The sequence below is a fragment of the Leucoraja erinacea genome, chromosome 32 (genome assembly GCF_028641065.1).
Source record: "Leucoraja erinacea ecotype New England chromosome 32, Leri_hhj_1, whole genome shotgun sequence".
In the NCBI taxonomy this organism is placed as follows: Eukaryota; Metazoa; Chordata; class Chondrichthyes; order Rajiformes; family Rajidae; genus Leucoraja; species Leucoraja erinaceus.
This window is the reverse complement of record NC_073408.1, coordinates 24,540,102-25,455,101: the sequence shown is the minus strand read 5'-3', so window position 1 is coordinate 25,455,101 and position 915,000 is coordinate 24,540,102. Positions and strand designations below refer to the sequence as shown.

Genomic DNA, 915,000 nt, shown 5'->3' with positions numbered 1-915,000 from the left:
CGAAACGAGAACATGGCCAGGGTGTGTAGGTCTTTGTGATGATGCCGGCTGCATTGTTGAGGCAGTGCCTCTTACAGATCCCTTCAATAGTGGGGGTTAGTGCCTGTGTCCACCACTCTCTGTGATGTTTGTCACCCAGTGGTCTCACTGCCCCCATCCCCGACCACCCAGAGAGAGGGAGGTCCTCACCTGGGTTGGGTGTGGGTGACATCCACAGGGACAGTCTGTGCCCGGCCAGGGTAATAATAATAATAATAATAAATTTTATTTGCGGGCGCCTTTCAAAGTCTCAAGGACACCTTACAGAAATTAACAAGAGAGAAAAAACATATAGTTGGAGTAAAATAAATAATAATGACATCACCAAAACACAAATTAAAGACAGAAATCGCTCCAAAGACAAAAAATCAAAAACACAATGTGAGGAGAGAGCAGTGGCAGCTAAACCTTGCCAGCGTACACTCTCCCTTCCGACAGCCATCTTGGACACAGACTAACATATTCACTTACACACAAAAAATAATCATCCCCCCACAATGGTTACCACTGTGGGGGAAGGCACAATGTCCAGTCCCCAGTTCTCCCAAAGTCAGGCCTATTGAGGCTATTGCCTCTACGGAGGCCCGATGTTCCTGGCCGTTCTGGCCAGGCGCTGTTGCCCAGCGTCGGGAGAGTCCTTTCAGCGGCTGGGCCCCCTGGAACGGCCGCTTCCTAACTGGAGACCGCGGCTTCCGAAGCCGACAAGGCCGCGCCGGTTTGGAGCTCCCTGGCTCCCGATGTTAGAGTCGGCCCCACCCGCTCCGCTCCGCAGACCCGCAGCCCGGAGGTGTTGATCTCGGCGGTCACAGCTCACCAGAGCTCCAGCGCGTCAATCCAGCGCGGCGACCCAGACAAGGCATCGCCCGCTCCGCTCCGCGATAGTGTCCCAGCGCTGTGCCGCCACCGAAACCGAGGTGCTGGGTGGTCCCCGCCAGGAAACGGCGCTCCACGCCCGCTGGTAGGCCACGAGGACGGGTCGACGGGCAGCCTGGAGAAAAAGCTGCCTCACCGACCAGGTAGGGACCTAGAAATATTGTTACCCCCTACCCCCACATTAAAAAGACTATCTCTACTGGATAAGGGTAATGGCACACTCCTCGAACAACCACATCCCCCGACAGGACCATTACCACCAGAACACCCGACACTCCAACTGTGGTGCAGGCTCAATACAGGAACCAGGAATGGGAGTGGGGCCACTAGGCCCTCTCCAACCATGGAAGAAGGGTCGGGGAAGCCTGACTAAGGCAGCGACTGTGGATGTTGAGACCGGTGTTTGCGAGGGGCCAGGAACAGGAGCATTGACTGTTATATAGTCCAGACAAGTCCAAGCACTTTCCCCCCTCTACCTCCCTTCCTCCTCCTCTCCCTCAATCCTCCCACTCTCCCTCCTCACCTCCCCAGGATCTCGAGGTTGCCGCTCCTTTCCCTCTTGTGCGCCCGGAGCAACAGCGACGCCGCCCTCAGCGCTAGGCTCAGTACCCAGGCCTCGTATCCTTGGTACGGCCTCTCCCCACCCCTGGATCCCGTCGCGCGGGCACAGAGCAGCAGCAGCCATTGGTCTCAGAGCCAGCCTCAGCGGCCAGGCCCCTGATCGTTGGCCTTGCCTCTCCCCACCGGAGACGCAGCTTCAGTAAAGACGCACACGGAAACCCTTCCCCAACTGTGCATGCGTGGGTGGGGGTGCTGTTTTAAGTTAATTTTGGTTAAATGTTAATAATTTAAAAAATACACCATCAATTTGAACAAAACTTGTTTCATTTACAGCACAAGACAATATTGAGTAAAGTGGGGCAAAAATTTTAGTGCTACCCTGTACCGTTTTTGTGCAGATAGAGGTACAACACAAACCAGCAAACAAACAAGATTTTAGTCATCTTTAGTAAAACAAGTTTTAGTAATATATTAGACCAAGTGCAGACCTGTTGGGTCTGTTTCCCCAACTCGCGTTTGCGGAGGGGCTGCATCATCACACTCACACTAACCACCCCCCAAACACACAGGTGGGGGGAGGAAGGAAGAGAGAGACGGGGTGGGGAGAGGGGAGGGAGGTGAGAGGGGGAGGAGGAAACAGGAGAGATTTGGGAGAGGAGAGTGGGGGCAGGGGGAGAGAAAAGGGGGATGGGGAGGTGAGTGAGGAGGGGGCAGGAAGGGGATGAGAGGGGTAGGGGGGTGGGAGAGGGGAGAGAGAGGGGGTGGGAGGGGAGGAGGGAGAGGGGGGGAGGAGAGAGGGAGATGGAGAGGGGGGAGAGAGAGGGGAAGGGGAGGAGGAGAGTGGGGGGGGGGGGGGGGAGAGAGAGGGAGGAGGGGGGAGGAGGGAGGAGGGAGGGGAAGGAGGAGTGAGAGGGGGAAGAGTGTGGAGGGAGGGGAGAGTGGTAAGGGGCGGGAGAATGGGATGGGAGGCAGAGAGGTGTAGGGGGGGAGAGAGGGGAAATAGTGGCGAGGGAGAGGGGAGGATAAGAGTGCGGAAGAGGGGCAGAGGGATAGGGGGAGTGGTGGAAGAGGCAGAGATGGGTAGGGGGGAGGGGTGGGGGAAGAGAGGGGTGGGGGTTGGGGTGGGATGGGAGGAGGGAGAGCGGTGAGGAGAGAGGGAGAGGGGCGATAGGGGGAAAGGGAGAGAGGAGAGGAGTGCGGGAGGGGGGTTGAGAGAGGGGGGGGGGAGGGGGGAAAGAGGGTGGGGGAGGTGGAGAGAGGGAGGGGAGGATGGAGGGGAGGGAGGAGGGAGAGGGGGGCAGGGCAGTGTGGAGGAGGAAGGGGGAGAAGGGTAGGGGGGGAGAGAAGGGGAAGAGTGTGGATGGAGGGGGAGAGGGGAGAGAGAGAGGGAAGAGTGGGGAGGGAGAGGGGAAGGGGGGACAGGAGCGGTGGGGGAGGGAGAGGGGTGGGGTAAGGGGGAGAGAAGGGGAAGAGTGGGGAGGGAGGGGGAGAGGGGTAGGGGGGTGGTGGAAGAGGAACAGGGGTAGGCGGCGGGGGGGAGAGATGGAGGGGGGTGCGGGAGTGAGGGAAGGGGATTGGGGGAGAGAGAGGGAGGGGGGGAGAGGGAGGTGGAGTGAGGGAGAGGGGGAGGAGGGAGAGAAGAGGGGGAGGAGGAGAGAGGGGGGGGGAAACGGAGAGAGATGGGGGAGGGGGAGAGGAGAGGTGGGGGGGAGGGGGGAGGAGAGGAGGGGATTGGGGAGGGAAGGGAGGGGAGGGGAGGGGAGATGGGGTAGAGGGGGGAGAGGGGAGAGAGGGAGGGAGGGGGAGAGGGGTGGGGGGAGGAGAGGAGAAAGAGGGGGGAGGGAGAGTGGGAAGGGGGAGGGGGGGCGAGAGTGGTAGTGGGGAGGGAGGGGGAGAGGGGGGGTAGGGGAGTGGGTGGAAGAGGGTCAGAGTGGTAGGGGAAGGGATGGGGGAGAGAGGGGAGGAGGGGGAGGGAAGAGAGGTTGCGGGGAGGGGTTGGGAAGGAGAGGGGGGGGGGTAAGGGGGAGAGCAGTGGAGAGAGTGATGAGGGGAGGGGTAGGGGGAGTGGTGCAAGAGAGACAGAGGGGTAGGAGAAGGGGTGGGGGGAGAGATGGAGGGGGTGAGAGATAGAGGGAAGCCGGGTGGGGTAGAGAGGGATGGGTGTGGGAGGAGGAGGGGGAGGAGAGGGAGATGGGTGAGGAGAGTGAAACATAGAAACATAGAAATTAGGTGCAGGAGTAGGCCATTCGGCCCTTCGAGCCTGCACCGCCATTCAAAATTATCATGGCTGATCATCCAACTCAGTATCCTGTACCTGCCTTCTCTCCATACCCCCTGATCCCTTTAGCCACAAGGGCCACATCTAACTCCCTGTTAAATATAGCCAATGAACTGGCCTCAACTACAATCTGCGGCAGAGAATTCCACAGATTCACCACTCTCTGTGTGAAAAATGTTTTTCTCATCTCGGCCCTAAAAGATTTCCCCCTTATCCTTAAACTGTGACCCCTTGTCCTGGACTTCCCCAACATCGTGAATAATCTTCCTGCATCTAGCCTGTCCAACCCCTTAAGAATATTGTAAGTTTCTATAAGATCCCCCCTCAACCTTCTAAATTCTTGCGAGTATAAGCCGAGTCTATCCAGTCTTTCTTCATATGAAAGTCCTGACATCCCAGGAATCAGTCTGGTGAACCTTCTCTGTACTCCCTCTATGGCAAGAATGTCTTTGGCAAGGGAGATGGAGGAGAGGGGGGGAGAGGGAGAGGGAGGAAAGGAGAGAGGGAGGGGGAGGGGGGAGGGGGAGGGGGAGGAGGGGAGGGAGAGGGGATGGGAGGGAGGGAAGGAGGAAGGGGGGGGGGGGGAGGGGATGGGAGGAGGGAGAGGGGAGGGAGAGAGGGGGGGGAGGGGGAGAGAGGAGAAAGGAGTGGGAGGGAGAGGGGGGAGGGAGGAGGAGGAGGGAGAGGGAGAGGGAGGGGGGGAGGGAAGGGAGAGGGAGGGGAGGGGGGAGGAGGAGGGAGGAGGAGGAAGGAGTGGGGGAGAGGGAGGGGAGAGAGGGGAAGGGAGAGCGGTAGAGAGGGGAGGGGGAGGGAGGGAGAGAGGGGAGTGTGGGAGGGGGGGGGAGAGAGGGAGAAAGAGGGGGGGGAGGGGGAGGAGGGAGGGGGGAGGAGGGGGAGAGGGGGGAGGGGTGGGGAGGAGAGGGGGAGAGGAGAGGGAGGAGGGAGAGGGGAGGGAGGGGGAGGGGAGAGGGGAGAGAGGGGGAGGGAGAGAGGGAGAGGGGAAAAGGGGGGAGGGGGAGGGAGGGGGGTGAGGGAGGGGGGGAGGGGGCGGAGGGAGATTGGGGGAGAGGATGTGGGGGAGGGGGAGGGAGAGGGGAGGGGGAGAGAGGGGGGAGGAGGTGGGGTAGGGGGAGGAGGAGAGGGGGGGGAAGGGGGGGGGGGGGAGGAGGGGGGGGGAAGAGGAGGCTTGTGGGGGGAGGGAGGGGGGGGGGGTAGGGGAGGGAGGGAGGGAAGGGGGGGGGGAGGAGGGGAGGAGGGAGGGGGGAGGGGGAGTGGAGGGAGGGAGGGGAGAGAGGGGGGGGGGGGAGGGGGAAGGGGGAGAGGGAGGAGGGGGAGTGGGAGAAGGGGAGGGGGAGGAGGGGAGAGAGGGGGAGGGAGGGAGGAGGGGGGGAGAGGGGAGGAGGGGGAAGGAGGGGAGGGGGGAGGGGGTGGTGGGGGGGGGGAGGGGTTGGGAGGGAGGGGAGGGGGGGGGGAAAGGGGGAGAGAGAGTGGGGTGAGGAGGAGGAAGAGGGAGAGATGAGGGGAGGGAGAGGAGGAGGGGAGGGAGGGGGGGATGGTTGGGGGAAGGAGGGAGGGGAGAGAGAGAGAGAGAGAGGGAGGGAGAGGGGAAAGGAGGGAGAGGAGAAAGGGAGGGAGAGAGAAGGAGAGAGAGAGAGGAGAGAAGACGGGAGGGGAGGGAGAGGGGAGATCAGAGGAGAGGGGAGGAGAAAGAGGGAGAGGGGAGGAGGAGGAGAGAGGGAGGGGATTGGGAGGATAGAAGGATGGGGGAGGGGGAGAGAGGGTGGGGGGGAGGGGGGAGGGAGGAGAGGAGGGAGATGGGATAGGTGGTAGAGGGGGAAGAGTGTGGATGGAGGGGGAAAGAGTGGGGAGGGGGAAGGGGGGGGGTGAGAGAGGGAAGGGGGTGGGGGAGGGAAGGTGGGTGGAGGGAGGGTGAGTGGGGGGGAGAGAGGGAAGGGGGTGAGAGGAGGAGGGGGAGGAGAGGGAGAGGGGTGAGGAGAGGGAGAGAGAGGAGAGGGGGAGGAGAGAGGGATGGGGGAGGTGGAGAGAGGGATGGGGGAGGGGGAGAGAGGTGTGGGGGGAGGGGGGAGGGATGGGGGAGGGAGGGGAGGAGGGAGATGGGGTAGTGGAGGGAGGAGGAACATTGTGGAGGGAGGGGGAGAGGGGTGGGGGGAGAGAGAAGAAATAGTGGGGAGGGAGAGTGGAAGGGGGAGGGGTAGTGACAGTCCATCTGTTCCCCATTCCCTATCACCCCCTATCACCCCCTGTCCTCTTCTCTATTCCCACACACGTGATGACGCGCTTCGACACAGGCTGCGGGGGAGGAGCTGGGGCTGGGGCTGGGGCTGATGCAAAGCATATGTAAATGGATCCATTCCGATTGGACATCTGTGAGCATTGGGCATTGTGACATCACACGATTGAACGTTCACCAACATGTTATGGGTGAGAACTGTTTTATTATCAAATTTTGGGGGGCAGAGAAGGATTTTATTAAAAATGTGTACATAAACACGACGAAATTTAATCAGGAGTGGATACTTGGAATGAAAAGTGAAATCTCTACCGAAATGGAAAAAATCTTGGCATTTCTGCGTGTGATGATGGCGTAGCAACGAATCAAAGGCTGGCAACCACAAGTCAGGCAGAAAACACACACACACACACACACACACACACACACACACACACACACACACACACACACACACACACACACACACACACACACACACACACACACACACACACACACACACACACACACACACACACACACACACACACACAGTTTTATATTATAATAGATAGATACTAGACCAAGTGGCACACAGGAGGTCTGGTCCCCCAACGCAACCCGTTCCCCAACATAAGTTTCCACCACTCACTCATTCCTCCAATGCAACATGTTCCCCAAATGCAATATTCCACCACTTACCCATATCCCCTAACTGTAAGTAAGTAAGTAAATTTTATTTATATAGCACGTTGAAACCAAATTGCTTTACATAAAAGAAATAATTAAGTTTCCGTACATCCATAGAAAAATTAAAAAAAAGAAAAATGACACAACACATTACAGAATTTAACTTGAACACCCCCACACAACAGAATCAAAAATGTTCCACTGTGGGGAAAGGCACCAGAACGTTCAGTCCTCTTCCTCTGTGATCACCCAAGGTCGGGGCCTATTTATGGCCTCCGCAGCCAGTCGAACACTCCTCAGTGGCTTGGAATGTCTGGAGCGGCCGCTTCCTCCCCGGAGTCCGCAGCACCCGAAGTCCTCAGGCTGCGCTGGTTGGAGCTCCGACTCTGGCGATCTCGGATCCCAGGCTCCGCGGTGTTTTAAATCCAGCGCCACCCGTGGCCTGACGCCCGCAGCCACAGCTCCTCGGATGTTAGAATCGGCGGTCACACCACTCCGGAGCTTACCGCACAGCGACCCGGTAAGGCATCGCCCGCTCTGTTATAGTGTCCCAGCGCATTGCCGCCACCAAAACCTCCTCCCGGCCAGTCCCAACAGGAAATGCCACTCCAGTAGGATGGTAGGCCGCAAGGAAGGGGTGAAGAAGCAGCTCGGAGGGAGGCCGCCTCTCCGACCAGGTAGGGGACTAAGAAATAAAGTTTCCCCCTTCCCCTCCCACACCCCCCTCATAAAAGACCTCCAATTAACATTTTGTTTTTTAACAGGACAAAAAATAAAAATAAAAAAGGGTGAAAGGACGGACTGCAGGGCGAACTGCCATACACAACAGCACTCCACTCCTGCTGTCTGCCATTCTTTGCAGATCGCAACTGTGCAGATCAGCTCATTTTTCACCCTCCCTCATTTTATACTTTTTAAAAAATGCAATCGCACAATGCTTTTTTATTCTTTAATGTGATATAGGTGCCACTGACAAGGCCATTAAACTTTGCTGTAGCTTTGCAATCACATATGTGCTGGGTTAGGCTGGTAGATTCTTCCCCTGAAGGACATTTCCTGTCAAGGACTCAATGGCGTGGGATAGCAACATTGTAGCTCATATAACCATATAACCATATAACAATTACAGCACGGAAACAGGCCATCTCGACCCTTCTAGTCCGTGCCGAACACATAAATCTCCCCTAGTCCCATATACCTGCGCTCAGACCATAACCCTCCATTCCCTTCCCATCCATATAACTATCCAATTTATTTTTAAATGATAAAAAACGAACCTGCCTCCACCACCTTCACTGGAAGCTCATTCCACACAGCTACCACTCTCTGAGTAAAGAAGTTCCCCCTCATGTTACCCCTAAACTTTAGTCCCTTAATTCTCAAGTCATGTCCCCTTGTTTGAATCTTCCCTACTCTCAGTGGGAAAAGCTTTTCCACGTCAACTCTGTCTATCCCTCTCATCATTTTAAAAAACCTCTATCAAGTCCCCCCTTAACCTTCTGCGCTCCAAAGGTTAAAGCCCTAACTTGTTCAACCTTTCTCTGTAACTTAGTTGCTGAAACCCAGGCAACTACAGTGGTGGGACTCATCTCCGGGGGGGACGAGTACGCCTACTGGGATGAGGTGGAGCAGCTGACAGTGTGGTGCGAAGAAAATAGCCTGCTCCTCAACACCTTAAAGACAAAGGAAGTAATAATAGACTTCAGGAAGAACAAAACGGACATGGTACCATTGACTATCAGAGGGGACTGTGTAGAGAGGGTGGCGGATTTCCGCTTCCTGGGAATCCATATTGAGGAGGACCTGACGTGGAGCGTGAACACCACTGCGCTGCTGAAAAAGGTCCAGCAGAGACTGCACTTCCTGAGGGTGCTCAGGAAGAACAACATCACTCAGAGACTGCTGCTGTCCTTTTATCGGTGCTCCATTGAGAGCATACTAACATACTGTGTATGCGTGTGGTACACCAGCTGCACAGCGGCTCAGAGGAAAGCGCTCCAGAGGGCCATTGACAACGCCCAGAGGATTGTCGGCTGCCCTCTCCTTACCTTGGAGGACTTACACAGTTCCGGCGTCACTAAAAAAACCCAGAATATCATAAAGGACATTTCCCACCCGGACACTCCCTGTTTGAACTGTTGCCGTCAGGCAGACGGTACAGATCTACAAGGACAAGGACGAACAGACTAAAAAACAGTTTTTACCCCACTGCTATAAAAGCACTAAATGTAGCCGCCAAGGAACGCAGGGGCGATACAGACTAAGGGACTGTGGTAACTGTGAAATCGACAGAAGGATGGAGGGTTGGGTGTGTATGCGTGCTTTGTTCGTGATATTTATTTAGTTGTTTATCTTTATTATTTTACCGTGTATGTATCGTTAGCTTTTAGAAATGTTTCAATGCTGCACTGACTGGCTGACATTTTAAATTTCGTTGTACATGGTCCATGTTACAATGACAATAAAGAAACTATTCTATTCTATTCTATTCTAACATTCTAGTAAATCTCCTCTGTACTCTCTCTATTTTGTTGACATCCTTCCTATAATTAGGCGACCAAAATTGTACCCCATACTCCAGAATTGGCCTCATCGATGCCTTGTACAATTTTAACATTACATCCCAACTCGGGCATTGTGACATCATATCTGATAACTGCCAGTTCAGATTTTAAAATTCCTTCTCAATGTAGGATTTTGTAAATTTTGAAATGTCAATAACTTGTGAAATAAAACATCAATCTGAACGAAACTTGACATAAACGTCCACAGGACAATGTTGATTAAGGTAGTGCAAAATCGTTAGCGATACCATGTGCCGTTTTGGCGTAATTCCGGGATCACATGGATACGCACACACGCAAGATAGATAGAAACAAACAAGATGAGAGTTTTAATAATATATATACTAGACCAATTGGGACCCATTGGGCCTGGTCCCCCAATGCAACCTGTTCCCCAAGGCAATATTCCAGCACTCACCCGTTTCTCCAACACAACCCATTCCCCCAATGCAAAATTCTACCACTCACCTATAGCCCACAACTGCTCAGGGGCTGCTCATTTTGCCTTATTCACCCTTCCTCATTCTTAAACTTAAAAAAAAATGCAATTGCACTTGCTAGCTTGCAGAACTCAGTGTACTGTGACTTAAAAAATTGCATTTGCACTTGCTAGGGCTAGCAGGACTCACTGTACTTGGATAGCAACAATGTTGTGAGCAGGGCTACAATCCCATAGTGACGTCATAGCTGTAAACACAGGGAATAATATTTTCTCAAATTGGGGATTTGTAAATCTAGAAATGTTAATAACTTGTAAAATTTGACATCAATCTGAACGAAACTTGACACAAACCACCACAGGACAATTCTGAGTAAGGTGGTTTAAAAACGTTAGCACTATCATGTACCATTTTACCACCAAATTCAGTTTCAAAGCATTTCAAACAGGCAGGCCACCAAATTCAGTTTCATAGCATTTCAAGCTGAGTGCAGGCCAGCAAATTCAGTCTCATAGCATTTCACGCAGAGTGCAGGCCACCAAATTCAATTTCATAGCAGTTCAAGCAGGCCACTAAATTGCCAAACAACTCATTGTATTGTCATTAAGGGCTAACAAATCATTTATTGCAAGTACATTGCAGATTCACTGTTCAGTTGATTCACAGCTTAGAATCACAGTTGTGGACTCTCCCTCGCGATCTTTCAGAGTGACTGACTCATGTCCAGGCATCCGGGGTTTTATTGTCCTCCCCCCCCCCCCCCCCCCCGGAAGGGGCGTTACCTTAATCGTGGTGATTGACAAGCGAGAGGAACAATCAGCTGATCTCAAGATTTTTTAAATACCTGTACCGATAATTATTTTATTTTATTTTATTTTTCATCGATCGGAAAAATCGTCAGGACAGCTTCAGCGTAGGAGGACTGTGAGTAAGATGGCCAAAAATCATAGTGATATATGATAGCGTTTTTTATAAAATCAATATACAGCGCAGACAGGAAATGGTCAAGATGAGACTTTTAGTTATATAGATACTGTAGATAGATAGATGTCTTAATCAGTCACTATTCTGCTAGAACTGAAAGCTGTAGTCTTGCCTCTGAGTTACTCCAGAACTTTGTGTCTTTTTGTGTGTTAACTAGCATTTGCCGTTCTTTGTTTCTACACACTCATTACAATAACAGATTGAGGGGGTAGATACTGAGGGCAGAATATAGAATATAGTTCTCAACATTGTAGTGCACCAATTCCAAAGTCCAGTGCCCATAATGGGGATAGATGTGAATTGGGCAGTACCCGGCTTATGGAAGAACCATTCAGAAGCTGGGAACAGATGGAAATAAGCTATTGCCGAGTCTGGTGGTTTATGCTTTCAAGCTTCTGTATCTTCTGCCAGACGGGAGCAGGGAGAAGGAATGGGACAAGTGTTGACATCTTTCAATTCCTGATCGCTCAAGTAGATCAATGTTTCTAAGTTTGCGTAAAAGGGATACTTCCTCATTCATTAGTATTTTGAATGGTCTGGTTTGAAACAAGTTTTGATCTAAAGATTAACAAGTAAAATTTTAATTGATACTGGTATTTTTAGCAGCAAACTTTATGGCGACAGCTAAATGTTTCTGAGGTGAGAGGTAGAGGTGAAGGCTGAATTACATGTGGTGCCATTTAGGCAATAGCTGGAGATGTTCTCATTTCATCAAGTTTTAATTACAGGGAATGAGTCAGATGTAATTTTCTCCAGAATGTTCCTACACCTTAGATATCACCACTGTGCCTGCAGGGAGTGGAGCCACAGGTTGTAAGTTGCTGGGTTGTTTACAGGCACATACTGGCCTGGAAGTGGGGGAGCAGCTGTCGCGGCCCTTGCTCATGCCCTGAAGCCTAGAGTCTGTGAGGTTGGAGGCAGCAACGATGGACGCGATGAGTGAGGAGCGTGGCTGGTAGGAGAGGAGAGGGAACCGGGGTCATGGTCGGCTGCAGGAGGCTCCCACCCCTCGGGGAAAAGTGGACGGATGAGGAGAGGGACGTGGTGTCCAAGGAAGGAGGTGGCTGGAGGCCTGCAACAGCCTGCAACAGCCTGGGACTTGCCTGGGACTTGCCTGGGACTTGCCTGGTACAGGCACCGCTAGTAAGAACCGGAGACTTTGAAAATGGTGCCAAAACATGGCCCCTGTTTTGAATACAGTTCAGTAGACTATTTCTATACACTTGCTAATCGGGGGAGTGACAATTCTCTACTGAACTGATTGCAAGGAAAAATAAAAGTCACCGTGTTAGCACTTTGCAAATATTACAATAAAAGCACCATTCCTTTCATTGACCGTCTAACCTCATGATAGGAGGAAGGTCGGGGATGAAGCAGCTGAACCCGGTGGTCTCAGGACGCAGTGCTGAGCAGCTCCTGTCGTGATGACCTGGGATGGGATAATGGACCATCAGCAACCACACCCATCGCCCGTTGTGTGAGCTCTGACTACAAATAATCGCCTCTTTCCCCCTCAACCTTCCTTTCACTGTGGCTCCTTGAACCCACGGCCAGGCAAGAGCTGCCCTGATATTGAGGGCAGTCACTCTCTCCTCCACCCTGGAATTCACAAACTGTGATGGGGTCTGGATGTGAGAGACTCTGGCAAAATGCCACCTACAAGTTCTACCTGATAGCGCAATAATTACATCAAAAAACACTGTCCGTAACATAGTCATAGAATCATAGTGATACAGCGTGGAAACAAGCCCTTCACCCAACTTGCCTGCACTGGCCAACATGTCCCAGCTACACTAGACCCATCTGCCTGCGTTTGGTCCATTTCCCTCCAAAACTGACCTATCTATGTATTTGTCTAACTTAAACGTTGGGATAGTCGCTGCCTCAACTATCTCCTCTGTCAGCTTGTTCCATCCACCCACCACACTTTGTGTGAAAAAGTTACCCCTCGGATTCCTGTCAAACCTTCACCTTAAACCTAATTCCTCTGGTCCTTGATTCACCTGCTCTGGGCAAAAGACTCCGTGCATCTACCTGATCTATTCCTCTCATGATTTTATACGATCACCCTCATCCTTTTGCGCTCCATGGAATAGATCCCAGCCTACTCAACCTCTCCCTATAGCTCACACCCTCTAGTCCTGGCAACATCCTTGCAAATCTTCTCTGTACCCTTTCCAGTTTGATAACATATTTCCTATAACATGGTGCCCAGAATGGAACACAATACTCTAAATGCGGCCTCGCCAACGTCTTATACAACTGCAACATGACCTCGCAACTTCTAAACTCAATACTCTGACTGATGAAGACCAGTGTGCCAAATGCCTTTTTGACCACCTGCGACTCCACCTTCAAGGAACCATGCACCTGCACTTCTAGATTCCCTCTGCTCTACAACACTGTGTAGGTCCTGCCCATGTTAGACTTCCCCAAATGCAACACCTCACATTTTGCTGTATTAAATTCCACCAACCATTCCTCAGCCCACCTGGCCAATCAATCCCGATCCTGCTGCAATTCTTCACAACCATCTTCACTATCTGCAAATCCACCTACTTTTGTATCATCATCAGCTTATCTTGCCATGTATGTTCTCATCCAAATTATCGATATAGTTGACAAACAGTAACAGGCCCAACACCAAACCCTGAGGCACACCAGTGGTCACGAGCAGCAGAGGCCAATTCACTGGATGAATTAAAAAAGAGAGTTAGATAGAGCTCTCGGGGCTAGCGGATTCAAGGGGTATGGGGAGAAGCTAAGCACGGGTTACAGATTGTGGATGATCAGCCATGATCATAATGAATTGCAGTGCTGGCTCAAAGGGCCAAATGGCCTCCTCCTGCAACTATTTTCTATGTTTTTATGAGCCTGCATTCTGAGAAGCAACCTTCCACCATCACTCACTGCTTCCTTCCATGAAGCCAATTTTCAGCTATCTCTCCTTGGATTCCATGCGATCTGACCTAGCAGATCATCTTCCATTGCGTGGGTTGGGTAGATGCCAATGTTGTAACTCTACTTGAATAGTGTGGCCTCAGGCACGGCTAGTTCTGGGCGCAGGTCTTCATTACTAAGTGGGTGGAGATGGGCCTCTGTGTTGGTAGCAAGGGGAAGCTACTCTGCATCTCTGGATGAACATGGTGCAAATGCTCCAGTTTTACCTTCAGCACACAAGCTGGAGCCTGCGCCACTAAGGGAATTTTAGGCACCTTATCTGAGGAAGGATGTGCTGGTTGTGGAAAGGGTCCAGAGGATGTTTACAAGAATGATCCCAGGAATGAGTGGGTTAACCTATGATGAGCTTTTGACAGCACAGGGCCAGTATTCGCTGGCATTTAGAAGGATGAGAGGGGACCTCATTGAAAGTACAGAATTGTGAAAGGCTTGGATAGAGTGGATGTGGAGAGGTCTCCACTAGTGGGAGAGTCTCCAAATTAAAGGACGTTCTTTTAGGAAGGAAATGAGGAGGAATTTCTTTAGTTTGGAGGGTGGTGAATCTGTAGAATTCTTTGCCAGAGAAGGCTGTAGAGGCCGTCAATGGATATTTTTAAGGCAGAAATAGATAGATTCTTGATTAGTATGGGTGTCAGGGGTTAAGGTGAAAAGGCAGGTGGAAAGGGTTAGGAAGGAGAGATTCATCAGCCATGATTGAACGGCGGAGTAGACTTGATGGGCCGATTGGCCTAAAACTGCTCCTATCACTTATGACCTTATAACCATGCATGACCAGATGTGATAGGACTGCAGAACTTTAATCTGATGCATGTGGCATGGAATCACTTAGGTTGATCTGTTGCACGCATAGTACACATGCTCAGAGGTATGGCATCACTAGGCTGGCACCAGGACATTTTTAGGTAAGTTCATGTCTCATAACTGCATTGTTTTAAAATCCCAATGTTTTCAAAGAGGTGGCTGTAGAGATAACAGCTCTGGTTATCGTCTTCCAAACATTTTATGGATTCTGAAATTATTACTGTGGATTGGAGGATAGTAAATGTGACCCCACTATTAATGACAGAAAGGAGATTTAAAACATAGAACTACTGGCCAATCAGCCTAATGGCCATCACAGGGAACTCCTGGGCAAGTGTAATGAAATATGCAGAAACAGAACACTTTGAGATGAATTGTTCCGAGTATGTAGGATAGGGCTAATGTATGGGGTTATCATTGGCTCGGTGCGGACTTAGCGGACCAAAGGGCCTGACTCCACGCTGCATCTGTACAGACTAAAATAAAGTGCTTCACGTTGATTTAAGATTCTGATCTTGTATGGAATTAACTCACTTCCAGTCTTAATGTCAACTTCCCCAATGTTATGATCACTTTCTGTGAAAGGTCCCTTCTATACAAGAGTAATAGCTAATTATTTGTTTACTTCACACCATCTATGTAACTAAAAATCTCATCTTGACCACTTCCTACCTGCGCTGTATATTGATTTTAGAAAAAACGCTACCATAAATCGCTATGATTTTTGGCCGTCTTACTCACAGTCCTCCTCTGCTGCAGCAGCCCCGAGGATTTTTCCGATCGATGAAAAATAAAAAAGCTATGAATGTTGAGATCTTGAGATCAGCTGATTGGTCCTCTCGCCTGTCAATCACCACAATGAAGGTAGCGCCCCTTCGAGGGGGGGGGGGGGGGGGGGGGGGGGGGAGGACTATAAAACCCCGGATGCCTGGACATGAGGCAATCACTCTGGAAGATCGCGAGGGTGAGTCCACAACTGTGATTCTAAGCTGTGAATCAACTGAACTGTGAGTCTGCAATGTACTTGCAATGATTTGTTAGGCCTTAATGACAATGCAATGAGTTGTTTGGCAATTTGGTGGCATGCACTCTGCTTGAAATGATCTGAAATCGCGTTTGGCGGCTTGCACTCTGCCTGGAATGCTACAAAATTGAGTTTGGCGGCCTGCACTCTGCCTGAAATGCTACGAAATTGAATTTGGTGACCTGCACTCTGCTTGACATGGAATTTCAAGGAAAAGCCGTGAGGGAACTGCCAGTCCACCAGCCCTGAGTGACTGAGCTGCCAGCCCACCTGCCCTGAGTGACTGAGCTGCCAGCCCACCAGGCCTGAGTGACTGAGCTGCCAGCCCACCAGGCCTGAGTGACTGAGCTGCCAGCCCACCAGGCCTGAGTGACTGAGCTGCCAGCCCAAGAATCCATTTGGCCCACATTGTCCATACTAGCCCTCTGGAAACCAGTCCATTTGGCCTAAAACACGCATACTAGCGCTCCAGAAAGCCCCCCCACTGGCCACCAATATTGGAATTGGTGGAGAGGTGGAATATTGTGTTGGGGGACCAGTCTTCAGTATGAACATGGGACCCAATGTGTTCCACTTAGTCTAGTATACTATTAAACGTCTCATCTTATATGTGTGTATACGTGTGTGTGTGTGTGTGTGTGTGTGTGTGTGTGTGTGTGTGTGTGTGTGTGTGTGTGCGTGTGTGTGTGTGTGCGCGTGTGTGTTTTTGTTTCCGTATGTTCTTCTACTTTCATCAAAACGCTAAGCGCTACAGTTTAAATGTTTACAGATTATTACTCACATTATCCCGGTTGACCCAATAAACATGTTCCCTTCACATTTCATGCTATATTTCACGTTATTGACGATTCAAATTTGAAAAGAAGAGCAAAAAACGGTTCTCACACACAGCCTTTTTCCAGGACTTTGCACTGATGATGTCACAATACCACTCACAGTGCACCAATCACAATGGGCTCTCAAGCTGCCCAGTGCCAACGACATGACAATGGGACATTGCCAACAGTAACCGCAGCTTTTCACAGACATCCTTTTTTCCAGGAGCTTCCAATGATGATAATCACAATGGGCTCTCAAGCTGTCGAATGCCACACCCCCCTCCCTTCCTCCCCCTTGGTTATTCACACCCCCCGTCCCCTCACCCCCTGGGTTATTCACACCCCCCCCACCCCCCCCCCCCCCCACGTTATTCCTGATTAAAGTTTCAAAAAAAAGCCAAAACCACCTTTTAAAACACCAACTTGCAGTGACGTCACAATGTCCCCCCCACCAACGGCACAGTGAAACAGAATATTCCACCACCTTCCAGTGACGTCAGGGGGAAGGCCTCATTTCAAAAACACACCATTGGGGAAGCATTTATGGGCCTGTCACACTTGGACGGCCTAATCTGCGAGTTTAGAAGAGTGTCTTCGACCTTCAAACTCGCAGCATGGTCGACACGTGGTCCTAGGAAGTCCCATGGGGTCACTGGAACTCTCTTTCATGCTCGAGGGAAGCTCCCAAATACTCAAGGCCTCAGCTAAGTCGCGGAAATTTTTTCAACATGTTGAACATTTTTCCACGAGTAAAATTTGATCGGCATGGTTTTTTTTAACTCGTAGTGCAGTGCAGTGGGGTCGCTATTTAGTTACAGGCAGTCGAGGGCAGCCATAGGTAATCTCCTTCACTGACTGGGCATTTTGATCGGCTCATTGGAGTTTCCAGGACCAAGGAAAACTGACCGGTAGGTAAAATGCCCTCTAAACTTTATTAAATTCCTTAAATGTGCCTCCACTCTGTCTCCCCCCTTCTCCCCTTTTCTCTCTCCCCTCTTTCCTCTTCTCTCCCTTTCTCCCCTCCCTCCACCTCTGCACTCTCTAAAGGACTTACCGTACACTGTGCAGCTGTCTTACCTTCCTCTTCATCGAGGGTGTGAATTTCAGATAGCACTCCCTCGCTTTCCCTGGGCCCCACCTTTGCGGTGTGTGTGGATGTGTGTGCGTGTGTGTATATGCGTGTGTGTATGTGTGTGTATGTGTATGTGTGTGTGTGTGTGTGTGTGTGTGTGTGTGTGTGTGTGTGTGTGTTTGCAGATAGCACTCCCTCGCTTTCCCTGGGCCCCACCTTTGCGATATGTGTGTGTGTGTGTGTGTGTGTGTGTGTGTGTGTGTGTGTGCGTGTGTGTGTGTGTGTGTGTGTGTGTGTGTGTGTGTGTGTGTGTGTGTGTGTGTGTGTGTGTGTGTGTGTGTGTGTGTGTGTGCGTGTAAGTGTGTGTGTGTGTGTGTGTGTGTGTGCGTGTGTGTGTGTGTGCGTGTGTAAGTGTGTGTGTGTGTGTGTGTGTGTGTGTGTGTGTGTGTGTGTGTGTGTGTGTGTGTGTGTGTGTGTGTGTGTGTGTGTGTGTGTGTGTGTGTGTGTGTGTGTGTGTGTGTGTGTGTGTGTGTGTGTGTGTGTGTGTGTGTGTGTGTGTGTGTGTGTGTGTGTGTGTGTGTGCAGTCGGTCGATTCAGCTCGCGGTTTCAACACGGACTGTCGATCCAGCTTGAGATTTTCCAGGCGAGTGCTCTCGAGCTTGAAGGTCGAAGACACTCTTCTGAACTCACAGATTAGGTTGCCCAAGTGGGATAGCCCCTTTATTCTAGTATACCTATAAAAGTATCATCTTGACTGTCTGTATGTGTGTTGTATGTTTTGTATCTTCCTCAAAACGCGATATTTACAAATTCTGACACATTTTGACCTCCATGCCGTTATCAGGTTCACTTAACTTTTGATGCTATATTTCATGTTATTGATGATCAAAGCTTTAAAAAAAGCCAAATTTAACATGAATCTTCCCGTTAAAATCCTTCCTGCCAGCTTCCAACACACTTCGATACAAAGTTGCAAGACAGGCACACTCTCAACTTTTCACCTCAATGGGATATCACAGCTTGAACAGGAGGGGCAGGGCAAATTGGTATTGCAATTGGAACTACTGTGGCAGGCAGGGTAAGTGCAATAGAATGTTTTTAAAGTCCACTGTGCCATCATAGCTCCTGGCAGGACAGGAGGGGGAGGGTCAACTGGTATTGCAATTGGGAAAGTGCAATTTTTTTTAAAGTCCAGCACCTGGGGAGGCAGGGGAGTGCTGGAATCTTACATTCGGCAATGGGCTGAGTTGGGGGCAATGCCTCCCGTGGGGGCTACGGGGTAATGGTGCAATACTGCATTGGGGAACGGGTTGCGTTGGGGGACCAGGCCTCCCGTGTGTCACAGACCCAACAGGTCCCACTTGATCTAGTAAGATCTAAAACTGCCTTTCTCAAGATAGTTCCTCACTTGTCAAAAAAAACGTCAGCATGCACCACATTAGTACCATTAACAACTTATGCAGTCTACAGATATTTGTGCCATTGATTTTTATATCTTGTTTAAAGTTCTGTGTGCATTCAAGTAAAGAGTCTCCAGTTTCAGTGTAATAAGGAGCAGTGCTACTTACACTCCTTCCAGAAAATCTGCTTCTAGTGCCTACCTCCCCCCCCCCCCCCCCCCCCCCCCCCCCCCCCCCCACACTGACCCACTTCTGACCCACTTCTGACATGGACGATGACAGCCAGATTCTCCCTCCCCTCCCACATTGTTCCCACTCCAGCCCCAAGGAGATGACATTAACCCTGGCATTGAATAGAGGCCCCGAACTTCACCACGTCACCACGTAAATGGTAGGGAATTGAAGAATGTAGGTAAACAGAGGGATCTGGGAATAACTGTGCACAGTTCCCTGAAAGTGGAATCTCATGTAGATAGGGTGGTAAAGAAAGCTTTTGGTGTGCTGGCCTTTATAAATCAGAGCATTGAGTATAGAAGTTGGGATGTAATGTTAAAATTGTACAAGGCATTGGTGAGGCCAATTCTGGAGTATGGTGTACAATTTTGGTCGCCTAATTATAGGAAGGATGTCAACAAAATAGAGAGAGTACAGAGGAGATTTACTAGAATGTTGCCTGGGTTTCAGCAACTAAGTTACAGAGAAAGGTTGAACAAGTTAGGGCTTTATTCTTTGGAGCGCAGAAGGTTAAGGGGGGACTTGATAGAGGTTTTTAAAATGATGAGAGGGATAGACAGAGTTGACGTGGAAAAGCTTTTCCCACTGAGAGTAGGGAAGATTCAAACAAGGGGACATGACATGAGAATTAAGGGACTGAAGTTTAGGGGTAACATGAGGGGGAACTTCTTTACTCAGAGAGTGGTAGCTGTGTGGAATGAGCTTCCAGTGAAGGTGGTGGAGGCAGGTTCGTTTTATCATTTAAAAATAAATTGGATAGTTATATGGACGGGAAGGGAATGGAAGGTTATGGTCTGAGCGCAGGTATATGGGACTAGGGGAGAATATGTGTTCGGCACGGACTAGAAGGGTCGAGATGGCCTGTTTCCATGCTGTAATTGTTATATGGTTATATGGTTATATGGTTCCTTTTCCCTCCTCTAATCTGAATGGCACCCTAGACACAGAACAGCACGGTAAAGACACAAAATGCTCGAGTAACAGCGGGACAGGCAGTATCGATGGAGAGAAGGAATGGGTGACGTTTCGGGTCGAGACGCTTCTTCAGATCCCTGTACTGGGTGGACAGGGACAAGTACTGACCCTCAACACGGCCCTCTCACTGCCCAGACCTGCTTCACTCACAGCCGCCACCCCCTGCCCCTCCTGACACAACACTGCTGGACACCAAGTCACAACTGAAGGGAAATAAAGCACATATTTAATCAAAAATGAAAGAACCGATGATTGCACCGGTGAAATCAATAGTACTGGAACAGTGACTTTAGCAGAATAATACACAATATTTTATTTAAATCTCCCTTATACACAGAGCATTGATTCCCAGCTCGCATTAAATTAAGGTCATTATTTACATGCTGTGATATGCGGGCAGCAGGCTGGTACTCCTGCATTCTCTCGCCACCACTGCAGCCAGTGCCCACTGTGCCAGGGCACTCGCAGAGTGAAAGAACGTCGTCTGTTCCTCGTCCCTCAGGTTAGGCATGGTTGCTGCTCCTGTGCTGACCTGGCCTCTTCCTCAGCCTCCACCTCCTCTGTTGTGGGGATGGAGTTTTTCTTTGGCCTCCCCTTGGGTTTGGTCGGAGCCTCCTGCCCTCCTCTCAGCACCTGCATGGAAGAAATGCGGTCCAACATCAGGCAATCGGGGGACATGTAAAGCCCATCCATACACTCCCCGGGTGAACATCTAATGTGCACAGAGCAGGCAGGCTGGGTGGGGCACACAGTGTCTGTTCATCTGGACAATACTGCTGTTACTTCCTGATATTGCAGCAAAGAAATCCACCCAGTCTCACTTGCCCAGAGCCAAACCTGAGCGTAATTAATGATAAAACTTAAAGAACCAGAACTTTAAAATATTGGAGGAATTGTGGACGCAATTGGTAAGAAAGTCGGACAGGATTGAGTGGGCGCCAAGTGCCCCATTGGTACCATAAAGTTGGTGGAGGAGGGTGACGAGAAAGAAACTCCAGAGGCAGCCATCCCACCAGCTGCAGAAGAACATTCAGTGTACACCACTGACTGGCATCATGGACACGGCTGTACTGATAATAAATGTAGTGACTATTGCTAAAAAACAGCACAGAAGCAGGCCCTTCAGCCCACCTCATCCATTCCGACCGTGATGTCTGTCTACACTCATCCCAATTGCTTGCATGAAGCCCATATTCCTTTGCCTCGAGTCTGAAGAAGGGTCCCGATCCATAACGTCGTCTGTCCATGCCCTCCACAAATGCTGCTTGACCCGCTGAATTCTTGCAGCACTTTGTGCCTTGCAAGATCCCAGCATCTGATGTTTCTTGTGTATTTCTTACCAAATACCTGTCCAATGCCTTTTAAACTTTTGTCATTTTATCTGCCTCTGAAACCTCCTTTGACAGCTCTTGCAAAATAATCACCACCCTCTGTGAGAAAAAACATACCCCTCAGATCTCCTTTAAATGTTTTCCCTCTCACCCTAAACCCGTGCCCTCTACTAGAGTCCCTGCCCTGGGGATTAGGCTCTGATTATCTATCTATGCGCGGCTGATGGCAACACATGTCACCCACTCAACCTCACACACCGGGGTTGCTGCCATTCACTGACAATTGGCATCTCTCCCTTAACTTTTCCACCCGAGAGCCACAATCTCAAGCACCATCCCCTCAATGAGGAAAGTAATTCATAGCCCAGGATAATGCCCTGCCGCTGAGAGTGGACAATCAGAGATACAGCACGGAAGCAGGCCCTTCGGCCCACCGAGACCAGTGATCACTCCATACACATGCACTATCCCACACACAATTTTACCAAAGCCAATTAATCTACAAACCTGTATGTCTTTGGAATGTGGGAGGAAACGAGATCCCAGAGAAAACCCATGCAGTTACAGGGAGAACGAACAAACTCCGTACAGACAGCACCCAAAGTCAGGATTGAACCTGGATCTCTGATGCTGTAAGGCAGCAGCTCCACTGCTGCGCCACCGTGCAGGCCCCAGGCCACTCCTGAAAGGCCTTTTGCTCCTTCAGTGAGGGAGTGCTGTCTCTCGTGAGCTGGGACTGACTCAGCTGGACTGGAGGAGATCCTCGTGTTAAGGAGAATGAGGAAAGATTGTGAGACAGCGGGTAACAGGGATAAGAGCACTGTCTCAGCAGCCACCTCCTCCTTCTCGGCTCTGACTCAATTTGCCCAGTTGCAGCTGCATGAAAAACCAGGATGTATGTAGTTCCTGAAGGAATCTCCAGGATCTTCCACTGATCCTGAACTGGCATATATGCAGGAAGCCAGTCAGTTGGTGGGACATGTCCTTCCCTGACAGAATGTGTGGGTCAAGTGGTGGTGAGCCCAGTGCTGGGGGCAGGGAGGGAAGGGTGAAGACAGCACAGGAGGACAGGAGTTCCCTGAGGATATCTTAACCGGCATTCAGTTGGGAATACGTGGGCAGAGCGATGATTCCAGGACAGGATGTCCTCCCTGGTGCCAGGGAGATGTCAGCCAGTGGAGCAGAACCTCCAAAGGCTAAAGGGCCTGTCCCACTTGGGTGTCATTTGCACATCACGCAGGTGGCGCACAGAATTTTGTGAATCCGCACGTCACTGACCACGCCACCACTGACCACGCCACCACGTCTCACCACACGCCACCACTGACCACGCCACCACGTCTCACCACACGCCACCACGTCTCACCACACGCCATGCACGCATAATGCACGCCATGCGAGCTTCACATGTAAATTATGTCGTATCGTGCGTCGTGACGCGTAACTGATGTCGCGTAAATGACGCGCAAATAACGCCTGAGGGGGAAGGTCCTTTAGGCCTCCTGTGGCCACTCTCAGATTAGAATGAGGTCCAGCAGGCACATTATAGGAAGGGTGGAAAGGGATTACACTGCAGGTTGTCAAAGGTGGCAATTAGCAGATACTGGCTGGTGCCACAGACCAGTCACCACACAGACCAGGACAGAGTCAGGGTGGAGCAGTCAGTCGGGGGGGGTGGGGGAAGCTCCTGATTCCAGGTTCATTGTCACCTCTCTGGGGAAACCCGCGCACTTGTGGACGCATTAATGCTGCGACATGCCAGTGTGCCAGGAGCATGGGCAATGGTGCAGAACTTGCAGTGAGAAACGAAGCTTGTAGTGAATTGGAAGATAGCACCAGAGCAAGAAATAGTGATAAGTGCAGTCAATAGTTAAGAGTGCTTTATTATCATATGTACTGAAAACAGACCAATGAATTTCTTACTTGCATCAGCATAGCAGGTCTGTAAACACAGTACTCAAAAATAACACAATAAACAAAAGATAATTAAATAAATGTAAATAAACAGAGGGTGGTGTGGGGGGGGGGGGTGGGGGGGGGGGGGGGGAGGGGGTAGTGTGGGGGAGTGAGGTGGTGTGGGGGGAGGGGTTGGTGTGGGGGGGGGTGAGGTGGTGTGGGAGAGGGGATGGGGTGGGAGGGAGGCGGTGGTGTGAGGGGGAGGGGATGGTGTAGGGGGTAGGGGGTGGTGTGGGGTGAGGGGGTGGTGTGTGGGGGGGAGGGGTGGTGAGGTGAGGATGGGGTGGTGTGGGTGGGTGGGGGGGAAAGGGGGAGGGGTGGGGGAAAGGGGGAGGAATGGGGGAGGGGGGTAAAGGGGGGGAGGGGGGTGTGTGGGGAGGGGGATGTGTGGAAGGGAGGGACTCCACTCAGTGGCCACCGAACACAGCACCACACAGTACCTCCCATACTCCACACATCGGCTTTCCCAACACCACACAGTGGCTTTCCTGACTCCACTCTTGCGGACTCAATCAGCACGGCTTGTTTACTCAGCCCCGCCTCCGGGACTTTATTCTCCAGCGGGTGCCGGAAGGGGCGTTACCTTAATGGTGACTGACAGGCGAGAAGACCAATCTGCTGATCTCAGGATTTTTCAAACCTTCATATGTTTTCTCATATTTCTCCGATCGGAACAAAACTTGTTGGGTTGGAGCAGAGGAGGACGGTGAGTAGGGTGGCAAAAAAATATTGGGTAGCGTTTTCGCGCAAGTTTAATTTCAAATGAAGGCGTTGAAGAAAGGCTTTGATGGTGTTTACTTTTGAGTGGTCAAGATGAGAATTTTAGTAATAGTATAGATGTCCTGAAACAATGAATTACAGATATGTAAACATAGTAATCTGTAAACACCAAGAGTCAAGAGTCAATAGTCAATTTAATTGTCATTTGGACCCCTTGAGGTCCAAACGAAATGCCGTTTCTGCAGCCATACATTACAAACAAATAGACCCCAGACACAACATAATTTACATTTTACATAAACATCCATCACCTTGCTGTGATGGAAGACCAAAAAAAAAATTTATCTCCCCACTGCACTTCCCCCCCCCCCCCCAAAGTCAAAGCCCCCGGCTGGCGATGGCGATTATCCCGCGGCCATTCCAAGCCGCGCGGGACGGTGATGTTAGGCCCCGCTCCAGGAGCTCTTCGACCCCGCAACTCGGGCAGGAGAAGTTGCCGTTGCAGGAGCCCTGAAAAGCGGTCTCCATCCAGGGACCCGTGGGCTCCCGGTGCCGCCGTCCGCCAGACCCGCAGTTGCAGCCTCCGAATCAGCAGCAGCAGCAGCAGCAGCAGCAGCAGCAGCGCTCCACCACTGCTCCACCCGCTCTGGACTCGGCCAGCTCCGCGACGGTGAGGTGAGTCGGCACCAGAGTCCCCGGTCTTCTTCTGTTGGAGGCCGCTCCTCATTGCAGCCCCAACGACAACGGAGACCCAACAAGAAAAGGTCGGGTCTCCCGTGCAGGGAGAGATTTAAAAGTTACCCCCTCCCTCCCACCCCACCCCCACACACACACCCCAACAAAAAATAACAAAAACTACATATAAACATAGACAAAAAATAATAAAAACGCGGACGGGCTGCAGAGGCCGCTGCTGACGAGAGTCGCGCCGCCTACCGGACCATAATAAATGGCAGAAAAAAGCTCCGTAATAAACAAACTAAATATTGCCAATTAAGGGTTCTTGAAGAAAAGTGGGGGAGCCAAAAATGAACGCGTTGAAGAAAGGGTGTGATGGTGTTTAGTTTTGAGATACAGCATGGTAACAGGCCCTTCGGCCCACCGAGTCCACGCCGACCAGCAATCATCTCGTACACTAACCCTATCCAAGACACACTCGGGACAATTTACAATTTTACCAAAGCCAATTAACCTACAATCCTATATGTCTTTGGATCGGAAACTGGAGATTCCAGAGAAACACAGGTCATGGGGAGAATGCACAAACTCCATACAGACAACACCCATAGTCAGGATCGAACATGGGTTTCTGGCGCTGTAAGGCAGCAACTCTACCGCTGTGTCTCCGTGCCACCCAGTGTTGGTTGAGCAGCACATTGTAGTCTTGTGCAGATGTACACCCACTTAAGCTCTTTCCTCCTTTCTTTGTATTCCTCAACGGCCACCTCTGATTCTATCCGCTTAAAACTTGCATGTGCTTCCTTTTTCTTTTTGACCAAATTTACATCTTTGGTAATCCAAGGTTCCCTTGTTGGTTCTAAACTTCAATCAACTGGCATTTAAACAACTCCCACACTTTAGATGTGGACTTATCGAATAACAACTGCTCCCAGTGTACCCTCCATATAACCATATAACCATATAACAATTACAGCACGGAAACAGGCCATCTCGGCCCTACAAGTCCATGCCGAACAAATTTTTTTCCCTTAGTCCCACCTTATAACCATATAACCATATAACAATTACAGCATGGAAACAGGCCATCTTGGCCCTACAAGTCCATGCCGAACAAATTTTTTTTTTTCCCCTTAGTCCCACCTGCCTGCACTCATACCATAACCCTCCATTCCCTTCTCATCCATATGCCTATCCAATTTATTTTTAAATGATACCAATGAACCTGCCTCCACCACTTCCACTGGGAGCTCATTCCACACCACCACCACTCTCTGCGTAAAGAAGTTCCCCCTCATATTACCCCTAAACTTCTGTCCCTTAATTCTGAAGTCAAAATTCTGAAGGCACCTGCCTGCACTCGTACCATAACCCTCCATTCCCTTCTCATCCGTATGCCTATCCAATTTATTTTTAAATTATACCAATGAACCTGCCTCCACCACTTCCACTGGGAGCTCATTCCACACCGCCACCACTCTCTGCATAAAGAAGTTCCCCCTCATATTACCCCTAAACTTCTGTCCCTTAATTCTGAAGTCATGTCCTCTTGTTTGAATCTTCCCTATTCTCAAAGGGAAAAGCTTGTCCACATCAACTCTGTCTATCCCTCTCATCATTTTAAAGACCTCTATCAGGTCCCCCCTTAACCTTCTGCGCTCCAGAGAATAAAGACCTAACTTATTCAACCTATCTCTGTAACCCTCCTGGGCTCCTGCCTAATAGCGAGAGCCAGGATGTTTAGGCGCTAAAAATCTCTGAAATAGGCCGGCAAAAAGGCACAATAAAATTACAAAAAGGGCGCGAAAAAGGCATTTATTGACAAAAAAGGCATAAAAAGGCATTTATTTCCACCACCAAAATATGGTTAAATATGATAATTATAAAGGTATATTACATTATATGACCAAAGTTGCCTGGTTACACATAACTACCAGTTTTTTTTTCAAATTATCTGGTGTTAAACTATGGCGTCTGTCAGACAGAATATGCTGCAGTTGAGAAAAATTTATTTCAGCTGAGGTCACTGGTGCATACCTGAAACAAGCTACAAACTCTACATTCATGTCGATATCTTGTGCATTACAACTACCTTTGAGAACTTTAGCTATGTTTTGTATTTCTTCAAGATCTTTGTTAGTCAAAATCGCCCTCTCACATTTTCCTTATATGTCTTCGCTTACATCGCCAGGAACTTTAAGTACAAAGTACAGCAAGTGAAGATGTAAACAACTGAGCAATAGTTCAGCTCTTTGACTTCTCCAATACTTCCGATGTCAAGAAATACTCCTTTGATGGTTGACCTGCCTCCAGTGTACCAATGACCACATTGGCAATAAATCTTCCCACAGCATCAGTTATCTCGCCTATTGAGATCGATATTTTGTTGCATGCAACTTCTTCTCTAATTTTCTGCACAACAATGTTGAAGTTGCTGTCAACATAATTTTTCCGTTACGATGGTATATGTTCCTCCGTGTATTTCCCTAAAAAACCTGTGAGAGATTTGTTTTCCAATTTCCATAGTGGAATCCAGCATCAATGAATGCGTTGCACAGATCACTCAAACTCAGATTTGCTATTGGAGCAGCAGTAAATGTTGTGAGGAGACAAGCTTGAGTATTTCCTACCTTCTGTTTCTCTGCCGCCAACTTGTGTTTAGCTGTCTGGAGATGAAATTTTTTTTTCTCATGATTCACTGCTTTCTCACATGCGTTGCAAAACAGCACACAGTTGTTTATGGAGAATATATCACTCCCGTACACTCTCACCAAATCGTTCAGTTTTTTACAAGGCGTTGACTTGACTTTAGGCATTTTGACGCTTGCAGGGTTAGGTCCTACAGGAGCGGGGATGCAGACCTCTACAGGCAGGCCAAGTACCAGCTAAGGAGAGGAATCAGAGCAGCCAAGGAAAGGTACTCTGAGAAGTTGAGGAGCAAGTTCTCAGCAAATAGCTCTTCTTCAGTGTAGAAGGGCATGCAAGAAATCACAAGCTATAAGAGGAAACCCCCCCGCTCCTTGGACCAACAGCTGACCAACAACCTGAACGAGTTCTACTACAGATTCGATAAACAGAAACTTAACCCTGGTAACCCCAACCAACACTTCACACCTACTCACAGCTTGACTCCAGTTTGCAAAGACTGGACCCTTTCCGACGCACCCATCTCCAATCATCACTTAACACCCATTTACAGCCGGGTTTTTGCCCCGGTGGTGTAAATTTTCTTGTAAGTTACGTTAAAACGGCAAAAAAGGTTGATTTAGGCACTCAATCGTGAAAAAGGCATTATCTTCCTGAAATCATCGAAAAAGGCATGAAAAGGCACATGGCATTTATGGCAAAATCCTGGCTCTACTAATAACATTGTTGTTTGCCTTTCGCCAATTTAGTACCTTCCTGCAAGATCCACACTTCTCCCTATTCAAAAACAATCATAACATTTGGAAACATGCATTTGGAAAAACAGGGATCGTCAAGAGTCAAGAGTCAAGAGTCAAGAGAGTTTTATTGTCATGTGTCCCAGATAGGACAATGAAATTCTTGCTTGCTGCAGCACAACAGAATATGTAAACATAGTACATAACAGGAGATATTGTTAACAGGGAATTTGTTGAAGCAATTTTTCCCTTGTTTCCCACAATGTCCTAGGATACACTTGATCAGGTTTCCAGAATGTATCTTTCTTTATGCATCTTAAGACACTAATACCTCTTCTACAACCATCTTTCCATCAATCCCCTCACTATCTAGAAATGTATTGATCACTTTCTTGAAGATAATCGACAATGGATTCTCCAGAGCCTGACCTAGTGGAGGTCCAAGGATTTGCCATCTGCTGGAGAAGTGCTGCATCCAAGGTCACAGCCCCATTATGCTGATCCTGACCCACCAACATTAATGTACACTTCCTTTGATGGCCACTTCCTGCGGAGTCTCAGTGTCCAGCGCTCCAAGCTCTTGTTCCTGGCAAAACACTGAGTTACTGCCGTTTTTAAGAAGGAACTGCAGATGCTGGAGAATCGAAGGTACACAAAAAAGCTGGAGAAACTCAGCGGGTGCAGCAGCATCTATGGAGCGAAGGAAATAGGCAACGTTTCGTGCCGAAACCCTTCTTCAGACTGATCGGGGACGGGGACAAGAAAGGAAAAAGGAGGAGGAGCCCGAAGGCTGGGGGGTGGGAGGAGACAGCATAGGGACTGAGGAAGGGGAGGAGACAGCAAGGACTAACAAAATTGGGAGAATTCGATGTTCATGCCCCCAGGATGCAGACTCCCCAAACGGAATATGAGGTGCTGTTCCTAACTGCACCTGAGTTACTGCCGCTTCTTTCAATGCAATGTTTGGCATTTTCTGTCTTCCTCACACCCGGGACACCAAGTACACACAGTTCTGTGGGGCAGTGTGGCTTGGCATTGGCATATTGGATAGATACCTGCATGTGGATGGGACAGTGCTAGTTGGCCGCGTGTACATCAGTTCAGGCACTCTACTTTTAGAGAGTTTCACCAGCCCAGGCCAGTCCAGATCTCGCTGACCCTCACCCTATGCTTGTCCGGCGTCACAGGGCTTGTGCTTGGCCGTTTGAGGGCCACAAGTGGTGACCACTGAAGTCCCAATTGCCCAGTGTAAAGCCAGTGGGAACCTTTTATCTGGAGGCATCACAGCTTGGTTTGGCAACTGCTCTGCCAAGGACTACAAGAAATTGCACAGCCTACTCCACTGCACAAACCAGCCTCTCTCCCACTGACACCATCCACACCTCACATTTTCCTCAGGAAAGCAGCTAACATAACCAAGTTCACCCCAATCATCACTCCTTCTCCCCCACTCCCATCATCAAAAGATCAAAAAGCTTGAATATGCACCACCCGATTTAGTAACAAATTCTTCCCCACTGTTGTCAGATTACTGAATTGAAGTGCCATTAGCTCGTGTGTAGTCCTGATCTACCAAATCATGGACCTTGCACTGTTTTTTAAACTTTACTTTCTCTATAACTGTAACGTTACAAAGCTGTAACACAATATTCTGCACTCTGGTATTTTCTCTTTGTACTTGAGTATGGCTTGATTGTAATCATGTATGACATGATTTGTCTGAAGTCTAAAGAAGGGTCCCCACCCAAAACATCACCTATCCATGTTCTCCAGGGATGCAACCTGACCCACTTGGTTACTCCAGCACTTTGCATCTTTTCATGTAAATCAGCATCCGCAGTTCTTTGTTTTTCTGCAGTATGATTTGACTGGATACCACACAAACAACGTTTTTCACTGTATCTTGGTACATGTGACAATGATAAACAATACATTTACATAGCAACATAGAAACATAGAAAATAGGTGCAGGAGGAGGACATCGGCCCTTCGAGCCAGCACCACCATTCATTGTGATCATGGCTGATCGTCCCCAATCAATAACCCGTGCCTGCCTTCTCCCCATATCCCTTGACTCCACTAGCCCCTAGAGCTCTATCTAACTCTCTCTTAAATCCATCCAGTGATTTGGCCTCCACTGCCCTCTGTGGCAGGGAATTCTACAAATTCACAACGCTCTGGGTGAAAAAGTTTTTCTCACCTCTGTCTTAAATGGCCTTCCCTTTATTCTAAGACTGTGGCCCCTGGTTCTGAACTTGCCCAACTGGGAACATTTTTCCTGCATCTAGCTTGTCCAGTCCTTTTATAATTTTATATGTTTCTATAAGACCCCCCTCATCCTTCTAAACTCCAGTGAATACAAGCCTAGTCTTTTCAATCTTTCCTCATATGACAGTCCCGCCATCCCATGAACCTATGCTGCACTGCCTCAATCACAAGGATGTCCTTCCTCAAATTAGGAGACCAAAACTGTACACAATACTCCATATCTTACCAGAGCCCTATACAACTGGAGAAGGACCTCTTCACTCCGATACTGAAATCCTCTTGTTATGAAGGCCAACATTCCATTAGCTTTCTTTACTGCCTGCTGTACCTGCACGCCAACTTTCAGTGACCGGTGTACAAGGACACCCAGGTCTCGCTGCACCTCCCCCTTACCTAACCTAACCCCATTGAGATAATAATCTGCCCCCCTGTTTTTGCCACCAAAGTGGATAACCTCACATTTATCTATATTATACTGCATCTGCCACGCATCTGCCCACTCACTCAACCTGTCCAGGTCACCCTGCAACCTCCTAACATCCTCTTCACAGTTCACACTGCCACACAGCTTTGTGTCATCCGCAAACTTGCTAGTGTTGCTCCTAATTCCCTCTTACATATCATTAATATATATGGTCAACAGTTGCGGCCCCAACACCGAGCCTTGCGGCACTCCACTCGCCACTGCCTGCCATTCTGAAAAGTACCCGTTCACTCCTACTCATTGCTTCCTGTCTGCCAACCAATTTTCTATCCACGTCAACACCCTACCCCCAATACCATGTGCTCTAATTTTAGTCACCAGTCTCCAGTGTGGGACCTTATCAAAGGCTTTCTGAAAGTCTAGATACACTACATCCACTGGCTTCCCTTCATCCATTTTACTTGTCACATCCTCAAAAAATCCAGAAGATTAATCAAGCATGATTTTCCTTTCATAAATCCATGCTGACTTGGACTAATCCCTTTACTGCTATCCAATGCCCCATTATTACCTCTTTAATAATTGACTCCAGCATCTTTCCCACCACGGAAATCAGGCTAACTGGTCTGTAATTCCCCGTTTTCTCTCTCGCTCCTTTCTTGAAAAGTAGGATAACATTAGCTATCCTCCAATCCACAGGAACTGATCCTGAATCTATTGAATATTGGAAAATTATCACCAATGCCACCTCCCTGAAGACCCAGGGGATTTATCCCAGGGAACTGCTCTGTCTCCGACCGGAAAGCACTGCAGAGGGTGGTGAAAATTGCCCAACGCATCACCGATTCCTCGCTCCCCTCCATTGAGTCTGTCCAGAGCAAGCGTTGTCTGCGAAGGGCGCTCAGCATCGCCAAGGACTGCCCTCACCCCAACCATGGACTGTTTACCCTCCTTCCATCTGGGAGGCGCTACAGGTCTCTCCGTTGCCGGACCAGCAGGTCCAGGAACAGCTTCTTCCCTGCGGCTGTCACACTACTCAACAATGTACCTCGGTGACTGCCAATCACTGCCAGTGACTCCACTGCAGCCCTCCCGTCCAGAGCACAAGGTCAATGTGCGGAGAAGGTGCAGGTCTGTGAATGGTGTCACCACTGTAACCTGTCCCCAAGGTGGCCTCAAACCCAGATTGGATGGGAAAGTTGAACGTCCTCACAGGGTGGACTCAAGGACTCCTACTGCTCTTCCTCTGTGTCTTTTCATGAACAAACGAGATGGTGAGTGAGTGTGAGGTGATGCTGCCAGTGTGTGAGCACGTCCATGCGTGTGAGTGCTCTCTTGCCCATCCGTGACCCTGCATGTTCGCAGGTCCATGCAAGGAGTGATGGGAGCAGGGCTCACCTGAACCGAGCTGGAGAGCTTGTTATTTCCAGGGACCACATTAATAGACAGCACATCCCATACCATAACCCTGCAAACCACAGGATTTATTCAACCGCTCCCTCTCAAGAAGGCAGTGGCAGGAACGTAGGAACAGGAATGAACTAGTTGACCCTTCCAACCCTCACCCATTCATTGGGTTACAGTACGTGGATAGGCAAGTGATAGAGAGATGTGGGCCAAATGCAGACAAGTGGGACTAGTGTAGATGGGGCATCTTGGTTAGCGTGGACACGTTGGGCTGAGGGGTGTGTTTCCGTGCTGCGTGACTCGTGCACCATTCTTCCTCAACACCATTTTTCACCTGTCAGGACCTTTACCAATTTTCTATAAAGGTATGAAAATGCCAGCAACACTCAGCAGATCAATATCTGAGATTCAGAAACGTCTGTTAACACTTCAGGCCACAGAGCCCTTGGCAGAACTGGGAAAAGGAGAAACCAAGTGACCTAATGTTCTAAGGCGGGGGAGGGAGGGATGATCCGGTCAAAGGCAGGATTGCTGGGAGGGTGGGGCCAGGGGAAGTGTGCTTTGCTTGGGAATTCTCCTCTCATTCTCTAATGAACACAGTCCTCATCTCCTCAACCTTGGCACGGCATGGTGGTGCATCGATAGAGTTGCTACCTTACAGCGCAAGAGACCTGGGTTCGATCCTGACTATGGTTGCTGTCTGCACGGAGTTTGTACATTCCTGCCGTGACCCTGAGGGTTTTCTCCGGGTGCTCCAGTTTACTCCCATATTCCAAAGACATACAGGTTTGCAGGTTAATAGGCTTTGGTAAAGATTGTAAATTGTCCCTAGAGTGTAGGATAGTGATAGTGAATGAGGATCGCTGGCAGGCACTGACTTAGAGGGCTGGAGGGCCTGTTTCCACGCTGTATCTCTAAACTAAACCAAACTCTCCTCATATGGCAAAGGTGCCACCCCTGGAACCAGTCTTAGAGTCATAGAGTCATAGAGTGATACAGTGAGAAAACAGGCCCTTCAGCCCAACTTGGCCACACTAGCCAATATGTCCCAGCTGCAATAGTCCACATGCCTGTGCTTGATCCATATCCCTACAAACCTGACCTATCCTGTCTCACTGTTTCTTAAATGTTGGGATAGTCCCAGCCTCAACTACCTCCTCTGGCAGCTTGTTCCGTATCAGCTATTTCTCATTGGATCCCATGCGATTTAACCTTCCAGAGCAGCCGACCATGGGGAACCTTGTCGAACGCCTTCCTAAAGTCCATGTACACAACATCTACAGCTCTGCCTTCATCGTCCTTATTGGTCGCGTCTTCAAAAAACTCAATCAGATTTGTGAGACAATCGGCCCTTGCCCATCCAAATGGCTATATAGCCTATCCCTCAGAATACTCTCTAGTAACTTTCCAGCTACAAATGTTAAGCTTTCCAGCATTTTCCCTGCAGCCCTTCTTGAAAAGAGGCACAACATTTGCCACCCTCCAGTCTTCCGACACCTCTCCTGTATTTAAGGACAACACATGAAATTCATCCAGGGCTCCCGCAATGTCCTTTCCCACAATGTCCTCGGATATATCTGATCAGGCCCTGGAGATTTGTCTACGCGATATTACCTTCAGTACTTCTTTGACGGTAACACTGACATCCCGTGTTCCTATAACAGTCCCATGAATCTTCGCTGCACTCCCTCTGTGGCACATACGTCCTTCTCTGGGAATCATTCCGTGTATCTACACTATCTATACGTATCTATATGTATCTCTATCGGGTCACACCTCAGCCTCCTTCACTCCAGGGAAAGCAATCCCAGCAGATCCAACCTCTTCTCTTAGCCAAAGTCCAACATCCGTGTGTCACCCTGGTAAATCTCCTCCACATTCCCAGCACAGTCACATCCTCCTGAAAGAGTGGCGATCGGAACAGCGCGCAGAACTCAAGGTAAGTTTTACCAGTGTTTTACAAACGTTTATATTCTATACCCCAACCCATGAAGGCAATCATTACAAATGCCTTCTTCAAAACCAGCCTAACTGTGTTGTCACAGTCAGGGAACTGTGGACTTGAACTCCAAGGTCTCTCTGTTCATCAACATTTCTTGCATCCTACCATTTACTGTATATGTCCTTACTCTATGTCATATTCTACTTGGGTAGTTTATAAACCAATGGTATGAACATTAAACTCTCCAATTTTAGATATCTAACCTACTAAGCCCCTCTCCCACCACGCCCCCCCCCCCCCCCCCCCCCCCTTATCCCCCTCTTTTACCTGTGCCCAACCGGGATGTGCACCCATTTCTCCCCTCTCCCTGTCCTCTTCCTCCCATATTCCTTCATCTGGCTTCACAATTTACGCCTCCTCTATCTATTTCTCCTTATCTCGCACTTTTGGTCTTTTCATCTCCGGCCTTTGTCCAATCATTTGCAGTCAATACCCCCTCATCTGTATCCACCTATCACTTGCCAGATATTACATACATAGAAACATAGAAATTAGGTGCAGGAGTAGGCCATTCAGCCCTTCGAGCCTGCACCGCCATTCAATATGATCATGGCTGATCATCCAACTCAGTATCCCGTACCTGCCTTCTCTCCATACCCCCTGATCCCCTTAGCCACAAGGGCCACATCTAACTCCCTCTTAAATATAGCCAATGAACTGGCCTCAACTACCCTCACTATCCAGAGATTCACCACTCTCTGTGTGAAAAACGTTCTTCTCATCTCGGTTTTAAAGGATTTCCCCCTTATCCTTAAGCTGTGACCCCTTGTCCTGGACTTCCCCAACATCGGGAGCAATCTTCCTGCATCTAGCCTGTCCAACCCCTTAAGAGTTTTGTAAGTTTCTATAAGATCCCCTCTCAATCTCCTAAATTCTAGAGAGTATAAACCAAGTCTATCCAGTCTTTAATACAGTCCTGACATCCCAGGAATCAGTCTGGTGAACCGTCTCTGCACTCCCTCTATGGCAATAATGTCCTTCCTCAGATTTGGAGACCAAAACTGTACGCAATACTCCAGGTGTGGTCTCACCAAGACCCTGTACAACTGCAGTAGAACTTCCCTGCTCCTATACTCAAATCCTTTTGCAATGAAAGCTAACATACCATTCGCTTTCTTTACTGCCTGCTGCACCTGCATGCCTACCTTCAATGACTGGTGTACCATGACACCCAGGTCTCGCTGCATCTCCCCCTTTCCCAATCGGCCACCATTTAGATAATAGTCTTCTTTCCCGTATTTGCCACCAAAATGGATAACCTCACATTTATCCACATTATACTGCATCTGCCAAACATTTGCCCACTCACCCAGCCTATCCAAGTCACCTTGCAGTCTCCTAGCATCCTCCTCACAGCTAACACTGCCCCCCAGCTTAGTGTCATCCGCAAACTTGGAGATATTGCCTTCAATTCCCTCATCCAGATCATTAATATATATTGTAAATAGCTGGGGTGCCAGCACTGAGCCTTGCGGTACCCCACTAGTCACTGCCTGCCATTGTGAAAAGGACCCGTTTACTCCTACTCTTTGCTTCCTGTTTGCCAGACAGTTCTCTATCCACATCAATACTGAACCCTCAATGCCGTGTGCTTTAAGTTTGTATACTAATCTCTTATGTGGGACCTTGTCGAAAGCCTTCTGGAAGTCCAGATACACCACATCCACTGGTTCTCCCCTATCCACGCTACTAGTTACATCCTCGAAAAATTCTATAAGATTCGTCAGACATGATTTACCTTTCGCAAATCCATGCTGACTTTGTCCAATGATTTCACCACTTTCCAAATGTGCTGCTATCCCATCTTTAATAACTGACTCTAGCAGTTTCCCCACTACCGATGTTAGACTAACTGGTCTGTAATTCCCCATTTTCTCTCTCCCTCCCTTCTTATTGTCTTGCCTCTACCTCTCTTCCAGGAGACTGAAGAAGTGCCTCAACGTGAAATGGTCCACAAGGGTCCACAATTGACCATTGTGGGCTCCATCTTTCCTGAGTCATTGATGCAGGCTCTGCTTCATTCCGTACCTTCTCATACTTCTAGTTTCCCTCTCCCTGACTCTCGGTCTGATGAAGGCTCTAAACCCAAAACCTTACCCATTCCTTTTCTCCAATGATGCTATCTGACTCACGGAGTTACTCCAGCATTTTGTGCCTACTCTCGACCCAAAACGTTGCCTATCCATGTTCACATTCACATTATAGGAGTAGAATTAGGCCATTCGGCCCATCAAGTCTATGCCATTCAATCCTGGCTGATCTCTGCCTCCCAATCGCATCTTCCTGCCTTCTCCCCATAACCCTTGACACCCATTCTAATCAAGAATTTGTTCATCTTTGCCTTAATAAATATCGACTGACTTGGCCTCCAAAGCCCTCTGTGGCAAAGAGTTCCACAGATTAACTACCCTCTGGCTAAAGAGGTCCCCCCTCACCTCCTTTCTAAAAGAGTGCCCTTTAATTCTGATCTTTGACTTCTGGTCTTAGACTCTCCCACCAGTGGAAACATCCTTTCCACTTCCACTCTATCTATGCCTTTCATTATTCTGTAAGCTCCAATGAGGTCTCTCCTCAACAGTCTAAACTCCAGTGAGTACAGGCCCAGTGCTGTCAAGTGCTCATCATATGCTAACCTACTCATTCCTGGAATCATTCTTATAAACTGTTACCCCAAAATGCATGAATCCGCACTTTGCTACAATGAATTTCATCTGCCACTTCTCTGCCCACTCTCCTAACCTGTCCAAGTTCTTCTGCAGAGTCCTTGCTTCCTCTACACGGAATGCCCCTCCACCTATCTTAGCAACAACTGCAAACTTGGCCACAAAGCCCTCAATCCCTTTATCCAAATGATAAATCAACAACGTGAAGATAAGCAGCCTCAGCACCGACACTTGTGGAACGCCACTAGTCACTGGCAGCCAACCTGAAAAAGCGCCTTTTATTGCATCTCTTTGCCCTCTGCCATCCAGCCAACCCACTATCCATGCTAGTATCTTCCCTAGCAGCCTGATGTGCAACACCTTATCGAAGGCATTTTAAAAATCTCCACAGATGCTGCTTGACTCGCTGAGGTACTCCAGCACTTTATGTCTTTATTTGCAAACCAGCATCTGCAGTTCCAGGTGTCAACATTCTGAAGATGGTTCTCTTCAAAAATCATAATTAAATCAATGTATATATTGACAACACACTATAGCCATTGAACCAATGGGTATAAAAAAGCTCACAACAAATCTAAAGATGAAGTTCCAAAGTACTTCTGGCTAATTTGATAATGGTGTTTTCCTCGAATTACTGTGGTGCCTTTGGGAACCACATAATCAAGGAATGCACAACCTAGTTTAACACATTCCAGCATCAGTAATTTGTTGAAGTTATGATTTATTATCACTCAGTAACTTGTATCTTCTTGCCTCTTATGAAAACGGCGACCACAACAAATTCCAGAGCGCTTCAGCATTGCACCAGTTATCATGGAATGTTACAGCTGACCCTGGTTCCTTCCTCTCCTTTATAATCATGCAGCACAGAAACAGCTCCCTCAGCCCACCCCTCCATGATGCCCATCTATACTAACCTCGTTCGCCTGCGTTAGGTCTGCTCTCTACAACTTTCCTAACCACATACCCGTCCAAATGTTTTTTAAATAGTAATTTTACTTCGGAGTCACGTGAGTGACTACGTGAAGAACCCCGCTCAGTGCGCAGGCGCGGCATTACGCCCAGCAGTTGCAACAGCGGCTGCAGCTGGAGTCAGGCTCTCCAGCTGCGCTTTAAAACGGACCGTCAGGTAAATAGACGGTGCGTTGGGACTTAACCGGAGGAGAGTGGCGTTAGTGTTTTGCAGTGCAAAGATGTCTCAACGCAGAAAGTTCTCACAAAGAACTGCCCGCGCTCTAACTCCACCAGAGGAGCAACCAATTCCAGCGGGGCAGCAACCGGCGGCAGCAGCGCTCGCTGAGCGATTTGCTATCCCTGAGACCGAGCCTGACCCAGTCACGCCAGAGCTTGCACGGCGGACGGGGAAAGCATCCAGAAAAACGAATCGGCCGGTCGACTCTGACTCGTCGGAGGGGGAAATGTCCTCTCCAAAACGGAGGAGAGACAGCCGCCTGAGCTGCATTCAGCAGCTCCTGGAGGAGATGGTCTACCGGGAACAGCAGCGCTCCCGGGCAGACAGGACAGGCACCTCCTCCATAGTGTCGAATCAGGCACTACCCTTTCCTACCTCAGATCAAGAACTGGAGGCTAGCATTGGTGACCAGGGCAGGGCTGGTCTGGAAAAGGGGCAGGCGGAAGGAATCGGGAGTATGCATGGGGTGCAGGAACAGGAACAGCTGCTGGGTGTGGTGGACCGCTTTGTAGCAACCCCACGGGCTGGAGCACCTCTGGAGCCGAGGATGGCGGCTAGTATTAACCACCTGTCTAACAAGCCTCTACAGGAAAACCCTCTACAAGAAATAAAGCTACAGCGGATCCTTAGGCTCCTGACGTCAGCTATCACAGCCTTTGCTCGTTCCGTGGAGACCACGGAGATGAGTACACACCAGCAGGATGTGCTGGCTTTGATGTGTACCACCCAATTTGAATTGAACAACCTCCGGAGGGAAAATATAAGACCTGCCCTCAACCCAAAATTTGCTGGCTTGTGCAAAGCTCCAGCTGCGGAGGCAGATCCGTTACTGTTTGGGAAAGATCTAAATAAACAGCTGAAGGACATGGAAGAGGCATCCAAAACCTTCGGCCTCATGAGGGCAGGCCTCGGGATGAGCAAACCACGAACAACTCTAATACCCAAGCGGCAGCACCCCACGGCATCCACCAGTCGACGTCTGGAATATGGGACTGGTGAAAGCTTGGGGCCGCATTATCCCCAAAGATCTTTTTTAGGTCAGGGCCCACCGCGGACCCCCTGGAAAATGCGCCTCCCCCCAACATCGCCAGCACGTCGACAGAACAAACCTCTAAGAAGAAAGAAAACACAAAGTCGTCAATAACCATGGAGGTAGGTGGATCTGGTTCCTACCAGCATATAGAGAATAAGGGTGCCTTACTAACAGGGGGAAGGTTACCCTTGTTTAGAAAAAGCATGGGGAATGATCACGAATGATAAATATATACTCAATAGCATTGGAGGATATAAAATTCAATTTATTTCAAAAACACCGCCAGTTCAACATTGGCCCGAAAGGGCATTTTCTCCCTCCAAAAAAGAGCAACAGGAGGGACAAGCTGAACTGGTGAGACTTATAAATAGAGGGGTCATAGAAAAGACCAAACATGAGCCCTTGGAATTTGTTTCCAACATATTTACAAAAACTAAAAAAGATGGTGGATGTCGCATCATCATTGACTTAACATCCCTAAATAAGTTTGTTAAGTATATACATTTCAAAATGGAAACATTTGTGACTGCTAGACAACTGATTTCCAAAGGATACTATATGGCAAGCATTGACCTCAAAGATTCTTACTATCTGGTACCCATACATAAGGATTATAGCAGATACCTTAAATTTATCTGGATGGGGCAGCTGTGGCAGTATAAAGCACTGCCTAATGGGCTCACGTCAGCCCCAAGATTATTCACAAAAATATTAAAACCAGCCATGGCAACATTAAGGAAACAAAAACATATAGTCATGGCATATTTGGACGACATCCTCATAGTGGGGAAAACTATGGAATTGGCTGTAGCAGCAGTATCAGCCACAAATCAGACTATGATGTGTGTTATGATTGTGTTTATAATTTGTTTGGTTGTTTTGTTGTTTGTCTTTTGCACAAAAGTCCACGAGCATTGCCACTTTCATTTCACTGCACATCTCGTATGTGTATGCGACAAATAAACTTGATTTGACTTGACTTGACTTGAAAACAGCTCCTAGAAACGCTGGGATTCGTCCTACATCCAGATAAATCCAAGTTAAATCCATCCTCTATCATGGACTGCCTGGGTTTCACAATTAACTCAGTCCAAATGACTATTACCCTGCCAAGGGATAAGATGATTGCATTAGCACAATCATGCAATAACTTAAAAGTTAACAAAAGACCAACTATTCGACAAGTAGCAGCAGTAATTGGTAAAATGGTAGCAGCATTTCCGGCTATCCAATTTGGACCTTTGCATTATCAAAATTTACAAAGAGCAAAGGTGCAGGCACTAAAACAACATAAAGGTCACTATGATCGGGTCATGATGTTATCCACTGAAGCAATATCAGAGCTACAGTGGTGGATACAAAATATTTGGCATAGTTGTAGTCCTATTATCATTACTAATCCTACTTTAGTTCTTCAAACAGATGCCAGTGCTCAAGGCTGGGGAGCAACTAACTCCATATCCAGCACAGGTGGTAGATGGACTAACTTAGAATCATCATTACTATCTACACTGGGCATTAATTATTTGGAAATGTTGGGCGCCTTTTATGGTTTAAAAGCATATGTATCAGATATGCAGCACTTGCATTTTCGATTACAAATAGACAATACTACGGTGGTGGCTTACATTAACCATATGGGTGGCATAAAATCTTTATCATGCGACAAATTGGTCAATACGATTTGGCAATGGTGTGTCGAAAGACATATTTGGCTTTCAGCTACCTATCTACCAGGTAAGCTAAACACAGTGTCAGACACCAGGTCACGCAAATTCAATGACAACATCGAATGGATGTTAAATCCTAAAGCATTTGCTAAAATTGTCAAGCAATATGGAAAGCCAGATATCGATTTATTTGCATCAAGACTAAATCACCAATTAACTACGTATGTCGCTTGGGAACCAGATCCAGAGGCAGCAGCGGTAGATGCCTTCACGCTGGATTGGGGAAAGTTCTTTTTCTATGCCTCCTCCTTTCTGCCTCATCAGTCGGGTACTTCGAAAAATCCAGATGGACTCAACCTCTGGTGTTTTGGTGGTACCCAACTGGCCTACACAGCCATGGTTCCCAGTACTTCATGACATGGTGGTGGAATCACCAATGGTGTTTCCCAGTCATCCAGGTCTATTGATTCACCCGGTGTCAGGCATAAGCCACCCATGCCATCAAGACATTAAACTCCTGGGTTGCAGATTCTAAACCGACCCTATCTGGACCTGGGATTATCGCAACAAACCATCACCACCATGTCAGCATCCCTGAGAACATCTACAAAGAGGCAGTACCTAACCAACATCAAGAAATGGGAGAAGTACTGCCAAGAAACAGGGACTTCATATGAAACAGCCACAGTAGCCAATGTTCTTGAGTTCCTGGCCTACCTACATCATCACGAGGGTATGAGCTACAGTGCCATCAACACGGCACGTAGTGCCCTCTCCACTTACCTCAAACCTGCAGGACATCAGCCTATCGGATCCCATCCGCTGGTGGTTAAACTGATGAGGGGCATTTATAACATCAAGCCCCCCAAGCCCAGGTATACTCATATTTGGGACATCAGTGTCGTACTGACATACCTCCGGGAAAGGCCACCAGCAAGATCCCTCAGCCTCGAGCAATTAACACTGAAAACGCTCATGCTGATGGCACTAGTATCTGCACAGAGGGTCCAGTCGTTACACAAACTTAGACTGGACAGCATGGAAACAACGCCAGACCAGGTAACATTCACCCTACTAGGTCTGATAAAACAAAGCAGGCCAGGAACATCCAACGCACTAGTGGTATTCCGGGCCTACCCACCAGAGCCACGATTGTGTGTGGTGACCCACCTCAAACAGTACATTGACACAACCCATAACATCCGAGGGAGTGAAAGAGCCTTATGGGTCAGCCACAAAAAACCACATGGCCGGGTAACAAGTCAGACCATTTCAAGATGGTTAAAACAGGTATTGGAAGCTGCTGGGATAGACATTAACCTTTTCAAATCTCATTCCACCAGGGCAGCATCCACATCAACGGCAGCTAGGATGGATGTGCCTATTGACCTCATCCTGAACCCAGCAGGATGGTCGAGGGAATCCACATTCCGAACATTCTATAATAAGCCATTGGTGAAGCCTGATTTGTTTGCAGCGAAAATATTAGAAGCTGCAAATATTTAATTTAAGCCCGGGGGAGCAATTTTGTTTTTTGTTATTGTTAATAAATACCGTTTTGTTTTTGAAAACAGATTCATTGGTTAATTACGATAACACTTCCTTCCTCAAGAGCTTTCGGCAGTGAGTAAAACTGTTACACGGTTTGAAATCACAGAGCTTTGAAATCTTCACGTAGTCACTCACGTGACTTCGAAGTAAAATAGTAAGATTAAACGAGAACTTACCAGTTTGAAGTTTGATCTGTATTTTATGAGGAGTTACGATGAGGGATTACGTGCCCTCCGCTCCCACCCTCATTATATGGATCAAACTGATAAATTGATGTCTCTTTTTCTTTACTATGTTACTTCAAATACCTGTGTCTGTCTGTGATTCCACACCGCTGCTTGGAAGCATGCCGCGCCTGCGCACTGAGCGGGGTTCTTCACGTAATCCCTCATCGTAACTCCTCATAAAATACAGATCAAACTTCAAACTGGTAAGTTCTCAATTAATCTTACTATTTTACCTGCCTCTATCACCACCTCTGGCAGCTTATACCAAATAACCACCACCAAATGACAGTGATAAAGCTTTACCACTCAAATCTTCTCTTCTCACCTTAAACTGCCCTCTATTTCAGACTGAAGAATCTCGACCCAAAACGTCACCTATTCCTTTTCCCCAGAGATGCTACCTCTCAGCTTTTTGTGTAAACCAGCATCTGCAGTCCCTTCCTACTCCCTCTATTTTAAAGCTCCCTTTGCATGAAGAAAATACCCTGACTATCTATCCTATGTCTGCCCATCATCATTTTATAAAACTCTTAAGTTCATACAATGGGCTGTGTCCCAGGTTATTCTAGGAGCCCCGAAGATCTTTGTATCCTCTCTGGCTACAGGCAAGGTCCTGGGGGACTGGGGAGTAGCTAATGTAGTTCCTTTGCTTAAGAAGGGAAGTAGGGAAAATTTCTGGAAATCATAGACCGGTGATCCGGTGATCCTCACTGCAGTCCAAGAGAAGCAGCTTGGAGAGGATTCTAGGATATAAATGACTTGCATTTTGAATATGACTGATGGCTTTGTCCAGGACAGGACATGTATTATGAACTAGATTTTTTTTGAGGCTGTGAAGGTGGTGATGTTAGGGCAGTGGATGTTGTTTACATGAACATTAGAAAGGCTTTTAATAAGTTCCCTCATGGAAGACTGATCCAGAAAATTAAGATGGTGTATGGAATCCATGGTGCAAGGGATCCGTGCTGAGACCCATGTTGTCTGTGATATATATATATAAATTAATTTGAGGATGTAGATCTGTTGGTTTGTAAGTTTGCAGACAACACCATACACGAGGTTAAGTATAGGAAAACACTGCAGATGCTGGTTCATTGAATTGAATACTTAATTATCACATGTCACAGTAAAAATCTTTGCTTACATACTCAAGGTATGCAAATAGTCGCCCATAAAGGGAGCTTACAAAGTTACAAATCAACCCCCGCGTCAGGACTTTTTGTTCTTCAACCCCTCCCTCAGGCGGTCCCCTCATGCAAGGTCCTCCTTTACATCGCAGATAGACACAAAAAGCTGGAGTAACTCAGTGGGTCAGGAACATTTCTGGGGAGAAGGAATGAGTGACGCATCAGGTCGAGATCCTACAGACCCTTGCGTATGTCAGATGGTATGTAGGTCAGAAACGGAGGTGTTACTGCGCACATGTAAATTTACTGTTTATACTGTGTAATACCAGTGGGAGACCACGGGAGGAGCTCCAACATGGAGACCGTGTGGGGAGCTCCAAGGTGAAGACCACGGGTGGAGCTCCAACATGGAGTCCACGGGTGGAGCTACAGCATGGAGAGCATGGGGGGAACTCCAAGGTGGAGATCATAGGGGGAGCTCCAATGTGGGGACCATGTAGGAGCATCCATGAGAGCAGCTGTCTGGCTTGTGGAAATGGCCTCATGCAATGGCAGTAACACACTGCTACTGCGACATGTAACTTGGAAATAAAGCATGTGGGCTTAAGGAATTGCTTAAAAAAGCACGAGTCACCAATTATGCATGTCGGGGAGTGCCTGTAATTGATGTAGAGGACACTGAGGAAGTCTGTCAAAAGGTATAGATTAGCTACAGATATGGGTGGAGAAATGACAGATGGAGTTTCATCTAGTAAGTGTGAAGTGTTGAACTTTGGGAGGTCAAATATAAGGGGAAAGCATACAGTAATGGCAGAACTCTTAACAGCACTGATGTGCAGAGAAATCTTGGGCCCAAGTCCGTAGTTCCCCGAAAGTGGCAACACGTGGATCTAGTGGTAAAAAGGGCATATGGGTCATTGATCAGGGTATTGAGTATAGGAATCAGGAAGTCATGGTATAGCTTTATAAAACTTTGGTTAGGTCATTTTTGTAGTGAGGAGTTCTAGTCGCCCCATTAGAGGGAGGATGTGGAGGAATTGGAGAGGGTGTTGTAGAGCAAGGGGTTCCCAACCTTTTTCATCCCGTTTGCCCCGGCAACTTTAATAGCACATAACAATGTATTTTCACTTATTTACGAACAACTAATGATGAACAGATACCGGTATATCACAACCAAACACAGTCTGTCAATGAGAAAAAATATGTACAAATCCAGAATCAACAAATTTACCCCCTGTGTAGGTGAAATTTACCCCAGGTTGGGAATCCTTGCTGTAGAGGATGACCAGGACACTGACTGGATTAAAGGATATACTGTATGTATAGGAGAGGTTTGACAAACATGAATAGTTTTCGCCGAAGTGTCAGAGGCTGAGCGGTGACCGATAGAAGTATATAAAATCATGAGAGGCATTGATGGGGTAGACAATCAGAACCTTTTTGTGGAAATATCAAACAGTAGAGGGCATAGTTTAAAAGTGAGAGGGGCAAAGTTCAAAGTGCGGATATGTGCAGAGCAAGTTTTCTAACACAGAGGTGGGTGCCTGGAACATGCTGTCAGGGATGGTGGTAGAAGCAGATATGATAATGGCGTTGAAGAGGCTTTTAGATAGGCACCTGGGTATTGTTAAAGAAAACTTTAATCACACCACAAAGATCGGGTAAGGCAGTCAAGACTTTATTTAAGGGCATCAAATACAGTGAACGCTGGTTGCAATCTAACAGATTGATCACCAAACAAAGATCCATCAGCTCCTTACATACAGAATCTCCCTCTGATGCATTGTTTACTGTTGCAGGCACTTTTTCCTTATTTTCACAATATTCAGGGAATGGAGGGATCTGGACCACGTGCAGGCAGAGGAGATTAGAAACAACAGTGGCCACAGGTGGGTCAGAACTGCCCTGTTTACCATTCTCCTTCACATCCCTTTTGTCATTTAACAGTTCCTGTAAGCTGTCCTTTCCCCAAGCCATTAAGAAGGAACAGCAGATGCTGGAAAATCGAAGGTAGACAAAAGTGCTGGAGAAACTCAGCGGGCGCAGCACTTTTGTCTACCTTTCCCCAAGCCATCCTCTTCTTTGGAACACACTTCCCTCTTCTCTTGCAAGACCTGTTGAACATTTCCAGTTGAAGGAAAACCATTGACCTTAAACATGAACCAATTTGCCTCCTCAAAGAAGCTGCTCGGTGTTCCTGGTGTTTATTATCCTTATTCCTCATAGTTCCGATTATTGATGGGAAAATAGAAGCAGCAGTAAAACGAAAACTTACTTTGTGCTCATTTTAGAGGACTGGAAACAGATCTGGTCAGGCAAAACTAGATTGTGTTCAGATGCAGTCCATGTATATTCATAGAAACTGTCCCTTCAGCCCACCATCCTCATGCTGACTATCACATATCTATTTTCCAGCATCTTGCCAGAGCTTTCAATGACATGGTGTTTCACATGCCCAAATGCAGTGTGAGTACGCGCCTCCACCACCCCTCAGACAGTGTACTGATTTAAACTATCCTTGGAGTGAAGAAACTTATTCAAATCCTAATTCCTTCACCCTTTATTTTAAGCCTGTACCCTCTGTTGAGGATAACGGTTTTTCACAAAGGTAGAAACATTCTGTTGGAAACTGGCATTGACCAGATGGGCAGAATGGTTTCCATCTATAGGAAGGGATCATCGTGCAAGGAGTGAGTGCAGGTGCTACTTGCCTTACAACCGTGTAAGTAATGGAAATTCACACTTAAGGAATTCCCAAATCCGAAGGAATCCACAAATCCTATTCTAGCTTCATAATTATCTAAAATGTATTCTCTCTCACATGCCTATCACCAATTAATCTACAAGGTTCTGGGACATCCCATCCCATCGTGGAGAGAATGTGCAAATTCCACAGACAGCACCAGGATCAAACCTGGGTCCCTGGAGCCAAGAGGCTGCAACTACCAAAAACAAAATAACAAATTTGAACTTAAATATGACAATTTAAATTTAATTTTCAGCTGAAATTTCTGGATACACATGCTGATGATGTGGCTTCACCTTGTGGAAAGTCATGATACGAATGTTTTTAGGGAATGCTACCCCTCCATAACATAGGGGTCCCCTGTACAATAAAGAGTCCCTGGACTGTTCCAGGGATGAGGGGTTAAGAAGAACCAGAGAGGATCTTATTACAACTCATAATATTCTTGTAGGAGCTTGGCAGGCTGGATGTAGGGCGATGGTTTCTCTGGCTCGGGAGAGCTAGGGAGGTTAAACGGTAAATTAATTTAAAATAGTAATTGATGGATTTCTGCAGACTGAAGGAATCAAGAGGTCTGGGGACTGTGCATAACAACGGCACTGTGGTAAAATGTCCGCCATGATCTCTTTGCACGTATTGACTCAGTGCTATTCCATGGTAATGAGTTTGGAAAGCCTCTGCACATTGCTCAAGTAAGGAGATGATGGCCGTGGCACCTAGTATAAGGTGCAAGGCTGCTTTACTGATGACACAAATGAAATGACACTAAAACACTAACGAAACGCAAGTAGTTTGGAACTTTGGAATTCTAGAGTTGATGAGGGGTGATCTTATAGAGGTGTATAAAATCATGAGAGGAATAGATTGTGTAGATGCACAGTCTCTTGCCCAGAGTAGGTGAATCGAGGACCAGAGGACATAGGTTTAAGGTAAAGGGGAAAAGGTTTAAAAGGAATCTGAGGGGTAACTTTTTCACACCAAAGGTGGTGGAACAAGCTGCCAGAGGAGGTAGTTGAGGCTGGGGCTATCCCAACATTTAAGAAGCAGTTCAAGAAGCACAAAGATGGGACAGGATATGGACAACATGCTGGCAGGTGGGACTAGTGTAGATGGGACATGTTGGCCGGTGGGGGCAAGTTGGGCCGAAGGGCCTGTTTCCACACTGTATCACTCTATGACTCTATAACAAAATGCTTTCCAAAAACATTTACTCTTTTCACAATCAGCAAAATCTTGGTAAATGAGAAATGTTTCGTGCATCGATATCTCACAAGGGACTGCAGATAGAGTCATAAAATCATAGCATGGACACAGGCCCTTTGGCCCATCTCATCTATGCCGACTAAGATGCCCCATTTGCAGCATTTGCCTACATTTGGTCCATAATCCTTTCCTATCCATGTATCTGCGCAAATGTTGGTGAACACTTCCACTCACTCTGCTTAGGCCTACATGATCTCCCGGTTGCTAAATAATGTAACCCCTTCCTATTCCCAAACTGACCCGTTTCTCCAGGGCCTCCTCCAATGTCAGAGTGAGGTCAATGCAAATTGGAGGAACATCATCTCATATGTGCTTCGGCAGCTCAGTGGCGGAACTCCTGGGGGGGGGGCAGGGGGGACGTGTCCCCCTCCCCCCTGTTTTCAGAGGTGGGGGGAAAGTCCCCACCAATTTTTTGTAATCCGGATTTTAAAACTCGGTGAAATCTCCGCTTTCCGCGAGGCTGGGGGCGGAACATGATGATTGAGTTCGATGTTGGGAGGAGGGAGGTGTCGGTCAGAAGCAGAAGTGGGGGGGACTGAGGATAGAGCACAGTGATTGGAGGAGGGAGACGTGCCCAGGTCATAGGGTCACAATGGCAGTCCTATAATCTGTGGTCCTGGACACCAAAGCTAGGAACATAGGATCTTTGCTGGACACAGACATGCGCCTCATCTGCAGCCAGGATCCATCCCAAGTCTCCAGTGCTGCCGAACCTCCACTGGACCATCCCAGTCTCCACCCGAGTGCCCCACCCCCCATTACCGAGGGTGGCCAGAGACGTCAGGAGTCAGACAGCAGCTGTGTCCCCAGGCTTACAGCCAGTGCGGAGAAGCAGCGCTAATTCCACGGCTCCGGATTGGTATTCTGTCAGTCCAGGCAGGGCTGTAGGTTAACCCGGCAAGACAGGAAGAGTCGAGCTGCATTTAGCGTTGGATTGAGCTGAAATGACCATTCACAGGGCCCAAGGCAGAAGCCTCCGAAGCCTCACATGTGTGTGCGCATGCTAAGAAATTGTTCCCCCCCGTCCCACGATCCCCTCCATATTTTGATAGCTATTTCCGTCACTGCGGCAGCTTAAAACCCAGCGCTATGAGTTTTGATTTCTCTAACTTCAAGTGAACCCTTGCTTCCCTCTCTCTCTCCATCCCTCCCTCATTCTCGCCGACTAGTTCTAGTCCCAAATTAATGTTACTGATTGTATACCTCGTTGTCACCTTCCCCTCAGCTAACAATGAATCATTCTACATTTGCTTAGCATCACCAGTCATTGAAAGTAGGCATGCGGGTGCAGCAGGCAGTGAAGAAAGCGAATGGTACGTTAGCATTCATAGCAAAAGGATTTGAGTATAGGAGCCAGGAGGTTCTACTGCAGTTGTACAGGGTCTTGGTGAGACCACACCTGGAGTATTGCGTACAGTTTTGGTCTCCTAATCTGAGGAAAGACATTCTTGCCATAGAGGGAGTACAGAGTAGGTTAACCAGACTGATTCCTGGGATGTCAGGACTGTCTTATGAAGAAAGACTGGATAGACTTGGTTTATACTCTCTAGAATTTAGGAGATTGAGAGGGGATCTTATAGAAACTTACAAAATTATTAAGGGGTTGGACAGGCTAGATGCAGGAAGATTATTCCCGATGTTGGGGAAGTCCAGAACTAGGGGTCACAGTTTAAGGATAAGAGGGAAGTCTTTTAGGACCGAGATGAGAAAATCATTTTTTACACAGAGAGTGGTGAATCTGTGGAATTCTCTGTCACAGAAGGTAGTTGAGGCCAGTTCATTGGCTATATTTAAGAGGGAGTTAGATGTAGCCCTTGTGGCTAAAGGGATCAGGGGGTATGAAGAGAAAGCAGGGATGGGATACTTAGTTGGATGATCAGCCATGATTATATCAAATGGCGGTGCAGGCTCGAAGGCTGAATAACCATATAACCATATAACAATTACAGCACGGAAACAGGCCATCTCGGCCCTACAAGTCCGTGCTGAACAACTTTTTGCCCTTAATCCCACCTGCCTGCACTCATACCATAACCCTCCATTCCCTTCTCATCCATATGCCTATCCAATTTATTTTTAAATGATACCAACAAACCTGCCTCCACCACTTCCACTGGAACCTCATTCCACACCGCTACCACTCTCTGAGTAAAGAAGTTCCCCCTCATGTTACCCCTAAACTTCTGTCCCTTAATTCTGAAGTCATGTCCTCTTGTTTGAATCTTCGCTATTCTCAAAGGGAAAAGCTCGTCCACATCAACTCTGTCTATCCCTCTCATCATTTTAAAGACCTCTATCAAGTCCCCCCTTAACCTTCTGCGCTCCAGAGAATAAAGACCCAACTTATTCAACCTTTCTCTGGAACTTAGTTGTTGAAACCCAGGCAACATTCTAGTAAATCTCCTCTGTACTCTCTCTATTTTGTTGACATCCTTCCTATAATTGGGCAACCAAAATTGTACACCATACTCCAGATTTGGTCTCACCAATGCCTTGTACAATTTTAACATTACATCCCAGCTTCTACACTCAATGCTCTGATTTATAAAGGCTAGTATACCAAAAGCTTTATTTACCACCCTATCTATATGAGATTCCACCTTCAAGGAACTATGCACGGTTATTCCCAGATCCCTCTGTTCAACTGTATTCTTCAATTCCCTACCATTTACCATGTACGTCCTATTTTGATTTGTCCTGAAAAGGTGTAGCACCTCACATTTATCAGCATTAAACTCAATCTGCCATCTTTCAGCCCATTCTTCCAAATGGCCTAAATCACTCTGTAGACATTGGAAATCCTCTTCATTATCCACAACACCCCCTATCTTGGTATCATCTGCATACTTACTAATCCAATTTACCACACCTTTATCCAGATCATTGATGTACATGACAAACAACAAAGGACCCAACACAGATCCCTGAGGCACCCCACTAGTCACCTGCCTCCAACCCACCAAACAACCATCCACCATTACCCTCTGGCTTCTCCTATTCAGCCACTGTTGAATCCATCTTGCTATTCCTGCATTTATACCCAACAGTTGAACCTTCTTAACCAACCTTCCATGAGGAACCTTGTCAAAGGCCTTACTAAAGTCCATATATACAACATCCACTGCTTTGCCCTCTTCGATTTCCCTAGTAACCACTTCAAAAAATTCAAGAAGTTTAGTCAAACATGATCTTCCAGGCACAAATCCATGTTGACTGTTCCTAATCAGACCCTGTTTATCCAGATGCTTATATATATTATCTCTAAGTATCTTTTCCATTAATTTGTCCACCACTGAAGTCAAACTAACAGGCCTATAATTGCTAGGTTTACTCTTAGAACCCTTTTTAAACAATGGAACAACATGCGCAGTACGCCAATCCTCAGGGACTATTCCCGTTTCTAATGACATTTGAAATATTTCTGTCATAGCCCCGGCTATTTCTACACTAACTTCCCTCAATGTCCATGGGAATATCCTGTCAGGACCTGGAGACTTATCCACTTTTATATTTTTCAAAAGTGTCAGTACTTCTTTTACTTTGAAACTCATAGTATCCATAGCTACTCTACTAGTTTCCCTTACCTCACATAATTCAATATCCTTCTCCTTGGTGAATACCGAAGAAAAGAAATTGTTCAATATCTCCCCCATCTCTTTCGGCTCTGCAGATAGCTGTCCACTCTGTCTCTCCAATGGACCAATTTTATCCCCCGTTATCCTTTTGCTATTAATATAGCTGTAGAAACCCTTTTGATTTACTTTCACCTTACTTGCCAAAGCAACCTCATGTCTTCTTTTAGCTTTTCTAATTTCTTTCTTAAGATTCTTTTTACATTCCTTATACTCCTCAAGCACCTCATTTACTTCATGCTGCCTATAATTATTGTAGATAACCATATAATAACCATATAACATATAGATCTCCCTCTTTTTCCGAACAAGATGTCCAATTTCCCTTGAAAACCAGGGCTCTTTCCTATTTTTAATGTTTCCTTTCAACCGAACAGGAACATAAAGATTCTGTACTCTTAAAATTTCCCCTTTAAATGTCCTCCATTTCTCTTCTACATCCTTCCCATAAAACAAAATGTCCCAGTTCACTCCTTTTAAATCATTTCGCATCTCATCAAAGTTAGCCTTTCTCCAATCAAAAATCTCAACCCTAGGTCCAGTTCTGACCCTCTCCATAATTATATTGAAACTAATGGTATTGTGATTACTGGACCCAAAGTGCTCCCCAACGCATACCTCCGCCACCTGTCCCGTCTCATTTCCTAACAGGAGGTCCAGCACTGCCCCACCTCTAGTAGGTACCTCTATGTGGCCTACTCCTGCACCTATTTTCTCTGTTTCTATCTCGTGTTTTCGCATCTCAATCTTCCATATCTCTAGACTCCCTCTCCCCGACTCTCGGTCTGAAGGGTCTCAACCCGAAATGTCACCCATTCCTTCTTTCCAGAGATGCTGCCTGTTCCGCTGAGTTTATCTTTTTTGTTGTTATTGTTATCCCTTCTTCTAGTGCCCTTAGGTTTAATGATGGAAAGAGGTCAATTGGGTGAGATTTAAGGTCTGAGAGGTCATGTGTTGCTCAATTCCTCAAGGAGTCTTGTGAACGCAGCACAGATTAATGCCCCAACTGTGTTCTGTAGCATTTCCCTCTGCAAGGATATTATTTAAAGGGGGCTCTGAGAGCTGGTCACATCCAAGCCCTGGAAACCAGACCCAAGTAACACCCTCACTACACCTCCACAACCCACCACTAACCAGTCCACACCTTCTCCCATACACCAAGGCTCCACTTTCCAGGCTTAAACTATCAAGTCCCTAATCACAGCTACCATGCTCTAGGCTTTGAAATCCAGGGCCAACCTGAGACATCAGAACATGGAACATACCGTAGAGGACAGGAGCAGTACAGTGTAGCAATGTTACAAAATTTTGAGATTAAAAAAATTAAGTCTGCAATTTATCCCATCAGATAAAGCATAACAATAAGTTTAATTTGACACCTAATTCACTTTCATATCTCAAGTAATAAAAAAGTTATGGCCATTTTCATACTCGGAAATTAGCATCTTGTTCCCTATTGATTTTCTATGGACATAACAAAAAAAGCTGTGATCGTGGACAGTCAAAAGCCCATAACCTTCTTAAAAATTAAGAGAACTGAATGAAATTTTCAGTTATCATAGATTGAAGCATTCTGAAACAAATATAAAATAATCTTACTTGGATGACCTGAAATTAAAGCATATAATTAGTTAGTTACCCAATTGTAGCTAATTTCAAACTTCAATTACTAGTCTAAACATCTATCCATTTCTTAATAAATGATTTACATTTTTAAATAGCCTAAGTGTCCAAATAATATTCACAAATAATTCACAATAAAACATGATTTTTAAATCTCATTTACATCAATTTATAGGCCAAATGGAAGGAATTTAGTGTTCATTTGCTGTAAATTAAAGTCAATTTAAATCGGCTTTCGAGTGGGTTCCTGTGAACGCGCTGGTTTAGAACGTTCACATTGCGCTGGATTTGTGCCCTCAAGTGCCCAGAAAAATACTGCGGGATATAAAGAGCCCAAAATGAGCTACTCGCTATAGAAAATGTTATATACAGGGTTATATACAAGCCCTATTTAATGTAAAAATAAGGTACATACCTTTAATTGTTTGCTTTATAAAACCATGGGGCTGCGAGAGGTTGCGGTGAGAGAGTGATTTTTAAACTACTATAAATATTATACAAGGCCATAAAAACTAACAATACCTTTTGCGACGGGATCTTTCAGCGATTTTCCGTTAATGATTTACTAGGCTGAACATTTTCGATTGGAACAGCCTAGTAAAAATCGCGTTTTAAACCCGCCCCCTCTAAACAGCGCCAAAATCACACACAAGGGGTGGGGCAGATGCTCAGCCACGATTCAGGTACGTTTTGTAACATACCTATACAGTGCAATATCTGTGCTGAACATGATGCCAGGTTCAATTAATCTCCTCTGCCTGCACGTGATCCTTATCCATCCATTCACAGCATATCAATGTGCCTATCCACAAGCCTCTTAAATGCCACTATAGTATATGCCTTCACCTCCACCCTGTGTAGTGCGTTCCAGACATCTACCATTCTATCTGTAAAAAACTTGACTCACACATCGCCTTGCCGCTCTCACCTTAAAGTATGCCCTCTAGTCTTAGATATTTCCACCCTGGGTCAAAGGTCCTGACAGTCTACCCAAACTATGCTACTCATCATTTTATATCCCTCTGTGGAGTCTCCTCTCAATATCTAGCATTCCAGACAAATGCAATCCATGTCTCCTTGTAGCTAATACCCTTGAATGCAGGCAGCATTCCAGTAAACCTCTTCTGCGTCCTCTCCAAATCTTTCTCTGCGTGCTCCGGTTTCCTCCCACATTCCAAAGATGTACAGGATTGTAGGCTAATTGGGTCGGTAAAATTATAAATAGTCTCTTGTTTGTGCGGGATAATGTTAGTGTGTGGGCATCGCTGGTCAACAAGGACTCAGTGGACCAGTGGGCCTGTTTCCACGATGTTTCTCTAAACCAAACTGAACTAAACTTCTTCTTCGTATGGCGTGCACATTCTAAAGTTGTAGGACAACTTGTTCTATTTGATCTTATTTGATTGTGCACGCCAGGTTGATTGCATTTGTCGAAACAGAACGGACCATGTGAAGGTTGCAATCTCCCACCCCAACTGAACTAAATTTAAGCTACATCATTCCTTTGCCCCATGTCTCTAGGCTGTAATCCCTAGTTCCCACATGACCTTCCGCCCAGCCCAAATCTCCAGGGACCACTTCCTCACCATTCCATTGATGTCCAGCTCAGGGTCCAAGCTTGGCCACTCCCACCCCCTCACCTCCAGTGACCACCAGCCCTCTCTCCTTCCCCAGTGTTCCCCACCATGCCTGATCCTGACTGCTTAGGAAGCATCGCCTGTCCCACCCCTGGCAACATTTATTTTGCAGCTGTGAAGCTTATTTCTGAACAGCTTATTTCCGCAATGCCCCAATACAAGAGCAGTCGCCCACCTGGCTCAGCGGCAGAGTTGCTGCTTTATAGCGCTTTCAGCACCAGAGACACGGGGTCGATCCGGACTCGTGGTGCTCTCTGTATGGATTTTCTGTATGTTCTCCCCGTGACTTGCGTGGGTTTTTTTCGAGATTCTCAGATTCTGGTGAACGTCTACTGCTGCACCATCGAGAGCATCCAACTGTAGCAACTGTCTCCGACCGGAAAACATAGCAGAGGGTGGTGAAAACTGCCCGACGCATCACTGGTTCCTCACTCCCCTCCATTGAGTCTGTCCAAAGCAAGCGTTGTCTGTGAAGGGCACGCAGCATCGTCAAGGACTGCTCTCACCCCAGTCACAGACTGTTTACCCTCCTCCCATCCGGGAGGCGCTACAGGTCTCTCCGTTGCCGGACCAGCAGGTTCAGGAACAGCTTCTTACCTGCAGCTGTTACACTACTTAACTCTGCACCTTGGTGATTGCCAGTCACCACCAACCCCCCCTGAATCTGAGATCTTTGGTTTCCTCCAAAGACGGACAGGTTGTAGGTTAATTGGCTTGTTATAAATGTAAAATGTCCCTAGTGTGTGTAGGATAGTGTTAATGTACGGGGATGACTGGGCCATGCAGACTCGGTGGGATGAAGGGCCTGTTTCTGCGCTGTATCTCTAAACTAAACTAAACTAACATTGATGATCATTGACATAGAAGCAACCTTCATTGATTCAGAAGTTTACTCAAACATTTTTAAAAATCATGTAGGCTAGGGTTGAAATCATGAGAGAATTCACTAAATTATCAAAGGTTAAAGGCTGATGGAAATAGTTGTTTAGATGATTAAGAAAGATGGAGAGAACATTCCCTCTAGTGGGGGAGTCCAGAACTAAGAGAATTCTAAATGTTGCCGACCTTTGGGGTCAATTGTGAGTTTTTAAATTTGAGATTCTTAACCCTGTACATGGTATGGGTATTGTTAAGGTTGCAGGACCACAGTGTCCGAGACTTGAGTACTCAACAGCCATGCTCCATTCAAAGGTGTTTGATGGGCTGAGCATATATATATATATATATATATATATATATATAGTTATCTTTACTAAAAAGTGGTGAGAATGAAGTGCTCGCTCCCACACAGCTCAGCTCAGGTAATCATTAACGATGCATTCAGAAATGATGGATTTATACATGAATGAGAAAGAATGAGGAATATGATGAAGGATACTAGGGACATGACTCATGAAACCCACGAGTGCTCCATGTCCTCTAACTGTCTTTACAAATCAGCGCAGCCCTGCTCAGATACCCGCCTACACTTCCTACCACATCAGGATTCTGCAATAGTTGCTTCACCTTATTCGGTTCCCATGACCCACTCAGTTATGCAAAGCTTCCACCCACTTCACCACACTCCACCGGTTCACCTCAGATACAGGCCCACCGGCTACCACCGGCCCACTGGTCCACTGGCCCACTGACTCACCAGCCCACCATCTACCACTGGCCCACCTGAGATACAGGCCCACCGACTCACCAGCCCACCATCTACCACTGGCCCACCTGAGATACAGGCCCACCGGCCCACTTCATATACAGGCCCACCGTCTACCACCGGCCCACTGGCCCACCTGAGATACAGGCCCACCGGCCCACCTCATATACAGGCCCACCATCTATCACCGGCCCACCGGCCCACCTCAGATACACCCCACCGGCTACCACCAGCCCACGACACAGACTAAAGCAACTTACCACCTTCTTCCACTTCATCCTTCGGTTCTGGTACCAGGTTTTCACTTGGAGCTGAGTTAATCCCAGTGACTGTGCCAAGTCCAATCTGAAAGCCACATAAACAAATCCTAAGTATCTTTATATTCTTGGTAAATCCTTCTTCTAATATTATGTCCATCTTGTTAATCTGCCTGTTAATCATTGAGTCAAAGCACAAACCTCTATTACTTCGCTGCAATGTCTATCTTGCACAACCTTTCTATTCCCATTACTCAGCGGTCAGGCAGCGTCTATGGAGGGAATAGATAGGCCACCATCTTCAGACTGAACATTGAATTTTTAAATTTTAAGTAACATCCCCCCCTCTTTTTCCTGCACTCTTAACCTCCACCCACCCCGATGCACCTCCCTTTCTTGTTCCCATTCCCTTCCCCCCCATGTCCCTGCCTCTGGCTTTATGTTTCTCTCCTTATCTGATAAGTTTTACCTCCTTTTAATCTCTAACCATCACTTACTTCACACATCCCAGAATCAAACCCCCCTCATTGTGTCCCACTGCCACTTGCTAGGCTTTATAACCATATAACCATATAACAATTACAGCACGGAAACAGGCCATCTCGACCCTTCTAGTCTGTGCCGAACACGTATTCTCCCCTAGTCCCATATACCTGCGCTCAGACCATAACCCTCCATTCCTTTCTCGTCCATATAACTATCCAATTTATTTTTAAATGATAAGGTGTCCTGCCCCCACTTCTCTTTTCCTTTTTTGCAGATTTTTCTTCCCCCACTCCGCTGCAATCAGTCAGAAAAAACATTGTCGATCGATGGCACTTTGTGTTTTACTCAAGTTTCCAGCATCTGCAATAACTTATATCTCCTTCTGTTCTCATCCTATTGTTTCTGTTTGTTGTGAGTTGTGAAATAATTCAATCTTTCTTTTTACACAGATAGACACAAAACACTGCATCTCAGTGGGACAGGCGGCATCTCTGGAGAGAAGGCATGGGTGACGTTTTCAGACTGAGAGTTAGGGGAGAGGGACACCGGAGATATGAAAGGGTAAGGTGTGAAAACGACTTCTTCAGGCAGCTCGTTCCACAGATGCTCCACCCTGTGTGTAAACAAGCTTGCTCCTCAAGTTCATCTTAAATCTTTCCTCTCACATCTTAAACCTATTCCCTCGAGTTTTACACTCCCCTGCCCTGGAGAAAAGACTGTGGCTATTCACCTTATTTATGCTTCTCATGATTTTATAAACCTCTATAAAATCATCCCTCAGCTTGTTACACTCCAGGGGGGAAAAAAGAGCCAAACTATCCAGCCTCTCCTTATAACCCATTCCTTGAAAACCCAATGTCAATTGTTGCATCCTATCCTGTTTCATGCCATCCTTCCTTCAGCAGGCTGAGCCAGACTGTACACAGTAGTCCAGGTGTGGGTGTGCCAATGTTGTGTACAGCACAGTACAACAAACACACTGCTATCCAGTCATCAAGAGGCTCTCATGCTGTATTCCTGCACGATGGAACTAGGTAAGAAAGCATTTGCTGCTCCTAAGCCTTATCACAGAACAAGCGGTCAGGTAGGATCCAGTCAAGAAATCCTTCAATATCCTTTAAACTCATCAGACTGGAAACACTAGCATAATTGCAAATAGTAACTAAAACAATTAAGGACCCAAGTTATTTGAAACTAATTTTGAAAGGCACCTGGCATTAAAAATTGGTCAACTTCAAAGACATAACAAAATCTGTGGGATGTCAGTGGGACAGATAGTACCTGCAGAGGCAGATGTTTTGCATCAAGATTCATTGGAAGGGAGCCTTTTGTTTGTGCTTGTGTGTGTGTACATGAATATCTGAATGTGTGTACATTCATACAGTGGATATGGCTCTGGGTGGCAAGGCCCTTCTGCCCACTGAGTCCGCACCGACCTGCAATCCCTGCACATTGACACTATCGACACACATTAGGGATAATTTTACACCAAGCCAATTAACCTGCAAACCTGCATGTCTTTGGAGTGTGTGAGGAAACCGGAACACCTGGAGAAAACCCACGCCGGTCACGGGAAGAACATACAAACTCCGCACAGACTCCGCACAGACAACACCCACTGTCAGGATCGAACCCAGGTCCCGGGTCTCCGGCGCTGTAAGGCAGCAACCCTACCACTGTGCCACCGTGCCACCCTAGACTTTCAGAGTCTGGATTTTCAGCATCTTGACAATAGAGCCTACAACTTGAATGGATGGGACTGTGAGATGGTAGCCATTGCATGAACTTACCACATTTAGGCTTTGGGTTTGGGAGGCGCTGTCACTGAACCTTTGCGAGATTTTCCATGTTTTTTTAGTTTTAGAGATACAGCCCGGAAAACAGGCCCTTCTGCTCACCGAGTCCGTGATGGCCAGCAATCCCCATACATTAGCACTATCCTACACACTAGGGGTTATTTACAATTGTACCAAAGCCAATAAAACTGTACGTCTTTGGAATGTGGGAGGAAACCGGAGCACCTGGAGAAAACCCATGGAGAATGTGCAAACTCCATACAGACGGCACCTGAAGTCAGGATTGAACCCAGGACTCTGGTGCTGTAAGGCAGTAACTCTACCATTGTGCCACCTCAGTGCCAACACAGTGCTGCAGTGTCGTCTGCATTGATCACACCCAGCAGATACTATATACCAATGGTGAAGGAAGGGAAGATAGAAACAATACCAATCAAACAGGCAGCTTTGTCCTGGATGAAGACAAGCTTCATGAGTGTTGGAGCTGCACTCAACCAGGCTGTGGAGGGTGTTCCAAGCCCTTGTAGATGTTGGAAAGGCTTAAGGGTGTCAGGGGTGGAGTCCAGCCTCTGACATGATCATGTCACCATGGTATTTTGTGGCAGTTGCAGTTACATCTTTGGTCAGTGGTGACCCCAGGTTATTGATGGCAAGGGGCTGGTGATGATACTATAGGATCGTGTCTGTACATTCCACCATTTATCACTGAACCGTGAAGATTCTCTGGGAATTGCTGCATTTATTACTCCTCAGAAAGTGATGGTGACCTATCTTCTTGAACCAACTCTGCCACCAACGTTGGTGCTTCTGTTTTGCTGCTGAGATGGGACATACTCAACGATCATGATGAAGGAGAAAGGGGGCTTTGTTCCGTGCCTATCACTGTATCAGTATGTTGCTTAAATAGTCTGAGAATTAGTTCCCAGCTTAGGCATGCCACCATTTAGTTTAGTTTATTGTCACGTGGACCGAGGTATCAGTGAAAAGCTTTTGTTGGGTGCTAACCAGACAGCAGAAAGGGCAAGACATGATTACTATCGATCCATTCCTGTATCTTGGCATGATTCTGCACATGCCTTTGTGTGTATACTTATCTCCATGTATGAACCACACTGTCCAAACAGGAAATTAGAAATGCGTGCGACAAAGGCAAAACAGTTATAATGGGTGACTTCAATCTACATATAGATTGGGTGAATCAAATTGGCAGCGGTGCTGAGGAAGAGGATTTCTTGGAATGTATGCGGGATAGTTATCTAAATCAACATGTAGAGGAACCAACGAGAGAGCAGGCTATTTTAGACTGGGTATTGAGTAATGAGGAAGGGTTAGTTAGCAATCTTGTTGTACGTGCCCCCATGGGCAAGAGTGACCATAATATGGTTGAGTTCTTCTCTCTTAGGATGGAGAGTGACATTGTTAATTCAGAAACAATGGTTCTGAATTTAAAGAAAGGTAACTTTGAGGGTATGAGACATGAATTGGCCAAGATTGACTGGTAATTAATTCTAAAAGGGTTGACGGTGGATATGCAATGGAAGACATTTAAAGGCTGCATGGATGAACTACAAAAATTGTTCATACCAGTTTGGCAAAAGAATAAATCAGGGAAGGTAGTACATCCATGGATAACAAGGGAAATCAGGGATAGTATCAAAGCGAAGGATGATGCGTACAAATTAGCCAGAAAAAGCAGCATACCGGAGGACTGGGAGAAATTCAAAGACCAGCAGAGGAGGACAAAGGGCTTAATTAGGAAAGGGAAAATAGATTATGAAAGAAAACTGGCAGGGAACATAAAAACTGACTGCAAAAGTTTTTATAGATATGTGAAAAGAAAGAGATTAGTTAAAACAAATGTAGGTCCCTTGCAGTCAGAAACAGGTGAGTTGATCATGGGGAACAAGGATATGGCGGACCAATTGAATAACTACTTTGGCTCCGTCTTCACTAAGGAAGACATAAATAATTTGCCGGAAATAGCAGGGGACCGGTCAAAGGAGTTGGAGGAATTGAGTGAAATCCAGGTTTGCCAGGAAGTGGTGTTGGGTAAATTGAATGGATTAAAGGCTGATAAATCCCCAGGGCCAGATAGGCTGCATCCCAGAGTACTTAAGGAAGTAGCTCCAGAAATAGTGGATGCATTAGTAATAATCTTTCAAAACTCTTTAGATTCTGGAGTAGTTCCTGAAGATTGGCGGGTAGCAAACGTAACTCCACTTTTTAAGAAGGGAGGGAGAGAGAAAATGGGGAATTACAGACCAGTTAGTCTAACATCGGTAGTGGGGAAAACTGCTAGAGTCAGTTATTAAAGATGGGATAGCAGCACATTTGGAAAGTGGTGAAATCATTGGACAAAGTCAGCATGGATTTACGAAAGGTAAATCATGTCTGACGAATCTTATAGAATTTTTCGAGGATGTAACTAGTAGCGTGGATAGGGGAGAACCAGTGGATGTGGTGTATCTGGACTTCCAGAAGGCTTTCGACAAGGTCCCACATAAGAGATTAGTATACAAACTTAAAGCACATGGCATTGGGGGTTCAGTATTGATGTGGATAGAGAACTGGCTGGCAAACAGGAAGCAAAGAGTAGGAGTAAACGGGTCCTTTTCACAATGGCAGGCAGTGACTAGTGGGGTACCGCAAGGCTCAGTGCTGGGACCCCAGCTATTTACAATATATATTAATGATCTGGATGAGGGAATTGAAGGCAATATCTCCAAGTTTGTGGATGACACTAAGCTGGGGGGCAGCGTTAGCTGTGAGGAGGATGCTAGGAGACTGCAAGGTGACTTGGATAGGCTGGGTGAGTGGGCAAATGTTTGGCAGATGCAGTATAATGTGGATAAATGTGAGGTTATCCATTTTGGTGGCAAAAACGGGAAAGCAGACTATTATCTAAATGGTGGCCGATTGGGAAAGGGGGAGATGCAGCGAGACCTGGGTGTCATGGTACACCAGTCATTGAAGGTAGGCATGCAGGTGCAGCAGGCAGTAAAGAAAGCGAATGGTATGTTAGCTTTCATTGCAAAAGGATTTGAGTATAGGAGCAGGGAGGTTCTACTGCAGTTGTGCAGGGTCTTGGTGAGACCACACCTGGAGTATTGCGTACAGTTTTGGTCTCCAAATCTGAGGAAGGACATTATTGCCATAGAGGGAGTGCAGAGACGGTTCACCAGACTGATTCCTGGGATGTCAGGACTGTCTTAAAGACTGGATAGACTTGGTTTATACTCTCTAGAATTTAGGAGATTGAGAGGGGATCTTATAGAAACTTACAAAATTCTTAAGGGGTTGGACAGGCTAGATGCAGGAAGATTGTTCCCGATGTTAGGGAAGTCCAGGACAAGGGGTCACAGCTTAAGGATAACCATATAACCATATAACAATTACAGCACGGAAACAGGCCATCTCGGCCCTACAAGTCCGTGACGAACAAATTTTTTTTTTTCCCCTTAGTCCCACCTGCCTGCACTCATACCATAACCCTCCATTCCCTTCTCATCCATATGCCTATACAATTTATTTTTAAATGATACCAATGAACCTGCCTCCACCACTTCCACTGGAAGCTCATTCCACACCGCTACCACTCTCTGAGTAAAGAAGTTCCCCCTCATATTACCCCTAAACTTCTGTCCCTTAATTCTGAAGTCATGTCCTCTTGTTTGAATCTTCCCTATTCACAAAGGGAAAAGCTTGTCCACATCAACTCTGTCTATCCCTCTCATCATTTTAAAGACCTCTATCAAGTCCCCCCTTAACCTTCTGTGCTCCAGAGAATAAAGACCCAACTTATTCAACCTTTCTCTGTAACCTAGTTGTTGAAACCCAGGCAACATTCTAGTAAATCTCCTCTGTACTCTCCCTATTTTGTTGACATCCTTCCTATAATTGGGCGACCAAAATTGTACACCATACTCCAGATTTGGTCTCACCAATGCCTTGTACAATTTTAACATTACATCCCAGCTTCTATACTCAATGCTCTGATTTATAAAGGCTAGCATACCAAAAGCTTTCTTTACCATCCTATCTATATGAGATTCCACCTTCAAGGAACTATGCACGGTTATACCCAGATCCCTCTGTTCAACTGTATTCTTCAATTCCCTACCATTTACCATGTACGTCCTATTTTGATTTGTCCTGCCAAGGTGTAGCACCTCACATTTATCAGCATTAAACTCCATCTGCCATCTTTCAGCCCATTTTTCCAAATGGCCTAAATCACTCTGTAGACTTTGGAAATCCTCCACAACACCCCCTATCTTGGTATCATCTGCATACTTACTAATCCAATTTACCACACCTTCATCCAGATCATTGATGTACATGACAAACAACAAAGGACCCAACACAGATCCCTGAGGCACCCCACTAGTCACCTGCCTCCAACCCGATAAACAGCCATCCACCATTACCCTCTGGCTTCTCCCATTCAGCCACTGTTGAATCCATCTTGCTATTCCTGCATTTATACCCAACAGTTGAACCTTCTTAACCAACCTTCCATGAGGAACCTTGTCAAAGGCCTTACTAAAGTCCATATAGACAACATCCACTGCCTTACCCTCGTCAATTTCTCTAGTAACCTCTTCAAAAAATTCAAGAAGATTAGTCAAACATGACCTTCCAGGCACAAATCCATGGATAAGGGGGAAATCCTTTAAAACCGAGATGAGAAGAACTTTTTTCACACAGAGAGTGGTGAATTTCTGGAACTCTCTGCCACAGAGGGTAGTTGAAGCCAGTTCATTGGCTATATTTAAGAGGGAGTTAGACGTGGCCCTTGTGGCTAAGGGGATCAGGGGGTATGGAGAGAAGGTAGGTACGGGATACTGAGTTGGATGATCAGCCATGATCATGTTGAATGGCGGTGCAGGCTCGAAGGTCCGAATGGCCTACTCCTGCACCTAATTTCTATGTTTCTATGTTTCTATGTCCATGTGTTCTCTGCAAACATTGGTACATACATGTAACAAACCTTTCTGTGCCTGATAATGTCAGTGCAATAATCTATATATGTGTGTATGATCAGAAGAGAAAAGAAGAGCCCACTGTTTTAAGGTCTATCATCCTATTAAATCACCAGAGTGCTAATATTGCAATACACAACTGGTGCGGGAACATTGGGCTAAAGGGCCGGATTCCACGCTGCATCACTCTATGACACAACCCTTCTGAAAAAAAATCGCTCTTCGTCTGCACATGAATATATACAAGGACAGGATTGACACCATTGACAAAGATGCCAAATGTTTCTCTCAGGAATCTGAACGTGCTTTTACATACATTTCACAAAAGCCTCAGGAGTGAGTTTCCTGAAGTTAAATATGTCATTCACGTGAGAGAGAGCATTTGTTGCAATATTCTGAATGGTCCCATTGTATCACTGCCATGAGAGAAAACCACAAAAATGTTCCTTTCCGCAGATTGGGATTAACTAATGTCAGGTGAATTAACAAATGCCCATCACTATGGAAACAATGGCAACAAACATACGCCTACAAGCACCCGCGCAGTCCCATCACCCAGTCAGTCGGCTTCCACCATTGCAACAGCCTACCTCCGCAGGGCCCTCTGTGATACTCTGAGATGCAGGAGGGAGCACAAACAATGCTTGGCTCCTGAATCCAGTCTCCAACTCCTTACAGTGATAGAGGGATAGAGCTATACAGCTTGAAACAGGCCCTTCGGCCCAATTCATCCACACAGACCAGGTTGCCTAACAGGTCCCCACTTGCCTGCACCTGATCCACATCCATCCACACCTTTCCTATACATGTACCTGTCCAAGAGTCTTTAAAATATTGTTATTCTATGCAGCTCTGCAGTTTCCTAGCGCAGCTCGTTCCTTTCACCCACTATCATCTGTGTGAGAGAGTTGCCCCTCAGGTCCCTTTAAATCTTTCACATCGCACCTTAAACCTGTGCTCTGTGGTTTTAGACTCCCCTACCCTGGGAAAATGACTGTGGCTCTGCACCTTAACGCTAGCCCTCATGATTTTATACACCTCTGGAAGGCACTCCATGGAAGGTGCACAGGCAGGTTTGCTAGTGCTACACAGATGGGTATAACCTAAAAATTGGTGGGAGTGTGGAGTCAACAACGTGGACGCGTATGCGTGCAGCTAACGGGAAAGAGAGTAGGAATGATCACGTTAAAACTAACAGGTCAGGGGGATGGGAACAAATGCAAGGAGACAGAGGACCATACAAGGAGGACAGAGGCTAAAAGTAATAATAATATAATAATACATTTTATTTATGGGCGCCTTTCAAGAGTCTAAAGGACACCTTACAAAAATTTAGCAGGTAGAGGAAAAACATGTAAGGGGAATTAAATAAATAGTAGAGACATGACTAGTACACAAAGTAAAGACAGAATTCAATTCAAAACACAATATGAGGCAATTAATGCACAGATGAAAAGGGAGGGGGACGTGGGGCTAAGGATAGGCAGAGGTGAAGAGATGGGTCTTGAGGCGGGACTGGAAGAAGGTGAGGGACACGGAATTGCGGTAGAAGGGAGATAAGAAAAACTAACCTGAAAGCTTTGTGCCTTAATGTGAGGAGCATTCGTAATAATTTGGATGAATTGAATGCACAGTTAGTAGTTAAGGAATATGATATAGCTGGAATTACAGAGACATGGCTCCAGGGTGACCAAGGCTGGGAGCTAAAAATGCAGGGGTATTCAATATCCAGCAAGGATAGACAGATAGGACGAGGAGGTGGGGTGGCATAGCTGTTTAAAGTGGAGATGAATGCTATAGCAAGGAGAGACATCAGCTTGGATGCTGTAGAATCAGTATGGGTAGAACTGCAAAATAACCAAGGGCAGAAAACACTTGTTGGAATTGTATGCAGATGACATAGCAGCAGGAGGGAGGTTGGGGATAGCATTGAGCAGAAATTAGGGATGCATGTGGCAGAGGTACAGCGGTTATCATAGGTGACTTGAATCTACATATAGATTGGGCGAACCAAATTGGTAACAGTTCTGAGGTGGAGGATTTCCTGGAATGTATACGGGATGGGTTTTTAAACCAATATGTAGAGGAACCGACTAGAGGGCAGGCCATCCTAGACTGGGTATTGTGTAATTTGGAAGGATTAGTCAGCAAACTTGTTGTGCAAGGCCCCTTGGGCAACAGTGACCATAATATGGTGGAATTCTGCATTAGGATGGAGAGTGACACAGTTCATTCAGAGACTGGGGTCCTGAACTCGAATAAACGAGACTTTGAAGGTATGAGACAGGAATCGGGCTGGGATAGACTGGCAAATTATACTTAAAGGGTTGACAGTGGAGATGCAATGGTGAAGATTTAAAGACCACATGGATGAACTACAGAAATTGTTCATCCATGTCTGGCGAAAAAAATAACTGGGAAGGCATCTCAAACCGTGGCTGATGAGGGAAGTCAAGGATAGTGTTAAATCCAAGGAGGAGGCATATAAATTGGCCAGAAGAAGTGGCAAACCAGAGGACTGGGAGAAATTTAGAACTCAACAGAGAACAAAGGGGTTAATTAAGATTGGGAAAAAAGAGCATTAAAGAAAGCTTGCGGGGAATATAAAAACTGACTGTGAATTTTCTTTAGGTATGTAAAAAGGAAAAGATTAGTGAAAATGAATGTAGGTCTCTTACAGTCAGGGACAGATGAATTTATCATGGTAAACAAGGACATGGCAGAACAGTTAAATGAGTACTTTGGTTCTGTCTTCACTAAGGAAGACACAAACAATCTCCCAGAAATACTAGGCGACCGAGGATCTGATGGGAGGGCAGAACTGAAGGGAATCCACATCAGTCAGAAAATGGTGTTGGGTAAACTATTGGGACTGAAGGCAGATAAATCCCCAGGGCATGATGGTCTGCATCCCATGGTACTCAAGGAGGTGGCCCTAGAAATTGTGGATGCATTGGTGATCATTTTTCAATGTTCTCTCGACTTTGGATCAGTTCCTGTGGACTGGAGAGTAGCCACTTTTTAAGAAAGGAGGGAGAGAGAAAACAGGGAATTATAGACCAGTTAGCTTTACATCGGTAGTGGGGAAGATGCTGGAGTCGATTATTAAAGATGTTATAGCAGCATATTTGGAAAGCAGTGCCAGGATCGGTCAAAATCAGCAAGGATTATGAAGGGGAAATCATGCTTGACTAACCTTTTGGAATTTTATGAGGATGTAATAAGTAGAATGGATAAGGGAGAGCCAGTGGATGTGGTGTATCTGCATTAAAAAAAAGCCTTTGACAAGGTCCCACACAAGAGATTAGTGTGCAAAATTGGAGCACGGTATTGGGGGTAGGGTACAGACATGAATAGAGAACTGGTTGGGAGACAGGAGGCAAGAGTAGGAATTAAAGGAGGATGCTATGAGGCTGCAAGGTGACTAGGAAAGGTTGGGTGAGTAGCAGAAGCATGGCAGATGCAGTATAATGTGGACAAATGTGAGGTTAGATCTGGTGAGAACAGGAGCCTTCCCCAAATTATTATCTGAATGGAGCAGATCATGAAAATGGGAGGTGCAACAAGACCTGGGTGTGCTTGTACATCAGTCACTGAAAGTAAGCATGTCAGGCAGTGAAGAAAGCTAGCGGTATGTTGGCCTTCATCGCGAGAGGATTTGCGTTTAGGAGCAATGCGGTCCTACTGCAGTTGTACAGGGCCCTGGTAAAACGCACCTGGAGTATTGTGTGCAATTGTGATCTCCTAATTTAAGGAAGGGCGTTATTGCTGTTGAGGGAGTGCAGCATAGGTTCACCAGGTTAATCACCGAGATGGCAGACTGTAATATGTTGAAAGAATGGAAGAACTGGGCTTGTATTAGCTGGAATTTAGAAGGATGAGAGAAATTTTTACAGAAACATAAAATTCTTAGACGATTGGACAGGGTAGATGCAAGAAAAATGTTCTCGATGTTGGAGGAGTCCAGAACCAGGGATCGAAGTTTAAGAATACGGGGTAGGCCATTTAGGACTGAGATGACGAAAGGCTTTTTCATCTAGAGAGTTTTCAATCTGTGGAATTCTCTGCCACAGAAGGCAATGGAGGCCAATTCACTGGATGTTTTTAGGAGAGAGTTAGATTTAGCTCTTAGGGCTAAGGGAATCAAGGGATATGGGGAAAAAGCCGGAACGGGTTACTGATTTTGGATCGTCAGCCATGATCATATTGAATGGCAGTGCTGGATCGAAGGGCCGAATGGCCAACACCTGCACCTATTTTCTATGTTTCTATGAAAAAAGACCCAGCCTCTATCCAGCCTCTCCTTATAACTCAAACCTTCCAGCCTGGTAACATCTTTGTAAAGGAAGGAACTGCTGATGCTGGTTTTGCACCCAAAACAGACACAAAAAGCTGGGATTACTCATTGGGCCAGGCAGCAGCTCTGGAGAAAAGGAATAGGTGATGATTCAGGTTGAGGCCCATTTTCAGACTGAGAGTTAGGTAAGAGGGAACCTAGAGATATGAAAAGGTACATAGAACAAATTAATGAATGATATGCAAAATGGGAGTTGCGGAGAGAACAGTCTCTGCGGAAAGCGGAAAGGGGTGGAGGTGAGAAGATGTACTAGTAGGATCCCGTTGGAGGTGGCAAAAATGTTGGAGGGTTGTATGCTAAATGCAACTGCTAATGGGGTGAAAGGTGAGGATTCGGCAGACACTGTCCTTGTTGTGAGTGGGGGGGGAGGGGGAGCAAGGGCGGGGGACTCACGAGACACGAGTGAGGGATTCATCTATGGTTGAAGAGGGGAACTCGGATGTCGTGGTATGGATCACCTCATCTTGGGTGCAGCTATGGCAAAGACGGAGGAATTGGGAGTAGGGGATAGAGTCTTTGAAGGAAGCAGGGTGGGAAGAAGTGTAGTCGAGATAGTTGTGGGAGTCAGTAGGTTTATAATAAATGTCAGGCAATAGTTTATCTCCTGTGATAGAGACGTTGAGATTAAGAAAGGGGAGGGAGGTGTCGGACATGGTCCAAGTGAATTTGAGTGCAGGATGGAAATTGGTAGTGAGGTTAAAGAAGTCCATGAGTTCTGCATGGGTGCAGGAGGTAGCACCGATGCATCTGCGTCCAAGGTGAGGTGTTCCATACCAGGACATCCGAGAAGTCCTCATTCTTTAAGGAACGGGGGTTCCCCTCTCCCATCATAGATGAGGTCCTCACTCATTTATCCTCGGTACCTCGTAGCTGCGCCATTGCTCCCCTTTCCCCTAGTCACAACAAAGACGGAATCCCCCTAGTCCTTACCTTTCACCCCATAAGCCATCGCACACAACACATAATCCTCCAACATTTTTGGCACCTCCAACGGGATCTCACCACTAGCCACATTTTCCCATCTCGCCCCCCTTTCCGCCTTCCACAGAGACCGTTCTCTCCACAACTTCCTGGTTAACATCTCTTCCCAACCAAACCGCCCCCTCCCCAGGTACCTTTCCTGCAACCACAGAAGATGCTACACCTGTCCCTATACCTCCTCGCTCGACTGTCCAGGGACCGTGACAGTCCTTTCAGGTTAGGCAGAGATTTACTTGCACCTCCTCCAACCTCATCTACTGTATCCGTTGTTCAAGATGTGGACTACATCGGCGAGTCCAAACATTGATCGTTTCGCTGAACATTCGCTGAGCATTCTGGCAGGCAGGTTTGCCACTGCTACACGGGTGGGTTTGAACTGAATAATGGAGGTGGGGTGTCAAATAGGATAGTCGAGGATGGAGTTAAAGGGAAAGAGAGTAAAGGGATGGTTAATGACCCCAGAATTAATGGGAAAGGAACCTCACTAAGGGATTGGAGCGTATGGCCAAGTGTAATAGGGATCGATGTGAAAGGTGAGATGCGTAAGGAATTAAAAGTATTGTATATGAATGCTTGAAATATAGGAAGTAAAGTAGATGAGCTTGAGGCTCAGTTAGAGGTTGGTAGATATGACATTGTGAGACGTGGCTGCAGGAGGATCGGGCCTGGGAACTTAATATTCAGGGTTATACATCCTATAGAAAGGGCAGGCAGGTGGACAGAGGAGAGGGGGTAACTCTGCTGTTGAGGGATGGAATTCAGTCCCTTGCGAGGGGAGACAGAGGGCCTGACGAGGTAGAGTCACTGTGGATTGAGTTGAGGAATTGCAAAGGCAAGAAGACACTAATTGGTGTTATTTACAGACCCCCAAATAGTAGCCTGGATGTAGGGTGTAAGTTGCAGCAGGAGTTAAAACTGGCATGTAACAAAGGTAATGCCACTGTGGTGATGGGGGATTTCAATATGCAGGTAGACTGGGAAAATCAGGTTGGTTCAGGACCCCAAGAAAGAGAGTTTGTAGAATGCCTCCGAGATGGATTCTTAGAGCAACTTGTAATGGAGCCGATCAGAGAAAAGGCAATTCTGGATTTAGTGTTGTCCAATGAACCAGATTTGAAAAGAGAACTGGAGGTAAAGGAACCACTTGGAGGTAGTGATCATAATATGGTTAGTTTTAATCTGCTATTGGAGAAGGAGAACGTTAAATCGGAAGTGGCAGTGATGCAGTTGAACAAAGGGGACTATGAAGGCATGAGAGGGCAGCTGGAAAGGGATCCCAGCAGGAATGACGGTGGAACAGCAATGGCAGGAATTTCTGGGCATAATCCGGAAGACGCAGGATCATTTCATTCCAAAAAGGAAGAAAGATTCTAAGGGGAGTAGGAGGCAACCGTGGCTGACAAGAGAGGTTAGGGATAGAATAAAACTAAAAGAAAAGATGTATAACACGGCAAAGAGTAGCCGGAATCTAGAGGTTTGGGAAACTTTCATAGGACAACATAAGTAAGTACGAAGGGAAGCTGGCCAGGAATGTAAAGAAGGACAGTAAAAGCTTCTTTAGATAAGTTAAGGAAAAAAGAATAGCAAAGTCAAATGTGGGTCCCTTGAAGGCAGACACGGGTGAAATTATCATGGGCAACAAGGAAACGGCAGAAGAGTTGAACAGGTACTTCAGATTTGTCTTCACTAAGGAAGATACAAACAATCTCCCAGATGTACTGGAGGACAGAGGATCTAAGGGGGTAGAGGAACTGAAATAAATTTTCATTAGGCAAGAAATAGTATTGGGTAGGCTAATGGGTCTGAAGGATGATAAATCCCCTGGGCCTGATGGTCTGCATCCCAGGGTCCTCAGGGAGGTGGCTCTAGAAATAGTGGACGCATTGGTGATCATTTTCCAATGTTCAATAGATTCAGGATCAGTTCCTGTGGACTGGAGCATAGCTAATGTTATCCCACTTTTCAAGAAAGGAGAGAGAAAACGGGGAATTACAGACCAGTTAGCCTGACTTCAGTGGTGGGAAAGATGCTGGAGTCAATCATTAAAGAGGTAATAATGGGGTATTTGGATAGCAGTAAAAGGATTACTCCAAGTCAGCATGGATTTATGAAAGGTAAATCACGCTTGACTAATCTTCTGGAATTTTTTGAGGACGTGCCAAGTAAAATGGATGAAGGGGTGCCAGTGGATGTAGTGTATCTAGGCTTTCAGAAAGCCTTTGATAAGGTCCCGCACGGGAGGCGGGTGACTAAAATTAGAGCACATGGTATTGGGGGTAGGGTGTTGACATGGATAGAAAATTGGTTGGCAGAAAGGAAGCAAAGAGTAGGAGTGAACGGGTCCTTTTCAGAATGGCAGGCAGTGGCGAGTGGAGTGCCGCAAGGCTCGGTGTTGGGGCCGCCACTGTTTACCATATATATTAATGATTTGGAAGAGGGAATTAGGTGCAACACTAGCAGGTTTGCTGATGATATAAAGCTGGGTAGCAGTGCGAACTGCGAAGAGGATGTTAGGAGGTTGCAGGGTGACCTGGACAGGTTGAGTGAGTGGGCAGATGCGTGGCAGATGCAGTATAATATAGATAAATGTGAGGTTATCCACTTTGGTGGCAAAAACAAGGGGGCAGATTATTATCTCAATGGGGTTAGGTTCGGTAAGGGGTAGGTGCAGCGAGACCTGGGCTTCCTTGTACACCGGTCACTGAAAGTTGGCTTACAGGTACAACAGGCAGTGAAGAAAGCTAATGGAATGTTGGCCTTCATAACAAGAGGATTTCAGTATAGGAGTAAAGAGGTTCTTCTGCAGTTGTATAGGGCTCTGGTAAGACCACATCTGGAGTCACTGCCTGTCATTCTGAAAAGGACCCGTTAAATCCTAATCTTTGTTTCCTGTCTGCCAACCAGTTCTCTATCCATGTCAATACCCTACCCCCAATACCATGTGCTCTAATTTTGCACACTAATCTCTCGTGTGGGACCTTGTCAAAGGCTTTTTGAACGTCCAGATACATAATTACAGGCTTTGTTCTGTCTTTTTGCATATCTTTCATTTATTTGTTCTTTTACGTGACTCTCAGTCTGAAGAAGGGTCTCGACCCAAAACGTCACCTATATCTTTTCCCCAGAGATACTGCATGACCTGTTGAGTTACTTCAGCTTTTTATACCTATCTTCAGTGTGAACATCTTTGTAAATCCTTTTTGCATCTTTTCCAATGTAACGACCTCCTTCCTGTAGCAAGGTGACCAGAACTATACACAGCATTCCAAATGTGGCCTCTATCAACATCTTGTACAGCTGTAACTTGACATCCCCAATTATGTACATTTTTGCTTCAATGATGGAACTATCATGTACTAGACCTGTAGGTCTTTCTGTTCTACAATGGTCACAAGGGCATTACGATTTAGTGCGTAAGTCTTAGCTTAATGGAACAGCTGACTTTGATCTGAATCTGCTAATCTTTGACCCATTGAATCAGTTGATCAAGATCCCATTATGATGTTAAATATTCTTGTTCGCTGTCCACTTCATCACGTATTTTCGTGTCATCCGCAAAATTATTAACCATGCCACCCATATCCAAATCATCAGACCATCAGGGTCGCCGCGCGATGGCAGCCTCGCCAACAGTCTATCTGTCTTTTCGTCTTTTTTTGTTATCTTTTAGTGTGTTTTAAAATGATGTGTTAATGTTCTCTGGTTAGTTTTATGTGGGGGGAGCGGTAGGGGGTTGGGGGAAACATTTTTTTCAATCTCTAACCTTGCCAGAGATGTGACTGTTTTCCGGATCGTATCTCTGGTCGCTCTGCGGCCTAACATCATGTAGCTGGCAGTCTTGCTCGAGACTGACTTTGAGGCCCACCACGAGGACATGGACTTACCATTGGAGCCGATCCCTTGCCTGGGAATTTCAGCATCGAGGAGCTTGCAGTCTTGGATAGATGTCGGGAAGCTTCAAAGCTTCTCTGTTGTCAGTAAACCGACGCAGAACGTTCGACCAGCCCCGACCCGGGGTCAGATCACTCGGCGCGGGGGAGCTGATATTCCCCCCGATGCAGGAGCTTGACCGACCGCCGGCTTCTGGAGTCAACGGAAGGCTCGAGGCCCCCGACCGCGGGAGAACAAAGAAGGGAAGATATTGAACTTTTTTTCATCTTCCTTCACAGTGAGGAATGTGGAGGAGTCACTGTGGTGGATGTTCATGTTAAAATGTATTTTGTGTGTTTTGGTGCTTTTATTGGTATGACTGTATGGCAAATCAAATTCCTTGTATGTTGCAAAACATACTTGGCTAATAAAGTATGATTATGATGATGATGATTAACCTATTGGCTAGATCACCCTGGATCCCATGTGATCTAACCATCCAGACCCGCCTACCGTGTGGAACCTTGGCAAAGACATTGCTAAGGTCCATGTGAACAATGTCTGCCACTGTCATCATCAATCTTCTTGCGCATCTGCTCAAAGGCCACTTGTCAGGCACCAGCCTCCCTCCCAGTGGATCACCACTTGCCCTTCCAGCTGGAGAAGAGCCCACTCACCCCTCATGGATATCCTCCAACACATCTCCCCTGATAGATACCAACTCTCTCACCCCACCGCTGGTGGCCCAGATACTCTGCTGGAGACGTCTCCTGGTACCCAGCCCCGCTGTGGTCCTGTCCAATCACTCACCTGTCCGGAGTAGAGAGGTATTTCTGTTTCTGGAACTTCTTCTCCAGACCCATGAGCTGCAGTTCGGTGAAAATGGTGCGGCATCTCCGGGGCTTCTTAAACCGAGTGACAACCCGGTCACTGTTGCTCTCGCTGCTGGCACTCTCCAGAGATAATAAGCCAGTGGTACTGGAGGACAGAAAGTGTGGAATCCTTGTAGTGGGAACTGGAGACAGCTGTGTCAAAGCCAACGATTGGTATGAGCTCAATGCTGACCCTGTAGAAGCACATGGGGACTAACATTAACCAGAGACTTCAGACACACAGACCCTGTAGAAGCACACGGGGACTAACATTAACCAGAGACTACAGGCATTGAGTATAAACTCCTGGAATTTATTTTTCCAGCAACACCTTCTTCAGGGCAGCACAGTGGTGCAGCGGTCGAGTGGCTGCCTCACAGCACCAGTGACCCGGGTTTGATCCTGACTACGGATGCTCTCTGGGTGGCGTTTGCATGTTCTCCTTGTGACCATGTGGGTTTCCTCCAGGTGCTCTGGATTCCTCCCACATCCCAAAGGCGTGCAGGTTTGTAGGTTAACAGGCTTCTGTAAATTGGCATTAGTGCGTTGGATAAAACTAGTGTATGTGTGATCGTTGGTCAGCGTGGACTCAGCATGGACTCAGCGGGGTCTGTTTCCACGCTGTATCTCTAAACTAAACTGAGAAACAATTCTGACCCAAATACTGCAGAAATGGACTCTGACACTGGGGGGACCACGACTGTTATAGGCTGCAGCTTTCTTAAACATATCTTTAAATTAAGTCCCAATTTTGCTGGTCTGGAACGGTTAGATTTTGCCAAATCACTTCTGCGCAAAAACTATGCCCTGCACTATCCCGCAAAACAAATCTGCATTTAAATAGCACTGGTGCAGTGTTAGGGCATTTCAGTGATTAAGGCCAGTGAAGTCAAGTCATAATCATAGAGCACAGAAAAATTTGCTTGTGTCTGGCCCATATCCTTCAAAACCATTCCTATCTATGTGCCTGTCCAGATGTCCTTTACATGTTGTTATTGTACCTGCCTCAACTACTCCATCGGGCGGTTTGTTCCATATACCCAACAGGCCAAAAACCTTCCTCACTATCCTTTTGGCCTGAGCTGCCTTTTTATGGCACTCTGGCCCTACTCTTAGATCACTCTACTCTACAACACTCCCTAGGCCCCGTTGTTCACAGTGAAGTTCCTGCCTTGATTAGACTTCCCAAGATACAACACAGAGGGTGTTGGATGGGGGAGATGATAATGGGGATAGTAGCAGATGAGGGAGAATGTAGGAATGCCATGCAGAGGAGTACACAATATCCACTGATTTTCTCTATCTATTCTGCCTATTACAACCTAAAAACTCCAGACATAATATCCCTCCTGGAAACCCTTATTGTATTTGCTAATCCCATTGATATTTTCTGAGTGTTTTGTTGTCTCATTGTTTATATTGGCTCGGGCATTTCTTCACGAGAGTCAGATGTGAGCAGGAAGGAACTGCAGATGTTGGTTTACACTGAAAATAGACACAAAAAGCTGGAGTAACATAGAAACATAGAAACATAGAAATTAGGTGCAGGAGTAGGCCATTCGGCCCTTCGAGCCTGCACCGCCATTCAATATGATCATGGCTGATCATCCAACTCAGTATCCCGTACCTGCCTTCTCTCCACACCCCCTGATCCCCTTAGCCACAAGGGCCACATCTGAACTGGCCTCAACTACCTTCTGTGGCAGAGAGTTCCAGAGATTCACCACTCTCTGTGTGAAAAAAGTTCTTCTCATCTTGGTTTTAAAGGATTTCCCCCTTATCCTTAAGCTGTGACCCCTTGTCCTGGACTTCCCCAACATCGGGAACAATCTTTCTGCATCTAGCCTGTCCAACCCCTTAAGAATTTTGTAAGTTTCTATAAGATCCCCTCTCAATCTCCTAAATTCTAGAGAGTATAAACCAAGTCTATCCAGTCTTTCTTCATAAGACAGTCCTGACATCCCAGGAATCAGTCTGGTGAACCTTCTCTGCACTCCCTCTATGGCAATAATGTCCTTCCTCAGATTTGGAGACCAAAACTGTACGCAATACTCCAGGTGTGGTCTCACCAAGACCCTGTACAACTGCCGTAGAACCTCCCTGCTCCTATACTCAAATCCTTTTGCAATGAAAGCTAACATACCATTTGCTTTCTTTACTGCCTGCTGCACCTGCATGCCTACCTTCAATGACTGGTGTACCATGACACTCAGGTCTCGCTGCATCTCCCCCTTTCCCAATCGGCCACCATTTAGATAATAGTCTGCTTTCCCGTTTTTGCCACCAAAATGGATGGCACTCTGGAGGCAGCATCTCTGGAGAAAAGGAATAGATGATGTTTCAGGTCAGATCAGGGCTGGATTTACGTATAAGCTTCACAAGCTTAAGCTTAAGGCCTTGAGAACTAAGGGGGCCTCGGCAAGGCCGGATTTACCTATAGGCTTCATAGGCTGATTGGGAGGGACCTTACATAGGGGATTGTGAGGGGCCTCACAAGTGGAATAGCCTAGGGCCTCTCTTCATCTAAATCCGGCCCTGGGTCAGATGTGTGCACCAGGTGAGGGAGAATAGGAAGTCTGACTCAGGAGAGACCAGCGAAAGTTGGCAACACAGTGTATGAGGGAGGGAAGGTTTAGGGTGTTGGGTAAGGTTGCTAATCGGGCAGGCTGCTTTTTCTTCTATTATAGTGACACAGGAGACAGATTGGCCCATCAGCTCCATGTTGGTGTCAAGAGGACAGTCCTATCAGTCCCATTGCCTCCTTATTGCTCTCTTCTCTCCCACACAGGTCGAGCCAACTCATTTACAGCATATCTTTGGGATGGAAAAGGATAATGAGAAAGCCCACAAGATCATCGAGAGATCATACAGACTCCATGCATGCAGCACCCGTAGTCAGGATTGAACCCAGTTTTTGATTAATTGAAAGATATAGCATGAAAACATGCCCTTTGGCCCTTCAGGTCCATGCCAACTAAAGATAACCTGTTCACTCTAGTTCCATGTTATCCCACTTTCCCATCCACTCCCCACACACTAGGGACAATTTACAGAGGCCAATTAACCTATAAACCCACACATCTGTGGGATGTGAGGGGAATCCGGAGCACCCGGAGGAAACTCATGTGGTGATAGCAGGAACTTGCAAACTCCACACAGACAGCACAGTTCACGGTGAGGATCAAACCTGGGTCTCTGGCGCTGTGAGGTGACAGCTCTACCAGCTAGGCCACTATGCCACCTCAATTGTGAGCCAGCAGAGTGTCAAGCTGCATGAAGGTTGTTGAAGTTGTATTGGTCCTGGTAAGTGGAGAGTGCTCCATCACACTCAGCATTGTGTAATATTGAAGGTGAAGCCCTTTGATTGCAAGAGTTGAATTGGTCTTGTAGCCATGTATTGCTATATTCTCCTGTATTGGTGTGGCAAGTTGATGTCCGTAGGATGCTAGTGGTGGGAATTAATTGACAGTAAATGCATTGAATTAGTTAGTTAAGTTAATTCAATTAGTTAGCTAATTTCTCAGAAATTGAAGAAGGTATTTCTATTTCTTTTCTATGTATGATTGCTACTTGCCACTTATCAGCCTAATTCAGAATGTTGTCTAGGTCTTGCTGCATGCAAGTAGACTGTTTCATTTACTGAAGAGTTGTGAACAGAATTAAGCATTGCGTAATCATCAGGAGATGCAAATACCTCTGGGAATTCCATGCAGGTCACGGAGAGAATGAGCAAACACCACGTAGAAAGTAGCCAAATTCAGGATTTAACCCATGTAGTTGCAGCTATGAGACAGGGGCTTTACCTGCCACCATGCTCTACGTGGAATGAAGGAGGATGCGGGGAACCTGATGGAGGACATGCTCCAAAAGTCGAGGCATAGATGGTATGAAACCTTAACCCATGGCAGTGCTATCCAAAACTAGCGGGCTTAGGTTTAGAGTGAAGGTAAAACATTTACAGGGGATCTGAAGAAAAACGTCTTCATCCAAAGAGTGATTGTAATCTGGAACTCACTGTGAAAGAGTGACGCACCGTGTAAGATGCTTCACAGTGAGCACTGGAATTGCCACGGTACAGAAAGGGAGGGGTTAAATGCGACTAAACTGGATTAGCACACATGGGTACAATGGTTGGCGTGGACATGGTGAGCAGAAGAGCCTATTTTTATGTTGTATCTCTATGACTCCATGATTTACTACCGGATGATATAAAGCAAGACCAGATTAGAGATGGCCAGTTTGGCTTAGCGCCTGGGAAATTGTGTCACAACTTTGAGAGTTTTTTGAAGAGATCACCAAGTTGATTGATGAGGGCATGGCAGTGTCTATGTGAAATTTAACAAGGTCCCGCATGGTAGGCTATTCTGGAATCCAAGGTGAACTAGCCAAATGGATTCAAATTAACCTGGAGAGAGGAGTAAACGGGTAGTTGAGGAGGGCTGTTTCTCCTACTGGAGGCCTGTGACCACTTGTCTGCCACTGGGGTTAGTGTTGGGTCCATTAGTATTTTTCATCTACATTAATGGTTAGATGACAATATTGCAGATGACACTAACATTTGTGGTACAGTGACAGTGAGGAAGGATATCTAAGTTTGCAACAAGATGTGAAGAAAGTCACCAGCTTCAAGTTCCTGCCATTCAAGTCCCTTAAAAGTTTCAGAAGGTTCGGCATGTTGCCATATACTCTATCGTATTTCTCCCGATGTACCGTGGCTGCATCAAAGTCTGATTGGGTAACACCCAGGAGTGAAGGAGACTGCAGAAAATGGTGGACATTGCCAGTCAAGCTGAGGTATCAATCTCACCATCGATTTATGGTAAGTGCTGCCTCAAAAAGTCTGCTAATGTCATCAAAGACCCACACTACTCTGGCCAGTCTTTGTTTTGGTTACACTAAACAGTACTTTAATTTTCACGATTATGGTCCGGGTACCCAGCGTTACTGATAATTCATTGTATTATTGATTATCAAATATTTATTTCTTGTGTTATGGCATTAATGGGCCTGCTAAGCAAGTAAGAATGTCATTGTTCCATTTTCGATGTATATGACAATTAAACACTTTTCACTCTTGGAACTAGATCAGTTGAAAAGGTGGGCTAAGGAATAACAAATTGAATTTAACTCTGACAAGTGTGAGGTGTTGCACTTTGATATCTCAAACCAAGGCGGAACTTACACAGTAAATGGTGGAGCCCTGGGGAGTGCTGTGGAACAGAGAGATTTGGGAGGACAGTTGCAAGGCTCCCTGCGAGTGATGTGTCAGGTGACAAAAGGTATTGAAAAGAAAGGTTGGGATATCATGATGCAGTTGTACAAGTTAGTAAAGGTAGTATAACAAGGGGAGTGGGTGTTGATGGAGATCGAAGTGTGAACCATGGAGACATGGAAAGTGTGTTCTGTTCTCTGTGTTCTGGAGTCATACTGCATAAAAAAAGCCACATATTCACACCAACCAATGACCACCCATCATATTAATCCCACCTTCCAGTATTTGACCCATAACCTGTGAAAGGATCTGACAACAGGATGGAAGCTGTTCCTGAATCTAATGGCATATGGTTTCAAACCATATGCCATTGGGGAGAGGAAGAAGAGAGTCTGACTAAGGCGGGAGGGCTCCTTGATTATGTTGGCTGCTTTCGTGAGGCAGTAGGAATTGTAGAAGGAGTCAATGGAGGGGAAGCTGGTCTATGTGATGGACAGGGTTACATCCACAACTCTCTGCAATTTCATGCGGCCTTGCCATAACAAAGTGTAGATGTGCTATAGTATCATCTGTAAACTTGTAGATGGAGTTGAAGTGGAATTTGACCACACAAATTCTAGTGTGTACAGGGAAGCATAGCAAGGGCTGAGTAACCAGTGGGTAACCAGTGTGATGATTATTGTGGAGGGGGCATTGTCACCTAGCCTCACTGACTGGAGGAGTGAAGTCCAGTGGATAGTGCTGAGTCCAAGGTCCCAGAATTATACCCCATCTCTTGGCACATCCACAAGCAAACCAAGAAGGAATATTTGGGTCACTACCACTCCTGTATTCAAGGACACAAATATTCCTTGTGTATGAAACAGCAATATACTTGCACTTCTTTCAATTTAGTGCACTACATTCAGTATTCATAATAAAGTCTTCTCCGCATCTATGAAACATAGAAACATAGAAATTAGGTGCAGGAGTAGGCCATTCGGCCCTTCGAGCCTGAACCGCCATTCAATATGATCATGGCTGATCATCCAACTCAGTATCCCGTACCTGCCTTCTCTCCATACCCTCTGATCCCCTTAGCCACAAGGGCCACATCTAATTCCCTCTTAAATATAGCCAATGAACTGGCCTCGACTACCCTCTGTGGCAGAGAGTTCCAGAGATTCACCACTCTCTGTGTGAAAAAAGTTCTTCTCATCTCGGTTTTAAAGGATTTCCCCCTTATCCTTAAGCTGTGACCCCTTGTCCTGGACTTCCCCAACATCAGGAGCAATCTTCCTGCATCTAGCCTGTCCAACCCCTTAAGAATGTTGTAAGTTTCTATAAGATCCCCTCTCAATCTCCTAAATTCTAGAGAGTATAAACCAAGTCTATCCAGTCTTTCTTCATAAGACAGTCCTGACATCCCAGGAATCAGTCTGGTGAACCTTCTCTGCACTCCCTCTATTGCAATAATGTCCTTCCTCAGATTTGGAAACCAAATGCTTATCGAATAACTCCTCTAAAGAACAACTACTCAGTCTCTAAGTTCTTGTACTTTGTTATTTCAGGTATTTTTCTTTATTTTTCATATATTGAGGGAAAACACTCTTCATGCGTCTGGCCTGCCAAACTCTTTAATGGTTTTGTAAGTTTCAATTACATTTCCTTCATCCTTTTACACTGTAGACAGTGCAAGTCTATTTAGGTTAGTTGACTAAAACTGTATTAAATCCTCCAGGTTGTGGTCTCACCAAGGCACTATACAAATGCAATAAGATTCCTTGGTTGTCAAACCTCGAGTTATAAAGTCGCAAAAGCAATTGTCTCCCTTATTGCCTGTTGCACCTGCATTCAGCAACATGTGTATAAGCTCTCAAGAGTCAAGAGTCAAGAGTCAAGAGTCAATTTAATTGTCATTTGGACCCCTGGAGGTCCAAACGAAATGCCGTTTCTGCAGCCATACATTACACACAAATAGACCCCAGACACAACATAATTACATTTAACATAAACAACCATCACATAGCTGTGATGGAAGGCCAAATAAACTTATCTCTCCACTGCACTCTCCCCCCCCCGATGTCAGAGTCAAAGTCATAGCCCCCGGCTGGCGATGGCGATTGTCCCGCGGCCATTGAAGCCACGCCGGGTGGTGCGAGGTCGCACACCGGGTCTTGGTGTTGGAGCCCCCGGTGTGCGCTCGCAGAGTCCGCGGCCATTCCAGCCGCGCGGGGCGGTGATGTTAGGCCCCGCTCCAGGAGCTCTTCAGCCCCGCAACTCGGGCGGGAGAAGTCGCCGTTGCGAGAGCCCCGAAAAGCGGTCTCCCTCCAGGGAGCCGTGGGCTCCCGGTGCCGTCGTCCACAGACCCGTCGTTGGAGCCTCCGACTCTCCGGTAGCAGCAGCAGCAGCAGCAGCAGCAGCAGCGCTCCTCCACCGCTCCACCCGCTCCGGACTCGGCCAGCTCCGCGACGGCAACGGTGAGTCGACACCTGAGTCCCCGGCTTCTTCCTGTTGGAGGCCGCTCCTCGTTGCGGCCTCAACGACACCTGAGACCCGACGAGAAAAGGTCGGGTCTCCAGTGCAGGGAGAGATTCAAAAAGTTTTCCCCCCCCCCCCCCCCCACCCCCCCCCCCCCCCCCACACACACACCCCCAACATAAAATAACAAAAACTACATTAAAACACAGACAAAAAATAATAAAAACGCGGACAGGCTGCAGAGGCCGCTGCTGGCCAGAGCCGCGCCGCCTACCGGTAAAACCAGCGACCAGCTCTCCCTGGTCCCAATGAACATCCACAGCACCAGATCTTTCACCATTCATGCTCTAATTTCTGTTACGTTCACCAAGAATGGACACCATGAAATTTTCCCATCTGCTGTCTTGTCAACTTTTCAGTTTGTCTATATTCCCTTCACATCCTCCTATAAACTCACAATATGCCTCTTATTGATCAGTCTGATGAAGGGTCTCGACCCGAAACGTCACCCATGCCTCTCCAGAGATGCTGCCTGTGATACTCCAGCACTTTGTGTCTATCTTCGATTTAACCCAAAATCCACAGTTCCGTTCTACACATGCCTCATTAAATATTTTATCTCCTCAGCCAGACAGTTGACAGTAATTGTGAAGAGCTGATCCCCGTTTCAGTTCCTGTGGTGCCTAATGAGTCACAGCCCGATAACTGGAGACATCCCTATTGATGTGCACTCTTCGCTTTTTGTCTGTTAATAATTTTACCTGATTCCATATGTTCTATTCTTATTGAACAAGAACTCATCAAAAACCTTCCAAAAATCCTCGCACACCACATCCATTGGTTCACATCCTCAATGAACTCCAGTAGATTTGTCAAACATGATTCTGCAATCATAAATCCATGTTGACTCAGCCCAATCCTGGTATTTTTTTAAAAGGTGATCTATAATTATGTCTCTCCTTGTAGATTCTGGTGCTTTCCCTACCACAGACATTAGACCAACAGATTGGCAGTTTCTGTTTTACCTCTCCCTCCTTTTTTGAAGGATGAGGTCACATTTCCTACCCTCCTAGACACAGGAATAATCCATGAACCTTTGGAACTGTGGAAGATATCAACCAGAGCATTAACTATCTGTAGTTATAAAGGAGTCTCCATCAAAATGCTAGAATGTAGATATTCAGATCTATCAATTTGTCTGCTGCTATGTTTAGATTAATCCTTATTTTCTTCAGGTCTTCATTCTTGGGTTCTCTAATATACTTGGCAGGTTTTGTGCATCATTGTGAAGGCAGATGTACTGTAATCGTTTAATCTTCTTCCATTCCCTTACTCCCCAAAATAAATCCCCATTGGCCCTAGACCTCAGCACTCAATGCAACAGTGTAATCTTCATCCCATTTACCTGCACATGGTCTAGAAGCTGGCAATTCAAGTGTCCACCCACATATATTTACAATGCTTTAAGAGCCTCAGTTGTCACCATTCACACCGCCAGTCCATTCCAAATTCCAGCCACCTCTGAGTGCAAAGGTTCTTCCTCCGATCCCTCAATACTATTTCTCATTTACCACCAAACCTTTGCCTTCTTGTTTTATATACCTCTGTTGTGAAATGTTTTTTTTCCCAGTTCAGTATCAATACCCTCATAAATTTGCCCCTTAGTCAGGTCATCCCTCACTCTGAACTCCACGGAAAGGAAACGCAGCCTACCCAGTCTCGTTTGATCAGCCAAGAAGGTTGTTGGCTGCAACCTTCCCCCCATCGATGAACTGTACACTGCAGTGGCCAGGAAGCGAGCGGGCAAGATCATCTCTAACCCCTCTCACCCTGGCCACAAACTCTTTGAAGCACTTCCCTCTGGAAGGCGACTCCGGACTGTCAAAGCCACCACTAGCAGCAGCTCTACTCAACAACCAAAAGTCTGTAGCCTCCTTTTGCTCTGGTATTTTATTCTTCATATGTTTAAATTATAATGTTTTATTCTTAATTGTATACTGTATATCATGTTACTGTATATGCGAGCAAAGCACCAAGGCAAATTCCTTGTATGTATACATACTTGGCTAATAACATTTATTCAATTCACTTCACTTCATCACTGCATCTCAAAGAACCTGGTGATGAAGCTCCTCTGCATCACACCCTGACACTGTACACCGTGCTCCAACCGTGACCTGACCAATGTTATGTAAAGTTGTACTGTAACTCCCTGCTCTTATATTCTGTACACCGTATCTACTTGTGGTGCCACTATCAGAGACCCTTGGACATCCGGCAGATTCCTTCTGTTCTACCACACTCCCTAGGGCCTCCCATTCATTCTGTCCTATTACCTTTAAAGAACCATAATGTCTCTTTTTCTTTACACCACTCAATATCCTTCCATTTATTGTTTATTATCTTGTCCTGGAGCGAAGGAAATAGGCACATTGCCCGAAAAGTTGCCTATTTCCTTCGCTCCATAGATGCTGCTCCACCCGCTGAGTTTTTCGAGCACTTTTGTCTACCTTCGATTTGCTATTGTTCTTTTCAATTTACCATGTTCTTGCAATCTATACTTTTTCTTCTCATCAGCAGCTCCACAACCAATTTTAATTTCAGCAGAAATAGCTGAAACTATTTCTCCTTTATTTCATGCTTGCTTCTTTTAACGGCCTGGGAAATATTTCACCCTAGAAACATTTCATCCCAAAGACGTGCAGGTTTGTAGGTTATCTGGCCTCCGTAAATTGCCCGTAGTGGATGAGAAAGTGGGATAGCATAGAACTAGTGTGAACGGGTGATCGAAGGTTGGTGTGGACTCGGTGGGCTGAAGGGTATGTTTCCATGTTGTATCTCTAAACTAACTAAAAGGTCTGATTTTCAAAACACCTTAAAACTTCCTGTCTTAGAAAGTCATTCCATTAATTTCCCCTTTCTCCCCTCTTCCTGGCCTTCTGCCCTTCACTATCCTCTCTCTTCCTTCTCCTCCCTGCCTCTTTACCTTCTCTTCCTTCTCTTCCTCCTCTTCACCCCCATTCTCCCAGGATGTGGAGAAATACTGCTGGAGTTATCACAGCACAAAGCATCTGCAAACAGGGCCACAGCTCAGTCGGCCTTGAACCCATTGGCATTTGGTCTGAATCATTATCTGGCATTGAGAATCCATGTTATAAACATACAAGCAATGAGAAACCAGGGAGCACAAATGTAAAGTCTCCAATCTCCTGCCTCCAGCAAGTGCTGTCTGGCCTTACATATCCTTGCTTACTGTATACAGGCCATTGATAATGTGACAACTAATCAGAATAGATAGAAACCGAAGACAAGACTTGCAGAAGATGCACACAATATGTGTAGCACCCGTGGACAGAACGAAATAGGCTGATGCCAATATAACTCAGGGTTGTCAGCTGCAGTAAATGGACAGATAATGCCCACCGCATCACAGTCCGCTCCAGCATAACCCAACACCAGATTGCTCATTCTCCCTCATCCGTATAGTGGGAGTTCAGTAACATAAATTGTCATTCACAAACTAAAGCTACCATCTGCAAAGTCTGCAACTCCACCCTCTCAGAAATGGGTGGTTGTGTTATCATTGACTTTGGCCATTACAGACTGAGCTGGGGTGACCCTGACTCACTCAGGCAACTTGTTCCTTTGAGTATCCTTGGACACCAACATCATCATCTTATTCCAACCTTTGGAGCAGGTATTGGCAACCTGTGGCCCGCGGGTCGAACGCGGCCCGTAACTCAAAATCATCCGGCCCGCGGTCATTTTTTTTTGCTCCGGAACCATTCTGGCCAGCAGACAGGGAGGGGTGAGTCCGTAATGGCCGTCTCCCAAGCTGCCTGTCATGGCCCTTCTCTGTTTTTGTTGTTTTGAGTGTGTGTTAAGGGTATGTTTTGGTGTTTCCATATGTTTTATGTGGGGAGGAGGCAGGGAATAGGGGAAAACATTTCTTGTTGTGTTGCAACCCGTCCCAACGCCGGTGTTTCGATCATCCCGACGAGATGGTCTGAACATCGGGCCGTTGTCACAGTGAGGAATGTTGATTCCACTGTAGTCGATGCTTATGTTAAAATGTGTCAAATGGTTGTGTTAAATTAAATCATTGTTTTTGCACTATAAACACAAAGTTGATCTTAAGATTCCATAGATGCTACCTCACCCGCTGAGTTTCTCCAGCATTTTTGTCTACCCTAAGAATCTTAACGGTTGTTTCAAATTCAGTGTCTCAAACTAACTCCTATGTTCATTAGACATAATATTTCTTAAATATATAAATATGTCAACGTTTATTAAATATGGTGATAGATGTGGCCCTCCAACCGCTCACAGACCCAGGACCCGGCACGTAGGCAGATCCGGGTTGCCGACCCCTGCTTTGGAGTGAGTTCCTCTCAGAACATCAGGGTATCTGTTAGAATTAAACTAGGACATGAGAGGGCAATCTCCTTGAATACTCTGGGATGCAGACCATCAGGCACTGGGGATTTCTCTGCCTTGTCCCAACACTTTACCAAACACCATTTTCGGAATAATGTGGATTCCGTTCAGTTCCTCCCACTAGATCCTCGGTCCCATAGTATTTCTGGGAGATTGCTTGTGTCTTTCTTAGAGAAGACAGAACCAAAGTACTCATTTAACTGTTCTGCCATTTCCTTGTTCCCCAATATAAATTCACCCGTCTCTGACTGCAAGGGACCTACATTCGTCTTCACTAATCGTATCCTTTTTACTTACCTAAATAAGCTTGTACAGTCAGTTTTTATATTCTCTGCAAGCTTTCTTTCATGCTCTCCCCCCCCCCCCCCCCCCCCCCCCCCACCTCCTCTTAATTAACCCCTTTGTCCTCCTCTGTTCTAAATATCTCGCAGTCCTCTGGTTTGCTGCTTCTTCTGGCCAATTTATATGCCTCCTCCATGGATTTAACACTATCCTTGACTTCCCTCGTCAGCCACGGTTGAGCCGCCTTCCCAGTTTTATTTTTTCACCAGACAGGTCACTCCTGTGTCCTCCTCCTCAACGCTGCTACCAATTTGGGTTGGCCCAATCTATATGTAGATTAAAGTCACCCATGATAACCGCTGGACCTTTGCTACACGCATCCCTAATTTCCTGCTCAATGCTATCCTCAACCTACTGCTGTTTGGTGGTCTGTATACAACTCCAACAAGCGTTTTCTGCCCTTGGTTATTTCACTGTTCTACCCATACCGATTCTACAGCATCCAGGCGAATGTTCCTCCCTGCTATTGCATTAACCTCTGCTTTAACCAGCAATGCCACCCCACCTCCTCTTCATTTCTGTCTATCCTTCCTGAATATCGAATACCCCTGCATGTTTAGTTCAATGTTAGAATGTTGGCTAATAATCACAGAGTCTGGATTTACAGAGGGAGAGGAGGGGTAAGTATTTGGGGGGGGGGGGGGGGGGGGGGGGGGGATGGGGTTCAGTTGGAAGTGTGTACAGGGGAAGGTCAGAAAGTCATAAACGATAGTAGTAGAATTAGGCCATTAGGACGACAGTAGAGGAGGAGTTTACCTGAAATTGGAGGTTTAAATGTTCATGCTGTTGGGTTGCAGCTTACCCAAGCAGAATATGAGGTACTGTTCCTCTAGTTTGTATTTGGTCTCACCCTGTTGGTGGAGTTAATACCCACTACAGGCAAATGTACAGTAGCCAAAAGTTAATTCAGATTTTATTTTGCGTCAATTAAATAATCATTTTTTCCCTTTTTCTATCTTTTACTTGCTCTCTTCTCTTTTTTTGCCACATATTCACTTTTTGTTTTGCCCTCTTTTTCATCTCACAAGGAGAGGTTGGTTAACCAAGCTGTGAGGACAATCGACAGCCTGCAACATTACCTTGGTCATGAAAGTGGTTTGCAGATGTGGAGGAATGTGGAGCATCTACTTTTGAAAATAGAATGGGAAAACTGATTTGTATTTACATTGCAACTATACAAAGGCATGGAGGGTCCAAATGCATGAAGCACAAACAGCAGACATGTAGGTACAGCAAGTAATGAAGAAGGTTAATGAAATAAAAAGAAGACACAAAGTGCTGGAGCAACTCAGTGGGTCGGGCCGCACCGCTGGAAATTATGTAAAGGTGATGTTTTGGGTCGGGAGCCTTCTTCAGAATGATTGCCTGAATCAGTTACAATCGGTCTGAAGAAGGGTCACGACCCAAAACATCACATACCCATGCTCTCAAGATTGCTGCCTTGACCCGCTGAATTACTCCAGCACTTGGTGGCCTTTTTTTTGTAAACCAGAATCTGCAGTTCCTTGTTTCTAAGGTTAATGGAATGTTGGTCTTTATTGGAAGGGGCAAGAGGTTTAGAAGTAGGGGGGATCTGAGGCAAATTTACAAAGTGCTGATGATACACTTGCTATGGGGCAGTGCAAAGTCCAGTGGTTAGCCCCTGGGGTGAAGCAGTGCTGATGGAGGGGGGGCTGAGCAGATTTGGCATGCGCTGATCAGGGTTCAGGAGAATAAGGCAACTTGTTGAAACTGAGGGTTGACAGGCTAGATGGTGAGAGGACGTTTCACCCGCTGGGAGTATTTAGAACGTGAGGGGGGGAGAAAGGGGCCACCTCCTCAACATAAAGCTAATGATGGAGGATTGGCCTCAATCAAAGCATGAGTCAGGAATAATTTATAATCCCACTGATTTGTAACAATCCTGAGTCCCATGCTACCATTTTATCTGATGTAAAAAAACTACAAATGCTGGCAAACTGATGTTAGTCTGAAACATTAACCCTGTTTCTACCTTCATAGATGCTGCTTGACCTGCTGAATTAACCTCCGGGGATGAATAAAGTTCTAGCGTATCGTATTGTATCGAAAGTCCGCATCATTTCCGGATTTTGTTTCAGATTTGCTTTTTTTTTTTGATCTGCAATGAATATGGTCTCACTGTGCTCAGTAGTGGGATCCAGTTAAGGTGGCCAGGGTAGTGGAGGTGAATACTGACAAGCTGGTGCATAGTGGAGTACAGGACTGGCTGCAGTCACCACCGTGCTGCACTGGAGGGGAGAAGAGTGATCGGGGAATCGATTGAAAGGGGGAGCACTCACCTACACGTTTCTGCCGCTGTAATTGCAATGCAATGGAATGGGATGTTGTCTCAGTGTGCCTCAACAGGGGAAAGAGAGAATCAGTAACCATGGTATGTATCTGAGCACAGAATGCCACAGGAGATCCCTTTTCCCTGTGGCTATCAAACTGTACAACTCCCCCTTCTGTTATGGGGTAGACTGACTCCCCTATCTCCCCTCCCCAATCTTTACACACCCCCAATCCTGGACTTTCCACTCATCACTTTAATTTCATGTATCTTGTTGCGTTCCATGACTGTTGGCAGACTAATTTCCCTCTTGCGATAAATAAAATTCTATCGTATCGTATCATACCTTATATCCTTAAAAAATGTCAGGCATGATTCTGGTAATAAAAGGAATGAAGTCCTACAAGTTTAATACAGGGAGCTCAGAAGTAAATTAAAAAAAATAGCACCTAAAGATAGTAATCTCAGGATTACTACCAATGGCACATGCTAGCCAGAGTAAAAATAGATGATTAAATAAGGTAAACACGTGGCCTGAGGAATGCGTAAAGTGAAGAAATTAAAATTCTTGGGCTACCGAAACTGTTTTGGAGGAATTCAAAGTACAATTTAATCATAGGTGACTTTAATGTGTGCATAAAATAGGTTAACAATGCTGTCAGTAACAACACCATGGAGGAGGAATTACTGGAATGTATATTGACAACTTTATGAACCAATATATTGAGAAGAGTGAACTAGTGGCAGAGAAATTATGTTAGGGAAATTGATAGGATTGAAGACTGAAAAATCCCTTAGGCTTGATCATTTACATTCCTGGTTATTTGAGGAAATGGGCATGTGTTTAGTTTTAGAGATACAACTTGGAAACAGATCCTTCAGCCCACCGAGTCCATACTGACTACCCATTCAACCAATTCTATGTAATCCTACTTGGTCGTCCACTCACAATGCACTTGGGACAATTTACACAAGGCCAATTAACCTACAAACTCGTACATCTTTGGGATGTGGGAGGAAATCATAGCACCCAGAGGAAACCACAAGCAATCACAGGGCAAACATGCAGTCTCCACATAGAGACCACCCAAGGTCAGAATCATGCTTAAGTATTTGGTAGAGTGAATGGTGAAAAACAATGGTGTGGTAATAGTGGGCCTAAAACTAAGCGGAAGCTCAGAGCGGACCGTGCCTTTGCTGTGTCGGCACCCAAATTATGGAACGATCTGCCTCGCCACATTAAACAGGCCTCTTCTCTGTCTGTTTTTAAATCACTTCTTAAAATCCATCTCTTCTCCGTGGCCTTTGATACCCAGTAAGATGTCGACTTTATTTACTTGATTTAATTTCTTATTTTGATTGCTTTATTGCGTGGTTATTATTTTTACTCGTGTTTTATGTCTTTTAATTTATTGTTGTATTTCATATGTAATTTTTGCGCTTTATGCGAGCTGTTATGTTATGTTCTGTTATGTTGTCTGTTTATGATGTCTTGTTTATTCTTCTGTACAGCACTTTGGTCAACATTGGTTGTCTTAAAGCGCTTAACAAATAAAGTTGGATTGGATTGGATTGGTATATCTGGAAATGAAAAAGGCATTTGGCACATTGGTCTTCATCAGTCAGTGTATTGAGTATAGAAGTTGAGAGGTCATGTTGCAGTTGTATAAGACGTTGGTGAGGCCGCATTTAGAGTATTATGTTCAGTTCTGGGCACCATGTTATAAGAAAGATGTTGTCAAGCTGGAAAGTGTTCAGAGAAGATTTACAAGAATGTTGCCAGGGCTAGAGGGACTGAGCTATAGGGATAGGTTGAGTAGGCTGGGACTCTATTCCTTGGAGCACAGAAGGATGAGGGTGATCTTATTGAGGTGTATAAAATCATGAGAGGAATAGATTGGGTAGATGCACAGAATCTCTTGCCCAGAGAATCGAGGTCCAGAGGACATAGGTTCAAGGTGAAGAGGGAAAGATTTAACCATATAACAATTACAGCACGGAAACAGGCCATCTCGGCCCTACAAGTCCGTGCCGAACAATTATTTTCCCTTAGTCCCACCTGCCTGCACTCATACCATAACCCTCCATTCCCTTCTCATCCATATGCCTATCCAATTTATTTTTAATGATACCAACAAACCTGCCTCCACCACTTCCACTGGAAGCTCATTCCACACCGTTACCACTCTCTGAGTAAAGATGTTCCCCCTCATGTTACCCCTAAACTTCTGTCCCTTAATTCTGAAGTCATGTCCTCTTGTTTGAATCTTCCCTATTCTCAAAGGGAAAAGCTTGTCCACATCAATTCTGTCTATCCCTCTCATCATTTTAAAGACCTCTATCAAGTCCCCCCTTAACCTTCTGCGCTCCAGAGAATAAAGACCTAACTTATTCAAATTTAATAGGAATCTGAGGGGTAACATTTTCACACAAAGGGTGGAGGGTGGATGGAACAAGCTGCCAGAGGAGGCAGTTGAGGCAGGGACTATCCCAACATTTAAGAAACAGTTAGACAGGTACATGGATAGGACAGGTTTGGAGAGATATGGACCAAACATGGGCAGGTGGGACTAGTGTAGCTGGGACATGTTGGCCGGTGTTGGCAAGTTGGGCTGAAGGCCCTGTTTCCACACTGTATCACTCTCTGACTATGGACATTCACAAAAGCTGTTACCACATCCCACATGAGATTCCTGGGCAAAGTTAGAGCACTGGGATTGTGATCATTCACTGGATGGAAAACTGGTTTGTCAACAGGATACAAACAGCAGGAATAAAAGGGCAGTTTAAATATGCGCACGATTTGCCATGCATGTCAACATGGTGGCTGAGGGAATTAAATGCAACATCAACAAATTTGCACATGACACAAAGCTGAGTGGGAGAGTGAGATGTGAAGAAGATGAGAACGTTTCCAGAGTGACATAGACAGATAGACATAGACATAGACAGATTGAGTGAGTGGGCAAGTGTAGGGCTGAAGCAGAATAATGCGGAGAAAGGTGAGGTTATCCCCTCTGGCAGAAACTTGAAGGCGGGTGACAGAATGTGGAAGAATGTTGATGGTAGAAGAGGAAGTGTAATGGACTTGAATGACTTTGTAAAATAGTCAATGGAAGCATGTATGTAGGTTATGAAGATAGGAGAAACTGCAGATATTGGATTCTTGAGCAAAACACAAAGTGCTGGAGGAACTCAGTGGGGCTGGGAATGGATGGAGGGCATCTGTGGAGGGAATGGATAGAAGACATTTTGGATATGTAGGGGGTGGGGGGGGGGGGGGGGGGGACTGAAAAAGAGAGGTGGAGGTTAGACAAAGCCAAGCAAGTGATAGGTGAATACGGGTGAAGGGGTGTGATTGGCAGATGGGTTGAGTAAGTGACAAAGGCTAAAGGTGAAAAGGAGACAAAAGGATGTCAGATAAGGAGTGTAGTGTAAAGCTGGAGGGAGGTATATGGGCAGAAGGGGAAAGAGGGGGGATGAAAGGGAAATATGGACATGGGGATGGGAGATGAGCCTACGGAAAATGAGGAAAGGAACAAGGTGATGGGTTGATGCATTTGGTGTCTTATACCTCCTGCAGTTGCAGGGAAAGTGTCTGGGAAATGGACGGGTTTGGTGGGAAAAGATGAATGAATCAAGGAATTGTGGGGTGTGTGGTCTCTAAGGGAAGCAGAAAGGGATAGGATGATGTGACTGGTGGTGAAATCAGATTGAAGGTGGCAGAAATGCTGAAGAATGGGGATGCAGAGGGGGGTGGGGAGAATCAGAGGAACTCTATCCTTGTCCTGCTTGGGGGGGGGGGGGGGGGGAAAGAAAGATCAGGACATTGGTGAACACGTGCTCCGCCTGCCTAGTCCTGCTAGATCTCCCAGGTGCTAATCATTTTAACTCTTCCAATTCCCATACTGACCTTTCTGTCCTGGCCATCCTTCATTGCCATAGTGAGGCCACATGTAAACTGGAGGAACAGCATCTGATATTATGCTTGGGTAGCTTACAACCCAGCTGAATTGAATTCTCCAACTCCAAATAATACATAGAATCTCAGTTCCCTATAAACCTCCCTCTTTCCCTTCCCCTCGTCCCCTTCCACCCATAGCCCTCTCTCTATCTTCACGTTCGGCCCTTCAAGCCATTCAATGTGATCATGGTTGATCATCCACAATCAGTACCCCGTTCCTGCCTTGTCCCCATATATCTTGATTCCGCTAGCCCTAAGAGCGGAATCAAGATCTAACTCTCTTTTGAATGCATCCAGTGAATTGAGGCAGAACATTCCACAAATTCACAACTCTCTGTGTGAAAAAGTTTTTCCTCATCTCCGTTCTAAATGGCCTTCCCCTTATTCTTAAACTGTGGCTCCTGATTCTGGACTCCCCAACATCGGGAACATGTTTCCTGCATCTAGCTTGTCCAATCCCTCAATAATTTTATATGTTTCTATGAGAACCCACTCATCCTTCTAAATTCCAGTGGATACAAGCCCAGCCGTTCCATTCTTTCATCATATGACAAACCCGCCATTCCGGGAATTAACCTGATGAACTCCCTCAATAGCAAGAATGTCCTTCCTCAAATTAGGAGTCCAAAACTGCACACACAATACTCCAGGTGTGGTCACAACCCGAGCACATGGGAGTTACTATTCAGGATGGACATGAGAAGAAATGTCTTCACCCAAAGTGTTGAGCCTGTGGACCTTTCCATCACAGGATGCCGTTGAAACCAAACACAATTTCAGACGAAGTTTGGTGCTAATGGTGAAAGAGATTAGGGGATACAGGCAGCGGTAAGGAACACATTTGTATAATTAGGTACACAAAAATGCTGGAGAAACTCAGCGGGTGCAGCAGCATCTATGGAGCATCTATGTATGATTAATACTGACTAGCGGAGCAGACTCAAAGACTGAATGGCTTAATCCTGTTGCCACTGATCACTGGTGTGTAGAACTCTATTATGTTGCACTAGTCAGTGTATTTAACTCCAAGGCACTGTCACACTGACCAATGGCTTGGGGCAGGAGGCTCCATGGCACCGCGCTCTGGATATCGCCGGCCAGTGATATAGAGCAGAGTGTCGTCACACTGGCGAGGGGTGTGAGACACTGGACAGTGTCACTGGTCAGTGGTTGACACTGGATACAGACACTGGTCAGTGGACACACTGCGTTCGGCTCCGCGCGTCCCTGGCGCACGGCTATACCAAGCTCCCGGGACTTCTATCAAAGCGCCAAGTGTCGGAGTCGCTCTGTGCTGCCGGCCGGAGTTGACTGACAGTGAGCGGGTGGAAGTTGAACCTGCTGCCCGGCTGGGCTGTCCCGTCCCGGGGGTTTCCCGCACCCGCAGCGCCCGGCGCGACCGAGAGGGGAGCGAGCAGCGCGCGTACCGGCACAGGAGCGCAGCGGCAGCGGCAGCGGGCGGACCAGCGAGCCGCTCTCCCTCCACAGGATCTCCTCGATCATGAAGGTCTTGTAGCGCCGGCTGGCCGGCTGCTGCAGCCCCGGCACGATGAGCCTCGGCGCCGCGGGACACTGCATGTTCACTGCCTCCCGCACACAAGTTCTCCAGCTTGTGCTCCGCCCGCACTGAGTCCGCGGCTCCGCCTGCAGCCCCTTTATAAACAACAGCACCCGGGGCCAGCCCGGCACAGGCCGCCCATCAATCAGCCCAGAGCCGCCGCACCGGGCAGTGAGGGGGGGGGGGGGGGGGGGGGGGGGATGTGAGAGGGGAGGTGTGAGGGAGGGGACTGGGTGAGAGTCAGGGGTGCTGGCCACACTTACTGAGGGGGAGGGTAATGGAGGGAGGAGTGGGTGGCAGGGCTGGTGTTGGGGTGTGGGGTGCCGGCCACACTTGCTGACGGGGTATCCCCATTTACTGAAGGATCAGGTCATTTGAGGTTGGGTGTGAGAGCCACATGACCGAGTGCTGGTCTGAATTGTCAACGTTAGTGAGGACTGGGGAGAGGATGGGCGGACACCACTCATCTGCTGGGTTGGGGAGATCAGAACTGCAGCTGGGGGTTAGTTGTCTCCAGCCTGTAAAGTAGGAGACTGATGCATGAAACGTGCAGCCACCACTGCTATGAGGTCCGGGATCCACCGGTCAATGGGAGATCGGTCCTGGAACCGAGATCTAATTATGAATAGGAGATGGGTCCAGCTGAAGCTGCTTCAGTGTCCGTGAATGAACTGACCTGAAAATATTCCAGCTCCCATTTTCTTCAACTGGAGTCATGTGGCTCCCAATCATCTTGAAACTGTTGCAAATAATCTACCTGGGGCTGCAAAAAGTTGTAAACACTGCCCAGGCCACCACTGACTCTGACCTCCCCACCATCGAAGGGATCCATCGTAGTCGCTGCCTCAAAAAGGCAGCCAACGTCATCAAAGACCCACACCATCCTGGCCACACACTCATCTCGTCACTGCCATTTGGAAGAAGGTACAGGAGCCTGAGAACTGTAACGTCCAGGTTCAGGAACAGCTTCTTCCCTACAGCCATCAGGCTATTAAACACTACAACCTCATAAGCTATGAACTACGAAAGACTATTATTATGATGATGATGATGATTATCATCCATGAACGTCCATGAACGTCCAGCGACCAGTACCCATCGTACCGTCAGCTCCAACCCCTTCCCCTCTGGTCCCCCACGCTGGCTCCTGCCCCCTCCCCCGTGATACCCCCCTCTCCCCCACAACACCCGTCTTTTCTCCGAGATCTTTCCCTTCCCGCCCATACCTCCCCCCCTCCCCCCCCCCCCCCCCCAACCTCCCACACAACCCCACCACACACCCTCCGCCCCGCACCTCTCCCCTCACTCACCCCTCTCCCTGCCCATCCCCCCACACAACCACCCCAGACCCCCCTGTCCCCACACACCCCTTCCCCCTGCCCACATACACCCCACTGGTCCCCGCCTGAAGCCGCCCCCCACCCCTGGCTGTAGAATGCAACAAGAGATGCAAAAGAAAGAATGGATTGAATAAATCTCATCTTTAACATTTAAATTGTTGTTTTTTTTAAGGAGTTATTCACATTTTAAGCTTAAATAAATCCCTTTTCCACTTGCCGTGCCCGTCAGCTGCGCCTGCGCAGTAATACCTGCGTGCTCTACGTCACAATGGGAACCCAATGGGTGGAAATGGCTGCGCTGCCGGAGAACCGCTAAGAATGGATGGGGGGGGATGAAGTGAATGCGTGGGGAGGGGAAGGGCAAGGGGCGGAGTGGGGGGAGGAGAGGAGGATCAGGGGTGTCACAACGGGAACCTGTCAGTCGCGCCTGCACATTTAGGGGCTATGCATGAATATTGGAATATTGCTTCGGGGGAACGGGTTGCATTGGGGGAACTGGTGAGTGGTGGAATATTGCGTTGGGGAATGTGTTGCGTTGGGGGACCAGGCCTCCCCTGTGACTGGTCTAATATGACAATAAAACACTCTTGACTTCTCTTGACATTCCCCTCACCTTGAATACTGCAGCTCCGTATCACTGAGTCGGAATGTGTAATGAGTCGAGTCGTACACACATCAAGATACAACACATATTTATTAAAGTCCACTTACAGCATTGGTCTGCAGGACATTACAGTAACTAGCAGTTACTCAGACTGAATTACATAAGCAAGCTCTTGGTAATATAAATCGCATAATAGGCGGAGCTACTACTAACAAGCACTACAATTGGTTAGTTTGAAATAAACAATCTACATCTTTCCTTGTAGAAACAAAATAAAGCATAGATACGTGGAAACATGGTGTCTAAACAATATAGTAGCCGAAACGTTAATAACGCATATGGGGAAGTATAGATGGTTACACAAAATCACCGTATCTAAGGGGTGGCCTGCTGACCCGACCGGCGCGTGTGCAGTACGAATCCGCGTCTCCTCCTTTCACCGGTGAAGTGACTGGGGAGGGGACCGGACACCCGCCGGGTGGAGGTGGTGAAGTAGGTGAGCTGGGCGCTGAATGCCATGGCGAGGCCGCAGGGGACACAGTCTCTGGCAGTGGAGCTGTCGCCCAGTAGTTAGAGAGTATACAAAATGTGAGACCTTTGGATGTGTAGTCGCAGGACGGGGTTCCTTCACAGGAAGATGTTGACGGTTGCGTCTGTAAATGGCCCTGTCCACGCTAACCAAGTAGAAGCGCGGTTCTTTGGCAGGGCTGTGGATGTGACCCAGACAGCCATAGCCCTTGTTGGTTTGGAGGCGAACAACCTGTCCACTGGAGAGAGGTTTATGTGGCTTACTGGACTTGTCAAAAAAACGTTTTAGTGCATTGCGCTTGGATTGTAGTCGTTTCAGGACCGTGGGTGGAGAATGGACCTGTGGCTGCAAAAGCTGCTGGGGTACAGGCAGGGCAAGGGGGGTGTGACGAGACATCAGTCGTTGGGCTGGGGAACCCAGTATGGGATCCCTGGTAATGTTCCTTAAATTGAGCAGGTCCAGGTAGACGTCAGATTTAGCGAGGTATGAACGCTCCATCAGTTGTTTTGTGCTTCTTGCGGCCCGTTCAGCGAGTCCGTTGGACTGCGGAAACTCAGGGCTGCTGGTCATATGTCGAAAGTCCCATCGTTGAGCAAAGTTTTTGAAAATCTGGCTGGTGAACTGACTGCCGCTGTCAGTAGAAGGCGTGCAGGGGAACCGTGCACGGAGAAATGGCGTTGCAACTTCTGGATAACTGCTTCAGATGTGATGGTTTGGAGTAGATCAATGTCAAACCAGCCCGAATAAAAGTCGAGAAGAACCAGATAGTGTTTCGCATGCCATTCGAATATGTCAGTGGCTACCACGGTAGAGGAGGAACCGGGTGTGGCAGTGGGGGCTGCTTCTGTTAGTCTGGTGTCAGGCTTTTGCAGATGGTGCAGACTTCGGTTTTGTCACGTATGTACTTGGTCATACCAGGCCAGTAAAACATGCTCGGTTGTAACTTTGCCTCCATGCCGGGGTGGCCCCTGTGGACGGCGTTGAAATACTTGTCCCGGAGGACAGCTGGGACAACTGCCTTGTGGCCCTTAACTATAATCCCGTCCTGCAACACCAGTTCGTCACGAACCAGGAAGTATGGGCGGATCGCGAGCGGTGTGCTGTGTTGTTTATCCGGCCAGCCACGCCGGATGACCACGGACAGCCATTGTAAAGACACGTAAGCAGCCGTGTGCTCTGCCAGGCTACTTCGACAATCAGTAGGAACATACGATACCTTCATTACTGAAAACTGGTCATGTTCAGAGGGCTGATGTTCGCTGGTTTTGCATGCGGCCCTTGATAGCGTGTCAGCTATGTGCATGTTCTTGCCTTTTTTGTTGCAATCGAGATGCTGCAGCTGCATCATCATCCATTGCAGGCGAGCCGGAGTGAAGTGAATGGGTTTTTTCAAGATGATGACCAGCCATCTGCCAGCCATTCAAGATGGTGACCAGTGTCTATAGTCACAGAATTCCCAAAAATAAAGTCTTTGAATTTTGCGCAGGCGTAAACCACTGCAAGCAATTATTTTTCAATCTGGGCGTAACATTGTTCAGTATCAGTTAGTGTGCAAGAGGCATATGAAACAGGCTTGCAGTTGCCATCAGTAGTGGTCTGCAGGCAAGCAGTGCCAAGTTCGTACTGGGACGCATCACATGTGAGTGTTACTGGTAACTCCAAAGCGAAATAGGCGAGGGTAGGTGCGCTGGCCAGCTGCAACTATCAAAAGCTCTTTGGTGCTGCGGATGCCAAGACCATGCGGCGTCTTTGTGTGTCAGTTCCAGCAGAGGGGCAGATCGGTCGCTGAGGTTGGGAATATATTTCACCAGGTAGTTGACCATTCCAAGGAACCTTTGTAGACTTGTAACGTCAGTAAGAAACGGCATCTCGTTGATAGCAACATTTTTTGATGGGTCTGGTCTGAGACCATCACTTGTGAAAACATGTCCGATGTGGGTAACTTCCGGGACCCGGAACTTGCACTTCAGGTGATTGAGTTTAAGCTGAATGTCTTTGGCATGGTCCAACACCCTCTTCAGATTGGCTTCATGTTCAGCCAAGTCATGCCCGCGGCCTGGAATGTCATCAACAATGATGGCGCATGGTTACATAGAAACATAGAAACATAGAAATTAGGTGCAGGAGTAGGCCATTCGGCCCGTCGAGCCTGCACTGCCATTCAATATGATCATGGCTGATCATCCAACTCAGTATCCCGTACCTGCCTTCTCTCCATACCCTCTGATCCCCTTAGCCACAAGGGCCACATCTAACTCCCTCTTAAATACTATCCTCTGTGGCAGAGAGTTCCAGAGATTCACCACTCTCTGTGTGAAAAGTCTCTGGTTACCCCGCAAACAATTGTTCCATCGTGTGCTGAAAAACCTCGCTGGCAGAGTTGATGCCAAAGGGCACTCTCAGGAATTTGTAATGGCTGAAGGGGGTACCAAACATAGTAAGGTTGGACGAGTCTGGGTCCACCGGAATCTGCCAAAACAAGCTATTGGCATCCAGAATGGAGAACACTGATGCATTGTCTATTTGAGCAGCAACTTCCTCTACCGTTCACATAGGGTAGTGCGAGCATTTGGTTGCTGTGTTGAGGTCCCTGGGGATGAAGCAGATACGGATTTCTTCCTTGTTTTTTTTGTTGCAACCACCATGGTGGGAACCCAGTCAGATGGGTCAGTAACTTCAGCAATGACACCCAGGGAGACTATCCGCTTGAACTAATTGTGTACTCTGCCGCGCATGGCATGCAGAACACGATGTGGTGCTCCAACCACAGGAGTGACTTAGGCATTAACGGCGATGTTGTACTTGAGGGACAGCTTGCCAAGCTCATCGTAAAACACTTTTCTATAGTGAGAGAGTATTTACTGAGTGGGGCCCCCAGTGAAAGAGTTGATGGATAGTGTGGCCAAAGTAAACTAGACCTAGATCGTGGCATGCATTGATACCAACCAGAGTTTCAGATTTCCCCTTGATGATATAAAACTTCAGGGTATGAGACTGAGTCTATGATGCAGTTTAAGTCAGTTTCTCCAACCGGTTTTGGAACATCTCCCCCATAGGCCCGTAGTGTGTCCGAGGCCTTTTAAACATGTTCAACATTACGTTTTTTTTAAAAACTCAGATAATGAGATGACATTACATTTCACTCCAGTATCAATCTTAGCGATCACAGGCTTGTTATTTACAATCATGGTTACCTCAGGGTCAAGTTGCTCGTTAGTGGAAGGGAGGAGGGAGTGAATGGCTGAACTGTTATTTGCACAGAGCTGAGCAGGGGATAGCTCCTCAAGCTCTTGGCTTTCGTTATCAGTGTTGTAACAGGTACAAACTCATCCTTGGGATGGATTGAATCGCACGGGAACGGCAACATTTTGCAAAGTGGTTAAATTTCTTGCAGAAATTGCAAATATCACCATAAGCAATACAGAACTCCCGACCCGGAGCATGAGAATAGTTACAATTAGGACATCGAGCAGCAGACCTTCGTCAAGATACAACACATATTTATTAAAGTCCACTTACAGCATTGGTTTGCAGGACATTACAGTAACTAGCAGTTACTCAGACTCAGTTACAGCAAGCTCTTGGTAATATAAATCACATAATAGGTGGAGCTACTACTTGGAACCCCCGTTCCCTGAAGTAATGAGGTGGAACCACTACAATTGGTTAGTACAAAATAACCAAACTATGGGATGGACTATTTCCATCCCAGAGCCTTTACCTGAACTATGGATGATTTCAGACCTTTACCTGGACCATTGCTGCTGCATCAGTTTACCTGTACTATTGTTGCTCCCAGTAAATTACTGTCCCAGTAATTTTTCTTGGAATATTGGCAATCGCAGTCTTTACTTGGAGCACTGCTGTTCCCAGTGGGAGCACTGCTGTTCGCGATCACTTTAACCAGAATCTTTTGAACCGTGAGCACTTTAACCCTGCCACTAACATTGCCTGCACTCAGACTCACTCTGAGCCTCAGTTTTTAATTTTAGAGATATAACATGGAAATAGGCCCTTCGGCCCACCGTGTTTATGCCGACCATCAATCACCCTTACACTAGTGTTTAAGAAGGAACTGCAGATGCTGGAAAATCGAAGGTACACAAAAAAGCTGGAGAAACTATGCATCTATGGAGCGAAGGAAAAAGGCAAAGTTTCAGGCCAAAACCCTTCTTCAGACTGATCGGGGGTGGGGGGGCGGGGAGAAGATAGGAAAAATGAGGAGGAACCAGAAGGCTGGGGGACGGGAGGAGACAGCAGGAGGGCTGAGGATGAGGTTGGAGGAGATGCAGGTAAACCTCTGTCGCACCTGGAACGACTGCTTGGGTCCTTGAATGGAGTCGAGGGGGGAGGTAAAGGGACAAGTGTTGCATTTCTTGCAGTTGCAAGGGAAAGTGCCCGGGGAGGGGCTGGTACGGGAAGGAAGGGAAGAATTGACAAGGGAGTTATGGAGGGAGCGGTCTTTGCGGAAGGCAGATATGGGGGGAGATGGGAAGATGTGGCGAGTGGTGGGGTCATGTTGGAGGTGGCGAAACTGATGGAGGATTACTGTTTGTATGTGATGGCTGGTGGGGTGAAAGGTGAGGACTAGGGGGACCCTGCCCTTGTTGCGAGTGGGGGGGATGGGGAGGGAGAGCAGTGTTGCGGGGTATGGAAGAGACCCTGGTGCGAGCCTCATCTATTGTGGAGGAGGGGAACCCCCGTTCCCTGAAGTAATGAGGACATTTCAGATGCCCTGGTGTGGAACGCCTCATCCTAGGAGCAGATACAACGTAGACGGAGGAATTGGGAGTAGGGGATGGAGTCCTTACAGGTAGCAGGGTGGGAAGAAGTGGAGTCCAGATAGCCATGGGAGTCAGTAGGTTTCGCCGAACACCTCCGCTCGGTCCGCCTAGGTTTCGCCCGAACACCTCCGCTCGGTCCGCAGGAACCTACCTGACCTCCCGGTGGCTCAGCACTTCAACTCCCCCTCCCACTCTGTATCCGACCTCTCTGTCCTGGGTCTCCTCCATGGCCAGAGCGAGCAACACCGGAAATTGGAGGAACAGCACCTCATATTCCGCTTGGGGAGTCTGCATCCTGGGGGCTTGAACATTGAATTCTCCCAATTTTGTTAGTATTTGCTCTCCTCCCCTTCCTCAGTCCCCCTGCTGTCTCCTCCCATCCCCCAGCCTTTGGGCTCCTCCTCCTTCTTCCTTTCTTCTCCCCGCCCCCCCCACCCCCCCACCCCCCGATCAGTCTGAAGAAGGGTTTCGGCCCGAACCGTTGCCTTTTTCCTTCGCTCCATAGATGCTGCTGCACCCGCTGAGTTTCTCCAGCTTTTTTGTGTACTCTTACACTAGTGATATTTTATCTCACTTTCACATCCTACATCCTAAGGGCAATTTACAGAGGCAACCTACAAACCTGCACATCTTTGGAATGTGTGAGGAAACCAGAGCACCTGCAGGAATGTACAAACTCCGTAGAGCCAGAACCCGAGATCAGGATCGGACCCGTGTCTCTGGCGCTGTAAGGCAACAGCTCTACCACTGCGCCACTGTGCTGGTCCTCATCATTATACTTGGAATATTGCAACTTGCACTTCTGCAACCCACGATTGTGTACCATGTCAACACTGTGGTATGGAGGATCGCAAACAATGAGGTTTAATGCAGATTGGAGATAGAGAGTTTGGTAACATGGTGTCATGCCAACCTAGTCCACATACGATGTGGCCTCCTTTAGATCAGTAAGACAGAGCATACATATGGTGACCATCTTGCCTTTGTTCGCCCAGCTCTTGTTTTCTAATCATTTTAACTCCCATTCCCTTATCAACCTGTCTGTCCTTGGCCTCCTCCATTGCCAGAGTGAGGTCACATGCAAACTGGAGGAACAGCACCTCATATTCCACTTGGAAAGCTTACAACCAAATGGTATGAATGTAAAATCCTCCACTTTCTTCCAAAACCCTACTCTGTTTCTCCCACCCACCCAGCATGGTACACACATAATTTGTCCATCATCCCAGTCACCCTGCTCCATTCACAGAGATGATCCCTGGTGCAGCTCTGAGTGTGTGTGTTGGCTCTCCCAGTTAAGCATAGCCAGATTAAGGCAGGCAGTAGCAACTCTGTCAAAGATTGGGTTGAAAGTGAACCCCATCTGGCATTTAGCAGAAGTTAACATTGAATGGATATAGGCAGGATTATGCTGTTGCTGTTCACATTGAGTCCTCGTATATAAGTGGGACAGGCTGCTGACATGAGGCTTGGAATCGGGACCTGGGATTTTAAAAGCAGAGGCTCATATTATCCTGAGAGAGGTTGGATCAAGGAAGATCCCTTCATGGGACCATCTAATTCCCAACAGTTTACAATGACATAAGTTGGCCAACATATGTGAGGATGAAGGAAGGGCACTGGGAGACACAGTACAGTGACTGGTTGTTGATCCTGAGATTACAAATTAATATGTGGAGGCAGGGGAGGAAATCACTATCAAAACATGGGGGGGGACACACAATTTCTTGGTGGCCACACGCACACACACACATGCGAGGCTTCAGCCGTGAGCCCTGTGGACGATAACATCGGGAGCTGACCTGGTTGGTGACCGACTCCGAACTCCAGCAACAGCAGTTTCATCCGCCCCGAATCGTGGGACTTCAATTGGCCCGTTCATCGCCTAGCGCTTCTTAAAACCGGCCGTGGGATCTTCCATCGCCCAGCGGGGGCTTCAACATCGGGAGCCTCGATCGCCACGATGCAGCAATTTGACTGCAGGGCGGTGGAAGATCCTGCTGGGCCGGGCGGTGGAAGATCCTGCTGGGCCGGGCGATGAAAGGCCCCGCGAACGGGCCGATTCAAGCTCCGCTCTATGATCTTTGTTTCTCCCTCCTCCTATCTCCGCGCTCTATCCTCAGTCCCACCCCCCTACTTCCGCCTCTGACCGACACCTCCCTCCTCCAATCAGCGCGCTGAATCATCATGTCCTGCACCCCTCACTGCATGCTGACCGACGTCTCACTCGTCCAATCAGCGCCCTCAATCCTCAATCATCAGTCCCACCCCCACTGTCCCGTGGAAAGCGGAAATTTTTAATAGTTTTTTTTCACCGAATTTCAAAATCTGAATAACAAAACATGGGAGGGATTGTCCCCCAACTCTCAAAACATGGAGGAAACGTGTCCCCGTGCCTCCCCCCCCCGGATTTCCGCCCATGTGAGGAACACAGCAGACAGGTCATGCAGCAACCAAGGAGGAACTGCACTGGCAGCATGTTGGATTGGGACCCCTCTTCAACACCAGATGGAAGTTGGTAAGAAAAAGTACCTTTGGGAGGGGGGAGGGCTGGGAAGTTAGGAAGTGATAGGTGAATCCTGTTGAGGGAGGGGGGGTAATTGGTAGATGAGTTTGGTGGGAGAGGGAAGGGTGAGATAATAACCAAGGCTGGAGGTGGGGAAGATAAAGAAACATAGAAAATAGGTGCAGGAGGAGGCCATTCGGCCCTTTGAGCCAGCTCCGCCATTCATTGCGATCATGGCTGATCGTCCCCAATCAATAACCCATGCCTGCCTTCGCCCTATATCCCTTGATTCCACCAGCCCCTAGAGCTCTATCTAACTCTCTCTTAAATCCATCCAGTGACTTGGCCTCCACTGCTCTCTGTGGCAGGGAATTCCACAAATTCACAACTTTCATGGTGAAAACGTTTTTTCTCACCTCAGTCCTAAATGCCCTCCTCTTTATTCTAAGACTGTGGCCCCTGGTTCTGGACTCGCCCAACATTGGGAACATTTTTCCTGTATCTAGCTTGTCTAGTCCTTTTATAATGTTATATGTTTCTATAAGATCCCCCTCATCCTTCTAAATTCCAGTGAATACAAGCCTAGTCTTTTCAATCTTTCCTCATATGACAGTCCCCCCATCCCATGGATCAATCTCGTGAAACTATGCCGCACTGCCTCAATCACAAGGATGTCCTTCCTCAAATTAGGAGACCAAAACTGTACACAATGCTCCAGATGTGGTCTTACCAGAGCCCTATACAACTGCAGAAGAACCTCTTTACTCCTATACTAAAATCCTCTTGTTATGAAGGCCAACATTCCATTAGCTTTCTTCACAGCCTGCTGTACACACACGCCAACTTTCAGTGACCGGTGTACAAGGACGCCCAGGTCTCGCTGCACCTCCCCCTTATCTAACTTAACCCCATTGAGATAATAATCTGCCCCCTTGTTTTTGCCACCAAATTGGATAACCTCACATTTATCTATATTATACTGCATCTGCCACGCATCTGCCCACTCACTCAACCTGTCCAGGTCACCCTGCAACCTCCTAACATCCTCTTCACAGTTCACACTGCTACCTAGCTTTGTATCACCTGCAAACTTGCTAGTGTTGCTCCTAATTCCCTCTTCCAAATCATTAATATATATGGTAAACAGTGGCAGCCCCAACACCGAGCCTTGCGGCACTCCACTCGCCACTGCCTGCCATTATGAAAAGGACCCGTTCACTCCTACTCTTTGCTTCCTGTCTGCCAACCAATTTTCTATCCAAGTCAACACCCTACCCCCAATACCATGTGCTCTAATTTTAGTCACCAGTCTCCCGTGCGGGACCTTATCAAAGGCTTTCTGAAAGTCTAGATACTCTACATCCACTGACTGCCCTTCATCCATTTTACTTGTCACATCCTCAAAAAATTCCAGAAGATTAGTCAAGCATGATTTTCCTTTCATAAATCCATGCTGACTTGGACTAATCCTTTTACTGCTATCCAAAGGCCCCATTATTACCTCGTTAATAATTGACTCCAGCATCTTTCCCACCACCGAAGTCAGGCTAACTGGTCTGTAATTCCCCGTTTTCTCTCTCGCTCCTTTCTTGGAAAGTGGGATAACATTAGCTATCCTCCGATCCACAGGAACTGATCCTGAATCTATTGAACATTGGAAAATGATCACCAATGCGTCCACTATTTCTAGAGCCACCTCCTCGAGGACCCTGGGATGCAGACCATCAGGCCCAGCGGATTTATCATCCTTCAGTCCCATTAGCCTACCCAATACTACTTCTCGCCTCATGAGAATTTCTTTCAGTTCCTCTACCCCCTTAAATCCGCTGTCCTCCAATACTTCTGGGAGATTGTTTTTATGTCTTCCTTAGTGAAGACAGATCCGAAGTACCTGTTCAACCCTTCTGCCATTTCCTTGTTCCCCATAATAATTTCACCCGTGTCTGCCTTCAAGGGACCCACATTTGACTTTGCTATTACTTTTCCCTTAACATATGTAAATAAGCTTTTACTGTCCTTCTTTACATTCTTGGCCAGCTTCCCCTCGTACTTCATCTTTTCAGCCCGTATTGCCCGTTTTGTTTCCTTCTGTTGTCCTATGAAAGTTTCCCAATCCTCTGGCTTCCGGCTACTCTTTGCTGTGTTATACATCTTTTCTTTTAGTTTTAGTCTATCCCTAACTTCGCTTGTCAGCCACGGTTGCTTCCTACTCCCCTTAGAATCTTTGTTCCTTTTTGGAATGAAATGATCCTGCGTCTTCCGGATTATGCCCAGAAATTCCTGTAATTGCTGTTCCACCGTCATTTCTGCTTGTATCCCTTTCCAGTCTACCTTGGCCAACTCCTCTCTCATGCCTTCATAGTCCCCTTTGTTCAACTGCATCACTGCCACTTCCAATTTAACCTTCTCCTTCTCAAATTGCAGATTAAAACTAATCATATTATGATCACTACCTCTAAGGGATTCCTTTACCTCGAGTTCTCTTATCATATCTGGTTCATTGGACAACACTAAATCCAGAATTGCCTTTTCTCTGGTTGGCTCGATTACAAGCTGCTCTAAGAATCCATCTCGGAGGCACTCTGCAAACTCTCTTTCTTGGGGTCCTGAACCAATCTACCTGCATATTGAAATCCACCAACATCACAGTGGCATTACCTTTGTTACATGCCAGTTTTAACTCCTGCTGCAACTTACACCCTACATCCAGGCTACTATTCGGGGGTCTGTAGATAACACCAATTAGTGTCTTCTTGCCTTTGCAATTCCTCAACTCAATCCACAGTGACTCTACCTCGTCAGTCCCAATGTCTTCCCTCGCAAGAGACTGAATTCCATCTCTCACCAGCAGAGCTACCCCCTCCTCTGCCCACCTGCCTGCCCTTTCTATAGGATGTATAACCCTGAATATTAAGTTCCCAGGCCTGATCCTCCTGCAGCCACGTCTCGGTAATCCCCACAATGTCATATCTACCAACCTCTAACTGAGCCTCAAGCTCATCTACTTTACTTCTTCCACTTCGCGCATTCATATACAATACTTTTAATTCCTTACGCATCTCACCATTTACATCGATTCCTATTACACTTGGCCATACTCTCCTATCCCTTTGTGAGCTTTCTTTCTCGTAAATTCTGGGGTCATTAACTATCCCTTTAGTCCCTTTCCCTTTAACTCCGTCCTTGACTATCCCATTTGACACCCCCTATTTAAAAGCCACCAGTGTCGCAGTGGCAAACCTGCCTGCCAGAATGCGGGTCCCCCACCTAAGGTGCAATCCGTCCTGTTTGTACAGTTCCCCCTTACTCCAAAACAGATCCCAGTGGTCTAAGAATCTAAATCCCTGCCCCTGCACCAGTTCCTCAGAGCATGGCAACTCTTTGAGCGCATTTCCCAGAAGTGGACAGCACTTTGGTCAACTTGGGTTGTTTTTAAATGTGCTTTATAAATAAATTTGATTTGATTTGATTTTGGAACTGCTATCATTGGATACTATTGTTTTACTCTTTTAAATCTATTTCCCCCTTTGCTCCACCTAGTGAACGAATTTGAGTTGATTGTATTTTTATACCACATTATCTGATCTTGCAAAACAAATATGTTCAATGTATCTCGTTACACGTAACAATAATAAAGCTAACCTAATCCTACATTCATAACCAAGTAATTAATTCATCTAAGAAACAGAAAAATAAGTGCAGGAGTAGGCCATTCAGCCCTTAGAACCAGCACCACCATTCAATATGATCATGGCTGATCATCCAAACAGAGAATCTCACCTGTTTCGTGCAGAATTTCTGGCAGCTACTGAGCTGCCAGCCCACCAGGCCTAAGTGACTGAACTGTCAGCCCACCAGGTCTGAGTGACTGAGCTGCCAGCCCACCAGGCCTGAGTGACTGAGCTGCCAGCCCGAGAATTCATTCAGCCCACACTGTTCATACTAGCCCTCTGGAAACCAGTCCCTTTGGCCTACAACACCCAACCCCCCCACACCTTGGCCACCAATATTGGAATTGGCGGAGAGGTTGAATATTGCGTCGGGGGACCAGCCCTCCCATGTGAACATGGGACCCAATGCGTCCCACTTAGTCTAGTTTATATTACTAAAAGTCTGTTCTTGACTGGTTTTGGCCACCTGTGCTGCGATTTCCGAGAGAACGCCGCCACCTATGGCCGTGATTTTTGGCCACCTTGCTCAGAGCCCCCCTCCGCCATATGTGTGCTGAGGATTTTTCCCGTCGAAGAAAAATGACAGAGATATTAATGATTTTACAAAATTCCCCATTCTCTTTGTTGCCCCTGCTGGCAGCAGGGGGGAGGGACGATAAAACCAGGAAGTGGTGTGCCTCAATCAGTGTCTGCAAGCTGGAGGGAGGCAGAGGGTCACGTTTCTCTGAGCTGTGAATAACACCGAACACATGTCTACTCAAATGTAAGTGTCCTTTGTGGTTCTAAAACGCTTGCAGAATGAGTCTATTGGTTCTAAAATGTTTGCAAAAAGTGTTTATCTGTTCTAAAATGTTTGCAAAAAGTGTCACTTTTGGTTCTACAATGCTTGCAGAATGTGTCTTTTTTGGTTCTAAAATGTTTTTTTAGGTTCTCCCCCTCTCCTCCCCCCCCCCCCTCTCCTCCCCCCACCCCCCTCTCCTCTCCCCCGTCTCCTCTCCCTCCCCCCTCTTTTCCCCCCATCTCTTTGCCCCATCTCCTCTCCCCCCTCTCCCTCTCTCTCCTCCCCCCCTCTCCTCTCCCCCCCTCCTCTCTCTCCCCCCTCCTCCTCTCCCCCCCCTCTCCTCTCCTCCCCCCGCTCCTCTCCCCCTCCTCCCCCCCCTCTACTCTCCCCCCTCTCCTCTCCCACCTCACCCCTCTCCTCCCCCTCCCCCCCTCTCCTCCCCCCCCTCACTCACCTCCCCCTCCCTCTCTCCCCTTCTCTCTCTTTCTCTCACACTCTCTCTCTCCTCCCCTCTCCTCTCCTCCCCCCCCCTCTCCTCTCCTCCCACCTCTCCTCCCCCCCTCTCCTCCCCCCTCTCCTCTCCCTCCTCTCCTCTCCTCTCCTCTCCTCTCCCCCCCCCCTCCCTTCCCCCCCCCCTCCTCTCCCCCCCCCACACTTTCTCCTTCTCTCCCTCCGCCCCCCCCACCCGCTCACCCCCCCCACGCCCTCCCCCCCCCCCCCCCCCCCCCTCTCCCCCCCCCCCCCCCCCCCTCCCCCCCCCCCCCCCCCCCCCCCCCCCCCCCCCCCGCCCCCCCCCCCCGCCCCCCCCCCCCCCCCACAACCGCACATTGGGGGAACAGACCCAACGGGTCTGCACTTGGTCTAGTATATTACTAAAACTCTCATCTTGACCACTTCCTGGCTGCGTTGTAATTAATTTGCGCAAAAACGATTCCCCATAGTGCTACGATTTTTCACCACATTACTCATCGTCAAATAAGTTTTGTTCCAATCGGTGAAATAGTACAAAAGTTATGAAGGTTTTCAAGATTCCCCCTCCCCCATCCCCCCTCCACCACACACCCTTCCCCACCCCCCCTTCCCCCACATCCCCCTCCCCCACATCTCCCCCAACACACACCCTCCCCCACATCTCCCTACCCCACACCCCTCCCGCACACCCCCCTCCCCCACAACCCCCTCCCCCACCCCCCCCCTCCATCACTCCCCCACAATATTGCGTTGGGGAATGGGTCGCTTTGCGGGGGGACCAGGCCTCCCGTATAATTGGGGAGATGGATTCTATGATAATAGTTTTGCTGCTCCTTGGTTCAGTTCTTGCATGTCTCAGCTTGAGTAAGTCAGAATGTACACTCTCCCTATTTCGTAGCATCAAAACTCTTTGATGTACAGATTGCCCATGGCAGTCAACAAATTAGTGAACAAGCAAAGCTTTTAGGCCAATTGATGAGTTTCTGATTAGTTTCATCAGCACTCCAAACTATGTGTTGACAGCGTTTGGGGCATGTTCCAAGATTATCGAGTTATATCTGGTCTCAAGAAAACACCGGCCCCGTTTGCCTTCATAGTGAGTGGTGTTGATGCATGGTGTATAACAATCGTGTGGAAACAGACAACCCAAGCTGCAGTCTCAGCATCCCGGAAATTGGAAATAGGTCAATGTCTTAATGTTTTTTTTATATACAGTATAGAAACAGGCCGTTCGGCCCAACTTGTCCCAGGTACACTGGTCCCATTTTGTCCGCCTTTGGTCCATATCCCTTCAAGCCTGTCCTATCCATGTACCTGTCTAACTGTTTCTTACATTTTGGGATAATCACTGCCTCAACTATCTCCTCTGGCAGCTTGTTCCATACACCCACCACACTTTTTTGTGAAAAAGTTATCCCTCACATTCCTATTAAATCTTTTCCCCTTCACCTTAAACTTATGTCTTCTAGCCTTCTATTTACCTACTCTGGGCAAGATAATGTGCATCTATCCGATCTATTCCTCTCATGACTTTATACACCTCAATAAAATCACTCCTCATCCTATTGTGCTCCAAGGAATAGTGCCAGCCTACTCAACCTCTCAATTCTGCACGACATTATGACCAAGTTCCTAGACACATACCGCAGTATCTACCTGGTGCCAGTTTGAACTTGAATTGTTAAAACTACGCATATGTGCAAGGTAAACAAAAATGCTGGAGAAACTCAGCGGGTGAGGGAGCATCTATGGAGCAAAGGAATAAGCGACGTTTCGGGTCGAGACCCTTCTTCAGACCAATGAGCAGATGTAGACTTTCAAAACATCAATAATAAACCACAAACTCTTGAGGCACTGAAAGCAGAGTTTGTCCTCAATTAGTCAATGAAAATATTTAAAGCCTCAGGAAATTGGAGTAAAATCATTCCATCAAACACTTTCAGCAGTGTTGCTCCATGAGGAATCCACAGTTATACTCCCACCACACAGGTTAAAGGGGCTGTCCCACTGCAGCGACCTAGCCTGCAAGTTTAGAAGAGTTTGCACTTGACTCCAACTCGCAGCATGGTCGACACGTGGTCCTAGGGGGTCCTATGAGGTCACTGGAACTCTCCTTCATGCTCGAGGGAAGTTCTCGCATACTTGCAGCCTCAGCTAGGTCGCAGAAAATTTTTCAGCATGTTGAAAAATCTTCCACGAGTAAAAATTGGTTGGCATGGTTCTTTTTAACTGATAGTACAGTGGAGTGGGGTCACGATTTAGTTACAGGCAGTCGAAGGCATCCGTAGGCATTTTAATTGGCTCATTGGAGTTTTTAGGACCAAGGAAAACCGACCGGAAGATAAAATGCCCGCTAAATCTTATATCATCAGTCTGAAGAAGGGTATCGGCCCGAAACGTTGCCTATTTCCTTCGCTCCATAGATGCTGCTGCACCCGCTGAGTTTCTCCAACACTTTTGTCTACCTTCGATTTTCCAGTATCTGCAGTTCCTTCTTAAAAATGTTATTATAAGTTGGCTGGCTTCTTAAAAGTGTCTCCCCTCCTTCTCCCCCCCTTTCCCCCCCCCCCCCTTTTCCCTCCCTTCTCTCACCCTCTCTCCCCTTCTCTTCCCCTTCTCTTCCCCTTCTCTCCCCCTCTCTCTCTCCCCTTCTCTCTCCCCCCCCCCCCCCCCGCCTTCTCTAAAGGACTTACCGTATGAGTGGAACAGGCCCTTTAATCGCTCCGATGTGGGGAAAGGCACCTTCTTGAATTGAATACTTTATTGTCACAGTGACATTTTTTTATTTTTTTTATTTTTATTAGAAACAATGTATAGTAGTATAAATCGCGGCATATGACAAAATACATTTAATGTACATCTTCCATTTAAAATTTAAGAAGAAAGAAATAGAACAAGAGAAAAAGAGCGAGAAAGAGAGCGAGTGAAGGAGAAAGAAATAGTGAATGTGTAAACCCCGAGACTACTAGATAGTGCAATCCAGGAGTGAATGAGTAAAAGCCTATAGAAGAATAAGAAGACAAAAACCAAAAATAAAGAAAAAGAAAAAAGGGAACTTAACGTGTTGATATACCTGCTTTGTTTCTCACCACACCCATCACCCTGTCCGTGAATCGGTTTACTTCCAGAGTTGTGTTGCACCATATTATACTTGTAATGAGTCAATGAAAGGAGACTATATCTTTAAAAATTGCTCTGATTTTCCTGCTAAAACAAGTCTCATATCTTCAAGATGTAGCGTCTCAGACATGCTTATGATCCACATTTTAAGCGTTGGGGTGGATAAATTTTTCCAAAATTTAAATATGTTTTTTTGCCATTATCAGGCTGTAATTGAGGAAACGGATTTGAAATGTTGAAAACTCAGAGCAGGCACCTTTTGTTCCAAAAATAATCAATTCTGTATGGGGATCCAGTTTTGTTTTGAGAAGATTTCGAAGATTTCTTTCCAAAATGTATGGAGTTTTATGCAAGAGGTGAATGAGTGTGTTATAGTTACTTCTTGAGATAGACATTTGTCGCAGATGGGAGATACATTTGGGAAAATTTTGTTCAGTTTAGTTTTTGAGTAATATAGTCTGTGTTGTATTTTAAATTGGATTAGAATATGTCTTACATTAATCGAACAGTTATGTACATATAGAAGATATTTTTCCCATCTGTCTTTGGGAATTTTTAAGCTTAATTCCTGTACCCACTCTCTTCTAATTACATCTGACGACGGAATTTCTATATTTAGAATGATATTGCACAAATGTGATATTAAATTATTAGACTCTGCGTTTCTATTCATAACTTTATCTAATATATCTGGCAACAGAGTTTGGTATTTGTGGGTATATGTTTTCAAATAATCTCGAATTTGACGATATCTAAAATATTGATTACCTTTCAGACTGTATTTTGATTGTAATTTCTGAAATGATAAAAGGTTTCCCATTTCGTACAAATCTCCAACCTTTTTAATTCCTAACCTTTCAAAATTAATAAACGTTTTATCTATAATAGATGGTTTGAACGACAGATTATTAGCTATTGGAGAAATAAAAGATAGATTTCTTAGTTTAAGAGTAAATTTGACTTGTCTCCAAATTCGTAAATTGCTACGAATAATCAGTTCTTTCTTGTATATTGTATTCTTCAACTTTATTGAGGAGAGAAGGATCGTGCCTATGTTATAAGGCAAACAATCCTCTCTCTCCATTACTAATCAATCTACCTGTTGACATGAATTGTCCAGCCAGTGAATTACATTTTTAATATTCACTGCCCAGTAATAGTACAAGAAGTTGGGGAGCGCCAGTCCACTGATTTATTTGGGATTAAATAAATGTTGTCTATGAATTCTGTGTGATTTATAATCCCAAATAAAATTTGTAATGTGGGAATCAAGTTTTTTGAAAAGGTTTTTAGGTAGATATATCAATATTGATTGAAATAAGTAGAGAATTTGTGGGAGGAAAATCATTTTTATGGCATTTATTCTGCCTATTAGAGACATCGGGAGTGTTTTCCAGAATTGAATCAGAGCGTTTAATTTAGCAACTAAAGGCAGGAAGTTTGCATTGAATAAAGAGTTATATTTTCTGGTTACTTGGATACCCAAGTATTTAAATTTTTCTGTAGTAATTCTAAAAGGAAATTTTAAAAGGTGTGTCGACTATTGGGGTTTTATCGCCATGATTTCACTTTTATTCCAGTTTATTCTATATCCTGAGAAAGAACCAAATTCCTCTATTAGATTTAATATATTTGGTATACTAACTTGAGATTTTGTAATGTATAATAATACGTCATCTGCAATAATGATATTTTGTTATTGGAATGTTTAGTATTATAACCGTGAATATTCGGATTCATTCTTATACTTTCCGCTAAGGGCTCTATCGCAAGAGCAAATAGGAGGGGTGATAATGCACAACCCTGTCTATTGCCCCTGGATAAGTGAAATTTTGGAGAAAGTATGTGGTTGGTAAATATTCTAGCAGTCGGCCTGTCATATAGTAATTTTATTCATGAGATAAAGTTCTCTCCCATCTGAAATTTTTGCAGTACTGTGAAGAGGTATTCCCATTCTACTTGGTCAAATGCTTTTTCTGCATCAATTGAAATAATTGATAAGTCTTCTACAATTTTGTGTGAATACATTATGTTAAAAAGACGTCTCAGATTATTAAATGAATGTCTCTTGGGTATAAACCCCGTTTGATCCGCATGTATTAATTTACTAACGTATTTACTTAATCTTCTTGCCAGAGTTTTCGCTAGTATTTTCTGATCTTTATTTAATAATGCAATTGTTCTGTACGAACCAGGGTCTTCTAGTTCTTTATCTTTTTTGGGTATGAGTGTAATAGTTGATTCCGCTAGTGTTTCTGGTAGTGTCTTTTCTTTAAATGCATATGTATAAAGCTTATGTAAACGTGGTGCGATTACCTCGTAAAATCTTTTATAAAATTCATTACTGAATCCATCTGGTCCCGGTGTTTTACCATTCTTCAGTGAGTTTATTGTCTCTTCTATTTCTTTGATTGAAACCTGTGCTCCTAATTCCTCTTGTTCCAACGGATTAAGTGTTGGGAGATTACAGTTGTCCTGAAAGTTTATAACTTTATTGCTCACCTGGAAAGACAGAGTATGTACGTGAGGATGCTTTTCATAGACTATAGCTCTGCATTCAATACGGTCATCCCCACCAAGCTCACCACCAAACTCCACCAAGTTAAGTCAAGTCAAGTCAAGTTTATTTGTCACATACACATACGAGATGTGCAGTGAAATGAAAGTGGCAATGCTCGCGGACTTTTGTGCAAAGGACAAACAACAAAACAACCAAACAAATTATAAACACAATCATAACACACATATTCTTTTACGTAATAAATAATGGAAGGAAAAACGCTCTGTAGAGTTAGTCCCTGGTGAGATAGGCGTTTACAGTCCGAATTGCCTCTGGGAAGAAACTCCTTCTCAACCTCTCCATTCTCACCGCATGGCAACGGAGGCGTTTGCCTGACCGTAGCAGCTGGAACAGTCCGTTGCAGGGGTGGAAGGGGTCTCCCATGATTTTATTTGCTCTGGAGTTGCACCTCCTGTTGTATAGTTCCTGCAGGGGGGTGAGTGAAGTTCCCATAGTGCGTTCGGCCAAACGCACTACTCTCTGCAGAGCCTTCTTGTCCTTGGCAGAGCAATTCCCAAACCAGATGGTAATGTTCCCGGACAAGATGCTTTCCACCGCCGCTGCGTAGAAGCACTGGAGGATCCTTGGAGACACTCTGAATTTCCTCAATTGCCTGAGGTGGTAAAGGCGCTGCCTTGCCTTACTCACAAGTACTGAGGCATGTGATGCCCATGTCATATCCTCAGAGATGTGGACTCCCAGATATTTAAAACAGTTCACCCTATGCACAGGATCCCCATTTATCCTCAATGGAGTGTACGTCCTCGGGTGATGTGCCCTCCTAAAGTCCATGATCAGCTCCTTCGTTTTTTTGATGTTCAAGAGGAGGCTGTTATCCTGGCACCAGAGTGCTAGATCAGGCACCTCCTCCCGGTAGGCCTTCTCATCGTTGTCTGAGATCAGGCCCACCACCACAGTGTCATCAGCAAACTTAATTATTGAATTGGAGCTGAACCTAGCCACACAGTCATGTGTGTACAGGGAGTACAATAGGGGGCTGAGGACGCAACCCTGGGGCGATCCTGTGCTCAGGGTGAGGGACTCCGATGTATTCCCTCCCATCTTGACTACCTGGGGCCTGGCGGTGAGAAAGTCCAGGACCAGGCACACAGGGAGGTGTTGAGCCCCAATTCCATTAGCTTCCCGGCCAGTCTGGTGGGGACTATCGTGTTGAAGGCTGAACTGTAGTCTATGAACAGCATCCTCACGTAGCCCCCCTTCTGGCTGTCCAGATGGGAGAGAGCGGTGTGCAAGACCTGGGAGACCGCATCGTCCATGGACCTGTTCGGACGGTATGCAAACTGCAACGGGTCCATGTTCCGAGGGAGGAAGGCGCAGATGTGATTCTTCACCAGCCTCTCAAAGCATTTCATGACTACCGAGGTAAGGGCCACCGGACGGTAGTCATTCAGACAGGCTGGGGAGGTATTTTTTGGTACCGGTACAATGATGGATTTTTTGAAGCAGGCAGGGACCACGGACTTGTCCAGGGAGAGGTTGAATAATGTAGTGAGCACTGGAGCTAGCTGCGTAGCACAGGACTTGAGTACTCGCCCCGAGATGCCATCGGGGCCTGCAGCTTTTCTTGTGTTCACCCGTGTCAGTGCCCTCCTCACTTCGTGCTCGGACAGCGAGAATGTGTGCACATTCCTCCCTTCAGCTCCCTTCAGCTTCGGTAGGCAGCCCGCTGGCGGTATTGTCGATAGTCGGCAGACCTAGAGTGGTGCTGCCCCTCTCGAAACAAGCGTAAAAGGAGTTCAGGTCATCAGCTAGGGAGGTGCTGGCACTTGCGGATGAGGAAGGGGTGCTTCGGTAGTTGGTTACAATCCATAACCCCTGCCACAGGCTTCTGGTGTCCTGCTGCTCCATCTGTAACTCCATCTTGTCCCTGTACCTTCTCTTTGCGTCCTTCACCGCCCTTCGCAGTCGGTAGGACTCTGCCTTGTAGACGTCCATGTTTTCTGATGCCAAGCCCGAGTTGTAGGCAGCGGTGCGAGCATTCAGGGCCACACGAACAGACCTGTCTACCCAGGGTTTTTGGTTCGGAAAGGTGCTTACCCTTACCGTGGGGACGATGTTGTCGGTTACTGTTGCGATGAAGTCCATGACTGCTTCCGCGAACTCACTGACGTCACTGGAACTTGCTTCGAACATATTCCAGTCGACATCACTCAGTGCATCTTGCAACATGGCCTCTGACTGGTCGGGCCACCGCTTTATGTCCCTCGTCTCTACCGCTTCCCGAACTATCCTCTGTTTATACTCCGGCAACAGGAAAATAGCAGCGTGGTCAGATTTTCCTAGGGGAGGGAGTGAAACGGCCTTGTAGCCTTTCCTGAACGGTGTGTAGCAGTGGTCCAAAGTTCTCTCCCCCCTGGTGGCACACGTGATGTGTTGGTAGAAGTTCGGCATGACCTTCTTGAGATTTGATTTATTAAAATCTCCAGCCACCACCATAGCCGCATCCGGGTACTTGTTTTGATGTCGACATAGCACATCGTGTAGGGCCGATAGTGCCACGTCGGTGTCCGCCTGCGGTGGAATGTAGACGGCTGTGACGATCACTGAGCCGAACTCCCGGGGAAGGTAGAATGGGCGGCATGAGATTGTCAGGTGCTCCAGGACCGGCGAGCAGGAATGGGAAAGCATCTGAATATTTCCATGGTTGCACCAGTTGTTATTGGTCATGAAGCAGACTCCTCCACCCTTGGATTTCCCAGATGCTTCTGTTCTGTCAGCACGGTGGACAGTGAAGGATTCGGTTGGGCAGATTACCTGATCCGGAATCAGTGAGGTCAGCCATGTTTCAGTCAGGCAGAGGATGTTGCAGTTCCTTATGTCCCGCTGGAATCTGATCCTCGCCCTGAGGTCATCCAGCTTGTTTCATTCGCCAGAAGAATGCTGGGCAGAGGGGGACGAAAGGCTTGGGCTCTCAGCCTATTCCGAATCCCCCCCCCCCCATTGTTTTTTTCCGGGTTTTCCTTGTTTTCTCCGCTCCCATTGTTGCTGCAGCAGCTTCTGTTGATCTCTGCTGGCCATGCTGGATCAGTAAGTAAAGAGTTTAAAAAGTCTCCGTTTGCCCTGGAGTTTAGATTTAAGAGGGTTTCCCTGTCATACTTTGTTAGTACTAGGGAGTTAGAACTTAGAAATAAGTTAAAAAGGAACATAAAAGTTAAAAACACACACAATTTTCGCGGAGCTGCCACAACGGCGACTGGACAGGGCCGCGCCATTTTTTATTTTTTTTTATCAGCTCGCCGATATGCGATTGGATCCTGAATTTTCTGACGGAGCGACCGCAGGCAATGAGACTGGGCCCGCACCTGTCCTTCACTATCACCCTGAGCACCGGCACACCACAGGGCTGTGTACTGAGCCCCATGCTCTGCTCCCTCTTCACACACGACTGTGTTCCTGCATTCGACACCAACACCATCGTCAAGTTTACAGACGACACAACAGTGATTGGGCTGATCACCAACGGTGATGAAACAAAATACAGAGCGGAGGTGCAGAACCCGGCGGACTGGTGCGCACGTAACAACTTGTCACTAAACACCTGCAAGACCAAGGAACTGATTATTGACTTCAGGAGGTTACATAATGGAGAATACGCCCCAATCTCCATCTACGGGGACAGTGTGGAGAGAGTGTCCAGCTTTAAGTTTCTGGGCACTCACATTTCAGAGGGCCTCACATGATCCACCAACACCGCTGCGCTGGTCAAGAAGGCACAGCAACGACTGTTCTTCCTGAGAACATTAAAAAAGACTGGTCTGCCCCAACAGCTGCTGCCAACCTTCTACCGCTGCACCACTGAGAGCATATTAACGTATGGCATCTCTGTGTGGTATCTCAGCTGCACGGGGGCGGAGAGGAGAGCTCTTCAGCAAGTCGTCCACAGAGCGCAGAAGATTATTGGGACACAGCTACCAGCCTTGGAGGGCATCTACCACACACGGTGCCTCAGGAAGGCCGTCAGCATCCATAAAGACTCACACCCTTGTAATGGACTGTTCGAACTACTTCCCTCCGGCAGACGTTACAAGGCCTTCTACGTCTGAACCTCCAGACTCGGGAACCACTTCATTCCCAGAGCTATCTCAGCTCTGAACCGGCCCTGCTGCGTGCCCCCCACCCCCCATGGACTGTCTCACTCGGATGGTCATGTCGCACAGACACATCTGCACTTTAGTCTGTTTGAACTGTTTTGACTATTTACTGTTGTAATGTTCTTTTTACAAACCATGTTCTCAGGGTATCTAAATCTAAATTTTATTAGCTATGACACCGGATGGAAGCTGCATACCAAATCTCGTTGCGTTTATGTGCAATGACAATAAAATATATTATTATTATTATTATTATTATTATTATTATTATTATTATTATTATTGTTGTTTTGGATGTATATAAATTTTGATAAAATTGAGCAAATCTTTTATTAATGTCTTTAGGCAGCATTAGCAATTCACCTTTATCTGATTTGATTTTTAGAATAGTATGATCCTTTTCCACTTTTTTCAGCTGACGTGCCAGAAGTTTGTGTGGCTTATCGCCGAATTCGAAATTTTCCTGTTTTGTAATTTGAAATAATCTAATAACTCTTGCAGATAAAATTTGGTTTGGTTTAAATTTCAATATTGCTATCTTGTTGTGTTTATCTATAGTTGGATCTTTCGCGTTTTCTAAATCAAGTTGTATCACAGTGAAATTCTTTGCATGCAAATCCAAGATATGCAAATAGTTGCCAAGGAACGGGCGCTGACAATGTTGCAAAGTATCCCACACCAAGTTCGACCTTGTTTTCTCCACTTCCTGACGGCAGCTCCACAAAGCCGGGTCTTCCATTGTACCCCCCTCCCCTCATGGCGGTCCCGCCACGCCGGGTCCACCTTTGTTTTCCACCCTCCACCTCCCCCTCCATTACGGTAATCCTCCCACACATGGTCCTCTGTTGTTCTACCCCAATCCCACATGCCCCCCCCCCCTCGCTGGGTCCTCCATTGATCCTGGCAATGCGTCCTCCGGCTCCGTTTAACACGGGCTCTGTTCAACACGGGCTTCACGTCACAAGCTCCGGCCAATGCGGGCCCCTGCCACGGGGCTCCACTGTTCAGCTGCCTCTGTTCCCATCCAGCCATCCGACAGAGGCAAACGAGCTCCGGACAGTTTACTTGCTGCTGCAACATCATAAAACATCTCATGTGGCTTTTCAGGAGCAGTATTATTCAACATTTGGCAATGGATCTTTAGATTTGGTCAAAGAGGGGAATTTGGTATCGGTGGAGAGATGGAATGGCTGACGTTTCAGGTCGAGACTCTTCTCGACACGAAACATCACCCATTCCTTCTCTCCAGAGATGCTGCCAGTCCCACTGAGAGCATTTGTGTCTATCTTCGGTTTAAAACAGCATCTGCTGTTCCTTCCTACACATTTTGGTATTGGTATTGATTTATTATTGTCATGGGTGTCCTTGAGACTCTTGCAAGACGCCCATAAATAAAATTTATTATTATTATTATGGGTACCAAGATGCAGTGAAAACATTTTTTTGTGTGCTATCCAGTCAAATCGCACCCCACAAGTACAATCAAGTCACACACAAATACAACTGGTAGAGCAAAGAGGAAAATACCAGATTGCAGAATGCAGTGTGACAGCATTATAGCATTACAGTAGGTATGTTGCAAAACCTACCTGAATCGTCATTGAGAATCTGCCCCAGGCAGTGTGCGCGATTTTGGCGCTGTTTAGAGGGGGCGGGTTTAAAACGCGATTTTTACTAGGCTGTTGCAATCGAAAGTGTTCAGCCTAGTAAATCATTAACGAAAAATCGCTGAATGACCCCGTCGCAAAAGGTATTATTAGTTTTTATGGACTTGTATAATAGTTATAGTAGTTTAAAAATCACTCTCTAAACCCGCGACCTCTCGCAGCCCCAGGGTTTTATAACGCAAACAATTAAAGGTATGTACCTTATTTTTACATTAAAAGGGACTTCTTAAGAACCCTGTATATAAAGTTTTCTATAGCGAGGAGCTCATTTTGGGCTCTTTATATCCCACAGTATTTTTCTGGGCATTTGAGGGCACAAATCCAGCGCAATGTGAGCGTTCTAAACCAACGCGTTCACAGGATCCCACTAGAAAGCCGATTTAAAATGGACTTTAATTTACAGCAATTGAACACTAAATTCCTTCCATTTGGCCTATAAATTAATGTAAATGAGATTTAAAAATCATGTTTTATTGTGAATTATTTGTGAATATTATTTGGACACTTAGGCTATTTAAAAATGTTAATCATTTATTAAGAAATGGATAGCTGTTTAGATCTAGTAATTGAAGTTTGAAATTAGCTGCAATTGGGTAATTAACTAATTATATGCTTTAATTTCAGGTCATCCAAGTAAGATTATTTTATATTTGTTTCAGTATGGTTCAATCTATGATAACTGAAAATTTCATTCAGTTCTCTTAATTTTTAAGAAGGTTATGGGCTTTTGACTGTCCATGATCACAGCTTTTTTGTTATGTCCATAGAAAATCAATAGGGAACAAGATGCTAATTTCCGAGTATGTAAATGGCCATAACTTTTTTATTACTTGAGATATGAAAGTGAATTAGGTGTCAAATTAAACTTATTTTTATGCTTTATCTGATGGGATAAATTGCAGACTTGATTTTTTTAAATCTCAAAATTTTGTAACATTGCTAATTACAGTTGCAGAGAAAATGTGCAAGGTTCACAACGTGAAAATGTGCAAGGTTGAATGATTGGAACTACATGCCAGCTTATGGGAAGACCATTCATTAGTCTGATGACAGCTGATGGGATTCTGTTCCAGAATCTGGTGGTAGGAGTTCAAGCTTTTGTATGTCCTGCTTGACAGTAGAGGGGAGATGTGCTTTGCATATTATCCAATCATAAAAATAAGTTTAATTTTATCACCTAATTCACTTTCATATCTTCAGTATTAAAAATGTTATGGCCATTTTCATACTCGGAAATTAGCATCTTGTTCCCTTTTGCTTTTCCATTGACTAAACACAAAAGCTGTGATCGACGACAGTCAAAAGCCCATAACTTTCTTAAAAATTAAGAGAACTGAATGAAATTTATAGTTATTGTAAATTGAAGCATTCTGAAACAAATATGAAACAATCTTACTTGGATGACCTGAAATTAAAGCATATAATTAGTTAGTTACCTAATTTAGCTAATTACAAAATTCAATTACTAGATCTAAACATCTATCCGTTTCTTAAGAAAAGATTAACATTTTTAAATAGCCTAAGTGTCCAAGTAACATTCACACAAGAATTCACAATATAACATGATTTTTAAATCTCATTGTCATGGATTTATAGACCAAATGGAAGGAATTTAGTGTTTAATTCCCGTAAATTAATGCCCATTTAAATCATCTTGTGAGTGGGATTTTGTGGAACGCGATCGTTTGGAACGTTGCGGTTTGTGGTGAATTTAAACCCCAAATTGGCAGTAAAAATACTGTCGGTTCGTATGGGGCCTAAATCACCTTTTCGCCAATGAAATTTGGATTAAAATTATCCTAAGAAGCAAGTTTATATGTAAAATAAACGGCTTACCTTATGTTTCGTCCTGTATGGGAGATCCGTCCCGTTGTCGGCTTTGGCGGCGTTAGATGTAGATTTTTATTTTACTCCTGCGATTAAATTGTCCAGCGATGTTTTTCAAAAACTTCAAAGAACGGATGTCGGAGCGATTTTTCTGCAGCAGCTGAACAGCCTGAGAAAGATCGACTCTGACAGGCAGGGGAAAACAGCATTTAAATCCCGCCCCCCTCTCAAAGGCGCCAAAGTCGCACACATGGCCAGTGGCAGAACTGCAGTGCCGCTGAAGGTAAGTTTTGTAACATACCTACATAAATACAATCGTCAAACTCAAGTACAATAAGTACTGTGAAGGGAAAAATACAGTGCAGAGTATAGATCAATATCATTATAGCCCAACAGTTTCCGAGACAAAGCCCAATGTCCACAATGAGATAAAGGAGATTGAACCCTGGCTTATGGAAGGACCGTTTGGCATCCTGATAACAGAGGGGAAGAAGCTGTTTCTGAGTCTGGTGGTGCATACTTTCAAACTTCCACATCTTCTGCTCAATGTGACTGGGAAGAAGAAAGGGCTGGGAGGAAAATGGTCCTTGAATATGTTAGATACTTTCCTGAAGCAGTGTGAAGCATAGATGGAGCTGATGGAAAGTCGGGTCTGTGTGATAGACTGGACTATATCCATAATTCTCTGTAATCATTTACGGTCTTGGGCAGAGTTGTATCTCAATAGGATGCTCCCCATGTTGCATCAGTAGAAGCTGGTAATGGTCATTGGAGACATCAGAATCAGAATCAGAATCAGAATCACACTTTATTCGCCACTTATGTTTTGCAACATACGAGGAATTTCATTGGCCAGGTCAGTCATACAATTAAATGCGACAGATCACCCCAAAAACACATTTTAACATCAACATCCACCACAGTGACTCCTACACATTCCTCATTGTTGTGGAAGGTGAAATAAAGTTCAAGTCTCTTCCTTTCTTCTTCCTCGGTCGTGGGGCTTGAGTCCCCGTTGCCGGGATGGTCTTGACTCCCGTAGCCGGCGGCGTTCGGGCCCTCCGCGTTGATGCGATTAAGCTCCCGCATCGGGGGGGATGTCGGCTCCCCCGTGCTGGGCGATCGAACCTCACGTCGGGGCTGGTCGAACCTTCCATGATGTTGGAGCTCCCAACTAGCCTCACCCGAGACTGCGAGCCCTTGATGTTGATTCCGCGATGGTTGCGGTGCAAGCAATCCCATGCAAGGGATCAGCTCTGATGGTAAGTCTGCACCCTGCGGTGGGGCTCACGACAGTCCGAGGAGGTTTCCAGCTCCATTGATGGAAGGCTGCAAAGCCCGGAGAATGTGATCCAAAAAATGTATCATATCTCTGGGAAGATAGGAGCTTGAAAAAAGTTTTCCCAGATCCCCTCCCACCTCCCCCCTCCCCACACATAAAACAAGCTGAAGGACATTAAAACAAACTTTTAACAAACGGTTAAAATAAAAAAAAGAGTGAAAAGACAAACAGACTGCCGGCAGGGTTGCCATCTCCCCAGCGCCCCTGGTGGTCATGCTGAACCTCCTTGGTCTTTTGTGTATGTAGAGCTGGTGATGTGCTTTCTTGGCCATAACTTCAATGCTGTTGGTCTGGGACAGATGGTGGTGATTTTCACATTGAGGAATGTGAAGCTATCGGCCATTTCCACTTCAGCACCATTGATGCTGACTGCGGCATGTACATTATCTCACTTCCTGAAATTAATAATTAGCTCCTTTGTACTGCTAGGCTTGAGGGAGTGGTTGTTGCCATGATAACATGTTTACTAAGCTCCCTGTCTCTTTTTTAAGGAATCTCTTAAAATTTGAGGCATGTGGAAGCTGGGACTTAACAGCTCAGAGACAACCAGTAGTGTTGAAGCAATTATTTGGGAGGTGCAAGATGCAGCCCTGGACTGATCTTATCCTTTGGTGCTGAAGGAAAGAGAAGCATGTGGAAAATGGCAGGGCTGCCAACTCTCACACATTTGAGGAAATTCTCACTCTCTCACGCTGATGACAGAAGTTCTCACGCTCAAAAAAACATTTTAAAATATCTATAAATAAATAAATTAAGTCACACTCCTCCACACTCACCAATGAGAATAGTTTTCTTTCAGCGGGATTCCCATAAAGAACGAGCAATTGATGGGCTTAAGCCCGTCATACGCTATTTAAAATGGCAATGTAGACAAAAATGCTGGAGAAACTCAGCGGGTGAGGCTTTGACCCTTCTTCAGACTCAAGCATTTCTCCAGCATTTTTGTCTACCGCACTGTAGATACTGCCTCACCCGCATTCACATTCCCGTGCAGATGGTGTGACAGGTGAGACACGACAGTGGTCCCAGCACCACCCCCCCCCCCCCCCCCCCCCCCCCCCCTCCCTCACAATTTTTCACTCTCAACTCTCATCCAATGTTGGCAGCCCTGGAAATGGGGCGGAGCAAAAACATTGAGAAATTGAAAAACAATTTGCAATGATTAATAGTGACGTTCTAGAAGCAATAGACAATGGAGTAGGCCATTCATCCCTTCGAGCCACTACTATAGCAGGAAGATTGTTTGTGTCTACCTCTTTTATTGCTGTTTCATTTCTTCCTCCATTTATGATTATGGCAGGTCTGTGAAGCTTTGAAGTGGTCCACTAGTTCTGGGATTGCTTAGATCTGCCAGCGGCATACTCTTTTTTGCTGTCTAGGCAGCTTATTTTTAGATCTGCCAGGTGCTCCTCCAAGGATGTCCACTCTGCACCCCTCACTGAAGTGAGATTGATTTCCTTGACGTTAATGTTAGAGTGAGGGCTATGGCGAGCTCCCACAGATCATGGCAAAGTACATTGCTGCAGCTCATGGTCCACAGCATCTCATAGATGCCCAGATTCACCAGTTGTCAGTTCTCTGAATCATAGCCATAGAGTCAAATAGCGTGGAAACAGGCCCTTCGGCCCAACTTACTCATGGTCTATAACCCTCTAAACCTATCCTATCCATGTACCTGTCCAAATGTCTGTTAAATGTTATGATAGTACCTGCCTCAACTACACAATATGTGTAAAAAAGTTACCACTCAGATTCCTATTAAATCTTCCCCCCCTCACCTTAAACTGTCCTCTGGTTGTCGATTCCTCTATTTTGTGTGTTTACCCGATCTATCCCTGTCATGATTTTGTACACCTCTATAAGATCACTCCTTATTCTTCTGCATCAGCTCTCTGAGTCATTGCTATTTAGCATGGGACACACCACATTGCAGAATGTAGTTGGTGTGAAGTTTTGACTGGATAGCTTGCAAACAAAATCTTGGTCCATGAGACAATAATATACCAATACCAATATGGGACTCAATCCTGACAAGGGCCGTGTAGTGGTCACTCCTACTAATACAGTCATGGATGGATGCATTTTTTAAAAGCAGAATTAGACCATCAAGTCTGCTCCGCCATTCATTCATGGCTGATTTATCTCTCCAACTCCATTCTTCTGCCTTCTCCCCATAACCCCTGACACATTTGTAAAAGACAAATTAGTAAGTAAGAAGTCCAATAAGTTTAACCCTCACAAATCCCATCAAGACGGCTGGATAGTTCTTTGCATGCATCAGTGTTAAGGACATCTCGTTGGTGCTTGGTGGGAGCTTGGCTAGTTTGCCTTGCTTGTGACAAGAGGGAAACCAGGGAGAAGGTAGGACTACTCAAAGATAAAGGAGTGAATTTATGCTTGTAGTCAGAGTATGTAGGCTCGATGCTAAACAAGTACATTCCACTTGTATGCATGAAACAGAAGAACATGGGGACAGTAAGATCTGTATGGGGCATGCTAATGTGCTCGGGCAGATTGAGATCAAGTAGGAGACAGTGTTGGAAATCTTGCAAATCATTAGGGTGGATAAATCCCCAGGGGCTGACGGGATCTATCCCAGGTTAATGAGAAAGGTAAGAGAGATTACAGGGTTACGCAATCCTCTCTAGCCACAGGCGCAGTCTCGGAGGACTGGAGAGTAGCCAGTGGTGTTCCTTTATTTAAGAAGGGAAGTGGAGATAATCCACAAAATAATAGGCAGTGAATCTCACGTTACTGTTTAGGAAGCTATTGGTGAGGAATCTTCGGGATAACATTTATTTCCATTTGGAATGGGATAATTAAAGACAGTCAGAGGCTTTGGCCACAGCAGGTCATGTTTCACTAACTTGATTGGGCTAATTTAGGAGGTGACAAAGGTGATTGATGAGGATAGGATAGTGGATGTTGTCTACGTGGATTTTTATTAGCTATTTGATAAAGTCCCTTGTGGTCAGCTGTTCCTAAAAATGAAGATACATGGAATCCACGGCAATTTGGTAGTTTGGATTGAGAACTGGATTACTCATTGAAGACAGTGGTGGAAGGGTGAGATTTTGGCTGGAGTTCTGTGACCAATGGAGTTTTGAAAGGATCTGTGCTGGGACGTATTTTCTTTGTGATGACTTAGGCTAAATGTAGATTTTACATTAGTAAGTTCGAAGACAACATCAAATTGGTGGAGCTATAAACAGTGAAGAAGGCTGTTGAAAGATCAGTTACACATGGTCAGGGAAAAGGCAGATAGAGTGTACTTAACGCAAGTGCGAGGTATTTCCCTTAGGGATATTGAATAGAAGGGGAAATTATTTAGTTAATGGCAAGACCCTCAGCAGCATTGATGTTCAAAGGTCAGTGTATTGTCACGTACCAATTAAGGTACAGTGAAACTCGAATTACTATGCAGCCATACTAAAAAAAAGCAACAAGACACACAACTACATAAAAGTTAACATAAACATCCACCACAGCAGATTCCCCCTGTGATGGAATGCATTAAAGTTCAATCTTATTTTTCTTATTCTTTCACGGTTGCGGGAGTCGAACCCCCGCGTTGGGGCGGTCGAAGTTCCCGCGTTGGGGCGGTCGAAGCTCCCATGTCGGTGCGATCGATGCTCCTGCGGCTCGGAGTTCCCGAAGTCTGTCTCTAATCAGGAACAGTGAGCTCCACGATGGTAAGTCCGCAGGCTCCCGTGGTTGGAGCGACCGAAGTTGGTCTCCTGCAAAGGGTGGCAACTCCTCAATGTTAGGCCGCAGTGCGGACGGAGATACGATACGGAACAAAATGTTGCATCTCCTTCGAGGTAATAGACTAAAATAAGTTTCCCCTATCCCCCCCCACCCTACCCTCCACATAGAACAATCTAAAGAACACTAAAAACTTACATTTAACACATATTAAAAAACGACAAAGAAGGAAGGGACAGACAGACTGTTGGCGAGGCAGCCATTGCTAGCGCCACCTAGTGGAGATTGGAGGGATCTTGGGGTTCAGATCTATTGCTCCCTGAATGTGGCAACACAGGTGGGTAGTGTGGCAAAGAAGATGTATGATATGCCACATTCATTCGTCAGAGCATTGACTTTAAGAGTCAGGAAACCATGTTGTAGCTTTATAAAACGTTGCTTCTGAGTAATGTGTGCAGCACTGGTCATTTCATTTTAGGAAAGCTTGAGTCTTTGGAGAGGGTGCAGAAGAGGTTTACCAGGTGCTGCCTGGATTAGAGGGTATAAGCTTTAGGGAGAATAGACATGGAGTGCTGCAGTAACAGCGGGTCAGGCGGCATCTCAGGAGAACATGGATAACCATATAACAATTACAGCACGGAAACAGGCCATCTTGGCCCTACAAGTCCGTGCCGAACAAATGTTTTTTCCCCTTAGTCCCACCTGCCTGCACTCATACCATAACCCTCCATTCCCTTCTCATCCATATGCCTATACAATTTATTTTTAAATGATACCAATGAACCTGCCTCCACCACTTCCACTGGAAGCTCATTCCACACCGCTACCACTCTCTGAGTAAAGAAGTTCCCCCTCATATTACCCCTAAACTTCTGTCCCTTAATTCTGAAGTCATGTCCTCTTGTTTGAATCTTCCCTATTCTCAAAGGGAAAAGCTTGTCCACATCAACTCTGTCTATCCCTCTCATCATTTTAAAGACCTCTATCAGGTCCCCCCTGAACCTTCTGCGCTCCAGAGAATAAATACATTACTTATTCAACCTATCTCTGTAACTTAGTTGTTGAAACCCAGGCAACATTCTAGTAAATCTCCTCTGTACTCTCTCTATTTTGTTGACATCCTTCCTATAATTGGGCGACCAAAATTGTACACCATACTCCAGATTTGGTCTCACCAATGCCTTGTACAATTTTAACATTACATCCCAGCTTCTATACTCTATGCTCTGATTTATAAAGGCTAGCATACCAAAAGCTTTCTTTACCACCCTATCTATATGAGATTCCACCTTCAAGGAACTATGCACGGTTATACCCAGATCCCTCTGTTCAACTGTATTCTTCAATTCCCTACCATTTACCATGTACGTCCTATTTTGATTTGTTCTGCCAAGGTGTAGCACCTCACATTTATCAGCATTAAACTCCATCTGCTATCTTTCAGCCCATTTTTCCAAATGGCCTAAATCACTCTGTAGACTTTGGAAATCCTCTTCATTATCCACAACACCCCCTATCTTGGTATCATCTGCATATTTACTAATCCAATTTACCACACCTTCATCCAGATCATTGATGTACATGACAAACAACAAAGGACCCAACACAGATCCCTGAGGCACCCCACTAGTCACCTGCCTCCAACCCGATAAACAGCCATCCACCATTACCCTCTGGCTTCTCCCATTCAGCCACTGTTGAATCCATCTTGCTATTCCTGCATTTATACCCAACAGTTGAACCTTCTTAACCAACCTTCCATGAGGAACCTTGTCAAAGGCCTTACTAAAGTCCATATAGACAACATCCACTGCTTTACCCTCGTCAATTTCCCTAGTAACCTCTTCAAAAAATTCAAGAAGATTAGTCAAACATGACCTTCCAGGCACAAATCCATGTTGACTGTTCCTAATCAGACCCTGTTTATCTAGATGCTTATATATATTATCTCTAAGTAAATGGATAGGCAATCCTTCTGGTCTTGTTCGGTCTGTGATTTCTTTTATATACCAGTATCCACAGTTTCTTGTTTTTACAGCTATATGGAGAGTTTGGACAAAATTCGATTGCTTTCACTGGAGCGCCAGAGGTCGAGGGAAAAATTGATAGAAATATATAAAATTATGAGAGGCACAATTTGGGTGGAGAGTGAGAACATTTTTCCAAGGGTAGAAATGTGCAAATATAGAGGGCATAGATTTTAAAACCAGAGGGAGAATGTCTAAAGAAGACATGTGAGGGAAATTCTTTAAACCAGGTGGTAAGTGCCAGGGGTGGTGGTGGAGGCAGATACGATACTGGCTTTTAGGAGGCTTTTAGATAGGCACGTGGATATGCTGGGAATGGAAGGATATGCATTACATGCAAGCAAAGGAGATTAGTTTAGCCTGTTATCACATTTGAAGGGCCTGCTTCTGTCCTGTACTCAATTCAATGGTTCTTTATTGTCAAGTATGTGCAGCACAATAAAATTATGGATGCAAAAATGTAATAGAATACATGGTCAACGGTGCATATAGGCAGGGGAAACAAAATCGACAATAACAGAGTGAAAGACAAATCCATGGAGCACATAGGAGATGGCTGTTTATATCAGTATGTTGAGGTATAAGTAGGTAAGAGACCATTATTTAGATAGCATAGTGTGAAACAGAAAGCATTAATTGGTAATTTGGATTTAAAGAAATTAATTGATAAAAGGCTTTAAAGAAATAGGGATCATCATAAATTAGAAAGAATGGCAATTTACATAAAGTAACCAATGCCTGGGTTTCGGCAACTAAGTTACAGAGAAAGGTTGAACAAGTTAAGGCTTTATTCTTTGGAGCGCAGAAGGTTAAGGGGGGACTTGATAGAGGTTTTTAAAATGATGAGAGGGATAGACAGAGTTGACGTGGAAAAGCTTTTCCCACTGAGAGTAGGGAAGATTCAAACAAGGGGACATGACATGAGAATTAAGGGACTGAAGTTTAGGGGTAACATGAGGGGGAACTTCTTTACTCAGAGAGTGGTAGCTGTGTGGAATGAGCTTCCAGTGAAGGTGGTGGAGGCAGGTTCGTTTTTATCATTTAAAAATAAATTGGATAGTTATATGGATGGGAAGGGAATGGAGGGTTATGGTCTGAGCGCAGGTATATGGGACTAGGGGACATTATGTGTTCGGCACGGACTAGAAGGGTCGAGATGGCCTGTTTCCGTGCTGTAATTGTTATATGGTTATATGGTAATGTAAACTCGGAGATTATGAGGCGTGAGTTGTTCATGGTAGACTGAGAAATCACATGTTAAGGTATGTTAGTACACAAACAAACTTGGTTTACCACAAAGTATGTATTCCTTTAAAACACAAAATCATAACAAAGGTGGTTTAGTTATGACTAGGAGAAGTTATGGCATTAGACCAAGAACAAGGCTTAAAGTGGTGCTAAAAACAACAGTATGCCTGAGGATACACAAGGAACTGCAGATGCTGAAATCTTGAGCGAAACACAAAGTGCAGGAGGAACTCAGCAAGTCAGGCAGCATCCGTGGAGGGAATAAATGTCACGTTTCAGTCTGAAGTTCAGAGTCTGATGTTTTAATCTAAAGGGTTTGCTCGCTCGTGTGTCAGACGACGTTCTGTCATCGCTTTGCCACGGCCAGTGCCACATCTGTGCCTCTGTGGAGATCGTCCACAGTTCATGTGTCTCTGCCACAAGTCAGTAGGTGGGCCATTGTCTATACCTCTCCACAGTTGCACTTGTCAGAGATCGAGTACCCCCACTTCTTCAGGTTGAGTCCGCAACGTCCCACTCCAGTGCGGAGGCAGTTTAGCGCTTTCCAGCTAGTAAAAGGCAGGTGGTGTCCTGGTGCCGTCTGTTGTTTGGTTTTGGTGCCTGGCACGGTTGGCTCTAGTTCCATGAAGCTGTTCCGACTCTTCAGGCTTTTCTTGGCATGTTGGTGATTGGGCAAGGGGTGGCAGGGGTCTGTGTCCGCATCTGAAGGGTCCCAACCTGGAATGGTACCTACCCATTCCATCCACTGGTGCTGCCTGACCTGCTGAGTTACTCCAGCATTGTTTCACAATAAGCCTGAGTGTCGGGAACACAGAATCAGCAAAGGAAGACCAAGAAATGGATTAGGAAAGGGGGAGATAGAATACAAGGCAATATGGCAGGAATCTAAAAACAGACTGCAAATGCTTTTGAAGGAAACACAAAATGCTGGAGCAAATCAGCGAGTCAGCCAGCATCCCTTGAGAACATGGATTATAGACGTTCTGGGTCAGGACCATGCTTCAGACTGATTGCAGGGATGGGGGGAGCTAGAAGAGTGGAGGGGCAGGACAAAGCATGGCAGGTCACAGGCAAGCGCATGGTTGGATAAAGGCCAGAGATGAACATACACAAGGTGTAAAACAAAAGGATTAGAGAGTTGCAAATTGTGAAGTTAGAGGATTGACAAGGTGTGAATAGTTTGTGAGTAGGAGGGGGATGGGAGTGATAGGTCAGCTGGGGGAGGGGGGGAAGGGAAGGGAGGGAGTGTTGTTTTGTAGAGGTGACCTAAATTTGGAGAATTCAATGTTCATACCACTGGGTTGTAAGCTCCCCGAGCAGAATGTGAGGTGCTGTTCCTTCAGTTTGCATGTGGCCTCACTATGGCAATAATAATAATAATACATTTATTTGTATAGCACATTTAAAAACAACTCACGTTGACCAAAGTGCTTCACATCAGTGCAGGTACTAATGTAATACATACAACGGTAGACAGACCCAACAATACATATATAAACTGTTTACAGTGCCCCATCAGAGGGGCTCAAAAATGCTAGGGGGTAGAAATAGGTTTTCAGTCATGACTTGGAGGAGACCTATGGCAGCAAGGTCAATGCGGGAATGGGAAGGGGCGTTAAAATGCTTGACAACTGGGAAATCCAGTAGGCTAATGTGTTCAGTAAAGCATGTGTTCAGCAAAACAGTCGCTGAGTCTACACTTGGTCTCGCCAAAGTACAGGAGACCACATCAGGAACACTGGATGCAGTAGATGAGGTTGATGGAGGTGCATGTGAACCTCTCTGTCACCTGAAAGGACTGCTGGGGTCCCCGGATGGAGGTGAAGGAGGGAGGAGGTGTAGGGTCGTGTTGTATTTCCTGTGATTGTAGTGGGAAGTATCTGGGGAGAGGGTGGTTTAGATGGGAAGAGATGAGGGAGTCCAGAAGTTGCAGCAGGAGCACTCTCTGGGGAAGGCAGAATGGGGTGGAGATGGGAAGATGTGACAGGTAGAGGGATTGTGTTGGAAGTGACAGAAATAGGGGAGGATGATATGTTGGATGCGGAGGCTGGTGGGGTGAAAGGTGAGGACCCAGGGAACTCTATCATTCTTGCGTCTGGGGGAGGGGGAGCAAGAGCAAAACTACGACACACAGAGTAGACGTGGGTGAGGGATCCATCTGTGAGTATCAATCAGCCATTCACAATAGTTCTATGTTATTCCACTTTCTTATCCACTCCCTGCACATTAGGGGCAATTTACTGTTTAAATAAACTATAAAATCCATACAACTCTTTTTTTTCCCACGTCCCGAAGACTTGCGGGTTAATTGGCCTTAAATAAAAATTATTTCTACTGTGTAAGCAGTGGATGACAAAATTGGGATAACATAGAACCAATGTGAAGGTGTAATCGATGGTCAGCATGGACTTGGTGGGTTGAAGGGCCTGTTTCCATGCTGTACCTCTAAACTAAACTAGACTTTGGGATGGGGGAGGAAACCGGAGCATCCAGAGGAAACCCACAGGGAGAACATGCAAACTCCACGCAACAGCAACAAGGTCAGGATGGAATCCGGGTCTCCGACATTGTGAGGCAGCAACTCTACGAGCTGCACCACTGTGCTGCCCTAAAGAAACGAAGGAACGTTTAATGCCAAGAAGAAAGGGAGGCAGAGTTCCTAGTCCACACATCATTATGAGCCGTCATGATGGGGACATGAGACAAAGCACCCAGAGGAGGCTAACGCAGTCACAGGGACAACACGGAAGCTAACTCCTTTACCGCAATGGTGACTTGCACTGAATGCAGACCCAAACAGGGCTTAAGGTCTAGACTCCACTTTGATCACTTTTGGTGGAGAGTATTGCAATGGTTTCATGAAAATTAAAAAAAAAACTGAAATTCTGGAAACAAAAGCAGAAAGTGCTGGAAATACTCAGCAGGTCAGATTGTTGATGGTTTCTCTTTCTACAGATGTTGCCTGACCTGCTGAATGTTGACAGTATGTTGTGCTTGTTGATGTGGTCTTGCAGTGCCCTCCAGTGGTAAAATGATCACTGATTCTGCAGTTCTTTCTTAAACACTGTGGTATTTAGTGTAGGAAATAACTGCAGATGCTGGTTTAAACCAAAGATAGACACAAAAAGCTGGAGTAATTCAGCAGGCCAGGCAGCATCTCTGGAAGGAAGTGACGTTTCAGGTCGAGACCCGTCTTCCGACTGGTTAGAGATAAGGGAAACGAGAGATATAGACGAGAAAGTAGAGAGATAAAGAACAATGAATGAAAGATACTGTATGCAAAAAAATTAACGATGAGAAAGGAAACAGGCCATTGTTAGCTTTTTGTTAGCTGAAAACGAGAAGCTAGTGTGACGGGTGGGGGAGGGATAGAAAGAGAGGGAATGCCGAGATAAATCAATATTCTGGGCTGTAAGCTGCACAAGCAAAATATGAGATGCTGTTCCTCCAATTTGTGTTTAACCTCACTCTGACAATGGAGGAATCCTAGAACAGAAAGGTCAGTGTGGGAATGGGAAGGAGAATTAAAGTGTTTAGCAACCAGGAGATCACGTAGGTTCAGGCAGACTGAGTGAAGGTATTCAGTGAAACAATCTCCCAGTCCACGTTTGGTCTTGCATCTTGAACAACGGATACAGTGGATGAGGTTGGAGGAGGTGCAAGTGAACCTCTGCCTAACCTGAAAGGACTGTCGGATGCCCTGGACAGTCGAGGGAGGAGATATAGGGACAGGTGTTGTATCTTCTGCGGTTTGCAGGGGAAGGTACCTGGGGAGGGGGTGGTTTGGGTGCAAAGGGATGAGTTAACCAGGAGGTTGCGGAGGGAATGTTCTCTGCGGAAGGTGGAAAGGGGTGGAGATAGGAAGATGTGTCTAGTAGTGGGATCACATTTGAATGGCGGAAATGTCAGGGGATTATGTGTTGTATGCGATAGCTGATGGGGTGAAAAGTAAGGACTAGGGGGACTCTGTCTCTGTTGGGGAGGGGGTGCAAGGGCGGAAGAGACACGAGTGAGGGCCTTATTTATGATGGGACAGGGGAACCTCCGTTCCCTAAAGAATGAGGACTTCTCGGATGTCGTAGTGTGGAACACCTCATCTTGGGCACAGATGTGGTGTAGACGGAGGAATGGGAGTATGAAATATAGTCTTTGCAGGAAGCAGGGTGGGAAGAAACCGATCAGTTGTCAGGCTTTCTCCCACCCTCACTTTTCTTCCAGCTTTCTCTGTCCTATTACAATCAATCTGAAGAAGGCTCCTGGCCTGAAACATCGCCTTTCCATGTCCTCCGATGCCTATCCTGTGAGTTACTCCAGGACTTTGTATTTAGTTTATAACTTTGAGGATTGTGTATGAAAAGAAATATATAGTAAGAAATAGGAGCAATGTCCGCATGAGTCTGCTCTGCCACTGAGTAGACTCATGGCTGGTCTGTTTGTTAGCCTTAAATCCTTAAATCCACTCTGTCTGATCACTCTAATACTTGTTCCCCAATTATTTTAGAAGTTAACCGTTGCCGTGGATACATCCAATAATCTACTATCCACATCTCTCTTTGATCAGGAATTCTGAATTTAATGAAAATGGGAATTTCTCCTTATCTCCATTATCTCACTGAGGAGGTTCCTCATTCAGAAACTGGGCCAGCTGGAGGAAAACAATAATCCACAATTCAAATCATTTGAAATCCTGATGGTTTGGTTACTCACTCACCACACTGCCTCTATACTTACTGCAACCGCTTTCTCATGCTCCATATAAACTCACTGAGTTCAGTTTCCCTCACTTCTTATAAACACATTGGGGCTCTTCCTTTAAAGTCACCTGGACCAGGGAAAAGAAGAACACAATTCAAATATTGAAATCAACATGGTTGGCATAATAATTGACGTGGTGCGTATTAGTCCACAAAGTCTACCAGTCAGGCACCAAAGTGCCAGGAGTGCCAGACTACCAGAGGCTCACTGCAGCTCCTGATTCTGACCCGAGAGGTGACACTCCCACTGAGTTCAAACTGCTGGAAAAACTCAGTATCTGTGGGAGCAAAGGAATGGCCAATGTTTCAGGCTGAGACTCTAAATTAGGGCTGAGATTGCAAAGGGAAGAAGGCCAGTTTATAGAAGTGAGAGGAAGGGATGAGTCAGAGGCAGGCATGCGAAATAAAATGAGGGGGGAGTGGGTGCACAATTCAGATTCAGATTCAACTTTAATTGTCATTGTCAGTGTGCAGTACAGAGACATCGAAATGCAGTTAGCATCTCCCTGGAAGAGCGACATAGAATATGATTTTAATAAATAAATCTTTTTACATGTATACAGACATAGTGATTTTCCTGTGGGAGGAGTGTCCGGGGGGGGGGGGGGGGGGGGGGGGGGGTACGTTGTTGAGTAGAGTGACAGCCGCCAGGAAGAAGCTGTTCCTGGACCTGCTGGTCCAGCAACGGAGAGACCTGTAGCACCTCCCGGATGGTAGGAGGGTAAACAGTCCATGGTTGAGGTGAGAGCAGTCCTTGGCGATGCTGAGCGCCCTCCGCAGACAACGCTTGCTCTGGACAGACTCAATGGAGGGGAGCGAGGAACCGGTGATGCGTTGGGCAATTTTCACCACCCTCTGCAGTGCTTTCCGGTCGGAGACAGAGCAGTTGCCATACCATACTGTGATACAGTTAGTAAGGATGCTCTCGATGGTGCAGCTGTAGAAGTTCACCAGGATCTGAGGAGACAGATGGACCTTCTTCAGTCTCCTCAGGAAGAAGAGACGCTGGTGAGCCTTCTTGATCAGAGTTGAGGTATTGTGGGTCCAAGAGAGGTCATCGGAGATGTTGACCCCCAGGAAAATGAAGCTGGAAACACGTTCCACCTCCGTCCCATTGATGTGGATGGGGGTGTGCGTGCCGCCCCTAGACTTCCTGAAGTCTACAATGAGCTCCTTGGTCTTCTTGGAGTTAAGGGCCAGGTTTACAGATGGAGCCAAGGGAGAGAGGTAGAATTGTTGAGAGATAGTGCCTGCTTGGTGGAATCAGATAGGAAGGGGTGATGTGCAGATGGAACTAGGTGGGATGACCCAGTTTCATTACCACCCCTCCACTCCTGGTTCTGTCTGCTCATCACACTTCACCTGAGTTTCTTCTCCTGTGGTGCACCTATCCTTGAGATGCAGCCTGACCCATAGACATAGACATAGAATATAGGTGTAGGAGGAGGCCATTCGGCCCTTCGAGCCAGCACCGCCATTCATTGTGATCATGGCTGATCGTCCCCAATCAATAACCCGTGCCTGCCTTCTCCCCATATCCCTTGATTCCACTAGCCCCTATCTCTTAAATCCATCCAGTGATTTGGCCTCCACTGCCCTCTGTGGCAGGGAATTCCACAAATTCACAACTCTCTTGGTGAAAAGGTTTTTTCTCACCTCTGTCTTAAATGGCCTCCCCTTTATTCTAAGACTGTGGCCCCTGGTTCTGGACTCGTCCAACATTGGGAACATTTTTCCTGCATCTAGCTTGTCCAGTCCTTTTATAATTTTATATGTTTCTATAAGATACCCCCTCATCCTTCAAAACTCCAGTGAATACAAGCCTAGTCTTTTCAATCTTTCCTCATATGACAGTCCCGCCATCCCATGGATCAATCTCGTGAACCTTTGCTGCACTGCCTCAATCACAAGTATGTCCTTCCTCAAATTAGGAGACCAAAACTGTACACAATACTCCAGATGTGGTCTCACCATAGCCCTATACAACTGCAGAAGAACCTCTCTACTCCTATACTGAAATCCTCTTGTTATGAAGGCCAACATTCCATTAGCTTTCTTCACTGCCTGCTGTACCTGCATGCCAACTTTCAGTGACCGGTGTACAAGGACGCCCAGATCTCGCTGTACGTCCCCCTTACCTAACCTAACCCCATTGAGATAATAATCTGCCACCTTGTTTTTACCACCAAAGTGGATAACCTCACATTTATTGGTACAAAAGCCTGTCTGCCACTTCTAAATCAAAACTGCTCCAACAAATAAAAATTTGCTCAAAGATTGTAGGTCAACCACTACAAAAATTGTATCTATCATCCTGTGGCGGCTCCTAAGGGTCGTGCCATTATATTGCCGAACCCCTCGGCACAGGAGTGGCGCAGTCCGGAGGCGGTCCTTAGCCGGAGGGTATAAAAGGCAGGGTTTGGGTGCCATCTTTCCCTGGTTTCGTCTTCCCCTGAACCGGGAGGAATTAAAGTAAAGTGCTTCTCAAACTTCAGACTACTTGCCACTACATTGGTGACCCCCGACGCTCCATTGGCATCATGTTGGAGACAGAACAAAGCCCTACCTCCTCACACGCCAGCCCGACCCTGTCTCTGGACGCGGTCTCCGTAAAACTGCCCAGCTTCTGGACCACACGGCCGCTCATCTGGTTCCAGCAGGCGGAGACCCAGTTCAACCTGCGGGGCATCACGGTCGATGCCACCCGCTTCTATTACCTTGTGGGAGCCCTCGACCAGGATGCGGTGGAAGAAGTATCGGACTTCCTCGCAGCCCCCCCGGACAATGATAAATACCTCGGCCTGAAACAGCTCCTGCTCCAAATTTACGGACTAAGTAGGATGGAGCGGGCAGGTAGGATCCTGCATATGGGTGGCCTGGGCGACCGGCGGCCATCTACCCTCCTGAAGGAAATGGTGGCGTTATTAGACGGGCACACGCCGTGCCTGTTGTTCGAGTACACTTACCTGCCTCTGCTGCCGGCCTACATTAGGTTGCAACTCACCGACGCCTCGTTTGCCGACCTTCGGGCCCTCGGGAGGCGCGCCGACGCCATGCGGATGGCGCGCCCTGATGACGTCAGCGCGCTGGGCGTCAGCAGAGACGAGGTCGCGCTGGGGTCGACACGCCCGGATGACGTCAACGCGCTGGCCGTCGGCAGGCACGCCGATGACGTCAACGCGCTGGCCGTCGGCAGGCACGCCGATGACGTCACCCCAGCAGCTCCCGATTTCCTCCGGTGGGGCGGGGGAGCTGTGGAAGGAGTGACAGCTCCAGCCCGACGGCCCGCACGATTACCCCCAGCGGCAGTGAGGGGTACTGCACCTGCAGTCCAGCGTCAGCAAACTGCAGGCACCACCAGCAGGGGCAGGCAAGCTCCAAGTAACACCAACACAAGGAGCTGGTGCTATTTCCATCAGCGCCGGGTTGCTGCAACACGACAATGCCGCCAGCCATGCACGTTCCCGGGAAACGCCTGGGCCGGCTGCCAATAGTCCCCGCGGTGGCCGGCCAAATTCACCGCCTTTTCGCTTGGGATCGGCGCTCCGGGACCCGCTTCCTCGTGGATACAGGAGCGGAGCTCAGCGTCCTGCCCCCTTCGCTGGCCGACATTCGTTCCGGTAAGCGGGGGCCCGTCCTCACCGCGGCGAACGGCAGCCCCATCCGCACATATGGACTGCGCATGGTTCCCATCGTGCTCGGCTCCTGCCATTTTTCATGGAACTTCACCGTTGCCGACGTCTCCCAACCATGCTCGGGGCCGATTTTCTCCGGACGCATTCCCTCATGGTGGACGTCGGGCGTCAGCGTTTGGTCAACGCCACTACAATGGAGCCGATCACGTTGCGCTTGGGTCAACCGGTGGGACGGCCACTGGCGTCCGTGGACTCCCGATTCGCACGAATCTTGGCTGCATTCCCGGACATTCTCACTCCCCAGGTTCATTCAGCAACCCCCAGCCACGGAGTTGTACATTATATCCAGACTACCGGCCCACCACTCCATGCACGAGCACGACGACTGCCACCAGATAAACTGCGTCTGGCACGGCGGGAATTCCGCACGATGGAGGCCTTGGGGATCGTCCGCCCTTCGAGCAGCCCTTGGGCGTCCCCACTCCACATGGTCCCTAAGTCAAGCGGGGGCTGGCGACCTTGTGGGGATTACCGACGGCTGAACGCTGCAACAACAGCGGATCGATACCCCGTACCCCACATCCAGGACTTCACGGCCCATTGGCTGGGGCCACATTTTTTTTCAAAAGTGGATCTGGTGCGGGGTTATAATCAGATCCCGGTTCACCCGGATGATGTACACAAGACGGCTATCATCACGCCATTCGGGCTTTACGAGTTTACTCGGATGCCGTTCGGCCTCAAAAACGCTGCACAGGCCTTTCAGCGCCTCATGGACGGGGTGTGTCGTGACCTCGAATTCGTGTTCGTGTACCTGGACGACATCCTGGTGGCCAGCCGCTCGCAGCAGGAACACTGCGCTCACCTTCGACAGCTCTGTCAGCGGCTCAGCGAGCATGGTTTGGCCATCAACCTGGACAAGTGCCGTTTTGGGGTCAACGAAATTGACTTTCTCGGCCACCGCGTGACTGCGCAAGGCGCGGTTCCCCTGCCTGACAGGGTTGACGCCATCCGTCGGTTTCCCCGCCCACGCACGGTGCGTGGCCTGCAGGAATTTGTCGGCATGGTGGCATTCTACCATCGTTTCGTGCCATCCGCGGCCCAGATCATGCGGCCCCTGTATCAACTTCTGGCGGGTGGGCAGCAAAAGAGCGTTGAGTGGACCCACGGGGCGGAGGCAGCTTTCGACGGCGCGAAGGAGGCCCTTGCTCGGGCCGTGCTGCTGGTGCACCCGCGGGAAGATGCCCCGACTGCCCTCACTGTGGACGCCTCGGAGTCGGCAGTTGGTGCTGTACTGGAGCAGCTGACAGGCGGAGATTGGCGGCCTCTGGCCTTCTTCAGTCGGCACCTCAACCGCGCGCAGACCAAGTACAGCGCGTTCGATCGTGAGCTCCTGGCTCTGTGCCTGGCTGTGCGCCATTTTCGTTACTTCCTGGAGGGCCGCCTGTTCACCGCCTACACCGACCATAAGCCGCTCACTTTCGCCCTGCAGAAGGTTTCCGACCCCTGGTCCGCACGTCAGCAGCGGCAGTTGGCTTACATCTCCGAGTACACCACAGCCATCCGCTACGTCAAGGGGAAAGAGAACCGGGTGGCCGACGCATTGTCCCGCCCTGCTATAAATGCCGTGTTCGAGGTGGCGCCCGGAATGGACTATTCTGCTCTGGCGGCGGCACAGCTCACGGACGACGAGGTGCCCACCTACCGGACTGCCATCTCCGGCCTCCGTCTTGAGGATGTCCCTCTCGGTCCTGGGGTTGTGACGATCCTGTGCGATGTGTCGTCCGGTCAGCCGCACCCCATCGTCCCTGCCACCTGGCGCCGGAGAGTGTTCGAGGTCATCCACGGACTGGCTCACCCATCAATCCGGGCGACAACGGCACTGGTGGCAGCTCGCTTCATGTGGCACAGTCTGCGCAAGCAAGTTGCCCATTGGGCTCGCACCTGCATCCCGTGCCAGACGGCAAAAATCCAGCGCCATGTCCGCGCACCTCTCCAGGAGTTCGGTCTACCTCAACGGCGGTTCGACCATCTCCACGTGGACATTGTGGGGCCCCTTCCACCATCCAGGGGCATCACCCACCTTTTGACCATGGTGGACCGCTTCACGCGGTGGCCGGAGGCCATTCCATTGGCTGACACCTCATCGGCTTCGTGTGCTCGTGCGTTGTCCGTGCACTGGATTGCTCGCTTCGGGGAGCCGGCGCACATCTCCTCCGACCGGGGGCCACAGTTCACCTCCGAGCTGTGGTCAGCCATGGCTCGCTTGCTGGGGGTGCAGCTGCACCACACCACGGCTTACCACCCGCAGGCTAAAAGTCTGGTGGAGAGGTTCCACCGGCAGCTGAAGGCGGCATTGAAGGCACGACTCACCGGCCTGGACTGGATGGACGAGTTGCCGTGGGTCATGCTGGGCATCCGGACCGCTCCCAAAGAGGACTTGGCCTCATCATCGGCGGAGCTGGTGTACGGGTCGACACTCACAGTGCCCGGGGAGTTCGTGCCGTCGGCGCCGGAGCAGCAGGAAACGCCCTCCTCCACCCTTCAACGCCTTCGCGAGTGAGTTGGCAGGCTCGCACCCGTCCCGACGTCCCGCCATGGGACATTTCGCCCACACGTGCCAATGGCCCTCATGGACTGCCCATACGTCTTCCTGCGCCGTGATGCCCACCGGACGCCACTCCAGAGGCCGTACGAGGGCCCGTTCCGGGTGCTGGAACACGGGCAGTCGACTTTTGTCCTGGACATGGGGGGCCGGCCAGAGGCCGTGTCGATTGACCGTTTAAAGCCGGCGCACCTGGACATTGACCAGCCGGTGCTGGTTGCTCAATCTCGGCCCCGAGGGCGCCCCCCCTCACGACTCCCTCCACCTGTCCTCCCGCCGGTCCCTCGACCTGTCCCTCCACCTACGCCCCCGCAAGCCCCGGAATCTGCTGACTTCCGCACGCGGGCCGGCCGGGTCGTGCGCCCGCCGGTCCGTTTTGTGCCTCTGGTTCTGGGGGGGGGGGGGGTCCTGTGGTGGCTCCTAAGGGTCGTGCCATTATACTGCCGAACCCCTCGGCACAGGAGTGGCGCAGTCCGGAGGCGGTCCTTAGCCGGAGGGTATAAAAGGCAGGGTTTGGGTGCCATCTTTCCCTGGTTTCATCTTCCCCTGAACCGGGACGAATTAAAGTAAAGTGCTTCTAAAACTTCAGACTACTTGCCTCATTTTGAGACCCACGCACTACAATCCTACCTTAAAAACATACTAAAGATGGCCATTAACATTTCCTCTGATACTAACCACAAGGTTAGAATGAGGGGCTCTTTTGTGCACCAGTCAATCCTTGAACTAAACATGGAGCTTAATCCCAGATCAAACGTACGCTGACGGGCCATATATGTGGTCTTCTGTTATTGTAATGTCTTGTCGAATGTGGGTATTTTCATATCTTGATGCGCGTCTTTTTTAGCCCCTCTTGTCTTTTTTGTGATGCTGTAAATGGAGCTTCTGTGATGCAAAACAAATATCAGACTCGCTCTGACAATAAATTATTATCATATCGTATCGTATCATATACTGCATCTGCCGCGCATCTGCCCACTCACTCAACCTGTCCAGGTCACCCTGTAACCTCCTAACATCCGCTTCACAGTTCACACTGCCACCCAGCTTTGTGTCATCCGCAAACCTGCTAGTGTTGCTCCTAATTCCCTCCTCCAAATCATTAATATATATGGTAAACAGTTGCGGCCCCAACACCGAGCCTTGCGGCACTCCACTCGTCACTGCCTGCCATTCTGAAAAGGACCCGTTCACTCCTACTCTTTGCTTCCTCTCTGCTAACCAATTTTCTATCCATGTCAACACCCTACCCCCAATACCATGTGCTCTAATTTTAGTCACCATTCTCCCGTGCTGGACCTTATCAAAGGCTTTCTGAAAGTCTAGATACACTACATCCACTGGCTCCCCTTCATCCATTTTACTTGTCATATCCTCAAAAAATTCCAGAAGATTAGTCAAGCATGATTTTCCTTTCATAAATCCATGCTGACTTGGACTAATCCTTTTACTGCTATCCAAATGCCCCATTATTACCTCTTTAATAATTGACTCCAGTATCTTTCCCACCACCGAAGTCAGGCTAACTGGTCTGTAATTCCCTGCTTTCTCTCTCGCTCCTCGGGATAGTGGGATAACATTAGCTATCCTCCAATCCACAGGAACTGATCCTGAATCTATTGAACATTGGAAAATGATCACCAATGCGTCCACTATTCCTAGAGCTACCTCCCTGAGGACCCTTGGATGCAGACCATCAGACCCAGGGGATTTATCAGTCCAATTAGCCTACTCAATACTATTTCTCGCCTAATGACATTTTCTTTCCGTTCCTCTACCCCCTTAGATCCTCTGTTTTTCAGTACTTCTGGGAAATTGTTTGTGTCTTCCTTAGTGAAGACAGATCCAAAGTACCTGTTCAACCCTTCTGCCATTTCCTTGTTCCCCATAATAATTTCACCCGTGTCTGCTTTCAAGGGACCCACATTTGACTTTGCTATTCTTTTTCCCTTAACAAATCTAAATAAGCTTTTACTGTCCTTCTTTACATTCCTGGCCAGCTTCCCCTCGTACTTCATCTTTTCAGCCCGTATTGCCCGTTTTGTTTCCTTCTGTTGTCCTATGAAAGTTTCCCAAACCTCTGACCCGCTGAGTAATTACTGCGGTTATTAAGACAGATGCAAGACTGGGTATTCTGTGCTAAATGACTTGCCTCCTCACATCTCACAGTCTTTCCATCATCCCAAAAGTGCACGTCAGTACTGTGGTGGAATATGTTTCATTTGCTTGGATGAGTGAAACCCTCTCAATACTCAAGAAGTTTGATATCCAGGACAGAGAAGTACTGGGAATGGGCTGCTCTGAACTTTAATCCTACCAGCATGGTGTGGGTAGTTGATGTGCAGGTACAGCACTACTCCAATCAGCTGCAGGATGCAGTAAACACTCATTGCCTCTGGGTGGTGCTGCTGAGTACATAGGCACAGTACCACACACTGCCAGGCAGTGGCAGTGCAGATAGACATAAAATGCTGGAGTAGGTCCGCAGGACGGCAGCATCTCTGGAGAGAAGGAATGGGTGACGTTTCAGGTCGAGACCCATCTTCAGACAGAGAGTCAGGGGAGAGGGAGGCATAGAGATATGGAAGGATAAGGTGTGAAAACAAAAGATCAAAAGGGACGATGCTCATAGAAAATGTAGAATAGATCATTTTTAGCTGAGGGGAAGTTGACAACGAGGCGTACAACCAGTAAGATATAATCAGGAGGACAGTCAAACTAGTCAGAGAATTAGGATGGGGAGCTTGGAGAGAGGGAAAGCAAGGGTTATCTGAAGTTAGAGAAGTCAAAATTCATATCGCTGGGTTTTAAGCTGCCAAAACAAAATATGAGGCGTTGTTCCTCCAATTTGCGTTGGGCCTCACTCTGACAGGAGGAGGAGGCCCAGGACAGAAAGGTCAGTGTGGGAATTGGAGGGGGAAATTAAAGTGTTTAGCAACCGAGAGATCACGGAGGTCCGGACGGACTGAGCGGAGGTGTTCAACAAAATGATCGCCGAGCCTGCGCTTGGTCTCGCCGATATATAGGAGTCCACACCTGGAACAGCGGATACAATAGATGAGTTTGGAGGAGGTGCAAGTGAACCTCTAGCTCTCCTGAAAGGACTGTCAGGGTCCTAGGCCAGAGTCGAGGAAGGAGGTAAAGGGACTCAACTCCGTCCAAGGACCCCTAACTGTCTTGTGTTCCTTAAATTTGTGATCTATTATTTAGATTAAAAATAGGTATCTCTCCTCTGCAATTTAAGAAAGGTATGAGGGAAACCAAGGACCAATAGAGCAGTTTGTTTAACAGTAATGTTGGTGCAGCACAGTGACACAGCCCCACAGCTCCATTTTCACATTCTTCCTGTGGACAAAGTCAAAGGCAATTTAATCGTCACATGCACCCAAAGGTGCAGTGAAGTGAATTTGCCAGCAGCGATACACTTAAAAGAACACACAATACACAATAAAACATCCAACACAGCATTCTTCACTGTGGTGGAAGGCAACAAAGTTCAGCCAGTCCTCCTCCTTTGTTCACCCGTGGTCGGGGCCTTAAACCCTCCGTAGTCGTCGCTACGGACGGCCCGATGTACAGGCCCACTCATCGGGATGATCCAAACTCCGACATCAGGACGGTCAAACACACTCCGCGGCTTGGAGGTCCCGAATCTGCACTTTCCTCCCTGAGACCATGGCTTCAGGATATTATAGGCTGAGGACCGGCGATCAGAGTTCTTCTCCAGCGATCCCTGGCAAGGGATCACAGGCTCCGGATGGTAAGTCCACTCCACGCCCGCGGCTAGAAGCTCCGCGGACCACAGTCTCAACGGTACCAAAGTCACCAAGCCAGCGATCGGAGCACTCCTCTATGGCGACCAGGGCCAGCCTTTGGAGGTGCGGGGCCCAATTGGGAACAATTTTGGTGAGCCCCAGGTTCCCAGCTAAGGTCTATAGATTCATAGAAATATAAATAAAGTCTATTATAGACTTTAGAATCTCTATGGTAGAATGGAAAGTCATCAAAGTGTGCGCTTAAAAAGTGCCTGCGACTTAATGCACCAAAGAGATCTAAGCTACGTTTTAATATCAAATTGCATACATGTAAGCCTACAAACAACAAACACAATGTGTAGGTCACCTCTGAAAAATACATAGTTACAATACCACTTGTTTTAGTGACTGTGAAATGAAAAAACAAAAAGTAATTTAATTAACTAGATCCTGGAAAACCAATAACCATTGGTGAAAAACCAGTCCAGACATTAAATGTTGGGCTTTAGCCCCATCCTACTCTTTGGGCTTCTACCCCATCCTAACTTAGTTGTGTGTGTGTGTGTTAGTTGTGTGTGTGTTAGTTGTCTGTGCATGATGTGCGTGGGAGGGAAGGAGAGAAGGGAGGGAGGGAGAGAAAGAAGGGAGAGAGGGAAGGTGAGAAGGGAGGGAGAGAGAGGGACGGCGGTGGAAGCGGATGCCAGGGTCCGGGCGAACGGGTGTGAGCTGAGGCCGAGGCTTGTAAACGTTGTTCCTCTCACCCCCCCAACACCCGGCCCAGCCCTCCCTGTATTGTTCACCGCATCTCCCCAGGGAGAGAGACAGAGGGAGTCGGGGCTGTGTGTGTGAAACACAGTGACTGGAGGGGTGGGAGCGCTGCCCCGGGACTGTGAGGGAATGACCCACCTTCCCCTCTCCCCCTTCTCCATTCACCCCCCCCCCCCCCCCCCCCCCCCCCCCCCGTCTACCCTTTTCTTCCCCTCCACCCGTCTCTCCCCCCCCTCCACCCGTGTAGTGAGGGGTCCCCTTAGGCGCGGGGCCCAATTGGGAGCAATTGGTCAAATTGGCTTAAGGCCGGACCTGCTGGCAACCCCCGGCAAGGGTTCGCCCGCTCCGCGATGGAAAGCTCACGCTGCGCTTGCTGCTGATGCTCCGGGCCCGACTCCGGGAAAGGCCGCTCCAATCCATGCTGTTAGGCAGCGAGGGAGGCGACATGGAAAAAGTCGTCTCTCCATGGATGAGGCGACCGAAAACGATTTCCCCCTTTCTCACCCCCCCCCCCCCCCCCCACCACCCTCCACACAAGACACACCAAGAGATACCCAAGCAAACATTAGACACAAAAAACAAAAAAAGTCGAAATAACAAACACGCTGCTGGCAGGGCAACCGACTCGCAGTACCCACACCATGAGTTCTCCAGATTCTTCCCTCATCCTAATGACCGGCAGCTTAGTGAGTTAATCAGTTAATGTAAATTATCCCAGTACATCTGGGAGTGTGAGAATTGGGGAGTGTTCATTACCAAGCAGGTGAGAACATAGATACATAGAAAAATAGGTGTAGTAGGAGGCCAATCAGCCCTATTCAATATGTTCATGGCTGATCATATGAAATCAGTACCCCGTTCCTGCTTTTTCCTCATGGCCTGTCCCACTTGGCGATTTTTTCGACAACTGGCAGTGTCATTGACTGACGTATCAGGGTCGCCAAAAGATTTTGAACATTTCAAAATCCAGCGACGACAAAAATGTTTAAATTTACAGTAACTGATTAACTCACTAAGTTGCAGGTCATTTGGATGAGGGTGGAATCTAGAGAACCCATGGTGTCCACAGGAAGAATGTGAAAACTACACACGGGTCAGGTTTGAACACTGGAGCTGTGGGGCTTCAACACTGCACGCTGCATCACGCCGTGACTTTTTTGGTGACCTGAAACATTTTTCCTGCAGCTAGCTTGTCCAATCTTTGAAGAATTTAATTTGTTTCTTTAAGAATTCCTCTCATACTTCTAAATTCCAGTGAATACAAACCCTGTCGACCTATTCTTTCATATGTCAGTCCCGCCATCCCGGGAATTATCCTGGTGAAACTATGCTGCACTCTCTCAATAGCAATAATGTCCATCAAATTAGGAGACCAAAAGAGCACACAATACTCCAGGTGCGGTCTCACCAGGGCCCTGTACAACTGCAGTAGGACCTCCTTGCTTCTAAACTCAAATCCTCTCGAGATGAAGGCCAACAATGAAGCTATCTTCACTGCCTGCTGTACCTGCATGCTTACTTTCAGTGACTGATGTACAAGCACACCCAGGTTTCGTTGCACCTCCCCTTTTCCTAATCTGGCACCATTCAGATAATAATCTGCCTTCCTGTTCTTGCCAGGGACGGAAATCCCGGGGCGCTGCCGAAACCACCAATGGACCATCCCCGTCCCCACCCGAGTGCCCCCCCACAACCGGGGGTGGCCAGAGACATCTGGAGTCAGACGGGAGTGGTGTCCCTAGGCCCACAGCCAGCGTAGAGAAGCAGCGCTAGCTTCACGGCTCCAGACTGGCGTCCCGTCAGCCCAGACAGGGCTGTAGGTTAATCGGCGTGACAGGCAGAGTTGAGCTGGATTTAGCGCTGCTTCTCCACGCTGGCCGCAAGCATGAGCCGTCGTTCCCATAATTACCGTCCACAGGGCCCACGGCTGAAGCCTCTGAAGTCTCGCGTGTGTGTGAGTGTGCGCATGTGCGCGCGGCCGCCAAGACATTGCGTCTCCCCTGGTCCCCCCCATGTTTTGATAGTGATTTCCATGCCTGGTTCTTGCCACCAGAGTGGAACAATTTACAGGAAAATAAATGAGAGCTGGGGATGGATGCGATTCTCAGTGGGTTGGCATCTACTCTATGGGTTGAAAGGCCTCCTTTGCTGTCAGCAGAAGATTTAAAGTTACTATGGAGTATCTACATAAGGATAAAATGTATTTATCAAGGGGAGACGAGGCAGCATACAGAGAGGAAGTCCTGAAGTTGACAGCCTGGTGCTCAGAAAACAACCTGGCTCTGAACACTAAGAAAACAAAAGAGCTCATTGTCGACTTCAGGAGGCACAGCACCGACTTAGCCCCCCTATACATCAACGGCGAGTGTGTGGAGAGGGTCTACACCTTCCGGTTTCTCGGCGTCCTCATCTCCGCTGATATCTCCTGGACAGACAACATCACAGCGGTTATCAAGAAAACTCAGCAGCGGCTGCACTTCCTGAGGGTTCTCAGGAAGCACAACCTGGACTCCAACCTGCTGCTGACCTTCTACCGCTCGTCCATCGAGAGCCTGCTGACATACTGCATTACAGCATGGTATGGCAGCTGCACCATGGCAGACAGGGAGAGGCTTCAGAGGGTAGTTAGGGCAGCACAGAAGATCATTGGCTGCCCTCTCCCCTCTCTGATGGACATGTACACCTCCCGCTGCCTCAGCAGGGCGAAGAACATCATCAAGGACAGCTCCCATCCTGCATTTGGCCTGTTCGACCTGCTGCCCTCAGGGAGGCGCTATAGGTGCATCAGAACAAGGACAAACAGACTCAAGAACAGTTGCTTTCCAAAAGCCATAACCTCCCTGAACTCACACATGTATTGACTTCACAGCCAAACCCCCGGACTTCTATCTATCCACCTACTGTAATTTGTACTGTAACTGTATATAGGAATCCTATTTATTCATTCTATTCATCCATTGTCTTTTTATAGATATGTATAACCATATAACCATATAACAATTACAGCACGGAAACAGGCCATCTCGGCCCTACAAGTCCATGCCGAACAAATTTTTTTTCCCCTTAGTCCCACCTGCCTGCACTCATGCCATAACCCTCCATTCCCTTCTCATCCATATGCCTATCCAATTTATTTTTAAATGATACTAATGAACCTGCCTGCCTCCACCACTTCCACTGGGAGCTCATTCCACACCGCCACCACTCTCTGCGTAAAGAAGTTCCCCCTCATATTACCCCTAAATTTCTGTCCCTTAATTCTGAAGTCATGTCCTCTTGTTTGAATCTTCCCTATTCTCAAAGGGAAAAGCTGATCCACATCAACTCTGTCTATCCCTCTCATCATTTTAAAGACCTCTATCAGGTCCCCCCTTAACCTTCTGTGCTCCAGAGAATAAAGACTTAACTTATTCAACCTATCTCTGTAACTTAGTTGTTGAAACCCAGGCAACATTCTAGTAAATCTCCTCTGTACTCTCTCTATTTTGTTGACATCCTTCCTATAATTGGGCGACCAAAATTGTACACCATACTCCAGATTTGGTCTCACCAATGCCTTGTACAATTTTAACATTACATCCCAGCTTCTATACTCAATGCTCTGATTTATAAAGGCTAGCATACCAAAAGCTTTCTTTACCACCACCCTATCTATATGAGATTCTACCTTCAAGGAACTATGCACGGTTATACCCAGATCCCTCTGTTCAACTGTATTCTTCAATTCCCTACCATTTACCATGTACGTCCTATTTTGATTTGTCCTGCCAAGGTGTAGCACCTCACATTTATCAGCATTAAACTCCATCTGCCATCTTTCAGCCCATTTTTCCAAATGGCCTAAATCACTCTGTAGACTTTGGAAATCCTCTTCATTATCCACAACACCCCCTATCTTGGTATCATCTGCATACTTACTAATCCAATTTACCACACTTTCATCCAGATCATTGATGTACATGACAAACAACAAAGGACCCAACACAGATCCCTGAGGCACCCCACTAGTCACCTGCCTCCAACCCGATAAACAGCCTTCCTGCCATCCTGCAAATATCTGCAATCTCCTTACATATTTGCTCTTCCAATTCTCGCTCCCCATTTGGCGGTCTATAATACACCCCTATAAGTGTTGCTACCCCTTTCCCATTTCTCAGTTCCACCCAAATAGCCTCCCTAGACGAGCCCTCTAATATATCCTGCCAAAGCACTGCTGTAATATCTTCCCTAACTAGCAATGCAACACCTCCACCTCTTGCCCCTCCCATTCTATCACACCTGAAGCAACAAAATCCTGGAATATTTAGTTTCCAATCACAGCCCTCCTGCAACCATGTTTCACTGATCGCCACAACATCATACTTCCAGGTGTCAATCCAGGCTCTAAGTTCATCCACTTTTCTTACAATGCTCCTAACATTAAAATATACACATTTAAGAAACCCACCCTCTCTTATTCTCTGTTTATTGTCTTTTTCTTCTCTCTCCCCTACATTTTGGGTCAGAGTGCTACCATTCTCTGCCTCCTGCCTCACACACTGACTGCTAGCTTTCCCCATTTGAGTCCCTCCCCCCAACCATACTAGTTTAAAGTCTCCCCAGTAGCCTTTGCAAATCTCCCCGCCAGGATATTGGTCCCCCTCGAGTTCAAGTGCAACCCGTCCTTTCTGTACAGGTCGCACCTTCCCCAAAAGAGGTCCCAATGATCCAGAAACTTGAATCCATACCCACTGCACCAGTCCCTCATCCACTCATTTATCCTCCACCTCGCTCCATTCCTACTCTCACTGTCGCGTGGCACAGGCAGTAATCCTGAGATTGTTACATTTCCAGTCCTTCTCCTTAACTCTCTACCTAACTCCCTAAATTCTTCTTTCAGGACCTATTCTCTTTTTTTACCTATGTCGTTGGTACCTATATGTACCACAACCTCAGGCTCCTCTCCCTCCCATTTCAGGATTTCTTGGACACGTTCAGACACATCCCTGACCCTGGCACCAGGGAGGCAAACTACCATCCGGGACTCCTGTCTGCATCCACAGAATCGCCTATCCGACCCCCTGACTATAGAGTCCCCTATTACAATTGCCCTCCCCTTCTTTTCCTTACCCTTCTGAGCAACCGGACCAGTCTTTGTGCCAGAGGCCCGGCCGCTGTTGCTGCCCCCAGGTAGGCTGTCTCCCCCACCCTTACTCAAACATGAGTACTTATTTTCCAGGTGTACAGCCACCGGGGTACTCACCAGTCCCTGCCTCTGCCCGTTGCCCTTCCTAACTGTGACCCAGTTTTCTGTCTCCCGTGGTCTTGGAGTGACCACCTCCCTGTAACTCCTTTCTATGACCTCCTCGCTCTCCCCGAGCAGGCAGAGGTCATCGAGTTGCTGTTCCAGGTTCCTGACATGGTCCCTTAGGAGCCCCATCTCGATACACCTTGCGCAGATGTGGACGTCTGGAGGGCACTCCGACTCCATGACCTCCCACATCTGACATTCAGAACAGTAAACTGCCCTGGCCCTCATTGTCCCCCTTATCCAAATACAATAAAGCCTTACAATTACAATACAAATACAATACAAGCCAATCAGCTGCTTCTGCTGGTCCTCTTCCACCAATCAGAGGCTTCCACCAGAATCCCGGGCCTCTGTAGAAAGCAAACCCCGCGCTGTTTTTATACTCACAGCTCCAGGTAACTCCTCCTTACACCATGTATATAGCACCGCAGAACTTTGCACCTTATCCCCCCCCCCCTTTGTTTTGTTTTTGTTTTTGATTAATTACATGTTTGCAGTGCAAACTCAGTGAGTAGGAGCTGCTTTTAATCTCATTGTACATGTGTATGGTGACAATAAAATGGCATTCATTCATTCATTCATTCAAATGAATGATCATTTAAAATTTTTAGTTGATTAGAAAACCAGCATAGACTTGCAAAGTGTTTCTTTTTCTGATGATCCAGGTTGAATTTAATGGAATGAATAACTAAAGCAGTGGACAGGGGAAGTCAGTGCCTGCTATTTACATGGATATCCAGAAGCATTTAATGAATTCCATCCTTGGAGTCTGTGGCTAAATCCAAAACTCATAGAATTTAACGAGACAGTCACCTCGTTCGGAAATTGACCTTGTGAGAGAACACAGAGAATCACAACTATATGACAGGTATTCCATTCAGTAGGATATCTGATGGGGCCCATAATGGCCGAAGATGAATTGCAACTATTTGCTATAAATACAAATTATTCAGACACCAGGATGGGTAGCCATTATCTACGTCCACCAAAGGCACCAAGATAGAGCACTGTGGTAGTAAATAATTAAGAGAGGTTGTGATTTGGTAAAACAGGCATTTATTTTAATTAGTTGACTGGATTAGACATGACTGGCTAGACATGCATTTACTTGCTCCTCACAGGCCCTGAACCCAGAGAGTGGTTAAGATTCAACCACATCATTCTGAGTCAGGGGCCACATGTAGGCAGATGGGGTAAGGCTATGAAAGACAATTTGATGATGTCATGGTCAACGCAACTGATGATAGTTATTTTTGTATATTCCTCCAGATTCATTTAAATGCTTGCATTTAAAATTCCCAGTTGCCATGTTGGACCTCAAATATTCATGAAGATGGATCGTGCAGGATATTAATTCAGTAGCTTTACCCCAGATGGCATGTAACGGCTACACTGTACAGTCTAATGTATAAAATTTGTAGATTATGCACAGCAAGGAAATGTGATAAACTTTTGAAGACAGATGCAATTGAATCATTCCGTTTAAGAGGCGGTTAGATGGACACAGCATTGAAGCGTGCAGTCCAAGTGCAGTCAAATCGGATTGGTATAGATGAGCAAAAAGATCAGCATGGATGTGCCCGGCTGAAGAGCCCATTCCTGTGCTGTACGACTCGATGATTGAGTAGCGGACTGGAGGAAGGATGCTGGTGGAATGGCAAACTGACAGCAGATCATGAAAAAATATATTTAAGCAGAAAGGGCAAAGATGAAATGATAGTTTTCAAAATGATAAAAGTGTGGGGACCAATGTCCCGCTAACTATGCATAATCATATGAAAGTGGCACAGTATGTTGAGAGAGTGGTTAGTAAGGCACATGAGCTATTAGGATTCATTAGTAGAGTACAAAACAAAGGAGATTTTGTCAAATCTCCCCACAGCACCTTTTGGACATAACCAAACCTTTAGACTAAAACCTAGTTATCACTTTTTGTAAATGTAGACGTTTCAGCCGGAGAAGAACAGACTTCCTGGAATAGTTTGAAGGAGAATGTGGATTTGAGGAGCTGGTGTTGTTCTCCTCAGGAGCAAGAACATGAGAAGGAACTTCACATTGGCACACAAAAGTGTGACAAATTTAAATAGAGTAACAAGAGGAAAACAGTTCCCATTATTGGTTGGGCAGAGGACACAGTTAATGTGATTGGCAAAAAAACAGGGAATTGTGAAGTAGAATAGAATGCACTGCCTGAGGAGTGAATGCAGACACTAATGTGGTTACCATCACAGGATGCACTGTGGCAATCCAGCTGGAGACCTTTTATAGCACTTGCTAAAGCTGCAAAATATAATGACTTGAAACGCAACAACAGCAAATGCTTGGGAATACAATCATAAGAAACTTTGAGGATATGTAATAGTGGTGCATTTGGAAAGCAGTGACAGGATCGGTCAAAGTCAGCATGGATTTATGAAGGGGAAGTCATGCTTGACTAATCTGGAATATTTTGAGGATGTAACAAATAGAATGAATAAGGGAGAGCCAGTGGATATAGTGTATCTGGACTTTCAAAAAGCCTTTGACAAGGTTCCACACTAGAGATTAGTGTGCAAAATTAGAGCACATGGTATTGGGGGTAGGGTATTGACATGGATAGAGAACTGGTTGGCAGACAGGAAACAAAGAGTAGGAATTAACGGGTCCTTTTCAGAATGGCAGGCAATGACTAGTGGGGTGCCGCAAGGCTCGATGCTGGGACGCCAGTTATTTACAATATATATTAATGATTAAGATGAAGGAATTAAATATAACATCTCCAAATTTGCGGATGATACAAAGCTGGATGGGCAGTGTGAGCTGTGATGATGCTATGAGGCTGCAGGGTGACTTGGATAGGTTGGGTGAGTGGGCAGATGCATAACAGATGCAGTGTAATGTGGATAAATGTGAGGTTATCCACTTTGGTAGCAAGAACAAGAAGGCAGATTATTATCTGAATGGTGTCAGATTAGGAAAAGCGGAAGTGCAACGAAACCTGGGTGTCCTTGTACATCAGTCACTGAAAGTAAGCATGCAGGTACAGCAGGCAATGAAGAAAGCAAATAGCATGCTGGCCTTATAGCGAGAGGATTTCTGTATAGGAGCAAAGAGGTCCAACTGCAGTTGTACAGGGCCCTGGTGAGACCACACCTGGAGTATTGTGTGCAGTTTTAGACTCCTAATTTTTAGGACAGTCATTGTTGCCATTGAGGGCCGAATGGCCTACTCCTGCATCTATTTTGTCTGTTTCTAAGTTCTAATAGACTAAGTGGGACCCGTTGGGTCACATTCTCACACAGGAGGCCTGATCCCCCCCAGCGCAATATTCCACCACTCACCCTTAGCCCCCAACTGCGCAGGCGCGGCTGATGGGTTCCCGTTGTGACACTCCTGATACCTCCCCACGCCGCCCCTTGCCCTTGCACCCCCCCACGCACTCACTCCATCCCCCCCATCCATTCTTAGTTGATGTTCCATCCTTCAGGAAAACGTTGACATTTTCCTTCACCTTTCCTCGGCTAAGAGCCACATATAGTTGTCCATGCTGAAATACCGGTTTCTTGAGGTATATCACCACTTTCTCCATGTTTTGCCCTTGCACTTTATGGATTGTCATAGCAAAACTTGACTGAATTGGGTCCGCTGAAGGGGAATATCTTTGCCTTCTGTCAAATTGAGCATTATCCTAGGAATGAGAACAATGGCATCTTTAAAGGCTCCCATGTTGATTCTTGCAATGATCAGATTATTGTGTAGCTCTTCCAAAATCATCCTTGTTCCATTGCATAGCACTGGGGGTTCCAAGTTTTTCATGAACATGATCAGAGATCTTTTTTTCAAATCCAATTTGTGTGGTGGTAAACCAGAGATGTCGAACGAATCAAGGATTTCTGTTGGGAAGTGAGTAGCATCAGTTCCCTCAGTGACAGCATTGAAAGAAAAGCCCTCCTTAATGATTCCAGGGAAACGTCTGATACATGGAGAATTGATGCTTCTCATCGTATCATTCTGCAGAATCAAGATACAATTGTCGGAGAATAATTCTACAGGATTGTCAAATACGGGATAGATGAAATCAAAACAATCCTCCAGTGTTTTTGCTGATAGAACTAGGTCTTCTGGCATTTCAATTTCATCGTCTTCATTCTTTAAAATCTCGTCTTCTCCAACTTTCAACAAACATTGAGAATAGTCGCCTTCTCCCTCTTTCAATCGCATATTCGTCTGCAATTGAAACATGGTGAAAAGTGTCCACAAGTAGAGTTCTTGATGCAGGAATTCATCTGCTTCAAAGCTCTCCCTCCTAATCATTGGGCATTCATCCCAAACAATGAGTTTCACTTGCCGTGTTAGAGGTCTTCGCAATGTTGCAGAATGTATCCTCGGTGATCATCCTGCAGTCAGAGGAGGGGAGCGGCTTGAGCTGGGGGCTTTCAGCAGGGGAGACTGCAGCCGAGGGAGGAGGGAGAGCGCCCGGCAGCCGGGGGAAGGGAATGGCAGCAGGCGGGGGTTGTCGGGGGGGTGGGATGAGTGTCCTCCAGCCAGGGGAGGGGGACGATTTCAGGTGGGAGTCATGGGGGGGAAGTAAGCGCTACACCCCCCCCCCCCCCCCCCCACGAGGAGTGGGCTTCAGACAGGGGCCAGAGTGGGTGGCTTTCTGGAAGCCTAGTACAGGTGTTGTGGGCCAAAAGGGCTCGTTTCCAGAGGGCTAGTACAGACATTTTGGGCCAAATAGGCTTTTACAGGGCTAGTCGTGTAGCTGAGGACAGGGAGGGGGACTGCTTCAGGCGGGAGCTAGCAGGAGCGTTCTGTAGCCAGGGAAAGGGGAAGGAGGACGGCTTCAGGCAGCGGCTGGTGGGAGGGGAGGAGGGGGACGGCGGCCTCAGGTAATGGCCAGTTAGGGGGGGAGCGAGCGCTGCTGTGGCCTGCCGCTACGTGGGGGAGTGTGTGAGGGGAAGTGGGTGGGGGGGTTATAGGCGGGAGGGGGTGTGCCCCGCCCGCGCCCGGCCCAGCCAGCGCCCGGCTACATTCACCCCTCATTTCCCCAGGATCTCGAGGTCGCAGCATTCGGCCAGACACCCGGCCGCTCCCCGACTCCACGCCGCCTCGGGACTTACTCACTCACTACGGCTTCTGGACTCGTGGACTCCCTCAGCACGACTTGTGGGCTCAATCACTCACTCAGCACGGCTCGTGGACTCAATCAGCACGGCTCCGGGGATTTTTTTTTCCTCGCCCTTGTGATTGACAGCAGGTGCCGGAAGGGGCGTTACCTTCATGGTGACTAACAGGCGAGAAGACCAATCTGCTGATCTCACGATTTTTTAAACCTTCATAAATTTTGTGATATTCCACAAAACGTCTGGTGCTCTTGGAGCAGAGAACGGTGAGTAAGGTGGCAAAAAAATCCTAGCGATATAGGGTATCATTTTTGCGCAAATTAAAAAAAAACGCTAACCGTAAGAGGGGAAGATAGAGAGATAGATAGAGTCACAGTCTGCCCTCTCCTCATTCTCATCCACTTCACCTCCCAGTACTTTTCCACCGGTCCCTCCTTCTCCTCGCCTGCCACTCCCCTCTCATCAGCCTAACTCTCCTCACCTGTTGCACTCAGTTGCCTCTGATCACCTATTAACCCGGTATATAGACTCTCCTCACCGTTCACACAGTGCCAGATTGTTCTCAGCATTCATGCAAGACTCTCCAGCAATTTCCCGACTGCCAACACGGATTCGAACCTGCCTGCCCCTGACCATTCCGTCCTGTCGTCTTCCCGGATAGCACCTCAGCCTTCTGTCCCCGACTTCCTGCTTTCTTTCTGCCTCTCTCCTGGGCTGTTTGGTGCATCCCTGCAACGGCTCCTCGACTACCTGCCTGACTTCAACTCGCCTTCCGTCTGTCCCTCGCTGGTTTGTTTGCATCGTGTGTTGGATCTCCTGGTTACCGGATCTTCCACTACCCCGACTATGGCTCCTGCCTGCCTCTCTTCGGAACCCTCGCTCAATCCTGAGCCTCTGTGTGAGTACGGTGTACCCATTCCTGTGTTACTACTCTGTGTTACAGTATCGTTATAAGGTTCATGACCAATTATACCTGCCTGATTCTGTGCTGCTATTGGGTCCAAGCTATACCCGTTACAGTACAATCTGGCCAACAATGGACTCAGCGCACACAACGTCTCCGTCAAACTGCTTCGAGAGGATTGAGCACACGCTCCTGCAGCACGAAGCTATGCTCACTGCCTCCAACGCCGAGGTTTGACAGGCTGTGTCAAGCCATGAGCAGGCATTGGTTGCACTAGCCACCCAGGTCCAACAGCTGACGACCACCCTCGCCCAGGCTACACCCCAGGCTTCGCCTCCGGCTCCGACAGCACCAGCTCCCGGTCCGCCAGGACCATCACCTGAGCCCCGGGTGGGAACCCCGGAGCGCTACGCTGGAGACCCGGAGGGCTGCAACCCATTCATCACGAACTGTTCCATTCTCCTCGCCCTACAGCCCTACACCTTCGCCCAGGAAGCGGCGAGAGTGGCGTTTACCATTAATCACCTGACTGGCAGAGCTCGGCTGTGGGGAACGGCTAAATGGGAGCGACGCACGCCGGCTTGCTCCTCTTTCCAGGCCTTCGCCGTGGAGCTTCGCAAGGTGTTCGGTGAGGTTTCGATGGGTCCGGACGTCTGCTGGGGTTGAGCCAGGGGAACCAGAGCGTCGCTGACTTCACCATCAACTTCCGCACCAGGGCCCGTCAGGGTGATTTGAACGCCACGGCCCAGTGTGACGCTTTCTTGCTGGGCTTGAATGACGATATCAAGGATGAGTTGGTGTCCCACGACCTTCCTTCTTCTCTGAATGGGCTTATCGAGCTAACGACCCGTCTGGGCCGACGCATCCTGGCGAGACGTCGGGAGAGGCAACAGGGACAGGCGGTCCGCCAGCTATCCACCCAAGCTTGTTTTCCTCCGGAGACTGGACTACCCTCGTTGGGGCAACCATCGAGGCAACCCGATCCCATGCAGGTGGGTCGCACCAGTCTCACCCCCAAGGAACACGTACACCACGTCCAGGCAGTTCTACATCGGCTCATGGAGAACTCGTTCTTCATTAAATCTGAGAAGTGCGAGTTTCACTCCCCGTCAGTCTCCTTCCTAGGATACATCGTTGGCCAAGGGAACATCAAGATGGACCCCGCTAAGGTCTCTGCTGTCACCACCTGGCCTGTTCCTGTATTATTATAGGAAGGATGTCAACAAAATAGAGAGAGTACAGAGGAGATTTACTAGAATGTTGCCTGGGTTTCAACAACTAAGTTACAGAGATAGGTTGAATAAGTTAGGTCTTTATTCTCTGGAGCGCAGAAGGTTAAGGGGGGACCTGATAGAGGTCTTTAAAATGATGAGAGGGATAGACAGAGTTGATGTGGACAAGCTTTTCCCTTTGAGAATAGGGAAGATTCAAACAAGAGGACATGACTTCAGAATTAAGGGACAGAAGTTTAGGGGTAATATGAGGGGGAACTTCTTTACACAGAGAGTGGTGGCGGTGTGGAATGAGCTCCCAGTGGAAGTGGTGGAGGCAGGTTCATTAGTATCATTTAAAAATAAATTGGATAGGCATATGGATGAGAAGGGAATGGAGGGTTATGGTACGAGTGCAGGCAGGTGGGACTAAGGGGAAAAAAAATTGTTCGGCATGGACTTGTAGGGCCGAGATGGCCTGTTTCCGTGCTGTAATTGTTATATGGTTCCCTACTCCCGCAAGCAGCTCCAAAGGTTCCTGGGGTTCGCCAATTTTTACCGACGGTTCATCCGTGGCTACAGTACTGTGGCCACACCCCTCACCTCCTCCAAGGTTCCGTTCCGGTGGTCTGCCGCGGCCGACGAAGCTTTTCAGACACTCAAGGCACGGTTTACATCGGCCCCCATCCTCCAAGTTCCGGACTCAGAGAGACAGTTCGTGGTGGAGGTGGACGCATCCGACGTGGGGGTGGGAGCTGTTCTGTCCCAGCGGGCTGCCGGGGACCAGAGGCTCCATCCATGCGCCTTCTTCTCCCGACGCCTGACCCCTGCTGAGAGGAATTATGACATTGGCAACCGAGAACTGTTGGCGTTGGAGGAATGGCGTCACTGGTTGGAGGGAACCGAGCAGCCTTTCTTGGTTTGGACTGACCACAAGAACCTTGAATACCTCCAGTCAGCCAAGAGGCTCAACTCTCGTCAGGCCCGCTGGTCTCTCTTCCTCACCTGCTTCAACTTCTCCCTCTCCAAACGACCTGGGTCCCGCAACGTGAAGCCCAATGCCCTCTCTCGGCAGTTCTTGGCGAAGGAGGACCTGCCTCTGGCCCCGAGACCATCCTCCCATCCTCGCACAGGGTTGCCTCCCTCACCTGGGAAGTGGAGGAGAAGGTCAAGGCGGCCTTGGAGAACCAGCCGGGACCCAGCGCATGCCCTCCTGATCGCCTGTTTGTGGTTTCTGCCCTGCGGTCCGACGTCCTTCAGTGGGCCCACAGCTCTCGACTCGCTTGTCATCCCGGCATTCAGCGGACCAAGGAGATGGTGCAACGGAGGTTCTGGTGGGCATCGCTGGAGGAGGACACTCGGGAGTTTGTCAACGCCTGTCCCGTTTGCAACCAGCTCAAGGTCTCACACCAAGCTCCTGCGGGTCATCTGCTTCCACTGCCTGTACCCCATCGACCATGGTCCCACATCTCCCTGGACTTCGTTACCGGCCTGCCCCCATCCAGTGGTCACACCACCATCCTGACCGTGGTCGATAGATTTAGCAAGATGGCTCACTTCGTGCCCCTGCCCAAGCTTCCGTCAGCCAAGTAAACTGCCGAGCTCATATTACTCCACGTCTTCAGGCTCCATGGTCTCCCCGTCGATGTGGTCTCCGACCGGGGACCCCAGTTTGCCTCTGTGTTCTGGAGGGAGTTCTGCATGCGTGTGGGGGCCACCGTGAGTCTGACGTACGGATTTCATCCCCAGTCCAACGACCAGACTGAAAGGAAGAATCAGGAGATGGAGATGGCGCTGCGGTGTATGGTGTCCAGGCATCCCTCCTCCTGGTCCCAGCAGTTGTTGTGGGTGGAGTACGCCCACAACACCCTGACAAGCTCGGCTACTGGGCTCTCCCCTTTCCAGTGTGCCTACGGGTTCCAGCCTCCACTGTTCCCGGCGCTGGAGAAAGAGGTTACCTGCCCGTCCATCCAAGCCTTCATTCGTCGCTGCTGCAGGACGTGGACCCAAGCAAGGGCGGCTCTTCTCCGCTCCGTGGATCGTTACGCCACGGCTGCCAACCGTCACCGCACCCAGGCCCCCACCTACCTCGCGGGCCAGAAGGTGTGGCTGTCGACCCAGGACCTTCCCTTGAGGGTGGAGTACAAGACGTTGGCACCCAAGTTCATCGGTCCCTTTGAGATCCAGAAGGTCATCAACCCAGCGGCTGTGAGGCTCAAGTTGCCTCGTTCCATGCGGGTCCATCCTACGTTCCACGTGTCCAGAGTCAAGCCAGTCCGGGAGAGCTCCCTGGTCCCCACAGTCCCTCCTCCTCCACCTCCTCGTCTCATCGACGGAGGCCCCGCATTTACGGTGCACCACCTCCTGCGCTCCCGCCGTCGTGGGAGGGGTCTCCAATACCTGGTCGATTGGGAGGGTTTACGGTCCAGAGGAGAGGTCCTGGGTTCCTGCTCGACACATCCTGGACGCCTCCCTCATCGGGGAGTTTCACCGGCGTCATCCCGACCAGCCGTCCAAGTCCGCCATTCCCAGAGGGGTCGCCGCTCCTGAGACTCTGTCCCCTCTTCCGTCTGAGGCGCCTAGTGATGACGAGACGGAGCTTTCCTCTGATGCCATGGAGGAGGATGCGGACATGGATGTCTCAGACAAATATTAGCCCTCCTCCGGTCCCCCTCCTCCCACACAACTCTGCGTGGGATTGGGTTTATTTTCTTTATTGTTTTTTTTATTTTGGGATGTCAGGAGCCGTCCCTTGAGGTGGGGTGGGGGGGGGGGTTCTGTCACAGTCTGCCCTCTCCTCATTCTCATCCACTTCACCTCCCAGTACTTTTCCACCAGTCCCTCCTTCTCCTCGCCTGCCACTCTCCCCTCTCATCAGCCTAACTCTCCTCACCTGTTGCACTCAGTTGCCTCTGATCACCTATTAACCCGGTATATAGACTCTCCTCGCCATTCACACAGTGCCAGATTGTTCTCAGCATTCATGCAAGACTCTCCAGCAATTTCCCGACTGCGTACACGGATTCGAACCTGCCTGCCCCTGACCATTCCGTCCTGTCGTCTTCCCGGATAGCACCTCAGCCTTCTGTCCCCGACTTCCTGCTTTCTGTCTGCCTCTCTCCTGGGCTGTTTGGTGTATCCCTGCAACGGCTCCTCGACTACCTGCCTGGCTTCGACTCGCCTTTCGTCTGTCCCTCGCTGGTTTGCTTGCATCGTGTGTTGGATCTCCTGGTTACCGGATCTTCCACTACCCCGAGTACGTCTCCTGCCTGCCCCTCTTCGGAACCCTCGCTCAATCCTGAGCCTCTGTGTTAGTACGGTGTACCCATTCCTGTGTTACTACTCTGTGTTACAGTATCGTTATAAGGTTCATTACCAATTATACCTGCCTGATTCTGTGCTGCTATTGGGTCCAAGCTATACCCGTTACAATAGATAGATAGATAGATAGATAGATAGATAGATAGATAGATTTTTGTTCAATTCAAAGCAACCACACAATGCCAGCAATGTGGGTATGGCAGCCATGCCACCTGAGGTATTTTGTAAGGGCCAACAATATGTTTCCATTTTCTCTTGCTGGCCTGGATGACAATCAGTATTGCCTGCAACAACACAGGAACAACAATCAATACTGTCTCCATTAGCTCAGTGGCTTGAAGAAAGCAACCATGACCTCCCAACTTCTATACTCAGTACTCTGACTGATGAAGGCCAATGTGCCAAACGCATTTTTGACCACCTTATCTACCTGTGATGCCACCTTCAAGGAACTATGTACCTGCACTCCAAGATCCTGTTGCACTACAACACTCACCAGCACCCTACCATTCAACGTGTAGGTCCTGCCCATGTTAGACTTTCCCCCACCTCATATTTCTCAGACCACCTGCCCAACCTATCAAGATCCTGCTGCAATTTTCACAATCTGCAATACCACCTACTTTTGTATCATCTGCAAACTTCTAATCTTGCCATGTCCATTCTCATCCAAATCATTGATGGAGATGACAAAGTAATGGGCCAGGCACCGAACTCTGAAGCACACCACTAGTCACAGGCCTCCAGTCCAAGAAGCAATCTTCCACCATCACCCTCTGCTTCCTTCCATGAAGCCAATTTTCTATCCATTCAGCTATCTCTCCTTGGATCCCATGCAATCTAATCTTCCAGAGCAGCCTACCATGCAGAACCTTGTTGAATGCTTCACTGAAGTCCTACATCTACAGCTCTGCACTCATTTTTGGTCACATAGTCAAAAAACTCAAAGCAGATTTGTGGGACACGACTTCTCACATACAAAACCATGCTGACTATCCCTAATCAGCCCTTGTCCATCTAAATCCCTGTATATCCTATCCCTCAGAATACTCTTTAATAACTTTGCGACTACAGATGTTAAGGTCACTAGCCTATAGTTCCCAGCATTTTCAATGCAGCCCTTCTTGAATAGAGGCACAACATTGCCACCCTCCAGTCTTTCGGCACCTCTCCTGTATTTAATGACGACAATGTTTATAATATTACTTTTAATCGGTAGAAATGAAAGAAAAAACGCTAGCATTTATTTCAAGAGGAATTGTGTACAAAAAACAGAGATGTTATGTTGAGGTTCTAAGGTCGTATTTGGAATAGTATGAGCAATTCTGGGCACCATATCTCAGGAAGGATGTGCTGGCTCGGGAGAGGGTCCAGAGGAGGTTTACAAGAATTATCCCAGAAATGAGTAGGTTAACCTATGTTGAGTGTTTGTCAGCACTGGGCCTGTACTCGCTGGAGTTTAGAAGAATGAGGGGGAACCTAATTGAAACGTACAGAATAGTGAAAGGCTTGGATAGATTGGATGTGGATAGGATGTTTCCATTAGTTGGAGAGTCCAGGACTAGAGGTCATAGCCTCAGAATTAAAGGACATTCTTTTAGGAAAGAGATGAGGAGCAATTTCGTTAGTCAGATGATGGTGAATCTGTGGAATTATTTGCCACAGAACGCTGTGGAGGCCAAGTCAGTGGATAGTTTTAAGGCAGAGATAGATAGATTATTGATTAGTACAGGTGTTAGAGGTTATGTGGAGAAGGCAGGATATGGGGTTAGGAGGGAGAGATAGATCAACCATTATTGAATGACGGAGTAACTTGATGGGCCAAATGGCCTAATTCTTCCCCTATTCCTTACAACCATATAATGACAATTTTTATGGCCTGTATAAACAATCTCATTTGTGCAATGTTGAAGTCCAAAGATTAATTGATTATAAAAATGAGGTTGGGTAATTGTGAGGCAGAGTTCCCATCCATGTGTTGTTTTTGTTGTCAGCTATAACAACAGATCTCAATTTACATCAGTATGTTTGAGTTTAAAACTCCAATCAATCTCCTTTTCTGATTGTTGAATCTGATAATTTTCATTTCAATTTGTAGTCACAGAATGTTTCATTAAAAAACACACCTGGATAACCTGGGATGCAGCAATCCAACTTTGACCCCAATCATGATGTGATCTGGAGGGAAAAGTAGCACACAAGATTGGAACAATTAGCAATTGAATCTCATGGTTGTTGTGCAGTGAACATCATTCTGCTGGACATGAGAATATCCATGCAATTATCGATGGGACTGGAGAAGTTCCAAACAGTTGCTGTTTAGTGGAACTTCTCAGCTATCAATACATTGGACATTAAACAGCAGGTTGCGCTAGTTACTTTAATTAACTGTGCTGGGATTTTAAATGTCTCCATCCATGATCACGTTGACCTTTTGTGACAGTGTGGTTGTCAAAGACTTCAAGGTGATGGCTTTGTGTGAACACCAGGCCTTTGAAAGACAAATTCAAAGGATTTTCTGCAGCACTGTTGGCTCAGGACAACTTCAACTGAGATCAGAGGTACTGTGACTGGAACTGAAGCTCACACGAGCTCCCAGCTGCATTTACCCAACTAATTGCTCAGGGAGTTAAACTCCTTGCCATCCCTGCATAAATCAGGGTTCCAGTGTGGAGCAAATCTGCATGCCAAAGTTGCCTGCTGCCCAGTGAGAAAGAGGTGGAGTTACCTCTCTCTGATAAAAGTGACTTTGTTATGTCCTGCACGTAAATGTTGACCACAAACTGTCAGAACCACAGGCTACTTGGTATCTACTCACCACAAGTAGAGCACAGCAGTCTACATCTCATGATGCCTCCTCCACTAGGTGACTGTTTTCAGTACTCCCATGCTGCAAGCCCAGGGATACTGCTACCACAATCACTGTCCTATCAGTGTCAAGCAGCTGGGGTCTTCATCCACAGGCCAGGTCCAATGATCCAGAGACAAGTTCAAATCCCACTGTGGGCGCTTGGAATTCATTTGCTTGAATAATCTGCAATAATCTAATTGGTTATAGTGATCATGAAGTTGCTGTTCATTATTTAAACCAATCTAGTTCACACAAGCACCTTTATTGAATACATTCTGTTGCATTCATGTGACTCTAGTCCACTGGACAAAAGTTGTCTCTCAAGTGCTGTCTGGAATTGCCCAAGGTAGAAGGTAGCAAGATTTGCAAGATGAACTATAGTGCTTCAAATAAGCTGCAAGCCTACCCCTCCATGCTCTCTGCTCACCCTCTGTGACCCCCTTACTACTAAATTATACCCTATTCCTTTTTTTACCTGAATTTCAAAGGCAACTATGGCAAAATCTGCAGGTTGTTAAAATTGCACATTCTTTCAACAATAGGGTGGCCAATGTTTGGTGTACGCTGAAGGGAATGTTCCAGCCTGAATCTCTATGATGCTAAATGCTGAGTAACCAGCACTGAGTACGTAAGCTGCTTTCAGTTTAGATATCTGACCTTTGATGGTGAAATCATAATCACAATCATAATTTATTAGCCAAGTATGTTTTGCAACATATGAGGAATTTGATTTGCCATACATTCATACCAAAAAAGCAACAAGACACACAACTACATAAAATTTGACATAAACACTCACCACAGCGGCTCCTCCACATTCCCCATGTGATGGAAGGCAATAAAGTCTTATCTTTTTCTCCCGCGGTCGGGGGAGTTGAACCATCCGCAGTCGGGGCGGTTGAAGCGCCTGCAGCCGGCGATTGGAGTTCCCATGTTGGGGCAATCGGGATGGTCCAATCTCCCAAACTCAGTCCCTGACCAGGTACCGCGAGCTCCACGATGTTAAGTCTGCAAGCTCCCGCGGTTGGAGCTCCCAAAGTCGAAATCCAGCAAGAGGCCGCCAGCTCCAAGATGTTAAGCCACAGTGCAGACAGAGATACGACATGGAAAAAGTCGCATCTCCGTCGAGGAAAGAGATGTAAAAAGGTTCCCCCACCCCCACACATTGTACAAAGCTAAAGATTCACTAAAACATCCATTTTACAACAAACTAAAAACAACAAAGAAGAAAAACAGACGAGACAGGCCGTTGGATAAATATGAGGTTATCCATTTTGGTGGCAAAAACAGGAAAGCAGACTATTGGTGGCCGACTAGGAAAAGGGGAGATGCAGCGAGACCTGGGTGTCATGGTACACCAGTCATTGAAAGTAGGCATGCAGGTGCAGCAGGCAGTGAAGAAAGCGAATGTATGTTAGCTTTCATAGAAAAAGGATTTGAGTATAGGAGCAGGGAGGTTCTACTGCAGTTGTACAGGGTCTTGGTGAGACCACACCTGGAGTATTGCGTACAGTTTTGGTCTCCAAATCTGAGGAAGGACATTATTGCCATAGAGGGAGTACAGAGAAGGTTCACCAGACTGATTCCTGGGATGTCAGGACTGTCTTATGGAGAAAGACTGGATAGACTTGGTTTATACTCTCTAGAATTTAGGAGATTGAGAGGGGATCTTATAGAAACTTACAAAATTCATAAGGGGTTGGACAGGCTAGATGCAGGAAGATTGCTCCCGATGTTGGGGAAGTCCAGGACAAAGGGTCACAGCTTAAGGATAAGGAGGAAATCCTTTAAAACCGAGATGAGAAGAACTTTTTTCACACAGAGAGTGGTGAATCTCTGGAACTCTCTGCCGCAAAGGGTAGTCGAGGCCAGTTGATTGGCTATATTTAAGAGGGAGTTAGATGTGGCCCTTGTGGCTAAGGGGATCAGAGGGTATGGAGAGAAGGCAGGTACGGGATACTGAGTTGGATGATCATATTGAATGGCGGTGCAGGCTCGAAGGGCCGAATGGCCTACTCCTGCACCTAATTTCTATGTTTCTATGTTGGCGAGGCAGCCATCGTTGGCGCCACCTGGTGTTAAATGCCTACAATCCCCACTTCACTGGTCCATGCAGTAGGCCTTGAATTCCAAATTACAGGAAAAGCCACAATGATTGGAGGGGAGCAACCATTAAATATCATACTGAGAAACATAGAAAATAGAGGAGGTCATTCGGCCCTTCATTGTGATCATGGCTATTCGTCCCCAATCGATAACCCGTGCCTGCCTTCTCCCCATATCCCTTGATTCCACTAGCCCCTAGAGCTCTATCTAACTCTCTCTTAAATCCATTCAGTGATCCATCCAAACCTGCCTCTACAGATGAGATATCAGATTCAGATTCAACTTTAATTGTCATTGTCAGTGTACAGTACAGATACAACGAAATGCAGTTAGCATCTCCCTGGAAGAGCGACATAGAATATAATTTCAATAAATAAATCTATTTACATGCATGCAGTCATAGTGTTTTCCCTGTGGGGGGAGTGTCCGGGGGGGGGGTGATTGGCAGTCACCAAGGTACGTTGTTGAGTAGAGTGACAGCCGCAGGGAAGAAGCTGTTCCTGGACCTGCTGGTCCGGCAAACGAGAGACCTGTAGCGCCTCCCGGATGGTAGGAGGGTAAACAGTCTGTGGTTGGGGTGCGAGCAGTCCTTGGCGATGCTGAGCGCCCTTCGCAGACAACGCTTGCTCTGGACAGACTCAATGAAGGGGAGTGAGGAACCGGTGATGCGTTGGGCAATTTTCACCACCCTCTGCAGTGCTTTCCGGTCGGAGACAGAGCAGTAGCCATACCATACTGTGATACAGTTGGTAAGGATGCTCTTGATGGTGCAGCGGTAGAAGTTCACCAGAATCTGAGGAGACAGATGGACCTTCTTCAGTCTCCTCAGGAAGAAGAGTCGCTGGTGAGCCTTCTTGACCAGAGTTGAGGTATTGTGGGTCCAAGAGAGGTCATCGGAGATGTTAACCCCCAGGAACCTGAAGCTAGAAACACGTTCCACCTCCGTCCCGTTGATGTGGATGGGGGTGTGCGTGCCGCCCCTAGACTTCCTGAAATCTACAATAAGCTCCTTGGTCTTCTTGGAGTTACGGGCCAGGTTGTTGTCAGCGCACCATGCTGCTAGGAGCTGGACCTCCTCCCTATAGGCCAGCTCATCGTTGTTGCTGATGAGGCCAATCACCGTTGTATCATCTGCATACTTGATGATGGTGTTAGTACCATGTACAGATGTGCAGTCGTAGGTGAAGAGGGAGTAGAGGAGGGGGCTCAGCACACAGCCCTGTGGAACGCCGATATTCAGGGTGAGGGTTGAAGAGGTGTGCTTGTCTAAGCTAACAGACTGGGGTCTGTTGGTTAGAAAGTCCAGTATCCAGTTGCAGAGGGAGGGGTCGATGCCCGGGTTACCAAGTTTGGTGATCAGTTTAGAGGGTATAATGGTGTTGAATGCTGAGCTGTAATCGATGAATAGCATTCTTGCGTAAGTGTCTCTGTTGTCGAGCATCGCCTGACCTGAAAGCGGTGTCCCGTGCTTTCAGCAGTAGCCTGACCTCGCTGTTCATCCATGGCTTCTGATTCGGGAATATAGTCACCCGTTTGAGGGAGGTGACACTATTGATGGTGGAGTTTATAAAGTCCAGAACAGAGGATGTGTAGGAATCAATGTCCGTGTGGGAGTCAAGGGTGGCCTGGGCTGCAAACACCTTCCAGTCAGTGTTTCCAAAACACTGCTGAAGTGTGGAGTCAGCTTCCTCTGACCAGACTTTAACTGTCCTCACAGTGGGTTTAACCCGTCTGATGAGTGGGGAGTACTTAGGGAGCAAGGACAATGAGAGGTGATCAGATTGACCAAGGTGGGGGAGGGGGACGGCTTTGTAAGCTTCAGCCATGTTAGTGTAGAGTTTGTCCAGTGTCTTGTCTACTCTAGTGGCGAAGGAGACATGTTGGTGGAATTTGGGGAGTACAGTCTTCAGGTTGGAGTGATTGAAGTCACCCACAACAATGAAGGCTGCCTCGGGGTTGTGAGTCTGTTGTTTGCTAATGGCAGTTTGCAGCTCTTTCATTGCAAGCTTGGCATTAGCATCAGGAGGGATATAGGCTGCAGTCACAACAGTGGAGGTAAACTCTCTGGGCAGATAGAACGGTCTGCATCTAACCAAGAGGAACTCAAGGTTAGCTGAGCAGTAACTCTCGATGATGTTGGAGTCCGTGCACCATGCTTTATTTACATAAATGCACAGGCCCCCACCTCTGGTCTTACCGGAGTCTGTTGTCCTGTCCGCTCGGAGTAAATGACGCCCCGTTAGCTGGATGGCGCTATCAGGAACGTCGATGTTGAGCCAAGTTTCCGTGAAGATCAGGATGCTGCAGTCTTTGATCCAGTTGTGGGAGGTGATCCTTAGCCGGAGTTCGTCCATTTTGTTTGCCAGTGAGCGCACGTTGGTGAGGAAAAGGCTAGTAATCGCTAGCCTGTGTGGGGCTAGCTCTAACCTGGCCTTTAACCCACCTCTGCATCCCTGGCGATGCTTTCGTACGCATCGCCGTCTGTTGGTGCTTCCGGTCAGCCGAGCTGGCTTGGTGCGCGCTGGTGTTCTGCCGCTCCGCGCCTCCGTGGCTCCGGTGGCGGTCTCCAGCTCTGCTGGCGGTCTCCAGCCCCGCGGCTCCGCTGGCGTTCTCCGGCTCCGCTGGCGTTCTCCAGCCCCGCTGCTCCAGTTACGGTCTCCAGCCCCGCGGCTTCGCTGCCGTTCTCCAGCCCCGCTGCTCAGCTGCCGTTCTCCAGCCCCGTTGCTAGAAATACAGAAAAACTGAATAAATTGTAATGAAGCTCCGTGCCAGAGACTTTCACAGTTAAATGAACAATTCAGCACCTGGTATTGGCGAAAGGCTGCAAAAATGTTATGATTGGGTATTGTAAATAGAGATTTATAATAAGGAAAATTGGGCATGAAAAATGTGATACAGGCTCTTTTGCTTGTAACTGGATAGATGCTGTAAGTGATTTTAAAAAGACATTTCATAAATAGCAACAAATGTTAATATGACACAAAATTAGGGCAAATATAGGTTCTATATAAAAACTGATTGATGACTGATGTTCAGCGCAGGAATAAATGGGTTATTTTTGGTTTGCCAGGCTGGAATAACGGGAATGGGACAAGGATCTATCTGAGCCTCACATATTCATTTTTTTATCAATGAATTGTGAAGGGATTGAGATGATCGTCGTTTATATTTACATGTAAAAAGATGTCGCTAAGCATGGAGCTTCCATGGAGTCATACAGTCGTACAACATGGGAACAGGCCCTTTGGCCAATCTTGTCCATGCCAACCTCTGAGCTAGTCTCACCTGCCTACGTATGGCCTAAACCTTTCCTATCCATGTACCTGTCCAAATGTATTTCAAATGTTACAATAGTACCTTCCTCAACTTCCCCCTTTGGCCACTCGTTCCATATATCCACTACCATTTGTGTGGAAACACTTGCCCATCAAGATCCTACTAAATCTTTCCCCTCTCACCTTAAACCTATGTCCTCTGGTTTTGATTCCTTGAGTCTGGGTAAAAGATTCTGCATTCAATCCTCATGGTCTATACAATCTGTAAGATCGCCCTCAGCCTCTTGAGCTGTAATGGAGTACAAAGGACATAAATTTGTTGAGTATGGGTACTTGATGTTATATGGGACCATCTACTTAGCATTTAGATATAAATAAATAGGGTGAAATGAAGAACATTAGGATTGTGGTTTAAATTACAGTTGCGAGCAGGAAAATAAAAATTATACATGATCATTAACTAAATCATTGTCTGTAGTTGGAGCTATGAATAACCTATCAAGGCATAAAATTATTTTAGTTTTATTTTGCTAATTAAACATAAAATAAGCAGGGCAGACGATGGGTTGTAATGATAACGTGTGGATGTGTATGGAGACCAGAGAAGTCTGAGCATCAAGATCTTGGCTGGGGGTTGAATAATTGGTATTCACGCAACACTGTTTCATTGTGAGTGAACAAAATGCAGAGATACATTGCCCAGGAAGTAGACACCACCCTGGGTAAATGCTTTAGGTGTGTTAGTGGTCCAGGATTGGAGGGTCTGGTGCCCAGTGTTGGAGCAGCTTCAGCTTTTACACTCAGCTTGCATCCAGTGTGGACATGAGCAAGTACTGCAGGGAGGGTAAGCACACCAATCTCATCCCCATAGTTAAGCATTCCAATAGGGAAAGTAAAATCAACCGGCAGTGTTTGATGATAGTTTATTTTGAGTAATAGATGCTTATTCAAGGTAGTCAAAAAATGCTGGAGAAACTCAGCGGGTGAGGCAGCATCTATGGAGCGAGACCTTTCTTCAGACGTATTCAAGAGTTTAAGCCAAGTCAAGTCAAGTCAAGTTTATTTGTCACATACACATACGAGATGTGCAGTGAAATGAAAGTGGCAATGCTCGCGGACCTTTGTGCAAAAGACAAACAACAAAACAACCAAACAAATTATAAACACAATCATAACACACATATTCTTTTACATAATAAATAATGGAAGGAAAAACGTTCTGTAGAGTTAGTCCCTGGTGAGATAGGCGTTTACAGTCCGAATTGCCTCTGGGAAGAAACTCCTTCACAACCTCTCCGTTCTCACCGCATGGCAACGGAGGCGTTTCCCTGACCGTAGCAGCTGGAACAGTCCGTTGCATGGGTGGAAGGGGTCTCCCATGATTTTATTTGCTCTGGAGTTGCACCTCCTGTTGTATAGTTCCTGCAGGGGGGGCAAGTGAAGTTCCCATAGTGCGTTCGGCCGAACGCACTACTCTCTGAAGAGCCTTCTTGTCCTTGGCAGAGCAATTCCCAAACCAGATGGTAATGTTCCCAGACAAGATGCTTTCCACCGCCGCTGCGTAGAAGAACTGGAGGATCCTCGGAGACACTCTGAATTTCCTCAATTGCCTGAGGTGGTAAAGGCGCTGCCTTGCCTTACTCACGAGTGCTGAGGCGTGTGATGCCCATGTCATATCCTCGGAGATGTGGACTCCCAGATATTTAAAACAGTTCACCCTATCCACAGGATCCCCATTTATCCTCAATGGAGTGTACGTCCTCAGATGATGTGCCCTCCTAAAGTCCATGATCAGCTCCTTCGTTTTTTTGATGTTCAGGAGGAGGCTGTTATCCTGGCACCAGAGTGCTAGACCAGCCACCTACTCCCGGTAGGCCTTCTCATCGTTGTGTGAGATCAGACAAGCCTAACTCTTAAATACCTGTGTTGTTTGCCAGGTTTAAGGATATTTCCATGGGTTTGCAATGAGAGGGGAAGGATAAAACTGTTATGTCCTTTATTAGAGAGATAATTATTAAAGAGGCTCTACCACTTAAGTCTTAACTCTGATAATAGGTCATACAGTATATCCAAAGTGTTGAATGCTTGAATGCTTCCTTTCCACAGATGCTGTGATCTGCTGTGTTTTTGTAGCATTTTCTCTCTATAACACACTGGGGAAACCAGGTTATATCCTCCAAATTGGTTGCATAGGATCAAGAAATATGATAATAGTGGGAGATATTATACTTAAAATATTAAGATATTATTCTTCATAAAAATCAGACTATTCAAATAGGACGGCAAGGTGGCGCAGCAGTAGAGTTGCTGCCTTACAGTGCCAGAGACCCGGGTTTGATCCTGACTATGAGTGCTGTATATATGGAGTTTGTACGTTCTCCCCATGACTGCATGGGCTTTCCCCTGGTGCTCCGGTTTCCTGTCACACACCAGAGGTCGGTGGGGGCGCTGCAAACTGGCGCCCTGTCAGCAGCATGTCCGTTTTTTTCTGCTTTTTTTGTTTTTTTTTTTGTATGGTTTAATGTATGTTTTTAATGTTTTTCTGTGTGTCTTGTGTGGGGGGGTAAGGGGGAAACCGCTTCAGTCGCCTCCTCCACGGAGAGGCGACTATTTCCAGGTCGCCTCCCCCGTGGCCTAACAGCAAGGATCGGCGCGGCCTTTCCCGGAGATGCTACTGGGGCTTCAGTAGCGGGCGCAGCGTGGACTCTCGGCGTGGAGCAGGCGAGCCCTCGCTTGGGCTCGCCGGAGGGAAGCGCTCCGTTTCGCTGGCCCGCGGCAGCCGGCAGCCTGAAGCCGCGGCCACAGCTCCAGCTGGCGCGGTGTCTACAGCCCGGGATCTCACATTGGGGACCCGGGGGGAAGAAGAAGCTCCATCAGCCGGCCCGCGGCCGACTTCTACCGCGGGAGTGGTGGTGACTTACCATCACCCCTGGAGGGGAGCTTCGTCTGTCGGCCCTGCAGTCTGCGATGCTTCTGGCTGCAGCGCGAACTTTAAATCTTTGACCGCCGGCCTGCGGCCTACACCAGCCTGAAGCCGCAGTCTCCGGTGGGGAAGAGCCGATCATGGACTTACCTTGACTTTTACCTTGTCCTTTTACCATCTGGACGCCTGCAGCGACGGCTGCGGAGGGTTGAGGTCCTGACCATGGGGGGAAATGGAGGAGGACTGGCCAATTTCTGTTCCTTCCACTACAGTGATGAATGCTGTGGTGGGTATTTGTGTTAAATGTTTAATGTGCTTGTGTGTTCTTTATCATTGTACCGCTGCTGACAAATTCATTTCACTTGCACTTTATGTGCAATGTGACGAATAAAACTGATTGATTGATTGATTGAATGATTGAAATAGGTATGTTACAATACTTACCTTCAGCGGCGCTGCAATTCTACCACTGGCCGTGTGCGCGATTTTGGCGCGTTTGAGGGGAGGGCGGGGTTAAAACGCATTTTTTTCCGACCTGGTCCTGGATTATATTTTGTTGGAGTGCAATATGTTGCTAAAGAATCGTTCCGACGGCCGACAAGTTAATCGTTGGAGTGATTTTAAAATCAGCTTCTGAAGCCATCAATGCCGACAACGGGGCTGGATTTTATGTAGGGAACGGGTAAAAGAAAGTACTTTATTTTTAGATATAAAAGTGTTTCTTAAGATGTATTTAATTTACATTTTAAGTTGCGAAATGATGATTTAGTCCCCGAACGAAGCGGCAGTTTATTTGCTGCGAATATGGGGACTAAATCACCGCAGCCTCAATGTTCCAAATGGGCCCGTTCCTGAAAATCCCACTCGCAAGCTGATTTAAATGGCCATTAATTTACAAGTATTAAACATTAAATTCCTTGATTTTGGCCTATAAACCAATGACAATTAGATTTAAAAATTATGTTATATTTTGAATTCTTGTGTGAAAGTTATTTGGACACAGGCTATTTAAAAATGTTAATCTATTCTTAAGAAATGGATAGATGTTTAGATCTAGTAATTGAATTTTGTAATTAGCTACAATTACAACTATATGCTTTAATTTCAAGTCATCTAAGTAAGATTGTTTCATATTTGTTTCAGAATGCTTCAATCTATAATAACTGAAAATTTCTTTCAGTTCTCTTACATTTTAAGAAAGTTGTGTTCTCGATCACAGCTTTTGTGTTAAGTCAATGGAAAAGCAAGTTCCAAGTATGAAAATGGCCATAACTTTTTTAATACTGAAAATATGAACGTGAATTGGTGTCAAATGAAACTTCTTTTTATGCTTTATCTGATGGGATAAATTAAAGACTTAATTTTTTAAATCTCAAAATTTTGTAACATTGCTACACCAAAGATGTACAGGTTTGTAGGTTAATTGGCTTTGGTAAAAAAAATTAAATTGTCCCACATGTGTAGGATTAATGCTAGTGTGAGGGGATCGCTGGTTGGCGTGGACTCGGTGGCCTGTTTACGTGCTGTATCTCTAAACTAAACATAAGTAAAAAATCAGCAAAAGTAATGCTGATTTTGAGTTGATGGAATAGATTCAAGGTGGTTTCCTGAATTAGAAATCCCTTGATAAAAGGTTCCTTGCCTGCAATGATCACATGATGGGATTTCATATTCAGTTTAGAAATAAAAACTTAGGTCCACAATCAAGGTCTTCAACTTAAATAAAGGCAATGATAGCAATTGTGATAGCAAATGATATTGTGAGTGGGGTGGACGATTGCAACCTTCACGTGGTCCGCCCTGTTTCAACGAATGCAATCAACCCGGTGTGCACAATCAAATAAGATCAAATAGAACGAATTGTCCTACAACTTTAGGCTGTGCACGCTATACGCAAGAAGACGAAGAAGATATTGTGTGCAATTTTGGCCACCATTTCTGAGGAAGGATGTGCTGGCTCTGGAGAGAGTCCAGAGGAGGTTTACAAGAGGTGATGAGCATTTGTCGGCACTGGGCCTGTACTCCCTGGAGTTTAGAAGAATGAGGGGGGAGCCTCATTGAAACATATAGAATAGTGAAAGGCTTAGAAAGAGTGGATGTGGAGAGGATGTTTCCATTAGTGGGAAAATCTAGAACTAGAGGTCATAGTCTCAGAATTAAAGGACGTTCTTCTAGGAAGGAGATGAGGAGACATTTCTTTAGGCAGAGGGTGGTGATCCTGTGGAATTCTTTGCCACAGAAGGTTATAGATGCCAAGTCGGTGGATATTTGTAAGGCAGAGATATAGGTAGATAGATTCTTGATTAGTACAGGTGTCGGAGGTTATTGGGTGAAGGCAGGAGAATGGGGTCAGGAGAGATAGATCAGCCATGATTGAATGGGGTAACCATGATGGGCCGAATGGCCTAATTCAACTCCTATTCCTTATGAACTTATGATAGGAAATTTGATCAAAGTAGATTGGGAAACTAGATTAAAATATATGATTGCAGGTGGATAGTGGCAGACATTTAATGAAATATTTCATAGTTATCAGCAAAGATATATTGCCTAGAGAAATGTAGATTAATTGGTATTAGATGATACAAGGCTGAAAGAAGAGCCACAAAATCTTGCAAATAGTACTGGCACTCAGGATTTGGAGATTTTAGATATTAACAAGCGAGACTATAACATTGATAACAAGTGATAAGATAAAATGAGAATGGACCAACAAGAAATACATTAAAACATAACATAAACCTCTATGATATCTAAACAAAGGAAGCTGAGATGGGGTGATTAATAATGGGAGAAATAGGGAATGGCAAAGATTTTAAAAAAAAATTTTTGTACCTTTACCAACATAGGAAACATGACATTTTTCAAACATGAAGGATTTAGAGGACAAAAAACAAAGTAATAATTGTACTCAATTGCTAGTGATTATGTAGGCATAAAGGCTACAAAGCCTTGTGGAGTAATGGCTTGCATTCTTAGGTTCATAAGAAAGAGGGTGAAGAAATAGTGGTTGCAGTGCTTATCTATATAATTAAAAGTGTCATCTTGACCACTTCCTGTCTACGCTATATATTGATTTTAGAAAAAAACACTACCATATATCGCTATGATGTTTGGCCATCTTACTCACAGTCCTCCTCTGCTGAGCAGGCCCCGAGGATATTTCCCATCGATGACAAATAAAAAAGTTTTTAAAAAAACCTTGAGATCCTCTCGCCTGTCAATCGCCACAATGAAGGTAACGCCTCTTCCGGAGGGTGGGGCAGGACTATAAAACCCCGGATGCCTGGACATGAATCAGTCACTCTGCAAGATTGTGAGAGAGAGGCCATGACTCTCATTCTAAGCTGTGAAGTTCTCAACTGAACTGTGAGTCTGCAATGTACTTGCAATAAATGATTTGTTAGCCGTTAATGAAAATGCAATGAGCTGTTTGGCCTGCCCTGTGCTTGAAACTGCAATGGAAATGAAATGACAATGCAATCAGCTGTTCGGACTGCCCTGTGCTTGTAACTGCAATGGCAATGGAAGTGAAATAAAAATGCAATGAGCTGTTCGGCCTGCCCTGTGCTTGAAACTGCAAAGGCAATCAAGAGCAGAACTCGCTATCTAAACATGGAGGGGACGGAGGACACAATTATTTGGTGCGCATGCGCACACTCACACACTCGCAAGCGAGGTTTCGGAGGCTCAATCCAGCGCTAAATGCAGCTCAACTCTGCCTCTCACCGGGTCTGGACTGACGGGACACCAGCTCTGCTTCTCCGCACTGGCCATATTTCCCGCAAGCCCGGGAAGGGTTGTAAGCTCACCTGGTGGGGTAGGCATTTGAGCTGGGTTTAGCGCTGTTTCTCTGTGCTGCCCTGTCTGACTGCCGACCAAAGATCCTATGGAACTCGGGAGGGGTCAAGTCACAGGGCTGGAGACCCGGCCGGGATCATCCTGGCTGCGGATGAGTCGCAGGTCTGTGCCACGTCTCCCTCCTCCAATCACCGTGCTCTATCCACAGTCCCACCCCCACCCACCCCCCCCCCCCCACTCCTCCCTCCTCCAATCATGTCCCGCCCCCATTGCCTACTGACCGACGTCTCTCTCCTCCTCCATCACCGGATCCAAAGCCCTCCATCACCGGATTTTAAAATCCGGATTACAAAAACTTGGGGGGATGTCCCCCACCTTTCAAAAACATGAGGAGACGTGTCCCCTCTGCCCCACCCCCCACCCCCCCCACCCCCCCCCACTGGGTTTTACTTCCATCATCCCTGATGGCAATGGAAGTGAAATGAAAATGCAATGAGCTGTTCGGCCTGCACTGTGCATGAAACTGCAATGGCAATGGAAGTGAAAAGAAAATGCAATGAGCTGTTCAGCCTGCCATGTGCTTGAAACTGCTATGGCAATGGAAATGAAATGAAAATGCAATGAGGTATTTGGCCTGCCCCGTGCTTGAAACTGCAATGGAAATGAAAATGAAATCATAATGCAATGATCTGTTGGGTCTGCCCTGTGCTTGAAATTGAAATAGAAATGAAATGAAATGAGTTGTTTTGGCCAGCTTGAAACAATTAATTTCAGCACACAAGACTCCAATTATCTGAGAAACCAGTCCCTTTTGCCCAAAATGCCCCTATTATCCCAGGAGGAGCATTTTGGCCCAAAAGGCCCATGCCAGGCCAGGAAAAGTCCAGAAAAGGTGCCTTTCACTGAGATGTTTTTAAAAGAGCCCCTTCGGTCCATCAGGCCTGTACCAGCCCAGGATGAGTCCCTTTGGCTCATCAGTTAATATTCCCCCTGCAAGTATTAAACCTCACCCCAGTATTTCTCTCCCTCCATTCATTGGCTCCCTGTGAGATCCAGGCCAGGATAGACTCCTCCTTCATTGCTGTGATCTGCAGAAAAAGAGATGAAAAATATCTAAAATCGATTCTCTTCCCTCTCCCCCTTCTCTCCCACAGAGTCTCTCACCTGTTTTGGGCAGAATTGCTGGCAGTTTCTGAGCTGCCAGCCCACCAGGCCTGAGTGACTGAGCTGCCAGCCCACCAGGCCTGAGTGACTGAGCTGCCAGCCCACCAGGCCTGAGTGACTGAGCTTCCAGCCCAAGAATCCATTCGGCCCACAATGCCAATTCTATCCCTCTGGCAACCAGTCCCTTCGGCTCACAACACCCATACTCGGTCTCCAGAAAGCCCCCCCCCCCCCCCCCCCCCCCCCCCCCCGGGAGAGGTGGAATATTAGGTTGGAGGACTAGCCATCCCGTGTGAACATGGGACCCAACGGGTTCAACTTAGTCTAGTAATCTTTTAAAAATTCCTAGATTTTGGAAGATCTCAGTGGACGGAAAAATTACATGAAATTACACGATTTTAGCATCACACATCACGGAAACAGGCCCTTCGGCCCAACTTATCCATGCTGATCAGGATGCCCCATCTAAGCTAGTCTGATTTGCCCAAGTTTGGCCAATATCCATCTTCAGGCAGAAAAGTGGAAAAATGTGGATGAGTGTGGTAATTAGCTGAATATCGGTCATTGGGAAAATTGTGGAAACCATTAGTAAGGAATGGTAATAACACATTTCAAAGATCATAATATAATTAGGGGCAGTCCAGTGGATTCATGGAAATTCGTTTTTGGCAATGTTAGTCAACATCTTTGCTTCCAATGGCCAACTGAAGTCATGTGATGTTACTGATGCCAAATGGTCCCCCAGATTGAGGATAGAAACATGTATACGATTTAAAACCAATATTCAACCGAATATTGGTGAGGATTTTATGAGTGCCGTGGTTAAATTACTAATGAGCAATGTTGTTCTGAAGAATCCCAGCAAGGGAGCTGAAGAATTTAAATTGAAGTAATTGCATACATCTGCCATGTTTACAAAAAAAAGACTCAGTAACTGGCACTGTAAAATAACTAGATTGCAGTAAAAACATCTGGCTCACTGATGCTCTGCCAATCTTACCCAGTCTGACCTAAATATTATTCCAGGCCTACCAATGTGGTGAAGTTCTAACAGGTCCCTTCATTCAGGATGGAATGAATAATCTCTGTATTGTTTGTCACACCACCAGGACCTTTGAGAGAAGGGGAAAAAAGCTCGCTGTCACTGCTGAAGGTGCAGCCACTCTTCACTCTTCCCACCCAGAAGGAATGTGTGACTATAGTGCACATGTTAAACCCACATGTGCTAGTTGTGGATGTCCTGACCTTCCTAGCTCATTGCATTGCGGGAGTGGGAAGCTGTCAACATAAGGGATCCGTTCTAGATCTGGACCAACAAGCATCAGATGAAGGTGAAGCTGAGGATGGATGGCAAGGGTGAAAGTGTTAGTTATTAAATGATTGTTGTCATATTTAAGCTTTCCTGTTGTAAATAGCCAATTGTAATTCATGATGGGATTTGGGCAACTCCTGTCATGCAAGGTTTTTTTTAATTTTAAGTTGAATAGTTCACAGCTCTCTTGAAAGGTTTTTTTTATGTAAGTTGAAGAGGTTAATCAGATAAGAAGGGGCCCAGAGGATTCCATTGGGATAACTGGCTTTTGGCAAAGAGTGAAAAACAACTCCATATTTGGAGGTGGATGATGGTTTTTGTACATTCCATCATGCATTTGATTTTATTTCAGTACGTATATAAACTTGCGTGTTCCGGTACTTCTTTGTGTGTGTGCTGCTGGAGATTCAGACGTGAGAAACTGTTGCCTCTGAGTCTCTCAGTTCACACCCGTCAGACGTTAAATTAAAGCTTTGTAAAGTGCCGTCATATACCACCTGCCCCCACCCTCCCGTTCGGTGTTCGCTATTGAAGGGAATCGAGGGTTTTTGATAAACGCAGGACAGCCCAGAGTGTGTCTCAACTACACCAAACCTGGACACAGCAGCCTTGCAGCGCAGACATCTGCAAGAACTGCAAGCAGGAAGGCCATCAGGCAAAGAAAGTAAGAGCTGCAACTTGTGTGGGGAAGCAGGCCACCTTTACAAGGTCTGCCCTAAACATGCTTGCATCCATGTGCTGGTGATAAGAGGGCCTGTTGTCAACAACAGCATGAAGGATGTCCGTAGAACCCCTACCATCACCGAGACCCCAGCAGAAACCAAGATCAGGAGTTAGGAGTGTCCGACTTCCTCAAGGTCCTAAAGTCCAGACAGGGACCCCACACCCCACTCCAAGATGGAAGTTGATGAAAGGGGGAGCTGGGGAAATAACACAGGGTGTGGCAGACGGTGTTATTGTGGTAAAGAGAAAAAAGCTACAGAAGATGCCAGCAAAGAAACAAAGAGCAGATAAGAAAAATAGCAACTGGGGAACATAGAATCCTGTCAGACTGACGCCAGCAACCTCTCTTCATCGGAGGATGAATCTAATTCAACAAACCAACAACGTATTCAGTGGAAGAGGAAAAATGCAGGAAGTGGAAGAGGTCAGGAAGAAAAAAGACAGCTACTTGACAGGCATGAGCGAGGGGATAAATATGCCTATAGCACCCCAGCTCCAGGAGACCGGGAGCAGTGAATCACCCACACATCCCAGCACGGATAACTGACGTCGTAGAGTTCATTTCAAATGAGTCTTTGACAATACCAATTATAGTGCCATTAAACTGTGCAAATGTGCTTTCTCTTCATATTTGCTGCAGCAAGTGGAACCCATACTGTCGGGCCTCACCCTCTGATATCCAGAATTATATAGGATATCTTAACACAAATTCTCCCAGGTCCAGTAACATGGGAGTATGGGAGTATGATGTAATGTTAACATTACTTCAGCAGGGGGCTCCAGCTACTTTCTTATCTTAAGCCGGCTCTCTAAAGGTAACAATCCTCTTGGCACTGGCCTCAGTGCAACCGGTCCAGTCACGACATAAATTACGACTGGACAGGGTGGTTACATCTGCGACTAACATAATATATTATGTTTTGATTTAATAAACCAGAGCTAACCAGGCGTTAGGTACAAACAGTTTCATGGCATGCCCGATGGACCTTCGGGAATGTGTGGTCACACATTTACCACAATACGTCTAGATCACTTAGAGCTTCAAAGGCTCCAAACGAAACTATGTTTGTTAGTAAAATATATATATAAACTTCATAAGAAGTTTAGTTCTACCATCTCCTGGTGGTAAAACGAGATTTTGGCGAATACAGGAGTCAATACTAATATTTTCAACATGCACTCCACCGGGGCTGCTACCACATCGGCTCAAAGGATTATGTGCATTTCCATTGGACCACATCCTAGCAGCTGCAGGATGGTCAAACAAATATACTTTACCAACTTTTAATACAACCCGTTGCCAAATCGGGGGTATTTGCCAACCCATTTTTTTTACTCTGTTTATAGTTTTCCTCTGGATGGTGGTCTAGATTTTAATTGGATGATTAAGCTCAGGAAATTACCAAGTCGTGTCTGAATGATGATTTTTTGAATCCATGAATTCATGCAGTGTAGCACGTTTTCAATAAAGAGCTTTGAAAATCATTGTGACCTCGGTACATGTGACAATAAACGTGGAAACTGAAGCTTGATGAACGAGAAATACCGTTTTGAGTTAGGGTTTGGTTTAAAGCAAGCCCTACAGGAGCAGAGAGAGCAGTGGGCATGAGAAGAAAATTTGAGACAAGACAACTGAAGGCATAAAATAAAAACTGAAATGCGGGAACTGATAAGTCTAGAGCTTAGAAAAGCAATGGTCTCGTTTTCATTGTACCTCGAAGGGACTCAACCTTTGAATATTAAAGCAAGCCCTACAGGAGCAGAGAGAGCAGTGGGCATGAGAAGAAAATTTGAGACAAGACAACTGAAGGCATAAAATAAAAACTGAAATGCGGGAAACACTCAGCTTAGGCAGAGTCTCGTGAAGGGTCTCAACCTTTAATATTAATCATGTCTTTCCACAGATTGTGGCTGACCTGACTATTTCCATTCTCCTCCATTGTAAGAGTGAGGCCCAGCGCAATTTGGAGGAACAGCAACTCATTCAAGATTCAAGTGAGTTTATTGTCATGTGTCCCTGATAGGACAATGAAATTCCTGCTTTTGCTTCAGAACAACAGAACATAGTAGGTATGACTACAGAACAGACCAGTGTATCTATGTCTACATTACTAAAATTCTGTTCTTGACCGGTTTTGGCCATCTGTGCTGCGATTTCCGAGAGAATGCCGCCACCTACGGCCATCATTTTTGGCCACCTTGCTCAGAGCCCCCCTCCGCCGTATGTGTGCTGAGAATTTTTCCCGTCGATGAAAAATGACAGAGATATTAATGATTTTACAAAATTCCCCATTCTCTCTGCTGCCCCTGCTGGCGGCAGGAGGGAGGAACTATAAAACCAGGAACTGGTGTGCCTCAATCAGTGTCTGCAAGCTGGAGGGAGGCAGAGTGTCACGTTTCTCTGAGCTGTGAATAACACTGAACACATGTCAACTCAAATGTAAGTGTCCTTAGCGGTTCTAAAATGCTTGCACAATGTGTCTATTGGTTCTAAAATGTTTGCAAAAAGTGTCTTTTGGTTATACAATGCTTTCAGAATGTGTCTTTTTGGGGTCTAAAATGTTTTTTTGGTTCTCCTCCCCCCTACTGTTCCCCCCCCCCCTCCTTCTCCCCCCCCCCCCCACTCTCCTCTCCCCCCCTCCCCCCCCCCCCTCCACCCCCCCCCTCCCCCTCCCCCCTCCCCCTCCCCCCCCCCCCCCTCCTCTCCCCCCTTCCTCTTCCCCCCCTCCCTTCTCCCCCCCCTCCTTCTCCCCCCCTCCTTCTCCCCCCCTCCCCCCTTCCCCCCCTCTTCCCCCTCTCTCCTCTACCCCCTCTCCTCTACCCCCCTCTCCTCTACCCCCCCCCCTCTTCTTTCCCCCCTCTCTCCCCCCCCTTTCCCCCCCTCTCCCCCTCTCTCCCCCCCCTCTCTCCCCCCCTCTCTCTCTCCCCCTCTCCCTCTCCCCTCTCCTCCCCTCTCCCTATCCCCTCTCCTCCCCCTCTCCTCCTCCTCCTCATCCCCCTCTCTCCCTCTCTCTCCCTCCCTTCCTCCCCCTCCCCCCCCTCCCCCCCCCTCTCCTCCCTCCTCCTCTTCCCCCCTCTCCTCTCTCTCCCTCCCCTCTCCCCCCCCCCTCCCCTCCTCCCCACTCCCCCCCTCACCTCCTCCCCCCTCTCTCCCCCTCCCTCCCTCTCCCCCTCCTCCTCTTCTCCCCCTCCCCCCCTCCTCCTCTCCCCCCCTCCCCTCCCCTCCCCTCTCCTCTCTCCCCCCCCTCCTCCCCTCCCCCCCTCCTCATCTCCCTTCCCCCCCACTCCTCCCCCCCCTCCCCTCCCTCCTCTCCCCTCTCCCTCCCCTCTCCCCCCCTCTCCCCCCCTCCCTCCCCCCTCCTCTTCCTCCCCTCCCCCCTCCTCTCCCCCCCTCCTCTCCCCCCCTCCTCTCCCCCCCCCTCCTCTCTCCCCCCCCTCTCTCTCTCCCCCCTCCCTCTCCCCTTCCCCCTCCCTCCCTCTCCCCCCCCCCTCTGTCCCTTCTTCTCCCCTCCTCTCTCTCCCCCCCTCCCCTCCCCCTCCTCTCCCCTTCTCTCTCTCTCTCCCCCCCCCCCTCTCTCCCCTCCCCCCTCTCCCCCCCCCCTCCTCTCCCCCCTTCCTCCTCTCCCAAGCCCCCCCCTCTCCTCCCCCCTCCCCTCTCTTCTCCTCACCTCTCCTCCCCTCCCCGCCCCTCCGCCCTCCTCCCCCCCCCTCTCCCCCTCTCTTCTCTCCTCTCGTCCCCTCGCCTCCCCTCTCCCCTCTCCTCTCCTCCCCTCCCCCCCTCTCCCTCTCTCCCCCCTCTCCTCCTCTCCTTCCCCCCTTCTCCCCTCTCCTCCCCCCTCACCTCTCCCCCTCCCTCTCCCCCCTCCTTCTCCCCTTCCCCCCCCTCTTTCCTCCCCCTCTCCTCTCCCCCTCTCCCCCTCCCCCCCTCCCCTCTCCCCCTCTCCTCTCCCCCTCTCCCTCTCCCCCCTCTCCTCTCCCCCCTCTCCTCTCCCCCCTCTCCTCTCCCCCCCTCTCCTCTCTCCCCCCTCTCCTCTCCCCTTCACCTCCCCCCCCTCTCCTTTCCCCCCTCTCTCCTCTCCCCCCTCTCCTCTCCCCCCTTCCCCCCTCTCCCCCTTCCCTCCCCCCTCCCCCCTTCCCCTCTCCCCCCCTCTCCTCCTCTCCCCCCCTCCCTCTCCCCTCTCCCCCTCTCCCCTCTCCCCTCCCCCTCTCCTCTCCTCTCTCTCCCTCCTCTCTCCCCTCCCTCTCCCCCCTCTCCCCCTCCTCCCCTCTCCCCCCTCCCCCTCCCCCTCCTCTCCTCCCCTCCCCTCCCCTCCCCACCTCTCCCCCCCCTCCCCCTCTCCCCCCTCTCCCCTTCCCTCCTCCCCCCCCCCCTCTCCTCTCCCCCCCCCCTCTCCCTCTCCCCCTCCTTCTCCCCCTTCTCCCCCTCTCTCCTCTTCCCCCTCCCCTCCTCTCCCCTCCCCTCCCCCCTCTCCTCCTCCCCCTCTCCCCCCTCCTCCTCCTCCCCCCCTCCTCCCTCTCCTCCCCCCTCTCCCCCCCCCTCCTCCCCCCCTCCCCTCCCCCCCCCCTCCTCCCCCCCCCTGCTTTCTCCCCTCCCCCCTCTCCTCCTCTCCTCCCCCCCTTCCTCTTCCCCCCCTCTCTCCCTCCTCTCCCCTCCCTCCTCCCCCCCCCTCCCTCCCCCTCTCTCCTCTCCTCCCCCTCCCCACCTCCCCTCCTCCCCCCCTCCCCTCTCCTCCTCCCCCCCTCACCTCCTCCCCCCCTCTCCTCCCCCCCCTTCACCTCTCCCCTCTCTCCTCCCCCTCACCTCTTCTCCCCCCCTCTCCTCCCCCCTCCTCCTCTCCTCCTCCCCCCTCCTCCTCTCCTCCCCCCCTTCTCCTCTCCCCCCCTCTCCCTTTCCCCCTCCTCTCTCCCCCCCCCCTCCCCTCTTCCCCCCCTCCCTCCCCCTCCCCCTCTCCTCTCCCCCCCTCCCTCCTCCTCCCCTCCCTCCCCTCCCCTCTCCTCTCCCCCCCCTCTCCTCTTTCCCCCCCCTCCTCTCTCCCCCCCTCTCCTCTCTTCCCCCCCTCCCTCCTTCCCCCCCCTCTTCCCCTCTCCTTCCCCCCCCTCTTCTTTTCCCCCCTCCTCCTCTCTTTCCTTCCCCCCCCTCTCCTCTCCCCCTCTCCTCCTCTCCCCCCCCCCTCCTCCTCCCCCCCTCCCCTCGCCTCCCCCCCCTCCCTCCTTCCCCCCCCTCCTCTTCCCCCCCCTCCCCTCCTCCCCCCCTCCTCTCCCCCCTCCCTCTCCTCTCCTCTCCCCCCCTCTCCCTCCCCCCCCCCCTCTCCCTCTTCCCCCCCCCTCCCCTCCCCCCCCCCTCTCTCCCCCTCCCCCTCCCCCTCTCCCCCTCCTCTCCTCCCCCCTCCTCCCCTCCTCTCCCCTCCCCCTCCCTCCTCTCCTCCCCCCCTCTCTCTCCCCTCTCCTCTCCCCTCCTCTTTCCCCCTCTCCCTCTCTCCTCTCTCCCTCCCTCCTCTCCCCCCCCCTCTCCGCCTCCTCTTCCCCCCCCCCCCCCCTCCTCTTCCCCCTCCCTCTCTCTCTTCCCCCCCTCCCTCCTCTTCCCCCCCTCCTCCCTCCTCTTCCCCCCTCCTCCTCCTCCCCCCCCCCTCCCTCCTCTCCTCCCCCTCCCCCCTCTCCTCCCTCCTCTTCCCCCTCCCTCCTCTTCCCCCCTCCCTCCCTTCCCCCTCCCTCCTCTTCCCCTCCTCCCTCCTCTCCCCTCCTCCCTCCTCTTCCCCTCCTCCCTCCTCCCTTCCCCTCCTCCCCCTCCTCCCCCTTCCCCTCCTCCCCTCTCTCCCCCCTCCTCTCCTCCTCCCCTCTCCTCTCCTCTCCCTTCCCTCCCCTCTGCTCTCCTCTCCTCCCCTCTTCCCTCCTCTCTCTCTCTCCGCCCCTCGCTCCCCGCCTCCCCCCCCCCCCCCCCCCCACCCCCACCCCCCGCCCCCCCCCCCTCCCCCCCCTCCCCACCCTCCCTCCCCCCCACACTCCCCCCCTCCCCCCCTCTCCTCCTTCCCCCCCCCCCCAAACCGCACGTTGGGGAACAGACCCAACGGGTCTGCACTTGGTCTAGTACAATTATATAAATATATACACATATGAATAAATAAACTGATAAAGTGCAAATAAACAGATAATGGGCTATTAATGATCAGAGTTTTGTCCGAGCCAATTTTAATAGTCTGATGGCTGTGGGGAAGTAGCTATTCCTGAACCTGGTCGTTGCAGACTTCAGGCTCCTCCACCTTCTACCTGAAGGTAATGGGGAGATGAGTGTGTGGCCAGGATGGTGTGGGTCCTTGATGATAATGCCAGCCTTTTTGATGCAGTGACTACGATAAATCCCCTCGATGGATGGGAGGTCAGAGCCGTGATGGACTGGACAGTGTTTACTACTTTTTGTAGTCTTTTCCTCTCCAGGGCGCTCAAGTTGCCCAACCAAGCCACATTGCGACCGGTCAGCATGCTCTCTACTGTGCACCTGTAGAAGTTAGAGAGAGTCCTCCTTGACAAACCGACTCTCCGTAATCTTCTCAGGAAGTAGAGGCACTGATGTGCTTTCTTAATAATTGCATCAGTGTTCTTGGATCAGGAAAGATCTTCAGAGATGTGCACGCCCAGGAATATGAAGCTCTTGACCCTTTCAACCATCGGCCCATTTATATAAATGGGGCTGTGGGTCCCCATCCTACTCCTTCCAAAGTCCACAATCAGTTCCTTGGTTTTGCTGGTGTTGAGGGCCAGGTTATTGTGCTGGCACCATATGGACAGTTGCTCGATCTCTCTTCTATACTCTGACTCATCCCCATCAGTGATATGTCCCACAACGGTGGTGGCGTCAGCGAACTTGATGATGGAGTTCGCACTATGACCGGCTACGCAGTCATGAGTAAATAGTGAGTACAGCAGAGGGCTGAGCACGCAGCCTTGAGGGGCTCCCGTGCTGATTGTTATCGAGGCTGTCACATTTCCATCAATACGAACAGACTGTGGTCTGTGAATGAGGAAGTCGAGGATCTAATCGAAGGGGGATGCGCAGAGTCCCAGTTCTACGAGTTTGGTAACCAGCTTGGAGGGGATGATTGTATTAAATGCCAAGCTGTAATCAATGAATAACAGCCTGACATATGAGCTGTTGTTGATCAAATGGTCCAGAGCGGAGTGGAGAGCCAGCGAGATTGCATCCACCGTTGATCTGTTGTGGCGGTAAGCGAACTGCAGTGGGTCCAGGTTTTTGTCGAGGTAGGAATTGATTTGCGCCATGATCAACCTCTCCAAACACTTCATCACCACAGACATTAGTGCCAACTAGACCAAGTGCAGACCCGTTGTGTCTGTTCCCCCAACGTGCGGTTGTGGGGGGGGGGGGGGGGGGGAGGGGGCATGCAGCGTCACACTAACTATTCACCCCCGCACTCACGCTAATTACCCCCCTTGATATTATATTAATATTATTAATTTGCTCCTTTTACCCCATAACCACCCTATCTACTGACGCATAGCCCCCAACTTGCAGTCACATCTAGAGAGGGGGGAGGGGGGTAGTAGAGAGTGAGGGCAAAGAGAGAAGGGGCAGAGACAGAGAGAGAGACAGACACACAGAGAGGGGCAAGAGGGATAGGGAGGTGGAGAGGAAGAGAAGAGGGAGGGTGGGTGAGGGGGGAAAGGTGGGGGAGGAGGGGAGGAGAGAGAGGGGGTGAGAGTGAGGGGGAGAGAGAGGGGGGTGCTGAGAGGGGGGTGAAGGGGAGAGGTGGGGAGCGGGGAGGGTGGAGGGAAGAGGGTAGGGGGTGTGGAGGGGAGGGGTTTTAGGGGAGGGAGGGTGGGGGAGTGGATGGAGGGGGGGTGGAGGGGAGAGAGTGCGGGAGGGGGAGGAGAGAGAGAGAGAGAGAGAGGGGAGAAGGGGAGGGGGGGAGAGGGGGGGGAGAAGGGGGAGAGGAGAGGGGGGAAGGGGGAGAGGAGAGGGGGGAGAGGAGAGGGGGGGAGAGGAAAGGGGGAGAGAGGAGAGGAGGGGGGAGAGAGAGGAGGTGGGTTGAGAGGGGGGAGAGGAGAGGGGGGGGAGAGGAGGGAGAGAGAGAAAGGGAGAGAGACAGGGGGGGAGAGAAAGAGAGGGATAGGGAGAGAGAGAGATGTGGGGAGAGAGAGGAGGGGAGAGAGAGAGAGAGAGCGTGCCTTTTTACTTCAACCCAAATAACCATTTGCAGGCAGTGCTTTTTTTCTTCAAACTAACCATATTTTCATTTTCAAACCACATTGTGGGTACTCACAGCTGTGGAGACATTTGTTCAGTGTTATTCAGAGCTCTGATTGAGGCACACCACTTGCAGTGAATGATTGAGGCACACCACTTGCAGAGACTGATTGAGGCACACCACTTCCTGGTTTTATAGTCCCTCCCCCTCCCTCCAGCAGGGGCAGCAGAGAGAATGGGGAATTTTGTAAAAACATTATTATCTCTGTCATTTTTCATCGACGAGAAAAATCCTCGGCACATAGGCGGCGGAGGGGGGCTCTGAGCGAAGTGGCCAAAAATGACGGCCGTAGGTGGTGGCGTTCTCTCAGAAATCGCAGCACAGAAGGCCAAAACCGGTCAAGAACAGAGATTTAGTAATATAGATGGTCGATAGACATTGAGGCTCGTCACCTTGCTCTTCTTGGGCACTGGTATAATTGATGCCCTTTTAAAGCAGGTGATAACCTCAGACCTCAGAAGTGTTGAGGCTGAAAATGTCCGTAAAATCTCCAGCCAGTTGGTCCGCACAGGTTTTTAGAACACAACCAGGTATACCATCAGGTCCAGGCGCTTTTCGAGGATTCACCCCTCCGACGGATTTCCTGACGTCGGCCTCTGTGACTGAGACTGAGACTGAAATACCATCACAGCGAATGGGAGCTCGGGAAGGCACATCAGTATTCTTCCTATCAAAGCGTGCGTAAAAGGCGTTGAGCTCATCAGGGAGTGATGTTTCGCCGACATTCGAGCTGCCTCCTGATTTCGCCTTGTAGGTAGTTCGAGCTGCCTCATATTTTGCTTGGGTAGTTTACACCCCAGCCGTATGAACATTGACTTCTCTAACTTCAGATAGCCCTTTCTCTCTCCTTCCCTTCTCAGTTCTCGCACTAGTCTTATTTCTCTCCATAGATGTGGCCTCACTCGCTGAGTTACTTCCGCATTTCATGCCTACCTTCGATTTTACCAGCTTCTGCAGTTCTTTCTTACACACTGACCATTTCCATGTTTTTCTGGCCCAATTTAAGACTTCTAGCATCAGTAATGTTTGTATTTTTTAAACGTGAAAACAGTATTTGTGCCTGGATTTGTGCCTGGAAGGTCATGTTTGACTAATCTTCTTGAATTTTTTGAAGAGGTTACTAGGGAAATTGACGAGGGTAAAGCAGTGGATGTTGTCTATATGGACTTTAGTAAGGCCTTTGACAAGGTTCCTCATGGAAGGTTGGTTAAGAAGGTTCAACTGTTGGGTATAAATGCAGGAATAGCAAGATGGATTCAACAGTGGCTGAATGGGAGAAGCCAGAGGGTAATGGTGGATGGCTGTTTATTGGGTTGGAGGCAGGTGACTAGTGGGGTGCCTCAGGGATCTGTGTTGGGTCCTTTGTTGTTTGTCATGTACATCAATGATCTGGATGAAGGTGTGATAAATTGGATTAGTAAGTATGCAGATGATACTAAGATAGGGGGTGTTGTGGATAATGAAGAGGATTTCCAAAGTCTACAGAGTGATTTAGGCCATTTGGAAAAATGGGCTGAAAGATGGCAGATGGAGTTTAATGCTGATAAATGTGAGGTGCTACACCTTGGCAGGACAAATCAAAATAGGACGTACATGGTAAATGGTAGGGAATTGAAGAACACAGTTGAACAGAGGGATCTGGGTATAACCGTGCATAGTTCCTTGAAGGTGGAATCTCATATAGATAGGGTGGTAAAGAAAGCTTTTGGTATGCTAGCCTTTATAAATCAGAGCATTGAGTATAGAAGCTGGGATGTAATGTTAAAATTGTACAAGGCATTGGTGAGGCCAATTCTGGAGTATGGTGTACAATTTTGGTCGCCCAATTATAGGAAGGATGTCAACAAAATAGAGAGAGTACAGAGGAGATTTACTAGAATGTTGCCTGGGTTTCAACAACTAAGTTACAGAGATAGGTTGAATAAGTTAGGTCTTTATTCTCTGGAGCGCAGAAGGTTAAGGGGGGACCTGATAGAGGTCTTTAAAATGATGAGAGGGATAGACAGACTTGATGTGGACAAGCTTTTCCCTTTGAGAATAGGGAAGATTCAAACAAGGGGACATGACTTCAGAATTAAGGGACAGAAGTTTAGGGGTAATATGAGGGGGAACTTCTTTACGCAGAGAGTGGTGGCGGTGTGGAATGAGCTCCCAGTGGAAGTGGTGGAGGCAGGTTCATTGGTATCATTTAAAAATAAATTGGATAGGCATATGGATGAGAAGGGAATGGAGGGTTATGGTACGAGTGCAGGCAGGTGGGACTAAGGGGAAAAAAATTTGTTCGGCATGGACTTGTAGGGCCGAGATGGCCTGTTTCCGTGCTGTAATTGTTATATGGTTATATGGTTATATACATTTATCTAAAATTGGATATTAGAGAGAAATGGAAGAGTGAATTCATGTACGGATTTGGAAACAATGATCAGGTTGTCGGGGTCAATGTAGATCAGTGAGCATAAGGAGTCAGGGATTTACATCTGAGAAGTTTCTACATTTTTGACAATTTCCATTGCTGGACTCCACAACCCATGAAAATATTGATGGGGGAAACCATCAGTTCCTCGTGGTTCTCTGAAATCTTTGATCATTCCTTAAACTCTTAATATAAATCTACAGGCTATCCTAGATAATTCTATCTATTTTGTCCAAATTTTTGGTCATCTATCTTAATATTTTACTTTTAATTTGGGATTTTTATTTTGAGAACGTAATTTTTGAAGCCCGGCGACATTTTTACAATTATATAAGTAAAGGTATTGTTGTGGACTGCTGATCTTAATCACATGGGAGGTAGACGAAAATGCTGGAGAAACTCAGCGGGTGAGACATTATCGATGGTGCGAAGGAATAGGTGACGTTTCGGGTCGAGGCCCTTCTTCAGACTGATGTGGGGGTGGGGAGGTGGGAAGAAGAAAGGAAGAGTCGGAGACAGTGGGCTGTGGGAGAGCTGTGAAGGGGAGGGGAAAGAGGAAGAAAGCAAGGACTACCTGAAATTCATACTGCTGCAGTGTAAACTACCCAAGCAAAATATGAGGTGCTGCTTCTCCAATTTGTGGTGGGACTCACTCTGGCCATGGAGGAGGCCCAGGACAGAAAGGTCGGATTCAGAATGGGATGGAGGTGTTGGGCAAAGCGATCGCCAAGCCTGTGCTTCGTCTCACTGATGTAGAGCAGTTGGCACCTAGTTGGCACCTAGAAGAGCGGATGCAATGGATGAGGTTGGAGGAGGTGCAGGTGAACCTCTGCACCTCCTCCAACCTCATCTATTGCATTCGCTGTTCAAGGTGCCAATTGCTCTACATCGGCGAGACCAAGCACAGGCTTGGCGATCGCTTCGCCCAACACCTCCGCTTAGTTCGCATTAACCAACCTGATCTCTCTCTCTCTCTCCCTCGCTCCCTCTCTCCCTCTCCCTCTCTCTCTCTCTCTCTCTCTCTCTCTCTCTCTCTCTCTCTCTCCCTCTCTCTCTCTCTCTCTCTCTCTCTCCTCTCTCCCACCCCCTCTCTCTCTCCCTCTCCCTCTCCCCCCCCCCCTCCCTCCCCCTCCCCCTTCCCCTCCCCCTCTCTTTTTCCGACAGGCAGCATCTCTGGAAAGAAGGAATGGGTGACGTTTTGGGTCAGGACCCCTCTTCAGAATAGAGTTAGGGGAAAAGGAAACAAGAGATATAGATGGTGATGCGGAGAGACACACTATAGAACAAATAAATGAAAGATATGCAAAAAAAGTAACGATAATAAAGGAAGCAGACTTTGCTAGGTGAGAACGAGAAGCTGGTAAGATTTGGGTGGGGGAGGGATGTAGAAAAAGGGAATGCAGGGGTTACTTGAAGTTAAAGAATCCGACCTTTCGGTCCTGAGCATCCTCCATGGCCAGAGTGAGGACCACCGGTAATTGGAAAAGCAGCACCTCATAATTCGCTTGGACAGTTTATACCCCAGCGGCATGAACATTGACCTCCAATTTCAGGTAGCCCTCACTATCTCCTCCCCTTCTCAGCTCTCCCTCAGCCCTCGGGCTCCTCCTCTTCCTTTCTTTTTCCCACCCCCCCCACCCTACATCCGCCTGAAGAAGGGTTTTGGCCCGAAATGTTGCCTATTTCCTTAGCTCCATAGATGCTGTCTCAGTTGGAGGGGGTCGGGGGGAGGTTGGAGGGGGTCGGAGGGAGTCGGGGGGGAGGTTGGGGGGGGGGGAGGGGGGGTTGGAGGAAGAGGCTGCGGTGTCGGTGCAGCGCGGTCAGAGACTCTGGGTGGGCGGAGGGAGCAGACCGTCCACAACTTTGCTGCAGCTGACGTTGCCCAGTGCCGCTGCCCCACCCAAACCGGCTCCGCTCCACCCAGCCCCGTGTGTGGGTGCTGCCGACCCACAGCCCCTGACAGTGCAGCTCACAGGGGGAGACGGGACGGAGGGCAGCCATGGCTGGACAGCGCTGACCCTGGGGGGGGGGGGGGGGGGGGGGGGAGGGTGGGGGCTGTCCTGAGGGATGCGCACCTTTGGCCGCTTACACCTTGGTGCTCGGGTTCAGAGCAAAGATACTAGAGCATTTGATTTTGAGCGCTCAGTCACCCAAAAAAATAACCCCACAATATTGCAATCAAATTGCTCTGACTTTGAGTTTGTTTTGACACGGCGAAGGCTTATCGAGATGGTGCTGTCTCTCTGGACACGACAATGAATGCAGCTATTAGTCGCGGATTGTAAAAGACGCTACACCATGAGATAAAACCAGTTTAAACATGATACCTTCCCGCTTTCAATGACAGCACCCACAATTATTTACAGCGCGAAAAATGATCATTTCGGCAGTTTTTAGCAGGAAAGTACGCGTTTCGTGGGTTAATAGTGTATACCGAGGCTGCCATGTCCTCCACATGGATTGAGCTGCTCTGTGCGTCACGCCCTTTGACCCGATGACCTTAGTGCAACCCCCCTATAGATGTCGATGCCATGACAGTATCGAGGCAGCCCATTAAAATGGCGCCAGCAACCACCCATGACGTACGATGCTTTTTTCACCGAGTGGCGTATCTTGCTCCGCTCTATCATCATTGAGCACTACTGGGGTGTGCCAGCGTCAGAGTGCGCGCTGACGTGTCTGGTGGTGCCTGTGACGTTGCGGGGCGGACAGTGCGGTGCTGAGCAAAGATCCTATAACGAGCAAGATAGTCCACTCAACGAAAAAGACGTAGTACGGTCATGGCAGATTCATGGGTAATTTAAGGCCCCATTTCTGTAACCGGCTTCCATCCCCGCACCAAAGATCCCACAGGATAATAGTGCGGAGACGGAAGCCGGTTACGGAAACATCCTAAAATAAAAGTTATTTGGTAAAAATCTTCTCCTCATTTTCAGAATTTGAATTTATTAACACAAACTGTTCCCCTGCAACGTTGATTACACTGCGCGTCGGGTCCGGTTATGGAAATGGATGAAAAAAAGGCCCACGTTCCGTTCCGTTGCGTACCACACGTCAGCCCATTGCAGTTAGCAGCAAAGATTATCTTGCTCCGCTCTAGGATCTTTGGTGCTGAGAGCACAGAGTACGGGCTGACGTCATGGACGTGGAGAGCGGTGCGCACCAGCGGCTTGGGCGGCGTGGTGATGTGCGTGCTGACATCATAGCCAGTGCGGCCGGGCTGTGCTGTACGTTTTGACGTCACTAGCGGTGCGGGGCGGTGCGTGTTGACGTCACTTGTGAGGGCCCCACTCCCCGTGCGTGATGGCGTTGTGGCCGGGGCGGTACTGTACGTGCTTACGTCCCGGCTAGGGCGGGGTGTGCGTGCGGCGGTACCGGCGGCCAGGACTTGAGGCGGGCTGGCGGGCGGCGACGGCATGCAGCCGCTACGGTGTGGCCAGATCCGCTGAGGACCGAGGCAGCGGACAGAGGTACGGCCTGTGCGCCGCGGCAGTGGCCGTGGCCTGGAGCGGATCACAGACTCCGGCAGCGAGGCGGCGGGAGAGCCGGTGCCGCGTGAGGGAAGGGCGAGAGCGGGCGGGAGGGGAGCGGCGGCGGTGGCGGACACAGCGGGCAGGGGGGAGACACGGCGAGGGCGGGCGAGGGGAAGAGTAGGGTGAAAGGAGAGACACGGCTGGGATGGGGGAGATACCTCTGGGAGCGGGGAGTAGGGCGGGAGCGTGGATGAAGCAGGGAGGGGGGTAACGTGGAGCGGTCAGGGGGTGCCACGCCGGGTGTTACTTGTTGGCGACTATGGCGAGCGTGAGGGGAGGGAACATAGAAAGGGGGCGAGGTGAGGAACAGGTTATGGGGGCGAGGTGAGGGAACTTGGAGGAGGGGACTGGGGCAGGGAAGGGAGTACAGGAGAGGAGTAAAGGGCGGCGGGTGACAGGTGGGGCGGGAGGGAACAAGGCAGGGGGACATGGCGGAGGGGTAAGAGGGCGGTACGGTGGGAGTGAATGTGGGGCACTGCAGGTGTTACTTGGGGTTGCTGGCGAGTGTGAGTTAGTGGTGAGTGAGTGTGACATATACCAAGATGCCTTGGGGTAAGCTGCTGGTGAAATTGGGTGAAGCAAGAATAGTGGAATAACCGTCACGTCTGGACCGAGATCTGTTGTCAATTGGTTAACTGGAGGAGCTGAAGATAAAGACGGGCTGAATGTGCCTAGTTGTGGGAAGGGAAGTATTGAGTATAAGCCCGAGCAGGAGGGTAGGTGTTGGGGTTAATAATAGTTGTGGATCAGTGGCCAGCGATATGAGCATGTCTTGTTTGATGCTTACAGATGCCAGCCTTGGGAAAGGGTTTACACTGGCTATTGACTGGTTATGGGTATTGGGCTTGCTGCCTCAAGAGTGTGATCCAAATCTCCATGGCTTTCTACAGGATCTGTCATTCTAGTGTAAAAATGCGATAACTGTATGGTGCAAACGTGCTGGAATAACATTGCCAGCCAGGCAGCATCTCTGGAGAACATGGATAGGTGATCTTTCGGGTTAGGACCAGGCCTGGCCCAAAATGTCATCTACCAATGTTCTCCAGAGTTGCAGCCTGACCTGCTATGTTACTCCAGCACTGATTTGTTGTTTTTTTGGTAAACCGGCACCTGCGGTTTCTTATATCTAACTGTATGGTGCAACCTTGTTGTTGATAGTTTTTTCATTCTGTAAATTGTGCAATGGTAGGTCAGCTGCAACCCTGTGTGACATGTGGTAACATTAAATGCATGTTCAGGTTGAGGGTGGTAGTGTGTGTTCTATTATTTCTAATACCAATGAGAAATATTGAATAATGTCAAAACGGTGGAAATACGGCCAAGAAACGTAATGACTAGAGATATCCTGCTTCTCTCACTCGAAGGAGGACTGGGGTTGGGAGCTGCAAACAGCAGATATGAGGGGAATGATAAATGTAGCAATGTGCATTGACTGCAGTGTGTGCATTGTCGACACAAGGGATGGAATGCGATTGAACAGCTCCCAGGCGTTTGCAGGATATTTAAATGTGAAAAAGAATTGGGTGAGAGAGAGATAAGCTTAACAGAGGCAAAGGCGCACTGTACAGAAAGGTTTTAGAAATAATTCACTTTTTTAAAGTATAAAGTTGTTGGAAATAAAACAGTAAAGTCTGGAAATACTTAGATATAATGTTTAATGGAGAGAGAGAGAAAGACAATAGAAGAATGAGAACAAAGAGGTAAAGGAGAAGAGCTGGCTTTGTCAGATGCCACTGAACATTTAAAACCTGGAAAGAAAATCTCTTGGAAATACTCAGCAGGGCAGACTATGTTATTCTCTATGGAAAGAGAATAACAGAGTTAATGTTACAAATTGATAATATCTTGTCTGGTTAGTTTTGATGCAAACTGTTATTGATGCACATCTGTAAGTTGAATTCAATGTTGCATCGTAAAATGCCGAGTTAGAAGGTGAAATATTGTTCCTTGTGCTTACATTGGACTGACAGATCAGGCAGGCAATGGGAAGATGATTAAAAATGGCAGGCAGCTGAAAACAGGGTCACTCTTGAGGACTGAATGAAGATGCAGCATTCAGTCATTCAGGCTGCATTTTGTTTTTCCAATACAGTGGACCTCTCATTGAGGACACTTAATTTGAAGTAGTGCAAGTGAATTACTGTGTGGCCATGGAGTAGTGTTGCATTTTCTCTGATCGGAAGGAAAGAAAAAAAAAAAGGGTAGATGTCGTATTATAAATGGTTGCAGAAATTAATGATATTTGAGTCCTTTAGATAGCCAGATGGATATGCAGGGAATGGGGGTATGGATGACTTGCAGGCCGAGGATTAGTTTAACCTGGATTCATGTTCGGCCCTGTGGGCAGAAGGGTCTGTCCCTGTGCTGTACTGTTCTATGCACTATGTACTGAGTCATAGTCAGTTATTGTCGAGTACGTATACCTTTACTCCGAGTTGCATCTTGTGCAGTTGTGTGAGAAGGGGAATGACATTAGTGCAGATGAAAGGGTGGACCGGAGTCACATCGGATGCAATCCCAAAGGAGTGTTGAAACGGAAGAATAAAATGTCTGGTGTAGGAAGAAACTGCAGATGCTAGTTTACACCGAAGATAGACACAAAATGATGGAGTAACTCAGCGGGACAGGCAACATGTCAGTAGAGAAGAAATGGGTGACGTGTAGAATGGTTAACATTTCCTTATTGTCTGATCTGATTTCACATTTTCACACCACACCTTTCCATGTCTCAAGACTCTCTCTCCCCTGACTCTCAGTCTGAAGAAAGGTCTTGACCCAAAACATCACCAATTTCTTCTCTCCAGAGATGCTGCCTGTCCCGCTGAATTGCTCCAAGAAAATGTGTGGTGTTAGCTTTTTGTTTTGAAGGTTAGAAATTATAGCAGATCTGTTGATCCAGGTGGCTGGTAGAGAGGAAGGTGAAAATCAATGTGATTGGACAATAGCTAGAGCTGGGAGAAGATATAAGAAGATAAGTTTTCAGTTCCAAAGACAAAGATCAATGTTTGCAGTGGTGAATCGGACAATACCCCAGTTTATACAAGGGCCATTCTGCAGCCTGATAAGTGAGGAAGAAGCTTTTTGTGACTCAGGTGGTGTGCTTTCAAGCTACTGTATCTTCTGTGAGCGAAAGAATGACTGGGGTGGGACAAGTCTGATTGGTTCCTGAGACACCGTGGTTTAGATGAAGTCGATAGTCGTACATCCTCAATTCTCTGCAATTTCATTTGATCTTGGGCAAATCTGTTCCCAAACCAAGCTGTGATGCAAGCTGAAGGATGCGTTCTACCGTGCATCTGTAGAGGTTGGTAAGTGTCATGTTATGCCAAGGTTCTCCAGAAGTAGAGGCATTGGTGTGCAGCCTTGGCTGTTGCTTCAATGTGGTTGGTCCACTGCAGATCGCAAGTAATATTTACGCCAAGGAACTTAAAGCTCTCAACCAATTACTGGAAAAAAGAAAGTATAGTACAATGGAAACACTGGTATCATCAGAATAGATGGAACCAAGCTGGAGGTACTGGGAGTGTGGTATGAAATTATTATGATCTTAGATTATGAGATGTACTTGGATCTCCTTCCTCTGACTTCTTGCCCTCTAGGTATATTTGTCGCTGTCTTTCACTATAGCGTTGACTGGCTCAATTTTTCCACTGTGGCTACTTATTGTAACCTGGCCCTTTTTGGTTGAGTTCAGGCAAGAAGTTGAAAAGGTAGACATAAAAAGCGGGAGTAACTCAGCGTGACAGGCAGCATCTTTGGAGAGAAGTAATGGGTGATGTTTTGGGACGAGATCCTTCTTTAGACTGAAAGTCATGGGAAAGGAACAGAAGATATCCTTGGCGAAATACAAAAACTTGGCAGAGAACAACTTCAGTCACAAATCCACATCCCCATCAGCCACATCTGGGAGGGGGAACATATTCTAGGGAGCCACAGAGATGTTGTAATTATGGCCATCTTCGTGAAGTTTGTCTGTATTGTAAACTGGATACCGTAGTGTGGTCCTTTCACCTTACAAATACCCATACACATGACCATTCAGCCACCACCCGTCCCTTCTATTGAAGATTCTGTGGCACCCATGTTTACTCCCTTAACTATGTCAGGAAGCAAAACTGGATGGAAGTAAGTCATCAACGATCTCTAAGTGTTTAAGAGGGAACTGCAGATGCTGGAGAATCGAAGGTTACACAGAAAAGCTGGAGAAACCGCTATAGGATCTTTGGTCAGCAGTCAGACGGGCCAGCGCAGAGAAACAGCGCTAAACCCAGCTAACTCTGCCTGTCCGGTCAGGTGAGCTTACAACCCTTCCTGGACTTGTGGGAAATATGGCCAGCGCTGAGAAGCAGCGCTGGTGTCCCGTCAGTCCAGACAGGGCTGTAGTTAACCCGGTGAGACAGGCAGAGTTGAGATTAGACACAGCCGATAAATCTGCAGATGTAAACAAGAACACTAGACAAAACTCCTGTTACTGTGTTATACCAAACCATGAAGAAACTGAAAAATGCTGAGAATACTCAGCAGTTCAGACAGCATCAGTGAAGGACAGGGGGGGAGAAAATGGTGGTTTGGACAAAGGCAAGCCCTTTAGAGATCGTTGGTTACACAGAAAAGCTGGAGAACCTCAGCGGGTGCAGCAGCATCTATGGAGCGAAGGAAATAGGCAACGTTTCGGGCCGAAACCCTTCTTCAGACTGATCGGGGGTGGGGGTGGGTGGGGACAAGAAAGGGAAAAGGAGGAGTAGCCAGAAGGCTGGAGGGTGGGAGGAGACAGCAGGGGAGCTGAGGAAGGGGGGGAGACAGCAAGGACTAACAGAATTGGGAGAATTCGATGTTCATGCCCCGGGGGTGTAGACTCCCCAAACGGAATATGAGGTGCTGTTCCTCCAATTTCCGGTGCTGCTCGCTGTGGCCATGGAGGAGACCCAGGACAGAGAGGTCGGAGGCGGAGTGGGAGGGGGAGTTGAAGTGCTGAGCCACCGGGAGGTCAGCTTGGTTATTGCGGACCGAGCGGAGGTGTTCGGCGAAACGATCGCCCAACCTCCGCTTGGTCTCACCGATATAGATCTGCTGGCATCTAGAGCAGCGGACGCAATAGATGAGGTTGGAAGAGATGCAGGTAAACCTCTGTCGCACCTGGAACGACTGCTTGGGTCCTTGAACGGAGTCGAGGGGGGAGGCAAAGGGACAAGTGTTGCATCTGCTGCGGCCGCAAGGGAAAGTGCCCGGGGAGGGGGTGGACCGAGAGGGAAGGGAAGAATTGACAAGGGAGTTGTCATCCCTTCCCTCTCGGTCCACCCCCTCCCCGGGCACTTTCCCTTGCGGCCGCAGGAGATGCAACACTTGTCCCTTTGCCTCCCCCCTCGACTCCGTTCAAGGACCCAAGCAGTCGTTCCAGGTGCGACAGAGGTTTACCTGCATCTCTTCCAACCTCATCTATTGCGTCCGCTGCTCTAGATGCCAGCAGATCTATATCGGTGAGACCAAGCGGAGGTTGGGCGATCGTTTCGCCGAACACCTCCGCTCGGTCCGCAATAACCAAGCTGACCTCCCGGTGGCTCAGCACTTCAACTCCCCCTCCCACTCCGCCTCCGACCTCTCTGTCCTGGGTCTCCTCCATGGCCACAGCGAGCAGCACCGGAAATTGGAGGAACAGCACCTCATATTCCGTTTGGGGAGTCTACACCCCCGGGGCATGAACATCGAATTCTCCCAATTCTGTTAGTCCTTGCTGTCTCCTCCCCTTCCTCAGCTCCCCTACTGTCTCCTCCCACCCTCCAGCCTTCTGGCTACTCCTCCTTTTCCCTTTCTTGTCCCCACCCACCCCCACCCCCGATCAGTCTGAAGAAGGGTTTCGGCCCGAAACGTTGCCTATTTCCTTCGCTCCATAGATGCTGCTGCACCCGCTGAGTTTCTCCAGCTTTTCTGTGTAACCAACGATCTCTAAAGGGCTGCCTTGAGGAGAAGAACATTCCCCCCTCACACGTCCAAACTCACCATTTTCTCCCCCCTGTCCTTCACTGATGCTGTCTGAACTGCTGAGTATTCTCAGCATTTTTCAGTTTCTTCATGGTTTGGTATAACACAGTAACAAGAGTTTTGTCTAGTGTTCTTGTTTACATCTGCAGATTTATCGGCTGTGTCTAATCTCAACTCTGCCTGTCTCACCGGGTTAACTACAGCCCTGTCTGGACTGACGGGACACCAGCGCTGCTTCTCAGCGCTGGCCATATTTCCCACAAGTCCAGGAAGGGTTGTAAGCTCACCTGACCGGACAGGCAGAGTTAGCTGGGTTTAGCGCTGTTTCTCTGCGCTGGCCCGTCTGACTGCCGACCAAAGATCCTATAGCGGAGGATCTTTGCTGCCGACCTCTCTGGTACTCGGGAGGGGACAGGACAACGCCGGAGACCCGGACGGGATTAATCCTGGCTGCGGATGAAGCGCGCAGGTCTGTGCCATGTCTCCCTCCTCCAATCACCGCGCTCTATAAGATCTTTGCTCCAATCCACCACACTCTATCCTCAGTCCCCCCCCACTCCTCCCTCCTCCAATGATCGCGCTGAATCATGTCCCGCCCCCATTGCCTGCTGACCGATGTCTCTCTCCTCCAGTCGGCACCCTCGATCATCAGTACCATCCCCACTGTCTCACGAAAAGCGGAGATTTCACCGGATTTTAAAATCTGGATTACAAAAACTTTGGGGGGATGTCCCCCACCTCTCAAAACATGGAGGGGACGCCCCCCCCCCCTGGGTTTTCCGCCCCTGAGTGCAGTTGCTTTAAAACTTCTCCAAAAGGCAATTTGTTATATGTTGTGGAATGTGGGAATTCAAGTTGGCATCCTTAGTCCAGAGATTCAGGCTGAGCTGTGAAGAAGTGGGAGGTGTGACTGAGCCTTGTGATGGATGATTTCCGAAGTAGACCATATATCGTGGGAAGTGTGCAGGAATGGGAGATATAAACATGGAAAGCAAAAAGTAGGGTTTGGTTTGGGTTATTATTGTCATGTGTATCAAGGTTCAGTGAGGTGTTTTTTATGCTCACCAATCAAATTACATAATACTATCCATTAAGTCAATCAAGCCAACTCCAATACTATAGGTAGAACAGTTAAAGATACAGGATGCAGAATTTAGTTCTCAGCAATATAATGCAACAGTTCCAGAGACAAAGTCCAATGAGGTAGAGGAGAATTGAGTTATACTTGGTCATATTGAAAGACTGTTCAGAAGCCTGATAAGAAGGAAATAAGCTATACCTGAGTCTGTTGGTGCGTACCTTCAGGCTTCTGTATCTTCTGACTGACAGGAGCGGAGAGAAGAAGGAATGGCCCAGTTGGTAAAGATCTTTGATTATGTTGGCTGCTTTCCTGAGACGGCATGGTGTAGAGTCAACAGTGGGAAGTCTGGTCTGTGTGATGGACTGGGCGACACCCACAGCTATCTACAATTTCCTGTGGTCTTGGGCAGAGCAGTACCCAAATGATGGAACCCGACTGTAGGCTTTCTTTTGTCATCTGTTGGGCTTGGTTTAATAAAGGATTGAATAGGATGGCAATGGAGGATGTGGACCAGAGTGATAGAGTATGTTTGGCAGTACTTGAGGTGCAGAGTGGATGGTTCATTTTTAACCCCAAGAAGGGAAAGGAAACTGAAATTGAGCCTGCATATTTACTGGTAACTTCAATCAGGCATTGGCAGCTTGGGCACAGGCCAACACTGGTGGTTAACATTGCATGTTCTGTCAATACACGTTTTGGAGATGGTTGCTTTAAGCTTCACTTAAAGTTGTGTGAGCGTAATGTCAATTTGTATAAAATATGAGAGGTGTTCTGTGGGTGAAGTGGTGATTGAGATTATATGGATGATGGAAAGTATTTGATGCCTGCATGTGTTTGGAGGTTGAAGTTCAAGTTCTGCATTAGGGTAAACTGTCTGACCTGTTCTGTGTAAATCATTGAATTTGTGCTTTGAGTGTTAAGCTCAGCTGCAGACAGCCTGAAGGTTGGTGTAAGATTCTGCAAATATTGGCTGCAAATGTGTAATTGTTTGGTGTTCAGAGGAAAAATTGTTTTGCTTTTCAACTAACTCGAAGACAATACAGAACTGTATGACCCTCGACCTGTGAGCTACGCAGTTGGAGGATATTGTCTAGAGTGCAAAACTGAATTTTTATACAGTGACTTAATTGAGAGAAATACAGGTAAAATAGAAAATACTTTGCATTAAAAGATATTGAATAATTTAAAGTTCTCATTGTCTTCAAGTCCATATTTGGACCTGTACCATTTCCCCACCCCCTAACTACCACTATTAATTATCACCAGTGTTCTTATATCCTTTCTCTGTTCTTTTATATTTATAAAAAGATAGGTGACTCGTATCAATTTTTAGCAGCTGTCAGTGGTCCAATTTATTTTAATTTGCGAGTGCTCGCTGATGTATCCGGCAATTGGCAGTGCAAGATTATTATGAATTGAAAGTTGTACTTGTTTGATACGTGATGTGTCCCTCCATTTATTTACAATATCTAACAATAGGTCGATGGCCAGTTAATTGAGATAAAGATTGGATAAGCAATCTTAACCAAATTGTGTTTTGAATGGGGGTAGTAATTTAATGAAAATTGACCACTTCCTTATTTTAATCATCTTTCGACTGTTTTTGATGTTATCTTTCTTTCCAAGAGTTGTTTGTGTAGTAAAACTGGCTGATCATGAATTGTACAATTGTGTATTCTGCAAAGAACTTCACTTTTCTCACACTTTTGCTTAGTTTGTAAATAACATGATTCGGGCCTTTCCAGAGAGGAGGAATAACGCATTGGTGCAATAATAAGCTGGAGCCATCATTGAACCTTAATGATTTTGCAGGCTTGATACACTTCCCAAGCGATACAGTGGAACACCTGTTCTTGTGCCATTTTTTCTGTCTATAATAAATAGATAGTACTGGAAATTTGCAGCCGATCAGTGTCTGCCAGCAGAGACAGGTTCTGTCACACACATAGTGTATACTGGTTGAGTATCCAATTGTAACTTGCACTTTCTTTACAAATACTGACTGGCCTATGCATTGTAGCATATCAAATTTTGTGTAGTGGTTGAAATTTCAGGTTCAGATTTAGTGATTCTTGAACACTTGGATGTAAGCAGTTGACAAACCAGACCGATAATTGTTTTCAATAATTCACTCTCAACAAACACCCTGCATACTACTTACAGACATGGTTGGGTAAACGCGCTAGCCTGTTAAAATTAGTTTAATACACTTTATTTCTTTTAATGGTTGAGATATATTCAGGATGACTGTAAATAATAAAATAATCCACAGCAAAACATTTTCCACCGTAACTAAAAGGAAAGCATGCCTTGTGCCTTGTTACACGGTTAAAGATGGATTTACATGTTGACCTTTCTGTCCAAGCACTTTGTGATGAAAGAGCAATGTTTGTTTGAAATCTGTATCTGAAATCTCATGGCATTAGTGCAACATGCAGAACATTTCAGTTGTTGCCTCATGTCCTTGATGAACAGTCTGCGTCCTTGATGAACAACAGTTGGAAGAAGCAGTGAGAGTAACAACGGAAAATTGTACTCTGGCTTTAATGCCCATCACTAAGTTTGGTTCGGTAGTCCCAACAATAATCATGTTGGTTGAATTCTAAAATACATAGCTACCAGACAAGGTATGTCAATGTGAGGAGTATGTGAGCCAATGTGAGGAGTAACCATGCCAGATGCTGTCCTTGTTAGACCATCTGTTGTAATTGTATCTATCCATGATAGCATCAGTGGGAGTGAATACTGCACAATATTTGTTGAGACTGCACTATCTGCACATTCAGAATACTTCTATCTTGCTTTGTGGCACCTCTGCTGTGCATAAGGCAGACGTGGATTGTATTTAGTAGCTCAAATGGGCATCCGTAAGATGTCAATTGTAGTAGAATTGGGCTCCATCGCTGCCATCTAATGGACAACCTAGGGAATCAGTCTTGAGTAACGTGCAGAAGCCATGCTAGAAGCAGCATCAGGTGTGCCTACAAATTCCAACATGCATGAAAAACAGATTTAAGCAATCTCATGTCTGTTAGTCATAATGCTGGCGTAACTCAGCGGGAAAGGCAGCATCTCTGGACAGAAGGCATGGGTGACGTTTCAGTCCTTCTTCAGACTGAAAGTCACGGGAAAGAGAAACGAGAGATATAGATGATGATGTAGTATTGAATTTGTGTATGGTTTGATTTTATGCAAGCGTGGTATGCTTTGCTTGGACAGCACCCAAATTATTTTGACTATCTCAGTGTATGTGACAATATACCTATTAATGCCATGGCTGATATTTTGTCTTTTTGTCATTTTTGTATGCTAACCACAAATTGCTTGATTCCCTTAATATCTAAAAATCTTTCCATCCCACATAGTCATAATTACACAGCAAAGGAACAGACATTTCAGCTCACTATGTCCATACCACCTCTTGGACCTGATTCCATTTACCCACATTAGGTTCATTCCTTCCATGCCTTGGTGATTCAAGCCTTTGTCTAGATGCTGCATAAATTGCCCCAGAACAAGAGGTCACAGTTTAAGGATAAGGAGGAAATCTTTTAGGACTGAGATGAGGAAAACATTTTTCACACAGAGAGTGGTGAATCTCTGGAATTCTCTGCCACAGAAGGTAGTTGAGGCCAGTTCATTGGCTATATTTAAGAGGGAGTTAGATGTGGCCCTTGTGGCTAAAGGGATCAGGGGTTATGGAGAGAAGACAGGTACAGGATACTGAGTTGGATGATCAACCATGATCATATTGAATGGCGGTGCAGGCTCGAGGGGCCGAATGTCCTACTCCTGCACCTATTTTCTATGTTTCTAAATATCAAACCTAGGGTTATTGAAGGTTTAATCACGAAAAACAAGAGATATTGGCACTAATCAAGCAAAGGTGTTGGAGCGTACATAAGGAAATTAGGGGGACAGAATCCTAAGTCATTCCATAAGTATTTTAGGAGTAAAAGGGTAGCTGGGTAAGAGTGAGTCTCCTTAGGAACCAACAGATAATCTATTGGATGAGGTCCTAAATTTATACATCTCATCTGTAATTACCAAAGAGAATGAAGTTAAGGATGGAGAAACTCAGCGGGTGCAGCAGCATCTATGGAGCGAAGGAAATAGGCAACGTTTCGGGCCGAAACCCTTCTTCAGGTTTCGGCCCGAAACGTTGCCTATTTCCTTCGCTCCATAGATGCTGCTGCACCTGCTGAGTTTCTCCAGCTTTTTTGTGTACCTTCGATTCTCCAGCATCTGCAGTTCCTTCTTAAACACATGAAGTTAAGGATACTGGGTTCGGGGAGGGAGAAATTAATAGAATCAAACATGTCTCTAATAAGAGGATTCTTGCATCTTTGTTATCCCCTGGTTTAGGTACGAGAAGACTGGAAGATAGCTAATGCTATTTCATTGTTGAGCAGTAGGGATAGGGCAGATGACAAGAGGCCAGTGAACAGCAAGTCAAGTTTATTTGTCACATACACATACGAGATGTGCAGTGAAATGAAAGTGGCAATGCTCGCGGACTTTTGTGCAAAAGATAAACAACAAAACAACCAAACAAATTATAAACACAATCATAACACACATATTCTTTTACATAATAAATAATGGAAGGAAAAACGTTCAGTAGAGTTAGTCCCTGGTGAGATAAGCGTTTACAGTCCGAATTGCCTCTGGGAAGAAACTCCCAGTATGTCTGTGGTAGTAAAATTATAGAAGTGGTTAAGAAGGCATGTGACATATACATAAAATATAACGGTTAGGATGTTATGTTACAATTTTACGAAATAATGATTAGGCTGCACTTGGAGTATGGTGTGCTGTTCTGATCACCAAACTAGGAAGGACGTGATTGTGCTGGAGAGAGTGCTGAGGAGATTCACCAGGATGTTTTCAAGATTCAAAATTTCTATGGGGCAGGATTTTCATATATTTAGAAAGTCAAGTCAGGAGAGTTCATTGTCATGTGTCCCAGATAGGACAATGAAATACTTGCTTGCTGCAGCACAACAGAATATTGTGAACAAAAATACAGAATAGTTCAGTTCAATATACACATAAATAAACAGATAAAGTGCAATAGGCTGTTACAGTAATAGCCTGATAGCTGTGGGAAAGAAACATGTATTTAGAAAATTAGAGACTAATTATGGGAGTCAGTAAGTGGGAAAATCCTGTTTCACTAATTTGAAGTTTTTTTGCACATGGGATCTAAAATCAGCTGATTGATAGGAGTCAGAGAATGGTGGAAGGAGGATGTTCCTCAATTGGAAGTCTGTGACCAGTGGTGTGCTGCAGTGATTGGTGCTGGGATTCTTGCTGTTTGGGATTATGTATTAACAAGTTCGATATGATTAGTACATTTGAAGATGACAAGAAAATTGGTGTTTTGGATAATGTGGAAATTTGTCTAAGGTTACAGCAGGATATAGATCCATTGACAAGTTGGTGACGGTGCATTTCAGGAAGTCTCACAGGTATGACATCTACACTAAATGGTAGGGCTCTAAGTAATGTTGATGTCTTTGGGGTCAATTCCATAGTTCCCTGAAAGTGACACCAGTGGATTAGGTGGTGAAGAAGGCATATGGCATATTCATAGAATATAAGAGTTGGGCAATAAAGTATCATTCATTCAGAATGTTACGTTCCAACATGAATGGCAGATGGAATGAGGTATTGCATGTTGGTAAGTCAAACTAGGGCAGGAGTTGCATAGTAATGGTGGAGTCCTGGACAGTGTTGTAGGGCAGAGAGACTGAGGGGTGAGGGCAGGCCTGTGGAGTCGAAGTCATTGAGTCTGAGTCGGAGCAATTTTGGTGCCGCTGGAGTCAGTCGGTGAAAAAGTCCCGGCTCCGGCACCGACCTCAACATAAATTTCAGAGACTACGTAAATCGGAAAAAATCCCACTTTTTAAACATACCGCACACTTTATTTCCACCCAAGAGAATGTCATTTGAACATTTTGTATGTACTTTTGTAGCAAACTTAACTATCTATGCATTTATTGAACTTGAGAATTTATTTCTGTCATAGTTTAGCCATTTAGCTCGTATCTGTGGCTTTAGTTTAATACATTTTGGAATAATGCCTTTATAATTTTTATTTAATTCAATGGAATTTTAATTGTCACAGCATTATTTGTAATATTTTTCTTTTAGCATAATGAATGATGTTTTACTTTCAAGAATAAACAATGAAAAAGCCACAATAGCATAGCTACAACCATTATACTCAAAACTTTAAGGACATGGGTTTAAAAGGCAACCTGATGATTCTTGTAGTTGTTATGAAATGCCATCTTGTGTAATGTCATCCTAGCAGATTTAGAATTATTATACTTCGGAGTTGGAGTCGGGTGTTTTGGTTATTGACTCCACAGCCCTAGGTGCAGGTGCACTGTTTGTCCAAAATAGTGAGACGGGTATGATGATGTGAAAGGCATTTGGCATGCTTGATGTTGGTGAGACTACACTTGGAGTATTGTGTGAAGTTCTGGTCTCCCAGCTGTAGGAATAATGTGATTAAGCTGAAAAGAGCACAGAAAAGATCTGAATGTTACCAGGATGATTTGAGCTGGATAGCCTAGGACTCTTTTCCCTGGAGCACAGCAAGCTGGGGGTGATCTTATGGAAGTATACAAAATTGAAAGGCATAGAAAAGGTGATTAAAAAATAAATAAAACCATTTAAATTTATTTTTAGTCTTTTTCCCAAGAGGAGTGCAAAAGTAGAAAGCTTAGGTTTAGGGTGAGAGGTGAAAGATTTAAGAGACCTGATGGGCAATTTCTTCACGCGGAGGGTGGCGCATATAAGGAATGAACTGCCAGAGGAAGCTGTAGAGTTGGTACAATTACCATGTTTAAAAGACGTTTAGACAAGTACATGGATAGGGAACTTGTTGAGAGATATTTTGCAAACACAGGCAAGTGGGATTTTAACTTTATAAAATCTGGTGGACATGGGCGAGTTGCGCCAAAGTGCGTGTTTCCATTATATCTGTGCACCCACTCTGTCTAAATGCAAGGTAGACAAAAATGCTGGAGAAACTCAGCGGGTGAGGCAGCATCTATGGAGCGAAGGAAATAGGCACCTTTTCGGTTCAAAACCCTTCTTCAGACTGAGCGAAGGAAATAGGCAACGTTTCGAGTCGAAACCCTTCTAAGGAAATAGGCAACGTTTTGGGTCGAAACCCTTCTAAACCCTGTCTAAATGCAAGACTGTTTCAGTGTGATCACACATTGTGTAAAAATTCAGTAGTACAGGCCCAGCTGCAGGTCTGGTGGTCTATCACTGCATTGCCTCTGTTCTTTTATCCTTCCTTGGTAGGACAAGACTTACACAAAGTGTGTCCTCCAGCACTATCTTATTTTGTAAACCAGCATCAGCAGTTTCTTGTATCTCCAGTACTCGTCATCTTATTTATTTTCCTAATTATTTGCGGGGTTTGCAAGTTTTTTGACCGCTATTCAAGAAAATCCAGATCCCTCTGAACATCAGCATCTATCAGTGTCACATGACATGAAAAATGTACTGCTTTTGTATGCTATGTGTGACCTTACATGTCTGCACTTTAGATTCCACTTTACATTTACACCTTTACATAATACCTTTTTATATAAAGGCATAAATGTATGCATATAAACATAGATACATAGAAGATAGGTGCAGGAAGAGGCTATTCGGCCCTTCGAGCCAGCACCGCCATTCATTGTGATCATGGCTGATCGTCCCCAATCAATAACCTGTGCCTGCCTTCTCCCCATATCCCTTGATTCCACTAGCCCCTAGAGCTCTATCTAACTCTCTTAAATCCATCCAGTGACTTGAACTCCGCTGCCCTCTGTGGCAGGGAATTCCACAAATTCACAACTCTCTGGGTCAAAACGTTTTTTTTCTGGGTGAAAAGGTTTTGCCTTTTACGTGCTCATACACTTAATCTATCTTAACCCCCCCAAAACCTCTGCATCCTTCTCACATCCTACTCTACAACCCAACTTTGTATTGTTTGCAAGCTTATATTTGTCCTGATATCATATTTTGAATTATTGATTTAAACAGTTGGGATCCCAACACCTTACTGACCTTAGATTGCCAACATTAAAATAAACATAAGAGACTGCATATGCTGAAAATAAAAGTCAGAAGTAGGTTCCCGACCCAAGATGTTGTCTATCCATTTCTCTGCACAGATGCTGTCTGACCCACTCAATTCCTCCAGCAGTTTTTTTAAACTTGAAAATGACCTGCTTATTCCCATTAATTTTTCTGATGTTTAACAAACCTCAATCCATTTTGTGCATTTCCTCCCAATGTTCCATGCTCTAATTCCCTTGTATACCCTTTTCTGCAAATCGTATGGCAGGGATTTTGAAAGTCCAAATAAACCACATCAACTGATTTGCCTTTGGTTTGGAGTTATTACATCAGAAATCTCTTAAGACTCGCCGCACGCGGTGACATTGTTATTTTTAAAATGCCATGTTACCACTTCCTTAACAAAAATGCCAGACTACTAGACTATAGTTTCCGTTTCCCTTTAAATAGTGGGTTTATGTTTGCCACCTTATCGCTCTGAGAAACATTCTAAAGTCCATGAAAATTAGGCAACCAGTTCATCCACCATCTTTATTACCACCACCAAGAGACTCTATCTGCCAGCACAAAGTCTTTCTATCATCCACGTGGCACAAGTTAGGTCTTATGGATTATTTGCCACATCTGGATGAATGCGTTTTAATAGCTTCCAGGATGTCTAGGTCATCTAATCCAAAGTGGCCATCTTGAATAATAAAAACTTGGAGGAACTCACCGCCAACTTCTACCCTGCCCCCAAATTCACCTGGACTGCCCCTTGACACCTCTCCCCTTTTCTTGATCTCTCTGTCTCCATCACAGGAATATCGTCTGAGGTCTACTATACCGACTGACTCTCAGTTATCTGGACTTCACTTCTTCCCACCTGCCTCTTGCAGTCATGCTATCCTCTATTCGCAATTCCTCCTTCTCCACCGCATTTGCTCCCAAGATGAGATATTCCATACATGGACATTATGGAATGTAACACAGATAAATGTAAGTTGTTTCATTTTGGCAACTAAAACATAGGCAGGGGCTATTACAGTGAATGGTGGGGCTCTGAGGAATGTTGTAGAGCAGAAGGATCTAGGAGCTAGTGCATGGAGTTGACCTTAGTGTTGGAGTCGCAGGGAGATAGGGTGGTCAAAAGGGCTTTTAGCACATTGACCTTCATCAGTCAGAGTATTAACTCTAGAAGTTGGGATGCCGTGTTGCAGTTGTATAGTTCGTTGGTGAGGCTGTATTTAGTATTGTGTTCAGTTCTGGGCACCATGTTATAGGAAATATGTCAAGCTGGAAAGGGTACAGAGAAGATTTTACGAGGGTGTTGCCAGGATTAGAGAGTCTGAGCTATAGAGAGGTTGAATAGGCTGAGACTATTCCTTCGAGTGCAGGCGGGTGAGGGGTGATCTTATAAAGGTGTATAAAATCATGAAAAGAATAGATGGGGTAGATCCATGAAGTGTCTTGCCCAGAGTTCACCTAGGGACCAGAGGACATAGGTGGTGGAAAAGATTCCCATTGCATTTATAATGGGAAACAAGAAAATGGCAGAACAGTTAAACAAGTACTTTGGTTTTGTCTTCACTAAGGAATACACAAACAATCTCCCAGAAATACTAGAGGACTGAGGATCTAGTGGGAGGGAGGAACTAAAGGGAATCCACATTAGTCAGAAAATGGTGTTAGGTGAACTTTTTGGGACTGAAGGCAGATAAATTCCCAGAGCCTGATGGTCTGCATCCTAGAGTACTCGAGGTGGCCCTAGAAATCGTGGATGCATTACTGATCATTTTTCAATGTTCTCTCGACACTGGGTCAGTTCCTGTGGTCTGGAGGGTAGCCAATGAAACTCCACTTTTTAAGAAAAGAGGGAGAGAGAATACTGAATTTTAGACCAGTTATGGGCCTGTCCCACATAGGCTATTTTTGAGGCGACTGCTGGCGACTGTCATAGTCATAGCAGGTCACCGAAAAAACAGCGACTGGACCCCTCCTTCGTCATAAAATTTGAAATCGAATCATACTTTAACAACAAAAAAAACCAAGTCGGCTCTGGCGGCAACCTACATCATCCTGGCGACAACCTACGACAGAACCTATGTCGGGAGAAGTCAAGCTGTGCTCATTGGCGATGCCAACTGTCGCGGAAAAGTTTTGAACATTTCAAAATCCATCTGCAACCAGAAACATGGGCAACCGAGGAGACTACTCACAACCATACAGGTGTCACCCCGGCAACCATGTGGCGACAGCCTAGTCGCCTAAAAAAAACGCCTATGTTGGACAGAGGCATTAGCTTTACATCAGTAGTGGGGAAGATGCTGCAGTCGATTATTAAAGATGTTATAGCAGTGCATTTGGAAAGCAGTGACGGGATCGGTCTAAGTCAGCAAGGATTATGAAGGGGAGATCATGATTGACTAATCTTTTGGAATTTTTTGAGGATGTCACAAGTAGAATGGATAAGGGAGAGCCTGTGGATGTGGTATACCTGGACTTTCAAAAAGCCTTTGACAAGGTCCCATACAAGAGATTAGTGTGCAAAATTAGAGCACATGGTATTGGGGGTGGGGTATTAACATGGATAGAGAACTGGTTGGCAGACAGGAGGCAAAGAGCACAAATTAAATGGTCCTTTTCAAAATGGCAGACAGTGACTAGTGGGATGTCACAAGGCTCGGTGCTGGGACCCCAGTTATATACAATATAAATGATTTAGACGAGATAATTAAATGTGACATCTCTAAGTTTGCGGATGACACAAAGCTGGATGGCAATGTGCAGTGCGAGGATGATGCTATGAGGCTGCAGGGTGACTTGGATAGTGTGGGTGAGTGGGCAGAAGCATGGCAGATGCAGTACATTGTGGATAAATGTGAGGATATCCACTTTGGTGGCAAGAACAAGAAGGCAGATTATTATCTGAATGGTGTCAGATTAGGAAAAGGTGAGGTGCAACGAGACCCGAGTGTGCTTGCACATCAGTCACTGAAAGCAAGCATGCAGGTACAGCAGGCAGTGAAGAAAGCAATGGCATATTGGCCTTCTTTGCGAGAGGATTTCGGTTTAGGAGCAAGGAGATCCTACTGCAGTTGTACAGGGCCCTGGTGAGACTGCACCTGGAGTATTGTGTGCAATTTTGGTATCCTAATTTGAGGAAGGACTTTATTGCTATTGATGGAGTGCAGCATATGTTCACCAAGTTAATTCCCAGGATGACGGGACTGACATATGATGAATGAGTCGACTGGGCTTGTATTCGCTGGAATTTAGAAGGATGGGATGGGATATGATAGAAACATCTAAAATTCTGAAATATTTGTGGAATTCCCTGCCACAGAGGGCAGTGGAGGCCAAATCACTGGATGGATTTAAGAGAGAGTTAGATAGAGCTCTAGGGGCTAGTGCAATCAAGGGATATGGGGAGAAGGCAGGCACGAGTTATTGATTGGGGACGATCAGCCATGATTGCAATGAATGGCAGTGCTGGCTTGAAGAGCCGAATGTCCTCCTGCACCGGTTTTCTATGTTAATGGATTGGACAGGGTAGATGCAGGAAAATGTTCCCGATGTTGGGGGAGTCCAGAACCAGGGGGTCACAGTTTAAGAATAAGGGATAGGCCAATTAGGACTGAGATGAGGAAAAACCTTTTCACCCAGAGAGTTGTGAATCTGGAATATTCTGCCATAAAAGGCCGTGGAGGCCAATTCACTGGATGTTTTCAAGAGTTAGATTTAGTTCTTGGGGTTAAGGGAAAAAGGGATATGGGGAAAAAGCTGGAACTAAGTACTGATTTTGGATAATCAGCCATGATCATATTGAATGGCCATGCTGACTCGAAGGGCTGAATGGCCTATGTATTTTCTATGTTTCTATTTAACAGGAATCTGAGGGGTAACTTTTTCACAAAGAAGGCTGGGCGTATGGAACAAGCTGCCAGAGGAGGTGGTTGAGGCTGGTACTATCCCAATGTGTAAGAAACAGCTAGACAGGTACATGGATAGGACTGGTTTAGAGGGATATGGACCAAATGCAGGGCAGATGGGACTGGCGTAGCTGGGACATGTTGGCCAGTGTGGGCAAGTTGAGCCGAATGGCCTGTTTCCAAGCTGTATCACTCAGACCAACGACATCCGAGAAATCCTCATTCTTCAGTGAATATGGTCCCCCCCCCCCCCCCCCCCCACCCCCTTCTGCAACCGATGGGTCCCTCACACGTGTCTCCTGTGTCCCATAGTTCTATTCTCATAATCCCTCCCCCATACACATCAAGGACAAATTCCCCCCAGTTCTCACCTTTCACCCCACCAGCCTGTGAATCCAACATATCATCCTTCGACGTTTTGTCACCTCCAACATGATCCCACCACTAATCATATCTTCCCATTCTCACCCCTTTTCGTCTTACGCAGTGACTGCTTCCGCTAAGAATACAGAGATAATTTAAAAAATGTACCACTTTATAATTTAAGAGGCGGAGCTCTATCCCTTCTATCATAGTCTGGGATGGGGGTTTATTCTATACCAGCTGAGGGCTATTCATTTTTTGGGTCTTGCTTTCTTGCTATTTGGTGCAAAGGATTAGTGATTATAGCTTTCACTGCAGTTGGTGCAGGTGAGCCTCCCAAATCTCAACCCAAGATGTCACCTATTTGTGTCCTGCAGAGATGCTGCCTGACACAGTTACTCCAGCACTTTTTAAATTTTAAGTTGCAGATTGGGCCTCGGGAGATATGGGCCAATGATCTCCGTTATTGCCATTGCGAACCGAGGAATCGGAAAACTTTGTATGTAGGACATTTGTAAATTAAATATGTGAATATACCATTGGAGGGCAATGTATTTTGCTAGAACTACATTTTGTAAAGTTATGGTTATGTTCTTGCTAGTTATCCTTTTCACGATGCAAACCACAATCTCATTTTAAAGAGCCTATTGGTCTCTGTTTTCCATTTTACTTCTGGAAGTGGCGTGATGACATGGTAGTTCACAGGGACTTGTTGCCCTATACTTACCATCATTCATTTGAGTATGATCAGTAAGTTGTGCAGGGTCTGGTCACTGAATTTAATATTTTCGTCACTCCGAATCCTTTTCTCACTGACTCCACCCATGTGTCAATCAAATGCACCTATCACTTACCAGGATTTGTCCCATCTAACTGTTCCTTTCTAAGGTTTTGTCCAACCTACCTGCAGCAGTTTGAAGAAAGCTCCCGACCCGAAACTTCACCTGTCCATGCCCTCCACAGATGCTGCCTGACCTGCTGAGTTCCTCCAGAGTTTTGTTTTTTGTTTAGTAATTTTAAACTTTGCTATTTTCCAGTGATTAGGAACTGAAACTGACTGTGCCTTCCATAATGTTTGGGACAAAGACCCATCATTTCTTTATTTGCCTCTGTACTCCACAATTTGAGATTTGTAATAGAAAAAAAATCACATGTGGTTAAAGTGCACATTGACAGATTTTAATAAAGGTCAATGTTATACATTTTGGTTTCACCATGTAGAAATTACATAGTCCCCCCATTTCAGGACCTATTAGGAGCAGACGAGGGCATTCGACCCAATTTGAGATACCAGCTACCAAGACAGGTGTGTACAGCAATTCATTCTTCCCCTGCACAATTAAAGCATTGAATAGTCTTCGCCCTCCCATAGTTACTCAACCAGACAACTAAATTTAAGGCATCTCTTTCCAAGAATCCTTTTTTGCTTAAGTCCACCTTCCGCCACCTCCAGTTTAAATTCCGTTTGGAATATTTTGGAGGACCAAGAACCAGGGCATCATAATGTCTGGGACACAGCAATGTCATGTAAATGAGAGTAGTCATGTTTAGTATTTTGTTGCATATCCTTTGCATGCAATGACTGATTGAAGTCTGCGATTCATGGACATCACCAGTTGCTGGGTGTCTTCTCTGCCAGGCCTGTATTGCAGCCATGCAGCTTATGCTTGTTTTGGGAGCTAGTCCCCTGCAATTTTCTCTTCTGCATATAAAAGGCATGCTCAATTGAGTTCAGATTGGGTGATTGACGTGGCCATTCAAGAATTGACAAATTTTTAACTTTGGAAAAACTCCTTTGATGCTTGAGCAGTAAGTTTGGGATGATGTGGAATGATCTGCTGGCCAATGTGTTTTTTGAGGCATTTATTTGAATGAGCAGATAGGATGTGTCTATACACTTCAGAATTCATTATGCCACTACCATCAGCAATTGTTTCATCAATGAAGATAAGCAAGGCAGTACCTTCAGCAGCCATACATGCCCAGGCCACAACACCGTGTTTCACAGATGAGGTGGTGTGCTTTAGATCTTGGGCAGTTCCTTCTCTCCTCCATACTTTGCTCTTGCCATCACTCTGATATAAGTTAATCTTTGTCTCATCTGTCCACAAGATATTTTTCCAGGACTGTGGGTGCTCTTTTAAGTACTTCTTGGCAAACTGTAATCTGGCCATCCTATTTTTGCGGCTAACCAGTGGTTTGCATCTTGCAGTATAGCCTCTGAATTTCTGTTCATGAAGTCTTCTGCGGACAGTGATCATTGACAAATCCACACCTGACTCCTGAAGAGTGTTTCTGATATGTCAGACAGGTGTTTGAGGATTTTTATTTTTAATAGAGAGAATTCTGTCATCGGCTGTGGAGGTCTTCTTTGGCCTGCTAGTACCTTTGCAATTAGTAAGCTCACCAGCGCTTCCTTTCTTCTTAGTGATGTTCCAAACCGTTGATTTTGGTAAGCCTATGGTTTGGCTGATGTCTGTAATAGTTTTATTCTTGGTTCTCAGTCACATAATGGTTTCTTTGACTTTTATTGGCACAACTGTGGTACTCATGTTGATAAACAGCAATAAAAGTTTCCCAAGGTGATAGAAAGACTGGAAGAAAGACTAGGTGCTGAGAGCTTTCTTATACCTGCATTAAGGAGGCAATTAAACACACCTGAGCAATTACAAACACCTGTGAAGCCATGCGTCCCAAACATTATGGTGCCTTGAAATGGGGGGATGGGGGGGACTATGTATAAACACAGCTGTAATTTCTACATGACGAAACCAAAATGTATAAAAAATCTGACAATGTGCATTTTAACCACGTGATTTTTTTTCCTATTACAAATCTAAAATTGTGGAGTAAATAAATGGGTCTTTTTCCCAAACATTGCGGAGGGCACTATAACTAATGTAGAAGCTCAGTGCCAAATTAATGATGGGCTGTTTTTTTAATAGGACTGAATCTTGTTTGAGCTGTTTAAATATTCATGGCTGCGTGATGGGGGGGGGGGGGGTGGATAGAGGATTTACATGCTTCCAGTTCAGAGTAGGCGTAGTGTGACTCAATGAAGGTTGCTTTAGACACTTGTTCCCACGCATCTCTTGATGTGTTAATTTGACATTTTCTACTGAGGAAAGCGAGCGTGAACATTTTCATTGACGCGATGCATTGCATCAAGACTACCTGGATAACACCTCTGAAAGCTTACAGATGTTCTCGTCTGCAGGGGTAACTACAGCAAGTGTACTGGAATACCAGTACTGGAACACCAGCACTTTCAAGTCACCTTTGTAGTTGCACACAGTCCTTCATCAGAAATGATGTACTTTCACTGTTCTGGGAAAATTCTGGAACCTCTTACCTAATAATAACAAGGAAGTAACGTCACAAGTTACAGGTGTTCAAGAGTCACCTTGTCAATGGCAATTAGGGAAAAACTGTCGACGCTACATTAACCATAAGGTCGGGACTGTCTGAATAATTTAACAAAAGCTTTAGCTTGGTTACATTGACATCCTTGGTTCCCAGGTAGAGGTACAGTTCAGGTGCTGCTTGGCTTAGCAAAATCAACACATATCAACAGTTGTGTTTAGGATTGAGGTAGTCGTCAAAATTACCTGGTGTGCACAGGGTGGATTTGTTCTGCACGCAAATGCCTAAAAAAAATGGGTCCTTTGCTTTTCACTTCGCATAACAAATCTTGCTCCAGCTTTAGTTATAGCCTTTTTTTCCTGTGATTACTTGTTAATTCTGTTATTTTTAGCACAGACTGTTGAATTACAAGTTACTAAAGGTAATATTTCCGACATTCTTATTTCATACCAAAAAAGGACAGTATAATTTGGTGAACTTCAAATCGGCTCAGTTTAGGATTTTAAGCCTGAGCCCTTAAATGCCCTGCGTTGATCAAAAATCATGTTGCGGGGAGTTAGCGGGTGAGGAAAAAGAGGGGTCCAGGTAGGCAAGTGAAAATAATGCTTCAGTATATTTTGAAAGGTGATAATTTCTAAAACATTGGAGAAACCGCTCAGCAATGTTTCATAAATGACAAATTTTCTACTTTGTTTGATATGAGAGATACAGATTGTTGGTCTGCAATAATGAAAATAAAGAGTAGAATTTAGCCAAAGGTTTTGTAGAATATTTTACAGCGCAGGAACAGAAGTTGCTGAGCAAGGTGAAACTAAGCAAAGTAAGTTGTATGAGTCTCAGAGGAGAATTCCAAAGTGAAGGGAAATGTAGATACAGCATAAATGACCTTAATCTATCAGAACAGAGGAAAAAACAAAGCATTATTAAGTTGGGGGGGCTTGAGAAGATTCTGAAGTTGGCATAGGGTAGGCTATTGCAAGATATGAAGTTGAGGATCAGAAGTTCAACCTCGCAGGACTTGGCACAGCGGTAGAGTTGCTGCCTTACAGCGCCGGAAATCTGGTTTTGATCCTGACTACGGGTGCTGTCTGTATGGAGTTTATACGCTCTCCCTGTGACCTGCTTGGGTTTTCTGTGAGAGCTCTAACTAGCATTCCAGAAAAATACAATCCAAGTCTGTCAAATCTATCCTTGTAGCTAATACCCTTTAATGCAGGCAGGTAAACCTCTTCTGCTTCCTCTCCAAATCTTCCTCTGTGCGCTCCGGTTTCCTCCACACTCCAAGCAAGTCAATACTACCACTGGGTTCTTTGTGAAGGAAGATTTGTACATTATAGGTTGTAGGCTGTACATTGTAGGCTCATAGGCTTGGTAAAATTGTCCCCAATGTGTGCAAAATTAGCGTGCGGGGATCGCTGGTCGACGCAGACTCGATGGGCCAAAGGGTCTGTTTCCACGCTGTGTCTCTAAGCAAAACAAAACTAAACTAAATTCTGAAGATTTGAAGGTCTGAACAAGGATCTCGACCCGAAACGTCTCCGATTCCTTCTCTCCAGAGATGCCGTCTGTCCCGCTGAGTTACTCCTGCATTTTGTGTCTGCCTAACTAAATCCAACTTAGAAATATATAAATAAGTTATATACTGATTATTCCACCTAGGCTTGAATGTGGCTTTGAATTGAACAGGATGTTGAGGTCATGAGGTGGTAAATTCATTGAGCAAGCAGCTGGAAGTGGTGTTGTAACTAGTACCCACAGTTTCTAGTTGTTTCGGATTTGTAATTGTTGAACCAGAGAAACCAAGGACACATCGTAGAAATTAATGACATAATTTGTGGTCAGAATTGAGGTTGGAGTGAAAGTGTAAAGCTTGGATTTGAAGTGAGTGTTGTCTTCAATTGCAATGAATGATCTGGGGGATTATTAGGGATGAAGGTTAGAACCTTGAGGCAAATTCATAATTTTTCTCAAAAGTGAAATCATAAAATGTTCTTTAGCCACGTACTGCAGTTACCAAGACTAGCGAGTTCATGTTTACACAGTGACGGTGAGCAATAGTTTTGTTTTGTCTCAGTCTTATGGTTGCCAAATTTTTATTTGGACTCAGCATTTGATGCCTCCTTGAACTTGGTTTTGAGATTATGGAATGCAAGGTAGGCTAGTTTGACAGCTGCCAGAAGATGTTTGAGAAAATTGCTTTAAATGTGGGGAGGTGTAAGGATGGAGATCCGTCTGTGATGAAAGTCTGCTGAGAATGGGGCTTTGATGACACAATCTGTTTTAGTGCTTACATTAGAAATATTGAGTTCAACCTAATCCAGATTGCACAATTTATTATTTTTCTTATTCATGGTGGGGATTTAGAAAGGCATAGAAGTATAGTAATTGTGATAAGGGTCCCTCATTTAGAGGATAGAAAGAAAGTACAATGGAGTAATGGGTGATGGAGCCGAACCCATCATCACACACAACAATTCGTGTTCTTGCGGGGCAATGACCTCTCGGACCAGGTCTTGAGCAGTAGAGGGTGATTATTGATTGGATAGTGCTTTTCAACTGCAGCCCCCTCGTGAATTTTCTATGATTTATGTTTATTTCTAACTACAGTAAAACTCTGATCTGCTATCTAATTATTTAAACTGCTAGTCGGTCGCCATCTGGCTAACAGTGATGCTTCCTGTGCTTTAGAATCACCAGGGTCCTGTTTCTAGTGCACCAGTAAATGCAATGGGATTGTGTTTCCAGCGCTGCCTTTAAACTTAGCCAGCTCTTTATCCCATGCTCCTTTTGAGCATGCTGGGGCAGGTTGCATTAAAACTGTGTCGGGATATTAATAGAAATATCATCCATAAGTCAGGAAAATCTATTCAACCAGCCCCACCAAAATAGGGAGTGTGCCAAATGAATGAAGATTTACGGTGTGTGCCACTGAAGTATTAGCAGCCTACCTGCTTGGAGGTTAGGAAAGAGTGTGTGTGAAATATCCATTTCTCATCACAAGGATATATTATTGTTAAACCTGTGGACAATGCTGCTGTATTATCAGCATTTGATCAAAGCAAGCAGCTCTTCTGTGATCCCACCATCCTTTGGCTAAATAGAAACTTACTTAACTATATGGGGCTCGAGCTTACCTCTGCTTTGCCATTTAATGAAATTGAGTCATAGTGATACAGTGTGGAAACGGGCCCTTCGGCCCAACCTGCCCACACTGGCCAACATGTTCCAGCTACAATGGTCCGACCTGCCTGTGCCTGGTCCAGATCCCTCCAAACCTGTCCTACATATACCTGTCCAACTGTTTCTTAAATGTTGGGATAGTCTCGGCCTCAAGTAGGCAGCCGTCTGGCAGGTTGTTCCATACACCCACCATCATTTGTGTGAAAAAGTTACCCCTGAGGCCTATTAAATCTTTTCCCCTTCACCTTGAACCTATGTCCTCTGGTCCTCGATTCCCCTACTCTGGGCAAGAGTCTCTGTGCACCAGATCTATTCCAGTCATGATTTTATACACCTCTGTACTATAAGATCATCCCTCATTCTCCTGCGCTCCAAGGAATAGAGACCCAGCCTACTCATCCTCTACCTTTAGCACCCTCTAGTCCTGGCACCATCCTCGTAAACCTTCTCTGAACCCTTTCAAGCTTGATAATATCTTTCCTTTAGCATAGTGCCCAGACCTGAACACAATATTCTAAAGTGGTCTCACCAACATCTTATACAACTGCAACATGATCTCCCAACTTCTTTGTGTAGGAAAGAACTGCAAATGCTGGTTTACATCGATGGTAGACACAAAATGCTGGAGTAACTCAGCGGGACGGGCAGCTATTTCAGAAGGGTCTTGACACAAAACGTCACCCTTTCTCTCCAGAGATGCTGCCTGTCCTACTGAGTTACTCCAGCATTTTGTGTCTGCTTCCCAACTTCTATACTCAATACCCTGACTCATGAAGGCCAATGTGGTAAAAACATTTTTGACCCATGTACCTGCAGTCCTAGATAACTCTGCTCTAGAGCCTACCGTTCACTGTGTAGGCCCTGCCCTTGTTAGATGTCCCAAAATGCATCCTCACACTTCTCTGTATTAAATTCCATCAACCATTAATCAGCCCTCCTGGCCAATCTATCCAGATGCTGTTGCAATCATTCACAACCGTCTTCACTATCTGAAGTCAAGGCTAATCATTCTGCTTGCGCGCACACACCTGCTTGCGCACACCCACACCTGAGTTACTCCAGCGTTTTGATTTAAGGATAGTATTTCCCTCGTCTTTACCCCACCAGTCTCCATATCCAATGCATCATCCTCCAGCATTTCCATCATCTCCAAAGTGATCCCTTTCTGTCTTCTGCAGAGACCGCTCTCTCGGCAACTCCTTGGTTCACTTAACTCTTCCCACCCAACCTTCCCCTCCCAAGGTACTTTCACCAGCTACCACAAGAGATGTAACACCTGACCCTATATCTTCTCGCTTGCCTCCATCCATGGACCCCAGCAGTCCATCCAGGTGAGACAGATGTTCATGTGCACATGAAAATGCTGGCCAGTGGGGGGGTTCTGGAGCGCTAGGTCAAAGGGGGGGGGGGGGGGGGGGGGGGTTCTTTCTGCGCTAGTAGTGTATTGGCTGGGTCATGGAATGGGACTGGCTGAAAGTGGGCTGGGCAGCTGGACTGCTGGCCAGTGGGGGGGGTGGAGCGCTCACTGTATTGTGGGTCAAAGGGACTGGCTTCAAGTGGGATAGCATGGACATTGTGGGCTGAATGGATTCTTGGGCTGGCAGCTCAGTCACTCTGGCCGGGCAGCTCAGTCACTCAGGCTGTTGTGCACTGAAGGAACTGGTTTCCAGAGGGCTAGTATGGACATTGTGGACTGAATGGATTTTTGGACTTGCAGTTCACTAAGTCATGGGTGGTGGGCTGGCACTTCAATCACTTACAGCTGGCGGGCTGGCATTTCACTTATTTATGGCTGGTGGGCTGGCAGCCCAGTCACTCACAGCTGGTGGTGGCAGTTCACTCAGTCACCCCTCTTCCCTTCTCCACCCCCCCTCCCCCACTGCTCCATGCCATACCCCTCCCCCACATGTATTCAGTCCATCTCCCCTCAATCTCCCCCCATGCACTCTTAGTGGCTCTCTACACACACACACACACACACACACACACACACACACACACACACACACACACACACACACACACACACACACACACACACACACACACACACACACACACACACACTCAGACACACACACACACACACACACACACTCAGACACTCACGCAGTCAGACACATAGACACAGTCAAACACTCACTCACAGACACTCACACATACACACACTCATACACAGACACACACACACTCATCCACAGACACTTACACAGACACAGCAACTCATCCATACCCACGCACAGACAGACGACGCGCACACACACTTTAGAACCAATAGACATCTTTTGCAAGCTTTAGAACCAATAGACATTTTTTGCAAGCATTGTAGAACCAAAAGAGACACTTTTTGCAAACATTGTAGAACCAAAAAAAGACACATTCTGCAAGCATTGTAGAACCAAAAGAGACACTTTTTGCAAACATTTTAGAACCAATAGACACTTTTTGCAAACATTTTAGAACCAATAGACACTTTTTTGCAAACATTTAGAACCAATAGACACTTTTTGCAAGCATTTAGAACCAATAGACACTTTTTGCAAGCATTTAGAACCAATAGACATTTTTTTTGCAAGCATTTTAGAACCAATAGACTTTTTTTGCAAGCATTTTAGAACCAATAGACTTTTTTTGCAAGCATTTTAGAACCAAAAAAGACACATTCTGCAAGCATTATAGAACGAAAAGAGACACTTTTTGCAAACATTTTAGAACCGATAGACACTTTTTCCAAACATTTTAGAACCAATAGACATTTGTTGCAAGCTTTAGAACCAATAGACACTTTTTTGCAAGCTTTAGAATCAATAGTTTTGCAAGCATTTTAGAACCAATAGACTTTTTTTGCAAGCATTTTAGAACCAATAGACTTTTTTTGCAAGCATTTTAGAACCAAAAAAGACACATTCTGCAAGCATTATAGAACGAAAAGAGACACTTTTTGCAAACATTTTAGAACCGATAGACACTTTTTGCAAACATTTTAGAACCAATAAACATTTTTTGCAAACTTTTAGAACCAATAGACATTTTTTGCCAGCTTTAGAACCAATAGACATTTTTTGCAAGCTTTAGAACCAATAGACATTTTTTTGCAAGCTTTAGAACCAATAGACATTTTTTTTGCAAGCTTTAGAACCAATAGACATTTTTTGCAAGCTTTAGAACCAATAGACATTTTATGCAAGCTTTAGAACCAATAGACATTTTTTGCAAGCATTTTAGAACCAATAGTCATTTTTTTTGCAAGCTTTAGAACCAATAGACATTTTTTATGCAAGCTTTAGAACCAATACACTTTTTTGCAAGCTTTAGAACCAATAGACATTTTTTGCAAGCATTTAGAACCAATAGACATTTTTTTGCAAGCTTTAGAACCAATAGACATTTTTTGCAAGCTTTAGAACCAATAGACATTTTTTTGCAAGCATTTTAGAACCACTAGACATTTTTTTGCAAGCTTTAGAACCAATAGACATTTTTTCCAAGCATTTTAACCATATAACCATATAACAATTACAGCACGGAAACAGGCCTTCTCGACCCTTCTAGTCCGTGCCGAACATGTATTCTCCCCTAGTCCCATATACCTGCGCTCAGACCATAACCCTCCATTCCTTTCTCGTCCATATAACTATCCAATTTATTTTTAAATTATAAAAACGAACCTGCCTCCACCACCTTCACTGGAAGCTCATTCCACACAGCCACCACTCTCTGAGTAAAGAAGTTCCCCCTCATGTTACCCCTAAACTTCTGTCCCTTAATTCTCAAGTCATGTCCCCTTGTTTGCAGCTTCCCTCCTCTCAGTGGGAAAAGCTTATCCACGTCAACTCTGTCTATCCCTCTCATCATTTTAAAGACCTCTATCAAGTCCCCCCTTAACCTTCTGCGCTCCAAAGAATAAAGCACTAACTTGTTCAACCTTTCTCTGTAACTTAGTTGCTGAAACCCAGGCAACATTCTAGTAAATCTCCTCTGTACTCTCTATTTTGTTGACATCCTTCCTATAATTAGGCGACCAAAATTGTACCCCATACTCCAGAATTGGCCTCACCAATGCCTTGTACAATTTTAACATTACATCCCAACTTCTATACTCAATGCTCTGATTTATAAAGGCCAGCACACTAAAAGCTTTCTTTACCACCCTAGCTACATGAGATTCCACTTTCAGGGAACTGTGCACAGTTATTCCCATATCCCTCTGTTCACCTGCATTCTTCAATTCCCTACCATTTACCATGTACGTCCTATTTTGATTTGTCTTGCCAAGATGTAGCACCTCACACTTATCAGCATTAAACTCCATCTGCCATCTTTCAGTCCACTCTTCCAACTGGCATAAATCTCTCTGTAGACTTTGAAACTCTACTTCATTACCCGCAACCCCACCTATCTTAGTATCATCTGCATACTTACTAATCCAATTTACCACACCATCATCCAGATCATTGATGTACATGACAAACAACAGTGGACCCAACACAGATCCCTGTGGCACCCCACTAGTCACTGGCCTCCAACCTGACAAACAACCATCCACCATTACTCTCTGGCATCTCCCATTCAGTCACTGTTGAATCCATCTTGCTACTCCACCATTAATACCCAACCATTGAACCTTCTTAACCAACCTTCCATGAGGAACCTTGTCAAAGGCCTTACTGAAATCCATATATACAACATCCACTGCTTTACCCTCATCAATTTCCCGAGTAACTTCTTCAAAAAATTCAAGAAGATTAGTCAAACATGACCTTCCAGGCACAAATCCATGTTGACTGTTCCTAATCAGACCCTGTTTATCCAGATGCTTATATATATTATCTCTAAGTATCCTTTCCATTAATTTGCCCACCACTGACGTCAAACTAACAGGTCTATAATTGCTAGGTTTACTCTTGGACCCCTTTTTAAACAATGGAACAACATGCGCAGTACGCCAATCCTCCGGCACTATTCCCATTTCTAATGACATTTGAAATATTTCTGTCATAGCCCCTGCTACTTCTACACTAACTTCCCTCAATGTCCTAGGGAATATCCTGTCCGGACCTGGAGACTTATCCACTTTTATATTTCTCAAAAGTGTCAGTACTTCCTCTTCTTTGAATCTCATAGTTTCCATAGTTACTCTACTTGTTTCCCTTACCTCACATAATTCAATATCATTCTCCTTGGTGAATACCGAAGAAAAGAAATTGTTCAATATCTCCCCCATCTCTTTTGGCTCTGCAGATAGCTGTCCACTCTGACTCTCTAATGGAGCAATTTTATCCCTCGTTATCCTTTTGCTATTAATATAGCTGTAGAAACCCTTTGGATTTACTTTCACCTTACTTGCCAAAGCAACCTCATATCTTCTTTTAGCTTTTCTAGTTTCTTTCTTGAGATTCCTTTTACATTCTTTATACTCCTCAAGCACCTCATTTACTCCATGCTGCCTATAATTATTGTAGATCTCCCTTTTTTTCCGAACCAAGTGTCCAATTTCCCTTGAAAACCATGGCTCTTTCCTATTTTTACTATTTCCTTTCAACCGAACAGGGACAAAAAAAGATTCTGTACTCTTAAAATTTCACCTTTAAATGAACTCCATTTCTCTTCCTCATCTTTCCCATAAATCAAAATGTCCCAATTTACTCCTTTTAAATTCTTTCGCATCTCCTCAAAGTTAGCCTTTCTCCAATCAAAAATCTCAACCCTAGGTCCAGTTCTGACCCTCTCCATAATTATATTGAAACTAATGGTATTGTGATCACTGGTCCCAAACTGTTCCCCAACGCATACCTCTGCCACCTGACCCGTCTCATTTCCTAACAAGAGGTCCAGCACCGCCCCTTCTCTAGTAGGTACTTCTATGTATTGCTGCAAAAAACTATCCTGCACACATTTTACAAACTCCAACCCATCCAGCCCATTTACAGAATGTGTTTCCCAGTCTATGTGTGGAAAATTGAAATCTCCCACAATCACTACCTTGTGCTTACTACTAATATCTGCAATCTCCTTACATATTTGCTCTTCCAATTCTCGCTCCCCATTTGGCGGTCTATAATACACCCCTATAAGTGTTGCTACCCCTTTCCCATTTCTCAGTTCCACCCAAATAGCCTCCCTAGACGAGCCCTCTAATCTATCCTGCCAAAGCACTGCTGTAATATCTTCCCTGACTAGCAATGCAACACCTCCACCTCTTGCCCCTCCCATTCTATCACACCTGAAGCAACGAAATCCTGGAATATTTAGTTTCCAATCACAGCCCTCCTGCAACCATGTTTCACTGATCGCCACAACATCATACTTCCAGGTGTCAATCCAGGCTTTAAGTTCATCCACCTTTCTTACAATGCTCCTAGCATTAAAATATACACATTTAAGAAACCCACCCTCTCTTATTCTCTGTTTATTGTCTTTTTCTTCTCTCTCCCCTTCATTTTGGGTCAGAGTGCTACCATTCTCTGCCTCCTGCCTCACACACTGACTGCTAGCTTTCCCAATTCGAGTCCCTCCCCCCAACCATACTAGTTTAAAGTCTCCCCAGTAGCCTTTGCAAATCTCCCCGCCAGGATATTGGTCCCCCTCGAGTTCAAGTGCAACCCGTCCTTTCTGTACAGGTCGCACCTTCCCCAAAAGAGGTCCCAATGATCCAGAAACTTGAATCCATACCCACTGCACCAGTCCCTCATCCACTCATTTATCCTCCACCTCGCTCCATTTCTACTCTCACTGTCGCGTGGCACAGGCAGTAATCCTGAGATTGTTACCTTTCCAGTCCTTCTCCTTAACGCTCTACCTAATTCCCTAAATTCTTCTTTCAGGACCTCTTCTCTTTTTTTACCTATGTCGTTGGTACCTATATGCACCACAACCTCAGGCTCCTCTCCCTCCCATTTCAGGATTTCTTGGACACGTTCAGACTCATCCCTGACCCTGGCACCAGGGAGGCAAACTACCATCCGGGACTCCTGTCTGCGTCCACCGAATCGCCTATCCGACCCCCTGACTATAGAGTCCCCTATTACAATTGCCCTCCTCTTCTTTTCCTTGCCCTTCTGAGCAACAGGACCAGTCTTTATGCCAGAGGCCCGGCCACTGTCGCTGCCCCCAGGTATTCTGTCTCCCCCACCCTTACTCAAACATGAGTACTTATTTTCCAGGTGTACAGCCACCGGGGTACTCACCAGTCCCTGCCTCTGCCCATTGCCCTTCCTAATTGTGACCCAGTTTTCTGTTTACCGTGGTCTTGGAGTGACCACCTCCCTGTAACTCCTATCTATGACCTCCTCGATCTCACTGAGCAGACAGAGGTCATCGAGCAGATAGAGGTCATCGATTTTAGAACCAATAGACATTTTTACAAGCATTTTAGAACCAATAGACACTTTTTGCAAACATATTAGAACCAATAGACACTTTTTGCAAGCATTTTAGAATCACTAAGGGCACTCGCATTGAGTAGACATGTGTTCAGTGTTATTCACAGCTCAGAGAAACGTGACCCTCTGCCTGCCTCCATCTTGAACAGTGAGTGAGGCACACCGCTTCCTGGTTTTATAGTCCCTCCCCCCTGCCGCCAGCGGGGGCAGCAGAGAGAATGGGGAATTTTGTAAAAACATTAAAATCTCTGTCATTTTTCATCGACGGGAAAGAATCCTCGGCACACATGCGGCGGAGGAGGACTCTGAGCGAGGTGGCCAAAAATGACGGCTGTAGGTGGTGGCGTTCTCTCAGAAATCACAGCACAAACGGCCAAATGCGGTCAAGAACAGAGATTTAGTAATATAGAAGATATATTATGGAATCCTGACCTAGGTTATAGCTTATTTCGTCTCAAGCAGGCCTTTTCCAGTGGATTGATAAGAGAGAGAGAGAGACAAGCCCGGACTTGCCTCGGGTTGTTGTGTATTGAGACAATGACCGATGCCGTTGAAATGTATCTACCAATTGATGAGAGAGAGAAGCTCAGACTTGTCTCAGTGTATATTGAGACAATGACCGTATTTGAGACAATGACCGATGCCTTTGAGATATCTTGTCTTGAAAGTACCAGGGCACTCACTTAATTTTTTTTCTCTGTTGTCAGCCGGGTAACCTCGGCAGCTTTTTAGGTTGCCAAATGACAGTTTAGGTGGACATTTAAGACGATTTGCATGACGCGTGCGATAATGTGCTCGGACGAAGTGCGTAGTTACCAGTTGGAATTATGCTCAATGAAGCATTCACATATTATTTTTACTTCAAATAAAGTCACAAACTAAACATATTCACCAATCAAGACATGATATATACCACAATGACATGCAGCAAAATTATAATACAGTATCTCAACTCTTTTTACACATTGCAATTTCCATTTGTTCTTTCCACTTCCAAACAAAAATGAGAAGGCAATCGGTGTGTGGATGGATTGAGGCAGGTGAATTAGTACGTGTTGGTTGGAGTATGTAAAATTGTGAGGGGAGAGCATGGGGGAGTGTCAGTGGTGTTGAATGGGGGGTTCAGAACGGGATGGATGGGGGAGGGATCAGTACAGGATGAATGGGGGTTCAGTACAGGATGAATGGGGGTAGACAAAAATGCTGGAGAAACTCAGCGCTGAGGCAGCATCTATGGAGCGAAGGAAATAGGCAACGTTTTGAGTCGAGACCCTTCTTCAGACTGTCTTCCCCATTCTTAAATGGGTGGATCAGTACAGGATGGATGGGGGGGGATGAATGGATCAGTACAGGATGAATGGGGGAGGGTCAGTACAGTGTGGATCGGAGGGTCTGTGCAGGATGAATGGGAGATCACTACAGGATGAATGAGGGGAATCAGTGCAGGATGAATGGGGGGGGCGATCAGTACAGGATGAATGGGGATCAGTAAAAGATGAATGGGAGATCAGTAAAAGATGAATGGGAGATCAGTAAAAGATGAAGGGGGGGGATCAGTAGAGGATGAATGAAGGGATCAGTAGAGGATGAATGAGGGGCTCAGTAGAGGATGAATGAGGGGATCAGTACAGGATGAATGGTGGGGATCATTACAGGATGAATTAGGGGACCAGTGTAGGATGGGTGGCAGGAGAATCAATGCGAGGTGGATAGGGTGATCAGCACAGGATTAATAGATTGGGGGGTAGATGGGGAGTGGTGCACAGGGGATGTCAGTGAGGACTGAAGAAAGGGCGGGAGAGAGAGAGGGCGAGAGGGATAGAGAGAGAGAGAGAGAAGCCGTTGGCAGAGTGGCAGGCAGCAGCCGCTATTAGGGTGGGCGGGGTGCGGGAGGAGGAGATGGAGTTGCTGCCGCTGTGCGGGGCCCGTCATTCGCTCCGACCCATTGTCACCCTGCACGTAGTATCTTTGCCCCGCACAACAGCCGTCGCCGAAACAAAACTTCACGTTCCTTTTCTCCAGAGATGCTGCCTGACCCGCTGAGTTACTCCAATTTTTTGTGCCTATCTTCGGTATAAACCAGTATCTGCAGTGCCAAGCCGGGCAAAATGACTCGGCGTTTAAGTTGCCCGGCGGCACTTTGGGTGGTCAATGGCACCCGGGCAACCGCTAATTTCGAGCCCTGTGATAAGATGCCTTTGAAATGTGTCTACTAATTGACAAGAGACAAGCTCAGACGCATCCTGTGGTAACGTGTATTGACTGTATCTCTGACCATGACTAACATCTTTGGAATGTGACTCAGTGACAAATGCACAGCATAAAACATCATGCAATTCTGCTCATTGAAGTGGTGGCATGGGGAAGTCAAGTGTCTGCTTACTTGACTGGTGTGTCCCCGTCACTTTCCGGCCAATGATCAGTGAAGCTTGAGTTGGTCAAACTAACCTTTTTGTCATTTGTCAGTTTGTTAAGTAGTGAACCTCTGACCTCATCTACTGCACACATTTCTCTCACCATCTGAGTCGCCCATATCCATCCCTCCACCTTTAGATTTCACTTCACTCGTTCTCTCCTAATCTGGCACCCATTTGTCTTCTTTTCATCACTAGGTTTCGTCATTCCATCCATTTTGCCAATCATCTATCACCTCACCTGTTTCCACATCACTTGGAAGGCTTTGTCCCACTCCAGCTCTCTTTTCCAACTTTATGTCCCTCATATCTATAGGGAGGTTTCACGGCAGTCGGGTCACGACCCATGACCCGTACTGTTGCTACGCTACTCCAAATGGATTACACGCGATGAACTGCAGGTAGGCACTTACCATTGTTTCCAGCGTAGCGGGCCAGTTAAAACCCGCTGAAATGGTCAATTTTTGCGCTGTAAATAATGATGGAAATCGGGAAAAGCGTGTGAGACATTTAGCATACTTCAGAATTCCAAAAGTGAGGAGAAATGACGGTAGATAAAAACGAGAGCTGAAGGGACAACAACAGCCAGAGTGCTTGGCGAACATTGGCCGTTTGCTCACTGCATTTCATCAACAGTAAGGCATTATTTGTGTTTTTTCTTGATTCCTTTGGCATCTAAAAAGTTTCAGAAGCGATAAATCTGGCTGCAATTTTTTTAAATTGCCCATGGTTCTCGTGGGTTTTTACATACAAAATGAAAACGCATCTGAAGAAACATTTACAGCCAGATTTATCACTTCTGAGAATTTTTAGATACCAAAGGAATCAGGAAAAAACACAAATAATGCCTTACTTGATGAAATGCAGTGAGCAAACGCGATAATTCCCAATATTTTCAATGTTTACCAAGCACTTTAGCTGCTGTAGTCCGTTCAGTTCTCGCTTCTCTATACCTTCATTTCGCTTCACGTTTGGAATTCTAAAGTTGGGCACAAGTCTCTCACACTTACCCCGACTCCCACAATTTTTTTCAGCGCAAAAATTCAACATTTTGGCGATTTTTAACAGGTAGGAAAGTACGCTTTTCTAGCATTAATAACATGTACCGGAAGTGACGGATGTCTTCCAGTTGGATTTAGCGGCTCAGTGCATCGAGCCCTATGACCCAGTGACCTTTCGTGCAACCTCCCTATACTCCATCAGTCTTAGGATCCTGACCTAAAAACCTTGTCTGTCCATTTCCTCCACAGATGCTGCCTGAGTTTTTCCAGCATTTTGTGTTTGTATGATTTCAGCTTCTGTTTCTTGTATCAAGCCAATTGCATTCAATCTACATGCAACAGGAGGATAAAGTCGGAGATGTGTGGAATTGGAGACTGAAACGAGATTTTTGAGCTGCAATTAGAACATGGATAGTGTGACCAGTTTTAAACTGTATAATGCAATAGCTAGCTTAGGCACAGGCATAATGGGGTTGAATGGCAAACTTCCATGCTTTCAATCTCTGTAGGTTGACTTGATTAGGTCACGGCAGCCCCATTTTGTAAGATTAATAGTTTTGATGCATAGTGTTATTAGCTTTCTCAGATCAGGTTGTGTTAGGCTCACTATTCCATGTATATGGTGGCCGATTGGGAAAGGGGGAGATGCAGCGAGACCTGGGTGTCATGGTACACCAGTCATTGAAGGTAGGCATGCAGGTGCAGCAGGCAGTAAAGAAAGCGAATGGTATGTTAGCTTTCATTGCAAAAGGATTTGAGTATAGGAGCAGAGAGGTTCTACTGCAGTTGTACAGGGTCTTGGTGAGACCACACCTGGAGTATTGCGTACAGTTTTGGTCTCCAAATCTGAGGAAGGACATTATTGCCATAGAGGGAGTGCAGAGACGGTTCACCAGACTGATTCCTGGGATGTCAGGACTGTCTTATGAAGAAAGACTGGATAGACTTGGTTTATACTCTCTAGAATTTAGAAGATTGAGAGGGGATCTTATAGAAACTTACAAAATTCTTAAGGGGTTGGACAGGCTAGATGCAGGAAGATTGTTCCCGATGTTGGGGAAGTCCAAGACAAGGGGTCACAGCTTAAGGATAAAGGGGAAATCCTTTAAAACCGAAATGAGAAGAACTTTTTTCACGCAGAGAGTGGTGAATCTCTGGAACTCTCTGCCACAGAGGGTAGTTGAGGCCAGTTCATTGGCTATATTTAAGAGGGAGTTAGATGTGGCCCTTGTGGCTAAGGGGATCAGGGGGTATGGAGAGAAGGCAGGTACGGGATACTGAGTTGGATGATCAGCCATGATCATATTGAATGGCGGTGCAGGCTCGAAGGGCCGAATGGCCTACTCCTGCACCTAATTTCTATGTTTCTATGTTTACTATTCATTTTTAAGTTTATCCAATATCTTCCCAGTTTCATCATGGTTGAACATTAACACCCAGCTATTTCTCCTGTATTGTAGCTGCGCAAAGGTGCACCCCGTGTGAAACATGTCTCCCACACCCGAATCCTCTGGTGGCATTGCCAGTTTGATGCCTAGGCCCATGCTTTTCACAGCTCAGTTAAGAGTGCTCAAACATTGTCATATAGTTTGCTTGTGTTTTGTTTGCACTTAGGTTGGATGATTATTAAACCTATTGGTGATTTAAAGTTTCCATGAGAGTTGGTCATTTATTTGGATAAATGTTTGTGATGATGAATATTTGTAATTCTTAAGATGTAAAATTTCTGAGGAGGACTTTGGTAGAGTTATGTAAGCCACTTGTAGAATTAGAATATTTGCAATGATGTGTTGAAGTAGTTTAAGACCACAAATTCTGGTGAGACAAGAAATTGTGGTGTGAGTTGGTCAGGCTGTGAAATGTGATGGAGTCGTTGAGAATTATCTGTTAGCAGAACTAAGGTTGTATTGTGGCTGGGTTACCTTAACCTGACCTTGGGTAGTAACTAAAATACACACTGTCTGGCTTCCATCTGTGCAGCTGTGGCTGGTGTGGGTTTGCTGATCAGCCTACTTAGGGCCATGGTATGGGCTTTGCTGTAGGCTTGTCTTTAAGTTATCTGGCTGGGGTTTAAAAAACATGTTGTGCTACATGATGGAATTGCAGCAAGATGTGGGTGTTTGCAGTTTCCACCTGCCCATAGCAGCTGGATTGGAGCCTAAAGGAATGCAGACACATACTCTCTTCATGAAATTCTATCCTGATGAGAATTTGTGTGCAGATTTGGTGAGAAATTTTCTTTTAATTTTAACATTCAGCAAAATTTATTGACGTATTTAAATTTTCTGCGACCTGGCGAGGCCTTCTGACTTATTTCACCTGTGATCTTTGTGGTTTGTTTAGTTTGGCTGTTATCCTAGTTTTTATCGTGATTCTTTGTTATCGGATGGCAAGTTTCGTTGTATTTACTTATTACATTTTTACGTGTGGAGTTTGCAAATTTATGTTCGATAAATGAATTAGTCAAGGGGAAAATGTGAGCAGCTAATTTTTTGATTTTGATTCCCTTTGGTGCATTGTGACCGACAGTATGATAAAGCTTTCTGTTTTGCTCAACTCTGTTTTGGAAAGCGTGAATCTGCTGCACTCTCATGCCGCTTTCCCATTTCCGGCAAAAGCTGTCTGTGGCCTTTTCTATAATAAATAATTTAGATGATGCTTTGGTCCTTTTTGCTTAGAGCTTTTAAGTTTGCAGCCATAGCTGGATTGGTCCCTGTAGGTTGAAGGATTCTGCTGATCTGCTGCGTCACTCATGAAATCTATCTCTGCCTTTTTGTAGGACTAGTCCGAGCAAAGACTGTGAACTATGATGCTGAGATCTGTGCAGGAAATATTGCTGAATTCTTCTCTATCCAGTAAGTGAAAGAAATTAATCTCTAATATTTTAAACCAAAATCTGACCTGTTTGTTTTTTGCATTTGAAGCCAGTGTTATATGTCCTTGGTTCTCTGCTGGAAATCGTCTTGTATATTTTTATTCCATTGCAGTTAAGTGTGAACTACTTGAGCTCCATAACTCATTACAGTTTGTTTTTATGACGTACCTTTTGAAGCTTTCTCATTAAGCTTCAATTTGTCTGCTTTTGAATTTTTTGTTTTTCTGTGTTTGTGCAGAAAACCTGGCAACCTGATTTCTAGATTGTGATGATGTTTCACATTTTTTCTTAAAATGATTTTGTCTCCATATTTCCCAGTAATCCTAGGAAATACTGGCAGTTGTTTTAATTGTTGAAAGTTGAATTACTAGTACAGGTGCACAACCTTTTATCCGAAATTCCGGAAAACGGAAAGCTCCGAAAATCGGACATTTTCGGTCCTGGAAAAAAGGGAGGGTATATTGCCCATAAAGATGTAGGACCAGCTGCGGTTTATTTACTTTAGAGTTTTTCCAGACATTTTAACTCATTATAGATATTATCTGTTTGTGGAGTCACTCATGGAATTTTGCACATCACTGTGGAGTTTTTTTTGGGGGCTCTATTGTCACCCATTTTAATGTTACTCTATTGCCTGCATACACTTATCTTGGGATATTGGTCCCTTGCACTGAGTAAGTATTTGAGTATTGCCACAGCTGAGCCTGAGCCTTTTGCTATTTTTTTTCAACATTTAAGGGTCTAGAAATCAGTTTAGAACTGAAACCTTGGCTAATGTGTTTTTCTGTTGAGAATTGCATGCTGATGCCTTCTCTTTGTTTCCCGCCTGCTGGCCTTTGGTAACTGACCTGAGTTCTGTGGCTCTATTGGGTGATGTTCTGTTACTACATGTGAAGAATTGTACTCAGAATCCTGATGGTGCAACCATTCTGTGACGCACAGAACTGTGAAATCTTTGGCTCGCACAAATAATTGACAGAGTCCAGTAAGGACACCTGTAATTTAAAGCAGACAAAGTTTAGGCAGTGAATAATCGGATATGACTAACTATTTAATGCAGATAAGTGGAAGATGTTTCATTTTGAGAAGTCAAACCAGACTGGGACCTTCACAGTGAAATGTAGGGGCCTGGGGAGTGATGGAGAGGAGGCATGTGGAAATACAGTACATAGCCCCATGAATGTGGTGTCACATAGATAAAGAAGGCTATTGGCACATTGTCCTTCATCAGTCAGGGTACAGAGTATAGAATTATTAGCGTTATGTTACAGTAATACAAGACTGGTGTGGACACATGGAGTATTGTGTGCACTTTTTGTCACCCTGCTATAGGAAGAATGTCAGTAAACTGAAAAGAGTGGAGGGAAGATTTACGAGGATGTTGCCAGGACTTGTGTATAAAATCATGAGGGGAATAGATTGGATGAATACACTTGAATGTTTTACCCAGGATGGGTTTAAGGTGAGACAAGTAAGATCTGAGACAAGTAGGAACTCGAGGGGCATTGAACAGGTACAGTACATCGATAGGAAGGTTTAGAGAGATATGGGCCAAATACAGACAAATGAGTCCAGCTTGGATAGAGCATCTTGATCACATGAACGAGTTGGACCAAAGGATGTATGACTACATGGAGGGTAGCTGATATTATAAAATGCTGGAAGGTTTGTTAATGAGTTTTAGATACTAGACCAGATGCGGACCCGTTGGGCACGTCCCCACGGCAATATTCCACCACTGACCCATAGCCACCAACTGCCCAGGCGCGGCTGATCAGGGCTCTCACTTAACTTTTTATCGCTGTTGCCAGGCGGGCAACCGAGGCAGCTTTCTAGGTTGCCAAATGACAGTTTAGGTGGTCATTTAAGATACGTGCATGATGCGTGATCACTTGGCATGATGCGTGCGATAATGTGCTCGGACGAAGTGCGTAGTTACCAGTCAGAATTATGCTCAATGAAGCATTCACATATTATTTCTGCTTCAAATAAAGTCACAAACTAAACGTATTCACCAATCAAGACATGACATATACAACAATGACATGCAGCAAAATTATAATACAGTATCTTAATTCTTTTTACACATTGCAATGAATGCAATTTCTGTTATTTCTTTCCACCTCCAAACAAAAATCTGGTTGGATTATTCAGCGTATGATCAACCTCGGTGAGACCAAGTGCAGGCTTGGCGATTGCTTCGCACAACGCCTCCACTCAGTTCGCAAAAAGCAACCTGATCTCCCGGTGGCTCAGCACTTCAACTCCCCCTCCCCTTCTGAATCCGACCTTTCTGTCCTGTGCCGCCTCTATGGCCAGAGTGAGGCCCACCGCAAATTGGAGGAACAGCACCTCATATTTTGCTTGGGTAGTTTACACCCCAATGGTATGAACATTGGCTTCTCCAATTTCAGGTAGTCCTTACTTTCTCCCTCCTTCCCCTCCCATTCCCAGCTCTCCCACAGCCTTCTGTCTCCGCCTCTTCCTTTCTTTTTCCCGACCCCCTCCCCGATATCAGTCTGAAGAAGGGTCTCGACCCGAAACGTCGCCCATTCCTTCACTCCATAGATGTTGCCTCACCCACTGACTTTTTCCAACTTTTTTGTCTACCATCTATTCACACAAGTTCTGTTATCCCACTTTCCTCACCCACTCCCTACAAAGCCAATGCGTCTTTGGGATGTGGGAGGAAACCCACACGCTTGCAGGGAGAATGTGCAAATTCAACACGGACGGTGCCCGAGGACAGGGTCGAACACAGATCTCTGGCTTGTGAGGCAGCAAGTCTACCAGCTTTGCCACTATATATTGTTTTCCAACACACAAAATTATACGTTGATAACTTACTAAAAAAAATAAACTATCCATTTTCAGTCTTAAATTTCAAAATCGCGCTATGTCCCCCTTCGCAACTACTGTCTGTTGTAATTCAGTTCAAGACTATGGGGCAGTACATTGGCCATAAAGGTGCTGCCTATAAGGGCCAGAGACCCGGAATTGATCCTGAATATGGGTGCTGTATGGAGTTTGCTCCTTTTCCCTTTGATCGCATCAGTTTTCTCCGGGTGCTCCTGTTTCCTTCCACATTCCAAAGGTGTGCAGGAACCTTTTTCAGACCCAACCCAAAACGTTATATTTTCCTTTTGTCCAGAGAATCTGTCTGACCTGTTGAGTAACTCCAGCTTTTTGTGTCCACTTCGGTTTAAATAAGCATCTTCCTACACGCACAATACTATACGATAGAACTTTATTAATCCATGGAGGGATTAATAAAGACACGCACTCACGAAAAATGCTACCATATAGGGCTATGCTTTTTGGCCATCTTACTCGCAGTCCGCTGAGCAGGCCTCGAGGATTTTTCCCATCGATGAAAAATAAAAATGTTATGATGAGGGTAACGCCCCTTGCGGGGAGGGGGCAGGACTATAAAACCTCAGATGCCTGGACATGACTCAGTTACTCTGCAAGATCGCGAGAGAGAGGCCACGACTCTTTCTAAGCTGTGAATCAACTGAACTGTGAGTCTACAATGTACCTTTAGTAATGTTTTAGCCTTTAATGAAAATGCAATTAGCTGTTTGGCCTGCCGTGTGCTTGAAACTGCAATGGCAAAGGGAATGAAATGAAAATGCAATGAGCTGTTTGGCCTGCCCTGTGCTTGAAACTGCAATGACAAAGGAAATGAAATGAAAATGCAATCAGCTCCTCGGCTTGTCCTGTGCTTGAAACTGCAATGGCAATGGAAGTGAAATGAAAATACATTCATATAACAATTACAGCACGGAAACAGGCCATCTCGGCCCTACAAGTCCGTGCCGAACAATTTTTTTTTCCCCTTAGTCCCACCTGCCTGCACTCATACCATAACCCTCCATTCCCTTCTCATCCATATGCCTATCCAATTTATTTTTAAATGATACCAATGAACCTACCTCCACCACTTCCACTGGAAGCTCATTCCACACAGCTACCACTCTCTGAGTAAAGAAGTTCCCCCTCATATTACCCCTAAACTTCTGTCCCTTAATTCTGAAGTCATGTCCTCTTGTTTGAATCTTCCCTATTCTCAAAGGGAAAAGCTTGTCCACATCAACTCTGTCTATCCCTCTCATCATTTTAAAGACCTCTATCAGGTCCCCCCTTAACCTTCTGCGCTCCAGAGAATAAAGACCTAACTTATTCAACTTATCTCTGTAACTTAGTTGTTGAATTCAGCTGTTCGGCCTGCCCTGTGCTTGATATTGAAATGGAAAGTGAAATGAAGTGAAATGAAAATGCAATCAGCTGTTTGGCCTGCATCTTTTCGAGGTCATCAAACTGGAGGAATTGTTTTATTTTAGCTATCATCTGAAGCTGAAAGAAGCTAGCTTTTACCACGGCATTGACTTGTTTGTCAAAATTCAGTGCTGAGTCAAATATCACGCCAAGGCTTTTGAAGTGAGATTTGAGTAGTGGGGTAAGGCTTCCAAGGCTGCCTGCTATCATTTTGATTGAGTCCGAGGGGCCGAGAAGGATGACCTCAGACTTTTGTTTAGTTGGAGGAAGTTCTGGGCCATCCAGCACTTTATATCCTTGAGGCAGCGGGTAAGGTTAAGCAGATTTGATTGGTTTTTGGGCGTCAGCAAGAGATAGAGTTGTGTATCGTCTGCGTAGCAATGGAAGGAAATGTCGAGCCTTTCAATTACTTGGCCTAAGGGGAGCATATACAGGGAGAAGAGAATAGGGCCAAGGATGGAACCTTGTGGAATGCCACAGCAGAGACTAGCTGGGGAGGAGAAAGAGTTTCCTATGTTGGTAGAGAAACTCCTACCTTTGAGGTAGGAGATGAACCAGCTCAGGGCAGTGCCATCAATACCAACCCCGTACCGGAGACGGTCTATTAGGATGCTGTGGTCGACAGAATGAAATGCTGCGCTGAGGTCAAGAAGGAGCAGGATTGCACAGTCGCCGGAGTCAACAGTGAGCAGTAGGTCATTATGTACCTTCAACAAGGCAGACTCTGTGCTGTGGTGGGCCCTGAAACCTGATTGGAAAGTTTCCAAGATAGTATTTTGGTGAAGGTAAGGCATAAGTTGACTTAAAATTACCTTTTCAAGGGTTTTTGAGAGGAAAGGCAGTTTAAAAATGGGTCTATAGTTGCTTGGCATGGTGGGGTCGAGGTTAGGTTTTTTCAGGAGTGGCTGGACCACCGCATGCTTGAAGCGGGTAGGTACAGTGCCAGTGGCCAGAGAACTGTTGAAGATGGCGAGGATACTGGGATCGGCTATTGTAATTACGTCCTTTAGAAGGTCAGAGGGGACAGTGCCAAGGGGGCAGGTAGCAGGTTTCATGGTGGTGATCAGTTTTGCAAGGGAGGGTAGAGTAACGGGTTGGAAACAATCTAATTTTGAAGAACAGACTAATGAGAGCCAGGTCATGGGTGGGAGGGGAAATATTCTTTCTTATGTTCTTTACCTTGGTGGTGAAAAATTTAGTAAATTCCTCGCACTTAGAAAGGGACCCAGTGCTGGTGCTGGGGGAAGGACAAATGATGGAGATGATGGTGCTAAAAAGGACATTGGAGTAGCTGAAGGATTATAATTTCAGGAAACATTACCTGAAGAGGGGGCCAATCAATATAATGATTTGGATGCATCTCCTAAAAGGCTGGTTGAAGCAGATTTTACTTCGGAGTCACGTGAGTGACTACGTGAAGAACCCACCCAGTGCGCAGGCGCGGCATTACGTCAGCAGCGCAACAGCGGCAGCAGCTGGAGCCAGGCTCTCCAGCGGCAGGATAAAGACAAGACCTCAGGTAAGTGAGTCTTTTGTATTACAGAGAGTCGCTAACGGAGGAAGAAGCTATGGCTACCCGAAAGCGACCAACAAAGAGGACTGCCTGCCCAACTCCACCCGAGGAGGGGTCAATATCTGGGCGGCAGCCACCAGCGGCGGAGGAGCTGTTTGAACGCTCCCGCACACCCGACGCCGAGCCGCTCCCTGGGCCGCCGATTTCGACGCCCCGCACAGGGAGAAAATCAACCCGAAAAACAGACCGGCCGGTGGCCTCCGACTCGTCGGAGGAACGGGAACACTCTCCACCGGCGAAACGGGGAGACAGCCGCTTAAGCTGCATGAGGCAGCTGCTCGAGCAGATGCTCGAGGAGGAGATGCAGGCAAGGCATCTCCAAGGAGGACGGGCTTTGGCCTCCTCCAAACCATCACCACACCCTTCTGTTCCCTCCTTGTTTGAGGTCAGTAAGGGAGGCCAGGACTGGGCTGGCCTATCACAAGGGCAGGCGGACGACAGCGCAAGCATGCCAGGCGAGCTGGAGGAAGAAGAGCTACTGGGTGTAGTCAGCAGGTATGCGGCGCCCCCGAGGACCGGAATGATGCTAGCGCCAAGAATGGCGGCCAGTATCAACAGGCTCTCTAATAAGCCATTGCAGGAGAAAATTATCCAAGAGGCCCTCGACACTTACACAGCGCCGGAAAACTGCGAAGCGCTTCGAGTAAAGACCATAAACGGCCAGATATGGAGCCAGCTGGGGCAGCATATCAGGACACAAGAGCTGAAGATGCAGCGTATCCTGAAGCTCCACACCGCAGCCATTACCGCCTTTGCTCGGTCCCACGGAGAACGTGGAGCTCTCTACACCTCAGCAGGACGTGCTGGCCCTAATGTGCAACACGCAGTATGAGCTCAACAACTTAAGGCGTGAAAACATCAGGCCTGCCCTCAACCCCAAATACGCGGGCCTTTGCAAAGCTCCGGCGCCAGAAAAGGAGGCGCTACTATTCGGGGCCGACTTGGCGAAAAGGCTCAAGGAGCTGGAAGAGGCGGCCAAGCCTGTAGGCCTCATGAGGGCAGGGCCAGGACCGAGCAGGGTGAAGACACCCAGTTGGCAGCACGCCTCGGCATCCACCAGCAGGTACCGAGCTGGTGAAAGCCTGGTGACCGCTTCCCACTACCCCCAGAGCTCTTTTTTAGAGCGGGGCCCAGAGCGGAGCCGTGGGAAGATACGCCGCCCCACCACAGCACCAACAAGGACACCCTCGGGCCAAACCCATCGCAAACGCTCCCAGAAATGAACATGGAGGTAGGTGGGTCTGGTTCCTGTCAACATACGCAGACAAAGGGTGTTGTATTAACAGGAGGGCGTTTAAGGTTCTTCAAACATGTTTGGTGCTCCTTTACTAACAACAAGTTTATACTCAACAGTATCAGTGGATACAAAATTGAATTTAAACCAGGCATAGAACCGCCGGTTCAGCACATACCCCAAAGGGTATTCCTTCCCACAGAATTAGAGAAGGTAGAAGGACAAGCTGAACTAGATAGGCTCGTGTCCAAGGGCATCATTGAGAGGGCCAGACACGAGCCATTGGAATTTGTATTGAATATATTTATCAGAACCAAAAAAGATGGTGGATGTCGCATTATCATTGATTTGACATCACTAAATCAGTCTGTTGAGTATCAACATTTCAAAATGGAGACATTTGTTACTGCCAGACAACTGATCTCCAAGGGATACTTCATGGCAAGCATAGATATTAAGGATGCTTACTATTTAGTACCCATTCATAAGGATCATTTCAGATATCTGAAATTTATCTGGATGGGGCAACTATGGCAGTATAGAGCATTACCCAATGGTTTAACGACAGCTCCCAGATTATTTACTAAAATTCTCAAAGTGGCCATGAAAAAATTAAGAGAACAAAAACATTTAGTCATGGCCTATCTGGATGATGTTCTCATATTGGGGAGAACAAGGGAACTAGCTGTCGCAGGAGTCTTAGCTACTAAACAACTCCTTGAAACATTGGGATTTGTTCTACACCCAGATAAATCAGTATTGAAGCCAACAACTAACATGGACTATCTAGGCTTCACTATCGACACTATCCGTATGACTGTCACTCTGCCAAGAGACAAAAAGGCTGCATTAGCAGAAGCATGTAACAACTTAATCGCAAAAACACAACCAAAGATCCGGCATGTAGCCAGAGTCATTGGTAGTATAGTAGCAGCATTTCCAGCTGCACAATATGGCCCCTTGCATTTTCAGAATTTACAAAGAGCAAGGACACATGCACTACGTCTAAGTAGGGGGCATTATGACCGAACTATGGACTTACCCGCTGAAGCCAAATCAGAACTTCAGTGGTGGGTGGATAACATTTGGCACAGTTACAGTCCTATCGCCGTCACCAATCCTAACATAGCCATTACAACGGATGCCAGTGCTTTAGGCTGGGGAGCTACTAACTCTATATCCAGCACAGGTGGCAGATGGACTAATTCAGAGGCATCGCTACTACAATCACTTGGCATAAATTATTTGGAGATGCTGGCCGCCTTTTATGGGCTAAAAGCATATGCATCCGATATGCGGCACGTGCATGTCAGGTTAATGATTGATAACACGACGGCGGTGTCTTACATCCAGCACATGGGTGGCATAAAATCAGTATCATGCGACAAATTGACTACTATAATCTGGCAATGGTGTGTCGAGAGACATATTTGGCTATCAGCTGCCTATTTACCAGGCAAGCTAAACACAGTGGCGGACACCAGGTCACGAAAATTCAATGACAACATCGAATGGATGTTAGACCCAAAAATATTTGCTAGAATTGTTAAGCAATACGGTACGCCAGATATAGATTTGTTTGCGTCTAGATTAAATCACCAGCTACCCATGTATGTGGCTTGGGAACCAGACCCAGAGGCAGCAGCGGTAGATGCCTTCACGCTGGATTGGGGAAATTTCTTCTTCTATGCTTTCCCTCCCTTCTGCCTCATCAGCCGGGTACTCCAGAAAATACAAGCAGACTCGGCTTCAGGTATTCTGGTCGTACCCGACTGGCCTACCCAACCATGGTTCCCAGTTTTCCACGACATGGTGGTAGAGTCACCTATGGTTTTTCACAGCCACCCACAACTATTGACTCACCCGGTATCCGGCATAAGCCATCCATGCCATCAAAAATTGAAACTCCTGGTTTGTAGGTTCTGAACAGGCCTTACCAGGGATTGGGGTTATCAGAACGAACAATCACCACCATGTCGGCGTCCCTGCGAGTCTCTACCAAGAAGCAGTACTTGACCTACATCAAGAAATGGGAGCAGTACTGCTTGGATGCAGGGACATCATACAAGACAGCCTCGATCACGGACGTGCTGGAATTCCTGGCCCACTTGCACCATGACCAAAAGATGAGCTACAGTGCCATCAATGCAGCACGGAGCGCCCTGTCCGCTTACCTTATGCCTACAGGACATCACAGCATTGGATCCCACCCTCTGGTTATAAAACTCCTCAAAGGGATTTATAATACTAAACCCCCTACACCCAGATACACCCATGTATGGGATATAAGTGTAGTTTTGTCACACCTTAGAGGTTGGCCTCCGGTGGGATCCTTGAGTCTGGAGCAGTCCACTCTCAAGACCCTCATGCTCATGGCGCTCGTCTCTGCGCAAAGGGTTCAGTCACTGCATCAACTAAGACTGGACAACATGGTAACCACCCCAGACTCCATTACATTTACCATGCCGGGGTTGGTAAAACAAAGCAGGCCAGGTATGCCCAACTCTCCGTTAATCTTCCGGGCCTATCCTCCAGAACCTAGGCTGTGTGTAGTGACCCATCTATACAACTACGTAGACACAACCCAAACGCTTAGAGGGAGTGAAAAAGCCTTATGGGTCAGCCACAAAAAGCCTTTTGGACGGGTTACCAGCCAGACAATATCTAGGTGGTTGAAACAGGTCTTAAAAGCCGCGGGGATTAACACGGATGTTTTTAAATCCCATTCTATCAGGGCAGCGTCCACGTCAGCGGCGGAACGGATGCAGGTTCCCATAGACCACATCCTTAGTACAGCGGGATGGTCAAGGGAATCAACGTTCCGGAAATTCTACCACAAACCGCTGATGGAGAAGGACTTGTTTGCGGACAAAATTTTAGAATCTGCAAACTTATAATTTAAAGCCCAGGGGAGCTATTTTTTGTTATTGTTAAATAAACATTTTTGTTTCAAAAAACTAACAAATTCGTTGGTCTTTAGATACCACTTCCTCCCTCGATGAACTTCGGCAGCGAGTGATATAGCTGTTACACGGTTTGAAATCACAGACCTTTGAAGTCTTCACGTAGTCACTCACGTGACTCCGAAGTAAAATAGTGAGATTAAACGAGTACTTACCAGTACGAAGTTTGATCTGTATTTTATGAGGAGTTACGATGAGGGATTACGTGCCCTCCGCTCCCACCCTCGTTGTATAGATCAAACTCGAGCTGATGTCTCTTTAATCTTTACTATCTTTACTTCAATATTGTGTCTACCTGTGATTCCACACCGCTGCTTGGAAGTATGCCGCGCCTGCGCACTGGGTGGGTTCTTCACGTAATCCCTCATCGTAACTCCTCATAAAATACAGATCAAACTTCGTACTGGTAAGTACTCGTTTAATCTCACTATTAAATTGTACATAAGCTTTCAAAAAGGGACTGATAGATACTTAAAAGAAGTAAGTACAGTACATTGGGGAAGCAGATAAATTTGGTAATTGTCCAGAGCTGCTACACAGTGGACCAATACCTATGATTTCTATTTACATTGTAATATTCAGTGGCTCAATAAACATGGTCCAGTATACAAAACTAGTTGAGGTTAATATAGCAATTCATAATTGTTCTTTGTCTAAACATTCATCAATGGCTGCACTTAATTTACAGATGATTAGAAATGTACAAAATAATAAAATGTTGTATTCTTGAGATGGAGATTTCAACAAGGCAGGCAAATCTTAAATTATTTCTCTATATGCATTGACCTAGTGCAGTATCATAGCTCAATGGAAGGCCAAACTGTGAGAAACTCATAATATAGGTGAAGAATATCTGAAACCACATGTGTACATATTCAGTGATATACAGAAATGTGAATTCTGTCTCCTGTGGAAGTTGTGGTTTATAGTCTAAGAACCACAGACCACATAATTTTTGTTTGTTGATCTAAGGTTATATGGTTAGCATAGTGCCTAAGCTTGATGAGATATCGGAAACCTTCAAAAGTTGCTTGGATATGTACTTGAAGATCCATGATTTGTAGGAATCGAATGCTGAACCAATGCTCACCAGCATTGCGGGAGGGAGGGATGCTCCCATGCTTTATGAAATAGGGAATTATAGGGCCTCTCTTGACAGACCAATCAAGCATCTACAGAAAACACTCCTTCCAGAAGAGACAACGTACTTCCACTACATTTAGGATAGTGTACAGATATTTGCTGAACATGTCGCTGCCCCAATGAAAATGTGAGAAAAAAAATTTGGAAGATGCCCTCACCTTACAATCAGCAAGTTTGTCTCCTGAATTTCTGGTTGTCCATTTCTTTTAATTATTGGTTGCATTTCCTCCCTAGTATTGAACAAAGAAAGCTTGATTAAGCAATGTATTTACACGTGTAGTAATTATAAGATGCCTCGTTCATGAAACAAAATTGGCAATCAAGCGCAGCAATTAATTAGGAAGGCAAATACAATGTTAGCCTTTATTGCAAGGGTGCTGGAATACCAAAGTATGGAGATCCTGCGACAATGGTCCGTTTCCTTGATGAAAGAGCACCTGAAGTACCACTTATTTTGGAGGCAGCTGAGCGAAGGTTCACTAGCTTGACTTCCGAGATGATTCCCGAGGGACAGTAAAACCAAAAATGTTGTTTTGTATGTTGGGGGAAATCTAGGATTAATTTCAGAATAAGTGTCCTTTCAGTTTATGATAGAGATAGGGAGGATTTGTTTTTCATCTGAGGGTTGTATGCCTTTGTCATGTGAAAAATGAGGGTGTTAGACAATTTTTTGGACTTCAGTGTTTTTGAGACTTGTAGGGGAAAATGTCAAGGCCAAGAATAGATTGGCCAAGATTTCATTGAATGGCACAACAGGCTTGAAGGCTATTACCGTTCCAATTTCTGTTGTTATGTAAGCTTGAAGTACGACGTTTTGTCTTTCAGATTGAAAATTTTCCGCCTTCTGCACTCTATCTTGCTCAACAACCTCAGATAATACTTTTGCTCAAATTGAACTCTTCCAGCCTCATTGTTTCTTCATTTGGCCCATTTCTTTCTCTTACACCTTGAATCATCATTCCTTTTATTTAATTCCTCTCTCCCCCCCCCCCCTCTCCAGAGCAGGAGTGCTTTTTCACCCCTCTCTCTAAGTTCCTACGATCTAGATTCAAGCTAATTATATCTTTAGCTTTTTCTATTTCTGATTTAAGGTCATTGACCTAAAATGTCATCTTAGTTTTTCTCTCTTGCCCAGATGTTGATTGTCCTTTTGAATTAAGCATTTGTTTTTATAAAATTTCAGACATCTAAAGTATGAGCTTGCCTCTTATTGTTGATGGTATTTTGTATATTCCAATTTGAGGATGTGCAGGATACAGTTGTCTCGGCTCCGTGATATTCTAACCCTTGACTGTCCAATGCAAACCAGAGGTTTAAATGCTGGAGATGTTGAGATTGCAGAAAAATTAAGAATAAATGCTGAATAAATTAAAAAGTGAGCAAGCAAGTGAGAGAGCAGTGGAGAAGTATCAGAGATAATTAAATCAATACATCCCATCTAGATTTCGCAACTGCTCTGCCATAAGAAACAGCAAAGTTGTGAATGCAGCCCAATCTATTATGCAAGCCAATCACCCAGCTTTCCCCACCTCCATCCCACCTAACAGACTCCATCCTTCACACTAACTTGGGAAGGCAGCTAAGATAACCAAGGATCATGCACACCCTGGAGATTCTCTCTTCTCCCCTCTCCCTTAAGATAAAAAAAAGCTTGAAAACATGTATCATCAGATTCAAGAACAGCTTCTTCCATGCCCTTCTACAGAATTCTAGATCTTCCAATCTACCTCGATATGGTCTAGCACTTTTTATTTAATCTGTACTTCTGTGATTGTATTACTATCTTTTGCACAAGCCTCAAAGTGCGTGAGGAACTTTGTGTTGGGCATGTTCTGTGGAGGGAATGGACTTGTGACACTTTGGGGCAGGATGCTTCTTCAGACTCAACTATTTGTTTTGCCCTGCTGTTTCTTGTGCCTCCTATATCTTATGCACGCCATCTTCTCTTTTGCATTGCCATATAGGGTATAAATTGCCTAGATACCAAAACAGTTTTGCATTGTATCTCGGTGCATGTGATAATAATATATCAATACTGTGAGCACTGAATGAACAAGGAATGACCAAGCAAACAAAAGTGACATCAAGCACTTGTGATACGGCAAAGAAGGCAAACAATGAGCAGTGGAGACAACTAGGGGGTCCTTTGTTAGGGTCAATGTATATAAATAGTGGGCAGCAGAGGAAAACGCGAGGGAATAGGAGGGACAAATAGCAGTAAAAAATACTGCTCAGTGGAAAGAGAAGCAGTTATCACTTCAGGTTGGAGACCCTTTGTCAGAACACAAAACTAAAAGTAGTGCAAGTGTGGGAAACCCTGAAAGGCCAAAATGAGGGTTTGTCATCCGGAATGTTGACATCCTAGAATTTCAAGTTGCTAACACTCCGCTGACCCAATAAAAACTGGTGCGTTGTCTTCAGACTTCCCATTTCTAAAGTCAACGATTTGTTGCTTGGTTTTGGTGATGTTGATTGAGAGGTTGTTATCATGGCACCTCTTGAACGTGTTTTAACTCTCTTCTGTATGTGCTCTTATCTGTGAATCGGCCAACCTCCGTAGTGTCATAAACAAATTTATAGATGGCAATGGATATAAGCTTAGCGATATTGTCATAGGCGTAAAGAAAGTAGAGCTGAGGGCTAGATTTTAAGACTATATGACCTAGGAACACAATCAGGCCATTCGGCTCATCGCGTCTACTCCGCCCTTCGTTTATGGCTGATCTACTTTTTCCCCTCAACCCATTCTCCAGTCTTCTCCCCATGACCTTTGACACCCTTACTAATCAAGAAACAATCCGTTTTTAAAAAAACCCCAAGACTGCCTCCACTGCCATCAGATTCCCAACCTTGTGGCTAAAAACATTCGCCCTTGCTCTATTTTGAAGCTATTTGAACTGGTCCTTTTGAACTGAGGCTGTGGCCGCTCGTTTTAGATTGTTCCACTACTAGAAATGTCCTCTCCACATCCACTCTATCTAGTCCTTTCATTATTCGGTAGGTGTCAATGAGATCCCCCCCACATCCTGCTAAACTCCAGCGAGTACAGGCCCATAGCCTTCAAACACTCATATGTTAACCCAATCATCCCCGGGATCATTCTCGTTAATCTCTGGGCTCTCGCAAGCAGCAGCATTTGTTTTTCAAAACTAATTTGTTAAAGCTTAAAATTAGATTTAGCATTCAATTTCGACTGCATGTTAAGGAAATTAATGCTCACAATTGTCATATGATTGTCAAGTGACCCAACCACAATGTTGATTTTTCACTATCTTTCCCTACTGCTGATTTAATGGTCTTCTTGTTCAGCTTGTAGGGAAAGGAATACATTTTGCATATTTTTGTGATAAAACTGAAACTGTTCCATAAAGAAGCCTATTGAGGTGGTATTTTGCACTTCTGTACTTGGCCACTGTGTTGTTTTGAGCACAGTCATATTCAGGACCAATTTCCCAAACTTCAATATTCTCTTCTGTGATTCTCAGACTTCCCATAGAGATATTGAAAGGCTGAAGTTATGCAGTTGAGACAAGCTATGGAATGAACTCAAACTTATTAACTTGCAGTGCCATGACTAGCTTTGTGCGAATTGCTATGAAAGGAATCTACTTAATTTCTCCCAAAGTCTTAGTTTGGGAAAGTTTCCAAATCTATGGCCTAGAGCCATGAAGCTTTCTTGTCTTTTTAGCAGTCCACTCGTTTGCAGACGTACCTACCTCTGCTGAATTTTAACAACTCAACAATGGCAAATCACTAATATTCTTAAAGAAATGCTTTGTCTGACAATGGTAATAAATTAATCCTGACTTTCCCAAGATGGACTTTCAAAAGAAGTACAGCATAGAATAATTACAGCACAGAAGGAGACTGTTTGGCTAATAGAGTTAAGCATTATCTAGTTGCAACCATTCACTTCTTTCAGCCTTGCATATTTTTCTGCATTATATGCCCATCATAATGTTTGGGACAAAGACCCACCATTTATTTATTTGTCTCTGTACTCCACAATTTGAGATTTGTAATTTTAAAAAAATCACATGTGGTTAAAGTGCACATTGTCAGTTTTTAATAAAGACAATTTTTATACATTTCAGTTTCACCATGTAGAAATTACAGAGGTGTTTATACATAGTCCCCCCCCCCCATTTCAGGGCGCCATAATGTTTGGGACACAGCAATGTCATGTAAATGTTTAGTATTTTGTTGCATATTCTTTGCATGCAATGACTGCTTGAAGTCTGTGATTCATGGATATCATCAGTTGCTGGGTGTCTTCTCTGGTGATGCTCTGCCAGGCCTGTATTGCAGCCATCTTTAGCATGCTTGTTTTGGGGGCTAGTCCCCTTCAGTTTTCTCTTCAGCATATAAAAGGCATGCTCAGATCGGGTGATTGACTTGGGCACTCAAGAATTTACCATTTTTTAGCTTTGAAAAACTCCTTTGTTGCTTTAACCGTATGTTTGGGAACATTGTCTTGCTGATGAATGCTGAAGAATGAACTGCCAGCCAATGAGTTTCGATGCATTTGTATGAACTTGAGCAAATAGGATGTGTCTATACACTTCAGAATTCATTATGCTACTACCATCAACAGTTGTATCATCAATGAAGATAAGTTAGCCGGTACCTTCAGCAGCCATACGTGCCTAGCCAATACTATGTTTCACAGATGAGGTGGTATGAAACAAAGAAGCATAGAAAATAGGTACAGGAAGAGGCCATTCGGCCCTTCTAGCCAGCACCGCCATTCATTTTGATCATGGCTGATTGTCCCCAATCAATAACCCGTGCCTGCCTTCTCCCCATAGCCCTTGATTCCACTAGCTCCTAGAGCTCTATCTAACTCTCTCTTAAATCCATCCAGCGACTTGGCCTCCACTGCCCTCTGTGGCAGGGAATTCCATAAATTCACAACTCTCTGGGTGAAATTTTTTTCTCACCTCAGTCTTTCCCTTTATTCTGAGACTGTGGCCCCTAGTTCTGGACTCGCCCAACATTGGGAACATTTTTCCTGCATCTAGCTGGTCCAGTCCTTTTATAATTTTATATGTTTCTATAAGACCCCCCTCATCCTTCTAAACTCCAGTGAATACAAACCTAGTCTTTTCAATCTTTCATATGACAGCCCCCGCCATCCCAGGGATCAATCTCGTGAACCTACGCTGCACTACATCAATCACAAGGATGACCTTCCTCAAATTAGGAGACCAAAACTGTACACAATACTGCAGATGTGGTCTCACCAGAGCCCTATACAACTGCAGAAGAACATCTTTACTCCTATACTGAAATCCTCTTGTTATGAAGGCCAACATTCCATTAGCTTTCTTCACTGCCTGCTGTACCTGCACGCCAACTTTCAGTGACCGGTGTACAAGGACACCCAGGTCTCGCTGCACCTCCCCCTTGCCTAACCTAACCCCATTGAGATAATAATCTGCCCCCTTGTTTTTGCCGCCAAAGTGGATAACCTCACATTTATCTATATTATACTGCATCTGCCACGCATCTGCCCACTCACTCAACCTATCCAGGTCACCCCGCAAGCTCCTAACATCCTCTTCACAGTTCACACTGCCACCCAGCTTTGTGTCATCCGCAAACTTGCTAGTGTTGCTCCTAATTCCCTCCTACATATCATTAATATATATGGTCAACAGTTGCGGCCCCAACACCGAGCCTTGCGGCACTCCACTCGCCACTGCCTGCCATTCTGAAAAGGGCCCGTTCACTCCTCTTTGTTTCCTGTCTGCCAACCAATTTTCTATCCATATCAACACCCTACCCCCATTACCATGTGCTCTAATTTTAGTCACCAGTCTCCCGCGCGGGACCTTATCAAAGGCTTTCTGAAAGTCTAGATATACTACATCCACTGGCACCCCTTCATCCATTTTACTTGTCACATCCTCAAAATTCCAGAAGATTAGTCAAGCAATTCCAGAAGATTAGTCAAGCTTTGGATCTTGGGCAGTTCCTTCTCTCCTCCATACTTTGCTCTTGCCATCACTCTGATTTTAGTTCATCTTCGTCTCATCTGTCCACCACTCCCTTTTCCAGAACTGTCGTTGCTCTTTTAAGTACCTTTTGGCAAACTGTAACCGGGCCATCCTATTTTTGCGGCTAACCAGTGCTTTGCATCTTGCAGCGTTGTCTCTGTATTTCTGTTCATGAAGTCGTCTGTGGACAGTGGTCATTGATAAATCCACACCTGACTCCTGAAGAGCGTTTCTGAACTGTCAGACTGGTTTCTAACAGTTTTATTCTTGTTTCTCAGTTTCATAATGGCTTCTTTGACTTTCATCGACACAACTTTGGTCCTCGTTGATAAACAACAATAAAAGTTTCCAAAGGTGATGGAAAGACTGGAGGAAAGACTAGACGCTAAGAGCTCTCTTATACCTGCATTAAGGAGGCATTTCAATAACAATTACAAACACATGTAAAGCCATGTGTCCCAAACATTATGGGGCCCTGCAATGGGGGGACTATGTATAAACACAACTGTAATTTCTACATGGTGAAACCAAAATGTATAAAAATGCCCTTTAATAAAATCTGACAATATGCACTTTAACCACATGTGATTTTTTTTTTTTCTCTATTACAAGTCTCATATTGTGGAGTACAGAGGCAAATAAATGAATGATGGGTCTTTGACCCAAACATTATGGAGGGCACTATATTTTGTCCAAATTATTTTTTGAAGGCCACAGTGGGACCAGCCTCCACCACATCTGAAGGCAGTGTCACTGTGACCTTCAGGTGTGATGCAGACACGTTTCACATACCATTCTACCAGCCTGTTTATATTATTTTATGGTTTATCATGTCACATTCATTTTGAGAATGTACCCGCTGGTAAATTTATATTGTTGTATTACATGTTTCAGTAGGGATAGGGACATAATGTTCCCATTGATATCAATGAGGATAAGTGTTAAGGCCATTGGCAATGTCACAAAAGCTGCAATCATATATAGCGGCCAACCTTTCCATGGGTATTACAAGTAGGTTTCTGCTTGTATGTTTAGGCTTGTGAAAATAAGCATGATTTACGCTTTTGGTTTACTGCAGCCTTGTTGGGAGGAGAATGACTAGCTTGCTACTTGTTTCACCATTTAAAGTAGTGGGTAAGACCCATGGCAACAGTAAACAGGACAATTGGCAACACAGATAGCTATGTTCCAGCCACAAGACTATCTACGTACTTGATCTTGCCACCCCACTCTTAGGACTAGTTCAGCTGCAATACCAGCCATATATTAGGATTGTTTGCCTACAAAAACACTGATGCTGGCAGGACTATAGGTGTAGTTTTATGTACAGTAAGTCCTTGTTTTTATGAACCTCTTTATAATGGATTTTGGTTATAGCGGACTGACCCACTGAAGTGCACCACCAGGCTGGGCTGCCAGTGCCACCCTGACCCATGTTGTCTCTTTGGCTACCACCATCCCTCTGCTCTGGCTACCACCACCACCGCAGTTGTCATTGCTGCTGCTATCACCACTGCCGTAGTAGTCGCCGCCACCACCGCAGCTGCTGCCGCCACCAATGCTACAACCACCACCGCATTAGCTTCCAAAACCACTGCTGACCCATGCCCTCGCACCGGCTGCTCGAGACCAATGACTGCGCGGATCCTTGCCTCTCCCCGGTCATCCGCTGGGTTCCAGGTCCAATAGACAATAGGTGCCATTCGGCCCTTCGAGCCAGCACCGCCATTCAATGTGATCATGGCTGATCATCCACAATCAGTACCCCGTTCCTGCCTTCTCCCCATATCCGCTATCTTTCAGAGCCCTATCTAGCTCTCTCTTGAAAGTATCCAGAGAACCAGCCTCCACCGCCCTCTGAGGCAGAGAATTCCACACTCACAACTCCCTGTGTGAAAAAGTGTTTCCTTGTCTCCGTTCTAAATGGCTTACCCCCACCCTATTGTCTGTTATAATGAGGGTTTATAATGAGGCCACAGCCAGACATAACAATTTTTATCCATGAGAAGTAGCTCTACTCAATAGCCAAAAATCGGAAGCCTCCCTTTGATCTGGTATTTTATTGGTTCACATGTTTGATCAATGGTGTTTTATCATTAATGATTTATTATTATTAATGTTTAGTGTTTTCTGGGTCATTTGCAACTGTCACTATGTCATGTTACTTGTGGGTGGAGCACCAAGGCAAATTCATTGTATGTGAATACTTGGCCAATAAACTTACTTAGTTACTGTACTTACTTACTGTATTTTGAAAACATTTATCATAACTTGGGCCACAATCATCTGGCCTATGTTCCTAATCCTGGTTCTGGCTGTGTACCGACTGCTGATATTTTACTGTAGGAAGGAACTGCAAATGCTGGTTTAAACCGAAGATAGACACAACAGGACGGGCAACATCTCTGGATAGAAGGAATGGGTGACGTTTCTGGTCAAGACCCGTTTTCAGACTTAGTCAGGGGAGAGGGAGATATTGAGATGAGGTAGTATCAGATGTGAAAACGAGACGAATGAGATAGAGATCAGGGAAAATGTAGAATAGATCATTGTTAGTTAGGAGAAGGTAACAATAAAGCAAACAGAGATAATGTAAATGAGCACAGTCAGATTGGTCGGAGAACTGGGAAGGGGGGAGGGATGGGGAGAGTGGGCAAGCAAGGGTTACTTGAAGTTAGAGAAATCAATATTCATACCGCTGGAATGTAAACTGCTCAAGCGAGATATGAGGTGGTGTTCCTCCAATTTGCACTGGGCGTCACTCTGACAATGGAGGATGCCCAGGACAGAAAGGTCAGTGTGGGAGGGGAGAGTTAAAGTGTTTAGCAACTTTGAGATCAGGTAGATTTAGGCGGACTTAGCGGAGGTATTCAGCAAAACGATCGCCGAGCCTGTGCTTGGTCTTGCTGATATACAGGAGTCCACACCTGGAACAGCTGATACAGGTTGGTGGAGATGCAAGTGAATGTTTAATAACATTGGAAAATAGGTGCAGGAGTCGGCCATTTGACCCTTTGAGCCAGCACATCCATTCAATATGATCAAGGCTGATCATCTAAAATCCTGTTGTTTTTTTTTTTCCCATATCCCTTGATTCCATTAGTTCTAAGAGCTAAATAAACTCTCTCTATGTATCACCTGGAAGGGCTACTTCAATCCCTGGATGAGAGGAGGGAAATGTTAGAACAGGTGTTGCACCTCCTTGCTGTTGCAGGGAAAATATTCAGAAAGGACTATGGAGAAGACCATGATTTACAGAGGGAGTTGACCCTGCAGGCAGTCGAGAAGGATGGAGAGTCTTTGTGGTCATCTATTTATTGAACATTTCTTATTTTTATTAATCTCTCTGCATTTCCTATGGTTCTTATTTGTGATGGTCTCCCATTTAAAGCCTCGGTAATTTGTGAATCAAAAAACAGAATTTGGCATGTATTAATACTATATATTGTCTATCCTTGTGTTGAAGGGATTTGCTGCATACGTTTGCTAGGCTCACTTCCCTGAAGAAAACAAATTCAATTTGTTTTGATAACTTATCTCATCATTGTCAGCGGTCACTCAAAACGAGTATGACTGTCGTCTCCTCTCCATAGGGTCGTCTGTTTGTGGGTCTGCAGATGTCTGTAGAGGCCGATCCGCGATCCACACACCTTGGTGCAACATGGGCAGTGGAGACTGGCGGTGGTTGGTACTCGTCGAGCTCCCTTCTCTCTCTCCTTACAGCGCTGTCGCTTTGTCTCTGCGACACGGTGAAGTTCCGTTTCATGACGTGCAGCTCCTTCCTGCACAGATTTCCTCCAGGAGCACCTGTCCAGTGCAATGTCATCCCAGTTGCTCGATGTGGTGTGGAATTTCTTGATGTTGTCTTTGAAGCGTTTCTTTGGCCCGCCGGGGGCTCGCCGATCTTCCTTCAATTGAGAGTACAGGTTTTGTTTAGGAAGACGCGTGTTGGACATGTGGATGACATGGGCAGTCCATCGAAGTTGGTGCTGCATTATTGTGGTGGTGATGTTGGTCATGTTGGCTTCCTCCAAAACGCTGATGTTGGTGCGTTTGTCCTCCCAGCTGATCCTCAGAATCTTTCGTAAGGATCTTTCATGGTATTGTTCCAGGGCTCTCAGGTGCCTGCTGTAGGTGTTCCATGACTCGGCTCCATACAACAGGGTGGGGAGGACAATGGCTCTGTAGACCAGCAGTTTTGTTTGAGCCTTTAGGTCTCGGACTTCCAAGACTCTTTTCCTGAGTCTGGCGTAGGCTCCGCTGGCACAACTCAGGCGATGGTTGACCTCCGAGTCTATGTCTGCTTTTGTGGATAGAATGCTGCCAAGGTAGGGGAAGTGGTCAACGTTTTCAAGTGGTGTTGTCCACTTTTATAGTGGGCTGGGTAGACGGCTGGTTGGGGGGGGGGGGGAGGTTGATGTAGGACCTGGGTCTTCTTGATATTTAAGGCTCGGCCCATGGCTCTATGCCTAGGCAAAGGCATTCAGGATGCCCTGAAGGTCTTCTGCAGAGTGTATTGCAATGGCACAGTTGTCCACGTACTGAAGCTGCATGATGGCAGTGTTAATGACTTTACATTTGGCCTTCAACCTATTAAGTTTGAAGAGCCCACCATCACTTCTGTAGAGGATAGATCCCCTGTGGCAGCTCTTCACCAATGAGGTGTAGTATGGCAGCAATGAAGACGACAAACAGGGTGGGTGCGATTATGCATCACTGTTTGACCTCCGTTTCCACAGTGAAGGCTCGGACTCTGAGCGCAGCTGCTGAGCACTGTGACCAACATGCCGTCGTGTAGAAGCCTCAATATTCTGATGTACCTTTTGTGGCAACAGTACTTTGATAGTGTGCTCCAAAGAGCCTGGCGGTCTACCGAGTCAAAAGCCTTTGTCAGGTCTATGAAGGCCATGTACAAAGGCTGCCTTTGTTCATGGCATTTTTCCTGGAGTTGTCGTGCTGTGCATATCATGTCTGCTGTACCTCCTGATGGGTAGAAGCCACACAGTGATTCTGGGAGTACCTCCAGACAGTGGTAGAAGTTGTTTGTGAGGACATGAGCAAGGACTTTGCCTGTTGTTGACAGGAGCGAGGTGCCCCTGTAGTTTCCACATTCATTCTTGTCCCGTTTCTTGAAAATGGTCACTATTAGAGCAACCCTGAGTTCTGAGGGAAGTGCTCTTCCGATCTCCCCCTTCTTGAAAATGGTCACTATTAGAGCATCCCTGAGTTCGGAGGGAAGTTATTTTTCCTAGACCTTGAGGAGTAGGGCGTGGATGTGAGAGCAAGGTACACTTTCCTTTAAGTTCCTTAAAACGATCCCTCATAGCGCTACGATTTTTCGCCACCTTACTCGCCATTCTCCTCTCTGCTCCGTCAAACAAGTTTTGTTCTGATCGTGTGAAATAGTACAAAAGTTATGAAGGTTTAAAATCGTAAAAACCGCCCATTCCGTAACCTGCTGTCATAACGCAGCGAGGAGAATAAAAGGCAGAAGGGGCGCTGTATGTTTTAGTGGCTTACGGAGAGTCAGTGGCTCGCGGAGAGTCAGCGGCTTGTGGGCTGCTTCTGCGGCGGCCAGCACGACCAGCCGGTAGCTGCTGAGTTGAACCCGAAGCCTCTGAGTGAAGCCGAAATGGGACCGGGATCTGCTGCATGAGGCCGAAAGCTGAAGGTGCGTGGTGAGCTGAGTGCGAGCCCCCCCTTTCCCCACCCCCTCTCCCCTTTTCCCTCTCCTCTCTCCCCTTTCCCCTCTCCCCTTTCCCCACGCCCCCTTTCCCCTTTCACGCCCCTTTTCCCCACCCCCGCCCCCCTCCCCACGCCCCTCTCCCCTTCCCCTCTCCCCCCCCCCCCCTCCCCCTTCTCCCCTTTCCCCCCCTTCTCCCCTTTCCCCCCCCTCCCCACTCCCCCCCCCACCCCCTCCCCCGCCCCCCCCCCCCCTTCCCCACGCCCCCCTCCCCACGCCCCCCTCCCCACGCCCCCCTCCCCACCTTTCCCCCCCTCCCCCCTTTCCCACGCCCCCCCCTCCCCACGCCCCCCTCCCCCCCTTCCCCCGCCCCCCTCCCCACGCCCCCCCTCCCCTTTCCCCACCCCCCTCCCCCCACCCCCCCCCCCTCCCCACGCCCCCTCCCCACGCCCCCCCCCTCCCCCGCCCCCCTTTCCTCCCCGCGCCCCCCTCCCCCTTTCCCACGCCCCCCCTTCCCCCGCCCCCCTCCCCTTTCCCACCCCCTTCCCCTCCCCACGCCCCCTCCCCACGCCCCCCCCCTCCCCACGCCCCTTTCCCCACGCCCCCCCTCCCCACCCCCCTTCTCCCCCCCTTCCCCCCCCCCTCCCCACGCCCCCCCTCCCCACGCCCCCCTCCCCACGCCCCCCTCCCCGCCCCCCTCCCCACGCCCCCCTCCCCACGCCCCCCCCCCACGCCCCCCCCTCCCCACGCCCCCCTCCCCACGCCCCCCCCCTCCCCACGCCCCCCGCCCCCCTCCCCACGCCCCCCTCCCCTTTCCCAACCCCCTCTTCCCCACAGGTCCTGCATTTTAACCCTTTGCCTAACACCTTATATTAATTGCACAGCTCTTCATCCCTTTTCCTACCTATGTCTTGTGCTGACGAACATGACTGCTGGCTGCTCACTCTTCACCTTGAGAATGTTCAGCGGCCACCTCCGGGCCCTGGCACCAGGGAGGCAACAGACCATCCTGGAATTCTGTTTGCTGGCACAGAATCGCATGTCTGTTCCCTTAACTATTGAAGATAGACACAAAATGCTGGAGTAACTCAGTAGGACAGACAGCATTTCTGGAGTGAAGGAATGGGTGACGTTTCTGGTCGAGACCCTTGTCTCGACCCGAAACGTCACCCATTCCTTCTCTCCAGCATTTTGTGGCTATCTTCGGTTTAAACCAGCATCTGCACTTCCTTCCGACCTCTCACTATTGAGCCCCCATCACTATCGCTCTGCCTGACTTTACCCTGCTCCGATGCCACAGACCTGGATACTGCAAATCTCCCCTGAAACGTCTTTCTCTTGAACAGTATCAAAAAGGGTATGTGTCTTGCAGGGGAATGGAAGCAGGAGAATCATGAACTCTCTACCTTCTTACTCTCCTGACGGTCACCCATCTATTCTCTGCCTGTACCTCGGGTGTAACCACTTCTCTGTAGCTCATTCCCGAACTAATTGATGTCGTCCAGTTGCAACTAGTTCCCTAACGAGGCTTTTAAGGAGCTGCAGTGCATGTACCTCCTGCAGATGTATTCCTCGGGGATATTGGAAATCTATATCATCTCGTTAACACTTTTTTTGTTTTACCCTACAAATGATCAGATCAAAATAATTATCAATATAGTATGTAATCAGGCCATTTGGCCCACAATGTCCACATCAACCATGAGCACACATTTGTATTAATCCCGTATTCCTGCACTTGCTCCTTGCCTTTACTATGTAGATAATTTAATTGCTTGTCTTGAAACTGTGTATACTGTTGCAGACTCTACTTCCACCACTTGCTCTGCCAGTTTATTCCAGGTACTTGCCACTTCCTGGGTGAGAGGTCTGCCTCAAATCTTTAAATTTCTTCCTCCTTATCCTAAATCTATATCTTTCATTCATCTAAAAAGAAAACCGATTCCTCAATCCTCCCCTTTGTTTATATCATAATATTATAAACCACTACCAAGATCCGTCTCTATTGCTCCAAGGAAACAGGCCTAGTCTCTTCAGTCCCTCCTCATGAATGAAAAATTCCATCATAAGATTTGAGGAAGGCAACACTTTATAGCATGGAAGATTGACACAAAATGCTTGAGTAACTCAGCGGGTCAGGTAGTATCTCTGGAGAAGAGGAATATGTGACGTTTCGGGTTGAGACCCTTCTTCGGACCCCTTGGCATTGGTCCTTTGCAAATTTTGTTGTGTCTGGTGTAATATGTATGTTATCCCTCCGATGTTTTTCTCTGCGGCCATATTGAGCCTCTGCAGCCACTCCACAAAGCCCATCACTCCAAACTTCTTTGTTGATTATGCTAGCATAAAGTGTCTTCCATTATGAGAATATACCAGCAGAGTAGGTCATTTGGCTGCCGGTCGTGCTCTATCTTACATTAGATCATTGATGGTCTTTTACCTCCGTGTTACTTTCATGGGCTTCATGTCACTAGAGAAATGGATTTGCATAGAAACTGGCCCTATGTCACATGATCTGTATACTTGCCCTTTACCCATCTACACTGATCCCATTTGCCTGTAATAAGTCTATCCTTTTATGACTTGATTGTTCAGGTGCCTGACTAAATGTCTCTTTAACATAGTGATTGCATCACATTCCATCGCCTACTCTAGCACGAGTTCTAGATATCAACCAGTTTCTGTGTAATAAAAACCTCCCTTTCAAATCACCTGTAAAACTCCTTCCTCTCGCCTTAAACCTATTTCTTCTTGTTTTTGATATCTTTACCTTGGGTAAAAGATTCTCATTATCTAACCTATCTGTTCCTCTTATAATTTTATATTTATATTTATCTATCAGATCACCCCCTCAACCACATTTGTTTCGGGGAAAACAAACTCGGTCAATCTTTCCCCATTACAGTACTAAACTCTTCCAATTCAGATAACATGCAGCCTCTTTAGTACAATTATATCCTTGGAGTATATTGAACAGAACTGCACACAACATGTGGATTTACAATAGTTATAAAGTTGTAACATTATGTTCAAACTTTTATATCCTGTCCTTTTCACTATCCTATCTACCTGTGCTGCCACTTTCATGGACCTATAGACCAGAACCACCAGGTCCCTCTGTTGATCAGCATTCTTTACCATTTACTGTACATGTCTTAACCATATTTGACTTCCTAATATGCATCATCTTGCATTTTTGGAATCCAATCCATCTGGCAATGATCACCCAACATTCGATGATCCTGCTTATAGTGTTGGACAACTTCAATTTTCATCTCATCCTCAAACTTGCATAATAATATCTCCTACATTCACAAGTTGTTGATGTACATCACAAAGGTCCTTTCACTGTGTCAGTCACAGAGTTCTAACCAGAAAAGCATCCTTCCAACACACTACCCTCTCTCCTCTTGCAAGCTAATTTTGGATCCAATTAGCTAGATGGCCTTTGATCCCATGTGCTTTATCTTCTGAACTGTCCTACCTGTGGGACCTTGTCAAATGTTGCATGAAAGACCATGTCGCCAACATCTGTTACCCTGACTCCATTCTTCATAGGTACCTTTTTTTTTCCAAATGTGCACAAATATCTTATCCTTTGAATGTTATCCAATAATTTCCAGATCCTTGATGTAGGGCTCAGTGGCATGTAATTACCTGGCTTGTCCCTTCTGCACTTAAATAAATAATATTACCTCTGGTCTTCCAGTACTTTGTGTAGCTAACAAAAATACAAACTTCTGTCAGGTCCACAGCTTTTTCTTGATTCCTTTAAGCAGTGAAGGAAAGGGAGAACGTGTATTTGTAAAGGCTTTGATAGAGTGGATGTAGAGATGATGTTTCCACTGGTGGGAGAGTCAAGGACTAGAGGTCATCACCTCAGAAGTAAAGGACGTTCTTTTAGGAAGGAGGTGAGGAATTTCTTTAGTCAGAAGGTGGTGAATTTGTGAAATTCTTTACCACAGAAGGCGGTGGAGGCTGTCATTGGATATACTTAAGGCAGCGATAGATAATTCTTGATTAGTACAGGTGTCAGAGGTTATGGAAGGCAGGAGAATGGTGTTAGGAGGGAGAGATAGATCAGCCATGATTGAATGGCGAAGTAGACGATCGGCCAAGTGGCCTAATTCTGTTCCTGTCACTTATGATCTTAAGCATCCTCTATGACTGCAGTACGCTCCAACGTGTTTTCCAACCTATAACATTTTTTACCAAAATGTCTCATCTGAAAAGGATCAGTGTTGGAGAAACTCAGCGGGTGCAGCAACATCTATGGAGTGAAGGAAATAGGCAACGTTTCGGGCCAAAACCCTTCTTCAGACTGAAGAAGGATTTCTGCTGAGTTTCTCCAGCACTTTTGTCTACCTTCGATTTTCCAGCATCTGCAGTTCCCTCTTAAACACCTTTGATACCCTGATGCTCAGGTAGCACTACATTGAAGACTGGGGTATGAATTCCAGAAGTAGTGTTGAGAAATATGAATTGCTGCATGTGCCATCCTAGAACAGAATACATAGAAATGTTTTTACAGGTGGCTTATTCATTCCACTGTTGCTTGCAGGACTGAACATTTTTGTAATCTGGTTATTTTAGCTCAAATATACATCTATTTCAGCTTCATGTTGGAAGCAATATCAGCTTTAATTTGGCTCAGTGTTGGCTTTCTTCAAATTTCTGTTAACTGTGATGGAATGTAATCATATGTATGTGTTAATCAACTTCAATTACTTAAGAAATACACCGGAGCATCAGAAATTAATAGCCCAGCCGTACTGTTATCATATGGATGCTCGGTTTGCTGATTCAGAGAGATAACTGTGTGGTGATGTTGCCCCAGCAACTAGGGAGAAGGCGTTGCTCGTGCAATGCAATGGGAATGTTCTATTATGTGCCATTCTGGTTCAACACCTTTATTTTGTCTGTGCTGACGAGGTTCTAGATGAAGATGATTTCTGGAAATGTGGGGGGGAATATGTTAATTAGTGTGTCTAGTGTGAATGTTAAACATGATATATTCAGCTTGGTGCATGTAATGAAACGTGTCTTGTGAATGCAGAGTCTGAATGCTGCGCTGCAATCGAGCTGATGTGATAATTGATTTCAAGAAACAGATAATTTAATTTGATACAAACCACCCGATTTAATGAGGCATTAGATCCAGTTCATGGAATGATTGTGACTCCTGGCATCTTTTCTTCAGGCACATGTGTATTAATCATGGAGATTAATTTAAAATTGAAAATTAATCTTTGATGAATCTTTAAATGGCATTTTCAATATTAAATAATCCATAATCCAAACACAATTCCCCTCCACATTTTGAGAATGTGGAATCCAAAATACTTAACATCCTGTCCCATAGACCACAAGGAGGACTGGCGACAAATCATGCTCCACGATAATTCCCAACACCAGTGCACCGCATGGATGTGTTCTCAGCCCATCACTATAAATCCCTACACAGGCACAACCTCTGGCAAATAACCAAGAACAAAGAATCACAATCGGATTTCAGCTCTTATACAAGATCTGAAATCCAAGCCAGTTGAAAATGCATGAGTTGAAGTACTTTATTGACCAAGTTAAACATTAAGAGTGCATCTGAGATATTGTAAAATGAAGCTGAAGTATAATCATAAATTCACAGGGTTGCCTCCCATTAGCGACTTAGGGCCTGTCCCACTGTACGAGGTACTTCAAGAGTTCTCCCGAGTTTTCCCCTGATTCGAACTCGGAGAATGTCCGTAGCGGGTCCGTAGGAGTTCGTGGATCTTTGACTGCCCACATCAAAGGGCTCGACAGGAAATGCTACCAAGGCAATTAATATCATCAAAACCTCCACCATTCTGGTCATTCTCTCTTCTCGCTGCTACAGTTGGGAATCAGGTACTGTAAACCAATACCTTCAGGTTCAAGAACAGCTGCCTCCTATCAACCATCAGGTTTTTGAGCCACCCTACATAACCCTAACCACAACACTACCCCAGCATTGAACCATTGCTATAGTTTGCTCGGTGTACTTTGGTTTTTATACTATCATAGTCCAGCTGATTTAAAATAACTGATAATTGATAGTATAATTGTGGTTGTGGCATCCAATGTGCCTGTAAGGCTGCAGCAAATAATAATTCCATTATTCCATTTCATGCCTGGTGCATATGACAAATGAACACTTTTTCTTGGGCTTTGATGCACAGCCAGATGAATGCGCTTCTCAAATTTGCTTAATTATCAGTTGCACTTTGGCAATGGTTTGCTAAGCTAAATCTTTTCAACACCTAGTGAGCAAGCTTGTGTTAAAACCCCAAGCTATGTCGTCTTTTGCTGCCTTCAGGTGTGGATTTCTTTGTTTCTTTCACCTGCTGATGGATGTGTTGTGTATTTTGCATTGCCTGTATCTACCACAGATTTCCAGCGTGTGTTTTACTGTGATTTATGTCTCCTAGTTTCTTTAAATATGCTTTCTGAGCTGTAGAGTGGATGCTGCAATGAAATGGTGATTTTTTTTTCCTCTTGTTGCAAAACTGCCTTGCTTGGTGATGTGAGTAATGAAAGCTGTACTTTGAATATGTAATGTGATGTGGCCAACAGACAGATAATTAAGGCACATTGTGGCAATATTCATAAATTATTGAAACCTGAAAACCATTTAGCACAATGTGTGCTGCTTATTCATGTGGGAGTTCAAATAGAGGCCAGCTCACCCAGACTTGCCCTTTAGTGGTGCTTACCCAACAAATTGCCCTTCATTACAATACCCTCACTCCATCCATCAGCCAGCTGTGGAAATCAGGATTGACTCTAGCAGCCTATCTACTCAGTTGATTTATGTCAATTGTCGGTTGTTTTTCGGCTGAAATTGTGTTTGTCCTCACTTGCGGAAAGCAGCATCCTCTTTGACGCCCTCCAGAGCCCAACACCCCCGGCTTACACCTACTCGTACCATTGACTCTCCTTGTTACCTTTCCTGATTCAACCTGGATTATTATGCATTCAATCTTTTGTAAATGTTAGACTTCTGCATTCTCTCCCTTTGCTTTCTGATGTCAGATATGAGATGGGTTGTTTAATTCCACTACTTTCCCATTATCACAAAGTATTTTCATAACTTATTAACTGGAACTACGACGAGCACTCGTGGTGAATCAATTCTTTTCTTGATTTATTTCTGCAACTTAGGTGGGCAATGTGCCATGCCAACTAATCTTTTCGCTGTGGGCTAATGCTTTATGGTTTTGCATCCCATGTTTTAAATGGGAGTGGACAATGGTTGTCATCTTCCAAAATTGCATTCATTCTATCCTGTTTCTCACAGACTGGAAAGTAACAAGAGAGAAGGGAAAGACAAAACGTGGAATTATTGATCAGTTTCATTTAATTTGTTGTTTAATTTAGAGGCACAACGTGGAAACGGGGCTTTCAGCTCACCGAGTCCGCGTAACAAATGATCACCGTACACAAGTTTTATCTTACTAGGGACAATTTACCTACAGTCAATTAACCTACAAATCAGCACATCTTTGGAATGTGGGAGCACCTGGAGAAAACCCACGCAGTAACAAGGAGAATGTACAAACTCCGTACAGACAGCACCTGAAGTCATGATCGAACCTGGGTTTCTGGCGTTAAAGCCGGCAGCTCTACCGCCGTGCCACTTTGTCAGTAGTCTGTCATCATGGATAATAGTAATTCAATGTTAGCTGCTAGTATAATACCAATTAAAATTATTATGTCAATGGTATCATGGTTCTTAGAATATAATGGGATTGTGTACAGTCAGCATGGATTTGTAAATGGGAAATCATGTTTGATGGTACATCTTGTGGGTGGCACAGTGGCGCAGCAGTAGAGTTGCTGTCTTACAGCACTTGCAGCATCGGAGACCTGGGTTTGATCCCGACTAAGCGTGATGTCTGTAGGAGTTTGAACGTTCTCCTTGACAGCGTGGGTTTTCTCAGAAATCTTCAGTCTCCTCCCACTCTAAAAACACATAGTTTTGTAGAATCTGCAGTTCCTCTTAAACATAGTTTTGTAGGTTAATTGGTTTAGATTTGTTTACTTGGTATAAGTGTAAATTGTCCTTAGTGTGTGTAGGCTTGGTTTAATGTGCGGGGATCGCTGGTCGGTGTGGACTCAGTGTGCCGAAGCGCCTATTTCTGCACTGTATCTACAAAAGCTAAACTAATCTAAGCTTTTTGGGGTATTAAGTGGATGAGAAAGGGGGGGAACCAGTCGTTGTGATTTTGGACTTTGACATGACACCACACAAGATATGAAATAAAATTCAAGCTTGCGGAATTGGGGTTGGTTAAGGATTGGTTAATGGGAGTGTGACAGTTGGAGACAACAGATCACTTTTGGCTGGAATGCTGTCAGTAGTGGCTTTGAAGCCGCTTTATTGCCTTCCCTCACAGTGGGAATCGCTGATTCTGCTCTGTGGGGATGTCCATGTTAAATTCTATCGTATTGTTTTTATTTGTATGGTAACTTAAATCTCACTGTACCAATTGGTGCATGTGACAATAAATGTAACTTGAACTTGAAGTTGGTGCCTCGGGTTTCACAATATTATATTGCATGATTTGGGTGACGGGAGCATGTGCTTATGTGTTAATAATACAAAACTGTCATTCTAGGATATGATGAATGTACAGACTATTTTAAAAGGGTTATGGATATGTTTTCAGAGGGACCAGATTAGTTCCTTATATAGTTCATGGAAAATAATTAGAAAGTAATATGTTGCCCTTTATTGCAAGATGGTTGGAATACAAGACATCTGCTGCAATTCCATGAAGGCCTGGTGAGACTGTCTGGTATATTGTGTTCACATCTGGTCACCCTAACATAGGAAGGTTATACTTGTGATAGTAGGAATGCAATGAGCATATACAACACATGGCTCTTGGTGGAGGGGTCAAATGGCTTGAACTTTTCTGGTGTAGAGAACCAAGAGCTTAGATGAGATCTGATTATGGTTTAATCCTTTAATGCAGCCTTCTCTAGGTGTAGGTCGAGATATTGATGGAACTGAGGAATTTAAAAAAAGAAACAAAGTGCTGGAGTAACTCAGCAGTCAGTCAACATCTCTGGAGAACATAGGTGACATTTCAGGTTGAGACTATCTTCAGACTCTCACCTACCCATTTTGTCCAGAGATGCTGCCTGATCTGCTGAGTTCCTCGAACACTGTGTTTTTCTGTAATCCAGCATCTGCAGTTCCTTGTGTCTACAAACTGAGATATCTTATGTTACAGATTTGTTGCAGAATTCTTGTTATTGCATTTTTACCATCTTTCTGTATATTTCTATGAATTATTGTAAATAAGCATGAAAAGTCAAGCTTGCTTGCATTGGCCTTGTATTGCTGCTTTTAGAACTAATTGAAAAATGTGTTTAGCACACTGCATATTCAGCGAATAGCACTTCAGCAGCATTCTTGACTTGGTAAACATTGACATAATTTGCACGTGCTGTAGAGAATGACATAAATTTTACCAAAGGAACTTGGCTTGTGGAAATTATCCCCGTGTTCAAAATTGAGTGTTGTTGGAAATGCCTGGGCTGGAGCTCGTTCTACTGATTGGGAATCGTGTTCAGAGATGTATAACTAGAAATATTACTCATTTTAAGTCAAACTGGCTGACCATCAGAGACTTACACTTTTTCCATTTTACAGCATTTAGCTGTTAACCTTCAATGCTTGGCGATTCAAATGCTCTTCTAGATGTCTAAATGTTTTGTCTTTACCATTCTATCAGGCAGTGTGTTCCATGATACAAACATCCTCAAAGTACTGTTCATTAGATCCCCTCCAAACCTCCCTAAATCTATGACAGCTAGTTTTATACATCAATATCTGGTTCAAACGTCACCTCTGAATGTTGGCCGATTAGGAAAAGGGGAGATGCAACGAGACCTGGGTGTCATGGTACACCAGTCATTGAAAGTAGGCATGCAGGTGCAGCAGGCAGTGAAGAAAGCGAATGGTATGTTAGCATTCATAGCAAAAGGATTTGAGTGTAAGAGCCGGGAGGTTCTACTGCAGTTGTACAGGGTCTTGGTGAGACCACACCTGGAGTATTGCGTACAGTTTTGGTCTCCTAATCTGAGGAAAGACATTCTTGCCATAGAGGGAGTACAGAGAAGGTTCACCAGACTGATTGCTGGGATGTCAGGACTTTCATATGAAGAAAGACTGGATAGACTCGGCTTGTGCTCGCTAGAATTTAGAAGATTGAGGGGGGATTTATAGAAACTTACAAAATTCTTAAGGGGTTGGACAGGCTAGATGCAGGAAGAATGTTCCCGATGTTGGGGAAGTCCAGAACAAGGGGTCACAGTTTAAGGATAAGGGGGAAGCCTTTTAGGACCGAGATGAGAAAAATATTTTTCACACAGAGAGTGGTGAATCTGTGGACCTCTCTGACACAGAAGGTAGTTGAGGCCAGTTCATTGGCTATATTTAAGAGGGAGTTGGATGTGGCCCTTGTGGCTAAAGGGATCAGGGGGTATAGAGAGAAGGCAGGTACAGGATACTGAGTTGGATGATCAGCCATGATCATATTGAATAGCGGTGCAGGCTCGAAGGGCCGAATGGCCTACTCCTGCACCTATTTTCTATGTTTCCTTAAGTGTTGTTATGGTCTCTTTCTCCAGTATGCTCTGCTGTTTGTTCTAAAATTCTGGATTTTTAAATTCTCCCTGTGACTGGATAAATCTCCTCTGGAGTGCTCTGGTCTCTTCCCATGTTTGAAACACAGTGGTTAGTTATTAATTGTTCACTGGATAGATAGAAAAGGTTTAAAGGAATCTGGGCCAAACATGGGTAAATGGGATTACTGAGGGTGAATTACTGCACTTCCTGAGGGTGCTCAGGAAGAACAACATCACTCAGAGGCTGCTGCTGTCCTTCTATCGGTGCTCCATTGAGAGCATACTAACATACTGTGTATGCGTGTGGTACACCAACTGCACAGCGGCTCAGAGGAAAGCGCTCCAGAGGGCCATTGACAACGCCCAGAGGATTGTCGGCTGCCCTCTCCTTACCTTGGAGGACCTACACAGTTCCCGCTGCACCAAAAAAACCCAGAATATAATAAAGGACATCTCCCACCCCGGACACTCCCTGTTTGAACTGTTGCCGTCAGGCAGACGGTACAGATCCCCAAGGACAAGGACAAATAGACTAAAAAACAGTTTTTACCCCACTGCTATAAAAGCACTAAATGTGGCCGCCAAGGAACGCAGGGGCGATACAGACTAAGGGACTGTGGTAACGGTGAAATCGACAGAAGGATGGAGGGTTGGGTGTGTATGCGTGCTTTGTCTGTGATTTTTATTTATTTGCTTATCTTTATTATTTTACCGTGGATGTTTCGTTAGCTTTAGAAATGTTTGAATGCTGCACTGACTGGCTGACATTTTAAATTTCGTTGTACATGGCCCATGTTACAATGACAATAAAGAAACTATTCTATATTCTATTCTATTAGCTTAGATCAGTTTAGTTTATCGTCATGTGTACCGAGGTACAGTGAAAAGCTTTTGTTGCGTGCTAGCCAGTCAGCAGAAAGATAATACATGATTACATTCGAACCATTTACAGTGCATAGATACATGATAAGGGAATAACGTTTAGTGCAAGGTAAAGCCAGCAAAGTCCGATCAACGATAGTCCGAGGGTCACCAAAGAGGTAGATAGTAGTTCAGCACTGCCCTATGATTGCGATAGGATGATTCAATTGCCTGATAACAGCTGGGAAGAACCTGTCCCTGAATCTGGAGGTGTGGATTTTCACACCAATACCTCTTGCCTGATGGGAGAGGGGAGAAAAGGGAGTGGCCAGGGTGCGACTTGTCCTTGATTATGCTGCCAACCTTACCGAGGTGTAAATGGAGTCAGTAGAAGGGAGGTGGCCTGTGTGATGGTCTAGGCGGCGCCCACAATTCGCTGCAATTTCTGGTGGTCTTGGATGGAGCTGTTCCCAAACCAAGCTGTGATGCCTGATAAAATGCTTTCTGTGGTGCATCTGTAGAAGTTGGTGAGAGTTGTAGAGGACATGCTAAACTTCCAAGCCTTCGAAGGAAGTAGGGTAGAAATAGAGATGGGACATCTCTTCCCCCCCCCCCCCCCCCCCCCCCACTCGTCTCCATCCAAGGACCCATGCAGTCTTTCCAGGTGAGGCAAAGGTTCACCTGCACCTCCTCCAACCTCATCTATTGCATCCACTGCTCTAGGTGTCAACTGCTCTACATCGGTGAGACTGTGCAGGCTTGGCGATCACTTTGCCCAACACCTCTGCACAGTTCACATTAACCAACCCGATCTCCCGGTGGTTCAGCACTTCAACTCTCCCTCCCTTCCGTATCAGACCTTTCTGTCCTGGGCCTCCTCTCTCCCTCCTCTCCCCCCCCCCCCCCCCCCCCCCCCCCCCCCCCCTACCACCACATCAGTCAGTCTGAAGAAAAATCTCGTCCCGAAATGTCAGCTATTTCTTTGTTCCATAGATGCTGCCTCACCTGCTGAGTTTCTCCAGCATTTTTGTCTACCTGAGATGGGAAGACCTAAATGCTCTCAGCAGTATTTGCGATGTAACCAATTGAACTTTGATGATAATGTTTTGTACATCTTAAACTGGAAATAGAATCTAAGACATGGTTCCACCTAGAGGCCATTGCCAAACTGGAACCTGGCTGTCCCGCACACACCCAATGGTGCCTGACTACACGATCCAGATTCAGATTGTCACTTTGATAATGATTGATTGGGCTAACGGGCTATGACTATGAATGAGGTTGATGCAGATCCAGAATCATTAAGGTGGTGGGTGCAATCAATCAAAATGCAAACTGTGCCCTTACACTCTTTGGAGAGTTATTGAAAGGCTCAGGTGCTGATAAGTGGACCAGTCAAGTTGGGCAACTTGAGTTTGCCAATTGTGGAGGGATTTGGTATTCAACCCGTACCAGATAGGGACGTCTGCATCGGGTTGGATATCAAAAACTCTAAGCAATGAGTCTCAGGTAGGGGTCAGGTTGGATCTCATGGTAAGAGTCTAAATGATAACCATATTGTATTGTATTGTATTGTATTCAAATTTATTGTCATTGTCTCAATTTGAGACAACGAAATGAATTTCCCTTACAGGCAGTATCATAAAAAAATCACAAAAAAATAATAAAAATAAATAATAAATAAATAATACAACATATTAAAAATAAAATTGAAATTGAATTAAAAATTTAAAAATTTAAAAAAAAGCACAAACACAGAAAGTCCACGACACAACATAACATAAATGGCACCAAGGTGAGGAAGGCACCATAGTCCAGCCAGCCTCCCCTCCATGTTCATCCGTGGTCGGGGCCTTCCGAGCACCCGCAGTCGCCGCCCCGGGTGGCCCGATGTTCAGGCCCTCACGCCGGGCTGGTGGAACGCCGACGCCGAACCCCGACGGTGAGCATCCTCCTCCTCAGCGGCCCGGACCTTCTGATCAGCCGCCTCCCGCTGCCGGAGTCCGCAGCTCCCGAGTCCGCAGGTCGAGCCGGGCAGAGTCGCAGGACCCCGCGCTGTCCATCAGCGCCGCCCGCGTTGGGAGCTCCGCAAACCGCAGCTCCATGATGTTGGTGCAGCAGGTCCAGCACTCCGGGCTCCAGACGGCGACCCCCGGTAAGGCATCGCCAGCCCTGCGATGTTCCAGCGCTGTCCCGCCGCTGCTGGAGCTCCGGTCGATCCCGGCAGGAAAGGCCGCGCCAATCCAGGTAGGTAGGCCGCTGTGGGGGGAGGGGGGGGAGCGAGGACGCGACTCGAATAATAGTCGCGTCCTCACCAGGAAGCGGCCGAAGGACGGTATCCCCCGCACCGTGCCCTCTTCCCCCACATAAAAACACCAAAAAACACAAAAAAAACACACTTTAACATAACTAAATAAACAAAAAAACAAAAAGATACCGGGCTGTAGGTGGAGGCTGCTGGCACCAGCACCACCGGAAGTACAATACGCCACCAGCGCCACCGGAAGTACCGGAATAACAATTACAGCACAGAAACAGGCCATCTCGGCCCTACAAGTCCGTGCCGAACAACTTTTTTTCCCTTAGTCCCACCTGCCTGCACTCATACCATAACCCTCCATTCCCTTCTCATCCATATGCCTATCCAATTTATTTTTAAATGATACCAATGAACCTGCCTCCACCACTTCAACTGGAAGCTCATTCCACACCGCTACCACTCTCTGAGTAAAGAAGTTCCCCCTCATATTACCCCTAAACTTCTGTCCCTTAATTCTGAAGTCATGTCCTCTTGTTTGAATCTTCCCTATTCTCAAAGGGAAAAGCTTGTACACATCAAAAATGATCATGGATAATAGAGCGAAAAAGTCCCTGTTAATGGAAATAAATTGATGAATTCCAAACTGACTTTGATTACATTAGATTCGATTAGACTTTATTAATCCCCTTATTCAGGGGAAATTCAGATGTCCTTGCAGCACACTAATAAAAATACAACATAGCATTCAAGAAGAAATTCAACACCAAAACATCCCCCCAGTGGAAACCACTGTGGGGGAAGGCACAAAGTCCAGTCCCCATCCTCTTGTCCACCCAGAGTCGGGCCTATCGAGGCCTCCACAGTTGCCGCCACGGCGCCCGATGTTCTCGCCGGGTGATGGTGCTCCGGCGTCGGGAGAACCCCCAGCGGCTTGGGGTGCCAGGAACGGCCGCCTTCCCACCGGAGACCGCAGCTTCCAAGCCAACAGACCGCGCCGGACGGAGCTCCACACACTGGCGATCTCGGCGCGAGATCCCAGGCTCCGGGATGTAAAGTTCAGCGTCGCAGCTGGCCGCTCCACAGAACCGCGGCTCCACGATGTTATTATCGGCGGTCCCAGCATACTGGAGTTCCAGCGCGGCGACCCAGGAAAGGCATCACCCGCTCCACGACAGCGCTCCAGCGCTGCACCGCCGCCAAAGCCGATGTTCTGCGCCGCCGCCAGAGCCGATGTTCTAGCCAGGTCCCCTCTGGGGAAAAGTCGCTCCAGGACCCGCTGGTAGGCCGCAAGGACAGGTCGGAGACGCTGCTCAGAGGAAGGCAACCCCTCCAACCAGGTAGGGACTTGAAAAACAGTTTCCCCCTTCCCCCCCACCACCCCCCACACATAAAAAGGTTCGGCCCCCTGACTGCACACTCAACGTACTAAAAATAATAAAAAAGAAGGGAAAAAAAACGGACAGCTGCAGGACAGGCAGCCGTTCAGGACAGCGCCTCCTCTTAATGATAGTGTCAAAGAGTGTGAAGGTTTGTTTTTCAACATGGAGGCCTGTTTTGTGTGGCCCAGGGCAGCCTGAGAAACCGGCCTGATTGTGTGCTGTGGAGTTTGCTGCTGGGTCCATTGTTTTTTGTTATCCACATTAATGATTTTGATGCCAAAATTGGTGGTATAATGGGCAGTGAGAAAGGATATTCAAGTTTACAATATAATCAGTTAGGAAGTTGGGCCAAGCAGGCACGGAAATCGCTATCAAAACATGGAGGGGACGGGGGGACACACAATTTCTTGGCGGCCGCTCTCACCCCCAGTCCCACTCCCACACACCCTCTCCCCCCCCTCTCCCCTCCCTTCAGCTGTGGGCCCTATGGACGGTAAATAGTGACGGTGCCGGCAGTCGCAGAAAAAAAACGCGTAAGGCCCACAACCAGTGCGGAGAAGCAGCACTAAATGCAGCTCAACTCTGCCTGTCTCGCCGAGTTAACCTATAGCCCTGCCTGGACTGACGAAACCGGCCTGATTGCAGCGCTGGAGACCCGGGATCAATCCTGGCCGCGGATGAGGCACAGGTTTGTGTCCAGGGCTGCCGAGTTTTTCGCTTGACCTGGGCACGCAATTCAAGCTCCGCTCTGATCTTTGCCCCACGGACGCCACCGCGCTCTATCCTCAGTCCCATCCCCCTACTTCCGCCTCTGAACGACACTTCCCTCCTCCAATCATTGCGCGGAATGATCATGGTCCCGCCCCCCATTGCCTACTGACCGACGTCTCACTCGTCCAATCGGCGCCCTCGATCAGCAGTCCCACCCCCACTATCTCGCGGAAAGCGGAGATTTCACCGAGTTTTAAAATCCGGATTACAAAAAAATGGGGGGATTGCGCCCCCCCCCCCCCCCCCCCCCCCCCCACAGTAAATGATGGTGCCCTGGAGAGTGATGTCTTACAGAGATCTAGGACTACACTTACAAAGTTCCCGGAAAGTGGTGGGTCAGGTGGGGAAGAAGGCATTTGGCACGCTTAGCTTTATTGGGAATGGTATTGAGTTCAAAGGTTCGGGTGTCACAATGTAGCTGGACAAATAGAGTATTGTGTGCTGTTCTCGTCACCCAGATATAGGAAGGATGACAATAAGTTGGAAAGGGTGTTCATAAAATTCATAGGATTTTACTTGGACTTGTGTACGTGTTATAGGAAGAGGCTGGTTAGGTTAAGAATAATTTTCTTTTGAGTGTTGGAGGCTGAGAAGTGACAGTGAGATGTAAAAGATCACAAGTGGTATGCGAGTGAACGGTCAGACTTTTTCGTATGGGAGAGGGCATGTATAAAGCATATATCAAATTAGAGGGCATATATAAAGTGAGAGAGGAGGGATTTAGGAGGGATCTAGGGAGGCAACTTTTTCATTGGATCTCCGGTATCTGGAATGATCTGGCAGAGGAAGCTATAGACAAATTCAATTATGACTTTCAAAAGACGTTTGGACAGATATCTAGGTTGGACGGCTTTTGAGGATTATGGTTCAGAAGCATGCAAATGGGTCTAGCCCAGAATGCCAACTTGGTTGGCATGGACGAGGTGGTAAGCAGCGTTTGTTTCCATGCTGTTTCACTCTATGACTATGACTCCATTGATTTGAAGCAGGGTTTGTTAGTTCTGATAAATAACAACTGATCTGTACTCTCGCCATGCTCTTGTGCATCTGTCCTCTAATGGTTTGGTGCTGTTCTCCACTGATATTCTCTGCTGTCGTGTTCTGCATTATGTTGAGAGAATAGGCAGAGGCAGCACTGTGAATGCTGTAAAATGGCTATTTCCCTCACCTTCTTGGGTCAAGGCCACAAGCGAGGGATCTGACTGTTTAAAATCTGGCCTGGAAAGCTCAACAACTGAACCCAGCAGCAGGAAATAAAGTGAGTGAATGCATTGTAAATTGGCTGCTGTGTCAGGGGCTGGCTAATGAGAACTTGTAGCTGAATCTAGACTGTGGACTGAACATTGGACCTCTCTACTATGAAGGTAAAAGGATTGTTATATTTGCGAGTAGAGGTATCGTGTTAATAGTCTGTGTTTGGAAGAAGGTATTATTGGTAATGCGATGGAATCTCAACTTATCACCCAGAATATCATCAAACCCAACCAGGTATCTAAGATGCACAGTATTGCTGAAAACTATAATGGTAGATTGTGGATAGCCAGCAGTTAGCACAGTGGATAGCACAGGGACAGTTCAGATGCTTGTCTCCTGGCTTTATCAGGTGGCATGGATCCCACTGAGGATATATGTGTGACATTTTCATTTGCGAGAGCTGTATGAAATCTATTAATGGTAATGGGATTTACAGAATTCCCCTTTTAACAGAATCAGTGCCTGTGCTGACAGTCTGTTGTGCAGATTGCTGCTTTAATTCACTGCCAACTCTCAGTGATTCACAGTTCAGCTTCGCAATCACTTATTCTGCAGTGGTGGGAAAACGTTTTGAAGCTGAACTCTTTCAGTTCGAAGCATTGTTTTGGGTCTGAATGTGAAGGCTGGAATATTTGAACTACAATTACTAACTCGTGCTGGTGAGGAAATGAAACTTTGCATGTGAATCATCCAAACCTGTCCCGAGTTCCACAGTAAAGTAACTGTAGGCGGGGGCACTGGTGGATCCCCACATATCTCAGTGGACAAAGCTATTTTTACATGGTGAGTTCATCGAAATCTGCATTTATCAAAAATTACTAATAATTGAAAACAGGGTGTTTTTGCCATCTTCAAACTATTTATCTCTTCATCTTCAATGGATAGCCTGCGAACAAAGCTTAACACTGTATCTTGGTATGGTGACGGTAATAAACCAATACCAAGATGGTTGTTTATCCAGGGTTACACAAAAAAGCTGGAGAAACTCAGCGGGTGCAGCAGCATCTATGGAGCGAAGGAAATAGGCAACGTTTCGGGCCGAAACCCTTCTTATCCAGTTGTCTCCAAGATTTCAATTTTAACCAAGTCACGTATACAAAATGTCAAGGTTATCCAAAAGATCAAAAGAGCAGCATTATTGGCATACCAAAAATGACTGTAATTATCACAACACACACATCCAAACAGACATGCACTATACCTTTGCTTTTCATGCAATGGATTGGTTAATTGCGTAGTACGGGCTAACAAATAACGTTTGCTCATTTCATTAAGCTATTGATCTGAACAATTTCATTGGTGTTGGTCATATTTTGATACTAGCTACAATTATAATGCTTTGCTAATTTTGCATTCTGTTTAGCTGTAGAAGGTTTTATAACTAACCTGCTGCTGGCGACTACTATGGTTGTTAATTTTGCCAGTGGATTTATTATTAGAAATTGCTGTGTGTTGACCGAGCAATAGCAGTTCTCTTTATTTTCACTTCCAGAATACCTTTCAAACTCTCACATTCAACTAGCACTGTCCATTTATAGTTCCTCGTTGGCTTCTGAACTGACCTATGGTTTTTAAGACAAATACGATGTACTTAAGGGGTTGGACCCCTCGCAAATATGAGAAAGCAAAACGTCAAAACGTCAGAAACAGCAGGTTTAGTTTTGTAATGTTGAGATTGTTTCCGGGTAATGGCAAGTTTCCTGTGAACTGTTTGTAACGCAAAACTGAGTTCCTAGAAGGCAGGAAATACTTGCAATCCTGCAGCTGCTGGTAAATCCATCCTGCTGATTTCCTGAACCTTTGTTCGTATGTACGGGTGTGCATAAGTTGTGCACCTGCAACTTGGGAGAAACTTGTAATCAGTTTAAGCTTCAGGGTTTGGTTCTTTTGCTCAAATTGAGCGGATGCGTCAGCATTCCAAATTTAAACATGAAGATGAATATGTTGTGCATCTCCGGCTCCTCTCACTGAAATTCTCTGTTTCCTTGGAAGTGTCTGGAGATCTGAACTATGCTGAGGAATGTGCGACGGAAGGTTAACATGTGTACAGGTGTTACACAGTAAAGGGCCTGTCCCACCAGCATGCGATAGCATGCGTCTAGCGCGACCAAACGTGGTCGCTTGAGGCATACGGCCTCGCGGGGGCCGTCCCCACTTCGATCGGCAGAGGCGTATGGAGTTGTGTGGGGCTGGTCCCAAAATCTTGCACTGTCCGAAAATCCCGCGCGACAACGGCCTGTCGGCCCGCAGCCGCATTGAGGCCGTACGCAGCGTCTTGACGGTGTACGCCTAGCGCGTGGCGTTGCGCGATGACGTCACCGCGCGGCGTGCCGTTGCGTGATGAAGTCAACGTCCGACGCCGTGCGACGTCCAATTTCAGTCGGCCCGCCTCCTGCTCAGCTGATTGGTTAGTATGATGTCGGGACCAGCCCCGCACAACTCCATATGCCTCCGCGGTTCGAATGGGGACCGGCCCCGCGAGGCCGTCGCCCCAAGCGACCACGTTTGGTCGCGCTAGACACATGTAATCATAGAAACATAGAAAATAGGTTCAAGAGTAGGCCATTCGGCCCTTCGAGCCTGCACTGCCATTCAATATGATCATGGCTGATCATCCAACTCGGTATCCTGTACCTGCCCTCTCTCCATACCCCCTGATCCCTTTAGCCACAAGGACCACATCTAACTCCCTCTCAAATATAGCCAATGAACTGGCCTCAACTATCTTCTGTGGCAGGGAGTTCCAGAGATTCACCACTCTCTGTGTGAAAAATGTTTTTCTCATCTCGGTCCTAAAGGATTTCCCCTTTATCCTTAAACTGTGACCCCTTGTCCTGGACTTCCCCAACATATAACCATATAACCATATAACAATTACAGCACGGAAACAGGCCATCTCGGCCCTACAAGTCCATGCTTAGATTAGTATACAAACTTAAAGCACATGGCATTGGGGGTTCAGTATTGATGTGGATAGAGAACTGGCTGGCAAACAGGAAGCAAAGAGTAGGAGTAAACGGGTCATTTTCACAATGGCAGGCAGTGACTAGTGGGGTACCGCAAGGCTCAGTACTGGGACCCCAGCTATTTACAATATATATTAATGATCTGGATGAGGGAATTGAAGGCAATATCTCCAAGTTTGCGGATGACACTAAGCTGGGGGTCAGTGTTAGGTGTGAGGAGGATGCTAGGAGACTGCAAGGTGACTTGGATAGGCTGGGTGAGTGGGTAAATGTTTGGCAGATGCAGTTTAATGTGGATAAATGTGAGGTTATCCATTTTGGTGGCAAAAACGGGAAAGCAGATTATTATCTAAACGGTGGCCGATTGGGAAAGGGGGAGATGCAGCGAGACCTGGGTGTCATGGTACACCAGTCATTGAAGGTAGGCATGCAGGTGCAGCAGGCAGTAAAGAAAGCGAATGGTATGTTGGCTTTCATAGCAAGAGGATTTGAGTATAGGAGCAGGGAGGTTCTACTGCAGTTGTACAGGGTCTTGGTGAGACCACACCTGGAGTATTGCGTGCAGTTTTGGTCTCCAAATCTGAGGAAGGACATTATTGCCATAGAGGGAGTGCAGAGAAGGTTCACCAGACTGATTCCTGGGATGTCAGGACTGTCTTATGAAGAAAGACTGGATAGACTTGGTTTACACTCTCTAGAATTTAGGAGATTGAGAGGGGATCTTATAGAAACTTACAAAATTCTTAAGGGGTTGGACAGGCTAGATGCAGGAAGATTGTTCCCGATGTTGGGGAAGTCCAGGACAAGGGGTCACAGCTTAAGGATAAGGGGGAAATCCTTTAAAACCGAGATGAGGAGAACTTTTTTCACACAGAGAGTGGTGAATCTCTGGAACTCTCTGCCACAGAGGGTAGTTGAGGCCAGTTCATTGGCTATATTTAAGAGGGAGTTAGATGTGGCCCTTGTGGCCAAGGGGATCAGAGGGTATGGAGAGAAGGCAGGTACGGGATACTGAGTTGGATGATCAGCCATGATCATATTAAATGGCGGTGCAGGCTCGAAGGGCCGAATGGCCTACTCCTGCACCTAATTTCTATGTTTCTATGCCGAACAAATTTTTTTCCCCTTAGTCCCACCTGCCTGCACTCATACCATAACCCTCCATTCCCTTCTCATCCATATGCCCATCCAATTTATTTTTAAATGATACCAATGAACCTGCCTCCACCACTTCCACTGGGAGCTCATTCCACACCGCTACCACTCTCTGCGTAAAGAAGTTCCCCCTCATATTACCCCTAAACTTCTGTCCCTTAATTCTGAAGTCATGTCCTCTTGTTTGAATCTTCCCTATTCTCAAAGGGAAAAGCTTGTCCACATCAACTCTGCCTATCCCTCTCATCATTTTAAAGACCTCTATCAGGTCCCCCCTTAACCTTCTGCGCTCCAGAGAATAAAGACCTAACTTATTCAACCTATCTCTGTAACTTAGTTGTTGAAACCAGGCAACATTCTAGTAGATCTCCTCTGTACTCTCTCTATTGTGTTGACATCCTTCCTATAATTGGGCGACCAAAATTGTACACCATACTCCAGATTTGGTCTCACCAATGCCTTGTACAATTTTAACATTACATCCCAGCTTCTATACTCAATGCTCTGATTTATAAAGGCTAGCATACCAAAAGCTTTCTTTACCACCCTATCTATATGAGATTCCACCTTCAAGGAACTATGCACGGTTATACCCAGATCCCTCTGTTCAACTGTATTCTTCAATTCCCTACCATTTACCATGTACGTCCTATTTTGATTTGTCCTGCCAAGGTGTAGCACCTCACATTTATCAGCATTAAACTCCATCTGCCATCTTTCAGCCCATTTTTCCAAATGGCCTAAATCACTCTGTAGACTTTGGAAATCCTCTTCATTATCCACAACACCCCCTATCTTGGTATCATCTGCATACTTACTAATCCAATTTACCACACCTTCATCCAGATCATTGATGTACATGACAAACAACAAAGGACCCAACACAGATCCCTGAGGCACCCCACTAGTCACCTGCCTCCAACCCGATAAACAGCCATCCACCATTACCCTCTGGCTTCTCCCATTCAGCCACTGTTGAATCCATCTTGCTATTCCTGCATTTATACCCAACAGTCGAACCTTCTTAACCAACCTTCCATGAGGAACCTTGTCAAAGGCCTTACTAAAGTCCATATAGACAACATCCACTGCTTTACCCTCGTCAATTTCCCTAGTAACCTCTTCAAAAAATTCAAGAAGATTAGTCAAACATGACCTTCCAGGCACAAATCCATGTTGACTGTTCCTAATCAGACCCTGTTTATCTAGATGCTTATATATATTATCTCTAAGTATCTTTTCCATTAATTTGCCCACCACTGAAGTCAAACTAACAGGTCTATAATTGCTAGGTTTACTCTTAGAACCCTTTTTAAACAATGGAACAACATGCGCAGTACGCCAATCCTCGGGGACTATTCCCGTTTCTAATGACATTTGAAATATTTCTGTCATAGCCCCTGCTATTTCTACACTAACTTCCCTCAATGTCCTAGGGAATATCCTGTCAGGACCTGGAGACTTATCCACTTTTATATTTTTCAAAAGTGTCAGTACTTCTTTTACTTTGAACCTCATAGTATCCATAGCTACTCTACTAGTTTCCCTTACCTCACATAATTCAATATCCTTCTCCTTGGTGAATACCGAAGAAAAAAAAATTGTTCAATATCTCCCCCATCTCTTTTGGCTCTGCAGATAGCTGTCCACTCTGTTTCTCCAATGGACCAATTTTATCCCTCGTTATCCTTTTGCTATTAATATAGATGTAGAAACCCTTTGGATTGACTTTCACCTTACTTGCCAAAGCAACCTTATATCTTCTTTTAGCTTTTCTAATTTCTTTCTTAAGATTCTTTTTACATTCCTTATACTCCTCAAGCACCTCATTTACTTCATGCTGCCTATAATTATTGTAGATCTCCCTCTTTTTCCGAACAAGATGTCCAATTTCCCTTGAAAACCAGGGTTCTTTCCAATTTTTACTGTTTCCTTTCAACCGAACAGGAACATAAAGATTCTGTACTCTTAAAATACCAAAACATCGGTAACAATCTTCCTGCATCTAGCCTGTCCAACCCCTTAAGAATTTTGTAAGTTTCTATAAGATCCCCCCTCAATCTTCTAAATTCTAGCGAGTACAAGTCTATGCAGTCTTTGTTCATATGAACGTCCTGACATCCCAGGAATCGCATGTTGGTGGGACAGGCCCTTAAAGCTCTTTGGTACTGGGCTGGCTGACATTCTAGACTATTAAATGTTATTCCTGTTAATACCACAAAATACATTTAATTTGATTTATTTTTAATATTGTTCAGTATAATGCTATTTCTGGTGCATCTTGTAAAATGAAGGGGAATATGGGAAACGGTGTTGCGATGGGTTTAACAAGAGTGCAGGAAACATCACCTGCTCAGCCAGGTATTGAATCATTGGGATTTCTGAATATTTGGTCAATGGATTATCAGAGTTTTGCAGTAATTGAAGAGGTGGCAATGTGCGTGTGAATTTTCAAGGTCAGTCTATTGTCTCATGTACCAATTATGGTACGGTAAAATTTGAGTTGCCATATTGTACTCGAGGTTACTAGTTATTTACATATTAGATTTATATTGTTTTGGAACAGCTGTCAGAGCCAGAGACTAAGGATATCTGGATGTTATTTTTCCTTAATCTGCTTTGCAATTTAATGGCATTCAGCCAGTAGTGATAGTTGAACTTAAATAAGAGAATTAATTTTAAAGAATAGTTTAGCAATGGTTCACAATTAACCCTGACAATAAAACATGGAAACAACTGTAGGCCATTTGTTCTGCAAAACACAATGTGCTGGAGGAACTCAGCAGGTCAATGAACAGGTGATGTTTTGCTCCTGGTCTCTTCTTCAGATTGATGGGATTGGGACTTTTCTTTGAACCTGTCTTGTTTTGTTAAATTGTGTTAAGCTGCATCTCAATCTAATTTAGATCTATATTTTAGCAGAATATTTAAATTATAAATTGGATCCAAGTTTTATGTAGAATCCTGCTCCAGATTTTAAGACTATTTTCCTGAACTGCTGTCCAAAATATTGCCCTCTACTTTATCCTTTTAAGAATTCTAGAAATGATCAAATTGTTCATTAATGCTCAGTGCAGGAAATACAAACCCAGTTTACATAATTCCCATGATAACATAACGCTTGAAGGATCGAACCCGGCTCTCTGGCGCTGAAAACTCAGTAAGGCATCAACTCTACCGCTGCGCCAACGTGCCGCCCTAAAGTCTGGTAATGTGCTGGTCAATATGTAACAATTCCACCGAAGGCCTCTTGAAAATGCTCTCCCCAGAACAGAAGACGCATAGTGCTTTAAACTAGGTCTATTGCAAAACCTGTCTGCTTTATATTCTGGTCGTTTTGTTGCAAAGGCTTGTTACAAGGGAACAGGTTCAAGGAGCTGGCAGTAGAACAGAAAAAGGCTCACTCGTCTGCTTAGTTGCAAATCAGATTTATTGGAGAGAGAACAAAAACAATAATTGTCTGGGTATGCGCGGGGCCTGTTTTACAGCAGCACACCTTCCTCTCTCTGCCTCCGTCCGAGGTATTGATCGCGCCCCAGCCCGTCAGTGAACCCCTCTCGTACAAGAACTAATTCCTGGCTTACTGGTGCCTGCCTTTATACCGGCGCCTGCCTTTATACCGGCATATTCTGCTGTTGAAAATAACCGCCTTTAAGTCCTGGCCAATAACGGCGCTTCCAAATTCAAACTGCAACCAATGGTAGGGGCCTGCATCCGAGCGAGCCCCCCTTTGGAAACAAAGTGCTATTGGCCACAGACTTGGCGTGCAAGGCAACACACACAACGCTACCAGCTTGGCGCGTAAAGTTTTAAACAAAGTGCTGTTGACTGCAGCGCTATCAGCCATTGAACATAGTGCTACCGGCCACAGCGCTATGAGGCTTTATACATAGCGCTACCGGCCACAGCAGTATCAGCTACGGATTGTTTTACAATTTTACATAGGAATATTTCACCTCAAACCAGCCTTTGACTCAGATCATCTTAGTGAGATCCCTCGTATTTCGCTGTCCTCAAACATTTGTTGTAATTGCATCGTTCTGCTCCATGACATACAGGCCATGATCCTCACTGATGGATCCACGAAAGACCCAATCCCACTGTACACAGTGATTAAGCAAGACTGTTATCGCTCCAACGTTTCCCTCCAATACTGCTTACCTTTTTGTGTTCCCAACTGTACCCAATCTATAGATGAAAACACTTACATTTTTGCCTCCACTCCAGAGCCACAATTAGTCCTATCTCAGTCATCAATCTCTGGGATGCAGATGATAAAGTAATAATGCTTTCCAACCTGCTGTTGATTCTTGTGCCAGATCTTGTATCTGCTACTGCTTCTGACAGCTGCTTCTGACGATTAGGTTCTATGAACCTTCCCCTTTGCTCTGTCTATTTTACTTGAGTGTACTTCGGTTTGTACTCGCTAGAATTTAGAAGATTGAGGGGGGATCTTATAGAAACTTACAAAATTCTTAAGGGGTTGGACAGGCTAGATGCAGGAAGATTGTTCCCGATGTTGGGGAAGTCCAGAACGAGGGGTCACAGTTTAAGGATAAAGGGGAAATCTTTAGGGACCGAGATGAGGAAAACTTTTTTCACACAGAGAGTGGTGAATCTCTGGAATTCTCTCCCACAGAAGGTAGTTGAGGCCAGTTCATTGTCTATATTTAAGAGGGAGTTAGATGTGGCCCTCGTGGCTAAAGGGATCAGGGGGTATGGAGAGAAGGCAGGTACAGGATACTGAGTTGGATGATCAGCCATGATCATATTCAATGGCAGTGCAGGCTCGAAGGGCCGAATGGCCTTCTCCTGCACCTATTTTCTATGTTTCTATGTTTACTTGATTGTAGTTATGTATTGTGGGAGGCGGCCGGGGCTCTGGAAATATGGCCTGGCTGGAGCCAGCGGATCCGTTTCCATAGCTGCCTTCTGAGGCTGACTTGTGTAGGAACGAACTGCAGATACTGGTTTAAACCGAAGATAGACAAAAAGCAGGAGTAACTCAGCGGGACAGGCAGCTTCTCTGGAGAGAAGGAATGGGTGACGTTCCAGGTCGAGACCATTCTTCAGAGGCCGACTTTGTAGGTCGTTATCTCAATCCCCTGATGGATGCGGACCATTCCGGTACCATTCGGCTCCTCTGAGAGGCCCGACAGGCGTGCCCGCCCACCACATTTTTGGTAGATTAGGCAAATCTTGGGTTGGCGGGGGTCAACACCGGCAGTCCTGCCAGGAAAGTGGCTCCTCGACCCCGCAGGCGGCCACCAGTCCCACCCTCATTGGGACTTCCGAGGACAACTTGTTAACCGGCGCCCGGGCTACCCGACCAAGAAATACAATTTTTGCCATAAATTTAATTTGCATTTAACATTTGGTTATTGTTTTTAGTTTTTCGCAGTCCATGGAGCTTTAGAGAAACGGGAGGGTCTTTAGTAGGTCAGAGGTATATAGTATCATTATTGCTTGAGCTCGGTTGGCCTGGCAAAATAATAATCTGGCAAGGTTCTGGAAGCAGTGGTGGACCTGTACTAGATTGGTGCCTGCGTATTGTGCTCATTACATTGACAGCATAAGGGATACATTATTGTCTTCCTCTACCCGGCCAACGTCCCCAGCATCAAGAATGATCAAGTTTTCATAGTTCCAATATGTGAGTCATGCCTGAATCTGGTCTCCTAAAACTCATGTTACTTGACTCCTAAGCCATTGAGTTTTTTTCAACAAGACCAAGCAGAGTGCATAGAGCAATCCAAATACCCATATCCCATGCCTATCAACCTTAACTAGCTGTACCACTGGCTGAGCCTCTTAATCCCACATTAGATTCATTATTCCCCTCAGAACCCACAGAGAGACCTAGAGAAACTCATCCCCTTAATGACAGCAGATTCTCATCACTTGTCTTGGAGGTACAGTAACTTTTTTGCTGACTATTTGTACTTGACACTGAATTTTCATGATCTGCAGACATGAACCCCTTGATCTCTCCTGTTGCTGCACTTTCACTATCCAGATAATACTTGGTTCCTGTGTTGAAATAATTTACCACATTTTCAACAATGACATTCATTATTGATAAGTGCAGTTCTTTGGTTCTTTTCTAAAGCAGAGGAAATAAAAAGAGGGAAAATAGGATTCCTTACTGTTGAATGATCAGTGAGTAATGTGAGAAAATGGTGTGTTGCTGCAGAGTGGAATCAGTGGACAGTCGTACTCTGGGTGGCAGTGAAAACCTAACACATTAACTTGCAATTTTTAACTGGACTGGAATGTACGCACAATGTAGCCAATATCTAAGTTTATTTAACATCATCATAACATGACTCCCAGGAGGAATAAACACAAGGCTGTCTTTGAATCACTTCCTCTGCACTTCCGAGCACTTGGTCCAACCACTTGTTGTGGGATGTAAAATCTTGCATGCTTGCTTCTGCCTGCATTTAATTGGCCACAAAAAGTTGGCTCTGAGGGAAGATCTTGCTTAAGCATTTCCCTTGCACAAATGTGTGCGGAGGTCTTTACTTTTGTTACAGCATTGATTTTAATCAGCATGATCCTGCCAAACTTAGTTTTTTGTAAAAATCTGCTGTCACTTTTGCCTGATACTTCCTCAAGAGAATGCTTATTGGTTGCTGGTTTTACCAAAACAATGCGAAATTCTATAATGCGGTTCTAATATAATTGATGAATTAAGGAACACTATTTGTGTTACACGGGGCAAATTTGTTAGAATGCATTTTTGATTGCGTACAGATGAACCTCTTAAAATTTACATAAAATTAACATGCAGTGAAAGCCTTTTATGGGAAAAAAAAGTCTTAAAAATACCTTTATAACCTCTCCACCATTGTCACTTAGGAATATGGTTGTATGTCTGTATTATGTTTTCTGTCCAATTTTATTCCAGGCCTCGTAGGCTGATTGGCTGCCATGTATCCTACCTGGCATCAATGATTGGACTTCAGAAGTACTTAGTTAGATAAAATGAGCTTTAGGATGATGTATTATGTAAAATGGTTTGCTGGTAGATTTAGTCCTTTGGTCACCCTACTTTATCACCTACTGCTGTCACCATCACCATAAGTTGCCTACCTTCAGATTATTGTATATGCAGTTTTTGTTGAGAATTCAGCAGATGAATCTCTGGATTTTAATTTGCACAAACATTTCATATCCTTAACTTTGCATAACCTTTTGTGAAGAACATTGATTGTTTGAACAGGTCTGGGCATGTGACTATACCAGTAGAATAGGATGCATCTTAAATGTTTACTGAAACGGCAACAGCATCCCAGAGTCTTAGTCCAATGGGCCCATCAACCATATCCATGCATGTCATCAAATACTCATGCAATGAAATGTAATTTTCTGCCGCTTTTGCCATGGTGTTTTTAAGTTCTCATCTATCTAAATATTATGAAAACCATGTGTATTCAATCTCTCGGTTATATATTCAATATTTCAACCCATTTTCTTGGTGTAAGAAATTCTTCCTCGGACCCTTCTAATTCTCTTACTGCCAACATGAAACATGCGGCCTCTGGTTGTAGACCTGCTAATGGGAACAGTTTTCTCTGCTCCTCCTCATTTTACATATCTCAATCAGATCCCCCTTGAACCTGCTTTTCTTCAAAGATAATTAGCTCAGCTTATCCAGTCTTTCCTTTATAGATGAAACACTCCATCGTAAGCAACATCCTTGTGAAGTTCCTCTGCATCCACTCCACTGCAATCACTTTCTTCCCATAGCGTGGCAACCAGAATTGTGCACAGTCGTCCAGTTTTTACCTAACCATTGGTTTATATGGTCATGCTAATCTTAACACATCAAAGCAATAAAAGGTAAAGAGTGAAAAAGCGTTCCCACAATCATTTGGGGACGTTCCTGAATTGACAAAGCTGACCCACGGACGAGTCACATCGCAGCATAAATAATCACATGGAATGATTGGATAAACTTGGGTTGAAGATATTTAAAATCATTAGGATTCTTGACAAGGGTGATGGAGCGAAACTGTTCCTAATAGTAGAAGAGTCAAGAATTAAATTAAATGAAACCTATTAACAAAAGTGACTGGGGGATGGATGTTCATATGATCTGGGATACACTATCAGGAATGGATGCAGATTCAATAGTTGAAAAGGGAGCTTGAAGGATATTTGAAATAACTTGTCTAAGAAAGAACTGCAGATGCTGGAAAAATCGGAGGTAGACTAATGCTGGAGAAACTCAGCAGGTGAGGCAGCATCTATGGAGAGAAGGAATAGGCGAGGTCGAGACCCTTCTTCAGACTGATGTCGGGGGAGTGGAGGGAAAAATAAATGAAGAGGCGGAGACAGTAGGCTTTGTGGGAGAGCTGGAGTGGAGAAGGAGGGAGAAAGCAAGGGCTATCTAAAGTTAGAGAAGTCATTGTTCATATCACTGGGGTGTAAACTACCCAAGCGAAATATGAGGTGCTGTTCCTCTAATTTGCATTGGGCCTCACTCTGGCAATGGGAGGAGGCACAGGACAGAAAGGTCAGGTTGGGAGTGGGAGTTCAAATGCTGAGCAACCGGGAGTTCAGGTTGGTTAGTACGAACTGAGCGGAGGTGTTGGGCGAATCGATCACCGAGCCTGCGCTTGGTCTCGCAGATGTAGAGAAATTGATATTCTTGTATTCACTGGAGTTTAGAAGGATGAGGGGGATCTTATAGAAACATATAAAATTATAAAAGGACTGGACAAGCTAGATGCAGGAAAAATGTTCCCAATGTTGGGCGAGTCCAGAACCAGGGGCCACAGTCTTAGAATAAAGGGGAGGTCATTTAAGACTGAGGTGAGAAAAAACTTTTTCGCCCAAAGTGTTGTGAATTTATGGAATTCCCTGCCACAGAGGGCAGTGGAGGCCAAATCACTGGATGGATTTAAGAGAGAGAGAGAGATAGAGCTCTTGGTGCTTGTGGAGTCAAGGGATATGGGGAGAAGGCAGGCACGGGTTATTGATAAGGGACGATCAGCCATGATCACAATGAATGACGGTGCTGGCTGGAAGGGCCGAATGGCCTCCTCTTGCACCTATTTTCTATGTTTCTATACCTGGAACAGCGGATGCAGTAGATGAGGTTGGAGGAGGTGCAGGTGAACCTGGAAAGACTGATTGGGTCCTTGTTTCGCAATTCCATAATAACTGTGGCCAATTATCCTATTAATTTTTGTTCACTTTTAATCAGGTTCCCATCTGTAGATTCTAGCAGGTTTTTTTTCGTCTCATTTCCTAAATAGTTAGGCTTTGTTTTCTATTTGTAGTTCACGTGAGCTATTTAAAGATCTAGGAAATTGTGAAAGATTAAAATCACGGTCAGCTTCTCTTGAAAGCATGGAGTGTGTGCCATCTGCATTTGGAGATTCCTTTTTGGTCATATTTTCTTTTTACTATTTCACGGGCATTACATTTATTTATGTTCTGTACATTCATTTTTGTGCTCTGTACCATTTAGGCAGATTAAAATTATTTGTTTATTGTTTCCTTATCCCCTTTAATTTACCCAGTCTCTGGTGAAAAAAATGACTGGGAGAAGTTTACTCATTCCAGATTTATGATAATCTTTTGCTAAATCCTCACATTCACTTATTTTGACAACATTATAAAGGCTTTAATCAGCCACTGGTAGGTTAACCTTGGTTGGATCTTGTTTCTTATGGGTTTTAAATTAATCAGGGGGATATATAAATTGTGAACACCTATAGGCTGATCCGGCGCACAGAGAAGTTGACAGTTCTTGAAACATTAGGCGTGCAATATTTTATTCAAAGTATGCTGAATACCTCCTTTGAATATAAGGGATTTTGTAACTTCATGTTCTGCACATTCTAGTACTAAGACGGTTTGCAGTTTTTAAGCTATAAATAGAGAATAACTTGAGACTTGCTGTTCGACAATATGAACTGGTATGTTTTTGCTACTTACAGTTAAATGGCACAGGTCATTTTCATGGGTGCCTTTAGAACAATTGTTACAGGTGCACAACCTTTTATCCGGAGTTCTGGAAACCGAAAAACTCCGAAAACTGGCCATTTTTTCCAGATGTCGTCTGCGCACCAAAGCTCGTGTTTGGCGCCAAACTTGACCCGAAACAACCCACGGTCAACCCAGGTCTGTACTACTGTAGCGGCTGCCTCCTCCCCGGAGACCGGGAGACGCTTAAACATCTGTAAATCATTGCTTAAATGTTAGTCAGTTAGTTTGGAGGGCTTTTATGTGAAGGGGGGGGTGAAGGGGTAAACTTTAATTCTTAGTCCCCTACCTGGTCGGAGAGGCGGGGAGCGGTCAATGCCTTACCGGGTCGCCGTGCAGTAAGTTCCGCAGCGCTGTTGGCCGGTGGGGCTGCGGGCGGCGCCGGTTGTAGCTCCGACCCCGGCAACTCTACCCCTGGCTGTGAGGCGCTCCAAATCCAGCGCGGCCCGCGGCCGGACGCCCCAGCTCCGCGAATGTCGGGAGTCGGCGGCGTAGCAGCGCTGGGATACCAGCGGGGAGCGGGCAATGCCTTACCGGGTCGCTGTGCGGCAAGCTCCGGAGCGCTGTGGCCGCCGACTCCCATCATTCGCAGAGCGTCGCTGGATTTGGAGCCGCGCAGCCAGGGGTAGAGTTGCCGGGGTCGGAGCTCCAACCGGCGCTGCCCGCGGCCGGACAGAGCCCCCAGCTCCGCGAGGTTGGGAGTCGCCGACCAGGTAGGGGACTAAGAATTAAAGTTTCCCCCTTCACCCCTACTCCACCACCACCACATAAAATCCCTCCAAACTAACTGACTAACATTTATGCAATGATTCTCCCGGTCTCCGGGGAGGAGGCAGCTGCTCCAGACTTTTCAAGCCGCCCGCGCTACCTATCTAATCTACGCTAAAAATCTTCCATTCGGAAATCCGAAAATGTCCGAAATCCGACAAGTGTCTGGTCCCAAGGCTTTCGGATAAAAGGTTGTGCACCTATACTAGGAAACATCTCATGCACTGAGATAGGTAAATCTTGGAGTTGTGGTTCAGAATATGTGGTGTCTTAGATAGATTTTATCTGTTCTCAATCAATTTTGATCACCCATACTTTTGTTCTGCCTGAGGCCAGTTTTCCTGAGTATTTGGAAGCCCTCCATCTATTTAAGTATACATTGTATTTAAGTATACATAAGTATTGTATCCAGCAACCCAAAGCACCATAAAAATAATGTGATTTTAAAGTTACATTTTGGGAAGTTTAATCAGTACAGATCCACCACTGATTTTCTGTCAACTGATGGTTCGGCACTTCCTTTAATCTGGACAAAATTACGAGAGTGCACTTGAATTCCCCCCCCTGAAAATTCCCTCGAAAATCTGGCTCCCAGTAGACCATATGAGATGGCTGATCTCAACCTCATCGAAACATCTGCGGCCAATCGGCTCCCCGGTGGCCTGGATTGACCGTTACGGTATTATTCGACGACTCCTGGAGGCCGTGACCTCGGTTGGTCCGACAAATTCAGCAAGGTTCTGGAACCAATGATGATAGACGTAAACGTGAATTATTATAATATGCCACTATCTATGATATTTGACATCTTATGCATCTCTTCTTCAACAAAGAATTGTTCAAACTTTGCGCTTAACATAAAAAATTTAGTTGTTTGAAATGTCACGTCTGGCAGTTGTACCAGATGTGACGTACTTGTGCTGATGATGAGAGATGTGAGCATAGAACTGATGAACTGAACTTTATAATCCAATTCCATTTCTGGCATTGGTTATTGATTGCTGGCTCTTCAATGTGTCACAGGTGTGCACACTTTGGACCATGTGGCTTATGCAGAGTGTATATATCAGCGTTTGGCAAGGCAGAGACTGGAAAATAGTCAGCATAGCTTTGTACGGGAAAATCCTGTTTTACTAATTTATTTGTTTTTCTTTTTAAGGTGCCCAAGAGATTGAAGGTAAGGTGGTAGATGTTGTCTATGTGGACTTCAGTTGGGCATTTGACATGTTAGGTTAGTCCATAAGGTTAAGTACATGGAATCCAAGGCAACCTGGGAAATTGGATCTAAAATTGGAGGTGCAGTGGTGATGATTGATGGATGCATTTCTGTTTGGAGGATTGTGATCTGGAGATTGGTTCTGGGACCTTTATTTGTGGTATGTATTAATGGATGTTAATAGAGGAGGTATCTTTGAAGATAGCATGAAAATTGATGTCGTGGGATAGCAGAGAAAATTATCTCAGACTGATAATTTTTGTGCATCAAATATAAATTGTAACATCTTGCACTTCCCTTCAAGTGTAGAAGGCTGATGAGTGATTTGATCGAGGTATATCTGTAAGATTATGAGAGACTTGAATAGGGTAGATGGTCAGAATCATTTTTCTGTTAGGCATGCCAAAAACAAGAGGTAGTATAGGTTAAGGTGAGACTGAGGTGCTTTAAGGAGTATCTAAGAGGCGCTTTTTGAACATAGAGGTTAATATTTAGAATGTGCTGGCAGAGAAGGAAATGGAGGCAGATATAATCACTTCATTTCAAGCACACATAGACAAGGACTTGAATAGGCAAAGCATAGAAACATAGAAATTAGGTGCAGGAGTAGGCCATTCGGCCCTTCGAGCCTGCACCGCCATTCAATATGATCATGGCTGATCATCCAACTCAGCATAAAAGGATAAAGACCTAATGCGGGCAAATAAGATTCATCAGGATAGGCAAAATGGTTGGCATGGATAAGTTGGCTGTTCCTGAGCTGCTTGGATCATTGACTCAATGGGAGTTTGTCACAGAGGATTTAGATGGTTCTTTCAGCTCTGTAGCCTGTATAGATCATATATCCTTGAGGATAGACACAAAAAGCTGGAGTAACTCGGCGGGACAGGCAGCATCTCTGGAGAGAAGGAATGGGTGACGTTTCGGGTCGAGACCCTTCTTGATATATCTGGATGAAGACAATGCTATTTTCATGGATGATAGATAACTGTTGTTTGTGTAATTGGGGTTTAGTGTGTTGCGATCATAATTGCTCTATGTAGCCCTCCCTTACATACACATTATCGAATACTGTTTTTTTTGTCGCTGTTTCACTGAATTATGTATATATAATTCTGAATCATATTCGGGTTATTGGGCAGTACCTGCACATACGATATTCAGAACTCCCGTCAATCGAACTAAGGTGGAAATTTGAACATATTGGGTGATTTTTTTTTTAAATTGGAACTCCTTTGGGGACTCTTGGGGAAGCTCTCATTGAGTGTATGCAGTGACTGAAGTTACTTTATATTGAGCGATAAACATTCTGCAAGTTATAACATCTTCAAAAAGAAAAGGTTAGGTATATGGAAACTTGCAGCTCAAATTTTGGACATTTCGAATAATTTACCTTTAAACTTGGTCATAACCTTTTTTCAATATTGCTTTGATTTAGAATGTTCTGATTATTGCAGTATTTATGTTCACATAGTCGGGTTGTATTTGTAGTGCCTTGATCGTTTAGTTCCTGTTTTCAGGCTCAGTCAGTTGCTAATCATTTCCTTAGTCAGTGGCCTGAAGGTTACATTTCCCTCAAAGTTCAATTGTGTGATTAGAATTTGAGGAAACTCTAGATGTATCCTCAAACCAGTTCCTCCATTTTGTGCCAAATCCTGATGTTTCAGGCCAGGGCTTCCTGTTATTCAACAAGTAGCTGCCATAACTTTGTGGGTGCACCATCGCTGTAATTTAGAAAACAATAGGTTCATACTCTAAAGATATTTGAACACATGATGTTGACCAATACTTCAGTATCCTACCCACGGGATGTTAAAGTGGAGACCCTTTTGGCCTCTACTGATTCAGATTCAGATTCAACTTTAATTGTCATTGTCAGTGTACAGTACAGAGACAACAAAATGCATTTAGCATCTCCCTGGAAGAGCGACATAGCATATGATTTGAATAAATATTTACATTAGCATATATACAGACATAGTGTTTTTCCTGTGGGAGGAGTGTCCGGGGGAGGGGGTGATTGGCAGTCACCGAGGTACATTGTTGAGTAGAGTGACAGCCGCCGGGAAGAAGCTGTTCCTGGACCTGCTGGTCCGGCAATGGAGAGACCTGTAGCGCCTCCCGGATGGTAGGAGGGTAAACAGTCCATGGTTGGGGTGAGAGCAGTCCTTGGCGATGTTGAGCGCCCTCCGCAGACAACGCTTGCTTTGGACAGGCTCAATGGAGGGGCGCGAGGAACTGGTGATGCGTTGGGCAATTTTCACCACCCTTTGCAAGGCCTTCCGGTCGGAGAGACAGAGCAGTTGCCATACCATACTGTGATACAGTTGGTAAGGATGCTCTCGATGGTGCTGCGGTAGAAGTTCACCAGGATCTGAGGAGACAGATGGACCTTCTTCAGTCTCCTCAGGAAGAAGAGACGCTGGTGAGCCTTCTTGATCAGAGTTGAGGTATTGTGGGACCTTGAGGTCATCGGAGATGTTAACACCCAGGAACCTGAAGCTAGAAACACGTTCCACCTCCGTCCCGTTAATGTGGATGGGGGTGTGCGTGCCGCCTCTGGATTTCCTGAAGACTACAATGAGCTCCTTGGTCTTCTTGGAGTTAAGGGCCAGGTTGTTGTCAGCGCACCATGCTGCTAAGTGCTGGACCTCCTCCCTGTAGGCTGACTCATCGTTGTTGCTGATGAGGCCAATCACCGTTGTATCATCTGCATACTTGATGATGGTGTTAGTACCATGCACAGGTGTGCAGTCATAGGTGAAGAGGGAGTAGAGGAGGGGGCTCAGCACACAGCCCTGTGGAACGCCGGTGTTCAGGGTGAGGGTTGAAGAGGTGTGCTTGTCTAACCTATCAGACTGGGGTCTGTTGGTTAGAAAGTCCAGTATCCAGTTGCAGAGGGAGGGATCGATGCCCAGGTTACCGAGTTTGGTGATCAGTTTTGATGGTATTATGGTGTTGAATGCTGAGCTGTAATCGATGAACAGCATTCTTACGTAAGTGTCTCTGTTGTCGAGGTGGGAGTGGGCGGAGTGAAGTGCCGTTGAGATGGCATCCTCCGTACTCCTGGGTAGAGAGGGTCCCAAAGCATTATTTGACTTTTATAGAGGACTATTTGGGAATTGTGAAGGAAAATTCACTCAATGGAGGTTGTGTAATTGTGTGTACACAAAAAAGCTGGAGAAACTCAGCGGGTGCAGCAGCATCTATGGAGCGAAGGAAATAGGCAACGTTTCGGGCCGAAACCCTTCTTCAGACTGATCGGGGGCGGGGGTGGGCGGGGACAAGAAAGGAAAAATGAGGAGGAGGAGCCCGAGGACGGGGGGATGGGAGGAGACAACTCGAGGGTTAAGGACGGGGAGGAGACAGTAAGGGCAGTAGTCTTGAAAGGAGCTGTTCCCAAACCAAGCTGTGATCTATCCCGATAAATTCCTTTCTACGGCGCATCCGTAGATGTGGGCGAGGGTTGTTGGGGACATGCCGAACTTCCTAATCCTTCTTCGGAAGAAGAGGCGTTGGTGTGTTTTCTTGATCGCTGCTTCAATATGGGTGGTCCAGGAGATGTTGGTGATATTGACTCCTAGTAATTTGAAGATTTGAACCATCTCTACTTTTGCCCCGTCCATGCAAACTGGGGTATGTGTACCGCTACGCTTCCTGAAGTCAATCACTATCTCCTTTGTCTGGCAGACATTTCGAGAAAGGTTGTTGTCTTGACACTGGGACACAAGGTTCTTGATCTCCTTCCTGTACTCCGATTCATCATGATTTGATATTTGGCCCACAATGGTGGTGCCGTCTGCGAATTTATAAATTGAATTCGGTTTGTACAAGGCTGCACAATCGTGGGTGTAAAGGGGCTGAGAACGGATCCTGGCGGAGACAAGTGTTGAGGATTATCGTAGAGGATAATTTGTCCCCTATCCTTACTGATTGGGCTTTGTGAGTCATAAAGTCGAGGATTCACACTGACTCTCACTCAATCTGTTCTAGACATCATTCCAAAGACATGCAGGTTTGTACGTTAATTGTCTTCTGTAAATTGCTGTTAGTGTGTAAGATGAGAAAGTGGAATAGTACTATGGGATAGTGTGCATTTTAAAAAAAAAACATTGAAAATTTGGCCCTTCGAGCCAGTACCGCCATTCAATATGGCTGATCACCCAGAATCAGTACCCCGTTCCTGCTTTCTCCCCATATCCCTTGATTCTGTTACCCCTAAGAGCTAAATCTAACTTGGAAACATCCAGTGAATTGGCCTCCACTGCCTTCTGTGGCAGAGAATTCCACAGATTCACAACTCTCTGGGTGAGACAATGTTTCCTCGTCTCAGTCCTAAATGGCCTACCCCTTATTCTTAAACTGAGACCCCTGGTTCTGGACTCCCCCAACATCAGGAACATTTTTCCTGCATCTAGCCTGTCCAATCCTTTAAGAATTTTATATATTTCTATAAGATAGCCTCTCATCCTTCTAAATTCCAGTGAATACAAGCCTAGTCGACCCATTCTTTCATCATATGTCAGTCCCGTCATCCCAGGAATTAACCTGATGAACCTACGCTGTACTCCCTCAATAGCAATAATGTCCTTCCTCAAATTAGGAGACCAAAACTGCACACACAATTCCAGATGCAGTCTCACCAGGGGCCCTGTACAACTGCAGTAGGACCTCCTTGCTCCTAAACTGAAATCTTCTCGCAATGAAGGCCAACATGCCTTTAGCTTTCTTCACTGCCTGTTGTACCAGCATGCTTACTTTCAGTGACTGATGTACAAGCACACCCAGGTCTCGTTGCACCTCCCCTTTTCCTAATCTGACACCATTGAGATAATAATCTGCCTTCCTGTTCTCGCCACCAAAGTGGATAACCTCACATTTATCCACATTATACTCTATCTGCCATGCATCTGCCCACACACCCAACCTATCCAAGTCACCCTGCAGCCTCATAGCATCCTCCTCGCAGCTCACACTGCCGCCCAGCTTTGTGTCATCCCCATACTTGGAGATGTCACATTTAATTCCCTCGTCTAAATCGTTAATATATGTTGTAAATAACTGGGGTCCCAGCACCGAGCCTTGTCACACTCCACTAGTCATTGCCTGCCATTCTGAAAAGGACCAGTGTACATGTGATCCATGGACAAATTGGATAGTTATATGGATGGGAAGGGAATGGAGGGTTATCGTCTGAGCACAGGTATATGGGACTAGGGGAGATTATGTGTTCGGCACAGACTAGAAGGGTCGAGATGGCCTGTTTCCGTGCTGTAATTGTTATATGGTTATATGATAGTGTGGAATCAGTGAGCCGAAGGGCCTGTTCCCACGCTGTCTGCTTAAACTCAAACATCAACTATGATCCAGCTCCGTGAATGGAGATCTACTGCTGCAATATTTTACATTTTTGCATCAGATAGCATTATAGCTTTGTTTGATCCTGTCTCTCACAGCACGGGGACTAGTAGTCAAGAGTAGGGACTCAGCTTGATTATCCAGCCCAGCCCAGCCCAGAATGTTGCAATGGGCTTTTGATGTACAGCTCAGTTATTCATTGATCTTTAGCTCAAGGGAGCTCCTTTCTCTGAATTCTTGGGCAAGCACACATTTTTCAAAGGTAGGATTGATTTGTAATGTAGCAATTATATTTATTGTCTTCAGCGTCTATTGTGAATGAGGGTGGAGGAGTATAAACTGCTTGGGGAAAGAAACGGATGCAGCGTCCCCTTTCCACCCTCACATTCCTTGTGAATCATCCAAATGCATTGATGTGGCTGTGTTGAAATTCTGGAAGGAAACCTGTGTGGGAATCGTAGGTGTGGCTGTGACTTTCTGACTGGCACAATACTTTAACTCAATTGTACAATGTTGCACGGATCCATTGAATGGATAGCATTTGAGATAACTGTGGATAACATTTAAAATACACTGGATTCTTAAACTGGAGTAGAGATTAGTTGAGAATAAACAGATTAGACTTTATTACTAGTGAACAACTATTTTTATAACTGTGGAATTTCTGTCCATTGTGCTATCAGAGGTGGTGACCTGGACTGTGCACTGAAGCATTACTGTTTAAACAGTGAAGCGCAGCTTGTGTATCACATTTACATTGTTTGTAACTAGAGAACACAGCTGAAAGCTGCTTTTGTCTGAAACAATGAGGACTTTTATAGTGTTGTTTGCATTGTAGCAGGATTCATGTAGCAGGATTAATATATTCATGTAGCAGGATTCGTATATTCATGTAGCAGGATTCATATATTCATGGAGCAGGATATAAGCTGAGGTATATGTTTTAAAATAAGCATGCACAAAATGTTGTTGCTGTTATTTCAAGCAATGCAGCTTTGAATTCATTGTGATGTAAGCTGACTGACTGCCAGTCAAATGGGCTGCAGGGAGTGATCGAGTGGAAGAAAAGCAGTATAGTGTGGTCTGAATGACACAACATTATTGACTTCTGACTTGCTGCTCAGGTAGCAGCATATCCTTTTCACTCTGTGCTGTGACCTATATTTTAATGAGTTTAATAAAGAATGACAGAGAGCATAATTTGCATTAGAGCTCGACTGGCCAGACATTTTCGGTTTGTCTTAAAGCTGTATGTTAAGTCAACTATGAAACTAAATTGAACAGGAGCGGAAGGAAAGCCTGAGAATCAACAGAATCAACACTTGATCTGCCCTGGAGTGGCACTGCAAACCAGACACGTTACTTTTTCATGCCGCTATGCTAACTGGTATATATCAGCAACTATTCTAAATTCAGGTGTGTACTGCAGTCATTGCAATGACAAAGTAGGGGTGGACTTTTTTTTAACGAAAAAGTAAAAAACTCCAATTCCGTCTTGTTATTTAGCAGCAAATGTCACGACGGTCTTCGGTCATTGACCTGAAACATGAATTAATTTCTATTTTATTTCAGTTCTCCAGCATCTGTATTAATTTGCTTTTAGACTATGAAAATGTTTTTTCTGCATATTAATATAAATGGTCATGGTAAACAGGAAAGATAAAAGACATCAAACTGCTATCCAGAATATTCTTAACTGATGTGGTTCCTGGTACTTACTGCTAATAGGCTTGACACCTTTTGGATGTTGATATTTTTCAAAGAATTAAAAAAAAGGCTCAATGTTCTCAAGTGCTCCAATGGCAACCAGAGTGTAACAAAAATCGAAAGACCTCTGCGTTGAGACAGTGGCGATATTGTAGTTCAGGCAACCAGCAACCAACATGTTGCAATGAGGCGGAAATGCTAATACATTGTGCTTCAGCTATTTCCCTGTTGCTATGGTGAGTAATGTGACAAGTTGGAGTAGTTCTACTTATAAAACCAAGGCGTATTGTAATCGGAGGGATGGGAGTGCAGCTTTCTGTTAATAAGGAGCAGAGATTTTGATGGCTATTACTCCTGCAGGGCAAGAGGAGCTGCATTTCAGTCTGTTCAGCAGAGTAATTCTCAAAATGGCAAACACGAAACAAGATCTTACGTAAGATTTACACTTAAGTAATAAATTGGTTCATTGCATTGGCCTTTTGCTACATTTTACTGGTCAGGTGTCCTTGCCTTTTCATTACACATTATTTCCCAGCTGCTTAAAGATTGCAAATTCAAGCTACTTCAATTGCTCTCTCCCTTTTGTGCCTGGATATTCTGCTCTCATATTCTGATACAGACTCAGGTTGGTTCTTGTTGGAAGCTTTTGTCGTGAAAGTTGTTTGCCTGAATGAAAAATCCCATAACATTGTTTGCCAGTGGCTTATTTGCCGCACAATAGTAATGTTGCTTCTAAGCACCGTAAACATAATAAATGTCTTGGGAGGTGCCTCATATGGATGCAACCAAATCATAGTAATGGACAAGATCATCTTATTATACATCAACCTCTTCCTATCAGAAATCAATCTATTTCATGAAAGTTAGGTTTCTGCTGTTGATTATTTTCTAATGACATGTTCTAGTGAGTTTGTAATAAAATTGAATTGATATGTTATTCTGCTCAGTATTTGGTCTGTCCTGTGATGAGTGCCTATTGGTGTAAGCTATGGGATGGCTAACTGATCGTGGGAATACTGCTTTAGTTTGTTTAGTGCCTTTTAAAAATTTGCTTACAATTGCATTTTGGACGAGAAACAAAGTTTGCCTATCTAACTGAATGCTGATTAATACTCTGCTGTATTTTCAAAAATGCTGCTTTGGTTGTGTTGGTGAGAAAGTCGCATGCAACGGTGGCAGGGTAAACTTTTAGAATTAGTTGAATTTCCATTTTAAATGAAAAGGGGCCGTTCGGAAAAATTATTTTTCCATTGTGAAAATGGAGCCGAATACTTGGGGACATAATCTTAACCAACTGTTTCAGCTTGGGTTGGTGAACAAGGTGTAAGAAGAAACTGTAGATGCTGGTTTACACCGAAGATATACACAAAATGCTGGAGTAACTTAGCAGGACTGGCAGCATCTCTGGATAGAAAGTTCTGTGTCCCACTGAGTTACTCCAGCATTTTTTTAAAATTTATCTTGGGTTTGTGAACAACATGGGAGCTACAACAGCCTCCACATCTTGATTGTTCTCCCCCTCAACAAAACAACAAAACCTGAAGAACGGTTCCGACACAAAACGTCACCTATTACTTTTATCCAGAGATGCAACCTGAGCCGCTGAGTTATTCCAACATTGCGTAACTATCTTTGGTATAAACCAGTATCTGCAGTTCTTTCATACACAAACTATCAGCATTGATCTTTTGCTCCAATTTCATCTTCAATTAGCTCCCCAAACTACTGACTTGGCTATCTGCATCCTGTCAGTATTAGTGGAATCTGTTAACATCTGCTTTTACATTTATTGTTTGTTTATTTTATTTTTCCATTTTATATATTTAGTGGTTATGGATGATGGTAGTCTATTGCAATGATAGTCCTTTCTGGAATAATGCTCTCCATAATGTTTGGGACAAAGGCCCATCATTTATTTATTTGCCTCTGCATTCCACAATTTGAGATTTGTATTTAAATTAAAGCAATTTTTATACATTTTGGTTTCACCATGTAGACATTACTGCAGCGTTTATACATATAACACCCATTTTTTACATTGACCCCACCATGATGTTTGGGACACATTAATGTCATGTAAATGAAAGTATTCATGTTTAGTATTTTGTTGCATATCCTTTGCATGCAATGACTGCTTGAAGTCTGCGATTCATGGACATCACCAGTTGCTGGGTGTCTTCTCTAATGCACTGCTTTAGCTTATGCATGTTTTGGGGGCTAGTTGCCTTCAGTTTTCTCTTCATCATATGAAAGGCATGCTCAATTGGGTTCAGATCAGGTGATTGACTTGGCCACTCAAGAATCGACCATTTTTTGACTTTGAAAAATTCCTTTGTTGCTTTAGCAGTATGTTTGGGATCAATGTTTAAGAAGGAACTGCAGATGCTGGAGAATCGAAGGTACACAAAAAAGCTGGAGAAACTCAGCGGGTGCAGCAGCATCTATGGAGCGAAGGAAATAGGCAACGTTTCGGGCCGAAACCCTTCTTCAGACTTGTTTGGGATCAATGACTTGCTGTAGAATGAACCGCCGGCCAATGAGTTTTGAGGCATTTGTTTGAATTTGAGCAGATAGGATGCGTCTGTACACTTCAGAATTCATTGTGCTACAACCCATCAGCAGTTGTATCATCAATGAAGATAAGTGAGCCAGTACCTTCAGCAGCCATACATGCCCAGGCCATAACACCCCCAAAACCTGTATCACAGATGAGCTGGTACGTTTTGGATCTTGGGCCGTTCCTTCTTTCCTCCATACTTTGCTCTTGCCATCACTCTAATACAAGTTGATATTCATCTCATCTGTCCACAAGACCCTTTTCCTGAACTGCGATTGCACTTTTAAGTACTTCTTGGCAAACTGTAACCTGGCCAACCTACCAGTGGTTTACATCTTGCAGTGTAGTCTCTGTATTTCTGTTCACAAAGTCTTCTGCGGACAGTGGTCATTGACAAATCCACACCTGACTACTGAAGAATGTTTCTGATCTGTCAGAAAGGTGTTTGGAATTTTTTCTTTATTATAGAGATAATTCTTCTGTCATCAGCTGTGGAGGTATTCCTTGTCCTGCCAGTCCATTTGCGATTAGTAAGCTCACCAGTGCTTTCTTATTTCTTAATGATGTTCCAAACAGTTGATTTTGGTAAGCCTGAGGTTTGGCTGATGTTCCTAACAGTTTTATTCTTGTTTCTCAGTCTCATAATGGCTTCTTTGACTTTCGTTGACAACTTTGGTCCTCATGTTGATAAACAGCAATAAAAGTTTCCAAAGGTGTTGGAAAGATTGAAGGAAAGACAACGTGCTGAGAGATCTCTTATACCTGCTTTAAGCAGGCAATTAAACACACCTGAGCAATTACAAACGCCTGTGAAGCCATGTGTCCCAAACATTATGGTGCCCTGAAATGGGGGGGGACTTTGTATAAACCCAGCTGTAATTTCTACATGATGAAACCAAAATGTATAAAAATGGCCTTTATTAAAATCTGACAATGTGCACTTTAACCACACGTGATTTTTTTTTCTATTGCAAATCTCAAATTGTGGAGTACTGAGGCAAATAAATAAATGACGGGTCTTTGTCCCAAACATTATGGAGGGCACTGCAGTTAAACAAAATATTAGGTATAGTTTTGATCCAGAATAGAACAGGCTCAAATATATGATTGTATGAAAGGGCCACTAACCAGACTGGCTGCGGGAGGCATTGCAATGCACCCCGATGATGGAGTGGGCCGCTGGAGGCCCTGCAGCAACCTGGGCTCAGCTGGATATGGCACCGGTCCACGAGATCGAGTGCGTGGACTATGACTGCTTGGCCAGGACAATCCTGCAACGCCACCAGAACATCGGGCCAGGTTAAGAACTCTGCATTTACAACAACTTAGATTTGAAAATGAAGCCAAACCCCTTATGTACTGTCTTATGATAAGTTCATAAGTTTTAGGAGCAGAGTTTGGCCATTCAGCCCATCAAACCTACTCCGCCTTTCAATCTTGGTTGATCTATCTTTCTGTATCAACCCCATTCTCCTGTCTTCACCCCATATCACCTGACATCCTTACTAATCAAGAATCTGTCAATCCCTGCCTTAAAAATATCCATTGACTTTGACGATACAAAATAAAAAGGAATGTCATTGTACCTTGGTACACGTGACAATGAAAATTCCATTGAACCAATATAAAAAAACAACCTTGCCAACAACACCCATGTGCCAATAATTATTTAAATTCTGTCTTTGTTCTTCCACATCACAATTCCAACCAGGAAAACTGTTCTTAAATGTTTGTTTATCTTATCAAAGCCTCTAATTCTAGGTTTTCCAAGCCATCCCAAATAGTCATAAAGTTATGCAGCAGGGAAATGGGTCCATCAATCTAATTCATCCATACTGACCAAATTGCCTATTTGAATTTGTCTGTTTTTGGCCCATATCCCACTAAACCTTTTCTATCCATGTATTTGTCAAAATGTGTTAAATACTGTAATAGTACCCACCTCTACCAGTTCCCCAGGCAACTTGTTCCACGTACCACCATCTATCTCCATAGGATGCCCGTCGAGTCCCCTTTTAATCTTTTCCCTCACATTAATTCTATTTAATTTGAGTTTTAGACTTTGCTGGCCCGTGGAAGTGAATGTAACTATTCACCATAATCCCTGCCCCTCATGATTTTATATCCCTCAGCCCCTTAAAGTCCAGGGAGAAAAGACCCCAGCCTATCCAGTCTTCCTTGTATTTCAAGCTCTCTAGCCCTCTGCAACTTCCTTGTGAATTGTTTCTGCCCCCTTTTCAGAATGTCACACAATACTCCGTGAGGTTTTGTTAACAGTTTGTACAGATGTAGCATAACATCCATATGTCCTGTGAAAAGGAGCCATCTTTATATCTATAACCTTGTGTTAGTTAATCATTGTTTTCATGGCTAAAATATCTAGAATTGCTGGCATGCTGTTTACCAGTTCTATGTAGATTCAGCATTACTTGCTTGAATCGTTATCAGTGCTCACTGATGAAAGCCAGCAGCAGATGATTAAGGTCCTTTGATTTGTCAGGAGATGTCACTGAATAGGCATCCTGCTCTCAAGGCCACAACAGTCTTGCAGCTGATCCTTTTTAATTTCCAGATACATAAATGTTCCTGAGATATTAATAATGGAATATTCTACTGTGCTTTATCGATTTGTACACAGCCATTGCATGACACATGTTGGATACGCAAGATACTACAGAAGCTGGAATTTTGAGGAAAATGAAGTACTGGGCGAAGGTCAAACGGAATCTATGGAGGCAGACAGCTGATTGATAGCTGACATATGTTGTTGTGAATGTGACTTGTTGCTTAACAGCAATACTCTGAATATTTCTAGATCATGCTGAGTTTAGGGTTGCATTCCTCCTTTATCTGAGGAATGATTTATTCATCATCAAACTGACCTAATAAAGGAGAAATTGTTTCAGAAGATGGTTTAGCAGCTCTTTAATGCCAAATCAAATGTTCCCTTCATTGCTGATATTTTACTACTGTGATTCAGCTCTTTAGTCCATATTTGACATTAAGCTAGAAAGATGTCTCGTTAAAAAGTCATTGGTGAGCCAGTTATTGGTAAGGAGGTACTGCCTGCTAACACTGTTATTCATCTATCATGTGGATAGATATCTGTGTGTTGTGTTTGGAGGCAGAGCCATAGAATCAGCAAAATAAACGTCTAGTTATCTAGTTGTGGAATTCACCCAGAGTTCAAGATTCAGAGATTGGTGCACTAACAGGATATCAAACAAGTGGGGAAATGTAATTGGGATATAAGTTCATTTTAGTAAATGCCAGCATAGCACTGTATAAGTATTGTCAGTAAATGAGCTATTCAACTTGACCACATGCAAAAGTTTTAGATGGACAAGAGCTTGAGCTCAAAACTGTGTAGTAATTTGATTTTGTGTTAAACAGTGGTGGTGGGGTCAAGATGACAGGTTGTCTGGGGAGTTCATTTTCACCGCAGTTGCCCAAGTAGGATTTGGGAAATGGGGATGGTATTGTCCTTGGAGAACTGAGCATGAGGAGCTCTTGCTGCATTTTTGCTGGATTGCACACCCACATTTTTAATCAAAATCTAGCCATCAACAGGTTCAGAACAAATCCATTCCAAATCGGGTCAGTCGTATCAAATTTAGTTTAGAGCAATTGAAAATGTTCCCCTCTTAGGCATGTATGCTTTTCTGCCCTTCACTGACAAGAACTCATCAGAAATCCACCTGTGCTCCATTCAACATGTCTCCATGTGGTGTATTCATCTTTCATGTTGTGAAGAATTATTTGATGACATCTGCTCGAGCAATTCCATGCAATTAGTGAGCTGCAGCCTGTTACCCACCCACAGTTCCATGTAGGTGTAATAAGTCTGTCTGTTAAACTGTAGATCTTGTGGTGCTTCGTTGCTCTTGGGCTAGATAATAAGTGTATAATCAGTGGAACAGGAATTGAGGGCAAGCAAGAAATGTTAACCTTTAGTTTAGTTTAGAGATACAGCGCCCTTTCGGCCACCGAGTTTGCGCTGACCAGCGATCCCCACACACTAGCACTATCCTACTCGCACTAGGGTCAATTTACAATTATACCGTCACTAAACCTACAAACCTGTACGTCTTTGGAGTGTGGGAGGTAACCGGAGATCCCGGAGAAATCCCACACAGGTCAGCGGGAGGACGTACAAACTCTGTGCAGACAAGCACTCATAGTCAGGATCGAACTAGTGTCTCTGCCGCTGTAAGGCAGCAGCTCTACCCACTGCGCAACTGTGCCTCCCAGCTCTCTAATTGTCAGAAATAGTGTTTTAAAAATGAAATCGGTGTTTAGCTGCTGCGTTGTGAAGGTGATATCTGTCTTTGCCAGGAATGTTAATAAAATGTACATGACTTGCTACTTAATAGAAATTACCACAAATTGTGTGCGATTGAAGCAATGAATTGTGTAATGATCATACCCCTTCCCCCACCGCACCCCCAATTATCCTTTTCCATATTGTTATCCAAATGCCCCCTATATGAGCATTGTGAGTGAGCTAGCGAAAATACCCTCACATGCCCATCTAGCAGGTGATCAAGAGAGAGAGAACTGTGCTTGTTTCTCTCTGCAGAGTCTAATATAGTTGGAAAATCTCCCCAGTATATTCATTTAACCAGCATGTTGTAGGAGAGAATGTTTATCTTTCCAAATGTGAAATCTTAGACAGATCGCTCCTTTTACCACAGATGTTTTACTAAATTAAAATTGGGTGAACCCTCAAATCCCTTAACTAGTATCTTGGTATTGAATACTGCATTGACTTTTGGGAGACGAGGCATGATATTATCCCCTTGATTTTGTTCTGTCAATCAAGGGGGTAAATCTTTGCTATACGTCACCAGGATTTTTGCTATTTCTCAATTTTTTTCCTCCTTATTATTTCCATTACCGTATTTCCCGGCAACGAAGACACTGCTTTTTACCCAAAAATGAGGCACGGAAATTTACCTGCGTCTTGGAGGCCGAAGGTTAGGTTGTTAGCCAAGAAAGATAGACTTGGCTATCCTTCAGTACAGCAACATCAAGAGCTGCTGACCACTGACCAACATCCACTATAAACCCACTGACTTCCATGGCTTTCTGGACTACACTTCTTCTCACCCTGCTTCCTGTGAGGACTCCATCCCCTACTCCCAATTCCTCCGTCTACGCCGCATCTGCACCCAGGATGAGGTGTTCCACACCAGGGCATCGGAGATGTCCTCATTCTTCAAGGAACGGGGGGGGGGGGTTCCCCTCTTCTACTGTAGATGAAGCTCTCACCAGGGTCTCTTCCATATCTCGTAACTCTGCTCTCACTCCCCATGCCCCCCCCCCCCCCCCCCCCCCCCACTCGTAACAAGGGAAGAGTCCCCCTTGTCCTCACCTTCCACCCTACCAGCCGTCACATACAACAAATAATCCTCCTACATTTTTTGCCACCTCCAGCGGGATCCCACCATTGGCCACATCTTCCCATCTCGTCCCCGTCTGCTTTCTGCAGAGACCGCTCCCTCCATAACTCCCTGGTCAATTCGTCCCATCCCATCCAAACCATCCCCTCTCCTGACACTTTCACTTGGTTCTGCAGGAAATGCTACACTTGTTGCTTTACCTCTTCTCCCCCCCCCCCCCCCCCCCCCCCCCCCTTGACTACATTCAAGGACCCAAGCAGTCTTTCCAGGTGCGACAGAGGTTCACCTGCACCTCCAACCTCATCTATTGCATCCGCTGCTCTAGGAGTCAGCTGCTCCTCATCGGTGAGACCAAACATAGCTTCGCCCAACACCTCCGCTCGATTCGCAATAACCAACCTGATCTCCCGGTGGCTCAGCACTTCAACTGCCCCTCCCATTCCAAATCTGACCTCTCTGTCCTGGGCCAACTCCATGGCCAGAGTGAGGCCCACCGTAAATTGGCGGAACATCACCTCAAATTTCGCTTGGGCAGTTTACACCCCAGCGGTATGAACATTGACTTCTCTAATTTCAGATAGTCCCTGCTTTCTCCTCCCCTTCTCAGCTCTCCCTCAGCCCACTGTCTCCGCCTCTTCCTTTCTTCTTCCCGCCCTCCCCTCTCCCCTCACCCTCACATCAGTCTGAAGAAGGGTCTTGTCCTGAAACGTTATCTATTTCCTTTGCTCCATAGATGCTGGCTCATCCGCTGACTTTCTCCAGCATTTTTATCTACCGTTGCTCTACTGAGGGATAGCCAAGTCTATTCCTCATTGCTGGCAGCTGATGGGAAGCGGCTGTAAAAGGATAGCGCTGCTGGGGGGGGGAGGAAGAGTTCCTTTCACAACGTGTGGGGAATCTGGCCCGGGTCAGCATGGGCATGATCCCATACCCCGTCCTTCTCAACGCTCCTGCCCGTGCTGACCCGGGCCAGACTCCCCACACGCTGTGAATGGAACTCTTCCCCCCCCCCAATTGGTCCTTTGAACTAGTATTATCATTCAATAAGATCACAACTGATTAAACTTGTCCCGGTGTGCTCCCCTTTTTCCCCCACCATCTCTCCATCTGCCGTCACCCCCCACCCATTCTGTAATTCAGAATGGAGGAGATCTGGAAGCCTTGGGTAAATTGAATTGTTACTTTCTTTATTTTTATTTTTTATTTTTATTTTTTTGAGCGTGTGAAATTCTATGTCCCGCAAGCCTTTTTTTTCAAAATTTAGCAACTTAAAATGCAGGTGCGTCTTAATTGCCGGGAGATGTGATATATTGTCCCTTAGTTTTTAACTGGCCGTCTTGTTGCTAAGTGGAGCGCTTAAACCTTTAAATGATTTAAAATGTTAATTTTTTCCTTGAATATCTGCTGCTGATCATTTGTTGCCTTAGTTAAAATACTTCCTCAGTTTATTGCAGATGGTCTGTGACTCAACCCATTGAACTTCATCTTGACTAAATCTAGATTCTATGCTGTCCTCCTCCCTTTTAAACACAATCTTTTAAGCACAACACTATTATACTTGCCATTAGATAGATATTTATATATTGTCACCTAAATGTGTCTCATTAATCATGATTAAATCTAATGCGGTCTGCCACATTGTTTGTACTGCTCTGTGCTTGCTAATTTATGATTACCGGGAATAGTGAAGAACAGTGAATGTACCTACTGTAATTTTAAAGTAATCTTGGAGAACCTGCATATTTATAGTTATTCCGTGTAGTCACAGATGTAATTGAGGAAACTCCACAGCTGATTTGTGCACAGCAAAGCTTCAAAGGCATTGGGCTAAAGAGTGGTTGATCAGCTTTTGGTTTGTTGGTTAAAGAACAAACACTGGTCAGGATGATGGGAGAACTCTTCATGTCATTGTGTAGGAAAGAACTGCAGATGCTGGTTTAAACCGAAGATAGACACAAAATGCTGGAGTAATTCAGCGGGACGGGCAGCATCTCTGGGTAGAAGAGATTGTTGATGTTTTGGTCGAGACCCTTCTTCATGTCTTTCATTAGTGCCACACGTGACAGTGGGTAGCATTTCGGCTTGGTCTCATTTAGTACTTGGTACATCACATCATTTCTTCAGTGAAAGTACCAACTTGATTATGTGCTGATATGTATGGAAAAGACATTAAACCTGCAACCTGTTAACTGGGTGAGGATAATGACTTTGTCATTATTGATTCTAACAGAATGAATATGGGAATTAGAAGATGAAAAAAGACAGATTCATCTGGTTCACCTTTTAACATCTTGCCATTCACAAAAAACAAGTGGGGATTTATAGCAAGTTACATTCGTCAATTACTGTTCAATGGACCAGACAGGAGGAAAGATTAGGAGAGCTTAGCACATTCTTCGAAAGTAGATGTAGAAATTTCTTTGCACAACTCCAAGTGAAAAGCACTGTGCATTTGAAAAGTGGCATAGCCCAAAATGAAGTAAAGGGCCTGTCCCACTGCGGCGAACTAATTGCCGAGTTTAGGAGAGTTTAAAAAAGTGTCATGTTGAAGACCTCCTACGACTATGTTGAAGACTTGCTTCGACTATTTTTCGGGGAAATTGGACACCGAATAGTGGAGAGTGAAGCCGACCTCCTTCGACCTCCCTTCGACTATATTGAAGACTGTCTACGATTACCTTCGACTACCCTCGACTACCCTCGATTACCATATAACCATATAATCATATAACAATTACAGCACGGAAACAGGCCATCTCGACCCTTCTAGTCCGTGCCGAACACATAATCTCCCCTAGTCCCATATACCTGCGCTCAGACCGTAACCCTCCATTCCCTTCCCATCCATATAACTATCCAATTTATTTTTAAATGATAAAAACGAACTTGCCTTCACCACCTTCACTGGAAGCTCATTCCACACAGCTACAACTCTCTGAGTAAAGAAGTTCCCCCTCATGTTACCCCTAAACTTCAGTCCCTTCATTCTCAAGTCATGTCCCCTTGTTTGAATCTTCCCTACTCTCAGTGGGAAAAGCTTTTCCACGTCAACTCTGTCTATCCCTCTCATCATTTTAAAAACCTCTATCAAGTCCCCCCCCTTAACCTTCTGTGCTCCAAAGAATAAAGCCCTAACTTGTTCAACCTTTCTCTGTAACTTAGTTGCTGAAACCCAATCAACATTCTAGTAAATCTCCTCTGTACTCTCTCTATTTTGTTGACATCCTTCCTATAATTAGGCGACCAAAATTGTACACCATACAGAATTGGCCTCACCAATGCCTTGTACAATTTTAACATTACATCCCAACTTCTATACTCAATGCTCTGATTTATAAAGGCCAGCACACCAAAAGCTTTCTTTACCACCCTATCTACATGAGATTCCACTTTCAGGGAACTGTGCACAGTTATTCCCAGATCCCTCTGTTCACCTACATTCTTCAATTCCCTACCATTTACCATGTACGTCCTATTTTGATTTGTCCTGCCAAGATGTAGCACCTCACACTTATCAGCATTAAACTCCATCTGCCATCTTTCAGCCCACTCTTCCAACTGGCATAAATCTCTCTGTAGACTTTGAAACTCTACTTCATTACCCGCAACCCCACCTATCTTAGTATCATCTGTATACTTGCTAATCCAATTTACCACACCATCATCCAGATCATTGATGTACATGACAAACAACAGTGGACCCAACACAGATCCCTGTGGCACCCCACTCGTCACTGGCCTCCAACCTGACAAACAACCATCCACCATTACTCTCTGGCATCTCCCATTCAGCCACTGTTGAATCCATCTTGCTACTCCACCATTAATACCCAACCATTGAACCTTCTTAACCAACCTTCCATGAGGAACCTTGTCAAAGGCCTTACTGAAGTCCATATACACAACATCCACTGCTTTACCCTCATCGATTTCCCGAGTAACCTCTTCAAAAAATTCAAGAAGATTAGTTAAACATGACCTTCCAGGCACAAATCCATGTTGACTGTTCCTAATCAGACCCTGTTTATCCAGATGCTTATATATATTATCTCTAAGTATTCTTTCCATTAATTTGCCCACCACTGAGTCCAACTAACAGGTCTATAATTGCTAGGTTTACTCTTAGACCCCTTTTTAAACAATGGAACAACATGCGCAGTACGCCAATCCTCCAGCACTATTTCCGTTTCTAATGACATTTGAAATATTTCTGCCATAGCCCCTGCTATTTCTACACTAACTTCGCTCAATGTCCTAGGGAATATCCTGTCCGGACCTGGAGACTTATCCACTTTTATATTTTTCAAAAGATTACGTACGAATAACATGCCTACTTCGACTAAACCTACGAGTAAAAAAAAATAACAATGGCGACCTTATTTTACTCGTGGGCATTTTTCAGCATGTTGAAAAATATGCCGCGACCTAGCTGGGGACTACTCTCGAGCATGAAGGAGAGTTACAAAGACCTCCTGGGACCTCGCGCCGACCATGCTACGAGTACGAGTCGAGGGCAAACTCTTCTAAACTCGTCAATTAGGTCACCACAGTGAGACAGGTACTTAATGTGCTCATTTCTAGATGTTTCTGTGCTTGCTGGGTACTTCAGTTACAGACTACTCAATGGCATTTTTGTTTGAATTGGCTTCTTTGTTTTTGATGTGCGACTCTGAAATGGTTTCAGTAGTAATACTGTGTGACAGTTGCAGTATTGCACAGTAAACTCGTATCCAGTGTAATTTTTCAACCTCATTTGTCAGAGAAAAACGTGGATTGGCCAGGGCTTCACAAGTCCCGTTTCTTCTTAAGAGCCAACATTAAACTGTTTGCTTTGTCTTCTCGGAGATGTGTGACCTTTGGCGGCGTTAAATAAACCTTTATATGTATGCCTGAACATTTTTGTCCATGAGATCAAGATAAAACTCTTAATTTCCTTGCCTCGGGGTTCAATTTATCCTGTTACTTTTTGTCACATATCAGGTTGCTCCAGTCGAGGTGTCGCCCAAAGGTTCCATCTACTTTTCAATGCAGCTCACAGGACCAGGCAGAGTTTGCATTTGCTGCCATTGCAGTTTGCTCAAAGTGAAGGCATCTGCAAACTGTACTGGGGTAGTATTACTTCTTACCTTCCTGTCTGCAGCTGGAAGAGTGGTGCTTTTATTGTGGAATGTCCCTTTCAGAGCTGGCTGCAAGATTACAGTTGCTAAATTAAATTTTGGCTGCTGTAAGAACTTGGAATAGATCAAATGTTGTAGCGGTGGTACACAAAAATGCTGGAGAAACTCAGCGGGTGCAGCAGCATCTATGGAGCGAAGGAAATAGGCAACGTTTCGGGCCGAAGAAGGGTTTCGGCCCGAAACGTTGCCTATTTCCTTCGCTCCATGAATGCTGCTGAGTTTCTCCAGCATTTTTGTGCACCTTCGATTTTCCAGCATCTGCAGTTCCTTCTTAAACACATGTTATAGCGGGACTGACACAGTGTGGTATTAAACGACAAAGTACGATAACATTCTACAAACTTAACAGCTGAAGATCTTGATTTTTATGGGACTTGTACAAACAGTGTTAGTGACACAATGATTTAATGGCATTAAAAAGTAATAAAACCATTTTGAGCTTTTTGTCCAGATTGTAGGAACATAGTAATTGAGTGAAATGAATTGCTTTTTAGATCTCACGTTAAACCAGTTTGCCTCACGTTTTTCTAAGTTTGACATTCACCTCTTATGTTTCTTCTGTTTTACTAATTGAATGGATGCGTTTGTAGAGTCGATCACTAATTGGGATACTGGAGTGAATTGCATTTATTAAGTGAATCATTGATTGTCATTGTTGGGCTAGATATCGTAGTTCTGGAATTAATATACAATCCACCACTTTGAACATTATGACAAATTGTCAGTTACTTAAATATCATTAGATTATTGAACATTTGGATAGAAATGCATTTCCCAAGCTTGCCCAAGCAGTTGTCCCCACTTGCCTTAAAGCCACCTCCATCGTGCCAGTGCCAAAACACTCCACTGCGGCAAGCCTCAACGACTTCCGCCCAGTTGCACTTACCCCCATCATCACCAAGTGCTTCGAGAGGCTGGTCCTGGCACACCTCAAAAGCTGCCTACCCCCCACACTGGATCCCTATCAGTTTGCCTACCGCAAGAACAGGAGTACGGAGGATGCCATCTCAACGGCACTCAACGGCACTTCACTCCGCCCTCTCCCACCTTGACAACAGAGACACTTACGTAAGAATGCTGTTCATCGATTACAGCTCAGCATTCAACACCATTATTCCATCAAAACTGATCACCAAACTCGGTAACCTGGGCATCGACCCCTCCCTCTGCAACTGGATACTGGACTTTCTAACCAACAGACCCCAGTCTGTGAGGTTTGACAAGCACACCTCTTCAACCCTCACCCTGAACACCGGCGTTCCTCAGGGCTGTGTGCTGAGCCCCCTCCTCTACTCCCTCTTCACCTATGACTGCACACCTGTACATGGTACTAACACCATCATCAAGTATGCAGATGATACAACGGTGATTGGCCTCATCAGCAACAACGATGAGCTGGCCTACAGGGAGGAGGTCCAGCACTTAGCAGCATGGTGCGCTGACAACAACCTGGCCCTTAACTCCAAGAAGACCAAGGAGCTCATTGTAGACTTCAGGAAGTCCAGAGGCGGCACGCACACCCCCATCCACATTAACGGGACGGAGGTGGAACGTGTTTCTAGCTTCAGGTTCCTGGGAGTCAACATCTCCGATGACCTCTCTTGGACCCACAATACCTCTACTCTGATCAAGAAGGCTCATCAGCGTCTCTTCTTCCTAAGGAGACTGAAGAAGGTCCATCTGTCTCCTCAGATCCTGGTGAACTTCTACTGCTGCACCATCGAGAGCATCCTTACCAACTGCATCACAGTATGGTATGGCAACTGCTCTGTCTCCGACCGGAAGGCATTGCAGAGGGTGGTGAAAATTGCCCAACGCATCACCGGTTCCAAGCTCCCCTCCATTGAGTCTGTCCAAAGCAAGCGCTGTCTGCGGAGGGCGCTCAGCATCGCCAAGGACTGCTCTCACCCCAACCATGGACTGTTTACCCTCCTACCATCCGGGAGGCGCTACAGGTCTCTCCGTTGCCGAACCAGCAGGTCGAGGAACAGCTTCTTTCCGGGGGCTGTCACTCTACTCAACAACGTACCTCGGTGACTGACAATCACCACCCCCCCCGGACACTTATTATTATTTTTTCTTCAAATTGTTTGCTATGTCGCTCTTCAAGGGAGATGCGAAATGCATTTCGTTGTCTCTGTACTGTACACTGACAATGACAATTAAAATTGAATCTGATTTGTGAATAAAAATAGCTTAGGACTCCTTGTTAATAGTATATGTGAAATGTTATTTGTAATGTTCTGTACCAACCCCATTGCACAGTTCCAGACAGTGATCATTTACTGAATGCTCTCTTGTTACTAAATTGAAGCATGTTGGTGGTTGATACTTGTGGTATCCGCTGTGATATTTTCAGGAAACAGGATAGCTGTTTGTGGTTACTGTGGAAATAGCAGAAATAACTCAAATTTCTTCATAGCTGTTGCTTTACTGAAAAATCGCACATCTGATTTAAAACCTCTTACCATAAAAATGGAAGTGCGCTTCTCTAATGCTTTAATGGTCGGAGACCAGATAGTTCCTCGACAGAAAGATTATCTCTCAGACTAAAAAAAAGTCTAATGTTGTTTATTGTTTGGTTGCTACATTAAGTTTATGGTTGGTGTATAATGCATGCATTGTACGCTCGTGACGGATGTATTTCCACCAAATTGGCTGCCTTATCTATGCTATTAAACTTGACCGCCGATAGCTGGTTAATATATCCCAGTGATGTCTGAGATGGATCATTCATTTGGCAGAACATGTTGATAAACATGTGCAGCATAGGTTTTCGAGATTGATCCCTGGGATAGCGGGACTGTCATATGAGGAAAGATTGAAAAGACTAGGCTTGTATTCACTGGAGTTTAGAGGGATGAGGGGGAATCTTATAGAAACACATAAAATTAATAAAGGACTGGACAAGCTAGATGCAGGAAAAATGTTCCCAATGTTGGGTGAGTCCAGAACCAGGGGCCACAGCCTTAGGATAAAGGGAGGCCATTTCAGACTGAGGTGAGAAAAACTTTTTCACCCAGAGAGTTGTAAATTTGTGGAATTCCCTGCCACAGAGGGCAGTGGAGGCTAAATCACTGGATGGATTTAAGAGAGAGTTAGATAGAGCTCTAGGGGCTAGTGGAATCAAGGGATATGGGAGAAGGCTGGCACGGGTTATTGATTGAGGACGATCAGCCATGATCGCAATGAATTGCGGTGCTGGCTCGAAGGGCAGAATAGCCTCCTCTTGCACCTATTTTCTATGTTTCTATGTTCTATGTTTCTATGTAACACAAGCCATGTTTGTGTTTTGAGCTGTAACATTATTGAGAATATGCTGTTAACAATAAAACAGTACTATATGGAGGTCTATTAAGGACTAAAGTAAGAACTTGCATATACAGTGCATTCAGAAAGTATTCAGACCCTTTACTCAGTACTTTGTTGAGGCACCTTTGGCAGCGATTACAGCCTCAAGTCTTCTTGGGTATGACGCCACAAGCTTGGCACACCTGTATTTGGGTAATTTCTCCCATTCTTCTCTGCAGATCCTCTCAAGCTCTGACAGGTTGGATGGGGAGCATCGATGCACAGCTACTAGTCCCTCCAGAGATGTTCGATCGTGTTTAAGTCCGGGCTCTGTCTGGGACACTCCAGGACGTTCACAGACTTGTCACAAAGCTACTCCTGCGTTGTCCTAGCTGTGTGCTTAGGGCCGATGTCCAGTTGGAAGGTGAACCTCCAACCCAGTCTGAGGTCCATAATGCTCTGGAGCAAGTTTTCATCAAGGACCTCTCTATACTTTGCTCTGTTCATCTTTCCCTCGATCCTGGCTAGTCTCCTAGTTCCTGCCACTGAAAAACATCCCCACAGCATGATGCTGCCACCACCATGCTTCACCGTAGGTATGGTATTGGCCAGGTGATCGGTGCCTGGTTTCCTCCAGACTTGGCATTCAGGCCAAAGAGTTCAATGTTGGTTTCATCAGACCAGAGAATCTTGTTTCTCATGCCTTTTGGCAAACTCCAAGCAGGCTGTCATGTGTCTTTTACTGAGGAGTGGCTTCCATCTGGCCACTGTACCATAAAGGCCTGATTGGTGGAGTGCTGCAGGTATAGTTGTCCTTCTGGAAGATTCTCCCATCTCCACAGAGGAACTCTGGGGTTCTGTCAGTGACCGTTGGGTTCTTGGTCACCTCCCTGAACAAGACCCTTCTACCCTACCCTAGTTTGGCTGGGCGGCCAGCTCTATAAAGACTCCTGGTGGTTCCAAAGTTCTTCCATTTAAGAATGACGGAGGCCACTGTGCTCTTTGGGACCTGCAATGCTGCAGAAAGTATTTTATACCTTCCCCCAGATCTGTGTCTCGACACAATCCTTTCTCGGAGGTCTACGGACAATTCCTTCATCTTCATGACTTGGTTTTTGCTCTGACATGCACTGTCAACTGTGGGATCTTATATAGACAGGTGTGTGCCTTGTCAAATCATGTCTAATCAATTTAATTTACCATTGGTGGACTACAATGAAGTTGTACAAACATCTCAAGGATAATCAATGGAAACAGGGTGAACCTAAGCTCAATTCTGAGTGTCATGGCAAAGTGTCATGACGGTCTGAATACTCATACTAATGTGATATTTCAGTTATTTCTTTTTAATTACTTTGCAAAAAATTAGCTTCTTCATTCTGGGGTATTGTGTGTAGATTGATGATAAAAAAAATGAATGAAATCCATTTTAAAATAAGGCTGTAATGTTTGTAACAAAATGTGGAAGGTGACAGTGTCTGAATACTTTCTGTAAATGCTGAGGATAGGGAATTGGATAAATAGTCATACAGCATGGAAACGGGTCCTTCAGCCCAACTTGCCTATGCTGACCAACATACCCCATCTACACTACACCACTTGCCTGTGTTTGGCCCATATCCCTCTTAACCTATCCTATCCATGTACACTAGTCCAAATGTTTCTTAAACGTAATGATAGTACCTACTTAAACTACCTCCTCCAGGGCTCGAAATTAACGGTTGCCCGGGTGCCAATGACCGCTCAAAGTGTCACTGGGCAACCTAAACGGCGAGTCATTTTGCCCGGCTTGCCAACTTGATTTATACTGAAGATAGACACAAAAAACTGAAGTAACTCCGCGGGTCCGGCAGCATCTCTGGAGAAAAGGAACGTGACGTTTTGTGTCGGCGACGGCTCCATCACCTCCTCCTCCCGCACCCCGCCCCGCCTGGCCTGTTAGCGGCAGCTGCTACCTCTCCGCCAACAGTGCTTTCGAAACAGACCCTTGGAGGAGGGAGGTGTCGGTCAGAGGTGGAAGTAGAGTAGTGGGGGGGGGGGGTGATTGATGCAGGGAGACGAGCCAAAACACTCTCGGCAGACCTGCACTGCAGCCAGGACCGATCCTGGTCTCCGATGCTGCAATCGGTGCTGAACCGTCACTGGACCGTCCCCGTCCCCACCCGAGAGCCTCCACACGGCCGGGGATGGCCAGAGACATCGGGAGCCAGACAGGCCCACAGCCAGTGCAAAACCCAGCTCACTCTGCCTGTCCCGCCAGGTTAACTAGCAGCCATGTCTGGATTGACACAGGGCTGTAGGCGAGACAGGTAGTGTTCAGCTGCATTTAGCGCTGGATTGAGCTGAAATTACCATTCACAGAAGCCTCCGAAGCCTCGCGCGTGTGTGTGTGAGTGTGCGCATGCGCGCGCTGCCACCAAGATATTCTGTCCGGGGTCCCCTCCATATTTTGGTTGCGATTTCCGTGCCTGACAGGTGTTGTCCGAGGAGCGCTGGCGTTCCTTCCCACCTCCTCTCTCGCTCTCTCTAACCCGCACTGATCCCCATTCCTGTCTCTATTCAGTCCTCACTGACATCCCCTGTGATTCCCCCCCCCCCCCCCCCCCCCCCCCCCCCCCCCCCCCAAATCTATTCATCCTGCACTGATCTCCCTAGCCACCTCGCATTGATTCTCCTGCCACTCCCCATCAATCCTACACTGGTCCTCCAATTCATCCTGTATTGACCCCCTTCCCATCCATCCTGCACTGCTCGCCCCTTCATCCTGCACTGCTCCCCCCTTCATCTTGCACCGCTCCCCCCATCCATCCTGCACAGATCCCCCTCATTCAACCCTACTGACATCCCCCGCGCTCTCCCCTCATAATTTTACCTACTCCAACCAACACTCACTAATTCCCCTGCCTCAATCCATCCAATCCACAACCGGATGGGGGGAGGCCTTCTCAAGCCCTCCCCCACTACCATCTATCCATCCTGCACTGATTCATACACCCCCCCCCCCCCATCCCGACCCCATTGTGCGGGAAATGTCTTCAGAGCTAACATTGACTATGTTTGACAAAGGAATGCAATCAAATATGTTTTAATTCAAAATGTTATTTGTTTTAATCCATAAAGATGGATTAATTAAATTTTGAACACGTGAAACATTAAAACCGCAGTTTTCGATTGTCACTGACACGTTATTACAGAATTCATTTTAGTGGCAAATCAATGCTGTTAATATGGAGTATCAGTACTGTAGTTATTTAATGAGCAACATTCACAACTATACGTTGGATTTATCCAGGTTTTACTTCGACAGTCAGTCATATACATCACAAATTTGGTCAGGAGATATTTCAGTTGAAATTTTAACGTTAATTCTGAAGTGGGAATGATGGAAAAAGCGTTTATCAACAATTTTTTTTTTAATGGTGCTTACAAACTGGGTATCTTCATTGCCACATACATCTAATCTGAATGTCTGGTAATGTGGCGTCTTGACACCGTTAAATATATTACCAAATATTTGTTGCATTTATGTCCTTTGGCCATCTCTTGTTAGTCAGTGTAATGTTTAACCTGTCTGATGAGTATAGCAGCAATGTTTTGGGATTTGTACTTCTAATACATTGAATGGTACAAATGTTGAATGATCAAATTTCATGTTAGCAGCAACTTCTCTGTTCCTTTAGCTTAGTTTATTATTATTGTCACAAGTACCAAAGTAGTGGAAAGTGTTTTTATTGTGTGCTATCCAGTCAACGAAAAGACTATACATGATTACAATCAAGCCGTCCACAGTGTATGGATAGAGGATAAAGTGTACATAATTAGTGCAAGATAAAGTCCGATTTATCTCTCCTTCTGAGCCACCAAGGTCCTCCCATGCACTCTTTCTTTACAAACATTCACCCCCCAGCCCTCTCATCTCTTTCTCCTCCCCAACCTGATTCCATCTGACTAGTACCATAAGTGATGGGAGCAGAATAAGGTCATTCAAGTCTTCGCCATTGAATCATGGCTAATCTATCTCTTCCTCCTAACACCATTCTCCTGCCTCCCCCCCATAACCCCTGACATCCTCACACTCAACTCAATGAGCCCCTTACATCCTTCCCCTAAGGTTCCCATTTGCCCACCATTCCTAATTTACATGGTTCCATCTCCTTTTCTTATCAAATTCTACAATCTGCAGCCCTTTGTTGTCTTCACTTATCACTCTAAACCTCTTTTGTTATCTCTATCCCAACTTTCCCCACCCAACTATATTTGCCCGTCAGTCCCTCCTCACTTGAATCCACCTATTGCTGGCCAGCTCCCCTCTACATTTTAGTCCTGATGCAGGATCTCAACCAGAAATACCAACAACAGACTACTGACCGACATCTACTACAAACCCACTGACTCCTATGGCTATCTGGACTACACTTCTTCCCACCCTGCTTCCTGTAAGGACTCAATCCCCTAATCCCAATTCCTCCGTCTATGCTGCATCTGCACCCAGGATGAGGTGTTCCAAACCAGGGCATCGGAGATGTTCACATTCTTTAGGGAATGGGGGTTCCCCTCTTTGACTATAGATGAGGCTCTCACCAAGGTCTACTCTATATCTCGTAGCTCCGCTCTGACATCACCTTGTCCCTCTTGTCCTCACCTTCCACCCTACCAACCGTCATATACAACAGAATCCTCCGGCATTTTTGCCACCTCCAACGGGATCCCACCACTGGCCACCTCTTCCCATCTCCTCCCCTTTCGGCTTTCTGCAGACACCGTTCCCTCCATAACTCCCTGGTTAATTCATCCCTTCCCACCCAAACCACTCCCTCCCCTGATACTTTCCCTTGCAACTGTAGGAAATGCTAAACTTGTCACTTTACCTCCCTCCTCGACTCCATCCAAGGACCCGAGCAGGCTTTCCAAGTGAGGTGGAGGTTCACCTGCACTTCCTCCAACCTCATCTATTTCATTCGCTATTCTTGATGTCAGCTGCTCTACATCGGCGAGACCAAGCACAGGCTTGGCGATCACTTCGCCCAACACCTCCGCACAGTTCGCATTAACCAACCTGATCTTCCGGTGGCACAGCACTTCAACTCCCCCTCCCATTCCGAATCCGACCGTTCTATCCTATGCCTCCTCCATGGCCAGAGTGAGGCCCACCACAAATTGGAAGAGCAGCACCTCATATTTCACTTGGGTAGTTTACACCCCAGCGGTATGAACACTGACTTCTCCAATTTCTCCTTGCTTTCTCCCTCCTTTCCCTCCCGTTCCCAGCTCTCGCACAGCCCACTGTCGGCGCCTCTTCCTTTCTTCTTCCCGCCCCCCCCCCCCCCCAGCCCACATCAGTCTGAAGAAGGATCTAGATCCGAAACGTCACCTATTCCTTCGCTCCATAGATGCTGCCTCACCTGCTGAGTTTCTCCAGCATTTTGTCTACCTTTGATTTTTCCAGCAGTTCTTTCTTAAACATACCAACAGATGCTTCTTGACTGGCTGAATTCCTACAGCAGTTTTGTTTTGCCTAACTATTCTCTCGACAAGCCGTGGTATTTTTTTAAGATGCGTGCAAAGTATTTCCTTGGCACATCCTTCAGGACTCTGCATTTTAATGTGTAAGTTGTCACTTTTCCTCAAAATTGTATCACTTCACACCTTGTATTATTTTCCACCTATTAATTGTTTCCATATTGACAACTTCCAGTATCATCTTGTAATCTATTATTATGGCCTCCTGTATTCACCACACAATCAATGCGTTCTCAGCATGGGAAACACTGTACTCCACCATACTCTAATCTGACAATAATGGTTTACCTCTACACTAAACTTTCTTATCCATGTTGCCATTTCAATTGCTTTAGCGGGGGAAGTGCTTTCCAAAGATCCACACAGGTAAAATGTGTTATGTTCCCATCAACGATTCTCTTTGCTACTACAGCAAGCAATTCAATCATGTTAGTCAAAAATAATTTGCTTTTAACAGATCTGTGCTCGTTCTTATCAATTGAAACATTTACACACATCTGTTACTGTTTTCCCTGACTATTGTTCATAAAACGGCACGGTGGCACGGCGGAGGAGTTGCTGCCTTACAGTTCCAGACACCCGGGTTCGATCTGGACTACGGGGGTTGTCTGTACAGAATTTGTATGTTGTCCCCGTGACCTGCGTGGATTTTCTACGGGATCTCCCACACTCCAAAGACGTACAGGTTTGTAGGTTAATTGGCTTGGTATAATTGTAAATTGTCCCTAGTGTGTGTAGGATAGTTTTAGTGTGCGAGGATCGCTGGTCGGCGCGGACTCGGTGAGCTGAAGGGCCTGTTTACACGCTGTATCTCTAAAAACGAATAGGGAAAGTTTACTCACAGTTGAAGTGAAGCTGGCTTTGCCTATAGTTGTCTGTTAATTCTTTGCTTTGTTTTTGTGAACAATGCTACATTTGCTATGTTCTTGCCTTCTATCACTTATCTTTTATCTAGGGAGGACTAGGAGATAATGAAGACCCTTCTGCAATGTCCAGCATTGCCTCGGGAATTTTAAAGTTATAAAACTGAACAATACAGCACACGCTCTCCGAACCATAATATCTGAACTATGGTACAAGGCAGAACATGGGTAGAATTCTGGTCCTTGCCTTTCACCCCACCAGCATCTATGACATGCATTCTCTGACATTTCTACCACTATGAACATGAGCCCACCAGCAGTTCCATCATCCCAATCTCATCCCTTGCTCTCCGTAGAGACTGCTCCCTCCACAACTCCTTGGTTCACTCATCTTTTCCCACCCAAATTGCCACCTTCCCAGTTACTTCCCTCTGCAAACGCAGGAGATGTGGCCCTACACCACCTCCCTTGTATCTATCAGGGACCTGAGCGGTCCTTCACATGAATCTTCTCTAACCTTGTCTACTGCATACTGGTGCTCTGGTGAGACCTCTTTGACCAAATGCAGACTAGGTCCACCTAGGCTTGCTGGATCTCTTGGTTGCTAAACATTTTAACCCCTTACCATTCCCAAACTGTCCTTTCTGCTCTGGGCCTCCTCCATTTGCCAAAGTGAGGCCACATGCAAACCAGAGAAACAACACCTCAAATTTTGTTTGGATAACCTACAACCCAACAGTATGAACATCGAATTCTCCAATTTTACATCACACCCTCTCCACCTTTTCTCTCTTCTCTTCCCTGTGCCACTATCCTACTTCTGTTTCTCTCTATCCCCCCCCCCCCCCCCCCCCTCCCCTCTCTCCTTGGCGACTTTCCTTTGCCTGTTATCCAGAGAGCTCTAGATTCCTTGTCTTTCCACTTTGTGGCAATGCACCTAACCTGTACTTGAGAGACACAAACTGCTTGAGTAACTCAACGTATGGTAATAACAAGATGATAAGCAGTGAAACTAGTAGGATGACTAGGGTGGGGGAGGGATGGAGAGAGAGGGAATGCAAGGGTTACTTGAAATCAATATTCATACTGCTGGCCTTGTGAAATATGAGGTGCTGTTCCTCCAATTTACGTTTGGCCTCCCTCTGACCTGCAGACTAAGATCTGACCTGAATTGGTTGCAACAACAATGGTTGCAGTTGGAATCCTTGAGATGTGGCAGTGAATTGAATATGTAGGAAGGAACTGCAGATGCTAGTTTAAACCGAAGATAGACACAAAAATCTGGAGTAACTCAGCGGGACAGGCAGCATTTTTGGAGAGAAGGAGTGGGTGATGTTTGGTATCGAGACCCTTCAGACAGTCCTAGGAAGGGTCTCGACCAGAAAATTCACCCATTCCTTCTCTCCAGAGATGCTGCCTGTCCCGCTGAGTTACTCCCAACAGTTTCTGTCTACCTTCGATTTAAAACAGCATCTACAGTTCTTTCCTGTACTTGATGAGTCTGCTCTTGATATATCACCCATTGTTCTTTTGCTGTTTTATTTAACATTTGATATCATGTTATCTTTACCTAAATTGCATAGTATCCCATTGCAGTTAGTCCTTTTGGATTGGATTTCTTTTGTGCCAATTCTGAAAACAATTTAGTCCTTTGGATTAACATTCACCACCAGACTCGGGAAGAGCTTCTTCCCCTCCATTATTAGGCTCAGGAACAACTTCTATCCTTCTGTTATCAGGCTTCTGAATAGTCCTTCCATAAACTGGGGTAATTCAGTGGGTCAGGCAGCATCTCTGGAGAACATGAGTAGGTGGTGTTTTGGCTAGGGAGATCTGATCTTTTGATGTTCACCTCTACTCCATTGTGAACTTTTTACTTTGTTTATGAAACTGATGAGCCACAAATCTGTGAACTCTATTCTGCACTCTAACCTCCCATTTGTTCTATTTATTGTATGCGTTTGAGTATTTATATATAGTAGATCTGAACTGTTTGAGTAGCACGCAAAACAAATCTTTTCACTGTACCTTGGTACACTTGATAATAAATTTAAACATAAACGGTTCATTTATTTCTGGTGATACAGCATGGAAACGGGCCCTTCTGCCCACTTAGTCCTTGCAGACCATTGATTACCTGTTCACACTAGTTCTGTTATCACACTTTCACATCCACTCCCTACACACGAGGGGAGCAATTTACGGAGGCCAATTAAAGTACAAACCGGCATGTCTTTGGGATGTGGGAGGACTGGATCACCCGGTGGAAACCCACATGGTCACGGGGAGAATGTGCAAACTCCACACAACAGCATCCAAGATCAGGATTGAACCAGAGCTCTGAGGCAGCAGTGCCACTGTGCTGATTTCTGCTCTAAACATTCTCCTGCTGACTCTTGGTCTATTTGCTTTATTTCATTTCCTGGAACCATATCTAACAAGGCTTTCCTTGTTGATCTTTAAATATACTGATCAAGGAAGTCATGAGAACATTTCAGGATTTTTTCCCCCTTTATTTCAATGCTACTGTAATCAATAGTGGAATTATTGAAGTTCCCAAATAGCACCACTCTATCCCTTCCAAGAACACTTCTTTAATTTCCCTACACATTTTCTGTTCTGTCTTGCTGGTATTATATATTAGCCTGCAGAATACACCTAGTAGTATGATAGGTCCCATTTTGCTTAACCATAACCTTTCTGGATTAGAAATCCCATCTCACTGGCACTGTAATAACATACATTATTAGTGGTGCCATTATTAGTAGTCAAACCAGCATTTTTCCCCTATATAGGATCTTGTTGTAATAAAACATTTTTAATTAATACACTGATAAAGTAGAAAGTACAATGTAACTTTTATCTGCAGTTAGTAATCTCTGCCTTGTCATTACAATCATTACCTTTATCTCTGTGACATAAAAGGCATAAAAAGGTGTTCTTTCCTGGAATATACCCCCTTTTCTGAACGTATGGGTTCTTGTCATGTTGCTTTTACAGATCCAAGTATTGGAATATTCTTGCTTTAGTTGTTATTTAGATCTCTCCGTGCCGAGCTGAACAATAGATGCTGTAATTGGGACTTGCGCCACTTGTGAGTGTCTGGCTGAAGGCTGGGTGTGTTGTGGAAGCATCATCCAGCTGGAAGAGGACGTGCAGCTGCTCCAGTTATTTTAACCTTTCTTTTTTTCCACTATGTCTTAACCAGTAATATTTTGTATAAAACAGGTCTGTTATAATATACATTTCAATTGTTGCTTAGTGAGCAATCTGTTGATTTATGGACTAAAAGATTTTCTAATTTATTAATTTGATAATTTGAGACTGTGGGCTCTGCTCATTGTCTGGCTGTCAGCTTCCCTTGTGCTATTTATTACGTTAAAGATGAGAGGAGGAACGTAATGTTCTAGTTCTAAAATGTGATAAGTCAGTTAATACAGTGGCAAAATCATTAACTGTACTTGTGCATGTGACGAGTCATTAATCTTAGACATTTTCTAGAGCAGCAGACAGTGAAGTCGGTCAGTGTTCTGAAAGTGTGCAAGACTGCAGTATTGGCCTGCGTCCAAGACTTCAGAGACTGAGGTTGCGACAGTCTTCTGTGAAGCTACCTGTCTATCCTGGTGGCAGAAGAAGGGGGCTGGGAGTACACAGCAAAAGTGGAGCAGGCATGAAAGTTAATCTTACAAGAGGTGTGTGGGTGGACAGTGTGTGGGTGTGGTAAAGGATGAGTATTTTTTCCAAGGTCTTTTTTCAAGAAGTTAATTCCTGGCCATTAACTCTTACGAATTAAAGAATTAAAAAGGCAAAGTGCTTGAGTAATTCAGCTAGTCAGGCAGCATCTCTGGAGAACATGGAAAGGTGCTGATTTGGGCAGGGAGATCTGATCTAAAAAAGAATCCTGACTTGAAATGTCACCTATTGATGTCTAACAGAAATGCTGCCTGACCCACTGAATTACTGAAGAAGGGTCTCGACCCGAAACGTCGCCTATTTCCCTTGCTCCATAGATGGTGCCTCACCCGCTGAGTTTCTCCAGCATTTTTGTCTACCACTGAATTACTCCAGTACTTTGTATCTTTTTTGTAAACCAGAATCTACTGTTCATTGTGTCTCCAACTCTTTTGAGTACTTTATTGAGACAAGATCCTCATGTGAAGCATGAGAGTTTCGTGTTCCGTTCTTATATGTTCATTTAGATGACTTGCTTTAAGATGGGCATACTTCTGTTGATTGTAGAGTTTGATTGTGAGGGTATTTGTTTGGCTTTTCTGAATTACCTGATAACTTGGGGATTTTACTGAGAAGCCCAACATTTGTATTGGAAGTACGAAGTTAGACAGTAATGCAAAATCCATGATCTCTCTATGCTGCCTATTGAGGTCCCTACCATTCAGACAACTTAGTTCACTGCCTGTGATACCAAAGACGACTTTTGAACAAGAATGATGGGATTTGATGAAATTAGATGGGATAATCTGTAAATAGGATTAGCAAAGATGGGTACTTGATGGTCGACATAGACATAGTGGGCCAAATAATTTACTTTGTGTCACTTTGGCTGTCAATCCAGCTTCTACTGATGATTATGTGAGCCCAGAGCACAAATTACACAAAAATCTTATGAACCTTTCTTATTATATACCACGGTTTTGACAACTGGCAATGTACCCATGCATCAAAAGTTTATCATTTAACATTTTATCTAGTCATAATGGCTCGGATTCATTCTGATTATTTGTGAAAACAGTTTAGTAGCATGACTTGTGTTTGCTTAAGGAATTTTAGGTTAATTCCTTGAACGTGGATTACATTTTAATTGAAGAATGAAAGGAAAACCAAGTTTTGTGTAGTAGGTAGGGAATATAAAAGTGATAAGATAGGTGAGAAGAGTGCAAGGCTGAGTTGATCTATTTCAATGTAAGGTCTGTGCAGTAAGGCAAATGGGACAATGAATACTAAGAACCCATCATAGAGACATAGATGAAGGATGGACATGACTGCCAACTAAAATTCGGGTCTGAATTTTCTGGAGGGTCAGGGAGGTGACATTGCAATATTGATCTGGAAGTCCTTTACTACGGTAACGAGGGAGCCTATCGCAGAAGGTTATTTTAGTGGGGCAATTTGGGTGCTTAAGAAAAAGGGGTTTCCATGAGCTGCTGGTTACGCTAGGCCTCCAAATAGTGTGTGATAAAGGAACAGATAGGTAGACAATTGTGCTGTGTGTAAGAAAGAACTGCAGATGCTGGTTTAAATCGAAGGTAGACACAATGTTGGAGTAACTCAGTGGGTGAGGCAGCATATCTGGAGAGAAGGAATGGGTGACGTTTCGTTCGAGACCCTTCTTCAGACTGAGACTCCAGCATTTTGTGTCTACCTTAGACAATTGTGCATCTCTCTTGTGTGAAAGGTGCAGAGGGGTCATCATTTTGTGTGTGCCCCAGTATTTAATTTGAAATAATGCTAAAATAGTCCTTAAAGCAAATGGGCGATAATAGATCTGATCTTTTGAAATGCAGCTAAGCTGGTGGAGGGAATGTTAAGCTTATTATGGAGAAGGACGAGAATGGACTGGAAATTAATGTAGTGAACTGGAAAGGCTGTGATAATGATCTGTGGCAAACATCTGTCCATACTTTCAGCATTTGTAACCTCTAAGGTTCACTTGAAGTTTCATTTGGGCATTTGAGGCAGGTGATTCAGAGTCTTAGAAGAAGTTCACATACAGTCTCCAGAAGGCCATTGAGAATGCAAAAAGCTATTTCTCAACTAAACTGCAGACTCGTATGTTCAGGAACCATAGCAAGGCCTGCATGCTGTCGCTTGCTTCAAGGTGAAACGGTGCTTCGCTCCTGAGTGAGCGCAATCATTTCTGTGGTCGCTCTTGAAAGAGAGAACATCGATGTACCTTCATAAGCCACCACATCCCCCGATCCTGTGATCTCAATCTCTGAAGCTGATGTCAGAAGATCCTTCATGAGGATGAACCCTTAGAAAGCACCTGGCCATATTGGTGTGCCAGGCATCATTATTGAAACCTCAGCAGACCAACTGGCTGGAGTGATGGTGCACATCTTCAACATGTCACTGCTACGGTCCAAGGTCCTCACCTGGTTTAAAAGGATATCCATAATGCCCAGGAAGAGCCCGAAATGTCTACTGACCAATGTCACACATTCGTTGTGAAGAAATATTTTGCCAAGTTGCCAAATCAACTCCTGCCCATGCAATAACCGGCACTCAGTCCCTCAATCGGTGCAGATTGCCAACAGCTCCTTGCTGATCATCAGCACATGGGTGATTCAAGGCTGCATGCTGAGTCCATTGTACTTCTCTCTATACCCTTGACTGTGTGGCCAAAATACATCAACAATATAACTGTCATTGACTGAATAGCGGGTAATGATGAATCCAAATACAGGAGGGAGATAGACAATCTGGTTGAGTATTCCCAGAACAATAATCTTATGCTGAACATCTGCAAGACCAATTAACTGATTGTTGCCTCCTCAAAGGAAAAGCAAGGGGCAATGCACATGTCTTTGCTGGCTGGAAGGGGTGGAGAGAGTCCACAGCATCAAGTTCCTTCGTGTAAATATCTCTGATGATCTGTCAGCGCGTCGGCTAGCACATAAATGCAATCACAAAGAAAGTTGACAAATACATTTCCTCTGATATTTGAGGTCATTTGGCAAGTTGGCAGATACTCTATCAAACTTCTACAGGTGTCTGGTGGAGAGCACATGAACTGCCTGGTTTAGAAATTCAAACACTTAATGAAGAAGGCTGCAGAAAGTGGTGGATCTTGCCTAGTTTGTCATGCATACCGACATTTCCACCATCAAGAAGATCTGCAGGATCTATTGAATCGGGTGTTACTCCAAGAGCCTGAGCGTGCAGATTGGACGCAGCCTCCTATAGTGGCACAGAGTGGTAGAGAAATGGTGGAGGTTGCCTACAACTTCATTTGGCAAGGCCGACCCTGCAACGCTCCCAGGGCAACGACCATTTATATATATTGTCTCAGTGGAATATTGCTATACACTTTGTACTTAATCTAAGGTTGTACTTATAGAAATACTTTGCTGAACTGTACGCAATAAAAACTATTTCACTACCTATGACAGTAAAGAACTATTGAGGAAGTGTTACCTCAAGAAGGCTGCTATTATCATCATTGCCATCATCATCCTGGCCACGTTATTCTCACAGCTACTATTGCGATGAAGGTACAGGTAGCTGAAGAACCTTTATGGTTGAAGAACTCGTTAAACATGTTGAACTATGTTAACCACAACTGCAGACTTTGGACCACTATGGTTGTTCACTGTACTTTGGCTTTTACATTATCATGATCTAGTTTATTTAGAATAATTGATTTTATAGTATTTATTGTTTGTTGCGTCTAACGTGCCTGTAAAGCTGCAGCAAGAAAAAGAATAACTTCTGATTCATATCTGGTGTATATGACAAATAAACCCTCTTGACAACGTTTCTTATCATTTCACACTGTTGGAGCCAATTCTTAGACAAGAACGTTGGATGTAACTGCCTTGGGTTGAAGTAATAAATTACTAACTATCTGCAGAATGACTTGATTAACTATAGATTTCTATGGAATTGGACAGAACTGTTTTGGACAAATGTTCCATTTATGTTCTGAGAAAAACCTTGTGGAATAGAATTTTGCTACTTTCCACACACAATGCACATTTCTTTCCGTCAGACTGGTTGCAACCCTTGTTTGGATCTTCCTTTCTATACACCACGGTTACTTGGGGAGAATGCCATTTCTATCCTTTGGTCATGTGATGAGGGTAGTCTTTGGCCACAGAATTAAATTGATAAATTGCCTCGGTGGGCAAAAATGCAAATGGAAATCATTGCAGAAAAATGTGAAGGCTGGTGCAACCAGAGTGCACAAATGAATGGTAATGCCTGGGAAACACTTAGGAATAGTGCGAGGAATAAGGATCCCCAAAGATATGTGGGTAAGGTAAATAATAAGACATACAGGATACTTAGCTTAATTAGCTGTAGCATAGAACTTAAGGGTCATGAGGATAGCCAACAGTGGGTCAGGCACCCTAGATCAGGACAGAGTAAAGGGGAGATGGCCTGTATAAAGAAATGAGGGGGTTGGAGGGAAGGGTGGAGAAAACAACAGAGTTTGGGAGATGATTGTGGCAGCGACAATGAATTGCTTAATAACAGCGAGGTTATGGTACAATTGTATTAAACGTTTTTTTGTAAACCAGCATCTGCAATTCCTTGATTCTACATAAATAGAACATTAGTTAGGGGGAATACTATGTGCAGTTTTGCCCTCCACATTATAGGAGGGATGCGATTGGACTGGAGAGGGTACAAGAGATTCTCTTGGGTGTTGCCTGTGAATGAGCATTGTAACTTGGAAAAGCTAGATGCCCTGGATTTCTGCAGGGATGTTGAGGGAATACCTGATTGAGGTATACAAAATTGAGGGAATAGATAGATAGTGAGAAACTTTACCCATGGCAGGGATGATTATAACCAGAGCACCAGGGTTTATAGCAAGTGGTATGGCAAGCAGATATGCAGGGAATTTGAGAAGGACCTTTTCACCCAGAGGACTGTTTGAATCTGGAGAGGTTGGTGGATGCAGGTATTCTAATGGGCCTGTCCCACTTAGGCATCCTTTTAGGCGACTGCAGGAGACTATGCGGGGAGTCGCCTTCATTGTCGTGAGGAGTTCCCACATTCTGGGAACTAGTCGCGGCCTCATTACGGTCGCCACAAATTTTTCAACGTGTTGAAAAATTAGCGTCTAGAATGAAGCCGCCATGGAGAGTAGCGAGAATTCTCGTGCCGTAGGTGGGTCTCCGGGAGGTCCTAATGGGTTGCCAAGAGGTCAAAGATTATCGTAGGTTGTAGCCGGTGCTGACCGGTGAATTTCATTGGCTCATTGGGGGAAAAAAAGGCAAGCAGTAGTTATTAGAACCAAGGATAACCAACCAGTAACGTAAATGTCTGCCGAGCTTCACAGGCGTGTATTTCTGGCTTCTTAAAAGTTGTCCCCATTCTATTCCCCCCCCCCCCCCCCCCCCCCGTTTTAAAGGATTTACCGTACACTGTGCTCTTGCCATCTTAATTACAGCACCAACCTTCCTGTTCATCGTGGTGTGTGTCTGTATCACCTTGGCTTTGCACTGTGTAATTTTTTAGACAGCGCTCCCCCCTCCGCTTGTCCTATCCCCCGCCTGCATAACAAGCTGGTGAAGGAAGCGATGTGTGTGTGTGTGTGTGTGTGTGTTCCATGCTAACAGTTGCCGGTTTTTCAGGCGAATGCCGGCAACTTGACAGTCGCCGGCAGTCTGCTGAAAAATCGCCTAAATGGGACAGGCCCATTAGATGAACACTTAAAACGCCACAGCACAAGGTGCTCTGGGCGAAGTGCTGGAAAAGGGGATTAGGATTAATGGGTAATGGATGGCTGGCATGGGCGTGGTGAGATGAGGGGTCAGTTTAAACATTGGGTCTATGTTCTAACATGTATGTGGACACTTTCTGGAGCTCAGTTTTATGCAGTTCAACCCATCAGCATTGAACTGCATTTTGGCTCACCATTGATGGGAGTACACTCGTCTTATCGACATTTTTCTTTCTTATAAATTCTAATAATGTTCTAGAAGTTTGATTTGTGTACACCTGTTTATTTAGTGAATCAACTTCAACATTAATCTGCCATTGTAATAAATTGATGTTCAGATACAAAATCAGATACATGACTGTTGCTTTGTCCAGCAATGTACTTGCTTTTGGTTGAATGGCAACCAGTAGGTCGTATAATTTTCAAAAAACATTTTAATCTTTCAAAATTCTGACCTGCCATTTGATTCAGTATTCAACTTTTAATTTGCCTCATTTTGCTGATCATTTTCAATTGAGATTAAAACTGCCAGTAATGAATATATTTAGTATATTTCAGTATATTTCGCATTATTTGCAAAGCTTTCAGAGCAGCTGCTGCCAGCGTAGGTGTTTGAAATTGCAAATTAGTTTGAAATTATTAGGTTTGGACGGAGGAGGCATAAGTGGATTTGAATCCTGTGAGTGTTGGCCTGCTTAAAAATCAGGGTTGCGGTATTAAATCCCACTGAATTCTGAACCATATATTCAATTCAAACCACCATTATTCAAATACCAATCAAAGTTTATTGACTGACTTGTTCTTGTTTGAATATTGGGATCATTATGACCCCAACTTTGCTCCCAACTAGAATGGGTATCTCCAGAAGTAAGAAATACCAATAATGGATATCTTAGAATAAAGATCTCCCTAAAATTGGGTATGCTTAATTTAGTTTTTTAATAGCAACTCTTACTGTTAGATGGAATAACCATATTAATCAGCATGGAATTGGGGAAAAGAAAGATATAATTTTTTTTATGATTATATTTTTGATATAACCATATAACCATATAACAATTACAGCACGGAAACAGGCCATCTCGGCCCTACAAGTCCGTGCCGAACAACTTTTTTTCCCTTAGTCCCACCTGCCTGCACTCATACCATAACCCTCCATTCCCTTCTCATCCATATGCCTATCCAATTTATTTTTAAATGATACCAATGAACCTGCCTCCACCACTTCCACTGGAAGCTCATTCCACACTGCTACCACTATCTGAGTAAAGAAGTTCCCCCTCATGTTACCCCTAAACTTCTGTCCCTTAATTCTGAAGTCATGTCCTCTTGTTTGAATCTTCCCTATTTTCAAAGGGAAAAGCTTGTCCACATCAACTCTGTCTATCCCTCTCATCATTTTAAAGACCTCTATCAAGTCCCCCCTTAACCTTCTGCACTCCAGAGAATAAAGACCTAACTTATTCAACCTATCTCTGTAACTTAGTTGTTGAAACCCAGGCAACATTCTAGTAAATCTCCTCAGTACTCTCTCTATTTTGTTGACATCCTTCCTATAATTGGGCGACCAAAATTGTACACCATACTCCAGATTTGGTCTCACCAATGCCTTGTACAATTTTAACATTACATCCCAGCTTCTATACTCAATGCTCTGATTTATAAAGGCTAGCATACCAAAAGCTTTCTTTACCACCCTATCTATATGAGATTCCACCTTCAAGGAACTATGCACGGTTATACCCAGATCCCTCTGTTCAACTGTATTCTTCAATTCCCTACCATTTACCATGTACGTCCTATTTTGATTTGTCCTGCGAAGGTGTAGCACCTCACATTTATCAGCATTAAACTCCATCTGCCATCTTTCAGCCCATTTTTCCAAATGGCCTAAATCACTCTGTAGACTTTGGAAATCCTCTTCATTATCCACAACACCCCCTAAATGGTGTTAAGTTGGGGAAAAGGGGAAGTACAACGGGATCTGGGGGTCCTTGTACATCAGTCTATGAAAGTAAGCATGCAGGTACAGCAGGCAGTAAAAAAAGCGAATGGCATGTTGGCCTTTATAACATGAGGAATAGAATATAGGAGCAAAGAGGTCCTTCTGCAGTTGTACAGAGTTCTAGTGAGACCACACCTGGAGTATTGTGTGCAGTTTTGGTGCCCTAATTTGAGGAAGGACCTTCTTGCTATTGAGGGAGTGCAGCGTAGGTTTACAAGGTTAATTCCTGGGATGCCATATGCTGCGAGAATGGAGCAGCTGGGCTTGTACACTCTGGAGTTTATTAGGATGAGAGGGGATCTCATTGAAACATATAAAATTGTAAAGGGCTTGGACACGCTAGAGGCAGGAAACATGTTCCCAATGTTGGGGGAAGTCCAGAACCAGGGGCCACAGTTTAAGAATAAGAAGTAAGCCATTTAGAACGGAAACGAGGAAACACTTTTTCTCACAGAGAGTGGTGAGTCTGAGGAATTCTCTGCCTCACAGGAGGCAGGTTCTCTGGATGCTTTCAAGAGAGAGCTAGATAGGGCTCTTAAAAATAGCAGAGTCAGGGGATATGGGGAGAAGACAGGAACGGGGGACTGATTGGGGATGATCAGCCATGATCACATTGAATGGCATTGCTGGCTGGAAGGGCCGAATGGCCTACTCCTGCACCTATTGTCTATTGAAAATAGGCAGTGCTGGAGGAAGTCAGCGGGTCGGGCAACACCCCTGGAGAACATGGAAAGGTGAGTGTTTCTTGTCGGGACCCTTCTGGGTATAGAAGTAGTGATTAACGTGTCCCTTTTAGAATGGCAGGCAGTGACTTGTGGGGTACAGCAAGGCTAGGCGCTGGGACCGCAGCTATTTACAATATACATCAATGATTTGGATGAAGGGATTCAAAGTAACATTAGCAAATTTGCAGATGACACAAAGCTGGGTGGCAGTGTGAACTATGAGGAGGATGCTATGAGCATGCAGGGTGACTTGGACAGGTTGGAGTGGGCAGATGCATGGCAGATGAAGTTTAATGCGGATAAATGTGAGGTTATCCACTTTGGTAGCAAAAACAGGAAGGCAGATTACTATCTAAATGGTGTCAAGTTGGGGAAATAAAGTATTTTGCACTTTTTGCACAAAGCACTTGGAAATAAAGTATTTTGAGCTAATAAAAATTGTAATATTCGCCCTGGCTCTTAGTACACCATCAACTGGTTAAATTTGAAGCAGGATTTTTTTTTCTTTCCACTAATTGCAGTTGTAATGCTTTTTGGTTCATTTGCTTTGTGTACATTTAGTTTGAAATTCTGAACGCATAGAGCCCTTGTAAAAACACAAGGATGCTGTTTTGGCTGGAGAGAAACAATCTAACCATTGTGTGCACAGTTTTGGTTTTTGTGGCCCCTGACTGTGTCAAGTGTGAAATGCCCCAATGTGATTCATAGCAAAATGCACTGCCAGGCCATCACATAGCTTAAGAGAATTCTTGAAATGCTTTGTAACAGCTGTTGTGCATTCTGGCACATTCTTTCTGTCATAGTGAAGTAGCGAAGAATATTCCAGCAGTGATCAACAAGGAGTCCACGGCTACTTTGGGTCCTGTGACAGCTTGTCACGTTTGATTTGTAGAGTGAAAATGTTGTCCAGAAATTTATACGGATGACAAGATTGTCATTGTAAATACAATGTTAATCTCTGTGTGAAATAATTATTGAGATTATTAAAGAATTGTGGCATACAGTAATTGCTGCAGTATGAGTAAATATCATCTTTTTGCTCCAATCAATTGAAATAACTGAATGAGGGACCAGTTTATGTTTCCTTTAGAAAATTCTGTTTATTAAAATTATATTATCATTGCTGGGAATGCAATAGACCTTTTATTGCATTGAACATCCCATTAACCATTCACAGACCAGGACAAAATTAAAAGCTGAACTACTTGGAAATCCCCATGAATGGTTGTGTTCATTTTCAGCAATCTCAGGCCCGTGAAATGTGAATGCCCCATTCTTATATGCATTTCAAGAACTTGCATGACAGCAGAAGGGAGATAAAGTGACCCCCATCAGACCAGGCAATAGACTTCGAAGACTGTCTGCAACATTGTATTTGACCAACCCTTTATTAGGATCTGATAGACCCGAAAGACAACTGATGTACAATTAGGCCATTTAAGAATTCTGCATGTGGCTTCAGTTAAATTTGTTCTCCATGTCCATGTTTTGCTCGGTTTTGTTGAATTTTGGTAGATTTACAACTGACCACCTACATTTGTTTTGTAGTAACGGTCCTGTCCCACTTGGGCGACTTTTTAGGCGAGTGCAGGAGACTCTGAGCTCGCCTCATGATCGCCACATGTTCGCTGGTGGTCTCTGGTGAATCTCCTTCATGGTCGCGAAGAGTTCCCACATTCTGGGAACTAGTTGCGGCCTCAGTATGGTCGCCGCAAATTTTGCAACAAAAATTGATCGCCATGGAGAAAATCGATAATCCTGTAATCGTACGTGCAGTTGTAGTGGGGTCACCATGTAGTTATGGGTAGTCGTAGGTAGTTTTAGTTAATCGCCTTTGCTGATCGGGCATCTTCATTGGGGGAAAAAAACGTAAGCACGAGTTTTCATAACCAAGGATAACCAACCAGTATTGTTAAATGCCCACCAAACTTCACAGCTGTGTATCTCTGGCTTATTGAAAGTTGGCTGGCTTCTTAAGTGGCTCCACCCCTTCTTCTCCCCCCTCCCCTCTATTTTAAAGGACTTACCGTACACTATGCTAACCGCATTAACCTTCCTGTTCATCGCGGTGTGTGTCTGTATCATCTTGGCTTTGAACCATGTGAATTTCAGACAACGCTCCCCTGCTTTCACTGACCCCTGCTTTTGCTGTGTGTGTGTGTGCCGCTGTTCCAGTTCCCAGGTTTTCAGGTGAGTGCCGCGAACTTGACAGTCGCCGGCAGTCCGCTGAAAAATCGCCTTAGCGGAACAGGCCCTTAAAGGGCCTGTCCCACTTTCCCGAGTCCTCTGCCGAATTGGAAGGCCCTTAAAAAAAAAAACAAAAAAACCCCCCAACATTTTTGAGGTCTATGAACTCCTCTTCCCGACTATCTTTTTGCTTGTGGACTTTTGTCATGCTGGAGAAAACACCCTGACTTACCTGATGCCCCGAGTACCCACGGCTGGCATAATGAGCCGCTACAATATATCTACGGTTTCCCTACGGACTCCTATGGACTTGCTATGGATATTCTCCGAGTTTGAATCAAGGGGAAAACGCGGGAGAATTTGTGAGTAACTTGGGAAAGTGGGACAGGCCCTTAACTCTCTCCTTCGTATGTCCAATCCTCCACTGGTCCTCCCATTTATGTTCCTTGCCTCATATCTCCCCCTCCACCCCCCCCCCCCCCCCCCCCCCCCCCCCCACCCCATCACTTTTTGTCCCCCTTGGCCTCCTGGCTCCATCATCCATTTGCATGTTTAGCTGGCTGGCTCTCCCCAACCCCCATCTGGTTCAGCTTCCATCTGCCCATCATCACTCCCCTAATATTTCCCATTAACACTGCCTTATCAGATTCCCACACTGTTAACTTTTGTTCCTGCTTATCACCTCCAATAGCTGACTCCACCCCTTTCCCCCGTATTTATGTGGCTGCATCTGCATTTTTTCTCTACCCCAATCTCAAGTCAATATATCATCCACCCACAGTTTCTCAGAAATAAACCCATCGCCTTCTCTCTGCCTTAATCTGTCACCCATCTCTGGCCCACTGATCTCCTCCTGCCTCACCCCTGACTTCCTTTTCCTCTTTACTGTCTATCTTTCTTCACCCTCTACGTTAGAGAACTGAGGGACTGCTGTGTGCTTTGTTTTACATCGACACGGCTCACCCCTGCCACTCAACAGGAGGGCTCTTGCTCCCCAGAGCTGGATTATCTTACATTGAATTGTTGTTCCTACCACCTGCAGTGGGAATTCATTTCAGCAAGCCTGACTGCAGTCTACATCCCACAGGAGGCAGATACCAAGCTTGCGCTTGAACTACATACTATCGACAGACCTCAATCGATGAGAATTGGTGGCAACACCTCCTCTACAATGACTCAACAAGAATATGACCTTAGTCCCCTACTATATTCTTTACACCCACGACTGCAGTTCCTTCATACACTGTATGGACAAAGTCAGCTCAAAGTCTAGGAGTACAGGAATGAGATAGACCTTATTTATATGGTGCCAGGACAATAACTTTTCCATGAATGTCTGCAAGATGGAGCTAGTTATTGACTCTGGGAAGCAATGTTTGATGCATGCCCCAATCAGCATTAATAGTGGGGATGGTAAAATGGTTGAGAGCTTTCGGTTCCATGGCATTAATATTACCAATGATCTGTCATGGACAAAACACATTGATATTGTCGCCAAAAAGGCATACCAACACATCTACTTCCTGGGAAGACTGAAGAGATTTGGCATGTCTCCAGTGCCTCTCACAAGCTTTCACAGATTTACCATTGAAAGCATACTGTCTCGTTGGTTCACAGGTTGGTTTGGGGACAGCTTTACCCCACAAAGCAAGTTGTTGATGCAATCCTGTCCATCACACAGACCAGACTCCACTTCACGTTGCCTCAGAAAAGCAGCCAACACAATCAAAGACTTGTCCTAATCTGGTCATTCCTCTTCCTTCACGCTACCATTGGGTACAGTACAGTCGCTTGAAAGCAGGCACCACCATACTCGAACAGCTTCTCCTCCATTATCAGACTTCTGAACAGTCCTTCCCCAAGCAAGGGTACTGTTTGATTTATCTCTACCTCTGAGGTTATTGGACTATTTTCTATGGAAATGATGCGCTACACTCATTAGAACTATATTCTGCACTCTGTATATTTACTCCATCTTGGTACTGATTTTATCTAGGTCTGGTATATCTGATATCATGCAGAGGAAAGCTTTTCACTGTACCTTGACGCGTGACAAAACCCATTCTTATTCCTGATGCAAAGTTTTGACCCTAATCATCGACAAATGTTGACTCACTGAGTTCTTCCTGCAGACTGTTTGCTGCTATACCTGTTTTTGTATCATTCCCTGCCTGAGGAAATACATTTAAAAAGATGTTTTACATTTGGATGAGCCATTTTATGGATGGTAGGAGGCCTTTTAGCCCATCAAGCCTATGCTGCCGCTCAGAAATCCCGTTAATTATCACGACCTACTTATTTCCTTGTAGGCTACTTGTGCTTGAACGCCAATCCCCTCAATCCTCCACCCCATATAACCATATAACCATATAACAATTACAGCACGGAAACAGGCCATCTCGGCCCTACAAGTCCACCTCGGATTCTCCAACCATTCTTAAAGTAGGGAGTAATTTACTACAACTGTACCTTGGTACTTATGACAATAATAACCTAAACTAATCCATTGACTGGACAGCCAGCTTGCTTTTGGGATATGCAGAGCACCCTGGGGAAGCCATTTACTTACAGGGCGAATGTGGAAACTTCACATCGACAACACTGGAAATCAGGACCAGGTTGCTAGAATTGTGTTGTGACAACATTAATGGCTGTGCCACTATGCTTCCCTTTTGGGTGTGATGCTGTGGTTTGTGAAACTCCCAACAGCTTACCACCTGGAAGGTGGATGAGGAATGATCTGGGCCATTGAGGCAGATGAACTGGGTTCTTTCATGAACAGTTACAATTATGACTAGCTTACATTTTGAAATAGAAAATAGTAGAACGAGGAGAAAAACTGCTGGGTCAACTTGGCAGGTCAGGCAGCATCTGTGGAGAAAGAAATAGAGTTAATGTATCACATGGTTGACCTTTCATCAGAAGGGAGAATCAGAAGGGTTTGGACACGCTAGAGGCAGGAAACATGTTCCCGATGTTGGGGGAAATCTAGAACCAGGGGCCACAGTTTAAGAATAAGGGGTAAGCCATTTAGAACAGAAATGAGGAAACACTTTTTCTCACAGAGAGTTGTGAGTCTGTGGAATTCTCTGCCTCCGATGAGGGTGGTGGAGGCTGGTTCTCTGGATACTTTCAAGAGAGCTAGATAGGGGCTAATAATGGGAAAAAATTATGGGCTAATAATGGGGAAAAAAGCTCCAATACCAACAATTTTGGAAAAATGCTCCAATACCAACAACAAAAATGTGGATTTCAAACATGTTCGAAATACTACACTTGGAAGAGATCAGACTCCTCCTAGCAGGCAAAGCAGATCACTTCCAAAAGACGTGGTCTGCATTTATGGAACTATTACAAGCATAAGGTGCAATAATAAGTTAAAACCTAAAGGCTACCAGGACCTGGTAATGGGGGGTATAAAATAATTTTTTAATAAAAACACGGTTGGTATATCCTTTTTTGCGGAGTTTTGTGTTACAATAGAGCGATTGATTTTCCTTTCTTCTTTTTTTTTCTTTTCTTTCTAGGGTCTTATTTGTTTCCTTTACTTCCTTCTCTAATTCCTTCCCTAAGGGGTTCTCCTCTCCTAACACTTTCCTGCACCTTCACGATTCTTGCTTACTTTCCTTACTTCTTTTATTTCTATCTTTTTTAAAGCTCAAAAAATGAAGCGGTACAACATAATGTAATAAGATATATGCGATGTATTAATGTGATTTACTGTACTGCTAATAAAAATAAAATAAAATAAATAAATTAAAAAAAAAGAGAGCTAGATAGGGCTCTTAAAGATAATGGAGTCGGGGGATATGGGGAGAAGGCAGGGCCGGGGTACTGATTATGGATGATCAGCCATGATCACATTGAATGGCGGTGTTGGCTTGAAGGGCCGAATTGCCTACTCTTGCAGCTATTGACTCAAGCAATTGCAGTGTCACCCAGCTGGTTGGTGTTAGAATTTGAAGAAGCACGATGTAGTGAATTATGTCAAGAGCTTTTAGTAAGTTGATTAAGATGGCATGGGTAGTTTGCTAAGGTCAATGGTATGTTTCGTAAGGACTATTACATTTGGCTGTAATGAAAATTCAAATGTGGATTTATAGGAAAGATGGGCAAGGATTTTGAACTAAACACACTCATGGATCTAAAATGTTCCACTCTGCATCGGCTCCGTGTATTCCACATTGTTGGCAATTAGCTTTGGCATTCCCTCAAATTCTGTTCCTAATCTAATTTTATTACGGGAAGATGTCATAAAATGTCGCTTCACAAAGGGAAGGGAATAAAATCAAATTAAAGCTTCTATGTTGTCTTGTAGCAAGCTTCAGACTTATTGTCATAGAGTGATGCAGCGTGGAAACGGGCTATTCGGCCCAACTTGGCCAACATGTCCCAGCTACAAAACCTGCGTTTGGTTCATATCCCTCCAAAGCTGTACTATCCATGTACCTGTCTATATCTTAAATGTCGGGATAGTCCTTGCCTCAACTACCTCAGCATCTATGGAGCGAAGGAAATAGGCAACGTTTCGGGCCGAAACCCTTCTTCAGACTGATAGGGGGTGGCGGGGAGAAGGAAGGAAAAAGGAGGAGGATGAGCCCGAGGGCTGAGGGATGGGAGGAGACAGCCCGAGGGCTAAGGAAGGGGAGGAGACAAAATTGGGAGAATTAAATGTTCATGCCCGCAGGATGCAGACTCCCCAAGCGGAATATGAGGTGCTGTTCCTCCAATTTCCGGTGTTGCTCACTCTGGCCATGGAAGAGACCCAGGACAGAGAGGTCGGACGGGGAATGGGAGGGGGAGTTGAAGTGCTGAGCCACCGGGAGGTCAGGTAGGTTCTTGCGGACCGAGCGGAGGTGTTCGGTGAAATGATCGCCCAACCTCCGCTTAGTCTCACCGATGTAGATCAGCTGACATCTAGAGCAGCGGATGCGGTAGATGAGGTTGGAGGAGATACAGGTGAACCTTTGTCGCACCTGGAACGACTGCTTGGGTCCTTGAATGGAGTCGAGGGGGGAGGTATTGCATTTCGTGCGGTTGCAACGGAAAGTGCCCGGGGAGGAGGTGGTAAGGGAGGGAAGGGAAGAATTGACAAGGGAGTTGCGGAGGGAGCGGTCTTTGCAGAAGGCAGACATGGGGGGAAGATGTGGCGAGTGGTGGGGTCACATTGGAGGATTGTTTGTTGTATGTGACGGCTGGTGGGGTGAAAGGTGAGGACTAGTGGGACTCTGCCCTTGTTGCGAGTGCGGGGATGGGGAGAGAGAGCAGTGTTGAGGGGTATGGAAGAGACCCTGGTGCGAGCCTCATCTATGGTGGAGGAGGGGAACCCCCGTTCCCTGAAGAATGAGGACATTTGCGATGCCCTGGTGTGGAACGCCTCATCCTGGGAGCAGATACGGCGTAGACGGAGGAATTGGGAGTAGGGGATGGAGTCCTTACAGGAAGCAGGGTGGGAAGAAGTGTAGTCCAGATAGCCATGGGAGTCAGTGGGTTTATAGTGGATGTCGGTCAGAAGTCTATCACCTGCGATGGAGATAGTGAGGTCAAGGAATGGTAGGGAAGTGTCGGAAATAGTCCAGGTGTATTTGAGTGCCGGATGGAAGTTGGTGGTAAAGTGGATGAAGTCAGTCAGTTGTGTGTGGGTGCAGGAGGTGGCACCAAAGTAGTCGTCGATGTAACGGAAGTAGAGGTCGGGGATGGGGCCCTGGTACATATTGAACAAGGATTGTTTGACGTACCCGACAAAGAGGCAGGCGTAGCTGGGGCCCATGCGCGTGCCCATAGCTACGCCTTGTATTTGGAGGAAATGGGAGGAGTCAAACGTGAAGTTATTGATGGTACGGACCAGCTCCGCTAAGCGGAGGAGAGTGTCAGGAGCTGGGTATAGGTTGCTTCTCTGGTCGAGGAAGAACCAGAGGGCTTTGAAACCATCCTGGGGGGGATGGAGGTGTAGAGTGACTGGACGTCGATGGTGAAGATGAGGGGGTGAGGGCCTGGAAGCATCTATTTGGACCAGTTGTTTACACTTCAGTGATTCATAGAATAAATGTTGACCAGCAGCTAGTACTGCATTTTTGGTCTGGCATTATTTCATGATCCTGTTTGAATGGGCTACTTGGATAGGATGTTTGGGAGAGGCAAGGATAAAGGGGAATACCTTATTATGGCTAGCAATGACAGGAACATTTGTTTTTTTTGTTGGTGGAAAATGTACGTGTGAACAGTTTCTGAAATTACCGTTGCCACCACGATAGTGTGTTTCTGATAAACGTTTCAATTGAAATTTTGTAAATTGAGAAGACTAGATGAAGTGATGGAAGGTATTTGGTACAGTGTATTCCTGGCATGGAGGTTGGCACAGAATTTGCTAGACTGAAAATTGAAGGCATAGCTCATGAAGTCAAAGGCATGAGCAAAAATGTATAGATCGAACAAACATAAATCAAACAGCTATTTTGCCAGATTATGTTCATTTAATAATCTGTTTGGTGAGAGACTACTTGCAGGAAGATGCCCATTTAAAAATGTCTGTTGTCAAAGCACGTTAATAAAGCAGCCATTGACGTAGTGCACTGGCCAAGTCACTGGCTCACTGACCAAAATTGACATTTGACCATCAGAGCGTTTTAATTGAAACTTCAGAATGGCCAAACTGATTATACAGTGAGCAGTTTTTGCTCTATTATATAGCCAGCAATGTTTCAGCCCTACAGAGTTTAATTTAGTGTTTTATTAACTATGACATCTGAAGGTTTTGCAAAACATGGCCCTGAATGCCTTGGAGCTGATACAAAAATAATCACTTTGCTGGTCTGAATCTTGACATGCATCTCAGCTTTATCAAACATTTTTAATACTGCTTTATAATATAGTATTGCTATTCTATATAACTAATGGTGCTCTCTCTTTTATTCTTTAGGTTGTTACTGCAGTGTGACATGGAGGGAGCTTCTGGCATTGATAGGGCTTCAGATGACTTTGTAAGGTTAGTGTAATTCCCTGACTGGCCGAGTTTACAAAGGCAATTTCTTCAAAGGGCTATACGAATGTAAGAAAAGAGAAAAATAATCCCACAATACGAATCATTGTTGAATAAGGGGTGCAGAGGCCAGAGAATACAGGCATAGATTGCAGAAGGAGTTCGAGGGAGAATTTCACTGAGTAATGCTGTAGAGGATTTTTTGAGTTGTTTACCTGGATTTCTGCACTTACGGGGGAAAGGTTGGAAAACTACTCCAGGAACCTTGTGAAGGATAAAGACTTTTGGAGCACATTCAGCAACTATTGAAAATCACTGGAATCATATATTTTGGGCAAATGCACAGAAAACAGAACCCTAGATTGTACTGATGACACAGTCCAAAGGAGACCAAAAGTTTGCTATGGACAGAATTCGCAGACATCCCATTCATAGAAGTATGACTTCCACAAAATTGGTGCAAGATTAGGCTCCAATGTATCTTTTTCTCTTGGTCTGAATCTGTCTGAAGAAGGGTCCGACCTGAAGCGCACCTCTCCATTCCCTCCATAGATGCTGCTTGACCTACTGATTTCCTCTAGCATTTTGTCTTGTTCAAGATTCCAACATCTGCAGTTCCTTGTATACACGTTCCCTTCGAATTGTCAACCGTAGCACACTCACACCTCTGGAATTTCCCACATTCGACCTACATGAGTGGATATATAAGTGGATTTGGCAGAGAAAACTCATCGTGCTTTCACAAATGTTGCTTTGACCATAGCATTATCGTTTTGGAGCACAGTGATTCAGCCAAAATACTCAAAACTTCTCGTGTATTCGAGAGTCCCTCAAGTGCAATACAAAGAAGATTATCTATTACTTGGAGGTGTAGTGCTATTTTTTTCTGTCCAGTTTGATACATTACTTCATTGCTTCAAATTTCAGAAGCCAGCAGGCAGTGTTTATAGGAACAGGTGAAGAACATTTTGCCAATTCCTGAGAACAAGAATTTCTGATGTATGCTTATTTATTTCCTTGGACCATTCAGAACACGATTAAAGAAATGAGTAGAGTGTGTGCAGGTCAGGACCAGTTGTTGGAGGAGGAATTAAAGGGTTTTGTGCTGAGGATTTTTAAGATGTTTGTTGAACAAGTTTCTGACCTGAAAATCCTAGTGTGTAGTCCATGAATATTACACGCTGCTTCTGTAATTGCAGTATCATTTAGATGAGAACTAAATGTGCCTGTAAACGGTGCCGTCCCCCGCAAGGGGTAATAGTGAGCCGTGCAGCCGGAGGCAGGACCGGCGTATAGAGGGAGATGGTGACGGCAGACGCAAGAGTAGGACCGTTAAGAGTGAACTGGCATCTTACATTCTGCGTCCTCACGGTCGGCTAGGGGAGACACTCCCAGGGCACAAAGGCTGAAGTGGCCGGGTGAGGGAAGATGGACAATCTGGATGGACAATCTGGATGGAGGCCCTGCAGTAGCCTGGGGCTCGCCCGGATCAGGCGCCGCACCAGCAGACAGGACTTTGAAAATAGCACCAAAAATGTGGCAACTCTTGCGTGCGGTCTATTTCATGCAGTGGACTATTTCTCTGTACTAATTGGGGATTATGCTTGGGCATGGCAATACTTTACTAAACTGCAACAAAAGTATTTCACGCTACATCTATACATGCAATGATAAAGCACCATTGAACCACGTCAAAGAACTTAAAGATCTGACCCCTCCTAGGCCAGCACTGGAGAGATATGCAACATTTACAAAGTTTGCAGGACATTGTTGTTTGAAGGTTTTGAGGCACTGAACAGTAGAGATTGTGCAGATTTGATAGCATAGGAGTCCAAAACATTGCCAATTCCCAAGAACAAGAATCTCTCCCAGATGTACATTTGTTTATTTCTTTGGAACTGCAGGGTGCTAATGATTGTACACACTGAATGTGACCAAATATGGAACCAAACAAATTCAACTCCTAATCTTCCAGATTGTAGTGACCACAGGCAGAAAGTCATGAAGGTTAATGTCTGGTGCACTTTGTTCTATAGCAGCCTTGATTTAAACACCGCAGCACACTGAACTGTTGCTACTGACTAAAATGGCTGTGTCCATTGTCTTCTGTGTGCATTTCATATACGTGATATTAGCATGCCTTCTCTACATCGTTAATACTGAAGGAACGTGGAGTGTTCATAAGGAAGGGAGCTGCACATTGCACAATCGTGCCATCTTCGGGGTGTAACCCTTGCCATTTGCAGGAATACAAAAACATAAGAAATAGGAGCAGGAGTGGCGGTTTGGCCCCTCAAACATCCCTGGATTATTATGCACAATTATTATTAGCATAATTGGATTATGGCTGATCTTCCACCTCGGGCACCAATATGTCCATGTCCCTGACGTGCAACATCCAGAAATCTACCCATCTCCGTTTTGAATGCAATCAGTGTCATCTGAAAAGAATCCCAGAGGTTCATCCCCTGAAGAATTTTTTTTTCTCATTTCAATCCTGAAGTACCTGGCCCTCATTTTGAGATTTACTCATCCTTCTGGACCCCATAGTCCTGCATACCTGCTATCCCACAAAGTAGTCTGGTGAATCTTTGCTGCACTTGCTCAATATCAAACATATTTAATTTTGGATAGGGATTCTAAAGGGCCTGTCCCACTTGGCCGTCATTTACGCGACAGGCCGGTAGTGACTGCCGCGTGACGGTAGCGCGCGTCATCATGTGTCCGCATAGCCGTCTGGAGCCCGTGACGTCATTTGAAGATAGACATAAAATGCAGGAGTAATTCAGCGGGACCGGCAGCATCTCTGGAGAGAAGGAATGGATGATGTTTCGAGTCGAGACTCTTCTTCAGTCTGAAGAAGGGTCTCGACCTGAAACGTCTCCCATTGCTTCTCTCCAGAGATGCTGCCAGTCCCACTGAGTTATTCCAGCATTTTGTGTCTTAGGTCCAATCGTCTTGGCCCCGCTCTGGAAGGGGAAATGGGGGTGGATCCGGATCTGCAACGGCTGTGAGCCCCAGGCCGAGCTCGGCGATCGTTTGCCTGCTTCTGCTGCTGTTGGGGGTGAGACTTGCGCCGCACAAGGGTCTTGGGTCTGTCCCACTTTGGCTGTCAGTTACGTGACAGGCCGGTGGCGTGCGAAGATTTCGTATAGGACGAAGTCCACACTCCTCCACATCACTCCACACTCCGTGACGGCCCTTAAGGCAGACTATGCCAGTTGTAGCTTCAGCAAAACACTGTTTAATTGTACTATCTTTATTCCACTGTCATAATTCAATTGAATTGCAGAACAGGCTCAAGGGGCCATTTAGCTTAATCCACCTTAAATCTTTGCAAAAGGTGTTTTGTCCAAGAGGTCCTGAGTAAAGAAATAAAGAAAAAAAAAACCCAAAAGACTCGAGGAACTCGGTGAGTTGAGCAGCATCTGTGGAGGCCAAGGGATGGTTGATGCTTTGGGTCGTGAATCTTTATCAAGAATTTGCAGTACTCTTGATGCATACCACCTCCTCCTCCCATAGTGGTCAATGCACAGAAGGCATGCTTATGCAAGCCAGCGGTTTTCTCTTAGATTGTGTGGGGGAACACGAGTCCAAAATCCAAAATCACCAGATTTAGATTTACAAAATATGTCCATAAATGTTGATCTGCTATCTGACCCTGTAATCCCTCTTCCCAGTTCCGTTTTGCCAACTCTATCTTCATACAATTGTAGTTGCCTTCATTTACATGAAGAATAGAATTGTCAGGCCGGTACAGTGGCGCAACGGTAGAGTTGGCGCCTTACAGCGCCAGACCCGGGTTTAATCCTGTCTACGCATGCTGTCCGAACGGAATTTGTACCTTTTCCCTGTGACCGCATGCATTTTTTCCGAGTGCTTCGGTTTCCTTTCCCACTCCAAAGATGTACAGGTTTGTAGGTTCATTTGCTTCGGTAAAATTGTAAATTGTCCCATGTGTGTAGGACAGTACTAGTGTACGGCACAGACTCGCTGAGCCGAAGGGCCGGTTTCCGTGCAGTATCCCATGCAAAGGCTACTGCGGAGACTTTAAACTAGAACGGTTGGGGGGAGGGACTCAAATAGAGAAAGCTAGTAGACAGTGTGTGAGGCAGGAGGCAGAGAAGGGAAGCACGCAGACCCAACATGTAGGGGGGAAAGAAGAAAATAATAAACAGAATAAGAGGTGGTGGGTTCTTAAATGCGTGAGCAGAAAGACAGAGGGGTGTAAAATGAGGGTAGAAGCAATAGGTAGCAAGGTGAAAAGTAAAAGTGGCAGGAAGACAAATCCAGGGCAAAAATCAAAAAGGGCAACTTTCCAACATAATTGTATAAGGGGTGTAAAAACAAGCCTGAAGGCTTTGTGTCTCAATGCAAGGAGCATTCGTAATAAGGTGGATGAGTTGAATGTGCAGATAGCTATTAATGATTATGATATAGTTGGGATCACGGAGACATTGCTCCAGGGTTACCCAGGCTGGGAGCTCAACATCCAGGGATATTCAATATTCAGGAGGGATAGACAGAAAGAAAAAGGAGGTGGGGTAGCGTTGCTGGTTAGAGAGGAGACTAACGCAATGGAAAGGAAGGACATTAGCTTGGAGGATGTGGAATCGATATGGGTAGAGCTGCGAAACTCTAAAGGCCAGAAAACGCTTGTGGGTGTTGTGTACAGGCCACCTAACAGTAGTAGTGGAGTTGGGGATGGCATCAAACAGGAAATTAGAAATGCGTGCAATCAAGGTAAAACAGTTATAATGGGTGACTTCAATCTACATATAGATTGGGTGAATCAAATTGGCAGGGGTGCTGAGGAAGAGGATTTCTTGGAATGTATGTGGGATAGTTTTCTAAACCAACATGTAGAGGAACCAACGAGAGAGCAGGCTATTCTAGACTGGGTATTGAGTAATGAGGAAGGGTTAGTTAGCAGTTTTGTTGTGCATGGCCCCTTGGGCAAGAGTGACCATCATATGGTTGAGTTCTTCATTAGGATGGAGAGTGACATTGTTAATTCAGAAACAAGGGTTCTGAATTTAAAGAAAGGTAACTTTGAGGGTATGAGACATGAATTGGCCAAGATTGACTGGCAATTGATTCTTAAAGGGTTGACGGTGAATATGCAATGGAAGGCATTTAAAGACTGCATGGATGAACTACAACAATTGTTCATCCCCGTTTGGCAAAATAATACATCAGGGAAGGTAGTGCATCCGTGGATAACAAGGGAAATCAGGGATGGTATCAAAACAAAAGATGAAGCGTACAAATTAGCCAGAAAAAGTAGCCTACCAGAGGACTGGGAGAAATTCAGTCCAGCAGAGGAGGACAAAGGGCTTAATTAGGAAAGGGAAAATAGATTATGAAAGAAAACTGGCAGGGAACATAAAAACTGACTGTAAAATTTTTTATAGATATGTGAAGAGAAAGAGATTAGTTAAAACAAATGTAGGTCCCTTGCAGTCAGAAACAGGTGAATTGATCATGGGGAACAAGGACATGGCAGACCAATTGAATAACTACTTTGGTTCCGTCTTCACTAAGGAAGACATAAATAATCTGTAGGAAATAGCAGGGGACCGCGGGTCAAATGAGATGGAGGAACAGAGTGAAATCCAGGTTAGCCGGGAAGTGGTGTTAGGTAAATTGAATGGATTAAAGGCCGATAAATGCCCAGGGCCGGATAGGCTGCATCCCAGAGTACTTAAGGAAGTAGCCCCAGAAATAGTGGATGCATTAGTGATAATTGTTCAAAACTCTTTAGATTCTGGAGTAGTTCCTGAAGATTGGAGGGTAGCTAATGTAACCCCACTTTTTAAAAAGGGAGCGAGAGAGAAAACGGGGAATTACAGACCAGTTTGTCTAACATCGGTAGTGGGGAAACTGCTAGAGTCAGTTATTAAAGATGGGATAGCAGCACATTTGGAAAGTGGTGAAATCATTGGACAAAGTCAGCATGGATTTACGAAAGGTAAATCATGTCTGACGAATCTTATAGAATTTTTCGAGGATGTAACTAGTAGAGTGCATAAGGGAGAACCAGTAGATGTGTTATATCTGAGCTTTCAGAAGGCTTTCGACAAGGTCCCACATAAGAGATTGGTATACAAACTTAAATCACATGGTATTGGGGGTTCAGTATTGATGTGGATAGAGAACTGGCTAGCAAACAGGAAGCAAAGTGTAGGAGTAAACGGGTCCTTTTCACAATGGCAGGGAGTGACTAGTGGGGTACCGCAAGGCTCAGTGCTGGGACCCCAGCTATTTACCATATATATTAATGATTTGGACGAGGGAATTGAATGCAACATCTCCAAGTTTGCGGATGACACGAAGCTGGGGGGCAGTGTTAGCTGTGAGGAGGATGCTAGGAGGCTGCAAGGTGACTTGGATAGGCTGGGTGAGTGGGCAAATGCATGGCAGATGCAGTATAATGTGGATAAATGTGAGCTTATCCACTTTGGTGGCAAAAATAGGAAAGTAGACTATTATCTAAATGGTGGCCGATTAGGAAAAGGGGAGATGCAACGAGACCTGGGTGTCATGGTACATCAGTCATTGAAAGTAGGCAGGGTACACAAAATTGCTGGAGAAACTCTGCGGGTGCAGCAGCATCAATGGAGCGAAGGAAATAGGCGACGTTTCGGGCCGAAACCCTTCTGGAGACTGATGGGGGTGGGGGGGAGAAGGAAGGAAAAAGGGAGGAGGAGGAGCCCGAGGGTGGGGGGGGGGGGGGGGGGATGGGAGGGAGGAGACAACTCGAGGGTTAAGGAAGGGGAGGAGACAGCAAGGACCAGCAAAATTGGGAGAATTCAACGTTCATGCCATCACGACGCAAGCTGCCCAGGCGGAATATGAGGTGCTGTTCCTCCAGTTTCCGTTGTTGCTCACTCTGGCAATGGAGGAGACCCAGGACAGAGAGGTCTGATTGCGAATGGGAGGGGGAGTTGAAGTGCTGAGCCACCGGGAGTTCAGGTAGGCTATTGCGGACTGAGCGGAGGTGTTCGGCGAAAGGATCGCCCAACATCCGCTTAGTCTCCCCGATGTAAATCAGCTGACATCTAGAGCAGCGGATGCAGTAGATGAGGTTGGAGGAGATACAGGTGAACCTTTGTCGCACCTGGAACGACTGCTTGGGACCTTGAATGGAGTCGAGGGGGGAGGTGAAGTGACAGGTGTTGCATTTCTTGCGGTTGCAACGGAAAGTGCCCGGGGAGGGGGTGAAACGGGAGGGAAGGGAAGAATTGACAAGGGAGTTGCGGCGTACGCGGAGGAATTGGGAGTAGGGGATGGAATCGTTACAGGGGGCAGGGTGGGAAGACGTGTAATCCAGATAGCCATGTGAGTCAGTTGGTTTGTAGTGTATGTCGGTCAGAAGTCTGTCCCCTGCGATGGAGATGGTGAGGTCAAGAAATGGTAGGGAAGTGTCGGAAATGGTCCAGGTGTATTGGAGTGCCGGATGGAAGTTGGTGGTGAAGTGGATGAAGTCAGTCAGTTGTGTGTAGGTGCAGGAGGTGGCCCCAAAGCAGTCGTCAATGTAACGAAGGTAGAGGTCGGGGATGAGGCCCTGGTACGTATTGAACAAGGATTGTTCCCCTGGTACGTATTGAACAAGAATTGAAAGTAGGCATGCAGGTGCAGCAGGCAGTGAAGAAAGCGAATGGTATGTTAGCATTCATAGCAAAAGGATTTGAGTATAGGAGCAGGGAGGTTCTACTGCAGTTGTACAGGGTATTGGTGAGACCACACCTGGAGTATTGTGTACTGTTTTGGTCTCCAAATCTGAGGAAAGACATTCTTGTCATAGAGGGAGTACAGAGAAGGTTCACCAGACTGATTCCTGCGATGTCAGGACTTTCATATGAAGAAAGACTGGATAGACTCGGCTTGTACTCGCTAGATTTTAGAAGATTGAGCGGGGATCTTATAGAAACTTACAAAATTCTTAAGGGGTTGGACAGGCTAGATGCAGGAAGATTGTTTCCAATATTGGGGAAGTCCAGGACAAGGGGTCACAGTTTAAGGATAAATGGGAAATCCTTTAGGACCGAGATGAGAAAAACATTTTTCACACAGAGAGTGGTGAAGCTCTGGAACCCTCTGCCACAGAAGGTAGTTGAGGCCAGTTCATTGGCTATATTTAAGAGGGAGTTAGATGTGGCCCTTTTGGCTAAAGGGATCAGGGGGTATGGAGAGAAGGTAGGTACAGGATACTGAGTTGGATGATCAGCCATGATCATATTGAATGGCGGTGCAGGCTCGAAGGGCCGAATGGCCTTCTCCTGCACCTATTTTCTCTGTTTCTATGTAAAGTCTAAAGGTCAAGTTTGCTACACTCAAACAGAATTTGAAATTCGAATGGTATGTTCCTGGGGAATTTTTACAGTGTGATCATTAATTAGTCTTCCCTTGCTGACTAGTTTGTGATTTCAGAGTTCATCCAAATGTAACATAAGTAAATTAAACTCCCAGTTAGCAATAGCTCCACCCCGTACCTTCCCTCCTGTGGTGGATCATCACAACATCTGTTTGATCACTAGGCGTCTCAGAATAAATATTCTGAAGAATTTATAAATGAAACCATACGATAGTGCAGACAAAAGTGAACCAATTGCCCTAATGTTTTTCTTTAGTACAGGTGCACAACCTTTTATCCGGTGTTCCAGAAACCGAAAAGCTCCGAAAACCGGCCATTTTTTCCAGATGTCGTCTGCGCACCAAAGCTCGCGTTTGGCGCCAAACTTGACCCAAAACGACCCACGGTCAACCCAGGTCTGTACTACTGTAGCGGCTGCCTCCTCCCTGGAGACCGGGAGACGCTTAAACATCTGTAAATCATTGCTTAAATGTTAGTCAGTTAGTTTGGAGGGCTTTTATGTGAAGGGGGGTGAAGGGGTAAACTTTAATTCTTAGTCCCCTACCTGGTCGGAGAGGCGGGGAGCGGTCAATGCCTTACCGGGTCGCCGTGCAGTAAGCTCCGCAGCACTGTGGCCGTTGGGGCTGCGGGCGGCGCCAGTTGTAGCTCCGACCCCGGCAACTCTACCCCTGGCTGCGAGGCGCTCCAAATCCAGCGCGGCCCGCGGCCGGACGCCCCAGCTCCGCAAATGTCGGGAGTCGGCAGCGTCGCAGCGCTGGGAAACCAGCGGGGAGCGGGCAATGCCTTACCGGGTCGCCGTGCGGCAAGCTCCGGAGCGCTGTGGCCGCCGACACACAACATCGCGGAGCGTCGCTGGATTTGGAGCCGCGCAGCCAGGGGTAGAGTTGCCGGGGTTGGAGCTCCAACCGGCGCCGCCCGCGGCCGGACGGAGCCCCCAGCTCCGCGAGGTTGGGAGTCGCTGACCAGGTAGGGGACTAAGAATTAAAGTTTCCCCCTTCACCCCGACTCCACCACCACCATATAAAATCCCTCCAAACTAACTGACTAACATTTATGCAATGAGTCTCCCGGTCACCCGGGAGGAGGCAGCAGCTCCAGACTTTTCAAGCCGCCCGCGCTACCTACCTAATCTACGCTAAAAATCTTCCATTCTGAAATCCGAAAATGTCCGAAATCCGACAAGTGTCCGGTCCCAAGGCTTTTGGATAAAAGGTTGTGCACCTGTACCAGTCATTATGTGCCTTTGTCTGACACATTGCTCACCATTGGGAGTGGCAAGGCTGGTCAAAGGATCATAACTTTAAGTGAAGAAGCCCTGAAATGGATTGGATATCAACCACAAGCAATTCTTAGTTGATGTGGATTATCTGGAGCCAACTATTGCAACATGGGCAGCAGCTGGCAGGCAAATAGTAACACCAGTAGTGAAGTGGGAGGCATGTGGTTGAAGGATAGATTCTAGTAATTTGGTGAGAGACCCACAAAGCAATAAACCCTGTATCCTTAATAGGGAAGTTATTTGAAATCATTTAATGATAAATAAATTTTTATTTGCAAAGGCATAGGCTAATCAACCGCATTGAAGTAATGCCAAGAAGACACTCTTATTTCACTTGGGCAGCTTACAACCTAGTGGTATGAATATTGATTTCTATACCTTCAAGGAATCTGTGCATCCCCTCTCTCTGTCCCTCCCCCACCCATGTAATTTTACTAGTTTCTTGTTTAGTCTCATTGTCTGTAACTCGTTTTCACCAAACCCACAGTTAGCAATGGCCTCTTTCCTTTATCATCGTTAGTTTTTGCATATCTTTCATTCATTTGTTCTATATCTTTCTATATCCCTGCCATATCTCTCGTTTCCCTTTCCTGTGACTCTCAGTCTGAAGAAGGGTCTCGACCCAAAACGTCACCTATTTCATTTCTCCAGAGATGCCGTCTGACATCCTGAGTTTCACCAGCTTTTTGTGTCTTTTCTTCGGTTTAAACCACCATCTACAGTTCCTCCCTACACACATCAACCCGTCTACTTCCACAGCAGACTGAGGAAATTCAGCATCTCTTCAACAACTCTTCCAAACTTCTACAGATGCACCATTGAAAGCATATTGATGGGTTGCATCACAGCTTGGTTGGGAAAACCTCCTCCCAAGACCATATGAAACTATGGAGTTATGGATGTGGTCCAGTCCATCACACGCATCAGACTCGCACCATTGTCTCCACCTACGCATCACTCTGCCTTGGGACCGAAACCAACAAAATCAAAGACTAGTCCCACCCTGGTCATTTTTCCTCCTCCATGCTCCCAGCAGGCAGAAGATGCAGAAGCTTGAAAATGCGCACCATCAGACTCGGGAACAGCTTTTTTCCCTCTGTTGTCAGGCTTCTAAATGGTCATTCCATAAGCTAGGGTACTGTTTGATTCTACCTCACGTGGACATTGAAATTTGTCTCTGAAATTATTGCGCTACAATGCTGAGGACTTTGTTCTGCGCTCTGTATCTTTCCCTTAGCTGTACCAAACACAGGGGTGCTGGTGTTCTTCTGGCACCAGCTGTTTATAAAGCACATATCAGGAGGGGGAAGGAATACTGAAAGCGACTCGTCCAATACCATTCTGGCCAAAGTAGCCCGCTTGACTGGCACCTGCCACCACCTTAAACGTTCATTCTGTCCACTACTGGTCTACTATGACTGCATTGTGTACTATTTAGCAATTGTAATGGCCAGTCTTGGCTGATCCTAATTGCTGTGGCAAGGTGGACAGGGCAGGAGCTGCATGGGAGCACCACCACCTCGCGTTCAGCACGTAGTTCACCTCTTCAAAATCACCTTTTGGCACTTACAGATGGGCAGTAAATATTGACCGATCAAGTGATGCAAAGGTGATTAGATACATAAGATAGACACAAAATGCTGGAGTCACTCAGCAGGACAGGCAGCATCTCTGGATTGAAGGAATGCGTAACGTTTTGGGTTGAGACCCTTCTTCAGACTCCGACAGGTCTTGCCTCGAAACGTCACCCATTCCTTCTATCCAGAGATGCTGCCTGTCCCGCCGAGTTACTCCAGCATTTTTTCTATCTTTGGTGTAAACCAGCATCTGCAGTTCCTTCCTACTCATTGGATACTACAATAGAAACAAGAAAAAACAAGACAATTTGCAGAGGCCAATTAACAGGGCTCGAAATTAACGGTTGCCCGGGTGCCATTGACCACTCAAAGCGCCGCCGGGCAACTAAACACTGAGTCATTTTGCCCGGCTTGGCAACCAGATACTGGTTTGTACCGAAGATAGACACAAAAAACTGGAGAAACTCCGCGGGTGTGGCGTGACGGAGGGTATGGAGGAAAGGAACGCGGCGTTGACAGCTGTATTGCATCTCTCCCCTCTCTCCCCTCTCTCCCTCCTCCTCCCCCTCTCCTCTCTCTCCCCTCTCTCCCTCTCCCCCCTCTCTTTCTCTCTCTTTCTCTCTCTCTCTCCCACCCTCTCTCCCTCTCCCTCTCTCCCTCTCTCCCTCTCTCCCTCTCCCCCCCCCTCCCCCCTCTCTCCCTCTCTCCCCCTCTCTCCCTCTCTCCCCCCCTCTCCCCCTCCCCCCCTCCCCCTCTCCCCCTCTCCCCCCCCCTCTCCCCCCCTCTCTCCCCTCCCTCTCTCCCTCTCTCCCCCCCCTCTCTCCCCCCCCCTCCCCCCCCCCTCCCCCCCCCCTCCCCCCCCCTCCCCCCCTCTCCCCCCCTCCCCCCCCTCTCCCCCCCCCCCTCCCCCCTCCCCCCTCTCTCCCCCTCACCCTCCTCTACATCCCGCACTGATCCCCCCTCCTCTACATCCCGCCTGATCTATTCATTCAGTCCGTACTGACATCCCCTGTGCTCATCTCCCCCCCCCCCCCCCCCCAATCTATTTATCCTGCGCTGATCACCCTATCCACCTCGCATTAATTCTCCTGTCGCCATACCCGCCCCCCCCCCCCTCTATCCTACACTGGTTCCCCAATTTACCCTGTACTTACCCGCTTTCCCATCCATCCTGCACCTCCTCCATCCTGTCCTGATTCCCCCATCCATCCTGTACTAATCTACGTATTCATCCCGTACTGACCCACCCTCCATTTACCCGGCTCCATTCCTCCCATCCGTCCTGTAGTGATCTCCCCATTTATATTTTACTGATCCCCTCATGCATCCTGTACTGATCCCCTCATTCATCCTATCCACCCCGCACTGATTCACACACACCCCCTTTCCCTCACCCTATTGTCCTGGAAATGTCTTCAGAGCGAATATTGACTATGTTTGTTAACGGAATGCAATCAAATGTGTTTTAATTCCCAATGTTATTATTTGTTTTAATCTATAAAGATGGATTAATTAAATTGTGAACACGTGACACATTAAAACCGCAGTGTTCGATTGTCACTGCTACCGTTGACTCGTTATTACAGAATTCATTTTAACGGCTCTTAATAAGGAGTATCAGTAGTGTAGTTATTTAATGAGCAACATTCTCAACTATACGTACACATATATGTTACCATGGTCCAGGATTTATTGACACAGGTTGATCATACGCTGAATAATTCAACCACATTTTTGTTTGGAAGTGGAAAGAACTAATAGAAATTGCATTAATTGCAATGTGTAAAAAGAGTTGAGATACTGTCTTATAATTTTGCTGCATGTCATTGTGGGATATATCATGTCTTGATTGGTGAATGTTTAGTTTGTGACTTTATTTGAAGCAGAAATAATATGTGAATGCTTCATTGAGTATAATTCCGACTGGTAACTACGCACTTTGTCCGAGTACATTATCGCACGCATCATGCAAGCCGTCTTAAATGACCACCTAAACTGTCATTTGACAACCTAAAAAGCTGCCAAGGTTGCCCGGCTGGCAACAGGGGAAAAAAGTTAAGCGAGAGCCCTAATTAACCTACATCAGCAACCCTTAGGGATGTTGGAGGAAACCGGAGCACTTGGAGGAATCCCGCCCAATCACCGGCAGAGCGTGCAAACTCCTCATAGACAGCACCCAAGATCAGGATCGTGCCTGGGTCTTTGGTGCTGTGAGGCAGCTGTGAATTGCCTGTTGCTGGCTGTCTGATGGAGCTACCAGTGCAGTATTTCCAGTAGTAAAGAAGATTATTGGTGGGGTTTATAGGTAGTACTACGTAGTGCTGATGAAGCCGAGTTTTAGTTAAAAATATAAGAAGATATTAAATTGGTTTCTGGGCTAGCTTACAGCTTATATTTAGTGTCAAATTAGGCTTGCCTTAGGTTGTGGGTGTGTGTGAGGTAATAAATCCTATAACATTGTCTCCCAAGTGACAGGCAGAGGAGAAGCTATAGAGATAGCTGGTCAAATCTTTAAAGTGAGATGCCATAAACCAAATGACCAATGTTTATGGGGGAGGATGCAATAAAGCAGATGGCCTATGTTTATGAGGGACCAAGTGACAAAGAAGATATACAATGTTTTTAGTATATCTTGTACCATGTAAAAAAAAGGTTTGATGTGATGCATTCTGTGGAAACCTTTTCCAGTACTTCTGACCATGACTAATGTCTGTGGAATGTGATAAGGGGACAAAAAACCTATTTAAAGCAATGTAATTCTGTTGTTCAGAGAAGGTGGCTGAGGACAGTCAAGTGTCTGTGTTGGTCACTTGACTGGAGTTCTCCCTCCCTTCCATCGGCCGATGTTAAGTAAAGTTTTGAACTGGTCTACCAAACAGTTTGTGTGGTGTCTGTTTATTAAGAAGCGAACCTGGTTTAGTAGTTAAGATAAGTAGCTTTTTCAGTGCTACAACAGAAGATCCTGGGCTGTTCAGTCTCCAGGTCCTAAACTGTCTCCTATAATCTTGCACTGTATGAAATGGTAATAAAAAAGGAAAAAAAAAATAGTCAATGGTCTGCCATTTACCCATTCCTGCGATATGACCATTGACCTCTAAAGGCACCAAGCCAGATAATTGCTGGACAAAGTACATAAAAGCTAAATGTTTTCAGAAACCTATCTGTTTGCGCTTTGATGTCAGAGGACCAGAGCTCCAGCCATCCAGGTTCAATCTTGACATCAGACCCTGTCTGTGTGGAGTTAACATGTTCTCCTTGAGACGACGTGGATTCCTCTGGTTTTTCCTCCTTCCAAAGGTGTGCAGGTTCATTTACCGTCATGTGTTGTCCCTAGTGTGTAGGTGAGTGGTAGAATCCTGGAAGACTTGATGGCTATATGTGGGGAATAGAAGGGCATTAGCCCAAATAAATACTTGATCGTCAGTGTTAATGTGGCATATCAAAGGGCCTGTTTCTGTGTTCTGTGACCCTTGTTGCTTTTATGGGGTTTATTGACATCCAAAATCAATGGCATTCAAGTGAGGCAACTTCCTTCTCGTATACAGGAAGTCCCATATGATAAGCTGCTGTCAGCAGCCCACCCTGTGACGAATTGAAGAACTCCAGCCGATTGCCAGAGGCTGCAGTATGTAATCCCAATGGTGCTCATTACAATTGTACTGAAACATGATAGAAACCTTTTGGTAGACAAAAATGCTGGAGAAACTCAGCGGGTAAGGCAGCTTCTATGGAGGGAAGGGAATAGGCAACGTTTCGGGTCGAAACCCTTCAGCACCCATAGATGCTACCTCACCCGCTGAATTTCTCCAGCATTTTTGTCTACCTTTGATTTTCCAGCATCTGCAGTTCCTTCTTAAACATAGAAACCTTTGAGCTGTTTACATTTGTGATATCTGTTTAGTTTATCTGGTATTTTAGCAACTCTTTGGTTCTGTAAATGTGTTTTGGAGTTTGTTAGATTAGAATGTTTATATTTCTGATACCAAGTTACCATTTAGCATTTGAACTTAGTCATACTGAATTTATACAGCTGAAGTTATTTTAATACTGTTGATATTAAGTGCCATAGCATGGCTACTGTGAGAGGGAATACGCTACAATAGAAAGGGTTAGTGTGCTACTTTAATGGTTTATATCCATTAAGTGTGCAGAGTTCCCGACAAACAGGCTTGTGGAATGAAAATAAATATTCACATAACTGTGGGAACAGGCTCTTGCAGCATCAGGAAGTGGGGGCTGGTGAAACCATGAGTGGAGTGTGTGGCTTTTGCGGAGGCTGCTCGCAGCTGTTGCAGTCACCTCCAATGCTGTTCAGTGCAGTAATATCCATATGGATGTACATAAACCCTGATTTTTATATTAATAACGAATTGGTGTATGTTGGCAGTTAAAATTATGAATCTGAATCTTTGAAGGACTTGTCTGTTGCCAGCATGCATTTTCCTCTTGGAAACGGAAAAGGTGAATGGAAATTTGTGGATGTACAAAGTCATCTTTGGTTTAAATGGCTGGGTGGGTAAAGATATCCTTCTACGAATTGTGTGTATTTCTTGCAGCAAACAATTCCATCGTGGATGGTGTGGAATGAAAATGTACTCGTACACCGTCTGGAAGAGGTTCTCAACAAAATATTCTCATGGCATTAAACAATTCAACTGCTGCAATGAGGCAGCCAATAACCCTGGGATTTGCTACATTGCAGTTGGTTGTACAAGATACAGAGTTAAGACTATGATAAGTCATTGACAAATGATCAACATGTGTTTATTGGATCTAACGTCAGGTACTGTGTATATTGGATAGGAAGAAGATGGTTATTATATTCGGAATGTTGTGAATATAATGATAAAAATAGTTGTTAATATTTTTAAGTTCCATTAGCAGCATGGATTAGCAGGTTAGTAGTTCAGTTTAGAGATACCGCGCGAAAACAGACTCATCTGCCTATCGAGTCCGCGCTGACCAGCGATCCCCGCACACTAATATTATCCTACATACATGGGACAATTTACAAACCAGTATGTCTTTAGAGTGTGGAAGGAAACCAGAGCACCCGGAGAAAACCCACGTGGTCACGGGGAGAATGTATAAACTCCATGTAGAGAGCACCCGTAGTCAGGATTGAACCCGGGTCTCTGGCGCTGTAAGGCAGCAACTTTACCGCTACGCCAACGTCCATTCACTGCAAGAGGTTATGACTAACTTACGGTGTACAGTGAACGGAGTATAAAATATACCTGCAGCTCTTGGCACTTCTACGCTGCTAAAGTCGGTACACTTAATCTGGTAGCAGTAAATTGCAAGTTAATTTGCCTTTTTATTATTATTGTTGTTTTATTATTTTATTTTACTTTTAGTTAAGTGACTAAAAGTAAACAGTGAAGACTTCCAATAATTAGAATTGTAACGGAGCATTTTAGAAAATATAAACCGGAACTTCATATTTTTTTGCTAGTTGTATAGATGTGTTTAATAATAGAGGAAGAGATCTAAATGAAGGTTTGGGTTCGTAAAGTAACAAGTTCCAGCTTTTGGACAGAAGTAAAGAAATGTATTCATGATAGTGAAATATGTTGGTTAGATCTGATGTCTGAGTAAATGTTTAAACGTTTTGATGGGTGCAGGGAGCTGTTTCATTGTGGGACTGAAATGGATATGTTGAAACCTCATTAATATTGCACACATTCTACACTGAGGAAGGCTAATGTGATCTGGTTAGCAAATTATTCAGACTGCTCTGTGTTTATGGGCAGTTGGTCTGTTCTCTATTGATATTTATAATCAGATGTCATGATTGCAAATAACACTTACACTAAGCTATCATATTTCATTTTCTGATGACAGAAAGAAGTCATTGTGTTTATGACAGCTTGGAGCACTCCCATCAGTCCTATTCTCCCCTCTTTTCCTTAACCTATATTTTGTCTCGTTCCCATTAACATCACCGTGATACCGTCAACCTTCAGTAGGACCAGATAACCTCCCAACATTACTCAGGGAGGTGGGAGGTAACTGTACTCGGGGAAACACGTGCAGGTAGCGAGAAAGTGCAGACTCTGCGCAGTACCCGATGTTAGATTCAAATTTAGCTCACCAGAACTGTGCAACAGCAGCACTAATTGTTACACCACAGAATTTGATTAAAGTTTGAGTTGTTGAAATGGAAATAAATAAAATGTTTGTTCTTGGGTTCATAAAGGTGGGCAAACGTGATATGTAGTGGTCAAACCGTAAACAGCTTGTAATGCACGGTATCATCTTTTGAGTATTGCAAATTGATATATACATAAACAGGGCTCGAAATTCACAGTTGCCCGGGTGCCAATGACCACTAAAAGTGCCGCCGGGCAACCTAAACGGCGAGTCATTTTGCCCGGTTTATACTTGGTTTATACCGAAGATAAGACACAAAAAAACTGGAGTAACCGTGGGTCCGGCAGCATCTCTGGAGAAAAGGAACATGACGTTTTGTGTCGGCGACGGTTGTGGGAAAGATGCTAAGTGTGGCGTGACGGAGGGTCGGAGCGAATGACGGGCAGCGGCTGCGGCGACGACGGCGACGACGGCTACATCTCCTCCTCCTCCTGCATCCCCACCCCGCCTGGCCTGTTAGCGGCAGCTGCTGCCACTCCGCCAAAACAGACCCTTGGAGGAGGGAGGTGCCTCCCACCTCCCCCCCCCCCCCATGCCCAGGGATAGCCAGAGACGTCGGGAGTCAGACGGGCGCGGTACGCCCAGGCCCACAGCCAGCGCAAAACCCAGCTCACTCTGCCTATACCGCCAGGTTAACCAACAGCCATTGACACAGGGCTGTAGGCGAGATAGGCAGTTGAGCTGCATTTAGCGCTGGATTGAGCTGAAATTACCATTCACAGCCTTGAGTGTGTGTGCACGAGCGTGCGTGTGTGTGCGCGTGTGTGTGTGCGTGCGCGTGTGAGTGTGTGTGCGCGTGTGAGTGTGTGTGCGCATGTCCGTGTTTGCAATTTCCGTGCCTGATAAGTGTGCGAGGAGTGCTGGCCTTCCTTCCCACCTCCTCTGCCCCTTCCCCTCTCTCTCTCTCTCGTACGCCCCCCTCCACTCCCTTTCTGAGACCCCTCTCCATCCCGCACTGATCCCCATTCTTGTCTCTATTCAGTCCTCACTGACATCCCCTGTGCTCCCCACTCCCCCCCCCCCCCCCCCCCCCCCCCCCCCATCTATAGGGTGGTTGCACGAAAGGTCATTGGGTCATAGGGCTCAATGCACGGAGCCGCTAAATCCAACTGGAAGACATCCGTCACTTCCGGTACATGTTATTAATGCCAGAAACGCGTACTTTCCTACCTGTTAAAAATCGCCAAAATGTTGATTTTTTGCGCTGAAATAAATTGTGGGAGTCGGGGTAAGTGTGAGAGACATAGGATAGAATAGTTTCTTTATTGTCATTGTAACATGAACCATGTACAACAAAATTTTAAATGTACAACGAAATTTAAAGTACTCAACTTTAGAATTCCAAATGTGAAGTGAAATGAAGGTATAGAGAAGCGAGAACTGCAGGGACTACAGCAGCTAAAGTGCTTGGTAAACATTGAAAATATTGGGAATTATCACGTTTGCTCACTGCATTTCATCAAGTAAGGCATTATTTGTGTTTTTTCTTGATTCCTTTGGTATCTAAAAATTCTCAGGTGATAAATCTGGCTGTAAATTTTTCTTCAGATGCGTTTTCATTTTGTATGTAAAAACCCACGAGAACCATGGGCAATTTAAAAAAAATTACAGCCAGATTTATCACTTCTGACACTTTTTGGATGCTAAAGGAATCAAGAAAAAACACAAATAATGCCTTACTGTTGATGAAATGCAGTAAGCAAACGGCCAATGTTCGCCCAGCACTCTGGCTGTTGATGTCCCTTCAGCTCTCGTTTTTACCTACCGTAATTTCTCCTCGCTTTTGGAATTCTGAAGTATGCTAAATGTCTCACACGCTTATCCCGATTTCCATAATTATTTACAGCGCAAAAATTGACAATTTCAGCGGGTTTTAACTGGCCCGCTACGCTGGAAACAATGGTAACTGCCTACCTGCAGTTCATCGCGTGTAATCCATTTGGAGTAGCGTAGCAACAGTATGGGTCATGGGTCGTGACCCGACTGCCGTGAAACCTCCCTATTCATCCTGCACTGATCTCCCTAGCCACCTCGCATTGATTCTCCTGCCACTCCCCATCAATCCTACACTGGTCCCCGAATTCATCCTGTACTGACCCCCCCTTCCCATCCATCCTGCACCGCTCATCCCTTCATCCTACACTGCTCCTCCCATCCATCATGCACAGATCCCCCCCATTCAACCCCACTGACATCTCCCGCGCTCTCCCCTCACAATTTTACCTACTTCAACCAACACTCACAAATTCCCCTGCCTCAATCCATCCAATCCACACCGATTGCCTTCTCAAGCCCCCCCCCCCCCCCACCATTATCCATCCTGCACTGATTCATACACCCCCCCCCCCCCCCCCCACCACTCGACCCTATTGTGCTGGAAATGTCTTCAGAGATAACATTGACTATGTTGGATAACGGAATGCAATCAATTATGTTTTAAGTCACAATGTTATTATTTGTTTTAATCCATAAAGATGGATTAATTAAATTTTGAACACGTGAAACATTAAAACCGCAGTGTTCGATTGTCGCTGACACGTTATTACAGAATTCATTTTAATGGCAAATCAATGCTGTTAATGTGGAGTATCAGTACTATAGTTATTTAATGAGCAACATTCACAACTATACGTTGGATTTATCCAGGTTTTACTTCTACAGTCAGTCATATACATCACAAATTTGGTCAGGAGATATTTCAGTTGAAATTTTAATGTTAATTCTGAAGTGGGAATGATGGAAAAAGCATTTATCAACAATTATTTTTAAAAATGGTGCTTACAAACTGGGTATCTTCATTGCCACATACATCTAATCTGAATGTCTGGTAATGTGGCGTCTTGACACCTTTAAATATATTACCAAATATTTGCTGCATTTATGTCCTTTGGCCATCTCTTGTTAGTCAGTGTAATGTTTAACCTGTCTGATGGGTATAGTCAGTTTTAACAGCTATTATCATAAAATGCCTTTAGAAAATTCCTTGAAACCTGTATATTTTGTTGTGGATAAAATTATGTGGGAATCGAGAGTGTTTCTGTAACAATAGCAATAATGACCCATGCTATGGCCATGTCATGATAATTTTTGGTCCTTCACAGAAAACATGCTTGCATCAATCTGTAGTGTGCATGGTTAAGCATATATGTTATCAAGGTCCAGGATTTATTGACACAGGTTTATCACTCGCGGAATAATCCAACCACATTTTTGCTTGGAAGTGGAAAGAAATAATAAAAATTGCATTAATTGCAATGTGTAAAAAGAGTTGAGATACTGTATTATAATTTTGCTGAATGTCATTGTGGTATATATCATGTCTTGATTGGTGAATATATTACTTTGTGACTTTATTTGAAGCAGAAATAATATGTGAATGCTTCATTGAGCATAATTCCGACTGGTAACTACGCACTTCATCCGAGCACGCGGCATCCAAGCCATCTTAAATGACCACCTAAAATGTCATTTGGCAACCTAAAAAGCTGCCAAGGTTGCCCGGCTGGCAACAGGGGAAAAAAGTGAAGCGAGAGCCCTGATAAAACAGTACAGCACAGGCTCGTCAACAATGCCTGTGCGGAACACAATGCCTACTTAAACTAATCACCTCTACCTGCACATGCTCCATCCATCCATTCCCTGCAAATTCATGTGTTTATCCACGCGTTTTTCAATGCCACTATTTGTATCTGCTCTAAACCCACCCCTGGAGCACTTTCCTGGCAACTACTATTCTCTGTAAAAAAAATAATTGCACCACACATCTCCTTTAAACGTTTCCCCTCTGACCTTGTATTCTAGTATTTGCCATTCTCGCTCTGTGAAAAAGGTTCTGACTCTCCATTCTAGCCTATCTGATTGTTCATCCTCTCATAATCTTACCTGATGTTCCAGAGAAAACAACCCAAGTTTATTTGACCGTTATAGTTAATACCCTCCAATCCAGTAAAACTCTTCTGCACTTCAAATCCTTCCTGAAATGAGACGATCAGAACTGCACATAATACTCCAAATGCAGCCTAACCAAAGTTTTACGAAGCTAAATCATGACCTCCTGATTCTTGTAGACAAAAAATGCTGGAGTAACTCAGTGGGACAGGCAGCATCTTTAGATAGAAAGAATGGTGACGTTATGGGTCGTGACCCTTCTTTAGACTGACGGTTCGGGTCGAGACTCTTCCTCAGACTGACGTTTTGTGTCGCGACCCTTCTGCAGACGTTCCACACCTTCCTGACTCTTGTACTCGATGGCCTGACAGGTGAAGGCAAGCATTCCATGTGTCGTTGCTTTCATGGAGCTTTTGACTTGGACCTCAAGATCCCTCTGCACATCAATGCTGTTATGGGACTTGTCATTAACACTATTTCCACATTGCATTCAAACTCGCAAAGTGTAGCACCTCGCACTTTGATTAAACTCCATCTGTCATTAGTCCACTCATATCTATAACTGACCTATACTCTGCTGCATCTTTTGACAGCTTCCTCATTGTCCATAATTCCAACAAGTTTTTGTGTTGTCTGCAAATCGACGAATCAACCTGTTGCATTTTTGTCCCACGTCATTTGTATATATCAGAAGCAAGAAGTCCCAGCACAGACCCCAGTGGAAACTGGTCATAGACCCCCAGCCAGAATAATACTCTTCCTCACTGCCCACTGTCTTCTATGGGTAAGCTTATTCTGAATCCAAACTATCAAATCACCATAGAACCCATTCACCTTAATCTTCGGAATCAGCCTACCATGTGCAACAGCAGCACTAATTGATACACCACGGAATTTGATTAAAGTTTGAGTTGTTGAAACGGAAATAAATAAAATGTTTGTTCTTGGGTTCATAAAGGTGGGCAAATGTGATATGTTGTGGCCAAGCTGTAAACAGCTTGTAATACATTGTATCATCTTTTGAGTACTGCAAATTGATATATACATAAAACAGTACAGCACAGTCAATATATACATAAATATATATACATAATGATATATACATAAAACAGTACAGCACTATCCAATGCCTTTATATAGTCCATGCAAACAGTATTGAGTTAGTTATTATCCCTTGTTGGTTTGATCTTCCCATTTTTATGTATTTTTCAACAGCTTTCTTGGAGCATTCTGTTCTTTTTGGAGTTTTAATTTATCGTGTTCCACCTTCCTTTTCCTTGTGATCTTACCTTTCAAACATCAGCAGTCTCCTGCTATGTTACCATCTTTCCCTTCCCTCCAGTTTCCCTCTGTTAACATATAACATAACATATAACAATTACAGCACAGAAACAGGCCATCTCGGCATTACAAGTCTGTGCCGACACAACTTTTTTTCCCTTAGTCCCACCTGCCTGCACTCATACCATAACCCTCCATTCTCTTCTCATCCATATGCCTATCCAATTTATTTTTAAATGATACCAACGAACCTGCCTCCACCACTTCCACTGGAAGCTCATTCCACACCGCTACCACTCTCTGAGTAAAGAAGTTCACCCTCATGTTACCCCTAAACTTCTGTCCCTTAATTCTGAAGTCATGTCCTCTTGTTTGAATCTTCCCTATTCTCAAAGGGAAAAGCTTGTCCACATCAACTCTGTCTATCCTTCTCATCATTTTAAAGACCTCTATCAGGTCCCCCCTTAACCTTCTGCGCTCCAGAGAATAAAGACCTAACTTATTCAACCTATCTCTGTAACTTAGTTGTTGAAACCCAGGCAACATTCTAGTAAATCTCCTCTGTACTCTCTCTATTTTGTTGACATCCTTCCTATAATTGGGCGACCAAAATTGTACACCATACTCCAGATTTGGTCTCACCAATGCCTTGTACAATTTTAACATTACATCCCAGCTTCTATACTCAATGCTCTGATTTATAAAGGCTAGCATACCAAAAGCTTTCTTTACCACCCTATCTATATGAGATTCCACCTTCAAGGAACTATGCACGGTTATTCCCAGATCCCTCTGTTCAACTATATTCTTCAATTCCCTACCATTTACCATGTACTATTTTGATTTGTCCTGCCAAGGTGTAGCACCTCACATTTATCAGCATTAAACTCCATCTGCCATCTTTCAGCCCATTTTTCCAAATGGCCTAAATCACTCTGTAGACTTTGGAAATCCTCTTCATTATCTACAACACCCCCTATCTTGGTATCATCTGCATACTTACTAATCCAATTTACCACACCTTAATCCAGATCATTGATGTACATGACAAACAACAAAGGACCCAACACAGATCCTTGAGGCACCCCACTAGTCACCTGCCTCCAACCCGAAAAAACAGCCATCCACCATTACCCTCTGGCTTCTCCCATTCAGCTGTTGAATCCATCTTGCTATTCCTGCATTTATGCCCAACAGTTGAACCTTCTTAACCAACCTTCCATGAGGAACCTTGTCAAAGGCCTTACTAAAGTCCATATAGACAACATCCACTGCTTTACTCGCGTCAATTTCCCTAGTAACCTCTTCAAAAAATTCAAGAAGATTAGTCAAACATGACCTTCCAGGCACAAATCCATGTTGACTGTTCCTAATCAGACCCTGTTTATCCAGATGCTTATATATATTATCTCTACGTATCTTTTCCATTAATTTTCCCACCACTGAAGTCAAACTTACAGGTCTATAATTGCTAGGTTTACTCTTAGAACCCTTTGTAAACAATGGAACAACATGCGCAGTACGCCAATCCTCGGGGACTATTCCCGTTTCTAATGACATTTGAAATATTTCTGTCATAGCCCCGGCTATTTCTACACTAACTTCCCTCAATGTCCTAGGGAATATCCTGTCAGGACCTGGAGACTTATCCACTTTTATATTTTTCAAAAGTGTCAGTACTTCTTTTACTTTGAACCTCATAGTATCCATAGGTACTCTACTAGTTTCCCTTACCTCACATAATTCAATATCCTTCTCCTTGGTGAATACCAAAGAAAAAATATTGTTCAATATCTCCCCCATCTCTTTTGGCTCTGCAGATAGCTGTCCACTCTGTATCTCCAATGGACCAATTTTATCCCTCGTTATCCTTTTGCTATTAATATAGCTGTAGAAACCCGTTGGAATTACTTTCACCTTACTTGCCAAAGCAACCTCATTTCTTCTTTTAGCTTTTCTAATTTCTTTCTTAAGATTCTTTTTACATTCCTTATACTCCTCAAGCACCTCATTTACTTCATGCTGCCTATAATTATTGTAGATCTCCCTCTTTTTCCGAACAAGATGTCTAATTTCCCTTGAAAACCAGGGCTCTTTCCAATTTTTACTGTTTCCTTTCAACCGAACAGGAACATAAAGATTCTGTACTCTTAAAATTTCCCTTTTAAATGTCCTCCATTTCTCTTCTACATCTTTCCCATAAAACAAAATGTCCCAGTTCACTCCTTTTAAATCATCTCGCATCTCATCAAAGTTAGCCTTTCTCCAATCAAAAATCTCAACCCTAGGTCCAGTTCTGACCCTCTCCATAATTATAATGAAACTAATTGTCACCCCTGCCCCTCTTTCACCACTTTCAATCATTTAATTATGTCTGTTTCTCAGAACCAGTCTGCGATTGGCCATTCAGGTATGTGATGAGCATAGTTTAAGGCAGAATTTACTCAGTCAGAGGCATAGGCTTGAACTTGTCTAAATTTAATAATTTATTCGGAGCCAAAACAAGTGCAGTGATGAATGGTACATCTCCAACCTGTTGACACCGTGCCCCTTTTTAGATTTTGAGCACATCTGACAGGGTGTTTTTGATTTTTTGTTTTTGGACTGAATTCTGTTTTTAATTTGTGTTTCTGTGATGTCTTTATTATTTATTTTATTCTGATTATATGTTTATATTCCTGTTAATCTATGTAAGGTGTCCTTGAGATGTCGGAAAGGCGCCCAATAAATAAAATTTATTATTATTATTATTATTAGGGTGGCATGTGATGGAAAATGAGATGTAACTGCTGTAAATTAGGACATTTCTGATAAAATTGAGTATGGAACAATTATTTTCACCTGAAAATATTTCATTTTATCATGCATGATTCTTGTTAATTTTGATGCAAATTCTCTTCAGCATGCTTAGTTATTTTTGGTTCATACAATCGTTGCTTTGAAAATAATAAAGAACAGGGAGTGCTGTACTTTCAGCGAGATCACAAGGACGTTTTGAAGTTATGACTGTGCAAATAGTTGATCCACGTTTCCAAAGGATAAATAAAAAGATGAAGCTCATTAAGCCATCCTGAGTTTATTTTTCCCTGAAGTTTAAATATTAGTTGCTCTGCATTGGTGCATTTAATTACAATTTTCCAGTCCCACCTGACTTTTACTGGTGTTTAAATGTGATTATCATTCTTATTATCTATTAATTATAGTAACATTTGTTTAATGAGATTGGATGATTTGCAACATTGGCAACAATTCAATGATTGCATTCTCTCCATAAATAGGCATTGATGACACTTTGGATAATTAGCAGATTAATTCCATTTGGCATGGAATGTACGATTGGGATTTGCATTTGCAGCAAATTGAAAATTAATTTGATATTTCAAAAACAACTCTTCCTTATTTCTTCAAATTCCTAAGTTAACCTGAGTTGTGCAACGTCAGTTGACAAAGATGTGTTTCCCGGGACAGGTTTTTTTTATAAGTCTGAGGGTCTCACTGAAAATCATTGTTCGTTGTCTTATTAACCATGTTATCTGCACGTGAGGTTTCACATCCTGTGCATCATAGTGTATATTGCTGTTTTACATTAAATATGTAATTATGTTTTACAAATTAATTGTAAGGTGGATATGGTTTAGAAAGAAATGGTGAGCTTGTTTGGGGTTTAAGAAAATAAGTACCCGGTAAGTTAATCCTGAACTCGGTGAGAACTCTTCAGAAATTCCAAATGGTGTTGTCAGCTTTCTATTCACATTGTAAAGTCGTGCATTCAATCAGCATTTAGATCAACTTTAAAACAGCTGAATGATAAAAAAGATAATTCTGATGACTCAAGTGTTTACTAGAAGCTTGATGGTTAATCATTGGAGGTCAAAAAGAAGCCCCAAACAGTTTGAGGAATGGGCCGTTAATTTTATGAATCAAAGCAAAAGGTATATTGTAATTGATATATTTTTACGAAGGCTGATTACTGGCTCCTGTGTGTACTGAGAATCTTACCCAAGATTAATTCATTGTGTTTGAACAGTGGGACATCACATGATCTGCCACATGTCAACAATAACATGATCAATGACCACAAATAGAAAATACTTGGATTTATATTGAAAATAGACACAAAATGCGAGTAACTCATGCTGGCAGCATCTGTGGAGAGAAGGAATAGGTGATGTTTCGGGTCAAGACCCTTCTTCGGACCCGACCCGAAAAATTGCACATTCCTTCTCTCCAGAGATGCTGCCTGTCCTGCTGAGTTACTCTAGCATTTTCTGTCTATCTTCGATTTACACCAGCATCTGCAGTTCCTTCCTATACACTTGGATTTATATTGTTAATTTCAAGTTTTAGGCTTGACACCCCAAAGTACTTTATATCCACTTAAACTGTTGGTGGAACTCATCTGATCAAGTAGCATATGTTGAAGCAAAGGGGTTGTTGATTTTTCAAGTCAAGACTGTGCATCAGGGCTGAGAGTGTGCAGGGGAGATAGCTGGTGTATGGAAATGAGATGGAGGGGTGAGACAGGTGGGTAAGTGATAGGCAGAAATTCTCTCATCAAATTTAAGTTTCCGAGAGAAAATCAACATTCTGAAAATATTTTTTCCTTCACTTGAAGTATTTAATAGAATGGGGGGTGAGAAAGGTAACAATGTGCATAGGTCACTGGTCATCAATGATCTTATCAAATTGTGAAGTAAAATCAATACAAAATAATTAATATAATTATGGAGAGGGGCAGAACTGGACCTAGGGTTGAGATTTTTGATTGGAGAAAGGCTAACTTTGAGGAGATGCGAAAGGATTTAAAAGGAGTAAATTGGGACATTTTGTTTTATGGGAAAGATGTGGAAGAGAAATGGAGTACATTTAAAGGTGAAATTTTAAGAGTACAGAATCTTTATGTCCCTGTTCGGTTGAAAGGAAATAGTAAAAATAGGAAAGAGCCATGGTTTTCAAGGGAAATTGGACACTTGGTTCGGAAAAAAAGGGAGATCTACAATAATTATAGGCAGCATGGAGTAAATGAGGTGCTTGAGGAGTATAAAGAATGTAAAAAGAATCTCAAGAAAGAAATTAGAAAAGCTAAAAGAAGATATGAGGTTGCTTTGGCAAGTAAGGTGAAAGTAAATCCAAAGGGTTTCTACAGCTATATTAATAGCAAAAGGATAACGAGGGATAAAAGTGGTCCATTAGAGAGTCAGAGTGGACAGCTATCTGCAGAGCCAAAAGAGATGGGGGAGATATTGAACAATTTATTTTCTTCGGTATTCACCAAGGAGAAGGATATTGAATTATGTGAGGTAAGGGAAACAAGTAGAGTAGCTATGGAAACTATGAGATAGTCAAAGAAGAGGAAGTACTGACACTTTTGAGAAATATAAAAGTGGATAAGTCTCCAGGTCCGGACAGGATATTCCCTAGGACATTGAGGGAAGTTAGTGTAGAAATAGCAGGGGCTATGACAGAAATATTTCAAATGTCATTAGAAATGGGAATAGTGCCGGAGGATTGGCGTACTGCGCATGTTGTTCCATTGTTTAAAAAGGGGTCCAAGAGTAAACCTAACAATTATAGACCTGGTAGTTTGACGTCAGTGGTGGGCTAATTAATGGAAAGGATACTTAGAGATAATATATATAAGCATCTGGATAAACAGGGTCTGATTAGGAACAGTCAACATGGATTTGTGCCTGGAAGGTCATGTTTGACTAATCTTCTTGAATTTTTTGAAGAGGTTACTTGGGAAATTGATGAGGGTAAAGCAGTGGATGTTGGATATATGGACTTCAGTAAGGCCTTTGACAAGGTTCCTCATGGAAGGTTGGTTAAGAAGGTTCAATGGTTGGGTATTAATGGTGGAGTAGCAAGATGGATTCAACAGTGGCTGAATGGGAGATGCCAGAGAGTAATGGTGGATGGTTGTTTGTCAGGTTGGAGGCCAGTGACTAGTGGGGTGTCACAGGGATCTGTGTTGGGTCCACTGTTGTTTGTCATGTACATCAATGATCTGAATGATGGTGTGGTAAATTATGTATGGTGGTGTGGTAAATTAGGTAAAAGTATGCAGATGATACTAAGATAGGAGGGGTTGTGGATAATGAAATAGATTTTCAAAGTCTACAGAGAGATTTATGCCAGTTGGAAGAGTGGACTGAAAGATGGCAGATGGAGTTTAATGCTGATAAGTGTGAGGTGCTACATCTTGGCAGGACAAATCAAAATAGGATGTACATGGTAAATGGTAGGGAATTGAAGAATGCAGGTGAACAGAGTGATCTGGAAATAACTGTGCACAGTTCCCTGAAAGTGGAATCTCATGTAGATAGGGTGGTAAAGAAAGCTTTTGGTGTGCTGGCCTTTATAAATCAGAGCATTGAGTATAGAAGTTGGGATGTAATGTTAAAATTGTACAAGGCATTGGTGAGGCCAATTCTGGAGTATGGGGTACAGTTTTGGTCGCCTAATTATAAGAAGGATGTCAACAAAATAGAGAGAGTACAGAGGAGATTTACTAGAATGTTGCCTGGGTTTCAGCAACTAAGTTACAGAGAAAGGTTGAACAAGTTAGGGCTTTATTCTTTGGAGCGCAGAAGGTTAAGGGGGGACTTGATAGATGTCTTTAAAATGATGAGAGGGATAGACAGAGTTGACGTGGATAAGCTTTTCCCACTGAGAGGTGGGAAGATGCAAACAAGGGGACATGACTTGAGAATTAAGGGACAGAAGTGTAGGGGTAACATGAGGGGGAACTTCTTTACTCAGAGAGTGGTGGCTGTGTGGAATGAGCTTCCAGTGAAGGTGGTGGAGGCAGGTTCGTTTTTATCATTTAAAAATAAATTGGATAGTTATATGGACGAGAAAGGAATGGAGGGTTATGGTCTGAGCGCAGGTATATGGGACTAGGGGAGAATACGTGTTCGGCACGGACTAGAAGGGTCGAGATGGCCTGTTTCCGTGCTGTAATTGTTATATGGTTATAAAATCTAATAAAGTGAATGTGATAGGAGCAGAATTGATTCAAATTTGATCATTCCAAGGAGAGAGATGATGGCGAGTTGAATTGCAATTGAAAAGCAAAAAGTTAAATTATTGCTAATGTTGAAAATTTAAAATGAAAATGGAAAACACTGGAAATATTCAGCAGGTCAGACAGCCTTTGTCGGGGAGAAACGGTTACCTTTTTCATGACAAGTAATTGATCTGAAATATTAGCCCTTTCAGTTCTTGCAGATGCTTCTTGACCTGCTGAGTATATTACATTTTCTTAATATTTACTAATATTGTATCAGTAAATGTAATATTTAATTAGAGTCAAGAGTGCCATGTTTATTGTCATGCCCCAGATAGTACAATGAAATTCTTAGTTGCAGCAGCACAACAGAATATTTAATCATAGTACACTGTAAACATTGTAATAGACCCGAAAAAAAGTTCATTGTGTATATGCGCACGCACGCATACACATGAAATTACGCATAAATAGTTCCTCTTTAGTTTTTTGTTGTGAAGTATCCCAATTGAAAACAATTGTATGTTGGGTGTCATCCCTGGTTATTCCAAGATAGCCCCACACCATTTCTCGGTAAGTTGGAATGGACAGTGTAACGTTCACCCATAACCTGAGAAATAAGGAAATCTGAAGGCTGAGTGTTGCCAACTTTTTCTAAAGAGATCTCATGCTCATGGAAATGTGGTTGTATGGGGCATATTTCATAATAATAGCAGATGGGTGAATTGACATTAGTGGGATGTATCTTAGATTCATTTAATGTCTTGTGAACCTGGGTGTAATGTAATTCCTCCTTCATGTCAAGCTCACAGAGTAAACCATATAGAGAAATGATAAATACACCAATAAATACAGAGAGTGCACAACAGCTGATTGATGCAAGACTGGTGCAAAATCTGAGTTGTGTAACAGAACTTTGAAGTATAATGGAATGTAGACATAATAATGGAATAACAGATTGCTGTACAGTTACGGATAGCATCTCCAGGAGTTGAATAGAAATGGGGGTGAAACTGTTGTCTTGCGGGGTTCAAGTTGTTGTATCTCCACCAAGACGTTAGTAGAGAGAACCGGAATGGACAGGGTGACAGAAATCCTTGAAGATATTATCACATTTTCTTTTGATGGTCTGTGAGCCACAACTCCTATAAGTAACATCGCTTACGTTTTTATTATAATAAGTGAGACCAACTAGTGAGGGCAGTCTTTGCCTATTTTTTTTAAAATTCAACCCCTGCTAACCTAGCAAAATGAGCCCTCTTTAAAGTTCAACATTCTTGTGCTATCTTCAAATTCCTTGCATAGTTGAAAGCCTTCTAGTTGATTCAGTTCTGGCAATGCTAACCTGAGATAATGACCCCACAGCAGTGTTTCTCACCCTATCTAATCCCACCTCATGATTTTATACATCTTTTTAAGATCCTGAAGCCTCCTGCAATGTAAGTGCAGCCTCAATAACGTTTGTACATAATGCCCCAACTACTAGAAACAAGGAACTTCAGATGCTGATTTACAAAAACAAGCACAAACAACTGGAGTAACTCAGCGGGCCAGGCAGCATGTCTGGAGAAGATGGATAGATTACATTTTGCGTCGGGATTCTTCTTCAGACTTAATTCCCTGACTGATGGAAGACCAGTGTGCCAAATGCCGCCTTCACCACCTACGCTGCATTTTTAGGGAACAATGTATTTGTACTCAAAAGATCCTTCTGTGCAACTACCCCTGGGGCACCCCAATTCACTGTGAAGCTCCTGACCTGGTTTGACTTCCCAAAATGCAACATTGTACACACATCTGAATTAAACTACATTAGCCATTCCTCGGCCCACTTGCCTAGCTGATCAAGATCGCGAGGCAATTCTTAATCCACTCACAATGGCAGGCAGTGACTAGTGGAGTACCGCAAGGCTCAGTGCTGGGACCCCAGCTATTTACAATATATATTAATGATCTGGATGAGGGAATTGAAGGCAATATCTCCAAGTTTGCGGATGACACTAAGCTGGGGGGCAGTGTTAGCTGTGAGGAGGATGCTAGGAGACTGCAAGGTGACTTGGATAGGCTGGGTGAGTGGGCAAATGTTTGGCAGATGCAGTATAATGTGGATAAATGTGAGGTTATCCATTTTGGTGGCAAAAACGGGAAAGCAGACTATTATCTAAATGGTGGCCGATTGGGAAAGGGGAAGATGCAGCGAGACCTAGGTGTCATGGTACACCAGTCATTGAAGGTAGGCATGCAGGTGCAGCAGGCAGTAAAGAAAGCGAATGGTATGTTAGCTTTCATTGCAAAAGGATTTGAGTATAGGAGCAGGGAGGTTCTACTGCAGTTGTACAGGGTTTTGGTGAGACCACACCTGGAGTATTGCGTACAGTTTTGGTCTCCAAATCTGAGGAAGGACATTATTGCCATAGAGGGAGTGCAGAGACGGTTCACCAGGCTGATTCCTGGGATGTCAGGACTGTCTTATGAAGACTGGATAGACTTGGTTTATACTCTCTAGAATTTAGGAGATTGAGAGGGGATCTTATAGAAACTTACAAAATTCTTAAGGGGTTGGACAGGCTAGATGCAGGAAGATTGTTCCCGATGTTAGGGAAGTCCAGGACAAGGGGTCACAGCTTAAGGATAAGGGGGAAATCTTTTAAAACCGAGATGAGAAGAACTTTTTTCTCACAGAGAGTGGCGAATCGCTGGAACTCTCTGCCACAGAGGGTAGTTGAGGCCAGTTCATTGGCTATATTTAAGAGGGAGTTAGATGTGGCCCTTGTGGCTAAGGGGATCAGGGGGTATGGAGAGAAGGCAGGTACGGGATACTGAGTTGGATGATCAGCCATGATCATATTGAATGGCAGTGCAGGCTCGAAGGGCCGAATGGCCTACTCCTGCACCTAATTTCTATGTTTAAGCACATTCACTGTATATGATATCAGCTATTTTGGTGCCATCTGCCAACTGACTAAATATATTGTACACATTCTCATCCAGATCATTGATATAGAAGACAGCCAACAAGGGTGCTAACATCGATCCAGACTTCCATTGTGAAAAACAACCTTCCACACTCTGCTTCCTACCATGAACCCAAATTTGTATTTAGTTAGCAAGCTCTCCCTGGATCTCAATCCACAAAAGAGCCTACCACATGGAACCTTATCAAAGATCTTGCTGAAGTTCATATTGACTACGTCTATGGCCCTGCGCTCATTAATCATCTTGGTTACTTATTGGAATCCTCAATCACATTCAAATGACACAATCTCCAAAGGCCAAAACTATGCTAACTATCTTTTTCACTTAATATACATAAAATCTCTCGGGATTCTCTTGAATGTATCTGCCACACCCTCGATTCCCTCACCCTCAATTTCCTCCTTAAATCTGCTTGTACTTCTCCAGGGATACACCATCCCAGCTGCCTATAACTAATCCATGTATCCTTCATCTTCAAGAGTCAAGAGTCCTGATCCTCCATCTTGATCAATCTTGTCCTGATCCTCCATTTCTCTTGGCATCCAAGGTTCCATATTCTTCAAAATGAGACGAAGGGATGGAGTAACTCTATGGTAGACAAAAATGCTGGAGAAACACAGCGGGGGCAGCATCTATGGAACGAAGGAAATGGGCAACGTTTCAGGGCGAAACCCTTCTTCAGACTGGGTCAGGTAGCATCCCTGGAGAACAGGAATTGGTGGCATTTTCGGTCAGGACATTTTTTCAGACTTCTTACTCATACCTGCCTTACATATGTATCTTGAACTCTCACAATCACACTTTCAAAATCATCACACTTTCTGGAGTTTCCTTTGCCCACAGAGAACCTCCCAGTCAACTTTTGCAAGCTCCTGTCCAATACCATTGAAGTTGGCCTTGCCCCAATTTTGAACTTGAATTTGTGGATCAATCATTCCTTATTTATAATTATTTAAAACCTAATAGAACTGTGGTGGCCAGTCCCAAAAGGCTTGCACTGCCCAATTGCTGGATAGTAGCTCAAACTTTGGCCCCTCTCTAGTGGGGCTCCCTACATATTGCCTGAGAAAACTCTCCTGAACACACTTGACAAATTCCACCCATCTAAGTCTGTGGCATTATGCCAGCCCCCGACTATATCGGAAAGTTAAAATCCGCTATGATGGCAAACCTGTTAGTCTTGCAGCAGCCTGCAATCTCCCGATACATTTGTTCCTGTGATTCCCATTGTCTATTTGGGGGCCTATTGCACAATCCCCACAAGGGGATCATCCAATTTTTGTTATTCAGCTTCACTCATATTGCCTCACTGAGCGAACCTGCAGTGATATAATCTAAGACTGCTGCCATGATGTTCTCCTTAATCAATAAAACAATTCCCCCTCTTCTACCTCTCTCTCTCTCTCTCTCTCACCTCGTAGCACATGTATCCTGGAACATTAAGCTGCTTGTCCTGTCCCTCCTTAGCTAAATTTCTGTAATGGCCAGTGTGTCCCAGTTGCATGTACCTATCCATGCCCTGAGTTCATCCACTTTTCCCTTCGGGCTTCTAGCATTGAAATAAATGCAATTTTATCGAACCGTCTTTCCCCACACCCTGCTGTGCTCTTCCTATCCTGCTCTCATTAACTTATGTACTGACCTTCGGCCTCCCACCTGCCTCACTACTGCAATTGATCCTCTTCCCCTCCCAGTCCAGTTTAAATGCTGCCAAGTAGCACCAACAAACCTGCCTGCCAGTTGAGGTGCAACCCGTCCCTCTTGTACAGGTCACTTTTGCCCCCAAAGGAACCCAATGGTCCCAAAATCTGAATCCTTGCACCAATCCGCATCCACATATTTAACTGTCCAAACTTCCTATTCCTACCCTCACTAGCACCTGGCACCAGGAATAATCTGGGGATTACTGTCCTTGAGGACCTGTTTTTAACCTTTGTCTTAACTCCCTATATTTACTCTGCATGACCTTGTCCTTTTTGTAAGTTATATCATTTGTGCTAATGTGCACGACGTCTTCTGGCTGCACGCCATTCTCCTTCTGCATCATACTACATGGACACTGGCCTTTCGTCTCGACTCATTCACGCTAAATATGATGTCCATCAAAGCTAGTTCCATTTGCCTGCGTTTGACCCATATCCATTTTTGTCCTATCCAGATACCTGTCCAAATGTCTTCCAAAGGGGAAAGGCTAACAGTAGACCACACAGCACAAAACTGTCAATGTATGACCTATCTGTGATTGTTCCAGGGAAAGGCACAGTCACCTGAAGTCTCAGATCACTGAACTTCAACTGCACGAACGAAGCTTCTGAATGAGGAGAGCCGACTCCAGAAGAGCAATGTTGTATAATTTGCATGCACTTTTTGAAGCTTGCCATACTTGGAAGTATCTAAAGGAGTTGACATATTATACAAATCTGTATTTCCAGAGCCCTTCTGCCTTATTGTAACTGTAAAATATTTGTTGCCACTTGTGCAACATGTAAGTGAATTCCAACCATAATGCAAATTGTTTTACTCTTTCAGTTTATGCTTTTAAGGATTAGGAGGGTTTGCAGAAATGGCAGAGTAACAAGTTATAGGGAACTGAATGATTTAAGCATTTAGAAAACATTTGCGGTTTGATTTTAGCCCCACTAAAGTCTTTAGCCCCACTAAAGTTTTTCTGAAATAGCTGTAAGTAATTGCATACATTCCTCAGACTACTCACAGCTGGATTGCTGTTCTTTGTATATGAAGATCCTTTGTTTGTGTACGAAGGAACTGCAGATGCTGGTTTAAGCCAAAGATAGCCACAAAATGCTGGAGTAACTCAGCGGGACAGGCAGCATCTCTGGAGAGAAGGAATGGGTGGAGTTTCGGGTTGAGGCCCTTCAGTTGCTGGACATGCTTGGGCATACCTTTGGGAGTTTTCTTCACTGTTTAGTATTTTACTTTCAAACAGACATTCTTATTTATTATCAAATAGTCAAATAGTAAGTTTGAAGTTATCCACATCTGTCATTTTTACACTAATGGGGTTAATAAGTTTATGGTTGACGCCAACATTGATGTAGCGGAAGGGAAGAAGGTTATCTAAGATAAACAACAAGATTTAGATCAACTAGGAAAGGGGGCCAACGATTGGCAGATAGAATTTAACACAAAGTGCAAGTGTTGTATTTGGGAACTTAAACCAGGGCAGAATACAGTAAATGGCAGTGACCTTTGGAATATGGTAGAACAGAGAGAACCAGGGGTACAAGTATGATTCTCTGAAATTGGCAACACTGTGTGGTGAAGAAGGCATTTGTTATAATTACATTCATTGGTCAGGGCACCGAGTACAAAAATTGGGATGTCATGTTACAACTGTTAGACCACGCTTGGAAGAATTGTTTACTTCTGGTAGCTTGTGTACATGAAGGATATTAAGCAGGAAAGTGCAGAAAAGATTCATGAGGTTGTTACTGGGTCTGGAGTTTCCTTAAGTTCGCTGGTGTGACAGACGAGGTATAGTTCGCTATTGGCTTCTGTCGTCCAACATGTTGACAGAATTGGTCGCCCAACGTGTCGTATTGTGTCGTCGTTTCCGGAGATCGCCACAAAGGGGCTTCTGTCATGATCCTCTTCCTTAAGTTATAAGCAAAGACTGGATAGGGCAGGGCTTTTTATCCCTGAAGCCAAGGAGGCAGAGGAGTTATCGTCTACATGAAAACATGAGCACCATAGGTAAGGTGAATAGCTACAGTCTTTTCCAATGGTAGTGGAATCTAAAATGAAAGAATATAGATTTAAAGTGAGAATGGAAAAATGTAAAAGGGAGCTGAGGGTCAACCTTTTCATACAGAACATATGGATAGAAAAGGTTGAGGGATACGGGGCCACATGCAGGCAGGCAAATGGGACCAGCTCAGGTATGCAACTTGGTTGGGTCAAACGGCCTGTTTCATTGTATAAGTCCATGACTAACATTTGGAAATGCTCATTGGCAGTGATACTGTGAGTTCTTGACCTCACTATCGACATTAGAAAGCTGGAAGTTGGCTCTCTGAAGTTAAGTTAAGTGCCCTTATGGAGCATTTTTCTAGTTTGTCATTGTAACCTCGCAACACTCGTTGCTGGCGTGTGAGCTTCTGACTTCTAGACCTGCCAAGTTTGAAGATGTCACCTTGGCTCATGCCGCACAAGCCGGAACTCGCTGGGATCTGCCAAGTTTCAGCTCGAGGATTTGAAATTCAGGAAACACCTTTTGCTTTTTTTTGTTAGAGCTGCTACATTCAGGATGGCTGGATGACAGAACAAGTGAAGTATCAGCTTTATATGTGACTCTGCTTTCAAATGTTCATTAATGGTATATGTACTGTAGCTGAACAGATACTTAGTGCAGTAGATTAGCTGTCCTTCATGTAAAGATGCAGCAGATAACAATTCCATTGTCCCCGTTCCAGTGCATATGTCAATTAAACATTCTGACTTAACTCTCTTGATAGTTCACAAGGGTGTGTCAGCCTACAATTCGAGGATACCCTGTAATAAATAAAACCATGTCATATAACTAGTTAGTGTCGATTGTACAAGTCAAAACAAGTCTTGCAGATTTTGTTCTGTAAAATAGGCACTTTAAAATGCTCACCATGTTTGGCTTTTGCATTCAACCCATATTGCTTTGCAGTGCACAATTTATCTTGGATAATGGGACTGAGATTTGGGAAAAACATCTGCTTGTTTTGCTACAGGTGTAAATATTTGAGACAATATTAAAAAAGAAAGTGCAGTAACAATATAATATAACTAAAGATGAAATGCAGAATTTGTAACGATAAATATAGTGCAAAAATTAATTAAACTACCAGGCGGCACAGCCACACAGCGGTAGAGTTGCTGCCTTACAGCGCCAGAGACTCGGGTTCGATCCTGATTACGGGTGCCGTTTGTACATTCTCCCGTGACGTGCATGGGTTTTCTCCGGGATCTCTGGATTCTTCCCACACTCCAAAGACATACAGGTTTGTAGGCTAATGGGCTTGGTATAATTGCAAATTGTCCCTAGTGTATATAGAAACATGGAAAATAGGTGCAAGAGGAGGCCATTCGGCACTTCGAGCCAGCACCGCCAATCATTGTGATCATGGCTGATTGTCCCAAATCAATAACCCGTGCCTGCTTGTATTCTTCCCATATCCCTTGATTCCACTAGCCCTTAGAGCTCTATCTAACTCTCTCTTAAATCCATCCAGTGATTTGGCCTCCACTGCCCTATGTGGCAGGGAATTCCACAAATTCACAACTCTCTCGGTGAAAACGTTTGTTTCTCACCGCGGTCTTAAATGGCCTCGCCTTTATTCTAAGACTGCGGCCCCTGGTTCTGGACTTGTCCAACATTGGGAACATTTTTCCTGCATCTAGCTTGTCCAGTCCTTTTATAATTGTATAAAATTATAGCATCGTGTAGCATTGTGTAAGTGGTCAGGTCTCAAGAGCTCCCACTTCTTTACTCTAGTCAATACCATACGTTTCCATTGACCAGGGGTTTTTAAACATAGGGTAGCAGGGCACTGCATGCATTAGTAAGGCTGTAAACTCAAAGGAATTAATCTGTTGCTTTGTGTATTTATTGCAGTTAATACACCACTGTGGTTAATATAGTCCTATCGTGCTGATGTTGCATCTTCTGGGGTGAATCTTTCATTGCATGGTGAAACATTGCATAGTTAACCCACGTTGTAAGTGAGTTGCTGCGTGATTATTGATCCACAGTATTGCTGCCCACTTTCTGTGCTTCATTGTTATATTTTGAAGTTTTAAAAACACATGTAATATTTGTAGGCGAACTGTGAAAGAGACAAAGGGTAAATCCGCTGGGCATTTAACATTTTTATGGAACTTTACCATTTTATAGCTGTAAGTGTAATAAAGAGCAAATATTTAACAAAATGTATAAATTTGGTCTTTAAATTAAAATTAAAACCTGTTAACTTAAAGTTATCATGAACTTGCGTTATGGAGATGCTAGATGAGTGATCAGAATGATTTTTAGAAAATCAAGGATGTGGTCAGTGTCACTCTGAGGTATTGCAGCACCTCGACTTCTGGTCATCTCTGGTCCAAATCTGCTAAGAGTGAAGAAGGTTGATTTTTGATATTATTAGCACGTTGCATCGGGAGCACACAATGGAAAAACAATAAACGAGGAGCATGGAAATTGATTGGTATGTGTCATGGTCAGTGACTGTAACAGTGTAGAGATGGTGAATCAGGCCTCCAGTCCTACCCCGCTCCATGATGGAACTCGCCCCTGGGTGTGTTGGGCCATGCTTTCCCCAGGATGGTATGAAAGGGAGTCTCACAACACCATCCTCCAGCCAATCGATATCGAGCCATCTCACTCACTGAAGAAGGCTCTCGACCCAAAACATCACCCATTCCTTCTCTCTAGAGATTCTGGCTGTCCCGCTGAGGTACTCCAACATTTTTGTATCCATCTTCACTGACTCACTGGGGAATTTTGACAGATGAATGATTAACAAAACTAGTTGGTTCTCATCTGGAACCGTAGGCAACTCCATTGTTACCAGGTAGAAAATATGTTTTTACCCATAGATATGTATATCACTACTGACCTGAATGAATTGCTGCTACTGATAACTATTCAATATTGCCTTTCTGCATTTTTGTCTTTTCCACAAAGTATTTGAAGTTCATCCTGGCTGCATCCAAGAATCCTTTCCCCTGTCATGCAAGTAGTTACATCCATGAGCTTTCCAAAAATTTCACTCTCAATTCGGCTGTAAGTGCACGGATGTCAGATGAAAGAAACAACTGAGCTCCGTCCAAAATACCAGAATCAACACCCCTAACAGACTTATTCCCAAGCATGTTCCCACTCTCTGGTCCCAGGCTTAGAACCCACAACTCAACAGGCCCAATCCCAAACTTTAGAAACTTTTCATGATGCTAAACTTGGATAGATGCATGTGTTGAAAACTAGTTGAGCCTTAAGGGTAGGAAAAACCATATTTCTGAACATTTTTGGTTCAAATTTTGTCACACTTATAACATTCTTCAAAAATATTAAAGAAATAAATACTTGCAATTAGCAGAAAAATGTCAAACAATGGCAAATGCCAACAGAGCCTCCTGTAGTCAGAAACCTCTGTTGATTTTCATTGTTATGTGAATTCAAGCCAACGCACGGTCTGTTGGTACTTAAGATCAGTGTAAGTTTGACATTTTGCGGAAACAGAAGCTTCAGTGGAATTGTGTTCCTGTAGTTATAATAAGGTGCACCCATCAACTTATTAAGAATGGTTTTGAAGCTGTTTGTGGAATTTAGAAATCTTGTACATTGCCCATCAAAATGTTGATTCTTGGATGAAAATGAAGAACATTTCTACCTGATTAATCCAGGTTTCTTGCCCATAATTTCACAAAATGGTTGGACGAACCATAAATGGTTGGACGAACTATAAAAAGGATAAATATCCTTACAATTAACAAATTTGACAGATTTGAGAAATAATTTAACTGAAATGAGTTTGAACTTCTTTGGGTCTATAATTTTCTCCACACATTGTTTTAACATATAATATCCAAGGAATTGCACAGCATCTAGTAAACAACCATTTCACTTTCTGGTATAATAGCCTTTTCATTTTGGAATGTTCCAGCAGTGTTTTCTGTTTGAAGTCAGAGCTGATGTAAACTTATTTTGAAATTGAATTTGCTCAATTCTGAGATGAGTGTAAGAAGTAGTTAATTTGAAAATTTTGTTTTGATTCTGAAGTACTGTGGAAAAAGTGTTTTATTGTTATATGTCCCAGATAGAACAATGACATTCTTACTTGCTGCAGCACAACAGAATTTGTAAACATGGTACAGGTATGATGTGACAAATGAGAGAAAAGAGCTTAAAAAGTGCAACAATAATAATAATATATTGTAGTTCAGAGCCTATATGAGGTTGTAGTGTTTAATAGCCTGATGGCTGTAGGGAAGAAGCTGGTCCTGAACCTGGATGTTACAGTTTTCAGGCTCCTGTACCTTCTTCCTGATGGCAATGGTGAAATGAGTGTGTGGCTAGGATGGTGTGTGTCTCTGATGATGTTGGCTGCCTTTTTGATGCAGCGACTCTGATAAATCCCTTCGATGGTGGGGAGGTCAGAGCCGTTGTGGACCGGGCAGTGGTCACAACTTTTTGCAGTCTTTTCCGCTCCCGGACGTTCAAGTAAGTAAGTAAGTAAGTTTTATTTATATAGCACGTTTTAAGTCAACTCGCATTGACACCAAAGTGCTTTACATAAAATGAATAATAAGTTTCCATACAAACAATAGAAAATGATTAAAACAAAAAAAAAAAATGGACACAACACATTATAGAGTTCAACACAAACGTTCCCCCACAGCAGAATCAAAAAGTTCCACTGTGGGGAAAGGCGCCAGAAAGTCCTCTTCCTCTGGTTCAAGTTGCAGAACCAGACAATGATGCAACCAATCAGTATGTTCTCTACTGTGCACCTGCAGATGTTCAAGAGAATCCTCTTTGACATACCGAATATCTGTAATCTTCTCGGGAAGTAGAGGCACTGAGGTGCTTTCCTTATAATTCCTTATAAGTGCTGGGTCCAGGAAAGATCTTCGGAAATATGCACGCCCAGGAATTCCTCTTCCAAAGTCCACGATCAGTTCTTTGGTTTTACTGATATTGAAAGCCAATTTGTTGTGCTGGTACCATTTGGTCAATTGATCGAACTAATCGCCATCTGTAATTCGTCCCACAAAGGTGGTGTCGTCGGCGATCTTGAAGATGGAGTTCGCACTGTGTCCGGCCACACAGTCATGAGTATGGAGTGAGTAGAGCAAGGGACATAGCACGCAGCCTTGAGATTGTTAATGAGGGTGAAGTATTTATGCCAATTCGAACAGACTGTTGATGAGGAAGTCGGTTGATGAGGGTCTGTCGATGAGGAAGTCGGGGATCCAATTGCAGAGGGATGCGCGGAGACCCAGTTTTGTGAGCTTGGTAACCAGCTTGGAAGGAATGATGGTATTGAACGCCGAGCTGTAGTCAATAAATACCAGCCTGACGTAAGTGTTTTTATTGTCCAAGTGGTCCAGTGCGGAGTGAAGAGCCAGTGTGATCGCATCCTCCGTTGACCTGTTGTGACGGTAGGCAAACTGTATTGGGTCAAGGTTCTTGTTTAGGTAGTAGTTGATATGTGCCATAACCAACCTTTCAAACAACTTCATCACCACCGATATTAGTGCCACTGGTCGGTAGTCATTGAGGCACGTCGCCTTACTCTTCTTGGGCACCAGTATTATTGATGCCCTCTTAAAGCAGGTGGGAACCTCAGGCCTCAGTAGTAAGAGGTTGAAAATGTCCGCAAAAACTCAAGCCAGTTGTTCTGCACAGGTTTTGGGAACTCGACTCGGTATACCATCAGCTACAGGTGCTTTACGAGGGTTCACCCCCTCCCCCCTGAAGGATCTTCTGACGTTTGCCTCTGTGACTGCGACTGTAATAACATCAGGGCGTATGGGGGCTCAGGAAGGCACATCGGTGTTCTCCCTATCAAAGCGTGCGTATAATGCATTGAGCTCTTCAGGGAGTGATGCTTTGCCATCGCTTGACCTGCCTCCTGATTTGCCTTTAGGGGTGATGGCATTCAAACCCTGCCAAAGTTGCTGAATATTCGCCCCATCCTCCAGCTTTGAGCTGCAGTCCCTTTTGGCCTTTTTGATGGCCTTGAAGTGAGGACTGTACAGAGCGGGAGGGGGGGAGGGGGGAGGGGGGAGATGGGGGGAGGGGGGGGGGGGGGGAAGGGGGAAGAGGGAGGGGAGGGGGGGGGGGAATGCTGACAACTCCAGGACAGTTTGGAGTCTGTTGACTGGACAATGTTCAAGGACTCGGCAACGGACCTGAACGAATATGCCACAGTCGTTACAGACTGCATAAAGAAATGTGTGGAGGACTGCATCCCTACAAAAACCTTCCGAACTGTCCGAATGTTTCCCAATCCGAAGCCTTGGAAAGTTTGAAATCCGCACTCTTCTGAAGACCAGACATCGGGCATTCATGTCTGATGATACAGTGGTCTACAAGAAGTCCAGATGCGACCTTGGTAAGGCCATCAAAAAGGCCAAAAGGGACTTCTGCTCCAAACTGGGTGATGAGACAGATGTTCGGCAGCTGTGGCGGGGCTTGAATGCAATCACCTCCTACAAGGCGAGATCAGGAGGCAGCTCGAATGTCGGCGTAGCATCACTCCATAACGAGCTCAATGCGTTTTACGCACGCTTTGATAGGGAGAACACTGATGTGCCTTCTCGAGCCCCCATTCGCTGTGATGGTATTTCAGTCACACTCACAGAGGCTGACGTCAGAAGATCCTTCAGAGGGGTGAACCCTCGAAAAGCGCCTGGACCTGATGGTATACCCAGTCGTGTTCTAAAAACCTGTGCGGACCAACTGGCTGGAGTTTTTACGGACCTTTTCAACCTGAGGTCTGAGGTCCCACCTGCTTTAAAAGGGCATCAAGTACACCAGTGCCCAAGAAGAGCAAGGTGACGTGCCTCAATGACTATCGTCCAGGGGCACTAACGTCGGTGGTGATGTGGTGCTTTGAGAGGTTGATCATGGCTCAAATCAACTCCTACCTCAACAAAAACCTGGACCCACTGCATTTTGCCTACCGGCACAACAAATCAACGGTGGATGCGATCTCGGTGCTCTCCACTCCGCTCTGGACCACTTGGATAACAAAAACCCATATGTAAGGCTTTTATTCATTGATTACAGCTCGGCATTTAATACAATCATCTGGTTGGTTATCAATCAAGCTGGTTACCAAACTCGCAGAACTGGGTTGGATCCCCGACTTCCTCATTCACAGACCACAGTCCGTTCGTATTGGTGGAAATGTGTCAGCCTCGATAACAATCAGCACGGGAGCACCTCAAGGCTGCGTGCTCAGCCCCCTGCTGTACTCACTCTATACACATGACTGCGTAGCCAGTCATAGTGCGAACTCCATCAAGTTCGCTGACGACACCACTTGCGGGACGTATCACTAATGGGGATGAGTCGAAGTATAGAAGAGAGATCGACCGACTGACCAAATGGTGCCAGCACAATAACCTGGCCCTCAACACCAGCAAAACCAAGGAACTGATTGTGGACTTTGGAAGGACTCCCCCGACCAACTCTGTGCAGTCCTCGCCTCTGGGGGTGCACTCTTCAGTTGCTGCCAGTATGCAGGAAGAAGAAGCAGCACCGCTGATGGGTCGGATTTCCCGAAGTGAGGGCGAAGGATGGAGCGATCGGCATACTTGATCATGTAATCCATGTGTGAGCAAACCTCCAATGCCTAGTGATATGAAAAATGTCATTCCCATTTAACACTCTTAACTGGTTGATTGGTCTTGGTAATTCTTTTATGATTTAAAGTTGAAAAGTATAATTTTCAGCATATCTCTAAAGTAGACTATTTAGTAAGAATAATAAGTGGCCATCTTTCCTTCTTTACACTGCATATTAGTTTGAATTGATTTATGTTGCCCAATGGGCTTCCCTGATAATTATTATCTTGGGTGAAAAGAGTTTGACTGTTTATAACCCTACCAAACTCATTTCCACATACCTTGATTCCATCCTATCCCCCTTGGTTAAATACCTCCCTACCTATGTTCAAGACACCTCAGACACTCTCCGCCGTCTCCGCGCATTCCATTCTATAGGCCTCCATCCCTCATCTTCACCATGGACGTCCAGTCACTTTACACCTCCATCCCCCACCAGGATGGTCTCAAAACCCTCCGATTCTTCCTCGACCAGAGGAGCAACCTATACCCGTCCACTGATACTCTCCTCCGCCTAGTGGAGTTGGTCCTTACCCTCAATAAGGACCCTCGTTTGACTCCTCCCATTTCCTCCAAATGCATGGGCCCCTGCTACGCCTGCCTCTTTGTCGGGTACGTCGAACAATCCTTGTTCGAGGCGTACCAGGGCCCCATCCCCGACCTCTACCTCCGTTACATCGATGATTGGCTTGGTGCCACCTCCTGCACCCACACACAACTGACTGACTTCATCCGCTTCACCACTAACTTCCATCCGGCACTCAAATACTCAAGACCATTTCCGACACTTCCCTACCATTCCTTGACCTCACTATCTCCATTGCAGGTGATAGACTTCTGACCGACATCCACTATAAACCCACTGACTCCCATGGCTATCTTGACTACTCTTCCTCCCACCCTGCTTCATGTAAGGACTCCATCCCCTATTCCCAATTCCCCCATCTACGCCGCATCTGCTCCCAGGATGAGGTATTCCACACCAGGGCATCGCAAATGTGCTCATTCTTCAGGGAACGGGGGTTCTCCTCGCCCACTATAGATGAGGCTTGCACCAGGGTCTCCTCCATACCCCGTAACACTGCTCTCTCTCCCCACCCCCGACTCGCAACAAGGGCAGAGTCCCCCTGGTCCTCACCTTTCACCCCACTAGCCGGCACATACAACAAATAGTCCTCCGTCAGTTTTGCCACCTCCAACGTGACCCCACCACTCGCCACATCTTCCCATCTCCCCATCCCGTCTGCCTTCCACAAAGACCATTCCCTCCGCAACTCCCTTGTCAATTCTTCCCTTCCCTCCCGCTCCACCCTTCCCCGGGCACTTTCCCTTGCAACCGCAAGAGGTGCAACACCTGTCGCTTTACCTCCCCCCTGAACTCCATTCAAGGACCCAAGCAGTCGTTCCAGGTGCGACATAGGTTCACCTGCACCTCCTCCAACCTCATCTATTGCATCCGCTGCTCTAGATGTCAGCTGATCTATGTCGGTGAGACCAAGCGTAGGCTTGGCGATCATTTCGCCGAACACCTCTGCTCGGTCCGCATTAACCAAGCTGACCTCCAGGACTTCACCGGCTCAGCACTTCAACTCCGCCTCCCATTCCGTATCCGACCTCTCTGTCCTGGGCCTCCTCCACGGCCAGAGTGAGCAACACCGGAAATTGGAGGAACAGCACCTCATGTTCCGCTTGGGGAGTCTGCATCCTGGTGGCATGAACATTGATTTCTCACAATTCTGTTAACCCTTGCTACCTCAGCCCTCGGGCTCCTCCTCCTCCTTTTTCCTTTCTTCTCCCCACCTCCCCCCACCCCCTATCAGTCTGAAGAAGGGTTTCGGCCCGAAACGTTGCCTATCTCCTTCGTTCCATAGATGCTGCTGAGTCTCCAGCGTTTTTGTGTACCTTTTTGGCTGTTAATTACTTTAGAATAGAATAGTTTCTTTATTGTCATTGTAACATGGACCATGTACAACGAAATTTAAAATGTCAGCCAGTCAGTGCAGCATTCAAACATTTCTAAAAGCTAACGATACATACACGGTAAAATAATAAAGATAAACAACTAAATAAATATCACGAACAAAGCACGCATACACACCCAACCCTCCATCCTTCTGTCGATTTCACAGTTACCACAGTCCCTTAGTCTGTATCGCCCCTGCGTTCCTTGGCGGCTACATTTAGTGCTTTTATAGCAGTGGGGTAAAAACTGTTTTTTAGTCTGTTCGTCCTTGTCCTTGTAGATCTGTACCGTCTGCCTGGCGGCAACAGTTCAAACAGGGAGTGTCCGGGGTGGGAAATGTCCTTTATGATATTCTGTGTTTTTTTGGTGCAGCGGGAACTGTGTAAGTCCTCCAAGGTAAGGAGAGGGCAGCCGACAATCCTCTGGGCGTTGTCAATGGCCCTCTGGAGCGCTTTCCTCTGAGCCGCTGTGCAGCTGGTGTACCACACGCATACACAGTATGTTAGTATGCTCTCAATGGAGCACCGATAAAAGGACAGCAGCAGTCTCTGAGTGATGTTGTTCTTCCTGAGCACCCTCAGGAAGTGCAGTCTCTGCTGGACCTTTTTCAGCAGCGCAGTGGTGTTCACGCTCCACGTCAGGTCCTCCTCAATATGGATTCCCAGGAAGCGGAAATCCGCCACCCTCTCTACACAGTCCCCTCTGATAGTCAGTGGTACCATGTCCGTTTTGTTCTTCCTGAAGTCTATTATTACTTCCTTTGTCTTTAAGGTGTTGAGGAGCAGGTTATTTTCTTCGCACCACACTGTCAGCTGCTCCACCTCATCCCGGTAGGCGTACTCGTCCCCCCCGGAGATGAGTCCCACCACTGTAGTGTCATCCGCAAATTTGACAATGGTGTTGCTGTGGTGGGCGGGGGTGCAGTCATGTGTGTAGATGGTGTAGAGCAGGGGGCTCAGTACGCAGCCCTGTGGAGAGCCGGTACTGAGGCTGAGGGCCGTGGATGTGTGATGGCCCACTCTGACTCTCTGGCTGCGACCCGACAGGAAGCTATTTATCCACGTACAGGTGGAGTGTGGAAGTCCCAAGTCCCCCAGTTTGTCCACCAGTTTGTGGGGAAGGATGGTATTAAAAGCAGAGCTGTAGTCCACAAAGAGCATCCGCACGTAGCTCCCCCGCTGCTCCAGGTGAGACAGTGCAGCATGGAGAGCTGTGGCTACAGCGTCCTCTGTGGATCTATTTGCTCTGTACGCAAACTGGTGGGGGACAAAGCTTCGGGGCAGGAGTGATGTGATATGACCCCGGACCAGTTTTTCAAAACACTTCATCACCACTGGTGTGAGTGCGACTGGCCGGTAGTCGTTGAGGCTGGAGATGTTGGTTTTTTTGGGCAAGGGGACTATGGTGGAGGATTTCAGACAGGGTGGGACAGTGGACTGGGCCAGAGACTGGTTAAAAATCCTTGTAAAGACTCCAGCCAGCTGGTCTGCGCAGTCCTTCAACACGCGTCCAGAGACGCCGTCAGGACCAGTAGCCTTCCTTGGATTGATGGCCCGCAGAGTGCGCCTCACCTCATGCTCCTCTATCTTGAGGGTTAGGCTGCTGTGGACCATGTGCTGTGATGTGGCTGTCTCGGGTGGCTCCACTTCAAAGCGAGCAAAGAAGTGGTTCAGCTCCTCTGCCAGCGAGGCGTCACCTTCAACAGCTCCAAGGTTGGTCTTATAGTTGGTGAGATATTGGATCCCCTGCCACACCTGCCTGCCTCACTTATTCCTCACTTTTATCATTTTATTTCCATAAAATTATTTGCAATGTGAGAATTGAACCTGCGAATCTATGGGCCTCTTTAGTTTTGAAAAGCTCATCAGCGAAACGGATCACATGTTAAATATGCATTAGACTATTGAGCGCATGAAATGTAAAACACTTGCTCTATCCAGCATTTAGTCTCAGTTGCTATGTATGAGATCTTTTTCAGTCTCAAGTAAATACGGCAGGAAATCCAGCGAGTAGGGGCAAGGCTTTCCCACGACCTTGCTGGCAGGCTGCCTGTGGAGTGATTTTGTTAATGTGGGTGGGTGGACTAAGGTGCTTTTGCATGGAGAGGGGGTTGAGGGAAGATCAGGCAAAGAAAAGGTTGCTACACAAAAGCAGTAATGCCACAGGGTAAGTTTGAGTTGCATGTGGTTGAATTAATGTGTAAAACTGGTTTCTCAAGTGAAGTGTAGAATGCTGTTCGGAGTTTATATTGTGCATACAGAATGCTTACATTTGCATTGAAGTATTTTTTATTTCAATAATAAATTCTGAATTAAAATGTATACAAAATAAAAACTCTACAGAAAAAAAACATACACTCTTTATGCATTCAATAGTGTCATACTCAGTAGTGGTTGCTCCTTTAAACAAAACACCCTTGCCATTCATGTGGCCACATGGGGTGATATCCTTTCCTTTGTTTGAGGGGTATCCCTACTGGACAGTGCCTCAATGTTCTGCAACGGAAGGACCACGATTATGGACCTCCCACATGGAGCCTATGTGTTGGCTGCACTAAGCTCCCTCAGTCCAGAATGGGTCAGTCATCAACATTCTGTGATGGACATCTCGCTGTGCTGGGAGACCAGGTTTTGGGCAGACCAAAGAGCATCTTTCACAGAGTTAATTGTTTTCCAATAGCATTTGATGCCCATCTCCGAGTGTGTCTATGGGAACAGACCATAAATATCAAGATGAGGGAGGTTGTTATTGACTTTAGTCAGGAAGGTCTGGTGAAGTACGCCCGAATCAGCATCAATGGTACGGAAGTGGTTGGGAGCTTCAAATTCCTTGGCGTTAATATTACCAATGATCTGTCGTGGACCGACCCCATTGATGTAACAGCCAAGAAGGCATACTACTGCCTCGACATCCTGAGGAGACTGAGGAACTTCAATATGCCTTCAGTGACCCGTACAAACTTCTACAGATGCACCACAGAAAACATACTGTGGGGTTGCATTACAGTTTGGTTTGGGAACAGCTCTGCTTAAGACTCCAAGACAGTTGTAGATCAGACCTCCCACCGTTGATTCCATCTACACTTCACGCTGCCTCAGAAAAGCACCCGACATAATAGATACTTATAATAGATAAGATATAATAGATATAGTGGCATGAACGTTGAATTCTCCCTGTTTTGCTAGCCCTTGCTGTCTCCTCCCCTTCCTTCACCCTCGAGCTGTCTCCTCCCATCCCCCTGCACTCAGGCTCCTCCTCCTCCCTTTTTCCTTCCTTCTCCCCCCCCCACCCCCTATATCAGTCTGAAGAAGGGTTTCGGCCCGAAACGTCGCCTATTTCCTTCGCTCCATAGATGCTGCTGCACCCGCTGAGTTTCTCCAGCATTTTTGTGTACCTACTTACGATAGATGCTTGGTCATTCTTCCCCCTGTCCGACAGAAGGCACAGAAAGTGTGCACCACTCGACTCAGGGACGGCTTCTTCTCTGTTATCAGGCTTCTGAATGGACCTTCCATAAGCTACGGTAATGTTCGGTTCACCTCTATACAGTTGAGGACATTGGATTTTGTGTAGGGAACTGATGCACTAAAATGCGCTACAAAGCTGATAACTATATTTTGCACTGTGAACCTTCCCCTTTGCTCTATCTATTGTACTCGAGTTTGAACTGATTGTCTACATGGTGTAGCATGCAAAACAAAGCTTTTTGTAGTACCTTGGTACATGTGGCTATAAACCCAAACCCAAATCAGAGAGTCCTCTGCTATGGAACTGTTTTGGATGAGCTGTGACAAGTATCCTTCTCCAGAATACCATGCAAATCCACATACGTGTGAAGAGGTGGGCAACCATCTCCTCTCTATAGGCAAGAGTCTGACAATTATAGGAAAATAGATGTTCTTAAACCTGCAAGATGCATGAGCCTGAACCTGAGCATAATTTCAGGTGTACGGACCTTCTGCCTGACTGACTGTAGCAGTGAGGTGAAGGTACACCGTACAGGCACAATGGTAGCAATCCTTGACTATGGAAGCAGCATGCTTGAGGTGGTGCCTGCTGTAGATGCATTTGATGGAGAGAGGGCTGTTCCCGTGATGGACTGGGCTGAGTCTAGCACTCTGTGCCACCTCTTGTGCTCCTGTTTGGATTGGAATTCTCATGCCTAACCATGATGCAGCCAGACAGTATACTTTCTACAGTGTATCCACTGAAGTTAGTATTTGATGAGGTGCTGATTCTCTTTAAACATACGAAAATAGAGGGGCTGGTGTGCCTTCTTCATGATTGCATCTATGTGTCGGGCCATGAACCAATCATTCGAGATGCCGATGACCAACTATTTGAAGCTGTTTAAGAAGGAACTGCAGATGCTGGAAAATCGAAGGTTGACAAAAATGCTGGAGAAACTCAGCGGGTGAGTCAGCATCTATGGAGAGAAGGAAATAGGTGACGTTTTGTATCGATACCCTTCTTTAGACTGATGTGGGGGGGGGGGGAAGAAGAAAGGAAGAGGCGGAGATAGTGGGCTGTGGGGGAGCGGGGAAGGAGAAGGGGAAAGACAGAGAAAGCCAGGACTACCTGAAATTGGAGAAGTCAATGTTCATACTGCTGGGGTGTAAACTACCCAAGTGAAATATGAGGTGCTGCTCCTCCAATTTACAGTGGGCCTCACTTTGGCCATGGAGGAGGCCCAGGACAGAAAGGTCAGAATTGGAATGGGAGGGGGAGTTGAAATGCTGAGCCACCGGGAGATCAGGTTCGTTAGGTGTTGGGTGAAGCGATCACCAAGCCTATGCTTGGTCTCACCGATGTAGAAATGCTACACTTGTCGCTTTACCTCCCCCCTTGACTCCATCCAAGGACCCAAGCAGTTTTTCCAGGTGCGGCAGAGGTTCACCGGCACCTCCTCCAACTTCATCTATTGCATCCGCTGTTCTAGGTGTCAGTTGCTCTACATCGGTGAGACCAAGTGTATGCTTGGCGATCGCTTCGCCCAACAACTCCGCTCGGTTCACAATAACCAACCTGATCTTCCAACATTTTTGTCTACCAACTATTTGAAGCTGCTAACTCTCTCTGCTGCCAACCCTCCAATGAAAACTGGCATGTCATCTCCCAACTTACCCTTTCTGAAGTTCCTTGGTTTTGTTGACATTGAGCGAGAGATTGTTTAAGTTTAGTTTAGAGATACAGTGCGGAAACAGACCCTTCAGCCCATGTGTCCGTACCGACCAATAATCCCTGCATACTTACACTATCCTACACATACTAAGGACAATTTACAAGTATAACAAGCCAATTGTACAAACCTGTACATATTTGGAGTGTGGGATGAAACTAGAGATCCACCAAAAACACCGTTATTGTGACACCAGGTATTCTATTTCTCTGTGTAGAAACGAACTACAGACTCCCCAAGCGGAACATGAGGTGCTGTTCCTCCAATTTCCAGTGTTGCTCACTCTGGCCGTGGAGGAGGCCCAGGACAGAGAGGTCGGATACGGAATGGGAGGCGGAGTTGAAGTGCTGAGCCACCGGGAGGTCAGCTTGGTTAATGCGGACCGAGCAGAGGTGTTCGGCGAAATGATCGCCAAGCCTACGCTTGGTCTCACCGACATAGATCAGCTGACATCTAGAGGACAGGTGGAGTGACAGGCGGAGGGGGGCGCCCTCGAGGCCGAGATTGGGCAACCAGCACCCGCTGGTCAATGTCCAGGTGTGCCGGCTTCAAACGGCCAATCGACACTGCCTCCGGCCGGCCCCCCATTGTCCAGGACAAAGGTCGACTGCCCGTCTTCCAGCACCCGGAACAGGCCCTCGTACGGCCTCTGGAGTGGCATCACGGCGCAGGAAGACGTATGGGCAGTTCCTGAGGGCTGATGGCACGCGTGGGCGAAATGTCCCATGATGGGACGTTGGGACGGGTGCGAGCCTGCCAACTCGCTCGCGAAGGCGCTTTAGGGTGGATGAGGGCGTTCCCTGCTGCCCCGGCGCCAACGGCACGAACTCCCCGGGCACCGTGAGTGGCGACCCGTACACGAGCTCCGCCGATGATGAGGCCAAGTCCTCGCTGGGAGCAGTCCGGATGCCCAGCATGACCCACAGCTACCCACCCATCCAGTCCGGGCCGGAGAGTCGTGCCTTCAGTGCTGCCTTCAGCTGCCGGTGGAATCTCTCCACCAGACCGTTAGCTTGCGGGTGATAAGCCGTGGTGTGGTGTAGCCGCACCCCCCAGCAAGCGAGCCATGGCTGACCACAGCTCGGGGATTAACTGTGGCCCCCGGTCTGAGGAGATGTGCGCCGGCACCCCGTAGCGAGCAATCCAGTGCGCAGACAACGCACGAGCACATGTAGCCGTTGAAGTATCGGCCAGTGGAATGTCCTCCGGCCTCCGCGTGAAGCGGTCCACCATTGTAAGAATGTGGGTGATGCCCCGGGACAGCGGGAGAGGCCCTACAATGTCTATGTGGAAATGGTCGAATCGCCGGTGAGGTAGACCAAACTCCTGGAGAGGCGCACGGACATGGCGCTGGATTTTTGCCGTCTGGCACGGAATGGAGGTGCGAGCCCAATGGCCAACCTGCTTGCGCAGACCGTGCCACATGAAACGAGCGGCCACTAGTGCCGTTGTCGCCCAGATTGATGGGTGAGCCTGTCCATGGATCACCTCGAACACCCTCCGGTGCCAGGTGGCAGGGACGATGAGGACGACACATCGCACAGGATTCTCACTCCCCAGGACCGAGAGGGAAATCCTCAAGGCGGAGACCGGAGATGGCAGTCCGGTAGGCGGGCACGTCATCGTCCGTGAGCTGTGCCTCTGCCAGAGCAGAATAGTCAATTCCGGGCGCCACCTCGAAAACGGCGGGACAATGCGTCGGCCACCCGGTTCTCTTTCCTCTCGATGTAGCGGATAGATGTTGTATAGTCTGAAATGTAGGCCAATTGCCACTGCTGTCGTGTGGACCAGGGGTCGGAAACCTTCGCCAGGGCGAAAGTGAGCGGCTTGTGATCCGTGTAGGCGGTGAACGGGTGGCCCTCCAGGAAGTAGCGAAAATGGCGCACTGACAGGTACAGAGCCAGGAGCTCGCGATCGAACGCGCTGTATTTCGTCTGCGCACGGTTGAGGTGCAGGCTGAAGAAGGCCAAGGGCCGCCAACCCCCGCCCGTCAGTTGTTCCAGCACAGCACCAACCACCGACTCCGAGGCGTCCACTGTGAGAGCAGTCGGGGCATCTTCCCGCGGTACGGCCCGAGCAAGGGCCTCCTTCGCACCGTCAAAAGCTGCCCCTGCCTCGTGGGTCCATTCAACGTTCTTGTTCTGCCCACCCGCCGGTAAAACGCCACCATGCCGACAAACTCCTGCAGGCCACACACCGTGCGTGGGCGGGAAAACCGACGGATGGCGTCGACCCTGTCAGGCAGGGGAACCGCGCCTTGCGCAGTCACGCGGTGGCCGAGGTAGTCAATCTCGGTTACACCAAAACGGCACTTGTCGAGGTTGATGGCCAAACCATGCTCGTTGAGCCACTGACAGAGCTGCTGAAGGTGGGCGCAGTGCTCCTGCTGCGAGCGGCTGGCCACCAGGATGTCATCCAGGTACACAAACATGAAATCGAGGTCGCGACAAACCCCGTCCATTAGGCGTTGAAAGGCCTGCGCATCGTTCTTGAGGCCGAACGGCATCCGCGTGAACTCGTAAAGTCCGAATGGCGTGATGATGGCCGTCTTGGGTACGTCATCTGGATGAACCGGGATCTGGTTATAACCCCACACCAGATCCACTTTTGAAAATATTGTGGCCCCAGCCAAATGGGCGGTGAAGTCCTGGATGTGGGGTATGGGGTATCGATCCGCTGTTGTTGCAGCGTTCAGCCGTCGGTAATCCCCGCAAGGATGCCAGCCCCCGCTCGACTTAGGGACCATGTGGAGTGGGGACGCCCAAGGGCTGCTCGAAGGGCGGACGATCCCCAAGGTCTCCATTGTGCGGAATTCCCGCCATGCCAGACGCAGTTTATCCGGCGGCAGTCGGCGTGCTCGTGCATGGAGAGGTGGGCTGGTAGTCTGGATAAAATGTACCACTCCGTGGCTGGGGGTCGATGATCGAAACTGTGGGGTCAGAATGTCTGGGAACGCGGCCAAGATCCGTGCGAAGCGGGAGTCCACGGAAGCCAGGGGCCGTCCCACCGGTAGATACAAACGCAACGTGATCGGTTCCATCATAGCGGCGTTGACCAAACGCTGACGGCTGATGTCCTCCATGAGGGAATGAGCCCAGAGGAAATCGGCCCCGAGCAATGGCTGGGAGACGTCGGCAATGGTGAACCGCCACGAGAAATGGCAGGAGCCGAACACGATCGGAACCATCTGCAATCCATATGTGCGGATGGGGCTGCCATTCGCCGCGGTGAGGAAGGGCCCCCGTTTACCGGAATGAATTTCAGCCACCGAAGGGGGCAGGACGCTGAGCTCTGCTCCAGTATCAACGAGGAAGCGGGTCCCGGAGCGCCGATCCCAGGCGAAGAGGCAGTGAATATGACCGGCCGCCGCTTGGACTATTAGCAGCCGGCCCAGGCGTTTCCCGGGAACGTGCACGGGTGGCGGCATTGTCGTGCTGCAGCACCCCAGCGCTGATGGAAATAGCACCAGCACCTCATGTTGGTGTTACTTGGAGCTTGCCTGCTCCCGCTGGTGGTGCCTGCAGCTTGCTGGCGCTGGACTGCAGGTGCAGTACCCCTCACTGCCGCTGGGGGCGATCGTACGGGCCGTCGGGCTGGAGCTGTCACTCCTTCCACAGCTCCCCCGCCCCACCAGAGGAAATCGGGAGCTGCCGGGGTGACGTCATCGGCGCGCCTGCTGACAGCCAGCACATTGACGTCATCAGGGCGCGTCGGCCTCAGCGCGACCCCGTCTCTGCTGACGGCCAGCGCGCTGACGTCATCAGGGCACGCCATCCACAGCGCGTCGGCTGGATGGCCGTCGGTCGCCTAGTCCCCCCATATGCAAGATCCTAGCAGCATGCTCCATCCTGCTTAGGCCATAAATCTGGAGCAGGAGCTCCTTAACAGGCCATTCTCACGGGGCGGCTTGACGCAAGATGTAACCAGAGTGAAGTGGTCGTGGTCTAGCACGATATCACACGATATAACGGGGGGTAGATAAAGAGTTCCCACGGTACTCGGCATTTCTGTTATTTGTGCGAGTGACTTGTCCGTCTCCCGAGCTTTCCCGTTAAATCTTGAATGAACATTGTGAACTGTGAAGTGTCACGTGGCACAAATGATGTCACTTTTTTTTTCACACACTATAAATATCCTCCCTTGGTTGAATTGGCTCATTTGGAGACATGCCTGTACTAATGCCGTGACTTTACTACAGGAAGATGCCACATTACTTAGACGATGTTAGTTGCGCCCAAGTTTAAATTTCCAACGTGTGTTCAGAAGTACCACAGATCCCCACCTTTATAAATTTCTATCTGGCAGTGTTTTCTGTCTCAGGAATTTCAGCCCTTTGTCTATATTCGATGACAGTAACTACAGACAAAGGGCTGAAATTCCTGAGACAGAAAACACTGCCAGATAGAAATTTATAAAGGTGGGGATCTGTGGTACTTGTAAAGAGTCAGCGCAGAATCCTTGATAATCAAAAACTGTCTGAATCAGCAAGTTAGACACAAAATGCTGGAGTAACTCAGCGGGCCAAGCAGCATCTCTGGAGAAAAGGAATATATTCCATTTTTGGTCAGGACCCTTCTTCGGGATGATTGTAGGGGGTAACTGGAAGCAAGAAAAGACCGGGACAAATCAGGGCCAACAACAGATGACCTCAGCAGGGTATTTTGAAGAGGGGTCCCGACCTGAAATGTCGCCTAACCCTTTCCTCCAGAGATGCTGCCTGACCCACTGAGTCACTCCAGCACTTTATGTCTATATTTGGTTCCCTGATAGGCCAATTGTTGGCTAGGGATAGTGTGATCCCAAGAGGGGACCATCGTTGCAAACCTTGGACTGGCTAACCAACATAATTCAATGTCATTTACCTAAAATCAAATAATTCAATGTTCATAGTGAACACAGACACAAAATGTTGGAGTAACTCAATGGGTCGGGCAACATATCTGGAGAAAATGAACAGGTGGCGTTTGTGTCTATCTTCGGTGAAAACCAGCATCCGCAGTTCCTTCCTGCACAATGGATCTCAGTGTCAAGTCTCTGACTCCCGTTGGCAGGCCATTCGGCCCACAGCCCGCCCAGCGATGACTAACCCATGTCACAGGGGGATGGTGTGAAGGCGGAGTTAGACAGAGCTTGATTAATGTTACGGTTGAGGAATGGGAAACGCTGTTATTCGTGACGCCCCCTCCGCCCTTTCCCAGCTGTTCTCAATCGCACCCTTGGTGACACAAAAAATTTATACTTTAAGAAGGAATACACGGAAAGATGCGATTCTGATCTAATATTATCAATGCCTCTGTCTTTGGAAGCAACACCAGCAATTTATTAAATCTGACTACAAGCGACACAGTGGTAGAGTTGCTGCCTCACAGCCCCAGAGACCGGGGTTCGACCCTGACCATGGGGGAGAGAGAGAGAGTGTAAGTCACCTAAGTCAGATCTGGGAAGAAAAACATAAAAAGCTGGAGTAAGTCAGCGGGTCAGGCAGCATCTCTGGAGAAAAAGAATAGGTGGCGATTCGAATCGGAACCCTTCTTCAGACATCCTAATCGGAATTGAGTCTGAAGATGTGTCTCATCCCGAAACATCACCTATTTTTCTCCAGAGATGCTGCTTGACTCGCTGAGTTACTCCAGCTTTTTGTGCTTGTCTTCGGTTTAAACCAGCATGTGCAGTTCACTCCTTACACGGGTCTCTGGAGAACATTGATTGGTAGCGTTCCGGACCCTGCTTCGGAAAGGCATTGATCGCTAGTCGGCGAGGACTCCGAGCTGTATCTCTCAAAGAAGTACATGTGAAAAATTTCTCACGGACCATAAAAATGCGGGACCTTTCAGTAAAGTCCCTTTTAAAGATTATAGTTATTTTCTTAACATAACTCATGAATAAGTTGATGTCCATATGCGGATGCAAATCTTTATTTTTTAAATTCAATCCCACAGAAGACAATTTTTACTCACCTTCTGTCCCCTCTGTCCAGCTTCCGGGTTCGCCATTCGCAGGAGTTCCCACGGTAAACACAAGAGTTATTACGGATATCGCACTGGCCACTATGTCCATTTAATGTTGCAATGTTCAACCACAAGTGTACAAGTCACTCTTGGGGAAATTCAAGCTTGCTTGAATTTTCTCCCGAGTCACCAAGTTACACGAGTACCTGCCATTAGCGCCACGGTGGTCCACGGTGGTCCATGAATGCCGTACGGTTATCGCACGAGGTTCCCACGATGTTCAACTCTGGTTAACTCTTGCGTCAAGTCGCCCCGTGAGAATGGCCTATCATCATCAGGCCGAGATATTTATCAGTGTCCAGGGGGGCTGCGAGGAAGTCCGTGACCTCTTCAACCGTGTCCTGGTCGAGGGCCCCCACCAGGTAATAGGAGCGGGTGGCATCGACCGTGATGCCCCGCAGGTTGAACTGGGCCTCCGCCTGCTGGAACCAGAGGTGCGGCCGGGTGGTCCAGAAGTTGGGCAGTTTCACCGAGACCGCGTCCAGAGACAGGGCCGGGCCAGCCTGTGAGGAGGTAGGGCTTTCTCTGCTCTCCATGACGCCAATGGAGCGTCGGGGGTCACCAATGTGGTGCGTGGGTCTCAAAAGGAAGCATGAAGTCCAGTGTTTTGAGAGGCACCTTTAATTATGTTCCTCCCGGTTGTAGGGAAGACCAAACAAGAGAAAGATGGCACCCAAACCCCTGCCTTTAAACCCTCTGGCTAAGGGCCGCCTCCGGACTGAACCACTCCCATGCCGAGGGGTTCGACAGTATAATGGCATGACCCCTGGGAGCCGCCACAAAATACTAATTTGTAGCAAATTTTCAATTTCAAATTTTAAGGATGGAAATGAAGGGAACAGTTGGAAATGGATATGTTAAAATGCATGACAAACATCGTATTGTTATAGGCCTGTTTTAGACTATATCTGATGATCCATTGGGAGGATGGGGAGAATGGCCTTTTTGAACCAATGAGCTTCTCATTCCTTGATGGAGTAACAGCGGGACAGGCAGCATCTCTGGAGAGAAGGAATGGGTGACGTTTCGGGTCGAGACCAGACTTTAAAAAAAAACAAATATTAAATGCAAATTAAATTTATGGCAAAAATTGCATTTCTTATATGGGTAACCCTCGGAAGTTGTCCTCAGAAGTCCTAATGAGGGTGGGACTGGTGGCCGGCTGCCTGCTGGGCCGAGGCAACGCTTTCCTGGCAGGACTACTGGGGCTGACCCCGTCAACCCAAGATTTGCCTAATCTACCAAAAATGTGGTGGGCGGGCCACGCCTGTCGGGCCTCTGAGAGGAGCCGAATGGTACCGGAATGGTCCGCCTCCATCAGGGGACTGAGATAACGACCTGCAAAGTCGCCTCTGAAGAATGGTCTCGAGCTGAAATGTCGCCAATTCCTTCTCTCCAGAGATGCTGCCCGCTGAGTTACTCCAGCATTTTGTCTCCCTTCAATTTAAACCAACATCTGCAGTTCTCTCCTACTCAAGAGTTTCTAATTCCTGTGGTTCCCAGGCTGACCCTAGGATAGTTTTAGATTGGGGAAGTCTATATTGAGCTCTTTCTCAAGCTAACACTAGATCTTGGAGTTGTTTCGATGACAAAGACCTCAATGCTGGTAAGCGTAGTGGAGTTTGGAGGTGAAATGTTGCCGTGAGAATTCCGCAGTGTTGTAGCAACATTCCACCTTGAATGAACAGGATAGCAACCCATGTCAATAGGCAAGGGCACCAGCTGAAGGAGTTGCTTTATTTTGAACGCTGTAAATTTTCTTCTGCACTGTTGCCGTTCATTAATACAGGCAAATGCAAATTCCATTACATTCTTGGTTTCAGCCGTGAATGTTAGACAAATAAAATAGTATCGCTGAGTAGGTAATAATGACTATTTTTAAGTGAGCAGCAAGATTGTATAACACGTAGTGGCTGAAAAAATAAAGTTGGCATTAAGAAATATTATTGGATCCTTGTATCTACCTCAATGATTACCAGTTTTCAGCAATGTAAACCTATCTTAACTTTGGTCTGTAAGCTTCAATGGGACGTGATCGGACTTAATTGTTATCTAATTTGCTGAGGACTGTAGATGCGGATCGATTTGTGACTTTAGAGATTGTTTCATTTCATTATACTGGTATATTTATGTGGATTGTTGCTCTTATCAGATTGCCTTTGGGCCTGTTTTAATTCTTCCATTCCAAAAGATTTAATGTTTCACCCTTTCTCCATCTATTTGTTTCTTAAATATTTTTATGAGCTGTTCAGAATCATTGTTTTTCCTGAGGAGTTTCCTTATGTTAATTCTAAACATATTAATGGTCTGAATTGCTCTGTGTTTATTTGTCATTAATTTTATAATTGTTTATTTTTAATTGCAGGTTGAAGAGAGGTTCGCCATTGCTAGATGAGGATGATTACTTTCCAGAGCTGCTAACCCTTCCTCCTCGTGATCGCCTTGACTGGGAAGAGACCATCAGTGCTATGGTAATAATCTCTTGCAGAATGTTCCACTGGACAAGTTGAAATTCTCTCATTTATTTCTGTGCCAACCATATCCTCTATTTCTGACAGTTTGAATAATACTTGGCACCCATTGAATCCAGAATGTCAAATCATTTATTTTTGAACCACTTCTCACTGGTGTGTAAATCTCATACTTTGCCAGTAACGTTGGTTAAAATCTAAAACATGTATGGACATTCCAAATGTACATCCATGGCAAATTGGGCACAGCCACACCTTTAATTGTTGATGTTCACAGGAAGCAAAAACAGTATCAATGTAATATTTCTGATTTATTTCAGAAATACGTATAGAAATTCCTTAAATACACTAGGCAGACACAGATAATTAGTATGAAAGACAATATTTACAAGAAAAGAGTGAAACAAAGGCGGTGAGCTGCCCAACTTTTATATAACAATTAAAAACATAGAATTGGATATCGGCCATTTTATTCTCTATACAGGTGCACAACCTTTTATCCGAAAGCCTTGGGACCAGACACTTTTCGTAATTCAGAATTTGTCGGTCTTCGGAATGGAAATATTTTAGCGTAGATTTTAATGGCTGGCTCAGTGGTAGAGTGTTCGGCTCATATCCGCAAGGTCGCGAGTTTGCGCCTTGATCCCGGCAGTTACTCGGTCGCGAGTTTGAGTCTTCAATGTCGTTTTTTCTTGCAGAATAAATGTTTGTATGAAATGCAGTGTAGGAGAGGTGTACTGACTGTGTGGGCAGAACTTTGGAAGTGATTGCCCACCAGTCTAAAAAGCCGCTGTGTCTCCCTGTCCCTGGGATAGCAGGGGGCGATCAAACAGCACAATACCCCCCTCCCCCTCCAACTCCAGAGGAAACCGCTCCCTGATGGGCCGCTACGGCGACAAGTGGCAGTTTGCCCACAGCCCGAGCTGCGCCACCCCAAGAACACCTTGCACACCATCCGCTTCTGCCCCTACGTGTTCCTCTGGAGTTGGAGCGGGGCTGGGCTGGAGTTGCTGCTGGCTGTGGGTCTCTGGGATCTCCGTGCTTGCAGTGGGCCTGGGGGTCGCTGTCCCGTTGGTCCTGACGTCTCCGGCCACCCCTCTGGACTGGAGCTGAGACTGGGAACTGTACCGCCCTTGCCCCCTCCCTCTGCAACTGCAAACAACCCCACTCTCCTGCAAGGGCGGTACAGTTCCCGGAGGATAGCAGGTGGCCGGAGACGTCAGGACCAACAGGAACCCGCTCCCCGATGGGCCCCTACGACACCCCGAGCTGCGCCCCGTCATCCGCAACCCAGGTTCCTCTGTAGTTGGAGCTGGGCTGGGCTGCTGTTGGCTGTGGGTCTCTGGGTTCCCCGTGCTTGCGGTGGGCCTGGTGGTCGACGTCCAATTGGTCCTGACGTCTCCGGTGACTGCACTGGCCTGCTGCCATCGCCGACGTGAAAACAGTACAAAGCCCCCGCGCCGGTGCAATGAGCGGGGAGCTGGAGAGGGGAGGGATGGGGTCACACACATGGCCGGGGAGCAGAGGGGTGTAGGTGGGGTGAAACTGAAGGGAGCGACAATCTGCTGCTGCCTGCACGCTGAGTTAAAAAGTTCCCACGCAAGACTCACGATACACTGTGTATCGTGTCTACCGTGGGAACTTTTTAACTCAGCGGTCAGGTAGCAGCAGATTGTCAATTATTAACCCTCCCGTGCAATATACCCTCACCTTCTCTTTTATGGATGGGGATTTAGTTCCCCTTTCTTCGAGGACCGACCGGAGGTTCCGCTGTCACCTCTGCGGGCCGCCCTCGGTGAACGTTTTCAAGGACCTTTCTTCAAGGACCGAAAAAATGTCGCTATTCGGAGGTTTTCGTTATTTGGATCTTCGGATAAAAGGTTGTGCACCTGTATAACCAAAAATCTATCGATCTCTATCTTGAATATCCTCACTGACTGAACCTCCATTAGCCAGTTCCAAAAGTTTGCCATCTTGTGAACACAAAAGGGAAGCAGAAATAGGCCACTGGCTCCTGAAACCTGCCCCACCATTCAATTTGAACATGGGTGATCTATGGTGGCCCCCAATTCCTCTTCCGTGCCAATTATCCATTACTATGAAAAAAATTTTTTTGTCTTAGTCCTTTATTCTGATGTCCTAGACACTCGAGCTAGGAGAAGCATCATTTATGCATTTATCTTTCAAAACCCTGTAAGAAATTTCTATGTTTCTATGAGATACTTCTCGTTCTTCTAAAGTCCAGAGCATGGCCCATCTGCACTTTGTCTCCTGCAAGAACATCACCTTCCCATCCCAGACTGGTGAACGCTATTGCAAGGAAATGCTTCCTCAGGTGGGGAGCAGGCGCCATTTACAATATTCCAGGTGTAAGCTTCCTGGGATCCTGCTTCACTTGAAGTTTAATCTTCCTCATCTTTACAAAGGTTTTTACATCTTAATGCTAACATACCTTTTCATCTCACATGCAGAATATACCTGACCTGCCAAATATTCAGCATTTTTGTCTTTTTAATTCTGGCATTTGTATTTTAGATGCCTCAAACTTAAATAGGAAATGCTGAATATTTGGGAGGTTGTTTGAATGTGAGAAGATGGTATAAAAAGGGCTTCCTTAGAAATTGTTCCATGCCTTATTTAATGATGGCATGCCTCCATGTCATCGTTAAAACAATGTTTGAGGCCAGACATAAATTGTAGAAACACCACTTGTTTCGCTTGGGCAGCTTACAACCTAGCAGTATGAAAATTGATTATAACTTCAAGTAACCCTTGCTTTCCCTCTCTCCGCCCCTCCCACACCCTATTTCTGACTAGTTTCACTGTCTTGATCTGTGTGATCTGATATGACCAGGCCTGAAGAAGGATCTCGAACCAAAATGTCGCCCATTCCTTCTCTAGAGCTTCTGCTTGTCCCGCTGAGTTACTCCAGCATTTTGTGTCTATCTACGGTGTAAACCAGCATCTGCAGTTGCTTCCTACACACTTCTGATTAATTTAACTGATTGCATGCCTCCTTGTCACCTCCCCCCCAGCTAACAATGTACTATTCTACATTTCCTTAGCATTTTCTGCTTTGATCTGTTGTTTTCACACCTTGCCTTTCCATATCTCTGGACTCGCTCTTCCCTAACTCTCAGGGCCTTGACCTAAAACGTCAGCCATTCCTTCTCTCCAGAGATGCTGAGTTACTCCAGCATTTGTGTCTATCTTCAGAAATTAACATTTGATTAAAACTAGATTTGGGAAGTATAAATGTGGTCCTAAATTTGCAAAACTACACTGAAGAGGAGCAGATAACAGCAAAGTGTCTGTCTAGATGCTGCTTACATTTTATGATTATATCTGCCGCATCCACCACCACCTCTTGTACCCAGAGGCCTTTTAACCAGACTAGAGGAGTCAAGAACCAAAAGACAAGTTTAAGGTGAGAGGGGACAGAATTAATAGGAACTGGAGGGGCAACTTTTTCACACAGAAGGTGGTAAGTGTGCAATGAGCTACCAGAAGAGTTAGCTGAGGCAGGTACTATAATCGTTAAAGACATTTGGACAGGTACTTGGATAGAAAAGTTTTAGAGGGATATGGGCCAAACATGGGCAAGTGGGTCTAGTGTAGATGGGGTCGGCATGGGCTGAAGGGTGTATTTCCAGGCTCTATGCCTCCCTGACCAGTCGGACCGCCTGCATTTTCTTCTGAATGATTAATATATGTCACAAACTGCATATATTACTCCAAACTCCAAAGCCATGCTCACTATTCCTAATGTCTCTACTTTTTTAAACGCAAGTAAATCTTGTTTTTAAGAATCTTCAATAATTTTGCTACTGTTTATAAACGCTCGGTGTTCTTTAATTTCCTGGATTATGTCTGTTGCCTTTGTTAAACAAAAGAATAAGATTGGCTGTTTTCCATTCTCCTGGGATCTCACCCATGGCTAAAGAGTATACAAAGGTCTCTGTCAAGGCTGCAGCAACCTCTTCCCTTGCCTCTTTGTCAAGACCCCAGTGAAAAATGCATTCAGTTTTTGAGGCTTCGGAGAACTGGAAATCAAGTTCTCAAGTGAGTTTATTGTCATGTGTCCCTGTATAGGACAATGAAATTCTTGCTTTGCTTCAGCACACAGAAAATAGTAGGCATTGACTACAAAACAGATACGTGTGTCCATATACCATAATATAAATATATACACATATGAATAAATAAACTGATAAAGTGCAAATAACAGAAAATGGTTATTAATAATCAGAGTTTTGTCCGAGCCAGGTTTAATAGCCTGATGGCTGTGGGGAAGTAGCTACTCCTGAACCTGGTTGTTGCAGTCTTCAGGCTCCTGTACCTTCTACCTGAAGGTAGCAGGGAGATGAGTGTGTGGCCAGGATGGTGTGGGTCTTTGATGATACTGCCAGCCTTTTTTTAAAAAAAAAAAAAAAAAAAAAAAAAAAAAAAAATGGCGTGGCCCTGTCCAGTCGCCGTTGTGGCAGCTCCGCGAAAATTGTGTGTGTTTTTAACTTTTATGTTCCTTTTTAACTTATTTCTAAGTTCTAACTCCCTAGTACTAACAAAGTATGACAGGGAAACCCTCTTAAATCTAAACTCCAGGGCAAACGGAGACTTTTTAAACTCTTTACTCACTGATCCAGCATGGCCAGCAGAGATCAGCAGAAGCTGCTGCAACAACAAAGGGAGCTCGGCTGCAAGGAAAACCCGGAGAAAACATCGAGGGAAGCGGGGGGGGATTCGGAATAGGCTGAGAGCCCAAGCCTTTCGTCCCCCTCTGCCCAGCATTCTTCTGGCGAATGTCCAGTCCCTGGAAAACAAGCTGGATGACCTCAGGGCGAGGATCAGATTCCAGCGGGACATAAGGAACTGCAACATCCTCTGCCTGACTGAAACATGGCTGACCTCACTGATTCCGGATCAGGTAATCTGCCCAACCGAGTCCTTCACTGTCCACCGTGCTGACAGAACAGAAGCATCTGGGAAATCCAAGGGTGGAGGAGTCTGCTTCATGACCAATAACAACTGGTGCAACCCTGGAAATATCAAGATGCTTTCCCGTTCCTGCTCGCCGGATCTGGAGCACCTGACAATCTCATGCCGCCCATTCTACCTTCCCCGGGAGTTCGGCTCAGTGATCGTCACAGCCGTCTACATTCCACCGCAGGCGGACACCGACGTGGCACTATCGGCCCTACACGATGTGCTATGTCGACATCAAAACAAGTACCCGGATGCGGCTATGGTGGTGGCTGGAGATTTTAATAAATCAAATCTCAAGAAGGTCATGCCGAACTTCTACCAACACATCACGTGTGCCACCAGGGGGGAGAGAACTTTGGACCACTGCTACACACCGTTCAGGAAAGGCTACAAGGCCGTTTCACTCCCTCCCCTAGGAAAATCTGACCACGCTGCTATTTTCCTGTTGCCGGAGTATAAACAGAGGATAGTTCGGGAACCGGTAGAGACGAGGGACGTAAAGCGGTGGTCTGACCAGTCAGAGGCCATGCTGCAAGATGCACTGAGTGATGTCGACTGGAATATGTTCGAAGCAAGTTCCAGTGACATCAGTGAGTTCGCGGAAGCAGTCATGGACTTCATCGCAACAATAACCGACAACATCGTCCCCACGGTAAGGGTAAGCACCTTCCCGAACCAAAAACCCTGGGTAGACAGGTCTGTTCGTGTGGCCTTGAATGCTCGCACCGCTGCCTACAACTCGGGCTTGGCATCAGGAAACATGGACGTCTACAAGGCAAAGTCCTACCGAATGCGAAGGGCGGTGAAGGACGCAAAGAGAAGGTACAGGGACAAGATGGAGTTACAGATGGAGCAGCAGGACACCAGAAGCCTGTGGCAGGGGCTACGGATTGTAACCAACTACCGAAGCTCCCCTCCCTCACCCGCATGTGCCGGCACCTCCCTAGCTGGTGACCTGAACTCCTTCTACGCTCGTTTCGAGAGGGGCCACACCACCCCAGGTCTGCCGACTATTCACAATACCGACAGCGGGCTGGCTACCGAAGCTGAAGGGAGGAATATGCACACATTCTCGCTGTCCGAGCACGACGTGAGGAGGGCACTGACACGGGTGAACACAAGAAAAGCTGCAGGCCCCGATGGCATCTCGGGGCGAGTACTCAAGTCCTGTGCTACGCAGCTAGCTCCAGTGCTCACTACATTATTCAACCTCTCCCTGGACAAGTCCGTGGTCCCTGCCTGCTTCAAAAAATCCATCATTGTACCGGTACCAAAAAATACCTCCCCAGCCTGCTTGAATGACTACCGTCCGGTGGCCCTTACCTCGGTAGTCATGAAATGCTTTGAGAGGCTGGTGAAGAATCACATCTGCGCCTTCCTCCCTCGGAACATGGACCAGTTGCAGTTTGCATACCGTCCGAACAGGTCCACGGACGATGCGGTCTCCCAGGTCTTGCACACCGCTCTCTCCCATCTGGACAGCCAGAAGGGGGGCTACGTGAGGATGCTGTTCATAGACTACAGTTCAGCCTTCAACACGATAGTCCCCACCAGACTGGCCGGGAAGCTACTGGAATTGGGACTCAACACCTCCCTGTGTGCCTGGGTCCTGGACTTTCTCACCGCCAGGCCCCAGGTAGTCAAGATGGGAGGGAATACATCGAAGTCCCTCACCCTGAGCACAGGATCGCCCCAGGGTTGCGTCCTCAGCCCCCTATTGTACTCCCTGTACACACATGACTGTGTGGCTAGGTTCAGCTCCAATTCAATAATTAAGTTTGCTGATGACACTGTGGTGGTGGGCCTGATCTCAGACAATGATGAGAGGGCCTACCAGGAGGAGGTGGCTGATCTAGCACTCTGGTGCCAGGAGAACAGCCTCCTCTTGAACATCAAAAAAACGAAGGAGCTGATCATGGACTTTAGGAGGGCACATCATCCGAGGACGTACACTCCATTGAGTATAAATGGGGATCCTGTGGATAGGGTGAACTGTTTTAAATATCTGGGAGTCCACATCTCTGAGGATATGACATGGTCATCACACGCCTCAGCACTGGTGAGTAAGGCAAGGCAGCGCCTTTACCACCTCAGGCAATTGAGGAAATTCAGAGTGTCTCCGAGGATCCTCCAGTGCTTCTACGCAGCGGCGGTGGAAAGCATCTTGTCCGGGAACATTACCATCTGGTTCGGGAATTGCTCTGCCAAGGACAAGAAGGCTCTGCAGAGAGTAGTGCGCTTGGCCGAACGCACTATGGGAACTTCACTCACCCCCCTGCAGGAACTATACAACAGGAGGTGCAACTCCAGAGCAAACAAAATCATGAGAGACCTCTTCCACCCCTGCAACAGACTGTTCCAGCCGCTACGGTCAGGCAAACGCCTCCGTTGCCATGCAGTGAGAACGGAGAGGTTGAGAAGGAGTTTCTTCCCAGAGGCAATTCGGACTGTAAACACCTTTCTCACCAGGGACTAACTGTACAGAACGTTTTTCCTTCTATTATTTATTATGTAAAATAATATGTGTGTTATGATTGTGTTTATAATTTGTTTGGTTGTTTTGTTGTTCCGCGAGCATTGCCACTTTCATTTCACTGCGCGTCTCGTATGTGTATGTGACAAATAAACTTGACTTGACTTGACTTGACTTGACTGCGATAAACCCCCTCGATGGAAGGGAGGTCAGAGCCGATGATGGACTGGGCAGTGTTTACTACTTTTTGTGGTCTTTTCCTCTCCAGGGCGCTCAAATTTCTGCAATTGAAATGCATGTGCCTGTAAAGGGAAGATGGACACAAAAAGCTCAAATAACTCAGTGCGTCAGGCAGCATCTCTGGAGAAAATAAATAGGTGACGTTTTGGTTGAAACCCTTTAGACTGAGAATTAGGGAATCTCCTGACTCTCAGGGATCCCAGACTGAGTAAAGGGAGACCCGACAAGCAAATGAGGAGGAAAGAAAAGGTTCAAATGAAGCAAATGATTACATGTGATAACAAGGAACTTCAGATGCTGGTTTATACCAAAGATAGACACAAAGTGCTGGAGTATCTCAGCAGGTCAGCAGCATCTCTGGAGAACCTGGATAGGTGACCTTTCCGGTTGCAACCAGCCCGAAATGTCGCCCATTCATGTTCTCCAGGGATGCTGCCTGACGCACTGAGTTACTCCAGCACAATAAAATGTGTCCATCAAATGGTGAAACGATCTATTTGGCACAAATAGCCAGTTTTTTTCTTGTGAATTCTATGTAATTCTGTGATTTGCATGCCAATAATCTGAAATAAGAATTTAATAGAATGTGGACAACTGGCCTGCTATACTTTAAGCATCATCTAATTCTATTTAAAATTAAGTATTAAAAAATTACAAAGAAAGCAAGAGGGAGAACTTGGCAATAAGTGAACTCCCATGAGTTCTGCCCTGTGAGAACATGTTTGAATATAATTTGGTATAACTGAGTCATGTTATACTGATTGTTAAATGAGGAATGAATTGAGTATGAATTATTATTAATTTTATGTTTTACTTTTGGTTCAGTTCAGGAATATTTTTCTTTTTCTTAGTGTTTGTTGAGATTGGCTTAATTCTGTTCAAACCCGAGTAAATAAATTACAAAAATATTTGATCTGAAATGCTTTCTGAAATGCTTTTTATGTACAATTAAAGTGAAATAGTACCTAGTCACGTCACGTTGTGATCTGCCTATACGTGGATTTTGCCAGCGAACAGTTAAACTGTACTGTGTGAAACCTACTAGGTTTCAGTAGTTATACTTGGGGAGGATGCAGGTTGATCTTAGTGTGCTTGGGTGGAGTTTGTGGATTTCATCACAGCAATTGGAACAAACCTCCTTTGCAATATGCCAGAAAATAGATTTATATGATGTGACCTCGGTAATCATGTTGCATTGGTTTTGTCTTATGTGCTTGGTTGCATAACAGAGACTATTTGTAAATATATACCAGATAATCATCTCAGTTCTGAATGCAAATGTTAATTCTGCAAGGTTGTATTTAATTGTCAGTATTGTCGATTGAGGAAAAATGATTTTCCACCAATGGCACGCGATGCTCTTTTCATTAATTAATATTAAAATATTCAAGCCCCACCAATGATAAAAAAAGTCAAAGCCTTTATTAAAATCTAAAAAACTGGCATGTGTGGAGTTTTAGAATTGATCATTAAAATCTTGGAGGACCAAATCTGACCTACAAACTTCTGATCTGCCTTCAATCTCTTCCCTCACCCCTATTAGTCTGAAAATAGAAACGCTTAAATTCACTGATAATTCACATGAATTCCTCCTCCACTAAATTATCCACTAGTCCCAAAAGCCACATTTTTGATGTAATCATAATATTAACTGTTACATTTTACTTGTGGTCCTCCAGCTACTTTGTAGTTTTGCTGACCTCTTCATTCTAATCTTTTATCTTCAATCTCCAATTGTCTCGAGTGGGACTACATTGCTGAGTTGACTGCCGGTGAACCTCACTTCAACAAAGGGGAAGTTATTGGAAAGGATTATTTTAGATAGAATTTACTTGCATTTGGAAGAGATTGGGATAATTAAGGCCAGTTATCCTGACTTTATACATGATGGGTCATGTCTTACTGAGTTTTTTGAGGGGGTGACGAAGGTGATTGATGAGTTATCTATGTGGATTTTGGTACAGGTGCACAACCTTTTATCCGAAGATCCAAATAACGAAAACCTCCGAATAGCGGACATTTTTTCAGTCCTTGAAGAAAGGTCCTTGAAAACGTTCACCGAGGGCGCCCTCAGAGGTGATAGCGGAACCTCCGGTCGTTTTTTCCCCATTCATGTAATCATAATATTAATTGTACTGATTATCCTTCATAAAAGAGAAGGTGAGGTATATTGCGAGGTATCTTGTGGTTTATCTTGGAGGGAATTTTTTAACCAGTAGCAGATGTCGCTCCCTTCTACTTTCACCCCACCCAAAGCCATGTGTAGATTGCATCGGCGTTTTGCACTGTCACATACAATGCCCTTCAAGACGTCAGGACTAACGGGACACCGACCCCCAGGCCCACTGCAAGCACGGAGATCCCAGAGACCCACAGCCAGCAGCAGCCCAGCCCCATTCCAAATCCAGAGGAAAACGGCAAACTAGCGGGAGACATCAGGACCACCAGAAGCCGCTCCCCGATGGGCCGCTACAGTGACAAGTGGCAGTTCGCCCATAGCCCGAGCTGTGCCCCATCATCGGGACACCGACCCCCAGGCCCACTGCAAGCACGGAGATCCCAGATCAGCAACTCCAGCCCAGCCCCGCTCCAACTGCAGAGGAACACGTAGGGGCAGAAGCTGATGGTGTGCAAGGTACGTCTTGTTCTTGGGGTGGCGCAACTCGGGCTGTGGGCGAACTGCCACTTGTCGCCGTAGCAGCCCATCGGGGAGCGGATTCCTCTGGAGTTGGAGGGGGAGGGGGGTATTGTGCTGTTTGATCGCCCCCTGCTATCCCAGGGACAGGGAGACAGGACGTTCACCGAGGGCGGCCCGCAGAGGTGACAGCGGAACCTCCGGTCGGTCCTCGAAAAAAGGGGAACTAAATCCCCTTCATAAAAGAGAAGGTGAGGGTACATTGCGCGGGAGAGTAGGAATCCCAAGACAAAGTTGAGTGAGCATTCACCGAGGGTGGCCCGCAGAGGTGACAGCGGAACCTCCGGTCGGTCCTGGAAGAAAGGGGAACTAAATCCCCTTAATGAAAGAGAAGTGGAGGGTATATTGCCCGGGAGGGTATATCGCCTACCTGGAAGAAACCGGACCTTTTTTCAAGGATGTCGTCTGCACACCAAAGCTCATGTTTGCCGCCAAACGCACGTCGCCTCTGCTGCACACGGATATAAGAGTGTGAAAATGTCGCCTTATGCCGCCTAAGGGCATGTAGCCCCGCTAGGGTGACATGAGTGCGAGAGGTGATTCAATGCTGCGCGAGAGGTGATTCAATGCTGCGGTCACATTTACAAATTCAGGAATTCATTCAACACACTGCATTTCATACAGACATTTATTCTGCAATAAAAAACGACATTGAAGACTCAAACTCGCGACCGAGGAACTGCCGGGATCAAGGCGCAAACTCGCGACCTTGCGGATATGAGCCGAGCACTCTACCACTGAGCCAGCCATTAAAATCTACGCAAAAAAATTTCCATTCCGAAGGCCGACAAATTCCGAATTACGAAAAGTGTCTGGTCCCAAGGCTGTCGGATAAAAGGTTGTGCACCTGTAATACATTTGATAAAGTTCCTTATTGTAGGCAGATCCTGAAGGGCAGTGGAGGAATGCCACCGGCCTTGCTAGTCTCAGGAGCAGTCTCTACATGTACCAATGGTTACTGTAAGATCAAGTTTCCTTGAGAGTGACTGTCTGAGGGATCTCTGGCCGTGTCTTCAGGATTTATGCGGATCAGCTGGCAGAGGTATTCATAGACATCTTTCTTCTTTCGTGTCCATCTTCCATGCTTCAAATGCTGTCATCGCTGTCATCGTCCGTCCTGAAATGGACACAGCTTCCGGCGACAATCAGTGGGAGCCATCACTTGTTGCAATAGATGATGGTGATAGCAGAATTAGCTTGGGATACCTCCAGTTTCCATCCTCGCGACGTGGATGCTTTTGCGATGGGGCCATAGACATCTTTAGCCTCTTACTACTCCACTTTGAGCCCCTCGCCTGCTTTAAGAGCACCACAATCATCCCAGTGCCAAAGAAAAGTAATGTAGCATGCTTCATTGATGACCATCCAGTGGCTCTGACATCCACCATCATGAAGAGAGACTGGTCATAGTGCACATTAACCTTGGCTGTCCAGCCTGCCAGCCTTGCACTGCAGGTTGCTTACCATCGCAACAGGTCCACAGCAGAGTCGTTGGACAGGCTTGGATTGTTTTCTCTGGAGTTTCGGAGGTTGAGGAGAGACATGATAGAAATATGTAAAATTATGAGAGGCATACTGTGGAAATGTCAAATACTAGAGGGCATAGCTTTGTCAGGGAGCAAACGTTTAAAGGATATGTGCGGTGCAATTTCTTTTGCACAGAATGATAAGTACCTGGAATGTGTTGCCTGGGGTGGCATGATAGTTGCATCTAAGAGGCTTTGAGTCAGGCACATGGATTTGCAAAGAATGGTGGTTTATGGATCACATGCAGGCCGAGGAGATTAATTTAGCATGTATTCGGCACAGACATTGTGGGCCGAGTGGCCTGTTTTCACTCTGTACTGTTCTGTATTGAAGTATGAAAAGGGCTATCGTGCAATTGTCCAGCAAGGCCTAATCTGGCACACTCGGGAATTTGCTGCCAGGTTGATTGACTTTTACCATAGTCATTTCGCCTCTTCTTAGCCTTCACAATTCGGTACATGCATCTATCACCTAGCTTCTCTTTTCATAAAGAATCCACTTTCTAGGTTTTGTATTGTGTTGAGAATTTATGCCACGTATACCTAAACTAAAGCCATAAATACTTGCAAAAAGAACCAGTGGTTCTAATAAAAGCTGATAAGGAACACCAGCATGTGTTTCTCTTTAGCTGAAGAATATAATTGTTCTCAGCATGGGTCTGCTTTGTTCCTTCGTAAATATTGTTTCCATGCCTCCACCATCTCATTAATCTAAATGAATATAATTTGTTTGAATTTTATTGCACCTTGTCCAATGTAAAAATAGAACCAGGTTTTGCAGTTCCTCAAACCTGTTCCACCATTTAGTTAGACCATGGCTGCTCCTGTGCCTCAAGGCCACATTTACACAGATATTCTGGTTTCTTCCGGTCAAAAGTCTGTTGATATTGACCTTGAATTTTGCTTGACTGAGGTAAAGAATTATGAAGATTTATATGGAAAAAAAATTTTCTCAACTGAATCTGAATCAAAGTCCAGCTTTCCAATTGGAGAAAAATGTTTTGCTGTATTTATCATGTAAAAACTTCAGAGTCTTAGACATCTCACTCTTCTCGTCGACAAGGTCCCAGAAGACCACCGTTCCTGTGAGGATGAAAGATAAGGATGGCAAGGTTTGTGAAACTTGGATGTCTTTCTGTGCTTGAGGGCAACAAGGACATAGTCACATACAGTGTGGAAACAGGCTCTTCGGCCCAACTCATCTCATTCCTCTCTATTTCATTGTAGGCCAAACCTTTGAGACAGGACCTTCACTGTGCTAATTTTCCCAAATAAGGCTGTGCTTTTCCAAATGAGAGAAAATCCTGTCAAGAAGCATCGTCTCCAATAATGTTCCTACCTCTGAAAGCTCAGTGGCCTATAATTTATAGTCTGAGTATAGAAGTTGGGAGGTCAAGTTGCAGTTGTATAAGATGTTGGTGAGGCCTTACTTAGAGTATTGTGTTCAGTTCTGGGCACTTTAATATAGGAAACATGTTGTCAAGCTGAAAATTTACAAGGAAGTTGCCAGGGCTAGAGGGTCTGAGCTATAGGGGAGGTTGAGTAGGCTAGTACTCTATTCCTTGGAATGCAGGGGATGAAGGGTGATCTTATTGAGGTGTACAAAATCATGAGAGGAATATATTGGGTAGATGCACAGAATCTCTTGCCCAGAGTAGGTGAATCGACGACCACAGGACATAGGTTTAAGGCAAAGGGGTGAAGATTTAAAAGGAATCTGAGGGGCAACATTTTCACACAAAGGGTGGTGGGTGTATGGAACAGGCTGCCAGAGGAGGTAATTGAGGCCGGGACAATCCCAACATTTAAGAAACAGGTACATGGATAGGACAGGTTTGGAGGGATGTGGAGCGACCGCGGGCAGGTGGGACTAGTGTAGCTGGGGCATGTTGGCCGGTGTGGACGTTGGGCGGAACGGCCTGTTTCCACACAGTATCACTCTATGACTCTCAAAGCAACAACATCCAAGCTTCGCAAACCTTGCCATCCTCACAGGAACAGGCTGGTCTTCTGGGACCTCGTCGACGAGAAGAGGATACAAAAATATCAATAAAAGCTCCAGCAATCTCTCCCTGGCCTGCCTCAGTATACTGATAGATTTCATCAGGCCCTGGGGACATCCACCTTAATGTTATTCAAATAAATTAACAGCCCCTCCTTTATATCAAGGCGGCTGAAAATGTCAATCTACCCCTACTTGATCTCACCTCTATCCGTATGAATACTGATACGACGTACGCCTTTAGGATATTGCACATTTCCTCTGGTTCCAAGCAAAAATTCCACCTTTGTTTTTCGGACCTACTCTTTTACTAGCTTGGATTGTTTTCCCTGAAATGCTGGAGATTGCCGTGAGAACTGATAGAACTATTTAAAATGATGAGAGGCATAGGTAAGTTGGGCAGTCAGAACCTTTTTTCCAGGAAGAAAAAATCAAATACTAGAGAACACAGTTTTAAGGTAAGAGGGCAAACTTTAAAGGAAATGTATGGGGCAAATTTATAAAGGATGGTGAGAGGCTGGAATGTGCTGCCAGGAGTGTTGGTTGAGGCAGATACAAAAGTGACATTAGGAAACTTTTGAATAAATATGAAATGGAGGGATATGGATTATGTGCAGGTATATAAGGGTTCATCTTGGCATCATGTCTGGCACAAATATTGTGGGCCAAAGGGCCTGTTTTTGTGCTGTACTATGTTTTAAGTGGTTAAGTGGCTCTCTGACCCCTCTCGCCCTGGCCTCAAACTCTTTGAATCACTTCCCTCTGGAAGGCAACCCCGGACTGTCAAAGCTGCCACAGCCAGACTTAAAAACAGCTTTTTTCCATGAGTAGTAGCTCTACTTAATAACCAAAAATCTGTAGCCTCCTTTTGCTCTGGTATTTTATTTAATTCACATGTGGGGGGGGGGGAGGGGGAAACTTTTTTTCCAGTCGCTACCTGGTCGAGGATGCGTCATTCCTCCAAGCCTAATCTTTGCCCCCTCCTCGCGGCCTACCATCTGGATTGGTGCGGACTTTCCTGCCGGACACCGGCCAGAGCTTCAGCGTCGGCGTTATCGGGGATCGCCGTGTTGGAGCTCCGGAATGTTGGGCAAGCTGACTACATCATGGAGATGTGGTTGCGGAGCTTCCAGTCACGGACTGTAACATCGCGGAGCCTGAGATCTTTGCCGAGGATCGCCAGCGTTGAATGTCCACCAAGCTTGGCCTGTGGACTTCGGGAGCCGTGGTCGATTCGGAAATTCCAAGCTGCTGAGAGTGTTCTCCGTTCCAACGCCAGAGCTCCCTCATACCGGTGAGGGGGCCTGAAACATCTGGCCGCGGTTGCGGCAAATGCGTAGGCCTTAAAGGCCCCGAGCACGGGTGAACAAGAGGAAGAGGACTGAACTTTGTTGCCTTCCCTCAAAGTGGAAAATGTTGGTTCTGATGTGGGTGATGTTTATGTTAAATTCTATCGTTTGTTGTGTTCTTTTTATTCGTGTGGCTGTAACAGGTTGATGGCCGCGCCGCTGTGTTTGGCTGCTTGTCGTCGCCTCTTGCCGCTCCTGTTTGCCCCGGCTCTGTTTGTGTCTACCTGCTCTGGTCTGTATAGCACTTTGGTCAACGTGGGTTGTTTTTAAATGTGCTTAATAAATAAATATATTATTATTATCATTATTATGTTTTAAGTAGTTAATGTAGAGGAGAGCATTGCATAGATGGTGATGATGACCCATGTCAAGATAGCTTTGGGGAAAAAGTGAGGATTGACTATAAATTAAGATAAATCCCCAGGGCCAGATAGGCTACATCCCAGAGTACTTAAATACGTATTCCCAGAAATAGTGGATGCATTAGTGATAATTGTTCAAAACTCTTTAGATTCTGGAGTAGTTCCTGAGGATTGGAGGGTAGCTAATGTAACCCCACTTTTTAAAAAGGGAGGGAGAGAGAAAACGGGGAATTACAGACCAGTTAGTCTAACATCGGTAGTGGGGAAACTGCTAGAGTCAGTTATTAAAGATGGGATAGCAGCACATTTGGAAAGTGGTGAAACCATTGGACAAAGTCAGCATGGATTTATGAAAGGTAAATCATGTCTGACGAATCTTATAGAATTTTTCGAGGATGTAACTATCAGAGTGGATAAGGGAGAACCAGTGGATGTGTTATATCTGGACTTTCAGAAGGCTTTCGGCAAGGTCCCACATAAGAGATTAATATACAAACTTAAAGCACATGGTATTGGGGGTTCAGAATTGATGTGGATAGAGAACTGGCTGGCAGACAAGAAGCAAAGAGTAGGAGTAAACGGGTCCTTTTCAGAATGGCATGCAGTGACTAGTGGTGTACCGCAAGGCTCAGTGCTGGGACCCCAGCTATTTGCAATATATATTAATGATTTGTACGAGGGAATTGAATGCAACATCTCCAAGTTTGCCGATGACACGAAGCTGGGGGGCAGTGTTAGCTGTGAGGAGGATGCTAGGAGGCTGCAAGATGACTTGGATAGGCTGGGTGAGTGGGCAAATGCATGGCAGATGCAGTATAATGTTGATAAATGTGAGGTTATCCACTTTGGTGGCAAAAACGGGAAAGTAGACTATTATCTAAATGGTGGCCGATTAGGAAAAGGGAAGATGCAACGAGACCTGGGTGTCATGGTACACCAGTCATTGAAAGTAGGCATGCAGGTGCAGCAGGCAGTGAAGAAAGCGAATGGTATGTTAGCTTTCATTGCAAAAGGATTTGAGTATAGGAGCAGTGAGGTTCTACTGCAGTTGTACAGGGTCTTGGTGAGACCACACCTGGAGTATTGCGTACAGTTTTGGTCTCCTAATCTGAGGAAGGACATTCTTGCCATAGAGGAAGTAAAGAGAAGGTTCACCAGACTGATTCCTGGGATGTCAGGACTTTCATATGAAGAAATACTGGATAGACTCGGCTTGTACTCGCTAGAATTTAGAAGATTGAGGGGGGATCTTATAGAAACTTACAAAATTCTTAAGGGGTTGGACAGGCTAGATGCAGGAAGATTGTTCCCGATGTTGGGAAAGTCCAGAACAAGGGGTCACAGTTTAAGGATAAAGGGGAAATCTTTTAGGACTGAGATGAGAAAAACATTTTTTACTCAGAAAGTGGTGAATCTCTGGAATTCTCTGCCACAGAATGTAGTTGAGGCCAGTTCATTGGCTATATTTAAGAGGGAGTTAGATGTGGCCCTTGTGGCTAAAGGGATCAGGGGGTATGGAGAGAAAGCAGGTACAGGATACTGAGTTGGATGATCAACCATGATCATATTGAATGGTGCAGGCTCGAAGTGCCGAATGGCCTGCTCCTGCACCTATTTTCTATGTTTCTATACCAAAATGGGGAAAGACATAAGACAATGGTCAAATCATAAGACAGGATCTTGCAAAACGTAGACCAGGAGCAGGTAGTCAGATGTACCTACCACTGAGAAGTGGGATTCATTTAAAGGTGAAGTAGGAGAGTTCATTGTCAAATGTGATCCCTTGAGGCTGAAAGGAAAGGAAAGGAAAAAAACTCAGAGAAATACGGTGTCACGGGTTAGCAAGAGTTGGACAAATAAAAGAGGAAATATGGCATGAATTAATAAAGAACTGAAATTAGGGGAGGTGTGAAGTGGGCGCATGTGCGGAGCTCTTCTAGTGTGTATAGCATGCGCAGGACATTTCTAGAGTGTGCGCATGCGCGGGACATTTCCGGAGTGCGCATGCGCAGGACATTTCGGGAGTGTGCGCATGTGCAAAGTATTTCGGGCGGGAAAAGCCTGCAGAATCAGCCATGTTTGCCAGACGTTTCTGAGTTTGTGTATTGCAGAAATAAGTTGCTTAAAGCTTAAATAAAGTTAAGTTAATTACAAGTAGTGAAAGTTTCTTTATCTCACAACAATTTAAGCAACTTATCTTCAGAAGTCAAACAGTCCGACTTGGGATGGAGAAGCTACTGAAACCACAACGCTTGGATCTGGATCCCAACTCACCTGCTGCTGCAAAGAATTGGAAGCACTGGCTTCGCATACTAAATAACTTCTTTGATGAGTGTGGCAATGATGCACCAGACAGACTCAAAACATTAATAAGCTTTGTCTCTTCTGATGTATATGATTACATAGAGGAATGTACAACTTATGATTCTGCTATTGATGTACTAAGCAAACTCTTCGTTAAGACACCCAACGTGATATTCTCTCGACACCTCCTTGCTACTCGGAAACAAAAACCTGGTGAGTCACTTGATGAATTTTTACAAGAACTTCAAAGACTTAGTAAAGACTGTGCCTTCAAAGCAGTTACGGCTGATCAATATCGACAGGAAGTTATTCGAGAGTCTTTTATCAATGGTTTGGCATCGCCTTTAATACGACCGAGACTATTAGAACACAAAACCTTGGATTTACAGTCAGCTTACAATCAAGCTTACTTTTTGGACTTGGCTCAGAAAAATTCAGATGCTTATGGCTCATCTAATGTGTATTCTGCTGCAACTACTACAAAAGAATTTCACCCACGTACTAATATGGAGCAAACGGAAACAATTTCTACTGATAAAGGTGCCCTTGCTGCAGCATATAATTATTCAAAAAGGAACTGTTACTTTTGCGGGGGTAATATTCATAAGAGAGAGACATGTCCTGCTCGAGAGGCAACTTGTAATAGTTGTGGCAAGAAGGGACATTATTCTGGAGTATGCAAGTCCAAAGCAACAACTAAAAGTGTGACTGCTGCCATATACACACCTTCTTTATGTGCAATTACAGCTGCATTTCCTCAGAGCTTGTCTCATGCAGCTGCAACGGTATCCATTAATGGCCATACACTTAATGTATTACTTGATTCTGGCAGTTCAGAAAGTTTTATAAGTGAACAAGTTGTGTCCCGACTAAATCTAACTATAATTCCTTCAAATAGAGAAATCTCGATGGCTCTGACCACTCTCAATACTCAAATTAAAGGATCTTGTATTGTAGACTTTATTCTGAACAAAACTAGCTATAAATCTGTGTGTCTTGGTATTTTGAAAAATTTGTGTAGCGATATAATTCTAGGTCAGGATTTCCAGAAACTGCACAGATCACTTCAAATAATGTATGAAGGAACTATGCCTGATCTTGTATTGTCAAAGCCACCCGTATTGTGTGGTTTTTCTGCTGCATCTGTTGAATGTCCTTCATTATTCACTAATTTATCCTCCAAGTGCAAGCCAATTGCTACAAAATCAAGACATTTTAGTAAAGATGATAGGAACTTTATCAACACGTAACTAATCTTTTACAAGAGGGGATTATAGAACGCAGTTCTTCCCCTTAGAGGGCACAAGTTGTCGTGGTTAAGGACCCCTTGGAGAGACATAGAAAGAGACTCTGCATTGATTACTCTCAAACTATAAACCAGTTCACGGAGCTTGATGCATATCCATTACCTCGAATAGAAGAGATTATCAACACATTAGCTAAGTATAAGATATTCTCTACTTTTGACTTAAAAAGTGCTTACTATCAAATTCCTCTGAAGGAATCAGAGAAGAAATACACTGCGTTTGAAGCAAATGGGAAATTATATTACTATTGCAGAGTTCCTTTTGGGGTAACTAATGGCGTGGCTGTTTTTCAGAGAGAGATGGACAAACTTGTTGAACAGGAAAACCTTAAAGATACTTTCCCTTATCTTGATACAGTTTGCGTACAGTTTTGGTCTCCAAATCTGAATAAGGACATTATTGCCATAGAGGGAGTGCAGAGACGGTTCACCAGACTGATTCCTGGGATGTCAGGACTGTCTTATGAAGAAAGACTGGATAGACTTGGTTTATACTCTCTAGAATTTAGAAGATTGAGAGGGGATCTTATAGAAACTTACAAAATTCTTAAGGGGTTGGACAGGCTAGATGCAGGAAGATTGTTCCCGATGTTGGGCAAGTCCAGAACCAGGGGGCACAGTCTTAGACTAAAGGGGAGGCCATTTAAGACTGAGGTGAGAAAAAACGTTTTCACCCAGAGAGTTGTGAATTTGTGGAATTCCCTGCCACAGAGGGCAGTGGAGGCCAAATCACTGGATGGATTTAAGAGAGCTAGATAGAGCTGTAGGGGCTAGTGGAATCAAAGGAGAAGGCAGGCGGTTTATTGATTGGGGACGATCAGCCATGATCACAATGAATGGCGGTGCTGGCTTGAAGGGCCGAATGGCCTCCTCCTGCACCTATTTTCTATGTTTCTATGTCACCCATTTTTCTCTCCAGAGATGCTGCCTGTCCCGGTGAGTTACCGTGGAAGATTATTGACCACATTGAAGGTGGAATCTCATATAGATAGGGTGGTAAAGAAAGCTTTTGGTATGCTAGCCTTTATAAATCAGAGCATTGAGTATAGAAGCTGGGATGTAATGTTAAAATTGTACAAGGCATTGGTGAGACCAAATCTGGAATATTGTGTACAATTTTGGTCGCCCAATTATAGGAAAGATGTCAACAAAATAGAGAGAGTACAGAGGAGATTTACTAGAATGTTGCCTGGGTTTCAACAACTAAGTTACAGAGATAGGTTGAATAAGTTAGGTCTTTATTCTCTGGAGCGCAGAAGGTTAAGGGGGGACTTGATAGAGGTCTTTAAAATGATGAGAGGGATAGACAGAGTTTATGTGGACAAGCTTTTCCCTTTGAGAATAGGGAAGATTCAAACAAGAGGACATGACTTCAGAATTAAGGGACAGAAGTTTAGGGGTAATATGAGGGGGAACCTCTTTACTCAGAGAGCGGTAGCGGTGTGGAATGAGCTTCCAGTGGAAGTGGTGGAGGCAGGTTCATTGGTATCATTTAAAAATAAATTGGATAGGCATATGGATGAGAAGGGAATGGAGGGTTATGGTATGAGTGCAGGCAGGTGGGACTAAGGGGAAAAAAAGTTGTTCGGCACGGACTTGTAGGGCCGAGATGGCCTGTTTCCGTGCTGTAATTGTTATATGGTTATATGGTTACTCCAGCAATTTGTGTCTACCTTCGATTTAAACCAGCATCTGCAGTTCTTTTCTACACATGGATGGGTTGGGTTTCATGGAGGTGGCTGAGAGTGGACATTAGAGAGGTATTGTGAGCTATGAGGATCATAGACGGGTAAATAGTTTTTTTAAAAAGCTATTCCTTGAAAGATAGTTATTTAAAACAGAGGGCATGAGTTTAGAGTAAATGGTAAAAGGTTTAGAGGAAGTTAAGGAAGAACATTTTCTCCCAGGAGGTGTTTGGAATTTGTGGATGTGAAGTTAGGTACCCTTACAGTGTCGAAGTAGCGAGACGAGCACTTGAATGCCAATGTGGAAGATTATTGACCAGCTGCTAGTAAGTGGGATTTGTGCACTTGGGTAATTAATAGTCAGCATGAGCAGGGTGGATCGAAGGGCCTGCTTCAGTGATGTTTGACTCTGTGACTATATCTATAGATAGCGTGGATGGTAGAACCTTTCACCTTTTTACTGGGGTCCAAAACCAGAGGGTGTAGGTTTATGGTAATGCTAGGAAGGTTAGAGTGAATTGAGAAATATTTTTTCACCCTGATTACTGTTTGAATCAGGATTACATTTTCCAAGGGAATAATAGAAGCTGGCACTCTTACAACATTGAAGAGGTATCTGACCAATCCTTTAATTGCCGAGGCGAAAGAAGTTATAGGCAAGTGGAATAGAAAGGGATTAACAATGGAAACTTGATTGTTGGTGTTGACTGTTCTTGTTCTGCACAGTACCATTCTGTTTCGATGACTGAGGTTAATGAATTAAAGAGTAGGGCCTCGCAGGGACTTGAGGTTGAAGGTTGTTAATGGATCATTTGCTCCTGTCTTTACAGATGTTGTAGTTGTAGAAATCTGTCAAATATTAAATAAATATGAATTTGTTAAAAGAAAGTAATACCTAACCAACACATTAATTTTTTAAGGGAAATATCAAGGAGGGTTGAGGAGACCTTGTGATTGATGTAGTCCATTTTAGCTAGGCTTTTGACCAGGTTCTTGCAATGCAACCATGGTATAAAACTAGCAGTGCATGGGATCCAAGTGGGTGTATAATTGGCTCAGAATTGGGAAACAAAGGATGGTGAATGATGGGTGATTTTTGATTACTGCAAAGGTTCTGCAAGGCTTGGTATTCAGTCCCCTTTTCCTTTAGGTATCAATGACTTTTAAACATCCTCTCAGCATATTAAGTTTTATGACGTACAGAGATAATATAGAAATTGTGTGGTTGCAGAACAGATGGGTGTGGTTGGGAGAAAATAAAGCTTTGGACAAGAGATGTAGATGATCTGTTTAATCGTGCAGAAAAGTGCTAATTAATTTAATCTAGAGAAATGAGCTACTACACTTTTGTATATGCAATGAGTCAAGCGAATAGGCTACAACAGGAGGTTATTGGATGCTTTGAAAGAATAGGGCGATCTTGGTATACATCCATAGATTATTAAAGAACAGGGAGGTATAGTTTGAATTGTATCCCCTTTAGTATTCCCTTCAAGTCGAGGATGAATTTCTTCCACTTTAATTCTGACGTGTCTAATGTGGAAACAGCAGACACCACTGATGGAGTAGAAGCTGTCTGATGATGGGTGGGTAGATTACAAAATGCTGTGCTCCTTGTGTCTTTACAGTTATGTTATGTATGGTCCAGGATTATGGACATCCTCTCCAATAGCTTTCCTACCCCATCAATGAAATTCACCATCAGTTTCCATGCACTAGCAGAGTCTTTGAAATCTGGAGAAAAAGTGTGTTTGAAGCTGCAGTGATCACTGCTCTCCAATATGCTTCCTATACATGGATGTACATCAAGCACCTGCACATCAAACTAAGAGAGAGACATCGCCAAGGCTGCCTCATTAAAATACTTGATGAATAAGAGAATGTACGCAGCTTCACTCCCAGCCATTATTCTCAGCACCAAAACCCCAATTACACTCGCTCAGCTCCACTGGGCAAGCTACACCATTTGCATCCTAATTTCTTATCACAGGAGGTTTAACTGGAAAAAAATATTGCAGGATGTTCTCAAAAGCTTTTAAAAAATATTGGTACTTTTGCTCACTGATTCCTTGGAGTGCCGAGCCCATGACAAATCTAGAGGATGAAGTAGTAGGCAGGATGCCATGTCCATGATCCTGGACCATGCATGACCAGATTTGTTCTTCATTATCCGATCTAGATAAGAGGTTGAACAGAGAACATCAGTACAAAATCGCAAAGGAACAGGCCCTTCGGCCCACAATGTGTGTGCCGAACATAATGTCCAACACTTAGCTGCTTGCACATAATCCATTTTGCTCCATTCCCTGCATATCCAGTGGGAGCAATGAACGTGGGCCGTTGGCGTCAGCAGGATCCCACCAAACCCCACACTGCAGGAAAGATTTGGTATTGTGGCGCGTGGGTCTCAAAATGAGGCAAGTAGTCCAAAGTTTGAGAAGCACTTTTATTTTATTCCTCCCGGTTCAAGGGAAGACGAAACCAGTAAAAGATGGCACCCAAACCCTGCCTTTTAAACCCTCCGACTGAGGGCCGCCTCCGGACTGCACCACTCCTGTGCCGAGGGGTTCGGCAGTATAATGGCACGACCCTTAGGAGCCGCCACAGTATTGACAATAAAATGCTGGCCCAGTCAACCACGGCTGCATCTCTTCAATGAGGTGCTTACACGTGAAATAAGAATCTGGACTTTTAGAAAAGACATATTCTCTTATATTTTTCACATTACTTTGTGTTTCTCCTGGATGAAGGGTCAGTGATTGATTGCATTTTCATTCAAGGTTAACTTTTTTATTGACTTAACATTATGGAGTTAAGATTACTGTGTGTTGAACTGGTCATCACGAAAGGTTGCTCAGTCTTAGACTTCATGCAGTTGCCGGGGTATCAGGACAAGATTTAATAACTGCAGCAACAGTGGTATAGATGGTGGAGCTTCAGTGGGATAACAAATTTCAGGCTGATTTTGTTCTTTTAACAGGATATTGAAGTGCTTTTCATTTCAATATCAAGGTGTGACATATTACAAATGTAAATTTTATTTTTGTGTGTGAGGATGTGGAATGAATCTCATTTTGCTGGCAAGTTATCAAGTGAATTTAATTCTGGTATTAAGGCATTGAGGTAAATTTTATTCTAGTTCTTGAAATTTATGATAAATTCCATTAGGGTTTCTGGGTGAAATTTATTTATGGTGCTGGACTACAGAGTTGATCTTCACAATATTACCAGGATATCAGAATGAATTCCATTATTATACCCTGGTATTGAGGTGAATCTTTTGTGATGCACGAGTATTAAAGTGAATCAAATTGTGGATGAGGGCATTGTGAAATTCATGAATAAAACACAGTTTGTTGGATCAGTCTAAAGAAGGACCATGACCCAAACGTCACCTGTCCATTTCCTCCACAGATGCCGCTGACTCACTGAATTACTCTAGCTATTTGTGTTCTACGCAAGATTCCAGCATCTGCAGTTTCTTGTGTCTCTATTGTGAATATCATCATGGTTTCAGATTTAATAAGGCACCACAGCATCGTTGAATCTTTGCACGGTACAAGGTTATCGAGGAGGATTTTATAGCATCTTATCATGATAACTTTCCTTATGGTACTAAAGTATCAGCAACAAATGAATACTGATACCAGGATATGGGGATACATTTTGCATGCACCAGGCATAAATTGTAGGCGGAGCAGTGGTGTAGCAGGTTAAACAACTTTCTTCAGCTCAAAACGCAGCCCTTGTCTCAAGCAATGAAACAGTCAAAACTGAAGGTTGTTGAAGCAAGAAAGTATAGATAACCCAGTAAATTATAGGTCGGGAGCGACACAACAGTGAAAGGTAAGCTATTGGAGAGATCTTTGGGATAAGATTTACACCTGTTTGGAGGAATATAGACTGATTAGGGATAGCAAGCATGGCTTTGTCTGGGGAAGGCCATTTCTTACAAAGTTGATTGAGTTTTTTGAAGAGGTGATCAATGATGAGAGGGCAGTGAATGTTGTATAAACCGGTTTTAGTACTGGTTTTGATAACGTCCCTCGTGGTCAGCTGATCCAGAAGATTTAGATGCATATAATATCCGAGCTGCCTTGGTTGTTTGGATTTATAACTGCCTTACTGATAGAAGACAGAGGATTGTGGTGGAAGGCTGTTATTCTGGCAGGAGGTCTGTGACCAGTGTAGCTCTGCTGGGATCTATGCTGGGACCTCTGTGGTTTGTGAATATGTATTATATAAAAAATGACTGACATCAATGTAGATAGTTTGGTTAGTATGTTTACAGGTGACATGAAATTTGGTGGAGTTGCAGACAATAATAAATTTATTTAGGGGCGCCTTTCAAGAGTCTCAAGGGCACAATGTGGAAGGCTGTTAAAATATCCAGCAGGATATGCATCAGCACCAGAAATGGATGGAGTAATAGTAGATGGAGTTGAATCCAAAGCCCATAACAGCATTAACAGAGATATCTTGGGGGTCCAAGTCCATCTCTCTCTGAAAGTGGCAACACAAGTAGATAGTGGTAGCGAAGGCCTGTGGAATGCTTTCCTTTATCGGTCTGGGTATTAAGGATTAGAGTCGGAAAGTAATGTTGCAGCTTTATAGGACTTTGGTTAGGACACATTTGGAGTATTGTGTGCTGTTATGGTCACATGAATACAAGAAGGATGTCGAGACAATGAGGAGGTTTAAGGGCCTGTCCCACTTTCCTGAGTTACTCACAAATTCTCCCGTGTTTTCCCCTTGATTCAAACTCGGAGAATGACCGTAGCGAGTCTGTAGGAGGCTGTAGGAGTCCGTAGATATTTCGTAGTGGCTCGTTATGCCAGCTGTAGGTACTTGGGGCATCAGGTAAGTCGGGACGTTTTTTCCAGCATGCCAAAAGTCCACGAGTAACAAGATAGTCGGGAGGAGGAGTTCATAGATCACAAAAATCTTTAAAACATTTTTAAGGTCCTTTCAACTCGGCAGAGGACTCGGGAAAGTGGGACAGGCCCTTTACCAGGATGCTACCTGGATTAGAAACTGAACAAACTTGGATTGTTTTCTCTAGTCTGTCAGAGGCTGAGGGGGGACCTGACAGAAATATATAAAATGACGAGAGACGGTAGACGGTAGACCATAAGGTAGACGGTCAGAATAATTTTCCCAGAGTGGAAATATCAATGACTAGACGGCATACCTTTAAGGTGAAAGAGCAAAGTTTAAAGGATGTGTGTGGGACAAGTTTTTTGTTACTGATGGTTGCCTGAAATTCACTGCCAGAGGATGCAAGATTAATTGGTTAGTGTATATTACTCACATGTGGGTGGTTGGAGAGAGAAAGGCGTGGAGGGAAATAAAGTGGGGAATAGATTGATATTTTTGAGAAATACACTTGTTGGCTTCCAATGTCATCAGAAACATTTAGACAGGCTGCATGGATAGGACAGGTTTAGAGGGACATGGGCCAAACAAGGCAGGTGGGACTAGTGTAGATGAGGCATGCGGGTCGGTGTGAGCAAATTGCGCTGAATAGCCTGATTCTGCATTGTATGACTCTCTCTGTCAATAAATATGATAATTATATACTTCTGGAGGTTATCAGGATGATTTTTGTTGAAGTTTATTTAATGTGGGGCCAGTGGTTTGGGGTGAATTTTATCATAGAATGATGAGATGAGGAGGGATCTCTCAGTGCCTTATTACAAAGTTTAATTTTATTGATATTCCACAGTATTGAGATACCTACAAGGGTATTAATGTGATTTTTATTGTATGATCATAGCATAATAAGTTTTAAATTCCAAAGGACTGATACCTACGAATTTGAGGAATTGTATAGGGACTAGGTAAGTATCCAGCTATTATATACCCCAATTTATTGCAAAACGCATACATTTATCTTCACCAATATTTCAAATTCTGGCATTAATTTCTCGGCATTGCAGTATTTGTGAGAGATGATTGACTTCATCTGTGATTTTTCTTTGTATTACACCCAAGTTGATGGAACACATTTGCAAGACCTGGTGTTTTTCAATCTTACGTATTATCTCGTAGTTAAGGTATCTGGTTACGTTTCTGAGATAAGCAATTGTTCTCAGTTAAGTAAATGGTATACAATTACATAATCTTGCAGCATGGCAGAGATAATGTTTAATCCATCATGCCTGTTGGTACTGAGTAGTTAATTAGTGCCATTCATCTTTTCATTCCTGTAGTCCACAGCTGTTCCATTATTTGCTGTTTGATCCAATTGTTAGAATGCGTTGGATTATCTTTAAATTGATACCATAGATAGTCCAAATTAAGAAACCACTTCCATAGTTGTTCCTTTAAATTTGAAATCAAGTAGCATTGTAAAGTCCAGAAATTGAGGGCAGTAGCATTTTTGTGCAAATTTGGAAAGTGTCATGCCTTGATCTTCCAGTTGCCAAATGAACATATCTAGTTTTGCATATAATTTCACCATTATGTATTCATTGTATTATCGAGCATCTCCAGCGAGTGTGGCAGGTGGAGGGGTGTGTGAACACCACTTTGTACTCATCAGCAGGGGTGCTGCAGGGATGGTTGACAACTTCAATTTCCTTGACATTATCTCATCAGCAACTTAACCAATGATCTGGATAAAGGTGTGGTAAATTGGATTAGTAAGTATGCAGATGATACCAAGATAGGGGGTGTTGTGGATAATGAAGACGATTTCCAAAGTCTACAGAGTGAATTAAGCCATTTGGAAGAATGGGCTGAAAGATGGCAGATGGAGTTTAATGCTGATAAATGTGAGGTGCTACACCTTGGCAGGACAAATCAAAATAATAATAATAATAATAACTTTATTTGTTAAGCACCTTAAAAACAACCAAAGCTGACCAAAGTGCTGTACAGAAAAAAGAAAACAAGCAAGACATCATAAAACAGGCAGAACAACAGAACATACAACTAACACGAGGCGCATAAATTACATACAAAAATCCAAACAATAAATTAAAAAAACATAAAACACGAGTACGAACAACGCAGCAAAACCAAGCAAATAAAGTTAATAAACAATTCAACACCTCACTGGTCTACAAAGGCCATGGAGAATAGATATGTCTTCAGGAGTGATTTAAAAACAGCTAGAGAAGGGGCCTGTTTAACGTGCAGAGGCAATTCATTCCACAATCTCGGAGCCGACACAGCAAAGGCACGGTCCCCTCTGAGCTTCCGCTTAGTCTTTGGCTCAATCAGGAGCAGCTGATCGTCTGACCTGAGAGAGCGGGAGGGCGAATAAGGGTGAAGAAGCTCAGATAGGTAGGACGGGGCAAGACCACTTAGGGATTTAAAAGTAAATAAAAGAATTTTAAAACGAATCCTATACTGAATAGGCAGCCAGTGGAGAGAGGCCAAAAGGTGAGAAACATGATCATGCTTTCGTGTGCCTGTCAAGAGACGAACAGCTAAAATAGGACGTACATGGTAAATGGTAGGGAATTGAAGAATACAGTTGAACAGAGGGATCTGGGAATAACCGTGCATAGTTCCTTGAAGGTGGAATCAAATATAGATAGGGTGGTAAAGAAAGCTTTTGGTATGCTAGCCTTTATAAATCAGAACATTGAGTATAGAAGCTGGGATGTAATGTTAAAATTGTACAAGGCATTGGTGAGACCAAATCTGGAGTATGGTGTACAATTTTGGTCGCCCAATTATAGGAAAGATGTCAACAAAATAGAGAGAGTACAGAGGAGATTTACTAGAATGTTGCCTGGGTTTCAACAACTAAGTTACAGAGAAAGGTTGAATAAGTTAGGTCTTTATTCTCTGAAGCGCAGAAGGTTAAGGGGGGACTTGATAGAGGTCTTTAAAATGATGAGAAGGATAGACAGAGTTGATGTGGATCAGCTTTTCCCTTTGAGAATAGGGAAGATTCAAACAAGAGGACATGACTTCAGAATGAAGGGACAAAAGTTTAGGGGTAACATGAGGGGGAACTTCTTTACTCAGAGAGTGGTAGCGGTGTGGAATGAGCTTCCAGTGGAAGTGGTGGAGGCAGGTTCGTTGGTATCATTTAAAAATAAATTGGATAGGCATATGGATGAGAAGGGAATGGAGGGTTATGGTATGAGTGCAGGCAGGTGGGACTAAGGGAAAAAAGTTGTTCGGCACGGACTTGTAGGGCCGAGATGGCCTGTTTCCGTGCTGTAATTGTTATATGGTTATATGGTTAACCTGATCCTTTCCCAGGGGGAAATGTACTCAACTTGTTGGGGTTACTGACTATCTGCAGGTGCGTATATTCCAGACTGATGCAGTTCACTGCATGCAAATGGTGAAAGAGTGAAGGCATGGTGGCGCAGTGGCAAAGTTGCCGCCTTACAGCGGCAGAGACCCTGGTTCGATCCTGACTGCGGGTGCTTGTCTGTACGGGGTTTGTACGTTCTCCCCGTGACCTGCATGGGTTTTGTCTGGGAGCTCCGGTTTATTCCCACACTACAAAGACGTACAGGTTTGTAGGATCATTTGCTTGGTAAAATTGTTAAATTGTCCCTTGTGTGTGTAGGATAGTGTTAGTGTATGGGGATCGCTGGTCGGCGTGGACTTAGAAACATAGAAACATAGAAATTAGGTGCAGGAGTAGGCCATTCGGCCCTTCGAGCCTGCACCGCCATTCAATATGATCATGGCTGATCATCCAACTCAGTATCCCGTACCTGCCTTCTCTCCATACCCTCTGATCCCCTTAGCCACAAGGGCCACATCTAACTCCCTCTTAAATATAGCCAATGAACTGGCCTCAACTACCCTCTGCGGCAGAGAGTTCCAGAGATTCACCACTCTCTGTGTGAAAAAAGTTCTTCTCATCTCGGTTTTAAAGGATTTCCCCCTTATCCTTAAGCTGTGACCCATTGTCCTGGACTTCCCCAACATCGGGAGCAATCTTCCTGCATCTAACCTGTCCAACCCCTTAAGAATTTTGTAAGTTTCTATAAGATCCCCTCTCAATCTCCTAAATTCTAGAGAGTATAAACCAAGTCTATCCAGTCTTTCTTCATAAGACAGTCCTGACATCCCAGGAATCAGTCTGGTGAACCTCCTCTGCACTCCCTCTATGGCAATGATGTCCTTCCTCAGATTTGGAGACCAAAACTGTACGCAATACTCCAGGTGTGGTCTCACCAAGACCCTGTACAACTGCAGTAGAACCTCCCTGCTCCTATACTCAAATCCTTTTGCTATGAACTGCTCCTATACTCAAACCCTTTTGCTATGAATCAAATCCTTTTGCTATGAAAAGGAAAAGGACTTGATGGGCCATGGGGCCTGTTTTCTCGCTGAACCTCTAAACTAAGTTGAGTGGCAGATGCTAACCCAATATCACTCCACTCTGTCACTGGATGCCGGGTGTAATGCAATGAAATGCTGAAATTCGAGAGCAGGATGCTGAGGAAAAACTACCTGGCTTGGTGTAGGATTGGAGTCGACCTTTGAATAGGATTCGTGACCTGGAATTCAGGCAGAAAAAAGTTATGTTTAGTTTTGCTTTGTGTTTTAATTTACAATTTTTATTTTTAAATGATTATTATTTAATATATTTATGTTTTTATATCTCCAAATAACACTTAATTTGATAATAATACCTAATTTAATTTGGATTAAAGATTCCACTCTCATTCGACTCGCCAAAAGAATCATTCACCAAAACAACTGACAAACTCATTAATTTAATTTTTTATGGAGGCTTAATTGTAACTTTAAAATTGGTAGAGTCAAGAGTGTTTTATTGTCATATGTCCCGGATGGGACAATGAAATTCTTACTTGCTGCAGCACAACAGAATATGTGAAAAAGTAAACAGAGTACATAACGGGGAAGAGAAAAAATAAATAAAAAGTTCAATAAATAACAAATATAGAGCAATAATACTAGTTTTTTGCAGTTCAAAGCTCATTTGTCGTTGTAGGGAAGAAGCTGTTCCTGAACCTGGATGTTACAGTTTTCAGGCTCCTGTACCTTCTTCCTGATGGCAATGGTGAAATGAGTATGTGGCTAGGATGGTGTGGGTCCTTAATGATTTTGACTGCCTTTTTGAGGCAGCGACTACGATAGATCCCTTCGACGGTGGGGGGGTCAAAGATTGGGCAGTGGTCACAACATTTTGTAGTCTTTTTCGCTCCTGGACGTTCAAGTTGCCGAACCAGGCCACGATGCAACCAGTCAGAATGCTCTCTACCGTGCACCTGTAGAAGTTTAGGAGAATCCTTTTTGACATGCCGAATCTCCGTAATCTTCTCAGGCAGTAGAGTCGCTGATGTGCCTTCTTTATAATTGCATCAGTGTGCTGGGTCCAGGAAAGATCGTCGGAGATCTTTCCAGGAATTTGAAGTTATTGACCCTCTCCACCATCGTCCCATTGATGTGAACAGGATTGTGGGTCCTCATCCTTCCCCTACCTAGCTTTGTACAGTCCTGATCACTACATAATGCAAGGATAACGGATTTATTTTCTAATTAGGGTAATCAATATTAATTAATTAAATAATAATTCGATTATGCTGTAGTACAGTTTGTTTTTTGGAATTTATAGACATTTCAAATTCAGAATTGCTTTTCAGTATTAACCCAGGATTGTGAGCAATGTTCACTGCATTATCTAAGTTAATATATCACTGTGAAATATTGTGGTGGGATTTCAGCCTGGTCTGGCAACTGCTCTGTTCATAACCGCCGAAACCTGCAGAGAGTGGTGAACGTAGCCCAGTCCATTACTGGCTCATCCAGTCCATCTCCACTGTTGCATCAGGAAGGCTGCAAGTATCGTCCTGGATGCTTATCATTCCCTTATCTTTCATCTACCACCTTGGAGAAGGTAAAGGAACTTGAAAGCCCAGAAGTTCAGACTTAGGAGCAGCTTCTTCCTCACTGCTATCAGATTCATGAACCAATTGCCTCATTACCTCCTCTTCCAGGAAATGTAAGATATATTTGACCTGCAACACCTCCAAACTAAAGTGTTCAGCTGTGTTCAAAACACAAAGTACTGGAGGATCTCAACGGGTCAGGCAACATCTGTAGATAAAATGAACTGATAATGTTTTGAGCCAGGACTCTTCTTCAGACTGATCAAATGTGTTCAGATCTGTTCCTACGCTCAGCCTAGACAGAGTGCCACTCCTTTTAATTTTTCTATTTTCATAAACCTTTTATCCCTTTGCAGTCATCTTTACTATCTTGTCAACTGGTTAATATATGCAAAGACTGGTTTCTAGTAGGCCTGAAAATTTCCCTGCATACCTGTAGCGTATCTTGCAATTGTGCAGCTGACAAAACGGGTAGCGAATGCTGGATAATGGATTGATTTTTATGTGTGGGACAGCGTTGAATTTTATTTTAGGTCTATCCTTCTAGAAATATATTGTCCACTTTTTTTTGTTGTTTGGAATCTGCAGACCTATTCAGGATCAGGATACAATTCAGTCACATACTGCCCCCACAAGGTGGCAGCTTAAAAAATAGTGGTGAGAGTATTCTGAATCAGCATTTATAGTGGGCAAGTGACTGATTGTGGTTGTCTAGACTGAGTACTAGTGTCATCATTGCATTAGGGTGAGAGCTGATGGTATACGGTTTCAAGTAGATGATGTAATCATTGGTCTTTAATTGTTTTTACTCATGTGTAAGATGAGTTGTCAGCAAAGCCTGAAAACCTAATCCTCCAGGTTCAGGAACAGCTTCTTCCCAACAACCAACTACTGAGAACGGTATGGTGGCACAGCAAGTAGACCTGCTGCCTCACTGCGCCAGAGACCCAGGTTTGATTCTGACCTTGGGTGCTGTCTGTGTGGAGTTTGCACGTTATCCCTGTGACCGCGTGGGTTTCCCCCCTGGTTTTCTCCCACATTCCAATGACATGCGGGTTTTTATGTTAATTAGATTCTGTGTGTGTCAAACAAAAAAAATGCCCCTAGTGTAGGGACTGGATGTGAAAATGGGATAAAATAAAACTAGTGTGAAGGGTGATCGATAGTCAGTGAGGACTTGGTAGGCCAAAGGGCCTATTTCCATGCTGCATCCCTAAACTAAACTAAAACTACTGATACAATAAATACAAATCAAACTACGAACTATCTTGGTTGCACCATTGGCTTCGTGCTTTTGGTTCACATTGATGTTTTTAAAGTATATTTAACTTTTTTTTTGTTTGTTCTTGATTCCATCCACACTTTACACTGCCTCGGCAAGGCCGCCAGCATAATTAAGAACCAGTTTCAACCGAGTCACCCCCTCTTCTCCCCTCTCCCATCTGGCAAGAGAAACAGAAATTTGAAAATGCATACCTCCAGATTCAGGGACCGTTTATTCCCAGCTGTTGTCAGGCAACTGAATGGTCCTCTGATCAGCTACAGTGTGGTCCAGACTTCCCATCTACATAATAGAAACCTTTGACCAATCTTTAATTTAACTTTATCAGACTTCATCTTGTACTATATGTTATATCCTTCATCTGTATACTGTGGACGGCTAGATTGTACTCGTGTATAGTCTTTTATTTGACCGAATAGCATACAAACAGTAGCTTTTCACCACACCTCGGTACACATGTCAATAATAAAGCAAACTAAACTACATTTCGTTCTAAGCACTGTGTTTACAGGCCAATTATGTTGCTCCAAGTAAGAATTGAATTGTTCTGTTTGATGCATAAAACAAAGCTGACATATATTGACCATTTCCAACTGTCTTTGAGATGTTGGAACCACCAGGTGGAACAGTTGCAATTTTCTGGTGACATTGTGTGCTTACATCCTTATCCTCAGCAGAGATAACATTTGTAATTTGACTATGATGGTGTCATTATGAATGTCAAGAGTTGGGATGCAAGGCTGAGTCTGCCCTGCCAGATATGTTCATTGCTTGGCACTTGTCCCATGCAAATGTTACAAGTCAATTATTGATCTTTGCCTGAAGGTTTTTCAGATCTTATACATGCAGGTATGGGCTTGTTCATTTCTGTAGAGCTCGGGATAGAACTGAACATGAAATAATCAGCCAACAATAATCAGCCTCTTATGACCTTATGATGTTATTGCTAACGTTGCTGCAGATGGTTGGGCCTGGAACCGTGGCCTGATATTCTGGAACTGGCATCATTGACCTTCAGCAATCACATTTCTTTCAAGAGATGTGCGTTTTAACATTCAATAGATTCCCCCCCTTGTGTCACAACTCAGGCCGATGCTGCCTTGATATTAAGAGTAGTCATTCCAGTCTTCCTCTGGAATTTGGGTTTTTAGGACCAAAGCATGAACGTTTTGCTACAAACTATTATTTCACTGACCAGGTAATTGCTGTTTAAGGCATTGTCAGCATTGGCTTCCATAATTGAAGGGGTTATCATGATTTTTGTATAGGGGCCCTACCTGGGTAGTCTTCTCATATTGTTAATGACAGATTCCATTGCTGCACCAGAACCGCTTAACCAGTTTCTAGTTGTTTCTTGAGGGCATGTTTTCATGGTTTTTTGCCAAGGTTGTATCTGTTCCCTTAACCTTTCTCAAATGCATGCTCAAGAATCAGTCATGCAGCATAGAAAAGGCCCTTTGACTTCACTCATCCATGCCAGACAAGATGCCACATCCAAACTAGTCCCATTTGTCTGTGTTTGCCCCATATCCTTTAAGCTTTCCTATCCATGACCCTGTCCTGGTATTTTCCGAATGTTGTTTTGTCACCTGCTCAACTACTACCTCTGGCACTCATTCCATATAGCCACTACACTCAGTGAAAAAGTTCATATTAAACCTGTCCCATCTCATCTTAAACCTATGCCTTCGGGTTTTTGATTCTCCTACCCTAGGTAAAATACTTGATTTTATATGGAATGAACCATTTGGCTGCAGACTGGTTTACGTAAAGGTAGGATTTCATAAAGACGCCAAAATAGCACAAAGTAGACATTTCTGACTATATATTTTAGTTGTTACCATTGGCACTCATGCACCGGGTTCTTGATTTCCATTTCCATCGTGATTTTTGCATAGAGGCCCTACCTGGGTACTCTTCCCACATTGTTGATGATAGATTCCATCGTCTTTATTTGGTGTTTCCTGTCACCAAGCCAGTTTTGGATGCAGTTTACCACTCTGACTTGGCTTGCAGCTAGTCATGTATGACATTGCCTGAAGTGCCATATTACCTCGAGTGCACTGCCTTCATTCTCCACATTAAAAAAAAAAATCTTTTCATAGGGACTGAAATAGAATCTCAAACAGAAGTACTTAGTAGGTCAGACAGCATCTGTGGAAAGAAAAACAGAATTAACATTTCACATTGAAGACTTTTCATCAGACCAGTCATTGACCTGAAATGTTAACTTTAAAAATGAGCAAACTGAGTGTTTCCAACGTTCTCTTTTTGTTTCACATTTCTAACCTATTTGTTTCTTTATTCGTCAGACAAGGCCTTCCCTTATCGAATTATTTAGTTTAGAGAAACAGCATGGAAACGGGCTCTTTGGCCCACTGAGTCTGCGCCGACCAGTGATCATCCCACCCAATGCGCCACCGTGCCACCCATGTTGACAGTCCATGATTAATCTATGCATTGGTGAATGAATGTTTACGGTTGATTAGAATTGACCAATAATTTGTCTGCTGCTTGTTAAACCCCTAACTGGCATGTTACTCCGTTTATCGCTTCCTCCCATTTCAAACAATGGTGCACTGCTGAAGCTGTTGCAATCCTTTGGCATTATGATGTAAAAAACTTACACAATTTCCTCCTCCTGTCATCAGTCCAGGACATATATTTTAGTTGCACCAAATAAGTAGTTATTCATTTTCAACTTTCTCAGTTTCACTCTCTCAGGAAGTACAGGTAATGATGAGTGGTTTTGTGACCACACATTTTCAAAGATATTCGTGCCCATGAATTTGAAGGTGTTGACTCTCTTCACCATCATCCTGTCGATGAAGACGGGCTCATGGATCCCCAGCTTTCCCCTCCTGAAGTCGACAATAAGCTTCTTGCTAATATTGAGGGCAAGTTGTTGTTCTGATTCCATTCAATCAGATTATTAATCTTCCTCTGCACTGTGACTCATCGTATCAGTTATTCGTCTAACACTGGTGGTATTGTCATGAATTTAAAGATGTCATTTGTTTATTGAGGAGGAAGTATTGTTGTCATTTCACACTGATTGTGGTTTAACGATGAGAAAGTTGAGGATCCAACAGCATAGTGTCAAGCAGAAAGCTAGTTGTTTGAGTTTGATAATAGGTTTGGATGGGGCGATGATGTTGAATGATGAGCGGCAGTCGATAAACTACAGCCCGACTAACGTGTTCTTATTGTCCAAGTGGCCCAGGGCAGAGTGGACAGCTAGCAAGGTCATATTCCCTGTTCATCTGTTGTGGTTGGTGGGAAATGTTAGTAGGTTCTTCTCTTAATAATTATCTTGGTCTTCATATATTATGAAATATCTGGGCCTCCTTTCATTTATTTCCTATTATCTTTGTAGTTGACATTTCCTAATATGTTTCTATGCTCTTTCCCTATTTACTAGACTCACTGTTGTACTATGATAGTGTGAGCATTGTACCATTGTGTCCAGACATTTTTTTTTATCTTGTCCTATACTCAAGGCGCAATGTAATAGAGTCTGTATATTATTGCTCTGCTTAGCACTGTGTTCCACACCAGATGATGTCTCCATGTCACTGGGTGTTGTGAATTAATGCCGCATACTAGTGCACACTGACCTGTTCCATATTATTGGATACTAAAGCCCCTGTCCCACTTAAGCGATTTTTTCCGCGACTACAGGTGATTAGGCTGTCGCCACATGGTCGTGTGGTGAAGCCTGTATGGTCATGAGTAGTCTCATCACGTCGCCTAAAGAGTCATAATGTTTTTCTGGTCGCCGCGACTGTGGGCTTGTCGCAGCTTGTCTTCTCCTGTTGTAGATGCTGTTGTGGGCAGGATGACGCAGGTTGTCGCCAGGTGTTGTTCGTTGTCGCCGGGTGCCGACTTTGGTGAATTCCATTGGCGACTACCTACTTCAACCTTCGTCAACCGGCGACAGGTGCCAGCGACTGAATTGTCTTCAGTTGTCCCCGAAAGGGTCCTGTGTGGTCGTAGGTGGACATCCTAATGGGTCGCCAGTTGTCAGTAGCTTAATGTCGACTAGGTGGTAGGTTGTTGTAGCTTGTCGTAGACATTGTCATGGGGGGGGTCCAGTTGCCGCTTTTTCGGCGACCTGCTACAACTGTGACAGTCGCCAAAAAAATCGCCTAAGTGGGACAGGCCCTTAATGCTCGTTATTGATAGTGTAAACTGTGCACATTGTCTCACCTTGTAGACTGCATTGTAAACACGAAACATCATGGATTTTTCTGTTTTGTGATATACATTAATCAGGGCTCTCACTTAACGTTTTTTCCCAGTTGCCAGCCGGGCAACCTAGGCAGCTTTTTAGGTTGCCAAATTACAGTTTAGGTGGTCATTTAAGACGGCTTGCATGACGCGTGCGATAATGTGCTCGGACGAAGTGCGCAGTTACCAGTCGGAATTAGAAACATAGAAAATAGGTGCAGGAGTAGGCCTTTCGGCCCTTCGAACCTGCACTGCCATTCAATATGATCATGGCTGATCATCCAACTCAGTATCCTGTATCTGCCTTCTTTCCATACCCCCTGATCCCTTTAGCCACAAAGACCACATCTAACTCCCTCTTAAATACTGGCCTCAATAACTCCCTCTTGAACTGGCCTCAACTACCTTCTGTGGCAGAGAATTCCAGAGATTCACCACTCTGTGTGAAAAATGTTTTCCTCATCTCGGTCCTAAAAGATTTCCCCCTTATCCTTAAACTGTGACCCCTTGTTCTGGACTTCCCCAACATCGGGAACAATCTTCCTGCATCTAGCCTGTCCAACCCCTTAAGAATTTTGTAAGTTTCTATAAGTTCCTCTCAATCTTCTAAATTCTAGCGAGTACAAGCCGAGTCATTCCAGTCTTTCTTCATATGAAAGTCCTGACATCCCAGGAATCAGTCTGGTGAACATTCTCTGTACTCCCTATATGGCACAAATGTCTTTCCTCAGATTAGGAGACCAAAACTGTACGCAATACTCCAGGTGTGATCTCACCAAGACCCTGTACAACTAGATAGATAGATAGAATCTTTATTTGCCACACAACCAGGGTTGGTGGTATTTGGGTTCGGTACATGATGGTACGCTGCTTTAGTCACATTAACACATATAACAACACAGATCACAGTAATAAAGTGCATCCATACCACATCACAAATCTCACCAACAATACATAGTGCAAAAGAACAGACAAAAGACCATAGACAAGACACTGTATACATCAAAAGTCCTTAGTATTGACTGTTATTGGAGGGAATTGAGTGTTATTGCTGAGGGGAAGAAAACTGTTTTTAAAGCGGGTGGATTTTGTAGCAAGTGACCTGAGGCGCCTCCCTGAAGGGAGAGACTGGAAAAGGTGGTTTGCTGGATGGGAGGGGTCCGAGATGATCTTTATTGCCCGTTTTGAGGTACGTTGGAGGTAAATGGAATGGATTGAGGGGAGGGGGGAGTTGATGATCCTGGAGGCCTTGGAGACAATGCACTGTAATCTGTGTAGTGAGTGACTGTCAGTGTTTCTGTACCAGACTGTGATTGAGGAGGTGATGATGCTTTCAATGATGGATTGATAGAAACGGACCAGGAGGCGTTTGTGGACTCTGAACTTTTTGAGTTGTCTGAGGAAGTATAGGCGTTGTTGTCCTTTCTTGATGATGTGGTCTATGTTGATGTGCCATTTTAGATTATTGTAGATATAGGTGCCCAGAAACTTAAATGAGTTTGTGGAGGTTATGGGATGGGAGTTGACATGGACCGGGGGTTTGGGGTTTTGTTTACGTCTGAAGTCTATGATGATTTTTAAGGTTTTTGAAGTATTAAGCTGGAGTTTGTTGTCTGCGCACCATTTGACTGCGCTGTCCACTGTTTGATGTTATTGTGCTTCGTTGTTGTCTGAGATGAGGCCAATTATTGTTGTGTCGTCTGCATATTTAAAAATTTTGACTGAGCTGCATTGGGATATGAGGTTGTTGGTGTAAAGTGAAAAGAGCTGAGATGACAGAACGCACCCTTGAGGGGCTCCTGTGTTGAGAGTCAGCGGGCTGGAGAGTTTTTCACCCACCTTGACTCTTTGCTGTTGAAAAGTTACTTTTCTTAACAACTAAACAGGTTCGCTTCTTAATAAACAGACACCACACAAACTGTTTGGTAGATCAGTTCAAAACTTTACTTATTAACGGCCGATGGATGGGAGGGAGAACTCCAGTCAAGTGACCAATACAGACACTTGACTGTCCTCCGTCCACTTCTCTGAACAACAGAATTACATTGAATTAAATAGGTTTTTTTTTTTGTTCCCTTAGCACATTCCACAGACATTAGTCATGGTCAGAGGTATAGGAAAAGGTTTCCACAGAATGCATCGCATCAAAGGCATTTTGTTTACATGGTACAAGATATACTAAAAACATTGGCCATTTGGTTTAGGTCATTTTATCTTCAAAGAGATCACCCTAGCTCTTTCGCTGCTTCCTCTCTGTCATTTGGTCCCTCATAAACATAGGACACTTGGTTTACGGCATCTTATCTTTCTACTTCCCTGGTTCCTCTCTCGTCACTTGGTCCCTCATAAACATTGGCCATTTGGTTTATGACATCTTATATCAAAGAGATCTCTCTAGCCTCTCCTCTCTGCTTGTCACTTGGGAGACAATGTTATAGGATTTATTATCTCACACACCCCAACCTGAGGAAAGCCTAATTTGAGACTAAATATAAGCTGTAAGCTAGCCCAGAAGCCAATTTAATATCTGCTTATATTTTTAACTAAAATTCGGCTTCATCACTGTCTGTTTGTCAGAAAGTGCAGAATCCAATGGCACATGGCTGGGTGAATGCTCATATCCAACAGTTTATTGTACAGTTTAATTGGGTGTATAGTGTTAAAGGCCGAGCTAAAGTCTATAAACAGGATGCGTGCATAAGAACCTCCCTGCTCCTATACTCAAATCCTTTTCCTATGAATGCTAACGTACCATTCGCTTTCTTCACTGCCTGCTGCACCTGCATGCCTACTTTTAATGACTGGTGTACCATGACACCCAGGTCTCGTTGCATCTCCCCTTTTCCTAATCGGCCACCATTCAGATAATACTTTCCTGTTTTTGCCACCAAAGTGGATAACCTCACATTTATCCACATTATACTGCATCTGCCATGCATGTGCCCACTCACCCAGCCTATCCAAGTCACCTTGCAGCCTCCTAGCATCCGCCTCACAGCTAACACTGCCCCCCAGCTTCGTGTCATCCGCAAACTTGGAGATGTTGCATTCAATTATTAATATTAATATATATTGTAAATAGCTGGGATCCAAGCACTGAGCCTTGCAGTACCCCACTAGTCATTGCCTGCCATTGTGAAAAGGACCCGTTTACTCCTACTCTTTGCTTCCTGTCTGCCAGCCAGTTCTCTATCCACATCAATACTGAACCCCCAATACCGTGTGCTTTATGTTTGTATACTAATCTCTTATGTGGGACCTTGTCGAAAGCCTTCTGAAAGTCCAGATATAACACATCCACTGGTTCTCCCTTGTCCACTCTACTAGTTACATCCTCGAAAAATTCTATAAGATTTGTCAGACTTGATTTACCTTTCATAAATCCATGCTGACTTTGTCCAATGATTTCACCACTTTCCAAATGTGCTGCTATCCCATCTTTTATAACTGATTCTAGCAGTTTCCACACTACCGATGTTAGACTAACTGGTCTGTAATTCCCAGTTTTCTCTCTCCCTCCCTTTTTAAAAAGTGGGGTTACATTAGCTACCCTCCAATCCTCAGGAACTACTCCAGAATCTAAAGAGTTGTGAAAAATTATCACTAATGCATCCACTATTTCTGGGGCTACTTCCTTAAGTACTCTGGGATGCAGCCTATCTGGCCCTAGGGATTTATCGGCCTTTAATCCATTCAATTTACCTAACACCACTTCCCGGCTAACCTGGATTTCACTCAGTTCCTCCATCTCATTTGACCCCCGGTCCCATGCTATTTCTGGCAGATTATTTATGTCTTCCTTAGTGAAGACAGAACCAAAGTAGTTATTCAATTGGTCTTCCATGTCCTTCTTCCTCATGATCAATTCACCTGTTTCTGACTGCAAGGGACCTACATTTATTTGTTTTCTGCTCAATGAAGCATTCACATATTATTTCTGCTTCAAATAAAGTCACAAACTAAACATATTCACCAATCAAGACATGATATATACCACAAAGACATGCAGCAAAATTATAATACAGTATCTCAACTCTTTTTACACGTTGCAACTAATGCAATTTCTATTATTTCTTTCCACTTCCAAACAAAAATGTGGTTGGATTATTCAGCGTATGATCAACCTGTGTCAATAAATCCTGGACCATGGTAACATATATGCTTAACCATGCACACTGCAGATTGATGCATGCATGTTCTCTGTGAAGGACCGAAAATTATCATGACATGGCCATAGCATGGGTCGTTATTGCTATTGGTACAGAAACACTCTCGCTTCCCACATAATTTATCCACAACAAAATATACAGGTTGCAAGGAAATATCAAAACTATATTTTATGATAATAGCTGTTAAAACCGACTATACCCATCTGACAGGTTAAACATCACACTAACTGACAAGAGATGGTCAAAGGGCATAACTGCAGCAAATGTTCTTTTGGTAATATATTTAAAGGTGTCAAAACGCCACATTACCGGACATTCAGATTAGATGTATGTGTTATGAACAGCAATAAAGATACCCAGTTTGTAGCAATAATGACATGATTAGAGCATATGAACAGCAATAAAGATACCCAGATTTAAAAAAAATTATTGATAAATGCTGTTTCCATCATTCCCACTTCGGAATCAATGTTAAAATTTTAACTGAAATATCTCCTGACCAAATTAGTGATGTATATGACCAACTGTAAAAGTAAAATCTGGATAAATCCAATGTATAGTTGTGAATGTTTTCATTAAATCACTACTGTGTTTATACTCCAGATTAAGAGCATTGATTTGCCGGTAAAATGAATTCTGTAATAACGTGTCAACGGTGCAGTGACAATTGAACACTGCGGTTTTAATGTTTCACATGTTCACAATTATATGAATCCATCTTTAAGGATTAAAAACAAATAATAACATTGGGAATTAAAACACATTTGGGGGGAGGGGGGTTTGAGAAGGCAATTGGTGTGGAATGGATGGATTGAGGCTGGGGAATTGGTGCGTGTTGATTGGAGTAGATCAAATTGTGAGGGGAGAGCGCGGGGGATGTCAGTGGGGTTGAATGGGGGGATCAGTACGGAATGGACGGGGGGGATCTGTGCAGGATGGATGGGGGAGAATCAGTGCATGGTGTATGGGGGGGGGGGTCAGTACAGGAGGAATGGGGGGTGATCAGTACAGGAGTGGTGTAGACAGAAATGCTGGAGAAACTCAGCGGGTGAGGCAGTATCTATGGAGCGAAGGAAATAGGCAACGTTGTGGGTCGAGACCCTTCTTCAGACTGATCCCCCCCCATTCTTCTTGAATGTCAGTACATGATGAATGGGGGAGGTCAGTGCAGTGTGGATCGGAGGGTCTGTGCAGGATGAATGGGAGGGTCACCACAGGATGAATGGGTGGACCACTACAGGATGGATGGGGGATCGGCGCAGGATGAATGGGTGAGCAGTGCAGGAAGAATGGGGGTGTGGCAGGAGAATCAATGTGAGGTGGATAGGGAGATAAGTGCAGGTTGAATAGATGGGAGTGGGGGGTAGATGGGGAGGGGAGCCATTGAGGACTGAATAGAGGTGGGAATGGGGATCAGTGTGGGATTGAGAGGAGGGAGTTCCAGGATAAAGGGGGGGGGGGGAGAGAGAGACATAGAGAGAGACGGAGGGGGAGAGAGACAGAGAGGGGGGGGAGAGGGACAGGGGGAGAGAGAGGGAGAGGGGGGGGGGGGGGAGGGGGAAAGGGGGAAGACAGACAGATTCAGAGGGGGGGAGAGAGACAGAGGAGGAGAGAGACAGAGGAACACAGAGGGAGAAGGAGAGGGACAGAAGGAGGGAAATGGACAGACGGAGAGGGAGAGAGGGACAGACGGGGAGAGGGAGACAGAAGAAATGGGGAGGAAGGAAGGTCACCGCTCCTCAGACAACATTGGCATCATTGCCCTGCAGCCTTGTCCGTCCCTGTCCGCCGCCATAGGGGGAGGCAGTTGGGATCTCCTCGCCACCGTCTCCCCTCCTCCGTCAGCCAAGAGGAAGGTGCGGTGCAGACGCTTCAGACCAAAGATCCTAGAGGAACAAGATAGACCACTCCTCCGAAATCCAATGGACTGATGTGTAGTATGTGACGGAACGTCACGGCCACCATTTTTTAATGCGACACGGTATGCCACCCGCTGAGATCCAAAGCAAAGATTATAGAGCTCCGCTATAATCTTTGATCCAAAGCCAAGATCCTCGAGTATCTTGTAGCGGGAACAGACCCCTCCTTTGCGTAGTTTCCCTTGCATTGTATTGTGCAGTTTCCCTTGTATTGCTTTAACACACACTGCACAAAATTAAATTTAACGTATACATATTTTATATATATTTATATGAATGTGTGTCTGTGTGTGGGAGGCAAGTTAGAGATAATTAAGTTTATTCTCATGGATCAGAAGCAACTTTGATTTAAATAATCACTATTAATTTATTTGTCTTGTAAGATGATACAGGTGCACAACCTTTTATCCGAAGTTCCAAATAACGAAAACCTCCGAATAGCGGACATTTTTTCAGTCCTTGAAGAAAGGTCCTTGAAAACGTTCACCGAGGGCGGCCCGCAGAGGTGACAGCGGAACCTCCGGTCGGTCCTCGAAGAAAGGGGAACTAAATCCCCATTCATAAAAGAGAAGGTGAGGGTATATTGCGCGGGAGGGTTAATAATTGACAATCTGCTGCTGCCTGCCCGCTGAGTTAAAACGTTCCCACGGTAGACTCACGATACACAGTGTATCGTGGGTCTTGCATGAGAACTTTATAACTCAGCGGGCAGGCAGCAGCAAATTGTCGCTCCCTTAAGTTTCACCCCACCTACACCCCTCTGCTTCCCGGCCATGTATGTGACCCCTTCCCTCCCCTCTCCAGCTCCCCGCCCATTGCACCGGCGCGGGGGTTTTGCACTGTCTTCACGTCGGAGCTAGTGCCAATCACCGGAGACGTCAGGACCAACGGGACACCGGCCCCCAGGCCCACTGCAAGCACGGAGATCCCAGAGACCCACAGCCAGCAGCAGCCCAGCCCCGTTCCAACTCCAGAGGAACACGCTCCCGGTAGGGACCGAAGCTGATGGTGTGCAAGGTGCATCTTGGTCTTGAGGTTGCGGATGAGGGGGCGCAGCTCGGGCTGTGACGTCTCCGGTCACCCCTCTGGACAGGAGCTGAGACTGGGGAGGGGTGCAAGGAGGGAGGGGGCAAGGGCGGTACAGTTCCCAGTCTCAGCTCCAGTCCAGAGGGGTGACCGGAGACGTCAGGACCAACTGGACACCGACTGCAAGCACGGAGATCCCAGAGACTCACAGCCAGCAGCAACTCTAGCCCAGCCCCGCTCCAACTCCAGAGGAACCCGGGTTGCGGATGAGGGGGCGCAGCTCGGGCTGTGGGCGAACTGCCACTTGTCGCTGTAGCGGCGCATCGGGGAGCGGGTTCCTGTTGGTCCTGACGTCTCCGGCCATCCCCCTGGACAGGAGCTGAGAGACGTCAGGACCACCAGAAGCCGCTCCCCGATGGGCCGCTACAGCGACAAGTGGCAGTTCGCCCACAGCCCGAGCTGCGCCCCCTCATCGGGACACCGACCCCCAGGCCCACTGCAAGCACGGAGATCCCAGAGACTCACAGCCAGCAACAACTCTAGCCCAGCCCCGCTCCAACTCCAGAGGAACCCGGGTTGCGGATGAGGGGGCGCAGCTCGGGCTTGTCGCCGTAGCGGCCACTTGTCGCCGTAGCGGCCCATCGGGGAACGAATTCCTCTGGAGTTGGAGGGACGGGGAGACACAGCGGCTTTTGAGAATGTTGGGCAATCACTTCCAAAGTTCTGCCAACACAGTCAGTACACCTCTCCTACACTTGTCTCCCGCACTAAGATCATCTCGCAGAGAATGATCCCAGCCTAACCCTCCCTTTTCTCTCCGATTCTGCAAGAAAAAACTACATTAAAGACTCAAACTCGCGATCGAGTAACTGCCGGGATCGAGGCGCAAACTTGCGACCTTGCGGATATAAGCCGAGCACTACCACTGAGCCAGCCGTTAAAATCTACGCTAAAAATCTTCCATTCCGAAAGCCGAAAAATTCTGAATTACGAAAAGTGTCTGGTCCCAAGGCTTTCGGATAAAAGGTTGTGCACCTGTATACATAAACTATGAAGGCAATTATATATATAATTATATAGTAATAATATATATATGCATATATATATATATTTATACACACATATATATACACATACATATATACACACATACATATATACACATACATACATACGTATACACATACATATGCACACATACAAATACACGCATACATATGGATACATTTATATGCATACATACACACATATAAACATACATATATACACACATATACATATACATGCATATATACACATACATAGAAACATAGAAACATAGAAATTAGGTGCAGGAGTAGGCCATTCGGCCCTTCGAGCCTGCACCGCCATTCAATATGATCATGGCTGATCATCCAACTCAGTATCCCGTACCTGCCTTCTCTCCATACCCCTTGATCCCCTTAACCAGAAGGGCCACATCTAACTCCCTCTTAAATATAGCCAATGAACTGGCCTCAACTACCCTCTGTGGCAGAGAGTTCCAGAGATTCACCACTCTCTGTGTGAAAAAAGTTCTTCTCATCTCGGTTTTAAAGGATTGCCCCCTTATCCTTAAGCTGTAACCCCTTGTCCTGGACTTCCCCAACATCGGGAACAATCTTCCTGCATCTAGCCTGTCCAACCCCTTAAGAATTTTGTAAGTTTCTATAAGATCCCCTCTCAATCTCCTAAATTCTAGAGAGTATAAACCAAGTCTATCCAGTCTTTCTTCATAAGACTGTCCTGACATCCCAGGAATCAGTCTGGTGAACCTTCTCTGCACTCCCTCTATGGCAATAATGTCCTTCCTCAGATTTGGAGACCAAAACTGTACGCAATACTCCAGGTGTGGTCTCACCAAGACCCTGTACAACTGCAGTAGAACCTCCCTGCTCCTATACTCAAATCCTTTTGCAATGAAAGCTAACATACCATTCGCTTTCTTTACTGCCTGCTGCACCTGCATGCCTACCTTCAATGACTGGTGTACCATGACACTCAGGTCTCGCTGCATCTCCCCCTTTCCCAATCGGCCACCATTTAGATAATAGTCTGCTTTCCCTTTTTGCCACCAAAATGGATAACCTCACATTTATCCACATTATACTGCATCTGCCAAACATTTGCCCACTCACCCAGTCCATCCAAGTCACCTTGCAGTCTCCTAGCATCCTCCTCACAGCTAACACTGTCCCCCAGCTTAGTGTCATCCGCAAACTTGGAGATATTGCCTTCAATTCCCTCATCCAGATCATTAATATATATTGTAAATAGCTGGGGTCCCAGCACTGAGCCTTGCGGTACCCCACTAGTGACTGTCTGCCATTGTGAAAAGGACCCGTTTACTCCTACTCTTTGCTTCCTGTTTGCCAGCCAGTTCTCTATCCACATCAATACTGAACCCCCAATGCCGTGTGCTTTAAGTTTGTATACTAATCTCTTATGTGGGACCTTGTCAAAAGCCTTCTGGAAGTCCAGATACACCACATCCACTGGTTCTCCCCTATCCACGCTACTAGTTAAATCCTCGCAAAATTCTATAAGATTCGTCAGACATGATTTACCTTTCGTAAATCCATGCTGACTTTGTCCAATGAAGAAGGGGGGAGAGGGAGAAGGGGGGGGAAGGGAGAAGGGGGAAAAGGGGGGAGAGGGGAGAAGGGGGACAGGGAGAAGGGGGAGAGGGAGAAGGGGGGAAAAGGGAGAAGGGGGAGAGGGAGAAGGGGAAAAGGGGGGAGAGGGAGAAGGGGAGAGGGAGAAGGGGGAGGGAGAATGGGGAGAGGGAGAGTGGAACGATAGCACATTATAACGCGCAGCCGTCCCATTCCGACCAAAGATTATAGAGCAGAGCTCCTCTAGTATCTTTGATTGCGGCCGCCGCCACCGAACCCCCCCGACCCACCATTGCACCCAAAGATGATAGAGCAGAGTTGTATAATATTTGATTGCACCCTTCTTCACGGCGGGCTTGTGATCTTTGCTTGTGATGTCTTGACAATTCGAGGGATATAATGGGTAACAGCCGCCCATTCTCGGACTTGAATCTGAGCTCGAAAAATCTCCTGGTCACTGGACCTAATGTGTCCCGCGGGCCATATTGTGGAGACCAATCCCTTACAAGAACAAAACCAAAAACGTACAGAAGTGTTAAAATTGTCTTTATTATTATGGTAAGTAAAGATCTATTAAAAATAAGTCTAATAACTTTCTAATGTACCGACAAACCCAGTTTCCCAATGGCCGTTGATGGGAGAACAGAAAATAACATTTTCACGACAGAATATCGACTGAAAATAATAAAAATATTTTCTCACCTTTCGTTTTTATTGGGGAACCTAAAGAATGACAGGTCGGGTCGTTTAGATTTACGATTAGAATAATTGATAGCAGAGCAGTGAGATGAAATTTAGATAAGGACGCCATGACAGTGTGGGGGAAGCCCAATAAAATGCCTCAAAAAATGGCGTCCACAATCAAACACGTGATACTACGCGTTTTTCGAGGAGTGGTCTATCTTGCTCCTCTATAATCTTTGCTTCAGACGGCGGAAGGGGGCCACCCGCTCTCCCGCTCGCTCCCTCCCTCCCTCCCTCCCAGCCTTGGCGTGCGGGAGGGTTCGTTTTGAATGCACTGCTGGTGGAGTGGCAGGCAGCGCCCATCATCATGCCGGTCGGGGTGCGGGAGGAGATGGAGCCGCTGTCGCGGCACCTACTACAGGTGCACAACCTTTTATCCGAAAGCCTTGGGACCAGACACTTTCGTAATTCAGAATTTGTCAGTCTTCGGAATGGAAATTTTTTAGCGTAGATTTTAATGGCTGGCTCAGTGGTAGAGTGTTCGGCTCATATCCGCAAGGTCGCGAGTTTGCGCCTTGATCCTGGCAGTTACTCGGTCGCGAGTTTGAGTCTTCAATGTCGTTTTTTCTTGCAGAATAAATGTTTGTATGAAATGCAGTGTAGGAGAGGTGTACTGACTGTGTGGGCAGAACTTTGGAAGTGATTGCCCACCAGTCTAAAAAGCCGCTGTGTCTCCCTGTCCCTGGGATAGCAGGGGGCGATCAAACAGCACAATACCCCCCTCTCCCTCCAACTCCAGAGGAATCCGCTCCCCGATGGGCCGCTACGGCGACAAGTGGCAGTTTGCCCACAGCCCGAGCTGCACCACCCCAAGAACACCTTGCACACCATCCGCTTCTGCCCCTACGTGTTCCTCTGGAGTTGGAGCGGGGCTGGGCTGGAGTTGGAGCGGGGCTGGGCTGGAGTTGCTGCTGGCTGTGGGTCTCTGGGATCTCCGTGCTTGCAGTGGGCCTGGGGGTCGCTGTCCCGTTGGTCCTGACGTCTCCGGCCACCCCCCTGGACTGGAGCTGAGACTGGGAACTGTACTGCCCTTGCCCCCTCCCTCTGCAACTGCAAACAACCCCACTCTCCTGCAAGGGCGGTACAGTTCCCGGAGGATAGCAGGTAGCCGGAGACGTCAGGACCACCAGGAACCCACGCCCCGAGCTGCGCCCCGTCATCCGCAACCCAGGTTCCTCTGTAGTTGGAGCGGGGCTGGGCTGGGCTGGGCTGCTGTTGGCTGTGGGTCTCTGGGTTCTCCGTGCTTGCGGTGGGCCTGGTGGTCGACGTCCAATTGGTCCTGACGTCTCCGGTGACTGCACTGGCCTGCTGCCATCGCCGACGTGAAAACAGTACAAAGCCCCCGCGCCGGTGCAATGAGCGGGGAGCTGGAGAGGGGAGGGATGGGGTCACACACATGGCCGGGGAGCAGAGGGGTGTAGGTGGGGTGAAACTGAAGGGAGCGACAATCTGCTGCTGCCTGCACGCTGAGTTAAAAAGGTCCCACGCAAGACTCACGATACACTGTGTATCGTGAGTCTACCGTGGGAACTTTTTAACTCAGCGGGCAGGTAGCAGCATATTGTCAATTATTAACCCTCCCGCTCAATATACCCTCACCTTCTCTTTTATGGATGGGGATTTAGTTCCCCTTTCTTCGAGGACCGACCGGAGGTTCCACTGTCACCTCTGCGGGCCGCCCTCGGTGAACGTCCTGTCTCTCTGTCCCTGGTATAGTAGGGGGCGATCAAACAGCACAATAAGCCCCTCCCCCTCCAACTCCAGAGGGATCCGCTCCCCGATGGGCCGCTATAGCGACAAGTGGCAGTTCGCCCACAGCCCGAGCTGCGCGACCCCAAGAACAAGACGTACCCCTTGCACACCATCAGCTTCTGCCCATACGGGGAGCGTGTTCTTCTGGAGTTGGAACGGGGCTGGGCTGGAGTTGCTGATCTGGGATCTCCGCGCTTGCAGTGGGCCTGGGGGTCGGTGTTCCGTTGGTCCTGACGTCTCCGGTGACTGGCACTGTGCTGCTAGCATCGCGACGTGAAGACAGTACAAAGCCCCCGCGCCGGTGCAATGAGCGGGGAGCTGGAGAGGGGAGGGAAGGGGTCACACACATGGCCGGGAAGCAGAGGGGTGTAGGTGGGGTGAAACTGAAGGGAGCGACAATCTACTGCTGCCTGCCCGCTGAGTTAAAAAGTTCCCACGCAAGACTCACGATACACTGTGTATCGTGAGTCTACCGTGGGAACTTTTTAACTCAGCTGGCAGGTAGCAGCATATTGTCAATTATTAACCCTCCCGCGCAATATACCCTCACCTTCTCTTTTATGAATGGGGATTTAGTTCCCCTTTCTTCAAGGACCGACCGGAGGTTCCGCTGTCACCTCTGCGGGCCGCCCTCGGTGAACGTTTTCAAGGACCTTTCTTCAAGGACCGAAAAAATGTCGCTATTCGGAGGTTTTCGTTATTTGGATCTTCGGATAAAAGGTTGTGCACCTGTACTGCTGTGCGGGGCCCGTCATTCGCTCTGACCCTTCATCACCCCGCTCCTAGTATCTTTGCTCCGGAATACAGCCGCCGCCGACACAAAACGTCACGTTCCTTTTCGCCAGAGATGCTGCCTGATCCGCGGAGTTATCTTCGGCATAAACCTGCATCTGCTGTGCCAAGCTGGGCAAAATGAGTCGGCGTTCAGGTTGCCCGGCGGCACTTTAGGTGGTCATTGGCACACGGGCAACCGCTAATTTCGAGCCCTGTTAATACTTTGGCCCATATAGGTTGTATTGGATTTCAAATGCCATAATAAGGGCACATTATTCGGCATGTTGTAACTCGATGACAAGTACTGAGAATTGCTTATGCCGTACATCATTTTACCTATATATTTTCATAACTCATCATAGATTTGATGGGCTGAACGGCCTCCTGTTTTGCAATATGAGGACTCCATATGTAATTTGAGATTCTAAAAGGGATAGAGCACTGATGTTTCTGGAAATACAGTCACAAGTCTGCAGATACTGGAAAATTAATCAAAAATCATAGAGTCCAGACCCAAACCGTCTGTCCATTCACCTCTCCAGGTTTAGGTTTATTATTGCCACGTACTGAGGTGTACTAAAAAGCTTTGTTTTGCAGTAGCAGATGCTGCCTGACCCATTAAGTTCTTCCAGCAGTTTTTTATTTCCTGGAAATAAAGATAGGCAAAATATTTAAAATAGTAATGCAGATTAATGTCAAAAATCCAGACACATTTCAATTCAGTTAGAGTAACACAGTGCAGAAACAGACTATTTGGCCCACCATGTCCATGCTGTCCAGAAGCTATACTTACCCATTCATATGGTTGGTGGCTTTCTATGCCTTGACAATTCAAGTGTTTTTATTATCTGGATATGTTTTAAATATCATAACAATATCTACCTCAACCAACTTCCCAGGCAGTGCTTTGCAACCATCCTCTGAGTAGGGGAAAAAAATCCAAGATCCCCTGTAACCTGCTTCTCCTTGAGCTTGTATAGCGCCTTATCATAACAAAGCAGGAGGTTACAGGTTTGCGTGCGATGGAATTTTAGATTTTGAGTATCTGCAATTTTTGATTTTCCTTTATGGTGAAGTTAGTTAATAACAAAGGGGAAAAAGATTGTGTTGTTGAGTTTGGGGGAGTTTTAATATGGGAGCCCACCAGCACATGGGCTAAATAGCAACTTTATGGTGGAAATTTATATGAAGAAGATTAATTGTGTTTCTGACATGATTGTTGATCAAAGTCTGCCTTTTCCACCCACAGGCGAGGAGCGCTGATATTCCTGATCTCCCTGGAGAACTCCCACTCCGTCCCTGCGGAAGCACGGCCAGCATGAAAGTCAAACACGTCAAAAAGTAAGATTGATTGCATTCTTGTTTATGCATGTTTGGGCTCATCTGAATCCCGTCTTTTAGGATTCCACGTTGTCCTCTGAGCATTACTTTATTCCCTCATTTGATTCGCCACACAGCTAATACTTGCTTCCATCCAATTAAACTCAGTTTATGTGTTCATAAACTTGGTTTGTTTGATTTACTGTGTTAATGATTCCTTTGATTTGGATAAATATAAGTGAAGTTGCGTTCAGTGACATACTTGTGTTCTGGTAGTTGCACTGCATTTTGAACATTCCATAGTTTATATGTTGTACTCATGGGGCTTGCAATGTGCAATTGCTTGATTAGAAATACAGGTGCACAACCTTTTATCCGAAGATCCAAATAACGAAAACCTCCGAATAGCGACATTTTTTCGGTCCTTGAAGAAAGGTCCTTGAAAACGTACACCGAGGGCGGCCCGCAGAGGTGACAGCGGAACCTCCGGTCGGTCCTTGAAGAAAGGGGAACTAAATCCCCATTCATAAAAGAGAAGGTGAGGGTATATTGCGCGGGAGGGTTAATAATTGACAATATGCTGCTACCTGCCAGCTGAGTTAAAAAGTTCCCACGGTAGACTCACGATACACAGTGTATCGTGAGTCTTGCGTGGGAACTTTTTATCTCAGTGTGCAGGCAGCAGTAGATTGTCGCTCCCTTCAGTTTCACCCTACCTACACCCCTCTGCTTCCCGGCCATGTGTGTGACCCCTTCCCTCCCCTCTCCAGCTCCCCGCTCATTGCACCGACGCGGGGACTTTGTACTGTCTTCACGTCGCGATGCTAGCAGCACAGTGCCAGTCACCGGAGACGTCAGGACCAACGGAACACCGACCCCCAGGCCCACTGCAAGCACGGAGATCCCAGAGACCCACAGCCAGCAGCAACTCCAGCCCAGCCCCGCTCCAACTCCAGAGGAACACGTAGGGGCAGAAGCGGATGGTGTGCAAGGTGTTCTTGGGGTGGCGCAGCTCGGGCTGTGGGCAAACTGCCACTTGTCGCCGTAGCGGCCCATCGGGGAGCGGATTCCTCTGGAGTTGGAGGGGGAGGGGGGTATTGTGCTGTTTGATCGCCCCCTGCTATCCCAGGGACAGGGAGACACAGCGGCTTTTTAGACTGGTGGGCAATCACTTCCAAAGTTCTGCCCACACAGTCAGTACACCTCTCCTACACTGCATTTCATACAAACATTTATTCTGCAAGAAAAAACGACATTGAAGACTCAAACTCGCGACCGAGTAACTGCCTGGATCAAGGCGCAAATTCGCGACCTGGCGGATATGAGCCGAACACTCTACCACTGAGCCAGCCATTAAAATCTACGCTAAAAAATTTCCATTCCGAAGACCGACAAATTCTGAATTACGAAAAGTGTCTGGTCCCAAGGCTTTCGGATAAAAGGTTGTGCACCTGTATGAGCAAAAAGTCAGAAATGAAATAACCTTCAATTTTGTTTCCCATGGTAACGTTGAAAAAATATGCTTTGATGCTAATCCCAGTCAAGCTATTAAATTGCTAGATATTCTCAAGCAGAAACTCCTAGTGTTGTGGGCTATGGAGATGAAGCAAGAAATTCTACAAGCGGTACTGTAAAAGGGGCCACGTTTGTTCATGCTGATCTGTAGAGGGCGTTCTCAACACCTGCAATCTGATCAGTCCTGATTCATGGGTTGCCTCCCCATGCAGTCAGAGTGCCAGTATTAGTTAGATGGTTTCAGGTTTGAATAATGTCACCAGGTACATGGAATGTATTCCAATTATCAATAAAAATTAGAATAAGTAAAACAATGTGGTTTTGATGTGATCAATTTTTGCAGTAAAAAAACTAATTATACTTCTTATACAGGTCAGAGAAAAGTTTATTGAGTGAAAAATACAAGGTGTAAGGTTGTAAAAATGAAAGTCGGGTTTAAGAAGATGATATCAGATAGAGCATTTGCGTAAGATAAAGCAAAAAAGAAAGAAAATGAGATTAGAAAGGACTAAAGAAGCCTTAAGATGTATTTGGCAAGTTGTATTAAAGGGCATCTAAAGGCTTTTAAAAACAAGGGAGACAGTAGGACCACTCGAGGACAAAAGAAGGAATTTCTGCTTGGAATCATAGGATGTAGGTGATGTACTAAATTAGTATTTTGCAGCTGATTTCACAAAGAAGGATATGGAGGACAGTGAGATCAGTGTGGGGAATTCCCAAATGCAAAGGCCTTTTGAGATCAAGAAGGTGGTAGTTTTGGGACTTAAAGAGCATGAAGGTGGATAAATCCTCAGGGCCTAATCTGATCTATCCCAGATTAATAAGAGAAGCAAAAGAAAATATTGAAAATATGAAAATGTTATGTTCTTTAATTAAACTAATTAATTTTAGATTGTTACCACTAAGTGTGGAGACTTTGAAGGAGGTTATTTGGCAGGGGTGCGGGAGAGGGTGGATAATGATTCCTTGGAAGCAAGTTAGGGTTCATAGTTATTTTCCCCATGGGCAGAGAGAGGCAGAGTTGTTATGGAAAATGAACCCAGAGAATTGAAGCAAGGGGTGAATGAAAGACGGTGCTTATAAGTGAAGATAGGATCTTGGCCAAAAAATAATTTGTGGATTTCAGAAGTAATTGAGTACAAACTGAAGGAATGGGCCGCACCCAAGGAGGAATTTGAAGTTAAAGGCACCAAATTGAAATTTGAAATTACATTGGATTAGCAGGGACAGAGGTGATGGGAGAGAAGAGAATTAGTGCAGGACAAGATATGGGTATAGAGAACGGATGATGAGTAGTGAGGAATGTTATCTCAAGTGGCAGTGCCGGTTCTGAAGATGGATAGGGTCTGTGGTTTGAGAGGGAACGGATTTATTAGATGGTTTCTGGCATGAGGAACACCATATTCAGAAAAATGTGAAGAATTTTGATTGGGGATAAGGAATGATATCCAAGGGATTATTTAAAGTTAAAAGTTTAGGAACCAGCATGTAAATAATATGGATAAATTGAACTGCGTGCAGATCTGCAATGAAGTTTGAGCAACTGAGCAGCCTCTTGCTTTTCTTATGCTTGTTGGTTCACAGTGGATGAGAAACATGTATGAGAGTAATGTTAGGGGAATTAGGTGTGAGAGGTGGAGAAGCATTTTCAAATGAGGCTGTAATAAGTAACTATTCTAATTTAATTTACTGCCAAAAGCATGCACGTAATGATAAGTACAACAATAAATGCAGTGATGGAAAGCAGCAGAACGGTGCAAAGATTGTAGCAGGGCTCTCAATTAACTTTTTTTCTCTGATGCCAGCCGGGCAACCTTATCAGTTTTTTAGGTTGCCAAATGACAGTTTTGGTGGTCATTTAAGACGGCTGGCATGACGTGTGCGATAATGTGCTTGGACGAAGTGCGTAGTTACCAGTCGGAATTATGCTCAATGAAGCATTCACATATTATTTCTGTTTCAAATAAAGTCACAAACTAAACATATTCATCAATCAAGACATGATATTCATCCACAATGGCATGCAGCAAAATTATAATACAGTATCTCAACTCTTTTTACACGCTGCAAGGAATGCAATTTTTATTATTTCTTTCCACTTCCAAACAAAAATCTGGTTGGATTATTCAGCGTATGATCAACCTCGGTGAGACAAAGTACAGGTTTGGCGATCGCTTCGCACAACACCTCCACTCAGTTCGCAATAACCAACCTGATCTCCCGGTGGCTCAGCACTTCAACTCCCCCTCCCAGTCCGAATCTGACTTTTCTGTCCTGGGCCTCTTCCATGGCCAGAGTAAGGCCCACCGTAAATTGGAGGAACCGCACCTCATATTTCGCTTGGGTAGTTTTCAGCCCAGCAGTATGAACATTGGCTTCTCCACTTTCAGATCATCCTTGCTTTCTCCCTCATTCCCCTTCCATTCCCAGCTCTCCCACAGCCTACTGTCTCCGCCTCCACCTCCCTTTCCCACACTGACCTTTCTGTCCTGGGCTTCCTCCATTGCCAGAGTGAGGTCCAGCGCAAATTGGAGGAACAGCACCTCATATTTCGCCTGGGCAGCTTACAGCCCAGCTGTATGAATATTGACTTCTCTAACTTCAGGTAACCCTTGCTTTCCCTCTCTCTCTATCCCTCCCCATTCCTGGTTCCCTGACCGGTCTGATTATCCCCCTGATTAAATTTTATTTCTATGTTTTATTGTCACCTTCTAACTAGCAATGATCTATTCTACATTTTCTCTGACCCTCATCTCCTTTCATGTTTCAATTTAAACTGAATTCAAACCTTTAATCGGCCTACTGTTCTGCTCATTTATTTTTTTCCCTTTATTTTGTACAACTCTACAATTCTATTCAGGATGGCACAGTAGGGGAATATCCAAAGCTACTATTGAGTTGAGCCAGTTCCAAAGAAGCAACAATGTGTTCCATGGATGATAAAGATGCTAACAGCACGTTCTTTCCTGGTGAGTATTAATGGTGTTCTCTTCTCTTGCAGGCTGGCATTCGCGAAAGGGCACTTTCCCAAGCTTGCCGAATGTGCCCATTTCCACTACGAGAATGTGGACTTTGGCAGCATACAAGTGAGTGACACTTTATAGATACCACATTATGGACATTGTACCTTGCTGTAGTACTCTGGCACCAATAATATAAAAGATTATGAAATAACTCAGTATTGATTTATATCTCTGCAGCAATATAATCTAATGTAGTCAATTTGTCTTGTCAAAGCATCTTTCATTTGTGCATATTAACCATATAACCATATAACAATTACAGCACGGAAACAGGCCGTCTCGACTCTTCTAGTCCGTGCCGAACACATAAGCTCCCCTAGTCCCATATACCTGCGCTCAGACCATAACCCTCCATTCCCTTCCCATCCATATAACTATCCAATTTATTTTTAAATGATAAAAACGAACCTGCCTCCACCACCTTCACTGGAAGCTCATTCCACACAGCTACCACTCTCTGAGTAAAGAAGTTCCCCCTCATGTTACCCCTAAACTTCAGTCCCTTAATTCTCATGTCATGTCCCCTTGTTTGAATCTTCCCTACTCTCAGTGGGAAAAGCTTTTCCACGTCAACTCTGTCTATCCCTCTCATCATTTTAAAAACCTCTATCAAGTCCCCCCTTAACCATCTGCGCTCCAAAGAATAAAGCCCTAACTTGTTCAACCTTTCTCTGTAACTTAGTTGCTGAAACCCAGGCAACATTCTAGTAAATCTCCTCTGTACTCTCTCTATTTTGTTGACATCCTTCCTATAATTAGGCGACCAAAACTGTACACCATACTCCAGAATTGGCCTCACCAATGCCTTGTACAATTTTAACATTACATCCCAACTTCTATACTCAATGCTCTGATTTATAAAGGCCAGCACACCAAAAGCTTTCTTTACCACCCTATCTACATGAGATTCCACTTTCAGGGAACTGTGCACAGTTATTCCCAGATCCCTCTGTTCACCTACATTCTTCAATTCCCTACCATTTACCATGTACGTCCTATTTTGATTTGTCCTGTCAAGATGTAGCACCTCACACTTATCAGCATTAAACTCCATCTGCCATCTTTCAGCCCACTCTTCCAACTGGCATAAATCTCTCTGTAGACTTTGAAACTCTACTTCATTACCCGCAACCCCACCTATCTTAGTATCATCTGCATACTTACTAATTCAATTTACCACACCATCAGCCAGATCATTGATGTACATGACAAACAACAGTGGACCCAATTAATGAGCAAATAAAAGAGCAAATGCCCAAAGGTTTGGTAAAAAGGAAGCTTTAAAAGTAATTGAAAAAAGAGATTTACAAAAGGAATTCCTGAACTCGTGCTGTTAGTTGAAGGCAAGGTGGCCAGTGGTAGTCGTCACAATTCAATTCGGTGATGCATTTGAGACCAGAAATGGTGACATGGCAGAATTTCTAGGTGATGTTGCTGGATAAACAGGATTGGCAGAAATTAAAACACGAGCGGTATGATTTAGATGAGTTTATGGGACAGCAGAAGGAAGGCCAGGCCGGAGCTTGTTGGTACATTGCATTTACGTGTAACAAAGGCATGCATGAGCTGAGCAAGGTTGACATTACTCAGTAGCACAGAAGTGGAGATGGGCATATTTAGTGGCAAAACAAGGAACTGCAGATGCTGGTTTAAAAAAACTGACACAAAATGCCGAGTAACTCAGTGGGTCAGGCAGCATCTCTAGAGGACATGGATAGTCATCGCTTTGGGTCAGGACTCTTTTTCAGACTGAGAAGTGGGGGAGGAACAAGGCCAGGCAAGTGATAGGTGGACACAGGCGAGGGGGTTTGATTGGCAGATGGGTGGACAAAGGCCAGAAATAATAAGGAGACAATAGGATCTAAAATAAGGAGAGAAGAAAGTGAAATATGAAGCCGGGGGGGGGGGGGGGGGGGGGGGGGGGGGGGGGGGGATAGGTGCACAACCTGGTGAGGTACATGGAAGAGAGGATGGAGAAGGTGTGGGCTTTTTGTTACCTAAAGTTGGAGGATTCATTATTCATACAGTTGGGTCGTAAACTATGTAAGTGGAATATGAGCTGCAATTCCTCTGGTATGTGTCAATATGGGAGTTAAAATGGTTAGCAACCAGGAGATTCAACAGGCCCAGATACACCGAGTGCTAGTGTTTGGTAAAATAGTTGCCTAGTCTACGCTTTGTCTTGCTGGTAATTGAAGGATGATGATGCACATAGAACATAAGCAGGAGTAGACAATCTAGCGAGCTGGAATATCAAGCCCAATATCACCTCGTGCTGCCTGGAATACTGCAGGAAGGCACTTTCTAATCTCACCAAATGAGTTATGTCCTTAGAAAGATGTAAAGTCCAGAAGAGAGCCAGTCCAATAAATGACATGAAAAAAACTGGACTAATTCTGTCTTCACCCCTCAGATGATGTTAATGCATCCACTGAATTTATTATAGAAGAATGCAAGAATATATTAAATGTTAATCTATTTTTCTATAATGGAAAATAAATATGTAATGTTTGCCCTCGGAAGAACAAGTCCTTTATGTTTATACATCTTTCCCTGCATCCATCTAAATCCTTCTAATGAGGATTTTATTTATCTGTCCTATATTCTGCACATTTAGTGGCCATCCAAGATCAATGACCAGGTCATTAATATGGGGGAATGAAAAGGATTAGGGAATCTAAGACCAATCTCTTATTGGAAGTGTGGTTAGTGTTTATTGTTGAGGTTGTGGTGGTATGTTGTGAACACTATTAGAAGGGAAGCGAAAATGTTGTAAGGAAGTAAATGTGGGATTGGGATTAATAAGAATGCTCTGAATGTTGCAAAATGGGATTAATGTCCTTGTGCATTTGATGGTCGACACGGATACTGTAGGTTGAAAGTGGGTTGACTTCATTCTGGCTCATCCATTGCCATTGGGTGCACCGGCTGGCCAAAACTAAATTTATTCTGCATGTATTGATCCAGATGTTTCTATCTGCAAAATGTATGACGTTGCTGGTTCATTCAGTGAATGTTGACAATCAGAAAAACTCTCAAGGCTGCATCTTGTCCACTTGACTCCCAGGAAATAGTAAGGTCCTATTTCACGAAGTAACAACATTGACATTCCCCATGAGGAAAGCTTTCTGAAAGGCCAGGGTAATTTTGACAATATTCTCCATGATATATTTCAAAACATATACTTGTTCAGATTTTGGAGACATTACATTTTCTGACAAGTATGACTTACCAAGAAAAAAGTTTTTTTTTTGTCATAAGATCGTTTTTCAACAGCATTTTAAAACTGCATTTGAGACATAGTTCCCTGGCTTGACCATAGTCACTATTAAATAAAACCCTGAGTTACTTCACGTAAAAGTAACAACGTCTGATGCAACTGGCATTTTGATCCTTTTTTTAAGGTCCGTGTTTGGTCCTGGCTATTTCTGCCTCTATAGCATTTGCTAGCTCCACACCCTTGTGAGTAATAGGAATGAAAGCATAGTGGTTAATGTTTTAGACTAGAATCATGGACTATTTTCACAACATAAAATGTTACATTTTTAGCCTTTCTCCATTCTAGTGATAGGTCATCGACCTGGAAGATTGACTTTATTTCTGTCTCCACAGATGCTGACTAACCAGAATATCTCCAGCATTCGCTGCTTTGCCTGTGCTGGATATCTCAGCATTTTTTGCCCATCCCAAATGTATTGCCCATCCCTAATTACTTTTAGGGAGTTGATGCTTTTCTTAAGTACTGCTTGACCTGTGGAGAAAATGCTCTTGCAGTCTGATTGGGGAGGGAGTTCAAGAAAATGCAGATGAAGTTATAGTGAGGGAACGGTAATATGTTGCTCATCGGTATGATGGGTAACTCGGAGTTGATGGAGTTTTATACACCTACTGATCCTGTCCTTCTCGACATGAGAGATAATGTGCCGGAGATGCTGTTAGAGTAGCTCGGGTGAATAACTGCTGTGCGTCTTGTGGATGTGCATGCTGTGTACTGGTGGTGGTGGAATGGATGCATTGGGTGGTTGATGTGTTCTCAGTCCAGCGGGCTGTTTTGTTTTGGATGATGATGAACTTCTTGAAAGATATTAGAGCTGCAATCATTGGGGCAAAGGCAGAGTATTCTATCACATTCCTTGTTGTATGGTACCGAGTCTCTGACTTGTTATGGAGTCATACAGCCCAACTTGTCCATGCTGACCAACATAGCCCATCTGATTGCATTTGGCCGGTTTCCCTCCAAACCTTTTCTATCCATGTGCCTGCCCAAGTGTCTTTTATTTGTTGTTATTTTACCTCCCTCAACTATCTCCTCGTTCATTTACCATACCACAGAGTGAGAACGTTGCTCCTCAGGTTCCTATTAAATCATTCCCTTCTCACCTTAAATATATGTTCTCAGGTTCTTGATTCCCCTGTCCTGGGTAAAAGACTGCATTCACCCTATCAATCCCCCACATGATTTTATACACCGCTGTTTATTGTCCAACTTCACTTTGCAAAGGCCATATTGCTTAACACTTATTAGACCAAATGTGAATGTTATCTAGGTTCTGCTGCATGCATAAATAGACTTTCATTTTGCAAAGGAATTTTGAGTGGTATCGACCATTGCGCGGTCATCTGCGAACATCTCTCTTCCTGACCTTGTGATGTTTGATCTCCGAAAGTTACAACTACCATCCTTTATTTCAGATATGATTCTAACAACAGGAGTTCTTTCTCTTTTCCAGAATTTGCAGCTGGGTTCTCTGGAGTCATTGTGCTGGTCATGTTCCTAAGTTTTTGGAGCAGAATTAGGCCATTCAGCCCATCAAATCTATTCCTTCTCTCAATCCCATTCTTCTGCCTTCTTCCCATAATAGTGAAAGGTGGGTTGGCGGCGCGACCGACGTCGCAGCGGCCTCTGCAGTCCGTCTGTCTTTTTTTATTTTATTGTCCTGTTGAGTGTATAGTTTGTGGTGGGTTTTTGACTGTGTATGTGTGGGGGGAGTGGGGGAAACTTTTAGATCTCTTCCCTGTACGGGGACCCGACCTTTTCCCTGTCGGGTCTCCGTTGCCGTTGGGGCCTAGCACCGTGGAGCGGCCTCCAACCGGAACGACAGCTCAAGTCGCGGAGCTGCGGACCTACCATCGTGGAGCTAGCCAGCTTCAGAGCGTGGAGAGCTGCGGTGACGCGCTGCGGTGACACGACTCCAGTGGATGGTGACACCGGGAGCTCGTGGGTCCCTGGTGGGAGACTGCTTTGCGGGTCACCGGCAACGGCGACTTCTCCCGCTCGAATTGCGGGGTTGAGAGTGACCTGGAGCGGGGCCTTACATCGCCCGGCGTGGCTTTAAGTGGCCGTGGGACTTCCTAGCGCCCGCCGGGGGCTTTGACTTTGACTTTGGGAGAGGAATGGAGAGCAGGGGAGAGACAAGACTTTACCTTCCATCACAGTGAGGAGGAGATTCACTGTGATGGATGTTTGTGTAAATTGTGTTGATGTGTGTCTTGGTTCTTTTCTTGTATGACTGCAGAAACCAAATTTCGTTTGAACCTCATGTGAGGTTCAAATGACAAATAAACGGTATTGTATTGTATAAGCCATACTAATCAAGAATCTGTCAATCAGGCTAACATATATTCATTGACGGCCTCCACAGCTCTCTGTGGCAATGAATTCCACAGATTCACCATCCTCTGACTAAAGAAATTCCTTCTCATCGCCTCTCTAAAGGTACGTCCTTTTATTCTGAGGCTATGTCCTCTAGTCCTAGACTCTCCCACTAGTGAAAACATCCTCTCCAAATCCACTATCCAGGCCTTTCACTGTTCGGTGGCCGTTTCATTCTTTAGCAAACTCACAACATTGTGTTTCTTGTAATTTAGTGATGCCTGTCATTCAATAGACAATGGACAAAGGTGCAGGAGTAGGCCATTCGGCCCTTCGAGCCAGCATAGCCATTCAATGTGATCATGGCTGATCATCCCCAATCAGTACCCCGTTCCCGCCTTTTCCCCATATTCCCAGACTCCGCTATCTTTAAGGGCCCTATCCAGCTCTCTCTTGAAAGCATCCATAGAACCTGCCTCCACCACCCTCTGAGGCAGAGAATTCCACAGACTCACAATTCTCTGTGAGAAAAAGTGTTTCCTTGTCTCCGTTCTAAATGGCTTACCTCTTATTCTTAAACTGTGGCCCCTGGTTCTGGACACCCCCAACATGGGGAACATGTTTCCTGCCTCCAGTGTGTCTAAACCCTTAACAATCTTATATGTTTCAATAAGATACCCTTTCATCCTTCTAAACTCGAGTGTACAAGCCTAGCTGCTTCATTCTCTCAGTATATGACAGACCCACCATCCCGGGAATTAACCTTGTAAACCTACGCTGCACTGCCTCAATCACTGATCAGTGACAACGACGAGTCAGCCTACAGGGATGAGGTCCAGCACCTGACAACCTGGTGTGCCAACAATAACCTCATCCTCAACTCCAAGAAGACGAAGGAAATTATTGTTGACTTCAGGAAGATCAGAGGGGGCAGACATACCCCCATCCATATAAACGGGACTGAGGTGGAGCGCGTCTCCAACTACAAATTCCTCGGGGTACACATCTCGGAGGATCTGTCCTGGTCCCTCAACACCTCCAAGCTGATCAAAAAGGCACAGCAGCGCCTTTACTTCCTGAGGAGGCTCAAGAAAGCTCACCTGTCCCCCCAGATCCTGACCAACTTTTACCGCTGTACCATCGAAAGCATCCTGACCACCTGCTTCACGGTATGGTACAGCAGCTGCACTGCTGCGGACAGGAAGGCACTACAACGGGTGGTGAAAACCGCGCAGTACATCATCGGTGCCCCGCTCCCTGCCATGGATGCCCTCCACCGAAAACGGTGTCTGAGACGGACCGAGAAGATCATCAAAGACCCCTCACACCCCAACCATGGACTGTTTGCCCTCCTCCCATCAGGGAGGCGGTACAGGAGCCTCAGGTCTCGTACTAGTAGGATGAGGAACAGCTTCTACAACAACACTATCACATTGCTGAACTCGGAGTCCCGCCGATAGATTTCCCCAGTCTCTCCGTCCACATTGTTTGCTTATTCTGTATTTTTATTTCTATATTGCACTATTACTACGGACTGACGCTAAACTGCATTTCGTTGTACCCATACTTGTATCTGTGCAATGCCATTAAAGTTGAATTGAATTGAACAAGATTGTCCTTCCTCAAATTAGGGGACCAAAACTGCATACAATACTCCAGGTGTGGTCTCACTAGGGCTCTGTATAACTGCAGAAGGACCTCTTTGCTCCTATACTCGACTCCTCTTGTTATAAAGGCCAACATGCCATTCGCTTTCTTCACTGCCTCCTGTACCTGCATGCTTACTTTCATAGACTGATGAACAAGGACCCCCAGATCTGTACTTCCCCCTTTCCCAACTTGACGCCATTTATATAGTAATCTGCCTTCCTGTTTTTGCTACCAAAGTGGATAACCTCACATTTCTGCACATTAAACGTCATCTGCCATGCATCCGTCCACTCCCCCAACCTGTCCTAGTCACCCTGCATTCTCATAGCATCCTCCTCACAGTTCACACTGCCACCCAGCTTTGTCATTCATTATCCTAGCTCCCATTGTTCAACTTTATTTGCTTGTTTCCCTGTTGCCTTCTGTCCCACATTGGCTATCAGAAGCAAACAAGGTTCCTTCATGTGTTTAAGAAGGAACTGCAGATGCTGGAAAATCGAAGGTACACAAAAAAGCTGGAGAAACTCAGCGGGTGCAGCAGCATCTATGGAGCGAAGGAAATGGGCAACTTTTCAGGCCAAAACCCTTCTTCAGGCTGATCGGGGGCGGGGGTGGGCGGGGGACAAGAAAGGAAAAAGGAGGAGGAGCCCGAAGGCTGGGGGATGGGAGGAGACAGCAGGGGGACTGAGGAAGGGGAGGAGACAGCAAGGACTAACAAAATTGGGAGAATTCGATGTTCATGCCCCCAGGATGCAGACTCCCCAGGCGGAATATGAGGTGCTGTTCCTCCAATTTCCGGTGTTGCTCGCTGTGGCCATGGAGGAGACCCAGGACAGAGAGGTCGGAGACGGAGTGGGAGGGGCAGTTGAAGTGCTGAGCCACCAGGAGGTCAGCTTGGTTATTGCGGACCGAGAGGAGGTGTTCGGCGAAACGATCGCCCAACCTCCGCTTGGTCTCACCAATATAGATCTGCTGGCATCTAGAGCAGCGGATGTAATAGATGAGGTTGGAGGAGATGCAGGTAAACCTCTGTCGCACCTGGAACGACTGCTTGGGTCCTTGAACGGAGTCAAGGGGGGAGGTAAAGGGACAAGTGTTGCATCTCTTGCGGTTGCAAGGGAAAGTGCCCGGGGAGGGGGTGGTATGAGAGAGAAGGGAAGAATTGACAAGGGAGTTATGGAGGGAGCGATCTTTGCGGAAGGCAGATATGGGGGGAAGATGGGAAGATGTGGCGAGTGGTGGGGTCACGTTGGAGGTGGCGAAACTGACGGAGAATTACTTGTTATATGTGGCTCAGCACTTCAACTCCCCCTCCCACTCCGTCTCCGACCTCTCTGTCCTGGGTCTCCTCCATGGCCACAGCGAGCAGCACCGGAAATTGGAGGAACAGCACCTCATATTCCGCTTGGGGAGTCTGCATCCTGGGGGCATGAACATCGAATTCTCCCAATTTTGTTAGTCCTTGCTGTCTCCTCCCATCCCCCAACCTTCGGGCTCCTCCTCCTTTTACCTTTCTTGTCCCCGCCCAACCCACCCCCCGATCAGTCTGAAGAAGGGTTTCGGCCCGAAACGTTGCCTATTTCCTTCGCTCCATAGATGCTGCTGCACCCGCTGAGTTTCTCCAGCTGTTTTGTGTACCTAAGGTTTATTTCATTCCTCACTGACTACAAGCACTCATTTCTGAGGAACTTTGCAATATGCTGAGTTGTGAATTAGCCCCAAAACATTTTGGGTGGTGAGTCTCATGACTCAACTGAGATGACGTTGATCTTATGTAACTTTTTCCAAGTGATACAGCTGCCCTCTGTTGGTCACCAGTGCCCGTATGTTTCCTGCACACAGAGTCCATTGCTTTCGTCTCCAGATGGCAGCATTTGCCTTCATTTACCTTTTTGTACCTTCTGACCTTGATTCATTTCTCATGCTTTATATTTGAAACACTAGCAGTATTTGAGAACATTTAAATGCTGCGCACTTTCTGACATGGAATTTACATTTATGTTGTAGGGTGAGGGTGTTGCCCTCGCGTGGAGAAGGTCATGGTCTTCAGCCATGCAATCCTTCTGTTGTTAGCTAAAGGTTTCCAGGATTTCGACCTAAATATTCCCCTGGAAGCAAACAATGTTTTTACCAATAGATTTCCAGTTGTTGCGTATCATGTTATTGGTAAACTAAGCATACCTGTTTAAGATTGTATTGTCTCTCGCTATGTATCAACAGTTTAGTTTAGAGATACAACGCGGAAACAGACCCTTCGGCCCACCAGTCCATACTGACCAGCGATCCCTGGATATTAACACTATCCTACACACACTAGGGACAATTTACACTTCTACCAAGCCAATTCACCTACCAACCTGTATGTCTTTGGAGTGTGGGAGGAAACTGAAGATCTCAGAAAACCCACGCGGTCACGGTAAGAACGATAAACTCCTTACAGACAGCATCCGTAGTCTGGATCAAACCCGGGTCTTTGGTAAAGCAGCAATTCTACTGCTGCGACTCTGTGCCACACGGTGTTATTTGAAAATTGATCTAAATTAACAGTACATGGTTATCAATAACGTGGGATGAAAATCTACTCATCACGACTCTATGTGAAGTGGGAATCTGATGACAGAAGCCCTGCTCTCGGGCTATGGAATCACACCAATACATCACAGATCGTACAGAAAGTAAAGAAAATGAGCGAAGAAAGTATGGAATGCTATAGTCAGTAAACAAACCTGCAGCTGTCTTCAGAATGAACCAAGTCCATCAGCACCTACCTTTAACATGCTTCGCTAGCAACAAGACAAACTAAAAGCGTCAACATATCTGCACGCATCGTCCATGGGCTTCAGATACTGCGCAATGCTTTGTATTTCGAGATACGGCTTTTGCCTGATCATGACGTCTGGTTCAATTGGTGCTTCAGAGACTTAAGTAATAAAACCTAGGGTCCCAAGCAGTGATGAAGGAGTGCAGTGTATCCTGTGCCAGCGCTCAGAAGCAATGTTAAAGGCTCTGTGTATATTCTCAGACAGTGGACCGTAGGGGGTCTGAATTCAAAGGCATTTGATGAGAGGGGTTCTGAATTCACAGGACGTGGGGGAGAGGCTTGGTAAACTCATAGGCATCGAAGGAATTCAGAAGAAGTTCTGAATTCCAAGGCAGTGGGGGAGGGGAGCTGTATGAATTCATAGTAATGGAGAGTGTCTTTGTGAATTCATATGCCGTGTGGGGAGGGGCTTGTGAATTCAAAGGCAGTAGGGGAAAGACCATATCTGAGGGAGGATGTGCTGGCTCTGGAGAGGGTCCAGAGGAGGTTTACAAGAATGATCCCAGGAATGAGTGGGTTAACATATGATGAGCATTTGATGCCACTTGGCCTATAAACTCAATGGAGTTTAGAATGGGTGTGGGGATGTGGAGCTGATGTTTCCACCAGTGGGGGAGTCTAGGGCCAGAGGTCATAGCCTCAGAATTAAAGGATGTTCCTTTAGGAAGGAGATGAGGGGGAATTTCTTTAGCCAGAGGGTGATGAATCTGTGGAGGCAGTCAATGGATATTATTAAGGCAGAGATAGATAGATTCTTAATTAGTGTGGGTGCCGGGGATTATGGGGAGAAGCCAGGAGAATGAGGTTGTGAGGGAGATATAGATCAGCCATGATTGAATAGCGGAGTAGACTTGATGGGCCAAATGACATAATTCTGATCCTATCACTTATGACCTTACTAATGGTGCCAGAACAATAACCTTGCTCTCAACTTCAGTAAAACCAAGAAAATGATTGTGTAGGAGGGAACTGCAGATGCCAGTTTATATTGAAGATCGATGCAAAATGCTGCAGTAACTCTGGGTCAGGCATTGGAGAAACCCTTCTTCAGACTCCTTTCATCAAGGAAATGATTGACTTTAGAAGAGCAAGGCCTCGGATCCTCAAACCTGTCTTTGTCAACAGATGGTGGTGGAGAGAGTCACAAACTTCAAATTCCTGGCCGTGCATACCTCTGAAGATCTGTCCTGGGCCCAGCACACTGATGCAATTATAATGAAAGCCCATCAACACCTCTTCTTCCTTAGAAGATTGGGAAGACTCTATGTCAATGAATACTCTCTTGAACTGCAACAGGTGTACAGTAGAGAGCATACTGACTGGTTGCATCACGGCCTGGTTTTGTAACTCGAACGCCCAAGAATGAAGAATAATGCATAAAGTGGTGAACGGTCTATCATGGGTACTGATCTCCCCAACATTGAAGGGATCTACATGAGTCGCTGCCAGTATCATGAGAGACCTACACCACCCTGGCGCAACACTCATTTCACTCCTGCCATGGGGAAGGTATAGGAGCCAGAAAACTGTGATGTCCAGGTTCAGGAACAGCTTCTTCCCAATAACTATCAGGCTATTAAAAACATTACCACCTCCAAATAAGCTCAGTATCACATAGAATGGGGGGGGGGTCATTGTTTTTGTCAGTGCTCTTATTATTATTTTTTCACATATGCTGGACTTTTTTTTTGTTTATAGAGTACTATGTTTATATGTCTGTTGTATTACTTCAGAATGTCATTGTTCCGTTTCAGGACATATGACAATGAAACACTCTTGAAGGAGCTCTGAATTTATTGGCAGTGAGGAAGGGGACTATTGAATTCCAAGGCAATACGGGCAAGATTAACTCTTTCTTTTCAAAACCTCATGCAGCATTGTCAAATTAACCTCTTCATGGTTGTTAACATTAATTCCTAGCACAGAGTTTTTTATTGGTAGGTAAAGACATGGGAATGGATTCTTACAATATGTACATCATCTGTAAATAGAAAGCAGGGAGCATTCACTCTTGGATATGGTAATGAAAAGCGGCAAGACGGTCAGGAAACATCAATGCATCATAATATGATGTGCAGCACAATGATAACGGCCTTAATGGCAATTATACTAATGGATTGGAGAAAAGCTGATTTTGAGGGGCTGAGAATGGAAGTTGAGAATATATAATGGACAATGACTTAGGAGTTAGGAAGGATGCCATAAAACAATTAAGAACGCTAAGTAGAAGCATGAAATCACATTATCAAGGAACATAAAAAATTATCATAAACTTTAAAGGCACATTAAGCTAAAAGGATGGGATGGGAAGAGAGCCATGAAACAATAGACTGGAAATTTCGCAGGGTGCAAAGCGGAGATGGCAGAAATATTCAATCATTATTTTATTTCACCATTAACCAGGAAGATGAAACAGTTGATATGATACTCTACAATGAGATTATTGATGAAACTGCAGAAATGCGTGGAAAAACGACATGGATCCAAGCAAGTGTGAGGTGTTGCATTTTGGGAGCTTGAATGTAAGGGGAAGGTGTATGATTGATGGCAAGATCCTTAACAGCATTGATGTGCAGGAGGAACTTCAGTCCGCGTACATAATTCCCTGAAAGTGATAGCACATCGCACATGAAGAAAGCTTATGGTTTTATTGCCTTCATTGGTTGGGGTGAGACCTAATGCTAGCGTAACTCAGGCAACATCTCTGAAGAGAAGGAATGGATGAAGTTTCAGGTCGAGACCCTTCTTCAGACTAGTCAGGGGAAAGGTAAACAAGAGATATAATCGGTGAAGTAGAGAGATATAGAACAAATGATTGAAAGATATGCAAAAAAGTAACGATGATAAAGGAAACGGGTCATTGTTAGCTGTTTGCTAGGTGAGAACGGGAACCTGATCTGACTTGGATGGGGGTGGGATGGAGAGAGATATAGTTCAGGGGTTACTTGAAGTTCGAGAAATCAATATTCATACCACTTGGTTGTAAAGCTGCCCAAGCGAAATATGAGATGCTGTTCCTCCAATTTGCGATTAGCCTCACTCTGACAATGGAGGAGGCCTAGGACAGAAAGGTCAGTGGGAATAACATTATCTAAGAGTCAAGAAATTATAATGCAGCTCTATAGATCTGGATTGTCTGCATTTGGAGTATTGTGTACAGTTCTGATCGCCTGATTACAGGAAGAATGTAGAGGCCTTGGAGAGAGGACAGAGTAAATTTACCAGAATGCTGTTTCAATTAGAGGGTACTAGACCAAGCCCGGATCCGTTGGGTCCCGTTCCCCTAACGCAATATTCCACCACTCATGCATAGCCCCCAACTGCGCAGGTGCGGCTGACATTCTTAAAGTTTAAATGGCAATAACTTGTAAAATAGAAGATCAATGTGGCCGCATCTCACACTGCCTCTTTAGTCCCCTATTTCCCCCCTCCATTATCCTCCCTCTCCCCACCCTCTACCAACCATCCTCTACTTCCTCCCCACACCCGTCCCTCCCCTCCTCTATTACCAGCCCATCCCTCTTCCTATCTCTATCCTCCTCCATTCCCCTTCATTGCCCAGCACTCCCTCCCCCACCTCTTCACTCTCCTTCTTTCTCCTCTCCTCCTACCCTCCCCGCTCCCTCCCTCACCTCTCCCTCCCTCTCCTTTCTCCTACCCTCAGTCACCCCCTCCCTCCATAACCCCTCTCCCCTCCCTACCCCTCTCCTCTCCCTCATTCCCCCCAGGCACCCTCCTCACCTCCCCAGGACTTCGATGTAAACCACCGCCGGCCCCGTTTGCTCCACCATGCCAGCGATTAAGTTGTAGTTGAGGTGGGGGCTGTCTGGGATGGGCCGAGCGGCATGAAGCTGGGGGAGGGAGAGGCCCGAGGCTGCGGTCTGGAGCCGTGCGAAGGGGAGGGAGAGGCCAAGACTATGGCCTAGTTCTTGCCCCGGGTCCCGCTCCTTTCCCTCCCCGCAGGCCCGGAGCAGCAGCCCCCGGACCCTGCACCGGATCGAACGTCGTTCTTACTCTCTTTCTCTCTCTCTTTCTCTCTCTCTCTCTCTCTCTCTCTCTCTCTTTCCCTCTTTCTCTCTCTCTTTCCCTCTTTCCCTCTCTTTCCCCCTCTTTCCCCCACGTTCCCCCTCCCACCCCCTTCTCTCCCCTTCCCTCCCTTTCCCTCCCTCTCTCTCCCTGAAGATGATGCTCAAACTCTCACAACCGCTTAGCCCAAGCACTCTTTGAAAACATCTTCTTGTTTTCCTAAGCAGGGTTCCAAATACGGTGCTGCATAATTTAGCTGACAGCACCATTTCAGCTCACAGTCTGTTTAACTTACATTACAGGTGGCCCTTGTACTGGCCTCTCAAGTATAATTGTGTGTCACGTAGTCTAATGCATTTTCTGTGAACTGAAGAGTGACATTCTGATGATTTGATCCAATCTAACTCCGTTGAGACTTGATTAAAGAATGTGTTGGTTCTCTAAAGCCTGTCGTTTTCAACAGATGTTCTATTAAAAGCCAATCGCCATGATGCCCCTGTGATTGCCCCGACTGAAATCTGCAGTGATGAGGAACCTCCAATCATGTTGCCATTGTAACTGTATGGTTGCAAGTTAGATCAATGCTTGGCCTTCAAACCTTATGCTGAGTTGGCTCTATGCTGTAGGAGCTTTTACACTGCTAATGCGTACAAAAACGGGAGGATGTACAACTTCCTTTCTCATTAAAGAGATATTCATATGGGAATTAAGAGGGGAAATAAGTACCAAATCTTCAGACATAGCTCTCTTTTCATTCAATGAAAGCTCTGTGTTCCCAGTTTGCATTTCTTGGTGATGTGGATTGGGCATTTTAGGGATGGGAAGAAACCTGATCATTTTCTACAAACAAAACACACAAACCTGGAGGAACTCAGAGAGTCAGGATGAAGAAGGATCTTGGCACAAAACCTCATCTGTCCATACCCTCCCCCCCCCCCCCCCCCCCCACTGCCTGACCCGCTGAGCTCCTCCAGCTCAAGGTTCACAGTTTCTTGTGTCTGCATGGTCTACTTAATTAAGAAGTGTGATATGATTTGGCTGTATCTTACCTCGTTGTGTGTGGAATACTGCTTGGAGTGAGTGACCTTTCACACATCGTGCATATGGACTGCAACAGTTCATAACCATCATACTCATTCACAGGCTTGATCTGATCTGATGCAGGTAGAGGTTAAGAACATTTAGTTTAGAGATACAGTGCGGAAACAGGCCCTTCAGCCCGCCGAGTCTGTATTGACCAGCGATCACCCTGTACTGTTGTACACACTAGGGACAATTTACAATATTTACCGAAGCCATTAACCTACGTCTCTGTACATCTTTGGAATGTGGGGGGAAACTGGAACACCTGGGGAAACCCCATGCGGTCACGGGGAGTACGTACAAGCTCCGTACAGGCAGTACCCATAGTCATCATTGAACCCGGGTCTCTGGCGCACTAAGGCAACAACTCTCCCGCTGTGCCTCTGTGTTATTTAGTATTAGAGAGCTGTTCACTCCCTGTACAGTGCTGATTGTAATTCACTATCCCGTCCTCTATGCTTTGGGATTCCTAAAGTACCCCGAATTCTTGGACTTTTTGTCAGATTGTTCGTTTTTGGAAGGCCTGTAATCTGATTCTGCGGCTAGAACATGTTGGCAGAATTGTCCATCTGTCAATGCTTGCATGTGCATCTTTTTCCTTATCTAAAGATGAGCCATTAATAACACCAATCAAAGTTGCAGGCTTACACAGAAACGGAGTGGGCATTTTTTCAACCGAGTTTGAGGTTTGATGAGGTACCTACTGTGCCCTAGTAAATGCATAGTAGTGCAATTGAAAGTAGATATCTGAGAGGAATGTTGGCTATGATTAACCTTGGGATGCCTTGATTGGGGTGGCACTGACAGGGTATGAAAATATGTTATTCAGCTGAAAACCTGTGGGTGTTATGCAATGATATTCTCTCTTTGGACATTTCTCCCTTCTCCCTAGCCCTGGAAGGATATATCATGCTGTTGCTTGCTTGCACTGACACTTGCTCTGACAGATGCCCTATCCTTTAGCATAGATATGGGAATATTTGATCTGTAAATAGCTTAGATTTGGTGCCCAGCTCTCTCCACGTATTCCTGTGATCTGTTTAAAAGAGAGGGTGTCCACAGTGCATTCAAAGGTGATTTTCCCCCTAAAGAATGCTTATAATGGATGACCATGGCCTGAAATCTCAGATGGTTTAAAATCTTCAGTTGTGAAGTCAGCATGGATATACCAGGCCTCTGTAAATAAAGTGTAGGCACATTGTGATTCATATGTTTAATTTATGTTAAATTTAAAAAAAAACTTTCCATAGAAACATAGAAAATAGGCGCAGGAGGAGGCCATAGGTCAGTCTGTCTTTTGAAATTGCATCCATTTTGGAGTAAAATCAGAAAATGCTGGAAAAATTCAGTAGCCCAGGCAGCACCCGTGGAAAGGCAAATAGTTCATGTCTCGCAGGACGCCAAGAACTTCATTTGGCCAGGCAACACCATCAGGACAACAGGCCTTAATGGCCAGCTGCACTTAAAGCAACTTGGACTTTGAAAATGGTGCCAAAACCTGGTTCACTTGCACCTCCTCCAACCTCATTTACTGTATCCTTGGTTCAAGATGTGGACTCCTTTTCATCAGCGAGACCGAACGTAGACTGAGCGATTCTTTCGCTGAACACCTTCGCTCAGTCCGCCTGGACCTACCTGATCTCCCGGTTTCTAAACACTTTAATTCCCCTTCCTATGCCCACACCGACCTTTCTGTCCTAGACCTCTTCCATTGTCAGAGAGAGACTAAACGCAAATTGGAGGAACAGCATCTCATATTTTGCTTGGGCAGCTTACAACCCAAGAGTAGGAGTATTGATTTCTCTAACTTCAAGTAATGCTTGAATTCCCTTTCTCTCCATCCCTCCCCTACCCAGGTCACACCAGGTTTTCGTTCTCACATCGCTAACATCTACCAAAGGCCTGTTTCCTTTATCATTGTTACATTTTTGCATATCTTTCATTCATTTGTTCTGTATCTCTACATCATCGTCTATATATCTCATTTCCCTTTCCCTCGACTTTCAGTCTGAAGAAGGGTCTCGACCCGAAACGTCACTCATTCCTTCTCCCCAGAGATGCTGCCTGTCCCTCTGACTTACTCCATCATTTTGTGTCTATCTTCGACTCTTGCATGTTATCTCGGTCGACTATTTCTATGCACTTTGTGCTTAAATTTGGGATTGTGCGTATGTATAGTGATAATTTACTGAACTGTATGTAATAAAAAGAATTTCACTGTACCTTGGTACATGTGATAACAAAGAACGATTAGATAGATAGATAGACCCACAGACACATAGAGATAAGTGCGTGCACGGGCACAGACAGCCACAGGCACACAGAAAAGATTCCAGTCTGAAGAAGGGTCTCGACCCGAAACGTAATCCATTCCTTCTCTCCAGAGATGCTGCCTGTCCTGCTGAGTTACTCCAGCATCTGCAGTTCCTTCTTACAGGCACACAGAAAAGATTCACTGATTTGTGTGCAGGGTTGTCTTGATCTGAAGTGGGGGATGGGTTAGCGGTAACACAGTTATAATTAAACAATTTCAATTGTTAATAATATGTTAATGTTTCTGTTAGAATTCATGTTATAAATTTTAATTTACTGCACGATCCAATGAAAGGAAACGTTTGGTTAATCTTATTGTAGCTAACTTCCCAAGTAGCTCTTCATCTCTCTGGATTACAGCTCAGAGGTCCCTATGGAGTATAATAGATGATGGCTTTGCTGCCTGAGTTGGAAGGAAGAAATAGCAGAATTTTAGCAGCAAAGTTGCAAACCTGATATGTACTTTCTAACCCCACGGGTGAAATGCATCACTGATGTTGAACTAGCCCAACGGCAATAACCCTTTGCAGGCCCCCCTTTCAAATTACTCATTGGGTTTCTGAGTTGGTGAATGTCTGGAGTTTCAGGCAATTCATTCACTGATTAGCACACCTTGTGCCATTTAGATTGTGGAGTAGTTCTATAGTTATTCTGAAAGGGTTAATAAGCTTCAATATGCTTGAAGCCTCATGTCTTGTGTCTGTAGTAGAATCACATGAAGACTGACACAGCTTAATTCAAACTGCCTTTCATTTTCTGCCCACGTTGTCTCAACTAGTTTTTATATTTCTGAAGTGTATTTCAGGGCAACCTTTAAAACTGGACTTTAAGCTTGGAGCCAGCTTATTATTTTGAAATGCGTGTTGGTCTTTGTTGAATTTCACTTTAAATAGAGAATTGCTGCGGGAGGTCAATGCCATGTGCAATTTGTACATGGGGTGGGGGGGAGGAGAAGGGGCAGTCAACTAGCATGAAATCCATTACCGGAAGCTGAAGACCAGCTTATATAAGCCCCGTGTATGGCTCAATTGAATTAATTCCTATTCCAGTAAAAGAAAATGAAGAAGAATGACTTAGAATAAAACTATCAGGACTCAGCAAACCTCTGCCTTTCTGGTTCAAAAGGAATTATGTTTTCTGACTAAATCTCAACATGAGTTTCCACAAACAATCGATCTCAACAGTGCTGCATAGCTGCTCAGAACCCAAGCCTCGTTTTTATTTAACGAGCAAATGTCATGTTTTGGATAAAGACTCTTACGCGAACCGCTCATGTCCCCACTGAGTTCTTTGAGCAGTGAAATGTCTGGCAGGCAAATCATTGCTGCACGTACTCCTGTGTTGCTCTTGGCTGTTGCTGAGCTCCATGCTGTCGTTCCCCGTCCTGTGGGACTGTTGCTATTACAGAGCAGCTGCCTTAGCTAAGCAAATTGAGCATGAAACGGGCAGCGCAGAGCCGGGTTAACGGGGAGCTCAGCCGTGGGTTGTAAGTCATCTGGATGAACATCATGAAGGTTGCCCGATGCAGGCGATGGATTTTTACACTGATCTTTTGCCTTTCGTACTAGCATGTGGAGGATGAATCTTTTACTTGTTCTACTGTTCTACCTTTTAGTTTGTGCCTGGACATAACCCAGAGCTGCTAGACCTCTGCTGGTCTGTATATTGTGAGAAAGACATTGTTAGTAAAGGGTAAGTGCAAGGGTGCAGTGGGATTCTCCCTCTTGATAGGGAGCTGCTTGATGCATGTTGAGCTTTGATCATTCACAGCTTTATTTAGAGAACCTTTTGTTAACTAATAAATGTACATCGTCAGAACAGACACTTGACATGATCCATGAGATTTTCCTCCTAACTAAAACCCCGTGTTTCACAATAGTCATCCAGCCATTATTGTAGTCCTTCACAGTTAACGCAAAGAGCATGTCCTTCTCTTCGCAAAACTCGTTGTAGGGTGAAAGTGAAAGCATGAACATATGATTTTTGTTAAGATTTGTAAATTCCAACTTTACTCTGGGTCAGAATTGTAAAAGCCAACCGAAGATTTGTGAGGGTAAATGACTCTGATGACATTTAACGGTGCTGTGTGGTTTTTATTTGGAGAGGCTGTGTGTGTGTGTTTAATCGGAAAACTAAAAAAATAGCAGCACATTAGTTGAAATTAATGGACAGATGAGAGGCCTGATTAATCAGCTGTGTTATGACATCACCGATCATTCTAAGATGTTAACTCCCACCTCTACTGTACTCTCCCCTGCTTTAGTCACTACTTCTTCTCCCACCTCCATTCTGTCCTATTTCCCCTGCCCCCCCCCCTACATCCTACTTTATTGATGCCCATCCACTTTCGCTAATGTACTTTCAGATGCAGAGCACTTTGGAGTCAGCTGTATCTGTTAGGCAGTCATGCATTATTTACTGAATTGCTTCTGTTGACCTCATTTTTCTTTATTTTTCTCTTCCTTCCAACCCATCTCCCCGTTCTAATTTTTGCCATTATATAGCTGGTGCTGACAGAGGAACAGAGTGATGTGAGCAGGAATGGTGCTGACACCAAAGACCTCGTGTTTCTGGTTCAGGTCTCCTGTCAGGTAAGGTTGCATTGACTGCTCAATATTGTTTTAACATTATTAATGTGTATCAATCTGTGTTAATGTGTCCTATGTAATATGATGGAGTACTTGTGAAGGAAGATGATTTAGAGCGACCCAAGGAACTGTAGATGCTGGTTTACTAAAATAGATGCAAAGCGCTGGAGTAACTCGGGAGATCAGGCAGCATCTCAGGGGAACATGGATAGGTGACTTTTCGAGACAGGAACCTTCTTCAGACTGACTGTGGTGGTGGGGGAGATGGAAAGCAGGAAGGGAAGTGGCAGCTGGACAAAGCCTGGCGAATGATGGTGGATACAGGCGCATCTGGTTTTAGGTTGGTAGCTGGTTGGAAAAAGGACAGATGAAAAGACAGGTGTGAAGTAAGGATAGAAGAGATGCAAACCATGAAGCCAGAGGAAGGAACATTGGTGGAAGGGGGGAAATGGGTGCGAATCCAGGTGGGTAACTCAATGTGAAAGTTAGAAAAGTATTTTAGTTTCTACTGAACAGTGGACTACACCATTGATCAGCTGGCTTCATGAAGTGATTGGTCCTGTGGAGAAATCAAGAGTTTTCTAATCACTGGCATTGAGGATATTTCATGTTGTATTTAGATTGTCTTCACCGACCTTGTTGGTGTTCCCTATTGATGTCTGCACACTGACCTATATAAAGTACAGTCTTGTATTGATTAATAGTTGGACCACGCATGGTCTTCTGGTCTTATAAAAATAATATAAAGACATCAGAAAAGAGGGCAAGAATGATTTACAAGTAAATATTAAAACTGAGAGGCAGGACTAATCAAGACCATAAGACATAGGAACTGAATCAGGCCATTCGGCCTATTGAGCCTACCCCGCCATTCAATCATGGTTGATCTATATTTCCCTTTCAACTACATTCTCCTACCTTCTTCTTGTAACCTTTAACGCCCTTACCAATCAAGAACCAATCAATCTGCACTTTTATAATATTTTTAAAATATCTCGGCCTCCACCACCACTGAAAGCAAAGAGGGACCATTGGGACTCTAATGAGTACTTTGTAACTTTGTCGGGCCATATACTCTGCGTGCTTTGTGTATTGTATGCAAAAACAAAGAATTTCACTGTACCTCTGTACGTGACAATAAAGTATTATTGAATCATTGAGAACTTTTTTCCCCGGGTGGGAAAAGGGATCCATGGGAATCTTTCCTGGATTAAAGCGTGGCTTTAATCTGAAAGAGGCAAAGTGTACAGGAGATGTGCAGGGCAGGTTTTTGTACTCGGGGCCTAGTGAGTGCCCGGGGCATGCTGCCAGGAGCAGTGGTGGAAGCAAATACAAGAGTGGTGTTTAAAAAGCTTTTTGCCGGGCACGTGGCTAAGCAGGAACATGATGGGGTATGAATCACACGCACTGAATAAGCTGAGGCAGCATTTGGAACATGATGTGCTGATCATGTGGCACCATTATAGGGGGGAGCTTGGCACCATGTTCAGCACAGACATTATGGGGCAAAGAACTAGTTCTTGTGCTCTATTTTTATTTTCCATGTAATAGAAGACTAGCAGGGTGGGGCAGTGCAGTCTGATAGACGTTTCCATTGTTGCAGGGAGTCCAAAACTGAAAAAGCCTCCAGCATTCAGCCTATGAAGCAGCACGGGTGGCAAGATAAACGGCTAACAATTCCGAACAGGATTCTTTCCTGAGCCTGCTTCTTTCCAGTCATTTCTATTTTTTATTTTGAATTACCAACAGTTCAGTGTTTTTGCTTTTGTTCCTAATCATGAATATGAGAGCAATTTAGGAGGATTGCCTTCAAGAAAAGTGTGGAAAATGGCATTTGCCATCATCTAGAGCACAGATATATTCTATGAAAATGGTGAATTATGAAGATGAAAGGAATGGATGCTAATGATGTTGGGATTGGAATACAGTGCCCGCCATAATGTTTGGGACGAAGACCCACCATTTATTTATTTGCCTCTGTACTTCACAATTTGAGATTTGTAATAGAAAAAATTGCATGTGGTTAAAGTGCACATTGTCAGGTATTAATTATGGCCATATTTATACATTTTGGTTTCACCATGTAAAATTCCAGCAGTGTTTATACATAGTCCCCCCATAATGTTTGGGACACAGCAATGTAATGTAAATGGAAGTATTCATGTTTAGTATTTTGGTGCTGTTCCTTTGCATGCAATGACTGCTTGATGTCTGCGATTCATGGACATCACCAGTTCCTGGGTGTTGTCTCTGGTGATGCTATGCCAGGCCTGTATTGCAGCCATCTGTAGCTCATAATAATAATAATAATAATACATTTTATTTATGGGCGCCTTTCAAGAGTCTCGAGGACACCTTACAAAAATTTAGCAGGTAGAGGAAAAACATGTAAGGGGAATGAAATAAATAGTAGAGACATGACTAGTACACAAAGTAAAGACAGAATACAATTCAAAACACAATATGAGGCAATGAATGCACAGATGAAAGTGGGGCTAAGGATAGGCAGACGTGAAGAGATGGGTCTTGAGGCGGGACTGGAAGATGGTGAGGGACACGGAATTGCGGATCAGTTGGGGGAAGGAGTTCCAGAGCCTGGGAGCTGCCCTGGAGAAGGCTCCGTCCCCAAAACTGCGGAGGTTGGACGTGGATGGAGAGGAGACCGGCTGATGTGGATCTGAGGGACCGTGAGGGTTGGTAGGGGGAGAGGAGGTCAGTGAGATATGGGGGGGGGGGCAGATGGTGAAGGGCTTTGTAGGTGAGGATCAGGATTTTGTAGGTGATCCGTTGGGAGATGGGAAGCCAGTGAAGTTGTTTGAGGACTGGAGTGATGTGATGCCAGGATTTGGTGTGGGTGATGAGTCGGGCGGCTGCGTTCTGGACCAGTTGGAGTCGGTTGGCGGTCCAAGATGGCGGCGCGCACGGTCGCAGCGGCTCACGGCTCCCGGACTCGGTGCTCTTTTTTGTTGTTTTTGTACGTTGTGTTGTCCGTGTACGTCTTTGCAGTCGGTTCTGCGAACACCCGCTACACCCGCTACTCCCGACAGAACCTCGTGGATATCGGGGATATCGGTGACCAGCGCCAGACTGCGGTTTCGGGTGTCTTCCATCGCAAGTATAACATCCCGGGCGACATAGCGAGACCACCGGGGTCCCCGTGGATTGTTGTCGGGTCTAGGAGGCGGCGCAGACGGAGGAGGGAGAGGAAGCAGAAGCGAGGCCGCAGGTCCGGGGCTTTGCTAAGGCTAAGGAATCGACCACACAAGCCACCTCTACCGAGCCTGTATCTCTCCAACGCCAGATCCCTGGTTCACAAAATGGATGACCTGGAAGTACAACTCGCCGGAAATCGATATGTCCGCGACTGCTGTGTTATGATCATCACCGAAACCTGGCTTCACCCGGGGATACCTGATGCTAGCATGCAGCTAGCAGAACGCTTTCTGCTCCGCGGGGACAGGACTATAGACTCCGGTAAGAGCAGGGGAGGGGGTCTCTGTATATACGTGCATGAGAATTGGTGCAACAACGGGACAATCATAGACAAACATTGTTCCCCTGACCTCGAGTACATGTCTGTAAGATGCCGGCCTTTTTTTCTACCGAGAGAACTAACAGTCGTGATTGTCACGGCTGTGTATATTCCACCTGACGCCAATGTAAACAAGGCACTCTCTCTCCTGCTGAACACCATTAACGAACAGCAGCGGGATCACCCCGAAGGTGTTCACATAATTGCAGGGGACTTTAATAAGGCCAACTTGAAGACTGTACTGCCGAAATTCTACCAACATGTCAAGTGTTCTACTAGAGGGGTGAACACGCTGGATCATGTCTACACCAATATCAAGCACGCGTATAGAGCCACCCCCCTCCCCCAACTCGGCCAGTCAGATCATCTCTCCCTCCTGCTCTCTCCAGCCTACACCCCCCTCAGACGCAGTGCCAGGCCCACCATAAGATCTGTTACAACCTGGCCTGAAAATGCACTCTCCAATCTACAGGACTGCTTTACACAGACAAACTGGGACATATTCGAACACCAGGATCTGGAAACTCTCACAGAATCGGTGCTGGACTATATCAAGTTCTGCATCGGAAATGTGACTGTAGACAAAAACATACGGGTCTTCCCAAACCAGAAACCCTGGATGTCCAGCCAGGTCCGCACACTCCTCAGAGCCCGCGATGCTGCCTTCAGGTCAGGTGACAGAGCTCTGTACAGGGCTGCTCGAGCCGATCTGAAAAGTGGTATTAAAAAAGCCAAGGCGGACCATAAGAGGAGCATAGAGTCCCACTTGTCCAGCAATAATACACGGGAGGTATGGCGGGGCATACAAGACATTACCAACTACAGAGGCTGTGCCACAAAGTCAGAAGACCTGAGTGCGCCGCTGGCAGAAAAGCTAAATTGCTTCTTCTCCCGCTTTGAAACATCACAACAGCAGCACTCACCTGCTACAGCCCTGTTTCCACCCTCACCTAGCTCCTGTACTACCCCACTCACTGTAACGGAGCACGATGTCAGACGGGTGCTCCTGGCAGTGAACCCCAAGAAGGCTACCGGCCCAGATGGAGTACCTGGTAAGGTGCTCAAAGCGTGCGCCCACCAGCTCACTGCCATCTTCACCAGAATTTTCAACCTCTCCCTGGCCCAGGCAGTTATTCCGTCCTGCCTAAAATCCGCCACAATCGTCCCTGTGCCGAAGAAGTCTACCATCACCAGCCTTAATGACTACCGTCCTGTGGCCCTCACTCCGGTAATCACGAAGTGCTTCGAGAGGTTGGTCCTCCAGCACATCAAGGACTATCTACCACCAGACCTCGACCCCCACCAATTCGCCTATCGCCAAAACAGATCCACAGAAGACGCCATCACCGTAGCTCTCCACTCTGTGCTGAGCCATCTGGAGCAGGGGCAGAGCTACGTCCGGATGCTCTTTGTGGATTTTAGTTCAGCCTTTAATACAATCATTCCGGACATTCTCATTGGTAAACTGGTCACTCTCGGCCTCCCCACTGTCACATGTGCCTGGATAAAGGATTTCCTCACCAACCGGCCCCAGACTGTGAGACTCGGCCCCCACCTCTCCTCCACTCGCAGGTTGAGTACCGGTTCCCCACAGGGCTGTGTGCTAAGCCCCCCTCTTATACTGTCTCTACACCTACGACTGTAGTCCGGCCCACAACAACAACCGCATCGTCAAATTTGCTGACGACACTACTGTGGTCGGACTTATTTCGAAGGGAGACGAGGCAGCCTACAGAGAGGAAGTCCTGAAGTTGACAACCTGGTGCTCAGAAAACAATCTGGCTCTGAACACCAGGAAAACAAAAGAGCTCATTGTCGACTTCAGGAGGCACAGCACCGACTTAGCCCCCCTACACATCAACGGCGAGTGTGTGGAGAGGGTCAACACCTTCCGGTTTCTCGGTGTCCATATCGCTGCCGACATCTCCTGGACGGACAACACGACAGCGGTCATCAAGAAGGCTCAGCAGCGGCTGCACTTCCTGAGGGTCCTCAGGAAGCACAACCTGGACTCTAACCTGCTGCTGACCTTCTACCGCTCGTCCATCGAGAGCCTGCTGACATACTGCATTACAGCATGGTATGGCAGCTGCACCATGGCAGACAGGGAGAGGCTTCAGAGGGTAACCAGGACAGCGCAGAGGATCATTGGCTGCCCTCTCCCCTCCCTGATGGACATCTACACCTCCCGCTGCCTTAGCAGGGCAAAGAAGATCATCAAAGACAGCTCCCATCCTGCGTTTGGACTGTTCGACCTGCTGCCCTCTGGAAGGCGCTATAGGTGCATCAAATCCGGGACAAACAGACTCAGGAATAGTTGCTTTCCGAGAATTATATCTACCATAAATTCAAATTCACACATGCACTGACTACACCGCCCAACACGGACTTCCATCTGTATATATGTATATATGATATATGTATATATGTCCCCCCCCCCCCCCCCCATCTCCCTTCTGTTTTTTTTTCTGTTTCTTGTTTGTTGTGCTAAATTGTATGTATGCACTGAGTACGAGCAGCTTTCAGTTTCACTGTACATGTATAGTGACAATAAATGTCATATCTATCTATCTTGATGTAGGTGGAGCTGATGCCAAGGAGAAGTGAGTTGCAATAGTCCAGTCGGGAGGAGATGAAGGCATGGATGAGTCTTTCAGCAGCGGGAGGTGTGAGAGAGGGTCTGAGTTTGGCAATGTTGCGGAGATGAAAGAAGGAGGTTTTAATGACATGGCGGATGTGAGGCTCAAGGGAGGGGGTGGAATCAAAGATCACGCCAAGATTGCGGGCCTTGGGAGATGGGGAGACAGTGGTGCCATCGATGGTGAGAGTGGGGTTATTAATTTTGCTGAGTGTGGCTTTGGAGCCTATGAGGAGGAATTCTGTCTTATCGCTGTTGAGTTTGAGGAAGTTATGTTGCATCCAGGTTTTTATAGCTGACAAACAGGAGTTGATATGGGAGAGAGGTAATAGAATTTGGAGGGGCAAGAGGTGGAGGTGTTGCATTGCTAGTCAGGGAAGATATTACAGTAGTGCTTTGGCAGGATAGATTGGAGGGCTCATCTAGGGAGGCTATTTGGGTGGAATTGAGAAGTGGGAAAGGTGTAGTAACACTTATAGGGGCGTATTATAGACCGCCAAACGGGGAACGAGAATTGGAAGAGCAAATATGTAAGGAGATAGCAGAGATTAGTAGTAAGCACAAGGTAGTGATTGTGGGAGATTTCAACTTTCCACACATAGACTGGGAAACACATTCTGTAAATGGGCTGAATGGGTTGGAGTTTGTAAAATGTGTGCAGGATAGTTTTTTGCAGCAATACATAGAGGTACCTACTAGAGGAGGGGCAGTGCTGGACCTCCTGTTAGGAAATGAGACTGGACAGGTGGCGGAGGTATGCGTTGGGGAGCACTTCGGGTCCAGTGATCACAATACCATTAGTTTCAATATAACTATGGAGAGGGTCAGAACTGGACCTAGGGTTGAGATTTTTGATTGGAGAAAGGCTAACTTTGATGCGATGCGAGATGATTTAAAAGGAGTGAACTGGGGCATTTTGTTTTATGGGAAAGATGTAGAAGAGAAATGGAGGACATTTAAAGGGGAAATTTTAAGAGTACAGAATCTTTATGTTCCTGTTCGGTTGAAAGGAAACAGTAAAAATTGGAAAGAGCCCTGGTTTTCAAGGGAAATTGGACAACTTGTTCGGAAAAAGAGGGAGATCTACAATAATTATTGGCAGCATGAAGTAAATGAGGTGCTTGAGGAGTATAAGGAATGTAAAAAGAATCTTAAGAAAGAAATTAGAAAAGCTAAAAGAAGATATGAGGTTGCTTTGGCAAGTAAGGTGAAAGTCAATCCAAAGGGTTTCTACAGCTATATTAATAGCAAAAGGATAAGGAGGGATAAAATTGGTCCATTGGAGAGACAGAGTGGACAGCTATCTGCAGAGCCAAAAGAGATGGGGGAGATATTGAACATTTTTTTTTCTTCGGTATTCACCAAGAAGGATATTGAATTATGTGAGGTAAGGGAAACTACTAGAGTAGCTATGGATACTATGAGGTTCAAAGTAAAAGAAGTACTGACACTTTTGAAAAATATAAAAGTGGATAAGTCTCCAGGTCTTGACAGGATATTCCCTAGGACATTGAGGGAAGTTAGTGTAGAAATAGCCGGGGCTATGACAGAAATATTTCAAATGTCATTAGCAACGGGAATAGTCCCCGAGGATTGGCGTACTGCGCATGTTGTTCCATTGTTTAAAAAAGGGTTCTAAGAGTAAACCTAGCAATTATAGACCTGTTAGTTTGACTTCAGTGGTGGGCAAATTAATGGAAAAGATACTTAGAGACAATATATATAAGCATCTAGATAAACAGGGTCTGATTAGGAACAGTCAACATGGATTTGTGCTTGGAAGGTCATGTTTGAGTAATCTTCTTGAATTTTTTGAAGAGGTTACTAGGGAAATTGACGTGGGTAAAGCAGTGGATGTTGTCTATATGGACTTTAGTAATGCCTTTGACAAGGTTCCTCATGGAAGGTTGGTTAAGAAGGTTCAACTGTTCGGTATAAATGGGTATAAATGGGCAGGTGGGACTAAGGGGAAAGAATTTGTTCGGCATGGACTTTGTAAAATGACTTACTACACACACAAGTCTTTTACTGTAACTGTTTATTAAACTAAGTCTTTTGCACTATACTGTAGCTGTCCGTGGTCATCACTGGAGCTAGAGAGCGAGCTAGAGGTGGGGACACTACAATTATACTGGAGACAATGGGGAGTGGTTAGTAATGGGGAGGTCACTATGGTTAAAGGAACATGCACTGATCTACATCCTTCCTCTTAGAAACAAAAGCATGGCAGGTACTATACAGAGTGACCACGGCTCATACGCTACGAACACTAACCGCACCGGCAACAGTACAACACTATGCGAGTACCAACAGTACAACACTGTCCCCGTAGCGGACAGGCGGCTTGACCAGCCGGCCAGAGCGGGTGCGTAAGCCGCCCTCCTCCTCCTCGGCGGGAACAGAAGGGACCGCAGCCGGGGGATCGGCAGGAGAGGCGGGCGGAGGAGAACGCGGGGCTCCGGGCGGAGAAGCAGGCTTGGCAGGCGAGGCAGGTTTGACGGGCGAGGCGGGCTTGACAGGCGAGGCAGGGGAACGGGCGGACAGTTGTGAGGGTAGGGTGCGCGGCATGCGAGGTGTTGTCGGGGCGTGAGGGGCAACGGGAGTCCGAGAAGAAATGGGGGGGTGGGAAGGAGCCGCGGGAGGCGGAGCGGGCTCATTCACAAGCAGAAGGTGCTGGCGGGAGCGACGGTAGATAGCCCCCTCGTAGTCGACGAAGTAGGAGCGCGGAGAACCGGCGTCGCCGACTACGACGGCCAGGCGGTAGTGGCCAGAGGGGGACCGCATCCGGACAACCTGCCCCGGGAACAGACGTGGAAGGGGCCGGGCGGATCTGTCGAAGGAGCGCTTCTGGATCGCCTGTTTCTCGACAATGCGCTCAGTGACAGTGGCAGGGTTCTGTACAGAGGGCTTGAGGGACTGCTGGGAGACCGGCAGGGGAGGTCTGGTGGTGCGTGACATAAGGCGCTGGGCAGGGGAACCGAGCGCGGGGTCGCGGGAAATGTTGCGGAGGTTGAGCAGGGCAAGGTGGAAATCAGCACGGAACAGGCGGCAGTGTTCAAGCAGCTCCTTGGCGCTACGTACGGCCCGCTCAGCAAGTCCGTTGCTTTGAGGAAACTCGGGGCTGCTGGTAATGTGGTGAAAGTTCCAACGGGCAGCAAAGGTTTTAAACTCGTCGCTGGAGAATTGGCTGCCGTTGTCGGACCGGAGGGTCACCGGAGAGCCGAAGGTGGAGAAGTGGCGGCGAAGCTTCCCGATGACAGCGGCAGAGGTGATGGAGGTCAGCTGGTCGACCTCGAACCAGCTGGAATAGGAGTCCACCAGGACCAGGAAGTGCTTTCCGCGCCACTCAAATAGGTCAGTGGCAACGGCCATCCATGGGAGCTCTGGAGCCGGCGGCTGCAGGAGAGGCTGGCGCTGCTGATGGGGGTGCAGGGTGTTGCAGGCAGCGCAGGCGGAGACCCTGTCACGGATGTCCTGAGCCATACCTGGCCAGTAGAATTGGCTCTGGGCATGGGATAAAGTAGCTTCCACCCCAGGGTGGCCGCTGTGAGCAGTCTGAAAGTAATGATCCCGCAGTGCGGCAGGCACCACGACTTTGTGACCCTTTACCACCACGCCGGCGTGAAGCACCAGTTCATCGCGAACGAGGAAATAAGGTACAGCGCCAGCAGGCAGTTCGGAGCGACGGTCAGGCCAACCACGGCGGATAACGTCCGCAAGTTGTTGCAGGGCAGGATCATCAGCAGTGTGTTGCACCAGAGACTGCATCTGCTGTGAAGGAACAATGTTTACGTTTAGTACCAGAAGGTCCGAGGACTCGTACGGGTGGCGGACAACGGAAGGCAGCGGAGCACGAGACAGGGTGTCAGCTACAAACATGTCTTTGCCCTTACGGTAGACGATCTGGAACGTGAAACGCTGGAGCTGCAGCATCATGCGCTGCAACCGGGAAGAAGCAACATGGATAGGTTTGTTCAGGATTGTCACCAACGGCTGGTGGTCAGTCTCGATGGTGAAAGAGTTGCCGAGGATGTAGTCTTTAAACTTGGAGCAAGCGAAGACCACGGCAAGCAGTTCTTTTTCAATCTGGGCATAGCGCTGCTCGGCAGGGGTCATGGTGCGAGAAGCGTAGGAGACGGGCAGCTGAAGGCCGTCGTAGAGCTGCAGACAAGCGGCACCGAGACCAAACTTGGAGGCATCGCAAGTGAGGATAATGGGTCGGTGCAGATCGAAAAATTTCAAAGTCGGGGTAGCTGCAAGTTTTAACTTCAGAGTCACGAAAGCCGACTGATGGTGCGGGAGCCAGACCCACGCGGAGTCCTTTTTGATTAGTTCCCGCAGAGGGGCACTCAGTTCACTGAGGTCGGGTATGAACTTACCCAGGTAATTGACCATGCCCAGGAAGCGCTGCAGGCCAGGGACGTCGGTAGGAGCGGGCATCTCTGTGACCGCCGACGTTTTCTGGGGGTCGGGCTTGAGACCCCTTGCCGTGAAGACATGGCCAACGTAAGTGACTTCCGGGACCCGGAATCGACATTTCTTCGGGTTCAGCTTGAGGTTTATCACCCGCGCCCTGTCCAGGAATTTGCGGAGGTACAGGTCGTGCTCAGCAACGTCCCTCCCGTACACCAGAATGTCATCCACGATGATGGCGCACGGTAAACCGGCAAACAGCTGCTCCATGGTGCGCTGGAAAACCTCGCTGGCAGAGTTGATCCCAAACGGCATGCGGAGGAAACGGAACCGGCCGAAGGGAGTGCTGAAGGTAGTGAGGAATGAGGAGCGTTCGTCCAGAGGGATTTGCCAGAAGGAAATCTTGGCATCTAGGACTGAAAAGACAGTGGCAGGGCCGACCTGTGCAGCAACGTCCTCTACCGTCCGCATGGGGTAGTGGGGGCGCTTGATGGCAAGGTTGAGGTCCTTGGGGTTGATGCAGATCCGGATTTCGCTTTTGTCCTTCTTGGCGGCGACGACCATGGTGGAGACCCACCTGGTGGGAGCGCTCACCTCCTTGAGGATGCCCATGGTCACCATATCGCGCAGAGTAGACTCCACGCGGCCCTTCATGGCAAAGGAGACGCGGTGTGCCGGCCGAATCACCGGGTCGACGCTGGGGTCGACAACAATCTTGTAGTCGCAGGGTAGTTTGCCCAGAACGTCATCAAAGCGGTCGGGGTACTCGGTCAGTGGGTCCATGGGGGCCTGCACCAGGTGAATGCTGTGGTGGAATGAGACTAGCCCCAGGTCCTGACACGCACGGGCGCCCAGCAGGGTGACGTTGTCAGAGTCCAGAAGGTGGAAAGTGAGGGGCCGAGAGGTCTCTAGAACTGTGCAGATAAGAGTTGCCTTTCCCACGGGAACCAGGACGCCCCCCCCGTAGGCATGGAGGCGTGGGTTCGTATCCCACTTGCGGAGACCATTAACCAGGACGTCCCTAATTAATTCGTCAGGGGTGATTGTGTCAAGGCGGCAGCGCTGAGCCAGGTGATGCAAGGCGGCAATATAAGTGCCGACAGGCTCGCCTGGCAGCTGCTGCCTCTGGAAGAATTTGAAGCGTTCTATGATGTTGTTGGTGGGTATATCACAGAGGGCAGCGAACTTAGCGATGAGAATTACCGGGTCGTTGCGGTCCTCTCCGGCGGCGAAATGGAACGATGCATATTGATCCATAGCTGCAGGTCCCGCGAGGTTGAGCAGTAGGTGAGCCTGTACAGCAGGAGTGGCATCAGGATGGGCAATGGCAATGTAGTGTTCGAAATCGCGCTGGAACACGGTCCAGCGATGGACAATGTCCGTGTCGAAAACCAACGTGTCTGGTCGACGACAGGAGTGGGACATGATAAAACGAACGGAGGGAAGGACTAGGAGAAAGAAATAATAAAACAAAAACCGATACACAGGAGACGCAGGTCTACCGCTGTGACACCATGTAAAATGACTTACTACACACACAAGTCTTTTACTGTAACTGTTTATTAAACTAAGTCTTTTGCACTATGCTGTAGCTGTCCGTGGTCATCACTGGAGCTAGAGAGCGAGCTAGAGGTGGGGACACTACAATTATACTGGAGACAATGGGGAGTGGTTAGTAATGGGGAGGTCACTATGGTTAAAGGAACATGCACTGATCTACAGACTTGTAGGGCCGAGATGGCCTGTTTCCGTGCTGTAATTGTTATATGGTTATATGGTTATAAATGCAGGAATAGCAAGATGGATTCAACAGTGGCTGAATGGGAGAAGCCAGAGGGTAATGGTGGATGGCTGTTAATCGGGTTGGAGGCAGGTGACTAGTGGGGTGCCTCAGGGATCTGTGTTGGGCCCTTTGTTGTTTGTCCTGTACATCAATGATCTGGATGAAGGTGTGGTAAATTGGATTAGTAAGTATGCAGATGATACCAAGATAGGGGGTGTTGTGGATAATGAAGAGGATTTCCAAAGTCTACAGAGTGCTTTAGGCCATTTGGAAAAATGGGCTGAAAGATGGCAGATGGAGTTTAATGCTGATAAATGTGAGGTGCTACACCTTGGCAGGACAAATCAAAATAGGACGTACATGGTAAATGGTAGGGAATTGAAGAATACAGTATGGTGTACAATTTTGGTCGCCCAATTATAGGAAGGATGTCAACAAAATAGAGAGAGTACAGAGGAGATTTACTAGAATGTTGCCTGGGTTTCAACAACTAAGTTACAGAGATAGGTTGAATAAGTTAGGTCTTTATTCTCTGGAGCGCAGAAGGTTAAGGGGGGACCTGATAGAGGTCTTTAAAATGATGAGAGGGATAGACAGAGTTGATGTGGACAAGCTTTTCCCTTTGAGAATAGGGAAGATTCAAACAAGAGGACATGACTTCAGAATTAAGGGACAGAAGTTTAGGGGTAATATGAGGGGGAACTTCTTTACGCAGAGAGTGGTGGCGGTGTGGAATAAGCTCCCAGTGGAAGTGGTGGAGGCAGGTTCATTGGTATCATTTAAAAATAAATTGGATAGGCATATGGATGAGAAGGGAATGGAGGGTTATGGTACGAGTGCAGGCAGGTGGGACTAAGGGGAAAAAAATTTGTTCGGCATGGACTTGTAGGGCCGAGATGGCCTGTTTCCGTGCTGTAATTGTTATATGGTTATTATATGGTTATAGAGGGGGGGGAATGTGGGAGGATTTGGTGCCGAGGTAGATCTGGGTGTCATCGGCGTAACAGTGGAAGTCCAGGTTGAAGTGGCGGAGTATCTGACCAAGGGGGAGGATGTAGATGATGAAGAGGAGGGGGCCGAGTACGGAGCCTTGGGGAACGCCTTGAGTGACTGTGGCTGTAGCAGAGGTGTGGTTGTGGAGAGAGATGAAGTGGGATCTGTTGGAATGGTAGGAACGGAGCCAGCTCAGTGCAGAGCCTTCAATGCCGAGATCTTTGAGTCTGGTGAGCCGGATGTTATGGTTCACTGTATCGAAGGCTGCGCTCAGGTTGAGGAGGATGAGGATGTTGAGGGAACCAGTGTCAGCAGAGGTGAGGAGGTCGTTGAGGACTTTGAGGAGAGCAATTTCTGTGCTATGGAGGGGGCGAAAGCCAGATTGGAGGGGTTCAAGTAGGTTATACGCAAGGAGGTGGGAATGAAGTTGCGACGCAACGATACACTCCAGGGTTTCTGAAAGAAAGGGGAGGTTTGAGATTGGGCGATAGTTAATGAGAGAGGAGGGATCAAGACCAGGTTTCTTTAAGATTGGTGTGACAGCAGCAGTTTTGAAAGTGGAGGGGACAATTCCTTGGGACAATGAGGAGTTGAAGAGATTAGTGAGGCAGGGGCAGAGAACGGAGAGGCAGGACTTCAGCAGGGGAGTGGGGAGAGGGTCGAGGGAGCAGGTAGTGGGTTTGGAAGAGCTGATGAGTTTGGAGATTTCAATAGGGGTGACCAGGTCAAACTGGGAGAGGAAGCAGTGTGGAGGAGGGGTAAGGAGGTCAGTGGAGATGTTGAAAGGATGTTGGTAGGTATTGGAGTAGATGCTGGGCAGTCGATACAGGGGATAAAGATTGGTAGATGGTGCTGATTTTATCAGCGAAAAAGTGAAGGAATGAGTTGCAGAGATCCGGAGTAGAGGTAGGGAGAGTGTTTGCTCGAGGCTTGAGGAGGTTGCCCACTGTGGAGAAGAGGGTTCTGTGGTTTAGGCAGGGATCAGTGAATATGGAGGAGAGGTAGGCAGATTTTGCAGCAATGAGGGCATCTTTGTAGGCAGTGAGGTGGAGTTTGTAAGCTTCAAGGTGGACTGTGAGAGATGATTTATTTGTGAATCGTTCAAGTCGGTGACCAGTCTGTTTCAGTTTACGAAGTGCAGATGTGTACCAGGGTGAAGATGTGTTGAAAGTTACGGTTCTTGTTTTGAGGGGGGCCATAGTGTTAAGGGAGGTAGACAAGGTGGCGTTGAGATGGTTTGTGAGATCATCAGGTGAGATGGGGGCTGAGTCCAGGGGGAGAGTGGTGGAGAGAAGGTCAGAGAGATGGAGGGGATCATTGGATTTTAGATTACGGAAGGTGATTTCTCGGAGGAAGCGGGGGCGAGGTGTCGGAGAAGGGATGGTGAACCGTATAAGCTTATGATCAGAGAGGGGGAAGAGGCATGGATGGAGGTCGAGTACTGGTTGATTTGTTGAGCAGACCAGGTCAAGGATGTGTCCTTTGTCATGGGTGGGAAAGGTGACGTGCTGAGTGAGAGAGAAGTTGTCAAGTAAAAAAGTGAATTCAGATGCGAGCTTGCAGGTGGGGGAGTCCATGTGAATATTTAAGTCACCAAGTAGCAGCAGACGTGGGGAGAGGGATGAGGCAAGTGTGAGGAGTTCAGTGAAGTCAGATAGGAAGGAGGGGTTTGGTTTAGGTGGCCGGTAAATGAGGATGACTGTCATGGAGGAAAGGGTTTTGAAGACGAGGAATTCAAATGATGCTACTGGGGGGAGGGGGAATTCAGTGATCCGAAAATTCTGGTTGAAAATAACAGCGAGGCCACCTCCATGGCCCGAGCGGCGGGGTTTGGAGATGTAATTAAATCCAGGTGGGGATGCTTGATTGAGGGAGAAGAAGACATTGGGTTGTTGCCAGGTCTCGGTGAGCAGAAGGAAGTCCAGAGTGTTGTCAAGGATTAGTTCATGGAGGGCAAGAGCTTTGTTGTTGAGCAACCTGGTGTTGAGGAGGGCAAAGTTGGCATTATGAGAGGGTGGAGGGATGGGGGCAGGCTGGAGAGATCTGAGGTTGTCCCGGTTGACAGTGCGTGCGGTCAGCTGGGATGGGGGGTGACGCAGGTGAGTGGGGGCAGAGCGTGGTAGTGAGCAGATGGATGGAATGGAATATCCGTGGTTGAAGCAAACAAGCCTGCGCCGAGAGCCTCTGTGGATGAAACGGGGTCGACGTAGAAGTCCAAGCTGTTTAATGACTTGGATGCAGGATGGGATGTGGTTGTTGAAGAAACCAGTCATTTGTAGAGTTGAATATTTGAGCATGATGGTGAGGGTGCAGAGAGGTGTCCAGCGGTGCAGGTGCAGGTGGAGAGAGTATCCAGTGGTGAGGGAGCATAGAGGTTGTCCAGCAGAGCGGGTGGAGCGAGGTGTCCAGCGTTGAGGGAGCAGATAGGTTGTTGTCCAGCAGAGCAGGTGTAGAGGTAGTCCAGTGATGAGGGCGCAGAGAGGTTGTGCTCATGCTTGTATGGGGGCTACTCCCCTTCAGTTTTCTCTTCCGCATATAAAAGACATGCTCAGTTTGGTTCAGATCGGGTGATTGACTTGGCCATTCAAGAATTTACCATTTTTTTGCTTTGAAAAACTCCTTTGTTGCTTCAGCAGTATGTTTTGGATTATTGTCTTGCTGTAGAATGAACCACCGGCCAGTGAGTTTTGAGGCATTTGTTTGAATTTGAGCATATAGGATGTGTCTGTACACTTCAGAATTCATTATGCTACAACCATCAGCAGTTGTATCATCAATGAAGGTAAGTGAGCCAGTACCTTCAGCAGCCATACATGCCCAGGCCATAGCACCCCCACTACCGTGTTTCACAGATGAGCTGGTACGCTTTGGATCGTAGGCAGTTCCTTCTCTCCTCCATACTTTGTTCTTGTCATCACTCTGATATAAGTTAATCTTCATCTCATCTGCGCACAAAACCTTTTTCCAGAACTGTGATTGCTCTTTTAAGTACTTCTTGACAAACTGTGACCTGGCCATCCAATTTTGCAGCTAACCAGTGGTTTGCATCTTGCCGTGTAGCCTCTATATTTCTGTTCATGAAGTCTTCTGCGGACAGTGGTAATTGACAAATTCACACTTGACTCCTGAAGAATGTTTCTGATCTGTTGACAGGTGTTTGGTGATTTTTCTTCATTATGGAGAGAATTCTTCTGTTATCTGCTGTGGAGGTCTTCCTTGTCCTGCCAGTCCCTTTGCGATTTGTAAGCTCACGTGCTCTCTTTCTTCTTAATGATGTTCCAAACAGTTGATTTTGGTTTCAGGTTTTGCTGATGTCTAACAGTTTTATTCTTGTTTCTCAGTCGCGTAATGGCTTCTTTAACTTCCATTGGCACAGCTTTGGTTCTCATGCTGATAAACAGCAATCAACGTTTCCAAAGGTGATGGAAAGACTGGAGGAAAGACTAGATGCTGAGAGCTCTCTTATACCTGCATTAAGGAGGCAATTAAACACACCTGAGCAATTACAAACGCCTGTGAAGCCATGCGTCCCAAACATTATGGTGCCCTGAAGTGGGGGATTATTGGGGGAAATATGTATAAACACAGTTGTAATTTCTACATGGTAAAACCAAAATGTATAAAAATGGCCTTTAATAATTGAATGGCAACCAAGTTGAAAAGGGACCAGTGAATATAGCTGATATATTTACATCTTGGGTCAAGATGGTTTTAATTAAACGTTTTTGAAGCAGCCTGTAATCAATACTCAACCATAAGCCATAGACAAATATTTAATGGAATATGTGTCAAACCATGCCTTTACACCTGGATGAGTTTTGAATCTTGTAATTCCTCCAGTACCAGGTACCCGTGGCTCATCTCCCCTCAATGCCATGGATTAATGTTTTATTAGAGTGTGGTAGGACCAAAGAGCTTTGACCTGATCCTTTGACTATGAGGTTTCATGGCTTTGTCTGTTGCATGCTTCTTTTGATGGTTCACCTGCACCTCCTCCAACCACATCTACTGTGTCCGCTGTTCCTGGTGTGGACTCCTTTTTTTATCGCCGAGAACAAGCACAGGCTCGGCGAACGTTTCGCTGAACACCTCTGCTCAGTTTGCCTACGCTTACGTGATCTCCGGTTGCTAAATCTCCGGTTGCGTGATCTCCTGGGCCTCCTCCACTGTCAGAGTGAGGCCCAATGCAAATTGGAGGAACGGCGCTTCATATTTCGTTTTGGCAGTTTACAACTCAGCGGTATGAATATTGATTTCAGCAGTATGAATATTGATTTGTCTAACTTCATGTAACCCTTGCTTTCCCTCCCTCTCCGTCCCTCCCCCATCCTAGTTCTCCGACTAGTTTCACAGTCCTCCTGATTAAATGTTACTGATTGCATGCCTCGTTGTCACCTTCCCGATATCTAACAATGAATCATTCTACATTTTCCTTGAACATCGTCCCCTTTGATCTGTATTTTCACACCTTACCCTTCCATGGTGTAAACCAGCATCTGCAGTTCCTTCCTACACACTTCAAGTAAACATTCAATCATGGCTGATCTATCTATACAGCCGTCTGTGGCAATGAATTCCACAGATGCAGCACTCTCTGACTAAAGAAATTCCTCCATCTCCTTTCTAAGGGTAGGTTCATTTATTCTGAGCGTAAGGCCTCTGATCCACTAGTGGAAATATCCTCTCCACATTTACTCTATCCAGGCCTTTCACTATTTGGTAAATTTTAATGAGGCTCTCCTCTCATCCTTCTAAACTCCAGCGAGTACAGACCCAGTGGATTCAAACGCTCACCATATGTTAACCCAATCATTCCTCGGATTGTTCTCGTAAACTTCCTCTGGATCCTCTCCAACGCCAACACATCCTTCATCTGATATGGGGCCCAAAACTGCTCACAATACACTAAATGCAGTCTGACCAGTGCCTTATAAAGCCTCAACATTACAGCCCTGTTTTTTTATTCTAGCCCTCTGGAAATAAATACATTTAGGTAGGTTTCTCACTTCCTGCAATGGATCCAGTCTAGCACCTATGTTCCTCAGTTAATGGTGGTGTTGCCAAGCTACTGGGTAATATACACTGAAGTTGCAATGCCGAGCACAATGTTTGCCCCTGTCACTGCAAATGTCTCTTATATTTTTCAACGTGGAGGAGCTGCGATTCATCAACTGAAGGAGGATGGAAAGTACTAATGTGTAGTACGGCAGCATGAGTCGACACTCCACACTTGTCCTGGTTTCCCATTCCTGGAATTAGATGGCAGGTATAGCAACGCCTCAGTTGGTGGATTGCTGAAACATTGCCCCTGAGCCACCTTGACAGAGCATGAGGTTGGGACACAGCCTTGCATTTAGTTTAGTTTATTGTCACTTGTATTGAGGTACAGTACAGCTACATTACAAGGTACAGCTTGTTTTGTCAATGTGGTCATAGCCAGACATGTTTGAGAATAAACTTAAATAATTGTATTAAAAATTAACATTGATTAAGTAAATTAGAGCAATAATAGATAAAAGTAAAATAATGTAAAAAGACAACAGTAGTGTAGGGGTTTTGTGTTTCCCTTTTACTCCACTTCGGGCCCAACTGCCAGAGTTATTCTCTCCCTTGTCGGAGGGTCAAACGGCCACCACTCCACTCGAGCGGTTTCCAAGAGAGAGAATACAACAAAAGGGATTCCCCTAGGTTCTAGACCTCGGAATTATGGTGGGATATGATAAAAGGTTGAATTGACCAGAGTGTGCTGATGAGGGAAAACAGAAACCAAGATGGACTCAAAGCAAGTCTAAAATTTACAGGCTTTATTAAACAATGAGAAATCGAATCTCACCAACACTACATAATACGTGGCTAAACTTATGCTTTAAACTAAGACTATGGACGGAAAACTATCAGGCACGTCGTAAAACTTAGTTTACACAATTTTACCCCCCTTTTCCTTTATCTTCTCAACTATGCTATTTCGGGAATTTCACCAGGTCACCGGGATACCTACAGCTAGGTCGATACAGGCCCACGAGCTGTTCAGCAGAGCAGAAAGAGAGAGAGAGTTCTGGCTTGACTCCTGTTTTTATACCTGAGCTTCATTTGAAACCCCCAGGTGGTCCTCTGGATAAAAGGGTTATTTTGATGATTCCCAGTTTCGATCTGGCATGAACAATAGGCTTCCGATGATAAGGGGTTTGCTGATGTCATGATCCCTCAGGCTGATCGTTATCCCATCGCCTGGATGGGCTCCTATTGTCTCGATGGATGGGTCATCCAAGATGGTGATTGTGCTTGTGCTGGCCTGTTTACCACCGTCTGCTGAGGCTTGGTTCCTTCCTTTGTGTATCCAAGATAATCTCGTTATCTCCGTCTCAGCCTTTCCTGTCCACATCATTCGCTCAGTTGTGTGATGCCCAAGTCCACAGGCCAGACAGGTTTGAAACTTGAAACTGCTTCTTTCAGTGGATTGGGGTTTTTTCAGTTGCAGCCAACAAATCTGTCCTTTTAAAATATCCATGTCCTTATCCGAGTTCTTCCATAATTTTGGAGGATTTGCCCCCAATAACTTACAGTAGAAAACTTCATATTTTCTTTCTAATCTCCATTTTGAGATTCTTATTCAAGTAAAATGTGATTCTGATCTAGTGCAAGTGATGGGTGAACAAAGGCTTCTTTGGTTAAATGGTCCGTTATTGTGGTGGGGAGCTGAGGGAATGTGGAAGGTGTCGACGGCGTGCTTATCTTTGAAACCCCCAGATAGTAGAATCTGGACTAACTGAGAGGGTCCAGAGGAGGTTTACAAGAATGATCCCAGGGCTGAGTAGGTCCACCAATGTTGAGCGTTTGTCAGCACTGGCCTGTACCTGCTGGAGTTTAGAAAAATGAGGGGGGACTTCTTTGAAACATACAGAATAGTGAAAAGCTTGGATAGAGTGGATGTGGAAAGGATGTTTCCACTAGTGGGAGAGTCAAGGACTAAAGGTCATAGCCTCAGAATTAAAGGATGTTTTTTTAGGAAGGAGATGAGGAGAAATTTCTTCAGTCAGAGGGTGATGAAACTGGAATTATTTACCACAGAATGCTATGGAGGCCACGTCAGTGGATATTTTTAAGGCAGAGATAGATAGATTCTTGATTAGTACAGGTGTCAAAGGTTATGGGGAGAAGACAGGAGAATAGGGTTAGGAGGGAGAGATAGATCAGCCATAAATGAATGGCGGAGTAGACTTGATGGGCCGAATGGCCTAATTCTACTCCTGTCACTTATGACCTCATGAACCAACCCTTTTACATTTTCTGGTCACCATGAAGATTTCCAAATTCTCTCCCTTACTTAGGCCATTCCATGAGTGCTCTAGTTCACTTGAAGCAATCGATTCTATTGGATTGTTTTAGTCCGAAAATGAATGTAAATTGAAAGAATGTACGAAGCAAAGATAATATGAAGCAATTACAAATCCTCATTGACAATAAATTGAAATGTTGAACTGATGATCAGTGGCACTGGGGAAATGAATCAGACGGTTGGGTTGCATCCAACAGTCATTAATAAACTAACAAAGTAATCTTACTGCTTTATAAATCAACACCGAACAACTGCACCTGGAATACTGAGAACAAAATGAGACGCTGGAGGAACTCTGGCGAGCCAGGCAATATCTATGGGGGGGAATGAACTGTTGACATTTTAGGTAGAGACCCTGCTTTAGCCAAGTGCAATCCCATCAACAAATCTGTCAATGTACCTCCACAGGCTGCCTGGCCTGCTGAGTTCTCCCAGCATTTTATTTATTTTTCCCCCTCAAGATATGCAGGGTTGAGACATCTGGAGTACTTATTGCCACTGAACAGAAATTAAGTTGCAGCTATTAACAGTTATGGAGAGAGACTAATGTCATGTCTCCCCCCTCGACTCTATCCAAGGATCCCAACAGTCTTTTCAGGTGAAGCAGAGGTTCACTTGCACCTGCTCCAACCTCATCTACTGTATCTGCTGTTCCAGATGTCAACTTCTGTACATCGGCGAGAACAAGTCTGCCTTAGCCTACCTGATCTCCCGGTTGCTCAGCACTTTGACTCCCCCTCCCATTCCCAATCTGACCTTTCTGTCCTGGGCCTCCTCTATTGTCAAAGCGAGGCCCAGCGCAAATTAAAGGAACAGCACCTCATATTTCTCTTGGGTAGCTTACACCCCAGCGGTATGAATATTGACTTCTTTCTGTGCTTTCCCTCCCTCTCCATCCCATCCCCCTTCCCAGTTCTCCCACCAGTCTTACTGTGACCACATGGATTTCCTCCAGCTGCTCCGTTGTTCCTGTATCCCAAAAAAGTGCGAGTGTCAGATTAACCGGTGACGATAAATTGCCCCCAGATGGAACAGTGGAATCTGGGTAGATTTGATGGGAATTTCAAAAAAAAATGGCAGAATGTTACTACACTTCCATTAAAATAAAACAAAATTATTTGGTTAAATGTTCGGCCATGTTTTGTTATAAATTGTTCCATTTCTGATATTGGCTTTTTCTTTTTACATACCTTTTGACATGTTTAAGCAATCTGTGTTCCTTAGCTACCTGATTGGTGTAGTCTTCTGACCCTCACTTAATCCAACTATTGTGCCTTGTGTTGAATTCTAAACTCTCCCCAACCCTCGGGCCTGCTCCCTTTACTGGCAACTTCATATTGATTCTTTTTTGGATCTAATAATATCCTAAACTACTTTTATTACACATGGTTGTTTACCTTTTGTATTTTTCCTCCATAAAGGAAACCTGATTGTTGCATTTCTTGCACTCATTTCATAAATGTTAGCCATTGCATATCCACTGCCAGGACGTCATGTTTATTGTCAGTTAGACACAAAATGCTGGAGTAACTCAGTGGGCCAAGCAGCATCTCTGGAGGGATGGAATAGGTGATGTTTCGGGTCGAGACCCTACCTCAGACATTGTCATTGTCATATGCACATGTACCGTGAGGTGCAGGTATGATGAAGATCTTGCTTGCAGCAGCTTTTGAGCACATCGACTCAGACAAACAAAAGCATAAATTATGCTAAATCATACAAAAAAATCTGCAAGAGATTAAAATAAGACTGTGTAAAAAGAACAAGACATGGAGAAAATCAAACTAGAAAAAAAAGCCCATGGCAGTGCAAGAGCTGGATTGTAGTGTTCTGTTGTCGAGGTTACATTATGGTTTGTGTGCGTTAGTTCGAGAACATGATCGTTGTAGGAAAGTAGCAGTTCCTGAACCTGATGGGTTAGGACTCCTGCCCGATGGTAGCAGCAAGGAAGAGATAGCCTGGATGATGGGGGAATCTTGATAGATGCCTCCCTCTTGTTTTAGTCCCTCATGCGGATGTTTTCAATGATGGAGAGAGCTGTGCCCTGTTCAATGGGCAGAGTCCACCACTCTCTGACTTGCATTTTGTGTGTTGCAATTGGCGTACCGACCCATGATGCAATCACAGAATACTTTCTGTGGTTGCATTTGTAGGAGTTTGTTAGAATATTTAGTGACATATTGAATCTCTTAAAATTTCCAAGGAAGTAGAGGTGCCTTGTATGTGATTGGATCTATGTGTTCCGATCATCTGTGTTGGTAACACCGAGGATTTGGAAGCTGCTAACTCTCTCCACTGCCAACTCACCAATAAAAACTGGCATGTGATCTCCTGACTTCCTCTTTCTGAAGAAGACGATCAATTCCTTGGTCTTCCTGACTTTGAGCGTGGGGTGGAGACAGAAATCTGGAAATGTAGGTTCATGTCTCTAAAAGTGGCAAGACAGGACAGAATTGTGAAGACATGATTTGGCAAACTTGTTTTCATTGGGATGGCTTTTGAGTACAAAAGTACAGACATCATGATGCAGCTGTACATCATTAGTGAGACCACACTTGGAGTATTGTGTGCAGTTCTGCTTGTCCAGTGGTGCAGAAATAGACTTTTCAGGAAGTTACCTGGTTGTGTTCTTCAGTTACCAGGAGGGGCCGGTTGGTCTGGAACATTTTTTTTGGAGTGTAGGAGGCTGAGGGATGACCTTATTGAGGTGTACAAGATCGCTCTTGTACACCTCATGGATGGATAAAGTGATCGCTCAGTCTTCCCCAGCTCCCCAAACTAGAGGGTGCAGGCTTAAGGTAAGAGAGGAGAGATTTAAGAGGGTATCTCAGGGGCAACCTTTTTACTTTGGGGGTAGTCCGTATCTAGATTGAGTTGCCACAGGAAGCAAGAGAAATGTATACAATCACGACTTTCAAAATACATTTATACAGATATATGGATAGAAAAGATTTGGGGGGATATGGACCAAGTGCAGGTAAATGGAACTAGCTTACTCTGCGAACTTGGTTACATGGACAAGATAGGCCGAAGGGCCTGTATCCATGCTGTAACCATCACTCTCATGTGCAGGATGTAAGGCATTGGTCACAGTGGAACTGGCAATTGGTATTGTTTATCCAAGTTCTGGTCTTTGCTATTTTAAAGCAGATAATAACTCAGATTAATTAACACCAGCTGATGTTTACACATCCATAAAATGTAAGTAATACTGTTCATTTGCAGGTTCTTTTAACCTTATTTACAAATGACCACATGGTATTGGGGTGAATCTTGATTTTATTTTACTGTGATGTTTGGCTGTAGAGTCAAAGTACGCTGTCATCTAGTATAATATTTTTCCTTGCACTTCATGATGGTATGTGAAGGCTTGAAGTTGATGCAGGATTAATAATCTGCCATGGTAGCAAAGAGCACTGAAACTGCAGGCTCAGCAAGGTGAATTTTGTACATTTGTGAACATGATATTCCCAGTCTTTGTGTGTTGAATTAAATCATTTCTCAACATGGAAATTATATATTCACATAATGAGTAGCTTATCAAAGACCTGTTCTGTATTTCAATTAGTCTGAATGTTCAGTGTGATTCAATAGAAGTACTTTGCGAATTCTGATGAATTTGACTTATTCAGCATTTGGTGAGCTCTGTGGCAGCTTTCAGTCAACTGGGGCTGATTGTCCCATCTGCTAAACTGAAGGCTGTCATTTTTCAGTCTCATCTCTAAAAGTGCTGCCAAGAGAGTCTATAAGACATAGGTTGATGAAGGCTTTTCAATAGTGGTAATATCTCTGGAGTAGTTGTACACAGAGGGAGGTGACCAAAAAGAGAGGGGCAAGGGAATAAAAACAAGGCTATCAAGGACTGTGGGAAGAAGGCAGGAGAATGGGGTTGATAGGGAAAGGTAGATCAGCCATGATTGAATTGATGGGTCGAATAGCCTAATTCTGCACCTCTGTTTTTATTGTTTTAAGTATGTTTTGAATGTATGTTTCATTATTTCTTGGTATGTTTTATGTAGGGGGTGGGGATCGGGGGAAACATTTTTCAGCCACTTACCTCAACGGAGATGCGATATTTCTCCGTGTCGCATCTACGTCCCCCCTGCAGCCTAACAACGTGGAGTGGTGCGGCCTTTCCTGGAGATCAACCCGGAGCTTCAAGCCGTGGGCACGGCGCAGACTTTAACATCGCGGAGCGGGCGATCCTTTGCTGAGGATCGCCAGCGAAAGTGCTCCGACCGCAGGGCCTGTGGACTTTAACATCATCAAGTGGCCGACTCGGGAGCTCCATGCCAATCCATCCCGACGCCGGAGTTCCGATTATCCCGACGGGAGTGCTTGAACATCGGATCGTCGGCAACGGCGACAGCGGAGGGTTCAAAGGCTCTGACCATGGGTGAACAATGGAGGAAGATGACTGAACTTTAGTGAGGAATGTTGATTCCACTGTGGTGGATGTTTATGTTAAATTTTATTTTATATGGCTGTGTGTATTGTTGTTTTTCACTTAGTATAGCTGTATGGTAACTCAAATTTCACTGTACCTTAATCGGTTAAGTGATAATAAACTCGAATTTGAATTTATGAAGGTTGAAACAGTGGAACAGCAAACCATGGTTTTTGGTGGTTATCTGAAATAAGGGGGAAATTACTGGAAAAGCCAAGCTGGTCAGGTAACGTCTTTGAAGAAAGAAAAACTAAGTTAACATCACAGGCTGAGGACCTTCCAGCAGAACTGGCCAGAAATATAGAAACTTTCAGTTGCTGAAAAACTGAAACTAAAACAGAAAATGTTGGCAATACTCAGCACACCAGGCAGCATCTATGGAGAGTGAAATGGAGCCATTTTTCCAGGGTAACACCATCCATCAGAAAGGTGTTACTTGCCAAAACGTGTCCCCTTCCTACAGACATCACTGACCTTGTCAAATAATCCCAGCAGCCCTGCTCTTATACCCAACCAGATGGTTCTGACACAATTGTGAAAGCCTGGTTATCAAAAATGCTGTATTCAGTGTTAAATCCTCAATTCAATTCAAAGCACTTATTCGTCCCCGAGGGGCAATGCTGCAGTGTACCGACATAAGATGTCATTCCTCAACCTTGTGTGGGAGTTCATGGAACAATCCAAGAGGCCATAGGGAGAGTGAAGGGACTGTCCCACTTGGCGATTTTTTTCGGCGATTGCCGACGTCATATCAGTGTCGCCAAAAGATTTTGAACATTTCAAAATCCAACGGCGCGTCATAGGTCACTGCGCGTCATAGGTCATCACGCCTCAAACTTTTCGGTGACCTGATATGTTGGTCAATGATGCCGGCAGTCGTCGAAAAAATTGTTAAGTGGGACTAGCCCTTGAAGGCGCAGTTGTGATTTCAACTGACAAGCAGCTGGACATTTGGGATGCTCTTGCAGACTGCATGGAGTTTTTGCAAAGTCATCACTTTACTCTAGTCAACAACAATTTATCAACCATTTTCTCTTGTTTTCCTGTAGTGGGGCATGTCTCTTTTAAATATACTTTCAAAACATCTGGTCAGCCTTTATTGTATGCGTGGCATGGCTTGGTGAGTCTGGAATCACAAGTCAGTCATCTTTTCAGACTGGCTTTATTTTGTAGCTTTATGGTGGTATTCTTACTACCTTCTGTATGATGAACAATGACATCTCTCGTACCAGCAGTATCTCCACATTATAGTTTGTGTCTGCAGTTGTATGTCAACCTCAGTGCCATATTCTCATACATCGTCCTTCGTTAAGATCCTATGGCAATATTTTGATGAAGAACTATTCCTATTGATTTGAATATGTATTTGAGTCATTAGTAATTATTGTTTGCTAATTGGGGAAGTTTCAAGAAGACCACCAACGAAAAATGATAACCATCCAGTGGGTCCGAAATCCACCATTATGAAGTGCTTCAAGAGACTGGTGATGCCGTGCATTAACTCCAGATTCCCAGTCAGCCTTGAGCCACTGCAGTTTCCTTACTGTTGCAGCAGACCCACAGCAGACATAATTTCCCTGGCCCTAAACCCATCTCGGAAGCACCTAGACCACAAGGACTTTGGCGTTAGACTAGACATAGGAACTGCAAATGCTGGTTTACAAGGTGATGGAGTAATTCAGAATGTCAGGCAGCATCTCTGGAGAACATGGATAGGTGACGTTTTGGGTTGGGACCCTTCAGAATGATTGTGGAGGGGGGGAGAGGGGCGGGGAGATAGACCATTCACTCGCAAGGCTCTGTCCTTCCCCTCTTCCAGCTTTCATCCCCCTCCCCACTACAATCAGTCTGAAGAAGGGTGCTGACCCTCTTTCAGCACTTTGCATCTTCTACATTAGACTCCTATTTATTGACTCTAGCTCTACCTTCAACACCATAATCCCATCTTTTATCTCCAAACTCCTCGACCTAGGAATGAGTTCCTCCTTATGCCACTGGACTCTTGACTTTCTGACTCAGACTTCACTCAGTAAGGATAGGAGGCAACACCGCCACAATTCTCAACACCAATCCCCACGAGGATGTGTTCTCAGTCCCCGACTATACATTCATGATTGTCCAGTCAAATTAGTCTCTTACTATATCTACGTTTGCAGATGATACCATTGCTGGATCATGAACAAAGATGAGACGGAGTGCAGGAAGGAGATAGAGAACTAAATAATGTGGTGGCAGGACAGCAATCAATGTCATGAATGAGCTAGTTGTTGACTTCAGGAAGCGTGGTGGAGTATAAATGCATCTATGTGACAAAGTGGAAAGGGTTGATAGCTTCACATTCCTTGGTATTAATATTACCAATGATCTGTCGTGGACCAACCATATCGATGTGACAGCGAAGAAAGTACACCAATGCCTCTACTTTCTTAGCAGACTGAGTAAATATGGCAGGTAGACACAAAATGCTGGCGTAACTCAGAGGGTGAGGCAGCATCTCTGGAGAGAAGGAATAGGCGACATTTCGGGTTGAGACCCTTTTTCAGACTGATGTCAGGAGGGGGCGGGACAAAGATAGAATGTAGTCGGCGACAGTAAGACTAGTGGGAGAACTGGGATGGGGAAGGGGATGGAGAGAGAAAGCAAGGGCTTTCTGAAGTTAGAGACGTCAATGTTCATATCGCTGGGGTGTAAACTACCCAGGCAAAATATGAGGTGCTGTTCCTCCAATTTGTGCTGGTCCTCACTCTGACAATGGAGTTGCCCAGGACAGAAAGGTCAGATTGAGAATGGGAGGGGGAGTTGAAGTGCTGAGCCACCGGGAGATCACCGGGAGTAAATGTGGCATGTCTCCAATGACACGGCATTCTACAGGTGCATAGAAACATTGAAAATAGGTGCAGGAGGAGTCCATTCGGCCCTTCGAGACAGCACCGCCATTCATTGTGATCTTGGCTGATCGTCCCCTATCAATAACCCGTGCCTGCCTTCTCCCCATATCCCTTGACTCCACTAGCCCCTAGAGCTCTATCTAACTCTCTCTTAAATCCATCCAGTGACTTGGCCTCCACTGCCCTCTGTGGCAGGGAGTTCCATAAATTCTCAACTCTGGGTGAAAACGTTTTTTCTCACCTCAGTCTTAAATGACCTCCCCTTTATTCTAAGACTGTGGCCCCTGGTTCTGAACTCGCCCAACATTGGGAACATTTTTCCTGCCTCTAGCTTGTCCAGTCCTTTTATAATTTTATATGTTTCTATAAGATAATCCTTCTAAACTCCAGTGAATATAAGCCTAGTCTTTTCAATCTTTCCTCATATGACAGTCCCGCCATCCCAGGGATCAATCTCGTGAACCTACGCTGCACTGCGGCAATCACAAGGATGTCCTTCCTCAAATTAGGAGACCAAAACTGTACGCAATATTCCAGATGTGGTCTCACCAGAGCCCTATGCAACTGCAGTGTAGAAAGCATAATGTCGGGCTGCGTCACAGCTTGGTTTGAGAACAGCTCTGCCCAAAGCTGCAAGAAATTGCAGAGTTGTAGATGTAGCCTAGACCATCGGACGTGCCGGTCACCCCATCATTGACTCCATCTACACTTCAATCTGCCTTATAAAAGCAGCCAACTTAATCAAAGTCCTGTCCCATCCCGGTCATTTCCTTCCCCTCCATGCATTTATCGAGCAGAAGATGCAGAAGCTTGAAAGCTTGCGCCATCAGACTCAGGAACAGCTTCTTCCTCTCTAATCAGCCATCTGACCATCTTTTCATCAGCGGGGTAGTGTCCGATTCACCTCTTTCCTATTTAGGACATTTTTCTATGGAGCGATTGTGCTTCAATGCTAAGATCCATATTCTGCTCTCTGTCTTCCCCTTTGCTCTACCTATTATACGAGATTAACATGATTGTACTTATGTATAGTATTTTCTGATCTGATTAGATAGCATGCAGTACAAAGCACTGTACCTCGGCACGTGACAATATAGACTTAATCTGAAATCTAAACCAACCTTGCAATGCATAAATTGGCTGCTGCAATTTACAACAGTGACAGCACTACAACAGTACTTTTTTTGCTGTAAAGTGTGTTAGAAATTCCAGAGCTGTATTATATTAAAACGTTTAATAAGGAACTGCAGATGCTGGAAAATCAAAGGTAGACGAAAATGCTTGAGAAACTCAGCGGGTGCGGCAGCATCTATGGGGCAAAGGAAATAGGCAACGTTTCGGGCCGAAACCCTTCTTCTGACTCATCAGACTATATTAAAGTATTGTTTTCATATTTGAGTTATATAGTTGGGGTGTCAACAATACCAGTATCAGGCAGTTTTGCCCTTGTAGTTGTGCAGACGACAGATGACAAATGAAGATAGGCAGTGAATGAGTTAAAAACACATTCACCCACATTGAAACAATTTAACTTTTAGCCATTTTAGATCTGGGAGATCCAATTCAAGAAAGCAAACCAAAACGATCAATAATTGGATCACAGCAGTCCATTCATCAGACAGATCCTGACAGAACAAAAGGATTACAGACTGCACAAATGCTGAGCTTGCATTCACCATGTGAATGCAGTTTGCAGTGAGAACATTAGCCACAAAGCAGCGCCTGATTATTTCAGCAATCAGGCAATAGTTTATTCAGAGTTTAACGTTCCAACAGGAAAAGTATGTTTTGTTCCCCCTTCAACTTTCAGCCGGTTCATATTACTTATCTTCGCACTTGCTTTGTCTGTCTCACCTGTCACATCATGATGCCTCTAATGGGGTAGGTAATTCTTGCAGACATCCTGAAACCACACAGGCTGGAACTTGGACAAGTAACTTGGACATAAGGTAACATCATTGTGGCGTCTAGTATGCATTTCTACACCGTGCAGGTGTTCCTTGCATTACAGCTGTTGAGGTTACGGAGATGTGCCCGAATAGAATTCATAAATCACCACTCAAAAATGTGAGGTATGGAATAGAATTTGCTCTCATGGAATTTGTGTGGGAAAAAAAAGTAAAAGTAACCGATTGAACACAAAATGTATGTTTCAACTCAAGTTTCTTGACTTTGTGCTTGACTTGACGTGGCAAGGGATTATGTAAAATCCAGATACAGCCCATTTTGTAATAACACAACAGGGGCTGCCTGTGCCAGGTTTGCTTTTGGAACTCTGCACAAGGTGGTGACAACCTCAGTTTTGGCTTAACCTATCTGATCTCGTGGGTTTATTAATGTCAGTTAGTGGTAAATAGAATTAAATGACTCTTGAGTATTGAGAAGTTTGCCTTGACAACCTCGCTGATGTATTTGAATGTTCAGGCATTGCTGCTGGATTGTTAGACACAGAGATGAGCTGCCCGTTTCCAGAATGGTGGTAGGAGAGGTGAGAATGATGGAATGCAATATGGGTCATTGTGTTCTGACCAAGTGATCTAAGCTCCATTTTCTCATTCTTCTATATCTATCTATCTATCTATCTCTATCTCTATCTCTATCTATCTCTATCTCTATCTCTATCTCTATCTCTATCTCTATCTGTCTATCTGTCTATCTGTCTATCTATCTATCTATCTATCTATCTATCTATCTATCTATCTATCTATCTATCTATCTATCTATCTATCCCTTGTGGCTAAAGGGATCAGGGGGCGTGGAGAGAAGGCAGGTACAGGATACTGAGTTGGATGATCAGCCATGATCATATTTGACTGGAGGTGCAGGCTCGAAGGGCCGAATGGCCTACTCCTGCACCTGATTTCTATGTTTCTAAGTTTCCCTCTTCTCACCCTGCTCCCTCTCGCATCCATCCCTCTCTCCCCCACCCCTTCACACTCTACCCTAACCCCTTCCCTCTCTCCCGCGCCCCCTTCCCCTTACCCCTCTGTCCCTCTTCCACCACTCCCCCTACCCCTCCCTCCCCACTCTTCCACTTCTCTCCCTCAACCCACCCCTTTCCCTCCTCCACCCCTCTCTCTCCCCCTCCCTCCCCTCTCCACCCCCCACCCCTTCCACCAAACCCTCTGACCCTCCCCACTCTTCAACCTCTCCCCCCTCCCACTATCCCTCCCCACTCTTTCAGATTCAGATAACTTTATTGTCTGTCGTAACAGAAAATCTTCTTTGACGTGGCTCAACATACAGACAGGACAATGTACTGATAAGCAGTCATACAACACAGATTTCTGCGAGCACACACAGTGTGTATTGATCTTAAAAGCAAATATAAAGATTAAAAACTGTAAAAATAGACAAGATAAAAATTGTGGATACGTGTAAAGTGACAATGCGTCAGGGTTAATTTGTCCAGTGTTCATTTTTTATTTAAGCTGTTTATGGCAATGGGTATGAATGAGTTTTTGTGGATGTTATTCTTGGATAGGGGGACTTTATATCGGCGGCCTGATGGCAGAAGTTGGAAAGACTTGTGCAGGGGGTGGGTGGGATCCGGTGTAATCAGATTGGCTTTCCTTTTAAATGCCTGGGTGTGGAGTACTGATAATTGATTTTGAGTTTTGCCAGTTATTTTGCTTGCCTGATTGATGATCCGGGAAAGCTTTGATTTGTCTTTGACAGAGGTGAGGGTGAACCAGGATGTGATGTTAAAGGTGAGTACAGATTCTATAAATGATTTATAGACAGCTGTTAAATTGTCCTGTCTGACATCAAAGCTCCTGAGTTTCCTCAGCAGGAACAGGCGTTGCTGTGCCTTCTTGTACACAGAGTCTGTGTGCTGGGAGAAGGACAGGCGGGTGTCAATCTCTGTGCCCAGGTATCTAAAGGCCTCTACCTGCTCAACTGTCTGCCCATTCAGCCTCAGAGGTTCAAAGAGAGGTTGGGGGGGAAGATGTTCGCCTCCCCCCACAACACAGCTCCTTGGTCTTGGAGATGTTAAGCTCCAGAGAGCTCTCTTTGATCCACAGCATCAGGGTGTTGACCTGCTGATAGTAGGCAGCCAGAGAAGTGTGATCCTTGATGTGGGCCACCAGGGCCATATCGTCTGCATACTTAAAAAGGGAAATGTCACTGTTATTGTTTGTTATGTTGTTTGTGTAGATGGAAAATAAAATCGGTGATAAGACATAACCCTGGGGGGACACCAGTGTTTAAAATCATGTTCTTGGATTTAAAACCATTTACCACCACATGCTGAGGCCGGTCCTGCAGAAAGTCTTTTATCCACAGGATAAGTGATGGGTTGACTTGTAGATCCAGAAGGCGGTTACAGAGGGTGACCGTGTTAACTGTGTTAAAAGCTGAAGAAAAGTCCATAAATAAAATCCGTGTGTGGGGGTGTGGGGAGTCCAGCTGTCTGCTAACTGTGTCCAGGAGAGTGAAACAGGCATCCTCCACCCCACGCCTTGCCTTATAGGCAAACTGGAGTGGGTCAAGCCTGTCCACCACCATAGCAGTGAGGTGATCACTTACCACCCTCACCATACACTTGGAAAGAATGGATGTGAGTGCCACCGGTCTGTAGTCCTTCATCTCCCTGGCGTTAGATTTCTTCAGCACCGGTATGAGTGTGGACTCCTTCCACATCCGTGGGACACAGCTGGAGTCAAGAAGATGCTGGAATAGCTGAGTGATAACATCACCCAGCTGAACTGAGCATTCCCTCAGCACCTTGCCCCTGAGCCTGTCCGGGCCAGAAGCTTTGTGAGGGTTGATGCGGCCCAGTATAGATGTGACCTTCCTTTTATCCACTGTGATTGATGAACTGCTGGTGAGGGTCCAGTCATTCTGGGGGTGTGTCCTGTCAAACCTGCTGTAATAGATGTTGAGTTGCTCAGCAAAGGTGGCAGGGTCAGAGCATTGGATCAGGGCCGGTTTCTGGGCTCTGCCCATCATGGTGTTAAGTCCCTGCCATGCCTCCCTTGCATTGCCAGTGGTGAATTTTTCCTCCACTTTGTTTTTATAGTGGAGTTTGGCCAGCCTGGTCTTCCTTCTCAGCTCACTATTATACTGTTTTACTCTGTGTTTGTCTTCCCCCCCACCTCTCTCCCCCCCTCCCTCCACACTCTTCCCCCCCTCCCTCCACACTCTTACCCCTCCCTCCTCCTCTCCGTCCCCACCCCCCCCCCCCCACACCACTCTCTCACCTCCCCATCCCTCTCTTCCACTTCACTTCTCTCCCCCCTTCCCCCTCCACTCTCCACTCCCCACTCTTTTCCCTCTCTCCACCCACCCCTCTCCCCTTCCCTCCCTCCTCCCTTCCTTCCCCATCCCCCCCCCCCCCCCCCACATCTCTCTCCCCATCCCCCTCTCTCACCCCCTACCCCGCTCTCCTTTCCCTCCCAAATCTGTCCCGTTTCCTCCTCCTCCTCCTCTCCCCTCCCTCTCCTCTTCTCACCCCCCCTCCCTCCACCTGTGTGTTTGGGGGGTGGTTAAGGTTAGTGTGAAGCTGCAGCTCCCCCCCCCCCCCCCCCCCCCCCCCCGCAAACGCCGTTGGGGAAACAGACCCAACGGGTCTGCACTTGGTCTAGTTATTATATAAAAGTCTGTGGCTGCCGCCTGCCGCCTGCTGTCCGTCCGGCTGGCTGCCGGCTGCCTTTCTTCCTTTTGATTCGTTTCCATCGTGTGATGTCACAACGCCCAATGCTCACAGATGTCCAATCGGACTTTCTTCCTTTGATTCCCTGCAACTCCGAAACCAGACGCGGAATCGCCGACATCTTTTCCATTTCGGTAGAGATTTCCCTTTTCTTTCTAAGTATCCGCTCCTCATTACATTTTGTCGTGTTTAAGTACACGTTTTTAATCAATTCGTTCTCCCCCCTCCCAATATTTCAAAAATAAACTGGCTTCTCACCCATAGAAGCAGCACCAGCCCCAGCCCCTGGTGAACATTCCATCGTGTGATGTCACAATGCCTGATGCTCACAGATGTCCAATTGGAATCGATTCATTTACATATGCCTTTGCAGGAGCCCCAGCCTCTGGTGAACGTTCCATCGTGTGATGTCACAATGCCCCATGCTCAAAGACATTCTTGCCATAGAGGGAATACAGAGAAGGTTCACCAGACTGATTCCTGGGATGTCAGGACTTTCATATGAATAAAGACTGGATAGACTCGGCTTGTACTCGCTAGATTTTAGAAGATTGAGCGGGGATCTTATAGGAACTTACAAAATTCTTAAGGGGTTGGACAGGCTAGATGCAGGAAGATTGTTCCAGATGTTGGGGAAGTCCAGTACAAGGGGTCACAGTTTAAGGATAAGGGGTAAATCTTTTAGGACCGAGATGAGAAAAACATTTTTCACACAGAGAGTGGTGAATCTCTGGAATTCACTGGCACAGAAGGTAGTTGAGGCCAGTTCATTGGCTATATTTAAGAGGGAGTTAGATGTGGCCCTTGTGGCTAAAGGGATAAGAGGGTATGGAGAGAAGGCAGGTACAGGATACTGAGTTGGATGATCAGCCATGATCATATTGAATGGTGGCACAGGCTCAAAGGGCCGAATTGCCTACTGCACTTAATTTCTATGTTTCTATGTTTCCCTCTCCTCATCCCGCTCCCTCTCCCACCCATCCCTCTCTCCCCCCCCCCCTTCCCTCTCTACCCCACCCCCCTTCCCTCTCTTCCCCCCCACCCTCTTCCCCTCTGTCCCTCTTCCACCCACTTCCCCTACCCCTCCCTCCCCACTCTTCCACTTCTCTCCCCTTATCCCACCCCTCTCCCTCCCCCCCCCTCTCTCTTCCCCTCCCTTCCCCTCTCTCCCCCCCCACCCCTTCCTCCTACCCCCTCTGTTCCTCTTCCACCACTCTCCCCCGTCCCCTCTTCCCCCCACTCCCGCTACCCCCCCTCTACCCCCCTCTCCCTCCCCACTCTTCCACTTCTCTCCCCCTTCTCTTCGCCCTCTCTCTCCCTCTCTCTCCCCCCTCTCCCTCTCCCATCCCTCTCTCTCCCACCCTTCCCTCTCTACCCCCACCCCCTTCCCTCTCTCCCCCCCGCCCCCTTCCCCCCCTATCCCTCTGTCCATCTTCCATCACTCCCCCTACCCCTCACCTCCTCCCTCCCCATTCTTCCACTTCTCTCTCCCCCAGTCCCCCTCCCCACTCTTTCCCCTCTCTCCCCCCCCCCCCTCTCTCCCCCCCCCCTTCCTCTCCCCCCCCCCCCCCCCCCCCATCTCTCTCTCCCCATCCCCCCTCTCTCACCCCCTACCCCGCTCTCCTTTCCCTCCCAAATCGGTCCCGTTTCCTCCTCCTCCTCTCCCTCCCCCTCCCCTCCCTTCTCACCCCCCCCCCCCCCCCCCCCCCACCTGTGTGTTTCGGGGGTGGTTAAGGTTAGTGTGAAGCCGCAGCTCAACCAGCCACTCCTTTCATAAGGGCCTGTCCCACTTTCACGACCTAATTCCTGACCTTTTTTACTCGTAGACATTTTTCATCAGGCTAGAAAAACGCCCTGACCTACTTGATGCCACGAGTACCTATGACTAGCAACCTACCTACGACCTCGTGACGACCATGCTGCGAGTATGAGTCAAGGGCAAACTCGGCAGAGGTTGTGAATTAGGTCGTGAAAGTGGGACACGCCCATTACTTATATGCAAAGTACAGTACAGCACAATAACAGGCCCTTCAGCCCCATATATGTGTGCTAAACATGATGCCAAGTTAAACTAATCTCTGCCTGCAATTGATCCTTATCCCTTCATTTCCTGCATATCCATAAGCCTCTTAAATGCAACAAATGTATCTGCTTCCGCCACCATTACCCTTGGCAGTGGGTTCCAGACACTCACCATCCTCTGTGTGAAAATAAACTTCCCCACACATCTTTTGTAAACTTTGCCCATCTCAGTTTTTTTTTAAGGGATGTTGCTTCACATGGTGAGCCAGGATTTAATTGTGCATCCCTCATTGCCCTTGAGAAGTTGCTGTTAAGCTACGTACTTGAACCGTGAGGTGTGGATATACCCACAATGCTGTAAGGGAGAGCTTTCCCTGTAAGGGAGGGATTTTGACACAGTGATGATGAAGGAACGACAATAAATAGTCCTTGGCATAGTCTCTTTGCTCTTTATTCAAAGGAATAAAGGCTTGAGCAGTGAATGTAAAGCTTAGCTCATCGCTTTCTCCTTCAAAGCAGGGTGTCATCAGCATCCACATGAAAATTCAGATTTCAAATGACATCCACATGTAGTATGTAGATGAAAAATAGGGCTGGGGCAAGGTCACTTGACTTCTTTGCTGCCTCTAAAATGGTTTAAAAATATAATTCATCCCTAGATTCGTCTACTAAAACTGCTTATCCCACTTTGCCGTCATTTACGCGACAGGCCGGTAGTGACTGATGCGCGACGGACACGCGCGTCATCATGCGTCCACACAGCCGTCTGGAGCGCGTGACGTCATTTGAAGATAGACACAAAAGGCTGGAGTAATTCAGCGGGACCGGCAGCATCTCTGGAGAGAAGGAATGGATGATGTTTCGGGTTGAGACTCTTCTTCAGTCTGACGTAGGGTCTCAACCCGAAACGTCACCCATTGCTTCTCTCCATTGATGCTGCCAGTCCCGCTGAGTTATTGCAGCATTTTGTGTCTATTTCCAATTTTCTATACTTTTCTGTAGTTAACACCCCATTCTGTAACCAATCCTGATCAAGCATTTGCAGCAAGGCTCAACTCTTTCTGCAAAACCCTCATACATATTAACAATTGAGGGGATATCTGGACATCACCCTGTACTTAGCTTCCTCCCAGGACCCAGACATTCTGGAGCCATGAACATCACGGTGCCTTTTGCAGGAAGATGCCAAGCAGATTTTGCAAAGGCAGAAATCCTCCATTTTGTCACAACTCTCCTTCATGCTCGAGAGAATCGTGGCCTCAGTTTGGTCGAGGAAAAGTTTTCAACATGCTGAAAATTTTTCCATGAGTAAAAATTGGTCAGCATGGTTCTTTTGAACTCGTAGTGCAGTGGTAGTGGGGTTGCCATGTAGTTATAGGTAGTCGAGGTAGCTTTAGGCAATCTCCTTTGCTGACCGGGCATTTTAATTGGCTCATTTGGGAGAAAAAACGTAAGCACGCGTTTTCAGAACCAAAGAAAACCAACCGGTAATGTTAAATGCCCGCTAAACTTTATTAAAAGGTGTCTGGCTTCTTAAAAGTGTCTCCCTCCCTTCTCCCCTTCCCCTCCCCCCCCCCCCCCCCCCTCCCCGCCCCTCCCCCCACTCTTTTAAAGGACTTACCGTACACTGTGCCAGCCGTCTTTTACCTTCCTGTTCAGCGCGGGTATCACCTTGGTTTTGCACCGTGTGAATTTTAGACAGCGCTCCCCCGCTTTCCCTGGCCCTCGCCTTTGCGATGCGTTTGTGTGTGTGTGTGTGTGCGGTCGCTGGCAGTCGATCCAGCTCGAGGTTTTTCAGCCGAGTGCCCCCGAGCTTGAAGGCAATGACAGTTGCTGAAAAGGCGCGTCAGTGGGACAGGCCCTTATCTTGATGGATCCATTTGCACTCTGCCTATTCCGAGAAGATAGTAAAATAAAAATATAATATATATCCTAATGCCTGAAAGGCAGTTGGAAAATGCATTATCTCCCTGGACATCGATGAGAGCTGGAGAAAGCACCCAATATTTACAATACACTAGGACACTGATTCTTAGTTTTGCCTGTACTCAATAAATGAATTTCTTTCTCAAAGCAGCTTTACAGAACATTATAATACGTGTTAAACTAAAATAGTTATTACAAAAAGGTCCAGATCAATGCTTCATCAAATTCTGTCCTTTTTGAAATGCAAATATCATTTTCTATTCTGTGAGATTCTTGGGTAATGCATCACTTCTGGATCAGTGAGTGAGCAAACTCCTCTCTGCCAAAACTGCTCTTTAAGCCATTACGTGAGTCAGGCAAGGCAATGGCCTCTTCTATCAGATTAATGGTGTCCCCAGGGATCCGTGCTGGGGCCTCAACATTTATAAATCACTGGGATGTAACAATTGAAAGTTGTAAATCTCAGTTATTGACGACATTAAGTAAGGTAGCATGATGCGGAAATCAATTAAACTTTTGTATTTAGTTTGGGAAACGCCTTAATAATTTAACTAGTTATCTAGGACATCAATGCGAATTATTTGAAGTTTTGAGATTTAAAAATTGAACAGGCAGAGACGACACGGTACTTGGGCAATGTGCAAAATAAAAATTGGACCAATTGAGGTTACTGCGCAAATTTATGTAACGTCTCATACAAAAAAACACTCAAGGCTTGTAATTCCTTTAACATAAAGAAAGGGAGGTCAAGGAAGATGAAAGAGTAAGGGAAGAATTCTAGAAGAATGGAACCTAAGGTTTAAATTATTGCTGGACCATTCAGGGATAAAGTCAAGGAGTATTTCTTCTCACAAATAGTGATAGAAATCTAGAATTATCTTACTGGAAATGTTGATGCACAGTGTCAATTGAAAACATCAGGAGTGATAGTTTTGTCGGCCAAGACACTCGGGTTGACAGATTTGAGATGTGATGCAGATTAACTATGGTAGAACAAGGGTATAAAATCATGAGAGGAATAGATCAGGTCGATGCACAGAGCCTCTTGCCCAGAGTAGGTGTATCGAGGACCAGAGGACATAGGTTTAAGGTGAAGGGAAAAAGATGGCTGGGAGTGGTGTAGTTGGGACATGTGGGCCAGTGTGGACAAGTTGGGCTGAAGGGCTTGTTTCCACACTGTATTACTCTTTGACTGTATAACAGGACCAGGGTTGTCAATTATGTCTTTGGGTTACTATTGCAGTGACACTGCCTCGAACTGAGAGTTTCACACACAAGAAGTTTAATCCTCCATTCTGTCTTGATTATGTAAACATATGCACCATTATTAGTTAGCACCATTTCCTATACAGACTTGTTTATATTGCATCTATTTTATCCAAAGTAAGATGCAGAATAATGGGCACAGACTTCATTTTACCAAAGCACGAGTAGGTCAAGAGTACCTGGACTACTCCCTTAGAAAGATGAGACTGTTAATGTAGTGTATCACGCACCCTCCTCTATCTGGGAATCCTCTATCTGGGAATCCTCTATCTGGGAATCCTCTATCTAGGAATCCTCTATCTGGGAATCCTCTATCTGGGAATCCTCTATCTGGGAACCCCAACAAGGAGCTGGAAGCAAAAGTCACTGGCTGACTATAATCAACTGTGATCTTCAGGTGGTGGTCACTTTGATCCTTCCCATAGCTTTTCCTGCCAAGGTCCACAAGAAGCTGCTGAATCTACTCTGGGGCAAGAGGAAGTCTGTGGCCTCTGCTGCTGTTGTGATCTCCTGGATGAGGAGAATGGTCAGTTGTTGATGTATGCCTGAACCCAGATGGCAAATTTTCATCTTTGAACCCTGCAGAGATACTTGAACGTAGAGCATCCTCCTAGTTGTCATGTGCTGACATACAGTGGCTTGCAAAAGTACTCATACCCCTTGAACATTTCCACATTTAGTCACGTTACAACCACAAACGTAAATGTATTTTATTGGGATTTTATGTGATAGACCAACACAAAGTGGCGCATAATTGTGAAGTGGAAGGAAAATGATACATGGTTTTCAAATTTTTTTACAAATAAAAAACTGAAAAGTGTGGCGTGCAAAAGTATTCAGCCCCCTTTACTCTGATACCCCTAAATAAAATCCAGTGCAACCAATTGCCTTCAGGTCACCTAATTAGTAAGTAGAGTCCACTTGTGTGTAATCTAGTATAAATACAGCTGTTCTGTGAAGGCCTCAGAGGTTTGTTAGAGAACATTAGTGAACAAACAGCACCATGAAGCCCAAGGAACACACCAGACAGGTCAGGGATAAAGTTGTGGAGAAGTTTAAAGCAGGGTTAGGTTATAAAAAAATATCCCAAGCTTTGAACATCTCACGGAGCACTGTTCAATCCATCATCCGAAAATGTAAAGAGTATGGCACAACTGTAAACCTACCAAGACATGGCCGTCCACCTAAACTGACAGGCCGGGCTAGGAGAGCATTGATCAGAGAAGCAGCCAAGAGGCCCATGGTAACTCTGGAGGAGCTGCAGAGATCCACAGTTCAGGTGGGAGAATCTGTCCACAGGCCAACTATTAGTCGTGCACTCCACAAATCGGGACTTTATGGAAGAGTGGCAAGAAGAAAGCCATTGTTGAAAAAAAGCCATAAGAAGTCCCGTTTTCAGTTTGCCACAAGCCATGTGGGGGACACAGCAAACATGTGGAGGAAGGTGCTCTGGTCAGACGAGACCAAAATTGAAGTTTTTGGCCTAAATGCAAAACGCTATGTGTGGCGGAAAACTAACACTGCACATCACCCTGAACACACCATCCCCACTGTGAAACATGGTGGTGGCAGCAGCATGCTGCGGGGATGCTTTTCTTCAGCACAGGGAAGCTGGTCAGAGTTGATGGGAAGATGGATGGAGCAAATACAGGGCAATCTTTGACGAAAACCTGTTAGAGTCTGCAAAAGACTTGAGACTGGGGCGGAGGTTCACCTTCCAGCAGGGCAACGACCCTAAACATACAGCCAGAGCTACAATGGAATGCTTTAGATCAAAGCATATTCATGTGTTAGAATGGCCCAGTCAAAGTCCAGACCTAAATCCAATTGAGAATCTCTGGCAAAACTTGAAAATTGCTGTTCACAGACACTCTCCATCCAATCTGACTGAGCTTGAGCTATTTTGCAAAGAAGAATGTGCAAATATTTCAGTCTCTAGATGTGCAAAGCTGGTAGAGACATACCCCAAAAGACTTGCAGCTGTAATTGCAGCGAAAGATGGTTCTACAAAGTATTAACTCAGGGGGGCTGAATACTTTTCCACGCCACACTTTTCAGTTTTTTATTTGTAAAAAAATTTGAAAACCATGTATCATTTCCCTTACACTTCACAATTATGCACCACTTTGTGTTGGTCTATCACATAAAATCCCAATAAAATACATTTACGTTTGTGGTTGTAACGTGACAAAATGTGGAAAAGTTCAAGGGGTATGAAAACCTTTGCAAGCCACTGTATGTATTGCTTCTGCTAGGACTGCCTTCAGGATGATACTCGGCTCTCAGTGCAAACCATCAGCTGCACTACTGTGCAACTATTGGCTTCTTGGACCGAGATCCTTTCAAAATCTTAGTCATGGTGGGCTCCAGTTACTGCTGTCCTGCTAGCAGAGGGAGGCAGCTGACCAAAGCCTGCTAATGTGTGTGCGCTCATGACTGAAACCTCTCAAGGGCATTAGTAGGGTTCAGCAGTGTGGAGAAATCCCAGCTGAGCTTGTCCCTGTTGGCCAGAAACTGGCCATTGGATCCACACTCTCAGCCCTCCCAAAGATCGAGCCCCAGGAGGTGCCTCTCATGCCATTCTGGCGAGCTCCCCACATCCTTCCTCTCATTGATCCATTCCTCCAGCTGACTGTGAGGGGTGATTCCAGCGGAGGCCACTGTCCTGGGGAGTTCTATACCATGTCAGGGACCGAGGTTGGAACGTGGAAGCCAGAGCAGTTTTGTGAAACATTTCTTTATTTAGTTCACCGACTACTTGGCCACCTGCCATTTCTGTGGCCTTGAGGGTCCCTCGTCCAAGTTTATATGGAAAGTGGGAAGCTGCAGTCCTTCTGCAGTGTGAAGTGGCAGTAATAAGTTCCAATTGTACTGCAGCCCCACTCTCCTGTGGAACAGAGAGGGTCAGTTGTAGGACCAACCTGTTTACAACTTGGCCTGGCCAGGGTGGTCATTCACAGGTATAGGTAGTGAGCCTCCCTACCTCTGTCCACAATCTCTATCACTCCGTCCCAACTTTAACCCTCCACGTCCCGTTTTTAACCCCCCTGACGCGCTCTGCCCATCCCGTCCCACTCTTTCTCTTGTGCCCCAGTGTTCCACTCTGTTTCTTCCCCCCCCTACCCCCTCATCCTTCTCTCGCAGACCATCAATTACCCGTTCTCACGAGTTCTCATCGACTACTAACACAATGCCAAAAAACGTAACACCCGGATTAAATCCACATAGTCACAGGGACAATGTGCAAACTCCACACAGTCAGCAGCCGAGGTCAATATTGAACCGGGTCTCTGGAATTGTGAGGCATCGGCTCTCTGTGGGTGGATTAGGATGCATAGAGTGACGGGGGGGGGATTACTGTCGGGTTGTAGACGACTGAGAATAGTCATAGCTGAAGGGTGAGCATCTTGATGAAGCCAGTGCCTTGCAGAGAAACCTTACACATACATGGCTGCTTTGCTTTATTTCACAACCACCAATAATTCTGCTTCCCTAGTGTTGTAGTCCTGTGATTTCACCAGCGCAAAGTCTGAGCTAATTGGGGTGGGCTTGGGATCTGGGAACCATGTAACTTTGTTATTAGTATGGCATATTTCCATAGTGAGTAATGGGGAAAAAGCTGCGTTTGGTGCTGTGAGCTCTTAAAGAGGACGTGTTACAAGCGGGAAGAGTGTGACGTCATGGATTAATTACATTGATACCTCCTGGGCAATAAACCCAATAAACCAGAATTTAATGCTCCACGTGCTCCACGATTTAACAGTGTTGCAGTCTCGGCAGCAACTGATAAAGCTGCCAATCTAGCTCACAGAAGTTACCTCACTGGGATATGCAGGGTTAGGGTTTATTATGATAGTACAGTATGACAATTGTGAGGCAGAAGGTTTCTGCTTCAAGTACATCCTGATGGGGCCATGATGAACTTTAGAGGCTGTAAAAGATTGAAGGTCTGTGTCATTCAGAATTACCAGTGACTGCGCCCAGCATCAGTGGGAATAGTGGGGGTTGCAGATACTGGTTGTGTGATTGTTTTATTTTGTGCATTGTGATACTGAAATCGAAATTTCTCCCACTCCCCCTAACTGCAAAGGTATCTATGTATGTACTAACTTCATCAGATTGAACTGTGGGCCAGGCTTTATTGGGGCTGAGGAATTTAATACTAAATGTGTGGCTGTGGCTCTGCATATGTTTCTGTTTATGTAACTGATTTGGGAGTGAGCAAGTGTGGATAAGTTCTCTGGTGAAAGTTTCTGGCTCAGCTTCTCCAGCAATGCACACATTTCACCACTGGCTACAGTGTGGATGTGAATGAGAACCAGGTCATATCACTCAAACTGAGCGCAGGTATATGGGACTAGGGGAGATTATGTGTTCGGCACGGACTAGAAGGGTCGAGATGGCCTGTTTCCGTGCTGTAATTGTTATATGGTTATATGGTTAAACTGTTGCCCTGGAAAGAAAACTGTAAGCCACACAATGTTCTGGTAAGAATCTGCTTGCACAATCACTATGATTCAATTGAGTATGACAAATTTACACTCATCTTCCAATCTATTGCTCCTATCATCATATAAGGTCATAAGGAATAGGAGTAGAATGAGGCCATTCAGCCCATCAAGTCTACTCCACCATTCAATCATGGTTGATCTATCTCTCCCTCCGAACTGCATTCCCCTGCCTTCTCCCCATAACCTCTGACACCTGTACTAATCAAGAATCTGTTTCTTTGCTTTAACAAAAAACACTGACTTGGTCTGCGCAGCTTTCTGTGACAAAGAATTCCACAGATTCACCACCCTTTGTTTAAGGAAATTTCTCCTCATCCCCTTCCTAAAAGAACGTTCTTTAATTCTGAGGCTATGACATATAGACCATTATAGTCAAGAATGTTTAGTTTTCATATGTACCAACAACAGAACAAGGACATTATTATTTGCAGCACTATAACAGGCCTGTTTATGCCATTTTCAGAGATAATTCAAATAACAAATTAAATAAATTAAAAGCCACAATGCCAGTGTAATAAAAAAAACTTGTAGTCCTTAGTACAACCAAAGATAGTCCATAAGAATTCATAGTTGAGGTTAAAGTAATGCATTTTCAAGAGTCTGATGGTTGTTGGGAAGAGGCTCTTCTTGAACCTGGTGGTCACAGTTTACAGACTCTTATATCTTCGTGTTGATGGGAGTGAAATGAAAGCGGGAGCAGGGTGATGTAGGTCTTTGATATCAGCTCCCTTTTTGAGGCAGCGCCTCCTATACATGCCTTCGATGTTGTGGAGTTCAGTACCACTGACCAGGTGGTATCTACCACGCTTTAAGCTCCTTCGTTCTTGGAAATTTGAGTTGCTGAACCTGCCATGATGCGACCAGTCGAAATGTTCTACACACCTGTAGAAGTTCAAGAGAGTATTCGTCTGCATACCAAATCTCCTCAATCTTCTCAGGAAGTGGAGATTTTCATGGGCTTTCTTTGTTATGCATCAATATGCTGGGTCTAGGACATCTTCAGAGATATCCACTCCCAGGAACTTGAATATCTGCCACCGACCCATCGATGAAGACAGGTTTGTGGATCCTCAGCTTTACCCTGTATAGTCACCAATCAGCTTCTTGCTCATACTGAAATTGTGGGCAAGATTGTTGTTCTGGCATCATTCAATCAGATTTCCAATCTCCCTCATGTAATCTGATACATCATTGCTGTTATTCGACCAACGACAGTGGTATTATCATTGAATTTAACGATGGCGTTGGAGATGTGTTTGGATACACCGTCATGAGTATAGGGTGAGTTGAGCAGGTGACAGAGCATACAACCTCAAGGTGCTAATGTGCTGATGGTTTTCGAGGAGCAAGTGTTGCTAATTTGTACTGTTATGGTCTACCAATGAGGAAGTTGAGGATCCGTTGCACAGGGATGATAGAGACCCAGATCTCTGAGTTATATAACACGTTTGGAGGGGATGATGGCATTGAACGCTGACCCGCAGTGGATGAATAGCCAGGCATGTGTTCTTATTATCCAAATGGTCCACTGGATTTGAGGGTAATATTACAGGATTCTGGTGATTAATATCACGCTGCACATGGAAGATAAAGCCACTGCATATAGTAGTTGGTTAAGAGTGTGGATGTCTGTCTCGCCGGGTTAACCTGCCTGGGCTGACGGGACACGAGCCCGGAGCTGTGGAGTTAGCCCTGCTTCACCATGCTGGCTGTAACCTGGGCTGTCGTTCCGTAATCCAGGTAGCACTGGTAGATTAACAGGCAGAGTTTAGCTGGATTTAGTGCTGCTTCTCCTGCTGTGGGCCTGCGGGTGCCGCTCCCGTCTGACTCCCGACGTCTCTGGCTGCCCCCGGACTGGGGAGGGGGGGGGCCAGGATCACTCGGGAGGGGAAGAGGATGGTCCAGTGCCAGTTTGGCAGTGATTGTGGCGTCAGAGACCCTGGATCGATCCTGGCTGTGGATTAGACGAAGGTCGGTAGGCGGCGCGGCTCTGGCCAGCAGCGGCCTCTGCAGTCTGTCCGCGTTTTTATTATTTTCTGTCTGTGTTTTAATGTAGTTTTTGTTATTTTTTGTTGTTGGGTGTGTGTGTGTGTGGGGGGGTGGGAGGGGGGGGGAAACTTTTTAAATCTCTCCCTGCACTGGAGACCCGACCTTTTTCTCGTCGGGTTTCCGTTGTCGTTGAGGCCGCAACGAGGAGCGGCCTCCAACAGGAAGAAGCCGGGGACTCGGGTGCTACTCACCGTCGCCGTCGCGGGGCTGGCCGAGTCCGGAGCGGTTGGAGCGGTGGAGGAGCGCTGCTGCTGCTGCTGCCGCTGCTGCTGCTGCTGCTGCTGCTGCTGCTGCTGCTGAGTCGGAGGCTGCTGCTGAGTCGGAGGCTGCTGCTGCGGGTCTGCGGACAGCGGACAGCGGCGGCGCCGGGAGCCCGCGGATCCCTGGAGAGAGACCGCTTTTCGGGGCTCCTGCAACGGCGAATTCTCCTGCCCGAGTTGCGGGGTCGAAGAGCTCCTGGAGCGGGGCCTAACACCATTGCCCCGCGCGGCTGGAACGGCCGCGGGACTTTACGAGCGCACACCGGGGGCTCCAACACCAAGACCCGGTGTGCGACCTCGCACCACCCGGCGTGGCTTCAATGGCCGCGGGACAATCGCCATCGCCAGCCGGGGGCTTTGACTTTGACTCTGACATCGGGGGGGGGAGAGTGCAGTGGAGAGATAAGTTTTTTTTTGGCCTTCCATCACAGCTATGTGATGGATGTTTATGTAAAATGTAATTATGTTGTGTCTGGGTCTATTTGTGTGTAATGTATGGCTGCAGAAACGGCATTTCGTTTGGAACTCTAGGGGTCCAAATGACAATTAAATTGACTCTTGACTCTTGACTCTTGTCTATGTCCATGCCCGAAACGGCTGCCGAGAGTGTTTTTCGCTTGTGTCCTATGACCTGGGCATGCACAGTCGGAATACCGAACTCGCTTATTCATTCTCTACCTGTCGTTACTATCTCACAATTACTTTTATGGTTTCCTTCAGGAGTAGTTTATCAGAATTAGTCATCTAGCAGATTTAATAATCTATCAGCACATTGCCCTATGGGCAAAATAGCAAATCCTCCTGACTTTTACAGTTAGTTCTAGCTTATATAAACATGAAGGAATGAGACTGCCAGACCCTTCATGCAGCTGCATCTGGCACAGCTGCCTGGCTTCTTGAACTGCCAACTACAATTAGGTACAAACATGCATCATTTGATTTTATACGTGCCCAAGGACATTATACCGTTATAAGATACTGCAGTCTTTGTCTCTTATTTGAGATTGAGAGTAAAGATGGGAGTTTATTCCAACTGAGTGGGATTACAGAGTAAAAATGTCTGTGTTCCTGATCGGCCATTATTTAGATTGGAGCTGGACACTTTGTGTATGACTGTAATGTGACCATCCTTAATCAGTCTGTGCCTATCCAAGGCCTGGTTGATCCTGTCTCATGGAGGGAATTCTTAGGGACAGCATCTTCCAGCATTTGGATAGGCACAGACTGTTAATGTTTGTCAGTATGGCTTCATGGGAAATTTTGTCTCGTATATCTGATCGTTTTTTGAAAAGGGTCACAGAGAGGTTTGATGAGGGTAAGGCAGCAGACATTGTCCATATGAGAAAAGTGCCACATAGTAGAATAGAATGGAAGGTTAGGTCATGTGGAAGGATTGATTCTCTGTTTGAAAACCTGTAACTTGTGGAGTGCTACAGAGGTTGGTGCTGGGTTCCTTGCTCCTGGTCATCTACTGAAGTTCACTGGAGTTTAGAAGGATGAGGTGGATCTTATAGAGACATATAAAATTATAAAAGGACTAGACAAGCTAGATGCAGGAAAAATGTTACCAATGTTGGGCGAGTCCAGAACCAGGGGCCACAGTCTTAGAACAATGGGGAGGCCATTTAAGACTGAGGTGAGAACATACTTTTTCACCTAGAGAGTTGTGAATTTGTGGAATTCCCTTCCACAGAGGGCAGTGGAGGCCCAAGTCACTGGATTGATTTAAGAGAGAGTTAGATAGAGCTCTAGGGGCTAGTGGAGTCAAGGGATATCAGAATCAGAATGCTTTATTGTCATTGCATGTGTCACATACAACGAGATTACTGTATCTCTCCATTTAAAAGAACTTCAAACATTCACATACTCATACTTTTTACACTCCCTTCCTCCCCAAACCCACCCATGGATTCACATTTTTACATAAATTAACACTCTCTCCCCCCCCCCCCCCCCCCCCCCTCCTCCTCCCCATAACCCGCTCCCGAGACAGAGTTCAATTTCAAGATTGCTGATGGGTAAAAACTGTTCTTGAGTCTGGCAGTTTGTGACTTTAGCGACCTGTACCTTTTTCCTGAGGGCAGCAGTGTGAAAAGGTGGTGACAAGGATGTGTGATGTCTTTCACGATATTACAAGTCCTGTTGCGGCATCTGGAGTGGTAAATGTCCTCCAGAGGGGGCACGGGGAGTCCAATGACACCCTGGGCAGTTTTTATCACCCTCTGGAGAGCTGCTCTGTCAGCTGCTGAACAGTTCCCAAACCAGACAGTAATGCAGTAAGTCAGTATGCTTTCTACCGAACAGCGGTAGAAAGACTCCAGCAGTTTAGCAGGCAGATGGGCCTTCCTCAGTGTTCTGAGGAAGTAAAGTCTCTGTTGCGCCTTTTTTACAACAACAGCAGAGTTCACAGACCATTTAAGATCCTCACTGATGTTGATTCCCAGAAATTTAAAACTAGGCACCTTCTCCACCTCCTCGCCCCCTATCTACAGTGGCCTGAGCTCCGCTCTATGTCGCCTAAAATCAGTGATCTCCTTTGTCTTTTTAGTGTTCAGAAAGAGATTGTTGTGAGCACTCAGAAAGTCTGTGCACCTCCTCTCTATAGGCGACCTCGTTCCCATTTGAGATGAGCCCCACCACGGTTGTATCGTCCGCAAATTTTATGATCCTATTTGCGGGGTGATGGGGCAAGCAGTCATGTGTGTATAGGGCGTAGAGGAGCGGACTGAGCACACAGCCCTGCGGTGCTCCTGTGCTGAGGGCCAGGGATGTTGAGGTGTAGGGTCCAAGTCTCACCGTCTGTGGGCGTTCACTGAGAAAGTCCAATATCCACCGACACAGTTGACTGCTGAGGCCAAGGTCTAGCATTTTTGTGATCAGCTCAGGATTGAGGAGCACTTCAACAACAACTCCGACCCCCGACGCATGTGGCAAGGCATCCAGGCCATCATGGACTACAGACCCTCCAACATCACCCCCACATCCAGCGACGCCTCCTTCCTTGAGGAGCTTAATCACTTCTATGGCCGCTTCGACAGGGACAATCTAGAGACAGCCATCAAGGCTGTGCTACCTGCCGATCACCAACCCCTCACACTCACCCCCTACGATGTGTACGTGGCACTGAGTAGGACTAATGCACGTAAAGCTGCTGGCCCTGACGGCATCCCCGGGCGCGTGCTCAGTGCCTGTGCTGCGCAGCTGACAGACGTCTGGACTGACATCTTCAACCTGTCACTTGCCCAAGCAGTTGTCCCCACTTGCCTTAAAACCACCTCCATCGTGCCAGTGCCAAAACACTCCACTGCGGCAAGCCTCAATGACTTCCGCCCAGTTGCACTTACCCCCATCATCACCAAGTGCTTCGAGAGGCTGGTCCTGGCACACCTCAAAAGCTGCCTACCCCCCACACTGGATCCCTATCAGTTTGCCTACCGCAAGAACAGGAGTACGGAGGATGCCATCTCTACGGCACTTCACTCCGCCCTCTCCCACCTCGACAACAGAGACATTTACGTAAGAATGCTGTTCATCGATTACAGCTCAGCATTCAACACCATTATACCATCAAAACTGATCACCAAACTCGGTAACCTGGGCATCGACCCCTCCCTCTGCAACTGGATACTGGACTTTCTAACCAACAGACCCCAGTCTGTGAGGTTAGACAAGCACACCTCTTCAACCCTCACCCTGAACACCGGCGTTCCACAGGGCTGTGTGCTGAGCCCCCTCCTCTACTCCCTCTTCACCTATGACTGCACACCTGTACATGGTACTAACACCATCATCAAGTATGCAGATGATACAACGGTGATTGGCCTCATCAGCAACAACGATGAGCTGGCCTTACAGGGAGGAGGTCCAGCACTTAGCAGCATGGTGCGCTGACAACAACCTGGCCCTTAACTCCAAGAAGACCAAGGAGCTCATTGTAGACTTCAGGAAGTCCAGAGGCGGCACGCACACCCCCATCCACATTAACGGAACGGAGGTGGAACATGTTTCTAGCTTCAGGTTCCTGGGAGTCAACATCTCCGATGACCTCTCTTGGACCCACAATACCTCTTCTCTGATCAAGAAGGCTCATCAGCGTCTCTTCTTCCTGAGGAGACTGAAGAAGGTCCATCTGTCTCCTCAGATCCTGGTGAACTTCTACCGCTGCACCATCGAGAGCATCCTTACCAACTGCATCACAGTATGGTATGGCAACTGCTCTGTCTCCGACCGGAAGGCATTGCAGAGGGTGGTGAAAATTACCCAACGCATCACCGGTTCCTCGCTCCCCTCCATTGAGTCTGTCCAAAGCAAGCGCTGTCTGCGGAGGGCGCTCAGCATCGCCAAGGACTGCTCTCACCCCAACCATGGACTGTTTACCCTCCTACCATCCGGGAGGCGCTACAGGTCTCTCCGTTGCCGAACCAGCAGGTCGAGGAACAGCTTCTTTCCGGCGGCTGTCACTCTACTCAACAACGTACCTCGGTGACTGCCAATCACCACCCCCCCCCCTCCGGACACTTATTATTAATTTATTATTCTTTAGTCAAATTGTTTGCTATGTCGCTCTTCAAGGGAGATGCTAAATGCATTTCGTTGTCTCTGTACTGTACACTGACAATGACAATTAAAATTGAATCTGAGTCTGAATCTCAATCAGCTTGCTGGGTATGATTGTATTAAAAGCTGAGCTGTAATCAACAAAAAGCATCCTGACATATGACCCCTTCTCCTCTAGGTGTTGTAGTGCAGCATGGAAGACAGTGTTTATGGCATCCTCTATCTATTAGCCCTATATGCATACTGGTGTGGGTCGAGTGAGGGGGGGAGAGATAATTTAAGGTGACCTAGGACCAGCCTTTCAAAGCACTTGGATATGGGGAGAAGGCAGGTTATTGATTGGGGATGAATCACAATGAATAGGCTCGAAGGGCCGAATGGCCTCCTCCTGCACCTAGTTTCTATGTTTCTATGTTACATTAACGGTTTGGATGACAATGTAATTCACATTGTTAGTAAATTTGCATTTGATGCCACAATAGGTTGTACAATGGATTGTGAGGAAGGATATCTTAAGTTTACAACAGGATCTATATCAATTGAGAAGAATGACAAATGGATTTTAACTTTATGACAAGTGTGATGTGTTGCACCTTGCCATGTCAAACCAGGGTAAGACTTACACAGTAAATGGTAGAGCCCCGAAGAGTGTTGTGGAGATTGGGGAGTGCAGGTGCATGGATCCCTGACAGTGGCGTCAGGTGGCCAATATGGTGAAGGACACCTTTGGCATTCTTGCCTTCATTGGGGAGGATATTAAGTACAAACTTTCACCTACAAAATCCTGATCCTCACCTACAAAGCCCTCCACCATCTGCCCCCCCCATATCTCACTGACCTCCTCTCCCCCTACCAACCCTCACGGTCCCTCAGATCCACATCAGCCTGTCTCCTCTCCATCCACAAGTCCAACCTCCGCAGCTTTGGGGACAGAGCTTTCTCCAGGGCAGCTCCTGGCTCTGGAACTCCCTCCCCCAACTGATCCGCAATTCCATGTCCCTCACCATCTTCCAGTCCCGCCTCAAGACCCATCTCTTCACCGCTGCCTATCCTTAGCCCCACGTGCCGTCCCTTTTCATCTGTGCATTAATTGCCTCATACTGTGTTTTGTATTGAATTCTGTATTTACTTTGTGTACTAGTCATGTCTCTACTATTTATTTCATTCCCCTTACATGTTTTTCCTCTACCTGCTAAATTTTGTAATGTGTCCTTGAGACTCTTGAAAGGCGCCCATAAATAAAATGTATTATTATTATTATTAAAGTCAGCTCATCGTGATGTGGCTGTGCAGGTGGTAGTTGCGATCGTGCTTGCAGTACTGTGTGCAGTCCTCGTCACCTAGCTATAGGAAGGATGTCCAAGAAGAAACTGCAGATGCTGGAAAATCGAAGGTCTGAGGAAGGGTTTCAGCCCAAAAAACGTTGCCTACTTCCTTCGCTCCATAGATGCTGCCTCACCCGCTGAGTTTCTCCAGCACTTATGTCTACCATAGGAAGGATGTCATTAAGTTGGAAAGGGTGCAGAAGATTCATGATGACTGTAACTGGACTTGCAGGCTTGAGTTATAGGGAAAGGTTGGATAGGCTGGTACTTTTTCTTTGGATTGCAGGAAGTTGAGGCGTAACCTTATTGAGGTGTGCAGGTTCATAAAGAGCATGGGTAAAATGAATGCCATCAGTCTTTTTCCCAGGATAGAGAATTTTAAAACTAGAGGGCATAAGTTTTTGGTGAGGGCGGAGAGAATTAAGAGGGACCTCAGGATCAACTTTTCCACTCAGGGTAGTCCATATCTGGAATAAGATGCCAGAAGAAGATAACAAAACTATTCAATTATGACTTACAAAATACATTTGTGTAGATATATGGATGGAAAGTGTTTAGAGGGAAGGATACCAAATGCTGGAGTAACTCAGCTGGGCAGGCAGCATATCTGGAGAACATGGAAAGTGACTTTTCAGGCTCGGACCTTTTCAGACTTTTTCAGTTTGAAGAAGGATCCTGACTGGCATAAACCAGCATCTGCAGTTCCTTTTTATTACATTAGGTTTTAGAGGATATGGGCCAAATGCATGCTACCTGTTTGGCATGAACAAGGTGGGCCGAAGGGCCTGTTTCCATGCTGTACAGTTCTAAGACTAAAGGAGAATGAAGGCTGTATCTTCGGTCTCCTTGAGGAAGGGAGCTGTTGCACGCCTGCTGAGCATATGTTTGGGTTGTTTTAAAGCGTTTGAAATATGTTGCCATGATCATGTGAGCTGTCTGTATTCAGTCAGTGGAGCCATGCGTCGTCAATGGCAAAGCACCATTCTTTGCTTCTGCTTGTTTTGCAGCTTTATAAGTCAAACGGGAGCATCCTGTGGTATAATTCCTCACTGACCAGGGCCCCAGAATTGGCTCTGGTGCAGTAAGAAATCAAAAGACTGGAGTGATGGCTACTTTGACACAACACAGATGTTTCTTTAGAAGATAATTTTCTTTTGCAAAATTGCTTGTATTTGTTGTTTTTTTTCTATTGAAATGGTCCACTGATTATGAGATGATTAAACATTTTATTTATATGCCCGATCCCAGGAAGGTATTCTGAATCCTTTGATAATTTTGGTAACATTCCCAATTTTTTTTTTTAGCGTTTTTGTTTCACATCTGTCGTTTTTAATGCCCTTTCCAGCATTAATGGCCTTTTCAGAGGGAACAATGTTATGTGAAGGGAGTGTAAGGGAAATACTCAGCAGGTCAGGTCGCATCTGTGGGAAGAGAAATTGAGGCAAGTTTTTTGGTTGGAGACCATGTATCTGAGTTACAAAGTAGAGAAGAGCATGTAAAGTTGCTGGGAAGGTGGGTGAGGGGACGTCTATGATGGGGTGAAACCAGGTGACCATGGGGGTATGGGTCCAGTTATAGAGAGGGCACGTGGGCAAATGAATGTGGGAGTAACAAATTGCAGAGCAAGAGGATAATCGCAGGGGACAGGCTGGGCATGACCTCCACTTCAGCTGGGGGAAAGAAAAGTTGGACTAGTATGACAAATGTAGGAACAAGGATCTGCAGATGCTGGTTTACAATAAAAGACACAATATGCTGGAGTAACTCAGTGTGTCAGGCAGCTTAGAGATGGTCGAATGGTACAGATTGCAAAATCAGGCTACCTGAAGTAGAATTCAATGTTGAATCCAGAAGTCTGCATCGTGCCCAGACAGGAGATGAGATGGTGTTCCTCCAGCTTGCGTTAGGCCTCAGTGTGGGGCCGAGTAGGATGGGGAATCAAAGTGGCAGCATTAGGAAGCACAGGATCGCTCCTGTGGGCTGAACATAGGCATACCACAAAGTGATCACCCATCCTGTGTGGTTTCTCCACTGAAGAATCCATGAACACTGAATACAGTGCACCAAATTGTAGGAAGTGCGAGTGAATCGCTGCTTCACCAGGAAAGACCGTTGGGGACCTGGATGATGAAAAAGGACAAATGTTGCATCACCTGGAGTTGCAAATTAGATTACTTTTTAATCTCATTTTATTGACCATGCTTTGAAGGAAGTTCTTTGCTCAGTGACTCACTGTTACGTGCATCCGTGGGAAAAAGGAACTGCGTGAACATTTTTACTTGTAAGGGCCTTAAGGAAAACATGATCTGGTGGAAGAACTGAGCGGGTTCCTGCAGCACCTGCAGTCCTTTGCATCTCCTGAGCGTTAGAGGAGGGGAATAACAACATTCAAATTGTTATGGAAATGCTTAAACGTTAATGGAACAAATATTCAATGAAGTGGAAACGTTTACGAGAAATTCTCAGATGTCGATGAAAGCATTTTTATTCAAGGTGCTCTTTTCACAACTTAAGGACATCTCAAAGCAGCCAATTAAATTTATTGCCCATTTTAACGTGGAGAAATATTGCACCGTTCTTATAAATAGCACTGAGCTCAGTGACCATAATATTCTGTAATAGAGACGCTGATTGAGGAACAGTATTTACTCTCGGTAGAGAATGCTAGTGAGTCTGAAGTAGGAAAGGTGCCAAGTCTGTGCTGCGCACTGACTTAACATCACAGATCCATGCATTTGTAGCCACATTGGTAAACAACCATAGTTGGATTTTCAGAACACCTACAACAGTATATGCAGTTAGTCACCTACAATGAAATACACAGAGCAACTCAATGGGTCAGGCTTATTTTCTGGAGAGCATCAATAGGCGACGTTCATGGTCGAGACCCACTATAGACTGATTGTGACAATCCATGATTGTTGCCTATCTATGTCTGACCCACAGAGTTTCTCCAATACTCTTGTTTTTATAAAGCAGCAACTGCAGTCCTTTCTGTGTACACTCGTCTACAAGGAAGTGTAAAGACAATGAAGAGGGGATGATAATCCCTCGAACCCTCGAACAAAACCAAATTTTGTTTGAACCTCAATGAAGTTCAAATGACAACAAATAAATTGTATTGTATTGTATAATCAGCATGCTTTTTGAGTGAAGGAAGTTAATGGTACAGTTACCCAGGAACTTATATTGTGGAGAAATGGGAACTTATGGCCATTGACAAATATCACATTCTGTTGATATGGTCATTTTAGTTGAAACTGTGTGACATATTAAATTTAATGGTATTGGTTTAGTTTGTCACGTGTACTAAGATGCAATGGAAGAGCTATTATTGCTTGCTATCCACACAAATGACACCTAACATGGCAGTTTATTTGACGAGAAAAGGTATTAAAAATATGGTTGAATCTGCATTGCAGAATTATATCCGAACTATATCAATTAGGGATGGTGAGGAGAAATTTAAAACATCACCAATGCTTTGATGATTTTCTAATGTGAACATATCTTTTAAGCAGTTGTTGTGTATGAAGGATGCTGGTTTAAACCGAAGATAGACACAAAATGTTGGAGTAACTCAGCGGGACAGGCTGCATCTCTGGAGAGAAGGAATGGGTGATGTTTCGGGTTGGGCCCCCTTCCTCAGACTGGGGAAATGTCACCCATTCCTTCTCTCCAGAGTGCTTGCTGCCTGTCCCGCTGTGTTAAAACAAAATATTTTGTTTTGAAGAATTGATATTCTTTCTGATCAAGTGATGCATGGTCAGTAAACTCTCCTCTCTCCGCAGGGCAGGAGTTGGATTGTGAAGAGGAGCTATGAAGATTTCCGGGTGCTGGACAAACATCTCCATCTATGTATCTATGACCGGCGATTTTCCCAGTTGGTGGAGCTGCCCCGTGCAGACTGGCTGAAGGACAGCGCAGAGGTAGGGAACCAGGTCTTGCTTCCCCCAGGGTGGTCACTGCAGAAAACCAGGGCTCAACATTTTCAGGGGGGGGAGGGAAAACTAGACGTAACCTTTCTCTCATGTGCCAATGTGGAGTAACGTTGGAGGTGGAAATTTCAGAGAAAAGCTCTTGGACAACAGTGGTCCTTCTGCTTCAATACACGGAAGGCTCCTGTGATATCTGGCTCATGTAATGCTCGTGTGCACTGTAGCATATAACGGGCAGCATGGTGGCGCAGCGGTAGAGGTGCTGTCTTACAGCGCTTGTAGCGTCGGGTTCGATCCCGACTACGGGTGCTGTCTGTACGGAGTTTGTACGTTCTCCCCGTGACCTGCGTGGGTTTTCTCCAAGACCTTCAGTTTCCTCCCACACTCCAAAGACATACGGGTATGTATGTAAATTGGCTTGGAAAATGTGAAAATGTACAAATTGTCCCTAGTGTGTGTAGGGTGATTAGCTATCTCTAATCAGCCCCAAAGTCGAGCCTCCTCGTCCAATTCTTTTACCTGTTTAGACAGGTCTCCCCCCCAAATAACGGGGTCTATAGCCCTTTGCTTACATAGTATAGCGAACTTAGGGTCTAGAGCTGGCTGAATGGCCCTTCAAACTGCACATTGCAAAAAATAGTGCTAATGGCATCCTTGTGGTCACTAATTTTGTCCACCTTTTCTAACATGCGGGCCAAAGCTGTTATGCCCGCCATGAGACCTTTCAGAGTATTACGGATTTTAATATCCCGACTCCTAACGGCCTTCCCAACATGTCTGCAAGTGCACCTGTAACAATGGCTACATTAAGAGCACCACAATATCCCGGGGTATAAAAGCCTTGCCAACACTTCAGCAAAAATATTAGCTTGAAGTTGATGGGTGGACTCACAGCCCTTCAATACTCACAGCCATCCTTCTCGAGATCATTCTCAGTGTGTTTCTGCTGGCAGTACTGGCTCATCATGTTCAGCAGGTTGTTTTATCCCACCCTTCAATAGGGGAAAGTGGCTCCATCACCTGCTCAGATTTTACCCCGTCAGACCTTCCATACCCTCCTCAGAGGCGTCTGACATTGCATGCAGCCCTTATGGGAAACTGCTGTGGGACTTATATTTATTTGCCCACTGTGGCTATCCTCCAATCCCGGAGCCTGCCACTGTGGAGAAATTTCCTCCAGCCACCACTCCAGCCGACTTACATGCTCTCGGGCACTAGTCGTCGCGGGTGCTTTAATATATGGGACCGCTCCTGCCGACCTTGGTGCTCTCTGGCACTAGTCGCACGCGGTATTTCCCGCAGCCGGTCCCCATGCCTACGGGCACTGGTCGTTCCCCATGGTCCCGGTACTCACGGGCACCTCTACCCATTTAGGGTGAAGTTTGGCACTCGCTCCCTTATGGGAGATGCTGGTGCCGACATTCATTGCTGCCTGCTGCTGGTCATTAAGCACCAGCAATTCTGTGTGGCAGCACTTCAGCTCTATACTGACATCAGTAGCTGGCTGCCTGCTGTTCAGAACACAGCAGTAACGACCTGTGGCTCTGCCCTGACGTCCTTAGCTGGCTGCCTGCTGTTCAGCAACACAGCAGTAACGTCTGTGGCTCTGCCCTGACGTCCTTAGCTGGCTGCCTGCTGCTCTTCAGAATACAGCAGCAACGTCTGGAAAAGAACCAAAGGTAAGGGAAATTTGTTCTTACCTGTACTGGTTTTCAGCCTGCCGTTTGGGAGGAACGTCCTTCCTCCCGCAGCCCCACGGACCCCATAGCGTAGGTCCTTGGGCTGCTGTCCCAGATGTCGGCTGACGGCTACGGAGTAGTCCTGCTCTCTTCCGGGTCCTGCCGCCGCTTCAATCGGCTCCGGAGCCGCTAGCGACTGCATCCAACATAGACTCGCCTTAGTCTGGAAAACCCCCGGGACGTGTTGCTTCGCTTCCCGCCCGGCAGCAGTCAATCTTGCCGGTGCGGGGAGCGACGTCGGGCACAGCTGTTTCTCTGCTGCTACTAAAAATAGCCTTTTAGGAATCCTCTCCGGAGGATTCGCGTGCCATCGGCTGCTGCTGGCTGCCCGCTGTTTCTGCGGTTCTCCCCTCCAGCTTCCCGCAGCTTCTTGCATTTCCTACCTGCAAGGTAAGTGGGAAAAATTTCGCAGTCTCTTACCTGCTTCTTTGCATTTCCCTCTAGGGAGACGTCCTCTCCCATGTCTGACTCGCACCATGCGTCTAGCGATATGACACGCATGCGCCGTAGCGGGGTTCTTCACGAAGTCACTCACGTGACTCCGAAGTAAAATCAGACAACACATAGAAACATAAATTACTAGACCAAGTGTTCCCCCAACGTGTGGTTGTGGAGGGGGAGGCGGCATGCAGCGTCACACACTAACTGCCCCCCCCCCCCCCCCCCGCACTCACGCTAATGGAGGGGAGGAGGGGGGAGAGAGAGAGGGGGGGGGGGGGGGGGGGGGGGGGAGGAGGGAGGGGAGGGAGGGGGGGAGGGGGGAGGGGGGGGGAGGGGGGAGGGGGGGATAGAGGGGGGGAGGGGACAGGGGGGGGGGAGGAGGGGGGGGGGGGAGAGAGGGGAAGGGGGGGGGAAGAGGAGAGAGGGGTGAGAGGAGAGGTAGAGGAGGGGATAGGAGTGGGGGGGAGGGGAGAGGGAGGGGGGTGGGGGGGGGAGAGAGGGGGGGGGGTGAGGGGGGGGGGGGGGGGGGGGGGGGGGGGGGTGAGAGAGTGCCTTTTTACTTCAACCCAAACAACCATTTGCAGGCAGTGCTTTTTTACCTCTAACCATATTTTCATTTTCAAACCAAATTAAGGGTACTTACAGTGCTGTAGACATTTGTCAGTGTCATTCAAAGCTCTGATTGAGGCACACCACTTGCAGAGACTGATTGAGGCACACCACTTCCTGGTTTTATAGTCGCCCCCCCCTCCCTCCAGCAGGGGCAGCAGAGAGAATGGGGAATGTTGTAAAAACAATAATATCTCTGTCAATTTTCATCGACGGGAAAAATCCTCGGCACACACGCGGCGGAGGGGGGCTCTGAGCGAGGTGGCCAAAAATGACGGCCGTAGGTGGCGCCGTACTCTCGGAAACCGCAGCACAGAAAACCGAAACCGGTCAAGAACAGAGTTTTATTAATATAGATACATACGTAAATTGCACAACATTTTTTTTAAAAAGTATGTACAAAAATGGTTGACGTTTAAAAGCACTCCTATTTTGCCTTGTAGACCATATTCTATCCATTTATTCTTAGTCTACACTTTTCCTTAAATATATCTATCCCATTCGTTGTCACTTCTGCATGTGGAAAAAAAATTAAGAATTTAGAACCGAATACTGACTTTTACTGATGCTGCCTGACCGACTGATTACTCCAGCACTTTGTGTCTATCTTTGGGTATGAACCTGCATCTGCAGTTCCTTTCTATACAATTTTTTGCAGGGTCTATTCAGGCCTCTTGGAAGAACAACAAAGCACTTTGAAAATAACAAAGAGTGCTGTCTCTGCCTGCAATTCAGATACATAACTGTGCCCACCCTGTCTGATTCTCTGAGCTAAAGTTTTCCTTTTGTTGTGTGGAGTTTGGGGGACTGTCCTAAATTACTTAAGAGCGGCAAACTTGGACACTTGACAGCCCAGAAGCAGCAACCTGAGACCCAGAAAGTGACTGTGACCCTGAACACTACAAACCCAGCAATCAAGGTCCACACGGTTGTGTTTGAGATTGGAGATGGTCACCATCTTCTTGAGAACAAAGAATGTAGGTAGGGGGTTAGGGTTAACAGATATTCCTCCGGCATTTTCGCAACACAACAGTTAATCCTCCGACATTTTCGCCACCTGTAATGGGATCCCATCACTGGTCACATTTTCCCATCTCCTCCCCTTTCGGCTTTCCGCTGAGACCGCTCCCTCCGTAACTCCCTGGTCAATTCGTCCCTTCCCACCCAAACCACCCCCTCCCCTGGTACTTTCCCTTGCAACAGCAAGAAATTCTACACTTCTTGCTTTACATCCCCTCTTGACCCATCCAAGGACCAAAGCAGTCTTTCCAGATGAGGCAGAAGTTTACCTGCACCTCCTCCAACCTCATCTATTGCATCCGATGCTCCAGGTGTCAGCTGCTCTACATCGGTGAGATCAAGCATAAGCTTGGCGATTGCTTCGCCCAACACCTCCGCTCGGTTCGCAATAACCAACCTCATCTCCCGGTGGCTCAGCACTTCAACTCCCCCTCCCATTCCAAATCCGACCTATCAGTCCTGGGCCTCCTCTATGGCCAGAGTGAGTCCCACAGCAAATTGAGAAGGGAATGGAGGGTTATGGTATGAGTGCAGGCAGGTGGGACTAAGGGGGAAAAAAAATTTGTTCGGCACGGACTTGTAGGGCCGAGATGACCTGTTTCCGTGCTGTAATTGTTATATGGTTATATGGTTTATATGGAGGAGCAGCACCTCAGATTTTGCTTGGGCAGTTTACACCTCAGCTGTATGAACATTGACTTCCCCAATTTCAGGTAGTTCTTGTTTTCTCCCTCCTTCCCCTCCCCTTCCTAGCATTCCCACAGCCCACTGTCTCCTCCTCTTCCTTTCGTCTTCCTGCCCCCCCCCCCCCCCCCCCCCCCCCCATCTCCACATCAGTCTGAAGAAGTGTCTCGACCCGAAACGTCACCTATTCCTTCGCTCCATAGATGCTGCCTCACCCGGTGAGTTACTCCAGCATTTTTGTCCACCTAAAAATGTAGGTAATGTCACTCCAGTAAATAGTATAGCTTCTGAGGGAATGGAATAATAAGAGCAGACTGTTGTGTGACTAAGTAATGGCTGTTGTTTCTCAGACCGGTGAGTTTGATAACCTCATTCTCTGATGCATTTATCTGATGCATTATTGTTGGCGTCATTTGGTGCTGAGTGGGTGAGGGGTTATTTACCAGAAGAATCGCTCGGGCAAAATAAAATCCCGTTTGAAAATGAGAAGTTCTATGATGTGCATCGAGGTACGAAAAAGTTGCAAAATGTTCCACAACGGACCAAGTCAATTTATCAACAGAAGAATGCCCACTTGTTTGAAGTCATATGAATGCAACAGTGGCATTCTGGAGGGTTTGAAATAGGCATACAGGTATGTAACGGGGTGGAGGAATATAGATCACACGCTGGCAGAGGAGATTACTTTAACCTGGCATCATGTTCGGCATGGACATTGGAAGCTAAAAGGCCTGTTTCTGTGCTGTATCTTTAATGTTCTGTAAATGTTGCCTCAACTATCTCCTCTGACAGCTCGTTCCATGTGCCAATCTTTACGAGCTTAATGGCATCTATCCTGTACTTGGGATATTGTGTTCAGTTTTGGTCACTTTTTTCAGCAGTGTGACCAAAACTGAACACAATACTCCAAGTACTCAAATTTAGTGTAATCTGCAGGTTTACAAATCATATCAGGTTTACAAATCATATCTTGTACTTGACAAATAGTAATGGGCCCAGCACCAGTCCCCGTGACACACCACTAGTCATTCCACAAGTCACGGATCCCGTGCAGTCTAACCTATTAGAGCAGACTGCTATGTGGAACCTTATCACTGGTCTTGCTGGTCCATATCGACTACTTCTACTGCCTTGCCTTTGTCAACCTTCTTGTTTACTTCTTCATTCAACTACGTGAGACATAATCACCCTCATACAAAACCAACCCTGTCTATCCAAATGCATGGACATCTTATCCCTCAAAATCATCTACAGCAGTATCCATAGTTCCCATGTTTTCTATGCCTCCCTTAAATAGAGGCCCAACATTAGTCACTCTCTAGTCTGCCAGTACCTTGCCATATATCTCAACCATGACTTCAGCAATTTGTTCGACAGAGTCATTGGAAGTATCTGATCAGGCCCGGAAATCTTTGGAATTTGGGAGGAAGTAGAGCAGTTGTAACAAGCCAATGCAGTCATACATAGTTTGTAAACTTCACTCACGCAATACTGAGATACATATTGCTGGACTTGTGACTCTGCTGTCCTGCCTTCACCATTTAGCTGCTGCTCATGTATCATTGCCAATGAGATCATCTGTTTAAGTGGCATGGTTAATTAGGGGCAACATTGACTGTGTCTTTTTACAAATCTGCAATAACAAAAATGTTGGAAACACACATCAGGCAGCTTTGGTGCAGAGGGAATTTGTTAATGTTTAAAGTCATCAACCTTTCATCAGGATCTCATCAGTTCTGAGGAACGATCATCACACATCTACAGACTGCCTATTTGCTGCAGTTCAATCTATCATCAGTCCCGGAGAGGAAATTGTATTTTTCTACCAAAGCTACAGTGAGCATGTAAGCAAAGGCTGAAACAAATGCAAGATAGGAACATTGGAGTGGGATGTGCCTGCCAGTCACAGTTGCTAATGAACCACAGGGAAAATAAGGCACAGCATAGAAATGTATATAAGCAAACTGCCACATTTTCCCCACTGAATAATCCAAATTGTTAATGGCAATCAGATTTGTTCACCAACTCAATCTAATGATGGGCATTTAGAAAGATGATCCAGCTGTGTGGAAAATATGGGTCTCAGCAGTTGTATGGACAGGGAGGTTAGGCAGGAAATGTGTCCAGTCAGTTTGTGTAACTTTAATTCATCTTTATTCCTTTCATATTACTGTCAATTTTCGAGTGATTTCTATTCCGTTTTCCTTTCATTGTTTTGAGTCTGTGCTGCAGGCGTCAAGATTGCAGGCCATGTTGTTTCAGTTTTTCTGGATTAGTGGCTGACTTGGACCAAGATGTTGCCATATTCAAACTTACCCCTTAATTCAGAAAGGCACGGGGCTTGGAATTGGCTGCAGAGTGAATACAAGCCAGAGCCAGCATCAGTTCCATTTCCTGGAATATGTAGACTCTTTGTGGAGCCAAGTGCTACAAAGGGAATTTTTGCCACGTCCTCTTTCTTTGCTGAGGTTTGATTGCAAAGGCTGTGATTGCTGTCTGGTGTCTTGGTCAAGCGACCACCGTTCACCTGGGACCTTTCTGCATAGACTGTTCAACTATGGTAGCACATCACACCTAACACCTGAGAGTAAATCTATGTGCAGAAATTGGCAGGCTCCAATTGGTGATTGGGAACCAGATTTTAAACTTTGAGAGCAATTGTTGGACGGGTATTTTTTGGTAAAATAAAAACAGGAAAATTATGGAAATGTTCAATTGGTCAGAAAGCATGTGTGGAGATGGGAACAGAATTAATATTGGTGACTTCATCACATTCACCAACCTGAAACAATAATTGATTCTCTTTCCACAGGCACTGCTTGACCTGAGTGTTTTCACTATTTTCTATTCATATTTCAGACTTCCAGCATTTGTAGTTCTTTGCATTTAGTTGGAGACAACCTGTTTTTTACAGTCATGTTTTGAACTTAAGTGAGGCTCAGTGGCGCAGCGGTAGAGTTTTCTGCTGTACATTGCCAGACCTGGGTGGGATCCATTCTTTGTGTGCTGTCTGTATGGAGTTTGTACGTTCTCCCTGTGACCCATGAGTTTTCTCCGGGTGCTCTGGTTTTCTTCCACAATTCAAAGACGTACAGGTTTGTAGGTTAATTGGCTTCTGTCAATTATAAATTGTCTCTTGTTTGTAGGATAGTGCTAGTATACGGGGTGCTCACTAGTTGCCGTAGACTCAGTGGGCCAAAGGGCCTTTTTCCACGCTGTATCTAAAGACTAAAAGTTTAAAGTATATTGGTAAGGCTTATTAAAACATTAGTGCCGACATCCCACACACTCTCTGCCAAACCTGCCTTTAAGAATGGTGGTGCAGGCTCGAAGGGCCGAATGGCCAACTACTGCACTTAATTTCTATGTTTCCCTCTCCTCACCCCTCTCCCTCTCCTCACCCCTCTCCCTCTCCCACCCACCCCTCTCTCCACCCGCCCCCTCTCCTCTCCCCATCCCCCTCTCTCACCCCGTACCTCGCTCTCCTTTCCCTCCCAAATCTGTCATGTTTCCTCCTCCTCCTCATCCCCCTCCTCTCCCTCCCTCCCCTCCCCTTCTGACCCCCCCCCCCCCCCCCCCCCCCCCTGTGAGTTTGGGGGGTGGTTAATTTGAGTTTGATGCCGCAGCCCCCCCCCCCCCCCCCCCCCAGAAAACGCTGTTGGGGTTAACAGACCCCCCCTCTCTGACCTCTACTCTGATCAAGAAGGCTCATCAGCGTCTCTTCTTCCTGAGGAGACTGAAGAAGGTCCATCTGTCTCCTCAGATCCTGGTGAACTTCTACCGCTGCACCATCGAGAGCATCCTTACCAACTGCATCACAGTATGGTATGGCAACTGCTCTGTCTCCGACCGGAATGCATTGCAGAGGGTGGTGAAAATTGCCCAACGCATCACCGGTTCCTCGCTCCCCTCCATTGAGTCTGTCCAAACCAAGCGCTGTCTGCGGAGGGCGCTCAGCATCGCCAAGGACTGCTCTCACCCCAATCATGGACTGTTTACCCTCCTACCATCCGGGAGGCGCTACAGGTCTCTCCGTTGCCAAACCAGCAGGTCGAGGAACAGCTTCTTTCCGGCGGCTGTCACTCTACTCAACAACGTACCTCGGTGACTGCCAATCACCACCCCCCCCCCCCCCCCCCCCCCGGACACTTATTATTATTTATTCAAATCGTTTGCTATGTCGCTCTTCAAGGGAGATGCTAAATGCATTTCGTTGTCTCTGTACTGTACACTGACAATGACAATTAAAATTGAATCTGAATCTGAATCTGAGACCCAACGGGTCTGCACTTGGTCTAGTTATTATATAAAACTGTGTGCCCGAAGTCCGGCTGCCTTTCTGCCTTTTGATTAATTCCATCGTGCGATGTCACAATGCCCAATGCTCGCAGATGTCCAATCACAATGCCCAATGCTCGCAGATGTCCAATCGGAATGGATCCATTTACATGTACGGCTTCCAGCTGCATTTCTTCCTTTGATTCACTGCAACTCGGACGCAGAATCGCCGACATCTTTTCCATTTCGGTAGAGATTTCACTTTTCTTTATAAGTATCCGCTCCTCATTACATTTCGTCGTGTTTAAGTACACGTTTTTAATCAAATTCTTCTCCCCCCCCCCCCCCCCCCCCCAATATTTCAAAAATAAACTGAATTCTCACCCATAGAATCAGCACCAGCCCCAGCCCCTGGTGAACGTTCCATCGTGTGATGTCACAATGCCCAATGCTCAAATACATTGTTGCCATAGAGGGAGTAGAGAGAAGGTTCACCAGACTGATTCCTGGAATGTCAGGACTTTCAAATGAATAAAGACTGGATAGACTCGCCTTGTACTCGCTAGATTTTAGAAGATTGAGGGGGTATCTTATAGAAACGTATAAAATTCTTAAGGGGTTGGACAGGCTAGATGCAGGAAGATTGTTCCGGATGTTGGGGAAGACCAGAACAAAGGGTCACAGTTTAAGGGTAAGGGGGAAATCCTTTAGGACAGAGATGAGAAAAACATTTTTCACACAGAGAGTGGTGAATCTCTGGAATTCTCTGCCACAGAAGGTAGTTGAGGTCAGTTCATTGGCTATATTTAAGAGGGAGTTAGATGTGGCCCTTGTGGCTAAAGGGATCAGGGGGTATGGAGAGAATGCAGGCACAGGATACTGAGTTGGATGATCAGCCATGATCATATTAAATGGTGGTGCAGGCTAGAAGGGCCAAATGGCCTACTCCTGCACTTAATTTCTCTGTTTCTATGTTTCTCTCCTCACCCCTCTCCCTCTGCCACCCATCTCTCTCTCTCCCCCACCCCCCTTCCCTCTCTACCCCACCCCCCCTTCCGTCTCTCCCCCCGCTCCCTTACCCTACCACTCTGTCCCCCTTCCACCAGTCCCTCTACCCCTCCCTCCCCACTCTCCCACCAAGTCCGCCCTCTCCCCCCCTCCCCCCCCCCTCTCCCCCCCCTCTCCCCTCTCCTCTCCCCTCTTCCCCACATCTTCCCTCTCCCCCCCCCCCATCTCTTTCCCTCACCCCACTCCCCCCCTCTCCACCTCCCTCCCCATCCCCCCTACCCCCATACCCTTTCCCCTACTCCTCCCTCCTCCCTCCTCCCCTTCCCACTCCCCCCCTCTCTCCTCCTTCCGCCCATTCCCCCCCTTTCCTTTTATCCTCCCCCCTCTACTCCAACCCTCTCCTCTGCCCTCTCCCCCCTCTTCTCTCCTCCTCTCCCCTCTGTCCATCCCCCCCCCCCCCTTCCTCCACCCCCCCCTATCTCCCCCCCCCAGAGGAGGAATTTCTTTACTCAGAGGGTGGTGAATCTGTGGAATTCATTGCCACAGGCAGCTGGGGAGGCCGGCATTGGGAATTAGTAAGGGTGTCAAAGGTTATGAGGCAAGGCATATAGAGCCATAGGCCTAGCCTTAAATATCAAGAAGACCCAGGTCCTACATCAACCTCCGTCTACCAGCCGTCTACCCAGCCCACTATAAAAGTGGACTACACCATTCTTGAAAACGTTGACCACTTCCCCTATCATGGCAACATTCTATCCACAAAAGCTGATATCGACTGAGGTCAGCCATCGCCTGAGTTGTGCCAGCGGAGCCTACGCCAGACTCAGGAAAAGAGTCTTGGAAGACCGAGACCTAAAGGCTCAAACAAAATTGTTGGTCGACAGAACCGTTGTCCTCCCCACCCTGTTGTATGGAGCCGAGTCATGGACCACGAGTCATGAGAGGGAAAAATACATCAGCATTGATTGAATGGCAGAGACTGGATGGGCCAAATGGCCTAATTCTGCTCACATGACACATGAACATGAGGTTTTATGCATCATATACACTCTTAACTCTACTTCCCAATCTCCTCAACATTGCTCCTGCCTCTCCCTTGTAGCACACATCTTCCTCTGACATGTGCTCTCTCACTGTCTCTGCCTCCCTCTGTCTGTAACACCCAGATCCTGTTCTTCTCGTTTTTGTCTTCTCTCTCTCTGAATCTCGCTGCCTTTCTCTCCCTGACATCCCATTTCTCCTTATTCTCTTTATTTGTTCATGTCCACGTCTGATTCCTGCTCTCCCTTTGATCTCTATTTTTAATTTGTACTTACTTCAATCTGCTGATGCACCTTGGGTTTCTGCTACATCTGCCATCCCTGTCTTTGATCTGTGCTCCTGTTGTTTCCTCCTTATGATTTGCAATCATAATCCCTGCTTTGCTGTGTCTGACAGTCTAGTCCCAGCTCGATTCTGGTTTCACTGTTCCTGTCACGTAGTTCCTTTTAGTTCTCTTCTCCCCAGATGTGCCCGCCCTAATGAATTTGGAGAATGTATTGCATTCAGTGAATGCTGTTCCATTCCAGGGATGGAAAAATATCCAGTCTCTGCAGAAAGTTTCTTTTCAGATTCCTGTATTAAAGGGAGGAGGTGGCTCTTCTCATCTCGATCTGTTCATAGAGCTATCAATGCATTAGCAAGCCATTTCACTTTTTACCTGTATGGGCTGCAAGACGTATTTAACTATTTCATTCTGTTAACATTTGGAAACATTTTGCACTTTGTGTCTATGTCAGGGGTGTCTACTTTAACCATCCACCTTTTATTTTCACAGACTGTTACCCAGATGCTGATGGCGTATCTTGCCAGGCTCACTGTCATAGCTGATAATAAGATCAACTGTGGGCCTGCTCTCACATGGATGGAGGTACGGACTCTCATTTTGCAACCTGCTTGGGTACTATTACAGAGTTGTCTTTAGGTAGTGGGTAGAAATGCTTAGTTACTCAACAGGTCACTAGCATCTGCAGCAAGCGAAACAGGGTTTCAGGTGAAATGGTCAGTGAACAGATACTACTCTGAGTTCGACCCGGGTTCGATCCTGACTACAGGTGCTTGTCTGTACAGAGTTTGCACGTTCTCCCCATGACCTGCGTGGGTTTTCTCAGGGATCTCTGGTTTCCTCCCACACTCCAAAAACATAAAGGTTTGTAGGGTAATTGGCTTGGTATAATTGTAAATTCTCCCTAGTGTGCATAGGAGAGTGTTAATGTGCGGGGATCGCTGGTCAAAGCTGGAACTTGGGCTCTGCTTCACCCTGTCAGGCCCTGACAGTGATCAGCAATGGCTTCTCTCCCTGTATCCACATGACTATTGTTGGTATCACTTTTCTTTCTGTTTCTCATCCAGGTTCTGACCTTCAGGTACGTAATGTATACACTCAGGGACAGTTATTGAGTCTTAACGCATCCAGCCCTTCTTGTCTACCTTCAGAGTTAACCCATCCACTGTGTCTCAGTTGTCAGTAGACATTTTATCTGTCTGAATACTGGGATGGCTGACGGCAATGTTTGTCTCCTTCATGGGCAAGATCCCCGGCCACTGATTGAACCATAGCCAGACCGTTCAGAATATCTCATCTACCCCAAATTGAATCACATACCATACTTTTAATTAAGGTTACACAAAAAAGCTGCTGGAGAGACTCAGCGGGTGCAGCAGCATCTATGGAGCGAAGGAAATAGGCAACGTTTCGGGCCGAAACCCTTCTTCAGACTGGACTCAGACTGGACTCAGACTTCTCCAGCTTTTTTTTGTGTAAGCATAGATGCTGCTGCACCCGCTGAGTTTCTCCAGCTTTTTTGTGTAACCTTCGATTCTCCAGCATCTGCAGTTCCCTCTTAAATACTTTTAATTAATATTTGTTTGTGTGTGAGTATGGTATGGCCATTAAAATCAGAAAACTGCAGTGCCAGAAATCTGAAATGAAAATATCAAAATGCCAGAAATGCTCATCAGAGTAAATAGCAGCTGCGGAGAGAGAAGCAGAGTTAAGTTTTCTTCAGAACTGGAAACTGATGGGAGGGGACATTGCAAAGTCCAGCTAAGAATGGAACCTGTTGAGATGATGCATTTTGTTCCAATGTCTTTATGAAATTTTGATAATCCCATGGGGTCCTTCAGAAAAATGTAGGTGAATCACTTACAGGTGAAACAAGATGAACAATTAGACTGACGAGCATAAAGCAATGCTTTCATTTCCTTTTTATTAATTCTTTTTTTTGTCCCAATGTTCCCTTTCGTTGACTGTTCATTCATGGTGTAGATTCCCAACTACCATTGAGAAGGTGGTAATGAGCTACTGCCTTCTTGAACTGCCGCAGTCATTGACGAGTAGGTTTACCACGATACTGTTACAATTCCACGATTTTGACCCAGCGTCAGTGTAAGAAGGGAGGTATATTCCCAAGTCGGGGTGGTGTATGGCTTATAGGACGAGTTCCAGGTGGTGGTGTCCCCAAGGGTTTACTGTCCTTGTAGGGCTAAAGGTATCAAGGGATATGGGGAAAAAGCGGGAATGGGGTACTGATTTTGGATGATCATCCGTGATTATATTGAATGGCGGTCCTTGCTTGAAGGGCTGAATGGCCTACTCCTGCACCTATTTTCTATGTTTCTATGTCATGGATGGTAGAGGTTGTGGGTTTGGAAAGTGTTGTTGAAGGAGTATTGGTGAGTTGCTGCAGTACATCCTATAGATGATGCAAACTGCTGCCACCATACATTAGTGGTGGAGTGAGTGGGTGATTGTGCATAAAGTGGCTGCTGTCTCGCACTCTGTTAAACTTGGGTGTTGTTGAAGTTGCGCTGATCCAGGCAAATGCAATGTATTCCATCACACTCCTGCCTTGTGCCTTCTAGATAGGCTTTGGGAACTGCAGGGTTCCTATTCTCTGACCGGCTCTTGTAGTATTTACATGGCTACTCCAGTTCCGTTTCTGGTCACTGGTAATCCCCACAAAATATTACTCGAGGGAGATTCAGTGAAGGTAATGCCATTGAATGTTAGGGGGTGATGGCTGGATTTTCTCATGTTGGATATCGTCATTACCTGACACCTGTGTGGCATGAATGTTACTTGCCGCCAATGGTCCCAGGCCTGGATATTGTCCAGATCTTGCTGCATTTGGATGTGGACTGCTTCAGTAACTAATCATAATCATGGTGCAAAACATCAAAGAACATGCCCACTTCTGACCATATGATTGAGTGAAGAGCATAGATGAAGCAACTTGAAGATGGTTGGGCCTAGGACACTTCCCTGAAGAACTGCAGGGAAACCATTGTCACAGGCACCTTCATCTTCTTTTGTGCTGGAGATGATTCCAATTCACACTGACTCCACTTCAGCCAGAACTCCAGGATGCCACACTCCATCAAATGCTGCCTTGATGTTGAGAGCGTGTGCGGACGTGGCGCCGACGGACGAGAAGCCGAAGCCGAAGCAAAGAAGTGGATGCCAAAAAACCGAATGGAAACAAAGCCGAAATGCAAACTAACCGTAAGAGCGGGACGCCTAAAATCCAACTCACCAAAAGGCTGCGTCGCCTAAAAGCAAACTCACCGAATGCCCGCTCTGTCGAAATGCCACCTACCCGAAAGGCGGGACAGCCCCCACTCTCCCAGGGCCACCCTCCGTGGGCTGTTGGTCGGGTGGAGCGGAGGCGTGGACAATGTTCAACCCTCCACAGTGATGTGATGGACGCGGGGGTCTGGACCAATCGTGGACAAGTCCCACCCCCCGGCAATGTCATGTCTGTTATTTGACTTTTCTGTTGAGTGATATTCAGTCCATTAGCTTGTAGATGACGCAGGTAGGTGGCGTTTCGGCAGAGTGGCCATTCAATGAGTTTGCTTTTAGGCGACGCAGCCTTATGATTAGTTGACTTTTCGGCTTCGTTTCCATCAGTTATTTGGCGTTTTGGCTTCCACTTCTTTGCTTCGGCTTCTCGTCCATCGGCACCACGTAAGGGTACCGTTGAGAGCAGTTAATTCACTTCTGGACTTCAGCTCCTCTGACCATGTCTGGGACAAGGCTGTAATAAGGTCAGGAGTTGAGTGACTTTAATGCAATCCAAACTGGGCCGTGAGCTGGCTGTTGCAAAGCAAATGCAGCTTGTTAAAGCTATCGATGTTCACTTCTGTCGCTGTGATGATGATCTAGAATAGACTAATGGAGAGGTAATTGGCCCGGTTGGATGTGTCATGCTTCTTGTGGTCAGGACATACCTGAGCAATTTTGGATAGCGTCAATCCCCTGGTTTGATGGTGATGACAGAGCGGGGGTATATGCTGGGCCATGAAGTGGCAGATTGTGGTTACAATACAATACGATTTTATTCGTCACATTGCACATACAGTGCAAGTGAAATGAATTTGCCAGCAGCGGTACAATGAGAAAAAACACACAAATACCCAATAAAAATGTAACACAAACATCCACCACAGCATTCATCACTGTGGTGGAAGACACAACATTTGGCCAGTCCTCCTCCATTTTCCCCCCTTTGACTCCCATTTGGTTCCTGCCGACGGCCCATAGTACCTTATGGACGTGCAATGCTCAACTGCTGAATCTGTTTGCTTCCTGTCCCATTTACGGTGTCCCATTCCCATTTACCCTTCAAATTGATGGCGGCAGGCGGAGGGAAAGAATGATGAAAGTGAGCTTTACCTCCAGCTCTGGCTCGACTGTGGAAGGCACCCTGCAGCACAGAGGCTGATCTATGGCCATTGGAGGTGAAGGACTAATGTCCGGGCATTGAAGTGTTTGTGTTGGCGGAGTGGGCCATTGGAGGCCCTGAAGCAGCCTGGGACTCAGATTGGGCACTGCTCCAAGTGGAACCAGCATGGAACAGTGGAGCAGCAGTGGTGGACATCGACACAGCATTTGATTAGGACGACCACTGCAAATCCGACACAGTGCCGCCATCAGGACAGCAGTCCTTTGAGACTGCAAGTTTAAGTCTCCACCATTTAAAAAAAAAATCAGACTTGAAGGATACTGCATGGAGCCTAAAGCATGGCAACCCTAGTGTACTGACTCAGGACCCTTGTGTGGGCATACTTGGTATGATTGTGCCTAATGTATAGTAGGATTGTCACTGAACTGTGTGCAAAAAAAGAATTTCAATGTACACGTTACTAAAAAATACCATTGAACCGTTGAAGTAATATTCCACGTGTCGCATTCATCAGCTGTGGGGACAGTAGATAGTAATTAGCGGAAGGTTTACCTGCCCAAGTTTAACCTGATAAGAAATTTTATGGGTTCCTGAGTTAATATTCAGGATTCCACGAGCAGTTCCTTCTTGACTGTGTTGGTGGGACAGAACATGGCCAGGAGTGGAGATGGGGGTGTCTGGGATGCTGACTGGAAGTTACGTGCATATTCCTCTCCCAATTGCGGCACAAAATGAAGACTGCAGGGTCAAAAGGGCAACCTTTTGCCGTTGTCCCTTTTAATGTCTCGGTCAATTCCAGGTGATCCATTTGTTTTTGTTTTTCGTGGCTTTTGAGTGGTTTATTGCAACTGAATGGTTTGCTACGATGTTTCAGAGAGAAACAGACAGAAACCTGTTTCAGAGAGAAACCTATTTCTATGTTTCTATAAAAAACGTTTTCACCCAGAGAGTTGTGAATTTGCGGAGAGAGTTAAATAGAGCTCTAGGGGCTAGTGGTGTCAAGGGATACGGGAAGAAGGCAGGCACGGGTTATTGATTGTGATCAGTCATGATCATAATGAATGGCAGTGCTGGCTCGAAGGGCCGAATGGCCTCCTCCTGCACCTATTTTCTATGTTTCCATAGAAGAGTCGATCTCATGTCTAAGCCTGGCTGATATCCTCCCCAACACGACATTGGTGAGCCAATTATAACTGACAATGTTCTCATCTATGACTCTTTGGGGCTTTATCAGAAATGTCTGATTATTTTGCTGTAAATTCCTATTGGAGCCCACCAGCTCTGAATTTATTGAGCATTCCCACTGTTATCCCGTCTGCGATTAGTAATCTCAGCATAAACAGATCGGCCTCTTCTGACCTGGTCTTCACTTCCTGCAGGAATCCTTTCATAAAGAATGGATGGGTTCCTGTTGGAGAAACAGTCTAGACACTTCTTGGGCGTAATTGGTTTCATGTGTCTAGAATGCATATTATTAAACGTGTAGTTTACAGTTGTTTGTTGTTAACCCCCCCCCCCCCCCCCCCTTGATGAAAGCTACATGATTGCTGTATCTTCTCACAGATAGATAACAAAGGGAACCATCTACTGGTACACGAAGAGTCCTCCATCAATGTTCCTGCCATTGCTGCTGCTCATGTGATTAAGCGATACATCGCACAGGCTGGAGATGAGCTGTCTTTTGAGGTAGGCTGCCATAACCAACAGTTGCAACAAATGTGAAGCAGATGAAAATTGTTCTTGTTTTTAAACTTTCTAATCTATTTCCCTTCCTGAAAAATGTGAAGTTGTGTAATCACTAACTTGTTTAGTTAATGTCATTGAAATGGCATTCTTTGATTTAAGAATATTTGACAGGAATTACACAAGTACTCAATGTATTCCCTCAACTTTAGAAGGTTATGGGTTAATTTAACGTTTTCAAGGCACTCAGAATAATTGATAGGGAAGTTAGGAAGAAATTACTTCTGTTGTTTGGGAATCCCGGCTTAGTCCAAAAATTAGAGCCATATCTTAAGGAGTCTCATAGAAATGTAGGGCTGTACCACACAGACTAGAGCTTCATTGCTCAACTTATCAATGCTGTCCTGATGCCCTTTGGTGCTTATCCCATTTGCCTGGGTTAGGCCCGTGTACCTTTCCTATTCAAGTGCCTTTCCAAATGACTATTAAACGTTGTTACTGTTCCTCCTGAGGTAGCTCATTCCAGATAGCCACATCATTCAGTGTGAAAAACCTACCCATTAGATAAACTTACCCCTCACCTTAAATCTTTGCCCTCTAGTTTTAGATTCCCCTGCCCTGGGGAAAAAAAACGACCTACCTAATCTATGTCCCTTCTATGATCGATCACCCTCAGCCTCCATTGTTTCAGTATGGAAAACCCGGCCTATCTAATCTCCATTGTAACCACAGCCCTCCATGCCAAGCAATATCCTGGTGAATTTCTTCTACATGTTTTCTAATGTTACCATGTACTTTGTGTCGTGTGGAAACACAAACTTGGCGTAATACACCAAATGGGGTACAGCAGCAGCATGATGTCCCAGCCATTCAATGTCTCGACCTGTGAAGACAAGTGCACCAACCAGTCTTTCCACTCTGTTTTCACGTATGCCACCATTTTTAGGAAGCTATGAAGATCCCTCTGTGCACCAATGCTCTTAAGGTTCCTGTCATGTCCTCTGTGTGCCTTCCAAGAATTTGACTTTCCAAAGTGCAATATCTCACATTCAATTGTCACCCTCCTCCCACTCCCGCCCCCCCCCCCCTACAACTTTCCAGATGATCCATGTCCTTCTATATCCTTAGACAACTTTTATTTTTGTGTTGTCAGCATACCTGTTAATCAGAGCAGTTACTTTCTCATCTAAGATTTAGATTTATGACAAACACCAAAGGTCCTGACAAGAGCCTTGGCTGAGATACATGATACATTAGACACGGGTGAGGTGCCAAAAGACGAGAGACACTGTTGTGTCTATTTAAGAAGGGTTACGAGGAGAAGCCTGAGAACTATAGACCAGTGAGCCTAACATCTGTGGTAGGTAAATTACTGGAGAGTATTGAGAAGGACACCAAAGTGGGTGGTGTCATAGATAGTGTAGATGGTTAGCAAAACTTACCGCAGGATCTTGATCAGTTGGGCTGTAATTGTTAATGTAGTTTAGTGCATATAAGTGTAAGATGTTGCATTAGGGAAGTCAAATGAAGGCAGGACTACAATGAATGGCAGAGCCCTGGGGCGTGTTGTGGAGCAGAGAGATCTAGGTGTGCAGGTACATGATTCCTTGAAAGTGGCATCGTATGTAGATATGGTGGTCAAGAGGTTTTCGGTACATTGGCCTTTATCAGTCAGGGTATTGAATATGGAAGTTTGCATGTTATGTTCTAGACGTCTGTGCAAGACATTGATGAGGCTGCATTTAGTGTATTGTGTTCAGTTTTGGTCACTGCTCTGTTAAACTGGATAAAGAGCTGAGAAGACTTATGAGGATATTACCAACATTTAGGGGCCTGAGCTATGGAGAGAGTTTGGGCAGGCTAGGACTTTATTCCATGGGGTGTAGAAGGATGAAGGGTGATCTTATAATGTATATCAAGAGGGGAATATATATAGGGTGAATACACAGAGTAGGAGAATCAAAAAAAAGAGGACATAGGTTAAAGTTGGGAGGGACAAGATTTAATGGAAAGGGCAGCACGGTGGCGCAGCGGTAGAATTGCTGCCTTACAGCACCAGGGATCCGGGTTCGATCCTGATTACGGGTGCTTGTCTGTACGGAGTTTGTATTCTCCCTGTGACCTGCATGGGTTTTCTCCGGTTTCCTCCCACATTCCAAGACATAAAGGTTTGTAGGTTAATTGGCTTGATTTAATTGTAAATTGTCCCGAGTGTTTGTAACACAGCGTTAGTGTGCGGGGATCGCTGGTCCGCGCAGACTCGGTGGGCCGAAGTGCCTATATCTCTTAACTAAACTAAACCCAAGGGGCAACATTTTGCACAGGGTGGTGAGTAAAAGCTTTTCATTGTACCTCAGTACACGTGACAATAGAATAGAAAACTGAAATAGAATTAGCTACCAGAGGAGGTGGTTGTGACGGGTACAGGGGTAGGAAAGGATGTGGGCCAGGTGGAACTACAGTAAATGGACCATCTTGGTCAGAATAAGCAAGTTGGGCCAAAGGGTCTATTTCCGTGCTATATCACTCTGACTCTATGACACTGATCCCTGCCGCACACCAATGGTTACAGATTTTCTGTCAAAAAATGAATCCCCTACCAGTACCCTGTGCTCCCTGTCTCCAAGTGAATTTTGGTTCCAGTTTGCCAACATACCTTGAATGTTATGTGCTTTACGATCTGGGTAAGGCTGCCATGTAGCATAGAAACATAGAAAGTAGGTGCAGGAGGAGGCCATTTCGCCCTTCGAGCCAGGACCGCCATTCATTGTGATCATGGCAGATCGTCCCCAATCAATAACCCGTGCCTGCCTTCACCCCATATTCCTTGATTCCACTAGCCCCTAGAGCTCTATCTAACTTGCTTAAATCCATCCAGTGATTTGGCCTCCACTGCCCTCTGTGGCAGGGAATTCCACAAATTCACAACTCTCTGGGTGATAAAGTATTTTCTCACCTCAGTCTTAAATGACCTCCCCTTTATTCTAAGACTGTGGCCCCTGGTTCTGGACTCGCCCAACATTGGGAACATTTTTCCTGCTTCTAGCTTGTCCAGTCCTTTTATAATTTTATATGTTTCTATAAAATAACCCCTCATCCTTCTAAACTCCAGTGAATACAAGCCTAGTCTTTTCAATCTTTCCTCATATGACAGTCCTGCCATCCCAGGGATCAATCTCGTGAAGCTACGCTGCACTACCTCAATTACAAGGATGACCTTCCACAAATTAGGAGACCAAAACTATACACAATACTTCAGGTGTGGTCTTACCAGAGCCCTATACAACTGCAGTAGAATCTCTTTACTCCTATACTGAAATCCTCTTGTTATGAAGGCCAACATTCCATTAGCTTTCTTCACTGCCTGCTGTACCTGTACGCCAACTTTCAGTGACCAGTGTACAAGGACGCCCAGGTCTCGCTGCGCCTCCCCCTTACCTAACCTAACCCCATTGAGATAATCACCCGCTGAGTTTCTCCAGCAATTTTGTGTACCCATTGAGATAATAATCTGTCCCTTTGTTTTTGCCGCCAAAGTGGATAGCCTCACATTTATCTTTATTATACTGCATCTGCCACGCATTTGCCCACTCACTCAACCTGTCCAGGTCACCCTGCAACCTCCTAACATTCTCTTTAAAGTTCACACTGCCACCCAGCTTTGTGTCACCCGCAAACTGGCTAGTGTTGCTTGCTCCTAATTAATATATATTTTTTAATTTTTTATAAAAAATTTTTTAATTAGAAGTACAGTAAATTACAATAATACACATCAGATATATCTTATTGCATTTGTTGTACCACTTTGTTTTTCGAGCTTTAAAAAAGATAGAAATAAAAGAAGTGAGGAAAGTGAGCAAGAATCGTGAAGGTGCAGGAAAGTGTTGGGAAAAGAAAGCCCCTTAGGGAAGAAGTTGGAGAAGGAAGTAAAGACAAGAAATAAGACCCCAGAAAGAAAAGAAAAAAAAGGAAAAACAAACGCTCTATTGTAACACAAAACTCGTAAAAAAGGATATACCAACCGTGTTTAAAAAAAAAAAAATTATTTTATACCAGATCCTGGTACCATTTATATTTTAAATTACTATTGCACCTTATGCTTGTAATAGTTCCATAAATGCAGACCGCGTCTTTTGGAAGTGGTCTGCTTTGCCTGCTAGGAGGAGTCTCATCTCTTCCAAGTGTAGTGTTTCGAACATGTTTGAAGTCCACATTTTTATTGTTGGTATTGGAGCATTTTTCCAAAATTTGAGTATAAGCTTTTTTCCCATTATTAGCCCGTAATTAACTAAGTTCTTTTGAAACACGTTTAATTCGGGGTTACCTTCCGATATTCCAAAAATGATCCATTCTGCTTTTGGTACAAGTTTTATTTTAAATAATTTTGTGAAGATTTCAAATATTTTGTTGCAAAAGTTTTGGATTTTTATACAAAAAACAAATTAGTGCGCTATGGTAGCTTCTTGTGACTGACATTTATCACAAATTGGTGAGACATTGGGGAAAAGTTTATTTATTTTAGTTTTTGAATAATATAGTCTATGTAATGTTTTATATTGGATTAGAGTATGTCGTACGTTGATCGAGGATTTATGCACATATAGTAAGTGTTTATCCCAGCTCTCTTTTGAAATTTTTATAGCTAGTTCTTGTTCCCAGTCTCTTCTAATACCATCGGTTGTTGGTCTTTCTATATTTAAAATAATGTTGTATAAGTATGATATTAGATTTGCTGATTAAGCCTTTGTCTTCATGGCTTCATCCAATAAGTCTGGGGACATATTATGATAGTCTTTTGTGTATTTTTTCAGATAGTCACAGATTTGAAGATATTTAAAATATTGATTATTTTTCAAATTATATTTCAGTTGTAATTGTTGAAATGATAATAATTTTCCTAATTCATACAAATCTCCGAGCGTTTTGATTCCCATTCTTTCCCATTGTGTAAATGATTTATCTATAATTGAGGGTTTAAACGACGGGTTATTGACTATTGGCATTAAAAGAGATAGATTTCTTAATTTTAGATTCTGTTTTATTTGTTTCCCAGTTCTAATTGTGCTATGTATCATTGGATTTTTATTACAATTTTTGTTATTCAGATTCATTGGCGAGAGGAGAGTCACTCCTGTATTACACGGAGAGCAGTCCTCTCTCTCCATTACAATCCAGTCCACCTGCTGGGCAGAATTGTCCAGCAGGTGAATCATATTTTTAATATTTACTGCCCAATTATAGTACATAAAGTTAGGGAGCGCTAGACCACGCTTCTCTTTTGGTTTACTAAGGTGTGCTCTTTGTATTCTGTGGGATTTATAATCCCATATAAAATTTGTAATGTCTGAGTCTAGTTTTTTGAAAAACTTTTTTGGAAGATATATTGGAATTGATTGAAATAAATTTAGGATTTGTGGTAGAAAGATCATTTTTATAGCATTTATTCGACCTATTAAAGACATCGGGAGCGTGTCCCAGAATTTGATTAGATTATTTAGTTTCTTAATAAGGGGCTATAATTGGCTTTAAACATATCGTGATAGTTTCTAGTGATTTCAATTCCTAAATATTTAAATTTTTCTGCGGCTATTTTAAAGGGGAATTTCAAGAGATGTCTTTCGGTTTTATCGACATAATTTCACTTTTGTTCTAGTTTATTCTGTATCCTGAGAAAGATCCAAAGTCCTCAATTAAAATCATTAATATATATGGTAAACAGTTGCAGCCCCAACACCGAGCCTTGCAGCACTCCTCTCGCCACTGCCTGCCATTCTGAAAAGGACCCGTTCACTCCTACTCTTTGCTTCCGGTCTGCCAACCAATTTTCCATCCATGTCAACAGCCTACCCCCAATACCATGTGCTCTAATTTTAGTCACCAATCTCCCTGCGGGACCTTATCAAGGCTTTCTGAAAGTCTAGATTCACTACATCCACTGGCACCCCTTCATCCATTTTACTTGTTACATCCTCAAAAAATTCCAGAAGATTAGTCAAGCATGATTTACCCTTTCATAAATCCATGTTGACTTGGACTAATCCTTTTACTGCTATCCAAATGCCCCATTATTACCTCTTTAATAATTGACTCCAGCATCTTTCCCACCACCAAAGTCAGACTAACTGGTCTGTAATTCCCCGTTTTCTCTCTCGCTCTTTTCTTGAAAAGTGGGATAATATTAGCTATCCTCCAATCCACAGGAACTGATCCTGAATCTGTTGAACATTGGAAAATAGTCACCAATGCGTCCACTATTTCTAGAGCCACCTCTCTGAGGATCCTGAGATGCAGTCCATCAGGCCCAGGGGATTTATCATCCTTCAGTCCCATTAGCCTACCCAACACTATTTCTCGTCTGATGAACATTTCTTTCAGTTCCTCTACCCCCTTAGATCCTCTGTCCTCCAGTACATCTGGGAGATTGTTTTAGTCTTCCTTAGTGAAGACAGATCCGAAGTACCTATTCAACTCTTCTGCCGTTTCCTTGTTACCCATAATAATTTCATCCGTGTCTGCCTTTAAGAGACCCACATTTGACTTTGCTATTCTTTTTCCCTTAACATGTCTAAAGAAGCTTTTACTGTCCTTCTTTATATTCCTGGCCAGCTTCCCCTCGTACTTCATCTTTTCAGCCCATATTGCCCGTTTTGTTTCCTTCTGTTGTCCTATGAAAGTTTCCCAAACCTCTGGCTTCTGGCTACTCTTTGCTGTGTTATACATCTTTTCTTTTAGTTTTATTCTATCCCTAACTTCTCTTGTCAGCCACGGTTGCCTCCTACTCTCCTTAGAATCTTTCCTATTTGGATCTTGCTATAACTGTATAGAACACAATTTCTGCAATGAGTTTGGAAGGATGTTGGGTGCTCAGACAGAAGATTTGGTGTTGGATCTCAAGCTTGCATTACGCTTTGCTGTAGCAGTGCAGGAGGCCATGGACAGAAACATCTGAGCGGGAGGGGATAGCAAATTAAGTGGCAGAATACTGGAAGTTCAGTGTCACACTATGGACTGGACACAGACACTCTGCAATCATCCAATCGGCATTTAGTTTCTCCAGTTTAGGGGAGACAACATTGTGAACAAGAATGCAGTAGACTAGATTGGAACCAAAGTAATCACCACTTCACACGTTTGGCTCCTTGGCTTTGAGAAGCAAATAGCTGAAAGTTCAGGTGTTGTACCTTCCATAGTTGTGAATTTCTCGAGGCCACACACGGACTGCTGACTGCAGATTGCGTCTTGTTTAAAGAAGGTTTTCTTGGAGTAAGATCAGAGGAAATTCAGTTGATTGGCTCCAGATATGAAGGGGTTATCTTGTGAGAAAAGAATAAGCAGGCTGGGCCAATATTCTCTGGAATTTAGAGAGTCTTATTAAAATATAATCGGAGTCAGATCTGGTTTGACCAGAGAGATAGTGAGAGGATTTCTTCTGAATATTGGGTATAGTTTCAGGAAAGTTCATTTTTAATACTGAAATTTGGATACATTTTCTCTTTGGTGGAGGTGAATCCTGTATTCCAGAGAGCTGTGAATTCAGTATACCCATGGTGCAAACAAAGCAAGGAAATTATGCAGCAAAGTGAGGTTGAGATCAAAGCTCGGATCAGCTGCATTCTTACTGAATGGCGGAGCACGCCTGGGGTCATGCAGGCAGGCCACTCTGCTGATATTTATGTTCTTTGCTCTCGCTACCTTGCCTTTGTGTTCTTGTGCAGGTGAGGGATGTGAGACTGAGGAATGGGGAAATGGGGTGGGATGCTAGTACTTGATGGACTGGTGATTGATGCCCAAGGTTTCTTTCATTCTTATATTCTTGGTAAGGAATGATGAGAATGGCTATTAACACACAGCATTATAAAAACAGCCTAGTTCAAGTAGTCACTGTGTATCACCAGGGACCCGACTGACTCTTTCAAACTGACTTACAAATAAAACCGATCCAGATTTACTACTTATTAATGTTGTGTGCTTCTCAATCAGTTGTTATTCTTGTGCTTCTCCAGACAGTGGTATAAAGCTGAAAATGTTATACCGTGCTTTGAAAGTTGCATCTTCATTGTTGCGCAGATATGTTTTGTCCTTGTTTGTGATTTGACAGGATTCATCACGTATTAAATATCGATTTCAAGAAAGCCTTTTTAGGTGGAAGAATAATGTAATGTGCCAGGGAAGCTGTGGAATGATTTACTGAAGTCTTGCTTATTCCATGTTTTCTAGGTTGGAGATATTGTGTCTGTTATTGACATGCCCCCCAAGGAAGATACCACATGGTGGAGGGGAAAGCATGGGTTTCAGGTAAGAGCTTGGTGCAATGTGTGCTTGTGTGGATGTATTTGTGAAAGGGTGGTGAACTGGCATGTTATAAGCTGTGGGCACATTGAAGTGCAGATGCTGGTTTACAAAAAACACACAAAGTGCTCAGTGGCTCTGGAGAGCATGGGTAGGTGACATTTTGGGTCAGAACCCTTATTTACACTGATTGTACGAGGAAAGAAAACTGTAAAAGAGATGGGGAGGGCGGGACAAAGCCTGGCATGTGATAGGTGAGGCAGACAAGCTAGAGATACAAAGGAAACAAACGGGTGCAAGGTTGGGAGAGAAGAGAAATGTAAACATAAAAGAAGGGATATTGTTGGAAGGGAAAGTGGGGGCGGATAGTGGGAGAAATGGGTGTGTACCCGAAAATGGGTATGTAAATAATGGTGGAAAAGAGAGGGGGGGGGATTGCCTAAAATTGGATAAAATTGGCGAATTCAATGTTCACACCATTGGGTTGTAAACTACCCTAGCAGAATAATTTGTGGACTTACTTTTGACAATTTAGCAAGTTTGAATGAATTATTTATTAAATGTATGCTAAATTGAATGTGATCATTGTAGTAAATGAATTAAACTCAATCATCAAAGGTATTTCATTCCTTTGTGCTACATATCTTGTCTAAACAGGTTTGTACTTTCTGCCATAAAAGTACGCATTTATCGTCCAATTTGGTCACTTTTGCTTCACTGTTATCCTTGTCAATTTTAATCATATCCATTCCTAAAATGGTTCAATTGTTCCTTTATTATCATCTGTACCAAGGTTCGGTGATTTATTTTCTTTTGCATGTAGCTCTGAAAATTATTGCCAGACACAAGTACAATAAGTACATAATCTATAGAACCAGCCTACTGAGTCTTTCTGCAACATTCGCCATGATTCTCAGAGCTTTTTGTTCCCTGGATTATCTCTTCTTCCATTCTTGAACAGAGAAACAATGTTGGCTACTCTGTCTTCTAGGACCAGGCCTGTGCTGGTAAAGTTGCAAAGATCTTCGTCAAGACATCTGCAATCTTCTCTCTTTCCACTCTCAATAACCTGTGATACATCTCATCAGGCCCTTTGGATATATCCACCTTACTGGACTTCAGGAGCCCCAACACCACCTTTTTATTCTGAAACTGCCCTTGCATATTAGTATTCTCCATTATGCCCTTGGGAATACAGATACAAAGTACTCGTTTAGTACGTTGTCTACATCCCTTGGCTTCAAGCTCAAATTCCCTCCTTTATGCTGGTTTATTGTGACATTTCATTGTCCACGTCTTTTATCAGTTGCTGTGAAAGGAATATTTCTTTATTGCACATGACATATTTCAGGCAGCTTTATTACTAAGTTACAATTTAAAATCTTTCTAATGAATGGAATAAACGTTTATTCAATTCGGCCTTTACAGAGCGAGAGAGCATGGAAACAGGCCATTTGGCCCATCATGTCCACACCAATCAATGTGCTCCTATTTATATTAAACTCATCTTCCAGCACTTGACCCATAGCTTCAGTAGCTAGATACTATTCTTGACTCTACTTACCATCACTCCCTCAGGCAGTGCACTCCAGGTAAAAAAGGTTGCCTTAAGATCTCCTCTCATTCTCATCCTCTTGCTTTAAATCTGCCCTCCAGTTTTATCTATCTCTGATAAGAGGAAACGGTACCTGCAATCTACCCTACTGTTACCTCTCCTAATTTTATATACCTCAATCATGTCTCTTCTTAACATCCTCTGCTCCATCGAAATAGAGCTAGTCTCTGCAATCTATCCTTACAACAGATATCTTCCATCCCAAGCAACATCCTGGTGAATCTCCTCTGCAGCACTATCATATCTTCCCTATACTGTGGTGACTAGAACTACATGCAGTACTCCAGCTGAAGTCCTCAACAATGTTTGATAAAGTTGGAGCAAAACCTCCATTCTCTAGTATTTAATGTCCCGACTATTGAAAGCCAATATCGTCAACAAAATAGAGAGAGTACAGAGGAGATTTACTAGAATGTTGCCTGGGTTTAAACAACTAAGTTACAGAGAAAGGTTGAATAAGTTAGGGCTTTATTCTCTGGAGCGCAGAAGGTTAAGGGGGACTTGATAGAGGTCTTTAAAATGATGAGAGGGATAGACAGAGTTGATGTGGATCAGCTTTTCCCTTTGAGAATAGAGAAGATTCAAACAAGAGGACATGACTTCAGAATTAAGGGACAGAAGTTAAGGGGTAACATGAGGGGAAACTTCTTTACTCAGAGAGTGGTGGCGGTGTGGAATGAGCTTCCAGTGGAAGTGGTGGAGGCAGGTTCGTTGGTATCATTTAAAAATAAATTGGATAGGCGTATGAATGAGAAGGAAATGGAGGGTTATGGTATGAGTGCAGGCAGGTGGGGCGTAGGGGAAAAAGTTGTTCGGCACGGACTTGTAGGGCCGAGATGGCCTGTTTCCGTGCTGTAATTGTTATATGGTTATAATATCCCATATACCTCCTTAATCCTTGTTTACCTGTGCTACCATCTTCAGAAATATTTGAACTTTCTGTAGCCCCTACAATCTTACCATTCAGGGTGGATGGCCTGTGGTCATTGGTACTCACAAAGTGCATCACCTCTCCTATTTCTGGATTAAACTCCATCTGACAGTTTTCAGCCCATTTTATCAATACATCACAATCACCCTGTAACCAGGGATGGCATAGTGGCACAGCTTGTAGAGTTGCTGCCTCACAGCACCAGAGACCGGGTTCAATCCTGACCTTGAGTGCTATATGTGTGGAGCTTGTATGTTTTCCTGTGATTCCATGGGATTCCTCCGGCTGCTCTGGTTTCCTCCCACATCCCAAAGACGTGTGGAGTTGTATGAAAATTGGCCGCTGTAACTTACTCCTCATGTGTCGGGAGTGCATGAGAAAGTGGGATAACATGGAACGGGTGATTGATGGTTGGTGTGAGTGCAGTGGTCCGAAGGGTTTGTTTCCATGCTGTATCTCTATTAATAACTCCACCACACTATTAATAACTCCACCAGTTTCCGTGTCATTTGTGAATTCCTGATCAAGCCATCTACATTAATAACCATATAACAATTACAGCACGGAAACAGGCCATCTCGGCCCTACAAGTCCGTGCCGACACAACTTTTTTTCCCTTAGTCCCACCTGCCTGCACTCATACCATAACCCTCCATTCCCTTCTCATCCATATGCCCATCCAATTTATTTTTAAATGAAACCAACGAACCTGCCTCCACCACTTCCACTGGAAGCTCATTCCACACCGGTACCACTCTATGAGTAAAGAAGTTCCCCCTCATGTTACCGCTAAACTTCTGTCCCTTAATTAATGTTCACTAAAAAGCTGGAGAAACTCAGCAGGTGCAGCAGCATCTATGGAGCGAAGGAAATAGGCAACATTTCGGGCCAAAACCCTTCTTCAGACTGATGGGGTTGGGGCGGCGGGGAGAAGAAAGGAAAAAGGAGGAAAAAGGCTCCTCCTTTTTCCTTTCTTCTCCCCGCCCATTTTGTTGACATCCTATAATTGGGCGACCAAAATTGTACACCATACTCCAGATTTGGTCTCACCAATGCCTTGTACAATTTTAACATTACATCCCAGCTTCTATACTCAATGCTCTGATTTATAATGGTTAGCATACCAAAAGCTTTCTTTACCACCCTATCTATATGAGATTCCACCTTCAAGGAACTATGCACAGTTATTCCCAGATCCCTCTGTTCAACTGCATTCTTCAATTCCCTACCATTTACCATGTACGTCCTATTTTGATTTGTCCTGCCAATGTGTAGCACCTCACATTTATCAGCATTAAACTCCATCTGCCATCTTTCAGCCCATTCTTCCAAATGGCCTAAATCACTCTGTAGACATTGGAAATCCTCTTCATTATCCACTACACCCCCTATCTTGGTATCATCTGCATACTTACTAATCCAATTTACCACACCTAGGACCCAACACAGATCCCTGAGGCACCCCACTAGTCACCTACCTCCAACCCGACAAACAGTCATCCACCATTACCCTCTGGCGTCTCTCATTCAGCCACTGTTGAATCCATCTTGCTACTCCTGCATTTATACCCAACAGTTGAACCTTCTTAACCAACCTTCCATGATGAACCTTGTCAAAGGCCTTACTAAAGTCCATATAGACAACATCCACTGCTTTACCCTCGTCAATTTCCCTAGTAACCTCTTCAAAAAATTCAAGAAGATTGGTCAAACATGACCTTCCAGGCACAAATCCATGTTGACTGTTCCTAATCAGACCCTGTTTATCCAGATGCTTATATATGTTATCTCTAAGTATCTTTTCCATTAATTTGCCCACCACTGAAGTAAAACTAAATGAGCAAATAGGTTGCCATGCACATGTTGGACCAAAGGACCCCTTCCTGTGCCATATGACTGACTTCATTAAAATTATAAAAAGAAACTGAAAACCTAAAGATGATAAATTAGTCATTAAATGATGACAGCACAGTGGCACAGCTATTACAGCCTCTGTCTCCCAACGCCAGATACCAGGGGCTTCAATCCTGATCTTCAGTGCTGCCTGTGTGGAGATTGCATGCCCCTTCTGTGTGCTCTCAGAATGTGGCCTTCAGGCTCTCAGTACCATTCCCAAACCTCCCGAGTGTGAACAGCCATCGGCCAGAGGTTCCAAGGGGTCAGTAGGAATGCTGCACTTCTTAAAGGAACCTTTACATACGTCCATGAACCATTTTCCCCGTCTGCTTGGTGATCTCCAGCCACAACAGAGCTTGAAACAGAGTGAAACATAGTGCTGGATGAACTCAGCCCCTCTGGATGGAATGGACAGATGACGTTTTGGGTCGGGACCCTCTGTCAGACTGATTGTAGTCATAGTCATACAGCATGGGAACAGGCCCAACTTGTCTATGCTGATATATAACCATATAACAATTACAGCACGGAAACAGGCCATCTCGGCCCTACAAGTCCGTGCCGAACAACTTTTTTTCCCCTTAGTCCCACCTGCCTGCACTCATACCATAACCCTCCATTCCCTTCTCATCCATATGCCTATCCAATTCATTTTTAAATGATACCAATGAACCTGCCTCCACCACTTCCACTGGAAGTTCATTCCACACCGCTACCACTCTCTGAGTAAAGAAGTTCCCCCTCATATTACCCCTAAACTTCTGTCCCTTAATTCTGAAGTCATGTCCTCTTGTTTGAATCTTCCCTATTCTCAAAGGGAAAAGCTTGTCCACATCAACTCTGTCTATCTCTCTCATCATTTTTAAAGACCTCTATCAAGTCCCCCCTTAACCTTCTGCGCTCCAGAGAATAAAGACCTAACTTATTCAACCTATCTCTGTAACTTAGTTGTTGAAACCCAGGCAACATTCTAGTAAATCTCCTCTGTACTCTCTCTATTTTGTTGATCAAGTCTCTTCTACAACAGTCCCACCTTTCCATCCTTCCAAACATTTCCTATCTATGTACCTGTCCAAATACCTTTTAAATGTTGTTATAGAACCTTCCTTAACTAGCTCCTCTGGCTGCTCATTCCATATACCCAATGTGTTGAAAATGTTGCTCCTCGTGTTCCTATTAAATCTTTACCCTCGCAATCTAAACCTATGTCCTCTGGTTTGTGATTTCCATTCTCATGGTGAATAAACAATGTCTTTAAGATCGCCCCTCAGCCTCCTGTGCTCCAAGGAATAAAGTCCTAGCCTGCTCAATCTCTCTGTATAGCTCAGGCCCCCAAGTCCTGGCAGTATCCTTGTAAATCCTTTGTGCAGTCCTTTCAGCTTAACAACATCCTTCCTATTGTTGGGTGACCACAACTGAACATTACTCCACATGTGGCCTCACTAACATGTGTGCAACTAATATAACATCCCAACGTCTATACTCAATGCCCTGACTGATGAAGGCCAATCTACCGAAAACCACCGTGACCACTTTTAAGGAACTATGTGACAGCACTCCTTGATCTCTCTGGCCTTTCACTATGAACTTCCTACCTTAGTTTGATGCGAAAATGCACTTATCTACATTAAACTCCATTGACCATTTCTCAGCCTGCTTGCCCAACCAATCAAGATCTTGCTGTAATTTTTGATAACCATCTTTACTATCTGCAAACCACTCACTTTCAAGTTCAAGTTCAAATTTATTTGTCACATGCGCCATAAGGTGCAGTGAAATGTAATTTACCATTCAGCGTTACAATGTAAAAAAGTCACAATACACAACATAATTCAACACAGACATCCACCACAGTATTCTTCACTGTGGTGGAAGGCAGTACAGTTCAGACAGTCCTCCCTTGTTCACCCATGGTCGGGGTGTTTTAGTGTCATCTCCAAATTTACTAATCATGCTTTCTACAATCTCATCCAAATTGTTGCTATAAACCTCAATGGCCCAGCACCAATCCCTGATGCACAAGCTTCCAGTCCAAAAAACAACCTTCTATAATCATCCTCTGCTTCCTTTCATGGCCAATTCTCTATCCATTCTCCGTGGATCCCATATGATGTAACCTTCTGCAGCAGCCCACCATACAGAAACTTATCAAATGCGTTGCTGGTCCATGTAGACACCCACGTAGATCGCTTTTCCCTTATCAACCTTTTTTGTTACTTCTTCAAAAAAACTCAAATCAGATTCATAAAACACAATCTCCCTCACAAAACCATGCCAGTGATCCCTAATCACCTCCTGTCCATCCAAATGCGTCTATATTATCCCTCAGAATACACTCCTGTAACTTGTCTCCCACAGATGTTATGGCTTACTTGTCTATAGTTCTCAGGCTTTTCCTTGCAGCCCTTCTTAAATAGAGCACAACATTAGCCACTCTCCAGTCTTCCGGCACCTCACCAGTGTCTAATGAACATTCATACATCTCAGCCAGGGCTCCTGCAATTTCATCTCTAGCTTCCCACAGTATCCTCTCGTCGACCCATGAGGCATCGCCTCCGCCGCGAGGCTTCACCACCGCCGAGGCCCCATCTCGCGAGGTTTCACCGCTGCCACCGCTGGGGCCTCACCACTGTCGATGCCCCACTTCATGCCTCCGTGCTTCCAACCCTGGCCCCAACTGCGGGCTCTGTCGGCCGCTTCGCCCGACCCGGGCTTCTACGCGACAATCCGGGAGGCATTGAGACCGCTGCGCCTCGATAAATGCCTCCGGCCGCATTCCCAGTCCACAGCCGCGGCCCGTCGGGAAACCTTCTGGCCGCGCAACGTTGGGAGATCTGATAACATTAACTATTTCTCATTCCGTGATCCTGCCTGTCCTGAGTATCCCTGCATCTTATACTTTTATTTGGTTTCTAAGAAATAGAACTTTTCATGGCTAAAATGGAAACAAGATCTTATTTTCAGAAATAGCTCAGTTTGATATCATGAGAAAAAGCATTTGATTCATTAATGTGCATAAATTCCTTGGAAATTTAAATGTGTGAATTAGCTATGGTGTTTACTGTATCTTATTCATATCTTTCTTTGACCTGCAGGTTGGATTCTTTCCTAGCGAGTGTGTAGAGCTCATTAATGAGAAAGTTCCCCATTCTGTGACGAGCGTAATGCCCAAGCCAGGTACAGTAATCCTTCATCTGATGTCCACTGTGCCACTGCATTGCCAGTGCTCGTTAATGTGGCAATTGGAATGATTAGATGCTGAGATATTAATATTGCAGCTGGGTGTGAGGAGCAGTAATAGCCAGCAATGCCTTCCTCTAAAATGTTAATATGCCCAGGATATCTCATGTTAAATTGCCTTGTTGCACTCCAGTCATACACAACACAACGACATTTGCAGGGTCAGGTCCAATGAACACAGGAGATTTTCATGTTAAACTACAACAGATAAAGTTAGGGAGCCAAGAAACGCATGGAGCTGCTCTGTGTCTCTTTACATTACCCAGCAGGAGGTATGCTTGTTTCTGAGGACATCTGAGGGTTGTGTGAATTAGAAACATAGAACAATAGGTGCAGGGATAGGCCATTCGGCCCTTTGAGCCAACATCGCCATTCAATATGATCATGGCTAATCATCTAAAATCAGTACCCCGTTCCTGCTTTTTCCCACATATCCCTTGATTCCTTTTGCCCCAAGAGCTAACTCTAACTCTCTCTTGAAAACATCCAGTGAATTGCCCTTCACTGCCTTCTGTGGCAGAGAATTCCACAGATTCACTACCCTCTGGGTGAAAAAGTTTTTCCTCATCTCAGTCCTAAATGGCCTACCCTTATTCTTAAACTTTGACCCCTGGTTCTGGACTCTCCCAGCATCGGGAACATTTCTCCTGCATCTAGCCTGTCCAATCTATTAAGAATTTTATGTTTCTACTAGACCAAGGGCAGACCCGTTGGGTCTGCTCCCCCAACGTAGCCGTTCCCTACCCGTAGCCCCCACGGGAGACGTGGTCCTCCAACTCAAGCGGCTCAGGAATGAGCAGTGCGGCTGGTTTTAAATGGCATCTTTGCGAGATGCGGGCGCCAGCAGCCGTTATGGTCGCTGGCCAGCAGGAGGCGACAAAATGAGTGAGTGGGGAGGGGGAGAAGGATTTAATGAAAAATGTGGACATAAACATAACGAAATCTAATGAGGAGTGGATAGTTGTAATGAAAAGTGAAATGTCTACCGAAATGGCTGCTTCTATTGGTGAGAAGCCAGTTTATTTTTGAAATATTGGGGGGTGGGGGGGGAGAAGGATTAAAAACGTGCACTTAAACATGACGAAATGTAATGAGGAGCGGATACTTAGAAAGAAAAGTGAAATCTCTACCGAAATGGAAAAGATCTCGGCGATTGTGCGTCTGGATTCGGCGTGGCAAGGAATCAAAGGAAGAAATGCAGCCGGCAGCCGTACATGTAAATGGATCCATTCCGATTGGACATCTGCGAGCATCGGCCATTCCGATTGGACATCTGCGAGTATTGGGCATTGTGACATCACGCGATGGAACGAATCAAAAGGCAGAAAGGCAGCCGGACGGCAGGCGGCAGCCACAGAATTTTATATAATAAATAGATAAGAACCCCTCTCATCCATCTAAATTCCAGTTAATACAAGCCCAGTTGACCCATTCTTTCATCATATGTCAGTCCCGCTATCCCAGGAATTAACCTTGTGAACCTACGCTGCACTCCCTCAATAGCAATAATGTACTTCCTCAAATTATGAGTCCCAAATTGCACACAATACTCCAGGTGCGGTCTCACCAGGCCCCTGAACAACTGCAGTAGGACCTCCTTGCTCCTAAACTCAAATCCTCTCTTGTAAAACCGGGATCCTCACATTTCCTCACAGAGTTGACGGGGAAAAGCTTTTCCCACTGAGAGTAGGGAAGATTCAAACAAGGGGCCATGACATGAGAATTAAGGGACTGAAGTTTAGGGGTAACATGAGGGGGAACTTCTTTACTCAGAGAGTGGTAGCTGTGTGGAATGAGCTTCCAGTGAAGGTGGTGGAGGCAGGTTCGTTTTTATCATTTAAAAATAAATTGGATAGTTATATGGATGGGAAGGGAATGGAGGGTTATGGTCTGAGCGCAGGTATATGGGACTAGGAGAGATTATGTGTTCGGCACGGACTAGAAGGGTCGAGATGGCCTGTTTCCGTGCTGTAATTGTTATATGGTTATATGGTTATTTCTGAACAAATACACCACGTCAAATGCACAGATACGCAGCATAATCCGTTACACAGCTCAGGTTATCCTTGTCTGCAACTTTCTGTATAGGTAGTGTCGTATATACTTACCTGGTGATCACTCTGGTCTCCAAGCTCTGACAAACTGGAGGTTTTATTGTTTGGTTAATGATGACATCTGATTAATGTTTAAGTTATCCCTCATCTTAATTTTTTTATCATAGGTGTAATTAAAATTAACTGAATATCATCTCCAAGTTTTCTTAAATATACTTGTGCCCCCATTAGTACAGTTCTGCTACTTCATTACCATCACCCTTGGTCATACAAACGCACTTTATGCTGAAGTCTGACCACTCACACATACGAATGTGCATGTAATTCTAAAAAGGCATCTGCTCAAGCTGTGCACTGCTGTACCAGAAAACTGGTGCAGGTAATTCTGTTGTACGGTGTTCCAACAAACCTTGTTGTAGAAAATGTTGATAAAAAAACAATCGTATCAATGGGTGGTAGATGGTTAGGGACTTTCAAACTCATAATAACAAAGCTCTTTCTCCCTGCATGATTTTAAAACATAGTGGTCTTTTTAGAAGCTGGAGGTTTACTTTTGTTACTGCAAACTAAAGAAGCAGAACGCTGTGTGTTACAAAGTTTAGTGAAGTATTATTACACAATAGAAATGATTCTTGTCCATTTTCATGGACCCACAGTGAGAGGAGCAGATGTTCTTTAGAGGCAATGGGATCTCATTATTTCGGGGAGGCCACATGGATTCAGCTTTTTTACTGCTGGCCAAATTCCAAAGTAGGTTTTAAGTGGTTTTCCAGTTTGCGATTGAAATTGCATTGTAACCAATTAGACTGTGCATCATAAATAATGTTCTCTTAGTCATAGTGGTGTTGTATCCAGTTGGTGTTGTGGAATCATCATAACTCCTGCAACAATCAAATGATGATTTCATTGCCTGTGGCTTGGTGATAGAAACATAGAAACATAGAAAATAGGTGCAGGAGTAGGCCATTCGGCCCTTCGAGGCTGCACCGCCATTCAATATGATCATGGCTGATCATCCAACTCAGTATTCTGTACCTGCTTTCTCTCCATACCCCCTGATCCCTTTAGTCTCAAAGGCCACATTTAACTCCCTCTTAAATATGAACTGGCCTCAACTACATTCTGTGGCAGAGAATTCCAGAGATTCACCACTCTCTGTGTAAACAATGTCCTAAAAGATTTCCGCTATTCCCCTTGATGCACCAAGGGAATGACAATGGCTGCCTGAGGGGGGCTGTTGTAGCTCGGGCTGTGGGGAGTGGTGTGGTGGATCACCCTGAGATGGGGCAGCATCCTGACTAGGCATTTGTTGGAGACTGGCAATACTTTCTACCCGTATGTACAGACCACCTGGATCTCACAGGCTCTTCCATCACCTTCTGTTGAATATGTTGGAAGTTGTTATCTCCTGCTCTCTTTGTCTGGCTATGCACAACTCTTCCTAGCCCAGAGGTTTGTCAATAAGCAAGTTCAGTATTTCGACTGCGCATGCCCAGGTCATAGGTCACTGTAGATAAACATTGGATGGAACCGGGTCTCCTACGCTGCAAGTGCTGTTGAATTACTACTGGAGTTAGCGACACTAGTTCTCCCTTCTCCATTGGCCCATACAGAAGGGCGGCCAGTCATGCCCGTCCCTGTCCGGTGACAGTCCTGGACTTGCAGACGGCGCGGGAGCTGGCAATGCCACTCCCCCGTTCCCCAGTCCCTGCCTCCTCTCTCCTGCCATCGATCCCATTGACCGCCGCTCCTTTGCGGGAACCGCTGCTCAGTAAAAGTAAAGTAAAGTGGCCTTTATTGCCATTCAGACCTTTCGGTCTGAACAAAATTTCGTTGCCTTGCAGTCATGCATATAATAAAAATGACAAAAACACACAATAAACACAAATTAACATCCACCACAGTGAGTTCACCAGGCACCTCCTCACTGTGATGGAAGGCAAAAATCTTAAAGTGTTTGTCTCTTCCCTCCTTATTCTCCCTCTGCGCCGAGGCGATCCAGGCTTCGGATGTTGTGACCCCGCCGGGCGATGGTAAGTCAGTCCCGCGGCTGAATCCAAGCACCGCGAACGGGCCGGGTCAAACTCTGCGGCCCGGGGCGGACGAAGCTGCCGAAGCTGCCGCCCTCCAGTCCAGCGGACGAAACTGTTGTTGCGGGAGCACCGGAAAAACAGGTCACCAACCTGTGACCTGCGAGCTCCCGACGATGTCGTCCACCGAGGTCAGGCCGCCGCTGCCGCTGGAACGCCTGCCCTCCCCCACCGCTGCTCTGGCGTCGAGAGGGCCAACCGACAGCCACTGGAAAAGGCGAGAGGCGTAGCCAACGCTCACCGGCCCGCCGAGGTCGCTCTATGACCTGTGACCTGTGACGATGCCGAGGGATTCCGGTCCCACTCACTGTGGGGGAGGGCAGGTGCGATTCTCCCCAGATCTGCAGCTCCGGCCTCAGTCGGTGCAGCAACGGGAATCGCTGACACCCCGTTCCACAGATTAAATATATTTTTACACATAAATACATTTTACACATTTTTTACACATACATCATGAATGAAGATAAGAATTTACATCCAGTTTATGCAGCCAGCGCTTTGTTTGCTTTTTCTTTATAGCGGGTGACCTTTGCCAAATCCCTCCTTGCGTTTTTCGGAATACCGAACTCGCTTATTGTGCTCACTTAGATTCCTATTGAATCTTTTCCCCTTCACCTTAAACCTATGTCCTCGATTCCCCTACTTGGGCAAGAGACTTTGCATCTACCTGATCTATTCCTTGTATGATCTTATACACCTCTATAAGATCACCCCTCATCCTCCTGTTCTCCAAGGAATAGAGTCCCAGCCTACTCATCTCTCCCTATAGCTCAGACCCTCGAGTCCTGGCAACATCCTCGTAAATCTTCTCTGGACCTTTTCCAGCTTGATAACATCTTTCCTATAACATGGTGCCCAGAACTGAACACAAATACGGCCTCACCAACGTCTTATATAACTGCAACATGACCGCCCAACTTCTCTACTCGTTAGGTCTTTTACTGACGAATAAAGGAGGAAGGGCCTTGCACTCAGCCTCCACGACAAAAGTCATCATCTAACCTGTCCTGACAGCACTATAATACCCTCCGATAAAAATATTTACTTTGTTACAGTTGTACGAGACGTTGGTGAGTCTGTATTTGGAGTATTGTGTTCAGTTTTGATCACCCAGCTAGCGAGAAGGATGTCATTGTGCCGGAAGAAGTGCAGGGAAGATTTACGTCAATGTTGCCAGGCCACGAGAGCCTGAGCTGTAGGGAGAGATTGAGCAAGCTAGGAATTAATTCCAAATAGAGACAGGTTGCCTGACCCCACAGTCCATGACTCAGCCTATAGTTTGACTGTGGGAACACAAGGAATGGCAGGTGCTGGTTTACCAAAAAAAGAAAAGTGCTGGTGCAACTCAGCGGGTCAGGTAGTACCTCTTGAGATCATGAATAGGTTACACTTTGGGTCGGGAATCTTCAGACTGATTGTGTTGGGGGGGGAGGAAAAAAGCTGGAAGAGAAATGGAGGTGGGATCATGCCTGGCAAGTAATAGTTGGAAGGTAGACAAAAGTACTGGAGAAGCTCAGCGGGTGCAGCAACATTTCGGGCCGAAACGTTGCCTATTTCCTTTGCTCCATAGATGCTGCTGCACCCGCTGAGTTTCTCCAGTACTTTTGTCCACCTTCGAATTTCCAGCGTCTGCAGTGCCTTCTTAAACACAAGTGATAGGTGGATACAGGTGAGGGTTTCTTTTGGTTGGACAACAGCCAGAGATGAAAACACAGAAAGTGTGAGATGTGAGGATAGAAGATATTTGAATTGTGAAACCATAGGAATGAATATTGGTGAAGGGGAGAAATTGATTCAAATCCAGGTGGGGCACATCATTTAATTTTTTTTTTAGGCTTTATTAAGTTTTAACTTTCTAAGTTTCTGTGAACACATTTTTATGTAAGCATTTGTCCAAGAGTGTCTCTTGTTAAATCTAAGCAGCATTCCTCCAAGGATTATATGGCATTCCCAGAGTGCTTTTGTTCTAGTTTCAGGTATGAAGGTCAGTATTTTATTAGCACATAATTAATTTCTATGCTTGTCCATGACATTCCAGTGGCCGATATACTTGGAACTCTGTGACTTGTAAACATCTACAGTTCATTAAATTAATTTTATTCCTGTTATACCAAAGATGGAAACCCTCAGATTTGCCTCCATTGAAATCAATTTATTAGTTTTATTTCTTTTTATGTTTTTATTTTTATGCTTCCATCTGCTAAGTCCCTGTGCAACATTTTGTTTTGTCATTTGCAGAGTAGGATATGTGGCTTTCTGTCTCGCCTCATTTAACAATATTGAGCCTAGTTGTGACTGCACTCTTTGTTCTTGTGTAATATCAGTTTTCACGTCGTGTCATTTACAGTATCATTATCTGCCCACCTTGTCTCCGACAATACAATTAATTTCCTAAGTTAATAAATGTTATGAATTATTAGTTGGTGCTCTATTTATTAAATCAGGGAATTTCGAAAAGCTCTGTTTAAGAAAGAACTGCAGGTGCTGGAAAAATCGAAGGTAGACAAAAATGCTGGAGAAACTCAGCGGGTGAGGCAGCATCTATGGAGCGAAGGAATAGGTGATGTTTCGGGTCGAGACCCTTCTTCAGACTTATGTGGGGGAGGGGGGGTGAGAAGAAGAAAGGAAGAGGCTGAGACAGTGGGCTGTGGGAGAGCTGGGAAGGGAAGGGGAAGGAGGGAGAAAGCAAGGACTACCTGAAATTGGAGAAGTCAATGTTCATACTGCTGGGGTGTAAACTACCCAAGCAAAATATGAGGTGCTGCTCCTCCAATTTGCGGTGGGACTCATTCCGGCCATGGAGGAGGCCCAGGACAGAAAGGTCGGATTCGGAATGGGAGGGGGAGTTGAAGTGCTGAGCCCCCGGAAGATCAGGTTGGTTAATGCGATCTGTGCGGAGGTGTTGGGCGAAGCGATCATCAAGCCTGCGCTTGGTCTCACTGATGTAGAGCAGTTGATGTAATAGATGAGGTTGGAGGAGGTGCAGGTAAACCTCTGCCTCACCTGGGAAGACGGCTTGGGTCCTCGGAAGGAGTCAAGGGGGGAGGTAAAGCGACAAGTGTAGCATTTCCTGCGGTTGCAAGGGAAAGTACCGGGAGAAGGGGTGGTTTGGGTGGGAAGGGACAAATTGACCAGGGTGTTACGGAGGGAGCGGTCTCTGCAGAAAACAGAAAGGAGAGGATGTACACCTCCGCACAGTTCGCATTAACCAACCTGATCTCCCGGTGGCTCAGCACTTCAACTCCCCCTCCCATTCCGAATCCGATCTTTCTGTCCTGGGTTTCCTCCATGGTCAGAATGAGTCCCACCACAAATTGGAGGAGCAGCACCTCATATTTCATTTGGGTAGTTTACACCCCAGCGATATGCACATTGACTGTTCAATTTCACGTAGTCCTTGCTTTCTCGCTCCTTCCCCATCCCAGCACTCCCACAGCCCACTGTCTCTGCCTCTTCCTTTCTTCTTCCCACACCCCCCCCCCCCCCCCGTTCAGAAAACTCTGGGTGACTAAGATTTGCATTTGCAGTTGGGATGATTAGCAGAATAGATGACAACCTGACTGCAAAACAGAAATAGGCTTGACGGTTGTTACTCAGACGAGTGGAAACCAGCAAGCGGGCTACCATGGGAGGGCCTGTACATGGTCACGTACACAAATAATTTAATGTGAAGCGGTACACATACCCTGGTTCGCATTGATGGCACCAAAGGAGAAATAGTTGAAAGCTTCAAATTCCTAAGAGTAAATAACACCAACAACTTCTTCTGGACCTCCCATATTGGAGCAATGGCCAGGAAAGCACACCACGCCTCTACTTCTTTAAAAGGTTAAGACAGTTCAGCATGTCCCAACAACTCTCATCAACTTCTTTTATCAGGATGCATCACAGCATGGTTTGAGAACAGCTCCATCCAAGAGTGCAAGAAATTGCAGAGAATTGTGAACGCAGCCCAGACCATCACACAAAACAACCTCCCTCCCATTGACTCCCTTTACACCTCGCGCTACCTCAGCAAGGCCACCAACATAATCAAGGATGAGTCGCACCCTGGCCACTCCCTCTTCTCCCCTCTCCCATTGAGCAAAAAAATGCACCCCGATTTAGGGACAGTTTCTTCCCAGCTGTTATCAGGCAACAAATTACCCTATGAAAACCAGAGAGCAGTCCTGAGCTACTATCTACCCCATTGGAGACCCTTGGACTATGTTTGACCGAACTTTACTGGACTATATCTAGGTATGTTACAAAACCTACCTGAATCGTGGCTGAGCATCTGCCCCCACCCCGTGTGCGTGATTTTGGCGCTGTTTAGAGGGGGCGTGTTTAAAACGCGATTTTTACTAGGCTGTTCCAATCGAAAATGTTCAGCCTAGTAAATCATTAACGGAAAATCGCTGAAAGACCCCGTCGCAAAAGGTATTATTAGTTTTTATGGCCTTGTATAATATTTATAGTAGTTTAAAAATCACTCTCTCACTCCGCAACCTCTCGCAGCCCCAGGGTTTTATAAAGCAAACAATTAAAGGTATGTACCTTATTTTTACATTAAATGGGGCTTGTATATAACCCTGTATATAATGTTTTCTATGGCGAGTAGTTCATTTTGGGCTCTTTATATCCCGCAGTATTTTTCTGGGCATTTGAGGGCACAAATCCAGCGCAATGTGAACGTTCTAAACCAGCGCGTTCACAGGAACCCACTAGAAAGCCGATTTAAAATAGACTTTAATTTACAGCAAATGAACACTAAATTCCTTCCATTTGGCCTATAAATTGATGTAAATGAGATTTAAAAATCATGTTTTATTGTGAATTATTTGTGAATATTATTTGGACACTTGGGCTATTTAAAAATGTTAATCATTTATTAAGAAATGGATAGATGTTTAGATATAGTAATTGAAGTTTGAAATTAGCTACAATTGGGTAACTAACTAATTATATGCTTTAATTTCAGGTCATCCAAGTAAGATTATTTTATATTTGTTTCAGAATGCTTCAATCTATGATAACTGAAACTTTCATTCAGTTCTCTTAATTTTTAAGAAGGTCATGGGCTTTTGACTGTCCACGATCACAGCTTTTTTGTTATGTCCATAGAAAATCAATAGGGAACAAGATGCTAATTTCCGAGTATGAAAATGGCCATAACTTTTTTATTAATTGAGATATGAAAGTGAATTAGGTGTCAAATTCAACTTATTGTTATGCTTTATCTGATGGGATAAATTGCAGACTTGATTTTTTAAATCTCAAAATTTTGTAACATTGCTACTATATCTTACAGTAAACGTGATTCACGTTATTCCCATTATTATGTATCTGTACACTGTGGATGGCTCGATTGTAATCATGTATTGTTTTTCGCTGACTGGTTAGCACGTAACAAAAGCTTTTCACTGTACCTCCATACACGTGACCATAAACTAAAATTAAACGCAACTTAGTTTTGAATTAGAAATAAAATCTAATAGTTTCATAGACAACAACAGTATGGAGTAAACAATACTATTGCAAAATGTCCAATTGCAGGGTGTGTCTATAAATAGCAAACTAAATTCAAAGACGTACGAGCTACTGCTGTGAATAATGTGACCACATGCTTTTTGGGAAAGTGAGAATAAATAGGGTAAAGGTGCAAAAGGATCGGGCGACTGAGTCACTAAGTATTAAAAATAGCAGTACAGCCTGAAGCTGTATAAAAAAAACGCATTCAAATAACTAGGGATTATTTCTACAGAAACAGAATTGAAAAAAAGAAAGAGAAATCCTGTTCGACACATGAATCCTTAGGGTACAGTCAAAAAACTGAGCACAGATTTGGACTCTGGATTACCAAGACAAGATGAAGGCTGAGGAATTTTTCAGGAAGCTACATGCCAGTCAATTTAACATCTGTCATAAGGAAAATGTCAGGAACTATTGTTATGGATATTATAGCAGACACTTTGAAAAGTTCAAAGAGATCAGGCAAAGTCAACAAGTTTTTGTGAACAGGAAATCATGTCTGACCAATTTATTGGAGTTCTTTAAAGAAGCAAGTTGTGAATGGAGAAAGATAAACGGATGGATGTGCTTAGCTTCGATTTCCAGAAGGCATTTGATCAAGAGCCATGTCGGATGCCATGTGGAAGATAAAAGCTCATGGTCCATATGCGTCGAAGACCCCGAGGGCTCTTGACGGGGTGGATGTGAAAATTATGATTTATTTTGTGGGAGAATTTAGAACTGGGGCGGGGCAGACATTGTTTAAAAATAAGGGTCGCCCACTTTATGTCAGAGATGAGGGGAATATATTTTCTGTCAACATCACCTCTTGCTCAACTGTCGATGGAGGCAGAGTTTAAAAATGGTTTACAGTCCAGGATGATTGACGTGTGATAGACTGGAAGTGTACTGTAGGTAGACAGGGTTGTAGATTGAGTTTGTAGTCGTTTAAGCCGTGATCTTAATAAATGGTGGATCAGTACTGAGGGGCTATTTTGTGTATTCCTAAAATAATCTCGGTACTGAGAATAACATTTTTATAATAACGAAGAAAAATTGAGCAGGCTGATGGTGTTTAGAAAAGAGAAGACTAGAATCTCACCGTGAAAATCTTTAACATTGTGATCTCTGGGCAATGAGCTGAATGACCTGTTAATACTACAGCCACTGTAACTACCTGAAACGTGGCCGTGGGTTTGGACATTTGGCTGAATAATCTGTTGGAAGTTTAAGCCTTTGAGGAGTTAAAAAGTGCAGTGTTTATAAATCATGCCGAAGAATGTAAAGTATGTATGTGTGCGTGCTAACGTATAGCAGCACAAGCATGAAGCCTTCCATTTGGGAGGCTGCTCTGAGCACAGTGGCGGCTGCAGCTGTCACGTGCAGCATGCTGAGACATGACCTTCTTACCGTACATCGCCATCTCTACCCCTTTCCGCAGAGACCATTCCCACCGCAACTCCCTGGTCAACTCGTCCCTTCCAACCCAAGCCACCCCCTTCCCAGGTACTTTCCCCTGCAAACGCAGGAGGTGCAACATCTGTCCTTATAACTCCCCCCTCTTCTCCGTCCAAGGAAACCTAACAGTCTTTTCAGGTGAGGCAGAGGTTCACTTGCACCTGCTCCAACCTCATCAACCGTATATCGTCGAGGTCAAGTGCAGGCTTGGCGACCGTTTCGCTGAACACCTCCTCTTAGTCCGCCTGAACCTACTTGATCTCCCGGTTGCTAAACACTTTAACTCCCCCTCACATGCCCACAGTGACCTTTCTGTCCTGGGCCTCCTCCATTGTCAGAGTGAGGCCCAGTGCAAATTAGAGGAACAGCTCCCCATATTTCATTTGGGCAGCTTAAACCCCAGCAGTATGAACGTTGACTTCTCTAACTTCAAGTAACCTTGCTTTCCCTCTCTCTCCATCCCTCCCCCTTCCCAGTAATCCATTCAGTCTTACTGTCTCTGACTACATTCTATCTCTGTTTGCTTTGTTGTTACCTTCTCCTCGCTAACAATGATCTATTCCACATTTTCCTTGATCTCCATTCACTTTGCCCTGTTTTCACACCTTCACACTTCCCTATCTATAATCTCTCTCCCCCCCCGATGTCAGTCTGAAGAAGGGTCTCGACCCGAAACATCATCCATTCCTTCTCTCCAGAGATGCTGCCTGTCCCGCTGAGTTACTCCAGCATTTTGTGTCTATCTTAAATTCCACCCCAGCCATGTCTCTCCCCAAATTTTTACTCGCATGACCCAGCCCAATCTGTACCATACCATCTCATCCATTTCTCCAAATGGATCGCTCTCCCCTCCCACTACACATTTCCTTCATCCTTGTTCACATACACCATTCTCTTCTCTCCTGGCGCAAAGCCACTTAGTCAATAGCCCCCCCCCTTTTTCATTTATGGCCTTTGTCCATCGATCACTCACGTATCCACGTATCCTGGCTCGTCCCGCAGGTTAATCTCCCAGCTTTCTCCAACCCCGCTACAATCAGTCTGAAAAAAGGTCCCGACCTGAAACGTCACGTATCCATGTTCTCCATAGATGCTGCCTGACCCACTGAGTTACACCAGCACTTTGTGCCATTTTGTGCTACTGTTCCTTGTGTCTACTTATGTACAAGGAAGATAGATTTAGAAACAGCAAAGGCAATAAATGAAGGCAGGATAAAGCAGGACTATCAGACGTGATCATATGTCATCATCTTATAAACTGGCAGAGCATGTTCAGATGATTGAATGCCCTATCCCAGTGACGATCTTTATACATTACTTATTGTATTCCTGGTGTGCTGCCGGTAAAAGGATCTGGGTTCACTTATATTTCCAAATATTCTGCAGAAATACTGCCTGACATGTTGCGTTACTCCAGCACTGTCTTTATATGCATATATTCAGCAGTAGAGCTGCTTCCCCACCGCGCCAGAGACCCTGGTTTGATCCTGATCTTGGGTGCTGTCTGTGCGGAGCTTGTACATTCTTCCTGTGCCCACATGGGTTTTCTCCGGGTGCTTTGGTTTCTTCCCACACTCCAAAAACATACAGATTTGTGGGTTAAATGGATCCTGTAAAATGTTCCTTAGTGTATAGGACATAAAACTTGTGTCCAGGTGATCGATGATCAGCATGGACGGTGGGCCGAAGGGCCTGGTTCCACACTGTATCTTTAAACTAAACTAAATGTCTCCTCATTTGGTACCTAACTGCCTTGCTCCATGTCCTGAGACTAATTTAGTTTAGAGATACCATGGGGAAACAGGCCCTTTGGCACACCGATTCCACGACGACCATCGAACGTTCTTACAGTAGTTCTATCCGACACACTAGAGACAATTTACAGAACCCGATTAATCTCCAAACCTGCACGACTTTGGAATGTGAGAGGAAACCAGAGCACCCGGAGAAAAGCCACGTGGGGAGAACCTGCAAACTCCATACAGACAGCTGCCATAGCCAGGATCAATCCAGGGACTCTGGCACCGTAAGGCAGCAACTCTACTGCTGTGCCACCATGTCGCCCCTACACTCCAACCAGTGGAAACATCCTCCATGCTTCCAGCCTGTTGGACCTGCCAGAATTTGTACACTTTGAAAAGTTCTCCCCTCATTTTTTGTACGTCTAGTGGATGCAGGCAGTCGACCGAATCTTTCCTCAAAACTAGTCCCACTATCCCAGAATCAGTGTGGTGAACCATTGCTGCATTCCCTTTATGGGAAACATAACCTAGCTCGGACCAAAACTACACAGTGTACTCAAGATGTGAGTTAACATGGCCCTGTATAATTCTAGCTGGATATCCTTCCTCCTGCTCTCAAAACCTCTTGCACCTTGAGTGCAAGCATGGTTCAACTATTAGAGATCAGCATGCCTCAGTCAACCCCCAAAATGAAACTGCCATTCTGTTTTTCCCACCAAAATCGATAACTTCACATTTATCCACTTTATAGTCCATCTGCCATGTATTTCCACCCGCTCGATCTGTCTTAATCACCTTGAATATTTCAGTCTGAAGAAGGGTTTTGGCCTGAAACATTGCCTATTTCCTTCGCTCCATAGATGCTGCTGCACCCGCTGAGTTTCTCCAACATTTTTGTGTACCTTTGAATATTTCACAGGTTGCTGTGAGTATATTCGCTGCTACTTTTTTTTTTGTATAAATTAGGGAAATTAAATAAATATATGGTTGGATTATTAATGCTGTCCATCCTCAGGAAAGGATTTGTCTCCTAGTGGAAGTTATATATTTTGAATCTGGTTCAATTGTGCATTGAGGTACTCTGAGATACTTGTGCTTGATTGAAATGGAAAGTAAAGTACCTTGCACAGCTTCTGCTCATCCAGAAATACTTTGCAGTCAGTGAAGTGTTATGTAAATGTACGCAGTATTATGATTTTAGGAAGATCCTTTTCAAAAATGTATCATTGTTACTTCTCACTGGCATTCCAAGGTGAAACATGGTAAGGCTCATTTTTATTCCTAATTTGATAATTTGCTGAAACTAGGTTTATAGGCAAGATGTGGTGTTAGTGAGAGATTATGGATGATGAGGTATATGTCTGTGTTCTGAGGGTTATTTTTGGAGAAAGACCACAGCACCCTGAGGGAACTGGACAAGAGATGGGCTGGGTAGAGGTACATGAATCTGGAAAGTTTAAACTTATGGAACTCCTCTGTTAAAGTTCAAGGGACAATTTACTGCAACATTTGGTAACATTTATTTTTAAGGAAGTGATTGTGGAGCTGATTAGTTTTTGGGGTGGTGAACCAGACATCGCAGAAGATATTCAGCAGGAACTGGGAGGCTCATTTTTTATGGAATGAGCATGCAGTGTGATTGGTTTCAGATTGGTTTTTGGTTAGTAAATGTGCTTAGGGTTCTGGGAAGAGGGCAGGAGAATGGGGTTGAGAGGGAAAGATAGATCAGCCATGAACGAATGACCGTGTCAATTTTATGGGCCGAATGGCATAATTCTGCTCCTACAACTTATGAACTTTGGAGAACCACAGGAAGGAAACTGGTGGTGAGGAAGGGAGTAGATGGAGCATTGACTTTCTATCTGAAACTTTGTTCTGCTGGTGAACTGAGGAGAAATGCTCCTTGCTGGGTTTACAGATCTATTTCTGTTCATTTAGGGACAGGAGACTTCTTTAAATTAGAGCTCAATTCATCTGAGCCACAGCCTCCATGTAAAGCAGGTCCAACCTTTGCATACACCTCTGCTGGACATAGTGAATGATTTGCTCACTTGCAGGAAAAGACAGTCATGTGGTACTCTGAATGATCTTGTTATGTGTTGAGGTTCATGATGCATGGTGTCACAAGGAAGGGTAATGTTGGTTACATTGGGGAAATTAGTATGGCTGCCATTAAACAGGTGTTAGACCATGTGACCATTCAGAATGATTTGCTTGTGGGGTTTGCTACTGATTTCTGCTGCCACCCACATTATGAGTTGATTTGCACAGTGTTCCATCATGCTCATGGTTCTGGCAACGTTGCTGCTGATTCCATTGAACCTGTCCATAGAGTGGAGATGTGCACAAGGTACTCAGAAGAGTTTTATATCGAGCTTCCTTTGCTCCGAACTTTGGCCCCTTTTTTTGTGTCAATTTTGTGCCTTTTTCCCCTTTGATGTCTTGCGATACATATTGATTCCAAATAGGATTCCATTGTGGCGGCTCCCAAGGGTCGTGCCATCCTACTGTCGAACCCCTCGGCACGGGAGTGGTTCAGTCCGGAGGTGGCCCTTAGCCAGAGGGTTTAAAGGCAGGGGTTTGGGTGCCATCTTTCTCTTGTTTGGTCTTCCCTACAACTGGGAGGAACATAATTAAAGGTGCCTCTCAAAACACTGGACTTCGTGCTTCCTTTTGAGACCCACGCACCACATTGGTGACCCCGACGCTCCATTGGCGTCATGATGGAGAGAAGAGAAAGCCCTACCTCCTCACAGGCCGGCCCGGCCCTGTCTCTGGACGCGGTCTCGGTGAAACTGCCCAACTTCTGGACCACCCAGCCGCTCATCTGGTTCCAGCAGGCGGAGGCCCAGTACAACCTGCGGGGCATCACAGTCGATGCCACCCGCTTCTATTACCTGGTGGGGGCCCTCGACCAGGACAAGGTTGAAGAGGTCACGGACTTCCTCGCAGCCCCCCCGGACACTGATAAATATCTCGGCCTTAAGGAGCTCCTGCTCCAGATTTATGGCCTAAGCAGGATGGAGCGTGCTGCTAGGATCCTGCATATGGAGGGCCTAGGCGACCGACGGCCATCTAGCCTCCTAAAGGAGATGGTTGCTCTCCTGGATGGGCACACACCGTGCCTGTTGTTCGAGTACACCTACCTCCATCTGCTGCCGGCCTACATTCGTCTGCAGCTCACAGACGCCTCCTTTGCCGACCTCAGGGCCCTCGGGAGGCGCGCCGACGCGCTGTGGATGGCGCGCCCTGATGACATCAGCGCGCTGACCGTCAACAGAGACGGGGTCGCGCTGAGGCCGACGCGCCGTGATGACGTCAACGCGCTGGCCGTCGGCAGGCGCACCGTGACGTCACCCCAGCAGCTCCTGATTTCCTCCGGTGGGGCGGGGGAGCTGTGGAAAGAGTGACAGCTCCAGCCCGACGGCCCGTACGATCGCCCCCAGTGGCAGTGAGGGGTACTGCACCTGCAGTCCAGCGCCAGCAAGCTTCAGACACCAACAGCAGGAGCAGGCAAGCTCCAAGTAACACCAACATGAGGTGCTGGTGCTATTTCCATCAGCGCTGGGGTGCTGCAGCACGACAATGCCGCCAGCCGTGCACGTTCCCGGGAAATGCCTGGGCCGGCTGCCAATAGTCCCTGCGGCGGCTGGTCATATTCACCGCCTCTTCGCCTGGGATCGGCGCTCCGGGACCCGCTTCCTCGTTGATACTGGAGCAGAGCTCAGCGTCCTGCCCCCTTCGCTGGCCGACATTCGTTCCGGTAAGCGGGGGCTCGTCCTCACCGCGGCGAATGGCAGCCCCATCCGCACTTATGGATTGCAGATGGTTCCGATCGTGTTTGGCTCCTGCCTTTTCTCGTGGCGGTTCACCATTGCCGACGTCTCCCAGCCATTGCTCGGGGCCAATTTCCTCCGGGCGCATTCCCTCATGGTGGATGTCAGGCGTCAGCGTTTGGTCAACGCCGCTATGATGGAGCCGATCACGTTGCGTTTGTATCAACCGGTGGGACGGCCCCTGGCGTCCGTGGACTCCCGCTTCGCACGGATCTTGGCCGCGTTCCCAGACATTCTGACCCCACAGTTTCGATCATCGACCCCCAGCCACGGAGTGGTACATTTTATCCAGACTACCGGCCCACCTATCCATGCTCGAGCACGCCGACTGCCGTTGGATAAACTGCATCTGGCACGGCGGGAATTCCGCACAATGGAGACCTTGGGGATCGTCCGCCCTTCGAGCAGCCCTTAGGCGTCCCCACTCCACATGGTCCCTAAGTCGAGCGGGGGCTGGCGACCTTGCGGGGATTACCGACGGCTGAACGCTGCAACAACAGCGGATCGATACCCCGTACCACACATCCAGGACTTCACCGCCCATTTGGCTGGGGCCACAATATTTTCAAAAGTGGATCTGGTACGGGGTTATAACCAGATCCCGGTTCATCCGGATGACGTACCCAAGACGGCCATCATCACGCCATTCGGACTTTACGAGTTCACGCGGATGCCGTTCGGTCTCAAGAATGCTGCGCAGGCCTTTTAACGCCTAACGGACGAGGTTTGTCGCGACCTCGATTTCGTGTTTGTGTACCTGGACGACATCCTGGTGGCCAGCCGCTCGCAGCAGGAGGACTGCGCCTACCTTCGGCAGCTCTGTCAGCGGCTCAACGAGCATGGTTTGGCCATCAACCTCGACAAGTGCCATTTTGGTGTAACCGAGATTTACTTTCTCGGCCACCGCGTGACTGCGCAAGGCGCGGTTCCCCTGCCTGACAGGGTCGACGCCATCCGTCGGTTTCCCCGCCCACGCACGGTGCCTGGCCTGCAGGAGTTTGTCGGCATGGTGGCGTTTTACCATCGTTTTGTGCCATCCGCGGCCCACATCATGCGGCCTCTGTATCAACTTCTGGCGGGTGGGCAGAACAAGAACGTTGAATGGACCCACGAGGCACGGGCAGCTTTTGACGGCGCGAAGGAGGCCCTTGCTTGGGCCGTGCTGCTGGTGCACCCGCTGGAAGATGCCCCGACTGCTCTCACGGTGGACGCCTCGGAGTCGGCGGTTGGTGCTGTGCTGGAGCAACTGACGGGCGGAGGTTGGTGGCCCCTGGCCTTCTTCAGCCGGCACCTCAACCGTGCGCAGTCAAAATACAGCGCGTTCGATCGCGAGCTCCTTGCTCTGTACCTGGCAGTGCGCCATTTTCACTACTTCCTGGAGGGCCGCCCGTTCACCGCCTACACGGATCACAAGCCGCTCACTTTCGCCCTGGCGAAGGTTTCGGACCCGTGGTCCGCACGACAGCAGCGGCAATTGTCCTACATATTGGAGTATACAACATCCATTCGCTACATCGAGGGGAAAGAGAACTGGGTGGCCGACGCATTGTCCCGCCCCGCTATCAACGCCATGTTCGAGGTGGCGCCCATGTTCGAGGTGACTATTCTGCTCTGGCAGAGGCACAGCTCACGGACGATGACGTGCCCGCCTACCCCGACTGCCATCTCCGGCCTCCGCCTTGAGGATGTCCCTCTCGGTCCTGGGGGAGTGACAATCCGGTGCGATGTGTCGTCCGGTCAGCCGCGCCCTATCGTCCCTGCCACCTGGCGCCTGAGGGTGTTCGAGGTGATCCACGGACTGGCTCACCCATCAACCGGGCGACAACGGCACTAGTGGCCGCTCGTTTCATGTGGCACGGTATGGCAAGCAGGTTGGCCATTGGGCTCGCACCTCCATTACGTGCCAGACGGCAAAAATCCAGCGCCATGTCCGTGCGCCTCTCCAGGAGTTTGGTCTACCTCACCGGCGATTCGACCATCTCCACGTAGACATTGTAGGGCCTCTCCCGCCGTCCCGGGGCATCACCCACCTTCTTACAATGGTGGACCGCTTCACACGGTGGCCGGAGGCCATTCCGCTGGCCGATACTTCGACGGCTACGTGTGCTCGTGCGTTTGAAGCCGGCACACCTGGACATTGACCAACCGGTGCTGGTTGCCCAACCTCGGCCTCGAGGGCGCCCCCCTTCAGGGCTCCCTCCGCCTGTCACTCCACCTGTCCTCCCGCCGGTCCCTCGACCATTCCCTCGACCTGTCCCTCCACCTATGCCTCCGCCAGTCCCACGATCGGCTGACTTCTGCACGCGGGCCGGCTGGGTCGTGCGCCCGCCGGTGCGTTTCATGCCTCTGGTTCTTGGGGGGGGGGGGTCAAGAGTCAAGAGTCAATTTAATTGTCATTTGGACCCCTAGAGGTCCAAACGAAATGCCGTTTCTGCAGCCATACATTACACACAAATAGACCCAGACACAACATAATTACATTTTACATAAACATCCATCACATAGCTGTGATGGAAGGCCAAAAAAAACGTATCTCTCCACTGCACTCTCCCCCCCCCCCCCCGATGTCAGAGTCAAAGTCAAAGCCCCCGGCTGGCGATGGCGATTGTCCCGCGGCCATTGAAGCCACGCCGGGTGGTGCGAGGTCGCACACCGGGTCTTGGTGTTGGAGCCCCCGGTGTGCGCTCGTAAAGTCCCGCGGCCGTTCCAGCCGCGCGGGGCAATGGTGTTAGGCCCCGCTCCAGGAGCTCTTCGACCCCGCAACTCGGGCGGGAGAATTCGCCGTTGCAGGAGCCCCGAAAAGCGGTCTCTCTCCAGGGATCCGCGGGCTCCCGGCGCCGCTGTCCGCAGACCCGCAGCAGCAGCCTCCGACTCAGCGGCAGCCTCCGACTCAGCAGCAGCAGCAGCAGCAGCAGCAGCGGCAGCAGCAGCAGCAGCGCTCCTCCACCGCTCCAACCGCTCCGGACTCGGCCAGCCCCGCGACAGCGACGGTGAGTAGCACCTGAGTCCCCGGCTTCTTCCTGTTGGAGGCCGCTCCTCGTTGCGGCCTCAACGACAACGGAAACCCGACGAGAAAAAGGTCGGGTCTCCAGTGCAGGGAGAAATTTAAAAGTTTCCCCCCCCTCCCCCCCCCCCCCCCACCCACCCCACCCCCCCCCCCACACACACACCCCAACAAAAAATAACAAAAAACTACATTAAAACACAGACAGAAAATAATAAAAACGCGGACAGACTGCAGAGGCCGCTGCTGGCCAGAGCCGCGCGGGGCGGCTCCCAAGGGTCGTGCCATCATACTATCGAACCCCTCGGCACGGGAGTGGTTCAGTCCGGAGGTGGCCCTTAGCCAGAGGGTTTAAAGGCAGGGGTTTGGGTGCCATCTTTCTCTTGTTTGGTCTTCCCTACAACCGGGAGGAACATAATAAAAGGTGCCTCTCAAATCACTGGATTTCGTGCTTCCTTTTGGGACCCACGCACCACACCATGGCATATTTGTTGTATGGCTCAGATTGCAAATGTTCGTCATTGAACGAAGTCTGTGAGTGTTCACAGCTGACTATGGGAGATGAGCTGGATCCCAATGTCAGGGAAGAGTTCCAGAAGCCAACTGGTAATTTTGTGCAGCAACTGAGTTTGATTTATTTATTCAAAACTCCCAGTTGCTGAAACAGTGTGCGGTTTTCTTCCCAACCAGTGGAGTCAGTCCCCGGTGCGCTGGGAATCATATCTGGGCGTTCGATTTGGCTTTACTGACTGGTGGAATTCTGTCCCTGTTCAGCAGCTACCAAGAAAACTTGCAGAAATAACTTAGACGGTGATTGAGGCTACTGATTTCTTATGACCATGATTAACACCTTTTACTACTTTTTGTTTCATAATATCCCAGTAAAAACCTGTCAATAGCCGTCTTCTAAATTCACTGGGATTTGCAGCTTGGCGGAGATTATTCCAGATTCCTTTGCCAGCAATTCCTGATTTCTCTTCATGTGTCAAGTATTCCATACCTTTCATTTAATGTTTTTTCTAAATACACACTTTATAGCTCAGAACTCTGGAGGTAGAAATCCTTGAAACAATCTTATTTAAAGAGACAATATAACCATTAAACATTTTTTTAAATATTTGGAGACGTGTTTAAGACTTCAAAATATTACCTCTTACAATAACAAGACTGTGAAGAGCTCTGCATTCTCAAGCCATTTATGAGTGAATATTTTTCACAGATGGGCCAGTTATAATGAACTGGCACATTTTATTGGTTGGGGGGGGCGGGGACTTTGCTAGACGTTTCATCAAAGACTGCCTTAAGCCCTCCTTTTAACATTTATATCATATAATAATTTGACCGAATGTGTTAATTCAGCAGGAGTGGGTTTGAAGCTTCACACTCGGCTATATATTCCTACTCTCCCTATCACCTCATTTAAAATGTGTTGGCATATTCTGTAAGTCAGTCCTGAGAGTCCCTTGTGTTACACAATTATGTGGCTCCTCACCTATAATCCCTGCAACCCACCTCCCCATGCTGCCTATGCATTAATTGTGGAGAAAATTCTAGTACAGGTGCACAACCTTTTATCCGAAAGCCTTGGGACCAGACACTTTTCGTAATTCAGAATTTGTCGGTCTTCAGAATGGAATTTTTTTTGCGTAGATTTTAATGGCTGGCTCAGTGGTAGAGTGCTCGGCTCATATCCGCAAGGTCGCGGGTTTGCGCCTTGATCCCGGCAGTTACTCGGTCGCGAGCTTGAGTCTTCAATGTGGTTTTTTTTTGCAGAATAAATGTTTGTATGAAATGCAGTGTAGGAGAGGTGTGCTGACTGTGTGGGCAGAACTTTGGAAGTGATTGCCCACCAGTCTAAAAAGCCGCTGTGTCTCCCTGTCCCTGGGATAGCAGGGGGGCGATCAAACAGCACAATACTCCCCTCCCCCTCCAACTCCAGAGGAATTCGCTCCCCGATGGGCCGCTACGGCGACAAGTGGCAGTTTGCCCACAGCCCGAGCTGCGCCACCCCAAGAACACCTTGCACACCATCCGCTTCTGCCCCTACGTGTTCCTCTGGAGTTGGAGCGGGGCTGGGCTGGAGTTGCTGCTGGCTGTGGGTCTCTGGGATCTTCGTGCTTGCAGTGGGCCTGGGGGGGTCGCTGTCCCGTTGGTCCTGACGTCTCCGGCCACCCCCCTGGACTGGAGCTGAGACTGGGAACTGTACCGCCCTTGCCCCCTCCCTCTGCAACTGCAAACAACCCCACTCTCCTGCAAGGGCGGTAAAGTTCCCGGAGGATAGCAGGTGGCCGGAGACGTCAGGACCAACAGGAACCCGCTCCCTGATGGGCCCCTACGACGCCCCGAGCTGCGCCCCGTCATCCGGAACCCAGGTTCCTCTGTAGTTGGAGCGGGGTGGGCTGGGCTGCTGCTGTTGGCTGTGGGTCTCTGGGATCTCCGTGCTTGCGGTGGGCCGGGTGGTCGACGTCCCGTTGGTCCTGACGTCTCCGGTGACTGCACTGACCTGCAGCCATCGCCGACTTGAAGACAGTGCAAAGCCCCCGCGCCGGTGCAATGAGCGGGGAGCTGGAGAGGGGAGGGAAGGGGTCACACACATGGCCGAGAACCAGAGGGGTGTAGGTGGGGTGAAACTGAAGGGAGCGACAATCTGCTGCTGCCTACACTGTGTATCGTGTCTACCGTGGGAACTTTTAACTCAGCGGGCAGACAGCAGCATATTGTCAATTATTAACCCTCCCGCGCAATATACCCTCACCTCTTTTATGGATGGGGATTTAGTTCCCCTTTCTTCGAGGACCGACCGGAGGTTCCGCTGTCACCTCTGCGGGCCGCCCTCGGTGAACGTCCCGTCTCCCTGTCCCTGGAATAGTAGGGGGCGATCAAACAGCACAATACCCCCCTCCAACTCCAGAGGAATCCGTTTCCCGATGGGCCGCTATGGCGACAAGTGGCAGCTCACCCACAGCCCGAGCTGCGCGACCCAAGAACAAGACGTATCCCTTGCACACCATCAGCTTCTGCCCATACGGGGAGCATGTTCTTCTGGAGTTGGAACGGGGCTGGGCTGGAGTTGCTGACCTGGGATCTCCGTGCTTGCAGTGGGCCTGGGGGTCGGTGTTCCGTTGGTCCTGACGTCTCCGGTGACTGGCACTGTGCTGCTAGCATCGCGACGTGAAGACAGTACAAAGCCCCCGCGCCGGTGCAATGAGCGGGGAGCTGGAGAGGGGAGGGAAGGGGTCACACACATGGCCGGGAAGCAGAGGGGTGTAGGTGGGGTGAAACTGAAGGGAGCGACAATCTACTGCTGCCTGCACGCTGAGTTAAAAAGTTACCACGCAAGACTCACGATACACTGTGTATCGTGAGTCTACCGTGGGAACTTTTTAACGCAGCTGGCAGGTAGCAGCATATTGTCAATTATTAACCCTCCCGCGCAATATACCCTCATCTTCTCTTTTATGAATGGGGATTTAGTTCCCCTTTCTTCGAGGACCGACCGGAGGTTCCGCTGTCACCTCTGCGGGCCGCCCTCGGTGAACGTTTTCAAGGACCTTTCTTCAAGGACCGAAAAAATGTCGCTATTCGGAGGTTTTCGTTATTTGGATCGTCGGATAAAAGGTTGTGCACCTGTAATAGCCTAATAAATGATGCAGACCCAAGAAATTGCAGATGCTGGAATCTTTAGCAGAAAACAACATGCTAGAGGAATTCAACAAGTCAGGCAGCATCTGGTACAGAATGGATAGGTGACATTTTGGGTTGGAACCCATCATATCAACCCATCACTGGATACCACTGGCAGCAGCCATGTCAGCAGTGCGTCAGTTTTTTCAACTTTTTTTTATTTTTTAGTATGTTTTTAAAGTGTGTATTTAATGTTTTTTTGTGTGTCTTGTGTGGGGGGTGGTGTGGGGGGGGGGTAAGGGGGAAACCGCTTTGGTCGCTTCCTCCATGGAGAGGCGACTTTTTCCAGGTCGCCTCCCCCGTGGCCTAACATCAAGGATCGGCGCGTGGCTTTAGCGGCGGGCGCAGCGTGGACTCTTGGCGTGGAGCGGGTGAGCCCTCGCTGGAGGGGAGCGCCCGTATCGCTGGCCCGGGGCAGCCGGCAGCCTGAAGTCGCAGCCTGCAGCGCGGCCTGAAGCTCCAGCTGGTGCGGCGTCTACAGCCCGGGATCCCCCGTGGGGGACCCGGGGGAGGAAGAAGCCATCACTGCCGGCCCGCGGCCAACTTCTACCGCGGGGCCGGCATGGACTTACCATCACCCCTGGAGGGGAGCTTCGACCGCCAGCCCTGCAGTCTACGGTGCTTCTGGCTGCGGCGGGGACTTTAAATCTTGACCGCCGGCCTGCGGCCTACAACAATCTAAAGCCGCGGTGAGGAAGAGCCGATCCTGGACTGACTCTGGACTCTGGTCCTGTCCACGGGGGGGAAATGGAGGAGGACTGGCCAAATTTTTGTGCCTTCCACCACAGTGATGAATGCTGTGGTGGATGTTTGTGTTACATTTTGTGTGTTCTTTATTATTGTATCGCTGCTGACAACCCAATCCTTGCCGGGTCACTGTTCGTGCGGTCGGCCGGTAGGTGCAGAGAGTAACTTTGAATGTTTGTCTCTTCGTTGATTGTGTCTCTTTCTTTTTTTTTAAAAGCTACTGTAATGCGCCCTTTTAAATTGCCCCTCGGGGATGAATAAAGTGCTTGATTGATTGATTGATTGATTGATTGATTGATCTTCAGTCTTCAGATATAAAAAGGACCAGAGAGGCACGTTTTTCCACACACGGTGTAGTGGGTTCATGGAACAAGCTGTGGATAAAGATGGAGAGGCAGGTTTAATTATGTTTAAAAGTAGATAGACGCTGAAGTAACTCAGCGGGTCGGGCAACATCTCTGGAGAAAAGGAGGCGTTTTGGGTTGAGACCCTTCTTCCAGGTATTTGGATTGGTACAGGGAATAGAAAGGTTTAGAATGGCAGCGGCAGATAGAAGAAAAGGATGATGCTGTTGAGCGAGCTAATGTCTCACCTCCCGTGCCCTTGGAGGCTTTCTGGGTATTTCGTGTCCAGCTGATGGAGGCGTTCTGGGACAAGGAGGCTAAGTGGTGGACTTCTGACACGAGGATCTGCGGAAGCATTGGTTGAGGGCACAACACATCGCCAGGCCAGGACGACCCATGCAAATCAAGCCCAGTGCCGTCACCAGGACAACATGCCTTTATGGCCAAGATAGGACAAACATTTTTTAACAACTCTAAGCTAGAAGAGTACATTAATGGTGCTGGAACCGTGGTGACTCTTGGGCATACTGCCCCAGTATAATCTTCTATTTTACACTCTTGTACTTGTATGATTGTACCTGGGATTGTTTGTGAAATGAATGTAAAAAATAATTACAGTGTACCTAGGTTACAGTACATGTGACAATAAAGTATCATTGAACCATTGAGAGTGATATGGGCAAAATGCAGGCAAATGGCACAAGCACAGGGAGACTTGGTTGTGATGGATTAGGTTGAGGGGCCTGTTTCCATGATTCAATCAAGAAAAACTATCTGACTAAATTCCTATTTGAAAAGTCCTATGCTTGTTCTCCAGGTTGAGAACTGCCCCGAATGTCTGAGTGTCCGTTCCTGCAGGGATTGTGACTAAGTACAAGTAGAATCAGAGTTGTGATTCTCCAGCATCATCTGGAGAATGTCAGCAAGACTTTACACCACTGTTCACCCCATATGAAGTTGAGTGACAACAGTGTGACACATATGATGGCATCTGTCACTCAACGTTCCTGACTTCGAGCGGATCCACATGAGTCCTGGACCTATTCGTGTGCAAACAGCTAAATGCCACTGATCTTCTTGGGTATTGGCAGCAACTAATGAAAATAATCAGAATTTAAAAAAAAATAATACTTGAGGGATAAATATTGACGTTGAGAGCTCCCTATTAATTTTTGTAATACTCCCACGGGGCTTTTACATCCGCTTGAGAGGCAGCTGGGTCCTCGGCTTAATGAGTTCTTGGCTTAATTCAAAGAGAGAGACTCTCCCACATGAATATTATAGGTAACTCAGCCAAGGTGCTGTGTTTGAATCACGTGAAAAGAAAATAACTTCAGACCAGGGGGAGTAGTTGCAATGAGTTGAGACAGGATTGATGTTCATGTGAGCAGTGGGGTCCGTTGTGCATTGATCAGAAGGGAAAGTGGAACGTGAGAGTGGTCAAGTGAGAACCATAATAACAGCCTGTGAAAAACTCTACAGATGTGTAAAAGGGAAAATATTAGCAGTGGTAATGTGGGTCCCTGAAGAGTGAGAAATTATTTTGGGAAATAAGTAAATAGCAAAGGAATTCAACAAATATTTTATGCCGAAGGTAGACACAAAATGCTGGAGTAACTCAGCGGGACAGGCAGCATCCCTGGAGAGAAGGTAGAGAAGATAAAATGTAGTCAGAGACTACACACAAATATTTGATGCCAGCCTTCACCGAAAAAAACATAGAAATCCTCCCGTGGAGGAGTGTATGTCTGAACATTCATAGGAATGTAATGAAAAGGAGAAAGTGGTTAAAATATTCATTTTTGGCGCAATGAATGATTCTGAGAGGCAATGAATCCTGAAAACCTAATGACATACATTTCCAAGCGATGCCTATGCGAAGAATTAGTTGTATTTTCTAACATCCTGTAGATTCTGGAACAAATTAGAAAGGAGCAAATGTCACCACACGATTTAAAAAGGGAGTGGAAGAGAAACTTGGACTCTGAACACCAGTTAGCTTGAAATCAAGAGGAGGGAAATGCTGGAATATATTCTTAAGGAAGTGCAAATAGGATACTTGGAAAACAAAATAAGAACTGGGCAGAGTTATTGTGGATTTATGAATGGGCATTTTGGCATTTATGAGGATGCAGAAGCAAAGAGTGTACAGTGTATTTGGACTTCCGGAAGGCCTTTGGTAAAGCGCAACGTGAAATTATTGAGCACAATGAGAGAACATTGTATTGAGGATTATATGCTAGCAAACTGGTTTGAGCATTAAATAATGGCTCCTGTCCCACTTAGGAAACCTGAACGGAAACCTCTGGAGACTTTGCGCCCCACCCAAGGTTTCCATGCGGTTCCCGGAGGTTTTTGTCAGTCTCCCTACCTGCTTCCACTACCTGCAACCTCCGGCAACCACCTGCAGCCTCCGGGAACCGCACGGAAACCTTGGGTGGGGCGCAAAGTCTCCAGAGGTTTCCGTTCAGGATTCCTAAATGGGACAGGGGCATAAAATGGCTAATTTTCACGTTGGTGTGTTGAGACCAGTCGGGTATTGTAAGGATTGATGTAGGGCCTCAGCTATTAATGATCTATGTCGATGATTTTAATGAATTGACAATTGTAATTGTAATTAATTTATTAGCCAAGTATGTAAACCTACAAGGAATTTGATTTGCCAGCAGTCATACAAAAAAGCACCAAGATACATAACCACATAAAAATTAAACATAGACTTAAACAGCCGCCACAACAGCATGTGAGAACCCCCAGGGCACACAGCATAAGCGGAGACCCACAGCCATCAGTTCAATGTCCGGGCCACACACACGCTCCATCACCGTGATGTGACCAGAATAGTACTGACCACTGTCACTCTCTCTGCAGTCCCTGTCCCCCCGAACAGTCAGTAAGCCGTACACACTCGCACTAGGCTCCGGGATGTCCTCATGGAGCCATGTCCCCGCAAAACTCCGAGATCACCGCACTCGCGGCACTCCCTCCGAGTCCTCACCAGTACAGGCAGCACGTCCATTTTGTTTTTTCGGCGGCCTCACATTCCCCACTGTGATGGCAGGCAAAACTTATAACTTCTTTCCTCCTTTTCTCCCACGGTCGGGGTAATCGAAACTTCTGCAGTCGGGGAGATCGAAGCTCCCCAGCAGTCGCCGATCGAAGCTCCGCTTCAGGGCAGTCGAAGCTCCCACGGTCGGGGCGGTCGAAGCTCCTGCGGTTGGAGCTCCCTCCCAAATAAAGGGACCACCAGCTCCACGATGTCAAAGCCGCAGTGCAGATGGACATATGATGAAAAAGTAGCATTTCCATCGAGGAAAGAGATTTAAAAAAGGTTTCCTACGGCCCCTGCATTCTCTCATCTATCTATCTATCTGTCTATCTGTCTATCTGTCTGTCTGTCTGTCTGTCTGTCTGTCTGTCTGTCTGTCTGTCTGTCTGTCTGTCTGTCTATCTATCTATCTATCTATCTATCTCTATATTACTAAAAGTCTGTTCTTGACCAGTTTTGGCCTTCTGTGCTGCGATTCCCAAGAGAACGCCGCCACCTACAACCGTCATTTTTGGCCACCTTGCTCAGAGCCCCCCGACGATGAAAAATGACAGAGATATTAATGCTTTTACAAAATTCCCCATTCTCTCTGCTGCTCCTGCTGGTGGGAGGGGGAGGGACTATAAAACCAGGAAGTGGTGTGCCCCAATCAGTCTCTACAACATGGAGGTCTGAGCTCTGAATTACTGAACAAATGTCTACACAGCTGTGAGTAAGTACCCTTAATTTGGTTTGACAATGAAAATATGGTTATGGTTAGTTTGAGGAAAAAAGCACTGCCTGCAAATGGTTGGGGGGTTTGAGTTGAGTAAAAAGGCATTCCCTCCCTCTCTCTCTCTCCTGTCCTCTCTCCCCCCACCTCTCTCTCCCTATCCTTCTCTCTCTACCTATCCCCCTCTCTTTCTCTCTCTCCCCCCCCTGTCCTCTCTCGTTTTCTCTCTATCTCTCCCCCTCCTCTCTCTCCCCCACCTCTCCCTCCCATCCCCCCCTCCCTCCTCTCCCCCCCTCCTCTCTCCCCCTCCCCCTCCCCCCTCCTCCTCCCCCCTCCACTCTCGTCTCTCCCCCCCTCCCCGCTCCCCCTCTCCACTCCACTCGCCTCTCTCCTCTCCCCCCTTCCTCTCCTCCCCCCTCTCCTCTCTCTCCCCCTCTCCATCTCTCCCCCCTCCTCTTCTCTCCCCTCTTCGTCCTCTCTCCCCCCTCTCCTCTCTCCCCCCACTCCCTCTTTTCTCCCCCTTTCCTTTCTCCCACCCCCTCTCCTCTCTCTCCTCCTCACTCTCCTCTCTCCTCTCTCCTCCCCCCCCCCACCTCCTCTCCCTCCCCCCCGCCTCTCCTCTCCCCCACCTCTCTCCCCCTCTCTCACCCCTCTCGTCCTCCTCTCCCCCCTCCTCTTCCCCATCTCTCCTCTCCCCATCTCTCCTCTTCCCACCCTCATCTCCTCTCCCTCCCTCTCCTCTCCCCCCGCCCACTCTCTCCTCCCCCTCTCGCTCTCTCCCCCCTTCTCCCTCCTCTGCTCACCTCCTCTCCGTATGCCCCTCCTCTCCTTCACCCTCTTCTTTTCCCTGCCGCCCCTCTCCTCTCTCCCCCCTCCCCTCTCCCTGCCCCTCCTCTCTCTCACCACCCGCCTCCCCGTGCGGTTCCCCCCTCTCCCCCCTCTTTTCTCTAAAGATTTTTCGCCTCCCCCCCACCCGCTCTCTCCTTCACCCTGTCCGTTGTCCCCTCTCCTCTCTCTTCCCACTCCGCCCGCTAGTTTGTTCCCGCCTGGTTCCCCTCCTCACCCCATCCCCCTTCCTCTCTGTGTATCCCCCTTGCTTCCTCTGACCCCTCTACTCTCTTCAGTCTCCTTCTCCCCTCTCCTCCCCTCGCTCACTCCTGCTTTCCCCCTCCCCCTCTTGAGCCCCTTCACATCGTCTCCTCCCCCATGCTAATCCTCGCCCTCCTCACCTCCGCTGTCCCGCCCCTCCCCTCTCTTCCCCCTCCCCTCTCCCTCCCCGCCTGGGCATCCCCCGCTTTCTCTCCCCACCCTGATCCTATTCAATCCGCGTGCAATCCCCTCTACCTCTTCTTCCCCTCTCTTCTACCTCCCCCTATCCTCTACCCTCCCCTTCCCTTCTCCCCTGCTCCGGCTACCCCCCCTGCCCTTTCCTCCGCTACCCGTATCTCGCCCCCCTCTTGACCTACTCCCCCCCTCCTCCCCCCCCCACTCCGGCTTCCTTATCTGCGTGGCCCACTCTCTCCTTTCACCCATCCCTCTGTATCCCTTATCCGAAAACTTCCCTCTGGCTCACGGCAATCGATCCCCCCTAGTCCCTCTCCTCCGCACCCATCCTTTCCTCTCCCCCCTCTTCCCCTCCCTCCTCCCAACCCTCTCCCCCCCTCCCTCCTTGTCTCCTCTCCCCTACTCATCTCCACTCCTCTCCCCTCTTCCCTCCCCTCCTCGCACTCCCTCCCCTCTCTCAAACCCCCTCCGGGCCTCCCTTTCTCCTCTCCTCTCCCACCCTCTCCTCTCCCCCCGTGCTCTCCCCTCCTCTCCTCCCCCGCCCACCTCTTGCCCCCTCCTCTCCTCTCCTCCCCTTCCTCTCTCCCTCCTCTCTCTCCCCTACTCTCTTTCTCCCCGTCCCCCCTCTCCCTCTCCTCCTCCCCCTCTCCCCTTCACCCTTCCCGCGCCCTCTGGACTCTCCTGCCTCGCCTCTCCTCTCCTCTCCTCCTTCCTCTTCCCCCCTCTCTTGCTGTTCGCCCATCCTCCCTCTCCTCTCCTGCGTAATCCTGCCCTCTCCTCTCCTCCTCTCCCCTGCTTTCCCTCCCTCCCCTCTCCAAAGATGTACTTGCGGGTTTGTAGGTTCATTGGCTTCGGTAAAGATTGTAAATTGTCCCCCTTTTGTGTTTACTTGGTGTGTAGACATATGTTAGTTTATGTGTATAATGCTGAGTCCTTGTACGTGTGTTACGGAATAGTGTCTAGTGTGTGTGTGCAGCTATGTGAGTGGTTGTAGGATAGGGGTTTACTGTGCGAGATCGCCCCTGTTTTCCGCACGGACTCTGCCTCAAGGCCTAGCCTGTTCACAAAAGTTCTCTAATTAACAGCTCCCTTGTTTTTTGGTTTTACACAGAGAGTTGAATCGTGCGACTTTCTTTTTTGTTCGAACTGGGCGTTGAGGCCACAGTTCCAGGGCTATATTTAGAGGGAGTTAGATTGTGGCCCTTGTGGCTACAGGGAATGAGTGGGTAATTCCGAGAGCCAATGCAGGACGGGATACTGATTGTTTCTGATGATCACCTGATCATATTGAATGGCGGTGCAGGCCCAACGAAGGGCTCTGGGGAGTTGGTTTGTATCACCTATTGTCTATGTTTTTAGTGTGAGAGGGGGAATTAACTGCTGTCCCTAGCACGGACACATTGCTTCGTGGGCCCAGTATTCCGCTCTGAAGTAAAAAGGTAATATGAACTTTTGAGAGAGGGCGAGAGTTTGGGCCTGGTTCAACATGTCTATATTTTTGCAACCTCATTTTCTAGTGCCCCATGCCATTTCAAAAACGCTACTAGTCATGCTTCTACGGTAACACTGTCTCGGTTTTCTGTGTTGTCCTTTATTCCGCTCCTTTACTTTTCTTCTCCTCTCCATCCCTCTCTCTCCTTTCCTTTACCATCCTCTTTATCTCCTCTCCTGCCTGCTCCTCTCTTCTCCTCTTTTAATGACATCTCTTCTGCTCTCCTGGCATCCCCATGCTTTTCCGGCTCATTTCTCTCTCCTGCCATACTTTTTCTTCTCTCACCCCCCTCTCCTGCTCCTCTGCCGCTCTCTCCTCGCACTCTCTATCACCATCTCTGCTTTCCGTCATCCTTGTTGCACGCACTATGGATTTGCCTCACCCCTTTCCCTCCATCTTCTTTCTTCCTCTAGTAATGTCCCTTTCCCCTTACTCCCGTCTTCCCCCGCTTCCCCTTCCCCGACCCTCTTCTGACACCGGATCCCCCGCGAAGTCCTCTGCTTCTCCACTCTGTCGCCCCCTCTCCCCTGGTCCTCTCATGTCTGTCTAGTGCTATCTCCGCAACGGGGGGACCGCTTCGCGCCCCTTTGCATCCTCTGGGTAGCCTCGTCTTGGCACGCCCAGGCTTGTGTCTGATAGGCCGCTCGTCTCCTCATGCTCTGATGATGTACCAGGGTTCTCGTTTCCTCAGTCCAGAAGCCCGCATTCTACGTCATCCCCACTCTCATCTTTCGCCCGATTGCCCGCCCGTGGTACCCGTGTACTTCCCTCCCTGCCCTGCGGCACTCCGACCGGTGTAGTCACGGCGTACTCTCGTGCACTTGGTGGACGTGGCTGTGTGTTTTGGTGTGTTGTGATCCAACAAAGTTGTGTGTGTGTGGTGTCTTGTTTGTGTGTGGCTGTGTGCCCCTTGTGCTGTTCTGGGTGTAGGATAGTGGTAGTGTGTGTGGTGGTGTGTCGTGTATGTGTCGGGTTGTGTCCTGATAGTTTTGTGTGCGGGGATCGCGGTCGGCACGGACTCGCTAGGCCGAGTCTTTTCCTGCGCTGTATCTCTGAAGTCGCGCTTTTTTTCGCATACGTTAGTGGCGAATCGGTGGAACATCTCTGCCACAGAAGGTTAGTTGGGGCCCCCCCACCCCTTGTGATGGCTATTTTGAGAGGGATTCCTGTGTGTATAGCTGTGGCTAAAGGGGATCAGGTGTATGGAGAGAAGGCAGGTACGGGATTGTCTAGTTTCTAGTGTGAAGAACGGGGATCGCTGTGTCGGGCCTTCAAGGATTTCGGTTGGGACCTCGCCCGTCTTCCGCGATGTATCTCTGAAGAACACTGGAATAGTTGAAAGCTGGAGAGGATTGCCTCTTCGCCCCCCCCTGGTTCAAGATGCTTCTACTTTTGCCTCCTTTTTCGCACGTGTATCTGTAATCTAAACTAGTGTGGTGAACGGCGGTCGGTCGCCCCTCAGTCCCTCTTCCCTTTCCCTCGTCGCTTCTGTCTGCCCTGTCCTGCTTTCCTCCCTTTTGTTCCTCTCTTCCTTTACTAGTCCCCTCCTCTTCTCGTCCCTATCCTCTCCCTATCCCTATCCGGCCCTCTTCTGCCCCTTCACCTTCTCCCGTCTCCCTCGCCTGCACCTCTCCTCCCTCGTCCTCTCTCCTTTCCTCTCCATCATCCGCTCTCCTCCTCCTCTCCTCGTGCAGTCCTCCCTTGCTATCTCCACGTCCTCTCTCCTCCCCTCGCCTCATCCGTCCCACTACCTCAACTTTCCTCTCCTCCCCCTCCCCTCCTCTCCGTCCTCTCCTTCCCTCCCTTGGTGGCTCACCCTCGTTACGCGCTTCTCCTCTCCTCTCTTCTACCGCTTCCTTCCTCTGATTTCCTCTCCGCCCCTCACTTCTCTCCTCTCTTCTCTGCGGCCGACGCCTCTCCCTCTCCTCTCCTCGGGCCTCTCCTGTCCTGCTCAATCTGCCCTCGTGCTCCTCTCTCTTCCCTCGGCGCTCCTCTTCCTGTGCTTTCCTCCTGGGTCTCCATCCCTGCTCCAAAGATGTCGTGCGGGTTCTGTAGGTTAATTGGCGTGCCGCGCTAACCATTGTAATTGTCAACGCTGTGTGTTGTGTGTGTGTAGGATAGTGTTAGTGGCTGCCGTGTGGCTATGCCCTGTGGCTTGTGGTATGCGTTCCCGCGTAGTATGCGCCTGTGGTTTGAAGTGTGCTGTGTGTGTGCCGTTTCGTGTGTAAGTGTGTACGTTTGTGGTGTCCCCACTGGTGTTGTTCGTGTGTGTTCTGTGTGCTGTGCGTGCGTGTGTGTGGATAGTGTGGTTCCCGTGTGTTGTGGTGTTTGTGTGTAAGTGTGTGTGTGTGTGGTGTGTGTGTGTGTGTGTGTGTTTGTGTGTGGGTGTCGTTGTGTGTTGTTTGTCTGTGTGGTGGTGTGTGTCCTGTTAGTGTGTAAGTGTGTGTTAGGACAGAGTTATGTGGCGGGTATTTCGCTGGTCGGCGATGTACTCGCTAGGCCAAAGCCTGTAAGGTAATCATTTGTCTTTTCATACCCGAGAGTGGTGAATCTCGTGGGAATTCTCGGTCTCCACAGAAGGTAGTTGAGGGCCACAGTCATGGCTATATTAAAAGAGGGAGTTAGATGTGGCCTCCTGTGGCCCCAAGGATCAGGGTTTTGGAGAGAAGGCAGTACGGGATAACTTCTGATCCGCTGATGATCCAGCCATGATCATATGAATGGCAGTTCTGCTCGAGGGCCGAATGGTTACGTCTTGACTCCATTACTCTCTCCCATACCTTTTGTTTCTAGTGTGAGAACGGTGTTACCGGTTTGGCTAGCTGGACTATCGGGGTAGGTTCTAGTTTCCGTGCTGTACCTCCGAAGTGGTTTTTTCTTTTTCTAAGCAGGTAGAGGCATGGCGAGAAGTTGTTTTGGGGTTCTGTCTCCAGATGGCCAGACTTTTGCGTCCTGTGTTTCCCGCACTTATCTCTAAACTAAACTATTGTGTGAACGGCGGTCGATCGCGGTCGCTCCCCTCGCCTCTCCTCTCCTCCCCCTCTCCTCTCTCCCCTCCCCTCTCTCTCTCCCCCCCATTCCCCTCTCTCCTCACTCCCCTCTCTCTCTGCCCCCCCCTCTCCTCCCCTCCCTCCCTCTCCTGCCCTCCTCTCCTCTCTCCCCCCCCTCTCCCTCCCTCTCCCTCTCCTCTCCCTCCCCTCTCCTCTCCCCCTCCCCCCCTCCTCTCCCCCCTCCTCTCCTCCCTCCTCCCTCCTCTCCTCTCCTCTCCTCACCCCCCTCTCCCCCCCCCCCCCCCCCCCCCCCCCCCCCCCCCCCCCCCCCCCCCCCCCCCCCCCCCCCCCCCCCCCCCCCCCCCCCCCCCCCCTCCTCTTCTCCCCCCCTCTCCTCTACCCCCCTCTCCTCTCTACCCCCTCCCTCTCCCTCCCTCCCCCCTCTCATCTCCTCCCCTCTCCTCACCCCCCCCCTCCCCCCCTCCACCACTCCTCTCTCCCCCCCTCCTCTTCACCCCCCCTCTCCTCTCCTCCCCTCCATCCCCCTCCCCCACCGTCTCTCCCCATCCCCTCCTCCACTCCACCCCCCCCTCTCCTCTCTCCCGCCGCCCTCCTCCCCCTCCTCTCCTCTCCCCCACCTCTCCTCTCCCCCACCTCTCCTCTCCCCCTTCTCCTCTTGTGAGTCCCCATCACACTGCCAATTCCATTCATTACCTCTCTGGTCCCCCTCGCTGGCTACTCCCCCCCCCCCCCCCCCCCTTTGGCTCTTCCCCGTCTTTTCTCCGAGCTCACTCCCCCCCTACACAAACACCTCTCCCCTCCACAACCCCTCCGCCCGCGCACCCCCCCCCTCCCAGGCACACACACCCCCCTCCCACATCCCTCCTCCCCCCTCCTACCCACATACACACCTCGCACACACACCCCCACACCACCCTCTCTCCCCTACACCTCCCCGTCCACACACACCCCATCTCCCCTCCCCCCCCCCGCCATACACCACACTTTCCTCCCACACATGAAGAGGAGGGGGAAAGTGTGCTCGGGGATGAGGGGAAATAAGCCGCACCTGCGCAGTTAGGGGCTATGGGTGAGTGGTGGAATATTGCGTTGGGAGAATGGGTTGCATTGGGTGAGTGACCCAATGGGTCCCACTTAATCTAGTCAGTAATATATCCCAAGGTTTGCTAAGAATATAAAGCTAGCTGGCACTTTGAACTGTGAGAAGTATGCAGAGGCTTTGGGGGATATAAATAGGCTACGTAAATGGACAAAGACATCTTGAAAGAATATATAAGAAAAAAATACAATGTTATACACTTTGGTGGAAAAAAATAGAAATGTAAAATATATTTTAAATCGTGAGAGATGAATGGTTTTTAATGTTCAGTGTCATTAAACTGTGTCCTGGTTCACAGATTACTGATGCTCAGTCACTGAATATATTGGAAATTTTTAGAAATGAGGGAACTGAGGGATACGAGGTGAGTGCAGGAAACGGGCACAGTAAAAGATCACCCATGTTTCTGAGTTGGGGAGAATGATTGAGGCACTCTATAAATGCCGTTTCTTGAGGGAGCACATCCTCTTGAGCTTTGTCTGCATTGAAATTCTCTCCATGGACCCACTGTCAAATATTGAACAGTTTTCCATTTAAGTGTTATTCTCCAAACAATTTTGTCATTGATCCTAATTCCATCTAATTAATGTTAAACAGTTGTGCTAAAGATGGGAAATTCTTCACGTGAAGGATCCAACAGGGTGAATGTTCGTCTCCTATGTGTCAGGTGACACTGGCTGTGTCCTTCTTTGGCCCAGATTTAGCAAACATTGTCAGGAGTGAGTATAAAATGGAACTCTTGCCTTGCAAACCTAGTCCAGCCCTTTTACTGGAGGCACCGTCAGCTTTTGAGCTTAGCATGCACTCTGGGTATTCGATGCTCACATCACTGGGCAGATCTGCTCAAGCTTCACTGCTGTGCTCTGGTTGCTTTTTTCACATTTGCTTGTGACAGGCTCTTCATCCCAAGTGGGCCATGCCTCAACTCAGCTACTCCCATATCCTTCAAATCCTTTCCTATCCATGTACCTATCCAAATATCTTTTAAATGTTTAGTTTAGTTTATTGTCACGTGTACCGAGATACAGTGAAACGCTTTTCTTGCGTGCCAACCAAGTCAACAATACATGATTACAATCAATCCATTTACAGTGTATAGATACATAATAAGGTTTAGTGCAATGTAAAGCCAGCAAAGTCCGATCAAGGATAGTCCGAGGGTTATTAAAGAGGTAGATAGTAGTTCATCACTGCTCTCTGGTTGTGGTAGGATGGTTCAGTTGCCTAATAACAGCTGGGAAGAAACTGTCCCCGAATCTGGTGGTGCACTTTCACAGTTCTATACTTTTCATTATAGCATTATACCAGCATCAACTACTTCCTCCGGCGGCTCGTTCCCTTTACCCTGCACCCTCTGAATGAAATGTTACCCCTTGGGCTCCTATTAAATCTTTCCCCTCTCACCTTAAACCTGTACTCTCTAGTTCTTTATTCCCAAAACCTAGGAAAAAGACTCTGCATTCATCCTATCTATTTCAACACGATTTTACAGTGCCCTCCATAATATTTGGGACAAAGACCCATCATTTATTTATTTGCCTTTGTACTCCACAATTTGAGATTTGTAATAGAAAAAAACCCTGTGTTTAAAGTGCGCATTGTCAGATTTTAATAAAGGCCATTTTTATACATTTTGGTTTCACCATGTACAAATTACAGCAGTGTTTATACATAGCCCCCCCCCCCCCCATTTCAGGGCACCATAATGTTTGGGACACAGCATTGTCATGTAAATGAAAGTAGTCATGTTTAGTATTTTGTTCAATATCCTTTGCATGCAATGACTGCTTGAAGTCTGCGATTCATGGACATCACCAGTTGCTGGATGTCCTCACCAAATCTGAGGAAGGACATCCAAATCTGAGGAAGGACATTATTGCCATAGAGGGAGTGCAGAGACGGTTCACCAGACTGATTCCTGGGATGTCAGGACTGTCTTATGAAGAAAGACTGGATAGACTTGGTTTATACTCTCTAGAATTTAGGAGATTGACAGGGGATCTTATAGAAACTTACAAAATTCTTAAGGGGTTGGACAGGCTAGATGCAGGAAGATTGTTCCCGATGTTAGGGAAGTCCAGGACAAGGGGTCACAGCTTAAGGATAAGGGGGAAATCCTTTAAAACCGAGATGAGAAGTACTTTTTTCACACAGAGAGTGGTGAATCTCTGGAACTCTCTGCCACAGAGGGTAGTTGTGGCCAGTTCATTGGCTATATTTAAGAGGGAGTTAGATGTGGCCCTTGTGGCTAAGGGAATCAGGGGGTATGGAGAGAAGGCAGGTACGGGATACTGAGTTGGATGATCAGCCATGATCATATTGAATGGCGGTGCAGGCTCGAAGGGCCGAATGGCCTACTCCTGCACCTAATTTCTATGTTTCTATGTCTTCTCTGGTGATACTGTGCCAGGCCTGTATTGCAACCATCTTTAGCTAATGCTTGTTTTGGGGACTGGCCCCTTCTCTTCAGCATATGAAAGACATGCTCAATTGGGTGCAGATCGGGTGATTGACTTGGCCTCTCAAGAATTTACCATTTTTTAGCTTTGAAAAACCCCTTTGTTGCTTTAAAGGTATGTTTAGGATCATTGTCTTGTTGTAGAATGAACTGCCGGCCAATGAGTTTTGAGGCATTTGTTTGAACTTGCGCAGATAGGATTTGTCTGTGCACTTCAGAATTCATTATGCTACTACCATCAGCAGTTGTAACATCAATGAAGATAAGTGAGCCATTACCTTCAGCAGCCATACATGCCCAGGCCAAAACACACCCACCACCGTGTTTCAGAAATGAGGTGGTATTCTTTGGATCTTGGGCAGTTCCTTCTCTCCTCACTCAATACTTTGCTCTTGCCATCACTCTGAAATATGTTAATCTTCGTCTCATCTGTCCATAAGACCTTTTTCCAGAACTTTGGTTGCGCGTTTAAGTACTTGGCAAACCGTAACCCGGCCATCCTATTTTTGCGGCTAACCGGTGGTTTGCTTCTTACAGTGTAGCCTCTGTATTTCTGTTCAAGTCTTCTGCGGACAGTGATCATTGACAAATCCACACCTGAATAGTGTTTCTGATCTGTCGAACAGGTGTTTGGGGGATTTTTCTTTATTATAGTGCAAATTTTTCAGCTGCGGAGGTCTTCTTTGGCATCCCAGCCCCTTTGCTATTAGTAAGATCACAAGTGCTCTTTTCCGTTTTAATGATGTTCCGCACAGTTGATTTTGGTACGCCTAAAGTTTGGCTGATGTCTAACAGTTTTATTCTTGTTTCCCAGTCTCATAATGGCTTCTTTGACTTTCATTGGTACAACTTTGGTCCTCATGTTGATAAACAGCAATAACAGTTTCCAAAGGTGATGGAAAGACTAGGTGCTGAGAGCTCTCTGCTGAGAGAGTACAGAGGAGATTTACTAGAATGTTGCCTGGGTTTCAGCAACTAAGTTACAGAGGAAGGTTGAACAAGTTAGGGCTTTATTCTTTGGAGCGCAGAAGGGTAAGGGGGGACTTGATAGAGGTTTTTAAAATGATGAGAGGGATAGACAGAGTTGACGTGGAAAAGCTTTTCCCACTGAGAGTAGGGAAGATTCAAACAAGGGGACATGACATGAGAATTAAGGGACTGAAGTTTAGGGGGTAACATGAGGGGGAACTTCTTTACTCAGAGAGTGGTAGCTGTGTGGAATGAGCTTCCAGTGAAGGTGGTGGAGGCAGGTTCGTTTTTATCATTTAAAAATAAATTGGATAGTTATATGGATGGGAAGGGAATGGAGGGTTATGGTCTGAGCGTAGGTATTTCGGACTAGGGGAGATTATGTGTTCGGCACGGACTAGAAGGGTCGAGATGGCCTGTTTCCGTGCTGTAATTGTTATATGGTTATTATATGGTTATACCTGCATTAAATTCTTGCCATACAGAGAAGGTTCACCAGACTGATTCCTGTGATGTCAGGACTTTCATATGAAGAAAGACTGGATCGACTCGGCTTGTACTCACTAGAATTTAGAAGATTGAGGGGGATCTTATAGAAACTTACAAAATTCTTAAGGGGTTGGACAGGCTAGATGCTGGAAGATTGTTCCCAATGTTGGGGAGGTCCAGAACAAGGGGTCACAGTTTAAGGATAAGGGGGAAATCTTTTAGGACCCAGATGAGAAAAACATTTTTCACGCAGAGAGTGGTGAATCTCTGGAATTCTCTGCCACAGAAGGTAGTTGAGGCCAGTTCATTGGCAATATTTAAGAGGGAGTTAGATGTGGCCCTTGTGGCTAAAGGTATCAGGGAGCATGGAGAGAAGGCAGGTACATGATACTGAGTTGTATGATCAGCCATGATCATATTGAATGGCGGTGCAGGGTCGAAGGGCCGAATGGCCTACTCCTGCACCTATTTTCTATGTTTCTAAGAGGCATTTAAACATACCTGAGCAATTACAAACAACTGAAGCCATGTGTCCCAAACATTATGGTACCCTGAAATGGGGGGACTATGTATAAACACAGCTGGAATTTCTACATGGTGAAACCAAAATGTATAAAAATGACATTTAATAAAATCTGACAATGTGCAGTTTAACCACACGTGATTCTATTACAAATCTCAAATTGTGGAGTACAGAGGCAAATAAATAAATGAGAGGTCTTTGGCCCAAACATTATGGAGGGCACTGTATATACCTCTATACAATTCCCCTTCATGCTATTGCACTCCAAGGAATAATGTCCTCATCTGCCCAATCTCTCCCTATAATTCAGGCCCCTGAGTCCGGATAACTTTTTCGTAAATCCTGGGGTGGAAAGCAGTGACATTTCTCTTGAAATCTGCTTCTGAAGGATGAAACATTTCCGTTTATAATTCTGGATAATTTTTCAAGAAAAATTCACTTGTTAAATGCACCATCTTACATGACCACTGGGGACTGGTGGTTGTGGACAGAGCTTGCATGAGTAGGTACAATTCATGAGGAAACAGTAATCGGACAGTCACTGTGAATCGCTTCACAGAATTGCAGAGCTCCCGTTCAAAAGGCTCAAAGCCAATGGTGCCGGGTGTGTGGTGTCAGCTGCTACTGAATTGGTTGACCTTAAGCAGTATCCCCCAACTACATGTGATGCATCAGTCTGCAACCACCCACATTAAACAAGTCAATGAAAGAGTGGAGCATGATGAGTCATGAGCCAAATAAACTGTCTCTTCCACAATCTCTGAGTGAGCAGGGGGAGGATGAGACAGAAGTCTGACTGCCTGGTAAGAGGAGGAGTTGAGGTGTTTAACATCAAGCAGCATACGTCAGGACTGTCGTATCGTATCGCATCTCTGGGGTGCATAGAGGTGAAGATTCATACACCTCCCAAAGTTCTCTGTGAGGTTCCATATGCTGCAAGATATACTGCAAGATGAAGTTGTACTTCAAACCCACTGCGAGCAGCAGCATGAAAGTTTAGGCAAAGGGGTTAAAGTAAGGACCACATTTAATTTCAATATTCCATGATTTTGATTGTTCTCTTGTTCTCTTAATTTGAGTCCATTTAATTCCAGAATTAATTTCACACCTGCCAGTGTATTTTATACACCACCTGAATTTTAGGTTTCATCATGATGTTGATGCCAAATATAGTTGTGTATAAAGTTGGCTATGTAAAATCTTGCTGTTGCTGCTCATCTGAACTATGGGAGTCATCCAACAACACATTTGTAGTTTGCAATCCATTTATGGCGTAGTTGGTTTGTGATAGTAACTCCACAGATCACAAGTATTCTTAGTTTATAAATGCTGCAGTTCCGTTGAATTACATCACGACTAATGTGCTATAATAGTTTGGTTATATAGATTATTCGTAGTTGAGTTTCAACATTGTATGGTAAGATTACAATATATCCAGTCAGTTACAAAATAATTAGTGTAGTTAGATTGTAATAGTGACCGTATGTAGACAGATCACATTAATAATAGTTTAGCAATAATATTTTTGTAGTGCAGTTATGTTTTAGGTTCTGTGTAGGGGGAAACTGGAGATGCACGTTTATACAGAAGATAGACACAAAGTGCTGGAGTAACTCAGCGGGTGAAGTAGCATCTCTGGAGAAATGGATGGGTGACGTTTCGGGTCGGAATGCTTCTTCAGACTTCAAACTTTTAGTTTCTGTTGATCCAGATTTAGCCTTATTAGGTGGCACAAAAGATAGTAATTTGTGTTGCAGATTAATCTGGGTTATTTAACTGAGATTTTCTTTCACCGCTGATGGATGGCACAGTGGCGTGGCAGTAGCGTTGCTCCATTCCAGCCCCTTAGACCAGGGTTCAATCCTGATTATGGGTGCTGTCAGTCTGGAGTGTGTGATCACCCTGTGACTGCGTGGGTTTTCTCTGGGTGTTCCAGTTTCCTCCCACTCTCCAAAGTCGTGGAGGAGCTATCTTGGGGAACGGCTGCTAACCAGCAGCCGTCCGTTTAATCCATTTTTTTTCAGTTTTTAGTAAGTCTTGTTTTTCGTTTGTAGGAGAAATGGACTTCTTAATGTGGGGGGAAGGAGGTAATCGTACTTCTAGGTTCCTACCTGGTCGGTGAGGCAGCTTTTTCTCTGGGCTGCCCGTCGACCCGTCCTCGTGGCCTACCAGCGGGCTTGGAGCGCCATTTCCTGGCGGGAACCGCCCAGCACCTCGGCTTCGTTGGCGGCACAGCGCTGGAGCGCTATCGTGGTGCGGAGCGGGCGATGCCTTGCCTGGGTCGCCGCGCTGGATTGACGCGCTGGATCTCCGGTGAGATGTGACCGCAGAGATCAACACCTCCGGCTGTGGGTCTGCGGAGCGGAGCGGGCGGCGCTGTCTTTAACATCGGGAGCCTGGGAGCTCCAACCCAGTGCGTCCCTGTCGGCTTCGGAAGCCGACAATCCCCTGCTAGGAAGCGGCCGTTCCAGGTGGCCCAGCCACTGTGAGGACTCTCCCGACGCCGGGGCAACTCCACCCGGCCAGAACGGCCAGGAACATCGGGCCTCCATAAAGGCAATAGCGGTGGCCTCAATAGGCCTGACTTCTGGGAGAACTGGGGTTGGGGACTGGACATTGTGTCTTCCCCCACAGTGGTAACCATTGTGGGGGGGATGATTTTTCTGTGTGTAGTTACTATGTTAGTCTGTGTCCAAGATGGCTGTCGGAAGAGAGAGTGGATGCTGGCGCGCTTTAGCTGCCGCTGCTCTCTCTTCACATTGTGTTTTTTGATTTTGTGTCTTTGGAGCGATTTCTATCTTTAATATGTATATTGATGATGTCCTTATTATTTATTTTTCTCCGACTATATGTTTTTTTCTCTTCTGTTAATCTTTGTAAGGTGTCCTTGAGATTTGAAAGGCGCTCGAAAATAAAATTTATTATTATTATTATTAAAGTCGTACCGGTTTGTTGGATGATGTTTTGGGTCGAGCCCCTTCTTCAGGAGTCACCCATTCCTTCTCTCCTGAGATGTTGCCTGTCCTGCTGAGTTACTTCAGCATTTTGTGTCAAACTTTGATTTAAACCAGGATCTGCCATTCTTTCCTGCACAGGTTTGTTGGATAATTGACTTTGGTAAAAATTGTAAATTGTCCCTAATAGGTAGGATAGTGCCTGTGTACGGGGTGATCGCTGATTGGTACAGACTCGGTGGGCCCAAGGGCCTGTTTCTGCAATGTGTCTCTAGAGTAAAGTTTAATTAATTACCGTGTCTTTGGTTTATGAATGAGAAAGATCCTGCAGATTTGTATTGAGAGCTGAGCGATTTCCTTCAGTATGTTTTGAATGTGAACTTGGATTTTTATAACCAGGGACCAATTCCGTCAGCTGCTAAAACAATTGCTTCACTTGTAAAATAATTTTGTAATATTTTTATTTCATCAGCATGTTGTGCTGCTTTTTGGAATGTGTGCATAGCTGTATTTAAGCTGAGTGCACCTCCCATCTGCCTGACCAGTATTATTTCCGCAACACAAACAGCTGCTGTTCACTTATCTCTTGGGTTTCTGCAGTCTCAGGAATGTCCTGGTTTTCTGATTGCTCCATTGATTCCTACGGATCACCTCTGAGCTCAGATTCCGATCTGAACAAACAGGAGAAAGTTAGCAGCAGTACCATAGGGCCCAAGTTCCTGAGTCTTGGACTGAAATTGACAATGGACAGTGCTGGGAAGAACTGTGCTGCAGGTACTGTAGCATCCCTCAGCTCAGAGCTGTGATCACAAGGTTGGTTTCTGGGGCCTCCTTCATTTATATTGTTTGTTGGTGTTTTATATTCACTGGGAAGGTTTAACAGAAGCTGTCTTAATGATGACTGCCAGTGTAGGCATCATGTCCATAGGAACTGTTGCTCCTATCTTTTCTAGTTTATTATTAAAACTAATTTAGTATTAGTAAGAATTGTCACTCTGGTGTGCCATTGTATGTCTGCCTCATCGCTGGATGGGTGGATGTCAGTATCTCTATTACAGTTTTACAGTGGTTGTTGGGTGGTGTTTTGATCCCATTGTGCTGATCTGGTACATGTTGAAGGATTTTGCATGTTACATTGCTTTTTGAAGGAAGACGAACTGTCCTTATTTCTGCCTACCATTGGAGTTTATCCTTAAAGAGCCGATACTGTATCTCTGTCACATGGTTGTTTGGGTAAATAAATGTTTCCTGGTTTCTGTTGTGTTGTTTGCGATGGGAAAAGTGTCCAGTAACACGATAATCTTGTTTGGGTGAGAAGGAAGTTCTGTGTCTCTTATGTTGTTGTCTGGATGTAGGGTGACTTGTGTGTTACAACCTTCACCCTCATTATGAGGCTGACCCTGCTGATGTTATTTACTACACTGATACTTTACAGATCCATTTCGAGCATTGGATAACTGTGAAGGGTTATTAGGATTAGTCATGAGATTTCAATGGTAGGTTATTTATTATAGTAGGTTTATTATCCTCACCCTGTTCTCAATATCAAAACATACAATTAAAAATGTAGGTATTAGAATAATTTTAACTACCTTGTTGAGAAATGGAATGAGAAGCTAATTAACCTTCCCTGCCTCCTTCAGGCATTTCATCATGAGAACAGTGAGCTGTGACTCCAGTCCTTGTGGTTTCTCTGCTTTGAGACCGATCAATTGGCTGCACAATGAGTAAAGCTGCTGTCTCGAAGCTTCAGCGGCCTGGGATCAGTCCTCAGCTCTGATGCTGTCTGTGGGGAGTTTCCGCGTCCACCTGTGTCTGCTCCCACATTAGAGTCATGGAGTCACACAGCGTGGAAACGGGCCCTTTGCCCCAACTTGACTTCGCCGACTAACGTGCCCCATCTACACTAGGACCCATGCTCGGCCCATAACCCTCTAAACCGATCCTAGGCCTGTATCCTCCAAATATCTCTTAAATGTTATGATAGTACCTGCCTCAACTACCTCTTCCAGCAGCTCATTCCAGATACCTTCCACCCTTTGTGTACAAAGGGTACCTCTCAGGTTCCGATTAACTCCTTCTCCTCTCATGATTTTGTATACCTCTATCAGACCAACCCTCATTCTCCTGTGCTCCAAGGAATATTGCTTAACCTCTCCCAATAGCTCAGGTCCTCGAGTCGATTCCAAACCTGCTAGTCAGTTGGTTAATTAGCCGCTGTGAATTGTCTGAGTGCGTGGCTGAGGCTAAGCAGTAGAATCCGGGGAATGTGGGTGGGAATGTGGGAAGAATAGAAAGGGATCAGTGTAGGATGTGTAAATGACTGCTGAATAGATGACACAGCAGAACCAAAGGGCCTCGTCTCTGTACATAATAAAAGGCTACTGAAACGTAGATATATGTGTTCTCTACTTCAGCCATATTTTACATATTCTAAAGGGAAAGATTGCTTTGTTGATTCTGTACAGGAAAGTTAAAGTAGATTTTCATCTTTATGCCATAGAAATTTGCTTATCTTAACCATTCCTATTGTCCAGTTAAATGTTTTAGTGCCATGAGTGGTAAATGGCAGCAGGACATGAGCAGGTTGTTGAGATTACAGACGCGCTGTCTCCTTGAATGACCTGTGTGCCGCAAACTATTAACTACATTATGGGTGTAAAATTGTGGACCTACAGAAGGTCTCGCAATCACTTCACAAATAAACACGCCTCTGCCATCTGCTTGTTTGTTTTGGAGACCAGTAATCCTCCAGCAATGTGAAGGCTGTACTTGGATGCAAGTGGTCCAAGGTCATTAACTGGGCCAGAAAGAATAATGGGTAAGACATTTAGAACGGACATGAGGAAAAACATATTCACACAGAGAGTTGTGAGTCTGTGGAATTCTCTGCCTCAGAGGGCGGTGGAGGTTGGTTCTCTGGATGCTTTCAAGAGAGAGCTAGACAGAGCTCTTAAAGATAACGGAGTCAAGGGATTTGGGGGGAAGGCAGGAACGGGGTACTGATTGTGGATGATCAGCCATGGTCACATTGAATGGCGGTGCTGGCTCGAAGGGCCGAATGGCCTACTCCTGCACCTGTTGTCTAATGGGAATGAGAATGCAGTTCTTTTTAATAGAAAAAGCACAATTATACGTCTGCATTGATAAAGCCTACCCTTTATTTCTGGAGGCTGCAGTGGGTTGTCTACCTGGTGCAATTGTCACAGTGTGAAGAGGTCCAAGATCACTCATTCATCTTCTGAATTGCCAGCAGCACTAATCCAAAGAAGGGAGAAAAATTACTTCAAACATGGTGGGAACAGAAATTCCTTCCACTTGAGAATTCATATGAAATGCACCATGTCTCACTCAAACTCAACACATGATGTGTGTGTTCCCAGGCCTTTCCTGCTACTGGCCGCATAGCTTAAAATGCACAAAATGCTCAGATTATTACGGTGTACTTTGGACACCATCCACCCTTGATGTATCAAGCGTCAGGATTTATTTGTGGGATATGGGATTGTATCTTGAAATCCCTTCAGCGATTGGTGGTGAGCTAGTGCCTTGAACCACTGCAATCCTGATGAAGGTACTCCAACAGTCTGTTGGGCAGGAGTTCCAGGGGCATGACCTAGTGACAAGGCAGGATAGTGTGCAACTTGGGGAAACCTGCAGGCACCAACTACTGTTGATCATCTTCCTGGCAAATGTCCCAGGGTTGGCTTTTGGAATAGATAAAGTGTACACTTGCAGTGCGTTTATAGCTCCCTGAAGGGGATTATGGTTAGGGTGTCGAGGGGGTGCCATTCAAGTGGGCTGCCTTGTTCTGTGTGGTACTGAGTTTTCTTGAGTTGGCACTGCACTCATCCGGGCAAGTGGACAGTATTCTATTATATGCTTTGCTATGTCTAGTGGGTGGTGGACAATCCTTATAATATTAGAAGGAGAGTTATTCATAGCAGGATACCCAGGCTCTGACCTCCTCGTGCGGCCAGTATTGATGTGGTTGGTCCAGTTGAGTTTTTGGGCCGTGGTGACCCACAGGTTGTTGATGGTGGCAGTCTTGATGATGGTAATGTCATTTAATATTAAGGATAAGTGGTTAGATTAACTCGTGTTGTAAATAGTGATTGGTTTTTGCGGTGTGAATGTTACCTGCTACTTAGCGCATACCTGAATGTTGCCTCGGCCTTACTGCATGCAGACACGGGATACTTCATTTGCGGAAGAGGCAACAGTTACGTCATGTCTTCCTGTTCCTTGTAAGAACAATCCATTGGCTTTCAGAGTACCACCTTAATCCATTGCTAATCCAGGAAGTTTAGCTTTCATGTTCAGGCGACATTCAGTCTCTGTTTAAGTCAGACCTGAGGGGCAGTGACCAACGCTGCAGCTGTGGCAGAGTCTTTCAATGACCCTCACTCACCCAGTGGTAATTGTGTTCTAGCTGTAGGTGCCCACTGTGAAGCAGATCACATTTACAACAGAAACTTTACTGCAGCGGTACAACCCAGCAATGTTCAAGCACTGCCTTGAACCAATGAATCATTGGTGGCTCTTTAATTAATTTAATCTTCCAACATGTCAGGATGGCAGTGAGCCAGCTATCACAGAGCAAGAACGAGTTGTAGTTTTGTTAAACGTACAGATTCATCTTTAACCCATTGAACTAAATTACTTATTTTTGTTTTTGTTCGACAGTTTCCAAAAAGCACGGCAAGCTGATCACCTTCCTACGCACCTTCATGAAGTCGCGACCCACCAAACAAAAGCTGAAGCAACGAGGAATCCTGAAGGAGCGAGTGTTTGGCTGTGACTTGGGCGAACACCTGCTCAACTCTGGTTACGATGGTAAGCACCACAAGTAATAATAATGGATGGGATTTATATAGCGCCTTTCTAGATACTCAAGGCGCTTTACATCGCATTATTCAATCACACCTCAGTCACACTCGGTGGTGGTGAGCTACTTCTGTAGCCACAGCTGCCCTGGGGCAGACTGACGGAAGCGTGGCTGCTAATCTGCGCCTACGGCCCCTCCGACCACCACCAATCATTCACACACATTCGCACGCAGGCAAAGGTGGGTGAAGTGTCTTGCCCAAGGACACAACGACAGTATGCACTCCAAGCGGGATTCGAACCGGCTACCTTCCGGTCGCCAGCCGAACACTTAGCCCATTGCGCCATCTGTCGCCTCGACAGCAGTCGCACAGTGAGGGAGGGCTCCAGGAAATACCTCCACCTCGCTTAGTCTTGCAATCTATAACGAATGCTAGGCAGGTCTGTCGAATTACAAATCAACCTGAATAATTCCTTTAATTTAAAATCTGGATGAATTATGTTAATCAATATGTGTGTCCCTTTCTTATTGAGGAAGCATTCAGTCCAGAGAACTGGCAGTTGTGCTTGATTGCATTAGTAGTTCAGAATTATTTTTATCAAAGTAATGAGAGACACGCTGTTGCAATAGTTAAACTTAAACCCGTCCAAAAGGTTGCTCATTTTCTAACTCGGCACAAGTACGAGATGAAGCGGAGCAGTCTATTTAGCTCCTTAACCTTGTTTCATTGGCATGTGAAATTGTGCCTCTCTTATGACAGAACAGCATCTACTGTCATTTCTCAATACATTTTTTATCAATATCAGATTTGAAGTGAACAAATGCAACAACATTTTCTGTTTGCTGGAGAATTTGTAAAATGTTATTGAGGGTGCACAAAGCTGCTTCTCAACATCTGGAAGGTCTTGTGGTCATTGACTTGCACTGGCTTCCTGTTGAGCAACAACGTCGTTGTAGATCTAAGACACAAGAGACTGCAGATGTTGGAATCTTGAGCCGAAGACAAACTGCTGGAGGAACTCGAGGTCAGGCAGCATCTGTGGAGGGAAATGGACACACAGCGTTTTGAGTCGAGACCTTTTTTCAGAATGTAGATAGTATGATATGATATCATACTATAGATAGTGTGTTTAATGAACAGTCACACCACGTTCAGAAAATAGATAGGTGATCAGCAGGAGGGGCAAATGCAGGCAGATAGTGCGGGAGTTAATGTAGTCATTTCCCCCTCAAACGGGTATAGGTTTTGGATACTATTGGGGGGGATATGGGAACAGCCACATTTGCTGAAGCAATGAGGAATCCTGAATGTTTGTGCTGTTGCACAGCAGAGGAGGAAAATGTCTAAGTGAGCCATTGTAGTGGAGGATACACTAGTGAGAGGAAGAGGCTGACTTGTACGGTTGAAGCGAGACTCCAGATTGATCTGTTACCTCTCTGCTGCTACGATCAGGGATCTCTTGGATTAGGCACAGAAACGTTCTGAAGAGAGGGAGAATGGCAGATTTTGCAGCGCACATTGGTATTAACTACATAGGTTGGAAGATGATGAGCTCGGAGAGTTAGGCAGAAGTTAAAGGGCAGGAACTCTAGTCCTCTCAGGTTATAAAGTCACGATTACTCCCCGTGCCACGTGCTAGCGAGGGTAAGAATAGGAGTATAAAACAAGTGAATGGGGGGTGTTGGTTGGCACTTGGATTGTTGGAATCACTTCTGGCGCAGGTAGGATCAATACCAGAAGAACATGTTGCATCAAAACTTGAAGAGGACCTGTGCAGTTGCAGGGATAACCATATAACCATATAACAATTACAGCACGGAAACAGGCCATCTCGGCCCTACAAGTCCGTGCCGAACAACTTTTTTCCCTTAGTCCCACCTGCCTGCACTCATACCATAACCCTCGATTCCCTTCTCATCCATATGCTTATCCAATTTATTTTTACTCGCATGACCCAGCCCAATCTGTACCATACCATCTCATCCATTTCTCCAAATGGATCGCTCTCCCCCCCACTACACATTTCCTTCATCCTTGTTCACATACACCATTCTCTTCTCTCCTGGCGCAAAGCCACTTAGTCAATAGTCCCCCCCTTTTCATTTAACCATATAACAACCATATAACAATTACAGCACGGAAACAGGCCATCTCGGCCCTACAAGTCCGTGCCGAACAACTTTTTTTTCCCCTTAGTCCCACCTGCCTGCACTCATACCATAACCCTCCATTCCCTTCTCATCCATATGCCTATCCAATTTATTTTTAAATGATACCAATGAACCTGCCTCCACCACTTCCACTGGAAGCTCATTCCACACCGCTACCACTCTCTGAGTAAAGAAGTTCCCCCTCATATTACCCCTAAACTTCTGTCCCATAATTCTGAAGTCATGTCCTCTTGTTTGAATCTTCCCTAGTCTCAAAGGGAAAAGCTTGTCCACATCAACTCTGTCTATCCCTCTCATCATTTTAAAGACCTCTATCAAGTCCCCCCTTAACCTTCTGCGCTCCAGAGAATAAAGACCTAACTTATTCAACCTATCTCTGTAACTTAGTTGTTGAAACCCAGGCAACATTCTAGTAAATCTCCTCTGTACTCTCTCTATTTTGTTGACATCCTTCCTATAATTGGGCGACCAAAATTGTACACCCATACTCCAGATTTGGTCTCCCCAATGCCTTGTACAATTTTAACATTACATCCCAGCTTCTATACTCAATGCTCTGATTTATAAAGGCTAGCATACCAAAAGCTTTCTTTACCACCCTTTGGATTTACTTTCACCTTACTTGCCACAAGCAACCTCATATCTTCTTTTAGCTTTTCTAATTTCTTTCTTAAGATTCTTTTACATTCCTTATACTCCTCAAGCACCTCATTTACTTCATGCTGCCTATAATTATTGTAGATCTCCCTCTTTTTCCGAACAAGATGTCCAATTTCCCTTGAAAACCAGGGCTCTTTCCAATGTTTACTGTTTCCTTTCAACCAAACAGGAACATAAAGATTCTGTACTCTTAAAATTTCCCCTTTAAATGTCCTCCATTTCTCTTCTACATCTTTCCCATGAAACAAAATGTCCCAGTTCACTCCTTTTAAATCATCTCGCATCTCATCAAAGTTAGACTTTCTCCAATCAAAAATCTCAACCCTAGGTCCAGTTCTGACCTTCTCCATAATTATATTGAAACTAATGGTATTGAGATCACTGGACCCGAAGTGCTCCCCAACGCATACCTCCGCCACCTGTCCCGTCTCATTTCCTAACAGGAGGTCCAGCACTGCCCCTCCTCTAGTAGGTACCTCTATGTATTGCTGCAAAAAACTATCCTTCACACATTTTACAAACTCCAACCCATCCAGCCCATTTACAGAATGTGTTTCCCAGTCAATGTGTGGAAAGTTGAAATTTCCCACAATCACTACCTTGTGCTTACTACTAATATCTGCTATCTCCTTACATATTTGCTCTTCCAATTCTCGTTCCCCATTTGGCTGTCTATAATACACCCCTATAAGTGTTGCTACACCTTTCCCACTTCTCAGTTCCACCCAAATAGCCTCCCTAGACGAGCCCTCCAATCTATCCTGCCAAAGCACTGCCGTAATATCTTCCCTGACTGTTTGCTCACAGTACTTTAGGCTTTGGCTAATCTAGCTTGCCTTTAGAAGCATGATGGTAGTGCTGCATGTTGTGAGATTGACTCAAATATCGAGGATAAATTAAGCATGATAATGTGTACAGTTGGCAGAGCAGACAGAAACAGGTCAGGGAGCATGGGAAGGTTGGCAGTATCAAGCAGATGCACAACTAAATCAGATGAACCTAAAGCATGGATCACCACTTGGAATTATGACATTACAATAAGCCAGTTCGGTATTCCGAAAAACGGCAGGAATCATGGGATTTGTAGAAGGTCATTCAAGAATAAAAAAAGTGAACGGTGCCTGGTAGCGGGGGAGAGCGGGGTGTAACAGCGAGAGAGGAGGGGGCAGATGCGAGTGGGAGACGGGGAAAGACAGTGAGAGGCGGCTGGTTAGGGACGAGGCGCAGGTCTGCACCCATGCAGCAGAACGGCTGCCGAAAGTGTTTATCCCGAGCGACCCATGACCTGTGCATGCGCAGTCGGAATACCGAACTGGCTTATAGACATTAGGTGCAGGATTAGGCCATTCGCCCCTTCGAGCCAGCACATTGTGGCTGATCATCTACAATCAGTACCCCGTTCCTGCCTTCTCCCCATATCCCTTGACTCCGCTATCTATAAGCGCTCTATCTGACTCTCTCTTGAAAGCAGCCAGAGAATGGGCCTCCAATGCCCCTTGTTCTTAAACTGTGACCCCTGGTTCTGGACTCTACCAACATCGGGAACATGTTTCCTGCCTCTAGTGTGCCCAAACCCTTAATAATCTTATATGTTTCAATAAGATACCCTCTCATCCTTCTAAATTCCAGGGTATACGCCCAGCCGCTCCATTCTATCAACATATGACAGTCCCGCCATCCCGGGAATTAACCTCGTGAACCTACGCTGCACTCCCTCAATAGCAAGAATGTCCTTCCTCAAATATGGAGACCAAAACTGCACACAATACTCCAGGTGTGGTCTCACTAGGACCCTGTACAACTGCAGAAGGAACACCTTACTCCTATACTCAACTCCCCTTTTTATGAAGGCCAACATGCCATTCGCTTTCTTCACTGCCTGCCGTACCTGCATGCTTACTTTCAGTGACAGTTGAACAAGGAACCCCAGATCTCGTTGTACTTCCCCTTTTCCTAACTTGACACCATTCAGATAATAATCTGCCTTCCTGTTTTTGCCATCAAAGTGGATAACCTCACATTTATCCACATTAAACTGCATCTGCCATGCATCTGCCCACTCACCCAACCTGTCCACATCACCCTGCATCCTCATTGCATCCTCCGCACAATTCACACTGCCACCCAGCTTTGTGTCGTCTGCTTAATTTGCTAATGTTACTTTTAATCCCTTCATCCACGTCATGAATAGATATTATAAATAGCTGCGGTTCCAGCACCAAGCCTAGAGGTACCTCACTTGTCATTGTCTGCCATTCTGAAAGGGACCCGTTAATCCCTACTCTTTGTTTCCTGTCTGCCAACCAATTTTCTATCCATGTCAGTACCCTACCCCCAATACCATGTTCTCCAATTTTGCCCACTAATCTCCTATGTGGGACCTTATCAAATGCTCTCTGAAAGTCCAAGTACACTACATCCACTGGCTCTCCCTTGTCAATTTCCCTAGTTACATCCTCAAAAAATTCCAGACGATAAGTCAAGCATGATTTCCTCTTCGTAAATCCATGCTGACTCGGACCAATCCTATTACTGCTATCCAAAGAGGCCGCTATTTCATCTTTTATGATGGACTCCAGCATCTTCCCCACCACCGATGTCAGGCTAATTGGTCTATATTCCCTGTTTTCTCTTTCCCGCCTTCTTAAAGAGTGGGATAACATTAGCTCCCCACCAATCCACAGGAACTGATCCTGAATCTACAGAACATTGGAAAATTGATCACCAATGCATCCACGATTTCTAGAGCCACTTCCTTAAATACAGTTCTTCAGTCTGAAGAAAGTCTCGACCAAAAATGTTGCCTATTTCCTTCGCTACATGGATGCTGCCTCACCCGTTGAGTTTCTCCAGCATTTTTGTCTACCATTCCTCCTTAATACTCTGGGATGTAGACCATCAGGCCCTGGGGATTTATCAGCCTGCAGTCCCATCAGTCTACCCAACACCATTTCCTGCCTGATGTGGATTTCCTTCAGTTCCTCAGTCTCCCTAGATCCTCTGGCCACTAGTACATCAGGGAGATTGTTTGTGTCTTCCATAGTGAAGACGGATCCAAAGTACCTGTTCAACTCGTCTGCCATTTCCTTGTTCCCCATAACAAATTCACCTGTTTCAGTCTTCAAGGGTCCAACTTTGGTCTTAAATAATGTTTTCCTCTTCACATACCTAAAAAAGCTTTTACTATCCTCCTTTATATTCTTGGCTAGCTTACCTTCGCACCTCACCTTTTATTCCCGTATTGCCTTTTTTGTTATCTTCTGTTGCTGTTTAAAAGTATCCTATGTTATACTTATTCTCTTTTATTTTTATACTGTCCCTGACTTCCCTTTCAGCCACGATCGCCTCGGACTCACCTTGGAATCTTTCTTCCTCTTTGGAATGAACTGATCCTGCACATTCTGAATTATTCCCAGAAATACCTGCCATTGTTGTTCCACTGTCATCCCTGCTAGGGTATCTTTCCAGCCAACTTTGGCCAGCTCCTCCCTCATGGCCCCATAGTCCCCATTGTTTAATTGTAATACGGACACTTCCGATTTTCCCTTCTCCCACTCAAATTGTAGATTAAAACATCATATTATGGTCACTACCTCCTAATGGCTCCTTCACCTTGTTCTCTTCTCAAATCAGGTTCATTACACAACACTAAATCCAGAATTGCCTTCTCCCTGGTAGGCTCCAGTACAAGCTGCGCTAAGAATCTATCATGGGGGCACTCCACAAACTCCCTTTCTTGGGGTCCAGTACCAACCTGATTTCCCCAGTTTACCTGCATGTTGAAATCTCCCACAACAACTGTAGCATTACCTTTGCGACATGCCAATTTTAACTCATGATTCAACTTGCACCCTACATCCAGGCTACTGTTTGGGGGCCTGTAGATAACTATATATACCGTCCATCTATATAACTATAACTACTGCATGCACAGAAACATGGTTCAGAGAAGGGTGGGATTGGCAGTGAAATGTTCTAGGGTATAGAACATGCAAAGGTCAAGGAGGGGCCGGGTCACACAGGGAGAACATCACATCAGTACTTTGAGGATATCCTGGAGCTGTCATCCAATAAAGTCATATTTGTAAAATATAGGAATAAGAGACTCACAATCTTAAACATGTACTATAGGTCTCCCAATAGTGAGCAGGAATTAGAGGAGCAGATTTGCAAGACGGGGATTATTTTTATGCAAGGGGCTTGGATGAGACAGTATTTAAGTTTGCCCAAGATAATTTTTTGAAACAACATGTCCTGCTAGAAATGGGATAGTACCCGACCTTATCTTGGGAAGACTTTGAGTACAGTAACTACAATTCTGTACATTTCAATGTAGTTCTGGAAAGAAATAGTTTGTCCTCACTTTTAGGCCCTAAATTGGGACGGTTTATTTCAGTGGTGCAAGAGCATACCCGACAAAAGAAGCTTGGAAGCAGATGTTTGAGGGTAAAGCAACATCTGACAGGTTGAGCCGTGTAGTTCAAGAGGCCAATGGGTGACGGAAATAATCTATTCTTGACACTAGGATCCTGTATCACCTTCCTGACGATAGCAACCAGATGAGAGGGTGGCCAGGGTGGTGTCGGTCTTCGATGATATTAGCTTTGATATCATTTGGAGATATTGGATAAGCCAGGTATAGATGTCAGAGCCACTGATTGGTAGTCATTAAGGCACACTGCCTTGCTTTTCTTTGGTAATGGGATGTTAGTATTCCTTTTTTAAAGCAGGTAGAGTAGAGTGAGGTTAAAGATGCAGGTCCTGATGACGTGAGCAGAGTCAGGACGGCCACGGCCACTGTCATTGTCAGTACAGCCAGTCTGACATCTGTGACAGTGACCATCAGTACAGGTGAACCCGAGGCTGCCAGGGCGGGTGATGTCATTCCCCTGACCTTATGTTCAAAGCGGGCATGGTTGATGCCTTAGTTGTGTTGGGCAGACCATGTCATTCCAATTCCTGGCACCAAAGTTTGAAACCATCCATATACTCTGCAGACAGTCATGGGAAATGTTTGCCAGATGGATAAAGGAAGAGGGTCAAGTTTAGTCTCAAAGCCTCCTTGAAGGAATGCAACACCCTACTCTTTCTTGGGAATGCCTTGTCCTTGACTGTTCAAAATGGCGAAGGAGCATTCAGGGTGGTATTACAGACCTGGAGCCCATGTAACAAAAGCCCAATGTAAAGGGCAGAAAGAGTCCATCACCTCGCAGGCTATCCATCTGCCATGCTAGCAGGTACTTCCTGCACAAGAGTTTATGGTTCCAACAATGGGCTCGTTGGTCACCCCAAAACTGACAGAACCAAGTGGGAATAACTTGTCCTTAATCCTGAAACCCACTTCACACGAAAGAAAAGTGCCCATTGCATTTTCACATGATTTTTAAGTAAGCCTCTCTACATTGCTGACTAATAACTTGATTGATTCTAATGGTAAAACGATGAATGCGTTAATAATAATAATAATAATAATAATTTTATCTATAGAGCACTTTAAAAACAAACATAGCTGCAACAAAGTTCTGTACATCACTAATCATTGACAAAAAAGTTAATACACACCAAAAATAACAATCAAAATAAATAGTAGGAAAAGGCATGTAAAATAAAGAAACGTCAAAAACACCACAAACAGAAGCAAAGCCTCAGGCATGGTCAAAAGCCAGGGAGTACAAATGTGTTTTAACACTGGATTTGAAGATGGACAGAGAGGGGGCCTGTCTGATGTGCAACGGCAGGGTGTTCCAGAGTGCCGGAGCAGCAACAGAGTAGGCTCTATCCCCTCTGAGCCTCCGACTAGACCTCGGTACCTCCAGGAGCAGCTGACCAGCTGACCTGAGGGACCGGGCAGGAGCGTATGGGTGGAGCAGCTCAGAGAGGTAAGGCGGGGCGATGGGATGGTAAATGGTATAATCATTATATCATTATAATAGGAATGGTAAAACGAGGAATGCGTTAATGGGAACCTCAACTTGGTGAATGCCGCTAGGCTAGTTGTGTGATTAGCATTTTGGGAACAGTGCTTCAAGGGCCTGTCCCACTTACATGTCCTTGACACGCAAATTACGCGACCTCGTGGTCGCGTTGAGCCGATACGGTCGAGCGAAGTTCGGGCGCGATTACATGCGTACGCACAGCCGTCTGGAGCGCGTGACGTCATTTGAAGATGGACACAAAGCTGGAGTAACTCTGCGGGGACCGGCAGCATCTCTGGAGAGAAGGAATGGGTGATGTTTCGTGTTGAGACTTCTTCAGTCTGAAAATAAGGGTCTTGACCTGAAACGTCACCCATTGCTTCTCTCCGGAGATGCTGCCAGTCCCGCTGAGTTATTCCTGCATTTTGTGCCTATCTTCAATTTTCTTGGCCCCGCTCTGGGAGTAGGAGTGGGGGCGGATCCGGACCGCAATGGCCGTGAGTCCCAGGCCGAGTTTGGCGATCGTTTGCCTGCTTCTGCTGCTGTTGGAGGTGAGATGTTGCGCCGCACCAGGGTCTTGGGCCTCTCCCACTTTGGCCGTTACGCGACAGGCCGTTGGCGCGCAAAGATTTTGTTCACTGCAAGAATTTCGGGAAGGCCCAATTTCAATTTTAATCTAGTAACTATAGGCTGGGAGAAGATGCCAGTAAATATACAATCGAACTGGGAATCTTTTTATGTTCAGAGCCAACTTGTTCCATCAGGATGAAGGATAAGGACATCAAATGTAAGGAATGTGGATGTCAAGAGGGCAATGGTGCATTGGGTGCAATTCAAGTTATCATTTTATAGGAGGGTAAACTGCAGAGGGTGCAGAGTAGATTGAGCAGGATGTTTATGAAGGAACTGTAGATGCTGGAAAATCAAAGGTAGACAAAAGTGCTGGAGAAACTCAGCGGGTGCAGCAGCACCTATGGAGCGAAGGAGATAGACAACGTTTCGGGCCGAAACCCTTCTTCAGACTGATGTGGGGGGGGGGGCGGGTGTGGGAAGAAGAAAGGAAGAGGAGGAGCCAGAGGGTAGAGGGAGAGCTGAGAAGGGGAGGAGATAGCAAGGGCTATCGGAAATTGGAGAAGTCAATGTTCATACCGCTGGGTGCAAACTGCCCAAGCGGAATATGAGGTGCTGCTCCTCCAATTTCCGGTGGTGCTCACTCTGGCCATGGAGGAGGCCCAGGACAGAAAGGTTGGATTCGGAATGTTGAAGTGCTGAGCCACCGGGAGATCAGATTGGTTATTGCGGACCGTGCGTAGGTTTTCGGCGAAACGATCGACAAGCCTATGCTTGGTCTCACCGGTGTAGATCAACTGACATCTAGAGCAGCGGATGCAATAGATGGGGTTGGAGGAGGTGCAGGTGAACCTCTGCCGCACCTGGAACGACTGCTTGGGTCCTTGAATGGAGTCGAGGGGGTAAAGCGATAAGTGTAGCATTTCATGCGGGTGGGAAGGGAAGAATTGACCAGGGAGTTACGGAGGGAGCAGTCTTTGCGGAAAGCAGACGGGGGGGGATGGGGTTACGTTGGAGGTGGTGAAAATGACGGAGGACTATTTGTTGTATGTGACGGCTAGTGGGGTGAAAGGTGAGGACGAGGGGGACTCTGCCCTTGTTACGAGTGGGGGGATGAGAAGAGAGAGCAGTGTTACCGGGTATGGAAAAGACCCTGGTGAGAGCCTCTTCTATAGTAGGGGAGGGGAACCCCCGTTCCCTGAAGAATTAGGACATTTCCGACGCCCTGGTGTGGAACACCTTATCCTGGGAGCAGATGCGGCGTAGACGGAGGAATTGGGAGTTGGGGATGGAGTCCTTTCAGGAAGCAGGGTGGGAAGAAGTGTAGTCTAGTTAGCCATGGGAGTCAGTGAGTTTATAGTGGATGTCAGTCAGAAGTCTATCACCTGGGATAGAGATACTGAGGTGAAGAAATGGTAGGGAAATGTCGGAAATAGTCCAGGTGTATTTGAGTGCCGGATGGAAGTTAGTGGTGAAGTGGATGAAGTCAGTGAGTTGTGTGTGGGTGCAGGAGGTGGCACTAATGCAGTCGTCGATGTAGCGGAGGTAGAGTTCGGGGATGGGGCCCTGGTACATCTCGAACAAGGATTGTTCGACGTACCCTACAAAGAGGCAGGCGTAGCTGGGGCACATGCGCGTTCCCATAGCTACGCCTTGTATTTGTAGGAAATGGGAGGAGTCAAACAAAAAAATATTAAGGTTAAGGACCAGCTCCGCTAGGCGGAGGAGAGTGCCAGTAGACGGGGATTGGTTGGTTCTCCGGTCGAGGAAGAACCGGAGGGCTTTGAGACCCTACTGGTGGGGGATAGAGCTGTAGAGTGACTGGACATCTATGGTGAAGATGAGGAGATGGGGGCCTAGAGAGCGGAATGCTCGCAGACGACGGAGAGTGGCTGAGGTGTAGATTGAGCAGAATGTTGTGGAGTTAGAATGTTTCAGTTATAAGGAGAGTCTGGATAGGTTGTGTTTATTTTGCTTGGAGGGGAGTAATCTTATTATGAGTGAACCTGGGTCTCTGGCGCTGTAAGGCAGCAACTCGACCGCTGCGCCACTGTAAGGCAGCAACTCTACCGCTGCGCCACTGTAAGGCAGCAACTCTACACATTGTATTTTTGATTTTTTTTGGCTTTGGATCGAATTCTGTCTTTAATTTGTGTATTGGTGATGTCTTTATTATTTAGTTTACGCCGATTATATGTTTTTTACTCTTGTTAAATTCTGTAAGGTGTTCTTGAGACTTTTGAAAGGCGCCCATAAATAAAATTTATTATTATTATTATTATTACCGCTGCGCCACTGTAAGGCAGCAACTCTACCGCTGCGCCACTCTAAGGCAGCAAGGGGACATGACTTGAGAATTAAGGGACAGAAGTTTAGGGGTAACATGAGGGCGGACTTCTTTACTCAGAGAGTGGTGGCTGTGTGGAATGAGCTTCCAGTGAAGGTGGTGGAGGCAGGTTTGTTTTCATCATTTAAAAATAAATTGGATAGTTATATGGACGGGAAAGGAATGGAGGGGTATGGTCTGAGCGCGAGAATACGTGTTCGGCACGGACTAGAAGGGTCGAGATGGCCTGTTTCCTTGCTGTAATTGTTATATGGTTATATGGTTAACTACTGCTGCGCCACTGTAAGACAGCAACTCTACCGCTGCACCGCTGCCGCCCTCGAGCTGCTAATCCATATCCTCAACATCACGTTATCCTATCATGGACTAAATGATCTTACAGCTTATCTGAGGCTGAACCTTTCTATACATTTTGACATTTGAAATTTTATTGGTCCAGCCGCATGTTGAAATTAAATTTCTCATTTTCTTGTTCAATTTTCTCTTTGATCTTAAACTTTTAGCTCCATAATTCCTTCAATTCTAAGTGTGTGAACTGTTCTAAGACTAAAGTTACGCAGTCGTACAGCCCAACTTGTCCATTCCAAATAAGTTGGCATACTCGGCAAGTTCGATTTGCCAAAATTTGGCCCATGGCCCTCTAAATCTTTCCTATCCATATATCCATATATCCTAGCCATAATTGTTTCCTCTTCAGTGCTTCCTCAGGCAGCACATTCTAAATACAGATTATTCCCTGCGAAAAGTGCCACCTAGGTCCCTCTCCCCTCGTACTTTAAGGCTATGCGCTCTAGTTTTAGAATCCTTCACTCTTGGAAGAAAATTGTGAGGGTTCACTTTATCCATGTCCTTGTGATTTTTGTATACTTTAACAAGATCACTCCGACACTCCAAAGAAAACTGTCTGCCTATCAAGCCTATCCCTGGGTTACAGGAATATAGTTCAGGTATTAAACTGAAGCAAGCTAAAACTAGGAGTTTAATGTTCAACAGCTGTTTTTCAAAGCAGACAGCACTCATATTTTTTTAATTAATGCTTGGTGTGTGGGCATCAAAGACAGAGTCAGAATTTTATTTCCCACCCCTAACTCCAAGAAGATGGTGGTGAGTCACCTTGCATATGTTCTGGAACACACCAAAAATATATGTTCCAATGAGAACGAAAAATTGCAATGGAATGTCCCATCATTAGTGGCTAACTAAAAATGTTAAAGATATATTAAACTTAAAGAAAATGCACGATGATCAGTATCTCAGAAGATTGGACAAAATCTAAAAAACGGTAAAGAGTGACTAGATGATTATGAAGAAAAAATTTAAATGCAGAATAAAATAAAAGTAGTAATATGAAAGCTAAAAGTAAGAGTTTCCATTGGTATTATCAGAAGTTATTCATGCGAGCTTAGTCCTGTAGAAAGTGAATCTGGAGAAGACACATTTTGTTTCATTATAAAGGAAAGAGTAACAACACAGAAATAACTGAATTGTATGGGGGTGGAGGGAGAAACTTGTCAAAATTGCAACCACTGGGGAAATGATGGAGCTATAGGCTAACATGTCTCCTGGGTCCTGATCAACTCCAGGGTCTAAAAAAACATACCTTGTGTGATAGTTGGTGCTTTAGTTTTCATTTTCAATAATTCCCTAGATTCAGGGTTGCAGTTCCTTCAGATTGGAAAAGAACAAAGAGAACTGATTTATTCTAGAAGCAAGGTAGATCGAGAGCAGGAATCTACAAGCTAGTTAACTTAACATCTGTCACAGGGAAAATTAAAGCAGGACACTTTGAAAAATTCAAGCTTATCACGGCAAAGTCAGCATGATTTTGTGGAAGAGAAATCATGTCTCGCCAATTTTGTGGAGTTCTTTTAAGAAGAAGCATGTGCTGCGGAGAAAGGGGAAGTTGTAGATGTCATAAGTCGTAGTCTTACAACACATAAATAGAGCTTTTGCCCATCTCATCCACGCCGACCATCGATATTCGTCCCGTTTACCAGTATTGGACCGCAGCATTCTGTGCCTTGACAACTCAAGTGTTCACTCACATATTTGCCAATTGAAAGAGAACCTGTGTTCCAGATTGCAACCACCCTCTGGTGGAAGATATTTTCCTCAGATCTCCACTAATCCTCTTTCTCCTTCCCTTAAACTGATGCCCTTTGGTGTTAGACATCTCCATTATCGGGGAAAAAACGTTTTTCACTTAACTGTATTTGGGATTTGGGGCTTTACAAGTTTTTTTTTGAGGGATGTGGGATTTCTCACCATATGCTTGGTGGATCGGGACTCAAGGTAAACCCTCCGTATCAGATTAAGATTAGTCTGGGGAGAGAGAGATAGTGAAGGCGAATGCCCACAGCGGCTCTGTGCCAGCAAGATCTGGACATTTGTGTTTTTTTCAGTGTCACTGTAGGGCTATGTACAGACAAGATGGGAGATAACTTGAGAGCTAAAGATCCATGAATGGAAAGAACGGGGCAGTGTTATATATGTTCAGCAAGAGCAATGGGAATAAAGCCAGTTGAAGGAAGTCCTGTCCTGCTGAGGAATGAGATGGTGCTGTTGAAGATAGGTGATCTAGGTTTCAGACAAACAGAGGAAGGATACTTTAGAAAGGTCACACCCACAGCAGGCCCGTACGAAGCTTTCCATGACAGGATTACAAAAAATTGAATGTGAAATAGTGTACGAGCTGCGCACATCATGAGCGGGAAGCGTGAAGTCCCTCGATGCCAGGGGTCTGGGGTTTTAGATGCTCTCTGATGCATTCTGAGCCTTATTTTGGAGCATTTTGCACCAAATTTATGACCAATATTTCAGATATTAACAAGAATCTGAGAGGTAGCTTTTTCACACAAAGAGTGCTGGGTGTATGGAACGAGCTGCCAGAGGAGGTAGTTAATGTTTAAGAGACACTTGGACACATACATGGATAGGACAGATTTAGATGGATATATGGGCCAAACGCGTGTGAATGGGACTAGTTTAGATGGGACATGTTGGTTCGTGTGGGCAAGTTGGGCTGAAGGGCCTGTTTCCACACTGCATCATTCTATGACTAAAAAGTTAAGAAGAAAAATTCATGTAGATAAGTAGAGCAGATTTGAAAGAGGAGTGAAATGTAAAGGCAGAGAGAGGTTTATGGGTGGAAAGGAACATAGGAAAGGAGGGGGGAAAGTGAGCTTGGGCAGATGGGTGAAGGGAAAATAGACACAAAGTGCTGGAGTAACTCAGTGGGTCAGGTAGCATCTGCGGAGAATATGAATAGGCGACGTTTCACTGGAGTAGTGCTGGAGAACATGGATAGATGACTCACAGAGTGCTGGAGTAACTCAGTGAGTCAGGCAGCATCTCTGGAGATTATATTTTGGGTCAAGACCGTTCTTCAGTAATATTCATGATGTAGCATGCATAGACATTCCTGAATGTTACCCAAACCATCGTGAGCTACTTTGTTACGGTGCTTGCCCTCTCCTATAATGTCTCTGCTGCCTTGGGTGATGCAAGACAGTACACAAGCTTTGGGACATGGTGCAAAGCTGTTGCAGTCTGTCCCAGCCTGGTAAAAACCTGGATGGAGTGGATGTGGAGAGGATGTTTCCAATAGTGGGAGAGTCTAGGACCAGTGGCCACAGCCTTGGAATTAAAAGACATTCCTTTAGGAAGGAGATGAGCTGGAATTTCTTAAGTCAGAGGGTGGTGAACTGTGGAATTCGTTGCCATAGACAGCTGTGGAGGTTGTCAATGGACATTTTTCTGGAGGGGATTGATAGATTCTTGGTTGATACGGGTGTCAGAGGTAATGGGGAGAAGGCAGGAGAATGTGTTTGAGAGGGAAAGATAGAGCCATAGAGTGATACAGTGTGGAAACAGGCCCTTCAGCCCAGCAAGTCCCATCTGCACCAGTCCCACCTAGTATGATCCATATCCCTCCGAACCTGTCCTATCCATGTACCTGTCTCACTGTTTCTTAAATGTTGCGATAGTTCCCGCCTCAACTACCTCCTCTGGCAGCTTGTTCCATACACCTACCACCCTTTGTGTGAAAAACATACCCCTCAGATTCCTATCTTTTGCCATTCACCTTAAACATATGTCCTCTGCTCCTCGATTCACTTACTCTGGGCAAAAGACTCAACCATATCTATTCAAATCATGATTTTATACACCTCTATTAGACTCTCCCGTGCTCCATGAAATAGAGTCCCAGCCTACTCAACCTTTCGGTATAGCTCTGGCCCTTTAGTGTTGGCAACATCCTCGTAAATCTTCACTGTACCCTTTCTGGTTTGATGACATCTTTCCTATAACATGATGCCCAGAACTGAATACAATATTCTGAATGCGACCTCACCACCTTCTTGTGCTACGGCAACATGACCTCCCAACCCCTATACTCAGCCTGGCCCGCTGAGTTACACCAGCACTCTGTGAAACGTCACAGAACAGGGCAAGATTAGCAAGTTTGCTGATGATACAGATGTGAGTGGTTTTGCATATAGTGAAGATGGTTGTGAAAGATTGCAGCAGGATCTGGATCAATTAGCCAAGTGGGCAGAGGAATGATTGATGATTGCATGGTTCCTTGAAGGTCGTGTCGCAGGTATATCAGGTGGTCAAAACGTATTTTGGCAATTTGGCCTTCATCAGTCAAAGTATTGAGTATAGAAGTTGTGAGGTCATGTTGCAGTTGTGTAAGATGTTGGTGAGACCGCATTTAGAATAATGTGTTCAGTTCTGGGCACCATGTTATAGGAAAGATGTCAAATTGAAAAGAGTAGAGAGATCCCCATCCTGAATCAGTCCAATCAGGGTGTGTTGTCCACAAACTTGAGAAGCTTGACAGAGGTGTCTGTGGAGGTGCAGTCATTGGTGTGGCGAGAGTAGAGGAGAGGGGAGAGTACGCATCTTGCGGCACTCCTACGCTGAGAGATATGCTTTCCCATCTCACATGCTGCTTCCTGTCAGTCAGAAAGCTGGTGATCCACTGACAGAGGGGTTCAGGCACTGTCAACTCAGAACGTTTGGACCGTAGTAGCTCTGGCACAATGGTGTTGAATGCAGAGTTAAAATCAACAAACAAAATCCTTGCATAGGTCCCCTTGCGGTCTAGGTGCTGGAGGATGAAGTGTAGGCCCAGATTGACTGCATCATCCACAGATCTATTGGCCCAATATGCAAAATGCAGAGGGTCCAGCAGAGGGCTTGTGATATTTTTCAGCTTTTTCAGCTTGTGTTATTTTTCAGCTTCAGCCATCCGGGAGGCGCTATAGGTCTCTCCGTTGCCGAACCAGCAGGTCGAGGAACAGCTTCTTTCCGGCGGCTGTCACTCTTCTCAACAACGTACCTCGAGAACTGCCAATCACCACCCCCCCCCCCGGACACTTATTATTATTTATTCAAATCGTTTGCTATGTCGCTCTTCCAGGGAGATGCTAAATGCATTTCGTTGTCTCTGTACTGTACACTGACAATGACAATTAAAATTGAATCTGAATCTGAATCTGAGCTTGGCCAGCACAAGCCTTTCAACGGTCTCCATGACTACAGAGGTCAGTGCAACAAGCCTGTAGTGATTAAGACCAGTAATCCTTACCTTTTTGGGTACAGGGACAATAGTGGAGACTTGAAGCAGGTAGCGACAGTGCATCTTTGCAGGTACTGGTTAAAAATTAGTAATTGGGTGTGAAGTGGGGGTGGGAAAGGGTCCACTCTTTTCATTACTGGAGTCTTGCCTTAAGTAGGTGTGAGGTGGTGAATGGGAAGGAGAGGGTGCAGGGTCCATTCTTTGTTGGGGAGGGGGTACCAGGGTTACGTTTCTGATTTTCAAACCTACAGTAAAACTCATTCAGGTAGTTCGTCAGCTGACGATTGTCCAAAGAGCGGGGGGCTTTCCTCTTATAGCTGGTGATTTCTTGCATGCCCTTCCAAACTGAAGAAGAGGCACTAGCGGAGAAGTTACTCCTCAACTTCTCAGAGTACATTTCCTTGGCAGCTCCTATTCCTCTTCTCAGCTCTTTATCGATTAGGCTATCGTTTAACTCTTTAACGATTAGGCTATCGGCTTGACGCATATTTGCCCGCCCCCCACCCCCCGATCTCGAGATGGAAATGTTACATCTGTATATAATGATCCCATTAAAATGTATATTTATGTCATAAACTATGGAATTCATATTTTTCAGTATTATTATCAAGGACAAGTATTATTTTTTTCAGTATTATCAGTTCCAATTGTTTGATATTAATTGATATTGTTTAAAATTATTCATATGTAGGAGAAAATATAATAGCTCTAAAACCTACCTTAATTTTGCAATCTCACTAAAGATAATCCCCATTTCCCTCTTTCTCATCTCACTCTCCCCTCCCCCCCTCCCCCTCTCCCTCTCCCCCTCCCACATCCCCCCCTTCTTTCTGGCAGGCGGGACGAAGATGAAGGTGGCGTGGGCCCAGTAGGGGCAGCGTGGGCCCAATGGGAGTGGTGTGGCCCAGTGGGAGTGGTGTGGCCCAGTGGGAGTCAGCTGGGGTGGTGTGGGCTCAGCGGGGGGTGCCTTGGGCCCGGCGGGGGTGGCTTGGGCTCGGCGGGGGCGTCTCGGGCTCAGCGGGGGCGGCTCGGGCCCAGCGGGGGAGGTGTGGGCCCAGCGGGGGTGGTGTGGGCCCAGCAGGGGTGGTGTGGGGGGAAGACGGCTTGGGCCCCGGCAGCAGAGGGAGGCGAGGGGAGCGGGCCCCGCCGCAGCGGCGTCTGGTGATGGGGTTACAGCCGCTGGGTTCAGATCTAGCTACTCCCGCCCGGCGACGGGAGGACGATCCCCTGGTCGCCAGGCAAGCCGTTGGTGAGGCTCCGACGCCACGGATGGAGACACTGGATCGGGCGGGCAGACACTGCAGAAATGGGTACTCCCTTATCCCGCGGGCCAGATTTTTTTTCCGATTGTTTTTCTCTTTCTTTTTTTGTTTTTTTTTTCCCCTCTGGATTTTGTCTTACTCTGGAGGGAAAAAGGGGGGTGCGGTCGCACCCAATGCACCCTCCCCCGCCCTTCGGACGGCCATGCATGGGTCCTTTGTGTCTTTAACAGGGCAGTTTTAACATTGCTGGGAGAGTAGTGGGTGGGTGGAGAAAACTGACTGAAGGCACAGAACACATCTTAAGAAGGCAACAGTGATTATATTTCCCAATCAGACATTTATGAAGCTTCCTGAGGATGTGAACAGTGTGATTGTAATCAAAGTTTTCATCTCTTCTTGATTAATTGTTCCAATCTTCTGAGTTGGTACAGTAAAGCCAGCAAGGTTTTGTTAGTGGCAAATTGTGTTTGACTTGCTTGATTGAATTCTTGATAAGGTAGCACAGAAGGTTAATGAAGGGAATGCTGTGATTATAGTGTATATGGATTTTCAGAATACATCTGACAAATCCCAAACAAAATACTGGGTAAAGATAAAAGGGGGTTGTGATTAGAAATACTCTTTCTGCTCAGTAGTTCAGATCTGCATCTCGCTGCCTGTCACAAAAAATGTGTGTGGGAGTGGAGGGAGGCAGTGAGGAGGGGAGGTGATGGGAACTGAATCAATCCCTGGTTTGTACGCAACAAAAGCTTTTCACTGTACCTCAGTGTACGTGACATAGAAACTAAACTCAACTAAACTATGGGGCTGGGTAGGTACTTCCAAGGGCATAATTAGCAGGATTGTGGGGAAAGAGCTGGGGTGGAACAGACATGATCATGCAGGGAGCTGAAATGAACTTGATGACTGGAACAAATTTCTGATTCAAATTGTATTACAGGTACATGATTTTGCCTGTCCGTACTCTGGGTAATTAGATTGTGACTTTATTGATCATTTTTAATATTATTAGAAAAGCCACCGTGTAGTTTGTTTCTCGTTTAGTAGGGCTTTGGCTCTTTACCACCCCCACCAGTCGTTGTCGTCACACCTTCAAGGTGATTCATTACTAACCACTCTTGGTCAGAGAAATACTGCGATATATTGGCTGCTGGTTTAATTGCCAACACAATGGAAACCTAAATGTTATCTGCAGTGATTTATTTCAGCTATAAAATGCATCTCCTGCATTCTAGGATGATAAAGGAGAAAAATAGATGGGTACGAAGGCTAGGCTTTAATTAAACTCTTTTGGTCTGAATTTATACCACTTGTCTGTTAAATGATTCTCTGCAATCTGAATAGGTTGCAAAAGTATAAACATCAGCACTGAATGATTTCTAGCTTACCTTATAAATAATAGAAACGTTGTTTGTATCATGCTGCCGAGTTTGCCCTTTCCTATGGTGTTTTAGCTGGGCATTCAATGTGCTGATATGCACTGGCACTCCTGCAGCAGTTTGCTTTGCTTCAATTAAATTATATCCGCTTGCGGGTGAGTCCTGAGCATGGAGGCATAAACACAAAAAGCTACTCACCTGCCAAAGCCAGTAGCAGATTTACATAACAATTACTTGCACATGATGAGAATGTAGACCTGGCAGCCACTGAAGCTGAGAGATTTGCTCCATTTAGAGAATAGACGGTATTTATAAATGAGAGAAAGGGAAATTAATGTAAAATATTCAACCTTTGCGTAGTATTACCGGATTAAAATGATCACAGCAGGAGGTATTCGGACTGGTGATCTGAAGCTTGGATTTAAAGTGCACCGTAGAAGTTATTGAAGAGTGGATGGGGGCTTAGAGAGGCAGCAGATTCACTGGAGCTCAGTGCCCAGACAGTGCCCAGACAGTGAGCGCTATAGTTGCCACCCATAGAGTGAAGGATTGGGCCAGTTAGATAACCTAAGGTTCCCCGTCTCCTGAGGAGCACCCTTTATTTCTGATAAGTAAAGTGAAAGTAATTATCACCAAATGTAGTTTTCTGGTTGTTTCCTGTTAGTACATTTGATAATTCCAATAACATAGTAACCTATCTTTGTGACTGCAGTTGTCCCTGATTAAAGCTGTTTCAGAATAGAATATTTGTGTTGGTTTATTACTGCCATGTGTACCGAGATACAGGAAAAGGTTTTGTTTGTGTGCAATCCAGTCAAATCAAGTCATACTGTTATTACATAAGTAAAATCAAGCCATGCACATGTACAAAATTCAAAGAAAACTACCAGTAACAGTATTAAAGTGTTACAGTGGCAGAGAAAAAGTCCAAGGTCTGCAATGAGGTGGATTGAAAGATCAGGACTACACCCCAGCTTATAGGAATATGGTTCTGTAGTCTGATAACAGCAGAGAAGGAACTGAATCTGATGGCGTGTCAAGCTTTTGTATCTTGGGCCCAACAGGAGTGGAGAGAAGAAATAATGACTGAGCTGATACAGGTCCGTGGTTATGTTGGCTGCTTCCCCGAGGCAGTATGAAGTGTAGATGGAGTTGATAGTGGGAGGTCTGGTCCGTGTGATAGATTGGGCTACATCTACAACTCTGCAATTTCTTGCGGTCTTGGACAGAGCTGTTGCCAAGCCAAGTTGTGATACATCCCGATAGGATGCTCTCTATAGTGCATTTGTAGATTATGTGAGAGGCGATGGAGACATGAGGAAGTAGAGGTGTTGGTGTGCTTCCATGTAAATGCTGATTCAATGCAGTTGGTCAAAGGCAATGTTGTTCGTGATTTTTCTGCCTATGAACTTTAACCCCTTTTCAACACCATTGCTGCTACTTGGGGCATATACTTCACCTTGCTTCCTGAAGTCAAGATCTAACTCCTCCCCTTTGCTGAATATGACTGCAGGTGCTGGAATCCTAAGCTCCAACCTGAAACATCCTCTGTCCATTTCCGTCCACAGATGCTGCCTGATTTGCTCCAGCAATTTGTTTTTTGCTTGGAATAAAGTGTGCTTGCTACCCTGATTCATCTCATAAAATGAAAGTAATTTCCAATTAATCTGATGATGAGTGTAGCTATGGTTCAGAGTGAAATCTGCACTGGATTAGCTCGTCATTTCTTACATGCTGTGCACTGGAGTGACGACACTTACAATGGTGTTGCTGCAAAAACAAAATCAGTCCTTGAAAAATAACTGCATGTTTCAGTGAGAAGTATCTCGAGCCTCAGACTGCATGTGATCTCTGCCTGTGCTGTTTAAATTCTAACGCACCTGTGCCCTTTGCTCATATTCTCCTTTTTTCGAATGAATTAACCGTTTCCATGTTTTCCTTATCATTGCAGAGAGGGCAGAGTCCAGTAGTGGCCTCTGTGATTGGCAGTGTCTGTAGAGGTCATCCGATTATCATTCAAGAAGTCCAGAGTTTTCATTAGAACAAGGTTATTCGGCTCATAAACCCGAATATCTTTAACTGATTCATTCCACCATCCCACCTCAACCTGTGTATTCCCTGCAGAGGTATGAGCTGTGGTCACTCGCTCACCTTTGTCCTGCAATAGAGGAAACATGTAGGGAGAGAGAGATAGATAGCAGTGGAGGTGGGGTGGAGGAACTTTACACAGGGGCTGGTAGGACAGAGATCTCTGATTCTTCCTCTTGGATGCCATGTGGACTCGAGGATTGGTATAAGGCTGATCTATACATTGCCTTTTGTTAATATTTGTTCTGTGATTGCCTTACTAAGTGTGAGATGAAGGAATAATGATTGCGGTGTGTACAAAATGATGGTTTGTTTCTGATGGAGCCTGGCCGGGAAATTCAAGTACATATTAAATGCGAAACATTGACGTTGCTGAAAATGTAAATCAGGTTGCTGTATAATCGGAATCTAGCAGAGAATACGCAACTTGGTTGTTCAGGTGTGGATAGTCCACGAGAGAATAAGTAAAAGGGGAAGGAAGTCAGGGAGGTGGAACTAATGTACCAGTTCAGTCATGGTCTCCTGCAGTGTGCTTGATGTAGAGGATGGCTGATGGACAAATATTGCCACAGCCAAACTCAGCTGCTGAATACGGAGTGAATGGATGGTCAGCATTAGGATCACAGACATCGTTACAGCCCAGTATCTGTTGCCTTTTTGGGGCGCTCTCGTTCCTGGTGGAATAAATTAATTAGAAACTGAACAGCCACCAGGAAGTATCATAGATTGTTGGTAAAATCCCAGGTACTGCCGAGAAAGGTTTGGAAATTTCCGCAGAGCAAAAAAAGAAGGCGGTTGCTTCCACATTCAGTTTCCTCTGACGTTTGCCAATAATCTATATTTTTTCTTAACTGTAATTACATGTTGCCCGATGCAGTGATTCAAAAAGGCTCTGTTCCACAATCAGCAGGAGTATTTCATCCATAGCGTGGGGAAAGAAACACACATGACACAGTACGTGAGCATTCTGGTCCTGAGCAGCTCACTTGATTGGCACCACCTAAAATATTCATTGTCTCCACCACCTGTGGAATGGCCTCAGAATGCAGAGCCGTTACCTGCCCAGGGCCTTCCACCTGCACCTACCAACCTTGTGATTCTACTGCAAACAAGGATCATGTATGTTCGCCTTCACGTCATGCATCATCCTGACTTGCAAATACACTGTTGTTCCTTTACTGTTGCTGGGTGGACACTCCACCATTCAAAACAGTCTCCCAAGCTGCAGACTCTCACACCACGGGGTCTGACTGGGTGTTCCACTGGGTCTTCCCCTTCCCCCTAGCACCATGTGATCGCAGCCCTTCCCCATCCCCATATAGTCCTCATACCCCCCTCCTCCCTGATCACCCACCACCCCCTTACCAGACATCATCTCGGCCTCTGTCCATACACCTGCCTTGCTCCGGCCCCAACCCCCATCTTTGCTGTGTGTTCATCATCCCCCTGACCTCTTCCTCTCTGATACCGGTAGGTCTGTTCTCAGCAGAGGCCTCACCTTTGTACCCCTCCATCCCCACCTCAATGCGTTCCGCATCCCCCACGATGTGGAGCTCTTCTTCCGTTGCCTCCGCATCCAAGCGTTTTTTTCATGGGAAGGAGTTCTCACCCCCCATTGATGACCCCCCCCCCCCCCCCCCCCCCCCCCCCCCATGGCCCCCCCCCCCCCCCATGGCCATCTACCTGCTTTAGACCTTTTTACTTTAAACTGTCGGCGGGACATCAACTGCCTCAATGTTTCCACTCCCTTTTCTCACTCTAACCTCTCCCCCACCCTGAACGTACAGCCCTCCACTCACTCTGCAACAACCCACACTGGGTGATCAAACCTGCCGACAAGGGAGGTGCCGTGGTAGTCTGGCGCCCTGAACTCTACCGGTCTGAGGCCAGGTGCCAACTCTCAGACACCTCCTCCTACTTATCCTTGGACCATGACCCCACAGACGAGCATCAGGCCACTATCTCTAGCACCATCACTGGCTTCATCACTTCCAGCTCCCTGCCCTCCCAAGCCTCCAACCTCATCGTTCCCCAGCCCCACATGGCCCGATTTTACTTTCTCCCCAAAATCCACAAACGTGACTGTCCTGGCAGACCCATTGTTTCTACTTGTTCTTGCAGGTAACAAGCTACTAACCGACATCTACTACAAACCCACTGACTCCCATGGCTATCTGGACTACACTTCTTCTCACCCTTCTTCATGTAAGGATTCTTCCCTCCCCCCCCGCCCCCCCACCCCTACCCCCAATTCTTCCGTCTACGCCGTACCAGCACCCAGGATGAGGTGTTCCAAACCAGGGCATCGGAGATGTCCTCATTCTTTAGGGAACGTGGGTTCCCCGCCTTCAACTATAGATGATGCTCTCACCAGGGTCTCCTATATATACCGTAGCTCTGCTCTCACTCCCCATCCCCCCACTCGTAACAAGGAACCATGCAGCGTGGAATCAGCCTCTTCTGTCCAACCTGCCCAGACCAACGAACATGCCTCATCTACAGTAGTTGCACCTGTCTGCGTTTGGCCCATATCTCTCCAAACCTATCCTATCCACCTACCTATCTAAATGTTCATAAACTTCCTCAACTGCCTCCTCTGGCAGTTTATTCCATATACCTACCACCCTTTGTGTAAAAAAAAGTTGCTCCTCAGGTTCATATTAAATCTTTTCCTCTCCTTAAACCTACGTCCTCTGGTTCTTGATTCCCCTACTCTAGATAAAAGACTATTCATTTACCCAATCTATTCCTCTCATGATCGTATACCTCAATAAGATCGCCCCTCATCCTCCTGTGCTCTAGCTTGCTCAACCTCTCCCTATAGCTCAGACCCTCGAGTCCTGGCAACATCCTCGTAAATCTTCATTGCACCCTTGCCAGATCAACATTTTTCTTATAACAAGGTGACCAAAACCGAACACAATTTAGGAATGGGTTCTAGCAGCGGTATCTGATTGTATTGTTCTTCTGTTTGGCTGGGAAAAGGGTTCAAATGCAGTGCTGGGCAAGTTAGTGGTTCAAGATTCCAACACTTTTACACCATTGATGTTGAATATTGACACTTTATATATCTAAAAAGTGAAATATATAAAATGTTGCTTTATATATCTTTACTGTAAATACAGTTGTTCAGCACAGAAGCAGGCCCCCATATCCATTCTGATCTTTTTGCCCACCTGCACTATTCCCATTTGCCAGCATTATATCGGTATTCTTCTGCGTCTTGTCAATTTGAATGTCTGTCTTAATGTCTCTTAAACATAGTGTTTGTATCTGATTCCACCACCATCTCTGGCAGCTGAGTTCAAAATATCAATCACATTCTGTGTAAAAAAAACACCCCCAGATCCCCTTTAAAATTCCTTCCTCACACTTTATATCCCATGCTTTCTTATTTTTTGATTCCCTTACCTTGGGAAAAGATTCTGACTATCCATAGCTAAAGTTATGCAATTTGGCGAATCCCCTCTAGACTCCCCATCACACCCTTCATATACATGACAACCAGTCTCCATAATGCTCCAAGAACACTTTAATCTGTGTTTTGTAAAGTTGTCACTGAACATCCCAAATCTTATAACCTGACCTATGAAGCCAGATAGGCCATATTGCTCTTGCACCATATAACCACATAACAATTACAGCATGGAAACAGGCCATCTCGGCCCTTCTAGTCCATGCCAAACACTTACTCTCACCTAGTCCCATCTACCATTGTCACTCTCAGGGAACTTTGGACTTGAACCTCAAGGTTTCTCTGTGCATCAACACTCCATACTCTCTTACCATTGATGTATGTCTCTATTTGACGTCTCCAAATCCAACACCTTGCACTGAGTGAATCTGAGAGAGAGAAGGAGAGGGTTCTCTCAGTGTCAGCATATTTTCCTCTCTGAACGTAGTCAGATCTAATTCACTGGTCATTTATTTCAGTGCTGCACAATCACAGTATGAAACATCTGCAGTTTACAAAGAAATAACCTTTACAATAAGTTCAGTGTTTGTGTAGTGCTTCAATTTGTTCCTGAGAGAAGTTGGGTGAAATAAAATCAGCCCAACGTGAATTCTTATGTTGAGAAATAGCTTCCACAAAGGTTGTGCTGGACTGGTTACTACAGTAGCCTACTTGCGACTAAGACATTGGTTACATCCAACACTGCACATTTTTGTCCTTAAATGTTTTGCCTGGCTGGTATTGGGAGGTCAGCATGGGTGCGAAAGAGCCAGCAACTCAGGTGAGGGGCAGGTCATGGAGTTCACCTTAGTGGCATTCATTGGTGACAACGCATATGGAATGGGTACAGAACTCAGATGTACAAGCTTGCTCCGCCAGCTGATCTGATCTTGGCTTCAGTTGCACATCTATGCATCTTCCCCATTACTCTTGACATCCGTACAGTACAAAAATCGGCCTTGTCTCAGCTTTGAATGTGTTTAATGACGCGGGCTCCACGAAACAATTATTCCTTGTTCCAACTTAAACCGGTCACTGCTTATTCTGAAGCTGTGCTGCTTAGATCTTGGTCCCTGCCATCAGTGGGGGAGCAACCCTACAGCAGCTATCAGATCAAGCCCCTGAATTTCCATTCATCTCATCTCTAATGGAAGGTACATCCAGTTCAACACTTAATTCCAGGATCTGCTGCAAGCAACCACTTCAATCAATGCTTAATTAGAATAATGAGACGAGAGATGTGTTAAACATTTCTCTACAGCTTTATAGAATTGTTCATTTATAGTGAAATTGAGTGGGATGCACAGTATTTGTGCCAAACATTTACAGACAAATACAAATAATGATATTGGCCCTGATGCTTACTGGAAAATCCAGGCAGTTTACACAGTGTTTCTTCCTATGATTTGTGCGTTTTCAGTTGAATTCATCAAGAAAAATGTCTGATAGTATTTCTGTAGAGGCAGGCCTGTGGACAACAGACTGCCCAGTAGTTACCAGATTAGAATACAGTTTAGTTAAGGTGATGAGATACCAAGGCACTTTGATAACTAAAAGTGACAAAAAAAAGGCCTGTCTGTAAATGCCTGGTATGTGCACCTTTCCCAAACTGGGCTTTTCCAGAAATGGTACATAAATCCAAGGCAATTGACAATTTACCTGTTGGTCATCTGATGGTAGTTAAGGATATTATTGCTTGCCTTGTACCAGTTAGTTTATTTACTGTTTACTTTTTTTGTGAGCTTGTGATGAGCTTTCCCTTCTTTTCAGTCCCCCAGGTACTTAAAAGCTGCACAGATTTTATTGAGAAATATGGAGTGGTGGATGGTATTTATCGACTTTCGGGAATTGCATCCAATATTCAGAAGCTACGGTAAGTTGCTATACCAGAAAGACAGAGTATATGGCATAACAGTTGGTTTTGTATTGCATCTTTGTCCTTTGTTGCAAGAGGCATATAGTACAGGTGCACAACCTTTTATCCGAAAGCCTTGGGACCAGACACTTGTCGGATTTCGGACATTTTCGGATTTCAGAATGGAAGATTTTTAGCGTAGATTAGGTAGGTAGCGCGGGCGGCTTGAAAAGTCTGGAGCTGCTGCCTCCTCCCCGGTGACCGGGAGAATCATTGCATAAATGTTAGTCAGTTAGTTGGGAGGGATTTTATGTGGTGGTGGTGGAGTCGGGGTGAAGGGGGAAACTTTAATTCTTAGTCCCCTACCTGGTCGGCGACTCCCAACCTCGCGGAGCTGGGGGCTCCGTCCGGCCGCGGGCGGCGCCGGTTGTAGCTCCGACCCCGGCAACTCTACCCCTGGCTGCGAGGCTCCAAATCCAGCGCGGCCCTGGGATACCAGCGGGGAGCGGGCAATGCCTTACCGGGTCGCCGTGCGGCAAGCTCCGGAACGCTGTGGCCGCCGACACACAACATCGCGGAGCGTCGCTGGATTTGGAGCCGCGGAGCTGGGGGCTCCGTCCGGCCGCGGGCGGCGCCGGTTGGAGCTCCAACCCCAGCAACTCTACCCCTAGCTGCGCGGCTCCAAATCCAGCGACGCTCCGCGATGTTGTGTGTCGGCGGCCACAGCGTTCCGGAGCTTGCCGCACGGCGACCCGGTAAGGCATTGCCCGCTTCCCGCTGGTGTCCCAGCGCTGCGCCCTGCCGACTCCCGACATTCGCGGAGCTGGGGCGTCCGGCCGCGGGCGGTGCTGGATTTGGAGCGCCTTGCAGCCAGGGGTAGAGTTGCCGGGGTCGGAGCTACAACCGGCGTCGCCCGCAGCCCCACCGGCCACAGCGCTGCGGAGCTTACTGCATGGCGACCCGGTAAGGCATTGACCGCTCCCCGCCTCTCCGACCAGGTAGGGGACTAAGAATTAAAGTTTACCCCTTCACCCCCCCTTCACATAAAAGCCCTCCAAACTAACTGACTAACATTTAAGCAATGATTTACAGATGTTTAAGCGTCTCCCGGTCTCCAGGGAGGAGACAGCCGCTACAGTAGTACAGACCTGGGTTGACCGTGGGTCGTTTCGGGTCAAGTTTGGCGCCAAACGCGAGCTTTGGTGCGCAGACGACATCTGGAAAAAATGGCCGGTTTTCGGAGCTTTTCGGTTTCTGGAACACCGGATAAAAGGTTGTGCACCTGTACAACAATATGAATATGCTGCTAAAGAAAACTGGTGAGAAATATTGGCTTCCTAATATGTTCCCTCAATGCTGTAGTTGGGGTATATAGGATCATGCATTGATGAAAGAGCAGGGATATATTTGCAGATCAGGATGGTGTGTAACTTGGAGGGATGGTGTTCCCTTGTACTCACTGCCCTTGTTCTCCTTTGAAATAGTGGCCATAAATTGATCAGTCTAGGTGAATAACTGCAGTGAATTTTGTAGGTGAAACATAGTGTGCCACTGGTTTAATGTGATGGATGAGGTGGAAATAAAAGGACAGCTTTGTCCTAGAAGATGTAACATTTACTCAGTACTGTGGGAGCTGTACTCAATCAGCTACGTGGAGAGTATTCCAAAATGTTACTGCCTCGTGTTCTGTTGATAACAAAAAGAGAACTCAGTCAAGCAGCATCCGTGGAAAGAAAAACTGTAATACTTTCAGTCAGGACCCTTCCTCAGAACTGGGGGAAGAGTGGATGATTTACAGTGGTCAAAGCAGAGCTGGGGATACGAGAGACAAAAGCCTATATGAGAGTGGTTACGACAGATCAGGTGATAAGGAGCCTGATTCATGACCATAAGATGGGGATTTAAAGATATACCTACTCGCCCTTTTTCTTTAAATGACCTTGACATTTCAAATATTGTTTATGTTGACAATTGCACAGACCTTTAACGAGTATCCTGCATTTCCTACCGTTTGCAAATTGCTCCAGTAACCCGTACGTGCTTCAGCAGTCGGCTGCAAACATATGAAACACAAGTGAAGGATGGTGTATTAGATTTATTCCACCAGACCTATACACATGGACAAACTAAGGGAGTTTGTTTTAGGCATTGAAATGAGCTGTCCTTTTGAATCAGGTCGGATCGGACTCCCCAACCTGTAATGTGCATCGTCAGTATGCTTTGATCATGTCTCTTTCCAGTCAAAGTTATCCTCATTGTAATCAATTTTGAATGCTTAAAAGTAGGGAAGATTTAATGCAACTTTACAGGGTGTTGATGAGACTGGACCTTTTGACACAGAGTATGAAGTACATGGAAATTACGCAGGAAAACCGGTGCAGTACTCCAGCTCTGGCCTCATCAATGCCTTGTAAAATTGCATTAACCCTAACAAATAAAAAACATCATGCTTTTAGTCTCTTGCGTAATTACTAGCTGGATCTGCATGTTCTGTGTTTCATGCGCCTACTTCGCTTTTCCATACCCCACTTCCCCTTTTTCCCACTTTTGAAGTCTTGCTCCATTTAAATAATAATTTCATTCCTGCTTCTAAAGTGAATAACATCACATTTTCCCACTTTATACTTCTGCCAAGTACATGTCCACTCACTAAAAACTTAGGAGGGTTTGTATATGCTCCTCTCAAATTGCCAACCTTCCTATCATTGTATCATCAGCAGATCTAGCTACAGCACAATCAGTCCTTTCATCCGTCATTTAACTAGATTGTAAATAGTTGAGGCCCCAGCACTGATCCCTGTGTTCCCTCACTAGTAACCGATTGCCAATCTGAAAATGACCCGTTTATTCCGACTATCTGTTTTCCATTAGATCGCTATTCCTTTATCCATGCCAATATATTATTCGCAGGAGGAGGGCTGGTGAGAACCAGTGAGGGGGAGGCAGAGCGAGTATAAGCTGGAAAATTGATTGATATCTTGTCTGTTTCACTTGGTGAATACCCAAAAAAGAATACTTTAAGTGTGTGTTCTTATCATTTTACTTGAGATAAAACAATACATTTACTTCACACACTAGCACTGATGGATTTTTAAGTGTTTAGTGGTTTTTGGCTGTAACTCTGAATCTCAAGAACACAATCAAATTTTTGACTTAGAAGAAAAACGAATGAAACTGCAGATGCTGGAATCTGCAACAAAAACGGAAATGCTGGAAGGACAGGAGACATGTTGGCTGGTGTGGGCAAGTTGGGCCGAAGGGCCTGTTCCCACACTGTATGTATGACTCTCTGACTCTTAGCTACGCTAAGCAGCATCTGTGGAGAGAGAGAGCATGGCTTGGGTGAGTAATCCTAACTGTTTCTGAGGAAGGGTCCCTGTCCCGAAACATCAACTAGTTTCTCTTTTTGCAGATGCTGCTTGATTGGCAGATTTCTGAAAACAATTTTGATTTTGTTTTTTGACAGTAGAGCTACTGGTGAAAAACTCTTTCAATTTAATAATGTCTGCTTATCACAAAGATTCCTTGAAGCATAATCCGTTGGCGTATAGAGGGATGCCACATAGGTGGCACGCGCAAGGGGAAGAATAACCTGCTGCAGTAGAAAATCCTACAAGGTTTTTACCCAGGCTTTGTTTGCAAAGAATGCTGTAAGTGGGAGCTCACCATATCTGCCTGTTGCAGAGCTGTTGCCACTGTAGTCAATCATGGTTTTCTGCCGTACGGTTACGGTCAGGTGTGTAGGAAAGAACTGCAGAAACTTATAGGAAGAAACTGTAGATGCTTGTTTAAACCAAACCAACGATAGACACAACATGCGGGAGTGACTCAGTGGGTCGGGCAACATCTCTGGGGGAAAAAGGAATAGGTGACAAACCCAGGTCGATACTCTTCCTCACACTGAGAGTCAGGGGAAAGGGAAACGAGAGACATAGCTGCTATTTGCTTTGGTTGCTGTTGTTAAGGCCTCATCAGGAACCCAAAAAATATATATATTGCCCTGTTTTTTATTTCCTTTTTTTAAATATTGGCTAGATTTCCATTGAAGATAAATTTAACTCTTACTTCATTTTCATTAGGTTTTGATTTTCAAAATTGTCAGCACTGCTTTTCACTGGGAGCGTACTTTAGTAAGTGCTATGTATGTTGATCAGTGATGCCTCCAAGTTCCAATTCTTGCAATAATGTTTGTAGATTCTTTCCAAAGACACATCTCACAGTGGCTTCAGCCAAACCCATGAAATCTGATCCACATACAGAAGCAAAAATCTAATTTGTTTTTCATTTAATGCAAGTAAATCATGTCTGCCTAGATGCAAATGTAGATAAAGGCCTGTCCCACCAGCATGCGATTGCAAGCGTCTAGCGCGACCAATCGTGATTGCTTGAGGCGTACAGCCTCGGGGGGGGGGGGGGGGGGGGGGGGGGGGGGGGGGGGGGGGGGCTGGGTGGGGGCGGTCCCACTTCGATCGGCGGAGGAGTATGGAGTTGTGCGGGGCTGGTCCCGACATCGCGCGGGGCTCCAAAAATCTTGCACTGTCCGAAAATCCCGCGCGCCAATGCCCTGTCGGCCCGCAGGCGCATTGAGGACGTACGCAGCGTCTCGACAGGCATACGCAGCGTCTTGACGTCGTACACAGCGTCTTGACGGCGTACGCTTAGAGCGTTGCGCGATGATGTCACCGCTCGGCATGCCGTTGCGTGATGACGTCACCGCCCGAAGCCGTGCGACGTCCAAATTCAGTCGGCCCACCTCCTGCCCAGCTGATTGGTGAGTATGATGTCGGGACCAGCCCCACACAACTCCATACGCCTCCGCGGTTCGAATTGGGACCGGCCCCGCGAGGCCGTACCCCTCAAGCGACCACGTTTGGTCGCGTTAGACGCATGCGCTGGTGGGACAGGCCCTTAAGTGACTATGTTTGCTGACCACACCAAATTGGATTTGTAGACAGTGATTAATGTTATCAGAAGAAACAGCGGGGTATAGATCAGCTGCAGAAATGGGCAGTAAAATGGCAGATGGAGTTTAATCCGAGCATGAGTGAGGTGACGCACTTTGGGAGGTTGAATGTAAGGAGGGTATATAGTTAATGGCAAGACCCTTAACAGAATTTATGTGCAGATGGATCTTGGAGTTCAAGTTCATAGCTCACTGAACGTGGCAGTACAAGTAGATAGAGTGGTTACGAAGGCATAGGGTATGCTTGCCTTCATTGCATGGGGAATGAATATGTCAGGATGCAGCTCTATAGGACTTTGGCTAGGCCGCATCTGGAGTATTGCATGCCATTCTGGTTGCAGAAGTGCAGGAAAGATGTGGAGGATTTTACTTTGGAGTCACGTGAGTGACTACGTGAAGAGGCCGCCAGCCCGCATGCGTGTCATTATTGTCTAACGCATGGCGCAGCGACTGGCTGGCAGGCGCGCTGCTCCTCCAGCGATAAGTTTTAAAAAGACCCTACAGGTAAGTTTCACTTATTCTGAGGTCGTCTTTGTTCTGAAATTTTGCTTACAGGACGGTGAATTTACAAACTAAGTCTAAACGGAGGACCGCGGGAGTGCGGGTAGCCGGCGGCAGTCGATATCACCACCCGAGTTACTGACAGTGTGGTCAGCGACTTCTGACTTACTACCTCTCATATCCGTGGTGGTTCCCCAGAAAGGGGGCAAAGCCAAAAGTAAGACGGATAGGCCCGTGGACTCGGACGAGTCAGGCCAGGAGGACTCGCCTCCTACAGTGGATAGCGTCCTAGGACGTTTATCCCGGATGGAGCATCTAATGGAAAAGATGGTCCATCATGATATGCTCCAACAAACGGAGTTATGTCAGCGCGGCACCTGGTTCAGGGCTGCACAATGTGTCCCTCTCCCCGGAGGGGAGTGTACGGAGTCAGTACTGGGCTGACTCCGAATTCGGCGGAATGGCTGAAGAACATACTACAGGTGCACAACCTTTTATCCGAAAGCCTTGGGACCAGACACTTGTCGGATTTCGGACATTTTCAGATTTCCGAATGGAAGATTTTTAGCGTAGATTAGGTAGGTAGCGCGGGCGGCTTGAAAAGTCTGGAGCAGCTGCCTCCTCCCCGGAGACCGGGAGAATCATTGCATAAATGTTAGTCAGTTAGTTTGGAGGGATTTTATGTGGTGGTGGTGGAGTAGGGGTGAAGGGGGAAACTTTAATTCTTAGTCCCCTACCTGGTCGGCGACTCCCAACCTCGCGGAGCTGGGGGCTCCGTCCGGCCGCGGGCGGCGCCGGTTGGAGCTCCGACCCCGGCAACTCTACCCCTGGCTGCGCGGCTCCAAATCCAGCGACGCTCTGCGAATGATGGGAGTCGGCGGCCACAGCGCTCCGGTGCTTGCCGCACAGCGACCCGGTAAGGCATTGCCCACTCCCCGCTGGTATCCCAGCGCTGCGACGCCGCCGACTCCCGACATTCGCGGAGCTGGGGCCTCCGGCCGCGGGCCGCGCTGGATTTGAAGCGCCTCGCAGCCAGGGGTAGAGTTGCCGGGGTCGGAGCTACAACCGGCGCCGCCCGCAGCCCCACCGGCCAACAGCACTGCGGAGCTTACTGCACGGCGACCCGGTAAGGCATTGACCGCTCCCCGCCTCTCCGACCAGGTAGGGGACTAAGAATTAAAGTTTACCCCTTCACCCCCCCTTCACATAAAAGCCCTCCAAACTAACTGACTAACATTTAAGCAATGATTTACAGATGTTTAAGCGTCTCCCGGTCTCCGGGGAGGAGGCAGCCGCTACAGTAGTACAGACCTGGGTTGACCGTGGGTTGTTTCGGGTCAAGTTTGGCGCCAAACACGAGCTTTGGTGCGCAGACGACATCTGGAAAAAATGGCCGGTTTTCGGAGTTTTTCGGTTTCCGGAACTCCGGATAAAAGGTTGTGCACCTGTAGTATGCATGGGGTGCACGAAGCACAGGATTTGCCTGCCATAGCTTCCAAATTTGCGATACCCTCGCAAACAGGGGAGCCGTTACAGGAGGAGCTGGCTGCAGGTATTAACCACCTCACCTCCCACCAGCTGCAGGAGCAGGTGATGACAGATACAGCTGCCAGATACAAGGCACCTGCGAACTGTGCTTCGTTAAATGTACCAACCGTAAACAACTCGATTTGGGGATATATTGGAGGGGGCATCAGGGCCCAAGAAGTAAAAATCCAGAAAATACAGGCTTCGGGCATAACGGCATTTGCCAGGTCCGTGGATGGAGGGTCATTGTCGGATGAACAACAGGAGCCCTGGCATTGATGTGCAATGCACATTTTGAGATCAATTGTTTCCGAGAAAGTGCCATCCGACCTGCCCTGAACTCCAAATTTGTGGGGTTGTGTAAAGATTCAGCCGCCGAATCTTCTCTTTGGAGAAAACCAAGGCTGTCGGGCTGATGAAGGCGCCGTCAACCAGCAAAACCTCTCAATTCCGACGGCAGCACCCCTATACAACCACCAGCAGAAAATGGTTCCCTGAAGCTGGTGAAAGCTCGAAGGCCGTATATTCTGGGCAGCGGTCTTTTTTAGGCCAAGACCCAGACCGGCCTTCTTGGAAGACGTGCCATTCCCGCATTCCAGCACCCCTACCCCCCAAAAACTTGGTGGCAGAAGTAAGAACCACAGAACCACTGGTAACCATGGAGGTAGGTGGGTCTGGTTCCTTCCGGAACATGGGGTGTGTGGACCATTTACAAGTTAGTGGGAGATTACACTTGTTTTTGAATGCATGGAGTTCGATAACATCAGATCCATTTATACTGCACAGTATACAGGGGTACCAAATTGAGTTCCTTCCCAATTCGTTACCACACACCCAGCATGCACCAAACCGGACGTTCGTTCTTTCACAGCAGGAAGGTTTGGATGTGCAAGCAGAAATACAGAATTTGCATTCAAAAGGGGTAATTGAGAGGTCGAGGCGTGACCGTCACAAATTTGTTTCTAATATATTTACAAGGAAAAAGAAAGATGGAGGATGCCGTATCATTCTTGATTTGACTCAGCTTAACGCTTTTGTGCAGTATAAACATTTTAAAATGGAAACCTTTGTTACTGCCAAACAACTGATTTCAAAGGATGCTTTATGGCATGCATCGATCTCAAAGATCCATTCACAGGGATCACCGGAGGTATTTGAAGTTTAACTGGATGGGGCAACTATGGCAGTTTAAGGCATTGCCTAATGGATTAACATCAGCCCCCAGATTAATTACCAAAATATTAAAACCGGCACGCGCTTCTCAGAGCTCAAAAATATGTTGTCATGGCATACTTGGATGATATCCTAATCATAGGAAATACTCTGGAATTAGCTAAATTAGCTGTTTCCGCCACTAAACTCTTGTTTGAGAGATTGGGGTTTCTCATCCATCCAGATAAATCTAAGTTGATACCATCCATGGTTATTGATTATTTAGGGTTTACTATTAACTCTGTTCACGCCTGTGACTCTGCCCTGGGGCAAGAGATTAGAATTAATAGAAGCCTGCAACAGCCTTGTTGTTGAGCAACCGTCTATTCGACAAGTCGACAGGGTAATTGGCAAATTAGTGGTTGCATTTCCAGCCGCTCAGTTTGGACCTTTGCATTATCAAAATTTACAACGTGCAAAGGAGCAAGCACCCAAAAATCATGCAGGTCATTTTGTTAGACCTATGCAATTGCCAGCCGATGCTATTTCTGAATTACTATGATGAACGACCAACATTCGGCATTGCTCCAATACCATTTTAGTCAGCAGTCCTTCAGTTATATTACAAACTGATGCTAGCGCTCAAGATTGGGGTGCTACTACTACCATCTCTAGTTGTGGTGGCAGATGGGATGTGCATGAGTCTTCATTGCTTCAGTCACGTGGTATTAATTATTTAGAGATGTTGGGTGCATTCTACGGGCTGAGGGCTTACTGTACAAATATGCATCATGTTCATCTTCAGGTTGACAACACCACAGCATGGCATAGATTAATCACATGGGTGGAATCAAGTCGGTATCCTGTGATAATCTGGCTAACCTTATTTGGCACTAGTGTATTATAAGATGCATTTGGATTTCAGCTACCTACCTACCTACCTACCTAAATCTCAATACAGTGACGGACACCAGGTCACGGAAATTTAATGACAACACCGAATGGATGTTGGACCATAAAGTGTTCACCTACATTGTTGCTCGGTATGGAACGCCAGATAACGATTTATTCGCATCCAGGCTTAATCACCAATTGCCAATGTATGTTGCATCGGAGCCAGACCCAGGGGCAATGGCGATGGATGCATTCTCGCTACATTGGGGAGGAATATTCTTCTATGCATTTCCCCCCTTTTGCCTCATCAGTCGGGTCTTGCAAAAGTTCCAACAAGACTCCACGTCAGGCATTTTGGTAGTACCTGACTGGCCTACACAGCCATGGTTCCCATTGGTTCCTGGAATGATATCAGACCCTTGTATGACCATTCCCAAATGTAGTAATCTGCTGGTTCATCCTGTAACAGGGGAGAGCCACCCATTACATGACCAAATAAATGTATTGATTTGCAGACTCTGAGGAGACCTTTCCTGGGGCTCGGACTGTCGGAGCAAACTTTGGACGTGATCATTGCGGCTTGGAGAGATACTACCAAGAAGCAATACATTTCCTATATTATGAAATGGGAGATGTTCTGCTCACAGTCCTACATCACGTGTGACACGGCACGTGTGACAGATGTTTTGGAATTTCTGTCCAGTCTATTTTTTGATGAAAGACTGAGTTACAGCCATCAATTGTGCCAGGAGTGCACTATCATCATACTTATTGCTGGGGCCGGGTCACCACAATCTCGGGTCTCACTCACTGATATCCCGGTTCATGAAGGGTATCTTCAACACCAATCCCCAAAGGTCAAGGTACTCGGAGATATGGGATGTAAACATTGTACTGATGCTGCTTCGGCGGTGGGCTCCAGTTACATCCTTGTCACTGGTCAAACTAACTTTTAAAGTAGTTATGCTCATGGCGCTGGTTTCGGCGCAACGAGTCCAGTCGTTGCATAAACTGCGACTGGACTCAATGGTAACATCTACCAACAAAATAACTTTCTATGTGCATGACTTAGTCAAGCAGAGCAGACCAGGGGCATCAGGTCTCAAGTTGGACTTTATGACTTGCCCCGTGGACCTTCGGTTGTGTGTAGTCACACATTTACTACAATATATCAAGGTCACAAAAAACCTCAGAGGCACTGAACTAGCAGTGTTTGTTAGTCATAAAAAACCTCTCAAGAGGGTATCAGTGCAGACCATCTCGAGGTGGTTAAGACAGGTTTTGGCTTGTGCAGGTGGACATGAATATTTTTTAATCCCATTACACCACGGCTGCAACAACATCAACAGCGAGGGTTTTGGACGTTCCACTCGACCACATCCTTGCGGCGGCAGGATGGTCAAATGAGAGAACTTTTCAAACGTTCTATAACAAACCCATGGCCAGGCCGGGGGTATTTGCTAATTCAATTTTAGATTCTGTATTTTCTTCACAGGCAGGATGTGCTGTATTTTACGTCTGTAGGTGCCGCCATCGGCATTGACCAAATATGAACGTGTTTCGGGAGCAGTTTCAGAAATTACACCGAGGCGATCGTGACCCTTTTCGGTTTGTAGATGGACCACCTGTCCCTTGGCTAGTGGTGGAAGTGGTCTGCTCGTCTTGTCATACCATTCTTTTTGAACGTTAAGCTTTTGTTGTATCCTGGACTGGATTTTGGATGGTGGGATCACATGCGGTACTAGTGCCTGTTTCGCCACAGGCAGTGTGACTCGAGTTTGCCTTGATATCAGTCGCTGGGCGGGAGAACCCAATATCTGGTTGCGGGAGATGTTGAGCAGGTTTAGGTATACGTCTGATCCTGCTCTGTGGGATCTTCAATCACTTGTTTGACATTCCTGATGGCACGTTCAGCCAGCCCGTTTAACTGTGGGTATTTGGGTCTGCTGGTGATATGACGAAAACCCCAGCGTGTAGTAAAGTCTTTGAAGTACAGGCTGGATCCCACTTCTGACACCATGTTGAATGATCAGACCCACACATAGAGGTTAGAACTCATTGTCTTTGTTGCAGTACAAACGGAGGGAACACAACATGCTTTCATCCCCGTGGTCTGCATCAAATCCAAAGAGAGAGCGTGATGCACCGGCCACAGGACCAACGTGCTCAGGGTAGGGTTGAAGATGTGAACTGGATTACATAAGGAATGTGTAGCATGCATAATCTGTGTGGTGATATATATATATATTATTATATATATAGTTAAGACATACTAATCTACAGTCCAGGAAAGATCGTCGGAAATATGCACGCCCAGGAATTTGAAGTTTTTGACTCTCTCCACCATCGTCCCATTGATATAAACAGGATTGTGGGTCCTCAACCTTCCTCTTCCAAAGTCCACGATCAGTTCTTTGGTTTTACTGATATTGAGAACCAGGTTGTTGTGCTGGCACCATATGGTTAATCGGTCGATCTCATTTCTATACTCTGACTCATCACCATTTGTAATTCGTCCAACAACGGTGATGTCATTGGCGAACTCGAAGATGGAGTTCGCACTGTGTCCGGCTACACAGTCATGAGTATAGAGTGAGTAGAGCAGGGGGCTGAGCATGCAGCCTTGAGGTGCTCCCGTACTGATTGTTACTGAGGATGAAGTATTCCTGCAAATTCGAACAGACTGTGGTCTGTGGATGAGGAAGTCGAGGATCCAATTGCAGAGGAATGTGCAGAGACCCAGTTCTGTGAGCTTGGTAACCAGCTTTTTTTTTTTTTTTTTTTTTTTTTCAAAAAATTTATTCAATTATTAAAAAATAATATTTACACTACAATAAAACAAGCCAGAACCCACCACCATAAATACAATACAAACATATATCCATACTAAACTATTATACAATTATGATACAATCCTTATTGAGGATACATTCAACACCCTGCGGAGCCCAGCGGTCCCTGAACTCCCTCAGGGTGCCCACAGACAGGGCGTATTCCCTTTCTAATCCCACCCGGGCACGGACGTAACCCCGGAAAAGGGGCAGGCAGCTGGCCCGGGTAGAGCCCTCCGCCACCTGGCGCCGTGACTCGCGGATGGCCATCTTGGCCAGGCCCAGGAGCAACCCAACCAGGACATCTTCAGCCCTACCCTCTCCCCTACGCACAGGGTGTCCAAAGATGAGGATGGTGGGTGAAAAATGCAGCCAGAAGGCAAGGAGCAGCCCCTTTAGATATTCAAACAGTGGCTGCAGCCTCACGCACTCCATGTACACGTGGTACACAGACTCTTCCAGCCCGCAAAAGTGGCAGGCGGCTGGCGAGTCTGTGAACCGCGAGAGAAACAGGTTGCAGGGAACTCCTCGGTGCAATACCCTCCACCCCAGGTCCCCAATGTAGAGGGGGAGAATCCCTGCGTAGAGGGACCCCCACCGGGGGCCCCCCTCGCGACCGGAAGGCAACACTGACCGCCACTTGGTGTCCGGACGGTGGACCAGGGCGAGGAAGTGCAGGGTGTGGAGGAGGAGCCTGTACAGGACACGCCTCCCTGCGTCTTGGAGGGAGACGAAGGGTGTCGAGGAAAGGCGGCTCAAATTGTGTGGGACCGGCTCCCGGGATGGATTACGGCGCCTGGGTCCGATGAGTACTTCCGGCTGAGCGGGGGCTTTGCTCAACCGCAAGTACTCCACACGTTTGAGCCCCCCGACACCCGGTGGGGTGGGACAAGGACCGGCTGCTCTCACGCCCGGGCCGTCACCCTCCGCCGGCGGAGGTGGGGCCCGGTCAATGGCAACCAGGTTCCAGACTCTCAACAAGTCCCTGTAGAAGCCAGGCATCCCCATCAGGACCGCACGGCTGACCCCCACCATCGGGATCCGCGTACCTCGTTGAAGGCAGCGGCTCCGTTGGAAAAAGTGCGTTGCCAGCATGTGCCACCTGGGAGGATGCCCTGAGTACAGGTATCTCTGCAAGGTCCTGAGGCGGAGAGCCGCCAACTTGGTGCGAATGCACACCAGCGACTGACCGCCCTCCTCGATCGGGAGACTCAGGACCGCTGCTGAGACCCAGTGCTTTCCGTTGCCCCAGAAGAAGTCCACCAACTTCTTCTGGATGATCCCAGCAAAGGTGGCTGATGGGACCAATGTGGTCAATCTGTACCAGAGCATGGAGGCCACGAGTTGGTTAATGACCAACACCCTGCCCCGGTAGGAAAGCACTCTGAGGAGACCCGCCCAGCGTCCCAGCCGGGTGACGACTTTCACCTCCAGCTCCTGCCAGTTCGCCAGCCAGGTCTCCGCACCGGGACTCAGGTAGACTCCCAGGTAGAGGAGGTGTGTGGTACTCCACGTGAAAGACCTCATCTCTTCCGGGAGGGAGTCCACCTGCCAGGGACCCACCAAGAGTCCAGAACATTTCCCCCAGTTGATCCTGGCAGAGGAGGCGGCCGAGAAGACTCGTTGGCACTCACGCATCCTCTGCAGGTCGACGGGGTCGGTGACCATGAGGAGCACGTCATCGGCGTAGACCGAGAGGACCACCTCCATGTCCGGCTCGCGTAGAACCATGCCTGTCAACCTCCTCCGAAGCAGACTAAGGAATGGCTCCACGCAGATGGCGTACAGTTGGCCAGACATGGGGCACCCCTGACGTACTCCTCTGTGGAAGGGAATGGGGGCCGTCAAGGATCCATTGACTTTCACGAGGAACTCTGCGGTGGCGTATAAAAGTCGGATCCGGGACACAAAGTGCGGTCCGAACCCAAACGCCCGCAGAGTCCTCAACAGGTACTCGTGATCCACCCTGTCAAAAGCCTTCTCCTGGTCGAGGGAGAGAAAGGCAGTGGGTACACCGGTCTCCTGAGCCAGGTAGACCAGGTCCCGGACCAGATGGATATTGTCCTGGATGGACCGGCCTGGGACCGTGTAAGACTGGTCAGGGTGGATCACTTGAGCCAGCACTGGGCCCAGACGGTTTGCCATTGCCTTGGCAAAGACCTTGTAGTCGGTACAGAGGAGGGAGACTGGGCGCCAGTTTTTTAGACGACGGAGATCGCCCTTCTTGGGCAGAAGGACCACGACAGCCCTTCGCCAAGACAGGGGCATCTCTCCGGTCGCCAGGCTCTCCCTCAGTACCATGGTGTAGTCCTCCCCCAGGATCCCCCAGAAAGTGCGGAGGAACTCTGCTGTCAGTCCGTCTAGGCCAGGGGATTTGCCCCTTCGGATCTGATGGAGGGCCGCGGTCAGTTCATCCAGTGTCAGGGGGGCATCCAGACGCTCGGCATCCTCCGGGTCGACCGTGGCTAGATCTTCCCACAGATCACTGCACTCGCCCCCACCAGAGCTATCTGGTGAGAACAAGGTCCCATAAAAGGAACGAACTGCTGCGTTAATGTCCTCTGGTTCAGTGACGGAGGAGTCATCATCAGCGAGCAGCTCCACTAACTGCTGACGGACTCCCCGCCACTTCTCCAGCGAGTAGAAGAAGGGTGAACCGCGGTCCAAATCGTGGAGCAATTGGATCCGCGACCTCACGTACGCGCCTCGAGATTGCTCCAACTGTAGCTCCTTCAGCGCGTCCTTCTTCTCCTGGTATTCCCTCCAGAGGATCGTGTCCCCGACGGTCTGACTTAGACGCGAATCCAAATCGAGCAGCTCGCTCCCGAGCTGTCTGATCTTGGAATCGCGTCTCTTGGTCGACCCTCTAGTGTACTCCTGACAGAAACTCCGGATGTGGGCCTTGCCCACATCCCACCATAGCCGCAGGGAGTGAAATCCTCCCCGCTTCCTCTTCCAGGTATTCCAGAACCTCGCAAACGAGTCCCGGAAGCGGCGATCCTCCAGCAGCCGGTTGTTAAAATGCCAGTACGCGGACCCTCCCCTCGTGCGCAGCGGGTTAAACTCCGCCCACACCAGGTGGTGGTCCGAGCACGGCACCGGCAGCATGGAGGCCGCCGAGACGCGGGAGACGTACGCCCTAGAAATGTACAGGCGGTCGATGCGAGACCCACCCCCCTCTGACCTCCTGGAGAAGGCCCTAGAGTCGGGGTGGAGGTTCCTCCAGGTGTCTACCAAGTCAAAGGAGCCCACGAGCTCCTTCAACTTCTTCACCGACTCCTGACCACGCTGGAGACCAGAACGGTCGCCTTCCTCAAGGGTACAGTTGAAATCCCCCCCGAGGATCACGCAGTCACCAGGGTCGATGGAGCTCAGCAGCGTAGACACCTCCCGGAACAGGCGCGTCTGCAACACGGCGGGCTTGGGGGCGTACACGTTGACAAAATGCAACGGCACGCCATCCAGGCGCACGGCCAAGTGAAGCAAGCGGCCTGGCACCAGTTCCTGGACCTTTAGGATCTCAGGCCGGAAATTCGGGGCCAACAAAATGGCCACCCCACTGGAAATGGAGCTGAGGTGGCTCATGAAGACCTCGCCACCCCACTCCAGGAGCCAAGTGGACTTGTCTCCTGGGGTGGTGTGGGTTTCCTGCAGGAAGCTCACCGCATATTTCCCATCCCTCAGGGTTGAGAGATGGTTAAACCTGCGGAGAGGCCTCCTGCTGCCATTTATGTTATAACTGGCTATGGTGATCGCCATGTCAGGAGTACACTAGATCCCCTCACCAGTCCCCTGGGCGCTGCCAGCAGAGCTGCTCCTCCCCCTCCGGACCCTAGGTGGATTGGCGGTAGGTTTTACCTTCCGGATCTTGGCTACAAGGGACGCTCTACGGCTCCCTCTACCCTCAGCAGGAACGACACTGCTCTCGGCCTTGGCGTCCTTCTCCAGGTCGTCCAAAAAGGACCTGAGCTGACGCCGGTCGTTCCCCTTCACCCCCTTTGACCCCTTGCCCCTCACCCTCTTTTTGAGGATGAGTTTTAGCGAGCTAGTGAGCCCTTTCATGTTCGGCCACCGAAGGGAGGCCAGTCTGGGCCGATGTTGGGCTCCTTCGGTGGCCGTGATGAACTCGCGGATCTCCTCCACTGAAATGAGTGGAGTGGTGTCAGGGGGAGCGAGAACATCCATTGACTCATTGCCCGAGGAGTCCCCTTCCACCTGCTCACTGCAGATGGAGTCACCATCCCCAACTCCGGACACACCTGTGCTTAAAACACCCGCCTCACCCTGTGCTTCTGCCCCACCCGCTGGTCTCTCCTCCACCTCAGCCCCAACCCTGGGATCAGTGGTAGAGGGGCCTTCCCCAGATGTACCCGGGGATTCAAGACCATCGGCAGTGGGGGTGACTATCCCTCCCCCAGTTGGGCCCAGAGAGGACTCTGGTGCATCAGACTCAGGGAGTCCCTCTGGAGCCAGGTCCTGAGGCAGAGAAGGGCTGGGTTCCCCAACCGCCTCTCCATCTACAGTCTCTAACTCCAGAGATGTGCTCTGTGCCTCATCCTGAGTGGGTTGCTTCTGGGCTTCCTCAGGTGCCTGATGCGGGACTCCCTCCCCAACAGGAATCTCCCCCTGCTCCATAGCACCGGAGTGGTCCCCATCACCACCCTCCTCAGAATCCCCTCCAGAATATGGGACCGACGCCTGAACCAGAGGGTGGGAGTCTTCCTCCACCACAGTACTCCCCTCCACCCTGGAGGATTCCCGTTCGTCCCCCTTCTGCTCCTCCCCAGAGAGATTCCTCCTCCTTTTCTTCACAGGGGAGGAGCTCACAGACTCTGGTGTCACCTTAGCAGCCTTTTTCTGTGGCTCCCCCGCCTCCCGCCCGATCCCCACTGCCCCCGGCTGGATTATGGGGCTTGCGGACTCCCTAATGGGAGGTGAAGGGATGGGTGGATTGCTCTTGTCCTTGGGGTTTTTATTCCCCAGGTGCTTCACCTTCTTTGCCACCTTGCCCCCCTTCTTTTGAACCTCCCCACCCCCACCCACACTCTGCGCAACCCCAGGGTTCGCTGCCTCAACTACATGGGGGGTGGGAGCAGGGGGGAGAGGGGGGTTAGTGGCACTGGAGGCGGAGGCCCCCGCCCGGGATTTGGGGCAATTCCTCCGAATATGCCCCACTTCCTTACAGGCATGGCACCTTGGGCGCTCCGATGTCCAGTAGATGGTGAAATCACGCCCATCCTGCTGGACACAGAAGCGCCCATCAACTACCTCCTCCTGGTCCAGCATCATTGACAGCTGGCGCCGGAGGGAAAGAACGTGCCGCAGCTCCTTCCTGCGGAACCCCTGGGATATCGGGGTGATGTCCGTGAGTACCTTCCCCAGGGTGTGAAGGTGGGGAAGGAGGGCCTCATTTGTGATGCAGGGTGGGACATTGGACAGGACCACCCGCTGCGCAGTGGTCACCAAGGGCTCAACCTGCAAAAACATTCCCCCCACTGTGACCCCTTTACTCACGGCCGCATTCACCCCCTCAACAGACTCAAGGAAGAGCACGGCCTTCCCAAACATTTTGCCCACATACAGGACACCTGCGGGCTTGGCCGCCACGGCAACGGCAGCCGAGCAGTCCTCCAGGTTGATTTGGGGGGGCAAGTAGCACCTTATCCCATGCTCAAACGGCAGGTTCTTCATGGGGAACCGGGCCCCCAGAGCAGTAGCTGAAGCAGCTGAAGCAGCCGCCTTTGCATAGCTCCTGGAAGGCCCCGCTCCCCCAGAACACTGACCCAGCATAGTATCAGGTGCTACAATTTTAAAACATACCACTGAAACAGACAGACAGTCCAAATGGCTCGAGGCCAAGTCCAAAGACAAAATAAAAACGAATGGAAGTTCGAGAGAGGGAGGCAAATTGGTGTCGCCTCAAACGCTGATAATGGCGGCTCCCCCGGAAAACTGCTGCGTCACCACCTCTTCGCTGGAAACTCTCGGCTCTCCTGCGTTCCCTGGCGAGCTGCTGACCTTCACAGGCAATCCCAGCTGTTCTTCGCCGCTCCTACAGCAACAAAAGGGGACTTGCCTGCAGTCTTGTTGTTGGAAGCCTCTTATCTCTCTCGGTCTTGCCGAGAGAAAGGAGGCTTCGTCGTCAGCTCCAAACTCCAAGGCCGCAAAAGAAGGTCGAGAGGGTGGAGGTGCAGAAAACCTCCCACACCCCACGAAAACCAGACCGGGCCGGACAGCCTCAACAAGTCAGTAAGGGGGTTGTTCTGGACGCAGTTGTAAAAGTCCAGAAAGATTTTTCACCCTCTTTTGATGCACAAAACAGTTTCCTGGCAGGTTGCCAGCCACTGTAGTGGGAGCTACGCAGTCAGTTGATAAGACTGCTCGCAGTCCCAAAACAAGCAGAAAAACTTTCAAACAAGTCTCTGCAGCGTTGCAGCGATACTCCAAGATGTTTAAATGTACCGCTGTACCTCCTCCGAAATCCAGAAAGATGTTTAATTGTCGTATATTTTTTGTTTGGACGGGAGCTCCTAATCACCACACCTCCTCGCGTAACCAGCTTGGAGAGGATTATGGTATTGAACGCCGAACTGTAGTCTATAAACAACAGTCTGATGTAAGTGTTTTTATTGTCCAAGTGGTCCAGAGCGGAGTGTAGAGCCAGTTAGATCACATCCTCCATGGACCAATTGTGACAGTAGGCGTTGATGTGCCCCATAACCAACCTCTCAAAGCACTTCATCACCTCGGACGTTAGTGCCACTGGTCGATAGTCGCTGAGGCACGTCACCTTGCTCTTCTTGGGCACTGGCATTCTTGATGCCCTTTTAAAGCAGGTGGGAACCTCAGACCTCAGCAGTGAGAGGTTGAAAATGTCTGCAAAAATCCCAGGCAGTTGGTCTGCGCAAGTGTAATTATGCTCCTACAGCTCACCCCCTTAGTCTAGTTCAGTAAAACACCGAGTCAAGCACTGGGTCAACTAACTCTTTATTCTCACTCACAAACGAACTTCCTCTACGATACCTAACCAACACCGCGGGTCCGATTCTTATCTCTACTCATCCAAGCCCTTCAGCCTCGTGCGAATAGACACCTCCAGACAGTCAACACAGTCCCAAGTGCACCTCCAGAAGATCGACTCCTATCCATGTGGTGTCCCCTCTTTTATACTGTTTCGGACCCATGGCGTGAAAATACATGGGGGGTCAACCCCTACTAGCCAATCACAAATAAAGATCATATAATACATTTATTGACAGTTCCCTAACCCAATCACAAAGTACCCCATTACATTGTTTCCACGGAAGGTTCTAGTTGGAAGATATTTCACCAAAGTAAAGAAACATTTCCCCAGGTAGTATAAACAATTTCAACAAGGCTCCATACTTTAACCAATAACAAGATAACAGCAACATAATTAACAATACTTTACAACACCCCATTCTATAACCAATCCTAATCATGCATTTGCAACCCAGCTCAGCCCCTTCTGCAAAACTCTCATACATATTAACAAGAGGGTGGACATCTGGACATCACCCTGTGCTTGACTTCCTCCCAGGGTCCAGACTGCTTGGAGCCATGAGAATCATGGCTTTGCAGCTTTTCACAGAAAGAGAACAAGCAGGCTTTGCAAATGCTGAAATCCTCCATTTTATGACATATTTATTTGGCCAATATTATCACAGGTTTTGAGAACTCGACTGGGTATACCATCAGGTCCAGGTGCTTATCGAGGGTTCACCCCCCCTGAAGGATCTTCTGAAGTCTGCATTGTTTTCTCTGGAATGTCTGAGGTTGAGGGGAGGTTGAGGTACTAGGGTGGACGGTCAAAACCTTTTACGCAGGGTGGAAATGTCCAACACTAAATGTCTACCGCGTAGCAGTAGAGCTACTGCCTTACAGCGCCAGAGACCCAGTTTCAATCCTGACTACAGGTACTGTCTGTACAGAGTTTGTACGTTCTCTCTGTGTCCTGTGTGTTTTCCTCCAAGATCTTCAGTTTCCTCCCACATTCCAAAGACGTACAGGTTTGTAGGTTAATTGACTTGGTGTAAATATAAAAATTGTCCCTAGCGTGTGTAGAGTAGTGATAATGTGCTGGGATCGCTGGTTGCTGTGGACTCGCCGAAGGGTCTGTTTCCGCAATGTATCTCTAAACTAAACTAAACTAGGCGGCATTGCTATAAAGTGAGGGGGGGGGGGATAGTTTAATGGAGATGTGCAGGGCAGGTTTTTCACAAAGAGGGTGGTGGGGGCCTGGAATGCATTGCCAGCGGTGATGAAGGAAGCAGATACAATAGTGGTGTTTAAGATGCTTTTGGATAGGGAGATGGCAGTGAAGGAAACAGAGGGATATGGATCATGTATAGGCAGATGAGATCAGTTTAACTTAGCAACATGTTCTGCACAAACATTATGAGCTGAAGGGCCCGTTCCTGGGCTGTACTGTTCTATGTTGTACTACAAAATCCTGATCCTCACCTACAAAGCCCTCCACCATCTGCCCCCCCCATATCTCACTGACCTCCTCTCCCCCTACCAACCCTCACAGTCCCTCAGATCCACATCAGCCGGTCTCCTCTCCATCCACAAGTCCAACCTCCGCAGTTTTGGGGACAGAACCTTCTCCAGGGCAGCTCCCAGGCTCTGGAACTCCCTCCCCCAACTGATCCGCAATTCCGTGTCCCTCACCATCTTCCAGTCCCGCCTCAAGACCCATCTCTTCACCTCTGCCTATCCTTAGCCCCACGTCCCCCTCCCTTTTCATCTGTGCATTAATTGCCTCATATTGTGTTTTGTATTGAATTCTGTCTTTACTTTGTGTACTAGTCATGTCTCTACTATTTATTTTATTCCGCTTACATGTTTTTCCTCTACCTGCTAAATTTTTGTAAGGTGTCCTTGAGACTCTTGAAAGGCGCCCATAAATAAAATGTATTATTATTATTATTATTATGTTCTTAGTAAATCTTTCAAATCAGATTGTTCTCTTTGGATCCTAACTCTGCATCCATCTGCTGACTCCCCCTCTTTTCTGTGAATTCATAAGAACAGTAGGCAAGAAGGTCCCTAATCCCTGAGGGTGTGCCTCCCTTATGCAGTGTGACGATATATCCCAAGTGATTGATGTTTGAAGTCTTCAGCTTTGATTTTCTACTTAAGATCTGCAGGATGCTGGGATCGGGTGGTGTTGTAGCCAGAGAGTAGGCTTTACTTTGTTGCTTTTCCACCTGATTCTGACGGATTGATAATGGGAGAACAGAAGCATATTCAGAGAAATGTAGTCATGCTGATTAGGACATAATAGGAATTGTATTTGAGAGGTTGCATGTGAAAGCAGGTCAGCTACCAGCTTTCCCGTGACGAAGAGCAGGAGAGATTCTGAGAAAAGGGTAATCATAGAGCATTTGAAATTTATGAAGGCCTTCGAGTTATTGAGTAGTAAAGACATTTTTTTGTATAAAAGAGGCACTGAGCTTCCCGCAGGCCACTTTCATCTAAGCCTTTATGGCTTTGGAAGGAGAATTGGATAGACACAAGGGAATCAAAGTTTTGGGGCTGGTGAGGGAATGCAAGAAATAAAACTGACGGATTGCTCTGGGAGGAGTGGATAGAGATTTAACGGGCCAAATGCTTTCTTCTGCACTGTATCTATTCGTTTATAGATGAGAACCATGTCCATTACTTGCTCCTTTGCAGACTAAAATATATTTGGCACAAGTGCTCAATCTTCACGGAAAAGCATTAATGGAACGTAAAATAACACAATGTATGCCATAACCAGACTAGTTGAACTGCATCCATGTTGAGATGGACAGAATTAATAGACAGTGGGGGAATTAGTTAAAGATAAATGAGTCAGATGCAGGGAAAGCTGGCATCCGAGGGAGACGATGATAATAGAGACATAGACATAGAAAATAGGTGCAGGAGGATGCCATTCAGCCCTTCGAGCCAGCATCGTCATTCATTGTGATCATGGCTGATCGTCCCCTATCAATAACCCGTGCCTGCCTTCTCCCCATATCTCTTGACTCCACTAGCCCTTAGAGCTCTATCTAACTGTCTCTTAAATCCATCCAGTGACTTGGCCTCCACTGCCCTCTTTGGCAGGGAATTCCATAAATTCACACCTCTCTGGGTGAACAATCTGGGTAAATAATGCCTATTTACCAGATTGGATTGGGGGTTAATAACTACAGGGAGAGGTTGGACAGACTTGGATGATTTGCCTGGGAACACGCGAGGTTGCGGGATGACCTGATAGAAATATATACAATTACTAGACCAAGTGGAGGCGGCATGCAGCGTCACACACTAACTATCCCCCCCCCGCACTCACGCTAATTACCCCCCTTGATATAATATTAATATTATTAATTTTCTCCTTTTACCCCATAACCACCGTATCTACTGACACATAGCCCCCAACTTGCAGCCCAACTGTCACATCTAGAGGTCCCGCCTCAAGACAGGTCTCTTCACCTCTGCCTAGGGGGGGGGGGGGGGTGTCCTTGAGATCTGGGCGCGGGGGATGAGAGCGAGGCAGGAGAGAGAGGGGCAGAGACAGAGAGAGAGAGACAGAAACACAGAGAAGGAGAGAGAGAGGGTGAAAGAGGGAGAGGAGGGGGGGGAGGAGGAGGAGAAGAGGAAGGGTTGGTGGGTGAGGGAGGGAGGAGAGAGAGGGAGTGAGAAGGCCTTCGTGAGAGAGAGAGGGGGCAGGCCACTGCTGAGAGGGGAGTGAGACACAAGGGAGAGGGGCTGGTGGGGATGCAGCGGACGGAGGGGAAGGAGGGGAGGGGCCAGGGTGGGTGGAACCCATGGGAAGGGGGCATAGGGTGTGTGGCCATAACAGACTAGGAACTGCAGGGGAGGGGGGTTTAGGGAGTCGAGATGCAGGGAAAGCTGGCATCCGAGGGAGACGATGGAAAGAGAGGGACATAGGGGCAGGAGGGTGCCATTCAGAGGTCATTCATTGTAGGGGGGGCCTGAAAAAGAGCTACTATCTAACTGAGAGGCCTCCACTGAGGCAGGGAATTCCATAAATTCACACACCTCTCTGGGGAGGGTAGAGGATTGGGGGTTAATAACTACAGGAGGAGACAGGGGGAGCCTGGGGAAACCGCGAGGGGAGGATAGAAATATATACAAGTTACTAGGGGAGGCGGCATGGGCGTCACACACTAAACTATCCCCCCCCCGCACTCACCACTAATTACCCCCCTTGGGGGAGGGGAGGGGAGGGAGAGGGGAGGGGTGGAGAGGGGGGCAGAGGGGGGGCAGAGAGAAACTTAGAAAGGGGAGGGGGAGGAGGGGGGGGGGGGGGGAGGGAGAGAGGGAGAGGAGAGAGAGAGGGGGAGAGGTCTTCAAGGTTTATTGAGAGGGAGGGGGGGAGAGGGGGAGAGAGGGGGAGAGGAAGGGGGAGAGAGGGGGGGGAGGGGGGGGAGAGAGAGGGGGGGAGACAGAGAGCGAGGAAAGGAGAGGAGAGGAGAGGAGAGGGAGAGATGAGGAGAGGGGAGGAGGAGGGAGGGAGAGGGGAGGAGAGGAGAGGAGAGGGGGAGAGGAGGGGGGAGAGGGGGGAGAGAGAGGAGGGGAGAGAGAAGGAAACAAAAAGGGAGAGAGAGAGAGAGGGAAGAGAGAGAATGAGAAGGGGAGAGAGAGGGAATGAGAAAGAGGGAGAGAGAGAAGGGGTGAGAGAGAGAGGAGAGAGGAGGGAGAGATAGGGGGGGAGGAGGGACGAGGGGAGGAGGAGAGAGGAGGAGAGGAGGAGAGGAGAGGGGGGGAGAGAGGGAGAGGGGGGGAGAGGGGAGGGTAAGAGGGAGAGAGGGAGGGGGAGGAGAGAGAGGGGTGGGCAGGTGTGGAGAGGGGGGTGAGGGGGCGAGAGGAGAGAGGAGAGGGGGGGGGAGAGAGGAGAGAAGCAGGAGAGTGGGGAGGAGGAGAGGGGGGGAGAGAGAGGGGGGAGACTGGCAGAGGGGGGGGGTGGGGGAAGAGGAGAGAGGGGGGTTGAAGGTGAGAGGGGGTGAGGGGGAGGAGTGAGGTGGAGTGCAAGGTCGTAGAGGGGGAGGAGATGGGGAGGAGGGGGGGAGGAGAGAGAGAGAGAGTGCCTTTTTATTTCAACCCAAACAACCATTTGCAGGCAGTGCTTTTTTACTTTAACCATATTTTCATTTTCAAACCACATTGAGGGTACTTACTGACAGTTGTGTGGACATGTGTTCAGTGTTATTCACAGCTCAGAGAAACATGACCCTTTGCCTTCCTCCAGCTTGCAGACACTGATTGAGGCACACCACTTCCTGGTTTAGATAGATCAGCAGGTTGACAAGTCTAGGCAACCTTTTCGGGTATTAATAGGAGGTAGGCGGGGTAGTTAGTTGTAGTGGCGGTTAGGTGGTTATTTGAGTGTTAATATCCCCCCCCCCCTCCTCCCTCAGCCCCCCCTCCCTTCAGTCCCCCCCCCCCCCACCCCCCCCTTTTTGGTCCCCATCCCTTGTTCCTTCCCGTCCTCTCTCCCCTCCTCTCCTCCCTCCCCCTCCCTCCCCTCCTCCCTCCCCCTCCTCTCTACCCTCCTCCCTCTCCCCCCGCTCCTTATCCCTCTCCCCCCTCCCCTCTCCCCTCTCCCCCCCCTCCCCTCCTTCCCTCCTCCCTCCCTCCCCTCTTCCCTCCCTCCCCCCCCTCCTTCCCTCTTCCCCCTTCCCTCTCTCTCACCCCCTCCCTCCCTCTCCCCCTCCCTCCCTCTCCCACCCTCTCCCTAACCCCTCCCCCCCTTCCCTCCCTCCCTCTCTCCCCTCCCTCTCTCCCCCCCTCCCTCTCTCTCCCCCCTTCTCTCTCTGCCCTCACACTCTACCCCCCCCCCCCTCTCTAGATGTGCCTGCGAGTTGGGGGCTATGCGTCAGTGGATAGGGCGATTATGGGGTAAAAGGAGCAAATTAATAATATTAATACATTAACAAGGGGGGTAGTTAGTGTGTGTGGGGGGTAATTAGTGTGTGTGGGGGGGTGGTTAATGTGTGTGACACCGCATGCCGCCCTCCCCCCCCCCCCCCCCCCCCCAACACCGCACATTGGGGGAACAGACCCAACGGGTCTGCACTTGGTCTAATGGCAAATATAACTGTTTAAAAAGAGAGGAGGGAGTGCAGGAAACTACAGGATAAATATATAAACACCTGTAATAAGCTGTCGAATTGAATTCAAAAGGGCAGTAGTGGAGGGTTTCTTGTCTGAGTGTAACTCTGTGACCAGTGGTTTACCATAAGGATCATGCTGGGACCGTGATGTCTGACAACTTGGATGTGAAGGTATGGAGTAAGCTAAGTATGTTTGCAGATGATGCAACAATTGATGATGGTGTAGATGGTGAGGAAGGATGATTAAGATATGATATAGATCAGGTAAAAAGTTGGGTCCAGTAAATACATATTCAATTTAATTCTGACATTCTTTATTTATAAATAATTTATTTACATACACTGGTAAAGCACACCTGGATTATTATGTGCAATTCTAGTCACCTTTCCATAGAAACAATGTGAGGAACTGAGCAGGTGAGGCAGCATCTATGGAGAGAAGGAATAGGCAACATTTCGGGTCGAGAAGGGTCTCGACCCAAAACGTTGCGTATTCTTTTTCTCGATAGATGCTGCCTCACCCGCTGAGTTTCTCCAGCATTTTGTGTCTACCTTTGATTTTTCCACCATCCGCAGTTCTTTCTTAAACATTATGTTAGTGGGTGTCGAGCAGACTCAACAGAGCACAGGGTTAAGGAGAGTGGAAAGAGGCTGATCTGGGGGTGGGAGGGGGAGTTTTTTCACACAAAATGTGGATGGAGTCTGGAACGCACTACTTGAAGAGGTGGTGGAGGCAAAAACATCATGCCATTGTGGAACATTAAGATACGTATTAGACTTGCCAAATCATACAAGAATGCGTAATTGGAATTATAGTAGATAGTGTAATGGGCACAGTGGGCTGAAGCGCGCATTTATGTTATTGTATGAGAGAGAATCGGTGAGATATGTGATTGTGAGTATTTTATCTGTCTGGTGGCAAAAGTTGGTGCTTCGATCCCACTGTGCTCGATAAGATCAAAACATTACAGATGCGTCAAACATCAATAACATGATGGAGCTGCCTCTGTGTGAAGACAAATCATTTTGCTGGCCAGTTTAGCTAAATTTACAGCTGTAAATTATTTTAATCGGGCAATTGGAAGAGAGCTTGAAATGTTTTATTTGTCTCCAGAGCTTTCATTCAATTTCAGTTAAATCAATGCTCTCTCCACAAGATCACTGTGGCCACTGGTTATTGTCAGTGAGATCACAATTTCACTGCTTTATCGAGAGGATCAATTCTGTGTTTACCGGTCTAATTTATTATGTTGATGAAATATCACTATCAACTTTTGATTATCTGCCCCTCTCTGGAATGAGGTTCTGGATTTTTTTATTGTAGTAAATATCCGTGTTATAGTCATGTTCATCGGTTTCCTAGTGATATAAAATATGGTGTGAAATGGACACGAAAGACACTTGCAAACTATAGGAAATATGAAAGGATTGATCAGATGAGCCAAATGATGGCAAACGGAATTTAATCCAGACCAGTGGGAATAATGCATTTTGTGGTGACAAGCCCAACAAAGCCACCCACAATAAATTATCATGTTGAGAAATAGGGGGACCCTGGTGTGCATGTCCACAGATCATTAAAGCTAGCAGAGCTGGGGACTAGACAAAATGTGTAGGAAGGAACTGCAGATGCTGGTTTAAACCGAAGATAGGCACAAAAAGCTGGAGTAACTCAGCGGATCAGACAGCATCTCTAGAGAAAAGGAATAGGTGACGTTTTGAGTCGAGACCCTTCTTCAGACTTCACTTGCACCTCCTCCAACCTCATGTACTGTATCTGTTGTTCAACGTTTGGATTCTTATACATTAGTGAGTCCAAACGTAGACTGGCGATTGTTTCGCTGAACACCTTCACTCAGTTCGCCTGGACCTACCAGATCTCCCGGTTGCAAAACACTTTTAATTCCCCTTCCCATTCCTGCACTGACCTTTCTGTCCTAGGCCTCCTCCATTGTCAGAGTGAGGCCAAATGCAAATTGTAGGAACAGCATCTCATATTTTGCTTGGGCAGCTTACAACCCAGTGGTCTGAGACCTTGCCAGGCCTTGGAAAAAGCAAAAAATTGCCTTGATTCGCTCAGGTTTCCCTGAAAATCTTTTTTTTAATTTTTTTTATTTGAAAGTGTCCCTTCGGCCCATCTATACTATAGTAGCCCACGAGGTTCCCTTCGGCCCTCCTGTACTAGCCCCCAGCCACCACTCTCTTGTGTTTTAATCATAATATTCCAAAGTGATTTCACCCAGATTTTTCTCCCCCAAATTTAAATTTTAAAGTGTCCCTTCGGCCCATCCCGAAACGTTGCCTATTTCTTTCGCTCCAAAGATGCTGCCGCACCCACTGAGTTTCTCCAGCATTTTTGTTTACCTTTGATTTTCCATCATCTGCAGTTCCTTCTTGAACATTTTGTCTACTCCACTGCGATATCTCCTTAAGGTATGCCTACTTTGAAGTTCTCCTCCTCCGAAGACAGTTTCACAACCTCCTCTCTGACTGCCCCCCCCCCCCCCCCCCCCCATCTCTGTGATTCCCCCTTCCCTCCAACTCTACGACCACATCCTAACTCAGACCCGATACCACAGCCACATTTGCTTCCTCGGGACTTGCCTACACCTCCATCTTGTACCTCATGGCTTCCAGCTCCCTACCTCCCAGTTCGGACCCAAGCAGTTAGTCTGAAGAAGGGTTTCGGCCCGAAACGTTGCCTATTTCCTTCGCTCCATAGATGCTGCCTCACTCGCTGAGTTTCTCCAGCACTTTTGTCTACTTACAACCCTGTGGTATGAATTTTGAACACTTGCATTCCCTCTCTCTCTGTCTCTCCCCAACCCAAATCGTACCAGGTTCAAAGTCGTCTTATTGAGTCTCATTGTCTGTATTCTTCACCTAGGCCTCAGCTAACAATGGCCAGTTCCCTTTATCATCGTTATTTTTTTACATTAATTTGTTCGATATCTCTACATCACCGTATGTACATCTTGTTTCCATTTCCCCTGACTCTCAAGGACTCGACCCGAAACGTCACCTAATCGTTTTCTCCAGAGATGCTGTTTGACCCGCTGAGTTACTCCACCTTTTGTGGCTATCTAAGGTTGGGGACTAATTTGGTTGAGAGGGCAAAGTGCAAACAAAGAGGATACAGGGGAGATTTTTGAAAGAGCAGATCAGAATAGCTACTTTCAAACACAATTGGTGGTGTGGGAAATTGTCAGGGTATTTCGATAGAGGCAAACCACTCAAAGTATTTAAAGAACATGCTCTAAATATAATCAATAAGGACTTCCGTGTTAAAAATATATGTAGTTACTGGATTCCCTTGTGTGACTTAATGTAAAATTACGTTTGAACAGTGCTCCTCTGAAGCATGGAGTCATATATCATGGAAACAGGCATTTCAGTCCAACGCCCATGCTGACCGAGGTGCCCCATCTAAGCTAATCCAATTTGCCCACTTCCCGAAAAAACCTTTCCTATGCATGAATCTGTCTAGGTGTCTTTTAAATCTTGTTGTTATTCAGTCTCAACTGCTTCCTCTGGCAGCTCTTTCCACAATCCCACCACCCTCTGTTTGAAAATGGGTACCTGTCAGGTTCCTATTCAATCTTTCCTCTCTCATCGGGCGACAGTTTGCTGTTTTCACTTTATAAAGGAGCGATAGAAATGTAATCTACTTTTACATTTTTCATTCTTAAATCACGGTATGGTTTATTTCAAAAATAGCTTCTTCTGCTTGTCTCTTCATTTGATGAGTTCCAGACTTGGTTGTGCCATCAGGATAGATATGAACCACAAGTTGAAATGATTTTATTGAATGTTTTAAGCCATAAATGCAGGAAGTATCCCACACGGAGAGCTGCAGGTGCAGGAAGTGTCTCCAGCTGGAGGAGTTGTGTTCCGTGTCTTGAGGCTTGAGCAAGAGCAGACAGTGCGATGGTCCATCTGCAGCGTGCATTCCAGGACTGTGCTCTCATTGGCAGGGTTCAACTCAGAGCACCGGTGACTATGGTGATCCTCCGCACTCCCTTTCTGATTGTACATTGATTCAACCCCGATTTGCATTAAAAGACTGGAGACTATTCTAGCATTTTCAAATTCTCATCCGTCCCCACCTCTGGCCCCCTTCTCCATCAAGATAAGTTGCAGCTGTAAATATACTTAAACCCTGCCAGCAATAAGATGAATTGTGGATTGTCACCAATCAGTAAAACAATCTTAGGCAATCCGGAACAGAGCACCAACTTACTCCATCCGGCTGCTGTCATTGAAAAGTTCTCACAGTCAGATAAAATTGTGGTGTCTATGTCTCGGTATTTGCATGTACACACACGCAGCAGGCTGTTCAGGAGACCCTGGACAGTAGCTAGCTCTAACTAATCTTCAAATCTGAGCGCTGGTGGGAAGTCAAATACCAGGGTGAGAGATTTAAGTAATTGGTGAAAGAATCAAGGGGGAGATGAGGGGAAATGTTCTCATCCAGTGGATGGTGGAGTCTGGCACTCGCTGTCTGAAAGGATGGTGGAGGCAGCTGCACTGGGAGGTTATTAAAGACTGAGGTGAGAAAAAACTTTTTCAACCAGAGAGTTGTGAATTTATGGAATTCCCTGCCACAGAGGGCAATGGAGGCCAAGTCACTGGATGGATTTAAGAGAGAGTTAGATAGAGCTCTAGGGGCTGGTGGAGTCAAGGGGTATGGGGAGAAGGCAGGCACGGGTTATTGATAGGGGACGATCAGCCATGATCACAATGAATGGTGGTGCTTGCTCGAAGGGCTGAATGGCCCCCTCCTGCACCTATTTTCTACATTTCTATTTTTCTACTCTTCAGCTTTGGGAAGTTCTCTGATGTGTTCTTGCCAAACTGGTATCTGCACTACTGGAAGGTGGGATTTGTCTAACTAGTTTTGATTTGACTGGCATAAACATGATGGGCTGAATGGCTTGCGTGGTAATTTTTCTAGTTTCTGTCGTCTTTTATCCCTCGGGGCCCATTCCAGAGGTCCTTCAACTTCTGCAGTAAGATTCCAGTAGTAATTTCAGTGCTAACATCTCCGCTGTGAAACTTACTGTGCTTGTGATCCCCTGGAAATATTAAATCAGACCCCTGTATTAAACTACAAAAGGTTACTATAAATTGAAGTCTTGCTGTTGTTGAGCAGCAAAATACAAGCACATTTTCATACAGACTCTGAACCTTATTCTGCCCCATGGTGACCCTGTTACTCCCCGTGGTCCTATTTAGCAAATTGTGCCGTGTATTGTGATGTATCATTGAGATTCAGTCGAGCAGTCAGGCAGAAGTGAAGGGTTGCAGCCCAGTAGTTGCGACAAGAGGTGTGTCGTGGCATTGGGCAGGTAAACTTGCGTCCAGTGCTGTGGAGCGTTTACCTTTAACCCTGCCCATAATGTATGAGCTCTTTGCGATTTGTGAGGTTGTGGACAAGGTTTTCAGATGAGATGGACAAACTAACAACAGTGTCCTGGTATAGGTGGGACTTCAAACTGTGTTCAGAGCCGGCTGAACTTTTTGAGAAGGTTCCGCTACTTCAACGCCTGCAGTAAGATGCTGCCGATGTTCTACCAAGTGGTGGTATCCCGTGCCATCTTCTACGCTGCTGTGTGCTGGGGCATCAGCAGGGCAAAGGCTGCAGGCACCAATAGGATTAGCAAGCTCTTCAGGAGGCTGGCTCTGCCCTGTGGGTGGAGTTGGATTCATGGGAGGTGGTCTTGGAGGGGAGGATGCTCCTCAAACTTCGGAGCATCTTGGACAATACAGCTCACCCCCTCCATGACTCACTGGTCAACCTGAGGAGCACCTTCAGCAACAGACTGGTTCCACCAAGATGCAGGACAGAACGCCACAGGAGATCCTTCTTCCCTGTGGCTATCAAACTGTACAACTCCTTCCCCTTGTGTTGTGGGGTAGGCTGAGACTGACTCCCCCCCCCCCCCCCCCCCCCTGGGATTTTCCTCCTGGGATAAATAAAGTTGTATCGAATCGTACCGGAAGGAATGTGGGAGTGGCCTTATAGTCATGGGTTAGATGCTGCTCTCTGATCCTGGTATCCTGTTGGGTTCCTGGTGCTTGTACATCCCCTTGTGGTGAGAGGAAAACCTGAAGTGGGAGGAGAATAGGACAGCAGGAGCCGGACAATCAGCCCCTTCACGTTTCAGCAAGAACCCGAGTGATCTTTTACATGAACACCACATTTCTGCAGTAATCCCGCAAGGGAGGAGGGTGCCCATTGGTACGGAACATTTGCATTTTTCAGCTTGAAATTGTGCAATATGGTGCATACTGTAGTGAGTCTTATAACTTACACTTGAATGCAATATATATGCTTTAAATTGGATTGGAGCGTTTTTGAAAGGGGGGAGGCTGTGCGATCACTGATCACTGGCCTTGGGGGTACCCGGTGTGGGAGTGGAGCAACCGAGTGGAGAGAGGGTGTGGAAGAAGGGTATGAACTTTTTCAAATTTGATGTATTAAAATCATGTTTTAGTGCACTGTAGAAGTATGATTTCAATGTTTTTTGTATGAAGTATTTTTAAGAGGTAACTTTTTAAGGGGTAACTTTATCCACACAAAGGGTGATGGGTGTATGGAACAAGCTGCCAGAGGAGGTAGTTGAGGCAGGGACCATCCCAACATTTAAGAAAAAGTTAGACTGCTACATGGATAGGACAGCTTTGGAGGTATGGACCAAAAGCAGGTAGCGTAGCTGGGACATGTTGGCAGCTGTGGGCAAGTTGCGCCGAAGGGCCCTTTTTTACACTGTATCACTCTATGACTACATTACACCTCCACCATGCATGAATGATTCAAAATCAAGTGGTCGAGTTTTATGCCATATACTCAAGCATAGAAACATAGAAAATAGGTGCAGGAATAGGCCATCGGCCCTTCGAGCCAGCACTGCTATTCAATATGATCATGGCTATTCATCTAAAATCAGTACCTCTTTCCTGTTTTTTCCCCATATTCCTTGATGTCATTAGCTCCAAGAACTAAATGTAACTCGCTCTTGAAAACATCCAGTGAATTGGCCTGCACTGCCTTCTGTGGCAGAGAATTCCACAGATTCACAACTCTCTACGTGAAGAAAGTTTGTCCTCATCTCAGTCCTAACTGCCCCCCCTTTATTCTTAAACTGTGACCCAAGGTTCTGAACACCCCCAACATCGGGAACATTTTTCCTGCCGTTACAGTAAGTGAAAATCTAGCAGGCAAGCAGGATGCTTTCTCCAACCACCCCATTTGAAGTCCACTACCTTCCACCGTTTCTACCCAGTGCTTGATACTTACTTCCAGCAGCCACTGGTTGTCCTCCAGGATGCACCGAGCCGCAGCCTGATCCATGCCTGGGCAAATTCGACACAGAGACTCTCTCTCTCTCTCCCCCCTCTCTTCCGCTCTCTCTCCTCTCAACCCCCCCCCCCTCTCTCTCTGCCCCCTCTATCTCTCCCCTCCTCCTCATCATTCCTCTTTCTCTCTCCCTCTCTCTATCTCCCCCCTCTCTCTCCCCTGTCTCCACACACTCTCCCCTCCCGTCTCTTCCCCACTCTCTCTCTCTCCCCCCTCTCTCTCTCACCTCTCTCTCTCTCCCTCCCCCTTACTCTTTCCCTCTCTCTCCCCTCCCTCCTCTCTCTCTTCCCCATTTCCTCTCCTCCTACCCCCCTAACCCTCTCTCCCCCTTCTCTTCTCCCTCTGCCCTCTCTCCCCCTCTCTTTCTCCTCTGTCTATCTCTTTTCTCTTTGCCCCCCTATCTCTCTTTCCCCCCTTCCTCTCTCTTTCCCCCTCTACCTCACCTTCCCTCTTCCCTCTCTCTCTTTCTCCCCTTCTATCTCTTTTTCCCATTCTCTCCTACCCTCTCCTCTCTCTCCACCACCTCTCTCTCTCCCCACTGTCTCCCTGTCTCCTTCCCCTCTCTCTCACGCTCCACATCCCTTTGAGAGTCTGTCCCTTCGGCACAGAGACTCTCGCGGCAGCGGCAGCGGCACAACGCTTCCGACGCTTCCGACGCCCGGGACTTACATTGCCCGGAGTGCTCCATGTCCAGAGCTGCAGCGAGCGACACGCCGGCCCTGGCAAACACTCGTCCGTCCCGGCTCCCCGCATCTGTTCTGGCCGCTGGTTCTGCTCCCATCCCTCCCTCAGCCCCTGCTCTCCAACACCCGTGGACCATGCAGTTTATCCGAGTTTTGAGATTTTCGTTGATCACAAACTATCTGACCACTGAGCGTGAGAAATTTCTGATGAGCGTGAGGGCGTGAGAGTTTGCTTGAGGGCGTGAGTCTCACGCTCAAAGCGTGAGAGTTGGCAGCCCTGATTTATAAGCATGTTCCATCTCTGTCCGTTCCCAATCCTCCATCCATGCTATAATATTACCGTATATCTATTTTTGTTTGATAATTTCCTGTGTGGCACATTACTGAAGGCTTTTGGATACATTAGTCCAAATATACCATGTCGGTTTATACTTAACTAATCGACAAGATACGTCCTCGGAAAGCAAAAATGTCTTCCCTTTAATTAATCTATGTTGCCTCTGCCCAGTCTAATACTGCTGCTTTTTCTAAGTGTTCCTCCTATAGCTCCCATCTTAAGCATGATTTATTTTTATTTCACTCAGAAATGCCATAAAGATTCTTGTTAATTTATCTCCAGTTTTAGGAGAGTTTAGCTGCCTAGATTTCTCCACAGCACATTCCTGCCTGCTGCAGTACACAGACCTTGCATTACAAGGCCAAAGCCTGACAGGGAAAAGGGGGGATGTGTAGGAAGGAACTGCAGATGCTGGTTTATACTGAAGATAGACACAAAATGCTGGAGTAACTAAGCAGGACAGGCATCATTTCTGGAGAGAAGGATGCTGCCTGTCCTGCTGAGGTACTCAAACATTTTGTGTCTTTCATCGGGGAAAAGGAGGAACTTTGATCATCTACGCCAATTTTGGAGTTCCAGCTTTTATACTAACAACATCTGCCTGTTATAATTTCTTTGATAAAGGAAATGATCTGTGGCACTTCACGGAATACAGCATGCAGCACGGAAACATGTCCATCCGGCCATGATGCCGCATTTAAGTTAGACCCAAATATCTTGAAACTGTTTCTATACATATGTCAACAAAATAGAGAGAGTACAGAGGAGATTTACTAGAATGTTGCCTGGGTTTCAGCAACTAAGTTACAAAGAAAGGTTGAACAAGTTAGGGCTTTATTCTTTGGAGCGCAGAAGGTTAAGGGGGGACTTGATAGAGGTTTTTAAAATGATGAGAGGGATAGACAGAGTTGACGTGGAAAAGCTTTTCCCACTGAGAGTAGGGAAGATTCAAACAAGGGGACATGACATGAGAATTAAGGGACTGAAGTTTAGGGGTAACATGAGGGGGAACTTCTTTACTCAGAGAGTGGTAGCTGTGTGGAATGAGCTTCCAGTGAAGGTGGTGGAGGCAGATTCATTTTTATCATTTAAAAATAAATTGGATAGTTATATGGATGGGAAGGGAATGGAGGGTTATGGTCTGAGCGCAGGTATATGGGACTAGGGGAGATTATGTGTTCGGCACGGACTAGAAGGGTCGAGATGGCCTGTTTCCGTGCTGTAATTGTTATATGGTTATACATGTACGTGTACAAGTGACTTTTAAATGCAGTTTATCACCCTATCTACCTGCAATCCACTTTTTGGAGTAAATATGTACCTGTTCTAGATCCCTCTGCTCTATAACACTCCCCAGCTCTCTAATGTTCACGAGGGTCCTGCCTGCCCTGTTGACTTTATAGAAGGCATCTCCTCGCATTTATCTGAATTCAAGACCATTTGCCATTCCTTCCCCCACTTGCCCAGCTGATTAAGCTCTCAGGGTAATTCCTGATAATCATCTTCACTGAATACACTACCATCTATTTAGTATCATCTGCAAACTTACTAAACTTGCCTTGTACATTTTCATTCAAACCATTGATATAGGTGGGAAACAGCAATAGGCCTAGCACTGATCTCTGAGACATATCACTCCACAGGTCTACAGTCCGAAAACGAAACCTTAAACTATCGCCCTTTGTTTCCCACAAGACAAATTCTATATCCAGTGAGGTAGATCTCTTGGGATCCCATGCGATCTAACCTTCCAGATTAGCCTACCTAGCAGATCCTTAAAGGCTTTGCTGGTTGATATAGATTATGTCTACAGCTTTGGCCTCATCAACCTTCTTGATTGCTTCTACAAATAACTAAATCAAACCTGGGAGCCACGATTTCCCACACACAAAACCATGCTGATTATCTCAAATCAACCCCTGTCTTCCAAATACACGAATATTTTATCTTTCAGAATCTTCTCCAGTAATATTCCTATTAGGCTCACTGGTCTATAGTTCCCAGATTTTTATTTGCCGGCCTTAAATAGAGGCAGTACATTTTCCAAGCTCCATCTTCCTTCACTTTACCCATAGAATATAGAACAGTACAGCTCAAGAACAGGCCCTTCGGCTGAACATGATGCCAAAACCAACTCTTATCTGCTTGTACATAATCCATATTCCTCCATTCCCTGCATATCCATGTGCCTATCCAAAAGTCTTTTAAATGACAGTTTTATCTGCCTCAACCGTCACCTCCGGCAAATGTTCCAGGCACTCACCACCCTCTGTGTAGAAAATAATACTTGCCCAGCAAATATCTGTTAATGTTTGCCCTTCCCATCTTAAAACATAGACCTCTAGTATTTGATTTTTACATTCTCGGAAAAAGGTTCTGACTGTCTCCAATTGCACACACTTCTGAGGTCTTCCTGCAACCTCTGGTGTTCCAGTGATGTATATCCATAACCTCACCCGTGTCTAAAAGTGATCTTAGCCAGGGCTAACAGTATCTTAGCCAGGGCTCCTGTAATTTAGAGTGTCATTTGATATACCTGTTCAGGCCCGGATGATTTATCTGTCTTCATTGGCCTTAGGGCAGCCAGCAACTACTTGGTTGTAATACGGGCTGTCTGCAAGATATTGTCATTAACTTTCCAAACTTTCCTGGTCTTCATGTCTTTCTCTGCGGTAAAAACAGAGGAAAAATATTCATTGAGGACTTTGCCCATCTCCTAGACTTCTCCAGGGATGCACGTAATCCCATCTGTCTAAACCTGAGCCATGCCTCCTTTTTCTTGACCAGAGCCTTAATTTCTCTCATCTTCTAGGGTTCTGCATTCTTTCACTCTATAACAGCAACATGCGTACCTTAAATTCATATTTTTGAAAAGCATCCCACTTTCTGGACGTCCCTTTGCCTACAATCTACTTCTGCAAGTTCCTGTCTAAAACCATCAAAGATGGCCTTGCCCCAATTTCAAACTTTAACTTGTAGAACAAAGAAACATAGAAAAATAGGTGCACGAGTAGGCCATTCAGCCCTTCGAGCCAGCACCGCCATTCAATAAGAACATGGCTGATCATCTAAAATCAGTACCCCATTCCTTCTTTTTCCACATATCTATTGATTCCTTTAGCCCTAAGAGCTAAATCTAACTCGCTCTTGAAGAACCAGTTTTGTCCATAACTGTTTTAAAATGAATAGAACTGTGGTCACTGTTCCTAAATGTCGCCCACTGACATCTCAATCACTTGTCTTGCCCTTTTTCCAAAGAGTAGGTCGAGCTTTGCCCTCTCTCTTGCAGGGAAGAGCATTATCCCGTCATGCTAAAGAGTGAACCAGTGGTGTTAAGGTCAAGGATGGATTAGCTTTGTTCTTATTGAATGGCTGAGTTGGTTCGAGGGACAAAACTGGCTTACTCCAGCTCCTTTAATTTATATTCTCATGGAACTAATTAGGGACCTGGTTATGCCACAATTTAATATCACTTGGTGTGGTGACGAATAGTAAGATTAAACGAGTACTTACCAGTACGAAGTTTGATCTGTATTTTATGAGGAGTTACGATGAGGGATTACGTGAAGAACCCGCTCAGTGCGCAGGCGCGGCATACTTCCAAGCAGCGGTGTGGAATCACAGATAGACACAATATATGAAGTAAACATAGCAAAGATTAAGGAGACATCAGTTTACTAGTTTGATCTATATAGTGAGGGTGGGAGTGGAGGGCACGTAATCCCTCATCGTAACTCCTCATAAAATACAGATCAAACTTCGTACTGGTAAGTACTCGTTTAATCTTACTATTTTACTTCGGAGTCACGTGAGTGACTACGTGAAGACTTCAAAGGTCTGTGATTTCAAACCGTGTAACAGTTTTATTTCACTCACTGCCGAAGTTCTTGAGGGAGGAAGTGTTATCATAATTAACCAAAGAATCTGTTTGTTCAAAAAACAGAAAAGTATTTATTAACAATAACAAAAATTAAATGCTCCCCCGGGCTTAAATTAAAGATTTGCAGTTTGTATAATTCTCTCTGCAAACAGGTCTGGCTTCATCAGCGGTTTGTTGTAAAAGTTTTGGAATGTCGATTCCCTCGACCATCCTGCCGTATTTAGGATGTGGTCAATCGGAACGTCCATTCGCTCAGCCGCTGATGTAGATGCTGCCCTGGTGGAATGGGATTTAAAAATGTCAGTGTCGACAACTTTCAGCACCTGTTTTAGCCATCGTGAAATGGTTTGGCTTGTTACCCGTCCATGAGGTCTTTTGTGGCTGACCCATAAGGCTTTTTCACTCCCTCTGAGTTTGTGGGTTGTGTCTAAATATTGCTGAAGATGGGTCACGACACACAACCTTGGTTCTGGTGGGTAGGCCCGGAATATCATCGGTGAATTGGGCGTTCCTGGCCTGCTTTGTTTCACCAGACCTAAAATAATGAACGTGATGCTGTCTGGGGTGATCACCATGTTGTCCAGTCGTAGTTTGTGGAGTGACTGGACCCTTTGAGCGGATACGAGAGCCATGAGCATGAGCGTTTTTAACGTAGACTGCTCAAGAGTGAGGGATCTAGCTGGTGGCCATCCTCTGAGATATGATAATACCACACTGATATCCCATACATGGGTATACCTGGGTTTTGGGGGCTTATTATTGTAAATGCCCTTCATAAGTTTTATCACCAGAGGATGGGATCCTATGCTCTGCTGTCCTGCTGGTTTTAGATAAGCAGACAGGGCGCTTCGTGCTGCATTAACGGCACTGTAGCTCATCTTTTCATCATGGTGTAGTTGGGCCAGGAACTCCAACACGTCGGTGATTGTGGTAGTTTCGTATGTTGTCCCTGCGTCCTGGCAGTATTTTTCCCATTTTTTTATGTAGGCCAGGTACTGCTTCTTGGTTGATGTTCGCAGGGCTGCCGACATGGTGGTGATGGTTCTTTCTGATAATCCCAGTCCCTGGTAAGGTCTGTTTAAAACCTACAACCCAGGAGTTTGATATGTTCATGGCATGGGTGGCTCATGCCGGATACTGGGTGAGTCAACAACTGAGGGTTGCTTGGGAAACCCATAGGTGACTCGACCACCATGTCATGAAGGACTGGGAACCATGGCTGTGTAGGCCAGTCGGGCACGATCAAAATTCCAGAAGCAGAGTCACTCTGAATTTTCCGAAGTACCCGACTGATGAGGCAGAAGGGAGGGAAAGCATAGAAGAAGAAATTTCCCCAATCCAGCGTGAAGGCATCTACCGCTGCTGCTTCTGGGTCTGGTTCCCAAGCCACATACATAGGTAACTGGTGATTCAGTCTTGATGCAAACAAATCGATATCTGGCGTTCCATATTGCTTAATAATTTTAGCAAAGATTTTTGGGTCTAACAGCCATTCGATGTTATCATTGAATTTTCGTGACCTGGTGTCTGCCACTGTATTTAGCTTACCTGGTAGATAGGCAGCTGATAACCAAATATGTCGTTTGACACACCATTGCCAGATTGCATTGACCAATTTGTCGCATGATAATGATTTTATGCTGCCCATGTGGTTAACGTAAGCCACCACCGTAGTATTGTCAATCTGTAACCTAACATGCACGTGCTGCATTTTTGATGCATATGCTTTTAACCCATAATAGGCGGCCAACATTTCCAAATAGTTGATGCCCAGTGTGTGTAGTAACGATGATTCTGAATTAGTCCATCTGCCACCTGTGCTGGATATGGAGTTAGTTGCTCCCCAGCCTAAGGCACTGGCATCTGTTTTAATAACCAAGTTAGGGTTTGTGATGATAATAGGGCTGAAACTGTGCCAAACATTGTCTGCCCACCACTGTAGTTCTGATATAGCTTCAGTGGGTAAATTCATGATTCGGTCATAGTGACCCGAGCATCGTTGTAGTGCATGTACCTTTGCTCTTTGTAAATTTTGATAGTGCAAAGGTCCGAATTGTGTAGCTGGAATTGCTGCTACGATCATCCCAATTACTCTGGCCACTTGTCGAATTGTTGGTCGTTTGTTGACCATTAAGTTGTTGCATGATTGTGCTAATGCAACCATTTTTTCCCTTGGCAAAATAACAGTCATATGAATTGAATTGATATTGAAGCCCAGATAATCCATGGTAGTTAACGGCTTCAATTTGGATTTATCTGGGTGTAGGACGAACCCCAGTGTTTCAAGGAGCTGTTTCGTAGCTAGAATTGCTGCCACAGCTAATTCCTTTGTTTTTCCTAATATGAGGATATCATCCAAATATGCCATGACTATATGCTTTTGTTTTTCTTAATATTTTCATGGCTACTTTTAGTATTTTTGTAAATAGTCTAGGGGCTGAGGTTAGACCATTGGGCAATGCTCTATACTGCCATAGTTGCCCCATCCAGATAAATTTTAGGTATCTACAATGATCCTTGTGTATGGGTATTAGATAGTAAGCATCTTTAATATCAATGCTTGCCATAAAGTATCCTTTGGAGATCAGTTGTCTGGCAGTGACAAACGTCTCCATTTTGAAGTGTATATACTCAACAGATTTATTTAGTGATGTTAGGTCAATGATGATGCGACATCCACCATCTTTTTTAGTTTTAGTGAATATATTCGATACAAATTCCAATGGTTCATGTTTGGTCTTTTCAATGATCCCTTTTGCAATGAGCCTTTCTAGTTCAGCTTGTCCTTCTCGCTTCTCTTTCTCAGAGGGAGAAAATACCCTTTGGGGCGCATGCTGAACTGGCGGTAATATGCCCAATTTAAATTCAATTTTGTATCCACTAATACTGTTGAGTATATATTTGTTATTTGTGACAGTACCCCATGCTTTTTTAAACAAGTGTAATCACCCCCCAGTTAGTAGAGCACCCTTATTCTGTGTAAGCTGGCAGGAACCAGACCCACCTACCTCCATGTTCATTGTTTCTTCATGAAGGCTCTGTTTTGCTGGTATGCTGGTGCTGTCGGTGGGGCGGCGCATTTTCCCTGGGGTCCGCTCCGGGCCCATGTCTAAAAAAGACCTTTGGGGGTAATAAGCAGCGGTCCCCGAGCTTTCACCAGTCCTTGGATGTGGGTGTCGACTGGTGGATGCCGAGGGGTGCTGCCAGCTGGGTGTCGGATGAGATGTCCTGCTCGTTCCCGGGCCTGCCCTCATGAGGCCCACAGGTTTAGCTGCCTCTCTTTCCGCTGCAGCGGTTTTGCATAGCCCCGCATATTTGGGGTTGAGGGCAGGTCTTATATTGTCCCGCCTTAGATTGTTGATCTCATATTGTGTATTGCACATTAGTGCTAATACATCCTGTTGGCAGGTGGTCATGTTAGTATGTTCCGTGGAACGAGCAAAGGCGGTGATTGCCGATGTTAGGAGCTTCAGAATTCGCTGCATTTTTAGCTCTTGACTGCGAATCTGCTGACCCAGCTGCCTCCAGATTTGACCGTTGACACTCTTTACTTTTAGTGCCTCACAATTCTCTGGCGCTGTGTACTCTTCTAAAGCTTCTAGAAGGGCCTTTTCCTGCAGGGCTTTGTTGGAGAGATGGTTGATACTGGCTGCCATCTTGGGTTCCAGTAGTCTTCCTGCGCGTGGAGGTGCCGTATAGCGGCCCACGACACCCAGCAGCTCTTCATGATCCTGCTCCCCTGGCATACTTCTGCTCTCGTCCGCCTGCCCTTGTTGTAGACCAGCCCAGCCCTGGTCTCCCTTGCTAGCCTCGAAGAGGGAGCAGAGGGGTACTGTAGATACTGTGGAGGAGGCATATGCCCTACCTCCGCTCAGACGGCTGTCTCTCCTCTTTTTAGGCGGAGACATATCCTCCTCCTCCGACGAGTCGGAGATAACCGGCCAATTCGTCTTTTTTGTTGACTTTCTCCCTGTCCGCGATTCTGAAATTGGCGGCACAGGGGTTGGCTCGGTTTTGGGAGTTGGGGAGCGCTCAAAGAGCGGTCCTGCCGCTAGTGGCTGCCGTTCTGATATAGAACCCTCCTCTGGAGGAGTCGGGCAGGGGGCAGCTTTCTTAGCGAGTCGCTTTTGCCTTGAAGCCATACTCGCAATTCTCCTTCTCCTATTCAAAACACTTACCTGAAACGGCCGCGTTTTATCCTGCAGCTGGAGAGCCTAACTCCAGCTGCCGCCACTGTTGCACTGCTGGCGTAATGCCGCACCTGCGCACTGAGCGGGTTCTTCAGGTAGTCACTCAAGTGACTTCGAAGTAAAATTAGGAATTTTGTAGTAAAGGTGTCCTGGGAAAGAGTATTCAAAATATCTTGAAATTTAATATTGAGGCAGAATTTATCAATTCCAAAATAAGCAAACATTTAGTTTATTATTGTCAGGGATACAGAGATACAGTGAAAAGGTTGTTCTCCACGTCCTCCAGTCAAACCATGCTGCAGATGAATACAATAGCTCCTCTCCTGGAACAGCACGCAGAGTTGCCACGTTCCGTCTCCAAGTTTGTAAAAAGTTCAGTTTGACCTAAGGGAAATTATAATTACTCATTCTCACTGCAAGACCTGGCGTCCTGGCACCATTGCATCAGCTAAAAAAAACTGCTGCAGAAACTTGACTAAAATCCAACACATTTCCTGGACTTGCTAGCTTATTTATCCCCCTGGTTTGGAAAGAGGCAGCCAGAGAGATGATGAATTTTAGATTTTCGGTGGTCCACATGGACAGAAGGAAGCAAAGCTAAACTCTTCATGAGAGTAAGGAAACCGAGAATGTTAGGCTGGTCAATCTTGAAGAGCAAATGCTATGGTTATACTTTGTTAGAAGAGGTTTGGACTTTAAGGATAAAGAAGCGCTACAATTAAATAACGTTTTGATAAGACCGATTTTGGAATATGTACAGTTTTGGTGCTTGATCTAAGACAGGATGTTTCTGTCATCCTCGGACTATCGTTGATCGGACTTAGCTGGCTTTACCTTGCACTAAACGTTATTCCCTTATCATGTATCTGTACACTGCAAATGGCTCGATTGTAATCATGTATTATAACCATATAACCATATAACAATTACAGCACGGAAACAGGCCATCTCGGCCCTACAAGTCCATGCCGAACAAATTTTTTTCCCCTTAGTCCCACCTGCCTGCACTCATACCATAACCCTCCATTCCCTTCTCATCCATATGCCTATCCAATTTATTTTTAAATGATACCAATGAACCTGCCTCCACCACTTCCACTGGGAGCTCATTCCACACCGCTACCACTCTCTGCGTAAACAAGTTCCCCCTCATATTACCCCTAAACTTCTGTCCCTTAATTCTGAAGTCATGTCTTTCTGAATTATTGAATTATGTCTGAAGTATTATCTTTCTGCTGACTGGATAGCACGCAACAAAAACTTTTCACTGTACCTTGGTACACGTGACAATAAACTGAACTAAACAAGAGGAATATAGAAGATAGACACAAAAAGCTGGAGTAAGTGGGACAGGCAACATATAACCATATAACAATTACAGCACGGAAACAGGCCATCTCGACCCTTCTAGTCCGTGCCGAACACATAATCTCCTCTAGTCCCATATACCTGCGCTCAGACCATAACCCTCCATTCCCTTCCCATCCATATAACTATCCAATTTATTTTTAAATGATAAAAACGAACCTGCCTCCACCACCTTCATTGGAAGCTCATTCCACACAGCTACCACTCTCTGAGTAAAGAAGTTCCCCCTCATGTTACCCCTAAACTTCAGTCCCTTAATTCTCAAGTCATGTCCCCTTGTTTGAATCTTCCCTACTCTCAGTGGGAAAAGCTTATCAACGTCAACTCTGTCTATCCCTCTCATCATTTTAAAGACTCTATCAAGTCCCCCCTTAACCTTCTGCGCTCCAAAGAATAAAGCCCTAACTTGTTCAACCTTTCTCTGTAACTTAGTTGCTGAAACCCAGGCAACATTCTAGTAAATCTCCTCTGTACTCTCTCTATTTTGTTGGCATCCTTCCTATAATTAGGCGACCAAAATTGTACAACATCTCTGGAGATAAGGAATGGGTGACGTTTCCGGTTGAGACCCTTCTTCAGACTAGTCAGAGGAAAGGGAAATGAGAGATATAGACGATGATGTAGAGAGATAAAGAACAATGAATGAAAGATATGCAAAAAAGTAACGATGATAAGGGAAACAGCCATTGTTAGCAGGTACACAAAAATGCTGGAGAAACTCAGCGGGTGTAGCAGCATCTATGGAGCGAAGGAAATAGGCAACGTTTCGGGCCGAAACCCTTCTTCAGACTGATGGGGGGTGGGGGGGAGAAGGAAGGAAAAAGGGAGGAGGAGGAGCCCAAGGGCGGGGGTAATGGGAGGAGACAGCTCAAGGGTTAAGGAAGGGGAGGAGACAGCAAGGGCTAGCAAAACTGGGAGAATTCAACGTTCATGCCATCCGGACTCAAGCAACCCAGGCGGAATATGAGGTGCTGTTCCTCCAATTTCCGGTGTTGCTCACTCTGGCAACGGAGGAGACCCAGGACAGAGAGGTCGGATTGGGAATGGGAGGGGGAGTTGAAGTGCTGAGCCACCGGGAGTTCAGGTAGGTTATTGCGGACTGAGCGGAGGTGTTCGGCGAAACGATCGCCCAACCTTCGCTTAGTCTCCCCGATGTAAATCAGTTGACATCTAGAGCAGCGGATGCAGTAGATGAGGTTGGAGGAGATCCAGGTGAACCTTTGTCGCACCTGGAACGACTGCTTGGGTCCTTGAATGGAGTCGAGGGGGGAGGTGAAGGGACAGGTGTTGCATTTCTTGCGGTTAGCAGTTAGCCATTGTTAGCAGTTTGTTGGGTAAAAACGAGAAGCTGATGCTTGTGTGGGGGAGGGATGGAGAGAGAGAGGGAATGCCAGGGTTACTTGTAGTTAGAGAAATCAATATTCATCCCACTGGGTTATAAGTTGCCCAAATATGAGCAATGATTCACCAATTATATCCCTGGATTGGACCAGAACCATTGAACCATTGAATAGCCTCCTCAGGAAAAAGTAGTCTTTGCACAGAAGTGGCTTGGCGGCATATTTAGCAGCCACAGTCTGAGGCGCTTCAGCCGTGCTACAGTCGTGGCAGAGTTCACACTCATCAGCATGACCCCAGCTCACGCTCGTCAGCACACATCCCCAGCTCACACTCAACAGCACATTCCCAGCTCACGCTCGTCAGCACACATTCCCAGCTCACACTCATCAGTGCACTTCTCCAGCTCTCACTAGTCAGTACAGTTTGCCTTCATTTGCACACTTCCTAAGTGCCCGTGGCTGTAGCACTGCTGAAGTGCCTTAGGCTGCCACTAGTAATTTCATTTGCACACTTCTCGAGTTCTGTGTGAAAGTAAAAGTAAGTGAAATATGAACTGCTCAATATCTTTCTGTTTATGCTTTTTGGACTTCTCCCACAGACACGAGTTTGACTCTGAGCAGATTCCTGATTTGACAAAGGATCTCTACCTGCAGGATATCCATTGTGTGGGATCCCTGTGCAAGCTCTACTTTAGAGAATTACCGAACCCACTACTCACCTACCAGTTATATGAGAAGTTCTCAGTAAGTACTTTCACAGTGAATGTGTCAAAAGCAATGATCAGGGGTTAATGGTTGTATGATTCTATTGGCAGTGATTTTACACAACTCCATATCATGGCAATCAGATCATCATTAGCCCAGCATGTGCCTGGCTGTGGGTTTGTGCTTTGTTTGATCAGGGAAACTATGCCTCACTGCTGGCTGACATGGACACGTTTTATTTCTGCTTCTCCCTTGCAGTCATCACTTTCATGCTGTCATCCTCAGTCCCAAGTCCAATGCAAGGGTGGCCTCAATGCAGTTAGAAGAGGGTGGCTGAGCATGTGTTGACACTCACTAATGCCCACATAGGCCTGTGACATTAGTGATGGATTCCACTTGCTCTGGCCATCGTTCACGAGTTTACCAGCACAACATGAGATGGATCAGTCATCTGTGCATGTTTACGTGACAGCATGCAGATCATAACTCATTATTTTTCAATAGGTGAATCGACTTTGGTGATTGTGCATGCAATAGAGAGTTCCACAATTGTGACTTGACAATTGCTTCAGTTAACACAGTTACTTTAGTTTACTTCATTGTAAAGGGGAAAATGTACGGCACTTTCCCAGAGTAACGTGTATTGAGAGTAAACGGTACATGCCACACAGACCCAGAGAGCATTGTCACTGAGGAACAAACTAGGGGCACCATAAAACACAGGACAATAGCTAAACTCTCAGGCAATGCAAACAGAACAATACAAAGTATACAAAATCATGAGAGGAATAGATTGTGTAGATGCACAGAATCTTTTGCCCAGAGTAGGGGAATTGAGCACCAGAGAACATAGGTTTAAGGAGAGGGAGGGAAACATTTAATAGGAACCAGAGAGGTAACTTTTTTGGACAAAGGGTAGTGGGTGTACGGAAAACACTGCCAGAGGAGATAGTTGAGGTATGTACTATTGCGACGTTTAAGAAACAATTTGCCAGGTACATGGATAGGACAGATTTAGAAGGATGTGGGCCAAATGTAGGCAGGTGGGACTAGGGTAGATGGGGCATGTTGGTCGGCGTGGGCAAGTTGGATTGAAGGACCTGTTTCCACGCTCCATGTCTCTTCCATTTGACTCTTCAGTTAATTTTCCAGCATATGTTAACATTTATTGCAACATACTCTGGTGTTTGCATTTATTCACTTGCAAATGAACAAGTGCAAGGGTAGTGGTGAAGGTGGATATGACAGTGGCATTTAAGAGTCTTTTGGTTTGACGCATGGATATACAGGGGATGTGGATCACCTGCAGCCAGAGGAGATTAATTTAACTTGGCAACATGATCGGCACAAACATGTGGGCCGAAAGGCCTGTTCCTGAGTTGTTCAATATGCATGATGAACTGCACAATACACACAAACGGGGATAAAACTCTAGCCCCTCAGCCTTGACTCTCATCCCTACCCACGCAGGTTGAAGAGGGAGGGCTATGTTGTGTTGGGGAAGTATGCAGGCTGTGCATCATGTTTCTGTGAGAGTACTGTTTACTTTCACCACTTGTGTCCTGCAGGATTCTGTCTCAGTGGCTTCTGATGAGGATCGCTTGGTTAAAATTCATGATGTGATCCAACAGCTTCCTCCTCCTCACTACAGGTACCTGCACACAGACTGGTGAATGTTTTGAAAGCCCCGGTGTATATCTCAGTGTCTGTCCTGTCATGTAATTCTTCAGCTTTGGGAAACATGAAGAGGATGAATTTCAAATGGATTAAAATCTCTGTGTTCCTTTTCAAAGTGGGAGTAGTATCTCTGTAATTTCTGGTACAGACAACACAGTTGCAGCACACAAATGAAGAGAGTTAACTGCTGTGACATGGGTAGGTTTGGGTGTTGGGACTGCATTTCTGGCCTGCTGTAACCCCACACTAGTTACACAACTATCTCTATTGCATCAAAACCTTGAATCTTCTCATTTGGGACATCTTTGCACGCAACTTCTATTCACGACTGTTGTCACGAGTTACAGTGCCCTCCATAATGTTTGGGACAAAGACCCATCAGTTATTTATTTGCCTCTGTACTGTATAATTTGAGATTTGTAATAGAAAAAAATCACATGGGATTAAGGTACACAATGTCAGATTTTAATAAAGGCCATTTTTATACATTTTGGTTTCACCATGTACAACTTACAGCAGTGTTTATACATAGTCCCCCCATTTCAGGGCACCATAATGTGTGGAACACAGCAATGTCATGTAAATGAAAGTAGTCATGTTTAGTGTTTTGTTGCATATCCTTTGCATGCAATGACTGCTTGAAGTCTGTGATTCATGGACATCACCAGTTGTTGGCTGTCTTCTCTGGTGATGCTCTGCCAGGACTGTATTGCAGTCATCTTTATCTTCTGCTTATTTTAGGGGCTAATCCCCTTCAGTTTTCTCTTCAGCATATAAAAGGCATGCTCAATCGGGTTCAGATCAGGTGATGGACTTGGCCATTCAAGAATTGACCATTTGTTTTAGCTTTGGAAAAACTCCTTTGTTGCTTTAGCAGTATGTTTGGATCATTGTCTTGCTGTAGAATGAACCAATGAGTTTTGAGGCATTTGTTTGAACGAGCAGATAGGATGTGTCTATACATTTCAGAATTCATTATGCCACTACCATCAACAGTTGTATCATCAATGAAGATAAGTGAGCAAGTACCTTCCATACATATAACCATATAACAATTACAGCACGGAAACAGGCCATCTCGACCCTTCTAGTCCGTGCCGAACACATATTCTCCCCTGGTCCCATATGCCTGCGCTCAGACCATAACCTTCCATTCCCTTCCCGACCATATAACTATCCAATTCATTTTTAAATGATAAAAACGAACCTGCCTCCACCACCTTCACTGGAAGCTCATTCCACACAGCCACCACTCTCTGAGTGAAGACGTTCTCCCTCATATAATCATATAACCATATAACAATTACAGCACGGAAACAGGCCATCTCGGCCCTACAAGTCCGTGCCGAACAATTTTTTTTTCCCCTTAGTCCCACCTGCCTGCACTCATACCATAACCCTCCATTCCCTTCTCATCCATATGCCTATCCAATTTATTTTTAAATGATACCAATGAACCTGCCTCCACCACTTCAACTGGATGCTCTATCAGGTCCCCCCTTAACCTTCTGCGCTCCAGAGAATAAAGACCTAACTTATTCAACCTTTCTCTGTAACTTAGTTGCTGAAACCCAGGCAACATTCTAGTAAATCTCCTCTGTACTCTCTCTGATAGAGGTCTTTAAAATGACGAGAGGGATAGACAGAGTTGATGTGGACAAGCTTTTCCCTTTGAGAATAGGGAAGATTCAAACAAGAGGACATGACTTCAGAATTAAGGGACAGAAGTTTAGGGGTAATATGAGGGGGAACTTCTTTACGCAGAGAGTGGTGGCGGTGTGGAATGAGCTCCCAGTGGAAGTGGTGGAGGCAGGTTCATTAGTATCATTTAAAAATAAATTGGATAGGCATATGGATGAGAAGGGAATGGAGGGTTATGGTACGAGTGCAGGCAGGTGGGACTAAGGGGAAAAAAATTTGTTCGGCATGGACTTGTAGGGCCGAGATGGCCTGTTTCCGTGCTGTAATTGTTATATGGTTAAGGTTTGGCTGATGTCTCTAACAGTTTTATTCTTGTTTCTCAGTCTCATAATGGCTTCTTTGATTTTCATTGGCACAACTTTGGTCCTCATGTTGATAAACAGCAATAGAAGTTTCCAAAGGTGATGGAAAGACTGGAGGAAAGACTAGGTGCTAAGAGCTCTCTTATACCAGCAATAAAGAGGCATTTAAACGCAACTGAGCAATTACAAACACCTGTGAAGCCATGTGTCCCAAACTTTATGGTGCCCTGAAATGGCCTTTATTAAAATCTGACAATGTGCACTTTAACCACATGTGATTTTTTTTTCTATTACAAATCTCAAATTGTGGAGTACAGAGGCAAATAAATAAATGATGGGTCTGCCAACCTCCTCTTGGAGAGTGCTTCAGGACACAGTGTGCTCATTCCATCACTACACAGCAACCCTTTGTCACTTTACTTATGTCCAAGTTGTGAACAGTCTTGCATTAACATCACTGGGGGATGAATGCACATCACTCCTGTAACTTTTCTACTTGTTTTTAGTTGGCTGCCTTGCATTAGGGTGCATTGTGACTGTAATACTTGTGAAATTTCTGCTTTCTGTCCTGAACATTGTGCTAACATGTAGTTAACTTGTGTTTTGTTGGCGTCCAGGACTCTCGAATTTCTGATGAGGCATTTGGCTCAATTGGCAACCTACAGTTATATCACTAACATGCACACCAAGAACCTGGCTATTGTCTGGGCTCCAAACCTTCTGAGGTAAGATGTTGACATTGTGCCACTGCTCTATAATATAATTAATTTAAAAACACACTGTCATTTTCAATATGGTCGACAATTGCCTGCTGTTGCTGGCAATAGCTGTGATGGATGGTGCTGGAACTGGGTGGTAAAAAGCATCCACAAACATATAACTGGTCAGCCCACGGGTTTACTGATGGGGCTAATGTTACACATGTAAAAGTGAGTGAAGAGTAAAGAATAGTTGTAGTGGCTCATTCACATTTCTAACTGTATGACAATAGACAATAGTAGGCCATTCGACCCTTTGAACCAGCACCGCCATTCAATGTGATCATGGCTGATCATCCACAATCAGTACCCCGTTCCTGCCTTCTCCCCATATCCCCTGACTCCGCTATCTTTAAGAGCTCTATCTAACTCTCTCTTGAAAGCATCCAGAGAGAGTTGCTTCCACCGCCTTCTGAGGCAGAGAATTCCACAGACTCACAACTCTGTGTGAAAAAGTTTTTCCTCATCTCCGTTCTAAATGTCTTACCCCTTATTCTTAAACTGTGGCCTTTGGTTCTGAACTCCACCAACATCGGGAACATGTTTCCTGCCTCTAGCAAATCCAAACCCTTAATAATCTTATATGTTTCAATAAGATCCCCTGTCATCCTACATTCCAGAGTATACAAGCTCAGCCGCTCCATTCTATCAACATATGACAGTCCCAACATAGAAACGTAGAAAATAGGTGCAGGAGTAGGCCATTCGGCCCTTCGAGCCTGCACCGCCATTCGATATGATCATGGCTGATTATCCAATTCAGTATCCCATCCCTGCCTTCTCTCCATACCCCCTGATCCCTTTAGCCACAAGGGGCACATCTAACTCCCTCTTAAATATAGCCAATGAACTGGCCTCAACTACCTTTTGTGGTAGAGAATTCCACAGATTCACCACTCTTTGTGTAAAAAATGATTTTCTCATCTCGGTCCTAAAAGATTTCCCTCTTATCCTTAAACTGTGACCCCTAGTTCTGGACTTCCCCAACATCAGGAACAATCTTCCTGCATCTAGCCTGTCCAACTCCTTAACAATTTTGTAAGTTTCTATAAGTTCCCCCCTCAATCTTCTGAATTCTAGCGAGTACAAGCCGAGTCTATCCAGTCTTTCTTCATATGAAAGTCCTGCCATCCCAGGAATCAGTCTGGTGAACCTTCTCTGTACTCCCTCTATGACAAGAATGTCTTTCCTCGGATTGGGAGACCGGAAGTGGCGGCGCTGGTGAACGGCTGCGTCTCGCCTGCAGTCCGTTTGTTTTTACTTTTTTGTGTTGGTTTTTTTTCGTTTTGTCTAGTTACGTTTTTGGTTTTTTAGGTTGTGTTTATGTGGGGGGTTGAAACAGGGCTTGCTGTCTCTCCCTTCGGGGGAATACGACTTTTTTGTCGTATCCCCCTTCTCTGCCTCCATCTGCGCTGAGGCCTAATGGCGGAGCTGGCGACCTCGAGGCTCCGGAGGCAGCCTGACAGCACTCGCCCTGGGCTCGCTCCCGTGAAGGCGGCCCAGCTCGGGGCTGAAACTGTGCTCCCGTGAGGGGCTGAGACTCTCCCATGAGGGGCTGTGGCACTCCCGTCAGACTGGCCCAGGTCGAGGGTGGAACGGCACTCCCGTCGGAGTGGCCCAGCTCGAGGGAGGAACGGCACTCACGTGAGGGCGATCCGGCTTGGGGCTGGAACGGTGCTCCGGTGGTTGAGACGGCGTTCTGGCGGCGGTGACCTGAGTCCTGGGTTCAGCCGCGGGCCAGCGGCCGCGTCCGCTGGACTGGAGGGCGGCAGCTTCGACCACCCCGGGCCGCGGTGTTTGAGCCGGCCCATTTGCGGGGTTCGGTGAGCCACGGGACTGTTTATGCCATCGCCCGGTGGGGAATCGCCTCAGCGCAGAGGGAGAAAAGGAGGGAATAAACAGTAACCCTAAGATTTTTGCCTCCACCACAGTGAGGAGGTGCTTGGAGGATACACTGTGGTGGATGTTAATTTGTGTTTATTGTTGTTTATTATTGTATGATTGTATGTATGACTGCAGGCACGAAATTTCGTTCAGACCGTCAGGTCTGAATGACAATAAAGGTATTCAATTCAATTCAATTCAAAACTGTACGCAATACTCCAGGTGTGGTCTCACCAAGACCCTGTACAACTGCAGTAGAACCTCCCTGCTCTTATACTCAAATCCTTTTGCTATGAATGATAACATACCATTTGCATTCTTCACCTCCTGCTGCACCTGCATTCCTACTTTCAATGGCTGACGTACCATGACACCCAGGTCTCGTTGCATCTCCCCTTTTCCTAATCGGCCACCATTCAGATAATAGTCTACTTTCCTGTTTTTGCCACCAAAGTGGATAACCTCACATTTATCCACATTATACTGCATCTGCCATGCATTTGCCCACTCACCCAACCTATCCAAGTCACCTTGCAGCCTCCTAGCATCCTCCTCACAGTTAACACTGCCCCCCAGCTTCGTGTCATCCGCAAACGTGGACATGTTTGGGTCATCCTGGGAATTAACCTGGTGAACCTATGCTGCACTCCCTCAACAACAAGAATGTCCTTCCTCAAATTTGGAGACCAAAACTGCACACAATACTCCAGGTGTGGTCTCACTAGGGCCCTGTACAACTGCAGGACCTCTTTGCTCCTATTCTCAACTCCTCTTGTTATGAAGGCCAACATGCCATTCACTTTCTTCACTGCATGCTTACTTTCAATGACTGATGAACAAGGACCCCCAGATCCCGTTGTTCTTCCTCTTTTCCCAACTTGACACCATTTACATAATAATCTGCCTTCCTGTTTTTGCTACCAAAATGGATAACCTCACATTTATCCACATTAAACTGCATCTGCCATGCATCTGCCCACTAACCCAACCTGTCCAAGTCACCCTGCATCCTCCTCACATTTCACACTGCCACCCAGCTTTGTGTCATCTGCAAATTTGCTAATGTTATTTTTAATCCCTTCATCTAGATCATTAATGTATATTGTAAATAGCTGCGGTCCCAGCCTTGCGGTACCTCACTAGTCACTGCCTGCCATTCTGAAAAAGACCCGTTAATCCTTACTCTTCATTTCCTGTCTGCCAACCAATTTTCTATCCATGTCAGCATTCTACCCCCAATACCATGTTCTCTAATTTTGCCCACTAATATCCTATGTGGGACCTTATCAAATGATTTCTGAAAGTCCAGGTACACCACATCCACTGGCTCTCCCTTGTCCATTTTCCATGTTATATCCTCAAAAAATTCCAGAAGGTTAGTCAAGCATGCTTTCCCCTTCGTAAATACATGCTGACTCAGACCAATCCTGCTACTGCTATCCTAATGTGCGACTATTTCATCTTTTATAATTGACTCCAGCATCTTCCCTACCACCGATGTCAGGATGGCTGGTTTATAACTCCCTGTTTTCTCTCTCCCGCCTTTCTTAAAAAGTGGGATAACATTAACTACCCTCCAATCCACAGGAACTGATCCTGAATCTATAGAATATTGGAAACTGATCACCGATGAATCCACGATTTCCAGAGCCACCTCCTTAAGCACCCTGGGATGCAGACCATCAGGCCCTGGGGATTTATCAGCCTTCAATCCCATCAGTCTAGCCAACACCATTTCCAGCCAAATGTGCATTTCGTTCAGTTCCTCCGTCACCCTAGATCCTCTGGCCACTAATACATCAGGGAAATTTTGTGCCTTCCTTAGTGAAGACGGATCCAAAGTACCGGTTCAACTCGTCAGCCATTTCCTTGTTCTCCATAATAAATTCACCTTTTTCAGTCTTCAGGGGTCCAACTTCGGTCTTAACAAATGTTTTCCTCTTCACATACCTAAAGAAGCTTTTACTATCCTCCTTTATATTCTTGGCTAGCTTACCTTCGTACCTCATCTTTTCTCCCCGTATTGCCTTTTTAGTTATCTTCAGTTGCTCTTTAAAAGTTACCCAATCCTCTGGCTTCCTGCTCATCTTTGCTATGTTCTACTTTTTATACTGTCCCTGACTTCCCCTGTCATATCACGGCATACTTCCCGCAGATTGCCATGTTAACATAGAAAATAGGTGCAGGAGGAGGCCCTTCGGCCCTTCGAGCCAGCACCGCCATTCATTGTGATCATGGCTGATCGTCCCCAATCAATAACCCGTGCCTGCCTTCTCCCCATATCCCTTGGTTCCACTCTATCTAACTCTCTCTCCCTGCCCTCTGTGGCAGGGTATGCCACAAATTCATACCTCTCTGCATGAAAAAGTTTTTTCTCACCTCAGTCTTAAATGGCTTCCCCTGTATTCTAAGACTGTGGCCCCTGGTTCTGGACTCGCCCAACATTGGGAAAATTTTTCCTGCATCTAGCTTGTCCAGTCCTTTTATAATTTTATATGTTCCTCTAAGATCCCCCTCATCCTTCTAAACTCCAGTGAATACAAGCCTAGTCTTTTCAATCTTTCCGCATATGACAGTCCCGCCATCCCAGGGAACAATCTCGCGAACCTAAGCTACAGTGCCTCAATCACAAGAATGTCATTCCTCAAATTTGGAGACCAAAACTGTACACAATACTCCAGATGTGGTCTCACCAGAGCCCTATACAACTGCAGAAGAACCTCTTTACTTCTTTAATCCTATACTGAAATCCTCTTGTTATGAAGGCCAACATTCCATTAGCTTTCTTCACTGCCTGCTGTACCTGCACGCCAACTTTCAATGACTGGTGTACAAGGACGCCCAGGTCTCACTGCACCTCCCCGTTACCTAACCTAACCCCATTGAGATAATAATTTGCGCCCTTGTTTTTGCTGCCAAAGTGGATAACCTCACATTTATCTATATTATACTGCATCTGCCACACATTTGCCCACTCACTCAACCTGTCCAGGTCACCCTGCAACCTCCTAACATCCTCTTCACAGTTCACACTGCCACCCAGCTGTGTCATCCGCAAACTTGGCAGTGTTGCTCCTAATTCCCTCTTCCAAATCATTAATATATATGGTAAACAGTTGCGGCCCCTACACCGAGCCTTGCGGCACTCCACTCGCCACTGCCTGCCATTCTGAAAAGGACCCGTTCACTCCTACTCTTTGCTTCCGGTCTGCTAACCAATTTTCTATCCATGTCAACACCCTACCAATACCATGTGCTCTAATTTTAGTCACCAGTCTCCCGTACGGGACCTTATCAAAGGTTTTCTGAAAGTCTAGATACACTACATCCACTGGCACCCCTTCATCCATTTTACTTGTCACATCTTCATAAAATTCCAGAAGATTAGTCACCCATGATTTCCCTTTCATAAATCCATGTTGACTTGGACTAATCCTTTTACTGCTATCCAAATGCCCCATTATTACCTCTTTAATAATTGACTCCAGCATCTTTCCCACCGCTGAAGTCAGGCTAACTGGTCTGTAATTCCCCGTTTTCTCTCGCGCTCCGTTCTTGAAAAGTGGGATAACTTTAGCTATCCTCCAATCCACAGGAACTGATCCTGAATCTATTGAACATTGGAAAATGATCATCAATGCGTCCACTATTTCTAGAGCCACCTCCCTGAGGACCCTGGGATGCAGACCATCAGGCCCCGGGGATTTATCATCCTTCAGTCAAATTAGCCTACCCAATACTATTTCTCGCCAAATGACAATTTCTTTCAGTTCCTCTACCCCCTTAGATCCTCTGTCCTCCAGTACATCTGGGAGATTGTGTCTTCCTTAGTGAAGACAGATCCGAAGTACCTGTTCAACTCTTCTGCCATTTCCTTGCTGCTTCCCATCTGGTCCCAGTGACTTATCCACTTCAAGATTTGCCATCTTCTCTAATATCTCTGTGCTAAAATTCTTAACAGATCCAGTGTCTCAAATATTTCCTCCACGATTAGTTTGAAATCCCGGTCAGCCTGAGAAATGACGGCAGATTTCTATCCATAAAAACATTAGTGAACCATGGGCTTTTATGACCAACAAACACATAGCTGGAGGAACTCAGCGGGTCAGATAGCATCTCTAGAGGGAATCGCACAGACGATCCTTCTTTAGAAAATTTTATGATAATCACGTGGCTCTGTGGCCACAGTTACAAATTATTTCCCTTTTTTGAAAATTCTGATTTCTGTGTTTTTTTTAAATCCAGGCCTTTTAATCACTAGTCTAACAAGTTAGCCACTTCGTGTAGGGAGAAACTGCAGATGTTGGTTTAAACCGAAGCCAGACACAAAAAACTGGAGTAACTCAGCAGGTCAGGAGAAAAGGTAAAGGTGACATTTCGGAGGCTGAAGAAGGATCTTGACCCGAAATGTCACCTCTTATTTTTCTCCAAAGATGCTGCCTGACCCACTGAGTTACTCCAGCATTTTGTGTTTGTCTTAAGTTAGCCACTTCACCAGCACTGCACCCTTAACATTCCCTTATCCATCACCTTGGTTTGAAAACTGTAGTGTAAATCACAGAATTTGTGGCATGAATGTAGTCAGGTTCAGCTTGGGCCAGCGACTGTCAGGTGGCAGGCCCCGTCTACTACGTAGCTGAGCAATGCAGGTGAGAATGGCCATGGTGAAGTAGGGAGAGGAGCTGGGAGTAGCGGGTTGGCAATTATGCTGTTTTTCAATTTTTGAGATGGAGTTTTAATTATATTTGCTGAATAATGTGTTATCTGAAATTTAAGCCATATCAACTAGCAAATAGCATCAATGGGGAAAGGGTTTTATCACAAATGTGTTCTTTAATGCGCATCAGCCATTTTTAAACCATATTGTCATCAATCAATACATGAATATTTTCCTACTCATCATGGAATGGAATTGTATTCTCCTGAGGAAATTTTCTGTTTTGGGCTGATCTATGCTGAGTCTCTTATTGGGAGGGGTATTTGACTGGTCATGGTTCTATCTTTCTGTGGGTGATGTTCTGTGATTTAATGACACCTGGGTCTGATTTCTCTTGCGAATAAGTCTATTATTGGGAGTGAAGAGGTGTGCTGTACAGCTGGGCACTCTGGTTTGGGTGGAGAGTAGTGTTTATAATATTTACTTGGTCACATACTTTAACTCACTCGTACTTGTTCACGCTTGTTTGCTAACTCACACGATACATTCACATTTGCACACTTAGTTTTTCTTGGACTAATGCTCTGACACACTCGGGCACTCACATGCTCAGTCACCCACTCTCGATCCGCTTAGTCACACTCACTCGATCAGTTAAACACACACTCGCTCAGTCACACTTGCTTAGTCACACTTGCTCACGTGCACTCTTTCTTGGAACAGCGTATTTCCATCTTAAACTGCCTGATTTGACTCTCTTCCCAGGTCCCGGCAGATCGAATCGGCTTGTTTCAGTGGCACTGCTGCCTTTATGGAGGTTCGGATACAGTCTGTGGTGGTGGAATTCATTCTCAATCATGTGGATGTCCTGTTCAGTTCCAAGCTTAGCTCCGTAATCCGGGAGGGTGCAGGTATGTCTCAATCCAGCCCATTGTAAAAAAACAGTGAGTCTCATTGCAGTCAGACCACTGTAAGCAGGCAAGCACATTGGGCATCATATGAAGGTGCATTGGCTTAGAAGGTTGCAGCATAAATGTGTGGGATGGCAGATAATACTTGAATGAAAGTTGGAGGTGATCTGATCAATGTTTTCAAGATGGGGAAAGAGTTTTTGGAGCTTGGTGAGAGCAGGATCAGGGCTTGTGTAAACGAGAGGCAGGGTATTACAAAACTGCTGCTGAGGAATATTTCTACATTCAAAGCATTCCAAGTCTTTGGATTTCTTCTAAAGATGTTAATTGGTGCTAGGTCAGTGCTAAACTGAATTTGAATCTGATAAATCTGTTTCTGACAACAATGTTATTGAACATGAAGTTGGCCACAGATCAACCATCTCAGTCAATGGTGAAATGAGCTTGAAGGACTCCTGTTTCCGTGGTTACATAGTTTAACACCTGCTCCTCATGATCACTATATTCACAACGGATTTTGCTCTGGAGTGGTTACGTTCTGCTTGATGAATAGTATTTTACAACAGCCAAGCCACCCTCCCCACAGGTACTTTCCCCTGCAACCACAGGAGATGTAACACCTATCACTATACCTTCCCCCTCACATCCATCCAGGAAGCTTAGCAGTTCTTCCAGGTGAGATAAAGGTTCACGTGCACCTCCTCTAACCTCATCAATTGCACTCTGTGTTTCTGATATGGCCTCTTGTATATTGGCAAGAACAAGTGTAGACTCGGCAAATGTTTTGTCGAACACCTGCGCTCGGATTGCCAAAGGCTGCTGGATCTCCCGGTTGCTAACTTTTTTAACTCCGCTTCCCATTCCCATATTGACCTTTGTTCTAATCCTCCTCCATTGCCAGAGTGAGGCCACATGCAAATTTGCAAAACGGCATGAACATTGAATTCCCCAATTTTAGGTCTACAATCTACAAACAGCCCTTCCACCCCTCCACTTCCCTTCTCCCTACCCTCCTCCACCTCTCTTCCTTGTGCCCCACCTGCACTCTCATTCCCCCTTTCCTTCCACCTATGTTCCTTCCTCTGGCTTCACAGTTCGTACCTCTTCTGTCCCTAACTCACACCGTTTGTCTTTTCATCTATGGCCTTGTTCTGCTTTTTGGCAGAGATGCTCCTGGCCCGCTGAGTTACTTCAGCACTCTCACTTTTTGTCCTACGAATAATACTGTTCTCTATTCCTGCAGAAAGCCTATGTTCAGGAACTTTGTGTGTTTATTTTGGGACGAGTATTTAACAAAAGTTATTTTATTTACTATATCTGAACATAATCAGTGTGTTTGCTGCCCTAATGTGATTCTGTTGTTCATTCCTTGGTCTATGATGCTCAGGAGCAGTTTGAGTCTGTGGAACATATTTCTACCACAGGACAAAATTGTTTCAAAGATTTGCAGGATTCAATGGTTTATCGTACAACCTTCTCTTCAGAGAGGGATCCATGTGAACAGCAGAGGAGCAGGACCTTTTGCCAAGCATGTCTGTGCTGACCATAATATCAAAGTAAACTAATCCTGATTGCCTGCCTCTGATCCATTTCCCACCATTCCCTCCATTTCACTCGCCTGTCTAAATGTCTCACCAACATATCCACCATGTTGTGCCTTGTGCATCTATTCTAAGATTACCCCCTTTCAACTTTAAGCTCTGCCCATTAGTAATTGACATGTTCACCCTGGGGCCTGTTTCTATGTTGAATCTTTCAATCAATTCAGTCAATCAATTTAATTTTCTTCAAGTGATCCAACATCTCCTCCTTGACATCAACATGCCCGAGAATATGAGCATACCTGCACTGATCTTACTATCCTCCATGTCCTTCTGGATAACTACCATGAAAAGTAATTGTTTAGTACCTAGCCCATATCCTCTTGCTCGTGGTCCCTGGTTTTTAATGTGTGCATAAAATGCATTACGTTTTTCCTTCATCTTCATTGCTATGAACATTGGCCATTTTATCCCCCTCATGATTCACTGTTTTGAGTTATTTCCTGTTTTCTTTATATTAAGTCAGTAATAATTTGGACCAGTGTTTGAGTCTGAGTTGTTAACTAGCCCTCCTTGATCTGCCTGCTCTGACCACATAATGGGCAGGAAATGGGCTGCTGATGGAAGCACTATCCCAAATTGAATGTAGATCGGAAGATTGTAACATTTATTTTGTTGTTCTCCTTTCACTGAGCTGCTACATTGGACAACCTTTGTCCATTAAACCATGTTGCTTTGACAACATTACACACTCGCCATCCCTTTGCTGTATTAATTTCAGCATTGTCCTATTAAATTAGTTCATCTATTGATCTATAACATATATATAACATATAACAATTACAGCACGGAAACAGGCCATCTCGGCCCTACAAGTCCGTGCCGAACATCTTTTTTCCCTTAGTCCCACCTGCCTGCACTCATACCATAACTCTCCATTCCCTTCTCATCCATATGCCTATCCAATTTATTTTTAAATTATACCAAACCAGCCTCCACCACCTCCACTGGAAGCTCATTCCACACCGCTACCACTCTCTGAGTAAAGAAGTTCCCCCTCATGTTACCCCTAAACTTCTGTCCCTTAATTCTGAATGTCCTCTTGTTTGAATCTTCCCTATTCTCAAAGGGAAAAGCTGATCCACATCAACTCTGTCTATTCCTCTCATCATTTTAAAGACCTCCATCAAGTCCCCCCCTTAACCTTCTGCGCTCCAGAGACCTAACTTATTCAACCTTTCTACTCAATGCTCTGATTTATAAAGGCTAGCATACCAAAAGCTTTCTTTACCACCCTATCTATATGAGATTCCACCTTCAAGGAACTATGCACGGTTTTATCCCTCCCAGACTAGATCCCTCTGTTTGTCATGCTGTAGCACCTCTTCAATTCACTCAATCTGCCATTTACAGCCCATGTACGGCCTCCTCTGGAGACTTTGGATCCTCTGTCCTGCCAAGGTGTAGCACCTCACATTTATCAGCATTAAACTCAATCTGCCATCTTTCAGCCCATTCTTCCAAATGGCCTAAATCACTCTGGAGACTTTGGAAATCCTCTTGCATTATCCACAGTTGAACACCCCCCTTCCATGAGGAACCTTGTCAAAGGCCTACTCAAGTCTGCATACTTACCCTCGTCAATTTCCCTAGTAACCTCTTCAAAAAATCAAGAAGATTAGTCCACACCTTCATCCAGATCATGCTGACTGTGCATGACAAATCCAATGCATAGGACCCAACATCGATCCCTATAATTGCTAGGCACCCCAATGGAACTAGTCAATCCTCGGGGACTCCAACCCGACATTTGAAATATTTCTGTCATAGCCCCGGCTATTTCTACACTAACTTCCCTCAATGTCCTAGGGAATATCTTATCAGGACCTGGAGACTTATCAACTTTTATATTTTTCCAAAAGTGTCAGTATTTCTTTTACTTTGAACCCACATAGTATCCATAACAGCCACTGGAATAGATCCCAACTACTCTACTAGTTTCCCTTTACCTCACATAATTCAATATCCTTTCCTGGGTGAATCCGAAGAAAATAAATTGTTTCAATATCTCCCCCATCTCTTTTGGCTCTGCAGATAGCTGTCCACTCTGTCTCTCCAATGGACCAATTTTATCCCTCGTTATCCTTTTGCTATTAATATAGCTGTAGAAACCCTTTGGATTTACTTTCACCTTACTTGCCAAAGCAACCTCATATCTTCTTTTAGCTTTCTAATTTATTTCTTAAACCTTTTTACCATGAACCTTCATTACTTCATGCAACCTTCCAATCTTTTTTTTCCGAACAAGATGTCCAATTACCCTTGAAAACCAGGGCTCTTTCTGTGGTTCAGGACTGAAGGTGGGATCAGACTATTTCTTCAGTAAAACACCATCTGCAAACTCTGGTATCATGTAAATAGCACAAACAAATAAAACTGAAGCAAATAAAGGCAAACAGAAGAACCAACCTTGGAGGAAGGAGAGAGAGATGGGAAAAACATACTAAATAATGTGACTTACCTGCAAGCCAGTCACGAAACCTGTTTGACCGGATTCCTTAATGACCTGACCCATTTAAATCCGATACCCGTTTAAATCTTTCCCATCCCATTAGTTCAAATGATAATTGTACCCACATCAGACAGTTTTGGAAGGTCAAAACACAAGTGGTGATACATCGTGCTAATACGGTGTTAATAGAGACATTTAACAAGCGCTGAACAGTAACGCCCCCACTGTCTCACGGGAAGCGGAGATTAAAAATTTTTTTTCACTGAATTAAAAAATCCGGATTACAAAACATGGGGGGCATTGTCCCTCACCTCTCAAAACAGGGGGACGCGCCTCGTTCCCCCCCCCCCCCCCCCCACCCCAGGATTTCCGCCCATGGTGGACACATTGGTGATAATTTTCCAGTGTTCTATAGATTTAGGATCAGTTCCTGTGGATTAGAGGGTAACTAATGTTATCCACATTTTAAGAAAGGTGGGAGAGAGAAAAGAGGGAATTATAGACCAGTTAGCCTGACATCGATGGTGGGGAAGATGCTGGAGTCAATTATAAAAGATGAAATTACGGCACAGTTGGATAGCAGGACCAGGATCGGTCCGAGTCAGCATGGATTTACGAAAGGGAAATCATGCTTGACTAATCTTCTGGAATTTTTGAGGCTGTAACTATGAAAATGGACAAGGGAGAGCCAGTGGATGTAGTGTACGTGGACTTTCAGAAAGCATTTGATAAGGTCCCACATAGGAGATTAGTGGGCAAAATTAGGGCACATGGTATTGAGGTAGTATGCTGATATGGATAGATAATTGGTTGGCAGACAGGAAACAAAGAGTAGGGATTAACGGGTCCTTTTTAGAATGCAAACAGTGTTTATTGTAGGTCAGCAGCTATTTACAATGTACATTAATGATTTAGATGAAGGGATTCAAAGTAACATGAGCAAATTTCCAGATGACACAAAGCTGGGTGGCAGTGTGAACTGTGAGGAGGATGCAGGGTGACTTAGACAGTTTGGGTGGGTGGGCAGATGCATGGCAGATGCAGTTTAATGTGGATAAATGTGAGGTTATCTACTTTGGTGGCAAAAATAGGAAGGCAGCTTATTATCTGAATGGTGTCAAGTTGGGAAAAGGAAGTACAATGAGATCTGGGGGCCCTTGTTCATCAGCCATTGAAAGTAAGCATGCAGATACAGCAGGCAGTGAAGAAAGCTAATGACATGTTTGCCTTCATAACAAAAGGTGTGTCAAGTATAGGAGCAAAGAGGTCCTTCTGCAGTTGTACAGGGCCCTAGTGAGACCACACCTGGAGTATTAACCGTATAACAATTACAGTACGGAAACCGGCCATCTCAACCCTTCTAGTCCGTGCCGAACACGTATTCTCCCCTAGTCCCATACACCTGCGTTCAGACCATAACCCTCCATTCCTTTCCCATCCACATAACTATCCAATTTATTTTTAAATGATAAAAACGAACCCGCCTCCACCACCTTCACTGGAAGCTCATTCCACACAGCCACCACTCCCTTAGTAAAGAAGTTCCCCCTTATGTTACCCCTAAACTTCTGTCCCTTAATTCTCAAGTTATGTCCCCTTGTTTGAATCTTCCCTACTCTCAGTGGGAAAAGCTTATCAACGTCAACTCTGTCTATCCCTCTCATCATTTTAAAGACCTCTACCAAGTCCCCCCTTAACTTTCTGCGCTCCAAAGAATAAAGCCCTAACTTGTTCAACCTTTCTCTGTAACTTAGTTGCTGAAATCCAGGCAACATTCTAGTAAATCTCCTCTGTACTCTCTCTATTTTGTTGACATCCTTCCTATAATTAGGCGACCAAAATTGTAAACCATACTCCAAAATTGGCCTCACCAATGCCTTGTACAATTTTAACATTACATCCCAACTTCTATACTCAATGCTCTGATTTATAAAGGCCAGCACACCAAAAGCTTTCTTTACCACCCTATCTACATGAGATCCCACTTTCAGGGAACTGTGCACAGTTATTCCCGGAACCCTCTGTTCACCTGCATTCTTCAATTCCCTACCATTTACCATGTACGTCCTATTTTGATTTGTCCTGCCAAGATGTAGCACCTCACACTTATCAGCATTAAACTCCATGGCCATCTTTCAGCCCACTCTTCCATCTGGCATAAATCTCTCTGTAGACTTTGAAAATCTACTTCATTATCCACAACCCCACCTATCTTAGTATCATCTGCATACTTATTACTCCAATTTACCACACCATCATCCAGATCATTAATGTACATGACAAACAACAGTGGACCCAACACAGATCCCTGTGGCACCTCACTAGTCACTGGCCTCCAACCTGACAAACAACCATCCACCCTTACTCTCTGGCATCTCCCATTCAGCCACTGTTGAATCCATCTTGCTACTCCACCATTAATACCCAACCATTGAACCTTCTTAACCAACCTTCCATGAGGAACCTTGTCAAAGGCCTTACTGAAGTCCATATATACAACATCCACTGCTTTACCCTCATCAATTTCCCGAGTAACCTCTTCAAAAAATTCAAGAAGATTAGTCAAACATGACCTTCCAGGCACAAATCCATGTTGACTGTTCCTAATCAGACCCTGTTTATCCAGATGCTTATATATATTATCTCTAAGCATCCTTTCCATTAATTTGCCCACCACTGACGTCAAACTAACAGGACCTGGAGACTTATCCACTTTTATATTTATCAAAAGTGTCAGTACTTCCCCTTCTTTGATCCTCATAGTTTCCGTTTCCCTCTCACATAATTCAATATCCTTCTCCTTGGTGAATACCGAAGAAAGGAAATTGTTCAATATCTCCCCCATCTCTTTTGGCTCTGCAGATAGCTGTCCACTCTGACTCTCTAATGGGCCAACTTTATCCCTTGTTATCCTTTTGCTATTAATATAGCTGTAGAAACCCTTTGGATTTACTTTCACCTTACTTGCCAAAGCAACCTCATATCTTCTTTTTGCTTTTCTAATTTCTTTCTTAAGATTCTTTCTACATTCTTTATATTCCTCAAGCACCCCATTTACTCCATGCTGCCTATAATTATTGTAGATCTCTCTCTTTTTCCGAACCAAGTGTCCAATTTCCCTTGAAAACCATGGCTCTTTCCAATTTTTATTATTTCCTTTCAACCGAACAGGGACATAAAGATTCTGTACTCTTAAAATTTCACCTTTAAATGTCCTCCATTTCTCTTCCACATCTTTCCCATAAAACAAACTGTCCCAATTTACTCCTTTTAAATCCTTTCGCATCTCCTCAAAGTTAGCCTTTCTCCAATCAAAAATCTCAACCCTAGGTCCAGTTCTGACCCTCTCCATAATTATATTGAAACTAATGGTATTGTGTTCACTGGTCCCAAACTGTTCCCCAACACATACCTCTGCCACCTGACCCGTCTCATTTCCTAACAGGAGGTCCAGCACTGCCCCTTCTCTAGTAGGTACTTCTATGTATTGCTGCAAAAAACTATCCTGCACACATTTTACAAAATCCAACCCATCCAGCCCATTTACAGAATGTGTTTCCCAGTCTATGTGTGGAAAATTGAAATCTCCCACAATCACTACCTTGTGCTTACTACTAATATCTGCAATCTCCTTACATATTTGCTCTTCCAATTCTCGCTCCCCATTTGGCGGTCTATAATACACCCCTATAAGTGTTGCTACCCCTTTCCCATTTCTCAGTTCCACCCAAATAGCCTCCCTAGACGAGCCCTCTAATCTATCCTGCCAAAGCACTGCTGTAATACCTGATAAGCAATGCAACACCTCCACCTCTTGCCCCTCCAATTCTATCACACCGGAAGCAACAAAATCCTGGAATATTTAGTTTCCAATCACAGCCCTCCTGCAACCATGTTTCACTGATCGCCACAAGATCATACTTCCAGGTGTCAATCCAGGCTCCAAATTCATCCACCTTTCTTACAATGCTACTAGCATTAAAATATACACATTTAAGAAACCCACCCTCTCTTATTCTCTGTTTATTGTCTTTTTCTTCTCTCTCCCTTTTGGGTCAGAGTGCTACCATTCTCTGCCTCCTGCCTCACACACTGACTGCTAGCTTTCCCAATTCGAGTCCCTCCCCCCAACCATACTAGTTTAAAGTCTCCCCAGTAGCCTTTGCAAATCTCCCCGCCAGGATATTGGTCCCCCTCGAGTTCAAGTGCAACCCGTCCTTTCTGTACAGGTCGCACCTTCCCCAAAAGAGGTCGCAATGATCCAGAAACCTGAATCCATACCCACTGCACCAGTCCCTCATCCACTCATTTATCCTCCACCTCGCTCCATTCCTACTCTCACTGTCGCGTGGCACAGGCAGTAATCCTGAGATTGTTATCTTTCCAGTCCTTCTCCTTAATTCTCTACCTAACTCCCTAAATTCTTCTTTCAGGACCTCTTCTCATTTTTTACCTATGTCGTTGGTACCTATATGCACCACAACCTCAGGCTCCTCTCCCTCCCATTTCAGGATTTCTTGGACACGTTCAGACACATCTCTGACCCTGGCACCAGGGAGGCAAACTACCATCCGGGTATCCTGTCTACGTCCACAGAATCGTCTATCCGACCCCCTGACTATAGAGTCCCCTATTACAATTGCCCTCCCCTTCTTTTCCTTACCCTTCTGAGCAACAGGACCGGTCTTTGTGCCAGAGGCCCGGCCGCTGTCGCTGCCCCCAGGTAGGCTGTCTCCCCCACCCTTACTCAAGCATGAGTACTTATTTTCAAGGTGTACAGCCACCCGGGTACTCACCAGTCCCTGCCTCTGCCCGTTGCCCTTCCTAACTGTGACCCAGTTTTCTGTCTCCCATGGTCTTGGAGTGACCACCTCCCTGTAACTCCTTTCTATGACCTCCTCGCTCTCCCTGAGCAGACAGAGGTCATCGAGTTGCTGCTCCAGGTTCCTAACACGGTCCCTTAGTAGCCCCATCTCGACGCACCTGGTGCAGATGTGGACGTCTGGAGAGCTTGTGTGCAGTTTGGTCTCCAAATTTGAGAAAGGACATTCTTACTATTGAGGGAATGGCAGGTTAATTCCATGGGATGGTGGGACTGTCATATGTTGATAGAATAGAGCGGCTGGGCTTGTATACTCTGGAATTTAGAAGGATGAGAGAGGGTCTTATTGAAACATATAAGATTATTAAGGGATTGGGCACATTAGAGGCAGGAAACATGTTCCCGATTTTGAGGGAGTCCAGAACTAGGGGCCACCATTTAAGAATAAGGAGTAAGCCACATAGAACAGAGATTTGGAAAAACATTTTCACCCGGAGAATTGTGAATCTGTGGAATTCGCTGCCTCAGAAGGCAATGGAGGCTAATTTTCTGGATGCTTTCAAGAGAGAGTTAGATAGAGCTCTTAAAGATAGCGGACTTGGGGGATATGGTTGGAATGCGGGAATGGGGTACTGATTATGGATGATCAGCCATGATCACAGTGAATGGCACCTATTGTCTATTGCCTATGCTGCAAGATGCACTGAGTGATGTCGACTGGAATATGTTCGAAGCAAGTTCCAGTGACGTCAGTGAGTTCGCGGAAGCAGTCACGGACTTCATCGCAACAGTAACCGACAACATCGTCCCCACGGTAAGGGTAAGCACCTTTCCGAACCAAAAACCCTGGGTAGACAGGTCTGTTCGTGTGGCCCTGAATGCTCGCACCGCTGCCTACAACTCGGGCCTGGCATCAGGAAACATGGACGTCTACAAGGCAGAGTCCTACCGACTGCGAAGGGCGGTGAAGGACGCAAAGAGAAGGTACAGGGACAAGATGGAGTTACAGATGGAGCAGCAGGACACCAGAAGCCTGTGGCAGGGGTTACGATTGTAACCAACTACCGAAGCTCCCCTCCCTCATCCGCATGTGCCAGCACCTCCCTAGCTGACGACCTGAACTCCTTTTATGCTCGTTTCGAGAGGGGCAACACAACCCCAGGTCTGCCGACTATCGACAATACCCCGCCAGCGGGCTGACTACCGAAGCTGAAGGGAGGAATGTGCACACATTCTCGCTGTCCGAGCACGACGTGAGGAGGGCTCTGACACGGGTGAACACGAGAAAAGCTGTAGGCCCCGATGGCATCTCGGGGCGAGTACTCAAGTCCTGTGCTACGCAGCTAGCTCCAGTGCTCACTACATTATTCAACATCTCCCTGGACAAGTCCGTGGTCCCTACCTGCTTCAAAAAATCCATCATTGTACCGGTACCAAACAATGCCTCCCCAGCCTGCCTGAATGACTACCGTCCGGTGGCCCTGACCTCGGTAGTCATGAAATGCTTTGAGAGGCTGGTGAAGAATCACATCTGCGCCTTCCTCCCTCGGAACATGGACCCGTTGCAGTTCGCATATCGTCCGAACAGATCCACGGACGATGCGGTCTCCCAGGTCTTGCACACCGCTCTCTCCCATCTGGACAGCCAGAAGGGGGGCTACGTGAGGATGCTGTTCATAGACTACAGTTCAGCCTTCAACACGATAGTCCCCACCAGACTGGCCGGGAAGCTACTGGAATTGGGACTCAACACCTCCCTGTGTGCCTGGGTCCTGGACTTTCTCACCGCCAGGCCCCAGGTAGTCAAGATGGGAGGGAATACGTCGGAGACCCTCACCCTGAGCACAGGATCGCCCCAGGGTTGCGTCCTCAGCCCCCTATTGTACTCCCTGTACACACATGACTGTGTGGCTAAGTTCAGCTCCAATTCAATAATTAAGTTTGCTGATGACACTGTGGTGGTGGGCCTGATCTCAGACAACGATGAGAAGGCCTACCGGGAGGAGGTGGCTGATCTAGCACATTGGTGCCAGGATAACAGCCTCCTTTTGAACATCAAAAAAACGAAGGAGCTGATCATGGACTTTAGGAGGGCACATCATCCGAGGATGTACATTCCATTGAGGATAAATGGGGATCCTGTGGATAGGGTGAACTGTTTTAAATATCTGGGAGTCCACATCTCCGAGGATATGACATGGGCATCACACGCCTCAGCACTCGTGAGTAAGGCAAGGCAGCGCCTTTACCACCTCAGGCAATTGAGGAAATTCAGAGTGTCTCCGAGGATCCTCCAGTGCTTCTACGCAGCGGCGGTGGAAAGCATCTTGTCCGGGAACATTACCATCTGGTTTGGGAATTGCTCTGCCAAGGACAAGAAGGCTCTGCAGAGAGTAGTGCGTTCGGCCGAACGCACTATGGGAACTTCACTCGCCCCCCTGCAGGAACTATACAACAGGAGGTGCAACTCCAGAGCAAATAAAATCATGGGAGACCCCTTCCACCCCTGCAACGGACTGTTCCAGCTGCTACGGTCAGGCAAACGCCTCCGTTGCCATGCGGTGAGAACGGAGAGGTTGAGAAGGAGTTTCTTCCCAGAGGCAATTCGGACTGTAAACGCCTATCTCACCAGGGACTAACTCTACTGAATGTTTTTCCTTCCATTATTTATTATGTAAAAGAATATGTTTGTTATGATTGTGTTTATAATTTGTTTGGTTGTTTTGTTGTTTGTCTTTTGCATAAAAGTCCGCGAGCATTGCCACTTTCATTTCACTGCACATCTCGTATGTGTATGTGACAAATAAGCTTGACGACTTGACTTGACTTGACTATCTCTTTTCAGATGTTGAACTGGAGAATAGGGAATCTGTATCCCCTGTGGGGAGATGTGTCACTGAACGCTGGGGGAATGCACATGAGAAGGAATTAAACTCCACAGAAAAAAAAAAGCCAACAATAATCGTTGCTCAAATCTGAAGAAGGGTTTCGGCCCGAAACGTTGCCTATTTCCCTTCGCTCCATAGATGCAGCTGCACCCGCTGAGTTTCTCCAGCATTTTTGGGTACAATCATTGCTCAAAAATTTGCAACTGGTAGAGCTACTTCCTCACAACACCAGAGAGCTGACTGGTGTTGTTTATGTGGAGTTTGCACATTCTCACTGCGACTGCGTGGGTTTTGTCCGTGTGCTCCTGTTTCCCCCCACACCCAAAGGTGTTCAGGTTTGTAGGTTAATTGGTTGCTGTGAATTAACCCTATTCACTCTGTGTGGAGCATACACTTCCCATCTGTGACTGCCTAGGTTTCCTTTGGGTGCTGCAGAATCCTCCCAGATCCCAAAATATAGGCTATTCGGTAGGTTAATTGGCAATAGTGAGCAGCCCATAAATGGGTGGTGGGAGAATCAGTAGTGGGCAGATTAATGGGCATGAGAGAGGGAATATGTTACAAAGAAATATGTGTGGGAATGAGAATCATGGATTGTTCAGCAAGCTGGCATAGACTCAAAGGGCCAAATGGCCACCTCATTTGATTATGAGGATATAAATAACAGTATATGAGGGTCTTGCACGTAGCTAAGTCTCGAAAGATTTATATCTGTTCAAGCTAGGTTGCACCTAGGTAGCTCCCACAGCGACACTGTTAAACAGCCCGACACACAAGCCTACGCTGCTCTATGTAGCTCACTGTCAGCTTCCCCGCTTCAGCATAACCCAGGCCGCTGCCCCTGATCGTGTGAACAAGCTGCTTTGCTGAGGTATGATTTGCATTTGGGGTAAAGAGGGTTTGGGTTCAAGCAATCTTTTTATGACAAAGATCATCACTATTTTACAAGCCAAAAGTCACATTTTGGCAATAAAAACTTTAAAGTGAGAGCTATATTGACGACTAAATTAGCACATTGCCTTTGAAAACGCACACTCACTCAGTCACACACAATCGCACTAAATGAGTGCCTGTTAGACACTGTGCCCATCCTCAGTGTGTAAGAATGTGAGGTGGTGAGTGAGTGTGCACGCCTGCGAGTGGGCTGTGTAAGAGAGCGTGCCAAAAAAATGTGAGCATGAGAACATGAGTGAGTGTGTGCAAGACCGTGTGTGTGTGTGTGTCCAAGAGCATGTTAATGTGTGCATGGCATTATGCCAGCACCTACACCAAGCCCATCAATCCCATTGCCCCACTCATTTCCTCTATATCTCCTGAACCCATCAGCTACCATCTGATCTCGCTGCTGCCGTGTACACCAGTGGGAAATGAAGCCCCAACCTGTGGTGCGTGGGAACAGTGTGAAACCCCATGGGAGGTAGCGTGGGACTGGGGCTGTTGGGGCGTGAGGTAACTGTGCCACCATGCCTCACTGATGGGGAGAATGTGGTCTGTGGTAACAGGTTCTCTGGAAGTGGGCTCCCATTCTTCTGGAGTAGAGGATGCTGTTTAGGAATCTCTGCAAGTATTGAGAGGAAGGAATGGATTTCCTAGAGTGGTGGGGGTTGGTGGGGGTGTTTGTTGCAGGATGAGATTTTCTGCAAATGAGAAGCTGTTTAGTGGAGAGCTGTGAGGAAACTAAACTGCATCGCTGCACACCTCTAATGGCCTGAATCCAGTGAGTGGGTTCTGGATTATCCCAATTTGTTTATGTTTCATATTTTGTAGTAGTCTGATACCAGTTTTTAGAGTCTGTGCATGTATCTGCTTCAGACACCCAGCGTGCGATGTGCTAGCAATATGTGGCTGGGTGGCTGGAGACTCCTGGTGCGGGTATTCTGCCGCTTTCACTATCATTCTTCTGGTTTCCCCTGCAGGACATACCTCTTTGTCTCGGCCCAAGTCCTTGCTGGTCTCGTCCCCTTCCACCAAGCTGCTGACCCTGGAGGAGGCCCAAGCTCGCACACAGCTCCAGATCAACTCCCCGCTCACTGCTGACAGCAAGTACATTGAAGTAGGAGATGGACCAGCAGCACTGCAGGGACGCTTCCACACGGTCATAGACTTCCCCGTGGACAGGTCAGCAACATTCACCGCCGACAATGCTAATGTACTTTAGAGATGTACCTAGCATAAAGCTGTGGTGGTAATGTTCTTTTGAAAACATTTCTGTTTGTACTCTCTCTCTCTCTCACCCTCTCCCCCTCCACCCTCTCTCCTTCTCTCCCCTCTCTCCTGCCCTCCCCTCTCTCCCATCCTCCCCTCTATCCCATCCTCCCCTCTCTCCCGTCTACTCTCTCTCCCGCCCACCCATCCTCTCTCTCTCTCTCCCACCATGTCGATAGGAATGGCCGGTCCAATCATTAACCCGAGGTTGAGCAGGATTCGAGTGTTTCTGGCCTTGGTGCCTTTACTTTAGAAGTGGGGAAGGGTTGTGATGAGGAATTGTAAGGAGAGACAGCATTTTCTCAGCTCACATACAGCACTTCAAATCTTCTCCCCAACGTAGCCTTCACATCTCTTCAGCGGCCGAGTGTCTTGGAAACTGGGAAACAGTTTAACTCTCGAGTCACGTTAAAATCATCCGCAGCCAATTTGATCAAAAGGTTTAAATTGCCATTTCATCCATCGGGACCCTTTTGCAGCATTATCTGAGGACTTGCATTCTCTGAAACATCATCACAGATTTCTCCACTTAAAGATGTGCAAATTTACAAAAAGAGAAGCTGCTGGAAGCATTAGTCTGAAGCAGAGTCTCGACCCGAAACATCACCCATTCCTTCTCTCCAGAGATGCTGCCTGTCTCGCTGAGTTACTCCAGTTGTTTGTGTCTGGCATTATTTATTATGCCACAGAAAAGGGGGCCATTTGGCCCATTGTCCACGCATCTGCTCCCCCTGCAGAGCAAACCTATCAGTCTCGGGTCCCATCTTCTTACTACCCCAGCAGTCTCCCTCACAAGCCCAACATTTGATTCTTCTGTTAGATACAAAATGCTGGAGTAACTCAACTGGTGAGGCAAAATCTCCGGAGAAAAGGAATGGGCGACGTTTCGGATCGAGACCCTTCGTCAGACTGATGTCAGGGGAGGGGGCGGGACAAAGATAGAATGTAGGCGGAGACAGTAAGACTCGGAGGGGAAAGGGCATGGAAAGAGAAAGCATGGGCTACGTGAAGTTAGAGAAGTCATAGAAACATAGAAAATAGGTGCAGGAGTAGGCCATTCGGCCCATCGAACCTGCACCGCCATTCAATATGATCATGGCTGTTCATCGAACTCAATATCCTGTACCTGCCCTCTCTCCATACCCTCTGATCCCTTTTGCCACAAGGGGCTCATCTAACTCCCTCTAAAATATAGCCAATGAACTGGCCTCAACTACCTTCTGTGGCAGAGAATTCCAGAGATTCACCATTCTGTGTGAAAAATGTTTTTCTCATCTCGGTCCTAAAAGACTTTCCCCTTATCCTTAAACTGTGACCCCTTGTTCTGGACTTCCCCAACTTCGGGAACAATCTTCCTGCATCTAGCCTGTCCAACCCCTTAAGAATTTTGTAAGTTTCAATAAGATCCCCCTCAATCTTCTAAATTTTAGCGAGTACAAGCCGAGTCTATCCTGTCTTTCTTCATATGAAAGTCCTGCCATCCCAGGAATCAGTCTGATGAACCTTTTGTGCACCCCCTCTATGGCAAGAATGTCTTTTCTCAGATTAGGAGACCAAAACTGTACACAATACTCCAGGTGTGGTCTCACCAAGGCCCTGTACAACTGCAGTAGAACCTCCCTGCTCCTATACTTAAATCCTTTTGCTATGAATGCTAACATACCATTCGCTTTCTTCACTGCCTGCTGCACCTGCATGCCTACTTTCAATGACTGGTGTACCATGACCCCCAGGTCTCGTTGCATCTCCCCTTTTCCTAATCGGCCACCATTCAGATAACAGTTAACTTTCCTGTTCTTGCCACCAAAGTGGATAACCTCACATTTATCCACATTATACTACATCTGCCACGCATTTGTCCATTCACCCAACCTATCCAAGTCACCTTGCAGCCTCCTAGCATCCTCCTCACAGCTAACATTACCCCCAGCTTTGTGCCATCCGCAAACATGGAGATGTTGCATTCAATTCCCACGTCCAAATCATGTTCAATTCCCACGTACAAGTCAATGTTCATACTGCTGGGGTATAAACTACCCAAGCAAAATATGAGGTGCTGTTCCTCAAATGTGTGCTGGGCTTCACTCTCAATCAATAGAGGAGGCCCAGGACAGAAAGGTCAGATTGGGAATGGGAGGGCGAATTGAAATGCTGAGCAACCGGGAGATCAGGTAGGTTAAGGCGGACTGAGCAGAGGTGTTCAGTGAAGCGATCGCTTACTCTGCCATTCAATCATGGCATTACTCTGCCATTCAATCTTTCCCTCTTAACCCCATTCTCCTGCCTTCTTCCCATAACCCCTGACACCCACACTAGTCATGAATCTTTCTATCTCTGGCATATAAATATCCATTGACTTGGCCTCCACAGCTTTCTGTGGCAAAGAATTCCAAAATAATCCAAAGAATCTGTGGATTCAAACCCTCTGACTAACAAAATTCCTCCATCTCCTTCCCAAAAGAACGTCCTTTAATTCTGAAGCTATGTCCTCTGGTCCTGGACTCTCCCTCTAGTGGAAACATCCTCTGCACATCCAAGCCTTTCACTATCCAGGAGCACACGATGAACACCCACAGAGTCAGAAGAGAACATGCAAAGTTCACAGGGACTGTACTCAAGGATCAAACCTGGGTCAATAGACAATGGGTGCAGGAGAAGGCCATTCGGCCCCTCGAGACAGCACCGCCATTTAATGTGATCATGGCTGATCATACCCAATCAGTACCCCGTTCCTGCCTTCTCCCCATATCCCCTGACTCCACTATCTTTAAGAGCCTTATCTAGCTCTCTCTTGAAAGTATCCAGAGAACCGTCCTCCACCGCTCTCTGAGGTAGAGAATTCCACAGACTCACAACTCTCTGTGAGAAAAAGTGTTTCCTCGACTCCGTTCTAAATGGCTTACTCCTTATTTTTAAACTGTGGCCCCTGGTTCTGGACTCCCCCAACATCGGGAACATGTTTCCTGCCTCTAGCGTGTCCAAGCCCTTAATAATCTTATATGTTTCAATAAGATCCCTTCTCATCCTTCTTGAGGATTCCAGAGTATACAAGCCCAGCTGCTCCATTCTCTCAGCAGATGACAGTCCCGCCATCCCGGGAATTAACCTTGTAAACCTATGCTGCACTCCCTCAATAGCAAGAATGTCCTTCCTCAAACTAGGGGACCAAAACTGCACACAATACTCCAGGTGTGGTCTCACTAGGGTCCTATACAACTTCAGAAGGACCTCTTTGCTCCTATACTCAACTCCTCTTGTTATAAAGGCCAACATGCCATTCGCTTTCTTCATTGCCTGCTGTACCTGCATGCTTACTTTCCCTTCCCAGTTCTCTCACTAGTCATACTGTCGCTGGAGATCTGAGGCGGTACCAACTCGCAAAGGTCATCGACCTCTAATCTAAACTGAGGTCTAATCTAAAATGAGGTTCAAAGTAAAAGAAGTACTGACACTTTTGAAAAATATAAAAGTGGATAAGTCTCCATGTCCTGACAGGATATTCCCTAGGACATTGAGGGAAGTTAGTGTAGAAATAGCCAGGGCTATGACAGAAATATTTCAAATGTCATTAGAAACGGGAATAGTCCCTGAGGATTGGCGTACTGCGCATGTTGTTCCATTGTTTAAAAAGGGTTCTAAGAGTAAACCTAGCAATTATAGTCCTGTTAGTTTGACTTCAGTGGTGGGCAAATTAATGGAAAAGATACTTAGAGATAATATATATAAGCATCTAGATAAACAGGGCCTGATTAGGAACAGTCAACATGGATTTGTGCCTGGAAGGTCATGTTTGACTAATCTTCTTGATTTTTTTGAAGAGGTTACTAGGGAAATTGACGAGGGTAAAGCAGTGGATGTTGTCTATATGGATTTTAGTAAGGCCTTTGACAAGGTTCCTCATGGAAGGTTGGTTAAGAAGGTTCAACTGTTGGGTATAAATGCAGGAATAGCAAGATGGATTCAACAGTGGCTGAATGGGAGAAGCCAGAGGGTAATGGTGGATGGCTGTTTATCGGGTTGGAGGCAGGTGACTAGTGGGGTGCCTCAGGGATCTGTGTTGGGTCCTTTGTTGTTTGTCATATACATCAATGATCTGGATGAAGGTGTGGTAAATTGGATTAGTAAGTATGCAGATGATACCAAGATAATGAAGAGGATTTCCAAAGTCTACAGAGTGATTTAGGCCATTTGGAAAAATGGGCTGAAAGATGGCAGATGGAGTTTAATGCTGATAAATGTGAGATGCTACACCTTGGCAGGACAAATCAAAATAGGACGTACATGGTAAATGGTAGGGAATTGAAGAATACAGTTGAACAGAGGGATCTGGGTATAACCGTGCATAGTTCCTTGAAGGTGGAATCTCATATAGATAGGGTGGTAAGGAAAGCTTTTGGTATGCTAGCCTTTATACATCAGAGCATTGAGTATAGAAGCTGGGATGTAATGTTAAAATTGTACAAGGCATTGGTGAGACCAAATCTGGAGTATGGTGTACAATTTTGGTTGCCCAATTATAGGAAGGATGTCAACAAAATAGAGAGAGTACAGAGGAGATTTACTAGAATGTTGCCTGGGTTTCAACAACTAGATTACAGAGATAGGTTGAATAAGTTAGGTCTTTATTCTCTGGAGCGCAGAAGGTTAAGGGGGGACCTGATAGAGGTCTTTAAAATGATGAGAGGGATAGACAGAGTTGATGTGGACAAGCTTTTCCCTTTGAGAATAGGGAAGATTCAAACAAGAGGACATGACTTCAGAATTAAGGGACAGAAGTTTAGGGGTAATATGAGGGAAACTTCTTTACTCAGAGAGTGGTAGCGGTGTGGAATGAGCTCCCAGTGGAAGTGGTGGAGGCAGGTTCATTGGTATCATTTAAAAATAAATTGGATAGGCATATGGATGAGAAGGGAATGGAGGGTTATGGTATGAGTGCAGGCAGGTGGGACTAAGGGGGAAAAAAAAATTGTTCGGCACGGACTTGTAGGGCCGAGATGGCCTGTTTCCGTGCTGTAATTGTTATATGGTTATATGGTTTATAAACTGTCTATTTCCATAGGCTTGCTAGGCATTCAGACAGAGTTGACGTGGAAAAGCTTTTCCCACTGAGAGTAGGGAAGATTCAAACAAGGGGACATGACATGAGAATTAAGGGACTGAAGTTTAGGGGTAACATGAGGGGGAACTTCTTTACTCAGAGAGTGGTAGCTGTGTGGAATGAGCTTCCAGTGAAGGTGGTGGAGGCAGGTTCGTTTTTATCATTTAAAAATAAATTGGATAGTTATATGGATGGGAAGGGAATGGAGGGTTATGGTCTGAGCGCAGGTATATGGGACTAGGGGAGATTATGTGTTCGGCATGGACTAGAAGGGTCGAGATGGCCTGTTTCCATGCTGTAATTGTTATATGATTATATGGTTATTCCCTAACCTGTTTTAATTTTTCACCCTCTGCAATGTTTTTGCTTCTTATGTTCCAAAGCATGTTATTTTCACTCAACTTGCATACTTGTTTCAACTACAGACCCGCCAAGTATTTAACGCAGAGTCCTTTACCATCGTTATCCAGGAAGAGGACAACCAACAAATCAAAGAAGTCACCTGTTGGCACTTGGCGCTCTTTCTTCAACCTCGGCAAGTCCTCTTCTGTGGTCAAACGGAAGCTGCACCGCAACCCCAGCGAGCCGACAGAGATGAAGTCCATGGTGTTGGCAGGTGTGTGATACCCAGGGGGAGCAGCACTCTTCCCCTTTAGTCCTTGATAAAGCTCTGTCCTCCTGCGTTGTGCAAGTAAGGTGACCATTTGCATAGTTTAGCATCGTTTAGAGATGCAGCATGGAGAGGGCTGCGCACCAGTAGAGTTGCCGCCTACAGCGCCAGAGACCCGGCATCGATCCTGACAACGGGTGCTTGTCTGTGCGGAGTTTGCATGTTCTCCCTGTGACCTGCGTGGGCTTTCTCCAAGACCTTTGGTTTCCTCCTACACGGCATAGACATAAAGGTTTGTAGGTTAATTGGCCTGGTATAAATGAAAATTGTCCCTCATGTGCAGGATATTGTTAATGTGCGGGGATTGCTGGTCGGTGCAAATTCCTGGGACCGAAGGGCCTGTTTCCGTGCTGTATCCCTAAACTGAAAAACTAAACCGTCGGGAGACCAGGATGGTGGTCTGCCTCCCTGGTGCCAAGGTCTCGGACGTGTCTCAACGCATCCAAGATATCCTGAAATCAGAGGGGGAGGAGCCAGAGGTCGTGGTACATATAGGTACCAATGACATAGGTAAAAAAAGGGAAGAGGTCCTGAAGGGAGGATTAGGGAGTTGGGAGGAGAGTTAAGGAAAAGGACCAAAAAGGTAACAATCTCAGGATTACTGCCTGTGCCACGCGACAGTGAGAGTAGAGATGGAGCGAGGTGGAGGATAAATGCGTGGCTGAAAAACTGGTGCAGAGGGCAGGGATTCAAGTTTCTGGATCATTGGGATTTCTTTTGGGGAAGGTGGGACCTGTACAGAAAGGATGGGTTGCACTTGAACCCGAGGGGGACCAATATCCTGGCGGGGAAATTTGCAAAGGCTACTGGGGAGACTTTAAACTAGAATGGTTGGGCGAGGGACTCAAATAGAGAAAGTTAGTAGACAGAATGGGAGGCAGGAAGCAGAAAAGGGAAGCACTCGGACACACGAGGAGAAAGAAAAAAAATGAAATAAACAGAGAATAAGAGACGGGGGGTTTCTTAAATGTGCATATTTTAATGCAGGAGCATTGTAAGAAAGGTGGATGAGCTTAGAGTCTGGATAGACACCTGGAAGTATGATGTTGTGGCGATCAGTGAAACATGGTTGCAAGAGGGCTGTGATTGGAAACTAAATATTCCAGGATTTTGTTGCTTCAGGTGTGATAGAATTGGAGGGGCAAGAGGTGGAGGTGTTGCATTGCTAGTTAGGGAAGATATTACAGCAGTGCTTTGGCAGGATAGATTGGAGGGCTCGTCTAGGGAGGCTATTTGGGTGGAACTGAGAAGTGGGAAAGGTGTAGCAACACTTATAGGGGTGTATTATAGACCGCCAAATGGAGAACGAGAATTGGAAGAGCAAATATGTAAGGAGATAGCCTGTTTAGGGGGGGAACTTCTTTACTCAGAGGGGGAACTTCTTTACTCAGAGAGTGGTAGCGGTGTGGAATGAGCTTCCAGTGGAAGTGGTGGAGGCAGGTTCGTTGGTATCGTTTAAAAATAAATTGGATATGCATATGGATGAGAAGGGAATGGAGGGTTATGGTATGAGTGCAGGCAGGTGGGATTAAGGGAAAAAATTGTTGTGTCAGCAGGGACTTGTAGGGCCGAGCTGGCCTGTTTCCGTGCTGTAATTGTTATATGGTTATATGGTAAACTAAACAGGCTGTGCCACTGTGCCAACCATTTGTTGTGAACATAGAAAACACTGAGAGTTGGTGAAGGTCAATTTTTTTTTTAGTTTAAAAGCTTCAGCATTATGTGAATCAACGGGAAACTGCAGAAAGAAGGCGTAATCTAATCTTTTCTGTAGGAGGTATAAAATTGTAGATTTAGCAGCTGTTTGTGATTGCAATTTCATCCTGTTTGATTGTGTTTTATCAGCAAAGGGTGATTCAGGAACACTTCGCTCTGCAAAAAGTGAAGAGTCTCTTTCATCTCTGCACAATGTGGAAGGTAAGTACAGAGCAAACTGCTGATTAGGTATGCATTTTACTGCATGATTGCTGCCATTTCCGCTGTTTCAACTGGAAGCATGTTCTTATAAGTGTAGTATATTTTTAGTGTATAATCTTATACATTGTACTGGTGCTGTTCAGATTTTAGGTCTGATGATTTTTGTATATTATTTAGCTATTGAAGGTCATTACTTTAAAATGGCTTTGTAAAAAATGTTTTATTAATGCAGATATTTTTCGATTGACATACACATTGATTACAAACCAAATAATCTTGGGAGACAAAGTTGTTTCTAAACTAATTGATCATTGTACCAAAGATTGTGTCTAGATTCAAACTGTCCATCTGTGCGAACAAATGGATTTAAAGCATTTAACATGTTATAGCGAGCCACGCATTGTTTTTCAAAAGTGATCTTTATTTTGTAATACTGAGAACAGCACACACGCAACTGGTGAGGGTTCTCCCAGAGTTCTGACTATATACAAGGGCACACCCCTCAACCACGTGACGACATCTTACCGCCAAACACAGTCACGTGACCCTACGAGTCCTAGTGCCGAGGGTTCGCTCAGTAAGTGGCCTAACCACTTACCACAATGTAACTTCTTAACATGCATCTGGATAAGGTCCCAGAAGATTGGAAAATGTTGTTCCTTTAAGTAGTGTTTAAGAAAGGAAGTGGAAGAAGCAGATGAGATAGCAACCTTCAAGAGGCATTTAGAAATATGCATGCAAAGGCAGGGAATATCATGAACCAGAGCATGCGCAGGCAGATAGGATTAATACGATTGGTATTGTGGTCACTGCAGACACAATGGCCGAAGGACCTGTTCCGGAATGGCACCATTCGATGGGGCAACTCAGGTTTTCCTTCAGTTTAGTTTAGAAATACAGCACGGAAACAGGCCCTTCGGCCTACCGAGTCTGCACCGACCAGTGATCCCCGCACACTAACACTATTCTACACACAATAGGGACAATTTACAATTAAACCAAGCCATTTACTTTACAAACCTGTACTTCTTTGGAGTGTGGAAGGAAATCGGATATCCTGGACCACGCAGGTCACGGTGTTAACGTAGAAACTATACAGACAGCACCCGTAATCAGGATCGAAGCCGGGGTATCTGGCGCTGTAAGGCAGCAACTCTACCACTGTGCCGCCCAATGATCCTGTATATTATTACTTTGACAATTCATTTCCTTTGTGAAATATTAATGATTGATTGTGGAAAATGCTTTATTTATAAACAACAGACAATAGGTGAAGGAGTAGGCCATTTGGTCCTTCGAGCCAGCACCGCCATTCACTGTGATCATTCATGGCTGATCATCCACAATCAGTACTCCGTTCCTGCCTTCTCTTCATATCCCTTGACCCCACTATCTTTAAGAGCTCTATCTTACTCTCTCTTGAAAGCATCCAGAGAACCGGCCTCCACGGCCTTCTGAGGCAGAGAATTCTGTTGATCTGCACCCAGACTTAGCTTTCAGCGGAGATTTTCTTTTAAACTGAGCTTGTATCCTGAGGCTACAGTGTTCACCCAGCAGTTAACCCACCTCCTCTGTGTGTCTTTGCCACTACATTTTACAGTTAAAACTGTCTTGATAGTTAAATACTTCCCATTCCCATGATAGGTGCAGTGTCAGGTCAGCTGGCTGCTTGTGAAGCAACTGATTAAAAAAGCAGATTTTCATTATTGCAGTGTCTCAACCAATCGGTTACAGGATTTTTTATAGCAATATCTTACATGTTTTAGTGCAAAGGAGTCTGGTTTAGCTTAATTGGGTTAAAATGATTGCGGTTACACAGGCTCGAAAAGGCTATTTAAGATCTGATTTATAGTACCAGACGTTGACTGGATTGTATTGTGCAGGTGGTTATCAATTATTAAAGCTTTATTTCAGACACAGGTCCATATACACATCAAACAGTACAAAGAATTACAAAGATACATTAAGAAATTGCATATTAGCCTAAAATATATATAAGCTATTGCACCAATGCCACCTTAGCCTAGAAGTGAATCTATAGCAGCTTTTCAGAGGGCTGACTAAGGCTTCAATTATGTGGTTCTCTGACTTGTCCAGGCGACACATAAAACTAAACATCAGCTGTCTTAAGAGTGCTTCACAGGTTGGCACCCTAGTGGACACAAACAATTGACTGGCACTATGCCACCTAAGGACACGAAGTAGCAACCTCATTGCATCATTGTATGCTACCTTAAGCCTCTGCATACTCTTTTTCTTATACTTAGACCACAATTGAGCAGTATATTACGGTGTGATGTAGGTTCTGAACAAGGAACACTTCACATGGTCAGAGCACATATAAAACTTCCTTATAAGCATGTTGGCTTGAAGATAAATTTTACTTCGGAGTCACGTGAGTGATTCCGTGAAGATCCCAGCCCAGTGCGCATGTGCGGCATAATCGCACAGCTGTGCAGAACGCGGCCAGCGGGAGTCGGCAGCTCCCGCATCCAAGGAACGTGAGGTAAGTACTTACCTTAATCGGGCCTTGTGGTTTTTTGCTCCAGGAGGAGCAAAGTAGAGAGGCAGCGGCCCCCGTTTTCGACTCCAGCGAAGGAGCCGACAGTGGAGGGGGAAAAGCGCTAACGGGACCGCACACGCTGCGGACCGCTGCAGGGAGCTGCGCTATGCCGGTCCGCTGAACAGCTGTTTGGTGAACAGCAGCGGACCGGCGGGAAGTTTAAAAACCCGACCGGCAGCCCTGCAGACTCCTGACAAGGAGAATCGCCGCCCGGGAACCGCTACAATGCCGCCTGAAAAACGGCAGGCAGCCTCTACATACAGGTAAGATAAAAATCTTCCCAATTCAACAGGTTCTACAGGAGCCATCTTCCTCCAAAACTGGAACAGGTTGGAGACAGCAAAAATAAGTATGTCTGTCTCCCCAAGCCAGAGGAGGTCATGGAGTTCACCTCCAGGAAAAAAGGGGCACTGGCTGAATGCCAAGGGAGCTGACACTCCTACCCCAGTGCTATTGCACTAGCCATCTCCCTTGACGAGGGATTGATGCAACAGCGGAGTTTGAGCTATGCCTCCTCCAATTTATAGCACACCCTTTTGCTCCCTCTTTTGAGGCTAGCTAAGGAGGCCAGGCTGGGCTGGCTTAAACGCTGGGCAGGCGGACGAGAACAGCAGTATGCCAGGGGAGCAGGATCAGGAAGAGCTACTGGGTGTCGTGGGCCACTACATGGCTCCTCCACGCGACCATCTTCCCAACAAAGCCCTGCAGGAGCAGGCCTTTCTAGAGGCAAATCTGCAGGCAGCTGGGTCAGCAGACTCGCAGACAAGCAGCGAATTCTGAAGCTCCTAACAGAAGGGTCAAGATGTTACCGCCTTTGCTCGTTTTTCCACGGATCATACTCACCTGGCAGGCGAGACGCCATGATCACCAAGGTGGTTCTCCCAGGATGAGACTATCCCGTTGCACTACCAGGGTGCTGACGCCTAAGATGTTCCCAAATTTGGGATACTCGACTGAACAATGGTGCATATAGACCTGCCCGCAACCCCAAATATACGGGGCTATGCAAACCGCTGCTGCGGGAAGAGAGGCAGCTAAACCTGTGCGCCTCATGAGGGCAGGCCATGGAATGAGCAGGACATCGCATCCAACACCCAGCTGGCAGCACCCCTCGGCATCCACCAGCAATATCAAACAAGGACTGGTGAAAGCCTGGCGACCGCTTCACATTACCCCCAAAGTTCTTTTTAGACAGGGGCCCAGAGCGGAGCCGTGGGAAAATGCGCCGCCCCACCGACAGCACCAGCATACCAGCAAACTACGCCTTCATGAAAAAACAATAAACATGGAGGTAGGTAGTCTGGTTCCTCCCAGTTTACACTAAATAAGGGTGTTCTACTAACTGCGGGGGGGGCATTTACACTTGTTGATAAAGCATGGGATGCTGTCACAAATAACTAAAATATACTCAACAGTATTAGAGGATAAAAACGAATTCAAATTGGGCATATTACCGCCAGTTCAGCAATGCGCCCAAAGGGCATTTTCTCCCTCTAAGAAAAGAGAAGTGAGAAGGTCAAGCTGAACTAGAAAGGCTCATTACTAAACGAATCATGGGAGTAAACATGAACCATTGGAATTTGTATCGAATATATTCACCAAAACTACAAAAGATGGTGAATGTAGCATCATCATTGATCTAATATCACTAAATAAATCTGTTGAGTATATACACTTTAAGATGGAGACGGGTTTTTGTCACTGCCAGACATCTGATCTCCCAAGGATACCTATGGGGAGCATTGATATGGAAGATGCTAACTATCTTATACCCATACACTAGGATCATTATAGATACCTAAAAAATGTTACCTGGATAATGGATATCCCGGTTAGGGCAACCATGAGAGCATAGAGCATTCCCTATGGTCTAACCTCAGCCCTAAACTATTATAAATATAAAAAAATATCCATGAAAATATTAAGAAAACAAGCATAATCATGGCATATATTGGATGATATCCTCATATTAGGGGAAACAAAGGAATTAGCTGTGGCAGCAGTTCTAGCTACGAAACAGTTCCCTAAAGCTCTGAGGTTTATCCCACGCCCAGATAAACCAGAATTGAAGCGTTAACTACCAAGGATTATCTGGGCTTCAATAATAATTCCGTCCATATGACTGTTACTTTGCCAAGGTACTTGGGTCACTATAATCAAATCATGAATGTACCCACTGAAGCTATATCACAATTAAGGTGGTGGGCAGACATATATTTGGCATAGTTTTCAGCCCTATTATCATCACCAATCCCAACTTGGTTATTAAAAACCGATGCCAGTACTTTAGGCTCGGGAGCAACTAAACTCCATATCCAGCACAGGTATTGGGCTAAAAAGCATATGCATTTCAAATGCAGCACGTACATATGTGGTTACGGATTGATAATACTATGGTGGTGGCTTATATCAACCATATGGGGAGCATAATAATCATTATTGTGCAACAAATTGGTCAAACAAATCTGGCAATGGTGTGTCAAAAGACATTTTAACTATCAGCTGCCTATGTCCTAGGAAGCTAGAACAAAGTGGGAGACACCATGTCACGGGGTAAAATTTATGATTACATTGAATAGATGTCAAACCCAAAATATCTGCTAAAGGTATTAAGCAGTTTGAAAGCCAGATATCAATTTGGTTGCACAAGACGGAATCACCAGTAACCTATGTATGTGACTTAGGAGCCAGATTAGAGGCAGCAGCGATAGATGCCTACACGCTGGAAGGGGGAATTTCTGCTTTGCCTTCCTCCCTTCTGCCTCATCAGATGGGCACTTCGCAATACAGATGGGATCTGTCTCCGAGATATTGAACGTGCCCGACCGGCCTACACAGCCATGGTTCCCAGTTCATCATGACACGGTGGGCGAGTCACCTATGGATTTCCCTAGTGGACCATGGTTGCTGACTCAACCCAGTATCAGGCACAAGCCACCCATGCCAGGGAAACATCAAACTCCTGGGTGCAGGTTTTGAATAGACCTTACCAGGGACTGGGATTATCCAAAGGAACCATTACTACCATGTCGGCATCCCTGCGAACAGTCACTAAAAGCTAACATGGGTAAAATACTGCCACGACGCAGGGACAACGAACTATTCAACCACTGACGTATTGGAGTTCCTGGAACATCTACACCATGACTAAAAGGTGAGTTACAGTGCCGTAAATACAGCATGGAGCGCCTTATCTGCTTATCTAAAACAGCATGTCAGCAGAGCATGGAATCCCATATCTCAGAGAATGGCACCAGCCAGATCCCTCAGCTTGCTCAATCTATGTTAAAAACGCTCATGCTTATGGCTCTCGTACACGCTCACAGAGTCCAGTCACTCCATAAGACTAGACTGGATAACATGGTGATTACCCCAGACGCATCACGTTCATATTCTAGGTCTGGTAAAATCTAACTCGCAGGTATATGGGACTAGGCGAGATTATGAGTTCGGCACGGACTAGTAGGGTCGAGATCGCCTGTGTTTTCCGTGCTGTAATCGTTATATGGCTATATGGACCAGGAACGCCCAATTCACTGGTGGGATTCCGGGCCTACCCACCAGAGTCCAGGTTGAGTGTGGTGACCCATCTACTACTATATATAGACACAACCCACAATCTTAGAGGGAGAGGAAAGCCTATGGGTCAACCACAGAAACCCCAAGACGGGGTACGAGCCAAACCACTCCAAGGTGGCTCAAACAGGTACTGAAAGCTGCCGGAATAGATAATAATACATTTTAATCCCATTCCACTAGGGCAGCATTGGTATCAGCGGCTGAACGAAAGGACATCCCGGTTGACCACATTCTCAATACGGCAGAATGGTCAAGGGAACGACGTTCAGAACATTTTTTATTATAAACCGTTGATAAACCTGATTTAATTGCAGGAAGAATATTACAAACTGCAATATTAATTTAAGCTCAGGGGAGCTCTTTATGTTGTTATTGTTAACAAATACCTTTCTGTTTCTTGTGAAAGCAGATCCACTGGTTGATTACGATAACACTTCCTCCCTCAAAAACTTCGGCAGTGAGTGAAATAAAAACTGTTACACGGTTTGAAATCACAGACCTTTGAAGTCTTCACGGAATCACTCACGTGACTCCGAAGTAAAATAGTAAGATTAAACGAGTACTTACCAGTATGAAGTTTGATCTGTATTTTATGAGGAGTTACGGTGAGGTATTACGTGCCCGCCGCTCCCACCCTCAATATATAGATCAAACTAATAAACTGATGTCTCATGATCTTTACTATCTTACTTCAAATATTGTGTCTATCCTGTGATTTCACACCGCTGCTTCGAAGTATGCCGCACATGCGCACTGGGCTGGGATCTTCACGTAATACCTCACCGTAACTCCTCATAAAATACAGATCAAACTTCATACTGGTAAGTACTCGTTTAATCTTACTATGTTACAGCGCTGTCGGTAGAGGTCTTTGTCATCCTTCCAGTCATCAAATATGACATGACCTAAGTATTTAATTTCCTCACACACTGCAAGAGGACTGTCTGACAAATAAAAGGTCAGAAAAGTTGATTCCCTGTCCTCAGCGCTTCTAACCACCATTATGCGGCTTTTCTTAGCGTTATACTTTATGTCATAATCAAGGCCATACTGAGGTGATGAGTTGTACTCATTGTTTGATGAACAAAGTCTCAGTTGATGCCACCGGTATACTTCTGTAACTCACAAGCTCAACAATAAAATTGCCACTTTAAATTTTGCATTAATCTCCATGGCTTTTGGCCTTTGATTAGTACGGGTGTCAGGGGTTATGGGGAGGAGGCAGGATGATGGGGTTGAGAGGGAGATAGATCACCATGATTGATGGGCGGAATGGTGTAATTCCGTACGTATCACATGAACATGTACTTTGTGTGAACAGCCCTTCCTGTCCTTACATAGAAACATAGAAAATGGGTGCAGGAGGATGCCATTCGGCCCTTCGAGCCAGCACCGCCATTCATTGTGATCATGGCTGATCGTCCTCTATTAATAACCCGTAACCAGTCTTAAATGACCTCCCCTTTATTCTAAGACCTTGAATGAGTTTACCCCTGAATGGTCAGTGTCATAATTAAGATTATATTCCTTTGTCCTGGACTCATCTAACCCTGGAAATAGAATCCTTAATTTTCTGAACTCAAGGAGATATAACTTATCCAGGAAATCTCTCTTCTTAATTAACCCAATTATCTCTGGAATCTCCAAATCAAATCACCAATTAACTTGGCGAATCTCCAGCGTCAGAATATGTGTTGCCTCGAACACAACACTGTACTTCAACTAAAATAGAAAAGGTTGCAAACTGCAGCTCGGGTACATCTGTGGAAAGAGAAACATGGTTCATTTTACAGATCAAATACCTTTCATCGGTACTGTGGACGTCTGGCAAGAATTCATCATGTCATGTATGTTCTGGCCTCGTGGATTTTTTACCGTGAGCTCTTAGTCGTTGTACGCATTGGTTTGTTATTGGGTTCAGTGAGGCTGAGAGTTCAGTAGGTTTGTGTGCACCTATCTGCAGGGGAGGCACCGAACCTTCCACGGTCCCAGTCTCCTTGAGCAGGGATGTCCACAGAAACCCGAGCTTGTAAAACATTCTGACAGTGGTTCATAACTTTTAAGTAGAGGCATCAAGATTTACACACCAAGTCATTTCCAAGGGCAACATGTGAAAAGTTTGTTTTATTTTAACCATATGACCAGATGCTTGTGATTTTAGTTGTAGATTTGTATAGCACAGAACTGGGATCCCCAGCCCTCCCTGTTCTTTTTTTACCCATCTACACATTATTTCATGGCTAAAGATACGTATCCCAGAGTCGCTGCTCCTCACTCGCTGGTTGACTCAAGGATCTTTCACTGCCCCATGGTCACATCTTCCCTGCTCTGCTGGCCCCGTTCATCACTGCCCCCGTACGTATATCACTATATCACTCCTGTGCTCAGTGCTGCTATATCCCATTGTGGGACAGCACAGAACAATGCCTACGGGACACTTGGATAGGCGAGGATCTGGATCTGGCTTCAAGTCAATAAATAGGACCAGGCTCAGTTCATCGCTTGTCCCATACCTACTTGGTTTGGCCTCCAAAGGGCCTGAAAGATCACCAAGGGTCCCAGGCCCAGCAGCAGGTGGGTGCAGGCGACTGGACAGACAGCAGGGAGAGTCACATTTGTGTTCAGCTCCTCCTTGTTACTGCATGTTTTCCCCAACATGGAGAGCGATAGATGGAACAGTCCTGAAGATTCACTGATGGGGTGATTGTCCGGTTGCATACCAAATGTGGATGTGCTTGCAGATATGGCAAGTGTCACAAAAAATACCAGGGATTTAAGAAAAATACTATAGATTTAAAATTTACATTAGAACTCATTTCATTGATGCTTGTGTATTCATAAATGTGTGGTAATTAATGTGCCGTTTGTTCCTCCTCAGGAGAATCCAAGATGTACAGACCAAGGAGGCCTCGGTCCAGCAGTGATGCCTTGTCCGTTACCTTCAACGTTGGTGGCCTTTCCAGCCTAAACCACTGCAATTCCTACGACAACCTTCCCAGCAACGATAGTGAAGGAGAGGATGCCATGCTCCAAGTGCCTGCACTGGTGTCTCCTCGAATGGACGAAGTAGAACTGAGCCCACCTGATATGGGAGCGGCAGGGTTGGACTTTGACCCAATGTCCTTTCAGTGTAGTCCACCACGGGCAGAACTACTGGAGCTGGACAACAACTCGTCTCGGGTTAATTCCCCGCCCACTGGTAAAGACAAGCTGAATGGCAGTTCGAGGGAGTCAGTCTTTGGCAATGTGTGTTTGACCCCTGGTAGTGCCACTAGTTCTGAACCAGCCTCTCACTCCCCAGATAAAGTACTCAGCCCATTCTTCTCGCCAGATCTGAGCCCCACTGATGAGAAACTGGCCAAACCACCTTCTTTTGCAGAAAAGGTGGTTCACGCCTTCTCCCCCAAAATAGGACGCAAGACCCCCAAGTTTCCCATGTTGACTATTTCTGATCCCATCGCCATCTCTGTTCCAACACGTGTTTCGGAAATGATCGGCAACATGGCTGCTGTCTCCCTAGCCTCGTCTCCGCCTTGCACCAGCCCAGCGGCCTATAGCAACGACAACAAGTCACCTCCGCAGATGATGTCCATGTTACTGAAGACCAGTGACATGCAACTGCCTGAGGTTTGTCGTCTGGAGATCCACAGGAAGCTCTCTGCTGCTGCGGCAGGCTCAGAGACTAAAGGGCAAAGTCCAGACTTGCACGATCAGACTTGCTACCCCAAGCCTGCGCCAGCTCCCTACTTCCAAACAGGTACAAAATGGCAAAGTGCAGACCAGCACGAGCTGACCAGTCAGAACAAAACTAAACCACTTCCTCAGTCGCAAGTAGGGACTAAAGGACAAAGTTCCGATTGGCATGATTCCAGCAATCAACCCAAGACGACACAGTCACAAATGGAGGCAAAAGCACCAAGCCCAGAATGGCATGAATTGACCAATCGGAACAAGACCACACCATCTACCCAGCCACATGGTAAGTGTTGATTGAGAATATATATACTTTATACCGCCAAAGACTCGGGTTCGATCCTGACTACGGGTGCTTGTCTGTACAGAGTTTGTACGTTCTCCCCATGACCTGCATGGGTTTCCTCCTGGATCTCCGGTTTCCTACAACGCTCCAAAGTTTGAAAGCTAATTGGCTTGGTATAATTGTAAATTGCCCCTACAGTGTGTAGGATAGTGTTAGTGTGCAGTGATCGCTGGTCAGCGCAGACTCGGTGGGTCGAAGGGCCTGATTCCGTGTTGCATCTCGAAACTAAACTAAACTAAACCTGCTCAATCTTTAATGGGAGGCACTCGGAGAGCATGCTGAACAGCATGGAACAGGCCCTTTGGCCCACCAAGTCCGCACTGAACAGCAATCCCCGCACATTAACACTACTCTCTACACAATACGGACAACTTCCTTTACATTGATACCAAACCAATTAACCTACAAACCTGGGAACCTTCAGTGTGCGAGGAAACTGAAGATCCCGGAGAAATCCCCGCAGGTCACGGGGAGAATGTACAAACACCGTACTGATAGCACCCGTAGTCAGGATCGAACCCGGGTCTTTGGCGCTGTGAGGCAGCAACTCCACTGCTGCGCCAATGTGCCACCCTGTGAGTGTTGAGGGAACTCAATTTTTAGTCAGCACATGATTAGTATCTGTCACTTGTTGCTATTGTCCTCACTGGAACTGATTTATGCCATAATACTCTTCCAGAGTAATAGCAGCTTCAAGGTATTGTATCATGATTCTCCTGGAGAGTGAACTTTGAGGAATTGTACGTTCTTTTGATAAGGTCCCACATACGAGAATAGTGGGCAAAATTGGGGCACGTGGTTTTGAGGATAGGGTGCTGACATGGATAGAAAATTGGTTGGCAGACAGGAAACAAAGGGTAGGGATTAACGGGCCCCTTTCAGAATGGCAGGCAGTAATTAGTGGGGTATAATATAACAATAATATAATATAACAATTACAGCACAGAAACAGGCCATCTCGGCCCTACAAGTCCATGCCGAACACATTATTTTCCCCTTAGTCCCACCTGCCTGCACTCATACCATAACCCTCCATTCCCTTCTCATCCATATGCCTATCCAATTTATTTTTAAATGATACCAATGAATCTGCCTCCACCACTTCCACTGGGAGCTCATTCCACACCGCCACCACTCTCTGCGTAAAGAAGTTCCCCCTCATATTACCCCTAAACTTCTGTCCCTTAATTCTGAAGTCATGTCCTCTTGTTTGAATCTTCCCTATTCTCAAAGGGAAAAGCTTGTCCACATCAACTCTGTCTATCCCTCTCATCATTTTAAAGACCTCTATCAGGTCCCCCCTTAACCTTCTGCGCTCCAGAGAATAAAGACCTAACTTATTCAACCTATCTCTGTAACTTAGTTGTTGAAACCCAGGCAACATTCTAGTAAATCTCCTCTGTACTCTCTCTATTTTGTTGACATCCTTCCTATAATTGGGCGACCAAAATTGTACACCATACTTCAGATTTGGTCTCACCAATGCCTTGTACAATTTTAACATTACATCCCAGCTTCTATACTCAATGCTCTGATTTATAAAGGCTAGCATACCAAAAGCTTTCTTTACCACCCTATCTATATGAGATTCCACCTTCAAGGAACTATGCACGGTTATACCCAGATCCCTCTGTTCAACTGTATTCTTCAATTCCCTACCATTTACCATGTACGTCCTATTTTGATTTGTCCTGCCAAGGTGTAGCACCTCACATTTATCAGCATTAAACTCCATCTGCCATCTTTCAGCCCATTTTTCCAAATGGCCTAAATCACTCTGTAGACTTTGGAAACCCTCTTCATTATCCACAACACCCCCTATCTTGGTATCATCTGCATACTTACTAATCCAATTTACCACACCTTCATCCAGATCATTGATGTACATGACAAACAACAAAGGACCCAACACAGATCCCTGAGGCACCCCACTAGTCACCTGCCTCCAACCTGATAAACAACCTCATATCTTCTTTTAGCTTTTCTAATTTATTTCTTAAGATTCTTTTTACATTCCTTATACTTCTCAAGCACCTCATTTACTTCATGCTGCCTATAATTATTGTAGATCTCCCTCTTTTTCCGAACAAGATGTCCAATTTCCCTTGAAAACCAGGGCTCTTTCCAATTTTTACTGTTTCCTTTCAACTGAACAGGAACATAAAGATTCTGTACTCTTAAAATTTCCCCTTTAAATGTCCTCCATTTCTCTTCTACATCTTTCCCATAAAACAAAATGTCCCAGTTCACTCCTTTTAAATCATCTCGCATCGCATCAAAGTCGACCGCAGCTATGTACGATATACATTAATGATTTGGATGAAGGGATTAAAAGTAACATTAGCAAATTTGCAAGTGATACAAAACTGGGTGGCAGTGTGAACTGAGGAGGATGCTTTGAGGATGCAGGGTGACTTGGACAGGTTGGATGAGTGGACAGATGCATGGCAGATGCAGTTTAATGTGGATAAATGTGAGGTTATCCACTTTGATGGCAAAAACAGGAAGGCAGATTATTATCTAAATGGTGTCATGTTGGGAAAAGGGGAAGTACTACGGGATCTGGGGGTCCTTGTTGATCAGTCACTGAAAGTAAGCATGCTGGTACAGCAGGCAGTGAAGAAAGCGAATGTCATGTTGACCTTCATAACAAGAGGAGTTGAGTATAGGAGCAAAGAAGTCCTCCTGCATTGGTACAGGGCTCTTGTGAGACCACACCTGGAGTATTGTGTGCAGTTTTGGTCTCCAAATTGAGGAAGGACATTCTTGCTATTGAGGGAGTGCAGCGTAGGTTCACAAGGTTAATTCCCAGGATGGCGGGGCTGTCATATGTTGATAGATTAGAGCGGCTGGGCTTGTATACTCTTAGAAGAAGGAGACGGATCTTATTGAAACATATAAGATTATTAAGGGTTTGGACACGGTAGCTAGAGGCAGGAAACATGTTCCCGATGTTGGGGGAGTCTAAAACCAGGGCCCACAGTTTAAGAATAAGGGGCAAGCCATTTAGAACAAAGATATAACGAAAAGCCTTTTCACACAGAGAGTTGTGAGTGTGTAGAATTCTCTGCCTCAGAGGGCGGTGGAGGCTGGTTCTCTAGATGCTTTCAAGAGAGAGTTAGATAGAGCTCTTAGGGATAGCGGAGTTAAGGGATATGGAGAGAAGGCAGGAACAGGGTACAGATTGTGGATGATCAGCCATGATCACATTGAATGGTGGTGCTGGCTCGAAGGGCCGAATTGCCTTTTCCTGCACCTATTGTCTATTGTCTAATTGGGAATGGATACTGAGTGAGATCAGTGTCACATCAGCCCTGGGGAGAGATTGCTGGCACAGTATTGCATTTAATGCTGAAGAGATCTATTGTGGCACCATGACATTCTCTCACGGCAGTGGGGAATGCACTTTGTGCAAGGGTTGGAAGATGGTGGTGCTGGTGGAATGTTGACCTGATGTGACGGGGTTGCTGTGCTGACTTGTTTTCAGTTAGTTTAGACTTAGGATGTGATGTGATGTTGAATACTCTGCATAGTGGGACCAGCACAGAGCTGCTCTGTCCCAGGAGAGTAGTAGTTATGCAGTGTCACACTCTGATGTGGGAATGGAGGTGGGATTGGCATAGTGTCATTCTCCAGTCCAGCAGGCTTTGAGTGCCACACGGACTACCTGCTTCTCTGTGTTACTCATTGTGTACTTGTGTGCGAGCCAAGTTATTCTGACTTTCCATTGGTTGCACAAAGCAGACCGCACATGAATTTGATCCTGATCTTCACCAGCTTTAGTACACATACACAAATAATTTCACTATACAGCTGTCACGGGCGGGAACATTGGCTGATTCCACCCTTACCACCAATTAATAGCCAAGTCCTGCTCTTTGTTGGTTAACCCAGCTCAAACCAAGATTTAGGCTATGATTATTTACTCAGACCACTTAACTCCCACATTTCAGTCCCAGAATGAATAGCGGCGTGATGGCACAGCGGTAGAGTTGCTGTCTTACAGCGAATGCAGCACCGGAGACCCGGGTGCGATCCCGACTATGGGTGCTGTCTGTATGGAGCTTGTACTTTCTTCCTGTGACCTGCATGGTATTCTCCGGGATCTTCAGTTTCCTCCCACACTAAAAAGATGTGCAGGTTTGTTGGTTAATTGGCTTGGTAAATGTAAAATTTGTCCCTAGTGGGTGTAGGATAGTGTTAATATGCAGAGATCGCTGTCGACGCGGACCCAGTGGGCCGAAAGTTCTGTTTCCGTGCTGCGTCTCTAAACTAAACTGAACAGTACAAACAATCATAGCATCCTTTCATCTGTTGGAGGGACAAATTTTACTGAAGTTACAAATTTTCAAGAAGTTGTTTGCTGACAACCCAAAAATTAGCTGAGTAGTAGACAGTGAAGGTGGTTGTAACGGAATATAGAAGGAAATATACCAGTTGGAATGTTATGTGGAGCAGTGCAGATGGAAATTTTACTTCGGAGTCACGTGAGTGATTCCGTGAAGAACCCGCCCAGTGCGCAGTTGCGACATTATCGCACAGCTGTGCACACGCGGCCAGCGGGAGTCGGCGCTCCCGCAAACCAAGGAACGTGAGGTAAGTACCTACCTTAATCGGGCCTTGTGGTTTTTTGCTCCAGGGGGAGCAAAGCAGCAGAGGAAGCGGCCCCCGTTCGACTCCAGCGAAGGAGCCGACATTGGAGGGGGATAGGCGCAAACGGGACCGCACACGCTGCGGACCGCTGACAGGGAGCTGCGCTGATGCCGGTCCGCTGAACAGCTGTTTGGTTAACAGCAGCGGACCGGAGGGAAATTTAAAAACCCGACCGGCAGCCCTGCAGACTCCTGACAAGGAGAATCGCCGCCCGGGAACCGCTACAATGCCGCCTGAAAAACGGCAGGCAGCCTCTAACTACAGGTAAGACAAAACCTTACCAAAAATATAGGTTCTACAGGAACCAACTTCCTCCAATACTGGAACAGGCTGGAGACAGCAAAAACAAGTATGTCTGTCTCCCCAAGCCAGAGGAGGTCATGGAGTTACAAAACCTCCAGGAAAACGAGGGGTCACTGGCTGAATGCCAAGGGAGCTGACACTCCTACCCCAGTGCTATTGCACTAGCCATCTCCCTTGTCGAGGGATTGATGCGACAACGGAGTTTGAGCTATGCCTCCTCCAATTTATAGCACACCCTTTTGCTCCCTCTTTTGAGGCTAGCTAAGGAGGCCAGGGCTGGGCTGGCTTAAACGCTGGGCAGGCGGACGAGAACAGGAGTATGCCAGGGGAGCAGGATCAGGAAGAGCTGCTGGGTGTCGTGGGCCACTACATGGCTCCTCCACGCGACCATCTTCCCAAACAAAGCCCTGCAGGAGTAGGCCTTTCTAGAGATAAATCTGCAGGCAGCTGGGTCAGCAGACTAAAAGCAGCAAATTCTGATGCTCCTAACAGAAGGGTCGAGATGTCACCGCCTTTGCTCGTTTCCACGGATCATACTCACCTGGCAGGCGAGACGCCATGATCACCAAGGTGGTTCTCCCAGGATGAGGCTATCCCGTTGCACTACGAGTGTGCTGACGCCTAAGATGTTCCCAAATTTGGGATACTCGACTGACATTTGTACATATAAGACCTGCCCTCAACCCCAAATATACGGGGCTATGCAAACCGCTGCTGCGGGAAGAGAGGCAGCTAAACCTGTGCGCCTCATGAGGGCAGGCCATGGAACGAGCAGGACATCGCATCCAACACCCAGCTGGCAGCACCCCTCGGCATCCACCAGCAAATATCGAACAAGGACTGGTGAATGCCTGGCGACCGCTTCACATTACCCCCAAAGTTCTTTTTAGACAGGGGCCCAGAGCGGAGCCATGGGAAAATGCGCCGCCCCACCGACAGCACCAGCATACCAGCAAAACTAAGCCTTCATGAAAAAACAATGAACATCAGAATCAGAATCAGAATCAATTTATTTGTCATTTGGACCCCTGGAGGTCCAAACGAAATGCCGTTTCTGCAGCCATACACAACACACAAATAGACCCCAGACACAACATAACTACATTCAACATAAACATCCATCACATAACTGTGATGGAGGCCAAATAAACGTATCTCTCCACTGCACTCTCCCCCCCCCCCGATGTCAGAGTCAAAGTCATAGCCCCCGGCTGGCGATGGCGACTGTCCCGCGGCCATCAAAGCCACGCCGGGTGGTGCGAGGTCGCACACCGGGTCTTGATGTTGGTGCCCCCGGTGTGCGTTCGCAGAGTCCGCGGCCATTCCAGCCGCGCGGGGCAGCGGTGTCAGGCCCCGCTCCAGGAGCTCTTCGACCACGCAACTCGGGCGGGAGAAGTCGCCGCCACAGAAGCCCCGAAAAGCGGTCTCCCCCCAGGGAGCCGTGGGCTTGGCGCCGTCGTCCACAGACCTGTAGAGAGCCTCCGACTCTCCGGCAGCAGCAGCAGCAGCAGCAGCAGCAACAGCACCAGCAGCAGCAGCAACAGCACCAGCAGCAGCAGCGCTCCTCCACCGCTCCGGACCCGGCCAGCTCCGCGACGGTGAGGTGAGTCAACACCTGAGTCCCCGGTCTCTTCCTGTTGGAGGCCGCTCCTCGTTACGGCCTCAACGACGACTGAGACCCGACGAGAAAAGGTCGGGTCTCAGTGCAGGGAGAGATTCAAAAAGTTTCCCCCCCCCCCCCCACCCCCCCCCCACACACACACCCCAACATAAAATAACAAACACTACATAAAAACACAGACAAAAAATAATAAAAACGCGGACAGGCTGCAGAGGCCGCTGCTGGCCAGAGCCGCGCCGCCTACCGGAATGGAGGTAGGTAGTCTGGTTCCTCCCAGTTTACACAAAATAAGGGTGCTCTACTAACTGCGGGGGGGGGCATTTACACTTGTTGATAAAAGCATGGGGTGCTGTCTCAAATAACTAATATATACTCAACAGTATTAGTGGATAAAAACTTAAATTCAAATTGGGCATATTACCGCCAGTTCAGCAATGCGCCCAAAGGGCATTTTCTCCCTCTAAGAAAGAGAAGCGAGAAGGTCAAGCTGAATTAGAAAGGCTCATTACAAAACGGATCATGGGAGTAAACATGAACCATAGGAATTTGTATCAAATATATTCACCAAAACTACAAAAGATGGTGAATGTAGCATCATCATTGACCTAATATCACTAAATAAATCTGTTGAGTATATACACTTTAAGATGGAGACGTTTTTTGTCACTGCCAGACATCTGATCTCCAAAGGATACCTTATGGCAAGCATTGATATGGAAGATGCATACTATCTTATACCCATACACTAGGATCATTGTAGATACCTAAAAATTTACCTGGATAATGGACATCCCGGTTAGGGCAACAATTGGAGTATAGAGCATTCCCAATGGTCTAACCTCAGCCCTAAACTATTACAAAAATATTAAAAAATAGCCATGAAAATATTAAGAAAACAAGCATAATCATGGCATATATTGGATGATATCCTCATATTAGGGGAAACAAAGGAATTAGCTGTGGCAGCAGTTCTAGCTACGAAACAGCTCCTTAAAGCACTGAGGTTCATCCCACGCCCAGATAAACCAGAATTGAAGCCGTTAACTACCATGGATTATCTGGGCTTAAATATCAATTCTATCCATATGACTGTTACTTTGCCAAGGTGCTTGGGTCACTATAATCAAATCATGAATGTACCCACTGAAGCTATATCACAATTACAGTGGTGGGCAGACAATGTTTGGCATAGTTTTCAGCCCTATTATTATCACCAATCCTAACTTGGTTATTAAAATCCAATGCCAGTACTTTAGGCTGGGGAGCAACTAACTCCATATCCAGCACAGGTAACAGATGAACCAATTCAGAATCACCGTTACTACACACACCGGGCATCAACTATTTGGGATTGGTGATCGCCTATTGGGTTAAAAAGCATATGCATTTCAAATGCAGCACGTACATATGCGGTTACGGATTGACAATACTCTGGTGGTGGCTTATATCAACCATATGGGGAGCATAAAATCATTATCGTGCAACAAATTGGTCAAACAGATCTGGCAATGGTGTGTCAAAAGACATTTTAACTATCAGCTGCCTATTTCCTAGGAAGCTAGAACACAGTGGGAGATACCACGTCACGGGGGGAAAATTTATGATAACATTGAATAGATCTAAAACCCAAAATATCTGCTAAAGATATTAAGCAGTTTGAACGCCAGATATCAATTTGGTTGCACAAGACGGAATCACCAGTAACCTATGTATGTGACTTAGGAACCAGATCAGAGGCAGCAGCGATAGATGCCTACATGCTGGAAGGGGGAATTTCTGCTTTGCTTTCCTCCCTTCTGCCTCATCAGTCGGGCACTTCGCAATACAGATGGAATCTGTCTCCGAGATATTGAACGTGCCCGACCGGCCTACATAGCCATGGTTCCCAGTTCATCACGACATGGTGGGCGAGTCACCTATGGATTTCCCTAGTGGACCATGGTTGCTGACTCAACCCAGTATCAGGCATAAGCCACCTATGCCATAAAATCATCAAACTCCTGGGTGTAGGTTTTGAATAGACCTTACCAGGGACTGGGATTATCCAAATGAACCATTACCACCATGTCGGCATCCCTGCGAACAGTCACCAAGAGCAAACATGGGTAAAATACTGCCACGACGCAGGGACAACATACCAAACTATTCAACCACTGACGTATTGGAGTTCCTGGACCATCTACACCATGATTAAAAGGTGAGTTACAGTGCCGTAAATACAGCATGAAGCGCCTTGTCTGCTTATCTAAAAACAGCAGGACAGCAGAGCATGGGATCCCATCTACTGAAGATAAACTTATGAAGGGCAATTATAATAATAAGCCCCAAAAACCCAGGTATACCCATGTCTGGGATATCGGTGTGATATTGACATATCTCAGAGAATGGCACCAGCCAGATCCCTCAGCTTGCTCAATCTATGTTAAAAACGCTCATGCTTATGGCTCTCGTATACGCTCACAGAGTCCAGTCACTCCATAAAACTAGACTGGATAACATGGTGATTACCCCAGACGCATCACGTTCATCATTCTAGGTCTGGTAAAAACCTAACTCGCAGGTATATGGGACTAGGCGAGATTATGTGTTCGGCACGGACTAGAAGGGTCGAGATGGCCTGTTTTTCCTTGCTGTAATTGTTATATGGTTATATGGACCAGGAACGCCCAATTCACTGGTGGGATTCCGGGCCTACCCACCAGAGTCCAGGTTGAGTGTGGTGACCCATCTACAACAATATATAGACACAACCCACAATTTTAGAGGGAGAGGAAAGCCTATGGGTCAACCACAGAAACCCCAAGACGGGGTAACGAGCCAAACCACTTCAAGGTGGCTCAAATAGGTACTGAAAGCTGCCGGAATAGATAATAATACATTTAAATCCCATTCCACTAGGGCAGCATTGATATCAGCGGCTGAACGAATGGACATCCCGGTTGACCGCATTCTCAATACGGCAGGATGGTCAAGGGAAACGACGTTCAGAACATTTTTTATTGTAAACCGTTGATAAGCCTGATTTAATTGCAGAAAGAATGTTACAAACTGCAAATATTAATTTAAGCTCAGGGGAGCTATTTATGTTGTTATTGTTAACAAATACCTTTCTGTTTCTTGTGAAAGCAGATCCATTGGTTGATTACGATAACACTTCCTCCCTCAAAAACTTCGGCAATGAGTGAAATAAAAACTGTTACACGGTTTGAAATCACAGACCTTTGAAATCTTCACGGAATCACTCACGTGACTCCGAAGTAAAATAGTAAGATTAAACGAGTACTTACCAGTATGAAGTTTGATCTGTATTTTATGAGGAGTTACGATGAGGGATTACGTGCCCTCCGCTCCCACCCTCAATATATAGATCAAACTAATAAACTGATGTCTCACTGATCTTTACTATGTTACTTCAAATATTGTGCCTATCCTGTGATTCCACACCGCTGCTTCGAAGTATGCCGCAACTGCACACTGGGCGGGTTCTTCACGTAATCCCTCATCGTAACTCCTCATAAAATACAGATCAAACTTCATACTGGTAAGTACTCGTTTAATCTTACTATTAATTCACAGTAGTGTAGGGTAATGGATTTTGGGATGTGAAATTCTAATGGGACATTTACCGTAAATGGTAGGTACCTCAGGAGCGTTGATGTGTGGAGGAACCTTGGGGTGCAGGTTTGTAATTTCCTGAAAGTAGTAAAACAGGTGGAAAGAATAATGAAGAAAGCATGCAGCAATGTGCCGCGTTAGGCTGAAGCGTAGTGAAAGAGTCGCATCTTATTTTGAAGCTGTGCAAAACATTAGTCAGGCAACACTTGGGGTATTGTGTACAGTTTTGGTCACCACACTACATGGTAGCATTGGAATAGATTCACCAGAACACTAATGGAATTAGGAGCTTTACTTATCAGGAGAGATTGGATAAACTGGGATTTTGCTTGCTGATTGAAGGGTGACCTTATTAGACAATAGACAATAGGTGCAGGAGTAGGCCATTTGGCCTTTCGAGCCAGCACCGCATTTCACTGTAATCGTTGGTGATCAGCCATAATCAGTACCCAGTTCCTGTCTTATCTCCATATCCCTTGACTCTGCTATCTTTAAGAGCTCTATCTAATTCTCTTTTGAAAGCATCCAGAGAACCGGCCTCCACTGTTTTCTGTGGCAGAGATTTCCACAGATTCACAACTCTCTGGGTGAAAATGTTTTTCCTCATCTCCGTTCTAAATGGCCTACCCCTTATTCTTAAACTTTGGCCCCTGGTTCTGGACTCTCCCAACATTGGGAACATGTTTCCTGCCTCAAGCGTGTCCAATCCCTTAATAATCTTATATGTTTCAATAAGATCCCCTCTCATTCTTCTAAATTCCAGTATATACAAGCCTAGTCGCTCCATTCTTAAACATATGACAGTCCCGCCATACCAGGAATTAACCTTGTGAACCTATGCTGCATTCCCTCATTAGCAAGAATGACCTTCCTCAAATTTGGAGACCAAAACTGCACACAATACTCCAGGTGTGATCTCACCTCTTTGCTCCTATACTCAACTCCTCTTGTTATGAAGGTCAACATGCCATTAACTTTCTTCACTGCCTGCTGTACCTGCATGCTTACTTTCAGTGACTGATGTACAAGGACACCCAGATCTCGTTACACTTCCCCTTTTCCTAACTTGACACCATTCAGATAATGATCTGCCTTCCTGTTCTTGCCACCAAAGTGGATAACCTCACATTTACCCACTCACCCAACCTGTCCATGTCACCCTGCATCCTCATAGCATCCTCCTCACTGCTGTACTGCTGTAGATTTGGGAGGAACAACAGCAGCAACAGATTAGCAAGAGATACCACTGATTGGCTCTAGCCCAAGTGTGAGGAGAGGGGTGAAAACAGTTGAAAACTGAGGAATTGGCTGTGTAAATTGGTAAATCAGGCAATTTATCAGTCAATTTAAGCAGGACAGCTCTTTGCGAGCGGCAGTGAGTGAGTGCCCTGTGAGAAAAGTGTGAGTCTTTGGCTCGAGAGTGCCCTGTGAGAAAAGTGTGAGTCTTTGGCTCGAGAGTGCCCTGTGAGAAAAGTGTGAGTCTTTGGCTCGAGAGTCTTCGGAGAGGAGGCTGAGGAGAGGAGACCACGCAATACGCTTGAGAGGTAGAGACCCAGGGAGGCCCAGGGAGCCGTTGGTGAGAGGGGAGGAGTACCTGCGCTGGAACCTGCATACCAAATCGCCAACGTTCCAGAGAAGGAGTCTGGGGGAAGCCTCTGATTGGTTCAGAGGAAGCCTCTGATTGGTTTACATTTTTACATTTTTGCCTTTAGGCTAAGGATTCTGGGAGGTAAGGATTCTGGGAGATAAGGATTCTGGGAGGTAAGGATTCTGGGAGTTAAGGGTACAGTATTTATTAGTAAAGTTTAACAGATAAAGTTTTGTGTTTTTTAATATTTAATATAGTTAAATTGGGAGTAGGATATGTCAGTGGAGATTGGCCCCGTGGTTTGCTCAGCCTGCAACATGTGGGAGATCAGGGATATGGTCGGTGTCCCTGGTGACTATGTTTGCAGGAAGTGTGTACAGCTGCAGCTCCTGGCAGACCGCATTGAACGATTGGAGCTGCGGTTGGATTCATACTGGAGCATCCACGACGCTGAGAAAGTCGTGGACAGCACGTACAGTGAGTTGGTCACACCGCAGGTAAAAGGTAAGAGGACGGAAGGGGAACGGGTGGCCAATAGTCAGCAAAGCAGTAGGCAGGTAGTGCAGGAGTCCCCTGCGGTCATCTCCCTCCTAAACATGTATACCATTTTGGAAACTGTTGAGGGAGATTGCTCATCAGCGGAATGCAGCAGCAGCCAAGTTCATGGCACCATGGGTGGCTCTGCGGCACATGAGGGGGGGAAAAAGAGTGGAAGGGCAATAGTAATAGGGGATTCAATTGTCAGGGGAATAGATAGGCGTTTCTGCGGCCGCAAAAGAGACTCCAGGATGGTATGTTGCCTCCCTGGTGCAAGGGTCAGGGATGTCACTGAACGGCTGCAGAACATTCTGGAGGGGGAGGGTGAACAGCCAGTTGTCGTGGTGCATATTGGCACCAACGATATAGGTAAAAAAAGGGATGAGGTCCTAAAGGATGAATTTAGGGAGCTAGGAGATAAGCTTAAAAGTAGGACCTCAAAGGTAATAATCTCTGGATTACTACCAGTACCACGGGCCAGTCAGAGCAGAAATAGGAGGATATTGCAGATGAATACGTGGCTTGAAAAATGGTGCAAGGGGGAGGGATTCAAATTTTTAGGGCATTGGAACCAGTTCTGGGGGAGGTGGGACCAGTACAAACAGGACGGTCTGCACCTGGAATGGAATGGAACCAATGTCCTTGGGGGGGTGTTTGCTACTGCTGTCGGGGAGGATTTAAACTAATGTGGCAGGGGGATGGGTACAAGAGCAGAGGGGCAGGGGGGTGTAAAATGAAGGTAGAAGCAATAGGTAGCAAGGTGAAAAGTAAAAGTGGCAGGCAGACAAAACCAGGGCAAAAATCAAAAAGGGCCACTTTTCAACATAATTGTATAAGGGGTAAGAGCGTTGTAAAAACAAGCCTGAAGGCTTTGTGTCTCAATGCAAGGAGTATTCGTAATAAGGTGGATGAGTTGAACGTGCAGATAGCCATTAATGATTATGATATAGTTGGGATCACGGAGACATGGCTCCAGGGTGACCAAGGCTGGGAGCTGAACATCCCGGGATATTCAATATTCAGGAGGGATAGAGAGAAAGGAAAAGGAGGTGGGGTAGTGTTGCTGGTTAGAGAGGAGATTAACGCAATGGAAAGGAAGGACATTAGTTTGGAGGATGTGGAATCGGTATGGGTAGAGCTGCGAAACAATAAGGGGGCCGAAAACGCTGGTGGGTGTTGTGTACAGGCCACCTAACAGTAGTAGTGAAGTTGGGGATGGCATCAAACAGGAAATTAGAAATGCTTGCGACAAAGGCAAAGCAGTTATAATGGGTGACTTCAATCTACATATAGATTGGGTGAATCAAACTGGCAGGGGTGCTGAGGAAGAGGATTTCTTGGAGTGTATACGGGATAGTTATCTAAACCAACATGTAGAGGAACCAACGAGAGAGCTGGCTATTTTAGACTGGGTATTGAGTAATGAGGAAGGGTTAGTTAGTAGTCTTGTTGTGCGTGGCCCCTTGGGCAAGAGTGACCATAATATGGTTGAGTTCTTCATTAGGATGGAGAGTGACATTGTTAATTCAGAAACAATGGTTTTGAACTTAAAGAAAGGTAACTTTGAGGGTATGAGACGTGAATTGGCCAAGATTGACTGGCAATTAATTCTAAAAGGGTTGACGGTGGATATGCAATGGAAGGCATTTAAAGACTGCATGGATGAACTACAAAAATTGTTCATCCCAGTTTGGCAAAAGAATAAATCAGGGAAGGTAGTGCATCCATGGATAACAAGGGAAATCAGGGATAGTATCAAAGCAAAGGATGATGCATACAAACTAGCCAGAAAAAGCAGCATACCGGAGGACTGGGAGAAATTCAGAGACCAGCAGAGGAGGACGAAGGGCTTAATTAGAAAAGGAAAAATGGATTATGAAAGAAATCTGGCAGTAAACATAAAATCTGACTGCAAAAGTTTTTATAGATATGTGAAAAGAAAGAGATTAGTTAAAACAAATGTAGGTCCCTTGCAGTCAGAAACAGGTGAGTTGATCATGGGGAACCAGGATATGGCGGACCAATTGAATAACTACTTTGGTTCCGTCTTCACTATGGAAGACATAAATGATCTGCCGGAAATAGCAGGGGCCCGCGGGTCAAAGGAGGTGGAGGAATTGAGTGAAATCCAGGTTAGTCGGGAAGTGGTGTTGGGTAAATTGAATGGATTAAAGGCCGATAAATCCCCAGGGCCAGATAGGCTGCATCCCAGAGTACTTAAGGAAGTAGCTCCAGAAATAGTGGATGCATTAGTAATAATCTTTCAAAACTCCTTAGATTCTGGAGTAGTTCCAGAGGATTGGCGGGTAGCAAACGTAACCCCACTTTTTAAGAAGGGAGGGAGAGAGAAAACGGGGAATTACAGACCAGTTAGCCTAACATCGGTAGTGGGGAAACTGCTAGAGTCAGTTATTAAAGATGGGATAGCAGCACATTTAGAAAGTGGTGAAATCATTGGACAAAGTCAGCATGGATTTACGAAAGGTAAATCATGTCTGACGAATCTTATAGAATTTTTCGAGGATGTAACTAGTAGCGTGGATAGGGGAGACCCAGTGGATGTGGTGTATCTGGACTTCCAGAAGGCTTTCGACAAGGTCCCACATAAGAGATTAGTATACAAACTTAAAGCACATGGCATTGGGGGTTCAGTATTGATGTGGATAGAGAACTGGCTGGCAAACAGGAAGCAAAGAGTAGGAGTAAACGGGTCCTTTTCACAATGGCAGGCAGTGACTAGTGGGGTACCGCAAGGCTCAGTACTGGGACCCCAGCTATTTACAATATATATTAATGATCTGGATGAGGGAATTGAAGGCAATATCTCCAAGTTTGCGGATGACACTAAGCTGGGGGGCAGTGTTAGGTGTGAGGAGGATGCTAGGAGACTGCAGGGTGACTTGGATAGGCTGGGTGAGTGGGCAAATGTTTGGCAGATGCAGTTTAATGTGGATAAATGTGAGGTTATCCATTTTGGTGGCAAAAACGGGAAAGCAGATTATTATCTAAACGGTGGCCGATTGGGAAAGGGGGAGATGCAGCGAGACCTGGGTGTCATGGTACACCAGTCATTGAAGGTGGGCATGCAGGTGCAGCAGGCAGTAAAGAAAGCGAATGGCATGTTGGCTTTCATAGCAAGAGGATTTGAGTATAGGAGCAGGGAGGTTCTACTGCAGTTGTATAGGGTCTTGGTGAGACCACACCTGGAGTATTGCGTGCAGTTTTGGTCTCCAAATCTGAGGAAGGACATTATTGCCATAGAGGGAGTGCAGAGAAGGTTCACCAGACTGATTCCTGGGATGTCAGGACTGTCTTATGAAGAAAGACTGGATAGACTTGGTTTATACTCTCTAGAGTTTAGGATATTGAGAGGGGATCTTATAGAAACTTACAAAATTCTTAAGGGGTTGGACAGGCTAGATGCAGGAAGATTGTTTCCGATGTTGGGGAAGTCCAGGACAAGGGGTCACAGCTTAAGGATAAGGGGGAAATCCTTTAAAACCGAGATGAGGAGAACTTTTTTCACACAGAGAGTGGTGAATCTCTGGAACTCTCTGCCACAGAGGGTAGTTGAGGCCAGTTCATTGGCTATATTTAAGAGGGAGTTAGATGTGGCCCTTGTGGCCAAGGGGATCAGAGGGTATGGAGAAAAGGCAGGTACGGGATACTGAGTTGGATGATCAGCCATGATCATATTAAATGGCGCTGCAGGCTCGAAGGGCCGAATGGCCTACTCCTGCACCTAATTTCTATGTTTCTATGTTTCTCACAGTTCACACTGCATCTGCAAATTTGCTAATGTTACTTTTAATCCCTTCATCTAAATCATTAAAGTATATTGTAAATAGCTGCAGTCCCAGCACCGAGCCTTGTGGTACCCCACTAGTCATGCATGCCATTCTGAAAGGGACCCGTTAATCCCTATTCTTTGTTTCCTGTCTGCCAATCATTTTTTTTATCCATGTCAGTACCCTACCCCCAATACCATAATGGGTTTAAAGACTTAAGAGGGGCATAGATAGGATAGATAGATTATTGTTTACGCAAAGCAAGGGAGTGTAGAACTGGAGGGCACAGGTTTAAGGTGACAGGGGAGAAATTTAAAGAGATCTGAGGGGTAGATGTTTAACTTGGAGAATGGTAGTTATATGGAAAGAGTTGGTAGATGAAGATAAAATTACACTGTTTGAAATACGGTTGGACAAGTGTTTACGTAGGAAAGGATTAGAGAATTACAGGCCAAATGGGGCAGCCTAGTGGCACAGCGGAAAAGTTGCTGCCTTACAGCGCCAGAGACCCGTACTCGATCCTGACACTGGGTGCTGTCTGTACAGCGTTTGTACATTCTCCCCGTGACCTGCATGAGTTTTTTCCAGGTGCTCCGGTTTCCTCCCACACTCCAAAGATGTACGGGTTTGTAGGCTAATTGGCCTCGATAAAATTGTAAATTGTCCCTAGTGTGTGGGAGTGCTAGAATACAGGGTGTTCGCTGGTCGGCAGGGTCTCGGTGGGCTGAAGGGCCTGTATCCGTGCTGTATCTCTAAAGTCTGGTCTAAATGTGGGCGTAGATCGGCCAATTGGTCACCATTGAGGAGTTTGGCCCAGTGGGCACATTTCTGTGCTGTACAACTTCATCATTCCAAGGAGAGATTTGTTATTCAGGAGGGTTTAAACGAGTGTGGTATGGATGAAGGACCCATTGCGATAGTGTAGCAGGGTTGAAAGTTGAAGCAAACACAAGTCAAAGTGAGAAAGTTCGATAGGTTGGAGAGATGAGGAAGGGGAACGAGAAAGGTCTGATCAGTAAACTGTATTCATTTTAATTCGAGGTCTAATGATAAGGTAGATGGAGTCAGGGCATGGATTGGGACATGGTACATTTGGACAAGATCATAAGACATAGGAACAGAATTAGACCATTCAGCCCATCGAGTCTGCTCCACCATTTGATCAGGCTGATCTATTTTTCCCTCTCAACCTCATTCTCCTGCCTTGTCCCTGTAGCCTTTGATACCGTTACTAATCAAGAACCTATCAATAGCCACTTTTAAAGTACTCAAAGACGTCCTCAGATTCACCATTCTAGAAGTACAGCTGTACAAGATCACGCCATGCTTGGACTATTGTGTGCTTTCAGCTAGTTGTACTGCAGGAAGGATGTCGTTAAGCTAAGGAGGGTCAGAAAGAATTTACATGGGTGTTGTGACATTGGGTAACCTGAGACTGTTTTCCCTGGAGAGCAGGTGAAACTGACCTGATAAAGGTATATGAAATCATGAGTATAAATAGGGTAGATTGCCACAGTCTTTTTCTCAGTCTTGGTGTGGAACAAGCTACCAGAAATGTGGTCGAGGCGGCTACAATTGCAAAGTTTAAAAAATATTTGGACTGGGACATGTTCCAAATCAGTCAATATTTGGAAAGATATAATCCCCCACTATTACAATCCTATAATTCTTGCAGCTGTCTGAGGTCTCCCGATATATTTCCTTCTATATATTCCCTATATAATTCCTGCTGACTACGGGTGAACCTATTATCCCATCAATGTGATCACCCCTTCTTATTTCCTGTTTTCCCTCTCCCCATATTGTCCACTGGCTGATCCCCGATGAACATCCTCCAATTATCACCATGATGTTCTCCCTAAAGAATAACGCAATTCTCTCTTACATCCACCACTATCCCTCTTGTTCCTGTATCCCATGTCATTGAGCTGCCAGCCTGGTCTCTCAGTCACATTTCAATTTAGTTTTTTGTCAGGTGTACCGAGGTATAACCATATAATCGTATAACAATTACAGCACGGAAACAGGCCATCTCGGCCCTACAAGTCCGTGCCGAACAAATTTTTTTCCCCTTAGTCCCACCTGCCTGCACTCGTACCATAACCCTCCATTCCCTTCTCATCCATATGCCTATCCAATTTATTTTTAAATGATACCAATGAACCTGCCTCCACCACTTCCACTGGGAGCTCATTCCACACCGCCACCACTCTCTGCGTAAAGAAGTTCCCCCTCATATTACCCCAAAACTTCTGTCCCTTAATTCTGAAGTCATGTCCTCTTGTTTGAATCTTCCCTATTCTCAAAGGGAAAAGCTTGTCCACATCAACTCTGTCTATCCCTCTCATCATTTTAAAGACCTCTATCAGGTCCCCCCTTAACCTTCTGCGCTCCAGAGAATAAAGACCTAACTTATTCAACCTATCTCTGTAACTTAGTTGTTGAAACCCAGGCAACATTCTAGTAAATCTCCTCTGTACTCTCTCTATTTTGTTGACATCCTTCCTATAATTGGGCGACCAAAATTGTACACCATACTTCAGATTTGGTCTCACCAATGCCTTGTACAATTTTAACATTACATCCCAGCTTCTATACTCAATGCTCTGATTTATAAAGGCTAGCATACCAAAAGCTTTCTTTACCACCCTATCTATATGAGATTCCACCTTCAAGGAACTATGCACGGTTATACCCAGATCCCTCTGTTCAACTGTATTCTTCAATTCCCTACCATTTACCATGTACGTCCTATTTTGATTTGTCCTGCCAAGGTGTAGCACCTCACATTTATCAGCATTAAACTCCATCTGCCATCTTTCAGCCCATTTTTCCAAATGGCCTAAATCACTCTGTAGACTTTGGAAATCCTCTTCATTATCCACAACACCCCCTATCTTGGTATCATCTGCATACTTACTAATCTAATTTACCACACCTTCATCCAGATCATTGATGTACATGACAAACAACAAAGGACCCAACACAGATCCCTGAGGCACCCCACTAGTCACCTGCCTCCAACCCGATAAACAGCCATCCACCATTACCCTCTGGCTTCTCCCATTCAGCCACTGTTGAATCCATCTTGCTATTCCTGCATTTATACCCAACAGTTGAACCTTCTTAACCAACCTTCCATGAGGAACCTTGTCAAAGGCCTTACTAAAGTCCATATAGACAACATCCACTGCTTTACCCTCGTCAATTTCCCTAGTAACCTCTTCAAAAAATTCAAGAAGATTAGTCAAACATGACCTTCCAGGCACAAATCCATGTTGACTGTTCCTAATCAGACCCTGTTTATCTAGATGCTTATATATATTGTCTCTAAGTATCTTTTCCATTAATTTGCCCACCACTGAAGTCAAACTAACAGGTCTATAATTGCTAGGTTTACTCTTAGAACCCTTTTTAAACAATGGAACAACATGCGCAGTACGCCAATCCTCGGGGACTATTCCCGTTTCTAATGACATTTGAAATATTTCTGTCATAGCCCCGGCTATTTCTACACTAACTTCCCTCAATGTCCTAGGGAATATCCTGTCAGGACCTGGAGACTTATCCACTTTTATATTTTTCAAAAGTGTCAGTACTTCTTTTACTTTGAACCTCATAGTATCCATAGCTACTCTACTAGTTTCCCTTACCTCACATAATTCAATATCCTTCTCCTTGGTGAATACCGAAGAAAAAAAATTGTTCAATATCTCCCCCATCTCTTTTGGCTCTGCAGATAGCTGTCCACTCTGTCTCTCCAATGGACCAATTTTATCCCTCCTTATCCTTTTGCTATTAATATAGCTGTAGAAACCCTTTGGATTGACTTTCACCTTACTTGCCAAAGCAACCTCATATCTTCTTTTAGCTTTTCTAATTTCTTTCTTAAGATTCTTTTTACATTCCTTATACTCCTCAAGCACCTCATTTACTTCATGCTGCCTATAATTATTGTAGATCTCCCTCTTTTTCCGAACAAGATGTCCAATTTCCCTTGAAAACCAGGGCTCTTTCCAATTTTTACTGTTTCCTTTCAACCGAACAGGAACATAAAGATTCTGTACTCTTAAAATTTCCCCTTTAAATGTCCTCCATTTCTCTTCTACATCTTTCCCATAAAACAAAATGTCCCAGTTCACTCCTTTTAAATCATCTCGCATCGCATCAAAGTTAGCCTTTCTCCAATCAAAAATCTCAACCCTAGGTCCAGTTCTGACCCTCTCCATAGTTATATTGAAACTAATGGTATTGTGATCACTGGACCCGAAGTGCTCCCCAACGCATACCTCCGCCACCTGTCCAGTCTCATTTCCTAACAGGAGGTCCAGCACTGCCCCTCCTCTAGTAGGTACCTCTATGTATTGCTGCAAAAAACTATCCTGCACACATTTTACAAACTCCAACCCATCCAGCCCATTTACAGAATGTGTTTCCCAGTCTATGTGTGGAAAGTTGAAATCTCCCACAATCACTACCTTGTGCTTACTACTAATCTCTGCTATCTCCTTACATATTTGCTCTTCCAGTTCTCGTTCCCCGTTTGGCGGTCTATAATACACCCCTATAAGTGTTGCTACACCTTTCCCACTTCTCAATTCCACCCAAATAGCCTCCCTAGATGAGCCCTCCAATCTATCCTGCCAAAGCACTGCTGTAATATCTTCCCTGACTAGCAATGCAACACCTCCACCTCTTGCCCCTCCAATTCTATCACACCTGAAGCAACGAAATCCTGGAATATTTAGTTTCCAATCACAGCCCTCCTGCAACCACGTTTCACTGATCGCCACAACATCATACTTCCAGGTGTCTATCCACACTCTAAACTCATCCACCTTTCTTACAATGCTCCTAGCATTAAAATATGCACATTTAAGAAAACCCCCGTCCCTTATTCTCTGTTTATTTACTTTTTTTCCTTTCTCCTCGTGTGTCCGAGTGCTTCCCATTTCTGCTTCCTGCCTCCCATTCTGTCTACTACCTTTCGCTATTTGAGTCCCTCGCCCCAACCATTCTAGTTTAAAGTCTCCCAGCTGCCTTTGCAAATTTCCCCGCTAGGATATTGGTCCCCCTCGGGTTCAAGTGCAACCCATCCTTTCTGTACAGGTCCCACCTTCCCCAAAAGAAGTCCCAATGATCCAGGAACTTGAATCCCTGCCCTCTGCACCAGTCTTTCAGCCACGCATTTATCCTCCACCTCGCTCCATTCCTACTCTCACTGTCGCGTGGCACAGGCAGTAATCCTGAGATTGTTACCTTTTTGGTCCTTTTTCTTAACTCTCCTCCCAACTCCCTAAATCCTCCCTTCAGGACCTCTTCCCTTTTTTTTCCTATGTCATTGGTACCTATATGTACCACGACCTCAGGCTCCTCTCCCTCTGATTTAAGGATATCTTGGATGCGTTGAGACACGTCCGAGACCTTGGCACCAGGGAGGCAGACCACCATCCTGGTCTCCCGACTGCGTCCACAGAATCGCCTATCCGACCCCCTAACAATAGAGTCCCCAATTACTATTGCCCTCTTTTTTCCCCTAGCTTTTGGAGCAACAGGGCCGGTCTCTGTGCTGGAGGCCCGTCCGCTGTCACTACCCCCGGGTAGGCTGTCACCCCCATCCGTACTCAAACAGGAGTACTTATTTGCGAGGTGTACCGACATTGGAGTACTCACTCGTTCCTGCCTCTGCCCCTTGCCCTTCCTTAACGTGACCCACATGTCTCTCTCCCGTGGTTTTGGAGTGACCACCTCTCTATAACTCCCCTCTATGACCTCCTCACTCTCCCTGATCAGAGCGAGGTCATCGAGCTGCTGCTCCAGGATCCTAATACGGTCCCTTAGGAGCCCCATCTCGCTGCACCTGGTGCAGATGTGGATGTCTGGAGGGCCATCCGACACCATGACCTCCCACATCTGACATCCAGAACAGTATACTGCTCTGACTGTCATTCTCCCGCCTTACCCTGGATCTGATACCAGTATAATACAAAAACACTGCACCTTTACTAAAACACTGCACCTTTAACCCACTGTACCTTAACTAAAGCACTGCCCCTTTAACCAGAAAGCACAAATGCTAACCTGATGTTGCACCCAATCAGCTGCTTCCTCTAGTCTGCTTCCACCAATCAGCGGCTTCCACCAGAACCCTCCCTATGGAGTGTGGAACGTTACGGATTTTGGTAAAAGCCCTGACCCTCCTCCACTGCACCAACGGTCCTGGGCCTCTGTGAAAACAAGCCCCGCGCCCGATTTATATACTCACCGCCCTGACCCTCCTCTACTCGCTCCAACGGTCCTGGGCCTCTGTGAAAACAAGCCCCGCGCCCGATTTATATACTCACCGCCCTGACCCTCCTCTACTCGCTCCAACGGTCCTGGGCCTCTGTATAATAAAAAGCTTTTGTTGCGTGAATCTATCTGAATCTGCCTTACCCTGTCAGGCCTCTTGTAGTTTCATCAATCATTCTTCTCTCACTCCTTTGCATGTTCCAGTTTGTTCTGTCTACTAACCACTCTCTTTTACATGTATTTGTCACAAAATTCTCTGCTCTCTACTGTTTTGTACCTCACCCCACCTGCCAGACTCATTAAACCCTCTGGAGCAACTATAGCAAATCTCTCTGCCAGGATATTGGGCCCCCTCCTGTTCTGGTGCAACCTCTCTCTTTTGGAGGTCACCAGTAGGGATTCCAGTGGTCTAAAAATCTGAATCTCAGCCCCCTGCACCAGCTTCTCAGCCACATATTTGTCAGCCCTGCCTCCTATTCCTACTCTCACTGGCACGTAGAACCTGAAGTAATCCAGAGATTAATATCTTTTTTAACCCAGGTTTAATTTTTACCTGTGTTTTAATCTCCTCCTATAACTCTGTATATTCACTCTGCAGCATCTCTTCCCTTTTTTCTCCTCATGTCGTTGGTACCTATATGTACAATGACCTCTGGCTCTTCACCCTCCCCCTTGAGAATTTTCTGCAACCCTTCAGAGACTTCCTTGAATGACCTGACTATGGGTGACCTGACAACGAAACCCTTCTGAAGAACGGTTTCGGCCCAAAATGCTGCCTATTTCCTTCGCTCCATAGATGCTGCTGCACCCGCTGAGTTTCTCCAGCTTTTTTGTGTACCTTCCTTGAATGACCTACTCCCTCTACCTCTCTTGATGATCACCCTGCTGCCTCCACCTTACTTGTTGCCCTCTCTCTGGAACGCCTGTCTATTCTGCCTGATCCTGAGCAAGTTCCACCACTTAATGTGGTCAGTCAGATGCTGCAGCTGGACTCGCTCCCCACAGGCGTAGTCACCAGGCTCACTGGAAGCTTCCCTGATCTCCCACATCTTGCAGGAAGATCAGATGACTGCCTTGACTGCCATCCTGGCCACGGATGACTGGGTGGGCCAAAGAGCCCGTTTCCATGCTGTATCTCTAACTAAATGTGCAGGAGATCACAGATCTTGTGGCGGATCATCGATCGTGAAAATGGGTAAAGGGGAAAGTTGAAGAAGACACAAGGAACTGCAGATAGACACAAAAAGCTGGAGTAACTCCAGCAACTCTGGTCAGAAGGAATGGGTGACGTTTCAGGTCAAGACCCTTCTTCAGTCCCTCTTCTCAGACAAAGCACTTGGAAGTCAGACACAGCCACTCCCAAAATGCCATCCACTGGAGCCCAGCGCCTTTAAAACAATGGTGCATACTCGTAATGCCACGTGGGACCGTACTCAAAGGTAAACGACCGCTTTGTAAATGAATGAAATGCTTCTGTTTTCTCCACAGCAACACCTCCAGTGGAATCCTCGCAGGAAGCTCCAGCGGTTAGCTCTGTGCCTCTGATTCCACCACCTCCACCCCCAAAGAGTGCCGCCCGCCTGCTGGCACTGGCTCTGGCAGAGAGTGCCCAGCAGGCCACCGCGCTCTCTCAGAAGAAGCCTCACGCTGGGAATCAGCATCTTTTCACTGCACCGTCGACAGAGCAGTGGCCAACAACTACAGGCCCTGCACCACCCACGGTCAGCTATCCAACAACAGTGCAGCCTAGTGTGGATCCGCAGCCAGCCACATGCCAGGCCCCGTCTAGCACAGCGCCAGGGCTCACAGCTGCAGGACAGGTAAGCACATAACCTGGCCACTGGACTCTGGGAATCAACTGCAACATAGACAGGAATTCCTCTACTGAATGTTTGGTTATAGGAAATTGATTCAAACATCAATCTTGGATGCTATGTTTCAACTGGAGTTTTTCAATTGGCATAATATTTTTCTAAATGGTTCACCTAATCCATTAATGGGATGCGGGCCAACATTTATTCAACTTTTCTAATTGTCCTTGACAAGATGGTGGCATCTATCTTTTTGAAGTACTCTTGGCTGCATTACAAAGACTTTGTAAAATTGTAAAAGCAAATTTGCAAATCTGAAATAAAAACAAAAAATACTGTACAGGTGGCAACAACTCATGTGTTCAGCCCAATGATGCTTTCCAAAAATGTTCGAGATCAAGCACCTTTCATGATGTACAGAGAACGGGAGATGTAATGTAAAGGGCTATGACTGTATGGAACACAGGACTGGATAAATGACAGGAGGAGTGACTGTAGCAATGAGATAGGTTGCAAGAGTGATTATGAGAGGCACAGAGTTTTTATCAGAGGATTGTTTCCATGAGGTTACATTGAGCTGTGATGGAGCAGTGTGGAAACTGATGTCCATATGTGATTGAGACAGGAAATTAAGTGGCAACTGGAAGTTTTTGTTAGATAGAACTAAATGCTGGAGTAACTCAACGGGACAGGTAGCATGTCATTCTAGGTCGAGACCCTGATTTTAGATGATTAGCCATGATCATATTGAATGACGGTGCTGGCTCGAAGGGCCGAATGGCCTACTCCTGCACCTATTTTTCCATGTTTCTATGGGACATGTTGACGGATGGAGATAATGTTGTCATATGTAGCCATGGATTTCCATGGGCTTGTAGACTGCAGTCTATCCCCTGAGGTGATGTCTCAGAATCCATCAACCTAGGCTACAGTGCTGAGTGTATCACATGGATTAGGATAAAGACGGGATACAAAAGTACTTCTCACACAGCATGGTTGCATATGTTTCAGCTTTGTCTTTTTATGTTTTCCATTTACACCATGAGCGTAATTCAGTAGAGGGCGATTCAAGGAGTCTTCTTGCACCAGCTGTGTAGATGTCATCACCATTGACAAGTGAATGTGACCGGCCTCCAGTACTTTGAACTTCTCCACCAGTGGTGGAGTTGCTTTGTTTTGTGAATATACACTTGTAAGTCTGTATTCAAGGAGGGTTCGAGCAAACCTGAGTATGGTGGTAACATAGTGAGTTAAATTAACAGAATAATAAATCAGAGACATCATTTTACATCCCACTGTTGCAGTTGTGGGATTTAAAATTCAGTTAATTAAATGACTTGTGGCTTAAAACCAAAATTAATCTCAGTAATGGTGTGCATAAAACTAAAATTCTTCAGAGACTTCCTTGAATGGCCACATAGGTCATTACTAACTAATGAAATGAATGGAGTGTTGCAAATGTTCATGGACGTCCTGCATGGCAAGAAATCTGTTGTGCTTGCTTGGTCTGATCTATATGTAATCCCAAACCCATAGCAATGTGGTTACATCTTAGAGAAAAACAAAAGCTCTAAATGCTAGATATGGAAGGAAATAGTTCCCATTTCAAGTGATGGCCTTTCTTCGGAACTAACACAATCAGATCCGTTGTGAAGAAATGTCCACTTGTCATGTGAACTCAGTTTCTCTCTCTGCAGATGCTGGTTAACTCTATAATACCCTCTGAAGTGTACTTGTGAGGCACTCCATGTTGTCACTACATTACTGCAGTTGTTCAAGAGGTGGCCCGCTGATGCATTCTCCAGAGTAATCACAGATGGGATATGAATGCTAGCCAGCTGTGCTCGATTCCAGAAAAGGGAATAAAGGTGAAAAATGAGTATAGATGTTGATCATGAGCCCGTATATTGCCAATACCTTGGTGATGGTGACAGAGATGTGACACATAGTAGCTGCTGGACATTTACAAACATCACAATAAAGAGGAAGAAGATTAGACGTTGTTGCCTTCCATCACTGAGAAACGTGGGGAATCCGCTGTGGGGCATGTTTATGGTAACTTTTATGTAGTTGTGTGTCTTGCTGCTTTTTTTTAGTATGGCTGTATGGTAATTTGCATATCACTGCACCTTAATTGGTGCACGTGACAATAAAAGACCTTTGAAAGCTACGAAACATCAAATGGCATAGATCTGCTTCTTGGTGAGTTAGCTTTAGTTAGAGGGCTCCTTCTACCCAGGTTACTGCCAGAAGGACATTCCTCTTCACTGTGTTAGGAATTAGCTTGCAAACCGCATGCCCTTGGGATGTGGGGGGAAACCAGAGCACCCAGAGGAAACCCACGCCATCACAGGGAGCACGTGGAAGCTCCACACAGATAGCAGGCAAGGTTAGAATCGAGCCCAGATCTCTGACGCTGTAAGGCAGCAACTCTGCTAGCTGCAAAACTGTGCTGCCCACAATCATAGTTTGTGCTGCTCCCACTCATTCCTATCTCTTCACAATTTGCCCATTCAGTGGTGGCATTACTGAGTGACCCTAGATGATCACCATGGAAGACTTATCCTAAAATGCTTGTGATATACCGAGCATTTGATTCCTTAGCTGACAAAGGGTTTTATGTGTGATTATCAGGAGGTTAATTTCCTTATGTGACTTCATGTGGGCTAGACTCCATACTGAGGACTGCCTTCAGTCATTCTCTCCTGAGTATATAGCACCTTTACAGTGCTTGTCCTGCTCTTGATACCTAGAGCATCAGAGATAATGGTGGAGACCTGGACGTTAGCAAAGTGTGATCTGTAAGTATAATAGTATTTAGAAAGGAACTGCCAAACATTTTAGCTCTCCCCATTCCTACATTAACCATTCCGTCCTGGGCCACCTCCACTGTCAAAGTAAGGCCACACGCAAATTGGAGGAACAGCAACTCATATTTAGTCTGATGAAGGGTTTCGACCCGAAACGTTGCCCATTTCCTTCACTCCATAGATGCTGCCTCACCCGCTGAGTTTCTCCAGCATTTTTGTCTACCCTCATATTTAGTTTGGGCAGCTTACAACCCAGCAGTACAAATATTGATTTCTCTCATTTCAAGTAACCCCTGCATTTCCCCTATCTTAACACATTTGCCACCCTAGTCATCCTGCCAGTTTCATCGATCACATCCATATATCCCTTCATTATCACCTCTTCCACAGCCAACAATGAATCATTGTGGGCTCATCCTTTCCTTGGTGATCGGTGCCAGCTCTGATTGGTTGCAACCTTTTCATACCTGTAGTTTTATTCACCCCTGACTCTCAGTCTGAAGAAGGGTTTTGACCCAAAACGTCACCTATACTTTTTCTCCAGAGATGCTGCCTGATCTGTTGAGTTACTCCAGCATTTAGTTTGATAGTATTGCCTGTTTACAGGACTCCCAATTCAAATGTTTGGTTCCAGACATTCACGAGAAACACTCAGTCAGTTGGGTTTTGTATGTCTGAATCTGGTGCCTGGGTCAATCATGGGTGATCAATCTGGCGTTACCCTTTGTCATGATACCTTGATGCTCGTGAGTAACAACACAGGTCATATCTGAGCCAAGTTAATAGTCAGTCTCACCAGAGTGGGTCTGGAGCCACATACTCACTCTACTGGGTCAGCATTAAAACACACGAAAGCAGGAGCAGTTCACTGAGCCCATCAATGCAGTCGTGTCTGATCCATGCAGGTCTCCACTCATCTTTTGTGCCAGTTCCTCAGTTCTTTCATTATGGTATTCTTTTCTACCAAAGAAACTCAACAGTGTTGGGTGACCTTTAATTGATTGCTTAATATCCAATTAGCCGAACCATCATTCATGCCTTATTAATAGTTAAAATGTTGAATAATTTAGTATAGCAATGGGTAGATCATCAGTTCCGGCAAAATTGATGTGTATGATAATTTGTTCCTTCACTAAGTGAACAGGTTAATTACAGTCTAAGGTTATCACTACTCTGACAATTTATTGAAACAATGGTCTTGGTTTAAATAGCTTGGTATTTAGAACAGAACATAATCCCACCAAAGATCTTCTTAACGTTTGAAATCATTAATTATTCATAAATTATTTGCAAAAGGAGTGAGATGATAGAAACGTAAAAATATAATTCAAGCTGATTATACAGATCATAGGATTGCATTGGAAATAATTAACTTGAGTTTAACAAGTGGGGATGTACATCTTGTACATGAGTCATTATAACTGGATGAGATCTGTATCAACGGGAACTCTCCCATGCCAACTAGAAGAGCTGAGAAACAGAATTATATACATGAAAAGTCCCAAATCTACACCTGATATATTCCCATGTTTGGGTGGCACACTGATGCAGCGGTAGATTTGCTGCCTTACAGAGCCAGAGACCCGGGTTTGATCCTGACCACAGGTGCTGTCCGTACGGAGTTTGCATGTTCTCCGTGTGACCTCGTGAGTTTTCTCCGGGAGCTCTGGTTTCCACCCACACTCCAAAGGTGTGCAGATTTGAAGGTTAATTGGCTTTGGTAAAATTGTAAATAGTGTTAGCTTACAGGGTGATCGCTGGTCAGCACAAACTCGATGGGCCGAAGGGCCTGTTTCCATGCTATATATCCAAACTAATTATACAATTTCTTGTTTAGTAATTTATTTTTAAATCACCTTCTTTTGGTGTTGGACCTGATCTTCTATGTTTAGTTGGATTTGCCAAATCTTTCTAAATCAAATAAGGAGAGACTAGTTGGTAGAAGGGTCACAATGGAAGATTAAGCATCTTCAGTGGTGTGGGGAAAAGCTCTTTACATGGCGAGTAGTTATGTTCTGGGATCTGTTGCCTGGAAATGTGGTAAAAGCTGGATTAGTTGTAGCTTTCAAAACCTTATTGTGGAAAGAGGATGTCAAGTTGTAGTTGTAAAGGAAAGAGCCAGGAAGCAGGCCAACCGTCAAGAAGAAAGCATGCACCTACTGGGCCACCATCCCCACTGTGGGGTTATAGTTCTCTGAAGAGTACTTTGTTCCACTCTTACAAACACGCACCAGGAGTGATTTCCTCACCTTAAATTCTGTTTATTTTCAGTTGTTCTAAGAAAGTTCATGTCATATTAATATTAAGCTCTCACGTGGGTATGTTTTTTTGTGTTAGAATCTGATCATTACAGTTCCATTGTACCAATTTTGGCACTCTTCACTGCTGAACCCAACATGTAATCCACAAACAAGAACATCACAGTGCCTGGCACTCTGGATGCAATTATCTGCCTTTACTTTCCAAGTATGAAACTGTAGTTGTTGCTCTAGATATAACAGATGAAAGAGAGGGAAGCAGCCTTCGCGTACGTTTAAATGCAGTGTACACTTCAATGTACTTTGATAAAATGTTAGTGTGTTCTATTAGTTCCACAGTGAATGAGTGGAAGATTTAGTACCGTGCATCTGGCATTACAGTCCTTGCTCTGAGCCCCTCAGGAAAGCTGTGCACTCATACACAAAACGTTTAGGGATCTTGGGTTAACAGCAATGGTTCAGCCTGGGAAAGAAAATTAAAATGGGAGGTTGCTAATTCCACATCACCAATATTCAGACATCAAACCTGGACAAAATAAAACAAATGAGTCAGTATGTATACAAGTCGTACTGACCTGTTGAGTTACTCCTACCTGGAGTAACTCAGCAGGTCAGGCAGCATTTCTGGAGAAAGTGGATAGGTGACAGTTTGGGTCAAGACCCTTGGACAAAAGAAACATTCACACTACAAGATGAGCGAGTAGAAGCACCAGTAATTGAAAGCCAGAATTAAATAATTCCCAAAGCTGGTATTTGTTGTATCATCTGTGTTTTTCCTCTTTCTAGGTTCGAACGACAGTGGCTCCAGGAGCTCCGGTGAAGCCGTCTGAGCCACGTGAACCTGAACAGGTCTGGTCAGCGTTCAGCCCCAGTAGTGGCTGCGTTAATCGCCCAGCCGCGGGTGTGGATGTCCACTGTGGGCATCAGGGGAAAGCAAGAGACAATGTCCAAGCACCGGCTATACACCCACGGGCAGAACCTGTCCCTGTGGATCACACTGTGTGCAGTGCCACTCCACCAGTACCACCCCTCCGATCAGCGGAAAGCAGGGCGCCACCAAACCACTCCGCGCCTGATACCATTACAGCCTCCAATTTCCATTCATTCCTGGCTTCGACAACCATACCGTCATCCATTGAGGATGCCTTACCCCAACCTCCTCCTCCTCCTCCTCCCAAGCCACCTTTTCTCTGCCAGTCGCACCCTTACCATTCCAAGGTGGAGTCCTTGCCGGATATGGACAACCACTCCCACCAGAAGCACACCCACTCCAAACCCGTCATGTACCAGTGCCGGGCTGACAGCGCCCCTCAGCACTTACCCTATCCATCCCGGTCGGAGAGCACTCCACAGCATCTGCACTACGGTTCCCGGCCAGAAAACATTTCCTCGGGCACATCTCGGTTCAACAACTGTACCAGCCAGCCCAAGGCAGCCTCCGTTCACCTTCCCAAACATCGACCGTCGAGGTCAGATTACGTCCCGGTGGGGAATCCTGCCATGCGGCCATTTGTGTGTCCACATTCCCAGTTTGAGGAGCCTGTATACCCAGCCATAAGGCGGGTACATTCCCTGCACGTGCCGCCATCTTCCATCAGGTCGGTTCCCATTTCCAGAACTGAGGTGCCCCCAGATGATGAGCTGTACTATTATCAGAGACCCATCTACCAGTACAAGCCATGCCAGCCACCTCCACCTCCACCTCAGTCAGATTACCACGTCACTCAGCTGCAGCCATACTTTGAAAATGGTCGTGTTCATTACAGGTACAGCCCTTACTCCACTTCTGGGCTGAACCTGCACGGGACGGACTGCATGTTTTATGATCTGGCAGATGCCTACGGTTCAGTCAGGCTAAGGCAATTCCATTCCTTCACCAGCCGAGATATCCCACCTTACATGGGTAGATTTCAGGGTAAAATCTTCCCGTATCCTAACGCACCCCACTACCCCCACAGCGGCGCACATGCCAATGCAATGAGCCGCGAACACAGCTTTGTGAGTCGCGATGTGCCCCCGTCTCCGGATGCAAAACTGGCCCACATGGTGTGGGACCCAGAGGAGAAGTCCCGCTTCCAGTCCATTCGGCGAGAGGTTCGGAGCCGGCAGAAGACCAGGGGGGTGGTGATGTCGCAGTACGACAACGTGTCCCCAAACTTGCAGGAGGAATTTGGTGGCCTGGAGATTCACCATTCCAGAAGTAAGTCCGATCCTGGGAAAACTGGCATGGTGACGAGCGAGGGAAAGGAGAGGTGGCATCCTGCTGCCTCGAAGACCCCAGACATTGAACCACAATACGTCCGCCACTCCCCAGACAGTGAGCTGGGGCCATATCTCCAGCCATCAACTCCTCACCACTTACCATTCGGAAATGGGCAGATTGAGAAGCCAGCTCTTCCTCAGAAACAGAACCCCAACAGGACCAGAAGGCCACATGAAACTGCGTACGACCAGTCGCTGTACGATTCCTGCCAAAGGTCCACAGACTCAAAAGGGGGGCACGTGTACAACACGCACTCGGCCCTATCAGCAGGCTATGGCTCTAAGCACAGGCCCGATCTCCCGGATTCACGAACATATCCATCCGCAAGTGGCAAATACGTACTTTCTTCTCACGAGCCTTTGCAGATGTACGAAGATCCATTTCGGACAGCAATGGACAGGCCGGATTTAGAGAGAATGAAAGTAAGAGGCGGTGGCGGGGACCTGCCGACCAGAGACTGCTACAGCAAGGAGGCCGAGGAGCTTGTCAAACCACTGATGTCGGGCCAAGTGGAGAGGAGTTACGGCACCAAGTATCAGCAGCATGCTGAGCCACTGGCAAGGGAACAGTCTCTCTCCTACCCATATCCCTGCCTGGGTCACGCAAGCAGCAAGAGGCACAGCACACTGACGGCCATGTCTCAGTACGACAACCTGGATGACTGTCACACTCTGGCTCAGCAGCAGAAACGAGGCTTGGGAGGGAGTGCCCCGTTTGTCCCTCCCAGCTACGGTCATCCCCAGGCCAGGACATTTAGCACTGCTCTGGGCCAAGGAAGCTTCTTATCTACTGAGCTGGCATTGCAGAGGTCTGAAGCAGAACTACACGTGGAATGAGCAGAAATTTTACTCTCTACAGTCTCTGCTGGGCAGTGGACTGTTTTATTTTTCAAAAGATAACCCAAGTACTGTTTTTAAATGCAAAATATGTCGAATATTGGGCCTTGTGTGTTGTGTATTTTGAGCACATGTATGAAATGTGAGATTGCATTTTGTGCCCTTGGTGAATGACTCGCAGCTTAGTGTTTAGCCTTGTCGAGACTCTGCACGAGGATCAACAGTTAAAGGGATTATCATCCTAAATTCCTTCTGATGAGAAACATTATTGTTCAGTGGAGCTGCTGAGGAGAAGTTGTTAAATCCCTGTCTCGATCAAATCCCCATGTCATACAAACTATATTTCCTCTATTCGGCTGGCTCTGTCTCAATTCCCCTCACCCCCAACCCACACTGGCACACAGATGCACAAACACACACATGGACACAGACGCACAAACACACACACGCACACAGATGCACAAACACACACACGCACACACACTTGCTCATGTTGCAGGTCTGCCTCGGTTGTGTCGACACTCATCTCACAACTGCATGACTCGGGGGTTGAATAACCATGATCTGGAAGATTTTCTTCATCTGTGTAAGCAAACCAGGCTCAGAAAATTAGTTCCTTTATAGTTTGAAATTGGTTTGTTAGAAGTACAGAGCCAGTCCTCCACTTGAGTTTCTAACTGAGCATCCGTGGTGACACATCACCACACAATATGCCATCTGGCTAATACACAGTGACCACCTCAGTGCCAGTGTTATCCAGAGGATGTTCATGCTTGAGGGTTAGTAAATTCAGCCAATCTTAGATATATCTTTTAGAACCTTCTAAGTAGGTACTCATGTACTGTTGCAGGGGTTGTAGCAAACGGGTTGTGCATTTAATTGGCTATATCAAGGTTTAACCACTGCCATGGCCAGGTTAGAGTCCTCGACAGATCGACAGTGCAACTGTGCTGCCAGGCCACGGCCAGCACTCTGCACCATTCGTGCACTGTCAGAGATGGCTTTGAGAAGGGGTCAGTGAAAGTGAATGGTGCTCCATCACAGACCTCGGCAGCAAGGGTCCTGTGTAAAGATTTGAGGTAGATTAAACGGCAGGTCTGGTGTCCATGTGAGTTGCTGGGCCCAGCATGAGAATGTTTGCAGACAGATGTAATATTGTTTCAACTAGTAATAGAAAGTGGGGAACTTAACATCACAGAGTTTTCATCAGACCAGGAGATGAGCAAGCTTTAAACAAGGTCAGAGCTTGGAGTTGGGAATAAGTAGATGTGTGGAACAGTGGGCAGAAATATAATGTTGTAGGTGGTGTAGGGGGTATGGGAAATGAGTTGACTAAAGGGACAGTGGTCTAAGGTGCAATTGGTGGAACAGACACGGAACAAGCAGTTCAGAAGAGGTGTCAATGTCGGGGGAGGCTTGCCATGGCTTGGGAATGTGAGGAAAGGTAGGTAGATTCTGGGGGTGCAGATCAGCATATCACCATGTATTAAACTGGGGCCCCCACCTAAGCACCAGCCCACACTCAGTGTAGCCATCCTCTATTGACTGTAGAGCTGTCAACCAAATCTATTGCATCGGCATTGATGTAGTTATAACACCTGCTGGCCAATGGATAATAAAAATAGCCAGAGAGTTATGTTCTTAGTGGAGAAGTTAGCAGTTTAACCAAATGTGTAAGTTTAAAGATGGTGAGATACCCAAGTAAACTAGTTGAACCATTGTGAGTGGTTGTTGGAATGTTCAGCCAGCAAGGCAGCAGGAAGCAAGGCTGCACAAGGTGAATGTGTGCAGGGAACATGTCCTGGTAATTGGATCACTTCATCCAACCCCTACTAAATTATGCACACGCAGTAGGTAGACTGAAGCAAAACCCTTTCTGCAGCTCAGTTCTGCACAGTTTAGCCGTGTGTGTGTGCTCTTGTGCATGATCTCTAGGTCTTTCCATCAAATGCTAAACTAGTTTGATTGTGCATTATTTTCAGTGATTAGGACACTACTGTGACAAAACAAAGTGAAAAGCAAACTGAGAGGTTTGGAAATGTCCAGTGGATGTGTCAGACTATGAGTGCAGGGTGCGTTTCAGATGCCACGACATGAACCTGGATATCAGGTGCACTGCATTTCCAGCATTTTCAAATGTTACTTTAGATTACCAATTATCTTTCAGCCAGGGATGAAACCCTCTCTATAACTAAGATTCTTAACAGACAGGAATAATGATTTATCCTCAGTAATAATTACTTGCTGTGGTAGCGCCTGTAAACTTAGCCATCACTTCTCAATCAGCAAGCTTGTTTAGCTTCCTGCAACGTGCTCCATATAACATAGTGTAAAATGGGCTCTGACCCCCTTCAAGTTATCATTAAATGCATTGTCAGTCGTAATATATGAAGGGGTCAGTGTTGCTGCAGCTCCAGATAGAGATAGCTATTGTGTCACCCGTGGTAAGAGCATGAAGTGTATGTTTCACCCAGTGCCTGAAAAAACAAGTCAAGGTCGTTTGTACTTGTGCTAATGAGACATAATGTTTGAGAAACACATCAGTGGTTTTCTTTAAGAGAAATATAATAGCCCAAGATTGCAATACATCCAAATTCCTGATGAATCCACTACTGGGAAACCTGTCACCTGGAAATTAATTGCAACCCGTCATTCATCTCTATTTTCTGTGTCTTTTTGAGTTTGTCTTGGTGTAAAGAGTGATACGCAAAGCTGGTGTAATGAAGTGTAAATACTGGATCTGTTTGTGAGTCCTGTACATACTGAGCATTTCCCCACTGCTGGCTGCTGCCAATTGTGTATTGGAACAAGAGGTGATTTTTCTTTTCTGTTCTTTTGTACTGAATACTGATGAAGCTGGACTTGCACAATTCAGCAGAATTGCATTGTTCCACCACACAGGATCTCAGCATTACATAAAAAAGGCAACATCAACTAAAAACATCTCAGATGTGGTTTTCTTGTGGTTTAATGTTGAAATCTTATGACCATTAAGGGATTTGCAAAGCGATCTGCACAAAATTCAACGATAATGTCCACATATTATATGGGGCGGCATGGTGGCACAGCGATATAGTTGCTGCCTTACAACACCAGATACCCGGGTCCGATCCTGACTATGGGTGCTGTCTGTATGTAGTTTGTACGTTCCCCCAGTGACAGCGTGAGCTTTTTCAGGGCCCTCTGGTTTCCTCCCACTTTCCAAAGGTTTGTAGGTTAATTGACTTTGGTTGTAAATTGTCCATAGTGTGTAGGTTAGTGCTAGTGTATGGGGAATGCTGGGCGGTGCGGGCCCGGTGGACTGAAGGGCCGGTTTGCACACTGTATCTCTAAACTAAGCTAAACGAAAGATAAACACAAAATGCTGGAGTAACTCAGCAGGACAGGGAGCATCTCTGGAGGGTGTCATTTCGAGTCAAGACTCTTCTTCAGACTTCAGTTCCTTCCTAAACTAAACATCTCTTGCTTCTATCCTGAACTGCATCCAACAACAGAATGCATATGGTTCCCAAGCACAGGTACACTTGCCATCCAGAGACCAACACCTGGTACATCGGCTCTGCATTATGTGTTGCATTCATTGGTCACCAGCTGCAGTGTAATTTTCCCAAAGTAATCTTGAGCAGGCATTGGAGACACATTCCAAACTTCTCATCCAGGGAGTTACATTAAAAAAATATCAAATGCTTGGTATAAATTGTATTTGTGCTGACATTCTGGAATTTCCACACATAAATAAGTGGGGGACTCTGGAGAAATCTGAAAGATCCCCCAGATGCGGTAATACACAATTTCATCTTTCCAGGATACCCGATTCAGGTTTGTGAAGCTGTGGCTTCTCTATCACCAGTGGCTTTAAACCATTTAGAGGCAACATATCCACGTCACTCTCTGTGAAAGGTTAGTCACAAACTACTCGCACCTGAACCTGTAGACTCCTCGCACAATCTGTCTACACCACACACCTCAACCTGTGTCAACTCGCACTTCAGCCTGTAGGCTGCCACATCTAAATCTGTGACTGCCCACACCTGAATTGTACCCAATGTTGGGTGAGTCCAGAACCAGGGGCCACAGTCTTAGAATAAAGGGGAGGTCATTTAAGACTCAGGTGAGAAAAAACTTTTTCACCCAGAGAGTTGTGAATTCATGGAATTCCCTGCCACAGAGGGCAGTGGAGGCCAAATCACTGGATGGATCTAAGAGAGAGTTAGATAGAGCTCTAGGGGCTAGTGGAGTCAAGGGATATGGGGAGAAGGCAGGCATGGGTTATTGATAGGGGACGATCAGCCATGATAACAATGAATGGTGCTGGCTCGAAGGGCTGAATGGCCTCCTCCTGCACCTGTTTTCTATGTTTCTATGAATTAGTTGCTAATTTATTGTTCAAGCCTAAACTTCTTAGTGACTGCTGATCACCACTGAACTGTTCATCGCCCTGTCATCATCTTTGTGCAATAACCAGTTAATGTCCAGAGAATTCACCATCTTGGATTCTGCCTCTCAAGTTCCTCGTCCATTTTTTAAAACATAAATAACCATTTCTCCTTTAGAAGGTAAACACAAATGCTGCAGAAACTCAGCGGATGAGGAAGCATCTATGGAGTGAAGGAAATAGGCAACGTTTCGGGTTGAGACCCCTCTTCAAAACATTTCTTCTTTAGAGGCAACTTTGTTCAAAATAACTTGGTGGTAAAACTTGCGAGCCATTATAACCTGCTGCACTTGCAAGAACATAAGGACAGTTTTAAACGATTATCAAGTACATAAGCACTGAAGAAGATAGCCCTCAATGCTGCAGTGTTTATGTACATTGATCCATCTCGGATCAGCAATCTAAATTTTATTGGCTGAATACAGGAGTCGCGAAGCTTGCTCCAGTCATTTAGGGCCCTGAGGAGACCACACCGAGGATATAGGTCAAGAATCCTGGAACCTCGCTTGTGTCCTCTGGCATAGGAGGCAATTCAGCCCATTGAGTATCTGTTAGCTTTGGGTAATCCCATTCCCCCACAATCTATTGACTTCTGTATGCCATTCAATTGATTTTGATCCCACACGTCTAAGTTTGGGGTAAATTAAAATGGGCAATTAATCTACCAGGCAGCCTGCCTTTGGAATGTGGAACCGGCACAGTCACAGGAAGAATGTATAAACTCCACACACACAGTTCCGTGGCTCGGGATTGAACACAGATTGTTGGAGCAATAACCCGGCACCTGATATCTCACATGGCTGCACTATTGTGCCAGTTCACTAGCCAATCATGGAGACTCACATCTGGCATGTCCAAGTCATGACAGGTGTTAGAGCAGGAAAATGGCACTAAAATAAAAGGCTAGCCATGACCTTAGTTAATTGTAGAAGAAGGGAAATGAGTAAAATGGAGAGAAGTTGGGGAAGGAGTGGAGAGGAGAGAAAACTGAGGGGATGGAGAGAAGGGAGACAGGTGTCCAGGGGCAGCACGCTTGGGTTTTCCCCTGGTACTCCAGTTTCCTCCCACATTCCAAAGACACACAGGTTTGTAGGCTAATTGGCTTCTGTAAATTGTCCCTAGTATGTGGGATAGCGCACAGACTCGGGCCAAAATGCCCACGCTGTATCTCTAAACTAAACTGAAAATAGGAAATTGTTTCCTCTGATGCTTATGGTCTTCAGCCAGACGTGGTTCACTGTTTTGGTACAATTCTCGCAGCAACACACAGCTGTGCCAGGGAGTATCTCCATTTGGTTGCAGGAAACTACCAGATATGTCCAAGTTCCAGATTGAGTGCTGTTGGATGTACTCATCTACTTGATGAGGCTGCACTTGAATCTGAGTGGTGTAGTTCCAACATCTCGTGGAGGAATCACGTCAACAGATGCCTCTTCCTGGAGAAGGTTTGAGATGGGGTTTTCTGGAGGGGGGGAGGTTGTTGGTTGACCATTCGCATCTGAGACTGCAGTCACTTCTCAATTTGACCCGTGCCCTTTCAACAGGATAATCCGGAGAGTTTCCCAGCATGATCATTGTCGTGAGCATGGGTACGATCTGATAGAACTGCAAATGCAGGACAATATCCCCTCACATCTGACATCCTCACATTTAGAGGAATGGATCGGGTAAACGGACAGAGTCTCTTACCCAGAGTAGGGGAATTGATAAGCAGAGGATATAGGTTTAAGGTAAAGGGGGAAAGATTTAATAGGAATCTTTTTTCACATAAAGGGTGATGGGTGTATGGAACAAGCTGCCAGAGGAGGAGTTGAGGCAGACTATTGCAATGTTTAAGAAACAAGTGGACAGGTACATGGATAGGACAGATTTGGAAGGATATGGGCCAAATGCCAGCAGGTGGGAGTAGAGTAGATGGGATATGTTGGCTCGTGTGGGCAAATTGTTTCCACACTGATTTGGGAGCCCATGCTGGGGTTTAGTGGGTAAGTTAGCGGCAAGCACTTGGAATTATTCATCCCTCCCCAAGTAAGTTGCTGGTGTCTACATGAGAGCATAATTCCATAGTTCATATCATGTTTGGATGGGTTCAAGGCTGGATCACTGCAGGCATCATCTGCTCTCAGAGCCATTTCACTTGCTGCGGGCAAGGTGCAAGAGACGAGCTGAAAATCCAGAATGGTCCTTTGTCTCTGAAGTTCCCAGGGTCCAGGATAGACACGAAAAGCTGGAGTAACTCAACGGGTCAGACAGCATCTCTGGAGAGAAGGAATAGGTGATGTTTCGGATCAAGACCCTTCTTCAGACCTGTGAGTCCAGGTGAGTTTAGTTCCCAGGTGAGCAGGATAAGCAGTGATCTGCCCAATGTACATCTGAACTGCAGAGTGTTGATGTGGATGTCACTTCAATCACCGGGAAGGAGCTGCATGTTGAGCCGGTGCATTGACTGGCTGTGAGTGGTGAGGTTTTGCCACAGTCAGGATGGCTCTAACCGCACTCCGAACCCTCTGTGCAGAGCAGGTTGAGGAAGCTCACCTCCAGCCAGCTGAGCTCCCTCCGGCTCTTCACTTTATAACATTGAACTTCCACACAGACCAACAATATAGTGTCTACTGTAAATCTGGGCAGGAGTGTGAGCTGTGAGGAGCACGCAAACAGGTGGGAAAAACGCACCACAAGGGTGGGCAGAAAGTGGTAGGAGTGTAACAGGTAAGTGTGACGTTACTGTGAGGAGAGAGGCATGGTGGTACAACGGTACAGCTGCTCCTCAGTGCTAAACACCCGGTTCAATCCTGATTACGGGTGCAGTCTGTGGATTTTACACATTGTCCCTGTGACCACGTGGGCTTCCTTTGGGTGCACGGGTTTCCTCCCACATCCCAAAGACATCGGGGTTTGTAGGTAAAGTGGCTTCTGGGAATTGTCCGTAGTGTGGAAGATGCAAAAGTGGGGTAACATAGAACTAGTGTACCGGCGATCGATAGTTGGCACAGACTCATGGGGCCGAGGGGCCTGTTTCCACATGGTATCCCTAAACTAAACAGAACTATTCATTTTAGTGCGGAGAAGAGAATTTGGAAAAAAAGAACAATGTTAAATGTAGCCAGAGAAATGTACAGTAAGTGTCTGTACATGAATCAGGGACATTTCAAAAGTTGAGTGTTTTATCGTCATTCGTACCAAAATGAAATGATGATATTCCTATTTGCAGCAGCACGACAGGTTTGTAAACACACAGTACTCAATAGATTATATAATAATTAAACACAAAAAAAGAAATTCAATAAATTAAAAAAACAATAGTGCAAAAAAAAAAACAAAGCTCTGAGTCCCTTGTACAGCCGAGGCAATAGGAGCTCAGAGTTTATTGGAGTTTGTCGTTTGTTGGTTGTACGGAAGCAGCTGTTTCTGAACCTGGGCGTTAGTTTTCAGGCTCCTGTACCTTCTTCCCAGTGGCAGCGGTGAAAATGAAAGTGTGGCCAGGGTGGTGTGTGTCTCTGATGATGCTGGCTGCGTTTTTGAGGCAGTGACTCCTGTAAATCCCTTTGATGGTGGGGAGGTGAGAACCCGTGATGGACTGGGCAGTGTTCACCACTTTTTGTAATCTTCGTTCATGGGCATTCGAGTTGTCAAACCAGGGCGTGATGCAACCAGTCAATATGCTCTGTACTGTACACCTGCAGAAATTCAAGTGATTATTCATCCACAGACCATATCTCCACAATATTCTAAGGGCATCTTTTGAAGTTGTTGTTTATCTCCACCAACATCCCTTTGATGAAAACACATTTGTGGAATATTAGCCTTTCTCTTCCAGTCACCAATCAGTGCCTTGTGTTTACTGACGTTGAGAGCAAGGTTTAGGAAGGAACTACAGATGTTTTAAATCAAAGATAGACACAAAATGCTGGAGCAACTCAGCGGGACAGGCAACATCTCTGGAGAGAAGGAATGGGTGACGTTTTGGGTCAAGACCCTTCTTCTGACTGATGTCAGGGGAGTGGGAGGTACATAGATAAGGAAGTGTATTGAATTGAAAGTGTAAGTTGTGAAAACAGGACAAAGGTAATGGAGGAAAGTGTAGAATATATCATTGTTAATTGGGAGAAGGTAACAACAAAGCAAACACATTTGATCACCGGGTAAACATCGTTTTGCTGAACAGTTCACCTAAACCTACGTGATCTCCCAGTAAACAAGGAGCCTGACTGTCTTTGTAGGTCTCGCACCTCCTCCAACCACATCTATGGTACCTGAAGAAGGGTTTCGGCCTGAAACGTTGCTCATTTCCTTCGCTCCATTGATGCTGCCTCACCCACTGAGTTTCTCCAGCATTTTTGCCTATCATCTATGGAACCTGCTGTCAGGCACAGAAATCGCTATCAAAACAAGGAGGGGGACACAATTTTGTGGCGGCCATGCGCGCGCACACGCGTAACATCGGAAGCTGAACTGGTTGGTGACCGACTCCGAACTCCAGCGACAGCAGCTTTGTCGTGGGGCTTGAATCGGCCCATTTCACGGGGCCTTTCATCGGCTGGCGGGGGCTTCAACATTGGGAGCCTCAATCGCCTCAATGCTGCAGTTTGATTTTAAGCTGCGCCAGGCACTGAAAGGTCCCGCGAACGGGCCGATTCAGCCCTTAGAAAGCGTCTTAGAAAGGTTTACAAAACATGGGGGGGATTGTCCCTTACCTCTCAAATCACGGGGGTGACATCCCCTCCCGTCCCCCCAGGATTTCCGCCCAGGCCTGCTGTTCCAGGTGTGAACTCCCATATATTTGCGAGACTGAGCGCAGGCTTGGTCTCCCATTCCCACACTGACCTTTCTGCCCTGGGCTTCTTCCACTGTCAGAGTGAAGCTCAGCGCAAATTGGAGGAGCAACACTTCATATTTTGATTGGGCAACTTACACCCTAGTGGCATGAACATTGACGTCTCAACTTCAAGTTACCCTTGCTTTCTCTCTCCATCACCGCCCCTTCACAGTTCTCCGACCAGTCTTACTGCCTCTGACTACAGTTTATCTCTGTTTGCTTCGTCCTTACTTTCTCCCAACTAAAAATGATTCCATTCCCTTTGTCTTGTTTTCACACCTTACACTTATTTATATATCCACTTCCTTATCTATGTACTTCCCACTCCCCTGACATCAATCTGAAGAAGGGTCTTGACCCAAAATGTCATCCATACCTTCTCTCCAGAGATGCAGCCTGTCCTGCTGAGTTACTCCAGCATTTTGTGTCTATCATAACCATATAACCATATAACAATTACAGCACGGAAACAGGCCATCTCGACCCTTCTAGTCCGTGCCAAACACGTATTCTCCCCTAGTCTCATATACCTGCGTTCAGACCATAACCCTCCATTCCTTTCCCGTCCATATAACTATCCAATTTATTTTTAAATGATAAGAACGAACCTGCCTCCACCACCTTCACTGGAAGCTCATTCCACACAGCCACCACTCTCTGAGTAAAGAAGTTCCCCCTCATGTTACCCCTAAACTTCTGTCCCTTCATTCTCAAGTCGTGTCCTCTTGTTTGAGTCTTTCCTACTCTCAGTGGGAAAAGCTTATCCACGTCAACTCTGTCTATCCCTCTCATCATTTTAAAGACCTCTATCAAGTCCCCCCTTAACCTTCTGCGTTCCAAAGAATAAAGCCCTAACTTGTTCAACCTTTCTCTGTAACTTAGTTGCTGAAACCCAGGCAACATTCTAGTAAATCTCCTCTGTACTCTCTCTATTTTGTTGACATCCTTCCTATAATTAGGCGACCAAAATTGTACACCATACACCAGAATTGGCCTCACCAATGCCTTGTACAATTTTAACATTACATCCCAACTTCTATACTCATTGCTCTGATTTATAAAGGCCAGCACACCAAAAGCTTTCTTTACCACCCTATCTACATGAGATTCCACTTTCAGGGAACTGTGTAGTTATTCCCAGATCCCTCGGTTCACCTGCATTCTTCAATTCCCTACCATTTACCATGTATGTCCTATTTTGATTTGTCCTGCCAAGATGTAGCACCTCACACTTATCAGCATTAAACTCCATCTGCCATCTTTCAGCCCACTCTTCCAACTGGCATAAATTTCTCCGTAGACTTTGAAAACCTACTTCATTATCCATAACCCCACCTATCTTAGTATCATCTGCATACTTACTAATCCAATTTACCACACAATCATCCAGATCATTGATGTACATGACAAACAACAGTGGACCCAACAGTGGACCTGTGGCACCCCACTAGTCACTAGCCTCCAACCTGAAAAACAACCATCCACCATTACTCTCTGGCATTTCCCATTCAGCCACTGTTGAATCCATCTTGCTACTCCATCATTAATACGCAACAATTGAACCTTCTTAACCAACCTTCCGTGAGGAACCTTGTCAAAGGCCTTACTGAAGTCCATATATACAACATCCACTGCTTTACCCTCATCAATTTCCCGAGTAACCTCTTCAAAAAATTCAAGAAGATTAGTCAAACATGACCTTCCAGGCACAAATCCATGTTGACTGTTCCTAATCAGACCCTGTTTATCCAGATGCTTATATATATTATCTCTAAGTATCCTTTCCATTAATTTGCCCACCACTGACGTCAAACTAACAGGTCTATAATTGCTAGGTTTACTCTTAGACCCCTTGTTAAACAATGGAACAACATGCGCAGTACGCCAATCCTCCGGCACTATTCCCGTTTCTAATGACATTTGAAATATTTCTGTCATAGCCCCTGCTATTTCTACACTAACATCCCTCAATGTCCTAGGACATATCCTGTCCGGACCTGGAGACTTATCCACTTTTATATTTCTCAAAAGTGTCAGTACTTCCTTTTCTTTGAATCTCATAGTTTACATAGCTACTCTACTTGTTTCCCTTACCTCACATAATTCAATATCCTTCTCCTTGGTGAATACCGAAGAAAATAAATTGTTCAATATCTCCCCCATCTCTTTTGGTTCTGCAGATAGCTGTCCACTCTGACTCTCTAATGGACCAGTTGTATTCCTCATTATCCTTTTGCTATTAATATAGCGGTAGAAACCCTTTGGATTTACTTTCACTTTACTTGCCAAAGCAACCTCATATCTTCTTTTAGCTTTTCTAATTTCTTTCTTAAGATTCTTTTTACATTCTTTATACTCCTCAAGCAAGCACCTCATTTAATCCATGCTGCCTATAATCATTTTAGATCTCTCTCTTTTTCCAAACCAAGTGTCCAATTTCCCTTGAAAACCATGGCTCTTTCCAATTTTTACTATTTCCTTTCAACCGAACAGGGACATAAAGATGCTGTACTCTTAAAATGTCACCTTTAAATGTCCTCCATTTTTCTTCCACATCTTTCCCATGAAACAAACTCCCAATTTACTGCTTTTAAATCCTTTCGCATCTCCTCAAAGTTAGCCTTTCTCCAAACAAAAATCTCAACCCTACGTCCAGTACTGACCCTCTCCATAATTATATTGAAACTAATGGTATTGTGATCACTGGTCCCAAACTGTTCCCTAACGCATACCTCTGCCACCTGACCCGTCTCATTTCCTAACAGGAGGTCCAGCACCGCCCCTTCTCTAGTAGGTACTATGTATTGCTGCAAAAAACTATCCTGCATACATTTTACAAACTACAACCCATCCAGCCCATTTACAGAATGTTTTTCCCAGTCTATGTGTGGAAAATTGTAATCTTCCATAATCACTACCTTGTGCTTACTACTAATATCTGCAATCTGCTTACATATTTGCTCTTCCAATTCTCGTTCCCCGTTTGGCGGTCTATAATACACCCCTATAAGTGTTGCTACCCCTTTCCCATTTCTCAGTTCCACCCAAAAGCCTCCCTAGACGAGCCCTCTAATCTATCCTGCCAAAGCACTGCTGTAATTTCTTCCCTGATAAGTAATGCAACACCTCCACCTCTTGCCCCTCCAATTCTATCACACCTGAAGCAACGAAATCCTGGAATATTTAGTTTCCAATCACAGCCTTCCTGCAACCATGTTTCACTGATCGCCACAACATCATACTTCCAGGTGTCAATCCAGGCTCTAAGTTCATCCACTTTTCTTACAATGCTCCTAGCATTAAAATATACACATTTAAGAAACCCACCCTCTCTTATTCTCTGTTTATTGTCTTTTTCTTCTCTCTCCCCTACATTTTGGGTCAGAGTGCTACCATTCTCTGCCTCCTGCCTCACACACTGACCGCTAGCTTTCCCAATTCGAGTCCCTCCCCCCAACCATACTAGTTTAAAGTCTCCCCAGTAGCCTTTGCAAATCTTCCCGCCAGGATATTGGTCCCCCTCGAGTTCAAGTGCAACCCGTCCTTTCTGTACAGGTTGCACCTTCCCCAAAAGAGGTCCCAATGATCCAGAAACTTGAATCCACTGCACCAGTCCCTCATCCACTCATTTATCCTCCACCTCGCTCCATTCCTACTCTCACTGTCGCATGGCACAGGCAGTAATCCTGAGATTGTTACCTTTCCAGTCCTTCTCCTTAACTCTCTACCTAACTCCCTAAATTCTTCTTTCAGGATCTCTTCTCTTTTTTTACCTATGTCGTTGGTACCCATATGCACCACAACCTCAGGCTCCTCTCCCTCCCATTTCAGGATTTCTTGGACCCCTTCAGACACATCCCTGACCCTGGCACCAGGGAGGCAAACTACCATCCGGGACTCCTGTCTGCGTCCACAAAATCGCCTATCCAACCCCCTGACTATAGAGTCCCCTATTACAATTGCCCTCCCCTTCTTTTCCCTACCCTTCTGAGCAACAGGACCGGTCTTTGTGCCAGAGGCCCGGCCGCTGTCGCTGCCCCCAGGTAGGCTGTCTCCCCCACCCTTACTCAAACATGAGTACTTATTTTCAAGGTGTACCGCCACCGGGGTACTCACCAGTCCCTGCCTCTGCCCATTGCCCTTCCTAACTGTGACCCAGTTTTCTGTCTCCCGTGGTCTTGGAGTGACCACCTCCCTGTAACTCCTATCTATGACCTCCTCGCTCTCCCTGAGCAGACAGAGGTCATCGAGTTGCTGCTCCAGGTTCCTGACACGGTCCCTTAGTAGCCCCATCTCGACGCACCTGGCGCAGATGTGGACGTCTGGAGGGCACTCCGACTCCATGACCTCCCACATCTGACATCCAGAACAGTAAACTGCCCCGGCCCTCATTCTCCCCCTTATCCTGGATACAATATCCAGGGACTCTAGATCAATGGAGGATGCAATCTGCAGCCTTACCCGGGATACAAGCCAATCAGCTGCTTCCTCTAGTCCTGTAACGGCTGCTTCATTTAGTCCGTTCGACCAATCAGAGGCTTCCACCAGCCCCCTTAATTTGAAGTGTGATCTGCGAATGGAACGTTGCAGATTTTGGCTCCTCCCTCTTTACGGGTAAGGTTGTTCTGGCACCATTCAGTCAGACCATCTCCCTCCTGTATTCTGATTCATCTTTATCCATAATTTGACCAACAACTGTGGTATCATTGATGAATTTAAAGTTAGAACTACACAATCATGGGTATAGAGTGAATAGAGCAGGGGACTGACCGCATAGCCTTGAGGTGTACTTACACTGATGATTGACAGGAGGAAATGTTGTGGCCAATTCTATCGATTGTTTTCTTTTCATCAGAAAGTCGGGTGTTGAGGGGATGATGGTATTGAATGCCGAGCTGTGGTCAATTAACAATATCTTGATGCGTTTTTATTGTCCAAGTGATCCAGTGGAGAGTCAGTCAGATTGCATCCTCCATTGATCTAGAGTAATTTAATATTTTGTTCCTATTGCAAGAGCATTGGGCTATAAGATAGGGCTGTGATTAGACATATCCAGTACTATACACATGCAAGGAAGGAGAAAAATGCATTGAAGCCGTTTAGAAGTTTACTGAGTGGATACCTGTAGCTACAGCTTCGAAGGGCTCGAGACACTGGATGCTGAAATTGTGGGAGGGGTATTCCAGGATGCAAGATCAACCACATGATACTGAGCTGAAGAACTACTTACACCAGAAGGTTATGAATCTTTGAAGCTCCTTACCCCCGAACAACTGTAGTTACTCAGCAAGGTTCAGTTTTACAATGACATAGAAAATAGAACAGTACAGAACAGGAACAGGCCCTTCGTCCCACAATGTCCATGCTGTACATGCTGCCAAGTTAAAGTAATCTGTATGCACATGATCCAAATCACTCAATTCCCTGTGTATCCATGTGCATGTCTAAAAGCATAAATGTCACTATCCTATCTGCCTCCACCATCATTCCTGACAGTGCGTTCTAGGCACTCGCAACATGTGAAACTAAAATCTTGCCCCGCACATCTCCTTTAAAAAATGAGAGGAAATAAGGGATGTGGAATGAGACAGGAAACATGGTGTTTGAAGGGTTTGTTCGTGCTGAGAATGGCAGGACAAGATCAGGAGCTGCTGTCTGCCTCTCGTTTCATGCTTTATTCTCATGGACCCAGCGCTACACAAACTGTGGCTGAGGAATGTGCTATTTCAGGATCATATAACCATATAACCATATAACAATTACAGCACGGAAACAGGCCATCTCGGCCCTACAAGTCCATGCCGAACAAAATTTTTTCCCCTTAGTTCCACCTGCCTGCATTCATACCATAACCCTCCATTCCCTTCTCATCCATATGCCTATCCAATTTATTTTTAAATGATACCAATGAACCTGCCTCCACCACTTCCACTGGGAGCTCATTCCACACCGCCACCACTCTCTGCGTAAAGAAGTTCCCCCTCATATTACCCCTAAACTTCTGTCCCTTAATTCTGAAGTCATGTCCTCTTGTTTGAATCTTCCCTATTCTCAAAGGGAAAAGCTTGTCCACATCAACTCTGTCTATCCCTCTCATCATTTTAAAGACCTCTATCAGGTCCCCCCTTAACCTTCTGCGCTCCAGAGAATAAAGACCTAACTTATTCAACCTATCTCTGTAACTTAGTTGTTGAAACCCAGGCAACATTCTAGTAAATCTCCTCTGTACTCTCTCTATTTTGTTGACATCCTTCCTATAATTGGGCGACCAAAATTGTACACCATCCTGACACACGAGAGGCTTACACAAATCCTGCTGAACATTGGCCATTGGCAACTCTTTTAAAGTCAGGAATATCAGCTCTTGGATTGTTTATTGGTTGAAAAGAAAATTAAAATAGATTTTAGAATTGATATTAACATCATGAAACCAAGTCTCTATTCTATGTACTGCTTCTTCGCCACTAGGGGTCAGGCACAGACAGCCCTGGAGTTAGTTACATAGAATTATATACAGAATGCAACACAGGCAGAACATTTGTTTCCTTTAGTCCCTACCCATCTATCTTTATCTAATGCCATCAGCATAACCTTTTGTGTGTGTCTCCTATTTTAATGTATCAGTGTCCATCACATCTTCTGACCACAATCTGGATGAATACAATTGCCCTGGAATCCCCTTTGGATTTACTCTCTCATGTTTACATTATCTTATAGAAAGGTGAAGCCAGTTGGTGAGGAGTAATCGAGTGGGTGTGAGGGAAAGGCGAGTATATCATTCCCTTCGAAAGGAAGTATGAAAAAGCAAATTACAGGTTAAGTGGGTGAGATTCCAAAATGTTGTGTTATTTAGGGATCTTAATGCATTGCATAGATAGAGTTGACATCTAAATACAACAAATAGTTGCAAGGTTAATGAATGCCAACCTTTGTTGAAAAGGGTATGGACTATAAAGATTGGGAAGATTTGTTGCAACATTGTCTGGCTTTGGTGAGTATTGCTCACAGTGTTGGCTCGTGGTTAAGGAAGCAATGCAGAGAAGGTTCAGTAGGCGGAACTGCTGGAACGTAGGGGATGACATTTGAAAGGTTGAGTCTGTACTCACTGGAGTTTGGGAGAAGAGGTGATCATATTTAAACAACATTGTGGGCAATTGGCAAGGTGGTGATGTGAGGATGAGTTCCCCAATTGGGGCATTAAGAGGAGGGGTACGGTTTATGGGTAAGACGTCAACTATTTCAGTGGGAGGAATTTCTATTTGAGGGCCTAATTCACTCTATTGAATTATGTGAGGTAAGGGAAACAAGTAGCGTAGCTATGGAAACTATGAGGATCAAAGAAGAGGAAGTACTGACACTTTTGAGAAATATAAAAGTGGATAAGTCTCCAGGTCTGGACAGGATATTCCCTAGGACATTGAGGGAAGTTAGTGTAGAAATAGCAGGGGCTATGGCAGAAATATTTCAAATGTCATTAGAAACGGGAATAGTGCCGGAGGATTGGCGTACTGCGCATGTTGTTCCATTGTTTAAAAAGGGGTCTAAGAGTAAACCTAGCAATTATAGACCTGTTAGTTTGACGTCAGTGATGGGCAAATTAATGGAAAGAATACTTAGAGATAATATATATAAGCATCTGGATAAACAGGGTCTGATTAGGAACAGTCAACATGGATTTGTGCCTGGAAGGTCTTGTTTAACTAATCTTCTTGAATTTTTTGAAGATGTTACACGGGAAATTGATGAGGGTAACGCAGTGGATGTTGTGTATATGGACTTCAGTAAGGCCTTTGACAAGGTTCCTCATGGAAGGTTGGTTAAGAAGGTTCAATGGTTGGGTATTAATGGTGGAGTAGCAAGATGGATTCAACAGTGACTGAATGGGAGATGCCAGAGAGTAATGGTGGATGGTTGTTTGTCAGGTTGGAGGCCAGTGACGAGTGGGGTGCCACAGGGATCTTTGTTGGGTCCACTGTTGTTTGTCATGTACATCAATGATCTGGATGATGGTGTGGTAAATTGGATTAGTAAGTATGCAGATGATACTAAGATAGGTGGGGTTGCGGGTAATGAAGTAGAGTTTCAAAGTCTACAGAGAGATTTATGCCAGTTGGAAGAGTGGGCTGAAAGATGGCAGATGGAGTTTAATGCTGATAAGTGTGAGGTGCTACATCTTGGCAGGACAAATCAAAATAGGACGTACATGGTAAATGGTAGGGAATTGAAGAATGTAGGTGAACAGAGCGATCTGGGAATAACTGTGCACAGTTCCCTGAAAGTGGAATCTCATGTAGATAGGGTGGTAAAGAAAGCTTTTGGTGTGCTGGCCTTTATAAATCAGAGCATTGAGTATAGAAGTTGGGATGTAATGTTAAAATTGTACAAGGCATTGGTGAGGCCAATTCTGGAGTATGGTGTACAATTTTGGTCGCCTCATTATAGGAAGGACGTCAACAAAATAGAGAGAGTACAGAGGAGATTTACTAGAATGTTGCCTGGGTTTCAGCAACTAAGTTACAGAGAAAGGTTGAACAAGTTAGGGCTTTATTCTTTGGAGCGCAGAAGGTTAAGGGGGGACTTGATAGAGGTTTTTAAAATGATGAGAGGGATAGACAGAGTTGACGTGGAAAAGCTTTTTCCCACTGAGAGTAGGGAAGAGTCAAACAAGGGGACATGACATGAGAATTAAGGGACTGAAGTTTAGGGGTAACATGAGGGGGAACTTCTTTACTCAGAGAGTGGTAGCTGTGTGGAATGAGCTTCCAGTGAAGGTGGTGGAGGCAGGTTCGTTTTTATCATTTAAAAATAAATTGGATAGTTATATGGATGGGAAGGGAATGGAGGGTTATGGTCTGAACGCAGGTATATGGGACTAGGGGAGATTATGTGTTCGGCACGGACTAGAAGGGTCGATATGGCCTGTTTCCGTGCTGTAATTGTTATATGGTTATATGGTTATTATATAGGGCCATAAATCTTTGGAATGGAATACTTTATTGTCACATGTTACTAGGCACGGTGGGATTCGTTGCTTGCAGACCACCTAAGGCGTTGACAAAGTTACAAAGCACGCTGACTCCTTCTTTTGTTCTGGGCTGGGCAGTGTTTACAACTTTTTGCAGCCTTTTCCATTCCAGGATGCTCAGGTTGGCGTACCAAGCCATATAACCATATAACAATTACAGCACGAAACAGGCCATCTCGAGCCTTCTAGTCCGTGCCGAACACGTATTCTGCCCTAGTCCCATACACCTGCGTTCAGACCATAACCCTCCATTCCTTTCCCGTCCATATAACTATCCAATTTATTTTTAAATGATAAAAACGAACCTGCCTCCACCACCTTCACTGGAAGCTCATTCCACACAGCCACCACTCTCTGAGTAAAGAAGTTCCCCCTCATGTTACCCCTAAACATCAGTCCCTTAATTCTCCAGTCATGTCCCCTTGTTTGAATCTTCCCTACTCTCAGTGGGAAAAGCTTATCCACGTCAACTCTGTCTAACCTTCTCATTCACGACGCCCCTTCCAGCACCCGCTGTCAATCACCGGCTGCGAGAATAAAGCTACAGGCTGTGGGCGGGGCGGGCTGCGTTCGCGGCTAAGATTATAAAGGAGCAAGATATACCACTCCTACGAAATCCAATGGGCTGATGTGTAGTACGGATCGGAACGTCACGGAACGTCGCTTCCACCATTTGAGGAATAAGACCCCGTTCCCCGTTCTGCCTCTCACAGTTTAATCCACGTCAGTCCATTGGATTTTGCAGTTTATCTTGTTCTCTTAGCCTTCATTGTTATAGGCTATTTTCACGGGGCGACTTGACGCGATGTAGCCAGAGTGAAGTGGTCGTGGTCTAGCACGATATCACACGATATAACGGGGGGGTAGACAAAGAGTTCCCACAGTACTCGGCATTTCTGTTATTTGTGCGAGTGACTTGTCCGTCTCCCGAGCTTTCCCGTTAAATCTTGAATGACATTGTAAACTGTCAAGTGTAATTAAATCACCACGTGGCACAAATGATGTCACTTTTTTTTTCACACACTATAAATATCCTCCCTTGGTTGAATTGGTATATACACACACAAAACAGAGTTTTACTGTGTATGTGGGAGACACAGATGGAGTGAGCACAGTTACTCGGTCTTTACTGTGTGTGGGAGAGGGGTAGAAATAGACGTACACTCACAGAGGCAGAGCCTCTCAGCCTGTGTGAGAGGGAGGGAGGGAGAGAGAGAGAGGCACACACAAGGTGGATGTGAAATCTCACCTGCCTGTTTCAGTGACAGACACCTGCCGCCAGTAAATGAAGACACCCCCATCTGTCTCCCCCTCCTCTCCCTCGACTCCCCCACCTTTCCCTCCCAACTCCAGTCCCGTCCCGACCCCCTGGGTAACTGAAGGGAGCAACAATTAACTGCTGCCTTCCCGCTGACTTAAAGAGTTCCCACGGTAGTAAGACGATGTTAGTTGCACCCAAGTTTAAATTTCCAACGTGTGTTTCAGAGTAAATCAAAAACTGTCTGAATCAGCAAGTTAGACAAAAAATGCTGGAGTAACGCAGCGGGCCAAGCAGCATCTCTGGAGAAAAGGAATAGATTCCATTTTTGGTCGGGACCCTTCTTCGGGATGATTGTAGGGGGGAACTGGGAGCAAGAAAAGACCGGGTCAAATCAGGGCCAACAACAGATGACCTCAGCAGGGTATTTTGAAGAGGGGTCCCGACCCGAAATGTCGCCTAACCCTTTCCTCCAGAGATGCTGCCTGACCCACTGAGTCACTCCAGCACTTTATGTTTATATTTGGTTCCCTGATATGCCAATTGTTGGCTAGGGATAGTGTGATCCCAAGAGGGAACCAGCGTTGCAAACCTTGGACTGGTTAACCGACATTTACTGCATGGGGGAGGGGGGGGGGGGGGCAGGAGGGGGGTGGGCGGGGAGAGAGAGAGAGTGTAAGTTACCTAAAATTAAATAATTCAATGTTCATAGTGAACACGGACACAAAATGTTGGTGTAACTCAGCAGGTAAGTCAGATCTGGGAAGAAAAACATACAAAGCTGGAGTAAGTCAGCGTGTTAGGCAGCATCTCTGGAGAAAAAGTATAGGTGGCGATTCGAATCGGAACCCTTCTTCAGACATCCTAATCGGAATTGAGTCTGAAGATGTGTCTCGTCCAAAAACATCACCTATTTTTCTCCAGAGATGCTGCTTGACTCGCTGAGTTACTCCAGCTTTTTGTGTCTGTCTTCGTTTTAAACCAGCATGTGCAGTTCACTCCTTTACATGGGTATCTGGAGAACATTGATTGGTAGCGTTCCGGACCCTGCTTCGGAAAGGCGTCGATCGCTGGTCGGCGAGGACTCTGAGCTGTATCTCTCAAAGAAGTACATGTGATAAAATTTCTCACGGACGATAAAAATGCGGGACCTTTCAGTAAAGTCCCTTTTAAAGATTATAGTTATTTTCTTGAATCACATTAACATAACTCATGAATAAGTTGATGTCCATATGCGGATTCAAATCTTTATTTTTTTAATTCAATCCCACAGAAGGCAACTTTTACTCACCTTCTGTCCCCTCTGTCCAGCTTCCGGGTTCACTGTTCGCAGGAGTTCCCATGGTACACGCAAGTCAGTACGGATATCGCACTGGCCACTACGTGCATATAATGTTGCAATATTCAACCACAAGTGTACAAGTCACTCTTGGAGAAATTCAAGCTCGTTTGAATTTTCTCCCGAGTCACCAAGTTACACGAGTACCTGCCGTTAGCGCCATGGTGGTCCACGAATGCCGTACGATTATCGCAAGAGGTTCCCACGATGTTCAACTTTGGTTAACTCTTGCGTCAAGTCGCCCCGTGAAAAAGGGGTTTTAGACTATTATTATCTTTGTTTATAATAAATAAGGTGCTCTTTTAAAACATTTATATTAAAAAGGGAAACTGCGTATAAAATGAGCAACAATGCGCAATAAAAGGTCTCTGGACCATATGCATTCTATGATCTTTTGTTTAATCAGTGTTGTGGGGGAACGGTATGTGTGTTTCTGTGTGTGAGTGGCAAGATAGAGATAATAGATTTCAAAGTTCCTCATGGATCAGAAGCAACTTTGATTTAAAGCAACTCATGATGTACGTAAGCCATAAAGGCAATTATATTTGCCTTTATATTTTGCTATAAGATATGCCATAAGCCAATATATTTGCCTATATTTATATTATATATGACACACACACACACATATATACATGTGATATTGATGTATATCATTATATAACACATACATATTTCTCTAGTTTCTTATATATATAATAAACACACACACACACATATATATATCATATATATGTATGATGCGTATATATGTGTGATCTATCTATCTATCTATCTATCTATCTATCTATCTATCTATCTATCTATCTATCTATCTATCTATCTATCTATATTTAAAACTCTGGCCCCATCCGACCGACTGCCGACCGGCGCCCTTCCTGCCTTTCGATTCGTGCCCGATACTCGCAGATGTCCAATCGGAATGGCCGATGCTCGCAGATGTCCAATCGGAATGGATTCATTTGCATGTACGGCTGCTGGCTGCATTTCTTCCTTTGATTCATTGCCACGCCCAATCCAGACGCTCAATCTCCGAGAAATTTTCCATTTCGGTAGAGATTTCGCTTTTCTTTCTAAGTATTCGCTCCTCATTTCATTTTGTCGTGTTGAAGTACACGTTTTTAATCAAATCCTCCCCCCCCCCCCCCCACCCACCCCCAAGTATTTCAAAAATAAACAGGCTTCTCCATTTACATGTCAGCTTCCAACACACTTCAAAACAAAGTTGCAAGACATTACTGAACTTTTCACTGCTGCAGCAGGCAGGGGAGGTGCCATTGGATTTTTTTTTAAAGAGGCAGGGCAGTGCTGGAATCTTACTTTTGAGAACGGCTTCAGTTCCATTGGAGGAGACGGGTGCATGGTGGAATATTGGGTTGGGGGATCACACCATTGGGGGAGCAGACCCAACGGGTCTGCACTTGGTCTAGTAATATATTAAAAGTCTGTGGCTGCCAGACGGCTGCCTGCCTGATTTGTGGCTGCCAGCCTTTGATTCCTTGCTACGCCAACACCAGAAGGAGAATCGCCGAGATTTTTTCCATTTCGGTAGAGATTTCACTTTTCATTCCAAGTATCCACTCCTGATTAAATCTTGTCGTGTTTATGTACACATTTTTAATAAAACCCTTCTGCCCCCCCCCCAAAATTAAAAAAAAACCCGGCTTCTCACCCATGGAATGTTGGTGAACGTTCCATCGTGTGATGTCACAATGCCAATGCTCACAGATGTCTAATCGGAATGGATCCATTTACATATGCCTTTGCAGCAGCCCCAGCCCCAGCCCCCCCCCCCCACCCCCGCAGCCTGTGTCGAAGCGCGTCATCATGTGTGTGGGAATAGTGAAAGAGGACAGGGGGTGAAAGGGAATTGGGAACAGATGGACTGTCACTACCCCTCCCCCTTCCACTCTCTCCCCCCCACTATTTCCCCTCTCTCCCCCCCTCCCTCCACACTCTTACCCCTCCCTCCCATATCCCCCCCCCCCCCCACACCTCTCTCCCCCTCCCCATCCCTCTCTCCCCCTCTCCATCTCTTTCTCCTCACCCCTCTCCATCTCCCTCTCCTCCCCCTCCTCCCACCCCCATCCCTCTCTCTCCCCACCCCCCTACCCTCTCTACTCCACCCTCCACCCCCTTCCCCCTCCCCACTCTTCCTCCTCCATCCACACTCTTCCCCCTCTACCTCCTACCCCATCGCCCTCCTCGCCTCCCTCCCCTCTCCGCCACACCTCTCTCCCCCTCCCCCACCCCTCTCTCCTCCCCTTTCCATCTCCCACTCCTCACCCCCTCTCTCCCTCTCCTCCCACCCCCATCCCTCCCTCCCCCCCCTGCCCTCTCTCTCTCCCCCCCCCCCCCTCCCTCTCTCCCCCCGCCCCTTCCCCCTACCCCTCTGTCTCTTCCACCACTCCCCGTACCCCTCCCTCCCCACTTCCACTTCTCTCTGGATGATCAGCCTTGATCATATTGAATGGCGAATGGTGCAGGCTCGAAGTGCCGAATGGCCTACTCCTGAACCTAATTTCTATGTTTCTATGTTTCCCTCTCCTCACCCCCTCTCCCTCTCCCTCTCCTCCCCCCCCTCCTCCTCCCACCCCCATCCCTCTCTACCCCCCCCCCCCCTTTCTCCTCCTCTCCACCCCGCTTCCCTCTATCTCCCACCCCCTCCATCTCTCCCCCCACCCCTTCCCCTACCCCTCTGTCCCTCTTGCACCACTTCCCCTACCCCTCTCCCCCTCCCTCTCTCCCACTACCACCACTCCCCCAACACCTCTCCACCTCCCTCCCCATTCTTCCACATCTCCCCCCCTCCCCCTCCCCCCCCCATCTCCCTCCCCCGCCCCCTCCCTTCCCCCTCCCACTCTTCCCCTCTCTCTCTCTCTCCACTCTCCCTCTCTCCACTCTCCGTCTCTCCACACTCTTCCCCCTCCCTCATCCCTCCCCTCCATCCTCCCCTCCCTCTCTCCTCACTCTCCCTCCCCACCCTCTTTCCCCCCCCCTCCCCCACCCTCTCTCACCCACTCCCGCACCCCTCTCTCCCTCTCTCCTCACCCGCTCCCTCCTCCCCTCCCACCCCTCTCGCCCCCCTCTCTCCTCCCACCTCTCCCCCGTACCCATCTCTGCCTCTTCCACCGCTCCCCCTACACCTCTGCTCCTCTTCCGCACTCTTACCCTCCCCCCTCCCTCACCACTATTTCCTCTCTCTCTCCCTCCCATCCCACTCTTTCCCCGCCCCCCCCTACCACTCTCCCCCCTCCCTCCACACTCTTCCCCCTCTCTCCCCCTTCCCCATCCTTCCCTTCCCCCTCCCTCCTTCCCCCCTCCTCCCTCTCTCCCTCTCTCCCCCCCTCCCCCACACCTCTCATCCCTCTCCATCTCCCACTCTCTCACCCCCTCTCCCTCCTCCCCTCCCACCCCTTCTCTCCCACCCCTCTCACCACCCCATCTCCCCCCCCACCCCCATCCCCTCTCTCTTGCACCACTTCCTGCTACCCCTCTCCCACCCCCACCCCTCTCCCCCCCCCTTCCTGCTCTCCTCCCACTCTCCTCCCCCATCCCTCTCTCTCTCTCCCCCTTACCCCGCTCTCCTTTCCCTCCCAAATCTCTCCCGTTTCCTCCTCCCCATCTCCCCTCCCTCCCCTCTTCTCAATCTCCCCTCTCCCCACCCCCCCCCCACCCACCTGTGAGGTATGTTTGTTTTTCATATGTTTGTTTCTCTAGTTTCTTTCTTGTGATCTCCCAATTTTGTTGAACTTTTTTTTCTTTCATTCAACCTCTCTCTGAAATCCTAATATTGTGAATAAATAAAAATGAACACATGCCAAGATATTTTTTCATTCTATATTAGTGTAAAGAAATATAGTGTATACATACCTACATTGATGGAGAAGTGCGAGCATTAGACATGAAAACTGTGCATTGCTACCATAGTTTAGTTTTTAATTTAACATATATTTGAGGGAAATCTACGTATATTTGAGGGAAATGAGTTACCGTATTTCCCGGCAATGAAGACGCACCACCATTTGAGTTGCTAAATTTTGAAAAAAGGATGGCGGGACAGAATCGAGGGTTTGGTTTAGTCCAGGGGTCCGCAGCCTTTTTTGCATAGGGACCAGGGCCCTCTGGGACTAGCTGCAGTTCCCAGGTCACCTGCGAGCCCCCGGTCTAGCTGCGGTTCCGCTGTCCGGGCCCAGCAGCCGCTCGCAGCCACCCGAGCTCTGAGTGAGTTTTTAAATGTGAATATCTCATAACTAAACATTTGTGGGTTAGCAGTATATTGCATCAAGCCACTCATTTTTAAATCATTCTACAACAAATTTCATAAACAAGGATAACATTTTTTATTTCTGTCATTTATGGTAAGATTTACATAATGTATTGTTTTATGTGTGAGATATACAGGGTGTTCAGAACAAAGACGGCAGTTCTTTGACAAGTACTCCGTAGTTCCCTATAGGAGATCTAATCAACAAGTATTCTGGACCCACTGTCAACATCTGAAATTACTGTAAAATATCATATAGAATTTACTTATAAGAACAAATCTGATTATAACTACATAACTGCAGAATGGATGATATGTCACTTAAATGCAATTGTTTTCAGGGGTGGGGAGAGACATGTATATTGAAGATGTATTTTGTCTCTAGTAGGTCAATTTATGCCTACTGAATAAATTCTGTATTCATGCCTAGTATATTCTGTTGTGCTGCAGCAAAGCAAAAATTTCATTGTCCTATCTGGGACACATGACAATAAACTCTCTTGACTTGACTTGATTTATCTTAAATGTAGAAGATCTTACAATACCATGCATGCCTTACGACAAGAACAAAACCAAAAATGTACAGCAGTGTAAAAATTGATACCTTTATTATTGTTTAAGAAGAAACTGCAGAAGCTGGAATATCGAAGGTAGACAAAAATGCTCCAGTATGTTTCTCTACCTTTATTATTGTGCTAAGTCTAGATCTATAAAAGAAGACTTTCTAATAACTTGCTCATGTACCAAAAAATGTCTTATATAATATTGTCGGGATCATAAGAATAGATTTATATATGTTACAGTCATCATCCATTAGGAAGGAAATTAAGGCTTTAATGTGTGCTCCTCATGGCATGTCGTTGTTCCCTATAACTCTATTTATCATGGATTTTAAACCATTGATCCATGTACATTGTGTATATATATATTTTTTAAATAATTTTATTTATTAGAAGTGGTGTACATTACAATAATATGCCAAAAGTAACATAATACATTTCCTGTACCACTTCATATTTTAAACTTTAAAAAGCAGAAAAGTAAAAAGAGTGAAATAGGATAGTAAGTGTGTGAAAGAGTAATCAAAAGAGACCCTTAGACACGAAAAATTCGAAAAAGAATTAAGAAGTGAGCCATAGAAAAAAAAAGAGAAAAAGAAAACAGATATATTAAAAGTAAAAAAAGAGATAAAAGGGATATACCAACATTGTGTATATATAATAGCATTTATTGTGTATTTTAAACACCATTAATCCGTGTACATTGTGTATATTTAACACAATTTATCCTGTATTTTAACAGGATAAATTGTGTTAAATATACAGGATAAATTGTGTTAAATAGAATAGGGATAGGTTCAAGTGAAATAAAAATAGCGAATGTGTGGGAAAGCATGAGTGCATGATGGTAACTTGCTTTGTCCCAAGCTTCTTAGGATTTTCTAGGGTTTAGGTTCAACTGTGTAAGGTGATGGAAGACTGGGCAGGAACACAGATGGAGGGAATTCACACCCACAAATATTCGGGAGGTGAAGACTCTTCAGACAGAACTTGTGAAGTTGTGCCCATGAAATGTCAGGACGCTTTACAAGATTCTGAGAAGAAACATCATCATTTCGTGTTACTGATAGATGGGAAATGTAAAGCACACTTATGTATATCCGGTTAGCTGATTACCAAGCCACTTTGGTTATCATTAATGATGGGTTATCATTATGATAAAAAGGAAGGAATGTTACTCCTGGCTAAATTGGAGCAGCTTGGACCTCAATATGGAGTTAAGTTTCAAGGTTGCTGGGAGATTTCATCAAATTGGAATTACTCTCTGCACAGCTGGGACAGGCTGCGAAGAGGTGCCAGAGTGCCTGGAGCTTATTTACAATCTGCAAGCAAAGAATGGGAAGCTCTGCAAACCCTGTCAACCTGGTGCAAGATGCATAGAATGGATTGGATGGCTGCAAACCAGACATATACCTTGTAAATAGTTGTAAATAATGTTGCAGAGTCTGACTTTGATAAGTTTTGATTGGATGAGGTGTTGAGCCATGTCTGGGTTTTCTGTTAATCAAGGTAAATGTTTCCAAGTTGACTTCATCTCGTAGTCCGTTTTGAATACAATGGACTGAACTGTTGTATCATAGGGTTAGGGAAATGCCTGTAATGTATGGGGTTAATCGATATCTGTAATTGGGTGATTAAGAAACCACCCCCATGTGGTTTGGCCCTCGAGCTCCCGGAAGTCCACGACCACGAGGCTCAGTGTCGATCTTCTGGAAGAGCGTTCAGGACCACGTACCCTTCTGGTGTGCCTCTGGCTGAGCGAGGCCTAGAGAGCTTGAACAGGCAGACGGAAGGATCAAACCCGCGGTGGGATAAATACAGTGTGTGATCTGTGACACGCTTTTGGTAAAATAAAATTTAGTTGATTCAAGTGCGTGATTCAGTGTTTTTACTGAAACTAGATCGGGGGGGAAGCTTAGAAACGGGCAATTATCGCACTCTGCCTGAAATGCTGTGAAATTGAATTTTGTGGCCTGCACTCTGCTTGAAATGGAATTTCAAGGAATAGCTGTGAGTGAACTGCCAGCAAACGAGCCCTGAGTGACTGATCTGCCAGCCCGCCAGCCCTGAGTGACTGAGCTGCCAGCCCACCAGGCCTGAGTGACTGAGCTGCCAGCCCAAGGATCCATTTGGTCCACAATGTCCATACTAGCCCTCTGGAAACCAGTCCCTTCAGCCCACAACACCCATACTAGCATTCCAGAAAGCCCCCCCCCCACTGGCCACCAATATTGGAATTGGTGGAGAGGTGGAACGGGTCCCACTTAGTCTAGTAATACTTAAACCTAAACCATTACATCACATGACAGGAGCCCCTCATACTTTTGGAGAGGACAGAGTAGATAATTTTCCAGCATGTTCTATCACAGGGCTTGCATTGACTGTAGGGTCCACAACCACTGTACCCAAGGCCAGAGTGAGGGCCATGCGCCTGCTTCTGTCACTGCTGGAACACGAGTGCCTCTGTGAGGAGGTGTGTGGCTGAGTTGGATCGAGCGGTTGTGTGTAGATCACATCTGGAATGAAGCAAACTCTCTGCTCCTCGTTACTGAGTGGACAACCTTCATTACAATCTGCAAGGAGCGCACTGGAAAGGCTGAGTAAATCAGAGCTCGGTGTGAGCTTGTTTGAGCATGATTGATCATCACACTCAGTCCCCGGGGATCTCTGTCACTTCATCTGTCTGAAAAGAAAATTCTTTGTGACGAAGATTCCCTGGCTGATATTTGTCCTCTCTGATTGAAGCAAGCACTGATGGAATGTTGATTCCTGAACAAATCGCTGCTGGAAGCACCGCTGAGGCTGATGCTGAGCAGCCAATAAATCACTGCACAAATTACTCCTCTGCCTCCAGAGTTCAGCTCATTGCAGGAGCATCGACGCACGGTGTCCACCCGAGGCTGCAATTAATGCTTTGCTGGGGCTGCAGCTCACATTTGGCTCATTCATCGGAAACGCAAACATCCCCCCCCCCCCCCCCCCCCCCCCCCCCCCCACACTGGAGCATTAAACCCGCGGCCCCTGACAGCAGTCCCCTGACAGCGGCCCCTGACAGCAGTGACACTCACGCATCTCCTGCACGTTGGCATTCATTCGCCTGCAGCAATATCTAACATGAGGTGGCTGATGTGAGGCGTGGAGACTTGGAGCAGTCATCTCCCCCACTGTAATTACCCAGTGAGAAGCAGAACTGAGCATAATAACTCAGTCAGGACACACACACATAGAGCCGATCACTAATCATAATAATGTAAGTAAAATGGAAGGAGCGTGATAAATGTGTTTGCATTTGAAGCAAACATTGTACTGTATCTGAGATGCTGATCTGACATGTATGTATAGTGACTTATACATGCTTATGTATAGTAACACTTGTACTGAACTGACCTCGGTACATGTGACAAATAAAGTGCCATACATTGGTCCCATGGTTGAATGTGAGGGGGAGACGATCTCAGCAATCGGGCAATAGCAGTTCCACTGGGGATGATCGTGGAGAGGTACAAGAAGGTAGGGGTGCAGACAATGAACCATGATGTCTACAGACTCTTGCCGGCAGCAGTGGTTGGAGCTGGTGGGTGGGAATGTTGAATAAAGGAAAGCAAGTTAGTGTGAGGTTAGAACCAATGTGTACTTGTGTGTAGGAAGGAACTGTAGATGCTGGTTTAAATCAAAGATAGGCACAAAATGCTGGAATAACTCAGCGGGACAGGCAGCATCTCTGGAGAGAAGGAATGGGTGACTTTTCGGGTGGAGACGGAAGGAAGGTCTCAACCCGAAACATCACTCTAGACATACTGCCTGTCCAGCTGAGTTATTCCAGCTTTTTGTGGCTATTAATGTGTACTTACGTTTACCATAGAGAGGATGAGCAGAGGAGAATGTAATGGAGGCTAAAGAGACCAGCCCAGACACTGCTGTCTGATTCTAAGGTCATCTCTGTCATTGATGCATGAAGGCCCCAGCAGCATTAGGTTGAAAATAGACACAAAAAGCTGGAAACACTCAGTGGGCCAGGCAGCATCTCTGGAGTGAAGCAATGTGTGACGTGACCCTTCTTCAAACGTTAGGTTGGAACTTGACTCTCAGCAACGCTCTGCCCTTTCCCTATGTCCCATGATCACTTTTGTATTACTCCACCTACAGTGGTGGGGTTCAGGACTCCAATGTCCCATGAATGGGCTGATCACTTTGAATATTAAATAACAAATATAAATGATTGTCTTGGCTGGAACAGGTTAAGGCATCAAGTTGAACCTGAAAGTCAATGAGTGATTAGTTCAGTTTAAAGATACAGTGTGGAAACAGGCCCTTCAGCCCATTGAGTCCGCGCCGACCCACGATCAACGTACACTAGTTCTATCATGCAACTAAGTGCACTTTGGAGAAACCTTTCGGGTATAGGAGGAAATCGGAGCACCCAGAGAAAACGTATGCGGCCGCAGGGAGAACGTACAACGCTCTGTACAGACAGCACCAGGAGTCAGGATCGAACCCGGGTCTCTGGCACTGTAAGGCAGCCACTAGACTGCTGCACCATCGTGCTGCCCTGTGACTCTAACCTCAGCCCAACTACTGACATCCACGACCACTTGCAAACATCTCCCAATGCCAGGAGCACTGGCGGGGGTGGGGTCAGTGTGGGGGTCAGTGTGGGGGTAATGGGGGTCAGTGTGGGGGTCAGTGTGGGGGTGGGGACAGTGTGGGGGTGGGGTCAGTGTGGGCGACAGTGTGAGAGGGGAGATGGGGGTCTGTCAATCCTCCTTTCATGGTCTCACCAGAGGCTGGGGCAGAGAGTTGAGACCTCACTAGGCTATCACTGTGTAAGACCCTCCCCATCTGACCCTCTGGCCATCACCAACGTCCCCCAAGCTGCTGCTCTCACGGTGTCTGAGATGCGCCTGGACCTGCTGAGATGTTGTCTGGTCCATTGTTCTCAGATGACTTTTACTATTACAAGCTGTGAGTTGACTGTGAGCTGGAGACTGATATCTACACTGGACGTGATCTCGACAGAGGCTGAGTTGGAATTACTCGCATTGCACATGAGGGTTTAGTACAAGACACAACATGCACGTTGAAGAAAGCAGAATTCATCCTTCATGTATGGAGATGACTTGCAACTGTTGGGGTCGGAGAATAGGGAGACGCGTCCGGTTTCCACACAGCACCATTGTTCTCATCCTTGCGTTCTTTGCAGATACATCCTCTGTGTGTGAGTGAGTGTGTATGTGTGTTGGAAGGGGGGTGGGGGTGGGGGTGGGGGGTGTCTGAGGGGTGTGTGTGTGTGTGTGGGGCGATGTTGTGGGTGTGTGTCTTTGTGGGGGGGAGGGGTGTTGTGGGTGTTTGTGTGGGGGGATGCATTGAGCGTATGGGTGCATGTGTGTGTGGGGAGTGTTTGTGGGTGTGTGCGGGGGGTGGGGGGTGGGGGGATGTTGCAGGTGTTTGTGTGGGGGGGTGCGTTGAGCGTGTGGGTGGGTGTGTGGGGGGGTTGTTTGTGTCCGTGCGTGTGCGTGTGTGCGTGTGTGTGCGCATGCGTGTGTTGTGTGCCACGTTCCTCCAAGCCATGCTGAATGCCACAGTGTTGTACAACCTGGCCAATCTGTGGGCCTGGGCTGGTACCAACAGCGGGATACTTCCTTTGCTGTCCCTGCTCAGTCAAACACATCCTGAGCTGCAGGAGACATGGTCAATGTGATATCCATGGTCTGTTAGCTTTTATTTTTTATTTTCGAGAGGTTCATGGATTTTGTCAGGCTGTTTGAAGAAATCTCCTTTCTTGATAGTGTAACTGTCAGTCCAAACACTGTCAAACAATGATCATTTTTCAGGATTTCTGAATACAAACAGGAGAAAATAATTTATTTCCACAAACCTATTCAATATTTGATGTGATCTGACTCAGTGTACCTGTATATCAGCTCCTACTTCTAGCTACATTTGATCGATTTGCAGCAACCAAATCTCAAATGCAAAATAAACTTGAGAACCCAGCTGCCCTTTTCATATGTGGGTTAGTTTAACTGCACCAGGAAGTCATGTCTTCATGTCCTGACCTAACCCTGAGCAGATAGAGTTCCTCTTTATTCTACCATCCTGAAAACTTTCATTAAATCACCCTTAATTATATTGAAGGGAGTCCTTCCCTGGTATATGGCATCTCTCCCAACAGTCCAACCCTGTGTGCAGGTATAATTCAGTTAACTCTCCATCATACACCTGCATGGCCAATGTATCTTCAAGATGGCACCTGACCTGATGTGTTCCAGGTACAGCCAGCAAAATGCCATCCCCTTGCGTTCCATTCCCACCATGATTATTTATGTCCATGAACTCCACTGGACTTCTCCGAAATAAAGATTGAAAAACTCCAGATAGGTTCAACAGTTTTGGTGTGGGCATGGTGGCACAGCGGTAGAGTTGCTGCCTTACAGCCACAGAGACTTGGGGTCCATCCTGATTACGGGTGCTGTCTGTACACAGTTTGTATCGGTATCTCTGTATCTATAAACGGGATCTCTAAAACTAAAAAACTAAAACCATCTTCATTCTATCTATTCTCACCTGGTCCAGTCTCTCCCCATCTCCCCATGCCTTCCCTCACTTCCATCACTTGCCGGCCCCCGTCGATACATTCTCCCCCTCAATGTCCAGAGCCTTTACACCTCCGTCCCTGAGCAAGGCATGAACCGAGGCCATATCTGCTCCACCCCCCTGGTTCACTTGCCTCACCTTCAGCAGCCCCCCCTCTAACTGACAGTCGATCGAAGGGGTCATGTGGTTTGAAGTTTATTGTCATCTATTGTCAACAGATCTTATCGAGGTGCACAAAATCTTGAGAGGAATAGATCGGGTCATTTACACAGAGTCTTTTACCCAGAGCAGGGGAATCGGGGACCAGAGGACATTGGTTCAAGGTGAAGGGGAAAGCATTTAATAGGAATCCGAGGGGTAACTTTTTCACACAGGGTGGTGGGTGTATGGAACGAGCTGCCAGAGGAGGTAGTTGAGACTGGGATTATCCCATCGTTTAAGAAACACTTGGACAGGTACATGGACAGGGCAGATTTCGACGGTTATGGACCAAGCACAGGCAAGTGGGACTAGGGTAGCTGGGACATTGTTGGCTGGGGTGGGCGAGTTGGGTTGAAGGGCCTGTTTCACACTGTATCACTCTTTGACTCTACTGAGGTACAGTGAAAAGCTTTTGATGCGTGTTAACCAGTCAGCGAAAAGCCAGTACATGATTGCCACTGAGCCACCTACAGTGGAGAGATACATGATATAGGGGGTAATGTGAATAACGTTTAATGCAAGATGAAGTTCAGTCATTTTTGTTTGTTATTTTTAGTGTGTTTTAAAAGTTTGTGTTAATGTTCTCTGTTTTTTTTATGTGGGGGAGGGGGTCTGGGGAAACTTTTTTTCAATCTCTTACCTTGCAAGATTGTTTTCCGGATCGTATCTCCGGTCGCTCTGTGGCCTAACATCATGGAACTATGTGCCTTGCTCGGAGCCTGAGATCCCTTGCCTGGGATCGAAGCTCCAACCCTGGCCTGCGGATTTCACCATTGAGGAGTTCGCAGTCTCGGGTAGAGACTGATGTCGGGAAGCTCCAAACGACGCAGAAGGTTCGAACAGCCCTGACCCGGGGTCCGATCGCTTAGCGCAGGGGGTTGACATCCCCCTGATGCAAGAGTATCCTCCTGACACGGAGGGTTTGACCGCCGGCTATGAGAGCCAAGATCGTCCCGTCAACGGAAGGCTGGAGGCCCCCGACTGCGGGAGTATAATGAAGGGAAGAGATTGAACTTTTTTATCGTCTTCCATCACAGTGAGGAATGTGGAGGAGTCATGTTCATGTTAAAATGTATTTTGTGTGTTCTGTTGCTTTTTATTATTAGTATGACTGTATGGCAAATCAAATTCCTCATATGTTGAAAAAACATACTTGGCTAATAAGGTATGATTATTATCATGATTATGATTGACGTGATCCTGGACTGTGACCTCGGCTGTCCTCCCCACAGATGTCTCACCAACATGCTTTGTTACTATTTCCTACGTCCACCATCTGCAGTATTTTGCTTTTGCAAGTCATTGAGGAGGCAGTAGTGGCTTCACCAACTGTTAGCTGGCAGATTTTCCATGTGGAGTGGAACATGGCGTCCCTACGTCAACAGGCCGGAGTTATCAGTGCAATCCTGTGTGTGGATTGATGCTAGGTATGTGGACAGGTGTTTAGTTTAGTTTGAAGATACAGCACTGAAACAGGCTCTTTGACCCACCGAGTCCGCGCCAATGAACCATCACACGTGCACTAGTTCTACCCTACACACACAATGGACAATTTACAGAAGCCAATTAACCTACAAACCTACACATCATTGGAGTGTGGGAGGAAAACGGAGCACCTGGTAAAAACCCACGCGGGTCACAGGGAGAGCGTACAATCTCCGTACAGACAGCACCCATGGTCAGTCTTGAACATGGGTCTTACCATGCGTTGGTGTAAGGCAGCAACTCTACCGCTGCACCACCTGTGGGGGGGAGGTTTAATGGGAATGTGATGGGAATAAAAAGGGATTAAAGTAGCACTGTTGCAAATGGCAAATGGGTGGTGTATGATGTGTATAGACTTGGTGGGTCGCAGGGACTGTTTCTGCACTGTGTCATTGACTATAAAGAGCTGCGAGTTCTGGCTGCAGAAGAGACAGCGACATCCAACAACAGCCTGGTTATTGTGCTGATGATCTGTGCTTCAGAGCCAATCTGCTTCAAGCCAAGGTGAGCAGCACAGCTGCATGACTGGCATCTTGCCAACCATGGATGATTGCCCAGTCTGGGACGGAATTTGCAGAGTTATCAAGATCCACAGACTCGCCAACAACCTGCTCATCAGAGCTCATTTGTGTTGTACCAAGAACTCTCTAGCCAAGGACTCATTCTGGCCTCGGTACAAATATAGACAAAGGAATGAATTCCAGTGCCAACATGGAGTGCTGTTATTAAGGCAGCACTTGATTAAGTGCGATATTTAGTTTAGTTTAGTTTAGTTTATTTTAGAGATACAGGTCCTTTGTCCCACCGAGTCTGCACCGATCAGCGATCCCTGCACATTAACACTATCCTACACACACAAGGGACAATTTTACAATTATACCAAGCCAATTAACCTACAAACTTGCTCATCTTTGGAGTGTGGGTGGAAACAGAAGATCTTGGAGAAAACGCACGCAGGTCACAAGGAGAACGTACAAACCCCGTACAGACAGCACCCATGGTCAGGATCGAACCCACGTCTCTGGCGCTGTGAGGCAAAAACTCTACTGCAGCACCACCATGTCACTCATATCAAGGAGCTTACTGGTAAACTGCATGGCCGTCCGAGGGGGCGGTGCGTTGGGTGCGACGCACCCCCCTTTTTTTCCCCTAAGAAAAAAGTCACCAAAAAAAAAAGAAAATCGGGGAAAAAAATCAACGTTTCCACTTTGAAAAATCAACGTTCTCTGTTCTCCCATCGCCGGGCGGGGGTGGCTGAATCTGAACCCAACGGCTGTAACCCCAACGCCAGACGCCGCTGCGGCGGAGCCCGCTCCCCTCGCCTCCCCCTGCCGCAGGGGCCCAAGCCATCTTCCCCCCACACCACCCCCGCTGACCCCCATTGGGGTCACGCCACCCCCACTGGGCTCATCGCCGGGCCCCCGCCACCCCTGCTGGGCCCACGCCACCCTCGCTGACCTATGATGGGCCCACGCCACCCCCGCTGGGTCCATGCCACCCCCCGTTGACCCCCGCTGGGTCTATGCCACCCCCCGCTGGGCCCCCACCACCCCCCCTGGGCCCACGCCACCTTCCTCCCCCCCACTGGGCCCCCGCTAGGCCCGCGCCACCTTCATCTTCGCCCCGCCCCCCCCCCGCAAGAAAGAGGGGGGATGTGAGAGAGGGGAAGGGAGCGGAGAGAGAGATGGGGGAGGGGGAGGGGAGAGGGAAAGGGGGATTATCTTGAGTGAGTTTGCAAAATTAAGGTAGGTTTTAGAGCTATTGTATTTTCTCCTCCATATGAATAATTTTAAACAATATCAAATAATATCAAACAATTGGAACTCCTTTCTTTTCCTGAATAATGATAATTCTGAAAATATGAATTCCATAGTTTGGGACATAAATACACATTTTACTGGGATCATTATATACAGATGTAACATTTCCATTTTGAGATCGGGGGGGGGGGGGGGGGGGGGGGGGGGGGGGCTGGGGTCAAATATGCAAATTATATTCATTGTTAAAGAGTTAAAAGATAGCCTAATCGATAAAGAGCTGAGAAGAGGAATCAGAGCTGCTAAAGAAAGGTAACCTGAGAAGTTGAGGAGTAACTTCTCCGCTAGTGACTCTTCTTCAGTTTGGAAGGGCATGCAAGAAATCACCAGCTATAAGAGCAAAGCCCCCCGCTCTTTGGGCAATCGTCAGCCGACGAACAACCTGAATGAGTTTTACTGCAAGCTTGAAAATCAGAAACGTAACCCTAGTACCCCCTCCCCAACCAACACAGCCAGACCTCAGTCTACAAAGAATGGACCCTGCACCCTCTCCTTCCCATTCACCACTTCACACCTACTTTAGGCAAGACTCCAGTATGAAAAGAGTGGACCATTTCCCACCCCAACCAACACTTCATACCCACTCACAGTCTGACCTCAGTCTGCAAAGACTGGGCCCTTCTACACCCACCCCACTCCAATCACCACTTCACACCCAATTACTGCACCTCCACAGACACCTTTGTCAAGCTTCTCAAGTTTGCGGATGACACAACCCTGATTGGATTGATCCAGGATGGGGATCTCTCTACTCTTTTCAGTATGACATCTTTCCTATAACATGTGCCCAGAACTGAACACAGAGATTTCTGCAGAGATTCTGCCTGACCCACTGAGTTTCTCCAGCACTCTGAGACATATCATATAACCATATAACAATTACAGCATGGAAACAGGCCATCTCGGCCCTACAAGTCCGTGCCGAACAATTATTTTCCCTTAGTCCCACCTGCCTGCACAGATACCATAACCCTCCATTCCCTTCTCATCCATATGCCTATCCAATTTATTGTTAAATGATACCAACAAACCTGCCTCCACCACTTCCACTGGAAGCTCATTCCACACCGCTACCACTCTCTGAGTAAAGAGGTTCCCCCTCATGTTACCCCTAAACTTCTGTCCCTTAATTCTGAAGTCATGTCCTCTTGTTTGAATCTTCCCTATTCTCAAAGGGAAAAACTTGTCCACATTAAATCTGTTTATCCCTCTCATCATTTTAAAGACCTCTATCAAGTCCCCCCTTAACCTTCTGCGCTCCAGAGAATAAAGACCTAACTTATTCAAGCTTTCTCTGTAACTTAATTGTTGAAACCCAGGCAACATTCTAGTAAATCTCCTCTGTACTCTCTCTATTTTGTTGACATCCTTCCTATAATTGGGCAACCAAAATTGTACATCATACTCCAGATTTGGTCTCACCAATGCCTTATACAATTTTAACATTACATCCCAGCTTCTATAATCAATGCTCTGATTTATAAAGGCTAGCATGCCAAAAGATTTCTTTACCACCCTATCTATATGAGATTCCACCTTCAAGGAACTATGCACGGTTATTCCCACATCCCTCTGTTCAACTGCATTCTTCAATTCCCTACCATTTACCATGTAAGTCCTATTTTGATTTGTCCTGCCAAGGTGTAGCACCTCACATTTATCGGCATTAAACTCCATCTGCCATCTTTCAGCCCATTCTTCCAAATGGCCTAAATCTGCAGACTTTGGAAATCCTCTTCATTATCCACAACACCCCCTATCTTGGTATCATCTGCATACTTACTAATCTAATTTACCACACTTTCCTCCAGATCATTGATGTACATGACAAACATCAAAGGACCCAACACAGATCCCTGAGGCACCCCACTAGTCACTTGCCTCCAACCCGACGAACAGCCATCCACCATTACCCTCTGGCTTCTCCCATTCAGCCACTGTTGAATCCATCTTGCTACTCCTGCATTTATACCCAACAGTTGAACCTTCTTAACCAACCTTCCATGAGGAACCTTGTCAAAGGCCTTACTAAAGTCCATATAGACAACATCCACTGCTTTACCCTTGTCAATTTCCCTAGGAACCTCTTCAAAAAATTCAAGAAGATTAGTCAAACATGACCTTCCAGGCACAAATCCATGTTGACTGTTCCTAATCAGACCCTGTTTATCCAGATGCCTATATATATTATCTCTAAGTATCTTTTCCACCACTGAAGTCAAACTAACAGGTCTACAATTGCTAGGTTTACTCTTAGAACCCTTTTTAAACAATGGAACAACATGCGCAGTATGCCAATCCTTGGGGACTATTCCCACTTCTAATGACTTTTGAAATATTTATGTCATAGCCCCGGCTATTTCTACACTAACTTCCCTCAATGTCCTGGGGAATATCCTGTCATTTTATATTTTTTTAAAGTGTCAGTACTTCTTTTACTTTGAAACTCATAGTATCCATAGCTACTCTACTAGTTTCCCTTACCTCATATAATTTAATATCCTTCTCCTTGGTGAATACCGAAGAAAAGAAATTGTTCAATATCTCCCCCATCTCTTTTGGTTCTGCAGATAGCTGTCCACTCTGTCTCTCCAATGGACCAATTTTATCCCTCGTTATCCTTTTGCTATTAATATAGCTGCAGAAACCCTTTGGATTTACTTTCACCTTACTTGCCAAAGTAACCTCATGTCTTCTTTTAGCTTTTCTAATTTCTTTCTTAAGATTCTTTTTACATTCCTTATACTTCTCAAGCACCTCATTTACTTCATGCTGCCTATAATTATTGTAGATCTCCCTCTTTTTCCGAACAAGATGTCCAATTTCCCTTGAAAACCAGGGCTCTTTCCAATTTTTACTGTTTCCTTTCAACCGAACAGGAACATAAAGATTCTGTACTCTTAAAATTTCCCCTTTAAATGTCCTCCATTTCTCTTCTACATCTTTCCCATAAAACAAAATGTCCCAGTTCACTCCTTTTAAATCATATTGCATCTCATCAAAGTTAGCCTTTCTCCAATCAAAAATCTCAACCCTAGGTCCAGTTCTGACCCTCTCCATAATTATATTGAAACTAATGGTATTGTGATCACTGGACCCGAAGTGCTCCCAAACCATAAACGCCACCTGTCCCGTCTCATTTCCTAACAGGAGGTCCAGCACTGCCCCTCCTCTAGTAGGTACCTCTATGTATTGCTGCAAAAAACTATCCTGCACACATTTTGCGGAAGTGGCGGCGCTGGTGAACGGCTGCGTCTCGCCTGCAGTCCGTTTGTCTTTACTTTTTTGTGTTGTTTTTTTTCGTTTTGTCTAGTTACGTTTTTGATTTTTAGGTTGTGTTTGTGGGGGGGGGGGGGGGGGGGGGGGGGGTTGAAATGGGGCTTGCTGTCTCTCTCTTCGGGGGAATACGACTTTTTTGTCATATCCCCCTTCTCTGCCTCCGTCTGCGCTGAGGCGTAATGGCGGAGCTGGTGACCTCGAGGCTCCGGAGGAAGCCTGACAGGACTCGCCCTGGGCCCGCTCCCGTGAAGGCGGCCCGGCTCGGGGCTGGAACTGCTCTCTCGTGAGGGGCTGTGACGCTTCCGTGACGGCGGCCTGGCGAGGGGCTGATACTCAACAGTGAGGGGCTGTGGCACTCCCATCGGAGTAGCCCAGCCGGAGGGTGGAACGGCACTCCCGTCGGAGTGGCCCAGCCCGAGGGTGGAACGTCACTCCCGTCGGAGTGGCCCAGCCGGAGTGTGGAACGGCACTCACGTGAGGGCGATCCGGCTTGGGGCTTGGACAGCGTTCTGGCGGCGGTGACCTGAGTCCTGGGTTCAGCCGCGGGCCAGCGGCCGCGTCCGCTGGACTGGAGGGCGGCAGCTTCGATCACCCCGGTGTTTGAGCCGGTCCGTTTGCGGGGTTCGGTGAGCCGCGGGACTGTTTATGCCATCGCCCGGTGGGGAATCGCCTCAGCGCAGAGGGAGAAGAGGAGTGAAGTGACAGTAACCCTAAGATTTTTACCTCCACCACAGTGAGGAGGTGCTTGGAGGATACACTGTGGTGGATGTTAATTTGTCTTTATTGTTGTTTATTATTGTATGATTGTATGTATGACTGCAGGCATGAAATTTTGTTCAGACCGTCAGGTCTGAATGACAATAAAGGTATTCAATTCAATTCAATTTACAAACTCCAACCCATCCAGCCCATTTACAGAATGTGTTTCCCAGTCTATGTGTGGAAAGTTGAAATCTCCCACAATCACTACCTTGTGCTTACTACTAATATCTGCTATCTCCTTACATATTTGCTCTTCCAATTCTCGATCCCCATTTGGCGGTCTATAATACACCCCTATAAGTGTTGCTACCCCTTTCCCACTTCTCAGTTCCACCCAAATAGCCTCCCTAGACGAGCCCTATAATCTATCCTGCCAAAGCACTGCTGTAATATCTTCCCTGACTAGCAATGCAACACCTCCACCTCTTGCCCCTCCAATTCTATCACACCTGAAGCTACGAAATCCTGGAATATTTAGTTTCCAATCACACCTCTCCTGCAACCATGTTTCACTGATCCTTGTTCTCCACAGATGCTGCCTGACTCACTGAGTTACTCCAGCATTCTGTGACATGTCACCTATCCATGTTCTCCACAGATGCTGCCTGACTCGCTGAGTTACTCCAGCACTCTGTGAAACGTCGCCTATTCATATTCACTGAGCTACCAGTGAAGGTGGTGGAGGCAAGTTCGTTTTTATCATTTAAAAATAAATTGGATAGTTATATGGATGGGAAGGGAATGGAGGGTTATGGTCTGAGCGCAGGTATATGGGACTAGGGGAGATTATGTGTTCGGCACGGACTAGAAGGGTCGAGATGGCCTGTTTCCGTGCTGTAAATTGTTATATGGTTATATGGTTCTCCGCAGATGCTGCCTGACCCACTGAGTTACTCCAGCATTTTCTGTCTATTTTCCCTTCACCCATCTGCCCAAGCCGACTCTCCCCCCTCCTTTCCTATGTTCCTTTCCTCCATAAACCTTTTTCTGCCTTTACATTTCACTCCTCTTTCAAATCTGCTCTACTTATCTACATGCATCTTTCTTCTTCACTTTTTAGTCATAGAATGATGCAGTGTGGAAACAGGCCCTTCAGCCCAACTTGCCCACACCGACCGACATGTCCCATCTAAACTAGTCCCACTCACGCGTTTGGCCCATCTATCTATCTATCTATCTATCTATCTATCTATCTATCTATCTATCTATCTATCTATCTATCTATCTATCTATCTATCTATCTATCTATCTATCTATCTATCTATCTATCTATCTATCTATCTTCTATATATATATAAAACTCAAATCAGTCCGCCTGCCGCCGTATGGCGTCCGCCGCGTTTCTCCCTTTGATTCATCGCCACGCCCAATCCAGATGCTCAATCTCCGAGATATTTTCCATTTCGGTAGAGATTTCGCTTTTCTTTCTAAGTATCCACTCCTCATTTCATTTCGTCGTGTTGAAGTACATGTTTTTAATCAAATCCTTCTCCCCCCCCCCCAAGTATTTCAAAAATAAACAGGCTTCTCCATTTACATCAGCTTCCAACACACTTCCAAACAAAGTTGCAAGAGAGGAACACTGAACTTTTCACTGCTGCAGCAGGCAGGGGAGGGCTGCAATTGAGGGAGGCAGGGGAGTGCTGGAAACTTACATTTGGGAACGGGCTCAGTTCCAATGGAGGAGACGGGTGCATGGTGGAATATTGGGTTGGGGGATCACACCATTGGGGGAGCAGACCCAACGGGTCTGCACTTGGTCTAGTATATCTATAAAACTCTGGGGCCATCCGACTGACTGCCGACCGGCGCCCTTCCTGCCTTTCGATTCGTGCCCGATACTCGCAGATGTCCAATCGGAATGGCCGATGCTCGCAGATGTCCAATCGGAATGGATTAATTTGCATGTACGGCTGCCGGCTGCATTTCTTCCTTTGAATCATTGCCACGCCCAATCCAGATGCTCAATCTCCGAGATATTTTCCATTTCGGTAGAGATTTCGCTTTTCTTTCTAAGTATCCACTCCTCATTTCATTTCGTCGTGTTGAAGTACACGTTTTTAATCAAATCCTTCTCCCCCCCCCCCACCCCCAAGTATTTCAAAAAGAAACTGGCTTCTCCATTTACATGCCAGCTTCCAACACACTTCGAAACAAAGTTGCAAGACAGGAACATTCTGAACTTTTCACTGCTGCATCAGGCAGGGGAGGTGCCATTGGATTTTTTTTTAAAGAGGCAGGGCAGTGCTGGAATCTTACTTTTGAGAACGGCTTCAGTTCCATTGGAGGAGACGGGTGCATGGTGGAATATTGGGTTGGGGGATCACACCATTGGGGGAGCAGATCCAACGGGTCTGCACTTGGTCTAGAATATATATAAAACTCTCGTCCCATCCGACCGCTTGCCGTCCGGCGCCCTTCCTGCCTTTCGATTCGTTCCCGCCGTGCGATGTCACAATGCCCGATGCTCGCAGACGTCCAATCGGAATGGATCCATTTGCATGTACGGCTTCCGGCCGCGTTTCTTCCTTTGATTCCCTGCAACTCCGAAACCAGACGCAGAATTGCCGACATCTTTTCCATTTCGGTAGAGATTTCACTTTTCTTTCTAAGTATCCGCTCCTCATTACATTCCGTCGTGTTTAAGTACACGTTTTTAATCAAATCCTTCACCCTCCCTAATATTTCAAAAATAAACTGGCTTCTCACCCATAGAAGAACGTTCCATTGTGTGATGTCACAATGCCTGATGCTCACAGATGTCCAATCGGAAAGGATTCATTTACATATACCTTTGCAGGAGCCCCAGCCCATGGTGAACGTTCCATTGTGTGATGTCACAATGCCCAATGTTCACATATGTCCAATCGGAATGGATTCATTTACATATGCCTTTGCAGGAGCAAAAGCAGTTGGTGAAAGTTCCATCGTGTGATGTCACAATGCCCAATGCTCAAAGGCATTGTTGCCATAGAGGGAGTACAGAGAAGGTTCACCAGACTGATTCCTGGGATGTCAGGACTTTCATATGAAGAAAGACTGGATAGACTCGGCTTGTACTCGCTAGATTTTAGAAGATTGAGGGAGGATCTTATAGAAACTCCTGATTACATTTTGTCGTGTTTATGTACACATTTTTAATCAAATCCTTCTCCCCTCCCTCCCAATATTAAAAAAAAAACTGGCATCTCACCCATAGAATCAGCCCCAGCCCCTGGTGAACGTTCCATCGTGTGATGTCACAATGTCCAATGCTCAAAGACATTCTTGCCATAGAGGGAGTACAGAGAAGGTTCACCAGACTAATTCCTGGGATGTCAGGACTTTCATATGAATAACGACTAGATAGACTCGACTTGTACTCGCTAGAATTTAGAAGATTAAGGGCAGATCTTATAGAAACGTATAAAATTCTTAAGGGGTTGGACAGGCTAGATGCAGGAAGATTGTTCCAGATGTTGGGGAAGTCCAGAACAAGGGGTCACAGTTTAAAGATAAGGGGGAAATCCTTTAGGACAGAGATGAGAAAAACATTTTTCACACAGAGAGTGGTGAATCTATGGAATTCTCTGCCACAGAAGGTAGTTGAGGCCAGTTAATTGGCTCTATTTAAGAGGGAGTTAGATGTGGCCCTTGTGGCTAAAGGGATCAGGGGGTATGGAGAGAAGGCAGGTACAGGATACTGAGTTGGATGATCAGCCATGATGATATTGAATGGCGGTGCAGGCTCGAAGGGCCGAATGGCCTACTACTGTACTTAATTTCTATGTTTCCCTCTCCTCACCCCTCACCCTCTCCTCACCCCTCTCCCTCTCCTCACCCCTCTCCCTCTCTCCCTCACCCCCCTTCCCTCTCTACCCCACCCCCTTCCCTCTCTCCACCCGCCCCTTCCTCCTACCCCTCTGTCCCTCTTCCATCACTCCCCCTACCCCTCTCCTCCTCCCTCCCCACTCTTCCACGTCTCCCCCTTCCCCTCCACTCTCCCTCCCCACTCTTTCCCCTCTCTACCCCCCACCCCTCCCCCCCCCTCCCTCCCTCCCCCCCCCCCCCCCCCCCATCCCCCCCTCCCCCACATCTCTCTCCCCATCCCCCTCTCTCACCCCCTACCCCCCGCTCTCCTTTCCCTCCCAAATCGGTCATGTTTCCTCCTCCTCCTCCTCTTCTCTCCCTCCCTCCCCTCTTCTCACCCCCCCCCCCCTCCCCCCACCCCTCCCCCACCCCACCCCCCCCCCCACCCCCCCCCCCCCCCCCCCCCCCCCCCCCCCCCCCCCCCCCCCCCCACCGCAAATGCTGTTGGGGAAACAGACCCAACGGGTCTGCACTTGGTCTAGTATATCTATAAAACTCTGTGCCTGACGACTGGCTGTCTTTCTGCCTTTTGAGTCGTGCCCAATATTCGCAGATGTCCAATCGGAATGGCCGATGCTCGCAGATGTCCAATCGGAATGGATCCTTTTACTTTCTTCCTTTGATTCACTGCCACGCCGAATCCAGACACTCAATCTCCCAGATCTTTTCCATTTCGGTGGAGATTTCGCTTTTCTTTCTAAGTATCTGCTCCTCATTACATTTCGTCGCCTTTAAGTACACGTTTTTAATCAAATCCTTCTCCCCCCCCCCTCCCACTCACTCATTTTGTCGCCTCCTGCTGGCCAGCGACCATAACGGCTGCTGGTGCCCGCATTTCAACCTCAAGAGACGCCATTTAATTCGGCCTTTCAAGAACGGCTTCAGTTCGAGGACCACGTCTCCTGTGGGGGCTGCGGGTAGGGAACGGCTACGGGTAGGAAAAGACTGCGTTGGGGGAGCAGACCCAATGGGTCTGCCATTGGTCTAGTATCCATCTAAATCTGTCCTATCCATGTACGTGTCCAAATGTCTCTTAAACATTAGGATAGTCCCAGTCTTAACTACCTCCTCTGGCAGCTAGTTCCATACACCCAGCACCCTTTGTGTGAAAAGGCTACCACTCAGATTCCTGTTAATTTCTGAAGTATTGGCCATAAAGTTGGTGCAAAAATGCTCCAAAATAAGGCTCAGAATGGATCAGAGAGCATCTAAAAGCCCAGAGCTTGGTGTCGAGGGCCTTCATGCTTCACGCTCGTGATGTGCGCAGCGCGAACATTATTTCACATTAAGTTTTTTGTAATCCTGTCATGCCACCCCCCTTTTTGAAAAGCTTCGTATGGGCCTGAACTGGATAATGCCATTTACAAAGGTATTGCTTATGGTTGTTGGAGATTCATCGGCTTATCCTCAGGATATCACTGAAGAAGATCCAGCAGAGATGATGGCCTCCTATGACATAGCCATTTTAAGGAGATTTTGTGCCTTCCCGGGGATGTCCAAGATCATTAATGACTTGGATGTGAGGCAGCAGTCATGCTCTTCATGATGATCACTAAAGAGGCAGAGTTGTTCATGTGATGACTGACTGAGAGTGACTCATCATGTGGGAGATGTCCACTCCCACTTGGACAGGCCCTCTATGCTTTGATTATTATTGCCATGTGTGTTGCTCAATCATTCCTACCAAACATGAGTACAAGCAGCCGTACTCAAGTACAGCATGTAGTGCAGAGAGAAAAATGCCAGGGGGCAAAATATAGTGTTGCCGCTACACTGTACAGAGAAACCGCAGGTAAAAAAGTGTAAGGGCTGCAGGGAGATAGGTTGGGAGATTGGGGTTGTACTCATGACTAACAAAAGGTCCATTCAAGAAGCTGATAACAAATGTAAGGAGCTGTTCCTGTATCTGGTGGTACGTGCTTTCAAGGTTTTGTATCATCAGCCTGACGGGATATTGGAGGAGGGAACGATAAAGGCATGAATGGTCTTAGATATATTTTGACTGCTTTCCAGAGACAGTCTGAGGTGTAGATGGTCAATGGTGGTGATTCTGGTCTGTGTGATGGATTGGGACGCAACACTGCCATTTAACCATATAACCATATAACCATATAAGAATTACAGCACGGAAACAGGCCATCTCGGCCCTACAAGTCCGTGCCGACACAACTTTTTTTCCCTTAGTCCCACCTGCCTGCACTCATACCATAACCCTCCATTCCCTTCTCATCCATATGCCTACCCAATTTATTTTTAAATGATACCAACGAACCTGCCTCCACCACTTCCACTGGAAGCTCATTCCACACCGCTACCATTCTCTGAGTAAAGAAGTTCCCCCTCATGTTACCCCTAAACTTCTGTCCTTTAATTCTGAAGTCATGTCCTCTTGTTTGAATCTTCCCTATTACATAGAAACATAGAAACATAGAAATTAGGCGCAGGAGTAGGCCATTCGGCCCTTCGAGCCTGCACCGCCATTCAATATGATCATGGCTGATCATCCAACTCAGTATCCCGTACCTGCCTTCTCTCCATACACCCTGATCCCCTTAGCCACAAGGGCCACATCTAACTCCCTCTTAAATATAGCCAATGAACTGGCCTCAACTACCCTCTGTGGCAGAGAGTTCCAGAGATTCACCACTCTCTGCGTGAAAAAACTCAAAGGGAAAAGCTTGGCCACATCAACTCTGTCTATCCCTCTCATCATTTTAAAGACCTCTATCAAGTCACCCCTTAACCTTCTGCGCTCCAGAGAATAAAGACCCAACTTATTCAACCTATCTCTGTAACTCAGTTGTTGAAACCCAGGCAACATTCTAGTAAATCTCCTATGTACTATCTCCATTTTGTTGACATCCTTCCTATAATTGGGCGACCAAAATTGTACACCATACTCCAGATTTGGTCTCACCAATGCCTTGTACAATTTTAACATTACATCCCAGCTTCTATACTCAATGCTCTGATTTATAAAGACTAGCATACCAAAAGCTTTCTTTACCACCCTATCTATATGAGATTCCGCCTTCAAGGAACTATGCACCGTTATTCCCAGATCCCTCTGTTCAACTGTATTCTTCAATTCCCTACCATTTACCATGTACGTCCTATTTTGATTTGTCCTGCCAAGGTGTAGCACCTCACATTTATCAGCATTAAACTCCATCTGCCATCTTTCAGCCCATTTTTCCAAATGGCCTAAATCTCTCTGTAGACTTTGAAACTCTACTTCATTACCCGCAACCCCACCTATCTTAGTATCATCTGCATACTTACTAATCCAATTTACCACACCTTCATCCAGATCATTGATGTACATGACAAACAACAAAGGACCCAACACAGATCCCTGATTTCTCACATGTTTGGGTAGAGTAGTTGCTCTGCCAGGCTGTGATGCATCCCAATAGGATTGAAGATCTCTAGTTGAAATGAGTAAGCATTTTTGGAGACACACCAAACTTCCTCTGTCTTCTAAGGAAAGTGAAGGACCAGGACCCTGATCATTTGTAGGAGGTGCCATCATCCCGGCAGAAGGTTCTTGAGCAGAATCCCCTGATTTGCCCTGGGCTCCTTTATTGCCAGAGGGCGAGAGTCCTGTCCCCTACAACTCTCACCAACTTCTACAGATGTGCCATAGAAAGCATTTTATCAGGATGCATCACAGCTTGGCTTGGGAACAGCTCCATCCAAGACTGCAAGAAATTGCAGCGAATTCTGGATGCAGCCCAGACCATCACACAAACCAACCTCCCTTCCATTGACTCCATCTACACCTCACGCTGCCTCGGCAAGATCAGCATCATACTCAAGGACAAGTCGCACCCTGGCCAATCCCTCTTCTACCCTCTTCCATTGAGCAAGAGGGATAGGAGTGTGAAAACGCACACCTCCAGATTCAGGGACAGTTTCTTCCCAGCTGTTTTCTGGCAACTGAATCATCCTACCACAACCAGAGAGCAGTGCTGAACTCCTATCTACCTCTTTGTGACCCTCGGACTATCCTTGATCAGACTTTACTGGTTCACCTTGCATAAATGTTATTTCCTTATCATGTATCTATACACTGTAAATGGCTCGATTGTAATCATGTATTATCTTTCAGCTGACTGGATAGCAGGCAATAAAAACTTTTCACTGTACCTCGGTACACGTGACAATAAACTGAACTGATGATCAGCTGAGACTGACATTCTCCCAGGAGAGCCACAGCCTCAACTTGCTGGTGGGTGTGGTGGTCTTGTGGGGCTCTCTGGGGCATTGAAGGTCCTGGTTCCAAGCCAAGGGATCAGCTTCTCTCGTTGGGCCCATTGCTAGGTGCACAGTGGGAGCTTCCCACACCCTGTGTAACGGGGGGGGCCATGGTGGGATTCACTTTTGTGGCTGGGGTCTGCTGAGCCTGGGCGAGGGAAGTAGTCCAGCCACAAACACAGGCTGGTAAAGCGGCCAGGGTATGGCTCCATGCAGGGTCCCTGCTGGGTCTTCACCCATTGTCTCCCAAGGGGTTTGAGATTGGACTTCCCTTCTCCCAGCCGAGCTGTTTGTACAAGGCTGAGAGGTGGGAGCTCCATCTGCCAGACCGCTGCCTTTGGTTACAGATGGACCACTCTCAGACCTACCTGTAACTTCTCACGCGATGAGCCCCCTCTCTGGTACGCAGCAAAGGTCAGACTGCATTCTGTCACGGGTGGTAAGTGTTGAGTGGCATTTCTGTGGAACACACGTCCCGATAGACCACTCACAATCATAGAATCATACGATCATAATGTCAGACCAGACTAGGCCCTTCGGCCCAACTAGTCCATGCCGCCCATCTGCACTAATCCCATTTACCCACGTTTGGTCCATATCCCTCTCAACCTTTCCTATGTATGCACCTGTCCAAGTGTCTTTTAAATGTTGTTATATTACCTGCATCAACTACCTCCGCTGGCAGCTCATTCAATATACCCACCACCATCTGTTTGAAAAGGGTGCCCCTATTGAATCTTTCTTCTCACCTTCTATATAGAAACATAGAAATATTGGAAATATATGTGCAGGAGTAGGCCATTTGGCCCCTCGAGCCAGCACTACCATTTAATATGATCATGGCTGATCATCCAGAATCAGTACCCCAGTCCTGCTTTCTCCCCATATCCCTTGATTCCATTAGTCCTGAGAGCTATATCTTAACTCTCTCTTGAATACATCCAGTGAATTGACCTCTACTGCATTTCACAGATTCACAACACTCTGGGTGAAAATGTTTTTCCTAATCTCAGTCCTAAATGGCCTACCCCTTATTCTTAAACTGTGACCCCCTGGTTCTGGACACCACCAACATCAGGAACATTTTTCCTGCATCTAGCCTGTCCAATCCCTTAATAAGTTTACATGTTTCTATAAGATTACCTCACATTCTTCTAAATTCCAGTGAATACAAGCCCAGTTGACCCATTCTTTCATCATATGTCAGTCCCGCCTTCCTGGGAATTAACTTGGTGAACCTACGCTGCACTCCCTCAATAGCAGAAATGTCCTTCCTCAAATTAGGAGACCGAAACAGCACACAATACTCCAGGTGCGGTCTCAAAAGACAATAGACAATAGGTGCAGGAGTAGGCCATTCAGCCCTTCGAGCCAGCAACGCCATTCAATGTGATCATGGCTGAGCATCCCTAATCAGTACCCCGTTCCTGCCTTCTTCCCATATCCCCTGACTCTGCTATTTTTAAGAGCCCTATCTAGCTCTTTCTTGAAAGCATCCAAAGAACCTGCCTCCGCCACCCTCTGAGGTCTCCTTGCTACTCAAAGGAAGAAGATTGGGCTTAATTGCCTTCCATCACAGTGAGGAATGTGGGGAATACTGGTGGATGTTTATGTTAACTTTTATGTAGTTGTGTGTCTTGTTGCTTTTTTTTAGTATGGCTGTATGGTAATTTGAATATCACTGTACCTTAAGTGGTACACGTGACAATAAAAGACATTTGAAAGCTTTAAAATCCTCTTGCTATGAAGGCCAACATGCCATTTGCTTTCTTCACTGCCTGCTGTACCTGCATGCTTACATTCAGTGACTGATGTACAAGCACACCTAGGTTTTGTTGCACCTCCTTTTTTCCTAATGTGACACCATTCAGATAATAATTTGCCTTCTTGTTCTTGCCACCAAAGTGGATAACCTAGCATTTATCCACATTATACGGCATTTGCCATATATCTGCGCACTCACCCAACCTATCCAAGTCACCCTGTAGCCTCATAGCATCCTCCTTGCAGCTCATACTGCCGCCCAGCTTTGTGTCTTCCGCAAACTTGGAGATGTTACATTTAATTATTTCATCTAAATCATTTAATATATATTGTTAATAACTGGGGTCCCAGCACTGAGCCTTGCGGCACCCCACTAGTCACTGCCTGCCATTCTGGAAAGGACCTGTTAATCCCTACTCTTTGTTTCCACTAAGTTACCCTCATGATCTTTTAAACCTCTATAAGACCATTCTCATCCTCCAGTGCTCCAAGCAATAATACCCTAGCCTGCCCAACCTCTCCCTATAATTCAAGGGACAACACCATCTTATAACCATATAACCATATAACAATTACAGCACGGAAACAGGCCATCTCGGCCCTACAAGTCCGTGCCGAACAACTTTTTTCCCATCTGCCTGCACTCATACCATAACCCTCCATTCCCTTCTCATCCATATGCCTATCCAATTTATTTTTAAATGATACCAACGAACCTGCCTCCACCACTTCCACTGGAAGCTCATTCCACACCGCTACCACTCTCTGAGTAAAGAAGTTCCCCCTCATGTTACCCCTAAACTTCTGTCCCTTAATTCTGAAGTCATGTCCTCTTGTTTGAACCTTCCCAATTCTCAAAGGGGAAAGCTGATCCACATCAACTCTGTCTATCCCTCTCATCATTTTAAAGACCTCTATCAAGTCCCCCCTTAACCTTCTGCGCTCCAGAGAATAAAGACCTAACTTATTCAACCTTTCTCTGTAACTTAGTTGTTGAAACCCAGGCAACATTCTAGTAAATCTCCTCTGTACTCTCTCTATTTTGTTGACATCCTTCCTATAATTGGGCGACCAAAATTGTACACCATACTCCAGATTTGGTCTCACCAATGCCCTGTACAATTTTAACATTACATTCCAGCTTCTATACTCAATGCTCTGATTTATAAAGGCTAGCATACCAAAAGCTTTCTTTACCACCCTATCTATATGAGATTCCACCTTCAAGGAACTATGCACCGTTATTCCCAGATCCCTCTGTTCAACTGTATTCTTCAATTCCCTACCATTTCAAGTCAAGTCAAGTCAAGTTTATTTGTCACATACACATACGAGATGTGCAGTGAAATGAAAGTGGCAATGCTCGCGGACCTTTGTGCAAAAGACAAACAACAAAACAACCAAACAAATTATAAACACAATCATAACACACATATTCTTTTACATAATAAATAATGGAAGGAAAAACGTACTGTAGAGTTAGTCCCTGGTGAGATGGGCGTTTACAGTCCGAATTGCCTCTGGGAAGAAACTCCTTCTCAACCTCTCCGTTCTCGCCGCATGGCAACGGAGGCGTTTGCCTGACCGTAGCAGCTGGAACAGTCCGTTGCAGGGGTGGAAGGGGTCTCTCATGATTTTGTTTGCTCTGGAGTTGCACCTCCTGTTGTATAGTTCCTGCAGCGGGGTGAGTGAAGTTCCCATAGTGCGTTCGGCCGAACGCACTACTCTCTGCAGAGCCTTCTTGTCCTTGGCAGAGCAATTCCCAAACCAGATGGTAATGTTCCCGGACAAGATGCTTTCCACTGCCGCTGCGTAGAAGCACTGGAGGATCCTCGGAGACACTCTGAATTTCCTCAATTGCCTGAGGTGGTAAAGGCGCTGCCTTGCCTTACTCACGAGTGCTGAGGCGTGTGATGACCATGTCATATCCTCAGTGATGTGGACTCCCAGATATTTAAAACAGTTCACCCTATCCACAGGATCCCCATTTATCCTCAATGGAGTGTACGTCCTCGGGTGATGTGCCCTCCTAAAGTCCATGATCAACTCCTTCGTTTTTTTGATGTTCAAGAGGAGGCTGTTCTCCTGGCACCAGAGTGCTAGATCAGCTACCTCCTCCCGGTAGGCCTTCTCATCGTTGTCTGAGATCAGGCCCACCACCACAGTGTCATCAGCAAACTTAATTATTGAATTGGAGCTGAACTTAGCCACACAGTCATGTGTGTACAGGGAGTACAATAGGGGGCTGAGGACGCAACCCTGGGGCGATCCTGTGCTCAGGGTGAGGGACTTCGATGTATTCCCTCCCATCTGGACTACCTGGGGCCTGGCGGTGAGAAAGTCCAGGACCCAGGCACACAGGGAGGTGTTGAGCCCCAATTCCATTAGCTTCCCGGCCAGTCTGGTGGGGACTATCGTGTTGAAGGCTGAACTGTAGTCTATGAACAGCATCCTCACGTAGCCCCCCTTCTGGCTGTCCAGATGGGAGAGAGCGGTGTGCAAGACCTGGGAGACCGCATCGTCCGTGGATCTGTTCGGACGATATGCGAACTGCAACGGGTCCATGTTCCGAGGGAGGAAGGTGCAGATGTGATTCTTCACCAGCCTCTCAAAGCATTTCATGACTACCGAGGTCAGGGCCACCGGACGGTAGTCATTCAGACAGGCTGGGGAGGCATTTTTTGGTACCGGTACAATGATGGATTTTTTGAAGCAGGCAGGGACCACGGACTTGTCCAGGGAGAGGTTGAATAATGTAGTGAGCACTGGAGCTAGCTGCGTAGCACAGGACTTGAGTACTCGCCCTGAGATGCCATCGGGGCCTGCAGCTTTTCTCGTGTTCACCCGTGTCAGTGCCCTCCTCACGTCGTGCTCGGACAGCGAGAATGTGTGCACATTCCTCCCTTCAGCTCCCTTCAGCTTCGTTAGCCAGCCCGCTGGCGGTATTGTCGATAGTCGGCAGACCTGGAGTGGTGTTGCCCCTCTCGAAACGAGCGTAAAAGGAGTTCAAGTCGTCAGCTAGGGAGGTGCCGGCACATGCGGATGAGGGAGGGGAGCTTCGGTAGTTGGTTACAATCTGTAGCCCCTTCCACAGGCTTCTGGTGTCCTGCTGCTCCATCTGTAACTCCATCTTGTCCCTGTACCTTCTCTTTGCGTCCTTCACCGCCCTTCGCAGTCGGTAGGACTCTGCCTTGTAGACGTCCATGTTTCCTGATGCCAGGCCCGAGTTGTAGGCAGCGGTGCGAGCATTCAGGGCCACATGAACAGACGTGTCTACCCAGGGTTTTTTGGTTCGGAAAGGTGCTTACCCTTACCGTGGGGACGATGTTGTCGGTTACTGTTGCGATGAAGTCCATGACTGCTTCCGCGAACTCACTGACGTCACTGGAACTTGCTTCGAACATATTCCTGTCGACACCACTCAGTGCATCTTGCAGCCTGGCCTCTGACTGGTCGGGCCACCGCTTTACGTCCCTCGTCTCTACCGGTTCCCGAACTATCCTCTGTTTATACTCCGGCAACAGGAAAATAGCAGCGTGGTCAGATTTTCCTAGGGGAGGGAGTGAAACGGCCTTGTAGCCTTTCCTGAACGGTGTGTAGCAGTGGTCCAAAGTTCTCTCCCCCCTGGTGGCACACGTGATGTGTTGGTAGAAGTTCGGCATGACCTTCTTGAGATTTGATTTATTAAAATCTCCAGCCACCACCATAGCTGCATCCGGGTACTTGTTTTGATGTCGACATAGCACATCGTGTAGGGCTGATAGTGCCACGTCGGTGTCCGCCTGCGGTGGAATGTAGACGGCTGTGACGATCACTGAGCCGAACTCCCGGGGAAGGTAGAATGGGCGGCATTTACCATGTACATCCTATTTTGATTTGTCCAGCCAAGGTGTGGCACCTCACATTTATCAGCATCTTCAGAAACATTTCCCACTGGTTAGTGAACATTCATTTCCTAACGAGTCAATACCTCACCTGCTGCTCCCTATCCTGTTTTATGGCCACCCATGTCACTTACTGTTGCTGCTGCTTCTTCTTTTGTGGGGCGTGCGCAGCCTAAAGTTGTTGGACAACTTGTTCTATTTGATCTTCCATTTGTGCACGTCGAGTTGATTGCATTAGTCGAAACAAGGCGGACCATGTGAAGGTTGCAATCTACCACCCCACTGTTGCTGCTGCTGCAAGGCCACACTGATCGTCACCTGTTGTAATTTCTCCTCCAAGTCAAGTCTAGCCGAGTTTATACCACTGGGTGGGCCGCTGCAGCAGACGCCTCCCGGCGGGCCGCATACAAGCTGAGGCCGGAGCTTCATGGGTCGGAGCCCACGGCCGACAGAGTCGATGGCCCCTGGGTCGATGGAGCCCACAGCTGGGGCCAGGGTCAACGTCACAGAGGCGTCCGGAGAGAACCCAGTGGCAATTGTGGGGAGGTTGTGCGGCGGTCGATGATGGCGCCGACTGACGGATGAGGACGGACAAGTGGGAGTGAGGACACCGCTGTCGGGGGAAAGAGCGAAGGAGGACCCGGCGTGGGGATTTTTTGTAACTTTGTAAGCACTCTTTATGTGGTAACTAGCTAAGAATTTCACCGTGACTTGTCACATGATAATAAAGTATTCATTCATTCACGCATACATTCATTCATTTATTCATTCATTCATCTGCACAAGTATGGTGATGTGCAGGTACAATGAAAATCTTGCTTACAACAGCCTCACAAGCACATAGACCCAGACAACACAGAAAAACAGAAATATACATGAATTATGGATAAATTATACAGGGAAAAAAAGACTGCCAAGAAAAGACATTAGCACAAAAACACAGAGGAGAGAAACATCATCTATTCATCTTCTCCAGAGATGCTGTCTGACCAATATTAGATATATCCGAGGACTCTGTGGGAATCTATAGAAGAAATTACAGGAGCCCAGCCTGACGTATGAGCCATCATTAGATACAGGTGAGGAACTTGAAGATTGAAGGGTGGCAAATGTCGTGCCAATATTTAAGAAGAGCTGCAAGAAAAAGCCTGGGAACTATACGTCAGTGAGCCTGACAACTGTGGTCGTAATGTTACTAGAGAGTATTCTGAGGGATAGGAATTTCTGGGATTTAGATGGCAAGGGCTGATTAGGGACAGTCAGCATGGTTTTATACGTGGAAGGTCGTGTCTCACAAATCTGATTGAGTTTTTGAAGACGTGACCAAACAGGTCGATGAGAGCTGTAGATGTTGTGCACAGTAAATTTCAGTAAAAGGCATTCGACAAATTTCCGCATGGTAGGCTGGTTAGATCGCATGGGACCCAAGGAGCGATAGCTGAATGGATAGTAAATTGGCTTCATGGAAGGAATAATGGGTGATGGTGGAAGGTTACTTCTTGGACTGGAGGCCTGTGTGTGCCGCAGGTTTCGGTGCTGGGCCCGTTACTGTTTGTCATCTATATCAATGATTTGGATGAGAACGTACAAGGCATAATTAGTTTTCAAAAATTGCAGCAGTATCTGGTTCAATTGCCAAGTGGGCTGATGAATGGTCGATGGAATGAAATACAGAGAAATGTGAGGTGTTACATTTTGGGAAGTTTAACAAGGGCAGGACCTACACAATGAATGGTAGGGCTCTGGGGAGTGTTGTGGAGCAGAGGAATGCTGGTACATACAGTAGTTCTTTGAAAATTGTGTCACAGATAGTTAAGGTGGTCAAGAAGGCTTTTGGTACATTGGGCTTCATCAGTCAGAGTACTGAGTATAGAAGTTGAGAGGTTATGTTACAGTTGTGAAAGACATTGGTGAGGACACATTTGGAGTATTGTGTTCAATTCTGCTCATCTTGCTCAATGAAAGATGTTATTAAGCTAGAAATGATGCAGAGAGGATTTACGAAGATGTTGTCAGAAATTGAGGGCCTGAGCTATAGGGAGAGATTGAGCATTCTAGGACTTTATTCTCTGGAGTGCAGGAGGATGAGGGGTGATTTTATAGAGGTGTATAAGATCGTGAGAGGGATAGATAGGGTAATGTACTGAGTCTTTTACCCAGCATAGGGGAATCAAGTACCACAGGACATGGGTTTAAGGTGAGGGGGGAAGATTTAATATGAATCCGAGGGGAAACTTTTTTTTACACATAGGGTGGAGGGTGTATGAGCTGCCAGAGGAGCAGTTATGCCAAGTAAAAATCACTGGACAGGTACATGGATGAGGAAGGTTTAGAAGGATATGGGGCAAACGCAGGCAAGTGGGACTGGTGTAGATGGGGCTTGTTGGTCGGCGTGGGTAAGTTAGGCCGAAGGGTCTGTTTCTGTGCTGTATAGGATATAAGAAGTAATGAGAATATGAAGGGCAGGAAATGGGCTTGGAGTAGAAAGTTTCAGTCCATCAGCACGTGGGGCCTGGCAGCATTTGTGCAGCCTGCATGCTGCAGGACAGAGCGGGGGTCTGGGGCCAAGGCAGCTGCCGAGAGAGTCATCTCGAGGCCAGAGCCCACTGGAGCTGTTTCATATGCATCTACCTGTCCAGGTGCAGCCACCTGCAACAACACTGGGAGGCAGTGGTGAGCATGAATCCATGGATAAATTAGACCCACCTACACACTGAGGACACATCATCCACTTATAGGAAAAGAAATAGGCCATTCTGCACCTCAAGTCTACACCGCCATTCAATCATGACTGATCTATCTCTCCCTCCTAACCCCATTTTCTCCCCATACCCTCTGACACCCGTACTAATGAATGAATGTATTAATTAATAGGTTTATAGACCAAGTATTGAATTGAATCCTTTATATGAATTGAGGGGTGATTTCACATACATGAAATTTGCCTTGGAAGTAACGTCACAGCAAACAATAAACAATTAAGAATACAACATAAAACATTAAAATATTAAGAATAAACCATTATAGTTTAAACATGTGAATTAAATGAAATACCAGAGCAAAAGGAGGATACAGACTTTTGGTTATTGAGTAGAGCTACTGCTCGTGGAAGAAGATGGCTTCTGAATAGCCTCTCCACCTCCTCAATTTATATTGTTTGTGATGGAGAACTGGCCAGACTGATGTTGGGCACCAAGGAAGGGGTGGGTAGTAGACTCTTTGTAGTCTGGAGTCAGGCTGTAAGTGGGTGTTAAGTGGTGATTGGAGAGGGCTGGGTAAAAAGGGTCCAGTCTTTGCAGACTGGAGTCAAGCTGTGAGTAGGTGTGAAGTGGTGATTGTGGAGGGGGGAGGGGAGGAGAGAATACCAGGGTTTCTATTTATCCAACCTGTAGTATACTTGTTCAGTTTGTTGGTCAGCTGACAATTGTCCAAGGAGCGGGGGGTCTTCCTCGTAGCTGGTGATTTCTTACAGGAGTCATTAGCTGAGAACTTGCTCCTCAACTTCTCAGAGTATCTTTCAAGCATAAATGAGTGATAATCAAGAATTTATTTATCTCCGCCTTAAAAATATCCATTGGCCTCCACAGTCTTCCGTGGCAAAGAATTCCACAGATTCACCACTCACTCTAAAGAAATTCCCCCTCATCATCTTCTTAAATGAAGGTCCTTTAATTCTGAGGCTACGACCTCCAGTCCTAGACTTTCCTACTAGTGGAAACATCCTCTCCACATCCACTCTATCAAAGCCTTTCACTTTTGGGTGAGTTTCAATGATGTTCCCCCTCATCCTTTAAGCTCCAGCGAGTACAGGCCCAGTGCCGTCAAACGCTCATCATATGTGAACCCAATTCTCCTACAACTCCTCCATTACCATCCCCCAAATCCGCAACCCTCTGGGCACCCATTTCCTCCTCCTGACCTGGATCAGTTTTTTCTTCTCCCCTGTCCTCACCCATGCAGGAATCCCCAGTCCCTGAGTCTCCAACTGCTCACTAACCATTCTCCCCCTTCCAGCTCCATCTTCATAAGGTGTCTGTCCCAGCTCATGCCGAACCATCTATCACCAGCTGACAGGGTTCAAGTTCAAGTTCAAGTGAGTTTATTGTCATGTGTCCCTGTATAGGACAATGAAATTCTTGCTTTGCTTAAGCACACAGAAAATAGTAGGCATTTACTACAAATTGTATTGTATTGTATTGTATTGTATTCAAATTTATTGTCATTGTCTCAATTTGAGACAACAAAATGAATTTCCCTTACAGGCAGTATCATAATTAAAAAATAAATAAATAAATAAATAAATAAAAAAATAATGATAAATAAATAATAAATAATAAAACATATTAAAAATAAAATTGAAATTGAATTAAAAAAAAACAGATAAATGTGTCCATATACCATATACACACATGAATAAATAAACTGGTGAAGTGCAAATAACAGAAAGTGGTTATTAATAATTAGAGCTTTGTCCGAGCCAGGTTTAATAGCCTGATGGCTGTGGGGAAGTAGCTATTCCTGAACCTGGTTGTTGCAGTCTTCAGGCTCCTGTACCTTCTACCTGAAGGTAGCAGGGAGATGAGTGGTGGCCAGGATGGTGTGGGTCTTTGATGATACTCAAAGCCTTTTTGAGGCAGCGACTGCGATAAATCCCCTCGATGGAAGGAAGGTCAGAGCCGATGATGGACTGGGCAGTGTTTACTACTTTTTGTAGTCTTTTCCTCTCCAGGGCGCTCAAAATGTTGAACCAAGCCACGATGCAACCGGTCAGTATGCTCTCGACTGTGCACCTGTAGAAGATAGAGAGAGTCTTCCTTGACAATTCGACTCTCCGTAATCCTCTCAGGAAGTAGAGGCGCTGATGAGCTTTTTTGATAATTGCGTTAGTGTTCTCGGACCAGGAAAGATCTTCAGAGATGTGCACGCCCAGGAATTTGACTTCCTGCCAAACCTGTGCTAACTTGCCCGAGACTACTATCAGCCCCAGGACTACCAGCCCTTCCCCATCGTTCAAACCTTGGGCTCCAAAGATATGAACGCCTAAGAAAGAGGGACTCAGCCAGGTAGATTGTCCGAGATTTTCCCCATCTATACAATGGAGGGCAGCGATTGAGAGCGGATCTGATGAGGAATTTTCTCACCCGAAGTGTGTTTGGAATGCAGACCGTGTTTAGTTTAGTTTAGTTTAGAGATAGTTCAGAGATACAGCGTGGAAATTGATCCTCGTACACTAACACTATCGAATCACAATATACGGGCTGAAAAGATGAAGTACGAAGGGAAGCTGGCCAGGAATATAAAGAAGGACAGTAAAAGCTTCTTTAGATATGCTAAGGGAATAAGAGTAGCAAAGTCAAATGTGGTCACGGGCAAAATTATTATGGGGAACAAGGAAATGGCAGAATAGTTGAACAGGTACTTCGGATCTGTCTTCACTAAGGAAGACACAAACAAATTCCCAGAAGTACTGGAGGACAGAGGATCTAAGGGGGTCGAGGAACTGAAATAAATTTTCATTTTGCGAGAAATAGTATTGGGAAGGTTGATAAATCCCCAGGGCCTGGTGGACTGCATCCAGGGAGGTGGCTCTAGAAATAGTGGACGCATTGGTGATTATTTTCCAATGTTCAATAGATTCAGGATAAGTTCCTGTGGATTGGAGGATAGCTAATGTTATCCCACTTTTCAAGAAAGGAGCGAGAGAGAAGACGGGGAATTACAGACCAGTTAGCCTGACTTCGGTGGTGGGAAAGATGCTGGAGTCAATTATTAAAGAGGTAATAATGGGGCATTTGGATAGCAATAAAAGTATTAGTCTAAGTCAGCATGGATTTATGAAAGGAAAATCATGCTTGACTAATCTTCTACAATTATTGGAGGATGTGACAAGTAAAATGGATGAAGTGGAGTATTAGAAGACTATATAGAAGTAATATAGAAGATTAAAAAGGTTACTTCTCACTTTTACTTTCTGCACCATTTGCATCTTTGTGTGTAAACATTTAGTAAAGCTCGCAGATGTCAGCTATTTTTATGTGAAGTCAAGGCCCAAAAACATGCTAAGCAGCCAAAGATAAGAACTGAAATTATAATAAAATGCTGCTTGAAATTATGGATCAGAGAACATTTGGAGAGTGGCCGAGCTGTACTATCTCTGAATGTTCCAGGCCCAGATTTGTGCAAATTAAAGGTTTCTCGTCTTCTTGAAGAATTCTCCGTGTCTGTGTCATCTTATCTTTAATTTGATTCTGGTAAACCACCACAGGAGCCAGTGGATGTAGTGAATCAGGATTTTCATAAAGTCTTTGATAAGATCCTGCACGCGAGACTGGTGACTAAAATTAGAGCACATGGTATTGGGGGTAGGGTGTTGACGTGGATAGAAAATTGGTTGGCAGACAGGAAGCAAAGAGTAGGAGTGAACGGGTCCTTTTCAGAATGGCAGGCAGTGGCGAGTGGAGTGCCACAAGGCTCGGTGTTGGGGCCGCAACTGTTTACCATATATAATAATGATTTGGAAGAGGGAATTAGGAGCAACACTAGCAAGTTTGCGGATGACACAAAGATTGGTGGCAGTGTGAACTGTGAAGAGGATATTAGGGGGTTGCAGGGTGACCTGGACAGGTTGAGTGAGTGGGCAGTTCCGTGCCAGATGCAGTATAATATAGATAAATGTGAGGTTATCCACTTTGGTAGCAAAAACAAGGGGGGCAGATTATTAAAGGTACACAAAAAAAACAGATTATTATCTCAATGTGGTTAGGTTAGCTAAGGGGGAGGTACAGCGAGACCTGGGTGACCTTGTACACCGGTCACTGAAAGTTGGCGTGCAGGTACAGCAGACAGTGAGGAAAGCTAATTCAATGTTGGCCTTCATAACAAGAGGATTTCAGTTTAGGAGTAGAGAGGTTCTTCTGCAGTTGTATAGGGCGCTGGTAAGACCACATCTGGAGTATTGCATGCAGTTTTGGTCTCCTAATTTGAGGAAGGACACCCATGTGATTGAGGCAGTGCAGCGTAGGTTCACATGATTGATCCCTGGGATGGCGGGACTGTCATATGAGGAAAGATTGAAAAGACTAGGCTTGTATTCACTGGAGTTTAGAAGGATGAGGGGGTATTTTAGAGAAACATATAAAATTATAAAAGGACTGGACAAGCGAGATGCCTGGAAAAACTCCTGAAGATGATACCGCATGGTGAGAGGCTCACATTCGATGGAGAGACCGTTAGATTCTACAGGGACTACCCACGCGAAATATTGGAGAAATGGAATCAGTTTAAAAGAGCAAGTAATATCCTGCAAGGACAACCCAATGTGAGATACGGGGTAGTTTATCCAGCGAAGATGAAGATTACATACAACTCTACTCAACGCTCCTTCACGGATCCTGATCGGGCATTTAATCACGTGCAAGATATTGTAAAGAAAATAGAGAAAAGAGAAGAGAAGGACGATGATTAAACTTTTCAATGGAAGGCTGTGCTGTAATTAAGATGGTGGAACTGCTCTAGACACTTAACCAGACAGGCTTATCTGTCAGGAATGTGTTTTCAACAACAGAGTCCTTGTTTCACCTTGAACGGAAAAGTTGAAGAGAAACAAAAGGGGAAAGCAGACATGCTGAAGTAAAGCAATCAGATTCGAAAGAAACTCAAAGGAAACTATGGACTTAAGAAAAGGTTTAATTAATACAGTATATACTTAATGTAAAGAATTAACTAACCATATAAACTTTATACTACTAATCGTCGTTTAGGCTATTATACTAATATTGTACTAATATTACTAACTATCGTACTAACTAATGGAGTTTGGGGGATAAGGGGCCTATAGAGGGTTAGATGGTTATTACTAACAGTTAAATAATTTTAATGTAGCTGAAAGGAAACAAAATATTATTTAGGATGTATACCAATAAATAACAATGAATGAAAATGGGTATAAGAATATTATAACATCATAAGCCTGTGGGAAAGAGGGAGACGTTAATGATTTGGAAAAGTTCCAGAGGTTTGGGCTGGAAGATGGTTGTACTTAAGATAAAGAAAGTTAACCCTTGAAACAGGCTGGTAATTAAGGAAATGATGAACAACCCTGGGTACAGGGACAAGGCCTGTTCCTATGTTTTATGATTCCACGACTATGATACTTTGGTTCTTTTGGTTTTGATTCTTTCTCTGGATATAGAATAAACTGGAACAAAAGTGAAATTATGTCACTGAAGCCGCAGAAAGCGAATCACCTATTAAAGTTTCCATTTAAAATTGCAACAGAAAAATTCAAGTATCAGGGTATTCAAGTTACTAGCAGATATAAATCATTATTTAACGCTAATTTTACTCCATTATTAAATAAATTGAATGCTCTGATTAAATTTTGGAAAGCGTTCCCATCATCATTAATTGGCAGAATAAACTCTATAAAAATGATAGTTCTACCACAAACAATATACTTATTTCAATCCATTCCAATGTATATACCAAAACATAAAAAAAAAAAATTAGACTCTAATATTACCAATTTTATCTGGGACTATAAAGTACATAGAATTAAAAGAAGCCACGTGCAAACCCAAAGAGGTAGGGGGACTTGCACTGCCAAATTTTTAATATTATTATTGGGCAGTAATTTATTGGTTGGATAGTCCTTCTCAACATATGGAATGGATAAGAATGGAGAAAGAGGATTGTTCTCCATACGATTTAGGAGTGATCCTCTTCTCCCCGATAAAATTGAACAATACATTATATAAGAAGAATCCAATTATACATAATATAATACGAGTTTGGAAACAAATAAAATTAACATTAAAACTAAGAAACCTATCAGCACTAACACCAATAGTGAATAACCCGGTATTTAAACCATCTCTTATGGATAAAACATATAGACAATGGGAAAGATTGGGAATTAAAAAGGTGGGTGACATGTATGAAATGGGAAATTTATTATCATTTCAACAATTAATCAAAATTTAAACTGAATAACAACCAATACTTTAAATATTTACAGATATGTGACTTTATGAAGAAATATATACCAAGATTTCAGAGCATAATGATAGACCCTGGAAGAAGCAATGAATATTAAGGAGGACTCACAAAAATTAATATTAATTCTTAACAGAGAATTGCCATCAACAGAGGCAATTAGAGAAGACTGGGAAAAAGAGGAATTAATGATAAAAAATTTCAAAGAAACATGGGAAAAGTATTTGATATATATATACATCAATGTTCGATTAATGCTATACACAATTTAATTTAATTTAAAATATTACACAGGTTATATTATTCAAAAACTAGGTTGAATAAATTCTATTCAAATATTTCTCCCATCTGTGACAAATATCTTTCTCAAAATGCCAATATCACACACTCTTTTGTTTCTTGTACAAAACTTCATAAATTTTGGTGTGATATAGTCTATTTCACTAGTCTATTTAAGATAAAAATGGAACCTAATACTGAAATGATTATATTCGGAGTGATGGGAGACGGGAACAAATTAAATATACCTCAAAATTCATTTTTAAATTATGGTTTAATAACAGCAAAAAAACTTATACTTAAATTTTGGAAAAATGCAACTATACCAACATTTAAAATGTGGACCAGTACTATGTTGGACACAGCCCACATGGAAGAAATGAGACTCCTCCTAATAGACAAAAAGACCAATTCTTAACGAGTTGGTCTCCATTTATTGATTTTTTGGATTCGTGTGGTGCAACAGTATCGTAAAAATGAAAAGTTTCAGGTATGGGTGAAAGATGGTCAAGAATATAAAAAAGCATCTTCTTGTGGCGAGTGGATAATCTCCCTCCTGCTTCACTTTCCTATTATTTATTTTCTTTACTAGCTCTTTCTCTCTCTTTTTTTTTTCTCGCACACGCTAGACTTTCCTCTATTCTTTACTATCTCTTTCTTTCTTATCTCTCTCTTAAAAAAAAAGGAAGTTGTACAGAGAATGTATTATGTTAACACAATTTTGGGAACCTGTAAAAAATGCCACTGTGTTGTACTTCTAATAAAAAATAAATTAAATTTAAAAAAAAAGAATAAAGGGGAGGCAATTTAAGACTGAGGTGAGAAAAAATGTTTTCACACAGAGAGTTGTGAATTTGTGGAATTCCCTGCCACAGAGAGCAGTGGAGGCCAAATCACTGGATGGATTTAAGAGAGAGTTATTGCTCTAGGGGCTAGTGGAATCAAAGGATATGGGGAGAAGGCACGCATTGATTGGGGATGATCAGCCGTGATCGCAATGGATGGCAGTGCTGGCTCGAAGGGCCGAATGGCCACATCCTGCACCTATTTTTTATGTTTCCATGTTTCCAACACACATTGGGAACAATTTACAATTTTACAGAAGCCAATTAGCCTGCAAACCTGCACTTCTTTGGAGTGTGGGAGGAAATCGGAGACACCTGGAGAAAACCTTCATGGTCATGGGGAGAACGTACAAACAGCACCCATAGTCAGGATTGAACCAACGCCTCTGGCATTGTAAGGCAGCAACTCCAACGCTGCTCCACTGTGCCGCCTCTGCATGTTGTCTGAGAGGAAGGTAGATGTGGACTGCAACATAATTTGAGAAACATCTGATCACCAAGGCATGGAAAGCCACAGACTGAGCACTGGTAAATGTGATTAATGCAGATGAACGGCATGGATGTGCTGGGCTGAATGGCCTGTTTCCTAGCTCTCTGACTTTCCAAGGTTGTGGAACTGGTGGGAAGTGTGTATTGTTGATGTGTAAGGAGCTCAGTAACTCATGAGGTGTAATCAGTGCATGCTATGGTGCTGTAAACAGACGGCATATCATGTGTACAATAGCTATGTACGAAATGGGCAAATGTGAAATGGGCAGGTAGTGCAAGGGTGGGTTTACATGAGGTGGGGCAGGTAGTAGTGTTGAAAGGGTTCATTCGCTCCATAGATGCTGCCTCACCCGCTGAGCTTCTCCGGCATTTTTTTATACCAGGTGTTTATTGGGTTGGATGTGAAGATGGGATGTGTGAGTTGGGGCATGTAAATGGCAGGCGCAGATCTGTAAGCATTATAGTGTACAACAGCATAGAGTCAAACCGGCCGGTAAAGCGAGTGGAGTTTATTGGATGCGTGCGACAGACTGAACATGAAACGGCTGATTCACCTGCACATGAGATTTATCCTCACCTGGGTTGGTTTCTTTCCTTCTCTCCCAGTCGCTGCCTGAACTAACAAGCCCTCTCATTGCTGCATCGAGCGGTGGCTTGTAATAAACTTTTGAGTCGGTTCATGGGCTCGTCCACCACCTGTACTTTCTGCGGCGAAGAAGAGACCGTGTTCCACGCTTATATGGAGTGTGAGAGGCTACTGCCCCTGTACCAATAAATGAAGGGGTTGTTCCTCAAGTTCTGGTTGCATTTTAGTCCTCCAATTCTAGTGTTTGGACATAAGGCAGGGAGTGGGGAGAGCCGAGTGGAGGGGTGGGACTTACCTGTCGGTTTGCTCCTGGGCCTGGCCAAGATGGCCATTCGCGGGTCCAGGCAGCGGGTGGTTGATGGTCAGGCTAGAGTCGGATGCCTGCCCCTCTTTCGGGCCTACGTCCGTGCACGTGTTTCCCTGGAGAGGGAACACGCGGTGTCCACGGGGATTCTGGAGGCTTTCCGTGGGCGCTGGTCATCACGTGGGGTTGAGAGCATTGTAAATAATGAATACACTGTTGTACTATAATGATTATTTGATATAGTGTAATTTCTGATTATGTTTTGATGTGTATCATATGAGTGTGTCAAATAAAGTTTTTGAAAAGGAAAAAAAACAACAAAAAAAAAGCCCTCTCATCTCCACAGTCAGGCTTTACAGTAACAATCCCTCTCACCTCTGCGCTGCCCCAGTAACAATCCCTCTTGCCTCCGCACTGCCTCAGTAACATTCCCTCTCACCTCCGCACTGCCCCAGTAACAATCCCTCTCACCTCCGCACTGCCCCAGTAACATTCCCTCTCACCTCCTATGTTTGAAGCAGCCAGGTTGGGAATTATTTCCCTGAAAGTTGCCTCTTCATTATTTTAAAGCTGAAAGCTGACTGACTGTCCTGTCATCGCCCTGGGTCTGTTAACACCTGCAACTCTGATCCTGTGTCCCCCCCCCCCCCCCCCCCCCCCCCCCCCCCCCCCCCCCCACGTTTTAAGATCTGCCACAGGCCTGGGGAGAACCAAACCCTAGTCAGCTCATCTGCAGGCTGGGCTCTGGTTGAACTGCCCTGACCATCCCCCTCTCTCTCCATCCATCCCCCCAGCCATCCTGAATTGCTATCTACTTCACTGGAGAACCTCGGACTATCTTTGATTGGACTTTACTGGTTCTAAACGTTATTCACGTTCTTCCCTTTATCACGTATCCATACACTGTTGATGGCTCGAATGTAATCATGTATTGTCTTTCTGCTGACTGGTTAGCACGCAACAAAAGCTTTTCACCTCGGTACATGTGACAATAAACTAAATTAAACCCTAGTCGGCCTTCTAGTTTCACTGTTTGTATCCACTCGGTATCGCCTCTTCCATAGCCAACAATGGACCATTGTGGGCTCCACCATTCCTTGATCATCATTGCTGGCTTTGATTTGTTCTTTTTACACCTTTCATTCTTTATTTGTTCTTTGTACGTTTTCATACCTCCAGTTTCCCCTTCCCCTGATTCCCAGTCTGAAGAAAGGAGTCGACCCAAGACGTCGCCAATTCCTTTTCTCAAGAGATGCTGCCTGACCCGCTGAGTTATTGGAGAACATTTGGTCTCCTAATCTGAGGAAAGACATTCTTGCCATAGAGGGAGTACAGAGGAAGTTCACCAGACTGATTCCTGAGATGGCAGGACTTTCATATGAAGAAAGACTGGATAGACTGGGCTTGTACTCGCTGGAATTTAGAAGATTGAGGGGGGATCAAATAGAAACATAAAATTCTTAAGGCGTTGGACAGGCTAGATGCAAGAAGACTGTTCCCGATGTTGGGGAAGTCCAGAACAAGCGGTCACAGTTTAAGGAAAAGGGGGAAATATTTTAGGACCGAGATGAGAACATTTATTTTCACACAGAGTGGTGAATCTGTGGAATTCTCTGCCACAGAAAGTAGTTGAGGCCAGTTCATTGGCTATATTTAAGAGGGAGTTGGATGTGGCCCCTGTGGCTAAAGGAATCAGTGGGTATGGAGAGAAGGCAGGTACAGGATACTGAGTTGGATGATCAGCCATGATCATATTGAATGGCGGTGCAAGTTCGAAGGGCCAAATGGCCTATTGCACCTATACTCTATGTTTCTATTTTTCTATTCTATCTTCCACTCCAGTATGTTGGGTCGATGAAGTTACCTCTGGTGGTGGTATTTCATCTCATCTTCACAAAGATGGTGGTTCTGGCCAGGGCACTGATCTCGGAAAGCATGTCCAGCGCTCATGGTGCCCTATATAACCCCACGTAGACATATTGGAGTCTTGACTGAGTCAAGACACTGGGACACATCTGTATTTATGATTCACCTTCTCATGGTTCCTGGAAACATCCCAAAATACCTCCCACATACAAATTACAGTGCAGTGTCTGATCAAAGGCTATCTGCGGAGGAAGCTGTGAAATCAGAGAATGGGTTGGAGTTTCAAGTGGAGAAGTTGAAAAGCCTTTTCACAAAAGAGTGGTGTATAGGAAGGAACTGCAAATACTGGTTTAAACCGAAGATAGACACAACATTCTTGTGTAACTCAGTGGGACAGGCAGCACCCCTGGATAGAAGGAATGGGTGAGGTTTTCGGGTCGAGACCCTTCTTCAGACTGAGTCAGGGGATAGGGAGATACAGAGATATGGAAGTGAAAGGTGTGAAAACGAGACAAAGGGAATGAAGGTCAAGGAAACTGTAGAGTAGATCATTGTAAGTCAGGAAAGGGTTACAACAAAGCAAACAGAGATAAAATGTAATCAAGGACAGTCAGACTGGATGGAGAACTTGGAATGGGGGAGGGATAGAGAGCAAGGGTTACTTGGTTAGAGAAGTCAATGTTCATACCGCTGTGGTTAAGCTGCGCAAGGGAAGTATGAGGTGCTGTTCCTCCAATTTGCACTGGGCCTCACTGACAATGGAAAAGGCCCAGGACAGAAAAGTCAGTGGTGGAATGGGAGGGGGAGTTAAAGTGTTGAGCAACCGGGAGATCAGGTAGGTTTTGGTGGACCGAGCGGAGTTGTTCAGTGAAACGATCGCCGAGCCTGCGCTTGGTCTCGCTGATATACAGGACTCCACACCTGGAACAGCGGATACAGTAGATGAGGCTGGATGAGGTGCAAGTGAACCTCTGCCTCACCTGAAAAAACTGTTGGGGTCTTTGGACGGAGTCGAGGGGGGAGGTATAGGGACAAGTGTTGCATCTCCTGCGGCACAAAAGAGTGTTGTGTAGTTGTAGAGAGACTTCAGTAATGGTGCTGGAACATCTAATGGTGGAGGAGGACAAGGCTCAGAGTTACAACGTGACAAACGCTATGATACATCACAGCTTGGTTTGGGAACAGCTCTATCCAAGACCTGTAGAGGAGCAAAATTGCAGAGAATTGTGGACGCAGCCCAGACCATCGCAAAATCAACTTCTCTTCCGTTGACTCCATTTATACCTTGCGCTGCCTCGGCAAGGCCAGCAGCATAATCAAGGCCAAGTTGCACCCGGGCCGCTCCCTCTTCTCGCCTCTCCTGTCGGGCAAAAGATATAAAGTGTGAAAACCCACAGCTTCAGATTCAGGGACAGTTTCTTCCCAGCTGTTATCAGGCAACTGAACCATCCTACCAACAAATAGAGAGCAGTGCTGAGCTACTACCTACCTCACTGGGGACCCTCGGATTATCTTTGATCGGACTCTACTGGCTTTATCATGCACTAAACATTATTCATGATATCCCTTTATCATGTATCTGTACACCGTGAATGGCTCAATTGTAATGCATCGTCTTTCCGTTGACTGGTTGGTATGCAACAAAAGCTTTTCACTTTTGACAATATGACGATATGACACATGACAATAGTGAGAATACTCTGGCTATCTCCCCTCCTGTAAACTGTGCTAACTGGAGGCTGTTCACAGAGTCAAGGATCCCTCTCACCTCCACAGTCAGTGTCTAGAGTAACAATCCCTCTCACCTCCAATGGTGGTAAGGAGATGTTGAGGAAAAGGATGAGGCATCTGCTGAGACATCAGCAGCCTGAAACATTGACTGTTTTCCTCCTCACAAGTGCGTAACATTGCAAGCGATTGCTGCAAATCTTATTTCTGATTTTGGGCAATTGCAGTGTTTCTGTCTCAGAGAAAATAAATCTGGAAAGAACACTGTCCATTTCTACCAGCCTGTGTCATCTGAGGCAACAAAGCAGGACAGACATGGTTACAATGCTGGGTATGCAGCAGATAACCTGGAAAACATGCCTTCTCTTGTTTATTTGTTAACCAAGAAATGTAATTAGTTCAACAAGGTAAAGACAGCACAAAGTGAGGCAGTACTTAATCTCTGGCTGAGCTGTCTAATTTATTGAGTACAACAGCCATTAATCAATCACTAATAGTTGTTCTTGACCTGAAGTACATTAAGTAAGTTATGAAAATCATTAAAGTGGCATTTCACCTTTGAATGATGTATGATCTGCCCAGAGGTAATGTGAGGTTAGGCACTAGGGTGAGTGTTGCAATGACTAAACGAAAGGGCCTGTCCCACGAGCATGCGACTGCATGCGGCAAGCACGACCTACTGTGGTCGCTTGAGCCGTACGGCCTCGCGGGACCGGTCCCACTTCGATCTCCGGAGCCGTATGGAGTTTTGCGGAGCTGGCCCCGACATCGCGCGGGGCTCCGAAAAACTGACACTGCCCAAAAATTCCGCACGACAACAGCCTGCCAGCCCGCAGCCGCATTGATACTGTACGCACTGCCTCGACGGGCGTGCACAGCGTCTTGACGCCGTATGCAGTGTCTTGACGCCGCACGCAGCGTCTTGACGGCTTACGCCTTCGCTCGAACTTCACGTCAACTCGTACGGGATCACTCGGCCTCCCACTACAGACTCCTATTCAAAACACCAGTGGTTTATTTACATAAAGTGTGTTCACACTAATGAGCATCTTTGAACGCTGCTCCCTCTCTCACATATTTAGACATGCATTGCACATCAGTTATTCAGTATTGTGGAAACAAAGAACTGCAGATGCTGATTAATATATGAAAGGACACAAAGTGCTGGAGTAACTCAGAGGGTCAGACAGCATCTCTAGTGAACGTGGATAGGTGATGTTTTGGGTCGAGACCCTTCTTACCAAGGAGATGCAAAATGCTGAATATTTTCAACAAAGTCTTGGCTTACACTTTTGGAATAAGTGTTCTTTATTGGCTCGAGTCTGCACAAGGCTTCAAACACCAGAAATGCTTTGGAAGCTTGAAGAATTTTCATAAATGCACTTCTTTCTGAGAATGCATTTGACATCAGGGGATGTTGGGCAGGGCAGGGCTGGAGGAACAGCATCTTCAGAACATTGAATAGCTAAAGGGAGCTGCATGGCCAGATGTCCCACCCTGCTGATGGACACTGCACCTGTCCATCTGTCTGACCTGGAAGTCCCTGGATGGAGTCAAAGGAGGAGGTATAGGGACATGTGTTAGATCTCCTGAGGTTGCAGGGAAAAGTACCTGGGGAGGGGGTGGTTTGAGTGGGAAGGGATGAGTTAACCAGGGAGTTGTGGAGAGAGTGGTCTCTGTGGAATGCATGGGGGAAGGGAAGATGTGCATCTATATCCCCCCACCCTCTGGCTTTACATTTCACTCTTTCTCCTTTTCTAAAATCCTTTTGTCCCTTTGTTCTGTTCCCATCTCTTTTTCAGCATCCCCCCCACCCACCCCCTACACCAATCAGTGTGAAGAAGGGTCCCGACCTGAAACATCGCCTGTCCTGATAACAGATGCTGCCTGACCAGCTGAGTTACTATAGAACTTTGTGTTTTGCTCTTTATTTCTGTGTTTTTCCTGTTTCCTCCCAGGAATCGATCAAATTCCCTTTAAATATCCCTGACAGCGAACAGCTCACTATTAACAAAGCTAAAACCAATTATAAATAGTTAATAGATAAAGAGTGAGGAATATATGTAGTTGAATACATGATTAGATTTGATATTGATATTTGACATTGGCTGCCCTCTCCCCTCCCTGATGGACATCTACACCTCCCGCTGCCTTAGCAGGGCAAAGAAGATCATCAAAGACAGCTCCCATCCTGCGTTTGGACTGTTCGACCTGCTGCCCTCTGGAAGGCGCTATAGGTGCATCAAATCCAGGACAAACAGACTCAGGAATAGTTGCTTTCCGAGAATTATATCTACCATAAATTCAAATTCACACATGCACTGACTACACCGCCCAACACGGACTTCCATCTGTATATATGTATATATGATATATGTATATATGTCCCCCCCCCCCCCCCCCCCCCCCCCCTCCCTTCTGTTTTTTTTTTTCTGTTTCTTGTTTGTTGTGCTAAATTGTATGTATGCACTGAGTACGAGCAGCTTTCAGTTTCACTGTACATGTATAGTGACAATAATGGCATATCGATAAGTCGGAATGAAACATATATACATATATAGTGTAACTGGGTGAAATATAACTGATTTGGAAATGGTACCGACCCCCTAGGTAATAAAGGCAGTGGGGCTAACCTCATAGCATCTATGCCAGAAGCGGTATCGATGTCGAATCCCACAGACGAGTGGGACACTCACTACGGTGTCGGAAACTCAGACACTGTAAATTTATTTGATCTATTTTTTTTAAAATCACAATATGTCACATCTATGTGTTTTTTTTTTCAAGGACAATCGCAGAGGGGAACTACCAAGGAAGTCTATAATATAAACGCTCCCCAAATAACCAGAGTCCTGAGGTATGGATACACCGCAATAAATAAGGTCATTAAAATTGGTAAAAATGCATGACGACAATCAAAAGAAAATGGGAGGAATCACACTATGTAGTTGGAATATAAGGGGTATTAATGAACCTATTAAAAGGGGCAAGATACTAGCTCAGTTGAAATCATACAACACGGACATTTCGTTTCTACAGGAAACTCATCTTAAACATCAAGATCAGACGAGACTGAGGGCGAACTGGATAGGCCAAACATTTCATACATACTTACATACATATATGAAAAACACAATATATAGCAGACGTTTGGAGGATTGCAAACCCGACGGGAAGGGGTTATTCGTTTTATCCAATGGTACACAAAACATACTCACGTATAGATTATTTCCTACTGGATACAAAATTAATTCCGCATACTATGAACCCTAAATACTACATTAATGCGATCTCAGACCACTCTCCGTTAACTTTTGTTTTAAAATTAGAAGGAATGTCTATGAATAAATCGTTCTGGAGGTTTAACTCGCAAATTTTAAAAGACCCACAAGGGAGTATATATCTAAAAAAACAGATGGACCTATTTTTTGAGATAAATGATACACCAGATATATCCCCCACGCTATTATGGGAATCCTTCAAAGCATTTATTAGAGGAGTTATTATTTCATTTCAAGCTTTTCAAAATAAAAAGAATAAGAATGAACAAAGACATTTAGAAGTACAAATAAAACAATTAGATACAGATAATGCTAAAGATCCAACTATGGATAAACATAATAAAATTCTACTATTGAAATTCAAGCTAAATAAATTATTGTCAGAGAAAGTTATAACACTACTTCAAATTACAAAACAAGAACACTTCGAATTCGGGGACAAACCCCTCAAACTTCTAGCACGCCAATTGAAAAAACGGGAAAAAGACAATGCAATACTGAAGATTAAATCAGATAGAGGGGAATTATTAACACTACCCGAGGATATCAATAAAAGATTTGCTCAATTTTACCAGAATCTATATACATCTAAAACGTCAATAGACAATAATAAAGTTTCAGAATTTCTGGATAATTGTAACCTCCCACAATTAGAATTGAGGGAACAAGAGGAACTGGGAGCACAAATTACTTCTAAGGAGATAGAAGACACAATAAACACACTTAAGAACGGAAAAACACCAGGACCAGACGGATTCAGTAATGAATTTTATAAAAACTTTTTACGACATGGTTACCCCACGATTACAGAAAATGTATACATATGCTTTTAAAGAGCAAAGCTTACCTGAAACATTAGCAGAATCAACGGTCACATTAATACTTAAAAAAGATAAAAATATAGAAGAACCAGGATCATATAGAGCTATTGCTTTGTTAAATACGGATCAAAAAATAATAGCGAAAACACTAGCCAGAAGACTAAGCAGGTATGTTAGTAGATTAATAAATGAGGATCAAACAGGATTTATACCTAAGAGACACTCATTCAATAATTTGAGACGCTTGCTTAACATAATGCACTCACATAAATCTCATGACCAAGAGTTATCTATCATCTCACTGGACGCAGAAAAAGTGTTTGATCAAGTAGAATGGGATTATATGATTAAAGTATTGCAAAAATTCCAATTGGGAGAAAACTTCATCGCATGGATAAAACTATTATATAACAAACCTACGGCTAAAATACTAACTAATAATATACTATCCTCGAAATTTGAATTATCAAGGGGCAATAGACATGGATGTTCACTATCACCGCTGTTATTTGCTCAGGTAATTGAACCCCTTGCTGAAAAAATAAGAACACACTCGGATATTTATGGTTATAATACAAAATATTCAAATAACAAAATATCCTTATACCATATAACCATATAACCATATAACAATTACAGCACGGAAACAGGCCATCTCGACCCTTCTAGTCCGTGCCGAACACATAATCTCCCCTAGTCCCATATACCTGCGCTCAGACCATAACCGTCCATTCCCTTCCCATCCATATAACTATCCAATTTATTTTTAAATGATAAAAACGAACCTGCCTCCACCACCTTCACTGGAAGCTCATTCCACACAGCTACCACTCTCTGAGTAAAGAAGTTCCCCCTCATGTTACCCCTAAACTTCAGTCCCTTAATTCTCATGTCATGTCCCCTTGTTTGAATCCTCCCTACTCTCAGTGGGAATAGCTTTTCCACGTCAACTCTGTCTATCCCTCTCATCATTTTAAAAACCTCTATCAAGTCCCCCCTTAACCTTCTGCGCTCCAAAGAATAAAGCCCTAACTTGTTCAACATTTCTCTGTAACTTAGTTGCTGAAACCCAGGCAACATTCTAGTAAATCTCCTCTGTACCCTCTCTATTTTGTTGACATCCTTCCTATAATTAGGCGACCAAAATTGTACACCATACTCCAGAATTGGCCTCACCAATGCCTTGTACAATTTTAACATTACATCCCAACTTCTATACTCAGATTCCAACTTCTATACGCCGATGATGTACTACTGTACACCACAAAACCACAAATTAGTATACCAAACATATTAAATTTAATTGAGGACTTTGGATCCTTCTCAGGATATAGAATAAATTGGAACAAAAGTGAAATTATGTCGATAAAACCAAAAGACTCAACACACCTCCGGAAATTCCCCTTTAAAATAGCCACAGAAAAATTCAAATATTTGGGAATTGAAATTACTAGAAACTACCACGATATGATTAAAGTCAATTATAATCCCTTACTTAAGAAAATAAATAATTTGATTAAATTCTGGAAAACACTTCCGATGTCCCTAATAGCCAGAATAAACGCTATAAAAATGATCTTCTTACCACAAATCCTAAACCTATTCCAATCAATACCTATATATCTCCCAAAAAAGTTTTTCAAAAAATTGGACTCAGACATTACAAATTTAACATGGGATTATAAATCCCATAGAATACAAAGAGCACACCTTAATAAACGAAAAGAGTTGGGTGGTCCAGCGCTCCCTAATTTTTTGTATTATAATTGGGCAGTAAATATTAAAAATATGATTCACCTGCTGGACAACTCTGCCCAGCAGGTGGACTGGATTGTAATGGAAAGAGGGGATTGCTCTCCGTGTAATATAGGAGCGACTCTCCTCTCACCAATATATTTGAATAACAAAAATTATAATAAAAATCCAATTATACATAGCACAATTAGAACATGGAAACAAATAAAACAGAATCTAAAATTAAGAAACCTATCTCTTTTAATACCAATAGTTAATAATCCATCGTTTAAACCATCAATTATAGACAAATCATTTATACAATGGGAAAGAATGGGAATCAAAACGCTCGAAGATCTGTATGAATTGGGAAAATTACTATCATTTCAACAACTACAACTGAAATATAATTCGAAAAATAATCAATATTTTAAATATCTTCAAATTCGTGATTATCTGAAAAAATATACAAAAGACTATCATAATATGCCTACCGACTTACTGGATGAAGCAATGAAGACAAAGGCGGAATCAGCTAATCTAATATCGTACCTATATAACATCATCTTAAACATAGAAATACCCACAACTGATGGAATTAGAAGAGACTGGGAACAAGAATTAGCTATAAAAATTTCAAAAGAGAGCTGGGATAATCACTTACTACAGGTGCATAAATGTTCGATCAATGTACGACATACTCTCATCCAATTCAAAACATTACATAGACTATATTATTCAAAAACTAAAATAAATAAACTCTTCCCTAATGTCTCACCCATCTGTGATAAATGTCTGTGCCAAGAAGCTTTTGTTTTTTGTACAAAAATCCAAAAATTCTGGTATGAAATATTTGATATCTTTACAAAATTAATCAAAATAAAACTGGTACCAAAACCAGCATGGATCATTTTTGGAATATCGGAAGGCAACCCTGAACTAAAAGTGTTTCAGAAGAATTTACTTAATTACGGGCTAATAATGGGAAAAAAGCTCATACTTAAATTCTGGAAAAATGCGCCTACACCAACAATAAAAATGTGGATATCAAATATGTTTGAAACACTACATCTGGAACAGATGAGATTCCTTTTAGCAGATAAAGCAGACCACTTCCAAAAGACGTGGTCTACATTTTTGGAACTATTACAAGCATGAGGTGCAATAGTAATTTTTAAAAATAAATAAATAAATAAATAAATAAATAAATAAATAAATGGTATCAGGATCTGGCAACAAAACAACAAAACAACAAACAGCAATAACAGACTTGGTTGGTAGTCCCCTTTCTGCAGAGTTTAATGTTATAATAGAGCGATTGTTTCTACTTTCTTTTTCCTTCTTTTCTAGGGTCTACTTTCTTTCTTTACTTCCTTCTCTAACTTCTTTTCTAAGGGGCTTTCTTTTCCCAACACTCTCTTGCACCTTCACGACTCTTGCGCACTTTCCTTACTTCCTTTACTTCTATCTTTTTCTTAAAGCTCAAAAAATGAAGCGGTACAAAAAATTTATTAAGACATATGTGTTGTGTATTATTGTAATTTACCGTACTTCTAATAAATAAATAAATAAATAAATAATAAATAAAAAAATCCCTGACAGGGATACATCCACCTCCTGGGATCATCACAGTTCCCCAGCCCAACAATGACACATTAAAATGTCTCTCTTCACACTGCCTGCACCTTTTGCCCAACACTTTGAATTCATTGACCTGTCCATCTCTTCCTGTTCTCTGCAATTTAAAGTTAACTCCGAGGGTCCTTGACCTGAAACATTCACAGTTTAGTTTAGAGATCCAGCGCGGAAACAGGCGCTTTGGCCCACTGAGTCCGCACCGATCAGCGATCACCCCGTACACTCGCACTATCCTGCACACACTAGGGACAATATAAAATCTTTACTGAAGCCAATTAACCTATAAAGCTGTACGTCTTTGGAGTGCGGTAGGGAACCGGAGCATCCGGAGAAAACCCATGCAGGTCACAGGGAGAACATACAAACTCCGTACAGACAGCACCCGTAGTCAGGATTTAACCCGAGTTTCTGCCGCTGTAAGGCAGCAACTTTACCGCTGCGCTCGCATTGTGTCATGCCACCCACTTTGCTTCTTTCTCCACGGATGCTGCCTGTTCCGCTGATTTACTCCAGCATTAGCTGCCTGCGAAGTATTACCAGCATTTGTTGTTTTTGTTTCAGGTTTCCATTTTATTGATTTTCAATATCTCTCTGCACTCTCTCAAGCTTCAAGTTTATTTTATTCGTCACAACGAGATGTGCAGTGAAATGAAAAGTGGCAATGTTCGCAAATTGTGCAAAAAACAAACAAACTACAAACAGAATGGAACAGAATCACATATTCACATGTTACATATTTGTGGGAGGGAGGGAAGAAAAAGGAAAAAAACAGCTAACTACAAAATGACACCACACAACAGTAAAATGGTACAGTAAAGTTAGTCCCTGGAGAGATAGGAGATAGAGATCAGACGTCCCTATGTCTCCTGAGGCAACTGTCCAACACTGGAATCAGGCCACATTACACAAGCCTCATGATCAGCGGCTCAGTGACCAACTCAATCCTACTGATGCTTTGAACGTGAGACACAAACCGTCTCCTCATGGGATTAGATGATCGCGGTGGACTGGGCGTTCCCTTCCTAACTACATTCGGCTGGGTCCTGTGCACATCACCCTGACCCCACTATAGTCCCTGCCCAGTTTCCGGGCTCAGTGCGCCAGGTTACTCACCAGGGCTACCCACAGAGTTCCTTTCCTCCAGCCAGCTTCAACCAGCCAACGGTCCATCAGAGCACGTGGCACCCTGAGATGGACTTGTGCCTCCGGAGATGCAGGTGTGAAAATAACTCTGTGCCTTTGTAATCTTCTTGCTTATGTCTCTCTATGATTCCCAGGATCCCACATGTAACAACTCTCAATGTTTCCCAGTAATGCTGAAGATTACTACGCATCCATGTCCAGCTCCCCCTGTCCCTGCGCACCCTTTGAAACCCACCATGCAGCCTACAGCACTTTCTTCTGACATAAAGGAATTTCCTGTATCCCTGTCACGGACCCACTGGTCCAGCCACCTACATTGTCTTGCTGCTTATCACTGCATCCCCACTCTTTACTCACCTCCACGTCTGGTGTGTCTGGGAATGTTACCCTCTTTGTTCTTCGTCATACGGGGTCCCCCTTTATTTGGTGCCTGCCTCCATGTAATAAACACTACCCATCCATTATTAATGCTAACTACAAAACCATGTTGTGAATGCGTACAATTCCTATTCCAAACACGTCCCATTAACACATTCCTGCATCCACAGAACCTTGGCCTCTGCGACACTGAGGAACATTGAAACATAGAAACATAGAAATTAGGTGCAGGAGTAGGCCATTCGGCCCTTCGAGCCTGCACCGCCATTTAATATGATCATGGCTGATCATCCAACTCAGTATCCTGTACCTGCCTTCTCTCCATACCCTCTGATCCCCTTAGCCACAAGGGCCACATCTAATTCCCTCTTAAATATAGCCAATGAATTGGCCTCGACTACCCTCTGTGGCAGAGAGTTCCAGAGATTCACCACTCTCTGTGAAAAAAGTTCTTCTCATCTCGGTTTTAAAGGGTTTCCCCCTTATCCTTAAGCTGTGACCCCTTGTCCTGGACTTCCCCAACATCGGGAGCAATCCTCCTGCATCTAGCCTGTCCAACCCCTTAAGAATTTTGTAAGTTTCTATATGATCCCCTCTCAATCTCCTAAATTCTAGAGAGTATAAACCAAGTCTATCCAGTCTTTCTTCATAAGACAGTCCTGACATCCCAGGAATCAGTCTGGTGAACCTTCTCTGCACTCCCTCTATGGCAATAATGTCCTTCCTCAGATTTGGAGACCAAAACTGCACGCAATACTCCAGGTGTGGTCTCACCAAGACCCTGTACAACTGCAGTAGAACCTCCCTGCTCCAATACTCAAATCCTTTTGCTATGAAAGCTAACATACCATTCGCTTTCTTCACTGCCTGCTGCACCTGCATGCCTACTTTCAATGACTGGTGTACCATGACACCCAGGTCTCGCTGCATCTCCCCTTTTCCTAGTCAGCAACCATTTAGATAATAGTCTGCTTTCCTGTTTTTGCCACGAAAATGGATAACCTCACATTTATCTACATTATACTGCATCTGCCAAATATTTGCCCACTCACCCAGCCTATCCAAGTCACCTTGCAGTCTCCTAGCATCCTCCTCACAGCTAACACTGCCCCCCAGCTTAGTGTCATCCGCAAACTTGGAGATATTGCCTTCAATTGCCTCATCCAGATCATTAATATATATTGCAAATAGCTGGGGTCCCAGCACTGAGCCTTGCGGTACCCCACTAGTCACTTCCTGCCATTGTGAAAAGGACCCGTTTACTCCTTCTCTTTGCTTCCTGTTTGCCAGCCAGTTCTCTATCCACATCAATACTGAACCCCCAATGCCGTGTGCTTTAAGTTTGTATACTAATCTCTTATGTGAGACCTTGTCGAAAGCCTTCTGGAAGTCCAGATACACCACATCCACTGGTTCTCCCCTATCCACGCTACTAGTTACATCCTCGAAAAATTCTATAAGATTCGTCAGACATGATTTACCTTTTGTAAATCCATGCTGACTTTGTCCAATGATTTCACCACTTTCCAAATGTGCTGCTATCCCATCTTTAATAACGGACTCTAGCAGTTTCCCCACTACCGATGTTAGACTAACTGGTCTGTAATTCCCCGTTTTCTCTCTCCCTCCGTTCTTAAAAAGTGGGGTTACGATTGCTACCCGCCAATCCTCAGGAACTACTCCAGAATCTAAAGAGTTTTGAAAGATTATTACTAATGTATCCACTATTTCTGGAGCTACTTCCTTAAGTACTCTGGGATGCAGCCTATCTGGCCCTGGGGATTTATCGACCTTTAATCCATTCAATTTACGCAACACCACTTCCCGGCTAACCTGGATTTCACTCAATTCCTCCAACTCCTTTGACCCGCGGTCCCCTGCTATTTCCGGCAGATTATTTATGTCTTCCTTAGTGAAGACGGAACCAAAGTAGTTATTCAATTGGTCCGCCATATCCTTGTTCCCCATGATCAACTCACCTGTTTCTGACTGCAAGGGACCTACATTTATTTTAACTAATCTCTTTCTTTTCACATATCTATAAAAACTTTTGCAGTCAGTTTTTATGTTCCCTGCCAGTTTTCTTTCATAATCTATTTTTCCTTTCCTAATTTAGCCCTTTGTCCCCCTCTGCGGGTCTGGGAATTTCTCCCAGTCCCTAATTTGTACGCATCATCCTTCGCTTTGATACTATCCCTGATTTCCCTTGTTATCCACAGATGTACTACCTTCCCTGATTTATTCTTTTGCCAAACTGGGATGAACAATTTTTGTAGTTCATCCATGCCGTCTTTAAATGTCTTCCATTGCATATCCACCGTCAACCCTTTTAGAATTAATTGCCAGTCAATCTTGGCCAATTCACGTCTCATACCCTCAAAGTTACCTTTCTTTAAGTTCAGAACCATTGTTTCTGAATTAACAATGTCACTCTCCATCCATATTATGGTCACTCTTGCCCAAGGGGGCACGTACAACAAGACTGCTAACTAACCCTTCCTCATTACTCAATACCCAGTCTAAAATAGCCTGCTCTCTCGTTGGTTCCTCTACATGTTGATTTAGATAACTATCCCACATACATTCCAAGAAATCCTCTTCCTCAGCACCCCTGCCAATTTGATTCACCCAATCTATATGTAGATAAGTCACCCATTATAACTGTTTTGCCTTTGTCGCACGCATTTCTAATTTCCTGTTTGATACCATCTCCAACTTCACTACTACTGTTAGGTGGCCTGTACACAACACCCACCAGCGTTTTCTGCCCCTTAGCGTTTCACAGCTCTACCCATACCGATTCCACATCCTCCAAACACTAATGTCCTTCCTTTCCATTGCATTAATCTCCTCTTTAATCAGTAACGCTACCCCACCTCCTTTTCCTTTCTCTCTATCCCTCCTGAATATTGAATATCCCTGGATGTTCAGCTCCCAGCCTTGGTCACCCTGGAGCCATGTCTCTGTGATTCCAACTATAACATAGTCATTAATAGCTATCTGCACATTCAACTCATCCACCTTATTACGAATGCTCCTTGCATTGAGACACACAGCCTTCGGGCTTGTTTTTACAACACAATTATGTTGAAAAGTGGCCCTTTTCAACTTTTCAACATAATTGTATGTAAAAACAAAAATCAAAATTTTTGTTTTTACATACAATTATGTTGAAAGTGGCCCTTTTTGATTTTTGCCCTGGTTTTGTCTGCCTGCCACTTTTACTTTTCACCTTGCTACCTATTGCTTCTACCCTCATTTTACACCCCTCTGTCTCTACGCTCACACATTTAAGAAACCCTTTCCCTTTAACTCCATCCTCCACTATCCCATTCGACACCCCACCCCCCTTATTCAGTTTAAAACCATCCGTGTAGCAGTGGCAAACCTGTCTGCCAGAATGCTGGTCCCACACCTGTTAAGATGCAATCCATCCCTTTTGTACAGTTCCCCCTTACCCCAAAACAGATCCCAGTGATCTAAGAATCTAAATCCCTGCCCCGTGCACCAGTTCCTCAGCCACACATTTAGGTCCCCTATCTCCCTGTTCAGCCCCATGAGGAACTGGAAGCAAACCGGAGATAACAACCCTGGAGGTCCTGCTTTTCAGCATTTTTCCGAGCTCTCTAAAGTCACGCTGCAGAATATTCATCCCCTGCTTTCCGACATCGTTTGTGCCGACATGCACTACCACTTCCGGATGTTCACCTTGGCCCTTGAGGATTTTCTGCACTCTGTCCGTGACATCCTGGATCCTGGCACCGGGAAGGCAGCACACCATCCTCGCATCCCGTCTGTTGCCGCAGAAACCCCTGTCTGTACCTCTCACAATGGAGTCTCCCACTACAATGGTGTTGCCTGCCTTAGGCCTTTTTGGTTTTGGCTCAACAGCCCTATTCGCATCGCAAGCCAGTCCGCCGCTCAGTGAAGCACAAGCAGTGAAGTGGGGAACTGGGAATTTACCTGGCCCTGTTTGGAAATAATTGTGGGCACGTCTTAATATGATTTAAATCCTGCACCAGAGCAGGAAATTAACAGTCTGCTTCATTACACAGTGCAAGTCGTGACTTATGAAGAGCTGACAATAAAATGTGAAAGTCGCCCATCTCCTGTCACATTCTCTGAATATTCATTACCATCAGGACGTGTGTTGTCAGAATCCAATTATGTCTTTGGGCTGGCGTTTCAGCTGCTGCACCTCCAGCAGTCTCGTCTCCGGCAAGGAGGCTGGGCAGCACAGGCCATGCCCTGGCTCCAGGAGATGGGTACATCACCGGGACCCCAGGGGGTGGGTACATTACTGGGGACTCAGGGGTTGGCTAATCACCGGACCTCAGGTGTGGGTAGGTTACTGGGGACCCAGGGGCTGATTACATAACAGAGACAGACCCCAAGGGGGATGGGTATGTTACCATGACCCCCAGAGAGCTGGGTTAACATCGGACTGCCAGAGGCTCTGATACATTATTAGGATGCCAGGGGGTGGGTACGATTCTTGTGTCCAGGGGGCTTGGAATGTTACTGGATCCCAGGGGGCTGTAGACATTACCAGAACCCCAGGGGGTGTGTATGTTACGGGGGGTCTCAGGATCCTGTGCATGTTACCAGGAGCTCCAGCCCCTCTCCTGCATGTTGCATCTGAGGATGTTAACCTGCAACCAGTCTGGGAGAGGTTTTGTTGTGGATGTGACCTGTGACCTTCTAACTACAGTTTTCCAGCAGCAGACATTAGGCTACCCCTCACCAGTGCCTCCATCACAGTCCTAGTCTTGGGGAACTAATGTAACTAATGTTGACCCTTCTAGTGTGGTCAGTGATTACCCCCACCTGGCACTGTGTGGGGGACCTGCGCCAGAAACCCAGTGATGGGCACCAATTGGAGTCTGAAGAAGGGTTTCGGCCCGAACCGTCGCCTATTTCCTTCGCTCCATAGATGCTGCTGCACCCGCTGAGTTTCTCCAGCATTTTTGTGTACCACCAATTGGAGGCAGATGGTTTCCTCGTGGGCAAGCCTGCCTCAACCATCCACATGGTAGTGAGGTCCAGGGGAAAAAAGGTGCAACCATCACAACCACGTCCCCCTCCACGACAATCCAACAGGCCTTGAGGTGAAGTCAGCATCAAGTTGACACACCTCAAATTCCCAAGCAAGCAGTCCTTCATAAAGACCAGTTCCTTCCACCTTCCAGTGATTCCAACGGTACGTTCTCCACCAAAAGTGTTCTGATTGTCTACACTGTCGATGCCTCTTGTAACTTTATGTAATTCTATCTGGTCTCCCCTCAGCATGTGATGTTCCAAAGAGACCAATCCAAATTTGTCTAATCTCTCTTTATAATGAATCCTCCCTAATGCAGGCAGCATCATGTTAAACTGCCTCTGCACTCTCACCAAAGCCTCCACATCCTTCCTGTAATGGGGCTTTGTTGTTGGTCTTCCTCCTCCCAGCAGTTGCTGCTCTTTATACCAGGGTTGCCAGTAGGAGTGAGTGGTTCAGCGATGGTCGGTCGCAAGACTGGAAGCTTTCAAAGCAACGGAGTGGAAGGAGTTTGTCGATGACCTTGCCTGCACTCACAGTGTGTGATGATGACAATGTGTCCCTGTTGACAGTGAAGACAGCAGTCATCTGTGTACACGTCCTTATCTGACTCGACTGATATTTCAAGAAGGGATGGAATGAAAATGCTGTTGTACTTTGTTGCTGATTATGCCGACTGTAAACTGAGCTGTCTGTGCTATCTCCTGCGGCACTTCCTGCAGAGAAGGGCAAGGGTGTAAGACCATCCAGCAATCGTGAAGTCCACGTCTATCAAATGTTTCACTGAGGTTGACAGGACAGCACATCCTGGACCTCCCCTGGATCCTTCCAGCTTCCCACATCTGTCCAGGTGTGTGCCTCCTCACTTCAGGACCTTAAGCAACCCTGTCCTCCCCATGGATCCACCCTCTTCATTCAACCACAAAATCCTTACCTCGACGTTAGCCCTATCCTTGCTCTCTGCCATCACCACAACCTTGGCTCCTCACACACTACCCCATCAATCCCGTCAACCCATCCCACATGCACTACTCCATCCTGTAACTCAACCCCTTCACTCATTCCTCAAACCATTCCCTCATCCCTCAGCCCATCCCCTGAACCCAACATCTCACCCTGACCAGGTCCCTCCACTCACCTTGACCATTGCTCACCCTCAACACACAACCTCTCTTCCCTCAACACGCAACCTCTCGCTCACCCTTCCCCCATTAAGCTTCCCTACACATCCTGCACCAACCCAAATTAAGGTAACGTCTAACAACACCCCCCCCCTTCCCTTCCCCTTCCTCCCCCCCACTTCAACATAAATCAATACCAATACCATCAGCACACAAGCTCTAACAGGACCAAAGAACTGGAAGGCAGCATCTGTGGAGAGGGAAACATCAGAGGGAAATCAGATACTTGGGAAAGTGATAAACAAGATGCAAATAACGAGGAAAGGGTAAAACAATAATGTAAGATAGGAGAGGTCAGAGGGCAGGAATGACATCACTCTCAGCAGGGTGGCAGTGCAAGGCAAGGGTGGGTGGTGGAGGGGTGGTGATTGATGTGATTAAACAAGTGTTCCATGCAGGAGAACTACAGCTGGGGGAATGACCTGAAGGAAATATCCAGATGCTGAAAATCTGATACTTTTAACTGTGAAGGCAAATATTAACTAATTGCTGACACCCAGTGAAGGGTGGGAGGAAGATCTATTTCCTCCACTCTACATGCACCCGAAGAAGGGTCCCAACCCGAAACGTCACCCATCCACGTTCTCCAGAGATTCTGCCTGACCCGCTGCGTTACTCCAGCACTATGATTTTTTTTCTACGTAACCCCTTTCTCCTGAGAAAGTTAACTTTCCTGTTTACTGCCCAATTAATGGCACACTGAAGAAAAGCTGTTACCAATAAAAGGAGGGCCAATTTTTAAGTGGAGTGCAGTGGGTGGAGGAATGGGCAGAAGCTGTGGCCATTCAAGTCCAAGTGAGTTTATTGTCATGTCCCTGTATAGGACAATGAAATTCTTGCTTTGCTTCAGCACAGAGAACATAGTAGGCATTTACTACAAAACAGATAAGTGTGTCCAAATAGCATAATATAAATATCTACACACATGAATAAATAAACTGATGAAGTGCAAATATCAGATAATGGGTTATTTTACTTCGGAGTCACGTGAATGACTACGTGAAGAACCCGCCAGGACGCATGTGTGTCATATCATCTAACGCATTGCGTACGACTGGCAGGGTGAACGTGATTCTCCTACCACAGTCAGATCTGAAGATATGTTTTTAAAACTTTTTCCAGCTTTTATCTTCCTACAGGAACCTAGAGGTCCTGTTAAAGCTCAGGGCAAAGTCCGGAGGACCCAGTCAAGGGAATACGGGTCACGACCTCGGGCATACACGACATATAGCCGCATTAAAGACCGCGGAATGCGGGAGCAGGCGGCGGTGAATTCACCTCTCAGGCCGCTGGCGTTGGAGCCAGCAGCCTCATATTACCAGCACCTGGGAAACACAGTGGGGATACCCCGACACACAGCCGCTTGAAAGGCCACGAAATATGGGTAGCGGGCGGCGGCTTCATACTGGTGCCAGTGGCACCTATACAGCGGGGATACCACCCGACAATGTATATCGCGGCTATCCCTTTCACAGGGACTGCGGGGATATCCCTGCTGCAGGAACGCACACATGATTGAGGCAGCTCCTGGGTCGGGTTGCATAAGTCCTCACATTCGGATAAAGGTATGGAGTCATCGATGACGTCTCCTGTCATGGATACAAGTTGGTAATACTTAAACTGGTTTGAATATTTACTCTGGTTTGGGATAATATAAGATTAGTTTATACTGCACAACAGGTATGGTGGAGTTTGTCTTTCAAGGCAGGCTCACAATATGGGATGTGGACTGATCAATGTCAACAGCTTCAACTCACCTGTGCAGTATAGACATTTCTGAATAACTTCCATGTGATCATTTCCTTTCACAGAAGATATTTGAAATTTAACTGGGTGAGGCAATGATGCACTCAGAGTGTTGCAAAATGGGCTAACTTCAGTTTCCAGATTATTACCAAATCACTAGAGATGGTATTAGTGATCTCTAATCAGTGCTTCGACTACACAGAGCTAACAAGTAAGTGGCATGGCCAATCTGGATGATATTGAACATACTGTATTTTTTACTAAATTAGCCTTATCAGACATAGCTATATTTGGGAAATTGAGGTTCTCACTCGTCCAGTTAAATTCAAATTAAGTTGATACCAACTGAAACTATTGATTATTTGGATACAATTAAACCATTTATTTGTCTGGGATCAGCTCTGAGACAAAAGATTAGACCTCTGCTATTCTCAGCTATTCTCAACTAACAAAGTCACAATGATGGACGAACAGTATTCGGCATTGCTCCACTAAAAACCTCCCATCTGTAAATCTTCAGTCATTTCCAAGCTGATGCTAATGCCCAAAGATGGGAAATCTACTAATACCATCTCTAGTTACGGAGGCAGATGGGATTAGCATGAGTTATCAAGTGTTCAGTTGTGGTATCAACTGCCAATGGACACCAGGTGCATTCTGTGCATTAAAGGGCATGTGGCTATGCATAACCTGCACGCACAAGTCCAAGGTGATACACTTTGGTGGTGGTATATGTTAATCACAAAGGTACAATCAAATCAAAGTATCCGGTGATAGTTTTACCTAACCGTATTTAGCACTGGTGTATTATCATGCAAAATCAATGACAACACAGAATTAATGTGTGATCACAAAGCATTTAATAACATTGTGGATCGATGGAACACTAACGATTGAGATGCTTGCATCCAGGCTCAATCAACAGTTGCAAAAAATACAAGGCATATTGGTGGCGAAGGGTGCATTCTCGCTACACAAGGGAGGAATGTTCTTTATGTCTTCCTCCATTTGGCCTCAATAGATGGGTCTTGCAAAATTCAGCAAGATTCCCGCTTCCGGGTTTATAGTCCCTGCCTGGGTTATATACCCATGGTTCCCGATGATGTGGGGAATGAGCAAACCTTACATCGTTATTTCCGGATAAAAAAGATGCTGGTTCAGTTGTGGTGTTGAAACCATCCTCTGCATGATTAATCAATTCATAGACTAACAGACTCTGAGAGACCGTTTCCTGCGGCTCGGGTTGTCTAACCATAAGCATTAGGAGTGCCCACTGCAGATTGCAGGAATAGCACCAAATAGCAGCAAACCGAATAGGAGATGGGAAGTATTGTTTATTCTTCTTTACGTTTAACTCGGCACGGATGACTGACCCATTGAAATTCAGTTTTATGGGATTATAACATCAAGTTAAAATTCCATTTACTGTGCCTGAAGTACCTCCTCATCATTTGGCTGCGGAGTATATAAATCACTCTTTCCGGTCTCACCCTCTGACATCTAGATTATGAAGGGTATCGTCAACTAAAAACCTCCTAGGCCTAGGGACGCAGAGATATGGGTTGTTAACATTGTGCTACGTCATTTCGCCGATAGGCACCAGCAACATCCCTGTCCTTGGTCAAACTCACGTACCAGTGGTTATGCCATGACATTGAGTACAGCGCTACGGGTCCAGTCATTGCTACACTGGATAGGATGATCATATCTGTGGGCTATATAATAACATGTTTTGTATATGATTAGTCAAGCAGAGTAGACAGGGACACAGACCAAACTAGATGTTGCATATCCCATGGACCTTGGGTTGCGTGTGATCACGCATCTACACCAGTATGTCAAGGTCCCTAAGAGCCTCATAGACTCGTTAGAAGGAATCACTACGAACCTTCTCCAGAGGGTCAAATGGGTCTGGCATATACAGGAGTGTACATTGAAATTGAGTCACATTCTACCAGGACCGTTATACCTGAGCAGCAGCCTTATGGACCACATCCTAGCGGCTGCAGGATGGTCAAACTATTAATCTGTACAAATATTCAGAATAAACCCATTGCCAGATCGGGGGTATTTGCCAACTCTATGTTAGGTATGGTTCATACTTCCTCCAGGTTGAGGGAGGTTACGATTCCCACTATTGTTCATCAATAGCATCAACATGTCTATATCAATGTCATGTCTGAATGCTATATTAATGTTCACTCATCATTGGCCCACTGATGCTGTGTATGATGCCTGGACTCATTTCCACGGCATGAAATCACAGAGCTTTAAAATCTTCACATAGTCACTCACGTGACTCTGAAGTAAAATAGTAAGATTGAACAAGAACTTACCAGTTTGAAGTTTGATCTTTATTTTATGAGGAGTAACGTTGAGGGATTACGTGCCCTCCACGCCCACCCTCGATCATAAAGTTCAACTGGTGTCCTATTTCTCTAATCTTACTATGTTCAGTTCATTTACTGTTATCTGTGATTTCACACCGCTGCTTTGAAGATTGTCACACATGCGTCCTGGCGGGTTCTTCATGTATTCCCTCAATGTTACTCCTCATAAAATAAAGATCAAACTTCAAACTGGTAAGTTCTCGTTTAATCTTACTATTAATAATCAGAGTTTTGTCCGAGCCAGGTTTAATAGCCTGATGGCTGTGGGGATAGCTATTCCTGAACCTGGTTATTGCAGTCTTCAGGCTCCTGTACCTTCTACCTGAAGGTAGCAGGGAGACGAGTGTGTGGCCAGGATGGTGTAGGTCTTTGATGATACTGCCAGCCTTTTCGAGGCAGCGACTGCGATAAACCCCCTCGATGGAAGGAAGGTCAGAGCCGATGATGGACTGCGCAGTGTTTACTCCTTTTTGTAGTCTTCTCCTCTCCAGGGCACTCAAATTGCCGAACCAAGCCACGATGCAACCGGTCAGCATGCTCTCTACTGTGCACCTGTAGAAGTTAGAGAGAGTTCTCCTTGACAAACCGACTCTTCGTAATCTTCTCAGGAAGTAGAGGCGCTGATGAGCTTTCTTGATGATTGCATTAGTGTTTTCGGACCAGGAAAAATCTTCAGAGCACGCCCAGGAATTTGAAGCTCTTGACCCTTTCAACCATTGACCCGTTGATATAAATGTGGCTGTGGGTCCCCCTCCTACTCCTTCCAAAGTCCACAATCAATTCCTTGGTTTTGCTGGTGTTGAGGGCCAGGTTATTGCGCTGGCACCATATGGACAGTTGCTCGATCTCTCTTCTATACTCTGACTCATCCCCATCAGTGATACGTCCCACACCAGTGGTGGCGTCAGCGAGCTTGATGATGGAGTTCGCACTGTGCTTGGCTACGCAGTCATGAGTATAGAGTGAGTACAGCAGGGGGCTGAGCACGCAGCCTTGAGGTGCTCCCGTGCTGAATGTTATCGAGGCTGACACATTTCCACCAATACGAACAGATTGTGGTCTGTGAACGAGGAAGTCGAGGATCCAATTGCAGAGGGATGCGCAGAGACCCAGTTCTGCAAACTTGGTAACCAGCTTGGAGGGGATGTTTGTGTTAAATGCCGAGCTGTAATCGATGAATAACAGCCTGACATATGAGTTTTTGTTGTTCAAGTGGTCCAGAGCGGAGTGGAGGGCCAGCGAGATCGCATCCACCATTGATCTGTTGTGGCGGTAAGCAAACTGCAGTGGGTCCAGCTTTTTGTCAAGGTTGATATGCTCCATGATCAACCTCTCAAAGCACTTCATCACCACCGACGTTAGTGCCACTGGTCAATAGTCATTGAGGCACGTCACCTTACTCTTCTTGGGCACTGGTATAATTGATGCCCTTTTAAAGCAGGTGGGGACCTCAGACCTCAGAAGTGAGAGGTTGATAATGTCCGTAAAAACTGCAGCCAGTTGGTCCGCACAGGTTTTTAGAACACGACCGGGTATAACATCAGGTCCAGGCGCTTTTCGAGGGTTCACCCCTCTGAAGGATTTCCTGACGTCGGCCTCTGTGACTGAGACTGAAATACCATCACAGCGAATGGGGGCTCGGGAAGGCACATCAGTGTTCTCCCTATCAAAGCGTGCGTAAAACGCATTGAGCTCGTCAGGGAGTGATGTTTCGCTGACATTCGAGCTGCCTCCTTGTTTCGCCTTGTAGGAGGTGATTGCATTCAGGCCTTGCCACAGTTGCCGAACATCTGTCTCATCCTCCAGTTTGGAGCAGAAGTCCCTTTTGGCCTTTTTGATGGCCTTACCAAGGTCGTATCTGGACTTCTTGTAGACCACTGTATCATCGGACGTGAATGCCCTGTGTCTGGACTTCAGAAGAGTGCGGATTTCAAAGTTCATCCAAGGTTTCTGATTGGGAAACACGTGGAAGGTTTTTGTCGGGATGCAGTCCTCCACAAATTTCTTTACGAAGTCTGTAACGTCCATTGCCGAGTCCTTGAACATTGCCCAGTCTACAGACTCCAAATAGTCCTGGAGTTGTTCCTCTGCTCCCCCCCCCCCCCCCCCCCCCCCCCCCCCCCCCGACCCCCCCCCCCCCCCCAGCTCTGTACTGTCCTCACTTCAGGGGGTGCGCTCTTCAATTGCTGCCTGTAGGCAGGAAGAAGCATGGTCGGATTTACCGAAGTGAGGGCGAGGGATAGAGCGATAGGCATTCTTGATGGTGGTGTAGCAGTGGTCGAGGGTGTGATGTCCTCTGGTGCAGCAGGAGACATGTTGGTGGAAGTTAAGGAGTGATTTCTTTAGGTTTGCCTTATTGAAGTCCCCAGCAATGGTGGTAAAATGCCTCGGGGTAAGACGTCTGGTGTTTGTTGAACACGGGGTGCAGCTCCTCCGGTGCCAGATGGACGTCTGCCTGGGGTGGGATGTAGACCGTGGTCAGGATAATGGAGGTGAATTCCCTTGGGAGTCCGAAGAGCTCTATAGCCTTTATCTCCAAGGCAACAGCAATGCCTAATTCCCCGAAACATTGAACATTGAACAACCATCCCCATTGCCTCCCAGTGACAGTGAGGGGGATGTTGTTGGCTTGGCACCATGTTTTCAGGTTCTCGATTTCCTTCCTGTACGCCGTCTGGTCATTATTTGATATCCGGCCCACTACGGTGGTGTCATCTGCAAATTTGTAAATTCATTCAATTGGTATTTGGCTGCGTGGTCATGAATGTGTAAGGATTATAATAGGAGTAAAGTAGACTATATTAATCTTAGAAGCAGCATTCATCCAGTAACTGCTACTATGCAATGTTATGTGTGGGATGGCCATTGCATTAAATCAATGACACAGATCAATGAGGGCACAAGGAGACCCTTCAGCCCAAGGTAGGAACAAGCCAGCCAGTCCCACACTACCGCCCTTCCCCAGAACCCTGCAAATGATTTCCTTTCATTTACTTACTCACTTACACATAAAACTCTTAGAGGATTGGACAGGGTAGATGCAGGAAAATTGTTCCTGATGTTGGGGGAGTCCAGAACTAGGGGTTACAGTTTAAGAATAAGGGGTAGACCGTTTAGGACCGAGATGAGGAAAAAAACCTTTTCACCCAGAGAGTTGTGAATCTGTGGAATTTTCTGCCACAGAAGGCAGTGGAGTCCAATTTACTGGATGTTTTCAAGAGAGAGTTAGATTTACTTCTTAGGACTAAGGGAATCAAGGGATATGGGGAAAAAGCTGGAACAGGGTACTGACTTTGGATGATCAGCCATGATCATATTGAATGGTATGAAGGGCCGAATGGCCGAATCCTGCACCTATTTTCTATGTTTCGTTTTGAACACTGCAGTCAAATCTTCCCATGCTACACCCACTAACTGAACACTCCATGCCCCAAACACACTTCATTAAATACATTCATATTTATTCATACTAGAGACAATCACTTTCATTATCACTCCTCTGGTTCTTGACCCCCTTTGCCAATAGGAAAAGCTTCTCTCTATCTACACTGCCTATGCTCTTGATAATTTTAGCATTTCTATCCGATTTTCTTACGTCCATATTTAGAATCAAGAATCAATCCCAATGTCTCTAGTATATACATGTACGTAAAGTCTGTCATGCCTGGAATCAATGGCATACACCTCTTCTGCCCATTGTCACAGAAACATTGAAAATAGGTGCAGGAGTAGGCCATTCGGCCCTTCGAATCATGGCTGATCATCCAAAATCAGTACCCCATTCCTGCTTTCTCCCCATATTCATTGATTTCAGCCCTAAGAGCTATATCTAACTCTCTCTTGAAAACATCCAGTGAATTGGCATCCACTGCCTATTGTGGCAGTGAATTCTACAGATTCACAACTCTCTCGGTGAAAAAGTTTTTCCTCATCTCGGTCCTAAATGGCCGACCCTTTATTCTTAAACTGTGACTGCTGTTTCTGGTCATAGCCTTCACATCTTTCCCAAAGCCCCAAGTATGGGCTCTACACCTCGTTCTGTAGTCTGTTGGCTTCACTCTGTTGACTTCACACTTGGAACTTGTGCAGGAGGACCTGACCTGGTTTGGGAATATGTTTGCGAGCAGGCAGTAAGCCTTTGCAGCAGTGTTCATCATGGAGGAACTGTCACCTAAGGTTAGGGCAGGCTTGGATGGAATTTCCAAACTGGCAGACTTCTTCCAAAGAATAAATCAAATTTGGTACACATGATTTGCTTTTAACTTCTAGAGTGATAGTAGTACAGCATAGAAACAGGCCCTTCAGCCCAACTTGTCCACGCTGATCAAGATGCCCCTTCTACGCTAATCCCACCTGCCAGTGTTTTGCCCATATCCCTCTCAACCATTATCTTGCATGATCTGTTTATTTACTACCAACACATCATTCAACAATGTAATTGACAGTAAATCTTTTTCAACGTAGCTTTAATCAGAAATCTTAAAGAAAGATATGACCATTCTTCATCAATCGTACCTCAGAGCAGTCTGATTTGAAGCACTTCCCCATTCACTAAAGAATCAAGCACTTCCTTCTGTGACGGGTGTCAGAGGTTATGAGAGAAGGCAGGAGAATGGGGGTTGGAGGGAGAAATAGATCAGCCATGATTGAATGGCAGAGTAGACGTGATGGGCCGAATGGCCTAATTCTACGCCTATCACATGATCTTATGACTATAGCTTAATCCAATTGAAGACACAAAGTGCTGGAGTAACTCTGTGTGCCAGGATTATATCATATCAATGCTGACTTTCTCTAATTGCCCCGTGTTCGTCCAAGCGACAGCTAATTCTGTTCTGATTATTTCTTTTTCCACTTTAGGGATAATCTGACCAGGTTGATCGTTACATCCTTTGTTGAAGAAGGGTGTAACAGTAAGATTTTCCAGACCTGGGCTATCACCCCCTGAATTTATGGGTGTTCAGGATAATATGGTCACAACTGCTGCCATTTCTTCCCTTGCTCCTCTCAGCAGTGCAGGACACATCCAATCCAGACTGGGCACGTCAATTCTAAGTGCTCCTAGATTAGCCTTTCTAATGGACCTATTGGTTTTTATTGATGCGGAATCTCACCTGCCTCTTCTTTTTCTTTGACCCCAGTAACATCTGTGGTGGACACAAAGTTGAAATCTCTAATGAAGGACACTGTGGAAAGAATAATGGAACTGAGCAGAGATATACACAAAATGCTCGAGCAACTCAGCAGGCCAGGCAGCATCTCTGGAGACCATGGAAAGGTGCTATTTTGGATCAGGACCCAACTTCAGAGTGGATGTAGCAAGAAGCGTGGGGTATACCCGTGCCTGGAGTATCCCGGTGAGTGGGCCCAAGTCTTCCAGCAGGCCCGGTGCAGACTGAGGACTCGCTCACCGAGGATGAAGGATCTGCCCGGTAGTCCCGGCTCGCCGACCGCAGACTCCGACAGCCCTGAGTCACCGGCGTCGACATAACCCGTGCCGCGGAGAGTGAGGAAGGACCTTTGAGCAACCAGTGAGAGCGAGGAAGGCCATCGGTGAATGCAGGCAGACCTGGTGGCGGGGGGAGCTGCTGAGAACAAAGTGGGACTGGCGAGGGAGGGGGAGGGAGGCTTGCAGTCATGTGCAGCGGCAGGGAGTAGAGAGGACTGTTCCGTGAACTTTTGTACCTTTGTTGGTGCCAAAACGTGCCAAATCTTGTGTACTGCCTCAGTGAGGTCTGCTGTTTTATTTTACTGGGTTGTATGCAAAACAAAACAGTTCACCGTACCAAGACACATGTGACAATAAAGAATCATTGAATCGAACCATTGAATCATTGATAAATACTGGAAGCGAAAAACCAGCATCTGCAGTTTTTTCTCAGAATTGGATTGAGCCGACTCAGTGTGAAACATGTTTGACTAACATACTGATGTTCTTTGAGGATGTGACTGACAGAATAGATAGGGAAGAGCCAGTGAATCTGCTGTAGTTAGCTATATATAGGTATGTTGCAAAACGTACCTGAAGCGTCTCTGAACATCTGTCCCAGCCCGTGTGTGCGATTTTGGCGCCGTTTAGAGGGGGGCGGGTTTAAAACGCGATTTTCCCTAGGCTGTTCAAATCGAGGTTTTTCAGCCTAGTTAATTATTAACGAAAAATCGCCGGAAGATTCCCTCGCTTGAGATATTATTAGTTTTAAGGGCTTTATTTAATTGTTATAGTAGGTTAAAAATTAACCTCTAAACCCCCGACCGCCGACAACAGGCCAGATCTCATACAGTAGCAATGTTACAAAATTTTGAGATTTAAAAAATCAAGTCTGTAATTTATCCCATCAGATAAAGCATAAAAAGAAGTTTAATTTGGCACCTAATTCACTTTCATATCTCAAGTATTAAAAAAGTTATGGCCATTTTCATACTCGGAAATTAGCATCTTGTTGATTTTCTATGGACATTACAAAAAAGCTGTGATCATGGACAGTCAAAAGCACATAACCTTCTTAAACATTAAGAGAACTGAATGAAATTTTCAGTTATCATAGATTGAAGCATTCTGAAACAAATATAAAATAATCTTACTCGGATGACCTGAAATTAAAGCATATAATTAGTTAGTTACCCAAGTGTAGTTAATTTCAAACTTCAATTACTAGATATAACCATATAACCATATAATAATTACAGCACAGAAACAGGCCATCTCGGCCCTTCAAGTCCATGCCGAACAAATTTTTTTTTTTTTCCCCCCTTAGTCCCACCTGCCTGCATTCATACCATAACCCTCCATTCCCTTCTCATCCATATGCCTATCCAATTTATTTTTAAATGATACCAATGAACCTGCCTCCACCACTTCCACTGGGAGCTCATTCCACACCGCCACCACTCTCTGCGTAAAGAAGCTCCCCCTCATATTACCCCTAAACTTCTGTCCCTTAATTCTGAAGTCATGTCCTCTTGTTTGAATCTTCCCTATTCTCAAAGGGAAAAGCTTGTCCACATCAACTCTGTCTATCCCTCTCATCATTTTAAAGACCTCTATCAGGTCCCCCCTTAACCTTCTGCGCTCCAGAGAATAAAGATCTAACTTATTCAGCCTATCTCTGTAACTTAGTTGTTGAAACCCAGGCAACATTCTAGTAAATCTCCTCTGTACTCTCTCTATTTTGTTGACATCCTTCCTATAATTGGGCCACCAATCTAAACATCTATCCATCTAAACATCTATCCATTTCTTAATAAATGATTAACATTTTTAAATAGCCTAAGTGTCCAAATAATATTCACAAATAATTCAATATAAAACATGATTTTTAAATCTAATTTACATTAATTTATAGGCCAAATGGAAGGAATTTAGTGTTCAATTGCTGTGAATTAAAGTCCATTTTAAATCAGCTTTCTAGTGGGATCCTGTGAACGTGCTGGTTTAGAACATTCACATTGCGGTAGATTTGTGCCCTCAAATGCCCAGAAAAGTACTGCGGGATATAATGGGCCCAAAATTAGCTACTCGCAATATTAAACTTTGTATAAAGTGATCTTAAGAAGCCCTTTTTAATGTAAAAATATACTGCTGCCCTTCAGATTTCTGCTCTATAGACCCAGCTGGTTGCGAGCCGTCGGGGGTTTAGAGGTTAATTTTTAAACTACTATAGCACTTAGGAAAAATTCGTAAAACTAATAATAGCTCACGTGAGGGAACCTACCAGCGAATTTTCGTTAATAATTAACTAGGCTGAACAAACTCCATTTGAACAGCCTAGAGAAAATCGCGTTTTAAACCCGCCCCCCTCTAAACGGTGCCAAAATCGAGCACACGGGCTGGGGCAGATTTTCAGCGACGCTTCAGGTACGCTTTGCAACATACCTACATACAGGGGAAAACGGAAGGTAGGCTATTTATTTTTACGTTAAAAAGGGCTTCTTAAGATCCCTTTATACAAAGTTTAATGTTGCGAGTAGCTAATTTTGGGCCCATTATATCCCGCAGTATTTTTCTGGGCATTTGAGCGCACAAATCTACCGCAATGTGAACGTTCTAAACCTGCGCGTTCTTGGTATCATCTGCATACTTACTAATCCAATTTACCACACCTTCATCCAGATCATTGATGTACATGACAAACAACAAAGGACCCAACACAGATCCCTGAGGCACCCCACTAGTCACCTGCCTCCAACCCGATAAACAGCCATCCACCTTTACCCTCTGGCTTCTCCCATTCAGCCACTGTTGAATCCATCTTGCTATCCTGCATTTATACCCAACAGTTGAACCTTCTTAACCAACCTTCCATTATATGCTTTAATTTCAGGTCATCCAAGTAAGATTATTTATATTTGTTTCAGAATGCTTCAATCTATGATAACTGAAAATTTCATTCAGTTCTCTTAATTTTTAAGAAAGTTATGGGCTTTTGACTGTTCACGATCACAGCTTTTTTGTTATGTCCATAGAAAATCAATAGGGAACAAGATGCTAATTTCCAAGTATGAAAATGGCCAAAACTTTTTAAATACTTGAGATATGAAAGTGAATTAGGTGTCAAATTAAACTTATTTTTATGCTTTATCTGATGTGTAAATTGCAGACTTGATTTTAAAAATCTCAAAATTTTGTAACATTGCTACTATATAGCATGGCCTTTAAGCCCAATTCATCCATGTTGACCAAAGGTTGTTATTGGACCTGACACAACCACTTCTTTTGGCGGCTCTTTAGTCTTTAGACTTTAGAGATACTGTGCGGAAACAGAATTCATGCTGACCAGCAATCATTCCATACACTGGGGTCAAGGAAGAAGTGTTCACGTCACGGCCCTGTTTCGATCAATCTTCCCACCACCACACACAAGAAGCACAAGAAGCGCAAGACAGACACCATTGTATGCAGATGCCGAGAAGTGTGTTCAGCTCTGGTTCAAAGGTTCAAAGGCTTCTTTATTAGTCACATACACCTAGGTGTAGTGAAATGCTTGTTGCCAATGCAGCACATAAAAAAAGAATACAAACATGACAATAATAAAGAAATTTAACATAAAAATGTCCCCCCACAATGGTTTCCATTATGAGGGAAGGCATTAAGTCCAGTCACATCCCCATGTCCACCCATAGTCGGGCCTATTGAGGCCTCCGCTTTCACCGCTACGGAGGCCCGATGTTCCAGCCGTTCTCGCCGGGTGATGGTGCTCCGGCATCGGGAGAATCCTCTCAGCGGCATGGGCCACCTGGAACGACCGCCTCTTCCGAAGCCAACAAGGCCGCGCTGGATGGATCTCCACCACTGGCGATCTCAGCGAGAGATCCCAGGCTCCCGATATTAAGTTCAGCGTCGCCGCCCGCAGCTGGCCGCCCACAAACCCGCAGCTCCACAATGTTTTTCTCGGCGGTCTTCAGCTCGCTGGACCTCCAGCGCGGCGACCCGGGCAAGGCATCACCCGTTCCACTCCGCGATAGCGTTCTAGCGCTGTGCCGGTGCCGAAGCCGAGTTTCTGGGCGGTCCCCTCAGGAAACGCCGCTCCAGACCCGCTGGTAGGCCGCAAGGACGGGTCAACAGTGGAGCCCGGAATAAGCTGCCTCTCCGACCAGGTAGGGACCCTGAAAGGTAGTTTCCCCCTTCTCCCCCCACCCACCCCCCACATAAAAAAGACTAGAACTCCAGAACAAAAATACTTTAACTAACTAAAAATAAAAAAAAGAGACGAAAAAACGGACAGCCGCAGGCTGGGCAGCCATACCATACAGGACGGTTGAACAACTTCTAATCTTGTGTGTGGACTCGATAAGAAGAAGATCCCATACACTAGTGCTATCATACACACTAGAGACAATTTACAAATTACAGAAACCAATTAATCTACAAATCTGCACACCTTTGGAGTGCGGGGGGAAACTGGAGCACCCGGAGAAAACCCACGCGGTCACAGGGACAACATACAAACTCCGTACAGACATCACCCGTAGTCAGGATCAAACCCGGGTCTCTGGTGCTGTGAGGCAGCAACTCTACCGCTGCACCACTAAGTCTGTTCTATATACCCACTACCACTTTTATCCCCTCTCACCTTAAACCTATGCTAGTTCTTGATTCCCCTACCCAGGATAAAATATTATATGCATTCACAGTGCATATTCACAGCGCTGGTAGGACTGCTGCCTCACAGCACCAGAGAGGCTGATTCAATCCTGACATCAGATGTTGTCTGTGTGGAGTTTGCACGTTCTCCCTGTGTGGATGTCCTCCAGGTGCTCTGGTTGCCCCCACATCCCAAAGATGTGCAGGTTTGTAGGTTCATCTGCATCTGCAAAATGCCAATAGTACGTTGTAAATTCTTGCTTGTACATTGAAGGCCATGTGTCGTACTTACATGGTCCAGTTCATGCCTGTGACAGTGGAAGTGGCACATTGACGGTAGCCATTCCTGAGTCAATAGACCCAGAAGTGTCGGGTGTGGTTTCAAGTTGGCTTCTGTTCTACACGGGAACGAGAGCTCACACCATCTGCTTCACAATGGCAGTTATGCAAAATAAAACTGACATTAAAAATATCCAGTTTCTGGGGACTCTTGACTTTTAATGACTATAAATCTCTTGAGCTGAAGCCATCTGGTCTTGTCTCGTTTGCTCCTGTATGAACAATACATCCAAACAATATCCAAGAGGTAATAATCCAGATTGAAATTGCCAGAATGTTTCAAAACTGAAATGGAAAGATTGAAGTGTTGCCTTTCCAGTGTCTGTGCTTTAATTTAAGGACTTTAAAATCATCTTTCATCCTGCAAACCAATATTCCTTCCTAGATAGTACCAGAGACTGGATGTAATTAAGCAGTCAGCTGCAAACGCTTCAGAAATATCTGCTAACTGCCATCGCAGAATGATAGTAATGTACAGCACAGACACTGGCCCTTCGGCCCACTTCCTCCATGATGACCGCAATTTACATCTACGCTAATAAAGAGCGAGGGGGGGGGGAAGAACAATGGACAATGGGGACTCGGCGTGGGTGGACCGCTGTGGGGGAGGGCAACTTAGATGGCCGCTATTTGTATACATTGGGAATGCAAGCAAAGAATTTCACTGTGCCTAGTCACAAGTGACAATAACGTAATGTATTCCATCCCATTCCATCCTATTTGCCTGCATCTGGTCCATATTCCTCAATGCCCCTCAGTTTTAAAAATGACTTGGCATCATGTTTGGCACAGACTTTGTGGGCCGAGGAGCCACAATGTGAACTGTGCTGTACTGTTCTATGTTCTATGCTGCCTGTAAAATGATGAGATTGCAATGGAATCATTGGACAGTGAATGTATCGCAGTCCCTACACACTCCCACCTCCCCCACACCACTAATTGTAACCATTAGTCAGTAGTGTTTCCTTTGTCACACATACAACTACTGCACAGTGAGATTATTTTTGCATATATTACACATGTGGGCTCCGACATTACTGGTGCCATCATTCAAAGTCCAAAGTCCAGTCGGCTTGTGTGCTCGATGCACTAGAGCAGTTCCCATGTACCGACGTCCCTCTCCTCTGCTTGTCCGGCCATCTTTGTGTGCTGTGGGTGCCTCCTGCAGCCGACCATGAAGGCGCTGGTTCACCCTCCTAAAAGCCAACCTTCCTGACGGTTGAGGTCTCCAGCTCCCTCCCAGTTGCGCCATCTGCCAAGCCTTCAAGCGGGTTTCCGATCCTGCCGACCACTGAGCTCTCGGGCGCGCTCCCGCTGACCACGAGCCTTTTAGCGAGTTCAGGTCCCACCGGAGACCACGGCAAGCGAGCCGGGCCTAATGGGGTCGGTCCTCTGTGGGCGAGTCAGGCTGATTGCCAGTCGCTGCTGCAGAGTGGCAGCATGACTTCATGACTCTTGATTCCGTTTAGTTTTGTTTATTGTCATGTGTATCCAGGTACAGTGAAAAGCTTTTGTTGCATACTATCCAGTCAGCAGTCACTGGTCCTGAACCTGGAGGTGTGTTTTGTCACACTTCTGTACCTTTTGCCTGATGGGAGAGGGGAGAAGAGGGAGTGGCCAGGGTGCAACTTGTCCTTGATTATGCTGCTGGCCTTGCCGAGGCAGCGTGAGGTAACAGAAGGGAGGTTGGTTTGTGTGATGGTCTGGGCTGCGTCCACAATTCACTGCAATTTCTTGCGCTCTTGGATGGATATGTTCACCAACCAAACTGTGATGCATCTTGATAAAATGCTTTCCATGGTGCAACTCCAGCAGTTGGTGGGAGTTGTAGGGGCCATGCCAAGCTTCGTTAAGTTAAGTCAAGTTAAGTAACAAGTTACATGTCAGGCCGGGGGAGTTCCCCCCGCAACGGGTACCATGTAATCCCGTGCTACCTGCTCCATGGTCGGATAGTCGGCAACTAAATTGTTTGCCAGGTGAGGAGGGGGCTGTGGATCCCCAGCAGGACCAAAAACACGACCAGTCAAAAGGGCGGATGAGCTTCTAGCGAGCCAACAGCCATCTACACTTCAGTAGAAGTTGCGATTACTGTTGTATATAGCATGGTAAGGAATGATGATAAAGCAAACACACACCAAAATCCTATACTTCCAGCGGCGGAAGTCTGCAGGACAGAGATATGTGGTGCGTCCGTCACTGCTCCCGTCAGAAACCAGCACCACTGTGTCGCCAATGTTTTCAACGATGATGAATAAAGTTAAGTAATGCCCCTGTCCCACTTAGGAAACCTGAACGGAAACCTCTGGTGACTTTGCGCCTCACCCAAGGTTTCCATGCAGTTCCCGGAGGTTCCTGGAGGTTTTGTCAGTCTCCCTACCAGCTTCCACTACCTACAACCTCTGGCAACCACCTGCAACCTCCGGCAACCGCACGGAAACCTTGGGTGGGGCGCAAAGTCTCCAGAGGTTTCTGTTCAGGTTTCCTAAGTGGGACAGGGGCATAAAGCTAATGAGTTGGGACGATGTTACAGCTGTACAACACATGGGTGAAACTGAAGGATATGATTAAGCTCATGATGATGCAGAAATGTTGCACAGATTTAACCAGGACTGAAGGGCTTGAGTTATAATGAGAGACTGGATAGGCTGGGACACATTTCCCTGGAATGTAGAGGCTGTGATGTAATGTGGGTGAATTTTTAGACGTTTATAAAATCATGAGGGGTATAGATAAGTTAGATGGTCACAGTCTTTTATCAAGGGTTTGGAGTCTGAAACAATAGGGCATAGGTTTAAGGCAAGGCAAGGCAAGGCAACTTTATTTATATAGCACATTTCATACACGAGGCAGACTCAAAGTGCTTCACATAAAAACATGTTATACAATAAAATGAAATAATAAAATGAAATAAAATAGAAGAATTAAAAGAAAAGAAAAGCAAAATTAAAAATGCATTATAAAAAGTACAAAAGTTAAAAGTGCAATGTAGTTAAGATTTAGCTGAAAGCTAAAGTAAACATAAAAGTTTTCAGTCTTGTTTTAAAAGTGGTCAAAGTTGAGGCAAGTCCTTATTTAGTTGGAGGAAATTTTGGCACATCCAGTCTTTGACTTGCTCAATGCACTGGCACAGCAGATCTATGGGGCGATAGTCATTTGGTGATAGCGCTACATAGATTTGAGTGTCATCGGCATAGCAGTGGTGGTCAATATTATTATTTTGCATGATTAAGGTGACAGAAGAAAGATTTAAAGGGGACCCTAGGGGTAGGGCTTTTATGCATTGGTTGGTGTGTATGCGGGGTGAGGTACCAGAGGAAGTGGGTAGGGGAAAGGTGCAAATGCAACGTTTGAAAAACATTTGGACAGGATCATCGATGGGAAAGGTTGAGTGGAATATGGGCAAATGTAGGTGGTAAGGAAGACAGGGTCAGCAGGGACGCGTTGGACCGAAGGGCCTCTTTCTGTACTCTATAACTACATTCTATTGACAACACTGATGTAGAGACCATCCTTACCAATTCTGGATATGTTTGTGCAGATTACAGAGAAAATAATTGAAGTTTGTCCAACCTCTCCTGGTAGCTAATACCCACTATTCCAGCCAGCATTCTCGTTAACTGTATGCAAAAGGAACCACAGATGCCGGCTTTCTGGACCCTTTTTCAACTTTCTGATAAACCTCTTTTGCCCCAAAGCCTCTATATCCTTCCTGCAATGAGGTGACCAGAACTGCACACTTTACTTCAAATGTGGCCTAATGGCAAGACACTTATGTGCAGAGGGATCTTGGAGTCTAAGTGTGATAGAATTGGAGGGGCAAGAGGTGGAGGTGTTGCATTGCTAGTCAGGGAAGATATTACAGCAGTGCTTTGGCAGGATAGATTGGAGGGCTCATCTAGGGAGGATATTTGGGTGGAATTGAGAAGTGGGAAAGGTGTAGCAACACTTATAGGGGTGTATTATAGACCGCCAAACGGGGAACGAGAATTGGAAGAGCAAATAAGTAAGGAGATAGCAGATATTAGTAGTAAGCACAAGGTAGTGATTGTGGGAGATTTCAACTTTCCACACATAGACTGGGAAACACATTCTGTAAATGGGCTGGATGGGTTGGAGTTTGTAAAATGTGTGCAGGATAGTTTTTTGCAGCAATACATAGAGGTACCTACTAGAGGAGGGGCAGTGCTGGACCTCCTGTTAGGAAATGAGACAGGACAGGTGGCGGAGGTATGCGTTGGGGAGCACTTCGGGTCCAGTGATCACAATACCATTAGTTTCAATATAATTATGGAGAGGGTCAGAACTGGACCTAGGGTTGAGATTTTTGATTGGAGAAAGGCTAACTTTGATGCGATGCGAGATGATTTAAAAGGAGTGAACTGGGACATTTTGTTTTATGGGAAAGATGTAGAAGAGAAATGGAGGACATTTAAAGGGGAAATTTTAAGAGTACAGAATCTTTATGTTCCTGTTCGATTGAAAGGAAACAGTAAAAATTGGAAAGAGCCCTGGTTTTCAAGGGACATCTTGTTCGGAAAAAGAGGGAGATCTACAATAATTATAGGCAGCCTGAAGTAAACGAGGTGCTTGAGGAGTATAAGGAATGTAAAAAGAATCTTAAGAAATAAATTAGAAAAGCTAAAAGAAGATATGAGGTTGCTTTGGTAAGGTGAAAGTAAATCCAAAGGGTTTCTAAATCTATATTAATAGCAAAAGGATAACGAGGGATAAAATTGGTCCATTGGAGAGACAGAGTGGACAGCTATCTGCAGAGCCAAAAGAGATGGGGGAGATATTGAACAATTTTTTTTCTTCGGTATTCACCAAGGAGAAGGATATTGAATTATGTGAGGTAAGGGAAACTAGTAGAGTAGCTACGGATACTATGAGATTCAAAGTAAAAGAAGTACTGACAGTTTTGAAAAATATAAAAGTGGATAAGTCTCCAGGTCCTGACAGGATATTCCCTAGGACATTGAGGGAAGTTAGTGTAGAAATAGCCGGGGCTATGACAGAAATATTTCAAATGTCATTAGAAACGGGAATAGTCCCCGAGGATTGGCGTACTGCGCATGTTGTTCCATTGTTTAAAAAGGGTTCTAAGAGTAAACCTAGCAATTATAGACCTGTTAGTTTGACTTCAGTGGTGGGCAAATTAATGGAAAAGATACTTAGAGATAATATATATAAGCATCTAGATAAACAGGGTCTGATTAGGAACAGTCAACATGGATTTGTGCCTGGAAGGTAATGTTTGACTAATCTTCTTGAATTTTTTGAAGAGGTTTCTAGGGAAATTGACGAGGGTAAAGCAGTGGATGTTGTCTATATGGACTTTAGTAAGGCCTTTGACAAGGTTCCTCATGGAAGGTTGGTTAAGAAGGTTCAACTGTTGGGTATAAATGCAGGAATAGCAAGATGGATTCAACAGTGGCTGAATGGGAGAAGCCAGAGGGTAATGGTGGATGGCTGTTTATCGGGTTGGAGGCAGGTGACTAGTGGGGTGCCTCAGGGATCTGTGTTGGGTCCTTTGTTGTTTGTCATGTACATCAATGATCTGGATGAAGGTGTGGTAAATTGGATTAGTAAGTATGCAGATGATACCAAGATAGGGGGTGTTGTGGATAATGAAGAGGATTTCCAAAGTCTACAGAGTGATTTAGGCCATTTGGAAAAATGGGCTGAAAGATGGCAGATGGAGTTTAATGCTGATAAATGTGAGGTGCTACACCTTGGCAGGAAAAATCAAAATAGGACGTACATGGTAAATGGTAGGGAATTGAAGAATACAGTTGAACAGAGGGATCTGGGTATAACCGTGCATAGTTCCTTGAAGGTGGAATCTCACATAGATAGGGTGGCAAAGAAAGCTTTTGGTATGCTAGCCTTTATAAATCAGAGCATTGAGTATAGAAGCTGGGATGTAATGTTAAAATTGTACAAGGCATTGGTGAGACCAAATCTGGAGTATGGTGTACAATTTTGGTCGCCCAATTATAGGAAGGATGTCAACAAAACAGAGAGAGTACAGAGGAGATTTACTAGAATGTTGCCTGGGTTTCAACAACTAAGTTACAGAGATAGGTTGAATAAGTTAGGTCTTTATTCTCTGGAGCGCAGAAGGTTAAGGGGGGACTTGATAGAGGTCTTTAAAATGATGAGGGGGATAGACAGAGTTGATGTGGACAAGCTTTTCCCTTTGAGATTAGGGAAGATTCAAACAAGGGGACATGACTTCAGAATTAAGGGACAGAAGTTTAGGGGTAATATGAGGGGGATCTTCTTTACTCAGAGTGGTAGCGGTGTGGAATGAGCTTCCAGTGGAAGTGGTGGAGGCAGGTTCATTGGTATCATTTAAAAATAAATTGGATAGGCATATGGATGAGAAGGGAATGGAGGGTTATGGTACGAGTGCAGGCAGGTGGGACTAAGGGGAAAAAAAGTTGTTCGGCACGGACTTGTAGGGCCGAGATGGCCTGTTTCCGTGCTGTAATTGTTATATGGTTATATGGTTATAAGTCCACAGCTCACTAAAGGTGTTAACACAAGTAGATAGGGTGGCTAAGAAGGCATATGGTATGCTTACCTTCATTGCTAGGGGCATTGAGCACAAGGGTTAGAAAATAATCATGCAGTTCTATAGGACCTTGGTTAGGCCGCAATGGGAATATAATATGCAGTTCTGGTTGCCCATTACATGAAAGATGTGGAAGCTTTGGAGAGGGTGCAGAGAAGGTTTCTACTGCAGGGATAGGTTGGACAGGCTTGGCTTGCTTTCTCTGGAATGTCAGAGTTTGAGGGGAGACTTGATAGAAGTATATAAAATTATGAGAGGCATAGACAGTGTAGACAGCCAGAATCTTTTTCCCAGATTGGAAATGTCCAACACTAGAAGGCAGAGCTATAATGTGAGCGAGGGAAAGTTTCATGGAGATGTGCAGAGCAAGTGTTTTTCAGAGTGGTGGGGGTCTGGACCGCATTGCCTGGGGTGGTGTGGAGGCAGATATGATAGTGGCGTTTTGTAGGAGCAAGGAAATCCAGGGAATGGTGGGATATGGATCATTTGTAGGCAGGCAAAATCAGTTCAGCTTGGCATCAACATTATGGGCTGAGGGGCCCGTTTCTGTGCTGTACTGTTATATGTTCCATGTATCCAATGTCCATTAAAACTGCAAAACACTTATATTAGAAGCCTCATTCCAATTTTGCCATACATTAGTACATTTTCAAGTGCATGCAGATATTTAAAATCTTCATAAAATACTGCATGTAAAATAGGGCTGCATAGTGGTGCAGCGGTAGAGTTGCTGCCACACAACGCCAGAGACCCAGGTTCGATCCTGACTATGGGTGATGTCTGTATGGAGTTGTATGTTCTTCTCGTCACCTGTGTGTGTTTTCTCCGGGTGCTATGGTTTCCTCCCACACTCCAAGAGATGTATAGGTTTGTAGGTTGATTGGCTTTGGTAAAATTGTAAATTGTCCGTAGTGTGTGTAGGATGGTACCTGTACTAGCATATGGAGATTGCTGGTTGGCGCAGATTCGGTGTGCCGAAGGGTCTATTTCCATGTTTTACCTTTAAACTAAACAAAACTAAAGTTTAAACTAAACTCGGGCATAAGAGGCTAACTGATGAATTTGAGTTCAAACATGGTTCAGATTCAAATCCTCCTCACTCTGCTCGCTGTGTGCATCTGGCATGAAATTAGATTACGCCATCACCATTTTTTATCCATCACAAAAAAAAGCAACTGCCCATATTTTGTTTCAGGTGATGTTAATTTGTGAGACTCTGTGAAGGCGGCAATAAGAGATGTCACACTGTTGGGGTCAATTGGTCTCATTATTCAACCAGGCTGCGGAGAATTTCCGCTCTGTGCAAACATGCTCGAACAGATGCTAGAAAGCAGTTTACTCTCCATGAAATGACCAACATTTTACATCCTCTGCCTGTTCCAAAAAACAGGCAGATGGATGATTTGATTTGGAACAATTATTACCGATTTGTGTGCAGAAACAGCAGGCCGTGTGCAGGTACGTGACCACGGTAATACAGGAACTATAGATTGGGAATTAATATTGCCATGTTCCCCTGTGGTGATGCCAATTTTAATTCCTGGCCAATTATAGTAATTGCATCCTTGATTAAGGCCTGCAGAGTACAAAGGAGAAATCAGTGATCGACCCAAAAAGCTGGAGTAATTCAGCAGGACACATGGCAGCATCTCCGGAGAAAAAGAATGGGTGATGTTTCGGGTCGAGGACCTTCTTCAGTGTTGGCAATGAAGAATAGAATGGATATTAAAAGGGAGTGCAGTTGTTAAATCTGGGAAACAAGGCAGATACTGGAAACATGAGATATAATTACAGATAGTAAACCTGTAAATTAAAAAGATGCCATTTCTGAGGTTGAGATGCAAGGAACTGCAAATGATGATTTCCAAAAATAACACAGTGCTGGAGTAACGTAGCAGGTCAGGCAGCATCTCTGGAAGACATAGATAGGTGATATTTTAAGTCGGGACCTAAGAAGGGTTCTGACTGGAAATTGCATCTATCAACATCTTCAAGAGATGCTGCTTGACCTGCTGAGTTACTCCAGCACTCTTTATTTCCCAATGTAATCTGTTTCTGTTTCATTGGAAGAGTTTGTCTGCCAGAAGCAATGTCTTACCATCAAGCCTGCAACTTCAAAGGAGACGGTGCATTTGGATTGCAATTTGCAAAGAGGCTGTGATATGCACTCCTCACACAACACAGCTCCCTGCCTGCCACCACAACACAGGGACATAGATAAGGGGCTCATTTGCAGCTGAGCTGAGTGCAGTGGAAACTGACACAAGATTATTTAGTATTATCACAAAATGGAAATAGAATGAATGAAATTCCCCTCCACTTGTCAGATGACATTTCCAAGGTTGAGGCTGACAGTTAGAATATGAAGATTGGTATCGAGGGCTCAATATAAAACCAGGTAAGTGGAATTATAAGGTCACGGAGTTTGTATGTTCTCCCCTTGACCTGCGTGGGTTTTCACCAAGATCTTCGGTTTTTCTCCCACACTCCAAAGACGTACAGGTTTGTAGGTTCATTGGCTTGGTATAAATGTAAATTATATTATTATTATTATTACAGTGTGTGTAGGATAGTATTGCAGAGATCGGTGCGATCTCGGTGGGGCGAAGGGCCTGTTTCCGCACTGTATCTCTAAACAAAACAAAAAAAAACTAAAACTGGGTGTTGGAAGGAAGCTGTTCCTGAAGCTGATCGTGAAGGACCTCAAGCTTCTGTATCTCCTGCTCGACGGAAGCAATGAGAAGAGGTGGGAATCCCTGATAATATATACTGCCTTCTCGAGGCAGCATCTTCCTGAGACCACGATGACGTGTGAAGCTGGGAGTGTTGGTTTGGATCCCGGCAGTGGAGGCATCAGCATTGTTGTTCCAGGTGTGGAATAGTGCAGCCCGCTCCAGTAGGATGCTGCGATTCACGCTGGCCATCAGTGGCCAACTCAGCAGTGACCAAGCAGTGACCAGGTACCACTGGCCATGTTTGTGCTTGTTCATAAATTCATAAGTTCCGGAGGCAGAATTAGGTCATTCGGCCCATTGTCTACTCTGCCAGTAAATCATGGCTGATCTTTCTTTCTCCTGCTTTCTCCCCATAATCCCTGACACCCTAACTAAGTGTGGCACGGTCTGGCCATCCGCGAGTCACAGCACCAGGCGGAAGAGGGCTCTGCCCGAGCCGGCTGCCTGCCCCTTTTCCGGCGGTACATCCGTGCCTGGGTGGGGTTAGAAAGGGAATATGCCCTGTCCACGGGCACCCTGGGGGAGTTCCGGGAACGCTGGGGGTTGAATGCATCCTCAATAAGGATTATAACATAGTTGTATAGTAGTTTATTTTGGTTATTTGTTTGTATTGTATTATGGTGGTGGGTTCTGGTTTGTTTTATTGTAGTGTCAATATTATTGTTTAATAATTGAATACATTTCTTGATAAATTTAAAAAAGAGTGGCACGGTGGCAAAGTGTTAGAGTTGCTGCCTTACAGGGGCAGAGACATGCGTTTGATCCTGAAAACAGGTATTGACCGGACAGTGACTGCATGTTCTCCTCGTGGCCTATGTTGGTTTTCTCCAGTACTTCTGGTTTCCTCCCACACTCCAAAGACGTACAGGTTTGTAGGCTAATTGGCTTGGTATAATTGTAAATTGTCCCTAGTGTGTGTAGGATACCGTAAGTGTGCAAGGATCGCTGGTTGGCGCAGACTCGGTGGGTGGAAGGGCCTGTATCCGCGCTGTATCTCCACACTAAACTAAACTTATTCATAAGTTGATTACCCTTCAACGTTGCCGATCAATGTTACAGGGCCTTCAGCAGCCATTGTGTTTGGCTGCTGATCATCAGATGCCAATACCCTGTTGTTTGTGGCCCGGGTATTCCAGGAGCTCGCACAGTGGTGTGGCCGGGGGAGACGAAGGAGTGTGGAGAGTGAAACAAGATTCAAAACAGGAGATAGACACAAAATGCTGCAGTAACTCAACGGGTCAGGCAGCATCCCTGGAGAAAAAGTAAAGCTGACATTTCAGGTCAGAACCCTTCTTCAAATCAGGAGAAGTCAGTGGTCTAAGAAGAAAAAGTTGGACCTTGTACCCCAGAGAACACTGTCAGTTTGCTACCTTTGTTGTGGAGGATCAATTATCTGAAATAGCTGGAGCAAGTTCACAAGTTATAGGAGTAGAATTAGGCCAATCGGCCCACTGAATCCACTCCGCCATTTCATCATGGCTGATTTCTCCCTCCTAATCCCATTTTCCTGCCTTCTCCCCATAACCCTTGACACCCGATCTAATCAAGAATTTGTTTATCTCTGCCTTTCAGAGTCATTCGTAACTGTCACCATATGTCATGTTGTTACTTGTGGGCGGAGCACCAAGGCAAATTCCTTGTATGTGAATACTTGGCCAATAAACATACTTACTTACTTAAAAATATCCACTGAAGGCCTCCACAGCCCTCTGTGGCAATGAGTTCCACAGATGAACTATCCTCTGACTAAAGTTGTTCCTCCTCACCTCCTTTCTAAAAGAATGCCCATTAATTCTGAGGCTATGACCTCTTGTCATAGATGCTTCCACCATCCTTTCCACATCTATGCCTTTCATTATTCTGTAAGTTTCAATGAGCTCCCTCCCTCAACTTTCTAAACAGCAGCGAACAGAGGTCCAGTGCTGTCAAACGCACATCATGTGAGAACCCACTCATTCCAGGAATCATTCTTGCTAACCTCCTCTGGACCCTCTCCAGAGGCAGCACATCCTTCCTCAGATATCGGGCCGTTATGGGAACGTTAACTAATTTTTGTTCAATGAAGGCCAGGTAATATTTCCTGAATAATAAGCATGTGATGTGATGTGATGTTGGCCATTGTGTGCTGTGCTGAATGAATCAGGAACTTATCAAAATAAAAAGACCCGAAAAATATCCAATAACCAATCCAAAATAAAACCACAAGATGATTCCACAGCATAAAATTGTCCACCTTTGTATTGCTGATTTCATAGTCCAACTGCAAGATGGCGCAGCTGCCTTACAATTTAGAGACCCACCTTCGATGCTGACCACATGGGTGCTGTCTGTGTGGAGTTTGCCCGTTCTCCCAATTGACCACATGGGTTTTCTCCGGGTGCTCCAGTTTCCTCTCGCACTCCAAAAATGTGCAGGTTTGCAGGTTAATTTGTTTCGTTAAAAATGTAAGTTGTCCCTAGTGTGTAGGCTAGTGTAGGGTTGATCGCTGGTCAGTGCGGGCTCGGTGGCCCGAAGGGCCTGCTTTCATGCTGTGTCTCTAAAGAAAATTCCAGTAAAGTCTGTTGTTCTAAGCTGCTGGTATTTGTTTCCATAAAATCAATTGATCATTTGATGGACTCATGAGTTGATTTTACCCAGCATTGACAGTGGCAGACTTTATACTTCCCTCTCCTCCTGGGTCCCACAGAGCATCCATGATCAATGTCGTCACTTCCGCATTAGAGGAAGGATGGGGAGGCTGGTTTGCGTGATGGTCGGGACTACATCCACAACTCTCTGCAGTGCCCTGGGGACTTGGCAGAGTGTTACCAAACCAAGCAGCAGTGCATCCCAATAGGATGCTTTCTATGGTGTAGAATTGAGTAAGAGTTGTTGGAGATAAGCCAAACCACCTCATTCTTCTGAGGAAATAGATGTATTAATGTGCTTGCTTCGCCATAGCTTCAATGTGAAGATGGCACTAAGACCGGCCACTTTCTGCATGATGATCCCAGACGTGGATCTGCAAGCACTCAATGTACTCAATGCACTCTGCAACATCTGCAACATCTGCAGGCACTCCTCTCCTCTAAGCCTCTTCTCCAACAACAGCATTTCTTATTTTATCTGTAGATTATAGACGGCTAAAAGTATAGTCTTTCTGCTGACTGGAGGGCACGCAACAAAAAAACTTATCACTGTACCTCATTACACGCAACACTAAATGAAACTAAACTAAACTAAACTAAGCTAAGCTAAACTAAACTAAACTAATGTGGTTGGTCCAGGACAAATTGTTGGTGATATTTACACATAGGAGCATAAGGCTCTCAACCATCTTCACTTCTGCACTTTTGAGAAGAGCAAATGGGAAGATACAGAATGCAGAATATAGTTCTCAGCATTGAAGCACACCAGCTCCAGAGACAAAGTCCAATGACCGCAATGGGACAGAGGTGAATCGGACAGTACCTTAGCTGAAAGAAGGGTCACTCAGAAGCCTGAGACTGGAGGGGAAGAAGCTCTTCCTGAGTCTGATGGTGCTCACTTTCCAGCTTGTACCTTCTGCCTGATGGAAGTGGGGAGAAGAAGAAATAACTGGGTTGGGACAAGTCTTTATTGTGTTTCTTGAGGCAGCGTGTAGTGCAGATGGAATCAGTAGTGGGGAGTCTGGTTTATGTGATGGACTGGGCTTTATCTTTAACTCTGCGATTACCTGCAGCCTTGGGCAGAGCTATTCCCAGACCAAGCTGTGATGTATCCCAGCAGTATGTTTTCTATAGTGCATCTGTGAAAGTTTACAAGAGTCATTGGAGACGTGCCGAATTTACTCAGTCTCCTGAGGCGGTAGGAATGGTTTATCAATAGCTGGAAGGAGGTTCTAATTCTAATTTTAATCTGTAATATTTCCACTGTTCATTCTCCCCAATCAGTTAGAATCTGGTGCCCTGCCCACTGCCTTTGGCTCCATCAATCACAGCCTGTCACTCTGCCATCTCTCTAACAGGCTTTTGTCACCACGTCTGAGCTTGGCGTTGATTCCAGCCCTTCTTGCTGCAGCAGATGCATTGTGAGATGCTGAGAACAGAATGTCTATCAGATGTTGTACAAGGCAGTTTTCCAGAGAACTATTCTCCTGGTCTGAATGGAGCTGCACTGTCTCAAGTAACGAGTTGCATGCTGGACCGATGAACATTGACGCACTGCCAACAGAGTGAGCCTGCCAAGAATATTAACTAAATGCCTACTCCTTATTCTTAAACTGTGACACCTGGTTCTAGACTCCGCCAACATCAGGAACATTTTCCTGCATCTAGCCTGTCCAATCCCTTAAGAATTTTATGTTTCTATAAGATGCCCTTTCATCCTTCTAAATTCCAGTGAATATAAGCCCAGTCAATCCATGATTTCATCATATGTCAATCACATAGTACACACAAAGCTGCAGCACAGGAACAGGCCCTTTGGCCCACAATATCTGTGCTGAAATTAAAGTATGCAAGAGGATGGGTCTTACTCTCAACATTTACAAGAGCAAGGACTATGATATAGTTGGCATCACGGAGACATGGCTCCAGGGTGACCAAGGCTGGGAGCTGAACATCCAGGGATATTCAATATTCAGGAGGGATAGAGAGAAAGGAAAAGGAGGTGGGGTAGCGTTACTGATTAGAGAGGAGATTAATGCAATGGAAAGGAAGGACATTAGTTTGGAGGATGTGGAATCGGTATGGGTAGAGCTGCGAAACACTAAGGGACAGAAAACGCTGGTGGGTGTTGTGTACAGGCCACCTAACAGTAGTAGTGAAGTTGGAGATGGTATCAAACAGGAAATTAGAAATGCGTGCGACAAAGGCAAAACAGTTATAATGGGTGACTTCAATCTACATATAGATTGGGTGAATCAAATTGGCAGGGGTGCTGAGGAAGAGGATTTCTTGGAATGTATGCGGGATAGTTATCTAAATCAACATGTAGAGGAACCAACGGGAGAGCAGGCTATTTTAGACTGGGTATTGAGTAATGAGGAAGGGTTAGTTAGCAATCTTGTTGTACGTGCCCCCTTGGGCAAGAGTGACCATAATATGGTTGAGTTCTTCATTAGGATGGAGAGTGACATTGTTAATTCAGAAACAATGGTTCTGAACTTAAAGAAACGTAACTTTGAGGGTATGAGATTGACTGGCAATTAATTCTAAAAGGGTTGACGGTGGATATGCAATGGAAGACATTTAAAGACTGCATGGAAGAACTACAAAAATTGTTCATCCCAGTTTGGCAAAAGAATAAATCAGGGAAGGTAGTACATCCGTGGATAACAAGGGAAATCAGGGATAGTATCAAAGCGAAGGATGATGCGTACAAATTAGCCAGAAAAAGCAGCATACTGGAGGACTGGGAGAAATTCAAAGACCAGCAGAGGAGGACAAAGGGCTTAATTAGGAAAGGAAAAATAGATTATGAAAGAAAACTGGCAGGGAACATAAAAACTGACTGCAAAAGTGTTTATAGATATGTGAAAAGAAAGAGATTAGTTAAAACAAATGTAGATTCCTTGCAGTCAGAAACAGGTGAGTTGATCATGGGGAACAAGGATATAGCGGACCAATTGAATAACTACTTTGGTTCCGTCTTCACTAAGGAAGACATAAATAATTTGCCGGAAATAGCAGGGGACCGCGGGTCAAAGGAGTTGGAGGAATTGAGTGAAATCCAGGTTAGCTGGGAAGTGGTGTTGGGTAAATTGAATGGATTAAAGGCCGATAAATCCCCAGGGCCAGATAGGCTGCATCCCAGAGTACTTAAGGAAGTAGCTCCAGAAATAGCGGATGCATTAGTAATAATCTTTCAAAACTCTTTAGATTCTGGAGTAGTTCCTGAAGATTGGCGGGTAGCAAACGTAACCCCACTTTTTAAGAAGGGAGGGAGAGAGAAAATGGGGAATTACAGACCAGTTAGTCTAACATCGGTAGTGGGGAAACTGCTAGAGTCAGTTATTAAAGATGGGATAGCAGCACATTTGGAAAGTGGTGAAATCATTGGACAAAGTCAGCATGGATTCACGAAAGGTAAATCATGTCTGACGAATCTTATAGAATTTTTCGAGGCTGTAACTAGTAGCGTGGATAGGGGAGAACCAGTGGATGTGGTGTATCTGGACTTCCAGAAGGCTTTCGACAAGGTCCCACATAAGAGATTAGTATACAAACTTAAAGCACACGGCATTGGGGGTTCAGTATTGATGTGGATAGAGAACTGGCTGGCAAACAGGAAGCAAAGAGTAGGAGTAAACGGGTCCTTTTCACAATGGCAGGCAGTGACTAGTGGGGTACTGCAAGGCTCAGTGCTGGGACCCCAGCTATTTACAATATATATTAATGATCTGGATGAGGGAATTGAAGGCAATATCTCCAAGTTTGCGGATGACACTAAGCTGGGGGGCAGTGTTAGCTGTGAGGAGGATGCTAGGAGACTGCAAGGTGACTTGGATAGGCTGGGTGAGTGGGCAAATGTTTGGCAGATGCAGTATAATGTGGATAAATGTGAGGTTATCCATTTTGGTGGCAAAAATGGGAAAGCAGACTATTATCTAAATGGTGGCCGATTGGGAAAGGGGGAGATGCAGCGAGACCTGGGTGTCATGGTACACCAGTCATTGAAGGTAGTCATGCAGGTGCAGCAGGCAGTAAAGAAAGCGAATGGTATGTTAGCTTTCATTGCAAAAGGATTTGAGTATAGGAGCAGGGAAGTTCTACTGCAGTTGTACAGGGTCTTGGTGAGACCACACCTGGAGTATTGCGTACAGTTTTGGTCTCCAAATCTGAGGAAGGACATTATTGCCATAGAGGGAGTGCAGAGAAGGTTCACCAGACTGATTCCTGGGATGTCAGGACTGTCTTATGAAGAAAGACTGAATAGACTTGGTTTGTACTCTCTAAAATTTAGGAGATTGAGAGGGGATCTTATAGAAATTTACAAAATTCTTAAGGGGTTGGACAGGCCAGATGCAGGAAGATTGTCCCCGTTGTTAGGGAAGTCCAGGACAAGGGGTCACAGCTTAAGGATAAGGGGGAAATCCTTTAAAACCGAGATGAGAAGAACTTTTTTCACACAGAGATGGTGAATCTCTGGAACTCTCTGCCACAGAGGGTAGTTGAGGCCAGTTCATTGGCTATATTTAAGAGGGAGTTAGATGTGGCCCTTGTGGCTAAGGGGATCACGGGGTATGGAGAGAAGGCAGGTACGGGATACTGAGTTGGATGATCAGTCATGATCATATTGAATGGCGGTGCAGGCTCGAAGGGCCGAATGGCCTACTCCTGCACCTAATTTCTATGTTTCTATGTTTCTATGTCCTTCACCAAGGCCCATGCTACACCACATCTTCAACAGTAAAGGGTCACATTTTTAACCACCACCTATACCTCTGGAGCTACCTTGTGGTGAAGGGGAATACCAGTAATGAAATGTAACACTGCCTCCAATGCACTCACTCTGCCTTTGATCAGCTGTAGGATAGGAAGTTTGAAGGTGAAGATCTGAGATGTAGTATACATTGTGTTTTAGACAGTGTGTTTGCTGGCCCTCTGTATGCCTCTGTGCTGGACCACCAAAAGAGGTACATTGAGGCACGAGGGAGGGGCTCAAAGATCTCATAAAATCCTCCAAATGACTGTTGGGATGAGTGAAGCAACATGACCTTCTCTCCCACGCCAATATCCCCAGACTTAGACCCCAGTTGCGCTCAGCTGGTAATGTTGAGCACGCCATGTTGTGGCATAGCCAACACCAGATACCTGAATCACACACTCTATTCCAAGCTCTATCACTGAACAAAATATCAGGCATACAGAGGAAACTGTTCAAGGATATACCCGTAAAAATGCAATTCTCTGGTGACTACTCAGAATACATAGGGAATGGGTTCATCATCCAAAATGTCTCTGGTAAACAGCAGCAATGTATCTCATAACCCCACCCAGCAAGGTGGCTCACAACCCCGCCCGCCCACCCTGTCACACACTTCCTGCTTCATCCATGGAACATCCCACATTGACTTTCCTCTGAAGCCATAGTGGAAGTGGAGTGGAAGCAAGTTATCCTCAACTGTGAGGTGAGGGTTTGAAGCAAACTACAGTGATTAAACACTGTGCGATCATTTGGCTTCTACTCCTCTGGAGCTGAAGGCATTTGAAACTACTCACTGTGTCATCGATTCTTTGCTGACTCCTCAGTGCTACCAAATAGTTGAATTCTCTGCCAGAGGTTTGCAAGTGTGATTGTGCAGCTCTGCATGGACAGCACAAAACCAAAGGGAAATAGTGACTGTACACATCAAGTGAGTGTATACCTATGAGTCGCAGGAGCTGAATTATCGAGTTCACTCCACCATTCAATCCTGGCTGACTCATCGTTTTGTCGGGTGCATCATGTTGGCATTGAAGCAGTGTGCAGAGAAACAGCAGCACCAAGGGCAGGAGATCCGACACTGACCCACATTATGGTTTGTTGGTGAGAAACCTACCGCTGATGTTGGGGAGATCACCTGTCAGTGTGACCAGTGGCGCAGCAGTATTGTGCCAGATATCCTGGATCCATCCTGACCATGGGAGCTGTCTTTACGGAGTTTGTACGATCTCTCCATGACTTGCGTGGGTTTTCTCCAGGTACTCCGGTTCCCTACCACACTCCAAAGACGTGCAGGTTTGTAGGTTAATTGACTTCTGTAAATTGTCCCTATGTGTGGGATAGAACAGGTGTATGGGTAAATGCTGGTTGGCGTGGACTCGGTGGACCGAAGGGCCTCTTTCCATGCTGTATCTCTAAACTAAACTAATGTAAACTTGGGATTGTAAAGCAGAATAATGTCTGCAAGGAGGTTCTCTGTATAAGAATATAAGAAAAAAGGTAGGAAGGAACTACAGATGCTGATTTACACCAGACTAAAAGTCTGAAGAAGGGTCCTGACCCGAAACTTCATCCATTCCTTCTCTCCAGAGATGCTGCCAGTCTCGCGGAGTTACTCCAGCTTTTTGTGTCTATCCTTGGTTTAAACCAGCACCTGCAGTTCCTTCCTACCTATTTTCTTGTATTCTTATACAGAGAACTTCCTTGCAGACTTTAGAAACATAGAAACATAGAAACATAGAAATTAGGTGCAGGAGTAGGCCATTCGGCCCTTCGAGCCTGCACCACCATTCAATATGATCATGGCTGATCATCTAACTCAGTATCCCGTACCTGCCTTCTCTCCATACCCTCTGACCCCCTTAGCCACAAGGGCCACATCTAACTCCCTCTTAAATATAGCCAATGAACTGGCCTCAACTACCCTCTGTGGCAGAGAGTTCCAGAGATTCACCACTCTCTGTGGGAAAAAAGTTCTTCTCATCTCGGTTTTAAAAGGATTTCCCCCTTATCCTTAAGCTGTGACCCCTTGTCCTGGACTTCCCCAACATCGGGAACAATCTTCCTGCATCTAGCCTGTCCAACCCCTTAAGAATTTTGTAAGTTTCTATAAGATCCCCTCTCAATCTCCTAAATTCTAGAGAGTATGAACCAAGTCTATCCAGTCTTTCTTCATAAGACAGTCCTGACATCCCAGGAATCAGTCTGGTGAACCTTCTCTGCACTCCCTCTGCACTCCCACAATGGCAATAATGTCCTTCCTCAGATTTGGAGACCAAAACTGTACGCAATACTCCAGGTGTGGTCTCACCAAGACCCTGTACAACTGCAGTAGAACCTCCCTGCTCCTATACTCAAATCCTTTTGCTATGAATGCTCCTATACTCAAATCCTTTTGCTATGAAAGCTATGAAATGAGGAAGGGTTAGTTAGCAGTCTTGTTGTACGTGCCCCCTTGGGCAAGAGTGACCATAATATGGTTGAGTTCTTCATTAGGGTGGAGAGTGACATTGTTAATTCAGAAACAATGGTTCTGAACTTAAAGAAAAGTAACTCTGAGGGTATGAGACGTGAATTGGCCAAGATTGACTGGCAATTAATTCTAAAAGGGTTGATGGTGGATATGCAATGGAAGACATTTAAAGACTGCATGGATGAACAATAAACATTGTTCATCCCAGTTTGGCAAAAGAATAAATCAGGGAAGGTAGTGCATCCGTGGATAAAAAAAGGGAAATCAGGGATAGTATCAAAGCGAAGGATGATGCGTACAAATTATCCATAAAAAGCAGCATACCAGGGGACTGGGAAAAATTCAGAGACCAGCAGAGGAGGACAAAGGGCTTAATTAGGAAAGGAAAAATAGATTATGAAAGAAAACTGGCAGGGAACATAAAAACTGACTGCAAAAGTTTTTATAGATATGTGAAAACAAAGAGATTAGTTAAAACAAATGTAGATCCCTTGCAGTCAGAAACAGGTTAGTTGATCATGGGGAACAAGGATATGGTGGACCAATTGAATAACTACTTTGGTTCCGTCTTCACTAAGGAAGACATAAATAATCTGACGGAAATAGCAGGGGACCGCGGGTCAAAGGAGTTGGAGGAATTGAATGAAATCCAGGTTAGCCGGGAAGTGGTGTTGGGTAAATTGAATGGATTAAAGGCCGATAAATCCCCAGGGCCAGATAGGCTGCATCCCACTGCATCAGGCAGTGAAGAAAGTGAATGGTATGTTAGCTTTCGTAGCAAAAGGATTTGAGTATAGGAGCAGGGAGGTTCTACTGCAGTTGTACAGGGTCTTGGTGAGACCACCCCTGGAGTATTGCATACAGTTTTGGTCTCCAAATCTGAGGAAGGACATTATTGCCATAGAGGGAGTGCAGAGAAGGTTCACCATATTGATTGCTTGGATGTCAGGACAGTCTTATGAAGAAAGACTGGGTAGACTTGGTTTATACTCTCTAGAATTTAGGAGATTGAGAAGGGATCTTATAGAAACTTACAAAATTTTTAAGGGGTTGGACAGGCTAGATACAGGAAGATTGTTCCCGATGTTGGGGAAGTCCAGGACAAGGGGTCACAGCTTAAGGATAAGGGGGAAATCCTTTAAAACTGATAGTGAGAAAAACTTTTTTCACACAGAGAGTGGTGAATCTCTGGAACTCTCTGCCACAGAGGGTAGTTGAGGCCAGTTCATTGGCTATATTTAAGAGTGAGTTAGATGTGGCCCTTGTGGCTAAGGGGATCAGAGGGTATGGAGAGAAGGCAGGTACGGGATACTGAGTTGGATGATCAGCCATGACCATATTGAATGGCGGTGCAGGCTCGAAGGGCCGAATGGCCTACCCCTGCACCTAATTTCTATGTTTCTATGTTTCTATAAGGGAGAATTGTAGAAACAAAGAACTGCAGATACTGATTTATACCTAAGATAGACTTGAAATGCCGGAGTAACTCAATGGGTCAGGCAGCATCTCTGGAGAAAAGGCATGGGTAACATTTCGGGTCTGTAAAAGGGTCCCGACCCAAAACGTCAACAATTCCTTTTTCTCTGGATCCACTGAGTTACTCCAGCACTTTGAGGGGCAATTGCCTAATTGACATGGTCCATTTCCATCTTTTCCCTTAGCTATTTTAAAGTTAATAAAATCTGATCTTTGGCCCCATCCTCACTACCCACCCTTCACCCTATGCTTCTCACCCATCCACGTCCCATATTTCCTTATACTCCACGTACCCCTTCCTATTATCCCTTTCCACCCATATCATTCCCTTCAGCTTTACATTGCAATTCTCCACTTATTTCCTTAAACCCATTTGTCTCCTATTCACCTCTATCCTTTGTCAATTACTCCACCTCATCTACCACACAACCGCTTTGTACTCTAGAGTAGCGCACACGTTAGTGCTAACTTTAAAGATAAATGTCCTTGGAAGATGCAGGATTTAGTTCACATTTCAGATGGGAAAGGGAAGCAACATGCAACCATGCAGGACTGCAGCTCTTTCAACAGGAGGTGATGTATGTTTAGTGTTGTGTAGAGATACAGTGCAGAAACAGGCCATTTGATGAAGCAGATAGGGAGACTGACAAAAACCTCTGGGATCCGCACGGAAACCTTGGGTGGGGCGCAAAGTCTCCAGAGGTTTCCGTTCAGGTTTCTTAAGTGGGACAGGGGCATTAGGCAGCATCTCTAGCGCTGCTCCGCCATGCTACCCCTGTTCTGAATCCTGACATCGTAAAACCCTGTAGAGAGGTAACAGCAAGCAAAACAGGACAAGAAGCAGTAGGAAGCATGAGCCAATACAAAGTGAGAATCACAGTGAAATCAGTCAAAAAGACACGAACTGCACTTGAGCACAATCTTAAACTCCAACAAATCCCATTACTAATCCCAATTTGAACCTTATCCCCAATGCTAAGCATTACTGCTCTATCAACACCATTATTGGGAAGCTGAAGGATTAGGTTTAGGTTTAAGTTTATTGTTGTCATGTCTGCCGAGGTACAGAGAAACATTGTTGTTTTGCATGCTATCCAAACAGATGAGACCTTACTATACATAAATACAATCAAGTCAAACTTGAGTACAATAGGTACAGCAAAGGGGAAGTTACAGAATATAGAATATAGTTTTCAGCATTATACTGCATCAGTTCCAGAGATGACCTTGAACCTTCCAACATGACCCAGTCAGTCGAGTTGGGGTGAGAGCAATAAATGGGAGGCACGTTTCCATAGAAACCAAGAATCTCAGAGAAAGAGAATGAGAAACTTGAGAAACAGTTGTCCTGCTGCCCACAACCTTGACCTTTACCTTAATACTGCAAGATTACAGATACAGCCCATTTTCTAAAACCACGCAGCATGGAAAATCATTACAGCAAAGTCTTTTCTGAGCATTCTTTCCTTTGCCTTTGTTGTAAAGCAACCCCCCCCCCCCCCCAAACCTTAAAATAATCCATGCAGCAGTTTCAAGGCGAAGTGGATAAAGCCCCAACTCACAGCCGTGTGAGTGTTACTGTCTGTTCTCTAGTGGTTAATTTATTACTAATTTTTCACCTTAGAAATTACTTACATATTTGCGTGTGCAATTTTTCTAAATATCATTGCTGACAGAATGAAAATTAGCTAAGTCTAATGGACAAACCTCCACATTGTGAAAAATTTGCACTTTCCCTTTGCCTCCCATTAATTAATTTTGCTTCTGCACGTCATTTCACAGGATGAAGTGGTTTCTTCTTTGTACCATGAGTCACGACTGTGTAGACTATTGAGGATCCTGCTGTGAAGCACTTATTGATCCATCAGGTTAAGGCTGTTCATATTTCACTGTAGACGAGAATCAATTTCAAAACAGTGTAAAATAATACTTGCTCTTCCAATCGCTGGGAGAAAGGTTGAGGAAACAACACAGAAAATATTGGGCCATTCACTTCCCTTGTTAGGTAGACAAAAATGCTGGAGAAACTCAGCGGGTGCAGCAGCATCTATGGAGCAAAGGAAATAGGCGATGTTTCGGGCCTTAAACACTTCCCTTGTTAAACATGTTAATGTGTAGGAAGGTTCTGCAGATGCTGGTTTCAACTGAAGGTAGACACAAAATGCTGGAGTAACTCAGTGGAACGGGCAGCATTTCTGGAGAGAGGGAATGGGTGACGTTTTGGGTTGAGACCCTTCTTCAAACTGAGCGTCAGAGGAGAGGGTAACAGGAGATATTGATGTGTACAAAGAGAATGTAAGGTGTGAAAATGACAGATCAAAGCAGATTTTATGAACCAACCACGATTTCCTTGATTGTCGTCTGCTTTGATCTGTTGCTTTCTCATCTTACATTCTCTTTATACCCTTCCATATCTCCAGTTTCACTCTACCGTGACCCTCACTGTCAGGAAGGGTCTCAACCCGAAATGTCACCCATTCCTTCTCTCCAGTGGTGCTGCCTGTCCCACTGAGTTACTCCAACATTTTGTGTCTATGTTCAATGTTTAACTGGGCTGTGGTTTTGCCATGTTTTGTGCGCTGTGATTGCCCTGACAGTTGCAACGAGATTCCTACAGATTTAGTTTAGTTTAGCGATACAGCATGGAAAAAATCCCTTCCACCCAATGAGTCCCCGCCGATCATTGATCACCCGTTCACACTAGTTCCATGTTGTCTCGCTTTCTCATTCATTCCCCGTACACTAAGAACAATTTACAGACAAACTCACAAACGCGCATGTCTATGGGATGTCGGATGAAACCGGAACACCAGGAGGAAGCCCACGCAGTTACAGAGAGAACGTGCAAACTCCACACAGATCGCACCAGAGGTCAGGATTGAGCCTGGGACTCTAACACTGTGAGGCAGTAGCTCTACCAGCTACAGCACTGTGCTGAACAAAATTAACAATCGAGCCTCTTGGAAACCCCCCCCCCCCCCCCAGTGCACATATTGTTAAAGTAGCTTGCGGGCAACATTGTCCCATTGGGAATGTAGTGTGCAGCCTGTCTGTGCTGGCTCTGATACATAGCCAGTGGCAGGATCTGAAACACAAACTGCTGGAGGAACTCAGTGGGTCAGGTAGCATCTGTGGACAGAATGGATTGAAGTCTGAAGAAGGGTTCCAATCATTGCCTCAATGTCAGCAAGACAAAGGAGGTAGTGCTCGACTTCAGGAAGCAAAGCTGTACACATACATTGGCGGCGGGAGAAGGGGGAGAAGGGAAGAGAAGGAGAGATAAGGGGAGAGGAGGGCAGAGAGAAGGGGGGAGAGGGGAGAGAGGGGCGAGAGAATGGGAGAGAGAAGGGGAGAGAAGGAGGAGAGAAGTGGGGAGAAGGGGAAAGAAGGGGAGCAGAAGGGGAGGAGAAGGGGAGAGAAGGGGGGGAGAAGGAGTGGAGACAGTTTTAAGAAGTTTAATAAAGTTTAGCGGGCATTTTACCTACCGGTGGGTCTTCTAGGTCGTGAAACTCCCCGGACTGCCTGTAAGTAAATAGCGACCCCACTCCACTGGCTTTGACCAAACAGCCACCTATTTTCAGTCGAGGACGGTTTTGATTATGTTGAAATAAGCGAAGCAACCTAGAAGAAGCCTATGGTTTGATCCTAACCTCGGATGCTCTCTGGGTGGAGTTTGCACGTTCTCCCCGTGACCACATTGGATTCCATTGGGTGCTCTGTTTTCCTCCCACATCCCAACGTCATGTCGGCTTGTAGGATAATTGGCCTCTGCAAATTGTCCCCAGTGCAGGGAGTGGATGTGAAAGTGGAATAACATAGAACTAGTGTGAATCGATGGTCAGCGTGGACTCGGTGGGCCGAAGGGCCTGTTTCCATGCTGTAACTTTCAAGCACCTCAATCAAACAACATGGGGGCTTCTCTTTACAAAAAGGGAGATATTTGTTCTTGTAAGGAAGGAACAGCAGATGCTGGTTTACACCGAAGACAGACACAAAATGCTGGAGTTACTCAACGGGACAGGCAGCAGAGAGAAGGCATGGTTGATGTTTCGGGTTGAGACTCGTCTTCAGACTTCTTTATAATTCAGCAGCAGAGGTGGCAATGCGATTAGCTATGGGCGATCAGATGAAAAGGGATGCAATAATCATAGTGATCCACCGTCAGAGCATGTGGACACCGGTGGACCCACTGGAGAGAGCTGCAGGAGTAGGCCATTTGGCCCTTAGAGCCAGCACCGCCATTCACTGTGATCATGGTTGAGCATTCACAATCAGTACCCCATTCCTGCCTTCTCCTCATATCCCTTGTCTCCGCTATCTTTAAGAGCCCTATCTAACTCTCTCTTGAAAGCATCCAGAGAATTGGCCTCCACTGCCTTCTGAGACAGAGAATTCCACATTCACAACTCTCTGGGTGACAATGTTTTTTTGTTCACCTTGCACCTTATCGAATCCTATTTGGAAATCCAAGTACATTGCATCTACTGGAGCCCTTCATCCACTCTTGCACCCCTAAAGGATTTTTATGAACATGTCAAACATTATATCCATTTCATGAATCCTTTTTTTAAAAATGATTTCCTAAATATTTCTGAAACCACCATTTCCTTAAAAATTAAGCATAGTGTTTACCCAATGAGGTGTTCCAGACAGTTCCTGGCTTGGTGTCACCATTCTTCCTCGATTAGGAACACAAGATTTTTATTTCTCAAAGATGGACACAAAAAGCTCAGTAACTCAGCGGGACAGGCAGCATCTCTGGCTAGAAGGAATGGGAGTCTGAAGAAGGGTCTCGACCCGAATCGTCACCCATTCCTTCTCTCCAGAGATGCTGCCTGTCCCGCTGAGTTACGCCAGCTGTTTGGGTCTATCTTCCTTCCTACGCATTTATATTTCTTAATTCACTGCAACATCTCCAGGATTACAACAACTGCAACAACTGTTGTTGCAACCACTTTAGGTCAGATCTTAGTCTGCAGGTCAGAGTGAGCCCAAACGCAAATTGGAGGAACAGCACCTCACATCAGTGTACAACTCAGCAGTATGAATATTGATTTCTCTAATCTCAAGTAACCCTTTTCATACCTCTAGTTTCTCTCTCCCCTGACTTCCAGTCTGAAGAAGGGTCTCGACTTGAAATGTCATCTATTTCTTTGCTCCAGAGATGTTGTCTGACCCGTTGAGATACTCCAGCTTTTTGGGCCTATCTTCGGTATAAACCAGCATCTGCAGTTCCTTCCTACATACTGGTCCACAGACCATCAGGTTTCCCTGGTACCTGAACCCTTGCATCAATGATCATTCTCTTCACTTTAGGACCATGATCATAATCCTCTGACATTTCAGGTCGAGACCCTTCTTTAGACTAGTTAGGGGAAAGGGAAACGAGAAATATGGATGATGATGTAGAGAGATAAAGAACAATGAATGAAAGATATGCAAAAAAGTATCTATGATAGAGGAAAGTAAAGTAAAGTAAAGTAGCCTTTATTGTCATTCACACCTTTCGGTCTGAACGAAATTTCATTGCCTTGCAGTCATACATATAATAAAAATAACAAAAACACACAATAAACACAAATTTAACATCCACCACAGTGAGTTCACCAGGCACCTCCTCACTGTGATGGAAGGCAAAAATCTTAAAATCCTTGTCTCTTCCCTCCTTGTTCTCCCTCCGCTCTGAGGCGACCTGTGAGCCCCCGACGCTGTCGTCCACCGGGCCTGTGGCCGATCCTCCGAGGTCAGGTCGCCACTGCCGTCGGAACGCCACAGCTTCGTTGTTGCCGCTGGAACACTGCCCCAGCTCCGAGGCAGCAAGCTCCACCATTAGGCCTCGGCGCAGACGGAGACGGACACGGGCAATACGACAAGAGAAGTCGAATCCCCCCGAGGGAAGAGACCAGAAACACGTCCCCCCCCCCCCCCCCCACACCCATACACAACATAATAAAATAAAAATAAAACCAAAAATTAACTAAAACAGGACAAAAGATCAAACAAAAAAAACCAAAACAAACAGACTGTAGGCGAGCCGCAGCTGCTAAGGCAGCACCGCCATCTTGGAATGGCGGTCAATGTTAGCTGTTTGTTGGGTGAAAACGAGAAGCTGCTGAGATTTGGATGTGGAGAGAGGGAAAGCCGGGGTGGCTTGAAGTTAGTGAAATCAATATTCATACCACTGGGTTGTAAGTTGCCCAAGCGAAATATGAGATGTTGTTCCTCCAATTTGTGTTTAGCCTCACTCTGACAATGGAGGAGACCTAGGACAGAAAGGCCATTTTGGGAATGGGAAGGGAAATTAAAGTATTTGGCAACTGGGAGACCAGGTAGGTCCAGGCAGACTGAATGAAACAATCGCCCAGTCTACGTTTGGTCTCACCAATGTATAAGAGTTCACATCTTGAACACCAGATACAGTAGACGAGGTTGGAGGAGGTGCAAGTGTCTAACCTGAAAGGACTGTCGGGGTTCCTGGACAGAGTCTAGGGAGAAGGTATAGGGACAGGTGTTGCATCTCCTGCGGTTGCAGGCGAAGATAACTGGGGAGGGGGTGGTTTGGGTGTGAAGGGATGAGTTAACCAGGGAGTTGCAGAGGGAATGGTCTCTGTGGAAGGCGGAAAGGGGTGGAGATGGGACGATGTATCATTTGGTATCATTTAAAAATAAATTGGATAGGCATATGGATGAGAAGGGAATGGAGGGTTATGGTATGAGTGCAGGCAGGTGGGACTAAGGGAAAAAAAGTTGTTCGGCACGGACTTGTAGGGCCGAGATGGCCTGTTTCCGTGCTGTAATTGTTATATGGTTATATGGTTATATGATGTGGCTAGTGATGAGATCCCGTTAGAGGTGGCAAAAATGTTGGAGGATTGTGTGTTGCATGCTACGGCTGATGGGGTGGAAGGTAAGGACTAGGGGGACTCTGTTGTGACTGGGGGGAGGGGGGCTGCGGGACATCGAGGAGTCACAAGTGAAGGACACGAATGCTCCCCCGCTGTTTCTATAACTCTATTAATTATTTCGCATTGTACATTCCCCAGTCTCATACTCCAAGGAACCAATATTTATCTACGCTTTTCCATTCTTTTACTAGTAGAAGCTCTTACTCTCTGATTTAATAGTTCTGTATTCTCACAATCCATTTCCCCATCTCTATTTTAATCTTTCTCTCCTGCCTTTCTAAACATTCCTACATTCTGGCCCGCTGCTAATCTTCTCAGTGTTACATGGCCTTTCGTTCAATTCTATATAGAGTCATAGTGTGATACAGTGAGGAAACAGGCCCTTCGGCCCAACTCGCCCACACTAACCAACAATGTCCCAGCTACCCCAATCCAACTTGCTTGCGAGTGGTCCATATCCCTCCAAACCTGTTCTACCCATGTATCTGTCCAACTGTTTAAATGATGGGATAGTCCCAGCCTCAACTATCTCCTTTGGCAGCTTGTTGCATACCACTCACCACCCTCTGTGTGAAAAAGTTACCCCTTGGATTCCTATTAAATCTTTTCCCCTTCACCTTGAACCTATGCCCTCTGGTCCTCAATTTCCCTACTCTGGGCAAGAGACTCTACCCGATCTATTCCTCTCATGATTTTGTATACCTTGATAAGATCTCTCCTCATCCTCCTATGCTACATGGAATGGAGACCCAGCCTACTTAACCTCTCCCTATAGCTCACACCTTCTAGTCCTGGCAACATCCTCGTAAATCATTTCTGTATCCTTTCAAGCTTGACAATATCTTTCCTATAACATGGTTCCCAGAACTGAACACAATATTCTAAATGCGGTCTCACCAACGTCTTATACAACTGCAACATGACCTCCCAACTTCTATACTCAATACTCTGACTGATGAAGACCAAAATGCCAAAAGCTTTTTTGATTACCTTATCTACCTGCGACTCGACCTTCAAGGAACCATGCACCTGTACTCCTAGATCCCTCTGCTGGACAACACTACCCGGAGGCCTGGCATTTACTGTATAGGTCCTGCCCTTGTTCGACGTCCAAAAATGCAACACTTCACACTTCTCTGTATTAAATTCCATCAACCATTGCTTTGCCCACCTGGCCAATCGATCCAGATCCTGCTGCAATTGCTCACAACTTTCTTTACTATCTGCAAAACCACCAATATTTGTATCATCCTTGGTCAGTCATGAATATATATCTTCATTGAGGATAACCATTATCTGCATGAAGCAATTTTAAAGCATGCAGAAAATAGGTGACCTGCCCTTCAATAATCCTGAAGGATGACACAAGTGTGTTGGCTGTTAAAAACTCAAATGTAACCATCGTTATTAACACTCCTCTGTTAGCAGGTTGAACACAAAAGTAACTAAATTCTGCTCAACCGCTTCAGAACTCAACTGTGAAAACTGTGGACACAGGAACTGCACATGCTAGTCTACAATGAAAAAGACCCAAAGTACTGGAGTAACTCAGTGGGTCAGGCAGTATTGCTGGAGAACATGGGTATTTGACATTTTGGGTTGGACCCCTTCTTCGGAAAACAGCATTTAATTGTGAGCGTTATAATCCAGAATGGATGTGAAGACTAGCATAGTGAGACTGGAGAGGGAGTACACAAGAATGTTATAGTTTAGTTGTAGTTTATAATTCTCACGGGTACAGAGGTACAGTGAAAAGCTTTTTGCTAACTGGGACGTGTTTTGCAGAAGGCTGAGATTGATGCAAATAATCGGGAACATTTAATAGCATTATTTAAAATGACAACGTATATTATTATTCCAAAGATGTGCAGCTTTGTGGGCTTCGGTAAGAATTATAAATGGTCCCGAGTGTGTAGGATAATGCTAGTGTATGGGATGATTGCTGGTTGGCGTGGACTCGGTGGCCTAAAGGACCTGTTTTCTCAAGGTACACATCTCAGAGGATCTGTCCTAGTCCCTCATTACCACCAAACTGATCAAAAAGGTGCAGCAGCGCCTTTACTTTCTGAGGAGGCTTAAGAAAGCTCACCTGTCCCCCCAGATCTTGTCCAACTTCTTCCGCTGTACCATCGAAAGCATCCTGACCACCTGCTTCACGGTATGGTACAGCAGCTGCACCGCAGCTGACAGGAAGGCACTGCAACGGGTGGTGAAAACCGCTCAGCACATCATCAGTGCCCCGCTCCCTGCCATGGATGCCCTCCACCGCAAACAGTGTCTGAGACGGGCCGGGAAAATCATCAAGGACCCCTCTCACCCTAACCATGGACTATTTTCCCTCCTCCCATCAGGGAGGCGGTACAGGAGCCTCAGGTCCCACACAAGCAGGCTGAGGAACAGCTTTTTCAATAGCACCATTACACTGCTGAACTCAGAGTCCTGTCGTTAGCTATCTTTAGACTCTCCCATTTGTATACATTTATTTGCCTATGTATCAGTTTAATTCATCCACAGTCCACACATTGTTAACCAGTATTTTTATTTTTATTTGTATTGTTATTTTGTATTTTTATTTTTATTTCTACTATCTTGCACTATGACCGGACGCTAAACTGCATTTCGTTGGGTACCTGTACTCGTATTTGTGCAATGACAATAAAGTTGAATTGAATTGAATTCTGCGCTGTATCTCTAAACTATACTAAACTAAAATTGAAACAAACAGGAAGAGACTTCCATTGACCGGAATGTTGATGGCGTGATTGGGTCTAATCGCCGTCATGGTAGCTCTGCGGAGATTGTGTATTTTTTAAACTATTATGTTTATTTTAAATATCTTTCTTACTACTAACGCATTGGCACTAACACTCTACGATCGTAAAACACTCTTAAACTTAAACTTTAGCATAACTCAAGCTTTTTAGACACTTTACTCACCGATCCAGTGTGACCAACAGAGGTCACAAGAGCACGCCACGGCAACAAAAATGGGAGCACGGCTCTGGGAAAAAGTCGGAACAACCATCGAGGTAAGCGGGGGGGGATTCAGAACAGGCTCAAGCCTACCGTCCACCTCTGCCCAGCTTCATATAACCATATAACAATTACAGCATGGAAACAGGCCATCTCGACCCTTCTAGTCCATGCCGAACACGTATTCTTCCCTAGTCCCATATACCTGCGCTCAGACCATAACCCTCCATTCCTTTCCCGTCCATATAACTATCCAATTTATTTTTAAATGATAAAAACAAACCTGCCTCCACCACCTTCACTGGAAGCTCATTCCACACAGCCACCACTCTCTGAGTAAAGAAGTTCCCCCTCATGTTACCCCTAAACTTCTGTCCCTTAATTCTCAAGTCATGTCCCCTTGTTTGAATCTTCCCTACTCTCAGTGGGAAAAGCTTATCCACATGAACTCTGTCTATCCTTCTCATCATTTTAAAGACCTCTATCAAGTCCCCCCTTAACCTTCTGCGCTCCAAAGAATAAAGCCCTAACTTGTTCAACCTTTCTCTGTAACTTAGTTGCTGAAACCCAGGCAACATTCTAGTAAATCTCCTCTGTACTCTCTCTATTTTGTTGACATCCTTCCTATAATTAGGCGACCAAAATTGTACACCATACTCCAAAATTGGCCTCACCAGTGCCTTGTACAATTTTAACATTACATCCCAACTTCTATACTCAATGCTCTGATTTATAAAGGCCAGCACACCAAAATCTTTCTTTACCACCCTATCTACATGAGATTCCACTTTCAGGGAACTGTGCACAGTTATTCCCACATCCCTCTGTTCACCTGCATTCTTCAATTCCCTACCATATAACCATATAACCATATATAACCATATAACAATTACAGCACGGAAACAGGCCATCTCGACCCTTCTAGTCCGTGCCGAACACATAATCTCCCCTAGTCCCATATATCTGCGCTCAGACCATAACCCTCCATTCCCTTCCCATCCATATAACTATCCAAATTATTTTTAAATGATAAAAACGAACCTGCCTCCACCACCTTCACTGGAAGCTCATTCCACACCGCTACCACTCTCTGAGTAACGAAGTTCCCCCTCATGTTACCCCTAAACTTCAGTCCCTTAATTCTCATGTCATGTCCCCTTGTTTGAATCTTCCCTACTCTCATTTACCATGTACGTCCTATTTTGATTTGTCCTGTCAAGATGTAGCACCTCACACTTATCAGCATTAAACTCCATCTGCCATCTTTCAGCCCACTCTTCCAACTGGCATAAATCTCTCTGTAGACTTTGAAAATCTACTTCATTATCCACAACCCCACCTATCTTAGTATCATCTGCATACTTACTAATCCAATTTACCACACCATCATCCAGATCATTGATGTACATGACAAACAACAGTGGCACCCCACTAGTCACTGGCCTCCATCCGGACAAACAACCATCCACCATTACTCTCTGGCATCTCCCATTCAGCACTGTTGAATCCATCTTGCTACTCCTCCATTAATCCCCAACCATTGAACCTTCTTAACCAACCTTCCATGAGGAACCTTGTCAAAGATCTACTCTGCCATTCAATCATGGCTGATCTATTTCTCCCTCCAACCCCCATTCTCCTGCCTTCTCTCATAACCTCTGACACCTGTCACAGAAGGAAGTGCTTGATTCTTTAGTGAATGGGGAAGTGCTTCAAATCAGACTGCTCTGAGGTACGATTGATGAAGAATAGTCATATCTTTCTTTAAGATTTCTGATTAAAGCTACGTTGAAAAAGATTTACTGTCAATTACATTGTTGAATGATGTGTTGGTAGTAAATAAACAGATCATGCAAGATAATGGTTGAGAGGGATATGGGCAAAACACTGGCAGGTGGGACTAGCGTAGAAGGGGCATCTTGATCAGCGTGGACAAGTTGGGCTGAAGGGCCTGTTTCTATGCTGTACTACTATCACTCTAGAAGTTAAAAGCAAATCATGTGTACCAAATTTGATTTATTCTTTGGAAGAAGTCTGCCAGTTTGGAAATTCCATCCACGCCTGCCCTAACCTTAGGTGACAGTTCCTCCATGATGAACACTGCTGCAAAGGCTTACTGCCTGCTCGCAAACATATTCCCAAAGCAGGTCAGGTCCTCCTGCACAAGTTCCAAGTGTGAAGTCAACAGAGTGAAGCCAACAGACTACAGAGCGAGGTGTAGAGCCCCTACTTGGGGCTTTGGTAAAGATGTGAAGGCTATGACCAGAAACAGCAGTCACAGTTTAAGAATAAAGGGTCGGCCATTTAGGACCGAGATGAGGAAAAACTTTTTCACCGAGAGAGTTGTGAATCTGTAGAATTCACTGCCACAAAAGGCAGTGGATGCCAATTCACTGGATGTTTTCAAGAGAGAGTTAGATATAGCTCTTAGGGCTAATGAAATCAATGACTGTTAGGGCTTTATTCTATGGAGCGCAGAAGGTTAAGGGGGGACTTGATAGAGGTCTTTAAAATTATGAGAGGGATAGACAGAGTTGACGTGGATAAGCTTTTCCCACTGAGAGGAGGGAAGATGCAAACAAGGGGACATGACTTGAGAATTAAGGGACAGAAGTTTAGGGGTAACATGAGGGGGAACCTCTTTACTCAGAGAGTGGTGGCTGTGTGGAATGAGCTTCCAGTGAAGGTGGTGGAGGCAGGTTCGTTTTTATCATTTAAAAATAAATTGGATAGTTATATGGACGAGAAAGGAATGGAGGGTTATGGTCTGAGCGCAGGTATATGGGACTAGGGGAGAATACGTGTTCGGCACGGACTAGAAGGGTCGAGATGGCCTGTTTCCATGCTGTAATTGTTATATGGTTATATGGTTATATGGTTACCCCCCGACCACCCACCACCCCTCCTCCAGACATCGCCTTAGCCTCAGTCCACTCACCTGCCTTTCTCCGGCCCCAACCCCCATCCCTGCCGTGTGTTCACCATCCCCCCTGACCTCCCCCTCTCAGGTACTGAACGGTCTGTCCTCAGCAGAGGCCTCACCTTTGTCCCCTTGTGTCCCCACCTCAATGAGTTCCGTGCCCGCAGTGATTTGGAGCTCCTCTTCCGTCGCCTCCGCCTCACACCATTCTTCCATGGGAAGGAGTACTCGCCCCCATTGATGATCCCTTTTCCCATTTCCAATGGACCCCCTCCTCTTGGACCCTACCTCATGGCCATTGGTACAATGAAATTTTGGGGTCACCATCTGACGTCGGAACGGGAGAACATTCTCAGTGGCTTGGACTTCCGAATCGGCCACTTCCTACCGGAGACCGCTCCCGAAGTCCACAGGCTGAGCTGGGCGGAGATTCACGCTGGCGGCCCTCGGCAAATGGCTCCCAGGGCTCCGCGATATTGAAATCAGCGTGGTCCGAGGCTGGGAGCTCCGCAAACCACAGTTCCATGATGTTGAAGCAGCAGGCCCAACACTCCAGAGCTTCAAACGGCGATGCAGGTAAAGCATCACCCGTTCCGCGGTGAATCTAATATGTATTTTAAAACCAATTGTTTAATGACAACATACAGTAGGATCTAAAAGTGTCACACTGTCACTGTCGGGTAGTCATGGTCCTCTAGTCGTGGGGGTGGGGGTTAGGGAGGGGGGGCCTCACAAGTGAAATAGCTTAGGGCCTCTCTTCATCTAAATCCGGCCCTGGTCCTGGGCCTCCTCCATTGTCAGAGTGAGGTCGCAGGCAAACTGGAAAAACAGCACCGCATATTCCGCTTGGATAGCTTACAGTGTCTGAAGCAGGGCCTCAACCCAAAACATCACCCATTACTTCTCTCCAGAGACGTTGCCTGTCCCACTGAGTTGCTCCAGTATTTTGTGTCTATCTAACGGGATCTAACCAATATGAGGTAACCAACCCTCCTTTGCTCCGCCAAACCCTGCACACCCATTTCTCCCCCACCATCATGCCCCCCCCCCCCCCCCCCCCCCCCCCCCCCCCCCCCACCTTTGCCTTTGCGCTGGACCCCTTCCACCTCCGTTCCTCCCTCTGGCCACTCTGCTTCTCTCCTTGTCTCACAGCCTTTTGTTTCCCTTTCATCTTGTGCCTTTGTCCGCCCATCTGCAAATGAACCCTCCCCCTCCCCACCCTTACCTGTACCCACCTATCACTTGGTAGGCTTTGTCACACCCCACCTCTCTTCCAGCTTTCTTCCCCCTGCTACAATCAGTCTGAAGAAGGGTCCCAACCCGAAACATCACCTGTACACAGCTCAATGAACAGAGGTCTATGTCCTCCAGAGATGCTGCGTGAGTTGTTGAGTTATTCCAGCACTTTGTGTTGTTTACTGTAGACTGTGAAGCCTATGTGCCCCTCACTGTGTTAAGTGCCCACCATGCCTGAGCCACTGGCTTTGTGAGTTGAATGTGTATTTCCCATTGAGCTGACAAATCCTGCTGTGTGCACTGGTGAATCATCAGAAATTGCTCAGGAACAATCTCCAGGACTGTCAGTGTGAGTGGGTAATTGAATGTCTCTCAGCCCCACATCAATCTCACTCATCGTCAGTACTCTTTACGTGACGTCAATTTGGAAATGTTAGAATGACACAGCAGTGTGCTTTGCAGAACTAATATCCATGGAAACCTTCTGTGGATTAAAGCTCTTCAGAGAATCAATTGTCAGTGTGCTTGCACTGGAACCTCAAGAAGAAATGTCCGCCGGTTCTTCACCTAAATGGGTTCAAAATCCCAAACTCTAGTTTAGTTTAGTTTACAGTAGTTTAGATTAGATACTGCATGGAAACAGGCCCTTCAGCCTTCCAAGTCTTCGCCGACCAGCGACCCCTGTACACTAACTCTATCCGACACACACTAGGGACAATTTACAATTTTACCAAAGTTAATTAACCTACAAACCTATATATCTTTGAAGTGTGTGAGTAAACCGGAGCACCCGGAAAAAGTCAACGCAGGTCATGGGGACAATGTATGAACTTCGTAAAGACAGCACCCGTAGTCAGGATCGAACCCAGGTCTTTGATGCTGTAAGGCAGCAACTCTACCGTTACACTAACCCTGCCGCCCTTAATTGGTTGAAGCTAAGATTTCACCATTCCAGCACAGAAGATGATGATTTATTTAATAACTTGACTAAGCGGGACCCATTGGGTCCCATGTTCATACTGGAGGGCTGGTCCCCCAACGCAATATTCCACCTCTCCACCAATTCCAATATTGCTGGCCAGTGGGGGGGACACACTTTCATCTTTTTCTGCAGATCACAGCAATGACAGAGGAAAGTATATCCTGGCCTGGATCTCACAGGGAGTAAATGAAGGAAGGGAGAAAAATACTGGGGTGAAGTTTAATATTTGCAGGGGGAATACTTACTGATGAGCTGAAGGGACCCCTGGGCTAGTACAGGCCTGCTGGGCCGAAGGGAGTCTTTAAAAAGAAATCTGAGTAAAATCTCAGTGAAAGACACTTTTTCTGGACTTTTCCTGACCTGGCATGGGCCTTTTGGGACAAATTTAGTGGTTTCAGGCAGGCCAAACAACTCATTCAAGATGGCGGCGCTGCGGCTCGCCTGCAGTCCATTTGTTATTTTCTTTTTTGGTTTGTTCTTTTTTAGTCCTGTTTTAGTAAATTTTTGGTATTATTATGTTGTGTATGTGTGTGGGTGGGAGAAACTGGTTTTTGGTCTCTTCCTTTGGGGGGATGCGATTTCTCTTGTTATATCCCCATCTCCGTCTCCGTCTCCGCCTGCGCCGAGGCCTAATAGCGGAGCTGGCGACCTCGGAGCTGTGGCGTTCCAGCGGCAGCGGCGACCCGACCTCGGAGCTGTGGCGTTCCAGCGGCAGCGTTAGCGGCAGCGGCGACCCGACCTCGGAACTGTGGCGTTCCGGCGGTAGCGGCGACCCGACCTCGGAGCTGTGGCGTTGTGACAGCAGCGGTGACCCGACCTTGGAGCTGTGGCATTCCGGTGGCAGCGGTGGCCCGATCTCAGTGGACGACATCATCAGGAGCTCGCAGGTCACAGGTTGGTGACCTGTTTTCCGGAGGTCCCGCAACAACAGCTTCGTCCGCTGGACTGGAGGGCGGCAGGTTCGGCAGCTTCGATCGCCCCGGGCCGCGGAGCTTGAACCGGCCTGTTCGCGGAGCTTGGATTCAACCGCGGGACTGACTGACTTACCATCACCCGGCGGGGTCACAATATCCGAAGCCTGGATCGCCTCGGCGTAGAGGGAGAACAAAGAGGGAAGAGACAAGGACCTTAAGATTTTTGCCTTAAACCACAGTGAGGAGGTGCCTGGTGAACTCACTGTGGTGGATGTTAAATTTGTGTTTATTGTGTGTTTTTGTCATTTTTATTATATGTATCACTGCAAGGCAACACAATTTCGTTCAGACCGAAAGGTCTGAATGACAATGAAGGCTACTTTGACTTTGACTTTGATTTAATTTAATTTCCAATTGCATTGCAGTTTCAAGCCCATGAAACGGCAAAATAGCTCATTGGATTTTCATTTCACTTCCATTGCCATTGCAGTTTCAAGTACAGGGCAGGCCAAGCCAAACAGTTGATTGCTTTTTCACTTCATTTCCATTCCAATTGCAATTTCAAGCACATGGCAGGCTCATGCCAAACAGCTCATTGCATTTTCACTTCATTTCCATTGTCATTGCAGTTTCAAGCACAGGGCAGGCCAAACAACTAATTTTGTTTTCATTAAGAGCTAACAAATCATTTATTCAAGTATATTGCATACTCACAGTCTTCTGTAGTTTCCCAGCTCAGACAGAGAGTCGTGACCTCTCCCTCACCATCTTGCAGACAGACTGAGCCACGCCCACATTTCCGGGTTTTAAAGTCCCTCCCCCCTCCCACCGGAAGTGGCGTGGCCTTCATGGCGGTGATTGACAGGTGAGAGAATCTCAAGATATTTTAAACACCAATAAGTCTTTTATTTTTCATCGATGGGAAAAGTCCTCGGGGCCTGCACAGCGGAGGAGGACTCTGAGTAAGATGGCCAAAAAAATCACAGCCATATGTGCAAGCATTTTTTTCTAAAATCAAAGCACAGTGCAAACAGGAATTGGTCAAGATGACACATAATTATATAGATTACCACTACGATAATAGACTCTGGACATGATCAGGTTGCTGTTTGTGTGACTGTGCTCTATACCACAGGCTGCAAGGCTTATGTTGCCACAATGATGGCAATTCAAGCATATTTATTTGATTGTACAATGCTTGGTCATGGTTTGAATCTGAGAACAATGATATATTGAAATAAAACATGCCTTCTTTTCCCCTCTCTGTTCATTGCGGTGTGTGTGTATATTTCCCCCTAAATCTTGACAAATATACCCACCTCTTGTAAGCAGATTTTACTCCGCTCACTAATAAAGAATATTCTCCTCCGTTACTGGTTGGAAAGGCCTCCCTCCTACATCTGAAATCGTTGCATTACTCTCGCACTTTGAATTTTGACGTGTTGCCTCTTCCACATCTGGATTTTTGATACGTTATTCCCTTCCACATCGGGAAGACACCAGATATTATTACAACATAGCATTGTTCTTAACCTCAAGTATGACCCTACCACATCTGGATTTGCATGTGTTTCGCTCCCAGTGATTTTCGTTACATTACCATTACGTCTAATCATTGGATGTCCCATTGTCGCCTTCTGTTCTTGAAGAGGGAGATACTCTTGAGATACAAGTGATTGTAGATGCTGGGATCTTGAGCAAAATAGAAAGCTGCTGGAGGAACTCAGCGCATCAGGCAGCATCTGTTGCAAATGAAGTCCGTGTGTCAATCTGAAACGTTGGCTGTCCATTTCTCTCCGCAGATGCAGCCTGGCCTGCTGAGTTTCTGCTGATTACTGCAGCAAAATGTCTGGCCAGCCTGTTAATGTTATAGACACAAGAGGCTGCAGATGTTGGAATCTGCAGCAAAAAACAAATTACTGAAGGAACTCAGCAGGTCAGGCAGCATCTGTGGTGGGAATCGACAGTCGATGTTTTGGGTCAACAATCTAGGGTGGCATGGCGGTGCAGCGGTAGAACTGCTGCCTTACAGAGCCAGCAACCCGGGTTCGATCTTGACTAAGGGTGCTGACGGTATGGAGTTTGCTCATTCTCCCCGTGACCAGTGTGGATTTTCTCCAAGTTCTCTCATTTCTTCCACCACTCCAAAAATGTACAGGTTTGTAGGTTAATTGGCTTGGTATAATTGTAAATTGTACCTAGTGTGCGTGGGATAATGTTAGTGTGTGGGAATCGCTAGTCGACATGGACTCGATGGGATAAAGGATGTGTTTCCATGCTGTATCTAAACTAAACTAAATTAAACTAAATCTTCACATGGACAGATGAAGGGTAAAACCCCTGTCTCACGGTGCGAGTTGACCCACGAGGTACCCCGAGTTTAAAACAAATTTAACTTGTGGTAACTATGTACAATTAACGTAGCGGGAACGTCGGAACTCGTGGACGCAACTTAGCGACTCGTGGCGCTAAAGGCAGGTTCCCGTGAAACTTGGTAACTCTTGGAAAAATTCAAACATGTTTAAAGTTTTCCACGAGTAAAATGTACTGCTGAAGTTGAAAATTGAAACATTTAAACTCGGTGTAAGAACGTAGTGGCCCATGCGTTTACCTTATTGTCCCGTGAGTCTACCATGGGCACTCTTTAACTCAGCGGGCAGGCAGCATCTCTGGAGAGAAGGAATGGGTGACTGGATGACATTTCCAAATTTCTGCTGCGTCTTTGTGCTCCGTCTGCTGCAACTTTAAACTGACACATGACAATCTAAACTCTTCACATTTTACAGGATTAGATGTGAAATCAGTGATATTTTCAAGCAAAACATCCCGCAGCTTTGTCAGGTTGCATGCACCTGACTTCACCAGTTTGACCGCCTTTACTGTCTGTTTCAGGGTAGCCTCTGAAACGACTCACTCTTGCAGTTTGCTCTCCTAGCAACAAGCTTTTCCGACAACGAACTGCTGATTTGGGAAGAATCTAAAACACAACTCTGGCTGCTTTTAGGAAATTTTACATCCCAGACATGAATTCTTTACTGAGACACATCTGTGTGACCTGGGAGTCTCAAGGGGGTGAGATAACAGTCTGGGTCAATGGGAGACGCAGTGTACGGAAGGTTGGTGGAAAGGGTCAGGTTGTGATAGGGTCTGGTCAGTTTATTCTAGATCAGGAACAAGAGATAACTGATGTTCACCTGTGGGATCATGTTCTCCAACCCAATGACATAGAAATGAACAGTCAGGGTTGTTTCAGTAAAGGAGGGAACATCATTGACTGGAGATTAACAATGTTTACATTACGAAGGTACGTAAGAATTAAAGATAACTAGACCAAGTGCAGACCCGTTGGGTCTGTTCCCCCAACATGTAGTTAAGGTGGGGGGGGGGGCATTGAGCATCACACACATTAACCACCCCGACACACACACTAACTACCCCCCCCCCACACACACGGTAACTACTCCCCTTGTTAATATATTAATATTATTAATTTGCTCCTTTTACCACATAATCACCTGATGCACAGCCCCCAACTCGCAGACGCATCTAGAGAGGGAGGGGGGTAGAGAGTGAGGGCAGAGAGAGAAGGGGGGAGGTAGGGGGGGAGAGGGAGGGAGAGGGAGGGAGGGGGGGAGGGAGGGGGAGGGAGAGGGGAGGGGGAGGGGGGAGGGGGGGAGGGGGGGGGGACGGGGGGGGGGGGGGCGGGAGGGGAGGGAGGGGGGGGAGGGAGGTGGGAGGGAGGGGGGGGGAGAGGGAGGGGTGGGGGGTGGGGGAGTAGGGGGTTGGGGGGGGGGGGGGGGAGGAGGGGGGGGATGGGGGGAGAGGGAGGGGAGAGAGGGAGGGAGGGGGGCAGGGGGAACAGAGATGGGGGGGCAGGGAGCGGGGGGTCAGGGAGGGGAGGAACAGGGGGTGGTGGGGGGGAGAGAGGGAAAAGTGGGGAGAGAGAGAGAGAGAGAGGTGGGGGATAGACAGGTAGAGGGGGAGGTTGGAGCGGGCGCTCACTCCAGCTCCAGGCAGAGCCCAGGCAGCAGCCTCCCCACCAGGCATGGACTGGAGGGGGGCCACGGGCGGGGATGGACCTGAGGATGCCGAGCGAGACGGCGTGCGGGCGGTCGTCGAGCCTACGGCGGCAGTCTCGCTGGCCAGCAGGAGGCGACAAAATTAGTGAGTGGGGGGGGGGTGTATAATTATATTTAAAAATGCAAAATCGGATGTAAAATGAATGAACTATCGACATGGAAAAAATGACAGGGTTTAATGACAAAAGGCCGAATGTGGCACCCACAAGACAGCCAGGCAGAAACACACACATGCAGCCACAGAGTTTTAAATATAGATAGAAGATAGATAGAAAGATAGATAGATGGATGGATGGATGGATGGATGGATGGATGGATCGATGGATGGATGGATGGATGGATGGATGGATGGATGGATGGATGGATGGATGGATGGATGGATGGATGGATGGATGGATGGATAGATAATGATTGCATGTTTTGACTTTTCTGGCTACAAAAACCAATAAAACGTGGAGAAGAAAACCCAATGTCCTCAGACTGCACTTGTTGAATATGATCTTGCTTTGCAATCTTTCCTCTCTAAACCAGATCAGCAGAAGTAGTGGTGTCGATTCCAGAATAAAGGGCTGTTTACATCGGGGTAAGGGGAAACTCACTGTCCTTCCAGTTTATCATCACCCTCACTGACAGGGCAATGGCTTCCAACTCAGTATACTAGAGTCTTGGCCATTCTCCATCACAAATTGAGAGAGGGACGGGGAGTGGGGAACCATGGTGGATGTCTACATGGATCAGCAGTGTAGATGGTTCATGCATGCAACCAATAATATAGCTACCTCAGTACCACTAACCACGCCTTAGTTATAAATTATAATAACTCTCTCTCTCTCCCTCTCTCGCCCCTGGTTCCAGCACGGTGATAGACTGTAAGCAGTCAGTGCTGGAAGTGTCTAACCTGTGTGATCATTAAACGTTAAGTAAAGCTACAAGTGTGTCAGACTTGACTTCTTTACATTGTGTCAGATGTGGCATTCGAACTCACGCCTCCAGTTGGCGTCGGCAAGTTAAAACGCGTGCCTCCTGTTTATCGGGTTTTATTTCTTTGAAAGTGTTTCTTTATCGGAGTTTTTTTTTGTACCCCTTTGCCACCATGGCATCCTCGTGCCGTAAACCCTCGCCCCTGGTCTTTGATGCCAACATAGGCACTTTTGCTGGGCACTTTTGAGTTGGATTTCACACACTACATTAATATCGTTCATCGCAACGATCCCGATGCCGTCAAAGCCTCTCTTCTGCTGAACCTTGCAGGTCCTGATGCCATGAGGAGAGCACTAGCCTTTCCCTACAATCCCGCGGTCCGGGATCAAAATGATCAGGTTCAAGTACCTGCGGAGTCTGCCAATGATCCGGTATGTCTGTTGCGAAAGTTTGCTGAGATTTGTGACTTGCTCTCTAACCGCATTTTAGAGCGAGCCAAGTTTTCTATGAGGAAGCAACAGCCTGATGAACCAGTCGAATGTTTTATTGCTGATAACCATATAACCATATAACAATTACAGCACGGAAACAGACCATCTCGGCCCTACAAGTCCGTGCCGAACAACTTTTTTCCCTTAGTCCCACCTGCCTGCACTCATACCATAACCCTTCCATTCCCTTCTCATCCATATGCCTATCCAATTTATTTTTAAATGATACCAACGAACCAGCCTCCACCACCTCCACTGGAAGCTCATTCCACACCGCTACCACTCTCTGAGTAAAGAAGTTCCCCCTCATGTTACCCCTAAACCTCTGTCCATTAATTCTGAAGCCATGTCCTCTTGTTATCTATATGAGATTCCACCTTCAAGGCACTATGCACGGTTATTCCCAGATCCCTCTGTTCAACTGTATTCTTCAATTCCCTACCATTTACCATGTATGTCCTATTTTGATTTGTCCTGCCAAGGTGTAGCACCTCACATTTATCAGCATTAAACTCCATCTGCCATCTTTCAGCCCATTTTTCCAATGGCCTAAATCACTCTGTAGACTTTGGAAATCATCTTCATTATCCACAACACCCCCTATTTTGGTATCATCTGCATACTTACTAATCCAATTTACCATACCTTCATCCAGATCATTGATGTACATGACAAACAAAAAGGACCCAACACCGATCCCTGAGGCACCCCACTAGTCACCTGCCTCCAACCCGACAAACAACCATCCACCATTATCCTCTGGCTTCTCCCATTCAGCCACTGTTGAATCCATTTTGCTACTCCTGCATTTATACCTAACAGCTGAACCTTCTTAACCAACCTTCCATGAGGAACCTTGTCAAAGGCCTTACTAAAGTTCATATAGACAACATCCACTGCTTTACCCTCGTCAATTTCCCTAGTATCCTCTTCAAAAAATTCAAGAAGATTAGTCAAACATGACCTTCCAGGCACAAATCCATGCTGACTGTTCCTTATCAGACCCTGTTTATCCAGATGCTTATATATATTATCTCTAAGTATCTTTTCCATTAATTTGCCCACCACTGAAGTCAAACTAACAGGCCTATAATTGCTAGGTTGACTCTTAGAACACTTTTTAAACAATGGAACAACATGCGCAGTACGCCAATCCTCGGTGACTATTCCCATTTCTAATGACATTTGAAATATTTCTGTCATAGCCCCGGCTATTTCTACACTAACTTCCCTCAATGTCCTAGGGAATATCCTGTCAGGACCTGGAGACTTATCCACTTTTATATTTTTCAAAAGTGTCAGTACTTCTTTTACTTTGAAACTCATAGTTTCCATAGCTCCTCTACTAGTTTCCCTTACCTCACATAATTCAATATCCTTCTCTTTGGTGAATACCGACAAAAAGAAATTGTTCTTTTGCTATTAATATAGCTGTAGAAACCCTTTGGATTTACTTTCACCTTACTTGCCAAAGCAACCTCATATCTTCTTTTAGCTTTTCTAATTTATTTCTTAAGATTCTTTTTACATTCCTTATACTCCTCAAGCACCTCATTTACTTCATGCTGCCTATAATTATTGTAGATCTCCCTCTTTTTCCGAACAAGATGTCCAATTTCCTTTGAAAACCAGGGCTCTTTCCAATTTTTACTGTTTCCTTTCAACCGAACAGGAACATAAAGATTCTGTACTATTAAAATGTCCCCTTTAAATGTCCTCCATTTCTCTTCTACATCCTTCCCATAAAACAAAATGTCCCAGTTCATTCCTTTTAAATCATTTCACATCTCATCAAAGTTAGCCTTTCTCCAATCAAGAATCTCAACCCTAGGTCCAGTTCTGACCCTCTCCATAATTATATTGAAACTAATGGTATTGTGATCACTGGATCCGAAGTGCTCCCCAACGCATACCTCCGCCACCTGTCCCGTCTCATTTCCTAACAGGAGGTCCAACACTGCCCCTCCTCTAATAGGTACCTCTATGTATTGCTGCAAAAAACTATCCTGCACACATTTTACAAACTCCAAACCATCCAGCCCATTTACCAAATGTGTTTCCCAGTCGATGTGTGGAAAGTTGAAATCTCCCACAATCACTACTTTGTGCTTACTACTAATATCTGCTATCTCCTTACATATTTGCTCTTCCAATTCTCGATCCCCATTTGGCGGTCTATAATACACCCCTATAGGTTTTGCTACCCCTTTCCCACTTCTCAGTTCCACCCAAATAGCCTCCCTAGATGAGCCCTCCAATCTATCCTGCCAAAGCACTGCTGTAATATCTTCCCTGATAAGCAATGCAACACATCCACCTCTTGCCCCTCCAATTCTATCACACCTGAAGCAACGAAATCCTGGAATATTTAGTTTACAATCACAGCCCTCCTGCAACCATGTTTCACTGATCGCCACAACATCATACTTCCAGATGTCTATCCAGACTCTAAGCTCATCCACCTTTCTTACAATGCTCCTAGCATTAAAATATGCACATTTAAGAAACCCCCCGCCACTTATTCTCTGTTTATTTCCTTTTTTTTCTTTCTCCTCTTCTGCGCTATCTTGCTCAGAGGTGCCGGTTGGAAAATATGACTGAGAAATGTACATTCTCCCCCTGACAGCCTGGGTTTTCTCCAAGATCTTCAGTTTCCTCCCACATTCCAAAGATGTACAGGTTTGTAGGTTAAACCGTTTGGGTTTGTATACTTGGTATAAGTGTAAATTATCCTCAGTGTGTGTAGGCTTGTGTTAATGAGTGGGGATCGCTGGTCGGTGCGGACTCAGTTGGCCAAAGGGCCTGGTTCCGTGCTATATCTCTCAACTAAGACTAAGGAAATTTGGCATGTCTCGAATGACTCATCACTTTCTAGAGATCATGTCTGAATGCATCGCAGGCTGCAGGCTGAAGAAGGGTTTCGGCCCGAAAGGTTGCCTATTTCCTTCGCTCCATAGATGCTGCTGCACCCGCTGAGTTTCTCCAGCTTTTTTGTGTAACTGCAAGAAATTGCAGAGTTTTGATCATAGGCCTAATGCTGCCTCCACAACTCCTTGCTTCACTCATCCTCCCTAGATACTTTCCCCTGCAACCACAAACAATGTAACAACCTTCCCTTCAACTTCCTCACCTCCATCCAGGGATCCAAGTAGCCTTTCTGGGAGAGACAGAGGTCCACATGCACTTCCTGTAATCTCATTCACTGGTGAGACCATGTGTAACCTAGGCCGCCATTTTGCTGAACACTTGGGCTTGGTCTGTCAGGGCCTGCTGGATCTTCCAGTTGCTAACTCCCCTTCCCATTCCCATATTGACCTTTCTGTCCTGGTTCTCTTCCACTTTCAGAGTGCAGGAACAGCTACTCACATTCCACATGGGTAGCTTATAACTGCTCAGCTTACAATGGTTTGAACATTGAAATCTCTAATTTTACATACCAGCTCCCCTTGGTCCTCTCTCATTCCTGTACCCCTTATCCTGGTGACCAGTCATGCTCCAACTACCCTGTCCCTCTCTCCCCCTGCTCCTCTCTCCCCCTGCTCCTCTCTCCCCCTGCCCCTCTCTCATCCTGTCCCTCTCTCCCCCTGCCCCTCTCTCATCCTGTCCCTCTCTCCTCCTGCCCCTCTCTCCCATCCCCCACTCCACCATACACCTCTCTCCCCTGTCCCTCCCTCATCCTTCCCCTCCCTCCCCCTATCCCCTTCCACCTATATCCCTCCCTTTGACTTTTCATTTCATTCCTCCTCTTCTAATCTTTGCCCAACCAACTGCTGATACAACTGCCCTGTGTAGGAAGGAACTGCAGATAGAAACATAGAAACATAGAAATTAGGTGCAGGAATAGGCCATTCGGCCCTTCGAGCCTGCACCGCCATTCAATATGATCATGGCTGATCATCCAACTCAGTATCCCGTACCCGCCTTCTCTCCATACCTCCTGATCCCTTTAGCCACTAGGGCCACATCTAACTCCCTCTTAAATATAGTCAATGAACTGGCCTCAACTACCTTCTGTGGCAGAGAATTCCAGCGATTCACCACTATCTGTGTGAAAAATGTTTTTCTCATCTCGTTCCTAATAAACTTCCCACTTATCCTGAAACTGTGACCCTTTGTTCTGGACATCCCCAACATCGGGAACAATCTTCCTGCATCTAGCCTGTCCAACCCCTTAAGAATTTTGTAAGTTTCTTTGAGAACCCTCCTCAATCTTCTAAATTCTAGCGAGTACAAGCCGAGTCTATCCAGTCTTTCTTCATATGAAAGTCCTGACATCCCAGGAATCAGTCTGGTGAACCTTCTCTGTACTCCCTCTATGGCATATAGATGCTGGTTTAAACCAAAGATAGACACAAAAACCTGGAGTAGCTCACCGGGACAGGCAGCATCTCTGGAGAGAAGGAATGGATGATGTTTCAGGTCAAGACCCTTATTCAGACATAAACAGCCCGGACCTGTATCGACCTACCACTAGCCTTGCTTTATCCCACCCCCAGCTTTCTTTTCCAGCTTGTCTCCCACCTACTACAAACAGTTTGAAGAAGGGTCCAGAAATGATATCTAACCATTCCCTCCACAGATGCTGCCTGACCGCTGAGTTGCTCCAGCAGTTTGTGTCCAGTGTCTGCAGTTCCTTGTGTTTCCTTTCTGCCATCTGCATGGCATAAACTAGGAGCATGGCAGACAGGTCTTCACTCGCTGGGATGAGTCCAACTTTAACAACTCGAAGAACGATCCCCCAGGACAAAACAGCCACTGAAATGACATCTTATTCACTCCCCCCACCAGCGCCTGTGTTGTGTCACGTCTACTACTTGACTGCCTATAGTTGCCCAGGCCCATGGGCTGTATCTGGCAAAGCCACTCAGGTAGCATTAAGAAGGAAAAGGGAGCAGACTCGTGTGGACACCACCATCAGCAGGTTCCCTGCGCTTAAGGGCCTGTCCCACTGTACAAGCTAATTCAAGAGTTCTCCCATTTCCCCTGATTCGAACTCGGAGAATTACGGTAACAGCTGCTCGCAGGTATTCAGCGCTCTCGTGGACATTTTTCAACGTTGAAAAATCTTCACGAGTCTTCACGAGCTCTCCCGAGCTTTAAAAAAATCAAACTCGTGGCAAGCACATAGGCCGAGTACCTGCCGTTAGCGTTACGAGCCGCTAAGAGACGTCCCGAGCTCCGACGTACCCGCTTCGTACATTCTATGTGCTTGCCACGAGTTTGATTTTTTTTTTAACTCGGGAGAGCTCTTGAATTACCTCGTACAGTGGGACAGGCCCTTAAGTCACCCACCTTCCATTCTTGGATCTACATTGCCGGTCATTCATTGCCGTGGGGTCTATACACTGGTCTCTCTTGCAACAGTTTAAGTAAGTGGCTCAACACTTCTCAAGGACATTCAAAACATAGAACAGCATAGCACAGGAAAAGCCCTTTGGCCCGCAATGTTTGCGTCGCACACAATACCAAGATAAACTAATCTCCTCGGCCCACCCCCTCGATTCCCTGCTCTTCCATGTGCCTATCTTAAACACTCCTAAATGCACGACCGTATTTACCTCTACCACCACCCAGGCAGCGCATTTTTCGACCCCACCCCTTTCTGTTTATCTCTTTAAACTTTGCTCCCCTCTCCTTAAAGTGATACCCTCTAGTGTCTGACATCTTCGCCCTGGGAAAAAGGTTCTGTCTACTCTATCTATGTCTCTCATAATTTTATATATTTCTTTTGGGTCTCCCCTCAATCTCCTTTGTTCCAGAAAAAAAAAAAAACATTTGTCCCACCTTTCCTTGTAGTTGATACCTGCTAATCTAGCCAGGATTACGGATAGACAATAACCTTGATCCTAACTTTGAACTAAAGAAGGTCACAAGAGATTCCTGAATAGAGGAAATTGGCCAATGTCAACCAAGAGCACATGTACACCCTGATTGGCCTCCTCACCACAATATTTGCCGCTGTGAAAGTGTATCTAGGAAAGTGATGCATGACAATCTCACATTCCTCCAAGCATCTTCATCTCCACTGAACATTACACTTCAATGATTGATCCCACAAACTCCCTGTATTTCCTGATGAGTGGTGCCTTAACAAAACAAATCTGCATAATATTGTTGAGATGGTTCAGGCTGGGACTATCCCAACATTTCCGAAACAGTTAGACAGGTACGTGGATAGGACAAGTTTGGAAGGATATGGACCAAACGCAGGCAGGTGGGACTAGTGTAGCTGGGACACGTTGGCCAGTGTGGGCAAGTTGGGCCAAAGGGTCGGTTTCCACACTGTACCACTCTATGACTATGACAAAGCAGGGCCGGCAACAGATGGCCTAGGGAGGGTGGAGCCCATAATGGCCCATTGTTGACTGGGGAAGTGGTGATAACGAAGGATTACAGGGATGTGAACAATGGAACTAGTAGGATGACTATTCATACTGCTGGGATGTAAGCTGCACAAGCAACATTTTAAAGCCACCGTATGAATATTGACTTCTCTAACTTCAAGTAACCCTTGCTTTCCCTCTCTCTCCACCCCATCTCCCCTTCCCAGTTCTCCGACTAGTCTGACTGTTCTTGTTTACATTTTAACTCTGTTTGCTTTGTTGATATCTTCTCCTAGCTACCAATAATCTACTCTACATTATCCTTGAACTTCATCCCCTTTGTCTCGTTTTCACACCTTGCAGTTCCTTATCTCTGTATCTCCCTCTCCCCTGAATCAGTCTGAAGAAGGGTCTCGACCCAGAAGGTCACCCATTCCTTCTATCCAGAGATGCTTTCCCGCTAATTTCCCAGCCTGCTGCATGGTGCGTGTCTTGGACTTCTTCTGGCAAATGAAACACAAATAAACCTAAGGAATAGTTAGATCTCAAGCCGGGTGTTGAGCAGCCAGGTTGTTGTCTCTGCGTCAATATCTGCCAGGCCCTGAACTCTATTTGGTGGGTGGTAGAGCGGGCACTCGGAGATTACATGGTTGACTGTCTGTTGTTCCTTGGACTGTGAGCAATGTTCAGTTCAGTTTAGTTTATTGTCGCATGTACTAATGTACAGTAAAACGTTTTTGTTGAGTGCTAACCAGTCAGTGGAAAGACAATATATGATTACAATCGAACCATCCACAGTTCAGTTACAGGATAAAGGGAATTTGTTGTAAAATTGTCCGGTAAAGTCAGGTTATAGTCCTTCAATCTTGTCTGTGATCTCTGAAAGTCCTTGTTAGAGGGAAATATATATTAGAGTCACGTTCAGTACCAACCCCTCTGTGATTCTGTACAGAGGCATTGTGCCGCTTGCAACACACAAGTGAGTGTTGGACATCATTGCTGCTCTTCAATCAAGGAGAAGGAATCACATCTCATCCTTGATCGGACTCATGGTTCTGCCAGCCTTCCAAGAGGAGCGGGCACTGACTCGTCCTCCCAATCTGTCTGTTACGAGGGCAAAGCTCCTTGTCCCCTCTGGGTGAACGGCAACCATGCGTCAGAGCGCTGTCCAAATGACAACTCAAGCACATCAAAGATTCAAACCCACAGATAAACTCCAGACATTATTAATGGAGGAAAGGCAGAGAGCGAGAGAGGGAGAGAGAGAGAGAGAGAGAGGGAGGGGGAGAGAGGGAGGGAGAGAGAGAGAGATAGATAGAGAGATAGAGAGAGAGAGAGAGAGAGATAGATAGAGAGAGGGAGAGGGAGAGAGGGGGAGAGAGAGAGGAGAGAGAGAGTGAGAGAGAGAGTGAGAGAGAGAGAGGGAGAGAGGGAGACAGAGAGAGAGAGGGAGAGAGAGGGAGAGGTAGAGGGAGAGAGAGGGAGAGAGAGAGAGGGGGAGAGAGAGAGAGAGAGAGAGAGAAGAGAGAGAGAGAGAGAGAGAGAGAGAGAGAGAGAGAGAGAGAGAGAGAGAGGGGGAGAGGGAGAGAGAGAGAGAGAGAGGGGGAGAGAGAGGGGAGAGAGAGAGAGAGAGAGAGGGAGAGAGAGAGAGAGAGAGAGAGAGAGAGAGAGAGAGAGAGAGAGAGAGAGAGAGAGAGAGAGATAGAGAGAGAGAGAGAGAGATGAGAGAGAGAGAGAGAGAGAGAGAGGAGAGAGGGAGAGATGAGAGGAGGGAGAGAGAGGAGAGGAGCGGGAGGGATGGAGAGAGAGGAGAGGGAGAGATGGAGAGGAGAGAGGGAGGAGAGAGAGAGAGAGAGAGAGAGAGAGAGGATAGAGGGAGAGGAGAGAGAGGAGGAGAGAGAGAGAGAGAGAGAGAGAGAGAGAGAGAGAGGGAGAGAGAGAGAGCGAGAGAAGAGAGAGAGAGAGAGAGAGATGGGAGCGAGAGGGAGAGAGACATACATAGTGAGTGGGAGAGATTGCGGGAGAGACACAGATAGTGAGACATACAGAGAGAGAGAGACCGAGAGAGAGAGAGAGAGAGAGGAGTACGGATGGCGCATGCAGGACAGGCTATTTTGAAAATGCAGTTGGTGCTGCAGTTCTTGTAGACGGTCCCTATTCATCTGTCCTTCCATCACAAGTTTAGGGGCAGTCATAATTGCACAAATGGCTAATTCCCTTCATAGCTTCTCAGCAAAGCAACCAGCCCATGACTCCAGGCTGCAAGGCCCAGGCACAATTCAGGCATGGCTGACGGACGGGTAAGTGTCGAGTCACATTCACGAGGGCAAGATAATATGTAGCATACAATAGACGATAGACAATAGGTGCAGGAGAAGGCCATTCGGCCGTTCAAACCAACACCGCCATTTAATGTGATCATGGCTGATCATCCACAATCAGTACTCCCTTCCTGCCTTCTCCCCATATCCCCTGATTCCGCTATCTTTAAGAGCTTTATGTAACACTCTTTGAAAGTATCCAGAGAACCGGCCTCCACGACTATCTGAGGCAGATAATTCCACAACTCCATGTGAAAAAGTTTTTCCTTATCTCCGTTCTGAATGGTTTACTCCTTATTCTTAAACTGTGGCCCCTGGTTCTGGATTCCACCAACATTGGGAACATTTTTACTGCCTCTAGCGTGTCCAGACCCTTAATAATCTTACATGCTTCAATATGATACCCTCTCATCCTTCTAAATTTCAGAGTATACAAGCCCAGCCGCTCCATTCAATCAACATGGGGCAGTCCCGCCATCCTGGGAATTAATGGGGCTGTCCCACTGTACGAGCTAATTCAAGAGTTCTCCCGAGTTTCCCCTGATTCGAACTCGGAGAATTACGGTAATAGCCGCTCGTGGGTACTCGGGGCTCTGGTGGACATTTTTCAATATGTTCAAAAATCTTCACGAGTCTTCACGAGCTTACCGCGTTTCCTGAGCACCTGCCGTTAGCGTTACGAGCCCGAGCTCCAACTAAAACAACTACTCCAACGCTTCGTACATTCTACGTGCTTACCCTAGTTTGATTTTTTTTTAAACTCGGGAGAGCTTTTGAATTACCTCATACAGTGGGACAGGCCCTTAACCTGGTGAACCTACGCTGCACTCCCTTAATAGCAAGAATGTCCTTCCTCAAATTTGGAGACCAAAACTGCACACACAATACTCCAGGTGTGGTCTCACAAGGGCCCTTTACAACTGCAGAAGGACCTCTTTGCTCCTATACTTAACTCCTCTTGTTGTGAAGGCCAACATGCCATTTGCTTTCTTCACTGCCTGCTGTACCTGCATGCCTACTTTCATTGACTGATGAACAAGGACCCCCAGATCCTGTTGTACTTCCCCTTTTCCCAACTTGAATCCATTTAGATAATAATCTGCCTTCCTGTTTTTGCCACCAAAGTGGATAACCTCACATTTATCCACATTAAACTGCATCTGCCATGGCTCTGCCCACTCGTCCAACCTGTCCAAGTCACCCGCATCCTCATAGCATCTTCCTCATGGTTCACACTGCCACCCAGCTTTGTGTCATCTGCAAATTTGTTAATGTTACTTGTAATCCCTTCATCTAAATGATTAATACATATTGTAAATAGCTGTGGTCCCAGCACCGAGCTTTGTGGTGCCCCACTAGTCACTGCCTGTCATTCTGAAAGCGACCCGTTAATCCCTACTTTTTGTTTCCTGTCTGCCAACCAATTTTCTATACATGTCAGCACCCTCCCCCCAATACCATGTGCTCTAATTTTGCCCACAAATCTCCTATGTGGGACCTTATCAAATGCTTTCTGAAAGTCCAGGTACACAACATCCATTGGCTCTCCCTTGTCCATTATCCTGGTTACACCCTCAAAAAATCCCAGAAGATTAGTCAGGCATGATTTTGCCTTCGTAAATCCATGCTGACGGACCAATCCAGCTACTGCTCTCCAAATGTGCCGCTATTTCATCTTTTATAATTGACTCCAGCATCTTTCCCACCACCGATGTCACACTAACTGGTCTATGATTTACTGTTTTCTCTCTGCCGCCTTAAAGAGCGGGATAACATTAACTACCCTCCAATCCACAGGAACTGATCCTGAATCTAGAGAACATTGGAAAATGATCACCAATGCATTCACGATTTCCAGAGCCACTTCCTTAAGTACCCTGGGATGCAGACCATCAGGCCCTGGGGATTTATCAGCCTTCAGTCCCATCAATCTACCGAGCACCATTTCCTGCCTACTGTGAATATCCTTCAGTTCCCCCGTCACCCCAGATCCACTGGCCACTAGTAGATCAGGAAGATTGTTTGTGTCCTCCTTAGTGAAGATGGATCCGAAGTACCTGTTCAACTCGTCTGCCATTCAAGATTCAAGATAGATAGAAGATAGAATCTTTATTTGCCACACGACCAGGGTTGGTGGTATTTGGGTTCGGTACATGATGGTACACTGCTTTAGTCACATTAACACTAATAACAACACAGATCACAGTAATAAAGTGCATCCATACCACATCACAAATCACAAATCTCACCACAATACATAGTGCAAAAAAACAAACAAAGACCATAGACAAGACACTGTATACATCAAAAGTCTTAGTATTGTCTGATTATTGGAGGGAATTGAGTGTTCTAATTGCTGAGGGAAAGAAACTGTTTTTAAAGCGGGTGGATTTTGTAGCAAGTGACCTGAGGCGCCTCCCTGAAGGGAGAGACTGGAAAAGGTGGTTTGCTGGATGGGAGGGGTCCGAGATGATCTTTATTGCCCGTTTTGAGGTACGTTGGAGATAAATGGAATGGATTGAGGGGAGGGGGGAGTTGATGATCCTGGAGGCCTTGGAGACAATGCGCTGTAATCTGTGTAGTGAGTGACTGTCAGTGTTTCTGTACCAGACTGTGATTGAGGAGGTGATGATGCTTTTAATGATGGATTGATAGAAACGGACTAAGAGGTGTTTGTGGACTCTGAACTTTTTGAGCTGTCTGAGGAAGTATAGGCGTTGTAGTCCTTTCTTGATGATGTGGTCTACGTTGATGTGCCATTTTAGATTATTGCAGATATAGGAGCCCAGAAACTTAAATGAGTTTGTGGAGGTTATGGGATGGGAGTTTATTGTTATGTGTCCCAGATAGAACAATGAAATTCTTGCTTTGCTTCAGCACAACAGAATATAGCAGGCATGAATACAGGCCTTTTCCCTGTTCCCCGTAATAAATTCACCTTTTTCAGTCTTGAAGGGTCCATCTTTGGTCTTAACTAATTTTTTCCTCTTCACATACCTAAAGAAGCTTTTACTATCCTCCTTTATATTCTTGGCTAGCTTACCTTCATACCTCATCTTTTCTCCCCGTATTGCCTTTTTAAATTATCTTCTGTTTCCCTTTAAAAGTTGTTCAATTCTCTGGCTTCCCGCTCATCTTTGCTATGTTCTACATCTTCTCTTTTATTTTTATACTGTCCCTGACTTCCCTTGTCAGCTACGGTCACCCCTTACTCACCTTGGAATCATTCTTCCTCTTTGGAATGAATTGATCCTGCACCTTCTGTTGTTCCCAGAAATACCTGCCATTGTTGCTCCAATGTCATCCCTGCTAGGGTATCTTTCCAGTCAACTTTGGCCAGCTCCTCCCTCATGGCTCCATAGTCCCCTTTGTTCAACTGATGACCATCTCCAACAAACAAGAATAGAAGCCCCTCCCCAAGATATCCAACTTCGCCCCCAAGGCAGAGTCCCCAAGTTGGCCTGACTCTCCCATCGCAGACTCCAAATCGACCCCGAGCCGCTGGTGTTGACGGGAATGAGGAGGGACCGGGAAATGTGTAATCAGCGTCGAACCTGGCCTTTGGCACCATGAGGCGGTGGCTCTATCCGCTGTGCCACTACACCACCCTGTACCCTGTGCTTGTGTTTAGGCATGTGTGTGTGCGTGTTTGTGTGTGTGTGTGTGTTTGTGTGTGTTTGTGCATGTCTATGTTTGTGTGTGTGTGCTTAAATTTGCGTGTCTATGCTTGCATGTGTGTGTTTGTATGTCTATGTGTGTGTGCATCTATGTGTGTGTCTGTATCTGTGTGTTTGTCAGTGTGTGTGTACGTGTCTATGTGTGTGAGAGTATCTGTGTGTATGCCTGGGTGTGTGTATCTGTGTGTGTGTGTATTTGTGTGTGTGTCTGTATGTATGTATATGTTTGTGTATGTGTCTGTCTGGGTACCCGGACGTGGCGCCGATGGACGAGAAGCTGAAGCAAAGGAGTGGAAGACAAATAACCGAATGGAAACAAAGCCGAAACGCCAACTAACCGAAAGGGTGGGACGCCTAAAAGCCTACTAACCAAAAGGCTGTGTCGCCTAAAACCAAACTCACCGAATGGCCGGTCTGCCGAAACGCCACCTATCCGAAAGGTGGCGTCGCCTACGAGCCAAAGAACCGAATGCCGTTCAACAGAAAAGTCAAATAATGGATATGACGTTGCCGGGTGGCGGGACTTGTCAGCGATTGGTCCAGACCCCCGTGTCCATCACATCACTGTGAAGGGATGAACATTGTCCCAAACCTTCGCTCCACCCGTCCCACAGCCCGCAGAGGATGGCCGTGGGAGAGTGGGGGCTGTCCTGAGGGATGCGCACCTTCGGCCGCTTATAACTTGGTGCTTGGATTCAAATTGCCCAGTCACCTATAGCTTGTATGGGAAAATGACCCCCACCCTCCCGCCGGTGTAGATGGGATGGTGGGGGTCATTTTCCTACAAAAACCATAGGTGACTGGGCAATCTGAACCCAAGCACCAAGTTGTAAGCAGCCAAAGGAGCGCAACCCTCAAGAGGGGGGAGGAAGAGGAGATAAAGTTGTTCGTTGTCATGCACATTTGCCGTCGGCCACCCAGGGAATGTGTGTGTGGCCCCGTGTTATAAAAGCGATTTACTATGCCTCGAGCCATCTGTCCCCGCGGCCGGGGTGGGAGTGAATCAACTGGTGTGGGTGTCAGTGTCCACGGGTGGGGGTGGGGGGGGGGGGGGAAATCGCCCTGGTGTGCGGGTTGGGGTCCGATGGCGGTCCATCGTGGTCAGTGAGTCTGGGTGGGCGGAAGGACCAGCCTGTCCTACACCTCTTCTCCACCCGACCCATAGCCCGTCACAGTGCGGCCGCACAGGTG

General features: G+C 46.0%; 2 protein-coding genes and 2 pseudogenes across 8 annotated transcripts; 3 read left to right on the top strand and 1 right to left on the bottom strand.

The window, feature by feature from the left end:
• Window positions 1–19,141: 19,141 nt before the first annotated feature.
• barx2 (BARX homeobox 2) lies at window positions 19,142–94,085 on the bottom strand. Of its 2 annotated transcripts, none has more exons than XM_055660928.1 (4): window positions 93,860–94,085; window positions 73,666–73,921; window positions 56,387–56,471; window positions 19,142–20,581 (listed from the first exon to the last, which is right to left on the bottom strand). In XM_055660928.1, the coding sequence occupies exons 1-4, from the start codon at window positions 94,008–94,010 to the stop codon at window positions 20,447–20,449; spliced, it is 627 nt and encodes a 208-aa protein (XP_055516903.1). In that variant the 5' UTR covers window positions 94,011–94,085; the 3' UTR covers window positions 19,142–20,446. The 2 variants fall into 2 exon arrangements, with proteins under 2 accessions (XP_055516903.1, XP_055516904.1); XM_055660929.1 differs by lacking the exon at window positions 93,860–94,085 and adding an exon at window positions 75,911–77,896.
• Window positions 94,086–193,773: 99,688 nt separating this feature from the next.
• On the top strand, window positions 193,774–763,908 carry LOC129712461 (rho GTPase-activating protein 32-like). 6 transcript variants are annotated; one of them, XM_055660920.1, is made up of 24 exons: window positions 193,774–193,928; window positions 233,536–233,611; window positions 340,913–340,978; window positions 400,371–400,476; window positions 452,018–452,109; window positions 456,605–456,689; window positions 476,617–476,703; window positions 532,094–532,231; window positions 543,836–543,928; window positions 549,309–549,431; window positions 557,646–557,723; window positions 565,255–565,336; window positions 612,575–612,724; window positions 639,921–640,023; window positions 684,764–684,908; window positions 686,438–686,520; window positions 689,167–689,274; window positions 696,614–696,759; window positions 710,439–710,640; window positions 716,251–716,441; window positions 718,341–718,412; window positions 727,433–728,533; window positions 752,478–752,809; window positions 758,655–763,908. In XM_055660920.1, the coding sequence occupies exons 3-24, from the start codon at window positions 340,932–340,934 to the stop codon at window positions 760,965–760,967; spliced, it is 5,877 nt and encodes a 1,958-aa protein (XP_055516895.1). In that variant the 5' UTR covers window positions 193,774–193,928; window positions 233,536–233,611; window positions 340,913–340,931; the 3' UTR covers window positions 760,968–763,908. The 6 variants fall into 6 exon arrangements, with proteins under 6 accessions (XP_055516895.1, XP_055516898.1, XP_055516893.1 ...); XM_055660923.1 differs by lacking the exon at window positions 340,913–340,978; XM_055660918.1 differs by lacking the exon at window positions 233,536–233,611 and having other exon boundaries at window positions 193,835–193,928.
• Window positions 734,083–734,213, top strand: LOC129712489 (U1 spliceosomal RNA; annotated as a pseudogene).
• A 104,893-nt stretch (window positions 763,909–868,801) lies between the features above and the next one.
• LOC129712224 (serum amyloid P-component-like) lies at window positions 868,802–901,569 on the top strand (annotated as a pseudogene).
• The last annotated feature ends 13,431 nt before the right edge of the window (window positions 901,570–915,000 follow it).

Coding starts and splice junctions, on each gene's coding strand:
- barx2 (XM_055660928.1), bottom strand. CDS start 94,010: ATGCAGTGTCCCGCGGCGCCGAGGCTCATCGTGCCGGGGCTGCAGCAG. Junction 56,472..73,665: donor TACCTCTCTACTCCGGACAG/GTGAGTGATTGG, acceptor TGTGGCTTTCAG/ATTGGACTTGGCACAGTCAC. Junction 20,582..56,386: donor GGATGAAGTGGAAGAAGGTG/GTAAGTTGCTTT, acceptor TCTTCCATGCAG/GTGCTGAGAGGAGGGCAGGA.
- LOC129712461 (XM_055660920.1), top strand. CDS start 340,932: ATGGAGGGAGCTTCTGGCATTGATAGGGCTTCAGATGACTTTGTAAG. Junction 532,232..543,835: donor GGCTGAAGGACAGCGCAGAG/GTAGGGAACCAG, acceptor TTATTTTCACAG/ACTGTTACCCAGATGCTGAT. Junction 696,760..710,438: donor CGTAATCCGGGAGGGTGCAG/GTATGTCTCAAT, acceptor TTTCCCCTGCAG/GACATACCTCTTTGTCTCGG.